At 39.1% G+C, this 1,153,433-nt stretch overlaps 3 protein-coding genes, 3 long non-coding RNA genes and 2 pseudogenes across 21 annotated transcripts; 5 read left to right on the top strand and 3 right to left on the bottom strand.

Moving 5' to 3' along the window:
* The first annotated feature begins 163,580 nt into the window (after window positions 1–163,580).
* LOC135964518 (uncharacterized) lies at window positions 163,581–179,368 on the top strand. The gene is made up of 3 exons (XR_010577002.1): window positions 163,581–163,744; window positions 177,925–178,064; window positions 179,156–179,368. It is a non-coding gene; the product is annotated as an uncharacterized lncRNA (long non-coding RNA).
* An 88,592-nt stretch (window positions 179,369–267,960) lies between these two features.
* Window positions 267,961–271,276, bottom strand: LOC102134638 (zinc finger protein 654-like; annotated as a pseudogene).
* A 154,797-nt stretch (window positions 271,277–426,073) lies between these two features.
* On the top strand, window positions 426,074–948,206 carry DLC1 (DLC1 Rho GTPase activating protein). Of its 14 annotated transcripts, XM_074000320.1 has the most exons (19): window positions 426,074–426,140; window positions 469,179–469,369; window positions 537,099–538,246; window positions 630,726–630,875; window positions 638,347–638,487; window positions 726,961–726,994; window positions 914,442–914,513; window positions 919,299–919,380; window positions 927,670–927,733; window positions 929,911–931,334; window positions 932,090–932,266; window positions 935,705–935,864; window positions 935,993–936,191; window positions 938,123–938,336; window positions 939,513–939,627; window positions 940,496–940,714; window positions 942,266–942,483; window positions 945,145–945,318; window positions 945,678–948,206. In XM_074000320.1, exons 3-19 carry the CDS (start codon window positions 537,224–537,226, stop codon window positions 945,796–945,798), a joined length of 4,587 nt encoding a protein of 1,528 aa, XP_073856421.1. In that variant the 5' UTR covers window positions 426,074–426,140; window positions 469,179–469,369; window positions 537,099–537,223; the 3' UTR covers window positions 945,799–948,206. The 14 variants fall into 14 exon arrangements, with proteins under 14 accessions (XP_073856421.1, XP_065374963.1, XP_065374971.1 ...); XM_065518891.1 differs by lacking the exon at window positions 469,179–469,369; XM_065518892.2 differs by lacking the exons at window positions 426,074–426,140; window positions 469,179–469,369 and adding an exon at window positions 519,438–519,673.
* Window positions 459,990–464,442, bottom strand: C8H8orf48 (chromosome 8 C8orf48 homolog). The gene has a single exon (XM_005596001.5). The coding sequence runs from the start codon at window positions 461,278–461,280 to the stop codon at window positions 460,339–460,341; it is 942 nt and encodes a 313-aa protein (XP_005596058.4). The 5' UTR covers window positions 461,281–464,442; the 3' UTR covers window positions 459,990–460,338.
* A 7,647-nt stretch (window positions 948,207–955,853) lies between the features above and the next one.
* On the top strand, window positions 955,854–968,536 carry LOC135964676 (uncharacterized). The gene is made up of 4 exons (XR_010577201.2): window positions 955,854–956,022; window positions 963,534–963,978; window positions 964,406–964,557; window positions 966,111–968,536. It is a non-coding gene; the product is annotated as an uncharacterized lncRNA (long non-coding RNA).
* A 64,164-nt stretch (window positions 968,537–1,032,700) lies between these two features.
* On the bottom strand, window positions 1,032,701–1,093,886 carry LOC135964673 (SH3 domain and tetratricopeptide repeat-containing protein 1-like). Its single transcript, XM_065518887.2, has 8 exons — window positions 1,093,857–1,093,886; window positions 1,085,088–1,085,211; window positions 1,042,523–1,042,703; window positions 1,041,197–1,041,347; window positions 1,037,888–1,038,010; window positions 1,037,024–1,037,180; window positions 1,035,866–1,036,062; window positions 1,032,701–1,033,085 (listed from the first exon to the last, which is right to left on the bottom strand). The coding sequence occupies exons 1-7, from the start codon at window positions 1,093,884–1,093,886 to the stop codon at window positions 1,035,959–1,035,961; spliced, it is 870 nt and encodes a 289-aa protein (XP_065374959.2). The 3' UTR covers window positions 1,032,701–1,033,085; window positions 1,035,866–1,035,958.
* Window positions 1,093,887–1,097,157: 3,271 nt separating this feature from the next.
* Window positions 1,097,158–1,114,444, top strand: LOC135964505 (zinc finger protein 705D-like; annotated as a pseudogene).
* An 8,251-nt stretch (window positions 1,114,445–1,122,695) lies between these two features.
* On the top strand, window positions 1,122,696–1,152,659 carry LOC135964667 (uncharacterized). 3 transcript variants are annotated; one of them, XR_012417090.1, is made up of 2 exons: window positions 1,122,696–1,122,903; window positions 1,149,746–1,152,659. It is a non-coding gene; the product is annotated as an uncharacterized lncRNA (long non-coding RNA). The 3 variants fall into 3 exon arrangements; XR_012417091.1 differs by lacking the exon at window positions 1,149,746–1,152,659 and adding an exon at window positions 1,141,250–1,141,301; XR_010577194.1 differs by lacking the exons at window positions 1,122,696–1,122,903; window positions 1,149,746–1,152,659 and adding exons at window positions 1,140,405–1,140,626; window positions 1,141,250–1,141,301.
* The last annotated feature ends 774 nt before the right edge of the window (window positions 1,152,660–1,153,433 follow it).

Genomic DNA, 1,153,433 nt, shown 5'->3' with positions numbered 1-1,153,433 from the left:
GCACACCTGCAACTTTCTAATCTTCAACAAACCTAACAAAAGCAATGGGGGAAATGATTTCCTATTCAATGAATGGTGCCTGGATAACTGGCTAACCATATGCAGAAGATTGAACTGGATCCCCTCCTTACACCATATACAAAAATCAACTCAAGATTGATTAAAGACATAAATGTAAAACCCCATACTATAAAAACCCTGGAAGACAACCTAGGCAATACCATTCAGGTCATAGGCATGGGCAAAGATTTTATAATGAAATGCCAGAAGCAATTGCAAAAAAAGCAAATATTGACAAATGGTATTTAATGAAACTAAAGATCTTATGCATATCAAAAGAAGCTATCAAAAGAGTAAACAGACGACCTACAGAATGGGAGAAAATTTTTGCAAACTATGCATCTGACAAAGGTCTAATATCCAGCATCTATAAGGAACTTAAATAAATTTACATGTAAACAACCCCATAAAAAAGGTAGGCAGAGGACATGAACAGTTTCTTTCCAGAAGAGATATATTTAGCCAACAATCTTATGAAGAAAAGCTCAATATCACTGATCACTAGAGAACTGAAAATACAAACCACAATGAGATACTATCTCACACCAGTCAGAATGGTAATTAATAAAATGTCAAAAGAAAACAAAAATCAAAAACACAGATGCTAGTAAAGTTATGGAGATAAAGAATGCTTATACACTATTGGTAAGAGTGAAACTTTGTTCTGCCATTATGGAGGACAGTGTGGTGATTGTTCAGATGGAACCCCACAATCCCATTACTGGCTATACACCCAAAGGAATATAATTCATTCTATTATAAAGATACATGTGCACTCATGTTCAATAGTAGCACTATTCACAACAGCAAAGACAGAATCAACCTAAATGTCCAACAATGATAGACTGAATAAAGAAAATGTGGTACTTGTTGACCATGGACTGCTATGCAACCATAAAAAGAACAAGATCATGTCCTTTGCAGGGAGATGGATGGAGCTGGAGACCATTATCTTCAGCAAACTACTCAGAAACAGAAAACCAAATACTACATGTTGTCACTTGTAAGTGGGAGCTAATGATGAGAACACATGGACACACAGAGGGGAACCACACACACTGGGGCCATTCAGAGGGTGGAAGGTGGAAGGAGAGAGAGGATTAAAAAAAAAAAAAAACTAATGGGTAAAAGGTTTAATACATGAATGATGAAATCATATGGGCAGCAAACCCCTATGACATATTTTACCTATGTAACAAACCTGCACTGGCACCCACGAACTTAAAAGTTAAAAAATAAACAAAAATAAAGTTGTGCCAATCACTTAAAATATCGCACTAAATTTAACAGGAAATCTTTGAGTGGATATTTATTATAAATTAAAAAGCTTAGGCTCAGCACGGTGGCTCACGTCTGTAATCCCAGCCCTTTGGAAGGCTGAGGCGGACGGATCGCCTGAGGTCAGGGGTTCGAGACTAGCCTGGCCAACATGGTGAAACCCCATCTCTACCAAAAATACAAAAAATAACCAGGTGTTGTGGCGGGTGCCTATAATCCCAGCTACTCGGGAGGCCAAGGCAGGAGAATAACTTGAACCCAGGAGACAGAGGTTTTAGTGCACCAAGACCATGCCACTGCTCTCCAGCCTGGGCGACAGAAGGAAACTGTCTTAAAAAAAAAAAGCCTAAATGGCCTAAAAATACCTTTGAAACATTGTATAGATACACGAAGCAGTTATTATGTTTCAGTGATGGGAGTTTAATGGTCTTCTCATACATTAAACGTACAATATTTAGATTGAAAACAATAAAACAGAAATATTCTGTTATCTGCTCACAGATCTTTTCACTGCATAAGTATTTATATTAACAATAGGAATTATCATGTAATTGTATACTATTTCAACATGATAATCACTTAAGTCTCACTCGGGTCAAAGAGGTTGCTCCTGAATCTAAGTCTGCACACTCTGTCATCCATAGAGAAATGCTGGCTAGCCGCAAAATGTCACCTGAACTTAACAACATTTTGCAGGATGTGATTAAAATTAACAACCACATTAAAGTGCATGCCGTTAACTCATGTATGTTTGTGCAGCTCTGTGAGGAGATGGACACAGAGCACACATGTCTTCTCTTATACACAGAAGTGCGATGGCTTTCTAAAAGTAGATCACTGGCCACAATTTTCGAGTTGTAAGAGTCACTCCAGAGACGACTTTTACAAAAACAGCACTGGCAGCACATTTCAGTGACACAGAATGGGTCGCAAAACTTGCTTACTTGTGTGACATATTCAACCTGCTCAACAAACTCGATCTGTCATTTCAGGGGAAAATGACAACTGTGTTAAAGTCAACAGATAAAGCGGCTGCATTCAAAGCCAAACTGGAGTTATGGTAGTGATGAATGAACATTGGGATTTCTGACATGTTTCAAACATTAGCAAAGATTTTGAAAGAGACTGAGCCAGGACTTTCTTTGCCCCAAGTGGTGCATGGTGACATATATCAGCTTTCAAAAGAGTTTGAACATTACTTCCCAACCACAAAAGAACCCCAAACTAAGAAGGGATGGATGTGCAACCCATTTGTGAATAAGACAGGTGAATCGGCTTTGTCCGCGCCGGAAGAGGATCAACTGCTTGAGATTGCAAATGACATTGGCCTTAAATGTATGTTTGAGACAATTTCAATGTCTCCATACATTTTGGATTAAAGTCAAGGCAGGGGGATATCCTGAAGTTTCCACAAAAGCACTGAAAAGCCAGCTTCCATTTCCAACATCCTACCTTAGTGAAGCAGGGTTTTCTGCAGTGACAGCAACCACAACGGGATTATGGAGTACACGGGACATAAGCAACACAATTCGGGTGTCACTCTCTCCCATCAGCCCAAGATGGGGATCATCTCTTTCCAGGAAAACAAGCTCAGGGACCCCACTGATTCTACATTATGGTGAGTTGTATAATTCTTTCCTTCTTTTTTTTTTTTTTTTTTTTTTTTTTTTGAGACGGAGTCTCGCTCTGTCGCCCAGGCTGGAGTGCAGTGGCCGGATCTCAGCTCACTGCAAGCTCCGCCTCCCGGGTTCCCGCCATTCTCCTGCCTCAGCCTCCCGAGTAGCTGGGACTACAGGCGCCGCCACCTCACCCGGCTAATTTTTTGTGTTTTTAGTAGAGACGGGGTTTTGCCGTGTTAGCCAGGATGGTCTCGATCTCCTGACCTCGTGATCCGCCCGTCTCGGCCTCCCAAAGTGCTGGGATTACAGGCTTGAGCCACCGCGCCCGGCCGAGTTGTATAATTCTTTCCTTCTATATTACAATAATAACAGAATTAAAGTGCAAAATAAAGGTATTGTTCTTCAATCATCCCCAAACCATCCCCTGCCCTTGAGTCAATGGAAAAATTGTCTTCCCTGAAACCAGTCCCCAGTGCCAAAAAGATTGGGGACCACTGCTTTAAATCACCACAGATTGCATACGGTACTTTCTGTGGATGCAAATGGAGTGATTTCTTTTCTCCCCTTTATAAACGGTCATGGCTGACACTCCTATAACGAAAGACAGGATAACAAGAGAAAAAAATAACAAATATATTACTATTACGTGCACACATGCATGTGCATGGGAATTGTTTAAATTATGAACTCGAAGATGGACCAGATGGCTTATTCACAGAAGAAGGAGAGTGGGGAAGTGAACTGGCCCATTGTTCAGACCATATGGTTCACTGGAAGAAAGGTTTCTTACTAGGCCAATAAGGTCTCTCAGGCAGTCTGTTGGAGCTGTTCACAGAAGATAGATTAAAAAGTCTATCTGGGCATGGTGGAGACCCCCTAGTCTTTTATCTTTTTTGGTGGCTGATCTTTCCAGGTTATTTGGCGACATTCCTAGGGAGGGTGGCTTAAAATAACTGCATTTCTTTTGGAAAGAAGTTTTCTCAGATAAGAAAATTCTAGAGGGAGCTTCTCCTAGTGCTTTCAGAAAGGGTCAGAAAGACAGGGGCACAGAGGAAAGGTCATAGAGAGACCGTGGTCCTGAGGTTTATTTCTGAGCCCTTGCAATTTTCAAAGCACGCAGAGTGTCAAGGCACCATATTTTGGGGAATTGCTGACTTGGCAAAACAATCATTGCCACATATGTTTATAAAAAACTGATTATTTTTGTTAACACTTCTACCACTTGCTTCATCATTCAGGCAGATGTTTTGGAGGACCTACTTTGAAAAGTCATTTTATTCATTCATTCAATGCCTTGCAGGGCTTAATGCTTATGAACCCACTTCTTGTATGTACACCTAGAAGTTCTTCATAAAATCAGCCCCCTAGAACAGCCTATCCATTCTCCCCCAGTGACTTAGAACTGTGTTAAAGAACAACATTGATCATTTATGTACCTGGATTGTACAGTGCACATCCAGACAAACAGCAATACTTCAAACATTCTGGGACAACAATGCTAGAAACGTTTGTCTTCTCCTAAGAGATTGCATTATCAACAGTGTATCATGGAAAAATCATAATAATATGGAATATTATTTGTCTACGTATGTAATCATTTGAAATATTTGAGTGGTTTACTTTAAGCATTGTAAGTTCTGCTAATATAAAGGTAGACATCAATTTTAAATATGTTAAAATTCAACACTTACAGCATTTCAAGTTCCTGGATGATGATTAATTTGTCTATATGACATATTATAAGCTGGAAATGTCTTACCAGTTCCACACTTCATTGTTATAATTACATCATTTAAATTTACCTATAGTTACTCAAGCTCAGAGCACTATAATAAAAACTTCAATTTCCAATGTGATTTTTAAGTTTTTTTTGTTTCTTTGTTTTAATGTAGACTTACAGGGGGAAAAAATCAACAATTGTTTTTAAGGAGATATTTGAATGATGTCACCCACTATTTCGTTCTCTGAAACGATCACATTGTGTGTAAAATACATTTAGCAGAAAAATGTTGACTGGAAAGAAGCTTTAAGTACTCAGTTTCTATTTTGAACTTTAGTAGCTAGATTCTAATAATTTTAAAATCAGTGCAGACCCTTCTTGAATGTTCTCCAGAACTCCCTCTAGACTTTTACTATGTAATGTTTTTTTCCAGAAGCGTCAGACTACTAGCTATTCTTGAAAATGCCTGGTTTGCTTTGCAGTGTAAAATAGATGGTTTTGCTTGCTGCACATTCGAGGAAATGAAATTTCACTACTGGAGTATTTTTTCTACTGAATCAATAGCAACCTTGAGTTGCTAGGAAAAATTTCATTATGTGAAGGCATTTTGAAAAATATAAAGCATTTTATAAATATCATTGTTAAGCAGAATAATTTGAAAGTCTTTTCTGGAACCAAAAAGGCATTGACACCTATTTGTAACTTAATTGAACACCAAGATGTATTTTATTTTTCTTGTTCAAAATGGGATAATGAATATTATTTAGTTTGTCATACTGCATCATACGAAGATGGGAAATGAGAAAATAATCTAGAAAAAAACTCCCAAAATATCATAATCAGTCCATTTTAGCAATGATTTCAAATATTATTGCAATACTCATCAAAATAGCATTTCAGTGGTTTTCTAGAATGAGTCTCACAGACTACAACATGGAGGTATTCAAAACACATATATTTATGTTTCCAAATATCCAATATTCTGCCAGGCATTCTAGAAGAGAGAAACAGCCTACACAACATGTTTTCTGCATGTAGGAGTACTCTTTTTGAGGAAATAGGGCAATATAAAATAGTTTATAAATGACAAATGGAAATATATATCAAATTGCATTACTTACCTTCAAAGTGTTTAAGGCTGTGTCATAAACGACTTACCAGACAGTTGTGATATTTTTGCAGCAGAAGTGAGTATTTTCCCAATGAAGGGTATTTTGATCAAGGAAGATGAATATTCCAACAGCTCCATCTCTCTTGCCTTGAAGGATCTCTTTCCTAGGGATGATACTTATTTTAGAATAACCATGTCTTGTACCTGTAGCACAACCTGACCTAAAGACATCCTTTACTGAAGGACAGATTTTCACTGACTGAGTAATTGTTTTTCTTTACTGGCTCGTGACATTTCACCCTGTAAAGCTACTGTGTTAGTCCATTCTCAGGCTGCTATGAAGGAATAACCAAGACCGGGTAGTTTATAAAGAAAAGAGGTTTAAATGGCTCACAGTTTCACATGGCTGGGTAGGCCTTAGTAAACGTACAGTCACGGCAGAAGGCACGTCTTCACAGGGTGACAGGAGAGAGAATGAGAGCCAAGCAAAAGGGGAAGTCTCTTATAAAACCTTCAGATCTCCTGAGAACTCACTCACTATCACGAGAACAGCATGGGGGAAAACACTCCCATGATTTAATTATCTCAATCTGGTCCTGCCCTTGACAAGTGGGAATTATTACAATTCAAGGTGAGATTTGGGTGGGAACACAGAGCCAAACCGTATCTACTACTTTAGTCATTGTGAAAATGCTGATAATTAGCACTGTATTTCTAGAAAATTCAAAGTCTGTAATAGAAAGTGGAACCATGATCAGAAGTTACACTAATTTTATACTGTTGTTTCAGTCCATTCTGGCATTGGGTAAGAGACCGGTTAATTTATAAAGTAAAGATGTTTCATTGGCTTCCAGTTCTACAGGGTGTACCAGAAGTGTCGGGTCTGCTTCTACTTCTCATAAGGGCCTCAGGAAGTTCCAGTCATGGCAGAAAGTAAAGGTGGAGGAGTGCATTACATGGCTACAGTGGGAGCAAGCTGTGGGGGAAGGAGGATGCCACACTCTTTTGAACAACCAGATCTGGCATCAACTCAGAGCGAGAACTCACTCACTACTGTGAGAAGGGCACAAAGCCATTCATGAGGGATCTACCCCATGATCCTATACCTTCCACTATTCTCCACATTCAATATTGGGAATTACATTTCACCTTGAGGTTTGGATGGGACAGACATCCAAACTACATCAACTACGTATTTTTAAAAAATAAATCCCAAGTTATTTAGTATTTTTTGAATATGAAAACAGTCTTCACTGTGAGGGGGTAAAGGGAGGGATGGCATTGGGAGAAATACCTAATGTAGATGACGGGTTGATGGGTGCAGCAAACCACCATAGCACATGTATACCTACGCAACAAACCTAGACGTTCTGCACATTTATCCTAGAACTTAAAGTATAATAAAAATAAATAAATATTATTTTTTTAAAAAAAGTCTTAAGTTTTTAATAAATTAATTTGCAAATTTACAGAGAAACTTTTAACCTTAGATGATTTGTTTCTGGGATGGGGACAGCTGAATCACTAGTAAGTCAATAACGTAGATTTAAGGTAACTAATTTACTCTGACACAACTAAAGAATGTGTACACAGACACAGACTTTTGAGAGAGGAAGAGAGCAAGCAAATAATAAAGATTTGACTATTATAACAGAAGAATTCTACATTTATCTTATCACTTTGAAATTTTCAAGAGGCCTTTGATATTGACCATAATTCTCTACTAAGCATCCATTTGAGTACAGACATTGCAATTATTCTTGTGAATATGCACTTCATTACAATGTAAAGTCCTATTTTGCTACTTCTGTCATGTATTTGAATTTTCAAGTTTAATAATAATCTGATAGCAGATGACAATAAATATAAACCACACACTGTAAATTTGTCTGCTCCCTTGTTTGTTAAATCCCTCACATTTGTTTAACTTCTTAGTAAGAAACAATCTGATAAACACTTAAATCCCATTCTCTTATTTTCTAAAGAGACACATTCTAATCAATTGTAATTTAGTAACACTTCCTACTATATCAAAATCTCTAAAAAGGAGAAAAGAGTAACACACATGCCTTGTTTGCCACTATACTTCTTAAAGTTCCTAGAATGTAGTAAATTCTAGATTAATATTTATCAATTGTTTATTTAGATGGTTGGATGATTTGCCAGAGTTGATGCAAGCAATACAACCACAATGTGTCTTTCAAGGCAGCCAATAATATCTTTTATTATATGGAGGCTAGAGGAAAAGTGAATGTGGACATGGTTCAATTTATGCCTCTTTCTTACTGCAAATTTGCCAAGCTCAGCAATCACCCTCATTTGCTTTAATCCAAAGATATGAATCTGTCCCTTTCTTCTTTAAATCCAGTTCCATTACCCGCATTTTAAATTTCATCTCCTACCGTCTCTAAGACCAGGCTAAACTATGTGATCTCCTCTCCATCATTTGTGTTGCTTTGCTCCCTTTACTGAATTCATTCTTTTAACCAATAAATATGCCCTCATCCCCTCGTTTGAGCCTGTGATTCCTTCCATAAAGCTCCCTCTTCTCCCCTTGCATTGAACCTTCTGTGGAGCTGTCTACTCTGTGGTACTTACTCCCCTACTTCTCTTTCCTTATTCAAAAAACACTCAAAAATTTGCCCCCAACATCCATTTGAAGTTACTCTCAAGTCATTCCCAAAATTGTAAAGTTTCAAAATGAATGAATACTTTTCCTCCCCTGTATTATTGCCAGTGCCAATAGCAAAACACTCCTTGTCCTCTTCAAACTCTCTCTTCCCCTGTTACTGACACAATATTTCCTTCCAGGTCTCTGGCCACTTTTCCTCTATTTAAGGGTCTTCACCAATCATTGTAAGTTATTTGTGTGCTTTTCTTATATCCCACTCTTAACTTTCACGTATTGGTATTTCTTAGGCTTCTGTCTTTAACCCACTACTGTTTTCATTCTATAAACTTTCCCCGGGTGGTCTCATCTACTCCCATCATTTCAAGTACTCCCTCAGGGAAACTCAGCCTTTCTATGCAATAGTTTCCCCATACGCATTGCAGAAAACACTAAGATAGCTTTTTAATCTCTGGGAACCACCTGTTCACACTCCACAGGAAGTAGAAGGAAAAAGGCATCCATATAATTGCCTTTGTTAATATTTTGAAGTAATATTGCATGACCATATCTTTTGCCAAAAGACACCTGAACATGTAGTCCTTCCTGGGAAGCCACTGCTTAGCAACACTATCCAAAGGAAGGAGCAGCCACACTTATAGTGACAGCACTTTCTGCCGTAATTATACCGTCCTCATTCTAAAGCTTCTATGCTTGGGATTTGGATGCATACACATTTCTTATTCTCTGAGACAGAGAATAAGACCAGATATCTGAAATTTTACTGTAGTAAGGCTCATTCTTATTTTATAACTCAGGTTAGTCTATAAGCTCACCAAGGTGTTATAACACATATATTTAAGTAAGGATCTCTTACCATGAATTTAACCCAGATACTATATGTTTAGGAATGTTCATCATATGTTCATCATTCTTTCTTGCTATTCCTTCTTAACTTTTGTCCTTGAAAATATAAAATTCCAAAGATCTTATTTTCCCCCAACATAATCTATCTATTCTATGGAATGGCTCTAGTCCTTATTTTCAATTTACTACAAAACTCATACTTCAAGGTCATCTTAAGGAGGTTTAAACAATACCTTCTGTGACTTTTGGACTCGATGCTGAGGAGTGTGTTGGTTTGATTCTCAGGTGTCAGCCATTCTCATCGAGTTTGATCTAATGAACTTGCAAATGTTTTCCACAGAAGCTGGACAGAAAAAAAGAAATTTAGTAACATTTAGAAAGTGCTACTGCAGACTTACAAGTTCTGGTGAGATAACTATTTGAGAACTATCACATGAGTGCAGAAATTAAGCTTAATATTGGATGACAGCCGGGCGTGGTGGCTTACGCCTGTAATCCCAGCACTTTGGGAGGCTGAGGCAGGCGGATCACGATGTCAGGAGTTTGAGACCAGGCTGACCAACATGGTGAAACCCCGTCTCTACTAAAAATACAAATACTAGCCAGGCATGGTGGTGTGTGCCTGTAATTCCAGCTACTCAGGAGGCTGAGGCAGGAGAATCACTTGAACCCGGGAGGTGGAGGTTGCAGCCAGTCGAGATTGCGCCACTGCACTCCAGCCTAGGAGACAGACTGAGACTCTGTCTCAAAAAAAAAAAAAAAAAGAAGTAAAAAGAAAAATTCGATTAGAAATTGCAATTCAACTGCAACTACCTTCAGAATACATAGAACCACAACATGAATAACACAGGAGATGTCTACAATGCTGGAAAACCCATCAGTGAAAGCTTTATAAAATGAAACGAGAGGACATTCATTCTAACATTTACTTGTTCTCTTAGACAAAACTACTTGTACACATAGCAATTGAAGAGTAAAAAAAAAAATAAACTTTAGTCTCCCCTTTGAGCCTTTAAGTTGGAAAATATTTGCATGGCTGACTAGGGCAAGCTCTTTCCTCCTCTCTTCATTTTCCATACACACTCCTTCAGTAAACGTGTAAATACTATAGGTTTTTCTAAACTTTTATCCTCAGATCTAACCTTTCATCAAAAATCTAGTCATGAAATAATTTCTGGAAGTTGGGAATCTCTTCTTGTGAATATATTGCCATCATAGGGGACATCTTTCAGCAACTACATGTGTTATGGTCCTCAAAATTCTACCTGTCTCACCTGCTCCTCTTCCCAAGTGGTCCTTTTTTACTTCCAGTATCTAACTTCAATCATGCAGACTATTTTGCCCCCATGACTATGACCTTGGATCACGTTTACCTTGTATAACGCAATTTTATAGGGTATCTTTTGTCAGACATTTGGGATACAGTATCACAGGAAGAACTTTCTAAGCAGAGTTAAGTTTCTCATAGGAGATGGGTACCTAAGTTTTCTGTTCTCATAAAGAATTAAAGACAAGTACACAAATTCTCATTCCCAACTCATCTCCTCACAGCACTTACTAATATACAAGCCCACCCAGTTTCATATTCTCAATTCTCTTGTTGTCTATTCCTCTGCTTTGACTGTATAAGCCCGACTTACTGAGTGTTACGACCTCTTCAGTACATATGCTGATGTCTAATCAGAGATGTAATAAGCCATTTCCTACATTCTAGATTGATTGTCCTTTGATGTGAATTGTCTTTCTCAAACACAAATACTCCACTGTCAAGATGTGCCTGGCATTGTTTATTTGGTGTATAAAATTAGCACTCAGTAGAGTGATCTTAACTAACAAGGGCACAAATTTAGTGTGAACAGTCTAATTAGATTGTAGGCCCAATGGAGGTAGAGTAGAATATGACTCATTCCTAACCTAATCTATTATGTTTAATATCAACTACACACATTTTATTATATTGTAGGTCTATTTGGGACACAGAATGTTATTAAAGCTCCAGCTTATTTCTGTACACTGCTTGTGTTCACAAATAATGATACATTTTGCATAAAATGGATTTAAGATTTCCAAATATATGGAAAAATACAGTAAATAAATATTGATGATTTGATATTTATAAAGTATTATTAAGATGTAGATTGCTGATATTACAGGGAAAAAAGTATATTTGACTCACAAAATCTTTAATACTGAATTGACTGGTGGTCATTTTAGCTTATTAAATACCAAACTGGGATAAAGTCTGAATTTTTTGTTGCCATTAAACCAACCATTATTTTTCACCAAATTCATGAACAACATATTTAATCTCTTTGAGTTTGTATCACTAGTATTTCAGTGTGCACCATTTCTCTTTTACCCAGTTACTGCTATTTTTAATATTTGACAATCCTCTTTGAATTCCTTATATAAAACTATAAGGAGGAAAAAGAATTATACTATTTATACTCAGCATTCAGTTATTCATTGTGTGCAGTTTGAGTAAAATAATATTAGTTTATTTTTAAAAAGGAAAATGAATAGGAAAATAATAATAATGCAGCTCTGGAAAGTCTGACTCCAGTCAAGTTTGCTTCAAGAATTGTGGAAAACAAGTAACACATTCACGATAACACTGTTTACTTTAAAAACATCTCTAAGGAGACACCTGTGCAACAACCTTAAATAATGTGTTTTTTAAAGTATCAGAAGGAGTGAGAGACTAGACTTATAGTTTTCTTTTCAGTTTTCTCCAAAGTGTTGAAGGACACAAGTATTCCCAGAAGAGCATGCACTCAAGTGTGTGTGTTTGTACTTGTTTGTGTTCTCTGACATGAAAATGGTAAGGAAGCAGTGTACTACCATACAGAATGAGTCTCCCTCTCCCTTTCCTAGACTTGCTGAACCATATTAGCTTCTGTATTAGTCAGGGTTCTCTAGATAGAACCAGTATCTGGAGTACTCTGATGGGAGGAATGAATGGATGGATAGATAGCCAGACAGTTATCTGGATGATGGATGGATGGATGAATTGATGGATGGACGGACGGACGGACGGACGGATGGATGGATGGATGGATGGATGGATGGATGGGTGGGTGGATGGATAGATAAAGAGGTGATTTATTAGAGGAATTAGCTTACATGATAATGGAGGCTGAGAAGCCCCACAACAGGCTGTCTGGAAGCTGGAGTCTCTAGGAAACCAATAGTGTGGCTTAATCCAAGTCCAAAAGACTGGAACTTATGCTTACAGAGGCTTGTCATATTCTATGCACCATTCTCAGCATCTTATGTGTACTCTCATGTATAATTAAAAAGACAGCTATTTTAAGCATAAAGCAAAGAAAAATAAGTTTCTCCAAGATGTTTGTGAGCAGAATGTCGCTGTAAAGGTGATTCTTTACCTCTCAGAGAGGTGAAGACTCTAGTTAGAATTGATCTGTGTCAGCCAGGTATGGTGGCTCATGCCTGTAATCCCAACACTTTGGGAGTCCTAGGCAGGTGAATAACCTGAGGTCAGGAGTTCAAGATCAGCCTGACCCATATAGTGAAACCCTGTCTCTACTAAAAATGCAAAAATTAGCCAGGAAAGGTGGTGGGTGCTGGTATTCCCAGCTACTCAGGAGGCTGAGACAAAAGAATTGCTTGAACATGAGAGGCGGAAGTTGCAGTGAGCCAAGATTGTGCCACTACACTTCAACCTGGGCAACAGAGCAAGAGCAAGAGCAAGACTCCATCTAAAAATAAAAAAAAAAAAAAAAGAATTGATCTGTGTCTATTACTCTCTCAGCTCTATTTTCTACGTTCAGAATCAGAAAACCCAGTGATGTAACCCTTCAATCTGACACTGAAGGCCAAAGAACCTGGGGCATTGAGAGGGGCTGCTGATATTAGTCCTGAAGTCCAAAGACCAGAACACTTGGAGTTCCGGATACAAGGGCAGGAAAAGAACGGTGTCTCAGTTGCAAGGGAGACAGAGAGGAAAAAAGACAAATAGAGATTCTTTTTGTTCTATCTGGACTCCATCCACATTGAGGGCAGATCCTTTCCACTCAGTCCAACTTACATGCCAATCTCCTTTAAAGACACCCTCATAGACACACCCAGAAGTATTGCTTTCCTAGCTATCTAAGTCTCCAGGTATTCCTTAATTTGATCAAATCGACACCTAAAATTAGCCATCACACATGCCGTACTTTTAGCATTACTGTGCTTTATAGAAGATTACATTTCTAGAAGGCTTGTCATATGCCATACACTGTTCTAAGCATCTTACATGTATTCTAATGTGTAATTAAGAAGACAACTCTATTAAGTATAAAGCAAAGAAAAAAATAGTTTGTGAGCAGAGTGTTGCTGTGAAGGTGATTCTCTGCCACTCAGAGAGGCAAAGGCTCTGATCAGAATTGATCTATGTCTGTCACTCTCTAGCGACTATATTTTTTTATTTGTCAAGACTGCCCTCTGCATCTCTTCTTAGATCCTGTCTGCCAATATATTTCTCCTCTGTTGTCATCTTGTCTTATACATTACATACAACTTTTCTCAGCTTTCACAGAAAGCTTGCCATATAATAAGCAAGACAAACAGAAAATAAGTAATAAAAGGGGAGGTGGTTATGTCCCTTGGTCAGCCAGAGCTCCTGTCCTTATGAATGGTATCTGGCCAACCGCATTGAACCTTTTATCACATTCCAGGCTTCTGCACATCTTTACAGCATTAATTCCTGCTGATCAGGAAGTAGAAATAACTGAAGCTTTTTCTTGGCTCAGAGTTAATTTGAAGACCCACTGCTTCAGGAGAGATTCCATTTAGCACAAATTTCACTTTATTCTGTGTGCCTAAGTTATCATCACTCAGATCATAAATTTGTAGTTTTTTCTAGAATAAAAAAATAGGTATATATTACAAGCCATCTATTTTCACATGACATTAATCAAGCATCACCATCAGGAGTAAATAAAATACACTAGGCACAAACTGCAAATCTAGCAGTCCAATCACTGCTAGATGTGGGTTTTTTATTAAACATGCCAACTACTCCCTTGTATGCTATATTTTGTTATGCTCATTCTACATGAACAGGATGTCCTCAAACAGCATTCTTCAGGGAGATAAGATGTATGAAATCATGCAAGAGACTGGGTGTGGTGGCTCACGCCTGTAATCTTAGCACTTTAGGAAGCCAAGGGGGTTGGATCAGCATAGGTCAGGAGTTTGAGACCAGCCTGGCCAACATGGTGAAACCCCATCTCTACTAAAAATAAAAAAATAAAAAAAAATTAGCCAGGCATGGTAGCAGGTGCCTATAATCCCAGCTACTCAGGAGGCTGAGGCAGGAGAATTGCTTGAACCAAGGGAGCGGAGGTTGTAGTGAGCCAAGATTGCACCACTGCAGTCCAGGTTGGGTGACAGAGCGAGGCTCTATCTTAAAAAAAAAAATCATGCAAGAAATAATTCTCATTTTGGTTCAGTTTTAACATACATAAAACAGTTGTGGTATAACAGGCATGCATTGAAGTATAGCAGGGGGATTATAGCATGTGCTAAAAAGGTATAGATTTATGGAATAATTAATGAAGGACCCCTTCATAAGTTGAATCTTCTACTACAGATAAAAGTGTGAATACACTTGAAATTTCTACAAAGGGCATATATTGCCTATCTAAATAACTAACTGAGTTTACATGTGTAATAAACTAGCTGTATATATTTAGTAATTAAATAATGAACAAACGTAGATGAGTACATAAGGTATACAATGGAATATAATGAAAACAAAAGGAAGAATGCAGCAAAAATCAGGATAAAAGTCATTTTATATTTTTGTCAAAACATAGCAAAAATTTAGAAATAAAACATTGGATGAGTATGTATAGGTTCAGAATAAAGTGATTTTGTGTGGATGAAAACAGTGAGAGCAGTGTAGCTTTTTACATGAGTATGTAGTTTTAGGTGAAAAATTTGCAGCAGCAACTTTTATAAGATCTCTTGCTAAGTGAGACTCTGCTATAAGGAGTATATCTTGCCAACGGGCTCCAGAGCCTTGGGGGTCTGCCACAGTGTTCAAGTCAAATGCACCTTCTTCCTTAGCCACTTCCAGGCAATGAATGAACACAGCAAGGGTGCTGATACCTGGCCATTTCTGCCCAACATGGGGCATCTCTAAAGGCAATCTTTGGCATTCCTTTTCTGGCATGGCCATACAGTCTCAGAGCTGTACCTTAGTCCCCGGTTCTTTCTGAAACTCAAATTTTATATCTTTCCTCATATTCTTACACATGTCAGACCTGCATCAAAGTCTTAAGTTTCTCCTTGACTCACCGTGCTTCTTTTCCCCTTCATCTTTCATAGGCATTCTTCCCTCCAATGCCCTTGGCATCTGCTTCCTAGAAGACACAAACAGACACAGAATTCAAAAAGTCTTTTTCCTCTCTTCAAAACGTTTTCTCCAACAAGTCAAAATATTCTTCCAGGTATTAAAAATATCTCTAATAATACACAGGTAGGTTTTGAGAGGAATTAGTAGCCATTTCCCTCTCAAGAAGAACTAATTCAATAATTATGGTTGTTTACTTAACATAGATTAGTGGAGTCAAACTTAGGAAAGTTTAATGTGGTTGATGGCCAGGGAGGATCAGTGTGGATAAGGTAAGACAGTATATATGAGTCACAATCATAGAATGAACTAGGTCCCCTTCTGCCATGTAAGGATACAGACAGAAGATGCCACCTATGAACCAGAAAGTGGGTTCTTGCCAGACACCAAATCTGCCTGCTGCTTGATCTTGGACTTCCCAGCCTCTAGACCTGTGATAAATACATTTCTGCTTTTTATAAACACCCAGTTTATGGCATTTTGTTATAGCAGCCCAAACAGACTAAGATAGTAGCATCTTGTTGAAATATCTTGAAAGCCATAGTAAAAATGCTGGGTACTGATCTCAACTATAATAAACAGCAATTGAAATTCTCAGAATATTTTAGTAATATATGAATAATTTCAACTGTAGTGAACAAAAAGGTTTATAGATAATTTTCAGATTGGAACACTGGCATGAAAATCGGTGACTAATTATTTTCTTGAAATATTTCATATTCTGTTTTTATTAAAATTAATCTCTCCTCTCTAAATTAGTCTGCCTAAAGAAAATCCATCATTTGCCTACCAATACCTATAAGATAGATATATAGAGACAATCATCAGACACATTTTCAATATTTAATAATTCATATCAATTGGTAATTTTAAAGGGCTCTTTAAAGATACATGGCATCCTATGCTTTAATAAATTGTAACTCCAAGAAAAAATATGTAAGTTAAAATAATTTTATTGAAAAATACATTGCTGCTCAAGAATTAAAACTGTACTAATTCAACCACTCTTAAGTCCTTATAAAAAAAATTGTTTATTTCTCAAGATAAAAAATTTTACAAAAATCTCAAATAACTATGACAAAAACATGACAGGAGCACCATTTGTAGGTTACATAATAAAAAAAAGAAAATAGAAAATTATTGACTACATTTATAGAAAGTAATCATCTTAATCATTTTTGCTTTTCTTTCTTTTTTTTTTTTTTTTTTTGACAGTCACAAGTAGAATTACACCGACAACCTTTAAAGCAACAAGTTAAAGACTGTCTACTTTCTGATGTTACCTGAGACATTGAAGATGACTTTTTCATGTGACTAAAGGATGATGGACACTGAACGATTGTAAATGTAGAGATAGTGAAGATAGTGTTTGAAGCAAGAATTATTGTATCTTTTCTATGATAAGCATGAATATTTGCTGGTACTCATATCAACAATAAACCGTGAGTATCTTCTGGTACAGAGGACATTGAGCATTTTTTCAGCTCTTAGGCAATTCTCAGTAGCTTGACTCTTTGGCTATCTAGATTAGAAACTTATAAAAGGGCAGTGAAATACAAAACCAGAAAGCAGAGAAGAGAATACAGGGAACTAATGAAAATAACACCAACTCAAATACTAAGGGAAAATATATGTAAATGTATCAAAGGATACCAAGAAAATTTAGTTCTTGTAATAAATATGCATGTCAATATTAATATATATTTCAGAGTGTTCATAAATGTCTATGGGGCATTTTTTATAGCTTATGGATTATAATTTTATGTATACCTTATAGCAATAGCTATTGTTTAACATAAATAAGCATAATTACAGCATCAGAAAGCATTTATAATGAGATTAGATCTGTTGTGAAACATAAAATATAACAATAAAACCTAAGAATGAAAATTGATTTAACAAATATTAATCAAAAAAATTACAATCTTAGATAAAGGAGCATTTTAATAAACGTCCCTCCTTTGCCATTGGTGAAACCTTGTACTGCATACCTAAGCAAAATGAGCCTATATTATGCAAGAATAACACAGAAAAAGAGATTAAAAAGTAAAAATGCATATACAGAAAAAATAGCACGAAAAATTCAAAATTAATCAGAATAGACATGTAATATTTTATTAAATATTAGCTCAAATTGCATTGGCTTGATAGAATTAGAGCAATATACAATCAAAAAGCTAATTCGTGCATCTGACAGGAAGAATGTAAAGAATGTACCTTTCACATTAAATTTGTTTTCTACAGCAATTTCCTAGAAATCTGAGCATGAGCAAAAGAAAGCAAAATTATGTGTTTCCTTACTCACATATGGCTTCTACCATTGTTCTACTTTAAATACTAATTTTACCTAATTAGTCCTTGCCTCAAGAACGTACAATAAAAATAAACCATCTTAGTGACAAATCCAAGTTATGTTTTGTGTTTGTTTTGTAATTATTAAGTTAAATATTGTATTGACATATTTTGAAACAACTACTTAGGCAGCTGCTACTTTTATTTTCTTATTACTTCTCATTTTTTCAGTTTTAAGTAGAAGCTGTAACAAATTATGCCCAAACTTTTATATGCAATTTTTTTAATAGACTATATTATAGAGCAGTTTTAAGTTCACAGCAAAATTGAGCAGAAGGTACAGAGATGTTCCATATACCCCCTACATCCACACATTATAGCCATCATCCCCCATCAGAGTGGTACACTTCTTACAATTGAACCTATATTGACACAGCATTATCACTCAAAATTCATAGTTCACATTTGGGTTCACTTTCACTGTTGTATATTCTATGGGTTTGGACAAATTATATCATGATGACATGTGTCCACTATCATAATAACATACACAGTAGTTTCACAGCCCCCCAAATCTGACTTCTGCTTGTTCGTTCCTCCCACCCCTCTAACATCCAATAACCACTGATCTTTTACTGTCTTCATAGTTTTGCCTTTTCTATAACGTCATATATTTGAAATTGTATAGTATGCAGCCTTTTATATTGGCTTCTGTTACTTAGCAATATGAACTTTGGGTTTCTCTATGTCTTTTTCATGGTTTTGTAGTGCATTTCTTTTTAGGACTCAATCACATTCCCTTGTCTGGATGAACAACAGTTTATCCATTTGCTTACAGAAAGGCATCTTGATTGCCTCCATGTTTTGGCATTTATGAATAAAGCTATAAACATCCATGTGCAGATTTTTGTGTGGATGTAAGTTTCCAACTCCTCTGAGTAAATACCAAGGAGTGTGATTACTGAACTGTATGGTAAGAATATATAATTTTGTAAGAAATTACTAAATTATCTTCCAAAATGTCTGCAGTAAGACTTGATGTTGGACAGTATCAGTTCTCCAACTTTGTTCTTTTGCATCAATACTGTGTTAGCTATTCTAGGTATTTTGCTTTTCTACATAAACTTTAGGATCAGTTTTTTGATACCTACAAAATAACTTGCTGGGATTTTGATTGGAATTGCGTTGTCAAAATCCAGGTTCTTAAGAGACTCTAAAATTTGTTCTCACATTTTCTTCCTAATTCGTGTCTCCTACTACTCATCCATGTTGCCATTATGTCCTTTCAACAACTGTATTCATTCTATGCTAGTTTAAGAACAGTTTCTAATCAGCACATCAGCATGTACTCAAATCCTATTGAATATCCTAACTCCATCTCAAACAATTAGTTCAGCACCGGTTCACAGCACTGATTCTCCACGATAAACATTTTCATTTAGTTTATGGTATTTATTTATTATGGTTTAAATTCATGCATGCTTATACTAGAAATCTTTGAATATTCAGTATACGTAAAAAATGTGGATAAGCAAAAAGAAGTCCATTAAGTTATTTATAATCCCAATGCCCAGAAATACTTATAATTACTCTTTTAGAGTATATCCAATATTTTTTATATTACGTTTAGCTGAACGTTTTCTCATTTAAAAGGAGTTTCTGTGGCAAATTAATTGAAAGCCACTGGGCCAACCACAGTGACTGTTGTTTATTAAAAAACACCTCAATGGAGCTCCGACAACATGATGAAAGCTGTTTTCATTCTTGTGTCAAAACTCCCCTCCCCACTTTCTTTGTTTGATTTGGTTTCTTTAGCAACTTACAGAAACACATAATAATTTTAGAACGAATACTTTAACACATCATGAAAGTTTTTACTAACGTAACCTACTGAAGTACCAGTTGAAAAAAACAGATATTCAAGACACAGCAGGTAGTTCTGGGACTTAAAGAAATAGGTAGAACTTGAATTCAAAGAGGAAAGCAATCTACTTTTATGTAATGCTATTTATATTGCCAAAGAAAAGTAAATTATAAAGAAAATGTTTAATGGCATGATTTCAGAAGTTGATAAAAGATGGCATAACCTCTCTGCAATATTTTATCACAGAAGTTAAGGTAGACTCAGAGAAGATGTGATCGTGGTTCCACTTGAAGTGAGGAGGATGAATTTATATGGTATCTTTCTGATATGTAATTGTTAAGTTCTTAGGAAGAAAACAATGTTACTTAACTTCTTTTTGTGTTTTATATAATTTCATTTGAATAATAATAAAGCTTAGTCCTCCAGTACATAATTTCAAATATGAGCTGTTAACTTATAACAATGACCTGCTTTTTCATTGCTCAAAATAACCAAGTAAATGACTAGTAATTTTAGTATTCAGTTAAAAACGTTTGCCTCAAACTGAGTATACACTGCAAAATTATATAAATTTTCTTTAACTACATTTAATATTTAGAACCTAAAACTTTCCTATTATTTGCACATTTACATGCTTTGTGATACACAAACAATAAAACCTGTCACAGTATTATAAAATATCTACTTTATTGAATACTGTATACTTTTTCAAAAGCAGAAACTGATATTCTTATTTAAATTTCAATAGTAATTAATATGTATTGAAGTCAATTAGGACACTAAAAGAACAATGAAAAAAATAAGGTTAACTTAAACAGTCAGTCTCCTGTACAGTAGATGTGTATGTATTTGCACATATAGATACATGTATATATCTTTGTTACTGTAAGCTGGAAATTTTAAACCCAGATTTAAATTGTTTAGGAATTTAAATTGCTAAATATAGCATCATATATCTTCTCTCTCTAGAATAAGTTTGTCCTCTTTTATATTCACATTGAGGTTTCTTTAAGGTTTTCATATTTTTTATTTTTATACCATGTCAGAAAATTCAGTTGAGATGCTAAGTTTTTAACAGTTACAATGAAATGTAGTCCTACCAAAACAATGAAGTTGTGCTTAATGAAAAAATATGCCATAGTACTTAAGGTTTTGGCTTTGTTTTTCTTTTTGCATAATGTGTGCATATATAGCTGTTTTGTCATATGAAAGCATTCCCATATCCACCTACTGTAATTAAGATACACATAATTATATCATCACAAAGATGTTCCTTGAGCATTGCTTTATACTCACTCTCACTCCTCTCCCAATTATCCTTAATTGCTGCCAACCACTAATTTGTTCTCCGTTTCTATTACCTTGTCATTTCATGAATGTTACAATTATTATCATAAAGTAGGAGACTGTTTGAAATTTTCTTTAACTCATTCTAATGCCCTTGAGTCTCATCCAAGTTGTTGCATGTATTAATAATCTATTCCTTTTCATTGCTGGATAATATTCTATGCTACAAATATAACACAGTTTATTTAACCATTCACATATTGAAGGACATTTTGGTTGTTTTCAGTTTTTGCCTATTACAAATGAAGATGCTGTGAGCAATCATGTACAGGTTTTCGGGTGGTCATAGGTTTTCTTTCTTTTGGATAAATATCCAAGAGTTCAACTGATGTGTTACATGGTAAGTATATAATTTAGTTTTTAAAGAAATGGCTATACTATTATGCAGAATAGTTGTACAATTTTATATCCCTCTTGCAATAAATAAAAGATTCAGTTTCTCTACACTTTGCCAATGATTGATATCGTCACTTTTGTTAGCTGTTTTGATGTGTGTTTGTTTGTTTGCTTTTAAACTGTCAACCTACAAGTGTTGATGTGGTTTGGCTGTGTCCCCCCCCCAAATCTCATCTTGAATTCCCACATGTTGTGGGGTGGGGAGGGGACCCAGTGGGAGGTGGTTGAATCATGGGAGCAGGTCTTGCCTGTGCTGTTCTCATGGTAGCAGATGGAGCTCATGAGATCTGATGGTTTAAAAAAGGGGAGTTTCCCTGCACAACTCTCTTTGCCTGCTGCCATCCATTAAGATGTGACTTGCTCCTCCTTGGTTTCTGCTACAATTGTAAGGCCTCCCCAGCCATGTGGAACTGTAAGCCCATTAAACCTCTTTTTCCTTCCAGTTTTGGGTATCTTTATCAGCAGCATGAAAATGAACAAATACAAGTGTCATTATATATGAAGTGAGTTTCTTATATACTATATGTTTGGGTCATTTTTTAGATCCACTTGTAAAGTTCTGTCTTTTACTATGCATACTTAGATCAATTGCATTCAGTATCACTATCGATATGCTATGGTTTAAGTGTATTTTATTTTCTGTCTGTTTTAATTTCTTAATTGCTCTGTTTTCATTTCCCTGTTTCCTATAGGTTACGTAAATATATTTTAAATTTCTATTCTGAGTAACTGCAGTATTTTTCAGCCTATCTTTTTGCTTAGATTTTATTAGTTGCTCTACCCATTCGGTTATAAAAACATAACTTTTCAAGTCTACATGTGCTGACATTTTACCAGTTCAAGATGGGTATAGAACCTTCCCTCTCTTTTTTAACCTCTCTCATTTATAATTGTCTTGAGTATTTTCTCTATGTGAATTGAAAACAACATTATACAGTGCTTCAATTTTTGCTTCAACTGTCAAACATAATTTAGAAAACATTACAAGGAAAGTATACTGTATTTATCTCAATTGTAGTTTTTATTGTATTTTGTTTCCTTAATTTTTATTGTTTTCTGATGTTCCAGGATTCCATAATTTATCATTTCATTTCTGTTTAAGGAACTTCCTTTAGCTGTTCATGTATAATATCCCTCATCGTAACAAATTCTCTTAGTTTTTCTTTATCAGAATATGTCATCACTTTCCCTTATTCTTGAAGAATATTTTCTAAATATAGAATTCTATATTCAGAAAATGGGTTGAGAGTTCTTTGCTTTCAGCCACTTTCTTCCAACCTTTCTTTTTTTTCTTTCAGCCACTTTCTTCTAACCTCTTTCTCATTTTTTCTTTCCCTTTTTCTTGTTTTTTTTTTTTTGTTTGTTTGTTTTTTTGTTTTGTTTTGTTTTGTTTTTTTCCTGAAATGGGGCTCTAGCCAGAACTGGCCTTCACCTCCTGGTCTCAAGCTATCCTCCTGCCTCAGTCTCTGGGGTAGCTGGAACTATAGGCACACACCACTATGCTCAGTCCAGCTTCTTCTGATCCATTTCTAATGAGAAAATGTCACGAAGTAGTGCTGCTGCAAGGCAAGGAACATGAAGTATTAACATCCAAATACATCAAGTATTAACCCAGCAAAGAATAGGCAAGGAAAGATTCTACCCAGATTATCAGTGGAAGCAAGCGCCAAGCAACACCTTAATGCATCATTAGACATTACTGCTAAGTGATAGTGGATACGATTGGTCTCTATCAACACCTCGGGGATAGGGGTGAGGGGTGGTTACAGTTAAGTGGCTGTAAATTCCTGGCAGACACCACCTTGCTGTGAGAAGGGATGACTCATTGCTGTCTCCGCCTGGCCTCCACCAACTTGGTGGGAGGACATGGCTTTGTTACAGTTGAGCTGTGGTAAGAGGCCTAACTTTTCACTAAGTTTCCTCTGACACTACCCCAGCTCGAGGTCCTCATTATCACTAGCCAGATGTACCAGCTCAGCCTTCCCAGATGGTCTCCACTAACACTATAGAGTGGGGGCGAAGGCTCTGTACTATCTGGCAGGGATGAAAATCTGGATCCCAACTTTACTTTCTCTGACACCTCTTTGATGGAGGAGTTGGGGCACCTCATTACAGCTGGCAAGAGTAGAAGTCTAACCTCCTCGTTCAATCTTTTCTGGTAGAGATGAGAATAGGGCCACCGTTTTTTCTGCATGGCTAGAGTTCTTATTGCCTAAAAGTTTTTCATTCTCCTAGATTTTATCTTTTCTGGTGTTTTGGATACAGAGAAGAGAGACTGTTCTTGGAGTTGTTTGCTTTTGTGTTTGTTTCTGTCTTTGTCTGAACCTGTTATTGTTTTGAGTTGTTGTTTCCTCCAAGATATGAGGCAAAAGAAAAGCCAAGATGTCTCATCAGTCTGCCTTCTTTTCTCTATGTATCACAGGTTTCTTATGCTTCTTTTATGCGTAAGGTCCATGGTTTTTAATTGTTTTTAGCAGGAATAATTTTAAAATACATTTAGTCTATGTTCTCAGAAATAGAAGTCTTTGAGTTCTATAATTGGAATTATAGCAATAATCTTTATATTTATTGTCACTGAATTTATCTGGTTCATATTACAGTAAAGACAAAATGGCTTTTAGCCCTTCTGTTAGTTTCCCATCATTTATAACTTTTTTTTTTTGAGACACCATCTTGTTTAAGGCTGGAGTGAAGTGGTGTGATCTTGACTCACTGCAACCTCTGCCTCCAGGCTTAAGTGATCCTCCCACCTCAAACTCCCAAGTAGCTAGAACTACAGGTGCATGCCACCATGCCGGCTAATTTTTGTAATTTTTTTGTTTTTGTTTTTGGTAGAGATGGGTTTTCACCATGTTGCCCAGGCTGGTCTACAACATATTCTTAAGTAAGTTAAAAAATAATTATTTCATTTATGTATACCCTATCTTTTTCTGTACTATTTACTCTCTCCAATGACCTTGATCCTTTGTCTTTCATAGTTATTATTTTCACTTTCATTCTATTTATGTATTTTTCTCTTATCTCTACCCTCTGGAATAACTTCTTGAACTCGTTTTGTGTAACACTGGTTCAGTTTTATAGAATATCAAGTACATCAATTGTTGACTTTATTTCTGGCCTCACATGTTAAATGTATCTAAATTTCTTTCTCATTTTATCTGATTAATTTTATGTATATCTTCATTGTTCCTCTCTGTTTTCCCAGAGGCACTGTATTTTTCAGCACTCTATTAAGAATTCCATAGGTATTTCTAACATTTTTTCCTGAATGCTGCAGTACTTATTTGAAGAGGTACATTTTGTGAAGTTCAGGTAATATTAAAATATTTCTATAAATTGCTTTTTTATAAATCTTGGTTTTTTTCCTCTTAAATGAGGTAAGATGAGCCAAATTCTGTGCTTGGCAATGCACACTTTGGTGGGCTTCCCTTTCCCTATTTTCCATCGTATATTGAAATCTTTAATTAAGTGTCATTGATCTACACATGGGATTCAGTGCATAGCTAATTCTCAGTAGGTGGCAAGTTCTCAAATCATGTTGTTCTTCTTTAAAAAGGAAATATATTTCCTTATCCTCTCTGTTTGTTCTATCTACCATAATAAAATGACACAGACTGGGTGGCTTAAGGATTTTCTCACAGTTCTGGAGCCTAGACATCCAACAAGGGGCCACTGAAGTTGGTTTCTGGTTAAGCTTTCCTCCTGACTTGTAGATGCCTGCTTTCTCATCGTGTCCTCCCATGGCCTCATCTTTGTGCATGCACACTCACAGAGATCTCTAGTGTCTCTTCCTCTTCTTATAAAGTCACCAGTCCACTCTTACAACTGGATTTGAGCTTAATTACTTCCCTAAAGTCCAATCTCTAAATACAGTCACATTGGGGATTAGGGCTTCAGCATAAGAATTATGTAGGAGAAAAAAGTTCTGTCTATAACATGCTCCTAGTTTGTTGATACTCTTAATTTTTGAAATCACATAAAAAGCAACGATTCCTGGTATACGCTGTCACCAGGGTTCTTCTCCTCACCCTAACAATGGACACTTTTTTGTTGGGATTATTTCTCCCATGAAGGAAACAAAGTGCCACGTATATCCACCCTAGTCATCAGATGGCACGTAAGCATACACAACTTTCTTGTTCATTATTTTCTAGTAGTTCTGCAAAGACAGTGTTTGAGCAACAAAAATATCACTACTTTGGACACCCCAAAAAATAAGTTACATGAGACACAGCATTCCAACTTTATGTCAAGCGCTGGTTTCCGAGGCGTGAGATAGCCTTTTCATCTTTCATGCCACTTTAATTTCTTTTTTAGTGCATTATCTTTCATGAGGAAACTGTTGGTGAACAGAATGGGAAAATATGCTGGTTTCCTTAAACTGAACATTGTTTTTTTAAGTAATTATTCAAGCTTTCTTTCCTAATTCCTCCTCAAATTTCTCTTAGTTTTGTATTACAGTCTGTTGGTTTTCATCTTGGGAAGTTAGGCAAGATTATGTTGAGTATTCTTACACATATGCCATTGAAAAGAAAATACTAGGGAAATAAAAGAACTTTAACTGCAGAACATTTAAGCCACACAACTTTAAAATTTCAATTGACCAACAGCACAATCACTCTCCACATCATAAATCTGTATCATGCAGAGATTTCAATCTACAATTACAGCAGAGAGAAAATAAGACTTTGTGATCTTCCTTGAGTTTGAAAATCTTATTTTAGGAACAAGACATAAATGGACAAGACTTAGCAACTAAAAAGTAGCAAATACTCAGGGAATAGCTGTATGTTGCTACATGAAAGCTGAGGAAACACATCCGAGTGTATTCAAGCTTCCTCTACAGAATCCTTTGGCAGAAGATATGCCTTAAAACTATTGGATTTTTCACTGCACAATGTTTTTCCTGCCAGGAAGTAGCAATTTAATTGGACTGGTTAAAAAAAAAAAAAAAAAAAAAAAAAAAAAAAAAAAAGCTGTCCTTCTACAGAGTTTTGCAGCTATTCTCTTTGTCTTCCAGAGATCAAACGAAATACTGCACCATGGGGAAGAGGCCTATATTGTACAATGACAGAAAACAACTGGGCATTTACCTTCAGTTCCATTTATTACAATACACTTTGGAATGCCTCAGCCAGGCAGAGGGGAAAATAGTCTGGCTGGGCAACCTCAAGTAATTATCTGGTAACAAATCAGCCCATCCTCACTATGACCTTAAAAAGAATTATTCCTCTTGCATAATTCTTTACAATTTGAAATTTATTTTCAAAATTCTTCAAAAAAGTCGAATTTGAATGTTCTCACTGTAGAAAAAATGACAAGTATGTAAGGTGATGGATAAGTGAATTAGGTTGATATGAGAATTCCACAATGTTTACATATATATAACAAAACATCACATTGTACCCCATATAGCCCGTTATTATTTGGCAATTAATTTTGTTTTAAAAAATGATTTCTTTTATTAAAGGCCCACAAATTATTTCAAGTGTCTTTGAATAAACAAAAGGAGGAATAAAAACAAAATCTGGTGTTTTCATAGGTTTCTTCACACAAACCATTTGAATTCAAATCCATTGAGTCAACAAATAACAGTTATGAATGTTAAATATGAGTGTATATGTATAACATAATCAGGGTGTGAGTTATGAGAATATGCAATTTGACAATCTTGTTAAATGTTAGCATTGAAAGGTGTAGGCTTGGCCGGGCGCGGTGGCTCAAGCCTGTAATCCCAGCACTTTGGGAGGCCGAGGCGGGCGGATCACAAGGTCAGGAGATCGAGACCACAGTGAAACCCCGTCTCTACTAAAAATACAAAAAATTAGCCGGGCGCGGTGGCGGGCGCCTGTAGTCCCAGCTACTCAGGAGGCTGAGGCAGGAGAATGGCGGGAACCCGGGAGGCGGAGCTTGCAGTGAGCCGAGATGGGGCCACTGCACTCCAGCCTTGGCAACAGCGTGAGACTCCGTCTCAAAAAAAAAAAAAAAAAAAAAAAAAAAAAAAAAAAAAAAAGAAAGGTGTAGGCTATTTTTGTATTCTTCAAGTATGGACCTTATGTGCAATTTAACAGAATGAAAATGTTCACAGATATTTATCTGCTTGCTATATTTAATTTTTAATGTTTCAATATTTTAAAAATTAATGTAATATGACATATTATCTTTAAATCAATTATCCAAATAAGGTATTATAAACATTAAATAATTAAAAACTTTTCAAAATCAGTACTGAATTTAACAGTGTTCATTGTTTGATGAATATAATTATGGTCCTTCTATTTATATAAATAGAAATGATACAATAGCTAATTATAATCATAAAATATAGGGAATGATTTTAAATAGCCAAGACTATTATAAGAGAGAGATATATTTAGAGAAGGGGAGATATACTGCTCCAAAATTATAGCTACTACTTTCCTTGGGATTTCAAAATAGTGCTCAAAGGAATTTGTCTACTTAAATAAAAAGAAGCAGTTTAGCATCAAGCACCAATGCCTTTCAATGCTACTGATCTATGCGCTCTCTTGGAATTCCTAAACCATGATAGAGAATTCATTTCACGCTTGTTTACTCTGATAAAATTCATAACTGAATTGTTTAAAACTGTTGAAAACAGAGAATGATTATCGGAATGCCCCAAAGTATGGGCACATTGGAATAAAAGTAGTCCTCCAGGCAACTATGATGCTGGCCAACTTCCCTAGGTTAAGCTGCCTGGAATATTATTAAAGCTGGATACAGCACATAGCTTGCCAATTGGAACAAACATAGAAACATAAAAAGTAACTTGTATGTATAAAACATAAAAATTTTCTATATAAAACAAAAGTTAAATTATTAATAACGCATTTACAGATATGCATATGCAAAAGTGCATTTGAAAAATTAACATCAAATGTTAGGCTTCCCTGATCCTAAGTCTCCCCACCACGTTCATCAGTGACTGATAATACAATTCTTCTCCAGGATTCATTTCCTGTCTATGCATACATGTAAGGATAAAAGAGTACCAGTTAGTCCTTGTATTTTTTTTCTGTGTATATCTTAACAATGCTGTTCTATATCCTGGGGTTATCAAAGACTTTTTAAAATCCTGCAATTTGGGGAGTAACAGTATATGGAATTTACTTCCATGCTGTTATTCTTTTCTGATTTTTCCTTCACAATTCTCTAACCCCTTTTAACACTTCCTAGCTTGAACTCTTCTTCCACTAATTCTTTAAACATCAATAATTCTCACTGCTTCATTTCTAAATTTATATTCTTGTCATCCTGTGCTCATATTGCAAACTGATTATTGGACATCCCCGCCACTGACTCGAAAAGTTAAACTTTTTTTTTTAAACCTAGAAATACACTACCTATTTTATTTTTCTGCAATCTTAATTATAAATGATAGAAACATCATTCTCAGTCATCCAAGTTACAATAATTAGAAGTTTAAACTTTATTAAGAAAGAAACTCTCCTTCCTAACATCAAAGTTATGAATATTGGTCCATATACTCACCTTATAATATATGGAATTATTCAACAATTTTTTTCATTACCATTGCCTGTGTCATAGTTGATAATTTCACACTGAAATTTCTACAATGGCATATCAACAGATTTCCCTAAAGCTAAGTATTACCCTCCTTACTCCATTCTTCAGATTATAGCCCAAGTAGACTTTCTGAATTGAAATTTGGTTAAATCATTTCTGTGTTTCAAGCTATCAATTGCTCCCCAGTTTCTTCTGGAAGAAGTCCAAATGTATTAAGACAGTAGTTAAAATCCTATATGATTTGATTCAACCCTTTCTTCCAATATCATCACCCACTGATTTTCCTTTGTCTCTCTCTTTCCTTGTTATCAATTTTACTATTTGCCCTATTCACATAAACTATATGTTTTGTTTTGCTTCTTTCCTGAGCACTCTTCTTTAGAGACCAAAATATGGCCACTTCTGCTAATTGCTCTTGTGTGCATAGTACGCAACATTGAAAGTGTATGTTTTCATATCTGCATTCCTAAGTCCAAGAGTACCATGAGAGTGGAAATGATGCTTGTTTATGTCTGAATCCCTAGCTTTTATAGTAGTGCCTGGCATCATGTAAGTTCTCAACAAATGTTCATTGAAACAATTAATTAAGAAAAAAAAAAAAAAACGCCATACTATCAAGTGATTTATGCACTTGAGAAAATATTCTACAGTTAGACAGTCTGTTATTGCTACCATTTGGAGATCTCACAATATAATGGTATCTGACTTGGAGTTTTGCCTCAATGTTATTTTTCCTTTTGACTACTCAGTATTTTAAAGACATCTCAATGTAACAGATGCCTCTAATGAATTTATTAATAGATGGGTGATCTTGAGAATTATAGTACTGAAGCCAATCTTAAACATTCTTAGAAGAAGCAAAAGATTATTATTTCATGAGAATCAGCTAATATCTAGAGAAGAAACAAATTATCCATTAAAATACTTTTAGTTTCCTTAGGTGAAAATAAGTAGTACTAAAGAACTAAATTTGAAGTGTATTGTAGCTTTTCACTTAATTTTCCCCAAACAGGTAAGGTAATAAATGCCTCAAGTCTTTTCTCACTCTTGTGAATGTACTCATATTTTGCTTATACAATCTATTCTCTGACCCCTGATTCAATTGGAGTTAATAGGTTTCAGTGACTTTTATCATTGTTTCACGGGCTAGGCCTGTGATAAGAAAATATTTAGACTATAATTACAGATATTGAAAAAATTAAAATGCTACTTAAGGAAATTCACTTGAAATTTTTGGTCTTTAAGCAGCTTAGATCAACAGCTTACAACATTTTTTGAGAGCTACCCACTTTCGTCAGAGACAGTACATATACAAACATACACATATATAAAATTAATAAAGTTTCAGAAAAGTATAATTTTTTAATATAAGAAAATGCTCATGATTAAGCATAAAATTGATTTCATAAGATGTTAATGGATTGATCCTTGCAGCACAAAAAACAAACTTGTATAATCTGATTTGTAGTTGTAAACGCCAAATATTTATTTTCATTTTCCATATGGAAAGTGAGCAAAATTATGAAGCTCTACTGAAACATACATCATCTTCCTGCCACTTGTTTATAATCAGAATTTTTTAGCCTAAGAACTAAGCATCCTCTTCATGGTTTTGGCTAGAGGCAAGTCTCTCACTTAGCAGTAGGCTTGGATAAAGCCACTGGCTCTGTGGACACATGCCCTTTGCCCTTTGCAAAGAATTGACCTTTCTGGCTCTAAAGAACCTTGACTATTTGTTTTGTTTTGTCAGCAGTAGCAACAGCCATAGCATTTCTCTTGGGTGGTTTTGGGATGAAAATATGCATGCACACACACACACACACACACACGTACACATATATGTGTATGTTTCCTGACATCTTCATTAGTCACTTTTGTCTCAGTGATTGTCCTTGCTTTGGAGTTAAGTTAGAGGGCCATGGTGGCCATGAACTAGTAAAGCTTAATTGTATCCTGGAGTCATTACAAGAGAATATGTGCATTAACATGCCTTGTTGTTATCAAGTAACTCACTTCATATACCTTGGTGGCTCTTAATTCCCATTGAAATAATACTTTTTCTACATTGCTGGAATCAATTGACCAGTGTCTTAACTGTCTCATGTAGGTTACTTTGACAATCCTTGTCTGTCTTCCAGCAGCATAGGGCAGTTGTTTTCAAACTCTTTTGTTGTTGTTGTTGAGACAAAGTATCACTCTGTTGCCCAAGCTGGAGTAACATGGAGTGATCTCAGCTCACTGTAACCTCCTCCTCCTGAGTTCAAGTGATTCTGCCCGCCTCAGTCTCCCAAGTAGCTGGGATTACAGGCATGCACCACCACGTCTGGCTAATACTTGTATTTTTTTAGTAGAGTTGGGGTCTCACTATGTTGCCCAGGCTGGTCTCGAGCTCCTGACTTCAGGTGATCCACCCACCTCGGCCTCCCAAAGTGCTGGGGTTTCATGCATGAACCACCACACCTGGTCTCAAACTCTTTATTTTTATTATTTTAAGCTCAGGGTTACATGTGCAGGTTTCTTATACAACTAAACTCGTATTGACTGTTGAACAGAGTGTGAAATATTCTCCCCAGTCCCAACAGCTCCGAGTTACTCCTATTGAAGGTACCTGCAGGATTGTAGCAGTTAACCCATTGGCTAATAACCCCAAAATCCATGTAGAAACAAGAAAACTTTGGTCCATCTTAAATTCTTCTTCCCCTAAACTATCGAGATAATTTTCCATTTTGGGTCCCTCCCATTCCCCGCTCCAAACTCAAGTCAGGGGAAAAATATGGTAGTTCAATCATACCATGACACTGCATATTGCTTTGTTTTTATCCAGATTGGAGTAAAGAGTAGAGGAGAAACCAAGGACAAAATGGTAATTACATTAACTATATCCTACTTTTCTAAGGCAGTATTTACCATGGAATCAGATGCTCCTGCTCTCATTTTTTGGACTGAATGTGAGCCTGTCTTAAAACAAAATTTCCTCAACAGTCTCCAGCAGTCACTTTCAGTTTTTCTATAGCATTTCTATGAGAAAATGCAGCCTGATTTTTTGGTGATCAAATGACCCTTGTTAAATTGCACATTTACTGTGGCTCTTAGAAAGAACTCATTCCAATCAAGTGACATTTCCAGACAGAATTAAGAAGCAGGCAAGTTATTGTTTACTCTCTGATGATAGAGGAGCTGACTGTTGCATAGTTACTCGTCATGGCAGGCCTTATTTTTGTTTACAAAAGAACACATTTAAATTTGAATTAATCTTCTACAGATAGAAAGTTTTTTGCAACGAACATGGTCTACAGCTAATCTCTAGCCACGTGAACTCTGGATGTATACATACAAATATATGTTTATACAGACACATGTATGTAAATATATAAAGTATATATATTATTAATATTACTTTCTGGTAATAATACTTAAAAGGGTCTTAGTCCAGATCAGATTCTTCGTTTTAGATCCCTGTATACCTTGGTATTTAAGCAACATAGATGTTTTTGAAGTGTTATCTCAGAAGATAATATAGAGGAATAAGGACAAGAGATAGGTGATGGAAGGCAGCCAAGAAAACAAGTACATTGTCAAGCCATTTGGCATAATTATCAAAAGGAGCTGGATCCACTGAGAAACTCTGGGATCTAATATTGAGCCTGGGCCACAAAGTTATCCCACTCAAGGGGTCAGGGAGCTGGTGTATTTATACACTAATTTCTGCTATACATTCAGTGAGAAGCGTTTCTATGAAGCATGAATTTTTCTTCACCTCTGACACTAAAGTAATTCTTCAAATACAGTTATGCTGATTCCAATATTTAGAACGGCTCTGTGAATACTATAACTAAAAGGTCCAAGGGTCCAAAACAGCTATTTTAGACAGGATTACTCTCTCTGAAATAAGAGAAAGGATGTTGGGGATCCAGAGGATGACAAGGGGACCTAAAGGTTTGCATCTGAGTAGTCCAGCTGAGGGTTTCTTCTCTTATTTTGAATGTGTCCTATGAAAACAAGCTCATTTACTTAATTTCCTCCACCAGATTCTAATGAGTAACCCATATTTGTTCTACCATCTTCTCTTCCTTTATTGCACCCCTTTAATCCTGTACTGTATCTTCTTCCCAAATGTTCTTGAGGTCCAAGAGGCTAATGTTGACATAAACAATGTGTCTTTTGTAATACTCTAATGTTTATTTATTTAATTTATGACCAGGACATAGGGAGACAGGTGATATGAGCAATAAGGTTATTTGTTCCATCTATTGGTTCCTTGATTTTAGTGAACATTGCTAGGCAAAACACTTTTCTTCCAAATTTCTCATCCAGCCCTCTTGATATCTTTTGGTTTATGTCTGTAACAATGAGGCTCCAGTCCATTTAAATCTGATTTTGAATTTTTTTTTTTTTTTCAATAAAGACTTTTAACTTGCCAGCTGTGGGCTGCATTAGGCTGAAAAACCTACATTCTGCTGGAATCAGAGGGATGTATTACGGATCTATTCCTTTTATTCTAAGTCGAATTTAGGAGACCTCCAGCCTTGGATCCTGCAAGGTGCAGGAGTAGGGGCGGGGAGAATAGGCAGCACAGGTTTTACTTGTCAGGAACAGTCATGATCTGTCATTTGTGCTCATGTTGGTCTTCTTTAGGAAGCATTTTATGGATGTCTTGCAGATGTCCTCTCAGTTAACCTTTGCTGTTGCTTCTTTATCTCAGAGAGTGCCTTCTCTATGACAAGCTACATATGAGGATGAATTTCATCCAACAAAACCGCAACAGCTTTTTCCTGTTAACGTCATTTCATCCCTAGAAGGACAATCTTCTGGATGATATATCTTTTACAACCACACACATGATGGCTTCTTCCCTATGTGACCCACATTGAATTACAAGGAACTATGCACATTGTTCTGTCTTCAGGGGCAGTGCTCTGCCTTCCAACATATCCCACTGTCTTTACTTTCCACCAAACAGAGAACAACCGCCACAGTCTTTCTCTTTAAAATTTTCTTAGTATGGATTACAACAGAAGTTAGTTCTTTCTAAGCTTTTTAGGACCTATTTGTTATGTCTTTGTTAGCCCTTAAAAATCCTCTACCTTTAATAGAAGGAAGGGCTAAAAATTCCCTTACTACCCTCTCTCAGAAGCTATGTTGGAAAAATGCTGTAATACTCCAATAGCATTCTCCAAAGGCCATTTCTTCTTAATTTCTGCCCTCGATGGTTGAATTCCTACTTATATTGTCTAAAAATGCTTAATTAGTGTGATAGTTAATTTTATGTATCAACTTGACTAGCCATAGGGTGTTCATATTAAATATTATTTCTGGGTGTGACTGCAAGAATGTTTCAGGATGCAATTAACATTTGAACTGTAGGACTCAGTAAAGCAGATGGCCATCCCCAGTGTGAGTGGGCATCATCCAATCTGTCGAGGGTCTGAAGAACAAAAGGTGGAGGAAGGCAGCATTTGCCTCTTTTTCCTTCCTGCATGACTGCCTGGGCTGGGACATCTCATTTTATCTTCTCAGGGCCTTGGACTGGGACCGACACTATTGACTCCTCTGGCTCTCAGGCCCTCAGACTTGAACTGAATTATACCACTGGCTTTCTGGGTCTTCAGCTTGCAGACACCTTATCTGGGGACTTTTCAGCCTTCATAATTGTGTGAGTTAATTCTTCATTTTATATCTCATTTTGTATACATATAAATCTCCTACTTGGTTTTTGCAGATAGATAGATAGATAGATAGATAGATAGATAGATAGATAGATAGATAGATAGATAAATCTTATTAGTTCTGTTTCTTTGGAGAACCCTCATACAATTAGCAAATGTCACAAATTTATTTACAGAAAGTCTGTAACAGTGATGCTTTAGCCCCTAATTCTGGAATTGGGAGAAGTTGACACCTATTGTCACTGCTCCAATGCAAATAGGAAAGAAGAGAGAGACCCACTGTAACATTCCATTAGATTGGCTTAAGCATTTGTCTACATCCCCCTTCACTTAGGAAAAAATTTGACCCAGCAAGGACAAGAGAACATATGGAGCCTAACATGGGACAGAGTCTTCACATTAAAGTGGAGTAATTTCAAAAAAAATAAAAATGAAAAAGTGAGAACATTTTGATGTTTTCATATTTAGAAAATGAAATTTTCATACAATAATTTTATAATATTTTCCGTGAAACGGGTACAGAATATTTAAACTTTTCCTTAGCGTGGCATAATTTTTTAATTATTATTGACAGTGGCTATGCCTAAGGCCTATGTTACTGTTTACAGTACTGCTCTAGATGTGTACCAAAGAAACACAGAGATTGTTGGAAATCCTGTATTTATGGCATATTTATAATTGTATATGCTACATTAGTTAGTATGAGCTTTTGCGAAGTAACTTCTGTTTTAACTTGGTGTGAATGACAACAGAATCCTCCACGTACAATTGTACCTAAATGAAGCTTGGAGGCATTTTCCACAGACTAGTTTTCAGCTCCACATATTCCAGTCCTTTCTTCTTTCCCACCACCCACAAGTTTCCAGTTATGCACACCTTAGGACACATTCAAGTTGCAAAACAACCTATACTCTTGCCTCTTTCTGTCACAATGCTAAGTGAATTGACACAGTGGGAGGTGGTAGGTTTCCCAGTAACCATTTCTACACTGGAACAGCTAGAAACAACCTAACTATATGTGGAAGTGACTGTGAAGCACATCACTATATCCCATGCAATCCAAACTACGGACTTTATGTCTCTGACTCACTTTCTCCTGCCTGGATATCAGGAAATGCATGTGGCCACTCCAATGGTACCTGGTATGAGGGAAAGTGTAGTGAAGACAGTTGCATGGAGCAAGTCACTGGCATTCATTCAACGTAGTAAATTATTTTATTTTTGCAAAGTTGTGGAAACATATGACTTTCAAAACACACAGGCTTGGTTACTGCTAACAAGGGAAAGATTCTCGACATGTGAGAGCCCCTAATATTAAGGTTCATTCATTTCATGAAAAACGTAATAAAAATACCAAAGTAAGACTTTTGTTTCCTTAGATAGATGAGATTTACTGATGCCAGCTTATGAACAGAGGAGAAAGAAGGTGCACATGATCCTCAGGCACCCAGATTTGTGGCTGTGTAGGCAAAGCTGGGCATGTTGCAAATAACTGACAAACAGATGTTACAACTCTTTATCATTTTATTACCCATTATTAATTTGTTGCCAAAAATATTTCCCCATGCAAAATTTTATAACTTATGTTTATTTTCGGTAATAATTGAAATCATATTTTATAATTATTGGTCACAACTATTTATTTTTAGATAAAACATGTTGCTGTTACCCAGTTTCCTATTCAACAAGAACTTCTGTTTTGTGCAAACCTTACATTCAGGGAATGTTCCTTCCATTTTATATTCTAGGCCCTGTGAGGAAATAGAGGATATAGAAGAGGAAAGATAATCAATAATCTCTAGATTACAACCAAACCACTCTAGGGCAAAATAAAGGTATGGCTGTATCATCTACAAAAGTCTTTTCTCTATCAAGCAAAGAGGCTTAACAGCTACTAGGAAATCTAAGGTCTTAGGTGAAATGAAACACAGTATATTACAAAGTTTATGTGTGATGTTCAAAGCAATTTTGTTCTTCAGGAAACCTTGGATCTTGGTTAACAACATTTGAAATTTTGAAGTCAAAGCATGAACTGTAGTAAAATCTCAGCAAAAGGCTTTCCAAGGATCTCATGAAGTAAACAAAATATATTGTGCGCTAAGTAAAATGCTAGAGGGGATTTTTTCTTTTAATATTTATGACATAATTCTGTGAAGGTCACTATAATCATTTCACACATATTAAGACCTCCCCAAGTATATCAATTGGGATGTTTAAATATTTAGATAATTATTAATAAAATGTTAAATTTTAAGGTGTTCATCAAATACTATTTTTTTTAATTTCAGGTTTAAATTATTTTAGGTGTATTTATTTTAGGTTTATTAAATTAATATCATGGTTGAGAACATAGGCTGTAAAATCGTAGTGTTCTTCGAACAAACTTTGGCTTCACAATTTATTCTTGGTAAAATTTTAGCAAAACACTTTAGCTCATTTTTTAAATGATGTTATTAATACACCCAGGAAGATGATGGACATTAACATTAAGCAACTATAGCTCTTGGACCAGAGTCTGAAACATTATCAGTGAGAACTTAGATTACAGGGTGAGAAAAAATGGTATACCCTCAGAGAGATTTTCATATAAACAGGCTTAAAAAAATTTTAAGCATTTAAGTTTACTTCAAAGAAAGGAAACTGGATTGTTGATAGTATTTCTATAATCCATATGCTACTCTGATAGTCTTTAGAAAACATCATAATTTCAACAATAAAAATGTATACATACTTGTGAGAAATTCAAATAATGTCGAAGAAATATGCATTCCTGATTCACTGAGTAACCACATTTGGCCTATCTTTAGAATTTTTTAACACAGATGCATAATATACAAACATGTGCAGCGCTATGCTTATCAAAAAGAGGATAATGTCATATATACTGCTTTGTACCATGATTTTTTTCTGTCTAGAACAAAACATGTTCTAGACATGTGAAACATATCTTTTTTAAAAGTAACTATGTTTTTATTCTAGTTAATTATTTCCCTCTTATGAATATTTGAGTTACCGCTAATATTTGCTATTAGACAAAATGATGCATTGGATAGCATTTGTAGTTGAAATGTCACATTCAGTATGCTAATAAGTTACTTGGATCTGTGTGAAAATTTTCACAAGTGAAATTGACAGATTTTATTTCCTTATCTGTGTCTAGGCTTCTATCATTTATTCAGCCGTGTAACCTCAATTCAGTCTCACATATCTATTTCTCTGATCTGAAACAGTCTCTAAATATAAATAGCACTAGGATTTATATTCTTGAAGATTTTATAAAACTTATGCCCAAACCATTTGGCCCTAGTTACTTAGGAAGGCAGAGAGAGAAGGTAACATAGTGAGCTGGAGGAATAAGTAGATGTTTCTATTTCCTGCAATTCTCATTTTAAAAAATTGTTTTATTATTAATATATTATTTTATACTGACAAATATGTCTTATTCTAGTTTTTGTACCCTAGTGATAGGGAAATCCATTTTTTTTGTAAATCTACCAGTAGATTGAATTTTTAACTAAGATAACTAAATAATATTAACATATACACTTGTGACAGTATCAGTTTTCCCCAAATAATAGCCTCTCTCCAAAATAGAGGGCCTTTAATATACTTATCTTAAGCTTCCTTTCTCACTTTTGCATCCTTCTCTGTAATTTTATATCAGATTATTTTATAAGTTTACATTGTAATTTTATTTTACATTAACCTCAGTTTATTCATAGCATTACACTGGAAAGCTCTAAATGTAGGAATCAGAGTCCATTACATTTTTTTGGATTTTTTGATTGCCAAATGTTTTATCAGATAAAAGAAATCCTTAATTTTTAAGCTCCTTACAAAGGACATTCTCACTTATGAATTCAATAATTCTGAAAAGAACTTCCTGAGATAGGCAGAGCAGGCATGTTTAGCCCAGATTCATTGAGGGACAAACCAAAGTTCAGTGACACTGAGAAAACTGGATGAGTACCATGTGTTCAGGTAATTCCTAATCCAAGACTCTCTCTTGACTCTAGAATTAACCACAGTGAAAGTATGAATTTGGGGCTTTGTCCTTCATTGGTGGTATATTCCTTGGGCACTCAAGAGGGAATAAGGGAGTTCTGCTGAGCTTGCTGGAGTATGTGTTCATCAGGACTAACATTTAGCATGGGGACTGTGATGGTTGCCTTGTGCACTAGAAACCAGTTCAGTGTGTTATAATCACGCTGAAGTTTCCTCTCCTGACACCTAGTGTCCCACTGGGTATTGAGGAGTTCAGACACAGGAAGGGAGAAAGCAAAGAACATCCACGAATTCAGAACAAGTCAGGCCAATAAACTTAAAGCCAAAAGGGAATCTTGAATATGCTACAGAATATAGACTATGACTAACATTTAATAAATGTTGAAAAAATGATGTTTAGGTTTAACTTACCTCTAAAGACTTGCAGAAAATAAAAAATGAAATGTATTTGGCTTATAAATTTTCTGACTTCTTGAATGTCTGAAAATATCTTTCCATCAAACTTGAATAAACATTGGCCCATTTAAGACTAAGTACTACACTATTTTCCCCAGCGCCTTGTTCTACCATTTCTTATTTCCCAGTTGTATTAGTCTGGGTTTTCCAGAGAACAGAACCAATAGAAATACGTATATTTCCTACTGCAGAGAGACATATTTACTATAAGGATTTGGCTTATATGATTATGGATGCTGAGAAATCCCAAGATCCATAGTAGGCAAATTGAAGACCCAGGAGAGACAATGGTACAATTCCAGTCTATGTCCAAGTCAAAAGGCATGAAAAAAACCAATGTATCAGATTAAAGACCATCAGGTAAAGAAAACTAATCTGTCTTGCTTTTGTCCAATTTACACCTTCTGTGGATTGGATGAGGCCCACCCACACTGGGAAGGGCAAACTGCTTTAGAGAGTCTACCAGCTCAAATGTGAATCTCATCCAGAAACACCCTTTCAGACACACATGGAATAAAGTTTAACCAAATATCTGAGTACCTTATGGCCCAATCAAGTTGACACATAAAATTAACCATTGCAAGTCTACCCCTTGTCAACTTGGCACCCATCTATTACAGGTATTTAGACAGGCATGAGCGGGACAGGAGAGGACTCTCCCTCACCCACCAGGAATGTCAGGTGATGGTTGGCAATGATCATATTACCTTTCTAAAAGTGATATATTGGCAGTTCGTGCCAAGGAGAGGCCAATTTGTAATGGTCCACAGCTGCTAACACTAAAGTGTTAACTGAATGCAGATGCCAGGAGGAAGAAAATTCCTGGGCATGCACATTAAGAGACAAAAGGGCAGAGTATGACTTCCAGGGGTACTCCACTGGAAAACGAAAGAAAGCCTCACATGGGCATGTACACAACTTCCTAAACACACTGCACACAGTCACTTCCCAAGGGTAAGGAGGGCACTGCACATGTGGGCAGCCCACCCTAAAGGAAGAAACATGGAAAAGGGGGTGGGATGTCTGAAGGGGGCCTCCTATAGAGTCCACGAATAGGGTTAAACGGTACTCTTGGTTTGCCAAGTGCACACCTGGCCCTCTTCCAAACGTACTTTCCTTCCTTTCTTTCCTTTTCTTACTGTTTTAAAGCTTTTAAATAAACTTTTACTCCTACTCTGAAACTTGCCTTGGTCTCTTTTTCTGCCTTATGCCCCTCACTTGTATTCTTTCTTTAGAGGAGGCAAGAATTGAGGTTACTGTAGACCCATATGGATTTGTCTCCCATAACTTGGATGCCTTCCACTGGTAACACATCCATATCTCTTTAAATCACAATTAATCTTCAAATAAAGACAATAACAAGGTCACAGTTCTGCCTAAAATCATGGAACTACTCTGCATACGATAAAAAATGCACTAACCCCTTCCACAGAAGGGGATCAAAAATTCTTGCGTGACTCTTTTCCTTGATAACCCATTACTTAAAGACTATATGATGTAAAATTTTAAATATTTAAATACTATTACATAAAATATATATTTTATGCTCCATCACAGGGAAATAAAAGAGGAAAGAGATATTTGATATACAAATTCACACACACACACACACACACACACACACACACACACGCACATACACATCCATAACAAATAAGTAGGAAATTCTCATGACAATTACAACGCTTATTTCTGTAACTGGCCTCACAATCATATTTGGTATTTATAACAACCCTTCTTCCACTACCCATTCCATACACCCTTTTTCCTCAGCAAGTACCAAAGCTGGTGATGATTCTTTATTTGCTTGAGTAACCTAAACCTTCATTTCTAAAGGGTTTGGGCCATTAGTAGTTCTGCCTATATTACATTATTATAGTTTTCCCTTGACCTAAATCACAGAGCATGGTAATATTAAGACACCATAAAGGATCTCCTGTATTCTAAATATACTCTTCCTTTGTACAGGAGTTTTGACTATACAGTAGTTGCTCAATTTCCCCTTGGCAGCCAGCATTAAGCCAACTAGTGCAGTAACTCTCTTCATTACCGTATGTTTCAGAGCTATAAAGAGTCTAAAGTATTCTGGTGGTAGTCTTAACTTCCAGTTCAATGGAATCACTGCTGTCAATCTTTGTGGAGGCATTTCTTCCTTTGAAACTCAGACCTCTAGGTCTGCATAGTAGAAGGTCATGAGAATGCAAAGCAAAAATTTGCTAGTGGGTCACTAAGGGTAATGGTGAATGGTGCCATTCCCATTTTAACCCTTGAGTTCTGGACCCATGAATCCTGGCTACAGGAGAAATAGCAGTGTATATTGGATGCTAATCCAGAGCAGATACAGACAAATAGAAAACCTTGCCCCATCCCTGCAAGGTATTTATAACTAGACACCTCTGTACCTGAGTCTTCAAAAGCCCCTTCCACTCTTCTATCAAGCCAGCTCCCTCAGGATGGTGGGAAGCATGGTAAGAACAGTGAGTTCAATGACTATGAGCCCAGTGCCACACTTCCTTTGCTTTGAAGTAAGTTTGTGGATTACAATCATTGCTATGTGGAATACCATGATGGTGGGTAAGGCACTCAGTAAGTCCACAGATAGTAGCTTTGGCACGGCAGAAGCACTGTTTTCTGGGAAGGCAAATGCATATCCAAAGCATATGGCTATTTCAGTAAGAACAAAATATTGTCCCTTCCACAACTGAAGTAGTCAAACGGTAATCAACCTATCAATAAGTAACTGGCTGATTATCGCAGGGAATGATATCATATTGGGCATATTGGGAACTCAGCATTGGTTTCTGCTGCTGGCAGATTGGGCACCCAGCAGTGGCCATACCCACGTGGGCTTTGGTGAGTTGAAGTCCATGTTGCTGAGCCCATGCATAACCTCTATCCCTGCTACCAGGGCCACTTTGTTCATGAGCCTATCGGGTGATGACAGGGGTGACTTGGGAAGTAGGTTGACTGGTATCCACAGGAAGGGAGTCATCCTATCTGCTTCATTATATCCTCCTCTGCTGAGGACACCTTTTGGTGAGCATGCATGTCAGTCATAAATATGCTCAGATTTTTTGTCTATTAAGATAAATCTATTCACGTAATTCTTTCACAAATTTCCTTGTCATTGATTTTCCAATTACGTTCCTTCCAAATCCCTGGCCATCCACCCAAACCATTGGCTAGAGTCCATGAATCAATACATAGTCAACATGTTGTCATTGCTCCTTCCAAGTAGAGTGAACAAGATGCACTGCACAAATTTCTGCCTTCTGGGAGAATTTCTCTACACCACTGTCCTCCAGGGATGTCTCAGTAAGAGGCTATAGTGCTCATAGAGACATAGTTTTGAGTATATGTAGGCATCACTCAAAAACAGTGGGCCTTGAATTTTTGTCATTTTTATTTCCCACTTCTGACATACAAATGTCTTCCAATAACTGGAGTCATTGCTATTTATTGCTCACTAGATTTAACAGCATGGTGTTATTAAAGTAACAGACAAATGGGATAAGCTGTCTGCTTTTGAGTGGTGCCTACATATATGCAAAACTATATATAAACCAGGCCTTAATCTTCTCTTCTTCTGACAGGTGATCATAGCAAAAACTCCATGAAACTATAGTAGTGGGGACCATGGGGATTTGGGCCATTTTTTCATGCAACTTACTTGTATCTTTAGGGTATGCATGGGCCTTGTCAGATATATAGCACTTCTATTTGATGATTAAGTGTTGTGCTGCTGTGCACGCCCAGCTTTATGGCTTAGATAATATCCAGTTCATAGTGGGATGCTCAGGTCATATGATGACATTAATTTGGTGCCCATAGTTAAATTTTCAGTCTCTACTAAGACTCAGTAGCAGGTATAAAGCTGTTTCTTAGTAGACAAGTAGTTATATGAGGAGAATGGCAGACCTTTGCTCCAAAATCCTAAGGGACTAACTGTGATTCATCTGTAGAGGCCTGGCAAAGTATTCAAACAGTACCCTTATCAGCTACTGACACTTCAGGCACCATTGGATGGCATGAATCACATAGCTAAAGCTACAGAGTAGTTTGCATAGCAGTCTAGATTTGTTGCAGAGCCTTCCCTTGTTCTGGGCCCCACTCAAAATTAGCAGCTTTTTAGGTTGCTTAGTAAATGGACCAGAATAACACACCCACAAGAGGAATGTGTTGCATGTGAAATCCAGAGGTCTACTAGGTATTGTGCCTCTTTTTAGTTGTAGAATGAGCAAGACACAATTTTCTCCTCACTTTAAAAGGGGTATCCTGACATGGCTTCACATCACACTGAAACTCTGGAAATTTCACTGGGTAGAAGGTCTTCAAATTTTGTCACATTTATTTCCCACCTTCTGACATACAAATGTTTTCCAATAACTCTGGAGTAATTGCTATTTATTGCTTACTAGATCTAACAGCATAATGTTATTAAAGTGATAGACAAACGTGATAATCTCATGGAAGGGAAAGAAAATCAAGATCCATGTGAACTGAATTATGACACAGGGCTAATGTGCGGACATATCCTTGAGGTAGAATGGTGAAGGAGTATTGCCAGATTAAAGCAAACTACTAATGTGGCCTTTACAAACAGATATTGAAATGAAAACATTTTTCAGAGTAAGAGCTGCACATTAGGTACGAGAGGACAATTTGTTCAAGCAAAGAAACCACACCTGGTACAGCAGCTGCAATTAAGACACATCTGGTTAAGCTTACAATAATCCAGTGATTTTCCAACCTTGAATCCTAGGGAAAAAGCCTACTTGATCATCCCAGATAAGCTTTTTGACATGCTACTGGATTCAATTGGCCAGTATTTCGTTGAGGATTTTGGCATGGCCTGATTTTTTCTTTTCTTGTTGTATCTCTGCCAGGTTTTGGAATTAGGATGATGCTGGCCTCATAGAATGAGTTAGGGAGGAGCCCCTCCTCCTCAATTATTTGGAATAGTTACAGGAGGAATGGTACCAGCTGTTCTTTGTGTATCAGGTAGAATTCAGCTGTCAATCTGTCTGGTTCTGGGCTTTTTTTTGGTTGATTGGCTCTTTATTATGCCTCAATTTCAGAGCTCATTAGTGGTCTGCTCAGGGATTCAAATGCTTCTTGGTTCAGTCTTGGAACAATGTGTGTCCAGGAATTTATCCATTTCTTCTAGATTTTCTAGTTTACGTGCATAGAGGTGTTCATTATATTCTCTGATGGTTGTTATATTTCTGTTGTGTCAGTGGTAATATCCCCCTTATTGATTCTGATTGGATTTATTTTAATCTTTGCTCTTTTCTTCTATATTAGTCAAGTTAGCAGTCTATTTTATTAATTTTTTCAAAGAACCAGCTCCTGGATTCATTGATCTTTTGTATGTTTTTGTGTGTCTCAAGCTCCTGTAGCTCACCTATAATATTGGTTATTTCTTGTCGTCTATTAGATTCGAGATTTGTTTGTTCTTGGTTCTGTATTTCTTTTAGTTGTACTGTTAGGTTGTTAACTTGAGATCTTTCTTTTTGATGTGGACATTTATTACTATAAATTTCCCTATTAACACTGCCTTAGCTGTGTCCTGGAGATTCTGGTATGTTGTCTTTGTTAGTTTTAAAGAACTGCTTGATTTCTGCCTTCATTTCATTATTTCCCAAAAATTCATTTAGGAGAAGGTTATTCAGTTTCCATTTAATTGTGTGGTCTTGAGTGAATTTCTTAGTCTTGATTTCTAATTTGATTGCCCTTTGGTCCAAGAGACTGCTTGTTATGATTTAATAATGTACTCCTGTAGTTTAATAAACTCCGTTCTTAACATATTATGAATTATATTTCTGTCATATCAGTCATATCAGTCAGGCTGAGGCTGAGGGTTCAATGTCAGCCAGGTTCCAAACCATTTTTTTGGAGACGTGATGTGGTCCTTTGGAGGAAAGAAGGCACTCTGGCTTTTTGAGTTTTTAGTGTTCATGTGCTGACTCCTTCTCATCTTTGTGGGCTTATCTACTTCTTTGAGATTGCTGAACTTTGGATTTTTTTTTTTCTTTTATCCTATCTGTGCTACCGGTACAGTAGCAGCTGTGCATCTGTTATCCACACTCAACCACCTCCTGATCCACTCAAACATGGAGCTTCTTGTGACTGCTAAGATTCAAACAAAGAGATGCATTCATATCTTGCTTTATTGTGGTTTGCTTTGGTTTAATTTGCATATAATATATATTTAAAAAATGGCAGGTATATGACAACCCTATACTGTTTAAGTCTATTAGTGCCAGTTTTCCAACATTGTGTGCTCACTGAAGTGTGTTCACGTGAATGTTTCTGTGTCTCATTTTGGTAATTCTCGCAATATTCCAAACATTTCTGTTATTATATCTGTCATGGTGATCTGCAGTCAGTGATCTTTGATGTTACTAATGTAATTCTTTTGGAACATTGTGTGCTGCACCCATATCAGACGGCAAACTTACTTGATAAATGTTATGCTCTGACTGCTCCACCAGTCGGCCATTCCCCCATCTTTTTCCTTATCCTTGGGTCTGTATTCACTGAGACACAACAATATTGAAATAGGGCCAATGATGATTTACAATGGCCTGTAAGTATTCATGTGAAAGGAAGAGTCACATGTCTCTCACTTTAAATCAAAAGGCAGAAATTATTAAGCTTACAGAGGAAAACATGTCAAAAGTCAAGATATGCCAAAAGCCAGACTTCTTGCACCATGGTTAGCTATATTGTGAACACAAAGAAAAAGTTCTGGAAGAAAATTAAAAGTGCTACTTCAGTGAACGCACAAATGATAAGAAAGCAACATGCCTTATGGCTATTTTGGAAAATTATTAGTGGTCTAGATAGAAGATCAAACCAGTCACAAAATTTCTTTAAGCCAAAGCCCACTCTGAAGAAACGCCCTACCTCTCTTTAAATGTATGAAGCCTGAGAGAGGTAAAGATGCTACAGAAATAAGTTTGAAATAATTTAATTCATGAGGTTTAAGGAAATAAGCCATCTCTATAATATAAAAGTGCAACAGGAAGCAGCAAGTGCTGATGGAGAAGCTGCAGCAAGTTATTCAGAGGATCTGGCTAAGATCATTGATTAAAGTGACCACACAAAACAACAGATAGTCAATGTAGATGAAATGCCTTATATAGGAAGAAGACGTCCTCTAAGACTTTCATGCTAGAGAGGAAGTGTCAATGCCTGCCTTCAAATTTTCAAAGCACATGCAGACCTCTTGTTAGGGGTAATGCACCTGGCGAGTTTAAGTGCAAGCCAATGTTCATTTTCCATTCGGAAAATTGTGGGTTTCTTAAGAATTAGGCTAAATCTATTCTGCCTGTGCTCTGTAAATGAAACAACAAAGCCTGGATGATAGCACATCTGTTTACAGCATAGTTTACTAAATATTTTAAGCCCACTTTTAGACTTATTGCCCAGCAATATTTTGATATATATATATTTATATATATTTATATATATATTTATTTATATATAAAAATAAAAATATATAAATATATATATAAATATATATATTTATTCCTTTCATAATAAATAATAAATATGAAAGAACTATATACATATATATATATTCCTTTCATAATATGACTGCTCATTGGCAATGCACTTGCTCACCCAATGCACTTTCAACTTTCAGAAGTGCATCAGAAGCTCTGATGGAGAATATGATTAATGATAGTTTCATGCCTGCTAACACAATATCCATTTTGCAGCCCATGAATCAAGAGGTAATTTTCACTTTCAAGTTTTACTATTAAAAAAATACATTTTATAAGGTTATAGATACAAGAGATATTAATCTGATGCACTTGTACAAAGTCAATTAAAAACTTTCTGGAAAGGATTTACCATATTAGATGTCATTGAGAACATCTGTGATTCATAAGAGTGGGTCAAAATAGCAACATTAATAAGAGTTTGGAAGAAGTTGATTCCAACCCTCAAAGATGACTTTGAGGTGTTCAGGGAGTATCTGGAAATAACTGCAGTGGATGAAGTAACTGCAGATGTGGTATAAGTAGCAAGAAAATTAGAATTAGAAGCAGAGCCTAACAATGGGATGGAATTGCTGCAATCTCATGAGTATTTAATGGTTGAGGAGTTGCTTCTTATAAGTGAATAAAGAAAATGGTTTCTTGAGATGCAATCTACTCCTGGTGAAGATACTGTGAACATGGCTGAAATGACAACAAAGGATTTAGACAATTATATAAATGTAGTTGATAATGCAGCAGCAGGTTATGAGAGGACTGACTTCAATTTTGAAAGAACTTCTAGTGTGGGTAAAATGCTATCTGACAGCATTGGATACTACAGAGAAATCATTCATGAAAGGAGGAATCAATTGACGTGGAAAATTTCATTGTTGTCTTATTTTAAGAAACTGCTAGACACTCCAATCTTCAGGAATCACCACCTTGATCATTTAGCAACCATCAACATCAAGGCCTGACCCTCCACTGGCAAAAAGGTTATGACCTGCTGATATGACTCACTGATGGCTCAAATGAGTGTTAGCATTTTGTTTTTAGCCATAAAGTATTTTTAATTGAGGTGTGTACATTTTTAGACATAATGCTATTGTAGACAGACATAATAGACTACGGAAGAATATAAACATAACATATTCACTTGGAAACCAAAAAATATGTATGACTCACTTTATTGTGATATTTGCTTTATTGTGGTGGTCTGGAACCAAACGCACAATATCTCCAAGGCACACCCATATTCTCATTGTTGCTCTGACCATACTAACTTTTACGATAACTATGCCCACCCTGCCTTTGGTGACTGACTGACACCCCTTCACTACTGCTGTCCCAGAATCCAATTATGCCCATTGCATTCAGCTTACACAATTCCTTGACTGCAGTCTCCACTGTAAAGTCTACCCTATAGATAAGAGCAACCACAGCACTCTTCAAGCATGCTAAAACTCCACTTAAAAATATCTTTCTCACAAATTTGGCCAATTTCTCCCATCTGGGATGGGTGTATTTACCTAATGTCTGTACCCCTATCTGTATCTAGGAACTAACTAACTTGCTTTTGATTTTACAGGTTCATAGACGGAAGGGACATGCCTTATCATAGGTGAGACTGGACTCTGGACTTTTGAGTTAATGTTGAAATAAGTTAAGACTTTGGGGAACTGTTGGGAAGACATTATTGGTTTTGAAATATCAGAACATGAGATCTGGGAGGGGCCAGAGTGGAATAACACGATTTGGCTGCATCACCACCTGAATTTTATCTTGAATTGTAGTGCCCATAATTCCCACGTGTTGTGGGAGGGACCCACTGGGAGGTAATTAAATCATGGGGGCAGTTCTTTCTGGTGCTATTCTTGTGATAGTGAATAAGTCTCATGAAATCTGATGGTTTTATAAAGGGGAGTTTGCCTGCATAGTCTCTCTTGCCTGCCACCATGTAAGACATGACTTTGTTCCTCATTCACCTTCCACCATGATGGTGAGGCCTTCCCAGCCATGTGGAACTGTGAGTCAATTAAACCCCTTTCCTTTATAAATTACCAATTCTCAGGTAAATCTTTATCAGTAGCATGAAAACAAACTAATGCACCTGCCTTCTAATTAAAAAATGTATCTAGCAGCATTCATAGCTTAGAGAAATGTATTTTTTAATTTGTTTTGAGGACAGCATACGTTAATTCTGAATTCAATTTTTGGCAATTTATGATAAGGTATATGTATAAATAATTTTTAAATCACTTTAGGTTCAGAAAAAAATGGTTTTAGTTCTTGTTCTAGTTTTGTGAAAAGTCATATTACTTTTATTTGCAACTTTTAAGAGTTATATGAAATTCATTTTGGGTTTGATTTTAGATGTATCCCATTTTCTAATCTTATTTTTGTGGGGGACGGGAGTGTATGTATTTTTGTGTGCTAAGCCCATAAAGTCATAACAGATCTAAAGAAACTATAATTTATATGTAATGCCATGATTTTGGAGAAGTCACAGCGAGTAAGTGAACATATTTGTTGTCATCTGGCTGCTGCTACAGTATGAAATGTATGTATAAAATTACATTAGAATGGTTGCTTTCAGGCAGCCAGGTCTACCTTGCCACTTTTCATTAAGTTGACTATGGTTGAGGAGGTGCTATTAAAATCTAGTTAATTCTACTGAATGTCAAATTTTTTACATTAAGGAGTTAGACATGTAACCTGAGCAGAAATGACAAGTATAGCTGTCAAATTATACAATAAATTATCTTGACACCCTCTACATATTATTTCACATGCTGTAAATTATACATTGTGGTGTATAAAGAGCACAGATTTCAGAGACATATCTATTTTCAAACACTGCTCCACCATGGAGCACCACTAAGAGCTATGCAGAATATATGCATCATAAAAATTATTTTTAGAATATATTGTTGTGAAAATATGCTGTGAAATAATGTAATCACATATGCTCCCCCTAAACATTATTCATTTTCCATTGAAGTGCAAGACTAGGTTTTTCTTGCCTATTTAGATGGCAAATTTACCCTCTATTATTTCATTTAATTGAATATCAGCTTAAAAAATTAAGACATGTTTTTGCAACATTATCAAAAACAGTGTGTTCCTCAATGAATGCTCTTGACAAAAGACACTAATATTTCCCACAGGCATAATTCACAAAGTACTGGGTTATTATTAAACGAAACAAAATGAATATCGTATTTACTTGGGAATTTCTTTTAGACATATTCCAAAATGATGCAGCAGCTATATTATTAGCTTTTCTGGGCACTCATGCCCTGTGTGTGAGCTCTTGTTCTTTTAGGTCGTTGGTCTTTATGTTGCTTTGTTGTTTTGTTGAAATCATCATCCACTGCAGAATCCTGAGATCAAATGCCACACTCTTCCTTTACAAAAGTGCTTCTTTTCCTTAACACACACAGTTCTCTTTTCACATGGCCCTTTGATACATGGCTAATTTTTTATAATGATTAAACACAGTTTTACTTAGCTGAAATATTTGCATGTTACCAAAAACTTTCTTTAATGTATGATCAATGAGACACATCAATAATGAAAACATTGGGATAAAGAGATATATATGGATATTATACTGATACAATAACCCTTTAATCCTCCACAAAAAATAAATTTTTTAATATTGAGTGGTATCCCAATACTGAGAACATTTCCTTTAAGGATATGAACAAATGTATCAAATCAATATTATTTCAGTTCAAATCAGCCACATTAACTCATAAAAGTTATAATTTGATTATCTTTACCTATATGGTTCTTAAAATATAATCATGATATAATTGTTTATTATATGTAGGGTCATACGGTTAAAAATATCTCCTTTTTATACTCACTTGCAGTTTCAGCCTCAAAAATGACTCAGAATCTTAGAACTGTTTCCTTTATGTTATTTATATGTATATTTGGGTGTGTTAGAAATAAAATTTCTATAATAAATACATTTGTGGACCATTTTAATATTAGAGAATATTTCCAAATTATCTGCTATTTAAAAATGCTAACATATTTAGCAATTAACCAATGTACTTACTCCTCTACATTAAAGGTTGTACCCCTTTTTAATCTACTGGGACCACTGAGATTGTCCCAATGCTGTAGAATTAGTTAAAATTAATTAATCTCAAACTGTTAAATATTTAAATAAATATCTTTTGGCTTTTCTGCCCTAACAGATTTAGATTTCAGTCTGTTCCCTTTATCCTTCAATCTTTCATATTTTATTTTTATTCTCTATTGTCCCATCATTTAGCTCATGTGTTCTCACTGAAGTACTAGCATCAGTAGGATGCATTTCTCCTGTTTGACAACCTTTATGGATTTTTCATCAAAATAGTCCATAATTGTTAATTACTTTTTGCTAATTTATTAATTTCACTACCCTTGATGCTATTATGATATATACTTTTTTATTTGATATATTCTTGGAAGTATGTATTACTATGAGCAGCATATTTTATAATGATCCATTCATCACTTTAAATTTCATAAACCAATAAATCGATTAGAAACTATGCTGATAATTTATAATCATCTTGATAAAAATGAATTGTGCATTAAAATAATAACAACATAAAATCAGTGAATTCCTTAGTAGTTTACTATCATTAAAGCATGCACTCTAGGGATACATCATCAAAGATAAAATGATTTTTCAAATGTAAGCAATGTCCTAGATAATTCAGGAGAGAGTGGCATGTTTTCTTGTAAAAATTTTTCTGTTTTGGTTCATCTTTTATGTTTATAGCTGTATATTTGAAATGATGAAGTCATGCTATAAAAATAAGCAATGTGGGGCATTATAAATCTCTACTGGCTTACTTTTTTTTCCTTCCAATAGAGTTAAACTTCATTTTGTATCAAACTCTTGCAATCCAGCCATCTTTATCATTCACCTATTTCACAAACAAAATTGACTCATAAAATGACAGAACAGTTCACTTCACAGGGAGCAGATGTGGGCATACATTACATGGCATTCCATCTGTGATCATATATCTCTATGGCTCATAAAAAATCATTGGTTCTCCGAAAGAAATGTTTACCAGTTGAACATTCTTCACCAAGAACACAGGCTGAACTACTTGAGGTCATTCCCTTTAATGAAATGCTTGGGGAACCCTTTAAGGCCTTGTGGTATAGTGTGAGAAGGAGCACTAGGTGTTTCTTGCTGAATGTAGGAGTTTACTGGGTATAGTGGTTCTGATGTTATATTTTAACTAATATGTAAAATTAATATTACAGAATAACATATATGGGTGTATAGATAGTTAATAAAAATCTGTTAGATGGAAATTTCAAAACAATCTTTGTCAAACAATAAACAAAGCGGGATAAAAATTTGAATGAGTAATGACAAAAGATTATAAAGGCAGTAACTGCAATGTCAAACCTAGACCAAAAAGAAAAGAAAAATAAATGTGTTTACTGAAGCCTGCAGAAACTTTATCTCGTGAGTTTTTTTTTTTTTTTTTTTTTTTTTTTTTTTGAGACAGAGTCTCACTCTGTTACTAGACTGGAGTATGGTGGCGCAATATCAGCCCACTGCAACCTCCAATTCCCTGGTTCAAGGGATTCTCCTGCCTCTGCCTCAGCCTCCCGTTGTTATTTTTGTCACTTGCTTAGTAATATAAGCTATTATCATCAAAGAGAGCAGTGCTAACAAGTGCTCAGATTAACAGTATACAACCTATGAAAAAAAATTTAAAATCTGATCATTGCTTTATTCAAATTAGTCTCCATAGTGACTGAGAAAAATTCTACTGCTAAAAAAATTTCTCATGGACTCAAAAAGGAATAAAATAACAGTTTTGAAAAGTTGAACTGTCTGTGATATGTGGGCTATATTATCTTACCTCTTTAGTAGGATGCAATTTCTATGTATGCATATAAATAGGTGTATTATTTATCTATTGCTGTATTAAAAAAATTACCTCAGACCTTAGGGTCTTAAACATCACACATTTCTTATCTCACAGTTTCTGTGTGTCCAAAATCTGTAACTGATTTATGTGGGTCTCTCTGTATCTAGTTCATGAACTTTCACGAGGCTGAAATCAAGGAGTCAGCCAGGGCTGAGGCTGAAGGTTGAAATGAGAAAGGATCTAGTTCACAGTTCACATGGCAGGCGGGAAGATTTAGTTCTTCAGGGACCATTTGGCTAAGGGCCTCAGTTCCTTACCGCCTGTTGGTCAGACGAATTATGTCATATTCCTATCACCTGGTCTTCTCCAGCATGGCAGCTTACTTCATCAAAGACAATAAAAGATTGAGAAAAACAGTCTAATATCAAGAAAGATATATATATATTTTTTGAGATGCAGTCTCACTCTGTCTCCCACGCTGGAGTGCAGTGACGCGATCTCAGTTTACGGCAAGCTCTGCCTCCCTGGTTCACACCATTCTCCTGCCTCAGCCTCCTGAGTAGCTGGGACTACAGGTGCCCGCCACCATGCCCGGCTAATTTTTTCTATTTTGTTTTTAGTAGAGACGGGGTTTCACCGTATTAGCCAGGGTGGTCTCGATTTCCTGACCTCGTGATCAGCCTGCCTTGGCCTCCCGAAGTGCTGAGATTACAGGCGTGAGCCACTGTGCCCAGCCAAGAAAGATATTATTTATTTTCCATAACCTGATTAAGGAAGTGACATCTCCTCAACATTGTCATGTTCTACTGATTAGAAGCACTATACTTAATGGAAAATAATGGCATAATGGGTGGAATATCTGGGGGTTGGAATCATGTGAGGTCACCTTACAGGCTGCCTGGCACAACAGCAAAAGTCATGCTACATGTAACCAGGGGCTAACTGTCGATATAATATAACTATGTACTTTAACTTTTATGTTTATTTCTGCTGCCATCCACTGGCTAAATCCTCTGGTTATTGTTAATTTACTAGAATTTGGGGGGTACTTGAAGACAAAACTCAGATTAGTCAATAATTAACCCCAAGAGAATGCTTAGGGAGAAACTGATTATTACTTACATAATAGCGAACTTGTTAATGACTTGTCAATGAGAAGGATTATGGCTTCTGAATATCTTGCTATTCGATTCAGTAAATTTTAGTTATGTTTGTGGTTAACATTATGCACCTAATTGAATGGTCCAAGGTTTGGATATTACATGTATATTTGATTTTTCTATTTATTTTTTCCACAAACGAATTAGAATGGAATTGAATAGAATCAAATGTAATGCTGTATTATAGTTTTCTGTTTTTTATTTTCTTTCTTTTTTTACAAAGTCATAGAAGTATACAATGCTAATTTTAAATACAATCATCCAAATTATAAATATGCAAATCAAAAACATCTTCTTAAGCTGCCAAGAGAAATTAGGGTTCCTGAGACTTGCATCAACAGTTAGTAAGTAAGTGTCTCAAGAGTAAAATGGACATCAATTGTCTTCTAATCTAAGACCATCTCAGGTGCCCAAGACGGTTACTGGACCATGAAGTAGCTCTGGGGCTTCAGATCATGTCCTCACCTGTGCCCCCTTTCTAGTTTAGATTTTTTTTTTTTTCTGTTTTAGAAAAAAAATCTTAAAAAAATAAGGTCTTATGAAAGAGTTAACCTACTGATTTAAGTTCATACTATGATTAAATATTTGCATTTAAGAATTTCTGGAGAATGGTTATGGATATTTAATAGAAGAAAGAAAGAAGGAAGGAAGGAAGGGAGGGAGGGAGGAAGGGAGGGAGGGAGGGAGGGAGGAAAGGAAGGGAAGGGAAGGGAAGAAAGAATAAGAATGCTATAAATATAGAATTAGGTACAGATGATATAGATATAAGAGAGAGAAAAGATGATGGGGTGATATGAGGGAAAGTTGCAAAAAGATTCCACCTGAATCCAAGTGCATCAGATGGGAGGCATCTGAAGGGCTCTCTCTCTTCATCTTTGCCAGATGTTCCTCTAGGTGTTGGATACTACAATTGTGAGCAAGAAAAATACAGTTCCTATTGTCTCAGATCTCCATTACCACAACATAAAATATTGCATATGAATAACATAATTTCTACAAATGCTAAATGCTCTAAAGAAAATTAAACAGGGCAGAGGGATAGAATACATGAGTCTGGGTTGCGAAAGCACTGTGCTGTAGCCATAGGAGACATGCAAAAATCTTGGGGAAGAGCATTTTGCCTGAGAGAAGAGTAAATACAAAATCTCCCAGGCAAGAATAAGTCTCAGTCTGTCCAGAGGACAAAAATAAATTGAAAGTTGTCAAAATATTGGGAACTGGTATGAGGAGGAGATACGGTCTTGAAACACAGTCACGGGACAGATTAAATGGGGCCATTGTAAAGGGACTGGATTAAATCTTATTGCATTGGGAAAACACTGATGTTTTCCAAACAAAAAGGTTGTATCATCAAATTTACAACTTGAAAAAACACTGAGGTCTGGGAGCTGTGAAGAGAATCCCTTTAGGAGTTGCTGGAGAAAACAGAGTAATTAGTCACGACAGGAAATCATGTAGGAAGAGATGAAGATGGAAACGAGAGTTGTTGCCACAGAGATAGGGGAAATGTTAGAATTTGAGGAATATTTTGGAAGCAGGCAGAACTTTAGGACCTATTGAAATACACATATGAAAGAGAAAGACATTTCTGATGACAACCCTAGAGCTTTTAGCCTGAGCACAGACAATTATATTGACTGAAACATTGTTTTATCTATTAAGATATCAGAATGAGGAAGGATCAGTTTTTGGTAAATGTGAGTCAAATTTAGAATTATGTGTTACAAAGCCAAGTTTGAGAATCTTACAAGGTATTAATTATAAACCATTCCACAGAAATGACATCTACTAAGGAATTAGGATTGAAAGCCTGCAAGGTAAAGATTGTATATGATTATTTTTGAAAATCTCATAGGAATACTAACGTTGAACACATAACTATATTTCCTTTGTTAAATTCAATACACTTTTCCAAAACTATTAGACTATTTTACTATTTCTTTGTTTTGAAGCTCCACATAAAATTTTTGGCTTCTGATTCTTTTCACATAAAAATGTGTATTTTTTAACAGTAGAATCACAGTCAGTAGAGTAAGACACTTATGTTTAATAAGGCATGCAGGAACTGAGAGCAACTAGAGAACAGTACCTTTGTGTCGCCTAAGTCATTCAGGGCATTCATTCAGGGGCATGTGTTCATTCAGAACATATGCCCATTCAGAGAAAAGATTGTCAGTATAGCCTGTACTATTTAAAATCAATTTTAGCAAGATGGTAGGATAGGAGGTAACCCAATCATATCCCCTCATGGCAACAAGTATTCTTAATCCATCCATAGACAAAGCCTCTTTGCAGAAGCCTCAGGATTCAGGTAGGAGGTCAGGCAACACCAATGATGCCCAAGACCTAGCAGAGTTATTTTGAGTGCAGACTGTTACTCAAGTGGTTGATCAGCTGATTATGCACCCAGACTCAAGCTCGGAAATAGCCCCATTCTCCAAGGGTCTTGGCTATAGCCACATTTGACCTTGACCAAAACCATCTGCCAAGGGGTCCAGAAGAAATCATACACACTAGTGCCTTGGTGAAAAGATTCGTCTGCCTGTAGACATTGGTCTTGGCAGTGAACCAGAAAGCTGTCCTGTGGCTTGGCTCCAGCCCGCCTCAGCTGAGGTCCCAGTTAAGAATATTCATTACTTTGGGGAGGGTAGAACTGGTGGATTCTCACCCTCCAATTTCTACTTTGAGACTTCTTGAACAAGACTTCAACCATACATAATAGATTATCCTGTGCATTTTTGTCCCAATTTTAACTTTTCTCAACTTGGAATTTGGCTGGCATCATTCTAGATCACTCGTGTATCATAATTAGGATGACAAAGATCTAAGAGATCTTAGTTGTGCAGGTAGTTGTTAAATTCTAAGTTAGATGGTCTACCTAACACACTTCAATGCAAGCACTTTGCCATAATGTGCTCAAATTCCACAATTCTTTCATTCATATGTCCCTATTGGATGAAAAATACAATACTAATAAAATCAGTGACAATAATCTGTCATAAATTATTTGCCTCTCCAAGACAATTAAGTTAATATATAATCGTGAACAATTCCAGTGCTAGCAAAATAATTGGGAGAATGGCAGCAAAGAGATCGTAGGTATCTGGAAGTAGCTATGAAAAAGAATTAAGAAACCGCATAAGGGGAGACACTTACCTTTCTTTTTATTGTTCTTGACTTGCTATCTCTTGGAGAAAATTGGGGTCATAGTGTACTTTAAAAATCAATGAAACGAAGAGTAGGGCAATTTAAGTTCTAAAATTTTGTTAAATTAAGAAGACATCTGTAAACGCTGGTAAAATAAAAGTCCAATATTAATTTCAAAGAGACTAATTGCTGTCAAGAATTACAAGGGTAAAAAATATGTTACACTAAATATATATCCACCTCTATCCATGAAGCAAAATTTCTTACACTAAATCAATTCTTGAGGAGAGAAAAAATTGGGATTCTGCCAGAATTTGTATTCAGCTCGAGTCAGGATGCATGAAGCAGCATATTGTAAGGAACATTCTGACTTGCTTTAAAGTTATGAGAGCAGACAGTCTGATGAGGACTAAGGGAAGATGACAGCAGAACTCTAAGGGAAACATAAGCCATGGAGACCCAGTGAAGCCATTAGTTGAAGATACTATAAAAGGTGCCCCTGCCGGGTTCAGCAGCTCACGCCTGTGATCCTAGCACTTTGGGAGGCTGAGGCAGGTGGGTGATGAGGTCAGGAGTTCGAGACCAGCCTGGCCAACATAGTGAAACCCCGTCCTACTAAAAATACAAAAAATTAGCTGGGGGTGGTGGGGGTGGATACCTGTAATCCCAGCTACTGAGGAGGCTGAGGCAGAAGAATCAATTGAACCCGGGAAGTGGAGGTTGCAGTGAGCTGAGATTGCACCATTGTACTCCAGCCTAAGCAACAGAGTAAGACTTCATTAAAAAAAAAAAAAAAAAAAAAAATTGTCCCCGGAAGTTGGCACATTTAGTAATGGAATAATTCCTCATCTAGCAAAAGGTAAGACAAGGCAACATGTTTGAATGAACTAGAAAAGTGGTAAAGAAGGCTATTTTTGTGTATATTTTGCTGATGTAAATGCATACCACTGCTTGAGAAGTTACAAGAAAGAATTTTTTAAAAATAAATCAAAAATATAAAATTAGAAAATATTTTCCTTTTGACATCATCTATCATCACCTAAAATGTATACAAATAAAATAGAATAAAGGGATTAAAATCTTACAAGATAAAGAATATTAGGTTAGTTCAAATTGATGATTTAAAGAAAACAGGATTGGAGAGACTGAAATAAAGAACCTGAAGCATGGGGCAGATGGAACATTTTTAAACTAAAAATTAAGCTATTGAGTTCAGGATTATTTTGATTAAAGTGATCTATTCAAATTCTGCCTATTACACCCTTCATTTAGTTAGAGTGATTTTAGTTAGTAATCACCAAATGCAGATGGTCTTGGATGCTTACTTGGTCTCTGAAAACTATGTACTCACTTTAAAGTATATTCAATATTTGCCCAAGACAAAATTGCTCAGCATATTCCCAAACCTATGGTGCAAAAGTACTCTTACTGGAAAGCTGGGAATCATTGCTAGAATGACCTTCGGGGGAAAATAAATTGTGGAATTCTAATTTTTTTAATTTTATTTTTGTTGGCAATGAAATATAATCACTTGCACTGTTACCTACATGGATGTGTGTTTATGATTTCACCTACAAAGAACAAAACATGAAAATTAATCAATATCACATTAAGTTCATTTTCCAGTATAAACATGTAGCATCAATATGTGCAGGTAGTTATAGCAAAGTCATTGCCATTCTTCTTGAAAAAAAAAAATCAATACAATTAGAAATAGAAAGATACAGGGAAAAAAAATGCCTATTTTAAAGAACTAATGGTTCTGAGTTTACTTAAGGGTTAAAGATTGGGGCCGGGGATGGCATCTCATGCCTGTAATCCCAGCACTTCGGGAGGCCAACATGAGTGGATCACTTGAGGCCAGGAGTTTCAGACCAGCCTGGCCAACATGAGGAAACCCCGTGTCTATTAAATATACAAAGCAATTAGCCAGCTATGGTGGTGCGTGCCTGTGATTCCAGCTACTAGGGAGGGCGAGGCATGAGAATCGCTTAAACACGTAGGCAGAGGTTGCAGTGAGCTGAGATCATGCCACTGCACTTCAACCTGGGTGACAGAGGGAGACTCTTGTCTCAAAAACAAAACAAAAGTTAATGATTTGTTGTAGTATTGTTTGCACCATTATTGTTTTTCTAAGTTAATAGCATCGAAATTCCAAGTAATTTTTATTATTTGGTTACACTTTTCTTTAGATAGTAGTCCAGGGTTTTCTTCTATTTCACAGTGTAATTAATTTCTCAAGTTTGAATAGCATGTGCCTATATAATAACATCTTAAAAATGAAAACTATTTAATAGATATGTATTAAATAAAATACACAACTTTAGCCAAAATGGAAAATAGAAAAACAAATACCCTGATGTTTTGAAGGAGTTAATATAGCTTTTCAATATATTCCATTTTTTTAAAGGGAGAGGTTACCCAATAATATAAAAATTTTACTCAAAAAAACATTGTCATTAATATTAATGGTTATATGCTGCTTGACAAATTTATTTCTGTGACTAAGAGGCAAAGCCTTTTTCATCCCAGGAAAAACATGTGTTTAAGAAATATACTCTAGCAGTCATTGCAACACTCAAGGCTTTTTTGAATATCCTACAGATTTATGGTGAAATAAAGTTTTTGCATTAACTGCACTCCTCTTCTTTCCTACATATATAAAAGTCTTATTTTAAGAATATTTTATTTTGTATGTGCCAAATTATTTGATTTGATTTGATTTACTTATTTATTGAGACACAGTCTCCCTCTGTTGTCCCACCTGGAATGCACTGGGGCAATCTCAGCTCACATAAACCTCCACCTCCTAGGCTCAAGTGATTCTCCTGTCTCAGCCTCCCCAGTAGCTGGGATCACAGGCATGCACCACGTTGAAGAGCCAATGTTTGTATTTTTAGTCAAGGTGGGATTTCATTACATTGAACAGGCTGGTCTGTACTCCTGGCCTCAAGTGATCTGCTTGCCTTGGCCTCCCAAATGCTGGGATTTCAGGCCTGAGCCTCTGCTCTCACCTGCAAATTATTTTAAATTATTACAACTATTACAGCATTTTCATGGAAAGATGCTAATGATATTTTTCTACCTTCTTATGTATTTCCAATTATAATATATGCCCAATGTCTTATATGTGCCTAATTTTTAAGAAAAATAAAATGATTTGTTTTAACCTTTTTCATTTTCCCCTACCTCCTACATGGCTCTTTAAGAATACAATCATAAACTTTACCTTTCCTCCACCAGACAGTTCCTATACTACATAGCAAGATTACCTAACTATCAGTTTACTTAGAAGTTCTGGAGATGGAACCTTGAAACAAACTAGGCACCGACCCCCAAGGAGACTGCCTCAGAGAATGGTCAATTTATCACCTAGCTCTGCAAAGGCACCAGCCAGCAAATCACACAGACCTTGCCTCTACTCGCCCCCTTCCCTCCATGCCTTTAACACCAAGTCCCTCTTTAAAAGACTGCTTTCTGCCCAGAAAGCGGAAGAGCTACCTTTAAGGCAGGAACCTGTACCACTTCCTTTCAGCTAAGCTCTGGAATAAAAGCCACTTACTCTTCACCAGATCTCATTCTTGTTCATGGGACTCAGCAAGTGGCTAGCAGCTGGACTTGTGTTTGGTTATACTATGTTAGTTACATAGGAAATTTTTATAGTACTGATTTTTCCTACAAAATGGGACATTTAGATGTAGTTTCTCAATTAAGTATATGTATAGGATTGTCTGTATGGAGAAATATATTACTAAGCGACGAAGTAATACAATTGAATAGGCCTGAGTTTGGAAAGTACATTTTTAACAGGTGTTTTCCTCTTTATCTGTGGGGGACATGGTGGATAAAAAATAGTGCTGAGGGCAGCTGATATTACATGACAAAAGAGAGAAGTTTTTTTCTTCTCACTGTGTTTTGAGAAATCACTTTCAGACCAATGACACGGTATGCACCATTGTTAACAGAGTAAACACAGATTTTCTGAACTGTGATTCATACACCTATTGAACAAGCTCCCAGATGTCTATCTCCGTGGGGATAACCTTTGAACACTACATTTTCAGAAATTCTTGAGTATACAGAATTTCTGAGTATTTCTGAGTATTTATGAATGGTAGAAAAATTCTTTCTATACAAGATATAAAGTAATTATACTAAGTGTCATTTTAAAATTTCAGCTTATATCACAAAGTTTCCTGTATCTATTCTGTGGTTGTATTGATAATTCATATACACTTATAAATGCTTTGATGAATTTTTTTTTTTTTTTTTTTTTTTTTTGAGACGGAGTCTCGCTTTGTGGCCCAGGCTGGAGTGCAATGGTGCGATCTCAGTTCACTGCAAGCTCCACCTCCCCGGTTCCCGCCATTCTCCTGCCTCAGCCTCCCAAGTAGCTGGGACTACAGGCACCCGCCACCACGCCCAGCTAATTTTTTGTATTTTTTAGTAGAGGCAGGGTTTCACCATGTTAGCCAGGATGGTCTGATGAATTTTTATACTATCACCATGTAGAGAAGCTATGGATTCTAAAATGTTAAGGAAAATATAATAAATCAATAGCCTAATAAATATGAAAATTTAAAAGTGGAAACTTCATAGTAAAATGTTCCTTACAAAAACCGACTCAGAAAGAAACCAAAAACTTGAAAATTCCTAAAATTATTGAAGAAATTAAAGCAGTAATAAAAAAATTCACTATTGAAACAATAATAAAAAAGATTGCTTCAGTGATTAATCTATATAAACATCAAGGAAACAGATAAGCTCAGTATTATATAGCCTTTCCCAGGGAAAATTAAAAAAAAGGATAAAAAACTTGTCAACCTATTTCATGGAATTTAACACAATCTTAATATATAAACCTGAGAAGAACACTATAGAGAGAAAAATTATAGGGTGATTTCATTCATGAACACAGGTCAAAATAATTGGCCCTGTGTTCTCAGTAAGAGAATCAAGTAATTGAACAACACTATCAATACCCTTCATCTAATTATTCATCTAATTCCATCATCTAATTCTTCATTTCGGCTGATGGCCAAAACATAATCAATCACAAACAATTTACCTGGCTTTTTTTTTAACTTGAGTTTTCTGATATTAATTATTATTATTGGCTTTTGAGAGTTCTAGTTATATTCTGAATATAAGATTTTATTAAATATATTTAAAATATTTTGAGTCCATGACTTACTTTTTAAATTCTCTTAATGGTGTCTCTCAAAAAGCCAAAGTTCTGAATTGATGAAATCATATCTTATATACTTATTTTGAAAATTAAATGATGAGTGCATGTAAATTATTAAAATCATACTTGGAAAGGAGTAAATTTTTGTTTTATCATAGCCGGAATGTGCCACCTCATGAGAACTTTACTCTCTTTCAAAGATCATCAAAGATAAGTGCTGAGTCTCAAGATTGTTTTTTTAAAAATGACTTCCTAAATGGAATCTGAACTCCAAGTGGATCCCCTGTTGAACATACACTTGGATGTAAGGACACATACTGTGCTAGGGCAGGAGCAGCCCTGAGCAGCATTTTCCACTGGAACTGGAAGTGACCACAGCTTTTATTGTGAGCATGTTACCATAGTTGACCAAGTCAACCACAGGTAGTTTTCAGGACATCTGATTATATATAACTTGAATATCTAAAATATTACCCTGGTACCTTGTGGTTCTCAAACTTCTTTTACCAGAGAACCCTCCTATCACATACTAACAACAAAAAGAATGCTCCAGTGTTCTTCTGACAATGCTTTGAGAAAGGCTAGTTCAGGACACCAATTTAGCAAATATTAACTAAGTACCTAATTTGCACTGGGACAAACTTCTAGGAATGAGGAGGCAGTAATGAACAAAACAGACAAAAATCTCAGCTCAAAAAGGCTTATATACTTGGAGAAACAATTTTTTTAAATATTAAGGCAATTTAAATGATTGATAAATAAAACTATTAAATTCAGTTTTCTGAAGTTTGAGTTTATTATTTTTAATTGTAACACAAAATAATGAATTTTGCCTTGGGAATTATTTAATGTTACCATAATAATTCCTGAGGAAAATAGAATGACACTGGTAACATCATAATTCCAGTGCCAGCATTTAAAATTGTGATTATGAGGAAAATAAGGTAATAAAAAAATAGATTTTATTTGTGTCCTTTTGTGTTTCTTGCCCATATTCTCTTGTTTTCACTTTTTTCTTTTCATTTATAAATTCAAATATTTTCTATTATTATATGTCCTACTATACTCCTCCACAATATTTAGTATCATTGGGAATCATTCTAAGTATTTTAGACCTGTTTCTCATATAGATTCCTTTTAGAGATGAAGGGAACTTTTCTTTATCTTTCTGAAGTTTTGATAATTTGAGTCGAGGAAACTGAGAATAGACAGATTAACAGGAGAAAAGGTATAAATATATATTATATGCACATAGAAATCTCCCCCACAAAAAGATAACTTTTTAGAACTTTTGAAGTGCCTGTGGTCCCTCTGAAGAGCCATCTTGACATACACCAAAAAGAGATATATCATGGGGTAGTATATTTTTGTTTCCCACAATTCTCTACTATTTTATGTTACACAAGGTTACTTCTCCTTTTTTTAATTTTCATTTTATTTTATTTTGAGATGGAATCTCGTGCTCTGTCATCCAGGCTGGAATGCAGTGGCACCATCTTTGCTCACTGAAACCTCCACCTCCCAGATTCAAGCAATTTTCCCACCTCAGCCTCCTGAGTAGCTGGGACTACAGGCACACAACACCACACCTGGCTAATTTTTGTATTTTTAGTAGAGACGGGGTTTCCCATATTGGCCAGTCTGGTCTCAAACTCCTGACCTCAAGTGACCCGCCTGCCTCAGCCTCCCAAAGTACTGGGAGGCATGAGCCACCGGGCCCAGCACTTCTCCTTTTTTAGAGAGGGATATTTTATGTAGGAGAGGGAAACTACAAAATAGATCTACAGACTTAAAAACCTCCGAAAGATAGCTCTTAAAACATACAACTTGCTAACAAGGATAAAAATGAAGGATCTGCTAAAAGGTCAGTTCCACTGTAAGCTTTTATCTGTTCAAGGAACAGCCCTGTGGGAACATGGGTATCTTAAAAGACAGGAATTTTTTTTTTTTTTTTTTTTGACTCCGGGAGTTAGGTTGGGAAGGTTAAAAACTAAATATCTCTAATGGCATTTAATTCACAGTAAAGCTGAGTATAGAAACAGTCTGTATGCTTCAGATTCTATGAAGATACATGCTTATCAATGACACTAGAAGCTAATACTTTCCAGTATAGGGAAAGGAAATCATTATTTAGAGGAGAGAAAAGATAAATTCATGGATTAATCCCTACACTCTTTTATTTTTAATGTTTGAGTTTCTTCAGTTGAATCTAAGCTAATAAATGAAAGAGACATAAAAAGAGAACTGTCTAAGCAGTAGTAGTTATTTCTTGGAATCCTCATACTGTTTCATTTCTATCTCAGTAAAGAGAAATTATAATGTGTCAATTAAAGTTCCCTCTAGTCTGGATAGAAAAATCTTACCTGATATTATATTGGGTCACTTTTTGTGAGTTGTATGTTAAAGCCTTTTATGTTCATAGAATGTATCTTTTATTTGAAGTATATTTATCACTAGAGTTTGTTGGCAAAGCTTTCTTCCTGTAGCAGGGATAGCACAGGGTGTTGGAGAGTTAGAAGAAAGTACACTTTTCCAGTGAAAAAAATACCCATTCTGCAGAAAAAAATTCCACTATGAGTTTTGTTTATGAATTTTTAAAATATTGTCTGTATTCTTTTAAAAAAACACATATTCCTAGACAGAGTGACTCTTGAAGATTATAAAACTTAAGCACGGATGAAATTTTAAAATCCTGGACCTATGTGATACCTCATGGAAGCACAGAATTATGGGGCAAAATACACAAATAGAAGAAAAATGTTAGAAATGAAAAATAATAGAAAAGTAATAGACTAGGATTCTGTTATTCCTAATTCTCAGTTTTATTTTTATCTTTAACTCATTGTGTGGCTCAAAGAGTGTCACACATTTTCCTCATCTGCAAAATAAAAGGATGGGATTCTATAACCCTAAAGATTATTTTCAGCCTAAAATTTTATGAAGTTGGTCTGCTTCCTTATATTTTCTTGGGCTAATTCTGTTGCCCTCAAATCACTATAGGTGAATTCAGAGTGGGGAGTCAGGTATATACTCAAGTACTGCCCCATGGAATCAACCTGGAGTATAGCTGAAAAGGAAGTACACAAAAGGCTCAAATGAGCACTTACCTCTAAATCTGTAAGACTAAATTATGTTACTCTAACATGAAGAAGGGGGCATAATGTTAGAATTTATTAGTAGACGGTAAAATGTACCTTCAGTATACCACAGAGTTAGTTCCTTGGTGGTGAAAATGTTATTGCTCATTCTAAATGAAGTTACAGGCAAGAAAATAACATAGAGAAGAGACTAGCTCAATGATTTACAGAAGGTCAGTCAATGTATTTACACAAAGTAAACCAATTAAATGCAGCTTTTCATCAGTTTTATCGAAACTATGTTCTCCAAGTGTTTTAATTGCTATTACAAACAACACAAAGTTTTCCTTACCAAAAAAAAAAAGAAAGAAAATGTTGTAACAAATGTATCACTCTCTGAAAAATATAGTTTCCTTGATTTTGGCAAGTTAAATTTGAGCAGAGGAATGTTTTGTTGTTCTTGGTGTTTAACAGAAGAAGTCTCTATCAAAGCAAAAGTTGCACTTCACAAAGTTAAACAGACAAGGAACAATTTATTTGAAGCTATTGCAATAAAAGAGAGAAGCCAAAAGTCAGTCTCAGCTCAACTCCACTAAAACAAAGGACTAGGGAGTTTTTAACAGCTGAGAATTTGGGGGAATTAAGTAATGATAAACCATCTATGTTTGCCTATTGGCCTTACTCAGAGGAAAAGTAACTTCCTCTTATCTTACTGACATGACGTAATTTTGCACCTTGCAGCAAGATGCACCAGGGAAGTTAGGCTGGAACCCTGCCAAGGAGACAGGGGTAAAGGCACTATCTTCCTTGATGATTACATTTTAATCAGATGATTCCCATGTCCTTGAGAAAGACAGTTATGGGGGCCAAAGGAAAACTTTCCCTTTACAAAACTTTACTGAAAATCGAAGAAAAAAAGACAAATTAGGAGAAATGGTGTATCAGTTTAGTAATGCTCATGGAGTAGAATCACAGAGTAATCACCTCATCATGCAATGCTGTACAAATGATTATATACCTTTCTTCTTAGAGGAAAGGGAGATGGAGAAGTGTGGATGAAATTGGTAACCACTGAATGGGTTTATTTTGCCTGCTGCCCAGATACAGCCAATTTAGCGAGACAACAGAATTACAATAGAGAAATAGTTTATTTCATGCAGAGCTGGATGACTGGGAGAATGGGGTTTTATTATTACTCAAATCAGTATCCTAGAAAATTTAGGGCCACGGTTTATTAAGGAAAATTTGGTGGATAGGGGGTCAGGGAGTGGGGCGTGCCGATTTGTTGGGTCTAAAATGAAATCATAGGTAGTCAAAGGTTTCCTCTTACACACAGTCAGTTTCTGGGTGAGGGCCATAAGGCCACGTGAGCTAATTTACTGATTTGGATGGCACCACCTGATCCATCAAGTACAAGGTCTGAAAAATACCTCAAGCACCAATCTCAAGTTTTACAATAGTGATATTATTCCTAGGAGCAACTGGAGATATTCAGAATCTGGTGACCTCTAATTGCATGACTCCTAAATCATAATTTCTAATTTTGTGACTAACTTGTTAGTCTTACAAAACCAGCTTTGGGATTAGTCTTACAAAAGCAAATTTTGGGAAAGGGTTACTATCATCTTTGTTTTAAACTATAAACTAAGTTAGTTAGGTTGTCCTGAACCCAGGAATAAACAAGGACAGCTTGAAGGTTGAAAGCAAGATGGAGTCAGTTAGGTCAGACCTCTTTCACTGTTATAATTTTCTCACAAATATAATTTTTGCAAAGGTGCTTTCACATTAGGGAGGTAGTAAATAATTTTTTGGGAAATTAATTGGTTTTTAAGAACATACATGGCCTGGGAAAAAGTCTGTTGTTCTTATAGAGTAGACAATAGATACAACTGAAGTCTATCCATGTGTGTTGACAACCTTTAGTCTTTCCTTGTTAATATGAGTTCAGTTAATGAAAACTCAGGGAAGGAACCAGAGGTGATTATTTTCTTCTTTGACAGATCTGAACTTTATGCAGATTAGGGAACTTTAGAGAACAACTTCATCCTTTGCTTTCGGGGAGACAGAGGATTAAAAGACAGAAGGGGTAGTGGGAGGAAGGTCAGAGGGACCTTGAGGCTTTTTCTCTTGCCCAGTACGTCAAAGCGCCATATTTTGGGGTATTGATTTATGAACCCCAGAATAGTCCTGGGTTTAAACACTATCAAGAGGATTGTTAAAATGATTTACACCTCAAAAGGGCAGAGAAATGATTTATAATTACAAGTTTTCTGAAGTAAATTATCTTTAAAAGGAGAGATCAGGACTCTGGTCAGGGGCCAGAGTCTTACTCTAATCAGTAGAAATTCTTACTCTAATCAGTAAGAAATTAGATGAAGTTCAGTCAAGCTGAAGGGAAGGTGTCGAAAACTTCTTGGTCACCTGGTAGGTTGCAACTCGAATATTAGCAAAAATTCAAATCCACACTTAATAAAAACGGTGAAAAGAAATCATCTACAGAAACATAATTCAGTTAAACTCAAAATTGTTTCCAAAGATTTTTTTCCCCAGTATCTGCAAATTATTATCATCACCGTGGACAGAAACACACACACACATACAAGAGTTTGGTAAGTGCTGTCCACTGATCTAAGTGCTGGAAGGCAAACAGTTATAAAATTCAGTTCCTGGTCTCTAGATGTCTCTGGTCTTGAAAACAAGAAGGAAATTAAGTGATAAAGATCAATACAAGTTCCTACATTTAAATGACAAATGATAAGTACTAATACAAAAGGCTCCCAGAACTCAGCAAGAGAGAAATGGCTCAGGAATGGAAACAGGCTTGCATGTGTGAAGTTCTGTCAAATTAAACTTTTTTTCCCCAATTATTATTATTTATAAGGTCAGGGGTTCTTTTGACAATACGTATAGTTAGCAAGAAAAGTGACGCATAAGATTCTGGACGTGAGTGCCCTGTCTTGAATATGGTTAGCAAATTTGGTTCATGGAACCCTGGGGTTTAATAAAACAAACAAGGGTCACAGAGGGACATGGATTAAAAAAGAAAAGAAAAAAAAAAAAAAAAAAGACCTTATGGAGCTTCGGCTCTTCTTTCCCACAGCCTAACAGCTTTATATCCGTGTATTCTATATTAAGGAGATAAGAGTCTCTGTCTGGCAAAAAGATTTCAGTACTTTAAGAAGGAGCTGAGGCTGGATGCGGTGGCTCACACATGTAGTCCTGACAATCTGGGAGGCTGAGGCAGGCAGATCGCTTAAGGTCAGGAGTTTGAGATGAGCCTGGCCAACATGGTGAAACCTCGTCTCTATTAAAATATAAAAATTACCCAGACGGGGTGGTGCAAGTCTGCAATTCCAGCTACTCGGGAGACTGAGACACGGGGATTGCTTAAACCCAGGAGGCAGAAGTTGCAGTGAGCTAAGATGACATCACTGCACTCTAGCCTGGGTGACTGAGTGTGACTCTGTCTCAGGAAAAAAAAAAAAAAAAAAAAAAAAAAAAAAAGGAGCCAAAAAGCTGTAGAAAACAAAATAAAAAAAAAATCAACACAGGGAAAAACAGGTATATAAATGACCAGGAAATACACTATATCTTCATTTTTACTTATAGACATTTTCACATGTCTAATTCTGCCCCTCCACACTGCCTCTCATATACAATTACCAAATAAGCACTTGTCTCAGGAAGAAAAATAGTCATTCCTCTTTCATACTTCATATCACAGTGTGGTGCAATGATATCATCTTTCTAATGGTCCTCTGAGAAGCAAGAGTGGAGAATTAAGGCCAAAATACATAAGCAGAAAACCTGGAAAAAATCTGAGAAAAGATAAGCTCCCCAGAGGGCCAGACTGTCCAGATCATTCTAAGCCTTACTGCAGTAAGACAGATTGGGACAATTGAAACCAGGTTTAAAAAAAAAAAAAAAAGGACACATACGCGGGAATCGAGCTCAGGACGATCAAAGATTCTCAACCCATCTATATCCCTGCACACTTCACACATGGCTTGTGCTGATAAATGAGCTGGAAATTGTAAAAATGTAGGTGAGTGTAAGATGTGATGCCCCCAAGAAGAGTACTGGGGTCTAAGTGTGCTTCTCCAGAAATAAAACTTGACTTTCAACATTTTCAGTGAGTCAAAAAGTTATAGATAAGGGTTTTAGAAATGAAGTTTGGTGGTTTAAAATGTACACTGATTTTACGCTGATATTTACCTGAGGTACCCCCAGGCAGAGTAGATTTGAAATACAGGAAGCAACCAGAAAAGATGGAAGGGATGATTCTGATGCATTAAGCATCTCTGGTTAGAAACTTTGTACCTACCCAAGTACTCAGTAGCTTACGAGAAGAGGAGGTAAGTCAGTGGCTCAGCCAGAGGTCAGCCTGTTGTAATATTTACTGGGCAGACATGAGACTGAAATGGGATCAAACATTAATCCAAACCCCAAGAAAAAAAAAAAACTCCATGTAGAAAAGTGATCTTAATTTATTGTCTTAACTTTCTTCCTATCTGTTCATATTTTCTAATATGTATTTTCTTCCTTAAAAATGAGGAAAAAGGAAACACCAACTATTTACCACTGAAAAAAAGAGGTGAGATTAACCTGGTTTTTCTCCTTCTTCCCTTCCTCCTCCTCTTCCCTCCTCATTTCCTTTGTGAGTAAGAAAATATTTCCTCCAGCCAGCTATAGGCTGGAATGTCTCAACTCTCTTTATTTAAACCCCGAGGAATATGAAGAAACATGCACCCCAGAGGGGTTTCCGTTTTGTCTCTTTTGTTACCAAATCTAATTCAAACCCATAACTGATTTCTATGGCCACAGAAGTACATGGCTATTTCAAAGTCATAGATGTGTCTTTTTCTTATGCATCATCACAGACTTTCAACTGATGCTAGCATCGCCCAGATCCCTTCACTAGAGAGGCTGCAACTACAAGGCAAAATTTTATTTCCCAACTTGATTTGAAAAAGCCCAGATCCACTTAGCTTTAGAAGAAGTTTTCAGATGTGCCTTTTAAAAACAACCTATTTTATAAGTGATTTCAATGCTCTGTGACATTGCTGGTTCCGTTGTATGTATCCTTTTTAATTGGTAGTCTTTGGTATTTGTTGTCCTGAGTTAATTTCTTAAAAGAGGTTGTCACGTAAGAAGACTCCAACAAATAATTAACTGACTGGAACGTGGTTGAGACCTCATTATGTATGTATATTTTAATGGTGTTGGAGCTTCGTTTCTGCACTCTGCTCACTTTCAACAATAACTTTCAAGGACCGGAGACACTTTGATTTTAAAGTGATAATCAATGAGAGACATATTGTTCTTGTCTCTGGTTCTCTAAAGCTCTACAGCACTGTGTGTGAAGAAATAAGATGCTGCCTGCCCAGAGAACAGACCTCTTCTAACACAACAGACACTTCCACAGAAAAGATTACCCATTACGCCCTTTTCATTTTGGAGGATGGATCGTTCAGCTCTTATCAACAATCACTATGACTGTGACAATTTAAGGGACTCTGTTTGTACCTAGAGACATGCCCAGGGTGATCTGGTATTGCCCAATAGATGCCATGTTTTATCGTGCACTGGAATTATCTTTATCGGGGTGCACTCTGCACACAAGTGATTTCGTGCTCAGAGTGAACTCATGGTAGGAGAGTTGGAATAAGGAGATACGGCTCGAATGCTTCCTGAAGCATTTCTTTTGTAAAAAGTAAGACTCAGCTCTAGCCTACTGAAATGTTTTGTTCCTTCACTGTATCATGTCCTTAACTTTTTAAATACGTTTTCATTGGCTGAGTTTAGGCTTATTAAAAAGCCTACACAAACAGGAATAATGAGAAAATAGATGTTAATTAGAATGTTTTTTCTATTTTAACTTATCTACTGTATATTCCCAAATCTGCCATAATTTTTATAAATACGAATTGAGAGCCTTAATTTGCCCTGTTGAAAACAAGGGATGAGATTTCCCTCCCCTTATTTTTCTCAGAGCATTTACTTTAGAAAACTTGTAAGTACTGTCTCCACTCTTTGAAATGCACAAATCCTTTTGAAAACTAGATAGGCCTTTTTTTACAGTTTTATAACCTAGGAATGTCTTTTTTAAGGACCCGAAGCCATCTCTTTGAAATATAAATATCGGGCGGAGCAAGATGGCCGAATAGGAGCAGCTCCAGTCTCCAACTCCCAGCGCGAGCGACACAGAAGACCGGTGATTTCTGCATTTTCAACTGAGGTACTGGGTTCATCTCACTGGGGAGTGCCGGACGATCTGTGCTGGTCAGCTGCTGCAGCCCGACCAGCGAGAGCTGAAGCAGGGCGTGGCATCGCCTCACCTGGGAAGCGCAAGGGGGAAGGGAGTCCCTTTTCCTAGCCAGGGGAACTGAGACACACAACACCTGGAAAATCGGGTAACTCCCACCCCAATACTACGCTTTAAGCAAACAGGCACACCAGGAGATCATATCCCACACCTGGCCGGGAGGGTCCCCCACCCACGGAGCCTCCCTCATTGCTAGCGCAGCCGTCTGTGATCTACCAGCAGGGCAGCGGCGAGGCTGGGGGAGGGGCGCCCTCCATTGCTGAGGCTTAAGTAGGTAAACAAAGCTACTGGGAAGCTCACAGCAGCTCAACTGGGTGGAGCTCACAGCAGCTCAACTGAGTGGAGCTCACAGCAGCTCAAGGAAACCTGCCTGTCTCTGTAGACTCCACCTCTGGGGACACGGCACAGTAAACTAAACAAACGCAGCAGACACCTCTGCAGACGCAAACGACTCTGTCTGACAGCTTTGAAGAGAGCAGTGGATCTCCCAACACGGAGGTTGAGATCTGAGAAGGGACAGACTCCCTGCTCAAGTGGGTCCCTGACCCCTGAGCAGCCTAACTGGGAGACATCCCCCACTAGGGGCAGTCTGACACCCCACACCTCACAGGGAGGAGTACACCCCTGAGAGGAAGCTTCCAAAGCAAGAATCAGACAGGTACACTCGCTGTTCAGAAATATTCTATCTTCTGCAGCCTCTGCTGCTGATACCCAGGCAAACAGGGTCTGGAGTGGACCTCAAGCAATCTCCAGCAGACCTACAGCTGAGGGTCCTGACTGTTAGAAGGAAAACTATCAAACAGGAAGGACACCTACACCAAAACCCCATCAGTACATCACCATCATCAAAGACCAAAGGCAGATAAAACCACAAAGATGGGGAAAAAGCAGGGCAGAAAAGCTGGAAATTCAAAAAATAAGAGCGCATCTCCCCCGGCAAAGGAGCGCAGCTCATCGCCAGCAACGGATCAAAGCTGGACGGAGAATGACTTTGACGAGATGAGAGAAGAAGGCTTCAGTCCATCAAATTTCTCAGAGCTAAAGGAGGAATTACGTACCCAGCGCAAAGAAACTAAAAATCTTGAAAAAAAAGTGGAAGAATTGATGGCTAGAGTAATTAATGCAGAGAAGGTCCTAAACGAAATGAAAGAGATGAAAACCATGACACGAGAAATACGTGACAAATGCACAAGCTTCAGTAACCGACTCGATCAACTGGAAGAAAGAGTATCAGCGATTGAGGATCAAATGAATGAAATGAAGCGAGAAGAGAAACCAAAAGAAAAAAGAAGAAAAAGAAATGAACAAAGCCTGCAAGAAGTATGGGATTATGTAAAAAGACCAAATCTACGTCTGATTGGGGTGCCTGAAAGTGAGGGGGAAAATGGAACCAAGTTGGAAAACACTCTTCAGGATATCATCCAGGAGAACTTCCCCAAACTAGTAGGGCAGGCCAATATTCAAATCCAGGAAATACAGAGAACGCCACAAAGATACTCCTCGAGAAGAGCAACTCCAAGACACATAATTGCCAGATTCACCAAAGTTGAAATGAAGGAAAAAATCTTAAGGGCAGCCAGAGAGAAAGGTCGGGTTACCCACAAAGGGAAGCCCATCAGACTAACAGCAGATCTCTCGGCAGAAACTCTCCAAGCCAGAAGAGAGTGGGGGCCAATATTCAACATTCTTAAAGAAAAGAATTTTAAACCCAGAATTTCATATCCAGCCAAACTAAGTTTCAAAAGTGAAGGAGAAATAAAATCCTTTACAGATAAGCAAATGCTTAGAGATTTTGTCACCACTAGGCCTGCCTTACAAGAGACCCTGAAGGAAGCACTAAAGATGGAAAGGAAGAACCGGTACCAGCCATTGCAAAAACATGCCAAAATGTAAAGACCATCGAGGCTAGGAAGAAACTGCATCAACTAACGAGCAAAATAACCAGTTAATATCATAATGGCAGGATCAAGTTGACACATAACAATCTTAACCTTAAATGTAAATGGACTAAATGCTCCAATTAAAAGACACAGACTGGCAAACTGGATAAAGAGTCAAGACCCATCAGTCTGCTGTATTCAGGAGACCCATCTCACACGCAGAGACATACATAGGCTCAAAATAAAGGGATGGAGGACGATTTACCAAGCAAATGGAGAACAAAAAAAAGCAGGGGTTGCAATACTAGTCTCTGATAAAACAGACTTTAAACCATCAAAGATCAAAAGAGACAAAGAAGGCCATTACATAATGGTAAAGGGATCAATTCAACAGGAAGAGCTAACTATCCTAAATATATATGCACCCAATACAGGAGCACCCAGATTCATCAAGCAAGTCCTTAGAGACTTACAAAGAGACTTAGACTCCCATACAATAATAATGGGAGACTTCAACACTCCACTGTCAACATTAGACAGATCAATGAGACAGAAAGTTAACAAGGATATCCAGGAATTGAACTCATCTCTGCAGCAAGCAGACCTAATAGACATCTATAGAACTCTCCACCCCAAATCAACAGAATATACATTCTTCTCAACACCACATCGTACTTACTCCAAAATTGACCACGTAATTGGAAGTAAAGCACTCCTCAGCAAATGTACAAGAACAGAAATTATAACAAACTGTCTCTCAGACCACAGTGCAATCAAACTAGAACTCAGGACTAAGAAACTCAATCAAAACCGCTCAACTACATGGAAACTGAACAACCTGCTCCTGAATGACTACTGGGTACATAACGAAATGAAGGCAGAAATAAAGATGTTCTTTGCAACCAATGAGAACAAAGATACAACATACCAGAATCTCTGGGACACATTTAAAGCAGTGTGTAGAGGGAAATTTATAGCACTAAATGCCCACAAGAGAAAGCAGGAAAGATCTAAAATTGACACTCTAACATCACAATTAAAAGAACTAGAGAAGCAAGAGCAAACACATTCGAAAGCTAGCAGAAGGCAAGAAATAACTAAGATCAGAGCAGAACGGAAGGAGATAGAGACACAAAAAACCCTCCAAAAAATCAATGAATCCAGGAGTTGGTTTTTTGAAAAGATCAACAAAATTGACAGACCACTAGCAAGACTAATAAAGAAGAAAAGAGAGAAGAATCAAATCGACGCAATTAAAAATGATAAAGGGGATATCACCACCGACCCCACAGAAATACAAACTACCATCAGAGAATACTATAAACACCTCTATGCAAATAAACTGGAAAATCTAGAAGAAATGGATAATTTCCTGGACACTTACACTCTTCCAAGACTAAACCAGGAAGAAGTTGAATCCCTGAATAGACCAATAGCAGGCTGTGAAATTGAGGCAATAATTAATAGCCTACCAACCAAAAAAAGTCCAGGAGCAGATGGATTCACAGCTGAATTCTACCAGAGGTACAAGGAGGAGTTGGTACCATTCCTTCTGAAACTATTCCAATCAATAGAAAAAGAGAGAATCCTCCCTAACTCATTTGATGAGGCCAATATCATCCTGATACCAAAGCCTGGCAGAGACACAACAAAAAAAGAGAATTTTAGACCAATATCCCTGATGAACATCGATGCAAAAATCCTCAATAAAATACTGGCAAACTGGATTCAGCAACACATCAAAAAGCTTATCCACCATGATCAAGTGGGCTTCATCCCTGGGATGCAAGGCTGGTTCAACATTCACAAATCAATAAACATAATCCAGCATATAAACAGAACCAAAGACAAGAACCACATGATTATCTCAATTGATGCAGAGAAGGCTTTTGACAAAATTCAACAGCCCTTCATGCTAAAAATGCTCAATAAATTCGGTATTGATGGAACGTACCTCAAAATAATAAGAGCTCTCTATGACAAACCCACAGCCAATATCATACTGAATGGGCAAAAACTGGAAAAATTCCCTTTGAAAACTGGCACAAGACAGGGATGCCCTCTCTCACCACTCCTATTCAACATAGTGTTGGAAGTTCTGGCTAGGGCAATTAGGCAAGAGAAAGAAATCAAGGGTATTCAGTTAGGAAAAGAAGAAGTCAAATTGTCCCTGTTTGCAGATGACATGATTGTATATTTAGAAAACCCCATTGTCTCAGCCCAAAATCTCCTTAAGCTGATAAGCAACTTCAGCAAAGTCTCAGGATACAAAATTAACGTGCAAAAATCACAAGCATTCTTATACACCAGTAACAGACAAACAGAGAGCCAAATCAGGAATGAACTTCCATTCACAATTGCTTCAAAGAGAATGAAATACCTAGGAATCCAACTTACAAGGGATGTAAAGGACCTCTTCAAGGAGAACTACAAACCACTGCTCAGTGAAATCAAAGAGGACACAAACAAATGGAAGAACATACCATGCTCATGGATAGGAAGAATCAATATCGTGAAAATGGCCATACTGCCCAAGGTAATTTATAGATTCAATGCCATCCCCATCAAGCTACCAATGAGTTTCTTCACAGAATTGGAAAAAACTGCTTTAAAGTTCATATGGAACCAAAAAAGAGCCCGCATCTCCAAGACAATCCTAAGTCAAAAGAACAAAGCTGGAGGCATCACGCTACCTGACTTCAAACTATACTACAAGGCTACAGTAACCAAAACAGCATGGTACTGGTACCAAAACAGAGATATAGACCAATGGAACAGAACAGAGTCCTCAGAAATAATACCACACATCTACAGCCATCTGATCTTTGACAAACCTGAGAGAAACAAGAAATGGGGAAAGGATTCCCTATTTAATAAATGGTGCTGGGAAAATTGGCTAGCCATAAGTAGAAAGCTGAAACTGGATCCTTTCCTTACTCCTTATACGAAAATTAATTCAAGATGGATTAGAGACTTAAATGTTAGACCTAATACCATAAAAATCCTAGAGGAAAACCTAGGTAGTACCATTCAGGACATAGGCATGGGCAAAGACTTCATGTCTAAAACACCAAAAGCAACGGCAGCAAAAGCCAAAATTGACAAATGCGATCTCATTAAACTAAAGAGCTTCTGCACAGCAAAAGAAACTACCATCAGAGTGAACAGGCAACCTACAGAATGGGAGAAAATTTTTGCAATCTACTCATCTGACAAAGGGCTAATATCCAGAACCTACAAAGAACTCAAACAAATTTACAAGAAAAAAACAAACAACCCCATCAAAAAGTGGGCAAAGGATATGAACAGACATTTCTCAAAAGAAGACATTCATACAGCCAACAGACACATGAAAAAATGCTCATCATCACTGGCCATCAGAGAAATGCAAATCAAAACCACAATGAGATACCATCTCACACCAGTTAGAATGGCGATCATTAAAAAGTCAGGAAACAACAGGTGCTGGAGAGGATGTGGAGAAATAGGAACACTTTTACACTGTTGGTGGGATTGTAAACTAGTTCAACCATTATGGAAAACAGTATGGCGATTCCTCAAGGATCTAGAACTAGATGTACCATATGACCCAGCCATCCCATTACTGGGTATATACCCAAAGGATTATAAATTATGCTGCTATGAAGACACATGCACACGTATGTTTATTGCAGCACTATTCACAATAGCAAAGACTTGGAATCAACCCAAATGTCCATCAGTGACAGATTGGATTAAGAAAATGTGGCACATATACACCATGGAATACTATGCAGCCATAAAAAAGGATGAGTTTGAGTCCTTTGTAGGGACTTGGATGCAGCTGGAATCCATCATTCTTAGCAAACTATCACAAGAACAGAAAACCAAACACCGCATGTTCTCACTCATAGGTGGGAACTGAACAATGAGATCACTTGGACTCAGGAAGAGGAACATCACACACCGGGGCCTATCATGGGGAGGGGGGAGGGGGGAGGGATTGCATTGGGAGTTATACCTGATGTAAATGACGAGTTGATGGGTGCAGCACAGCAACATGGCACAAGTATACATATGTAACAAACCTGCACGTTATGCACATGTACCCTACAACTTAAAGTATAATAATAATAAATAAATTTTTTTAAAAAAAGTAAAAAAAAAAAAAAAAAAAGAAAGAAATATAAATATCAAGGTAATGCTCCCATCTCCCTGTTTCTGTGAGGACATAGGAGACTTGCTCCAAGTTGCAAAACTATCTCTTATCATGGAAGATACAAAAAGTTTGGTTTTTTTATCTTAATAAAGCCAAGTAGCTATTGCAGAGTGTTACCCCAATTACCAAGTGCATTTAGGATGAACTGTGTGTGACAAATGAGTCTGTCAAGTCCTCTTAGGAGAGGCCTAGTTATCCTATAGACAATGGGTTGTACCTGCTTGCCTATATTGAAAAGTGAGATTTCTTTCAGTCTTTGCAATCTCTTTTTTTGCTTGCCTGTGATGCTCATCACATTCTGGTTGTGTTTTTTGTTTGTTTGTTCGTTTATGTGTGTGTTTGTTTTGTTTTATTTTGAGACGGAGTCTCATTCTGTTGCCCAGGCTGGAGTACAGTGGCACGATCTCAGCTTACTGCAACCTCTGTCTCTTGGGTTCCAGTGATTTTCCTGCCTCGGCCTCCCAAATAGCTAGGATTACAGGCATGTGCCACTAAAGCCTGGCGAATTTTTGTATTTTTTAGTAGAGACAGGGTTTCACCATGTTGGTCAGGCTGGTCTTCAACTGCTGACCTCAGGTGATTTGCCCACCTCAGCCTCCCAAAGTGCTGGGATTACAGGTGTGAGCCATGGTGCCTGGCTGATTCTGGTTTAATTCTAATTCAATAATAAAACTAGTTTCTTTCTCTACTACATTTGTAAAGAAGTTTTTGACTTAGAACATGCTCCTTCTCATACTACTTTAAACTGATGGAAATTAAGAAAACTGCAGAAGTGTGAATATTGCCCTCTGACCTCCCACCTTTCTCCCTGGAAGCCGGCTATAAAAGATTTATCTGACCTTCCTCTGAAGCAAGTGTTCTGCCTACACCCAGGGAAAAATAATCCAAAGACCCAGAGTAACCAAGAATCTAAACAAAGAGGACTTACCATTTTCTCCTAGTTTATTACAATTAGATCATACCTTTTTGTCTCTCAATCATACTTCTACATGACTGTTTCTAAAAATACGTATTTTTCTGTTTCTTGGATCTTCATTGCCGAAGGCTTGCATATCACATATTGCTTACATCCCATAAATTTGGGTGATTTTCTCTTGTTAATCTGTCTTTTGTTATAGTGGTCTCAGCAATGAACTATGTGATGGATAAAAAAAAAAAAAAGATACTACTTTTTCTCCACTATCCTGAGTTGGAAGAGAATTCTGTTTTTAATTATATTTTCCAAACCATACCAACCACAGTTAGCTAGTGTGGAGACAAGTAAAGGAACAACCAGTTATTTCCCATGGATTATAGAAGGTAGGCATTTGAAATCTACCTGTGCTTTTACCTCCAGGATGTTAATTGTTTGCTAAAATATTTAGGTTAAAATGTGTCTTTTCTGCATATACTGAAGTTCATAAACCTATGTGTAGGCATTTTCATAGTCAACTGAATTTGGGCTAGTAATGTGCTTCCATTAACATTTCAGTCCTAATTCTGAAACTTAACACTAAAAGTAAATGCTATTTTTTCAATCACAATGAATTAACTCTACTCTGTCATATTCTGAAAAAGATGAATTACCGAAAGTGCCCGAATTCCAATTAATTCTGGAGCTAATTTGTGGTGTAACTTGGAATAAATTGTGGTTCGCCAGTAAATGCTTATGATTTCCAAAACTAAACTGTTGGAAGTATAAACCAAAATACAGGCAGAAATCATGAAATCTTTTATGAGTATCCCAGTACATGGCTGCCTTATGTACATGAATTGTTAGAGAGTTAATCATAATTAGCATTGAGTAACCATAGCATGCAACTTTGCACTGTTTTCTTTTTATGTCTTCAGAATACAAATGTTCTTTAAGATGGAATTATGTACCAATAAACCCATCTTAAGTCAGAAATATCGTAAGTCAAAAATGCATTTAAACCCTTATAAACCCAGCATAAAGTTGAAAAATTGTAACTCAAACCATAGCAAGTCCAAATGCTCCTAGACTTACAATGGAGTCATATCCTGATAAATCCATAGTAAAGACAAAAAACTGTAAGTCAAGCCATCCCATGTCAGGGAGCTTCTGTATCTGTATTAGTGGTGGTTTAAAAAATTCACTGTATTATTATTCTTTTTGATGTGATCACTTGGAGAATATATACAGTTGCCTCAGAAATATTGCCATCACTTAGAAGAGTTTTAGAATTTCAAAGAACTCACTACAGGTTCCTTTCTGTTACATTTTTTAACCTGTTGACATGCTGGAATCAAATGTTCACCTAGTCAAATGAACCTTTAGGAAATACAACATCAAGGAAGACAATAGTTGACATACGAAGGCAGCAAGATAGGCAATAGCCACTTTTATGGAAAATTATTTTCAAGTGTGACTAAATAATAAAGCTTTGTTTTTCCTCATGTGGTCGTGTTGTAACTGGTTGAAGGTGTCCAGATTCTTGGCGTTACACTTCCCAGTGTGGGAGCAGGCTGGAGCACAGGGGCTCAGGAGCCCAGGTTACAGAATTTTCTGAGGTTTCAATACTCTCTAGAGGTTTGCCATTGGTTACTTGGTACATGCCCTATGTCAACGAAGAGAATGAAGTAAAGTTACAAAGTCATTTACTTGGTATGCACTCTATATAAATGGAGAGGATGTCATCTCGTGTGTGTGTATATCTGTGTGTGTGTGTGTGTGTGTGTGTGTGTCCGTCCTATGTAAACGGGGAGGATGAAGTGAAGTGAAGTTACAAAGCCCTTCACATTCCTGTCGTAGGTGAAGTGTTTCCATTTTATTTAGTTCTAGGAAGTCAGTGTGAATTGGCATGTTCCTGCCTCTAGACCCTATGTTCCTGCCTCTAGACCCTATTCTCCTGCCTCACTGTGACTAAGCCATTAATTTCAATGAGGGCCATTTAATAGCCTTGAGTCAGGTCCTCTCGAGGTAAGTTGCATCATGTTGTTTCATAGGAACTGAGTGAAGAAATGAATAAAAGTAAAATTCAAGATCTGCTAAAAATGGCAAGGAACTTTAGGTCTTCATATTCAAACTTTTGGAACACACATTTGTAAAAAATCATATTTGAGGCTTCTGATTTCCAGTCTGGCATGTAAGACATTTGGGAGCCATCCATCTCTCTATCCTAACAAAAAGTCAAAACTGAACAAACTGAAAGTCAACAATTTCTCTTAGATCCATCAGAGAAGGGAGGGCCACAGGGCAAACCACTGTCTCCAAAACTGGAGAGACAGATGGGGGGACATAGGGAATCCCAGCTTGCCAGCAGCAGAAACCCACAACCAGTACCGGGATAGGAAAAGGTAAACTGTAATTCATGAATTTTTTGAAGCAGAATATACACAAGACTGAGACCTAGAAAAAAAATCCAGGGGAGGGAATCTGGTCATAGGGGAACCCCGCACTTGTGTGAGTTTTACCTCCAGGGCCTCTACCGAGTTCTCACAGTGAAGATCACACAAAAATATCCTCTGGCTTCTCACAGGAGGAGGGGAAAAGAAGACATTTTGAAATACTACAGAGGATACTGTTTTTCTTACTTAACAAGGCCTGTCTTCAAAAGAAACTATTTTACCAGAGCCTAATCTATTGGGATTTTATCAGAGTCTAATTGACTTGGGAGAAGTGGAGTTACAAACTCCAGCCCCCTCTAGCCATCCTGTCCTACCTGAGAAGAGGAATACAATTGAGAAGCATTTGTGAAGTTTACAGCCCAGCGGCACAGGCTCAATAAAAGACTGTGACCTAATCATAGGACTGCAGAATGCTTCTTCTCCCCTACACTCACAACCACATCTCCAACAGTCTATTTATTACAGAGTGTATTGCCCAAACCCAGATAATGTGCAACACCCAACATAAACCCTACTGTAAATTACGGACTTTATGTGGCAATGATGTGTCCGTGTAGATTCATAAATTATAACAAATATTACAATCCCCTTTGCCAAGGGATGTTGATTAATGGGAAGGTTATGCATATGTGGGAACAGAGGACATCATGTGTGACTTCTGTGAAAGGAAATTAAACTTTTGAACCATAAACTCATTTAGCCAAAGGAAAATGTCAAACTGGAAACTGGGTCACACAAACTTGCCTCCACCTTTCGGTTCCTAAATAAAATGGCTACAACATGAAAGCTACCTGCCTTCCCCATATTTTGCCCACAAGGAAATTCCTGGTGAGCTGTTGAAACCTCACCATGGCCATGCTAACTGATAGCTTGTCTTTACAGGTGCAGTCCTCCAGGCTGCCAGACACAAATGCATACCGGATGGTTCCCCTCCCCCATTTTGTCTGTGTTATCTTATGTAAAATGCAGATTCCCCACACTTTTCCTTTACCCCTTTTATGTATGTGCAAGTTGTGTACTTATCATCCCACCCTTTCCCCCTCTTAAATTTAGAGGTCTCAAAATCATCTTTGGAGAAATGCATAGACCTGTTTCCCGGGTGCGTCCTTAGCTTTGGCAAATAAATCTCCAAAAATGATTGAGACATGTCTTATCATTTTCTTTGACTGACAATCTAAACAACAATTACAAGGCATACCAAAAGGCAAAAATCAGGGAGACTCTGATACAGCAGAGAAGTTGGAATTATGAGACCAGAAATGTAAAACAAGTTTGATTAATGTGCCAAAGGATCGAATAGGAAAAATAAATAACATACAAGGACAGATCAGTAATGTGAGCCAAGAAATATGAGTTCTAAGGAAGAATTAAAAGTATATTAGAGACAAAAAACACCATAACAACATTGATCAGGATGGTCAAATTTTATAATATTTTGCAAATATAACAAAATTACAAAATATTACCAAATGTTACTGAGGATTTGAAGCAACAACAATTTTCTTTTCTTTTTTTTTCTGTTTTTTTTTTTTTAATTGAGACAGAGTCTTGCTCTTTCACCCAGGCTGGACTATAGTAGTGCAATATCTCCACTCACTGCAACCTCCGCCTCCAGGAGTCAAGCGAATCTCCTGCCTCAGCCTCCCAAGTAGCTGGGATTAGAAGTGCGTGCCACCATGCCTGGATAATTTTGTATTTTTAGTAGAGAACGGATTTCGACATGTTGACCAGGCTGGTCCTGAACTCCTGACCTCAGGTGATCCACCCACCTCGGCCTTCCAAAGTGCTGGGATTATAGGTAGGAGTCGCTGAGCCCGGCCAGGAACTTTCATTCATTGCTGGTGGAAATGCAAAATGCTACAACCACTTTGGAAGACACTCTATTTTTTTTTTTTTTTTTTTTTTTTTTTACAAAGGTAAACATACTCTTGCCACATAATCCTCCAATTGTACTCCTGGGTATTTATCTAAAGAAGATGAAGTAAGTCCACACAAATACCTGCACACAGATGTTTATAGTAGTAGCTTTCTTTATTTATTTGGTGGTGTCTTAAACAGAAATCTATTCTCTCATAGTTCTAGGGTCTGAAGTCTGAATCAGTTTCACTGGGCTAAAAGTACATGTCAGCAGGGCCATGCTGCCTCCAGAGGCTCTAAGGGAGAAGCTGTTCCTTGCCTCTTTTTCTTTTTTTCTTTTTTTAAATACTTTAAGTTCTAGGGTACATGTGCACAACGTGCAGATTTGTTACATATGTATACTTGTGCCATATTGGTGTGCTGCACCCATTAACTCGTCATTTACATTAGGTATATCTCCTGCTGCTATCCCTCCCCCCTCCCCCCATCCCATGACAGGCCCCGGTGTGTGATGTTCCCTTTCCTGTGTCCAAGTGTTCTCACTGTTCAGTTCCCACCTATGACTGAGAACATATGGTGTTTGGTTTTTTGTCCATGCAATAGTTTGCTGAGAATGATGGTTTCCATCTTCACCCATGTCCCTACAAAAGACATGAACTCTTCCTTTTTTATGGCTGCATAGTATTCCGTGGTATATATGTGCCACATTTTCTTAATCCAGTCTATCATTGATGGACACTGGGGTTGGTTCCAAGTCTTTGCTACTATGAATAGTGCCGCAATAAGCACACATGTGCATGTGTCTTTATAGCAGCATGATTTACAATCCTTTGGGTATATACCCAGTAATGGATGGCTGGGTCAAATGGTATTTCTAGTTCTAGATCCTTGAGGAATCGCCACACTGTCTTCTACAATGGTTGAACTAGTTTACAGTCACACCAATGGTGTAAAAGCGTTCCTATTTCTCCACATCCTCTCCAGCACCTGTTGTTTCCTGACTTTTTAATGATCGCCATTCTAACTGGTGTGAGATGGTATCTCATTGTGGTTTTGATTTGCATTTCTCTGATGGCCAGTGATGATGAGCATTTTTTCATGTGTCTGTTGGCTGTATGAATGTCTTCTTTGGAGAAATGTCTGTTCATATCCTTTGCCCACTTTTTGATGGGGTTGTTTGTTTTTTTCTTGTAAATTTGAGTTCTTTGTAGGTTCTGGATATTAGCCCTTTGTCAGATGAGTAGATTGCAAAAATTTTCTCCCATTCTGTACGTTGCCTGTTCACTCTGATAGTAGTTTCTTTTGCTGTGCAGAAGTTCTTTAGTTTAATTAGATCCCATTTGTCAACTTTGGCTTTTGTTGCCATTGTTTGTGGTGTTTTAGACATGAAGTCCTTGCCCATGCCTATGTCCTGAATGGTATTGCCTAGGTTTTCTTCTAGGGTTTTTATGGTTTCAGGTCTAACATTTAAGTTTTTAATCCATCTTGAATTAATTTTTGTATAAGGTACAAGGAAGGGATCCAGTTTCAGCTTTCTACATATGGCTAGCCAGTTTTACCAGAACCATTTATTAAATAGGAAATCCTTTCCCCATTTCTTGTTTTTGTCAAGTTTATCAAAGATCAGATAGTTGTAGATGTGTGGTATTATTTCTGAGGGTCTGTTCTGTTCCATTGGTCTACATCTCTGTTTTGCTACCAGTACCATGCTGTTTTGGTTACTGTAGCCTTGTAGTATAGTTTGAAGTCAGGTATCGTGATGTCTCCAGCTTTGATCTTTTGGCTTAGGATTGACTTGGCAATGCGGGCTCTGTTTTGGTTCCTACAAACCACTGCTCAATGAAATAGAGGACACAAACAAATGGAAGAATATTCCATGCTCATGGATAGAAAGAATCAATACCATGAAAATGGCCATACTGCCCAAGGTAATTTATAGATTCAATGCCATCCCCATCAAGCTACCAAGGACTTTCTTCACTGAATTGGAAAAAAACTACTTTAAATTCATATGGAAGCAAAAAAGAGTAGCTTTATTTATAATTACCAAACTGGAAAGCAACCAAGTTGTCCTTCAGTCGATGAATGGACAAATGATGGTATATTCAGACAATGGAATATTTTTCATAGACAAAAAGAAATGCACTTATCAAGTCATGAAATACACAGAAGAAATTTAAATGCACATTACTAAAGAATCCAGCATGAAGAGTCCACATACTATGGTTATTCCAACTATATGACATTCTAAAAAGGCAAAACTATGAAGACAAAATAAAAAAATCAGTGGTTGCTAGGGTTATAGGAAAGGGAAGGATGAACAGGTTATTTAGGACAGTAAAACTATTTTGTACGATACTATGATGGTAGATACATGCCATTATAAATTTGCCCAAATCCATAGAATGTGCAAAACCCAGACTGACTCCTACTGTAAATTATGGACTCCAGGTAGTAATGATGTGTCAATGTAGGTTCATAAATTGTAACAAATGTTACAATCCCCTCTGTCAGGGGAAGTTGGTAATGGGGAAGGTTATATATCTGTGGGAACAGAGGGCATAGGGGAAACGTGTAATTTCTCGATTTTACTGAGAAGCAAAAATTTCTATAAATTCAGAAATGAAGAATGCCTTTCATGGTTCATTACTATTGAACATGGCTAAGGAAACAACATCAGAGTTTCAGGAGGCCAATAGAAACCCGCAAAACGGAAAAGCAAAGAGAAACAAAAAGCTGAAAAAAAGGAACATAGTATTTTAGTAATGGGCAACAAGTACAAAAGATGTCACATGTGCAATATGAGCATACCAGAAAAACAGAAAGGAACAGAAAAAAAAATTAAATAATTTTGACTAACATCCCAAAATTAATGCCAGATACAAAACCACTGATCCAGAAAACTCAAAGCACCAGTCACGATAAATGCCAAGAAAGCTACCTAAGCATATCATATTCCAACTGCAGAAAATTACAGGCACAAAAAGTCTTGAAACTGGGGTGAAAGGAATAGGGAAAATCTAACCTACAGAAAAGTAAACATAAGAATCACATTCAACTTTTCTTCAGAAACCAGGCTAGTAAGAGGGGAATGTAGTAAAATATTTGAAGTGTTAAGAGAAAAAAAACAAACAAAAAAAACCCAGAAACCTAGAATTCTCTATCTTTTCAAAGTGAAGTAGAAATAAAGACTTCCTCTTCAGATATTGAAAAATGGAGAGTGTGTTGCCAGTAGGCCTGCCTTGCAAGAAACATTTAAAGTTCTTCAGAGAGAAAGAAAATAACAGAGGTCAGAAACTCGGTATTACATAAAGAAAGGAAAAGTATTAGAGAAGAAATAAGTGAAGGTAAAATATAAACTTTTATTTTTCTTATTTTTAATTTATGTAAAAAATAATCATTTGTTCAAAACAATAGCAACAATGTATTTGATGACTATAGTTTACTACATGTAAAATGAATAGCAATGACATAAGAGATGAATGGGAGGAATTAAGAATATTATGTTCTTATAAGCAACTTGCACTACTCATACAGTGGTACAGAATTATTTAAAAGTGGACCTGGACTAGTTATAAATGCATACACCAACTCTACAGAAACACTAAAAAATAAAAAAAAGAGAAAAAAAGGTATAATTATACGCTAGGGAAAGAGAAAAAAAGGAATATAAAATGCTCAATTAAAATCACTAAGGCAGAAAATTGTAGTAGACAAAAATAGGAAGAAAGAGCAAGAGTAATGAATAGACAGCAACAAATGTGGTAGATATTAATCCAGTTGTCATTAATCCATCGTCATCTTAAACAGCAATAGTTTAATATCACCCATTAAAAACCAGAGATTGTCAGAGTAGATTAGAAAAATACCCAACTATATGATGGCTGCAGAAAAAAAGAACTTATTTTAAATATAAAAATGCATATTGATTAAAAAGTAAGGGGTAAAGCTATGCCATGCTAACACTAATCAAATGTAAGCTTGAGTAGCTGTACTGATTTCAGGCAAAACATACTTCAGAGCAAAGAAAATTATCAGGAATAAAGAATGGAATTACATAATGATAAAAAGATCAAGTTCTTAAGAAGAGACAAACATTTTTATAGTGTATGCAGTTAACAAGAGAGCATCAAAATACATGAAGCAAAAACTGATAGAACTGCAAAGAGAAATAGACGAACATACTATTACAGTTGGAGTCTTCAACACCACTCCATCAGAAGTGCACAGATCCAACAGGCAGAAAATCAGTAAGGACATAACTAAACTCAACAGCACCAGCAGTATCAATCAACTGGATACACCTGACATCTATTGACTACTTCAGCTAGCAACAGCAAAATACTAATCTTTTTTAAGCTCACAGGGAACATTCAACAAGACAGATCACATTCAGGGCCATGAAACACATTTTAATAAATTTAAAAGATTAGAAATTATACGATGTCTGCTCTCAGACAACAGAGAAAGTCAGCTGGAATATCCCAAAATATTTGGAGGTTAAACAATACACTTCTAATTAAAACAAGAGCCAAAGAAGAAATGTCAAGAAAATCTCAAAACATTTGGAACTAAGTGAAAACGAAAATACAACATACCATATGTGGGATGCAGCAAAAGCAATACTTACAGGTAAATTAATAGGATTTAATACATATTTTAGAAAAGAATAAAAATATAAAATTCGTAACAAAATTCTACCTTAAGAATCTAGAAAAAAGAAGAGCAAATTAAATTCAAAGGAAGCAGCAGAAAAGAAATATTCAGAATTAGAGCTCAGATCAATGAAATTGCAAACAAAAGAAAAATTAACACCATCAAAGATGGCAGTGTGAGAAGGTCAGTAAAACTGATAAGCCTGAAACCAAGCTAAGAAAAAAGGAGAGAACATACAAATGACTAATACAAGAAATCAAAGTGGGGTATCAGTACAGATCCCACAGACATTTAAAAGATAATAAATGAATACTATAAACAACTCTAGGCTCATACATTTGATAATCTAGATGGAATGGTTCAATTTCTTTAAAGGTACATCTACCACACTCTAAGAAATGCACAGTTGGAAAAGGTCTATATCTACAAAAGAAATTGAATATCTATAAAAGAAATTGAATAACTTTCCAAAACAGAAAGCACTGGGCCTAGATGAGTTTACTACCAAATATTTATGGTAGAAATTCCAGCAATTCTCCACAATCTCATTCAGAACACAAAAGCAGAGGGAATACTTCTTAACTCATTCCATGAGGCCAACATTACTCTAACACAAAATCAGACCAAGGCATTAGAAGAAAAGAAAACTATAGGCCAGTATCTCTCATAACCATAGATGTAAAAATCTGCAATAAAATGTTAGAAATAAACCAATGATGGATAAAAGAAATATGTGACCAAGTGAAATTTATCCTGGGAATGTAAGACTGATTCAATATTTGAAAATTAATGTAATCCATCAAATCAACTGGCTAAAAAAGACAAATCACATGATTGTATTAAAATATGAAGAAAAGCATCCGACAAAATTCAACACCCATTCATGTTAAAACTTCTCAGTAAAGAAGGAATAGAGAAGAGATTTCTCAACTTGATAAAGAACCTTTTTTTAAATTACAGCTAACATTATAGTTAAGGATGAGAAACTTGAAACTTTCCCAAAGCAAGTAAGTGTCCTCTCACTACTCCTTTTCAATATTGTATTGGAAGTCCTTAATAAGGCAATAAGAAAAAAAAAACAAAAAACAAAAAACAGAAAGGTATAGTGATTTGGTAGGAGAAAATAAAACTGTGTGCTGATGACATGACTATCTATGTAGAAAATCTGAATTGAAACAAACAAATACCTCCTGGAACTAATAAGAAATTATAGAAAGGCTTCAGTATGCAAGATTAATGTACAAAAGTCAAATGCTTTCCTATCAATCAATACTAACAATGAACAAGTGGAAACTGAAATTCAAAACACAATACCATTTACATTAGCAAAACCAAGAAAATGAAATGCTTAGGCATAAATTTTACAAAATATGCCCAAGTTATATGCTTTTAATAAAAAGCACATAACTGATTAAAGAAACCAAAGAACTAAATAAACTGAGAGATATTCCATATTTGTGGCTAAGACTCAATATTGTCAAGACATCAGTTCTTTCCAACTTATAGCTTCAACACAATCTCAATCAAAATATCAGAAAGTTTTTTTACTAGATATTGACACACGGATTCTAAACTTTGTATAGAGATGCAAAACACCCAGATTATCTAATATTGAAAAATAACAAAGTCAGCAAACTGACACTACTCTAATTCTAGATTTACTATGAAGTTACAGTAATGAAGATAGTGTAGTATTGGTGAAAGAATAGACAAACAGATCAATGGAGCAGAATAGAGCTCCAAAATACAGAGCCACATAAATTTATTTAACTGAACTTAGGTGAAGGAGCAAATGAAAAATAATGGCACAAAGACAGTCTTTTCTACAAATCTTTCTGAAACAATTGTACACCTATATGCAAAAAAAAAAAAAAGAAAAAATAATTGACACACAGACCTTATATTCTTCTACCAAATTATCTCAATATTAGTCATAGAACTAAATGTGAAATACGAAACTGTGAGACTCCTAGGAGATAATGTAGAATTCTTACATGACCTTGGGCATGGTGATGAATTTTTAGATCCAACACCATGTATGATTCATGAAAGAAAAAAAATGGTAAGCCAGTCTTTATTAAAATTTAAAACTTCTGCTCTGTGAACGACGCTGTCTAGAGAATAAGATCGGACAAAAACGGGAAAATATTGCAAGACATATCTTTGCAAAAGATTCTTGTCCAAAATATGTAACGAACTCTTGAAACTCAACAATGAGAAGATGTGTAGCCTGATTGTAATAAGAAAGCATGCTCCCCATCATATGTCATTGGGAAACTGCAAGTTAAGATAATGGTAAAATGCTACTGCACACCTACTGGAATGGCCAGAATCCAAAACACAGAAGGCATTAGCTGCTGGTGAGAATGTGATGGGCAAGAACTCTCACTCATTACAGGTAAGAGTACAGGGTGGTGCAGACACTTTGGAGGACAGTTTGGCAGATTTTCGTAAAACCAAACATGTGTCAATTATGTGATCTATTGGTGGCATTGTTTAGTATTTACCCAAATGTGTTGAAGACTTGTGTCCCCACAAAACGTGCTCACAAGATTTTGTAGCAGCTTTGTTCATGATTGACAAGACTTGCAGGCAGAGAGATGGTCTATCAAGCCAGGAAAAGACATGGAGGAAACTGCTTCATATTGCTGGGTGGAAGAGGCTAGAGGGCTGTATATTGTGTAAATCCAACTATACAACATTCCGGAAAATGCAGAATGATGGAGACAATGAATAATACATGGTTGATGGCAGATTGAGGCAGCAGGATGGAGGGAGAAACAAATAGGATGAACATAGAGGAGTTTGTAGGAAATGAATTCATTCTATATAATGCTACGCTGGTGGACAGGTGCCATTATATGTTGAGACCTGTAGAATGCAAAGCACAAGGAGTGAAAACCTTAGTGTGAACTGTGGACTTTGGGTGGGTGATGACATGTCAATGCATGTTCATCAATTATAACAAATGCATCACTCTGATTCAGGATTTTAATGATGGGGTGGGAGGAAGGGATTTATGAGAAATCTCTGTACCTTCTTCTCAATTTTCTTCTGAATCTAAAACTGCTCTAAAAAATTTCTCCTTAAAAATATATTTGGATATATATGCTTTTTAAAAATTCTATTGTTCTCCAGAGTAAAGTAGAGCAAAATTTCACTTAAGGAATATATATTTCCACATTAAACACATGGTTTAAGATCACTAAGATTGTGTTTACAAATAGTAAACATAAATAATTACAAAATGTTTTGTCTTACAAGTTATTGTTTTACATAAAATAAAATTCCAAATTGTGAGCTTATAATTTTTGTTCATGACATTAAAATTTTAACTTTCTAAATCTATTGCCCATAGTCAGAAATTACTCTGCTCAAGTATATGCTTTTTGAAATGTTGCTTCAATTATTTTATTTTCAGTCATGCTGCAAGATAAAATATCCTACTTTTAGAAAAGAGTATCAGAAGTATTTGATCCTCAGATAATAGAATTTAATCAGATAGAAGCAAGATAGCTGTGATGGACAGTTATTTATTTAAGAGTAATATGATATTCAGCCTTGATAAGCAAAGTGCCCCCTTTAATATTAAAATTGACTACTGAAGTGAACTCAGGTTTAAGTTCATAAAGTAAGATAAAAGCATTTTCACATAATCCTAGGAAAGTTTTATGTTGTACACTGTGTATTAGTCCACTCTCGCACTGCTATAAAGCAATACCTGAAGCTGGGTAATTTTAAAGAAAAGAAGTTTAATTGGCTTATGGTTCTACAAGCTGTACAGAAAGCATGGTGGCTACAACTTCTGGGGAGACCTCAGGAAACTTACAATCATAACAGAAGGGGAATGGGAAGCAGGCATTCCGTACATGGCAGGAGCAGGAGGAAGAGAGAGGGGCATAAGTGCTACACACTTTTAAACAATCATATTTTGTGAACACAAGACTAGCATCAAGGGGGAAATCTGCCCCCATGATCCAATCATCTCCTACTCTGTCTCATCTCCAACATTGGGGATTACAATTTGATACGAGATTTGGGTGGGAACATAGATCCAAACTATATCACTCTGGAAATGTGTCATTAGATCACCTAGATACCAAAAAGTCTCTATCATAGAGTCACTTGCTTTCTTTTCTTTTTTTTTTTTTTTTTTTTTGTTTTTTGTGTTTTGAGATGGAGTCTTGCTCTGTTGCCCAGGCTAGAGTACAATGGCACAATCTCAGCTCACTGCAACCTCCGCCTCCCATTTTCAAGTGATTCTCCTGCCTCAGCCTCCTGACTAGCTGGGATTACAGGTGCCCGCCATCATACCTGGCTAATTTTTGTATTTTTAGCAGACAGAGTTTCACCATGATGGTCGGGTTGGTCTCGAACTCCTGACCTCAGGTGGTCCACCCACCTCAGCCTCCCAAAATGCTGGGATTACAGGCGTTTTGAGTCACCACGCCTGGCCCGACAGAGTTATTTTCACAGAATTTTAAAACCACTTCACTGAGCTCTGAGGCCTGCCATCCATTCTCATTTCTTTTTGTGTTTCTCAGTGACTCACGCAATATCTGGCTCACAGAATGTACTAAACAAACAACTGTTAACAAAAAGGTACAGAACGAACTCTGTAAAATATGTCATTCCATGGGGATGTACTTTTGTTACTAGAATATATTTATTTCCTCTTCCATGGAAAGGTGTTTCCAAGAATCAAAAGAGCATTTATAGGTTGTTAATAAAACTACTGAATACTTGCTCCCGATTAACCAATATCCAAGGCTTTGAAATCAGACATTCTGATTCCAGAGGCTGGCCCGTACCTACCACATCAAATTGCCTCCCAATATAATCAAGGCCTTCAATGCTGATGAAAATGTTTTTAAGACTGAATGATGAAAGTTTAAGATCAGACTGATAGCTGATTTTAAGACTGGGAAACAAATGTACATACATGTTATTTGCCTAAGTTCATCAAGTTTCAAAGCCATAAATTTGGTCTGAAAACTAATCCATATATTAAAAGTTATAAAAAGTGGAGAAATTGTGAACCACATACTTTTTTTAAAAAGCATTCTTACAACTCTCACTAAAGACTCTGCTATTCATAAGTTTTCTGTATCTCAACTAATTGTACTATGCTGACTGATTCCTCACCAAAGAAGTAATTGATAATTTTCATTTTCCAAGAATAGCCACAGTAACAAAGGTAGTTAAAATGAGTGGTCCTTTGCAACATTTTCCCTCCATCTCTCCAAAAATCTTGTATAGAAAGACATTTATAGGCTTGAGATGAAAGAGACGCTGTAGCTCTAGCAGAGAAGGCACTCAGTGGAGGCTGAGGTGGAAGGCAGGCATCTATCATGTCTTCAAGTAGCTTCACTGTTTTGTGTGAGGTGGAGACTTTAGGTATGAAAAGTTATGAAAATCACTTTTGTAAATTCTGTGGTTTCACTCCCTCCTTATTATTGTTGTTGTTGTTGTTATTTTGAGGCAGAGTCTCACTCTTGTCCAGGCTGGAGTGCAGTGAACTGATCTCAGCTCACTGCAACCTCCATCTCCCAGATTCAAGTGATTTTCCTGCCTCAGTCTCCCGAGCAGCTAGGGCTACATGCACATGCCACCACACATGGCTAATCTTTGTATTTTTAGTAGAGATGGGGTTTCTCCATGTTGGCCAGGCTGGTCTCGAACTCCTGACCTCAGGTGATGTACCTGCCTCATCCTCCCAAGTTGCTGGGATTATAGGCATGAGTCACCATGACTGGCTCCCCCCCGATTATTGAAGAAATGTTAGCAGTTGAAACATGAGACTACGAACTGGAAAGATCTCCATTGAAAAATGTCATATCTACTTTGTAAAATACAGTCAAGATTGATTCCTCCAATAAGGCTCTCCAGTTAGATACTTTCCTCTGAAGCTCATATTTCTGGCAGGTATATAAATCAGGGTGTTAAAAGTCAAGACTGTATACATTCATGGGTCAGGGTTCTTTCCTACCTCAGATGTTTTACAAGTATACTGAGCATGATGTTAAAAATCTTCTACTTATGTTCTTTTTTTTTTATTATTATACTTTAAGTTCTAGGGTACATGTGCATAACGTGCAGGTTTGTTACATATGCATACTTGTGCCATGTTGCTGTGCTGCACCCATCAACTCGTCAGCACCCATCAACTCGTCATTTACATCAGGTATAACTCCCAATGCAATCCCTCCCCCCTCCCCCCTCCCCATGATAGGCCCCGATGTGTGATGTTCCCCTTCCCAAGTCCAAGTGATCTCATTGTTCAGTTCCCACCTATGAGTGAGAACATGCGGTGTTTGGTTTTCTGTTCTTGTGATAGTTTGCTAAGAATGATGGTTTCCAGCTGCATCCATGTCCCTACAAAGGACACAAACTCATCCTTTTTGATGGCTGCATAGTATTCCATGGTGTATATGTGCCACATTTTCTTAATCCAGTCTGTCACTGATGGACACTTGGGTTGATTCCAAGTCTTTGCTATTGTGAATAGTGCAGCAATAAACATACGTGTGCATGTGTCTTTATAGCAGCATAATTTATAATCCTTTGGGTATATACCCAGTAATGGGATGGCTGGGTCATATGGTACATCTAGTTCTAGATCCTTGAGGAATCGCCATACACTTTTCCATAATGGTTGAACTAGTTTACAATCCCACCAACAGTGTAAAAGTGTTCCTATTTCTCCACATCCTCTCCAGCACCTGTTGTTTCCTGACTTTTTAATGATCGCCATTCTAACTGGTGTGAGATGGTATCTCATTGTGGTTTTGATTTGCATTTCTCTGATGGCCAGTGATGATGAGCATTTTTTCATGTGTCTGTTGGCTGTATGAATGTCTTCTTTTGAGAAATGTCTGTTCATATCCTTTGCCCACTTTTTGATGGGGTTGTTTGTTTTTTTCTTGTAAATTTGTTTGAGTTCTTTGTAGGTTCTGGATATTAGCCCTTTGTCAGATGAGTAGATTGCAAAAATTTTCTCCCATTCTGTAGGTTGCCTGTTCACTCTGATGGTAGTTTCTTTTGCTGTGCAGAAGCTCTTTAGTTTAATGAGATCCCATTTGTCAATTTTGGCTTTTGCTGCCGTTGCTTTTGGTGTTTTAGACATGAAGTCTTTGCCCATGCCTATGTCCTGAATGGTACTACCTAAGTTTTCCTCTAGGGTTTTTATGGTATTAGGTCTAACATTTAAGTCTCTAATCCATCTTGAATTAATTTTCGTATAAGGAGTAAGGGAAGGATCCAGTTTCAGCTTTCTACTTATGGCTAGCCAATTTTCCCAGCACCATTTATTAAATAGGGAATCCTTTCCCCATTTCTTGTTTCTCTCAGGTTTGTCAAAGATCAGATGGCTGTAGATGTGTGGTATTATTTCTGAGGACTCTGTTCTGTTCCATTGGTCTATATCTCTGTTTTGGTACCAGTACCATGCTATTTTGGTTACTGTAGCCTTGTAGTAAAGTTTGAAGTCAGGTAGCGTGATGCCTCCAGCTTTGTTCTTTTGACTTAGGATTGTCTTGGAGATGCGGGCTCTTTTTTGGTTCCATATGAACTTTAAAGCAGTTTTTTCCAATTCTGTGAAGAAACTCATTGGTAGCTTGATGGGGATGGCATTCAGCAGCACATCAAAAAGCTTATCCACCATGATCAAGTGGGCTTCATCCCTGGGATGCAAGGCTGGTTCAACATTCGCAAATCAATAAACATAATCCAGCATATAAACAGAACCAAAGACAAGAACCACATGATTATCTCAATAGATGCAGAAAAGGCTTTTGACAAAATTCAACAGCCCTTCATGCTAAAAACCGCTCAATAAATTCGGTATTGATGGAACGTACCTCAAAATAATAAGAGCTATTTATGATAAACCCACAGCCAATATCATACTGAACGGGCAAAAACTGGAAAAATTCCCTTTGAAAACTGGCACAAGACAGGGATGCCCTCTCTCACCACTCCTATTCAACATAGTGTTGGAAGTTGTGGCCAGGGCAATCAGGCAAGAGAAAGAAATCAAGGGTATTGAGTTAGGAAAAGAAGAAGTCAAATTGTCCCTGTTTGCAGATGACATGATTGTATATTTAGAAAACCCCATTGTCTCAGCCCAAAATCTCCTTAAGTAGCAAAGTCTCAGGATACAAAATTAATGTGCAAAAATCACAAGCATTCTTATACACCAGTAACAGACAGAGAGCCAAATCATGAATGAACTTCCATTCACAATTGCTTCAAAGAGAATCAAATACCTAGGAATCCAACTTACAAGGGATGTAAAGGACCTCTTCAAGGAGAACTACAAACCACTGCTCAGTGAAATAAAAGAGGACACAAACAAATGGAAGAACATACCATGCTCATGGATAGGAAGAATCAATATCGTGAAAATGGCCATACTACCCAAGGTTAATTATGTTCTTTTATGTGATGTGTGGGTCATTTAATTTTTCCATCATGCTTCTTCGTCACCATTAAAACACAGCTGGTGACTTGGATAACCTCTGAGACCTGCCATTATAGTAAACTCTCTGTGGTTTTAAATAGATATTCAGCCAGAGATTCTTGAATATATTTTCCTATACCCAAGTCTCATCTACTTTAACTTTAAATCACTTTATCAGCTTGTCTCTTAGTTTCATACTATATAATAAACTATATTTTTCTCAAATGTGAGTGTTCATCTGACCCAGTATCAACCAGGGTCTCTAAGAAAAACATAGGTTACATTTGTATATACTTGTGTCTAACTCATGCCTTAGTATTTACATTGATAAAGCTTTTTCAACTCTATGAATCTGAAGTGTAGTAAATGTAAGGCATAGTATTAACTTTGCATAGAATGACAAAGTTATTATTTGCCATGATTTAAGAGTATTCAGAGACTTTAAGATTAAATGCCATGTAGTTGGAATTACATAGTATGTAGCCTTTTCAGACTGGCTTCTTTTACTTAGTAATATGCATTTAAATTTCCTCAGTGTCTTTTCATCACTTGATAAATGCATTTCTTTTTAGCTCTGAAAAATATTCTGTTGTCTGAATATACTATCATTTATTCATCCATTCATCTACTAACAGACCTAAAAGACAACCTTGTTCCTTTCCAGTTTTGGCAATTATGAATAAAGTTACTGTTAAAAGCATTTGCGTGCAGTTGTTTGTTTGAACTTATTTCAGCTTCTTTGGGTAAATGTCAAGGGGTACAACTGTAGGACTGTATGGCAAAAGCATGTTTAACTTTGTTTAAAAATAAATAAGTATGGGCCGGGTGCGGTGGCTTATGCCTGTAATCCCAGCACTTTGGGAGGCTGAGGTGGGCGGATCACAAGGTCAGGAGATTGAGACCATCCTGGCTAACACAGTGAAACCCCGTCTCTACTAAAAATACAAAAAAATAGCCTGGCGCGGTAGCGGGCGCCTGTAGTTCCAGCTACTCGGGAGGCTGAGGCAGGAGAATGGCGGGAACCCAGGAGGCGGAGCTTGCAGTGAACCGAGATCACACCACTGCACTCCAGCCTGGCTGACAGAGCAAGGCTCGGTCTCAAAAAAATAAAATAAAAAGTATCAAATTGACTTCCAGAAGTGGCTGTACCATTCTGCATTCCCACCAGCAATAAATGAGAATTCCTGTTGTTTCACATTGTCATCAGCATTTGATTGCAAATATTATAGGTTCTGGCCATTTTAATAGATGTTACAGTGTAATGTGTTGGTTGCAATTTTACTGTGTAGGATTTAAATATATTTTATTAGTAAATATATCAAAATTATTGACTATTTTTTCCCTTTTTATTTCCCTTTAACAAAAATTAAACAGCTCTTGGTCTTATTTCAAATACTTTGTACTTTCTTCCTAGAAATTATAAATTTATGATTACTCCCAGATATTCATAGTATATTTCATATCATAACTAATGTATATGGAGTTAGAACACGATCCACTATCTTGCACGTCATCTTGTTTAAATAAGGCTTGGGATGATATGGACAGCTTACATCACTTCTAAAATTACATGTATTATCTTTAAATATAATAGGTTACTAGAAAGTTGATGACTTTTAAATTATAGAATCTATGCCCATTTCATAGGCGTTCTCTTTTAAAACCAAAAAAAAAAATCACCTCTTTAAATCTCCCTTTGACATCTCTAAATGAAGTCAGTGACACAAGGCTGCTTTATTTATTAGTGATGCTCCCAGGGGAAGAACTACTGGCAAGGTAACAGAACTCTTCAGATGAAGACAAACTCTATAGACAAATACACATATTCTCTGTAAATTAACTGAACAATGAGTATTGTTTTTATAAATTTAACACATACAGTATTTGAATATTTTGTAAAGAATTACATTTGTAGTCCAATAATGTTTTCATGTCTTTAAAAATTATTTTTGTTGTTTCAAAGCACAGAAAAACTTTGGATTCATGAATAAGCTGCTGAAAATGACAAGAGTCTTAAATGATTGCCTTAAAATCTCAATCTTTTATTCTGAGTTCTATAAAAAAGTAGTTGATTTATCAAACCAATGCAATGTGCTAGTAATAGCCATGCTATTTAAACATTTCATGTAATACATTTAAATATGTTTGTTGTTTGTATTATATTTTACAAAGTTAAAAGTATTTTGAATATTTTAAAATTTGCATTACATATATGCAGAATCCCTAAGGTGGTGTGGATAAATTATTTCTTTGATGTTATAAATTATAAGAGGATTCTTATTGATACACTGGATGACTGGAATTGTCATTCTCTTTGATAACATTCTACTTCAAGTTTTATTTTGTTGATAAAGATAGACATATTGGTATATTTTCTCTAGAATGCTTATGAAGCATTGAGCTGATTATCCATTGGGTTGCCTGGGAGAGTGATTTTCCCAGGTTTCTGAATGAAGGTTTGACACTTTTAGGAGAATGATAGTTTCGTAATGAAACTTAACCCTTTAAACTCGAAGAGATAAAAAGAACAAAAGTTTAAATTACACTTTGATTTAACACAAGCTTCTAAAAAATAAAACACACACGGGTACACATATATATACACACACATATACACACACACACATATATACACACACACACACATATATATACACACACACACACTTTCTGGAAGATTAATATTGTCAAATTTGAGAAATTTTTAGAGTAACTGAGTTAACGGTTTTGTAATAGATTATCAACTGCTGTTCTTATGAAATTGTTTCATTGCTCAAATTTTTTCACTGAAAACATTGAAAATGCAATCTCATTCTATGAGGGATGGCTGTATAATTTTTGTAGGCAGTACTTTTTCTAGGGAAAAATTTATTTTTTCTCCTTCAAACTCTATGATTCAAACATGGAGTAAAACTCAATATCCACAGGCATATTGGTTATATTTTATCCTATGATTTATACAGACTACTGTAACCTCTGGAGCTTTCTTAGAGGAAAAAAGAAGATGAATGTTTTATGAGGAATGGGCATATATTGTAACCATTTTATATATTTAGTGCTCTCATACATTTCTCTACAAAAAAAAAAAAAAATACACTCTGTAATCCAAGAACAGAAAACCAAACACTGTATGTTCTCACTCATAAGTAGGAGTTGAACAATGAGAACACGTGGACACAGGGAGGGGAACATCACATACTGGGCCCTGTCAGTGGGTAGGGGACTAGGGGAGGGATAGCATTAGGAGAAATACCTAATGTAGGTGGTAAGTTGATGGGTGCAGTAAACCACCATGGCATGTGTATACCTACGTAACAAACCTGCACGTTCTGCACATGTATCCCAGAACTTAAAGTATAATAAAAAAATTAAAAGTACACTTTGTTATTCCTTTTAACATTATCTTAATCTAAATAATAGATTTGCATGGTATGAAAGGTCAAATAGCTCTATGAGGAATATGGAAAAGTGTAGCCCCAAGCACCAGTAGGGAAAAAAAAATATTTTTTCTTCAATCCTCCTAGGTTCTTAGTTGGAATAGATCCTTGTGACAAAAGACAGGTTAACAAAGGAAAAACAAGGATAAGTTTATTAACATATATATTATATTCATACATGGGAAATAACCAGGGATTTAGTAGTTTTCAAAAACAGTGGCTTTGAATTTTAGCTTAATGTCAACAGGGAACAGAAAATTTTTAGGGATGTACAAGGTGGCAAATTTTGGAAAGGCAAAGAAATGGCAGACAAAGGCTAGTTAGTAACTTTGTTAGAGTAGATGCTCTGGTACCATCTCTAGGCCAGTAAAGGTCCAATGCTGTATTCAGTGGTTAACTGCTGTCTTCCTTAGTAGAAGGGTAGGCAGGATACCTTCTGTGTTTGTAAATCTATGTCTTGCTTTTAGGCAAATACAGGAGAGACAGGGAGCTTTCCTGAATTTGCTTCTTCTAAACTGCCTTCAGCTCAACAATCCTGCATAGTTAGAGGTGGCATATTCTGGTCTCTCCTATCCCACTCTTTTCAATTCCGATTGCTATGCTCCTAACACATTTAGGTCCACAAATACAACTAACATCCTTATTCTGCTATTTTTATTTCCAGTTTTAGTTGTTAATTAGATGATGTTACTTAATCAAGGTGATGAGGAAATATTATTTCAAAGTATTATTCCAAAATCTTATTCCAAAATAAGGTAATAACCAACATAAAGACTAACCTCTCACAGCAGAATGCAGAAGAAAAATGACAAAATCTTCCCATAGCTCTTGTAGTCTAGACTCAGAGCTGTTGAGAGGTCATCTCTGACCATGCAGCCTGCAATCAGTGGAGGAAAGGGATGAACATTCTATCTGCCTGCACGGGAGTGCTGTAAAATCTCAAGGCACAGGACAAACATGAATGACAAAATTAAGAAATAAGAACACTAGAGATTGTAGCTTTAAACACTCTGAAGATTGGAGGCAGCCCTTCGTTAAAAATCAAAAGGCTTATCCAGAACTGCCTTGAGACAGTTAAAATAGTTTATATTTTACGGTAAACCAAATGCCAGTCCAATATGCAAAAAAAAAAAAAAAAAAGCCTAAGGAAATAACTAAAATGTGTGGCGCTTTTCATGATAAAGGAAAAAGAAAAAAGGGAATAGTCTATTATTACTGCAAAAAAAAAAAAAAAAAAGTTCTGCTTAGTCAACGCCAAATTTAGCTCTCACCTAACAAAATTTAACATAAAATCTCTTGCCGTCTGATTACCCTCCAAACTGTATTTTATTCACTAATAACTTACAAGCAAAGACTAATGAGATGACGTTATCCATACTGCTTAATCAGTGTTTCTGGATTGAAACAAATGCATATATTTGTGATCGTGGAGAAATAAAATCTATTCTGTTGAATTTGAAAATGATAGGTGGGTCAGGAGTTCCCCAAGATGATTGGGAGTGATTTTAAATCATGCCATTTCGTGCTTGGAAGATCACTGATGCCAAGAAATAACACTTTGGAATAGTCTTATGCACAGACTTGGGGTTTTGATAAGATCTAGTCAAATTTTGTCAATTTTTTGTCAATATCTGGTCAATATTTTGAGAGCAATGTGCAAGTAGATAGTTTTTAAGGACTTAAATCAGATCCTCTAGCCTGTCTTCAAATATACTGGGCTCTGGAAACAAAAGTCTTACTTTCGTACAACAAAAGTTTTTACTCATATTCTACAAGAAAAAAAAAGATATTTAACAGACTTCTGCTTATGACAGCCAAATTGCAATTAACAATATACTTATTAAACTTATACAACTGAATAATATAAAGCATGTTTTTGAAGACAAGGAAGAACTTCTATGGCAATGAGGATCTGGTGAAGGGCAAAGACAATCTGGAAAAAGAAATTCCAGAGTGGTAAACTCAAAAGTTGATTGAAAGGTTGAGAAGCTGATGAGAAATTTCAACTATGTCATGAGGCTGGAGGGACAAAACTTGTATTTCAAAGCCTTCCAAAGAGAAAGGACGTTAGTAAAAACTCCAGGATATCATTAAGCACCAGTGAAGTACTGGACCATATCGCAGGAATAAAGGTTAACTAAAAATAAGCAAATCTTCATGAAGCCCAGAAATAGCTATGAATTAATTACACCCCAGAGGTGATTAGGGTAGTTTGCCTATATGCAAAATAGGACTAGAAGCAAAAGTAAACCCCCTCTGGAGCATAACAATATTCATAGCCTCAAATTATATATAGAATATTTCATACCTATATTCAACAGAACATAAGCATAGCAAGAGATTTAAGCCAAAGATTAAAAGGACAAATATCAAAATTAGACACAAACGCATTGAAGTTATATGACATAAACTTTAATTTTCAATTTAGCTTTGACCAATATGTTTCACATATTGGAAGACAAGCTATATATTTCAGCAGACAACTGGAATATATAGTTTATATATCTATACTCATATTTATACATCTATTAATTAAAAAGAAAAAACTACACGTAAAAATGCAGTAGGAGAAATAAATATGTCAATAGATTAGTTTCACAGGTTAGACTTTGTTGAAAAGAATTTCAATATAAGTCACAAAAATATAAGGACAGAAGAACACCAAGAATAAAAGGTGGTAGAAAATCCTACTTATGTGCAACAACAATCATAGAAGTAGAGAAGAGACTTAAAGGAGCAGAACAATTCATAAAATGATATAGGCTAAAAGTTTTTCAAAGCTGATTGAAAGCACCACCTGGAATATTCAACAAACCCAAGTAATGTAATCAAAGAAAACCACGCATCATACTAAAACTGCCAAATACCAAAGACAAAGAGACACATATTTAAAAGTCAAAGCAACTTTCAGATTACCTTCAGAGTATAACAATACAACAAATAGCTGAGTGCTTTAAAAAAGTAACGGAAGCCATAAGATAATTGAGTAATACGTTTAGAGTGTGTTTCTATACAGTATTTCCATATCCAGTGAAAATCTTTCAAATATGAAATTAACTCCAAGAAGACAGGAAAAAAAAAATCACTTACCATCCTACTATATTTTTAGTGAATTGGACCAAAATACAAATAGCTTATTTGGTACATCAAACTCCCTACCTATTAAGTCTGTTTCTTACGGAGGATTCAAGTTCAACCAATTTTCTCTATCGAGTTTCAACTTCATGGTCCAATACTTTTCCTCAGCATTACCAATTAAAAATTAAGGAAACTGAAGGTTATTGAGTATTCCAGGCTTAGGTGATCCAATATTATAAAGTAAATCCAAATAGTGCTGGAATACCTCGGTCTACTGTGACATCTCGAAAGGTGAGGATATGGTATCTATAGCTTTACTTGTAAAGTGAAGTTACTTCAACTTAACTTCATATTAGCAATGATATGCAGGATATGTAAAATATGAAAATAAACCCACTATATATTCAACAGTTTATTCCACTGTTGAGTTAAACTTGAGTTAAGCAATCTTCTTAATGGTAATTTCCAATAATGCTGGGTAACCTTTGTGTTTTTTTTTTCTTTGCTGTAACTTAGTAATAAATTCTCTTTAATTTTATTACAGTTTGGAAGTCATTTTTCTATCCTTCTACCCTAAGCCAAGTAAGGGAAACAAAATCTAGAAAAAGTCTACCTTTGATTTTGCCTGCTTTATAACTGTATCAGTATAAGCTAGACTTTGTCAGGCTGCCTGAAAATAGGGCATTATAATGTCTATACTTTAGATTATTTTATCTTCCCTTCTAGAGACCAATTGAGAATGTACCATTTCTATTTCAAATTATTGAGATATTGCTGACTTTTCAATCACTCCCTAACATGAAACATATAATCTCTTCCAACTGTTCTGAAGTGCTTTTGCCAACCACAAAACTGCCAAGGAGGCTCAAGTGCTGGTTTTAATTAACATACTTTATTGAAGTCTTTCAAAGCATTCAACTTTCCTGTGGTTATTTGGCATAGATCCCTTGTTGCTTCAAATAAATTTCTCATCTCAGAACTCTTCAGTTTCTGAACAGGTCCTACAATTCAAATTCAGTGATACATAATACCAAACTATAATTCATTTTCCCTTTGCAGTAATGGATTTCCCTGCTAAACTTCTGCTCTTTTAACTTTTATTTTAGGTTTGGGGGGGGTACATATGAAAGTTTTCATATAGGTAAATTTGTGGTTGTACAGATTATTTCATCACCCAGGTATTAAGTCTAGAACCCAATAGTTATTTTTCCTGATCCTCTCCTTCTTCCCAACCTCCACCTTCAAGTAGAACCCAGGGTCTGTTGTTTCGTTCATATTCATGAGTTCTCATCATTTAGCTCTCACTTATAAGTAAGAACACGCGGCATTTGGTTTTCTGTTCCCACGTTAGTTTACTAAGGATAATAGCCTTCATCTCCATCCATGTTCCCACAAAAGACATGATCTCGTTCTTTTTCATGACTGCAGAGTATTCCATGGTGTTTATATAGCACATTTTCTTTATCCCGCCTATCACTGATAAACATCTAGGTTGATTTCATGTCTTTGGTATTGTGAAGAGTGCTGCAATGAACATTCACGTGCATGTGTCTTTATGCTAGAATGATTCATATTCCTCTAGCTATATACCCAGTAATAAGATTGATGGGTCAAATGGTTAAACTGTTGCTTTTAAAGAAGAAATATAAAATTAACACATATTATGAATGTGGATAAAATACAATGTTTGAAATAGTTTCTTTTACAGAAATATGGTACCATTCATTACTAAAATTTTAATTAAGTGTGTTGCTGTAAGGTTTAACTTGAATGATGTGCCTCAGGATGATGTATCTCAGGAGGTAAATGGGGAGGAAAATTAAGCTTAATCATATAAGGGGGCCTAATGAGAAAACATTGAAGGAAGTTAAATAAAAATATGGTATAATCATAAACTAGACTTTGTGACAATAGAATTGTTATGTTTCAATACAAACTCTCCAGTGATTTAAGATTCATAATTAGGCACTTTTACTGGAAAAAAAATAGGGTAGCACTACATGAGAGGGTACCACTACATGAGAGAGTGGCTGAAAAGTCGGTTAGGGAACTCATTGCTGTTATTGCTCTCTAAGTTCATGCAAAGACGTTTCTTCAGTGTTTAAGGATTGGCCTGGATGATGAATAAAGTAAATGGAGTTGTATCCATGACTATTTAGGGGAGGCGAATGTCTAGAATAACAATAGTTCCTGTTGAATGATCACTTATTGGGAGCCAAACAGTGTCCTGAATGTTTTGCATGTATCATAGCATTTAATGCTCACAATAAATTTATGTGTTAGGATCTACTAATTTCCCCAAGAATGGTAAGGGCGTCGAGGCACAGGGGAACTTGGAATCATAACCGAGGCAACCTCTTTATTAGAATAGTAGCTAAATTAAATATTCTTATGTAGTCTGAAACAATTACTAGAATAATCAATAATACTGTATTACCGTATTCACAGTATTACTATGAAACCCATTTTTGTATAACCTAAAATCAGCATACAAAACAGAGCATCTAGCATTTTTCTTTGTGTAGGCTTCAAGAGTTTTACCAGGAGACTGGGGAAGGGCAGGCAAATGTGTGTTTTTCCAGAAGCACACATCAGGACATCATCCCCACACCTCCATCCATTGATTCTAGAGCCCTTTTATAAACAAATCTCTAGAAATAAATAGAATAAATATTTCCAGGGGAAAAATGTTTAAAGAATGCTTATCTAATGTATGCTATTGACAAGGATTCTCTTGTTATAGATTAGAATGTCAGATTGGATTTCAGCAGGAAATAGAAGACACAGTCAATTGCAATTAAGATAATTTAATGGAGAGTGTGAGAGTTTAAAGTAACCAACCAGAGACGCTGCAGAACCCAGGGACTGTCAATGGCAGGAAGCTACTACCACCAAGCCTCTATGGCAAAGGGAAGAGCGTCAGGGGGAGAGATGTGCTGTGGAAGAGATGTTTAACAGAACTGAGAGTTGAGAGAGGAGGCAGCTACTACCAGAACCATGGCTTCTGTGGCCACTCACTGCCAGAAGTGGGGGAGGAGTTTGGTGAAGAAATACCCTGACCACTCTGTTCACCCACTCATCAACCTACTGGTACTTTTCTTTTTTGACTATAATAAATTCAATCTGAAGCTGAAAAGTAAGAAACTCCAGGCAAAGTGGTCCGCAGCCCACTCCTTAGAATACAGAAAAAAGCCAGAGAATAACAGAAAATAGGTCTATGGGGAAGGGAGAAGTTATAAATGGAGATTAAAAAATATTCTCCACACATTTTCAACTCAGCATCCATTCTTGCCCAACAGAAAGGAAAGCACAAAGCCCAACTGTCACCAAATCTTCACAGAATGGTGTAAACTCATATTCTCCATAGGTCCAAAATAACAACATTGGCTATATAAGGTTTTAAAATGAAAAAAAAAAAAAAAATCATTTGATATAAGACATAACCACAGTAGTTCCTAACTCTTTGGCTAATCACAAGAGATAGGGACTATAGTAGTTATGTCTTATATCAAACGATAAATAATGTTAATTATAAGTTATTAATATTGGTATTATATTATTAATATTCTGAGTAATTAATATTAACTACTAATAATATTAATCAAAATCAATAATCATAGCTGTCTTCTTCCTTTATCTAATTCCACATTCCCTTTACCTTGCTCAGTCCCTTAGTATGTTGAGATATTTCATACTTGTTGGGGCAACTAAAAAATGTATTCTTATAGAATCCATGCCCATGTTGATCCTGACCTTACTGAACTGTTCTAGTTTCTCACTGACATCATTATATTAGGTCGGTGCAAAAGTAATTGTGGTTTTTACAATTACTTGTGCACCAACCTAATACAATATACAAGTACAAAGAAATTCCTTAGGAAGCCTCCAGGTCTAAGCCTAGTCCTTCTCCACTTTGCCTAGCAGTAACCTAATTTTCTCTTGGTAATTTTGATAAAACACCACAGTTTACAAGTTGATCCTTTCATTTGCTTTGTCAGTTCAGTGAAAGGGAAGTCCCAAACGACAAGCTGGTAGCCTCATCTTCCAGTTTAATGGAACCATGACCTTGGCACAGATGCATCTGTCTTGGGTGCTAGAGCTGTCAGTCCAACTGACCTCGAGTTTGTGTAGACAGGAAGAAAACCATGTGAAGGAACTGTTAGGTATTAGAGTAAAAGGGCACTCCTCATTCCATCCACTGATATAATGACCATGGGGAACAACACAATATATGGCCTACTACTTTAAGGCATATGCCCACGGTGTATACAAAAGGACATAAATTTTCTGGGTTTTTTTTTCCCCCTCTCTCAGATGGCACTGCAACTGAGGCATCAGTTGGCCAGACCAGCTGATTTTGAGGGATGGGCACATACAAAATCAGCATATTCTGTGGCATGATTCTTTGCACTCTTTGTTAGTGTTAAAATGAATTCCTGGACAAGAGGCAGTGTTGTGTTGCCTAAGTAGAAAAGAATAAGGTATTCCATATGTGTATCAATAGTGGCACTGGCAGAAGTGTCATAGGAAGGAACAGTTAGTCTGTATCCAGAAAAACTTTTATTTCTATGGAAACAAACCTCTGCTCGCTTGATAAAGGAAGACATTCAGTGTAATCAATCTGAAATTGTATTGCTGGTTAGTCCACTGGAAAAATGGTATATTGACTCAGCATTCACGTTTCCTTTCAGTGTCTGGGCACAAAGCAGCTCAGTTTTGGTGAGGCAAAGTGCATGTTGTTGAGCTCACGCATAGTTTTTGTTCTTGCCAACAGAGCCACACGGTACAAAGGCACATTCAGCAAGAGCCAGGAATCTGAAAACATGTGTAGTGAAAGCCATAGAACAGGTTTTCATGTTTAGTTGATTACCGAGATCCTCCTCTATAGTGGATGGTCTTTAGGACACAAGCATCTCTGCACTTCGTGCTTTTTAAAATAGGCCAATTCACATGAACCTATCACCACTCCTAACCCCACATCCCAGACTTTCCTAGCAGCAATATTCCAATCTTGTCCTTTCTAAGTCATTGACCCATTAGTCATTCCTCAGAAGTTAGGGTAGAATCATACCTTTCCAAGTAAAGAAACTAAAATGTACTGCCAATTAGAAAGATTTTCCTTCCATCCATCAGGACTATCCCTGTGTGGATCTATAATGCAGCAGCTGACTACTTATAGTTGTTGACTGCCGCACAACATGCAGACTCGTTAAACCAGGCCTCTCTGTATTCTTCTTGTCTGAGTTGGTTAATTGGATCCTCTTCTGTTATTAGAAACCTTATCAAGTTTCCATAACTGAGAGTTAGAAGTGATAGTGAAGCAATAGAAGGGGTGCAGTGGGTGAGTTCCATGTGTTATGCAATTTACTTGTGTCTTCCAAACCTACTGAGGCCTGGTTTTGCACATATGATTTCCATTAATAATGACATACTGCTGTATGCAAATAGCCTTATTATTTGATAGATCAAAAAATATTGCATGAGCAGCTGAGGTTGCCAGATGACTTGATGTTTTGTGATTAGGAATCCAGTAGTGAGCTAGGAGCATTTTTTCAATAGATAATAGTGAGAGGCAGGACAGATCATCAGTTATACATCAATATCTTAGGGATCTCCACTGTGATTCTATCCAGGGGCTACATATGCCTGCACTGTCTGCCATAGACACTTCAAATACTGCTGGATGCTCAACAGTAGGTCCAGATGTCAAGGCAGCTTGCAGTAGATCATGGACTTTATGTTAAATCCTCTCTTGATCTGGATTTCATGCCAAACTTGTAGCCTTATAAGTGATCCAATAAATGTGTAAGAACAGCCCACTCAATCTGTTGTATATTGTCTTCAATATCCAAATAGTTACACCAAACGTGTTGCCTCTTTTTCTTCATGGTAGGCCATGGAGGCGACAGCTAATGTTTCTGACATTAGAGGATGTATCCCACATATCTTAGAAAACTGGACTACTGGAAACCTCAGAATGAGAAAGCTTTCCATTTCTTAGGGTTTAATCTCCTACCCTCTGACACAGCTATGTCTTCTTGAAACATCCAGGGTACTTGTTCCTTCTTGGTCATCAGATCCAATGAGCAAAAGTATCATTAATGTAATAGATCTGCTGTAATGTTCTGTGGGACTTACAATTTCTGAGGACACTCAAGATGATTATATGTCAGAGAGCAATTTATAGCCTTAAAACAAGACATTGAAGATGTACTCTTGAATACTCATTGAAGTGAACATCTACATGTGGAAGAGAGATATACACTCTTCCCTATCTTCTCAGGAAAACACACACACACACACACACACACAGAGAGAGAGAAAGAGACAGACAGAAAGAGAGAGAGAGAGAGAGAGAGAGAGAGAGTCAACATCTGTGTACTATCTGCTACCAGGGGATGTGGCTTATTTTATTTAGTAAAGAGACCACATAGGCATGAAAACCAGTTAAATTTTGCAACAACCCACAGTAACTTCTAAGATCTATTTGATTTTTGTACCAGTCAAATAGAAGAGTTAAACAGGGATATGATATGAACCGTTTTCTCTGCATCACTATAGTGTCTGGTGGTGACTATAATTTCTATATAGAATTAACCTCTGCTCTTGGATTACTTTTTGACTGGGGATGACACGTCCACACACACCCACTTAGCTCTTCCTTTCAAAACAGTCTTCGCTCTCTGGGTCAGAGAACCACTCTGTGGATTTAACCAATATAACCAGGTATTTTTATTTAAACTATACGTTTAGGAACTGGGGAACAATCATAATTTTTAATTCAAACTATGGAACAGACTATGCCATAACTTCATTTTTCACTAGACCTCCATACCCTCACTCCCTCTAAATCTGACCCAAGGACAATGGTAGAACTGTGGTTCTCCAGGATTTAGTGTCAATTTAGAATGAGTTTCTAATAACATCTGGAATATTGAGGTATTCTCCTTGATTCAGAACACGTTTATCTCAGTATATGACAGTAAGGTTCTTGGGAAAGATTTAGAGGAAAATATATAAAATACACTGCAATATGACAAGTTTCTTCTAATTATAAATAGAAGTTTCTTCTTCATAAGAACCTAAATTCTCCCGTAGTAAAGGGAAAACAGGTCTGTAAAGGGACCTAAGTCTATGAACCAGGTAAATATCCATGAATATCCATGATACTGACAATATTTAGGTTTCTGACCTCTGGACAAAGAATTTTTTTAATCATATGGTTCAAGCAACTGTTCTGCAGGATACCTGTTCATTATGGATAGAACCCTGTGATCAACTGGTTTGGACAACAGATCCCTCAAAAACATCATTTCAAATTGCTCCCATGCTTATTAGGGGATTACAACCCATATTACCATGATAATTACAACGCTTCTATCTTGAAAGGTTAAACATTGCTGTTCCAGATTTCAATATTTTCATTGAAATCAGGAGCCTAATTTCCAGGCAACAACTCCCAGGGCCTTTCTGGGATGCTACTACTCCCTTCAACAATGTATTTTTAAATTACTGGGAAAAAGGAATCTTCTCAAAAAGGGTTCTCTTGAATGCTACAATTAACATATAACTACAAATAAGTTGCACACAGTAGATGAATTCAAATATTTCTGTATTTCAAGACTTTAGAGACTCTTCTTCTAGAGTATGGCATGGGAGTTCCAACATATCAACCTTATTGTGAGTACAAGTGGTGAGTCCAGGCTTCTATTAATCAGCCTTAAATATATTGCCAAATATACAGTCAAACATATTAGTTCAAGTACATGGGGTAAAGTTTATTTTCAGAGTCTAATATTGCTTTAGGCAATATTAATTTTCAGAGTGTTAATATTACTCTCTAGGTACTCAAACCAATATATTTATGACAAATTCTGATTAAGTGCATCTAAATTGATAAATTCTTCAAGACCAAGTTTTATATTTAGCTCTCTTTGATATAAAATCATCAGAATACGTTTTAAAACATGCTTTTTGGCCACGAGGTGATCAATTTTGGCAAGATTTTTCATTTTCGTTGGCCTGTGTCCTTTCTTTTCTAAAAATAAGTATTGTAATTCTTTCTCTGATCCATGGACAATAACTAGAAAAACTAAATAAAACAATAACTGGTAGAACCATTAGATTCTTTGTGATAATCACATTGATTTAAGTGACACGAGGTGGTTCAGCAGCAAAATTAACAATCAGTTAATCTTGCAGATGATTTTAACTGCTCACCTGTTATCTTACTCTGAGAGGATACCCTTCACTGATCCATTTGACTTAACATTCCATTCCTTCTGCTATAAACTCATACCTTAATCACAGCTTAACATTTTGTTTCTAGTTGAGCGTAGCTCATAATTTCATTGCTTTGTACAACTGTTCTAATACTTACTGTTTTTCTTTAAATTTACCTTGACTTTTTACAGATAAACATGCTCTGACCTTACCCTAACCATTCAAGTCTCTGAATCATCATTGTTTGTTAGCTGTGTTTTTTCTAATAAATAAAAACAAAAATAAACACATAACTACTTTTGAAATAATCCATTTTCACTTAAAATTCTATTATTCACACATAAGTGAGAATAAACTATCTACTTTTACATACCTTATATAGAAAAACCAGACAAATACGAAAGCAGCAAAAAAAGTCACCCAAAAAAGAGCATGTACTAAAAGATTGCATCTTCATTATAAGAAATCATACATAGAACAAAAATACGAAATTAATCCAGGTGTTTAGAAGATGGGTTAGTGACTTTCGTTGGTTGGGAGAAACTTCTATTAGGAGGGAGAATTAAGGCTAATCTCTTTCTTAATCTGGGTGATGGTCCGTCCCACAGTGCATTTAGTTTATGAAACATCATCAAATTATGCACTCTGTATTCTATGGATTTCCAATGCTTTTTACTTTGCTTCTAAGGTTACTGATTTTTCTCTCTTATTCCACATTTAAAATGTGAGTGTTCTACCTTGTTGCCCGAGGCATTGTCCCTTTATATTATCCAATATTATGTGAAATATCTATCACCCCAAGTTTCATAGCATGCTACGGGCCATAAAGCAAGAGTGCCTGTGCTTTCAATATAGGGCTTTTAATGTTTTACAAAGATTTTAGAGAAAGGAGTTTTGCAATTTCTTTTATTTGGACCTTTTAACTTTCATCTCTTTCTAAGACTCTTTTGTAAGATCTTAGCTAAAACATAACACTGAACTCAACTCCTCTTTTTTTTCACTCTGAGTCTAGGTTACTGGGACCATGTAGGTGTTATCTTGACACTTTTCGCACTTTCTCTCTGAACTTTTCCTTAGAACTATCATTCCCTTACCTCGCTGACTTCCATGCTTATCTAAACACAAAGGCAAAAAAGAATTACATTCCAAAATGAGTGCTTCCACTACTTCCACTACATCTGAATTCTGGGTGAGTTTGATGAACATATTACCTGTACCCCAGCTCTACAAGTCTGTGAACTATCATTAATATAGTTAATAGATTACTTATCGAATATGACTTACTTGACGAAAACTTTGCTGACCTTTTACATCTTTTGTCAAGCCAAGTAAGCTCTTTGCAAGTATTTGGAACATAATTATTCAAGTGTTGTCACTTGAGTAATTAATTTTAAAGGATTCTTCAAAAAGCTGCAATGGTGGCAATTTTGTATGCACTGATGTTTATTTTTACATACCATTTAAGTAAATTGTGCAAATCAGATTAGTCATGTTAATGTGTGTGTGTGTGCGTGTGTGTGTGTGTATTGTGTGGCAATTTTGTATGCATTGCTGTTTATTTTTATGTACCATTTAAGTAAATTATGCAAACCTGATTAGTCATGTTAGTGTATGTAAGTGTTTGTGTTTGTGTGTATTAACACAGCTCAGGAATTTATAATAATAAATTTAATCATGATGAGAGGGCCACAATGATTACTAGAATTAAATCTTGATGCTAATTTGTATCCTATGGATCTTAGTGATGTTTAAATTATTTTATTATGAATAAAACTATAAGGAAAAGAGTATGTTTTGAAAATGGAGTTCACAACTACTTTAGAAAGCTTAAAAAATCTTAGTATGCCTCAGAGCATCCCAACCAAATTGAATCAACTACATGATTCACCTGTTTATGCAATAGAAAATAGTAAAAATTGAATTAAAAATAGTTAAACACATTGAAAATTACAAAATATGAAATAAAGACGTAACTGAAACTATATTAATAATGAGAAGACAGTCTATGTTCATTGATTAAAGACATTAATAAAATGCCTATGCTACCCAAAGTGACCTACAAATTTAATGTTATACCCACAAAAATTCCAATGACACTTTTTCTGGAAATAGGAAAAAAAACCATAATATGAATATGGAACTACAAAAGACTCTGAACAGCCAAAGCTACCTTGAGAAAGAATGAAGTTGAAAATAACAAAACTTCCTGATTTCAAATATATTATAAATATAAACTAATAAAAACAGTATGGTGCTGGCATAAAGACAGACATATAGACGAAAGGAGCCCAATAAAAAGCCCAGAAATAAACCCAAGCAGTCAGCTGGTCTTCAATGGGGGTGCCAAGAATTCAAAATGGAGGAAAGACATTCTCTTCAACAAATGCTGTTAGAAAACCATATATCTATGTGCACGTGATTTATAGTTTTATACACAAAAAATTAAGTAAAAGTAGATTAAAGAGTTAAATTTATAACTTCAAACTCTAACACTCCTAAAGGAAAATATAAAAGAAAACCTTGTTGACATTGCTCTTAGTCATGATTTCTTGGTTATGATTCAAAAAGTATAAGCAACAAAAGCAAAACAGACAGGTGGGATAATATCAAACTTAAAAAAAACTTCTGCTCAGCAAATGAAAAACTCCACTGAATAAAAAAGTAACCTACACAATAGGACAAAGTATTTGCAAGCCATATACGTGACAAGAGGTTAACACTGAAAATGCGTAAAAAACTCTTACAACTCAATAGTGAAACAAGCAAATTAAACAATCAAAAATTAGCAAAACACTTAAAAAGACATTTCTCCAAAGAAGATACACAAATGGTCAAGACGTATATGAAAGATGCTCTGTGTCACTAATCACCAGGGAAATGTAAATCAAAGTCACAGTGATGTATCACCTCATACTAATTAGGATGGCTATTACCAAAAATACAAAAGATTATAAATATTGGAGAGGGCCTGTAGAAACATTAACACTGTTGGTAGGAGGGGTGTAAAATGGTGCAGTCACTATGAAGAGCAACACAAAATTTCCTCAAAAATTTAAACATGGAAATTCCATATGATCCAACAATCCTACTTCTGGGTATACGCCCAAAATAACTGAAACCAGGATCATGAAAAGATACGTGCCCTGCCATCACTTTGCACAATAGAAGAATTATGCATACAATACAAATGTCCATTGACAGATTAATAAAGGTGCTGCAAATTTACAATGAAATATTACTGAGCCTTAAAAAGATGTAAATCCTTCCATTTTTAACAACATGGATGAGCTCTGAAGATGTTGTTCGAAGTGAAATAAGCCAGTCACAAAAAGGCAAATACAGCATATTTCACTTGTACAGGGACCCAAAAAACTCAAACTGAAAGCATAGACTAGAATGGTGGACCAGGGGAAGGAGGAAATGTGGAGTTGTTCAATTTGTATAAAATTTCAGATACACAAGATGCATTAGTTCTAGATATTTGCTGTATAGCATAGTGCCTGTATAGTATAGTTAGCAATAATGAACTACATTCTTAAAAATTTGTTGGGAGAGTAGGTTTCATGTTATATATTTTACTGAATACCAAAAACCAGAGGATCACAGTAATCTTGTAAAGTAATGGATATGTTTAGCACCTGGATATTGTAGTCATGGTTTTATGAGTGTATGTATGTGTCCAAATTCAGAAAATTTCATAAATTCAATGTGCGGAGTTTACCGCAAATCAATTGTACCTCAATAAAACTGATTTTACAAGAGGATTTGATTCAATGACTTGGTGTTGATGAGCCTAGCATCCTGATAGATATGAAGTTAACATTAATTGATAATACATATAATACTTTTACTAAAAATCTTCCAGATACTTCTCTAGTTGAGGTCAACTGAACTGTGGTTTGTTTTTTTTTTAATGTAAGATTAGTGTTGATACTCAAATTATAAGTATAATTTGACGCTATTTTTAAGCAAATGCTTGACTTTGTTCATGTAAGGAATTTGGTAGAACTGAACTATTAATTTTGTGACATTTTCTACATGTAGTTGTTGTGTTTCCAATGATATTTTTGGACACTAGAATGTGAAGTCCTTGAGGAGAGGATCCCTCCTTCCACTTTGTGACATCGTGCCCAGATAATTGTAAATGAACAATAAGTATTTAATGGCTGGCCTCTAGTGTGTGGGAATCTGTAATGCTTGCTGAAGTCTAATGAGGACCTGATAAGACAGTATGCAGAAGAGATTGGCGACTTATCTAGGACAACTTGCTTGCTTAACCTTTACCCAAATTTTCAAGTTTTCTGCATGACGGGGGTTCAGTGTATAGCTTTTTGGCAAAGTGATATACATCAAAAATTTAAATTGAGAAAGACTCAACCTTTTCCTTTTAAAGGAAAGAGCTGACAATTTTGCGATTCTTAAGTATTTCATCTGTCACTGGCCTCCTAGTGTCTTGTTAATGATTTTTCCCCTTTAGATGACAAATCCAGCTGATTAACTGTCCTAATTGCTACTGTGCACATCCTTCCTTAGCAGGAGTCTGAGTGATTTGGAAGATATTTGTTAACTCAAAATTTGGTTAAGACTTTAACATGCAGACAGAAATTTTAAAATAAATATATTCATAACACTTAATAGACTTTGTGGTTTTGTTAAAGGGACAAAGTAAATTTGTAAGTGTTCTGATTTATTTGAGTAGTAAAAATATGTTAAACCTTAGGAAAAGTGTCTATAATATGATATGACAAATTTAACATAAACATTTTGAAGAAGAGTTGTAGACATAATTGAAAGATTTATTACTCTAAAGAAAAATTACTTTTCACTCATTTTTAAAAATTAATCCTCTTAAGGGATTTAAATTATATGTTTCACGTTCCTAATATGTATCAATTTATACAACATAACTTCCAAAAATTGCATTGATTAAAGAGGGCATACATAAAAAATAACAAATATTACAGAAAAATGTTTTGCTTCATCTCCTCCTGTTTTAAAATCAAAGGAAAATTTTTCTTTGTCTCCTCCTGTTTTAAACTCAGAATACTTCTATTTTACTATCACTTCCTGTTAATGAAAAAATCTAATATATAATTTTTTCGGGGTAATTTTAGCAATTATAGTAACCTACATATTTATTTTAAAATGACATTCAGTGAATACACACACTAAAACAAAGAGATAGATTTAGTTCTAATCAATAGTGAAAATTATCTAATCTTAAATAAGTTTTTCAATTCTGTGATTCTAATGTATTCATTTTTAAGAGGTCTGCTGTTTGGAAACAGAGACCTCTAAGAGGTAAATAACAAAAGTAGGAAGCTCAATTAAATGACAGTTGTAATAATTAATGTGAATGATGATCCATGGATCAGACAATACTCATCTATATGGCCAACAGAATTTACTGATGGATGACATTAGAATATAAGAGAAAGGAAAGGATCAAGGCTTAGTACATGATTTTTTTTTTCCAAAGCAATTCTTAGAATTTCATTTAGTGAGATGGAGAAGACTACCAGCTATTCAGGTTGAGGAGAGATGGAACCAAGATTTTAGATTAGGTCATAATAACTTTGGGGTGTTTATGATACATTTGACCTAAGATTATGAATAGGCACTAGAGTACACAAGTCTGCATTTTTTTTTTTAAAAAAAGAGGTCTTAAATGGAAATAAAAATCCATGAGCATATACATTGTATTTAAAACTATGAGGGTGAACCAGATCACTTAGGTATGAACATGTTTGGTCAAGTGCAAAGGATTATAAAGCCTGACTTCAAACTTTAGTCATGGGGAAGATGAGATACAACCATTAAAAAAGAGAAAATAACTGTGTCAAATGCTGCTAATATATCAAGATGATAAATGAGAATTGTGGCTTTTTAATAAAATAGCCACAATTACATGTACTTGTAAGTTCAAGATTGCACAGTGTCTATGAGTCAACACAGAACCTCCCTTAGATTTACCAACTGTTCCTCATGGTGAGTACTGTTGCATTCGACCAAAGGGCTATGAATAGTTTTTGCTGGAAATAATAGAGATGTATGTAAAATTTTACCATTCTTTAGTGTCAAACACTGAAGGAAATGATAGAGATATTGATCACACTAAATATCATCGACAAGGAGTCAATATAATATTTCATTGGATTTATTTTAATCTTCTAAAAACAACCCTATGAATTTCATTCAAACTTTGAAAGATAACGAGTGGGAGAATTTCTGCTTATGGGAAGATGGAGCAGAGATATTTTCGTTATTACAACCATTAAGTAACCTGGATATTTTCCATCAAACAAGCATAAGAAGACCCAGAAAGTTGGAGAGAAAACATGTGTGCTAGTACACTCCACGCTTGAGGAACAACAACTGGTGAGTTCTCTGGATTTTCATTCTGCCTCTTCTATCCAGAATGGATACTAGAGAAGATGGCAACCCTTAAGTTCCCACGGGAGCAGAAAAAAGAACACTAAAAAAGCCTCCTTTCTTTATTTAGCCAAAGGACTAGGATTAGGGCAACCTAGAAAGACTAAAAAGACAGAACACTTTTATACAATAATCACCCTATTCCAGCATAACACTTCAGGAAAAAAAAAAAAAAATCCTCATCCTGAAAAAGGAAAGTTTGAATGAAAACAATAGACTTTCACCTTTTCCAGGGAGCACTGAGACACACTCAAGTCTTCCCTCTGACGGGGTAGCATTAGAAATGTGTAAGTAGGGAACAGGGATTTTATCTCTCCTCACTCCATGGTGTCAGTGGAGATCAGGAGGTGTGTCTGTACATTCACCCCAACCATGAGTAACAAGATATTCCTCCACTTTCTCTGTAATGTTGTATCAGGTAAGGACTCGTCCAGAGTCAAGACTTTTGCCACTACTCAGTAATAATGAGACCATATCCTCCCCTGTGGTGTTGGTGGAGGCCCCACATGGGGAATAATAACGAAGAGCTACCCTTGCTCCCAGGCAGGATGGTATCACCTGAATTTTAACAGGGACCTTGAGCTGTAAGAGTGGACCAGATCGCTTAAGGGTGAAAATATTCAGTAAAGAGCAGAGGTCTAAAAAGTCTGACTTCAAAATTTAGTCAGGCTACACCCAACCTGTGGTAACAAGGATCTCCTCTTCATTTCAGATGTCAGTGGAGGCTGTGAAAAAAACTTCTATTTCTATGCTCACCTGACGGTAGTATTATGGTACACATGCACACCCACTATCTACTACAGTGTCATCAGACAAGGGATGCTAAACACAAGATTTAAATAGCCAGAGTCTTATAATACCTCAAATGTCCAGGTTCAGTTGAAAAATCACTCATCATACATAGAATGAATAAAAGCTCTAGCTGAATGAGAACAGACACTCAACATACTCTGACACTAAAATTACATGAATACTATTTTCTAACAGGCTTTTAAAGCAGGTGTCATAATAGTGCTTTAATGCATAATTATGAATATACTTGGATCCAGGGAAATTTGCTTTAGTAAATAAAGATATAAAGAAGAATGAAATTAAAATGTTAGCATAAATAGTGCAATATCAAAAATAAAATGCTCACTGAACGGGCTTAACAACAAAATGAAGGAAAGAGAATAATCCATGATCCTGAGTACAAAGTGATAGAAGTTGCCCAAGCTGAGAAACAGACAGAAAATAGAGCGGTGAAAAAACAGAACCCTAGAGAGATGTGAGAGTATTAGAAAGACCTAACATTTGTGTAATTAAAATACAGAGAGGAGAGGAGAGGAGAGGAGAGGAGAGGAGAAGAGAGGAGAGGAGAGGAGAGGAGAGGAGAGGAGAGGAGAGGAGAGGAGAGGAGAGGAGAGGAGGGGAGAGGAGAGGAGAGGAGAGGAGAGGAGAGGAGAGGCAGGGCTCAAAAAGTACTCAGAGATGAAGTATGAAAACTTCACAAATTTTGCAACAGACATTAACTTATACATTCAAAAAGCCAGAACAGACCCAAACAAGATGAAGCCAAAGAAATCTATGGCAAGATTCACCATAGTCGATCTTCTGAAAACTAAAAACTAAGAAAAACTGTTAGACGTAGCAAAGAAGAAATGACATTTTACTTACAGATAAAAAATTCAAATACCACTAACTATATAATCAGAAAACATGGAAGCCAGAATGAAGTGGAAGAACACTTTCACCTACTGAGGGAAAACAAAATAAAACCAACCAAGCAAACAACAAAAAACACTGCAAACCTTTAGCAAAAATATCTTTAAAGAGTGAAGGAAAACTCAGTATGTTTTGCTCTTGGCCTACATATCATATCATATAAGAATATACCCATGATAGCTGCTCATGAAAGAATATAAATTTCAAAAGTGAAATATGCCATTATTTGGCATCATAGTGCTCACATTCTGAAATTACATAAACAGCTTTACTGCTCTTAATTTCTCATATTAGATTCTGCTACCAATGGTATATCAAGGAAACTGTGGGACAAAACATTATCTTTTGTTTAACCTTTATTTCTCACCATATTTTTAGGGATATGTGGTGGTGTGACGTTAAGTATAACACAAAATACAAACATTTATAATGATGGAAATGATTTTTTGAGTACTTGTGAGAATTTTGTCATTTATTTTGAATTATTTTTGTTAAATAATTATTTCTCAAAATAGAAAAAGAATCTAATGATTATACAAAATTGTATACTTAAACACAGAGAGATTAATATCATATTTAACTAAGAAATTCAGAATATATCAATAGCTTCTTATATAAAATATTGTAAAATGTGTACTTTCAAGGAATATATGTCTTCTCATTATAATTTTGCTTCAAATATTTTCTGAAATCCTTTTCAGTTCTTAATCTAGCTGTAATTTGTTTAAACATCTGCCAATTCTACAGCTTTGGAAATTTTGTAGCTGTTTTTCCAATTTTTGCTAATTCCAGAATATCATACCATCAATGTCCTACCAGCTCCCAGCACCTTCATTCTTTTTAATGATGTTTCTTATTTTAATATATATAAATCCAGATAAAAATCTCATCAATTCTTAAGAGTTTGTAGAAAAAAAAATCTACTCACATATAATTTTAGAAGATGGTTGTGAAATATTTTTAAAATAATTAAAATAGTTTCAGAGACATTAATAATCAAGTTTAAGTAACTCTATGGAAGACTAATGAGATCCTTGACCACTGAAAATTATCTAGCCTACAATGATATTTTATAAGGGCTAGATGTTTTATATTCCCATAAAAAAAGCATACATTAAAATTCTGGGGGGAAAATTTAAGGAATTTCTGTAAGATTATGCAAAACAGTAATGGAGAATTTATAAGCTTTCTAGAATTAAGATAGGCTCTTTTACTTATTTTTCTTATTTTATTATTTATCCACTCAGTGATGAAGAGAGTGGATTGCCACATGAATAGATAGACACTAAATAGTTTTACAGAATGAAGTCAAAATGTTAATTCGAATACACTGGAATATTCTTTATGTAATAAAAGTATTTCATAGCTATAAGGAGATAATGAACTGCTCGAGAAATGATGTTTACACAATTGTGAGACCCACTAAAACACTTTGGTGCCAAATCACACTCCTTTCAATCAAATACATTTGATAAATCAACAATAATCCTTTTGAATGTTAAAAAAAACAAACTCTGAAAGCCCAAAAAAAATCAGTAAATTTGACTAAATTAATCTTCAACATGAAAAAGAATAATACAAAACTAAATATCCCACTTTCAAAAATGAATGGAAACAGAAATCGGCAAGGAAAAAGCAGCCTTGGACAAGACTACAGACCAACTACATCTTAAACACGTGTATAGCAAACTCCACCAAACAACAGCAAAGTATTCACTCCTCTTTACTATACCAGAAGCCTTTTTCAGAAGACTGCACGCTGGGTCATAAAACAGATAGAAATATTACAAAATATGTTTTCTAAACACAATAGAATGTACAGATGATCCCTGAATTATGAAGATTTGACTTAACGATCTTCCAAATTTGCAATGGCACAAAAGCAATACATATGCAGTAGAAATGAGATTTTGAGTACCCATACAACCATTTTACTTTCAGAACTCAATAAATTATATGGGATAGTCAACACTTTTTATAAAATAGGCTTTGTGTTAGATGATTTTGCCCAACCACAGGTTCACATAAGTGTTCTGAGTACATTTAAGTTGGGCCTAAGCTATGATGTTCGGTAGGTTAGGCGTATTAAAGGCACTTTTTATTTATGATATTTTCAACTATGTACTCGCTAAGAGTAAAGTTGTAGGAAGTGGCAATCTTATCTCTGTCCTTTCGGCCTAATTAATTATGAAAATCTTTCATAACAAACTGTATGTATCCCTATTTTAATGTTTAACAAACAATTTGCTCATTAACAAATTTTCAAACACTTGTGGTTGGACAGATATTGTCTATTCAAAAAGTAATGAGAAAAACACTTCCAGCATTCTGACAGGTTGTTTTTAAAGACTCTTTAAGTGAAAATACAGTGAAAACAATTACTTCCAATAGGGAAACCTGTTCTGCAGCCTGATTTGCCTGTTAATTTTTTTTTTTAAACTGCCATTTTCTCAAACATCGGTAGTCGCTATATTTCAAAAAGTTCCAGCTTTTTGGGCATATTTTATAGGCAAACCGAATGTTTATATAATAGTCTAAAACTTAAAGCTTGAAAATTATGGAAGCAGATTAAAATACACAAATTGAAGAGCTTTGTATTTGTCATTGAATTATCATTCCTTGTCAAATCAATGACTGCTAGTAAATGAAGGCCATTCATCTATTTAGAAAATACAAAATAAGTCTAGAGATTAGTACATATTTTAATTATTATTTTGATGATGATGATTAGTGAGTGAAATCTAGTTATGAAAAATATTGAATTTCAGTTTGAATGCCTGCTTTTTAAATTTCAACTTTAAATGCTGTAACCTCAGTCAAGTTCATTAAGCTCTTTGTTCTTCATTTACTCATCTAGCAAGTTGTACCTACCTTGTAGTGTGTCATCAATAAGCAAAGTACCTCTTGCTTCCTTACATTTCTTTCCATGATTTCCATTATTGTTTCCATGACTGTAAACATATTTTACAGGCATTGCATGGATAAAAATTGCACATGGCTCTCTATTTATATCAGGATATAGCAACTATTGTTTAATATATTTTACAAACATAATTTTTGAAATTACTGCTCTATTTCTGTCGTATTCTTCACATTAAGCAGCCTTCTTTGGATTTTAGATACAAGTATTCCACAGCTCCATAAAAACCTCGGTTTTTCTCTCATTTGTTTTATTCTATTATAAAATTTATTGAGAAAAATAAATGGCACGTTTCAGTTATGAAAGTAGTATTTAAAAAAGAGATGTCTTACAAATTCATATTATACACAGAAACATCTAGGTGAATTCTTCCTATTGAATAATCGGCATTTTGAATGAGTCATATTTTCTGAATATTTTCAGACTGAATAAAATGATAAATTTTATTTTGATTATATTACTGAAATCTAGATATTGTCATCATGGGGGATAAACAAAACATAAATTACTTTTTCTTCTTTTTAAGCAGAAATAAGTAGAATTTTTTTAAAACAAATGAAATGGAACATAGAATTTCTAATAAGTATTAAATATCCATTTAATTACGATATCAAATGCTGCTATAAAAATATTTTTTATGTCCAGGTTACAAATGAATGAATACAAAAGAAAGGATTGTTGCATGTATAAGAAGTAAATTTTGGATTATGGGTGTGTTTTAATTATTTAATACATCTTATTTCATGACAAATGGTATTGTCAGAAATTTAAGTGTCAGCCCAGGCACAGCGGCTCACACCTGTAATCCTAGCACTTTGGGAGGCTGAAGTGGGAGGATCACTTCAGGTCAGGAGTTCAAAACCAGCCTGGCCAACATGGTGAAATCGTGTCTCTACCAAAAATACAAAAACATTAGCCGGACATGGTGGCTGGCACCTGTATTTCCAGCTACTTGGGGGGCAGAGGCAGGAGAATCACTTGAACCCTGGAGGCTGCAGTGAGCAGAGATTGCATTACCGCAGGGAGGACAGGGTAAGAGTCCATCTCAAAAATAAATAAATAAATAAATAAATAAATAAATAAATAAATAAATATAAAAAAAAAGATATGATCTTTTTTTATCTTACCCAAATCAAAAGAAATATAAATTTAAATAACTGTCCAAATGTGGACCTATAATTTACAATAGTTATTTAGATGTTATTTCTTTATCCACATGTATTAAATATGCTTCATATTTCTGTTCATGCTATTTGGCAGTTCTGAGTAAATAGTGTAGGGTCTCCCAGGTCCCCAGCTTTTTCCAGGTCCTGACTGAAAAATCAAGAGGCACCTAAAACACTGTGTGACCCATACAGCTGCAAGTTTTCCGCAGCGAACTTGAACCCAAACCAGGGACCTGAACATTTTCAGGCACTGGTAAATCTATCTAGGTTGTAGCTCAAAACACTGATACTGGCTTCAGCCCTGAGCAAAATTTTCATAATCCCTCATGTAAATTTCATCCTCTGACCACCTGGCTGGGGACATACCTAGTTAGAACATTCCTTTCTCTTGCTATGTGTGGTAAGGCTGTGCTGCGTCATTCGGTAACTAATTTCCCCTAATGAATCCTTTGGCCTGATCACCCAGGTGTTTATTTTCTCTTTTTTGGAATCTCAACCAGCTCCATCGTCCAATGATTTGGGGCACTACTTGTGGGAATTCCTCTGCCTCTGCTTTTGGGGAAAGGGCAGCTATGGGTTCCTTGGGATGAAGCAATAGGTTAGGAAAAAAACATAAAATCCATTTTGAAATTGTAATTAAAATGGAGTTGTATACCTACATCAAAGGAAGACAATTTATTTATTTTTTTATTTTATTTTTTTATTTTTTTGAGACGGAGTCTTGCTCTGTCACCCAGGCTGGAGTGCAGTGCAGTGGCGCGGTCTCAGCTCACTGAAATCTCCGCCTCCCGGGTTCACGCCATTCTCCTGCCTCAGCCTCCCGAGTAGCTGGGACTACAGGCGCCCGCCACCACGCCCTGCTAATATTTTGTATTTTTAGTAGAGACGGGGTTTCATCGTGTTAGCCAGGATGGTCTCGATCTCCTGACCTCGTGATCTGCCTGCCTCGGCCTCTCAAAGTGCTGGGATTATAGGCTTGAGCCACTACTCCCGGCCAGGGAGACAATCTCTATAAAAACTTCTGAAGTGGAGAAAGTTCTGCTTGAACTGTATGTGCACATAGAATGGACTGCAACATGCTCTGAGCATTTCTAATGTCACATTGTAGCTGGGTGGAAATGTTGACTGAATAGAGGAAAGAGGTATTTTGTAATGTGAAAATGCTTTCATTGTTTAGAAATCTCTCCATTGCAAGTTATAGACCTAAATAATAAACTGGCATATATATTCTAGCTTTGAAATAATGGTAATTTGTGGTACATATACTGGAAGCTGGAACATGTCTTGAAGTTGGGGATGGGGGTGCTTTAGTCAGACATGCATACTTGCTTTCTAACAGTGCAATTTGTCCCATCTCCCTTCTCTATATTCCATTGTGTCTGCATCATTTTAATGCTGGAAACCTTCATGGTCACAGAATGGCTGCCAGCTAGCTTCCAAAACAATAGCCTTTCTCATTCAATTCCAGTAAATGAAATGATTCTCTCCAACGAAATCTTATTGAAAATACAAAATGCTTGATCCCAAAAAACCCTCACAGAAATGACATATTTTTACCCATATCTCATTGACTTTAATGACACCATATGCCCATCCTTGAACAACAACAACAAAAACATGAATAGCTTGAAGGGATACGCTGAGTACTTTGGAGGATAGCACTGCAGATATCTCCAGCTTCTACAGTTACATGAACTGCATGACAAATAGGTGAATACCTAAAAAGAAATCTGAGAGCTGTTACCGAAAAGAAAAAAAAAAAAATGAATGACGGTTGCCCAAACCAGCCAATTATTTGTCTTACATATATTTTCAAAATATTGGCATATCCAATCATTTTTAGAAGGGAAAGATTTGGATAGTATTAAGAGAGTTGGAATTCCAAAACTTGTGTTCTTTAAAAGTAATACAGAAATATTATACATGTATGCTTTTCAAATAGGAAAAAATGTATAAGAGAAGCAGAGGAATTCGTTTTATGCATGAAATAACTAGTCCTTCACCTTAACATTCTAGACACTGGTGAAAAAATATCAGGAAAAAAATTGCACTAGAAAATTGTTGGTATAAGTTAAAAGGAGTAAATCTACTATATAAGATTTTAATGTGACTATAGCTTTTCTTAAACCAATCTGAATTAAACAATGGACTCTCATGAAGACTGAAATGTATGGTGTTCAGCAGAACTGTTTACAACCAGAAATTAAGCTCATTTCAGTGTAAGGAGCTTGGCATATAAGCTGATTTTAGGAGCTGCTGAAATTCAAAATGTAAATGGCTTTTATTTAGTAGTATCCCTGCTTTGTAATACAGGCAGTCCAGGCTGCTATCTTTGTTTTCTATTAATTATTGATGTTTTCAATTCACTATGTTAAGTCCCAGAGCAGCCAATACATTGGACCACACACATTTCTCAACTGTTTGGCTCACAGGAGTTTACACTCCTTATGGCAAGGAAATGCATGTGGATGTGGTGATAACTCTAACCCCAAAAAAGAAGGAAAAGAACTGTCAGTGTATTCACACTGCTGGTGGTTACACATTTCTATCCAGATATCAGGTATATAAGTAAATACTGTGTATTTTTAGAGTTCTAAAAATTATTAAAAATATTTAGAGAATTTCTAAATGTCTTCATGGATCTTCATTCATCTTTTAGACACCTAAATCAGTGTTTTCTCTTGTTACTTTCTTTGTTCTATTAACAATCCTTTCCAATTACTTAGTGACTTATTAATACCAGAAATTGTGCCAGGAGCATTGTCTACATTATATGTAATAACTTTTTTTAAATTCATGTTAGTTATTATAGACCCCCTTTTAATGATAGGAAAACTGAGAATCAGAGAGGTTTTTAAAAAGTTATCCAAAATCGCCAGGCACGGTGGCTCATGCCTGTATTCCCAGCACTTTGGGAGGCCCAGGCAGGTGGATCACAAGATCAGGAGATTGAGACCATCCTGGCTAACATGGTGAAACCCCATCTCTACTAAAAATACAAAAAATTAACCAGGCGTGGTGGCACATGCCTGTAGTCCCAGCTACTTGGGTGGCTGAGGCAGGAGAATCGCTTGAACCCAGGAGGCAGAGGTTGCAGTGAGCCAAGATCACACTGCACTCCAGCCTGAGTGCCAGAGCAAGACTCTGTCTTGAAGAAAAAAGTTATCTAAAATCAACAAAGTTAAGAAAGGGTGAAGTCTAAAATTGATCTCAGGTGTATGAAATTATTTTCTAGGCAGAAACTGTCACCCAGTCTTCCTATCAAATTATACCCTTTCTTTTTCTTCCTCATATATTGAGGTAAAAAAAGAAAAATAAAGTATTTATGTTAAGCAAGGATGTGCTTTACATATTAGCATTATTTTAGAAATGTAGGTTGCTAAATATTACATCAGAAAAGATTTAGAAAAAGTCAAAAATGTTTACTTCTAAATTTTATAAAACATCAGCCCCCTGATTTGGATGTCTAAAATATTTGGAGGTAGAAGAAGAATTGACTTTCTTAGAGAAGTATGGAGTCACCTCCTAATGTTCAACGCGATTGGCTCCATAGAAAGAGGAAGAAACCCAGTATGAATTTAGAAGAAAATGATCAATATGTTAGAATTAGCTTTCATTTTCCTCCTTTTTAACTGATATCTGTGCTGGGTCTGTTGGGTTTGCTCCGCCAAATCTCCCTTCTAGACTTTTCCTCCTGGGTCCCTGGAGGTTGACCTGTGGAGACTGGATCTCCCTGCTCTCAGCATCATCTTCAGTTTGGGTTCAGCCAATGGAAAGTTCTGGTAGATGAGAGGGTAGCAGAAAAAGGAGGTGAGGTTTTTCCTTTACAAACTCCGTTCTTGCAGGGTCACTCTCAGATGGCATCCCTCTAGGAGAGACAGCAGTTCTGGTCAGAAGGTCCTCTCAATACATCCACTCATCATGGAATTAGATAACTGCTCCCCATGCTGGCCTTTTCGGAATGAGGTAAGGGAAGCCTACCACTTCTCATGGCTAGGTGAAAATGTTGACTGAACAGAGAAAAAAGATAAATTGAACTGCAAAATTCATTACTTAGAAATCTCTCCAACACAAGCTATAGATCTAAATGATAAATTGGTATACATATTCTAGGTATATCCATCTAACACTCTTTCTAGCTACAATATCTCTTGATGGTTTCTTTATATTCTGCCCACACTTTCTAAAATATTCATTTATGAAACTTTGCTTAGTTCCTCACTGTGGTTGCTCCATCTTTTTCCAGTGGGCACATTGACTAATACAGTAACTGACTTTTGAAGTAGCTTTAGGAAACAAGAGTTTTTCACCTTTCAACATTTTAGAATTGGGTCACAGTAAGATTCCATAACTCAGCTGCTTATGTATTTGAGAAGAAATAATCTCTTTGCTAGGGGTAACAGACCACCAGTAATTCCATGGCTTGTAGTGGTATCCTGATAACTCAGATTATCTCTCCTGGCAGCATGTGATGAAGGATGTTGTGTGGATGAAGGTCAAGTGGCTAAAGCACTTGGTAACCATGGTAACCATCATGATTACAAAGACTGTGGAGTCAGTTGGCTTTTTCTGACTCGCCTAGAAAGCATAAACAGTGAAAAGGACAAACTCAAGTCCTGGAATGCCCAACTAAGAACAAACAGGAAAAATCAAAAAGCCTTTAGGGACATTTTGAAGAGGCGCTCATCTCCTCCAGTTGCAGCAAATATATGCTAAGAGCTGCTAAAGCACCAATTAAATATAAAAACGTGAAAAAATATTATGCTACATCAAAGTCATTAATGAGAAAGAAGATATACCCTGAGACCTGTGGTGGAGACATTTGAGCAGAGACAGTCAATGTTAAACTATTTTAACAGCAAAATTCCCCTGAACTCGCTTTGACAGCAGAGATCTCCCCACTCCATGCCAACATCATCCAACACACACGGTGAAGGAACCAGCCATTCCCATCAAATACTTGGATGTTTGGCTCTTGTATTAATTATGTCTTTTATTTTCAGGATTCGATGCTTTGACATCTGGGGCTTTGCTGACCCTAGAGGGACCTGTTTCTCCCACAGTGACCCAGTTTTCAGAGATAACAAATAGCACAACTACTAGAATGCTTTTCAGATGCAAACCAACTAATCCAAGGTCCACACTCAACTAACTCATTTATTGAGCTCACATACTCGAGGACTAATATCCATCTGCCCCAATCACCTCAGGGCTAGGTACCAGACAACTAGAGAGAAACCCTAGTCCCCAGAGCCCACTGAAATTATTCAAACTAGCCATCCCTAAACCTGCTTACTGTCCCTTCCCTGTTTCTTCCTGTGAAAACCACAATAAAGGCTCTTACCCATAGGCCGCACCTCTCTCTGCCTCCCGATCAACCCCAGCACCTCCTCCTGTGACCCTCCAGAATAGAGTGCCCCTTCTCTCGAAAACTGTGAGTTAGAAAGCATCTCTTCAATGGAAAACATCTTCTGATCTGTTGGCCTTTTTATACTTCAAATTTTCTGTCAATATGTTGTATTTCAAAATAGTCTACAGGCTGTTTCCTCACCTCAGGGCAAAACTCCACCTCACCATTTTTCCTTGTAGTCCATAAAAACTTAGATATTCATAGACTAAATTGGAAATTTCATGGATCGACTAAAGAGGAGATAGTCAGTACCACAAATGGGTTGTAGAATTCACCAATTTCTATGAGCGGTGATCTGAGAGACATTTTATGAGAGGATCTAAAGACATTAAACCAGAAAGAATAAAACATAAATATAGTTCGGGATGAGTGTATTAATGGGTATGTATGAACTGGGATTTAGAATTTGCTGTATTAAGTGTCGGAAAATCATGTTATTAAAAGAGTTTTAAACTCCCAAATTCCCTGAACCTACCTTGCTAATCTCCTTTATCATCTTAGCTAATTTAAAGTTGAACAGCAGTCTACAGTCATTGATGATCAAATTCCAGAGTTTAGTGGCTGAGGGTGCAAAAGCTTAGGTTGTTAGACCAATTTTCTTATGTATAAAATGTTTATTCACCTATAAAAAAATAAAAAATAAAAAAATCTCTTTGGCTGCAATGACCCAAAGGGGACTCTACTCACTAAACTTGTTAAGAAAAGTATTGATGAGAAGAGCACTGGCAAGTCAAGTTCTGCAGTGACTGTCCTCTGTAGCCAGACCTAACAGTGAGGGATACTGCAATAATATTAGGCTCCATCATTTCAACAGAAACTTAGACCCCAGATCAGACGGCAATTTTGATCTGTCAAAGGTCATTTGAGTGCATTAAACGTAATAAACAACTGAGTTGAGTGATAATCATGTTTTGAGAGACATAGATCTATGGCAATGATTAACTGATCATGAAGCTACAAGGAATAAAACAGATTGACAGCCTAGGCAAGCATAATGTATTCTACTGGAAAATTCTTTGGCTAATGGACAGAAACCTAACTCAAGCTGCAGGAGGGGATTTATGATAGACACATATTGTTCTTTTCCCATTGTCTGAGCATACAGTGAATAGAGGTATTTACTTACTGGCAGAATTCCTATATAGGTTCCATAATCTGTATAGCAAAGGCAGTTATGGTACAAAAGGCCAATTGGAAACCCTTGGATCTTCCCACTTCTCTCAAGAGAGTGAAGAAAAAGCCAAGCCAGGCTGGGAATGATGGCTCACAACTGTAATCCCACCACTTTGGGAGGCTGAGGTGGGTGGATCACCTGAGGTCAGGAATTCGAGACCAGCCTGGCCAACATAGCGAAACCCTGCCTCTACTAAAAATACAAAAACTATCTGGGCATGATGGCACGTGCCTGTAATCCCAGCTACTTGAAAAGCTGAGGCAGGTGAATCACTTGAACCCAGGAGGCGGAGGTTACAGTGAGCCAAGATCATGCCATTGCACTCCAGCCTGGGTGACAGAGTGAGACTCTGTCTCAAGAGAAGGAAAAAAAAAAAAAAAAAAAAAGCCAAACCAATCTACAACAGATTTGCAGAGATTAGTACCAACTACGTATATTTTTAAAATGTGGAGATGATGATTCCTACCACATTCTCATTTAATTGTCTGTTAGCCAGCGCCAAAGCTACAACTAGGTCATAGAGAATGACCATAGATTATCACAAAATTAATACGATGATGATAATAATCACAGCTGAGTTGCCAGAGATGGTATCTGTACTAATCAATGCAGAAGGTCTCTTGCATGCAGAAGGTTTCTTTTTTCCATTTCTTTTTTTTTTCTTTAATTTATTTATTATTATTATACTTTAAGTTGTAGGGTACATGTGCATAACGTGCAGGTTTGTTACATATGTATACTTGTGCCATGTTGGGGTGCTGCACCCATCAACTCGTCATTTACATCAGGTATAACTCCCAATGCAATCCCTCCCCCCTCCCCCCTCCCCATGATAGGCCCCGGTGTGTGATGTTCCCCTTCCTGAGTCCAAGTGATCTCATTGTTCAGTTCCCACCTATGAGTGAGAACATGCGGTGTTTGGTTTTCTGTTCTTGTGATAGTTTGCTAAGAATGATGGTTTCCAGCTGCATCCATGTACCTACAAAGGACACAAACTCATCCTTTTTGATGGCTGCATAGTATTCCATGGTGTATATGTGCCACATTTTCTTAATCCAATCTGTCACTGATGGACATTTGGGTTGATTCCAAGTCTTTGCTATTGTGAATAGTGCTGCAATAAACATACGTGTGCATGTGTCTTTATAGCAGCATGATTTATAATCCTTTGGGTATATACCCAGTAATGGGATGGCTGGGTCATATGGTACATCTAGTTCTAGATCCTTGAGGAATCACCATACTGTTTTCCATAATGGTTGAACTAGTTTACAATCCCACCAACAGTGTAAAAGTGTTCCTATTTCTCCACATCCTCTCCAGCACCTGTTGTTTCCTGACTTTTTAATGATCGCCATTCTAACTGGTGTGAGATGGTATCTCATTGTGGTTTTGATTTGCATTTCTCTGATGGCCAGTGATGATGAGCATTTTTTCATGTGTCTGTTGGCTGTATGAATGTCTTCTTTTGAGAAATGTCTCTTCATATCCTTTGCCCACTTTTTGATGGGGTTGTTTGTTTTTTTCTTGTAAATTTGTTTGAGTTCTTTGTAGGTTCTGGATATTAGCCCTTTGTCAGATGAGTAGATTGCAAAAATTTTCTCCCATTCTGTAGGTTGCCTGTTCACTCTGATGGTAGTTTCTTTTGCTGTGCAGAAGCTCTTTAGTTTAATGAGATCCCATTTGTCAATTTTGGCTTTTGCTGCTGTTGCTTTTGGTGTTTTAGACATGAAGTCTTTGCCCATGCCTATGTCCTGAATGGTACTACCTAGGTTTTCCTCTAGGGTTTTTATGGTATTAGGTCTAACATTTAAGTCTCTAATCCATCTTGAATTAATTTTCGTATAAGGAGTAAGGAAAGGATCCAGTTTCAGCTTTCTACTTATGGCTAGCCAATTTTCCCAGCACCATTTATTAAATAGGGAATCCTTTCCCCATTTCTTGTTTCTCTCAGGTTTGTCAAAGATCAGATGGCTGTAGATGTGTGGTATTATTTCTGAGGACTCTGTTCTGTTCCATTGGTCTATATCTCTGTTTTGGTACCATTACCATGCTGTTTTGGTTACTGTAGCCTTGTAGTATAGTTTGAAGTCAGGTAGCGTGATGCCTCCAGCTTTGTTCTTTTGACTTAGGATTGTCTTGGAGATGCGGGCTCTTTTTTGGTTCCATATGAACTTTAAAGCACTTTTTTCCAATTCTGTGAAGAAACTCATTGGTAGCTTGATGGGGATGGCATTGAATCTATAAATTACCTTGGGCAGTATGGCCATTTTCACGATATTGATTCTTCCTATCCATGAGCATGGTATGTTCTTCCATTTGTTTGTGTCCTCTTTGATTTCACTGAGCAGTGGTTTGTAGTTCTCCTTGAAGACGTCCTTTACATCCCTTGTAAGTTGGATTCCTAGGTATTTTATTCTCTTTGAAGCAATTGTGAATGGAAGTTCATTCCTGATTTGGCTCTCTGTTTGTCTGTTACTGGTGTATAAGAATGCTTGTGATTTTTGCACATTAATTTTGTATCCTGAGACTTTGCTGAAGTTGCTTATCAGCTTAAGGAGATTTTGGGCTGAGACGATGGGGTTTTCTAAATATACAATCATGTCATCTGCAAACAGGGACAATTTGACTTCTTCTTTTCCTAACTGAATACCCTTGATTTCTTTCTCTTGCCTAATTGCCCTAGCCAGAACTTCCAACACTATGTTGAATAGGAGTGGTGAGAGAGGGCATCCCTGTCTTGTGCCAGTTTTCAAAGGGAATTTTTCCAGTTTTTGCCCATTCAGTATGATATTGGCTGTGGGTTTGTCATAAATAGCTCTTATTATTTTGAGGTACGTTCCATCAATACCGAATTTATTGAGCGTTTTTAGCATGAAGGGCTGTTGAATTTTGTCAAAAGCCTTTTCTGCATCTATTGAGATAATCATGTGGTTCTTGTCTTTGGTTCTGTTTATATGCTGGATTATGTTTATTGATTTGTGAATGTTGAACCAGCCTTGCATCCCAGGGATGAAGCCCACTTGATCATGGTGGATAAGCTTTTTGATGTGTTCCTGAATCCGGTTTGCCAGTATTTTATTGAGAATTTTTGCATCGATGTTCATCAGGGATATTGGTCTAAAATTCTCTTTTTTTGTTGTGTCTCTGCCAGGCTTTGGTATCAGGATGATGTTGGCCTCATCAAATGAGTTAGGGAGGATTCCCTCTTTTTCTATTGATTGGAATAGTTTCAGAAGGAATGGTACCAACTCCTCCTTGTACCTCTGGTAGAATTCAGCTGTGAATCCATCTGGTCCTGGACTTTTTTTGGTTGGTAGGCTATTAATTATTGCCTCAATTTCAGAGCCTGCTATTGGTCTATTCAGGGATTCAACTTCTTCCTGGTTTAGTCTTGGAAGAGTGTAAGTGTCCAGGAAATTATCCATTTCTTCTAGATTTTCCGGTTTATTTGCGTAGAGGTGTTTATAGTATTCTCTGATGGTAGTTTGTATTTCTGTGGGGTTGGTGGTGATATCCCCTTTATCATTTTTAATTGCGTCAATTTGATTCTTCTCTCTTTTCTTCTTTATTAGTCTTGCTAGTGGTCTGTCAATTTTGTTGATCTTTTCAAAAAACCAACTCCTGGATTCATTGATTTTTTGGAGGGTTTTTTGTGTCTCTATCTCCTTCAGTTCTGCTCTGATCTTAGTTATTTCTTGCCTTCTGCTAGCTTTCGAATGTGTTTGCTCTTGCTTCTCTAGTTCTTTTAATTGTGATGTTAGAGTGTCAATTTTAGATCTTTCCTGCTTTCTCTTGTGGGCATTTAGTGCTATAAATTTCCCTCTAACACTGCTTTAAACGTGTCCCAGAGATTCTGGTATGTTGTATCTTTGTTCTCATTGGTTTCAAAGAACATCTTTATTTCTGCCTTCATTTTGTTATGTACCCAGTAGTCATTCAGGAGCAGGTTGTTCAGTTTCCATGTAGTTGAGCGGTTTTGATTGAGTTTCTTAGTCCTGAGTTCTAGTTTGATTGCACTGTGGTCTGAGAGACAGTTTGTTATAATTTCTGTTCTTGTACATTTGCTGAGGAGTGCTTTACTTCCAATTACGTGGTCAATTTTGGAGTAACTACGATGTGGTGCTGAGAAGAATGTATATTCTGTTGATTTGGGGTGGAGAGTTCTATAGATGTCTATTAGGTCTGCTTGCTGCAGAGATGAGTTCAATTCCTGGATATCCTTGTTAACTTTCTGTCTCGTTGATCTGTCTAATGTTGACAGTGGAGTGTTGAAGTCTCCCATTATTATTGTATGGGAGTCTAAATCTCTTTGTAAGTCTCTAAGGACTTGCTTTATGAATCTGGGTGCTCCTGTATTGGGTGCATATATATTTAGGATAGTTAGCTCTTCCTGTTGAATTGATCCCTTTACCATTATGTAATGGCCTTCTTTGTCTCTTTTGATCTTTGATGGTTTAAAGTCTGTTTTATCAGAGACTAGTATTGCAACCCCCGCTTTTTTTTGTTCTCCATTTGCTTGGTAAATCTTCCTCCATCCCTTTATTTTGAGCCTATGTATGTCTCTGCGTGTGAGATGGGTCTCCTGAATACAGCAGACTGATGGGTCTTGACTCTTTATCCAGTTTGCCAGTCTGTGTCTTTTAATTGGAGCATTTAGTCCATTTACATTTAAGGTTAAGATTGTTATGTGTCAACTTGATCCTGCCATTATATTAACAGGTTATTTTGCTCGTTAGTTGATGCAGTTTCTTCCTAGCCTCGATGGTCTTTACATTTTGGCATGTTTTTGCAATGGCTGGTACCAGTTGTTCCTTTCCATGTTGAGTGCTTCCTTCAGGGTCTCTTGTAAGGCAGGCCTAGTGGTGACAAAATCTCTAAGCATTTGCTTATCTGTAAAGGATTTTATTTCTCCTTCACTTCTGAAACTTAGTTTGGCTGGATATGAAATTCTGGGTTGAAAATTCTTTTCTTTAAGAATGTTGAATATTGGCCCCCACTCTCTTCTGGCTTGGAGAGTTTCTGCCGAGAGATCTGCTGTTAGTCTGATGGGCTTCCCTTTGTGGGTAACCCGACCTTCCTCTCGGGCTGCCCTTAAGATTTTTTCCTTCATTTCAACTTTGGTGAATCTGGCAATTATGTGTCTTGGAGTTGCTCTTCTCGAGGAGTATCTTTGTGGCGTTCTCTGTATTTCCTGGATTTGAATGTTGGCCTGCCCTACTAGGTTGGGGAAGTTCTCCTGGATGATATCCTGAAGAGTGTTTTCCAACTTGGTTCCATTTTCCCCCTCACTTTCAGGCACCCCAATCAGACGTAGATTTGGTCTTTTTACATAATCCCATACTTCTTGCAGGCTTTGTTCATTTCTTTTTCTTCTTTTTTCTTTTGGTTTCTCTTCTCGCTTCATTTCATTCATTTGATCCTCAATCGCAGATACTCTTTCTTCCAGTTGATCGAGTCGGTTACTGAAGCTTGTGCATTTGTCACGTATTTCTCGTGTCATGGTTTTCATCTCTTTCATTTCGTTTAGGACCTTCTCTGCATTAATTACTCTAGCCATCAATTCTTCCACTTTTTTTTCAAGATTTTTAGTTTCTTTGCGCTGGGTACGTAATTCCTCCTTTAGCTCTGAGAAATTTGATGGACTGAAGCCTTCTTCTCTCATCTCGTCAAAGTCATTCTCCGTCCAGCTTTGATCCGTTGCTGGCGATGAGCTGCGCTCCTTTGCCGGTTGATATGCACTCTTATTTTTTGAATTTCCAGCTTTTCTGCCCTGCTTTTTCCCCATCTTTGTGGTTTTATCTGCCTCTGGTCTTTGATGATGGTGATGTACTGATGGGGTTTTGGTATAGGTGTCCTTCCTGTTTGATAGTTTTCCTTCTAACAGTCAGGACCCTCAGCTGTAGGTCTGCTGGAGATTGCTTGAGGTCCACTCCAGACCCTGTTTGCCTGGGTATCAGCAGCAGAGGCTGCAGAAGATAGAATATTTCTGAACAGCGAGTGTACCTGTTTGATTCTTGCTTTGGAAGCTTCCTCGCAGGGGTGTACTCCACCCTGTGAGGTGTGGGGTCTCAGACTGCCCCTAGTGGGGGATGTCTCCCAGTTAGGCTACTCAGGGGTCAGGGACCCACTTGAGCAGGGAGTCTGTCCCTTCTCAGATCTCAACCTCCGTGTTGGGAGATCCACTGCTCTCTTCAAAGCTGTCAGACAGAGTCGTTTGCGTCTGCAGAGGCTTCTGCTGTGTTTGTTATTGTTTACTGTGCCCTGTCCCCAGAGGTGGAGTCTACAGAGACAGGCAGGTTTCCTTGAGCTGCTGTGAGCTCCACCCAGTTCGAGCTTCCCAGCAGCTTTGTTTACCTACTTAAGCCTCAGCAATGGCGGGCGCCCCCCCCCAGCCTCCCTGCTGCCTTGCCGGTAGATCACAGACTGCTGTGCTAGCAATGAGGGAGGCTCCGTGGGCGTGGGACCCTCCCGGCCAGGTGTGGGATATGATCTCCTGGTGTGCCTGTTTGCTTAAAGTGCAGTATTGGGGTGGGAGTTACCTGCTTTTCCAGGTGTTGTGTGTCTCAGTTCCCCTGGCTAGGAAAAGGGATTCCCTTCCCCCTTGCGCTTCCCAGGTGAGGCAATGCCTCGCCCTGCTTCAGCTCTCGCTGGTCGGGCTGCAGCAGCTGACCAGCACCGATCGTCCGGCACTCCCCAGTGAGATGAACCCAGTACCTCAGTTGAAAATGCATAAATCACCGGTCTTCTGTGTGGCTCGCGCTGGGAGTTGGAGACTGGAGCTGTTCCTATTCGGCCATCTTGCTCTGCCCCCTCTTTTTTCCATTTCTGTCAGTAAAATTAACCTGAAGCATTTTTGCCTTAATCAGTAGTAGTATCAGTGCACGCTTACTCTCCTGACTTAGACCAATGTCATAATGTCCAAAGGTCTCTTGATCAGGCTGATATCTCATTACTAATATTTTATGTTGATGACATGATTCTAATCAAATGTCATTATGAGAAATTAATAAGCCTTCAATGTACTATAATAAGATATGTGGATACAAGACAATGGGTTAGAAACTCTGCAAAAGTTCAGGGGCTTGTCATATCATGGAAGTTTCTATGAATTCAATAGTGGAGAGAATATCTCAGAATATACTCTTTAAAGTGAGAGGAAGTTGCTATCCCTTGCAAAGCCCACTGCAAAGAAAGCGACTGAATGCTTTGGGGAGATCTTTGGATTTTGAGACTACATGCATCATATTTATGTGGGCTCTTCTAACCTCTTACTGGATAACTCATAAATATGACATTTTTGAATGCTATCAGAATAAGAAAATAGCCTGTAGAAGGGAAAATATGTCCTGAAGTTTGGATTCAATCAACAAACTCAATAGCATTGGAAGGGTTTATGACAGACAGAGAGGTTTTATGGAACTCTTGGCAAGTCTCAACAGGAGAAACAGCACAGACCCTTAAGGTTTGATAATAAGGCCTGGCCCTGTCACAAACTCTTCTCTATTTGAAAATCCCCTGTGACTTGATAGAAACTGAATATTTGATCACAATATAGCAAATAATCATATATCCCCACCTGCACACACTCAATAGGGGGTTGTTAGCTGACCTACTGAATCATAAAATTGAGTGGATCAGTAGTATGCTTCAGTATAATGGAAAAGGAATTTATGAAACTGAATTTAAGGATAACTGGAATGCAAAGGTAAACTGAAGAAGAATTAACACTCAGTTGCACACATTTTCACTGTTGTGTGACACCTCTCTCAACCTATATCTACAATTAGTATAACATGGTTAACATTCAAATCAAGACACTTTTAAAAGTGCAAAGCAGGCTGGACACAATGTTACACACCTGTAATCTCAGCACTTTGGGAAGCCAAGGTGGGCAGATCAGGAGGTCATGAGATCAAGACTATCCTGGCTAACATAGTGAAATCCAGTCTGTACTAAAAATGAAAAAAAAAAAAAAAAATTAGCCAGTTGTGATGGCACGCACCTGTAGCCCCAGCTACTCGGGAGGCTGAGGCAGGAGAACTGCTTGAACCCAGGAGTCAGAGGCTGCATGATCACACCATTGCTCTCCAGCCTTGGTGACAGAGTGAGACTCCATCTCAAAACAAACAGACAAACAATAACAAAAAACAAAACCCCCAAACAGCGCAAAGCAACACTATTATTAAGATGGAACAGTGGGTGTAAATTGGAAGCATTCTGGGAAAACCAGGATCTATCATCACCCTATTTATGACCATTTGACAAAGCAAGAAATGAAAGAAAAAAAATGTAGCAGTTTGGTTTATGGAACCATGTGCACCATATGCAAGCAACTGTCTGATTAGAAGTTGTTACATTAAAGCCCTATTCAGGAATGATCTTCAAAAACAGTCATATAGAGATATCTCTTTAATTAACAGACTTTTGAGAAATGAGATCACATCACTTCATTTAAAAGAAGAGGTGGCCTGAAATACAGATCTATGCTAACTCATGGGCAGTGGCTAATGGGTTGACTAAATGATCACGGAAATGGAAAGAACAAAATAGGAAGATTGTCAACAGGGAATTTGGAAACATGGGCTTCTGAAACAGCTTAAATATGTAAAACTATTTTGACCCCTTTAAACGCTGACTAGCAAGCTGCCACTATGGATAAAGCTCTCCCAAATGAGATGGAGCATATGAATTACGCTGAAGGTGTCAGCCATCCAGGTGCTCTCTCAATGAGTCTATTTATACAGTGACCATGACAGCAGGGATGAGGGCTATGCATGAATTGTACAAGAGGTACTTTCTCATCCAGGCTGATTTGGTTACTGCTATAATGCTCAACCAGACAAAAGTAAAAACCTCCCAATTTGGTTTTATTCCCTGGAAGGTACTAACTGGACATCTGACAATAGGTTGATTAGTGTAGATACTTTATATCTTGGGGGTGTTTATTAGATAGATTTTGTTACAGTAAAAGTTAATACCAAAATACCAGTGGCTTAAAACAATGACAATAGTATCAAGAGCCATTTCTTGTTTACATTATATGGACTGACTGTGGGTCTGTTCCATTTGGCTTCCCCTCTGTTATTCTACTCTGAGGCCCAAGGTAAAGGGTTCCAGATTAAAAGAACCTCTAATTTGAGACGTCCTGCTCTTGTGACAGAGGACAAAATCAGAAGAGGCTGAACAAAGTCACACAATGCATTAAAGCCTCCATTGTGTATAAAAATGATCCGAAACTGATTTTTTTTTTTCAACCAAAACAATTCACGTGAATCTAAGCTCAGAAGTAAGGGTGGTCGGCTGGGCGCGGTGGCTCACGCCTGTAATCCCAGAACTTTGGGAGGCTGAGGCGGGTGGATCCCCAGGTCAGGAGATCGAGACCATCCTGGCTAACACTAACATGGTGAAGCCCCGTCTCTACTAAAAATACAAAAAATTAGTCAGGCGTGGTGGTGGGCGCCTGTAGTCCCAGCTACTTGGGAGGCTGAGGCGGGAGAATGGCATGAACCCGGGAGGCAGAGCTTGCAATGAGCTGAGATCGCGCCACTGCATTCCAGCCTGGGAAACAGAGCAAGACTCTGTCTCAAAAAAAAAAAAAAAAAAAAAAAAGAGAAGTAAGGGTGGTCAAGTATCCTCCAAATACCACTTACCAGGAGGCTGAGGAAATTATATAAACAAAGGGCATTGAGGCGTAATCCTCTTACAGGGAAAGGGACTAACATTGATAACAATAATGCAATCTTTCACAAAATGAGAAGAAATCCCCTTCTCCACACCACATGAGAATAGACATATATTCCAGATACATATTTACCATCTCTATCTACAGTTCTTCTGCTAGGACTAAGCATATGAAATTACAGAATGCCTCATTAATTGCCATATTATTCCATACAAAGTATTCCTTGATCAAGAGACATATGCTATAGCAATACAAGGATAGCAATGGGTTCTAGTACAGAAAATTTTCAGTCTTACCACGTCTTCCACTACCACAATATTTTTGATAGAATAGTTAATATCTATAGAATTAGTGTCAATCAAAAAATGTATTATATGCTTTAAATTAGTACTGGGTATATGGTGCAATCTCTTCCACAGATGGGATGCATGTGTTTAAGAGCCAAAGAGTAGAATTAGGAGTGATTTTCCTCACTGTTAACATACATAACGTGTTGGAAGGATTTGTTCTCCCCATCCCCATTAGCATGGGCTTTCCGGGTATTTAGATTTTGGTGCTCAAAAGGAGGAGTCCTTCCGGGAGAGAACACCATCGTGATTCCATTAAATTGAAAGCTGAGATTGCATTCTGACCAGCTTGTACTCACTCCCTTTTTTTTTCTCTTGGTCCCATAGACAGAAAAGGGGTCACTGAATTTCCTGAAATGACTAATTCTTATTTCTAAGAGAATAATTTTTGGTCCCACAGGCAGCAAATGGGTCACTGAATTTCCTGAAATTCTGATTTCTAAGAGAAAAATGTCCTGCTGCAAAGCAATGGGGAAAAGAACAATGTTAGGAGCCCAGGTGATTCATGATTCACAGAGGCTCCCCTTAGTACTGCCTTGAATAATTCAGGTCTGTTAGGAAATGCAACAGGGTAACCAAAGACTCCAGTAAAAATCTGAGTTATTCTACCAGATAAATAATGCCATTCCAATGGGGTGCAACTAAAACTTGGGACCACAAGTTGCAGTCAAAGAAGGCACCCGTGATTACCAACAAAGACCTCATGGCTAACTAATGAAGTGAAAATTACGGCATCTATGTTCATGTTAATTTTTTATTTTACTTCATTTTTATGCCTGCCACATGGCATAAAGAGATAGCTAGAATTTTAGCTTCTGATAATAACTAGTATTTCACATTCCATGTAGCTTCTAGAACCTTGTGTATCTTTTGTATTAGGAACACACCTTTTTTACCTGAAGAAATAATAAGAGGCCGAGGTGGGCAGATCATGAAGTCCGGAGATCAAGACCATCCTTGCTAATATAGTGAAACCCCGTCTCTACTAAAAATAATAATTAAAAAAAAATTAGCCGGGCATGATGACGGTCGCCTGTAATCTCAACTACTCAGGAAGCTGAGGCAGGAGAATGGCATGAACCTGGGAGGTGGAGCTTGCAGTGAGCCAAGATCATGCCACTGCACTCCAGCCTGAGCAACAGAGTGAGACTCCATCTCAAAACAAAACAAAACAAAAAAAAAAGAGTAGATGCCAAGAAAAAGAAATGATAAATTATGCTATATATTTTTCATGTGCCCCTTTCAATACACTGTTCCTTTCAACTCTACTCTGTAGCAAGACGGAATAGTATGAGTTGCACCAATTGACATGTAAATAGAGTCATGAGAGCCAGCACAACTTGTCATGATGTTTTTATTGCATGGTAACACTCACCAATGAGCAGCTACCACAAAAGACGTATTAGGTAATTCAGTAAGCAAAATCATGTGGCCGATTGATATCAGACGACCTCTGTCATCAATCATGGTCAATGTTGGCTGACTGCTGCTCAATGAAGTGTCCATGGTGTAGTGTAAGCTAGACATGGGCCCAATAATATGCATGTCAACTAGGCATGGGCCCCAAAATATAGGTTTAGTCAGCAAGGTTACAGCAGCTACTGCAACCGCAAATATCCAAACTTTTATCAACTAGAACCAAAGTTGGGACCTCAATCAGATACCACCCCTGGAAACCAGTTGGAGTAGTGGGTATTGTAGTTTGTCTTACTTGCTTTCCTCTTGTTAGCTTCTCCAGAAAAAGAGACCAAGCAGATCCCAGAGGAATTGTTCCCAGAGGAGGCAAACTTGCTATATGAATGGCCCAAGAGTCTGGAAAGCAGGGAAACCATGGTACATCATTCAGATGTCACGAGTAGGAGTGAAGTAATCATTTCATCAGCTATTGAGAGTATTAGGGGCTGATGGCTAATGAGCTAATTTCCTCTTCAGAAATGGGTTCACCCAAAAAGAGCTAACTCATTATTTATGACTGGTGGATATGAGGTGACAAAGGCTGAATCCCTTGTCTCAATTCAGAAGGACCATCCCACTTCCAGATCTGCCCAGCAGAGTGATGATGAAGTCTGCAACTTTGCTATATGAAAAGCATACCTATAGACTCTAGTATGACTCAAGAAAAAACAAAGTCATTTTGCGACAACTTAGAGCAAAAGGAAGGTGAAGGATCTAAAGCTGAATAGTTTAATGCCAGCAAAGGATGGTTTAATAATTTAAGAAAACAGTTTGGCTTAAAAAATATTAAGGTAACAGGAGAAGCCATCTCTGCTGACCAAGAGGCAGCAGAGTTCCCAGATGCCATTAATAAAATCATTGAGGAGAAGGTATAGCTACCTGAACAAATTTGTAATGAAGAACAAAGTGCCATATTTTGGGGGAAAAAAAAAAAGCCACAGAGGACATTTACTAATGAGAAAAAGAAGCAAGCACCAGGACTTAAGGGCAGGAAGTGACAGGCTTACTCTACCATTTATTTATTTATTTATCAATTATTTTGCAAATGCAATCAGGTTTATGATCAGAACTGCCCTTATCTATAAAGCTGCTAAACCCTGAGCCTTGAAGAGAAAAACTAAACACCAGCTGCCAGTCTTTTGGTTGTACAACAAGAAGATCTGGGCAGTAAGAACACTTTTTCTGGATTGGTCTCATTGATGTTAGTTTTATTTTTATTTTTTTTGCCCCTCAAGTTAGGAAGTACCTTGCCAGTAAGGAACTGCCTTTTTAAGTTATTTCAGTGTTGACCAATGACCCTGGCCACCTAGAACCTCAAGAGTTCAATAGCAAAGGTGACAAAGTAGTCTACTTTTGCACAAATACAACATCTCTATTTCAGCCTGTAGGTCAGCATATTGTAAGCACCTCTGTCTCAATACACACAGGACCCTATGGATATGACTGTCAATGATGTGGAAGAGAACCCTGATAGAGAGAATGTCAAGAAACTCTGGAAACATCACACTATTGAAGATTCCATTGTTGTTACAGAAAATGACCTGAAAGTCATCAAGCCTGAAACAATACATTCATCATGCAGAAAACCATCCAAACGTTGTGCATAACTTTATTGGATTTATGACAGATCCAGTCAAGGAAATCATTAAACAGATTGTGGCTATGGCAAAATAGGTAGGGAGTGAAGAGTTTCAAGATACGGATCTGGGAGGAATTCAAGAGTTAACAGACCACACACAAGAAGAGTTAATGGAAGACAAATTGATGGAGATGAGTGCTTCTGAACCAGTGCCAGACAATGAGGAAGAAGATATAGAAGCAGTGTCAGAAAGACCAACCCCTCGTCCTCCTCAGACTACTCAATATGAAGATGATGAGAATAAAGCCTTGATGATAACCCACTTTCTTTAATAAATATATTTTCTATTTCTTATATTTTCTTAATATTTTATTTTATCTAATTTTATTAAAATAATACAGTTTATAATATATGTTTTTATTGAGGGTTTCAGTCAACAGTAGGCTACAGTAGTTAAATTTTGGGAAATTAAAAGTTATAAACAGATTTTCAACCATGTTTGGGAACTGGTTTTTCTAACCTCCACACTGTTTAAGAGTTAACTGTATGTATAAAATACATACAGAAACAGAGAAACAGAGAGTGGAAGAGAGAGATAAAATAGGCCCCAATATTTAAAATATTATAGGAAAATAGTATTTCATCAGTTTATTTGCTAACATTTTCTCTATAATCTAGATGAATATAAATTTCCATAGAATGTGCCAAGAAGACAAGAGTTGTTTTTCTAGTACTGTTCCAAAGAAAAGGTAAAGATTTTGTTGTACATAGTTATAAAATGTCTTAAAATAGCTCAAAACATCCGTAGCTCTAACTCAATCTTCTTGTTATGATTAGGCTTTAGCCCGATTTTTCCAACATCTTACCTGTTTATTCACTTCAAGGACAAAGGTTCTAGTATCACCCAGCGGTAGAATATATTATGGATATGTCAATACCCAGTGACATGCAAGAACACAGTATTCATAATACATTTCATATATTTCTTTAGCAGCGGAGGCCTGGTAATTTAAAATAGAATTGGCAGCTAACACAGGAGTGTGAAATCCATGTTGGCATCAATGGAGGGTTTTTCATATTGCTTCTTAGTCACACTCTCAGTTTTTCCTTTCACTGCCCTGGTGCAAAATATTCTTTTCTTTTTTTCCATTAACAGGTGTCACTAAGAGTCGATTTTCATGCTATGCTCTTTGTTGAATTTTTAAAAGATATTTAACCTTAACGGAAGTTTTGAAGAAAGGCTTCTCTGTGGGAACTAAATGTTATTTTGCATCAGTCACATTAGGATTCTTACGGTTATTTTCCATTTTATGCAATCTGTAGAGGTCTTCAGCATCAAAAAATAGAATGGCCGTGTATTGTAACAATGTTGGCTGTTTAAATGCCGTTTTCACTACATTTACATTCTTCAACGGCACTGAAAGTGAATTAGTACAAATTGTCATAAACACAGTGTGCCGTGTTCAAACAAGAGTTTAATCATACTGACTAGGTCAACTCTGCTATTCTTCATGCATTTATTCTGTTGTATGAGAAATTTTGACCTTGGGAAATAGGGGAAATTCATTGGAATAACCTATGTATCAAATGTAATGAGTACAAGTACCAGTACATATATTAGTTAATTCAAAAGAATCCATACAGTTCTGTCAGACAATTATGGGGAGAAAGAAGTCACTCAGAAGGGGAAAACAAGCCGAATCATCGGTGGATTTCTTTTTAAAACCTCGAAAATAAGAGAAATAATAACACTAAAATGCTAGCCAAATAGAATTAGGTCTCCTAAAGTCTGCACTAACACATACAAATGAATTAAATAATACTCAGATCAAGGCAGACAGACATAATCCAAGAAGCTCTACACTCCAGAAAATGGATAATTCCCCCAGGTGACGTATAAAATGGTTAACCTAAGCCTGTGTGCTTGAGAGAGTTTGGGGGTTCTCTAGTCCTGGTCATTCTCCTACTTACTTGGTTAATTCCATCATAGAATAAGACTCAGGGAGGCACAAATCCGTGTTGTTTTACCTGATAGGTTCTCCACAGCAAAAAGCCACAGAAAAACCAAGGATGGAGTAACCGTAAACACTCCCTCTCCGAAGAACCCATGTAAGGTGCTCAGAGCCAATCATTTTGTGCAGACGGCTACTTAAATGCGTTTGGGAGGCCGAGACGGGCGGATCACGAGGTCGGGAGATCGAGACCATCCTGGCTAACACGGTGAAACCCCGTCTCTACTAAAAAATACAAAAAACTAGCCGGGCGAGGTGGCGGGCGCCTGTAGTCCCAGCTACTCAGGAGGCTGAGGCAGGAGAATGGCGTAAACCCGGGAGGCAGAGCTTGCAGTGAGCTGAGATCCGGCCACTGCACTCCAGCCTGGGCGGCAGAACGAGACTCCGTCTCAAAAAAAAAAAAAAAAAAAAAATGTGTTTGTGCCCCAGCTAACACCTAGAAAAATGGAGAGTAAAGCAGGGAGACTTGCATATTTAATTCATTCATTCAATAAATATCTATTATGTGATCATCATAATATTTGCACTTCTAATTACTCATTATACCGGACACTTAAGTTTCATTATTTTATGTACATCAGCTATATTTCATTATAAAATGAGAGAAAAACACACAGTGGAAGCAGAAAACAATATAATGGTAACAACAGAAAACTGAAGAGGCAAATTCAAAGAGAAACATGAAACAAAAATCCACAGGATTAATTAAAAGAGGCAGAACGTCCAATATATGGTGGAAAACATGTTTAAAGAGGATAGACATAAGAATTCAAAAACACATCAGAGGACAACAGATGTAGGAAAATAAAATACGGCTTGAGTTGACAAAAGACTGGAGTTTTCAGACCTAATTACTCAATTTACTGGGCAAATTACTGCTCTAGTTTTATCTCCCAAAATTCAACTTGATTGAAAAGAATATAATTCTGCAAGAATACTTTCAGTGAAATAAAAAAAAAAAAAACTCATATCTAGAGATAAAATAATCAGCCAGTGTGGCATTCTTCTTCTCTTATACTACATGGAAACCAGAAGATTATATACCAAGTTTTGAGAGGAAAAATATTAGTACTCAAAAGGAACACACACAATAGTTAATAATATAAGCATCCTTAAGAAGTGCATGTAAAATTTACACTCTGATAAAATTCATTACCCAATGTGGGTCCAGTCATTTCTTAGCAACTTCAATGCTACATTCACATACCAAATTCTCATTAGTATTATCTGGATTATTGTAATAGCTTTTTAACTGGTCTCTCTGCTTATATCCTAAAATTCCTATGATCTATTCTCAAAAAGTGTTCAGAGTGGTCTTGCTAAAATTTCAGCTAAAAAAATAATGTATTACTCCTCTGTTCCAAGTACTTCAGTAGTACTATATCTCACTCATTGTAAAATCCAAGTTTCTCAGGCTGACCTACAAGATCCTAAAGGATCTGGTCTACATTTGTTCTCTTGTCTCATCTACAATCCAGCTTCTCTCCCACTGCTTGCTCTAAGTACCCTGACCTTCTGGAGCATGCCACACTGAAGACTGCCTCCAAGCTGTTCCCTTTCCTGTTTTCTCTGTTTGAAATATTCTTTCCCCGATTTTCCAAATGGCTCAGTCCTTTAATATCTCAGATTTCAAGACCAGCCCGCCCACATGACGAAACCCCATCTCTACTAAAAATACAAAGAAATTAGCTAGGTGTGGTGGTGGGTGCCTGTTATCCCAGCTATTCAGGAGGTTGAGGCAGGAGAATGGCTTGAACCTGGGAGGCGGAGTTTGCGTTGGGCCAAGATCGTGCCACTGCCCTCCAGCCTGGGGAAAAGAGCAAAATTCCGTCTCCAAAAAAAAAAAATAATAATAATAGTGTATGAAACTGGTTGTAGATTATTTTCAGGATCAAAGAAAATATATTTTCTCAAAATAGCCCAACTAGCTGATACCAATTTTTCTATGTGCAAAACGAGTAGCATTTCCTAAAAAATTCCTAATGAACTTGTATTTGCTTAGAAATCATAAAATCAGTGTTTAGTTTACTAGAGAAGTAACAGATTATAGTATAAAGTAAAATATACATATCATATAAAACTATTAGGTGGGCATAAATATATGTCCATAAATAAATCGATGTATTCTTTTAACAGACATTTATTGAGGGTATACTGTATGCAAAGTCTGTGTGTTTATAATCCAAGAGTGAACTAAAGAGATGTAAGTTGTGCAGGAAACATCTTGGTGTCTAAAGGGAAATGAAAATACTATACAATTACAAATAATTCAATTAAGTGTTACAAACCGGAAGAAAACAATTGCCATGGAATGTCTGTAGACATTTGTTATCATTATAAAAATAATATAAATATCTAGTATAAGCGGCCGGGTGCAATGGCTCACACCTGTAATCCCAGCACTTTGGGAGGCCGAGGTGGGCAGATCACAAGGTCAAGAGATCGAGACCATTCTGGCCAACATGGTGAAACCTCATCTCTACCAAAAGTACAAAAATTACCTGGACATGGTGGTGCGCACCTGTAGTCCCAGCTACTTGGGATGCTGAGGCAAGAGAAGGGTATGAACCCGTGAGGCGGAGCTTGCAAGGCTTTCTTATATAAGACAAAACTACTACTGATGAAGGAAAGAAATAATAAATTGGACTATACTAAAACAAAAAACTTTAAAAAAATGCTATCAGGAATTAGAAAAGGCAATCCTCAAAACGGGGTAATCACACCTAACAAGTAACTTCATTCCTAAATATATAATTTAAAAATAATAAAACAATTTAAAATTATTAATAAAAAACGTAAACACTTCTCAAAAGAAAATATCCACTTGTCCACAGGATGATAGTAAAATATGCTCAACTACCTTCGTTGTCAAAAAAATACCAATTTAATGAAACTGAGAAACACGATGCAAAAATTCTAACAAAATATTAGCAAATCAAATCCAGGAATTATATAAATGAAATCATGTATCATGGCCAAGTGAGGTTTATCTTGGGAAGGCAAGGTTAATTCAACATTTAAAAAAATCAGTGTTATTCACTATATTAAAAGAATAAAGGGCAAAATTACAAAACCAACCCAGTTACTACTGAAACACCTGATAAAAATCCAAATTCATCTGTGAAAAAACAAAACAAAACAAAACAAAAACTCTCTCGGCAGATTAGTAACAGAAAGGAAAATCTCAACCTGATAAAAGGGCTCTACCTGAAATCTACAGCTAAGATAATTTTTAAAGATGGAATATTGTCTTCATGCTAAATCAAGAAATAGCAAGAACATCTGGTTTCATCACTTCTAGCCAACGTTCATCTGGAAGTCCTAGCCAATAAAATAAGGTAAGATGAATAAGTAAAAGCCAATGAGAAGGAAAAGTAGTAAAACTGTCTTGATGTCCAGATGACAATGTTATGTACTTTGAAAATTCTATGAAATTGTCAAAAAATATGTAGAAGAAACAAAATTTTACAAGGCTGTAGGATGCAAAATAAATGTAGAAAAAGTAATTGTATTCCTAAATATTGACAGTAAACTGGAAAATAAAATTTTTAAATTACACTTGCAATAGTTTTTTTAAATTAATAAAGTACATAGGAAAAAAGCTAATAGGAATTATACAAGTCTTTATATTAAAAAATTTGAAACTATGGACACTTTCAGGAATGAAGTTAAGAAAAGTTCTTATAAATGGAGATAAATGCCAAGTTCCTTGACCAGAATATAAAATATTTTTAAGATATCAACTATTGCCAAATTGATCCACAATGCAATGCAATTTTAATCAAACATTCACCAGGATTTTTCATAAATAGAAATTTATTCTAAATTATGCATGTAAATCAAAAGATTCAGATTCAGTGACAAAACAATCTTGAAAAAGGATAAATCTGGAAGATGAATATTACCCTCCCATGCTTGTCAAAACAAACATACACATAATGTCGAACATATTTTTGTCAAAGGTGCCAAATAAATTCAATGAGAAAAAGCTTACTTTGTACAAAAAACAAACCTATAGAAAAAATGTAAATTCATATTAAAAAAATGAACCATGACCCCTTCTTCATGCCATATACACAAATTAATTCAAGGTAGATGACATATTAATAACATAAAGGCTAAACTTTAAAAAGAACATAAAAGAAAATCTGTCATTTTAGTGGTAGCAAATATATTTTAGACAAAACACAAAAGGCACTAACCATAAAGAAAAGTTGGTAAATTAGATTTCATCAAAATTTAAATTATCTGTTCATCTAATTGCACCTGAAATAAATAAAAAGGCAAAACACAGAAATGAAAAGGTAAGCCACAGAGTAGTGAAGAATATTTGAGATTATAAATTACATATACACACATACACACATATTATACATATTTAATGTTCTTGCCTACAATGTTCATTATAGCTCGATTTGTCATAACCCCAGACTAGAAAAAAAACTCAACTGTGATGAAATATATATTTCGGTTTTTGTTCAGGGTTCCTGACTCACAGCTCCAATAACCCTTGTAATTTCCTAAGTGACTCGAATAATAAGAGCAGCTTTGTGAAAATATTTGGCTTTTTATTTCTGAAAGAGCTGCAGAACAGCTTCAGATCCATAAAGGTGAAAAACAACATTTTTGTGATTTATAACAAACCCCTTTCAATCATACCAGTGTTTATGTTCATGAGGTGATTTCTGTAAAAAGGAAAAGATTTATACAATCTAGAGAGAAACCAGAGGATTAATGAGGTGATTTTTTAAAAGTTTCTAAATAACTACAAGACTAGGATGCTGGTTACCAGGGATTACAACCATGTCATTAGAGGATTGGAACTCACAGCCCTACCCCCACCTACAAAGAGGGGAGAGGAGCTGTAGATTGAGTGATCGCCAGTGGCCTATGATTTAATCAATCATGCCTAAAGGATGAGAGCTCTATAAAAGCCCAAAAGGAATCAGTTGAGGGAGCTTACAGGTTGGTGAATAAGAATATATCCATGTGGTGATGCACTCCAACTCCCAGTGGACAGAAGCCCCTGCACTTGGAACTCTTCCAAACCTTGCCCTGTGCATCTCTTGATCTGGCTGTTTATTCGTGTTCTTTAAAATATCCTTTGTTGTAATTGGGTAAATGCAAATAAAGTGTTTTTTTCTGAGTTCTGTGACCTGCTTTAACAAATGAATTGAACCCAGAAAGTGGTGATGGGAATCCCAGTTTACAGCCACTTGGTCAGTTCTGGAGACCCAGACTTGTGACTGGAATATGAAGTGGGAGACAGTCTTGTGAGACTGAATCCTCAACCTGTGGCAGCTGATGCTATTTCCAGGTAGATAGTATTGAAATTCTATTAAATTAGAGGACACCCAGTTGGTGTCCCCGAAAAAAAATTGTTTGCTTGGTATATAAGGAACCACTCCCACACACACGCATCTTGGGGCACAGAAATATTCTGTATTGAGTGTTGTGAGAGTATAGTAAAATAAACAGTTTGTTTTTTCCTATATCTTACTCCACTGTCCTTGCATTGCTGAATTGGCATATAAATACAAATTGTGCAGTAGTTACACAATGGGACACTACTCAGCAATAAAAAGAAACAAATTACTGACATATTGAACAACACGCATAAATTGACAAAACCTGTCAAAAGAAGCCAAATTCAAAAGAGATTGTCTTCATTCATGGTTGAAAAATAAACAAAATGAACTTGTGGGAATAGACTTGAGAGTAGAGGTTCCTTCTGTGGTAGAGAAGATAGAGTTGGAAAAGATAACACAGAAACTGTCTTGGATGATGGAAATCTTCCATATGTTATTGGGATCGCAGTTTCATGAGTGATTATATTTGTTGACACTCTAAACTGCATACTTAAAAACACATGCATTTTGTTACATATGAGTTATCAATTAAATTTTAAAAAAGGATGCAACGGAAAAAAGAGAATGCAAATACTCACATAAGGGGTTGTATGCAACATGTGATAACACTGTTCCCAAGAAAATGGTTAAACTGAAAATGAACATCATCATATCCATTTCTGACAAGGAGGTGGAACAACCAGATTTCTCACACACTACTGGTGGTAACGTCAATTGATACAACCACTTTGAAAACCCCTCCAGAAGTTGAACATATGCATCTCCTACAACCAATCAACTGTATATCCAGAGGATTATTCTCAACAAAAATGTATACTGTGTTCACCAAAACTCATTTTCTTTACTAGAAGGTTTATAACTTTCTAGTATTTGTAAAAAAAAAGTATTGGTAAAAACAAACAAACAAAAACTAGAAAATAACCAAATGCCACCATAGATAACTATGATATGATGACACAATAAAGCTTTATAGAACAATAAGAGTAAGCAATTTACAACTACATACGACTAAGTGGGTGAATTCCCCAAACACAAGTAGGGCCAATCTACACTCTAAAGGGCCAAGTATTGACCTGGGGTAGAGGTAGTTTAAGAGAGATTCTGAAGTTCTGAAACAGAAAAACTCGAGCAAGTTATAGATCACTTGCTCAAGTGCAGTCAGTGTATGGAAATGTATCATATAAAATACGTACTTACACTTCAATGTTAAAAAGAAGCATTTGGGAAGTTCGAAAATGAATGATGTAAAGAGTTATTCATTTGGGAAGTTCAATAATGAATGATGTAAAGAGATATTCACCATCCTAACCTAAAAGAGGCAAACAGCTCACTGATGACTTTAACTTGTTGACTGGTTCAAACATCTGCCAGAAAATGTTGTAGGCAAAATAATTTTAGAAAAGATATGCTGAAATTAGGATTAGGAGATCTAGATCACTGTCCTGGCTCCAACTCTGATTGAACTATAACTTTCATCTAATTATTTAACATTTATAGGCCTTAGCACTTTTCACCTATAAAATGACATAAATACACAGAGCATCTATTTAGTTATGTTCACCTCTAAAATTCTTTGAATCTGTTACGTAAAACTAATATAATACTTTTAAAATTCTTGATATCCTAATAAAATAAAAATATAAAAAGGTAATAGATACAATGTTTAACATTTTTATTTAATTATGAATAATATTTTCCAAGAGGAAAAATAGTTTGTTAACTCTTCATCCCTTTAGTTTTGGCAGTAGCTAGCATTTTGATTACATTGTAAATGAAGTCTACTGAAGAGTGCAGGAAATCTCAAGAGTTGCTTAACGCTGGTAGTGTTCATATGGGCCCACGTTCCTCTATATTCCAATGTGATTTCATTATACGAGGTTTAAAATATTTATGTCAGGCTTCTGTTTAGGGAACAATTATCCTACCTTCATTTTTATGATTTCTAAATACCACATTAACTGCACTGGTATTGATTCAGATAATAAAATGGCAATCAGTACTCAATGAATTGAATAATTCTCTTACAAACGTGACAGCCTAGTGTCTATCTGCTTTTATAACCATGTTTTTATTTCAGCTCCCAGGATACCTTTCTTTCACAAACCATTAAGTTTCCCAGTGTATGGAAGCTTTGGATTATTTAGCTTATCATAATAAAAACAGTCTATGCAGTGTAAACTCCAGCAAAGGCAGAAACAATTTATATGTATTTCTCCTTATTAGGGTCATAAAATGCTGTCTATAGGACCTACAAATACAGGAATAGGCACTTTCAAAAAAAAATTCTCAGGCATAATGACTTTTATTTTTTTCCCATTCCCCAAGCAATAGGTTTATAGAGTATGATTCTTCTCATTGTCAAAAAACAAGAAAACAAAAGAAAAATATAAAGTTCTCCAGATTGAAAACTGTGAACGCTAAGAAGCAATAAACTTCATGGAATAAGAACTTAAAATTTATAGCAGCCTCCATTTACATGAATTTTCACTTTTGAACACAACCTACCCATCTCTTTAAAGCAGAGGGTTGCAGTTTCTATCGTGAGCCCCAAATCTCTGAGACAAGTCTCTGTCAATTTAGGAAGTTTATCTTGCCAAAGTTAAGGATGCATGGACGTAAGCCAGTCTCAGGAAGTCCTGACGACACGTGCCCAAGGTGGTCGAGGTACAGCTTGCTTTTATACGTTTTAGGGAGACATGAGACATCAACAAATATATGTAGGATGTGTATTGGTTCAGTCTGGAAAGGCAGGTCATCTCAAAAGAGGGAAGAGCATTTCCACCTCCCAGGTAGACAAGAGACAAAAACAGCTGCATTCTTTTGAGTTTCTGATTAGCCTTTCCAAAGGAGGCAAGCAGATATACATTTATATCAGTGAACAGTGGGATGACTGTAAGTTCTGTCTGTACTTTGTCCATAGGAAATTCCTGTGAAGTATGTAGCTTTTTAAAATTTTACTATTATTATTATTATTAATCTTAGTAGCTGTTTTTTTAAGGAATAGGATGGGAGGCAGGTTTGCCCTAAGCAGTTCCCAGCTTGACTTTTCCTTTTGGCTCAGTGGTTTTGCGGTCCCAAGATTTATTTTCTTTTCACACTACTAAACCACTTTTATGGCTGCTTGTTGGGCTAGAAAAGTCAACTCTTGTGATACTCATTCTGACCCTTCCCTGCCATTTTTAAGGCAGATTTTAAAAGCTTCCAGAGCTGCTTGGGGTAATAAACTTCAGAACCATAGACTCTTCTTTCTTTCAACACCTTCACTTTGAAAGTTTCATGCTCACAAAACCCAACATGCACAAAATTGAACTCATCACCCTCCCAATTCTGTTCACAAGAGATTCAATTTCCCTGGGATCATGTTTTCATGTGAGAGGACTGAGGGAGGGTTAACAACTCTGCCTGGAAAGCAGAAATCTAGCATCCTTGGCTCAGCCTCTCTGGGGCTTCCCTTCTAGTTCTGCCTACCTGCAGAGCACATGCCCTCCAACCTGTTTTCCTACACGCATGGCTGAGAGAGGGGATGTTTCAATAAAACTGTCTGACTCGATGGGTTTACCTGTTTCATTTAGGAGTTATATCACAACTTCATTGTGTCCATGTTATGCAATCATCACACTTCAATTCAGCTTTATCTGTAATATAACTAGTATTTTGAACTCCACTCACTCCTCTATTTTTGCTTGGAGAGAGGAAAGGAGGATTAGGCAGACTCTCACCAAACCTGAGTGTTTGTACATATACACAGTTTTATTTTATTAATAATTTATATAGCATTGTATTTACCATTTTAAAGTGTACAATTCAGTGGGTTTTTGTATATTCACAAAATTATTGTTCAAGTATTGCCATTACCAAATTCCAGAACATTTTTTTTTTACCCTCCTTACATCAAAATGCATATGCTCATAAAGTCATTACAAGTTATTCCCATTCTGCTTTCTTCCTTTCCCCTTGGCAACTTCAAATCTACTGTCTGGCTGTAAATTTGCTCATTTTGGGTATTTTACATAAATGGAATCACATAACATGCAGCCTTTTGGATCTGGCTTCTTTCACCCAGCATATCGTTTTCAAGGTTCATCCATATCATAGCACGAATCTGTACATCATGAATCCGTACTTTTATGGCTGAATAATATTTCATTGCATGTTTATACTCATTTTGTTTCTCTATTCAAAAGTTGATGGATATTTGGTTTCCACTATTTTTCTATTGTTAATTATGCTGCTATATTTGTGTATAACTTTTTGCACAGAAATATATTTTTAATCGTCTTGGATCTGTCTGTATCTAGGAGTAAAACTGCTAAGTCACTAAGACTCTATATTCAACATTTTCAGAAACCACAAATTATTTTTTATATTGACTGTGCAGCACCATGCATTTTTGAGGAAATGCTTAAAGGTTCTAATTTTTCCACATCCTCATCAGTATTTGTTACTGACTTTTTTATTTTAGCCAACCTAGTAGATATGAAATAGTACCTTCATCTCGATTTGGATTTGGATTTCTCCAATGACTAATGATGCTGAACTTTTTTTTCATGTGCTTATTGGCCATTTGCACATCTTTTTCAGAAACATATCTGTTAAAATCCTTTTTCTATTTTCTTAATTGGGTTGTCTTTTTATTGTTGAACTGTAATAACTTTATATATTTTCGACACTGCACATTTATCAGATACACAGCTTGCCATTATTTTCTCCTGCATGTTGAATTTCCACTTTTGTGATAGTGTCATCTGAAGCACAAAAGTGTGCATTTTTATAAAGAGTAATTTATCTATTTTTTGTTGTTTTTGATTGCTTGTACTTGCAATGTCTTATCTCAGAAACCATTACTTAATCCACAGTTATAAGGATGTACACATGTTTTTTCTGAGTTTTACAGTTTAATCTCTTATATTTAGGTCTTTCATTCATTTTAAGTTTTACCTATGGTGTACAGAAGAGGTCCTCTGTTTACATTTCACTCCTTTGCAGCCTGAGAGAGTGAAAGTGGTTGTTTTTCACTGGTACTCTGTGAATTCAACAATTACATTACAAATGCTGATGACATAAACTTTTTTGTCTTAATAAATTTAGTCTTGAACTCTGAGCTCCAGTTGTTTCTATGCAACTTCTTACTGACATCCATGATTAACAATAAGATGGCTTATATACTCTTCCACAAATGGTATGACCAAACTCTATAATGCTTTCAAACATCATGTACGTTGAACAACCTTCATAGAAAGCCCTGAAGTCCATCCCACTATCTTCTCACAGCTAAACAATACATATAGCCTCTGAACCATCTCCGCTTCTAATTTTACCTTCTAATACTTCATTCTCCAGAAAGAAGCCAGTAGGACAATTTGTAAACAACACAACAAATCAAGTCTCTCCCCTGCTTGAAATACTCCGATGACTTCCCTGGGGAGTGATTTTGCCTCTGAGGGGAAGCCTGGCAATGTTTGAAGATATTTTTTATTGTCACACTGGGGCAAGGCACGGTTGCTATTGACATCTAGTGGGAAGAGGCTAAGTAGGCTGCTAAACATCCCACAACACACAGGACAGCCCCAGAACAATTATCTGGCTCCAAATTTCAATAATGTCAAGTTTGAGAAACCCTGAATTTCACTAAAATAAAATCCAAACTCCTTACCATGGACCAGAGGGCTCTACAACACCCTTGTCTGCCTCTCAGATCTCACCTCCCATGTATAAACCCTCTTGCTATACTCCAGTCATACATCTGTTTGTTTGTTTAATATACAAAATGATTTTTTTAAATCTCAGTCTTTAAACCTTACTCTTTCCAGGTCAGGCACAGTGGCTCATGCCTGTAATCTTAGCACTTCAGGAGGCTGACGTGGGCAGATTGCTTGAGGCCAGGAGTTTGACACCAACCTGGGCAATGTGACAAAACCCTGCCTCTACTAAAGCTGTGAACATTAGCTGGGTGTGGTGGTGCACACCTGTAATCCCAGCTTCTTGAGAGGCTGAAGAGTGATAATTGCTTGAACCCTGGAGGCAGAGGTTGCAGTGAGCCAAGATCGCGCCACTGCACTTCAGCCTGGGTGACAGAGCAAGACTCTATCTCAATACATAAATAAATAAACGAATCTTGCTTTTTCCTTTGCCTGGAATGCTCTTCCCCCAATTTTTTCCTGCTTGGCTGCTTGCCAATGCTCAGGTCACTCTCAAACATTACCTCCTCAGTGATTCAAGCCCTGACAACCCCAAGAAAGACATTGGTATATGGAAAGACAGCATTTTAGAAAAGGTGATTATGAGGGAATCATAGGATGAAAAACTGCCCATGAAAGATATGAAAGAATTATAGACTACCTTTATAAATAGCAGATGTTGAACAGCTGAAATTTGTACTGAGGTTGTATGATATGCAATTACTGAGGTTTTATGACATTCTCTTTGAAGGTTGAGCAGCCTGGAATTGGAAGCGCTATATGTAAATATTAACTCACGATTGGGAAGGGTTGGGTGAACATGGCCGAATGTCAGTAAGAGAGGACTGAGGTTCCCATCGGGATTCAAACAGAATCAGAAGAAATACAAGAGAGGTGAAGGAGAGGCTAATGTTAACTTTCAGAAAGCGGTCCTGATCCAGACCCCAAGAGAGGGTTCTTGGATCTCAAGCAAGAAAAAATTCGAAGAGAATCCATAAAGTGAAAGCAAGTTTATTAAGAAAGTAAAGGAATAAAGAATAGCTACTCCATAGGCAGAGCAGCAGCAAGGGCTGCTCAACTAAAAATAGAGTTATTTCTTGATTATATGCTAAACAAGGGATAGCTTACTCATGAGTTTTCCAGGAAAGTGATAGGCAATTCCCAGAACTGAGGGTTCCTCCCCTCTTTACACCATACAGGGTAGCTTCTTGACATTGCCCTTGGCATCTATAAACTGTCATGGCACTGGTGGGAGTGTCTTTTAGCATGCTAATGCATTATAATTAGCATCTAAGGAGCAGTGAGGATGACCACTGGTCACTTTCATCATCATCTTGGTTTTGCTGGGATTTGGCCAGCTTCTTTACAGCAACCTGTTTTATCAGCAAGGTCTATGTGACCTGTATCTTGTAAAGGCCTCGTGTCTCATTCTGTAACTAACAATGCCTTACCCTCCTGGGAGTGCAGACCAGAAGGTCTCATCCTTCTTTTGCCCAGCCCCTATTCAAGATGGAGTTGCTCTGGTTCAAACACCTCTGACACACATTGTAAGAAATGTGGAAAGCGAGGCATGGGGAGGCATGTTGAAAACAAAGGATGCAATTTCCATGGGAAACCAATTTAGAGAAGCAAAGGGATAGAGGTTATGTGCAGACAGATATTTCAGAGATTTGGATCTTAAAGACAGCAATTCCTATTGATGATTAGATACAAACCATAGTCATTCCAGAGAGAACCAAAAAAAAAAAAAAAAAAAAAAGAATTAAATGGAAATCCATGCAGCCAAGTAGATTTTTTAAAACTCAAAAGATTGTATGCAGGAATGACAGAGGTCATCACATAAATATTTAATTTCTCAAAGATGATGACAGGAGATGAGGGTGAGGAGACCGTGGATTTTGAACTGACATTAATCATGACGGTATTAAGAAGGTCCAAAAATTCTTAGGAGTGAACTCATAAAAATTAATAGTGGTTGCTGGGAACACTCACAGTGTGGTGAATGATGTTAAGGCTGGGGCCAGGTTCCACAAGACAGAGTGATCTATGAGACTAGAAGGAAGAGAAAGTGGTGGCGCCTATTCTGTGTGTTTGTCATTGTTGTGAAAAGGAGTATCTTAGCAATTGAAAGACTGCAAAAAGGATAATAAAAGGGTGTGAAATTCCAGGCTATAAGTAGAGAGCAGATAATCAGGCAATGTTATGTAAAAGGAAGTATAGTGGGAGTAAAAAAGAATATTGACTGTCTTTTCAAACACCTGTGCAATGGTGGTGATAAAAGAAGAGGACCCTGTATGATAGAACTGATGGGGAACTGACCAAATTGGGGATGAGTACTGAGAGACAGACTTAGGTTCAGTTAAGTAGTAGAGGTGAAGATTTTCAAGGAAATGGTTTGGTTTATATAAGACAGACCCTTGGGAAAGTTGTAACTCAGGGCCGCATCTTAGTGTGAAGAATAAGAGCACTTCCCTGCCTCAGTACAATGCGGCTGCATGATGGAGAGCCTGGATAAGATTATTTTCGTCCACAATCTCCTCAATGTTGAAATAGAGGATAGTGTTTTAATTGCAAGAAAACCTCTCCTCCAGATATTCTTACCCTCTAAGTGAAGGTTGGATTTCCCACATAAGTTATCACTGAGCCCCATTACTTTTCCTAAGCTGTTTTTAAGTTGTTTTATGTTTAATTCCATTACAATAAATACCATCAAAGGAAAGATGTAGGATTTGATTAGCAGTTAAAATGACAGTTGAACTCGAAATCAGTGGGTAGAAAAGCTCAAGAGCCGCTTACGATTTTAAAACTGAACAGACAAAGCCAGATGAGTAAACAAATGTTGCTTTTAAATATTGCATTAATCTTGCTATCTAAGGTAAGGGAAACAATACTATGGATGGTCCTTCCAATACTGAGATTACAATGGTTAATATGACATGTCTTCCTAAAACACATAACACACTTTAAAGTGAATCTGGAGTGGATGCACTTACAGTATCTTATGTCAATTTTTAAAAAAAGGTCATAAAAGACTTCTGCATTTTTATTCACAGATATGTGGCTAGTTCCATATTAAATGAGAGATTAATATTGTATTACTACCTAGAGAACAATAATACCAACATCTCTGGTGAAATTTACTTGTGATATGTGTAACACTATCTTTCTAGACAGAAAGATCTCATATAAAGAAGTCACTATGGATAGTACAGGCTTTCCTTTGATAATATCAGCTGTTTGCAAAGCTTTTTCTAAAGCTGGATCAGATTCACGTATTTTTCTATCACACAGACGATGGCTTCTGAGCCCTTGGGACCCCTCTCAGTAAGTATTTTCTCCATCTTCATATTTTGTGGATTCTTAAGAAAAACCCATGCTTATTTAACCATGGAAGAAGTGTATTTGGCCATAATAGAAGTTACATTTTAAATTCCCAAAAGGTAAGAGAGGCAGGTCTATCATCATTAGCAGCCTGTTCTCTCCTCTGCATATCACCCAAATACATAGCATTATTAAGATACATAGTTGTAATTTTCTAAGAAATAAAGCTTTAATGTAACATGTAAAGATAAAACACGCTTCAAAACAACGCTATCATAGAACAGAATGAAATCTGATTTACGTAAATCAATTTTCCATGGCATTGCTAATCATTATTTAGTGTTTATCCAGGATGCACACTATGCTAAGAGCTATGTACCTCAACAAAATACTACTCAGCCACACATTTTCTCTGGGAATTTATACATAATCCGAAGAAGGCAATTTTTAACATTCAAAGTATATTAGATTTAAAGCACATATAATAAAATGCCTCTTATAATAAAGGTATATCTGACATTTTATAAGACTTCATAAAAATCAAAAATGTAAAAACTTTATTTTTTCTCATCTTAAAATATTTATATATAAATTACATATAATTATATATAAATTATATAATTCATATACATAAAATTTATATATAATTTATATATAAAATATATAAAATATATATAATTTATATATGAAATATATAATATATAATTGATATATAATTGATATATGAAATATATAAAATATGTAATTTATATATAAATATATAAAAATTATATAAAAATTATATATAATTGATATATAATAAATTATATATAAATTGATCTATATTTTATATCTATGTATAAATATATTTTATATAAATATATATGTATGTTCAAATCATATATATTTATTTAAATATATGATATATACTTTATATAAATATATATGATATATAATATATGATATATATTTATATAAATATATATGATATATATTTATATAAATATATGATATATATTTAATTTAAATATATATTATATGATATATATTTTATATAAATATACGATATATATTTTATAAATATATATCATATTATAACTATGATATAATATAAACATATAACTATGATATGTATTATATAAATGTATAACTATGATATATATTTTATAAAAATGTATATGATATATTTTATAAATATATATTATAAATATATTTCATAAATATATATTATAAATATGATATATTTATGATATTTAAACATATCATATATAATTTATATAAATGTATATTATAAATATGATATATAATTTAAATATATATTATAAATATGATATATAATTTATATATTATACATATGATATATGAGTTATATGAATATATTATAAATATGATATATATAATTTATATAAATATATATTATAAATATAATTTATATGCAAATGTATGTATTCCATTTCTTAGCTATGTAGCTAAAGATAAGCATCAGGTAATTTTTAAAAAGATAATTATGAGGTTCCTGAATTGTGCTTTAGATTAAAGATGAATTCCCAAATTTAATTTAGTACAATTTTATATCTTATGATCATTATTACTCATAAACAATTAGTTCAGCCATTAATAATGAAGTAGAAATAATGGTCACCAATATTTCAGTGACTTACAATACTATACATGTGATTGCTACATATGCTATCTGCTTATTGCGAGCTGTCTTGGAGCCACTGTCACTGTCACTGTCATTCTGGGGTCCAGGTTGAAGGAGCAGTCCCCATCTGGGACAATGTAGAGCTCATTAAAGAAACAAAAGAGAGTCAGAAAGAAACTGCTAGCAAAATCAAAGTATCAGTGTGGCGGTAAAGTAAAATTACCTCAGGGGAAAGAGGATCCCATAGGGAAGAAAATTAATTTATGAGCTGTAAATCAAGCTACCCCAATACATTAATATAATTTTTACTTGGCACTCTAGTCTGTTGGAAGAGGCAGGGAATTTGGACAGAGAAATTAAAATGGACAAAGGTTAACCTGTTCTTTTTTCTTAACCTACTATGGTAAATCTCCCAGAATTTCAAGTTGTCTTATTATTTACTGCTCTGTTTTCATTGAAACCCTTCATCTCTTGTGTTTATGCCCATTCCTGATAACCTAGGTCTGTTTTCTCCTTCTGTCTTCAGGGTCAGGGTTTAACTTCCCTACTCTAACCTTCCTAAATCCGCTCAGAACTTCTCAGGAAGGCTAGAGACTGCAATATAGGACGTGTTTATATACCGTACATATGACATTTTCCTTCAAAATCTATTTCAGGAACAGTTTTCTGAAACACATTTCACTAGTTCACTATTAAGAAGTAGAGCTCTGAATATCTCTAATGTTTTCTGATCATAATTTTATAGACAAGCTCTGAATCTGAATTGTTAATCTCAAGATATATGTGCCCAAGCAAAAGCTGTATACCTAATTATTTGGAAGCATTCTTTTAATAAAAAGTGAGCAATGATTAATATAACTGGAAAAAAATTGTCAGATATACAGCACTGGCAGGTATTTTACAACAGGGGAAATCAGAAATATAAAAAGCTAGAACCGAATAAGACTAAGTGTTTTCATGTTGTTGCTGTTGTTGTTGTTGTAATTTAATTGCTATGTTCAGACCCGATTTTTTTAAAAGAGAATACATAAGTTTAAGAGATGGACTTTGTCCATTAAATACATAGTCTGCCTTTTCATCAGTGCAAGAGATTGTATCTCTAGTAACCCCTGATGAGCAGAAATAGCTTGTTGCAGAGCGGGTATCACCATTACTCCTCTCTAGCTATCTTATCCTCAGAAATCAGAAGTTCTGTTTTATTCTGATTCTGTCTTTTGAGATCTTGATCTCAACCTCAAACAACTATTATCTGTCAAAATCATTTGTAGCAGTTTAGAGGGAGGAGTGCATTTTGTACCTCAAATGAGGAAACTGGGATGGGATGTAAAACTCTGAGGAATGCATTGTTATGGATGTCAGTTGGCTGTCAGTATAAATTTTCTCAAAGCTCTCTACAAATATTAGGTATCCTTCCCAGTAGGGAAATAAATTGATGGCCCCTTGAGGTCAATGACATACTGTTATATGTGTGTAGTTTTTTACTATTTTTTATTTTTTCTGTTTGGATAACCATAAACTTATTAGGTTAAAAGAATATTTGACCTCATCACAATCCAGATTATAGTATGACATCTCTCCCATTAGCTGAATGCTACATCCACGTCCAATTCTTTCTCTTAAACTTTGATCTCCATTCAACAACTTCATTAAAAATATCTTCAGGGATCTGCTACGCACCAGGCACACTTATGTGCCCTGAGGATACAAAATCAACAAAGTCAATAACATCCCTGATCTTCATCCTCTAGGATTAGTGGTGAAGTGTGGGAATAGGGTCCAGAATGGTGAGAAGCGTAGTTCAACCATAATTTCATTCAAATTTCAGAAAATTCATTCTGGTTTAGCAGAGAAGGGAGGAGAGCATGCAGAGATATTTCACTGAAGAGACTAAGACTGAAGGAATTTTTGCAGATTTACTTCTATTACAGAACCATTTTAATCCCCCCCATTATTTTGAGTCCAATAACATTCTTCTAGGATTTTCACTGCAAATTCTACCAAGGCTAATTTACTCATTAGTCCCATAAAATGCCTTGCCTCATTTCCTCAAACCCACTGTCCACCCTATGGCTCGTCTCCACAGTTTCTTCTTTCTCCAGAAATCACTCCATATCCCCAATTCTCTTATAAACCTTCCCAGAGCACTTTTACCCATATTTGTCTCTTTCCAATCATTACAATGTAATAAAATACCACCTCTTATTTTTTAATATAACTACCAGAGGTGTCTTATTTACCAACATGTTTTTGATCCCTCTTCATTCTTGCATACAAGAATGGTTCACATCATATCTTGTTGTATTTCCATATCATAATGCCTCTAGAGATCAAATAACGACTCAGTGAATATGTAAATATCACTGTGCAGGTCAACTCTACATAGTGAAAAACGCATCCTGAGCAAAGCCATCAACAGAATGTCTCCCTGAAACCTTGAGACGTTAAGACATTCAATTGTGTATAGCACCTGCCTACCACTGTGTGATGTGGTCTGACTTGTGACTACATGACTGGAACATGTGAATATTTAAAAAATCAATAAAGTGAAAGTATATTAATTGATGAGCAATACTTTCTTATAAAATAAGCAAACAAAGTAAAATGGAAATTGTTTTTAAACAATTCTCAGACAATTTTTTCTTGTAGTGTCATAACTAAGATGACTAAGACAAACTATTTGTTTAAACCTCAGACAGAGGACTTATGCTGCTTTACCTACAGTTGCTTAGGAATAGGAATGACGATAATGGTAAATTTTAAGTACTGATGACGATGATGATGATGTATGGTTTCTTGCTGTATTATGGGTCCTGTTCTAAGTGCTTTATATATAGAATGACACAGTCTTTTCAACAGTCTTATTATGATCATTGCACAGATGAGGAAAATGAGGCATAACAAGGTTGAATAAGTCACGCGAGGCCACATAGCCAAACGTAAGGATGGGATGTGAACCAAGAAATACAAGTTCTAGAATCCATGCCCCATTCTGCTACATCCTACTGCCTCTCCTTTTACGAAAGCCTCCCAATTGTAGAAATGTGTATCTGCCATGTTAAATGTCATTTCAGAAGTTTGTAAGGGCTGTTCCTTGAAGCATACATCTGGCCCAGTCAATGTGACTAACAAGTCTTTTCAGTTAGTAACATACTTGCTGAGGGTTTGACAACAAACACTTAATGAAGATAGTGATAAATTCACACAGGCACCCAAGTAAATGTAAGCATCTCCAGAAATGAAGAAGAGTAACTATTATGCCAGCAAATAAAATTCATCTTGCCTGAATATATTTTCATATAACATAATGAGTAAATACAAAACAAATATTATTCCTTATTGAACACTATAGTTTAACACTTTTCAGTAATATAGACAAATTACACTTGGCAGAACAAGCTCTCAATATGCTTACAATATTCTAGAAAGAGATAAGTAAATGTGTACTTAAATCAATAAAAGTGAAGACAAAAAACATGTTTATGGACATCAGGGTTTCTAAGGAACTAAATATAATTGAATTCTAGCTATTGTTTCCTTGAAATGAAAATGGACGTTGCTAAGTATTTGATTATTGAAGATAAAACTAAAGTTATCAATGTAACACATAGTTCATTATTTCAAGCAGTGGAAGAATGTTATTAGATCCACAGATCAACAGAAAAATGATACCGTTTTGCTTTAGGTAACAGAAGACTCCGTTTTTCTTTTTTTTCCCTCAGTGTTTTATTATTGCTGTTGCTTTAGCCACTAACAAAACGGAAAAATTCCCCCATCTTTCTCTTTATTTTCTTGGAGTATAATATCTTTCTACATTTAATTTTGTCCTTCCTTGAACTTTATAATACTTAATCCCTCTCCTTCTCCTTCTTCCCCTCTTGACACTGGATCTCTGCAGATGACTATCTCTTGGTTATTTTTCTCTGATTTTTCTTATTTAAGCATGTAATAGAATTAAAAAAAGATCTTCCCACCCACATACTCTTTCCCAAATAATCAGTTTTCATAAAGCAGCCATCCACTTATACTTGTTCTTTGTGTACCTTTCCAAAGGGAGTCCGTATCTCTAAAGTTTTATATTCCCATCTTTTTCTCAAATTTCTCAAATATACCATAATGTTTTATACCTTTCTCTTTTCATTCATTCTGCTTGGAGATTAGTCTATGTCAGTTTACATGACATATTTTCAACCTTTAATCGTTTTCTTTTCCACATGTAGTATAATAATTCAAATTATTTTAAGTTATGTGATATTCTACATGTTTATAAAATATATATTTGTTTATAACTAAAATAATTAAATAAATTCCCATGAACTCTCTGTTTTACATAATAATATAATCTTACATATATCATTCCAATGGGTTCCTTCTTTTCCTTTTCCAATTCTGCCCAGAGAAGAGAATTATTCTCTTGACATTTGTGTTATAATCATCTTGGTTTTAAAAACTTTTATATCGTATATTTTAACTCAGAAACAATATTTTTTTTCAATTTTCTTCTTTTAAGCTTCATAAAAATGGAATTATATTATATAGCAGTCTTTGAGATTTGCTTTTCATGTCAATATCACATTGATACTTAATAGTTGTGATACTTTCACATTCATTGAGGTATGAGATTCCATCATGTAAATACACACCACAATATATTGAAACCAATGGCAAGAACCACAAATACTTTTGCACCAACCTAATATTTATGAATGCTTCTGTTGATGGGCCTGGAGTTGTTTTTTTTTTTTTTTTTTTTTTTTTTTTTTTTAATGAACAAAGCCGCTGTGAGAATTCTTCCACGTGTCTCCTGAGAAAATGTAAGAATGTATATAAAATATTTGGCTGAGAGTGAAATACCTGCTAATTTGCAGGATATGTGAGTGTCCAAATGTAAGAGATATTGCCAAATTATTTTTCCAAAATGGTTGTACAAGTTTACACATGAATCGGCAGTATAAAAATGCTCCCATTGTTCACACCGATGCCAACACCTGGTATTGCCAAATTTTTATTTTCCCTCATTTCTTCTAAGTACGTATCAAAGGGTGGATTTGCTGTAGTTGCATGTTTAAAAGGTATCACCAAACTCTTTTCCAAAGTGGCTACTTGAGCTCATGTTTTCATCATTAATTATTTTAACATACAAGAGTTCCTTTTATTCTATAAATATTTTTCTATACATTTCTCTTCATTTATAAGTAAAATATGTTATTTTTACCTCAGGAATTTTTTTTAAAATAATCTGTTTTTATTATTTATGTTTCTCTGATGCCTTTTGCTTTGTTTTTGTTTATTTATGTTTTGTCGTGATTGCTTTGAACGGGCAAAACTTTTTACAAAGTAGGTTTTAGAATTGGGAGATTGAGATAGACGCAGACCAAAAATAATCAGCTGTAATCTTCTGTAGGCATTTTATCAGTCATTGGTTTATAGAGAAGAATCATATCCCTTATTCTCTCACCTGGGAACTATAAACCCAGATGCCAGCGTTCTGTGGGACAAGTAGACTAAGATGAACCTATTGTATGTTCACGACATGTTCACTTAGTTCCCTTGTTTTAGGTGCATAATCTTTTTTTCTCAGCTGTGTCTAATGTGGTGTATTTGTCAGGTTTCACATTGCTAGTAAAGAGATACTTGAGATTGGGAAATTTACAAAAGAGGTTGAATAAACTCACAGTTCCATGTGACTGGGGAGGCCTCACAATCATGGTGGAAGGTGAAAGGCACGAACCACATGGCAGCAGACAAGAGAAGGGAGCTTGTGCAGGGAAACTCTCCCTTATAAAACCATCAGATCTCGTGAGACTTATTCACTCTCATGAGAAGAGCATGGGAAAGACCCACCGCCATGATTCAATTACCTCTCACCGGGTTCCTCCTACAACACATGGGAATTGTAGCAGCTACAGTTCAAGATGAGATTTGGGTGGGGACACAGCCAAACCGTATCATACGGTGAGTACAGAATCTTTCTGGTTACAGTTCTTTAGACAGCAAATCTCCCAGTTATTCTGGGTTGCAGGACAGGTAGTTACTTATACGCACAGGACGGAGAAAGAAATTGGGATTCTGATTTGCAAAAACAGACTTTCAGCCTTCCCTCTTATTTGCTGATGGCCCAAGCTACAAACCCAATGTTAGGAATTCCATCTTCTACTTCCCAAGTCCTCTGGGTGGGGATTCGTGGTTAATATGCTTGCTTCAGGACTTACCCTGCATTCCAACGTACGCTTCAGACTTCTCCTGAGAAGTAAATTAACACTTGTCCCTCTATTTTCCACCTTCGAAGTGTGTGGCTGTCATACTGTCTCCCACACTCCTCAGCAATGTAGGCTGATGTAAACCAAGTCTTCATTTCTGCTGCATTAGTTCAGCTGCAGAAGGGAAAGTAGGTATAGTAATGTATTTTATGCATCATGCTCCTTTCCCTAATCTTTCTACTTGAACCTCCCAATACTGGCATTAAGTATTTGTCTGGCTCCTCGTTCCATGACTTTATGAAGGTTCCAACCTCACTTTGACCATTTCTGAGCAAAATTCTGGCTTTATCCTTCATTCGCATTATTTACAGTAGTGAATTCCCAAACTTTTTAAATCCACTGACACCTTTGATGCATATAAAAGCCTTCTGAACATTGTATCTAATAAGCTCAAGGGCAGACACCATATGCCTCATTAAGAATCACTAATATCTGTGTTATTTTAAAGGCACAAAAAAATTAATCTGGGTTTTCTGTATTTTGCATTGTGAAAAACAATAAAAAATTAAACATAAAATAATATTATTAAATACAATGAGAGTATATATTTGAAACTACACTGACTTCAGGGAGTTTGACCCTGTTGTGAATAACTAGTTAAGGGATATCCAGTTATGCAGGTTCAAAACAGATCAGCCCACCAGGAGATGGGATTTGGGTTCTAACCACCTTTGCTTTTTACTATTTAACAGTAAGACATTTAATCCATCTAGAATGCATCTTTCTTATTAATAATTTGAAAAAGTTTTATTCAATGGTATGAAAAATTTTCAGCAGAGAAAAAAAACTATCATGGAACACTTAATGACTTCTTATAGGTTAGGAAGTATTTTTCATCTTTAGCCATTTTGACTGAAGGAAAACAAAACCTTCTTCTTCAATTCAGAGGTCTCTGAACCTTTCTTCTGGTCTCCTCTCTGTTGATTTATACACTTAAAACAAATGAGGACCGGTAACCTGACCTCTCTTTCTTTCCATTGCCAACTTATTCCTATTTAACATTTTAATCTACTTCTGTATCTTCTCTAAATTTCTTTTTGTCTGTCTTTGCCCTTACGTTTTAGGGCAGGTGACTTCCAGGAATTTTACATAGTATTCCAGACATAGCCGTACTCAACCTGTATAAACTAGAACTTCTGCTTCCCACCTGTGTGCAACCTCTTTTCAAGCAAACTGCATTGCAAAATTGTGTCTAGACTGTCCCTTTCTATGGCTATCAGACGCCTATGTTAAATGATGAGCAAGGAAGTTTTTTCTAGTGGTGCCTAGATGTTTTTGTTTTTCCCAATTATATAGTAGCATAATTCCAAGAAACTTTTATTTCAAATTATTGTAACTTATCACACCAATAATTCCTTACTAATATATGGGAAGTTAGGTATATTAAGGACCTGTCTGTTTGAATATGGTAACATATGTCACTCTGCATCTACTAGACTCAATGCTATTAATACAACAATAAAAGGGATTCCTCAGGAAAACTGAGGGCCTGCAGGCTGCCTGCCTCTTGAGTAAGGCAGGAACAATCCAGGGATCTGCCTATGCCTGACAAGTGTGCAAATCAGCAAATGTTTTCAGACTATACACTGTACTGTATAGGAGAATCGTCAGCTTAATACCATTAGAGTATTGCGGTTTTGTTCTGTACAGCACCGAGGTTTTGATTTAGGATTATTTTTTCAAACTATATATGTACTTTCATGTTTAATTGTAATTCCAGGAGAGCAGCTATATTATCTGCATTGTTTTTATATTCCCAGAACCCAGAAAATAGATGTTCAATAAATGCTTTTCAAATGACTGGTAGAATACAACAAGGAAGAGTACCTTAGTCTTTTCAAGCTGCTGTAACAAACTACCACCCCCGGGTACCTTACAAACAACACAAATGTATAAATAAATTTTATTTTATTTATGAGACTGAAAAGTACCAGGTCACAATACCAACACATTCAGTGTCTGAATCTGATAAGGGCCCACTCCCTGGTTTCTATTGCAGGTTCAGATATAAACGTATAAATTTCATTGGGACATAAACATTTTAGTTTGCAGGAAGAAGTAAAATAGTATATATTCACATCTATCTTAGATTACCAAAATTGCAAATATGCTACTTAAAAATAATAGGAACTTTGCTATATTACATTCCCACCAATAGTTTACAAGGGCTCTCTTTTCTTCACAACCTCACCAATATGTGTTATCTCTTTTGATAACAGCCAATATAACTGCTGTGAGGTGACATCTCACTGTGGTTTTAATTTTCATTACCCTGATAAATAATGATATTAAGCATTTTTTTAATACATGTGTTGGCCATTTGTATGTATTTTATTGAGAAATGTCTGTTCAGATCTTTTGCCCATTTTCTAACAGGTTGTTTTATTGTTATTATTTTGCTAAATTTGTTTTATGTTTTATATATTCATCTCCTATCACATATATGATTTGTAAATATTTTCTCCCAATCTGTGGATTGTCTCTTTACTCTGTTCATTGTTTCCTTTGCTACACAGAAGCTTTTTAGTTTGATACCATCCCGTTTGTCTATTTCTGCTTTTGTTGCCTGTATTTTTGGTGATATCCAAGAAATCATTGCCCAGACCATGTTACAGAGCTTTTCTCCTATGTTTTCTCCTGATAGTTTCAGTTTCAGATTTTAAATCTTTAAACCCTTTTGAGTTGATTTAGTATGTGACATGTGATACGGATTCAATTTCACTACTTTGCATGTCAATATCCAGTTCTCCCAACATCATTTATTGAAAAGACTGCCCTAACCCCATCGTGTCTTCTTGGCAGCTTTGCTGAAAATTAATTTACAAATTTTATGGGTTTATTTTTTGGTTATGTTATTCTACTGGTCAGTGTTTGTTTTTATGCTATTTCCATGCTTTTTTGAGTACGATGGTTTTGTAAGGTATTTTGAAATCAGATACTTTGAAATCTCCAGGTTTGTTCTTGTTATTCTTTCCTACTTGGGGTTGTTTATGAACCTATGCAGAGTCTCCTAGGGTATATAGTAATTTAAAATTTGTCATCCTAGCTCTACAGTGTCTATAACATGGTATTTTCTCAAAAAGTGTAAGAATCTAAGTATTAACAATTTCCTAGGTCTACTATAAATTTAGCTTTTTTGATGAAAAAGTATCTTTGATTATATAATTTATGACAATTCATCACTATGCACGCTATGCACATTTTGTCCATTTTTCTTTCAAAATTTTTCTATAGCAAGAATATCAATTTAAAGGATTTTATGTAACACAAAGGAATAAAATTTCAAAAAAATGTTTTCTTTTGTTTTTTTACTGAACTAAAAATGTGATTCCGGCTTTCACAGTGAGACATTTTGTATATTTAAGTTCAGGAGGAATCATTTTTGACTTGTGATATGTTGTCAGTAGAGTGAAAAATAAAAACTGATTGGATTTCTTTTCATTCATGTTCCAAATACTCAAGTGTTATATATCATATTTTCTCAAAATGTGGCTAGGCCTAAAGTTACCACTCTTTCAGCCTCAGTTGGGATATAAAAAACTGCTTTATGAGTTGCAAATCTTTAAAACATACATATTTCTTCGCGAGTATTCGGTAAGTCAGAGAAATGCTTACCCAAAGTAAAACCAAAGTAAAAATGACAATAAGTGGCAGCCTATGAATATACACATACAGGAAAATAAAAAAATATTATATATCATGCTAGTATGGTTGCTGTAAGAAAAACTAAAACAGAACTCAAATAAACGGAAACCTATACATCTCATCATTTGTCTCCTAATCAGTAAAATCGTGTTGAGGAGGCCTTGTTGTCTGGGGTGACACCCGAGGTTCTTTGCCTCACAGCCACAGAGATCAAGAATGTGGACACACATTCTTGTGTGGTCCACGTCTATAACATGGTATTTCCAATGTTAGAAGGGTGAGGTATAGAAATTTAATAGGCGAAAGTAAGAGAATAGCTCTCTGCTACAGAGAGGGGTCCCAGAAAAACGGGTTGTCAATCTGTGGTGAAATGCAGGGGTTTTTATAGATGATCTAGTGGTGAGGCAATGTCTGATTTACATAGGACACGAAAAACGTGTTAGGACCTGTTGTGCCATTTGCATAGGGCGTGACTCTGGCAGCCCCCGTACCAATCTTTTATTATGCCTGTGAGTTCTCTGCCTGAGCTTCTCCATGTTGCCCATTTTTTATGGTACACATGCTGACAAAAAAGGGAAGGTCGAGCCCATGGTGGACATGCGTGGCTCCCAGGGAGCCTTGTTCCATTGGTGTAGCTGCCTGCATTCCCCCATGCAAGCTTCCAGCTTCCTTATTTGTGTTTGCAGCTTGATCTTTTAGGCTGCTCTTTGTTAGAAAAGAAATGATTTCTTGGGCTGATTTTTGTTAGAAGGGAAGTTCTGCCAAGGACCCTTTTGCTCTATCTGCCTAAATAATGTCTATCTCCTGCATCAGTTTTATTGACAAAAACAATTTCTTTTCATTCTATAAAAACATTGTTAGCAACTGTGATAACTGATGCACATGCTTTCTATTAAATCTTTCTCTTTTCCCTTCAATCTGAGATTTGAAATAATTTTTTCCACAGTTTGGCAGACATGGAATTCTTACAATACCTTTCTAAAATATTTTTGGTTATAATTGAGCCATGGGATTAAAAGCAGTGGCAAATGAGGCCTTTTGTTTGGTGCACTTATCATGTTATAACTCTACACAGATTATATAGTCAATAGCATTTCCGTGACACCTTGACATTCCTTTTAATTGATTCAATTGTGTCTATCAATAAAGGCATTTCCAAGTGTTAACCCCCAGTATCTGAAAATGTGACATTATTTGGAAAAAAGGATCTTTGAAGATGCAATTAACAATCTCAAAATAAAAGTAACCTGAAATTAGGATGGCCACTAAATTTCTTATAAGGACAAGTGTCATTATAAGAAAAGAGGAAGATATGGAGATAGAGGGCAGACAGCTATGTTAAGAATTGCCAGCTTTCTCCGGAAGCTGAGAAAGAGGCATGGAGCAGATTTCACCTCAGAGACTCGGAGAGAAAGCAGCCCTACATAGTTGATTTTGCACTTCTGGTCTCTAGAACTGTGAGAGAATAATTACTGTTGCCTCAAAGCTACCAAGTTTGTGGTAATTTGTTATGATACACCTAGGAAACTAATCTATTGCTATCACTACCATAATTAATGACTTTTTTAATCTACCAGAAGCAATATAGAGTATGGTAAAGGAAACAGCTTTGGAGATTGGCTATCTTGTTTCAGTCCTGAGTTAACCACTTACCAACCTAAAAAATAATTAAATATTGCCAAAAACTATACAAATTTTATTGGACCTGTGTTAGAATTAAGTAGAAAATTTTCTAAAGATATTGCTCACAGTTTTGCCAGCTATCTAGAAAATACCCTATAAATACTAACAAAAATTGTTCTCTATAGGATGCTGCTGGTTTTATCTCTGTAATTGAGGTAGAGAGGGATGCAATAGCTTAGGTTTCAAATTAAAATTTACTATTTGTTGTAATGTAAACTTTAGTAAAATGTGGCCCTTTTCATTCATTTGAAAGTGTATCTTTTTGCATATGTGTAAGTGTGTCAGCCATGGAACAGAGAAAAGGTACAGAGAAAAGGTATATCAGGACCAACCTCAGAAGAGGAGAAAGGAGACAAGGAAGATAGAGAGAAGCCAGGTTGATGAGTTAATTACCAGTAAGGAATTTAGGCATTGCCTTATACAATGAAGTGCCACTAACGGGAACCAAGCTGAGAAATAACATGCCTTGGTTGTGGTTTATATCAAGTATTCTGTGTTTTATATAAAGTATTCTGACTGCAGTGTGTGAGAATAAATTTAAGGAAGACAGAGAGAAAGCCCAGTTAAGAAACTTGTGCTGTGCTCTACGTGAGATAACAAAGACTCAATTTTATTTTATTTAAATTTTAATTATTTTATTTATTTTGAGACAGAGACTCACTCTGTCACCCAGGCTGGAGTGCAGCTGTGCTATCTCAGCTCACTACAACTTCTGCCTCCCAGATTCAAGCAATTCTCATGCCTCAAACTCCAGAGTAGCTGGGGTTATAGGCATGCACCACCATACCTGGCTATTTTTTTCTATTTTTAGTAGAGGCAAGTTTTCACTACTGTGTTGGCCAGGCTGGTCTCGAACTCCTGGCCTCAAGTGATGTGCCCACCTAGGCCTCCCAAACTGCTGAGATTATAGGCATGAGCCACCACACGTGGCCTGCAAAGACTCAAATTTTTAAAAGTGATAGTTGGATAAAGAAGAGGGATGAGACCAATACTTCCTATCAAAACTTCTCCTTTGAGAATCATACTACCCTATTCTTTCTGTATTTTCTACAGCTTCCTTTGTAGGAAGGGATTTTTTGACTGAATGTGAAATGTGATATGAGAAGATGAGAATTAAAATGAGAAATAAGGATGCATGATTAGTAAAAACTCAAATGAAAATGTACAGAAATGAGGCATATTTGGGGATAGAGAGAGTGAACTCACTTTCCCCGTGTTAATTTTTGTGGAACAAGTAGAAACACCATATGGAAATACACAGTAGCTTAGTCTATGTCTAAAGTAAAAAAAAAGAAGTCTGACCTATCTATACAAATTTAGGAGTTGGAATATATTTGCTATTAAGATCATCAGACTGGATGTGGTGGCTCATGCCTATCATCCCAGCACTTTGTAAGGCCAAGATGGGAGGATTGCTTGAGTCCAGGAGTTTGAGGCCAGCTGGGCAACACAGTGAGATCCCCTCTCTACAAAAAAATAAACTAAATGAGCCAGGCATGGTGGCACATGCTAGTAGTCTCAGCTACTCAGCAGGCTGAAGTAGTAGGATCACTTGAGCCCAGGAGGTCGAGGCTGCAGTGAGCCAAGTTTGTGCCAGTGCATTCCAGCGTGGGCAACAGAACTGTCTAAGAAAAAAAAGATGAGAATGTGTAAGATCACCAAGGACAGTATGTAGACCCTAAGAGTTGTTCCTAAATACAAACATACAGAAACAGAAAAGAGGAAGAGAATCTCTTTATGAAGAAGGCAAAAACCAGAGGTATGACAATGACCAGAGGAGTGCTGTGTCATGACAGTGAAAGAAATTATGAAAGGCAGAGTAAGTGTTCTAGCGTTCAGAATTCATTCAGCAGAGGAGCAGAATACAATATAGGATTGTGAAGTTCGAAGGTATTTAAATTAATGATTGTGTTACAACTTAATGGCTCCTTCTTGCTGGCTACCTGGAAAAGCCAATACACTGAGAACAACAGGAATGTTGCAGTTGAGAAAGAGTTTAATTATCCCAAAGCAGCCAAGTGGGAAGACTGGAAATATTTCTCAAATCTGCTTCTCTGAGAGCTCAGAGGCTAGAATTTTTAAGGATAATTTGACAGGCATGGGGCTAGGGAATGTGTGCTACTGATTGGTTGGGTTAGGGATGAAACAGTAAGCGTGTCTAACTGTCTTCATGTACTTGAGTCAGTTTCCAGGTGGGGATCCCATGACTGGTTGAGTCAGTTGCTTGGTATGAGGCATGAGTCCAGGTAGAGTCTGTAGGTCAGGAGAATGCAAAAGTCTGAAAAATAGCTCAAAGATCCATCTTAGGTTTTATAATAGTAATGTTATCTATAGGAGCAAGGCGGGGATGGTGTTTCAAATCTTGTGAACTCTGGCTATGTGACTCCTGAGTGGTAAGGCATTATAAAAAAGCAAGCTAGGGAACAATCGCTGGTTATCATTTAACCACGCCTACATCTTGGCAGAATTAAGGCCCCTCCCATAATTTTAATGCTGTGGCCTTTTATTAGCCTTACAAAGATGGTCTAGGTCCCTGAACAAGGAGTGGGTCAGTATTGGGAGGGGACTGTTATTCTTCTTGATTTAACATCAAACTATAAGCTAAATTTCTCCCATAGTTAGCTTTGCCTACATTCAGGAATGAGCAAGGGCAGTAAGCTTGTGAGGTTAGAAGCAAGGTGGAGTTTGTTTATGGTAGATTCCTCCCACTGTTACAGTTTTTGCAAAGGAGATTTCTGTGGAGTTTTTATATAATTGTTAGGCATCTTGAGGTACCATTTCCAATTTAGATCTTCTGGAATGACACTCAGTTCAAAAAGAGTTAATACCACAAAGCCATCACTATAGCTATAAGGAAAACCAGAAGATTCTGCTGCTTTCCCAATGAACTCTCACAACTGGAATGCTGGAGAATGAGCACACAAAGTGAAAATCATGCCGAGAATTAGAAAATCAGATAAGGAGTCTGTGGCCAATGTCATTTCTTGACAGCAGGACACTGAACACTGGGCACTGGAACACAAGTGAAAGTAACCCACCCATTTCCAAATCTTGTTTGCTGGCAGCACTAGCTTCAAGCCACAGATCTGGTCTCCACTTCACGTTTTCCTGATCTCTCCAGAGCGCCTCTAAAGGAGAAACACATTTCACTTCAAAGATAATAGCTGCAAGACAGCTGCTGAAGTGATTTTTAGCATGCCTGTCTTTCCAAATAATAATGTGAAGTGCGATTTAAGAAAGACAATTTGAAAAATTCTTCCACAGTCATCAAATGTAATATAATCTCTCAACAAGATAAATATTGAAAAATATCAATTGCATGTGTCAATTGAATGTATCCATTAAAAGTTATTGGAGACCATAATAAAAATAGCTTTGGTGTCATGGGGAAAGCAAAAACCGTATTAGAAGGATTTAGGAAGGTATATGAAACACAAAGAATGATGAAGACTGTGATTGATTAATCTCCATAGGAAGAACAGAAAAATTATTAAGAGATATTAGTATAAGAAACAGGAAGGTTTTTCATTATTGAAAGTAGGGTATAAAAATAATTTTAAAAAAGATAAGAAAGAAAGGGGTTTGTTGACATTGTTTGTTTTGCAAAAGGCTATTTAAGCCTATCTATGACTGAAGGAATGTTTCCCAGGAAGATAAAGGAGATTAAAGGTAAAATGGGGGGAAAAAAGAGCTTATTTACTCAGCAAGTTTTCTCAAGGTAGCAAATAAAATAAAGAAACATACAGAAATATTTACTCAAAAAGAAAATAACTCATATTTACATCTTATAGACAAAAGAATAGTGAATACAGAATAGATTTGTTTGTAGGTGAGTATAGAAGTGAGATTGCAACTAATGGTCACAGAATCTTTCTATTTCTTGTTTTCTTTGGTTTGTTTCTTCTCAATAAGAGTAAGGTTGTCCACTGAGAATGAGGTTAATGGAAACTGAGGAAGGAGATATAGGAAAGTCACAAAAGTTTAGAATAATCATTGTGAGGAATCAAAGATAGAGCTCAATAAGATTAGTAAAGGTATTAATGAAATGTGTTGAAGTCACTATCAAAGTTACTTATCAGGATATTTTCACCTGTGTATTTTTTGTCTCCACAGCACTTATTCAATGAAGTAAATGAAATGATAATGCAGATCATAGCAGTGATTCGGGTTTCATTTCGAAAGGATAAATATGACAAAATGACAGGTGCCGAGAAATCTGGTCTACTGAAGAAGTTGGTCAGACCTTTGACATGAAATTCAGGAATGCCAGTGAAGGAAGGGAGCTCAGGAAGTATCTGACAGATTCCAAAACAGAAGTAAGATAATAAGGTCTTGGAATCTTTGGTGAAATAAAATGAAGGAAATAAGGAAGTAAAAGAGTTAGAAAAACAAGAAATCATGGTCAGAGAATATGCAAGTTATATTATAAAGTTCTGAGCTTGACCACATCAGATTAGGAAGACTTGGATAATTTGACCCTGCAGGGAGGATGTTTGCTATAAATGTAGATGGCCACTGAAGCTGCAAGAGCCCAGGGAATTAGATACAAAGATGTTGTTTGGAGTTTTATAGCTGATGGTTAAAGACCATTCAAATAATCCAAAGATGTGTAAAAAGTATTATCCAGGTACCAAAGTCTGTAATAGATGTAGAACCTACAAAGGAAGCTGTAGAAAATGCAGAAAGCATAGGGTAGTAAGATTCTCAAAGGAGTGGAAGTTTTGATATGAAGTAGAATATTTGTGTGAAACTGTTGTTGCAAATCTAGAAAACCTATTTTCTCACTTCAACTATTTGGATTTGAAAATCAGTTGTAGTTACATTTTAATGTAATAATTTCAGTGAGCAATGAATGCCAGAAGCAGGGAGAAACAGAAGCAAGCCCTGGTTATAATTTAATAACTAGGCTTATTTTAAGTATTGACTAGAAGTGGCCAAAAGTTGTGAATGACCACTGATACTACCAATGTATAATAATGCCACTAAATCAAATAACTTTCTTTGCCCTCCAAAATTATTAAAACAAAGATTCCAAGGCTCAAATGAAAGTGCCTTTGCAAAAAATATGACAGTGAGGTAAATCTGGCATTGCTGACTCCACTGTTGACTCCATCTTGCTTCTAACCTCACAAAGAGACTATGAAAAATATGTAGCACTACTAAACCAAATTACTGTCATAAGAAATATGGCATAACCATGCTTTTCCTGGAAGAGCATTCTGTGTGTTTTCCATAAACTGCCATAGAAATAAACATTTTAATTTATATTTTTTGAAACTGGAAAATCAAAATATGTCACCCCAAAATATGCTTCTTTGGCACAACTAACCCAAAATATGCTTCTTTGGAATATGTTGGGTTAGCTGTGATGAGAAAGAGCAGACAAAACGAGCTCTGAGAAGCTATCCTTTTGTAAAAGAAATTTACACCTATCTGCTTTAATAAAACAAACAGGGGATGTAGGCAGATGCTTTTTCTGAGGTTGCCTTTTTGGGATCTAGGAAAGATTAACCTACAGGAAAAAGAGACTAAAGGTCTGACGTTTATCAAGTTTTGACAGACAAACTTACTACAGGCTACCATCTCTCTTTCTGAGGACTGCTGCTTGGGAGACTTCATCTGCATAACAAGACAGCCTTTGCTCATTATTTAGTTCCTTTCCTCACCCTCCAATAACCTGTTACTACTTCCCTCCAAGAGCACCAAACCCCTACTCATTTCTGTACAGGATTCTTCAGTCATCTGGCTCATCCTGGAGTCTCACATTTTGTGTGGCTGCTGTGTATTTGCATACAAATTGACTTGTATGCCTTTTCTCTTACTAATCTGTCTCTTGTCAGCTTGTTTTACAGACTCAAATTAAAAAGTCTTCAAGAAAGGGAGAAGTTCCTTCTTCCCTGGAAAACAAAACTCTTGTTAAACACCAGACATCAGGAGCTGTTTTCACATTTCCTTTGCCAATACAAGAAATAGTTCTATGGTATATCTGATTTTTAAGATTATTCAAACTATATCATTTTCACAATATTTAGAATGGTTAATTTACATATGGCATTTGAGAAAGAATCAACTGATAGTTTATTGTAATTGAAAATGAAATTGTTTTTATAAATAGGCTCTTAGAAATGCAAAACTTCTTGCTGTTCATGATTTCATGTACAACTACCTCCAGTTATTCAAAACTTGAATCTGAGTTCCTAATCCTGTAATATTGCCTTTTACTGATACAACAAATATACTGTGCACATTTTCATTTACTTTTACAGAGCCTGCTGTTGACTCATTAAGAGTATAAAAAAATCTGCAGAGAATTATCTTTAAAGTCCCTGGATAAAAAGTATGGCAAATAACAGCTGATACAACCTATGAATAAGTCTGTCAGTTTGAAAGCATATAAAGCGTAAATGTCAAAAGGAAGATTTCCTTGTAAATAAAAAAACATAGAAGCTATATTGAAGGTCTATTTACATTACAGCCCGATAGGTTCTTCCTGCCTACTGCATAGCCAAACCAATGCACTGAGAGCAACCGGTTTTGCAGCAAAGGAAGAGTTTAGTAATTACAGGGCCAATCAAGCAGAAGGACAGAAGATAATTCTCAAGTTCACCTCCCCAAGAATTCAGACACTAAGAATTTTCAAGGATAGTTTGGCTGTCAGTGGCTTGGGGAACGGGAAATGCTACCTGTTTGGGTCAGGTATGAAAACACAGGTGGTAAAAGCAGTCTTCTTGCACTGAGTCAGTTCCTGGGTAGGGGTTACAAGACCTGTTATCAGTTTCTTGGTATGAGTTACCGATCCAGGTGTTACCAGCTGGTACATCACAATGCAGTGTCTGAAAAATATCTCAAGCACCAGCCCCAGGTTTTATTACTGTCATATTATCTATAGGAGCAATCGGGAAGGTTACAAATCTGTGGCCTCTGGCTACATGAATCCTGAGACATAATTTTAACGTTATGAACAATGTGTTAGTTTTACAGAGGTGGTTTTAGTCCCTAAATAGGAAAGGAATTAGTTTTGTGTAAGTGTTATCATCTTTGTTTTAAAGTTAAACTAAATTCCTGCCATAGGTATCTCATCCTTTACCCAAGAATGAGCAAGGACAGCTTGCACACACACATTTTATAAAAACTGGTAACTGACTTCAGCAATGTTGCAACATGAAAAATCAATGTACAACAATCAACTGTATTTCTATGTATTAGCAACAAACCAAAAATTAAATTAAGGCAACAATTTCATTTAAAATAGCATCAAACAAAATAAAAACACTTAGGAATAAATGCAACCAAAGAAGTACAAAATGTATCCTCTCAAAACACAAAACACTGTTAAACAAATTAAAGAAGAGCTAAATAAATGGAGAGGTATCTTGTGTTTAAAGATAAAATACTTCAGACTGTAAAGATGGCAATATTCCTCAAACTGATCTGCAGTTTCAATAAAATCCCTCAGAATCCCAGTTGGCTTCTTATAGAAATTGACAAGCTGATCTAAAATTATTAAGGAAACTTAAGGGAACCAAAATAGCCAAAACATTTTGAAAAGGAGGACAAAGTTGGAACACTAACACTTCTTAATTTCAAAATATACTACAAAGTTAGTGTAAGTATATGGTGTTGGCATAGTTTAGACATATGCATCAAGAGAATAAAACTGAAAGTCTAGAAATTTGTTCTTATGTTTATGAGAAATTTTGTTTAGACAAGGATGCCAAGACAATTAAATAGGCAAATAATAATTGAACAAATGGTTTTGGAAAAATTAGATATCCACAAACTAAAGAATGAAGTTTTATTTGACTCCTTTCTTACACCATACGCAGAAAAATTAACTCAAAATTTAAGAGGTGAAGCCATAAACTATCTTAAAAGTAAACTTAGGGGTAAATATTTGTGACCCTTAATTAGGCATAGCCTTTTTACTTATGACACAAAAAGGACAAGCAAAGAAAGAAAAAATAAATTTGACTCCATCAAAAGGAAAAAAAATGTGTTTCAAAGGGTATCATTGATAAATTGACAAGACAAGCAACAGAATGGAACAAAATATTTGCAAATCATATACCTGTTAAGGGACTTGCATAATAACTGTATAAAGAACCATTACAACTGAACAGTAAAAAGACAAGTAACTCAGTTTGAAAATGAACAAAAACTCTCAATCAACATTTTCGCAAAGACGATCTAAAACTAGCCAAAAAACAAATGAACAAATACTCAACATTAGTTGTCATGAGAGAAATGCAAATCAAGACCAACTACAATGAGATACAACTTCACACCCACAAGGATGTTGCCAAAAAGACACATAATAACAAGTGTTAGGGAAAATGTAAAAATATTGGAACCCTCACATATAAATGAGACTGCAAAATGGCTCGGCTCCTATAGAAAATACTCTGGCAATTCCTACAAAAAGTGTTAAACAAAGTTTTCATGACTTAGCAATTTCATTCCTAGTAATATACCCAAGAGAACTGAAAATATATATCTAAACAAAAACTTATACACAAATATTTATACCAGTATTATTCATAATTGCCAGAAAGTGGAAACAAGCCAAATATCTATCAACTGGTAAGTGTATAAAATAAAATATAGCACATACACATAATGAAATATCACTCATTCAAAAAGTAATTCATGCTACAATGTGTTTGAACCTTGAAAACATTATACTAAGTGAAAGAAGCCAGACACAAAAGATCACTTATTGTATGAAATCATTTATATAAAATGTCTAAAGCATGAGAATCTATGGAGATAGCCTGTAGATGAAGGATTGCTTACGGCTGGATGAGGGGTTGGAGAACAATAAGGTATGACTGGTTATGGATACAGCATTTCTTTGGGGAATGTTGAAATGTTCTAAAATTGATAGTGATGACTGAAAAACACTGAATATTCTAAAAGCCATTGAATTATTTGCTTACATGGGAAATCATATAGTTTATAAATTATATGCCAAAAAATCTGGTATTAGGGAAACAATTTAAGAAAATTATTCATAACTAAATTTTAAAAATTATTTCATTGGTGCTATATCAGCTTCAACTCAGATTTTTAAAATATTTCAATTATACTACTGTATAGTTTGTTTCTTACTTTAGGCTATTTTAAGAAGACAACTGAATTATGTGACTGAGCTAGAAGTTATTAGTTTACTAAAGAAATATTGTATCACAAATTTTTATCTTTGTCATTAATTTTTACTGTATACTCTACTATTATTATTCTGTGGCACTTTATGTATTTAATAATTTTGAGTATTAAAGTAAAATAAATTAGAAACTGGCCATTTTCTCTTAGTTTGATGTGACTTCTGACAGCTATCAACACATCTGAAGTCACAGTTTGGGGTTCTGTTTTGTAGACTATACAATTATTATAATTCAATTAAGTAATTAGTTAATAATGATTTGTTATACATAAGATCCAGAAGTGGTATGCAGTAAACCTGAAAACCAATCCCAGCTTTCTAACCAACTTCTAACCCATCAAAATCATTTAAATATTGTAAGATTTACTTTTTCATTGATAAGATTAGGGGCATTGACTAAAATATACACAATGTACTCTTAAAATTCTAGACAGCCAATATTAACAGCAGAGTAAACACATTTGTTGTCAGTTCTATAAAAATGTAGCAATTTATTAAAAAGAGCACCACAGATTGGAAGAATATTTGTTATAAAAATAATTATAAATAATCTAAAAATAATATTTGGAGGCAAATAAACAAGACAAGTTGGCACTTTTCCTTTAACTCTTATTGAAATTAAAATAGGGACCAGGTGCAGTGGCTCACATCTATTGTCCCAGCTACTCAGAAGGCTCAAGCGGGAGGACCATGTGAGCCCTGAAGTTAGAGGCCTCAGTGAGCTATGATCTCACCACTGCACTACAGCCTGGGTAACGCAGCGAGAAAGAGTCTATTAAAAAAATGAAGAAAAAATCAGAAGGAATGAAGGGAGGGAGGGAGGTGTTTAGCTGAGGGAGAAGGGACCAAAATGGAGGAAGGTGAACAAGATGGCACAGTCCCGATTTCTTCCGGGTTCTTCATCACCAACTTTCCCCCGCCGGGGAAAGTGCACAACACCCGACCATGCGCCAGGTGACGTCAATCCGAACAGATGGAAACTTACCCGGCCACGCCTACAGAGACGCCCCTATCACGCCCTTATCTTGCCCACTGCCCTCCCACTTCCAGTAACAATGCATAAAAGTCTGCCCCCGGCAGGAGCTTGCGTGACTTCTTCAGCCCCTCCTACTTGTGGACCGGAGAACCTCACCCGAGAACGCCGGCGCGACTTCCCTGGCCCCCCACACCTGAGGACTGGAAAACCTCACCCGAGAGTGTGCGCATATTTGCAATAAAAGGCTGCGGCTTTCTTACGTACTTTGGCCTCATGTTTAACTATTTGGCTCTCCCAAATTAAATTAAATTAAATTAAGACAGGAGGGAGGGAGTTAAAATAACTTTATTTAATTTACATTTGGGATTATACTGGATCTAAACTGAACTTTTTTTGTTCATCCAGCTTTTCAATCAGGGCTTTAAAAATGCTCTTATCAGAGACCTGAGCCTACCAAGTAGCAGGATTACCCTGCTATTCACCATCCTTCCCTTTATGACTTTACACATGCCAAGTTTCTAGTTGCCATAGCTTTTACCACAATACTACTAAGATCTGAAAGACTTTTTTGTTTGTTTGCTTGTTTTAGTGGCTGTGAGGACAGTCACCTGCATGGGCAAACCTGCCATTCAAGTCCCTTCTTTTTGTCATTTGCTACTTTAGTGATGAGCTGTGACTATGCATAGGTGTTGTGCAGGGCAAGAAGGATGGTAAGAGGCCTCAGGACGAGTTACAGAAAGAACAAAGGCATGAGTAGACCAGGAAATAGAACTTTGCTTACAGAATTCCTATGCCTGCCTTTATGAGCAGTCCTGGGAAACCTGCTGGTTTCCTTGCCTGTAGGTGAATTTCAAGAGAGTTACAGAGATGGGATGACTTTCCAACACCGTTGTTAAGAAAGGGCTATACTTTAAAACTTACGAGACAAGAAAACAAAGAATCTTTTCCCTGGCAACCCAGCTATGAACTGACAATTTGTTAATGACACATTAACAGCCAACAGGAACAGAGCCTGCTTACCTACTACTTAAGAATGTGCAAATCAAGAGAAATGAATGTGCATTTGATGTAATGTGCATTTGCAGTAGGCAAAGGAGAAAGCAATGCACCTAAGATAACTAAGCTATCAAATAAGGAAAAGAAACAAAACATTCAAATGAAGTATTCCTAGAAAACCAGTTACTGGACAAGAGAGCTTTCACTTACATCAAACGCACATTCATACACACTTTTTAAAGGTAAAATGTGAGGGTGTAATTTTTCTTCTTTTTTTTTTGGAGATGAGGTCTCAATATATTGCCCAGACTGGAGTGCAGCAGTGTGATCACAGCTCACCGCAGCCTTGACCTCCTGGGCTCAAGCGATTCTCCCTCCTCAGGCTCTCAAACAGCTGGGATTACAGGTATGCACCACCATTATGTTGCCCAGGCTGGTCAAAAGTGTAAATTTTAAACATAGAAAATGAATTAAGTTGATAATTACTACTACGACCTGAATTATAAGTCTGCAAATCAAGAGAAAATAATGGCTCAAATGAACAAGAATATACATTCTACATTAAGACTGAAAGAAGACACAAAATGTTTTTAAGTCATAAACCTTGTAACAGATAAATCTAAATTGATAATGATGGTGTGGCTCAAACTTTTAGTGTAAGGGCTAAATAATGATTCTAAAATAAAATGGATTACAGATGAATTAAAATGTCTATACCATCACAATTCTCAGAGTTAGTTGGGAAAAGGGGAGTTTAACGCATTCTAAGACCTCATTTTGTATCATGATAATGTAAACAACTGGGGACTAATACCCATTGGTAAAGGGGCAATGCTGATATCTTGATTTTACTTAATTTTTTTAAAGTCTTCAAAGTAGAAACAATAAATTAATAGCAACAGATAAAACATCAAAAGTAAAAAAGAGAAAATGAAAACACACTATAAAATAAACAGAAAACAAAATGAGATGGAAGGCATGGTTTAAGATATTTATGTTGACTGAGTATTGAGTTCAGTGACCCAGTTCTCCTACTGGATTAAGAATCAAGTCCCGGCCGGGCGCGGTGGCTCACGCCTGTAATCCCAGCACTTTGGGAGGCCAAGGCGGGCGGATCACAAGGTCAGGAGATCGAGACCACGGTGAAACCCCGTCTCTACTAAAAATACAAAAAAAAAATTAGCCGGGCGCAGTTGTGGGCGCCTGTAGTCCCAGCTACTCGGGAGGCTGAGGCAGGAGAATGGCGTGAACCCGGGAGGCGGAGCTTGCAGTGAGCTGAGATCGCGCCACTGCACTCCAGCCTGGGCGACAGAGCGAGACTCCGTCTCAAAAAAAAAAAAAAAAAAAAAAAAAAAAAAAGAATCAAGTCCCATCTATATGTCGCTTAAAATAAACTTTCAGAAAGACTTTTAGCAATTTAAATACAAAGATACAGTTAAGGTGGATGTTAAAACGATAGAAAAAAGATACATAATGAAACTCATGAGAAACCCGGAGTGACCGTATAAATGTCAGACATAGTAAACATTAGGATAAGATATACTACTAGAGACAAAAAGGATATTTTATCCCTCTCAAAATCGCAATTCAATTTTTGTAGGAAGTACCATGCTTATTCCCAAAGTTACATGGAAGCAAAAGAGACATATAATAGTCAAAACAAATTTTAAGTAGAGGACCAAAGAACATTCTCATTACTCAATTTTAAGTTCCACTATAAAGCTACAGTAATAATCAAAATAGTGTGGTATTCACAGAGGATAGACATAGGTTAATGAAGCACACTGAAAAGAAGTAGACCAACAAATATATCATAAATTATTAACAGAGATACCAAAGTGATTCATGGGTAATAGGATATTCTTTTAACAAAAGCTGCTGGAACAAATGAATATTAATGTTGGGGGGTAGGGGGTAGATGCACTTACTTTACACAACAGGCAAGCATTTAAAAAATGAATCATGGTCCTAAATGTAAAAGTGAAAACTGGATGCCACAAAATTAGACTTTTTTATTTTCATTTAGTTTAAAATATTTTCTAATTTTTCTGATTTTTTTCCTTAACTCTTGGGTTATTTACAAAAGTGTTGTTTAATTGCCAAATAGTTGTTAATATCCAAGATATCTTTCTGCATTAATTTCTAATTTAATTCTGATTTAATCAGAGACTATCTCCTATATTATCCCTTTTGTTTAAAATTTCTGAGGCTTGGTTTATGGCCCAGAAATTGGTTCTTTTTTGTTAATGTTCCCTGGACACTTCAATAGTATTATACTGTTTTTATTGTGTAACTTGTACTACAATTGTTGATTAAAGAATTGGATTTTTAGATTTGTTCAAGACTTCTATAGTCTTACTAATTTTTTTCAGGTCTACTCAAATAATCATGGAGCGATGAGGAAGGAGAGGAAAGTATATATACCATGCAAACATTAATCATAAGAAAACTTGTCAAATGTGGTATATTTTTTCATCCCTTCACTTTTAACTAATCCATGTCTTTATATTGAAGTATATTTCTTGTCATCACCATAAAGCTGAACGTTGCTTTTTATTTAGTCTGAAAGGTCTCCCATTTATTTGCATATATGACCTTTTACATTTAATGAAATTACTGATGTGGTTGGGGTTAAATACACCACCTTGCTATTTATTCCTTCTTCTTTGTGATTCTTTTTTACATTTCCTTTTTTTTTGATTAACTTAGTATTTTTACTATTAAATTTCATTTCCACTCATTAACTACACTTCCTTCTGAAAAATACATGTTCTTACTGTTTGCTATAAAGGAAATTACCATATGCATCCTTAACTTATCACAATCTAACTTTAACCAATATTATACAACATCACAAATAATGTATACATATAATAGTATATGTATAATAGTACACATCCATTTTCTTCCCTTTCCTCCATTGTGCTACTGTCATTCATTTTACTTGCACAGATATTATAAAATACAACTTATGCAACTGTGTTTTTGCTTTCAAAAATATCTATTAAATTACAGAAACTAAAAAATAGGAAAAATCTTTCATATTTACCCACATACTTACTATTCCTGGCACTCTCCATTTCTTTGTGTAAATACACATTTTTATCTGCTGTAATTTTCCTTCCATCTAAAGAACTACAAATCTCTCATTATTAATTTTTCTGAAGAATTTTTTCACCTTTGAGTACTTTTCCCATTGGATATAGGGCTTTTTTGCCAACACTTTACAGATGTAATCCTATTTCTGTGTGTAAGGCTTGCATCCTTTGTGTTGAAGTCTGAGAAAAAAAATTCTTACCTTTGTTGCTGTAAGATGCATACCTTTTTATCTTTGGCTGCTTAAAAATGTTTTTCCTTGTTGCTAGTATTCAGTATCTTAATTACAGTGGGTATTGTGTGACTTTATGGTTATCTTGTATAAGATATTCTTGGATCCTTGTTTTATATTTGTTCCAAATTTAGAAAAGATACCTTTTCAAATGTTTTCTGTTTCAGTTATGAACATTCTTAAACTTCCACTATTGCCTTAGATTTTACTTTTTAAAATATTTTTCATTTTGTAATCCAGTCTGGATCATCTTTACTGCTGGATCATCTTTATTGAATTTACTGATTTCTTCTGCAGTGCTCAATCTGTTTTTAATCCCATCTAGGAAATTTTTTATTTTAATGCCTGTATTTTTTTAAGCTCTGAAAGTTTTGTTTCTAGTTTATACTTTTGTTTTCTCCCTTCTTCATGTTCATGCTTTTCTTTAAATTCCCAACATATTCATAATTGACTTTTTAATTCCTTCTCTGCTCTAATTATATTGTCTTTGTCATTTCCAGGTCTATTTCTATTGACTACTTTTTTTTCTTTTACTTATGGTCTACATCTTCCTGATTCTTCTGGTGTCTCATACATTTTGATTGGATGCTGGAATGTGAATTCTGCATTGTTGAGTGCTGAATGGTGCTGTCTTACTTTAATAAGCATTGAACTTCATTCCAGAAAGCAGCTAAATTATTTACAGATGCTTTTATTTATATCAAGGGATTTTAAAAAAAAAAAACAGCTCTGTTTAGATTATATCTACAGTAGTCTTTACTTTAGGACTAGCTTAGTTCTACTAGTAAGGTGTGACATTTCTGTAGTCTATACCCCATGCCTTGTGATTTCAGTGAGGACTCTCCCCGCTGGGGGTTGAAACTCAAACATCTCTCAGCCCTACGTGAGCTCTGGAAATTGGTCAGCCTATAGCCTCATAACATACTTTCCCATGTCTTGTGAAATTTTACCCTAATATATGCACAGCTTCATATTCAACAAGAGACTCAAATGCCCCAATTATATCTATGAACCCCTTTATCTATGTAGCAGCCTCTACTCCGGTATAGCCCCAGGCTCTCTAATCTCTGCCTCTCCAACTTGGTAAGACTGTCATGCTTTGCACAGGTTTACTCTTCCTGCACTAAACTACAGCGATTCTTCCAGGCATAAATCTGGAGTGAACACAAAACTCATCTTACTTCCCTTATTTCAAGGATCACAGTTCCATATTGCCTATTGTTCACTTTCTAAAATTTTTCCCCATTTTTCTGTTTATGCTGGGGGGTAGGTCTGGTCCCATTTACTCTAGGCCTAAAATAAAATTTCTAGAATAAACTTTTTAAGTTGCATCATGGTTATGAGACACTCTGAGGTTAGGGTAACTGTCCTTCAAGATGCATTATATACCATGAAAAGCTATTAAATCATTCTGCATTCTTAAATAGGTAGAATGCATGTGTGTTGGAAATAAAAAGGAGAAGTTGAATGGGCGTTCCAATTTCTCTACTAGTTATCCTTTTGTAGAATGTGGTCTCTCTGTCCCTGAAGTATAAGATTCTGCAGGAACTGATGTCTGGTTTCTGGTGGCATACTGTGCTCTTATTAAGACAACACAGTAAGAGTTACAGTAAACCTAAAACCATGGCTGCTTCCTGGTCATTCGGAAGACTTTATTCCAATAAACAGACCTAACAGGGACTTCTATTCTACCACCAACATGAGTATCACAAGGCTTCTTACGCCACAATGGGTACAACGTCAACTGTCTGAAACTAAGGAGAAGCCCCAGGGGTGTGTGTACTTGCTTCCATGCTTGGTGATAACCAGGAATGTGCAATGGAAGAAACTGCTTCTTAGCAAGGGCAGAGCACTATATTCAAGGTCTCAGATCCCTCAGGATTAAGGCATTCTTTCTCCACTGGGTGAGCAACTACTGTAAGTAGTGTTCGTTTATGGGAAAGAGAATCTAGGATATGTATGAAAAGATAGAAATAGTATCAATTATGGCTGTGAGAACAACTCCGGCAGTGGAACTATATCTTGTCCTATTAGCCTTCCTGTTGTAATTCATTTTTAGAAATTGTGACTGGTCATAACCTGGAAGAATCAGTGTTAGGAAATAGTGGAAAAATTGTGGGCCATAGGTGGCTCTGAGAAGAGCAAAGAATACCCTGAAAGATACTCTCGGTGTGATCCCACTCACCTCTACACACTGAAGGCAATTACTGTGAACTCCTGTGACTCTGCCTGGAAATGTTTTCCTTGGCTATTAAAATATGCCTTGCCCATGTTCAAGACAAGTTGAAAGGGCAGGGAGTCAGTTTGCTTGAAAACAGACCTCAACCAATGTTAGAGGAGTGAGTAGTGAAATGTGCCAGCTTTCTCCCACCTAGTCTGGGATACCTCCGAGGCCTGTTCTTTATTGTCTCCTCAGTTGTTAGTGAAACTGGTCCCAATTACTCATGGTCATGATTGGCTAGATTACGTATCTTTTAGTTGCTTACTCCCCTTCCTTGGCTTACACCCTTGTTTCCTTACCTCCTCCCTGACCCCTCAGAATCACTTTCCAAAGAGCTACTTGCATCCAAATCCTCAGGCCAAAAGCAGCTCTTGGGGAATACAATCCATTATACTATTTATTAATGGATCCCAATATATGCTTCAACGGGCATTGTAAAAAAGTGAAGCAAACGTAGAATTTCCAGTATCTGTGCTAGGACAATTGAGCATCATCTGAAAAACCAAAAACAAAGATACTTGTTTCTGAAAAATTCAATTCCAAATGGACCAAGAATTGAACTCTGAGTAGAAAACCTTAAAAATGTGAAAGAGAGAATATAGGACAATATCTTTATTCCATTTTCAAGGAGAGTGGGGGGGGGAATATTTCATAGACATGTCCCAAATTTTGAAAATCAGGAGGAAAAGACTCACGGTGGGAGAAGATACTCACAACACATGACCAATAGCCCAGAACACATTAATAATTCCAGCGACTCAATAAGAAAGTGGAAAAAAATATCCAAAGGAAAAACGGGTAAAAAAACTATTGTGGAAACTTGGGTGGCAAGCACCAATAAAAAATACCCCTAATCCAAATCTTGTGACCTCACAGTATACATGCAGTGTTTTAAACCTATTGCTGTAATGATTTGAATCACTTACTTTCTTGGCTTTCTGCTGAAAACTTCAGAAGTAAATGAGGTTCCACTATGTGGACTTACTTTATAGAAATTATACAGTAGGAAAATTCTTATTTTTACAGTAAAAATGTCTCCTGAAGCTTTTAATAGAGACATTTTCAAACTGTTGAACAATATGGCCAGTTCTAAGTAAAAAAAGAAATCTCCCAAATGTAATACATATTCTGATTTAAAAGAAAATGGTACTTATAAACTGAGTGATAGAAACATCTGTTGCCATAGTGGTAAGTGAAACAGAGTATTGAGTTGTCAGAATCTTTTTTTGTTACAAATGTTAACAGCCCTTCATCCTGTTATAGTATCTTTAGAAGTGTATTTTCAGCTTTCATTGTATTATGAAACATTTCATATCTTTGCCTTCCTTTAATAGCTAATAAGTACCTTGAGTTAATAATACACTGTCTGATCTTCCAAACAGAGATTCTACCTTTCTAGCGCAGATAAAGTCTTACACCGAGATTCAGTAATTCCAAATAAAAGAAATACTACTACGAGGCGTAAGAAACTTCAATAACTTCTTAATTCCTAAAAACAAATCCCAAAAAACTTTTTTCTAGCACAACAGATATTTGTTATGCATTCCAAAACCACCTTCTTAGAAAAAACATTCCAGCACATTTGTTTCATTTATCATCTTACAAAGAGAGAAATGGTATTAATTCTCAGCTTCAATAGAAGATGATTTTAAGCATAATAGAAACGTGGTGGTCAAACATCAAGTCTTCAAGGAAAGTGAAACATGCCCTTTAGACTTACGACTTTTAACATCGCGCTCTTGTCAAGGAGGTTTTGTTTATCTGTTTGGGGATGCTGTCATGGTGGTAGTCTACTTATAGTTTGAGAATCCTTGTCTTGAAGTTTTACATGTTATCTGGCTGTCTCCAAACCAAAACTCTGTATAGCGATTTCATCTGTCCTAGTTTATAGAAATACACCACAAAGTCATTTTAAGAAATGTTTCATACATAACAGGCTATAGGTGCTATGGTTTGGAAATGGTTTATGCCAACCAAAACTTATGTTAAAACTTAATGGCCAGTGTAACAGTGTTGGGAGGTAGGGCCTATAATAGGTGATTTGAGGTCCTTAAAAATGAATGAATGCCTTTCTCAGGAGACTGGATGAGGTACCACAATACTGGTTTAGTTCTCACAGGAATAGATTTATCTTCACAAAATGAGTTGCTATAAAACAGGTCAGCCTCCTATGTTTGCTTCCTTTCTCTCTCTGTACACACCCATTTCTATTTCCATATTTATGCTATATTATGACACAGCATGAGAAGTTCACCAGAAGCCAACCAGAGGCAGCTACCTTACCTTGAACATCCCAACCTCCAGTACCATAAGCTAAATAAACCTTTTTTTCTTTATAAATTATCTAGTCACAGGTATTTCATTATACTATAAAAGCAAAATACAATCTTGGGACCCCAAACTCACTATGCCCAAGGGAAAAGTTAAACTTGGAAACTGAGTCATGCAAAAACAGCCTTCCTTTTGTTCCCAGATAGCTGTAATTTCATATGCTTACTTTATTGTATGTAAAAATGTAGATTTACTGAGCTGCAAACCAATGTATAATTTAGTATTTCCACGCTCCTTTCTTTTTAGATGTAAACTGTAGATTTACTGAGTACTCATCAGAGCCTCACAAGAATGTAACCACTTGCTCCATTCCATTGCTTACCCTCCCTCCTTTTTGTTTTTTCCTTTTTTCTTAGCCTCTCACTTGCTGTGCCCCTTTTAAGTAAGTGCTGTCTTTGGAAAAACAACACAAGACAGAGATCTTACTGCAACTTGCGTACTTTTTTTTTTTTCCCTCAGGCATGTCCTCAACCTTCGCAAAATAAACCTCTAAATTGATTGAGATCTGCCTCAGCCACTTTCTGGTTTAGAGTAGCAACAGAAAATAAACTAAGACAGAAAATTGGTACCTAGAAGTGTGGTTGCTTCTTTAGTAATACCTTAAAATGTGAAAGTGGCTTTGGAACTGGGTAATGGGTAGAGGTTAAAAGAGAAAGCCTAGAATGCCATAAATGGAGTGGTAGGGGTCATTCTTTTGAGGGCTTAGAAGACAAGAAGATTAGGGAAAATGACAATTCTTAGACATTACTTAAGTGCTCATGATCAGAATGCTGATAGAACTGTGGACGGTAAAGGCCATTCTAATGAGGTCTCAGAGGGAAATGTAAAACGTCTTACTGAGAACTAGAGTAAAGGCCATCCTTGTTATACAGTTGCAAGGAACTTGGCTGCACTGGGTCCATGCCCCAGGGCTTTGTGGAAGGTGGAACTTCAAAGTGATGAAATAGGATATTTTTATGGAAGGAATTTCTAAGCAAAATATAGGAGGAGCTGCATGGTTACTTTCAACTGTGTACAGTGAAATGTGACAGCAAAGAGAAGCAAGGAATAAAGATGTGAGAAATTCGCAGTCGGTCCATGTAAAGAACAAAAAAGCCTGTTGAGGATAATAAAACAAGTGTATATCCAAGACAGCAGTTACTAAAGAGAATCATAGTGATATAAGGGAGCCAGAGGCTATTGATCAAGACAGTCGGAAAAATACCCCAGATGTATTTCAGAGATCTTCTAAGTTGCGGCTCCCATCACAGGCCTAGAGACCCGGGAGGAAAAAAATAATTTTGTGTGACAGGCCCAGGGTACCCTCCACAGCCTCACTGACCAGGGCTTCCTCAATACTCTGCTCCTTGCATCCCAGCACAACACTCTTCAACTGTTACAACTTGGATTCAAGTTATTCTAGGTGCCTCTCCCAAGCATACAGGCTGTAAAATTCAGCAGCACCACCCACATCATGGCTTTCAGTAGGCCCAGATAGAGCTTGTGCATCTCTGGAAGGTACAAGCAGCAAGTTTTGTTGGTGCTCATAGGGTGCAGACATGCAGATTGCAAGAGCTGTAGAGACATGGTTTCCTCCACTTAGATTTCAAAGGATGTTGCAGAAAGCCTGTGAGCCCAGGCAGACACACACTGGAGGGGCGGGGCCTCCACAGAGAGTCTCCTCTAGAATACCCAGTGGAGTGATGGGAGTGAGGCTACCACCCTCAAGATCCAGAACCATAAAGTCATTGGCAGTGTGCAATGCCATCCTGGAAAGCTGTAGGCACCAGTGTGCAACTGCAGCCTGAGAAGAGCCATTTAGACTGAGCCCAGCAAAGCCATGTGAGCAGGCCTTCCCAAGGCCTTGGTGGCCCAACCTCCACCCCAGTCTGTCCATGAGGTGGTACACAGAATGAAAGATTATTGTGGGATTTTAATATTTAATGTTTGCCCTGCTGAGTTTTAGACTTGCTTTGGGCCAGTTACTCCTTTCTTTCTGCCTCTCTTTTTTGGAATGGTAGTATTTACCCTATGCCTGCTCTGTCATTGTATTTTAGAAGTAGATAACTTGCTTTTAATTGTGCAGACTCGCAGCTGGAAGGGGTTTGCCTTACTTCTCAGATGAAACTTTGGAATTTGTACTTTTGAGTTGGTGCTAGAATGTGTTCAGCCCTTTAGGATTATCGGGATGGAATGATTGTATTTTGCATGTGAGAAAGACATGAGTTTTGGGTGACTGGGGGCAGAATACTAGGGTTCATCCCCACCACAACTCTTGTTGAAATTTAATTGCCTAGGTAAAGGTGTTGAAGGGTGAGGCCTTTAAGAAGTAACTAGGTCACTAAGATGGATTAACATCTTTCTTGTGAGCCTTGGTTCATTGTTGTGAAAATGGATTTGCTCTCACAACAGTGGGTTGTTTAAAGTAGGTCAGCCTCCTTTGTCCCTCCCTTTCTTGTCACTTGTGCTTGTTTCCCTTTCCACTTTTCTGTCATGCTGTGAAGCAACACAAGGACCTTGCCAGACACCACCACCATGCCATTGGATATCCCAGACTCCAGAATCATAAGCCAAATAAATTCTCTTCTGTATATATTATACAATCTTAGGTATTCTGTTATAGCAACAGTAAAATGGACTAACACAATAGGTAAGAAACAATTTATGGCCAGACCAAATTGTTCTTTGTTGCTGTTAATTTCTAATTTCAGGTTCTTGATATTAGAACCCGCCATGCATAACAGGTTCAGTTAGACCCCATAAACCTCCACTAAGTAGTTGTTGAAAACTAAACTGGATTTAACAGATATTACCTGTCCGGATAATCTGTGCTGTGCGGTTGGTGCCACAAGATATTCTGGAAGTAAAAAGGCAATTATTTTGTGAACCAATAATTAAAGTTCTATTTTTGTCTGTATTTCAAAAGTTTTAGGAGGCAGACTGCTTAATATATTTGATTTATATTGATTATATAAAGTATTGTTAGTATAATTATATATTAATATGCATATTCACATTCACATTTCCAAAAATGGAAAGTTAGTAAGCAGTAACCAGGGCTGCATGTCAAATGTAAATGAATGACAAATTCGTGTATGTGGATTTTTTTCTTTCTTTTTTTTTTTTTTTTTTTTGAGACGGGTCTCGCTCTGTCACCCAGGTTGGAGTGCAGTGGTGTGATCTTGGCTCACTGCAAGCTTCGCCTCTCAGATTCATGCCATTCCCTTGCCTCAGCCTCCCGAGTAGCTGGGACTACAGGTGCCCCCCCACTACACCCAGCTAATTTTTTTTGTATTTTTAGTAGTGACAGGGTTTCACCGTGTTAGCCAGGGTGGTCTCGACCTCCTGACCTCGTGATCCCCCTGTCTCGGCCTCCCAAAGTGCTGGGATTACAGGCATGAGCCACTGTGCCCGCCCAAATGTGATACATGTTTTAAGAGATTTAATTTTAAAACTATGGTTATTCAAGTTAAACAATAAAAAAATTCAGTACTCTAAATATTTATTTTTATATATTTTTAAAATCAGACTTATCTGCATAGGATAAGAATTCTGTATTATTCTGGGTTTTGCTATTGCAAAATAGCACATTCCATCCATTTATACAATATATGAGCATTTTTGAGGTAAATTACACCCCCCTAAATAATATATGCTTTCAAGATTAAGCAAATACGGTTGATCAGAAAGCACACAATATTATAGCACAAAGGATCCTCTCATTTAAAAGCAGAGAAATCAGTATCCACGGAGGGAACTCCCCATTTCCCACCTCTGTATCATTATAATGTATTTCATTCTGACATGTATTTTTGACATGTATTTAATTTCTTTCCATATAACACATTTTTTCACAAATACAGATAAAAATATGTATTGAAAATCATCTATGTCTAGTCCAAGATTAAAAAAAAAAACAGAGGAAAACAAAATAAACAGAGTAGTTGCCCTGTAGAGTTTCGTAGGATAAAAAGAACACAATTATAAGTATAGTCATTCTTTACTTTCACTGGGGATTAGTTCTAGAGTTCCTCACCATGGATATCAAAATCTTCAGATGTTCAAATTCCTTAAATAAATGGCATAGTATTTGCACATAAACTATGCATATTTTCCCATGTAGTTGAAACCATTTCTAGATGACTTATAATACCTAAGGTAAATACTGTGTAATTGTTAGACAATACCATTTTATTCGTACTTTATTCCTGTATTGTTATTTTGTTTTTCTCTGAAAATTTTCAATTCACAGATGGTTTAATTGCCAATGCAGAACCCACAGATGTGAAGGCCTGACTGTATTTGTAATTATGAGCTCTGTTAAGTGTTATAAAGGAAAATAATGTACTATGAGATCTCATTGAGATTTGAAGTCTGAGTGAACAGAAGTCAAACAGAAAAAGATGGAGAAATGCAGAAAGAAAGCGCTAGGAAAAGCTTTAAGTAGGAAGAGGCATGCTGTATTAAAGAAACTAAAAGAAAATTGTAATGGCTGAAAAACACAGACTAATGGGAAGAGTTGTGTGAGATTATCCATGGCCTTAGGCTTTTCCTAAAAGCAATGAGAATTAAGGCAACAAGGATTTTAACACCGTGAAACTGTAAAATCAGGTTTACATTAAGTATAGGAGACACACTTGAGATAGGGAGTAGCAGTTGTAAAGGAGACGAGTGAGGGGACTTTTACATGTTCTGGGAAAAAGATGTTAGTAGTCTTAGTAGACTTAGTAGAAGTGATAGAAGAAATGGAAATGAAAAATCTTATAATGTTTGGAAAAGAAATCTTCATGTCTTAGTGATCGATGATTGTGAATGAGCTAGGGGGAAATATCAAAAGAAGGATCCTATGATCCCTAACAATGCCACAAAATGGATCGTGGTTCCATTCACTGAGCATCCGAACCTGGAAGAATATCCTTAGGGCAGATAAATTATAAAATTATATGTATTTTTTTGTTATTTTATTTTATTTATTTATTTATTTTGAGAGGGAGTCTGTGTCGCCCGGACTGGAGTGCAGTGGCGCGATCTCGACTCCCTACAAGCTCCACCTCCCGGGTTCATGCCATTCTCCTGCCTCAGCCTCCCGAGTAGCTGCGACTACAAGTGCCCTCCACCACGCTAGGATAATTTTTGTACTTTTAGTAGAGATGGGGTTTCATCGTGTTAGCCAGGATGGTCTCGATCTCTTCACCTCATGGTCCACCTGCCTCAGCCTCCCAAAGTGCTGGGATTACAGGCGTGAGCGACCACGCCTGGTCCCTAAAATGGTATTTTTCAAAGTTAAATTTGAGGTGCAATTGTGACATTTCAGAAGAAATATAAAAAATGTAGTTGAAGATACAGGTCTACATACCAAGTAAGAAATCTACATGGTAAATAAAAATCTGGGAATAATTGGTACAGAGATATTCAAAACATAATAAATGAGATCAATTAAAGGGGAAATATTGAGTAAGAGGAGAATGGAAATTTCCATGCTGAATAGTTAGGGAAATAAGCAAGAAAAAGCAGAGATTCATGAGAGTAGCCAAATAGGAAGAAAGCAGAAGTATATGGTGAAATTTAAGTGGAATTCAGTATTTCAAAAAAGCAGAAATAATTTTTGACAAATTTTCCCAAGAGATAAAGTAAGTTAGTTTGAAAACTGTTCATCAAATTAACACATGGAAATCTAGAAAAATGTAGTAAGAGTTTTCTTACAGGTTTTCTTTAATAGATTTTTTTAAACAAAAAGCCAAATTATTGTAATTAGACCCATCTAGTACAGAAACAGACATAAAGAAATGGACAAATAGGGTATTCAATCAATACTTTTTCTTTTTTAGAGAAAGATAGGGTGATAAGTGGATAAACAAGTTGACTGAACAAATTTCTTTTTTTTTTTTTTGAGATGGAGTCTCGCTCTGTCACCCAGGCTGGAGTGTGGTGGCACGATCTCAGCTCACTGCAACCTCTGCCTCCCAGGTTGAAGTGATTCTCCCACCTCAGCCTCCCAAGTAGCAGGGATTGCAGGCACGCACCACCATACTCAGCTAATTTTTTATATTTTTAGTAGAGACAGGGTTTCACCATTACAGCCAAGCTGGTTTTGAACTGCTGACCTCAAGTGATCCACCCGCCTCGGCCTCCCAAAGTGCTAGGATTACAGGAGTTAGCCACCACACCCTGCCTTGTTCTTAATTTTTAACCTGTGGAAGGATTCAGAATGTATAAGTGCCGATTCAAATAATCAAGTAAATGTTCGGAAAAAAAAAAAAAAGACAAAAAAATAAAGTAATAGTTAATAGTATCAGGTCCCTGACAGGTAGAAGTGATATCAAACATTCTCCCAAGATAGAGTTCTAATTATTCCTTTTCTACATATTCTCTCTTCTCTTGTCTGATCTCAGAATAACATATTTACCTTAGAAGTTATTTATATGACTTATTATCTACAGTAGCAGTTATCAAGTATTTTTGTTTCAGGAAGCCTTTAAACTAAAGAACTGAGTACCCCAACAACCTTTTGCTTTTAGGGATTAGAGCTATCAATATTTAATACATTAGTAAGACTAAGAAATGTTAAAATATAATTTATACTTTTATATTTAAATAAATGTATCATATGTTAACATAAATACCATATTTGAATGAAGAGTCAATGTATTTCCAAACAATCATTTAGTGAGAAGAATTGCACATTTTTGCAAAACTCTGTCTGGATTAACATAACAGAGCTGTTTGCTCATATCTGCTTCTGCATTCATGATATTAATAAACGGTTTCGGTGAAAGCGTATGAAGAAACTGGCCTCATATAGACCTTTTCTTTTTTTTTCTTTTTTTTTTTTTTTGAGACAGAGTCTTGCTCTGTCACCCAGGTGGCGCGATCTCGGTTCACTGCAAGCTCCGACTCCCAGGTTCACGCCATTCTCCCGCCTCAGCCTCCCGAGTAGCTGGGACTACAGGCACCCACCACCATGCCCGGCTAATTTTTTTTGTATTTTTTAGTGGAGACGGGGTTTCACAGTGTTAGCCAGGATGGTCTCCATCTCCTGACCTCGTGATCCACCCGCCTCGGCCTCCCACCCGCCTCGGCCTCCCAAAGTGCTGGGATTACAGGCGTGAGCCACAGCACCCTGCCACACAGACCTTTTCATATCATTATTAGTATTTTTCTTTGATACTACACCAAATGTGACAAATCAAGGTGAATTTCAATATGGAACATGAAAGCACTGTCAATGAACTTTTATTCTGTGTTGCCTTAATTACCATTTTTCTATGTGCAATTTGGGACTTTTTACTTGATTCATGATTTTGTAACGTCATGCGTTGGTCATTTGAGACTTATTGGGTCACCGAGTTATAAAATATCTAAAAAATTATCATGTGTTAGCAATGCCACTGATCTTAGAAAAATCGTTAAGTACTGGGAAGCTACCAGGCTCATGGTGCTATATGCAAGTTTTTCTAAGTTCTATTTTTTACCTGAAAGCTTCAGTTTTATCACTGGCAATAAATACTGTCGGTTTTATTCCTTTAAGTGATAGAGTCAATTTGTTTATTTTGAGAAAACATCCCCTAAATACTCAAATCTGAATTAAACTCTGCCATTCTTTAAGGTTAAATGATGTTCCATTAAAACAAAATGGCTACTTTAGTTCCCCAAGAATTGCACTGTCCTTGTAGATCCCCACTTTACTGTGGTAAGGAACCAAAGTGCTGTTTATATATACATTTTGTTACACAGAATACTTAAAAGAATCCAAATTTAATGAAATTTAAAACTTATACTTCTTTATAAGGACATTCTCTCAAGCAAAACTTTTTTTTTTTTTTTTGAGACAGAGTTTTACTCTTGTCCTCCAGGCTGGAGTGCGATGGCACAACCTCAGCTCACTGCAACCTCCACCTCCCAGGTTCAAGCAATTCTCCCGCCTCAGCCTCCCAGTAGCTGGGATTACAGGCGCCTGCCACCACAGCTAATTTTTGTATTTTTAGTAGAGACGGAGTTTCATCATGTCAGCCAGGCTGGTCTTGAACTCCCAACCTCAGGTGATCCTCCTGTCTCAGCCTCTGAAAGTGGTGGGATTACAGGTGTGAGTGACCACGCCTGGACTTTTTTTTTTTTTTTTTTTTTTCTCCTGCAAGAGCAGACCTTGCCGGGTGTTTGCCAGAACAAACAACAATGAAAAAATAGCAGAGCTGGCAGTAAAGAATATACTGACTACTACTGGGACCCTTTGCTGTCATTGCCTTGACTTCTGCCAAGGCACCAGCACTTTTACCCATCATGACTTTGTTTCATTGGTGCAAGTATCACCACAGTGAAAAAGGAAAATAGCATCTTATTTTATGAAGAAAATAGTTGAGACCTCTCAATTCCTTTTGAAAACGTCGCAGAATCCCAGGGATTCATAAACTATAGAGTATACTGCTGGTATACAGCATTCATTCTGCAGTTGAACCTGGATGCTTTCAAAATCCTTCAAATGCTTTTGAACCACTCTCCTCCACATTTTTTAAATTAAATTGATCTTTTTTATGAATCTATGTTGTTTTATAAGACTAGCCTGTTTCTTTTAAAATACTTCAGTTCTTTCTATTACTATTCTTAGTTGTAACATGTTTTTACTCAAAGTGTTCAAGAAACTGTCAACTGGACATATTTATTTTAGAAACTTTCTGCATTCCGAAGTGAGTCTGTATGACTGCAAATTATTCAAAGCCCTATGTGCTGAATAGGTAGCACTTATATAAGAAATATTTGCCTCGTTTAATTCCTTTCTGTCAACTTGCTTCTATTCATATAGACAGTTCATTTCCATTTATCTCTGTGAGAGCTCAATTGTCTTTGATGACTCAGCATTTTAAAAAATCAAAAGAGAAAACATGTGTCATTCATTTTGACAAATTATAAGAAATAAAATGTATGAGATGAAAATGAAGACCATTTCCTGGTGAGACACTTTCCAAGAGCAAAGTTTAAAACAGAACTACTACTCTTGTACTGGGGAAACAGATCCTAATTGCTGTGTGTCAGGGGACAGAGCAGCTTTTTCCCCAAAGATTAAACGGATATGGATATGATTCTTAAGGGAATCTAGAATGAGCAGTGGCTCCATCTCCTCTTCTGCTTACAACTCCTATCTGTCATTTTCCTCCCAGTAAATACTGGAAATGGACAGAAACTTGCTTGCATTACAACTAAAGTAATGAAGTAAGGAAATCCGTGTCTTCATTTAAAATGTTTTACTCAAACTAAAGCAGTCTCTGCAAATTTACCCTGAGAGTTTCCTGGTTGCTTTAAAATGCCCTTTTGTATCCATTTATTTGTTGCAACTAATGGTGATTCAATATCAAACACTATCATAGGTACTCTAGGGATATAAAACTGAATATAACTGTGCCTCTCTCTGTAATATATTTATAAATTAGTGGAAAAAATAAGATATATTCACATGTTGCTAAATTACTAAAAAGCAACTCATGATACATTCTCTAAGGGTGAGAGATAGAGCTAAAAATGAATGTAAAATGAGTGAAGGTGACATTTTTAACTGGACTCTCAAGGGGGGAAAGATTTTAAGAGGTTGTGAAAATTACGCATGCACTCCAGGTATAAATGAAATACGAGCTATAAAAGACACAAAAGAAAAATAATATGTAACAGTCAAAGTGTGCTTGACAGTTGGCAATGAACTCAGTTAATTGGATCCAATTTACAGGGGCTTAACAGAGTAGAAAGAAACTGAATTAACATCAGAGAGTTGTGCTTCAATTTAGGTTATACCACTTACGGTTATGTGAATTGGACACAGCCCTCTATCTTTTTATGTCTCAGTTTTTCATCTGCAGAATTAGGATTATGAGCCCTGCCTTTCCTACATTGTTAGAATCAAATAATACATTCACAAATGCATAACAACTACGAAATAATATGCTTCGTAGATTTTTAAATTTTTTTATTTTTATTTTTTTGAGACGAAGTCTCACTCTCTTTCCCAAGCTGGAGTGCAGTGTCCTGATCTCAGCTCACTGCAACCTTCACTTCTCGGATTCAAGTGATTTTCCTACCTCAGCCTCCTGATACGTGCGACTACAGACATGCGCAATCATGTCCAGCTTATTTTTGTATTTTTAGTAGGGACGGGGTTTCGTTACGTTGGCCAGGCTGGTCTTGAACTCCTGACCGCAGGTGATCCGCCCACCTCAGCCTCCCAGAGTCTTGGGATTACAAGTGTGAGCCACCGCACCTGGCCATTGTGTATTTTATAACAATTTTTAAACATTTATTTTTTATTTAGATTTTATTATAACTGGCTGAAATTTATACATCAAAATTTAGTATTTGTCAGAGTTGAAAATGGAAACTAGGAGAACAAACTAGAATATGCATTACATAGTTTAGAGCAGCACTAATAAAAATTTCTGGAATACTGGAAATATTCTATATCTATGTTGACCAATACAGTGGCAAGTTGCCACATTTATCTCTTCAGAGATTTGAAATACGGTTACTGCAACTGAAGAACTGTTTACTTTTTCTTAATTTTAATCAACATAAACTAGATTTAAGCACTACATGTGGCAACTGGCTCTTGTATTAGTGCAAGTTTCAAAAATGGTACCTATAAGAAAAAATTTTTAAAAATGACTAAACTTATTACTAACATTTCTACTGAGTCTAAGATTTCAAAGTAAAAATGCTAATCACAAATCTCCTACAGGCAAATGAAGTCATTATTTTAAATAGCCACTGACTATGGAAGATCACTTAAAATGTAGTATGTTTTTAATTCACGGAGAAAAGCGATGATGGAATTACTTTACTTTTTCATGCAAGAAACAAATTTCTGGATGAAAAATGTGGATTACATATTATTAACAAAAAAAGACTGAAAAATTATTTCCAATACATGGGACAAATACAATGCTAATTGCCTAAAAGTATACAATATCATTATTCAATAAGAAAAAATTATAACCTAATAATAATGAGATGTAGGGCATGAATAGGAAAAGAAATATAACTGGGAAGTAAACATTGAATATGTGATCAGTATGACTTATTTTACTTTTTAGATAGAGATTTCACATTTCGGGGAGTGAATGTTGAAGATGTCTACTAACCGGGCCAATCCACACATTGATAAAAAGCATGTAAATTTACGTAGCCTTTTAAGCAAACAATTTCGCAAAATAAATTAAAATAGAAAGTGTATTTTTTAATTAAACAAAAACTATAATTCTTGAGGTTCGTTTAAAAATCTATTTGCACAGATACAGACACAAATAGGAATGAGATATTCATTTAAGATTGCTTATAATAGTAAAACTGAAAATGATGAAAATATATATACAAATATCAACATATAGCCAAGATATATTCTTAAGTTCAAACTGCTGAATAGTTTGCTCATACTAGAGATACGTCAAATGAACATTTGTTCAGATACTGAATTGCCAATATTAAAATTACTATTCAAAGCTGAGGCCAAATAATACCAGCCTTCTGAGATGACAATATGAACTTTTATCACAAATTATTACCATAACTCTTTAATTTCAAACTTCAGTTGTCAATTTTTTTAAGTTTGACAGAGTACAGACATAATTATTTCAGTCTACTCTAACTTGACCCTATGTACTATAATTTTGCTCATTTTCAAATGAGATCAGTAAAGGAGGAAAGTTTTGAATCGTTAATTTATTCTTCTCTAAGACTTTCTTCTCATCTTTATCCTTATGATTTTTTCTTCTGATCAAAAGTAATTTATATTGTACATGGTTTTGAAAATCTTACCCCTCACAGAATCTGAAAGGAGAAAGTTGACATTATACTCTTAGTTTGTCCCCCCAATTGGTAAAGAATCCTCAATTTTTTTATTAAAAGATTCATGGCCTATACAAAAACTAAGTTTATTTTGTTTAATGTGATGAATGATAGAATATTCAATAATTCTACACAAGTTTCAATGGTGATATGACCTAAGCTTTATTATTGCTGTCTATATTTTCATTTAACCTCATAAACCTTGACTCAGAAAGGAAATTCTATTCCTAAGTTTTCTGCCTAATCCCACCTCTCTTTTTCTTTCTCTCTCTCTATTTTCTTTCTGGTTTACTTAGCTATTATTAGTTAAGTAACTGTGTCTTTTAGTTTACCTATCTACTTGAAATTTAATCATCATTTTTGTACTTAAAAGTATCAACTTCTGCAATCACCATGAATTCTTGTATCATTTTGCAATAATAACATCTTGCAGCAATAAATATTTAACTGATAGAATTCCAAGCCTAAAGCATCCAAGAATATTTAACTCCTAATTTCATCTAGGAAGTTTAGAAAAATTGAAAGTGAACATTTGTAGATGAGCAATAAGTCTGATTGTTATGAATCATTCCTGTTTAATTAGGCATGTTAATCAATTTTCATTGATCACTGATAAGATACAAGTTTGAGAATGTCAAAAATGACACTGAAGTCGTTATTCCAATACTGACTTTCCAAAGCCAAGAATGATTCAAAGCTTAATAGAAGATTTTTGTTAAGCACAAAACTGAAGCCAAATCTTGGTGCCTGATAGAGAGTTAGGTAGTAAAATAGATGTCAGATAAATACATGATAGCAAGATACATGAAATTGTACGATTAGAAAAATGCTAAGTAAGTATATAAAAGTATTTTAGCATGAGTAAGTAAAAATGCTGAATAAGTATATAAAAGTATTTAGCATGACTGTAGTTAACTATGAGGCAGAATTGAGAGTATGGGAGCAGAGGGGTGCTGTTAATTTTTTGCTCATATCTTTCTGTACTATTTTTGTTTTTTAACAATAAAAATACTTTATAGGCCAGGTGTGGTGGCTCACACCTATAATCCCAGCACTTTGGGGAGTTGAGGCAGGTAGATCACCTGAGCTCATGAGTTTGAGACCAGCCTGGCCAACATGGCAAAACCCACATCTCCACTGAAAATACAAAAAAAAATTAGCTGGGGGTGGTGTCACGTGTCTGTAATCCCACGTACTCCAGAGACTGAGGCACAAGAATTGTTTGAACCTGGGCAGCAGAGGTTGGCAGTGAGCTGAGACTGCAGCACTGCACTCCAGCCTGGGTAACACAGCAAGACTTCATCTCAATAAAACAAACAAAAATTATATATGAAAATATAGAAATATGCTATCGGATAACTCACATTTGGTAATTTTTGTGAAGAAAAAATTATTAATTTTATTAATATACATTTAATAATACTTAGTGACAACAGAGAAAGTCAATACAAATTAAGCTAAATTCTAGAGAGATAAGACTATATTCAGTTACAGTATAATGAGACTAAACATAAGCTGCAATCTGTGTCTGTCTTTAGAATAAGACTAGCCAAGAAGATACTGGAATACTAGAAGCTTAGGGAGACAGTGATGGTGGTTAATTTTATCTTCACTGCTAGATTATAACTTGGAGACAATTTTGAGTCAAGCTCTTTCCTTTGTTAGTATCTTTCTCTGCTTCCCAAGAGAGGTTTTACTGGGTATATGATATTATTGACAAAATACTTATAAGTGACTGTCTTCTGTCATGGTCACAGAGAAATGAAAGGTTCCTTTTTCATTTATCTATTCACAGAACCCATGGAAATTCTGTTCCTGGAAATGGGCATTTTACTTTAGAATGTGACTTCACAATATTCAGACTAATGAGTCCATCTTTTTGGATTCATAATTAAACCGGAAAAGTCAATATATAGTTTGGAGGAAATTTCACAGTGTTGGCACATAATAAGGGCTCAAAAATTTTTGTTGAATAATACATTAAGAATTCAGTAGCACTAATATTTTCTATTCATGCATTTTATTAAATTATCTCAATTCACAAATCAATTGTAAATCACTGAACTACTTTACAAAAATTGATTTCATGTTGGTTTTCTACATTAATTATAATTGTTTTATAGAAGAGCTTAAAGTAGTATAGAGGCAAAAATGTGTATCATAAAAGCATTCAATGTGTTCAGTAGTCTCTGCTTCCTACCTTCCCTGTGATGTGTGTGTTTGTCACTTTGTTGAATTCAAGGTCAAAATATAAGAGGCAATCCTAGGCCAGTCAAAGAATGTATGACTACTTTCACTTCTGCCACTTCAACTACAAAAACAGTCAAAGTCTGAACAACTGTAAGAGTCAAAGTCAAATTATACAATCTCTTACTAGGAAAAAAAAAGATAAAAAGTTATTGAATCCAGCACTACACCCATTGGTAGAATCTTTTACTGTTAGAACTAATTATTTTACGCAGATGCAAGGAATGATTACTATCTCTAGAGCTGTAACGTAGATACTAATTAATATTGTAAAGTTGAAATATTGTAGGGTTGCAGGACAGAATTCTTCTTTAGAAGGTAGAAAGCTGGGAATAAACATTTCCTACTCCAATAACACAAGACAGCTGAAGAACTAAAAACATTTTAACTTTCCTGGAGCCCATCAGAGGGCTACAGTTTCAAGGCAAACGAGTAAACTCTATGGAAAAGCAGGACCTACTAAGGGGATGAGGCATGAGCATTGGTTCACCTGAGCAGAACACAGAAGGAAGGGAAGCCAGGTACCATAACCACATAAGAAGAATTCGGTTACAATGTTTGATGGGTTGCTATGGAAGGAGTGTTTCAAGGAATCATACGAGAAGCTAGAACCTCTTGAGGGATACACACAAAACGATGTTCACTCACTCACAGGCTGCTCTCCACAGACCAACTCCAAGTGGGCGTAAGAAAGATTAGGCAGGGAGCAGTGGCTCATGCCTGCAATTCCAGCATTTTGGGAGGCTGACGTGGGCAGATCACGAGGTCAAAAGATGCAGACCATCTGGCCAACATAGTGACACCACGCCTCCACTTAATATACGAAAATTAGCCAGGCGTGGTGGTGGGCGCCTGTAGTCCCAGCTACTTGGGAGGCTGAGGCAAGAGAATGGAGTGAACCCAGGGGGTGGAGCTTGCAGTGAGCCGAGATTGCACCACTGCACTCCAGCCTGGGCGACAGAGTGAGACTCTGTCTCAAAATTAGGACAGCATGTGAGATCAGAGTCACCCTCTCATGGTGTAAGCCTGGAGGAGGGCAGCAGGGACTCCTGTGGGAAAGGTGACCCATGATTCTTCTCTAATGACGAGAGGGACCATAAGCTCTGTTGCACAGGTGAAGGCTCATTTCAGCTGGGGAAAGTATGAAACAAACAAAATAGTTACTCCTGGACACAAAACAGAAAACTGTTCTGTGGTCTCCAATCACTGTAGATGGGCCAGGAATTTCTGTGCCATACAAAGTCCACCAAATAAAGAAGGCATATTTTAGCTACCATTGAGAATAGATTTGCTGAGATTCATTGAGGGCAGATTCACTAAGAAGAGCCCAACAATGAGATGCCAGGATTGGGGGTCTTCCTAAGACAGGACAACAGAAAACTCCTTGCTTTCTGACAGGCCAGCAAGCATCAAGTAACTAGCAAGACAGCTACCCCTGGAGGAGGGGCAAGAAAGACATGGAAAGAGAGACCGTCTGACATGCACATACACAGAAAAGCCACAACTAAGGGTATTGAAGGAAAATTCTGATTCCATTTATGTGATATTTGGGGAAAGGCAAAACCATAGTTAGAGAAAATAAATCAACATTAGCCAGGGGCTTCAGATCAAGGGATTGGTTTAATAGAAAGTGTCCCAGGGGCACATTTTGTGACTATGGGAGCATCCTATATTTTCACTGTTTTGGTGGCTTCATGACTTTGTGTATTTGCTATTAACTCATAGTACCGTACATTAGAAATGGCTATTGTATGAACTTATGTTACATGTTATAATCTATGTTGTGTATGTTATACAATATACATTATACTTATACATGTAAATTATTATTAACTCTGACTTTAAAAAATTCTGAGTCAATGTAACATTGTTAAATATCTTCAGGCTGGGTGCGGCGGCTCATGCCTGTAATCCTAGCACCTTGGGAGGCCGAGGTGGGATGATCCCTTGAGCCCAGGAGTTCAAGATCAGACTCGCAATGTGGTGAAACCCCATCTCTACAAAAAAAATACAAAAATGAGTCGAGTGTGGTGGCACCTGCCTGTGGTCCCAGCTACTTGGCAGGCTGAGGTGGGAGGATCACTTGAGCCCAGGGAGGTTGAGGCTGCCGTCAGCCATGATCAGAGGAGGAGAAGTTTAAATGTAAGTAAGTTCCATATTTCAAAAACTATGATGAAATAATTAGATCGAGACCTCAAAATCGATGGGGACGTTTATCTTATAAATGAAAACTATCATTTGTAAAAGTCAGTCGGAACACTGAGCTACATGCCTGGTTCTTTCCATGAAATTAAGTCCTCCTGAAAGAAAAGGATTGGGAGATTTTAATAAACATTAAGAATACCTCATCCCCTGAAGAAGAAATTTAAGGGTGAAGAAAATGTGCTGATATTAATTCTCTTTAAATTATTTCATCTTTCTAGAGAGAAAGATACTATTTGATAATTCTCAATCAATTGCTTTACTATGCCCATTTTAGGCAGTCTCAAAGAAATAAAATACCTACAAATGAGACACATGATTGTCTGATAAATGATGCAACAATTCATCACTGCTCCTGGTGAAAGTCTCAAGGGAGTATTTTTCTAGTTTTATTTATTGGTCTTATCAGTGCATGAATGCTATTTGAAAGCTAAATGTTATTGAGAGACTCTATTTTATTACTTAAGAAAAGCGAACATAATCTGAGATTTCAGCATGATATGTTAGTTGTATTTCATTTTATTCCTGGGTACTAGTACTATATTCATCATACTTCTAAACTAGCCCCCCCACCCAAGATTTAGCTTATTTAATATCATTGATCCTCTCTTGCTCCCACTAATCAATTTACATCTATGGGAATGAAGTGGTTCCAAATTTTGGGCTCCGCATAGTCCTACACTTAGCTTCCTTATTGAAGTTGCCAGGTAAGCAAAACATGTTAGCTCGAACACCCAAGTAAGACAAATAAATGCTACATTCATCTCAGTGTTTCAGACATATGCATACTTTTTCGACTAGTACTACTGTTCAATAAACCTCAAATGCTTTCTGTTGGACCCTTTAATCAAATTTCGTCAATGTGTGCTTAAATGTTTCCAAACGTGTTAGTTCAATTTACAACCAAATTTGACCTCTGTCACACTGACTATTGGCACTGTTCAGTAAAAGCCTATGCACTTGAAAATTGTGTCATTTATCTCTGTTCCATTCCAGAGTAGCATTTTTCCATTTTCTTTTTAATTTTTTAAAGACTAGTACAGTGTCTATAATTTAAAAATCTCAGTTGTGTGTCTGCAACTGAGATTTTGAATTATAGAATTTTAGAACTAGAAACCATCAAAAGTTATGGAAATTCAGCATACATGCCTGCAACTGAAGTCTGATTTTTTTCAGTTTAGGCTTTATTACAGTAACATGAGAACTTTAAGGGTTTTTCAATAGTAGATTTAAATGGTCATGCCATTGAAACCTATGCCAGATATGGCCTTGAAAAAATAGGTAAGAAAATCATTTGGAGTGTGTGCATTCAGGTTACAGTTAACTTTTATAGTGAGTAACACAGGTGTACTGGCTCTGCCTCTAGTCAACAGCAACTAGGGCATATCTAGGTGCCTTAGACCACCTAGAATTCTGTTCGCCCTCTTGCATGACTGAAGTGTAACTAAAAATCTTTTGTGCTAAAATTCCTCACCAGAAATAAAACTATTCATTATTTCCTGAGCAGAAATAAAAATATTCATCCTTTCCTCAGCAGGTGTTTTTTAACAAATGTATTTTCAAATTAAAACTTGTTTTCTTACTAAATGCAACAAGAAGGGAAGAAGCAAAGGAGGGAGGGAGGAAGAAAGGGAGGGAGACATAGGAATTAGATATGAGTTGGAAATCCTGGGATGCCACTTTACTGACTGTAAAACTTAGTTCATTTTGTTTTTGTGACCAGGAATACCTTTCACGGTGTTATCCATTGTATAATAGCAACTGTTACGTGACCTCTTCCTTTTCTAGTCTGTATTTACTTAGATATACAGTACTTCTTTTTTTCTTTTCTCCTTTTTTTATTATTATACTTTAATTTCTGGGGTAGGTTTGTTACATAGGTATCCAAGTGCCATGGTGGTTTGCTGCACCCATCAATCCGTCATCTACATTAGGTATTTCTCCTAATGCTATCCCTCCCATAGCCCCCAGGCCCTGACAGGCCCTGGTGTGTGATGTTCCCCTCCCTGTGTCCATGTGTTCGCATTGTTCAACTCCCACTTATGAGTGAGAACGTGCTGTGTTTGGTTTTCTGTTCTTGTGTTCGTTTGCTGAGAATGATGGTTTCCAGCTTCATCCAAGGCCCTGCAAAGGACATTTTAAAAAGATATTTTAGAGACAGGCTCTCGCTCTGTCACTCATGCTTGAGTGCAGTGACACAATCATAGCTTACTACAGCCTCGAACTCCTGGGCTCAAGGGATTCTCTTGCCTCAGTCTCCTGAGTAGCTAGTTCTAGAATCACATGCCACCATAATGGTTTATTATTATTATTGTTATTATTATTACTATTTTGTAGAGAAGGGATATCACTATGTTGCCCAGGCTAGTCTCGAATGCTCAAGTCATCCTCCCACCTTACTTAGACTCCCAAAGTGCTGGGATTCCAGGTGTGAGCCACCGCACCTACCCTGTTATTTCTTAAGCAACACTTGGTGGCAATGAGGACACATGTAGTAGGGAGAGAACAGGAGGACAGAATGACAGATGGACAGATAGGCCTTCTCACCTTCTGAGGCCATTTGTCATAGAGTGGCAGAGAAGAAATCACTGTGGGGAACTTTGGAGTGGAGAGAAAATATGCTGTCCGTTTGTTTCAACACAAATGGAAAAAACTAATTGATGACACGGCTCCACGCAAGGAATGCACATCCTGTCTTCTTCACTCGATTCTCACGGGAGACGGCTGGCAAAGCTCATGGCATTAAGAAAGAAACAAAATATATAGGTTCTTTCCCAAACATGGCTACATTTTGTTTTATTTTGCTAAAGAATGCACTGTAATCTATACAGATTTGCAGTTTTCTCCTCTAAAAAAAACTGTTTGGAAAAAAAAAAATCAATGCTTCTCAGTAAGTGCTTTACATGTAAGGGGTCATTGTTTATATATATTTTTTTCTTTTTAAATAAGCATCTGCCCCGCTACTATCATTGAAAAGCTGTTTTCCACCTCAATTCTTTTAAGAACCCCAATTATAAAATCTGAAAATAAAATTTAGACTGCAGTGAACTGAAAGTGATGTTGGCTTCGGAAGCACTGTGGGAGTCAGCCAGTCTCCTTCTGTGAAATTGATCCCAGTTTCCTGGTACCTGTAAGCCCCTCAATCCTTTTCTATTTTTCATTTTTTCTTTTTTTCTTTTTTTGAACTCTAAGGTTTTTTCCTCTGCACCCAAACTCTACCTTCCCTTTTTGTAACAGCTGAGAACACCTTCCCTCATGTGTCACTCTTTCATTTTCTACTGTCAGACTTCAGGTACTTAAACATATGAAACTGCTTGTTTAAAAAGTCACAATTATACTTCTTCCCCATCTCCAAATCTTTTTCTCCTCCTCAACTGTGCAGGATTAATCATGTCCAAGTCTTACCTTCTTCAATATTTTCAAATACTTCACAATTCATTTATTATCTGCATTCCCCTTTCAGTATCCAGTGTAGCTTAGTAAGTGTAAGGACAGAGGGCAAGTGGAGAAAAGACATCTGAAAGTCAAACATCTTCTCCCTCCATCCATGCCACGTGCCAGAAATGTCTTCTGAGTCCACTGAGTAAGAATTCTCGCTTGCTATTGAAACTTCCTTTGCAAAATTTTCACTGAAGAAATTATGACACTGAAAGAAATCAGACCTAATCGACACCATCTTGCTTCTAACCTTTAAGCTGCCCTTGCTGATTCCTGGGCATAGGCTGATATAACTTTGAGAAGGAATTTAGTTCACAGTTTGACTCCGAAATAAAATGTATAATACCCGTTTCCCAAAAAGTTCCCCTTCTTGCCTGGGCATCAGTCTGCCCTTGCAGCACTAACAAATTAGTTACAAGATTAGAAACTACAGTGCAGTGGTCCTGCAGCCTCTGGCTCCAAGAATCTGAACATCCCCAAATTGGTCCTGGGGATAACATCACTATTGTAAAACCTAACATCAGTGCTTGAGATATTTTGCAGTCCCCGTAAGGGAGGAGACCACCCCTCATATTGACTTATGCCCAATTTCTGCCTCCAAAGAAAGAAGAAGTAAAAACTAAAAGGCAGAAATGAAATCCACAGGCAGACAGCCCGGCGCCGCGCCCTGGGCCTCGTAAAGATCCAGCCCTAACTGGTTCTGTTATCTATAGATTACAGACATTGTATAGGAATGTACTGTGAAAATCCCTATCATGTTTTGTTCAGATCTAATTACCAGTGCATGCAGCCCCCAGTCATGTACCCCCTGCTTGCTCAATCAATCACGACCCTCTCACACACACACCCTTAGAGTTGTGAGCCCTTAAAAGAGACAGGAATTGCTCAGTCGGAGAGCTCAGCTCTTGAGACTGAAGTCTTGCCAATGCCCCTGGCCGAATAAACCCCTTCCTTCTGTAACTCGGTGTCTGAGTTTTCTCTGCTGCTCGTCCTGCTACACCCGTACTCCATGAATCAGCTGACACTAGGCAGAGCAGTAGTCTGGCTCAACCAGTTCTGCCATCCCAGTCAGCAACAGAAGACAGCAAGAAAAACTCACTTCAACCACCTATGATTCCATCTCCAACCTGCCCAATCAGTACTCCCCACTTGCCAAGCCCCTACCCACCAAATTATCTTTAAAAATTCTGATCCCCCAATGCTTGGTAAACTGATTTGAGTAATAATAAAATTCTGGTCTCCTGCACAGGTGGCTCTGGGTGACTCACTCTTTCTCCATTGCAGTTCCCGTCTTGATAAACCGACTCTGTCTAGGCAGTGGCCAAGGTGAACCCATTGGGTGGTTATACTACAAGACTCCTCCTAATTAGTATTCTTTTGAATACCACCAGCTTCTACCCTTTTTCTGTGTGTGTGTGTGTGTGTGTGTATGTGTGTGTGTGTGTGTGTGTGTGACAGAGACACAGAGAGAGAGCAAAAGGGAGAAAGAAAAGACAGAGAGAAAGAGGAAAAAAGAGAAAGAGGAGAAGGAGGATGGAGAGAGAAACATCCAGAGAGGAATAGAGAGAAAGAGAGGAGGAATCAGAGAGGGATAGAGACACCAAGAGAGAAAGACAGACACACACACATAGAGAGAGAGAGGGACAAAGAAAAGCAGGAGGAGGAGGAGAAGAAGAAAAGAAAAAATATGAGGATAAGTGAACCTCAGCAATCACAATTTTCTCACTATGGCTAATAGTTGAAACAAAGTGATAAGAACATAAGTTGAAGGAGAATACCTTTCTCGTTGGCCCAGTCACTTGCAGTTTTAGCCAAAACACTAATGTTACTGTGTTGAGCTGCAAGGAGAGACGTCCCGGAGTGATTGGTTTTATGAGAGGATTTGCACACCCCCTCTAGGCAGAGGGAGGTTATGACATTCCAAACAAGAAATATGGTAGATTTAGTAGTGATATCATGTATTTTTTCTAGCTACACACTTAATCTCTTAGCAGCTAACATTTTCTTTTAAGATTGGCAGATACAGGAAGGGCTAGAAGCACATAAAATTTTCTTTCTTTCTTATCTACAGAACTTCCTAACTAACTCTATCTGGAAACCAGGGGGCCATATGCTGATAGAGGTCATGTGTATCTCCTCAGTAAGCGCTTTTCTCACCCTAACAAATGACCTAGGAGAAAGAAAACTGGATTGCTTTACTGCAACATTTCAAATCCCCTGGTTGTTCAATTATGATGAGCTACAACATTGACAAGCTTATTTTTGTTTTGCCTCTAATATTCATCATAGAAACTCCAACAAATGTTACTAAAATAATTTTGCTCTCTAATAATTCACAATTATTTCCAGCAATCAGAAGGTACTGGACGCTAGTGAATGAATAATGCTACAGCTGGGAATTTGGATATTTTAATGAATTTGATTATTGATGAAATACAACCCTTGCCTTTTAAATGGTACTATCTACTTATGAATTCATTGTGCTACATTCCAATAACAGGCATGTTCCAGGACTACTAGTATATATATATGTATATACACACAGATATATCTCTATATATGTATCTCTATAAATCTCCCTCTATATCTCTATATATCTATATATCTATGTATCTATATCTATATATCTATATACCTAGATCTATATCTATCTGTATATCTATATATCTATATATTTATATATACACAGAGATATATAGATATCTATACACACAGATATATCTATATAGAAATATATATAGAAATACATCTATATCCTTATATATCTTAACAGTGTATACATATATTAGTGTATATATAATCTTATTATATATAGCTTATATATGAATACATATTAGTAAATAGTATGTGTATACATATATAGTATATATAGTGTATATATACACTAACGTATATAGTATATATATACTGTAATACACAAGTATATATAATACACATGTAATACACATGTATATATACTATATATGTATACACTATATGTACACATATATATGTACACATGTGTACTATATGTGCACCATATGTACACATGTGTACACATGTGTATGTATATTCTAATATGTGTATATGTGTATACTATATACACATATATAGTATATATACACATATATACTATATGTATACACATATACTATGTATATACTATATATGTGTATATATACCTATATACATGTATATAGGTATATATAATAGGTATATAAACACACACATATATATTAGAAAAGCTGCTACTTTTTTTTGGTGTTTTTCTTATTAAATATATAAGAATGTGGGAATAAGTCACAGCGCTATTTCCTGTTTCTTCCTGACCTTTGGAATTATTCTTGAGATACTAACTAAACTATCAGTAAAATGCCAGCAGACAGAGGTGAACTTAGCACTTGTGTGTCCTTTCTTTCTTTCAGCAGTCAAGTACAGTTCTTTCTGAAATTGCAGAAGCCTCTCAAGCATATAATTTGTGGCTTCCAATGAGTTTGAACTTCATGCTTGAAGTGACACACAAGTAAGTGATTTAATTCATGCACCTGCATCTGGATTTTTTCCAGACATAATGAAATGGGCAACTACTTCAGAATTTCCCTAATAAGTATTGAAGCAAGACATCAGAAAGTCACTGATTGGCATATTTGGGCAGGAAAAGCAACAACGTGCTTAAGGTTGAGCTGTGACAGGCATCAGGGGTCAGCCCTTGAGACAAAAACTGAGCATTTCTTACTCCGAAGACCAGGCCCTTTGACTTCAATGATGTACAATTTTCTCATTACAAAAACTATTGTACCCAAAGGAATTCCTGTCAGCTTTCTAATTATTTTCTCAGTTTGAAATAAGACCATGTCTTTAATAAAACAGAGGTTTTGTCCTATGATTATTTTCGGCATCAACATAACAGTACAGAGAATGAGCACACAGGGGAAACACCACAAGGACTCATGAGAGGAGAAAGGCATTTGTTACAATAAATGTAGATTCTTCCCCCCAGGTGATTATCAAAATATGAGTATTTGTGTAGCAGTCAGTTACCATAGTCGTCGGCTAGAGAAATTTAAAAAGGAAAAATGTATTTCCTTAGCGTTGTTTTCAATGATACTATTTCCATAGTTACTATTGATGAGGTCACATAATCCCTAATCCAGACGCTTTGTGTTTTGGATCCATGGTTAGTGCATCCATATAACCCAGTTTCCATATAACCTACAGTCTCCATACCTGTATTCCATATGGGGAATTGACAAAAGCAGAGCAGACAATTGCTCTATCTTTAAATGTTGTTTCTTTTTTCTTTTTTCTTTTCGAGACGGACTGTTTCTCCGCTGCCCAGGCTGGAGTGCAGTGGCGCAGTCTCGGCTTACTGCAGCCCCTGCCTCCTGGGTTCATGTGATTCTCCTGCCTCAGCCTCCTAAGTAGCTGGGACCACAGGCGCCTGCTACTACACATGGTTAATTTTTGTATTTTTTGTAGAGACAGGGTTTCACCATGTTGGCCAGGCTGGTCTTGAACTCCTAGCCTCAAGCAATCCACCTGCCTCGGCCTCCCAAAGTGTTGGGATTACAGGCGTGAGCCACCGCACTTGGCCAAATGTTGTTTCTTTAGTATGTTTTGTGACCAGTATTTTAACAGTGATCTAATTGGGCTTAGCAAACTCCATTTGCTTGTTTTGCATTCTGCTATAATAAGGATTACATATTGTTCATGTTTCTTCTCTTAAGCAAAAATTATCAATGGAGTTAAGTATAGTAATCCTTGAAATGGACGCAAATTGAAAATAAGATGCCAACAAACAGAAGTGAAGAGGTCATGACAACATCATCAAAAACATTTAGTTGAACCTAAGGATTTGTTGGGCAAGTGAATACAAAGAGAGCAGAGAGCGCTGGAGAATCTGGCAGTGGAACGAGAACTCCTACTAGCGTCTTTATGTTTCTCTCATTATGTCATTTCAGAAATCACAGGCCTTCAAAACTACAGTTCCATCCTCAGGAGCAGAAAAAGAAAGGTCATTGCATGGCTCTGTCACGTAATAGCATATGGCCACAGGGAAATCAGTTGACTGATCTGGAAAATCAAGGCTATGACCTGGTAAATCTCTAAGGTAACTTTCAGTTATACTTTCACTCAAAGATAAACTTGGTATCTGCCATTGTGGGCCAGATACTTAACATATTGTTGAATAAGTTAAAAGGAAATTATAAGAAAGATATTTAGGGCTATGTAGGCAGAGCTTAGAGAGCTTAGAACAAAATCTAATCTAACCAGGGAAGTGTCAGGAAAGGTCTCCTTGAGAAACTGTCATTTAAGTTGAAACTTGAAGGATTAGTGGGAGGTAGGTAAGGTGGGGGCTGCTAATAGTTCAGACAGGGCAACAGACTATGTGAAGACCTGAAGCTTAAAATGAATATGGCCTTGGAAGAAACTGCAAGAAGGTGAGCAAAGTAAGTGTGGACCATCCTTGAATGCAACGCTAAGGTTTTCAGTTTTATTTTAAGAGCAATGGGAATCCACTGAAAGGTCTTAAGTCAAAGTAGAGATGATCAAATCGATTGTTAAAAAATAACTTTGGATAAAATATGGAGATAAGATTGGAAGAGATCGATAGTAGAACCTGAAAATTAATTATGGGCAATTGCAATGATTTTAAGATTGGCATGACTTAGTTACGGCTTCAATGTGGGCATAACGACAGGGTAAACACCTTTTTTTTTTTTTTTGTCATATAACTGAATGCATGATGGTGATCCTGATGGACCTAGGAAAGGCTAATTAATAAGAAGATTGATTGATTGATTGATTTTATGTTTATGGGAGAGGGTAAAAAAATCAATGTTCAGGTCTAAACATGTTTGTTTAAACATGTTTAAAACAAGAGAATCTAGGCAAAAGAAAAATGTGTTTGGGACTTCTCAGCATACAAATGGAAATTAAATACAAGGGATTAGAACCCAAGAAAAATACCAACTGAGTGTAGAGAAGGAGACATGTCAAAGGAGCCTGAGAAATTGCCGAGAGATAGAAAAAAGTTCATATAGGTATGGTGTCAGGGAAGTGAAGAAAAGGGTATATTATTAAAAGCAGTGAGTAGCCAGTAATCTGAGCCCTGGTAACAGATCAAATAAAAAATGCCCCTTGCACAGCAACATGAAGAACAGGGTAACAGTCTAGAAGAGTTTCTATGCAACAGCACTGCCCAACAGAACATTTTGAGATGACCAGTGTTTTCTATTTGCATTATTCAATATGAGCCACGTGTGGCTGTTGAGCACTTGAAATGTGGCTAAGCAAAGCTAAAAAACTTAATTTTAAATTTTACTTAGTTACTTAATATAAATTGCACATGTGACTAGTAGCTGTATATTGCACAGTACAGATGGATTATGGGAAAATGTCAGATTTTAGGAGACTGAAGAGCGAAACTGGTCATTATAGATAACCTGTTCATAAAGTTTGCTTCTAACGTAGAATGGTGAAATGATTAGAACCTGGTAAGGAGTATGAGGTTCAGAAAGGGTGAAGTTAGATCTATTGATTGATTGATTGATTGATTGACTGGAGATGGAGTCTGGGTCTGTTGCCCAGGCTGGAGTGCAGTGGTGCAATCTCTGTTCACTGCAACCTCCGCCTCCTGGGTTCAAGAGATTCTCCTGCCTCATCCTCCTGATGGGACTACAGGCATCAGCCACCACACCCAGTTATCTATTTAATTTATTTATTTATTTTTTGTATTTTTAGAAGAGATAAGATTTCACCACGTTGGCCAGGCTGATCTCAAACTCCTGACCTCAGGTAATCCACCCGCATTGGCCTCCGAAAGTGCTGGGATTACAGGTGTGAACCACTGCGCCCAGCCTATATCAACTTTAGAATGTTCAAATGGCAAGGAGCCAGGGAGAGGGAGAATTTAAGGGATTGATTTTATGTAACGAGGATATCTCTTTGATTATACTCAAATGAAAAAACAAACATGAATGAACGGAGGTCAGTTCATAGATTTGGTGATAGCAATTAGAGCAATTGCTATTTAGAGTCTTCCATTTACTTCTCATAGTGGGAAGAAAGGTCATCTTCTGAGAGAGTGGAGGAAGGTGAAGGAGCCAAGGCAGAATGTTCTCTCTTCCTAGCTGGCTCACCTGCATTCCCCCAGGCTGGCTCACACATTTGCCCCACAGGTATCTGATTGCAAAGCATGCTGTAAAGAGCAATGAAAGACCTGTCTGCTTATTAAGATCCCCCTTGAGGGACCTTGATCTCCCCTGTGTTTCCTGCCATTTGAGTCAATACCTGTGATCCTTTTGAGAAAACACTTATTTCAGTTAGGGTAAAACATGAAATGAAGCACAAGCATTTATTCGTCTCACATTTAGAACAATTACTTTAACTAACAGATATTGACACAAAATGCCAATCAGGGAAGAAGAAAGAAAAGTTTCTGGTCTGGCAGGCTCCTGGAACCCACCAAGTCCTAGGCATGTGGGTGGTCGGGACACAAACCCGATCTTGAAAAGAATAAACTAGAATACTGCCGAAAGACAGAGACAGAACAAAGGACTGATGCTGAAACTTGGCTCATCTTTTTTGAGATGGAGTCTCGCTCTGTCGCTCAGGTTGGAGTGCGTGGCGCCATCTCGGCTCACTGCAAGCTCCGCCTCCCGGGTTCACGTCATTCTCCTGCCTCAACCTCCCGAGTAGCTGGGACTACAGGCGCCCACCGCCACGCCCAGTTAATTTTTTGTATGTGTAGTAGAGACAGGATTTCACTGTGTTAACCAGGATGGTCTCGATCTCCTGACCTCGTGATCCACCCGCCTCGGCCTCCCAATGTGCTGGGGTTACAGGCGTGAGCTACCGCGCCCAGCCCATAACTATTCTTAAAGATAATCTTACATTATATGTGGCACATTCTACCTATCCATTATCTACTCTTAAAGCTCCTTCCAAGGTGACAGTTGTTGTGGAACTAAATTCACAGATAATAGATGTGGCAGGGTTGGGAGGAAATTATGTAGAGCTGTTGAAGTGGCTTCTACGAGCTGCCATGGGAAGAAAATCAAACTGATGCAGTACACTTTTAGTATGGTTAAATGCAAGGGTAAAGAGCAACAGTGCAGAAAGGGGAGTATGAAACGTGACTACAGTAAAAAGCCCAGGTGGGAAGAGTGAGGGCAAAACAAGGACTTGAAGGACAGATTCTGAAAACCTTGTAAACAGGACCTAGAATTCCAGTTGAAATGTCAGAAGAAGGGCAGAAGAGGGGTAAGCCCAGAACCCCAACAGGATCCTACTCTATAGTTCAACTCAGTTTCAATTGCCATTTATTGGCACTCACTCACAGCATGGCATAATCCTTCTCATAGTTCCAAAGGGAACTATGGCAGTGGGAAAAGGAAAAGACCAGTGAACAACCAAGAAAAAGAAAAGCTAATGCCCATGCTATTCAAGTGCAATAAACATGTGTAACTTTCCTTTGGACCTAGAATTAACAATTGTAAACTGAAATGTGAAAACAGCACTTAGCCCCCACAAACCCAAGGAATAAAATGTGATGCTAATAAAACATTGTTTGAAATTCTATTTAGTTAAGATTTTATAAGGAGGTAGTTAGAATTTTTATCAGATTATTCCAGTTCAAGAATGTAGTTAAAATTATTTAACAGAATTAACCAAAGCTTAGTGCAAGCTTCCCCTTCACTTTACAACTGCCCTGGCTCTAATTTTTCTTTCCTTTTTTTTTTTTTGTAATTTGTTATTTATTCCAGAAATGTAGGACAGTTGCATCCTAAAGCTTTAACAAAATCATCACTAAAGATTAATAACAAACCCATGCACTATACATTCTAGAAGATTAAAATAAAAAAAGATACTTTTCTCTTGTACTGAGAACCAAAATATTCATGAGCACAACCAATGGCCGTGATATATGTTTTCAAGCATACTCCTAATGAGTAAGCCATAAAACTGTTTATTGGTTTTTGTATTTTTAAGTTATATGCTTTCAACCTGATTAATGATGATGAGCATCCTAATAAAATCACTAGTCCAAAGATATATGGTAATACTTTTGTAAACTCCAGTGTCAATAATTTTGTAACTCGATGGCTTCAGCTCAGCTTCTATAGGTCACAATCCTATAGGCCCATGAAAAAAGTTTTCTCTTTAAGAACTTTGCTGAGTATGACATTTTGAGCTCAGGGCAAAACTGGTGCAGAAGTAATCATATTAATTTGATATGGTTACTTAGGCAACATTTATAATGTAGATGAAGTCTTCATTGAGAAGAAATGACTTCACTAATTATGAACATTTATGGAACCATGTCCACATTTAATTTTTGTAATTAATTATAAACTGATTATTACTATTTGCAAATTTCTTTATAATTACCACATTCGCAGTGCTCTTGTTCCATAATATTTCTCAGTTGGTGATTCTGGCAAATTATCTCAAACACTTCCCAGGAAAATTCTTGCTCTACTAGATCAGTAATATTTAATGCGTAAATGTTTCCTTCACTCTATGGAAATCCTCTCCTATAATGATTTGCCTACTCAAGGTAATTGTCTACAAATCTGTTACTTGCAGCATTACAAAACTTAGCAAATAAAGTATTGCATGTAACACACTTATACTAGAAATTTACTGTTTATCTAAAATTGAAGTTAAAATAGGCATCCTGTATTTTGTCTGTCAACCCTCATTATTTGATTTTGTATGAATACTGTGCACAGACTTTCATCTTATGAGTTCTTACTGGTTTTCATCTAAGAGACTGCCACCTTATTAACTCTTGTGCCCTTAAGTTTTGGGAACTACCCCTAAAAGAGTGATGCCAGACAGGTTTTATATATAGAAATCTATGTAGAAATATTTCTCTATTCTTCAAGTGGGACACATTACATCTTTTCCTCTAACTTCTCTGTTGAAGAAACTTCTGTTTCTCACAGATTTGATGTGTTACATTTCCCCCATTTTTAACAGGAAAATCATGTATTTCCCCAATACCTGTGATGGTATCCTTGAAGATTCCTTATTAAGCTACCACTCAAATGTCTTAAAGACATTAGATTTATGTAATTCTACACGTCAATTTTTTCAGGGTACGTTTGAGATCAGTCATTTTCTATTCTCCTGGAGTAGGTTGGTGTGACAGAATATTCTATGAATGTATCCACCAAAAAGAGAAAAATAGAGAGCGAGGGAAAGAAACAATGTAAAATCAACTCTCATAGCCTTTACTTTTCAGAGCATATTTGAAAATATAGCAATAAGGGGGCAAAAGCATGTGAACGAGTATGGCTAGTATTAGTCTGTTTGCACACTGGTATGAAGAACTGCCAGAGACTGGGTCATTTATAAAGGAAAGAAGTTTAATAGATTCACATTTCTGCATTGCTGGGGAGGCCTCAGGAAACTTACAATCATGGCGGAAGGCATCACTCCACAGGGAGGAAGAGAGAGAATGAGTGCCAGCAGGGGAAATGCCAGATGCTTATAAACCATCAGATCTCGTGAGAACTCACTCACTATCAGGAGAACAGCATGGGGGAAACCACCCCATCATTCAATTACCTCCCACCAGATGTCTCCACACATGCTGATTATGGGAATTACAATTCAAGATGAGATTTGGGTAGGAACACAGCCAAACCATGTCACTGACCTAGTAATAATTTATGTAACTATACTTAAGCAGTGTATCTTATTGGCTATATATTCATTGGTATATAACATATAATATCATATATATCCAGAGCTGTGGGATGTATGTGTGTTTGTGTGTCTACTTATCAAACCTGCCTGTGGTATATAAATGCTGCCGAAAGAGGCTATATAGATGAATAAACGCAAACACACATACATGCATACATACATAGTCTTTTTAAAATCTCTAAAACAATTATTTGTGCCATGCAACTTAACAATTATTTATATATTATTAATACTTTTTAAATTAGTTTATAGAAGTCAGTTTCAATCCTTCACTCCTTTGTAGTTTGACATTGCAAGAATCACATGAAAGATGAGATCACTAAGACTGTCAAGCTAAAGGCGAGAGCAACAAAATCAGGGACCAGCTAGGGACTGGACAGCAAAAAGAGACTTGGCAAGGTAGGAAAATCAGCTTCATGTAACACGTGTCAATCTTGGCAGTAAGATCCATATACAAGAATAATGGAAAAGTACATACCCAATGCAAATAGTGGTGAGAAGTAGATTTAAAGTTCATGGACAAATGTGATATAAACACCAGCCGAAACTACAAAATGATAAGGCAGAAGCTACTGTTGGAATGTAATTGACAGACACTGACTCATGTGAATGGTCACTAGTCATCATGGAGAAAATTAGAAGGTCTAGTGTCCTGCGTCTGGGCAAATTTTCATCAGTTTTAAAGACACACTCTTTGCACAGCAATTTACTTCTTTAGATTCCACTGCATCCAGCACAACGTTAGTGCATTAAGTGATTGTTGGCTATAGATAGGTTAATATTCTTGTTTGGAGTCTCACTATATGCTAGTTCTGTTTTCAATGAGTACTGCAATTTATATTGCAACAGTAAGTCACATGGAAACTTTAATGTGTTACCTTTTGGCGTTTTCTGCAATATAAAGTCTTGCTGAAAAATAAGTAGGTAAAAAATATGTAAGTCAAGCACATATCCATCCCGAAAAGTAATTTCATATAACACATTTTCTTATCTAGTTTAAGTAATCTCTACATGTTGCCCTGGTAATTGCTGACATTACATGGGGGAAAAATACAATCCTTTATAATATGTTAAGATGCTCGATGAAAATACATGTTTTACCTAGGCACAATTAATGTGCATTAAGTAGTTCAGCTGTGTCACAGATCTAGCAAAAAAAGATGACGTGTATAAATACTCAATAAAACTGAGGTAAACATCGATGTGATGCTGTCCAGCCTGGAATGTATTTCAGTTTGACAATAATGTTCTGGCTGTTTGTAGTTTGTCAGTTTTTAATTATTGGTTACATTTCAAACTATAAAAATCATGAAATTAGAAGAACTTTGAGGCACTAAGAATTGGTTATTTGACATCCAGATGAAACCTGGCTTAATTTGGCAACAGAATGCCATCAACTGCATAATAAATGATAATGGTCCCCATACGTCCCATATAGCACTACCCGTTATAAGAGGAAGCATCTGCTCACTTGAGCTATCAGGAAAGTTTTGGGGCTTTTCTGTGTACCTATTTATATCATTCAGCTATGTTTGTAAATGTATTTATACTCCCTGATGGGACTAGTTTGGTTATAAGGACGATTTGGGAGGTAAAAAAGTTTAAATTGATTGTAAAAGTTTCCTTCCAGATAAGGGATACGTCACTCTTTCAAGAGCCAGAGATTTAATAATTTTAGATTCTAACCCATAATGATCAAGTCACAGTGTCATTTTCTATTTGATAACAGTGCTGTTTAATAGTGTTGTGGTAAAAAACAAAGTTTAAGGTCAGGGTGGAAATGGTGATCAATGACACTATACAAGAAAAATGACCCTTGGACAATGAATACAAATAATGCTACTGACCATTATTTAGAGCTCACCACATGTCAGATACTGAGCTTTCCACTTCATACAAATGAGTTCACTTAAAGTTCAAAACAACCCACAAAATGGGTATTGAGAGCTTTATTGTGCATGTGGGAAAAGCGAGTTTTAAAGATATTAGCTGGTTGGCTTTCTGTCATATGCAGGTAAGTAGTAAAGTCCAGACCAAACCCAGGTTAGAGACTCCATAAGCCAATATTTTTGAGCATCTAATGGTTGCCGTATCATCCCATTGGCTATGGATCATGTGGTTGTGTTACTGCTTCATTTTATTTCTTTTCTCCACTTACCCAATATGCCAATTTTCATAAGCAACCTAAAAAATGTTCAAAGACAAACTCATTTTATCCTCTTCTGCATGAAATGAGGAAACTAGAAGGATCCATTTGTCATTCATACAATTTTTCTCTAAAACCACTTGTGAAGCTGGGTAATAGTCCCCAGATGGAAGTCATTAAAGTTTAATTTGTATGCATATGTGACATCTTGCTTTTCAAAATCTTTTTGACTTCACTCTTTCTATTACTGGAACTAATTGATATATATGAAAAAATAACTAATTAAAATGAGTATAAAGCAGTTTTCTCCAATATAAAGCATGCTATAAAATGCTAATAAAACTATAAAAATATATGGAAAAATCTGTCAATTATAAAATTAACTTCAGATGGGGAAGCAAGTATCATTTATCCTTTACAACGTCCAAATAAATTACTTGTTTGGCATCTAAAATTCCTTTTTGTTTACTGTTAATAAAATCTCAAGGATAATAGTTATCTTTCTTTTTATAATGCTAACCAGAATAAAATTTTGAAGATGATCACTGTAGTTCTAAATCAAATTTCTAAAAAATGTCTAAATAGCTAGTGGCTGGGAACATATCTTTGTTATGATTAAATACATTTAAATGACTGCTTGGCAAGTCATTATCACAATGAAAGTTTGTTTATTGTCCTCATGAGCAACTTTGGTTGGGTGATGGGGCCGAAAGGATGCTGTCTGGAGGAGACACCCCTTTCCCAGTGGAAGCAGACACAGTGAGTAAACCTGGGCAGGACTGAGGCTATCAGATGGATGTCCTTGACTATAAAGAATCAGAGGAGATAGGCTCAGGGAGACCACGCTCATAACTGGGAAGGCCCAAAGGCTCTTCTCATTATTCATTGTGTAGACACAAAAGAATAAAGAAATTGTTTGCTTTGCTTCTGTACATCCTTGAAGGAAAGATTAGAAAAGGCATCCCTCAAATGTAACAGTGTTTTAAATATACTTAAACGGAACTATTCAGTGTATTTCTGAATATTCTCATAATATTGCTACATTTTAAAATTAGGGTCATGTTTCAAATTCATGTTCATCTGTGTAGAGTTCTTCATTTATTTACTAATTGTATTCATTCTTCCAAAATATGTCTATTGAATGGATACCATATGTCAAACAAATATTACCCTTCAACGACAAACTGGCCTCTCTGTGGTATCTGCTGTCATGGAGTTCACCATCAAATGGAGAACACAGGTACTTTACATATAATTACAGGTGTTTCTTGACTTACAGTGGGTTTAGATCCCAATAAATCCTTCATAAGTTGAAAATATTGTAAGTTGAAAATACATTTAATACACCTAACCTATGAAAAAATTACAGCTTAGCCGAGATGGCCTTATACATGTTCAGAGCACTTATATTAATCTACGGTTAGGCAAAATCATCTGGCAGCAGAGTTCACTGTAGAGTATCAGTGGTTCACACTCATGACTGTGTGGCTGACTATGGGCTGAGGCTCAGTGCCGCTGTCCAGCATACTGAGAGAGTATCCTACCGCATATCGCTAGCCTGGGTAAAGATTGAAATTCAAAACTGGGAGTATGGTTTCTACCGAATGTGTATTATTTTTGCACCACAGTAAAGTCAAAAACTCATAATTCAAACCACCATAAACTGAAGACCATCTGTACCTAATAATTTGAATTTAATTTTGATGAGTTCAAGAATAGGGTGCTGCACAATTCTAAAATGGAAACTCTGACCAATCCTGAAAATCACCCTTCATTAACTGCAATGCAAAATTCAGACGGAAGGAAGGCTGTTGTATCCTGCAGCATGGGGGCAGCGAGGGGAGTTTCTGGAGCACAGAGAATGCAATTTAGGAAAGGAAATTTTTTAAGTGACCCTAAGGACGTAGGAGAATTAAATGTGACCACGAGTTCTTCTAGCTTCATGTTCACCATGTAAAAATTCCTAGCTAGAAAAAAATAAAATTTGATAACAAAAATTTTATTTGTCTCTGTTAGGAAAACAGGATAAACTAACATTGTTGGGGAAGAATAACCTTTTTAAAATTTTTTTCTATTTTTATTTTTTATTTTTAGACAGAGTCTCAGTCTGTCATCCAAGCTTCAATGCAGTGGTGCGATCTTGGCTCACTGCAACCTCCACCTCTGGGGTTCACGCCATCCTCCTGCCCCAGCCTCCCAGGTAGCTGGGACTACAGATTCACACCACCACACATGGCTAATTTTTTGTATTTTTAGTAGAGACGGAGTTTCACTATGTTAACCAGGATGGTCGTGATCTACCAACCTCATGATCCGCCTACCTTGGCCTCCCAAAGTACTGGGATTACAGGTGTGAGCCACCACGCCCGGCCAGAATAACATTCGTTTTAGCTCTGGGATTATGGGTACCTAGATTTTCTTTGAGAAAGAGCTACACATTTTTCTATAGCTTCTCCACACTTCTTATGAGCATATTGTGGCAAATGCTGACAGTAATGTTCAAGAGACAATGGGATAGAAAGAAAGAAAACTTTTTTAGTAGAATCTGATCAGGAACATCATAGCCAGTAAAGACTGTGCTTCCCTCCTCACTGAGAAGGCCAGGAAATCAGGAGGAGGATGTGGCTGAAACAGAGGCATCCTGAGGTAATTACCACAGCATTTTAAAATATGGTGACTGCATCTACAAGCTACCAACTGAAATTCCTCCTGAGAGAATTTTATTAATATTGAGATCAGCAGCCAAGTTTCTTTAATAAGACAAGTTATTTTATATTGCTTCGTAAAATCATGATACCCATTTGGTTTTCAGATACTGACCAAATTTGGGATTATGCCATGAATTTCTAAATCCTGAAATTACTTCATCAAAATGGCTGGTTTCCTATTTTATGAGCAGACAGATGTTATGCATTTAAGGAAAGTCCAAACAGTGCTAAATAATCTTCACCAACTTTTTGTTGGGAACGAATGAATTGGGACAACTGGGAGACCTGGGATACAGGAACATACACATATTTCAAAGATAAAAGTTCAGTGTCACCTAGCTATCCTTGTGATCCTTTAGCATCGTGACCAAAAATGATTTGACATTTGTTCTCTCAGGTCAGCAGATAAAGAAGAAGAAAACATATACATTATGTATGTGTGTATATATATGGAGAGAGAGAACATTGACAACATATAGAGAATTTTGAAGACAGAACATATATAGAATCAGAATATATATATAGAATTTTGATGACACAACCTCTGTATACAACATGGGTTACTAAATATTTTAAGCCCATTGTTGAAACCTACTGCTCAGATAAAAAGATTAGTATCAAAATCATGCTCTTCGTTGGCAATGCCCCGGTCACCCAAGAGCTGTATGGAGATGTATAAAGAAATTAATGATGTTTTCATGCCTGTTAACACAATACCCATTGTGCAGCCCATCGATAAAGGAGTAGTTTTTACTTTCAAGTTTTATTAGTTAATAAATATGCTTCATAAGGCTAAGTAGCCACAGGTAGTGAGTTCTCAGATGGATTGGGCAAAGTTAACTGAACCCTTCTGAAAAAGATTCACCATTCTAGATGCCCTTAAAGACCATTCATGTTTCATAGGAGGAGGTCACAGTAGCAGCATGAATAGGGTTTGAACAAAGTTGATGTCAATCCTCATGGATGACTTTGAGGGTTTTAAGGCTTCAGCGTGGGAAGAAACTGCACATGAGGTGGAAATAGCAAGAGAATTGGTAGCGGAGCCTAAAGATATGACTGAATTGCTGCAATCTCACGCTAAAATTTGAAGGGATGAGGAGCTTATTATTATGGATGAGCAAAGAAAGTGGTTTCTTGAGATGGAATCTCCTTCTGGTGAAGACACTGTGAACATTGTTGAAATGAGAACAACGAATTTAGAATATTGCATAAGCTTAGTTGGTAAAGCAGCATCAAGATTCAAGAGCATTGGCTACAATTCTGAATGTCCTACTGTAGGTAAAATGCTATCAAAGAGCATTGCTACAGAGAAGTCTTTTGTGAAAGGAAAAATCAATCAATAGCACAAATTTCATGGTTGTCTTATTTTAGAAAATTACCACAACCAACCCAACCTTCAGCAACCACCATCCTGATCAGTCATCAGCCATCAGCATTGAGACAAGACCCTCTACCAGCAAAAAGATTACAACTCCCTGAAGACTCAGATGGTTGTTAAAAAGCTTTAACAATAAAGCATTTTTAAATTAAAATTTTTTTAGATATCATGCTATTGCACACTTAGACTATAGTTTACCGTATTTTTATGTGCACAGGGAAAGCAAAACATTCCTGTGATTATTTTTTGTGATATTCCGTTTGCTAAGGTAGTCTGAAATCTCTGAGGTATGCCTGTATAGAAAATATAAATAGCAGTGTTAGATTTTATTTCTCTGCTTTTTTTAGTATGTTTTGTTTTGAGGTCATGATAGCTAATATTCAATGAATCCTTACTATGAGCAGGCAATATCTAAATGCTTTCACACAAGTTATCCAATTTTAATGTTACAACAATGAGATACTAGTGTTAGACCCATTTTACAGGTGTGGAAACTGAGGCTTTGAAAGGCTACATTATCCCACAAATGGTTAGGAAAGGTGACTCACTCTGTAACTCACTTTGTGGTATTTGTTTTATTGTGGGGCTCTGGAACCAAACCCACAACATCTCCCTGGTAGGCCAATATGAGAACTTCTCAGCTGTAGAGAACCCAGTGCTCATTTTGCTCACATCCCATAGCAGCTATCTTCAGTAAAAACTTTCCAAGTGCTTTCTACTTTTGTAGCTCCCCAAAACTGAATTCAGCAGCACTGATGAAGTACTTTTACAATACTCAGATCCATTCTAGTTATTTTCATCTAGGAACAAGAAAAATGACCTGAAAGGAATCTGTCTTGAGCCCCAAAAAGCTATCATAGAATTTATGTTTTAGTGCCTTTCTTTCCTACCTCCAAAGCACTACACATTCTTATTGTGACTCAGAGATAAGTAGGTACCTGGGGTTGTTTTTAAGGATCTAATCCAAGTTCTGATTCTCATTTCCTCCTCTTTGGCTGCCATTCTCTGTGTGATAGTTAATTTTATGTCAACCTAACTGGGTCAAGGGATGCCCAGATAGCTGGTAAATCATCATTTCTGTTGTTTCTGGGAGGGCATTTGTGGGGAAGATTAGCATTCAAATGGGTAGACTAAGATCACCCTGACCAATGTGGGTGAGCATCATCCAATCTGTAGAGGTCCCAAACAGAACAAACAGGTGAGGAACAGGTCAATTTGCTAACTCAGCTTGAGTGGAGACATCTCTCTTCTCCTTCCTGAAACCCTGGCACTTCTGGTTTTCCAGTCTTCAGATTTAGATACCCTTGCTGCCTTCTCAGGACCTTGGACTCAGACTGAGTGTTACAGTCAGACAGCAAGTCATGAGACTTTTCAACTTCCATGAATAGCATAAACCAATTCCTATAATACAGTCTGGGTTAAGGGAAAAGAGTTTTTATAAGCAAACCTTGTCTCTGTGTCATTGAAGTAAAAGTCATAAGCAGGAACCCTTCCCTCAAATCCTAATTTTTCTATAAAACATTTATTATTGACTAGCTACATGAGGCTTTGTACAAATAAAAGTTAATAGTATGCTCTCAAATAATTTACATTATAATTAATTTCTTGAGTGTATATGGTGAAGTCGCTATTTTATGTTCCTTATTGTGAGAGGGAGTTAGAGAAGTAAGGAAAGGTATTATATTTCAACACATTTAAGATGCTATAAATTTTAGGTTGTACCATTAATTTTATGCATCAATAAGGGGGAAAACATCCAGTTAAACCATGAAATATTGTTTATTATCTCATACATTCTAATTAAAAATGCAATAAAATGTGAAAAATGTTTGTCTTACAATCAATGAAACAAAGTAACTTGTTCAAGGTTAAGTATCTAGGGGGACTAAGGCTGTAGAAGCCGCCAGTGGAAACTTACTCAGTACGAGACACTCGAAGGAGTAAGCTGGAAATGTTGGGCTGCCTTCCAGAACAGATGCCCAGAAAGGGCATTTATCTTTCAGATTCTCCCACAGTTTTAAGTCTGCCATGTGCATAACAACCGAATATTTTTATTTTATTGATGTCCCAGAGTTGATTGTCAAGTAGATGCTAATTTGTATAACCAAAGCTCACAAAATACTTGCTAGAAGGTCAATTTATTAAATTGTCAAGATAATTATATCAGCCAATACTTGCTAATTGAATGAACCTGTCCAATTTGTTTCTCCTCAGAAGCAAGTTTTATAGGAAGACACATTTTCAGGAAGTTCCCAAGTTATCAAGTGTTATTCACAGAATTGTTTGCCCTCAAAATTCATATGCTGAAGCTGTAACCATCAGTACCTCAGAATGTTTGAAGATACGACCTTTAAAATTCAGATTCAGTTCCTTATAAATTCTGGATGTTAGTTGTGTGCTGGATGCAAAGTTTGCAAATTGTTTTAGTCAGGGTTCTCTAGAGTGACAAGACTAATAGGATAGATATAAGATATACATTAAAAAGGGAGTTTATTAAGAAGTATTAACTCACATGATCACAAGATGAAGTCCCATAATACGCTATCAGCAAGCTGAGGAGCAAGGAAGCCAGTCCGAACACCAAAACCTCAAAAGTAGGGAAACAGACAACACAACCTTAAGTCAGTGGCAGAAGGCCCAAGAGGACCAGTAAACTACTGTTGTAGGTCCAAGAGTCTAAAAGCTGAAGAACTTAGAGTCCCATGTTTGAGGGCAGGAAGCACAGGAGAAAGATGGAGGCCAGAAGACTCAGCCAGTCTAGTCCTTCCCTGTTCCTCTGGCTGCTTTTATGCTAGCCATACTGGCAGCTGATTAGATATTGAGGGTGGGTCTGCCTCTCCCAGTCCACTGACTCAAATGTTAATCTCCTTTGGCAACACCCTCGCAGACACACCCAGGAACAGTACTTTGCATCCTTCAACCCAATCAAGTTGACATTCAGTATTAACCATCTGACAAGTATTTTCTCCCATTCTGTAAGTTGTCTGTGTACTTTATTGATGGCTTCTTTTGCCTCAGAGAAGTTCTTTAGTTTAATTAGGTCCCAGTATCAATTTGTGTGTGTGTGTGTGTGTGTGTGTGTGTTAGGTCTGTGTGTGTGTGTGTGTATGTGTGTTTGCTTTTGAGATCATAGTCACAAATTATTTACCTAGGCCAACGTCCAGAAGAGTATTTCCTCAGTTTTCTTCTAGGATTTTTATAGTTTGAGCCCTTACATTTAAGCCTTTAACCCATCTTGAGTTAATGTTTGTATATGGTGAGAGTTAGAGGTCCAGTTTCATTCTTAAATCAACAAGACAAAAAAAACAAAAAAAAACCTCATTAAATAGTAGGCAAAGGACATGAACAGACACTTCTCAGAAGAAGACATACAAGCAGCCAACAAACATGAAAAGTATTCCACATCACTAATCATCAAAGAAATGCAAATAAAAATCACAATAAAATACCATCTTAATCAGAATGACTATTAGCAAAACCTCAAAAAATAACCGATGTTTGCAAGGATGGAGAAAAAAGGGAATGCTTATGCACTGTCAGTGGGAATTTAAAATAGTTCACCTTCTGTGGAAAGCAGTTTGGATATTGCTCAAAGAACTAAATCAGAACTACCATTGGACTCAGCAATCCCATTACTGAGTATATACCTAAAGATAATGAAATCATTCTACCAAAAAGACACACACATTTGTATGTCCATTGCACCATTATTCACAATAGCAAAGACATAGATAGAATCAGCCTAGGCACCCATCAATGGTAGATTGGATAAAGAAAATGTGGTACATATACACCATGGAATACTACACAGCCATAAAAAAGAATGAGATCATGTCCTTTGCAGGGACATGGATGGAGCAGGAGGCCATTATCCTAAGAAAATTAGCACACACACACAGAAAACCAAATAACACATGCTCTCACTTACAAGTGGGAGGTACACGTGGACATAAAAATGGAACAAAATAGACACTGGGGACTCCAAAAGTGGGGAAGCATGGAGGAGGGCAAGGGTTGAAAAATTACCTATTTAGTACTATGTTCACAGGAACATAAACCCAAACCTCAGCTTCAAGTGATATATCCATGTAAAAAAACCTGTAAATATACTCTCAGAATCTTTTCAAGTTTCAAAACAATAATTTTCATAAAGGTGATTAAGTTTAAATGAATCTTTTAGGGTGAGCTGTGACTTAGTCTGTCTAGTGTCCTTGTAAGAGGAGGATATTTGGACACAAAGAGACACTAGAAATGCCCATCTACACAAAAAGAGGCTTCATGGGGACACCACCAAAAGGCACCCATCGACAATCCTAGGAGAGAGATCTCAGAAGAACGAACCTCTCACCACATTCGTCTCAGACTTCTAGTTTCTCGGACTCTAAGAAAAACATATTTTTGTTGTTAAAGTTACTCATTCTGTGGTGCTTTGTTACGACAGCCCTGGAAAACTAACACATGAAAGAAAAAGGAAAATGTAATTAGATATATGAAACAAAATTTTAATAGACCTAAGCTCTTTGCGTTGAGTCATCTATTTCTCCAAGTAGTCGCGGATATACTTGACTCTGAGACCAAAAATAGGATAAAAGTCACTGACAAAGCTGATGGTATTTCAATGGGACTTCAAGTAGAATTTCTTTTGTAAAAAAGACATTGAAATTGTGTTTGCAGAAAGCTAAGCCACGTACACTGCAGTTACATTCATTCTGCTTTGTGAAAAACCCTTAGGAAAATCCAGTTAAGGGATTTTTGTACATTTCTAAATAATCTACTGTGTCTTCATTTCCAGTATTTACTCTCAGATATCATTTTTAATTTTACAGTTATCTCTTATATCTATGTACAATCTACAAAGCATGCATAGCTATAAACCAACATCAGATAAATATCATAAAATCAAAGTGCTATATCAAGCCTTCAGAGAGACAAAACTCTATTCAAGAATGATAAAAAGAATCAACAAAATGGTGTTGAAGAATGGGCAAGATTTTAATAGGTGGTAATTTAGAGGTAAGTTATTTTAAACTTGAAGAAACCTCCTAAATAAAAGGAAGAGCAAAGTATTGATTATAATCACATAACTAAATGCATTGTTCCTGAAATAATATTTTAAAATAAGACAGTAGAAGCAGCTAGGCCTGAGGTAGAGGACGTGTGTTAAGGCCCCTGAACAGAAGGCAAAAAATTAATGTATTTTGGAAGTCAAAAGAGCAAATGGTGATACATCCATACAGTGAAATATCACTCAGTACTCAAAAGAAAGAAACCACTGATACTTGTGACAATGTGCTGAACCTCAAAGACATTTCTCTCAGTGAAAGAAGCTGGTCTCAAACAATTACATGCTGTATGATTTCATTTATGTGGCATTCAAAAAAACGACAAAACTACAGGGACAGAGAACAGACCACTAGTTCTCGGTGTTTTGAAACAAGGAAAATGTAACTACTAATAAAGAGAGCATAAAGGAGTTTTTGGGGTGATGAAACTGTTCTGAATCCATCACTTATGATGGTGTTTATATAAATACCTGCTGTGGTAATATATGTGGAATCATACAAGGAAAAAAAGTTTATTGTATAATATTTTAACAAACATTATTTTAAAATGTGAATTAAAACACTTTCAGCAAGGAACAGAAAATGGATGTGTAGACATTTATAATTTAAAGAGAATTTACTAGATGAAGCTACTAGTTTAAGAGAAAGTAAGAGAGAGAAAGAATGGAAGATGTTCAAAGGTTTAACCCGGGGCAGGTGGATAATTAACTGTGATATCTCGTGATAGTAACACAAAAAAATAGTGAACTAAGAGAGAAGATTTCAAGAGTACAAGAAAAAGGAAAATTTGGATTTAACATTTTTGCCTATCAGAAAAATGCTCTGGAGATCAGAAGGTTTGGAAATATGGATCTGGGATGTAAAAGAGAAATTAAAAAGAGAAAACAAGTTAAAGACATAGATTTTCGAGTCCACCTGCTTAGAAGAGCTAATTGGAAGGATAATCTTGGAAAAGGTCTCTCAGCAGGGACCATAAATGAACAGGAGGATGAAATCTTAGAGGTGTCAATTTTACAGGAGAAAAGAATCTCTATTGAATTCTATTCTGAAAACACCAGCCTAGCGTGTGCCCTTCTCAAATATCTTACAATATTCTTTTGGCATTATGTATCGGCTTCATATTTTTAAAACCAATATATGGTCACCTTAAAAAAACTATAAACAATTCTGAGTATTTACTCAATATGTATACATAGGACACCTACAAGGTACAAGGCAGTGCTGGATGATATAATGTTACTATTTATTCCTTAGAGACAAGCCTGGGCTCTTATTACCCTCCAGGTGTCTAAATGGAAAATATTATCCAGGTTTTCCAGCTACTTGCTCATTCTTGCAATGAACAGAGGTGACAGATTGAAGTACTGACTGTGGGTGTGAAAGATGCAGAGTGTATTGTCTCATAGATTGGATTTTAGACAGATGGAACTGCAGGCTCCTTCACTATAACACAATGTTTTTCTCAGAAAATGTGCCCTAAACTTCACTGTTTCATCACTTCTGTTATAAATAACTTCTAAAAGCTTCTCTATTCTCATAATATGAGTCTTTCCCAGAAGCCTGCATCTTGTTTTCTTATTTTTCCATTGCTGTAATGTATTAATATAAGTCACGCCAGTCTCCAAGTCAGACTGAACGACTCATTAAGATCCATGCAACTTTCGAGAATGGTTGCATGTGATAAACCACCTAAACATTTTTAAAAGCGTTGATTTTTCATACTGATGCCTTTTCGTGTAAGAATCCTAAGAGACAACTGAGGAAAAACTTTCTAATAGGGATGGGAGTTGTGATTAAAACCTCAGAAATTGTATGCTGGAGATAATTTTAAGACTAAGTTACAGATAAGAAGTTTAGAGATACACCTTTGTGTTCCTGCTTATAAAATCACAATAACCTTTATGAAATGGGGCCTTGGTTACCTACAAGTATTCCAAAATAGAGAAAAAAATAAACTGATGGAAGTTTTATTAGTGCTAATATATGTATGATATCTATACTAGTACTAATAAAATATATATTAATATATAGTATATAATATATAGCATACAGTACTATATATAGTATATCATCTATTAAATACTATATAGCAATATATAGTATAAAATATATAGTAATATATAATATATATCAATATATTCTAATATTTATAGGATGATACAAATGAGATGTACAGATTCTCATAGCAATGGTCCTTTCTCTTTTTGTGAAGGAACTACTAGATGCTATAGATTAGTTTACTCAACTGCATTTCACCTTTCTTTCAAGTGTGGAATTTTAAAATCAAAACAAAACAGAACATGTTTTCCAGATTCCTTTGAAGCAAGGGTTCTAGAGGCAAATTAGATATGCCAATCATATGCCTGGGCATGAAATTTGGAAAGCAAAAGTGAGGTAGAAGCCATCTTCCTGTCACATTCTGTCTGCCTCTGCTTGGAAGCCTGTGGGGGAAACAACAATTTCTCTGCAGCAATTACTCTTCAACAGCCTCTTTTCCTAGCTCTGTGCTTCCTCAGTATGGAGTCACTAGCGCCATGTGGCCACGGAGCGTGTGCAATGTGTCTGGGCCAAATGGAGATGTTCTGCAAGTATAAAGTACACAGTGGGCTTTGATGTCTTCCTATTCCCCAAAATATAAATAAATAAAAATCAAGTAATCAATTTTCATATGGATTGATAATTGAAATATTTTATATATAATGATGTAAGTATAATCATATTAATTTTGTTAAATAAAACATGTTAAAATTAATTTTACCTGTTTTACTTTACTCCTTTGTTTAATGAGGGCACAAGAAAATTTTAAATGACAAATATGTCTCACATTATATTGCTATTAGTCAGCACTGCTCTAGCGTAGCCAGAATAGAGGACACCATTATGTAGCTTCTCACTCCATCATCTGAGTTCCTGGATGGCAGCCATGGATGTTGATTCTCTTGCTTCTTGATAATTCTGTGGCCATGGAAGTGGGCTCCTGAGTTTGGCTTAGCTTCTGTGGTGACCACAGTAGTAGTAGTAGTGGCTCTGCTGATGGCTCTAGGAGTCATCTCTATGGGTGCTACTGAGAGCCCCCTCTTTCCGTCTTTCTATTTTGTAAACATCCACTTTACTGTATTTATTCCTTGTTTAAAATCTTCATGTGTTTTCTGTTCCTTGCATTGAATCGTTATTAAAAAAGAGAGATATCTTACATAATAGGATCAATTTCCAGAATGGAACTCTTCATTTAGGTTTGTATTTTTAAGTTTCTAAGGAAAAAAATATATTTTTAATAAACCTTCTGAAGCTATGGGAATACCCCTAGTAGGTGACACTGTTGGGGGGAGGGGGCTCCTTCTTTTTGCCTGAATACAGCACTTGTAACACCTGTATTTGCATATTCCAAACAAAAGACAAGCCTGGGAAACCTCTCAAATGATTTTTTAAAAGGTACCTCTGCAAGTAATACTATTCATCAAAACAGAATTTTAAAGAGAAGACAGAAGTAAAGGAAGAAGAAATGAGATGGCCCCAATCTGATAGGAACCATTCCCTGACCAAATCTGATTTCCATGATAAGGGCCTACAAAATTACTTGCCATTTTTCTCATTTTCAGCGTATCTTGAGGGCATCCAAATGGTGACCCCACTTCCTGTGTTCCCCTGTTCCTGTTGTAAAAGCGATTTATGAATCTGCCTGGTTATCACTGGGATCATTCTATTTTGTATAGAGGTTGTTGCCTATTTTCTATACAGGATGCTTTATCCAGTAGTACTGGGCATTCAGTGATGATATCACAGCACCTGAAAATTGCCACCCTCACTAGTGTAGCTCCCCAGGTTTCTTTTACAATCACAGGAAATATATGTCTCATCCCCAGCCATGCACGATTTTAGATGTAAATTAATAAAGTGTTAGCCTCTATCTGCCATGGTGGGGAAGTTCATGAGTTGCTTAAACCCAAAGCCATTACAGTAGTTACTTATGTGCGCATGCACATGCACACACACACTCACAGAGAGTGGATTCCTTTCAGACAAGTTCATTTATTACCTACCCTGTGTTTGACAATGCATTAAAGACCATTTAAACAAAATGCATGGTTCACTAAAAGATCATTTGCTAGGAAAGGAAAAAAAAATCTAATTCAGCAATTTTTTTTTTCTCAATTTCACATTTCAGATTTCATTAACCTAGTCTTAGCTATTTACATTTCTTGGCAAGATGTCAAATGTAGTAATGTTGGGGTAACAGCTAATGGACTACGTAAGCACAGACAAAATGTAGAAAAGTATGATACACTTAAAGATCATGGAATTGCAGGCTGCAATCTGTTTCAGGCCTAAACTCAGCTTGCATTTATGCTGGGAAGATCTCAAGTTATCTGATGGGCCTAGAGATGTATAGATTTTACATTTGATATTGTATGAAAATCCAATATATATCCAAAGTAATGCCACAGATTCACTTACAATATTGCAGCAAGTGGAAAAGAGGAAAGAAGACAGAGGAAGAGAGAAAGAAGAAAATGCAAAGTCAATAAATGATGCAGTGATTCAAAGAAAGGAAGCAACACCCTACAGAGGAAATCAGAAGGAAAAGCAGTAAAAAAAAGAGCAGAAAGAATAGGGTGGAGAATGAAGAGATAATGGCAGGAAATTAGTGAAGAATTCGTATTCATCAAACTAACAATTCAAATGTTGTGTTCCTTTCTTCTGTTACTACCCATGTGGACCATAAAAACAAGGACACACAATTCTTGAAGACAATCACTTCCATAAGAGGCAAGGAATAGTCACAAGGAAGTGTGGAGGAATGGAGTTCAATTCAAATTAACCTGTTCCACACACCTTACTCTGGACTAGAAAGAATCTGTGCATTAGGAGGAAGAAAAGTGGAAAAAAATTAAATAGTAAGGAGGATTCCTTTACGGCCCACTACCCAGGAGTAGAGGCTAAACCTGGGAGGAGGGGGGAACACTATGACAATCTTAGAAATTTCGAGACTCAAGAGTAGATCTTATTCCATGTCCTGGAGGAAAGATTTTGGAAAGCTGCAGTCATACTCCTTCTCTTCCTGCAATTGGACACTGAATAATTAAAAACAGAATGAAAACAAAAAATATAAATCAATGGAATTCATATAGAACTCAGAGGACCCAAATCCTCAATGCCCCGCATCTGCTTGCCCCTGCAAATCTGCAGCACAGAATACATTTTTGAGTTATGAGAATCCCAAGCTATGAGTTAACAGAATTAAGAGGGTAAGAGAGCGAATGTACTTAGCAGACTGACTCCCGCAACGTGAAGGGATCTGGCTCAAAAGGGACATGTGGATGAGTCACAAAGATGGAGGATGATGAGGCTGCATCACGGTTCTTCACTAAAATCAAGAATAAGGAAGAACACATGCATATTTTCTTTTGAAAATTAATGTAGCCTCACATTTAATTCTCACAATAGTTGTACAATGTAAAGTATCATCCCCTCAATTTTCTGGTGAAGATGCCTAGATTTATCAAATATAACTCAGTTGGTGTTTGTTAAAACTGGAATTCAAGTACAGAAATACCCAATTATATATTGCATGCCCTTCATAATACTCCATACCGCCCCAGGCTTTGTTATTACTTGCTACGTGTTTACTCAAAAGTATTTATTGAGTTCCTACCATCTGTCAATAACACACTTGATACATGAGAAGAAAAACATTTTTTGAAAACTTGGAGCCTGCTATCTAAAGGGGAAGACAGATATTACATCAATATCAGTACTGCATATTATGAGAACATGTAAGGAGTGAAACCTAAACTAGTCTGAATTAGAGAAGTGGCAACACTGAAGCTGAAATTTGAAAGACAAGGAATTAGGTAAGGCAAGGAGTAAGGTTGTCATGTGAAATACAAACAGCCCAAATATTGCACAGAACATACTTATATTGAAAATTATTTGCTGTTTATCTGAGGTTCACATTTAATTGACACTACTCCACAAAAGAGTAAAGGGTATGTCCCAAGAACAGAGGAGAGCTTGCATGAATATCTTGAGTACCAACAAATACACGTGACAATTATGGGGGAGGAAGATGATATTGCTTTTTAGTTCTTGTCTGTTATTGTATTTTTCTCTATTTCTTGCAAGCAGTCAGGGTTCAGAAACAATGATCTATAACTATAGGGCAACCCTCAAACTTGTGTCCCACTTCAAACTTCTCTACATTCCAGATGTTCCCTTTCCATCACATCCTATTTGCAATGCATCAGAAATGGCATTTAATTCTTCCACAAATATACATCTCAGATATGTGTTTAATACTTCTGTCCGTACTACTTCTGATCCTGCAAGAGCATGGGCATTTCTTGTTTCAGGTGGTGCTGAAACCTTCTAATCTCCATATTCCTTCTGGCTGTGCCTTCCTTCTCCTTTACATTAAAATACAGAGTGATCTTCTCAAGATCTATGCCAGGTCATATCATTTTCTTTCTTCAAAACTTTCAGTGAATTACCCCTGTATTGAGAATGACATCTAAGCTTCTTTTCCATGCTCTCCCAAGTCCATTCATAAATTTCCTTCTCATATCTTTAAGCTTATCCATACCATTCTATGCCCAACTTAGAACATTTCAGCTCTTTGATTGTGGAAACTCTTTTTGGTAAATGTTCCCCGAGCTCTTTTAAATGCTGTTAAGAGTGAAATTAGAGATTTAAAAGAGAAAGGGTGACAACTCATGATTTTAAAAAGGTAAGATGTGATGGGTCTCAGAATACATAAGAAAGAACTGGGCCTGGAGAAAAAACTTCTTTTGAACATGAAAAGGTACATGTAGCCACAGCTTGTTATGCTGATATGGTAGTTAACAAAATAATGGCATCTATTAATTTTTTCAGTTCCATAAGAAGTAGGATCACTGGATGAGAGTAACAGGGAGTTAAGGACCTTTGAAATAGGAAGTGAACTCCAATAATTACTTTTAAATTATCATTGTTAAATATGAAATCAAGCTAACTAGAAAATTACCTCCATCGTGACTGGAAGCGTTACACATCAGCTTGAGGGTGATAATGATTTATGATGGAACCAGCCATCCATGCGTGTAGCATGATTTTCTATAGCTGTTCAGCTTTCAAAGACAAGTACTGAGACTACAGATAACTAAGGTTCATTAAGCTCTTTGTTAATCATGGAAGAGGTCTGTAGCTTTTCCTGAGCCCAATCTGGCTCTCTCTGAGGCAGTTCTTTGCTTACCTAAGAGACAGTCTGAAGGCTCTCCTGTTTGGTACCCTCACTATTCCAGAAAAGCAGGCAGATTTCAAACAGACATGAGTCCAAGACATTTTTCTTCTGCAACTCCATTTTCTGCTGAAGTATAGGTCACCATGCCCTATTACAGATGAAATAACTGCTCTTAATATCCTGTAAAAATATGGTTTACATTCTTACCTGCACACTGAAATCTCATGGGGGAAAAAAAACTTTAAATACCAAGGCCTGAGCTCCATGCCTAATATTGTAATGGAATTGGTCTACCGTGAGGTCACAGGGAGTTTTAAAAGTACTCCAGGGGTGTCTAACATGTATCCAATATTGGGGCCCTGTGATCAGAACACGTGCTTTACAGAGGATGCTTAGTTTCAATTATCTTGAAGAAGTTTGAGACATGCGTATTTACATATCCTACTTCTGAAGCATACAATTTTGAGGCATCAAAGTAGATACACAAAAAGTTTATGAGAACTAAGTTGTCAGGCTCTACTGATATGAATCAATATGCTGCATTTAGGCTGAGTCCATAATTTAACTGAAAAGTAATTCATATGTCTCAAAACCAAACTCTTACTAGTGAAAGAGCAATTATAACAGGAAGATTTTTTGTTGAGGGGGAAAGGGAAGAACTAAAAATAGAAGACATCTGAGTCCAATCAAATGCTGGTCATTTGTGAAAATTAAAAAGATATTTTATCCAAACATTTTAACTGCTCCAGGGTTTTTTTTTTTTACCCCCTTGAAACTTTGTCAGTAAAATTAACATTACATAATGAAAAGGAGCAAATTCATTTGTAGCTGATTTGAAAATAAAAGGTACTATTAAAGTTTTTGACAGCAGGAAATCAAATTTGTAGTTCTCCTTGTCAGATATGAGAGAATTCTGATGGGCCAGCTAGAAAAATGGAGACTATGACCAGGCACGGTGGCTCACGCCTGTAATCCCAGCACTCTGGGAGGCCGACGCGGGCAGATCACCTGAGGTCAGGAATTCGAGACTAGCCTGACCAACATGGAGAAACCCTGTCTATACCAAAAGAACAAAATTAGCCGGCTGTGGTGGCACATGCCCGTAATCCCAGCTACTTGGAGGCTGAGGCAGGAGAATCACTTGAACCCGGGAGGCGGAGGTTGCACAGAGCAGAGATCCCACCACTGCACTCCAGCCTGGGCAACAAGAGTGAAATTCCGTCTCAAAAAAAAAAAAAAAGAAAAAAAAAAAAGAAAAATGCAGATGATGATCACAGGTCTTTCCCATATCAACTTTGATGCAGTCTGGAGTACTAATAATTTATACCCGGCCATACTTCCTCCCATCTAACCATGTGATGTGACTCACAATGTCTTGAATTCTAATAATTCTTCCATTATCGATTTCTGATTATTTTCCCAGAAAACCAAACTATGATTGTGCTTTGAGAGAAGCACAGTTAAAGGTCATATTCTAAAGTTACAGCAAAAATTGGGGAATAATTCAGATATAATTTTTTTTCAATACTTTCTATAGTGGAGAAGTATAGTATCAACAAAAAGGTTCAAACATTTAGTTGCATTTGTGTATATAGTGGTATCTCTTTGTTTTTTAAGTTATAATTTTCTGATGACTGATGGTATTAAAAATATGTAATATATAATTGGTATTTGTTTATCTTCTTGTGAAGTTCTATTCAAGTCTGTCCATTTTCTATACAGTTTATTTATTTATAAGAGTGCTTTATAGATTCAATATATAAGATCTTTGAGATATGACTTATAAACACCTTCTCTGACTTTTCTCTCTCACAGTGATATCTTTGATAAACACAAGTAACACAAGTTGGTACTTTTATGCAGTGCAATCAATCAATTTCTAACTGTATGGCTAAAACATTTTCTTCCCAGTATAAGAAATGTTTCTGCAATGTCATTAACATATTCTCATGTTTTGTTATATAACTTTTATTATCTTAATTTTCACACTTAGATAATAACCCATCTGGAATTATTTTGCTTATGGTATGAAAAAAGGGTCAAATATATTTTATACGAATATTCAATTGACTGTAACAATTTATTGAAAAGGACATTATTTTCTTTTTTTTTTTTAAGCTTTTTTTTTTTTTTAATTTATTTATTATTATTATACTTTAAGTTGTAGGGTACATGTGCATAACGTGCAGGTTTGTTACATATGTATACTTGTGCCATGTTGGTGTCCTGCACCCATCAACTCGTCAGCACCCATCAACTCATCATTTACATCAGGTATAACTCCCAATGCAATCCCTCCCCCCTCCCCCCTCCCCATGATAGGCCCCGGTGTGTGATGTTCCCCTTCCTGAGTCCAAGTGATCTTATTGTTCAGTTCCCACCTATGAGTGAGAACATGTGGTGTTTGGTTTTCTGTTCTTGGGATAGTTTGCTAAGAATGATGGTTTCCAGCTGCATCCATGTCCCTACAAAGGACGCAAACTCATCCTTTTTTGATGGCTGCATAGTATTCCATGGTGTATATGTGCCACATTTTCTTAATCCAGTCTGTCACTGATGGACATTTGGGTTGATTCCAAGTCTTTGCTATTGTGAATAGTGCTGCAATAAACATACGTGTGCATGTGGAAAAGGACATTATTTTCTAATTGACTGAAGAGTCCCCTTTATTATAAGTCATGTGATACAGTGTATATGGATGCCCTCATAGACTCCGTTGGTCTGTTTGCTTTTACTTATGCTACTTTCACACTGTTTTTAGCTTTTATAGTTAAAAACATGTATGCCTTAATATATGGTCACCTAAGTATTTTAGTTTTGTTATTATTCTTCAAGATTGCCTTGACTATTCCTGGTCATTTTTATCCTAAAGCTTTACTAAAACTTTTAGAAAAGATCGTAAATTTTCAAAAAAAAAAAAAAAATCAACTAGAATTTTTACTGATAATGCATTGATTCTCTACATTAATGCAGAGAAAATCAACAACCAAAGACCAACTTTTCCTATTCACAAACGTTGGCTATCACATTATTAATTAGGCCTTCTACAATGTCTTTTAATAATTTTTACTTGTTTTGTTTTGTTCTTTCTTCCTCTGTAAAGGTCTTTCTCATCTAGGTAATTGGTGTTATTAAAATGACATATTTAAACATTTTCCATTTTCTAAGGATTGTTATGAGAAATGTAACTGATATTATGTATTGACATCGTGCCACACTATCTTGTTAACTTAAAATGTTAATAGCTGTTTATAGATTCTTTGAGTTTTTACATACAGAATCACATTGTCTACAAATAGTGACAGCTTTTTGTCATTTCTTACAAGTTTCATATTCTTTTTTCCTTACTGTGTTGATGAACAAGAACTGCCATAACATATTTAATAAGATTGGTAACAGGTATTGTTTTCTTCTTTATCTTGAAGGGAAATAGGTAATTATTTTAAAAATAAATATGATATTTGCTATAGGTTTAAGGATTTTGATAGAATTGACATGTTACAAAGTCCACATATTAACATGTACAGCTAAATTTTGAAATATGTATATACCATAAAACAACACAATCAAGTAATCTTTCCCTCTTGTACTTCCCTCCCACCCCTTTCCCATCAGTAGATAATGACCATTCTAGTTCTTTCAATTAAAAATTCATATGCGTTTTTTGATTTTCATGTAAAAGTCACCAGATAGTAAGTACTCTTTTATGTCTGGCTTCTTTCACCCAGCATAATTATTTAAAGATCTACCATATAATATTTATCCATAGATCTTTCCTCTTTTACTTTTTGGCATTACATGGCATAGATATAGCACAGTTGTGTATTCACCTATAGGTGGACATTTGGGTGGTTTCCAGTTTGGAGCTATTGCACCTAAAGCAACAAAGAACATTTAAGTACAGCTTCTGATATAGGTATAGATACAGATATATAAAGATGGTATATTCCTTTTATTTTCAATAAATTATGAGCACATACATTTATAATATATAAAATACTTATTTAGGTATTTAGGATTGAGATGGTTAAACCAGATGGTGCATCTTTAACTTTCAGAAAAGCACTAAATCTGTCTTAGATGTACAAATTAGCTCGTTAGTTGCTTTGTCTGTTTAGTGGTTCTCTATGTGGTTCTCTAAGGTGATCTGACTCATTACAATGTCATATAAATTTGTATATTAATCCCCTTCCAGGGTCATGTAGGACCTTAGACATTTCAATTCTATTTACCTGCTTGTCACTTCGTTTTATTATTAGGCGTTTGTTTCTATGTACATGGCTTAAGCCCAATAGGATCTTATATAATTGTTTGAGACAGTCATAACTCATTTTGATTTGACTACATTTTCAGTTTTTCCATTGCTTTACATTTCTCCCTGTTTTCTTGTTTCTCTTTAGGTTTATTCTTTTGCCTTAGAAATTCTGTATTTTGCTTTTTAGTCCAGGTCTGCTAACAAATTCTCTAACTTTTCTTTTTTGTTTTGACATCAGCTTATATAACCTTAATTTTGAAAGGAACTTGCTCTAGGTATGGAATTCTAAGTTAGTATTGCATGGGGTTTTCCTGCATTTTTTAGGTAACTTTCCGTTTTCTCTTGGCTCTTTAGAAGTAAGCCTTCTTTTATGAATGTGGCTCACTGAAAGCATTCTGCTAACCACTTTTTCCCTAACCACTTTTGAGATTTTTTCTAATAGATTTTTATTTTTATTATTATTATTATTATTTTTTTTTTTTTTTTTTTTTGAGACGGAGTCTTGCTCTGTCACCCAGGCTGGAGTGCAGTGGCCGGATCTCAGCTCACTGCAAGCTCCGCCTCCCGAGTTTACGCCATTCTCCTGCCTCAGCCTCCCGAGTAGCTGGGACTACAGGCGCCCGCCACCTCGCCCAGCTAGTTTTTTGTATTTTTTAGTGGAGACAGGGTTTCACCATGTTAGCCAGGATGGTCTAATAGATTTTTATTATGTACTCTTCCTGCTTGTGGTTTTCATCACTTCTTGATTCTGCACTATGCTTGGTGTTTCTTCTGTTTTGGAAAAATCTCATTTTCTCTTCAAGCTTTGTTTCTCCTTCATTCCCTGCTTTCTGTCTGGGATTCCAATTATGCATGCTTCATACCTCTTCCACTCTTACCACTATTTCTCACCTTCATTTGCTGGACATTTTTTAAAACTGTACCACAATCAAGTTCATAATCATCTTTTTTCTGTATCCAATATGCTCTATTTAGATGCAGTTGATTTATTATTCCCTTTTAGAATTTCCATTAATTCTTTTATTAGATATTCCTATTCCTATGAGACATTCTACCTGGTCATCTTTTCTCTTGAACATAATAACCACAGTTACTTAAATGTCTGTGTTTCACAACTCCAATCCCTTGATCACTTGTGGGTCTTTTCTATTGTCTGATGATGTTGCTATTGTTTTTATTTCTTTGTATGTTTGGTGATATTTTTGTTGATCTTTGGATATTGAGCATAAAAAATTCTAAAAGTAATGGATGACATTTATTTGCCCCAGAAATTATTCATCTTATCCTCTGGTATGAAGCTAGAGTGGTGTCTGATTAACTTAATCAAATAAAGCACTGAATTGACTCTACGCTGTCTTGGAATTTTCTAGCTGTCACTCAACCTCTGGTTGGCCCTTGCTCTGAGATTATTATCTTATAGGTATTATGTGAGAGTCAGTATGTTTGTCTATACATAATTGGTGCATCCTAAATTATGGTCTTTTCAGTACAGTAAGAGTGCCAAAACCTTCATTCTTCTTTCAAAAGGCTTTCTGAATGGCTTCAGTCTTCTCGCACTGCTGTTTAATTATACAATACATTTATAAAGAGGCAAAATCTCAATTATTAGGTTCATGACTCTGTGTCACCCTTGCCTTCAGGATATTGTTCTTTCAAGTCTTATCCTACTTGAAAATCACAAACTTGGATATTTGTCTTCCCAGACACAAGATACTTCCAAAAGCGCTAGTGGGATTTCTGCTTCTTAGCAGCAGCCTTCGTCCAGGGTTCACAGCCTGTTGCCACGCTCAGAAAATCAGCACATGCCTCAAAGGCTGAGGGAGACTGCAGAATGCTGTCACTCTTTTCCAGTACCTTCTTTTTCAGGTTCTTTGCCACTCAATGTCTGGCAGCCTCAACCTGCCCTTTGATGTCCTCAGACAGATGTATTTTAGATTTTCATCTGGCTTTCCCAGTTGTTCTTTATTGATCACCATCATAGCAGGAAAGGAATTCTCTATAAAACTCAAATTTTAACTAGAAAAAGCCAGATGCCAATATTTATTAAGTTATTATTAATTTAATGTTCAAAATTCAAAATGTGGACCAACTGACCTCCATAATATTCTTAGATATATGTTCAATTTTATTGCTTCCCCCACTTTATTGGATAAATTTTGAAGCTAATCACAATGAAGACGTATGCAAGCAGGTGAAACAAGAGGCAAAATAAAATCTCAAAAGTGTATAATTTCTTAAAAACAAAAAGAATAAAAGTGCTTTCTTATATAATTTTTAAAATTATCACAATTGGAAAATAATAAAATATTCTGTACTATTTACTCTTCACTATAAGCGTTTTAACCTTGTATTTCAATATTAGCCCTTCATTGTTTGAGAGTTAAATACCATTTTAATATGGTATTTAAACATTGTAGGAGAAAGATATACTAGTTTTTATTACATGCCTATTGATTTTTATTCTGTACTTGACTAAGGTCACATTAAATTTGTTTGTTTTTTTAAAAAAAAAACTAGTTTTTGTATGGAATCTATCTACAAATTTATTTCACTAAAATCTCTTCCAAAGCCACTTTTAGAAAACCAGCACAAGAATTGATTGATTTTCTTCAAATCTAACTTGATCATGATGAATATACACCCTGTGCCTAAGTTGAGTTCATTTATTTAGGGAAAAGGTCACTGAAATCAGTTGTTGACTTTTTACTTCTCAAATAACAGTCAGAATTTTATGTGACTATAACTTCAAATGCAGCAGAGAGAGATTAAATTGAAGTAGTCAGTTTTACTAATGATGTTACATCTGTATAAAACATATCATTATGATGGCACATACTAAATGTGGTTGTAGCTCTGTTAAAATATACAAACATTTTTATATGAATTAAGAAGACTGATGATAGAAGTACTATCATTCATATTTATCTTCTTACAAAAGAAAAATATTCCATACCATCTGCCTCCTCAATCCCTGTTTGCTAACTTGTCACTCTGTGCATAAATTGCTCAGGATACTATTTTGTTCAGACCTTGAATCCACACTCAACTCACAAGTGTCCTTTCCTAGTATCTTTCTCGACACTTGTAGCTCCTCCCATCCTCTGCTTGTGTGGTCTGCGCTCTTTCAGCTTCCTAAGCTCTTTTCCTAATATTGTATCTTTCACAATGTTCTCCAAGGGAGTAAATGCCTTCCTTACTGTTGATAACACTTATAACAATTCCCCCACATTTCCTAGTGACTTTATCATTCGCATCTCAGATCTTTTGCTCTCCATTACCTATTTCCAGCTCAAAGAATGCCATCATCCTCATTAAAGATTCTTTAAAGTTCACATTAGTAAGTCTCTTCTGTATGATATTTGTTTCTATCTTATTCAGCCACCCAATGATGTGGTGATGATCTTGCTTCCAGTGATTACAAAGAACATCCACCTCCTAGAAATGATCAAAATCACCTTACATTCTACTTCTGTGGCCTTCATTCTCATCCTTATTTCATTTCTCTCATCCTTATTTCACACTCTAACATTCACTGTCATATTAGTCTACTTCCTTGCCTTACTTTGGGCTCTTGTTGACGCTCATCCCGTTAAAGACCCATGAACATATCCATTACCATCTTACTAACACTCTAGAGTCACTCTCCTTTCCATTCCAAAGGGCATACTCAGTCAAATAAATCTCGAATTTTCATCCTCTTTATCTGCTGCCATTAAGTTTTAGGAAAGTCTCACCACTGTATAAGTTGATGTCAATCATTTTTGTTTCTACCTTCTAGACCCTTTCTGCTTTTCAACAATTTTGTGTCCGTTTGTTTCTAGCTGTCTTCCGCAAAAATTTTAAAAAGCCTATTTCAAACATTTTAACTAACTTCCTCTGAACTGAAATGTTAGGTAGTTGTAGAAAAGAAGCACGTTTATTGAAATTCCAAAACGGATAGGGATAAAACTAAATTGTTAACAAAGCCCAAGATAAAGTCTCTCCCCACTTCTCTCTAATGATCCATTGTCCCAGCCTCTGTGGCACAAGTGTTGTGGTCTTTTAAAAATGTGTGTATAAGGCCGGGCACAGTGGCTCATGCCTATAACCCCAGCACTTTGGAAGGGCAAAGCTGGTGGATCGCCTGAGGTCAGGAGTTCAAGACCAGTCTGGTCCACATGGTGAAACCCCATTTCTACTAAAAAAATACCAAAAATTAGCTGGGCAAGGTGGCACATGCCTGTAAACCCAGCTACTCCGGAGACTGAGGCAGGAGTATTGCTTGAACCTGGAAAGCAGAGGTTTCCGTGAGCCAAGATTGCACCACTGCACTCCAGCCTTGGCAACAAGAGTGAAACTCCGTCTCAAAAAAAAAAAAAAAAAAACCGTGTGTTCATCTAACTCAAACTAGTCATTATACGCATTTAATAATTTACTTTCAGACTTCAAACACATTTGGTAATATTTTCTATAGATGTATTTTTTGTGTGTGTCAACACTTTATTCCTCTATCAAAAACATAAGTTTCATTTTGCTCCAACTGAAATCAACCACACTTTTGCTCAAAAACACATCTTATCTCTTTGATGTTTTCCTTTTTTTTTTTTTTTTTTTTTTTTTTTTTTTGAGACGGAGTCTCGCTTTGTCGCCCAGGCTGGAGTGCAGTGGCCGGATCTCAGCTCACTGCAAGCTCCGCCTCCCGGGTTTACGCCATTCTCCTGCCTCAGCCTCCCCAGTAGCTGGGACTACAGGCACCCGCCACCTCGCCCGGCTAGTTTTTTGTATTTTTTAGTAGAGACGGGGTTTCACCAGGTTAGCCAGGATGGTCTCAATCTCCTGACCTTGTGATCCGCCCGTCTCGGCCTCCCAAAGTGCTGGGATTACAGGCTTGAGCCACCGCGCCCGGCCTTGATGTTTTCTCTGTAGTTGGAAATTTTATACATAAAATAAAGTTTTATACAGAAAATGTATAAGCCTTTCATACAGGAAGTAAAGGATTTTGCCATCTTGAACATAGAGTGGTAGAAAAGGCTGTACAGTGTAAACTGAGGCTTTCTTACTAAAACAGAATTCTGAATAACCAAGGACACTCTAATATTAACGGAACCATCACCTTGTTGAGAAAGTCAACCCATCAAATATAAGCTGCCTAAAATTTCTCATCTCTGCATTTTTGATGTTTAGAAGAAAATAAAGAATATAAACACATAAAGAGGTTTGCTACATTAGGGATAAATTGGTAGCAAATAGTCAATACAATTATACTTTTAAAAATAAATTTTATTGTACATATTTAATGTATATAACATGGTGTTATAGATTACCTATAGATAGTAAAAGCATTCCTATAAGTAGATTAACATATTCATCATCTCATGTAGTTCTGCTTGTTTTTGTGGAAAAAGTAGCTAAAATCTATTCATTTGGCATCATACCTAATACAAGAAAATGTTATTGCCTATACTCCTCATGTTGTACCTTAGATCTCTAGACTTCATCTAACATTTCTTCTTCTTTGTATCCTCTGACCTGTATCTCCTCATTTCCTCCCCACCCCCACTCCCATCCCTAGTAACCACTGTTTTATCCTCTCTTTGTATAATTGATTTTTCTTTTCTTTTAACTTTCACATGTAAGTAGGATCATGTAATATTTTTCTGTGTCTGACATTTCAATTAACACAATGTCTTGTAGGATCATGCACATTGTGGTGAACTGAAAGGTCTTTTTTTGGAGGCTGTATAATATTCCATCATACAAACACACACACACACACACACACACACACACACACACACACACACACACACACACACCACAATTTCCTTATCCATTCATTCATCAATGCTTCCATATCTTAGATATTCTGAATAATGCTACAATGAACATGAGATTGCAGGTATCTTTATGAGGTGGTGATTTCATTTCCTTTGGGTATTTGTCCAGAAGAGGGATTGCTGGGTCATATGGTAGGTCTATTTTTAATTTAGTTAGAAATCTCTATACTGTTTTTCTAACATTGGTTGTACCAATCTACATTCTCACCAGTAGTGTCCAAGAATTCCCTTTTCTCCACACCCTCACCATCATTTGTAATCTTCTGACATTTTGATAATAGCCATTCTAATGAGGAGTGTGAGGTGATATATCATAGTGGTTGTGATTTGTATTTATCTGACGATTAATGACATTGAGCACCTTTTCATGTATCTATTGGCCTTTGTCGGCCTTGCTTTGATCAATATCTATTTTAGGTTTTTGTCAATTTTTATATCAGTTTAATTGTTTTTCTACCATTGAGTTCTAAGGTATTTTATCCATTTTTAGTTGCTTTTCATAGGATAAAAGTCCAATTTTAATCTTTTGCATGTGGAAATCCAGTTTCACAGCACCATTTTTTGAAGAAACTATCCTATTCCTAAGGTTTATGTTAGTGCCCTTGTCAAAAATTAGTCGACTGTGTATGATTGCATTTATTTCTGAACACTGTGCTTTGTTCTGCTGGTCTTTGTGTTCATTTTTATGCCAGTACCATACTGCTTTTATTACTACAACTTGGTAACATGATTTGAAGTCAGGGAGTATGATGACTTACAATTTTGTTTTTCTTTCTCAGAATTGTTTTGGCTATTTGAGGTCTATTTTTCTATACAATTTCGAAATTGTTTTCCATATTCCTTTGACGAATTCCACTGTATTTTGATAGGGATTGCATTGAATATGTATATTGCTTTGGGTAGTATGGACGTTTTAACAATATTTATTCTTCAATCCACGAGCATATGTTTGTGTCTTCTTAAATTTATTTATCAATGTTTTATTGTTCTTATTGTAGAGATATTTCAGCACCTTGGTTAAATTTATTCCTAATAATTTTATTTTTGATACTAACATATATGGATTTTCTTGGATTCACTTTAGTCAGATTCTGATTTGTGTATAAAAATACTCCTGATTTTCGAGTGATTTTGCATCCTGAATCTTTCTTGAATTCATTTATTAGTTCTAGTAAATTTTTTTGTGGAAATTTTGGGAAATTTTTAGCATATAGGCTCATGCCATCTGCAAATACAGATAACTGTAATTCTTCGTTTCCAATTTGTGTTTTCTTCTTGCTGTCTGATTGTTCCTGCTAGTTCTTCCAGTACCATGTTAAATAGCAGCAGCAAGAATGGGCATCCTTGCCTTGAATTTCATCTTAGTGGAAAAGCTTTCCACTGTTCTCCCATTGATTATGATGTTAGCCATGAGTTTTTCATAGTTTTCATTAGGTTGAGATAATTTCCTTCCATACCTAAATTATTGAAAGATTTTTAATAATGATGTCAAACGTTTTTTCTGCATCAAGATGATCATGTGATTTTAATCTTTCATTCTATTTGTGTGATGTATCATATTGATTCATTTGTGTATGTTAAACCAGGCTTGTATGTCAGGAATAAATTCAACTTGATCATGACATATAATCATTTTGATGTATTTCTGGATTCGGTTCCCTAATATTTTATTGAGGATTTTTTGTTTACATCAGTGTTCATAAGAGCTATTGACTTGTAGTTCTAGTTTCCTTTTCTTGTGATACCTTTGTCTGGCTAAGGATCAAGGTAATGCTGGCCTTATAAAATGTACTTGAGACGTATTCCCTCTAGATTTATATTGTGGAAGAGTTTCACAGGTATTGGTGTTAATTCTTCTTTGACTGTATGCTGGAGTTTGACTGTGAAGCCATCTGGTCCTGGGAGGGATCTCTTTTTTGGGAGTTTTTTTTTTTTATTATTATTGCTTCAATCACTTTATTTGTTAAGCGCATATGGACTTTTGATTTCTTCCTGACTCACTATCACGTTTTATTTTTCTAGGAATGTATCTGTTTCCTCGAAGTTTTTCCAATTTGTTGGCATAATTGTTCACAGTACTCTCTCATGATCCTTTTAATTTATTAAACATCTTTCATAATTTCTTCATTTTCATTTTTCATTTTACTTGAGTCATCTGTTGTCAACTATGTTTATGTTTTGAAAAATAAAACTCTTAATTGTTGCTGTGGTTATCCTGTTCTCTATCTCTGTTTCTATTTTTATTATGTCCTTTATTCTGCTAATTTGGGGTATAATTTATTCTAGTTCTCTAAGGAATCATGTTAGACTATTTGAGATCCTTTTTTTCAAGGTAGCCATTTATGGCCATAAATTTTCCTTTAGAAAATAGGTTAATAGGTAAGGAATTACTACCAGTATTTTGCTATTTTTTGGCTTTTTTGTAGTTTTTTATGGCTTTTTCCCTCTCTTGTCAGCTATCTTTCAGATTTGATAATTTTATGTTGTTAGATTTTGTTTCCTTTATTGTTATCATTTGTTTATCTGCTGTAGTTTTTATTCTGTGATTACCATGAGGCTTACAAAAAACATCTTATAGTTATAATCAACTATTTCAAGCATATAACTTTTGTCACCTACAAAAACTCTGCACTCTCCTGCCCACACATGATTTTATGTCACAATTTCAATCTTTTTATATTGTGCATTCTTTAATAACTTGTTGTAGCTGTAGTTATTTCTGACCATTTTTGCTTTTAACTTTTATACTAAATATATGTATGATTTACATATTACCATTACAATGTATTTCTGAGCTTGACTATGTATTTATCTCTACTAGTGTGTTTTGTACTTTCATACGTATTCATGACAATAATTATTACGTAAATCATGGAAACGTGTCAATGTATTTAAGTGTACTTAAATTTGAAATATTGCTAATTAATAAACTAGGCATGTAACTGAACAAAATAAAGGGAATAAAAAGACTAATACCATCCTCTCTCCCCTAGAAAAAAAAATACAAAAAAATAAAGATAAATTATGGAAATGTAAAAACAAATAGAGACTATAACAAAATTAAAAGCTGGCTCTCAGAAAAGTCTAAACAAATTAATACACCTACTTCAAGTTTAATCAAGAGGAAAAAAGCATACAATATTTGGAAGGAAAACTAGGCCACACCTAAATACAGGGAAGAAAGTTTAAAAGTTATAGGCTGTATTAGAATAGTCCTTAACCCAGTAATTTTAAATGTCTGGATGTGTCAAAGAAACCATGTTTCATATTCTCTATAAATCAGAAGCAAAATGAAGTGCTTTCTTCTAAAACACTGACAGCTGCTGGGGCAAAGTTATTTGTGTCTACACAGAATCAATATTTAGGAAGGTTAAATTATCAAAACAGTGTACTGATGATGACATTTTCAATATATAGACAAATAATATATACATATATTTTATTCCAACTTCTTAAATGATGTGTGTTTACAGATTCCACAATATTTTCTTTAGCCTACAAAGGAAACGATCATATTGTAGACTTCTATCTTCAGTCATAATAAACAATGTCTAAAATAACCCTCTCACTGTAAACAAACAGAAAAACTGACAACATGTACTTTATCAAGTGATTTCCAAACATTAGACAATATAGGAATGTGACTTACGAGAAAAGGAAAATAAACAAGATGGCAAAAGTATGACTGATTGCCCTGATTTTCACCCTGCAGGCAATTTCTGGAATGTGGTACAAGGACTTAAAGCTCAAAACAGAGCCCAGTAGTCTCACCTTTAAGTAAACAGAGATCAAGTATGAAAAGAGGACAGCTGAGAATATGCAGGAATAATACTAGAGAAAAAGGAGCTAAACACCAAAAGAGTTCCAGACATCACTATAGGGTCCCCTAGAGTTTTCGTCTAAATCCCGATCTTCACATGCATAGGGGTAATGTCTATGACACAGAGCAAAAACAGTTTCTGGTGAAAGAACAGTTATTCCGGGGGCTATAAATTGAATAATTCCTGGAACTCACGTAAGACTAGAAAACATTGAAGTCCACGCTGAGGAGAATGGAGCAAACTCAAACTCAGTAAATCATAGGATGTTTGCTAGTAATGTTTTAGTCATGTGACTAAATTAACCTGAGGGTACAGGCAATTTTGGATACACTTCTCAAAGAGCTTAAAAACAAGCCTCAGAAAGATCACAGTAATATGTAACTTAAGTGCCAACGAGACCAAATCCAGTGCTTTTTAAAAGAAAACAACAACAACAAAAAAATCACTAACTCGATTAGAGTAAAATAGAAAGTCTGACTTTCATTCAAGTATCTCTGGACTGGCAAAAAAAAAAAAAAAAAGCAGAAAATCTGATTCACAGCCAGCAGAAAAATCAGTCAGTAGAAACGGACCCAGAAATGAGAGGCGATAAATGATAGAAATTAAAACAGCTGTAATAAATATACTGAATGTGCTCAAAGATTTAAACAAAAACATCAATATAATAAGAGAAGCAGGCCAGGCACAGTGGCTCATGCCTGTAATCCCAGCACTCTGGGAGGCCGAGGCGGGCAGATCACCTGAGGTCAGAAGTTTGAGACCAGCCTGACCAACATAGAGAAATCCTCTCTCTAATAAAAATTAAAAATTAGCTGGGCATGGTGGCGCATGCCTGTAAGCCCAACTGCTCAGGAGGATGAGGCAGGGGAATCGCTTCAACCCAGGAGGCAGAGGCAGAGGCTGTGGTGAGCCAAGAACATGCCATTGCACTGTAGCCTAGGCAACAAGAGTAAATCTCAAAAAAAAAAAAAAAAAAAAAAAAAAGTATCAGATATAAAAGATGAGACTTAAAAGAAACTTCTACAGATCAAAAATATAATTTCTAAAATGAAGATTTCACTGAACAAGATTACCAAGAGATAAAACATTACATAAGAAATGATCAATGAACTTGAAGATAAAGTAGAAAATATCCAAAATACAGAAAGAAAATTTGAATGTATGAAAAATGAAACTAAACGGTGACCTGTAAGACAAAGTTCAAAATCTGATGAAAATTGATGGTCCATAGATCAAAGATGCTAAATGAATCCCAAACGAATTACCACATACAAAGAAACCCCAGAAAGAAAAAAAGAAAAAAGGAGGCAGGGGCATATTCTGTACCCTGGAAAAAGTAAAATTACAGACTTCCCATTGGAAAAACTGTAAGCCAGAATAATATCTCACTAAAAAGCTGAAAAGGAAACAAACAAGACTGTCAAACTCAAATTCTATAATTGGTTTAAAATATATTTCAAAAATTAATGCAATAAAGACTATTACAGGCAAATGAATAAATAAACACAAAAATCTCTGAGGCGATTTTAACTTGCAAATCTACAAAACATTTTATAAGGTGTTCTTCAGGAAGAAGGAAAACAAAGCCCAGTGGGAACTTGCATATGCACAAAGGAATCAGGAAAGCCAGAAATGATCAATACACAGGTAAGCTAAAGCGTTTTTAAGTTATAGTATATTCTCGCATTTTTAATTTCTTTAAAAATTAAGTGACTACTTAAAGCAGAAACAATGACACCATATTGCGATATATCTAACATATTCTATTTTATTTGTTCTTTCATCTTTCTTTGAGACGAAGTCTTGCTCTGTCACTCAGGCTATGTATGACAGCAATGGCAAAAAGGACAGAAAAGGCATAATGTTATAAGGTTCCTGCTTTACAACTAAAGAAACAATATTATTTAAAAGACAACTGAGTTAGTAAGTTGAAACCTTTGAGCAATCCCTAAAAACTAAATAAAAGGGCAATAGTGAAGTAAAGTTGGAGCATATAAATAGTCTCAAAACATGGGAAAAGAAGAAAAAGGTATAAACAGGCTGGATAAACCCAAAACAAATAACATGATTGGACATTGAAACTCAATTACATGTAAGTGTTCCAAATGTATGTTGTCTAAACAATCCAATTTAAAGTCACATTTTCGAGTTAGATAGTAAAAGATTTATATATTCTACAAAAAGTCACTTAAAATCACGTATTTCAGTGTAATTAAAATGACTGAATTGCAGTCAAACATATCAACATGGATACGTCTCAGTCAAACATATCAACATGGATACATCAAATGATGTTTAGAAAGTAAGTTGCAGATAGTGTTTTAAAGATCTATTAATATAGGGGAAACTATAAACTCAAGCAAAATCACGTCCACAAAACTCAGCCTCTGGGGAGGAAGGGGTGAATCAGCCTTGTTAGGAGCCAGAAGGAACATCAGCTGCAGCTGATAAGGCTCAGTGGCAGTTTCAAAAATGTTAATTTCATTGTTATGCTTCAATGTGTATTATATTAATTTATGTAAATGAATAAACTGCATACTCATTACAGATAATATCATTACTATCACATTATGAAGGATATATTATAGAAAGCCAAAAAAACACACAAAAAAATGCTTGAGACAGCCTTACTAAAACAAATGAGTGTTCATTTTTTTTTTTTTTTTCTGGAAGGACTCACGAAAACCTTACACTTGTGTAATAAAGCAGAGAGATTAGATTTAATCTTAGGAACTTATTTCAAATTGATTCATCAACTCAGCAAACTCCTTTGTTTAACCACAGATTTCTTAATAGCTCACACTAAGACTTTTCAGAGTATACAGGCTATAAAATATTTGGATTCACAAAAAAATGTATTATTATGGTGCAGAACTTTTGTTTGCTCTTCTAATGGTAGTTGAGGAGAATTTGAGGGAAACACTATATTTAATTTTAATGTATCCTTGTCTTAACAAAAGGAAGACATACTCTCCGGTTCCACAATCCTTCTTGGCCGATTTTTCAACACTACCCTTCTTCAGAATTTAATCTTTAAGAGGTAATTTCATTGTAATTTGACCCGCTTTTCAACTCTCTAAGTATATGTTACATGCCACTTGTCCAGACTCTTAGTGAGATAAGCCTCTTTGTATTTTATTAAGGATGTAGCTTAAGCTGCATCTTATCAGCATTACAGCCACTTATGTGCTGGTGTGCTCCCAAGCCATGATTATAGGTCCAATCCATGATCATACATATTTTAAAATTTTTAATTTTAATAACTAACCACATCATAGTTAGATTTTAAATTATCTGGAATTTATGTGTAGCAGTTTTTCCAATGTATATGTAGCATTTTTCCCACGAGAACATTTTATTCCCTTATCTAGAATAAAACTGTGAATCAATTAGTTCTGTAAAACCATAGTTCTGTTACATTAATTTACATTAAAATGTGTAACAGAGTATTGATTGTATTAATATTGACTTTAAAATGTTAGCCAAATAGCTAATTTCTAAAATCAATTAGGTCATTTTATATATTAGAAAAGTTATAGTCACAAAGTGATCAAACACAACTCTGCCAAGCTGGTTGTTCATTAGGAACTACCAAGGAGAAATACCGGTGTCCTGCAGATCTCTAAGGCTTTCAAGTACGTCACAGCAAGCACTATTTAGAAACATTTAAATGTTCTGGATTCTCTCCTATGGAAACAGATTTCTGAGACAGGGATTTCATGCAGGAACTTTATTGGAAGTGCACTCAGAAACAGCTGTAAGGCAGTAAAGAAAACAAGACTGAGCAAAAGGAAAAGCTGAAAAGCTGAACTATGATACAATTGCTAGATATTCATTAGCTGGGAATGACTGCCTTAAGCCTTAAAGGAAAGTTAGAGTGGCCTACCACAGAATATGTTCACATGAAGGACACTCAAATTTTCACAGGGATTATTTTCCAGTTTCAGGAGTGAGTTCATGTATCTACCCAAAGCCTCCAACATATTTGCCACATCTTTCTCATTTAAGATTAATGGATTTTGGCCAGGCGCTATGGCTCACACCTGTAATCCCAGCACTTTGGGAGGCCGAGGCGGGCAGATCATGAAGTCAGGAGTTCGAGACCAGCCTGGCCAACATGGTGAAACCCATTACTCTACTAAAAATACAAAAATTAACCGGGTGTGGTGGCGGATACCTGCAATCCCAGCTACTCAGGAGGCTGAGGCAGGATAATTGCTTCAAGCTGGGAGGCAGAGGTTGCAGTGAAGTGAGATTGTGCCATTGCACTCCAGCCTGGGCAACAGAGTGAGACTGTCTCAAAAAAAAAAATAATAATAATGGATGTCATTGGTAAACTGGACTCATGTTACACAGGATGTGTTGCTGGAGCGGGCCTTTTCTGACTATATTATGACAGAGAGAAGAATCAATGTAGAACTCAGTAAGACTTTGAATGTGTAATGTCACTGTGGTATGAAAAATTCTTTTAATTTCCTTCCTGATAGTACTGGAAGAAGTTATGCCAGATCATCAGTCACGTATTAGTTACTCAAGGCTTCACTGGCAAGTCTGGCAACAACATCACTTTTATCACTGTAGCTACAAATGAGGCTTCTCCTCGTTTAGGTTTATATTAGTCCACTGTTATCACCCAGAACCTATGAGCCAGATTGTGCAAACTACATGAGGATGTAATGAGGACCATTGTCCCAGTATCATTTAGGTCACTGAAGAGAAGAACACTAATATCTGCCATTCTACCTGTGATACAGTACAGATTTTATTAGTTTGGCTAGATTTACATACCACTACAATAGTCTTACCCTCTAGGCCAAAAAAGTTATGTTTCACCAAGGATACAATATGTTCACTCCAATTACACACATGCATCAGAGAAATAGGCACTTCATTCACACACAGAACCCACAAATCCACTTTGAACCAGACTTTGGTCAACACTCCATTTATTATCTGGTCTCCATAATCCCTCTTTAATGTAGGGGAGGGGTAGGATAATGCTTTGGTTTCCCTGGATAATGTACTTATACTCTGTATCCAGAAGTCGTTGAAATGTTTGAGTGTTCTTCTCCCAGCATATACTCAAGTTAATGTTGTATTTCCTTTGGGGATGACTTGAGGAAATCACTTCAATGTACATTTGCTATGGTGTGTCAAGGTTCTCCCTGAGGGCAATGGTTCTGGGTCTGAGAATTGGCTCAGGTCCAGAAACTAAGCAAAGGATTCTGACTTTTTATTGGTGCAATGACCTTAAGCTTCCTGAATTTGATTTATTTTTCATCCTTGATTCTTTTTTGTTGTTGTTCAGATTAAGAAACTCAATGTTTGCCCATCTCTCTTACTCCTAGAAACACCATAACCTGAAACCTATCTCCAGAGCTCTTGGCGTGTCCAGCCTTTGGACTGGCTGGGGCGAGTGTTGTCAGTAGCAAAAGAATTTACCAAGGCAGTCTTAGGTAAAGAAAGGCAGATTTATAAGAGAAAGTATGAAAATATGTTACAAGAGTGCAATGGGCTGCTCTCTGTAAAGAGTCAGGGGCTAGAGGGAAGTTTTAATAGGATTGTGCTGGAGGGGCCAAGTGTGGACCAAGTTTGAACTGCTTGGGCTACATGCTTAAGGAGGTATTTGTGAACAGGATGTTGTGCCAGCAGGTGGTCTGTGTTTAGTCGTCCCTCAGAATAATTGTTCTCTGTGACCCGGAGCCCCTTATCTTATCAGGACTTTACAGACTCCTGGATTATAACTTTAACATTTATATGATGTTTGTATTCATTTCACTATTTACAGTTAAAAATCACTGTCTAGCCTAATGACAAATTTTCTATTTATCTCTTCATTTCTATTACCACCTTCATTTTATTATTTTCAGGTTCCATCATCTATTGGTAAAACTCTCACCAGAAAATAATTTACAACTATGGCAACTGTGGTACTTGTCAGTTTTCCTGGGTCTATCTATAGAATATAGTTGACTGGTAGATTTCCCAGTCTTATGCAGTGTGCCCCATTCTAGTCTGCCTATTTCTCTGGAGTATTTTATGTCTTACTCCACATTCTATTGCATTAAGTGTGTACCATTGTTTTTCGTTTTTGCTTTTGATAGTGTTTTTATGTTAACTGGATGTCTTCCTCATCCAGTTTTATTATTGAAGCCGCCCTAATCTGATGTCATTGTGTTCTAATACCACGCATCCTCTTCCAATTCCTGCTGATAATACATATTGCCTAGTGCCTACAACTCTTTTAGTACAAAATTCCTTTCTTCCCTTAACCAATCCAGCACTTCCTCACCTGGATTATGCTGCGATTTAACCTTAATTATCATTCCAGTGGCCAGGAGGAAAGATAGGGGCAGAGTCTGGGGTTGGGAGCAAAATGGTTCTCAAGACAGAGGCTTCTGCATAATTTTCAAGCAAGGAGAGAGAAGTATGAGCCATTGATATGACAAAGGTTCTCAAGTGCATTGACCTACATGTCTGAATCCCACATTTCAGTTTTCTGATTCTAAATTAGGGCTTTGGATTGCTGGGGTTGAGAACTGAATCTTCTCTAGAGATCAACTACTTTAAAAATCAAGTCCTGGGCCTGATCGTCAGCTTTGTCTTCAAAAGACGAGGGTTTTGTTTTTATTTTGTATACTACCAAGGGACCTCTGATTTTCACACTTTGCCTTAAATTGCTGATAATCATATCTAGTTTTTTGTTGTCTTTTTTCAATGCATAATTTTATTCAACAACTGTCATCTGTTTTCTTAGTCCTTAAAATTATTTCTAATCCTATACTCCTCAAATAACTGAAAGCAATTGCATTCCATTTCAGTGGCATCCCATCTAGTGATAATATTAACCACTTCACACTACAGCATGCCAGTAGAAAACCAAGCCATCAGGGTGTTATTGCCATCCAACCAGTGGGTGATCCAGTTTACCAAATTTTATTATGATGCCTGTTTCCAGGACAATGTCTGGTACCAACTATCTTAGATAAGGTTTCCTGGAAAGAGATTCTAATATGAGATTTGTCAGCAAGAGGTTAATTGAGAAGTACATTTAGGACCAGCACATGTGAGGAAGCAGGAATAGTTGAATAAGCAAAAGTGAGGATTTGAACCATGTTACATTGACCACAGAGACCACAGTAGACTCAATGGGGAAATTTGAGTCTGGGATGGCCCTTTGGATAATGGCAACGTCTTTGTACCTCTGCATCTACCTGTCATTGGATGTGAACTGTCTTGAGAAAAAGGATGCAAACTTGGTTAGAGCATCTTTCTCTTGCTTAGGGCAATTCCTGATGGAAAAGGGCATCTGTACTAGTCTATTCTTATGCTGCTATGAAGACATGCCTGAGACTGGGTAATTTATAAAAAGAGGTTTAATTCACAGTTCTGCATGGCTAAAGAGGCCTCAGGAAACTTACAGTCATGGCAGAAGGGGACCCAAAGACATCCTTGTTCACATGGCAGCAAGAGAGGGAAGTGCAGAGTGAAGGGAGGAAAAGCCCCTTATAAAGCCATCAGATTTTGTGAGAATTCACTATCACAAGAACACCATGGGGTAACTGCCCCTGTGATCTAATCACCTCCCAGGAGGTCCCTCCCACAACACATGGGGATGAAAATTTGGATTACAATTCAAAACGAATTTTTTGGGTGGGGACACAGCCAAACCATGTCAGCATCTATCAGCCATGAGCATTCTGTAAAGCTCACATGATAACATTCACTTGATATAGCAACATGAAAATTAGATACACATGCTTTTAAGGGTATGAATGAACAAAAAATTTTAATACTAAAATAGAGTACCTATTTTAGACAAGCCCTTCCCTCCTTATGAAAGTCATTGGCTAGCACACAATTGCAAAGGGTGAGAATAGAAATAATGAAGTATGATTGGATGCTTCTTCACTCTATGCCAGAGAATTTAGCCACTAATGCTGGGCATTTATTTTCATGGACTGAAGACCTCAGACTTATTAGTTGGTAGTTTATTTTATTCTGAATACGTTAATCCTTTGCACTACTATCCTGTCTGTGCTATAGTTATTACCAGTACAATTACAAAGTATTCACAAAGACCAGTGTACCTAGCACAGAAAGAGTATGGGAAAGTAGTGAGAAATGAAGAGGTAATGGAGGGTACACACATCATGAAAACAAGTTTAAAAACGCCAGCACCAGTGGATACCCCTTGGCAATACGGCTTGGCTTCTTGGTTTACCTACAGCTCTGAGTTTTCGTTTTCCCTTCAATTTCATCCAGTAAGTTTATTTAAGGTTAGGAAATCTTAGTTTCTTTAAAAGAGGCATTTGAAATTTATTTTATCCTAAGATTTTGTTGTTTTCAGCAAGACTTTTGATCTGAGTAACTTATCAGTCCTCTCTCAAAAATGCAAGTAGGCTGGGCGCAGTGGCTCGTGCCTGTAATCCCAACATTTTTGGAGGCTGAGGTTGGAGAACTGCTTCAGCCCAGGATTTTGAGACCAGCCTGGATAACATAGGAAGATCCTGTCTCTACATAAAATTTAAAAAACAACCAAGCATGTCGGTATGAGCCTGCAGTCCCAGCTACTCAGGAGATTAAGGTGAGGAGTCCCATTAACCCAGAAGGTCAAGGCTGCAGTGAGCCATGATCATGCCATAGCACACAGCACTCCAGCCTAGGCAACAAAAGAAGACCCTGTTTCTCAAAAAAAGGAAAAGGAAGTCACAACAGTTGATTTTTTAAAATCACCATGTGATGTGGTTTGGGGTGTACCCACCCAAATCTCATCTTGAATCATAGCTCTCACAATTCCCACATCATGGGAGGAACCCAGTTGGAGGTAATTGTATCATGGGGGTGGGTTTTTCCCATTCTGTTCTCGTGATAGTGAATAAATGTCACAGGATCTGATGGTTTTCAAAATAGAAGTTACCCTACACAAGCTCTCCCTTTGCCTGCCGCCCTCTATTTATGATGTTACTTGCTCCTCCTTGCCTTCTGCCATGATCATGAAGCCCCTCCAACCACTTGGAACTGTTAAGTCCATTAAACTTCTTTTTCTTCCCAGTCTGTGGTATGTCTTTATCAGAAGCTTGAAAATGGATTAATACAGTAAATTGGTACTAATAGAGTGGGGTGTTGCTGAAAAGATACCGAAAAACATGGAAGCGACTTTGGAACTGGTAAGAGGCAGAGGTTGGAACAGTTTGAAGGGCTCAGAAGAAGACAGGAAAACGTGGGAAAATTTGGAAATTCCTAGAGACTTGTTGAACGGCTTTGACAAAAGTGCTGATAGTGATATGAACAGTAAGTCCCAGGCTGAGGTGGTCTCAGATGGAGATGAAGAGAGGAACTGGGGCAAAGGTGAGTCTTGTTATGTTTTAGCAAAGAGACTGGCAGCACTTGGCCCCTGCTCTAGAGATGTGTGGAACTTTGAACTTGAAAAAGATCATTTAGGGTATCTTGTGGAAGAATTCTTTAAGCAGCAAAGCATTCAAGAACTGACGTGGGTGCTGTTAAAGGCATTTATTTTTATAAGGGAAGCAGAGCATAAAAGGGAAAATGTGCAGCCTGACAATGCAATAGAAAATAAAATCCCATTTTCTGAGGAGAAATTCAAGCCAGCTGCAGAAATTTGCACAAGTAGCAAGGATCCTAATGTTAACGCCCAAGATTAATGTCTTCAGGGCATATCAGAGACCTTTGTGGCACACCCTCCCATCACAGGCCTGGAAGTTTAGGAAGAAAAAATGGTTTTGTGGGCCAGGCCCAGGGTCCCCATGCTGTGTGCAGCCTAAGAACCAGGTGCCCTGCATCCAAGCTACTCCAGCCATGGCTGAAAGGGGCGCACATAGAGCTCTGGTCATGGTTTCAGAGGGTACAAGCCCCAAGCCTTGGCAGCTTCCACATGGTGTTGAGTCAGCCAGTGCACAGATGTCAACGACCAGCATTTGGGAACCTCTGCCTAGACTTCAGAGGATGTATGGAAATGCCTGGATGCCCAGGCAGAAATTTGCTGCAGGGGCAGGGCCCTCATGGAGAACCTCTGATAGGGCAGTGTGGAAGGGAAATGTGGGGTCAGAGCCCCTACTGGGGCACTGCCTAGTGGAACTGTGAGAAGAGGCCTACTGTCCTCTAGACCCCAGAATGGTAGATCCACTGACAGCTTGCACTGTGTGCCTGGAAAAGCCAGACACACTCAATGCCAGCCTGTGAAAGCAGCTGGAGGAAGACTGTATCCTGCAAAGCCACAGTTCCCATGCCCAAGACCATAGGAAGCCACCTTTTGCATCAGCATGACTTGGATGTGAGACATAGAGTTAAAGGAGGTCATTTTGGAACTTTAAGATTTGACTACCCCGCTGGATTCTGGACTTGCATGGGGCCTGTAGTCCCTTTGTTTAGGCCAATTTCTACTATTTGGAATGGGTGTATTTATCCAATGCCTGTACCCCCATTTTATCTAGGAAGTAACATGCTTTTGATTTTATAGGCTCATAGGTAGAAGGGACTTGCCTTGTCTCAGATGAGACTGCAATGAGTTAAAACTTTGGGAGACTGTTGAAAAGGCATGATTGGTTGTAATATGTGAGGACATGAGATTTGGGAGGGGTCAGGGATGAAATGATATGGTTTGGCTGTGTCCCCACACAAATCTCATTTTGAATTGTAACTCCCATAATTCCCATGTGTCATGGGGGGCACCCAGTCGGGGGTGATTGAATCATGGGAGCGGGTCTTTCCTGTGCTATTCTCATGATAGTGAATAAGTCTCACAAAATCTGATGGTTTTAAAATTGGGAGCTTCCCTACACAAGCTCTTTGCCATCCACTTAAGACATGACTTGCTCCTCTTTGCCTTCCACCATGATTGTGAGGCCTCCCCAACCATGTGGAATTGTAAATCCATTAAGCCTCTTTCTCTTCCCAGCCTCACGTATGTCTTTATCAGCAGCATAAAAACAGACTAATACACCATGTCATTCCAGCATCCCAGCAGATTCTGAATGAGGTAGGTAGGTAAAGTATAGTCATGTCTTCTTCTGGATAAAATCAAGTCATGTATCTACAAAATGCAGTCATGGTGAAGACTGATCTGCATCTTTTCCTTGAAAGATTGCCTGCATTATGAGCTTTCCAAATTGTGCTGGTTGACAATACTATTGAGCCACATTGGAAAATTGGAAGCATAAGAATTGTATTTCACTATTTCTGTCACCTTAACTTTTTTGCTCTTGTGTGCCTTCTTCTGGCTTCTATGAGTTTAGAGGAGAATATCCTTAGGGGACCTCACACAACCTTTTAGGAGGTCCAAAAAGTAATTTAGTATGAAAAGTTCCTTATGGTCTCTGAGAAACTCTTTGAGCCACATGGCCTGATCTTTCAGGGGAAAGATTTTCTTATGATCAAGATACTTGTTCTAGAATGACAGTCCTATTTCAAGTAAAAGAGGCTTAACAAATGATGCATGTCTCAGGAACTGTCAATAACAATAGCTATCCATGTCCAGGATTATGTGCATGTTTGAACTTGGAGTTGGCTTGTGACTTTACTTTGGAAGATGAATGCTATTTTGTGCCATAAGGAGCAAATTTGGAATTTTTTAAATGTAGGTTTAGTTTAGATTATTTATGACTTTTTTGGGCTAGATTTTTAAAAATTAAATGAAGGCATCTTGTTTACAATCCTTTTCTGAAAGAAGGATAATGGAAGGTTAACTGATATGCGTAAGGACAGAATAACTAAAATCACACATTACCATCCACATCCCTTTGAGAATTTGAGAGAATAAAGAACATTCCATGTGGCCTTGTAATGCAAGTAGCCTGGAAGCTTTGATATGAAAAAAATAAAGCAAATAAATATTTGCTAGCAAGGTGAGATGGGACAGAATAAAAGGGCATAAATCTATAATTGTAAAATACTTAATAGCAGGTGGGATGCATAAAAAATATAGTATCTAGATCAGGGACAAATGGAAAAGAAGGCAATATTACTGCATTAGGTTCCCAGAGGTGCTATACAAATAGAAACATGTTTTCTAAATGCTGAAACAGGTATTGCAATGACTCTTTATCAGAACTATGAGTCTTTTTTGCAAAAGAAATTGGATTTACTAGTTGAATGTTTTTCTCTTCCTCTGGTCACAAATGGTATTGGGGCAACTTGAGAGAGGATTCAACAATGTACAATCTGATGGACACTGAATGATCAGCCTCATAATCTAACTACATAAGCACAATAAAACAAAATCAGTCTCTTGCAAGTTGTCATAGGGGCAATAAGCTGAGGGGAAGACATTAGTTAAGGCAGCAAGCACTGAAGCTTTGTTCAAGAATTCTATCTTTCTATATTCCGTTTCACATCTACTAAACGGTGTCCTAAGTTGAAAAGGTGGTTCTACCCTAATAATGGTGAGAAAGTATTCTGTATATTGCATGTTGATCAGAATAAAACCCAAAGAAACCTTTGTAGGGTAAAGGATAAAATGTGCTTCTCATTAAAAACTTTATGATACAAAGACTAGCGAATTCTTGATTTCTAAGAGTGGAATTGTTTACACCTATGTGAGGGACTGATTTGGGTGCTTTTAGTAAGCAAAAATATAAAATTAGCTGGATTTTATATGATAAAACTAACAACATTGATAGAGCTGAGAAGAAATTTCAGGATTAGCATATCTACGATATCCACAAGAAGTCGGAGTTTAATTTGGGCATTTGGCCTATCAGAAGTTTGGGTTGGCAGTTAATTCTAAATATGAGGTCAATATGAGGACTTCTCCCAATGATCTTCCTCACAGTATGGCTCCCAACACTAAGCCTTTAATGAAAACCTCATCTAGTCTTATTATACCCTGGCTTCTTTACCAAACCTGGTGATTCCCTCCTAACTGTTCTGTGGTCTCGAAGTATTCAGCTTATAAAGCCATGCATTTAGTTGTATTACTTTCTTTTTCTTATCATGGCAATCCACGCAATTTAGAGTCAATTACAGAATTAACTTCAATTAATAGGTTTGCGTGCCAACTGATGTAGATGGATTTTTTTTTACAAATAGACTTTTTATTACAAGGCATACTTTTAGAATGAACTGAAATAAAAATCATTACATTTCAGTATCAAAAAATATAGAAAACATTTTTTAGCTGACCTTAAAGATTTTAAAACTTGGTTATGAGTTGTATTTAGTTACCTAAATGTAAATTCCACAGCCTAATGTAGGGCACATAACAAAAACAAATTTAAATTTGGAATTGACTTATAATCATCATCATTGCATAGTGAATGCTGATGATAAAACCGGGAAATAAAAAGAAATCATCTCATCTATCATGACCTGGAAATCCTAATAAAATACACATGCTACCTGGAAGAAAATTCGTACTTCCACAGTAGCCTCATTCAAGACGAACGAGGAAATTAAAAAAAAAAAAAAAAACATCTGATCTATCATGACCTGGAAATCCTAATTTAATAAAATATAGATGCTACCTGGAAGAAATTTCCCACTTCCATAGTAGCCTCATTCAAGAAGCTCTAATATAATAGGGTCTTATGAGATTATCTGCCTTGAATGAAGATTTTATTATTTAGAGTAACTGGAATATCGGACATTGGGGCATTAGGAGATCCACTTTTAAACAGTTTGCCCTTTTGTTCTTTTTATCCCTGTTTTAGATTGTTGTAGAATAAAATACTTTAAATTGATAATTATTGTAAACGAGCCCCACACCCCACACTTTTCCCTTTCTGTATAGCCTTAGCTGGTTTTCCACCGAGTTGCCTAAACATGTTTCTCATATAAGCGAAACTGAACATGCTGCTGCTATTAATCATCATAAACTTTTTTAAATGTGGTTTTCTGGAGAACTGGTACTTCGGGAGTTTTATAATAACCCTTTTAGAGTCTAAGCCACTCCATCTCCTCTGAGTTCATTCTAGAAAACGTGTTTTGTCTTTATCTTTAGTAATCCGAGACCACTCTAAAATTAAGGCCATCAGGGAAATAGCAAACTGATGATGCATTTTTATAGTGCTTTTTTCACACTACTGCTTGATTGACAGATCTTTGTGAAACATTTTTATCAGTCAAGATGAGCCCCAAGTGCCTCTGCATTACAGTAGGTGGTCAGGCATTTGCCACATCTTTTCACTAATATTTTACACACGTTATCTTGATCAGAACAGGCATCTATCAGTAAGAAATTTTCTGCATTTGGGCCTACTAAGATATTGTTCATCAAGGTAACTGGTTTTGTTAAAATCAAACCATATGAAGTATGTTCACTTGTCAGATTTGGTTTGGAAGGTGCCTGAGATACCGGTAAGGTATTGTATTCTTGTGGTACAACACTAGGTAAAATGGAACCATTTTCTGTCCTGATTCTGTTTGCATCAATTTTCAAAGCAGGATCTGATCAAACTAAAGGTGTTTCCTCTACCTCACTGTGTCCATTGACTAAATCACTACTACTACGATTATTTTCAGAATTTGGCTCTTTGTCAGGCATCTTTTTGTCTATGAAGCTCATATTTGAAACCATCATCAGAACGTTCATTTCTATTCTGAACTAAACTGTTTTCTTTTCCATACTTTCTACACGTGCCTTTGGTTCTGTAGAATCTTTCCTTGATTTGCTAGTAGAAACTGGCAGACTAATAGTTTGTTTCTCATTACTAGATGAATCTTGTTCCTGATGATTAGGATTTGAGTCTGTGTGAACATCCCAAACAATTGTTTCACTGGATTGTGCAGATGATTCTGGTGTTTTACTTAAAGACTGCTGAGCTTCTTGTTCATACAGCACAAGAAGATCTTCCAAAAGCTCATGGAATTCTGGAAAACTACTGAGTTTGAAATAGCCTGTGACTTTTTGTATGCCGGGCAAGCTGGAATGGCAGCTTAAATGACTCATTGCAATTAAAATGCAAACAAAAATACACATTTGGATAGCTATGTCTATTAAGGTGGTCTATAAAATGTTGAGAATCTTCAAATTGCCTTTGACGAAATTTGCATTTTCCTTTGCTCCACTTCATTACTGTTTGCTGCACATTTAAATCACAAGCTGACTTAGATGGATTTTAATTGTTCTCAAGGCTTAAGTTGTGACTAGTATTCCAAACAGCTAATGCTGTTTCAAAAATAATTTTAGAAGCGTTATCAAAGCCTATTTCCATTCTGAATTTACTTTATCCTTGCTTTGTCTTATTATTCTATTAATTTTTGTGAAATCAACCCTTCTAGGCCATTTTTCTTCTATGCAATCTCTTACGGCATTCTGACTGAAATGGTTCTGTGATAATGAAAGTGGGAGCTCTCTTTTGAAATGATGAGATCTCCCCTGTGAGATTATGACAAGTTAAAATTCCCTCTAGTTCTCCACAAAATACAGCATTTCCAGGTGCTAGGAATTACGTAATAAAAATATTTTTCCAAGAGTCCATGGAGCATGGAAGAGGCACATTCTGACCCAGGCCAGGGAGTTCTCTGTTTTTATGAGGGTGGTGTCTAGGGCACTGGTGATTGCTTTTGACTTAAATGGTTTACCACCCTGGAAACCATGGCTGGGTGGTTAAACCAAAAGTTCCACGATGTATATTTATGTGTGCGTGTGTGTGTGTGTGTGTGTGTGTCTTTCAAGGGTAGTAGTGCTAATGCATGTAGCAGAAGGCAATCAGGCAATAAAGCCTAGCAGACAGTAGACACAGGGGCATTATGATTGCAACGTTTTACAATTTTCAAACAACAAAATTTCAAAAAAAATACCTTCTTTACTCTCCTGTCTCCTGTTCTAATTAATGAAATGTAGTCACTATGAGATGAAATCTGTAGGGACAGAGACTGTTGGGAGGAAACAATAATCCATTTGGTATTTTAAGGTCTGACTTCACATTTTTTTACCTGGAAGTCTGTGAGATTCTTCATTCACTACTTGTGTGTATATTACACAAGTTCTCTGTCACAAACTGAAGCAAACCATTGAGCCAGAAGCGTTTTCTTGTCCATGGAATCTGTTATACTCCCGAGGGTCTCCATTCAGTTTAATACTTCATTCTGTTTAGCTACATATTTTTGAGTGACCAACTTATTTTTAAGGAATTTTTAAAATGCTGTGGCTTTAATCTATTTACAATATGCAAGGGTTCACATCAGTGATGTAGGTACTGGCTAGATTTTCTCCAGAGCTCAACTAAAACTAAATCAAATAAAAAAAATAGCATCCATGAATATATAGTTTTTAAACTTAAATAACTTCAACATAGAAACAATTATACCTATTTAACAGAATGCCTGGAGTCATTAAGTAGAATAAATCCAAGTTGCATTATTTTCAAGTCAATTAGCTTTTAAAGAAATTTGAATACTAAGAAAAACATCCGTATGTCTTGTTGTGGGTTCAACTGTATTCCCCCAAATGATATGCTGAAGTCTTAACTGCAAGAGAAATAGGATCACCACAGATACCATGTTAAGAAGTTACCATCCTAAAGTAGAGTGGATCTCCAATTAAATGTGAGCCCCACATTGGAGCTTAGCCACGGGGGCTTAGCCTGGGAGGGTTCTTTGCTTCCCCAGGAAAGAATTCAAGGATGAACCAGTGGTGGAAGAAAACAGATTTACTGAAGTGGCTATGTTCCAGCTCTGGCAGTGTTACAGCTCTGTGACTGTTTCTGCAGAGGAGGACTACCCCCCCCTTGGCAGAGACTAGCAGCTCAGAGCAGTTCTGCAGTCATATTTATACTTACCTTTAATCACCTGCAGATTAAGGGGAAGTTTATGCAGAAATTTCTTTAAAAAAAAAAAAAAAAAAAAGGGTAGTAACTTTGGTTGTTGGATCATTGCATGGAAAAGGGTGGTAACTCCCAGGTCTTGCCATGGCAATGGTAAGCTGACATGGCACACTGCTGGGCATGTTTTATGAAAAGTTGCTTCCACTTCATCCCTGTTTTAACTAGTCCTCAATTTGCTCCAGTTTCCAAGCCCCACCTCTGGAGTTCTATCCCGCTTCCTACCTCAATTGTAGTAATGCATCTGCAAGCTGAGGAAGATGAGAATTGCCAGCAAACACCAGAAGCTACAAAGAAGCAAGGCATACTTCTTCCCTAAATATTTCACAGAAAATATGGCCCTGTCAACACCTCAGTTTTGAACTTTTAGCCCCTAGAACTGTGAAACAATAAATTTCTGTCCTTTAAGACACCCCGTTTGAAGTGCTTTGTTACAGCAGTCCTAGAAAACTAATATAAGCATTTACTCACATAATTGTCATTTTCTGTGACATCATTCTTTTGTATAGATTTGTATTTCAGTTTCATTATTTTCCTTTTTCTTGAAGGATTTTCTTTAACGGGTCTCAGGGTGGAACTCTGCCAGTGAGGAACAATTTCAGCTTTCATATTTCTGAGAAAGTATTTACTTTGCCTTCACTTTGTGAGATATTTTCACTGGAGATAAAATTCTAGGTTGGTAAGTTTTTAAATTTTTTAAAAGTTTAGTACACTACGATGTTGTTCAGCTCTTCTCACGTGCATTGTTCCTGACTCCCCCGCCAAAAAAAAAGGTCATATTTTTACATTTGTTCTTTTGTATATAATGTGTCATTTTTACGTTTGCTTTTAAGATTATCTTTATTGCTTTTAGAGAATTTGAATATTATATGTTTCAGTATCATTTTCTTCATGTTTCTTGTGTTTGGACTTTGCTGAGGTTCTTCTATTTATGGATTTATTATTTTTACCAAATTCAGAAAGGCAATAGTTACTACTTGTTTAAATATATTTTCTGCACACATACCGTCACTTTGAGAACTCCAGTTACATATATATTATTAGGCTGATCTGTTAACTTAGCTAATTACTTTGTCTTTACTTGACAAATAATTATACATATTCATGGGGGTACATAGTGATGTTTCCATACATATAAGGTATAGTGATCAGATCAAGGTAATTAGCATATCCATCCATCATTTCAAATATTTCTTTTTATTGGGAACAATCAGTATCCTCTTTCCAGCAATTTGCAACTATGTAACTATTAACTATAGTTATCTTACAATGATTTACTCTTCCTATTTAACTGTAATAATTCTGTTTCATTTTAGATAGTTTCAATTATAATACATTTATTAGTTTCCATTATAATACAAGGAAGATTGCTAAATCTTCACTGTATTTTTATCTCACCTTGTCTCACTGAGTCATTTTTAATTGTTTTCTTCCTCTTTATGGTTTATATCTTCCTGCTATTCTGTATGCCTGGGTCATTTTTTATTGAATACCAGATAATGTGAACATCAGCTTGTAGGTGGTAGATGTTTATATTTCTATAAATGTTCTTGAGTTTTGTTTGGGGTTGCAGTTAATTGGAAAATGTTTGATGAGTTTGCGTTATGTTTTTAAGATTTGTTAGATGTGATTGAGCAGTACTCAGCCTAGTGTTAATCTTCCCTACTGAGCCAAGAAACTTAGATGTATTTTACCCAAATGTTCGTCTTCCTGTCGTCCCCGGAAAAAGGGTGCACCTCTTGACCCTATGTGAAAGCCAGGGACTGTTACTGCTAATCCTTTCTGATGGCCTCTTTCCCAAGGCTTGGGTAGTGCACTGTCACTTGGCTGAATTCCCTAAGGAGACATCTAAGGATCTCTGAAGTTGTCTATGTACTTCTCTCTTCTCTGGTATTTTGTCCTGTCAATGCTAGCAACCTTGATCTCCCAGGACTCTTAACTCCTCAACTCAGGGTTATGCCTGGGATTTCCCTGCTTGTTCTGTGGCCTGAAAACTGTCAATACTGGGAAAATCATTATTTCCTCCCTTGTTTTTCGTATCTCAGAGATCACTGTTATCCATTGCCTTACGTTCAGCGTCTTTGAAGTATTGCTTTATGTATTTTTCTGTTGGTAATTGGTTTATTGCTTTAAGTGTTTCATATGCAGAATAATGGCCAAAGACTTCAACATGCTGCTTCCCAGAAGCTGTGTACAATTGACCCTTTAACAACATCAGTTTGAACTGTGAGTTCACTTATATGTGGATTTTCTTCTACCTCTGCCACTCCTGAGACAGCAAGACTAACACTACCTCTTCCTTAGCTACTCAATATGAAGACAATGAGGAAGAAGACCTTTACTATGACCCAGTTAATGAATATTAAATATTCCCTCTTTTTTAGGATTTTCTTAGTGACATCTTTTCTCTTGCTTACTTTATTATAAGAATACAACATGCAATACATAGAATAGGCAAAAAGTGTGTTAGTTGGCTATTGATCTTATTGGTACAGCTTCCATATAACAATGAGCTATTAGTAACAAAGTTTTTGGAGAGTCAAAGTCATATGTGAATTTTTGGCTGCACAGAAGTCTGTGACCCTAATCCCTTCATTGTTCAAGGGTCAGCTATAATACCTTTTCCTCATTCATTGCAATACTCATGGCTGAGACTCCTGTAATAAAAGACAAATTAACAAGGGGAAATCATTAAACTATATTTAACTAAAATTTTATGTGAGTGGAGCCTTCAGAAATGAAGTCCTAAAGATAGATCCAGAGAAAACTGTATTTTTACAGGTGGTCATGCAGAAGTGTGATATGAGGACTAAAGGGTACACTGTAATAGTACTAATTTAGCAAGGCCTGTTTGTCCAGATTCTTCACGGCTTCCAGGTATAGGGCTGGATCCCTCTGGAATGGGGGTCCTACAACCTACTTTCAAACAACATAGGTCAGAGAATTCTTCTACGACCATGCTTTACTGGAGGGAAAAGTTCAGAGAAAGAGAAAGAGAAGGTCAGTGACTGTCTTGCTTCCGTTGTCCTCTCAATTTCAGCTTAAAATACTTAGTATGCCAAGGTATCATATATTGGGGTACTGTGTTCTGAGCCCTGACACAAGTGCAAGGAAGGGTAACTGCAGGAGCTAAGTATGGCTCCAATGCACAAAAGGAGGGCTAATCTTTAATACATTTTAGTATGTTTTGGTTTTGTTTTACTTTGTTCATGGAAAACATTTAAATGAGAATGCAATTTAAAGTTCAAAATATAAAAATAGATGTTCAAGTAAGAAAAACTTAAGGTAGGAAGACTAATTGAAAATAAAGAGATGAAACTAGAGAATGAGATGGCCTATTGAAATAATATGGTTAGTAGATAGGGGCATTTGGATTTCATAAGATTAGTAATAAGGAGCTAGTGTCAATTATTGTTACTTAAAAAGCATTGCTTTTCAATAGTTTCCTAGGTTATGTTTTTCCAAATAAAAATTGTGCAAAATCAGGTTTATGAAAACACCTAAGGCAAAGCTTTTGCAAACACAATCAATTTAAGACTAGGTTTTGATGCCTTTCCCTCATTGTTCTAAATTTGTATCTTTTAAAATATAGAAAAATCAACATTACAGGCTAACAATTTTAGCTCTATGGGATATGTGTGCGGTAAGTTAAGATAATCAGTCTACTTGTGCATTTAGATTATTAACCCATCAATATGTGATTAATTAAGAAAGCTTCATCCTCAATTAACTTTTAGATGCAACCTAATGTAGAGGCAGAAACACTGCCTATGTAATTAGAAATCCAGTTGTGTTTGTGGTCCCATGTTATTCAATAAGCTTCTAAAAAGAAATTTGGACACATACATAGAAACTGTAGATGGATTTATTCAGGGACATACAAAACAGTTATTTTAGACTTTTAACACTTAATGATCCACACATCTTGGTGTTTCTTTTACATTTATTTATTTTCATTTATTTGTTTGAGATGGAGTCTCACTCTGTCACCTAGGCTAGAGTGCAGTGGCGTGATCTTGGCTCAGTGCAACCTCCGCCTCCCAGATTCAAGCGATTCTCTCGCCTCAACCTCCCAAGTAGCTGGGATTACAGGCAGCCACCACCACGCCCAGCTAATTTTTGTATTTTTAGTAGAGACGGGGTTTTGTCACGTTCGCCAGGCTGGTCTTGAATTCCTGACCTTGTGATCCATTCACCTCAGCCTCTCAAAGTGCTGGGATTAAAGGTGTGAGACATCTTTTACATTTAAAAAAGCCTATTTTAATTTCTTCTTTTAAAGTCTTGTTTATATAGTGTTTCATATAATAAATCTTAAAGGTTTAGAGGAGGCAGATTAATAGCTAAATATGTGACCTGGTTTTCAATGTGTTCCATAACATATTAAAACATGTATTTCTAGGATAAACTACGGTGCTTCTAAAAAACACATTATATGCTACAGAAGTGAACTAATAGTGGGGCGGAGCAAGATGGCCAAATAGGAACAGCTCCAGTCTCCAGCTCCCAGCGCCAGCGACACAGAAGAGAGGTGATTTCTGCATTTTCAACTGATGTACTGGGTACATCTCACTAGGGAGTGCTGGACAATCGGTGCTGGTCAGCTGCTGCAGCCCAACCAGTGAGAGCTGAAGCAGGGCAAGGCATCGCCTCACCTGGGAAGTGCAAGGGGGAAAGGAATCCCTTTTTCTAGCCAGGGGAACTGAGACACACAACACCTGGAAAATTGGGTAACTCCCACCCCAATACTGCGCTTTACCAAGGGTCTTAGCAAAGGGCACACTAGGAGATTATATCCCACACCTGGCCCAGAGGGTACCACGCCTGCGGAGCCTGCGGAGCCGCCCTCATTAGCACAGCAGTTTGAGATCTAGCTGCAGGGCAGCAGAGAGGCTGGGGGAGGGGCATCCACCATTGCTGAGGCTTAAGTAGGTAAACAAAGCTGCTGGGAAGCTCGAACTGGGTGGAGCCCACAGCAGCTCAAAGAGGCCTGCCTGTCTCTGTGAACTCCACCTCTGGGGACAGCACACAGCTAAACAAAAAAAAAAAAGGCAGGAGAAACCTCTGCAGATGCAAACAACCCTGTCTGACAGCTTTGAAGAGAGCAGTGGATCTCCCAACATGGAGGTTGAGATCTGAGAACAGACAGACTGCCTGCTCAAGTGGGTCCGTGACCCCTGAGTAGCCTAACTGGGAGACATCCCCCACTAGGGGCAGACCAACACCCCACACCTCACACGGCAGGGTACACCCCTGAAACAAAGCTTCCAAAGCAAGAATCAGACAGGTAAACTCACTGTTCAGCAATATTCTATCTTCTGCAGCCTCTGCTGCTGATACCCAGGCAAACAGGGTCTGGAGTGGACCTCAAGCAATCTCCAACAGACCTACAGCTGAGGGTCCTGACTGTTAGAAGGAAAACTAACAAAGAGGAAGGACACCCACACCAAAACCCCATCAGTACATCACCATCATCAAAGACCAAAGGCAGATAAAACCACAAATATGGGGAAGAAGCAGGGCAGAAAAGCTGGAAATTCAAAAAATAAGAGCACATCTGCCCCTCCAAAGGAATGCAGCTCATCGCCAGCAATGGATCAAAGCTGGATGGAGAATGACTTTGACGAGTTGAGAGAAGGCTTCAGTCCATCAAACTTCTCAGAGCTAAAGGAGGAATTACGTACCCAGTGCAAAGAAACTAAAAATCTTGAAAAAAGAATGGAAGAATGGATAACTAGAATAATCAATTCAGAGAAGGCCATAAACAACTGACAGAGATAAAAACCATGACATAAGAAATACGTGACAAATGCACAAGCTTCAGTAACCAACTCAATCAACTGGAAGAAAGAGTATCAGCGATTGAGAATCAAATGAATGAAATGAAGCGAGAAGAGAAGTCTAAAGAAAAAAGAGGAAAAAGAAATGAACAAAGAACAAGTATGGGATTATGTGAAAAGACCAAATCTTACACTTACACTCTCCCAAGACTAAACCAGGAAGAAGTTGAATCCCTGAATAGACCAATAGCAGGCTCTGAAATTCAGGCAATAATTAGTAGCCTACCAACCAAAAAAAGTCCAGGACCAGATATATTCACAGCTGAATTCTACCAGAGGTACAAGGAGGAGCTGGTACCATTCCTTCTGAAACTATTCCAATCAATAGAAGAAGAAGGAATCCTCCCTAACTCATTTTATGAGGCCAACATCATCCTGATACCAAAGCCTGGCAGAGACACAACAAAAAAAGGGGATTTTAGACCAATATCCCTGATGAACATTGATGCAAAAATCCTCAATAAAATACTGGCAAAACGAATCCAGCAGCACAGCAAAAAGCTTATCCACCATGATCAAGTGGGCTTCATCCCTGGGATGCAAGGCTGGTTCAACATATGCAAATCAGTCAACATAATCCAGCATGTAAAGAAAACCAAAGACAAAAACCACATGATTATCTCATTAGATGCAGAAAAGGCTTTTGACAAAATTCAACAGCCCTTCATGGTAAAAACTCTCAATAAATTCGGTATTGATGGAACGTATCTCAAAATAATAAGAGCTGTTGATGACAAACCCACAGCCAATATCATACTGAATGGGCAAAAACTGGAAGCATTCCCTTTGAAAACTGGCACAAGGATGCCCTCTGTCACCACTCCTATTCAACACAGTGTTGGAAGTTCTGGCTAGGGAAATTAGGCAAGAGAAAGAAATAAAGGGTATTCAGTTAGGAAAAGAAGTCAAATTGTCCCTGTTTGCAGATGACATGATTGTATATTTCAAAAACCCCATCATCTCAGCCCAAAATCTCCTTAAGCTGATAAGCAACTTCAGCAAAGTCTCAGGATACAAAATTAATGTGCAAAAATCACAAGCATTCTTATACACCAGTAAAAGACAAACAGAGAGCCAAATCATGAATGAACTCCCATCCACAATTGATTCAAAGAGAATAAAATACCTAGGAATCCAACTTACAAGGGATGTAAAGGACCTCTTCAAGGAGAATTACAAACCACTGCTCAGTGAAATCAAAGAGGACACAAACAAATGGAAGAACATACCATGCTCATGGATAGGAAGAATCAATATCATGAAAATGGCCACACTGCCCAAGGTAATTTATAGATTCAATGTCATCCCCATCAAGCTACCAATGAATTTCTTCACAGAATTGGAAAAAAACTGCTTTAAAATTCATATGGAACCAAAAAAGAGCCCACATTGCCAAGACAATCCTAAGTCAAAAGAACAAAGCTGGAGGCATCACGCTACCTAACTTCAAACTATACTACAAGGTTATAGTAACCAAAACAGCATGGTACTGGTACCAAAACAGAGATATAGACCAATGGAACAGAACAGAGTCCTCAGAAATAATACCACACATCTACGGCCATCTGATCTTTGACAAACCTGAGAGAAACAAGAAATGGGGAAAGGATTCCCTATTTAATAAATGGTGCTGGGAAAATTGGCTAGCCATAAGTACAAAGCTGAAACTGGATCGTTTCCTTACTCCTTATACGAAAATTAATTCAAGATGGATTCGAGACTTAAATGTTAGACATAATACCATAAAAACCCTAGAAGAAAACGTAGGTAATACCATTCAGGACATAGGCATGGGCAAGGACTTCATGTCTAAAACACCAAAAGCAACGGCAACAAAAGCCAAAATTCACAAATGGGATCTAATTAAACTAAAGAGCTTCTGCACAGCAAAAGAAACTACCATCAGAGTGAACAGGCAACCTACAGAATGGGAGAAAATTTTTGCAATCTACTCATATGACAAAGGGCTAATATCCAGAACCTACAAAGAACTCAAACAAATTTACAAGAAAAAACCAAATAACCCCATCAAAAAGTGGGCAAAGGATATGAACAGACATTTCTCAAAAGAAGACATTCATACAGCCAACAGACACATGAAAAAATGCTCATCATCACTGGCCATCAGAGAAATGAAAATAAAAACCACAATGAGATACCATCTCACACCAGTTAGAATGGCAATCATTAAAAAGTCAGGAAACAACAGGTGCTGGAGAGGATGTGGAGAAATAGGAACACTTTTACACTGTTGGTGGGATTGTAAACTAGTTCAACCATTATGGAAAACAGTATGGCGATTCCTCAAGGATCTAGAACTAGAAATACCATTTGACTCAGCCATCCCATTACTGGGTATATACCCAAAGGATTATAAATCATGCTGCTATAAAGACACATGCACACGTATGTTCATTGTGGCACTATTCGCAATAGCAAAGACTTGGAATCAACCCAAAAGTTCATCAGTGACAGACTGGATTAAGAAAATGTGGCACATATACACCATGGAATACTATGCAGCCATAAAAAAGGATGAGTTTGTGTCCTTTGTAGGGACATGGATGCAGCTGGAAACCATCATTCTCAGCAAACTATCACAAGAACAGAAAACCAAACACCGCATGTTCTCACTCATAGGTGGGAACTGAACAATGAGATCACTTGGACTCGGGAAGGGGAACATCACACACCGGGGCCTATCATGGGGAGGGGGGAGGGGGGAGGGATTGCATTGGGAGTTATACCTGATGTAAATGACGAGTTGATGGGTGCTGACAAGTTGATGGGTGCAGCACACCAACATGGCACAAGTATACATATATAATAAACCTGCACGTTATGCATATGTACCCTAGAGTATAATAAAATAAATAAATAAAACGAAAAAAGAAATTTAAAAACGAGAAGTAAAACAAAAAAAAACAAAAAATAAAAAAAGAAGTGAACTAATAGTACTTGTCTCAAGGGCATCCAACATGATTATTTGAAAGAAGGAAGTATTTTTCCCATCTGTAATGCACATATCCCTTTAGGCACTGCAAGAGACCCATGAATTCATGTGAGCACCAAATATTGTCAATAAACTGATCCAACGCATCTTGCACACCTTTACATACTACTGTTATGTTTCTAATTATTTATGACAATACAAAATTAAAATGACATTTTAAAACAGTACTAAATGCAGAGGAGGTTTTGATTAATAACATTTTTAAAGTTCAATTGCCATCAAGTAGAGTGTCATTTTTAGACATTTTATAAAGGAGACTGCAACCACTGTGAAACATATAATCTCAAATAAGGGTGCATGATTGTAATTCCGAGCCCTGGCATTGTCTTCTCCTGTAGGTATTGACCATTTTAGTAAACTGTTTACCCTCTTCCATGACCAAATGGGCACCAGTTCCAAATGTGTCTCAAATGCATATCCTTCATTCCATTTTTTTTTTTTTTTTTGGCTCTGCCCTAACAGAGACCCTGTGTGTGTGTAAGGGTTATACAGATTCTCACTTATGGATTCTACCTACTTTGGTTTCCTCTGATGTAACACACTCATATAATCAGTTTGGACTTAGAGTTCCAAACATCCCTAGATGAATATAACACAGTATTTGTCTACAGTCAGTTAAAAAAATCAAATGCAAAGATATTTAATATTTGACATCATTATCTTTTGTCTCACTAGTTGGTAACAATCATATTTTATGCTGAGTTTATAGGATTTTTTCAGTAAGCTTTACTCTCTTTACGAATATCTGATTCTTTTAAATGGCATCTCTTAGTGGCTGAGTGGTTTTCTGTATTATTTGCGGCCTATGCTGACTCATTTATTGAATATACATATATCTTTTAAATACCTTATATATTTCAAGAGTGATCTGGGTACTAGGAATACAAAATTAATAAGATAGTTTCTATTCTTATAGACAAACACATAATTTTATTCTAGCTTAAGATTATATTAAATAATTTTTTTCAAATACTTAGAGCATAGGACACTTTAATCCAAAACATAAAGAACAGATATGTTTAAGAATGACTTATTGTTAGTCTTGGAGCAGAGAAGCTGGGAGAGAACATTCCAGGCCGCAAAAAGCTATGCAAAGGCATGGAGGCAGAAGAGCAAATTACAAGTCTTTTGGGATCACAGGAATGGTGCAAGGATGACAGTAAAGCTGGAAAAAATTGGCAAGGGCCAGAACATAGGAATCCCTGGAGACTACTGTGAAAATTGGATGTCTTTCTGATGGCTGGGGGAAACCATTAAATAAGTTTAAGTTGGTGACTAACAGAGTTCAATTTTCTTTCTTCTGTTTTGCTTTTTCAAGATTATTCTGCTTATATTTTGAAATGAAGGTTTGAAGCCTGTGAGGCGGTTACTGTGGTAAACACAGGAACAATAAGAGAGTTACAGTAAGACTGAGGCAGAGGGGAGGGTTCTCACAAAACTAGGTGTTCAATCGGAGGTAGGAGAATTTACTGATGTGGGAAAAATAAATTGGGGAGCAGATTTTAGAGTCTTTGATTAGTAAAGAAAATCTGGGGTTCAGAGGCAGATGTAAATTTGAAATGTCTAAGATATACAATGGAAAGGCATAACTGGAAATCAAATGGACAGGTCTATGACTCAGAATAGGGAAGATTCATCAACTCAACCTAGATTCGTCCTGGTCCACACCTAAACTAGGGTCACTGAGTGGAGAAATAGATGGAGTAAGGATCTCTGTTCTGGCCAAGTCTACAATTTCAAGGGGTAGGCATTCCACTAACGCCTCCGTGTTTCCATTTCTTATTCAATACAAATTTCTCTGTCTTAAATCATTAGGCAGACTAATTTCTAGGGCTAGTTCTTCCACTGCAGCAAGACTCTCAGTTTTGGCAGCCAGAGGAGTGTTCTTTTCCTGACCACCACTGACAAAGAACAAAAATGTTGACCATGTTTTGAACACACCCCAATTTTCAAATGGAGAAGCCTGTTCATGGTGGGTGACTTGTTTGACAGGATACAAAATCAATCACAGTGAGGGCACTGGATTTGAAGTCTGAAATGTCTGATACTCTTTAAAGATTGAGCTAGAATCCCTTCAGTGGTGCTTTAGGAACATGATAACCATTTGATGTAGCCAGAACATGATTTAATGCATTGCTAATGTATTTAGCCCTAGTGAAACTGATCCTACTTCTTCAACATAACTTTTCTATCCCCCAGTAACCCATTACTAGGAAAGCCTTGCCAAGATGGGATATTTTTCTCTGAAGAGATTTGATAGAATAGCAAGATAATTTGATGAGTACTGAGTTGGTCATTTTAACACATTTATCCATATCACACATCTTTGGCTCAAACATTTCTCTAAATACCTAAACTATCTGATCATAATAATGTTCCTTGCATATTTTAGATGCTGACTCCATGAAACCCAGCTTTCCCTGATGAGTTAAATCTTTTCACAATCTGGCCCCACTCAGAGGCAGAATTACTATGAAGTTTTTGAAGTTTAATACAGTCCCTCACTTGCATGGGTTTCCTCCAAGACCCCGGAAAGGGCCCTAGCACTGTGCTTACACATCACATACAAAATTGGCACAATTTTTTTTCTTTTTCAACATAGTTATCATTGCTGTGCTTTCTACCCCTACTTCCTTTTTTTAGGGGTTTTGGGAAATTCCAGTTCAAGGAAAGGCAAACTGACAGGATATTCAGTTTGTGCTTAGTGGGGGTACGCTTGTGCAGTTGACGGTATCATGCGTAGTTAAGTTATTGCTAGCCACTGAGCGTAGAAATGACTCCTAGGAATACTTCTACCACCCATTGTGTTGACTCTCCTGTTGTCACAACAGGAGGGCAGGACCAGATGACATGTAGATGTCCTACATTACTGCCAATCAAAATATAAACGTAGTGGGGAAGAAACAAGGTTTGAAAACCGAGAAACACTTTGTGAATAATTTTTACATTCCTCAGAAATGTAAAACTCTAAGCAAAATATTCTTTCTTATGGGCCCCTAGTCTAAACAATCAACAAAAACAACAAAAAAGACACCAAAAATAATGCTAAAGACAGAATTATCTTTCTACTCTCACTGTACAAATGATTCTTCAAGATTATAATGTGAAGAGCAATTAAAGAGGATGCAGCCAAAACATGCAGGGAAAGGAAAGTGTCATAGAGATGTGTCTGGTATCAAGTAACAAAGGTATTGTATCATTTTTCTTTATTTTCATTAATTTTCAGATTTGGAATGTCTTGTGATTATCTTTTGCTGAAAGTTCATGTTCCCCCAATATTTATATGTTGAAATCCTAACCTCCAAAGAGATGATGTTAGGAGGTGGGTCATTTAGGAAGTGATTAGGTCTTGAGGGTGGAGCCCTCATGAATGAGATTAGCACCCTTCTAAGAGAGGTCCCAGGGAGCTGTCTTGACCATTTCACCACATGAGGACATAGCTAGAAGGCACTGTCTGTGAGTAAGTGGGTCCTCACAAGACAGCATATCTGCTGAGGCTTTAATCTTGGACTTCCCAGCATCTAGAATTATGAGAAATACGTTTCTGTTCTTTTTAAACTACTTTGTTTATGACAGAATATACTAAGACTTTTTTTTTTTTTAAGGAAAAGCTTTCTTTCGTAATTGAGGTAACATACAATCACACTATCAGGTCAGACTTCTATAATTCTGATACCTTGTATCACTAATCATTTCAAATATGTAAGAAGTTATGAGAGAGAGATGAAGCAGGGGGAATGCCAGGACCTTCCATTAAGTTGTGCCCAGGGACCTTCTCGTTACATTTGGGTCCAAGTTAACATATGACACTTCTAAGCAAAGCGTGCAGTCCCATCACTTGCAGAGGGAGCCACTTCAGTTCTGACACATCCCATTAGACACACAGAGTTAATGTGTATGTGACATTAATGTGTGTATGTGACATTTTTCAGTAAATCCACAGACTTCAGGTATATTTACTACCAGGGCTGCATAAAGCCAACCTCCTTGTATATGTGACCAATGCCTCCTGAACTTCCCCCCTTACCACACTTTTCAATATGCTTCCATTTAATAATTGAATTTTGCTGGCTTCTCCATCCCTATTCAAATGGCTCTGACATTACCCAAGACGTGGTTGGTATTTCTCAACTCAGACTTCTCTTGTGAGGGTAATTTTCACCACTGCCTCCTAACAAGCTAACAATTGCTTTCTAACAGCCTGTAATGAACAGATGCTTCAGACAGCTTAGAAACTCAAAACCCAAGATGTCTTGGCCTTATTTGAGTTCTGCCAAAGGGTTTGATCTACATATGTTCAGCCGCGGATTATAAGGACAAAGTGGGGCTGCCTGCACCACCATCCTCTGTAAACCTCTGCATGTTTATTTCTGCTCATGATCCTCTACATATTTTATTGTTTTCTAGTGCCTTTGCGTTGAGCATCCATCAGGATTTCCAGAAAAGGAAGAGAATTGTTATCAGTACCTGAATAGCCCTGCTAGTGTCCACGTGTCTTTTCTCTCAGCAGAGCCCGTGAAAATGTATTTGTCAGTTAGAGGGATGGCCTTGGTTGCCTCAGTCCTCACAATTTCCAGGAATTTCACAGACATTTCAATTTTAACTGGAAATGCCAGCCAGCCTCCATTTGTCTTCCAGCACTTCCCCCTCTGAGTGATAATCAGTGATAATCATGCCCTCATTGCAGTGCTGTGCTCTCACTTGCTCTAATGGTTTTCAAGTTGAAGGCCTACCTTACTGGATTGCAGCCATATGCCTGAGAATTCGAATTTCTCCATGTTAAAACAGTGCATGTAAGGCCAATGTGCATTCCACAAGATTGCAAACTGTATGTGGCTGGACTCCAAATCTGATATGGAAAAAAAAATGTGTCTGCCAAGAAGGTAACATCATAGCAATCCTTGTTGGCCTATTGCACTTCCTGGAGAGTCTCCACTGTATTGAGTATGGCTGGATCAATCAGAGGAATCAACTTGTCTAATCCTTGATAGTCTAGTATTCACCTCTAAACACTGCTATCTGTAAGTACTGGCCACACTGGACAAGTTAAAGGGCAATAAAGGAATCAAAACTCCCATCTCAACCATTTCTTAACGAGAGCAACAATTTCTTGTTTCCCTCCCGGAATTATTATGTTTCATGTTTATTACTAAGGAAGTCTTGGTTCTAAAGATTTTTGTTTATCACAGCCAATTAAAACTACATGAGAAAGATTTAGCAGATATCCTCCTTGTAAAGGGTAACATTCCCTATTTGCACAAAGTACCCCTCCCAAGCTCACATTCATAAAAAGGCAGGGGGACCATGTTTATGCAATCACACTTTCCAGTTCATCACTCTACCCTTACCATGGTTGCCTGAGCAGCACCGGGACCCCTCTCAGGTTCACCTCCACGCCATTCAGAGCAAAATGACCCTCCTTACTACTTTACGCTGGGCTAACATTCATAAGCTATGTTACTGAGAAAAATGACTTTCCTATGTACTTTACACTGGGCTAAAATTCCATAGCTAACAATCCTAAGAAAGTTTTGTTTACACCCCGTGCCCCCCATCTTAACCTAATCATTGCATGAAGTCTAAGATCTCTTGCAGAGATGAAGCATGGAGATCTTGGCCTCTCAGTTCATCTTATCTTTTTTCATGGCTTAGCCTTTAATTAAGGGAGTAAATTTCTTCAGAGAGTATAGATCAAGCAAAAGTACCACTGCCCTTTAAGAGTTAAAAGAGACTGGGAAACCTCCCAGGCCTTTACTCACTGCAGCTTATTAGATGTCAGATCATCCAGGGCCTTTGCTCGTAAGTAGTTGCAGCCACTTGGGGATCAGTCATCAGCACAAATAATCACTTCCATTCCGCAATATACATCATCATCAGCGTATTTCCCTGATTGCTATTTCTGCAGTAACATGTCAATAATTGTTCCCCAGGCTTTTCTAACATTTTGCTTTTCAGTGTCCTAATGCTTAAACAGAAAGCACCCTTTTGAGATTCCATCGTTACCTGCACCTAGTTTCTAGCTGTGTTTATAATTTTGTGAGTAACCAGGGGCAATAATTGAGTTATTTTGCTAGTGAAAGTAGTATCTTTCCTAGTTGTCAAAGAGGCACGATAAGCTATTCAGAACTAGAAAATGTAGTCTCGCTGAGGTTTCCACCTGTCACCTCCTCCTCTCATAGAAGTCTCACTTTCATAAGGACTTTTAACAATGGCCAGAGAATAGAATTTTTATTTAATTTGCCATTTTTCCTGTGACTCCTGTCTATCCACTTAGCCATTTTCCCCAGATATATCGATTTCCTACAAATTCCACTGATAAGACTCATTCCAGTAACTATGCCTTGAATTTTCACCTTTCCATACAAAGGCTGATAGGCAGAAAACACGGCAACAAGCCTGCATAGTTTCCCCCATTTCTTCTTTTCCTTGCCAAAATACCAACAATATCTGAGCTATTGTGATTTATGGATCTAAAATGCAACCCTACTCAATGCACCGATCAGAGAGAACATGAAAGAGCATGTTGTGACATCAGACACACAAATCAGAGATCTTACCCAGTATCAAATACAAGAGCCCAGGGAATTTTACCCCAAAATTAGTCCCCTGGTATGCTGGTTATTTTAAATTAAAGGCTCTTGAAATTCAGCAAACGCTAGAAGAGGCTCCACTTTGATATTCTGTTATCTACCATAAGACTAGATCTGCCAAAGAGAACACAATTGCATTCCATCCCCTCTGAAATCCCATTCATTATCAAGTTTATTTCTGTCTCTGAGGTCCAGTCATTCTCCCTAATAACCACTTACTACCCCTCAAAAGAATTGCCTACATTTCTCATTCCCCCACCCCATGAAGAAGAGTATATAAGCATCTGTACTTCACTGAGTTACTGCGTAATCTCTTTCCCGCACTCCCCCATGCTTACATACATTAATACAATTGTAATTGTCAATTCATTTCAACAGACTTAGACTTGATTCTTTAGAGAGAAAAGCTTTGAATTTCCCTAGAGGAGCTTTACTAATAATTTAAGGAATCCAAGTAATCACAAGTCTCAGAAAAACACGTAAAGTATTAGGGTCTCCAATGTAGTTCCCCAGATGTGTACTGGTCCTGTATCAACAGATGTGCTCTCCCAGTGATACATGCAGTCACATTCCTTACACTGTACAGAAGGAGGCACTCTGGTCATTACAACATTTTTTATATTCCGATAGTTACACAGATAACGAGAAATTTTCTCTGGAATTTCCCCATAAAAGTATAACTGGTTGAGTGTTGTGGCTCACGCCTGTAATTGTAATCCCGGCACTTTGAGAGGCTGAGGCAGGCGGATTAGGATGTCAGGAGATGGAGACCATCCTGGCTAACAAGGTGAAACCCCATCCCTACGAGATGGCGCCACTGCAATCCAGCCTGGGTGACAGAGCGAGACTCTGTCTCAAAAAAAAAAAAAAAAAAAAAAAAAAAAAGATAACTGTCATGTTTTTTGAGCTCATGAAATCCTAGAGAAGGAAGTTTATACATTTATGCTTGGGAAAAACAATCAGAAGACAGTTACTCTCCTGCTAGCAAATACCACTGGTTTGTTTGCCAAGAGATATGTCATTAGTGAGTTTACAATAAAAATTGATGATGCCATTTGCTTTCTCTCCCAGGAACATATTGCTGTCCCGGAAAAGGTATTCAGTGGATTACCTACCTCCTGTTTACCATTTCCTTACCTGCCTCAATTTGTATTTGTAATCCTGGATTCTTTTTCCAAAAAGTCACCCCTGAATTATATCTTTCAAGATTTCCCAAAATGGGATCAATCCTTGGCTCTGCTGTATGCAGGCAATGAGAGAAGAGTGAAGATACACCTCCATCCTTCTCTATCTTTTCTGCTGCACGTTATCCAATCCCATCCACACCCCATTTATCCTAGGTACACTTCAACCTGTTCTCCTACATGTCTGTTTAACTCTGTCTGAAATCAACTGTTTCCCTTTTGGGAAAAATCTTTTATTGATTTCAAATTTTAGTGTTCTTCCAATTACCTCTACAAAATTTTCTCTAATTTTGCTACCTCTTCTAATTGTATCCTTTTTCTGAAATGTCATTACTTATGCAAACATCTTCGGATTATGACTAATAATAGCTACCTCAATTGAGTGCCTACTATTTGCCGTCAACTTTTCTAGGCAACTTACATGATTAATAACTATATAAATCCTACTAGTCATCATTGTGCATATTAGTCTTTTGCCCATCATATAATTAGCAGATATAATCAAAAATCATTATCTCACTTTGTGTCTGACTGCCTTCAAAATGCACCATATCATGATGTATTGACTCTACTCTGCTTCATAGTTTTCTCTAAAACTATTTACATGTTTTACCTTTTCCTGCTAAATGATAAACACTTCCATAGGAAGTACCCTGCATTGTTAATTTTATTATCTCTCTTCACACTAAATATCATCCATCCATACTGTAGCAATTTTGTAATATTCACAGAATATACACATGAATGAATGAACTACATAGTAAAAGTAAAGGTCACATTTTCTGCTTATTCTATAATCCCTGGGGTATGAATACAATATAAATGTATCTATAAATTATTGCTGATTATATGTTCAGGTTGTTGTATTTTTGGGGCTAAATAATGGACTATTTCAATAAAGACCCAGAGATGCAGGGTCTTAAAGAATACAGAAATTTTAGGTTGAGATGGGAGGATCACTTGAGCTCAGGGGTTAAAGACCTGACTAGGCAACATAGTGAGACTCCTTCTCTACATTTTTTTTTTTTTTCAGTTAGGCAGACTTGATGCTCTGCACCTTGAGTCTCATCTACTTTGGAGGCTGAGGCAGGAGAATTGCTTGAGTCCAGAAGGTCAAGGATGCAGTGAGCCATGATCACACCACTACACTCCAGGCTGGGTAACAGAACAAGGCCCTGCCTTTAAAAAAAAAAAAAAAAAAAAAAAACCAAAGAAAAGAAAAGAAAAGTTATATATTTCTCATATAAAGCACTGACCTAGTAGGCTGCCTTGGATCAATTAAGTCACCCATGCACCAAAGTTGTGGGTTGCCATCCTCAACATGAAGCTTTCAGGGTTACTACAGACATTGATTGCCATTTCCAGCCAGCGTTGAGGAGAAAGCACAAGCCCAGAAGAATAGATATCCTTGCAAACAAGTCATATGGAAGTTGCATACTTAAAATCCTTTTTCATTCTGTTGGCCAAAACACAGTCACAGGGTTGTAAGAGTCGATTGGAAAATGTAGCCCCTGGCTCTCTAGGTGGCAATGTGCCAGGCCAAACCTCTATTACAAATGGTACCTGGCTTAACAATGATTTGATGTAGGATGTTTTTAACCTTACAGTGGTGCAAAAGTGATACACACTTACTCTAAACCGTATTTCAACCATACCCAGCCATTCTGTTTTATACTTCCACTATAATATTTAATAAGTTACATGAGATATTCAGCACTTTATTATAAAACAGACTTCGTATTATGTGACTTTACCCAACTGTATGCTTAGGTAAATGTGTTGAGCACATGTAAGGTAGACTGGTCTTAACTATGATGTTCCGTAGTGAGGTATATTAAATGCATTTTAGATGTACGACATTTTCAACTTATGATTGGTTTATCAGAAGATAACCCCATTTTAAGTCAGGGGGTATCTGTATTATATGTAGGCTAGGACAGGCCAATGTGATAACAGCCAATTCCCAACTCTTAGTGGCTTAAAAGAATATTTTATTGTTTACCCACTCTCCATGTCCATCATAGGTCAGAGGGGAGCTATGCTCAATATTTTCTCATTGCTCTTACTCTGAGATCCTGGTTACTACCTGGATCTATGCCTGATGCTGAGACAGGAGGAAAAAGTATATAACTCCTAAGAGTCTGGCATTGACATTTGTATGGTCTAGCCCAGTCGTGACACACATCACTTCCATTAAAAGTACCTGGTCAAAGAAAAAAAATTACTGGGCAGAACTAGTCAGGAGAAAGGGCTCAACCAACCACAGCTGGCTATGAATTACAAGCCTCATTTGTACCTAGATGATAGATGCCAATATACAGTGAGCAGCAACAACATTTATCACATTCCAGGAAAGGTGAAAGATGAATAGGGTTTATAACCAACAATACTCAACCCTGGCCTACCAGCCTGAAGATATTTCATTGGGGAACACATATCTGCCATGCTAAGCTATATGGTTTGGATGCAATTGACTTCATGCTCCAATCTAATAATGGGCATTTATTGACCTAAATCAATCAGCATAATCTTACACACCTGATCATAGTTGATTCAGAAATAGGCATGTAGCATAAATTAGTCAGCGTAAGATTAACAGTGTTAATGTTAAAGCTGTGGGAGAGACATACTCTAAGTATAGACAAGAAATATGCAGCCTTGGCAAACGTTGGTACCCACCATTTTAAGAGGGATCACTCACATATGAAAATGTATCACTGTTAGACATTGGTAAGCTACTAGATTAAATTAACCTTGCAGTTTTACTATTTAATACAGTTCATTCTGCGTATTCTGTTACTGACAAAATAAAGACTTAAGTGATCAACTTGGCCCATAAAGCTTAAGAAAACTCGCATTAGTATAATTATGGAAAAGCAAGGCTTATGAGTTGAAATGTAGAAATGTTACTTACAAAAAGTGACATCAGAATTTATCCTAGAAACCATATTGAAAATAGCTTGATGAAATGAGCCTATTTTGTACTTTAAAACTGTGGCTCTGCTGGGTTTTGCCAAGTTTCCCTATGGGAGAACTAAATGACCCTGAAAATTGTGGAGAAAAACTTTCAGAATTCTTGAGATCATCTGAGATATACACAATAAAAGAAGTGGAACATGGTTTTTTTTAAAAAAAAAAAAAAGGTGGGTGGCAAAAATTGCAAAATCCTGCAAGCTGTGCAATTAACCCTTTACTTTAAGTAATCCCCTCAACGAAAAAAAAAAAAAATCTCCAGTAAAGTCTATCACCCTGACGAGTGTTTGGCAACAGATTTATTTTGGTAAATGAGTGTCAAGTTGGGGTTTTGTAGAAGCAAAGCTCCACCTGGAGAAGCCAGAGCTCAGGAGGCAGAGAAGGTCAGGAGAACATAATTTGTACTTCAACCCTAAATAAACATCAGCAAAAATTAGGGGGAGGATTTTGGAGTTGAAGGTATGAGGAACTGTGGAAAGGGAGAAGGTTGGATATTCCAAGAAATGAAGCTTAAACCTCAAGAAAACATTTTGATAACTTTAAAAGTTCAAGTTAGATAAATAGAGTGATTTTTCTTTCTCCACAGTCTGTTAACCCAGAATCAATGTAAGGGCAAAAAAGTTTTTGCTTCTCCCACTGAGGGGCATTAAAATTGGTAGTGATTGTTAGTAAAGCTAAACATATTCCACAGTGTATGCACACCAATGAAAAGAACTGGTCTACAAAGTATGCTTTTAATAGCCAGGTCAGGAGTGAAGTCTTAAATCCTACTCCAAATTTGTCACTAATCAGGAATGGGAACCTTACTGGGTCTTGTACTAATGTAAGTCCCAGCAAGTATAATGTGGACTAACATTAGTATCAAATTCTCTTTGTCTCTATAAATCTATAAAAAGCAATAGTAACTAGAATACATAAGCAATTCATGTAATACTTATGCCTAATATCTGTACTAGTTACTCTGCTAGCCTGTGACAATACTATTACACTATTTGTATACGCCATTTAAACTTTCAAATTCTTTTCCCATGTACCTGGTATTTTCATTGTAAAACTACTATGCAAGAGCATTGGCAGTTGATATTATGCCCATTTCACTGATTAGGAAAGTGAGGTAGAGTGAGGACAAGGAATTTGCCCAGTGTTGGACAACAAATAAATTATTGAACAAAAACTAGAATCCAGATTTTTACCTTCTAACTTAGGGATTTTGAACCAAAAAAGAATATAAGGCTGGGCACGGTGGCTCACGCCTGTAATCCCAGCACTTTGGGAAGCTGAGGCGGGCGGATCACGAGGTCAGGAGATGAAGACCATCCTGGCTAACATGGTGAAACCCTGTCTCTACTAAAAATACAAAACACTAGCCGGGCGCGGTGGCGGGTGCCTGTAGTCCCAGCTACTCGGGAGGCTGAGGCAGGAGAATGGTGTGAAACTGGGAGGCGGAGCTTGCAGTAAGCGGAGATCGCACCACTGCACTCCAGCCTGGGCGACAGAGCGAGACTCCGTCTAAAAAAAAAAAAAAGAATGTAAGATACAATCTCTCTCTCTCTATATATATATATACACACACACATATATATACATACAATCTAATACTGTACTTTATATTTTATTCACTATACTTTATATTTACTATACTTTGTTTTATATGTATCAACACTATATTACTGTACTACCATGTATTACCAATAAATAGTATATTTTACATATATGTACTATATGTAATATATAGTATTGGATATATAATTATGTAAAATATATAATTATGGAAAATATCTATCCAATGCTATATATGCATATATATACAGTAATATATATACATATATATGCAATAAATAGTATTGTAGATGAGGTTCTTTCTAGCATTATAGCCAATACTATTTATTGCCCCAGGATAAATAATGAACAGTAGAAAGAATAAATGCCCTGAAATACTGTAGACTGAAATGGAGTCAACATGGAAAAGCAGCAGATGCTTAATAGAAAAATAATTTTGTTCAGACAAATTTGCAGCACAAATATGCTGACATTTTTATGAAGGACTAATATCTCTTATCTAACTGAAGTAAACCACAGTCATAAATTACAGTACCTGAACTTCAGTGAGTTTTCAAAAATACATCACCCACCAAAGATTAATCTCCAAGATCAACAAGCACTATTCGCAACATAGGAGAGTGAGTCCAGTGACAAACGGCTTGGAGAAAGGAAGCATTTGAAGGTGAAGAGCAGTGACAAGTGAGGCTCCATGGGGATTAAAATATGAAGACCATTTTGATTCACTATTTTTCTGTATTTCCAGTGCTGGAATGGAAGCAACCAGTAAAAATGATGAAGGGTGCAAATGTGAAAAAAAAAAACAAAAAAACCAAAACACACCCAAGAGGATGGGGACAAATTTAGGGAGCAGAACTTAATTTAAAATAACTGTGACAAAATTGGAGTACAGGGAAATAATTTACTGACTAATGTACCTCAGCGTGTGTAAATAAATACGAAATAACAAGACTAGAGTTACAAATAGCGTAACAAGCAAGACACAGCCATGATGAGCAGAATCTGCATACTCTGGGGACTTTCAAGTACCCAGGGATACAACATTATGCGAAACAATTCTGGCACCGGATCACTCCCTGACAGTCGTAGCACTGATGCATCAATCTTTAATCTTTGGGATGTACAATAATAAAAAAAAAAAAGGTGAAGATTTTGTAACTTGTTGCATATTCCACAAATTCCTTTTTCAATTTTTGATTTTCTGCCTGCTCTCCCAAATTTAAGCATTCTTGTTTTCCTTTTTCTTAATTGTATCTCATTTTTATGTTTTTCTCCATCATCTTTCACATGTTTCCTTTTTTAATTTATAAAAATCACAGATACAGTAGTACCACCTTCTTGGTGGTTTTGCTTTCTACAGTTTCAGTTACCCAAGGTCAATCACGGTCCAAAAATATTATGCGAAAAATTCCAGAAATAGATGATTGAAATGTTTTAAATTGCATGCCACTGTAATTAGTGTGATGAAATCTCACCTTGTAAAAATAAGGGCTACTTGAAACAAGCATTGTGATACCATGACAATCGATCAGTTAACCAAGACGGCTACTAACTATAATAAACCCTAGTGTTGTATTTGGTAAGTAGAATGAACATTTCAACCTAATTAGACAGGTAAGTTTTTATTCCCCAGGATTTGACTACTTTCTATAACTTCAAAATTCCCTTACAATTTATCATCAGACTCATCACTGTTCTATGTCTAATCCCATCTCTGTGCCAAGATGCTTCTGCTAAGAAAAATAATAAAATCACATTTTATCACTTTCAATGCAGTAGAGGACAACAAGCATTGGAGGTGACTCTAGCAGTAGCAGGAATCCAAAAGCACTGAAAAGATACAGGCCCTGGCTTTCCCCTGTGGTGGCAGCACGCTCCAAAGGAGGCATGTTAGATGAAAGACTGATGGGAGTAGAAGCCCTGCAGAGAAGTTCAGAGAAGAATGGACTGGAAGATGCATTGGGGCATTGCTGGAAATCTCAGTGAAGAGCTGGCTTAGCTACTAAGATTGCTTGCCCTCAACTATCTCCTCCCTCTTCCAACTCGTCTTAGTCCATCTTATGTTACTATAACAGAATACCATAGACCAGGTGATTTTTAAAGAACAATGATTTATCTCTTACAGGTCTGGAGGCTGTGAAGTCCAAGGTCATGTGGCCTGCATCTGGTGAAGGTCTACTTGCTGCATCATCCCATAGCAAAGGCAAGAAGGCAAGAGAGTAAGAGGGGGCCACACTCACTTTTATAAGAACCCCACTCTCGAGAAAACTGAACTACACCTGAGAGATGATGACATTAATCCATCCATGAGGGCACACTGCCCATGACCTAATCACCTCTTATTAGGGCCCCGCCTCCCAATACTGTTGCATTGTGGATTCAGTTGTCAACACATGATCATTGGGGGACACATTCAAACCACAGCACAACTCTATTGAGATTCCATCAAGTGGTGCTACACCTGGCTTGATGTAGAGCAACAAAAAGAGACCAATATCAGTGAACTGAGCCAGAAAAAGTGTGCGCCTTCTAAGAGAACAGTCAGTCTTCAGCACATGTGAAATGGGGACCCTACAAGGCCAAACATCAACATTTGTTATTAAAGAAAAGCTGCAATATAAATTTCATGTATATTTAATTTTTAAAACCTTGACAATTGATTGCATTTTATTTTTAAAATATTGTCCTGGCTAAATAAAATATATCTTCAAGACATTTGTGGCTCACGGAAGCCAATGGACAATTTGTGTCTTGGTTTAAATTCTAATTTGTAACACAAAATTACATCTATTCCGAGCCACAATGTGTTAATTTGCTTCCTTTTTAAATTGATCATATGAGGATCCCTGAGGAGCCTCATACTCTGTGCGGTTTGGGTAAGATAAACTATTATGTAAAACATAATAAAAGCAAGTTGGATTTTTATAATTCATTGGAATTTGTTTTAAGAGTGACATGAAGTTTATAAGTACACCACTCGACACCTAATTTCAGTCTTTGTTTCCACTAAAATTTTGAAAAACTGTATTTAGATCTTTAAGTAAAATGAGCACCCTATTAAAAGTAACCATAAGGTATCTTAAGTGCTTTCAATCTCAAAACAAAACATTGACAATTATAAATTATGAAAGTCATATAGAATAAAATCACAATGTATGTGACCTAAGTTCACAATGATATACTTACTCTATTTCCAGTATTAGACTTCATAACCTAATGGTCAAAGAGAGGGAAAGCATTTAAGTTAACGATATTACCAGCCAAAAAGGGTGGACACTGAGGGGAACAAAATTTCCTTGGCTAAAATGAAAATGGTTACATATAGATAGCAATTTAGATTTTAGTTGGAATTACTTATTTCTGGCTCTAAAATATTGCTTTATTAATTAACATATAAATTAGAATCAATTCTGTAAGAGCTATTTTTGTTTTACTTTTTAAACATCTTCATCTATGTCTAACATGCTAAGTCAGGCAGAAATACTTAGGTGTATAACATTTGCGCATCTCTTTAGAAACTAGAGTATGAAAGTAGGGTTTAAAGAATAAGAAAAATAGAGAATAAATTGTCAGCGTCTAATTTTAAATACTACCACTGAAATTAGTATCCTTATTCCAGGTATTGCATTTGCATGATACAACAAGCTTAGAGACCAAATAAAACTAGTTTGGTTTAAGAAAAATCAGATTTTAAGTGAGTCAGGATCATGCCACTACACTCTAGCTTGGGGTATAGAGCAAGACTCTATCTCAGGGAAGAAAAAAAAAGAAAAAAGAAAAAAAGAAAAAGAAATCAGCTTTCAAAGGTAAATAGTGTAAAGAAAATATACAAATCAACTTGCAGTACAAACTCACTTTTTCTAGCTTCTGCTTGTTCCTACTGTTATTTGTCATGGCAATAAGTGAAGAAGTAGGAAACAGCTGCGTTTCATCCAGTATCTATTTCTTCCTTTTCATTACAAAAATTGTTTTTTCTCTGAGTGTATTTTCACTCAGAATAAAAGCTACATTTCCCAAACTACCTTGCAGTTAGGTGTGAACATATGGCCAATTTCTGGTCAATGAGGTGTGACCATGAGTGATTTGTGCAACCTTTGAGCCATGTCATTTAAAGGAAGAGTTCCCCTTTTTTTTGGTTCAGACCAGGTCACTAGCTGGAAGGCAAAAGTTACTGGCCAACCTGCACGACGTGGTAAAAGTCAACATCTTACAGGGGCTGCGGGAATGTTGTAGAATGAACCTGGACCCCTGGCACAAGGTCATCTTCATACCACTTCTGGCCAGACCATATAGGAGAGAAACAATGCATATTTATCTTACTAGGTCATTATAAGTTTAGGTCTCTTTATAGTACCTATATATTAAAACAAATAAAAAAAATTGGTCAGAACAAGATCAAGAATAGCTAGCCATCACTTAGAAGTCAGTTGCACAAACACAGAAAGTGTCCACAGGCAAACTAGTGCCCCTTATTATGCCATGAGAAAGCATTTTGGGGCGTTATACAAAATCCTCATAGGGAAAACCGTGCGCCTCAGAGCTTGTAACTCTAAGAGAAACTATGGGGGAAAACTGATAAAATTGGTATGTATTGGTTGTTTCTTGGCACTTTCAGCAAAGTTCAATTTGAGTGACTAAGATCAATGCTTGTAAGTGTGTATGCTGAAATTGAAAAGAACTCAGTTTTTAGATAGATTTTTCTTAGCCTGTGGTCAGAAACCCAAGGTGACTAGGATCTGGAAACTTGGGGCCTTGGAGTATTGATCAAGACAACTGAAATAACTTTTTACAGTGATTCTGAAAAGGTAGTTTGGGGAAGAGATAAATCTGTGCCCCCAAATCCTTCACCTATAGAGGCCAGATAATAGGAGTCCATTGAACAACTAAAAAATCAGATTAAAATTACTGCCTTATTCCCTCAGCCTATTTTCAGATGGCTCCAAGGAAATCACCATTATATTAGGAGAAAGGGGAAGAGAAAAAGCAGAAGAGACAAGTAAATAAATGATTTTAGGCTTAAAAACTTATCCATGTGATAGCTTTGCTATGACTGTTAACACATGAAATTAATCAGAAACTAACCATCAGCAACATTTTTGACTAAATTATATGATTAAGGAAACTACAAGCCAGTCCTAAAAATTCCTAGGCAGCCAGTAAAACTAAAATTGGAGCTCCAAACACACGCAAGAAGAAAACTGAGAAAAGTTGGTCCTCTCCAAGAAAATACCAAATGCGCACTTCAATTACAGCTTGCTCAGATTAATAGGCAAGGAAGGATCTTTCAGACATCTCCATTAGAAGTCACAGAAGACAGTGGCTAAGATACTTCCAGAGTAACCAGGAGATGACCTTAGCAAGAATCCTACTCAGCTACAGTTCAGAACGCCTCTCTAGTCCAGCCCAGTACTGTAGGATATTTTATATGTATCGTTACCCTCTGGGGTTTCTCATTTTTGGCTTTTCCAAATACTTGTTAGTATGGTTTTACAATTCCGTAACCAGTGTGCATTGGGTGTCTCCCGGGAAGGTGACATGTCATTTAATTTAAAGGTGATTCAACAGGAGGAGCACATCTCTCAAATTTCTAGGACTTGTAATTGAAGTTGAGCCCGGTTCAGAAATTTGGATTATCTTTCTTGGCGAAGAGCAACTGTCTTCTATACTTAAGAAGAGAGTACTTTGACATTTGTGTGACCAAAAAGATATATGACGATGAAAACTCTTTGTTCCCAAATACCCATTCTTCCTTTGTCTGAGAGTAATAGATATTTAGATATTTTAATCGATATTTAGCTGAGAACATACTTGTCAGAATATAGACTTTACTCTCAAGTTTCTCACTCTTCCCAGGCTAATGATATGACAACACCTTGGCCAGTGATCTAGAAGAAATAGGTAATATAAACTTCTCAGAAAGTTAAACGTAAAGTTATCATATGACCCAGAAATTCTAGCCCTATCCAAGGGAATTAAAAAATAAGCCCATCCCAAAGCTTGTATATACTAGCTCATAGTAACATTATTCATAATAGCAAAAAAATGGAAGCAGTCTAAATGCCCATCAAACGAATGGATAAACAAAATGTGAACACAGCTATACAATGGAGTATTATTTTGCAATTAAAAGGAATAAAGTACTGATACATGTTACAACATAGATGAGCCCTGGAAACACGCTAAGTGAAAGGAGATAGTCACAAAAGGTAATACATTGTATGACTCCATTTATATGAAATACTCAAAATAGTCCAATCCATAGAAAGTAAATGTAGATTAGTGATTGCCCAGGATGGAGGAGAGGGGAAATTGGGAGTGAGTGCCAACAGGTAAAGGTAGGAGGTTTCCTTTTGTGGTGGTGAAAGTTTTCTGAAATTAGGAGTGATGGCTGCACAACTCTGATTATACTAAAAACCAATGAATTGTACACTCTGAAATTTTTTTGAGACTGAGTTTCACTCTTGTTGCCCAGGCTAGAGTGCAATGGCATAATCTCGGCTCACTGCAACCTCCACCTCCCAGATTCAACCGATTCTCCTGCCTCTGCCTCCCAAGTAGCTGAGATTACAGACATGAGCCACCACACCCGGCTAATTGTGTATTTTTAGTAGAGACAGGATTTCTCCACGTTAGTCAGGCTGGTCTCAAACTCCTGACCTCAGGTGATCTGTCCGCCTCGACCACCCAAGGTGCTGTGATTACAGGCATGAGCCACTGCGCCCAGCCCTGAAATTTCTTAGTGTGAATTTTACATTTCGTAAATTGTACCTCTTTTTTTCAAAATAGTATCAGTGTCAGTCCATTTAGGATGCTATAACAAAATAGCATATGTTAGGTAGCTTATAAGCAACAGAAATTCATTCCTCCCAGTTGTGGAGGCTAAGTCCAAGACCAAGACACCAGCAGATTTGGTATCTGCAGAGGGCACATTTCCTAGTTACAGATGGTGCCTTCTCACTGTGTCCTCACACGCTGGTAGGGTCAAGTAGCTCTCTGCTGCCTCTTTTATAAGGGCACTAATCCCAATCAGGAGGCTTCTGCTCTCACAACCTAATCACCTCCTAATGGCCTCACCTTATACTACCTTACCTTGAGGGGTTTAAGATTTCACCATAAGAACTGGAAGCGGTGGGGAGACACAAACATTCAGACCATAGCAACCAGCAATGTCCACATCTGATAAAGAAGAAGTGTGTTCTCTTTCTTTCTTTCAGCTCCCTGGCAAGCATATGGACATGATTGTAGTTAATTGTCTTGGATATGTAGATAAAAGCAACTCACTACGGAGGAGTAAGATTGAAAAAATCTTGTGTCCTGGTACTACAGAGTTAACCAAGTAGTCCTGGACCACAGTCTCCTACACAATCAGGTGAAAGATAATTAAAATGATTAAGTTCAATTTAGTTTAAGCCTTTGTTACCTTGAGTCTCTGTTACAACAGCCAGATCTTTGTTGTAATTCAGGTAATACAAGAATTCAAGAACTTTCAAAATTGCTGGTAAATGATTTTTATCGTCTTTTAATTTCTGTCCAGCCATCCATATAGAGGTTGACATTGCAACTAGAAAGTACGTCAAGAGAGGTGATGTGGTGTTGTGTCTGAGTGAATGAGGTTTATTGTTAGACAACCCTAGAATTGAATGTATTCAATCTACAACTGAGTTTTGTTAACTCCCCGTATATTACTTTGACTAATTTATTTAACACATCCACTCTAGTCACATTTTTTCCACTTGTAAAATAAAAATAATAGGAGTCTTAAGCCTAATATATAGCAAGGACTCAATAAATTGTAGATTTTTGGAAAGGGTACTCACACTTGGAATATTGCTTGAGATTTTACTTGTTATATGCAAGGTTTTCTCCAGGTCAATTGTTACCTTTTATCTCTTTGTCTCTGCCTTTTAAATGCCCTAGAGCTTTGCAGTTGTCAACCATACAACGAAACGTCACTTCTGTTTAATGTTCAATATTACTGATTATGCAATGAATAAGAGAAGTCAACAGCTGTGATTTGCTATGGCTAACAGTATCGGTAACTCAAGGATCAGGTAGAACAAATCAGAAATATTTGTGATAAGCTATTTTTTAAAGCAAGTGAAATTAGATAATCTTTTGCAGACACCCTTGGGGATAACAGTGTTCTTGAGAAGTTGTTATTCATGCCCATAGGACATGCAGAAACTAAATTGCAGTCTCCAGAAACCTGTGTCACTCAGCCTGATGCATGATGTCAGGTTGCAGTTGACAGTGGGAAAAAAATGTTAAATTACTGCCTGACACTTTTAAATGAACTTTAAATGAACAATTCATCTCTCAAGCTCAATATGCTATAGGCACGTTACAAAATAAATCCTAAGAAAATATTCTGTAATCAGAATTTCCTTAGTATTGAATTACCCTCAGATAATAAACATTATCTCAAATATTGCAATACAGTATAAGGTTGGCATTATATGAGACACAAATTTTTCAGATTGAATACTATTTTATTACAATTTTGTTAAACCAGTGTATGTGTCTGCAAATTCTGAATTCAAAACTGGAATATCTATAGTTTTTGCATAAATATTATGAATTACAATAACTGCTACACGGAGTAAGGGCAGAAAACAAATGCAGGAGGTTTCTCCATTTTCTCACTTTGTGAATGAAAACAAGGGTAGGTCCATGACTCTTCAGGTCACTCCTAGGTAACAGAAGTTCTTCCTATCACTTTTGTCTCAAAACAATCAGTTCAGTAATTGGAATATTCAATCCAATGTAATCACTAAAAACATTCTAGGTTCATTTAAACGTGTACTTTTTTATGAAGCCAAAAGACAGGGCATGTTCAGCTTACTTCTTCTCCCTGCTTCTTGCTCAGCTTTTAATAATTTTGGGTCCTCACCCTTCAGGGAGGGAGAGGTAAGAAGGAACAGAGAGAAGCAAGAAAAATGGTAGCCGTATCTTACTTAGCGCTAATCTACACTGATGCTCTCCAGGTCTCGCAGTCTTCCAAGCGGACACTGCCCTCGTGGGAGATCCCTCATTTGAAGTTTCCTTGATCCAGGCACTTTCATTGCTATTCCAGCTCCCACACTGCACATACCTGGACACTGGGTGGTACCTCTAGTTCTTTTTCTGAGTTTTGTTTTGTTTTGTTTTTTAAACGAAGTTTCACTCTTATTGACCAGACTGGAGTGCAGTGGTGCAATCTCAGCTCACCACAACCTCTGCCTCCTCCTGGGTTCAAGCGATTCTCCTGCCTCAGCCTCCCAAGTAGCTGGGATTGCAGGCATATGCCACCAAGCCCGGCTAATTTTGTTATTTTTAGTAGAGATGGGGTTTCTCCATGTTGGTCAGGCTGGTCTCTAACACTCCTGACCTCAGGTGATCCATCCGCCTTGGCCTCCCAAAGTGCTGTGATTAGAAGCGTGAGCCACCGCACCCAGTCAGAGGTTCTTTTGCTTCTCAAGGCTCCCCTCTTAAAGAGAAATTAAGACAAGCCCACTCCATGCATTTCACATATATCATACATATTATCAAATACATAGGAAAGACCAACCCATCCTCTGTTCTGACAAGCTCTACATTAACAGGAAATTATTTTCCCTCTGTCATCAGACAGACAAGTCCCGGTACTTAGATTTCAGAAGCGTCAGTCAGACATCAGTTTACTGCACCTAGCTCCAGGGGACACATGTCGACCTCTGAGTGGCCTTTATTCCTTCCCTAGGCTTTAGGTGAAGGAATCTGAACCAGCATATTGACAGAGCTCCCCCAAAACCTTCTGCAAATCCCTATTCTTTTCTCAAAATTGTATTACAAGCTATAAATCAATGATTGGCTGTAACAAAACCAGTTTGGAAAACTCCTCTGCAAATTCTGCAGAGGGCTTCTGTACTTTGTTTTAAAATGCACCAGTAACCGCCAAGAGACCTCAGCTGAAATCGAGAGTAAAACAACTGTGGTTAAAGATATTTTTATGTAAATAGTTTCTCTTTTTGCTTTTTTTATGGTTCCACCATCCAATTTGTTTTCTTGCTTAGACTTTGAAGACTGAGAGATGTACACCTTGCTGGGTAGTTAGACAGCAGGACAGTATTGAGAAGTAGGACATATATCAGTGGAAGGAGGCTTGACATCATTTTTGTTTTTTGCAGAGACTATCTAAATAACTATCATAATCTTGATTAGTAACTGATCTTGACTAGTGTATTTAGAACACTATTACTTTAAAAAAATTATCACCCAAAAAACCACCTTGAACTGGATGTGCTATATTTATTCTCCTTTGCACAGCCATTATTTTACATTCCTCATCATCTTTACAAAATAAGGCAGGTTTATTTTTCCAAGTTTAACTTCCTGTACTAACTCAGAAGGAATTAGCTGGCTTAATTTTCTCATAACCTTTTCAAGCAGACAGCTTCAAAACATCTAATAAACCAAATTCTATGCTGACACTTCTCTCCTTCCTGCAAAAGAAACAACTAAAATCTTGTTTTAAAGATATTTGGCTTTTATTAACTTCACTAAGCCTCAGTTTCTTTCACTGTGATATGGGTACAATAGTGGTTCCATCTTAAAGATGTACTGTGAGGCTCAAAAGAAGTTATTATATACGCAAAGTGTTAGCGCCAGTACCCAGCACGCAAGAGTGCTCAGTAAATATTAGTTCTTATGTTTATTATCAATATCACATGTTTGAACATAATTTTGCCTTAATATTTGCATTTAAAATTACTGAATAATATAAAATATTTAAAGTCAGGTTGAAATGCAAGCCGTGCAGAAGCTATACAGTAGAAAAATATTGGAGACCGGGAACCTTACGCTATTAGTTCCCATTGAAAGTGTATTTACTGCCCTCTAGTGGCTATTGACCTAATAACAGAACACGTGCTAAAGGAAATGTGTACCATTTTTTTTAGAGACTTCTAACAAATATTATCAAACAACCTGTATTAACAATCAGAGGTGCCATAGTAACTAAACATAATTATATTCTTTCATTTAATTCTGAAAAACTAAGTATCTCTACATTATAAAATGACAGTCATTAAAAATTCTTATGCTTACAAAAACATTCATTTGGGGTATTTTAAAAGTAAAGAGTCAGGAGATTTTTTTCAAAACCGTATAGTTTTTGTTATCATGTAAACACTTTCCCAAATGATTTTTTTAAGTAACTAGCATTAGATCTGTGATTTAAGAAAGCAAGGTTGTTTTCTTTACACATCTGGCCAGGTTATAGGGCTACTTTGCATAATCCACGACAATTTCACTTTTCATCAACATTACTATCTTTTCTCTGGTGCATATGAAACCTAGGAAGTTCAGCACTGTAGTAATCCACAGTGTTTCAATAAGGTTTTAAGATTGATTTCAATATCCCGGCAAAGTTCAGGTGTTTTAAGGCAAATGCATCATATCTGGTAATTTTTAGTAAGAAAAATTACAGGGAAATATGTAGTACAGTATATTTAAGAACTATCAACTTATTTTTAAAAATAGAAAGCATCCTTAAAAACTATGGAAGTTGAATAGCAAGAACAACCCAATTTATTATAGAGAACTTTTTCTCATTCATCTAAATAAGTCTCTATCATGAAATTTCTGATCACATCATTTCTATTATGATTTTAAATATTAACGCATAATGTTTTCTATTTCTATAAATGGAGATTTTATTGCAGTGGAGATGTTTTTAAAATGCTTTCTGTTGGCATGTTTTAAATAAACACCTCCTTAAAGTTAGAAAACATTTACTAAATAGCCTAGCTAAAATTTTAACACCTAATAACTTTTTACCTTTTTCCTTGTGCATAAAGAAGGCGGTTGTCATTCCTTTCTTAATGATATTTTTACACAGGTACTAGTGTTTGCTTTAATGACTCATCTCTCTTGTATTCAGGTTAAGTACAGGTAATCCTCCCATCTTTTTTTTTCTTCTTCTTCTGAGACAAGGTCTCGTTCTGTCACCCGTGCTGGAGTGCAATGGCATGATCACAGCTCACTGCATCCTCCCACCTCAGCCTGCTGAGCAGCTGGGACTACAGGCATGGATCACCATGCCTGGTTTGTTTGTTTATTGGTAGAGACAAGGTCTCACTACATTGGCCCAGACTGGGTCCCTCAACTCTTGAATGACAAATGTAAAGGGTATAGACATAAACCTGATAAGTTTAAGCTCCTACACATTTATACAACTTAAAATGATAAAAACTAGCTCAACCAACCTAACTGACTCACATTAACAACATTTCACGATGGTCACTACATTGCTCACTGTAACTCAAACATGACTGTTCTAGGGCAGGTTTCTTTGGAAGGCAGCTGGTCCACCCCACATTGGTTAAATAAGGAGTCAATTTTCCCACCTTTCTTACTTTATTCAAACACCTGTGAAACTCTGTTTCATGTTTAAAATCTCAACTCTCAGAACTGTGTTCACAGATAGATCCTATCATTTATCCATATTCAGGGTTTCTTATCTTCTTCTTTGAACTGTTTTCTGACTTGCAGCATTCCCATCTATGAGAATCTGATCAATGATGAATTAATTGGAAGGTTATCTCCATGTATTCCACCCTGGATATCTATGCTGCAACGCCGTGTTTATCTTCTTACTCAAATCCCAACATTGATAATGCAGGTTAACTATGTGTTATGATCATTTCCTGATACACATTTTGCCCGTGGCAGTTTTAAAATGTATCCATTATTTTTTTTGTCATCTCATCGCACTAAGAGGTGGTGTTGCTATATCCTTCTGATCTTTGAACCTGAACTGGCCTTGGTGGCTCAGTAGTAATCAACAGATGTAAAGCAACAGAAGTGACACTGTGTGCCTTCAAAAGCTGGATCATTAAAAATGGCACTGCTTTTGCTTTTCCCACTTTGCACTCTGGCTTGGACCCTTGAGCCACCATAGAACCACCCTGATATTGATATGTTGTGAAGAAACTCAATCCACTGAAGAAACCACAGGTAGGGGCTCTATAGTTGAAAGGACCAGTTGCTAAATTAACTCACATTACACCTTTTGTCCCTCAAAGCTGCCTTACAGCTTATTTTGGAGTCACATCGCTGAGCCTTGGGTTTTTATGTCTTTAATCTGTTAATCAGTGTATTTTCTGAGATTTATCAGGAAATGTAGTTGACAGCACAGTTCCAATAATTGTTGGAAGAATAAGGTCAGAAGTGCAAAAAGAAAAGAAAAGGAAAGAAAAAGAAAACAGTAAAGAAAAAGAAGAAACGTAAAGAAAGGAAATCTGGTAGAAAACACTGGCCAAGGGTCTTTAACATTCCCAGAGGGAAACTTGGAGAGAAATTCAAACAAAAAAGCTTTTAAAAAGCTAACACTGTATTGTATACTTAGTTTAATGCTAAATATTTATCTTTATCTCGAAAGAATTAAAGACTGAAGGAACACTTTTTGTTTGATATTTTTTGACATGCATTATTAGTCATTCCTACTTCTATGTACTTAGCCACTCACCAAGGGAAGCTTCTTGTGAGAAGTGTTATACTTGAACAGGTATAAATGGGCTGGTTTTTTAAAAAATGGAAAAAAATGGAAAGATAGCCATCCCACCTTCACATAACAGTCTAAAACTGGATAGTTAAAAAAGCATTATGCCATCATATAAGTTTTATTTCATACTTAATAAGAACAGAAGGTTGGAATGTGCAAATTATTGCTACCCTACAATTGTGAGATAAAATATTCTGAACCACATTTGACAGTTGGTCCAAGCTTTTTAAACTTCAAAAATTAGCATTATAGGCACACTGCCCTTCTTTGAGAGAGTCCAAAATTCCAAAAAGCAAGAATAACATACAAATACTTTTGAAGTTAGGTAGATGCTGGTCAGTTATAATTAAAAACATTTTGCCTTCATTTAATCACTTGTTTTATTTTTATATCATCCAAACATCCAAGCAAATCTTTAAGATATGTGATTGTTGCATTTATAAATTTTTGTTTGGTTCTAATCTAAAGGTGTTTGTAACAAATGTGTCTCCTAAAAGAACGGCTTTTTTTGTGGGGTGGATACTGTTCTCCAGTGGCACCAGAGACTTCAAGCACACTGCTGAGAGACCAGAGGTTGTCAGTTTAACAGAGTCCTATCACATAGTAAATCAATATATTAACCCACAGGCAACCCCTTAGCATACAGGTGTGCAGGCTAGAACTTTCCAGCTTCTCTGGGTGTGTTTGTATGTTTAAACATTAGTATAATATGCTGAATTCTCTTTTCAATGTTTCTGCTTACTGTGATCATGATATCAGCATCAACATTTCTAGCACTTTGTTCTTAAGTGTACAAACAAGTAAAACAAGCCAGCAAATCAACTTTTGCTTTATGTTACTTATATCCTATACCAATACTGGGTTAAGTACTTTCAGTAAAGCTCAATCGATCATGAAAACCCCTGTTTTGCAGAAGAGGTTCACAGGGATCAAGTGATTTGGTCTTGATTATGTAACAATTATGTGAAGCAACAAAAAGAAGGATTTGAACCTACCTCTTCTGACTTCCATGTCAGATTAAACCATAAAATAATTTTAGCATTCAGTAATAGACACAGTTTAATCTGTTCCAAGCACCAAAAATGTAACATAAAATTTACGAAGAATGTTTTATCAATAACATGTTTTATTTAAACATGATACTCCCCTGGGTCCATGAACCCCAGCTTTATTTTTCTCGACAAAAATTCAGCAACTGAATTGTAGGCTGCATACTACAAGAGGCCAGTGATCTTAAGTAGCATACACCATGTCAGGTCCCAAAGCTCTAAAATTGCATACTTAAACATATATATGTGTGTGTGTGTGTGTGTAATGTACATATTATTTGTGTATCTGTCACCCCATGTGAAAGAAACTCTGGAAATTAAAATAAAAAGGTTTTTTGCCCTAAGGGAGATGGAACACACTGTGCCAAACCCTTCCTTGGGACAAAGGAAAGGTGGGCGTGGCACCAATCACTGAAGGGGGCTGCACTGATGGCCATGTACAATCACAGAGAGGTATCATCTCATCCCATCTTCCCCTGTCCCACTGCTACAGATGCAGCAGTTCTTACCACTGGGGCCTGGCACATATGCACTTGAAAAAGTCTTTTTCCTGCTTTCCACAGTGGCTCTACCCCCACTCAAAGTGAGCCCACGCTGCTTGGGCTTGCATGAGGGACAGAGCTCAGCTCCTCCTTCCTCCACAGAGCAGCAGTGTCCTGGCATCGGAAGACAGACAAGACACAGATTGTCTGCTCTGAACTGGAGGAGACTGCATTCAGCCCGTTTGATGGAAGCCACCAGAGGGCCAAATCTGTGGTCCACAGTAATACTGTGGCTGGAAACCATAGGACCAAGTTTATATGAACTGAAAGTGGTGAACTCTGCAACAAGGACCTAATAAGGAAGTGGATCATGTTCTAGCCTGCACAGGAGAGGAGCTCCTTCCCTCCTCTTACCCGGAGACCTCAATACATCCCAACGGAATATCCTCCCATCACTCCCTGATCAAAGCAAGTGCTTCTACTTGTCATCAGCCTACCTGAGCATGAGCCAGCTCTTACTCTTAAGTGTCACTTGCTGGACTGAAGCCTGAACTGCACTATCAAATAAAAAAACCTGCTGCCAGAAGGGCTTAGTGCTAGTGTATGAGATAAGCTTTCTAAGACCTCTGCACCCTCAGCCCTAAGGAGATAGTGTGTTGGTTTATAAATCTAATTTCTATAACAAGCAGCACCTGAGAAAGCCACTGTACAGAAACTACCTACAACCAAGAAACCAATACAGAGCCTTGACTCCCTGAAAGCACCCAGAAATGAAGCCAAATAATCATACAAAACATAAAACACAGTCCAAAGGAAAAAAATAATTAAAAATCAACAAGTCCCATTCAAATGATAGCAAATTCAAAAATAAGGAGCAACACATCACTCAGATGAGATGGAATCAGCACAAGAACTACAGAAATACAAAAACAAAATGTCTTGGCAATGCTGAAAGATCACTCTAGATCTCTAGCAAAGAATCCTAACCAAATTGAAAAATCTGAAAAAATAAAGAATTCAAATTACATCTTGCAAGAAAACTCAAGAGATCCAAGAGAAAGTTGAAATCCAACATAAAGAAACCTAAAAATGATTCAGGATATGAAAAATGAGAGCTTTAAAAAAAAAACAAACATATAACTTCTGGAATTTAAAAATTCACCGAAGCAATTTCAAAATACAGTTGAAAGCTTAACCATAGAGTAGGCAGAAGAAAGGAGAAGAAAGAATCTCAGAGCTTGAAAACTGGTCTCTTGAATTAACCCAGTCAGTCAGAAATAAAGACAGAAAGACTTTCAAAATGAACAAAGACTTTAAGAAATATGAGATTATGTAAAGTGACCAAAAGTTTAACTTGTTGGCATTCCTGAGACAGAAGAAAAATAAGTAACTTGGAAAACATATTTGAGGAAATAATTCAGGAAAATTTATCTAATCTTGCTAGAGATGTAGACATCCAGATATAAGAAATTCAGAAAACTCTTGTGAGATACCAGATGAGCATCACAAACGCATAGTCATCACACTATCCAAGGTGAATGCAAAAGAAAAAATCCTAAAGGCAACTAGAAAGAAAAGGGCTAAATTACCTATAAAGGAAACCTCATCACATTATCAGCAGATTTATCATCAGAATCGTTACAAGCCAGAAGAGACGTAGTGCCTATTTTCAGCCTTCTTAAAGGAAAAAAAAAATGACCATCAAGAATTTTATATCATCAAACTAAGCTTCATAAACGAAAGAGAAATAATGTCTTTCCAAGACAAACAAAGGCTAAGGGAATTTGTCACCACCAGACTGGCCCTACAAGAAATGCTCAAAGGAATTCTAAACATGGAAACAAAAGAATGATACTTGCTACCACAAAATCACATACAAGCACAAAATTTACAGATATTCTAAAGCAATTACACAACTGAGACTACAAAGCAACTAGTTAAAAACACCATGACAGAAACAAAACCTAACATATCAATATTAACCTTAAATATAAATGGCCTAAATGGTCCACTCAAAAGATCCAGCTTAGATTTGAAAAAACAAAACCCAAGCATCTGCTGCCTTCTAGAGACCCATCTCACACATAACACCCACAGACTCAAATAAACGGACAAAGAAAAATCCATCATGCAAATGGAGAACAAAAAAGGTTGCTATTTCTGTATCACATAAAACAGACATTAAACCAACAACGGTTAAAAAAATGACTAAGAAGGGCATTACATAATGATAAAGGGTTTAATTCAACAAGATTTAACTATTGTGAATAGATGTGCACCCAACATCAGAGCACGCAGATTTTTAAAACAAATACTAAGAAAAGAGATAGACAGCTGTACAATAATAGTGGAGGACTTCAACACCCCGCTGACACCACTATACAGGTCACCGAGGCAGAAAACTAACAAAGAAACTCTAGACTTAAATTTGACTCTTGACCAAATGGACCCTAAGAGACATCTACAGAACAGTCTACCCGACAACCATGGAATATATGTTTTTCTCATCTATGCCTGGAACAGTCTCTAAAATTGACCACATGCTTTCTCATAAAGCAAGTCTCAATAAATTCAAAAATAATAAAAATCACATCAAACATTTTCTTGGAACACAGTGGAATAAAATTAGAAATCAATACCAAGAAGTACTCTCAAAATGACACAAATACATGGAAACTGAACAACTTTCTCCTGAATGACTTTTGGGTAAATGGTGAAATTAAAGCAAACATTTTTTTAAAATGAAACAAAGAAAATAGAGACACAGTATACCAAAACCTCTGGGGTATAGCAAAAACAGTTTTAAAAGAAAAGTTTACAGTGAGCACTGTCTATACTAAAAAGATAGAAATATCTCAAATTAACAACCTAACTTTGCACATAACAAAACCAGAACAAGAACCAAACCAAACCCAAAGTTAGCAGAAGAAAAGCAAGAACAAGTATCAGAACAGAACTAAATGAAATTGAGATTAAAAATATCATGCAAAGGGTCAACAAAATGTACATTTTGTTATTTTAAAGAACAGACAAAATTGATAGACCACCAGCTAGATTAACCAAGAAAAACCAGGGAAGATTCAAATAAGTACAATCAGAAATCACAAAGGCAAAGTCACAGCTGATACCACAAAAATACAAAAGACCCTCAGAGACTACTATGAACTTCTCTGTGCGCACAAACTAGAAAACATAGAAGAAATGGATAGAATCCTGGAAACACATAACCTCTAAGTTCGAATGAGGAAGGAATTTAAATTCTGAGCTCACCAATGGAATCAGCAATAAACTCTACCAATTAACCAAACCCAGGCCAAGATGAAATCACAGCCTAATTCCACCAGACATACAAAGAAGAGTTGGTATCAATCACACTGAAATTATTCCAGAAAAATCAAGGAGGGATTTCTAACTGATTCTATAAAACTAATATCATCCTGATAACCAAAATCCGCAAAGAACAAAAATCAAAACAATAAGCCAGTATCCCTCGTGAACATATAAACAAAAATTCTCAGAAAATAGTAGCAAACAGAATCCAGCAGCACATCAAAAAATAATTCATCACAATCAAATGGACTTTATTCCTGGATTGCAATGAGGGTTCAAAATTTGCAAGTCAATAAATGTAATTCACCAGATACACAGAATTATAAACAAAAACCATATGATCATCTCAATTGAAGCAGAAAAGGCATTATAAAAATTCAGTATCCCTTCATAATAAAAACCCTTAACAAACAAGGCATTGATGAACTTATCTCAAAATGATAAGAACCATATATGGCAACCCATAGCCAACATCATACTGAATAAGCAAAAGTTGAAAGTGTTTCTTCCAAGACCTGGAACTACACAAGGATGTCCACTCTCACCATTCCTATTAGGGGGGCATAGTACTACAAGTCCTAACTAAAGCAATCAGGCAAGAGAAAGAAAAGCATTCAAATACGAAAAGAGGATGTCAAATTATATCTGTTCACTGATCACATGATCTTGTAGCTAGGAAACCCTAAAGACTCCTATTCCCGGTAAATTACTACAATAAACTCTTAGGATGCAAAATTAATACACAAAATTCAGTTGCATTTCTATACACCAACAACACTGAAGCTGAGAACCAAATCAAGAACTCATTCTCATTTACAATTATCACACAACAACAAAAGACCTAGGAATACATTTAGCCAAGGAGGTGAAAGACTTCTACAAGGATAACTACAGAAGACTGATGAAAGAAATAATGGATGACACACAATGGGAAAGCATCCAATGCTCATGGATGAGAAGAACAAAGATCATTAAAATGACTACACTCCCCAAAGCAATGTACAAACTTGACCCAATTCCTATCAAATTACCATTTTTCACAGACTTAAACTATTACAAAATCCATATGGAATCAAAAGACCCCAATTGGTCACACCAATTCTATGCAAAAAGAACAAAGCTAGAGGCATCACATCGCTTGACTTCAAACTATGCTGCAAAGCTGTAATAATCAAAACAGCATGTTACAAAGACAGAGAGTTAAATGGAACACACTAGAGAAACTGGAAATAAAGCCACATACCTACAACCAACCAATCTTCAACAAAGTCAACATAAATAAGCAATGGGGACAGGACATCCTCTTCAATAAACGATGCTGGGAAAACTGGCTAGCCATATGCTGAAGAATGAAACTGGAGCCCTGCCTCTCACCATATACAAAAACTAATTTAAGTTGAATTAAAGACTTAAACGTAAAACCTAACTCTGGAAAAATCCTAGAAGAAAACCTAGGAAAAACTATTCTGCACACTGGCCTAGGCAAGTAATTTATGACTAAGACCTCAAAAGCAAATGAAACGGAAACAAAGAAACAAATGGGACTTAATCAACAGAGAAAATAGATAATCTACAGAATGGGAGAAAATGTTTTCAAACTATGCATCCAACAGAGGACTAATAAGGAGCTATTAGTACTATTATTAGTCCTTTGTTGAATGCATAGAAACTATAGAAATTATGCAAAGAAACTTAAATACCAAGAACAAAACAATTATCATCCTTAAAAAATGGGCAAAGAATATGAACTCACAGTCCTCAAAAGAAATCCTACAAGCAACCAACAAACATGAAAAAAAATGTTCAAGATCACAAACCCAATAAATGCAAATTAAAAACATGAGATACTATCTCACATTAATTAGAATGGCTAGTAAGTCAGAACAGATAGTGGCAAGGATGCAGAGAAAAGGGAACACTTACATACTGCTAGTGGGAATATAATTAGTAAAACCCCTAATGGGCAACAGTATGGAAATTTATCAAAGATCTAAAAATAGAACTACCATTCAACCCAGCAATCCCACTACTGGGTATCTATCCAAAGGAAAAAAATAATCATTTTATCATAAACTAACCTACAATGGCTTGTTTACTGTTGCACTATTCACACTAGCAAAGTCATGGAATCAACCTATATGTCCATCGGTGGTGAGCTGGTAAAAGAAAATTTGGCATATATACACCATAGCATACTATGTAGCCATAAAAAAAGAATGAAATCATGTCCTTTGCAGCAACATGGATGCAGCTGGAAGCCATTATCCTAAGTGAAATAACACGAAAACATAAAATCAAATACCACATATTCCCACTTATAAGTGGAAGCTAAACAATGAGTATAGATGGACATAAAGATATCTCCTTAATATGTATTTAAATGATAGCAAATACTCAGGCTTACCTCTTGGAAATTTCTCTCTATGTGGGATCCCTAGCCAACCAAATATTGATAATAGAGTTAAGTGTTTTGAGTTTCACTTATACATAGTATTTTAAAGCAGGTGTTGAGTTTAGAAATAGGAATAAAGAATGCTTTTTCTTTAAGGGGTTTACTACATTATTTGGGTAGAAAGACATATGCATTAGGAAGGAAGTGAAAATGAAAAAAAGGTCAAAGGTCAATGTGCAAGGATGATATTGTTGCTCTAATTATAAGAAAATACTGAAGCTTTTTTACATTATTAACTTTCCCATTGTTCAACATTCAGTGATACCATCAGGCAAAAAGTTCTATGAACTGTTTCATGTACGAATAATCACAATAACAACAATATTTAACATGAATTGACTGCTTCTATGTATGAGACACCCTTCTGAGCCTTGTATGTGCTTTAACTTAAGAAATTCTTACAAACTTAGGACTGGCTTTAAAGCCTAAAATATAATGACTAAATACTACCCCCAAACCATGACAGCATCATTTTTCAGGCGTAAATATTTTTTTCTAGTGCTTTTTAATACTGATAAAACATAATTCTATTTTTAAACGGGATGTTCTTTAAATGTGTATCTCTTTATGTTCATGTTTCCTGAGCACATTCCACATTTTTCTCTTTTGTGGTGTCATCAAAGGTTTCTGCGACAGACCTGGTATTATGAACGGGCCCCACACACATAATCCTACATACTTGTGCACACGGCATGCTTCCCTATATATCTAGGTCATTCCCGTTACTAATGAAATTTTATGAACTAGCATAAAATACACAAGATATGCACACCTTATAAGTTACTTTATGTAGGAATGACCTGAAGTGCCATGTGCATTCACAAAATCCAAGGAGTTCTAAAAATCATTTTCATCAGGTGGAAGGTAAGAGCTTGTTTACAAAATTAATTTGACAATAGTTCATATTTTCTCCAATATCAAGTATTCAATTAAGCAACCCGTAAACTTAAAATAGATGAATAAGTGCATTGAAAATCTTCTCAAAGAAATGCTTTAAGACAATGCCTTTTTTACTCAGTATTTTTAACTTAGTAACTTTTATAATAGATTTGTTCATTATGAATTTATTTGGTGTTAATGTAGGTGTCAGTTTTTCTGGAGGGCAGTGATAACAAGCAATAACGAAATGGCAAAATATACTTTTGAAGACACAAGCAAATTATAGCTTCAATAAAAACAATGTATCCATTTAATAGCCAACTAAAAGTGGAGATAATAAATGCTACAAGGCACAGAAAGCCATTTAGTCATTTAGAAATAATCAAAGAGAGAGCATGCAGTCCTTGAGCATCTCTGCTCATTCCCAGAAGTCTCAGCTTAAAAGTGAAGTTGTGTTATAGCTCAACATGTTCTTTAGCAATTCCTATGCCTCCTTCTGTAGCATTCCTCCTTCATTTTCCACACAGGTGCCAATTACCTTTCAGCTCTGCTCTTTCTCCCAAAGCCTTGCATCACAAAAACAGCATAGTGAATATGTATTCCTCTTCCAAATAGAGTGGTTATTTTTATTTTATGTATTTATTTTGTTTGAGACAGAGTCTTGCTGTCACCCAGGCTGGAGTGCAGCGGTCCAGTCTCTGCCTCCGAGGTTCAAGCAATTCTCCTATCTCAGCCACCCGAGCAGCTGGGACTAAAGGCGTGCAACCACCACATCCAGCTAATTTTTGTATTTTTACTAGAGATGAGGTTCCACCATGTTGGCCAGGATGGTCTCGATCTCTTGACCTCGTGATCCGCCCACCTCAGCCTCACAAAGTGCTGGGATTACAGGTACCCAGCCTAGAGTGCATTTTTAAGTTATAAAAACTAATCCACTGAGATTGTTCCAAACCTAAAATTGTAACTCTTCAGACAAGGACAAAAATTCTAAGAAAATTCTAAAAATTCTAAGATTAACATTTCAGGAAACAGCAGTTAGGTTCCTACCTCTGCACATATCACCTTCACTTTGTAGATTTAACCAGAATCTGACTCCCACCCTTGAAATATTAATTGCCTTGGAGTTTTCATTCCCCACACACAACAAGAAAACAGCTACTTCCAAAGAGTTCTTCCTCCCCCACACCAAGTTCAATGCTTGTTACTTTTAGACTCATATTACTCATATAACATATTTTATCCTCCCTTGAACTATCATCCATTCATTGAAAACTAATGTCTTTCTCTTTAGCTAATTTCCAGCATCATCATCAGTGACTTCCATATACAAATTAATGACCGATATATATTTCTTACTTCATAGTCCTGTTACTTCACTGCCTATTATTTTCAACTGTACTCCACTCAGTCACTTACTCACATAGTCACCCACTAGTTATAGCTTTCAAGTGAACACTACCTCTGAAATCTAGACCTGGACCTTTGAGACCACAATTTATGTTTTTCCCCATTTTTTATTTATTTATTTATTTATTTATTTATTTATTGTTTTGAGACAGAGTCTCGCTCTGTCATCCAGGCTAGAGTGCAGTGCTGGGGTCTTGGCTCACTGCAAACCTCCGCCTCCCAAGTAGCTGAGATTACAGGCGCCCACCAACACATCCGCTTTTTTTTTTTTTTTCTTTTTTTTTTTTTTTTTTAGTAGAGACAGGTTTTCACCATGTTGGCCAGGCTGGTTTTAAACTCCTGACCTCAAGTGATCCGCCTGCCTCAGCCTCCCAAAGTGCTAGGATTACAGGCGTGAGCTACCAGGATTCTTAATCAGTTACTCCCATTTTGTGGTATTTTATTTACCCAGCAACCTCTCTTAATCTACCTACTTCCTCTACCTTTAGCAGCCTTTGTGTATCTTTACCTCTTTCCCTATACAACAGATTTCACACCCATCTCTTTAAGCTCTCTCTGATCAACTTCCTCTACTTCTGTGCCCCACTGGGCCTTTCGCATTCCATTTCACAGAGGCCAATGCTGCTGAAATCCAGCTGCCTGCTCTCTCTTTGTCTACTTCAGCAATCTAAGAGCAAATGGAGAAAATTTACTACCAGATAGACTTGTGCCTCTAAGTTTACAGCCACTGACCTCACCAAAGGAACGCTTCCCAGCAACTCTTATTTCCTATTTAGAATCTTTTTTAAAGTTCCAATCTTCATCACCCTCTCTTCAGTCTCAAATTTTACCTTACTTATTATGCTGCAAAATAGCCAAAATATCATAGAATAAATTCTACAAGTTCTTGGAACAAATATACAAACCCATCGGTATCTGCATTTATCCCTTCCTGTCTCCCCACTGTTAGAAGAGAAGAGCTTACCCTTTCATTTCCAAGCCTTTCATTTTGTGCTTGTGATCTTATTTCCACCAATTTCCCCTACACACAATCAATCACTCTTTAAAGGGTTATTTTTCAACTACTCCTTCTCCTCTCTACTGGCTATTTATCATTAGCATTTAAATACACTCAATTCTTCCTCCAACTCAAAACAAAACAGAAGCAACCACACACTCCCCATCTCTCTCCTCCTTTCATAATCAAAGTCCCTAATGGGTTTTCTCAGGCTTTCTGTTTTTAATTCCTCACTGGTGATGACTTTCTCTGAAATTCCCTAGTTCTATAATGGAAACAGCTTGCACCGATTCAAGAAAGCCAAGCGTGTGAATCTCTTCCCAACTGCACTATCATGTAACAGTGGCAGCTCAAAAAATAAGTCATGATAGGAATGTTTATCTCATGCAAACTAGCAAATGTTACACATCTACGAACCAGCTTCGTTAACCAGCACGCTGCTCTTTATCTTCTTCCACCCATCCTGTAAATGTCATTTCACAGCCTTCTAGATGTTGATACACACAGGCTAACTTCATTTTCTGAAATTCTAACATCATCTATGTACTAAGAATTCTCACATCTATACCACAAGCTTAAAACTCACTCCCTACAGGTCTAAACTCAAGTTTCCAATGTTTCCCTCCATTTAAATATCTCCAGCACATGTCAAATTTTACATTTCCAAAACTGAACTTTTTCTTTCACAAAATTGTTTGCGCCATGTTTCAATAAGTGACACACTGAGTTGCTCAAGCAAGAAACCTTTGTATTATACTTGACTCTCTTATCTTCCTTCACTTGCCAGCCTAGTCCACATTTCTCAAATCCACAAACTTTTTATCCTTACCATTGCTGTCCTACAACCTTAAGGTAAAATATAAATTATATCAGCAGCCTTCTAACTTGTGTCTTTGCCTCCAGTACTATTCCAGGTCAATTCATTATCCACACTACAGAAAGGCTAGTATTTTAAAATCAAATTATGTAACTCTCATATTTAAAATGTTGCTAATTCAAAACCCTTTTGTATTTCATAAAGCATCTTTTAGTCTAGCTCCTGATTATTTTCCCAGGGTCCTCACTCTTTTCTAGCTCTACTTTATGCTACAGCTATTTCAACGCTTTCTGTTCTCAATTTTGAGACGCTTCTGCTTTCTGTGGGGTCTTTACTTGTATCACTACTGTCCACCTCTCAAAGCCCTCTAGTTCCTCTTGTGTCATTAGTCATTGCCCCTGATTTTTAATTCACTCATTATTATATTATTAAAATTGGGTCTCGCTATGTTGCCCAGGCTGGACTCAAACTCCTGGACTCAACTGTTCCTCCCGCCTCAGCCTCCCAAAGCACTAGGATTACAGGCATCAGCCACCACACCAGCCTATTTTTGCTTTCCAAAAAGGAAATCCCTTCAAAAAGGTAAAATTTTGAATTCCTTTCAAAATTATGACTGTGGATTTCTTTCAGATTTTTTTATCAGATTTGTATTGTTCCTATGACAAATTTCCACAAACGTAGTTCCTTAAAACAACACAAATTCGTTACCTTAAGAGTTTTGTAGGTCAGTAGCCTGACCAGGTCTCACTGGCCTAAAGTCAAAGTGTCTACAGTGCTGTGTTTGTTTCTATACTTTCTAAGACAGAACCCATTTCTTGGCCTTTTATAGATGCTAGAAACCACCCACATTCACAAGCACAAAATGAAAGGCTTGGAAACAAAAAGGGTAAGCTCTTCTAACAGTGGGGAGACAGGGAGGGATAAATGCAGATGCTGATGGGTTTGTATATTTGTTGCAAGAACTTATATGAATTTATTCTATGATTCTAATGTGTTTCCCTTCCTCCATCTTCAAAGCTAGCACAAACTGATAGCATCCTTCTCACGTTATATCACGTGACCTTGCTTCAGCCATCACATCTCCTTCTCAAGACTCTGACTTTTATGCATCTTTCTTTCACTTTCAAGGAGTTTGAGATTACACTGAATCACCTGAATAATCCAGGATAATCTCTCATTTTAAGCCCTTTCCTTAAATTATCTATAAGATAACATATTTACATGTTCTCAGGATTACACTGTGAACACTTTCAGAGCCATTACCATGCCTACTATAGATCCTCTTCTCTTACCAAAGTTCTGGGTGTTCAGTGTACATTCATGAATATTCAATGATGTGTTTTCCCACATCACTCAAGATAAAACCCTGTAAATGGCTCTACATGTTTTTTAAGCACCTACGGATATTAGCAGAGACTCAAAGTATCACAATTCATCATTTTAAAGAGAAATATTTATTAAGCAAACTTCCGTTTATGGCTTTATCTTTTATACTACGATATATGGGCCCAAGTATTCTTGAGTAACCTTACATTCTGTATTTCAAATATTCTATGACATGATACTAACTGTACTTACTATTTGAAATTATGATCAATGAAAATTTAGGCCAAAAAATTTTAACTCCCAAATGTAAATATATTAATTAGGATGTTGGAATTTTTTTTTCAAGGGCACAGTAGACCCACCTTCCCTAGCAAACCTTAAATGACATGAAGAAATTGAATATCATTATGAAAACAAAGCACTTTTGTATTACACTCCATTAGTTACCAGTATATTATAATGTAAAGACCAAAAATATCTTTTCTTTTGGATGTAATACAAAAATATATCAAGGTCCTCAATAAAAGTTAGCTCAATCTGAAAACATGCTAAGTACATAAAGTTCTGAATTTATAGGAAAATGTGATGCAAATAAATAGCATTTTTGCTGCTGCTAATGTTTCATGATACAAATATATTTAACTTAGAAATGAAGTTATCAAGAGACATCAAGAGATTCTTGATATCTCTTGAAACCCGAGATACCAACACTGGCATTCTTGTATCTACCCATTGTATTTCACTGTCTGAAAATGATACAGGCTGTCATACTTATAACTAGATTCAAACTTGAGTCATCATTGGGACAATTTCTATCACTAGAAAAATAAAATACATAAACATTTAGAGACAAAATTTATCATTGATAAGGGAATATGCAAAGAAAACAGTTCCCCTCTTCATGGTTTCATAACCCATGATCTTCTTAAAAGGATTTTGCAAACAACTGCAATGTGTGAGGTTTTGTATAATCCATAGAGGGCCTGAGCAGGATGGCTGCTGGAAAAAGTTCTTCTGCCCTCAAAATATGTTGTCCTTTGGTCAGCTGACCAATGCCTTCCACTTTAACTAGTCATTTATTTTTTGAAATACAGAATTTCTAAATGCCTTCATTATCAAAATGGAGTAACACAAGAACCAGTCTTGCCTTTATTTTTTTTTTTTCCTGTTAATACTCAGCTCTCTAGGAAGGCGTGCAAGGGACAAAGAGATTTTTTAAGAATGAAAAGTTGGGAAGGGCAGTGGAGTAAAGGGAGAGCTGGGCAATGAGGCTACCAAATGAGATTGTGGATACTTCAAGGGCACAGAAATTTCAGAAAGGAAAGTCAAGAGAGCTTGCCTACTTTGCAGTTTTACCTATAGCTGGCCATGCCAGAGACCATTGTATTTGCCTTACTTTTTTAACACAGGGTATTAAAAACAGAACCTGGCTTGGACAGATCTCTTTAGATCAAGTTACTCAGTACAGGTAGAGCAGCCACAGCCATAGTAAGCCAGAATGATGTCCACAGGGTGGAGTCAGATCAGGGCTGGCCCATCTGTGCTTGCCTGGATTGGCCAGAGATGTGAAGATATTTCCTCTGATCATCTTTTAAAATTAACACATTTTAATCTGCTTACTGTGACTCAAGAATGAAGCTACTGACCTTATAATTCAAGTATTTAAATGGTACTTTCTTTCTAGACAACATTAAAAAATTAAGACTGCATTTTAGTGATTTTTCAAAATAAAAATCCAAATGTTCATGCGTAAGATTCTTATGTTGGTGTTGTCTTCTATATTTATTAGGAACTCCTAAATTTGATTAAAAAGCAGTTATAGGCAGCTATATTTTATATTAATAGAAATGCATATTAAAATGCTCTAGTGACTTCAATGTGTACGGAATTCTAAAAATGCTTTTATGTTTTCTTCTAGAAGGAAGTACTTCAACAGTTACTCTTGAATGTCACTAAAATGTTTTTAAAGTTTATTTCAACACTCTTCAGTCTCAAAAAACAGACTTTTAAAACAGCTTGGAAAAAATATAGTTTGGAAAAAGTTGCTTGATACTGAAATGAAGAACAGTAGCTGTGAAATATTTACACACTTGATGCATGCTTTTTTTTTTTTTCCAAATTGCCTCAAGGCAGCCATGGTGCTTCAAACAAATACAGTCTGGAGGTAATCTGAGTGGGGTGACTGAGTTATTGTCCTTGTTAAGAAAAGTGAATAAATTTACATCACTGTAAATTATTCAGCTTTATTCCAGTGACTATCTCTCATATTCCCTTATCAATGATAAATTTTATTTCTAAGTGTTTGTGTTGCCTATATATTTTTCTTTTCCAGTGACAGAAATTGTCCCAATGAGAACTCAAGTTTGTATTTAGCTGTAACTATGACAGCCTACATCAGCTACAGACAGTAAAATACTACAGGTAGATATAAGAATGCCAGTGTTGATATCTCTTAGGAAGGCCTTTTTCTTAAGTTAAATATATTTGTATTATGAAATTTTACAAATAACAAAAATGCTATACAATGGACATCCATATGCACATGTTCGAAAGGTTACTAAATCTCATGCATTGCTGTAATTATTTCATACTTTTAAGTTATATAATGGAGGAAGACAGTAGAATAGTGATTAGCAAGGCTGGCAAGGATAGGATGGCTCGATGGAGAGAGGTTGGTCAATAAGCACAAAAATACAGTTAGGAGCAATAAATTACAGTGTTCGATAGCATAGTCGGATGAATATAGTTAATACTTTTTTCTGCTTTTTGTCTTTAAAGGTGCAAATTTTAGGATAAACGAACTAAATAAAGGCATCACCTCTGCACTTAAACTGGACTGCTTAATATTCATTTAAATAGTCACACAGCTGAGAATTCTGTAGTATCATCAAGAAGATGTGTTTCAAGATTCAGGAAATGATAAAGTATAAATGCAAATCTAAAGTTGTAAGAAAACATTATGGACTGTAAAAATGTGCAATGTTAACATTTTCAATTCATTAGACAATCTGTAAAATGGCAATATTAAATTTTGGTAAATTTAGTATTTAACAAAATTGTTTTATAGAACTAAGAAAGCGCCCCATTTTTTGACTCCTTTTGATGAGAATAGCTTGAGGGCTTTTTTTACTGAATCTTGCAGTTTCTAGTTTGTGATTTTTCCTCATGTTATAAAACACTAACGATTTTTACAAGCACTATTTCAAAAACTATGAAGTTCTCTATTATTTAAAAAGTTTAAGTGTCTGAATTTCCAATTACATAGCTATCTCAGTTGTTACATGAGATGTTTCTAAGTAAAATCATGATGGAAACAAGTAGAGAATTAACCATATGATTCCACCATGGCCTGATGGCAACATCTGATACGAAGTGTTGAGAGCAAAATATTTCAATAGAGAGCATTCTTTAAGTCTCCCCAAACAGAATTATATCCCCTGGTTTCTAAAATAATCTTTGGAATTAATGAGGTCCAAGTGTGTACATATCTCCCAGAAATTGGAAAGGATGCTTCATGGCAAAATTTCAAATAAAGAAATATTTATTTTGCATCTTTCTCCCTTCATGAAGTGTGCAGACCAACTGGAAACATAAGAATAATACCTGAAATATCAAGATATAGTGGGATATAATATGAAGTTGCAAAATTGGAGTTAGAGGGAAGACAGAGCAAGATGGCCAGATAGAAGCCTCCACCTGCAGGAAAACCAAATGGAACTTCTATCCACACACACATCAAAAAATGTTAATAAGAACCAAAAATCAGGTGCCTAGTTTTATGATTCATATCACTAAAAGAGGCATTGAAGAGGGTAAGAAATATAGTCTTGAATGGATGATGCCACCCATCCCCAACACCATGAAGGCAGCAACCGCGTGCCATGGAGAAAGAATCTGTGCAACTGGGGGAGAGAGAGAACAGTGATTATCAGAATTTTCATTGGAACTCAGTGCCACCCTGTCATAGCAGAAAGTAACACCAGCAGTACTCAGCTGATGCCCATGGAGGGAGCATTTAGACCAGCACTACTCAGTGGCAAATTGGGCATCCCAATAGTTGGAACCTGAGTTCTGTTAAATCTTATAAGCTAAAGGGCTCTGGGGTTCTAAATAAACTTGAAAGGCAGTCTAGGCCTGCAATTTCTGGGTTATGTCCTGGTGTTTTGATGAGCTTGGAGCCAGTGGAGTTGGAGGCACATGACCCAGTGGGAAACCAGCTGGGTCAGCCAAGGGAGCATGTGCCTCCCTTCTCCCTGCCCTAGGCAGCACAGCCTGTAGCATCCGGAGAGACCCCTTCCTTCTGCTGAGGAGAGGAGACGGAAAAGTGAAGAGAATTTTGTCTTGCAACTTGGGTACCAGCTTAGCCACAGTAGAAAATGGCACCAGGCAGAGTCCTGAGGTCCCCAGTTCAGGCCTTTGCTCTTGATGACATTTCTAGACACACCCTGTGTCAGAAGGGAATGCTTGAGGGGAAAGATCCAGCCCTGAAAGGATTCATCACCTGCTGAATAAAGAGCCCATGGGCCCTGAATAATCAGTAGCGGTACACAGGCAGTGCTCACAATGGGCTTTGGATGAGACTCAGTGATGTGCAGGCTCCAGACGAAACTCAGCACATTCCCAGCTGTGGTAGCTATGGGGAGGGACTCTTTCTGTTTGAGAAAAGAAGAGGGAACAGTAAAGGGACTTTGTCTTTTGCAGTTTTAGTCCTAGCTTGGCCACAGTGCAGTAGGGCACCACATAGGCCCTTGGGGTCCTGATTCCAGGCCTTGGCTCCTGGACAGCATTCCTGGACCTGCCCTGGGCAATAAGGGAGCTTGCTGCACTAAAGGGTAAGTACTAAGTCTGGCAGCATTCACCATAAGATGACTGAAGACCCCTTGGGCCTTGAGTGACCATAGGCAGTAGCCAGGCTGTACTTGCCATGAGCCTGGTGTAGTGGTGTCCATGGAGAAAGACTCCTCTGCTTATAGAAAGGAGATGGGAGAGCTGCAAGGACTTTGTCTTATGGCTTAGGTGCCAGCTCAACTACAGTGAATAGAGCACCAGGTAGATCCCTAAGGTTTCTTACTCCAAGTCCTGGCTCCCAGACTGTACCTCTGAACCTGCCTGAGACTGGGGGAAGCTCACCACCCTGAGGGATACAAGGGAAGGATACAAGCCTAGCTAGATTCACTCCCTGCTGATTGTAGAGCCCTAGGGCCATGAGTGATAATAGGCAGTATCCAGTCAGTGATTACTGTAGTCCTTGGGTGGGACCCATAGCTGTGATGGCCTCAGGTCTGGTCCAGCATAGTCCCAGTGGTAGTGGCCACAGGTGTGCTTGTGTCACCCCTCCCTCAGTTCCAGAAAGCTCAGCACAGAAAGATACTCCATTTGTTTGGGGGAAAGGAAAGGAAAGGAAAGAGTCTCTGTCTGGTAATCTAGAGAATTCTTCCAGATCTCATCCAAGAATACCAAGGTGGCACCTCCCTAAGTCTGCAAGAGTCACAGGGTTACTGGGCTTTGGAAGTTCCCTAATGTAGATATGGCTGCACTAACAAAAAAACAGGTTACGCTACCCATGTCCCTTCAAATACCTGGAAAGCTCTGGAAAATCTTCCCAAGAAGAATGGGTACAAATAAGCCCAGATTATGAAGACTATAATAAATACCTTATTCTTCAATGCCCAGACGCAACATATCTCCACAATCATCAAGCCCATCCAGGAGAATATGACCTCACCAAATGAACTAAAGCACCAAGGACCAATCATAGAGATACAGAGATATGTGACCTTTCAGATAGATAATTCAAATAGCTGTCTTGAAGACACTCGGTGAAATTCAAGATAAAACAGAGGGAGTTGGAATCCTATCATATAAGTTTAACAAGAAGATTGAAATAATTTAAAAGAATCGAATAAATTATTGAGTTGAAAATACAATTGACACACTGAAGGATACACCAGTCTCTTACTAGCAGAACTGATCAAGCAGAAGAATTAGTGAGTTTCAACATAAGCTATTTTAAAGTACACAGTGAAAAGAGACAAAATAAAAATAAAAATAATGAAACACATCTACAAGAGCTAGAAAATAGCCTTAAATGGACAAATTTAAGAATAATTAGCCTAAAAGAAGAAGTAGAGAAAGACATAGATGTAGAAAGTTCATTCAAAAGAATTATAACAGAAAACTTACCAAACCTAGAGAACGATATCAATATTCAAATACAAGAAGGTTATAGAACACTTAGCCAATTTACCCTAAGAGTAAGACTACTTTAAAACATTTAATAATAAAACTTTCAAAGGTCAAGGATAAAGAAAAGATCCTAAAAGCAGCAAGAGAAAAGAAACAAATAACATACAGCATAGCTCCAATGCCTGGCAGCAGACTTTACAGTGGAAGTCTTACAGGCCAGGAGAGTGTGTCATGACATTAAAGTGGTGAAGGAAAAAATAATTTATACTATCCTAATATATTCAGTGAAAATATCCTTCAAACATGAAGGAGAAATAAAGACCTTCCTAGACAAAAGCCAAGGAATTTCATCAACAATATACATGTCCTAAAAGAAATGATGAAGGGAGTTCTTCAATCTGAAACAAAAAAACATTAATGAGCAATAAGAAATCTGCAGGTACAAACCTCACTGGTAATAGTAAATACACTGAAAAGCACAGGATACTATAACACTGTGATTGTGGTATGTAAATGGCTCATATCTTGAGTAGAAAGACTAAAAGATGAACATACTAGAAATAACTACAACTTTTCAAGGCATAATCAGTTTAAAAAAAAAGGTATTAATAAACAACAGAAAGTTAAACACGGTAACAAAGTTAAAGGGTAGAGGTTTTATTAGTTTTCTCTTTGTTGTTTATGTAATCAGTGTTAAGTTGTCATCAGTTTAAAATAATGAGTTAAATTATTTACAAGCCTCACAGTAACCTCAAATCAAAACACAAGCACAACAAATACACAACGTACAAAAAGCAGTAAATTAAAATACACCACCAGGAAAAAATACCCTTCACAGGAAAGAAGAAAAAAAAGGGACAAAAAAAGAAAAAAAAAAAAAAAACAAGAACCAGTAAACAAAATGGGAAGAGTAAGTCCTTATTAATAACATTGAATGTAAATGGACTAAATTCTCCAATCAAAAGATGTAGAGGGGTTGAATAAGGAAAAACAAAAGCCAATGATCTATAAAAAATATGTGTCACCTATAAATACACACCAACTGAAAATGAAACAATGAAAAGATATTACATGCAAATGGAAACACAAAAAAAGAAGTGGTAGCTATACTTATAGAACTACATTCAGGACAAAAACTATAAACAGACACAAAGAAGGCCATTATATGCTGATAAAGGGGTCAATTCAGCCAGAAGATATAACAATTATAAATATATATGCTCCTAACAGTGGAGCACCCATATACACAAAACAAGTATTGTGAGAGCTAGAGAGACAGACTCCAATCCCTTAACAGCAGGTGACTCCAACATCCTAATTTCAGAATTGGACAGATCATGAAGACAGAAAATCAACAAAGTAACATTGCACTGAATCTGCACTATAGGCCAAAATGGACCTCATTGATATTTACAGTACATTTCATCCAATGGCTGCAGACTACATATTCTTGTCCAGACCACATGGATCATTCTCAAGGATGGACTATATGTTAGGCCACAAAACAAGTCTTTAAAAAATTCAAAATTATTGAAATTATATCAAATGCCTTCTCTAACCACAATGGAATAAAACTATAAATAACAAGAATTTTGGAAACTAAAACACATGGAAATTCAGTAATATGCACCTGAACAACCACTGGGTCAATGAAGAAATTAAGAAGGAATGTTAAAAATTTATTGAAACAAATGCTAATGGAAACACAACTTACTAAAACTTGTGGAATACAATGAAAGTAGTACTATGAGGAAAGCTTACAGCTATAAGCATCTACACCAAGAAAATAGAAAAACCTCAAATAATCTACCAATGAATTTTTAAGAACTAGAAAAACAAGAGCAAATAAAATCCCAAATTAGCAGAAGAAAGGAAACAAAAGATCAGAGCAGAAATAGATGAAATTGAAATAAAGAAATAAGATCAATGAAACTAAAAGTATGTTTTTCAGAAAGATAAATATAATCAACAAACATTTAGCCAGACTAAAAACAGAGAGAAGATACAAATGAATAAAATCAGAGATGAAAAAGGAGACATTACAACTCATACTGCAGAAATTCAAAGGATCATTAGAGGCTATCATGAGAAACTATATGCCAATAAAGTGGAAAATCCAGGAGAAATCCATAAATTCCTAGAAACGCATAACATACCAAGATTGAATCATGAAGAAATCTAAAGCCTGAATAGAACAATAACAAGTAATGTCATTGAAGACTTATTGAAAAGTCTTCCAGCAAATGAAAGTCCAGGATCTGATGGCTTTTATGCTAAATTTTACAAAACATTTAAAGAAGAACTAATATCATTTCTATTCAAAGTATTTTGAAATATGGAGGAGGGGGGAATACTTCCAGATTTATCCTATGGACCAATATTACCCTGATACCAAAACAAGGCAAAGACATATCAAAATAAACAGATAAATAAGAAAACTACACATCGATATCCCTGATGAAAACTGATGCAAAACTTCTTAAAATATTAGCAAAACAAATCTCAACAACACATTGAAAACATCATTCATCATGGCCAAGTGAGATTTATGCCAGGAATGCAAGGATGGTTCAACAGACACAATCAGTGTGATACATCTTATCAACACAATGAAGGACAAAAAACATATGATCATTTCAATTGATGTTGAAGAAGCATTTGAAAAAAATTCACACTTTTTGTGCTTAAAAACCCTAAAGACTTGGGTATATAAAAAACATACCACATCACAATAAAAGCCATATATAACAGACCCACAGCTAATATCATACTGAATGGGAAAGAAACTGAAAGTCTTTTCTCTAAGGTCTGGAACATGAAAGGATGTCCACTTTCACCACTGTTATTCAACATTGTACCTGCAACCCTAGCTAAAGCAATCAGACAAGAGGAAGACATAAAGGGCATCTAAGTTAGAAAGGAAGAAGTCAAATTATCCTTGTTTCCAAATGAAATAATTTTATATTTAGAAAAACTTAAGACACTACCAAAAAGACTCTTAGAACTTATAAACAAATTCAGAGAAGTTGCAGGATATAAAATCAACATACAAAAATCAGTAACACTTCCTTATGCCAATAGCAAACCATTTGAAAAAGAAATCAAGAAAGCAATCGCACTTATAATAGCTACAAATAAAATACCTATGAATTAGCCAAAGACAAGATCCTCACAACAAAAACTATAAAATACTGATGCAGTAAGTTGAAGAGGACACAAAAAATGGGCAGATATTCTATATTCATGGATTTTAAGAATCAATATTGCTCAAATGTCCATGTTACCTAAAGCAAAGTACAGATTAAATGCAATCTCTATCACCATACCAATGACAGTCTTCACAGGAGGAAAAAAATCTTAAAATTTATATGGCACCACAAAAGACCCAGAATAGCCAAAATCATCCTGAGCAAAAATAACAAAACTGGAAGAATCACATTACCTGATCTCACATTGCACTACAGAGCTATAGTAACCAAAACAGCATGGCACTGAAATAAAAACAAACCCATAGACCAATGGAATAGAGACTCCAGAAACAAACCCATACATTTACAGTGAACTCATTTCTGACAAGGTTTGCCAAGAACATACACTGGGGAAAGGACAGTCTCTACAATAAATGGTGCTGGGAAAACTGGATATCCATATGCAGAAGAAAGAAACTAGACCCCTATCTCTCACCATATACGAAAGTCAAATCAAAAGGTATCAGACTTAAATCTAAGACTTCAAACTATAAAATACTAAAAGAAAACATTAAGAAAACTCTCTAGGATATCAGATTGGGTGAAGATTTCTTGAGTAGTACCGTATAAGCACATCTAACCAAATCAAAAATGAACAAATGGAATCACATCAAGTTACAAAGCTTCTGAACAGCAAAGGAAACAATAGACAAAGTGAACAGGCAACCCACAGAATGGGAGAAAATATTTGCAAACTACCAGTCTGACAAGAAAACCAGGATATATAAGGAGCTCAAACACTATAGGAAAATATCTAATAAGCCAATTTAAAATGGGCAAAAATCTGAATAGACATTTCTTTAAAGACATGCAAATAGCAAACAGAAGTATTAAAATATCCTCAATATCATTGATAATCAGAGAAATGCTAACTGAAAATATAATGAGATATCATTTCACCCCAGTTATAATGGCTTTTACTCAAAAGACAAGCAATGCTGGTGAGGATGTGGAGAAAAGTGAACCCCGTACACTGTTGGCAGATACGTAAAATTTTAACGCAAAATTTAATGAAAAAAAAGTGAGCACGAAGTGAATGACAAGGAACAAAAACAAAACAATGAATGAAGGAGTAAATGAATTAACAAGTGAAGCAATTTTAGAAAAGCATGTTAACGTAACAGACTAGCAAGCCATAGTTCCCTCAGGCCTCTTATTCAGTAATAGGAGACCCACTTTACAGGGAGCCGACACACACACACACACACACATAAATATATATGCAGTCTGTATGCACAGTTACAAAACCCACCTAGACCAGGTTACCCATAACTAAAAAGACCATATATTCCGGTTTGCCTGGGACAGTTCTGGTTTACGCCTGTTGATCTACTTCAGTTACTAACAGCATCCCCTTTCTCAATAGTCCCAGTTTACACAATAAAACATATGATTTTTCTACCCCAAACCAACATGGTTTATGAAAGAGATGATGGTAAATGCCCACATGAGCCTATAAGACAGCCCTAATAATGCTAACAAACAATGACAAAGGAAAAAATAAAAGGGTAAATGAGATCCTGCAGACAGGGTCACATTCCATGAACGGTATCTTGTTAAATAAAGGCAAGTTTTAAGCTCACGTTGTGCACCAAGTATTAATTTGTTCTCAGCCAAAGACAAAATTCCAAACATAACAGCAGGGGAAGAGGTGAGGCTCGTAAGAACTAACGGGACCTGCAGAAGCAGCTCAGACCCCAGAAAATTCAAGTCTGTCAAGCCTCTCCAAAAATGCTGGGAAGACTTAGGCCCATAGGCAGGCAAGCAACAAAAATTATGGCCTACCAGTATGCCTGGGGTGCAACCCACAGGCTGCAGTGTACAACTGGCAAATCTGCCCACAGTAGAGTCCCAGACTGGCCCCTGAACCAGGATTTCTAGTGTAGCCAGTGAACCCTGCTGGGTCATCAGACCTCATCTTCAGACATACAATAGCTGAGAGGCTTTATTAAAGGGCATACTTTGACCCAACTGAATACACTTTCAGACATAAAATTGCCCTAGAGATGAGCCACTTGCAGCCTACATTTGCCTTAGATATGCCAGTTTACCTTTGTAGATACCCACATCGAAGCATCAGTTTTCAGATGCAACCAGAGTTAGACTTTTGTGAAGCTAATGAAGCTTTATTTTCAGAGCCATTTCCAAGGCCCTCTACCTAGTTTTATATTCGTATTTTTATTAAAACATCTAATTAGTTGAAGCTTCCATCCACAAAATCTGGATCCACCCTGGTCATGACATAAACACTTGGAGAATTGTCACTAGAATCTGCCCTACTCCTGGCATGTGGAGGACCTCACATGCAAAGGCTGCCTTTCCCTGGTGGTGCCTCAGTGGACACAAGCAGCTCACCCAGCTGTCTCTCCCTGAGCAGAACATCATCTCAGGGAGGTAGAAGGAAGCCAGGACTTGGTGCTGGAAATGAATAAAGCAAGCTAAGAAGAAAGGAGGAAGTGGTAATGGGAAGGAAAGAGACATGAAAAGCAAACTAGCAATAAATTAGCACAGCTTCCTAATGCTGTTAGCCACGCAGTATGCTAGACTGTGAGCCCCTTGAGGGGAGCACTGTGCATTCCTCTGGGTAGTTCCAGTGCCCAGCATAGTGCTTCATCAACATTAAAGGATACCCTTCCTTTCATCTAGTCATTTTTCATCTCCCGTTTTACCAGTTAATACTCTCAATGTTCACCTTCTCAGAGGCTTGTAAACCAACAGAAGCATAGAAGAATCAATGCTGCTAGTGCCTCCTTAAATGTTCCCCTTTAGAGTGCAGCTGAAGGGGAAAAGCTCCTTTGCTGCCTATTTTTTCTTAAATCGTCCGTGTACATCAGACACCTTCATTCCTTCACCCTGTGTCCCAGCCAGGAAATCAGCAGCAACGACTTTGCAGTAACAAACTTTTCCCCACTGAGCACTCTTTCCATTTGGAATACGCAGGGTTGGCTTGGGAGTCTTTTTTTTCTTCTTTCCTATTCTCCGTCACCCAGGCTAGAGTACAGTGGCACGGTCTCAGCTAACTATAACCTCCACCTCCCAGGTTCAAATGATTCTTGTGCCTCAGTCTCCTGAGGAGCTGGGATTATAGGCATGTACCACCATACCCAGTTAATTTTTGTGTTTCTAGTAGAGAGGGGGTTTGGCCATGTTGACAAGGCTGGTCTAGAACCCCTGGCCTCAAGTGATCCGCCTGCCTTAGCTTTCCAAAGTGCCGGGATTACAGGCGTGAGCCACCATGTCCAGCCTGCTTGGAATCCTGTCTTAACTGGAGTCAAACACTTTAACACAGACAAATGGAACTGGTCCCTTTTCACAGGTAGCATCTCTGGGGCACAGACTGCTTCAGGCCGCTATTCCGTTTACATTCATAGTAACAACAGTGGACATGGGTTTGTTCAGGTTCTACTTCCATCAGTAAAGAAATGTAAAATGCACACGCCTGTGGTCCCAGCTACTTAAGGGAGGATTCTTTGAGCCCAGGAAGTGGAGGCTGCAGTGAGCCATCATCCCGCCACTGGACTCCAGCTTGGGCATATAGTGAGATCTTGTCTAAAAATAAAAATAAAAATAAATAAAAAGCCAAACACTGTTATTACAGGAAGTTTATTACCCATCTCTCACTCTCTATTATAGGGATGTTTTATACATTAGAAAAGTTTAGTGATTTTTTTTTTTAAATCAGTGAATGTGTGTTCCTTATGAAAATAGTAGGAGAGGATATTATTTGTCTTTACACTGATGCCAAAATAAAAATTTAGAAGTGTTTTCAAGTTTTGAAGTTATTAAAACTGAGCTCTAGGTTTGGAAAGTTAAAATGAGCAACTATGAGCACATTTTGCAGCAAGTCCACCAGACCAGCAGCTGCACCTATGGCACCAAACGAGCTGCTGCACAATCAGGCCCAGTATCATGGCTGGGGCCTTTGCTAGAGCCACACCTAACTCCTCCATGAAGCAACAGTGACACTGTAAATGGAAGAACAACCACTGGTTCTGAAGAAGAAACCTCATCAGGTTTGCATTCCAGCATTTATGGCTTTTATGTGTTTGCATAGAGAGAGGTGACCCGCCAGACCCGAGGAAACCTGGACCTGGGGTGGGGTAGGGGAAAGCAAGGCTGTTAAACAATGGAGTCGGTACCAGCTCCCAGTCTGTCCTCACACTATGTTATGAGAAGAGTCGCAAGATGTAACTCAAACAACTGAACACATGAGAGTCTAAAGTCCACTCTCGACATGTAAGCACGCATGTGTTGATTCTTCTTGTCCTTGCCTTCCACAGGGGCTGCTGTAAGGTGATATTGCAAAGCCTGCGACTGCAAGGCCTCTACCGCAGCCTTCAGTCAGTTGAAAGCATTGGTCTCCTCTTCCAGTTCCTGGTGCCTTTCCACCACCTTGCACTTCTCCTGGTGGACCCGCTTCAGGTGTCCAAACTCCTCATGGAGCACCCTCCTTTCCTTCTCTTTCAGCTTCAGCCCTGTGGGGAGGAGTGGTGTCGGGAAGGGGGTGTTCAAAAAGGATACAAAGCAAATAATGAAAATGCGAATTTTCATTATTCTGAAAAAGAAAGAAACCTCATCAGTTTTGCATTCCAGCATTCGTGGCTTTGGTGTGTTTGCATAGAGAGTGGTGGACCACCAGGCCCGGGGAAGCCTGGACCTGGGGTGGGGTGGGGGAAAGCAAGGCTGTGAAACAATGGAGTCTGTACCAGTCCCCAGTCTGTGAATTTTCATTAAAATGAATACTGAAAGTGAGAATTTTCATTATTTATTTGACCACAAATCATAGACAGCAAGAATGTCCAGAAAAAAAGTGGCTATTAGGTACCCATGTAGAAAGATGGAAACAAACACAGCAATGGTGAGATATCCGTATTACAGGGATGGCAGGCAATTAGCAAATGACCTCGAGGAGACATCTTGTTCAAGGACCATGCTGTCCCACAGGAGTAGAGACAGGGGTCATGAACTATCCAAACTTTATACAAGTGAGCTCCATCCTGTGGCTCACGGAACAAATAATTCTCTTTATTATTATCTACAGAAGATAGTAAATTATCAGCAACCAGCACTGCACAGCATTCAGCCAGAAATAGTGACACCTATAAGTGTTTCAAAATGTTGCATGCTTCTCATCTGAATTTCCTGTGGGCACCTTTCCTCTCCAAGATTAAAGATTATTGTAAGCCAAGAAGAGTCACAGTGGTACACTTAAGACCTACTTGGCAGGTAGTGAGACTACAGAAACAGTATTGAACCAGCTTGAGACTGTGTTGAGACTCTTTAAGAATATACGCATTATACAACCAACATGGGAATGTATACTTTCAGGTGAGCATAGCAATTTATTCAGAGGTAGAAAAAGTCATAGTTGACAATCACTGCTAAGTATCTGTATCTTCCTGGAGCAAAAAATTTAAGAATTTTGAAGAAAATATTAAACTATTTAATAGTAATGACACACCAAATATTACTGCAGGTGCTTTCAAATTTGGCCTCAAAAGACTCTTTCTTTTGGATTTTAGCTGCTTCTCCTCTGATAAAAGGATTCAGGTAAAAGCCTAATGCTATCTGTATCAGTTAGACATCAGTTAGGAGCAGAAACCACACCGGTAATCCGAAGAGTGAAAACAGAATATGAGGAAATATGAATTCACAACAGGGGATTAACCAAAAAATATAAAAAAATAAAAAAAATATATAAAAAAATCGAAAAAATATAGCCGAGGTGGGTGGATCACCTGAGGTCAGGAGTTTGAGACCAGCCTGACCAACACGGTGAAACACCTCTCTACTAAAAATATAAAAATCAGCTCGGTGTGGTGATGGGCACCTGTAATCCCAGGTACTCAGGAGGCTGAGGCAGGCGAATTGCTTGAATCTGGGAGGCAGAGGTTGCAGTGAGCTCAGATTGCATCACTGTACTCCAGCCTGGGCAACAGAGCGAGACTCCATCTCAAAAAAAAAAAAAAAAAAAAAAAAAAGTTATACAACTAGCAGATGTAAGTGGCAGCCACTACCTCTAGGGCTAGAAACAAGTATCCAAAAAAGAGATGATCTTAGAAGACAACTGTGGTAAGGCTAATATTTTGAACTGGTTAGAGAAGGTGCAGTTGTCACCCACAGGATGTCTGAGAACTTCACTGAAATGATGCACACCAAGCCTGCCCCCAAATATTCCATTGATACTCACTGTGAAACCAACAGCATCACCAGCCTCATCAGCTAGGGGGCAGTGAAACTTGCTGGGAAGCTACTTCTGGGATGAGAAATCTCACTAGAAAGCTGCTTCTGTAGTGCTGGCAAAACTCACTAAGAAGCCACTCACTGGGGTGCACACTACTGGTGACCCTCACCAATGACAGCTCAGCTGCATGTCACTGAAGCAAGAAAGAAAAGCAGGACACCAGACTCAGAAAGAGAAAAACTCTTCTAGATCCCTCTACTACAGAGCTTAGCATTATACTATTAAAGGAGAAATGTTTATGGGGTCCAGCTCCAGTATTACAAAGTAGGGCAAAAAAGGATAGTTTGGGCATGAGAAGCAATATAGTGATAACAAGCACAGTGTGCTTCCAAATAACTTATCATTCTCCAGCCATAAATACCAGCATTCATCTTGAAACTCTGCCTACCCTTCTACATTTGTACATCTCTCTCTCTCTCTCTCTCTCTCTCTGTGTGTGTGTGTGTGTGTGTGTGTGTGTGTGTGTTTAACATCAGGAGTGTAAGCTTCTGGTCACTTCATTTCTTGGAGGAAGCTGCATGCCAATAAATTGCAGTGGATAGTATAGGAGCTTTGATAAAAATTTATTAAAATTGAGGTAAAAGGATGACTACATGCTCTTTTTATGTGATCCTGGAGCACCTTTTAACAAGTCCTCTTAAGAGTCATCTAAGTTTCTAGCAAAATCATTCTATGTACTACTAATTTTGTATCATTAGAGCTCAGACTATACAATTAGAAACTGAATTGAAAAAAGAATAAAAATGATTATCTAATAGATATGAGTATGGTAAAAAAAAAAAAAAAAAGGTAAACTCAAAACTTTATGGTTTTATTATCCTGCATAAGACATTATACCAGTGTGGCATGTAACCAAGCAAACTGATTCTAGCCTATTTTATCTCTGTATCTCATATATTTTTATGGGAATATTTTTAACATATTCAGAATTTTACTTTGACAGAAAGAAGGCAAAATATGCTTATTTTTGGTAACAGTTTTATTGAGTGTAATACAAATACTACTTTTGAATGTAATATAAATACTACCTATTGAGTGTAATACTAATACCCATTTGAGCGGCACAATTCACAGGTGTTTAGTATATTCACCAGCTTGTGCAAACCATGAGTTAATTCCAGAACATTTCAATTACCTCAAACAGAAACCCTGTAACATTCAGCTGTCACCTTTCAATATTCCCATTCCCTCCCCACATCTTGGCAAACAGTAATCTACTCTGTTTCTATGGATTTTCCTATCTTGGACATTTCATAATATACAATACATGGCCTTTTATAACTGGCTTCTTTCATTTAGCATATTTTCATGTATCAGTACTTCATTACATTTATGGCTCGATAATATTCCATTGTATGGATATAAAATACTTTGTTTATCCATTTGTTAGTGGTTATTTGGGTTGTTTCTGCCATTTGTCTATGAGAAATAATACTGCTGTATACAGCAATGTTCAACCTTTTATATGAACATGTCTTCATTTCTTATAAGTAAATGTGCAAGAGTTAAATTGGTCAAATGGTAAGTGTACACATTTTTGAGGAACCAGCAGACTGCTTTCCAAAGTGGCTGCACCATTTCCCATTTCCATCAGAAGCAGTGTATAAGGGTTCTGACTTCAGTGTCTTTACCCAAACTGGTTATTGTCCACCTTTTTTTTTTTTTTTTTTTTTTGAGACAGAGTCTGGCTCTGTCGCCCAGGCGGGAGTGCAGTGACCGGATCTTGGCTCACTGCAAGCCCCGCCTCACGAGTTCACGCCATTCTTCTGCCTCAGCCTCCCGAGTAGCTGGGACTACAGGCGCCTGCCACCTCGCCCGGCTAGTTTTCTTGTACTTTTTTTTTTAGTAGAGACGGGGTTTCACCGTGTTCGCCAGGATGGTCTCGATCTCCTGACCTCGTGATCCGCCCATCTCGGCCTCCCAAAGTGCTGGGATTACAGGCTTGAGCCACCGCACCCGGCCTGTCCACCTTTTTATGGTAACCATCCTAGTGGGTGTGAAGTATATCTCATTGTAATATTTGCATTTCTCTGATGCTCAGTTGACATTGAGCATCTCTCATATGCTTATGGGATATTTGTATATCTTCTTTGAAGACATTTCTATTTCAGGACGTGTGTTATATATTTTTTTTATTATACTTTAAGTTCTAGGGTACATGTGCACAATGTGCAGGTTTGTTACCTATGTATACTTGTGCCATGTTGGTGTGCTGCACCCATCAACTCGTCATTGACATCAGGTATAACTCCCAATGCCATCCCTTCCCCTTCCCCCCCGCCATAATAGGCCCCAGTGTGTGATGTTCCCCTTCCAGAGTCCAAGTGATCTCATTGTTCAATTCCCAAACACCGCATGTTCTCACTCATACCTCTGTTATATTTTTAGTTGGATTAGTTGTCTATTGTTGAGCTGCAAACATTATTCATGTATTCTAGATAAAAATCATTTGTCAAATACATGATTTGCAAATTTTTCTCCCCACTTTGTGGCTATCTTTTCACTTTATTGATAGTGTCCTTTGAAGCACAAAGGTTTTTATATTTTGATTAACCCTGATTTATCCAATTTTTTTTATTGTTGGGCTTTTGAGGTCATATAAAAAACACTGCCAAATCCAAAAGCATGAAAGGTTTACATATATGTCTTCTAAGAGTGTTATAATTTTAGCTCTTACATTTAGGTTTTTAATCCATCTTAATCTTTATGTATGGTGTGAGGTTGGGACAGATGCTTATTCAAAAGAAAATATGCAAATATCTTCTACATTTGCCCTCCGATCAAAAAAGAAATTACAATTTAAATGAGTTAATGAGTCATGCACAGCTAATATTTCCTGGTATTTTAAAAAATTCCTGTATTCCAAAGGCCCAGTGACTTAGATATACTTAAAAGCCTAAATTAGTAAGTTAACAATCTTGTATGTTGAAAAAGCAGCAGTTGATATTGATGTCACAGAACAGCATAGAAAGATTACAGACTCATGTTCCTGGCTGACTTAACAGCAAGTTTGTTTGACGATGAAGAAGTGAAATAAATGCCCTTTTAATGTATCATCCCAACATGCATTTCCGTTATTTCAATAGTCACAAACCTTGTTCCTCTGTTTCTCCAGTTTTATTCTATTTTTTACGTAGATATAAAAATCAAATACTACATGGGAAAAAACAAAGCTTTTATGGAAAGCTAAAAAGAGGTTTTATCTGAAATAGGCGCCAATTCTCCTTTTACAACCATGATATCAAAAGCTACTTACACCCTGACCTTGCATTTGAAAGAATGCTATATGTAGTGAGATAAAAAATCATTGAAGAATTTAGCAGACTTGTAGGTTCAGGCACTAGGATCCAAGGGTAAAGATGCAAAAGAAAAACAAAAAATTAAAAAATTAAAAAAAAAAAAGACTACCAAGGCAGAATGACTCTTTCCCTCTGGCAAAACCATTGCCTCCCACAAATGAAATTTAACACTCCGATTCTTTCAAGTGAGACCCTCTGATTTTTTCTTACCATAGCCCTGGGGCCACACCAAAAGTTATCCTATTCTTAATAAGGAATCAAGGTTACAATGAATATAAGAACTACATAAGGAACTGAAATATAAATAGCCATTCTTCTAAGTTAGAAAAGAGTGGTGAGGAGGACTAACAAGTCAAGCTTAAAAAGACGAAGGAAATGTTGTGAAACTTATAACAACAATATATATTCAATATACCAGAAAAATTAGTTCTCTTTATTTTTGACACTTTGTAACCTAAAGCTAAAAGGAATCTGGAAGCTCATCTAATCCAACGTCCTGGTCTTCCAGATAAAGAAACTGAAGCTTAGAAAGGTAAATACTTTTCACAGTACATTATTTGAAATTCTTCTGAACCTACATTTTTAGAAATAATAGTGAACTATCACTGCACTCCAGTCTGAGCAACAGAGCAAGACTCCATCTCAAATTAAAAAAAAAAAAAAAAAAAAAAAAAAGAAAGAAGAAGGAATAGTAAACTAAGGAAAGAAAGTTAACACAGTTGAAATGGTGGAAAGAAGTTTAAGGAAAGGAAGTATAATAAAATTTAAAAGCTAAATTTAAATGTATATTACTTTGTAGATATATCCTTATATACTGAAAGAAAAAAATTATTGAAGTGCCATATTTAGACATTCATGGCAGCTTATGAGTGTTTGTAGATTAGAAAAGATCATGTATCTTTGGTTACTGTAGCCTTGTAGTATAGTTTGAAGTCAGGTAGCGTGATGCCTCCAGCTTTGTTCTTTTGACTTAGGATTGTCTTGGAGATGCCGACTCTTTTTTGGTTCCATATGAACTTTAAAGCAGTTTTTTCCAATTCTGTGAAGAAACTCATTGGTAGCTTGATGGGGATGGCATTGAATCTATAAATTACCTTGGGCAGTATGGCCATTTTCACGATATTGATTCTTCCTATCCATGAGCATGGTATGTTCATCCATTTGTTTGTGTCCTCTTTGATTTCACTGAGCAGTGGTTTGTAGTTCTCCTTGAAGAGGTCCTTTACATCCCTTGTAAGTTGGATTCCTAGGTATTTGATTCTCTTTGAAGCAATTGTGAATGGAAGTTCATTCCTGATTTGGCTCTCTGTTTGTCTGTTACTGGTGTATAAGAATGCTTGTGATTTTTGCACATTAATTTTGTATCCTGAGACTTTGCTGAAGTTGCTTATCAGCTTAAGGAGATTTTGGGCTGAGACAATGGGGTTTTCTAAATATACAATCATGTCACCTGCAAACAGGAACAAAGTGACTTTTTCTTTTCCTAACTGAATACCCTTGATTTCTTTCTCTTGCCTAATTGCCCTAGCCAGAACTTCCAACACTATGTTGAATAGGAGTGGTGAGAGAGGGCATCCCTGTCTTGTGCCAGTTTTCAAAGGGAATTTTTCCGGTTTTTGCCCATTCAGTATGATATTGGCTGAGGGTTTGTCATAAACAGCTCTCAAACTATACTACAAGGCTACAGTAACCAAAACAGCATGGTACTGGTACCAAAACAGAGATATAGACCAATGGAACAGAACAGAGTCCTCAGAAATAATACCACACATCTACAGCCATCTGATCTTTGACAAACCTGAGAGAAACAAGAAATGGGGAAAGGATTCCCTATTTAATAAATGGTGCTGGGAAAATTGGCTAGCCATAAATAGAAAGCTGAAACTGGATCCTTTCCTTACTCCTTATACGAAAATTAATTCAAGATGGATTAGAGACTTAAATGTTAGACCTAATACCATAAAAATCCTAGAGGAAAACCTAGGTAGTACCATTCAGGACATAGGCATGGGCAAAGACTTCATGTCTAAAACACCAAAAGCAACGGCAGCAAAAGCCAAAATTGACAAATGGGATCTCATTAAACTAAAGAGCTTCTGCACAGCAAAAGAAACTACCATCAGAGTGAACAGGCAACCTACAGAATGGGAGAAAATTTTTGTAATCTACTCATCTGACAAAGGGCTAATATCCAGAACCTACAAAGAACTCAAACAAATTTACAAGAAAAAAACAAACAACCCCATCAAAAAGTGGGCAAAGTATATGAACAGACATTTCCCAAAAGAAGACATTCATACAGCCAACAGACACATGAAAAAATGCTCATCATCACTGGCCATCAGAGAAATGCAAATCAAAACCACAATGAGATACCATCTCACACCAGTTAGAATGGCGATCATTAAAAAGTCAGGAAACAACAGGTGCTGGAGAGGATGTGGAGAAATAGGAACACTTTTACACTGTTGGTGGGATTGTAAACTAGTTCAACCATTATGGAAAACAGTATGGCGATTCCTCAAGGATCTAGAACTAGATGTACCATATGACCCAGCCATCCCATTACTGGGTATATACCCAAAGGATTATAAATTATGCTGCTATAAAAACACATGCACACGTATGTTTATTGCAGCACTATTCACAATAGCAAAGACTTGGAATCAACCCAAATGTCCATCAGTGACAGATTGGATTAAGAAAATGTGGCACATATACACCATGGAATACTATGCAGCCATAAAAAAGGATGAGTTTGTGTCCTTTGTAGGGACATGGATGCAGCTGGAAACCATCATTCTTAGCAAACTATCACAAGAACAGAAAACCAAACACCACATGTTCTCACTCATAGGTGGGAACTGAACAACGAGATCACTTGGACTCAGGAAGGGGAACATCACACACCGGGGCCTATCATGGGGAGGGGGGAGGGGGGAGGGATTGCATTGGGAGTTATACCTGATGTAAATGACGAGTTGATGGGTGCAGCACACCAACATGGCACAAGTATACATATGTAACAAACCTGCACGTTATGCACATGTACCCTACAACTTAAAGTATAATAATAATAAATAAATTTAAAAAAAAAAAAAGAAAAGATCATGTATCTTTGGAAAAGACTAATTGAGAAATGTAAAAATACTGCATTTTGGTTTTTGACATGGCATTTACGGATAGTACCAGAACATTTTCACTAAGAAAGGATTCATTTTGAGTATCTTTTAAAAATTGAGCAAATAGTAAATGTTTATCCCTAACAGCTAAAACTGAAGAAGCTCATGAAGACTGTGAAGAAGATTCAACAATCTAAATGGCAGAAAATATATACTAAGATGGATAAGCATAAGAAGATTACTAATCATAAAGGAAAAACAGTCTTCAACTGCATAAAAGACTTTACAGAGAAGATGAATTAGTATCTCTTTACTATCAAAATAATACAACAGAATGGTTATTTGCAAGAGAATAGAAAATACAGATAGTATCTGTTAAGCCTTTACTAAAAGGCTTACATCCACTACCTATGAGGTAGAGGATTATTATATTACAGAAATGTTATATTTTATATCATTATTGTATCACAGAAATTTTAACTGAAAGAAATGAACCATTCATGTAGGTACACACACATAACCAGGTATATTATATTTTTGTATAACCTAAAAAAACTTACAGTCTCAATCATTATTTTCCCTTGAATACATACTAAGGCAACCTCAACAGTAATCAGATTGTGGTTATATTTTCCAGAATAGATATTAAGGGCATAGAGCAATTACTATAAGAAATTACTTAAGCACAGAGGAGCAAACCTCAGAAATATCACTTACTATACCCGTAGATGGATTTTTCTCCCCTCTCAGTCGTATCTTGAAAGCATGAAATGAAATTCTTTTGAAAATCAATGGGAATTTACTCACATTTTAAAAATCTGTCCTGGCACACCATCTTCTAGATAAATAATAATTAGCACATACCAGAAGTTCAATAAATATTAAATTAAGTCTAGGGCAAAGCAGGATTAGTTATTTCCTATTTTGAAGGGTTAAAAGGCCCCACTTAGCTACAAGGAATGCTGAAAATGTGTTGTAACTGCACAAAATTTCTACGAAAAATGGACTTCAGTTAGTAAATAAAAAGACAATGAATATTAGATAGGCATCTAGCATTCTTTGACACATACCTCATTGCACAACAATAGAATAATCTACCCACTTGCTCGCCAGCATCAGTGCCTAAATTGTGTCATTCCTTTGCATTTTTATTATTCATATGAAATCACATCTAGTTCGCTCTTTTCTGAAATGCTGTAATTTTTCTTCAGTTGCGGCACTATAATCCACGTCACTATGGTAAATAACATCTGCATTTTATTAATTTTTCTCTAAGAACAGACTCCAGTGTAATGACTCTATGTTGAACCATACTGGGTTCTTAAACTATTAAGTTATAATGCTCTGTGATTTAGAAAGATATCTCTTTATGGACCTAAAAGCAAGCATTAAGGACATAAGAAATCGGAGTTAGTCATTTGATTTGTTTATAAGTACTTACAATACTTATAATTAATTTATTTCTACTTTTGCAGCCACCAAAACCAAAAAATTTACTGATACTCACAGAAACATACATGTTATTGTGTACATTGCTAAATTTTCACAGAAAAATTATAGGATTAGGGTTAGATCAGCTTATATTCTAGCTTTATCGGTTATTTGGCAAACAGGCACTAGATTCTCAGAGCTTTACTTTCAGTATCTCCAACAGATATAATATTTGGGGCAATTTTTTTTTTTAAGACAGAGTTTTGCTCTTTTGGCCCAGGCTGGAGTGCAATGGTGTGATCTCACCTCACGGCAACCTCCGCCTCTCAGGTTCAAGCGATTCTCCTGCCTCAGCCTCCTGAGTAGCTGGGATTACAGGCATATGCCACCGCATCCAGCTAATTTCGTATTTTTAGTAGACACGGGGTTTCTCCATGTTGGTCAGGCTGGTCTCGAACTCCTGACCTCAGGTAATCTGCCCCCCCATCAGCCTCCCAAAGTCCTGAGATTACAGGTGTGAACCACTGTGCCCAGCCTGGGGCAATCATAATTTAGTATGCACTAATATGCCCATACATGTTGTTTACAGTCTGTATTACCTCTGGTCAGTGTTCATGCCATTTATATTACTAAATATTTTGAATTCTAATAATAGCTATATCAGGGATTTTTGTGGAACTAGGCAGATATTTTTAAAGTTTCAATAATTTCCTTCCTTGATCTACCATCACTATGTAATACATAACATACACCAACATCAGCTTTTTAAAGAAAACTGCATATTGTTTAAGATAAAAATACTGGCTCCTTCAGATCAAGATGACTGACTAGAGGTGCCCAACACTAGCCTCCTCCACAAGGAGGAATCAAAACAACAGATACCCACACATTAAATAGAGCATCAAAGGGAGAATATTGGAATTCAGCAGCCAAATGACACTGTGAGGCAGAGAAACTTGAAATGTCAGCCTAGAAACAGAAATGAAGTGGCCAGTGGGATTGGCTTAGTATCAACAGAGATTATCCATTATAGGGAAAAAGTGAGAGACATTCAGCACTCCACATTTCCACCCCAGATGCCTGCAGTTCTGTCAGGAGAGCCTGTATTCCTCACAGGCCATGAGCCTTTTGTAAGGAGCTGCCTGGAGTACATGTGACTGCATTATTCCAGAAAGGATATTTACACTAAATCCCTGTCATTCCCCAGGACCCAAACTGATCTAACCTTAATCCTATTGTTTTTTCCGTGAAAATGCAGAAGCATACATAATACCATGTACATTTCCACGTGCAACAGGGAATTTTTTGTTGTGGTGGTTGCAACCAAAATATAGCATAGAACCTTTTTGAGACCAGAGCCACCAACAGAGTATCCCACTCTAAGGCCCACCAGGCCCAGCATACCCACCTTACTGGGGCCCCACCGGCATCCCTCCACATCCACCCATAGGGCTATAGCATCATAACATTTGCTGGACATAGAGGTGCAACAGTGTCCTTAGCACCTGAGCCCACATAGCACCCTATAACCCAGAGAATACGCACTTCAGCACATCCGGGAGGCTGACCCCAAGACAGAGAGCTAAGGCACACATTCACCAAAGCCTGAGAGCCACCTACCTAGAGTTTCAGCACTGCCAGCAACCCTGACCCCTCAGTGATGGGGCTGTCACACATCTCCCAGTGGCCCAGTGATTAGCCTGCCTGGCATTCCCCTCCACAGTAAAGCCATGCCATACCCTTCACAAACCACTACCATGTCAGTTACTAACCAGTGATATGGATTACAGACAAAGATACTGTGTGGAGACTATTATGTCCACCCAAAACCAAAGCCAAATCTACCTAATCAACACTATAGATGTATCTACAGGGGAAAAAACAAGTATTTCCTTATGAAAGCTATTCCACAATATTAGAATAAGTGACTGTTACACCAGATGTACAGATATGAATGTATGGACACAAGAAACGGGAAAAAGCTAGACGATGACTCCCCTCCAAAGGAACACAGTAATTTTCCAGTAGCAGACTCTAAAGAAAAGAAAACCTATGAAATGTCTGAAAAGAAATGCAAAAAAAAAAAAAAAAAAAAAAAAATGCCCTAAAGGAGAATCAGTGAGATACAAGAGAACACAAATAGACAATTCAAAGAAACCAGGGAAGCAATCTTTGATCTGAGTAAGAAATTAAGCATAAAGATAGATACCATTTAAAAAACGGTAAGATAGATACCATTTAAAAAACGAAATGTTGGGACTGAAGAATTCAATTAATGAAACAAAAAAATGCAATCAAGAACTTCAATATACTAAATCAAACAGAAAAAAAAGAACGTCTCAACTTGCAGATTGGTCTTTTGAAGTAACCCAGACAAAAATAAAGAATAAAAAAGAATGAAGAAAGGTTGCATAACATATGGGATGCCATTAAGTAAAAAGGTGTTCACATTTGGGGAGTTCCAGAAGGAGAAGAGATGGGAACAAGGCACAGGACACTAATTTAATAACATAATAGCTGAAAACTGTCTAAATCTTGGGAAAGATATACACATTTAGACACAGGAAGCTCAAAGATGCCCAAATAGAATCAAATCCAAAAAGTCCTTCCTGAGACACATCATAGTCAAACTGTCAAAAGTCAAAGACATAATTCTAAGAATAGCAAGAGAAGAGCATCAAGTTACATATAATGGAATTCTCTTCAGACTAACAGATTTCTAAGCAGTAACTTCATGGCCAGGAGAGATGGAAATATATATTCAAAGTGCTGAAATAAAAAAAAAAGAAAAAGAAAACCACTTCTGCCGAGAATACTGTACATAGCAAAGCTGTCCTTCAGAAATTAAGGATAAATAAAGCCTTCCCCAGACAAACAAAAGCTGAGGGAATCTATCACCACTAGATCTGCCCTACAGGAAATGCCTAAGGGAGTTCTACATCTCAAAGCAGAAGGATGATACCTACTACCGTGAAAACATAAAAGTATAAAATTCACTGGTAAAGCAAATACATATATGAGAAAGAGAAAGGAATCAAATGTTTTTACTACAAACACTACCTAACTGAAAAAATAAGAGAAAGAAAGGAACACAGGATATACAAAACAATCTAAAAAATAACAAGAAAAATGACAGAAATAAGTCCTCACCTGTCAATAACCTTGAATGTAAACAGTTTAAATTCTTCAATTTAAAGATATAAACTGACTAAATAAGTAAAAACAGAAGACCCAACTACACACTGCCTGCAAGAAACCCACTTCACGTATAAAGACCCACATAGGCTGAAAGCAAAATGATGGAAAAAGATTCTACGTAGAAAACAAAAACATGCAGTAGAAAGATTTCAAATATACAAGCTAATTATGCACCACTAGGAACTAGAAAGGGAAGAACAACACAAACCTAAATTTAGTAGAAGAAAATAAATAATAAAGATCGGAACAGAATTAAAAACAGACAAAAGATAAAGATCAACAAAGCCAAATGTTGTTTTCTAAAAAGATAAAATTGACAAACCATCACCTAGACTAAGAAAAAGAGGAAAGACCCAAATAAAATAAAAAATGGAAAAAGGAAACTTACAACTGATACCACAGAAATAACAAAGGATCATTAGATATTATGAGCAACTACACACCAACCACTTGGAAAGTCTAGAGGAAATGGATAAATTCTTAAATACATATAAACTATAAGACTGAACTAGGAATAGAAAACTTTGACCAATAATAATTAAGCAGATTGGACTGGTAATAAAAATTCTCTTGACAAAGAAAAGCCCAGGACTGTACAGATTTACTGCTAAATTCTGCCAAACTTTTAAACTTTAATTATTCTCCGACTATTTCAAAAGAAGAGGAATAAATTCTCCCTATTCTATGAGGCTAGCATTACCCTAATATGAAAAGCAGATGAGGTCACAACATAAAAGAAAACTACAAGCCTAAAACCTTGATGCACACAGATGCAAAACTCCTATACCAAATACTAACAAACCAATTCCAGCAGCACCTCAGAAAGATAATACATCATAATTATGTGGGATTCATTGCAGGGATGTAAGGACGGTTTAATGTTAATCAACAAATATGGTATGTCACATCAACAGAATGAAGAACAAAAATCACATGATCATCTCAATCGATGCTGCAAAAGCATTTGATAAAATTCACCTTCCCTTCTAAGTACTCTCAACAAATTAGGTAAAGAGGAACATGAATCAACACAAGAGTGGTCAAACACACAATCCACAGCTAACACCATATTGTTAACTTTTCCTTAAGAACTGGAACACGACAAGGGTGCCTACTTTCACCACTGTCATTCAACATAGTAGTGAAAGTCCTTGACAGAGAAATTAAGCAAGAACAGGTAAAAACACATTTAAATCGAAAAGAGAGAAAATAATCTGTTTGCAGATGTTAATATAAGGTGTTGCATTAAAGTGAAACTTAATTTTAGTGATTTGTAAAAATAATAGGCATATTAGAAGACAGTCATATTACTTTGAGTATCTGAAAGCAATAACCACATTCTTAACTAGTATGTAAGATTTTTAAGATTAAAATTAATGTCAATGGCTCTTCTAAAGCAACAATGTAAGTGGTTACTGCTATAAAAAGAAAAAAACACCTAATATGTTTTTACTGGGGAGTTAAGCAAAATTGACTTTTTGTACTCTACATATTAAATTACTTTAAATGACTTGATAAGTTATAACAAAAACTTAACAAATATATTTTTCTAATTCAATTGACGGAGAAAGACTAACCTATCACATATCATACTTATTTCTAACTTTGAGCAAGTTTTATATAGTACCTCTTACATAAATGAATGTGTAGAAGAAATGTAAAAACTCAGATGCGTTGGAAATAGCAGCAAAGAATTTTAAAGTGTTGTTTGTCTTTTTAAAACTCAACGTATGTTGCAAGGATAGCAATTAACTGTAACAAGCAGAAACTTAATTCATTATTCAGAGTTTGACTGCCACCTACAGGGGCTTTCTAAATCTTTTTTTCTACCACTTCCAAATGATCAGTATGACTAAATTTTCACTAACTTGATGAAATTTGGGGGAAAAAAGGGGGACTTGTGAATCATTTGTTCCCCTTAAAGACTTCTTTTAAGAAAATGTGGGCTGGGCACAGTAGGCTCATGTCTGTAATCCCTGCAGTTTGGGAGGCTGAGGCAGGTGGATCACCTGAGGTTGGGAGTTTGAGACCAGCCTGGCCAACATGGAGAAACCTTTTCTCTACTGAAAATACAAAAATTAGCTGGGTGTGGTGGCATATGCCTGTAATGCCAGCTACTTGGAAGGCTGAGGCAGGAGAATGGCTTGAACCTGGGAGGTGGAGGTTGCAGTGAGCTGAGACCACGCCATTGCACTCTAGCCTGGGCAACAAGAGCAAAACTCCAAAAAAAAAAAAAGACAGAGAAAAAAAAAAAAGAAAGAAAGGAGAAAGAAATACAGACAAAGAAAATGCAGATGATCACTCTTGAAATTCTATGTGTGACAGTGTACACTGATTTAGTGTATTGTGAAGATAAGACTAATCACTCTCCTGCATGGTAAAATGCTTAAAAACTCATTTTAGGACCACAGTATAAAGCCTATATATAAAGCAATCATAATTTAATGCAACTAATTCCTATGAATGTTGAAAATCTCAATTTGAATAAAATTTCAAAATGCTTTAACTAAGGTTATTGATAGGTAGTGCATGAAGCAAATATATGTTGTGCAAGAAAAATAGCAGTGGTTTAAGGAAGAAGAATAAAATTTTTCTTTAGAAATATTACAATATTACTAAGACCTGGAGCCTCAAATTAATTTACCATAAATCAAATCAATTATACATACATTTGTCTAGGCACAGACTATCTAAGGTCACTGTGCAAACCACAAAAATATCAAACATCCTTCTGTACTGGTTAATGTGAGTGATAGCTGTTTCTTTACCAATTATAACTGTAGTATTTTTCTACTCTTCCCTTCTGAATTAAGATACTCAGAATAATCCCTACTTCCTGGTAGCTCCAATCCAAAACAAAACAAGCATAAGGTGCTTTAATCTACATACTATTCATGCCACAAAATGACTTTTTTTCATGGCTTCATACGTTTGCAAATGTTTTTAAAAATCTTTTCTTAAAAATCTATACCCTTATATTTTTTGCAGTATCTCTATCACTAGTAATGCGGCTCACATAATTGCTATAAATACGAATATGGTTGCCTTATCTTCTATGACATTTTCAGTTAAACTCTGTACGTTTGGTATAAAAGGTTACATTTATATAATGAGGAACAACTTTTCAAAACATCTTCATTAAAACCAATTTGACAGACTCAAGTTATTCTCTTTTCTACAACTAATTTTTCTCCATTAGCTACCATATAGATTTCAACTTAGTGTTCTATGTACACTATGACATAAACATCACTCACCAAGTTTAAGGGGATAATTTAGCTCAGAAACACATTCTGAACTAAATAAATTACAGCTTAGCTTAACTTGAAGTTACAGAACAACAAATTTCGAAGGAGCTTCATCGGCTAGACCACACAATTTTATGAGAAGTAAAATGAAGCCGATGGCAACACCAGAGCTAATACCCAGGGCATCTGGTTCAATATACCATTATGTTCCACTAAATACTCTGTCGTTTCCAAAAGCAGTAGGTAAGCAACGACGTAGAGAAGGGTCAAATGGCTGTGTAGAATGGATACAGCTTCCCAAGTTGCTCCTCAGAGAGAATTGAGGCTCATGAAGTCGTCTTGTAAAACACTCCCAGCTACCACTGTCACCAAAAAAAAATTCTGTTTAACACACAAAATCTAAATGGGCATGTTATCCTCCCAGTCTCAATTTTAATTGAGGTGCCAAGAAGACATAAAACAGCATATAAAAGAGAGGGTAAGAAAGCTTAAGCACGTGCAGGTTTATAAAGAAAATGGTCCTGAGAACAGGTCCATGTATCTTAGACAACTCAGTAAGACAAAGAATACAAACCCTTAATAGAAGAACACACAGAAATTTCTGTCAGGAGAATTATAATGAGATACCCCGTGAAGAACTGGGGGCCACAAATATTCCTCACACACATATATACTCCTTTCCCAATCTGTCTCCTTGATCCTCTCTTAGGACAAGTGAGAAAATGTTACCCAACTCCAAGCTTTAGGGGGTTAACTTTGAAGTTAAAAACTGCAGTGAGCTAGTGTGTTTTGATATCTGAGAGAGTGCTAGTTCATTTTGCATTGCTATAAAGAAACACCTGAAGCAGGGTAATTGATAAAGAAAAGCGCTTTATTTGGCTCATGGTTCTGCTGGCTGCATGAGCATGGCACCAGCATCTACTCAGTTTCTAGTGAGGCCTCAGGAAGGTTTCACTCATGGTGGTAAGCAAAGAGAGAATATGTAGGTCACATGGACAGAATAACCATGAGAGAGGGAGAAGGTCCCAAACTCTTTTTAACAATCAGATCATGTGAGAACTCATTAACCACAGAGAGGGCAGCAAACCATCCATGAGGGATCCATCCCTGTGATGCAAACACCTCCCACCAGGCCCCACATCCAGCTTTGGGGATCACATTTCAACCTGAGATTTAGAGGGGACAAACATCCAAACTATGTCAAAGTGGAAATGGAACACTGACTGTGGACTATCCTAAGTGCTTTGGTGATGAAGCTGGAAGTGTGGTATTGCTTCGGAATCAATCCACCCTCCTAGAAGATGCTGGTACAGGTGATATGTGAGGATATCAAGTTAACAACGTAAGCTAAAGCTACACTGCAGAGGTGGGAGTCTTAGCATTAGAGGTCATCTCATGTCCTGAACAATACAGAGCTGTCTCCAGGAGCAAGGACACTTTAAAATACAGTGGTTGGATGTGCACTTCCACCTGTCCATGGGATGAGAAGAGTAACAAATGTCCACCTAGATGCATCTGCCCGGGTTAAAGGGAACTGTAGGATGGTGGGTCCCAGCTAGATACAATGCCAGATTTATTTCTAATTATCACACTAATTGTTCTTTTGATTAATGTTACACTGTGGTAGATTTTTGAAAAAATAGCTAAAGTTATTCATCTTCCTGTATACAAGCTCCTTTTTAATGGGACTTTTCAGCTCTTCCCATCCAGAAGTAGTTTTTTTTTGTTCTCCTTTTTACCTGTTAACTGTCAGCTGTCCTTGTGACTTGCTTTGACCAGTGCTCATGTGCCATTCTCGAGTGTAGGTGTTAACAGATGTTGCACACTCCTGTCCTTTCTCTCGGAACCCTGCCATCGTCATGTGATCAAACTCTGGCTTACAGGAGAATCAAAGACCACAGTGGGCAGAGACAAGCCAGGCAGCTAGCAACCAGCCAGACTAGCAGCTAACTGCAGACCCATGAATGAAATCAACCTAGACCAGAACAAATGCAGAGGAATTCAACCCAAAATTCTACCCCCAAACCTTTGAGATAAAGGGTTGTTTTTAAAAACTAATTTTTATGGTGTGTTACATAAGTTAATTGATATACTCTGCAAATAACCAACTTGTATTTTACCACAATTATAATTTTACTTTTGCCAAATTCATAATTTTATGTCTACTTATGTGGTAGTATATCATTCCTAAGTTAAAACAGAAGCTAATAATAGTGAACAGGTTGTGTTCACTATTATTAGTGAACAATATATACTGCATGCTCATTAGTTGTCTTTGTATTAAATGATCACTATGAGAAGATAAAATGAACACACTTCGAAAGAAGAATAGCTATCTGGAAAGTGTTTCAATAGCACAGGAAATAGACAATTAGTATACGTAGCCACTGGCAGCAATCAACAAACTTGATTGCTTACTATTACTCCTGTTTCCTTTTGGTGAACTACTGTGGTTTTCACCGTGTCTTCTTTTTGGCGTAGGATTTTAACATGTCAATAGAAATAAGTGGGCTGTAAATATTAATAAGTAAAATGATACATAAATAACATGGCAACACTTCCTTTACTCTCGAATGTCTTGGTTAACCTGGAATTTTCAAGCTATATTTCAAAAATCTTTATACTTTTGAAACAATATTCACATCATCATTATGACAACAACTCACACAGGCCTCTACAACCCACTGTGAAACCTAGACTGTACAAAATGTGATGCAGAAATAATAATTATTCCTTGTTCTCTGCTGAGCAGATGGAGATAATTCAGGATGGGAAATATAAAATCTAACAAATATAAATGTTAAAGTCTATCTGAAATAAATAAGAATTGCTGACTTAAAAGCTAGTGATTCATTGAAATCTGTTCTTTTAGTATTATATGAATAAAAATAACGTATTTATTTTAGGAACACAAGTTTATCTATTTGAGAGAATCCACCAAATGTTTCACTCTGTTTAGGCTCTGGCTCTCTCCTCAAATATCCAACACCTCTTCTCCTATCACCACTCTCAGATAATGACCTTATACTCTATTGCATCTAGAAAATTGAAGCAATAAGAAGGGAACTTACACAAGGTCTCACTGTCACATGTAATATCTCCTGTAACTGTGACCAAATGACTTGCCTTCTATTATTATGGATGAACTCCTATTCCAAGCCAATTCTCCCATAACCCTGCGGGCCCCTGTGAATTTCCACTACATTTTCTTCTTTATCCAGAGTAAAGTCCTCTAATGTTTATATATATACACATATATATATATATTACAGGACTATTATATAATATATATAATATATATTTTATATATATAATATATATTTTATATCTATATTATATATATTGGGGGGTGAAAGAAACTGGGCAAGGATATGGTTTTAGCACAGTAGTTATCAAACCACAGACCAACAGCAGCCATAGCACTTAGCAACTTGATAGGAACGCAAACTCCCAGGCCTTAGACCAGGTTTATGAATCAAAACTTCTATGAGGGAGCCCAGTAATATGTATTTTAACAAGCCTTCCAGGTGATTCTGCTGCACTGTAAGGTCTGAGAAACACTGCACTAGCAATTGCCCCCTATCTGTTCAGTTATCAGAGTTTTTCTTTCTTGGTTAGATCTTACAATTAGCACATAATTATGTTTTATTTCCTAGCTTTATATCAAATAAAATCTTTCTTGGTGCTATGTGATTCTCCTTTTATACCATTGTCATTGTTTTTCTTCTCCTAAAAGAATGTCATCAAATTTACTTATACTTGCTAGAACCATTTTTTCTTCTTTCCTTGCTATTGAATCTACTCCAGCAAGACTTCTATCAATCTCAATCCATTGAAATAACGTTTGTGAAGATCTCCATTGACCACCAGGTGAACAAATCTAGTGTACAACTGTAAGTTCTCACCTTATTTGGACTACAGCAAGATGTGACCTGGTTGTATATTCCCTCCTTCTTGAAACAATTTTCCCCCAACTGGGTTTATAGGACACCTCTCCTTGTTCTTTTCATACATCAGTGTCCACTCTTTATCTGCTTTCTTTGCTGTTTCCACATTAACTCATCAACCACAGAACATTCAAATGTTCCAGGGCTCAATTCTAGAATCTCTCTTTTTATACATACTCATTTCCCAAGTGACTATATTCTGTTTTATGGCTTTAAATGTTAGTTACATGCTAACATCTCCCAAATTGTATTTCATAACTTTAAATGCTAATTTTTGAATGACAGAATATATGATTAATAATTATATAATACACATTCTAATTAAAAATGTTTTTTCTCAAATTAGGATTTTTTTTAAAAAAAACTTCTTTAATGACTTAAAATATCATTAAGGGGGCTGACTGACATAATGAATTGAGTTCAGTGAAATGTCTCAATAACATAAGTATAGTATGTTATCTAACTATAAAGCTAGATAACTCTCAAAACAAGCGTTTTTAACACTTCAAAAACAAACTTTCCAAAACAGTGCATTTATTCATGAAAACTACTGAACCTCAGGTAAGAACAGCATTAGTCAATGCTGTTCAGACCTAGGGCCCCAGAACTTCCCACCCCCAACTTTTGCCAGAGCAGAAGTTCCATTAAGACAGGGAAGATGACAAAAAGCAAAAGCTTTGCTACCTCTGCAGAGAGAGACCACTTGGTTTAGAATGTCGTTGTTGAAGTGGCAATCTCAGCGACCAGCGAAGAGGAAAGCCTAGTTTTGAACAAACAACTAACCGGTGGACTAGCCTGATATTTAACAGAAATTCTCTGGGGGTGAAGACATCCACACAAGACTTGATAAGCCCTCTGTATACTGCCAGTTGTCCAGGGGCTGTGCAAGTAAGCATCATCAGAGACTGGAATGGACTCGAACCTTCTGTACATCTCTACTGTGTGTGAAAAAGAAACACCAGCATTAAGTAAAAGTCGAGGAGGACTTGAAAACGCCCTGTAGTTTGAATGAGTTACCAGCCAACACTGATCTACCAAAATAGCATGGAAGCCTTATTGGTTTGAGGTGTTTAAACACAGTCTCTGACTAATCTTTGACAAAATGCTATGTTATGCAGACAAGGGGAAAATCCCAGGAAATTGAAGCTTATAAATAAAACATTTTAAATTGAGCAGGAACATTATTCACACATTGTGAGGATGACAGAAATCAGAAATTTAATCCATGCCAAGTTACTAAACAAGCAAACAACAACTACTCTCAGAAAACCTTCAGAATCTAAAGTTGCTGTAATATATTTTTTAAAATGTCCAGTATTCAACAAAAATAATTCCATGTCTGCAAAAAACCAGCTGGGTGCAGTGGCTCACGCCTGTAATCCCAGCACTTTGGGTGGCAGAGGCAGGTGGATCACTTGAGGTCAGGAGTTGGAGACAGCCTGGCCAACATGATGAAACCCATCTTTACCAAAAATACAAAAATTAGCAGGGTATGGTGGTGCGCGCCTGTAATCCCAACTACTTGGTAGGGTGAGGTACAAGAATCACTTGAACCTGGGAGTTAGAGGCTACAGTGAGCCAAGATTACAACCACTGTACTCTAGCCTAGGTGAAAGAGCGAGACTCTGTCTCAAAAAAAAAAAAACTGCAAAGAAACAAGTCAAACCAATACAAAGACTGCAAAAAGGCTATTACAAACATGTACATAGAGAAAAGAAACTATAAAGAATTAAAGTATTATGACAATGACTCAATAACTGGAGAATATTAATATAGAAATTCAGATTATAACCAAAAAACAAATGGAAATTATAGAATTAAAAAGTAAAGTAACTGAAATAATTCAACAAAGGACTCCAAGTAGATTTGAAATATCAAAACAAAACAAAACAAAAAATCACGAATGTATTTTTAAAAGGATGAACAAAGCCTGTAATCCTAGCACTCTGGGAGGCCGAGGCGGGCGGATCACGAGGTCAGGAGATCGAGACCATCCTGGCTAATATGGTGAAACCAAAACATGGTCTCTGCTAAAAATAAAAAATAAATAAAAAATTAGCTGGGCATGGTGATGGGCGCCTGTAGTCCCCGTTACTCTGGAGGCTAAGGCAGGAGAATGGCGTGAACCCAGGAGGCAGAGCTTGCCGTGACCCGAGATTGTGCCACTCCACTCCAACCTGGGCAACAGAGCAAGGCTCCATCTCAAAAAAAAAAAAAAAAAAAAGGAAAGAACAAATTTACTTCCATTGAATTTTTGAAGACATTTTAATACAGAAAGTTTGTAGTTTGTATAACCTCTATGGCTGTGCTGTCAAAGAACAACCTATCTGAGACAATACCTACATATATAGCCACATCACATAAGAAATAGGCAATATTTGGGCTTGTAAAATTTTCATATGACTATAATTGCATTACTTAAATCATGGTAAAACTACCAGAACTATTGCGGGTACGCTCTAGCAATGCAATAAAACTTTGAAAATATTTATATATACATTTTAGAACTATAAAGGAGCTAAGAGATTATTTAATCTATTGCCTTGTACAAGGTAAGTCTCTGAAACGTGATCTTTTGATACCCACCACCTCTTTTGGAGCAAATCAGGCACTAACAATCCTTTTGCATAATTTCCATTTCTTGAGTTACCTCACACTTCAGGCATCATCGTCTTATGTTTTCTTTTGCGTCTAACAGACTAATTAAATGTTCAGTTTTGGAATTTTGAATCTCAGACCTGTTGACAGAAATCAAATGTGGTAGTAGTAAATGAAGAAGGTATAATAGAGAAAGAAGCCAACAAGGAGAAGATGAGTTGTGAAGAAGTCTAAATGGCCACGTCACAAATCACTGAAGTTGTGCTTGAGCCTCTAGGATTTTCGCGATACTCTGAGTCAAGCCTGACCGTATTGTTCCTCCTTGAAATCAGTGTGCTTTGAGAGACAGGAATGCTGGATCTCAGAGACAGTCGGTGACTTTGCCAACTTTTCCAAGGAGTGAGTGTCTACATTAGAACTCAAATTACCTGGCTAGTAGTTCAGCCATTTTTACACATCACTAATTTACTTCTAATCATTTACCTTAAAAAAATTATTTCCTTCTAATCATCTATCCATAAAGTTACTTGATATTACAAAAGCTTTTTATCTCTGTTCTCAAGAAGACTTCTCCTACCTTCATTTCTTAACACAGCAGCTATTTGTAACTGTTGCCTCTTATGAAGGTTATTTTACTTTTCTATGGACTTACAAAGACTGTTCTTAAAGCTTCTTCTCCTGGCTCTCTCCTGCCCCTAATCTCATTACCTGATGAAATCTCATTACCTTTTACTGGTTTTCCAAGATTGTTTTGCAGATCACAATGGTAGGTTTTTGATTTTCATTTTTTGTTAACTGTGAGTTACTTTGGTTTTTCAGTGCAACAAAAATATTAATGAAAAGTGTTCACTGTCAAGATTTTAAGGTCTCTTGCCTATGTGCTCTCCTCAAGATAAAAAGAGAATGAGTAACTCTTAGTTTTTTATTCTTGTACTTGTTAGAAAGGCAGAAATGAAATGCACATAATGCTATGTTTCTCAATTCACAAAAGAGAGAGATAACACTCATGTAGATTTTAGAAGACAAGCACAAGCATTCCTTAGCTCAGTGGTCTTCCAAATGTACTCTTTACTTATCTCCTACAAGAGTTTCGGAGCACTTTACACGCCATCATACAACTTAATATTTACAATTGTTCAATATTAATTTAAATCACTTCAAAAGCCTGAACTTCATAGATAAATATTGGCATTTAAAACTAAAACTGATACATTTCTTTAAACTTTATACAATGGACACTACATTCAACTATGCCTTTGACAGAACGAGAACACCACATCGACTGTTCAGAGAGAAAAATTAAATCCCATTAAAAGTTTTCTAAAGTTCAGGAATATTATGCTTGAAATTATATGGGATGACATTTTGTCCTGTATCTTTTCACAAGTGGCAGTTCTGATTTTATGAATAAATTTTGTGTAAATAAACAGCAAAACAAGTGAAAGCCTTAGGCCATGAGTAGGTGAGGGGCTAACAATGTGCTAAATATGTTAGTTAAATATTGCCGGGCACGGTGGCTTCTGCCTATAATCCCAGCAATTTGGAAGGCTGGGGCGGGCGAATCACCTGAGGTCAGGAGTTCAAAACCAGTCTGGTCAACATAGTGAAATTGCGTCTCTACTAATACAAAAATCAGCCAGATATGGTGGCGGGTGCCTGTAATCCCAGCTATTCTGGAGGCTGAGACATGAGAATCACTTGAACCTGGGAGGCAGAGGTTGCAGTGAGCTGAGATCGCACCACTATACTCCAGTCTGGCGACAGAGTGAGACTCTGTCTCAAAAATAAAATTGCATATATATCTTTCTTTTATATATATATACACATACATATCATATATATGATAATATATTATCTTAAGTTTAATACAAATCTAAAGTATGCAGAAGTAGTTCATGACTATGTAGAGAAATTGTTTTTGTTTGACAGCCAGCAGGAAATGTACACCTAAAAAAAAAATAAAAGTGGGTTTATTGCCTTCAGTAACCTATTAGAAAGATTAATAAATATTTCCAAAAACTGAATATATTTTTAAGAATAAAATTGATTTACCTCTATTATGTGTTTCTTCTATTTCAAGAAATAACACTGATCTGTTAATATCAACATGGAATTTCCCCCTCTACTTCTTGATATGATGCTGTCTACTGTTAAGGTAACAGACTAAGACTCACTAAATGCTCCATTATGAGAATAAAATTGCACAGTACATTTTGTAGAATATTGGTGTTTTGCATCATGACTTTAATAAATTTTAAGTGTTCTAGGATAGATATGTAGATAACGCATGGCACCTTACAATGGGTTTGCTTTCTGGTAGAAACAAGGAGCTTCTACTCTCTTTACTACTTCTTGGTGGTATTCTCTATTTTACTCTCATGAAACTTTTCCTCAGGAAGCCTGCATTCTTTACAGTAGTGGACAATAGAAGAGAATGGGTCATTAAATGAATATTGTTATCACGACTTCCACTCCACTCTGCCACATACCCCAGCCAAAGTACCTCATTTTGTGAACTGAGAGATGAGGGATAGATAGATGATACATAGATAAAATTTTGTTTTTATTTACTTCTAACCATTTGCCATTTGACATTACAAAATGTCATCACCATAATCCTATGTAAAATGACTTTTGTAAAGCCCTGTTAGGCAGGATTATAGTGATGACTCCTATGTTTCAAATTGGCCCTTTTTTCAAGTCCTACAGTTTTTTTTCAAAGTATGACCCTCTTTATTATGGTATCGAGTAGTATCTTATGCATTAGCTCATTTCATAGTGAAAGCATCTATGTACAACTGTAGAGAACCTGCTGCAGAGATAGCTCCAACTTAAATTAGAAAATATTTTCTCTGTAGAAAATAGTAAAGATTATAACATTTACCAAGCTAGCCCAAAAAGTTCATTTAAACCAAATAGTAGGTAAATACATTATACATTTTAAATACAGGTTGAATTCTGAGATCCAGGAGAAACTTCAGTTTCATTTATTGAAACAGCCACGTTATAAGTTATGTGAAGTGAAATTTCCATTAACTTTCCCTTTTACTCTTAATTTATGCCCAATTGTTTTTCTTTATGCTAAATCCATAATCCACAACAAGGTTTTAGCTGTTCTCTTCTAAAGGACGGGTAACATATCCTTTTAATCTGCTTGATAAGGTACCCATGGCTATCAAAATAATGAAATGGTTTGATTCTTCTTAAAGCATTCCCAGTATTTGGGCAAAACCAGAATCTAATAAATTACATTGCCGCCTAATACCCATGGCTTGATGGGAAGCCATGAGGAACAAGGGTAAAGTGATAAAACCGGAGAGTGGATCAAGGAATAAAAGCCAAGAGAATTTTGAGACCAGAGGGCAAGAAGCATCCAGTCATGACTGAAGAACAGAACTGAAGTTCAAATAGAAAAAGGATGTTGCCTCAAGGATCAGGAGCTGAGCTGGCTATCAGAGCCCCTAGTACATGTTGATCAAATAAGGGGCAGTTAGAGATAAAGACTGGATTAAGCAAGAGAAACCAGGACCTAGAAAGATTCCAGGTATTCACAATAATTAAATGAAAACAAGACAGACCATGCAGCTTTAAATATCCTAGGATAGTATGTTCTAGGATTCCCAGTACAGAAAGAATCTCTGGAAATTAAGGCGAGAAGATAATGCCACTCTTAAGCTCCTGTGCTGGATGGAAAGTTTCCCAGATAAATAATATCTGAGAAATCAGGCAGAGTTATCTGGCCAGGAAGCCCTACAGTTTCTTAAACTCTAGAATAAATGATCCACAGTGAGAATCAGAATGGGTGAGAGAAGTGTCAGAATGAAAAAAAGTATGGCCGCCCAACCACAGGCGCACTTTCAGGCAGATCAATGTAAGAAAAATGCACATATCAAGTTCCAATAAGACTATCATTACAAGGTTGAGTTCTCTGGAAAAAGAACTTTGAGATGAAGTTTATGGTGTTAGAAGTTTATTAGCAAATGTAATCAAAATCAGGGTGGGGAAACGGGAAGACACCAGACAGGGCAGAGCGAGACAGAGCTGTGATGTCGATTAGGCAACAGCCTCAGGCGACCACGTGGGGAACACTGGAGATCAAGTTCTTGCCAATCCTAGGAAGGGTATGGCCCCGAGTAAGAAGGTCGCTTCCAAGAAGACAGAACAACAAGCCTTTCCTTGATTGCAGATGTGGATGATCATGCTATATGCCTGGAGCCCTTTAGAAAGTTCTTGGTCCCTCTAAGAACATGCATACAACTGTAGTATGTTTAGCTCAACCTGCTAAAGAGGTATTTCATATTTCATCTGAGTATGAATTTAGGCTTCCTAGATTTAGTGAGTGACAAGACTAAATACTTGGGGTACAAAAAGCACGGCCAATGTTGTGAAGAGGATAGCTTTGGACTGCAATTTCTTCTCTTTCTCTCTCTCCCTCCCACCGTCTGTCTCTCCCCTCATCCTCTTCAGTTTGACCACCATAAATCTGGCCTTAGAGCTAGGCAAAGACTAGAGGGGAAGACTACAGTATGGGGCCTTGAATGTAAGACAAAGGGTTAGCTTGCTTGAGAAAGTGGTGCAAGAAGAGGCCTAAGGGTCAAGAATTGCTGAGGACAAGGATGTCCCCATAGGATTTCATTCACAGGAGCAGAGGTAAATTTTAAAGACCTCAGGATTTATGTTCAGAATATAGTTATTTGAAGATTTTATCCTCAATATGACCTTATACAAATGATACTTTTAACACATCTCCCAGTGGTATATAACATGGACCGAAAAAGATAAGGCTGAGAAATTATGTGGCTATCAGCGCTCGATCCAGATGAGTTGACAACAATCGGGACAGAGAAGATGATGTATTAGAATCAATAAAAATCAGTGACCTTTTGGAAATGGGTGGATAAGTGAGATGAGAAGTCAAAAAAGACCTAAACTTGCAAACTAAACAGGGACAAAAATGTGGAAAAGAACACCCATTTTGAGGGAAATACTATATGCCTACTTTCAGACACATTACACATTCAATGTAAGAATCAAGTCAAATGTTTACTAGGGGTATACAACAGGACATTGAAGAAAATTGGACTGAAAAGACAGATTTCAATATAGTTATATTAAATAAAAGAATATGATATATTTTTATTCTATTTTCAGATTATTTTACCTAGTTTATATTTTTAAAAAATAATGAACCCATAAAGATGCCATTAATGTTTTTTTAAAAGGCTGTGCCCAACCTAATTTTACTTAGTATTTCAATCCTTAAAGTTAAGCTAGTTATTATTTAATTCATTATTTCGTATTAGTATTAGTCACATTTTATCACAATTATACCCTCAAATGTGATGTCAGAATATATGTAAAATAAATTAACATAAATTTGGTTGTATTACAAAGGGGGAATATAAGACTTTCTAGTTTTACCAAGTGATGAGAGGTTTTAATATTATTGCAACAGAGAATATTTTTTGATACCACTATAAATTTGCTCTCACCATGCATCTTAGTCCATTTTGTGCTGCTGTAACAGAATATCTGAGGATGGGAATTTATAAAGAAAAGAAGTTTATTTAGCTCATGGTTCTGTAGGCTGGCAAGTTCAAAGAGCACAGTGCCAGCATCTGTTCAGCTTCTGGTGAGGGCCACATACTGTGTAAAAACACAACGGAGATGGCCCAAGGGGAAGCAAACACTTGGGAAGAGACAAAACCATCATGGGGCCTGTTTATAACAATCCGCTGTCTTGGGAATAATCCATTTCCAAAAGAAATAACCCATTCTGTTGTGGGCGTGAACTCACTCATTACTGTGAGAAAGGCAACAAGCTATTCATGTGGGAGCCACCCCATAACCCAAACCTCTCACTAGGCCCGATCTCCAATACCTCTGTACTGGCAACCAAACTTCAGCATGATTTGGGGAGAGCCAAGTATATTCAAACCATGGTACCATGTCTTTTACCAAATTAATAAACAATGACTGGAATAAGTTCAACTATAGCAATTTTTTGGAAATAATATTTGTACCAAATGACTAGAACTAGCTATTAAAATATTCTGTATTATCAATGTAAAACTAATACTTTTCATTTTTAAAAAAAGGTAGATATAGTTCTCTATATGTAGCTTATACATTTGATTAGACTATAAGTATTTAGAGGTTCTAAACATTCTCACGCGTAAAATAATTTAAATTAAAAAGGTCATGTCAGTAATTTGTTGTCTTATAAGTCAAATTGTTCTTGATTGAAATCACATGATTCAGTAATGTAAAAAATACACATTATTCATGGAGATGTAGAAAGTGTTTTTTGAGGAAAAATAAAAGTCATCGACATCCAAAAATGGATTTACTGAGTCCAATATAACTTATATAGTGCAGAACTGGTATTAATTTGCTAGTCAGAAAACACCTTTATGGCCTTTACTGAAGAAAGCTGGATTAATAGAGAGAATTTCAGCTACTCTTCTATCATTTTTCCCATCTCCTTTGACTCTGTAAAGCAAAGTTTTGCTGAAATCTGACCAGTTAAATATAAAATGAGAAATACAAACTCATAAAATATGACTGCTATATTCTAATGCAAGGGAAATAATGTAGAGATGGATGTGTCGTATCGATGAATGAAAATCTTAAGAGGAAACTGAGACTTCTGTAATCTGTATACCCATACGGGAAAAGATGAAACTTCACATTAAATTATGCAGCTCATTCGCAGATGACCTGTAGCTCTAAGAAAAACAATACAACTTCCAGTTGATAATACAGGAAAATAACTTCCTTGTCTTGCCATAAGTAGAGATATTTTTAAACAAATACAAAAAGCATTAACCTTAAAGGAAAAAATAAATAACAAGAACTACATTACAAATATTAATAAGAATGTCTGTTTATCAAAATATGCTATACAAAATATCCCATGCAACACATATAACCAAGAAACGCCTCAGAATCAGGAGGTTTAAAAAATAACATATGAATCAGTAAGAATATGTAGAGTCAACACAGTAGAAAAATGGGCAAGAGCTACGAAGAAATCAAGTGAAAATCTATTCAAACTTCATTAGTCATCAGGATAATTCAAGTTAAATTTTTAATGAGATGTTACTACATAATATACCACCAGGGCCAAAGCAGAAAGAATGGTACACCAAGTGCTGTCAAGGACATGGAACGACAGGAACTGTTATACTCCTTGTAGGAGAGTAAATGGCCAAAACTATTTGGAAAAGCATTTTATTCACTACTAATTTGAACAGGCGCATGCACAAAGATCCCAAAATCCTACACCTAAATTAGCAACAGAAATGTACATATCTATCTATCCATACACACACACACACACACACACAATGATTCCAATTAAATATATTTCCAAGGCAAGGAAAACTAAAATATGTTAGAAGTCAAGATAGTATATACATTCAGGACTAAAGAGGGGCTTAGTATTTGGCAGAAGTCACAAGAGGTGCTTCTAAATGAAGTCAGCATTCTATTTTAACTGGGACATTTGCTACACAGGTGTTCAGTTTATGAGAATTTATCAAGCTGTACATTTAGATTCCTGTTCATTTTTCTATTTTTCACAAAAATAAAATCCTGAGGGAAAGTATTTCCAAACCTGGAAGTTTGTTTACATTTTAACAACTTTGAGTTTTAAAGAAATATGTTTTTTCCTGTTTCCCAAAGAAGAGGATTTCTTGTTACCTGACCAGGCAGATATTGTAAGTTTACAAAATAAAGAACTCTTTAGTACTGTATATGGAATACAGAAACCCATGTCACTCCACAAAACAGAGCTCTATCAACTGAATTTCATTGGTTAAAAACTAAGTATAAGCGTTACTTATCAACAAAACAGTTGAAAACAATTCCATCCTGCACGGAAGTCATCTATGACCTGATCTATATCATATCTTCTTTATAGAAATGTGTTTAGTATGAATTAAGGGTTGAATTAATATGGACTGAGGTTGACTTAAGAGAGTTCAATCTCAATGCTGCACTGTTTTAGCAATTTATACTTGGAAAATCGTTGTGTGTACCTTGTATTATATGATGGAAATTCTCTTATGAAAAAAGAAATAAGTCAGGTCTTAGGTGGAGTAAAGTTCCCTTGAGAAATACAAATGAATATTTTTAGAGGCCAAATTCCATTTCTATCAGAGCATAATGCTAATAAGCACCACACAGGCAGCCTGAAGGTTGGTACTTAGCAGACGAATCCGAGTCCCCAAAAGAGTCACACACCTCTGCTGCTACTCCTGAACTCAACGCTGCTAGGATTCCAGCAAAGCAATTGGATGCACAGGGAACTAGACTTGTCTCTGAAGTAAGACCAAAGACTGAATTCTGCTCTGAGCAAAGAAAATCAATGTGAAAACAGTCTATTTTTTTTTATATCCCAGGGGTAATGATAAAGTATTGAGTGAAAGAAATGATGAAAACCTTTCTAGGTTATTAAACTACTTATATGGCCCTTGAAACACAGGGAGCAAAGTCAGTTATTTCTGTTGAAAAGAAAGTAAGAGTCAGGCCTTTGAATTCTGGGCCTAATAGAGCACTGAGAAATAACAAGGTAAGTGAAGAGCCAGCCAGTCATTGAGCATGTGCCAAGAGGGTTATTGGAAGAAATCAAACCCTGTCCATAGGAAGCATTCAAACCAGGATGAAACCAAATTGACTATCTGGAATGGCCCAGCATTGCAAAGAAGCAGAATTCATTGTATTTTTCAGAATAGGCCCTAATAGCAAATCAATGAGTAAATTCCATGACCTTTCTTTTTTGCCCATAAAATGTAGCCTGGTGTGGTACAAAACAGCATAAAACATAGACAGAAATCGATTTCAATTGAAGAAAACCCTGAAGTGGAGTAAGAGAACCCTTGCTGTGCTGCATAATTCCATTCTGAGTTATCACCATGTTGCCTGTTCAACATAGGAATGGAAAGAAGGGATGTATAACTGGGAAAAGAAGTGTCTTGGGACCCCTCCCAAATAACCTGAGAAAGGCAGCTCCTCGGTCTCTCAGCCCATGTGGGCTTTATACGGTTTCACCTTCCTTTATGGATGCTAGAATGAATAAGACAACTCTGCAAATTATAAGGTACTTGTCTAGATTCAACAAATTTCATGTTATTGTTTTTCCCCTGAATTACCACCCCACTCATGATTGCCTTAAATCTCTGCTATGGAAATACAAACCTAGCCTATGTGCATGAACTCTTAAACACTAACTGCAGTTCTTACAATAGATGAAGCTTTATTTAGTACACTGCAATAGACACTTCCCAAATCATATACCATTGCTGTTCAAGATTTAAAAATCTACCCATTTTAACACTACAAATTAGATGTATCATTGTCAATTTATGTCTGATACTAGTTTAGGCTTAGCCACAGTTCTATTATTTTCTGCACTATTTGTCTTGCTTCTCAACTTTTTTCAAGCATTTTTTTTTCCTTGACCACATTAATTAAAACTGTCTTTAGTATAGTCTGTTTAGTAATGAATTTTCCCCATTTTTAATTGTCAGAATCCAGCTTTATTTCACTCCAATTCTTGATATGTTTTTCCCAAGTCTCCCACTCTAAGTTGATACTTACTTTCTCTCACTCTTTTAAATTATTCTACAATCCTCGAGCGTCTTTTGCTGCCATTAAGAAGAAACATATCTAACTGCTCTTTATTTATGTATAATCTATTTTTTACTTTGACAGCTTTTAAGATCTTTTTCATTCTTTTTTTCAGTGCCTGTTATATGCAAATTGAACTTATCTTTAGTATTCATTTTGCTTCACATATCTGAGAATTACCATCTTTCATGAGTTCTGGGTATTTATCAGTTTTTATGTGTTTGTATTTTTATGTATATTTTTCATGTTTTCCCCTCATTTTCTCACAGAATTCCAATTATATCCATATTAGACTGTGTCACTCTACCATTCATTTCTCTTATTAATAGGAAAATAATTGGCACATTCATATTAGACAAATTCAAAGAGAGGTTGCATAAATAGTATCTATTAAAAGCTGAACAAATGAAAGGGAACCATGATGCATACAGCAACCACGTCTGGCAACAGTGAATCTGTTACCATTCCTAGGCCCTAAAGAACGAGGGGGTGGAGTGGTTCCCAGAACTCAAAAGGACAGAGAATTATGTATTGCAGACCACACCGAGATAAGCAGTGACCTTCTATGGAAAGAAAGCTAGACTAAGGCAATTTGCAGAGAGGTAGAGAAGATTAACTATCCTTACTTTATTATTTTTCCTCCCTCCAATGCTCTACCAGGGCTTTTATTAATTGCTCCCAACCAGAAGTGTAGGGCACGGGATAAAGTTCATACAAGTCGGCAGCCTGGGACAGAGACATGGGTGGAGTAAGACAAAAATGCATATAGAGAGGAGATAAGAAAGTACCTCTCAGTACGCTCTCAGTTTACATCTTTGTGTCTTTATGCTGGGTTCCACGTTACTTTTTTTTTATCACCCAGGTCATCCGTTACCTCTTGAGTTGTATCTAATCTTTTTTAAACATGTCCAGAGACTCTGATTGCAGTTTTTATTGTTTTACTTTTGTAGTTCTATATGATTTTTTAAATCCTTTATCTTTTTTATGTTTTAACTATGTAAAATAAGATTGCTTTATATATGTTTTTGATCGTTCCAATATATAGTCTTTGTAGAATGTGATTTTGCTTTGACTCTCTCGTGATTGTGATTTTTATTGTGGGCTTGTGTTTTTTGAAATACTGTCGGTAGGAATTGTCGAAGCCTGTGTTTAAATTGCTTTCTTTTAGATATGCTTGCAGTTGTTTTACCTAGGTGACAATGTTTTTGGGAGGAAGCCCTACCAATGTAGCTTGAGTGTGTTTAGCCCATATAAGAGTTGTGAAATTTGATCCCAAAATGCATATGATTGGAAATTCTCAATGAATATGTATTTTTTTTACTGTTTCATTCAGAGACTATGCTGAGACATACAAGTACTCTATGATCTTCCTCTGCAAAGCACATTTTCTCCAAGTTAACCACATGATACTGTTCCCTTTTGGGGACTCAGGCTTTATTTTCACGTCCCTGTTATCTCCTCCCACTCAGGCTTAGTCTCCTTTGCTCTATCTGTTCAGACCAATGAAGTTTTAACAGATTTTCTCAGGGCTAAAGCTATATTCCATGGTTGGTAATATCTTAGATTTTTTTAAATTTCTTATTTCTGACCTATAAGGAATTCCATTACATTCCTGCCCTTCTCATCTAGGCACTTATCATTTTAATATTTGTATTCAACATTTTTAGGGACACTAAAATGTCTCAGGATATCCAATCTGTCCTACCGGTGGAAATGGAAGTCCATATTTACTTGTTAAAACTCTGTAAATGTATTTAAGATTAAAAAAGAGAGAAATGGCTTAATTTCCATCTCTAAAATAAGAACTATACATTACACAAAATGGCCAAAAAATCTTTTAGTCCATAGTTCGTCTCTCACATTGGCCTTGTTCCACCAGTTTTGGTCTATCCTGAAGTATCACGGGGAGTCACAGTCCCTGCTTGTTAGCCTCAGTCACACAGGTGCTGCAACTCTTATTTTCACTCTAATGGTTGAAGCTGTAGCTTTTCTAATTATCCCACTCTCTCTGTGATGGTGGCTTCTAAAGTGTGATCAGGAAATCAACTAGATCAACATAACCCGGGGACTCTCATAAAAAATGCAAATTATAGGCTTACTTGGATTATGTTTAAGAATTGGGCCTAGAAATCTTCAAATTAATTAGGCTTGTGACCACGATTCACCGATTTATAAGATAAAAATTTGATATTAGCATCTTCATTCTCTTTCCTAGTAGGACCCTTGAGAAGGTGAAAGTAATCTTAACGTCCTCCTATATGAAGCAGAAACTTTTAGGAGCCCTGTGATTTTACTGTTTAAAATGATTAAGTATTTCAGAGCAACTCTAAATTTCTTTCTTTTTTATAAAACATGTGCATATTAGCTACACTTTAAAATTTAAAAGCTACAAAAATATCAATTATTTTACGTGATATTCCACTAGTTCATTTTTAAAAACATAAAAATCAGTGTAAGGTATAATAGTGGGAAAGATTTCAGCAGGGTATTAGTCCTTTTTCACACTGTTATAACGAAATGCCTCAGACTGGGTAATTTATAAGGGAAAAAGGCTCAATTGACTCACAGTTCCACATGGCTGGCTCCGAGGCCTCAAGAAACTTAAAATCACGGTGGAAGGCGAAGGAGAAGCAGGCACATTCTCTGCAAGGAAGCAGGCGAGTGAGAGAAGAGCAAACATAGGGGAAACTGCCCTTTATAAAACCATCAGATCTCGTGAGACTTAACTATCACGAGAACAGCATGGGAAGACCGACCTCATGATCCAATCATCACCTCCCACCAAGTCCCTCCCTCGACACCTGGGGATTACAGACCAGATTACAATTTAACATGAGATTTAGAGGCGGACAAAGAGCCAAACCATTTCAAGCAGGTAGGGAAGAATAAATGATGAGAAGTGAGGAGGCGTGCGAAAATATATCAAGGAAAGGATCAGACATGTGTAGCAAAGGCAAGGATGCTTACGCAGAATCAGAAGGACAATGAAGGACCCCAGCTGGAAAAAAAGAATCCCTGTTAGATTAAATAGAAGTATAGAAGTCAGGACTAGAAAGGTAAGTCAAGGCTAGACTGTGGAGGGACTTCTAGAGTCACCAGACCACTCGGGAATTTCAGGGTATGGAAGATACTGTGGATCAGCTGAAAAACTCCTAATCTCAACCCCCTTCTCACTTGTCTTATTTCCACTAAAGCCTACAAAGAAGATACGTGCTGACCATCCCAGCATCACAGTTAGATGTGGTCAGGTGAAACCGTTCTTGAAACTGAGACACCAATGGGAATCTCTGGGAAGTTTCAAGAAAAGCTTATGCTTTCCCATGAAGTGAGCAAATGGAAGTGTTACAGCCCCCTTTGGCTTCTTTCTCTTGTCCTGAGATTTACACAATGTCTTTATCTGTCATGGCCCATCTTGTGGCCATAAGACTTAAAACACCAGCAGGAGAATAGAGCCAGCATGCTAAGTTGGTGGGAGACATTGCAGATCAGCTGAACCAGTGCCAGCGGCTAATCTCTAACATTGATGTCTATCATGTGAGAAAAATATATGCTTGTTTAAACTGCTGTTGGTTGAGATTTCTGCTCTTTGTAGCCAGACAGGTTATTAATTATACCGAATGAATCTAGACAGTGTGACTTTTTTTTTCTTCCTTGAGACAGGGTCTCACTTTGTCGCCTAGGCTGGAGTGCAGTGGCACTCCACGGGTCACGTACATGGGCACATCATGGGTCACTGCAGCCTCAGTCTCCCAGTACTAAAGTGATGCTCTCACCTCAGCCTCCCAATTAGCCGGGAACACAGACACGCACTACCATGCCTGACTTGCCATTTATTTGCTTATTTTTTGTAGAATTGCGATCTCCACTATGTTGTCTAGGCTGGCCTCGAACTTCTGGGCTCAAGCGTTCCTCCCTCCTTGGCTTCCCAAAGTGCTGGGATTACAGGTGTGAGTCACTGCACCCAGCCTTGATGGTGTGACTTTTAATCCACAACATTAGTATGAAAGAAATATCATTTTCCCTTTGTTTTTTGAAATGCATATAAATGCTTCAATGCCTCAGATGTCTAACTGGTGGAGAATTCTACTTCAATCATGTTTGGGGGATGCCCTACTTCCACCTTTAGGATAATGCAAAACGTTTGGTGTTTTAAATAGTGACAAACATTAGAGGAAAGGACCTCATACATCCTTTGCTTAGTATTTGCCTATGATACACCTCTGTCCATGCTTCATTGTCAAACTTGGCCTTGAAATCTTTTGGCGTGGCTCCCACAGGTCTTACCGCTCAGTCCTCTTTGACATTCTTGAACACACAGTCCCATGTGTAGTCATGAGAAGCTCTGCATGGGATCAGATAGCTGAACTTAGGTATTTTCAAAATCCGGAAGTGTCTTTTCCAACTTTTAGGCATGGGGTAAGGCCTCTTAAATATTTCTAGGTCCAGCTATTTCACGTCCCCAACCAAATAACTCCTGCCTCTAAACCATTCCTTCTGAAACAATTCTCCCTAAAACCCCTTCAGTATGCATAAGCTTTGAAAACTTGGACATTAGTATAAATTGTATGGAAACTTCACATTTGGGCTTCACAGGGGGCAAAAGAAGCTTTGGTTACCTTCTTGGGATGAGGGAATTTGTGATAGAAAGGAAAATTACACAGAGCAAAGAGAAGAAAACACACTGTATCATTTAAAAAGGTTATTGTATCCCACCAGCGGGTAGTGAGTCATCAAATATTTTTAAGCAAATCAGTAGCATTTTTTAAATGATTAATTAGTGGTAGTACCAGCACAAATTAGGAAGGCTGACTCTTTTGTTTAGAGCCAAAAATAAGGTATCATTTAAAAGTGAATAATCTAAAATAATTTTGTAAATATGTGTTTCAGAGCCAAAAAAAAATGTTAATTGTATGCAAAAGACATACCAAAATATTATCACAGATGGGTGTTCTGATATACCATAGTTAAAACCTGGAAACTACTCAAATGTTAATGTACATGTGAATGGATGGACAACATGTAATATATTCACATAATGTGCTGTTACTCAGCAATAAAAAGGAATCAACTATTGATACATGCACTAACATGCATGGATTTTAAAGTAAGTGTGTTGAGGCTGGGCGTGGTGGCTCACACCTGTAATCCCAGTACTTTGGGAGGCCGAGGCAAGTGGATCACCTGAGATCAGGAGTTTGAGACCAGCCTGTCCAACATAGTGAAACCCCATCTCTACTAAAAATACAAAAAATTAGCTGGATATGGTGGTGGGTGTCTACAATCCCAGCTACTTGGGAGGTTGAAGCAGGAAAATCTCTTGAACCCGGGAGGCAGAGTTTGCAGTGAGCTGAGATCGCGCCACTGTACTCCAGCCTGGGCAACAAGAGCAAAACTCCATCTCAAAAACAAACAAACAAAAATAAATAAATAAATAAATGTGTTGAATGAAGGAAGGCAAATAAAGTATGTATACTGTATGATCCCATATACACACATGCATCACTTAACAACAGGGACATATTCTGAAAAACGCATCCCTATGTGATTTCATCATTGTGCAAACATCATAGGGTGTACTCACACACCTAAATGATTTAGCTGACCACACATCTAGGCTGTATGGTACAGCCTGTTGTTTCTAGGCTACAGATCTGTGCAGCACATCACTGTACTGAATACGATAGACAATGGTAACAAAATGGTAAGTACTTGTATATCTAAACATGTCTAGGCATAGAAAAGTCACAGTAAAAATATGGTATAAAAGGTAAAAAGTGGTTTACCTGTATAGGGCACTTACCATAAATCGAGCTTGCAGGACTAGCAGTTATTCTGGGTGAGTCAGTGAATATCAAGTGAGTGTTAAGGTCTAGGACATTACTATACACTACAATAAACCATAAACACTGGACACTTTGGCTGCACTAAATGTGTTAAAAAAATATGTTTCTTTCTTCAGTAATAAATTAACCTTTGCTTACTGTAGCTTTTATATTTTACTACTTTAAAGTGTTACAATCTTTTTGACCCTTTTGTAGTAATGCTTAGCCTAAAACATAAACACGTTGTACAACTGTACAAAATATTTTCTTTCTTTATACCTTTACTCCGTAAGCTTTTTTGTTTCTTTTTAAACTTTTGTGGTTAGAAACTAAGGCAAACACACACATTAGCCTAGGCCTACAGAGGGTTAAAATAATCAACATCACTGCCTTCCACCTCCACATTTTGTCACAGTGGGAGGCCTCTGGAGGTAATAACATGCACGAAACTGTCATCTCCTGTGATAAAAATGCCTTCTCCCAAAATACCTCCTGAAGGACCTGCGTGAAGCTGTTTCGCAGTTAACTTATTTTCTTAATAATTAGGAGGATACTGTAAAATAACAATAAAAAGTATAGTAAATACACAAACCAGTAACATACTCATTTATTATCATGATCAAGTATTATATATTGTACATAATTATATGTGCTACATTTTTGTAAGTCTACCAGCACAGCAGGTTTGTCTACAGCAGTGTCGCCACAAACACGTGAGCAATGCATTCTGCTAACAAAGTTAGGATGTCCATATGTCACTAGACAATAGGAATTTTTCAGCTCTATTGTGATCTTATGGGACCACCATCCTATATGCTAAATGACTAAATGTCCTAATGACTACAATGTCATTATAAGGCGCATGACTGTAAATATAAAATTATAGACAATGCAGGCTAAGCGACGGTGACAAAAAGCATACCAGCTGATTGGGTGGGACAATAGGAAAGTGTCAGAAGGATAAAATAAGGGCACAAGGAAACCTTCAGGGGTGACGGATGTGTTCCCCATTTTGATTATAATGACGATTTATTAAGTGTACACTCATGTCAAAATTTATCAAATTGTATTCCTTCAAAGTATACAATATATTTGGATGTCAACTACCTCATTACAGCTGTTTAAAGGGGTATTTTGTTTGTTCCTTTTTTTTTTTTAATAATCTGCACATAAGCTTTATAAACCTTAACTGTGTAAAGCTTATAACAATAGAAATAACAAATTTTAGAGAGTGAGGGAGGAAGTCAGGAGGTCATGTGCTGTACTAATTTATTTTATCTTTCATAGTAGGAAGTAAATTGATTCAGTCCAGAATTAAAACAAGTAGTAAGAAAAAAAGAGAGCCCCATAGTGATCGTCTTTTCTTCATTTAACTCAACATTATTTCACAGGACCACTGTTGTCTCACCTTAATTTGTTAATACATTTCCACTTACAGCCAATCTATATGTTTTAAGTAAGCATTTAATACGAATATTTTCCATCCTTAGTACTTTTAGGATTTTGTTCCCTAATTCATAGACTAAAGTTGACCCAATTCCTGCTTTATTTTCTCAGGACCTCTTTTATTTCCCTTCATTTTAAGTTAATTTGATTTCTTAAACTATCAGCAGAAAGGAAAAGGGGAGTTTTAGAAAACTTTGAAAACACAAGTCATTGTTGTTAATAATTACGCACAAATGAAGAGCTTCAATTCTGATCACTCTGGTAAAAGTTAGGCTGTAAAGGTGAATAAACCAGTCCCTACTGTGGATGTTATCATTTAGTAATACTGTTACATCTAAAACTGGTGTTTATTTTTCTGCTGCTTTTGGATTTACTGCTCTGTTGTATTCATAGGTGCTGAAAGTGATATACACACTGTTGGAAGGATTATAACAATTATTTAGGAAAAAAACACACAAATAAAAATGTAAAAACATTGGTCAAAATATTTCTTACGTAGAAAAATTTCTGGGGTTCCAAATTCACTTTTTGAAAAGGATCACTTTTACATCCTAGTGTGTCTTGATACTTACAACTTGTACTTAGTTCTTGTAATTCTCTCCTAAGTCATTAAAAAATTAATTCAAAGAGTGTTATTACTAATATATCTAAGGCATTTTGCTGGCTCTTGAGGCTATGAGGATGAATATTGTATGTTCCAGGCTTCAAGAGCTCTCGAACAAGTGAGTGAGCAAACATAACCACCCTAAAAGACAGACAACAGGCCAAGCTCAGTGGCTCACACCGGTAGTCCCAACACTTTGGGCGGCCAAGGTGGGAGGATCACTTGAGGCCAGGAGTTTGAGATCAGCCTGGCCAACCTGGTCTTTACTAAAAATACCAAAAAATTAGCCAGTCATGGTGGCATGCCTAGTCTCAGATACTCGGGAGGCTGAGGTGGGAGAAGTGCCTGAACCCAGGAGGTGGAGGGTGCAGTGAGTTGAGATCTCACCACTGCACTCCAGCCTGGGAGACCAAAAAAAAAAAAAAAAAAAAAAGAAAAAAGGTAGATAACATTGTCTTCCTTATACAGATAAGAAACTGAGACACAAAGAAATTAAGTAACTTTTCCAGAGCTCACACAGCTAGTAGTAAAGACTTTTACTTTGAGCTACCTAGTATAATTATAAGAAAGAGACTTTACAGTATAAAATGTACACCTGTAATTATTAGGAACCAAAGGCCAGAATATTTGAAATCAGCTTTATTCTGGAAAACTTAGGGTTTATTGATATAGTACGTATACTAGAACCGAATTAACATAATTACTATAAAAAATAGACAAAATGTTATAGGGGCATGAAGAAAGCAGTTAATAATACTTTAAAAACACATTCGTTAACAATTTTTAAACACAGGCAAATGTAAAGGTAAAACAAATAGCTCTAAAATCTCAGTATACAAATAATCTCAACTGACATTCAAAAATAAAGTAAAACAAAATAAAAGTAATATATGTGCATGATTAGAAACTCAAACAATGTGGATAGAAATAAATTTTTAAAAAGACCCTCACCTTCACTAACTTTGTTCCAAAGTAAACACTGTTAACAGTTAAAATGTCAACGTGTACAATATGTTCTATGAAAAGTATGTAAATATATACATCTACATACATATTATATTGGAATGAAAACAATAATACAATTATACACATTGTTCTGCATCCTGATTCTTGGATATTTTAATACATCTTGGAACTACATTTATTTCAGGACTATTTCATTGCTTTAAATACTACATAGTATTTTGTTTCATGGATAGATCATAATATAGAAGGAAGTGAGTCATTACTGCAAACACAGTTTATGGTGATTTGTACCTAAGAAGACTGAAATCATGTTTAATTGTATAAGAAGAATTTTTGCCATGCTTCTTGGTTTTCAGTGACACCCTACTGACTGTCCAGCAGATGGCGACATAACAACATGCCAGGAAATGCAAAGCAGAAAACAGGTGGCTAAGATGTATAAAGTCATTAATAGGGCTGTCTCTTTTCCATAGAGAGAAAAAAAAAAAAAAAAAATCAGAAATGACAATTTTGTCATGGTTTAAATATGATTCCAGACAACATAAGTTTATATGTGCTTCAGTAGTGGAAGTGTTACTTAAAAGTCTTGCAGAGAAGCAGGCACCATAGGAAATGGGTCAGAGGAAGGACCTGGGCCTTTATAGTGAAAACAGCAGCACTTTTGTTTGGTTGGTTTCTGTTTTCTTGAGACGAGTCTCGGTCTGTCGCCAGGCTGGAGCGCAGTGGTGTGATCTCAGCTCACTGCAACCCTCGCCTCCCGAGTCCAAGTGATTCTCCTAGCATCCCAACAGATCCTCCAAATGATTTTATGAGATCAGAAAGTCTAACTTACCCTCAGTTACAGATAAGAAAACTGAAGTGTTCATGCATTGCAAAGCCTTAATGTAGAAAGAGAACAGGTCTTCTCACTCCAAAATTTTGAGTTCTCAATATACCAGTTTATTTTCTGGGCGGACTATTGCTTTTGTTGTTGGTTTTTCTCACATGCTCATGCATGCAAACGGTAACATTTTTAAGTTAAGAAGAGGTAATACATTAGTATTCAATCAATCCAACTCATATTAAATCCCACCCAATTGAGACAAGAGGAAAGGAAAGAAAAAAAGGAGACATAAAGGAGAATCCAAAAGGACTATAGGGAAAGGTAATGAAGATGGAGGAGGCAGAAAAATGGAAGGACTGAGATGCAAATACATTTGGACAGACTTTCAATGGGGTTTAGAATCACTGCTAAATACTGATTACACACTATACATATTGAACTTGTTATTCATAGTGCAGAAAAATATTTCACCTGCTCTAATTCTTGAATGTCTTTATGTAGGGAATATATGAGATGTGTGCCTGTGTAAAATGTTTGAAAGATATATATTACAGTATTTGAAGTTAATATCACCCCGAAATGGACATGTCAAACTCCATTCTTCACCAGGTTGTGAATCCTATTTCTCATCTGCAAAACTGGGAATTTAAAAATGCAGCATTACTGTGAGCCTTAAATACAACTGTCACATGGGAGGTGCACAAATTGTTAATTTCATTTCAGCTGGTACGCAGTGCCTGTATACCATGGAATTAAAAGCTGTGCCTGTGTGATCTGACTCGTGTATTTCCTCCAGCCTTATACTGATTCATATTCTTCCTTCAGCAACAGCAACACGCTTCCAAGTCTTTGTTTTTTGTTGTTGTTTTGTTTTGTTTTGTGGATGTGTTTTTTATTTCACTTTGCTCTTTTCCTCATTCAACCTCTTTTTATGTGATTTGATTTTTTGTTGTTGTTGTTATACCTCAGCTTCCTGCTAAACTGTAAACACCAAGAAGTTAGGAACCATTCTTGGTACACCCCCATCCTTGGGTGCACAGCTCAGAGCACAGACACTAATATATTGCAGATATACAACTGAACTGTGTGATGTACATTATGTTAGGCAAATTAGTATGGCTCATTTGGTCAAGGGAACAGTTACCCAAGAGTTGAATTTTGTGTGGGAAAATAAGGTGACAGCTTCAAAGTAAAAATGTTTTCTAATCCCTTTTATTACCCCCTCTTAGAGCAGAAATTTTAGGAGCAGGGTGTCATCTGCCCACTTTATTCTCAGCTTAAAGCAGGTTAAAAGATGACATCCAATCACACACTAATTTGAGGCACTAAAGAGGCAGGATTTGCTTTAGATACCCACAAAACATACCAGAATAATTTGCAGACAAAGAAGCTTGAAATAGGAGATTCTTCAACTATACCAACTTCCTCCTTCTCAATATTATTTCTTCCTGGAAATGATGTTCATATATCTTGATGCATCTTACTTAAGCATAATAGACAAGTGTCACAATTAGATCATTCCAACTCTTCCACAAGAAAAGATACCTTTTAAAGAATATCACTGGGTAGATGCCAAACTACTCATTTCTGTAAGAGGAGATTGGACTAAGCATCTCTCATAACTAATTTGGTTGAATTTTAGAAAAATTCTTGAGCTTGCTTCAATAAATGAGAAAGTCACTTTGTAATTAGATTCTTATTTCTATTCAATATGAGGGTCATGCCATGTTCCCTGACCTGGGATGGAGAACAAATGAGCAAAAGGAATAAACCTCCGTCTTAATTGCCATTATCTTCTGCATCTCAATCCTCTCCCTAAATTTATTCATTTTGATTCCAATGTTTTCAAACAAAAGATAAATCACAAGGCTTATCTGCTTTACCTTCCCATAAATTAAACCAAAAAAATTAATGAACACATGCTGAGGTACAGGATGGCAGATTTTTTTTTACTCTAAAATATGAGGAAATTCTGGCGGGGCAAGGTGGCTCAGGCCTGTAGTCCCAGCACTTTGGGAGGCCAAGGTGGACCGGATCACCTAAGGTTGGGAGTTCGAGACCAGCCTGACCAACATGGAGAAACCTTGTCTCTACTAAATATAGAAAATTAGCCTGGCATGGTGGTGCATGCCTGTAATCCCAGATAGTCGGGAGGCTGAGGCAGGAGAATCTCTTGAACCTGGGAGGCGGAGATTGAGGTGAGCAGAGACTGCACCATTGCACTCCAGCTTGGGAAACAAGAGTGAAACTCTGTCTCAAAAAAAATAAATGAAAGGAAATTCTTAATGCTTAGGTTATAATTACCATTCCAAGACTGTAGTTGTTTTCTCTGTCTTTAACAGATTGTTACTATAAGTTGTATATTTACAAATTTCAAAGATATACAGTGATTAAAATGCAAATTCATTAGGACACTTATGATACCTTTAAAAGAAGGCTGGATAAAAAATAAATAGATTATTCTGAAATGTGTGAGATTTCTAGACTAAGACTGACGTTTCACCATATTATTCTAAATCTCCAATAACTGCATTAGTTTGGTGTTTTGTGAGGTTAGTTGACTCATTTTAAGTGACTAAAATCAGTTATTGTACCACAAGTTTTAATAAATGCTTTTCACAGGAATTATGCTACCAGGTGTTTCTGAATATGAAGCACATTGCTTAAGGAAATATCTCAATAGACAAAGCATAGGCTCTGGAGCCAGAAGTCTTGGGTTTGGGTTTCATCTTTTTAAATTTATTCTCTGAATAAACTGAAAATGTGCTAAACTTAATGAGTCAGAATGTACTCATCTAGAAAATGATTATCTTGAGCACTCCTCATCATTGCACATTGCCCTGTTTATTACATAATGTACAGAAACACTGAACAGAATAGGCTTTTTAAAGCTGTACCCTCATGCACACATACCCTAAAATGCTAATACTTGTGTAACTTGTCTTTATTTCATATTTTTTATATATTATCTGAAACAGATATTTTACAATAATTTGTGTAAGGCTTTTTAACACAAAACTTTTTCTTTGAGCTGGCTGTGGTGGTGCATGCCTGTAATCGCAGCTACTTGAGAGGCGGACGTGGAAGGATTGCTTGAACCCAAGAATTTGAGACCAGTCTGGATATCACAGCAAATGCTCATCTCTAAACAACAACAACAACAAAATAATAAAAATAAAACAAAGAAAACCTTTGAATTATTAAACCAAGAAAAATATCTATATCATGTTTAGGATATTAGGAAAATCGACATGATATTTAGCCAACTTTTGAGTGCCTACTATGTGCCAGGCACCTGTATTCCAGGTGCTCGAGAGAAACAGTGAACAGAGAGCCACATCTGCCTCACCGGAAGCAGTCAATAACTGTAGAAACAGAAGACGAAGTCGTGTGATAGGCAGTGAGGTGCTGTAGGATGGCCAAGAAGGCTTCCTGAGAGACGATATTTGCACCAAAATCTCAATGCTGAGGAAATGACAACCTTGCTCAAATTAGGAGAAAGAGAAATTGAAGAACAAGTTACTGCAAAGGTCCTGACAATGCAATTCTCTTTCACTGATAACAGGAAGAAAAGAAAGCTTGAATGTGGAAAGAGTCGCGAATCAAAGAGTGGAGAGAGAAGAGCTGGAAACGTGGGTAAGAAGCAGGTCATACACGCTGTTGAAGGCCTTATGAGCAGCTTAGATTGTATTCTGAGATTAGATGGCTCTGGGGTTTTGAACTGAAGAGTGATTTAATTGTATTATTGTATGTGTATTTCAGATTCGTAAACATGAACATGATATAAACAAAAAATGATGGATTGATGATGAACTGCATTGCTTAGTTATATTGCTTAATAATTCACAAACTGAGCTTGTTTATAACTAAAAACATTTTACTTTCTGAACGTTTAAGAATAAACATTTAGTCTTGTGGTTTCATCACAATTTAACAGTTGCTTATAAGGGAACACACATCAGACCACATGGCATTAATGTCCACGTAGTAATATGCATTTTCTCCTGTCTTAAAGATAATACCTAAAGTCTAAAAATGTGTACTTTCCCTTCCAGAAGGTGGAGGCCTTGGCCCAGCCCATGTTGAGTCCAAGTAAAGCCACGTGACAAGTACTCACAAGAGAATGTGAATAGAAGTGATGTTTGTTTCTTTTGGGTTAGGGCCTTAAAGATGCTGACAAGTTTCCTGCATTCTCTTTTTCCCCTTCTTCCACTGGAAAGCAAAGGCCAACCAATTCTGTATTTGTCAAGCAATACAAGTATTTACAGGCCATTTTCCAATTATCCAATTATCCATATTGGCTATGTTTCAGAAATGATTTTACGTGGTTTCGGAAGCAGATTTTTCGTTTGAAATACAGCTATTCTTAGCAGAAAGTCATGGGCCAATTTATTTGTCCTAAAATTGTACTGAAATACTGAATATATCTAGTGGAAAAGATAAGGAATACAACATTAATACATAGACGGTATGCAGCTATTCAAACCAGAGGGGACAGGGAAGCTACAGAACGGAATGACTCAGTTCCTTAAATTGCTGGATAGAAAAATGCAGCCCGTTGTTCAGTTCCCACCTATGAGTGAGAACATGCGGTGTTTGGTTTTCTGTTCTTGTGATAGTTTGCTAAGAATGATGGTTTCCAGCTGCATCCATGTCCCTACAAAGGACACAAACTCATCCTTTTTTATGGCTGCATAGTATTCCATGGTGTATATGTGCCACATTTTCTTAATCCAGTCTGTTACTGATGGACATTTGGGTTGACTCCAAGTCTCTGCTATTGTGAATAGTGCCGCAATAAACATACGTGTGCATGTGTCTTTATAGCAGCATGATTTATACTCCTTTGGGTATATACCCAGTAATGGGATGGCTGGGTCATATGGTACATCTAGTTCTAGATCCTTGAGGAATCGCCATACTGTTTTCCATAATGGTTGAACTAGGTTACAATCCCACCAACAGTGTAAAAGTGTTCCTATTTCTCCACATCCTCTCCAGCACCTGTTGTTTCCTGACTTTTTAATGATCGCCATTCTAACTGGTGTGAGATGGTATCTCATTGTGGTTTTGATTTGCATTTCTCTGATGGCCAGTGATGATGAGCATTTTTTCATGTGTCTGTTGGCTGTATGAATGTCTTCTTTTGAGAAATGTCTGTTCATATCCTTTGCCCACTTTTTGATGGGGTTGGTTTTTTTTTCTTGTAAATTTGTTTTGGACTCGGGAAGGGGAACATCACACACCGGGGCCTATCACGGGGAGGGGGGAGGGGGGAGGGATTGCATTGGGAGTAATACCTGATGTCAATGACGAGTTGATGGGTGCTGACGAGTTGATGGGTGCAGCACAGCAACATGGCACAAGTATACCTATGTAACAAACCCGCGCGTTACGCACATGTACCCTAGAACTTAAAGTATAATAATAATTAAAAAAAAAAAAAGAAAGAAAAAAAAGAAAAGCGCAGCCCGGCGAACTGAAGCACCCTCTTCACAGACCCTTTACTTCCATGAAGTTCTATTCAATTCCTGCCAGAAAACTGCTGCCCTCAATGAGCCGCTGCTCAAGACCACCATTCTCTGTCAAACCCGACTCCTGCTTTCTATCTTTCCTGGCACAGAACCCGTTGCCTCCCTTTACTGCCTGGAGAGTTGGGACTGGGGGATTGGAGATGGGGGAGAATGAAAATTTTCGTGATCATTTTCTCTGAGGGATTCCCCTGCTCCCCACTCAGTTCTTACTTATTAAGTGGCTTTTGTTTATGTTAGGAATAAAAAGCCATCCTGCCTGTCTTCTTCCTGCTAGCAATGGAGCCCTAGCTGGTCTTGTCAGGAATCACGTCATTAAATCTGACTGGCACATTGCAGAGGATGGTGGGGCTGAGAGATGACAGGTCAAGTTTTCGAGGGTACGTGTTCTGAAACTAAGGCAGGAGTTCAGGTAGTAAGAATCTGACAGCGAACAAAAACAGAAGTGGGCATTCTCCTTCCTGTTGAACGAGCTACTCATTCAGGAAAGCCAATGTTGAGACAGAGATTTAATAAGGACATGAACAAGCAGCTGAAAATTTAGGAAGATAACAAAGCCAATTCCAGAAGAAACCAAGCGTTGACAACAAACTGAGCAGGCGGAGGGAAACTGTCCAGATCTCATAGAGATGCTGGCAGTGTAGGTTAGGTTAGAGTTTCCGTTTGTAAAAAATTTCTCAGATTTCCATCATATCCTCACTGAACGGTTTCTATCCTAATCTCAAAGGGCCTAACATGTTCAAGGGAAAAGACATCAGGAAGGAGCAAGGAAGACATTAAAGGGGCACTGGGCAGGGATGATATCTCACCAGGGATTAATAATACCAGATGATAAAATGTGCCATTAATCCCTGCCACCAGATTTAATATTAGATTTCACTTAGTGTCTGGCACATAATAGTTGCTGAAAGCATGAGTGTTGTGTGAGTGAATAAATGGGTGAGTGGGTGATGATTGAATGAATTCGTAAATCAAAGTATAAATATTTAGCTTCCTGGTTATGAATTTTAGGCAGAAAAGTGAAGATGGAAGTATCCAGATTCATCTGATGATCTTCACTCAAAGATTTGTCTTCCTGCACCATCCTCCTCCATTTAAGAGTGATTATTCGAGAAGCACCTTGTGATGTTGAAAAATGAGAGTTGAACACTGACAAGCTAAAGATTACTGGAGATTAAGGAAAGTGCGTGGAGTAAGATTTCAAGTCGCCTGGAGCCAAGGATATAGTGAACCAATTGAGGACTAACACATACAGCAAGAAAAGAACATCTAATTTTATCTTCAAGGAGATGAAAGAAAGAAGAAGGAAGTTTTGGGAAAAAAAATCAAATACTAGATTTGATGTTAAATAAAAATCTCTTTGTAATTCAATGCCTACCCTACACTCACATTCCCAACCCTACTTTTTCGTTACCATCAATGCATCGACACCGTATTCCTTTTTCTCCACAAGAAATACTCAATATTTCAAGACAATTATGTGATAAATAAATTGGCCTATGACTTCTTATTAAGAATAGCTGTGTTTCAAAGAGAACTACGTTCCCATAATCACTTAATCTCTTGGAGCACAGCAAATCACCAGATAATTGAAATATGGCTGTAAAGACTTGTGTTTGCTTAATAAACACAAAATTGATTTTGTACTTATTTTAGGGAAAAACAGCAAAGGACAAAAAGTGACTATTTTAAAAAGAACGATTGCATTTAACACCCCCCAATTATCTAGCCATTTCGAATATCAACATTATCCCAGTGCAATTCATTTTTTCATACATCATTCTGTGTTACTGTTTTATGCCTTCATATTAGCAAAATATGAATTTGTTAAAAAAAAAAAAAAAACCTTTGATCTTTTAAAAAATCCCGCTGTAGCAAAACAATTTTTGAAAATGTATGGAGAACCAGAGTATTTTAAAGATATTTTTACTGCTTTTGCTAATAGCAAATTTAAAGGGATATTGGAGACACATACAAGCAATTTAACCGATGTATGTTAAATGCAATGGTGTTTTATGTTTTGAATTTACTTTATTGTCTCACCTGAATCTAGATCTTGGTCAGGTCAGTTCTCTTAGAAGACCTCTAGAGGGCGATGTCTCATTTAAATTATAACTGAAGGCACTCTAAGGTTCCTTTGGCCGTGGACCTTAACAAGTGAATCTTACTAAAGTGCCAGATAAGTAACCACTGCATATATAACTCGTCTTTCAGCAGACTGAAAAAAAATCTACCTAGCCAGCAAAGTCAAAACGAAATGCTTCCTTTGAGCCTACATTGAACCCCTTTGATGGTTTACACACATTCAACAAATTCTCAAAGTCATTGGTTTAACCACTCTTGGACGCACCCAGTTCTGAGTCCAGTTTTGTGTTCTTTTCTTTTCAATTGAAAGCTGTATGTCTCTTCTCAGCATCATGCATGTTATTTTCTCTTTCTTCCATTCTTACCAGTATGTCCCCATTTACAAAATAAAAACAATAATAATCAGAAATAGTCCTATGAAAATGTTCATTCTGTTTAGCCATTGATTGATCTTGCTCTAACCTTAACATTTTGTGATTATTGACTGTTGTTGCATATAACACCCCCCAATTATCTAGCCATTTCGAATATCAACATTATCCCAGTGTAATCCATTTTTTCATGCATCGTTCTGTTACTGTTTTATGCTTTCATGTTAGCAAAATATGAATTTGTTTAAAAAAAAAAAACCTTTGGTCTTTTAAAAACTCCCTCTGTAGCAAAACACATTTTTTTTTAAATAGAGACAGAGTCTCATTCTGTTGCCCAGGCTGGAGTGCAGTAGCATGATCTCGGCTCACTGCAACCTCCCTCCGCCTCCCAGGTTCAAGCAATTCTCCTACCTCAGCCTCCCGAGTAGCTGAGACTACAGGCAAACGCTGCTACACTGGCTAATTTTTTTTTTTTTTTTTTTAAGTAGAGATGGGGTTTCACCGTGTTGCCCAGGCTGGTCTCGAACTCCTGAACTCAGGCAATCGGCAATCCTCCTGCCTCAAGATCCCAAAGTGCTAGGATTACAGGCGCAAGCCTGGAGACTGGTTTTAGATTTTCTCGTAATCTCAAAACTGCATAGCTGGACTGAATGTTGTTATTGATCACAGGGCATCCGACAAATATGGATTCAAATTTTTGCGACGTCAAGCTAATTACTTAACCTCTCTAGGTTTGGTTTCCTCATTATTAAAATGAGAATAACATCTAACTCGAAATGGTTGTGGTGGAAATTAACGAGATGATGCAGTAAAGCGGTAAACACAGCATCTGACACAGTCAAAGCTAAATGGCAGCTACCATGATGTCTCTTTCTAAGTGTGAGCCCTGACAAGTTGCCACCCAAGAACTAATCTAACGTAATACCTTGAAATGCTCCTCTCTTCTCCTTTATTTCACCTGTTCCTTTGCAGTCTACATATATTCTTCAGGAGCCACCTAGAGTTTTTCTGTTGAAGAATTTTCCAAATTTCATGATCAATTTGAGTTGTCCATTCCCTTTGCTCCAAACAAACTCTACTGATCCTTCTGTTACAGCCTTGATGTATTTTTTATGTACCTGCACATCAGCATCTTCCAATAAGCTATGAAATTTGCAAAGTCAGAAACTGCATTTTATGCACTTGTGCCTTCCCAAAAGCAAAAGCATGGCACGTAGTCTGTACTCGATAAAGGTTTGCATGAAGGAATGAATGAATGACCCATGACTGACCTCACCTTGACCACATTTCCAATCTCATGATTCCCACAGTCCTTTCTTGAGTGGATTGCAAAATCAATCTGCTCTGCACTTTTCCCAGGGCGGTGGGAGGGACTGCTTATCTAGTCCCCTTTGATTTGGGGCCAGAAGGAATTGCTTTTGGGAAGATTGCCCTGCTGAAAACAGTAAACCTTTTACTCTACTACTTTTTCTTGATTTCCTTTTTCAAACTTTCTTTGTCATAGCAGGCTAATAAGGATTTAAGCCATGTTTCTGTGCCCACTAAATACTTCTGCCAAAGATCAGAAAGGAGATGCAAAATTGGAAATAGCCTTACTAGATTTCTGGCATTATGGATAATTAAATTTTTATGGTGTTATTTAAATTTTACAATTAAGAAACAGAAAAGAACTGCCCATGGCTGAAAAAAAAGTTGCAGTACTCTATGAAACCCTATTTTTCCACTATAGCAAAAATAATCTGACCAATGTGTTTTTAAAAAAGTCATAAAAGATAATGGCAGTTACATGGCATTTTGAAGATTAAAGGACAGATTGATTTTTATTTTTGTTTTTGTGTTTTTATTTTTCAAGTGAAAGTTGTCTGCTTTAGTTGATAAGATTCAATTATTTAGCTAAATAAAAAACATAATCTCTACATTCCTGTGTTCAAATAAAATCTTCAGTCACACTTTTTAAACAACTGAGATAATAATTACCTCTTATATCTCGGACCTACCCTGAATGAAATTCAAATGCATTATTTGATGGAATCGGTCACATTGAAGTACATCTCGGCCAGAATTTAATGATGGCTTGGAGACACTGGAGAAGTTTGACAGGAATTTCATGTGTCTAAAAGGTCTGGAAAAAATAACGTATTCAAGGAAATTTCAAAAATTGGGATTAATTTTCAAGCAGAAAAGAATTTTGTAAGAGTAGGATAATAAGACATAATAGGATACCGTCAAAACATAAAGTGTCACTAATATATAAGGCTTCCTCACCAGCTGTCTTCACTACTATAGAGACGGGCACATGCTTACCTGCCGTCTTGGCCCAGGCAGAAGCCCAGGGAGCACCTTCTCCTATAAGGAGCTAGTAAAGCTTATTGATTGTCTCAGCGTGTGCCTGCAAATGGACACTCCATAATGAGCAATGATTTAATCTTCTATAGATTTAGTTCCAAGTTTAAAAAATAATTTTGAGTTAAGGTGCTTTGGGGGCATCTCGCCATTAACCCACACACAACCAGCACATTCTAACACTAATTTGCAATCCTAGATGTCACACGTGGAACACATCTTATGAAGAATTAGCTTCATCTTCAAATAAGAAGTAAAGTTCTTGGCATGTTCTCTACAGATTTCAGAAGCTAACTGCACTCTCAGATGGTTAGTTTGGGCCATATTTCATAATTCAAGCAGATTATCTTCATTAGCATAGTCTTTTCTTCTCTCCCTTTCTCTTCTTTCCTTCTCTTTTACCAATTCTCAATGTTTTCTCTTGTTTCTCTTATTAGTACATAGTTATGTAGAAAAAGCTACAAATTCCACAGTAATTGGCTCTCATTGATATTACCCCAAATTATGTTTTTCCATACCACACAAAAATTGGGAATTTGATACAACTGAACTAAAAGAAACACAAAAATGCAGTTAATAAGTGTTAGTCTAGACTAGCTTCCTAGAGCACTCCCTATTTTTCCCCATGCTCTGACGATCTGGTGTTTATGTGACATTCACAGATTTGGGGCCATTTACAATTATCTTCTATGTAATAAAAGTAAGTTACGTTAAACATTCTAAAGCAAATTAAAAGGATCAGAATCAGAAAGTAATCTTGAGTGAACACTGGATGGTATGCATTTTGTAGTTGCCTATTAACAAAATTATGTGAGATTTGCTTAAGTTTTCCATAGAGAGAGCAAAAATGGAAATTGTGTGACCAGTCAAAAACAAGGAAGTCAAATAGAAGAAATCAAGAGGGGACTCGGGACTACATAATGGCTTACCAAGGCATGCTAACCAAAATCAGTTTCAAAAAGTAACATCTTGATTCAAGGGTACATTTAAAATGCCTAGAAACTCAAAAGTCAAAATTTAACACAAATCTACTTTTTTTAATGAAAAAGTAAATATATCTACTAAGAGTCTCCATGTTCCTTCACTTAGTCCCTCAGAGATGTAGAAGTTCTTGGGGTGCTTTCAAGTTCATGTCTCTAGAGTGACATGCTGTGAAAGTTATGATTAGCCAAGCAATAAAAACGTGCCAATTCATTTTGCGTAATATTAGCGTTCTAGAATATAAAGATTGCCAAAAATATTAACATATTGCTACAAATAATCTCGAATAATAAACATCATATTTCTTTAACTTTGATACAAGTTAATTCAATAAAAATTACTCAGGTTAACATAATCTGACATTAAGAAATGACAATAAATCAAACATAATTATAAAACTTAATTTATGCTGGGGATGTGATTTATCACTTGAAACCACTGAATATTCCCAAAATGAAGTGAATTGAAACCTCACAATATTGAGTAATTATTTAATGTTAACAAAGAACAGATTATATTCAGATCTTGTGCAATTTACGGTGCATGTGATATTTATTAGTATTTGGCTGGCTAAGTCTATAATTCTTCCAATTTTTGTTTAACTAAAATTGTTCTGAATTGAGTTTAGTGAGCAAGATGAGTTCTCATTTTATTAACAAAGTTTCCAGCACTTAATAATAAAAATTGGTGATGTAATTTTAAAAATATCTTTATTGCCTAGCAATGAGAAAGAACATGCAACTAAGATAAATAAATATCGGCTGAGGCACACTCCAGAAAATTACCACAATGTTTTTCTTTCATCAATTCTAAATCCATTAGTCTTTTTTTTTTTTTTTTTTTTTTTTTGTAATCAAAGGTAATAGCACTATTTCTTTTTTTTTTTTTTTAATTATACTTTAAGTTCTAGGGTACATGTGCACAACGTGCAGGTTTGTCACATATGTATACATGTGCCATGTTGGTGTGCTGCACCCGTTAACTCGTCGTTCGCATTAGGTATATCTCCTAATGCTATCCCCTCCCCACTCTCCCCACCCCATGACAGGCCCCAGTGTGTGATGTTCCCCACCCTGTGTCCAAGTGTTCTCATTGTTCAATTCCCACCTATGAGTGAGAACATGTGATGTTTGGCTTTCTATCCTTGCGATAGTTTACTCAGAATGATGGTTTCCAGCTTCACCTATGTCCCTATAAAGGACATGAATTCATCCTTTTTTATGGCTGCATAGTATTCCATGGCATATATGTGCCACATTTTCTTAATCCAGTCTATCACTAACGGACATTTGGGTTGGTTCCAAGTCTTTGCTATTGTGAATAGTGCCATAATAAACATACGTGTACATGTGTCTTTATAGCAGCATGATTTATAATTCTTTGAGAATATACCCACAATGAGATACCATCTCACACCAGTTAGAATGATGTTCATTAAAAAGTCAGGAGAATGCTGGAGAGGATGTGGAGAAATAGGAACACTTTTACACTGTTGGTGGGACTGTCAGCTAGTTCAACCACTGTGGAAGACAGTGTGGCGATTCCTCAAGGATCTAGAGCTAGAAATACTATTTGACCCAGCCATCCCATTACTGGGTATGATAGCACTATTTCTACACATTTGGACAAAAGTATACTTTTCATCATGTTTATACTTTCTAATATTACTTAGCAGAAGTTAGGTGTCTTAAAAATATGTATGCATTAAATCAATTCATAATAATTAAAAGCTTTCCAACACACCTAATATTTAAGAAATTCTATTCCTAGTTAGTAGTATTTGAACTTTACTTCTTAAGTTTATCAATGAGATACATAAACCATACATGACTTTTAAAAATTAAATATTTCTGAGGAACATCCACTTCTGCGTTCAGAAGCAAAAACCATTCTGAATTCCTCCAGCAGTCATCTCCGTCATTCTGAATCATGTGTTTATACTGATTTTTATTGGCTTATTGGATGAAGGTATCACTTATTGACTTTGAGATATGATAGGGAGGAATTTACCTCACTGAAGCCACATTTTTTGCTCTTTATTCCCAATGACTATTTCATTGTTTATGGATGCTTCCCTGGTTACCATTGCAAATTTAATTAACTGACATAAACCACCTATTTTTGATTCCTTAGTGACAGTATCTCTTTTACTTTTTGCTGAAGAGTAAGAGAGATCCTATCTTTTCCTCCTTTCTCCTACATCTTCCATATATAATATGTCATCTATGGATTTACTTTTATATCATCAGATTTGGTAATATTTATATTCTGTTTTGGGTTGATTTGCAGAACTAAAAAATTTTAAAATTATATTATTGTTGATAATGTTCACTCCAGAGCCATATAGTGTGTTGATAATGCTTTCCTCCTTTACAGGCCAAATGTCAAAACTTTTGTGCTTCTTAATAGGACATATATTATGCTTTTGGGGGGTTAAGCTTCATTTACCTTTATCTTCTAAAGTTTTCTAAAGTTTTCTAAAGTTTCATCTTTCTCCCCCCACTCCCAGAAAGGTGCTTCCAGATGATTCCATTTGCTCTCTTCATTTTGGTGCTCTGAGTCTATGCCTAACATTATCTAGGATGTCCCATTATTACCTCTTTGGGTTAGATCCACCCACTGTTTCCTGAATCCCTTGTCTTTCTCTTACTTGGTTTCCTAAAGCTTTTCTCAAAAAACTTCAAAGAGAAAGTGTGTGTAACATAAACATTCTGAGATTATGAATATCTGAAAATGACTTTACTCTGCCCTCAAACTTGATTAGTAGTTTGGCTGGGTATAGAATTCTAGGCTAGAGGGTGTGGTGGCGGGCACCTGCAGTCCCAGCTACTTGGGAGGCTGAGGCAGGAGAATGGCGTGAACCCAGGAGGCGGAGCTTGCAGTGAGCCGAGATCATGCTACTGCACTCCAGCCTGGGCGACACAGCAAGACTCTGTCTCAAAAAAAAAAAAAAAATCTAGGCTAGAAGTAATTTTCTGCTCAGAATTTTAAAGGTGCCGTTGCATCAACATTTAATAATCAATGTTGCTAATGAGCAGTCAGGCTAATATTGCCTGGGGTTTGCTCCCTTCAAAGTTATCTGCTTTTTCTCTCACAAAACTTCATACAACATCATTTTATGTAACTATGTTCTTCACTTTAAAAATATTTTTCATAGTTTGAAATTTCATAGTTTGAAATCCTCTACATCTCTGATGTGGACTGAACGCTGTGTCCACCCAAAATTCACAACCTTGAAATCCTAATACTTAATGTCATAATATTAGGGGGTGGGGCTTTGGGGAGGTTATTAAGATGGAGCCCTTAGAAACGGGATTATTGCCCTCATAACAAGAGATACCGAGGGGTTATTTACAGAACTATGAGAAATCAATGTTTAAACCACCCACTCTATGGACTCTGTAATAGCAGCCCAAGCTAAGACAATCTTTTGTCTTTTCTGTCAATATTTCTAAGTCTCGTGTCTCTTTGTCCTACATTCTGAGAGGTTGCCTTCATTTATTTCCCAAGTCATCACTTTAACTTGTAAATTACAGTATTTTTATTCATGAGCTCTTTCTTGTTCCTTGATTATGTTCCCTAAAAAGTACTTGAGGATACATTATGTGTCAAAGCACATTGATCTTAAAAGGCTTGTACTTTATTGCATGCAAATGATACCTCAATGAAGTTGATTTTATAGCTAGAAACTATCTACTTATTTCTCCCTTTTAAACTCTCTCACTTTCTCTTTATTCTTAAAAATATTTTCCTGGTGATCTTTTTCTTCTATCTGTATCAACCTTGTGCTTATTCTCTCATCCAGTATTAAACAACTTTTAACACATAACCCAAATTATATTAGATGTCCCCAAGAATCAGATCTACACACCTGGCTATACAGCAGAAGTTCTATTTATTGTCTTTCTCCCTGACCATATTCATGAATTATGTCTCTTATTCATCAAGTGTTAATAATACGATTTTTGTTTGTTTGTTTGTTTGTTTTGAGACGGAGTCTCGCTCTGTCGCCCAGGCTGGAGTGCAGTGGTGCGATCTCGGCTCACTGCAAGCTCCGCCTCCCGGGTTCACACCGTTCTCCTGCCTCAGCCTCCCTAGTAGCTGGGACTACAGGCGCCCGCCACCATACCCGGCTAATTTTTTTGTATTTTTAGTACAGATGGGGTTTCACCGTGTTAGCCAGGATGGTCTCGATCTCCTGACCTTGTGATCCGCCCGCCTTGGTCTCCCAAAGTGCTGGGATTACAGGCGTGAGCCACCGCGCCCGGCCTGTTTTTGCAGTTTTGAAAGTGCCAAACCCTACCCTGCCCTCGTGCCTCAAGACTTTCTGCTACCTCTGCCTGGAACTCATTTCCTCTGGCCATCTCTCACCTGACTCCTCATCATTTAGGTATTCCCTATATACCTCATCTCTTCAAACAGTCCTCTGTCAAGCCGTTTTTGCCTTGCTATAAAGATATACCTGAAGCTGGGTAACTTATAAAGAAAGGAGGTTTAATTGGCTCACCGTTCCACAGGCTGTATAAGCATGGCACTGGCATCTGCTTGGTTTTGAGGGAGGCTTCAATGAGCTTTTACTCATGGTAGAGGGCAAAGCAGAAGCAGGCACATCACATGGTGAGAGCAGAAGCAAGAGAGAGAGAAGAAAGATGCCACACACTTTTAAACAGCCAGATCTTGCTAAACCATTCACGAGAAATCTACCCCCACAATCCAGTCACCTCTCACCAGGCTCCACCTCCAACACTGGGGATTACAATTCACCATGAGATTTAGGGGGAACAATGTCCAAACTATATCAAGTCCTAACGTGACTACATTATGTAAAGATCTCAATGTACTTCTCTACCTTTACATTTTCTATATAGCACTATCTAAAATAATCTTGGCTGGGTGTGGTGGCTCGTGCCTATAATCCCAGTGCTTTGGGAAGCCAAGGCAGATGGATCACCTGAAGTCAGGAGTTCGAGTCCAGCCTGGTCAACATGGTGAAACCCCATGTCTACTAAAATACAAAGATTTTCCAGGTGTGGTGGCACTCACCTGTAGTCCCAGCTGCTTGGGAAGCTGAAGCATAAGAATTGCTTGAACTCGGGAGGCAGAGGTTGCAGTCAGCCAGAATCATGCCACTGCACTCTGACCTAGGTGACAGACTGAGACTCCATCTCAAATGAATGAATGATTGAAGGAATAAATAAACAAAATAAAATAATCTTATTTCATTTTCTGTTTCCCCTCAGCAGAAAAAAGCCTCTATCAGTTGGGTTTTCTTTATTGACACACATATTTTGTAACATGCTTGTATATCTGCATTTTATCAGCTTCCACCCCCAATAATACCTATATTAAACAACAGATTGCACAATCCTGATTTAAAAACAAAATATCTAGACAGAGCATGAATAGGTTTTGAAATCAGAAAATGGGAAAGGCCTTTGCAAGAATTCGGGTTCCCCATTTACTGAGCATCTGTGGTCTAATCAGTAAGATGAAGATTACAATATTTCCTGTGGACGAGACTCTTTAAAGAAATGATACGACTGTTTTCCTAGAACAGAAACATGGTAGATGCTCAATAAATTTAAATCATCTTTCCTATCATCATGTATTCATTCCAAAAATATTGACAGAACACTTGCTGTCCATCGTATTCTTGACAATTTTGAATCTCCATGAATATTCCTAATGCAGGAAACTTAAAACCCTCCAAGAAAATCCATTCCATTGTGAATCAACACCAATGTTAGGATGTTTCATTTATGTGAATGGGGTATTTGTCCTCTCGTCTTCACAGAGTCTTCTATATGGCAGGCTTGCAACAACATTCATCTCTTCTTCTTTGCTCCAGCTTAACTGTCCCCACTTGTCATAAGCAGTCCCCAGATGACACAGCTGTTATTTTCTGGCTGAATTTCTGTTTGTCAGTTTTCCATGTAGTGCTTATTGCACAGAACGCCACGCAATTCCCCAAGTGTTTTCACACTGGGGCATACTGGCAAGAGACGGTCATCTCCTGAGTTTATTTTACTCATCATCACATTAACTTGCAATTTTTCAAGTGGCATCATATGAAGATTCATGTTGAGGCTCCTTAATCTTACCACATATGTTTCTGTGAAATAATATTACCTTCATATTGAACTTTTGCAGATGATTTTTTCGCTTAATTCAAGATTACAATGATTCTTAATACATTTCAGACAAAAGGAATTTACCTATATCCTATGCTTTCAATATTTTAATGATTTTTTTAATGGGCACCAACTTTTAACAGTAGGGAACATTCTCAACTTTTTCCCCTGAATTTGAATAGTGCGAAATGCTAACCATTATGTAATTCATGTTTGCCTTCATCTCTACTCATTAAAAATGAAGTTTTGAAAATATTGACATCTGGGCTTTATGCACGTATACTTGTACCATCTGGTGGATGTTATTTCCTTGTGGAATAAAAGAATTACATAGTATTTTAGGAAGGCAAATTTGGCACACATAGCCATACATATGGAAGAAAATGAAAATAACAAATTGGTCAGTTAATTCTAAATCTGAATTTATTAACAAGTAAGTCATAGATGCAAACATCTGGAATGTATAGCCACTGGAGCAAATTTAAATCTAATTATTTAAAACATCCTTATTTTATGTCCATTAAAATTAATATTTTGGCAGAACAGACTCTCATATTTTATATCTATATTACAAATTCAAATTATTATTTTATCAGGATAATTTTATATTCCAATTAGACCATTCTGAACATTCAGTACCTTATAGGACAGAATTTGTTCTAAGGAGAGGAGGACTGTGTCAGTGTTTAACTGAATCAAATTTTGTAAGAATAAGTATCCCTAGAGAGAGATTGAACTCACCTTCGTAATGTTTTTCTGGTTTTCCTTAGCCCCTCAACCAAAGCATCCATATATAATGATTTTGCAATACAGTCACCTAAAGTTTATTTGGAAAACTTTGAAAAATAAATTTATTAAATTACGATGGATAATTTTTGTTCAACCACTATGCATCCCCTCAGTTTCTGGTATGAGAGTTTTATTTCCTTAGGCTAACTTTATCTGCCTCACTTTTACTCCACATTCCATATCTCCAAAACATGGCAATGTAATGCTTCCCGAACTAAGGAGTTTATCTCTTCCTTTCAGCCACCAGGTACACAGAATGGCATTGATTTAAGTTGGAACAATGCATGTTATCCCTACCACCACTTTTACTGAAACGATAGAGAAAAACAGACTTATATGTTTACTGAGCTTATTGACCAAGGAGGATATAAGGCCAGAAGTATGGAAGATTATTTTCGAAACGACTTGGAAATAGTTACCTTAAAAGTGAAAGACTACAGGCTATGAACTGAATGCTTGTGGCCCCAGACAATTCATAGGCTGAAATCTTCATCTTCAGGTGGTATTTGGAGATGGGATCTTTGGGAGTTTATGAGCTCATGAGGAGGGAGCCCTCATGATAGGATTAGTGCCCTTATAAGAAGAGACATCAGAGACTTTGCTTAGTCTCCTCGAGCTCTCTGCCATGTAAGGACACAGCAAGAAGACAGCCATCTACAAGCCAGGAAGAAGGCCCTCACCAGAACCAAGCCATGCTGACATCTTCATCTCAGACGCCACAGCCTCCAGAACTGTGAGAAATAAGTTTCTGTCATTTGTTTTTGTTTGGTTTTTGTTGTCAATTTTTTTTTTTTTTTTTTGAGACTGAGTCTCGCTCTGTCACCCAGGCTGGAGTGCAGTGGCGCGATCTCAGCTCACTGCAAACTCCGCCTCCCGAGTTCACGCCATTCTCCTGCCTCAGCCTCCCGAGTAGCTGGGACTACAGGTGCCCGCCACCACGCCTGGCTAATTTTTCATATTTTTGTATTTTTTTAGTAGAGACGGGGTTTCACCATGTTAGCCAGGATGGTCTCGATCTGACTTCCTGATCTGCCTGCCTCAACCTCCCAAAGTGCTGGGATTACAGGCATGATGAGCTACCATGCCCAGCCACAAGTTTCTGTCATTTAAGCCAGCCAGACTATAGTATTCTGTTATTGCAGCCTGAACCAACTAAGATACCACATTCAGAAAATGACAGCAGACAGATAGACAGAGACACATGTATAGAAATATTGTTTAATCATCTGGATCTTGCTCTGTCTGAAAATCTATTTCTGATCTTTTCAGTTTTGTGAGCCAATAAAAGCTCTTTTTTCTTTATACCATTTTTAAAATTAAGATTCTGCCCATGTACAACAGAAAGATAGTGATTAAAGCACATTTTGAGCTCTCAAACACTCCTGCCATTTCTCTCAAGCCCTAGACTCACATTGGAACAACATTTCAAGGACAAGCAACTAAATGGCCATTAATAGTTGTATATAGTTTTCACCCTTCTCAAAAAATATGCGTAGTAAGGAAATGTCAAGATGAGTGCCAATTTAACTATGTTCCACTAATTTCAACAGCAATGGAACAAAGCTATAGTACTTGTAAGAAAAAGACAATATAAGCAATCTATAAATGAATATTTCAACTACAGCAGTAGTCAACAAACTATGGTTCATGGAACAAATCTGGCCCACCTCCTGTTTTTGTAAATAGTGTTTGTGTAATATAGCCCGACGCACCCATACTGCCTGTTTTGGTGTTACAATGGTAGAGTTGAGTGGTAAACACAAAGACTCTATGACCTGCAATGTCTGCAGTATTTACTATCTGGCCCTTTACATAAAAGATTGAAGACCCTGCTACTGTGCACCACCAATTAAAGTGTGCACTATAAAAGTGATCAAATGTGTCCATTAACAGCCCATAAGCAGCATTTGCCTGATCTCTGGATCCCACAAATCAAAACTAGATTGAAAGTGTGAGTTTTTAATAGCATCCAAATCTGTCATATAAACATTCAGTAGCCAGTTATTAGCAATGTGGATAACTCTTCACCTGTATGTTTTTGGACACACAATTTAACTATTTCTCAATGTTCCTTCTAGTTAGGTGTGGCCATGTGACTGAGCTCTGGCAATAAAATGTGATGCGAAGTGATGTGCACTGCTTAACCCTTCAAGACTGGCCCATAAACCCTTCTCACTGATGGGATTGTCACCTTCTACTAGCTTGTTGCAAAATGACTGCAGGGAACTTGCAAGCAACATATTTAATAAGCTACAACCATAACGTGGAAGGAACATGGACTCCTATATCCCCAGTTGAAGGAGAGTTACCCAGATTAGGAAAACCATTTGGGACTTTATGTGTGAGATAAATAAATTTTTCTCATCTTTGAAACATTCTACATTTTTAAATTTCTAAACAATTAGTGTCACCTTAACTAGTACAGAGTAAAAGTATTCAAGCTCTTAAATTTTTTTCTCCTGGTCATCTTTGCAAATATTATTGTTATGCTCTCAGCACTAGGATGGAAAACTTCGCAAGATAAATGAATGAATAAATAAATAAGCAACCAAAATGTTTTCATATTTACCTTCAAGTGAAGAGTAAGGTTAACCTAGTAGGTTTTATCTTTACCTTTGTTTATAAAATGTATATCTCACCTAAAAATTAAGAACACTTAATTTAAGAGATCTATTTTTGTTTATGCTTGGTAAGCTATTAAGCATTAGTGCCATGGAAAGTACATTTTCCTACAGGTACTATGGAAAGTAAATTTATGATTACAAAAAAATAATTAACATATTTTAAAACATTCAATTACTACACAGTTATTATTTCAGAGCATTCTCTGTGATCCCAGTGTTTCCTCTATATATTGACTAATCTTTTATCTTTATCTTATTATCATATAACAAAGAAAACACTTTGGAATTAAGAAATAGAAATAAAAGAAAGAAACATCACTACCTGCTTTTCCATTCACTTTTCCTGAGAACTTATTTTACAGGCAGCCAGGTTTGGAAAACAGATTTCCAAACTCCAACATAAAGTCATAAGACTATACATGTACAACAATTTTCCCTCTCAGAAATACTGACCTCTTAGCAATCTTTATTTGTAGGTTAAACATCCCAGGTACACGTATGTTGAACCATAGGATGGTTAATTTTATATGTCAAATTGAATGGACCACAAGATGCCCAGATATTTGCTTAAACATTCTTGGTGCACCTGGGAGGGCGTTTCTGGATGAGACTGACAGTTCAATCAGTAGACTGAACAGACTGCCCTCCCAGTGTGGATGGGCTTCATTCAGTTCTTTGATAGCCTAATTAGAACTGAAAGGCTGAGTAAGGGAGAGTCTGCTCTCTCTGCCTGACTGTCTTCAAGCTGGGATACTGGGCTTCTTCTATGTCTTGGAATGGAACCTGCGCCATCCGCTTTCTTTGGTCTCCAGCTCACTGACTGCAGATATTGGGACTTTCCAGCTTCCACAACTGCATGAGCCAATTTCTTATAGCAAATGAATCTCTCCTCCCCCTTTTGGTTATGTTTCTGTGGAGAACATTGACTAATATAACAGCTAAAACAATGGTCAGTTACTTAAATTTGTATTTTAATAATCACATCAAGTTCATTAAGAATAAAAGTAAAGGGATGGAAAAGTTTTACTGATATTTCAAGATATCAAAGTGCAATATTGTATGTTATTTAGCAATTGAATCCAGGACATGATATAGCACACGGTCACAAAAATGTAAACTTTTATGGTATCCAAATTCACCATATGAACATTTAGTGCCAGCCATTTCAAATGAGTTTTATAAACTCCAAAACCAGAAAAAAGGAAATGTGCTTTTTTTGAGGTTATATGTATGGTTATACAATCTAGAACTCCCCGCATCTTTTGTATGTGAGGGGATAAAAGGTTGAAAAATACTTATTACATAAGGGGTTTGAGAAACTTAGATCACTGAGAGTTTTATCCCAGGACTTAATTCTTTTTACTTGTGTACTTTTGACAGTAAATCTGTCTATGGTACCAAGATACATCATGACTCTCAAACACATTGTTTACAGAACAGGCATAGATGCATTCGTGAATAGACCATGAAAATTTGTGTATGGTTGTTTTCTTCTATGACTCTTATGCTTACTTTACTTGTGGGAATCTAGAAAAAAGAGCAACTTAAGGAAGTGTCCAAACATGTCCCATTGATAGTTCTCCTGGGAAATTTTCTGCTGTCACCACAGAAAATTCTCCCCTAGGAGACTGAGCCCATACACTATCAATCTTCGAATTTTAAGGTATATAATAATTATGGGGATATTAAATATTTGCTTCCATATATCCACTTTCAGATAGCCTTTTCCCAGATATTTTGATTCAGTGAGCCTCAGATATGACCTAGGCCTCTATATTCTAACACACACAGTAAAATGGTTCTGACACAGGAGGTGGATGGCTTACGTTTTGAGAAACCACCACATAAACTTTCTTGCTTTCAATGTGATGAGTTTTCCTGTCTGGTTGTATCAGTTAACTTTTTCTGAGTAACAACAACAACAACAACAACAAAAATCTAAGTACATATAAAAATAAGCATTTGTTGATCACATGGCTGAAATCAACTGCGCTCTACTAAGCAGCTCTGCAGATAAAGACTGGGTTTGCTTTCCTGTCTAGGGGTAGGTTGGCTGATCCGCTCCTCTAGGCTGGACTCAGCTGGACTCAACTGGACTAGCCATGTCCCCAGGATGATGGCAGAAATGCAGAAAAGCACATGGAACAGCCTGGGTCTCTAGAGGCCTAGGCTCAGAACAGACCGGCTGCCACCTCCATCTAACTCTATTGGAAAAAGTCAAGTCACATCGTCAAACTCAGATTTACAAGCCCAAAAATTATTTTCTGCCCTTTCAGTGTGAGGAACTGCAAAGTAACTGAGTGAAGGGTATAGACACAAGGAGAGGTTACGAGTTAAGGCATTATTGCAATCAGCCCTTAGAAAGTACTGAAACGCAAGTACAGAAAGTGAGCGGTATCCCCATGAACTTTACTGTGGGGAATACGGCCTGTGAATACGCTGATTCAAGACCATTTCTAGAATTTACATCCAACAGGAATGGTGCGTTATACTCCATTCTGTCAAGATACTTATTTCAAGCCTAAGCTGTATCTCCTACACAGTGAACTACATATAAATTGCCGTGCAAGCTCACATGAGTGTAAATACAACTTTGCAAATTTATTAATCTAATATAGTGCTATGTATCAGATACTTCTGAGTTAAAGAAGATATCAAAGGAATTCAGGCAAAAAAATAAAATGCATTATATGAATTTTAGGGCCCCAAATAATAGTCAGGAACAATTTAAAATATCACCCATTTGAAAACTGATAACTTCTCATGTGGAAAATATTCTTGATTAAGAGTACACATTTCAGAATGCATGATATTCTCAAAGTATGCTCAAGGTTAATGCACCTATAACTATGATAAAACAGAATTTTGTGTAGAGAGAACATATATGTTCACAGCAGGACTTGCAATGCAAATCTAAAACATAATTTTATAACCTTTCCTTGATTGATAAGATTATAGATAGATATAACTGTAGCTCATCTTTGCTTATTTATGAAATATATTAAATAAAGACTTTGATCAATAACAATTGCACATATATATATATATATATATATATATATATATGAAGGTGGAAGTAATAGAACTGGCTTTCTTCAAGCATCAGAAATTGATACATCTTTAATTCAGCCTGATTTTTGTTAATTAATGTAGATTAGTACAGTTTTATATTACAGAAATACCAATATATCTTTAATAAATTACTACAGTGCTCTAAAACTTGAGGCGTCTGTGTACATAACATGGAAATATTTAGCAGAAATAATTTTTGGCACATACATAAATCAGTGCTGGAAGAGTTACTGTTCTCAAAGTAAATACAGAGTGAAAAGATAAATGATTAGTCTTGTGCTTGCTCCTGTCATGGGAGAACATAAAAGTCCTCACTATAATAAATAGACCACTCTTTTTTTTAAACTCACATGATCTCAGACATTTATAAAAATAGAAATTTCTGTTGATAAATACTCTTGACTTGGAATGCCACAAGGACATCCTGCTCGGGGTTTCTTTTTCCAAAGTCTTTACTAAATCCTAGTATTCAAAGAAGTTTTGAAGGAAGAAACTTGAGAAAGGCTGATAGAACTGGGGTCTTAAAAAATAAAGGCGCTCGTTTTAACAAGTTGTTCTTTGTTACTATAAGAATGAAGTGTTATTTGCTCTTTGTTGTTGTTGTTGTTGCTGCTGCTGCTGTTTGGCTTAAACTGGCTGGAGTTCCTATCAACCTTTCAGAAATGCCCAAGGCATCTTTCAGGGATCCAGTAAAAAAGGTTGATAGATGTATAGACTCAGTCACATCAAAGCAAAACAAACATTGCGAGAAGACCCCTGCTCATATTTAACAAAGCAGGGTTAAATGATGAATTAACTAAGGCAAGTCCTGAAATCAAAAATACCAACACAAATTCCCTGTCAAATCGACATCTTACATCGTGTGACTTTGAAAGGCTTACAATTTTTATGTTGTTTCGATACATTATTTTTAATATATAATAACTCCAGAAGTGTCTATCCTTTAAGCTGTCTCCCGTGAGTAACAGTCATACTTAAGTTAACATGGTGGTACAGGATAGACTCCAGATAGGAAGGAAGAGGCTTCCAAAAAAGTGAGGTGGGGGTACTCATCAGACAGAAGTGAAAACAATTTTTCACTTTTCCTACATCCAACGCTAACTATAAAAAGCGGAGATTCTATAGAAGGAGGCATTTTTGCTGTTCATACCATAAAGGACTAAGCTATGCTTATGTGCCATTTTCCTTGGATATCCTTGAGGTATATCTGAAAGGGTGTGTTTTCCCACTGGCTATATTACTAAGCAGTAAATGGCAACTTCCATGAAGACAGGGAATTTGCTTGTTCACTTCTGTATAAACAGGAACCAAAACCCTTCTGGCACATGGTTTGTCACCATTAATAATTGAAGAAGTAAATTATAAATTTTAGATCGTTTTAAAGTTGCTTGTAAAAATTGGCAGTTCTATTACAAAGGTAAGTTTCTCATTTAGATGTGGGATATGACTGCATAAATATTGGTCTGAGACAAAGATCTAAGGCATCCATAGTAGAACCTTTTGGCAACAGTGTTTGCATTTAATCATGACAACAGTGAATATCTACCCCTAATTCACTCCCTATTCTACCAAAGAAAGTTTTCAAATATTTTTTTCATAATTATTGATTGGAAGATAAATCAAGGCCATCTTATCTGCTAAATAATAAGGTTGCCTAAAATGATATCTACTGACTCAATCCATACATGGATGTGAGTAATGCAGTTTCTAAGTGTAAGCATATCCTGCAATTGATACCTCATGTATTATCCCATGTTCACACTGCTATACATAACTGCCTGAGACTGGGTAATTAATAGAAGAAAGAGGTTTAATTGACTCACAGTTCTGCATGGCTGGGGAGGCCTCACACAACTTAAAATCATTGCGGAAGGTGAAGGAGAAGCAAGTACCTTTTTCGCAAGGCAGCCGGAGAGATAGAAAGCAAAGGAGGAGGTGCTACTTACAAATCGCTACTTACAAATCATTAGATCTCGTGAGAACTCAGTCACTATCACGAGAACAGCATGGAGGAAACTGCCTCCATGATCCAATCACCACCTACCGTGTCCCTCCCTTCACACGTGGGGACATAGAGCCGAGCCAAACCATATCACCTCATTAAAGCAATGTTAAGCTTATTTTGAGGGCTAAGGCTGCCCAGAGAAAGTTTTCACAAATATGCAGATTATGGCAGAAATCAACACTCCTAGAAATTCGTTTATAGTTCCAAACTATACCACAAAGAGCAATTAGGAACTTTAGAAAAGCCATTGGCAGATGAAGCAGCGTCAGTGGCTACTTCCAAATGAAATCCCTCTGGGAATCACCTCTGCTCTTCTTTCATTAGCTTAGGGGCCAGAATCCTTGTGTTCTTCCCTGCACCTCCTGAAGGGCTCTGTCTTCCAGTGTTAAGTGCGCTAAAGGCCGCTAAAGGCTCAGTAGGCTTCCCAGGGCTCTCTTCAAACCTCCCTTTCACATCTCCTGTCTCCCTATACAATTTAGGTTTTTTTCCTCAAGGTAAACCAAGGTTGGAAGAGGAAAAAACAGTAAACCTCTTTTGAAGGAATTCACCAGCTTCTTCTTCTTTTTCAGTTTGTCCCCAAATAGCTCCAAGCCAAATACATCGGTCACTAAAACAACAACAAATAAGTAACTTTAAGAATTTAAAAATCAAATTCACCATAACTGATTTTTATTAAATCTCTTATACAACTCTGGGATGATTTTAAGTGAAAAAACCGCAAGGAAGAATATAATAATTGCTTGTCTTCATGCCAAGACAATATTGGCCTATTTTGATTCTCTTTCTGATTCGGTTCTTTCTTCAAGAACAAAAATGTGTACTAATTTAGGCAGGGAATTTGATCTGTAGAGGAAATGCATAAGGATGCTGAGGGAAAAATGAGCCAGGCACTTGGATTAGCAAAATCTAGAAAATCTGTAGTGTGGGAAAACTAACAAGCAAAGAAAAACACATGCTCCAAATATTTTGCAAGTTTAAGAGCCAATTGTTGACTGTGAAGAAATTCAGTCCTGGTAAATCTCCAAGCTTCTCTGCTTTCCATTTCTTCAGACCAAAAACAAACAAAACAAAACAAAAAACAAAAAACCCAAAACCCACAAAACAAAGAGGCAACTGGCAAACGTAAAACTCTAACACTATGTTTTTTTTCTATAATCTACTATCATAATAGACATATTATTAAGAATGTATAGTCTCTTTGGTGCATTTTACTGTATCATAGATTGTTCATTTCCCTGAATCTTTCTAAGATTATAAATTGAAGGTAGGTTTATCGTTTTCATAGTCATAGGAATAATTCTCATTCTTCACAGAGCTAATTATTTATTTCTGTTGTCTAGAAATCTGACTGATCCCATCAGTTTTACTTGGATGGAGGAAATTCTCTTTACATAGGAGAGAGGAAAAGAGCACAGGTCCCCTGTGGCATTAAACCGTGTCTCCATTGTGCTGCATCTTCTATTTGTCCCTGCAGATTCACTCTGCATTCTTCTCCTTCTGCTCTGGATGGACTATGTCAAAGGATCCTTTGCCTTCTGACTTCAACTTAGTTTGAATGGAGAACACCAAAAAAAAAAAAAAAAAAAAAAAAAAAAGAATACAGGAAGGAAGGAGTGTGGGATCAGGTATTTAATGTCCCTTTTCTCTTCCTGGAGGATTATCTGGAGAATCCTGGATGATATAGATTGACTAAATCCTTCAACCAAAGGGGTCATAGCTAATGTCAGGCCACCCTCTTAACACAAATCAATAAATATCTCTTTCTTCTCCTCTTTCCCTCCCACTTCCTCCATTTCTGTCTCTCTCTCTCTCTCTCTCTCTCTCTCTCTCTCTCTCTCTCTCGGTCTCTCTCTAATGACCATAAATCTTAATAGCCTTGGGATCTGATATGGTTTGTCTGTATCTCCACCGAAATCTCACCTTGAATTGTAGCTCCTATAATTCCCACATGTCGTAGGAGAGACCCTGTGAGAGGTAACTGAATCATGGAGGTGGGTCTTTCCTGTGCTGTTCTCATGATAGTGAATAAATCTCATGAGAGTTGGTGGTTTTATAAAGGGGAGTTCCCCTGTATACATTCTCTTGCCTGCCGCCATATAAGACATGTCTTTGCTTCTCATTTGCCTTCCACCATGATTGTGAGGCCTCCCAGGCCATGTGGAACTTTGACTCAATTAAACCTCTTTCTTTTATAAATTACCCAGTCTCAGGTATGTCCTTATAGCAGTGTGAGAATGGACTAATACAGGGTCCTTGCATGGCCTGCCTTTCACCTAATTTATACCTTTAAAAGTTGTCTTTTACTGAACTTGCCTCTATTATTCAATTTGAGTTTGCCATCTCCTCCCTGCCAGGACCCTAAATGATACATTCACCTCTCTTCCAATTATCTCTTCCTTAACTCCCCAATTATTACTGCTTTCTTAGTTCTAGCAATCAATATGAGCAACGTATTTATTGAAAAAGTAATCTACCCGGTTTATCTACAAGTCCTCACTACCTGTCACTCCACTGACCCTGCTGTCACTCACTGACGCCACTGATAGGCACAATGCCAGATCCCTTACAATAGCCTTCCTTACACTGCTGGTGCCCTTCAAAGCACAGGAGACTCACTGAATATTTTAGGTTCAGCTTCTATGCCATTTACTGCTTCTGTTTCCGTAAAAGCTCTTTTTGGTACTCCTGACTGAAAAGATGTTCTTCAAGTTTCTGTATTCAGTGTTCTAACTGTATGCAATTTCAGCACTAAGTATGGCTTCAACTGCCATTTACAGGCTAAAGCTTCCTAAATCTGTAATTCCAGATCTCTCTGTTAATTTGTGGTCCCTATATCTAATAAATTTATTATCAACTCTAATGTGCTAATCAAATCAAACATGTCCATTTATTACCACATCTTTATTAACATATCTGTCTCTTCCTCTGAGCTCTTTTGTTTTATTGCATGTTAAAATCACCAACCTGAACACAGAAGACAAGAACGGTGTGTTCTGGGCCGTGCCAGCTGAATCCCACCCCTAAGACTGAGGCCTGCATTTCGCCCGTTGCTACAGGAATGCTGACAACTCATCGATGTGTACTTCCCCAGGAAGTGCCTTTAGCTAAAAGAATCTCTTTTACCCAAGCTTGTATCCCCTTCCTGGGGTAGCCCACATCCAGTGATTACTAAATATGGAGGAAAAAGGCTCACCCTCCGTGTCTCTACTTGGGACAACTCTGAGGGGCCACTGCACCTCCAGAGCTCCATGTAGCCTCCACTGCCACCACATCACCCTTCTACATCTCCCTTTGCCCAATTCCACTTCTTCCCTCACCCTCTTAAAAAATCTCTGCCGCTGTATCTTCTTCCTGGGAGACCCAACCTCAGCTAGTGGGAACTTAGGGTCATTCTTGATGACTCCATCTTCCTCATCTCCTTCCTCCAATGGGTCACCCAGCCTATGAATTCTCTCTTCTAAATAATCACCCTTTCTTTAAATCTCCACAGTCACTACCTTAATTCTGGTCTCCATTTAGTATCAAGATTATGACAATTATCTGCTAATGGTCTGCCTCACTCTGGCTTTTCTTTCCTCCATCTTATCAGAATTCTGCTACTACAATGATCTTTGCAAATACATTCCATTACATCATTCTCCTGTTAAATTCCATCAGAACTTTGACAACGACCTTCAACTCTTCATAATGGAATTCTTGCCCATGTCTCTGGCGTCTCTTACTATGATGACTCTTGCTGCCACTATTCCTACTATCATTAATTCTGCCGCTGCTGCTGCTACCACTCACAACAGGCACTTACTAGGATGTGTGAAGAAAAAAAGAGACCTCCAGCTACAATTTTCCTAATAGTTCATGCTTATTTATGTTTATGTTCATGCTTATTTATTATGTTCCATCCACACGTCGCACGTATTCCCTCTAGATCATCAATTCAGTTCTTTTTGTTTTTCTTTTTTTTCTTTTTTTTTTTTTTTGCGAAGGAATCTCTCACTGTCACCCAGGCTGGACTGGACTGCAATGGCATGATGTCGGCTCACTGCAACCTCTACCTCCCAGGTTAAAGCGATTCTTCTTGCCTCAGCCTACCATGTAGCTGGGATTACAGGCACCTGTCACACCTGGCTAAGTTTTTGTATTTTTAATAGACACAGGGTTTCACTATATTGGCCATGCTGGTCTCAAACTCCTGACCTCATGATCTGCCCGCCTCGGCCTCCCAAAATGCTGGGATTATAGGCGAGAGCCACCATGCCAGGTCATAAATTCTCAAACTATAGCGTGGGGATCTTGTTAAAATGCAGGCTTTGATTTAGGAGAGCTGGGGCTGCAAAGCTGAAGCTGTTAGTCCGGGGACGACACTTGTCACATCAAGGCTCAAGTTACCTCCTATTTAGTCGTCAGAAAAGAGATATGGAGAGTATTAGTCTTTATAGCAACATCTGAGTAGGGGGTGTTTGCCGCTGCTACAATGTCTTACTGGATACTGTTTGCATTCTATTCGCCCAGTAACACAGAACTTACCCACCCAGCAGGGAATATATCCAGGGTCTGGGAGGTACTTCATGATAGCTGGTAATAGCTACTATTCTCCCAGATGGCAATCCCACTCACTGTTAATTATTTTAAAGTGGCAGTGGTCCCTAAGAGATCATCCATCCTGTCTAACAAAAAAGCAAATAAATACACTAGGAAAATAAACACAGAATTAAGAATATCCCAGGCTGGAGGAGAGAAATATGTTTACTGCTTTCTTAAGTTGAGAAAGCAGTAAGTATATTTCTTGCTTATGTTTACTGCTTGTCAGAGTTAAGCAACTTGTCAGAGCTAAGACATAGTAGCCATAAGAGATACCATGCCACATCTCTTCCAGGAATTAATGACCATTATCTGTAATTGATTGAGTCTTACTAATATACCATCAGGCAAGCTTCTAGACTAACGTCATTCTTGGAAGCCAGTGAAATTCATATTACAGATTTAAGGTCCTTTGATACAGTACAAATAACCCCTATATACTTATCTTATTAAAACCATTATATATATTTGCCATTGAGGCCTTTATAATATTTCTTCTGTGTAAAAGAAAAAAGATCAGGAAAAGAATAAACCAAGAATATTATAATTATCATCAAAGATAAAAATAATAAAAGGTGTTATCAAAAATAGTAACTACATTATAGTGAAATAAATAATTCATCTGAATGAGAAAAATTTGAATCCGTATGCATCTCAAAATATATATCTACAATATATGAAATAGAAATGTATATACCCATCATGAAAAATTCAAAAATTGATTGTTATAGCACATGTATTAATGAAGCAAATGTGGGAATGACAAACACTAACTTCCAAATAATGTTTACTTGGGGAAAAAAGTGAAAAAATGTATTTTAAAAAATATTTCTTTAAAAATGCAAAGACATCTATTGCAAATAGTACATGTTGGCATCTGCTTAATCTCAATGAGAGGTAAAGTAGATTTCTGTGATATCATTTTTGAATGCTTAAAATGTTTTATTAATTTTTGGAAGGAATGTATGTAAGGTGATTTTGAATGGTAACGTTAAAGCATTAACGTTGCTGACTGTGTTTAGATTATCATTATCTAGCTAGGACATCACACCCAGTCTTAGAATCTGTAAATATAGTAAGGCAATATCATTTGGTAGTTAGTTGAGAATATTAGCAAGCTCTTGTAATTCATTTTAAGTCAGAGATGGGTGTCAGTATCTTTGAGCCATGCCTTATTAAATGCCCCCCTTTTGTTGACACTATAGTGATGTGACAATTGGTCAGCTTTGATTACAGAATCCCATGTCCCCTGGAGTGAGTCTGCCTGTTAGTGGTAGCCCTAAAGAGTTAGTTTTTCTTGGTCGATGTTTTGAATAAAATCATCTGTAACTTTAGCTGGGGCCCCGCTGTGTGCATTTGGACTTCTGCCTCTTAATATAACCATTTAACGTTTTTCCAGTTTATTTTTGGTTAACTTATTCCCTGGTTTTGACTGGACTTTGTCTTTTTTATTTTTTATTTTTTAAATCCAAAGCCTGTCCTTTTTAGAGTGGCTTAAAGAAAAAATGCTAAGGAATGGATAGAGCAGGTTGTTTTACAAATAATGGTTTCCTCTGCTTCCTGGGTGGGACTCGGGTTCAGAGGCTACAACTAATTGAGGCCTTGATATTCTGTCTTTTCTTAAGCTTCTGTCAAATTAAGAGATCAGTGAAAAGTGTCCTTCCTACAGGATGCTCCTGGTTCCTGTCCCACTACTCTCATCAACTCTACCGTAAGGCCCGAGACAGACCCCTGACAGGTTTCCAGGGAAGAGGAAGCTTCTTGTGGAGTAAGGGAACATCTGCCCACTCTCCTCTTTATATTCATACCACCCTGCTCCATAAGAATCATCAGTGTTCCCGTTAAAAATGTCAGGGCACTCTCCTTTGAGTAAAGCTGCACTCATATTTTTATTGGAGATTCCACAACTACTACTGCTTACATGGTCTTTGTATATCACCACTCTATACTTTTCTCTATCACACTAAGCCAGGTATGTGGATTTTTAGTCCGAATTCTATCATTAACTATTTAGAAAGCATTGATTCTGTTATTTTCCCCCTCCATGGCTCAGTTACTGCTCAGTTACTACTTAAGAATATAAATAAAAACATCAGATTAGACTTTCGTATGGTTCATTTTACTAACTGTATCTTTTTGAGAAAAAAGCTATAAAATAGTTCTGACATATTTCTATGGTTCATTTCATTATCAGTATCTTTTGAGATAAAAAGCTATGAATAGTTTTAATATACAAAAATGCATAAATAATAGCATTATTAACAATTGGGTGTGCAACACCCAATGTTACAAATATGGTTGAAACCTCGCATAGTCTATTTTCTCCATATAGTAGTAAGAACCTGAGGGCAAATTGATTATGTTGTTCTATGTTTGTTCTCTTGATTCCAGAAATCCTGCTAGATTTACTAATTTTGTTCAGTTTGAATTTTTTTTTTAATTCTAAAGATTTCTACATAATTTCTTCTATACCTGTAAATTTGCCTGAGAACTTCTTAGAACTTCTTAGAACACCTAAACAGGTGTGTTTATTACCCATCTATCTCCATTTCTAGTTACCAAAACAAAAGAAGGTAGATTAGCTCAGTTGACATGGGGGAAGAAGGGAGACCCCTCAGATACCAAGACAAATCTTAGAGTTAATGGATTTATAAGGAGATGAGAAAGAAGGTGGATTTTGTCTCAGTAATTAAGTGAAAAGAGTCTTGGTGAAATTTTTCTGCTCTTGAAGGTTTCATTCTCTCTGCTGGATATTGTCTAATGTATAAAATGATAGGTGGTTACTATGGACACCACCTGATACGTACAAACCCACAACAGATCAATTCTCTCATTTATCTGGAGGCCATGCTGTCCCCTCTTTGGAATTTTGACCTCTGCCTTGACAGGTGGATTTTACTTAAACAGTTTGCCAGCGCCCCCCACTAATATATTTAAGCCCCACAAAGTTGAATATTTGTAGCTAATGCACTTTTCTGTCATCAACTTAAAAAAATCTGTGTGTGTAAACACAGACACAATTTTCACTAATATGTGTCATCTAATTCATACATGCCCAGTTCCTAACATGAACAACAAAAATATGTGTACAGCCCTTCTGAACTGAACGGGAAGTGTTTAATTCCATGGGTCAAAAGATTTCCCCCTAAACCGCTCTATCATTGGCAAAGGGAAACAATATATCAGAATCAGCCAGTGGCAATTTTCAGTCAGGCAACTTCCCTCTGGGATCTTGAATATATCGCACTTGCCTTTACACAGGTTTATAAAATTACGGTCATTTGAGCCACTTTTACTGACAAATCTTTTTATCGACTATGTCAGGATAGAAAAAAAGCTGATCTATTTTCTGATTCTGATACCGTAAGCAGTCAATTAAACTTCCTTCAGAATCAATTTTCCTAACTGCAAAAGAGACTAAACAATCTCATTCTCCAACGTTCCTTAGTAATAGGAAATATTAAATCAGCGGAGTTTGAGTCAGATCCATGGTTTTTTGTCCTAATTCTATCATTAACTAGATAGCATTGATTAAATTATTTTCTCTCCCCGGGACTCAGTTACTGCTAAATAAATAAATAAATAAATAAATACATGAAACATAGGTTTCTCATTCCTATACATTTCATTGTCCTTTACTACATGTGTTTGTATCTTAAAGTATATGTAGTACACTCCTTCATGCCACTAAATGCTCCCTAAATTATGGCATTCTGGAAAATTCATGGACAATTTGCTCTTCCCTTCTCAACATAGTATTTGTGAGATTCATCCAAGACTATACCCTAATGCTTGATGACTAATTTTTTATTCATATTTGTATTACTTTTGGTGGATATGCCCCAGTTTATCCACTCATTCTCCTATTGAAAACATTTCATTTTCCAGTTATTTGCTATAACACACAATGCTATTATAATCACTCTTGTACATGCCTTCTTAATCTGTATGATATATGTTTAGGAGTGGAATTGCTGGGACAACATTTATATACAACTTATATATGCCAGATTTTAACAAACTGTTTTCCAGTATGATTAAAACAATTTACATTTCCTCATCAGCGACAAGAAGTCCTGTTTGCTGCTCCATATCCTCACCTGCATTTGCGAGTGTTGGACGGTTTACATTTTTCTCTATTTTAGGGCTAAAACATTGTACCTGTTTGTGACTATAATTTGCATTTCACTGTTTTCCAGAGCGGTTGGACATTTTTTCATGTGTTTATTGGCCATTTGTGCTTCCTATTCTGTGAATTGCCTTTTTATATATTTTTCCATTTTTCTACTGAGTTTTCTTTTTCTTTTCTTTTTTTATTTTATTTATAGTTTCAAACCTCTATTTGGAATACTGACTTCATTAATTTTTCACATTCCAAATATTCTTCTGTAGACTATAGACTATCCTGGGTTTTTGTTTTGTTTACATTTTATAATCTTTTGCTGCACAGGCATTTGGAGTTATGACACAGTCAATTTTGTTAATCATTTTCTTTAGCCTTTGTTCTTTATTTCTCTTGTTTAAGAAATTCTTCCTCTTATCTGCAATATTTAAATACTCTCTTAATACTCTTTTATCTTATTCTGAATAACTTAAAAGTTTTACTTTTTTAAAAGATTTGTCTTTGCTTATCTGAAAAGCCAACATTGTCATTTGCTAACTTTCTATAGGTCTATTTCTATAGACCTATAGACCTTTCTATAGTCCAATTCTTGGACTCATTTCTTTACTGTTGTTCTATTTGTCTGTCTCTTGTTCCACACTGTCTTCTTAAAATAAAGCTTTGTAAGTCTTAACATCTGGAAGGACGAGCACACCCACCTGACTTTTCTTATTCAAAATTATCTCACTTCTTTAGGGCTCTTTGATCTTTTCTGTGCATTTTTAGAATCATATCAAATACTGATTAAACCCTAACAAGATTTTTATTAAAATTGCATTACGTTTATGGATAGATTTGATTTTAAAAATTGACAGTATTGTTTTATTGATATTTCTTTTGCATGAACATAAAACATGTCTCTGTTAATTTTAAGTTTTTATAAGTTAATTTTCTGTAATATCTTTTAGTAAAATACACTTTTTTCGAATACTTTCTCGGCACCTTATGATTTATTCCTAGGTATTTTATATTTTTGTTGCTATTATGAATAGTATATTTTGAAGTTTATACTTTCAAAATATTTTTACTGGGGTGTAGTAAATTAAATTATTTTTAGATTTTTTTTTTCTTTGGAGATGGAATTTCACTCTTGTCCTCCTGGCTAGGGTGGCAGTGACATGATCTCAGCTCACTGCAACCTCCACTTACTGGGTTCAAGCGATTCTCCTGCCTCAGCCTCCTGAGTAGCTGAGGGATTACAGGTGCCCGCCACCACGTCTGGCTAATTTTTTTGTATTTTTAGTAGAAACGGGGTTTCACTGGGCAGGTTGGTCTCGAACACCTGATCTCAGGTGATTCGCCTGCCTCAGCCTCCCAAAGTGTATTTTTAGATTTTGTACAAATCTGATGAACTTTTTATTTCTAGTAATATGGCTACAGGTTCTCTGACAAATATTCATAAATATGAATTGGACATATTTATGAATTGGACAGATAAGTTTGTTTCTTCTTTCCATGATCTATTCTTATATATTCTTTTTGTATTTTACTTACTAAGATCCTCAGTAAAATTTTACATTGGAGCAATAGTAGCAGACATCCTTGGTGGAAATGATTTCAAATGAAGTGATTTCAATATTTCATCATCAAGCATGATATTTGCATTAGGTTTTGCTAAATAGGCCTTAGGTTAAGAAGTTAAGAAAGTTTCTTATTTTATTTTAGTTTGCTAACATTTGTCATAAATATATATTATATATATACATATTACATAAAATATAGATATGTAATGAATATCATATCACCAATTAGATTTCTTTTTATTTCTGATATTAGTTACTTATTCATTTTCTTCCTTTTTTTTCCTTGCAAAACCTTCCAGAATTGACTACTGTATTAGTATTTTCAAAGAACGAACTCTGGCTTTGCTGCTTTTCTCTATTGTAACTTTGTATCCTATTTCATTAATTTCACACTTATTTTTTCTTATTATATTTTTCTCTATGGTCTTCAGTTCTATTTTGTTTCTTCTTATAACTTGCTGGCTTAAATTTTTATGTCATTACTTTTCAGATTTCCTTTTTAATATTTACACTTTATGGAAATGTATTCTTCTAGGTATTACTATATTTAATGTGCCATTTTTATTATTATTTAATAATTATATTTTATAAATAAATACAGTTACATCATTATATTTTATTGGTAAATTGCTTAAGAAATTGTGCCTTTCCTTCCTAGATAAGATAAACTTATTAATTATACTGTTCAAATCTTCTTTATGAGTTTTTACTTGTAGTCTATTGACTAATGAGCAATGGATATTAAAATTTATCCCATAAAGAGGAAGTTTTTCAGTTTGTCCTTAGAGTTCCAGTGATTTTTGCTGATAAACATTTGGTATATGATAGATACATTCTAGTTCAGAATTGTTACATCTTCTTGTGGAGGTTAAACCTTTTATCATTATTCAGTAACCCTTTTAATATCCATTTTTTTGGTACTCAAGTCCACTTTGTGTACTAACACAGTCATTCCAGTTTTCATTTGTAAGTATTTGCCTGATTTATTACTATCCTTTTACTGTTAGCTAGTCTTCCTTCAGTTCTAGATGTGTCTTGAGCTTGTAATGCACCTTTTGTAGTCAACTCAACAATCTCTATCTCATAACCAACAAATTTAGTCCATTTATATTTATGAAGATTGTTGATATTTTTGGATGTATTTATACCACTATTACTTCTGGCCTAGATTTTTTTCTCTGATCTCCTTTATCTTTCTTGGCATATTTTCTGTTGTTTGGGTTTTCTTATTTCATTTTTTTCTATTTATTTAGAAGTTATGTTCCATGTCTTTGCTCTAGGGCACCCCTCCTTTAGCCTTTTAAACATTACCCACTTTATAGCTCCTAGAGATTTGTCTTACTTTTTCTGTGTGAAATCAGCTTTGCATTTAACTTTTTAATTTTCTATTTTATTTATCGTGTATGTTGTTTTCTCCACATTGGGAGGGATGTTTCTCTTTACCAATTCATAATATTTACAGAAATAAAACTCTCCACTATGTACTACCCTTTCTTGTTCACTTCCCCTTCAAAGTGATTAGCTGAAGAACAATGAAGATACCTTCCACTGGGGGATAATGGAAATGTCTAATTATTACTAAAATACAGAAAGGAGAGACCCATCCTTTCCTTCTTTCTGACTGTGAGTACTGATTTGATAAAGTTTATGCGAAGTATTTGTCTAAAATGTGTTCTACTCAGCTTCTACTGATTAAGTCAGTCATAGTACCTTCTTGTAGACCTGGATTCTCAATGGTCAATAAAGATTTGTCCCACATTACTTTAAAAAGTTACCAACCTCTCAATCATATTAAGCTGAAACAGAAAGTAGAATAATTGTATGTATTTTTCTGAGAAATCATCCTTAAAAACCATCGCCAGACTCCAGGTCATAGGTAGATGGCATTTTCTCTACGTTGCTTCCACCTGCTATATGCTGACCTTCCCATTCTTCCTTCTCAGCTGTCATTCTAACAGTTTAGAACCATGCTTAGAGGGCTGATTAGGGTGGCAGAGGCAGTTTACCACTAAAGTTTTAAGTTTCTCTTCCATAGTGTATAATTATTTCATCACTGAGCAACTGGGGACGACATATCCGAATACCCTCTCCTTTGCTTGCAGGTTGGGACCATAGGTTTATTTCTTGACAGTGGAATATGAGTGTAAGTGATATACATCCACTTCTTGGCTGAAGGTGTTAAGTACCAAGTGTCTGAGGTTCCACACTCACTGAGGCAGGGTTTATCTTGAAACTCCAAGATGGCAGGCTCGAAAGAGGGAAATGGCCTGAAATTCTGTGTCGTTGGTTGGAAGAGCACTACCTAACTCTCTCTAGACTGTGATATGAGCAAAAAGCATATTTTTTTATTCTTAATTCACTGAGATTTTGGAGTTGCTTATAATATCTGTTGCCTTGTCCAGCTTATCCAGTGGCACTCCTTTTCAACAGACATGTTGTAGCTTAATTCTCTAAAATTTATTGTCATTAGCGATTGCTTTTATGGTAAATACCTCTATGCAGTACTTTTAATAGCGGAGATGTGTTCTCTATTATTTATTTTACATTATCTTGACTTTTTAATTTTTATTCTTCTGGTGAACTCTACTCAAGTTAGACACTTAATTATGAATATACATTTTGTTAGAGGAAGCTGTGTTCGGCGTTGGACATATTTTGTAGTGTGTTTGACTGTCAGGAGAATAAATTAGTTATTTGCATTAACATTTCCACTAATCATCAATAGAATGAATTAAATTATGTTTCAATACAGTGGTAAATAGAGTCAATTTCATTATTTTAAGTGGTACTTAAAATGCTTTGAAGTCTTCAATAATTTATTGTATTAAGGCATTAGATGAAAAAGTTGTTAACTCCTCTTTTTCCTGTAAATTCTTATAAAAGTGAAGGAAAACTGTAAAAAAAATAAGCTGGCCTAATTAATCGTAACTTTCTTCTTAACAGCTAGATAAAAGTTAACTTCACCTTTAAGGAAACACTTCAAAATGTATACAGTTATCTCATGTCCAATCCATAATCAGAATTTTATCTAATTGGAAAAAAAAGACAATTTCAGGATCTGGAAAAAATATGGGGAACGTCACACACCGAAGCCTATTAGGAGGTGGGGGCTGGGGGAGGGATAGCATTAGGAGAAATTCCTAATGTAAATGACGAGTCGATGGGTGCAGCAAACCAACATGGCACGTGTATACCTATGTAACAAACCTGCATGTTGTACACATGTACCCTAGAACTTAAAGTATGATAAAAAAATAAATTTTAAAAGAAAAACAAAAAAATAACAAAAAAGATATTTCTGTTTTTTTTAAAAAAAAAGGTAATAATTTAGTCCAGTAAGTTACTGATGTAAACATTTCCTCAGGAAGTACTTGATATTCTCTAAAAAGGAACCCATGAGCTTTTCTTCTCCAGTCCTGGGTGAAATGAGGTTGCAAGTTACATCACAGAGTACTCAAAATGAAACTGTTTACTTTTCTATCAGTGTCATGATTTTCTACCAAATTTGTGCTCTGTTTTACAATGGCAGGATAAACCTCTGTAGCACTTAATCCAGTGATACTTTGTAAGTGAACCTGCAAAGAAGCAGCATGTGACAGTTGCTTAAAAATAGTACTTCTGGTAGCAAACAAGTAGTGTACAGTCAGCCTAGTAGTACACCGGATTGTTAACCTCATCTAAGTGATGATTCATCTGTAAAAAATCCATACATTTCCCAGAGGGAACATGTTCACCCTTAGAAACATGTAACAACATAGGTTTTTGTTATAATAAAGTGGATATATTAGGGCCTATATTATGATATTTGCTACCATTTATTTAGGCTGTTGGTATGTGCCAAAAATTGTGATAAGTACTTTCTATGCATAATCTCATTTAATGTTCACAGCATTCTGCAAGTTGCAATCCTATTCTATTTAAGTAAACGGAGTCTCTAAAAGGATAAATAAATCCCCCAAGTTAACATTGCTACTTAATGGCAGAACTCAAATTTAAATACTGCTTCTAAAACAGGTGCATTTTCCACAGAAACGTACTGCCTGGTTTGCTACCTATTTGATAGATTTCTACTGTAGATGACGTATTATATCTTTTATCTACACAAAATTTAAGTACTTTTTATCAATGCAGTGATCCTATTCCAAACCATTGGAAAAGAAAAATACCATTATTGTGATTGTTGTTTCAGGAGCTGGAGGCTCTGGTTTTCTGGGAGGATTATACATTAAATTACCACAAGAAAGAAGCAAATCTGCCTCTGAGCAGAAAGAATCCTAAGGAAGGAGTCCTATCTGGTGTGACAGATCTCGACACTGGCTATTGCTGATTCAACAATAGCCTCCCTCCCTCCCTGCTCACAAACCTGCGGCAGAGATTCTTTATTCTTGAAGATAGAAGTGAACAGTACCCTTCCTCCAGGAGATGACTCATGAGAAGTATGAACCAATTCTAGCAACCTCTTTCCCCTTTCACAAGTGGTTGGAGCTAAGCCAGGTCTTCTGGATGGGGCTTTTAGAAAGCCTTTAGCTTTCCGAATGCAGATGTGATTTTCTGAGGTGCTCCAGTCTTATTACGGGTGTGAGGATGAAAGAAAACATGCTAAGGATGTGTATGCACAGAGGGTTAATAAAAAACAACTTTTAAAGCTGCTTGTTTCATCTTTTTCAGCTCCAGTTGTCTAGTAAATAGGTTAAAAAATGTAATACTGGATTATCTTAAATGTACAGACACCATATATGCCTAGGGCTCTTTAGAAGATAAAATCAGAAAATATATAGACTAGCATATTTAGAGTTATGCAATGCACACTTTATAGGTTTATTTTTCATTATTCATTCAAAATTTCAAACAAAATGTCCTTTGTATTGGTTTAATTTTATTATTCTTTCAATGCCTCAAACAAAAAAAAACTGTAAAATTAAATAAGATTTCCCTGTGCCATTTTAGAATACTAGGATTAAAAGCAAAATTTTGCATTCATTCTTCTTGCTTCGGGCTTTCCAAATAGGTCCCTGTAGGGCCTTGATAAATTGAGTTTAGGTTATTTTCACACATAATGGCTACATTCTATTGTCATTTGTCCCCACTCTTCCATACCCATCTTTGCCCCCTCTACCTGGGGAGGCCACACGAGCATTAAAAATTAAATGATGAGTAGACAGTGAGTAAAGAGAGAGGAATTTTTAACACAGAGAGAATAGAAACTAAGGTAAGAAAAATACCTTTAACATGCAGTTAACTCTTTAAGTCCAATATATTTTTAAGTCATTAATCCTGCAACTTAGTCTGGAAGGGGCACAGAAGACCACCAGAGTAATAGGCTTTATTCCAACCTTTGGGCATAGAGGGCTTCCAGCAAACCCAGCACCATTTGCAAATGCTCTGATGTTCTCTCTCATGAATAGAAGCCAAAGACGCAGTAACATGTTTATGAATTTGGATTTGGAGCACTTTAGAATAAAGACACCACAACATACTAATTGCCATTTCTAATTTCATAGTGCTCAGAGAAAAATGCCGGACTTCAGACTTCCAGAAAATGTTGATTCGCCAAATATAAAGTGAGCCTTTTTCCAGGTGTATAAATGACAGGGATTTCTTCTGGGACTCTGTTTTGTTTCTGAAGTACTCTTTTCTTTCCTACCACTCTGCATATTGCTTCATAAATTAGAATGACAGCTGCTAACCATGCAGAAAGGTTTTCCATTTTCAAGGAAAAAGGATTATTTTAATCCACCTCCAAAATGGAATAACATAATTTCATTAACATCTAACTATACCTTGTCCACTCATGGTAATGGATATCATGCTCCTTAACCAGGGTAAGCACAGAAAATGCTGCTGCCAGATTAAATCTCCCTAAAGGAGCAATGAGAAAAAATATATATCTAATCCATTTATATGAGGAAAAATGACCTGGGGCAGTAATGTTATTTTCTATTAAGGTAATCTGGAAAGTGGATGGAAACCAGTTAGACAGTAATTTAATATAACCACAACACAGAACTCAGAAATGAACAAATTTATTCCCATACTGAGAACAGTTAAATGGTATCTTAAGCTTGTATTTGATCTGAGAAAATGATTTCCAAAGCCTGGAATATAGTGATCTTATAAACACCACTTCAAAGGTTATTTGAAAATACTTTCCAAAACAAAAATAAGGGACATAGTTCTTTCTTAGTAATTCTAAAAGTCTTTAGAATGCCATCTCCTTAACTTCTAAATTTACAGTACAAAAAAAGACCAAGTAAGTTTTTAAAACTTTACTTCTTCAATGAAATATCTGTACATCATATAAGTAACATTTTGGATCTCAGACTAGAAAATTTCCCAACAGACTTTTTACATATTTATGTTTTTATATTATTACATATTTATATTTAATCATTTTCTTAGAAAACAAATGTGTTGTCCTCATAAAGCTGATTTTAAAAAGACGCATACATCTATTTATAAAACTTGTGTTATTGGTGGTGTTTTTTTCATGTTCGAAGTTCCTAGATCTATTGTTTATACAGGAACTGTTCTCACTCTAAGAGTCATTTCTCTGCACCCCAGGTAAGTTTCTTCATTTGCAACTCAGAAAGGACTGAAGAAGCAGCAACCACAGCATGAGCTGGGCAGTAAAATGGACAAGAAAACTAGTCAACTTCTAGTTAAGAATGTTTTAAGGGTGCTTTATAGGTATTCAAGATTTCACCTGCAAGGCCCCAAATATTCCAATATTGAGTCCTTATCATAAGGGAAGTAAAACATTCTTTGAAATATTTATTGGCCAGCCGCAGTGGCTCACGCCTGTAATCCCAGCACTTTGGGAGGCCGAGGCAGGCAGATCACAAGGTCAGGAGTTCGAGACCAGCCTGGCCAACATGGTGAAACCCTGTCTCTACTAAAAATAAAAAAAAATGGCTGTGCATGCTGGTGGGCGCCTGTAATCCCAGCTACTTTGGAGGCTGAGGCAGGAAAATCCTTTGAACCTGGGAGGCAGAGGTTGCAGTGAACCGAGATCATGCCACTGCACTCCAGCCTGGGCGACAGGGCAAGACTCCGTCTAAAGAAAAAAAAAAAAAAAAAAAAAAAAAGTACACATTGTTGCAGTTGGAAAACAACTTCAATAAGTGTAAAATACATTTTTAATAAGCTCTTTAAAAGAGAAAAAGAAGCATATTATATATCCAGTTTTAACCAATCAAAAATAGCTTATAATTGCATTTCATCCATCTTAGTAATTCAAAGTATTCTTCAGTACCAGAATGGACGTTTGCATACAGGTCTTCTCCAAATCCAGACACTAGATTTATCCAAATTGCTTTCATTCTTTAGCAGCTACATCTGATTGCAAAATTACATCTTGCTCTATTGACAGGCTTTGCTCATGATCTTGACCTCTTGAGTATACAGTGCTCCCTACTTATCCACAGTTTCATTTTCCATGGTTCTGGTTACTTGTGGTCAATCATGGTCCAAAAGTATTAAATGGAAAATCCAAGAAATAAACAATTCATAAGTTATAAATTGCACACCATTCCGAGTAGCATGATGAAATTTCTCCCCACCCTGCTACAAATCATCTGGAATCATAAATCATCTTTTTCTAGTGTGTCTACTCTGTAGACACTCCCTGCTCTTTAGTCACTTAGTTGCCATCTTGATTATTAGATCAACACTTGCAGTACCTCAGTGCTTGCGTTCAAATAATCCTTATTTTACTTCATAATGGTATCAAAGCACAAGAGTACTGTGCCATATTTGTACATTTATCATACATTTGTCATAGGTGTATATACAGGATAAAATATAGTATGTATAGAGTTTGGTACTGTCCCGGGTTTCAGGCATTTGCTAGGAGTCTTGGAATATATTCTCAGCAAATAAAGGGGGACTACTGAGGGATTTTCCAATGTTTCCTACGGCTAAACTCATGGTTTTACTTTTTCTTTAATTAATTTATGGACCTCCAAAAATTAAACAACTTTCATTAGTAAGTTGGTTAGTAAACTTTTGATATGGAAATATTAAGTGTGTGTTTGACAGTTAATAAGGATGCATCAATTTGCCACATCAACCTTTTCTGTTTTCTGGAAAATAGGATGATGTATTCTAATTGGCAATTTCTGCTTTAAAATTATTAAATTCTTTAATTTCATAAACATAAGTGCCTTGTCATCATACAGGATTCAAATAACACAGGTATTTTTATAGCAAAATGTGATACTTCTCTACCACCCAACAATTGTATTTTCCTCCTCTATCTACTTGGTGATTTCTACTGTTTGTCTCTGCTACCTTTCTCACTAGTATGATAGGAGATTTCTGCATACACATTAACTTCTCATGGCAGTGCTGAGTTCTATAATTTTCCTTCAAAGAAAACTGAAGCTACAACTATGAATTCTCATTTAAGTTAAAACTGTATGATATTAACATCTGGGAGGTAAAACTAAATTTGCACATGCCCCAGTTGTGAAAACTCTACCTAACAGGTGATTCATCCGTCTGTTGGGTGGCAAGTTTCTCCTGAGAACAAGGATAAGATATTTCACAATTTCATGATAATGTTAACCTAAAACATTGGGTCTCTATTTTATTGAGGTTATTTTGGAATTGAGGAAAGTAAGGTTACTTATTAAGCCCTCATAAATAGGTGGCATTATTGCCATTTTATGCTTTAACTTGGGAATAAAACTTTGGAATTCAAGCAACACATGCATGATCTGACAGTAAGTACCAGAGCTGGAATTTGAACTATGTTGTTGTCTAATTGCAAATTACATTTTCTTTCTACTGTCTGAAGCTATCTTATGGCAGTGGACAAAGTGTCTCATAATTTTACCTTTATTTGATGTTTTGCCTTATTTCCTTCCCCTCTAGTTTGACCAAGTTTACATCTCTTTCCTCCACAGTAATTGCTGGTATTCTTTCCCAGATCAAATAACCCTGATGTCCTGTCCTAGGGTGTTCATTTTTCACCTCTTAGAATAAATCCACTTTCCACATGATCCCTGAAAGGCGCATCCATTTAATCATTGTTCAAACAGGAGCTGGGTTGTGCCACAGAAATAAACATGATGGAACTTGCCCTCAGGGTGCTCACAGTGACCTATGAAGAGGTTTAAAATAAAGATGGAAGAATGCTAAATGCACAAAAGTTACCCAATTAAACTTGAGTAATTAAATTGCTTACCAAATAGGTAACTCTTATGTTGAGCCCTAATGAAAGAATAAGAGTTAGCTAGGAAACCTAGGTGAGATTATCAGTATTCTTGTTTCATGTTTTATTGGTGATACCATAAAAATTCCTTCAGGAGCTTTTTTCTCTGTCTCCTTAATTTGAGAGGAGCAAGATATTTTGAGAACGGCAATAGTTGAAGTTAGTGAAGGCAGGAATGAGATCAGGATCTTGTATGACATGTAAAGGAATTTTCATGTTAGAAGTAGCAAACATTTTATAGGTAGAAAGATACGCAGTGAATTATTATATTCTCACAAATAAAAAAATATGTTGGAGTTCTAAGCCCCTATACCTCAGAATGTGACTCCATTTGGAGACAGAGTCTTGACAGAAGTAATCAAGTTTAAGGGAGATCATTAGGGCAAGCTTTAATCCACTGTGACTGGTGTCTTCATAGAAAGAGAAAATTTGGAGACAGACATGGATACAGGGAACATCATGTGAAGATGGGGCAGAGATCCTGGTGATGTACCCAAAGCCAAGGAACACGAAAGATTCCCAGCAGAGCAGCAGAAGGTGAGAGAGAGAGGCCTAGAACCAATTCTCCCTCAGAGACCTCACAAGAAAGCAACCCTCTGACACCTTCATGTCAGTCTTCCAGCCTCCAGAACTGTGAGAAAATACATTTATATTATTTAAGCCATCTATTTTGTGGTACTTGGTTCCAGCAGCCCTAGTAAACTCGCACAAATGCTAAGCAGAAGCGTGAGATAATTGGAATTGGCTTTTAAGAAATATCTAACTATAGCTACTGAGTGGAGAATGGACTTGAGAGGTGAAAAATTAGAGGCAAGGCTATAATAATCAATCTTTAGCACATCACTGCTGAGTGCCTGATTTAGCAGAGTAAATCATAGAGGATATGGGGTGGGGGCAGACAAAGAATAAGAGAGAATGAAGATAAGACAGATTTAAGAAGTAAAATTAACCCCTCCAGTTTTAGCAGTGACTTACAGCTTATAAAATCAATATGAAGTACAGTCCTTGCTGATAAATAGTAAAGGAAGGAGTCTCAGATCCAAAACCTCAAATGGTACTAAGAAAAGGGAATGGAAAGGAACAAAATGAGTAATTTGGAAACATCCTTGAGTTATATATTGTTAAATGATTTTCCATGCTGCAGAGTTTTCATGCCAATATGTGGTGATTGTCCTCAAGTTTTGTTTTCAAATATTGGGAAATGAAGTATGTAGTATTTCCCAATATTGTTGATAATAAAACCCTATTTTTTTATTACATGACTCTCCCCAAGAACTAGCATTATAAAGAACAACAATGCAGAATGAATTCTCCAGTGAGAAAAGATTTGCAATTGAGAGGTCATTTGTGGCCTAAAGAGAGGACTTTCCAGGAATGGAAAGTAGATTTACCACGTTGGGTTAGAAGTCTATCAGAAAAGAAGACAAGTACAGATAACTGGCACTATAATAAAATAGTGATCTGAAGTCCGGGGAAGAGAATGGGGATAGTGATTGACATTGGTGCAGAGATACTAGAGTTATACGCTGAAGTGGAGGACTATGTTGAATGGGGATTATTTGTTCATTTGTTCTAAAAAGGGAAAGACATGTTTGACAACAGGGAAGTGAGATAGAATAGAACCCAGTGCTCAAGTAATGTTAAGTACAGAGAACTTCCTTCTATGTGATATCGTGATTTATCTCAATGTGTTTGAAGTTTATGTTGACAACGCTTTCTCCTGGAATTTGGACCTTGTCTCAATATGATGAGTGGGTACTAAGTACTGGTAACTTTGTCAATATTGAGTATTTCAGAAGTGCACACCTTAGTTGTGAAAAGTTTCATAGATAAGAGAAAAATGAAAATAGGACTCATATTTCATTTCCTGGTCTTTGTCTATTAGATACAAACACATATACACACACACTTATTTATTTATTTACCATAAATCATTGTTTGCCGCTATCAGATCACAACTATTGCAATGACTATTATGCCTTCATAGGCAATTTAAAGGCATTCCAGTCTATTTACAAATAATCCTGCATTGATATTTAATAAAACAATTCAGCTACAAGGACTAATGAAAACTACCAAGTGCTTTAATAATCTATGTTAGAATTTTCTTCTTCATTTCTTTTTCTTAATTGTGAAACAACCAGACCCTATTTTGGAGTTTGTATTACCTATACTACTTATTCACTACTTAAACTGATTTGACTTTATTTATTATTTGACAGTTTCTGCCAGGTTTCCCAACAGAACTGAAGATCTTTTGAGGGTGAGTGCATATTTATATCTATAAATATCATCACCAGTAGCTCCCACTAAACTTGGCAAAGAACAATAAAAAATTTATTCAAGAAATTATCATTAAGAGATATCTGAAACCAAAGCTTTATGAAGGTTAGGGATATAGCAATGAAAAAAATGGCTCTTTTTGTGAGGAATTCTTTATCTGGTTTAGGGATTTCAAATTTACCATGCACAAGAATTATACGGGGACCTTGTTAAAAGTGAAGATTTCCTATCCTTATCCCAAAAGAACAGTCTAGTAGCCAAAACAGGAAAAGCACCACAGGAAATAATCTCATGTAATATAATAAGGACTTCAAGAGTGGTATGAGCAAAGTTCAAATGGAGCAGAGAAGAGCAATTTATTTTCAAATGATAGCTAGATTTCTTTATTCTTCTGAATTCTCTGTATTGATTTCAGTAGTCAGGTACCTTCTATGCATTTATTGTAATAATAAAAATAATAACACAAACAAAGATAGCAATATGAAATTGGTAGAGTTGACTATTTCCCTATTACATGCCCTTCATCAGCCAAATTACAAAGTAAAATCTGACAAGAAGTCAGCCAAAAAGTTTTGAATTTTTTGAAATATGAGCTTTTAATCACTAATGTTCATAATCAACCTTTCTCAGAGTTATTGTGGCTCAAAATATTATACAGACACTACAATTTTTGATTCAACTTTATTTTACCTTTGAAATTTATTTATGTGTGTAACTTATAAATGTGAAACTTAAATAATGTAACCAGCCATAATGCTTGTTAGATACGTTAAATATCCAAACACTTCACTGCCAATTCGTCATTAGCTACTGCCTCAAGCCCTCTGAGTGCCCTGGTGCAGACCAGTACCTGCCTGCAACTTCATTTCCCTGTAATCCAACAAATAAAACTAATGCTTGGCAAAGTAAGGAGCTCCAGAACTCTGTGTAAAGGATTATGGCCAATGTTCATTCAAATTGGTTATTTCTCCAGCTAAACCTGCTGTTAAATGTTCTGTTTATATAAGTATGATGAAATATAAATGGAGGTTGGACAGATGGATGGATGATGGATAGTAGGATGGATAGATGGACGGATAAATACAGATATGGAGACAAACAGATTAATCTTGCTAGAATCCTAATAATATGCAACCAAAAACAAATGAGAACTGTTTTCAAACAATTAGGACCTTGGTACTATTCACTCTTTGATTGGATTACTGTGTTTATATTTATTTCAATGTACTTGCAGATATATATGTTTACTTTTTAAAAGTCAACTTAATAAAACATTTAAACATTTCAGCCATTCTTAAACTATCCCAATCCTATATATACAACATCCCCTGCATTTGAACATAATAGCTCTCATATCACTTCCCATATCTTAAACCTATGACTTCCCAGAACCTTTAAAACTTTTAAAAATTGACAGAGGTCAAAAAGTGGGCAAAGGATAGGAACAGACACTTCTCAAAAGAAGACATTTATATGGCCAACAAACATATGAAAAAAAACTCATGATCACTGGTCATTAGAGAAATGCAAATCAAAACCACAATGTGATACCATCTCATGCCAGTTAGAATGGCAAGTATTAAAAAGTCAGGAAACAACAGATGCTAGTGAGGCTGTCTAGAAATAGGCAAGCTTTTACACTCTTGGTGGGAGTGTAAATTAGTTCGATCATTGTGGAAGACAGTGTGGTGACTCCTCAAGGATCTAGAACCAGCAATATCATTTGACCCAGCAATCTCGTTACTGGGTATATACCCAAAGGATTATAAATCATTCTAGTATAAAGACTCATGCACATGTATGTTTATTGCAGCATTACTTACAATAGCAAAGACTTGGAACCAACCCAAATGCCCATCAATGATAAATTGGATAAAGAAAACATGGCACATAAACACCATGGAATACTATGCAGCGACAAAAGAGAATGAGTTCATGTCCATTGCAGGGACATGGATGAAGTTGGAAGCCATCATTACTAGCAAACTAACACAGGATCAGAAAACCAAACACCGCATGTTCTCACTCAGAAGTGGGAGTTGAACAATGAGAACACATGGACACAGGGAGGGAAACATCACACACAGGGGCCTGTCAGGGGCTAAGGAACAAGGGGAGGGAGAGCATTAGGACAAATACTTAAAGCATGCAGGACTTAAAACCTAGATGATGGGTTGATAGGCGCAGCAAACTACCATGGCACATGTTTAGCTATGTAACAAACCCTCACGTTCTGCTCATGTGTCTCAGAACTTAAAAAGATAGAGGTCTTGGAAAAATGAGTTATGTATTGGTTTTACCATTTTCCCTCCCATCATCTGGAAATAACCATCGGCTTTAACTAGATATGGAATTGAAAAGTGAAGGCTTGCTTTCAACAGAGGCAAAGACTTTTTTGTGCCTGTCATTTCATTAAACTGACACTTCATTTAAGTCTTCTGCTTTTAACAGAGATGCAGAAGTTTTGTTGAAATGAACAGGGAGATAAAATTTTATAGCGAAAGAGATATAAATTAAGACCTGTAGGAAATTAGTGCTTCAGAGAAAGTTTGGCATATTTTAAGGAAGAAAACAGAGGGTTATTCAGTGTCTTTCAGAAACTTCTAAGAGATTATTTGAGGAAGTAAACTAGTTTTTATGCAGAGTATATTTTCTTATAATAAGGGTAATTAAGCCAATTGAATGGATATAAATGGAGATCAAGAAAAAAAATGTCCACAAGGTCAATGCATTCTAGGATGGTAACAGACAGTTAATCATGGTGAATGTTAGAGATCTTCAGGTTTTAGGATTTAAAATTAATTATGCTAATTAATGCAGTCAATAAGCCATTGTTAGAATAGACTGATGCTTCTTTTCCATTAGATAGACTGATACTTCCATCCATTAGATAGGCTGATACTTCTATCCCTTAGATAGACTAATACTTCTTTTCCATTAGATTGGACTGATACTTCTTTCCATTAGACTGATACTTCTATTCCATTAGATTCTGTTGGTTAGAATAGTCTGTAAAATGGGGAAGGAAAGTAAAGCTTAAGCTTAATTAGTCATTAATTTAAAAAATATTTATTGAATACCTATTCATCACAAAGCCCTGTCCTGGGTGTTAAGGTAAATCAGCAAATAAAGTCTCCTTTCTCTTGGAGTTTCCATACTATTGGTGAGATAAATAATAAGCAAATAAACACTTAGATAAATAAATGCTGTAACAACATAAAGCAAAGTAAGGAGAGTGTGGTAAAGAGGACATCTGTTATTTCTACAAGTAGTCAGTGAAGATCTCACAGTTGAGGTGAATGGAGATCTAAATGCAGAGAAATCCATTCACAGAAGAGTATTTCAGGAAAGTAATCTGCAGGTCCAACTTTCTGAGGCAAGAGTGCCCTTGACAACCTTGAGGAATGGCAGGAGGACCCATGTACCTGGAGCACAGAGAGCATGGAGTTAAGTGGAGGGAGGAAAAGTAAGTGTTAATCAAAGTTAGAGAGCTGGGGTGAGGGGCCAGCTATGGTAGGGAATTATAATTCTGCATTAGGTTATTAGGGGATTTTTGAGATCACTTCGAGGATGGATCTTATTGGAAGATTGGAAGAATGACATGAGCTGACTTGTGTTTTAATAGAATCAGCCAGGCTGCCTTACGTAGTATGGACTACAGGGCACTGGTGAAGAGGACAGGAGGTTGATTAGGAGGATGAGCTGCAGATCTGTTATGCTAAGGCAGTGGTGTTCATAGTGGTGCAAAGTTGTTGTATTTCAGTTATACACTTAACACAGATGGACAGAATTGAGTGAGGAATGTGTCCAAACAAGTAAGGAGAAGTGTTTAGAGGAAAAATATCCTTCTGGAAAATGTAAGTTTTAGACAAATAATCAAACAAAACTATCTGATTTATAATACAGAGATGAAATGTACGAGTTTATATACAATTTGGGGGAAAATACAATGCAGGCATAACCATAAGATAAAGAGATGGCTAATAGGTAACACTGTCTGTCCTGCATTCAATAAAGTGACTCCGAAAATAGTGAGCTCCACTCCCATCATCCAGATTTCCAAGGCAGAGACTCCATTATCCATCTTCCTTCAGAGGACTTCCCTGTTTCATCAGGTAGGGGACTGTACTGCTTAGAGTTAAGCGTTTTTCTGATTTTCATCCCAATCGGGGAAAAAAGTTAAAAGGAATAAACACATGGTGGAAAAACTTCAAAGCAATTAAAGATCAATCTTGTTTTCATGTAATCCTTGTTTCAAAATATTCTTCATACCATAAACCTCAGTGAAATACATGGCAATTCCTTCCCTGAGGCATGAATACACCCACAGCTGATTGTAAACACAAAACTAGAGTCAACAAATGGAGAATGGTTTCATTGTCTGGAATCCCATTCTCTGATTGGAAATAGTCCCTTGGGAATTCATTACTGAGAACAAGTCCCACCCCTTGACATTGCTGCTGAGCTCACCCATGATTATCAGACAAGACATTGGCAGTGAGTTCATCTGCTCTACTCTGCTTTAGAACAACACATGTGATTAACCAGGTAAAACTCTTTTCCTTCTCCTTTATACTTTGTATCATATATAACAATCTACTATGTGTATTATTATGTTAGTAGTTTGCACATTAAAGTCTTTCTAAAAATATCGTCACAATATTTTATTCATGAAATGAAGTTACAGAAGGAAAGAAAAATGTCTGTGACTAAATACACATAAAAGAAGTTGAGATGCTCAGTGTCACTGTCTGACATTGATTGAAACTATATTCATCCAAAAATATGTAATGCTTTCTCACGGAAATATGACATATTAACAATAATTGATCATTGTAATGCTCTGTCACATAATATTTTGGAAAGATGATTTCTGCTACATTGTTCAAAGTGAAAATATTTGTTGAATTTAAAGTAGATGATAATGTTTTGGGGTTTGCAATTTTACTTTTGTTTCTACCTGTATTATTTTATTGAATAATTTAAGCATATCATAAGATTATCATTGCACTTTGGAATAATTTCATGTATGTTTACAGTTACATTGATTAGAAAAAAATATTTTTATGTTTTTCTTATAAACTTTTTCGTAGAGTTTGATCAAAGCCTATTAAGTACATCATTTACCTTTTCTGACAATTAGCTAATGTACCAAACAGACTCAAGCAATCCAAAAGAAACCTATGACCGAGGTTATATTCTCAAAAGGCATAGCTTTTTAAAAATTCAGAGCCGCTTAATCAACAAGGTTACAAAGGAAACGATCGGTTGCCTTCAAGGTTGGGAGTTAATTGAATGAACAGACAGCATGGCTTTCCTTATAGCAACCTATAACACTAATGGATAAGCTAATTTTTTCTTCCCTAAAGTAATTGCACAGTCATCTTTAATTTAAAATCACTTGCATTTACTCAGTTAGTTGGTTCCTAACAGGGCAAAGGTCTTGAACATTTATGCTGGGGAGATTTAAATTGCCAACATGATGTAGAGAGTGAAGACATTTTAGTATAAGTAATTAAAATTTAACATGCACCTTTTTTGTTATATTGAATACGTTATCAGAATTTGCAGGGAAGGTAATATTGGCACGACATTAATCTCATAATACCCTAATTTTAATATTATTACATTTCTGTTGATTCAGGGACTTCTGTTTCCATATCAGCTAGGAAATTCTAAATAAAATACTAAAGTAAAAAATTAGCAATTCCCATTAATCAAACTCTGTCTACATCAGTGAATTGTGTGTAAGAATTACCATTTTAATATTACCAAGACTCGTAATGAATGATGATGTTAACATAATGCATATTATGTTAGAATATACTCAGAATGAACTGCTATTAATCATAATTAACTATGTCTAACATCGTGATGTTAGAAACACTACATAGAAATGGATGACAGTAAAACCCAGCATTACTATTCTGTGTGACATAAGTGTTTTTTTATTTTCAGAAAAAGATAATATTCTAAATTTTATTAAACAAAATAGAATGTTTGTGAACAATTTATTTATATCTTGATTATTTTTGTCATATCAACAGTTGGGTTATCTAAGGTATTGCCACCTAAAATCCCTAAAGAATTTTATTATCTGACATCTAAAATAAGTTTTCAACCCAGCAGAAAGACCTGTCCCTTAAAATTCAATTATTTTATCACTGCATGTTGAAAATTGTCTGACGACAAATAGAAATATATTATCTGAAGAGACTTTTATCTCAAAAAATTCTTTTTAAGCAACAAGGAATAAAAAGTCTTTTCCTTAAAATCTTCACAGAATTGGAAAATATAAAAAGCTAAAATTCTGGGAAGTACAATTTTGAAAAAATTTGTTATTTTATTTTGTTTTGTTTTAGCAACTTGGGAAAAAAATTATCTTGCCATAACTTTTTAAGATACATAAAGAATTCTGAACATATACAAAAATGTACAGAGCAGTATAGTGAACTTCTAGGTACTCAGGACTAAGTTTTGACGATTAACACATAGAGTCATTCTTGTTTCACACACAGCCTCTTCACCTTGTGCTAATTTCCATGTGTTTTGATGTAAACCCTAGACATCATGTCATTGTATTTGTAAACATTTTAGTATTTAAAAATTGATATTGTATACATCTCTAAAAGATAAGCTCTCTTCTTTAAATTACTGGGATGCAATGATCAAAGTTGAAAAAATAAATATCCTCAATATCATAAAAATAGTAAGTGTATAAACCATCTTATAGTTTCCTGTGTGTCTTTTTTGGTATTTATTTAAATCAGCATCCAAATAAGACCTACACATGGCAGTTGATTGATTCTTTCTTTTCTTTTTTAATTATTATTATACTTGAAGTTCTAGGGTACATGTGCACAACATGCAGGTTTGTTACATATGTATACTTGTGCCATGTTAAGATTCTTTCAGTTCAAAAGTTCTTCTTCTATCCCTTTTTCTTCACACATCGTTGAAAATAACCTAAATTTTTGTCTTATACACTTTTTCTTTCTGGATTTTGCTGATTGAAATACCATGGTATTGTTTAACATGTTCCTCTGATTTCCCTGTTTTTGTAAACTGCTATTTGAGGCTAGAGAATTGCTCAGATTCATGTTTTATTTTTGGCTGCGTACTTTATAACTGGCCTTGTGTTTATCCCTGAGAAGGCACTTAATAGGTAGTTGTTTCTTTTTTGTATGTTGGTAGCCATTGGAGCTCAATGCCATATATTTTATTTGGAAATGTTAAAGCATAGAATTAATTCTGAAAAATACTGGACACATTAAAACTTATGGAAAAATGACTCAAAATGAAATATAAATATTGCATCTGGGTTACATAGCTAGCAAAATCACCAATGCAGGGTGTTTTGTTGTTGTCGTTATATATGACTGCATTTTCTAGAATTTGAAATCATATATAGTAAAAATTAAGTGTCTCGGGTTTTTTACAAAATGCACACTCCAGTTTTCTCCCACCCCTTTCTTTCTTCTATTTCCTTTTTGTTTGTTTGTTTGTTGTTTATTGTTGTGGCTCTTTACTAGACTCTTTGACAAGTTAGCAAAGTTACCATCTTATATCCCAGCTTCATCTTGTAAGTCTAATTACTCTAACAAGTGCTTTCCAATGAATAGTAATGTGATGATAGCAATGATGTTTCCAGAAATCAAAAATAAGGCACATAGTCTGAAAAGTCCATTTCGTCCCATCTCTAACAATCCGGGAAATTTGCCTTGCATGCTACAATACTGGCATTTCTTTAGAAGTTCTATTATTTATGGGACCAAATGGGTAGACTACTTTAAATCACAATTTTCTCAGACAGGGCCCTATGCACTGAAATATAAGATAGCATCTGTTTACTGGAAGACTGGAATTTGAGCTCAAGAGCTAGTCAGAAATCTGATTATGGAAACTAAAATATCACAGACAAGACCTAGAGAAAAGCTAATTTATTGGTGAGCTGACTGAGCATTATTGTGTTAGAACTGCTTGACACTGTAGACTGAGTATTGTGTTAGAACTGCTTGACACTGTAGACTGAGTATTGTGTTAGAACTGCTTGACACTGTAGACTGAGTATTGTGTTAGAACTGCTTGACACTGTAGACTGAGTATTGTGTTAGAACTGCTTGACACTGTAGACTGAGTATTGTGTTAGAACTGCTTGACACTGTAGACTGAGTATTGTGTTAGAACTGCTTGACACTGTAGACTGAGTATTGTGTTAGAACTGCTTGACACTGTAGACTGAGTATTGTGTTAGAACTGCTTGACACTGTAGACTGAGTATTATGTTAGAACTGCTTGACACTGCCACACCTAAAATAATATTAATAGGGACGAAGGTGTGTCTTTGGGAGGGCTTTATATGACTTTACGAGATTGGATCAAAGTAGATGCCCATTTTTAAAAACTTTATGAGACTCAAGTGAGTATGCATGTGTTAAGAAGTACTGAATAAACAAATAAAATATAAATTAAATTGGGAAAATATGATTTGGTTAAAATGAATACTACATATAAAATGAGTATATGCCATTTGAAGTAGTAAATGACCCTACATTACAAATATATACAAATAAATGCCCTGATCAGTTATGCTTATAAATCTGTATTTGTATATTTATGAAAATAAAACTAATGAGAAGGAATTTCACTGTAGATAAGGTTCATGAAAATGTCATTGCTTTATGCTAAAAAAATAAGATTTACTTTAAATAAAAATTAATTCTTCAAATACTAAGATTTTGAAAGGCATCAAAATAAAATAAAATCTTTTTATAAGAAAGAAAATAGTCCTGTACAGGAGTACAATGATCTGTTTTTACACTGCCACTTTTTCTTTATTTCAACTGCATCTGTACTACATTGTGATTTGGGTGAAGAAGACTGCTGGAGAATCATGCTAGTAACTGACAGAAACTGCAACATGTCTTTGATGTCATATTATTTTAAAGTTTCCTTGGACAATTTTCAGTTGTAGCTAATTTTCTGGGGTCCAAATAACATGAATAACCATACATTTCTTTTAATGGAAATAACTAAAATAACAGCCTTACTGAGATATTTTAAGGTCCGAATTTCCCCCAGAAATTCATTAATTGGTTTCATCTTACTTAAAGTTTTGATCATTGAATTCTATAAAGTCCATGCCTTGGGATAATTTATAAGTTAAGTAAAAGGCTATCTGAGAAACAGGTATGTCTCTCCATAGTGCACTAGCTTAAATCAAGACTCACAAGGAAATAATTGAGAATTACATAATTTGGGGACCCTTATACTCAGAATTTTTGGTAGAACTCCTAAAACAAGGGAACCATGTTTCCTCTTGCTTTCTAATGACACAGTTTAGGGTTCTTGAGATACCTCCATTCATGTCAACTTCTCCAACTAATGAAAGTAAGCAGTGTTTCCGATTTCAGGCAAGGTTCATTTGATAATGATGAAAGTGGTGAAGATGCTAAACCTGAATTATACTGTTCAATAGGTCCATACATCATACAAACTGATACATATATAGTAAGTTTGAGATATTTTTTCCCTTCTCAACTACACATTTTAGTTATCATATAAAAATTTGTATGTTTTTTCTTTCTTAAGAAGTGCCTTGGCTACTAAAGGACCTTTACATTTCCCTATTGAGAATCAACTTGTCCATTCCACACCAATGAGAGGTTTATACATGCATTTGGATAGAGTTGACATCGTTACAATATTGAGTCTTCCAATCCATATGCAAGGTGTACGTGGCCATTTATTTAGACCTTTGTTAATGTCCCTCATTGTTTTATAATTTTCTTGATAAATGACTTCTCCAACTTCCGTAGTTTATTTCTAGATATTTAGGTTCTTGGTTTGTTCTTTGTTCATGCCTTCTTCATTAGGATTTGGAATAAACTTATAAAAGAAATTAGGGCACTCTGCCTTTTTATTCATCTGGAATATTTTAACTAACACACAAATGTTAGAAAGAACCACTTCATCCTAACATCCATTTTAATGATAAATCATTCATTAAAAATTTCCCATAGATATTGATTTGTACAGGTTTTCTTCTTTTATTAAAATAACTTTTAATAATTTGTTATTGTTCTATGGCACATGCATTTTATCCGAATGTACATTATTGACATGAGGCTGGCATAATGATCTTTATAATTCTTTAATATCTTCTATAATTATGAATATATTTGCTTTATAAATTCTAAAATCATGTTTTTTTCTTCCCTTTGTCTTATTCACATGTCAGGGGTATATTTTTATTCTGTGTCTTTCCATATAAGCAGACTTTTTTCCAATCAGAATGCTTGTTTGTTTTATAATGCATAATTTTCAGATTTTATCTGTGTTAATTTACTTCTGAACTTCCTTTTGCCTTCTTCTTTGGTACCTTACTTAAATGTTTAAGTTACAGAAACAATTAATGCCATTATTTTTCTCAGAGTATAACTATAGGTTATTTTAAATGGTATATTATATCTAAAATTTCATTTTTTATTTAGAATAATGTAAATATTAGTTTTGAAATTTTAACATGCCTCAACTGCCCAAAAAAAGTTTTAAAATTATTTTTCAGAATTTTAGTTCATTCATGGAATGAGGCAGAGTTGATGTAACAATATGTGCTAGGCAGTTGACTTGGAGTTGCTTTGTCACATTCTAAGGCCAATACATAAATTGATTAATTAAATACTAATTATTAAAGCCAAGTTACAAAAGTAATAATACAATAATAGTATTATATTGAGTTATGTAAGAAAAAATAGTACATGCAAATGTAAATGTGTTAATCAGCTTATGGATTGAAACAAAAGTTTCAAAGGATGATAACTCTTTTGAGGTAATTTTACTATATTTTGAAGATCATAAGAGTAATAGATGACTAAAATAGTAGATTATTCTAAAAGGGACATAAGGAATCATTTCTCAGTCACTCCTATATCTTATTTAACCAAGAAACTCTTTCCTCAAAGCAAATATTTGTTGGCTATGTAAACAATGAAACTGACAAGGCCTCAGCTTTTGTCTAAGTGGTCCCGGCAGAGACAGGTAGAGACACCCTTGTTCTATTCCCTCTCCACCCCAGCCTGCTGGGCACAGGGCAGCCCTACAGAAGCCTCTGACTAGCAGCAAGCACTAAATGCTACTCTTACATATTTATAAAAATGAGACAATTTGGCCGGGCGCGGTGGCTCAGGCCTGTAATCCCAGCACTTTGGGAGGCCGAGGCGGGCGGATCACGAGGTCAGAAGATCGAGACCATCCTGGCTAACACAATGAAACCCCGCCTCCACTAAAAATACAAAAAAATTAGCCGGGCGTGGTGGCGGTGCCTGTAGTCCCAGCTACTCGGGAGGCTGAGGCAGGAGAATGGCGTGAACCCGGGAGGCGGAGCTTGCAGTGAGCCGAGATCGCGCCACTGCACTCCAGCCTGGGCGACAGAGCGAGACTCCGCCTCAAAAAAAATAAAAAATAAAAAAAAAAAGAGACAATTTAAGAAAGAGATGATGAAATTGTATTTATATCTCATTTTATTTTTATACTTTCGAAAATCTTTCCTTATTTTACATTTTAATAATTTTAATAGTTAGTAAAGATTTGAACTGTGAACTCAAAATCTCTAGAAAATAAACTTCTCTGCTGGATGAGAAAACTGAAGTCTAGTGGCGTTTACTTAGAAACAGGGCAGACCACTACACGTGGCGGAGCAAAACTAGTAATTAGACTCTTGAGACCGATTTTATTTTCTGTGTAAACGTCTTCAATCCCAATAGTTTATTCATGTCTGCATTCCATACAGAGGTGACTAAATTTAGTTGTTGCACGGATCCCTTATTCTATATATAATACAATTGCAAATCTTCCATGTAGCAATTCAAATTAAAAATAGATCTGCGTATGTCTATAAGTTTGTTTGTTTGTCAGTTCTTCTGTGCAGTTATGAAATGTACTGTGAGTAGAGATTTGCAAGAAAGTAAGATATTGACTTTAAGTTAAAACATCTTCATTAAATATACACACATTTTCTATATCACAATGTCATCTGTTATTATGGACTGGTCAGTGCCTCCCATGTTTGTGTATCCCATAATTCCATTTAAACATTTATCCTCCATGATATACACACACACACTACAATGTAAAGCACACTGTGATCTTTATCTTATTGTAATTATACAAAATAAGACTTGCTAGCTTTAATTTAACTCAAAAGGGTAAAATACCCAAAGTTACTATTATGCTGGCAAACATAGCTCAAGAAACGAGATGGTATTTCACGCTATTTTTTGTATGAGTTTTAACATACTACTAGAATTAACTCAAGTGGCCAAAGTAGCAATCTGAACAAAGAGTAGATGGTAAACTGTCATAAGAAATGGGAGAAGCAATACAGATCACGTCTTATGAAGGCCTAATCACGTCTTCTTCTGTCATTCTTCTAGCTTCAAAATTGTCCAATGTCAGTTACAATAAAATGTGACATATAAGCTGACAAATCTATCCGTCTTTCATTTACTCTACAAATTAAGTGTGGGCATTCTGATTCTGAATGTTAGAATTATATCAATAAATTTGATAAGAACTTTGGCTCCAAAAGTGCAAATGTAATAGCATTAAACACATGGCCAGTAAAAGTCCAAATGGACAAATGGACATACTGAGATGAAAAATATAAATTTTTTTGTCCTTGCTGCATTCTGCTAAATGAAGAACAAGATGACACCAGAGTGCCAATCTCTCTTTCAAACAAACGAACATTGAAAAAACAAAAGAGTGTATCTACATCACAAGAACTTCCAGAGTTCTGAAAGCATTCTGATCCACACTCCACAGGCATTTAATAATATAGAACCATTGTATGATTCTAAGGTAATTACCTTTATCAAAATTTACATTATTAAGACATTGACTATGACAAGTGTTTTTGCCAAGAATTTCTTGAGCTTCAGCTTCTTAGCTCAACCCAGGTTTGTGCGATGTGTTATGTGTGATTATTTTTAAGCCCATAATGCCAGGGTTTTAGATGGAGCCTGGAGGTTCCTAGGAAAATTTATAAAGTACAGAACTTTCATTTGAAAGACTCCCAAATTTATCTCAATAAGCATGTCCATTCTCCTTTCTGCCTCCTTTCTAAGCTCACATGCTCTCATTCAAAGCCCAAGCACTCTTTAAAAAACTACTACTAATACTCTGCTAATTTCTTAAAGAGTTAAAGAACTATCTTTTCCATGAAATCATCAATTACCTTTAAGAAAGGCCTCTAAGGAAACTGATTTTCAAAATTCACGAACAGGATTGGAAAAGTTCCATAGACCCTCTATGGAAGAACCTAAAATAAAACACTTGAGGCTGAAGGCTCTTTCTTCAAGATGTTTAGAATCACAGGACTGAGGGGCTCTGCCAAGAAAAGCTACTTTTCCCTCCTTAAACTGTCTCCAACCTCACCATCCTATTAATTCCTTCCAGAAGACAATATAATAACAAAATGGAAAGTCATTTTTAAAGGTTCCTAACATCTTTCTATAAAGGTCAAAATTTTGTGCTAAGACAGGCACCCAACAATTGACTATACGATGCGATACCATTGAGATTAATATATTTAGCATTTTAAATCTCTCTACATCACTCTTATCATTTTCATCTCAAAAGAACAAATCCAACTGAAGCTTACTTAGTTTAAAACTTATTTAATTCACAGAATTATTTAACTCATCATATAAATGTGTAGAAGATATACGTATATATGTTTGTGGGGATTGCATGTATAAAAGATTTCCTAGTAAGTTATTTTGTATAGATTGCTTTTGTGTGATATATTTAGAAATGAAAATTCCAATGTCGTAATGTGCAATTATCATAGGCTGCCTACAAGAGTTATTGAAAACATTTTATTTAGGTTGATAACATTAGTGACTCTACAAGAAAAAATAATGTACTGTTCTATTTAAAGATGTTCTTTAAGATAATGCAATGCAATAAACCCCAGGCAATTTTTGGCATTGGATTAAAAATACATACTTTCACAATTAGTAATCTTTCTCTATTTGAGAGAATGTTTATGTTTAAATATGTATCTCTAGTAGTTACCAGCATATCTTTCACCCAGATTTCTTTAACTCAATAAGAGTCAAAGCTGTTCAACATATTTAGCATATGTTCCTTACTTTTGCCCTTAATCATAAAGACCTCAAGATTAAAGATACATTTTAACATTCATCTGGTATTTATCTCATTAATGGCAAGAATATTCAAAACACCACACGTCGGGCACATTGTCAAATTTCTTTTTATCCAAAATTATGAACACAAAATGACTTTTAAATACTGGAAGATACAATTTCCGTTTGCATAACTATTATTTCCATCATGCAAATATGCTGTACCCACTGATGTTGATAAGATGGTTCACATATTTTCATGAAAATGAACACATTTATAATAGCACAGTTGGAAGAATTGTCACCTGACATCTGAAACACTACTGTCTTTCAAAAATAATATCCTTGTGATTTTTGTTGGCAAAAAAATTAAATGTGCCTTTCATTTGGGAATGGGGTGAGGGCCGTTGGTGCCGTTATTTTTAGTAATCTTAATGCTTGTGACTGTAGTAAACAATAATTATTATAATGTCACAAGCGATTATTGGTCATTACATTTAGATTCTCTGGCGATCTGAAGAGAAAACTGTGGTCTGTGATCCAGGTTATTCCACTTTTTTTTTCTCACAACAAGTGAAGAAGTCTGTACAGAAATATATAGAAATTCACAAGAAAATAGGAATCAAAGATTGAGAGTCGATCAATAGTCACATTGAACATGAACTTCCATAATCTCCAAAACCTGAAAAGGATGGTGAAATAAATTGTTAACTTACACATGCCTTGCATAAAATTAAAAATAAAATAAAAGCACCCTGAAATTAGATAATTTCTTCTAACTTGCTTGAAAAAAACCTCTGCAACAATCTCCATATTGTAAGTATGGTTTTTAAAGGTGTTCAGTTGCTCTGCCTATGAAGTAGCCATTCTTTTGTTTCTTTACTTCCCTAATAAATTTGCTTTCCCTTTAAAAAAGAAAAAAAGGTTTTCAGGATATTGTCTTGAAAAGACAGTAAAGTCAGGAAGTTCAGGAGGAAAAGAAATGTAAAATGCAAAATTAAAATGAGGGTTACAGACGTGAAGGAGACTTATGCAGAAAATTGAAGAACTGATACAAAGCCCAGACTTGTGGTATTGTCTCAGAATGCAGAGGAAGGCAAAGAGACGAAAGTAATGTGGGAGAATCAGATAAAATGAGGATAGATAGTAGTAATAGAAGCTAAGAATTACATTGCCTCTGAAAAATCAATCAAAACAATGGCCATAGAAACAACAATTACAGAAACCTCTTCTGAACCGATACAGAGCTAAGTAGGCCGCATTGAAAAGTCTTTCATTGTCTCAGGCAAAATCAATAAAAAGGCCTATACTTCAGAAGGTTGTGAGGTTTTCTGTTTGTTGGAATCAGACAGTCTTATATTTGTTTATTCTTATTCAGGTTTTATCATTACCATATAAAAAGAGGATCTTTTTTCCTTCTTTTGAGACCGGGTCTCACTCCATCACCCAGGCTGGAGTACAGTTACATGATCATGACTCACTGCAGCCTCAACTTCCTGGACTCAAGTGATCCTCCCACCTCAGGCCCCCTGAGTAGCTATGACCACAGGCGTGCACCACCATGTTCAGCTAACTTTTAATTTTTTTGTAGAGACAGGGTCTCACTATGTTGCCCAGGCTGGTCTTGAGAGGATCTTTGCATTGGTATTTTCTTTCCTTTTTCTTGGCCTGTGCTTTGTCACAGTATTCTAATTTTACCTTGGTGTTCACCAATGCAGCCAGCATGAGAACACCCACATAGATGAAGTCTTTGCCCACACCACCTAAGGATGTGCGAAATTGAACTCCTAATTTCCTAGTTACTTTTCATTGTTTCACTTCTGAGTATAACTAATAACCATATGTCTCTTGTTTTCAAAATAAGTTTTCAAATCAGGTTGTTTCCATAGTAACCCACTTTCAGGCACCAATTCTGTATGAATTGGGTGGGGCTCCATTGCAGTCTAATAATGAACAATCTTTTAAGGTAAGTGACTCAATACAACAAAGGTTTCTTTGTCATTCAAGGAACACATCTCCTCACTCTTTCACGTTAGCCTGTCTTTGGCATCCAGGTTATCTAGAACTGGCAGGTTGCTGAGTCAGAGTTAGTGAAGCGTGAATTGAATCTTAAGTTTTCATCTAGAAGTAACACATATAACTTCCACTCAACATTTCCCTGATCAGTGCAAATTGAACGGTTACACTCAGTTTGAGAAGAGCAAAGAATTGCAATCCTATTTTGTGCCGAGAAGAACTGGAAATATTTGCTGGACAGAACCAATGGCTACCACATATTCCCAGTGGAACTGAAGCAGTTAATTTCTCTGACACTCCTAAAATTGGTATGCTGATAAAGAAACCAAAGGATCCAGGCATTTGGATTTAAGGATGCTAGATTTCTTCTCCAAAACACCTCCTCGTGGCCTGCTGCTAATAAAATGGGTGATGGCTCTTATTAAAATTCTCAACTGGAACAGAGATTGGGTGGGGTGAGGTGAGGAGTACTGCAGTGTAACTTCAGAAGGAATTTGAACAGCCTCGCTACTTCAGGCTATAATATCATATTCACATGCTAAAGCTAAATTCCTTAAGCAGAAACCAGAGAAATCGAACTCAGGTTTGGAAATATTTGGAAGAAAAAAGGAAAGAGGGACATAGGGTGTGAGCCTGTTTGAAGAGCATGAGTCAGTAAGATTTCTGGGATTAATTATAAGTAATAGAATCAAATAGAATAATTGGGAAGCTAACATGGCAAAATATGGTTAACAGAGATAAATCATTGCTTAGCCACAAAACAAAACAAAACAAAATCCTAGGGCTCTATAAACTGCACAGAAAGAAACCGTTGGCTTGGCCAGTAGTGTCCTCTGCTGAACGCTGCTCCCAATGCCTCCCTTAAGAGCAGGACTCCGAGCGCCAAACACTGGAAATCCTCTCAGTGGGGAAACCTTGGCAGGCACCAGATTAGCTATCCAAGACTTACTCTATAGTTTCAACAAATGGTTACCAAAACTCAGTTACCAAAACACATTTTGGATTAATTAAAGAGCTAAAGTTTTTTAAATAAGGAATTTCTAAAATAGAAATATATTGGTCAATGTTAGGTTTTGGATGGACAAGAATACTTAAAGCAAAAAGTAAGTTAATAAGCCATATAGAACATTAAAAGATCAATATGTTTCCTACAAAAAATGGGAGAAATATAAAAATATAAATGAAACAAATAAAGGACAAATATAAAACTATAAATGAAACAAAATACAAATTAAAATTTTATAACACAGAGGCTATGTCACTGATGTATGGTAAGATCTTATAGTTCAATAAAAAATCAAATATCTCACTAGAAAATATAAGGGAAGGAGGCAGAATACTTGAATCGAAAATTTCTAGAAGACGTTCTAAAAGTTGATAAATATAAGACCTTTTACCCTTTATCCAATAAAGCTGCTCTTCTTCTATTTGCTCAGGCCCCTTGCTCTGTTTAAATTCTAAACGCTGGACTGTCCTGGGGCCCTATGTTTGAACTCTTTCTCTATCCACAGGTTTACCCTACGACTTTACCCAGTTCCAAACCTTTAATCATATGTCATTGAATCCATATCTGATTGCAACGTCCAAAGTCCAGATACTTGTAACCAAGTGATGATTTTAAATCTCCACAAGAATATCCAAGGTACACTGAACTTGACAAGGTCAAACAAAACCATTGGTTTCTCTCTCCATTCCCTACATCTAATCTTTGTTTAATTTCCTCCATCTCAGTGTATTTCAATACAATTTGTTCCAAGTTGTTGAAGTCAAAACCTATTTATCACTGTGGATCCACTTTCTCTCAAATTTCATATCTGACATATCTATGAATTCTATCAGTTCTACCTCTAAAATATATCCCAAATATGTCCAATATTTCTACCTTTACTATTACCAATAAGTCCAAGCCAACATTATTGTTTGCCTAGATTCCAAAAAAAAAAAAAACAAAAACAAACAAACAAACAAAAACCTCCTAATGGTTATCCCACTGTATTAGTCCCATTGGGTATTAGAAATACGCAAGACTGGGTAATTTATGAAGAAAAGAGGTTTAATTGACTCACAGTTCTGCATGTCTGGGGAGGCCTCAGGAAACGGAGGAATCATGGAATCATGTTGGAAGGGGAAGCAAACATGTCCTTTTTTGCAAGGCGGCAGGAGAGGGAAGGAGTGCCAGCAGAGGAAATGCCAGACACTTGTAAAACCATCAGATCTTGTGATAAGTCACTCACTATCACAAGAACAGCATGAGGGAAACTGCCCCTATGACTGAATTACCTCCCACCGGGTCCCTCCCATGATATGTAGGCATTATGGGATTACAATTCAAGATGAGATTTGGGTGAGGACACAAAGCCAAACCATATCACCTTCCTTGCAATAAAAAATGAGTGTGACAATCATTTTTCAAAGCACTTAAGATAGTTTCCATTCTATTTTTAATATCTCCCTAAAATTTCTCATCACCGTTTGAGGAAAAATTTACCTCTTCACCATGACTTAGAAACCCCACACTCTGTGACCTGTTTCTTTTTCTCTAATCTCATCTCACATAAATTTCCTTCATCCATTATGTTCATTGTTAATTTAAAGTACCTCCATTTTATTGCTGCCTGGGGATTATAATGAAGAAAATATTGGCCAAATTTGTAAAAGCATCAAAAATATAAAATATTTTGATTTTGTCATTCTTTTTCTCAGAGTATCCTTTTAGAAAAAAGAAAGGTAAACAGGTTTGTATTTGTGCTTAAGTAGTAAATGCAGCATTTTTAATTATATTGATAGAAAACAAACTAAATATTCTATGAATTGCATGGAGTAAATAAATTATAGAACTTTAAAATAATGGCCTAATAGGCATGAAGCTATTTAAAATTCCTGCTACAATGAAATAGAGAAAACAAATATAAACTGCACATTATTGGACAATGCAAATACAGAGCCCACTCTGATTATTTTGTTACTAACGAATATTTTGAAGCTCCCAGGGTATTTTGGAAGGCTAGTAAAGCAAAATTCTGGAACTAAACAACAAAATCCATTGGCCAAGCATATTATGAGGGATTTTCTATTGAATACACTGGTGTCTTCCTCTCAGCACCCAAGATGCTCAGAACTGGATATCCACCATTGAAGTGTACAAAGAACTAGCTGTTTTCATGACCATAATTATTAGAATATTGATTTCTGCATATATGACCACGTTCTCACTCTGCTCACTTCTAAATACAATGTTCCTTCCAAAGATTCCACTTGGTGGAACCTCTGTGATATATCTGTACAATAGCTGCAAAAGAAACTGGGGATGTGGGTTTTATGGCTTCTATCTTAGAAAGGCAGGACTCATAATGAGGGAAATCACTAGAATGTTGGAAAGATATTCAAAGATGTTGAGAGACCACAAAAGAAAAATGTCCTTAATACTGTAAATATAGGATTGGTGCCAATCCAAACATATGTGGAAAAATGTATGCATAGGAAAATAAACTTCAGGGGAAAATTAAAAAAAATGAAAGTATGTGTGTGGACAAATATTTAATGTATTATAATATTTTATATTATATATTTATAAAATATTTAATATATTATAATATGTGTGTGTGTATATATATATATATGCATGTTGAGTTTCTCCTAAACTTTGGTAAGTTTTCCATAGCATTTTAAAAGAATGCATGTTCACTGTTGAAATTTTGAAAATAGCATAGATATACAAAGAAGAAAAAATAACCCTATAACACACAGATAGCAGCTGTGAACATACTTGGTGCAGTTTCTTTGCGTTTTTTCCAAAACAGTATGTTTAGACATCTCTTTTTAGAATTTAGATGAGTATATACTTCTTTTGTCTTGATTATTAAAATATTAAAATACCTCCTTTTACCATTTATATTTTAATACTCTTTAAATTAAAAAAAATTACACAATCTCTGTTTGTAAAAAGATAACTGTTCCCACTGGTATATGAAAGCTTCCTAAATCTGTGAGAAAAAATAGAGTATTCCATATAGAACTGGGCAGAAAGGATGAACATGACAATTCACCAAATAAGAAATGTGTAAATAGCTAATCAATATGAAAAAAATCCTCAAGGTCATTAAATAAGATAATTGAAAATTAAAGATGATTCTCTATGATGTCATAGCTGAATTTTCAGTGGATTCTGCACTGTAAAGTGAACTAAACACAAGCCAACATTCCCCTGAATGTCAGTTTCAGAGGGCTCATGTGATCTATCCACAAAGCGCCTATATCAAAGCTGTCAGAAAGGTCTACTAGAATTTTCTCAGAAGAAATGGAGAGTCATTGTGCCTTGTTATTGTAACAGTGAATGTTCCTTTAGTTTTTGCAAACATTCTCAGAAAGCTTTTATTTTGTTTTTTGTTTTTCTAATAGCAGTTTCAACAATTATCTAAAATACTAAGGTCTCAATTCTATTATAACATTAAAGAAGGATAAGTAAGCATCTCTGGGCTAAGAATGGTTAAGCTGTATAAACTGATGACAGCCTGCTGTTTGGACAGATGAAGTATAGCCTAATGAAGAATATGGATCGTGTGGTTAAAATACAAAGAAAAACTTGGCAAGAACTGGCTTTGGTATTTGACTTCTCACTGTGCACTAGCAACCCATAATTATTATCAGATTCTGTTTTATGTTGAATGGATATGGTCCAGAACTGTGAAAAATACCTTCTCTTATAGGAATGTGAGGGCAATCTGACTCCATCTGTCACCCATTTGACTGCCTTGGGGTAATGTAGCTTGTTAAACAGGTGACCCTCTCCCTCCTCACTTATCCCAAAACTATGTGCTTTGTTACAAAACAAAAGAACTCCCATAAACATACAGCAGAAGAGTAACCATGACCTCTCCCAGCCCCCATGCTTCTCCTAGTCTAATAAATATCACTTAACCATGCATCCCAAGTCTATATCTTTAGTCTTTGAGAAAACAGCTGCTGAGATAGTCAAGTAGCCATAATTTCTGAATTGTCTTGTATTGAGCCAAAAGTTCGAGGTAAATTGTACCAAGATTTTTATTTGAACTTTCATTTAAGACTATTTTCTGTCACTTTTATGGAATATACTTTAATTTTATTGCTGTATTATCCAGTAAAATTGGGAGTTTTAAATATGCTGTACCCCCAGGTTGTAATCCTTGCAGTGGAATGAATTTATATTCAGTGTTGGATGAGCATGGCAATGATAATATTCTGCTGCCTCCTACGTTTTTATTGGTGCCTCTGCTGTCATTCTTTGGCTCCCAACTACTGGGAAATGAATATATTCACCTAAATGTCATACACCAAATTCAACATAATGAATTCCTCCTCATTCTGACAAACCTCTCCCTTTCCTGGATTCTCCCTCTTCGGTAATCCACCCAGTAGGCTAAGGTAGGTATCATGCTTCCTACCATTTTCTCTCTTCTAATCAACTGGGCACCAAGGTTTGCCTGTTTTTTAAACCCCATTCTTTTTCCATTGTTCATCTGTTTTCTCTGCCATTATGTAATTTCAGGCCCTCAAAAGTAATCGGTTGAGCTAGAATCATGAATCCTTGTAGACTGTACTTACGTTTGGAAGAACTGGGATTGGAACTGAAGACTGTCTGACTTTTAAAACCTGGGCTCTTAACCTCTGGTGTCAGCTGAAGTAGGGCCTATATAATAAAGGTCAAGGATTTTGGAATTTGATCTGTACACAATGGGAGTGATGTTATCCAAGAAGTTTTAAATGTTTAACCTATAACTTTCATATAGGATGTATTGCTGTAAAATCATACTGCCATGAGGGGAAGGGTGAGAAAGTTATAGTAATGGGGGTATGACATGATACAGGAGAAATTTAGAGAAAAGTGTGACTCTGAGAGTAGAGTGCTGATAGAAACTTGAAAGACTGACTAGCACATTACTTTAGTTCTCTGATTGCTCTATTCAAACATCAACATATAATAAAAGACTTCATTTTTACCACCCAGGTAAACAGAACTTATGGATTAAAGAGCCAATATTGAGGTTAACTATATATATATAGTTAACTATATATATATGTATATAATGTCACATTTGTGCTGTTCAAAGGTTTATTTTTATGTTTGGAAAACACACCAGCGGTTCAGATTCTATAAAGCTCTTCAAACAAAAAGAGAATCATACATGTAATGCATGTCTCCTCTACATTTATCATTTTGTCCAACAGAGGTTTGTTTGGAAAATGTCTGTGATATCCAAAAACAAAGTTCCAGATGGAGGAGGTGAAAATAGACATATGTTCCAGCTGTTTTCAATCTCTCTCTCTCTCTCTCTTTTTTTCTTGGCTATCATTACACTAAAAGCACACCCTTTAAAAAACAGAATCATCACTCTCTTTAAATGTGAGGGGTTCGTCTAATGGCCACTCACAAAATTTTATCTCTTCTAATAAAATTTTCATCTATGCATGTACAAGCTTGTGGTGTATATGTGCCGCCATCTGTGGTTATGCATATGCATGAGTGTGTGTGTGTGTGTGTGTGTAAATTATTTTCCCAAGTAGAGCCTGTTTTGCAGGTGAAATAGCTACCTATGTATATTTCCAACTCCCTACTAGACATGTATTGCATAAAACCCTAAGTTTAAAAAAAAATCCTCGATATCCATGTATTATTATATTGAGCCCCCTGATACAGGTGGGTCTTACTTAGTTGCTGAAGATTTCTGGTACCTTAGAGTGATCAAAACTAGGTGAAGAACATGTCTTAGAGAATGCCACCATAACAAGTCTTGCTTGAGTACTATCTACAGGCACTTCAAATTCCATATATCCTTGTGGTGATGGAACTGTTTTGTAACTTGACTGGATTGATATCAACATTTTGGTTGTGATATTGTATTATGTATGTTTGAAAGACGTTGCCTTTCAAGAAACTAGGTAAGGTTCCAGGGAGTCTCTCTGTATTATTTCTAACAAGTATTATTTTACATGCAGATGCATGTGTGCATATGCATTATTCTCTAATTTTTTAAATGTCTAATTTTAAAAAAAACTAAATTCGTTCAGTTACTAAGCTCTCCCCCAAAAGAAATTACTATGCTCTCCCGCAAGAGAACACATTCCTTTTATCTTTAACATCTGTTGATGACACCACCATGTACCAAATGAGAACATATGAGCCATCTTTGACTCTTCCCTACTCCCCTCCACCATTCAATCAGTCATCAGGTCCTACTGATTTACTTTCTGTTTCTAGAAATCATCTATCTCCTCTTCTTCTTTCCTACTGCTGATGGCCAAGTTTCATAGCCTCATTCTCTCTTTTCTTAGATAATGAAACAATATCCAAATTGCCCTTCCTGCCTCAAGCCTTAGCACCTTAAAACAGTCATCATAAATGCAGCTGCATATTACAATCACTTGAGCTTTTATAAAACAATACTGCCAAAATCTCTATCCTAGGACAATTAGCAGAGGATATCTATGAGCAGGACCTGGCCATCGGTATATTTTCAAAGCTTCCAAGATAATTATAATGTGCAACCATGGTTGAGAATCATCCCCTTGAATATGTTTTCAACTAAGACTCTACAATGATTTCACTAAAATGAAAGGCTAAGCATTATATTTCTCTGCTTTATCCTCTCTCTCTCTTACAGTTTGAATTATATCCCTCCAAAATTAATACACTGAAGTCCTAACCCCAAAGGACTTCAGAATGTGACTGTATTTTGAGGCAGGATGTTTACAGGGGTAATCAAGTTCTTTAATATGACCAGTGTCCTTATAAAGAGGGAAAATTTGGATAGGGACATGAATATAGGTAGAACAAAATATGAACGTGAAAGAGGAAATTAGGGTGATGTTCCTACAAGCCAAGGAGCAACAAAAATTGCCAGAAAACCACCAGAAACTAGGTGAGAGGCATGGAACAGATTCTCCCTCACAGCCCTCAGAAGGAACAAGCCCTGCTGATACCTTGATTTTGGACTTCCAGCCTTCAGAACTCAGAGATAAAACATGTATGTTGTTTTGACATCCAGATGGTGGCACTGTGTTACAGCAGCCCTAACAAACTGATGCACCCTTACAAATTACAAAGGACAATTTAAGCTCACAAGGTTGTTACCCTATGGCTTGCTCTATAGCCATGTATCTGTTTTTAATTTCTTCATTCCTTTTTTTATTTTTTTTACATTTTTAAATCTTTTTATAGAGATGAGAGTCTTGCTGAGTTTCCTAGGCTAGTCTCAATCTTCTACCCTCCAGCAATCTTTTGGCCTCAGCCTCTCAAAGTACTGGGATTACAGGTGTAAGCCACCATGCCAGGCATATTTCTTCATTCTTTATACTCCAGAAACACATTCATGAAGACTTTGCTCAGAGGTCATCTTGTCTTGAATAAATTCTCCTCTACCTGCCAAGACCTCTGATTATATGCTGAATATTTTTGTTACTATATTCGCCACATTGTATTACACATATTTGTTAAATATTTTTGTGATCTAAGAAGATGCTAAGTTCATTGAAGGCAATGCCATGAATTAGTACTTAAATTCCTAGTATTTAGAGTTCCAGGAATTCCTCAAGAATATCTTTACTGAGTGAATAAATAAATTATTTTATACAGTGTACTGCATAGTTTGGGTACACCAAAATGCAGAAGCTAAAATGAGATTGGAAGTGCAAGAGATTTATTAAGAGGGGAGAAAATAACAGGTGGTGGGAAAAGGCTTCAGATTACAATGTGGTTTTGAGGCCTATTGCAGAAGAAAGAAAAGGGAGGGTTGGGTAGGAAGAGCCTTGGTGTGTGCACAGTTCCAAGAAAGTTTCTGTTGAACCAACGAAAAGTTTTTGAGCCAAAGTTGCCCTTTGGAATATTCCTACATCACATCCGAATGTGCCTACCTCTGCACTCCAGCTAAGCTATGGTATACACACCTGCAATAATTGCAGTTCTCGCATCAGGAATCTTGCACCCATAAAGCATGACTTCTACCAGCTTGAAGGGTAAATCTTTGTTCCATGCTGTTTTTCAATGTGTTTTTATTGTGCCCGGCATATACCCCAGAATTTCTCAGAGGAAAACAAGTGCCAAATTCTACAGTTGAATGATACCATCATGACAATTACAAAATGTGGTCAGTATAACTTTTTCATTGATACTTTCCAAGAAATGATCAAGACTGCCATAGATGAGGAGCAGCTGCACCAATCTGGGCCTCCTACATAGTCCATCCAGTACTATTTCATCCTGGTTCAGTAGCCCACGCCTGTCCAGGCCCACAGGCAGCAGCAAGACGAGCAAGACTACCATCTCCATGACCACCATCTGGCTCAGGCAGATCTTCACAGTGCAGCCTCTGGAGGGCCAGACAACACACTTGGGAAGCTGCAGGTTGGATAAGTTCAGCAGTTCACACTGTCTAGATCCAGCCACAGGAGTGAACCCAGCAGACCCAGAGTGACCCTGGACAGAACATACAGCTGATGCAGTAGAACAGAACCAACACAGCAAAGAACCTACTGAGGCAAGACACCTGCTTGTCCCTGCTGGTATCAGGCACTCAGATGCTTTCTACCAATGCTTACTAGAACATGCAGACAGAAATCCAACCAGAACAGCAGTCATTCAGCCAGCTCCTAGATGAAAGGCAGCTCTCCTGGACCCTGTGAGTGACCATGATAGCTGACCAGGATGTCATCCAGTGCGTGTTTATCCAATAAGCCAACCAATTTTGCCAGGGTAAGCTCCTCAGGTGAGTGGTTACTGAGGGCCTGTGCTAAAAAAGCCAAAGACACTCAAGGCAATTTTTACCATGCAGCCTCACTGAGCACAGTCTCCATCTCCAAAGGCCTTGAACTCAGAGCCACTGACTCTCTAACAGAAAGATGCAACAGTTTTTGTTTCTTTTTTAATCAATATTTTGCTAAAGAATTAACAGGTTTGTGTTTGTCATCAATCCTCTGATATGAAAATATTAAATAAAAGCATACCTTGTTTTATAGTGCTTCACTTTATTGTACCTCACAGATATTGCATTTCTTTACATATTGGAAGAAGTTGATTCCAATTAAAAGTGGAACTTGTAATTCCACTTTTAAGAGGGAACTCCCCTCTTAGTAAATCTCTTGTACCTCCAATCTCATTTTAGCTTCTGCATTTTGGTGTACCCAAACTATGTAGTACACTGTATAAAATAATTCATTTATTCACTCAGTAAAGATATTCTTGAGGAATTCCTGGAACTCTAAATACTAGGAATTTAAGTACTAATTCATGGCATTGCCTTCAATGAACTTAGCATCTTCTTAGATTACAAAAATATTTAACAAATATGTGTAATACAATGTGGAGAGTATAGTAACAAAATATTCAGCATATAATCAGAGATCTTGGCAGGTAGAGGAGAATTTATTCAAGACGAGATGACCTCTGAGCATTATCTTGAGATGAAATCTACACCTGATGAAGATGCTGTGAAAATTGTTGTGATGACACCAATGGATTTGGAACATTCCATAAACTTAGTTGATAAACAGCTGCACAGTTTGAGAGAACTGACTCCAATTATGAAAGAAGTTCCCCTTTGGGTAAAAATGCTATCAAACAGCATCACATGCTACAGGGAAATCTTCCACAAAAGGAAGTTTCAATTATTGATGCAGCAAATTTCACTATTGTCTTATTTTAAGACATTGTCACAGCCACCTCAACTTTCAGCCACCACCACCCTGATCAGTCAGCAGCCATCAGCATCAAGGCAGGACCCTCCACAGGCAAAAAGATTACAGCTCACTAAAGATGTAGATGATCCTTCGCATTTTTCAGCAATAAAGTATTTTTAATTAAGGTATGTACATTTTTAGACATAATGCTTTACACCACGTCTATAGACCACAGTATAATGTAAACATAACTCTTATATAAACTGGGAAACAAAAAAAATTGTATGACTTACTTTATTGAGATGTTAGCATTACTGAAGTATTATAGAACCAAATCCACAAAATCTGTGAGTTCCTGTACTGTATTAGTTAGGGTTCTCTAGAGGGACAGAATTAATGGAAAAAAACATATGTATATGTATATATATTTATATAGATATAAAGGGAAGTTTATTTAGTATTAACTCACACAATCACAAGATCCCACAATAGGCCATCTGTAGGCTAAAGAGCAAGGAGAGCCAGTTCAAGTTCTAAAACTGATGAACTTGGAGTCTGATGGTCAAGGGTAGGAAGCATCCAGCTTGGGAGAAATATGTAGGCTGGGAGGCTAGGCCAGTCTAACCTTTTCATGTTTTTCTGCCTGCTTTATATTCACTGGCAGCTGATTAAATAGTGCCCATCCAGATTATGGTTGGGTCTGCCTTCCCAGCCCACTGACTCAAAAGTTCAACTCCTTTGGCCACACCCTCACAGACACACCCAGGATTAATACTTTGCATCCTTCAATCCAATCAAGTTGACACTCAGTATTAACCGTCACAGGTACCTATACCATATTAGTGGTGTTTTCTTGAAGAGAGTTTTTGCAAAATGTTTCATTTTGTTTTGTTTTTTCTCACTGCCACTTGCTTAAAAGAGAAAATCTCTGCAGGGGTGTACATTACCATATCCTGACCCTTGGAAAAAGAGCTTAGAAGCTCTTTTTGATGACCTCCAGAGGCTATAGAAAAAAAATGCATTTAAGAGATGAATTTATTATTCTCTAGGGAAAGTAGACTTTGTTTTTTCTCCAATCCCTTCTCCTTCAGAGATCCCATGAGAGTAGAACTTTGTGTATCCATCCTACCCCCTTCACACACCCACACACACACTCACACACACAGTTTTTCTAAAATTTTTTAAGTACATTAAATTTTTTCTAGCTCCCTTTGATGTGTGGACTTCAGATTCCATGAACTACAATAAGTCTTTTTTTAGATAGGAAAACAAAACTGAAAACATGAGAGTGAGGATGAAGTGAGGGAGAGAGAAGAAGGCAGAGGACAAATCGCAGAGGACAAATCACAGAGGACCTTGCAAGGCCTGATAAAGAGTTTGGATGTTATTCTATGGGAAGCGATAGAATAGATTTTGCCCAATAATCTGATTCATATCTTTGAAAGATTACCCTACCTTCATTATGTAGACTGGATTGCAGGGTGATGAACAGAAGCGGGAAAACCAGTTAGACACGTAACGCAATAGTTTAAGCCTGAACTAAGGTGGGTGACAGTGGATATAAAGACCCTTAAATGGATTGGATTAGATAAATCTTGGACGAAGAAAATATAGGGTTAGCTGTTGGATTGGACATGGTACATCAGAGAAAGGAAAGCAGTGAAATTTAGTACCAAGATTGTTGCCTTGACTAAATGAATGGATACATATTAGTTCTATTTACTGAAATGGGGAAGGCTGGAACAGAGAGGGGATTGGGGAAACAGCAAGAGTTTTGTTTGGGACAGACTAACTTTAAGGTGCCTATTTAGAAGCAAATGATTCAGTTTTTTTCCTCTGAATGATGTCATTTATATACGTATGTTTATTCTAAGTGCACTGATATTGAACAAATGGAAATTTAAGGAGAAAATGTGTGGTTAGCTGAGAGCAATTATGAGCTAGAACTGAAAGTGAAGGATAAAATTGGACCCTGACTGAATGAGATCTCCCAGGCATGCAGATGTCTTAATTCATTGCAAAGAGTTGAGAGATTAGTAAATACTTTGTAACAGAGTCAGACTCCATTTTTGATGTTTGACTACTGACAGCTTTAAAGTTCCACCACTTTCTCTTGTCCTGCCCTACATGGGGGAAAACTGATAAGAATGCTGGGGTGCCCCTTGTTTCAGCACTGGTGGGAAGCTCAAATCATGCAAAACTCAGAGCATGCTGGAGAGCCCTCACCCATCCTCACCCCCCATCACAATAGAAAACAATGAATTATCTTGCTATTTTTAGAGCCTGTCCTGCTTTTTCTCAGAAAGCCTGATTGTGTGCGTAGTAAACCTTTTCATACAGGTGTGTGGGGGCTTCGGTCTCTACTCTCTAGTTAAAATAGTTAATACTGCCTAATGTAAATTAAAACAGGGTCTTAAAAGTTGGAAACCCATTATGCAAGATCTATTTAGAGAAGAGACATTTATCCTTTCTGCTCTTCCTTGAGCATGAATCATCAGTTTTGTCATCTCAACTATATTTTGCATGAGAGTCCATCTCACCTCTGCAAGATGACGTCAGGGATGGGCACAGTGAGCAGAAGTCCAGGCAATGACCACCATGACTGAGGGCTCTTGCTCTGCCTGTGCCCCCTTCTGGCAAGCTTGTGCTTTCAACTGTGCTGCTTTGTGTAAGCTTCAGTTAAAAATGTAACCAACCTGCCGGGCGCGGGCGCAGTGGCTGCCTGTAATCCCAGCACTTTGGGAGCCTGAGGTGGGCGGATTATGAGGTCAGGAGTTCGAGACCATCCTGGCTAACACGGTGAAACCCCATCTCTACTAAAAATACAAAAACTAGCCGGGTGTGGTGGCGGGCACCTGTAGTCCCAGCTACTCGGGAGGCTGAGGCAGGAGAGTGGCGTGAACCTGGGAGGCGGAGCTTGCTGTGAGCCGAGATTGTGCCACTGTACTCCAGCCTGGGCCACAGAGCAAGACTCCATCTCAAAAAAAAAAAAAAAAAAAAAAGTAACCAACCTAAATTAGAAGCTGATGATTGGCATATGGGAATATGGGATTGGGGCGCTCCTCAAATGATCCTGGGTCATGTGTCTTAGCCTAGACCATGTGTCTGAGATTAACTCATGTGTCTGGAGCCCAGCATTTTCCATGGCTGATACTAGGCTCAGAGGAATAACTCCTGCCCTGCCACCATTGTTGTTTGTCTCAACCTGGCACTGGCCACCGTTCTAGGGAGTGCTTAGGGAATCACTGATACAACATGTAATATATGGGCATACCTGGAGCACTCACAATGAGCTATGCAGAGTGCCACAATTCTAAAAGCAGTGGGCTCGCTAGGACACTACAAAATGTTTTTGCTGCTGCTGCTACCTATGCCACTACTGCCCCAAAATAATCTCTAATATTGTGATATAATAAGATACATAAATATACATACATACATATGTATATGTGTATATATTTTATATAATATATTAAATATATTATAAATATATATTAAAATATTATAATACATTAAATACATAAAATATATAGATATATATTATATTAAAAATATATATATATATAAAGTCAGACCTGTTGGATCTGACTTTAAGTCCAGGTATGTGTGTGTGTGTGTGTGTGTGTATATATATATATATGCTCCCAGTTCCTCAAATAGAGCTCTTTACACCTTTTATGTGGTGGTGCTAGGAGACTCTTTTGTTCTAATGTTTGTTCTTTGACCCCTGGTTTCTGGCACAAAGCTCCTAAGACCGTTGTAATTTAATGAGTGATAGGAGAGTCTGGCACAGGGCTCCTAAATCCCTTAACATTTCCTAGGTGACAGGAGTTTCTTTTGTTCTAGTGAGGTGACTCCTGGTGGGCTTCTGGATAGCCTCTGAATGGGAGCTGGTTGCCAGAGGAACCAACCTGTAATAAAAGGTTGGAACTTTCAGCTCCACCGCCTCAACCTCTAGGGAGGGGAGTAGGGCCGAAGGTTGAGTCAGTCACCAATGGCCAGTGATTTACTTCATCATGCCTACGTGATGCAGTCTCCACAGAAAACTTAAAGGACAGGGGTTCGGGGGGCTTCTGGGTTGTTGAATACATTGGGGTGCCTGGAGCGTGGTGCACCTGGAGAGGACATGGAAGCTGCACGCTTCTTCCCCCACACCTTGCCCTATGCATCTCTTCATCTGTATCCTTTGTAATATCCTTTATCATAAGCCAGGAAATGTGTTTCCCTAAGCTCTGTGAACTGCTCTACCAAATTAATTGAACCTGAGGAGAGGGTCCTGAAAACCCTGGATTTATAGCAGGTCAATCAGAAGTGTAGGTGACAACCTATTAATATTACCTGCTATGGGCATCTGCAGTCGGGGGGCAGCCTTGTAGGACTGAGCTCTTAACCTGTGGGATCTGACCTTAACTCCAGATAGATATGTCAGAATTGAATGAATTCTAGGACACCCAGTTTGTATCCACTGCAGAATTGCTTGGTGTAGCAGGGAAAACCCCACACATATGGTGTCATAAGTGTTGAGTGACTGTGTAAGAGAGTAGGAAAACGCAGTTTGTTTTTTCCTTCAGAATTGGTGTCAGTGAAGTGAGATTTGCTGGAATGGCTCTGACTCACTGAAACATGTGGCTTGGGATGAGAAAGGATAGCTTTTGATTAGAGAAAGGAGAAGCCATTGATTCCTGGGTGGCCATGTGGTCATCCTCGGTACAGAGCAGCAGCTGTGCTGAGTTACTGAAGGTCAAAGTTACCAGTGAATTTGAGAGACAGAGCCAGCTCCCAGGGAGTTGGTTCACTGGACGCACAAAGAAATGCAAACTAATTTTTAAAACATAAAATGTTGAGTGTGTGAGAGTAGGAATTACACTTTTTTTTTTCCTGTTTCTATAGAACCTGATCCTCAGTGTTATAGGAATAAACATTCATACTTCCATCCCTATGTCCCCACCTTCTGTGGCACATCCAAGGAATTAATTTCAATCAATTGGCATCCTTGAATCCAATAAAGCAACAATTTTCATGGGTGAAGCCCTAACCTTAAAAATAATAATTTGAGACTCTCTACAGGAAGAAACTTAAAAATATGAGCAGGGTAAATATAACTCTCTCCCAACAAATTATATCCTATAACCACATACACACATATATTAATCCTAGATACAAAGGAGGAAACAAAAGCCCAAAACAGTGGTCATAATTTGACTCAATCAGAAATGAAAAATTTATTCAAATAATTTATATAACAAAAACATAAAATATTTGTTTTTCCCCTATACAGTGTAGGTTCTAAATTAAATTAGCATCTACTGAGATGGAACAATTGGCAAAATTTTATGACACAAATTAATGCTGAATTCAGGTTACGGTTATAGTCAAGGATCCCATTAAATTTAACTAAGATATACCTAAAATCTGAAGAGAATTATTGAACATGAAAGAGAAATGCCTCACCTTAACCACTGCAAAAAATACATTGCCTAAATTCTTCATAATCATAGAACCCATTAGTCTAAAACATGCTCTGTGGACATGGACACTGACCCCATGCATAATAAGTTATAATTAGATGCGATCCTTGTCATGTATATTAGGCTTGGTAAGTTGGGGCTCTACAGGCCTCCCTCCCTACTGTCCAGCGAAAATAGTTAATGCAAACTGATATAAATTAAAGCACAGTCTTCAAGGAGTGAAACCTATTATAAAGTCCAATGTTGGGAGGTGTTTATCCCCACTCTTTCTCCAGTAACAGCCCAGTTTGGACTGTTCTTAAACCTAGAAAGAATTAATGGTGCTTTATGGTGGATTACCACAACCTTAATGCCATGGTTCCACCCGTGAAGGCCCCTAAGCCCAATATAGAGTCAGTAGATTCCATCCAATCAGCAAGTGGTAAGCACTTTGCAGTCAGAGGTATCACTAATGTGTTCCTCTGTTCAGTGCCTTTTTCAACAGCCACACGTGGCCCTCACCTTCAAAAGGACACAATATATCTTTTCCAAGCTACTCAGAGGGCACTTGCTCAGCTCTATGGTTGCACACAGTCTTTGCAGCCTAGGCTTTAGCCACATCCAACTTTCTCCAGCAACACAGACACAGCACTGTACTGATCATACCCTCCTCTGGGGAGATTCATTTGACACACTCACTGAAGACATGCGAATGCTCCCGAAAAGAAGAGAGGCATTTCTCTGCACATAGCACAAGGCCCTGCACACCAGTTAAATTCATGACAATTATTGGGTAAGCTGAGGACTTCTGTATCTGTAAGAAATAGCAATCGACTCTCTCAGAACCCACAATGTTAAAAGAAGTTCAACTTTTAGAACTTTTCAGGATCTGGAGGCAACATATTTCTATGTTTACATTTTTCATATATTTCAATGTTTACATTCTCATTATAAATTTTACTGATGCCTATTTATGCTGTTGCAAATTGTTCCCTCTGGAATTGTGTCCTCTAAAACAAAGAACTCTAGAATCTGGTCAAATTGCAATACAATTGGCACTCCCATTGATGATCCCTCTCCCCTCCCCAGAAAATTCCTTCACCATAGAGGCTTTAGCAACCTCTTCTCAAACCTTCAAATCCCTTAACTACCTGGGAATCCCTTGGGATTTAATGAATGAACAGCAATGGGGGTTTCTACACTTTACGTAGAGTATGAAAACTATACATGATGTGTCTTACTGAGGAGCTGCTGCTTTTCATCCCTTAATCCAGCCATCCTTGATAAAGAGTGGGATCCAAGGGCCAGTATATTTAGCTGAACTTCAGGCAGTCAATTTGGGCTACAATTGGCTCCATCTATGCACTTTTACAGGCTATTGCCAATGGTCCAGCCCTCTGGTTCTGCCAACGGTAGCAACAACAACTAGTTATCCAAGATTTGCTCCTTTGAGGGAAATAACTATGGGAATCTCTTGCCACATAGATACTCAAAATACGTTAAAGTTACACATGTCTTAGTGCATACTAAAACCACAATACAAAGTCTTCCTTTATACCCTTCAGAACTCCAGATATTGTTCATAATGACCAAGGCACTCATTTTACTTCTCAAAATACACAATGCTGGGCTCTCAAACAAGGTGTTCAGTGAACTTTCGCTGCCCTTACCAGTTTCAGGTGACAGGCCTGAGAGAGCACTGTTATAGTACACTGAAGCTAAAATTTAATTAAATGAAACATGATGTATTTCAGCCATCAGTCAAGCATCAGGGATAAAGTGTAATAAAAACTAGGACTCCATCGTTTTCATGTTTAACAGCTGAAAGCTTTCAAGCCCCACTCTTCTGCCCCATATCTGCGCTAGCTGATAAAAAAGCCCTTATGCTCCCTTATTTGGTGTGGCAGGACATTCAAAATACCCAAGCCCCAGTCCAGACGTGAGAATCCTCCCCTAAGCCCCACACCCTAATTATAATGAAAGTCATGCTAGTCTCTTTCCTCACTTTCAAGCCATTTTCAGATCTGCTTGAGAGCTTGCGCCTCCTACCTCCCTCCTAACCCTCATTACATGAGTAAATAAACCTTCATACTCTCTCGGTGCATATGTGGCACCATTAGTCCTGACATCCAGTACAAATTTTGAGTGGGAGGACTACAATAAATTTTGTCCTAAACATCAATTAATACCTCAACACACAGTGTGCTCATCAAAATTAGGCCTTATGATTGTATTAGACACTTTGATGGAAGTTTGCAATTTTCACTGTAATTTGAGTTGACTGCAAGTTGGAAAATTTCCGAATTCTCCATTCCAAAGGGTAATTATCAACTGATAATAGAAGTTCAACTATGTTTTCGTTTTGTGTTTCTCAAATTAACTATTTGTGTATTTATTTTTTTATCTGTCACTTTCAGGCAAAGTTGAGGGAGAGCTCACACTCAGTCACAATCCCTACTTCTTTTCAACCTGTTTACTATGTTGCTGCAGAATGAGCTAAATTACTGTACTAGGTTTCATCATGAAACAAACTAACACGCTTAAAATTGGAGGTATTCTAAGCTGGGTGTCCCAAACATGCCTAAACAGTTCTGAGACTGGAATTTGAAGGACTCAGATGTTCAGGATTGAGCTTACTTTTCTCTCAGTCTGGCATCATCACTTACTTCTGTTTCAAGAGTTCCGTTACTATAATGCTGTTTAATAAACAGATTTGTTTCTAGGCACAGAATTTTAGTCTATTTGGTAATAAATCTAGATGACAAAATATTAAATAAATATTTGTATGATTTGTATATTATAATCATATAAATTACACATTTGTATAATTATGAACTAAGTGGCTAGACACATTTTTAGTGTTGTGGAAACAATTATGAAAATACATGGTTTCTTAGCACCTCATCTGATGAACTTTCCATTTCACCTGTATTAGAATCTCTTGGGTGCAGCTTTAAAGTATTTGGAGAAAAGATATCCAACCCCTTTGAATATATTCAGGGGCAAAATATATATGTTAGGTTTGAGCATTAAGAATTTTTATCCTATTTCAAAATTTTAGAAAGTCATCAAATATGTCTAAAATTAATGATAACTTTCTACTTGAAACTGTGTATTGCCCAGAAATATCTTTTTATATTAATTGTTTAAAATGAAAAATGCATTAATTAGCTGCACAATAGCCAAAAAGTAGAAGCAATGCAAGTGTCCCTCAGCAGATGAATGAATACACATACATGTTACACATACACATTACATATACATACAATGGAATATCACTCAGCTATAAAAATGAGGTTCTGATACATGCTACAACTTGGATGAACCTTGACACCAAGCCAGACACGAAATGACAAGGACTGCATGATTTCACTGATATGAAGTATCTCAAATAAGCAAATTTATAGCAATAGAAAGTGCATTTGAGGTGACCACGTACCGGAGGGAGGGGAAAATGGGGAGTTATTGCTGAACGGGTCCAGAGTTTCTGTTTGAGGTGATAAATATTCTGAAAGCAGTGGTGATGGTTGCACAGCATTATGTATGTCATGCTACTGAATGGTACTATTAATAATGGTTCTATTAATAATAGTTCAAGCGGCAAATTTCTGTTATGCAGATTTTACCCCAAGAAAAACAAAAGGAAAGAAAAGCAAGGTACTGAAGAGAACACATAATAAACAATCTTTGGTGTTTGTATTTACATAAAACAGCACTGGAAGAATACAGAAGAAATTAGAGTAAGTCGTTATTTATAGGTATATCAATATTCAGCCCCTATCCAATAATAAAGTTGTATTGGTTAAAGTACAGAAATACTTCTGGTGGGTAAATGTCCACTCCCTGATACCGTGAATTCTCTCCTCCTGTGCTCTCATCCCAAGATACCTGTCTGCACGATGGTCCAGCAAGTACAGAGTTAACCCCGGCAGGACAGGAGTCTAGAATGAGGTTAGTCTAGATTAGTCTAGAATGAGGTTGGATAGTTACAGGGTAGAGGGGAGACTCTGCAAACTAACCTTTCTAATATTCTTTCAACTCTTGATCATAAAAACAGGACAATAGAATTTGAGAGCTGAAGGAAGATGACAAAGAAGAGGGAGAGTATGCCAGGAGAAAAGGGAAGTTAAGAGAATTTAGGTGAAACGAATGAGCACATAGAAATCATAGTGACACAAAACAACTCAGGGAAGTACTGTAGAGAGGATTGAATATACGAGGGAGGGATTATATGAGAATAGAAAGGTAAAGTTGGGCCAGATGTTAAAGAACCACTATGTAACCTTAATTCCTTTGAAATATTTCCATAGCAGAGATAAACGACTTAGAGTTTTGTTTTGTTTTAAATCAAGAGAATTACTTGAACAGATTTGTGTGTCAGAAAAATAATTCTGGGCTGCTGGGCACGGTGGCTCACACCTGCAATCCCAGCACTTGGGAAGGCTGAGGCAGGTGGACTACTTGAGCTCAGGAGTTCCAGATCAGTCTGGGCAACATAGCGAAGCTTCTCTACTGAAAATACAAATTAAAAAAATGTAGCCAGGGGTAGTGGCATGCACCTGTAGTCAGTCCCAGCTGCCGGGGAGACTGAGGTGAGAGGATCACCTGAATCCTAGAGAGCGAGGCTGCAGTGAGCAGCAATTTCACCACTGCATTGCAGCCTGGGTGATAGAGCCAGACCCTGTCTCAATCATAAATACATAACAAATTTAAAAAATAATAACTCTGAGAACTGTATGCTGACATTTAGGAACTGTATGCTGAAAGTCTTGCTGAAAAATAGTTAGCTTGGGGTTGAGTTGAAAAAAAAGGAAGAACAAAAGATGACTCAGATTTCTAGCTTGGTTGACTAAAAGGGTGGAGCATGACCTTTAATGGGGGAATTCTAAAGGGAAAATTATTCAGAATTTTGATTCTGTAAAACATGAATATACTGAGATGTCAAAGACAAAGCATGACATAATATGGATTTCAAATAAAAGGTTATTATGAAAATGGTAATGGTTATTTTCCATTTAGAATGACTAAGAGGAAATATGTTAAATTTTATGGGAAAAAATAGTATCTTTATACATAAATGAAGGTCTTCAAGAGTAATACTGAGGTACAATACAAAAACTCTTCTATGCTGATTTTTGCAAAAACAATTTGGTTTTTCACCGAGATAATTCAGGTGTTAGATATGTAGAAAAGCGACCTCCAGGTAATGCCACTAATTCTATGGTTTTATATTTTGATAGAGGAAATAGATAATAAATGACTTCTCAGAATGCCATCTAACATTTTTCCCCATAAATGGATTTTCAAAATGCCATGGTATTCCTTGGGAAATAATACTGTTTCCTTTACTGTTTCCTATTTGGATGAACAACAGAAGTTTCATAAAATCTTCATGACCAAAATGGCTGTCTAGATAATTTGTTCAAGCATTCTTCCCTCAAAACTCAACACCTGTCCCCAGCTTTATTTCGTTTTCCCCCTACAGCTAAATTTTGCAAGGGGTACTCTATATCCATTCATTATTTACTTACATTTTTCCTCAATCTACTTTGTCTATCCCATTTCTATAAGTGAAATGGCTTTTGCTAAGGTCAACAGTGCCCAATACATGACTAAATCATCTTTACATGGCCTCTCTGTTGATTGATATGGTTAGATAATTATCCTTCTTTAAATATTCATTCCTTAGCATCTATGACACTATACATTCCTGATTTCTTTGATCCCCTTGACAATTTTTTCACAACCTTAACTGCAGGTTGATTTTCCTCTACTTGGCCACTAATTGACATTTCTCAAGAGCTGGTATCAACCCTGCTTCTCTTCTTACGCTAGTCACTTCCAAAAGAGTTTGAGAATCCGTTGCTTCAATTTCCAGCTATGTTCCATTGATCCCCACCCTTCCCCCAGCCCTTGCCAATTTATTTTGCACCTCTAGGCTATACCTTTCCTCTGAAGTGCAAAAATAAATAATCAAATGTTTCCTCAAACTGTCAATGTGCACATCCCCACTGCACCTTATATGTCCAAATAATCATACTCTTCATCACTCCCATCAAACACAATCCTCTTCTGGTGTTCCTATCTTAATGAAATTAATGATCATTCATCCGGGCGCACAAGTCAGACACTTAATAACATTTCAAATATCTATTTATTAATTCCCCATAGCCATTTGATCGCCAAAGACAGTTATTACTTCTTAAGTTTCTCTTACATCCCCATACTACTTTGCTTCTGTACCATCAACACCCTAGCCCAAACTACCAACATAGCTCTCTTGGATTTTTGTAAAAGTTTTTGTAACTATTCCAACCACAACAGTGCCTTCTATAATCAGAAAAAAAAAAAAAGTGAAAGTTCTTAATCCTCAAATCTGTGAAGGAAGCATAGTAAAGTCTTAAGTTAGTTTCCCAAGTGCCTGTAGAAATTATGGTAATTACTCAAATACACAACAAAGACATCTATCCACATTACACATTATCATTAACAATCACCAGCTCTGGTTTGGTTAGAGTAAGTGGCTTGAGAAGTGGCAAAGGGTAAATGACAAGCACTATTTCCATCTCGCTGCATCTTCTGCTCTGTATCTGATCTTTTAAAACCAGAGTATCTGATATGACTTTTCCCAGTCAGTCTTTTCCAGATTATTCTGGGGTCATCTGAAAGCCTGGGGAAGTCTTGATGTGCTTCTCCAATACGGGTAAGAAAGTCTTTGGTATGAAGATGTTCATCTATTTTCTCTTGAAGTAGAAATGACTCCAGTAAAGTCTTCTTTTGCTTCAGAAAGGCAGACAGGGCCAGCTGTGCTCTTTTCCTGTTACAATCGGGACACTGAGAAGATATGTGTTGCTTAGCTGCTGCCTCCTGTTTTGGCGTTGTCCTCATGTTTTTAAAGTAGATTCTGTTCAAAAGTTCATCGGGTACAGTACCACTTAAAGCATCTCTCTCTGCAGCCCCTGCATCCAATCCAACATACAGCTTTTTATGTCTGCCACTCGTCTTCTTCTTACAATCCCCTCTGTGATGAATCAAATTTATCTTCATGGTGCAATAAGACTGCAGGGCATTCAATTCTTCATCGGATACCTGAGTGATTTCTGTTTGAAGTTTGGTGTCTGGTTGGTGCCGTTCAAAGTCAGAGTCTTTGCGCTTGAGGTAGTTGATCCATTTTTTACTCAACTTCTTTTCATAATTTTTGAAGTCCAAAAGCTCAGATTGTTTGTCTTCTTGTTCCAAGCTTGGAGTCTGCTTTTCCCTCTCCAGTTTGCTCCCAGAGGTCAGGGGCGATGACTGCCGTCCTCCAGAGGAGCTGAATGAACTGGAAGTCTGTACCTCATCAGTAAAGCTCTTCAAAGTCTCAGTCTCATCAGAAAGGTTTGCCAGAGCACTTTCGTCCGTTTGGGCCAATTCTGGGCAGATGGCCATCACAATGCATCAGGCTCGGCTCCTCATTTCCTTTGCCCAGGTTAAGACTGGCTCAGGAACCCGTCAGGAGCGGGCCCCTCCAGAAATGGCTCTCAGTGCCGTCAGCTCTGCGTAGCTTGTCTTCCGGGAGACGCCGCCTTCCCAGCTGCCATGGCAACGCGGGCCGCTCATGCGCAGTGACTGGCCACCCTGCGGCGTCCCGCCTTTTCCTCCGCGCCCCGCAGCGCCCACTTCGCCTGCGCTGCTGACACTGGGTTGGCGATTTCGCCCTTTCTTCTGCACTCCCGCTTCTCTTTGGTGCTAAAGTCGAGTAGTCAAGGGGAAAAGCTTGCAAACTCTGTTTCCCAGGGGTCAGACAGGTGGCACACGTGTGTGAGACGAATAGAGTTAGGTGGCCTGTGACAAATCCGAACGTGTACGTCCGCCTAAATGCATCTAGATTTAAAAATCAAGCAAAACGCGCTGGACAACATGCACAAGCAAAAACTTGTCTGCAGGGTTTATAGCCAAGAGACCTCCTTGTAGACCATGTCTTTCGAGAAAAGTAAAAATACACCATTCTGTAAGAAGTAGTGTTCTGTGCTCCGGCATTCTGACGACCTTGAAGTTTGGGGGGCGGGGGGCAGGGGGAGCACCTGAATTTTCCAAATCAGTTTATCTGGCCTTTTGTCCATGCAGGTGCCCCCTGGCTGGCATATCCACGCCAGTCCTCACTCTTAATATGGTTAATTTATCCTTCTCCTCGGAGTCTTATCTCCTCAGGAAGGGCTTAATACCCTCCCCTGTCCTAAACTCTTTCCAGACTTTTTTTTTTTTTTTTAAATAGTGTCCAACTATGTGATTGTATGAGTATTTGATTATGAAGGCTGAAGGCAGAAATCATCTCGGTGTTGCCGACTAGTATGTGTTCAGCAATCAGCAGACACATAGCAGGTGTTCAAGAAATCTCTTGAGTGAATGGCTATGGAACAAATAAACCTTACCTTACACAGGTCCAGAGGATTTGGGGAAATAAGTACTGTCAGCTCAGGGAAATCTAACCTTTTTTCTAACTGAATTCCCAAACTTGGGCTATTCTTCAGGATATATTTTTTATTAATGGGTTTATTTAAAAAACACAGTAGAGTTTTATTAATTATCATGAGAAATTATAAAATGTTAACTCTACAGATGGGCTTTTCCTAGGCCATAATAGTTCTTGAGTCTAGGTCTTAGTCAATGTCTAGGATAATTTTAAGAGCCTAGACACCCTTCTTTCTCAGTTTTGTCTCTCTCTCTTTCTTCCTGTGTTTGCTGGGGATTGGGGGGGTATTATTCAGGTCTAGTCAGATATATTCCCCAAATGTTCATTTTGGCAAAGAATTAAAGTCAAATATTCAAAAGGCATATCTCAAGTATATGAGCCAACTTCCTATTGAAGATAAGGAGACTCCAACTTCATTTATTCAACCCAAATTGTATTTTATCATATAATGGTAGTCTTTACAAAAGAAGTACCGTGTAATTTGTGAATAATTCCAAGTAATTTCCAGTAGGGCTCAATATTTTCATTATTTATTTTTATTTCAAACCTCTGCCTCATTCTCTGAATATTTACATTCATATTTACACACGATTCACGTTTTATCTATATCTTATCCATAACATTGAACAAGGAGGCTATACTTTAAATAAAATCTATCTGTGTCTTCTAACATGCCAAATGTCTGGGGTAATCTGTCTTTTTTATAAAAGTGTCTTAAATTTCTCTTGATTTTTAAAAATAACTTTATCCTACAAGGAGATAAAGGTGGGTGGGAAGTTGTATAATTAATTTCTTTGTAATATTCAGCGTGACCCAGTGGACAGTTTTACATTCTAGTAAGTGTGTTATCTAAGGAATAAAATATCTCAACAGTACTATATTTGTCAAATAAGATTCATGAAAACACAGGTCAAAGTTTGATTTTAAACAAATATGAAGAGTAATAGTTTTCCTTTGGAAATCCCAAGCTTCTCGCCATCTCTCAGGGGCTGCTGGGAATGTCAGAATCCTTCATGCACCAAGCTGTGGCTGCTTATGGTGGGGATTGAGAGATAGGAAGAATAGAAGAGAAAGAGTCCAATCAGGCTCTCTTGGCCTAACCTTGCTATGCCGGTCCTATTACTGTTCTGCAGCTACTTTCTCTTCTTTGTAGTTCCTATCAGAGAGCAGGGCCAAGGCTTTTCTTCTAGCTTTTTCCTTAATGATCAAGAATCATTTGCAGCTATAAGGCCAACCCCAGAAAGAAGAAGTCAAAACAAATTCGTGATTCCCCTTCTCTCTTGCTTTCCTTTCCTATGGAGGGAGAAAAGCAAGCTTTCAGCATCTGTCACTCTGGCAAGCAGTTCTCCTCCCAGATATCATAACCGTTTCCTTGATGAGTTGGCATTTGGCAGGGACCTCTTCCGAGTGGTGTGCAGGGTACAAAGTGGGAATCTAGTTTAAGTATAAGAGAGACCACGTTGACAGAGCCTTCAAAAATATTCTACCCTTTACATGAACTTTTCAGGTAACGCTGTGCTTGGTTCCGTGGATCCAGCAAGATGAAATGTTTAGCTGTTCTCCTAGGGGTTAAGTTGAATGTGACAAGAATCTCACTGTAAGGGCCATTTTTGTGAAGAAAAGAATCTTATATCACTCATGATGAAAAATAATTTTATTTATAGTTGTTCAATATGTATTTTGTGGTTCACCGGTTGTTCTTTATCTTCATTTAAAAAGTTTTTACCTCACGAATATCTCTATCTTTGTATTCTGTTTTCTGCATCTTTGTTTTTAGTATTTTTTTCTGAAATTGGACTAGCTGTCTTCTACTTTAATAGCTATTTTTTTTTTTGCAAAAGTAATAATATAGGTTTACTGCAGATTTTTTTAAAAAAGAAAATGATGGCCGGGCGCGGTGGCTCAAGCCTGTAATCCCAGCACTTTGGGAGGCCGAGACGGGCGGATCACGAGGTCAGGAGATCGAGACCATCCTGGCTAACATGGTGAAACCCCGTCTCTACTAAAAAAAAAAAAAAAATACAAAAAACTAGCCGGGCGAGGTGGCGGGCGCCTGTAGTCCCAGCTACTCGGGAGGCTGAGGCAGGAGAATGGCGTAAACCCGGGAGGCGGAGCTTGCAGTGAGCCGAGATCGCGCCACTGCACTCCAGCCTGGGTGACAGAGCCAGACTCCGTCTCAAAAAAAAAAAAAAAAAAGAAAAGAAAATGATAAACCACAAATACTAAGCAGAAGCTGCCTATATTCTGACTTCCCAAAGAGAATTACTATAAACATTGATAAGTATTGTGATGTTCTTTCTTGAATTTCTTAATTAAAACCTAGATTATATTGAATTTTGGTTTTATGAACAGTTTTTTCCAGTTATTAATAAAATGAAACTTTGCATTCATTGTAAAAATTATTTTCAACATAATTTTAAAGGTGGTTTTGCATTATTTGATTCATTTAACAACTACTTTCAGATACAAGGTATTTCCAGTTTTTTTGCTATGAAAAATTATTCCTTTAGCTAAATCTTTATATATATTTGTAGCTATATGTTTGGGATAAATTTCAGAAATCATAATTCATGGGTCAAAATTTATGCACATTTTAATGCTTTTGAGATCTGTTTCTCCTATATAGATTAAATTGACAGATCCTTCAAAAATATTCTACCCTTTACACCAATTTTTGCAAGTGCCACTGTGCAAGGTTCTGTGAATCAAGCAAGATGAAATGTTTAGCTCTTCTCCTAAGAGACTAAGTTAAAGATGCCAGGAATCTCGCTGTGAGGAGCTGTTTCTGTGAAGAAAAGGATCTTACATCACTCATGATTTTTAAAAAATTAATTTAGAGTTTCATACATCATTTTTTCTAGGATATAATATTATTTTGTCCATAAATACTTCATTTTGTATCTCTTACAAGTTAGGCCTTTTTAAAAACAGCCACATTATGACCACATCTAGCACATAATGATAAATCTTTAATATCATCTCATAATTCTTTTGTGCTCAAATTTATCTGACTGCCTCAAAAATGGCTTTTTGCAAGGTGAAGTGTCAGAATCAGGATCCAAACAAGGTCCACCGACTGCATTTGGCTAATGTAGTCCTCAAGGGTTTTACTTCCTAACAGTTCCAAAGTACAAATACTTTTTATAAATGAAAAAGTGAAAAGGAACAGGAAGAGAAGTATAGTTTTATTCTCTGTTCTTGCTATTATGTTCCCTATAGATAATCATAATTTTAGAGTTTTTGATTTTTCTTTCAAAATAATTTTTTGAAAATATAAATAATGTCTCTCATACATATGTGGTCCCCTCTTCTTATAAAAACAAATTGACATACTCTACACATTGCCTCATAGCTATTTTTCTGGTTTTTTTTCCTAAAAATATATTCTAGATACCACTTTACAACAGCATATAAACATCATTCTAATTTATTTCTATGATTGCATAGTATTTCATTGTAGGAATGTAGTGTAGTTTATCCACACATTTTGATGGGTATTTTGCTATTATAAGAAATCAAAATTTGCTTTGTATCTGTGGAGGTATATTATCAAGATGAATTTTAGGAGTGAGATTACTATATCAAAAGATGAAAACATATGTAGTTTTCTGCTTAATTCCAAATCCCCTTCCATAGGCGGTACACATATTACATTTCTGCCAGCAATGTATGGAAGCATCTGTTCCCAAAAGCCTGGCCAGCAGGGTATGTTCTCAAATGTATGGATTCTTGCCAGTCTAAAGGATAAGAAATGATATCTCAGCGTAATTTTAAATTGAATTTCTCTCATTAGCAGTAAGAATAAACACCATTTAAGCATGTGTAAAGGCCATTTACATTTCTTTTTATGTGTACCATATATTGTTTTACCTATTTTTATAGATATTTTGTTTTTTCTTTTCAATTCTCAAGAATGATTTCATATTTTGGAAATACTATTCACTTGTCTGTGACTTGGTTCCAAATGGCTCTTCCCAGTTTGTCTATTTGTCTATGCTGTGTTTTGCCATGTAAAATTTTGATTTTTCTCCCATATATCAAATGTATCAATCTTTTTCCTACTTGTCCTTGGATTGTTTACACTAGCTTTTATTTTATTTTGTTAAAGTTTTTATTTAAATTGACCCAATTCTTTCTTTTAGTGTACCACTCTGTGAATTTTAACACATATATAGGTTCTGTAACCACCACCAAAATCAAGGTGCAGAATCCCCTATTCTATCTCCTTTGTTGGCACACCCTCAACCTACCTGTAACTCCTGTCTCTGGTAGTTTTTCCACTGATTTTTTTCTTGTGGTTTTCCAAATATATAATCATCTTATCTATAAGTTAAGATAGCCTCTTCCTTTTTAATTTTTATGTCTGTAATGGCTTTGTCTTTAACATCTAATTTCTTTGACTAATACCTCCAACACATTTTGGACTAGAAGTACAGTTAATAACCTTACCCATTTTTAAAATTGGATATTTATATTTGTCTTGGATTTATGAAACATATATAAAATTTATCATAGTTCTGAAATGTAGTGAACTTAAAAATTCAAGCAGTCAGTATTACCTGCATGATATATAGTTGTCCTGTAAAATGCTATTATTGCAAAGCTCTGGTAGATAGGTAAGTAGGTAGATGAATAGACAGATGAAGAAATAACTACTGAAGAATGAGCTCTCCAGTTAAAGATTTTAAATAAATTTGCCATCTATTTTCCTTCAATATTGCCAGAATATTATTCACTTTACCCCAGTTTTGCATTTTAAAAAATTAAAGTAAAATTAAATCTTTCACATGTAGTGACTTTTCATTTTTAAATAATTTCTACTTTAGGAGGATGAAGCAGGAAGATCCTTTAAGAACAGGAGTTCAAGACCAGCCTGGGCAACACAGCGAGACCTCTCCCCAACCTTGTTTCCACAAAATGAAAAACTTAGCCAGGTGTGACTGTAGTTGCTTAGCCAGGTGTGCACCTCTAGTCCTAGCTACTGAGGAAGCTGAGGCAGGAAGATTGCTGGAGCTCAGAAGTACAAGGCTGCAGTGAGCTATGATTGCACCAGTGTACTCTAGCCTGGGTGACAGAACAATATTCTGTCTCAAAAAAAAAAAAAAAAAAAAAAAAAAAGGGGAGAACACTTTAAATATACAATATTTATCTGAATTTTTTCTAAATAATTGTAGACAAATTGATTTTGTCAATTTGTAAAATGAACTGTCGTAATATGAACTAGCACAAAAAGTTTGATTCTAGACATTGCAAACGTCCCTGTTTTAACCAACAATTTTTTTGAATTAAAAAAAAAAAAACATAATCTCACTGAGATTTTTTTTTAAAGAATATTATCACTGAAATGAAGGCATCAGGCATCAGTAGGGTTTGTTCCTTCGGAAGATTGTGAGGGGAGGATCTGTTCCAGGCCTCTCTCCTTGACTGGTAGATGGCTGTCTTCATGTTCTCATGATGTTCTCCCTCCATGCCTCTCTCTGTGCCCAATTTTTTTTTTTTCATGAGGACACTAGCCACGTTAGATTAATGCCCATTCAAATGGCCTCATTTCAACCTGATTTTCTCTTTAAAGACTCTATCTCTAAATAAGGTTACATTCTCTGATACTGGAGGTTAGGACTTCAACCTGAGAATGGTGGGGGAGGAGGAGTACAATTTAACCTATGATGTGTAGTTTATACGAAATCCAGATTAAAGGCTAATTACACAATCTGCTTTTGGGGTCAACTTTTCGTATGAAAACTTGGTGATTTTCTAACTGAGAAAAACAAATTGTTAAATATAGGAACCTACCTGTTCATTAAGAAGTATCTTTATTTTAGGTGCATGTCTGTGGGGGCCTTGTGAGGACAAGCTATATTCTCTGACCCCATCATAAACTTGTCTGGCCAGCCTACAGAGTGATTGCTCACATCTCATGTTTAAGTAAGAAATTATCTTAAGAAAGTATTATTTTTATTTGAAAATAAGTGAAAGTTACTTTTTCAGTTCTTTTCAGATTGGTATATTTCAGGATTTTTAATGTTTTTAGGCATTAGGCAATGATTTCCTACTATTCCATCTGAGTATCCAGTAAAATTCAAAACAAATGCAAGTCCTACATGACTCAGCTATATTAGAAATAAATATGGCTGATATATTTAAGGACAGCAATGCAACTTAACAAATAATGTTAAATATGAATTTGCATTGTATGATCTCTTTTGCTACTTTGTCTTGGAAATTCTATGATAACAACATAATGTCTAGGTTTTCTGACACTAGCCCAATAGATAGCTGCCTTGTTTACATTCTCTTTATTGTAGTTCAATTTCAGAAGGTTCTGGGCATCTTTATGCAATTTTATAAAGTTAAGTCCCTCAGCCTTTGGGCAATACTATTGAACACTGACCTTGGAATCTAGGAAATGAATATAAATGAGATTCTAAATAGAATGTGTTTCCTTTCATAGCACAGATGATGTATAAAATGAACACAGAAATGTGCCATCTATTTGAATTTGAGTTACATACTTTTGTGTTTTCCTTGGGTAGAAGGGTCTGTGATTACAGATGACAGAATTGGAATTCACAATGATTTTCCTGAAAACTACTACATAGAATTATTTTTCCATTACTCAGTATCTTTGCAAAGCATTTTACTGTAATTTTTCTACTTAGAATGTAAGCTTTTACTGTAAAATGAATATTAACATAATTACATAGTGTTGAATGACATAGAAATTGCAAATTATTTTATTTGAGATGAATCTTTCAGTAAAACTGTTTTATTAAAGCGTTCAAAGTAAGCATAAAAATATCACCCCGCCCTGGTAAGACAGCTAATGTAATAAATGGAGCTCACAGGCTAAACTCATTTTATCTCCTTATTTTAGATAGGCATTTTCCAAAAACAAACCATATCACTGAAGAATGCAAGACTGTTTCTTTAGAACCTTCCACGCTTAACTTGAAAGCTGTCAACCCAGGAGGCTGAAACAGAGCAAGATTATGAATCCTGAGTGAATGGCTCATTCTTTGCGCCCATGCTTTTGCTGCATGCTGCCATGTGGTACAAGGCTGAGAGGTATGCACTATGATAGCTAATGAAGCACTTCCTTTATGTCACACTGACCAGAACTCTTATTTGAAGCCCGTATATTATGCCACTGAAATCTCACAATGTTAGCTTTTGTTCTGGCTAGCAGAGGCAGTTGCTTGTCCTTTCTGTAGCTAAATTTCATGCACCAAAGTTGTTAGACCCTTTACTAATATGTGTAGCTCTAAGTCATAAAACCAGCTTCTGCTATGTTTGCAAGAATGTTTTGTTTTGTCTGCCTTTTTAATGACAGCATCCCCTAAAGCCAATCATTTGTGACTTTCAGGCCATTGAGAGATAAAAGGCTTGAAGTAAAAGTCATTGGCCCTCCTGAAGTCACTCATCTATGTCAAATATAGTGATTCAATTAACATTTTAAGAACAGAGATTGAGAAGAAACTTAATTTAGGATGAAAAGAATGGCATCAGATGGACCAAAATTAATTACACTGTGTAATACTCAATGTACTGAGAAATATTCAGTGTGACTCATTTGTTATATTTAAACATATTATTCTCATAAGGTATTATGTGATTAGGGCCTCCTTTTCTGGACTATGGTTAGATTTTGTGTCTCAATGCATGCTTTAAGAAAGTGACCTAAAGAACAATACATACTGATTGTCATAACAATCTATGAAATATAGGCTTCAATTAACCTAAATGCAAATAAGAAATATTTAAGAGTTCCTCAAAGCTTATAAATTTTTAAATGAAGAAATTATGAACCACCTTCTCAAACCTGAGGTGTATCAAGTCCTTCAGGGAGTCCTCCATGGTTCCTTCCTCTCCGTCATTGACCACATCCCATCAGTCACAAAATACCATAACTACACGTCCCAAAACTAGCGGCTTCTCTTCAATCCCTTCTCCAAGCCCTTTGTATAAGTAGCCACCATTTTTCATTGTGTGAAAGTTGATTGTACAAATTGGATCATTCTTGTAATATTCAGCTAAATCAGAATAGAAGAACCAGGGACAAAGCACTCGGGACATATAGCACCTGCTCCAAGAATTAAATGTTCCACAAGGCCAGCTGCTGAAACTGCCTATTGGAACCTGAAACAAGTTTTTCTCTCATAGCTACTCAAACAACCTGCTGTGAGTCTAAGGCCAGTTTTACCCACTACTGTCAATCATCAATCAGAGCTTGCCAGCTCCCCAGAATTTTACTAGTGCCAATGAACTTTCTGAAAAAACAATATGTAACATTTTTCCTTTTTAGAAAACCTCCAACCTTCTCCTTGTTTTTTGAACACTAGTTTGTGTGTATGCCCTGAGTTGCAAGTCTTGCTTCCCTAATAAAATTTAGAGATTCGTCTCTTAAATTGCATTTGACCTAGACACCTGGATCTAACACACCTGTTATTTTATCCTGTTTTCACACTGCTATAAAGAAATACCCAAGGCTGGGTAATTTTAAAGAAAAGAGACTTAATTGACTCACAGTTCCACCTGGCTGGGGAGACCTCAGGAAACTTTCCATCATGGCGGAAAGTGAAGGGGAAGCCGGCACCTTCTTCACAAGGTGACAGGAGGGAGTGAGTGCGAGAACGAGGAAGTGCCACACTTTAAAACCATCAGCTCTCCTGAGAACTCACTCACTATCATAAGCAAAGCAAGGAAAACCACCCCATGTCTACTTAGAACCTCCCTTGACACACAGGGATTACAATTCAAGATGAGATTTGGGTGGGAACAAAGAGCCAGACCATATCACCTGCCTTTGGGCTGGCCTCACAACCTCCAGACTCTTCTCACATTCTTTACTTCCTTTCTTCCACTCAAACTGTTTTCCAAATAATCACCCAGACTGCACCACAGTGAAGCACAGCTGAGACAGTGGCCCTCACCTGTTCTGTGTGTGTTGCTGCATCTCACCATTTGGTCTTGTTAGAAACAATTAACTAGTGCGGGTTGGCTTTCTCAGTCTAAAAATAATTTTTAAAAACAGTGAAATATTCAGGATAACACAGTTACTAAAAGTTTTATGTAAAAGTGCTTGAAGAAGAAGCAGAGAGGAAATCGTTTAAGTCACTGAAACTCCCTAAAAATAGAATAACATTCAGAGTTCCCCAGCAGCTTTCCCCTGTCTCATACTCAGTTATCCTCACTGACTTCTCACCCTTCTGGTCTAAGCTTATCTGTTGTTTCTTCAGAAAGTACTTTCTCTCAGACTCCTGAATACACATATGACAATTGCTACATTATAAATAAATTCACAATTGTATAATAAATTGCTTACTGTCTGTCATAACTGATAGACTTTCAGCCCCACCAGGGCCGGAAAAAGTCTGTCTTCTCCACTAAGCTATGTGTCTTGCACGTATCAGACTGTCAGTAAATTGTGAAAATAACAAATGAATTAAATAATGGATTTCATAGTCTAGCAACAGATCTGGCCACTTATCAGCATCCCTGAGAGCATCCACTTTAGAAACAGGCATAATTCCCACTTTCACATTGTGTATCACTGTGATGCAGGTCCTTAAAGCAATTGACCAGCTAGGTCTCAGTCAGAAAAGAGCAGTCCTGTCAGGCGCCCAGCCTACGTCTGTATTAGCTCTCACTACCTGGTACATAGTCTGTCCTGAGAAGCAGCATCACTTGGTCCATTCTTGTGACCTCTGCCCAAAGTCTCTTCAAAAGGAGTCTGCAGGAAGCAGGCATCATGAAGGAGTCCTCAGAAGAGGCAGTGTACCAGGAAGCTACCTGGCCTGGACTCCCTGCAGGGGTATTCAAATTTTGCTACACATTAGAATCACTTTTCAAAACCCCGGTGGCCAGATGAATCCCAATATGTATTAAATCAGAATTTTTGGAAGTCAGACGTAGACATCAATATTTTCTAGGATTTCCAGGTGATTCCAACATGTAGCCAAGTTACAGATGCCACACTCTAGGGTTTTGTGACCCGTGCTTCAGGACCAGGGACATTGGCATCTCCCCGAAGTGTTTTAGGAGGGCAAAGTCATAGCTCTGTCCCAGATCTATGAAATCAGAATTTGCATTTTAAAGCAAATCCCTTGTGTAGAGTTGTTCGAGCTCTTTATACATTCTGGTAATCCATCCTCCTTGGCTGCTATGAATGTTGAGGTGTGAGAAGCACTGCTCTAGCACACTTGACAGCAGTATCACACTGATAACTTACTCCTGGCCATTTTCTTTCTCTTCTGTCCTTCTTTTCTCTTCCATCTGTCTCTTCAATCTATATACCAGCCATCTAGAACTCCAATTACCTGGAATGCCATCTCTTTCTTTCTTAGTAAACTATTTTTAATATTATAAAACCTTTAAACATGTAGAAAGTCCAGGGGAAAATATGATGAAAACCTATGTATGCACCATTAATATGTAACAGAAATAAACTTACTACCATTGAGTCCTTTCTTATTTAAAGAAAAATGCTACAAGGCCAGGCCCGGTGGCTCATGCCTGTAATCCTAGCACTTTGGGAGGCCAAGGCGAGAGGATCACTTGAGACCAGGAGTTTGAGACTAGCCTGGCCAACATGGTGAAACCTTGTCTCTACTGAAAATACAGGAAAAAACAAAAAAGCTTGGCATGGTAGCAGGCACCTGTAGTCCCAGCTACTTGGGAGGCAGAGGCAGGAGAATCGCTTGAACCCAGGAAGAGGAGGTTGTAGTGAGCCGAGATCATGTCACTGCATTCCAGCCTGGGCAACAGAGTGAGACTCTGTCTCAAAAAAAAAAAAAATTAAAAAATTAAAAAGCTACAAACATAAAACGAAAGCCACCTATTCATTTCTATCTAATTTTAGTCTGTTGCTCCATAAATGTGTCCGTTATCCTGAAGTTGCTATGGCTATATTGTCTTTTCCACCATTTTTGTTTTGCGTTAGAAATACCTTATAAAAAATATAAAAAAACCTGTCCTCATCGAGCTTATATTCTGCTGTGTGGGCAGATAACAAGCACAATTAGTAAGTAATTTACACTAGAAGATGGTATGTGATATGTAGAAAAATAAGCAACAGAGAGTTCAATGGAGTTCTGAGGAGCGTTGTCATTTTAAATTCAGTGGTCAAGGAAGGCGTGTCTGAAGAGTTTATATTTAAACAAAGGAGTGAAGGAAGTAAGGGAATGAATCGTGAGGTTATTGAGCAGAAGTGTTACAGACTGAGAGAAGAGCCAATGAGAAGAGTAAGTGTTACAAGACTGAGAGAACAGAAAGAGACGTGCTTGACATGTTCAAAGAAAAGCAAAGATGCTTTGTGGGTGGGAGCAGATTAATGGAACTGGAGGTTAATAGCAGAGAATGAGTGAAAACCCAATCACGTAGGGCCTTGCAGGCAGTTGTAAGATCTTTGGAGTTTTCTTTGAATAAAATCAATAACTATTAGAATATTTGAGCAGACATCTTAACAGATATCTCTGGCTGCTGTGACAGACCTCAGATTGTGAGTGGGGAGATGGAATGAGAACCAGAGCATAAAGGTAGAAGCAAAAGTCCAAGCAAGAGATCAGGTTCTTGAACCAGACTGGTGGCAGTAGAGGTGGTAAGAAAGGACCATAATTCAAAGACATTTTGAAGTTTGAGGTTGAAAGATTTCTTAGAGGGATTGGGAATAAGGTGTGAGAAAGAGAAAAGTCAAGTATGAGAAACTGAAAGGATTGAGTCACCATTAATGGAAATAGAAAAGAATTCGAGAAAAACAGTTGGAGGGAAAACCTGGAAGTGTAGCTTTTGGAAATTTTACCTCTGAGATGGCTTTGGAACACCAAAGTGGAGATGTAAAACAGGTATTTCAGTATGCAAGTCTGGAGACCAAGGGGAAGAACCTGGATGGCACTATAGGAGTTTGAAAGTGATGAGCATATAGCCGGGTGCAGTGGCTCACATCTGTAATCCCAGCGCTTTGGGAGGCCGAAGCAGGCAGATCACCTGAGGTCAGCAGTTCGAGACCAGCCTGGCCAACATGGTAAAACCCCTCCTCTACTAAAAGTACAAAAATTAGCCAGGCGTGGTGGCGGGTGCCCATAATCCCAGCTACTTGAGAGGCTGAGGCAGGAAAATCACTTGAACCCAGGAGGTGGAGGTTGCAGTGAGCCGAGACTGTGCCATTGCACTCCAGTCTGGGCCACAGAGTGAGACTCTGTCTCAAAAACAAAACAAAGCAAAACAAACAAACAAAAAGTGATGAGCATATAGCCATGGGAGGAAATGACAAGAGAAGTGTTTACGGATTATTAGAACAAGAAGCCCCGCATACTAACATCAAGGGGGCAGGGATGTTAGAAAGATCCAGCCAAGGGCACAAAGAATAGCAAGGGAGACACAAGAAAAATATTTTGAAGAGAAGGAAGTATTCAAACATATCAAATGTCCTCAAGTAAGATAAGGGCTAAGAATTAACTATTAGATTTATTAATGTGGAGGACTTGGGTGACCTTGACAAGAATAGTTTTGAAGGTGTAGGGATCAAAGACTGATGGGTATTTGTTCTAAAGAGAATAAGAAGAGAGAAAATGGAGACAATAAGTGTAGAGAATTCTTTTAAAAATTTTGCCACGAAGGGGGACAGAAAAATGGAGAGGCTGGGAGCAGTGGCTCATGCCTGTAATCCCAGCACTTTGGGAGGCTGAGGGGAGAGGATTGTCGGAGCCCATGAGTTTGAGACCAGCTTGGGCAACATAGTGAGACTCTGTCTCTACAATTTTGTTTTTAATTAAAAAATTAAAAACCAGGAAGGAAGTGGAAAAATAGCTGGAGAAGCAAGTGTAATCAACAGAGGATTGTGTTTGATATAAGAAAAAACACTATGTGTGTATGCTGATAAGAAACTCAATGAAATGAAGATGAAATAGGATGAAAAATACAGAAGTGATACTCTACAACTCATGAGAGAGAAAGGGATATAGTACATGCATGGAGAAATTGGCCTTATATAGGAGCACAGAAAGTTCATCTAAAACAGTAAGAAAAAAGGTGATATCAGAGAAATGCAAATCAAAACCACAATGAGATACCATCTCACACCAGTTAGAATGGCGATCATTAAAAAGTCAGGAAACAACAGGTGCTGGAGAGGATGTGGAGAAATAGGAACACTTTTACACTGTTGGTGGGATTGTAAACTACTTCAACCATTATGGAAAACAGTATGGTGATTCCTCAAGGATCTAGAACTAGATGTACCATATGACCCAGCCATCCCATTACTGGGTATATACCCAAAGGATTATAAATTATGCTGCTACAAAGACACATGCACACGTATGTTTACTGCGGCACTATTCACAATAGCAAAGACTTGGAATCAACCCAAATGTCCATCAGTGACAGACTGGATTAAGAAAATGTGGCACATATACACCATGGAATACTATGCAGCCATCAAAAAGGATGAGTTTGCGTCCTTTGTAGGAACATGGAGGCAGCTGGAAACCATCATTCTCAGCAAACTATCACAAGAACAGAAAACCAAACACCGCATGTTCTCACTCATAGGTGGGAACTGAACAATGAGATCACTTGGACTCAGGAAGGGGAACATCACACACCGGGGCCTATCATGGGGAGGGGGGAGGGGGGAGGGGGGAGGGATTGCATTGGGAGTTATACCTGATGTAAATGACAAGTTGATGGGTGCAGCACACCAACATGGCACAAGTATACATATGTAACAAACCTGCACGTTATGCACATGTACCCTACAACTTAAAGTATAATAATAATAAATAAATAAATAAATAAAAAGAAAAAAAAAAAAGAAAAAAGGTGATATATATGTACATGACAGCTGATAGATATTTACTTTGTCAATATAATGACTTATAAATGTTACTTTACTGATAATTAGCAATCAATAGCACACTAGTGACTAATGCTGTCAAGGTTTAGGTGTGTTTGCAGTCTCTGTGTGTTGATAACTATTGCATTAATGAAACTAATATTTTATAAGGTGAAGTAACAAGATTTTAGTATAATATTCCTATTCCTAATTCTGTGAGTAACCAATGAAAGCTAAATTTCTTCAAAACATACTACTTTTCCATAAAATTAAATAATTTCTTCTAATGTACCAAATAAAAAGATTCATTGTGAAATACATATTAATGCTCTCTAGAAAAGATTTAGTTTATGTGTTTTCTCTGTGATCATTTTCTTTCACGTAGACTTCATACTTTCTTTTAATAGGAGAACATGACAATAAATGTTAGTTTTTCAAAAAATAAAAAATACAAAGTTCAATCTCATTGTCTTGCATTTGTAAAATATGACAAAACCTTATTTAAAAAACATTTTTCTGTAGTAATTTTGTTGTTGCTTTTCTCTTATTCCACTGTTAATTATTCTCAGAAATTAACACTCTATGAACACATTTCTGGTACATGGTATAGAACAGTGGTCTTTAATTAATTGTTTATATAACTGCCCAACAGAACTTTGGGAAAATATGTATTCACTCATATATTTTTAAGTTTACAGCTGATATTTCTATCATAAGATTAAATAGTTGTGAATGATATAATTTCTAGTTTATTTTTATTGTATATAAGTTTTGATATATTTTCATCAAAATACTGAATCTGAAATTTAGCTAATTCAATTTATTAAAACTTTGTCCATAAATATTTTACTGGCAAATCTAATCTTCATTATCAACCAATCAGTCAGATCCAATAAACATGTTAATATTCTTCCTTTACAATTATTTCACTTCCAAGTCCTACCTTGTATATAGGTATATATCTAGACAGATACATATATACATGTATATATATGTGTGTGTGTATATACATATATACATATATATGTACCTGTCTAGAGTTACACATATATACCTGTCATACACACATATACCTGTCTAGATATGTACTTAGATATAGATACCTATGTATACCTATAGATATACACCCAGATAGATACCTATATATACCTAGATATAGATACATATGTTTGATAGATACACGTTTTCCTTGCCAAAAGTTTTTCATCTAGATAAAATAAGATGTCTGACCTTCAATCATTTCGTACTGAACCTCTCTTTGAATTGTTCTCAAAGGACCTTAATATGCCTTATGTAGCACTCCAGAAGTTTTACAGTTGAGAGAAATGCACCTTAGTAACATTGCAGATGAATGAGAGATTATTTGTTAAGTGGGGAAAATGCTATTGTGAAAGGGGTTGGAGGGAAAGAGAGAGTAATCCTTTTCCCATGATCAACCCATTGACTTGTTCTTAGGCAAATTAATTTTAGGAAACAGAGATATGGAAATTCAAAATCTAGAACTACAGCCCTTAAAACTATCTGAACCCATATATACCTGGAAAATTTTTGTGTGCTCTTCGAGATATGCGTGCACATACTGAAAACTGTGATTTAGAACAACGCGTGCTAGATTGAACATCTAAAAGCTACATTCTTTGTTTTGGCTGACTACAAATGACTTTTCTGTGTAAATCATTTAACTCACCAAGTATTAATTATATTTTTGCAAAGTAAGGGATTTGGTCTAAGGTAATATTTTCCAAAGAGTTTTCAAATGAATATTCCTCACAAAGCGTTCTTTGAAAAAAAAAAAAAAGGGTGTGTGTGTGTGTGTGTGTGTATTTAAATAAATCTCTGGAATGCTGTAAAATGTGCTTTTTGTGAAGAGTAAAATGCACATTGGTAGAGTAAATTCACTGAGAATTCTTGCAGGAGAAAAACATATTTAACTTCATTTAACCCATTGATTTCTAGACTATTTGATCATACACAATTGTTATTTTTGTATCATAGCTAATAGCACCACTAAGGGCTACTGTTCTAAGGAACATACTTCAAGAATCTGAGCCAGAGTTGTCTGAGACTCTAGCTATACAGTTCCATGATTTAATATGAAACATGTAGCTTGATTCCAGTAGTAACTGCCTTCACTGTTCTTCTTAAATGATTCATCCATTCAATAGTGTTTAAGGTTTAATTAAGATAACTCAGGCTGCTCTGGAAAGAGCTAAAATAATATACATAATGACATTTTGTTTTAAGATTCTATTATTTTATTTCTTTTCTATTTATACAAAATGCTCCTGCAGAAAACCATATGCATATATATATACATATATGTTTACCATGGGGTATGAGTGGGACTCACCTTCCTTTTTACTTATAAAATTCAAATTGCCTGTAAGTAGCTCAAGCAGACTATGCAAAAGTCTGTATTAGTCTTCTCACATTGCTACAAAGATACTACTAAGACTGGGTAATTCATAAAGAAGAGAAGTATAATTGACTCACAGTTCCTCTTGGTTGGGGAAGCCTCAGGAAACTTACAATTGTGACAGAAGACAAAGGGGAAGCAAGGACCTTCTTCGCATGGCAGCAGGGTAGACAAGCACAGTGTGAACAGAGAAAAAATCTGCCATTTTTAAAACCATCAGATCTTGTGAGACTCCCTATCACAAGCACAGCATGGGGGAACCGCCCCCTATAATCCAATCACCTCGCCTCAGGTTCCTCCCTTGACACATGAGGATTACAGTTCAAGATGAGATTCGGGTGGGGACACAGAGCCAAACCATATCAATGTCTCTCTAGTGTATTGTCAGGATAGTTACCTGTTTCTCAGACTGGAGTCTGGGAATCTCAATGATGAAGATACTACACTGGTTTCTTCAACCTCAGTACCTGCCTTGCACATATAAGTACAACAAATATTTCCTAAATGAATTTAACTCTTTCTGCCTATTCACATGTATTTTATAAACAAGCCAGAGAGCCACTTTTGAAAACAATGGAAAGGATAGAAATAAAGGATAACAGGTTGCTAGACCATCTCTTTAAGTTCTAGAATTTTCAAGTGATCTTTGAAAATCCAAATGCATGACATGCCTGAGCCACTTTTGTCTTTTTTGGCAGTAATACCCTCAGAGTTCTTCTGGTGATTAGTTTAGTATACCTTGCAATTCTGAAGCCAGGCAGGCCTATTTCAATCAACCTGTTCTTTTCCAGATGTTTTTTCTACCGTATCCTTTAACAGGGTTTAAAAATTTAATTCCTCTGCTGTTTAATGTATCAGGATTTTTTGGATTCGTTGTATCACATACATGAGTTATGTTATGTGTGTTAGTTACACAGCAATGTTCTGTGTCATCTCACTGGGGTATTTCATGAAAATGTGGAAGCACAGATGGTGAAAATGTAATTGGAGGGTTGAAGCAGTTAAATTTGCTTACCTCATCTAGTGCTTTATAGAGTGTTTTGAAATAATTTTCAACTCAAATGGAAGTGCTTTCTAATACAGTTTGTAGTTTTCCTTGGGATAATGAGCTCCTAAAGAAAATACTTTTTTTTTTAAGTATTAAGTTTCTTTTCATACAATTGTTTTACTTGCCATTTAGTGATTTCTTCTATTACTCATGGACTTATCACCTCACTAAGACTGATTATTCAGCAGTGAATACTGCCTCCTAACTGACTTGAGAAACCTGACTTAAAGTAATTTCTACTTAAGATGTTATTTCCTTCCTGTGTTTTCACTACTAATTTTTGCCAGCCCCAGAGTAAGAAAATAAGTCATCTTTAGGTGGAGACTCATTTCCTGACTTTTAATATAGTTGGTCAGTTATAGCTAAATGTAATGGAAGGAAAAATGTTTAAAAATAAGATAAATGTCTTATATTTTATAAATTGATGGGACAACATAAAAAAGAGAGAAGAATCCTTTCACTGAAATTCAGTCATTATAATTGATCTCCCACTGAACTCATGCCAACATTTTTCTGGAGCCCAGAACAGTATTTTCTAAAAAGAGAAATTCTGTTGTCAGAAATGTAAGTGATCTTCCCCATGGCTCAGCTAAGAAATTAATCAACGATAACACCCACCCAAATAAACTCGATTTTGTTTGTTTACTGGCTATCTTGATGTTTACTAACAGGTGGTCATAGAGATATATCTCCATGTTATCAAAAGGAGGTGTGCTCTTAAGTTAAGATGTCAATTAAAGCCGTAGAATCACCAAATCCATATGAGAGCTGATCAGGGTGAGGAGAGTGTCCTCAAGTCTATATAAGGTACCACCTCTTCACACCGTAATGGCAATTAAATTTCCGCCTAATTTTCAGAGGGTGATTTTCAAACATTCAAACCACAGGAAATTCCCTGTAGCTTTATTCATTTAATTAAAAATTATTATTGTTATTTATCATCTCTGTACCTACTTCAGTATTCCAGATCCAAGGCATAGCTCTCCAAGTCCCACCTCTATTTCACCTCTTGAAACTAATTCATTTATTCAATTTAATACCGGGTGTGTAGTACACAGCAATGAACAAGATATAAACCAAAAGGTAAATATTAGTCAAGTTTGTGAGTGTTACAAATGGACAATATCCAAGTACATAATGCCACAGAAACATGTAACATTTGGCTAACCTAGTGAGGTGTAGGGTCGGGTAGGCGTGGGATTGTTAAGTTTAACACAAAGAACTAACAATAGCAACAACAAGACATTGAACTTTTACTATGTGCTAGAACAAACACACTAAATTCTTACCATGTTCTCGGCATTAGGCACCATATATTCCTTTAACAACATAACTCTTGCATTCAAATAACTCAGGTTTTGAAAAGAGATTCTGTTGGATACAGAGATAATTACAATATTTTAAGTGCTATTTTTAAATTCATCATGTAGAACTATAGGTGGTTGAGAAAAATTTTTAAAGGTGTTAAACTTGAAAAGAATCTTGAAGATGAAGCAATTTCATCCAGAAGACAAGGAAGAAAGAGAGATTCCAAGAAAGGAAACGCGTGAAATGGGTGCAAGATAAGTGTGTTTCAGAAAACAGAAAGTATTTCAAAATGATTCAACAAAGCCTCTGTAGAGAAAGGAGTGGGGAGAAGAGATTAGAAAGAGAGGAGGCAGGTATATGAAGTTATGGATTGATAGATGAGTACAGATAGAGGCTAAATATTTTGTTATTAGTCAAGCTAACAAATACCTAGATAAAATGATGTATTTTCTAACCTTGACAAATTTGCCTTCTTAATACATAAACTGTGTTTGTCTCTGCTGCCGACAGAGACAAAACCCATACACCTTTACAACATTGAGAGCAATAGGATATATTCACCTTTAGTTTGAGGACAGGGAACAAGAGATGTAGAGAAGCATTATCCTGGGGCTGGAAGAGCATTCCTCGAGACAGTGATATTTCTGGTTACAGACTGTGTTGGGTGAGTAACAGAGGCAGTTATTTTCTTCTTTAATAAATGTATTAAATGTGATTCATGATATGAGTGGCCCTCTGTGTTTTCAGTACATTACGAGAGAGCCCCTCTTACACAAGTCTATATGAAGGTCTTTTGATATAATGCTAAAGGCTTTGAGTTTTATGCAAAAAGCTTTGAGTTTTATGCAAAAAGCTATGAAAATATCAATAATTGGTCAGTAATAACTACTAAAAATATTCAGAAGGTCATAAAAATTTGTTCAATTGTTTATTATAAGTTCTAAATTGAAAATACTATTGTTTCCCAATAAATTAAACTGTTCTTCATACAAAGTAATTCTTCCATTATATCATAAGCTTTCCATCATAAAGTGTGAAATTTTCCGCATTTAATTCAAGCAGTCACATGCAATAAAAATAGTTGATTTATCAAAATATTTTCAGAAATTTTATATCATAGACATTTAACATATGATTGTAATTAAACTAAGTCTATGTTTTTTATACATACAACTTAATTCAAGAAGAAAGAACTTCTCCAAAGACTTCTTCACTCTAGGATATATAAAATGTCTACTTCAGGAAATGTAGGATTGTTTTAACAATATACAGCATTCTAGAGACTCTTGCCAAGTTATGACAGAAACCATGATTGATGAATAAAATACAGAAAATGGAAAGAAGTCTAAATCTGGGATATAATATTCCAGAATGATTACAGCCAATTACTAAGACATTGAGCTTGTTGCAAGCACAGCCTGTCTTCTAACGCTGGTTTTCATCATCACTCAATATGTACTGGGTAGATTCTGGAATAAAAGGCCCAGGAAAGCAGAGGACCCCAGTTTTTCCTTCATTTACATAAAACTTCAATGCTGAAGCAGAATTACTTGTTGGTGATTCATGGATAAACCAGTCATATTCTATAAATAAGACATCTGGAAGGTGACTTCAAGTTGCACCTAAAATACAATCTTGTAAAATTCATAGATAAATATGTTTTTTTTTAAAAAAAATTCCTCTGTTAAATTCAATATAAAGGATGTAATCCAATCCTGTTATGGCTTCTTTAAAGGTTCTAAAATATTTCATCATATTAAAATAGTTTTTCAAGATTGTGATTCATAAACATTTAACATTGCAACTGATTAAAAGAAAACAAATTCCCAAAATCTTGGTCTATTTTTAATGCTTGGACATTAAATTGAAGAATAATTTCAGACCATAAAATTCCATGGGTATTTAGCATTTATAGTGGTCTGTGATTATTGCTGAAACAAAGATTAATGACCAATATGAGAAAACCATTACATCCAACAAACTGACCATGAGCCCTATAAATAGCATATCCCTTACAAGATTTTCAAAACTATTTTTGACTTTATCATAGATAAGAATTCCAAGACAGCACAAAAGATTGTTTTCTTAATCCACTTCCCCATTCTCTTTAACATATCCTGGAAGCCAATGCACACATCTAATAACTTGTGAATTATTCTGCTTGGCTGGTATCCCAGTGGGCTTTAAAATATTAATATGTTTAAAGCTGCAAAAATAGTTTATTTTTAATGTGTTTGATAGGGTTCTTAGCATTTTATACATCATCATAAAATATGAAAACATTGGATTCCAAATTGTTTAATTGCTATCCATAATGATATAATACTTCTAAGATTGGTTTAAACATCACAAACAAAAGATAGCAGGAAAATAGAAAGTCTTGTTTTTTTGTCAATTATGTCATTTATCACAGCATAAATGGTTCACAGGTGTAGAATTCTAATGTTCAGATTCCAAATTCAATAGTTTGTCATTATTAGTATTATCATCTGGATAAATGTTCTCTTTATATGGTATTAAACTAGAACTGACAAAGCATATTAAACAAATAGAGTTCAGCAACACCACAAATTGAATTTACAATTGATTAAGCAGAGAATAAGAAGAGTAAACCTTGTCATACAATGCATCATGATCCAATTTGGGTATGGAAAAAGCTACTCTGGGGCCCAATTTGGCCAGGAAAGAAAAGGTGAATACTGTCCGGCAAAGATGACTGAGGGGAAAAAACCTAAGTTTTCCTGCATGACATTTATGAGGTTGGAGCTTTCCAGCTTCTCTTCTTTACTTTATATTATATTTAAAGTATATTTAGTAGCATATGTATGGTATAAGATCTTTACATTATAGACCTTCCCTATTACCTTTCCATAAAATATTATGCTCTAATTTGAGCAGGACATCCATGTTTTATTCAAATTAAAAATGAAAGTTTTAAATGCAATGTTAGTTCTTTTATGAACACAAATATTTTGTTCATAAATGTTGCAGTTTAAATTTATTTACATATGCATTTATTCATAGTTAATTTTAAAATTTTATTAAATGCCTACTATGTGCCATGTACTGTTCTGGCACTGAGGATACCGTGAAAATAGAAACAAAATCCCAGCCCCTGTGGACAGGGCTGCAGTACTGCACAGTTCTAGGGTGGGTGCTACTAAACTTGGAGTCTACGTGAATAGCGGCCCCCTGAAGTTGGCACTGTACCCACTGTGGCTTTTAAGTGGTAACTGATCAAGCATAGATCAAATTCTTTATTTAAGCAGCATTATAGAACAAAGAGACACTGAAGCATATTTTGGAAGTGAATTTCCCAAAAGAAATGAGGCTTACTCCCAAAATTTTACAAAATATTTTAGCTTTTTAAATGGACAGTTGTGTAAAACGGATTGTACACTTTCATGCCTTGCTAAACAGAATATACCGATCAGACCTAACTTATTCTTAATGACTACATTTCATCATCTCAAACACAGACTATTAGACTGTGCTAAAATTCTATGATCACTCTCGAGCATGAATCATGCACAATAATACGCAATGGAGCAGACCCAGCTGCTACATTTTTCAGTTCTTTTGTCTGCTCTTTGTAGTCTCTCCCCTCCTGCTGCAGGCTCTCAGATCCTCCCATCTCTGTGCGTCTCACTAAAGTTCATTTTCTCAGGCCAAAGCACTGCGTTTAATCTTCTATGTACAGATTAACCTCACAGCCAAATTGATCCAAACAATTATACTATGTATATATTATTTAAATTAGAGTAATAAGACCACAGGTAATAAGCTATGAGAACAATCACTGATAAAAATGTTTATTTTGGCTGCTCCAAGACCTTTTGATCTCTGGGTTGCAAATTGTTGAGTTTGTCAGTTAAGTCACCAATCTAGTAAGTTACTTCCTGTTCGTGTGTGTGTGTGTGTGTGTGTGTGTATGTATGTGTAAGAGAGAATGACAAAGAGAGGAGAGAGAAAGAGAGAAAAATTATTTTATGTGCATTGGTTACTATACATGTTATACATGGCATGCAATGCTAATATAAAAATAATGAATAGTAAAACCATTACTTTTATCATTTTAAGATTATTTTCAATGAAATCATCTGTTTATTTTTATTTTTTGGAATTTTTGTATTTTTTTGTTTCAATAGCTTTTGGGATACAACTGGTTGTTGGTTACATGGATGAACTGTGTAATGGTGAAGTCTTGAGATTTTACTGCACCAGTCACCAGAGTAGTGTACATTATACCCAAAATGCAGTGTTTCATCCCTCAGTTCCCACTCACCTTCCCCTCTTCTGAGTCTCTAAAGTCCATTATACCACTCTATATGCCTCTGAATACCCAAAGCTTAGCTCCCACTTACAGATGAGAACATACAGTATTTGATTTTCCATTCCTTAATTACTTTCACTTAGAATAATGGCCTCCAGCTTCATCCAAGTTGCTGCAAAAGACATTATTTTATTCTTTTTTTATGGCTGAGTAGTATTCTCTGGTATGTATGTGTGTATACATAAATATACATACACACACACATGTATATGACATTTTCTTTATAGATATATATAATGTGATTGATATATATCACACAGACATATATACATATCACATTTTCTTTATCCACTCAGTGGTTGATGGGCACTTAGACTGGTTCCATATCTCTTTAATTGTGAATTGTGTTAAAATAAACATACATGTGCAGGTGTCCAAAGAACTAAAAATAGATTTACAATTTGATCCAACAATCCTACTACTGGATATCTACCCAAAGGAAGAGAAGTCATTATATCAGAAAGACACATTTTAAAATTCTTTACCTGATGACTGCACTGGCTATTAGGTCTAAACTATCTACTTCTGAACTTAAGGAAATTGACAATACAAATATCACAGTTCTATCACAAGGCACTACTTCAGGAAAGACTACAAAGTTGTATTATTTTTATGGCTAACAATTAAAAAAAATATATCCTACTTTGCGTTATTTTTGTGAATTTGACTAAATTGAATATTTTCAATTGAATATTTATTTTAAAATAAATATTTGCTAAATACCAACCATATGTAAGGTTCACTAATCACTGGAACAAGCAAATTGATCTTTTCATAATTGATTTATAACATCATTGTCAAATACAGTTAGTCTGTATGCAAAGCTAGGTTATAATTAGAAAATAAATCAATGTGATTTATAATCATAATAAAAATAAGACAAATCATATCATAATTTCAGGAAATGCAGAAAAACATTTGCCAAAATATTGAAATAAAACTATCTTCAGTAATAGGCTATGTAATTGTCTAGCTAAAAATCTCAGGGAATCAACAAAAAAGTTATTGGAACTAATAACTAATTTAACCATGTCTCAAATTACAATATAAATATACAAAACTCAATTAGTATTTCTACATACTAACAAAAAGACTTGAAATTAAGAAAAGCATCAAAAATATAAAATGTTTATGGATAAATTTAACAAAAATTAGGTAAGGTCTACAAACTGAAAACTATGAAACATTGCTAAATGTTTAAAAAGATCTAAATAATTGTGGAGCTATCCCATGTATATTGATCAGACTATCAATAGTGTTGAGGTGACATTTGATCAATCTCCATCAAAATCCAAGACTTTCTTTCGAAGAAACTGATGAACTGTTTCTGAAATTTATATGGAAATTCAAAGGACCTGGATTAGCCAAAACAATTTTTGAAAAAAAAAAAAATTCAGACAATATACAGTTACAATAGTCAAGACATTGTGGGTATGTTTGAAAAGACAGATCTATAGACCAATGGAATAGAATAGAGTGCCCAGAAATAGACCTACACCTATGGTCAATTTAATGTCAGCAAAATGCAAAGGCAATCCCCTGAAGAAAGAATTGTCCTTTCAACAGTTGTTACTGAAAAATTTGTACATACATACGTATAAAAAAATCCTGGCTTTTCGTACCATAGACAATCTCTAAATAGAATATCGGCCAAAATATAAGAGCTAAAGCTGTACAACTTCTGAAAGGACACAAACAAAAAATAATGTGGTCTTGAATTAAGTAAACATTTATTAGATAGCACAGAAAAATTCCAATCCAAAAAGGACAAAAAATGTTAAAATGGACTGCAACATAATTAGAAACAGTTGCCCCTCAAAAGATATTCTTAAGAAAATGAAAGAAAAACCACAGGCTGGGAGAAAATATTTGCAAAATACATACTGATCAAGGACTTATATCCAGTGAGTTGTAATAACTCACTGGGAAAACATAAAACCCAAGTAGAAAATTGAGTAAAATATTTGATTGACACTTTACCAAAGAATATACATAAATTTCAAGTAAATCTGCTGGGCGCGGTGGTTCATGCCTGTAATCCCAGCACTTTGGGAGGCCGAGGCAGGTGGATCACGAGGTCAGGAGCTCGAGACCAGCTTAGCTAACACGGGAAACACCGTCTCTACTAAAAATACAAAAAGTTAGCCGGGCGTGGTGGCGGGCGCCTGCAGTCCCAGCTACTCGGGAGGCTGAGGCAGGAGAATGGCATGAACCCGGGAGGCGGAGCTTGTAGTGAGCCGAGATCGCGCCACTGCACTCCAGTCTGGGCAACACAGCGAGACTCCGTCTCAATAAATAAATAAATAAATCCATAAAAATGATTCCCAACATCATTAGAAAAATGACAATTAAAACCACGTTTAGATACCACTACACATTTACTAGGGTGACTACAATTAAAAGTATTTTCAGTATGTAGAAAAAGTGGATCTCTCAGAGATTGTTGCTGGGTATGAAAAATAGTTGAGCCACATTGGAACAGTTTGGCAATGTCTTATGTAATTAAATATGCACTTATCATATAACCTGGGAATTCCATTTCTAGGTATCTACTTAAGAGAAAGAAAACATATCTTCACACAAAGACTTCTATGTGAATGTTCATACCAGCTTTATTTGTAGTAACCAAAAATTAGAAACAATTAAAATGCCCATCAACCTGTGAGTGGATAAACAGGTTGTGGTAGACACGCAATGGAATACTACTCAGCAATAAAACGTCTGAACTACTTCCATGCACAATGATCTGGACAGATGCCAAAAACAAATTGTGCACTTAAAATTGGTTAATTTTCTCGTATGTAAATTATAACTCAATAGAGCTAATGAAGAAATAGAATTAGCTGGTTAAACAGTTCCTATGATAGCAAAGTAGTGTGGAATATCAGCTACATGTCTCTCAAAGAGAATTGTGATATGGCTTAACAGTCAAGAACCTGCATTTATTATATAAAAACTAGTAGCACGAATTTTGCTAGAGTCTTGAGAAGACAATCTGAACGCCTGTTCTGGTGTCCTTCTGTGACCCTTGTCCATCCTGATGTTCAAAACCATGCTTGCATATTGTCACTTGAACAAATCCTCAGATGAGTGATCGCCATGCCGAAGGTTTCAGTGACTAATTGGTTGGGGTTTTTCTCTTGTCTTCACAGCCTCATCACTAATCTCAGAAATAATTAGTGTCATACTTCAGATCCAATAAGAATTTTGGTGATAATAGGAAATTGATTGATCTGAATGCATGCTTTTTGAACGATACTTGCGTAGGAAACGTGATATAACCAAAGCCTAGAGTTTGTGCAGACACATTTTGTAAGAGATGGCACTTGTCTGGTTTATTCAGCTCAAGGACTGGAATTCTGAGTGGGGATTTTCTGTTTAATATCGGATGTTAATAACCTCTCCTTAATAATATCTAAAGAGGTTCATTAAATCTGGAATTTCATAAAGACCACAAAACTAATCCATTAAGAAGGATTAAAATTTTACTGTGGGACAGAAAATATGAACAGTTAGTTTAAATTTAAACCCATTTTTAAACATAACAGTACTTTACTAAAGTTGTAGTGAAATGATTAACTGAGACCATGGAAATGACCATAGTGAATTTTGACCAGATCTTCACCAGCCATTGCTGGTTTGTGGACCACCTATTTATTGGCTTATTTCTGATACCCATGTTTTTCAATATCCTATACTTGCCATCTCATTATAATTTCCTTTCATCAGGACTGATAGAGTATCGACACATTCTCAGAATCTATGTGATTACTTGAAATTCAAAGTCTTTTGCGACTAGGTTTGTAAAGCTCTATGTACTTCTATTTTGTGCTGCACACTTCTCTGTGATCTGTCTCCAGAGTTTCTAAAATATACCTGTTTCTCAATTTTATAACATCTCCCTTCTCTTCACTGCTTCATTGAAAAGGTTTTGTAGCTTATTCCAGAATTGGTCAAGAAAAGTAAAATAATTTAATCAGCACTTCCCGGAGTGTTTTTTTCTGTCCTCCACCCATCTTTCTCAATATTTAGAAATCATTGACTCTAGAAATTTTCTCAGTGTTCAAACTATAAAATGTAGACACACACACACACACACACACTTCTTAATGCCTCATCTTCAGGAGCAAAAACAGAATAAAAGTTACCAACATGCCCACCTGCGAAGGTTATAATCTTAACCAGAAACGCTTTCCCTGGGCAACCCCTGGCATCAGTTGCTGGCGAGGGACAGAAGCTCCTGGCCTCAAGGGATAGATTGGAAAAATGTCACTGTGCCTCCTCTTCTTAGAGGAGCTTTCAGCTTGCTGGTCTTCTCTGAGCTTTCACCAAAATACAATTGGCGGCTGGGCGCGGTGGCTCACGCCTGTAATCCCAGCACTTAGGGAGGTCAAGGTAGGTGGATAACAAGGTCAGGAGATCGAGACCATCTTGGCTAACACGATGAAACCCCATCGCTAATAAAAATACAAAAAATTCGCTGGGTGTGGTGGTGGGCACCTGTAGTCCCAGCTACTCAGGAGGCTGAAGCAGGAGAATGGCGTAAACTCGGGAGGCAGAGCTTGCAGTGAGCCGAGATCACGCCACTACACTCCAGCCTGGGTGACAGCGCAAGACTTTGTCTCAAAAATAAATAAATAAATAAATAAATAAATAAATAAATAAATAAAATTCGCAGTTCTATTGAAAAAAGGCGGAATTAAATATTGCCAATAATCAAGATAAAAGTGGATTATGATCAAATGTGATAGTAGGATGTGAAATTATTCAAAATAATAATATTTTACAAAGATTTAAGGATTCAGTCTTACCTATGAAGATCAAAAGAATTTAAGTGACTACATAGAAAAATGATGACATGTATTTAATCTACCAGATATTTTAAGAGTGAGAGAAAAATGCAAAGACAGAAACAATTGTATTAGATGAACTTTTATAGGCAAAACTAAAAAGATATTGATGACATTGCTATCTGCAGAACTGTGGGACAGTAGAGAGGACCACTTCTTCAAGCAATATTTTGCTCACATCCAGTGAGGTTATTGTAAATAAAGAGTTGGAGTCAGCAGTCTGAGCTTGAAATCTGCCTCTACCACTTATTACCTGAGTGACTTTGGGCAAGACACATAGCGACACTAAGTCCATCTGTTTCTCCATCTGTTAAACAGGAATATTCATCTCACCCCACTACAGTGTTTCAGGAGGATTACTGGCTGAAATAAAGCCACAGCCACTGATATGCCACATGTACCCAGAAAGAGTAAACTCCTCATTTAACTGGATAAGGACTTACAACAAAAATTCTGAAGCCTAAGAGCCAAGCTACACAGAACAAGAGTAGACACAGCTTATCTCGGCATATATCCGCTTGTCTTCAAAGTCCCTACGAGGAGCGCACAGCTGTTGTTGACACCATCTGTAAAGAATACAGTCTCACCAGATCTGGAATATTCAAGATGCTGTTATCTTTTTTATACTCAGTGCTTGCACCACTATTTTTGGGAGTGACTGCCCGAAATAAATGTGTTCCCATTTACACGAATGTTTATAAACACTGGATTCTCCAAGTTCTTGAGCCACACTCAATATCAGAGGGCCCCCTTACTCACCTAGAGGAAAAAAACAGCATGAAAGCTCAGGTGGTCCTAATATTATCTCTTCTTCCACTTTCCAGTATTTAAGAAGGCATATTTCTCCACAGAACCTCAGATAGTTTGTAAGAATGAAATGAGATAACGCTGTCAAGTTTTAATACAAAGTAAATATTTAATAGTAATTATTTTTATTATTACTTCATGGAGACTTTGTGAGGTTTACATAAAGTAATTGATGTAATTTGCTTAGCCCAAAGCGTGGAACATGTTAACCTCTCAAGAGTTAGCTGTTGTTACTATTACCACTAGTATTCTTATCATTCTAGTTATTATCACTGTCATCAACAGTTGCTGTCACTCTGCACTGATCCTTTATCTGTGTCTTGGTCTCATAGCCCATGTCAACTTTCACACTGCAACCTTGACTTAAGACTTGAGATTGATTCATAGCTAAACAACTTGTACTTTTTTGGATAAATTGTGTGGGATTCTCAGCTGCATTTCAGACATTTTCAGTGTTTTATCATGCTACAGAAATGATGAAAGAGGGAGTGGCGCCAAGATGGCCGAATAGGAACAGCTCCAGTCTGCAGATTCCAGCCTGAATGATGCAGAAGACTGGGTGATTTCTGCATTTCCAACTGAGGTGCCGGGTTCATCTCACTGGGGCTTGCCAGACAAGTGGGTGCCGCCCACGTAGCAGGGCGGCACATCACCTTACCCAGGAGGCACAAGGGGTCGGGGAATTCCCTTTCCTAGCAAAGGGAAGCTGTGACAGATGCACCTGGAAAATCGGGACACTCCCACCCTAATACTGTGCTTTTCCAACGGCCTTAGTGCAAACCAGGAGATTATATCCCGCCCCTGGCTTGGAGGGTCCCACACCCAGGGAACCTCGCTCACTGCTAACACAGCAGTCTGAGATCCAACTGCAAGGCGGCAGCAAGGCTGGGGAAGGGGTGTCCGCCATTGCTGAGGCTTGAGTAGGTAAACACAGCGGCCAGGAAGCTCGAACTAGGTGGAGTCCACTGCAGCCCAAGGAGGCCTGCCTGCCTCTGTAGACTTCAACTCTAGGGACAGGGCATAGATGAACAAAAGGCAGTAGAAACATCTGTAGACTTAAACATCCCTGTCTGACAGCTTTGAAGAGAGGAGTGGTTCTCCCAGCATGGAGTTTGAGATCTCAGAATGGACAGACTGCCTCCTCAAGTGGGTCCCTGACCCCAGGCACCCCTCTGAGATGAAGCTTCCAGAGGAAGGATTAGGCAGCAGCATTTGCTGTTCTGCAGCTTCCGTTGGTGATACCCAGGCAAACAGGGTCTGGAGTGGACCTCCAGCAAACTCCAACAGACCTGCAGCTGAGAGGTCCTGACTGTTAGAAGGAAAACTAACAACAGAAAGGACATCCACACCAAAACCCCACCTGTACATCACCATCATCAAAGACCAAAGGTAGATAAAACCACAAAGATGGGGAGAAACCAGAGCAGAAAAGCTGAAAATTCTAAAAATCAGAACACCTCTTCTCCTCCAAAGGAATAGAGCTCCTCGCCAGCAAGGGAACAGAGCTGGATGGAGAATGACTTTGACGAGTCAAGAGAAGAAGGCTTCAGATGATCGGTAATAACAATCTTCTCCGAGCTAAAGGACGATGTTCTAACCCATTGCAAAGAAGCTAAAAACCTTGAAAAAGGAGTAGACGAATGGCTAACTAGAATAAACAGTGTCGAGAAGTCCTTAAATGACCTGATGGAGCTGAAAACAATGACATGAGAACTGCGTGATGCATGCACAAGCTTCAGTAGCCGATTTGATCAAATAGAAGAAAGGGTATCAGTGATTGAAGATTGAATGAATGAAATGAAGCGAGAAGAGAAGTTTAGAGAAAAAAGAGTAAAAAGAAATGAACAAAGCCTCCAAAAAATATGGGACTATGTGAAAAGACCAAATCTACGTCCAATTGGTATACTTGAAAGTGATGGGAAGAATGAAACCAAGTTGGAAAACACACTTTACGATATCATCCAGGAGAACTTCCCCAACCTGGTAAGACAGGCCAACATTCAAATTCAGGAAATACAGAGAATGTCACAAAGATAAACCTTGAGAAGAGCAACTCCAAGACAAATAATTGTCAGATTCACCAAAGTTGAAGTGAAGGAAAAAATGTTAAGGGCAGCCAGAGAGAAAGGTCAGGTTACCCACAAAGGGAAGCCTATCAGACTAACAGCAGATCTCTTGGCAAAAACTCTGTAAGTCAGAAGAGAGTGGAGGCTAATATTCAACATTCTTAAAGAAGAGAATTTTCAACCTAGAATTAAATATCCAGCCAAACTAAACTTCATAAGTGGTGGAGAAATAAAATACTTTGCAGAAAAACAAATGCTGAGAGATTTTATCACCACCAGGCATGCTTACAAGAGCTCCTGAAGGAAGCATTAAACGTAGAAAGGAACAACCGGTACCAGCCACTGCAAAAACATGCCAAATTGTCAAGACCATCGATACTAGGAAGAAACCTCATCAACTAATGAGCAAAATAACAAGCTAACATCATAGTGACTGGATCAAGTTCACACATAACAATATTAACCTTAAATGTAAATGGGCTAAATGCTCCAATTAAAAGACACAGACTGGCAAATTGGATAAAGAGTCAAGACCCATCAGTGTGCTGTATTCAGGAGACGTATCTCACATGCACACATACACATAGGCTCAAAATAAAGGGGTGGAGGAAGATCTACCAAGCAAATGGAAAACAAGAAAAAAGCAGGGGTTGCAATCCTATTCTCTGATAAAAGAGACTTTAAACCAACAAGATCAAAAGAGACAAAGAAGGTCATTACAGAATGGTAAACAGATCAATTCAACAAGAAGAGCTAACTACCCTAAATATGTATGCACCCAATACAGGAGCACCCAGATTCACAAAGCAAGTCCTTAGAGACCTACAAAGAGACTTAGACTCCTACATAATAATAATGGGAGACTCTAACACCCCACTGTCAACATTAGACAGATCAACGAGACAGAAAGTTAACAAGGATATCCAGGAATTGAACTCAGCTCTGCACCAAGCAGAACTAATAGACACCGATAGAACTCTCCACTCCAAATCAACAGAATATACATTCTTCTCAGCACCACATCACACTTATTCCAAAATTGACCACATAGTTGGAAGTAAAGCACTCCTCAGCAAATGTAAAAGAACAGAAATTATAACAAACTGTCTCTCAGATCACAGGGCAATGAAACTAGAACTCAGGATTAAGAAACTCAGTCAAAACCACTCAACTACATGGAAACCAAACAACCTGCTCCTAAATGACTATTGGGTACGTAACAAAATGAAGGCAGAAATGAAGATGTTCTTTGAAACCAATGAGAACAAAGACACAACATACCAGAATCTCTGGGACACATTTAAAGCAATGTGTAGAGGGAAATTTATAGCACTGAATGCCCACAAGAGAAAGCAGGAGAGATCTGAAATTTACACCCTAACATCACAATTAAAAGAACTAGAGAAACAAGAGTAAACACATTCAAAAGTTAGCAGAAGGCAAGAAATGACTAAGATCAGAGCAGAACTGAAGGAAACCCTCCAAAAAATCAATGAAGCCAGAATCTGGTTTTTTGAAAAGACCAACAAAACTGATAGACCACTAGCAAGACTAATAAAGAAGAAAAGAGAGAAGAATCAAACAGATGCAATTAAAAATGATAAAGGGGATATCACCACTGATTCCACAGAAATAAAAACTACCATCAGATAATATTATAAACACCTCTACGCAAATAAACTAGAAAAATCTAGAAGAAATGAATAAATTCCTGGACACATACAACCTCCCAAGACTAAACCAGGAAGAAGTTGAATCCCTGAATAGACCAATAATAGGTTCTGAAATTGAGGCAATAATTAATAGCCTACCAATAAAAAAAGTCCAGTGCCAGATGGATTCACAGCCAAATTCTACCAGACACACAAAGAGGAGCTGGTACCATTCCTTCTGAAACTATTCCAATTAATAGAAAAAGAGGGAATCCTCACTAACTCATTTTATGAGGCCAGTATCATCCTGATACCAAAACCTGGCAAAGACACAACAAAAAAAGAGAATTTTAGACCAATATTCCTGATGAACATCGATGCAAAAATTCTCGATAAAATACTGGCAAACCAAATCCAGCAGCACATCAAAAAGCTTATCCACCACGATCAAGTAGGCTTCATCCCTGGTATGCAAGGCTGGTTCAACATATGCAAATCAATAAATGTAATCCATCAGAACCAAAGACAAAAACCACATGATTATCTCAATAGATGCAGAAAGGCCTTTGAAAAAATTCAACAGCCTTTCATGCTAAAAACTCTCAATAAACTAGGTAGTGATGGGACGTATCTCAAAATAATAAGAGCTATTTATGACAAACCCACAGCCAATATCATACTGAATGGGCAAAACTGGAAGCATTCCCCTTGAAAACTGGCACAAGACAAGGATGCCCTCTCTCAACACTCCTATTCAACATAGTGTTGAAGTTCTGGCCAGGGCAATCAGGCAGGAGAAAGAAATAAAGGGTATTCAATTAGGAAAAGAGGAAGTCAAATTGTCCCTGTTTGCAGATGACATGATTGTATATTTAGAAAACCCCATCATCTCAGTCCAAAATCTCCTTAAGCTGATAAGCAACTTCAGCAAAGTCTCAGGATACAAAATCAATGTGCAAAAATCACAAGCATTCCTATACACCAATAACATGCAAACAGAGAGCCAAATCATGAGTGAACTCCCATTCACAATTGCTTCAAAGAGAATAAAATACCTAGGAATCCAATTTACAAGGGATATGAAGGACCTCTTCAAGGATAACTACAAACCACTGCTCAGCAAAATACAAGAGGACAAAAACAAATAGAAGAACATTCCATGATCATGGATAGAAAGAATCAATATTGTGAAAATGGCCACACTGCCCAAGGTAATTTATAGATTCAATGCCATCCCCATCAAGCTACCAATGACTTTCTTCTCAGAATTGGAAAAAAACTACTTTAAAGTTCATATGGAGCCAAAAAAGAGCCCTCATTGTCAAGACAATGGTAAGCCAAAACAACGAAGCTGGAGGCATCACACTACTTGACTTCAAACTATACTACAAGGCTACAGTAACCAAAACAGCATGGTACTGGTACCAAAACAGAGATATAGACCAATGGAACAGAATATAGCCCTCTGAAATAATACCACACATCTACAACCATCTGATCTTTGACAAACCTGAGAGAAACAAGAAATGGGGAAAGGATTCCCTATTTAATAAATGGTGCTGGGAAAACTAGCTAGCCATATGTAGAAACCTGAAACTGGATCCCTTCCTTACACCTTATACAAAATTCAATTCAAGATGGATTAAAGACTTAAATGTTAGACCTAAAACCATAAAAACCCTAGAAGAAAACCTAGGCAATACCACTCAGGCCATAGGCATGGGCAAGGACTTCATGACTAAAACACCAAAAGCAATGGCAGCAAACGCCAAAATTGACAAATGGGATCTAATTAAACTAAAGAGCTTCCGCACAGCAAAATAAACTACTATCAGAGTGAACAGCCAACCTACAGAATGGGAGAGAATTTTTACAATCTACCTGTCTGACAAAGGGCTAATATCCAGAACCTACAAAGACCTCAAACAAATTTACAAGAAAAAAATCAACTCCATCAAAAAGTGGGTGAAGGATATGAAGAGACACTTCTCAAAAGAAGACATTTATGCAGCCAACAGACACATGAAAAAATGCTCATCATCACTGGCCATCAAAGAAATGCAAATCAAAACCACATTGAAGTACCATCTCACTCCAGTTAGAATGGCAATCATTAAAAAGTCAGGAAAAAACAGGTGCTGGAGAGGATGTGGAGAAATAGGAATGCTTTTACACTGTTGTTGGGACTGTAAACCAGTTCAACCATTGTGGAAGACAGTGTGGCGATTCCTCAAGGATCTAGAACTAGAAATACCATACGACCCAGCCATCCCATTACTGGGCGTATGCCCAAAGGATTATAAACCATGCTGCTATAAAGACACATGCACACGTATGTTTATTGCGGCACTATTCACAATAGCAAAGACTTGGAACCAACCCAAATGTCCATCAATGATAGACTGGATTAAGAAAATGTGGCACATATACACCATGGAATACTATGCAGCCATAAAAAAGGATGAGTTCACGTTCTTTATAGGGACATAGATGAAGCTGGAAACCATCATTCTGAGCAAACTATCACAAGGACAGAAATCCAAACATTGCATGTTCTCACTCATAGGTGGGAATTGAACAATGACAACACATGGACACAGGGTGGGGAACGTCACACACCAGGGCCTGCCGGGGGGTGGGGGGAGAGGGAAGGGGAAGGGGGAAGGGATAGCATTAGGAGGTATACCTAATGTAAATGACGAGTTAATAGGTGTAGCACACCAACATGGCACATGTATACACATGTGACAAACCTGCATGTTGTGTGCATGTACTCTAGAACTTAAGGTTAAATAATAATAAAAAAATTAGAAAGAAATGATTAAAGAACACTCAGTGAGATTCATACAATATGGGTTAGAATGATTAAGCCTAGCAAACATTCAATGTCCCATGTGATCACAGTTTACTATGGAGGGCCTGAATGGTAGAACCTGAACACAACTACAAAACATGATTCTTAATCTGTTTAATAAAAAGATAGAGCTTTTATCTCTTTGATTTTATTTTCCTGATCTGAGAACAAGTAAGAGTTTTCTAGCATGAATTTCTACTAATATAATAGCAGACTAGTGTTTTTTTTTTTAAATGTACTGTCATGGTTTTTTACTACATATTTAATGTGCTTAGAGACAAAGATTCAGAGATATACAACCTTTTAATTTCATCACTCCCAGTTTTTATAGATCCTAAACAGTACATTGGCTACTTAACAAGAAATATGTTAATGATTTGTGGATTTTAACATAAAATTCCCTGATCTCTAACAATATGCAATAGTGATATGTTTTCCAAAAATATAGTAACTTTGGAACAGATTATTGGATGATCTGAGACAATTTTTAAAGTGCATATGGTCTGGTACTTCATAGTTAGAAAGGATGAAAAGGAAGGAGATTGAAGACTCTCTCAATACATGTGTTATTTCAACATGTCATGTGGATATGCAATATCTCTTTTCAAAAAAACACCATTGGCTAATGGTTCTAGATCACCATACAAGGCTGGCCTATTAATTTGAAATCAAGAGACTGCTTGGGGAAAGAGCCTGTGACCAGGGATAAAGTAACCCAGTTCAAATACTGCCCTGTAACTCGTGAACACCCTGCCAGGGTAAAGATTATTTAACTTCTCAGAGCCTCACTCTAATCATTTCTAAAATAGGAGATGAGAGCAATTGCTTTCTTACTGGCATAGTGAGAAATTCCAATTAAATACTGAAAATGAAGAAGCTTTTTTCTTAAGACTTTCATTCCTCCTGTATAGTAACCACTTCTAAAAATACACACATCTTTCACCTACCACTCTGAGCTGCATTAAACCAATGCTTTGAACTCTGTAATTCAGCTCCATGATTATAACCTTGTGATCCTTAGATTTCCCCACTCCCTTCCTCCAACTTTACCTTGTCACCTTTCATAGTGGAATCTCCTACTGTTATTCGTCTCTCCGTGGAATCAGATCAGACCTTCCTTCACTTTGTGTTCCATATGAAGTGTGCCTCTCACTCTTCATTTGTTATGATTTACAGCTTACCCTTAGCTTGATATCATCAGTGTACAAGGGGGAGCTGCTGTTCACCAATTCTTTGTTGTTCTCCCATCTAAGTACTAACCAGACCCAATCCTGTTTAGCTTCCAAGATCTGGCAGGTTCAGAGTGGTATGGCCATAGACTCTTTGTTGTTTTCCTTGGTGCTAAGATGAATCTCCTCTCCCCAAAGCTACATTATAAACTATATGAGAACCAGGATCACACATGCCACCTCTGTGCAACATCCAGTACAGACATAGCATCCTGAATGTGTTAAGAGCTTAAAAAATTACTGCTAACAGTGATGTAATTCTGTACCTCCATCAATAAATAAAAGCGTGGCTGGTTCCATTAGGCTGAAAAGGAACTATATAGGGTAGCAATTGATCAGAATCTATTAAGCAGATAATCAGAGTTATAAATATCAATAAACATTTTATAAATATTAATATACTTCAAAATATAGCATAATGTTTTATATAATAATCTCTGATTTTTGAATCATTGTGAATAGAATTTTGAGAGGAGGTGTTTTCATTTTTTTTCTAAGGAGCAATGACCCCCATGCCCTTGCTTAAATCTTGCTGCCATCCAGTTTGGCAGTTTCAGGAGACAGATGGGTCTTTCCAACAGTTATGTCCCTGAGGCTCATTTTATGAAGAGAATAATTGTTTAGAAATGTAGTTTCACTTTTAAGCATTAAAATTTGCCTGTGTCAACATTTTCTGGAGATACCTATTCAATTTCTTTATACACTATTATAGTAAACAAGGTAGAGTAGAAGATTCCATTTGTGCCTAACATGTGTTAATCGTAAGTTGCAGGAAGATCTAGATAAGCTTGTCTCACAGATCTATAATTGCTTCTTTCTGGTTGTAACACTCGTCTCCCCACACTTTCATTCAAATGTTGCTTTCTCATAGAGGCCTTCCTTCCTGACAACCTATCAAAAATAGCACACACACTCCCATCCACAGAGATGCACGCATGACTATTTAGACCCTTGTCCCGACTTATTTTTCTTTATAGCAACTGTCATCTTAATTAGTATACATGTGTTTTCTTAATGTCTGCATTTAATTAAATACAATAAAGATATCAACTGCAAAGGGGAAGGAACTTTGCCTCATTTTTGATCTGTGATCAAAACATCGGTCAGTGTCTGGCGTATAAAGAACTCTCAACAAATGTGCGCTGAAAAATTGAATTAGTGATTAGCGAGAGATAAGGAGTCTCCTATACCTTAGCAGAAAGTGAGTGAGAGTCAGCTGTGCTAGGTCAGTTAGAGGAGTGTGGGCCGGTGTTGCAAAGGGCAGACGTGATGGTCGGCACAACATCTCTCATATTGTTTTCCATTCCATTCCTCAAAGACTCATGAAGTGGTTCAAGAGTTAAAGTTTTAAAAAATATAAAGCAAACTCTTATAGAATCCTAACAACAAAATATTGCTGGTGTCAGTCCTGTGGATTCAGCAACTCAGAAGGTAGTGGCTTCAGAATAGACAGCAGCTGACTCTGGCCATGCAAATGACAGGCAAACACCATCCAGTGCCTGGTCAGCAGGAGCAGTGGTGCTTTTCATGGAGATCAGTACCTTAACTTCCACTTAGGGTCTGTAGAGCAAAGAGCTATCTCTGCCTCTTATAAAGCAGAGAAGAAGGAAAATGGTCCCTGCCATATGGGAGCTGAGAGTCTGCAGGACACACACACCACTCTGCGGGACTTCCAGAACAGTATGTTCCAGTTTTTATCCCTCAAATTGATGTAACTTGAAAAACCCAAATTACAATGTTCTGAGCCTTCTATTGAATTACAGTTAGTGAGGGGTGTGTGTGTACTTAAGTGGAAAAAAGAAAAATACAATAATAATAGAAAATATGGTTCTAATTATTAATGAAGTAAAAGGTAGTGCAAACATGTAAAGCTTTAACATTCCTACTGCATGTGTATCAAAAATAGGGAGGAGGTACAGTCAACTGGCTTGTTCAAGGAAGGCTTTGGAGGAATAGGTAAAATATTCTAGAAATTGCTGGTATAAATTTGACACCATAAGTGTCAAATGAACGACACCTAAAAAGATTGGAGGGAAATTAGAGGTAATATTCAAGAATATGACATAAAGAAAGGGCAAGTTAGATAATCAAAATTATTTGGACATAGCATATATTAGTCCATTTTCACACTGCTATAAAGAAATACCCAAGACTGGGTAATTTATAAACAAAAGAGGTTTAACTGACTGCCAGTTCCACATGGCTGGGGAGGCCTCAGGAAACTTACAGTCATGGCGGAATGCGAAGGAGAAGCAAGTACCTTCTTCACAAGGCAGCAGGAAAGAGAGAGAGCAGGAAAAACTGCCACTTATAAAACCATCAGATATTGTGAGAACTTGCTCACTACAGTGAGAACCCCATTATCCAATCACCTCCAACCACGTCCCTCCCTCCACACATGGGGATTACAATTCGAGATGAGATTTGGATGGGGACACAAAGTCAAACCATATCATAGCATGTAAAATAATTATGATGGAGGGGATTTTAAGCATCTTTTTTGGAAATAAATAACTTTGATTCTTGGTCCTCAGCACCAGTCTGTTTCCTAAGGACTCAGAAACTCAACATCCTCATCCAGAAAAAGTGAGCGAATATTGTCTACTTTTCATGATTATGGAGAAGATTTCAAAAGTTAATGTAAATGAAAATTACAACGTGCTACATATGAGTTGTAGTTCATACTGAGTCCCTCCCACTCACTCTAAGATGAGGAAACTGGAGTCCAAATAAGTTATTGTGCCTGAAACCACAGATATGTTTGTTGACTGGGGCTTCAAAATATGTTAATTAATTTAGAATATGCTATATGTCAAATATATTTTGTCTTTCCATTTTTGAAGTATTGTCTTCTCACAATGAAAAATTCAGGAAATACTCAAAATTAGAAAACACACAAAAACACAAAGATTATTCAACTCAACATATAACATTGTTCACGGTTATATTTTGATATATTTACCCAGTGTTTCTCTCTATGGATTGATTTTTTTGAGTGTTTGTTTTACTTCATGGTGGTTTTATTGCCTCCAGCATATATTAATTAGTATTTTAATGTAAGCATTACTAATGACACATAGCATTTCAACTAATAATACTCCCATTTTATCTAACAATTATTCCACAGGCTAGTTCCAAATTTTTTAATTGGGCTATGCTATCAAAAACAACTTGAATATAGAATTATTAAAATTTAAAGTATGTATCACTTTTATGCCTTTTAAGTTGTATCATTGGAACAATTGGGGTTAATATGAAGAATTTTGCAAATGGCCAAGTACAGTAGGTTAGAGATGGGGGGATGAGGGTCTAAGGGTGAGAAATTATAATGAGAAGTATTACACAAACATACTAAAAGTCAGTGGTTAAGAGAGTTTGTGCTTTAGCCTGGTGGTTCATACCTGTAGTCCCAGCACTTTGGGAGGCCGAAGTGAGAGGTTACTTGAGCCCAAGAGTTCAAGATCACAGTGAGCAATGAATGATTGCACCACTGCACACCAACCTTGTGGCAGAGTAAGAATCCACCCCCATATCTGAGACAGACAGAGATGAGGGGCAGGGAGAGAGACATCGAGAGTGAGAGAGAGAGAGAGAGAGAGAGAGAGAGAGAGAGAGAGAGAGAGAGAGAGACACTGTGCTTTGAAATCTGACACACTTTCCCATGTGGGGACTTTGACAAGTGAGTTAAGCATTCAGAGTCAGTTACTTTGTCTGTACATGGAATATGTTAATAGATCTTTCCTCTCAGAATTCTTATCGGGCTTAACAACAACATTTGCTGTGTTTTGCCATTCATGTTCTTATTCTTATCCCACCTTATGAAGCTATGTAATTCAGGGCCTGTTTTCTCCCAGGAATTGACAGGTAAAAGAAAGTAGGGAAAGGAAGCCTCTTCTAGCATTTGTGGGGTTTTGTTGTTTTTGGACAGGATCTCACTCTGTCACCCAGGCTGGAGTGCAGTGGTATGGTCACAGCTCACTGCAGCCTCAACCTCCTGGGCTCAAGCTATACCTCTGCCTTAGACTCCCAAAGTGTTGGAATTACAGGCATGAGCCACTGAGCCTGGCCTCTTCTGGCTTTTAAAACAAACCTCTTTTGGCTCTAATCTAGCCTTAATAAATTCAAAGCATATACAAAAGATTTTGGAGAAAAATATTATAAGCTAGACTTAGGCTTCTGCCTGGAGACTAGAAAACCTTTCCTTGTGCTGGGATGAGGGAGTCTTGCCCCTAACTAGCTGAGTGACATAAGCAAGTTAAAGTTTTGTAACTGGATGTACTGTTAAAGTGGAAGAAATAAGTAGGGGTTTTTTTTTTTCTTTTTTGTAATATATGGTAAGCCTTTCCAAAAATAAGTATGCAAAATATTTTGATTCATCTTGCTTAGAGATAGCTGAGCTGAGGATGGCTCGTGTTTTGACCAAACACAGCACTGATATTTATTTGGAAGGAAGGGTAAGATTTCAGCCCCCATCTTAATTGACTTTCCCCCAGGAATTTTATTAGCAATAGAAAAGAAATAATTCCTCAAATTCCAACTATTATTCACGTTACTACTATTATTCATAAAAATTGAGTTGCTAGTATTAAGGGTTTTGTTTGTTTGTTTTTAGACAGAGTCTCACTCTATCATCCAGGCTGGAATGCAGTGGTGTGGTCTTGGCTCACTGCAACCTCCACCTCCTGGGTTAAAATGATTCTCTTGCCTCAGCCACCTGAGTAGCTGGGATTATAGGTGCCCATCACCATGCCCAGCTAATTTTTGTACTTTTAATAGAGACAGGGCTTCACCATGTTGGCCAGGCTGGTCTTGAACTCCTGACCTCAGGTGATCTGCCTGCCTGGGCCTCCCAAATTGCTGGGATTACAGGCATGAGCCACCATGCCTGGGACTAGCATTAAGTTTTAGTGCAAATGTAACTCAGTGTAAAATGCTGTAGTAGCCTGTTCAGGCTGCTATAGCAAAGTATTATAGACTGGGTGGTTTACAGGGCAGATGCTTATTTCTCACAGTTCTGAGGCTAGAAAATTCAAGATCAAGATGGTGAGCAAGTAATTCAGTTCCAGGTGACAACCCTTTTCCTGAGTTGCAGCCTGCCACGTTCTTCCCATGTCTTCACATGGCAGAGGGAGAATTCTGGGGTCTCCTCCTCTTCATATGAAGCCACCAAGCCTATCATGAGTGTTTCCTAACTCATTTCAATCTAATTGTCGTCCCAAATGCATCAACTCCAAATACCATCACATTGGGGATTAAAGCTTCAGCATGTGAATTTTGGAGGGAACACAATTTAGTTCATAGCAAATGGTAAAATATTTGTATATAGAGAGTTTTTCATTTTTTTCACCAAGTAAGCTATATTTCATGACTCCGAAATTAAATGCTGTAATAGTTTGGATCTGTAACTAGATTTTGTTTGTATTCAAAAAAATCTTGATAGAACACACTCTTCCTTTTCTTATTAAAATATGAGTACTAATGTAAAATTGGAACAATATGTCATCTGATTTACTATACTCTGGGTCAAGTGGTGAAAGAACTATTCAGACAACCTGCCAGGTTCTGTTAGGTTACACCCAGAGTTTCATGGTTTAAGACAAATGCAGGCTGAAGTTTTGACTCACAGGCATGTGGTCTGGCTCAAGTATATACTACACATGTATCTGGAAACACACGTACAGATGCGCACATACAGCAAAGCCAAGAAACACAGGGATGTCTTCAGAGAATGAAAGCAAAAACCAGAAACTGAGTATCTTGTCCTACAAATTTCCCCCACCTCTTAGAGAAGCAACTCGGTATTTCCTTTGTGGTTTGCATTTCCAGGAAATTTTAAAAACTCTGTAGTAAATTTATTTCTGAATCTCATTATTCTATTTACCTTAAGAAATGGCTGTACTAATGGACATATTTGCAAGACCAGAAATTTGGTATGCAAGCATAGAGGACTTAGAGAAAAAGCATCTAAACAGATATGGGAAGAGAAAACTAATACACTGGTCAGCTCCAGAGAAGGTTGCAAAGCATCCCTCATTTTTGACTTTTGCCTTCCGTCCCTCAGGTGACATCATGTTTCACTCCAGTTTCCCATAACTCCCAAAAGTCATTACAGACCCTCTTGCACAGACATGTCCCTTGCTCTAAATTACACTCTGTTTCTCCCCCAACTCTCTTCGCATCCTCCACTACTCAAAATTCTGGTTCCTTCCAGGATAGGGATAGAATCTAATTAAACTAATTCTTACATGTGATTTCCTGGTAGCCTTTCATCCCTTCTTTCCTTAGCTCTTCACAGTATAATGTTAGGAATAGAAATAAACATGGCCTTGAACTCACAATAGAAAAAAAAAATGTTATTCAACTTAGTATGCAGGAAAGTAACAAATATTTGTATTACAGGAAAAACTAAGATTTTGACTGTGACTTCCCCATTGATTTCTAGAACGTAGTAGTCTCATCTTTCTGGAAGGATAGGTGCTCCCCTTTTTCTTATCTATTTGCTTTCTTCCATTCAGAGGCTCTCTCTCAGTTGCAAGGAATGACTTTCTTAAACGTAAGAGATCAGTCTTTAGATACAACTGTTGAAATTCTCCCTTACAATATTTTCCAAGTATTCTCCTTTACAATATTTCCTAAATATGAGCCATGTTGAATAGAGAGATGAATTAAGTGTTAAGAGGATATACAAAAGAGAGTGATTAAGTATAATTTTTGGATCATCTGGAAAGGAATTTACAGAGAAGCAGACATTAGAGTTAGACCTTAGGATAAGAAGGTTTGGGGGAAAATGTTGAAATGACTTGTACTTAAAATGGGAAATAAAACAATATCAAATTTCTATAATTATTTATGGAGATTATCAGGTGACAAGTTAATTGTTATAATTATCTTTAAAATCCCTAATAACACTGTCTTACACATAGTAGGTGTTCAAAAACATCTGCTGTATTTAATTGGTCTTTTTTTTCTTTTCTAATCAGCATTTGAACAGCAAGTAGCTCAACAGTAATAAAACTATTTGGCCCGTTTTATTTTAAGAAAAACATTTCTTCTAATTCACTTATTCTATTCTCTTATATATCTTTTATGTTCTTTGGTTTCTATTTTCTTCTTGTTGAGTAATAAATGTCACTGTTGTTACTTCCCTCATCTAGAAGAGAAGGAAATAATCATCTTGGCATAGCTATTCAGACATAAGGACAGTGTTTAAGCATACATGGTGGTGACAGAACAGTCTTCTCTGAAGAACTTCAGCCTCATCAGATTGGCTTCACTGTTGTACAACCCAAAGTAAACAGTGATGGAGACCATCACCCAGGGGATTCTATCTCCAAGTTCAATGGGTCTGTTGCTCAAACTGACTTCGCATGTGGAGTTGTTTTTGTCCTAAACTTTAAAGTCAAATGTCTGTGTTTTTGATAGTTCACACCTTCTACTCAAGACCCAAAATATTATTTTAACTCATTAAAAAACTTGCAGCTCAGCAAGTCCCCAAATAAAATAGCTACTGTGTTTCTGTGATTCATTTGTCTACATAAGAACTTGGCAAATATAATCCACACTCTACTCTGGCCCGCAAATAACTAATATAAGTAGAGGAAATTCTGTTATATTTTATTCCGCAATAGGATTATTTTGGTAGTGAAATTGAACCTTCCAACATAAGGATGAAAGAAACCTTTTATGAAACATGTTTTACAAATTCTTTCAAACAATTTTTCTAACATTTGAATTTTGGCAACATTTTTGCTACTTGCTGCCCAACATATTTTTCTTCAACTTACAATGAGATATGTAAATTTACAAAATGTTAAATTTTAAAGTTTTTATATTGTCATTTTTATACTAAATGGAACCATGGTCATGGAAATTCATGAAAGAAAACACTGTTGGTGTATTGTTTCATCCAAGATAATAATTAAGACCAGACTGTGGAAGTAATATTGCATAAATGTGAATATGTCCAGTGAAATACTGAGAACATTGAACTTTTTAAAGAGTTTGATAAAGCATTGCTTATGCTTTTTCAGTTATCATTGTATTCTTTGATTCTTATAGTTAAGATGTCACTTCCACTGAGGAGAAAATAAATTGTCATTTCTCTATCAATAATGATGTTTTTGAATGACTATGTGTAAACCAACATGTTTACACTTAAAAATTGGCTGAATTCACTTGTCATAAATGTGGCTAATAACTACTTAATACTTTTAAAATATAAATGATTATCCTACTGGTATATAGCGTTAAAACTGGATAATGCTTAAAATGACAGAAGCAAGGTGACCTCTATTCCAAGAAAATATAAGGTTGCTTAGTGAGCATCCATTGAAGCTAAATGTTCTTTAAAGAAATGCCCCCAGTTTACGTATAATAGATGCTGTTTCATACCTATTTGACAAAATAGTGGTGAAAATATTTCATTTCTCTGGACCTTAACCAGACACCTCATCTATAAAACATTACAGGAAAATATAACACTCATTCTTTTCCAGTGCATTTACCAAAATAACAATATGACTGGCCATAAAACAAGACTCAACAGATTCAAAATAATTCAAATCATCCATAGTAGGTTCTCCAACCATAATGGAAGTAAATTAGAAATCAATAACAAAGAGAACAATAAAACAACAGACAGTTATCCCCTCTGAACACACATAGTTTTCCTCAATATCAGCAAATTAAATTCAATAATATATAAAAGATAATATAATAATGGATGGTTTATCCCAAGAATGAAATATTTGTCTAACATTCAAAAATTAATCAATGAAATTTGCCATATTAACAAACTAAAAAGAAAAAAAAAGCTTCATGCTGACTGTAAGAGAAAAACCATATTGAGAAAAGCATTTTTCAAATTTTCATATATTTTCCTAATAAAAATTCTTAGCCCAATAGGAATACAGCAGGATTTCTCAACTTCAATATCATCTACATTTTGGTTCTGATAATTATTTGTTATGAAAGCCTTTGTTCAACATTGTAACGTAGATTGTATCCTATGGAGTAAAGCAACAACAACAATCAATCACTCAACCAATTGGTGACTTTAAGTTATAAAACAAATAAAACTGACTATTCACATACAATATGATCACCTATGTAGATATTAAGGATCTTTGAAGCTACTGGAACTAGTTAGTGAGCTTTGCAAGTCAGCAGCATACTAGTCAATGTTCAAAAATGAAATATATTTCTACATAATAGAATAAACATTTAGAGGAATTTTTTAAAATAGATTTACAACAGCCTTCAAAATATAAAATACTACAGATAATTCTGACAAAGAATATACAATATTCTTACAGTAAAAAGCAAGAAACACTACTGAGAAACTAGAAAACTGAATAAAAGAAAATACATTATGCTCATGGAATAGAAGACTCAGTATTATCAAGATGTCAATTTTCCTGCAATTGATCCAAATAACAAATTGATCAAAATCCCAACAGTCTTTTTTATAGAAATGGACAAGCTGATTCTTAAATTCATGGAGAATTACAACAGCCCTAGATTATCCAAAACTACTTATAAAGGAAGAATAAACTTGGAATATTTATAATACTTGGTGTAAAACTTACTGTAAAGCTATAATAGTTAATGCAGTGTGGTATTGTAGGAGATAGACAAATAGATTAAGAAAATGGAATAGAGAGTTTAGAAATGGGAAGACACATAGTTGGTCAACTGATTTTTGTTAAAAGTGCAAAGAAAATTCCATGGGAAAGTAATTGTCACAAATGGTTTTGGAACAATTGGATGTCCATACTTAAAAAGATAAACCTTTGATCCATACTTGCACCATATAAAAAAATTATCTCTAAATATGTCATAGAACCTAGGTGTAAAACCTAAAACTATAAAACTTCTAGCATATAGTGTAAGAGAAATCTTTGTGATCTTAGATTAGGCAAAAATCTTTTTGCCATGAGACTAGAAACATGATCCATAAAAGAAAAAAATACTTGAGAGTTATTATTTATCAAAATTAAAAATTTCTACTCTTCAAAAGGCATTTTCAAAAGAAAAGAAATTAAAAAACAAGCCAGACTAGAAAAATATGCAAATCACCTATATGGTAAAGAGTTTTTATACAGAATATATGATCTCCCATAACTCAAAATAAGGAAAACAACAAACCAATTTTGGAAAATGGACTAAACACATGAAGAGACACTTGATCAAAGATATGCTGACAAATAAGCATGCGAAAAGATTCTCAACATTATTAATCATTAGGAAATGCAAGTTAAAACCACAATGAGAAATGACCATACATCTATCAGAATGGCTAAAACTAAAAAGACTCATCAAACCAACTGTTGGCATGCATGTGTAACAACAAAAATTCTTAGAAATTGTTGGTGGTAATATACAATGGTATAGCCATCTTAGAAAACAGTTGGAGAATTTCTGAAAAAGGTAAAAATATGCCTACCAAATGTTCCTACCACTTACTACTAGGTATTTACACAAGAAAATTAAAGAATGTATACATACAATGACCTGTACATAAATATTCATAGCAGCTTGATTTATGATGACCAAATAACAATATTCCAATGTTATTGCCCCAAATGTCTACCACCAAATGACTGGATAAATAAATCGTGATATATTCCTCCAATGAAAATACTAATCAACACTAAAAAGGACAGATACATGCAACAACATGGATGGATCTCAAAATAATTATGCTAAGTGAAGAAGCCACAAAATGTACATACATATGATTTCATATACATAAACTTCTAGAAAATGTAAACCAATCTGCAGTGAGGGAAAGCAGATCAGTGGTTGCCTTGGGAGCAGAAGGGAGAAAGGAGCAAGAGGGAGAGATGGCAAAGAGGCAGGAGGAAACTCGACAATGGATATGTTCATTATTTTGTTTGTGTCAATGGTATCACAGGCATATGAATTTGTCAAAAGCAATTAAATTGTTCACTTTAAATATGTACAGTTTATTGTGTCAGTTAACTCTCAATAAAGCTGTTAAAATACGTAAGAAAAATGCCAAAAGCAACTGAAGTCTGGAAGAACTGAGAGATGAACTGAAAAAATGAAAAAGAAGAAACTGGCAAAAGAGCTCAGAGATAACAACAACAACAACAACAACAGCAGCAGCAAAAATATACTACCTGAAAGGAAAGTATGTAAAAATAATGCCTTTCTTTGCAACTTTAAGAGATGGAACTGAGGCCGGGCGAGGTGGCTCAAGCCTGTAATCCCAGCACTTTGGGAGGCCGAGACAGGCGGATCACGAGGTCAGGAGATCGAGACCATCCTCGCCAACATAGTGAAACCCCATCTCTACTAAAAAATACAAAAAACTAGCCGGGCGAGGTGGCGGGTGCCTGTAATCCCAGCTACTCAGGAGGCTGAGGCAGGAGAATGGCGTAAACCCAGGAGACGGAGCTTGCAGTGAGCTGAGATCCAGCCACTGCACTCCAGCCTGGGCGACAGAGCAAGACTCTTGATGTATCATGTTTCATTAAGAGAAACATAAGAGCTGGTATTAAAGAATCATGCAGATGAGCATTTGCAAAATTGTAAAACTTTTTTTTGTTCCATAGATATCATGTAACCAATAGCCTATCATGGCTACAAATTTTAAAATACACGGCGAAGAACAACAACAAAAACAATTTGTTTTAATAGAATAGGTAGCTCACGCCTGTAATACCAGCACTTTGGGAGGCTGAGGCGGGCAGATCACTTGAGGTCAGGAGCTGAAGATCAGCCTGGCCAAGATGGCAAAACTCCATCTCTACTAAAAATACAAAAATTAGCTTGGCATGGTGGTGGATACCTGTAATCCCAGCTACTCAGGGGGCTGAGGCAGGAGAATTGTTTGAACCCAGGAGGCGGAGGTTGCAGTGAGCCCAGATTGCGCCACTGCACTCCAGCCTGGGCAACAGAGTGAGACTCTGGTTCAATAATAATAATATAATAATAATAATAAATAGAATAGGTAACAACTGTGAAGGTGGCTAGCTGAGATTTGTTGAGTGACTGAATCATGATATCTAATATCCACTAAAATTTTCACATGCATCACACTCCCATCTGAAATCAACCCCTTTACACTAGATCCCATCCCCTGTCTCCTACTTAATAATGCACCTCAAAATTTCTATACTCTCCTCACTCCTCAACATTTCTATACTCTCCTCACTCTTCAACATTTCTATGCTCTCCTCACTCTTCAACATTTTTATACTTTCTCTCCTCCCCCTTGGGAAGATACCATATTAATTTAAAAAAAAAATAACAGAACAAAAATTTGCAAATACACTGTTATTCTTCCATCCTAATGAAAGCATCTCATGGTCCCAGATAGTTACCACGCCATGTATTTTCTTTCCTTTATTTGTGTCTCCAATCTTGGCTTTCAGTTTTCTTCTAAACCATGCTATTTTTTTCCGTATCATTCCTTGAACTTGTTCTTTTCAATATCAACAGTGACCTATGCTTTCTTAAATCAATAGCCAATTAGGCATGTGTCCTCTTATTTTATTTACACACCCTCTCTTGTCAATCTCACCTAATTTTGTGCTTTAAATTGCAAATATGTTTGAGATTCCCAAATGTATTTCTCTAACCCAGATCTCTTTTCCAAACTTGAATTCATATATCCAACTGCCTCTTTAAAACTTCTCCTAGAAATTTCTAATAGACATCTCAAATACAGCATGCCCAAAACTAAAATTCTGAACTCTATCTCACAAGACTTGCTTTATCTCTGGGATTTCCTTTTTCAATTGATGACAACTCCATCTTTCACTTGCTCAAAAAGCTTTTTTGACTCTTCTTTTCTTCTTATACAGCAAATTTAATTCTTCAACAAATATTAGTGGCATGAACTACAACAACAACAGCTTCAAACCTGATATTTCTCATTACCTTCACATGAGTCACTATCCATCCTCTCTCACCTGCATTACCATAGTGACCTCGTCTCGCTACTTTGCCTCTAAATTCTTTTCAAGTAATTTTATTAAAATGTAGAGTAGATCTTGCCACATCTCGATCAAAACCTTTCCAGGGCTCTACTTTTCACTGAATCAAATTGAAAGTACTTACTTATAAGACACTACCTAACTTTCTCTTCCTTAACAACTTGAGATATTTTTCTAGTTCTCTCCCTCTCTCTTCTTCCATTCTAGCCATATTAATTCCCTTGCTATTTCTGGAAACCGCCAGGCACACACTTCCTTAGGACTTTGCACTATCTGTTCATTCTACCTGGAACTCTGTGACCCAAGATATCTATATGATCATCGCTCTCATCTTTTCTTAAGTCATTACTGATAAGCCACCTTTGCAGTGAGGCTTACCCTGGTGTTTCTTATTTAATTATATAACATGATTGCCTCTCAACCCTCATTCCACACCCTCCTTAGCATGCCCTGCATTTTCTGTTTTCACTAGCAATTGTCCATATACTACATAATTTACTTATTATTTATTTATTTATTTATTTATTTACTTATTGAGACCAAATTTTGCTCTTGTCGCCCAGGTGGGAATATAATGGCACAATATTGGCTCACTTCAACCTCTGTCTCCCAGGTTCAAGCGATTCTCCTACCTCAGCCTCCTGAGTAACTGGGATTACAGGCACCCACCACCACGCCCAGCTAATTTGTGCATTTTTAATAGAGACAGGGTTTCACCATGTTGGCCAGGCTGGTCTCGAACTCCTCACCTCAGGTGATTCTCCCACCTCAGCCCCCCAAAGTGCTGGGATTACAGGCTTGAACCACTGTGCCTGACCTTATATTTATTCTTGATTACCAATTCCTTACCACCCATTTAAGCTACATGAGGCCAAAGTCGTTCCATTGTTTGTAAGATTGTGTTTAATGAGGCATCCCAGATTTCCTCTCCATTGTTTGTTTTTTTTTTCCAAATTTTACCTTTTTAATGTGTGTTTTTTTTAATTATTATACTTTGAGTTCTAGGGTACATGTGCATAACGTGCAGGTTTGTTACATATGTATACTTGTGCCACGTTGGTGTGCTGCAGCCATCAACTCGTCAGCACCCATCAACTCGTCATTTACATCAGGTATAATTCCCAATGCAATCCCTCCCCCCTCCCCCCTCCCCATGATAGGCCCCAGTGTGTGATGTTCCCCTTCCCGAGTCCAAGTGATCTCATTGTTCAGTTCCCACCTATGAGTGAGAACATGCGGTGTTTGGTTTTCTGTTCTTGTGATAGTTTGCTAAGAATGATGGTTTCCAGCTGCATCCATGTCCCTACAAAGGACACAAACTCATCCTTTTTTATCGCTGCATAGTATTCCATGGTGTATATGTGCCTTTTCTGGTTAAATCTCTGCCCTTTGAGATTCATTCTCAGCAGCTCCTGATGCCATACCCCACTGCCCAGTACCAGGGAACATTCTCATCCCACCTTTTGGAGGGTGATGGAAATAGTAGGTATAAACTTCTGACAAAGGCTCGTAACCTTGAAAAAATATTTATTCCAATTTCTGTTAAAGTACAAATTTACCCTTTTCCATCTTTCCTTTCAAATGGAACCATTTGAGGGCCTCACCTGGGAAAAAATGGTGCAGTTGTGATATGACACATGTCGAATGTGGGTGCTGAATTGACAATACACATAGAATGGTGCTATGCACACAGTAAATACACAGTTAATATCACTTGAATGTGTGGATAGATATGAAGCATTTTCACTTGGTATGTATACTGAGGTTCTCAAATGGTTCCATTTGAAAGGAAACACAGAAAAGGCTTTAACAGAAATTGGAACAAATATTGTTCCAAGGACACACGCCTTTGTCACATTTCATACCTGCCTCGTTCCCCCAAATGGGGGGCTGAGAATGTTGCACAGTGCTGCCTTGTCACGTATGGGATGAGGAACTAGTTAGAATGAATCTCAAAAGGCAGAGATTTAACCAGAGCAGAGCTTTTACTGAGGAGTAGGAATCTAGATACATTTTGAGGGGACTGAAGAGGGGCAGTTGCACCTTCTTTCCCAGGGGAGCAGTGAGTGTAGGAGAAAATGTGTCCTCACTTGAAAGAGTTATAAAAGAAGCTGAAGACTGTGGGCTCTAAGCCAACCACGGCGAGGGAACTGTTTTTTTTTTTAATTTAATTTTAAGTTCTGGGATACATGTGCAGAATGTGTAGGTTTGTTACACAGGTAAATGTATGCCACGGTGGTTTGTCACACCTATCTACCCATAACTTAGGTATTAAGCCCCACGTGCATTAGTGATTTACCCTGATGCTCTCCCTCCCCCAGCCCCTCCAACAGACCCCAGTGCGTGATGTTCCCCTCCCTGTCTCCATGTGTTTTCATTGTTCAGCTCCCCTTTATGAGTAAGAACATGCAGTGTTTGGTTTTCCGTTCCTGTGTTAGTTTGCTGAGGATAACGGCTTCCAGCTCCATCCATGTCCCTGCAATGGACATGATCTTGTTCCTTTTTATGGCTGCTGAGTATTCCACAGTGTATATGGACCACATTTTCTTTAACCAGTCTCTCATTGATGGGCTGGATAATCAGGCAAGAGATGGGAACATTTCTTGAACATACTAAAGATATATGGACCCCTTTTTTTGGCCATGAAATGAGGATTTCAGATAATATTATGGCATAACAAGGGTGGTGACTATAGGGTGGCACATGGTGATGTCAGCTTAACTATTCACATTAAAAAGAAGCTTTGACAGAGGAAGAGCCTCAGCCTCTATGGGCAGGGCACACACAGACCTCTCTAAACAAAATCTTGCATGTCTTGGAATCTTTGTGTTTCTGATGGTACCCTAGCCCTACGGGACAGGCAGGCAGACCCATTGCTTCTAAGACATATATGCTCTCGTGTCTGTGTCAGTATTATTTTTTATTTGCTAAGTTTCTTTTTTCTTTTTTTATTATACTTTAAGTTCTGGGTTACATGTGCAGAACGCGCAGTTTTGTTACATAGGTATACACGTGCCATGGTGGTTTACTGCACCCATCAACCCATCACCTACATTAAGTATTTCTCCTAATGTTATCCCTCCCCTAGACCCTACCCCACTACAGGCTCCAGTGTGTGATGTTCCCCACTCTGTGTCTGTGAGTTCTCATTGTTTAACTCCCACTTATGGGTGAGAATATGTGGTATTTGGTTTTCTGCTCTTGCAATAGTTTGCTGAGAATGATGGTTTCCAGCTTCATCCATGTCCCTGCAAAGGGCATTAACTCATCCTTTTTTATGGCTGAATAGTATTCCATGGTGTATATGTGCCACATTTTCTTAATCCAGTCTATCATTGATGAGCATTTGAGTTGGTTCCAAGTCTTTGCTATTGTGAATAGTGCCACAATAAACATATGTGTGCATGTGTCTTTATTGTAGAATGATTTATAATCCTTCAGGTATATGCCCAGTAATGGGATGGCTGGGTCAAATGGTAATTCTAGTTCTAGATCCTTGAGGAATTGCAACACTGTCTTCCACAATGGTTGAACTAGTTTACAGTCCCACCAACAGTGTAAAAGCATTCCTATTTCTCCACATCCTCTCCAGCATCTGTTGCTTCCTGACTTTTTAATGATTGTCATTCTAACTGGTGTGAGATGTTATCTCATTGTGGTTTTGATTTGCATTTCTCTAATGACCAGTGATGAAAAGCATTTTTTCATACGTCTGTTGGTACATAAACGTCTTCTTTTGAGAAGTGTCTGTTCATATCCTTTGCCCATTTTTTGATGGGTTTTTTTTTTCTTGTAAATTTGTCAAGATAACTTTGTTTTCATATCTATTCTTGGACTGTAATAATTTTCAATGAAGGGGGATAATCAACATTAGTAGTCCCAAAAGCAGGAATCAATGGTTTTGGAGAGCTTATATGATTTTGCTACTTTTGATAATTTAAGACCAAACTTTGGTGTGTTCTTTTAATGTGTGCTTTCAGGTGAATACTACATGGTTACCAAAATGTGATGTCAAAATTTTGACAAAGTTGATCAATAAACTAATAATGCACATGATGCTTATTGAATATAAACTACAAAATTATATGTTTTTTCTTGGTCTGGATGTGTCTGTCCAAGTGAACTTATTTAAAGAAAACACAAGGGCCAGGCGCGGTGGCTCACGCCTGTAATCCTAGCACTTTGGGAGGCCAAGGCGAGCGGATCATGGGATCAGGAGATCGAGACCATCCTGACTAACATGGTAAAACCCTGTCTCTACTAAAAATACAGAAAAATTAGCTAGGCATGGTGGCGGGCGCCTATAGTCCCAGCTACTCAAGAGGCTGAGGCAGAAGAATGGCATGAACCCAGGAGGCAGAGCTTGCAGTGAGCCGAGATTGTGCCACTGCACTCCAGCCTGGGCGACAGAGTGAGACTCCATCTGGGGAGGGGAGAGGGATAGCATTAGGAGATAAACCTAATGTAAATGATGAGTTAATGGGTGCAGCACACCAAAATGGCACATGTATACATATGTAACAAACCTGCACGTTGTGCACATGTACCCTACAATTTAAATAATAAAAATAAATACATAAATATGCTTGATAATATATTTAAAAAAGAAAACACATGTAAAACTTACTGAAAAAATAAATTAGAAACTGATAAATTCTATTTTTATTGCTTCCAATATAGTAACTTCATTAATTACAAGCAAATTGTTAGAGATTTTTAGAGGAATAATTTTCATGGACAAAGTGTTCTTACATTTATTACACTAACCATAAGCATGTAGATATTTCAAAATACTTTGAAGGTATTTATTCTCTTGATGTATTAATTTCAAGTTCATTGCTATTATAAACCTATTCATTAACAAAAATGGAAAACATAAAAGCTGACTTCCACTCATAATATCACAAATGTCTAACGTGGGTACTGAATTAATCATGTTGCTACTTATTTCATAAAAGAGTAAAACACATTTTCAAAGGATAGATCTTGCTTTACATAAAGTGTTCTTGAACTGCATTAGAGACATTGAATAATTCTATACAGAAGTCCAGATTCAACTTTCCTGAAAACGATTGGGGAAAGACTAGATAAATGATCATAGCTAATGCTTATTGTTTAGGTAAAAGTACCTAAGTAGAAAAGTGATCTTTAGGTCAGGCACAGTGGCTCACGCCTGTAAACTTAGCACTTTGGGAGGCTGAGGCAGGCAGATCACTTGAGGTCAGGAGTTCGAGACCAGCCTGGCCAACACGATGAAACTCTGTCTCCACTAAAAATACAAAAATTAGCCGAGTGTGGTGGTGTGCACCTGTAATCCAAGCTGGTCAGGAGGCTAAGGCAGGAGATTTGCTTGAACCTAGGAGGCGGAGGTTGCCTTGAGCTGAGATCCCCACCACTACACACCAGCCTGGGCAACAGAACCAGACTCTGTCTCAAAAAAAAAAAAAAAGGAAAAGAAAGGATCTTTAAATACCTGAAAGAGAGATGTAAACATTAAAAAAGGGAATAATTTAAGTGTAAAAATAATTCTAGCCAATGACTTTATAAGGACTAGCTTTTTGGATTGTGACAGTTCTTAGTTATGGAAGCTAAGACATCCTTACCCCGGTTAGGTAACTCACACAGGTCACAAAGGCTGTTAGTTTTGGAGCAGACTCCTATCCTGCATACTTTGTTTTCAAGTTCTTAACTGTCTCTATCCCTTTATTTGATTAGCTGATCCAGTACAGAGTAATAGTCAAACATTTAAGGAAGTTGGTATTTAGATTTGCAAGTAGAAAGAAGGGGACAAATATTTTAAACTCCTTCAATGTTCCTGACACAATATTAAGAACTTAGGAAGTTTTCTCACTATTTATCTTTATACTTATATTTGGTAAAGCCTTTATAAGACTATAAGATCTGAGATTTGTTTGGAATCAAGCAACTGAACAATGAAAAATAAATACAAGTAATTAAAGATTTGGGAAGTAACTCTATTAATAGAAGAAAACATAATGTATTTGTTGTGTAGAAAAGGGTATGTTAACGAGAAACTTACTAATAAGAGTTTCTAGATATCTAAAAGGCATTTGTGACCAGAGTTTTCTTGTTTTCCCAAGCCAATATAAATAGAAACGAAACTAAATTATATGGGGCAGCATACAGTATTCATGAGTAAAATGTAGCTAAGAATTAGCATGGTGCTGATAGAATATTGAGTAACCACTGCATATCAGTAATAAAGGCAGAGACAGAGATAGAGATTAGGAAAGATGTAATATCTTTTACATTAGGAAGCTACATTAGGAAAGATGTAATATCAATTCTCATTCCTTTGCTCTCCAGTGTTTTTCTTAGGGAAATAAACATAAATACACAAATATTTATGTATATGAAGTTCATCCTGCTTTCCAATCTGTAAGTTATGTGAAATTGTCTCTATTTTTAAAGAAGTATAAGAAACTCATAGAGTTTAAGAAGTCTTCCCAATTTCATAAAGAAATTAAGTGGAAGTCAAGGGAGGCAGTTTATGGAGAAAAAATTAAAGCACAAAGCTTGGAGGTAGAAGATCTGAGTTCCAGTGTGGACTTGGGCACTTTCTGTCATTTGACTGTGAAAAAATTACTTCTCAATACTTTATTTGTAAAATAAAACTTAAGAATACACACAAAATTGTTGGAAAGATTAAATAGGCATCGTGTCAGTAGAAACACTTTGAATATGAATATAAATACTTTTTAAAGAATTTATGGAACAACAGACTTCCTTCTTGGCCTACGGTTGAAGGTTAAATTCAAGAAAACTAAATGCTCATGTTTTCAGTCAATAAGACTTTGATCTAAACTTTTAAAACTGCTTCTGAGCAAATGTTTTCATTTGACTACTTCTCATCTTCAAACTCATGCATAGTATAAGTCATTCTTGCCATCTAACATGTGTCCAATATGGTTCATGATTTGCATTAACTTTGAGAGATTGTAGTCATCTAACAGGGAAAGAAATAGTAGTTAGAACATTGGGCATCTTTGAGTGATCACCTACCCAATATTTTCAGAAAGTACTACAAGATGGCCCTTGTGACATACAGGGATGGAGAATTACAGTGAACAATGAACACTACTTACAATTTCAGAGAAGAACAGGACGGATCTTAGGGCCAACAAGTTTAAAATGTCTTTTACCTCTTATTATATGTTACTCATTTTATCACATCCAACTGGAATTATTCTTGCACTTATTATTGAAAGCTTCTAGAAATTTGGAAGAAGCACGTAGACCCAATAATTGATCTGATCATTAGTCACCAAAAAAAAAACAAAAACAAAATGCTTAAGTCATAAATAGCAGCAGAATCCATTGATCGTAAATAAAGTAGAAGGGAGACATTACTGAGCAATTTCCACCAAGCAAGATAATTAAAGTCAGAGATGCCGTTTCCTGCTTCCCTGGTATAAACAATGAAGCTGCTCTACTGGCCTCTCCACAGCCTGGATGTCCCAAGGCCACCTCCCTCTTCTTTCCTTCCACATTCTCTAAAGAGGATTCTGGGTCATAAGGGAAGGAAAATTGGTGTAGCTTCTTTCTTGAAACGACTTCAGCTTTCTCTGTGTTTGTATTTGTGACATCTTATTATAAGACGAGCTAACATCTATTATTAATTGATGCACTAATTAAAGCCATACTTGCAGTTTCCATTAGCTTATTCCCTAAATTCTCCAGAGTTGGCTGTCTGGTTTTAATCAAAACCAAATGGTAGTCCAAATTCCCAGCCTGGAGCAGCTAGAAGGAAGTCATTCAGGGGAGGCACAAGAAAGCAGAAAAGATAAACAGATGATAGTTCACAAAATTTGTGACGGATGAAGGATGCAGATACTATGAGCGGCTTTAGAGATGTGATTCAGGAATGCTGCCATGCTAGATGGAAGCAGTTGTAAGTGTTTAATGTCAGCAAGACTCTAATACGATCAAGATGGAGCCTGTCTTTTGCTCCAGCACTGGATTTTTGTAACTGGAGGATTCTGACTAGAGGTAATGTGCTGCTGCATTTGCCATAACACAAACTATTTTAATTCTGTGAAGGATTCTTGTGATCAGAGAGATCTGGAAGAAATCGTTCTATTAACTGGATGCTTGGGATTTTACTTACAGATGGTCTCAGGGACAAATGAAAAGCTGCAGCATTTCCAATTTTAAGTCACGTTCCAAAAAGGTTTTACCATTTAGAAGAATTATGGTATTAAGGCTAAATTCATCTTGCTCTCTTAAAAGATCTTTTGAAATGAGAGCAAGCAAAGGCATTTTGATCAAGCTGTGCATATACATTTAATATAGTGGAAAGGTTGTGGATGGAGAGAGAACTATGTTTTCTTTTTTTCTTTCTTTCTCATAAGCAGTGTGGGATAGAAAAAGCTCTAGGACTTTATGACTCTCCAGCTAATCACCTCAAGAGCTCTGACAAAACTCACTTGAGTTCTGTGTAAAATCAGAACTCCTAAAACGCCCAGGCGGCTGGGCTCTCCCCTCCTCCCCTCTCTTCGTACATGCACACTCCTCAGAGGCAGGAAATACTTTCCAGGCAATCTGGGCCTGGTTGTGGAGGCCCCTTTTGCAAAACCTCAGTCTGAATTTAGTAGACAGAAGTCACTGGGAATGCCTTGACAGAATCCTGCCTTAGCTGAGGCTCCCTCCAGCTGCAGAGGGTGTTTTCGTTAGAATTACACACTGCGTGAAACTGCTCAGAATAGAGCCATGATCTCAACCACGAAATGGGAACTTAGATTTTGGAGAAACCAACGGGGACGGACTTCTTTCCTAGCCTGAGTGTTGAGCAGTGTCATGCCTTGGCGTTTCAGCTCCTCGTTGTCTAGGTAAGACGCTATGGACTATCTTTATGCTTTGAGGCGGTCTTTGAAGAGAGAGAAAGATTGAGATAAATGTTAGCATCTTGCCCTGAGTTGGTGACTTCCTAGGTTTTAGAGCAAAGCCATAAAATCAGAAGTGGAAAATGTTTGATAAGTAGAAAATTGTGAGTCAATTCGTTTTAGCAAACTGTCAGTTCTAAAATAGACTCCATATAGATTTAACTGTTTTCCTCCATAAAGTAAGATTTTATTTTTATCCCTTTTCATGTTTAACTTATTTATTAATTGAGCTGTCAGATCAGTTTTCCTATTTCTTGGCACAACGTGAAACAAATACATTTTCTCACACATCAGTGTGAGGTGTAAATGAATTCCTACCCTACCTTCCTGTGCCAAGAGGGAGAGTAGAAAGCACCCGAGTGACTTTTGCTTAATAATCAGTCTCCAAAGAGTATTTTGTGTCTCATTTAAAACTACGAAGATTGAATTTATTATTATTTTACCCAAGCCAGTTTCAACCATATGTCAAGCTTCTCCTGTACAGCTTAAAAGGTTCATTTTTTTAAAAAAGTAAACACGTGAAATTTCAGGAATTATTTATCTCCTAAGTAGTATTTAATCTGAGTTTTGGAAATTTAAGTGTCGGAATCGAATTTAGTTTACATTAATTTTCTTGGATTCACTGCTTAGGTCACATTTTGTGTAATATTTTGAATAACTGAAGTCAATCTCAATGACACTGACACTCATTATAACTCTTTTAAGGCAGTCAGAAATCACTCCAGTCATATGGAAACTGTTTGTGTCCTTACTTTATGTAATCGTAAAATTACATTTCCACCTGACTGTAGTCTCTTTAAGGTAATCTTAAATGTTTAAATGTACAATATATTAGGAAAGAACTTTAGTAATGACTGAAAAAGTATGGACTTATAATGCATAAGATACTGTTGTATTTCTGAATATTTATAATAAAAATCATTTTCCAGAAATAAAATGGTACATAAAGGGAAGAAATATTCATGTACATTTTCAAATCTATTAGATGAACACAAAATATACTAAGTGAAAGATGGAGAGCTATTTTGACAGTTGAATCATAAGAAATCAAGTAAGTGTTTTCTTTATAAGTTTTTATTTAGTACAAGGTGACCATCTGCTATATTAGCTATTCTCAAATTTTATACTAGAATAACTTATATTGATACATTTTAACTATTCAGTGACAATTTGTGTTAAAACTCCTTAAATATGAGAAAAAGAATCCACTTTTTATATATGTGAAAGATAAAATACTGACTTACCTAAATTATGATTTAATTAAAATCTCCAAATGGAATGTCAGGGAAGGAAAGAACGTAAGAGATCGTCTCCTCTAACACTGTCTTGAGCTTGCCTACAAGAAGCTGAGAAATGGGATTTAAAAGTGACCTGTCCAAGGTCACACCTCTAGCTAGCAGAAGAGATGACAGCAGAGCCACAGTGCCCTGATTCATAATTCATGTATCTTTTTATCCCATCATCCTGCCTTCCAATAATAATTATGCATAATGAAGTATGAACATGTCCAGTAGAAGGGTGCTTTACAGACAGAAAATTGGAGATCCTCTTATTTAAAAAAAAAAAAAAAAAAAGAGTAAAGCTGTCACAGTGTTACTTATATGGGAAAAAAATCATAACTTTAAAAAAAATCAAATTAGTATGCCTACAACAAACACTTTACAGTCGTAACTTGCTTTATGACTATTTTATTATATTTGATATTTATGTCAAAATCAATCCATATTTTAATAATTATATTAATCTGGTGTTTCTTTAAAAATAGGGCTAGAAAATAACTTTTCTAATTTATATCCTTGTACTCAAATGATCATAATAAAACTATCCCAACCAATGACTTTCAGAGGCAATTTTACAGTAACCCCCCCCCAGACATCCTTTCTTCTATCTAGCCTAAATCATTGTTGCTGTAGCTTATTTCCAATTCTATGTTCTATTTCACTACATATATAAAAAGCCTAAATTGATATATAAAAAAGTTTACATTTCTCCAGCATGTTTTCAATCCCTTAATTGATTTGTATATCTACTCTAAGCCTTCTACAAAGTCATTCAGTTGTAGAATGCAGAATTTTTATAGTATATAAATAAATGTCTGAGCAATGTGGTATAAAATGGGAGCGTTGGCTATTTCACCTGCATCATACTTCATAAATGACAATATTTGTTGCTGTGTGTGCTGAAGCAGTATACCTTCTGAGACAAGACCTTTTCTCATAAACATAACACATTCCATTTCTAGTAGCTGCCATTTCTTTAGAGAGAATGTGTCATGATGCTCTTTTTTTCCATTTTCATGACCAGATTGAGTTTCCTGATGTTATTTCTACTTAAAAGATATACTATTCAACACTTCCTTTCAATGTCACCACACTCTACATTATTGGAATGGGAAATAAGTGGAATGAAGTGGTGGCTCTTATACCTGACTGCATGATTCCTAGAAGGCCTAGTGAAAAAGAGCACATCACTTCATTTTCTTCATAAGGGCATTATAATTTTAAAAAGAGAATTTTTCTGTCTCCGTCTATACCTACCCATACTGTATAACTCACTACAAATACTTATGGGATGGTTTAATCTTATTCATAGAGGTTTAGGTCTTATCGGCTTAAAATAGGTCAAAAATGGATCATTTGAAATTCATCTTCTGTTTGTATTTTATTGGTTTCCTCTTGAAAAATGAGTGATGTCAGTGTTATATGAGAATCACTCTTTAAAAACTATTACAGTATGGCAAAGTTCCAAATGACCAAGATCTAGATCAAGGATGTTATTATCAAAACAGAGACATGTCAAGAATTACACATGAGAATTGGAAGAGGACAAGGGAACACCGAAAACTTTCAGATTTGAGGGAAGTAGTGTGAATATTGGGCCTGCCTTCCCCACACGAAAGATAAGCGCCTTGCATAAACAACATAGACCAAACAGAGTTACAGAGAAGAATGACTCTTGATTGACTTTGGTATGATAGAGAAATACAGTGTTTACTTCTATGGTTCTGTTTTGGCTTTAAACTGATAGTTTATAGAGTTTTGAGAAATAAATGGGCAATTTTTAAGAAAGTTAAACAGAATAATAATGAATAAACTAGAGACCCCGTTTAAAAAGATTGTTAGTTTTGATTCAGTGGATTACAGAGTATGTAAATGAACTTTAAAAGATTAAACAGTGACTTCAATGCCAAAAAAAATCTGAAAGATAATATAAATAGCATGCTTATGAACTTGCTCATTAATTGAGATAAATGGATGGAAAAGACAATTGTATGTGTGAAAAGGTTGTTTCTGTATTAGCTTGAAATAACAAAGTGTTTTAGCAATGCAATTCAAATAATTCAGAGAAAAAATCAGCCCTGTTAATGGAAATGAGATAGAAAGGAAGTAGGAAGATCAAACAGCAAGTTTAGATACTCAATTAGTGTTTCTTTTATTCCCAGCAATTAGCAAAATAATTAGCATGTCAGGAATTATCAACGCTTATTTGTCAACAAATGTTTGTGAAATGAATGGTAGGAAAAGCGAAGGAAAAAAAAAAAGGAAAACCAGGGTTGAGGAATGGTAATGTGTGGGAGTTAGACTTCTTTCTTATTTTCCAGACATCCTGTAATAATAGAATAATAATTTTTAAAGGGGAAGGAAAGTAAGAGGTCGGAAAGAGTCATCAGAGCCTGAGGCCAGAGGTTAACAACACTCTCATTAGATGACATTTCAAGTTCATTAAGCACCAGAAGGAAGCATAGGCATCCAGAAATGGTTTGAAATTAAAAGTTACATGAGGCCAGTGAGAACAGAGCACTAGCGAATTTTCCACAATTTAAATGGGGTGGTGTACTGAAAAAAATAATGGGCAAAGTCAGAAAACTGGCTCTGATTTCCTCTTTACCACTTGAAGCTCTGTGATTTGATGCTTGCCCCATAACTACTTTGAGTGTCTGCTTTTTATTAGTAAAGTATGGGATTTCCAGTTCATGTTGAGCATCAGATGAGATTTGGTATGTGCAAATTGTTTTGCATACAGTATAATCAGCAAGTCCTTGTTTAAAAAGGCATAGGTCAATTCATCAAGAAAGAATATGGGAGGCCAAGGTGGTCGGCTCACTGGAGGTCAAGAATTCGAGACCAGCCTGACCAACATGGTGAAACCCTGTCTCTACTGAAAATACAAAAACTTTAGCCAGGTGTGATAGCAGGCACCTGTAATCCCAGCTACTCGGGATGCTGAGGCAGGAGATCACTTGAGTCTGGGAGGCGGAGGTTGCAGTGAGCCAAGACTGCGCCATTGCACTCCAGACTGGGCAATAAGAGCAAAACTTCATCTCAGAAAAAAAAAAAAAAAAAAAGAATAAAGAATAGTTGTGTTTCACTCACATTTTGTTCTAATCGCTCATCTCTACTGAAATATCATGGACATGGAAGAAAGAGATAGTTTCAGCTCATACTCAGCCCTGGATTCTGCAGCTAAGATCAGTCGAAAGCTAAAGGAGTCATCATCATTATCACCATCATCGCCATCATGACCAAGTGACTTTACATCTAGTGAGTGCTTGAAATGTGCCATGGACTAAGTGTTCTACATATATTATAATCTCATTATTATTAACTCATTATCATTTTCCCCTCAACAGTTTTTTCATTCCCATCATAGAACTGAGAAAACTGAGGTATGTAGAATTTAGGTAACTAACCCTAATCACCAGGGGAAAAAAAAAAAGTTATTTCACAGATATCCTTACAAAAATGGGAGAGAATTCCTGCCCACCAGTATGAATTTGACACTGAGCTAGTTACTTAGTCCTGCCAAAGTTCTTCCCTATCAAATTAGAGCAATAATGGTATCTGTTTCATACAATATTTGTATTACTACTAAAGGAGATAGCTTCTAAGTAACACACCAAATACAGTACTTAGTCCATAATAAGTGCTTAATTAATTGAAGGGTTTTTTTTTTTTACTATTATAATTGTCATTGTAAGTTTCTAATGCACTTAATATTTCTTAGGTATTAAGAAAAACACTTGTTGATAAAAATAAGCTCAAACATTTACAGTTAGATGACAAAATTAAGATGAGATGATAGAAATGTATGGAAGACGGCTGGGCGCGGTGGCTCAAGCCTGTAATCCCAGCACTTTGGGAGGCCGAGACGGGCGGATCACGAGGTCAGGAGATCGAGACCATCCTGGCTAACACGGTGAAACCCCGTTTCTACTAAAAAATACAAAAAACTAGCCGGGCATGGTGGCGGGCTCCTGTAGTCCCAGCTACTTGGGAGGCTGAGGCAGGAGAATGGTGTAAACCCGGGAGGCGGAGCTTGCAGTGAGCTGAGATCCGGCCACTGCACTCCAGCCTGGGCGACGGAGCGAGACTCCGTCTCAAAAAAAAAAAAAAAGAAATGTATGGAAGACAAAAGTTGATAGCAGAGGCCCAAATAGGATACCAAGCTCACAGAAGTAATTAAGTCCCTAATGACATCTTGTTCCTAATTTCAGTGAAAATTGTGCTTATGGAATGACTAAAAATGTAATTCCCTACTGTCAACTTGCTATCTGAGCACCTGTGTTGATGTAGCTATATCTGTTATTTATACTTAGTGATTACTGTGTCTACTGTTGGAGTGTTCTTAGAAATGATAGCAAAGCTAAAAATAAAGTGACCACTTAAACAAAACCACATCTCACCATGATGATGATAAAACATTATAATCTGTGTTCCTTGTTGAATAAAAATATCTTTTTATAATAAGGCAAACCACATTTCAATCATACTGCTTTGCCATCAATAATAAAAAGGTCAGCCACACATTTAACACCAAATTTAACCCTAAGCTACTTCCTGTTACATGAAAAATTTCAAGTGAAACAAGCTCAGAGGAAAGGCAATACTTTTCTTTATTGTAAGAGATTCTACAGAAAAGAAATATTGTGCCCAAAAAGATAATTATTCATTAATGAATTTATTTGCAGAATTAATCTAAGGTACAATGTATTTGTAAATGCCCAAATTATTCTATATAGAATCAAACACTACTATTAAGAAGATTGCATACTTAAAAAAAAATAAAACATGGAGATCCAAATAAAACATAGATACTTAGAAATTACTACATCCATAAAGCAATATTGTCCCTCATGGCTGTGTTAATTCTGGTATCTCCTAGAAACCAATGTCCCCAGAAAGATCTCAGTGATATCAGGAAAATATCATAAAATATTCCCAGTTTCCTCAAATTACATGTGTGTTGCTTAAGAAAATGTTAAAAGAATCTCCAAATCTGGCTGACTTGAGCCATAAAGTGGGTGGTAAGTCAAACGCTGCCAGTATCTGGTCTCCTCTGCAAGAAAATTAGACACTACTGGAAGTGACATTAAATAGCAGCAACCTGGATATAAAAATAGAGCACCACTGAAATAATAGCTTGCAATTTTGCAACACCCTGCTCTTTTCTCAGGAGCTGACTTCTAGTGGATTGAAAGAGTTAACTTTCAAATTTGCCTGAATCACTGAGGGCTAAGAATGAGGAAAAAAAAAAAAAAGTATTTTAAGTTCAGTAAAAACTCAGATATACCTAAAACTTGGTCAACAATAAAATAATATTTTTCAGTTGGGTACCTATTTCTTCATTTATCTTCTAAAGACCAAAATTGATGGAACGTTGGATGTGTCTTTTGGAAAAAGTGATATACTCCTTATTCCCCTTACTTGGCTCATTATAGATGACTTATTCTTTAATTTAGTAAAGTTTTTGATGCTTTCCAAACATCAAAAGACATGGAAGCTATTTCATATATAATATTTTAATCTTCATAAAGCAATTTGCCAATAAAAATTTTAACAGGGATTCATGTTTTCCACTAACATGTAATGAGGTATAACAAGTAAATTCCAGCATTAAACAAAGTATGTAAAAGTAGATGAATAATGATTTTGTGTGGGATTCAAACACATATTGCTACTAAAGAAAGACAATCTGCATGAAATCGTATGGAGGTAAATTCTTCATTATGTTTTTAAAGGTTTATCCACCCACAGTCTAATTCTAGTCTTGTCTAATTTAGATTAGGTAACATGAATATTTTAAAGGAAAAACACTCCTTGTTTTTTATTGAAAGTTGACTGTCTGGACTAGACTCATAGAAATGCTTTTTAAAAATGTGATCTTAAGGTTTTTGCTATTTGTTTGTGACTTTACATAAAGGAATTAAGAAACATAATATCTTCCCTGGGCTTTCTTGCTGCTCCTAAGCATATGTCAGTTCAGTTTGGCAATAAAGAGCATCCTTCTTCATCGATCATTGAGCTGTGTGCCAGTGGGAAGGCGCCCAAATGTATACAATGTAGTTTGCTTGGTAATTTGTTTTTTTGACATTATCATTAAGAAAATGGGTTTCATTTTGGCTTCCACAAATGCTCTTTGTAATGAAGATTTACTTTGAGTTGAAGAACTACATTAAGTTGTGGTCCTGTGATCATGTCTGTTCACAGGTTGTTGATTGTCTTTTCTAGTTGCCTAATTCAATTCAGTAAGTGTTTTGGGGGCACATATGATGTACAAGTGTGACTCCCCAAGAGTAGGCTAAGATACAGTAAGATTTCATATCATTAGAGGATGTTCAGGTTTCCAGTGTATGCATCTTACCAAGGTGACCCTCACCACATAGCAACAAAATGCGCCAAATGTAGAGGTGTCTTCTTGGTTCATATGCCAAGAGAGCATTTTAGAAAGTATAAGTTATGTTTAATTAACATGAGATTATTTTCCTTATATCTTCTCTTTCTTTCCACAGTAACTAAGCACATGCTATGTGATAACTGTTTTTATATGTGTGTGTATATTTATATACATACATATGCACACATATATATTTGTGTGTATATGTCTGTATGTATATATGTGTATATATATATATACATATGTGTGTATGTGTCTGTGTGTGTGTGTCCGTATGTGTATGTGTATAAAGCAGTAGGTGGCCGAGAACGTGACCTAGAAATTTAACAGGCAATGGCTAATCAGAATCAAAAACTCTAAGGGAAACCAGAAGTAATTCTAGCTATCTAAGGAAAAAGTAAAAAAGAAAAGTAAAGTGGCTGTACCGTTATGTCTTTATTTTCCCTTCCATTAAATATTCAGAATATTTAATAGAATATCCTAGAGTCAATCATGCCTTCACTTATTTATATTGAGATATATATGTATACACACACACACACTCACAACCCAGAAGTCAATAGCGTGTTCATTTATATGTATGTGTGTTTACATATACATATTTATGTGTGCATGTATCTGTATACATATGTGTATATATGTGTGTATATATATATTTATATATAATTTATTTATATATTTATAGATAAATTATATATAAATATATATATACACACATATATATATAATTTATTTATCTATAAATATATAAATAAATTATATATAAATATATATATACACACACACATTTATATATATCACACGTATTCTCAAAGGACAAAACAAGATACCTGCATTTGATGGGATGAATACAAAAGTTGCTATCTTTCCAAGTACTGTGAGTGAGGTATTCAGGAAAAGTGGGAATTTGAGTGAGAATTCCCATTCATGTGCATTTGCTAATGTAATGCTATTTATATGCTATTTTATGTATCTTAAACTTCTATTCAAATAACATTTTAGGAAAACTATGGCTTAGACAATTCCTAAGAATACCTGTTCCAAATTTCAGGAATTCCCCAGGAGAGTAGGGGAAGGAAAGGACACTCTGAAGGAACTGACCTAAGAATCTCATAGAAATTGCACTGATATTGGTGACATAAATATTCAAACTGGCACCTTTTCTTTGCTACATACATGAGACTGGTGTTTGTGTAATTGCAAGGGGATGGTGTGGGGAGTGGGAAGGGGCAAAAGGAATGGTTTGGTACCGCCGGACATATTGTAGAAGAACTGCAGTCATGTTTATGCATCAACTCAATCTTTAATTACTGCTGTAGAACATTTAAAAATTTAAAATATTTTTAGCATGAATTCTGAAATCCAGAGATAAAACTTTCTTAGCAAATGGCATGCAAAATCATAATACTTTAAATTATTTTTAGCTATGTCTTCTGATATTTAACTCTGCATTTCTAAACAATATGATTGTACTATGATTTTTTTTTTCTATTTTAGACATTATCTCTTAACTTCCTGCTATAGAAAGTGACTATCTGCCTTAAATTATTTTCCCTGCTGTCCCTAACTTCACTCCTTACAGAATCCTATGCACTGAAAATCATTGCTTCAAATGTTTTGGTTAATTTAATGTTTACTATTTGCATTATTTTGACTACATGAAAAAAAATAGCCACAACTTATGGAGTGTGCTATACTTATATTTTCCTTCTTGTAAAACCATTTTTCCTGGGGTTGATAATTGATATCCCTAATGTTCTCAATAACTATTAATAATTCTTCCATCCAAATTGCTTGACATTATTATAAAATTCCTCTCAATATGTCATATATAATTGATTATTTCCCTTTTTTAAGAGACATCTCCCAGAGAGAACTTCAGGATTTATGTGAAATGATTTACCCATGGACTTGGTACACAACTTTTATCCTGAAAATTCTGTTCCATCCTCACTTGTGCTGAATTCTTGGCTTCCTTTTGCCATGTCTTTCCTGCTGTGTTTATTTTTTAATTTGGGGGTAGCTATCTCTTCAGTAGCTTTTGAGAAGAGGTTAAAAATAAAACTAAGACTTATCACATAATTTTAAGGCCGACATAATTTCCCATCCACATTTTGAAGTCATATTTGCCTGTCATCTTCTCTGCACTTACTTTTGAGAAATCTGATACCATTGATTCCCAACTCCTAATGCATAATCTCTTTTTCTCTTTCTCTGATTACATTTAGAACCATTTGCTTGTCTCCTAAATCTGAAAATTCACAACGATATTTCTTACGTGGTCAATTTTTCTTTCTGGTACCATTGCATCCTCATGAGTTCCCTTCAATCTGAAGACTTGAATCATTTGTTCTGGGACACATGCTAAAACTGTTTTCTTTGAAAAATTTCTTCTCTTAATGTTCTCTGAGGGCTGGGCATGGTGACTCATGCCTGTAATCCCAGCACTTTGGGAGGCCGAGGCAGGCGGATCACCTGAGGTCAGGAGTTTGAGACCAGCCTGACCAACAAGGAGAAAGTAAAAATAAAAAAATTAGCCTGGCGTGGTGGCACATGCCTGGAATCCCAGCTACTCAGGAGGCTGAGGCAGGAGAATCGCTTGAACCCAGGACATGGAGGTTGCAGTGAGCCCAGATCGCGCCATTGCACTCCAGCCTGGGCAACAAGAGTGAAACCCCATCTAAAAAACAAAAACAAAAAAAAACACAAAAAAAAATAACAAAAAACCTGTTCTCTGAAATGCTTCTGATACATGTTCCCCTCCAAGGTACCAGTGAGTTTTCAAGTTGCAAGCAATTCCCTGGAGTTTATTGTTTCCTCTGCTATCTTTTCCAAAAAGGTAATTCTAGAATAGTAGAAATCTGAAGCCAGAAAGAAAGGAAGTTTTCTTCCATCCAGTAGGAAACTGTACCTCAAATACCATTTGACTTGAACGTTCTGGAGGCAGAAAATTTACCACAGAGGATCTCATTCAGACATGTTCGCCTCCGTGAAGCCCTAGCTGACATATCCACCATCCCCTGAGCCACCAAGAAAGGAAGGGAGGGAGGGAGGGAGGGAGGGGAAAAAAAGGAAAGGAGGGGAAGGGAGAGAAGGAGGAGGGAAGGAAAGGAAAGGATAATGAGAAGGGAAGAGAGGGAAAGGAAATTAATGAGCCTCTACTTGGTATTCATACCCCTACCAATGATATTGTGGCCATGATAGAACTTTAACTTTAGAACTATTATCTTTGTCTACAGGAGTTTCTCCCACAAAATTGTAAGCTTTAGTAGCAGAGGTAGAATATATAATTTAGGTTTATATTCCTAATGTTTAGCCAAGTTTCTGCCACTCACTGGGTACTGAATAAATGCTTGATGAATAGTGACTATCATCTAACTACTGTTAGTTCTGCAGACTGCACACTTGATATCAGCCAGTGGTACTTCATCTGCACCTTGCTCTCTCAGGCTATAGAATCAGCAGTAGTAATTATTATCAAGTTCTTCTTTTCTTTTTTTTTTTTAATTTATTTATTATTATTATACTTTAAGTTGTAGGGTACATGTGCATAACGTGCAGGTTTGTTACATATGTATACTTGTGCCATGTTGGTGTGCTGCACCCATCCACTCGTCATTTACATCAGGTATAATTCCCAATGCAATACCTCCCCCCTCCCCCCTCCCCATGATAGGCCCCAGTGTGTGATGTTCCCCTTCCTGAGTCCAAGTGATCTCATTGTTCAGTTCCCACCTATGAGTGAGAACATGCGGTGTTTGGTTTTCTGTTCTTGTGATAGTTTGCTAAGAATGATGGTTTCCAGCTGCATCCATGTCCCTACAAAGGACACAAACTCATCCTTTTTTATCGCTGCATAGTATTCCATGGTGTATATGTGCCACATTTTCTTAATCCAATCTGTCACTGATGGACATTTGGGTTGATTCCAAGTCTTTGCTATTGTGAATAGTGCCGCAATAAACATACGTGTGCATGTGTCTTTATAGCAGCATAATTTATAATCCTTTGGGTATATACCCAGTAATGGGATGGCTGGGTCATATGGTACATCTAGTTCTAGATCCTTGAGGAATCGCCATACTGTTTTCCATAATGGTTGAACTAGTTTACAATCCCACCAACAGTGTAAAAGTGTTCCTATTTCTCCACATCCTCTCCAGCACCTGTTGTTTCGTGACTTTTTAATGGTCGCCATTCTAACTGGTGAGAGATGGTATCTCATTGTGGTTTTGATTTGCATTTCTCTGATGGCCAGTGATGATGAGCATTTTTTCATGTGTCTGTTGGCTGTATGAATGTCTTCTTTTGAGAAATGTCTGTTCATATCCTTTGCCCACTTTTTGATGGGGTTGTTTTTTTCTTGTAAATTTGTTTGAGTTCTTTGTAGGATCTGGATATTAGCCCTTTGTTAGATGAGTAGATTGCAAAAATTTTCTCCCATTCTGTAGGTTGCCTGTTCACTCTGATGGTAGTTTCTTTTGCTGTGCAGAAGCTCTTTAATTTAATGAGATCCCATTTGTCAATTTTGGCTTTTGCTGCCGTTGCTTTTGGTGTTTTAGACATGAAGTCTTTGCCCATGCCTATGTCCTGAATGGTACTACCTAGGTTTTCCTCTAGGATTTTTATGGTATTAGGTCTAACATTTAAGTCTCTAATCCATCTTGAATTAATTTTCGTATAAGGAGTAAGGAAAGGATCCAGTTTCAGCTTTCTACTTATGGCTAGCCAATTTTCCCAGCACCATTTATTAAATAGGGAATCCTTTCCCCATTTCTTGTTTCTCTCAGGTTTGTCAAAGATCAGATGGCTGTAGATGTGTGGTATTATTTCTGAGGACTCTGTTCTGTTCCATTGGTCTATATCTCTGTTTTGGTACCAGTACCATGCTGTTTTGGTTACTGTAGCCTTGTAGTATAGTTTGAAGTCAGGTAGCGTGATGCCTCCAGCTTTGTTCTTTTGACTTAGGATTGTCTTGGAGATGCGGGCTCTTTTTTGGTTCCATATGAACTTTAAAGCAGTTTTTTCCAATTCTGTGAAGAAATTCATTGGTAGCTTGATGGGGATGGCATTGAATCTACAAATTACCTTGGGCAGTATGGCCATTTTCACGATATTGATTCTTCCTATCCATGAGCATGGTATGTTCTTCCATTTGTTTGTGTCCTCTTTGATTTCACTGAGCAGTGGTTTGTAGTTCTCCTTGAAGAGGTCCTTTACATCCCTTGTAAGTTGGATTCCTAGGTATTTTATTCTCTTTGAAGCAATTGTGAATGGAAGTTCATTCCTGATTTGGCTCTCTGTTTGTCTGTTACTGGTGTATAAGAATGCTTGTGATTTTTGCACATTAATTTTGTATCCTGAGACTTTGCTGAAGTTGCTTATCAGCTTAAGGAGATTTTGGGCTGAGATGATGGGGTTTTCTAAATATACAATCATGTCATCTGCAAACAGGGACAATTTGACTTCTTTTCTAAGAACAATTGGCAGGGCAAATTATAAGCTGGTCTTCTATTTCAGAGACAAGTTCAAGATAGAGCATGATCGTTTGATATCAAATATAGATCAGTGATTCTCAAACTAGAATGTCTCCAATTGTTAAATAGGGTAACATTTAATTTGCTTAATTGATGATGATGATGATGATGATTATTATTATTATTATTATTTTGCTCTATCACCCAGGCAAGAGTGCAGTGGTGTAATCATGGCTTACTGCAGCCTTGACCTCCTGGGCTCAAGCAATCCTCCCACCTCAGCCTCCCAAGTTGCTGGGTCTAAAGGTGCATGCTACCAGTCCCAGCTAATGTTTGTATGTTTTGTAGAAACATCATCTCCCTGTGTTACCCAGGCTGGTCTGAAACTCCTGGCTCAAGTGATCTGCACACCTCAGCCTCCCAAAGTGCTGGGATTATAGGTGTGAGCCATCGTGCCCAGTAATTTTGTTTAATTTTAATGTGTATATTGTATGCCATAAAATTCTTATGTTAAGGCTTGGTGTTACAAAATTAATGCAAACAATGAATTCAAAATCATACACTAATATCTCAAATTTGGAAATTTCACAAGTATTTTCCAGAATCACTGCATCATTAGAAGTACATACAGTCTCTTGTAATGTTAATGTCACGGTGCTTGAACACATGAATTTAAGAAGTGAAAAATCCCCATGGAAATTCACTTCATAAAACCAACATCCTGAAATGACCTACAGTTTTCCAGATCCTCTATCCAAATCCTCAGCAACTGAGCTCATTCTGAATGAAACTGCATGAATAGGATTACAAAAGAAATGTAATAGAAATCTGAAAAATAAGTAGTCAGTTTTTTGAAATGTAATTTTAAATAAGGCAGCCCAGTGAGGAGGCTCATAGGGGAAGTCAGTCTTTTACGAAGACTTCTCTCTCTTACGGGATAGATTATAATCAATTCAGATGATTTAGGAAATAAGACCTATAAACTCAGATATGATTGACAATAATCTGATGCTCCTATTTATTAATAATCTGTTTTGTCTTTAAATCATAGAGGCAGATTTAACTATAAATCTTACAAACCAAGATTTAAATAGAAACTGTAGATAGGAGAGCTTGCAGACATTCATTTAAAAAAAAAAAAAACTATCAGACCACATGATATGGAATGAATGAGGATGCCAAATGTAATAATGATGGTTATGATAATTGAGAAATTGTATATCTTAAAAATAGAAGTGTACACTTACAGAAATGATTTGGAAATGTTCAAAGCACCTAGATTAGAAATGAAGACAAGAAGAGTTAATGCTTTATTGGATTTATCTTATTTATAATTTCTCTTTGCAGTTAGATTGTCTCAGAACTTGTTGAACTATCTTCCTTTGATTTGATAGAAATACTTACTTGTCAAGGTTGAGTGACAGAAATTAATGAATATTATTGTCAAGTCTTAAAGGCAAAATTTTTGTGTAATTCTCTTTCCTAAAAAGTTAATAAAACTATCTTTCTGCTTAGTAAAAGAAATGAAACAAGAATTCAGGCTCAACTTAAAATAAAAATGTGGTTTAGGAGTGACATCGTAATACCACTTGGCATTTCTTAAGTGAGCCTGCTCTTTCTACACTGGATAAAAATAAAGAGAGAAAAGCATCTAAAACCCTATGACATCCCAAATGTGCCCATGAAAGCAGAAATTTTCTGGCTTGCATCTATGCGTTCTTTCCACTTTCCGTAGCCTCCCACGTTATAATGACTTATGCATGGAATTCAGAGACTTTATATTTTCTTTTGAGTGCAGAGTGAACGTCAACATGGAAAATGTGAAGGCTGACCACTTTTCAAGATGGCCACAGACCTTTGAGGGAACCAAATAGTATCCAAAAAGATACTTGGTCAGTCTGGGATACTAAAATTCTAGCACATGTCAATTTCACCAGTTTTTACAGGGTGGAAATATTTACCTCTCAGGCATATGTTTAGTCAGAATAGCTCGAAATTTTTGTTGGGGAGTCAAGGCCCTTTACAATAGAATAAAGAGATCCAAAATCAGCACAGCAGTTAATCTTGTTTATAGCATAAATCAATAACTCAACCCATGTTGTGTACTGACAGTTCTTCTGTGGAATAAAAACTAAAAGTGTCTGCTCTGTAAATGGGATTTTTCTTTTACAGTCCAATAATATAGTTTCATTGTGGGGCAAAATTTGGGTTAGTCATTTTTATAAGGTTGAGTTTCCACTGGTACTATTTCTTAACTTTAACTAAGCGTTTGAAGAATTCAAGGCAAAAGGTTGGATATCTGGTATGTGTTTGTATTCTGAGCTTGTCTTATGCATGATTTTCTTGTTTGCTTAAATTTTATGGCCAAATTCTAACAGAAATATGCAAACTAAACTTCTTATAAGCCAAACAGAATGAGACTGAAGTTTCTGAAGAATAGTCCCAATTGTCCTATAGTCATATCTTCCTTTATGTTCACTTGAATTCTTGCATAAAATATTTAGAGTTTACACATAGTAAAGTTATGTGGGAAGAAGGGATGAAGGTAGAATCTCATGATTCCATGAAGACAATGAAGTTTGTTGACTATCTCAGTCTGGGCCTCAGAAGCAGGACCCAGTTTGAAGCTAGGCTCACTTCCTACATGTATAACTTTAGTAAATTATTTAATTTCTCTTAAGCTTCAACAATACCAGCTTGCAAGCTAGTAGTAGCAGTAATAGGATGCATGTATAGATGGATCTGTCCTAAGGCATTGTAAATGGTATGCATTATGCTTTCTAATCAATGCATTGTGTGTTAATATGTGATAAACTGGATTATTCCATGTTTCTTAGTCACTCCCTGGAGTAACTACACACAGGTCATTTGGGTTCGGTGTTAGCTCTTTCACACACTAATACATTACACATGCTGTCTCTATAGCTCAAGTTTTGCATGAACAGTTCCCTGGTGGCTTTTGCTGTGATTCAAACCAAACAGTGAATAGATTTATTTAACAACTTGTGTTCACAAAAGTAAATCAGGAAAGCATGCCAGCTAGAACAACATGTTTCTTCCAGTGATTTTTATTAAGTATTGCATTTCACATATTTTCTTAATGGAGTTTTAAATGTTCAGTATTTATATCTTTATTCATTAGTGGACCAGTCCAATTGCCTTTAAAAGTGTTGCTGATGATTCTTATCAGAAATATTCAATGTAAAATTTCTTACTAATATTAGGCTGCTTCTTAAAGAAATAATGTTATTAAAGCTAATAAACAGAAGCTTTATAAAATCTCTTAATTTTGATAGCATAGATTAAGTCTTCTCTTTTCTAAGATATATTTTGACTTTAGAAATTTATCTGTGACTATATATATTTTTTAATTTTTAATAGGTGGTGAAATGACAGAACCCATTCCTTTCTTTGATTGGTGATTTTGAAATAATCTTTCATCAAGTTTCATCTCCTTTACCCTCATATGGAATATATCTCTATGTCTGTTGTTAAACTACGATGACATGTCTGTAGCTATCAGAAAGAGAAGCTGGGAAGAACATGTGACCCACTGGATGGGACAGCCTTTTAATTCTGATGATTATAACACAGCATGTCATCATGGACTTGTAGCTGACAGCTTGCAGGCAAGTATGGAAAAAGATGCAACTCTAAATGTGGACCGCAAAGAAAAGTGTGTTTCACTACCTGACTGCTGTCATGGATCAGAGCTGAGAGATTTTCCTGGGAGGCCAATGGGTCACCTGTCAAAGGATGTGGATGAAAATGACAGCCATGAAGGTGAAGATCAGTTTCTTTCCCTGGAAGCCAGCACAGAAACACTAGTGCATGTTTCTGATGAGGATACCAATTCTGATTTATGCCTTACAGATGATAAACAGGTTTTGAATACCCACGGGCATAAAACATCAGGGCAACATATGATCGAAGGAGCAGGCTCCTTAGAAAAGGCACTGCCCATCATAGAAAGTAACCAAGTTTCTTTTAACTCCTGGGGAATGGCTGGTAAAACTGAATTAGCACTGGTAAAAGAAAGTGGGGAGAGAAAAGTTACTGACTCTATAAATAAAAGCCTGGAGCTTTATAATGAAATAGGTTTAAGTGAAATAAAAGATGCACCCAAAGTAAATGTAGTTGATACTTTGAATGTGAAAGATATTGCACCTGAGAAACAATTGCTTAATTCTGCTGCAATTGCTCAGCAACGAAGGAAACCTGACTTCCCTAAAGATGAAAATGAAAGAAGCACCTGCAATGTAGTACAAGATGAGTTCTTGGATATTCCTTGTACAAACAGAGGACTGCCATTATTAAAAACAGATTTTGGAAGCTGCCTTCTGCAGCCTCCTTCCTGTCTCAATGGAATGTCAGCTGAAAATGGCCGGGAGAAGAGTGGTTTTTCACAACATCAAAACAAAAGTCCACCAAAGGTCAAGGCAGAAGATGGCATGCAGTGTTTACACTTAAAGGAGACCCTGGCCACCCAGGAACCCACAGATAACCAAGTCAGACTTCGTAAGAGAAAGGTAAGACGTATGCACAGATTCTCTGGCTTTTGAAATTTTGTAAATATCCTTGGATTCATCAGTTATCATTTTGCTTGGATTAAAAACATATGAAGATGGTTCTTTTGCCCTGTCATGCAGATGCATAATTCAAAGACTACCCACTTGGTCAAACCATCAAAATATGTAAAAATTAAAGAGCAATAATCTACCCATTTCACTAATAATATGTATCATGGTTTATGAATAATCTATTTCAGAATTGCGTTAAAAACAGGATTGGTATCCCTTTCTTTAGTTGGAATTAAATAGCCACCAGATAGCTCATAAACATGCAGTTCAAGGCATTCTGTAGAGTGATTTCTGATTTTTACAAAGAAAGTCATGGTACTGTTATAGCATTTATTTGGGCATATTTCTTTTTCTCTTCAAAAAGAGTATGTTTTCATAAGAAAAAAAAGTGGTATAAATCACATATTTAAAATAATCCCTTTACATATACAAAGGCAAAACTACTCCCACCCCCAAAATGCGCTGATGCCATTTTAAGTGATACCCTGGCATACTCACCATCAATAGATGTATCACAGTCTCTGTTTCTTGACACAACTGTGACTTAAATGTTGACCAGAAAGGGCTAATAACCGAAATTATGTTTTATGTTACAGCCCCTTTGAGTAATTCTAAAAATGCCATCCTCCCCTGCGAAGCTTCCAAGTGAGAGAAGCAAGGGCTCAGATGGTGCTACCTGAATTATGGTTTAGCAAGTGAACCCTTGACCAAAACCTGTCTTTTCTACAGAATTTCCCCACATTTCTCCAAAAACCGTAGTGAGTTATAGTCCTGATATAAGTCCAAGTACAGTTGCTTCTTCTATAAACCCCACATGGCCATTGGCATTGAAGAAAGCTTACAGTTTTGACACTGATATGCACCGATTAAAACATATATCCTTGCCCCTCTCTTGAGATATTCATCCATAACTGCAATTCTCCTAAACACAAAACTAATGTTCTTTGTTCTGTTCAACTGGGGCTATCTACCATGAGAAAAAAATCTCCTACTTTCTTTGTAGTGAAGAAATCTGGTTTTCATAGACTGTGGTTTTGCTAACAAACTAGTTCAGTAATGTGTTGTGAGTTAGTTTAAATGAAGTCAAAGACTTTACAGCAAAAATCAGTGTCCACAAGCTATATGCCAACAGAGCATTTTGTGCTTCTGGCAGACTCTCCCTTCCTTACATAAGTTTTATGAAAATGTTAATGCTCTATAAAGTTGTTATGATTAAAACGATTAGGTCACTCTTTCAAAAACTTTCATATATCCTATCAAATCTGTTTGAGGGGATGCTATAATCTCATTAGACAGTATTAACTGACCTATGGCATAGCTCCCTAAAATAAAACAAACTCCGCCCAACTGCCAATGGAAACATTAAACATTCCAGAAACATATACTCACCACTTGAACATTTATATCAATACTAAGAATGCTGGAAAGAATTTACTCTTGGACGTGTCACTATAGCGTGGTTGCCTTTTGAGAGTTATAATTATATCTCATTTACAAGTTCGAATTTAAATATTCTATTTTAAGCATTCTGTCATGCTAAAGTGTTGTGACATTGTCTGATGGAATATTTTCTTTAACTCTACAACCCATTTAGGATGCCTTCTAATAAATAGATTAAATGAAAAATTTTAGGTTGGGAATTTACCCTAGAAAACTACGGTTATGGGAGAAGTCCTTAGAACTAAAATGTATAAGAATTTTTGTTTTATGCATTCTTGGATGAGTGTTAAAATACTGTGGAATTGGCAATTCGTCATTTTTAGAAATTTACCAGAAGAAACAATAGAGAATATTCATAGAAAGATACATACAGAGGTGTTCATCATTATACTGCATGTTACTGAAAGAAAAACGAAACAGTCTACATTTGCATCAATAAAGAATTTGTTTAGGCCGGGCGCGGTGGCTCACGCCTGTAATCCCAGCATTTTGGGAGGCGGAGGCAGGTGGATCACGAGGTCAGGAGATAGAGACCATCCTGGCTAACACGGTGAAACCCTATCTCTACTAAAAATACAAAAAATTAGCCAGGTGTGGTGGCAGGTGCCTTTAGTCCCAGCTACTCAGGAGGCTGAGGCAGGAGAATGGCCTGAACCCTGGAGGCGGAGCTTGCAGTGAGCCCCACTGCATTCCAGTCTGGGCGACAGAGCAAGACTCCATCTGAAAAAAAGAAAAAAAAGAAAGAAAAGAAATGGTCTAAGAATTTGTTTATTATTTATCTTGTATGGAATACTGTGCTGCCATTAAAAAGATGGAGTGAGATCCAAGCACACTAACTTAAAGAGGTTCATGATATAGTATATCTGAAAAACAACAGTAGCAGACTAATATGTATAGATAGCCAAACCTTAATGTCAACATGTGTGTGTGTGTGTGTGCATGTGGGTGTGTGTGTGTATATATACGTATGTGTGAATGCAGACAGTAGTATAAACCTCTCTGTATGACTGAATAATATGTGAAATCCTGGCTAAATAGGCACAAAATTGTTAACAGCAATTACATTGGATGAGTGGAATTAAAAGAGCAGAGGGAGGGGTTTTCATTTTTTACCCCATATAATTTTTGTAAAAGATCACAGAATTATGTATGAAATGCATACACTGAACAGAAACACACCAAAAAATAATATTTGATGTATAAACTGAGGCATTTTCTGCATGGCACAAAACAACCTTTTATTTGCATTATTACTATGATTCTTACTGCTTTTATAAATTATAAACAAATATTTATAAAGTTTTTCACACTATTGACAAGAGTTCTAATCAACTAGTTGATGTCTAATACTAGTGCAACTAGTTTAGAAGAAATACGTTTTTTGGAGGCACACGTGTGCCACATTTTCATGTCTGTAGGGAATGTGATGCCAAATGGTCAAGTGGTAGAAACAGTCTGCTAATTGTCTATATATTTAAAACTGTCAGCCATAGTAATACCTGTAAGATAAGAACTTGGAAAAGTGAAATCGTATAAAGGCTAATATCATTTTAGTTATGGAATTGTAATCAGCTCATTATCTGATAATCACGTGAGTGAATCAAATCCTTCAATAAATTTGTGCACATCAATTTCTTTTGTCAAGATAACATCAAGGTTCTAAGACTTGAAGAAAAAAAATAAAAGAGCTTATAAGGGTGATCTCCAAAATGTACTGAAATAGTGCTCTAGAGATATCATTGTGCTTTTGATATAAATTATCATTTCTTGAAACCCACAAATCTTGGCAGGCATTCATCATTTTCCAAAGCTTAGTGTTACTTAGTTTCTGATGATATTTCTGACTATCAGAGTTTAGTCACACATGTATTTATTAGAAGTCTCCGTTGGAGGGGATTACATTTGTAGTATATGTACTACAAGTATATACCTATGTTTGTAGTATATATGTAGTATACAGGGGATTACAAATATTGACCTTTTAAGCCAATAATTCCTCTAAATAGGATGAAATATATAATGAAATTGAAGCCACTGATATCAAAGGAAGACCAAATGAATCGTGAGCAAATGTTAGAGAATGTGCCATAAGGTTGGGTGACATATGACCAGCACTCACAGGGCCTGGCTGGTCTCTGGGGTGAGGCGGCTGGTTAAAAGCAATTCTGAGACAAATTCCAAAGTAGTCTGGAGGAGGGAGACAGTCTAAGAAGTGGTCTCTTTAAGCCAGACGAGATGTGAAGATGGAAAACATTTAGGGAAAGACTTGAGGTTAGACATTTTTTCTTAAAGAAGTGGTTTACTAATTAGAGAGAGTCCAGAATTCAGTCTTCTGTAAAGACTACTCAAACAGTTCTGAATTTTTTGAATAACCATAATAATTATATAAATGTCTGAACATATGTTTATTTGCTCACATAAGAAATAATCCATATTACAAAGCAAAATAAACTCCAATAAAGATGCAAAGATAATGTGAACTATAAGAAGACACCTAATTCTACATTCCAACAAAAACCTCATATTACAACAACAAATTAAATGAATGTTAGGCTCTTAGTTTATCCCTCAGGTTTGTGTGTGTTTGTTTATTTCTTGGAGATGGAGTCTTGCTTCCTCACTCCGGCTGGAGTACAGTGGTGTGATCTCCACCCACTGCAACATCTGCCTCCTAGGTTCAAACAATTCTCCTGCCTCAGCCCCCTTAGTAGCTGGGATTACAGGCATGTACCCCCACATCCGGCTAGTTTTTATATTTTTAGTAGAGATGGGGTTTCACCATGTTGTCCAGGCTGGTCTCAAACTCCTGACCTCAGGTGATCCACCTGCCTCAGCCTCTCAAAGTGCTGGGATTACAGGTGTGAGCCAATGTGCCTGGCCTGTATCTCAGTATTAATTAGGCTATAGATTTGTCTGCTATCTCTGAAAACATAATAGTGGTTCAAGTGACATATTTCTCTCACACACATACAATAGGGATAAGAAGTTCTGAACCAATATATAGGCTCTGAGCCTTGAGAATCCACACCCCTTTTATCTACCCTCTCTGCTGTCTTGAGTCCTTATCTATATTCAAGTCAGTGGGAAGGCAAAAGGGTACAGGGGTAATCACACCCGTGTATACAGGCAGTGCCCAAGTCATGGGCTTCACTGCAATTTCATGGGCTAGAATTTAGTTTCATAGGCACACCTAGCAATAAGGGAACTGACCATTGGAATCTGCATTCTGGACAAGCAGATTATGTTCACTAAAAGTTCTATTATGTTCACTAAAAGAACATATGTTCGCTAAAAGTTCTATTATCAAAGAAGTATGGGACAATTTATATTGAGAGATAACTCATAACATAAATATTGAGGAATAATGCTCTAACATAAATATATTCCAATATATCGTGACATGTTGTGAAAGAAATAACCAAGCTGCATATATGTTCTGTGGTATTCTGTATAAATACTAGGTGCTTTAATTTCACACAACAGAATACTTTTCCTCATTATGAAACTATTTGATATATTAAGTGATGTTTATCAAATGATATATCATTTCTTACAGAAAAACTGTCCAGGAATAAAACATTATATTATACATACTGTACTTTAAATCTCTGGAAAATATAATACATCGTCTATGATTGACAAAAATCAAATATTTTCTCCTTATTCTATATTTAAAATATGCAAACATTTGGTAAAAGGACACCCATACCGGAAATGATATTCTCTTTCCTTTCTATCCCCTAAATGCCAATGGGGGAGATTTGTAACAAGGGGAGGATAACATTGACCAATGGGTGACATAAAGAAGATAGTAAATTGTGCAGAAAACAGAATGAACAAAAGTAGGAGGCTGGCTGGGACAATATAAAAGGAAAGGAACCATTCTAAACAAATAAGTTCTATTGTTCTATACCTCTTTACATTGTAAAGAGGTATAGAATGTATTATAATTATATTTAACAATATAACAAGTATTGTAACTATAGTTAACAATAATAAATAGTTTCAAATAGCTAGAAGAAGGATATTGAATGTTCCCAGCACATACGTTCTCAGACATGATCAATGTTTGGAATGCTGGCTCTAATATTGTATATATCACAACATCATCTATATGCCCCATAAGTTTATAAACAATGTTTATGTATCAACTGAAAATTTTTAAATTCAAAAAATAAAGATTAAAACAAGAAATGAAAACCTAAAAGATAGTTAAGCCAAGGCTCTGGGCTAATGTAGCAAGATATGTGGAATGAAAGCAAGGACAATGAAGGAATTAGCTTATGAATAAGCTTAGTATGAGCCGACAAGGAGGGAAGGAATGTAAAGCGGGGTAGGTGTATATATAGCTCTGCAGATAAATTCATAATAACAGTATTATTTTACACCAAGCTTGCGCTGGTTTTAATGACGCAGGCCTGTTGAGCAGATTGCGCTTTCTAAATCCCCTTGTTTTGACACTCGTTTCCCTAGGTTAAAGATTGGAGCTGGCAGTGAAAGCTTATTTCCAAGCGGTTAGTTGGTGTGTAAATTCATAACAAGTTCTTGTGACAGTTCTTATCCAACATACTCTTAGTGAGTTTTGTGTCCCAGGTAAAGCTAATAGCTTTGTAAATAACTTGTTTTGTACTTCACTGGGCCACGGAAAACTATCAAATAATTTCATGCCATTTAAACTGGTTTTTGCCTTATAAATAACCAGAAAGCCAAAAATGTATTTGCAGACATTTGGGGCTCAAATACATTATCTCATGACAAATAAATATAAGTCTAAAACCAACTCAAAATGCAAAAACATTTAATTGTAAGATAAAGGAAAACACTAGGTATAGCGTCTGTTAAAATCAATCCATAATAAACATTGAGCATTTTCAGTATCCCAGGTGCTATTCTATGCGCTCGGTCCATCACCATGAGCCAGGTAGCAGAGTTTATTCCATTGCAAAGCATCTAGTCACTGAAATCCCACTGGAGATGCCAAGTAGGGCTTCTGTTTGACTGACATATAAGGCTGGCACTGAAGAGAGGGGAGAGTAGTGAGAGAGGTGGAGGGAGAGGAAAAATAGAGAGAGAGAGAGACAGAGAGAGTAAGTGATAGAAAAAAAGGACAGGCTAAAATAGGATAGCAAAAGTAGCACTGGTCATTTGTAAAGAAAAAAAATAAAGTCTTTGACAAAAAAGAAATATGTAGCAGGCTGGAATCAGATTCAATTTCAACAGGATGATGTGGTTATCACAAGCAGGAATTTTACAGAGAGACAAGGAACATGAACTTGACTCCAGGGATTATAGAGCTGATGGAGCTAAATCATTGCTATTTTTTTACATCAGGTATTCTGATGACGACAGTCAGCCTTATGGACTTTATCTCCAATAGGCTAGAGGTGGAACCCTCATATAAGCTCATATTTCAAGATCCTCAAATGATTGACTTTGGGGGGTGTTCACTTTCCCCAGTTTTCTCTGTCAAGTTAGTTGCTCAATTCTCTCTATATCCACAGAAGACATATTACGGACATGAGGTATATCATCCTATTAAAATCCTATGTATAATGTATAATAAACAAATTCATTGGAATCCAACTGATTCCACCATTGCTAACTAAAATGTAGCTCACTGAGCGCAATTATTCAACCTTGTGTCCACAGCGCTTAGAACCTGTTCATAGATGCTACAAATAATGAATGCCTTTGTTGTAGTAAGATATTTATTTTCAGAGGATAATGCCAAGCGTCAGGAACCCAAATTACAAAGATGCAGAACTTAAGTCATACAACCACCACCACTGGCCGCATATCCCCTCTTTGTTCTGCCTGCTCGTTCCGTGCTAAATCAGGACATAAGGGAAGAAGAGGGACAAGGGAATCATGTAAAATCTGGATCTCTGAGGAGACCTTCAAGACTGAGATCATTATTATTCTGTGCCTCAAAAGAACTCATTAATCATAACTAATTAGTCAATAGCAAACTATGAGTAGTAAATGTTATTTTGAAGATACTTAGTTGCATCCAGAGAGGAGTGGACAAGGATGAGTGTAGAAAAGGAAAATGTTAGCATATCCATTCATGTTTATTTTAATTTACCATTTAATTTTATGTATATTCTTTAACATAGATATTAATATAAAAGTGTATGTGTTACTGTTGATAAGTAAGTAACATAAACATGCTTGCAAAGGAGTCCATGTCAAAAATGTCAGGAGGCCACCAGTCTAGAAATTCCATAACTTTTCTGATTAATGTCACTACGAGGAAGTTGGGGATGGAGTGGAGGGAAGATGACAGGAAGAATAGAATAAAAGATTGAAAGACAAATGATTGGGGAGGTTGAGAAGCATTTGTTTAGAGAGTGTCAAACACTGACAAATTCTTTTTTAATTTTAATTGTGCAAATGACATAAAGTTGCCAGATTTGCTGCCAGATGCCTTTAAGGCAACATATATATATTATTAAATATATTATGTTCAAATTTAATTGCCCTCATTCAGAATATATATATATTCTGAATTTATATGTGTGTGTGTGTGTGTGCACGTGCACACGCATATATATATATTTATATAAATTCTGAATGAGGGTCATTAAAACTGAACATTCCTTGTTCCAGATATTATTGGGGGAAAAAAAGTAGTTATGATGTATGAGGGGCCTCTGATCCAATCAGTGACTTGGACCAAAATTGCACATTTACATTTAGTTGTTAATAGGATCATGAATGAGTTCCCATTAGCCCAACATCAGCTTTTATTGGAGCAAGAATTAATACACTTTTATGATGTTATTTTAAATAATGAATGGTTATTTCAGAGCCAGTTGTGCATTGGAGGCTATCATAATAGTGAAACTGATTTAGTTTTGTTCCTCATGGATTTCTGTTACTATAAACCGTGACGAATTTATTAATCTTTTAATACCAAAAAACCACCATAGGTTTTGGCTGCCTCCCTCGAAGAAATGCCAATATCCACACAAGTTGGGGCAACTCACATAACCTATGTAACAGATCCCTACCTCTTATCTGGGCACCAGACACAATGGTGCCCACAGGATCTGTTTGTTTTCTGGCTCATGTTCTTACAAATAATGTACTTATCCCTTGCTGCCAACAAGATCTCTATTCCACAGATAATTTTCTAGCTGTGAAGAAAATTATAATGCTATTTTAAAGATAACTTCACCAATTTCAAAGGAAACACAAGCAACTGGGAAAAATAAACTTTTACTCGTTTCTTAGTTCTAGTTCTATATTGACATAGGAATAAAACTAGTGATTAATGAACCTCTTCAATTTTTTTAGCTTCTATTTTTTGAGCCAATGAAACTTCAAAAGGGTTTACAGCTTTTTATGCACATTAAAAATTAACCCAGAGGTTTTTGAAAATATTGAAATAGCATCATTATTTGGTCTAGAAAATGAATGGTTTGGTCTGAGCTTGATTTTCCAGCCAAGAGAGTAAGCTGTGATGAGGAAAACAGCACAACCTAAAGTGGGGGATGTTATTTAACCTTTGTGAGCCTTTCATGCCCCTGGAAAATGGAGAGAACAGTCTCGGCCTTACAAGGTTGTTAGGAACATTAAGTAAAATGGAAAGTCTGATTAAGCATCTACATAGTACAGCACCTAGAACAATGGTATTTTCTAACCAGAATTGGAGATGATGATCTGACAGCCAAACAATTGAAGTGCAGAATTATTATATCTGAAAATAGCAAATTCTAGTAGAATCTATATTCACAGCATATATAACCAGCCAGTGTAAGTAGCTTCTTCAGTGGGAAATTTCTGGAGTCCTGCACTGCCCAGGGTTAAGTGTCCACAGATTCTTCACTATGCCTAGAACAAAATAAAGAAGCCAACAGCCTCTGAAGCCAAACTGCCTGGGTTTCAGTCCTGCTTCCCTCACACGTATCTTTCTAATCTTAAAAATTATTTAATCTCTCTATGGTACAGTTTTTTTTTTCATTTGTGTAACAGGATTCTTCATCTGTTGTTATAAAGATTAAATGAGTTAATATATACAAAGTAGTTAAAGTATCTGTGAACACACAGTAAACACCTTGTGACTTCAGCTATTATTAATAGTAGCAGCATTTTTTGTTTGTTTGTTTGTGTGTTTTAGTAAATTTCACTAATTATAGATCTGAGAGTTTCTTAGAAAAATCTCGGGGCTAGGGGCAGGGACTGACAAATTTTGAGAGAGAATTGAGAAGGTATGTCAACTCACATGGACATCTGAGATATCAAATTTTATTATTAAATGGTAGAGCCAGCCAGGCACAGTGGCTCACGCCTGTGATCCCAGCACTTTGGGAGGCCAAGGCGGGTAGATCACCCTGAGGTCAGGAGTTCAACCCCAGCCTGACCAATATGATGAAACCCTGTCTCTACTAAAAATATAAAAATTAGCCAGGCATGGTGGCATGCACCTGTAATCCTAGTTGCTCGGGAGACTGAGACAGGAGAGTCACTTGAACTCAGGAGGCAGAGGTTGCAGTGAGTCAAGATTACGCCATTGCACTCCAGCCTGGGCAACAAGAGCAAAACTGCATCTCAAAAAAAAAAAAAAAAAAAAAAAAAAAAAAGGAAGCCTACAATATTCATTCATTGGCTAAATAAACATTTATTATCTTCTCTTTCCCATGTACTTTGCTATGTGTGGTGTAGAATATGAATAAGAATATATATGCCTTCTTACCTAAAGGTGTTTACACATTAGTAGGGATAATGTAACACACAAATAACTAACTTTCATATTAAGTGTAATTAACTTCAGTAAGTTTTGAACTAGAAGTACAATTATATCATAATTAGGTTCCAACATAATTAAAGCTAGAAAGTATTCAGATCTCCAGAGATCGGGCTAAGGGAGGATCCCTTTCCAGATGGGGAGGTCAGAAAAGGCTTCCCTCAGATGGTGTCTGGGCTGAGTTTTGAAGGATACACTAGATTTTGCACTTGTGGGAATAAATGAGGGAAAGGGATCTCTTTGAAGCATTTTAACTGTTCTGTTTTCTCTTTCTGTCTTCAAACTTCTATTTTTTAGCTAAGTAATTTCTGGGCTCACCATATTTTTAAAAATTATCTAGATTTCAATATACTAATGAGTCCTGAAAATGATGCTGACTTGATAGCTATGTTAATTTGCTCCCTAGCTAGTATTTGATTAATTAATAAAAAAGCTAAATGAAGATTGTGGAAATGTGCTTCTTGACTAAGACATTAACAGGAGATATATTAACAAAATGGTTCAACTATGAAATAATAATATTAGGTATTCATTCCCACTAACTCTCAATTCCCTCAGTGATACATAAGAATCATGGACGGAATGTTTTTAATACATTATTTTATATAGTTTTGACCAGTTATAACAAGGTGATTTATCAACATAATTGACTGAATGCATGAGAAGTAAAAAGGCATGAGAGTAATTCCTTGTTCATTAAAACTTCAATGCTTATTATGTTTTATATTCTACTCACTTACTGGCCTTAGGCATAATTAGAAATTTTCTGTAGTATCACTTTGAAGAGATACCCAAAGGTATTTTAGTCAGAGTGTAAAGCAGACAAGAAATGTACTTCATAAATAATCTGATAAAATATAAAATTTCAATGGTCACCTTCTTTAAGTGTAAAACAAGAGATTTTCAGGCCAGGTGTAGTGGATCACACCTTAATTCCAGCACTTTGGGAGGCTGAGGCGGGTGGATCACAAGGTCAGGAGCTCAAGACCAGCCTGGCCAAGACGGTGAAACTCTGTCTCTACTAAAGATACAAAAATTAGCTGGGCATGGTGGTGGGCACCTGTCATCCCAGCAAATCAGGAGGCTGAGGCAGAGAATTGCTTGAACCCAGGAGGCGGGGATTGCAGTGAGCTGAGATCACACCATTGCACTCCAGCCTGGGCTACAGAGTGAGACTCTGTCTCAAAAATTTAAAAAAAAATGAATAAATAAAAAAAAGAAGAATAAATTTCTAACTCTAAGAACAGAAAATAGGAGCCTGCAGACCCTGTGAGTTCAGCAACTGTGCTGTTCATCTTCTCTTGTTATGGGACAAACTTTGAGTGGGAAAAATTAGTGCTGAGGTTCAGTGTACTAAGACTCAATTTTTACCATTATTGTATAAAGAATGAATGTCAATTTAGGGCACAAAATTCATTGGTGAATTTCTGAATGAGATAAACTTTTTCTTAAGAGAATTATAACATGTAGATAGCCCAAACCTATGGCAGGAATATTAAGAATAAAGTAAATTTACTTAGCAAAAATATTATGGATGTCCATTCATTTTCAGTATCTGTCATAATCATGCACAAATGGAAATGCAATATTTTGCCTCTTGCAAAAGTATACTCATTATTGAAACCTGGAGTAGAAGAGGTGACAAGCACAAAAGAACCAAGTGGTCACTACCACAGGGACGACATTAGTAAGTCGACTAATTGTGCTCTGATCTCACGTTTCCAAAGGAATTTCAAAAGGAAGCCACAGCAGGCTTCCCTTAGAGGGCCTGTGGATAATTTGCCTCACCCCATCCACAAAAGCACAGGGAAATGGGACTTTGAGTCAATATCACAGCTGACCAGTGCCTACATTAAGAAACAATCTGCCAAGTTCTTGTGTACAGAATGATTATTTCTCACCCTATGTATCTGCTGTTGTGTAGTTGGGACTTTAATTTCCAATCCATTCATCTATCACATCCCTTGCATTTTGCCTTTGTTTTGTTGTAGGATAACCACAAGATCTTGAATATCCTGTCCTATGTTCATTTATCCAACAAGCAAGTAATTGCTCAGTTGACTAGACCATGCGAAGTGTCATCTTACAAACAAATATGGATGAAAGACCCAGAATTTGCATTTCATAGATTCATGGAATGTTTCCATTGGAAAAAACTAAATACCCTTGCATTTCATTTGAAGTAAAATAATGTGTGGGTATTGACAAGATCAAGGAGCTGTAACTTAGAATGTTAATAGTGGTATGTCATTGTACCAATGTGAAGTTTCTGCCCCACGGAGAAAATGCTGAGTTGAACATTATTATGGAAACTCTATAATTTAAAAGTAATCAGAAAGAATTGGCCAACATCGAAATGTAACACAAACCTAATATTAAGGTTTTTTTAAAAAATGATGAAAGGAAGTATTTTATGCCTCTTTCAGACATTTCTCTACTTTGTGCGCAGGGAGAAAAAAACATCTGAGAATTTAACTGCCATTTCAGGCATGTGCTGACAAAAACATAAAATGAATTTTTTAAAGCAAAATGGAATGGAGTCTAAAATGAGCTTTGTTTTTTTTCTATGTTCTCCTGGTTTCTACTTTTGTAATAAAAATGTGCTTTTTCCTGAGGCATGGATTTTCATTTGATTCGATTATTCTGTACTCCTTCCCCATGGTCAACATACACTTTTATCATAAATGTGATCTCTGTCCACTTAAAAGTTACAAAGTGCTTTCTCTCAGATGTTCACAGTGTTTGGATTGAGGCATGATAAATTTTAAACAAGCTGAAAAGTATTTCAAACAAGTCCCATGCCATGAGCAATTGTCAAGAGGGCAGAGGATAAAGGAAGTTAGCTAGCAGATTTCTGTATACTCTTCATGCAAATTTTTCTTTTAAACATGTCAGTGATCACATAAAGCACTAAATTTTTACACTTAAAATTCTGCTTAGACTAGAAACAAAAAGCATGCTAAGTTGTGCATCAGCCTTTCCTGGGCAACTTAAAATGGAAATAAATCTATTTTTGACATTTCTTACCCAATGGTTATTGGAATCCTAAATCTTCAAGCCTGACCATTGAGATAATGTATCTTCTGATAGAGAATAAATGAACAATAGTTTTGTGGGTTATGTGAAGTCTGTAGATTACGAGATTTAATTTCTAACTTTCACATATGTCTTTCCATTTTTAAGAGGACCAGATTTACTCAGGGGATGTCAATAGATACATTACTACATTGATACAGTGAGTGATGCATACAAACTGCTGTCCAAGATTTGCACCTCTAGTATTCCTTTCTAAAAGCATGGCTGTGCAATGCCAAGCTAGAGTTCCAGTTATTGCACAGAATGTCATGGCAAAATGTGGTGTACATAAGGTCATTCGAGATAGCAGAAAATAGTGTAGGGTGGCATGTAGCAACAAGAAGTGCATGTTCAGACAAGGACGATGCTACTGTCTCTTTTCAAACTATATTGAAGTCATTTTAAACCTATTGTTTGTTTATAATGAGAGAATAAAACTGAATATTGTGGCTAACAAAAATGGCTACACTATGGTTTTCTATACAGCATCAGGACTTGGGAAAGAAAAATAAAAGTCAGTCTCTATGTAGGAGAAAATAGTAGAAGTGTGTTAATAGAATTCCAAAATCCTTGCTATTAAAAGAGAGTATAAAGGGGCTACAAAGCCATGTTTAAAGTACCAAAGATTTAAAATAGCCACCACACTTAAGGTGAATCATAACGTTGTCTAGGGGTTTTTATTGTTGTTCTGTGTTTAAAATCCTGGAGAGCTGTACTTGACATAGCATTTTCAAGTAGTGGGTACCATTTCAACCACTTCATAAGTGCTTAATTCTGGAAGAATTATTAGCAAATAAGCAAATATTTTGTCCTAAGTTTTCTGGTCCAACCACTGTGAGACTCACAGTAATCTCTCTTCTGCTTACTGGTCATAGCGCACATCCCTGTCATGGCCAGTAGGTACCCAGGTGAGAAGGACCAGATGGACTTTTTCTGTATGTACAACAGATGGCCTTGAGGGACTGTTTATGTTCAAAGTGACATATTTACCTTCCCCACTGTTGCTGCCATTAGTTCCTTCTGGGCAGAATTTCATTTCCACTCTGATAACACTCTTCTGCATTTTAACAAGGATGCTGTGAAACTATGAAACCAAGAAAACTAAACAGATACGTAGAATCAAGAGTGAGTTGTAAGCAATATTCATCACTCATGTGTTCAGTTCCATCCTTCCCTTAAGGAAGGAGTTTAAAAGCCAATTTACTTTGAAGCAAAGCAAATTAAAGTATATCCATCGCTCCAAAAACTAAAGAAAATCAGTCCAGGCATACAAGCCTTATTTCAGAAATTAAAAATGTTTATTGAGAACGGCTGCTAGATTCATATTGTTATCTGTCCGTATGTACCTGTGAGCTAGTCATAGGTAGAGAAAGTTAAGCTGAAAAACAGAGATTGAGAATGAATCTTCACTTTAGAAACACTGTAAAAATGGACCTGCAAGTTTAGTCTTATTTAACAATTCTAATTAATTCGAATTTTATATCCTCATGATCTCTCAGACCCATTTCCTTTACTCTTTACCATCTTTTCCTCAAATTACTGCTACATTTTCTTAACCGGCCTCTTGGCCTTTGGTCCTAACCCTTTCCAATCCATATTCCACACTGCAGCTCAGATTGTCTTTATTATTTGTTTTTTTATTTTGAGACGGAGTCTCACTCTGTTGCCCAGGTTGGAGTGCAATGGCGTGATCTCGGTTCACTGCAACCTCCGCCTCCCAGGTTCAAGCAATTTTCTTGCCTCAGCCTCCCTGGTAGCTAGGACTACAGGTGATGCTACTACACCTGGCTTTTTTTTTTTTTTTTGTACTTTTAGTAGAGATTGGGTTTCACCCTGTTGGCCAGGCTGTTCTCGAACTCCTGACCTCAAGTGATCCACCAGCCTCAGCCTCCCAAAATGCTGGGATTACAGGTGTGAGCCACCATACGCTGCCCCAGACTATCTTCAAACAATGCAGATCTGTACTTCTCCCTTCTATCGCTTCAAAATTCCAATATTGAAGACATGGTTTTCCAGGATAGTCACAATCTGGGCCCTGTTCACCTATGCCATCTCATCTCGAGCTTCTCCTCATTCCACACTTTACAGCAAACTTAAACTTCTTCCAGTTACCTCTCACACACACTCTCTCCCTGAAAGCTCTCCCAGCTCACCTCCCTGCCCTTGCCTAACTGGTTTTTCGGTCATTCAAGTTTCTTCTTACATGACACTTCACTTAAAATGTCTTCCCTGAAACCCTCAAAAACTGAATTGGGGCCGCCTTCTAGGTGTCTCTGTGCATCCTGCAATTACGTGCCCTACCACAGCACCTGTCACACTGGATTGGAATCATCTATTCACTTACTCATACTGTCGTGATTGAACTGTGACCCCTCAAATGGTACATGCATGTTGTAACCCCTGGAACCTGCAAATACGATCTTGCTTGGAAAAAGGGTTCTTTGCAAATGTAATCAAGTTAGGGATCTCAAGGTGAGATCATTCTGGATATCCCAGGTGCACCCTCAATCTAATGACTAGCGTCCTTATAAGAGAGAGAAGAGGAGCAGACATGGACACACAGAGAAGGCCATGTGAAAAACAGAAGCAGAGATTGGACCAATGCAACTGTAAATAGATGAGTGTCAGAAGCCACTAGAAGCCGGAAGAGGGAAGGAAAGATTCTGCCCTAGAGCCTTCTGAGAAAAGCACAGCCCTGCCAACATACTTTGACTTCTCACCCCTAGAATTGTGAAAAAAAATTCCTGTTGTTTTAGAACAGTTAAGTTTGTAGTGATTTGTTAGAGCAGCCTCAGGAAACTAGTATACAACCCTACAATTCAAACTGTAAATTCCTTGAAGACAGGGACCATCACACTCATTACTTAGTCACCATCCTCTCCTTAGCGCCTAGCATGTGCCTGGTGTACAGCATGCATTTATTAAATTTCTATTGAATGAGTGATTGAGTGAGGACAAGCACAGCACTTCAAGCATTATCTTATGTCACAATAATCATTAATCCTATTCTTTCACTGTCTCTCTATTCCAATTAAATTGCGTAATCACCTCAGGCCATATTGACTCATCTTAAGTTCTACCCAATATCTCTCAAGAAATGCTAATAAAAGGTAACATGACCTATAGTTAATTTTGCATTTTTTGTATGTTTTGTGCTTATTTTTTTTTGTATGTAATGCTTACGTTTTGCGCCAAGCCTTCTCTGTGTGTCCTTGTCTGCTCCTCTTCTGTCTCTCATAAGGACGCTTGTCATTAGATGGAACTCAAGTGCTCCAGCTGCCTCAGCCTCAGAAAGTGCTGGGATTACAGGAGTGAGCGACTGCGCCCAGCCTATTTGTTGATTTATTCGTTTTTAATATTTATTTAGTTAAATTTATTGTCTTTCCATTTCAAAAGCATAGAGAGTCATGATCTCACATATCAATTTCCTTTATTCTCTACCATTTTTTCCACAAATTACTGCTACATTTTCTTAACTGGCCTCTTGGCCTTTGGTCCTAACCCCTTTCAATCCATATTCTATACTGAAGCTCAGATTATCTTTACTTACTTACATATTTATTTATTTATTTATTTTGAGACAAAGTCTCGCTCTGTAGCCCAGGCTAGAGTACATGGCGTGATCTCAGCTCACTGTAACCTCTGCCTCCCAGGTTCAAGCGATTCTCCTGCCTCAGCCCCCCAGTAGCTGGAATAAAATACAATGCTACCATGCCTGGCAATTTTTTTTTATTCTTTTAGTAGAGATTGGGTTTCACCCAATTCTTTTAGTAGAGATTGAGTTTCACCCTCCTGGTCAGGCTGGTCTCAAACTCCTAACCTCAAGTGATCCCCTTGGTCCATCTCTCTTCTCCTTCCTACTTTGTATCTTAATTTTTGTTGGTTGTATAAATTTTGCATTTTTATGATTTTAGCGTATGTATTCTATCTAATGACTGTTACCATTCTGTGGTTCATCTGTAGGATAAAGATTCAATCTTTATGATACATAAATATTCACTCCAGAACAAAGCAGTGAAATTGGGCCCACAGGAAGCCGATATAGCCTCTATCTTTAACAGGGAGATCAACCAGGCAGGCATCAAGTTCTAACATATTTTCTTTTAAGTTCCTTCTATTTTGTTCCTGTTTTCTATGCTACACACCTTTCCCATGTCCATGTTCTTTATCTTTCTTATATTCTTATTTTTCTGGCTTACATTTCTCCCTGAATAACTTAATCACATTGTTGTGCATATATTTTTAAGCTCTTGTGGGTCCTTATTTGGCTCATATTTTAACCAACAGTCAAAGAAATTTAACCCTCTATGCTCTATTTTTCCCTTGAGAAACTTGATGACATTTCTCAACTCTCCTGTGACCCAGTGTTTTATATTAGAAGATCTACATGTCACACTGGTGCCTGTCTTTTGTAAATAAGTTGTTTTGTTTGCTTTTGAGACACGGTTTTGCTCTGGCACCCAGGTTGGGCTGCAAGTGGCATGATCATAGCTCACGGCAGCCCCAATCTCCTGGCCTCAAGTGATCCTCGTGCCTCAGGCTTGGTGGTGCCTTGGTGCTAGTGAGTGAGTTCTTGTGAGCTCTGACCATTTAAAAGTATGTGGCACCTCCACCCACTCCCCTCTCCCTCTCACTCACTCTTGCTTTCATCGTGTGATGTGCCTGCTCCCCCTTCGCTTTCCACCATCATTGTAAGCTTCCTAAGGCCTCCCTAGAAGCTGAGCAGATGCCTGTACCATGCTTCCTGTATAACCTGAAGAACCATAAGCCAATTAAACCTCTCTTCTTTGTAAATTACCCAGTCTCAGGTATTTAGAGCAATGCAAGAACAACCTAATACACGGACTGTGTTCTCTGCCTGGTTTTCCCTAGTACCATGTTCATGTTCTACAAATGTAATATTCTCTCAAATCTCTCTGAAAATACTAATTACAGGGATTCTCTTAGAGGTTTTCTAATATGTTATTGGTATTACTAGAATCATGTCTTTTTGTGTAGCAGTCTGTTTCTCTACCATTGATTTTTTTCTAACGATTTAGTGATCTTGGTTGATCTTTCCTAGTTATGACTAAAGAAAATTGGTTGGGTGATTAGATATGATTTCTCCATGATTGGTGTAGGAATATGTTATTTATGTGTCTTCTTTTCTCGTCTCCACCCCATCCAAATCCTCATCTCAGCATGTGGAGGTGATATAATAAATTTGTTGCCATCTCTCTGGATCTAGTATTTTCTCTTATACAAGCTCATTCTACACAGTCTAATCAGATTTAATCTTCCTAAGAAAGCATCATCACTGGATTATTTCCTTTCATAAAAGCACTAACCTACATCTTGGTTTTTTATCAGATGAAGATCATATTTCCCAGCTTGCATTTTTTAATTCCTCTGTGATTAGTCCTGGTTAAAATTTGAAGACCTACTCTCACTACTACGGCAAAGTCTTATAGAAACACAATGTACATCCATGCTCCTGGTCTCCCACGGGCTTTTACTGTCTCTCAGTAGTGGCTCTACTGAGATTACCTCACACCAGCACTTACCACATAACTGTTTCTGCATCTTCCAGTTTCTTTAAGTTACCAAAGCTACATCTTCCATGCTTTCTCCTTGAAGATATCCTCCCTGAGGAAGGAAGGAAAACGAATGGGGCTTAGTATTTTTTTTATCTTGTTTGAGAATAAACCTGTGGCCCTGATTTGGGGTTAGTACACACCCGTTGAGGGCAGAGAGCACGTGCTTCCTCTGTGTAGCTTCAGTAACTGACATGGAATTGTGAGAAATAGGAAGTTGTCAAGCAGACGGATGGGTGAATAGATTCACAAATGAGTGAGTCCATATTCCCTAAGCTGCAATCCACCACACAACTCTATCTATTTCCAGTAAGGTTGATGTAGGAGAAAAGCACAACTTCCCTTGCTGTATGCCCAGAAAAAGAGAAAAAAATTCGCTTACTGTGCTGCCTTCTTATGTCCTTGGCACTGATGTTTTAATCATCATCTTTGATTTCACATACATGAAAGGGTGCATCCTACAATAAAATTATGATAATTTGTATAAATATGTACGTTTGTTAATTCAATCACTAATTCATTAATTCAGTGGGTTTTTTTTTTATCATTGAACACTTGTCATTCTGTTCAAAGATGAACAAGATATTCAAAGATGAATAAATGACTGTAATTCTCCTCAAGAAACTAAAAAAAAAAAAAACTTGTAAGAAAAACATTCATAACTCTAACATCTTATGGCACATGCTCCATCCTATTCATTCTGGTTTGTCTGGACCACTCTGGTCTGTGTCTGTTGTTTCCACATCCTGCCTGGTTAGCTCCCCACTTCCCTCTCTGGAATGTCCCAGTTAGGTGATAAATTACATGGTTGACTATGTATTAGCCATACTAAAAAAAAAAAAAAAAAAAAAAAAAAAAAAAAAATGCACTGTATGTGGATGTTAAAATGAAAATTTATCTCATCTCCTCTTCAAACTTTAAACTTCTTAAGGGCATAAGAAAATTCTGTTGGAATTACTGAAATACAATTGCTTATGTTTTCAATCTTCCTAATATTTTTAAAACCTCAATCTAGAGTTTTTAAGAGAGATTAAACTTTGGATAATTTGTATAATGATTTAAAATATCACAAAACAAAGCTACCATCACTGGATGATCACAGAAAGCCATGAAAAACTAATATTTATAAAGCAATGAGTGATCCTAATCAGGATTCTGAAACAGTATTTTAAACGCTTCCTATTTATTCTATCTAAAGCACAAAAAGTGTAAAATGCCTTTTGCTTTTAACTCGATGTATTTCCCTCATCACAATTAACCCCTGCAGTTTCTTTCTGCTTCACGAGGCAACCTCCTTACTTTTCCTATTCCCTAGGAAATGGTAAACATTATCTTGCGGAAGTTTAATTTTTCACCAGTACAGTATTCAGTGGAGAACTGGTTATGAAGTAATGACCCAAGTATGTGAGAACTACAGAAAATACGAGATTGAAGGGAGTGATGGTAGTTTAGTTTCATTCTCAGAGTCTGCATAATTTCTCTCTAGTTTTCCAAGATGGCATGCATAGATAGTCTCCTTCCCATCACAAGTTCAGTTCTTGACCCCACACAGCCTACACTTGCCTCACTACAGCCTCACTTTTAGCCTCATGTATCTCGGTCCATAGTATATTCTTCTAGGGACTTGAGTACCAGCCTCAGGGTTTGTATTTTCCCCAGTTTACCTCCAAGCTGTAATACACTGAGGAGTCTCCTCTGGAAGAGAGTTTGTGGTAACAGTTATGTCTTTCTTTTCAATGTGAAACTACTACTGTTTATAATCTATATTTTCTATGGTCGCTATGCAGAATAGGGTCTTTTATTCACTTTTTTTCTTTAATTCACTAAGTCAGTCCAAAAATCTCCATGGCTTCTGGGCACATGCTAAGAATAACAGGAAATTTATTATTTTAACCACTGTGCTTAGCCAAAAACCCAATATAAAAGATGGCCTTTTACTGGGCCCTCAAAATCAGAAGATTAAAGTCCTTTTGAATCAGAATTGAAAATCAATACTTTCTTCAAAGTAAAGATTTTTTGAAACAAACTTTAATAATTAAGGTATCTGTGCTATATCATAGGGAACATCTTTTTATTAAAGGCTGTTTTAACAAAATTCAACCCTGATATAAACGTTTGAGGCATGAAAGGAAAAACAGCAATAAATATTTAGAAACTTATTTTCTTTTTAAACTGAAATTATGGTCTGATCTCTTTGGCTTATTTTTTTTTTAAATGTCATTTTGCTGGATGCAGTGGCTCACATCTGTAATCCTGGCACTTAGGGAGGCTGAAGTAGATGGATCGCTTGAGTCCAGGAGTTCCAGACCAGCCTGGGCAATATGGCGAAACTCTGTCTCAACAACAACAACAACAAAATGCAAAAATTAGCTAAGCATGGTGGTACATGCCTGTAGTCCCATCTACTCTGGGGTCTAAGTCAGAAGGATAGATTGAGCCCAGGAGGCAGAGGCTATAGTGAGCCAAGATTGTGCTACTGCACTCCAGCCTGGTGACAGAGCAGGACCTGTCTCAAAAAAAAAAAAGTCATTTTAATTATATTACTATCAAATATGTTCTCATTCTATTGTTAATGCCTAGCCTTTGATTTGGTACAAAATCATAGGAAATTTAGTGGCCAAATAAAGAAAACTAACAAAAAAAATTGGGAAATTAATTTATGTCTTAGTTTTTTCAGGATGCTGTAATAAAATACCAGAGACTGGGTAGTTTATGAACAATAGAAATTTATTTATTAAAGTTCTGGAAACTGGGAAGTCCAAGATCAAGGCACTGGCAGATTCAGTGTCTGGTAAAAGCCCATTTCCCGGTACACAGATGGCATATTTTCATTGTGTCTTCATGTGGTACAAGGGATCAGAGGTCTCCTTTGGGTCTTTTTTTATTAAGGATACTAATCCCACTCATGAGGGCGCTACCCATGTAACCTAATCACTTCCCAAAGGCTCTGCCACCTAATACCATTGCATTGGGGATTAGGTTTCAACATATAAATATGGGGGAACAGAAACTTTCAGACCATAGCAATCTCAGAGATCCTTCATTCTTGATAACTCAGGTTGACAGGTTCACATACGTACTATAGAACATTATGACACTGAACCTGTCATTGTCCTTATTTTACAGTAAAATGGCACAGAGCTAGCTCATGGGATGGTGTTGTTCTTGCACCAATTCTGACAACACCTGGCCCTTGGATCAAGTTGGTCACCTTCTCAGGCTTGACTCCTCATTATTCAAAGAAGGGTATTAAATTAGAAAACCTGTAGTTCCTCTCTGCTCCTTACTTCTCTAATTCCCACAGACTTGTTTGTTAGTAAATTACACTTGTTGAAACCATAATGATTACTGTTTATTTGTCAGTGTTTATTTGCAAGTATTAGAATTTGGTACACAAACAACAAAAGTTGTCGTTGCAAAAGAAAATTTTTAACAGTGTTACTGTCTTAGTCCATTTTTATGCTGCTAATAAAGACATACCCAAGATTGGGTAATTTATACAGGAAAAAGGGTTTAATGGACTTACTGTTCCAAATGGCTGGGGAGGCCTCACAATCATGACAGAAGGCAATGAGGAGCAAGTCACATCTCATATGGATGGCAGCAGGCAAAATGAGAGAGCTTGTGCAGGGAAACTCCCATTTTTAAAACCATCAGATCTCATGAGACTTATTCACTATCATGATAACATCATGGGGAAACTCACCCCCATGACTCAGTTACCTCCCGCCAGATCCCTCCCATAACACACAGGAATTAAAGATGAGATTTGGGTGGAGACACAGCCAAACCATACCATTCCACCCCTGGCCCTCCCCAATCTCATGTCCTCACATTTCAAAACCAATCATGCCTTCCCAACAGTCCCCCAAAGTTTTAACTCATTTCAGCATTAACTCAAAAGTCCATAGTCCTAAGTCTCATCTGAGACAAGGCAAGTCCCTTCTGCCTATAAGCCTGTAAAATCAAAAAGCAAGTTAGTTACTTCCTAGATACAATAAGGGTAAAGGCACCCATTCCAAATGGGAGAAATTGGCCAAAACAAAGGGGCTACAGGCCCCATGCAAGTCTGAAATCCAACAGAGCAGTCACATCTTAAAACTCCAAAATGATTTCCTTTGACTCTATGTCTCACATCCAGATCAGGCTGATGCAAGAGGTGTGTTCCTATGATCTTGAGTGGCCCTGCCCATGTGGGTTTGCAGGTTATAGCCCTGCTCCCAGCTGCTTTCATGGGCGGGTGTTGAGTGCAGCTTCTCCAGGCACACAGTGCAAGCTGTGGGTGGATGTACCATTCTGGGGTCTGGAGGACAGTGGCCCTTTTCTCACAGCTCCACTAGTCAGTGCCCCAGTAAGGACTCTACGTGGGGGTTCTGACCCCACATTTTTCTTCTGCACTGCCCTAGCAGAAGTTCTCCATGAGGGCCTCGCCCCTGCAGCAAACTTCTGCCTGGACATCCAGGTGTTTCCATACATCCTCTGAAATCTAGGCAGAGGTTTCCAAACCCCAATTCTTGACTTCTGCACACCCACAGACTCAACACCTTGTGGAAGCTGCCAAGGCTTGGGTCTTGTACCCTCTGAAGCCATGGCCCAAACTGTACCTTGGCTCCTCTTATTCATGGCTGGAGCATATGGGACACAGTACACCAAGTTCCTAGACTGCACACAGCATGTGGACCCTGGGTCTAGCCCACAAAACCATTTTTTCCTCCTAGACCTCTGGGCCATTGATGGGAGGGGCTTCTGTGAAGTCCTGTGACATGCCCCTGAGATATTTTCCCTATTGTCTTGGAAATTAACATTTGGCTCCTCATTACTTATGCAAATTTCTGTAGCTGGCTTCAATTTCTCCTCAGAAAATGGGATTTTATTTTCTATCACATTGTTAGGCTGCAAATTTTCCAAACTTTTATGCTCTGCTTTCTTTATAAAACTGAATGCCTTTAACAGCACCCAAGACACCTCTTGAATACTTTGCTGCTTAGAAATTTCTTCCACCAGATAACCTAAATCATCTCTCTCAAGTTCAAAGTTCCACAGATCTCTAGAGAAGGGGCAAAATGCTACCAGTCTCTTTGCTAAAACATAACAAGAGGACCTTTGCTCCAGTTCCCAACAAGCTCCTCATTTCCATCTGAGACCACCTTGGCCTGGACTTTATTGTCCATATCACTATAAGCATTTTGGGCAAAGCCATTCAACAAGTCTCTAGAAAGTTCTGAAATTTTCCACATTTTCCTGTCTTCTTCTAAACCTTCCAAACTGTTCCAACCCCTGCCTGTTATCCAGTTCCAAATATGTTTCCGCATTTTTGGGTATGTACAGCAGCACCCCGCTCTCTCTACTGGTACCAATTTACTGTATCATGGTGGAAGGCAAGGAGGAGCAAGTCACATCTTAGATGGATAGCAACAGGCAAAACGAGAGCCTGTGCAAGGAAACCCCTGTTTTTAAAACCATCAGATCTTGCGAGACGTATTCACTATCACGGGAACAGCATGGGAAAGACCTGCCCCCATTATTCAATTACTTCCCACCGGGTTCTTCCCACAACATGTGGGAATTAAACATGAGATTTGGGCGGGGACACAGTCAAATCATATGAGTCACTACAGAAGCACTTCAAGAATTCTCTACTGAAAACCTGTCTTCCTGTTTCCATGCAGATGGTATACTCATTAATATTACCTGAACATTGGGTGTCTCTTCCTGCACATCAAGTCTGCATATCACCCCCTGACCTGCATAATAATAGTCAACACCACAGACAGTTTAGCCCTTGGTGGTTCTCTAATTCCTTCTGTCTCTTCAACTATAACTTCTTAGTTCAAAGGTAGATATTTCTTTTTTTCCTTACTCCTATTATGATAGTATTCAGGTGCTCAGTAAATATTTATATGTTAATTGATAGATTATCTGTAATGCTGAGTGAAATGTTCACCCCAAAAATAAAGAGGAAGAAGAAAGAAAATAAATTTATAATGGCAATATACTTACACAGCACTCTGCAGTAATATCCGCATTAAAACTATCAGTGGTTGTAACACAGTTTAATTATTTAATACTCAATTCCTGTGTTTCTTCTGAATAGGGAATCCCTCCTACTAGGAGGAACATTTGAATCACTCTGATTTGGCAAACGTCATAGTTTCATTTAAGACACTAGCATTCCCTGCCAACTGAGGCCCAAGGCTGGTTCTCCCCAATGAAACATGAACCAGCAGAGCATGAGGGGGTTTCAACTATGTCCTAGGGGACTACTACTGAAGACTTCTGGGGACACAGGCCAATTCTCACAGTGTGTCAAGGATTCTGAAAGATTAATGGTCATTTGTCCAAGATATGGAATGAATTTCTAAGCAAGAATATGAATCAATTTCAAACTGTTTGGAGTAAGTTATAGAAAACTAAACATTGTATGAAAACATAAATATATCTGCAAAATTTCCACCTTCTCATTCCTTCACTCATTTCCTTCCCCCAAGAAAATGAATGAACCAACACTCCCTTCATTTAATGTACATATGTGTGTATACACGCATGTAAGTCTGTAGTGAGAACAGCAATCGTTTCTTCTAGAAGGAGACACAGATTCCTAAGGGGAAGGATACTGCTCTCAGTCTCTCAACCATTCCCTGGGAAAGTTAAAAATAAGTTCCACTGAAAAAATAAGTTGGCGCTTGTTATTTGAGAAAATTGCTTTATTCCAGGAACTGCCTCATGTAGCAGAAATTTATTTACCATCTGTGTGGACTTTAAAAATTTTCCATCTTAACTGATACACAACTGAAATAGAAACAGACTTTCCATGCGTAGGTTTTCCACAGGCCTCAATTTTTTGAAGGGTGTTAGCTCAGAAACTTTTGGGATTTTTGTGGTCCCCAGAGTGGGAGAGCTCCATGGCTGCTCCTCGGCCTTGAGATCTCCTTCTGGGGAAGAGCCCAGGCTGATGTCACCTAGTGAGCTTGGGAGTGGCTTCAGGGTGGGGGTGGAAGGGAGTGAGATAGGATTTGCCAGGAAGCATTCCAGGGACTTTGCTGAAAGGCTTCTTTTCTTTTTTTCTCTTTCTTTCTCCTTGCCTCTCTTTCACCCTGCCCTTTCTCTCTCCCTTCTCTCTTTTTTAACTTTTATTTTAAGTTCAGGGGTACAAGGGCTGGTTTGTTACACAGGTAAACTCGTGTCATGGGATTTTGTTGTACAGATTATTTCATCACCCAGGTGTTGAGCCTAGTATCCATTTGCTATTTTTCCTTCCCTTTCTATTTTTCCCTCCCTCCTTCCCTTCCTCCCTCCTTTCCTTCCCTCACTGCCTCCCTCCCTCCCTCTGTCCCTCCCTTCCTTCCTTCCTCACTCTTTTTTCCACAACATACATTGTATATACCTAGGGTATATGACAGTGTTATGCTCTCTGAATACATTGTGGAATAGTGGCCACGATCAATCTAATTAACATATCCATCACCTTCTATAGTTACCATTTTCTCCTTTTTTTGGTGAGAACACTTAAGACCTATCCTCTTAGCAAATTTCAAGTATACAATTCAGTATCGTTAACTATTTTCACATGGCTGTACATTAGGTCGTCAGAATAATATTCATCCAAACTAATTAAAACTTTGTTCCCCTTGACCAGTGCCTCCCCATTTCTCCCTCTCCCCAACCCCTGACAACTGCCATTCTAGCCACCATTCTACTCACTATTTCTATGAATTTGACTATTGTAGACTCTAAAAATAATTGAGAACCTGCAGTATCTGTCTGTGTGTGGCCTATTTCATTTGCATACTATCTTCCAGATTCATCCATGTTGTAGCATGCCAGGATTTTCTTCTATTTTAGGCTAAATAATATTCCATTGTGTGCATACGCGCATGTGTGTGTGTGTGTGTGTATACCATGTTATCTTTATCCATTTGTCCGTTCATTTGTTTATGGACATTGAGATGTCATTTGACTACTGTGAATAATGCTGCAGTGAACATGGGGTGTCGATATCTTTTCAAGATACTGATTTCATTTCCTTTGTATATAAACACAGTAGTGGGATTGCTGGCTCATGCAGTTCTAGTACCCATTTTTTAGGACCTCCATACTGTTTTCCATATGGCTATGTAGCTATGCATTTTTCCATATGGCTATACTAATTTACATTCCCACCAACAGGGTATAAAAGTTTCCTTTTTTTCACACCTTCACCAACACTTACTCTAATAGCCATCCCAACAGGTGTGGGGTGATATTTCATTGTGCTTTTAATTTGCATATCCTTGATGATTAGTGGGCAAACACCTCTTAATATACCTGCTGACCATTTATATGTCTTCTTTGGAGAAATGTCGATTCATGTCCTTTGTCCATTTTTTAAGGAGGTTATTCGGAGGGGTTTGGCTCTTTGGGGCTTTCTGTTGTTGTTGGTTTGGTTGTTTTTTATTTCTATTGAGTTATATGAACTCCTTATATGTTTAGATAGTAATCTTCTAACAGATAAGATATATGGTTTGCAGGTATTTTCTCCCAATCTGTTATAGTTAGCTAGTACATTGTGCTTAAAAGATAAAATAAAAATAAAAGCCCTTTGAGAAATAAATTACCTTATTTCTGAAGTGCTTTTAACTTATGCAGTCAGATAAGACAAATGTGCTTTCATCCTTTCCAGCTGTATCAAAGGATTATTTTATTCAAATGTTTTATTAAAATATTCCACAAGAGGAAGTAATGGCTCACCAAGGGAGAAAAATAAGGTTGAATGGGTGGCTGAGCACAAGGGAATTTATTGTTAGATGGTACTTTATATAAATTAAAGAAAAATTGAGGGAAATCCAACTGCCACTTTTTATACAAAATAAGCTGCCCTGCCTGGCTATTTTCCCACAATATTGAGCTGTAATACCATTATTCTGGAGGGGCAGAAACTAGAATTTCTTATATATTTAATTTTCTTCAAAATATGTGCTTTCCCTTCAGGAAAACTCAGAATCTTTGGGTCATTTGGATATCCACATAGACTTTGAGCAAAACAATATCATGTTTTTTCTAGAAAGGCATTGTTAACAACTATTAGAAGGTCAAAATCATATCAAATTATGTAGGCTATCTATCTCAATAATGTCTTTCAATCATTTATTATTGCACAATTTTATGCTCACCTTAACATTCAAACATAGATTTCAATAAAACTGTTAGGGAATAAAAAATTTTACAACCTATCTGTAATTTACCTTTGTGAATATAATTCCTGAGATTTGAATATTAACTATATGTCAGCCCCAAGCCTAGACTCCTTATGTACAGTTTTGTATTTAATGGCCACAATTTATAAACTGATACAAATTGATGAAAAAACTGAAGCCCTGACAAATAAGCAAGCTTTTCCAGGCCACAGAGCAATTCAGTTACAGCTATTACTCAGAGCTCAGGGAGTCAGAGCTCCAAAGGCCATTATTCTGGCCATGGTACAGACTTTTGGAACAGTCACTAACGTGAAAACCCAATCTTAACGGCATATATAGAATTTATGTTTCAAAGCAGTATTGGTCTCAGCTTTTAAGTCTTCTTATTTAAACGTAGAAAAATTTAGAGCTTTATAATAAGAAAAATGTCCAACTTGAGCTAGGAAAGGAATGACATAAACTCAATTAAAATGAAGAAAGAAAATAATTAATATACAAGCAAAAATCCAGAAATAAAAAACAGACATAGGCTGGGCACGGTGGCTCACGCCTGTAATCCCAGCACTTTGGGAGGCTAAGGTGGGCAGATCACAAGGTCAGGCATTCGAGACCATCCTGGCCAGCATTGTGAGACCCCATCTCCACTAAAATTACAAAAATTAGCTGGGTGTGATGGCACATGCCTGTAGTCCCAGCTATTCGGAAGGCTGAGGCAGGAGAATCACTTGAACCTGGGAGGCGGAGGATGCAGTGAGCTGAGATCGCACCACTGCACTCCAGCCTGGCAGCAGATGGAGACTCCATCTCAAAAAAAAAAAAAAAAGAAAAGAAAAGAAAAACAAGGCAGACATAAAATTGGGAGAATCAGCAACAACTAAAAAGCCAATCCTTTGATTTGAAAACTCTACAAATAAATGAATATATCAACCTCTATCAAGGTAAGAAAGAAAGAAGAAACAAATAATATTAGAAATAAAAAGTGGCTGTCTGGCATGCTGATGCACATCTGCAATCCTAGCACTTTGGGAGGCTGAGGTGGGAGGAGTGCTTAAAGCCAGGAGTTTAAGACCAGCCCGGGCAACATAGTAAGACCCCATCTCTGCAAAAATATTTATTAAATTAGTCAAGCATGGTGGTGCACATCTGTAGTCCTAGCTACCTGGGAGGCTGAGGGTGGTGGATTGTCAGAGACCAGGTGTTCAAGGCCACAGTGAGCTATGATCACACCACTATACTCCAGCCTGGGATCATACTACCAGACTCCAGTCTGGGCCTCAGAGCAAGACAGAAAAGGAGAGGGGAAGGGAGGGGAGGAGAAGGGAAGGGAGGGGAGGGGAAGGGAAGGGAGGGGAAAGAGAGAGAAAAGAGAAAAAAATGAACTATTATCACTGACGAAGAAAAGATTAAGAAGATAAGAGAATACGATGTAAATGTTCAGGTTAATAAATTTGAAAATTTAAATGAAATGAACAAATTACTGGAAAAGTATAACTTAGCTAAACAGAATTGAGGAAAATTATAATCTTCCAATACCTTTTCCAAAAGTGTTTAAAAACTCTTCTATAAATAAAATGCCAAGCCTGGATGATTTTACAAGTAAATTTTAACCAGTTTTGAAGAAACAGATTCTTTCAATCTCTTGTAAACTCTTCTAGAGATAGAAAAGAACAAACGTCACTCATAAACATAGGTGCAAAAAACAAAACCTAAACAAAATATTAAACAGATTCAGCTCTATAAAACCACTTAAACACCTTAACCAAATTGGGTTTATCCCAGGAATGAATGGGCATTTTACTATTAGAAAAATTTATATATGTTATTTTAAAATTTGTATAATACTTATTAAGAGATTAAAGGAAAAAAATTGATGATCATATCAAGAGATGCAGAGAAAGTATTTGGAAAAAGTTGGCATCTATTAATTGATTAATTGATTTGGGACAGGAGCTGTCTGTGTCACCCAGGCTGGAATGCAGTAGCACAGTCACAGCTCACTGCAGCCTCAACTTCTTGGGCTCAAGCAGTCCTCCCACCTCAACCTCCCAAGTAGCTGGGACCATAGGCATGTACCATCACACCTGGCTGATTTTTTGTAAAGACAGGGTCTCCCTATGATGCTCAGGCTGGTCTTGAATTCCTGGACTCAAGTCCAACATCCATTAAATTAAAAGAAAATTAGGAATATAAGAAGAGACTAGAACTACCTTAACCTAACAAAGTGATAGCTAGAGAAAAAGGAGAAGGGAGGGGAGGCGAGGAAGAGAAAACCCTCTAACAAATAGCATTCCAAATGGGAACATACTATCATTGTCTCTCTTCAACTTGAATTGGAACTACATTCCAACAGGGGCAGGTGAAAAATCAAATTTTTGAAGATGATTTTCTACTAAGTAAGCCCTCTAAGAATAATCAGACAATTATTTGGAAATAAGAAAAGGATTTAGCAAACCTGTGAAAGTTTAGAAAATGTGCATTTTTAAGATCGCCATTTTCAAAAGCAACAGAAACTGCTAAGTTACAAAGGAGTAAATCTTTATGCGTTGTACATTTGCCTGTTATTTGTTGGTGTAGGGAGTTGATGAATCATGATTGAAAGATATTAAAGAAGCTCTAAAATCAGTAGAGGGATATATCATGCTCACATATAGAGTCAATTATGTGGAGGGTTTTTTTGGGAAACAGTAGACAACTGCTGTTAACTGACTCTGACATTTGATGTATTCAACTTTTGAGTTATTGCCAGTCTACAGGGTGTAAAACAGTACCTGATTATGACTTTAATTTGCATTTCTCTAATTTCCAGCAAGTTTGAGTTTTTAATGATTAAAAAATAAAGCCTGAAAAAATCTCGTGTACATAGAACTTTGGTGTGTGATAAAGGTATCCAGGAAGATCAGTGAGGAAAGAGGTATCTTTTTTACCTCTAACTTGGTGTCATAGTTTCTCTTAGTAGAGTGGCAATAAACTCTAGCCCTGCTCTGATGGGGCTCCAGGGAAGATGGTTGTGAATGTTAACAATGTGCCTCCATGGGATACTTCATTAGGTAGACGGCCTAGTATCTAAGTATCTGACCTGTGACCAGGAATCTCTCCCACAGGAAATGTTGAGACTGGCAGATATTCTTCTGGCTCTTGTCTAACGTGTGTTCCCTTTATTTCTACCAAGATAGCGACTCTGTAGGAGAGCTCTGACCAGGAGGAGAGGTAGGTTCAAGTGTGTCAAGTAAGACCCAGAGGAGGCAACTCAACAAAACACATGAAACAACAGAAGTGTTTTATTACTCACAGATCGAAAAGAGGGCAGCACCCTCACAAGGCCAACAGGAGGTGTGTGTAGGCAGGGCGGGGGTGGGGGGGATTACGTCCAGGACACGCAGCTCAACCAGCAGGTAGGGAGCCAGAGAGAGAGGAAGTGACCTGTGCATCATGGCCTTTACTGGGGCCCAGGGTGTTACACAAGCAGGATTCCCACCAGGGGTTCTAACTGGTGGGTCTAGAACAAGCAGGTGTGAGCTCTGTGGCGTCACACTGTTGCTATGTACTTGTCATTGCAGTATATCTGCCCCGTCTATCCCCAGTGAGGATATCAGTGGGGTGAGTCAAGTAGGTTGCATCTAGCTGTCCCCTAGGGAGGAGGTCACCAGGAGGTGGTTGTATAATCTGTATAAAGGCAGATATCTGGATTGATCACCTTGAGGAAACTGTATCAAGGGTAACAAAGTCCTGATTCTGTCTAGCCCTGTTTCTGGTATGAGAACCAGGACATTGGTTCTCATAGAACCAATGAGAGGCATTGGAGGGGCATTGTAAGGAGTTCATAAGTAACACAGAAAGAATACTAAAATGTTATTTCTCAGAAAAGATGGATATATTTGAATATCTTAAAATTTAGAAAACCTATTTAGAGAAACACAGTATAAGAAAAGAATTTTTAAAAATAAAATGAGAGTAGAAATTAACATTTTAAAAAAAGAATAGTATTCAAATACTTTGATAATGTCCTTTAAAACAATAAAAAAAAATACAAATAACCCAGAAGAAGAAGGAGCAAAAAGACAAATGGATACTTTATATCCCATATTGGCAATAAATAAATAAAAAGAGTATCAAACTCTTGAAATCAGAGAATTGCAAATTAAAGTCACAGTGATGTACCATTTCACACTCTCTAGATTGGCACAATTAAAATGTCAAATACACCAAGCGTCAGAGTCAGGATCAACAGGAGCTCCCTATACATTCCAGGTATCAATATAATTAATACAATAATATTAGGAAAAATATTTGACATTATCTCTTAAATGTAACCATTCACATACTCGAGAAATTAGGAACTTCACACCTAGAAGTGTGTCCTAGAAACACTCGACTTTGTTCTCCAGGAAAAGTGTACAAGAATAATTAACTACGTTACTGCTCATAATAATTAAATACTAGAAATAATCCAAAAGACCACAGACAAGAGAATGGACAAATAATTTGTAGCATATCAATACAATGGTATATCATACAGATAGAAACTCACTAAAGTTATTCAATCTACAACACTAGAATTTTGTAAAATAATATTGCAGGGAGCTATGCATGGTGGCGTGCACCTGTAGTTCAAGCTACTCATGAGGCAAAGGTGGGAGGATCAGCCCAAGAGATTACTAACAGCCTGAGCAACATAGTGAGTCCTTGTTTTTAAATAATATTAATATTAATAGTAGTAGTAGTAGTGGTGGTGGTGGTCGTGGTAGTAGTAGTAGTGGTAGTGGTGGTAGTAGTAGTAGTGGTGGTGGTGGTAATGTTGCTGGGAATAAGGGGGTGAGTTTCCAAGTATTATACATTTAAATAGCTCTAAAACAGCACTAACTAAAACCTTACTTAAGCATACATATACATACAATTTAAAATTCTGTATTTTTTAAAAAAGCAAGTAATAAAAAACAAACCAAAAAAATTAGTGGAGGGTTATTCCATGGAGGGAGTTGGGGACAGGAGAGGAGAGGAGAGGAGCACATAGGTAAATGGAAGTCATTGGTAATGTTCCATTTCCATGGTGGGGTTGTGGATTCACAGAGGATCATTGTAATATTATGCATTATAATTTACATATATGGGACGTATGTTTCATATATCAACTGATGTATTAAAAGGCAAAAAGGAGAAACATTTAATGTGATAACAAATGTGAATGTGTCTAACCATACAGATTTAGGCAGTTTTTTATTACTGTTCTTTCAAATGTTATTTTTGAGACTCATGTTTCCTAATTAGATTGCAAACTGCTCAAAGTCAAGGATCATGACTTATAATTCCAACACGAGGTAAAGAGGATACATGAATACATTAAGTCAGTGAAAGAAATGAAGAGTAGCTACTGTTGCTTTTGTGTCAATCTCAATTACCTCTGACCCTGGGCACTTGGCCTTTTTCACCACATATCCAGCCCTCCAGATTAAGAAGACAAAGATCCATCTGCCTAAAAAGCCCAGTGTTTTAAGAAGTTTTATTTCTCTGTATCCTCCAGGAAATCCAACAACAACCCTACTCGTTTTCCCCTGGCCTCAGCCCACGTCAATGTGCCCTGCAATTTTTTCCTTGCTTTTTGCCTATATCTTGAGTCTTTCTTAACTCTGGGAAAACTTTTCACTGTGCTCAAATTTCATCTTTTTTCTCTTCTTTTTATTTCAGTGTATCTCCTTCACTTATTTCATCCCTAGGACTGCAGACAAGGAAATAGGTTAGCTCCATTTTTCCTTCTGACTCTTTCTGAGCTCTTTCATGTCCCCGTGAAAAGAACTGCCACTCTCTCCCCAGATGGTCCTCTTTCTCTAACAGAAACTCTCTAGGGAAGGATGATAATCCCAGTCTTTAAAGACATAGGTCCTGGGAATCCGGCAAAAAGTCAGGTTCCTGTTTCCTCATCAGAGAATAATAAGCCAAAAATAATAACTATAAGTGGCTATTAGAACAATGTTCTTTCCCCACGACCAGAAATGACTAGCCCCAATTTGGAGCAAACCAAGCACAGTAAAATTCTTGTGTCTATTTTATGAGAAATCTTTATCAAATTCACTACATTCAGCAGGCCTGTTTCAAAGGTAAACACAATTAAAGCCTTTCATGAACAAACATCCATAAGAAATCAATGGGAAAAATACCATAGGAGATATTCTCTTAGTCTGAATATGTATCAGACTTTTATGTATCTTTTATTCCTTAAATCAGACCTGAAGAAAGTAATCCATGTCCAAACAGGTCTTATTTTTAAAATATTCTCTTTCAATGATTACTCTCTGTTACCTTACAGCAAAGCGGTTAGAATCACCCAAGTATTATTCTCTTTTGCCGCTAACAGAATCCGAAACACTTGATCATAATCGAGATACAAATTCCAGTAATCATATTCCCACAAGAACTGCAAACCTGATAGATATTCAGTCTCACCTAATTACTATGATAGGTAAGTGTGTTGTGTAGTTCCCTAAATGCTGGCAACCAGATAAAAAATAAATAAAACCATCTCATAAACTCCCTTTGCTTTTTTTTTTTTTTAAGAATATGTAAGAGGCTATGTTGGATAGTCAATATGTTTCAGTTCGAAATTGCCAGATGCATGTTGCCTGTGATTACAACAGTTTTAAGGCCAGTTACTTCTGATTTATTTTTATTCTTTGTGCTAATGACACCTATGCATCATCATAAGCAACAATAAAACCATAGGAATAGCTATAGCAACTGATACACTATGCGTTCAACGTTCTTTTTTAAACACTGCTGGAAGAGAGTGAGCTTCACCACCTTGTAGTTACCTTGATTCCAATCTGGTAAATGTCTTCTGTTTTACAAAATGTGTTTAACTTAGATATAAAGAACAGACACATCTGTAATAAGAACAATTTACCAAGAATAAGAATAGTAGGCCGGGTACCGTGGCTCACGCCTGTAATCCCAGCACTTTGGGAGGCCGAGGCGGCAGATCACAAGGTCAGGAGATCAAGACCATCCTGTCTAACACAGTGAAACCCCATCTCTACTGAAAAATACAAAAAATTAGCCGGGCATGGTGGCGGGTGCCTGTAGTCCCAGCTACTTGGGAAGCTAAGGCAGGAGAATGGTGTGAACCCATGAGGTGAAGCTTGCAGTGAGCCAAGATCGTGCCACTGCACTCTAGCCTGGGCGACAGAGCGAGACTCCATCTCAAAAAAAAAAAAAAAGAATAGTAATGATATTTTATTCCTCTTGTTCAGGATACGTTGTTAGCCAAGTTATGAAAGAAAGGTTCCCAGGTGGATTTAGGGGTTTTTAGACATCCTTGGGTCATATGGCATATGTTATTAGACATTACAGGATAAAATGACAAAAAATTGGTAAATTTTCAATAAAAATTTTCTTGAATGAGTTTGGATAGAATTTGTACAAAATAAGTTGAAAATGTATTTGGTGAGCAATGAGGCCTCTATGGCCTTGAAGCAGTAATTCTGTGTCCTCCTAGAAAAAGGCTGGAGTTGAGCAACAGTAAGTCTCATTCTGCCCCTACTATTCCTGTAATGTGCCCATCCCATTTGCAATACAAGGATGGAGCAGAGAGGAACAAGAAGAAAGATTCTAAAACTGGGCTTTCTCTCCACTACTACTAAGATGAGAGGAGCAAGATATTACCAGAGATAAATAACTCACTAACCTCACTAAATTCCGTGTTGCTGGTAGACCCACGGAAGCATCACACAGCATGTCACAGTCTGTATCCTCAAATACTGTGCGTATTAACTTCATTATCAGTGAAGAAGACAGTATGGCGTAACAAAGAGCATTGGCATCAGAGAGGAGAGATGAGGCTCCCTCCAGTTCTGCCACTACTTAGCTTTGTGATCCTGGGTGGGTGAGTCATTGAATCTGTTCCCTACCCTGCAGAAGAAAGAGACAGAATGGAACACTTTGCAGAGAGGATGGGCATGGCCTAGGACCATGCATAGTTTGAAACTAATAAAAAATAATAATAAACCAATAATAATTTTATATCTCAGAAGAGGACAAAAACCATCATCATCATTATCATCATTATTAAAAACTGTGGAAGACAAACTCAACAAAAATCTTGTCTGATGGAAGTTGACAGACTCCACAGTATTTATCCTCTAAAGGCAGAGGCCTGCCCTTGGCAGGGCAAGGACAGAAGGGGTCAGGCAGGGAGAGGCAAATAACGTTTATAAAGAGGTGGAGGGAAGCTCCTGTATATGTTTGTAAATGTTCAGACATACTGTGTGGACTGAAGTACCGAATTTTCACGTAAAGAAATGGAGACCTCACCATAAGACACATTGGTATGGGATGCAAATCCCCTGGTACGGTAGCTTCCCTCATTATCATCTTATTTATACACATATTTCGTTGTCGTTGTTGTTGAGACACGGTCTTGCTCTGTCCCCCAGGCTGGAGTGCACTGGCACCATCATAGCTCACTGCAGCCTTGAACTCCTGGGCTCAAGCAAACCTCTTGCCTCAGCCTCTAGAGTAACTGGGACCACAGATGTGCACCACCATGCCCAGCTAATTTATTTTTTTGTAAAGCAGAGTCTTGCTCTGTTGCCCAGGCTCATCTCAAATTCCTGGGCTCAAGTGATCCTCCTGCTTTGGCCTCCCAAAATGCTGGGATTACAGGGATGAGCCTTTGCACCCAGCCCTACATATATTTTTACATCCATAGGACCCTGTTTTTCCCCTCACACTGTGAAATAAGCCACTGTAACTCCATAGAGGAAATAAATCTGTTTCCAGAATCAATACACCGAGCACAGGCGTTTATTGCATGCATTGCGATTCCTAAGAATGCCTGGCTGTAATGTCAGACATAAGCCCCACACCTGTAGTAACTCCTTTTACCCTTGCAAAGACAGGAGTGCACTACCAGGAAAGATCAGAAGAAGTGTCTATCTGCATTCCCTTCATTTTGGTCCACACCATCACTTCCCCCAAGAGTATCTCCTCATGTTTTCTTTTATCGTTTTCTGGAACTCTGTATTCCCACAGCTTCACTCTCATACCCTTTAGGGTGACACTTGTTGCCTTGGACTGTAAATACTTCTTTACTTTCATCCTACCCTACGAGATATTCCAGGGTGGAGACCAATTTTAATTTGCCTTTTCAAATATCTTTTATGATGACTAAATGAATGAATGCCCAGAACATGTGCAGTGAGCTTACGGTGAATCTGTACAGAAGTCTTTTAGTAAGACAGTCAATGTTCATGGAGCTGTTATGAAAAAGGAAGACGTTTTGCAAGGAGCCATGGGAGATGAAAATTTGTACGCAGAGAAGAAACATAGTCTTTTAAATGCTGTGAGGCAATCAAAGAGATGGGCCTTTTCTAATGAGGACAAGCAGCGTATTTTAAAATCCCTCAAATAATACAGACAATACACATCAGGATAAGGCATATCAGGTAAGGACTCATTTGCTCATGTGCTGAACCATTCTTGATCAAGAGCTTTGTTGAATTCCTAGCACTGCCTTAGATGCCAGACCTGCAGCAGTGAGCAGAATCACCTGGGGAAGTTTCAGAGCGGGCACGATGAAATAATACAATTGAACTGAAGGATGGGTAGATTCAGACACAGGCAGAGAACAACCAGGAGGTCCTTCCCAGCACAATACCCACAAAGCGATATTGGGCGAGATGAGGGCGTGTCACCAGGTCACCCTCCTACTCATAAAATTAGAAAAAGTTGTGCACAGAAATCTTTTTATAGCGTGTGTTATGTGGCATTTGTATTCTTCAAGTTTTATTATGCTTATTCACAGGAAGCAGTTTTTCCATAACTTTTCCCTTTTTTTCTAAAAATCAAAGGGGTCACTATTTAGACCAGATGGGAAAGGGAAATCATAACAGCAGCCCTTCTGGAACTTGGCTGTGCGGGAGAAGTTGGCCGGAGAATTAGCATAGAGCATGCTGGAGTGGCAGAGCTGGGAGTCCTGGAACCCGGGGCTCACCACTGTACTCTCCCAGCCCCTGCCCCCATTGGAACACAGCGCAGTTCCAATGAACAGAGAGAGAATACTCATTTCGCTAAGAGAAAAACTGAAAAGCCTGGTAATTATCCTCAAAAGTTACTTGGTCATTATACAGCTATGAGGAAGGAGAGGGAAAAAACCTTTCTTTCACAACTTATTTATTGACACAGTTATCTGAAAAATAAAATCAGGAAGAAAGCCGTGGCTTGGAATCTTTTTGAAAAGACCACCTTCTGACATTGGGATGGATCCAGAGAAGGTCAACACCCTCCACTTCCTGTCCCAGAGAAAGAGAAAAAAGACACAGATTGAAAAGGGGGGAGGGAAAGGAAGGAATCTGAAAAACACACAACTTCACAGAGCTTAGAAATTCTCTAGAGATTAAGAAAAAAAGGAACTTTCAAGAGAACTAATTTTTAGCAGTTCTCTAAAAGTTCAAGAGATCTTTTAGAAGTGCTGCTTTCAGAAAATCAAATTATTGTTCATTAGATTACTTAAAAATCATATTTTACTATTAAATATTATTCATTAGCTGGATGCAAGAAATAGATTGATGTGTGGTCATAGAATTGAATCAAAATTTTTAGCTGGTTAGTGAGTTGGACTTTATTCTGCAAAAACTACTGTATATATCACATGAGGATTTATCTTTCATATGCTATTGTGCATAACTAATTTCCAAATTAAAAGTAAACTTTTTAAGATTTTTAACAATAGTCATAATCGTACTTTTTTTTTTTCCAAATGAAGAAAAACTGTGAGCTTGGTATTTTAGATTACACATATGGAGGTAGGATAGTAGGGACAGTGTCCCCAAATCTGGTTTGAGGGAAAGAAGTTATAATTATGGATTTAGCCCTTATTTCAAAAGGTCATTTGAAGTATTTTCAACTACTGACATATGAAGTGACAGCAACATTTGTGAGTTCATAATTGTAGTAGTGACTTAATATCAGATGACTGTTTTTAGACATTGTACAGTGTGATCTCTGTGGTAACAGAGAACAAAGTATTATTTCGGAGTTTTTTTCAAATGCCAACTTAGCATTTCAAATAAGAAGGGAATTATTTAATGAGCTCACTCTATGTTAGAACATTTTGCTGACTGTATCTTATCAAGGCTCCAAAAAAAATCAAAACTTCTATTAGTGGAAATATCAATGGGCTGGAAGTTAAGAGTTCTGCGCTTTAATTCTTACTCAGTTTAATTCCGGGAAAATAATTTCATCTTTTGTGTCTCTTATTCATAAAGCAAGGTTAAAGTTTCTTCCAACTCTAAAATTATGGATCTTGCCAAAATTGCTCCATCGAAGTTACACAACTATTGGTAATAAACATAACACTCAAATTTTGGCTAGAATTAAACATTTTTAACTCAGATAATTTGGCTGTTAAACTTCATGTATGACTTAAACCTTGTGTTCTATAGTGTCTACACTCATTCTACTTTTATAAAATGCACTGCATAATGATTGCTTTAGATTCTAGCACTAAGAGTCTTTCATTCTCACATACTCTATCGGTTTTGCAACTATTACTTTACTGTCCAACTTTGCGGTCTGTGTTGGTCCTTCTTGAAACTATTCTATACTTTAATAAAGTATTTCAAAAAAGATAATAAATGATGGCAATTTGGATCAATGATAAATGACTTCTCTTTTCAGCTATTCCCATGCTACCATAATACAGAGGCAAAAAGTAAAGGTTTAAGAAATTCATGTTTTTCTTCCTTCTACGCAAGCAAAAATTAGATGCTACCTTGGTGGGGCAGGGATCATGGGGAATGAGGGCTGCTAAATTGCATCATTGAACTAAACTACCTGACTCCAAACAAGGGATTGTGTGAACTGTTTTTATTTCTTTTTTTTTTTTTTTTTTTTTTTTTTTTGAGACTGAGTCTTGCTCTGTCACCCAGGCTGGAGTGCAGTGGCATGATCTCGGCTCACTGCAAGCTCCACCTCCCAGGTTCACACCATTCTCCTGCCTCAGCCTCCCGAGTAACTGGGACTACAGGCGCCCACCACTATGCCTGACTAATCTTTTTGTACTTTTTTTTTTTTTTTTTTTTTTTTAGTAGAGACGGGGTTTCGCTGTATTAGCCAGGATGGTCTCGATCTCCTGACCTTGTGATCTACCCACCTCGGCCTCCCAAAGTGCTGGGATTACAGGCTTGAGCCACCGCAGCCAGCCTGTTTTTATTTCTTTGTATGTTGGCTTTCTCTAGAAAACTACAGTTGTTTTTATTCCTCTTAGTGTCCTTAGCATTGCCTGTAACACTAAATTATTAATATTTAATTAAATTAACTGAATTGCCTTACTCTCTTAAAAATAAATATTAGATTTGTTTTCATTTTTTTTTCTCATGACTGATATATTTACCAAATAATTCCCACTTCATTTTATGTCTTTCGTATGAAACACCATCTAACCTCTTTTTTTTTTTGGAGACAGAGTCTTACTCTGTCGCCAGGCTGGAGTGCAATGGCACCATCTTGGCTCACTGCAACCTCTGCCTCCTGGGTTCAAGCGATTCTCCTGCCTCAGCCTCCTGAGTAGCTGGGACTACAGGCACACATCACCACACCCAGCTAATTTTTGTAATTTTAGTAGAGACAGGGTTTCACCATGTTGGCCAGGATAGTCTTAATCTCTTGACCTCGTGACCTGCCTGCCTCAGCCTCTCAAAGTGCTAGGATTATAGGCATGAGCCACTGTGCCCAGCAACATCATCTAACTTTATCTCCTCTGATTTTGTTTCTAAGAATTTTCCAGGCATTATCAATAATATAACATGACAGGAATATATTTTACAATATATAATAATGTTTGCTAAATGGAAGCATATTTTATATAATTCAACAAAATAGACATGAAGACAGTGGCTTTTAAAATAATTTTGTCTTCATTCTTCCATTCAGTAAACATTTGTCAAACACTCGTTGTGAGCACAGTATACAACTAGATTCAGGGAAGGTTCGCAATATTCTGACAAAGACAGGCACATCTGAGAAAAATACTAAATGCAACCAAAAGGCCGACCCACAGAAATAGAATTGAATCAAAAACAAAGATTTTTAAATCCAATTTGTGAATTTAATACAGATTATCTAAGTGGTAATTAAGGTTGTGTTCTACAACTGGACGTTTTCTGTGATGACAACTACAAAATAAGAGGGCACATTTACTGCATTGATAACCCTGCCAATTTAATTGCTTTTCTCAGCTTCATATACAGCTGGACCAGTCTTTGTCAGCACCTGGGAAGAGTACTATAATCGCAGCTCACTCAGTGTTAGTAGAATTTGTCTTTGGAGCTGACCTCAGCATTCAAACCAAAGGCCCTGCAAAGAAGTATGTTATTGAGGGGGGCACGGTGGCTCATGCCTGTAATCCCAGCACTTTGGGCAGCTAAGGCAGGTGGATCATTTGAAGTCAGGAGTTCAAAACCAGCCTGGCCCACATGGTGAAACCCCATCTCTACTAAAAGTATAAAAATTAGCCAGTTGTGGTGGTGCATGCCTGTAATCCCAGCTACTCGGGAGGCTGAGGCAGGAGAATTGCTTGAGCCTGGGAGGCAGAGGTTGCAGTGAGCCGGGATCTGGCCCTGTGCTCCACTCTGGGTGATGGAGTGAGACGCTATCTCAAAAAATAAAAATTAAAGAAAAATAATAAAGGTAGTAGAAGTCTGTTATTGGAGATCTACTACCTGTCAACTCCCACAAGAAAGAAATGTAGCACATAATTCCTTCTTTCAAGGGCAACATAGGCAAGGCAAAAAAAACTTTCACATATAAAACTACTAGCTGGCACACAACACTCTGTGATGCTGATTGTGAAAGCAAACATAACTGAGAAGAAAAAGGGCAGAATACAGAGAAATAGTGGAGCAATGGAACATTCAATAACCATCTATAGATGCAAAGGCCAAAATGTTTCGAAACTAAACTGAAATTATTAGGGATCCATGGACCCCAGCATGAGAAGTCCTAATCTAAGATTTTGCTGTTACAGGAAACTCTGCTGCAAATCTCGAAAAGAAATGATGCTTTTCCCCTTTGACACAAAGCTTTTGAATTCTTTAGAATGCTCTTTGGAAGACAACACTTGTTGAATTAACAAATGAACAAATGAATAAATCAACAAAATTAACACAAATCTGGGGCTTTCAGACTAAACTTTGTTATCTATATTGTTTCAGTTCCATATTTGTATTCATTTTTATCGTATTTATTTATTTTTTGAGACGTAGAGTCTCACTCTGTCATCGCCCGGCCAGAGTGCAGTGGCACGGTCATAGCTCACTGCAGACTTCAATCTCTGGGTTCAAGTGATCCTCCAGCCTTGGCCTCTCAAAGTGCTGGGATTACAGACATGAGTCACCTTGCCTATCCTCGAATTTTTAAAAGATGCAACTTGACTGAAATGACAACTATTAAGTGAAATGACAACTGTTAAAAAGAGAAAAATTAATGTTAGGCACAGGGTGGCCAGAGAAGGATTCACTGAGAAGGTGATTTTGGAGAAAAACACTGAAAGCGATAAGGGAGAGAGCCAGTTTTCCAGGTGGGGGTGATGTTGCTATAGAGTCTTCCCGAATAGCTTGCAGGAGGTGCTTGAGACAGGAGCTGTGGATGCAAGTGTGTCTGCAGCAGAGGGAGGCAGATGAAGTCTGGAGGAGTTAAGGCCAGGAGGTGAGCCAGCTGCAGCGGTGTTAGGCTTTGGAGGATCTTTAGCTCTCGCTCTGAATGTCATGGGACCCTTGCAGGGTTTTGAGGAGAGGAAGTGTACACTCTAACACACGCATTTTAACAGACCGGCCAAGGATGTTTCTGTGTAGGCAATGTGTGTGCAATGGATATACAAATGTGTGCATCTGTATGTGTAAGAGTCTGCTTAAATGATGTTACCTTTTTCCCTTTATCAAAGGCAAATATTTTCAATTCATTTGTAATATTTGCTTTAATAAATAAAAAAGAATCATTTTGTTTGATTTATACAAAAAGTGTCAGTTAGGAACAATGGAGTCACTTCACACCTCTTATCTAACTAATTTATTTACTCATTAAATCATTCAACAAATATGTGTTGCAAGTCTACAGTGTATCAGGCACTTGGCACACGGAAATTCAGTGAGTGACAAGAAAACGATCTTAGATTTCACAGAAGTCCCAAACATGCTTATCTATCCTCCAAAATCTTTACCACCTATATACCCCACAATAAATGGTCCCAATACTGCATGTTCTACAAATATTACAAAACTCTTGACCAGGCACAATGGCTCGCACCCTAATCCCAGTGCTCTGAAAGGCCAAAGCAGGAAGGATCGCTTGAGGACAGGAGTTTGAGACCAGCCTGGGCAACATAAGGAGACCCTGTCTTTACAAAAATAAAAAATTAGCCAGGCATGGTGACTCATACCTATAGCCCCAGCTAATTGGCCAGCTGAGGCAGCATGATCAGTTGAGCCCAGAGGTCGACGTTGCAGTAAGCTGTAATCACACCACTGCAGTGTGGCCGGGATGACAGAGCAAGACCCTATCTCTGAAGAAAAAAAACTAAACAAGAAACTCTCGTATACCTCCTTCTTCATTATGTGCCCATGAGGTACAGTTGTTCCAAGTCTAACTCCTTCTTTCTCTGCAGTATTGTTGAAATTTGAATATTACTTTTTGCCTTGTTAGGAACTTCGTGGAAATGATCTTTTTAAAAAAAATGTACTTTGTGAATATGTCTTTTAAATGAATTATAGTATTTTAGGAAGACAGGAACTTTTTTTCCCCCCTAAAAGATGTTTCAACCAAGAAAATCAATTTTTTTTTCCAACTGCTTCTTCATTTTCTCATATTACATGCTGGTTTTCTTTACAAGATTTTTTTAATGCTCATGAATCTATGACCTTGTATAAGTTCCCCAGGAGACACGATTCTCAGCATTTTGTTGGACAAACATTTGTTTTTTGTAACTACATGAACAAGCCAAATTGCCCGTAGTCCAAAAAATAATTCTGACCTTTTTCAGTACACTCTTTTTCTTTTTAATGCCATATTCAAGGAATCCTAGTACAGTGGCAATTAAACCATTCAAAGTTTACCATTTAACCATGAGAAGGCTTTATCGCCTTGGCACATATAGTAAGATAATTTAACATTCTGAGGAAGGTTTCACAGTATATTCTCATTTTAATTGTCAGTTGAGTGGACATGAAGAAGGCATTTCTGTTTTACAACTTCAAATACATTTATTTACTTAAACGATATGCGTAAATCAGTAACATTTACATCCTAATACATATAGTAGCATTCATAAAGAAGACATTGTTATAATGAAATTTAATGTAAAATACTAGTTCTACAATTATAATAAAGTACTATTGAGTTTCAAATTATAGGACGTTGAATAAAAGAAAACAGAGCCAGGCTAATGTCATTTCTATAAATTCTTTGGAGGATAGTCATGAGATTTCCAATGAGACATTGCTTCCTTAAGCCAAACAAATGAATTGGCTGCTCAACTTAGCCTCAGTAAACATTTCTATCTGGGAAAAAAAAATATATATATATGTGTATATATATGTGTATATACGTGTATATACACATATATATATAAAAAATCTCCTGGGCCATCGTATTCTATTAGTAAACATCTAATGAATTTCTCTATTTTAATAATTATTACCAAAAACAACTCCTAAGGAATATCTATAAATGACTTACCGCTTTATTAATTTTCTGGTAAAATGAGTCTTTAGTTTTCCTAATGCTTATATATCATTACATTACATTCTTCTTTAATTTTATAAACAATTATATACTTTTATAATTATTTAGAATAATTATGTATTTTTAGAATATTTTATTTTTTTGATCCTGGTGAAAATGCTGAAGACACTTATTCTATCTTGGGCTAGTCACTTACCTGTTTCTCATTTCTTCTATAAAATGAGGATTAAATTGCCTGATAGGGTTTTGTGAGGAACAAGTGAGGTTGTGACTATGAACTCATTCTGAAAGATTAAAACTACAACAACAAGAAACTGTGAGCTACTATTGTTATTTAATTACAGTTATTCATATCATGGCCATGCCATTCTCATCTGGAAATTAGAGTCAGCACAGCTGTGGAGGTAGCTGAGCAAACAAGGGCATGTTAGAATATTTTGATGTTACAGTATCCCCTCGTGGAAAGTGAACAGTCCCAAAACGACCAAGCATGTATGATTGTATGTTTCAAGTAACCCTGAAACTAAAAATTTCATCAAGTGAGATCAGCATGGTTTGGATTAATCAGAGGTATAGCAAAATTGCAAGTTTTGGTTACTATTTTTGTTATATGTGAGGTACCAGCAAAAACATATTTTAATTCTAAGACCATCTGAGATCGTCATAATGTACTGAAGGAGCTCAAGTCAGAAAACAAAGCAATACTTTCCATTACCCACTCTATTTTCTTCTGGCAGTTCTATGATAGTTTTTTGTACCTATCACTTCAGCAAATGGTTGAAAAGTAAATACCTTGGTAGTTATAGCAATCTCATTATAGATTTGGGCATGAGGATATCTGAATATTATGATGTAAAGTAGAAATTGTTTTAGTCTCTCCTCTAGCTATAGAAGGAATAACATAAATTGAGTTACTTTTTTACTCTCACTGTGTGATGTTTAATGTATACAATAGAAATAACTATTGAGGTTAGTCGAGTTATAGGCAAGTAGAGATATAACCATGATTAAGTACAACTTTTAAAAATCTTAGTTTATTAGAAATGTTAATTTTAGTGTATATTTATAATGATATATATAATTATGAAGAAATTTTTATTTATTTTAATTATTAAATTAAACATTTTTCACTAGATAACTCTTCAAATGTTGCTACTTTTAAATCTTTATATAAGATTTTAAAAGACTATCTCTCAAATAAAATTGGATGTCAAATGCAACTGAAACAAGCCAGACTTAATGGCAATAAAGTCTGATAAAAAAAAAATAAATAGCCAATAGAACCCTCGTACTCTGTTGGTGTTCATGGAAATTAGTACAACCACTATGGAGAACAGTTTGGAAGTTCCTCAAAAAACTAAAAATAGAGCTACCATATGATCCAGCAATCCCACTGCTGGGTATATACCCTCCCAAAAAAAGAAATTAATGTATCAAACAGATATCAGCACTCCCATATTTGTTGCAGCACTGTTCACAATAGCCAAGATTTGGAAGCCACCTAAGTGTCCATCAACACATGAATGAATAAAGAAAATGTGCTCCATATACACAATGGAGTACTATTTAAAAAAAGAATATGATCCTGTCATTTTCAACATGGATGGAACTGGAGGCCATTATGTTAAGTGAAATAAGCCAGGCACAAAGACAAGCATCACACGTTCTCACTTATTCGTCAGATCTGAAAATAAAAACCATTGAATTCATGGACATAGAGTGTAGAAGGCTGGTTACCAGAGGCTGGGAAGGGTAGCGTGGGGGTACGGGACTGCGGGGATGGTTAATGACTATAAAAAATAGAATGAATAAGACCTAGTATTTCACAGCACAACAGGAGACTACAGTCAATAATAATATAATTGTACATTTTAAAACAACTAAGAGTGCAATTGGATTGTCTATAACACAAAGGATGGGTACTTGAGGGAATGGACACACAATTTTCCAGGATGTGATTATTAAGCATTGCGTGCCTGTACCAAAATATCTCATGTATGTCATAAATATATACATCTACTTTACACCCACAAAAATTAACAGTTAAAAAAGTTTTAAAATAGTCAATAAATGACTTTAATGTGGTGGAAGTCAGGCAAAAGATCTTTATACATCTTTGTTTTTTGAAACATATTTACTCTTTTTTTCCTTTATCTCATTGTTATCTTAAGAAAATTTGACCTATATCTATCCTTTCTTTTCTTTTCTTTTTTTTCTCTGTCGCCAGGCTGGAGTGCAGTGATGCGCTCTTGGCTCACTGCAACCTCCGCCTCCTGGTTTCAAGTGATTCTCCTGCCTCAGCCTCCTGAGTAGCTGGGACTATAGGCACAGGCCACCACGCCCAGCTAGTTTTTGTAGTTTTAGTAGAAACGGGGTTTCACCATGTTGGCCAGGATAGTCTCAATCTCTTGACCTCCTGATCCGCCCACTTCGGCCTCCCAAAGTGCTGGGATTACAGGCGTGAGCCACCATGCTTGGCCTCTATCCTTTATTTTTATTGGGATGACAATTTTATTTGGAGAACTATGTTGATGGCTGTTAACTTTGCAAAATTTATTCATGAAAACTTTTCACTCTTAAAAGATGAAGTCATCAAAATATCATTAAGTTATATTCTAACAAAATTTAACAGTTCAGAAAATAAAGAGTACAATTTCAAGTAAAAATACAGTTTTCAAATTCAAATACTGTTTTCAAAATAAGCTCTCTAAGTTTGACTACCCCTAATTTTAAAAAGGTGTAACTGCAGAATTTCTCTTTGGTTCTTTTTTTTGTTTTGTTTTTGTTTTTAAACAGTCTCACTCTGTCACCACGGCTGGAGTGCAGTGGCACCATCTTGGCTCACTGAAACCTCCACCTTCCGGGTTCAAGCGATTCTCGTGCCTCAGCTTCCCGAGTAGCTAGGATTACAGTCACCCACCACCACGCCTGGCTAATTTTTATACTTTTAGTAGAGACAGTGTTTCACCATGTTGGCCAGGCTGGTCTCAAACTCCTGACCTCAGGTGATCCACCCACATCAGCCTCTCAAAGTGCTGGGATTACAGGCGTGAGCCACCGTGTCCAGCCTCTCCTTGTTTTTTTAAAATAATTATGATTTATTCTACTCAATAAATTTATTTTACTAAATAATGATTTATTTTACTAAATTTATTTGATTTTAGTAAAATAATTTATTTTACAAATAAGGAGCTGGTCATTTTAATGGTGCCTACTCTAACTGGCTGCCACAATAATACAGAGTTGGGGAAGCCTATAGTCTAGTATTACAAAGTTATAGCTATCACCTAATTGAAAACTTTCCTCAATTAGATAAGAACCCCACTGCTGTGTTCTTGATACAGATTTTGACTTTTCTTCACATCGCATCACAGCCTGCCACCAACACGCAAGAGGGAAACACGGGATTCTTTCCACCTGTGTCAGGTTCCTAAATCCTGTCTTATGTTTGCCAATGATGCATCCTATAGCCAGTACGTAATAGATAAAAGTTTGCAAATTTCACTTTCTGGGTTAAAACAAACATCAACACAATCTCCTCTTTGAAAGAGGTAATTATCCCTCATTTGACACTGAGAAATATTGCCCCACACATTCCAAAATGACCTTGCCTCATTCTTGTTTCAAAGACAAAGGTTCCCTCCGTTTCTCTCTATTATATCAACTCTATGGGAGCTGAGCTGTGTGCCAATCTCCACATCTCCAAAGACTATTATTTACTCAAGTCCAACAATATATTTAGCTTTCTACATAAAAAGGGTCTTTGTCAAGCCCAGTGATCTTTGAATCTAGGTCGTTTCACAATACTAGGATGATTTTTCTTAATTGCTTTGTAAGGTTAACCTCTGGAATGATTGTGGCTTGTAAGGTATATAATATGCTCATTACATTGTTTTTTTCAGTAATCCATGAAATGCCTGAAGACGGGCATCAGCTGACAGAGTTTCTCCTGTTCTCTAAACAAAAATGTCTAAAGAAACCCATAGTGGGAAAGAACAGATGCTCCAAAACCTCCTGAAACTGCCAGAAAAAAATGATCCAGAAAACTGGTGTTTCCTTTGCTGCAAAATCTGCTAGTGTATAATACATTTGTGGCCATATATTAGAAATGACCTAATCTGTGCCAAAACTGTTCTAAAAGATTCTTTCTGAAATTAAAAGGCAAAATTAAACACTGAACGCTACGGAGAAAGGAGAAACATGGAATTAATTTTTAAAAGGATAATGTAGACAGTATTCTTAAAAGAAATTTTAGGAGGCTGGGCGTGGTGGCTCACGACTATAATCCCAGCACTTTGGGAGGCTGAGGTGGATTACCTGAGGTAAGGAATTGAGATCAGCCCAGCCAACATGGCAAAACCCCATCTCTACTAAAAATACAAAAATTAGCCAGGTGTGGTGGCGCACACCTGTAGTCCCAGCTACTCGGGAGGCTGAGGCAGGAGGATCACTTGAGCCAGGGGGTGGAGGTTGTAGTGAGCCAAGATCACACCTCTGCACTCCAGCCTGGGTGACAGAGCAAGACTCTGTCTCAAAAAAAAAAAAAAAAAAAGAAAAAGAAAAGAAAGAAAGGAAAAAAAGAAATTTTAGAAGAACAGCAAAGAAGCTATTCTTTCAGTCCTGGGAAATCCCATGACTGTTGCTCGAAAATAGACTCTGTTCCAGGGTTTCATGATTCATTCCCAACCTTTTTTCCATGTGAGTGTAAGCAGATACGCACAGGGATATCCCATGAACAGAACAAACAGCGGTGAGTCACCTGGGGAGAGGCTTTCCCAGCCATCATCACTGATGCTGCCCAACTTGACTAAAAGTGGTTTCCAAGATGAGTTTTAGTACACTCAAAAATTATACTCTTCAGTGTAGTAAACTCATTAACATTTAGTTATCCATGCTTCCAAATATTCTAGGCCTTGGGTGTTTCAGAGATTTTGTTGTACTGTGGACAGATTTCAGGAGGATTTTCACGCACACGCCACCCTAAATTTTTCAGAGCCTCATTGAATATGCATATGTGTTTCCTAAAAATGTTACATTTAGAGTCAGGGTATTTTTATATTTGAGAATAGTTTGCAAAACAGTCTCAAAAACTCAGGAAAACTAATTTAGCTGATCTGGTAGGGAAAAAACATAAAGAACAAACAATAAAAATAAAGAACAACAGTAATAACACCTCCTACTCCAGCATAGAAGCAAATACTAGAAAAAAGTTTTCTTATGTGATCTTGTACATTTAATCTTCACCTACCCTCTTTGTAAACCCAAGCTGACAAAATCTTTTCAGAAATATTTTATTATAATGTTTATTACCTAGAATAATAAAGAGCTGATATCTAATGAACACTTTTTTCTTTTCTACAATAGTATTGAGATGTAGCTAAGTACAAAACTCTAGAGGCAGAGAGGCTGAACAAAAATCCCGTCTCCCTTACTTACTAGCTGAGTGAATCTGGTTAATAACAATAAAATATTTGATAATGTGTGGCAAAGCAACTCCCCACACCACATATTTGCCTGAACAAAACCTGGTTTATGCCAAATAGGTATTACTCAATGTCAAATAAAGGGTTAGTGTCATAAATCATATGCCTTAATAAGAAAATATGAGAATCATATAATATTAACAGTGAACACACAAAAGTATTTAGTAAAAATCAACATAGATTTTAATCTCGGTAAGAGAAATGAGTAGACCGCCAAGGTAAACATTTTGTGACCATAGAAAAATTAACTATATTCGCGTTCCAAAAATCAACATTTGGAAAACAAGCTGTTAATAAATGGAGATTCACAGCATGCATGTTAGCTAATGCAATGAAGGCTTTAGAGCTCTGTACACAGGGAAAGTTTAGAGAAATTTTTTAAAGTCACAAGAAACATAAGAACTGAGTACTAGATTTTCCTTTCTTTTCTTCTTCCCTTCCTTCTTCCTTTGCCCTTCCTTCTATCTTCTTTTTTTTTTTTTTTTTTTTTTTTTTGAGATGTAGTTTCACTTTTGTTACCCAGGCTAACACGCAATGGCACGATCTCGGCTCACTACAACCTCCGCCTCCTGGGTTCAAGTGATTCTCCTGTCTCAGCCTCCCGAGTAGCTGGGTTTACAGGCACCCACCATCACACCTAGCTAATTTTTTGTATTTTTTAGAAACAGGGTTTCGCCATGTTGGCCAGGCTGGTCTCGAACTCCTGACCTCAGGTGATCTGCCCACCTCGGCCTCCAAAAGTGCTGGGATTACAGGCGTGAACCACTGTTCCTTTTCTTATTTCCTTTTATTCCTCCCTTCCCTTCACTCTCCTCTTCTCCCTCCCTCCCTCTCTGTTTCCTTCCTTCCTTGTTTCTTTCTTTCTTCCTTCCTTTCCTTCTTTTTTCTTTTCTTCTTTACTTCTTTCTTTCTATGTACACAAAACCAAAATTTACTAGCTCCAGTGTATGATGATTTAAAACTTAGTCACAACTAAATAACAAGCCCAGGACCATGTCTCCAATAACAGTCTTGCTCATTGAGAAAGGTTTGTGGAACTCAAAAGATGAAAACAAGAAATGAGTGTTGTTTACATTTATCACAATTTGAAAATGGCAGAGAAAGAACAAGAATAGACTTCTTTAAATGCCCCAAAGTAGTATACGACACGGGAGTAGATTTTGCGACAATTTTGCTAAAAGACATTATATCATATACTTTCCATTCCCAAGGAATGTTGCCATAAGAGCCCGATGAGCAAAGTCAAAAGTTCTTCGTTTTCTGGAAATTATATGACCTAGTTAAACAAAGGAACAGAGAGGGCAGAAAGTTCTTTGTCTTGATGTGATTTTTCTGAAACGTAACTGATAAGTTACTAAATCTTTGCCCACACTGTTCAAGTAGCAACCATGTATAGAAAGGATTTTGCTGTGAGCGGATCACTATTTCAGTCAACAACTGTATGACCAAGTAAGGATTTAAACCATTCCCTTACTCCTTTCTTAGGGTTATTGAAGTTTTTTCCTTAAAGATGAAGTATATTGAATTTAGGCGCAAGGGTCTAAAATGTCTATTTCTTTGTATCTCTCAATAGCACATAGATATACTCAAGTTTGGCTCCTTGGAGAACTTTCAGGTGCTAAGTATGCAGATTCTTCAGGTTTTGAGCAACTAACCTGGAAAGAAGAGAGATGTCTGGGTTACTTTTGTTTTTTCTTTCTCTTACAGCTTTTGTACTTCAGGGTAGGATGATATCACTCAAAAACTTGGGCTTCCCTATAATAAAGTCCAGTTAAGTCTGTAGTCACTGGTCTGTCATAGATACTAATTTTGTCCTCACTCATTACTGTGGCTGTTGTGGAACTGACCAAGTGCTCTGCTCTTTTTGGTTATCCTAATTGACAGTTTTAATCATTGGTGGTTCCTTACCTTGTGCCTATGCATATACCTTTGAGTTGAGGGTGGAATGTTGGATACTACAGGCTCTGAAGCTGTTGTTCCATTCTCTGACTTATAAGCTCTGTGAGGATTTAAACTATGTAACTGTGCTTTCCTCTCCGAACTACAGACTTTTGTTTGTTAGTGCCTAGAGTTTCCTGCTTCCTTCCTCAGATCGTTCATTTATCCTCCCACATCTCCTCCAAAACAATTCTGCTTTCTGTTCCCTGGTTAAAGATGTGATGAGTAACAGCCATCTGTGGCCAACTGCCCACTGACTTTTGAACAGAAATTGAGATACCAAGAGCATGCAATAAGATCAAACCATGAAACCATAAAATTTCTCTCTCTCTGTCTCCCTCCTTCTCTCCCTCCCTCTGTGCCCTTCCTTTCTCCCTCTCTCTCACATACTTTCTCCTTCTCTCTTTCCCTCTGTTTATCTTTCTCTGCCCCCCCTCTCTCCCCTGCTATGTCTCTCTGCTTCCCTCTCTCCCTTTCTTCTCTCAATCTCTCCTACTGTTCTCTTGTCAGCTATCCTCCCTTTTTCATTCTCTCCTTCCCTCCCTCCTTTCTTTCCTACATCTTCATTCATTCAGAAATGAAGTTTGAAGAATACATGACTTCTTTATACATGAACATTTTATCACTTCTTTTTTGTGGAATTTGTAGAGTCAGTGAAATGAAACAAAATGACTACTTTTCAAATTGCATAAAACATTTCCTTGAACCATTATTGTCACTAAATACTGCAAATCCTCATCCTGAATGTCTTCTAAGATGGAATGACATTTGCTTCTATTCTTGTAATGTTAAAAGAGAGCACAGTGTAATATTTTGTATGAAAAAATAACTGTGTCATGACAAATTTGGGAAAAGACTAGTACTGTAACTTATATTTAAAAAATCAATATTATTTTGGTCTCAAAAATAATTTATTAAAGATTTTTTTAAATGATACTAATGTTCTTTGTTCCTTTGGTAATGCAGAATGCACCAAAACTCGCCACTTCGATCACTGAAAACTCCTCTTTGTCACTCAGTTAATGTGACCTTCTTAAAACCAGGAATTCTTGTTATTATTATTATACTTTAAGTTCTAGGGTACATGTGCACAACGTGCAGGTTTGTTACATAGGTATACATGTGTCATGTTGGTTTGCTGCACCCATCAACTTGTCATCTACATTAGGTAATTCTCCTAATGTTATCCCTCCCCCAGCCCCCCAACCCCTGACAGGCCCCAGTGTGTGATGTTCCCTGCCCTGTGTCCAAGTGTTCTCATTATTCGACTCCCACCTATGAGTGAGAACATACAGTGTTTGGTTTTCTGTCGATGGGAGAAAATTTTTGCAATTTACCCATCTGACAAAGGGCTAATATTCAGAATCTACAAAGAACTTAAACAAATTTACAAGAAAAAAACCAAACCAGGAATTCTAAACTTATCCTCTGAGCTTATGATTCTGAAATATTTTTGCTTTGCTTTTTGAGAAGAATATGTCCACTTAGAGTTCAAGATATTGTTTTATTGACATCATGGCCATGATTCATACAATGCTTTGTGGATTTCAGATAGCTCCAGGATATTGCTGGCTAAATGTGTACCTAAATAATGTCAGTAAATCCTGGATAATAGGGATAGGGAGAAACGCCAAACATGTGACATTTGTTTTAGGAACACTGCCACCTAATAGCAAAGACATGCCATAAAAATGCAGTATAACCTCTGTGTTTTTGGATATTCATAATGCTACTTACCATGAAAAACCTGGGGAAAGTATTATAACAGAGAAATCTGTTTGCCTATGTGTAACATAATGCTTCCCTAATTATTTTTCTTTTTTCTTTCTTTTTTTTTTTGAGACGGAGTCTGGTTCTGTGGCCCAGGCTGGAGTGCAATAGAGCCATCTCGGCTCACTGCAAGCTCCACCTCCTGACGTTCATGCCATTCTCCCACCTCAGCCTCCCGAGTACCAGAGGCTACAGGTGCCGCCACCACGCCCGGCTAATTTTTTGTACTTTTAGTAGAGATGGGGTTTCACCGTGTTAGCCAGGATGGTCTAGATCTCCTGACCTCCTGTTCCGCCCGCTTCTGCCTCCCAAAGTGCTGGGATCACAGGCGTGAGCCACCGTGCCTGTCCTATTTTTCATAATATACTTTGAAATTAACATTCAATGGAACACTTTGATAAGTACTAAGCTGGGACTTCGGGGGCCCTTGAACCTTCGGGTGGCCACCAGGAGTGAATTAATAGTCAATCAGCATAATTAACAAGTATGGAGGACCAATGAGGCTAACAGACAAATTCAATGCATTGGAATTAGAACATATTTATATATTATTTCTCTACTGTATTAAAAAATACTAAAAGGACTCTGAGTAATTGAAATTGAGGAGAAAACAAAACTGGTCCCTGTGGTACTGGTCTTTCCCTCATGTTCTATTTTGATTTCAGCTCAAAATGAATAATAGAACAAAACTGAGAGGAAAGAAATGTGTGCAGAACACCATGGTTCTTCTGGCTTTTAAACCAGGCACAATTTTTCATTTGGGCATTATTTTTTCTTTTTCTTTTTTTTTTTTTTTTTTTTTTTTTTGAGACAGAGTCTCACTTTGTCGCCCAGGCTGGAGTGCAGTGGTGCCATCTCAGCTCACTGCAAGCTCCACTCCCGGGCCCAGGTTCACGCCATTCTCCTGCCTCAGCCTCCCGAGTAGCTGGGACTACAGGCGCCCACCACCACGCCTGGCTAATTTTTTGTATTTTTAGTAGAGACGGGGTTTCACCGTGTTAGCCAGGATGGTCTCGATCTCCTGACCTCGTGATCTGCCTGCCTCGGCCTCCCAAAGTGCTGTGATTACAGGCATAAGCCACCACGCCTTGCCTCATTTGGGCAGTTTAAATGTATTGACGATGAATGAAATTCTTCGTGGTTTTAGTTTAGTAGAATTATCCCAGGTTATATTACAAGTTTGAACTGTTTGGCTGTTAAAATCAGATATTATTAAAGTTTGCTATCCAAGAAAGTGTGAATAAAGCAGTGCTCATGAAAACCGTATTTCTAAGAATATATGCAGATCTAATAAATACTAAGTAAAGGCAGATCAACATAAAAGTACTAGGTAGTAAAGTAAAAAGTTATTGCTGAAACAAGGTAGTTATTGCTCTATTTGTCTTTTTCATTTTATTTCCTTCTACTAGTTGCTGTATTAATTTGTTGTACTTTCTCGTCTCAAGTTCTATTACTTTACTTTCTTTTTAAGCTTTTATTTTATTGTTATTTATATAAATGTATTGTATGCATGTGTAATTTTACATGCATAGTTTGCACAGTGGTTAAGTCAGAACTTTTAGGGTATCCATCACCTGAATAATGTACATTGCACCCATTGAGTAATTTTGCATTATCCTTCACCATCGCATCCCCTCTCCCTTCTGAGTCTCCATTATCTATCATTGCATTCTATATGTCCATGGGAACATATTTTTTTAGCACCTGTATGTGACTGAGAATATACAACGTTTTTCTTTGCTTGGTTTGTTTCATTTAAGATCATGACCTCCAGTTCCATTCATGTCGCTACAAAAGACATAATTCCATTCCTTTTTTATAGCTGAATAATATTCCATTATTACAATATAATTGAACATTCCAGTAACATTCATTGTATACACATACACACACACACATACACATATGTGCACACACACACATTTTGTTTATCCATTTATTCATTGATGGACACTTAAGTTGATTCCGTATCTTTGCTATTGTGAATTGTGCTACAAGAAATATGAGTGCAGGTTTCTTTGATGTATTTACTTCTGTTCTTTTGGGTAGATATCCGGTACTGGGATTGCTGAATCAAATGATAATTCTATGTTTAGTTCTTTGAGAAATCTCTGTACTGTTTCTCATGGAGGCTTTTATTTCTTAAAATCCACTACTGTATTAGTCCGTTTTCACACTGCTGATAAAGACATATGCAAGACTGGGAAGAAAAAGAGGTTTACAGTTCCACGTGGCTGGGGAGGCCTCAGAATCAAGGTGGGAGGCAAAAAGGCACTTCTTATATGGCAGTGGCAAGAGAACATGAGGAAAAAGCAAATGCAGAATCCTCTGATAAACCCATCAGATCTCGTGAGACTTACTCACTTTCACAAGAATAGCACGGGAAAGACCGTCCGCCACGATTCAATTACCTCCCCCTAGATCCCTCCCACAATACGTGGGAGTTCTGCGAGAAATAATTCAAGTTGAGATTTGGGTGGTGACAAAGCCAAACCATATCAACTACCATGGCCTGCTTTGAAATATTCCTATATTACATGGAAAGAGAATTGGATGTTTCATCTCAGGAAAAAAATGAGCAAAATTTCTTTATATTTTTACCAAAATTTTAAATATGTAAAAGCAATGTCACTCTTTCTAGACATTTCATTGACACATGTAGCTAATAAAGGAGAGTTGAGACAGGAAATTTGAGATTTCTATAGGCTAATTATGTGTCTATTTATGTTTGTTAACATGTTTTCAAATAATAATAATAAAAGCAGTTTGTGTTAGTAGCATTTGTTAAACTTGGTAATCCGATACCAATGAAGTCTCCGGAGACTATTAAATCACTTTTAGGGGGCATAGGATTTCATTGTTTCTCTCAACATGGATTTCATAGAACCCTATTTCTACAAGATACACTGCAAATAAAACAGACTTCTATGATCAAAATGAGAAACCTATGCATACTCTATCTCCTTATTGAAAATTCATAATGAAGTATGAATGTCCTGAAAATCCTGCAGTAAAGAAACTAGTATTTCCCAAATGTATTTGACCAGAAGACTTTTTTCCCCTCCTAATACCTATTACCATCTCACAGATTGAATGTTCAGTGAATAGGCTTTGAGGAACACTTTACTATTTTTATGGCCATTTCATTCTTCTGCTAGGAAGATGCTCTACGGATAAGCTGAAAAAGCTGAAGATGATCAGAAAAAAAAAAATTTTACTCCTGTGAGACAACTGTGTTTAAAACTATCAAAATGTTACTCATCACAGATGAGTAGTGAAGGAAGCCATTCTTTCCCGTGGTGAGCGGGTTTAGGAAATACAGCCAGCAAGGGTTTTCCGGAAGCTGGTAGTTCACAGGACCCAGAAGGTGACATAATGCTTCTCTCTGAAGTCTCAAACAGCTAGTTGTAGTCCTTTGGTGTCAGATTTGCTCTAAGTCTCCAAAGTAATAGAGAATAAGAACTGGTTTAGATTTTGTCCATGAAAGGACTGTTGACTGACAAAGAAAATACAAGTGTATGTTTCCACTAGGATTCCAAAAATACAAGGATTGCTCCAAATACTAATTACATTTCAAATTTGCTCATTTATACTTGGTACCTTATTCATTCGGGATTAAAAAAAAAGAAGAAGAAAAACAGAGAAAGTTGTATAAATGAAAGAAAATGCAGTACCCAAACTTAAATATGTGGAAGAAGCTCACTTACATCGCAGAGATCAGTAACCTACTGCCTGTGGACCAAATTGACCCTCTGCCTGTTTTTGTTTTTGTTTTTGTTGCCAAGCTGGAGTGCAGTGGCACAGTCCCTGCTCACTGCAACCTCCGCCTCCTGGATTTAAGCAATTCTCCTGCCTCAGCCACCCGAGTAGCTGGGACTACAGGTGCGTGCCAACACAACCAGCTAATTTTTGTATTTTTAGTAGAGATGAGGATTCACCATGTTAGCCAGAATGGTCTCGATCTGTTGACGTTGTGATCTGTCCACCTTGGCCTCCCAAAGTGCTGAGATTACAGGCGTGAGCCACCATGCCCGGTCTCTGCCTGTTTTTGTAAATAAAGATTTATTGGAACACAGGCTCAATTATTTGTATACATATTTTCTATGGCTGTTTTTGCACCACAACAGCAGAGCTGAGTAGTCACAACAGAGATCATATGGCACCCAAAACCTAAAATATGTATTCTTTGGTCCTTTATAGAAAAAGTTTGCCGACCCCTGGTTTGCAAAGGATATTGTGTTTCTCTTGATAAGTGCAGTGAATCAGAGTGGATGGAGAGTAATCATGGAAAGGAGGCAGCTGTTTTGGACAGAGAAGGTTCCTGCACAGAGACAACATTTGAGCAAAGAGAGAGGACTTGAAAACTTGGGGAAGTGAGCCTGTGAAAATCAGAGGATTAGGGGAGGTGTTTCCTTGGCAGAAGGACTCAATGTGGCAAGTTTGGAAAACAGCTGTGAATCCAGGGGAAGGAAAGTGATGTGAGCGTTGCATGGGTGGTAGGAGATGAGGTTTTAGGGACGTGGCCAGATCACAACAACTTTTCAACTACAGTAAATCAGGATTTGGGCTGATAGGGAGGTGTTGAATTATTCTGAGTGAGAGAAGTGACATGAACTGATTGGTTTTATAGCAATCACTCTGGCTATTTTTTTCAAAACTGATTGCAGAGAAAGAGAAGAGAATGCAAAGGACAATTCCAAATTTAAAAAGAAAAACGATATTTATCCTATCATCAGCTTACAAAAATACTATTAAGTACCTGTCCATCAGCAAGGGCCATAAGACAAAGCAATCATTTCAACTCTGACTGCTCATTAAAAATCTCCTGGACACATTTTTAAATGTACCTGTGCTAGAGCCCACAAAGAGATTCTGATTTAATTTAATTGAGATGAGGCTTGAGCATCAGTTGATGGATTGTTTGTTTGTTTAAAAGCTCTCCAAATCTCTCTAATGGGCAACTGAAATTGACAACCATTGCTTTAGAAAAAAAGCATTGAAAAAGAAAAATATGTTAATTTTATATGATAACTAATAGTATGGTACTGTAAAAAAAATATAAGAGGCAGATCATAAACAACATGAATTATAAAAGATTTCATTCTTTCTGGGGACCGTTACAACCATCTCAACTTTTTTTTTAGTTTCCTGGACAGTTTTAAAATCAGATCAGGGACCCATTAGTCTAAAGCAGGCACAGCTCTGCTTAGAAGCTGTGTCAGCATCAAATGACCTTTAGAGATCTCAAGCAGCCTCTTGATTCTGTTATTTGAATCAATTTGTACTACATTTATGACCTGATGGTGTTTGCTGGCAGGGAATTTCATAGGTTGGGAGTTTTAAACACATCATCTGCACCCAGATCATGGCCTGAAAGATAGACTCAGAGGCCCCTGCAGATCTGCCTACACAGTTGTCCCTAGGAGCAAGTTTCCAGAGTAATACAAAAATATTATTCTCCATACGTAAGCATGTGGACCGACCTTCATAGCCTCAGGCATAGCCATTACATGAGGTCATGTATGCTGATGTGATTTGTTGAAAGACATAAACATAGAATTAATCAGGAGAAAGGAGACCTTATTACTTAATGTAAACATGATTCACTTGGCTTAGATCATGTGTACGATCGAATTCTATGTTTTGACTGTAGGAAAATAAAAGACATATTTCGACTTTCAAAAGATGCTCAATTGACTACAATGTTCACCAGCATGTCCTAGGGATAGAAGAAATCAACATAAACCTAAAAGAAGGCTAAAAGAAGGCCAGCAGCATGTCTAATGAAAATCAGGCGGCAGACCTTAAATACACTGTCCCATCATCTCCTTCCCCTATTTGCACTTTACTTTGATTTATGTTTTCATTCAAGAGAAAACTGAACCTGTTTCTAGAGGCTTTACTTCTCAACTTGTCAACCTGAGAAACAGTAGGAATGGTGTAGACAGAGGAAGACGGCAAAAAGAGGTAGGAACTATGTAAATATTGAGGAGAAAGTAGAACTTCATTGGGCCATCAGATTTTTAGAAAATATTTGAGAGATGACTGAGAACTGTTTTAATGTTTTAGGGTACATGACAATATCAAAACCGAAGGTGTTAAATAAGCATAAATATTTATAGATCCATTTTTTCCTGTTCCTCTTAGAAATGAAAAATAAGATTGATGGAATCCCAGAGAGAAGAAAAATTCCATTGCTACAAATTAGACAGGGCGTCATATTTAAGACCTCAAACCTGTGAGCACCCAGTAGTCAAATATTTGCATTTTAACAGTATGTGATTTTTAAAAAAAAAAGAAATAAATTCTATGCATTTTGGAAATATGCCAAATAAATGAATCATTATAGCATCAAGTATCTTTTATATGGCACCAGATCGTAAAACACAGAACAGTAGAGCAGAGCTCTGGGAAAATACAATTTCCTCCTCTGTTTGTCTGTTTTTTGCATTGTCCAGCTGCTGTGTGTTAAAATGCTACTTAAAAAAATAAAAAACTGTTTTAGTTACTCCTAAAGGAACTTTTAAATTTGTAAAGCCCAATTGTCCAGACAATGACATTTTTTTAAAAATCTAAGAACCTGTTTTATAGACAAGTCTAGGAAAGTGAAAATAATGAAGATTGAAAACGGGTCAGTCCTTTTGGTCCACTAACAAGGTTTCTCATTTCAGGGATTAACTCTTGATAGGTAACACTGGACAGTAAAATTAGATATGATGTCATTTTCAAGAAAAGTGTAAAACCTGCCGGACTAATAATAAAGGAAAACCAACGTGTAGAATGAGTCTCTTTTACCGATTTATCTCTACAGAGCAAAACATGTTTCCTACGCACATTCATGCAGTAGGAAAATGATAGAATATGAAGCAAGATGCAGGCACGTTTTGCAGATATTGTAGGTTCCATTCCAGAGCACTGCAATAAAGCAAATGTCCCAGTTAGTGACTCACACAAGTATTTTTGGTTTCCCAGTGCATATAAAAGTTATGTTTACACTATACTGTAGTCAGGTATGCAATAGCATTCTGTCTTTTAAAAAGTGCATATCTTAATTTAAAAATACTTTATTGCTAAAAAATGTTAACAATCATCTGAGCTTTCAGCAACTCAATCTTTTCGCTGGTGGAGGGTCTTGCCTTGATATCGATGCAGCTGACTGATGGGAGTAATAGTTAGGATGACCATGGCAATGTCAACAATAAAGTTTGCTGCATCGATAGACTCTTCCTTTCACAAAAGGTTTCTCTGTAGCATGCAGTGCTGTTTGAATAGCATTTTCCCCAGAGCAGCATATCTTTCAGAATTGCAGTCAACTCTTCCACTCCTTTATCAACTAAATTTTTGTAGTATTCAAAGTTCTTTGTTGTCATTTCAACAATATGCACAGTATCTTCATCAGGAGTAGATGCCATCTCAAAGAACCATTTTCTTTGTTTATCCATAAGAAACAACTCCTGGCTGGGCACAGTGGCTAACTCTTGTAATCCCAGCACTTTGGGAGGCCAAGGCAGGCGGATCACCTGAGGTTGGGAGCTCAAGACCAGCCCGATCAACATGGAGAAACCCCATCTCTAATAAAAATACAAAAATTAGTCAGGTGTGGTGGCGCATGCCTGTAATCCCAGCTACTCAGGAGGCTGAGGCAGGAGAGTTGCTTGAATCTGGAAGGCGGAGGTTGCAATGAACTGATATCGTGCCATTGCACTCCAGCCTGGGCAACAAGAGTGAAACTCCGTCTCAAAAAAAAAAAAAAAAAAGAAAGAAAGAAAAAGAAAAAAAGAAACAACTCCTCATTCACTCAAGTTTTATCATGAGATTTCAGCCATTCAGTCACATCTTCAAGTTCCACTTTTAATTCTAGCTGTAGGGACATTTTCCACTAAAGTCTTGGACCCCTCAAAGTCATCCATGAGGATTGGAATCAACTTCTCCCAAGTGCCTGTTCATGTTGATGTTTTTACCTCCATCCATGAATCATGAATTCTCTTAATGGTATCTAGAATAGTGAATTCTTTCCAGAAGGCTTTTAATGTACTTTACCTAGATCTATCAAAGAAATTCTATCCACGGCAGCTATAGCCTTACAAAATGTATTTCTTAAATAATAAGACTTGAGGGTGAGCACGGGGCTCATGCCTGTAATCCCAGCATTTTGGGAGGCCAAGGTGGGTGGATCGCTTGAGCTCAGGAGTTCAAGACCAACCTGAGCAACTTGACAAAACCCCATCTCTACAAAAAATACAAAAATTAGCCAGGTGTATTGGAGCAGGGACTTGTAGTCCCAAGCTACTCAGAAGGCTGAGGCGAGAAGATTGCCTGAGCCTGGGAGTTTGAGGCTGCAGTAAGCCATGAGACTACAACTGCCCTCCAGCCTGGGCAGCAGAGTGAGACCCTGTCTCGAAAAATAATAACAATAATAATAATAAAACTTGAAAGTGAAAATTACTTCTTGAACCATCAGCTGCACAGTGGATGTTGTGTTAGCAGGCATGAAAACAATGCGAATTTCCTTATAAGTCACCTTGCCAACATCTAACCTAGGTCACCAGCCAAATCATCCTTCTTTGTACCTCTTGCTTTCTCTCTTAAACATATACATACACACGTGCATGCACGCGCGCACACACACACACATTCTCAATACTTACTGTCATGCCTGCACACTTTTACAGCTCCAAAGAAACCACTAACAAACTTTATGAATTGAGATGGAGAAACTCAAATTACTGGTTTTCTACATACAGCATATGTTTAAAATTTAGAGCAGTGACATCTTGGGTTATAGAGAGTTATCTCATAAAAAGATCAGTGGTTTAGAACTCACTGTTCCATCTCACCTCTATTGTTAGCTAGTTATGACATCATCCTCATTTGTAAAAGTATGGTATTAAATAGGAGTTTGTTCTATTGCCATCAAACCATGATTGTGGCTGGGCGCGGTAGCTCATGCCTGTAATCCCAGCACTTTAGGAGGCCGAGTCAGGTGAATCACCTGAGGTCAGAAGTTCGAGACTGTCCAAAATGGTGAAACCCCATCTCAACTAAAAAGACTTTAAAAAAAACAAAAAAATCACCGAGTATGGTGGCACATGCCTGTAATCTCAGCTGCTCACAAGTCTGAGGCAGAAGAATCGCTTGAACCGGGGAGGCGGAGATTGCAGTGAGCCGAGATCGTGCCATTGAACTCCAGCCTGGGCAATAAGAGTGAAACTCTTGTCTCAAAAAGTCAAAAATGAAACAAAACAAAACAAAACAAAGAAACAATAACATGATTCTATAGGAACATCTACTTTTTGCTTTCCTCTGGAATGAACACAGTGTATCTGGAAAAAATCGTTGCCATTTTTTTCAGTATGTGTTCCCCAAAGAGAGACATAATTGAGTCAACAGAACATGTCAAAATTTATAGGACAAAAATACCTGACAGTGTACATAATTTAGGATATCGCCTACCTACAATTGCATAATCTCATTTCAGTCTGTGAGTTTCAGAAATTTCTTTTAAAACTCAGTTCCTTGCTACTTTGGGGAAGGAAGTTAGAGACTTGTGGAACTTATAGTTGGGTTTATCACTTAAACATTGGACTGTCCATTAATTGGAAAAGCCAACGTGGTTGTTAACTTTTTTTTTTTTTTTTTTTTTTGAGACGGGGTCTCGCTCTGTCACCCAGGCTGGAGTGCAGTGGCCGGATCTCAGCTCACTGCAAGCTCTGCCTCCCGGGTTCACGCCATTCTCCTGCCTCAGCCTCCCGAGTAGCTGGGACTACAGGCGCCCGCCACCTCGCCCGGCTAGTTTTTTGTATTTTTTTTTAGTAGAGACGGGGTTTCACCGGGTTAGCCAGGATGGTCTCGATCTCCTGACCTTGTTATCCACCCGTCTCTGCCTCCCAAAGTGCTGGGATTACAGGCTTGAGCCACCGCGCCCGGCCGGTTGTTAACTTTTTATATATGAGACAGGCATTTGTGATTGGTTTAGGTAAGTTTAGCTCTTAATCCATGCTTTCTCTTGGTCTGTAACTACTTTAATAGAAGTTTTCACTATGGAAATGTGACAGTCCCCAACCCCTATTCCAAAGATTTCTTTCATCCTGCCCATTAAGCCTTACTGAGCCCCAGAACACCCTTCCGCATTTTCAATAAGAGCCTCACCATTTTTATCAAAGAGAAACTAGAATCATGGGTCAAAAACTCCTTCAAGTCCCTGTCCCCTCTGCACAAATGTGCACATTTTTTTCATAAATTCTTTTTAGCCTTCATGGAATAGTAATGCCTGTTCTCTCAACAGCTAACACCTCCTGTACTTTGCATCTCATCTCATCCTACAGTTTTCAGTGGCTTTACTCCATCATTCTTTTCAAATGTCTGTGCTATCAATAACTGTTCCTTCCAAATTGACTCTTTTCTTCAAATTACAAGTTAGATTCTGTCTCCCCTATGTTTGAAAAAGGAAAAAAAAAAAAGAAGAAGAAGAAGGAGAAGAAGAGAGGACCTTCTCCAGCAGTACAGCACCCTTCCCCAGCAGTAGAGCACCATACAGCTGCTACTCTTGAACGTGTTTCCCTTCTCAGGCCAGCTCCTTGTCAGCCCAGTCTAATGTCACTGCCTTCATTTTCTCACCTCCCAAGTAGACTTCATGTGACTCTGTCTTATATCTTTACCACTCTACTGGAACTACACTTAAAAAATGTCACTAGTCATCTCCTAGCTGCCAAAACTGAATAACATTTGAGTCTTTTTCTCACCTGCTTTTTCACTGAGGCACTTTACACGTTCCCTACTCCTCTTCCTATGGGCAAAAGAGATTTTCCATCCTCCATGGGTGTAAAGCAAAAATCAACCTTAAAATCGACTTAGAATATTGCCTTTCTTAGTGCAAAGAATTTAATATTTCTCCAATGATGTGCAATAAAATGTAAATAAACCTGTTATGTGTATATGAGTTGTAATATCATAGGATTAAAATGAGAATTCTAATGCCTCTATTAGCACAAGTGCATATAAGATGTATCATATCATTTAGCACTTAATGATATATTGTTTTATCACTGTTCACATTTTAATTTTTCTTAGGTGCATGTTTTGCTCCCAAATTAGATTGCCATTCCCATGTCTACCATTTATTTAGGATATCTCTCATTAGTATTTTCCATAGTCAAGGACATGCAATAAATATCTGTTCTGAAGTTGCCTATAGTAAGGTCTCATTTTCAATATAATACATTATTGAGTTCATGATGACACTTTGCGTGAAAATAGATATATTTTGGTTAGGCTGTTGAAATTGTGTGATCATACATTTTGTTTGATTTATTCCATCGTTTTCAAATATCAGCCAAAGAATACTTTCCAATAAATAAGTATTTTGCTCTTTTTAGCAGGAGATTTGATAGAGAAGCAGAAAAACACTGGCATAAATATAAACATATACAAGAGCTGTGATAAAATGTCACATACGAATTTCTAAGATCTGGTAGAAAAATATTTCTTTCTTTGGACTTATTTTCTATATTAATTACTGTAAGAAAACTATTACCTTTTATCTGTCCTGAATTTTTTATATCTATCTGCTCTACTTGGCTTTAGGAGGCTGTCACTTACATAGCCCCTATCCTCCACTCGCCACCCCACTTCCCCACCCACGTTCCCTTTCTCAAGCCCTAGAGATAGATAAGCACATCACCCATTCTAAGCCATCAGTCCGTATCCCCCGACCCCAATTATATAGTTTTTTTTTTCTTTTTTCTGAGAGCATTCTTTCTAAAACAGGTATATTTCTTGAATTCTATGTAGCCATATTTGCCATGGCATTGAGAAATCTTACCTGGAAACAAATTCGTCACAAAGACAGGCAGAGACAAGAGAGACAGAGTTGTGATATCAATGCTTGATTCTTGAACACACCTGTGCCTCAATCATCCTCTTGGACTTCTCAGTTATGTCACCAATACATTTCCTTTTGTGCTTAAGCTACTTTGAATAGTGTTTCTGGGAAGGACAACCTAAAGAGCTCAAACTCACACCATAGCTTAATAAACCCTCAGCTGACTGACATGGAAGGAGCACTTACACATTTTATAGATTATTCTCATCTGTTGTTTTCAATTTTTCAATATGTTTCAGGCAACTTCATAGGATAGCAATAGCCATACATGCCATGTTATAACTCTTTTAAACTTCAAAATGCATTGTGAATATCTTTCTACCTCAGTAATTATTCATGCATAATATAATTCATTATTGGAAATTTAGCAGCAATAAAATGCACATTACAAATCTAGTAGTTTGTAAAATTATGTGATTTATAAACATTTTGCTTTTAGATTTAGAATTTTAACCAAGAAATACATGTTGATTCTTCTCAGCCTTCCCATTGTCTAGATTTTTAAATTAATTATTAAATTTCATAAACCAACACTTTTCAGGTAAATGTTCCAATCTTTTTTTATTCAATGGAGAAACTGTGTTTTCAAGTTGAAAGTGTGTTCCCTTTTCACCTTCAAAAGTACAGCAGAGAAAAGGAAGGCAGTGAGCACTACCTCAAAAATATAACCTAAAAATCATTTTTTCAAAAGAATGAAAATGAGGGCAGTAGATTTCAGGAGCTTCTTGGACTCTAATATGTCATGATCACCTGGCAACCATCACAGATCAAAGGTCTCCAATAACCATATTTACTAGTAAATGGTAATTAAGCAGCATTGGAAATAATGATCACATATTTACTTCTTGTACTATTTACTTTTGGATGTCTTTTTAGGATCTATTTGATTTTTTTCAAAGGACTTTGTTTCTCAAAGGCCACTAATGGCATAATCACATGCAAAATTCAGATAAATCTATTGGATCAGAACCTCAGTTGCAGGGCAGAAGGGAATTTGCCTTTGAACAAATTCCCAGAAGTCTCATGCATTCTTCAATTTGAGAACTATTGATCTAAGCAGGAACCTTGGCTTTATTTTGGAATTACTTGGAGAATTTTATAAAATGATGATGCCTATATTCCATTCCCACAGATTCTGAGATACTGTAATTGTTCTGGGGTGTGGCCTAGGTATCATAATTTTTTAAAGGATTTCTTAAGGCGATTCAAGGTGAATCTAATGTTTAGTCATGGTTAAGAACCACTTACATACTCATGCAAACATCAGATAGCATTTAAATATGATATGAATAACTTAAAATTAAAGATATCAAAAACAAATGTGGATTTAACCTTCGAATTTTCTGTTACTCAGTAACTACATTAAAATATGCATTATTAAATATCAGCATGTTTTCCAAACAAATATTTTGGCATTCTTTAAGTTACACGTAGCTGAAAATTTGTTTGTGTGTCTTTCTGAGCAAGAAGAATTATTTAAAATCTAGAGATTCTATCCAAATAGATACTAAAAAGAAATGCAAGGTTGCTTCCAGCAAATAAAAATATACTTACTGAGTATCACTATGTGCCCTGCGGTGAGATGGGCATGGCAAAAGATACATACAATAAAACTTTCCCTTTTTTGCTTTCACTACTAGGAAGCTCAATGCCAAACTTGCTGCTGCATGATGATAGTAGCTGTACATCTAAGCTTTTTGTATTTTACTTCTCCCTACATTCTATCAGTGGTTTTCAACCACTACAAATCACTACAAAAAGTTTTTTGTTTGTTTGTTTTTAAGTATGGATGCCTAGACTTTATCCCAAATTTATTAAATCAGACCTTATGAGGATAGTGGCCGGATACTTAAATTGCATAAAACTCAATAGTTCATCCTTACATGCATTTCTCTTTTAAATCACTGCTCTAAATAACTGGTTTTCAAACTTTTATTTGTAAGAATCATCTAAGGGACTTGATAAACTGCAAATGTCCAGGTCTCTTCCACTATGATTTGGTAGGCCTTGGAGGAGACCTATGATCTGTATTGCTAAAAAGCACTATAGTGCTTTCTGATACAGGTGTTTGATAAACTGCACCTTAAACACCATTGAGGAATGTGGGTTTTATCTGATAATTGTATTTATAGGTCATGTTTTGTTCTTCCCTTTAATCGTAAACCATCAAAGTTTATCTAATAATTAAGGTCAACATGTTTAGAGTCATAAAAGACCTTAGAGATCGTTGAATCCAGTGGTTTTCAAATGATTCTGTGGAATTTATTTAAGCAGAGATTCTGCCTTCTCTCACCCCACCAGGCTGCCCTGTAGCCTGACCAGAGTCTACTTATGTGTCTTCCATAATTGGGTTACTGTGTAAATATTCTTTGAAGAATTGGTTCTACATCTTCAAGAACACCCTTGGGCCACCAAAATGGTATATACATTGAGAAAAACACAAAGGAGTCATAGCAAGCATGTAGTTCCATCACCACCCATCACATTAAATGGCAAAAAAACCCATCTTGGACAGGTTAACTTTTACCTCTCAGAGACTCAACAGATGGAGAGAGTGTGCCCTACAATCTCCCAAGGCATATCTTTTCTTCTGAACTCAAGTCACCCTGGAGTAGTTGGGTCACCATTTCCCAAACTAGTGTTCTGTGAAATAAAAAATAAAAAAATAAAAAATAAACAGATAAAAGGATCTTATGCTCAGATATGTTTGAGAAATTATTGGTTAAATCAAACTAAATATTCTTCTTTACTTTAGGAGCTCTCAAAGCTTTCAAGTTGCTAACAGATATCATAATGATTCAGTAAAAACTTATAAAAGTAAAAAATCGTAGAAAACAGAATTTTTGAAAATTTGATTATTCAAACATTCCTCTCAAGTCATCCCTATTAAAATTAAAGTGAAAATCCTCTACTAATATCCTCACAATAATCTTTTTTGAAACATTAATATAAACCTACAAGTATGCTTGAAATGAATTTATGATTGTATCATGGCACACAGCATCTCTTGTCATGCCATGGTGTCTGTGGACCCAGTGAAGGTACCTGCACCTCCCATTCCTCTGTTCTCTTTTGCCACCTTATCTTTTTACACTAGTACAACACACACCCACACAAAAGCCTAGAAAGAGTGAGATTAAGACTCCCAAGAAAAACAAAATGCTTTTCATTCCTGAGCCCTAAACTTTCATCATAGCCCTTCACCTGTTCCCCAAAGCCACCTGCACAGAGGATGTTGTCTCTCTGCAAGCAAACTGGAACACTGTTACTGGATTTCTGGCCAGATGGTCAAGCAGTCAGAGTATTGAATGACCAGTATATGCCTAACATTTTCCTTGGTTCTCTGAGGGGTGCAAAGGCATAAGAAGACATTATTCCTGCATCCCAGGGCTTCAGTCTAATAAAGACCTGAGGCAGAAATTGTAAAAGGCTCAAAATAAAAGCATGCAATGCAAAGGTTTAAGATTCATTTTTTACTCTCAAGGAGCTCACATTTTGGGGAGAAAATCTGAGGCAGGAGAATGGCGTAAACCCGGGAGGCGGAGCTTGCAGTGAGCCGAGATCGCGCCACTGCACTCCAGCCTGGGTGACAGAGCCAGACTCCGTCTCAAAAAAAAAAAAAAAAGAAATATATGACTATAATTGCCATGAGAACAAGGGGACCAAGGTGCAGTACAAAAGACTGGGTAATTCCAGGAGAAGGGGATTGAGAAAGAAGTCATAGAGGGAGGGTGACCAATTATTCCCTGGAGAGTGAATAGAATATTTCCAGATAGAATAGGAAGAGGTGACTGCTGAGCTGAAAAGTAGCATAGAGTTGAAGCCAACAGAGACAGAAACAGACCAAGAGATGTTTTTAAATCTTCACCTATGTTAAAAAAATGTAATTCTGTACAATGAGAAAGAATTGGTGTGAAATTATATGGCTCTCACTAGAATGATGATGCAGGGTCAAGGAAAGGAGATATGAGTAGAGACTAGGGGGAGCCTCAGGAGTGGAATTGCTGTCCTGGAGACATCAAGGAGGATGGAATAGAATAAGCCAGTGTCAGGACACAGCCCCATGAACCAGGAGTTGGACAGAGAACTGTGGGAAAAACTTGGAGGCATGGGGCAATGTGTTGATAGTCAACGACAGTTTGGGAAAGCAACTGCAAACCCGGGGCATTAACCGTACAGGGGGGCATGGAATTGGGTAGGCAGGGAGAGAGCCAAGAGCCCCTCACACATTTGTATGAAGACAAATGTGTAAAAGGCACATTTCTAAAAAGACAAAACAAAACAATGTAAGGAGTGTGGAATCAGAGCAAACAGCAGGAACTCCCAAAATACAGGTTGAAAAATGGGCCACACCTGCATCACACAAAAGCCAGGGGGATTCATACTTAGGCACAGCAAGTTATAGGCTTAAAATTGACAGCATTAAGAAAAACTCGTGATATGACAAATTTTTCCAGTAGAGCATCATTGTAAGTAACCTTGAGGTAAGCTCTAATGATTGAAGCAAGAACTGGAGGAAATCCTAGGGTGAGAGACAAATGTAGGCAATTTTAAAGGAGAGAAGGAAAAAATATATAGACAATGGGACTATAAACACAGGAACCCTGAGGAAATACGAAGAACACATAAAAATGGAAAGAACACAGATCTGCGAGGAAAAAGGACTGATTTCTAAATCTATGTTGCCTCTAATAAGTCTCAATCGTCATGTTTGCTTAAGTACGAGGCTACTCTTAATGGTGTCAATTCTCACTTGAGCTTTACATTCTGCGAACTTCTGAGAAAAGATGGCACACGGTGACAAAGGAGGCAAACAGACTAAATCTGAGGTTCATTTGAATTTAGAGTGTCAAAAGTTTCATCTGAGATAAAAAGAAGGTATTTATTAAAATACAGAGGTAACTATTCAGATAACTAAAAGATATTGATATTCAATTACTACTACAATGGTAGCTGCTACTAGTAATAAAAACCGTGTGCATCTATAGAGCACAAGTATGTGATTTAGAGAATACGATTAAGGCTCAGAAAATAAAGGAGAAGAAAAGTATTTGTGGAGTATCTACTGCTTGCCAACTTTGATGTCAGATGTTTATATTCATAATGACAATAATTTCTCTATAGAAAAAGAAAACTGTCATTTAACAGACAATACTTGGAATATTAAGCATGGACATCTTTTCAATTTGTATCCAATCAGATTCCTCCTTGCCAAAAATAATAATAATAATAATAATTGACATGCGGGGTGGCTCACACCTGTAATCCCAGCACTTTGAGAGGGCAAGGCAGGAGGATTGCCTGAACCCCGGAGTTCGAGACCAGCCTGGGCAACATACCCAGACCCTGTCTGTACAAAAAATAAAAAGACTAGCCAGGTATGGTGGTGCACGCCTGTGGTCCCACCTAGTCAGGAGGCTGAGGCCTTCAGTCCTTACTTTAACTGGTTCTAAACAGAAGACAATCACTTGAGCCAGAGCCCAGGAGGTCAAGGCTACAGTCAGCCATGATTGTGCCACTGTATTGCATCCCGGGCAACAGTGAGACCCTGTCCCCCCAAAAAATAAAAATTTTAAATTTTAAAAATGGAAAAATTGTTTTCAGTGGGGAGGAGGAGGTTGGTTTTGCTTTATATGCATTAAACTAAATCAGTTTGACCATGATAATATGAGATAGATAGATATATATATATATATATTTTTTTTTTTTTTTTTTGCTATGACACGGTATAATGATATTGACTCACTACTTCAAAAATGTCCACAAAATGCAACAGTCTCGCTTACCAGGTAGGCTCTGTAATATCCTGTCACCCCTTCTGCCAAATACAGTCTCTCTGCCTCCCAGGGATTTCGTTAAATGAGACTGATGGAGAAAATGAACCACTCTGTCACCATACATTAATCCTGAAGATGTCAGATAGTGAGTGTTAGCAGCATCATTCCCACTGCTGTTTGTTTTCTAAGTTTTCCTTTTCGTCTAAATAAAAATACTCAGACCTGTGAACTCTGAGAACAAGATGTGCCTTTTTCTTGTCCTGCCACATGGCTCCATCAATATTGATATGAAACTAACCCTCCAGGGCTGTCTGTGCTCCTGGCAACGTTTCAACACTAACATGTGGTTAATTTTCTAGAGGATTTTTCTTCCCGTCCTGTGCTCAAGAGGAGCCAAAGAGTTTGTGGGAAACAGCCGCTTGACTCGTGCATCTATGGAGCTTGCATATTTCCCTGAGAGATAATGACCCTTCTCTTTTTTTACTGCACATTGTGTTCTAGGAACTTGGAAAGAGAAGCATATCCTAAATACTTAGCAGGCTTTCAAAACAATATTCCTGGACACATGGCATGTGAGAAAAAAAAAAGTCATAGAATTCTCAACATTTACTTCCTGTCAATATTTAGCAATAAATGTATATGATCATATTTATAGCCATTTATATGCCATATGCATTGGTACATTATGTACTAAGCACAGAGGTTGTGATAAATACTCAAAGTAGATTCATTTTATTAAATTACTAATTTTGTCACACCTGTAATCCCAGCACTTTGGGAGGCCGAGGCGGGCGGATCATGAGGTCAGGAGATCGAGACCATCCTGGCTAACATGGTGAAACCCCGTCTCTACTAGCAACACAAAAAAATTAGCCAAGCATGGTGGTGGACGCCTGTAGTCCAAGCTATTTGGGAGGCTGAGGCAGGGGAATGGTGTGAACCCAGGAGGCAGAGCTTGCAGTGAGCCGAGATCGCACCACTGCACTCCAGCCTGGGTGACAGAGCGAGACTCTGTCTCACAAAAAAAAAAATAAAATAAAATAAAATACATATATGTGTGTGTGTGTGTGTGTGTGTGTGTGTGTGTGTGTGTGTGTATACACACACACACATAACTAATTTTGGACCAAGAGTGCAAGGAAGATCTGAAGGCAAATACTGGAGATCTGATTTTTATTTTATTACTATTATTATTTTTTTGAGATAGTCTCTCTCTGTAGCCCAGCCTGGAGTGAAGTGGTGTGATCTCCACTCACTGCAACCTGTGTCTCCCGGGTTCAAGGGATTCTCCTGTCTCAGCCTCTGGAGTAGCTGGGATTACAGGCGTGCACCACCACACCTGGCTAATTTTTGTATTTTCAGTAGAGATGGGGTTTCACCATGTTGGCCAGGCTGATCTTGAACTCCTGACCTCAGGTGATCGGCCTCCCGAAGTGCTGGGATTATAGGCGTGAACCACCATCCCCAGCCTTGATTTTTATTTTTATCATTACTTCTATTTTTTCCAGGTAGGACAATGAGTTGTTTTGTTTTGTTTTAATTTCCGAAGTTTGTGAGGACAGTCTGACAGAACAGTATTGCTTTGTTTTTATTTTCAATAGTATAAGGAAACATCCCTTTAAAATTCTATTAAATGGAATAAAGACATTTCTTAGGATTGTTTAATTTACTTTCTATTTTTATAGCTGTAGTAAAATGCACATTTGGATTATGTTTTGCTGAGCAAATAACAGAATCTTAAAAATAATGAGATCATAATTCTCATTTTCCCCTCGGATGGGCCTTGTAAGTCTGTAATGGATCAACGCTTTCAGTCCACAAGGAAACGTTTAGAATAAAAATATTCAGCCTTTTCTTTAACTTGTTCTAAAGAGAACAACATGGATTTTGAATTATTTTATTTGTAATGGTGACAGGGTCTGTTAAAAAATCTATACTTTCTCATGTATTTGCCCTTTCAGTCATCAGCAAACATCTGTGGTTGAATAAAATGTAAATAAGAATTTTATCAAATTGAAGAATAGCACACATCAGAGCAGAAATCTGATTTCTGTTTAGTCACAGAATGTTTTGGAAATGCCTAGCAATCGTAGTATTAATACTCCTTAGTACTGAAGATACTAATACTTTTTATAATTATAATTAGTATAATTAATTCTTTCTTCAATACTAAGAATCAAGGGTTATCCACAAATAACAGAGAGGTGAAACTACACCAACCTAGCAAAGATCCCTCCCCATCAGCTTATAAAACATGTCTACTTCTCCAAATCACTTAAATGGCAAATTTAGGTTCACCTTGAAACAAATAAAGGCAATACTATGCCCGTACATGTCTCGTACAGAGATGGCACTGTGAGGCAGTAGGGATTGGAAGAAGAGCAGAAAACGTTCATTTTATTTTTCCACTTTCAATATAATTTTACAAAAATGCATTTATTTCCTTCTTAAAAATAGAATGATGAAGACCTGGAAAAGAGGATTGGTGAGTGAAGAGAAAAATAGAAAGACATGCATGCCAAACTTGGCAGGCAGGGCACACCTGTGAAAATCAATTCAATTCAGCTACTCTTTACCTGTTTAGTTGTGCCTTTCACTGTGTTTTGCATAAGAGCTTAGCCATAGCTGGAGTCTCGCATCACCCCCCAGCTCCATCAGAATTCTATACCTATTTTGTTAACATGTCTATGTCTATGATTTCCCATCACACCATGTGCTTCCATGACTTCCATCCTTCCATCTTACTCAAATTCAAGGTTCAATGTAATTGTCTTCTCTATGAAGCTGACCCTGGGCCATATCACCCAATCAGAATCTTTTTGTTTTGTTTGCTTTAATAGTACTTTGCTCAAACACTGGACTCCATTCCATTTGTTTTTTTAGCTGGTGGTTTGCATGTTGATCTACCAGATGTAATATCAACTCCTTAAAAGAAGAGAGGTTTTATTTATCTCTTTCATAAAACACTATGTTATTGATCTGATAGCTGCTCGATAGAGAAAGAAAAATAAAATAAAATAAACCCCAGCACCCTCCCTTTAACCAGAACTAATGAAAGAAGTGATACATTTGCTCCAAGATTAACTAAAACATTCAAAAAGAAGATATTTACACTGGAAAAAGACCCATTTGTCACCTAATGTATGCAATAAACATGCAGTTTTCCAGGATATGTTTTAACTTTCTCTCTAGCTCCCTGCTCCTGCAGTCAAAACCTAGGAAGCCAACCATTTATTAATATTACTAATCGTAGACAGTATTTTCATTGGTAAAAAAAAAAAAAAAAAACAAAAAAACAAAAAAACAAAAAACCAATGCAATCTCTAAATTCCTTTCTGGTTTTGAAATACTACTTTGTGATCTGTTTCTCTCATATGAAAATAACATAATTTTATCACTAAGCACCATTTCATCTACCATGGGTTTCTGAGAACAGTAATACTGTATCGTCTTAAACCTCATCTTTTGAAAACACAGAAAGATTACTTTTAGGTATTAGTTTAAACCTCATTAAATATATATATGTTATATATACCCTTCAAAATTTTTAAGGAATCCTGAATCCCAAACTCATTTAAAAAGTCTAAGATTTTTCTTAAGCTCTCTAACTCAAAAGATTTATCAGTCATAGTTTTATTTGTGCTTACACAATTGATAACCAAAGAATTACTACTCATGAAGGGAAATCGGTACAAGTAAACTCCACAGAAGACCCATATATTTGTGACTATGACCATTTGAATTAAAAACCATAGAAACATATGTGTCCCTTTCATGGGTACATAGTTCATATGGAGAACAAGTAAGATACACATATAAATAAAGAAAAATTTCTCTTCACTGCGCTAGAGATTCCCTAGGCAGAAATTTGGGTTAAGAGTTATTACCATATTGGGAAAGAAGCAGCCATTGTTTGGTTTCCTTATGCACAAAGAAAAGGCAAACAAACAGGTCTTAATTATCTCAGGGAATTGGAGGATGAGTAACCTCAATATTTTGGAAGCAAAAGGCTATTTTTCAAATGTCCCTTTCCCTCAGAAATATTATACCACAAAGGCGTTTTTCAGTTTTGAGTAAGTCCTGCAAGGACACAAACAATGAACCAGTCTACTGCCAATGCATTTTCTAATCAGTGCATCTGAAAAGTTATCTTCCGTTAAAGAGAAAATATCCTCATAGCTGTTTATGCTTTTTCTGTAGAAACTTTGACTTTTCTCACTCTCACCCATGGACTCAGGTCAAACTTTGACTTTTCAAGAATGCCAGATATACGTAGATGGCTATTAAAGATTGGGACTTAGTAGATAATTGTTAATTAATCAAAAAATATTTTTGAATCTTACTCTGTGCATAGACACTACTGGGTACTTTAGGGGTTGCAGAGACACATGAGCCCAGTCTTTTCTCAGGTAAACTTTAAAAATTGCTTGAGGAGATAATATATGCATGAAAAGCTTAATAATATAAGGCAGCTATACGGACTACTTATCATCAAAAAGTTCAATGAAAGAAATAGTTATGTTAAAAATGAATGACATGTATTCTGGAATTGTCATTGAATTTTGGAAAAGTTACAAATGATGTTTTTTTCGTGGTTAAGCAAAAGATTAACCAGGAATTACAGCTATGATGCTAACTCACTTAATTTTTTAATCCAAAATATGGGCAGTTATCAGTCCATATGGAAGAGACCCACCCAGGTTTCTCAGTATAATCTGTAAGGGGTTTAGAGAAAACATCCAAGAGCTCAAATTCATGTTTCTCGTATAAACAGAGAATCGTGGTCCTTCTGCCTCATGGGGCTTACTGCATAGAAACTAGTCATTCATATGCCCTAAAATTAAGCAGGTTAGTCTGTATTTGCCATTCCATTTATTATATGGAACCACTGAAAAGGTCAAAAATGGCCAGGAAAATGTGGCACATATACACCATGGAATACTATATAGTCATAAAAAAGAATGCATTCATGTCCTTTGTAGGAACATGGATGAAAGTGGAAGCCATCATTCTCAGCAAACCAACACAGGAACAGAAAACCAAACACCACATGTTCTCACTCATGAGTGGCAGCTGAACAATGAGGGGAACACAAGGAGGGGAACATCACACACCTGGACCTGTCAGGGCTTGGGGGGCAAGGGAAGGGAGAGCATTAGGACAGATACCTAATGCATGCGGAGCTTAAAACCTAGATGACAGGTTGATAGGTACAGCAAGCCACCATGGCACATGTACACCCATGTAACAAACCTACACATGTACCCCAGAAGTTAAAAAAAAAAAAGCAGATATTGGCAATTTCATATAATAGAACTTAATCAGTGTAGCCTAAGTCTCTACCGTTTCCTACCTACTTTCTCCTTTCATGCTATTATGAGGACATAAGAAAATCCTTGGAGACACACACAAAATACATTCCAGGATTAATGGAAAGACCCTAGTGAGAAAAGTGGGTACTCATAGATGCCCATCAGTCTGTTCCCTGATTCTTCTTTTCCTAAAAATCCCATAATGTTGCTTTCATCTAGTACAGGTGGATCTATTTAAAATCATCTGATTAGAAATAATTGTTGACACTTCGCTGTTTTTTACTGATCAGTGATTTTAACTAGCCTGACTACTCTCAAGAAAACCTCAGACTTATTTACTGATTTGAAATCAATCATATTCTTTACAGCACAATACCAGTACTTTAACAAAGGCAGAAAACAGACTTCAATATGTGAGGGCATAAAATGGGGGATAGAGATGGTGAAAAAAAAAATGTTTTTTCCTCAACATATTCTTCATGGAGCTCCTTTATCAAAATCACCTGGGTTATTTACAAAGGGCAGGTTCCCAGACCCCAGCCAAAAAATGTCAAACCAGAATCTCTCAAGTGTAATCCAGGAATCTACATTTAAGTAATTAATTGTTCTAATAAGGTATTCACTATACTAGAATATGCAAAGTATAAGATGACAAAACCCTGTGTACCCACCACATGGGTTTATGAATCTGAATATTTTCCTATTTGTTGGAGATTTTGTTTATACTATTTTGGTCTGTTTTATTTCTATCTGATTCTGAAATGAAACATTTCAGAGATGGTGCAGCATAGGTGGGAATCTCTCTGCTTCCACTTCCCTCCTTAAGTTCATAGGTAACCACCATCCTGAACCATCTAAAGTGGCCATATTTTGTATGTCCGCACTCAATAAAATATATAGTATATCTTTTAGATGTTTTGCATATGTATCTTTTATATGCATGTTTGATATGTTTTTTAAATTTTATGTCAAATTACATCACATGGTATTCATCATTTTGCAACTTCCTTTGTGTTCAATATTAGGTTATGGAGAGTGTTTTCACTGTTGATACTTTTAACTCAAGGCCAATTTTTAAAATTGCTATAGAGTGACATTTGCATATGTAACAAGTTCTATGAGCAAATTTTATGCACATTAAACTTAGGATGTAGGAAGACAGTGAATCAGGACCAAAGTGATGAGTCTAGGGAAGAATAACGTGGAAGCCGGCAGACGCCAGCATCAGGGTACATGGGTACAACTGTCACCGAACATGTGAACAGTCAAAAAGAAATGACCCTCCACTGAGAACTGTCTAGGTGGAAAGCATACTGAAAAGCTTTTTTTCCTTTTCACAGATAAGAAACTTATTTTCAGACATGCCAGTCCCAAGCCATATCCTAACTTTGGCATAGTTGTTTGAAACTTCCCAGAGGAAATTTCAAGAAGACATACAAGAACATTGGTTGGACTTCTTAGCGTGAAAGAACATAATACTACTTTTCAGAAATACTTTTTATACCTGTGTACACTAAATGGCTCCATATTTATCGGTTTTTGTACATGTAGAGAAAAAATCATGAACATGCCATTCAGCACTTCTTTTTCAAGTTATTTAAAGGCCCTTAATGGTAAAAAAAAAAAAAAGAAAGAAAAAAAGAAAAAAGAAAGAAAGAATGGTAATAATAAGATAAAAATTAAATTGGCTAGGTACGGTGGCTCACACCTGTAATCCCAGCACTTTGGGAGGCCCAGGTAGGCAGATCACGAGGTCAGGAGATTGAGACCATCCTGGTTAATTAGTTTAGTAGAAAACCCGTCTCTACTAAAAATACAAAAAATTAGCTGGTCATGATGGCAGGTGCCTGTAGTCCCAGCTACTTGGGAGGCTGAGGCAGGAGAATGGCATGAACCCGGGAGGCGGAACTTGCAGTGAGCCGAGATCATGTCACTGCACTCCAGTCTGGGTGACAGAGCGAGACTCGGTCTCAAAAAAGAAAAAAAATTTAATATTTTACCCTGTTTAAATATCATTGAGAAGATGAAGGGGAAAATTAAACATATCCTTATATGCTTATGCTTAAAGAAATAGTTTTTCACAACAAGTGACTAATATTTTTAAACTTCAAAATGTATTTACTTAAATCACTAGCAAATAGTAATTTATTTAATTAATTTAAATACTTATTAGTAAATCACTTAAATCACTAAATAAAATCACTAGATTTATTTATTACATCAAATCACATTGTATGGCACTAGTTGCCACGGACTTAAAAAAATAACATCGTGGGCCACGTGCGGTGGCTTACACCTGTAATCCCAGCACTTTAGGAGGCCAAGGTGGGCGGATCACGAGGTCAGGAGTTCAAGACCACCCTGACCAACATGGTGAAACCCTGTCTCTACTAAAAATACCAAAAAAATTAGCCAGGCATGGTGGTGCACGCCTGTAATCACAGTTACTCAGAAGGCTGAAGCAGGAGAATCGCTTGAACCTGGGTGGTGGAGGTTGCAGCGAGCCGAGATTCAGCCATTGCAATCCGGCCTAGGCGACAGAACAAGACTCTGTCCCTGCTCCTCCCCCCCCAAAATAATAATAACATCGTGTCAAATAAAGATATTTTTCTTGGTTTATTGCATGTATTGTGTTAGCTCATTCACTGAATGTTTGCTTTAAATCACATATGCAGAATCTTCTAACTATATTTTATGTGCTCACTTATGAGGTCTCTTTGAATCTTATCTTTTCCATAGAGAGTCCCATTATGTCACTTCTTAGAAAATGTCAGTTTGGGTTTATGGTAGAAAGCCAAGGTCATAATGCTATTCTTTTCTATCTTTGAACTAAAAGAAACAGTGCAAATATTCAGGAATTTGTGCAATCTATGAGAAGAAAACTGTAATGTCGATGAGTCATAGGAAGAACAGATCATACATTAAATTGGTCAAGCCAGGATTCAACATATTGAGAATGATGGTCACAAAAGGGGATCATCACCAAGTTCTCAACAAAATTAGCTGTGGGTTAGTTGAACTGGCAAAGATAAATTTTCTATACACATAAAGATGGAAAGGATCTTAGGTATACTTTAGTAACCGTATTTATTGAATATATGGACATCTTTTCATATCAATAATAAGGATACTCAGTCATTATGTTAAAGGCTTCAGTGTATGTCAATATATGAACCTACCAAAACCTTTTAGTCCCTCATAATTCAACAAAGGTAAAAAGATAGTACATGAAAAAGATATTATAAAGTGTGTTATGCAGTTAAGGAATATAATTTGTGGGGAGCTTTTTCGTGTTTGTGGTGTCAGCTTTTTTTAGATTGTATTTTTTGTGTGTTTTTGCTTTCAATAAGCATTTATTTTTATATCACTGATATAATTCACCATCATGTACTTGTTGGAGTAGTTTAAAACTGTAACATGTAAGTCCCTTTGCCCCTCTCCCATTTCCATATTCAGCTCCCAAGGATGAATGTTGTATTAGTCTGTTCTCACACTGCTATAAAGACACTACTGGAGACTGGGTAATTTACAAAGAAAGGGGCTTTAATTGACTCACAGTTCCACATGGCTGGGAGGCCTCAGGAAACTTATTGTCATGGTGGAAGGCTAAGGAGAAGTAAGTACTTTCTTTACTAGGTGGCAGGAGACAGCAAGAGAGCAGGGGAAAACAATCAGATCATGTGAGAACTCACACACTCTCATGAGAACAGCGTGGGGGAACCTCCTCCATGATCCAATTACCTTCGAACAGGTCCCTCCCTCAAATACCTGGGGAGATGAGATTTGGGTGGGGCACAAAGCCAAACCATATCAGATATCCTTCCAGATATTTTTTGTGTATATATATACATATATATATATGCACGCACATACACACACACAAATAATTTTGCGTGGATGTGTCTGTATGTGTGCTCGTGTGTGTGCGTGTGAGACAGAGTGAGAGAGAGAGAAAGAGAGAAATATATAAAGGATTTTATGCTGTAGAGCAGGGGTGTTCAATGTTTTGGCTTCCCTGGGTCACATTAGAAGAAGAATTATCTTGGGCCACACATGAAATACACTAACGCTAATGACAGTTGGTGAGCTAAAAACAAACAAACAAACAAACAAAATCTCATAATGTTTTAAGAAAGTTTACGAACTTGTGTTGGGCCACATTCAAAGCTCTCCTGGGCTGCGGATTGGAAAAGCTTGCTATAGAATGTTCTTTACCTTTCTTTCTCTACTTAGCAAACTCTCTGTAGAGCACTTTCCTTATGAGTAGCAGGGTCCCAAGTACTGTTGGGCAGGTTATACCCTGCGCAAGGACACCAAACTAAAGTGCTGAGTGGGGGCTGATAGGCAACCTGTGTTTTGCTCATTGAACATGAACCCTGGCACATGACTGTGTCCATTCAAAGGGAGCATTTTTCTTTTTTTGTTTTTTTAGACGGAGTCTCAGTCTGTCCCCCAGGCTGGAGTGCAGTGGCGCGATCTCGGCTCACTGCAAGCTCTGCCTCTCGGGTTCACGCCATTCTCCTGCCTCAGCCTCCTGCGTCATTGGGACTACAGGCTCCCGCCACCATGCCCGGCTAATTTTTTGTATTTTTAGTAGAGACAGGGTTTCACTGTGTTAGCCAGGATGGTCTCGATCTCCAGACCTCGTGATCCGCCCGCCTCAGCCTCCCAAAGTGCTAGGATTACAGGCGTGAGCCACCGCGCCAAGGAGCATTTTTCCAACTTGCATTGAAGCGTTAGGTAGGTTACTCATGGCCCTGTCAGTGCATGTGAATCTGCATCATCGTATGCAACTATTGCATTGTGATCCAAGAAATAACGGTGCCATAACTCATTAAGTTAAAGTTTTCTATTGATAGTAGGTTATTTCCTGTTTTTTGGCTACTAGCAAAAAATGCTACAACAAAGAGAGTATCGATTAAACTTTCTTTGCATGTGTGCAAGTAATTTTCTAAGATAGGTATCTAAAATTAAATTACCAGGTTGAAGAATATGTTCTACTTTAATTTCAATAGAGACTCCCAAGCTACTCTCCAAAGGGGAAAAAAAATTCTATTTCCAAAATATTGTCAAACTTGAGTGTGGTCATGATTTCTTTTTTATGAAAAAGTAATAATTATCATTCATAATTAATGAGCATTGTTTTAATTACCAGTGATGCTTTACACCTGTAGTCCCAGCTACTCTGGAGGCTGAGGCAGGAGAATGGCTTGAACCCGGGAGGCGGAGCTTGCAGTGAGCTGAGATTGCACCACTGCACTCCAGCCTGGGGGACAGAGCCAGACTCCATCTCAAAAAAACAAAACAAAACAAAACAAACAAACAACAACAACAAAAAACAAACAGTAAAACCAAAATGGCAACTCTTAGATTTGCCCAGGATTATAACATAAAATAAGATACTGGGAAGAGGAAATCCCCACTCACCGAAGCTGTAAAATTAAACATAAGGAGACAAATACTATTTATTCATTCAAAGAAACAAGCTTATGAGAGACCTCTCCATTGGAGTGATATTGCCCTTGAAGCCAAGGGTTTCCTCGGATATACCCAGCAAGAAGTGTGTTAAGCCAAAAGAAGATTATGTGAATGAAAACTACAGTTGCCAGATAAAACATAAAATACCCAGTTACATTTTAATTTCAGATAAAAATGTTGAGCTGCAGTATGTTCAATGCAATATTGTCTTATACAATATTTGGAAATACTTATACTAAAATATTATTTTTTTATCTGAAATTCAAATGTAACTAGACATCCTATAGTTTTATTTGCTAAATCTGCAAATTTAAATTGCAAATGAGGGAGAAGATTATATATATTTGAGAAAGCAAAAGAAGCTCTCTACTTGTAGTAAAGCATTTCCTAAAACATAGTATGGCTTAATTGAGATTACATCAGATAGCATAAAGAATCTTTATTTTGATAATTGTGTAGTTTAATATGTGTTAGAAATAGATCACATTATTTATATATTATATAGCATGTATATATAATATTAAAAATACAGCTATAAAATAATAAGGAAGATACAGTGGTAAAAAAAATAACTACAAATTTTAAGGAAAATATAGTTGTTGGACTCAGAATGATTGACATTTGGGGACCACTGGGCTGAATCAGAGAGTTACAACAGTGCGGCAGAAAAGTAGACAGAAGTCAGGTCAATACAAGACTTTAAAAAAAATAAGGGGTACCTTTTAATGAAAAAGGAATACATGCTTACTTATGTCTTTCTTTGTTGTTCATGGCAAAGGAAGGATCATCATAATATTCCTAAAAACAATTTATGGAATTTCAATGTTAAACAGATATTTTTCTTATGTTTTCAAACCAAGAAAAGTCTTGTCTGCTTTAAAACCTGAGCCAAAGCAAAGAGTTACTGAGTATTGTAAAAAATAAAAATAAAAAATAGTCACAGGAATTGGCAGATATCACATAAGCAGGATAGTATGGAATACGTATCAGCTCAGCAAGACTGATCCTATATTCTGTAATGTATTTAGTGACCGGAATGACAATCTTTAATTTTAGCACCTAAAAGGAAGACTGGTTCCAGCATACTTACCAAATGATATAGGCAGAAATTATATCCCAGTCCCCAAAGTGGGCCTTTGAAGTGCATGGAGGAAGCCATGCTCAGATTTCTCTGGAATAGGTTCTCCCCCTGGTTCACACCTACCACTTCTGAACACTTCTCAGGACGAGCTATATCACTATTCTTTGAAAGTATTTAGGAAACTGTGTAGGCAACTTACGAAAGTTCTGGCTAATCAGTGCTCCATTTGAAGCGAAGTTGGAGTTTAAAAATTGAGCAAAAGAGAAACCAATTTTCTTCACCACATCTTATTAAGTGGAAGCAGATTAATAGGGGATAAATATAAACAGATAATATAAAGCCATGATCACTAATTAATGATTACATGTCAGTTAAAAGATTGCTTGTTGCAACTTTAAATAACAATATTATCTATCCATCTTCATGACCTAATATTATAATCAGAGTGGCACACATTATTAATAAAAGATAATATGCCTAGAACTTGGAGTTGAATGCAATATATCTAGCAAACAGGAAATAATTGTTGGTTTATTTTCTTTCCTGCTAGTCTACGTAAGTTTCAAATTAAAACACAGTGGAATAAAAATTAAGACTGACTGATTTAACTTGCCTAGAAATTCTGACTTTGGATAATTACATTATCTTTAGCTTCTTAGTGTCAATTTGCATGAAAATCTTCACTGCTCTAAAAAAAGAGACTTAATAACTTTCTGGTTTCTTAAACAGGATATTATTTTAAGAAAGGAAAGTCTAGAATTAGAAATTTATTGTCAAATGAAACATATAACACTAATATGAGATTTTTACACTAGGCCAGCTGGCCAGAGATCAAATACTTCAGGATGAAACTGAGCCAAGTCTTTTGCTAAAAGGTGCCTTTCTTTCACGGGTGAGCAAGGAGTATTACCAGCCCAGAATAATCAATAAGACGCATATGGAATTGAAGACAGCATAGGGGCCAGAACCTTGAATCAGGAGGTTTTAGGTCTATTCCTGGTTTAGCATTTAATTTATAATGATTATGTGATGCCACCGTTCATTGACAAGAAAAGCGTTCAAGCAGTGCTCTATTTGCCGAACCAATCATCCACTATTTGCAAGCATCTGGGTATTTTACTGAACTTTTTTGGTTCTCTTCCAAATGCTGGCATTCGGAAAACAGAGCCTGTGTCTCTCTAGGAGAGGCACACTCTTTTTTTTTTTTTTTTTTTTTTTTTTTGAGACGGAGTCTTGCTCTGTGCCCCAGGCTGGAGTACAGTGGCGCGATCTCGGCTCACTGCAAGCTCCGCCTCCCCGGGTTCACGCGATTCTCCTGCCTCAGCCTCCCGAGTAGCTGGGACTACAGGCGCCCGTCACCTCGCCCAGCTAATTTTCTTGTATTTTTAGTAGAGACGGGGTTTCACCGTGTTAGCCAGGATGGTCTCGATCTCCTGACCTCGTGATCCGCCCGTCTCGGCCTCCCAAAGTGCTGGGATTACAGGCTTGAGCCACCGCGCCCGGCCGAGAGGCACACTCTTTTCTGGACTTTGTGTTTCTCCAGTCTGCAAAATGTCCAGTAATTTGCACCTCCTCCCCAACCATGTTGTGTGCATGCTGTGTTTGTGCTGTTCAATTAAGAGCATTTGTAGAAAGAGGGGTGTTGGGATTATCTGTCCCAGATGGAAGGAAAGAAGCAGAGAGGAGACTCCTGTTGTTTAAGCCTCACAGAATCTGACACTTTTAGGAAAGAATGTTCTCTAAAAACCCTATTCATCTTCCCCAGATACCACGGCAATCAAAGAGACTTCACTGCCCGGGAACTAAATAGCTCTTCCAAGTAAATTAGGAGCTTCTTTCAGATTTCCAGGTTACCACCATGGGCTTGGACATCTTAGGTTTCTGACAGTAAATCAAATTGAGTTGAAATTTCTCTCCTAATTTGCCTCGTATCTACTGACCTATGTCTGAAAGAGATACAATTGGAAATTTCTTCCACAGCAGCTACATATATTATCTAAACTTTGACAGCAGCTGGTTGCCTTCCCCAAGGCAACAGGAGGTTTCTGTTCTTAGCACTACACAGACGCATAATGGGAAAAAGAGACATACATCACAGCTTTGACTCAAGTTCAGCTCACAGTCAACTAAATACTTTTTCCTCATTAAAAAAGCAGATTGTGGCTATTCCATTAAGAATAGCCTGTTCATGTTCTAAACAGGCACTTAATTCTTAGGCTGCTTTAAAGAGGGTATATAGAACACGGAGAAGCACTTGCCTAGTCTGCCCTGGTCAGAGAACACATAGAGTAATATATTTAATTCTGGGCACCAACAGTTAATTGAGTCATTGACAGAATTATGTCATATCCAGAGAAGAGTAAACATAATTAACGAGGATTTGAAAACATGTCATATGAGAAATAATTAAAGGAATTGAGGATGATTCACCCAAAAATGAAAGAACATGGGCACCACATCATTCTTCAAATATCTGAAAGACTGTTTCATGGAATATAGACACTGCTATTTCTGTCTAGTTCTTATGGAAGAAACTGAGAAGTTAGAGGAAGGCAGGATTTGACACTATAACCTTTTTTAAAATTTATAGCTGCACAAATATGAAATAGGTTGCTTCCTCCAAAACAGTGTACAGTACATAACGGTCAATAAACATACCTTAAATGATTGCTAAACAAAAGTTTAAAGAACTAGGCAAGGCCGGGCGCGGTGGCTCACGCTTGTAATCCCAGCACTTCAGGAGGCTGAGGCGGGCAGATCACGAGGTCAGAAGTTCGAGACCAGCCTGGCCAACACAGTGAAACCCCATCTCTACTGAAAAAAAGAAATACAAAAATTAGCTGGGGATGGTGGCAGGAGCCTGTAATCCCAGCTACTCGGGAGGCTGAGGCAGGAGAATCGCTTGAACCTGGGAGGCAGAGGTTGCAGTGAGGCAAGATTGTGCTACTGCTGTCCAGCCTGGGAGACAGAGCTGGACTCCATCTCCAAAAAAGAACAAAAAAGAAAGAAAGAGAGAGAGAGCGAGAGAGAGAGAGGAAGGAAGGAAGGAAGGAAGGAAGGAAGGAAGGAAGGAAGGAAGGAAGGAAGGAAGGAAGGAAGGAAGGAAGGAAGGAAGGAAGGAGAAAAGAAAAGAAAAGGGAAAAGAAAGAAAAGAAAAGAGAAAAGAAAGAAAAGAAAAAAGAAAACAACAGGGCAAGACGACTTCACAGGTTTCTTGCAATTAAGTTGTAGTAATTGACGTTCTTCAAAAACACAGTTTCTGTATATTGACAGGAAGAAAAACCAGGATGCAGAAGTTGAGGAGAGAATTCATGATACCCAAGTGGGCATAAAATTTAAGATGTTTAACATGGAGGGAAACCAACATGTAGAACTAGAAAGCTAACAGGAAGGGGAGTGGGAAGAGCCAGGCTCTAGTCTTGACTTTACCAAAGGATTTTTAAAACTCCCTGGGGTTCAATTTTCTCATCTGCAAAATCAAGGCACTGGAACCTTGAACTTTTATATTTCGGAATTATTTGTTGTTGAGTGAAGTATCCAAATGACATATCAGTAACTTAAAGAATTGTGTTTTGACTTAAGTATAAATGTGAATATAAAAATACGTTAACTGTTGGGCACTCGTAGACATAAAGAGGGGAACAACAGACACCGGGGACCACAGAGGGGAGAAGGAGGTAGGGAGGCAAGGGTTGAAAAACTACCTATTGTGTATTATGCTCACTAGCTGGGTGACATGATCAATCGTACCCCAGACCTCAGCATCACACAATATACCCATGTAACAAGCCTGCACATGCAGTTCTGAGTCTAAGATAAAAGTTGAAATAAAAAAGATGTTAATTATAGTAAGTTTTAAAGAAGTTTACAAACATAAATAATAAATAGAGCAAGGAAGAGAGCTAAAGGAGCCATTACTGAAAAAAAAATCTTCCAGAAGTACACGAAATTAATTAATTAATTAATTAATTTGAGATGGAGTTTCACTCTCGTTGCCCAGGCTGGAGTACAATGGCGCGGTCTCGGCTCACTGCAGCCTCCACCTCCCAGGTTCAAGTGATTCTCCTGCCTCAGGCCTCCCAAGTAGCTAGGATTACAGGTGCCCACCACCATGCCCGTCTATTGTTTTATATATATATATATAAAAAAATATATATATATATATACACACACACACATTTTTTTTTTAAGCAGAGATGGGGTTTCACCATGTTGTCCAGGCTGGTTTCCAATTCCTCACCTCAAGTGATCCACTCGCCTCTGCTTCCCAAAACTCTAGGATTACAGGCGTGAGCCACCATGCCTGTCCCAGAAGTAGACAAAATTTAAATCTACAATTCATACTAAAATTTACCTGGGCAACAAGGTAAATTCCTTGTTGCTCAGGTAATTCCTTAGTAATGTTAATCCCTGTTGCCCAGGAAATTCCTTCCAATATTAAGGAAAATAAATGTATTTTAAAAAATAAAATGCATTATTTTAATATGTTATTATGTTGACTAAACCATAATTATAACTATATTTGTAACTATCAATGTTTCTATTCAAGTCAAATTCTAAGAAGAATTCTCCATCCTTCTGACCCCTACCCCAGTGTGTTTTGGAGTCACCATATGCCAGCTGACCCTGGTTCACACCAGCTCAAACGGGCCAATTGTGTACATTTCTTCCAACCTTGCAGTCAGTAACATCTTGTTGGCAGCTTGAAATGGGTCAGGGGAGTATTTACCCCACGGAAATTCACAAATAAGGACTTTCATTTTATTTGGAGATTCAGTTGCTAAACATTTACCAACATACCATAGCCCACCCATTTCCTGCTCCTAAGAAATATGCTCCCCAAACAGTGCCTTTTCCTATTCCACTTTAATCTTAAAACATATAGCGTCTTGTAATAAAATAACCTGTTATTTCTTTACAGTCATTGAATATGTGTTCAATTTAGACTTCAGCATAACAAGACCAAAACTAGAAAAAATAACCTTAGGATAAAGAGCATGCATTAGTCATGGGGCATTGCTGGATGGAAAGTGTTGTAAGGTTTCAAAAATTTTGATTGACTGTATGTATTAAGAAACCTAGGCTGGATCTGGATGCAGTGGCTCACACCTGTAATCCCAGCACTTTGGGAAGCTGAGACAAGAGTATCTCTTGAGTCCAGGAGTTTGAGACCAGCCTGGGCAACATGGTGAAATCCTGTCTCTACAAAAAATACAAAAAAAAAAAAAAAAAAAAAAAACAAACAGAACTGGTGGCACATGCCTATAGTACCAGCTACTTGGGAGGCTGAGATAGAAGGATCACTTGGATCCTGAGAGATCCAGGCTATAGTGAGCCAAGATCGTGCCACTACACTGCAGTATAGCCTGGGCAACAGAGTGAGACCTTGTTTCAAAAAGGAAAAACGGAAGGAAAGGAGAAAGAAAGAAATCTAAAAGTTTATAAAATGTACTAAATCACTCCTTTGCTTATATCTTGACAGTGGTCTCCATTACACAAAGAATGAAACTTACCACTTTATAGTGACCTTTAAAACAAAAAATGGTGTCTCCTATTTAAATCCAGCCTCATTTTGCACTAGCACTCATTCCCTCTCCCTCTCACTTCCCCTCCTTCAACTTTCCTATTGTTTTTTCTGTTTCTCTTATTAACCAAACCCATTTCCTCCTTAACATTACTGTGTTACTCTTCGCTCTGCTTGAACACTGTTTTCCCAGTTTTCCTCATCCTTTTTGACTTCCTTGTAATCACTGCTCCCTTCCTCCCCCACTTCTCCTCCTCTTTCTTTTCCTCCTCCTCCTTCTTATTCTTTCTCTTTTCTGTCTTTATCTCTGCCTCTCTATCTCTATCATCTCCTCCATCTCATCCTCTCCCTCTCTCTCATCATGGTTTAACTCTCACTTCTGCAAAGAGCTCTTCTGTGACCAGGCTACAACCTTGCGGTTACTGTGTATCTCATTACCCTACTTATTTTCTTCTTACATGTGTTCCCATTTGAAACCGTCTTACGTAAGACTCTGTTGATTTTCATTGTCTTCCTATGGTTGACTATAATATTCAGGAAAACAGAGATTTTATCTGTCTTTCTTGCTGATAAATATTCAGTCCCTTGGACCAGTGACTGAAGGGAAGAAGGAAGGAAAGATAGAGGGAAGAGAATTTAGCATCTTGGTCTTGATTTACAGAGGTTACTGAAATACTAATTTCATTAGTAGGCAGCTTCACTTGTCAAGAAGTTTCTCTTCCTGGACTATAGTGACAGGGAGTTTTTTAAGTCCACTGTAGATGTCCACTTAGACAAAATCTGCAAATACGCTGCTCTGTTTTCAGGCATGAAAACATTTGCTGGAGTGTAGCCATCAACATATGAAAGGTTAAAACTTTGTGAAATATTAATACTGGGACTTTGAAAACGAGAGCAATAGTGTTTATCCAAAGCATCAGGTTTGCAGTCATTCTATTTTGTGAAGTTTTTTTTGAATGTGTAACATACGATACTGGTCTGTGTACTTGACCCTTCGGGCTAAATGTAATGGATGGTGAATAAGGATGCATCCAAGAAGAAAAAGGAATCAAAATAGGCTTATTTCTCTAAAGGAGTATCACAGAGTAAGAATGTTTGGTTTCAATCCTTTTGGCAGATCATTTAAAATAATTTGATCTTCATCCCATGGATTTGAAAATGTTTTTAAAGCACAATGTCAGCATCCAGTTAATTCAAAGACAAATTGTTTCTGAGACTACTGCTGATCTGTCTAGGATAGCTGCAGGATATACTGCTGTATCCAACATTAACGTAGTAGCTGGAAAATATCAAGAAATATTTTCTAAGGCTTTGGGAGGTGTTATTTCAGTGGCTCCGACTGATTTCATTATTATTATTCCTGAAAATGAATTGCATGAGCAGTGTATAACTTGACTTATGTCTGCCAGGTAGAAAAATCGAATCTTTGTCCTAGAGGACATTATAACTGAGAAAGGAAAGACGATCACACAAAATCATATGTGGAAATACAGATGCAAAGATCATCTCTTGCCAAACACAACTTTGGTTTAAAAGAAAGTATATAATGAAGCCCATGGGAGGAGTGATTTTGGGGATTTAATTACTATTTAATCAGATTTTTCCATTATCTGGAATATTTAGAAGGGAATTAACCTAAAGAAGTTATAAGCATGATCATACTATCAATAACACTTCTTTGAATGTAACAAAGTTTTGTAGCTGTGAGGGATAGGATACATGGAAAGGATCAGGTCTGTTTGTTCGCAAATATCATGGACCCCTTTACAAGAATAGTTTATGATGACAAAAAAATGTAATTTTCTGTCACAGCCTTATTAAGTGTTTTAGACAGCAGGGACAATAGGAGGAGACTAAAGTAATAACAGCAGCATGGTATTCTGAAAGAATTAGCATGCCTCAAAAAATTCTTAACGTATTCTCAAAATTAATCTGTCTTTGTGAAAACAGGGCTGGCTGTTTCAATTTGCATTAATCTGTTAAACCATGCACAAGTTCAGTTTACTCAAGTAACATATCCAATGTTAGCTTAATTAATTGATTGACCAATTTAATCTGATAAACCAATTATCTGACATGTCCAAGATAATGCCTCTGTAATATTAACAGTCTGCTCTCGCTGTTTAAGATATGGAAAGTTCTATACAATTAGATTAACCCACAAAATTGTCCTAGACCCTGTTCTTTGGGGATGCCTTTTAATGGTGGCTGGGGGAAATTTAGAAGGATTAAAATAAACAGCAAATTTTAAAAAAAAAAGGAGGTTGTGATTCGGGCAGTCATCGGATTCATCTCACAAGGAACCATCACCAAAGTGAATCCTCAATCTGCCACCATTGTATTGAGAGCCCTCAGGCTTCTGTCAAGATGTATTTTCCCACTGAGATCAGCCACTGGTGGTCCTTTTAAAGCTGATTCACTCAGATCAATATAATCAGACAGATGGAGAGGATGGCAACATGTCACAAATGATGACTTGCCTCAAAAGAGCCGACCCTGAGTGCATGACATTTCTCTGTAGATGTTCCTTTTGAAGAACCTAACTGTGCTTTCTATGGGTTTTTTTTTTTTGCTTTTTGTTTTTTGTTTTTTGTTTTTTGTTTTTGTTTTTGTTTTTAGCCAATACCCTAACCCATCCTAATACCTTGCACAACACAGGGAATCTGGAAGATTCCTAGAACTATTTGGCTTGACTTAAACACACCAGAATGGTAGAGTCATGCCCAAGTAACTCCATAGGCTCAATGAGAAGCTTTACTCCTATAAGCAAAAATATTTCTATCAATACATGTCTGTAGTATAGAGAATTGAGAGTAAGTAACCATAGTCATTTACAAAAATACAAATTGTTGTGGGAGCTGTTTTATAAAAGTGTGTGAAAGAAAAGAAATTCAAAAGAAGAAATTTTAGTTAGGATATAGCTTTAAGTAGCCATGGGTAAATGGCCCCATGCTAGGAAAACTGTTCCCCTGCAAACAGAAAACTTGCCTCACTTAATTCTTTTCCAGTGTTTTTACTATACTGCAAAAGAGTCTTCCAAAAATGTTATCTCATATGCATCCCTAAATGTCTAGCCACAAACAATTATTAGTACCTTTTAAATCATCAAGTTGTACTCTCAAAAAAGAAGAAAAATATGTAACTTTTCCCAAAAATAAGTAGTGGGAAAATAGTAAATACATGCCATTACTCATTGTTGTTATACTTCTTTGTTCATTGCACTTTGCTTTATAAGATATATATTTAATATTCATGTAAAATGCTTTCTTGGCACTAGGTCAATATCTTCCCAATGAAGAGCCCATTGATGACACAGAATGGAACTTCTCTTCTAATTAAAGACCGCCTATTACCCAGCGTCCCTTTTGTAGCATTGAAGAACAGGGAATGTTTTATTCTTATTAAGAAATGGCCTTTCAGATTCAGTAACAACATGTTCTGTTCCTCAGGAAATAAGAGAAGATCGAGATAGGGCGCGGCTGGACTCCATGGTGCTGCTGATTATGAAACTGGACCAGCTTGATCAGGACATAGAGAATGCCCTCAGCACCAGCTCCTCTCCGTCAGGCACACCAATGAACCTGCGGCGGCACGTTCCTGTGAGATTTCCACTTTCTACTTATTTTTCCATAAGAGTCGTATGTCTGTACTTTATACAGTCCCTCTTGCAAAGGAAACATCCTTGTTAATAGCATCTAACAACATATGACTCCAATACAGTACCATAAAGATAACCAAAATACTTCTATGCATCATGCATACATTCTAGGCATACTTCTATGCAAAGAGGCCACAGAGAAATGGGTGATACAAAAGAATATATTTTTCATTAAACAGGAAGGAAAGTCACCTTGGGAAATTATGCTTTGTAGTGATTGAACCTTCCTTAATTGCCAGTCTTCTCTGATATGAGAAAGACTCTATTAGCAAGTACTATGTCTGTCACTGTCCCACAAATTTGTATTGCAAGTAGAAGATTCCTATTATAGATTTGCTACATGAATAACTGGATGGATGGATGGATGGATGGATGGATGGATGGATGGATGGATGCTAGTTGAGCTAGCCCAACACACTACAAGAAAGAATTTAGATGAGATTAACTTGAGAAAACTCCAAAATTCACTTAGTGAGATACAGTGAAAGAGACAGAGCTGAGAATTTCATTTTATTATGCATCAATTTTACATAATACAGACACTCCTCTGAGAGTCCAGCACTCCTCAAAATCTGGAAGACAGATTCTAGGATCGACTATACACTTTACATATTTACTATCAGCATCATATTAAATGACTTAGTTTGTACAGATCTAGGAAATGTGATGGTTGAGTTTACTTATAATTAAGCTATGAATCACTGTTCAATTCATGTATTACTTGTGTTATTCAATAATAAACATATTAAATCAAGAAATTTGTATTTACCTGAAATCAAAGCAGTAGAAAAACATATATATAAATTTAAGCATCTACTGAAATATAACTGTTGTCTATCAAATGATTTGATACATATTGTTCTGCCTCCATTTAAATTGTCAACTGGATTTTATATTGCCCACATTATCTCATGGAATATCACAATTGTTAGGTCTGTAAATAGAGATATATTCAGAATAGGCAAATATAATACAGTGGAAACATTATGAACTTTGGAGTGTAAAGGTCTGAGTTCAAATGCCAGCATTATACCTGACTTTCTGGGAACATAAAATTATTTAATTTCTCAACTGCGGGTTCATGTGAAAAACAGAGATATTATTTCCTAACTAATGGCTCTTTGGGAGGCATAAATGAAAAAAATGTATGTAAGAGGTATTGCATGGATCAAGCACAGAGTACATGGTTAATTCTCCTTCCTCCCCCTTGTACTAGACTCACTCACACCAGGCCTTGAGCTAGAGATGAATAAGACATATCCCAACACCCTGGAAACTGCTTTTTGATCTTTATGTTTTTCTGGGTCACCTCTTATTCTTTATTTATGTTCCTTAGAATTTAAAGCTAATTTTAACATTCTTTCACCATCAAATATTTTCCCACAGAAGTTTCCACTCCTTTTGATAATTGTGTGGTGGAATAAGAGGATTATAATGGCAGGATTAGGACCTTGACCATCTACCAAGGAGCACTGACCCAGATACAGAGGACACACTGCCTCTGCCCCACCCTCATACTTCACTGTGAATTTATAGATTAGCAGGAAGAACAAGACACACAGTGAAACACTCACTGCCCCCCCAACTCCAACCCAGTTTGAGAATATTTATGAGAAAATGCCAGAATAAGTTCTGCATATAATAAAAACCATCAAGAATAATATAGTCTTTAAGGATGTCTTTAACATAAAAAAAAAAATTAAAGCACAGGTAGAGATAAAGGTTTAAAGGAGGCTGCATAGATAAAGCCTTATAAATTGGCTATGGCCTGATGAATCAACAGAGCCCAGGATCTGGTGGTTTTCTCCTTTGCAAGGCTGATTTTATCCAGGCACTCACAGTGTGCCAGTCTCTTGGTGCTTACTGAGATAGCCAATCTTGTAGGATGAATGGGGACAGGGGATGAGATGAGGACTAAGTATTTAGTGAGTGCTAACCTTTATGTAAGTTACTTCATTTAACCTCTTGACAGTCCTACCATGAGAAATCTGAGCTTCAGAGAGAGAGGATGAGTAATTTACCTGTGTTCACACTGATGGGGAGCGGTGAGTTATTTACCAAAGGTCACCCAGCAGGTGAGATTTGCACATCTGTCAGACTCCAAAACCTATGCTCATTCTGCTATATTAGAAGCCTTCCCAACATGCCAATATTTTATTTACAATGAGATACGTACAATTTCCAGAACCAGAATTCCCTGGTTGTCAGACAGTCAGGGCGTTTTCTTCCTAATAATGACATGTTTTGAAGTTTGAATTAGGAATAGTTTTGTAGTCAATGTTTAATTAAGGGAATGCTGACAGTCTCTTGGGATATTTCATTGATACATAGGGAAGTTCAGACACATACAGGCCAGAACCACTCTACCACCTTCGATTGGGCCTCCCCTGCTGTTCTGCAGTATCTTTTGGTCTCCCTGGATCTTCTCCCATATTTCAAGGTAGCCATTCAACAATCTTACTTGCACTTATCTCTTAGCATTCTTACCTCTTAACACCCTTGCCTTCCTCTTCTCATAGAAAAATGAGACCATTGAAAGATGTCCCAGCATCACACCTGCAAACAGCTATAGGTGCCTCTTTGCCTCTTTCTCTCCTCCAACACCAATAAAAGATGTGTTGCTCCTGTCATCTAATACTGATCTGTCTCCACCCTCATCCCCATTCCTTCCCACCTGCTTTGCTCTACCAATTATTCAGACTCTCACTTAGGTTCAAATTCCATTGCTCTGTTCTGACTAGTCTTCACCCTTTTTCTCTATAGCAAGTATAGTTGGGACTACAGGCATGCATCACCATGGCTGGCTGTGGGGTTTTTTTGTTTGTTTGTTATTGTTGTTGTTGTTGTTGTTTGTAGAGAGATGGAGTTTCTCTATGTTGCCCAGCTGTATGTTCTAGGGCTCCTGGCCTCAAGCAATCTTTCCACCTCGGCCTCCCAATGTGTTGGGATTACAGGCATGAGCCATCACACTCAACCTCTTTCTTGATTTAATTGTTGGCTATTGCTCCATCATTTCACCCCACCCCTTCTCTCATCTGACAAATCCAGCAGTGCCAAAGCAGTCTCTCACCACAGCATTCTGTATTTTCTCCACCACCTACCTATTCAATAAATCCTTCCTTAGTTTGACTCTGCTGTTAGTGGGTAGGAGAAGAGATGTGGATGGGGAAGAGTTAATTGTTCTTTTTTTCTCTTGACCCTCTTTCAGATATTGCCCTAGTTCATCCCTTCATTTTTAAGCCAAACTTTAATCTCGTCTTCATCTTATATTTCTTTCCTGATTTATAATTTATTTTTATTTTTTAGAGACAAGGTCTTGTTTTTGTTTGTTTGTTTGTTTTTTGAGATGAAGTCTCGCTCTGTCGCTGGAGTGCAGTGGCGCGATCTCGGCTCACTGCAACCTCCGCCTCCCGGGTTCAAATGATTCTCCTGCCTCAGCCTCCCAAGTAGCTGTGATTACAAGCATGCACCACCATGCCCAGGTAATTTCTGAATTTTTAGTAGAGACAGGGTTTCACCATGTTGACCAGAACGGTCTCTATCTCCTGACCTCATGATCTGCCCACCTCAGCCTCCAGAAGTGCTGGGATTACAGACATGAGCCACTACGCCCAGCCAAGGTCTTGTTCTTTTAATTTGCATGCTTAATATTTGTTGCTCAGGCTGGAGTGCACTGGCACAATAAATAAATCACTGCAGCCTCAAACTCCTGGGCTCAAGCAATCCTCCTGCCTCAGCCTCCTGGGTTGCTGGGAATATAGGCATATATCACCATGACTGGCTAATATTTTTTTTTTAATTATTGAAGAGATGGGGTTTCTCTATGTTGCCCAGGCTAGTCTAGAGCTCCTGGCCTCAAGCAGTTTTCCCACCTTCGCCCCCCAATGTGTTAAGATTACAGGCATGAGCCATCACACACAGCCTCTTTCTTAATCATTGGCTATTGCTCCATCATTTCTCCCCACTGCTTGTTTTATCTGACAAATCCAGTAGTGCCTGTTCAGTCTCTCCCCACAGCATCAGATGCGATTGAATTGCTTCTCTTCCTTCACTTTCACTCCTCTCCTGGCTTCTGGCCGCTCTGCTGTTTTTCCTTGTATTCTGCAACGGTTGCTTTCCAGACCCTTCAATGGCTCCTCTTCATACATCTGCCTCTGAAATCTTATATCAAGATTCTAGACTCAATTCTCCCTTTGTCTGGCTTTGAATATTCTCCCTGGGAATCACCACAGCTTCCATTCCCTTCTCCATATTGAGGGTCACCAGTGAGACCTTTTCTTAAGATCTCCAGATCAGAACAACCAATGGACCACAAGATGCACCCTTCCCTGAGTGGGTTGAGTGGTATAAGCACTTCTAGTACACACATCACTGGAGTCCCTGCCATGATATAAACCCCACAGAGAGCTCTATATTTCCATTGCCTGTCATAATTGGAGGCATAGGATAACACTGATGGATGGAGTCTTGCAGGAAGATGTCTTGTAGGATTAATTACACAAAGCAAGGTGGGGGAGTGGGTCACAGGGAAATTATGAGTTGGCAGTTGTAATGATATACCCAGGGTTTATTCAGTGCTTGATTTGCTTATGGTAGCAGTGGAAAATTAAAGGAGAGAGTGGATGTGAAAGATCTTGGGAGAGCTTTTGGGTAATTTCTCAAATTGAACAGAGGACAGAAGAGAAAATAATAAAGATTTGTACTAAACTACACATTGATGGTCCTATTAAAATTACTTATTTAGTTGTGTTTGAGGCCCCTGCAGAATATCATGGTGGTTACTTTAAAAAGTTGAATTCTGGGGTCACAAAGACCTGAGCTCTAATGCCAGCTCTGCCTTGGGATATGACTTTGGTCAAGTTATCTACCTTAAGCCTTGGCTTCACCCACCGTCTCTCATGTGATGATGGTGCCTTCCACATAGAGTTGATGAACATTGAAGCAGATAATGGTTATACAGCCTTGTCTGCCAAAGGTAAAAATGCAAAAAATGGTAGAGTTTTTAAAAGTTATTATTTCACCTTGGAATCATTATACGGTTTGAAAGATGCAAGATTACTCTATTATTTATCTAATCAAATCACAAACAGGAAATTAATGCAAAATATTTCTAATATACCTAAAGGTCAAATAGAAATGACTTATAAATTACCTGCTACTTATGACTATGCATTCAATGTTTATAAATTATCTGCTATTTAAGACTACTTGACGTTGATCCAATTTGAAAGTGTAATGAATCATATTCTTAAGGTAAAATGTTGTTTGTCTTTTCTATGCAAAAAAAAAGGACATGGCCCTGATCCAAAATCACTCCAGGCATCAGATATTTGGTCAGAGTTATGTCTTTTACACACATGCACACACACACATGCACGCACAGACACGCACATACATTTAAAGAGAATGTAACATTATTTTTTGCTGCATATGTCTTTTGCACCCTTCCAACTGAAGAAAATTTAGTTTCAATGCTTTTGATCACATAATTTTATAGCAGAAATTATAAAATTACTTCTATTATGAGAATTAAGAAAGGAAAGGTGGCTAGGCACAGTGGCTCACGCCTGTAATCCCAGCACTTTAGGAGGCCAAGGCGGGCGGATCACAAGGTCAGGAAATCGAGACCGTCCTGACTAACATAGTGAAGCCTCGTCTCTACTGAAAATATAAAAATATTAGCCGGGTGTGGTGGCGGGCGCCTGTAGTCCCAGCTACTCTGGAGGCTTAGGCAGGAGAACGGCGTGAACCCAGGAGGCGGAGCTTGCAGTGAGCCGAGATTGCGCCACTGCACTCCAGCCTGGGCGACAGAGGGAGACTCTGTCTCAAAAAAAAAAAAAAAAAAAGGGAAAGGTATTAATATTTGTCAGTCTAGTTGTTTCTTCATTAAACTGTATTTAATGATCATGTTCTGTCTGCCAGGAACTATACTAACACCTGTGGACACATCAGTAAACAAGACAGGTGAAGTCCCTGCTCTACATAGATTCTAACAGAGGAAGACAGACAAGAATTATAAAGAGAGATGGATGCACAGATGGATAGGTAGATAGGTAAATTCATAGAAGATAGATAGAAAGATAGATAGAAAGAATATATAGTAGATTAACAAGCAAAGAGGATTGTAAAATAGAGAATGATATGCTATAGAGGTTGAAAAGAGGAAAGTTCTTTGGTTTAAAATGTCAACGGATGCTGCTCTGAGGTAGTAATATTCAAGCTGAGATCGGAGTGACAAGAAGGGGCCAGCAAAGGGAAACACTGGGACAAGGGACAAGAAAGAGCATAGGGCCTAGTCCCTGCTGTAGACATCAGCTTACTGTATTAAAAGAAATGACCAAGAGCAGATAGGACCAAGATGCAAGAGAATGGCAAAGCTAAGACCAGAGAGTTGGGGTGCAGGACATGATATTTGACTATGTGAATCATGGCAAAGTTGAGATGTATAAAGAGCATACATAGATATATTTAACTCACAGTTTTCTCAGATTGAAAGCCTAGAGTGATAGGTGCCTTTGCTCCACCCCCTCTGCAATTTCCCCCTCCCACCTTTCCTCTGTGCAATCAAACCACCTATAACTCAAAGAAAGCATATGATATATTAAATGCACAGCCTTTGCAGAGGTTACCAGGTAATTATATCCACTCAACAGACATGTCTTGACCTCACACTATGTAGTAGTTGCTAAGAAAACATAATAATATTAATAATAACAATATTTGTGGGAGTAGCTAGCATTTAATGAAAATTATTAGGAGCCAATTACAAGCACTTTGCTTTACACTCATGAAACTCCATGAGTTTCTACTATCATTATACCCATTTTCAAACAAGGGAATTGAATGACACATGACAAAACATAATTCCTGCCCTCAGTTTATTAGATAGACATTTGAGCTAAACTATTCCAGTCCACCGTAATAGTTGTCACCATAGAGATTGAATAGGAACATAGAAGAGATTGAGGTAAGGAGAAATGAGAACTCTCTTTGTATTTGAAATCCAGTGTCCCTGTGAGGAACTCTGGGCAGCGCTGTATAGCCAGAGGAGTGTCAGTGAGTGATTCAAGGTCATACAGTAAGGAAGGTGTGGCTGTGGGTTTCTGCCTTCTAACTTCTCTGCAGTGCCCTACCTAGCCACACTCCTGGCCCTTCCAATGCACACTAAGCTGTTAAATTACCAAACAATATGTTGCCTCTTTCTCAAGTATTTGCAGACCCTCTGATGAGCACAATGGTTCTTACAAAATAATGCATCATTATGTGTGACACATCAGTATCAGTTGTCAGCAACTCTTTAGTGTATTCGTGTGTATTGAGAGAAGGAAGAAGTGACAAAGTGCTGGAGGTAAGAAGAAGGGCATTTGGGAACATTCGCACATCCTTCATACCAGTGCATTTGTTTTTAATAGGATCTGGAATCAGGATCTGAAAGTGGAGCAGACACCATTTCAGTAAATCAGACACAAGTAAATTTGCCTTCTAACACTGAGTCCACGGACCTCCCATCTTCCACCCCAGTGGCCAATTCTGGAACCAAACCCAAGACTACGGTGAGTTCTAAATGATAACAAACAGTCTTTACGTGTAAATGTTGATGATCATCAGGTAAGAGTTGATATTCATTCAATATAGAAGAAATACTGTTGGAATCTTAGCCATAGCGACTTAACAATATTTAATTTATTTGATTAAGTACAACCCTAGAAACATGTTGTTTGTTTTATAAATGATAACACAAGTACTTCATTGAAACAAGTCATGTACCAAGAATTATTCAAAACGTGCTAATTAAATTTCATTGCTAGATACTCAGAGCTTTAAAGAACCAAGAATGCAAAATCTGGAGATGGCTTTCCCTACGCTATTGTCCTGACCACATTGCTTACCAGTTAGAAAATTGTTTCTCTAAGATGTGATGAATGATAGACGACAGATGATGATGGATGGATGGATGGACAGATAGATTGATTGATTGGTAAAGAGAAAGAGATGATAGAGATAGATGTAGATGGATGGATAGATAATAATTATATAAAGATATTTAGATTGATATAGACACAGATAGATTGATTGATAGATAATAGGTTTATATACAGAGATATATAAAATCACCCACATCAAAAACTTTCTGTGGGAATTAAATGAAAGAGCACATATAAGAAGTGCTTAGTGAAATGATTGGCACAGAATAAGTGCTGAATAAATGTAAGTTACTGTCATTATTATTATGATACTTAGTAGACTTTACAATGTTATTAAAACAAATTATTCCACATGGAATAATATACTGTGAAAGGAGGAAACTGCTCTGGTTTGAAATGCTTCATGTGTAAATTGTGAATAAAAGACATTTTCCCTTAAGGAAAGAGTTGAAATGCAACAGGAAAATAGTATTTGACTCTAGAAGGTAACATTTATGGAGGAAGTAATTACCACTTCAAATATCTAAAATCCCAGTAGTTCCAAAATAACCTTTCCTAGTTTAGTGAAAATCATAGCGTCGTATTATTTTTTATGCCCATGGTAGCTTAACACAAAAAAACAAGTTTGGATTGCTTGTTCACTGCCTTTAAAATAAAAGTCAAGTCTAAAATAGGACTCAGAAGATAATGCTCTGATTTTAAAACATGATAGATTTGCTGCAATTGCAAGAATGAAAATATATCATTTAAATGACAGATATGCATGGTTTAAATATTTACATAGAAATTAAATTCCTTATGTTATTTATATCTAAAACATTTTTATGGAATAAATATTTATTGAACATCTACTACATGCCATGCACTAGGCTACATGAAAAAGACTTGGAGAAGAATAAAACATATTCCCTGTCTTTAAACAGCTTACATTCCAGCAAAAGGAGGTAAGTATGTAAACAGTGAAATGCTATACAGGCTATAATAATACTGTATATATTGGGAATAGGAGGAACTGGCAAGATAATTCATTTTTTTAAAGCACCTGCTACTATCCTGCAGGGCAGTTCTTTTCTCCCTGATATAATTACCAATGGCATCCACTTTCTCTCTTGGAACATACAAATTTCAGTGAGTGAGTGCCTCATAATTCATAACAAAGTGTTGAAGAATGTGTGCAGTTGCTTGGTCTTTCTTCACTTACCCCTGTGTTTATAAATGTGGTCAATACAGTTACACAGAAGTACATACATATACACACACATATATATATACATGTATACACATATATATGTGTATATATATATTTTTTGAGATGGAGTCTTGCTCTGTTGCCCAGGCTGGAGTATTGTGGTGTGATCTCCGCTCACTGCAAGCTCTGCCCCCCGGGTTCACGCCATTCTCCTGCCTCAGCCTCCCAAGTAGCTGGGACTACAGGCACCCATCACCACGCCCATCTAATTTTTGTATTTTTAGTACAGACCGGCTTTCACTGTGTTAGCAAGGATGGTCTTGATCTCCTAACCTCGTGATCTGCCCGCCTCAGCCTCCCGAAGTGCTGGGATTACAGGCGTGAGCCCCCGCGCCTGGCCTATTTTTCTTATTTTTTAAGTTCCAGGATACATGTGCAGAACGTGCAGGTTTGTTACATACGTATGTATACGTGTGCCATGGTGGTTTGCTGCACCTATCGACCCGCCATCTAGGTTTAAGGTGGGAATGTAAATTAGTTCAGCCATTGTGAAAGTCAATGTGACAATTCCTCAAGGATCTAGAATCAGAAGTATTTGACCCAGCAATCCCATTACTGAGTATATATCCAAAGAAATATAAATCATTCTTCTGTAAAGACACATGTACATGTATGTTTATTAAAGCACTGTTTACAGTAGCAAAGACATGGAACCAACCCAAATGCCCACCAATGATAGACTGGATAAAGAAAATGTCGTACATATACACCATGGAATACTATGCAGTCATAAAAAGGAATGAGACCATGTCCTTTGCAGACATGGATGAAGCTACACTTTTGTTTTGAGGGGAATAATTTTTTCAATTTGTGTGGGGGTGTTTTCTTTTTTTCTTGTTATTGGTGTTGCTATTCTTCTAGGTACACCCTTTTCACTACAGTTCAAAAGTAATTATTGGGCCATGGATCAATTTTCTGGTTGGAATATCAGAATGAAGAATTTTGTCTATGGGAGATTAAACAGATACTTTCTCCCACAATTTGGAGCTTAAGGAATAAATGATATGTAATAGCAGTCTAGATACTTTATGAAGAGAGAGAAAACTGTGATAGCCTACAGAGCTGTTCTTTTTACCATGAACAAAAGTTTTAATTTTAATATTAAGTAGAAATATGAAATTCGAAGAACACCTACTTAATACATCAAACTATAATGAACTAACCCTCTGCTCTGTAATGACAATTTGACAGCATGCCCACCTTCATTCCATAATTAAGGTTACCTTTGATTTGCTGCTATGAAATCTGTTTATAGTGGTGACCACAGTAACAACCACAGAAATTTGGCTTTCCTTTTGTGTGTAAGGTCTCTGGGTTTCTAAATGCCTATTTTTCAATAAGATTATTTTTCTTTTAAACTTATTCTTAGAATAGGACCAATGAGTCATCGTCAGATTTTTCATTAATTCTATGTATAGATCATGCTGAAAATTAAGCATTAATATAGATTTCTGAGATATATTTCATTAAAAAAATGAAAAAGTTAAAATGTTAAGTTATCCACTGTCAAAACACACATTAGTAAAAAGAAGAGGCCTATTGTGTCATGTCACCAAGCTCATCAATTTCTCTCCTAAATTCTGTTTGGTTCTTTTGACACAGTCTCACAATACCTTTCATACTAGACTCTTCCATAAACAACCCGCAGCCCCTGTATCATTTTATGTAAAGTGCTTTGATTCATGTACAGCAGTACACTGATATCACTCTTTCTTCAGTGGCTTGAGTTGTTCCTGGTATTTATTAATATAGGATTGTTTCATGAAAGGTTTTAAAACTGAACATTAAAATCGCTGAGGTTTTGTGATAGTTGTTTTTCCTAAAGATACTTTACTTATAAGCACAGATATTCATTAAATCAGTATTAATCAAATATTTATGAAAAAAAGAGCCAAGCCCCAGATAACAAGAAAAAAAATTGCTGTTTGTAAAATAAGTAACTGAAGGAACAAGGAGAGTCTAGCATTCTACTGTGTAGAATAACCAAGATCATCATCAAGAGTACACAGGATATGGTACCCAGATCCTCAAGGCTCCTGAACACTATACTACACCCAGATTCACAGGCTTAGCACCTGGATTCAGGACTAATATAAATTGGCTTGAGCTGTTATTATATCAGAAACAAAATGTCACTAATATTTGAATACTCAAAGTGAACAAGAAAAGGTTTACTGAACAATAAAAAACAATGCCTGGCTCATCAAAGCATAGTGTGGGTTACATGCTTCTAACATCATTTTCTATATCATACATCCACCACAGATTTTACATATATATGTTTACATATGTATATGTGTGTGAATGAATGTGTATATATGTATACACATAAAATAGATTATATATGCATATATTTGTGTACTTGTGTGTGTATATATTCGCATCAGATGTTATTTTTCAAAAATAACATATTTTCTGAAGTGTTATTTTGATGTTATTTTCAAAAAGCCTGTGTTGAATAATTCTTAACTATGCAGAATTTTTAAAGCGAACCAAATTAGTAATTATTAAGTTCTTATGTAATCATATAATCTGTCAGTATAAATGATATTAATTATGTATAAAACTGTTGCTCAGGATAAACACAGAAACAACAAATGCAGATCTGTTTATTGTTACCAATGTATAGTGTAGTTTTGTTTGTATCTGGGATAGAAGTTTCAGCTCTGGAATGATCTGAGAAATAGTTTCAAAACAGAAAAGCTTCTAAGGTAGAACAAAGGTTAATGGGTGCCTTTTACAAATAATAATCAACTTGTTAATTATTGCCACTGAAAAAGAATTCCATGTGGCGCTGCTTAAAAATAAAAATTACAATGCCAATAAAATACTATTTCAGTGGAGAGTTTATTAAAGATGTCTAAGACAATCTGATTGGGAATATGACATTACTCCATGATGAATTAGCCACAAGGGATTAGGAAAAAAAATTCTTATTTTGGAATTTATTAATCAACTACATTCCTGAACCTGTAAAATTATATTTTAAATTATGCATGCATAATTTATATATGCATGCTTTTACATATTTTTATACATAATTTTTAAATGTATACATTTACACATTTCTGGGAACACTGTCAAGAACTCCATCCGATTTTAAAGACTGTGTAACTCCCCATAAAGAAATGCTACATTTGAGTTTTCATAGTTCAGTCAGTTATTCAGTGAAGTAACTCAGTGTTGAACATGTGAACATCTTCGCTATAAATAATAAATATGCTGCAGGTACATTGACAAGGATGACTTCATTTGGGTTTATTTCCTAATGGATCATTGCATGGTATTACCTTTGCAATAAATTAGGCCATACTTTAGGTATATTTGAAAACTGATTCTTCTATGAAACTATAAAATGTCATTTGCATTTGTTCCAACTATACCACATATAAGCAAGAATAAAACTGATCCAAAAACAAAAGAAAAACCACCAAGGTTTTCCCTTAGTAATTTCAATGTAAACCAGGTTTTATATTTCTAAATCCAATCACATATCCCATAGATATGATCATTAAACTAAAGTCACTGTGCTTGTGATATATGAGTGAGAGGTAATAAAACTGAAACACTAATATTGAAATTCTACCTTTCACATCATTTTAAAGTATCACTTAAAATTAAATTTAAAGGCAAAATTTTAGTGATAGCTTTATTTTGTTTCACCATGTTATTATATACTATATGTTTGCTTAAATGGTTATCAGATGAATTTTTTAAGAAGATTGGCAATTTTCCCTAATGCTGTTCAATATTTAAAACAAAACAGAAAGATAAAGTACTTCTTTTACAAGTAGAAACTGCAAATGTTTATTTTCACTGAAGTCTTGGGGAAAGAATTCAAGGTAATATGTAAAATTGGCTAGAATTTAAATAGTATTTTATGGTATCACATGTGTTATTATTAGTTTTCACATCCTGAGGAAAGAAACAGTCAACATACTACAGGAAAAAATGATATACATGGAATTTGTAAGGGAAGTTTAGACAACTTCTTCAGAAACATCAAAAAATTGGAATTAATGCAGTTTTTAATTAAAACATTTAAACACAAATGTAATAGTCTTAGAAAAGAATGTCTTTTGATGTAATGCTTTTGAATGTGGCAATTTTATTTTGACATGACAAAGCCATCACATTAAAGTATGTGGATTTTTAAAGAAAGATTTGCTTCTGTTAGTAAGATCCTCATTGTTTATGAGAAAGAAAAATAGGCAAAATTATAGCTTTTTAAAGAAGAATTGAGCCACGAGAGAGCTGGAAAAAAAGTTTCTAAAAAGGAAATTGTTCAACGATTATTATAATGTGATATTTCTTAGAATTCTATGATTTAAAAGCATAGAGGATTTCATTCACCTAGTCTGAATTTTGAAATAATAAATAAATGTGCAATTCATTAACTCTGGACCAAACAGAAATATTTCCACAGCCATTTACTTTTATATTTCAAATAAATTCAAAATTCTCTCATTTCTTGTTGTTTTAAGATACTGACGTCTGTTTCCAATTCATTGACATGTTAACTCAAGACAGTTTTGTCTGTGATGGGTTAATCCATCTTCACAGTCACCTCCTCATACACATCTTTCCACTTTGAATCTTGGAATTTCATTTTGTCGAGAATAACTTTTATCTTTATATATATAATACTAAGCTCTGAACACATAATAGTTAAATAATTTTTGGGGCTGGCAAACTTGTTTTTCTCTCTTGTGTTTAGTTTGTAGTAATCTGGTTAATTAAGTGTCTGGAGCAGAATTCATAAAACCAAAAGAAATATGGGAAAAAATGAACATAAATGAATGATAGGTTAGAATTGAATAGATTAACAGCATAAAAAAATACTTAAAAATCATTCCTGCAACCTAAGATTTTAGTCATATGAATAGTACTTTGCATGTTATCATCATTACAATGAGAAAAATTTAGTTTTTCCATGGACCGATGTTGATTTCTTGAATTCAACTCATATTTTCGTCCAAGAGAAATAACAACTGCCAGTCACTTCTGGGCAATATAAAATGGCAAGCCAACAGCATGCCACAACATAGCAACCAAGAATATAATTCATAGCACTGAGGAGTAATAATAACTGGTAAGTCATTTTCACAGTCTTCACTTTATTCATTTCAAACCTAGTTGTCTCAAAGCTCTAATTACATATTAAATATTTTCCCATATTTTTCCACCTTCTTGCTAACAGATTGATAATTAATTCTGTCCCAGGCATTTGATGGCCTCTGTGCTCACGTCTTAAAGACAGTTGAAGTCACTGAAATATTTAAGCAAGGATTTCATGTGAATATACAAAGGTTACACAGACAGCCTTCTTGACTATAGTTTTGAGCTGAATCAACCGCATACCAAATTTCAAAGTGAAACAATAAAAATATAAGCCAACCATCTGAGTAGCCTGAAAATCACATATCGAAATATTTGGACTCATGTAACAGAAATCTGAAAGTAAAGGAATTGTTTACTCTGTATCCTCGTGGAGTCCTGAGACGCCATCACTTGAAAACCTCCTTTATCCTTGATGTTTTGGGTATTTAATGAATACTATATGTACTCGTTTCATTTATTTTTCAATCAATCGTCTATACTCCTTAGATTTTTGTTGTCATTGTTGGGTTTTACCGATTCTCTAGTCTTTCTACTTTAACAAGCTAGTATAATCCAGATGACCTCCTGAATCAGTAGATTCCTTCAAAGGAAAATCCATTGATGTAATGAAATTGACTCTCGTTGTTTCATCTTTACTGTAGATTGCTTTATCCATGTTGTTGTTGTTGTTGTTTTGTTTATTCATTTTGAAGGCCCCATCTTTGTATCAGGACCGTAGTAATTTACTAGATAAGCATTTACCAAATTAGTTATAATATGAAATGCAGAGAATGATGCAGACAAGCACTAATAACCAAATAAATCAGGGCCACTCCCACCATGCACTCTAGGGCACCCCCAAAACTGCCTTCCTATACCTGTCCCAGCCAAGCTGACTGAGCTTTATCTCTTTTATACATTGGCCTTCTTTATAAGATGTTTTTTGAGTAATCCATGACACAGATTTCATTTAAATTCTATACTAAACGAATTATAAGAGAGAGGAAAATGTTGACGAATATTTTTTTTATGTCCAGGCAGCCTCTGGGACAAGCCTGTTTCATTTCCAAGAATATCCCCACAAAGTTGCCCCCAGTACTTCCCTGTTGCTAAGGCATTGCATTCATTTTTTTTTTTTTTTTTTTTTTTTTGAAACGGAGTCTCGCCCTGTCGCCCAGGCTGGAGTGCAGTGGCGCGATCTCCACTCACTGCAAGCTCCGCCTCCTGGTTTCAAGCCATTCTCCTGCCTCAGCCTCCGGTATAGCTGGGACTACAGGCGGCCGCCACCGCGCCCGGCTAATTTTTGTATTTTTTTAGTAGAGACAGGGTTTCACCGTGTTAGCCAGGATGGTCTCGATCTCCTGACCTCGTGATCCGCCCGTCTTGGCCTCCCAAAGTGCTGGGATTACAGGCGTGAGCCGCCGCGCCCGGCCACGTCATTGCATTCGTTTCTAAGGTTTTTTCATCAGTAAATTCTGAACCCTGGACTGGACAGACAATAAGAAACAGAAACAAAATGTAAAAGACAGCAGACTCCAGATTAGAGCAACTCAACCTAGCCCGGGTCTAGGGTTCTGCTGGCCCAAATCATTGAGGTCTTAATGTAGAACAAATTCAATACTTTGGAACACAGGGTTTTAGATAGATCACTGGACATTATTTTTTATGTTGTTTCTTTTGTGGAATTAAGTCAGAATATTAAATGATTTTTTAGAAGATGAACATTTACAATTGAAAACTAGTAGAATTTCCATTTAAAGATATTTCCCAAGCAAATATTAACCAAATATTTAATTTCACATTTAGCATTTTGTGGATATATCAGAGTTGTGAGATCATTCTCCCACTTAATGTATTTGTAGTTTTATTTTTGTATTTTGTGTTAAGTCCAATGCTACACACACACACACACACACAATGGCAGGAGGTTCTACATACTTGGTGATCTCCATTTCTAATATTCCCTTATGTAGTTATATGGAACCAAAAAGGAATTGCATATTAGTTAAAGGACCTTTTTTATTATTAGTGAAGTCAAAAGTTTCTTATACTTATTAGATAATTGAACTCCTTATTTTAAGATAATTCAAAGGTAAAGAACAAAATTATAAGACATGTATAATATGGCTCTTTAATCTCTATGTCTTTATATTATTCTACATTTTTAATTAAACAGAGCCTTCTCAATTTATAATGTAGTTGAACTCAAATACTATTAAGGCTTTGAACATTGTCATTATTAGATTATGAGACCTAACCCACTTTTTAAAAACAGTTATAAAGAACCAATTAGGGTTATGCATAAACCACTGTGCCAGGTATTGAGACAGAATTTTCAAAATGTAAAAAGGGGGTATGACATGATTGGAATTCTTGGAATCAGACTGTAAGACCAAGAATTTCCTGGAAAGGCATATTGGTGAGTGTTCTCAAGAGCTTGACATGATTGGACATAAGGAAGGTAGACTGAGAGGGAACAGAGTTGGACTGAGCTGCCATGCAGTGACAACTCCAGCCTCCGTGTATTCCTTGGAAAGCTCTGAAGCCTAGGTGACCTTTCAGAGTTGTTGCAAATTAAGGCAAGGAGGCTGGACCTCTGCATCCTGTACCAGCCAACCATGACTTTAGGCTGGTCCTAGAAAGTACTGGAATGTTGAGTGGGGCAGTTCTTTGAGGCCCAGAGTCTTTCCCAATAGGGAAAGCAGCCACAGCCATTGGCATCTGCTGTTCTCAGCTGCTGGGTTATTGGTTCCCTTGTCCTGAGGAAGAGCCTAGGAATAGCTCTGCAGGCTCTACCACACAAGCCAGGACGTCACCTTCATGTGGCACATACTCTGACACGAGCAGCAAATACCCAAATACATGATTATGAAATGGTATTACAATGAATACCAAATTTAAGTTATTAACAGATGATTAAATGTTAAAGACATGTATACATTATGTTACAGACAGTGGGAGCCTGTAGTCCCAACTACTCAGGAAGCTGAGGCAGGAGAATTCCTAAGGTCTGGAATTCAAGGCTGTAGTGTGCTATAGTCATGCTTATGAATAGCCACTGTACTCTAGCCTGGGAAACAGGGAGACCTTGAATGAATGAATGAATGAATGAATGAATGAATGAATGAGAGAAAGAAAATAGAGAGAGAGAAGGAAGGAAGGAAGGAAGGAAAAAAAGAAAGGAAGGAAAGAAAAAAGAAAGGAAAGGAAGGAAGAGAGAAAGAAAAAGAAAGAAAGGAAGGAAGGAAGGAAGGAAGGAAGGAAGGAAGGAAGGAAGGAAGGAAGGAAGGACGGACAGAGGGGAGGAGGGAGGGAAGGAGAGAGGGAAGGAAGAAGGAAAAGAAAACATGAAAAACAATAAAGGAAAAGGCGAAAACCCTCAGGTGGTAAGACATCCCAGAGAAAATGACCATGAAATGTAACCTTTAACAATGACCAGGAGTTTCCCAGGTGAAGAAAGGGGAAGAGGAAGAAGATGTAAAAACATCAGAGAGCAAAAATAGTAGTCTGTTCATGGGATATTGGGTAACCTAATTTGAATAAAGTATGCTGCACATAGCTCCAACTGGCAGAAAGTATAGCTAGAATAGCCTTTTGGGAGAGTTTGTAGAGAACTTTCAATGTTTTGTTTTTTTAAAAAAAAATATACCTTAAGGGAAATGTGCAGATGGTTTTTCAACAAGAAAACAAAATGAATTTGATTTATATTTTAAAAAACTATAACTCTACAAGTCGAGTGGAAAAATGGACTCAGATTGTGGAGGAGAGAAGAGATGGAAGGGTGATAAAAGGATAGGATGTTTGGCAGTGATGCAAAGAAAGACAAAGGCTGGCCAAAAAGCTTTATTGAAGGAAGTTTTATCATCCTTTCCATTGTTTCATTGTTCTCCTAGCAGTGTAGCCTTATCTTAAATGTGCATCACTTAAGGGAATGCAATCACAAAGAAAATTTATTTTTTTCTTACACCTACCACTAGGAACATCCCATGTCAGCTACTTTGTCCCTCCCACTTAGACAAAAACTCAGGAACTCCCACGATTCTTACCAGATATTCTTCCCTAACACAAATATTTTAAATTCCAAAATATAATAGTCTCAATTCAGAAACCAATATGTTCAATATCTTTAATAATCAATAGTTCAGTCTTCCTTTCCCTGTAAGGCTTCCCAAGCAAATATTAACCAAGTATTTAATTTCACATTTAGCATTTTGTGTATATATCAAAGTTGGGAGATCATTCTCCCACTTGTAGTTTTTGTTTTAAGTCCAATGATACACACACAAACACACACACACACACACGCACACACACACAGAGAGTTTTGTCTGTCTTAAGGTAGGTGTCTACCTGCAACCAGGGAAGATTGTGGGATAGGAGTATTCTGCTTCCTTTTTCTTTCTAGATCATTCTACACATCGCTTGCTAGCGGCTTTGTGATGGGGAGCAGGGGCCTGGCAAGAACAGGAAAGTTCTCACTGGATGAAAATACACAATCTGTAGGTCTACAAGATATTAATCTGTCGTCTGCTATATCAATCATCTGTTGTTGTATGATAAATTAAACTTAGTGGCTTAAAGTAACAATAACGCAACCTCATGAAAGACTTTGCCTGAACAAACCACTCCTGAATTCCTGATACATGCATACCATGGAACATAATTGATGATTAGTACCATTTTAAGCCATTAAATTCAGAGGGGTTTGTTGTGCAGTCAATCTCACAATTCCTAGTGTGTCAGAAATTTGATAGCAACTTAGTTGTACGGGTCTTTCATGAAGTTGCAGTCAGGTGTCTGCTGGAATGCCATCCGCTAAAGGTTTTACCAGGGCTACAAGAACTGCTTCCAAATTGACTTATTCATGTGGCTGGAAAATTGGTGTTCGAGCATTGGGTCTTCTCTATGTTATTCTTCTCAATGGCGATGCTTGAGTGTTCTCATGTGGTGGTACCTGACTTACACCGATGCAAGTGAAAGAAATCAAGGAAGTCAAACGGTCTTATCTTCTGTACCGTACTGATCACGCAGACTAGCCCTGTTCAATGTTGGAAAAGGTCTAAACAAGGGCATGTTTATAAAAGAATTATTGAGTGGCAACTTGGAGGCTCATTAACACAATGTGTCATTTCTCTGATGGATGCAAAAGCACTGACCTGTTCCATATGGTCCCCAAAAGATAGCATCTGTTCCAAGTTCAAGATTTTGTTAAATAAATCCAATCCGGGTGCAGATGAGACTCTGCAGGTCTCAGGTGCACTTCTTCAAGCACAGCCCCTCAGGTATAGTTCTTTCTCTGAACATACGCAAACACACCGAACATACAGTGGTATGGCAGATATAGAATAACAACTCTAGACCCTCTCATTCAATAAAAGGAGGAAACAGAAGGCACATAAGTGTCCCTGGTCTGTAGAAATCCTGAAAAACAACAGGGCACATATTTGAAGGTCTTTGGCTCAAATCATTCATACCACTTCCTGGGGTTGATCCACCAGTCCTTCCTGTGCGATGTTGTGCCCTTTGAGTCATTCTTCCTTTTTCTAATGAAATGCCCAATGTTTGCAAGTGAGATGATTTCTCATCTTGTTTTCTGACTGTGATAATTTGGTGGTCCAAAGGTCTCTTTTAATTTTTCACTATCTCTTAACCTGTTGAGCCAAGCTAGAGGTGTTTCTGCTAATATGATCTCTTTACACTTTGTGTATTTCTCATGTATCTTATTAGGGCTCGATCCATTACCCAAAAGTCACACTTAGAAAATTCATCAAGATATGTCTTTCTCTACCTCAGGCATCTATTGAGGCTTCTGAAAGACATTGTCTTCATAATTCTTTTAAGTCCTACTTTTTAATGTACAGGATCTGTGACGTATCTTTCAAAAATTCTAGAGGACTTAGAACTGCCTGAATAGTTATCTGAGGTATCATCTCAGATATTTCTGAGGTCTTAGCAAAGGATTTTGAGATCACATTTTCTTCAGTGTGATCTAGATTTGTTCTTATTATTTCTTTATTGTAATATCATTTGCTGTCTGGAAAGGTTGTGAAGAAACAGTTTTATTTTTGAATCCAACAAATTCTGGCACCTTTATATTTTAACACTCCTTTAGCTTCTCTCTCTTTTTCATTTCAGTACACATAATAAGAAGTCAGAAATTATCTTTAACCAAGTCTGGAAATCTCCTTATCTAGATCACTAAGTTCTTTAGGTACACTTTTTCTTTCTACATTACCACACACAACAATATTGCTAAACTTTTTTCCTCTAAATAAGAAGGATTCCATTTTCCTAATAACACTTTCTTCATTTTTCTTTAAGCTTTCACTGAAAGCTCCCTCAAAAGCTACCTGACTCATGCTAACAGTATGTTTGATGTCCTTTCAGTAGTATTCTGTTTACAACTGTCTAGCATCCACCTGCCCCCCCAATCTCAAAGTCCCTATCATATTTTGTCAGATTTTAGGGGTTTTTTGTTGTTGTTGTTATGGTAGCCTAAAAATCCATACCAGCTATCTATTGCTGCATAACAAATCTTCCTTAATTTAATGACTGAAAACAGTACTAATCATCTATTATGTCCCTGGGTTTGCATGTATCAAGAATTCAGTAGTGTTTTGTTCAAGCAGTTTTAGGACAGGGTCTCTCATGAGGCTGCAGTTAGGGGTTGACTGGGGCTGGAGGGTTCATTTCCAAAACAGTATACTCATGTGGTTACAAATTGGCTCCTTTCCACCTGGATCTCTCTATGAAGCAACCAAAATGTTCTCACATCATAGCAGCTGCGTTCTTCCAGAGTGAACCATCTAAGAGACAAAGACAGAAACAGCTATGCCTTTTATGAACTAGCTTTCAAAGTCACACACCAGGATGTCTCTTGTATTCTACTGGTCATATGAACCTATCCTAATCAATGTGAGAGGGGACTCTACCAGACACATCTGCCAGGACACAAACATCACTGGAGGACATATTAGAGATTAGCTACCACACCTGTAATTTCCTTAATTGGCCTTTGCACTTTTTTTTTTTTTTTTTTTTTTTTTTTTTTTTTTTTTGCAGGTCAGTTACTTTTTCCACAACCCCTAGAGATACGTGAACACTTTCCTCACTTTCATCTTCTCACGGCTGAGGCTTCTTTATATCTCTAGTCAACCCTAGGGACAGGCCCTTACTTGATGCCATGTGATACATCTCTGGTCTGTGAGAAACACAAGCACTGCCAGTTTCCAGCCAAAGTTAAGAATCCAGCTGATACTAATACAGCCACACCCCCTCTGGCTTGTCACCAGCTAGACACCCCAACAAGCCAGGTTAGACTCCTGTGTCTCCCACACGACGGGGACACATGTCAAGCCCTCCACGTCTATAAGGTCCCTTTGAAGTCCTTTTCATCATCCTTGAAATGAGGGCAGGCACCATATTAACCCTTCCCTAGAGGGCAAAGTGTGTTGGAGGTGGATGTTTTCATCGAATACAAAAATCCCAAATCACTTTTTCTCAAAGCCTCTGATTCTTGATCCTATTATAACCTCCAAGAAGGCAGGAGAATTGAGTTCTTGAATGCATTCTCCTCCAAATACTTCTTGCAAGCTCTGCAGCTTGGTCTGTCTCACTACTTACTTTGATATTGAATTTGCCCCTTTAGGGTTTGCGTCAAAATTTTAATTTTAACATCTGATCACAGGGAGCTGTGTCCTAAGCTGCAATTATCAATACCAGGAGCATATTTCATCTCTGCTGCCTTCTGAGAGATAAGAACACTTTGAGGAATGGAAAACTAGAGTCAAGGTTATAGCGGTATTTTTTGTCATTCACTAAAACTATATTTAAACAGGACTAAAGATGAGTATATACAACCCAAAGTGGGATGACTACCACCCCTTGGTTCCTTAATTGGTCCTGCTAATGGCAGAGTTTACATCCACAAAAAGGTAGAGGTAAACAATGGGTTTTCTTTAAAACATTAAATTTGAACACAGGATGGTCAGATGACATGTTAAAACACTACAAAATAGTTTGAATATTGACTTACCATGGAAACAAATACAAATAAATGTGAATACAATAAAAAAGCGATGACGGCTCTGCTTTAAAATGGGTCCAAGTAGTTTTCCGGGGAGAAAAACATGTAACTGTTTATCAGTTTGCCTAGACTCTAACTCGTTTCTTATTTGTGGTCTTTATGACATAATTTTCTATTATGGAACTTGGTTCCTTCTTCAGTTCTAACAAGTGCTAATGAAACTTCCTTCTATCCCAGTCAAACATTTATGGGAATGGTGGTGAGGAAGAGATCCAGTGACAAGGAATGAATGGTGCCTGGCCAGAAAGGTTCTGTAAAGTTCGGTTCACTGCTGAGATCTAGAAACTTCGGCAGCTTTCTGGGATTAAGAAGGATGGATTTCCCCTCCCTGTGTGTGTTCTCGTTTTTCAACTCCCACATATGAGTGAGAACATGCAGTGTTGGGTTTTCGGTTCCTGTGTTAGTTTGCTGAGAATGATGGTTTCCAGCTTCATCTATGTCCCTGCAAAGGACACGAACTCATTCTTTTTAGAAGCTGCGTGGTATTCTGTGATACATGTTAGGACAAATACCTAATGACTGAGGGGCTTGAAACCTAGATGACGGATTGATGGGTGCAGCAAACCACCATGGCACATGCATACCTATGTAACAAACCTGCATGTTCTGCACGTGTACCCCAGAACTTGAAGTAAAATAAGGATGGATTTCAGCAGTAAATAAAGAGGGTCCCCAATTTACAATGATTTGACTTAGAATTTTTTGACATTAGCATGATGCAAAAGAAATATGCTTTCAGTACAGTATTCAATAAATTACATGTGATATTCAACACTTATAAAACAGGCTTTGTGTTAGATCTCTTTGCCCATCTGTAGGTTAATGTAAGTGTTATAAGCACATTTAAGATAGGCTAGGCTAAGTTTTGATGTTCAATAGGTTAGGTGTATTAAGTGCATTTTTGACTTAAGATTTTTTTCAACTTACAATGGATTCATTGGAACATGACCCCATTGGAAGTCAAGGAGCATCTGTACTGTTATGGCGGCGTCTAAATGGTCAGATCAGGAAAGGGTGAAGGCAGTTAGGTCAGGCTGACTCCAGGGAAGTAAAAAGGACAAATGCTGACTTTTCAGGTGCATGGACACAGGAATGGGCCCCAAGGATACTTATTTTTATTCAGACTCAGACTGAAGGATCATTTTTCTTCACATTTCAGAAATATTGGAATACTAAATGTAATTTTTCTAACCACATGCCTCTGAAAACTTTCTTTAAAATGTTATCAAACCAGAAAACAATTATTACATACCTGATGCCATTTAAAAGCTTGAGTCAAAAAATTAAAATTATTTCGATATATTTCATTACTGTTAACATTATATATTTATTATTTATCCTGATTCCTAGCATATCTCTGAGTTACACAGACTAAACAACATTAGCCATTAATTGGTTTAAGAATATTGTCACAGCAGATTATCGTAATTATATTTGCTGTATGAAGTGGAAGGGACATTACAAGGATATGAGCTATATGCTCTTTTCTGCGTCTCTGGAACTAAATTAAATCAAAGTTTTAATAAGTTAGGCACATAATGGAAGTTCTGTTAATTTTTCAGGCTGATGAAAGACTTTCAATATTGTTACAAACAAAAGAAATAGATATAATCAGGTATCTGAATTTAAAATAGTTTTAAGAATACATAGTTTTGAAAGGTTTGTAAATAAGTGAAATAATTCAATAAATATGTATGTAATATCTGTAGAAGAATCTTTTCAGGTTTTCTTAATTGCATTTTTACACATTGTATTTTGTAGTGCACAAGAATGTTCCTCCACCCAATACAGATATTTTGATATTTCAGGGAAAACTCTAACATATTTAATCTCTTCTTGGATCATAAATTTGATTGTCATTTGTAGTCTTTTCAAACATTATATTTGAATCCTAGAGATAATTAATACTTCGCTAACTTAAAATTCTATCACCTTTAGATAACCATGGGGCCTTTCAAAGGACTTTCTTCTCTGATGAGAAATAGTACACGTAGACTTTTACAATTACTAAGATTTTTTTCCTGGAATTAGGACATCTTACACCTTGAAAAGGATGATGTCCAAAAAAAGATTAATGCTAACTAAAACAGTAACATCATTGACACTTCAAAGAATAAAAACATGTTAAGTGTAGTAGTACCTTGCTTTTTGTTTTCCTGTTTTTGTTTTTTCTTTCAGAATGCTGCCATCTTCTGGTCAAATTATATCACTTCACAAACATAACGACTCAAAATAGGCCAATAGATTTACACAAATTTCCCTTTTATCATTAGGCGCCACCTATTTAAGATTTGTGCCTCCAATATTCCAAAACTAGAGACCTTTAAACTATTGTTTAAAAATGTGTTCAGAGGCTAAATTCACAGAAGACGTTTCAGGACTTGTAATATTATGAAAATATATATGTTTCAGGGCTTATGTTATGAAAGTGTGTATCGCACAGTAAATGCATATGAAAGTATAGATAAGGGAATATTTGACTTTGTTCTATGTCTATAAAAATTGATGTCTAGGATAAGGAAGCAGTTTTGATGTATATTTTCTGTTTTCGTTTCTACAAACTTTAATTTTCAAGGTAACTCACCTTGAAAGAATATGTTTCTAGTATTTTATAAAAGCCCTTATTGAATAACGGTCCTCCTTACAACAAAGCAGACACTTGTGACTGGCAGATTTCTTCTTGTCACAGAATTGTTCATGTTTGTGACCACCTTTAGATTATTTATCAAATAATATATAATTTAAAGGGCTAGTTTTTATATACATATGCATGATTACTTCCAACTTCCACACTTCTAAACTCATTCCTTTTCGTTCACTCATTCATTGAACAAACATTGGAAATCTTATATGCGTTGGTCTCTATGCGAACTACTAAATTCAAACAGAAATAAGATGCTGCCTCTGGACTTGAGAATTCACAACTGAGTGGATTCCTTTAGCCAAGCCCTAGAAATCCTCATTGAAACACACTGTCCTTAACTGACTCCACCAAAGAGACTTTAATCTACCCAAACCAAGAACTATTAAATCACAGTGCAAAAGTGTGAAGCATCCAAAAGATTCATTAGCTACTGCTTTTTGTCACTGGTGGTTTCTACCAGATTTTTTTCCTTCCTCTATTTATATTTACAATCTGCTGACACGTATAATCTACACCAAATAGCCATGAAATCAGCCACAGTAACCAATACTGAACAGGTGAAGAATCCTGACCCAGCAAGACCCATAGACTGGAATCACTCATCAAGAGCTAGGATTAAATGTTGGCTCAAAAGAGCCGTCTGATCTTGCTTCAGTCACCTCTAACGCCTCTGTGGGTGAAAGCAGGAATTTACTTTTCCAAAACTTTGAAACGTTACCTGAAGCAGGATTCTACAGAAAGACACAAAGTGTACTGATAATTCTAAATTTCAACTCCCCCTTTGCTACTTATAAATCCAAAACATCAAATCACTCTTCCTGAGCTACCTACCTGCCTTATTTCTTAACATTTCTAACTGTCTTTTCAACAAAATCACACCTTCTACTCTAACTATATTGCCTTTCCCATATTCAGAATTGCCTGATTAAAAGGGTTGGTTGCAGGCAGGGAGAAGAGGAGGGGTTTCTATGCCTCATAGATGGGTGGGATTCCAGGAGTCAACTGTGTTTCTTAGAGCGCCAAGTCACGCAGAAGATTTGGTCACCAGAGTGCTTACTTAGAGGAATAGAGGGAGGAAGGAGAATGTTTGTCATTAGCAAATCCTTCCCATTTGGACGATTTCACTTGCAGCACCCCACTGTTTTTCCCATTATTCAAAGACAGCAAGTAAATAACTACATGCATTGCTGTATGGTGTTTACTGGACAATGTGAAAATGTTTTCCATTTTCTCTGGAAGATAAAATGAGAGCGAGTATACAGACATGAAGCGTAAGAATTCATGTGAGCAGTTCCTCACGGCCAAACCATTTTCTTCAGCTAGCGGAGGCTACGAAGACAATGTGGGAACAGCTTTTCCTCTTTTTGGTGCTTTTTCTTGGAACAGTAATTGGAGCAGCATGATTTAAACTCTTTTCGGTTCGCGCATGTAAAAATATTAGGAGAAAATTTGAAAATCTACAAGTCACTCTCACAAGTATCCTAGATGTCCTTATTCCTTGATATTTTGTGGCCAATGTTGACTATATATAGAGAGATACATTTTTTCCTCCTGTATTCTTTTAACAAAAGCATACCACTCTGCCAAATATTACTCCATAAAGTGATACCTGTAGCTTATGCTCTTCTTTGAATTCGAATGATGGCCAAGCTTTGACAAATAGAAACGATTCCTTTCATTCTTATCTCATGGCAAAGAAAAAAAAAAGTCATCATTGAAAATATCCGATTTAAATAGAAGATTTGAAGAATTGGAGATGGATTTGGCATGACCTTTGACTTCCTTTGTCAGGAGATAAGTTGACACTTGGATTTGGAGAGCTCCACTGTAGGGGGTCTGAATCCGTAGCAAACTATACAGTCATTGACATCGCATTTTTATTCCGAAACCTATTTCAGGAGGCTCAGTTTAAATATCAAAAATTATACATTAAATGCAGATACAGTTCTTTCACTTATAGCATTTCCACACATGCTTCTTAAGCAGCAAATACCACATTATGAGTTCCTATAATTTGTCCTTCATTAACACTTTTTCTGTTTTATCAAGGCTTTTGGAAAACAATCAAACTTAGATGACATCTTTGCAAACCTGGAAATTATGCCAAATTGTCCATAAAATGAAATAACACAGGATTATAACATTATTAGCATTTTATAAAGTAGAACATGCTTTATATATGAATGCAAAGCTTATAAGTTTTTTCTCTTTTTTATTTGTACTAAGCCAGCTTTAAAATATTTACATTTTAATTAAATAATTGAACTAGTGCCTTTTAAAGGCATTCATGAAGATTCAGTGAGGTTGTGGAAGTAAATCTCTTAGCAGAATATTCAAGGTACAGGAAGCCCTCTCCCATTGACCATCATTTTTATATCTCAATTTGTATAATAGATGTGCTTTCTGAAAGTAATACATACAATTATTTTTGGTGAATTGAAAAAAATTTTAAATACTGTTATTTGCATGTTGTGTAAATCCTATGGCAAACTGTTTATTGAGCTGAATCAAATTCTGGTATTTTCTGTACTAAGGTATATTAAACAGACACATATATAATTGAGAAAGGGAACAGATCAGGACAACTGGGTTTAACTAACAAGATGAAGAGATCACCAGCCCAAAAGCACAACTTTGTCCTGTACATCCTAGAATAAGATAAAGAATGATTTATAATCAAGTACTCAGAAAGCCTAAACTATTCAACCTCAGGGAAAACCAAAAGATGAAGAAGGCTTTTATCATCAGGGAAAAGCCCATAGGACACTTTTGTATTCAAAATGACACTAATGAATGTGGTCATTATCTGGGAAGACAAGGATTAAGAAAAAGATTTATAATTCAGTCACCCCTATTTGTACCCATCTTAAAAATTCTCATTTGGGGCCAGGCTCACCCTTGTAATCCCTGCACTTTGGGATGCTTAGGCAGGAGGAATGCTTGAGCTTAGGAGTTTGCAGCTATAGTGAGCTGTGATCGCACCATGACACTCTAGTCTGAGCAACAGAATAAGACCATGTCTCAAAAATAAAAAATAAAAATAAATTGTCATTTCGGTTTAGGCTCAGCCATGTCTGCTGCTTTCTGTAGCTGTTTCCTAGATGCTGTTCTCTGAACCAACCCCTGGTGGTTGCTGGGCATGGTGTTGGATGGCATTCAACTCTGTTGCCTAATTAGGAATATTCCAAAGAATATTTATTATAAATTATAAAGATATATATTTCTGGCAAATTTGTTTCTTTGCATTCTAAATAACTTACCATATAGGCCCTTTTCTATATAAATAAAACTCTTGTGCTAAACAAAATATTAAGATGAGTTAATATAACTATTTCTTTTTAAATGGGATGCCTTGAACTTTCCTCTATCAATGACGTGTTCCTTTCTACTCACGAAGATGAGGAAATAGTTTAGCGCTTAGTTAGAATATGACAGACAGTTCATGAACTGTATTTGATAACTGTAGTAACTCAGATGTCAGCAAGTCAGGCCCAGTGTTTCATCAGTGATGAATGCAAACACTTAAAGGAGGGATTTCTGCACTATGTTGGCGTCTCTGAAGAACTGATGTTCTTCCATGTCAACACAGAAGAATTTGTTTGGACATTTTCTTGGAGTGCTAGTGAACTGACTACCAATCCTCAAACAGTTGTGCTGTTTGTGTACAAAATGATTGTAAACAGGCTACTCATGGAAATGATCCTTTTTACTTATTGCAGTTCTCTCTATAAATGTTTGATCCTTATAAGCAATTAGTTAAGGAAAGCATGATTTTGAACCTTTGGCTTGGGATTTTCTGGGACTTTTAGAATAACCTCTATATAAAACTCAATTATCTTTATTTGAGTTTTCTCCAGACATTTAGTATTCTATTTCCCACTATCAAAGCCACACACACACACACACACACTATTTTTTTAAAGAAGTAACAAGTGAAATGTAAATGGTAATGAGCTGTGACTATTTCCTAATAAGCAAAATCTCAGTTTGCAAGTCACATGCTTGATGTCCCGATCTATTTTAATGTATTTGGTGAATGCATTTTCAAGAGGATCTGGCTCTTGAGAATGTACCATTATAGAGCCACAGTTTTTATTGTACCCTTTTATGATATACTTCCTCAGTAGTGAACATGCTTTCAAATGCCCAATATTACCTTCTCGTCTGTACATTACATTTACTCATTCAATAATTATTGAGTGAGGGCCTACTGTGTGGCATGCATTGTGCTGGATAGTGGAGCTACAATAGGCTTCCTCAAAGAGCTCACAGTTAAACAGGAAACACACTAATGCACAGCCAACTCTAACTCAGGAAAGCCTGGGGTGGGACAGCACCAATCGTTTTGAGAGAATTAGTTGAAGGTGTTATACAACGGGTGCTCAAAATATATTTACTGGATATTTAAGGACAGATGGATCTTTCCTGATGTAGAATGCCAAGGAAAGGACTCTCCAGGCAAAAAAAAAAAAAAATTGTGAGCCAAGGCGTGAAGGTGCAAAAGTCCAGTGCACGTTTGAGGACTAGCAGTCGGCTCCAACTGGCAAAGGTGCATGGACTTACGTGTTCAGAGCTGAGGAGCAGAGGCTGGTTAGAATCAGATCCAAAAGTGTCTCCTACACCATGACAAAGACGAGCTTTAAGAGAGAAAGAGAGAGAGACAAAGAGATAGAAACGGAAAGAGAAAAACGTACGTGCATTTTGGAAAATCTCATTTGAATGGGGACAGAATACATTGAAATGACTCTAGGGAGGGAGACAATTTTGAAAGCTGTTCTAGAAATCCAGGGACAAAATGATGATGGTGGAACTGAGGTAATAGCAAAGAGGAAGAGGGGGCATACATGGATCCAGGATACACATTAAGGAAATAATAAAGTAACTTACTGGATATACAGAGTAAAGACAAGGAAAGAAACTAAGACCAATGAATGACTGAACAACTAGGAAAATGATGGTGCTTACCTTTGTCATCCATTTTTCCTTGATCTGAAGATAACCCAAATTTCCATTTGAGGATTCCCCCAATAACACTTAGTACATATGGTGTGGCAGGGATACCCTCAAGAATAGAGTACGTCACCCATAGCAGAGCCAGTAAACGCTGCAGTTCCCCTGGCCAGGATCATGTGTAAGTGTGACTGGGTGGTTGTGTCATGGTGGGGAGTGGGGAAGGCAGGGATCCACTCATCCTAAGCTAGTCCAACGAGGGTTTGAACATCAGAAACTGCGTGAGAGGCTGTCTCCCTTGCATTGGATTTAGAGCAACAAGAATATGAGGTTTGGGATGCTGTCCACATCTTGCCACCCCAGAAAGAAAACCTAAGAATGTAGCCAAAAGAAAAGCAGAGCTTAGTCACTGAACAGAAAGGAGTACGTTGTGGTGACCTTAGCTGAGCCCTGATTTCAGCCGCACCTGAAGCTAGCCCTACAACTGGACTTTTCCATTTTGCACGTTAATATGCTTAGGTCCTTTCTAGGAGGAAGAGCCCCCACTCACAGGAACATCAGGGATAATGCCTGGGAAGCGGTTTAAATGTCTCTGTGTGGAGCTCCAAGAAGAAATCTGCCCTGGACTGTAACCCACAGACAGGTATAACCCATAGACACGAGATGATCACACAAGTGGCACGAATAAAATACTGAGAGAAAGCAGCGGGGAGCACCAACATTCAGTCAGTCAGTCACTCAACAAATGCTCATCAAACACCTGCTCTAGGTCAAGTACTCGACCGTGAACAAAATGGACATTAATTATGAAAAATAATAATTTTTAAATCCCTGTTTTTTAAAGCTTATAGTGTATTGGTGAAAAATATATATATAAGTAAAATCTTCAGTGGATTTACTAATGATATGCTCTAGGAAGAATGGATGGGCTGTAGCCTTTAGACAGAGTGATCAAGGTAGGCTTTACTAAGAAGTTGACATTAGGTTTTTGAGTAAAGATTGGAAGGAAGTGAGAAAACAAACAATGTACATCCCCGGAGAAGAACATACCAGATGTTCTGGGAAAAGCCACAGGAGGTCACTCTTCTGGGGCCAAGTGAGCAAGGAGGAGGGACCCAGTCACCTAAGACCTCAGAGGCCTTGTAGGGACTTTGACTTTTTTTTTCCTTTTTCCATTTTTTTTTTCTTAAGTTTTAAATCTGACTTTGACTTCTATTCTGAGTGAGATGAGAAGCCAAGGGAGCGCTCTGAGGAGAGGTTAGGAAAGCCAATTTAGACTTCAAGTGGACCACTTTGGCTGTGTGTTGAGAACAGCCTATGGGCACAATCCAGGAGACCAGGCAGGAGGCAAGTGTAACTCTCCAGGCCAGAGAGGATGGTGTCTGGACCAAGGAAGTAGCTAGCAGCAGCGCTGGTAAAATTGTTCTTATTCTAGATGTATTTTTAAGGGAGAAAAAAACAGGGGTCATGATGAATTGAACATGGACCTTAAGAGAAAGAAAGAAACCAGGGATGACTTCAGGGCTTCTGCCTGAGCTATTAGAAGAGTGAAAGAACCCATCAAAGGAAACTGAATTGGAGTGCCCAAAAAATTAGGAGCGAATACTGTCACAGAAAACAATCATTTTGGCGAGGAGATGAGAGCCAAAAATTGCCCATGTGATTTAACAACAACAGAAAAAGCAGCTCTCTGACGACTTTGGTGAGAACAGTCGTAATCTTTTTTTTTTTTTTTTTTTGACCAAGCCAAAAATACTGGACTTGCTAGACTATGAAAGGAGGTATCAATAGGTTAAATAGAAAGAATGAATCTATTGGAAGTTCAACCAAATTCAACAAATCCATTCTATGGCACGACAGGAGATAGAAAGAAGGTTAAGACACAGCACATGTTCTCTAGGCCTATAGGCACTTACAGACTATTGAGGATGCAGGATGGACATGTGAATGGAAATAAGGTGAACCGTGTAATTATAGCACTGCCCTGAATGTTCTTATTCTCTAAACGTCATCAGAGGCTGAGGCAATCAGATCATTTGAGGTCAGGAGTTTGAGACCAGCCTGACCAACATGGTGAAACCCCGTCTCTACTAAATATAAAAATTAGCAGGGCATGGTGGTGAGCACCTGTAATCTCAGCTACTTGGGAGGCTGAGGCAGGGGAAATCACTTGAAACCAGGAGGCAGAGGTAGCAGTGAGCCAAGTTTGCACCACTGCACTCCAGCCTGGGCAACAGAGTGAGAGTCCCTCTTGAACAAATAAATAACCATCATCAGAGATGGATTGAGCAGGACGAACATCACTGACATCCATGTCACTTATCCTTACTTGGAAGAAACTTGTTTATTCTAGAAACTGAAAACCATAAACATCCTTCCCTTCCGTGAGGGCGCTCTTTCACCTAACAATTCAGAGTATCTGTGTTTGCACCAGGCTGCCGCAGTTAACCTATGAGAAGTGATGCATGTCAACTTGGTGCACAAATAAGTGTGGCTCCAGTGGAAAATGCTCTCTGGCAGAACACTGACATTCTGTAAGAATTTTTTTTTTCTACGCAGAAAAAAACAATTAACTGCCTTGCCTTGCATTTTCACTTGAATAATATCTCACTGTAGCAACCTCAAGTCCTTCATGATTTCCCTGCGGCAAATGAGAACTTGACCTTCTTGTTGGGCTGCTGCCTGAGGTGCAAGGCAATGCTTCAATTCGCAACAGACATCTTTACTATGAAGAAGATGCCAAGTCTCTGGAAAGAAGGATAGAAAGCGGGGGAAGGGAAGAGAGGAACACATGAATTTGAGTTTGGTAATGGAAAATATACTGTCCTAGGAGATAGAAGACATGGTGTCTGAGGGCCCTTTATCAAGTTTGAGACATTAATCTCTCAACTTAAAGTGAGGGTCACATCTAATCTGTTTAAAAATTCCCAATTATGTCTTTCAACTTAAGAGTTCTAACTTTCTTTTCCACTTTGAGTTATATATTACTGATCAAATTCAGCTGTTTGTAACACAAGGGTCTCTTGAAGCCAGGGTCAAAGATTTAGTCACTGCTTTACACATAGAACTTCATTCCAGAAACCATTCCTAGAGCTGTAGACACTCTTCCAAACCCCACACAATTATTGGTCATAATTGGGATTTGAAGAGAGTCTATGTTTATTTCTGTAAAATTCCTGTCTAAGCCAAAAAACTTCTCAAGACTCTTGCCTGAATCATACTATATCATCCTCATTTGCAAATGTAACTTGAAGAATCTCTTGAAACTTCTCCTGTCTCTCTTTCTCCCCCTGGTGCTGGCAGACTGGACAAGCCTGCTGAATTCGTCCTGAAATTGCCTAATTTCAGGTGAAACAAAACACAAAAAAGAAGAATAAACCACAGAGTACTTCACTTCTACTACAGAGTATTTCACTAAACATCACAAAGTGCCTGACATGACGACTTCAAAGGATACAGGAAAGATTCAGTGTGCTAGACTATGTAAAGAAAACACACCCTTCTCAAAAACAAATAAGCACACCTTTGTCTTGTTTTGTTTTGTTGTTGTTGTAATCAAGAAACAAGGTTGTACAGAGAAACAATTCATGGGAAGATCTTTGATCGGTGGAGGCTGCTTTGTGCTTTTCTTCTATTGGGCCCCCTAATGAGGATTGAGATATGCAAGCTAACATGTAGGCAGCACCCAAGAACAGGAGGCTGTCTGTACTACAGGATCATTCAGGACAGTATAGAATCACTGCCAGCAGTTCTCTGTGTCACGCTTCCTCGCAGTTCATGATCTGGATGGATTGAGTAAGACGCATTCCACGTCCTGAGTTACAAACACTGCAGGTCCCCTTCTCCTTGTAAATCTGATCAGCTCTAGCCTTGCAAGACCCAAAGGATGGCAGCAGCCAGGGCGAGTGACCAGGACTAAAGTAGAAACCCAAAATTAGAAGAGCCAAGGATTTTAAGGAGAGAGACACAAATACACTGAGTGTCATCTGGCCTCTATTCTCATTTTTAGCTTTATAAAATACAGAATATAGCCTCTAGGGAGACATAGAGAGGAAAAGGAAAGGAGGCAAAGTTCGTGCTTGGGAGAGCGAGCAGACAGGAATGAGGGTTGAAAAGTGTACCCCATGCACACAAGACAGGAAGGAAGGAAGTGATGCAACACATCGAGGAATGCAAGAGCCCAGCAATTCCACAGAGATGAGTGTGTGGGAGAGCCCGGCCGGAAGGGAGAGTGACTGATGGGAAAACTTCTGGAACAAAGTACAGCTGGGTGGCCTTCGACCCAGAGGGAAAAGGAAGACCTTGGCCTAGAAAGATCTTTCCTGTGTCTGAGGATGAGCATAAAGCCTTCACTGAGTCCTGAGAAGGCATCCAAAAGGAGAGAAATGGAGAGAAGACCTACTCAGGGGAAGTTTCTGCCTGAAATTTACATCCGCTCTAACTGAGCAGATTTCTAAATTTTTTATTGTTTGAACTTCTTGTCTGAACTTGGGAACAAGAGCACTGAAGTATAAGTCAAGACCTCTGGACCCTACCCCCAGCTCTTCTGATAATTCGTTGTGGAGCTTTAACTTGTTGGGTTTATTTATCCTCAAATGCTAGAATACCACTCACAGTGTCAGCTGTAGAACCTCCCCTTTCACACACCTGCCATGTGCCCACAAAGAACCTGCCATAGACTGCAAGTTTCATGGGGCCACAGGCCATGTCCATCTTAATCACTATGTCATCATCATACTTAGGACAGCACCAGGCATATAGTGGATGCTCAACAGATACATGCTCAATGAATTAAAGTAGCTTACAATCCAGAAAGCAGAGTTGTCCTGGCAGAAGCAATAGGAAGCCCTACTACTTTCACGCCCCTTCACCCCTAGGCTCCCTATAGGAATTCCAGGACTAGGAGGAACCCAGTGTTGAACAGCTAGCTGGATGAGCTGTAGAGGCTTCTCTTCGAGCCTATAGTTCTGTGGTCTCTATGCAACACATGTTGAGTTGAAAGTGTAGAAATTAATCTTGTGTGGCCCAAATTCACCTGACTGAAGGATCACTTTTCTCACTTTACCCTCTAAAGTCCTAGTCTTTGAACCTGGCTGGTATATTTTCCCCTCTCTTTGCAGAAGATGAAAGCATTTTTCCAGACAGGCCTGCTGTGAGTGACTTCATGGAAATGAATATCTTGGGTCGCTTAGGTTCCTCTCATTTGGGGAACTCCTTGTATATATTTATTTTTAAGAATAGGGCTGAGAGGTTGACATTTCCATTAGCAGTTGAGTGATTTTTTTTTTAAATAAAAACCCTATTCCTCAGTGAGACATGCCTCACATTCCGCTCTCCCCACTGCAGGCAGTTATGTGCTGCTAAATATGCAGTGGAAATGACACATGTCTGGAAACCCAGAAGGAGCGCCGTCTCACCACGGCTCACTCAGTGGTGCACAATGAAGGTGTTGTAAGTGCTTCATGAAGCAAGGTGGACTCCAACGTTCTCAAAAGAGAAATTGGTAACATCTCATGCATCTGGCATTTGTCCCTCCAACGCATTCACAGGTGGCTTCTGTTTGAACTCTGGTCACATCTAGAGTAGGATAAAGGCACAGGGTCACCTGACTCACCAGAAGATCCTGGAACTATCACAGTATCTGCAAGTGAATTGAGGCCAGTAGTTCCTCCTTCAAGGGAGGGGAGCTGTGCAGTCACGTACCACCAAAGGGGTGGATCAGCTCCACGTGCACCTTAGATAATAGTAAGCCCTGTGGACATTTGACTCACTGCATTCAATAGCCTAGCATGCTTTTGTTCTAAAGGATAGATATAATCAGTCTAACCCAAAGTATTTTTCTCCTAATTTATGTCCACAAAGGGATCCCTACAGGGTATTCTCCGGACCTGTGCAAAGTCCACTAACAGGATAGAGGTTGTGATGTGGAAATTTAAAATGGAATTGGATTTCTAAGGATTATACTACTGGAATACAGATTGGATTAAATGTAAATGAAGTATTACAACAGGAAGACATGTGTCCTAGTTGAAGCAAGTGTTGCAAGTCTGTGGGCACGGATTTACCATGCAATCTCAAACACACCAAGAATTTAATCCTTGGCAAAAGATGAGGGTCCTTTTAAGGACAGAAAAAAACTTTGCAATTACATTTTAATAAACTCAAATGAGTTTCTTAGTTGGCAACTTATTTTTATTGTTTTGATGGTTTGTGGGTAAATGAGTTAGAAATGAGACAATTCTCCTTAAAATATACATGTTTTTACTAAGTTAGGGGAAAAGTTTGGTTTTGATTGGTCTTTGAAAGGCTGACAAAGATGTCTACAGTATGTGATAATTTTAGAAATCACCTATTCCTAGTCCTAAAAACAGGAATCCATGTAAGCTTATGTGCTTGCATGGTTCATGTGCCAGTACGTAGGGTCAGTAAGCAAAAGGGGAGATAGAAGTGTCATTACGCAGGTCGGGTGTGGTGGCTCATGCCTGTAATCCCAGCACTGTGGGAGGCCGAGGCGGGAGGATCACCTGAGGTCGGGAGTTTGAGACCAGCCTGAACAATATGGAGAAACCCATCTCTGCTAAAAATACAACATTAGCCTGGCGTGGTGGCACATGCCTGTAATCCCAGCTACTCGGGAGGCTGAGGCAGGATACTCACTTGAACCTGGGAGGTGGAGGTTGCAGTAAGCTATTGCGCCACTACACTCCAGCCTGTGCAACACAGCAAGACACCATCTCAAAAAAAAAAAAAAAAAAAACTGTCATTACCCAGAGACCTGAAAACTCAAAAATAGCTTTGACTATGAAGAGGGAGCAAACTAGGTAAGCAGATCTGAAGAGGAAGATGATGGGCTGACATTCTATGTAGAGTTCAGTGTGTCACCAAAGAATCTGGACAAGAAACCATCTTCTTAGTTGTTCTCTGGCTTTCCTTGAATTCCTTTCTCTCTTTCATTCTCCTGCCTCTTTTCTCTAACGCTGAAGTCACGTGCATGTGCGTGCACACACACATGCACACACACCTACCTCTCCCTGCTATCACTCAAGTTATAAGAAACAAAGAAACCACTGTAGAAATTTCACATTTCAAAGAGCTTCTTAGAGTGTAGAAAGAGTTAAGGGAGTGTGTACCTTTATACCTGGTTTTCTTTAGCCAAGTAAAGCAAATGCCACACAAGCATACAGCTTTTGTTCTTGATGGTTCAAGTTATCATTTTGGTGCCAAATCTAAGATCCAAATGAAATCCAGTTTTGCAATCACCAAATACTGAGAAATGTTTCAGCATGCTTGGTGACCTTAGATTTTGCTGGACCCACAATGGAAAATAAAGTTGTAGGATATTTTTGCATGCTGGTGATTTTTTTTCATTTTTTTTTGTTGTTGTTTTATATTTTTATTTTCTTTTGTTTTTTGTTTTTAATTTTATGGGGAGAACATGTGAAAATACCTTAACCAATCACTTTAGGTTCTATATTATTGTAAAACAATTTACAATAATTTGCTCTTCACCTCTCTGATACCTTCTGTGTAATAGAACAATAACTTTTGGAATAAGAGCTAGGTTCAGTTTCCACTTCTGTTATCAGCTTTATGACCTGTGACCAATTTCTTATCTGAGCTTCAATGTTGTTAATCAATTAAACAGGCATAATGCTAGGTCCTCATGGATACCATGAAGTTTAAAAAAAAAAAATCACTGCAAATGCTTAGCATTCGCTTATTCAGTGACATATACTAAGTCTCTACAATATGCATGCTCTGAGAACACAGTGCAGAAACAGACAGAAAGCAACAACTCTGCCCTCAAGGAGCAAATATACAAGTGGGAGAAAGATAACAAACTACAAAGAAATCCAAATTAAAACACAGAAACACTTGCAGGTTAGTTCCATGGGCTTTCATGTGTAGACATTAACAGAATTAGTAACTTACAAATATTTGTGTGATGATTGTCTCATTAATGTTTACATCCCCCACAAAGTGTAGGCTCTGTGATGGCAAAGACCAATATTGTATGCCCATATCTTGCACACAGTAGAAGGGTAATGCACAATTACTGAATAAATGAATGCATGCATTGTGATAAGGAAATAGAAAGATGTAATGGAGAAAACAAAAATGTGGGGAGTAACATTGGTAGGATGGTCTAGAAAGGCCTCTCTAGGATGCTGGCTTAAGTGATGAGAAGAAGTCAGGCATGTGGTTGGAAAAAAAAAAACAGAAGAGAATTCTAAACAGGAAATATCTGGGGCAAAGGCCCTGAGACAGGAAAGACGGTAGAATGTTTAGAGAACGGGAAGGGGCCGACGTGGCTGATGCAGAGACCAGAGACAGATTATGGTAAATTTGAGTTTTATTGTAAACAGAATGCAAGTTCCCTTTCCCTGTTCCACACCCTCCTTGTTTATAGTTTTGTTTTAGTAATAAGATTAACATCCATTTAAAAATTAGGCAACAATACTAGATAATAGATCATTAATTATGAATGGCAAGAAACAGATGTCCACGTTCAGGAGTGGAAGGGATGTGAGCTAATGCACGCAGGAAAGGTTAACCGAGACCAGAGTTTCACTCTGATTCCAGGCATGGCCTCAAAATCATTCCACTATTGGGCACTTGGATCCGCACCACACGGAGTACCCAGGAATCTAACTGCAACCAGACAAATGTCCTAATTTCACACTTTGCTGCTTCCACATTGGCAGATGTCAAAGAAATTTTTCCAAGCCAGACTTTGTGATGCCCCAAAAACACTGGGCTCCTTCTCCAGTTTTGCTGGTGAACTTCCAGTAAGTCATCTAAGCTGTATTGCTCAGCTTCCACATCCTATGAAGTGTCATCGAGGTCATCTTCCCTACAGATGTTGTCTTCAGTTTCCCAGAGCTGGTCTACTCCGTAGACCAAGTATGCGCCAACTCATCTCTGCCTTGCAGAATGATTCCAATTAAGCCACTGCTCCTACTTTTCTTCTTCAGAGCCTGAGGCTGGAAAGTTCTGCTGTTTCTCAAAAGTTTAGTGGTTGACATCTATTGTGTCTGGCTGCTCTTTGGCTGCACTTTTGAATTTATTTCTTTGATTTTGGGAAATTCTGTCCTTCCTCTTCTTCCTGCCTTGACTGTATGGGAAATCTGTCTCAGCTTGGCCTAGCATTCAGATCACTACTTAGCCCAGTGCCCAGCACCTAATGTCAGGACTTATAGAAGATTATTGGTACATGTGCTAAATAAGAAGTTAGGCAGCAATGCCTACTGTCAGCCCTTTTGAGTTCTTCCTTGAGCAAGAAGCTTGATTCTACTTTTTCTTACCTACCCTAACAGAAGGGGCATTTGATTTTGGTAGGGGAAGCTTGTTTAAAAGTTCATAAATATCTTGTCCAAACCTATCTTTGAAACATAGGAAATAATATGTAAAGTGGACTTTTAAGATCGATGGTTTGCAACACTGGCTCCAGTGATAATCTCCTGGGGGGCTTTTATAATACCAATATATGGTCCCTAATGCATTTCTGATTTTAATGGGTTTGTAGTGAGGCCCTGGCACTGATATATTTTAAATTTCTCCATGTGATTCTAATGCGCAGACTGGTCTGTTGAGCGTTCATTCTGTGCAGAGCTCTGTACTGAGTGTTTGATGTGCATTACCTTACTTAATCCTCAAAATAGTACAGCCCGGTGGCTATCACCTTCATTTTATGGAAGAGGAAGCTAGGACTCAGAAATATGAAATTAATGTCTCAAGGCAACTCAGCTTGCTTGAACCCAACTTGTGTGTCTCCGGTGAGGATAGGCAAAGAAATAATTGTACCCAGCTGTGTGAGAATGTTTTATAAATACTATAATGCAGAATCCAACATACTCACTTTTAAAATGTTAGTGGAGTAGCTCTTTATAAATATTCTAGTTAATAAGTGTCTCATTTCTGTCAAATCCTGTCAAGTGTAAATGCATCCGCAATATCCTGAACATTTATGATTTTCATTCCATAATGGCCTGAATAGCATGAGAACTTAAATAACTTCCAACTTGTTCCAACTTACAATCACATCTCATTGCTTAACTTTATGACATCACTCAACTTCTCTAGTGAAATCATAGTATGGTTCCTATTCATTTTATTTTATATCATTTTGGGGTAATAAGCAATTAAGTATACTTTGAAAATTCCTTAAATAATTTTGCAAGATTTCTTAAATACCTGGAAGCATTCTTGGAGGTCATGAAACCACTCTTAGGATCGCTGTTGCAGACAAATGCCAGCACCACTGGATCTGTAGAACTTCCTCTCCGATGCTTCATTTAGATTGAGTTGTATTTTGCTGAACCAGCTTAAAAAGTAAACCTCACCTCTTCCAATAGTCAAGATTCCCACCAACCTCAAGCAGAGCTGCAGGTGCATATTATTAGCAAAACTGGGCTCTTTTGACTTATAATTAGAGTCCCAAGTCTTTTGAAGTAAGACCCATTTGCCCAGATTTGTATAGCATTACCTGAGTGTAACAGCACCCAGCACAGCCAAATTGATGGGTTAAGGATACAAATAAGGAATTGCGAATCAGCTTCTGAGGCAGGTGTTTTTGAGAAAGCAGAGAGAAGAGAGAACAAATATTGCTTAGAAGAAAAATAGTTGGTAACTGTTTTGCTTTTGCAGAATAAAATAGGCATTACTTCTCAAATAGCATTGCCTAGGGACACCCTCCAGTATTCACAAACATGCTACGTCACATAGTCGGAATTTTAACAACTTCGTTACTGAGTATATATCTCAAGAGAAAATAAAGAAAATGGTCATCCCCAGTGCTTGGGTTCAAGTAACAGGGAAATTTTTTCTACACACCTCTTCTTTTCCATTTCCTTTATCTTTGTTAGCAATTTTTTTTTTTTTTTTGGCTCCTTCCTTAGCAGAAATTTTGTATTTTTGAGGATACTAGAAAACTTTTGTGTTGGAGTTATTTAAGAAAGAGAAACTTTAATAGATAAAACGGGAAAATATTTTAATGTATATTTTTTAAAAGAAAAAAAAACTTTTCTTACATTTCCTTCCCCTACTGTAAACTAGAAAAATACTAGGTGGCAAATTAATAAGCACCTGCGCAGTTAAGCAGCACAAAACAGAAAATACTTACCCAGAGTAATCAAAGCACTTTTTTTGGACTAAATGCAAGTCAAAGGCCATCCTCCACTCTTCGACCCAGAGAGTATATACCCTTTGCAGTCTCACTAACCCAGGGGTGACAAAACTAGTATTTGGAAATCAACATTCAATTTAGTGCTTTCACGGTTCTTCAGGTTGCTTATTCATAAATGAAAACATTTTTGTGTGTATTTTTATTCATGTTTGTAGAATGGAAAAGAGGCTTGCTCTGATATAATTGGTTTCAGTTAATTAAGTTAGGATCTCTAACTTACAGCTATTTTTTTTCCAGAAAAACTTACAGTGAATAGGAAAATATTTGTTATAAAGCAAAACAGAATAGCAGGATTACCCTTTCAAGTTTTTATCTGCAGGTTTTCAGAAATTTTTCATCTCTTTTTAAGATAATACCCTAATTTTATACAGTTTTATCTATCAATTTAAAATTTAAATTAAATGAATAAAGACAATACCTAATTCATGAGAACATATATACAGGCATTTTTGTAAAATCTATACCATAGACAGAATTTATATTTTTTGTGATCAAGTGACTCTAATTTCTTCCAAGAAATTTTACATGTTCAGAAAATTGCAAAATTTAATATGTTATTAATTCTGGATATTTATACAGCATTAAAAAAATAGGTGTCTTCATCCATTTGGATTTTCATAAGAGTTCAACATATCTACTGCAAACATATCTCAACTATTGTAATTCTCAAGGAAGAAAATCCGAAGATGAAAAGAATTTGGATCTGACTCATCAAAGGAGAATTCACCACTCTTGTAATTTCTTGAAACTGTATTCAGAATTTCACAACCCTTGCTAAACCATAAATGAAGGGTCACAAGCAATAAAACAGCAGAAACCCAGTAAGAATGTGCCAGAGTTCAGAGAACAATTACCCCAGGCTTAACTTCACTGACCTTTAAACTGTTTGGGTCATCGGTGCTCTTCTGTATAAAGTATCTCACAACGTGCTGGGGCTCAGGCCTTGCAGAGTTCTGCAAGCTGGAGTCCCAGCAGCAAAAGTCAAACTGGGGTAAATTTGTCCAAAGACAAATAAAACAGTTTTCTCTAGCATGGTGCATTTGGAACACATAGGTGTCAAACAGTGAATTTGGATATAATCTCTGGACCTGGGGCAGGACTTTTCTTCCCGTTTTTTTGTTTTTTGTTTTGAGACAGACTCTCACTCTGTTGCCCAGGCTGGAGTGCAGTGGTACAATCTCGGCTCACTGCAGCCTCTACCTCCCAGGTTCAAGCGATTCCTATGCCTTGGCTCCCTAGTAGCTGAAATTACAGGCACACACCACCATGCCGGGCTAATTTTTTTGTATTTCTAGTAGAAATGGGGTTTTGTTGTATTGGCTAGGCTGGTCTCAAACCCCTGGCGTCAAGTGATCCGCCTGCCTCAGTCCCCCTAAGTGGTGGGATTACAGGCATGAATCACCTGGCCAGCAGGGCAGGGCTTTCCTGAGGCTTCTCTGAATTCGTACTTGTTAATCCTCTATCCTAGAAGACTTTTTGCAACCCTAACACCAACATCTTCAGAGTGAAGTGTGGTCCAGGAAAAGAAACAGCATTGATCAGGAAGTTAGGAGACTCCAATTCCTGTTATTGATGTATAATTTATTAGCCACATGGCTTTCAGAAATGAAATTTGGAAATCATTTATTAAATCCCTATACCATGGGTTAGCACCAGGAGTCCAATTGCTGACTTCAAGAAGCTCATAATTTAATGTAGAATGTAAATTAGCACAGATTACTATGATATAATTTAAGAAGTGTATGTAATCATTTGGAAAAATTCTAAGGAGACAGAAAGAAAGGAATTACCAATTCTGTTTGTGGGTGTGGAAGCAGAAATATCTACATAGGCTTCAGGTGGAACCTTAAAGATAGTTGGCAAGGAATTTGGTATGGTAAAATTACATGGAACAGGAGAAAGGACAATTTTGTTAAAGTATCAATTAAGGCAAACTGTGAAAGACAGAGTATCTTTCTGAGGAATGTGGACAATGTAGGCTATTTAAGACTAAATTTCCTCATCTTTAAATAAAGGAATTGGAGTGGATGACTTCTGAGTCCATGACCAGGTTTAAAAGTCTAAATAAGATTACATTCAAAGTTCAAGCGGAAATGCCCTATATAAAAGTTGGCCAAATGCTATCAGTTCCTGTAAAGATAATGCCAAGTCAGTGGTTATTATTCCAAACTCCCCTGCATCATCAAAAAAGTACTTAACTAAAAATAAAAATAAGATTTTTTTTTTTTTTGAGACAGAGTCTCGCTCTGTCACTGAGGCTGGACTGCAGTGGCACGATCTCGGCTCACTCCCCCACCTCCTGGGTTCATGCCATTCTCCTTCCTCCGCCTCCCAAGTAGCTGGGACTACAGGTGCCCACCACCACACCCGGCTAATATTTTTGTATTTTTGTAATTTTTTTTTTTTTTTAGTAGAGATGGGGTTTTACCGTGTTAGCCAGGATGGTCTTGATCTCCTGACCTCGTGATCTGCCTGCCTCGTCCTTCCAAAGTGCTGGGATTACAGGTGTGAGCTACCGTGCTCAGCCAAAAATAAGATTTTTTAAAATGAATCAACTTTGTGTTAGAGATGCCAAAAAATAGTTGAATTACTTCAAATGTTATTCTAGAGTGATTGTGCAACGGAATTAATTGGGTCCTCGCAAAATTCATATATTGAAACCCTAACCCCAAATGTAATTGTTTTTGCTGTAAGGAAGTAATGCATATTTAATGAGCTCATAGAGCAGGGTCCTGATCCGACAGGATTCTTGTCCTTATAAGAGCCACCAGAGAGGGGCCACCTGCAAGCCAGGAGGAGAACCCTCACGAGAAAGAGAACCCTGCCAGACCTTGATCTGAAACTTCCAGTTTCCAGAACTGTGAGAAATAAATTTCTGTTGTTTTAGCCACATAGTGCTTGTTATTTTGTTATGACAGCCTGAGCTGGTGTGAGATTACAGGCGCACATCACCATGCCTGGCTAATTCGTTTGTATTTTTAGTAGAAATGGGGTTTCGTTACATTGGCTAGGCTGGTCTCAAACTCCTGGCCTCAGGTGATCCACCTGCCTCATTCCCCCTAAATGTTGGGATTACAGGTGTGAATCCCAACTGAGCTGACTAATACAGATAACAAGTTTTAGTTTAAGTATCAAAGTCTATTAAAAACTTGATTGTAATATTTACACTATATGAATTATTCTTTATAGTATATATTGTGCTATAAAAAATGATATATTTTTTAATTGATGGTGCAGCAAGATGACTGTGACTGTAACTCTCCCAATGATGTTTCATTATTTCATTAGAAATGAGAACATTCATTGATTTAAACTTTGTTTTCTTCCCTTTTTAAATTTTTTTTGGTTTTTTTTTTTTTTTTTTTTTTTTTTTGAGCCAGTGTCTCACTCTGTCACCCAGGCTGGAGTACAGTGGTATGATCTTGGCTCACTGCAGCCTCAACGTCCCAGGCTCAAGTGATCCTCCCATCTCAGCTTCCCCAACAGCTGAGATTACAGGCATGTGCCACCATGCCCAACTAATTTTTTTTTTTTTTTTTTTTAATTGTTGGTAGAGATGGGGTTTCGCCATGTTGCTCAGGCTGGTCTTGAACTCCTGTGCTCAAGCAATCTGCCCACTTCGGCCTCCCAAAGTGCTGGGATTACAGGTGTGAGCCACCACACCCGGCCCAATTTAAAATTTTCATTTTTGCACACAGCTGAACTTTACCAGTGAGCTAAGTATTAGTGGCATTCAGAAAAGTGAAATGTGCTAATGAGCTTGATGCGTGAATGAATTTTAACCAAACAAGTTCAGTTATTTTTTTTTAACTTCTAAAGGGATTCTATTTATTTGCATACCCATATTAAAATATTTTATAATTATTTTGTCATTCATTCTACATAAATCCTCTCAGCACCTACTCGTTTTCAGACAGTTAGGCCCTGGAAATCACTAAGGAGAAGAGGATAGTCTCATTACCTGCTTTCACCAAGCTCAAAGTCAAGCCTGTAAGAACATAAAACTAGAAGTCACGGACAATAAAGTATAGTACAGGCTAAGACAGAAGTACAGATTTCTGCAAGAGCTTTGGCTAGTTAGAAGGCCAGGAAAGCCTTCCTAGAAAAAGTCATTTTAGCAAAGCCTGGAAAAAGGTTGGCATATATGAGATCTTAGCAAGTATGTCAAATGAACAAATGTTGATCAATAGCAATGAGCCAAGCAAAGACACGGGGCAGAGTAAACATTATGTTTGAAGGTCTGAAGTACAAAGCCAGGCCAATTACAGGAAAAGAAAAAAAATAATTCAATATGTCTGGACAGCAGAATCCCAAGGGGTGGAAATGTGAAGAAGGTCAGTGGACCCACAGAAGGAACCCATCAGCCTCTCTCACTTTCAACCATCACTGAATAAATCAAGAACTATACCATTGACTCATAGTGTGGCACATTAGAAGGTATTTGAGAAAAAAAATTTTTTTTTTTTATTTCCAGATGAAGTCTCGCTCTTATCCCCCAGGCTGGAGTGCAATGGCACAGTCTTGTCAACCTCCTCCTCTCGGTTTCAAGCAATTCTCCTGCCTCAACCTCCCGAGTAGCTGGGATTACAGGCACCTGCCACCATGTCCAGCTAATTTTTGTATTTTAAGTAGAGATGGGATTTCACTATGTTGGCCAGGCTGGTCTTGAACTCCTGCCCTCAGGTGATCCACCCGCCTCTGCCTCCCAAAGCGCTGGGATTACAGACAAAAGCCACCGCACCCAGCCTGTTGTTTTAAGAACGCAGTGAAGTCTTTTACAGATATTATAGGAATTCAAACACATTTTCTCCTTCTGACTCAGAAGAAATGACACATATGTAGTTGAGGGAAAAAAAAAATCCTTAGATGATCTAAAACTTTTGATCAAAATGTCCACCTCCATTTCCTCTCCCTGGGTGTTCCTCTTGCAAGAAATGGGCAGGGCAGGCCTCACCTGGGTTTAACTTCTCTAGCCTACCTCAGGTGCAGACAAGAGGAAAGCCACCTATAGCCACATTTCAGCCAACTTTCTGGTTAATTATGTTACTAAGAAAAACTAAGGAAGCAGAGTAAAATCATCCGGGACCATATATATATATATATATATGTATATATATATATACACACACACACATATACATACACACACACACACACACACAAATACCATATATATGGTATTTTAAAATAAAAAGGGCTAAAATTCATATAAAATTTATTATAGGGCTTTATTAGTGTCTTACTAAGACGGATTTTGTTTTAGTATATTTCCACATTGTAATTTCAGATTTTGTTTATCCTCTCCACAGAATGAGGTTATTACTTGGGTATTTTAAAATACTTGTGTTCCTGGTAGGTGTGCATTCAGTATTATAAATGTTTTGACCACTAGTTTAATTTATATTTTCCTTAATCACTGTTCTCACAATTGCTTAACGATTCTTACTGTCCAAAAGAGAGTGTATTATGCATATTAACATAATAGTGACTGAGTTAATCTACTATTTTTATACTTTTTTTTTTTTGGAGACGGAGTCTCACTGTGTAGCCCAGGCTGGAGTGCAGCAGCGCGATCTCGGCTCACTGCAAGCTCCGGCTCACTGCAAGCTCCACCTCCCGAGTTCACGCGATTCTCCTGCCTCAGCCTCCCGAGTAGCTGGGACTACAGGCGCCCGCCACTGCGCCCGGCTAATTTTTTTTGCATTTTTAGTAGAGACGGAGTTTCACCGTGTTAGCCAGGATGGTCTCCATCTCCTGACCTGGTGATCCGCCCTCCTCTGCCTTCCAAAGTGCTGGGATTACAGGCGTGAACTACTGCGCCCCGCCTATTTTTAGACCTTAAAAGTAAATTCAGGAGGCTAAGTAACCCCCTCTGTAGTCCCAGTTACTAAGAAAGCTGAGGTGTGAAGACCACTTGAGTCTAGGAATTAGAGGTCAGCCTGGGCAACATAGTGAGGCCCCCGTCTCTACAAAAAATAAAAAATGAGCCAGGCGTGGTGGTGCATGCCTGTAGTCCCAGCTACTTGCGAGGCCGAGGTGGGAGGACTGCTTGAGCCCAGGAGGTCAAGGCTACAGCGAACTGTGATCACCCCATTGCACTCCAGCTGAGCGACAGAGCAAGACCCTGTCTCAAGACAAAAAAGATCCCATCTCTTAAAAAAATACAAAATCCATAAAATAATAAATTTAAATTTAAAAAATGAAAGCAAATACACTTATGAAGCTGAATGGATAAAAGGCTCTCCCTTTGCTTCCTGTTGCTTTTGCTGACTTTCTAGGCATGTGCACGTGATGATGAGGCCGGGAGGGCAGTGCATGTGTTGGGCACAAGCGCATCCACGTGCGCTATGCAGCTGCCAACAGGGATCACAATGACTGATGCTTTCATTGAACAGTGTTCTTGTGAACAGTTGTCTTAACTCAGAAGCTACCTCTAAAAGCTACATTTTAAAAATAACTGAATGTAAACAAGACAAACTCTATTTTCAATAGAGACATATGAAGTTTTTAATACAGTGTCTTACTGATGGCTTCTTCAAAGTTGGCTATTTCAAATGTATGCTTTTATTAGTATATTTTCCTATTACTGTTCAATTGATATAATAATAAAACTCTTGGTGCAAAATATGTATTTAATGTGAACTATTCGATTACCCATCTCTATATAACTCTAAATGAATCATGTTATGAATTGAAGAATGAAGAGTAAATTTCTAGGTATTATGACTTAGGAAACAATTGATCAAAATTACCTGTAGTTCTGGACAATTTGTGAGGTACAGAACTTATCTCTACTATTCCACATTTATCACAAATAAAAGGACCCATTCACTTATCCATATGAGTAAATATTCTGTTTTTACCAGGATAAAATAATTCATCTAATATTACAATGGTTGATGGCCAATAGTAAATATGTATGATCTCATTTTTATTTGCTTCTTATCTTATACCACATCACACAATTTCTCAAGAAAAATATGAAAAATCAAAAACCATGATATATTTTCCTTACTGTAAATTTGTGTGTTCATAAAATCCTTGAGATTGCACAAATCTTTTCATATCAAGCCTAGAAATCTACAGATGAGGAAATTGAAGCCAGCAGCGTAGGTGATGCGTCCTATTGAGGGCTTCCAGTGTGTTACACACCAGGCACTGTTCTGAGAGCTTTGTATCCTCACCAGCTTAGGTGATGAATACACACACGTGGTTTGCTGGTAAACTGGCTGGGGGCAGGCGGGTAACAGAGCCCTGATTTTTAACATTTGCCAATTTCTGTGATGTAAATGCTTGCAGTAGTGATGATTTCAAGCTAGCAACGGTTTAACAAATGTTTCACAAAATTCCTGAATATTTAAGAATCAGTTCCTCTGAGCTGGCACCATCTAGCTCCAGAATACCAGGGGGAGAGAAGGAAAACTTAGGCACAGAGAAGTTTATAGTGGTGTGTCAATAGTAACTCGGCTAGGGAGTGATTAGTGTGGCAGGACTTGAAGGCAGACAGTCTGGCTACAAAACCTACCTTCAACCACTAGGCTCCACCTTCTCTATTTATATGTAGTGTTTTTCATTGTTTTCCTCATTAAGTAGTCCCTGATTTTCTTTTATCTCTTTATAAGCATATGGAGTCAGTCAGCACATAATGGGAAACACATTCTAAGTGTAAAATACAACAAAATTAATAATAAAGATTTATTGATCACTTATGGTGTGCAAAGCACTATGTACATGTTTTGGGGAATGTGAAAACTAATCAAAAAATAATGGGGCCAGGCATGGTGGCTCACGCCTGTAATCCCAGCACTTTGGGAGGCTGAGGCAGGTGGATCATGAGGTCAGGAGATCGAGACCATCCTGGCTAACACAGTGAAACCCAGTCTAAAATGAACCAGGCATGGTGACAGGCACCTGTAGTCCCAGCTACTTGGGAAGCGGAGGCAGGAGAATCGTTTGAACCCGGGAGGCGGAGGTTGTGATGAGCCAAGATCAAGCCACTGCACTCCAGCCGGGGCAACAGAGCAAGACTCCATCTCAAAAGTAAAATAAAAAATAATAATAATAATAGTAAAGTTTTTATTTTACTCTCTATACTTTTCTGTGTTTTTAAATATTTTTTGCAAGTAATGTCTGGAATACATTAATTAAACATTTACTGCATTAATGGATATGTTATTATATTCATGACAATTAATTTCATTTAAAAGTAAAATCAAATTGTTATGATAGAAACCATTGAAATTGGTTTCCTTTGGAATTTATTTTGAGAAGTGTGTCAGAACATAGATATCCAGGGAATTATTATTTTTCTTAATCAGGACTTGGCAGACGTTTTCTATAAAGGGTCAGATAGTAAATATTTTAGGTTTGTGGGCTCTCCAGTCTCTGTCCCAGGTATTCAATTCTGCTGTTGTAGTGCAGAAGCCACATAAGCAATACATAATCAAACCAATGTACATGGATGTGTTCCAGTAAAACTTTACTTGTGGACACTATGATTTCTATTTTGTGTAATTTTTATGAGTCACAATAAATTCTGTCACTTTTTTTTCCCCAAACATCCAAAAAATGTAGTTCACAGGATATATCAAAACTGGGGAAAGGGCAGATTTGGCTGAAGCCATGTTTGCAATCATTTTCTAAGTAATTATATAGGAAAATTAACATTGCAATGACAGCATAGCATATCACCAGTGTGAAGTACATGAATTTCAGACTGAATCCCAACTCTATTTCCTAGTTTATTACATTAGTTACTTAAATTCTTTGTGCTTCAGTTTCTTCATCTATAACATGAGGATAATAATCCTTTTCTCCTTGGTCTGTTATAGCGATAAATGAATCAATTCATATAAAGCACTTAGGACTGTCCTTGTATATAACAGATACTATACACATGTTTGCTCAATAAATAGCCTCGTTATTTGAAAATATTTAGCAAGAATTTTGAAGCCAATTTACAAACCATGGAAGAAAACCTTATTACGTGAGAGTCATTTACCTTATTCATGAAAACTGTCCCTAAATTAGGCTATTTCAAAAATCTAAATCAAAACCAAGCATCTGTATCAAAAGTCTACTTTAGAAAGTCTACTTCATGAAATTCATCACAGATTTGAGTGTTTAAAAATATAAATATAGTCAAAAGGACAAATATTTTGAAACAAGATCTCAAAAGAATGAGTACTATGCTTGAAAACAATTTTCAAGAGAGGCTTGCTTCTATGCACGATGTGACCAATAGAATCATTAAAGGCTACCACCTTCCAAATTGACTATTCTAATATGAACAATTTCCATTTAGAAACAAACCTTCTGGTGTTTCTCTTTATATTTATTTATTTATTATTTATTTATTTTTTGAGATGGAGTCTTGCTCCATGGCCCAGACTGGAGTGCAATGGTGCCATCTAGGCTCACTGCAACCCCCGCCTCCCCAGTTCAAGCGATTTTCCTGCCTCAGCCTCCCAAGTAGCTGGGATTACAGGTGCCCGCCACCATACCCAGCTAATGTTCGTATTTTTAGCAGAGACAGGATTTCACCATGTTGGCCAGGCTGGTTTCAAACTCCTGACCTCAAGCCATCCACCCGCCTCGGCCTCCCAAGGTGCTGAGATTACAGGCATGAGCCACCACACCTGGCCTAGTGTTTTTCTTTATAGTTAGCCTTCATACTTTCATATAAGGAGCTTATAGTCTTAGAAAGGAGATAGAGCAAACACACGAGAAAAACTTCAACCATGTGCAATAAATGATAAAGAACAAAAAAATTACAAATCTGAGGTGTTATGGAGGAACACTAAATGATAATCTAGATAAGGGAGTTATAAAAATCTATCATTAGGGTACATTTGACGGTGGACCTTAAAAGAAGGAAATAAACTTTGTAAGAAGGAGGAGGCCAGGTGAGGTGGCTCATGCCTGTAATCCCAGCACTTTGGGAGGCTGAGGTGGGCAGATCACGAGGTCAGGAGATCAAGATCATCCTGGCTAACACGGCAAAACACTGTCTCTACTAAATATTAAAAAAAAAATTAGCTGGGTGTGGTGCCAGGTGCCTGTAATCCCAGCTACTCAGGATTCTGAGGCAGGGGAATGGTGTGAACCCAGAAGGCAGCGGTTGCAGTGAGCCAAGATCGTGCCACAGAACTCCAGCCTGGGTGACAGAGCAAGACTCTGTCTCAAAAAAAAAAAAGAAGAAGAAGAAGGAGGAATAGCTGTGGCATGTATTATTTCTGTCCTCTAAGCACTTCGGATAACAGATCCAGTCTCTCCTCACAGAGGTGTCATTTGATCTGACCAGGATCATCCTAGTATCTCCAGAATTCTTCAGACTTATCAAGCAAGACTATTTTAGTTTCTGATCACAGATTAAAAGACTTAATTGCCAATATGTCTCCAGCCATATCCCCCACTATATGGAAAACCTGGTCTCAGAGATTCAAGTCAGAGGAAAAGGAGAGACAGAATCCATATGCAGCTGGATCCAATCGTCCTGAGGCCACATTCACCCCCAAACCCATGACATCTAAAGTGCAACTCACTTTCTTTTTCCTGCTCATGTCTCCCCACAAGATAATTGCCCCTTTTTTAGATTCTCCTTCCTGTTACCTAATCTAATAATTCACTTGGATTGATCACCTATACTAGAATTTGTTCAGGTTTCCTTTACCCTCCTCCCTCACTAAACACCATCACCATCAAATCCTTTCGTGTTAGGGATTTTCCTTATATACCTGGTGAGCTCTGGCTATATGTTTCTATATAAAGATAAGTCATTGATGATGGAAAATAAGTGACAGAAAATACATAAATAGTAGTCAAAAAAAAAAGTCACTGAAAGTTGATTAGATGCTTGTGTTGAAGTGGGGCTGGAAGGGTACACTCTAAAACGTGTTCACTGGTGGACAGTGATCTGGTTGAGACCCGGCTCTGTTTGAGAAGTCTCTCAAATGCTGACACCTATTGGTCTCCTCTCTTTGGCTGATGAGTTTCCCTAAAAAGGAACCTTCCAGCAGCGCTTGCTGGGTAATAGGGGAGGTTAATATCTGGTTGTAGAAATTCAAGGAGCTGAGCTGGAGAAGGGAGCGTGCTGATCTTCACTTGCTCCGTGAAAGAGCACGTGAAAGGTTTGCATTACTTCTGTGGCTTCCTGTTACCTTTGCTTCTGTCTTTTTCTTTGTGTATTCATTTTCTTTCTTCCGTTTTCACTATAATGTGTTCTGAGAGGGCTCTACAATAGGTGAATCTGCTTATTCTGTGATTTCTAACCAGAAGGACCTAAACACTTTTTACATCTAAAGCCATGCCCTCCATTCCTATTAATATCTAACGAGTGTCTTCAAAAGGTCTTCATCATCTTTCTTAGGGACTCGTGCAACAACCTTCTCAATGGTATTGTACTGGTATTTCCCCCGTTGCACCTCATCCTGCCCTCAGCTCTGCCCGACATCCTTGGGTCCACAACCTGTCTGATTAGTGTCTCCAGAGAGTAAACTTCCTGTCTGTTGAACTGGCGGACAGGAAATTGACTGTGCAGGCTGGAGTTGGAGATCTAGGAATCTTAGTGCTACATATAAAGTCACTTCTCTTTTCATTTCCCTATGCCTGTCGCCACCTTCCAGAGCAGCTGGTGCCTGCAATTTCTGAGCACTTTCCGTTTTCCAGCTCAAAGAATATGCTTCCCTCTTACTGACTTCCCATCCCCACTGCCCTCCTCAAGATGGTTGAGAATACAGCTCTCGGCAACCTATAGCATAGCTGCCAACAGTTCACCTGCTTTCCAGAGGAATAATGCTATTGATATGGTTTGCATTACATCTGTGTCTTCCTGTTACCTTTGCTTCCATTTATTCCTCATGTATTCATTTTCTTTCTTTCTTCCTTCTTCACTGTAATGTGTTTTGAGAGGGCTTTAAGATAGGTGAATCCACTTATTCTGTGACTTTTTAACCGCAAGGATCTAAACACTTTACATTTAAAACCATGTCCTCCATTCCTATTAATATTCCAAAGATGGTCTTCAAAAAGTGATTGGAAATGCTCTCCATAAGAAAGACTCTTTCTTATGGACTCTTGCAACAACCTTCTAATTGGTATCCTTTCCAGTTTGTCATCCCTAAATCTACTTCCAACACATTTCCCAAAGCATCCATCCAAAATGCAAATCTCTCAATGTCACATGTTTAAATTTCAATAGGACCTTATCCTCTAGAGAATAATATTTACCTTCTGTGTGGTTCATGGTCCTGAATGAGCTGGCACCTCCTATATCGCTAGTTTAGTTTTTCTTCGCTTGCCACATAATATATCTGAAACTCCAGCAACATGAAACTTCTCATGTCCAACCTTCAACCACACATATATTACTCACACGGAAGCCAGGCTCTGTCCCACCTCCTGGCACAAATACCCTTTTTCTGTCCCTCCACATATACACAAGATGATAAAATCCCCTGCAAGTGGCATCTTCTCCAGGAAGCATGTTTTAATGCCTTCTCCCTGGAAGATAAAGGGCCTCTACTCTGTATTCTTATAAAAAGCACCTTATCTATACTTACTTCATATGCTGAAATGAGTTCCTCATGCTTCTGTGCCCATATGGGAGAGGAACTGTTACCTGTCCATCTTTCCCAATTTGTTTACGGCCCAGACCTCCTGGAAGTGACCAGAAAAATACTACAGCTACTTTTCTTTATCTTTCAACTCCACCTTCTGGTGCCTAGGACTATCCTCTAACCCTCAAACTAATTTAAGTGTTAAATATACACAGGAAGAATGGTCAGTATATGAAATGGGCTGTATGTGGCAGAGGAGAGGTTAAATTCCCAAGCCTGCTCTTCTCTCATGCCCCATCCCCGACACCACTACTCAAGGGGTGTCCAGCCCTGCTGCTCCCATCCCCAACACCTGCACATCCTTGAGCTCTAGCTATGACATGTTTAGGGCTCTCTGTGTCAGGTGTTCCTCAGAAATGTACATAAAACTTTATTCACCACCATTATTACTGAGTGTGGTTTTGTTTTTCAAAAAGTAAAATAGAGATATGGACTAGAAAGATTGACTTGATAGTCACCTACTTGTTTCTCTCTGTTTTCCAAAATGATTAGTAAATACCCAAAACAGTATACATTAGCCCCCCATTTTCCAAAGTGGAACATATTCCATGACCCACAGTGGATGCCTGAAACTACGGATAGTACCAAACCTTGTGTATACTATGTTTTCTCCTATACATACATCACATGATAAAGTTTAATTTATAATTAGGCACAGCAAGAGATTAACAATAGTAACTAATAAAATAGAACAACTACAACAATATGCTGTAATAAAGGTTATAGCAATGTGGACTCTCTCTCAAAATATCTTGACTGTACTCACTATTTTCAGACCATGGTTGACCCTTGGTTGTTTTGGATCCAAGAGGAGATAGAACTTTGTCAGAAATATCTGCTACAGTGGGAAAAGAGAAGCAAGAGAGCCAATGACAAGGGCTTGAAATAAAAAGGAGAGTGAGAAAGGGGGATTTTCATTGGCAAGCCCACCCCAGTCCTCTGTCACTTCCTCTGGACACACCTCTGGCCTGGACAACGGGATGTGTTCCTTTACATTCGAGGAACTATGCTCACTTCGCTATCAAGTTCTTATGGCACATGCCACTCAAGTTACAAAGAACTAGGACAATTAAACTTTACATACATGATGGCTTAAAATAGATTTTGTGAACAGACTTGCCGATCTGGCTACTGTGGTACTTTTTGTCGTCTATGAGAAAATGATTTCAGAGTTCCAAAGAGCAGACTTGAAAGTGAACATTCAGACAACAACTTGTTTGCAAATTCAGACTAGCCTACATTTCGTTCCTGGTGCTAACTGAAAAATATTAGACTACAATTATGAACAAATGTTTTTCCCTCCAAATTAGCAGACGTGAAATATGATTAATAAGGTTAGCTGAATGGAGAAAGCCTCTTCTGATACGATTGTGAATTCCTTTACATCAAAAAATTGTGTATACTCAAACTTTAACCAAGTTGTAGACACAGGTAATATAATATTAACCAAAGGTAAGGCTATGTAATCCCAAAGTACAAAACTCAAGTAATAATTTCTGAAGAGCTTTTCTCTTATCTGAGATTCTTAGAAAGTCATTTCCTAATGTATTGACAAGAATCTAGCTTATGAAACCTGAAACGGCAAATGCACAGTACAAAACTTACAAATCACAAAGTTGCTTATGAAGTCGCTTACAAAAATTCCAATAACAAAGTTTTCTAATTTTTGTATGAACAATGCCTTAAACACAATCACCAAAGGTTTATGAGTCTTCCTAAGATAAAATAAAAACTACCTTTTTATGCTGAATTGTTCTTGCATTCAAAAGTGTGAATGGCCAGATGCGGTGGCTCACACCTGTAATCTCAGCACTTCCAGAGGCCGCAGAGTGTGCATCACATCAGGTCAGGAATTTGAGACCAGCCTGGCCAACACGGTGAAACCCCATCTCTACCAAAAACATAAAAAATTAGCCAGGTGTGGTGGCAGGTGTCTGTAATCCCAGCTAATTGGGAGGCTGAGGCAGGAGAATTGCTTGAAGCTGGGAGGCAGAGGATGCAGTGAACTGAGATGGTGCCACTGCACTCCAACCTGGGTGACATAGCAAGACTCTGTCTCAAAAAAAAAAAAAAAAAAAAAATATATATATATATATATATATATGAATGAAAAATTTAAACTAATCCTTGATTAACCACATATGCTCATCATCTCTTCCAAGAGATCCCTGGGACTCCCCCAGCCCCAACTGAACTGGCTCTTGGCTTCTTCCCTCCTTCATTGCCACTCCCAGGTAACCTTTATCTATTAATTCAAGGAGAATCATTTTCTTTACATTCTCTGCAATGATGACTCTGTTTTCACTCTAGGGGAATTGAATCAACTCCTTAATTCTCAAGTTGCTTGTTATCACAGTAACTCCTGACATTTTAGGTGCAATACCTGACAGTTGGGGAAGGAAAAACAGGTTTACAAGTTCCATCCCTAAAGCTTCCTCCATACTCCTCATATAGAATTCAATTCTATATGAATTTCTTCCACCAGTCAACCATATCACATGTGGACAAATGAGTTTTCTCCCAGAGTATTACAATCCTCGTCTGCAAAATAAGTGTGTGTGTGGTGGGTCCGGGGAAGGGATTGGACCCTAAAATTCATTTTCTACTTCACTATTCTGAAATTATATGATTCCATGTGCCTCTTCGGTCTTCCACAATAATTTGTTTTTATTGTTCCCCGTTATCCCCTCATTATCCAATTTGATTAAATAACCAATTAGAACTTGATAAACTTACTAGGTTAAAAGTGTACACACAATTAGATTTTTTTTTCCTTTCACACTACCTGCAAATTATACAAATTAATTACAAAGTGAAACCCACTGTGGTTATTGCTCTCTTTCTTTTCATTCTGAGTCACAAGGAAAAAAATCTAAATATTGTTATACATATGTGCTTTTCTAATAGTTCAGTCTATCTTGTGCTATAAATCACTGTTATCATCATAATAGTGATAGGGACCCCGTGGCTAGCCTTATGCACCACTTCATCAGTAACCATTCCTACCAACTTTTTTAGAGAACTCATTTGCGGGTGTTGCTTTCCAGCAAAACACCAAAAGCCACTTGTCACTCTGTACTCTGTATTCTACTTACTTAGTAGAACTTCCCCTGTAGATTGAAAGTGTTTTGTTTTCTTTTCTTTTTTTGAGATGGAGTTTCACTCTTGTTGCCCAGGCTGTAGTGCAATGGCACGATCTCAGCTCACTGCAACCTCCACCTCCCGGGTTCAAGCTATTCTCTTTCCTTAGCCTCCCGAGTAGCTGGGATTTCAGGCATGCACCACCATGCCCGGCTAATTTTGTATTTTTAGTAGAGACAAAGTTTCACCATGTTGGTCAGGCTTCTGACCTCAGGTGATCCGACTGCCTCAGACTCCCAAAATGCTGGGATTACAGGTATGAGCCACTACGGCTGGGCTGATTGAAAGTATTTTAAAGGTAGGAACTATAGCTAATTCATCTTTGTACTTTCTTCAGCACAAGATACCGAATTTTGCTTGTAAGTACTTAATATGTATTGAATGAAAGAAAAAGAAGCAAGGAGCAAATAAATGAGTAGTTTGTAGGACAATAACACAGGTTCAGAGAATATCAAAAGAAACCCCAAGATTCTGAGAAATCCTTGCCAGTTTCTCAAAGCAAATAATACTAACCTAATATCTTGATGGCTTGGACCACTGATGCCATGATTCTGGAAACTTAAGCAACTAAGCATTTCAAATTTGGGCCCCTGAAGATGTCAAAATGATAGGAAATGTTAAATTCACCTACTGTAGGTTTACTTTCAGACCGATGGCTAGAAAAGATGCCAACGGTGAAAAAATCAGGATCACATTTCCACCAACTGAAACAAAGGCCTTAAAACTGTGTTTAGACTTTTAGAGTGCTGACTTTATCCAAGAGGCAATCCAATGTGGGAAAAGAGGACAGGCATTGGAATGAAATATGACTGAAATCCACATTCCTCCATTTACTCACAGCTTGCCTTTGGCAGGTCACCTAATATCCTGGACCCTCTTTTCTTACAGAGAAAATGGGAATAACAACAGTATCTGTCATACAAACATGTCTAAAAATCAAGTAAGATTATACCAAATTATCTAGCATAGTACATTCTTGCGCGGAGTAGACACAATAAATTTCTTCCCCATCTTGTAACTTTTATTTCAGCACATTAGCTCCCAGTGTAAAGAAACATGTCATTTTAATGCTTTTTTTCCATTCAGCTATCATAACTGATTGAGGACACCACACCGCACAATCTCAGGAGTTACGCAGAATGACAGCCCCTGTACATGCTGTTCCTGTCTCAGAGCTATGAGCCATCACTTTCTGCTCAGAACAATTCCTTGGTGTATCTACACTTAAGGCTGCAAACAACATGAACTAACAGGGGGAAGCCGGGCATTCATGGATGACCCAATCTCTGACTCAAACAAATCAAATCACTGAAGAATCATAAATTCACCTTTCTTTGTAGCTTCCAAGCCAAAGGAATTATAGAAGTCACAAGCGCGCCTGTTTCACAAAAGTATCAGCAGTATAAAGCAAATAAGTATCTCTGCTTTTCAATAAGTAAAGGGTGGAGATGATTATCGTGAACGGGAAAGTTAAATTACTCTCAAGCAGTCAGAAATTACTGTTTGGTTCACCAAGTTACACTAAAAACACTCTGAAGTCAAACAACGGCAGCTAATTCGTCTTGTCATTGATGTATGTTGTATTAGTCAGGATTCTCCAGAGAAACGGAACCAATGGATATGTTGGAGGCAAAGAGAGAGAGAGAGAAACAGACTGATGGATATGTTGGAGGCAAACAGAGAGAGAGAGATTTTAATTTGGCTTACGTAATTGTGGGGTTGGCAGGTCCAAAATCCATAAAGCAAGCAGGCAGCCTGGAAGTTTGGTTAAGAGTTGATCTTGGAATCTTTAGTCCCAATTCCTTGAATTTCCAAGCAGGATTACCATGTTGCGGTCTTAGGGCAGAATTCCTTCCTCTTCAGGAAACCTCAATATTTCCTCCTATGGTCTTCAACTGACTGGATGAGATTCACCTGCATTACAAAGGTTACTCTGCCTTACTCAGAATCTACTGATTCAAATATTAATCACATCTGAAAAATACTTTCACGGCAATATCTAGACTGGCAAAACAACTGTGCACCATAGCCTCGCCAAGTTGACACATAAAATTAATCATTATGTATCTTTTGCTTGTCCAAATGGTTTGCTTTTCTTGCTATTCTAATCATACAGAATTTTTTTCAGCGCTGTCTCCAAATATTCTACATATTTGAAACAGTTTTCCTGAAACAGGTGACTGTTTTTTAGTGTAAGCATTAAATAGTTTATAAATAAAGTAGTTCCTATCACCTCTCATGTATTCCATATTTATTACACAGAGGAAAATGTAGAACTTTAATTTCATGATACCTCATTGGTCATGTTTAGATTCTTCAAGATCAGAAATAGTTTTTATTTTGGAATTCACAGAGTGAATGGATATAAACTCTTTTAATTCACACTGACCAAATCTATCCTCTTGATCTGATGCATTTTAATTTAAAGAGCCTCTTTATTACTAAAATAAATACTACCTAACTTGTAGAATAGAAAGCAGTTTAGGCATTTTATTATTTTATGTATTGAAAGATTCTTCAACTGATTTACCTAATTTTGCGTTCACCTGTGATTAGAGAATCTGATGGATGACTTTTTATCACCTACGCTTTGTCCACAGATGTAATCAATCTGCTCTTGGCTAGCCTTGATGGGGCCTGTTCTTCCCTGGGGCACCAATCTAAGAGCTGCACAGTGTTTAAAGAGTACCTTGCATCTCAATAGCTGCATACCAGGAAGATGAACCTGCCTATTTTGACTACCAGAGTCACAACCTCGCCTCTTTGCTTTCAAGGCTTTCTGCAAGGTGTCCTTACAACATTCTAACAGCTGGGACATCCTCTGAAACCCAGGAGCAGTTCTCCCATCTGGGCTACCTGGGAATTCCCTAAGGCACCCTTTCTCAAAACAGACTCCGGCAGCAGCAGCATCTCCGAGGAATGGTCAGAAATAAAAAATTCCCAGGCCCTGCCCCAAACCTAGTGAATCAGAAACCATGAAAGGGGCCCAGTAATCTGCATTTTAACAGGCCCTCCTTGTGATTCTGATGCATGCTGGAGTTCAAGAACTGCTCAAAGCTGAAGGCATAGCATATGTCCATACCCAAAGCTCCCCGTGACACTCATAGCTGCATTCCTGCATCATGATTTTCATTTGGACAATTCCCAGTGGTTCTTCTATATATGGTAGGATGAATCAAGCGTTGCAGTTTCTTGAGGGCTTTCTTTTCTCTTCTTTTCGTCTTTGTTATGCGTTTGTTATTGGCGTATTTTTGTTTGTTTGTTTTTTGTGGGGTTTTTTTTTGCTCAGCATTGTGGTTATAAGCTAAAGAAATTAGTTCAATGAGAAAAACAGTACTTTTGCTGAAAACTGACCCTCAGCCCCTTATTTTAAATCCTCCCTTGAAATCCTACTGACCACACGTTTCTCCCCAGCATGAGTCTCAATATTGACCCTGAATATCCCCATAGCTCGATGTGAATATGCCTTTGTCAGCAACATGACATGGGAAATCTAAATCTTCCGACCAAATTAGATGCTGGTAAAACTACCCCAAGGAATAGGAATAATTCCCTCGCAACTGGGTGCAGCCATAGAGCATAGCTGAACTTTCCAAGAATTTTATCTCTGTTAGATTTTTAAGTTCTTCCAAAGCCAGGGCATATATTTTACTTTTTCGTGAAAATTTGGTGGATGAATCAAGGAATTTATGGCATAGGCCAGATTGTTACTGAGTTTGGGAGAGCTTTGAAACCTATGAAGTTTATAACAACAATAAAATAATAGCCACTACAAATGTTAACGTTTTGAAGAATCAGCTAGTCAAACATCCTTGTTTATGGGACAGGAAATTAGGAGCAGAAATTTACATGCATTGGGCCTATGAAAGAAAAATAGTTTATTTTTTACGTAGCAACAAAAAGTAAGCAAGACCATATGCAAGAGAAAAGTCAGCATTAAAAAATTAAAGATGAGGCGGGGCGCAGTGGCTCATGCCTGTAATCCCAGAACTTTGGGAGGCTGAAGCAGGTGGATCACTTGAGGTCAGGAGTTCAAGGCCAGCCTGGCCAATATGGTGACACCCCATCTCTACTAAAAATACAAAACCTGGTGGGGCATGATGGCAGGCACCTGTAATCCCAACAACTCAGGAGGCTGAGGCAGGAGAATTGCTTGAACCCGTGAGGCAGAGGTCGCAGTGAGCCAAGACGGTAACCCTGCACTCCAGCCTGGGCAACAGAGCAAGATTCCGTCTCAAAAAAAAATAAAAACGGAAATGAAACCGAGCATCAAATAGTGCCTGCAATGGCCTTCACCCAGATATGAGAGTAGCTCTCTCCTGGACTTCATTCAGGCCTCTTCCCCAGGACCTCCTTCCCTGATCTCCTGTCTGAAGCCCTAACACCCAAGCCCACCCCACTCAGAATGCTCCACTCCATATCTGCTTCATCTTCCTTCCTCACTTTTACTGCCACCTGATTTTCTACTTCATTCAGTTGCTTATTTGCCTGTCTCCCGATGAGTATGGCAGGGATTTTATGTTTTACTTATTGCTGAATTTTCCCTGCTTTTAGCACATAGCAGATATTCAACCACTATTTGTTAAGTGAGTGGATGAAAGAAAGAAGAAAGAAATGAATACAAGTCCTTGAGCCATGAGTGAAACACTTTGTAAACTATTTAATTGTTATAGGCTTTCTATACAAGTAATTTTAATTTGGAGAGAATCACAATCTCTTTGTGTATTTTATGAAAGCTAGGGATTGTTTTCTTAATAAAAAAATACATATGCACAAATAAACTTGGCACCCAATTGTAGAGGTTCTGATTGTTAAGTAAATTTTCTGTAATGAAAGCCATCTACTCTCCTTATTTCAAAACAGGTGACATAATGATAGGGCATCTCTGCCCTGTGTCCTGCCAGAGACCAAATGTGAATTTAAAACAGCACATAAGGCTGGGCGCGGTGGCTCATGCCTGTAATCTCAGCACTTTGGGAGGCCGAGGTGGGCGGATCATGAGGTCAGGAGATCGAGACCATCTTGGCTAACATGGTGAAACCCCATCACTACTAAAAATACAAAAAATTAGCCGGTGTGGTGGCAGGCGCCTGTAGTCCCAGCTACTCGGGAGGCTGAGGCAGGAGAATGGCGTGAACCCACAAAAAAACAGCACACAAATATCAAAAAAAAATCTAAAATACTCACCTGTAATCTGTTGTCTTGTGTGACGATTCCTAGAGATGTAGTCTCTAAAAGGAAAATATGGTAAATTAAAGCTAGAGAATTGAAAGATGATGCTGTATTTATTGAGCATTTGCTATTTGCCTGGCACCCTGCTAATTGCCTCCCCTTGTTCTTACAAATACCCTAGAAGGTTGTCACTGGCAGCCAGAAAAATCACATATTGTGCCTTGTCCTCCATGTCTCGGAAGGCAGTTACTCTATTACTTGCATCGTTGTTTTTAACTTTGAAATTTTTTCTTATGCACATCATCTCAATGTCTTTTAGTCTCACGGCAACTCATGACAAAGGTACTTTGGTTTGCAAAATTCCCTTTTGACAAGCAAGAGAATGATTCAGTTAATTAATTCATTGCCAATCATTCCGCAAACATTTACTGAGCCCATATTCATAGAAATTACCTTTTCTTGGTACCAGATATATGCATTGTTATATATGAAGTGCTTCTGGTATAAAAATTCAAATCAGTGTATGTGTTTTATTTAATTGCTTGGTTCACTTACACATATTTCCTGTGCAAAATAATTAAAGTGTACAAAAGTAAAATTATCGATGTTTCTCACAATTACTGATTTCTGCGAAATTCTTTGATTTTCACATGCAAAAGACAAAGGCTATTATTTATTGTTACTCGATTATTTCAATAATTGAGTAAGCTGAAGATTCCAGGTCGCTAGTTGGGCTGGCTGGTAGCTCACCTCCTGTGATCTAGGTGTGGAACCACTGGCTGTTGGGATGGGGTGAGCCCCTCAAGACCACCTGGCTTATCTTCATGTACCGATGAGGTGTGGGGACATGGGAAATAGACTTCTCAGAACTGAACTTCTCAGAGTCAGGAATCAGGGCTTATTCATCTTTGTGTCTTCACGAAAAGAGTCATTGGTAAAGAATAAATGCTCACTAAATATTTATTTACTCAGTTGGTATCTAAACTTGGTTTTTACCATATGTAATATGTTCCAGTACTGCAAGGAAAGTTTCTCTATTTTGTAGCAGTAGTTGCAGAATGATTTATTCTTTTCTAACAAAAGTCAAGCAAGGGCCCAATGCAGCTGCTCTTAACTTCAGGATTTGAGCTCAGCTGGAGTGCCAGCAACAGCCTCAACCACAATTATTTCCAGTTCAACTAAAATAATATTTTTTTTCAAACCATGGCTTTGTGATTCTAATTTAGTTTTAACCACCTGTAACATATATTGTCTCACTTAATTTTCCCACAAGCCTGTGATTGGATGAGATTATCATCCCAGTTCCTATGAGGTGGAAGGGAAAGACTAACCAAGTGTCCCATCTAAGGTCAAAAGCAAGTGGGGGCAAAATTGGAGAAAGTCTAGATTCTTTCAATTGCATCAAACCATTTGCAAAGCAATGTTATGGCAACTTAGAGGAAAACTCTCCATTTCACTACCATATTAAGTTCCTCTAGCTATACTATCTGGCTAGGAACACTGAAGTGTACTACTCAATATATGATAGGGGACCCATAAATATTGGTAGAAGGAAAGAATAAATGAATGAAGCCTAGTTAATTGGATATACAATTCATACTATAGGGATTTTTTTTCATGGAGTTTATATCACTAGCAGTAGAAAGAGTGGAACTCACTTCTTTACATTCTTGTTTAATTCAATTATTTAGTTAATATGGTATTATACTTTTCCTTGTTGCTCAGAATCTATCCCTGTTAAACAACAGTAATGGTACATCTTCCAGCTTTATTGTACCAAAACGGATGGGAAAGATGCTCTGTAGGTAAAATTACAGATGTACATATTCTTACACATACATTTTCTTGGAAATTCAGATTTCTTATAAGTTGTCTTTCCTACAATTTGGTTTATCCTCCTAAATTCTCTGATATACACACAGAAAATTGAGCAGTGTGGATAGGCATCAGAATCTGTGCCCTAATTTTTCCATCTATTTACAATTCATGATGTTAATGCGATTATCAAATCAAATCAAGGCATTAAAAATAACTACAAAACACAATGTTGTTGTTATTCTGTAACATGACCTTTGAAAATATTGGACTAATTATTTTTTGTAGCGATGAGTACATTCATCCTTCATTACAAATTAGGTAATCCATTATTCTGAAATCGGGCAGATAATGAGTAATTTCATTTAAAATTAATTGTAATTGCATCAGAAATATATTTACTTAAACTCAAAAAACACACTGCCAAATCTAATGTGTGTTATGGAAATGATATCCACATTCTACATTTTTTCATATAGGCCACCTTTTGTGTGCTGCATGATCAAGATTTTAATAGAGCAGAACTGTAGAGGAATTAAATGCTCTTGTAGCATTCTGGAATTTAGGTCTATGCTAAAGGCATTGTCAAGCAGGTATTTGAACACATCTTCCTTCTATTTCTATTTTTACCCCAGGAAGGAAGTTATCCTTTTGCCTTTGACCAGAAACAATTGATTTTGTTCTACTTGGTTTATATTTTTCATTTCATCTGCTTTAGCTAACTATTAATAAATCATTTGCTTCTTCTTAATTATTTCTATATCTTAACAACATTAGGAAAAAAATTACAAATTTGACATCAGTCTTAATGTGTTAATTTTGTTTCCCTAGGTTAACATCCATGTCACACAGCAATAGTGACCATTTATATTTGGGTGGCATACTACATTATATTATACACTCATTGGTTATTAACACTATTTTTGTGTTAATCATAACAACAGCAATACTGTTCTTATCTCATTTTATAGATAAACAAGATGAGGTTGAAGCCAAGGGCATGTAGCTAGTACATGACAGAGCTTGTATTCAAACCCAATCTTCTGATCTTTCCAGTTTTTTTCTACCACACAATGGATGCCATGATAAAACACATGGCTGAGTTGTGTGGGCCATCACAGTTTTTTAACCTTGATGACTTTATATTGGTTTAGTCTCAGTAGCTACAAACTTAACAATAAAAAGCAAGCTGATCTCATGCTTTGAGAAAAACAATACTTCTTTGTTTTGAGAGTTTAAAAACTTTCTCCTGGAATTGTGACTTTTTGTAGTCTGAAAAATTAATATAGTTTAACAAATATTGTTTTATGACCTATATTGATACATTAGAATTTCTACCAATGTAATTCTACCTTTGATCTCAATAATCAACCACAGTATCTCAGAGTCAAGCAATTTCACTTTAGGACTGGGTTTATGTTAGAAAAAAAAAACTGTATTAAAGGTTCTACTTCCCTAGATTTGAGCAAATAATGGAATATGCTTCAAAGACTTAGATGAATGATCTTCAGCTCATATTGGAAGATTTAGAAGGAAAATAAGTAATTCAATTATATTTTCAAAAGAAAGATGAGCCTTTAGAAATATGCCTTCTGCCCAGTTTTTGTAAAGATTCTGAATATCAAATCTTTTCCCAGTTAAAGTTCCAGTACAATATGTAATAAGTAGTACCTTCATAAGTAAAAATATATAAATTAATGTTTTATGATTTGTAAAAACAATTTTTATGAAAGAAAACTTATTCCTTACAAAAAATCATGTTTTGAAATTAACAAGTAATGATTATACATGACTTAGTGTAGGTACAATAAATAATAGTTGATTAATTTTGCTTTTTATATTGTCAAGCATGGGTATATAAAGTCTGCCATGATTCTATGGAACAATAGATCCAGGTTTGGCTTGAACATTTTGTTTGTGATCAATATTTTCTACAAGGCATAATATGTAATATACATTATCCTATACTTCTTGGAGATCTATTCTTATGAAGGACGGGGGTTTCCATCAGCGTGCCCATAGGATGACTTTACCATGAGGAAAATAAGGATGTTAGTTTCGTATATGCTTTGAGAAACTTCAGCCGAGGTTTAGAGAACCCTCCCTTAATTGTCTTCCGCTCTGCATCAGGAAGTCTCATGCCTTGACAATAAATACGAGCTGATCTAGAAAAGTCTCTTCGTGTGCTCACATTGATTTCTCTACAAATATAAGTATTCCGTAGAGAAAAGTGTTGATCAGCATGTGCTTGGTTTCTATACCCTCTGAATAGAAGTCCCTTTCTTAAAATGTAAAAAAGTAGTTTTTAAATTTTAGATGAACTCTACAGTACTTTAGTCAAGTTCTCTACCCATTTGCCTGATTTCCTTCAATTCTGCTAGCTGCTATTTCTCACACTCCTTTGCTCTTTCTCCTCCAAGAGACTTCTAAATTGTGACAGACCCCAAGGCATTATCTCCAGCCATCCTTTCTTCCTGTCTGTTTTCTCTCTTTGGAAGATCTCATCCTGCCCCCATGGTCTTAAAAACACCTTGTAGGCTGATGATTCTAAAATGTATACCTGCAGTTTGGACCTCTCCCCTGAGTCCAGACTTGTCTCTCCCTCCTTGGCTTAGCACAGTGACAACCAGCTAGAGCCCCTGAGCCAGTGGACTAATTCAGACTCTGCCATTTATTACAACCTTAGCAGCCACAATAGCAGTCCCTATTTCCAGATGAACTTAAGAGGCATAAATGAGCTATTGTCCGTAAAAGGGCTTAGAGCAGGGCCTGCCACATAATAGGCACTGATAAATAATAGCTATGATTATGACTTAAATCTCTACTTTGGATATCTAACAAGCATCTCATTTTTAACATGCCAAAAACAGGACAATTGGTGTCTTCCCCCCATACCCTCTGACACACCAGGGTTTCAACCAGATCAAACACCCAGAAGGAATTTTTGATTCTTCTCTTTTCTTCAAATGACTCATCCAGTCCATGCATTAGTAAGTCCTGCCCACTTTATCTACAAAATAACTCCTGATGTTTTCCTCTTGCCTTATCCTTGCCTAGAGACAATTGATGTCTGTCTCCCACAAACCTGGTTTAGTCCCCATTGTTTCCTAGCTGGTCTCCTGCCTTCTCCCCTGCCTGCGCAGTCTACCCTGTGTGCACAGTGATCTTTCCGTATATTAATCCACTCATGTTACTCTCCCTGCTTAAAACTTCCAGCTGCTCCCCATTGCTGCCAACATAAAACTCCTCGAGGGGGACTTACAGATCTGGCCTGTCCCTACTCCCTGACCTCTTTTCCTTTTCTTCTCCCGTATCTTCTACTGTGCTAGCAGTGACGCTAGCCTTGTCTCTGTCCTTTGAGCACACCAAGCTCATTTCCCTCGCAAGGGCTCCACACTTGCCACTCCCCCTGCTTCTCTCCTCTGTGTCAGTGCTTGCAATGCTATCTCTTGGTTATTCAAGGTGCAACTCAAATGTCACCACCATGAGAGCTGACATCCCTGGTAACCTTGGCTAAAGCCACTTCGCACCCCCTCTCCAAGCATCCCTCGCTCTCCACCATATGGCCTTATTCTCTCTTCTTCCTAACAGTTATCTGAATACGGCATTGACTTATTTGTTTTCCATGTCGTTAGGCAATCTCCCCTACCAGAAGGTTAGCCTCATGAGCAAAGGGGCTTTTCAAGTTCTGTTCGTCACTGTTTTCCCAGTACGTGTAAGGCGCCTGGAACACAGAGAAGACACTTGAAAAGTTTCTGTGTCTGAATAACTCTGGGTTTGCTAAAATCTTTTAATGCTGTCTCTACTCTATTGTGGAGTCTCATAAAATAAACATGTTTGTAGATACCTAGCAAAGTGATGTTAGGTAAAGAAGGAGAATGTCATTTGAAACCATTTGGAGAACCCATTTAGTTTGAGTTACTATAAATTTTGTTGTACACATTCTAAATAAAGCTATATTTTAAGTAAGAGGGGGGTGAGAACACATGAAGGGCACTTTCTGTAATAAGCAGGAGAGCCATTTCCCAGTACATCTGGAAATGTCCTTGTTAAGCAGTTTAAGTCTTAGAAAATGTTTATTTTTGCTGGGCATGATGGTTTATACCTGTTAATCCCCACATATTGGGAGTCTAAAGCAGGAAGATCACTTGAGTCCAGGAGTTCAAGGCCAACCTGGACAAAATAATGACACCCTCATCGATACAAAAAAAAAAAAAAAATTAGCTGGGCACAGTGGTGCTCACCTGTAGTCTTAGCTACTTAGGAGGCTGAGGTGGGAGGATGGCTTGCCGAGGTGTTCCAAGCCGCAGTGAGCTATGATTGTGCCAATGCACTCCAGCCTGGGCAATAAAGGAAGACCCTGTCTCTAAGAAAAGAAAAAAATAAGAATGAAATTGTTATTCTGTATCTCAAAGAAAATCTTGTATAACATTGATAGGTAGGGAACATTTTGCAAAAATGTATTCATGTATGCCATATGGACAAAGAAAAAATAATTTAAACAATTTATATAAGTAGTAAGTGCAATATGAAAAAAACTGTAATATATTTTTAAATTAAATTCAGTTAGTTTTTCTAGAATCATAGTGTTGCCACAATTCTAGAAAGGTAATTTAATCCATTCCTCTGCCTTTAGGGAGGATAAACATAAACTGTATTTTCTTTAAACCTTTGGGCAGGAAATTTCAGCATCTGAGAACCACTCTTAAGAATCCATTTCAGCAGTGACTCAGTAAAATAAAATAAAATAAAAATCACATTTTAATATATTGTTCCAAATAAACTATATTAATTCTGTAAAATATCAGTAAACCTAGGTTAATTAATGGGTTAATCAAGTAACTTATAATTTACTTCTTAAAGAAAAAGCAAACTCAAGAAAATCAGTCAATAGTGGGCCAGACATGGTGGCTCACGTCTCTGGGAGGTCAAGGTGGGCGTTTCACTTGAGGTCAGGGGTTCGAGATCAGCCCAGCCAGGCCAACATGGAAAAACTCCATCTCTACTAAACATACAAAAATTGGTGGGTGGTGGTGGTAGGCATCTGTAATCCCAACTACTCAGGAGACTGAGGCAGGAGAATCGCTTGAACCTCAGAGGTGGAAGTTGCAATGAGCCGAGATAGTGCCACTGCACTCCAGTCTGGGCAACAGAGTCAGACTCCATCTTAAAAGAAAAAAAAAAAGAGAGAGAGAGAGAGGAAAAAAAGAAAATCAGTCAATAGTGAACATTCAGTGTTTCCAGCAGCTACCAGGGTATGTTATGTGTGCTCTAGTCATTCTCTGACTCTAAGGTATATTTCTTGAAACCAAGGAATGAAGAGTGTAGCTCAGATAATTTGGAGCTGGAGGCACTGCAAGAACCAATATTTATAGAAAGATTGCATTGTGTTCATTATGTTTCATTCGCTAAGCCAGGAAAACATGCTAATGCACTTTACAATGATTTTTTTAAATGGTTGAAATAAGGTGTTTTTTTTTTTTTTAAATTTAAACGGGCATTAAGAAAAATAAGCAATTTACATTCCATGTCCAATCAAGGTTTTACTGCATGTGATTTAGAGGTCATTAAACATGCTGAAGCTAATTTATGTGTTTAAAAATAATATTTTGTCATTTTTGTGGAAGCTGACATCAACCTAACATGGCTTGAGTCTTCGTGTACAGAAGTTACACACATTGTCCCCTGGTCACATTCTCAACTTGTTATGTCAAGAAACAGCCTAGGAAAAAGAAAGAAGGCACAGCAAGAATCATATTAAAGCCGCTTAAAACAAGGAGTGAGGACTGACTCAATGCCAATATCAATATTTTATTCCTTTTGGTAGGCAAAAATTTTTATGCTTCTGAAATCTTAGAAACTTGAAAAAATAGGTTGTACTTTTAAACAGAAAGTAGAAAATACTGAGTTTCAGGTTTTATGAAAAGTTTCTTGGATTTGGTAGGGATTTTTTTTTTTTTTTTTTTTTTTTGGTTTTGGGTTAGTTGGGAGTTTCTTCTGATGTTTCTCCATCATTTCTGAATTAGAACACAGACATTTTAAATTTGAGAGCATTATATGGTGAACAGAATTCAGCTATGTGACAAAATTACACATTCTGATTCTTTCTCTTTTTTGATCCTCTGTAGCAATAGCTATTTTAACCAAACACTATTTATCCTCATAATAACCACCTCAACTTGGAAGTTCTTTACTCAGTCTTCTTTGGAATGTTGCCTTTTATTGAGCCAGACTTATTAAAATACTATTCAGCTTAGAATTTGTTCTCTATACTCTTAAGCCATGGATTCATAGACTCAGATCTCTGAGCAAAAAAGAATCCTAACAATTGGAATTGCCACCCAAAAGAATACCACGTTTACTCCTATCAATCATTATTTTCCAGAGTAGCCAATGTGGTGCTTACAAAATAGCAAAAATTAGAAATTGAATTAAAAGTTTGGGCTTGTTTACAAACCACCAATCTGTATAGGGTCCCAGTAAAACCACTGTGACCATTTATTTACTAGAAGGCTGCAATAAGAGACCAGGAATCCAGCCAAAGGAACCAGAGGAACCTGGCTCTGGGCGAATCATAAAGAATATAGTGAGCTTTTCTCCTCCTGGTTCAGATACCCTTGGTGCTCATTGTGAGCTTTCTGGATTTATTCTTTGCTTTATTTTTTTTCCTCTCCATGTCTATCCATTATGTTTATTTTAACCTAACTTCAAGTGTGTAAACATTTTGCAGAGGGTGGAACACCTATCTATAAGGCTAACCTGTTTCCAGGCTCGTGAAAATGAGCCTTGTAAGGAAAGGTATTTTGAATCATGTTCGGTTTGTAGAGGCACAGAGTCTAAAGAAAAATTTAACAAGTAAACAAGATTAAAAAATTCAAAAGGAAGGTAGTGAGGAAAGACAGATGTAATAATCCTAACCCCTGGTCACCTCATCCCCTCTCACTGTGTGTTTGTTGTCTGTACCCGTGACCTGGGACCTTGACACATGATGCAGAGATCACAGCTTCATGATAGGAAGGCCCTTGATTAGCAAAGAAGATGTAGACGAAGGTAACTAGTGACTGGTTTGAATGTACTGGCCTATATAATTATCTAGAATTAATATTTGCTCAGAGCTCACAGAATACACAACATTCTGCTAAAGGAGGGTGGCACGGAAAAAGAGGCAGAGATTCAACAGACCTGTAACCTAGCTCAGCAAGGTAGACCTTCGTGTTCAGTCAAAAGTTCATGAGGATTCCATTGAGTACATAAAAATAAAAACATGGGTGTACATAGTTTGCTAACGTTCCACCTCTGCCAGGTTGTACTGGGTTCTTTTGATATCAGATGAGTCAACCACCCAAAGGCAAAAATCAGTCTTGTTTTTAAACACTGGATAATAGGCTGGGTGTGGTGGTTTATTCCTGCAATCCCAGCACTTTGGGAGGCCGAGAAAGGATGATCACTTGAAGACCAGCCTGGGCAACATAGCAAGATTCTATCTCTACAAAAAAATTTTAAATTATCCAGACATGGTGGTGTGCACCTGTAGTCCCACCACAACTATAGTTGTAACAGCTCCTGTTACCACCTAGTCCACTTCAGCTGTAGTCTTCTCTACTGAGGAAGTTGAGGTGGGAGGGTCACTTAAGCCTAGGAGTTAGAGGTTGCAGTGAGCTATGATCGTGCCACTGTACTCCAGCCTGGGCCACAGGGCAAGATTCTGTCTCTAAATGTAAAAATAAAAATAAAAAATAAACACTGGATAATGAAGCAATGTTCTTTTCTCAAACTCTGCAACAATAAAACCTGAGTATTAAACATGGACTTCATGTACTTGTGTATATATCAATCAGTAACCATTACTTACTACAAGAAAGGTACCACACTGGCATAGAGAGGACAAAAAGAAAGAAAATATATACACAGCTCCTGTTCTTAAGGATCCTAAGAGTTTTGCTGGAGAAACAAGGCATGACATTCTAATGTATATACAAGAATATGCAGAAAGATTTTTAATCATAATATATAACAGAAAAATTCTACTTTAGTGGTGAAAATGTTTCCTAATCATAGAACAGATGAGGAGTTAAAAATACCCCTAAACCAAGTTACCCCAAAATACCCCTAAACCAAGTCACCCCAAAATTTAGTAGAAAAAAGTCAATACTTTTAGAAGTCATTTCTTTCTTCTAGCCTCCCTGAACTATAGTTGTGATGGGAAGAAGGTAGCTATTGATAGAATTTACCTTATATAGATTAGGTGATGACTGAGGTTAAACCAGTCTGGGGATGACTACATTCCATTTATTCCACAGTCTAGATTCAACAACAGGGATATATCCTAGTAAATTCTAAGATACAACTCCAATCTTGACCCCGCTTCTATGCATCCCAATGATCTGGACCAATATTATCATTTTCTATGAATGTATGTCTTGATGTGAAAAAATTGGAAAGTTCTATGGGACCAGCAGATAGTCATAAATCCAGAAAGTAATATTTGTTTTCAGATTCAATTTGGGAAGAAGGGATGAGGAAAAGGTATTTACTCATTTGGTCTCCCCATCTAGACTGTGATGAGCCACTCCAAGGCAGGACTTGGTTCTTCATCTTTTTTCCCAGAGCTGAGTTGCTGCTCCTGTGATACTTATTCAAATAATGAATTGAATGAATCAATGTCTGGATCAGTGATTCAGTGAATAAATGTCTTTGCTTCCTACCCTCCAGCTTGCTCTTCAGCTCGTTCTGATCCAGCTTCCTATCCCGTTCACATTTCCACATCTACCCTTGCTGACTTTTTTCAGTGACTTCCACATTGCAGGATGGAATGATCACATTCTCATCTTACCCGATCCCATATCACTCCAGCCTATTGACTGTCCAGCTCATTTTGGAAGAGTCTGTTCCTTCCGCTTCCGTGACATCACACTCCTCTGGTCTTTCCCTTTCACCTCTGGCTGGTCCTCATCACTTCACTCTGCTGGCTCCTCCTCAATTGGGCCCTTGAACACCTGCATCCAGTCTCAAGCCCACTCCTTTCCCATGTCAGAGTCTCAAACCATAAGGTCCTCACCTCCCCAGCTTCAGATACCCTCAAACTTACATTTCAGCCCAGACCTCTATTCTCACCTCCAGACTCCTAAAACCAGCGGTTTAAAAGTTTCACAACTCTCTCTAGTTGAGCTTGTCCAAAAACAAATTCAGCTCCTGTTACCACCCAGTCCACTTCAGCTGTAGTCTTCTCTAGTTATATGGATGGTACTTTCATCTTCTCAGCTTCACAGGGCAAGAATCTGAGAGTCTTCTTCGACTGCTATGTCTTTGACACTCCCGCAATCAACTCAGTACCAAAACATACCTCTATCTCCAAAATATAACTGAGGTATGAACACTTCTCCCCATCTTCATCACTAGCAGCCCAGCCTAATCAGCAGTCAGTTCTTTCTTGAGCTGTTACCACTTACCTGTCAATGCCATCTCTACTCTCATCACCTTCTTCCAGATATATCCTCCTCATAGCAGCCACAGAGATCTTTTGAAACCACAAATCACATCATTTATCTATTTAAAACCCATGTATAGATGCTCAGGGCTTATTAGCATCAACTACAAGGGCTTGCCTGATCTAGTCACTGCCTCGGCAGCATCATCTCATGCTCTCCTTTCCATCACTCACCAGATTCCAGCTACTCCTTTCGATTTTCAGATCCTAGCCTGGAACTCTTGCCAAGATTCTTACCTATGACTTTTGCACATGTAATTCCCAGTTTGAGAAGTGCTCTTCCACCTATATTTTGCCTCGTTCTTGTTTAGGTGTCAAATCAAATGTTAGTTCCTCAGAAAAGCTCAATGAAGTTGCCCTCTCTGAACTTTTCTTTCTAACACTCTCCATGGTGTTTAATTAATTGCCATTTGTTTAATTGTTTGTTTAACATTGACTTCCCCCACTGTGCTGTGAGGTTCATAAGGCCAGAGACAACGTCTACCTTTGTTCACTGCTATTATCTCTAGTACTTGACACAGTGCCTGATACAGAGTAGAGGCTCAGTACATTTTTGTCAAGTGGGTGGATGAATACTATGCAGTGGATACAGGAAACAGAAAATAGGTTTCAGCTGGGGCAGTGACTTAAGTCTGTAATCCTAATAATGATAACCTGAGGCAGGAAGATCGCTTGAGCCCAGGAGTTCAAGACCAGCCAGGGCAACATAATGAGACCCGCCCCCCACAACAAAGAAAAAAATGCCAGAAATAAAAAATTATAAAATAAAATATGTTTTATGTTTTAATAAGTATAGGCACAAAACACTAGCAAAATGTAATTACATTATTTGTAAATCCAGCAATTGCTATCTGAACTCTAGAAATAGTCTTTCTTGGTCAGATCTCATTTGGGGCATCACTCTTTGATGTCTACTTCACATGACCTAAAACTGCAAGTGGCACCGGGCGCAGTGGCTCACGCCCGCAATCCCAGTACTTTGGGAGGCCAAGACAGACAGATCATGAGATCAGGAGATCAAGACCATCATGGCTAACATGGTGAAACCCCGTCTCTTCTAAAAATACAAAAAAAATTAGCCGGGCATGGTGGCGGACAACTGTAGTCGCAGCTACTCAGGAGGCTGAGGCAGGAGAATGGCGAGAACCTGGGAGTTGGAGCTTGCAATGAGCTGAGATTGCGCCACTGCACTCCAGCCTGGGTGACAGAGTGAGACTCCGTCTCGGAAAAAAAAAACCAAAAAACAAAAAAAACTGCAAGTGGTCTGTTTCTACTGATCACAAAATCACCTCAGGCACAGCCATATGCCACAACAGTTCATTCAATCACACCAGTGTGTTCTCCTAGCTCAGTACTTCTCAAAATATGAGTCCTAGAGCCTCAGCAGTGCTGCCTGAGAACTTGAAGAAAATATAACTTCTTCAGCCCAACCCTTGACGTAGTGACCTAAGGAATAGAAAACTTTGAGAGCAGGCCCAGTAGATGATTCCAATGCACGCTGAAGTTTAAGAACCACTGGTCTAGCTAACCTGGAAAGGGAATACCTAGGAGTCCCAGGTTTACCACTTTACAACTTAGACATAACCTGATTTGCCAGGCTCTTTTGGTGAACTTGGTGGAGAAAAGATAATTGGGAGTCAATATTGCTGTCTAACTTAATAAGCTGGCTCCAGTTGGGGTAGGGAAAGTAGTAGGCAGCTCTTCAGTTATGAGTGGCACGATTATATGCACAATTATATGTACTTTTCTTTAAAAAATTATAAATACATAATAGTTGTATATGTATTTTTTTGGTCAGCCTTTGGATGTTCTACTATAACACGTTCCCAACTCTTAAGTAGAGATCAGCTGATGTACATAGCTCTGTGCTGTAAACGCAAGTCTTCCATAAATAAAAAGCTAGATCCTCTTCTGGCCAAATGTTTCTCTCTTGAATCTTTAGTGAAATTTGCATGTGGATTAGTTTTCTCTCTCTTAGATCTCATTTTTCATAATTTTTAATATCCTCATCATTGCCTTGCAATACAGTCATGCATCACTCAACAGCAGGGATGCTGTCTGAGAATTGCGCCATTAGGTGACACACATCCTTGTGCAGACATCATAGAGTGTACTCACACAAACGTAGATGGTATTTTTTTATTTATATATTTTTATAAGAAAAACCAAGTAGCCCAGCACCATTACTGAATGTCAACCATTTCCTTTACTATGCAATGCCAATATCAAGTGTCATGTGTCAGGTTTCTATATATGCTCCATTATAATCATATGGGACCAACATTGTGTATACCAAAACATCATTACAGTGCATGACTGTACTCTTTATTATATATTGGATGATTGACTGAAAGAGTTATTTTCTTACTTTAATTGGAAATAAACATAAAGCGCTACATGTTTTAACATGTGATGCAAGAAGACAATCTTTTCTCTTAACGCCCATTTTTCCCAGAGAATATTCTGTCCTGAACTTCATCAGTGATAATGCCAAACATTCTTTTTTCTGTAAGTTCTTAAATCTTTATAGCATTTTCCAAATGTTTTCAGAGGTTGGTCTTTACATGAAAGACCCATGGCTGACTGAGAGTTGTTCTTGGACAGCATGCTTTATGTCTCTACCTTAGGATCAGGCTTCAGAAACCACCCACCCGTCAACCACCTTTTATATTTTACACCAGCGTATATGGCCCTGTGAGATTTTCTGTGTGTGTGTGTACAGAATTATTGTCCCAGAACATGTTTATATGTTTGGGAAGTGTTGTAGTGTTGTGCAATTTAGTAGGAATATGGGAAGCAAGAAAAAAATGTCTTGTACGTATCACATTACCCCTTTTTGCCATCCACGAAATAATCAAACAGTTTCTTTAAGGGACTGGCTCTGTTCTGAAAACTAAAAGCTCATTAGTCTCATTCCTACTTCCTTTCCAGACCTCCAGAGCTCTGAATAAACCAGCAAACAGCCTACCCTGACCAACTTCTGAGATTTCTCTTTTCTTCCTTTTGTTTTTACCTAGTTGTTTTATAAATTGCCACAAGTTACAGAATGCTAAAAGAAACTTCTCTGTTGTGAACTTTACCTCCAGTACCTTTGTTATAGCTGTTTTCTATGTGATTCATTTCAAGAAGAAGAAACTTGGGACATATTTTAGCATTCAGTGTTTAAAAACACAAACAAGATAATCATTTGGATTATTTTATGGTAAGTGCTTTTTGCACAGTATCACCAAAGTGTTGTCAAAAGTCTATTTAATCTCCAATAGTCACCCTAAAAATACAGACACACTACAAACACACACATACGAAACACTTTCAAGATTAATTAAGGAAAACACAATTGCATTTTGGTTGGCTTAAATCCAAAATTTTCAAATTTAGTAAAGACTGCAACTGCTTGATATGCAATAAGACTCTAATCTTAAAAAGTAACTTCTATTTTATATTTCATAAGTAAAAGTACATGGTATATATTTAATTTAGGAGCTAAGAGCTTATGCAGGTTAGCACAAAGAAGAAAAAGTATGATAAAACTGTATTATGTTGATAAAGTTAGATCTTATTTTAAAGGCTTTTTATTTTTATTTTATTTTATTTATTTTTTTTTTTTGAGACGGAATCTCGCTGTGTCACCCAGGCTGGAGTGCAGTGGCTCAATCTCGGCTCACTGCAAGCTCCGCCTCCCGGGTTCACACCATTCTCCTGCCTCAGCCTCCTGAGTAGCTGGGACTACAGGCGCCCGCCACCGCACCAGGCTAATTTTAAAGTCATTTTTAAAGAATTGCACTAGAGACATGTCTACTACATATGCCTCAATAATATGAACTACTAAAAACCTTGAATTTGCTTTTTAGTGGTATTTCTGGAAATTCTTCTGTTAGCACATTTGAAAGAAATCTGCAGCAACAACAAAAAAATTAAAAACGCCTTCAGATCTCCTTCTGATGCAAGACTCAAAAAAAAAATAAGTCTCATTTGTCAGACACTTTATTAACTATTCTTAAGTAACAGGTCTGTCCCCGACAGGCTCAGTGGCACCTCCTGGCAGGCTGTAATTCAGCCAGGGTATTAAGGACATTGGGACACATTAGCTGTTTCACGTAATCCATAAACCAGTTTGCTGAATTGATTTACACTAACTCCTTGCTGGGGCATCTTTCCAAATTATCACTCTTTAAAATACTTTTATTTTAGAATCAGAAAAATATTTATTTAACATTTAAATATTAATATTTAAATAAAAAATATTATTTACAAAAGAAATAATACCACCAATTAACAAAATGCCTACTTTATGTCTCATAGAATTGCTGTGAAGATTAAATAAAATATGTAAATATTCCAAACAATAAGGTATTCATTTTGCTGCTTTCCCTTATCTCTATGTATATATAAAAAAAGGGCACGAATACCATATGCCTGACTATGTATGCTCACGTTAATATTTATTGTAAATTCTAAGTTCCTTAAGCTTAGAAATCAATTTTTATTATTCTGTATATAGTTCCTATTTTCACTTAAAATATACAAGAGAGCTCAACAAATATAAATTAATAAAGGATGACTATCAACCCAAGCAAAATACTTAACTGCAAAGAATGATGGAGGAGAATAATAATAAAGAATAGAGGCCCACTTTCTGCCTATTTCCATTTTGTAAATTAATGCAACTTAATTATAGCAGGAGAAATTTTAAATTTTTATATTAGCGATAAATTAATGTCTTTGAACACAAAACCATCTTCTGAAGGAGCTTTAAGAAAACCTAATTCCCTAGGGAATAAGATGCACTTTCAGTTGAGTCATAGTTTTGCAGATGTATATGAAAGATAGTCATAAGTTCCTCATTTAAATAAGTAGGGAAATGCATTTGTTATTTTTTGCTGCATAGCAAATTTCCCCATAATTCAGCAACTTGAAACCATCATGAACATTCATAGTCTCACACCGTTGCCATGGGGCAGAAATTTAGGAGCAGAGCTTAGTTGAGTGGATTTAGCTGAGCCTATGTCATAGGGTTTTCCACAGATTTGGCTAGGCCTGGGGGGTCTGTCTTCAGTATGGCTCACTCACCTGGTTGTTGGAGGCCTCACTTCCTTGCCATGTGACCCACATGGAGCTGCTTGAGTATCCTCATGACATGGCCGCTCGCTCTCGCCAGTACAAACCTTTCAAAAGACAGAGCAAGAGGGAAACTACAGTGCCTTATGGAACAGTGTCAGAAGTCGCATACCATCACTTCTGCCATAGTCTATCAGAGAAGGGAGCTAGGCTTCACCTTTTAAAAGGGGGAGTGTTAAAGAATTTGTGGACACATTCAAAACTCATCATAGCAAGCTCTATGAGAACTGCCATCCCAACGCAGTAAAGAAATATTACTTCTTAGAACTCATTCCAGTTTGGCTCAGCTTTTTACTGACACACTTTTCCAAAAGAAACATAGCGTGTTTTAGCACAGATTAAGAATTATCCAAAATTTGGAACTTTAAAGGTATGCTAAAATTTTATAACTAAGAAAACTGTGATCTAAAGTGTTTAACCTTCTTAAGGTCACAGGACTAGATCTGAGGTCTATAGATACCCAGTATAAATCCTCAACTGAGTTCAACTATATGTTGTTCAACATTATATGTTATAATGTCAGATGTATGTGAAATCCAAGGTTATAAGTAAAATTCAATGTAAAAATTTGTGTCCAACAAAATGAAAAAAGGGTTTATGGGGGTACAAACAAATATAAATACCATCATACTTGCCCCCAACATACTTGTACTTTAAATAGAGTTAGAAGCTTTCAAACATGTAACTAAAACAATTAAGATTATATTATTTATTTTAGCAACTGATATACTGTTCTTTCAAAGCTAAAATGATCAAAGTTATTCAACAGCAGTGGGTACTAATCAAACTAGCCAGATAGATAATATTATAAATGTTTTGATTAAGAAATTAACACATTTAATTAAAGCAATCTTGAGGTATTTTCTATTCTGAATTTTTGTTATGAAGGAAAATTTATTACAGTTCTTGAAAGAAAAGTACATGTAAAACCCCAATGTAAATAATGCATTTGAATAGAAATAATTTTCAGGTCTACTTCAATATATCTTTAATTTTCTGGTACTCAGGGTTCTCCAAATAGAGGATCTATGAAAATGCAGCATTTGTTAATGGAATTTTGACCCAGATACTAAAGAAAAGATTTGCAGGAATTAAAAATAGACAACATAGAATGTAGCACATTTACTGAATTCCAATAACAGACACATAAACAAATAGGTTGGCTGTCTCATCTGGCCTATGTGGATTTGGTGTGAATTATTATCAAGACGGCCTGCAAATAACAGCCAATTTTAAAAGTATATTTGGATCTCATTTTACAAAATCATAGAAAATTGAGAAAACCTGTTTTCCTTATAACTGAATGAATTATCCTCCTGATTCAAGGCTTGTATGATGGCGAATTCCTGAAGAAAAGAATGCTGCTAACTGGAAAGAGGACAAGGCCTCATTACATTAGGGACATTCACTTTGCTACTAAAATGCTCTAAACTGTTTAGGTATCTGTTTTTGTTTGTTTTATTTATTTATTTATTTATTTATTTTTAGACTGAGTTTCGCTCTGTCGCTAGGCTGGAGTGCAGTGGTGTGATCTCGGTTCACTGCAACTTCTGCCTCCTGGGTTCAAGTGATTCTCCTGCCTCAACCTCCTAAGTAGTTGAGACTATAGGCACCCACCACCATGCCTGGCTAATTTTTGCATTTTTAGTAGAGACAGGGCTTCACCATGTTGGCCAGGATGGTCTCAATCTCCTGACCTCGTGATCTGCCCGCCAGATCCCCTCAAAGTGCTGGAATTACAGTCATGAGCCATTGCGCCCGGCCAGTATCTCATTTTTGAATCACTTAATACTTTCCAGTTTTTTATAGACTACTTCCCTGTTTAGCACATAGGTTAGTAAACATGAGTATTTTTTAAAAGTTCTTTCCTGGTACTAGATTTTGTATTTTAAGTAATTGGGATCTGCTTAGTCCATTTGTGTCACTATAAAGAATACCTGAGGGTGAGCAATTTATACAGAAAATTGGTTTATTTGGCTCATGGTTCTGCGGGCTGTACAGCTGCATCTGGTAAGGGCCTTGGGCTCTTCCACTCGTGGCAGAAGGGAAGGGGAGCCGGTGTGTGCAGAGATCACATGGCTAGAGAGGAAGCAAAAGACAGCTGGGGAGAAAGGTTCCAGGCTCTTTTCAAAAAATTGATTAATTTATTTGTAGAGATGGTGTCTCTCTATGTTACTCAGGCTGGTCTAGAACTGTTGGCCTCAAGCAATCCTCCTGCTTTGGACTCCTGAAGTACTGGAATTACAGGCATGAGTCACCATGACCAGCCTAAGTTCTTTTTAACAACCAGTTCTCATGGGAACTAATAGAACCAGACCTCACCCCACCTACCCTCAAGGAGAGCCTTCATCTATTCATGAGAGATCACCCCATGACCAAAACACCTCCCATTAGACCCCATCTCCAACATCGGGGATCAGATTTCCACATGAGATTTGGAGGGGACAACATCCAAACCACGGTAGGAGTATAGCAGTTGTGTGGCTTTGGGGCCCTGCTCTATTATAATCCTTGAAAAAGAAAAAAACACATCTTTTTCATGTTTTTATTTTTAAATGTGCTACAAATACTTTCTTCTGTTCATTCCAAAAGATAGATAATTAGATGAAGTTGCACCCAGTACAAAGGTTAGAGTTATGCAAAGAGGATCTGAACTTCTCTTAATGAAGAGTTAATAGACATGTTTTTAACTCATTTCATAGACAGCAGAAATCATAAGACCAAATATCCCAAATGGATATTAGCAAGAAATGTAAGATAACAAAGCAGCATTTTATTCTAATGTTCATATTTGAAACTAGAATTCATTTGACATAGTGCCAATAACTTTTAATAACTTAAAATCCAAACCAGCCTTTTGTCAGCCCTAATAATAAGGTTATAGAATTAAATAATGGGCCAGGTGCGGTGGCTCACACCTGTAATCCCAGCACTTTGGGAGGCCAAGGTGGGTAGATCATGAGGTCAGGAGTTCAAGACCAGCCTGGCCAGCATGGTGAAACCCCATTTCTATTAAAAATGCAAAAAATTAGCTGGGCGTGGTGGCGTGCACCTGTAATCCCAGCTACTTGGGAGGCTGAGGCAGGAGAATTGCTTGGACCTGGGAGGCAGCGGTGGCAGTGAACCGAGATCACACCACTGCACTGCAGCCTCAGGGACAGAGTGAGACTTCATCTCAAAAAAAAAAAAAATAAGAAGAAGAAGAATTAAACAATGGTTGGAGAAGGATACTGAAAGAAATTGGTGTATTAATCTGCTCTTGCATTGCTATAAAGAACTACCCGATACTGGGTAATTTATAAAGAAAATAGGTTTAATTGGCTCACAGTTCCACACACTGTACGGGAAGCATGGCTGGGGAGGTCTTAAGAAACTTACAATCATGTCGGAAGGCAAAGGGGAAACAGGCATATCCTACATGGCTGGAGCTGGAGGAAGAGGGTGAGGGGAAAGGTGCTACACACTTTTAAACAAGCAGATTTTGTAAGAACTCACTCACTATGGGGAGAATAGCAAGGGGAAAATCCACCCCCATGATCCAATCACCCCCAGCAGACCCCTCCTCCAACACTGGGGATTACAATTCGAGATGAAATTTGGGTGGGGACACACATCCAAACCATATCACTTGGGTGGGAAGAAACAGATGATAATGGAAAAGTTGTGGAGAGAATGATGTTTGCAAGCGTTCTTTGCCAGTGGAGGGCGGGGTGGGGAAGGGAGGCGAAAATGGAATCTTAATTGTAATGCAAAACTTCTCTTTAAGACCAGGTGTCTTTTACATGCTTACAATATGCTACTTTCACTTTTTTGAGTGTTTTTTATTTTGTTGATGTGCTTCTAATCAGAAACAGTTTTATAAACTACACAGCTACTAAACCAATTACATTTGAGCCTGATGAAAGGTATCCCCATTATAGGTATAAATAGACCCGTTAGCATCACTGCTGATTGATGAAGAATTCCAGGTCTGCAAAATCCAGCTCTATTTTAAGTGCTCCTTGTCAGCACCCAGCTTTGGAGTTAACCTCACTCAATTGTGTTTCTTTGCAGGAGAAAGATTACACGAGGCTAAACCACAGAGCATTCAATCTGTCTCGTGAAAGTATATAAACACTTTTTAGTGCAGTCATAAAAACTATGATTTCTCCCTTTACTCTGTTAAGTGCACGCTTAGCTAGCAAAGGTATTCAGAAAGAAGAGAGGGAAGGTTCAGCTGGCCGAGGACTGACATGTAGAAAGGGAAAAATGTGTCCATGGCTTACCTTTGTGTTAATGTTTCCTGCTCCCTTAAGATTAATCAATAGGCATCTCAAGGATGATCAGTGTTCAATTACTTCTTTAAGCCCATGTTCCAACTAGGTGTTTTGTTTGTTTGTTACTAGTAATTAAAACCATACCAATATCTTTAGTTTCTAACTTTCTTTTTTCCTACTGTTATCTATGGTAAAGGATATGTGCAGTAAAGCAAAAATGTGACTCCTAAAGAGACTGTGTAGAAGAAAAAGGAAGAACGTGAACTTAACTAAGTTAAAACCTTCGGTTCAAATCTTGCCATGGACACTTACCAATGGTGAGGTCTGGGTCAATTATATGACCTTGGCTCTATTTGACTTGATTTCCTCATATATAGAATGATATAGTAACAATAACTACCCTTTGGTAGTTATTAAGATTATATTACATGGCTAAGCACAATGGCTCATGCCAGTAATCCCAGAACTTTCGGAGGCCAAGGCAAGAGGATCACTTGAGGCCAGCAGTTTCAGACTAGCCAGGAAAACATAGCAAGACCCCTTCTCTGAAAAAATAAATAAACAATTTTTTTTTTTAATTAGCCGAGTGTAGTAGTGCATGCATGTAGTCCTAGCTACTCAGGAGGCTGAGGCAAGAGGATCACTTGAGTTCAGGAGGTTGAGGCTAGAGTGAGCTATGATCACACCACTGCACTCCAACCTGGGTGACACAAAAAGACCCTGTCTCTAAAAATAAATAAACTTAATTTAATTTAAAAAGATTATTAATAAGTTAATAAGTGCCAAGTACTTAGAAAACTGCCTGGCAGAGTTACGGTGCAGAGTTAAGTGCAGAGTTACGGTGACCGCTAAGTAAGTGTTGCCTATTCCCCCATGTCACAGAAGCAACTTACCATCACTTTTCCTAGTTATTCACAAAATGCTGGCCACTTTGAGGACTATAACTGGATTCTTGACTACAATTTATTTCTCTGACTTTGCTTTCTCAATCCTCTTTCCACTCTCCTCAACTTCTGCCTGCCCTTGTAAATGCAATCCTCTTAAATCTCCTAATTCGAACTTCTCCCTTTCCTTCTATACTTTCTCCCTATGTATCACCTCCCAGAGCCTTTAATTCAGGCCTCATTCCCCTCACCACACAGCAGACACAGCCCAGTACAGATGCGATCTTTATGCCTCAGTGATATTGGTCAAAAAATTACCGACCACAGCCATTTCATCTCTATCTTTTCTCCAAGAATTCAGATTTATTTCCTTCTCTCTTCATCGCCTATCTTTTACCCAGCTTTTGATAAATAATTATTGAAAATATGTTTTGTAAAATGTTTAGTTAGCAATCTTATCTAACTTCTAAAGTTACATGTAAATTTCAGTTAACCGGGCTATGTCTATAAAGTCTATGCTTTTATCTTGAATGTTCAAATTATTTAATGGGTTTTCTAGAGATAATTAGTATTGAAGCAATTCAATCTGGACATTAGTGTTTTCATACTTGCTAGTTAATTATCCTCCCATCTATGTTTATAAACAAAAATGTGGCTTATTGCTAATGTTATTACTTAACCTTCGTTATACTTGATGATTTGAATCTTTTCAGCATTAGTCTAAATTGAAAATATGTCAGTGCTACAAACTACATCTCACAGAAAGCTCAGAATTCATTGACCCATTTTGAAATATAGTTTTCTGGAACTAAGGTAGACTCTAATGGTACATAAATGATGTAAGACTTTTTTCACTTATTACAGTCTATGCCTCACATAACTCTCCACATAGGAAGAGAGTGGGGAGAGAGGAAATTTCAATGCTCATTCATAGAAGAAAAGAAAAGGAATAGATTCAATTAGGAATCCAATAGAAAATACAAGAAACACTTAACACAAGATTATTTGAGAAGGGATTAGTTACACAGGGACTATTCGCAAAGTTGTACGGTAGGAGAAACACAAAGGATACTATAGTCACCAGGGGGTTAGTAGCAGCTGAGCTGATCACCCCAAGGCCCAAAAGACCAGAGAAGGAAGCAAGTAACAAAACCCAGAGGGGAAAAGGTCTGCAAAGTCAGCTGCCCTAAGAAAACCAATGACCTCAGGTGAAAAGTCACAACAAATTCCAAGCAATCATACCAGGTAGGATCCAAGGGAGTAGATAATCCAACCTCACTGTCCTCCCCTTCTGTCTCCTTCTACGGCTTGCCATGGACCCAGTCTACCTGGAAGCCAAGAGGAATAAGGACCCTGTTGATGGAATCCATATAAAGCATTCTCATATATATTATCATCCAGACTGGGACACTTTTGAGGGTTGAGAAAGTTGTCAAAATTAATTACCATTATTGCAAAAAAAAAAAAAAAAAGAAACATGCTACTCAACAATTATCTAACTACATAATTGGAGCTTTATACAATACAATGAATAACAAAACCATGATACCAAGAACTCACCGATGACTCTGTATATACTAGGACAAAAGTGCTGCACCTCTGTTTATCCTGCATATCTCACATCCACCTAACCCACATTGCCCTTCTACCTTGTCAGACTTTGTGGGTCCTACAGGCTGCAGCAGGCACCAGACCACACTGACTGGTAGACCAAGTGGCTGGTAGGGAGGCATCGTTCGACACTTCCATCACCAGCAGAAATCAGAACGAGTTAGCTGTCCCTAACCAGTGTGTCTGAGTACACTTTGTTAAGCCAGTAGGCAACCTGCATGCTGTTCTTGAAAGGGAGGTGTTGGTTAGATTACATCTGAAAGGGGTCAGGGAAGGAGAGGCTGTTTATCACTTAATAGTCTTTCAGATTTAACCCCATACTAACGTGAGAACTTTGTTCTCTGCACATGCATCTCACACAATACTAGACAAGACTATAGAAGCTGGAAATACAAACCCACCCTGAATAATTTTAATGTAACTACTAATAACTTTATGTCATCAAAAATAAACATTTTGAGACAAATGTTAAACTGATCAAGAGATCTTTTAAACCAAGATTATCCCAGGCAAACCTGAGCATATGACTCCCTGTCTCCATCCAGGTCACCCTTCCTGCACAGAGGATGGGATAGAAAGGAAATCTGGGTGAGGGGGCTGGGCAGCAAATGGAAATTAACAAACAAAATACGGGGACTTAGGTCATCAACGGGGTAGAAGAAATTGAGTTGGGCTCCTGTGATTTAAGGAGCGAGGTCACAGAATAGTTACCATGTTATCAAGTGCAGGCAATTGAAAGGCTCCAACATCAAGTTCACCTCTAACTTAACCTGTCTTTCTGACACCATAGAGCAGACTCCTCTTACATTTTATAGATAGATTCAGACCTGTATCTCAGAGGTGCCAACAAGGACATCTCTTCTGCCCAAGCATTCACCCTCAAAGAGCAGAATGTTTATAGAGATCTCAATGTTAACACAACTTACCACTTTGAAAGCACCAAATGTTTGGTTATTATTTGATTATCATCCTGATTCCAGAAACCTCTCATGAAATTTTTGATCAATTTCTTTTTATTATTAACATGTATGTATGTATGTATGTATGTACGTACGTAGAGACAGGGTCTCAGCATCTTGTTCATGCTGGTCTCGAACGCCTGGGCTCAAGGGATCCTTCTGCCTCAGCCTCCCAAAGCGCTGGGATTCCAGGCATGAGCTACTGCACTAGGCCATTCATCAGGTTCTGTTAGTCTTCTGTGTCATAAACTTCTTCCTTAGTTCCCAATCACTTACAGTGGATTCTGCACACTCTCAGGCCTGAAGTGATGACCTTCATTAGAGCTGCAGAACATTAGAATGCCTTTACTTTCAGCCAAAATAAAACCTACATGTTACTGATCCTGGCATCATGATGCACATTCTAGGTTAGACCACGCATAAGATATATCAAATGTGTGGGTGGTTACCACTACAATGAGTATCTCCCTGTAATGAAAATGTTTCTGGGTTCCAGCCAAGAGCCCACTTTATGAAGTCATATTTGATAAGAATAAATTACAATTCAGTGAACAAGATTACGGCGCGTCATAAGGAGATCTATGTATATCATTTAAGTAGTTTTAATCTGTATTCTTTTTGTGGTTCTGATTTAATGGTTTATGTTTGAGCTTCTACCAGAAGCCTGGATCTACCAAAAGTTTTTAAGTTGGATGTTATGAAATGGGGGGGTAATACAGATGAACATGCAGACATTGAATTATTAAAATGAAATTAAGCTTATATTTGAATATAATTGGTAATAATTAACCAGACCAAGATGGCTATGAGTAAATGCTTTACCTCTCAGCTTTATAAGACACTAAGTGAAAATACACAAGACAAATAGATTGACAACACACGTTATTTTGTTTATAAGCTAGATATTATATGCTATTCTGTTAAACTGTAAACCAATATGTTACCTCTGTTTTTATCCAAGTCTATTGACCAATATTATATGTATATTTATAATATAATATATGTATATTATATGTATATTTATAATATACATATATTATATATACATATATGTGTAATATATGTTATAAATATATGTATAATATGCATATATGTGTAATATGTATATATTATAAATATACATATAATATACATATATCTATATATGTATATACATATATATGTATATACATATGTACATATAATATACATATAATATAATATAATATAATATACATATCTATATATGTATATTATATGTATAATTATATGAATACATTTCAATAATTTATGAATAGTGAATGGATTTCATTTTCATTTGGGGAAATTTCAGTAAGTGATAAATCCTGTGAAGAGTTCTGATTAAATGCGAGTAGTGGTCCCAGGGATCTCCTACAATTCAGAAGTCACCCAAAGTTCTCATGAGTGCAGAATATAAACGTTCCACATTTTCTGGTACAGGGATCATTTCCACTTATGCCCTCGGGTCTCCTGCTCCAGGACTTACAGAACTGGGAGCCTGCTCCTCTGTATGGAGACCCAAGTAGAATATCATCACTGGCTTACCTAAAAGCACAAAGAATAGTAATGGCTAGTAATAGCTAGTTTGGGGTGACAAATCTCAAATTAAAGTTGAGGGAGAAGGATTATATCCTCCACACTGAGCTTTATAAAACTTAAGGAAAATAGTTGAAAAAAAAGAAAATGTTTTTCAAAATCTCACAGAAAAAATTTAAAATTATTCAAAATAAATAAAGGAGAAATAAACATGTGGAAACAAGTTAAGCGGGCTGGAGGAAGAGGAGGACTCAGAGACAGACAATCTATACTTGCTTTGCATTATTTCCAAATAAATATATACAGTAGTTGTTTTTAATCTCATATTAACAAATACAACAATAGGAATATAGTTCACAATCATGGAACTGTGTGACAATCCCTTCCCATGCAGCAATTTCATTTAACCCTCACAAATAGCCCCAGGATGTAGCTACTATATCTACCCCTATCTCACTGAGCTCAGAGAGTTCTAGAAAACTGCCAAAAATCATCACGCAAATAAGTGGCAGTAAGAAACCTTGTACATGTTCATATTCACCTCTAATGTTTTGTTTCAGTCCTCAGTGTGGATTCACAATTAGATTACTTCTTTTCACAGCATGTCTTCAATTTCTTTTCCGCAATTACTGCACTTAGCAAAAGACCGTGTAGGTAGTGAGTACTTTGCATGAGTCTTTATGATTAACTAGACCTAGGCACACGAGGATGAGGATCTCAGAGCACATTACTATAGAATGAGCATTCTAAGAAGAAGAAAGAGAATCACTAAAGCATTTTAAGGAAAACAGTGCTGTGAGTAAAAATCTTCAGCAGGGACGTTGCCTTAGTAATGCCCAGGAAATCCTGTGAGAAGGAGCATTTCGCACCAGCAAAAAGCTACGATTCAGACTTCACGGACAAAATGAATCATTATGAGGAGTGTAACATCGAAGGCAAGATAAATTGCTGGTTGATATCGTCCAACAAAAAGAAAGATAAACAGCTATTTTGAGTCAATTGCTTGCTGAATAAGTTAATTATCTTGAGTATCATCATCTTCACTGGAAATAAGCCTACATGTCTACATTACTCCTTAATTGTGAACTTTCATAGATCAGACTTAAAAAAACAAAACTACCATGAATAGTCAGTATTTCTAAGTGGCTACCACAGGCAAATCAGCATACAGAACAATAAAATAATTATTTTGAAGAGTTTGCAAATTTAAGAAGATATATGTAATATAGACAGAATGAATACATTAATATGCAATACTTAAATATATTCATTAATTTTAATAGGCATTTTTTCTGTTAGCAATGTTCAATTGGAATAAACTTTAATGGTAACATAGAGAAAGACATGATTTCTTAAATTCTGAAAAGAATTTAGAGGATGAAAATATATCTGAAGGATATGTCATGAATAAATCATCAATTGTAAATTTCTTAGAGATACAGAGTATTATCATTAAAAAATTCAATAAAGACAGAGAAGAGTTAAGTTAATGTGGCCCAGTCATGGGGCCCTTTCTGTTTATCTAGCTTGCTAAAGAAATTATTTAAAAAAAAAACTTAGAATAATGATTAGTATTTATTTTAGACCACATTTCCAAATAAAAGTGGCCTCAACCAGAGCTTTGTCAGCCGGAAATTCAACATTTAGCTATCGGAAGACAGCATGGAGTAACATATTCTGCAGAATTTGTTGAAGAGAGAGTTACCGGCTTTAAATACAGTAAATGCCAGTGTTTTGAAAAGGAAAAGAAAAAATTTTCAAGGTCACAATCCCAACTTTCATTCTTATTTAGTGGAGGGTCATGTCATCTCTGCTCAAGATAACCAACAGACATACCTGTGAGCGGCACCAAAATATCCCTTAAGAACCAACTTTGCCTTTGTTCAAATGTTTAAACAACTATTTTAAGCTGAGACCCTAAATTTCTACACCATATAATATAAATAAAGCTGTAATTTCAGTCTACAAAACTGAAAGACAGTTGTTAAAGTCAGTGATTTCAGTGGGGGACTAAATCTCAATATGGCTGACAGCTTCTATTAAGTAAGATGTGTCCTTTTTTTTTTTTTTTTTTAAGAAAAAGAAGGATGCACAGCATGAATGACATTTCTCAGATAATTGTGCGTGCATTTATTAATATTTCACTTTGGTTATAGATATTTGTGCCTTGAAGGCAATGCTTTATACCAGCACATCATCTCTCCTTTCTGAAACTGAATTTCCATTGTCTTCTATGATCTCATTAAGAAACTAAGTTAATTTGGAATCATGAACACTAGGAAGGATGAAGCCATGCTGACCTCTGGCTTCATCGGTCTTATGAATAATGGTATAGTAGATAGGGTTATAAAGACACATGCCAGTCTAGTTTCCATCTGGACACAAAAAGCCATATAGTACTGGGCAAGTCACTTAACCTATCTGGGTCTCAACATCCTCATAGGCAAAATGAGAGAGAAAGAGCTAAATCAGTGTTTTGCGAAATATAGTACTTACAGTACTAATGGTATATCAGCTGATACTGGGGTAAACATTCTGAAATTTTATAATTATGTATCCTAGTATGTATTATGAGTAATATAACCCACAAATCAAACCCATAAATTTTGCATTTCTATTATTTAGAAAAAGTAAAAAATAGAAAATGTATCTAAATTTGATTTTATTAAATTATTAAGTCAATAATTTATAGATGATACATGTATATAGTAAAAATTCTGAAGGTGGTATTTGAAGAACTGAAGATTGGGAAACATGAATGATCTCTAAATCCCTCTCCATCAAGAAGAGACTATATTTTTAATGAAAGAATGATGACTGTCAAAGCTAGAGAATTACTTTGTAAACCAAAATAGATGATATCAGATTGCCAATCAGACACAGCTTTTCAATAAACTTCTTTGTTCAAATGAAAGCAGACTGAAATCATTGACTGGCTAACAATATTGCAGACTGGAGTGATTTCAAAAGAGTCTTTAAATGAAGAAGAGACGAAAACAAACCCATTTTCCCATGTACCTTCTTTTCTTTCATGCTGTCTTTCATGTCTTCCCAAAAAATGTGAATCCCAAAACACTTCCTGTTGCCCATGTGCCCACAATGGGCTCTTGTGCCCTCATCTGAGACAGGGGCTGTTCCATCACTGAAGGATATTTTCTTGCAATTTCTAAGGACAGAATTACTTATTTTGGAATTTCTCTGCAATTTTTTTTTTGTGGAACATATTTTTGTGGGAACAAAAGTGAATGTTTTAAAGGAAAAGGGGTAAATTACTCTGTCACTGATTTTTCTATGAATTAAGCCACTTTTTAAAAGGCAAATGAAGAAAATTTCTATAGAGATAAACAGAGCACTCCAAACACTTCTGTGCGAACATCTTGAATATTCGAAATCATGTAAAAGAAAGCTCTGACAATAAAAAGAGAAAGCACAAAATAGCTAGTGCTCTGTTTGTGTACTGCAGGACAAAAAATAAATTTGCTTCACGGAACACAGGAGAATTTACATACTATCACAGCTGCCAATTGTTTGAAGAGGTTGGCCTATAAGGTCCTTCTTAATGATAGTATTCTATGTTCCTGATTCTAAAGAACTAGGAGGAAAATATTTCATTCAAGTGAGGAAAATGTCATAAAAAAATAACATATTGAAGAAAATGAATAGAAATATTTCATTTTATTTCTAAAATAGAAAAACATATTCCTAAAATCAGAGAAAATAGGAAAAAAAAGCATATTCCTAAAATCATCAGGAAGAAATTGGTTCAATTAGAATGTTTCCATTGATGAGATATTCAGATTGTCAATTGTCATGGATTCAGATAGGATGCCTATTACTTATGATGCTATTTATGTTAGCAGCTTCCGTGCGGTTGGTGTGAGCTCCTAAAAGGTATCCATCTGAGGTTCTCCTGGAAGTGCAGAAAGCCATCTCAGCAGCAGACCCAAAGAATCAATATATGTTTAGAACATTTCCACGTGGCATGTCAAAATCAGCATTTCCCCAACCATCTTTCACATCCAAAAACACCAACAGACATGCACACAGTCTAAGCTCCCACATACAGCTTTAAAAGATCTCATTAGAAGAAACCAAATTGTTTCCTTCTCTTTTACTAAAAAAGCTTTTTTAAATGGCTTTTTACAAATTCGATCGTATTAATACAACACCTTACCTGGCCAGCTTCAATGGAAATCTTTACATGTGGAGAACTATTAAACGGTCTCAGTATAGGGGGCCGGGGTGGTTGGGAGCCGTAGAAAAGGTGCTATCTTATTATTTAAATATCTTAGACAAGAAAAGCAAAAGACTATGGATGATTCTTCTCCCCTTTCATTTGGAAGTTATTTGTAGACTTTCCTTTGTTCCACTGAGAAATAAGAGAAAAAAAAATATGAAGTTACAGCGAACCCATATGGCCAGCAGGAAAATCCTGTTTAATTGCTTTATTGCAAGAAACATTAAATCACTTCCTGAGGATGCAGTTCAAATGAAACATATGGCAACTATTAGCAAAAGCCCCTAATGAATTAAAAAATATGCCTTTTATGGGAGCTTTCTCATAAGCATCAATCATACATGTTATTTAAATTGTATATACAAATAGGCATTTGGTGTTTTAGTTCCACCAATGTTGATGAACACCTACTCTGTACCCTATTATATAGTCAGCTTGTGTGAAATTTTATTTCTGAGCCCAGAACTAGATATGACACGATGGGACCTCAGAACATGGACCCAAATCTATCCAGGTCTCTTCTCAGAAACCAAGGACGAGAAGAATCCCCCAATCAATGCCTCCTGCCCAAGGGTTTCATGTCCAAGAAAACCATTCCATTTCTACTTGGATAGTACTAATGATCTATATTCTTCACACTCTTTTTAATGCCAAACTAGTGATGTGGCTAATCATTCGCATTCAGCATCCATTCTTTGCCTTTTTTGTAACTTCTTTAATTAGATTATGAATTCCACAAAGAAGAAAACTTTCCTAAGAGTTTTTGTATCTAGGATAATGTGAGGCATGTAATTAAGAATTAACAATCAGCTTTAACTAACTGTAGAGCAAGGGTCAACATTTTTAAATTGTCCCTAATGCTGTTCATCTATGGAAAATTTCAGAAATTTAACAATTTAATACATTTATTCATAAACAACTTTCTAGAGAGACAATTCTCCCTCAAATTCAAAGATAAACCATTGGAGGAATATCCACCTGTTATCACTATCTGGTTTTACTCTTAAAAAGAAGTTATAAAATTCTAGGAATACTACACTTTGACTATCCTTTCTCTACATTGTAATATGGTCTTTGAAGTTATGTAATGGAAGTGAGCTTTGGTAGCTTAAAAATCATGCAGTGTGGTGAGATTCTAAAGTAATTGACACTGGCTACATGAAATATGGACATTGGCCATAAGGAGGCTAAAACATATTTTTGCTTGATACCCCAACTCACTGATTATCATTTTTATTAAATATTTACTTACACATGCTTGGTTATATACTTCTGAAATCAAATAAAATATAGAAAAGACTTGTTTTTGTCACTGGTCAACTTGTGATTTGGGGCAAAGCATTCAACTTGACTTAAATGTGTCTGCCATGAGAAGAGCAGGCTTCTTTAGACAATGTCTAAATGTCCCATACAAAATATTCTTGTACAGGTATTTTGTGTTCTAAGTAAATGTCTTATTATAAGACCAATCCAAACTTTTTTCCTCCTTCATTTCAAAATAAGTCTGTTTAGTGTGGCTCAGAGGCCAGCATGCCCGTGTTGTGCCTTGCTTCCATTACTGACAGTATGACCTCAAAAGAGTTACTATACATTCCAGGACTTTACAGGGTATTCTAAAGATGCGGTGAATTTCTGCAGGTAAAAGCTTAAACCTGGACCATACACATACTAAGCACCCAGTAAGCACTCGCTATTTTTATCCTGAGGAACTTTCTCCAGGAACATTCTTGAATTACCTGTCACCAACTTTTCCAGTCTGGTTGATAAAAGAAGGGTTTCTGTTTTATTTTTCTGTTCGTTTGCTTTTCACAAAAGAGAGAATGTATTTTAAAACCCCTGATCAGGGGTAAATTTAGGGGCTAGACTTAACATTTAATACATAGTTTGGATTTAATTCTAATTTTAAATACGTTGTAAGAGACACATAGAAAGTAAACAAACATTACCAAAACTGTAGGATCACTTGTAAAAGGAGGAAATTGCTTTCCTCTAGTATTGAATCAGAGAAGTTCTTGAAGAAGAAGAAAAGTCAGATGACTTTTTAATAAATGAAAGAATGCCCAGGAAATGCTGGCAGCCTATGCCATTCATTGGAAGCCCTGATCTCTGGGCCTGATGCCCCAAGCTGCCATTTAATCCATACATCTGCATCTTTGGGAGCATGTGGAGTCACCCAGAGAACAGTGCTGAACAACTAAACGTAGATTGAGATTGAGTCAAAATATGCTTTCAGTATAAAATAATATTGCCAAAGCAACCCCCGTATCTCTACTTTTTTTTTTTTTTTGACAGTCTCACATGGAGTGCAATGGTGTGCGGTCTCGGCTCACTGCAACCTCTGCAGTGAGTTCAAGAGATTCTCCTGCCTCAGCTTACTGAGTAGCTGGGATTACAGGCACCTGCCACTATGCCTGGCTAATTTTTGTATTTTTAGTAGAGGCGGGGTTTCACCATGTTAATCAGGCTGGTTTTGAACTCCTGACCTCAGGTGATCCACCTGCCTTGGCCTCCCAAATTGCTGGGATTACAGGCGTGAGCCACCACGCCCAGCCTCTACTTTTTATCCATAAGGAAATCTTTACCTTAGTTGAATAATTGCATCAATCACCAAATCCCCTAAATCCCAAAGGTGAAGATCTCAGCAGTAATCAATATTTCACAAGGATATAGACGTCTTGATATTTGCTATTTCTAGAAATGAAGATTGATGCTATTTTCTTGGGCTGATCCACAACAGAGGTGTACTTGGGTCTCTCTCTCTCTCTCTCTCTCTCTCTCTCTCACACACACACACACACACACACACAAATACCCATTTGAGTGTGCTTTTCTTACGTCAACTCTGAGGATGTTGTCCCTGAAGAAATGAAGAAATATCACCTTTGGATCTATCCTGTGGTCAGTGGTTATGGGGTAGAAGGCATCAAATCCCAGTGGGTCAGTTAATACATCCTCAACTATATTTTATACATGAGTAACTGAGATGAATGAGAACCAGAAAGTCAACGTGCTTCATTTGTTTAGGGGTATCCACAAACAGTAGAACTAGACAGTTAAGCTTTAAGTTCTTGGAAAGATCTCATTCTGAGCCCTATGTTTTTAAATAATGATAGTGATAAATGCTGGGGATTGAGCTTCTAAATCTTTCACATCAGTCAACTAACCCACTGGACCAAGGCCCATTTTAATAGATAGTAAGAGTGGCTTTTCCCTGAAGATCTGCTATGCTTTATAGAGGCTGCTTCCTTTAGTTCTTTCAGCAATCCTGTGAAGTAGATGTGATGATCTAGATGTGATTAATAAAGAAGAAACCTGAGCCTTGAGAGGTAAGATAGCTCACTTTAGTGCACAGAGAAAATAAGCAACAGGGAAGAGATTTGAAATGCCCAGAAACTAACCAATTTGCTTCTGTCTCCTAAAAATAGGACCAGAAAATTTAACTACGAAAGTTCTACCCCAATTCAAAGTGTTTTTAGATTCATTTATTGCCAATGTTGTTGTTTGTTTCTTTGTTTGTTTGAGATGGGGTCTGACTCTGTTGCCCAGGCTGGAGCCTGTAGCACGATCATAGCTCACTGCAGCTTTTATCTCCCTAGGCTCAGGTGATTCTCCTACCTCAGCCTTCCAAGTACCTGGGACTATAGGTGCATGCCACCATACCCAGCCAATTTGTGTATTTTTTGTAGAGATGGGGTTTCACCATGTTGTCCTGGCTAGTCTGAAACTCCTGGGCTCAATGATCTGCCTGCCTCTGCCTCCCAAAGTTCTGGATTACAGGTGTGAGCCACGACGCCCAGCCCTTTGCCAGTGTTAAAGATAATATGGATATATATTCATTTGAGTCTGACTTCAGACAAGAGAATAATTAGAAGATGATTTACAGTTATCAAAGACAGATTTAGTGATTTTACTGATAGTTCCAAAATGCTAATTTTTCTATTGGCAGGCTCTATTTCATTTTTGCTTCATTAATTATACTTCATTTTATTTCTAATGATGCTTTTTGATGTTTCTTCCTAATAATACCATAATTTTTGTGTCTTTTTTTTTTCAGGCTATTCCAGGTATTTCAGAGAAGGAAAAGGCTGGTAAGTTGACATTTTGGTTGTGTTTTCTCACCAATCTATTTTAGAATAAATTTCACCTTAAAATAGGCATTTTATTAAATATATAAAATGTATACATCTCATGAATATCTGGGAAAATGTTGTTTAAAATCTGTAAAAGAAATTTGTTTTGCTCAATATATAAGAAAAATATATGTGGTTTTCTGACATAACGACATTGTGTTACAATAAGATATGTGTTTCTTGGGGTCTTCTTTGTAACTGCAACCATAATTGTTTTCTTAAGTAAAAGAATTAGATGTTGATCAACGTTCTGGGGAATGAATTTGGAAATTAGTTGTTAATAATTACCAAGATTTATTTTTAATCTTCATTACTTAGTAGCCACAGAAAAAGATGTAATTGATGCTTAAAGCTGATGCTATACTATCAAAATTACAGTGATGAAGCAATGTGACTAATTGTATTGAAGAAAAAATTCTAGTGTTTTTCTAATTATAATTATTTAACAGTATTATGGGAAATGGACAAGGACTGATGAGAAATGAAAATATGAAAAATTAGACTTGGATTGGTAGATCTATGTGCTTTTAAAAAATCATACTGTCTTACGTGTTCTGTGTAATAAAAACAAAAACAGATTAAAGGTATATTATCTAACTTGAAGTACATCACTTAGTTTGTAGACATTTGTGATTTTTAAGAAGTATATTAAAAGTTTATAGTCTCATGTTAGAGAAAATATTAAAATTTCAAGTGCCTTTACACTAAAGCATTAGAGTTTGTCTGGCGGGGGTGTTTGCCGTCTATGTCAGTGATCTTATTTTTGCTGCTGGATAGTTTTTACACAGAATTTTCCTAGCTTGTGTCCTTCTGTGAGCTAAACTTTTGTCTCATGTTTAGGCTGTATCTCATTTCTTCACTTCAATAATGTTGAAAAGTATCTCTTCAGAATAGAGGGAAAATATTGAACTGGCATCACATGTCAGCTCAAGAGAAAAATCACACAACATAACAATGTACTAATACCATAAGGATTAATATCAGGTTGGTGCAAAAGCAGTTGTGGTTTTGGCCATTGAAAATAATTGCGGTTTTGGCCATTACTTTGAATGGCCAAACCGCAATTATTTTTTTCACCAATATATTTACCACATATTGAATGGATTTAAAGTGTTAAATCTCCAATATCTTAAATAGCTGTCCCCATGATTCACTGCAATTTAAACAAAGTATATAACAGAACAAAGTTGCCATCCTATTCCACAATGTCAGCAAGTTTTCTCACACCCCAAGAAGAAAATGAGGATGTGAGTTGTTGGCTGGTCAGCGGGGGAAAGAAGGAATGGAAACGCCATGGCTAGAGGAGAGAGGAAGGCAGAGCGTTCTCTTTCTCCTCTTCCAGTTAAATGGCTTCAGTTTGACAGGGAGAAGCTCTTCATTCTGTCAAGCTTCTCGAATATTTTGAAAATATTTTTATTTTTATTTTTATTAGCATTATTATTATTATTATTTTTTGAGATAGAGTCTCACTCTGTTGCCCCAGGCTGGAGCACAGTGCTGTGATCTTGGCTGACTGCAACCTCCACTTCCCAGTTTCAAGTCATTCTCCTGTCTCAGCCTCCTGAGTAGTCGGGATTACATGCCTGCGCCATCACACCCGGCTAACTTTCGTATTTTTAGTAGAGACGGGGTTTCGCCATGTTGGCCAGGCTGGTCTCAGATTCCTGAGCTCTCTGGTGATCTGCCCGCCTCGGCCTCCCAAAGTGCTGAGATTAGAGACATGAGCCACCGCATCAGGCCTGAAAATATTTTTAAAACAAAGAACTAGAGAACATAAATATAATGTAACCACTACTTTTTGTCATAATCCTGGAAATTTTCCGCCTTAAGAACAACATTTTTTTTAATGAAATTAATAGTCCCTCCTTACATAATCTTTTTGAGTCATTTCTATATGGCTGAGGCACACATAAAAGAATCAAGAGATTAAATTTTCAGAGGTTCTATAAAATAACATATATGACCTCTACAGGCCCCAGGCACCTGGATGCCCCATCTCAGACACTTAGCAACTCAGGATGGACTGATTTGAGCAAAACCTGACTTCTGCTCTTTATGAAAATATTAGAATGCCTGGAATTTACTCCAGAATGAATTTTTATTTAGATTTCTGGAGGATATGCTGATATACTTAGGAGAAAATGTAATTTTGTTTGATCATTTAAGTATAAGAAAGAAAGGATCTTTTTTCAAGGCACTCAATTTACCTGTCAAGACAAATGCTCATGTTTGAATATTTTATGAATCATAGTAACAAATATGACAACTCAAAAGAGAATGTGATTTATTTCAAAAGTTTTAAGTACCATAACAGTCTAAGCAATATAATTCTATTTCTAAACTTTATTATTTGAAACATTAAAAATATTTTGAGTGTACTATATACAAATATAAATCTTGCTTCTTTCATGTCTTTATGAATCTCTGTTTGTAAGCTTCCACTAGACAGAGGAATGGCCATGAAGGCAGGAGACCCACTCAATCTTCTCGGGGTTAATTGAACTCTTAAATAGGATTAAGCTTCATACCCACCCCTAAGGCCTGTCTTTTTTTTTTTTTTTTTTGTATCTTTCTAAATGAATGTAGCCTATTGTTCTTTATTAAGAAAGTCTATTTTTAATCTGTGTGACCTCTCATCCAAGCTAACTGGAACCAACTCTACTAGGCTTTGTGAAGCTCTAAATTAAATCATTTGGGCACATTCCATTAATCATCCTTGAATTGCAGTTGTGTGATTGCTCTGTGTGTGCTGTAAGTAACTGTCTTCTATTCTGATCCATGTTTCTATGATAATACAGCTCAGTGGGATCATTTCTGCTGTTTGTCTCCTGCCCTGTGATGACAAAAATCTTCAAAGGGAGGCAAGTTTGAAATAGCCTTTTATGGATTCAGTCATTTCACAAATACTTACTGAACAGCAACATGTTCTAGGCATTATATTAGGTTCTATTGAGAAAGCAGTTATGAATAAGGATGGTCTCTGCCCCATAGGAACTCAAACTCTAGTTGGAGGATATCCCATCAGGCTGGCATCCCTCCTTCTCCTCTTCTCAATTGAGAATTTCTTAATCCTGCTTATTCAAAAAGCTTCCCAAGCAAGGAATCAAATCAAAATATTGTCTTCAGGAAACTCTGGGTGAGAATGTGCCTTCTCAGGATCTGAGACAGAATCCAACCAACTTCTTTTTTAAATAATCAGAACTAATCACACAAGTATCGATATGTATAATTATATCCAATAAATATCATTTTCATCTAACTTCGATCGTGTCGCTAGAGTTTGTATGCTTCAACCTTTTTTGGCACCAGGAACCAGTTTCGCAGAAAACAATTTTTCCGTGGAGTGCAGTGGGGGATGGTTTCAGGATGAAATTGTTCCACCTCAGACCTCAGATCATCATAAGGAGCGCACAGCCTAGATCCCTCACATGTGCAGTTCACAACAGGGTTCATGCTTCTATGAGAATCTAATGCTGCTGCTGATCTCACAGAAGGCAGAGCTCAGACCGTAATGTTTGCTTGCCCACCGTCCATCTCCTGCTGTGTAGCCCGGTTCCTAACAGATCACAGACCGGTACTGGTCCAGGGCCTGGAGGTTGGGGACCCCTGCTCTAAAGAGTGTACCAGTCCTGTTGGAATATCCTCCAGCACATCTGCTTCCTATCTGTATGGCCTTGAGCAAGTCACTTAACTTCCTCATCTCCCTCATTTCCAGAACACAAATCAAGAATCTGCCATGCTGTTGATGTAAGGCAACAATGCTTGGTACAAACTAAGTCCCGAAAAATGGTAGCTGTTTTTTATGATAATTAGTTGGTGCCTACAGGACGAATAGACACTGGCTGCGTCACTGATGTCCTTGTGTGTTCCACAAGTCCTAAAATGCCTCCTCGTGGTACTAACAGCTGAGCAGCTCTCCACGTGGAAGAAGAAAGAGATCACTTTCTCCATGAGTCTTCTGAATGAGTTAATTCAAAGGTTGTCACAGTATAGACAGAGTTGATCACATTTTAACCTCCCTTTAGAGATTTTTTTGGTCTATTAGACTGAAATTCTCTCTCGGAAACAGGTAATATTTGATTTTCAAAAAAAGATTAGTTTCAGAGAAATGTTCATGCTGTGTCCCGTTTTCCTGTGACTCCATTATCCTCCTGTATCCACAGTCCCTGAGGTCATCAGATCCTATCTACCCAGCAAGCCAGCTAGGCGCCTGGGTTCTCCTGCCGCTCCCAGGCTCCTCCACCTTCTGCACATGGTGTGTCAGCACTGCCCTCTCGTCACCCTTGTCCATCCCTCTGGCCACTGCTTTCATGCAGGGCTTCACTTTCCGCTGGACTTTCACAAAAGCATCCAGAACTGGTTTCCCTGACTGAACCTCTCATTACACCAGTCTATTATCTGCACTGTCACCAGAGTTATCTTTGAAAATATATAACCTGATCGTGTCAGTTCCTGTGCCAACAACATTTTATCTGTCTCTTTATTAGCCGTAGAGTAAAATTAAACTGTCATGGCTGGTCATTTGTCCATTCAGGAGTGACCTGTCCATACATAGCCATTTGTTATTCAGTTGCAGTATCATTCATTGGACCGGACACATGTCTGTGTTGCCCTTCAGATCCACCCTCTGCCCTACTTCTCCCTGCCTCTGTGCCCTGGGAGGCCAACCAATGTGAACTAAATCAAAGGACTTCCCTGCTTTCTGTCTTCCCCATTCAGCCATGAGGAGGACGAGAAGCTGTAGCAGGAGACTGGGGGAGGGGGATGGTGGGACAATGAGGTTGGAAAGTTTGTTTTTAAATTTAATTTAGTTTTATTTTATTACGTTCTGCGGTACATGTGCAGGATGTGCAAATTTGTTACATAGGTAAACGTGTGTCATGGTGGTTTGCTGCATCTGTCAACCCATCACCTAGGTATTAAGCCCAGCATGCATTAACTCTTTTCCCTAGTGCTCTTCCCCCACCACACTCCCCAAAAAGGCCCCAGTGAGTGTTGTTCCCTCCCTGTGTCCATGTGTTCTCATCGTTCAGCTCCCACTTATAAGTAAGAACATGCAGTGTTTAGTTTTCTGATCCTGCTTTAGTTTGCTAAAGATAATGGCTTTCAGCTTCGTCCACGTCCCTGCAAAGAACATGATCTCCTTCCTTTTTTTGGCTGCATAGTATTCCATCGTGTATATGTACTGCATTTTCTTTATCCAGTCTGTCATTGATGGGCATTTGGGTTGATTCCGTGTCTTTGCTATTGTGACTAGTGCTGCAATGAACATATGTGTGCATGTATCTTTATAATAGAATGATTTATACTCCTTTGGATACATACCCAGTAAGGGGATTGCTGAGTCAAATGGTATTTCTCGTTCAAAATCTCTGAGGAATGGCCACAGTGTCTTCTCCAGCTTCTGGGAGTCGCTGTTGGCTTCTCTTACTTAGGCTGCCATTTGCACTAAGCTTCCAAATTCTGACAGCCATTCTCTCCTCTGGCCCTGTGGTTTCCCCTTATAAATGGTCCTGTTATTAAACTCCCTTCAATGTACTTAATGTGCATTTGTTTCCCACAAGGAGCCTCACTGATATACCTCCAATATTTTCCATTTTTTCTCTTTCTTCATTTTCTGTGTTGGTTGCTCAAACTGTAACTATCATAGCACCCCTTCTACCTCTCTACTTTCGTGTTCTGCCTAGATCTGTGGCATGTAACTGGCACCTGATGATAGGTGGAGAAAGAGAGAGATAGAGTGAAAGACGGCTTATCCAGGGGAAAAAAAAAAAAAAAAAAAAGATGAGGAGCCCTTTTTTTTTTTTTTTTTTTTTTTTTTTTGAGATGGAGTTTTGCTCCTGTTGCACAGGCTGGAGTGCAATGACACAGTCTCAACTCACTACAACCTCCACCTACTGGATTCAAGTGACTCTCCTGCCTCAGCCTCCCAAGTAACTGGGATTACAGGCGTCCACCACCACACATGGCTAATTTTTTATTTTATTGTATTTTTTTGTATTTTTAGTAGAGACAGGGTTTCACTATGTTGGCCTGGCTGGTGTCGAACATCTGGCCTCGAGTGATCCACCCGCCTTGCCCTCCCAAAGTGCTGGGATTACAAGTGTGAGCCACCACGCCCATCCACATCTTTTTTTTCTTTTTTCTTTTTCAAAGTAAATGAAAATAGTTTCATTAGAGACTTAGAATGTGCTCTGTCTTGGAAAAGTAACACTGCATTTTAGTCACTAAAATGTCACTTTGAGCGTATTTGCGAACTATTAATATGGAGTAACATGAAATCTGTCATTGTAAAATTAAATCAAAGAACACGTCACAAATTTTGTCAGGCTATATGGCAGGCCATGCGAAACAAAGCATTATCATTAGCCAAAAATGGCTTTAGAAAAAATAGTTTCAACTTGTTTTTCATTCAGGGGGTACAAGTGCAGATTTGTTGCATGGGTATATTGTTTGATGCAGAGGTTTGGGGTCCAGCTTTCCCTGTCACTCAAGTAGTGAGCATAGTGCCTAATAAGTTGTTTTTATCCCCCGTCTTGAAAATCCTACTTGCTTCATTAGATCCAACAATAATATCACTTCCTTAAAGACTTATTTCCCAGGCAGAGCTAATCTTAGAGCTTATTCTGTGCTCCTAAAAAGCTACGTCTTTTCTGTTACAGTTTTATTATCTTGCTTAGCTGTGTGTCTTCTTTAGATCACGAACTTTTCTAGGTTAAGAATATTGTCTGTGTGTGTCCTGCAATTAAAATAGCTATTAAAATATAGACATTCTGTAAAATATGTGTTAATCAAGAAATTATAATTATAAAAATGCTCTGGCTACAAACTTACTGACTTAGAATTAATACGATTCTAACGTTTTTTATTTAACCTTCTCCATTACTCCTACTACTCAACACAATGGCCAAATATGTCAGCCAGGTCATGAATTAATGGTACTGTTTGGGGATCTGTGCCACATGAATGTGTAAAGGGGTCCATTGAAAAAGATGACTTAGAGCCCAACTTTGGTTGCTTTCCTTGGTCATTTTTCTCAGAATGTTTATTCTCCTGCCTGGAGGTTGTTTGGTTGGCCATAAAATGTTCAAAATCAAGATAATGAATAACTATAGCCTGAAATTCTTGTGAAAGATAGCTTTCAGAAGCATATACCAGAGTCACGGTCTCTCCAAACTTTGTGTTGTGGTCATAAGACAGAAAATAGAAATCAAACACTTCTTTGTGACAAATGTGTAAGGGAAAAATCAGAATTTTCATAATTTTATTCCAAGCTCCTTATAAACATACTAAATAACAAAGCCTAGACTTGATGCATTTTGGTATTAATTTTCTTGGCTGCTTTTCATCCCTGAGAAAGGATATGCAAATGAACAACAACAACAACAACAAAAAGAACTAAAATGGAAAGACACTTCCCTTTTTTCAGTCTGATCATCATTGCTTGGATCCAGAGAACGATTAATGTGACATATCCACTCTGCGCCATGTTCCCAGATCTACAAATCCAAAGAGATTCGCTGAAAAAATTAAAACAGGACTGCTCTATTTCAGACTTCTCTTTGGAAAGACTCTGCTCTATTTTGTGTCTTCATTTTAGTATGGATCCGATTGGTTTTATTGCTGTCTCTCCCACTAGGCTGTGAACACCTTAAGAACATAATTTTGTTTCCTTCAGTTCAGTACTCCCAATGCCTGGTATTATTATAAAAATCAGCAAATGTTTTGCTCTATTTGCACGATACTCCCAAAGCCAAATTTTGAGTCTTACCTTTCTATTCTAAAGGAAGCTCTTCTTGTAACAGCAAAGCCCCCCAGCTGTTTTATAGGGTTTAGCAAGATGTGAAAATTGTCTTTATCTGGTCAGCCTGGGCCTTGACCAGCACTCCAAATTCTGTATTCTCTTTCACTCTCAGAAAGTGAATTTCATTATTTTTACACTAATGGCTTATAAATACTTGCTCGTATTTTTTTTTTTTAATGTATGAAGGGCTCTGCTTGCCTGCTTCTTTATGAGGAAAGAATGTAGGGTATGCTCACACATAACTTCTCAGTGTTTCTAAAACTTAATGTAAACTAATCCATGAAAAGTTAGCTGTGGTTGACTGGGCTGTGGAAAGAAAACACATTAGCTTTCAGGTATCAAGGAATTTGTGAAAAATATAAGTAATCTATTCTTCAGTGCCAAAGATCTTGAACTCATAGGATTTTTAAAATACAGATACTTTTCCAAATATTTCTTCATTTTCTGTTGGTATTTTTGCTGTTGCTAATTGGGTGAGACAAATCTACTGTATTACCAGAACCAATAGAACATATTTTCTTTTCCTCTCAATTATATTTTAAGCAACACAGGTAGATGATAATTTCTCTTTTAATATGTTCTGATTCAAATGTTTCCTCCCACATTTGAAGTGGTCTTCCCAGGTCTCTGCAGCTGAAAGTGGCACTTCATTGGTATATTTATTATGGCATTTCATGTTTTCTATGATGTATTTCTGTTCATGAATTTTATGCTACATCAGGCCAAGAGCTCCTTGAAGGCAGAAACCTCCCATTTCATTTTTTGTTACCCCACGTGCAATGTGATATCTTGCACAGAGGAGGTGCTCAAGAAATAGTTTTGAATCAATCTGTTTATTTGGCAGATGAAACAACTCACACAAACATTCAGCTAATCTCAGGTCTATCCACGTCCAGGACTTTTCACAATATTTGACGAACTTTTAATTTCTCCTTCCAAAATGTCTGATGCACATTTTACTCCTCCCATTATTTCTTGGAAAGAATGGCTATCAGCGCTTGAAGAGGTGGCTATGAACTGCCAGTATGGGCCAGTAAGAGAGCTTTGCATTTCAGTGCTTTAATTGCCATTGACCTTTATCAGTAGAAAAAATAATTTGTCATTTTCAATCTTCTCTGAAGAAAGATAATTTATGAAAGGGCCCTTTTGTATCTGTTTTACCAAGAAAGCAACTAAGGATCTTCCATTTAGTTCAAAATCTGGCTGGGCATGGTGGTTCACGACTGAGAAGTCCTATAAAGCAACAGTCTCAAACCTAGACAAACACACCCGTAAGTGTATTCCAAGATTTTCCAGGGGCTACACAGACATGGATATTTTATCTGAAATTCTCAAGTTTCAAAGTCACCCTTTCTGAAATTTAATCTGCCCTGAGACTCTCTGAAGCTTGCTACTGCTGGTTTTTCCAACTTTTCTATTACCACCACATTTCCCTTATTTTAAAAACGTAGGCCGGGCGCAGTGGCTCAGGCCTGTAATCCCAGCACTTTGGGAGGCCAAGGTGAGCGAATCACTTGAGGTCAAGACTTCAAGACCAGCCTGGCCAACATGGTGAAACTCCATCTCTACTAAATATACAAAAATTAGCTGGGCGTGATGGTGCACACCTATGATTCCAGCTACTCAGGAGGCTGAGGCACGAGAATTGCTTGAACCTGGGAGGTGGCAGAGGGTGCAGTGAGCCAAGATTGCCCTACTGCACTCCAGCCTGGGCAACAGAATGAGACTCCATCTCCCCCCCACCCCCCCAAAAAAAAAACACTTACCTGTTCATCTCTTAGAAGTCTTCAAATTTTTACCTCTATTGAGTTTCCAGTGCACAGTTTGCAGTTTAATTTTATTAATAATGTGAATATATACACAAATATGTACCCACAAGAAAACTGATTGATCCTAGTTTCTTTGGAGAGGTGCGTTTACTTTGGAAAGTTACATGTAATAAGGTATTACTCTGACCTCACTAAGTATAAAATGACTTACAATTCTGCTGGCATGACTATACTTCTCGTATTGACCCTCCATTGGCTTGAAGCACTTTGATTTGTTTTCTGTAGGCAAGTTCAATATCTCTTTCAATGGATTCCATAGACATTTCTATTATAGAATTAAGACATAACTTTTTAGATGTGTTTTATCAAAGTAGGAACCCTTAAAGAGTTACTAACAACCATAACAAATTCACCAGTGCCCAATAAAAGGTTGGTGCCAATCTTCTTGTCTGCAGGCTGTGCAGAAATCTAATTTAATTCAGGAGAAGTGTGGATCATGAATTTAAGAAACTATTTTGTCCTGACTACTGTAATGAGGTAAAGTTCTCACAGAGTTCTTAAAGTTCTACTTAACTAAAATACTCACTAAAGAGTGCTGATGCACACACAAGTAGGGTATTATATTTGTTTTTAAAATTTCCCAAACACATTTCTGTGACTCACACCTGCTAATGTTATAAACTTCTTGTTAATATAAATGTTAAATCAGTTCTCTTCTGTGGATTTAAGGAAATAGACAAATGGGGACAATAACAGTACAGTTCATCACTTTTTAAAATTTCCCCTTTCTCTTTAAATCTGTGATCCTCTTGAACATATTTATCTAAATACTTTCCCCACTGAGCTGTGATTTCCTAAAAGACATCTTCCCTGCACCTCGGGAATACCAGCCTCTTAACAGATATTTTGGTTGAAGTTTGTGGAATGAATGACTGAACTGATAATAATAACAAGAATTTACTCTGTGCCTGCACTTTTCCAAGCACTTTATAGACGTGAACTCAGTTAATCCCCTAGCGACCCTATGAGGTAGGTGCTATTGTTATCTACATGATACAGGTGAAGAACCTGAGACTCAGAGAGGCTTCCTAATATATCGAAAGTCACACTGTGGCCAAATCAGGATTCAAAGCCAGCAATGCAGACAACAGTGCATGCTCTTAGCCGCTATGCTATATGTCGTGGTTAAATGCCAAGACTTCTCAGGCTGTTGAATAAATTTTTTCCAGAATCCGGCCTTACCCTTCCTTTCCACCCTTATTTTCCATCCTCTTCTAGCACGCACCGTCCGCTGTAACCATGGTAACAACCTCACTTTTCTCCTGAAGTTGCTTCTGCATAACTTGACCTTTGCTCCTCCTGTTTCCCTTCCAGAAATTATCTACCCCATCCCCCAATGACTCATTTGTGTCCTGGCTTCCCAGAGAAGGTGAAGTCTTCTGTGATAACTCCTGCTCACATTAATTTCATACTTTCTGAAATGAGATAACTATGGCACATGGAGTCTGATCTGGTCATTTTTGTACTTGATCATTGATGGACTGTCCTTGTCCTCTGAGTGTTCTATTTATCTCAGCAATGCTTTCCAACAGCTTGTAACCATCTTTTAAAACATCATGTAGCACAGTACGGTGCACCTAAAAGATGCTTATTTCATTCATAATTAGGCTTTATTTTTAGAGCAATTTTAAGTTCACAGCAAAAGTAACCAGAAAGTAAAGTTCAAACTGTATGATATTCTGGTAAAGGCAAACCAAGGAAACGGTCAAAAGATCATTGGCGGTCGGTGGTTTGCGGAGACAGAGAAATGAATGGGCAGAGCACAGGGGGTTTTCCGCATAGCGAAACTATTAGGTATGACACTAAAATATTAATAGTACAGCATTTGTTTTACTCCACAAATCCTTGCTAGAACTAGGCATATCCTGAATGTTCAATACAATTAGAATTTTTCACAATATTGCCCTTTTTGGCTACAGAACTATATTATTTCATAATTCCGTTGGAGCTCAGAGAACATCTTTCGCCCCGTCTCTTTGAGCCTCAGTCATAGAAATCAGTGCCACCGTAGCTTACAGTTTTAAGATTCATGGATTTTCTTTCTCCCCTTGACTACATACATTATCTCCTTTTTAAAATCACTTAATTCATCCTGAACAGGCCATTTGGCTATTTGTTTATTTTTAATTAATTTATTGTTTTAGAGACAGGTTCATGCTCTGTTGCTCAAGCTGGAATGCGGTGGTGCAATCGCGCCTCACTGCAGCCTGGAACTCCTGGGCATAAGCAATCTTCCTGCCTCAGCCTCCCCGGTCAGTGGGACTACAGGCATGCACCACCATCACCGACTAATTTTAAAAAAAAAAATGTTTTTTAATGTAGAGACAGGATCTCACCATGTTGCCCAGGCTGCTCTCAAACTTCTGGCTCCAAGAGAGATCCTCCCACCTCAGCCTCTCAAAGTGCTGGGATTACAGGTGTAAGACACCATGACTGGCCTGCAATTTGGTTTTTAATTTGCAATAGAATTTGTTTGGGTCACGTGCTGCTGCCCTTAACAATTTTATATTTTCAACAGACTATATCCACATCCCCTCATGTTTAAATAAACATTTGTTTATTTAAAAAGGAATATAAAAACAAAAAAAATGAGTAACACAATTGATGCATTTTTTTAAATAAAGACTCTTAAATTAAGAGAAGAAAATGTCAGAATTCTGTTAGACTTAACCTGAATTCTATCATTTAGCATTTTTCTATTTAAAAAAATATACTTGTATGTAGGGCGTGGGGAGCACGTGCATTTTTTTTTTTAATTATTATTTCTAAGGCCTCTGATGGCTGCATCCCAGCTGCAATGATGAACACAATAGCGTCCATCTATGCAAAACAAAGATCAGCCAGGTTACCCAAAGGGGGACATTAACGCCTTCTTATTTTATGACTTTAGCAAAGTGAAGAGCTGGCTTATTATATCCAGAAAACTTTATTTTGTAATATTTTTGAACACCAAAACTTAGGGCCTTAAAAAAGAATGACCTGGGTCTAACTTGTGACCTTGACTCTAAGTTGGTACTCATCGTTCCACAGCCAATCAGGAGCCATTCTCCCAGATGGTCCACGACAATAGAACATAAACAGAGCAGTGACCACTCATCCCCACGTGTAGGAAGCGGCCTGGCCTTTCTATGATGTGGACAAGAGATCCGTGGGGTGGAGACACATTCAAAATGTCTTTCCAAAAGGAGATACTCCAACACGCATACAAATACCTTCAGGCATTCCAACAGCATTCCCATTTATAATGAAAGCCAGCTTAAAAAACAAAAAAACAAAAAAAACCAAAAAACTGCAGGTCACAAATATCAAGACATTTTCCTGAAGAAAACAAAATGTAAAATTTCAGCAAAGTTAGCAAAGTTGGTTTAATTAGATTACAGACAGAAGATAGAAAAAAAAAGAAACCATTGCATTATTTGTTTGTCTGTTTCCTGCTAGAACCTGAGTGAGGCAAAATAACAGCACTAATGTGTAGAAAGAATTCCACATCTGGAAAACCTTTGCTTCGTCTATGGTAGCTTTTCAGCATCTTGCTCTGTGTCTATTATTTCCCATGACTTCAGCTTACCTTGCTTTTGTTTTCTTTAGTGAAATTATTTAACCCTTAGGGGTTTTAGGCTTGGTCTGGTTTGGTTGGTTTGGTTTGTATGGGAAAGGGAAATACTACATATTTTTGTGATTTTCTAGAATTTACCTTATTTATATATATTACTGTCTATGTCACTTACACTTTATTTATATTTATTACTGTCCATGTCAGTATACTGTGTATTTACTATATTATATAAGTGACATGGACAGTAATGAGTATAAATATCTGATCAATTATATGGAATTATATTTTAGAAATACTTTAAGTGGATAGTGCTTTGATTTTCGTTTTAATAGCTCTAATATTGGTCTTTCTCTTCCCATTGAAGAGTTTTATTTTGTTCATCGCAAATCACAGAAGTTAATATCACGGAGCAGATAGAAATAAATTTACATATTAGTATCACAGTACTCACTGAAATCATATGTAATTAACAAAAAATGTTTACTATCCAAACATGATCTCACTGAATTCTCTACTATAAGCCTTAAGTAAGTTACATGGCATTGATATTTGAGTTTTCTTTTCCTCTGTCTTTACACCTTCTCTTGGGAGTCTCACCCAACTAAAGATATGTCCGCACATGGCAGGGTGCAGCGGCTCATGCCTGTAATCCCAGTACTTTGGGAGGCTGAGGTAGGCGGATCACTTAAGGCCAGGAGTTCAAGACCAGCCTGGCCCACATGGTGAAAACCTGTCTCTACTAAAAATACAAAAATGAGCCAGGTGTGGTGGTGCATACTTGTAATCGCAGCTACTTGGGAGGCTGAGGCAGGAGAATCCTTGAACCTGGGAGGCAGAGGTTGCAGTGAGCTGAGATCACACCATTGCACTCCAACCTGGGCAGTAAGAATGAAACTCCATCTCAAAGAAAAAAAGATATGTCTGCACAGTTTCCAGCTCTGGCCCAAGCTACACATCTCATTCCAGTTGCCCCCTAGTGCCATCACAGGAATGCTCACATTCTCCACAACCTGCACTTTCCACCTCAGCGTTTTTGCTAATATTGTTACCTTTTCCTGAAATTTCCTTTTATATCATCTCCAGATGTCCATATTTACTTTGTCTTTGAAGATTTCCAGGATATCCACTATTCAGCAATCGGCACTTTTTCCCAAAACACTCCAGTACTATATCTGAACTTCTTATAAGGCTGATATCCTTTCATGCCCTTTATTATTACTGTTAAGACTTTTTTTCCATATTATATAATAAAAACCATGTGTGACTTATCTTTGCATTTCTTGCACATAAAGGACATTCAATCATTTTTTTCAAAAATTAAAAAATTGAAAGAAACGAAAATGGCATTTTTAATTAAGAAAAACAGCATACCCTTTAATGCGCCGTTTGCTAAAGTGTGCCTCATGATTTTCAGGAATGCTTGTTTAAAAATTCAGATTCCTGGATACCTCCAGGCCTGCTGAACCAAAATCGCTTAGGCTCAATAACCATAAACGTTAACATACTCTCCAGGGAGTGTTCTTCTTGTGAACACTAAGTTTGAAAACCACTGGTTAATATCAGTGGAAATTTCCCATCTATTACTCTTCCTCTACATGCATTTCATTTCCATTGGTACTTCAAAGTCTGTACAGCAAAACAACATCTTAAGGTTTAAGACAGATTATCATAGCACTGAATGACAACCAAAAAGTCAGTCACATTTTGTTATAAATATAACCAAAACTATTTTTGAATATGTATTATTGCCATACAATGCACTAGGCTCACAAAACTATTGAAGACACCACCTATACAGAACTTATAGTCAAGGTAAAAGAAAAGACACAAAAATATGAAGTGTATTGAACAAGCAAAATAATAAAAGATACCCAAAGTGTCATATGGTTGCACATATTTGCACATGCTGCCTACTCATTATCCAGTCTTCCAAGGACAACAACCTTTTAAGGTAATGAAAATAATTCCATATGCATACATGGCAAGGAGAGAAAAAGAGGATGGGGCTGTGCAATGAGAAGCTGGGCGTCACACTACTCACATTCAGTGAGTAGATGTTCATTGGAACAAGGTTCTTATTTTATTTACAACTTTCTCTAGAATTGTACACCCTCTTCTCCTCCCCCAGGGCTAAATTTTGTTCACATCTTGGAATAGCCTAGCAAGTGTTACCAAGCACCCACATAAAAGGAATTTGTGTCTGGTCACAGTGGCTCATGCCTGTAATACCAACAATTTGGGAAGCCAAGGCAGGAGGATTGCTTGAGGCCAGGAGTTCAAAGCCAGCTTGGGCAACATAGTGAGACCGTGTCTCTACAAAAAAAAATATTTGAGCAATTAGCCAGGCATGGTGACACCTGTCTATAATCCCAGCTACTCAGGAGGCTGACGTAGGAGGATCGCTTGAGGCCATGAGTTTGATACCTGCCTGGGCAAAATAGAGACTCCAACTCTAAAAAAAAAAAAAAAATTAGCCAGGTGCAAAGGCACATGCCTGTGGTCCTAGCTACTCTGGAGGCTGAGGCAGGAGGATGGCTTGAACTCAGGAGTTGGAGCTATGATCGCACCCCTGCAGGCCAGCCTGGGTGACAGAACGAAACAATGTCTCTACATATTAATAATAAAAGGAATTCTAACTCTATGAGATGGAGGGTATTTGGGGGTGAAGGAATTATAGAACACTGTGGAGTGGTAGCCCTGGGAAGCCAGATGTTAGGAGCACTGAATGCCTTAGGAAAAAGGAGCAGGTCACAGGAGTGAAGGTGGTCAGAGAATGAAAGTGAAGAATGATGACACACACAGCACCTAATTTGCAGTTTTGTAGTTCCTAAAAATGGCCCAAGTAACACTGCAAAAATCACTGCCATATAAAAGGCCATATATAAACTGCCATATAAAAACTGATACAAACTTTAGTTAAGTCCACAACCTTTAGCTTCCCCTAAGTGAAACCTATGATCCCTACGCTGGGTTAATACAAGTCCTTCCAAATGTCAGCCCATACAAGTCTCTTCCCTACCCACTTCTTACTTCTTCTTTCCTCCCCTAGAAAGTTGCAGGCCAGCAACAAAGGGGGAAAGGGACAGGAACTAGTGATGTTGATAGGGGCCGCCTCTCCTGTTTAGTTGTCTCAGAATCTCCTTATTCTAGACCTTGATGGCACATCCTTTGAGGATGCTGATAGCCTGCTGAGCTAGATAAGCAGTAACAGCTAAGTGGTAAGATACTCAAGAGTCTCTGGACATTTAGCTGAGGGGGGAATGAAAGCATTGAAATACTGGAAAGGAAGATCTGAGGCATTTCTAGGCAAGGAAAATAGTGTTGGCAGAATTAAAAGACTGGGAAATGCACGAGGCACAGTGATGCAATTGAGTAGCCCAGCCAGCTGGAGCCTAGAGTTTGTGTTTGGAAGGAGAGAAGATTGGAAAAATGGGATGGGTCCAGACTCCAACAGGCCTCAAAGAGTGATTATAATTTTTACAAAGAATACTAATTCTTATTAATCAGTTGCATCACCCCATCTGCAAAGATCTAGACGTCCTTATTCTTAATTCTGTATTAAAGGAAAAAAACCAGTTATTTTTAAATGATATACTGTAATACCAGAAACTCTTTCGATAACAACTACGATCACTATTGATAACAAAATTTTAATAGGTATACATTTCATAGGATTTAGTGGCTAGGTTAGAAGAAAAGTAAAGTATTTTGAGGTAGGCTTTTGGTTTTGGGGATATACTTTTAAAAATTGAACTCTGATTTATTACAATTCAACCATTGCTCATGATAATAAATAACAAGTGACACCATTGTTATAAAAATAACATATGAATTTTTTTAAAAACTAAGAAAATAGCTGTTTCTAAAGATCTCCAATTTTCCAACTGATTTCAGAGCAAATATTCTCCTAAGAAATGCTATTTCCTTAAAAAAAAAAAAAAAAAAAGCTAGATAAAAGGAAACTCTACCTTATAATCATTATATTTTACACTTAATTGGCAAAATTGCCTGTTTTATTTCCTGTCTCCATGTATCCTTTGTTTTTCTTTGAATATTTCACTTTTCAATATTCTTGCATCATTGGCAATCTAGTCTTCATGCCAGATGTGAACCACTCATTGTGCACAAAATTCCAAAGGCAAAAATACCTCTGTTTCCTTTGGAGGTTTGTTTTTCAATTTCCAATTGGAATATTAACGATGCTTACTACTGCTGCTTTTCCATGTATATAACAAATAATGAGAGATGTACAAATACCAACAAGGGTTTAATTCAGAGGCTGATTTTAAAACTTCACAAAACAGGGCCCTTTTCTCTCCATCTAGAGCTACTCTTATATTTTATACTTACACTTCAGAGCAGGGTTTTCCAAACATATTTATGGTGATTTATTTCTTTAACCCATACCATTTTAAAATATAATGAAAATAAAGTATTAGAAAAAAAATTGGAAAAGAAAACATAAAATAGAAGCCAAAGTTTTTTTATCATTAGATTCAACATACATAAAATTAAGAAGGTTCTGAATGTTTACTTTCCATTTCTGTGCTCATCTCTGACCATCTGTCTGGACCCTGACCAGCCATTCATTGAATTGGCCACACCTTGATTAGTTTCAAAGGCCAGAAAGCCCAAGCCAGTAAGAAGTGGCAGGGAAAGTTAGAGTCAGAGTTTCCCAACTCTTTAGTTGAAGACATTAGGAAATCAATGAAGGCATCAGGTTTCTTTGATTCCCACCACATTTCTTAAATTTATTAACAAGAGTCCCCTGACACATATACACACAAAGGAATCTGTACAAAAGAAGCATTTGCTAAAAATCTCCATGGTCTTTCACCATCTGCATTTGTGCTTCAGTCTCTAGGGTGCTCAACCTTCACCTCAGATCCCCTCTTTCCTGTGAAGTTTGCAGACTGTCATCTCCTGTACAGTTTCAACTCATGCAAACACATCGTGAGGTTCCATCTCCCACAATTCTATGTTTCCTTTTATCAAAGGCTTTCTTTTTTTCCTTCTTCTCCTCACTTGTCTTTCTTTAGCATTTTGTACGCCAATCAAAAGAATAAGAGTTTCACTTTTTCATGTGTTTTTTTTCTATTTTTTTCCTATTTCAAAATATTTAAGAAAAGGTTTTTGGCTATCAGAGAGACTGTGAAAATTTACATTCTTTTGCTGCTAATATTAGCAAAATGCCTGTTCACTTTAATAAGTATTTTTTCTGGTTGCATTCTGCGCCTTGAAAAGGAATATATATCCATACAAACAACATATTCTCATATAATAATGCAATACAATAGAAACATCATTATTGAGTTGACATGTTTTTATACTTTTATAATGAATGGATACTAATAATGATTCAATATAAAATAACTCTTTCATGAAACCATTAAAATAAATTTTACTATTGACATTCAAACTACTTTATTATAATAAAATCTAATCCAATTAACACAGCACTGGGTATATCATATTGATATACACACACTCCAAGTCAGTGATTATTTCTTAAACAGCAATTTTTTTCTCTGGTGATAGAAAAACCACCTCCTCTTCACCTCCCTGTGAAGTTATATATCTAATTTTCAGAGATTGAGGGTTCTGATGGTTTGCTTTGGTTAGAGAATTTTTGTCAATATCAAAGTTTGAACACTAAGCTTCTATTACCCAATTCTATCACTTCTATATGTTCTGTGAAATGCTTATTTATAAATCCATTGATTTTTCAATTGGATTGTTTCTATTTTGCTTTTTGATTTACAGAAGTGCTTTATTTGTTATAGATAATAACACTGTATTGCATACTTATGATGCAAATATTTCCCCAATTTATCACTTTGCTTTTCGTCATCACCCCTAAAAATTCTCTCATGTACCAAGTAGTTAATCTCATCCCACATTCACCCCATTCCCAGCCTCTGGCAAGCACTGAGCTGATCTCTGTCACCATAACTTTGCCTTTTGTAGAATTATCTATAAGTGGAAAAAGGCATTTGTACAAATGTATATTTTTATATATCTTTAGTAATTCCTAGGAGTGGAATTCATTGGTAAGGTACATTTAACTTTATAAGAAACTTCCAAGCTGTTTCCGAATTGCTTAAACAATTTCACATTCCCACCAGCAATCTGTAAGAACTCCTGCTGCTCTACATTCTCTCCAACACTTAGTATGGTCAGTCTTTTTAATTTTAGTATGTAATAATATCTCAACTGGCTTTAATTTGCATTTCTCTAATGATTTATGACATTGGGCATCTTTTCATGTACTTATTGGCCATTCATATATCTTCTTTTGTGATGTATCAGTTTAAACCTTTTCCCATTTGTTAAAATGTGGTTGGAAGATGATCCAAAAACTTCTACAAGTCTTACAGTTTTACTCCTACAGTTAGGTCTCTGGTCTATGTTCCATTTAGAGCTCATGTTTGTTTCAGGTGTGAGGTAAAGCTCAAGATTCCTTTTTTCCATATGGTTATCCAACTGCCCCAGCACCCCAGTTGTTGATAACCTATTTCAGCTAGATTATCTCCCCTCCATTAGCTAACTTTAGCACCATATAGTACGGATCTATTTCTGGAATCTTTGTTCTGTTCCTTTAGTCTATATTTCTATTGTTAAATCAATACCACCCTGTCTTGATTACTGTAGCTTTTGGAATCAGGTAGTGTAAATCCTCCAACATCACTCCACTTTCAAAATTATTTTGGCTCCTTTAGGTCTTTTGTATTTCCATATAAATTAGAATCAACTTGTCAGTTAAACAAACAGACAAAAAATCTGCTGGAATTTTTATTGGTTTTGTGTTGAATTTATAGTTTGGAAGAATTAACAACCTAGCAATATTGTCTTCAAATGCATAAATGGTAAATCTCTATGTATGTATATCTTCTTCAATTTCTTAGCAATATTTTGTAGTTTTCAGTGTACAAATTTTTGTACAAATATTTTATTAAATGTATCTTTAAGTATTTCATATTTTTAATCATGCATGGTATTTTCTTGTTTAACTATGAAATGTTCATTTCCAGTATATGAAAATATAATTGATTTTGTATATTAATCTTCAATCCTGTGATCTTGCTAAACTCACTTTTTACTTTTAGTTGATCTGACTAGAGATTAAGCAATCGCACTGATCTCTTCAAAGAACCAGCTTTTGTTCTTCTAAACTGTTTGTTGGTTTTTAATTTCAGGGCTTTCTGTTATCCATTTATTTATTTATTTACTTACTTATTTATTTTTGAGATGGAATCTTGCTCTGTCACCCAGGCTGGAGTGCAATGGAACGATCTCAGCTCACTGCAACCTCTGCCTCCCGGGTTCAAGCAATTCTCCTGCCTCAGCCTTCTGAGTAGCTGGGATTACAGGCACCCGCCACCACACCCAGCTAATTTTTGTATTTTTAGTAGAGACGGGGTTTCACCGTGTTGATCAGGCTGGTCTCAAACTCCTGACCTCAGGTGATCTACCTGCCTTGGCCTCCCAAAGTGCTGGGATTACAGGTGTGAGCCACTGCACCGGGCCATTATCTTTATTATTTTTTTCTTTCTTCTGCTATCAGGTCCAAAGTAGTCTTTATTTTAGGACTAATTTAGCCCCGCTGCTGAGGCATGACTCTTCTGGGGATTATACCTAATGCTCCGTATTTCCTGAGGTCTCTTCATACTCACTGGTAGGAACACAAACTAATGCCAGCTTTGTGTGTGCTCCAGGAAGTGACTGTACTTCCAATGGACTGGAAGTGACTCTAGTCCACTGATTTCCAGGGCTTCTTTCCTAGCCTTGGAGAGTTCCTTCTCATGCTGGTGTCTATCCATATTCAGCCAAAGGCTTGGGAAGACCCCTCTGCAGATCTCACTCTTTGTTCTGCTCCGTCTTCTTTGATACTCTGCCCTACAAATTCTAGCTGCCTCCATTCCCCTAAACGCTGATCTCTGTCACCTTAACACTGCTAGGCCATGCTGAGTGGCTTATATCCGTAATCCCAACACTTTGGGAGGCTGAGGCAGGAGAATTGTTTGGGCCCATGAGTTTGAGCCACGCTGGACAATACAGGGAGTTCTGATCTCTACAAAACATTAAAAAATTAGCCAGGCAGAGTGGTGTGCACCTGTAGTCCTGGCTACTCAGGAGGCTGCAGTGAGAGGATTGCTTGAGCCCGGAATGCAGAAGTTGCAGTGAGCCGAGATCGCACCACTACACTCCTGCCTGGGCAACAGAGTGAGACCTTGTCCCAAAAAAGAGAAGAAAAGAAAAAGAACTGCCAGGTTATGTTTGGTTTACCCCAAATTGCCCATATGCAGAGTTGGTATCAGAACAATGGTCAGGCTTATCTATTTTTTTAAATCCTTCTCTCAGAGATTACAGTACTTCACAGTGTATTGTATACTTTCTGAAAAAAAAAAAGTTTTTTTTATTATTTTTATTTTTCTTTCTTGTGTGTGTGTGTGTGTGTGTGTGTGTTTCAGTAGGATCCCTTCATACACAGAAGTCGACCTGCAAATACCTTTTTACGGAAACATTCAAGCTAGTTGATATTGCAATGTTTTGAGTCCTATCACAATATATAACATTTATTAATACTATGGTCAAAAAAGTATAATCAACAAGTTACGTTAACATAGAGAAATATTTGGGTTCCTGTTTGGTCTGATTTTTACATCATCCCTGAATGTATATGCCTGAGTATATCATGTAGCCATTATCTAAAACTGCTTTTCATTTTATTGTTAGTGTAAGTGTGTTATTTGAGATCGTTGCTAATTGTTATAATCCAAAAGTAACAACATCTGTCATTCTTTATGGACATTTGTGGCAATTACTGTATATGAAGGTAAAATAATATGTGAGTTTTTTGGGGTTTTTTTTCTCGGAAGGAAGTCTTCTAATTTAGAAACAGCAAGGGGTTAATATTTGTATTTCAATCTCGACAAAAAGATACATGAAACAGTAAGTATTAATTTCAATAACCACAATTTAAAAGCAATTCAAGTAATCATAATATACTTTAAATAGGAGAGAGCAGAGAAATGATAACTCCTGTTCTATGCTGTAATGCTAGGCTTCTTTACTAACACACTGTAATTTTACATGGTGAAAAATGAAAGGATAAAAGAAAGAATAAAAATATGATATGAATACAATAAAATGAAGAACAAAATAAAGGAAATTATTTCCCCCTGAAGTTTTAACTGTATCTAAAATTATTTTACTATTAGATATTCGGTTCTTGCTAAGGTAATATAAGTTATAGACTTTTTTGCATTATTTTTGATGTACCATTATTGTTTATTTTTCTATAGAAATTGCAAATGCTTAACCTTTTGAAATTACAACATAAAAGAAAACCTGAAATCATGACATAGAAAAAAAGTTCTGAAGGCATCTCTACATCCTCTTTCTTTTTTCCAGTATGTTTTATTTCCTGCCTCTCTGTTAAATATTTTCACATTGAAAACTATGGTCAACTACAGAGAGTGGAAAAGAAATGATCAAGAGAGGATTAAATCCAAAGAAACAGCTCCAGAGAAAGATGTTCAAAGCAACTTGAAAATAGCTTAAGGAAAGCATTAAAATGGCCAATTATATATACTAATAGCTAGAATTCTGCTGAGGTATTTTTCTGAAGTGGAATGAGACCATCTAGCCCAGTAGAGTTGTTTAAACTTTTCACTCCACTCTAACAGGAGGGACAAGTCCCCACCCTATGTAATTCTGATATCCTCTTCTCCCACCCTCGAATCTCAACCAGAATAAATGATCTAGTCAATACCCTCATTAGCAAATGAGAAAATAAAATGCTGTCCTAAGATCACAAAGCTGTCTGGCAAGGAGCAGAATTGAAATCAAGTCCTCTTTTCCACAGGCAAGGTGACTTTTCATAGCCCAGGTAGAGATCTTTGCTTCAGAAAGCATAGTTACTGAAATTCAGCAGTCAAAAGGAAATAAGATATTGTTACATGACTCAAGAAGAAAAGGAAGTCCTCTCTTCCCTAACATTCACTTCTTGTTTTATTGCAGCCTTTCCCCTTATAGATATATTCAACACTGTGCCCTCCAACAAGTTGATTTTACTCTGACAGATAGTGTGATTTTGGTATATATCAGAAGTTGTAGAGCAAGTCTCTGAACCTTGATCGCCAGTCCTGTCAGTAAAGCTTTCTCAGCATAGAACCGCAATGTATACATTTATTTATGTATAACTTATATCTATAAATCATGGTACTTATGTGCTTTGTACATTATACAAAATGGAAATATTTAAAGAACACTATGTGTACATACAGATATAGATTCCAAGATTTTCTCCCTGCCTTCCAAGAATAATTTTGTTTGCCCCCAGGTCAGAAATAATCAATTTGAAGAAAATCATCATTGTAGTTTGTTGGTCTATCAAACATCAATATGCACCTAATAGTGCAAGCCACCTTGATTTGAGCCCTTTGGTCAAGAATATTTAATAGAGCTTACACAAAGAAGATTCTCAACCAAATTCAGTGGAATTCTTAGGGTTCCAAATGTAGAAGCAGATTAACAAGTAAAATTTCCAGTTGTCAGAGCAAATGCACTAAAGATGATTATATTATCTAAACATTTCAAAACGAAAGCGGTCCTCCACAACATGTAACCTACCTGCTAGATGCCAGTTATCACAATGAACAGAAACCATTTAGACATCCTTCAGAGTTACAGAGGCTTCATTCTACGAATACTCCTTGTCATGGACTATTGGATACCTACACAGTGGAGAACATCTTCTGTGGAGTTACAGCATTTTAGGCAGATATATTATGCTGGGGTAGGCACTGCCATTCACTAAGCCTGCCATCCTATTTCAGGGGCTGGATCACTCACAAGACTTAACCAATGGGGTTATAATCATTTTCTTTCTATGCCAAAGACCCGGATCCAAACATGGTATTAACTCTGAATAAGCTTTTCATTTCCCATCATTATTCACATTCTTTTGAAAGGATCTTCCAGCAGTTTAGGTAGTCCTAAATGTTCTTCTCATTGGTCCAAAGAAGGGTTAAATGAGTTTCATCAGCAACAGTGGCCATAAGACCAAAGTGGATTTATGTTACACAAGCTTGGTAAAGAAGGGTCCCTAACATTAAATCAGAGAAGATGGAACCTAGAAACACTATAAAATTAAAAATTTTGTTTGCAGCAAGATAAAATGTATGAATCAGGCAAAATTAAATTAAATTAGTAATACATTACCAAAGCAGGATGATTTTTTTATATGGAAAATGTTAGGGACTTACTTAAACCAGAATCTCTAGCTTAGGATACAAACTAGAACCTCTGCTCTCCAGGGATCTGGAAGAGTTTACACAGCTTTCCTGGTCAAACAGCATCTCCACCAATGGCTGAAACTAATCCTTTATCACAGAAATAAGAAACTGCAAACCTATCAAAGCATAACGTCGTTATTCTCTTTTTTTTTTTTTTTTTTTTTTTTTTCTTGAGACGGAGTCTCACTCTGTCGCCCAGGCCGGAGTGCAGTGGCGCAATCTCAGCTCACTGCAAGCTCCACCTCTGGGTTCACTCCATTCTGCCTCAGCCTCCCGAGTAGCTGGGACTACAGGTCCCACCACGCCCGGCTAATGTTCTGTATTTTTAGTAGAGACGGGGTTTCACTGTGTTAGCCAGGATGGTCTCAATCTCCTGACCTCGTGATCCACCCGCCTCTGCCTCCCAAAGTGCTGGGATTACAGGCGTGAGCCACTGCATATGGCTGATTCTCATTTTTCTTATGATTCCCAGTGGGATCTTGAAAAATCAATGAACTCCTCATATTCCTACTTGTTCTACCTATGAAGCTGAGACAACACTAATTATCACAAACTAGTCTCACCTCTCAGTGTCACAGAAAACTGGGATAGTTTGAAGTTTGTGGAAATACAACTTGAGGAATTATTGTATAAGTGGCAGATTCTAGGCAGCACCTTTTCTGTGTGTAGCATTTCTAGTGGCCTCCAAAGCAAGCAAAATGTAAGAATAATTTAAAATTGGTTGTGTATTAGAATATCTTTACACCATACACATAAAATATAGCTCAGATTCATCCATAAGGGGTTGAAATACCCTCACAGTGAAATTTGGACTTAACGAGTTGCCAGAAATGAGAGACCCAAGTTGCCAGCTCTACACTGGCCTATGGTAAAACCTATAATTAAAGTTTGCCTTGCTCAACAATGCTTAACTGAACTTCCCCTCCTGAAATACTCTGCCAATGAAACTTACATTTATGCCATGAGGTTTCCTTTGAAAAAGACAAACAAAACATAAAAACCTCTTAGATAGGTGAGGGCTGTGGGTCATTCTACCTAATGCAACTTGCACTAGGAATAGGCAGATGTTTCTAACACCGACTGAGATGAGCTTCACTGAAGAACTTTGAGTACTGTCCTAGAGAAAGTGTGTTGCTAAGAGGAGGAGGATTGTTTTGTAACACTTTGGAGATTAGACCTGAGTGCTCTATTGTTAAACAGTGTGTGTTGAACTAGGCCTTGGTTCTCTTGGCTCATTGCCCTTGAATTTCCATAGTCGGGATCACCTCAAATGCATCTGCAGACTCAGGATTCTGCCACACCCTAGGTCCTGTTGGTTATTTTATTTTGACTAAGATTAAAGAGCATTAGCTCATAGCTTGGTATCGACTGAACCTAGATAACACTAATGGGTCACTATCATTACTATCGTCGTTAATTTAAGACCAACCAAGTTGATTAGGAAGCTAATGAGTTTTTGAGGTAGACAGCTCCGGGCATGAATCCTGGATCTGCCACTTACTATCTAACCTTTTTCACATTTTTTCTAAGCTTCAAGTTTCCTCATCTCTAAAAAACTGATAATAATACCTATACTGGATCTCTGATAACTTGCTAATTTTCCTATACAATACTAAAAGCATTTATCATACGTTATAGGGACTTAATGAATGCTTATTTCCCTTTACTGCTCCCCTTCCTTTCTGTGTTTAGGTATAGAAAAGCTTCCTATCATTATAGTCAGTCACTTTGCATGACTCAAACAACCAGCTGTTGATCATGCTGGGAGCGATTGTGTGTCCCTAACTTTATCATCAATCTAGATTGGAAATTCAGGCGAGGTCAGTGCCTAGGAGGAGTTAGGAATCCCGGCTGTATTTTCCTCTGTGTTCCTATAACATTTTGCGTAACACTTTGAACATGCTTCTATCTTGAAACGTATCACATTATTTTGGAACTATTTTTGGTCAATGTGATATTTCCTCCTTGAAGACAGAGTTGAGGTCTTATTCGTCCTAAAGTTCCGCAGGCCTAAAACAGCATCTGGTGAAGGGCACTACCCATGCCATGTGTACTTCATGTCATTCCTCTGCAAAACGGGTCCAGATGACACGATTCGATGTGCTTCAAGGTGTTCAGATCTCTTTGCAAGAGAAACACACACAAACTTTGGGGACATTGTTTTAAAATAGAACCAGGTTATGGCAATCATATTCTCTGAAAATCTTTAATAGAGGATTTTCATTTGGAATTGGCCCCTCCAGGCACAGAGGTCTATATACTTCAGCAGTTAGCATGCATTTCCTCCTAATCTATGCCCCGTCCAATGATAAGGCAAAGACGTGGATATCTACCATGAAGTACATTCTCAATGGGGGACATTCATGAGCTTTAACAGTTTGGGAACAACACAGTTTAGGACATATGGGTTATTAATAAGCACTGGTACTAATGTTAGTTGTAATTCATGAGCACAATCTCAGTATTTTCATAATCATCCTTTGTATAATTAACTTGTCAAAGATATATGGTGAAAATAATGCATGTAGCCGGGCGCGGTGGCTCACGCCTGTAATCCCAGCACTTTGGGAGGCCGAGACGGGCGGATCACGAGGTCAGGAGATCGAGACCATCCTGGCTAACACGGTGAAACCCCGTCTCTACTAAAAAATACAAAAAAACTAGCCGGGCGAGGTGGCCGGCGCCTATAGTCCCAGCTACTCGGGAGGCTGAGGCAGGAGAATGGCGTGAACCCGGGAGGCGGAGCTTGCAGTGAGCTGAGATCCGGCCACCGCACTCCAGCCTGGGTGACAGAGCGAGACTCCGTCTCAAAAAAAAAAAAAAAAAAAAAAAAAAAAAAAAAAAAAAAAAAAGAAAATAATGCATGTTGTAGAAATTAGAAGACTCAGGAGATCAGTGTGGGTTGAAAATGACTGTGTGTGTAAAAATAATTACAGTAATAATTAGCATTTGCATGGCTTCTTGCAATTTACAAAGTGTTTTTACAACATTATCTCATCTTGCAAAGGTTATGAACTGGCCTTTAGATGCTATCTTATGCCAATATTAAGCTTCCCTGCCAAACCTTGTGCATTATAAGGTAGGATTTGGTAGACAGGAAGAAAAGAGGATTAATAATGCATTTAAAAGGCAAAAACTCTGCCAAATTTATTGGCGTAGAAATAGATTTATTTGGTATTTTAGAAACTAAGGTGCGTATCTTGTAAAAGAAGCAGTTGTCTCATATTTTGATTTCACAATGCTGGGCACTTTTTTTTACATTTTGGAGGGTGAGTTTTTGATGTGCAATTGTAATGAGGAAGTTCACTTACTTGGAACTAGAAGATTCATACAATCGGGATATTTGAAACTTTTTAAGGGGCAAAACCTAGAGTGACTTGATTAAACCAATGTAAGTAGAAGTACGGTTAGAGAGAAAATGTGAGGAGCTGATCAATATTTTGTTTAAAACTCCAGCGTCCATTTCTTTATTTTATTTATTTTAGAGGCAGGATCTTGCTCTGTCCCCCAGGCTGGAGTGCAGTGGGGGTGACCATGGGTCACTGCAGCCTGGAACTCCTGGGCTCAAGCGATTTTTCCCTCTCAGCCTCCCAAGTAGCTGGGACTACAGGTGCATGCCACCACACCGGCCTAATTTCTTGTAGGGGTGGGGTCTTGTTTGTTGCCCAAGCTGTTCTCAAGCTCCTGGCCTCAAGTGATCCTCCAGCCTCAGCCTTTCCAGGTGCTGGGATTACAGGCGTGAGCCACAGTGACTGGCCTCTCAGGTCTCCATTTCTTAGAGAGAATCCAGATTGACCTGTAAAATGCTTCTTCCAGCCATATCTTCCTTCCCACAACCACAACTAAAGGTTGAACTTCCTATCTCATCAACCGCCTAATCTAAAACCATGAGTTAATGAGATAAAAAATGAGTTACTAAAATGCAAATGTTCTTGAGAATCAACCTTGAAAGTTAAAGACAAGGCCACCTGCCAGCCCCACCCTCCGACCTCCCCTGCTCGCTTGCCTCCGGCGCTGCGTTTCCCTTTGAAAACGCGAGGTCACCTGGACTGCCCCTGAAGGGGAGACCTGCTGTGTGACCGAAGAGCAGCCCGGCGCGGACCCAGGTGAGTCATTGGGTTACACAGGAAGCGAGACGCCTCCGGGTAGCTGGGCTGCAGCTCGCGCGCCCCGCGAGGGTGTCGCCGGCGCAGGGTAAGCCTTTCCAGATGTGGCCGCCGCGCGCGCTTGGCCGCTGGCCAGGAGGCCGCCTGCAGTCGGCGCTTCCCGGGGCCGCAGTGCCAGCCGCAATGCCGGGCTCCTGAAGGCAGGCGACAGCCTGCGGCCGGGAGGACAGCGCGGGGCGGAGGACGGAGGCATGGTCGCGGCGCCCGAGCTGCGCTGAAGGCATCTGCGAGCGGATGGGGGACCCCAAGGCCCACGTGATGGCGCGCCCCCTGCGAGCCCCTCTCCGGAGGTCCTTTAGCGATCACATCAGGGACTCCACGGCCAGAGCCCTGGATGTCATCTGGAAAAATACCAGAGACAGACGGCTGGCAGGTGAGAGGCGGAAGGGGATTGGAGACCGGGGGTGAGGGGTATTAAAAAGAAAACAATTTACTGCGAAGGCGCAGTGATGAGCTTGGATCATGAATGATCTCATCAGCTGGGTGAAGTTTCATTCTTGTCATGGTAGTGTGTTCGGTCTCCCTTTCTCTAGTATTTAATGTTGACGGAGTGTTGAGATTTTTGTGTGTTTGTTTTGTGTAACGCCGCTCTGGTTACCGGTCTGATTATTTCTAGATAAGGAATTACGAGAGTTGTGGGGTTTTTTAACCTTGAAAAGAGAAGCAAGGTCCTTGTGACTGTCAGGAAATCGGTAGTGATGAACTGCCGCAAAAGCCCTGAGCTCCGCGGGGCTGTCTCGGATCAGCTTTGGAGCTGAAGCTGATCAGGTGTGAGGTGCCCTGGCGTGTGCGCGGGAGAGGGGCCTGGCAGGTCTGTGTGTCAGTGGAGTGATGGGCGCTGCCCAGTGAAAGCCTGTTGGTACTTCCTCTGGCAGCCGGGAGCTGCTCTCAGTTCCAAGAGGGTGTCATGTGTGCCAGAGGCAGGCGTTTGAAATATAATAAAACATAAATACAGTGGTGCAATTCAAATGCTCTAGGGCTCATGTGACAGCCACCAAACGGCAGACTGTGTTTGCAGGGGTCCGGTGAGGAGATAGGGACTTCTGTCTCATTTTGTTGGGATAAAATAGCATCTCACTACGATATGAAAAAACTCTCTGAATCTGGGTAGGTTTTCCCAATAGCGTTTATGGTGCCTTCTTGTTTGCTCTCCAAGTCTGTGTTCCTATGCCATCTACATGGATGGGTCAAAGACTATGTTTTCTTAACCTTGTTGGTCAATCCAGTTGTTTTCCATATACTGAAGGAAGGTCTGAATTGTTACAAATATTAGAGGTGGCCTCTAAGAGTCAATGCAGAGTTCTGTGCTGTGTTCTTAATAAAAGGTCGATTTTCACATAGTTGTCTTGATGTGACTTGAAGAGGGGAAATTTAAAGTGTGCGATTATGATAAAGCAGATTGTGAAGATAACCTGCTAGTTTCATGCCCTCATAGACTCTTAAGATTGTTCTGAATGCACATAAAAATCTTTCTCTCTGTTACACTAAACAATATTCCCCAGGACTGATGGAGAAAGGAAACAATGTCAAGTTTAACCATTAGGTAGGGAAGGGAGCAAAATATTTTAAATTTAACCATTTTATTATTGCTTTAGAGGAAAATGTGGCACCCTAAAGAAATACGACTTTCCAATATGATTTTTTATTTAATTCTTTAAGGAAGTTTAAGATATAAGATTTGGGAGTAAAAAATTCACGACTGTAATTGGTTGACAATTTAAAAGAAAAGGTAGTTTCTTCATAGTTGTCTTGTTTAATAAACAATGCTGCAAATGAAAAGATTCTATAAATAATATCTTACTAAAGATAATGGAGAAATATCTTGTTATGGTTTAACGTTTTAATTTGAAAGTAAGACTAATTCAGACATTTATGGTTCTGAGATTTCCTCTTACATTTTCATAAATAAATAGCCTTTCACAGCTGCTGAGAATAATAATATCCTCTAAGAATAAGAATATTATCCCTGGAAAGTTGTTCTCTTTCTTCTCATTTGCCTGTTATATATTAATATTATATTTGCAGTCAAAACATAACAGCAAGTGTAAATTAATGAAAACACTTAGAGAAAAATGGTTACTTTTTATGTGTGATGAAAACTCAAATGTTTTCACAACTCTAACAGCAAATAGGATTTTTGCTGCTGTAGGTCCATTAAGGGAAAGAATTCTTTATGCTGCCCAGGTTTTCTAAGAGCAGTATGGACCTCTGAAGTAATTCACACAGTAGAGAATCCAGATACCATACCTGAAAGGAAAAGACTTTGACTATGACAACTGACTCTGATTTGGGGGACCCGGACACTTCTAGTGTCCTCCTCACTCTTGGCTCATGGCTGAAAGCTCATTTAGTAAAACACAGATTGACTTGGTGCACATCCAAACCTCAAGAGCGCTTGCTTCCATCCCTTTCCCTCAAGCTTCTCGTCCGCACTCAACCCTTCACGCTCACCAAACGTTAAACAATGGGGGCTAACGATCCACAAAAAGTCACTTCTCTGAACACCAGAGAAAATCTTTGTTATATATCATAGCACCTTGCCTTCGTGTGCAGAATGGAGGGCAGTAGAAAGTCCAAACCCTTTTCTTTCTGTTGTGAAATTAATGAGGTAACAGGTAAAAAGTGTTTTTTAAGTCCCTGGAAGATAGTACTTCTGTTAATAGTACCTAGAATGTTATTTCAGTGATAATTATTGCCTTCCTGAATTTCATCAGGTTTCTCAAAAACTAATCTGAGATTTTAGTTTCTTTCACCTAACCAAAGGGTTTGGTCGTGGGATAACATGTGAAGTTTCCTTATTAGGTATATTCTCATTCTCTGGCTCTCTCTCTCTCTCTCTCTCTCTCTCTATCTCTATCTCTCTCTCTCTGTCTCTCTCTCTCTCTCCCTCCTTCCCTCTCTCACCATCCCCCCCCCCCCACTCCACACACACACAAACACAGTTCTGCTATCCCAAATGATGTCATGTACAAAAACCATCATTTACATCTTCTTGTCTTAAACTCCCTTCTACATGAAACAGGGAGCCTGTTATTTTTAAGCATCTGCAGCCTTTTATAAACAATACACAGAATTGTTGCTAGGAAAAGGCCTTCAGGTTGTGAGGAAGGACAGATCAGATTGTCTTACTTGCATTCGCCTTTATATATGATCCACTTTTTCAGCCCAATTATATCCCACAGGAGTTTCTCTTACTCCTATCCTCTACTACCATTATTCCCAACCCCAAGGTACTCTGTCTTCTTTGCTAAAAGCAGAGGATGGTATTGAGTTTTCAGTGAATTAGAACTTCGAGGCTGACAGTGGTTGAGTGATGCAGGGGACAGCTTTTTGCTGGATGAAGTGTGCTTCCTTCTTAAAGCTCCTCTGTGCTCTCACCCCCTCCTCTCTGATTCATGGACATCTTGTCAATAGGGCGTATTACATTCCTGAAGGGCAGTTGCCTCTTAATCCTTCCTTCCACAGAGCGCCTTGTAGCCTGCTTTTGTGCCCATGGATCTCTTTATCATTCTTTTGAAACCTATGATCGCTTCTCAGAATAATATTTTTAAATGCATAAATAAAATATATAGAATTATAGAGAAAATCAATTATAGTGAAATATAGTTATCAAAGTATTTGAAACACAAAATTATGATGTATTAGTATACTGTGAATGAATTATATAAAAGGATAATGCCTTTAAAATATGGACAAGTAAGTATAAGTTAAAAGCTATTTTTTTGTTTGTTTTGTTTTTTGTTTTGAGACAAGAGTCTCGCTCTGTTGCTCAGGCTGGAGTGCAGTGGCGCGATCTCAGCTCACTGCAAGCTCTGCCTCCCAGGTTCACGCCATTCTTCTGCCTCAGCCTCCCGAGCAGCTGGGACTATAGGCGCCCAACACCAAGCCTGGCTAATTTTTTTTTTTTTTTTTTTTTTTTTTGTATTTTTAGTAGAGACGGAGTTTCACCACGTTAGCCAGGATGGTCTCGATCTCTTGACCTCGTGATCTACCCACCTCGGCCTCCCAAAGTGCTGGGATTACAGGCATGAGCCACCACACCCAGCCAGTTAAAAGCTATTTTTAAAGGTATCATGTGCACACTGTTGTTATTTAACTCAACTAAGAACATTAAGTTGTGCATTAACCTGGTCTTTGACTCATCTCCTTGTCACTCACCATTATAGATATAGGGAAACCTGGGAGGCAATGTCCACAGCTAGGTCACAAATTTGTGAACCTACAATTTGACTGTTTGGTGGCTGAATGACCACAAGGCACAGATCCGCCCAGTAGCTGGCCAGTAAGGTCACGTGAACACCTTACTTGTGTTATTCACCCAGCCAGCCTGAGTGAACCCCTGTGGATAGAAAAATGTCAATCATGTATGATCTGGAATAGGTCTAATAGTGACATCACTGTGGAGTAGGGATGAACGTAAGTGATATTCTACAATATCTACAACTGTTAACTGATATGCAAATGTCCAGTTTCTACTGGTGGCAAAGTCACAGGGACAGCTAAGGCCATTGAAGGGGAGCAGGATAATTTGCCAACATTTATAATTGGAGCAAATGCTAAATTTCAGTTAGAGCTTAGTGACAATGCAAACATAATGTTTCCTCATCCAAGTTCATAGGCCCCTGAATCTCTGTTTAATATTTGCTGTGGCTTTTAAATACCTGTAGTCAAAAATTCTCAGACTGAGATGCTGGGCTCTCCTATATGAGTTGGCTAAAATTCCTTGATGTACATTTGACAAAGCTCCACAAACAAGTTTGGACTGATAGACTGATAAGACTGCCTCTAAGGAAAAATAAAAGAAATTAAAATTGAGGCTAGAAAGAGTTAGAGGGCCTGAAAGTCAGGCAAAGCCAAGATTACACATGCACAACTTTCTTCAGTTTAGGCAGTGGAATAAACAAATAAGCTGAAAGAAATCAAATACTAGTCTTTTTTGCTTGTTTGTTTGCTTGTTTGTTTGTTTTCTGAGACAGAGTCTCACTCTGTCACCCAGACTGGAGAGCAGTGGGGTGATCTCGGCTCACTGCAACCTCCACCTCCCTGGTTCAAGAGATTCTCCTGCCTCAGCCTCTCGAGTAGCTGGGATTACAGGCACCACCACCTCGCCTGGCTAATTTTTGTATTTTTAGTAAAGACAGGGTTTCACCATGTTGGCCAGGTTGGTCTTGAACTCCTGATCTCAAATGATCCACCCACTTTGGCCTCCCAAACTGCCGAGATTACAGGCATGAGCCACTGAGCCTGGCCAATACTAGTCTTTATTTAACAACATCTAATAAAGTAAGAGCTACTAAATAGTATCAATTACACGGACTTTTTTTTAAAAAAAGAAGTGATTTCTTCTCTCAATTTGGGAAACATGACATATAAGGGGAAAAGTCTAAATGCTTCCACCTGATTAAGATACGTGGCATGACATTATTTCCAGAAACATTTAAGAGTCTGGGTACAGTGGCTTACGCCTGTCATCCCAAAAATATGGAGTCCTGGCAGGAAGACTGCTTGAGGCCTGGAATCCAAGACTAGCCTGGGTAACAGAGCAAGACCTTGTTTCTACAAAAAATTTAAAAATTTAGCCAGGCGTGGTGGCACCCACCTGTAGTCCCAGGAGCTGAGTCAGGAGAACCACCTGAGTCCAGGAGTTCAAAGTTACAGTGAGCTATGATTGTGCCACTGCACTCCAGCTTGAGTGACAGACAGCAAGACCTCATCTTCTAAAAAAGAAAGTAAAACAAACAAAAATGTTTAAGAGAAAGGAGAAAAAACTGAATTGCCTATGAAGAGAGCAAGAAAATTTAGGCAAACCTCAATCCAAGTGAGAGTCAATAGACATAAAATAAATTCTTCAAGTAACTACATTAGGTTGAAATCCCCTGAGGTATTTTACAGTGTTCAGGATCATATGTCTTTTGCAAAATAGATTTTTACATTGCAGCTGATCAGTCCTCCAATTCACTGGCAAAAAGAGTGCGGGACACACTGTGTGGTACATTGACTCTCAGTTCAGTGGGGCATCAGGAATTCTGGCCCACTTCCAAGGAAGGGCAACCACAGACATCGACTCCTGTGAACTGTTCTCTGCTCATTTGGTTCACAGTGAAAAGCAAGTAAGGGCATATGTAATGCCTTTTAACCATGAGTGATGTAGGCCTCAAAATATGCAGCCTCCTCTAGTAAACAAAGACTTTTCCAATCCTAGGCAACACCAGAGGAGATTTTTAAAGACAGACAACCACTAGGGAAGCTTCGTGAGATACTGCAATGTGAACACGTATCTAGATTAAGTTAAAGGATACTGTTTCAATAAAAAGAGGAGCATGTTGATCTCAAGGGTGGCTTTGATGAGAGAATATATTATATAGTGGCTTAGAGAGTTGCCTGCAATGTCGGGCTGCCTGGGGCTGAGTCCTGGCTCTTGCACTGGGTAGTATTAGGCAAGTCAGTGTTCCTTGCCAATACAAAAGGAATAACAGTCCCTATGTCATGAAATGGTTTTAAGGATTAAATGAGCTACTCTGTGAAGTGCTCAGAAGAGTCATTGACATATACTAAGCATTCCATCAGTTTCAGTCTTGATACCCTACTTCCTGAGGGCCTTCACCTTGTTACCATGACACCTCTATAATTGGCTTAGGGCTTTTGGGCAAAAGTGGTTCAACCAGTCCAAAAAAAAAAAAAAAGAAGAAGAAGAAGAAAGGGAAATGTAAAATGTCAATGGCAAATGGAACAAATTTCTGTATCTCTGGAGAGAAACAAAGAAGGATCTACTGGAGGTGATTTTTGACCAGATCTTTGTGGACTCCAAAAGGAAATGACTGGAGAGTAATTGATTCCACACATTGATGAGGGAATCAGTCCTTGCATATGAGCTTGTCAAGCTAGATATACAATATCTGAAAGTTTTCCTAAGCACGTTGGGACCTGCTTTGAAAATTGCTGTATAGATGGAGCCAAACATGGAAAAGAGCAGCAGCACAGCAGGCCTGGGCTCTCAAGCATGTGGCTCAGCACTGGTATGGGAAAAAATGTGCTAAATGTCAAGGCTGCCACTTGAAAGGGATGTTTTGCACACCTCCCTTTCTGCAACAAGACTTCTGTGACTTTCTTTATTTAAAATAGTATGCATGTACAGTCTGCATATTTTGCCATAGGTCACTGTAATTACAATACCTAGATATGTCCAAAATCAAAGGCCTGGTAGGAGGATCATATTAATTTCTCACACATCTACTTAAGGATCTGAGGCTATTTCATAAAGCAAAGACTGGATTTAAAAGAACATTCCTCTGGAAGTTCTCTATTCCAAATGAATTATTTAGGTATAGATGGAAGTTAAACTTGAATGTTTTTTAATTTCTTATTCTACTTACTTTTAATAATAATGTCTTTTTTTTTTTTTTTTTTTTTTTTTTTGACAGAATCTTGCTTTGTTTCCCAGGTTGGAGTGCAGTAGTATCATCATAGCTTACTGCAGCCTTGAACTCCTGGGCTCAGCAATCCTCCTGCCTCAGCCTCCCCAGCAGCTAGGACTATGGGATTGTGGCTAATTTTTTCATTTTTGTAGAGGTAGGGTCTTGTTCTATCACCCAGGTTGGTCTCATACTGCTGGCCTCAAGTGATCCTCCCAGCTGGGATTACAGGCACAAGCCACTGAACCAGTTTGTCACTCTTGAAGAAAGAGGAGATGCCATTCAGCTGGCATGTGCTGGAGTTGCTTGTGTGTGATGATGATGGATTTGCATTGATCCCTCTGTGTTCTTCCCTGTAGCTCAAGGACAACCACTGATATTTTTGAAGCTGTAGTTATCGATGAAGACCTAGCCATGGAAAAGAACACAGTTATTCAGCCTCATAATCGTCAAACTCATGACTATAGTACTGCTTCTGCTTCTCTCAGGCACAGTCAAAGACAAGGAGGCATGTGCTTTCTTAGAATATGAATGAAATGTGGAACCCAGCAATAGGTGGTTGTCATCCTTTGGACATGCTCTTGATGAGTGTCTACTAAATGCCAGAACCTGTGTTGAGAGCTCTAGAGGCATTTTCTCATTTAATCTTCAAAATAATTTGGAGAAACAGGTACTATTTGAGTCCCACTTAAGTTAGGACATTTTTTGCTGCTACCTTAAAATTCCATTAGTAAATGTTCATGGAGAAAGATCAGAAACTTCCAACCCAGCCTGTCAATTGTCATTATTTAATCCCACAAGGATTCATTGAGCATCTTTTGTATATAGAACACTGTGCTAGGCACTGAATGGCGAGCACAACAGACACAACCATTGCCCACTGGCCACAAGTATGACCCGTTGGCACTAACTTGGAACTCAAGGGAGCATGAGCTTTTTATTAAGTAAGAATTGTACGTTGTCTCTTGGTCACTGAGAGGCATCTGAGACTCATCACTGAGTTAAATCAGCGATTCTCAGCTTGCAAGGGGGCAGTATCAGAAAGGGGCATAGGTAGCTTTTTAAAATATATTCAATCAACATATTGTATTAATAGCACATGCTGCACCTTGCACAATGCTGAAGATAAAGAAAGGAAGTGGCCGGGCATGGAGGCTCACACCTGTAATCGCCGCACTTTGGGAGGCCGAGGCGGGTGGATCATGAGGTCAGGAGATCAAAACCATCCTGGCTAACACAGTGAAACCCCGTCTCAACTAAAAATATGAAAAAAAAAATTAGCCGGGTGTGGTGGCAGTAGCCTGTAGTCCCAGCTACTCGGGAGGCTGAGGCAGGAGAATGGCGTGAACCCGGGAGGCGGAGCTTGCAGTGAGCCAAGATAGCACCACTGCACTCCAGCCTAGGCAACAGAGTGAGAGTCCATCTCAAAAAAAATAAAGGAAGCACAGATGGGAGGGGTCCAACATGAGTACAAAGGTTGAGAAACACCGGCTTAAACTTACCTGAAGATTTTTGTGGGCCCCACTTTCCCTCGTGGAGCCAAGAGTATCCTATAAACACACAAAAAGAAGTCGGAATTTCTGGATGCCCCCATAGAGCCAAGGGAAATCCTCTCTGCAAACAAGGCTGGGCCAGGTGGCTTATACCTGTAATCTCAGCACTTTTGGAGACTAAGGTGGGAGGATCACTTGGAGCCATGAGTTCAAGATGCCTGGGCAACATAGCAAGACTCCGTCATTACAAATAATTTAAAAATTAGCCAGCTATGGTGGCATGCACCTGGAGCCCCAAATACTCAGGAAACTGAGATGGGAGGGTTACTTGAGCCCAGGTGTTTGAGGCTGCAGTGAGCTATGATCACGCCAGTGCGCTCCAGCCTGGATAACAATGTGAGCCTGTCTCTAAAACAAAAAGAGTCAGGCAAGTTAGTGCATCATCCTTAATGAACTGGCCATTCTCCTCTTTATAAGACAAAAAGACTTGTTATTCCAAAGTGCTATAACATTATATTTTTAATCATATTTTTTAAAATGAGATATGGACTTGTTTTCAAAGTTTAAAAGTACTAAAGCCTAAAATATGTCACTGTCTAGAATAGAGTGATCTCAACTGATTTAGAAATCAGAATGAACTCAAATTGGAAGTTATACTTTAAATGTTTCAATTTACATATGAGATTATCCTCAGAGTTTAGCATATATGGGCTATAGAACTGAAACAACATTGTCTGAAGTCATTGTTGATTCCACAGAATTTCAGCCAACAACAGAAACACTCTTAAAAAAAACAAATTATCAACTTGGTTGATAATCACAGACAATCAAAATCACCAAGATATGGTGAAAAGACATGGCATATTATTGCTTAGTGAAATCTTGGTTGGTGATTTTTTGAAAGCCCTGATACCTTCTCTCTTGGTTCTTTATTTACATGAGCACATCTAGGCAATTGCACACACACACATGCACACACACTCAGGAATCACATGACTTCAAAGACTTTTCTTTATAAAAGATTGAAGATTCCTGAGTTATAGGTTGCTGGTGTAAAAGTCATAATATAACATCTGATTGTTGACACTGCAGTGGGGGGAACAGCACATTTTATGGTGTCTAGACTTTGTTTTATCTGGTTGATTTTTGGTGACATATTTAGCTTTTTGTAGACAATTCTCAAATTACTGACTCAGCATTCAGTGTGGTTCAGTTTATCACGATCCATCATCTCTAATCTAGTTTTGAATAGCAGGATGTTGTAGGTCCAGATTGAAGTGTGACCTTTGAATGTTTTTCATTCATGGTTGATTACTATATCCGAAGGGTCTAGACAGTGTTATTGGTTTCTCACCAACATAAACATCTAGCAGAAAAAAAAAAAAAAAAAAAGAGCTAAACTAGATGAGTAAGAACATTCCTAATCTACCTTTACAATATGCTATATTTAAAATATAACTTTTTTGCAAAATGAAGCCCATCTCAGGTCTAAAAGTATGCCATCAAACATATCGTTTTTCAGCTCTGATAAGACCGTCTTTGGACTCTAATGTTTCACTGGTGAAAACAAGTTTGAGCATGTAGTTTCAGGCTGCACTAGAAACATCTTTCTTTTGTGATGTTATAAGAAGCTAGAATTTCATTTAGTGAATTCCAGCCAAATGAAATTAGCACGTGCATGTCAACTCATGTGTAGCTCATGGCTGGACAAATGAGTTGGTAAACCAATGAAGATGAGGAAGACCGGTGATGAGACCAAACCCACAGCACACGGGCATTAGTTATCAGGCCTTCTAATGTTATTATCAGGCCTTCTGAATTTTATTTCACCTAAGCTGACTTTAAGATTCTAACAGTTTTTATTGTATTAGAACTATGCAAAAGGCTTTCTTTCTTTCTTTTTTAATATTAATTCTTGCTGTATTGACCAGGCTGGAGTGCAGTGGCAGGATCTCAGCTCACTGAAACTTCTGCCTCCCAGATTCAAGTGATTCTTGTGCCTCAGCCTCCGGAGTACCTGGGACTACAGGCACCTGCCACCATATCTGGCTTATTTTTGTATTTTTAGTAGAGATGGGGTTTCACCATGTTGGCCAGGCTGGTCTCGAACTCCTGACCTCAAATGATCCTCCTGCCTCAGCCTCCCAAAGTGCTGAAATTACAGGTGTGAGCCACCACACCCAACCCAAAGAGGTTTCTTAACAGCCAGAGCTTCCCAGGGTAGAGTAATATGCTACTGAGACAAAGGGAGAAACCAGGCCTTTTTCTTTACATAGGGGCTAGCAACTCCATCCAACCAAACAACATGCAAAACATGCCCACAGCCAGGTAAGAGAATGTGGTAAGAGTACCAGGTAAGAGAATGTGTCTGGATAACAGCACAACCCAGAGTGCTTCCCTTTTAGATGAAACACACATCAGTGTCATGACACTAACACTGGAAATTTTATACTTAAAATATTGTAAGTTTATAAAATATGCATTCAGCAATTAATTCCAGTTTATGTACAAGAGTTACTGCATAGTGTTTTTTTCTCCCTTTTTTTGTTTGCTAAAGAAAGAAAGGAAGACAGAGAAAGGTTTTCTTTAGTCCTTCAGTGATTATGTGTATAAATTGATGACTTAGAACTTAAGACTACGTTTCCAGCAAAGCTCTTTGCCTCCGCATAATCATTGCACAACTGAAGATAAACATAGAGGGTAAACACCAGAATAATTGTGTCAAAGCAGTGCCTGAAAATTCATTGTAAATGCCCTTTGCCCTATTTTAGATAATAACAACATTCTATGACCAACCACCCTGTGCATACCCCAAGGTTTAGCATATCATAGTCAAGTGTTAATAAACTGGAAGAGGGAAAACTTAATTTAAATTAAAACATTTAATTTAACAAGGAAGGAGGGAAGGAGGGAGGGAGGAAAGGAGAGGAGGGAAGGGGAGGGGAGGCAAGCGGAGGGGAGGGGAGACAAGAGGAGGGGAAGGGAGAGACGAGGAGGAGAGGGGAGAGAGAGGAGGGAAGGAAGAAGGGAAGGAAAAAAAAGAAAACACAGCCTAGAAAGGACATTTGCAGGAAGATGATAGTAAACGGCCGCATGCTGTCTTGGAGACTATGACAAATGGATCAAAACTGGACACCCACTTTCTCAGCCACTACCACACACATTCCGAGCTCCCATTCTTGTGAGGCCAGTTCACAGAAAATGTTTTTATTTCTGTGACCCTGAGCATGACTCCCACTTTGCTGCATAAAGTATTTTCTGAGTGAACCTTCGTGGCCTTCCATCCTCATTAATCTCTACCACCTACCCACACATACTCCCACTCTCAAACTTCTTTTGTGATTGCCTACTATTTTTCTTTACCCATTTTTTTACTTAAAGAAAGACATCAAGTGTAGTAAGCTCATAGTGTGTAATGCTTTCTTTGCCCTGTTCTATATTTCTCTCCCTATTCAAACTTAAAATATTTTAGTGAATTAATAAAAGACCATAATTTGAGCTATGTCTCAAAATAAAGTCCATGTTTTTAAACCACATTAACTTAAGTAATGTCTCTGTTTTTAAATGGAGCTTAGGAAAATAGCATTTGACAACTTTTATTACTATAGGAAAAAGCTGACCCGTACCGTGTACAAATTGAGCTCTGAGGGTCAGAAGCCAAGTGCCATTAATAACTTTTGAAGAGTAGGTAATCTCTGTTCACTTTGAAGACTGAAGTATGTACTAATTGCTTTTGTAAAGTGAAGGTGATGTTGCTCTAGTTAATGGGCCATGCAGTTGTATCCCAGGACATTTAATCCCAGTGTCTCATGTGGCTTAAGTTGCTGTTTTCATAACATACTCATTGTTTTCTGATTCAATATCATTTGGTTAACACTCAGAATTGTTATCTTTGCTTCCCAAAAATCTTTTCTGGAAAAATATCTTTAGATAGTTTATCAGTTAACTAATAGCAAGATTATTTTACTAAATATTTTAAATATGCAAGATTCTCATGTATCTACCACTAACTTAAATAATAAAACATTGCAGTTGCTGTTACAGCCTCAAGTGTGCCCCTCCTGGGTCACATTTCCCTCCTTCCCTCCTCTCCCGCTCCCCCTGAAGTTCTCCAGTCCTGAACTTGGTGTTTAATCACTCTCATACTGGCTTTATACTCAACTGTCCCCAAACAATATTATTTTCACATTTAAAAGTTTTAAGTGGCACCATACTGCAAATATCTTTCTTCAGCTGTCTTTGCTCAGAATTGTATTTTTGAGATTTATTCATGTTTGAACATAAAGTTCCTTATTCTGGGCCGGGCACAGTAACTGACACCTGTAATCCCAGCACTTTGGGAGGCCGAGGTAGGTGGATGACCTGAGGTCAGGAGTTTGACACCAGCCTGGACAACATGATGAAACCCCCTCTCTACTAAAAATACAAAAAAAAATTAGCCAGGTATGGTGACTGCTGCCTGTAATCCCATCTACTCGGGAGGCTGAGGCAGGAGAATCACTTGAACCTGGGAGGCAGAGGTTGCAGTGAGCCAAGATGGTGCCACTGCACTCCAGCCTGGGCGAAAGAGCAAGACTCAGTCTCAGTAAATAAATAAATAAATAAATAAATAAATAAATAAATAAGTTTCTTATTCTTACTGCTGTTATATAAATATGCCATAATTTACTTATTCATTATCCTGTTGAAAGGCGTCTATGTTGTTTCCAACTATGTGCTTGCATAAGTATTTGTTGTTATGAATATTATTGTCAATATTTTTTCCTCTGGTAGAATAATTCATCTAAAGATGGAATTTCATAGTCTAAACATGTACATCTTACATGGCCAAAATTCAACATGTATTACACATCCACCAATGGTATATTAGAATGCTAATCATTATAGAAAAGATAATTTTTCAAATGCTGTAAAAGTGGTAGAACATTTTCTTTAAAAAAACATTAAAATAAAAATAGTGTGGGTAAGATATTAACAAAGTCAAGGTCACATATTTTTGTGTTATATATACATATAAATTTATGTATACATGCACATATATATTTGTATATATACATATATACAGATATAAATTTGTATTATATGTCATATATAAATATATGATGACTAGTGTTTGAATTATTAATTAAATTCAGCAAAGACTAGATGAATAAAGTTTGGAATGAAGCTTGTAAATAAGTAATAAGTACTATTTCTCTCATCTTACCGTGGTTTCTTATACAGGTCAAGCTAAAATGTAACTAAGTGTCTATTTAAAGATGATAATAACATAAAGTTCATTACTTGGGTATGAACACAGCTGATGTAGGTGCTGAGCATAGGAAATGGAAGGAGAGACCATCTGAGAATTAGAAAAATAAAAAAATGTAATTCAGAGATAACCACTTCACAATAACTTATATTAAGTAATACCAATAATAATACCTAACACAATATTCCCTCCCTCCCAAAAAACTCTTGCAGGCTTCCATGGAGACCAAGGGTTCCCTTGACCAAGTGGACAAATCTGCTATGGGGGACCAACTATCTGAATGTCATTGAAAAAGCAATCCTTTCCCCAAATATAGGATAAATTATCAAGTGGAGGAAGCACTCATTTGCCAAAATCAACATAGAATAAACATTTTTATTCTACTCTATTAAATGCACTAGTAACACTTCATTTTTAAAATGTCTTCTATAAGCAAACCATCATGTCTTAGAATGACATGCATGTTAAAATCCAGTGTCTCTATCTCAGCATCTACTAAGAGAGATTCATAACTAGTGATGGTTATTCTGTTTTGAAGTTCAAATACTGCCTGTGGAGACAATGACCTCTGTACTTGCATTTGCCATCCATCAAGTAATCTTTCTTCTGATCATATTGGTAAGTTGGGAGCAATACACTTCATTATGTTTGAATGTCATCTTAAAAATGGTGGTTCATGAGCCAGGTGCAGTGGCTCATGCCTATAATCCCAGCATCTTGGGAGGCCGAGGCAGGAGGATCGCTTGAGCCCAGGAGTTCAAGGCTGCAAGTGAGTTATGATTGTGCCACTGCACTCCTGCCTGAGTGACAGAACAAGGCCTCATTTCTAAATAAAAATAAACAAAAGATAAAAATATGGTTCAATCAACTCCGCATAGTTTCCTGGCAATATTGGTGAATTTGCAATTTTCTTAAATGACCTCTTTTCATTTTACTAAGTTGTCCACATATCATTGCTTTAGAATGTCAAGTTCAGAAGGACACAAGTCATACTTTGTAAAAAAAAAAAAAAAAAAAAAAAAAAAAAAGTTTTTTTTTAAAAAAAAGTTTAAAAGTTGGGAGTTTTCTTCACGATCACGATTATCAATTTTCCTCCTAATTTTAATGGCTTTTATCATTTCTTATGAAATATGTTCCCCTCAAGCAATTCTTTAAAATTGTTCTCTTCTTCAAAATATAAACCCCTATCTTTTTTAAGTCTCCTAAGTTCAGTTAGAACTTCTCTCTAATAACGACCATTTGTATCCTTCATTTACGTATTCAATCACAACCAATACAGAAATTATTATTTTTAGCACACACCGTAATTTGACATTTAGAACTAACCCTGTCCCCTACTACATAGTAGCACTCTTACCCCAAGAGAGGGGTCAAAGAAGAAAATATAACAAGAGTTTTTAAGGTGATTTTTTTAAAACTCAGAAAGAAGGTGAGATTGACATTTTGCCTCAACTTCTTGATATATAAGCTAAACACCAATTAGACACATTCAATGCTTAGAGCTTTTCCTGAATTATTATTTAATGCTTAATAACTCTATGAAGTAGATTCTGTTATCATCCTTGTTTTACAAATGCTGAAACATGTCTTGAAGGTTTAAGTATCTTGCTCCAAATCACATAACATGTGAAAAAGTGAGCTTTTTGTCTTTCCAACAAAACTTGTGTTTTTCATCTCCATTCACGGCAGTTAGTTTTGTCTCCTCTCTTCTTTCATACCCCACATTTCTTCCATCACCCAGTCCTATCATCGGTACCTGCAAATGCATCTAGATGCTGACCACTTGGCACCACCCTCACTGCCACCACCCTGGGCCAAGCCACCATTGCCTCACACCTGTGTTCTTACAGTCACTCTTCAACTGGTCTCCCCACCTCCACCCTTGCCCCACCTACTGTAACGCATTCCACACATGGTGATCAGAGTGATATTTATAAACATAAACTATATCCTGTCACTCCTCAACTCAAAACCCTCCAATATCTTTCCCTCACACTATAAAATCCCTTCTATGGCCAAGAAGTCTCTGCCTGACCTGGGGCCTGCCTACTCTTCCCACTTCACTTTTCTATCCTTTCCCCTGTTCACTCCATTCTGTACATTCTGGCCTCTTTGCTGTTCATAACGATTGCTGTTCCCTCATCTTGAAAAATTCTTTTCCCAGACAGTCACATGGCTCTGTCCCTTACTTTGTTCATGTCTCTGCTGAAATGTTACCTCTCCTGAGAGGTCAGTCAAGACCACTCTATTAAAATGGCATTCTCCTCTGAACCAATTGCAATCCACTTCTGGTATGTCACCTGTGTTTGTTTAGTGTCTCTCTGTCCTTTTAGAATTTAAGTTCTCCTGTGATGCCAGGAACTTAGTATTGTGCATCTTCATATTCTTAGTGCTTAGAACAATGCCTGATACATTAACCTTTGTTGAATTATTTAATCAGTGGACAAGCATATAAACCTAAAGTCATACACACAGATTGCCAAATGCAGGAATGCATATATTAACATTATATGTTAAAATATGCAAGCACACTTTCTAGAGAACCGACTAAAAGATAAAACAGATGTTGGGAATTTGAGGCAAAGCATCTATCTCACGTTTTTCTGAATCAATCAAAATACTTGGAAGCTATTTGAATCAGTTACCCCTCCCTTATATATCACATACATTTTTTTCATAAACTATGTCTAAATTATGTTCTTTCTTCTATGTTGCTAATTCCTGAGACTCAAAGTACCATATATAAATGATATAAGAGTTACACTTTTATCCTTCCAGCATCAGTTGGATATTTCTTCCTTTCTTTCTCCCTCTTTCCTCCTATTTTGTCCTATCCTCACCTTTAAACCCCAATTCTGTATTTCCTCTGTCTATTGGACATTTTTCCAGTAGATGGGTATCATGAAACTTCATATTAAAATGGAATTAACTTCATTATCTCCACAATTAACTTCATTATCTATTCTTTAGTATTCGTTCATCTCTACAGGTGGCCTTACCTCTCCTTTATCCCTCATGTGAAGTCAATCACAAAATCCTGTCCTTTCTACCTTCTGTATGTCTCTGCATCTGCCTTTACTTTCTAATTCTACATCCACTGCCAAGGCACAAACTGTCATTATTCTTACCTAGCTAAAGTTAGGATCTTCTGAGCTTGTCTCTATGACCTGAACATCTGCCACTTCAATCCATCATTCATCCCACTGCCCTCTTCCCTGTTTCACTGTTTTTGCTCAGAAACTATCAAGATCATGCAATTTCCAGGCATATCAAGCCAAAGCACCTCTACCTGCTTGGGAAGATTTTCTGTTATCTGGCAACGTTCTACTTAACCATTCCTGTCTCTTTGCTGTTCTGCTAAAGCATTGTGTTCATTCCTCCTCTGCTGTTTGCGTGTTTTCTTTAACAAATGCAGCATGATCCCCTTCATCCAAATTCCTTCTGCTTTTCATTTCTCTTGCTCTTGTAATATCTAGAACAATGTCAACCTTTACTGATGTCCATTTCATCGGAAGTCTTGTAGCACTTACTGATTTTTTAAACTTTGTAATTAACAACATGCTATTTTTATTTCTATTTTTGGCTGCTATTTTATATTTCAGTCTTCTTCACCTAAGTAGATAGGAATATACTTAAACAGAAAAAAAAAATCATCTGTTGTACTGGTATGTAGTGCTGGTATGCACCCTCATAGCTACCAGTATTGTTTTTTCAGGCTGCATAACACACACCAGTTCAAATAAGCCAACATTTCTATTGCTTTCTCAGATGAAACAAGTCTACATTTCTCAGAAGAACCAAGCCTACAATTTAAGTAGGGCAGGTGGAAAAGAAATGAAGGAAATGAGACAGATTTGGAGAATCTGTGAAAATTTAAAAGACTGTAGTATCTTTTTTTTTTTTTTTTAATATCAGTAATGAAGCTCTTCTTCCCCACACCCTATAGACCGAGGTGGATTTATCATACAGCTGATGAACTTTCAGGATCTATCACTTGCATTGACTCTTCCAAGGCCCTAAGGGAGCCCTAGCACTCTGTTCAGGTGTTTTTGTAAAATATGTAAAATCAAGATTGTGTAACTGCACTCAATTCAAATCACTGTGGTTCATTATGATTCACAGCACTGGATAGTCTGTGGGCAATTTTGCATTTATAATTTATTGTATTGGATGGCCTTGGGGTGGCCAAGTTCTTTTGTATTTATTTTTCATGTCAGGTGCCACTGGAGTGATGGAGTGGGTATTTCATAATTGTAGTTTTTAATCTTTTGATTTTCTCTCTGGCTTTTTTTTTTTTTTTTTTTTTTGAGAAGGAATCTCGCTCTGTTGCCCTGGCTGAAGTGCAGTGGTGCGATCTTGGCTTACTCTAAGCTCCGCCTCCTGGGTTCACGCCATTCTGTCTCAGCCTCCCAAGTAGCTGGGACTACAGGCGCCCAACACCACGCCCGGCTAATTTTTTATAGTTTTTAGTATAGAGATGGGGTTTCACCGTGTTAGCCAGGATGGTCTCGATCTCCTGACATTGTGATCCGCCTGCCTCGGCCTCCCAAAGTGCTGGGATTACAGGCGTGAGTCACTGTGCCCGGCCTAATTTTCTCTGTTTTCTTAGTTGAAAATGAAATTGAGTATTCTAGAGTCTAGCTCTAGACAGCCTCCCACCCATATGAGAAATAACAGACCCCTGTACAAACAGGAAATGAAATAGAAAGAGATAGAAACTAATTTTTCATGGAGGACATACTATGTTCCCACAGGGTACATAGGCCATTGACACCTTTCAGTGGTACAACAACCAACTTACAGCAGATTTCATCTTCCCCTTTCACAAAAGAGAAAACTGAAGCTCAAAGTAATAGGGAACTGGTCAAAAGTCAAATAACTAATAAATACTTAAATTTGGATGTGAGCTTAATTCCCCCAAATCTAAAGTCCATTGTGTTCTTGTAACCTTACAGGGCTTAAGTGAAAATCAGGAAGCAGATATTATAAGTTAATGGGGATATATATGGGTAACTATTTTTAGAAACAAAAATCTAAATTCTCTCCTATCTTCCTATGTTTTTCAGAGCCTATTCTTAAACAAATAGTAAAAATATGATTACTTTCCTGTACTTCTCTGTATTCTGTTGATCTATTACTTCAACTGATTCAGAGTAAAGCTGCAGTTTCCTTAGTGAAGTCGAGGATTTATAATTTGTCAGTCCCTAAAGAAGAATGTGAAGGAGGGGGTATTTGAAAGATCTGAAGAGTTCCGAGTGTGATGCTTAGACTGTTAATCTTCAGGGACTGGAATGTTTTGTTTCTCTCACCCTTGCACTTGTGATTTGCTGGGTGATTCAAGTTGAGATAGCAGCCACTCTAAAACACTATAAGAATTGAAACTTGCTGTGTTTAAGTAGTTACTTAATTGTGGCTCCTTGCCACTTTATAGCCTTGGAGAAGTCTGCTGTTGGTACTTACATGCATTTTATTTCAAGTTGGCTTTTGATGACTTCCCGCTTGTATTTTCCTAGGCACTTTTGTAGCTAGAAAACAGCTTTTTCATTGCTTTGGTAAAATGCATACAAAGCTTGCTCCTGACTAAAGACATTATGAGAGAGAGAGAGACTGCTATTAAGTTCCCATGCACTCCAGCAAGGACAGCTGGTTAGGATTAGAACATTCTACCTTAAGCATGCTGCTTTCCCACAGCCTTTATTGTGTTTATGGTTTTTTTTTTTTTCTTTTCCGTAGTTGACATAAACAAAGCCAACATCATATTCTGAGTAGAGTCAGCACTTCTGATGTAATCAGGAAATTCCACTAAATAATTTTTAATGTTGAATACAGCAAACATTTTATTATTTGAGAATCTGCATTTTAATCAGCATATACATTGTCATGATGACTGACATATATAAAATAGATTTTACTAGTCAAGATCATCTCTACCAATAGCTATAGTGCTATTCACTTGTTCAATGCACATGTCAGAATTGTTGCTGTTTTTTGTTTTTGTTTTTGTTTTTTTTTCTGAGACAGGGTATTGCTCTGTCACCCAGGCTACAGTGTAGTGGTATGATCATGACTCACTGCAGTCTTGAACTTCAGGGCTCAAGTGATCCAGCTAAATCAGCCTCCTGAGTAGCTAGGACTACAGGTATGCGCCACCTTGCTCAGCTAATTTTTTAACTCTTTTATAGAGACAGGGTCTCATTATGTTGCCCAGGTTGGTTTCAAATGCTTTATTTTTTTAATGATAAGCATATGTAGTCCTGGGAACTTTGTGAAATTCTAGTAAAGAACATGATTTTGTGACACAAGTCATGACCACCATGGACAACTATTCGTGGCATCCTGATTGCAGTGCTACAGAAGTTTAGGGTGGAACTTGGTCTTGATCATATCTTCCAATAAAAACAAGACAGTGCACAGATTGCAAATAAAAAAGAGGGTCAGAGGCTGAAAAATGCATATAAAAAATAGCCTTCACTCTGCACACTAACAGTATGTACTGGTAGTTACAATTATTCCAAGGCAGTTCTGCCTGTCTCCCAAGATCCTGCCTCTGCCTTTTTTTCCCCTTTGTTTTTAGCTTTAAGTTCTGGGATACATGTGCAGAGTGTACAGATTTGTTACCTAGGTATACATGTACCATGGTGGTTTGCTGTACCCATCAACCCATCATCTAGGGTTTAAGATCTGCATGCATTAGGTATTCGTCCTATTGCTCTCCCTTCCCTTGTCCCCCACCCCCAACAGGCCCCAGTGTGTGATGTTCCCCTCCCTGTGTCCATGCGTTCTCATTGTTCAACTCCCACTTATGAGTGAGAACATGCGGTGTCTGGTTTTCTGTTGCTGTGTTAGTTGTCCCTGCAAAGGACATGAACTCATTCCTTTTTATGGCTGCATAGTATTCCGTGGTGTATATGTGCCACATTTTCTTTATCCAGTCTATCACTGATAGGCATTTGGGTTGGTTCCAAGTCTTTGCTATTGTAAATAGTGTTGCAATAAACATATGTGTTCATATGTCTTTATAGTAGAATGATTTATAATCCTTTGGGTATATACCCAGTAATGGGATTGCTGGGTCAATAACTAGTTCAACCATTTTAAAAATCAGCAACAAGCGAAGTAATTCTTCTTGCAATAATTTAGTCTATGTAAGACCTTGTTTGAATTCCTAGAAAGTCTGAAAGCTTGAGTTACATAGTAACAAGTACTGTACATTTAATAACTTATAAACCTCCTTTAGGTTTTTTGACCATATATTTATTTCATTCATTCAGTTGAAAATCATGAGTACAGAAGTCTACCTTGTAAACCTTAGCCTGGATCTCAACTAACTTTTGAGACCTTGGGGAAGTCAGAATAATCTACATCATCTTTTTGTTCCTCATCTGTAGAGATGGGGTTAAATTATGTTATCCCTACATTTTCTTCAAACCCAAATATGCTATGTGCCTAGATATTTGTTCATAACTATGCTGTGTTGCAGCAGAATGATACAGCATACAGACCCTACTTTCAAGACAGGTACACTAAACATTAAACAATAAAAAGGGCAATGGGAAATATTCTTTCATTTAACAAATATTAAGTGAGTACTTCTTATATGTTAGGCACTCTGCCAATTGCTGCAAAGACGACCATGGATAGTAACTGCTGTGGGCATTACAAAGAAGCTATACTGGTATTGGATGGAAAGTGATCATGATAGAGGTGGGATGAGATTGGGTTAATAAATTCAGAGGGAACAGCATGAATCCCAGTGCAGGGTGCAGAGACAGTGAAAGCTGGCCATGCAAGGTCAGGAAATCCAGAGTCATCTTGCTTGGCTAAAGTAGAAAGCTGTTGTTTTCAACCCTCACATCTGTTCATTTACTCTTTTTTCTTTCATTCCATTCATTTCATTCATTCATATATTCAAAAACTATTTGCTGAGTACTTAAGTCAGTGGATATGAGGATACAGAGATGGGCAGGACTTATCCCTGCCTTTTAAATGACAATAATGTCATTGATGAAGTTCCTTTTTATATAGCGGCACTGCTATAGGCTTTTATACATTTATTACTGATTTGTACAAATTGCAATGAGGTATAGGTCTTACTATCCCCATTTGATAATTAACAAAATTGACACTTAAGAGTACTTTAGGCATGGCACAGAGGCTCATGCCTGTAATCCCAGCACTTTGGGAGGCCTAGGTGGGCAGATCAATTGAGGTCAGGAGTTTGAGACCAACCTGGCAAACATGGCAAAAACCCATCTCTACTTGAAAAAAAAAAAAAAAAAAAAGCTGGGCGTGGTGGCATGCACCTGTAATCCCAGCTACTGGGGAGGCTGAGACAGGAAAATCGCTTAAACCCAGGAGGCAGAGATTACAGTGAGCCAAGATTGCACCACTGGACTCCAGCCTGGGCAACAGAGTGGGACTCCTTCTCAAAAAAAAAAAAAGTGCTTTAAATAATTCTTCCAAGATCATATAGTAACTCAAGGAGTCAGAATTAAAATCCAGATCCCTGGGTTCCAGGATCAGTGCCCTTAACCATCACTATTGTGCCTTCTGAGTATTTTTTAAATAAACTAAATCTTTTGTTAAATGCTAAATGATTTTTAATCATATCACACACCAACACATGGAACATATACTATGCATAGAACTTTTATCTATTGAGTACGTCAGAAATCTATACCCTTTCCCTACTCTCAGATATCCTTTTTTTAACTGTCATTTGGATCTTTCTATCATTCTCCAGTCAGTAGTTTCCAATAATATCTGACAACTGGGGATGGGGGTGGGTTAGGATAGAGATAATGAAACTTTGTTCCTTTTTATTTCAGTCATCAAAGATAAGCCCTGTGGCATTAGCTTGGTTAGTTATGCAACTGTGGAAGATCTAGATGGCATCAACTGCATTCATGCAATATAATGATCAAAAGTGGGAAGAAAGATATAGGTTATAGTTTGTTTCTACCTGCATTCTAATCAATTTTCTCTTGTTCTTCAACTGTCTAGAAGATGTGAAAGGGTATACATAGAAAACAGAAACCCGGAAGTTCATCCTTGCAGGCTACAACTGGGAAAGACAGCCGGCCCCTGAATGGGTAGGAGGCATGTTCTGGCCTGTGTCCCTACATCTCTTAAAGCTCAAGACTAGTTACTTCTCATTTTTATAGTCATGATTTTCCCTGTTGCTATTCTTTTCAAGTGCTTTTTATTCTTTATTTTATTCTTATTTTTTCTAATTTTATTTAGGGGGTCGGGTTGGGTTGGGGGAAAGGAGGGAGAAGGATTTCCAAGGAGATGACCACAACATTCTGAGAAGATGAATACCACCTATAACCCTAACGCTGGTCTCCTAAATATTTGGTGGACTATTTATATCCCTAAGCTGTTATGTCTTCAAGGATTTTTGCAAAAACGATTTTGCCAATTAAAAGAGACCACATTCACCCAAACGTTAGATGGTTACTCTAGTTAACATCTGGGCTGCATCCTGACGTCAGGGCTGTGGTGATGAAGTCCAGATGTTATAACTTAACAGTGTTTTTGTTACTCCTAAGCATTTGCTGCCTTTGTGTTTTTTTCCCCAGACTCTAATTTACTAATACATGAAGGTTATTAAAAAAGAGGGGGAAATGAAATTAGCATATGGCATGGACTCAGACTAACTGAATTCCTCCTCTTCCTAAGCCCACTCTCCAGCCATCACAGAATGTACAGCCTGGGGAAAGTAGACTCAGGACTTGCTGAGATTAAGATGTTTGCATTCAGTTGCTACTTTTAGTTAACACAGGTGAGGTGATTTTACTAAGTCTTTTCAGTTTAGTGTGATGTGGTAAGGAAACAGAAAAAGGAATAAAATCAATTGTAAATATTCCACATTTTTGATAGTTGTTTTCCTTTTAATCTGAATTTTGTGTCATATGTCCATGTGTGTACACCTATGCACATATCTAAACACCACACATACAATCACACACACACACAATATGTGTTTTTCTACAGGAGAACCACCACTTACACAAGAAGCCATGTTAAAGCAAGTCCTCTCACAATGAACGAGGACATCCAATGACAATTTTTAAAAAGACACTGTTACTCTCTGACATCTGTGCAAGAAGCAAAGAAAATTACCAAGAACAGCTTCTTCCTTCAAATCCCATTTTAGATCTATGACTATTAATTTATCTAAAAAATTTGCATGACTATTCTTATTTTTAACTGATTTCACTTCTTATGCTAATGAATTCCATATGAGCTTTATTGCTTGGTATTAATGACTCTACTTTAGTTCTTACAGCAGTCTAAGAGTTAACCCAAATTCTGTTTATGATATTGCAAGTTTTGGGGACTTGATCGTACGATGGCTTCCCACTTCCCTTAATCCACTGGATTACTGTCTGTGAACCTCTTCTAACTTCATTATAATGTATTTTAAGGTATGCATGATACTTTAACCGTGAACACAGATGGGTAGGATTAGCTTTCTGGTTTGGGGACTTGATCAAACTTAATGTTTTCTATAAATAAGTTCTGAGCCAATTTAATAGGCATGTGGCTATAGGTCAAGACACTCTTCTTACTCCCTTTCCTATGCCATTACTGTTTAGTCAGAGACCTTAAGAGGGCTCATGTAATGGAACAGTTCTTTGAAGCATCACGCAAATCTTTTGCTCATTTTTCTACATGGTGATCTTTCAAATATTTGAAAGCAAGCAAGAGAGATATCCTCTTAAACCAGGTTATATATCCATTATTGCAACATTTTCTTACTGAGAAACATTTCTAAACAGTCTCTTCTATATACTTTCTAGTGTTTTAATAGCCCTTAGTAAATAAGATACTATACATCTGCTCTGAGCAAGGTAGAATACAGTAAGATTTTTTCTTCCCTTATTCTAAATCATATGACCATATTAACAGTCTATAATGGCAACATATCTGTTGTCTTTTTATCACCTATAACACATGATGGTTCATATTAAGCTTCTTAACAATGCACAAGAGTTCTTAGACCTTCCCTCTTGTGCAGCAGGGTTTGGAGGCTTTCTAAAGCCTAAACGTGAGTTGCCCTTTGTCCCAGTTATATCTAATGCCGTTCATTTTACATACTCCTCTCCTTACCCATCACTGGAGACTACTGAGATAATTCTGAGTCCTTCTCTCTTCATATATTTGCTCTTTGTTTTAGTTTCGTGATGTCCATAGACTTTATAAGCATGTCACTTGGGACTTTTAATCAAGGACTTTTTATTTAATTTAATCAAAATGTTACTTAGGACAAGTTCAATGACAAAATTAGAGAATTCTCTCCAGGCACACATCCATATCTAGTCAATAATCAACCGTCTTAAAGGTCATTTGCTCAACAAAAATATGACTTTATTCAATATTGCAGCATCTGTCCTGTCTAAAAGAATATCACTAAAGCTTGGTAAAATGCTTTGCTGTTATCAGGAAGTGTCCCATTGCCCTTATGTAACTTTATAAAAATGAATTGTACATTATTAAGAATTTTTTTCATCTAATTCATCCATCTTTCAATACTTTGAACCCAACTATGTTGTCTCTAATAATTATTATTATAGCTTATATTTGTATAGTGCTTAAACATAAATCACCCTCATGGAATACTTTCAAACAGATTAGGGAAACATATGGGATTATCCCCCATTTTAAAGATGAAGAAACTTTGGTTCAGAGAGGTGACTAAAATTTAGATCTCATGATTTTGAGCTCAGTTATTTTTATTTCCATGACATCACAGCCGACAAGATTCAATTGTATTTTACTCACATAGTTAGGTGCTCAATGAATATTTTTGAATAGATGGATACATTTATCCAAAAGGTCCTGTATCCAAGAACCTCGCCTCAATGCGTTTTGTCATGTAAAAGAGATGGAAAACTGTTGCCAGAATAAAAATTAAAATTATAAATAAAATTACATAATTTTTAGAGACTTTATATATGGCACATACAATGATTAGGACTATATTTCCCAAATCCCAAATTGATACCAGATTGGTATCAATCCAGTAAGAAATTGCAATAATCAGCAGCAAAATGAGAAAAACAAGGGCAATTGTTATGGACTGAATTGTGATTTCCCACCCTGCCCCCTCAGCCTGCAGTTCATATGTTAAAGCTCTAACCCCAATGTTACTGTGTTAAGAGATAATTGGGATAAGTGGAAGGTATAAGGAAGTAAGTGAGGTTAAATGAGGTCATAAGGGTGGGGCCCTAAGCCAATAGGAATAGTATCCTCACAAGAAGAGAAAGAGCCAGTAGGAGAGTGCACATACAAAGGAAAGGCCATGTGATAAGACAAGAAGGTGGCCATCTATAACCCAGGGAGAGAGGCCTCACCAGATACCAACCTTCAGGATACCTTGATCTTGGACTTTCAGGTCCAGCACTGTGAAAAAAAAACACTGAATCTGTGGCATTCTGTTATGTCAGCCCCAGTAGACTTACACAGCAATGCACTGAATTTTCTTTTAGTATTAAATGTATTCAACTTAAAGCCTTATCCATTATTCTATCCTTCTTGCTTTTGTATTATTAAAATATCCTCACTCTTATGAAATTATGGTGATAATAGAAGCTTGTTTGGGATGATGTGGACTACAGTAAGTACTTTATTTTTTCTTGCTTTCTCTCTTTCTCTTTTTCTTTTTTTCTCATTTACAGCAACTTCCCCTCTGCTTAAATACATGCTTAAGTCTCTTCTATCCTGGCATTCTGTTATGGGAGCCCCAGTAGACTTACACAGCAATGCACTGAATTTTCTTAGAGTATTAAATTTATCCAACTTAAAGCCTTATCATTATTCTGTCCTTCTTGCTTTGGTATTATTAAAATATCCTCAGTCTTATGAAACTATGGTGATAGTAGAAGCTTGTTTGGGGTGATGACTTTACTTGCTTTAATCCACATCATCCCCAAAATTACCATAACAAAAATTACCCACCTAATCCTGTGCCTATAAGAGTATGGAAATTTTATCAGTCTAGGACATCCAGAAGTCTAGAATTCATAGGAGAACAGCATGGGAGTGAAGCAATGATATTGCGTGGGCCAGCTGACCTCAACCAGGAGAACTCTTTGAACTATAGGGAACTCTCCAAGGTCTTTGCAGAAGCTTAGTGGAGCAGATGGGGACAATATTGTTCTATCAGGGAGCAGCAATATGTTGGTTAAAAAGTAATCAAATTATATGAAAACAATAAAGAGGCAATATGAATGGAGAGTCATTTGGTAGAATTTTACAAGGAAATATTTATTTAACAAGCATGCATTGATCTTATTCCATGTGCCAGGGATTGTGCCAGGCAATGGGGACACAAAAATGATCATGATCCATTCCATGCCCTGAAGGGTCTCATTGTCCAGTAATGGAATAGAGCAAGGGGACTTCAGTGGTGGAAGTGGCCACAATATCCCAAAGCACTTCAAGGGAGAGGCCCACCACCCCCCGACCCCAAGCCATCCTGGAGGGTTCTGGCAGGCAAAAACATTTCAGGAAGAGTGGATGACAGGTGAAAAGACGAGATATGGGCAAGTGTGTGAAGGAAGTGGTAACCTGGGTGGAGACTTGTCACGTGGAGACATTCTCCTGAAAAGGAAAAAGAAGGATCAATGGGGATAATTGAGGATGGGAAAGGATGGGTTTATGGTATGTTGTGGTTTTCTGTTCATTGTTGTTCTTGGGATTTTGGTTTGGGTTGTTTCTCAGTCAGGATGGAAGAGACTGAAGCATGTATTTAAGCAGAGGGGACATTGCTATAAAAGAGAAAACAGAAAGACAGAGAAAGAGAAAGGAAGAAACAGGTTGGAACTCTGAGAAAGGAATAAGAAAATTGTTGAATCACTAATTCAGAAGACTGGGTGAAAGGCATAGGTGAAGGGAGTCTTGGCTAGGAGGAGGAACCACCCTGAGACTGATGGAAATGGGATCATGGTGGCAGTGGAGACAAGGAGTGCCTGGAAGCTGAGATAGAGGATACCAAGTCTCAACTCTCTTAATGCAATGGACACAATACAGTCTGCTAGTAATGAGGCAGGGTGGCTGGACGTGGTGGTTCACACCTGTAATCCCAGCATTTTGGGAGGCTGAGGCGGGTGGATCACCTTAGGTCAGGAGTTCGAGACCAGCCTGGTCAACATGGTGAAACCCCGTCTCTACTAAAAATACAAAACAAATAAAAAATAAATCAGCCAGGCGTGGTGGCAGTCGCCTGTAATCTCAGCTACTTGGGAGGCTGAGGCAGGAGAGTCACTTGAACCCAGGAGACGGAGGTTGCAGTGAGCCGAGATTGTGCCATTGCATTCCAGCCTAGGCAACAAGAGCAAGACTTTGTCTCAAAGGAAAAAAAAAATGAGTCAGGGTTTGAGATGAATGGGAAAAGTTTAGAGGCATCACTGAGGAATGGAAAGAGAGGAGTCTAAGAATGATTAAAATAGCCCCTCTGAGGTTAGGAAGCTCCAATTAGTAATGGTTCCTATCTGCAAAGCTGTGGGAGTTTCTACAGTGGTAATTAGTCATCCCAGGAAGGGGGAAAAAAGGGTGAATTGCAGCTTCAATTCTGTGTGGAGGTTTTCCTGGTAGAAGATATTGAGAAGCCAGGATACCAGGGAATGGAGAGTGCATGTTCAAGAGTAAAAGACTGGCTCCACCCAGCTGTGGAGAGGGAGACACGGGATGGAAGGATGAGATCAGAATGAGTTTTCAGGGTTGAGGACTTCTGAAGGAAGCTCCCCAACGGAGAAAATGATCCAGACTGCTGCTCAGTGATGGTGTTGGAATTGGAGGGTTACACCATGTAGGGGGTGTCTGCAGAGACGTTGCCTCCCGTAGTGAGGCTGTCAAGGTTGGAGTTAAAGGGAAGTATATGAACAAAGGGCTAGAATATTTAATAAATAAGGGGGAGTAACTGGGGCTTGGATTGACATGAACTTGATGGCCTCACTTCAAAAGAGTTGGGAGAATAAAGATTGGGAAACAGCTCAGAGTCAGAGAATTTTCCTTCCTGCAACTAACCTAACAGAATATGGAAGCAAAATGAGGCTTCAGGGAAAGAGATGTGCTAAGGGAAAAGCCAAGTCTCCAATAGGACCAGCAGGTGCAGAAGCTGCTGCAAAAATTGTGCATATAAGCGAGTGTGTTATCAATTAAATATGATGTCAATGGTATAGAGAAAGGGGCTGGGAAGAGACGGGGAGCAAAGAAACAGGAGCAAAGGAGTGCTGGACAATGTCACAAGGAGGTGGTTCATTTACCAACTGGGCAGCTTCTCTGCACACCGCAGACCGAGACTAACCAGGTCCCTGCTTTCCTGGAGCTTCAGTTCCAAATGACTTGTGCTTTGTTTTGTAACTAAAGATTATAGAGAGCTGATGCATGGTTTCAAGCAACCGTAAAACTACAGCTAATCATTTACATGTTATTTATTAGACTCGCTATAAACAACATCCCATTAAAATGAATATAGAACTGAAAATGCTTCTAACTTTGAGCAGTCATGGGTAGTACTATGGGGTCAGCTATACTATTAGTAAAATATCACATGGTTTGGTTAGGAAATTCTTGTAGCACGATGGTGAGCCTCAAGTCTATGACAATCAGCCTGGAAGATAAAGCAGTTCTATTTTTTGCACTTGTTCGATCATATTTTCCACGTGTCTTCAAAGACAGGCATTTGCAGGGTGTTAGGACAATTAAGCATAGTGGTTATGGGAAACAGTATAATGTGACAATTGAAAGCATGGATCTTGGAGATAAACCTGTGGGATTTGGATCCCCATTCTGTGCTTAGAATGTAGGGAATTACGGGCAGGATACTGAACCTCTCTGTGCCTCAGTGTCTTCATCTGTAAAATGGAAATGATATGAATACATCTGCCTCATGAGGATGTTGCAAGAATTAAATGAGTCACTAAAAATAAAGCACTTAGATTGCTGCCTGGTACATTGGAAGTCCTAAATAATTGTTAACAACTACTGTAATTGGATATAGCATGCCGCTCTTTGAAAGGCATTATGTCTTCTATAGTTGATACTGCTTGGCAAAGTGTTGGCTGTACCAGTTTTGCAATTGTACTTCTGACCTAGTAACAACTGTGCCAAATTGCACAAGCAGATAGTAATGTCTGGCAGTGTCTGAAGTTTTCGCTGCTAATGGAACAACTGGAACTGACTTTTACTTGGCATCCAACCAAACAATGAATTCTTGCTATCATTTCAGCAATATTTTTGTCTTTTGTCTCTAATATTTTCAGTGGCCATACATTAAATACTTATAAAAAGCAACTTATTTCTTTCTGGGCAATAGGTGAAGCTCCTTACAATGTGGTTGAGGGCACAGGATGGCATTCTTGTTAACAGAGGAGTCTGTTTCTGCCTGTATTTAAGAGAGACACTCAGTCTGGGTTTTGCTCATTACAGTTTTGCAATCCAGGGTCACTTCTAGGTGGGGCATTCTACCGACAACAAAACAAGAATGAACAGTATTTATGATCTCAATGATGGGGTGCAATGGCCTCGTGATACTGCTTTATTCATTCAACAAATATTAGAAATATGTCTCAGACGCTCTGCTAGATCCTGGGTGACAGCCCTACTCTGTAGACTATCTCCAGATATTTAAATGGGAACTTAGATAAATGTGATAAAGACATTAGTGAAGCAATGCCATGCAAGTGGGTGTCAGGTGATGGAATGTGGTCACGGTAAAAGAAAAAGAAAAAGAAAAAGCATTTTTCTTACTATACCTTTGTAGGTATCTTTATTATGAACCCGATGAGAAACTGCATTGATATAAATTGCTGTGAACTCGTCATTTTCAAATGCTTTCTGAGCATCAAATTCTTCTATTTCAGATGATCTCTCTCTCTCTCTCTCTCTCTCTCTCTCTCTCTCTCTCTCTTTCTCTCTCTCTCTCTCCCCGTGAGACTGCCACATGAGTGAATCTACCAGAAAAAACAATAACAGTCTCTAAGCTGGAACATTAATAACTTACCATTACGCTAATGGTATCATCATTGACACCTTAATGCCTAATTTTCTTTTGGTCAAATCAATCTCTCCTGAACAGTTACCTGGCAATCTTATAAAATAAAAGAAGTGTAAGACATTTAAAAGACATGCTTTCTGACTTTTAAAATCAAAGTTATTTTCCTCCAAATGAAAAATATTCCATAAATAAAAATGTGTATTTAATTCAATTCCTTCCTGCCTTTAATTCACCATTATTGCAAACAGCCTCTAAAAATCTTCTCAGTTCTAGGTGGAAGTGTTGCTGGACTCTGTAAGTCGGCCCCATTGCCTTCTGTAATATTATGTTGTCTCAGGACCACCACCCCGGTTCAAGTTTTATCCTTTTCTTCAGCTTGTTTAAAGTGTTCTTGTTTAAAGCACGCTTAATAGTTTGTGCCTGGGCATAGTGTCTAACACCTGTAATCCCAGCACTTTGAGGGGTCAAGGCGGGTGGATCGGTTGAGGTCAGGAGTTCAAGACCAGCCTGGCCAACATGGTGAAACCCCATTTCTACTAAAAATACAAAAAATTAGCCGGGCATGGTGGCAGGCACCTGTAATCCCAGCTCCCTGGGAGGCTGAGGCAAGAGAATCGCTTGAACCCAGGGAGCCAAGGTTGTAGTGTGTTGAGATCATGCCACTGCACTCCAGCCTCGGTGACAGAGTGAGCTATCAAAAAATAAAAATAAAAATAAAAAATAAATAAAAAATAAAAAAGTTGGCATTTACCTAAACAATTTCTGATGATAGGAGTGGTACAGTATCTAAACATGGTTTCCCTAAAGAAAAGTCCCTGAGACAAAGATTCAGGTGGCAGTAGTTCATTTAGAATGTGCTCCCAGGAGGCACAAGGAAGAATGACAGGGTGAGAGGAAGAGCCAATAAAGGGTTAATGAGCAGATTTCTGCTGCGGCTGTGCATTGTTTACTATTGCTGCAAAACCACCTCAAAACTTAGTGGTGTAAAACAACCACTTATTGTGCTCACAGCTTCTGTGGGTCAGAATTGGGATGGGCACAGAGTGCCTCTGCTACAATGTCTGGGATATTGGCCGGGAGAGTTTCAAAGGCTAGGGTTGCAAGACAGCTAGAGGCCAGCATCACATAGAGGTGTCTTTAGTGCCTGCTGGTTGATGCAGACACCTCAGTGGGGCCTCAACGGAGCGCCTACACCTGGCCTCTTCCTATAGCCTGGGCTTCCTCACAGTGTGGCCACCTCAGGGCAGTCAGACTTCTTAGAATGGGCCCCGAAAACAAATGTCCCAGGGAACAAGAAAAAGTGGCATCACTTCTTCGACCTAACCTTAGACATCACACGGCTACATTCTGTTGGTTATAAGCAAGTGATACTCCTGCCTTAACATAAGGGGTGGAAAAAATAAAGCTCAACTCTTGAAGGAAGTTATGTCAAAGAATTTCCAGCATTTGTTCTAGAAACAAAAACAAGAACAACAAAATGTTGGCATAGTATAAGCAACCGTCTTCCTTCTTGCCTGGAATGGTCAAAGTGAGGGAAGAGGTGTGAGAGGGAATATGAATTAACAGATAATTACAATACACTATAACATACAGCTGATAAGAAACAAATATGCCCAAAACTATAATAGGATCACAGAAGAGGGGCATGTTTAGCTTGGCCCTGAGATTCAGGGAAGGTGGGTGAGAGTCAATGAGATGAAGAAATGTAGGGAGGAGATTTTTAAGTGGAAGGAATAAAAGCAATCTCTTGGTGTGTGCAATTTGGTAAAGTGGGAGGAGGAGAGTGGCAGATAAAGGTGGAAAGGAGACCAAGAGTGGTGGCTCATGCCTGTAATCCCAGCACTCTGGGAGGCTGAAGTGGGAGGATCACTTTAGGCCAGGAGTTCGAGACCAGCCTGGGCAACATAACAAGACCCCATCTCTATAAAACAATTAAAAAGGTAGCCAGGCATAATGCTGCATGTCTGTAGTCCCAGCCACTCTGGAGGTTGAAGAGAGAGGATCACTTGAGCCCCAGAGTTCGAGGCTGCGGTGAACTATGATTGCACCACTGCACTCCAGCCTGAACAACAGAGTGAGATCCTGTCTCAAAAAAAAGAAAAAAAAATGGAAAGGAAAGATCATGAAAAATCTTAAATATCATACTGAGAGGCAGAGATCTGATTTTTAGGCAATGGAGGGTCCTTTAAAGTCACTGTAAGTATCTAAGAGAAAAATTATGATAGCCTGAAGGAAGTATAGCTAAACAGTAGGGAATAGGTTTGAAAAATATTTAGAAAGTAAAATAATTAGTGTCTAGAGATTAGTTGAGTGTGTGAAGCACAGGAAAGGGAGAAGTCAAGCTTCACACCAGGTTCCTACCCTGGGTGCTTGAAGGAATGGTGGTTCCCCCAGATGAGGAATTTCCTAAGAGGAGCAGGTTACAGAGGAAATAGTGGGTATGAGGTGCCTGTGACTTCCACAGGCACACAACCCCAGGGCAGGTGCATATACGAGTCTAAACTTAAGAGAGAGGGCCGGTCAAGAGATACCAATTATGGAGTCATCAACAAATAGGAAGAGAATGAGATTGTCCAAGAATATATGGAAAGACAGAGAGCAGCTCTTTTGGTCCTTAGAATGCAGATGTTGCTAGTAACCTGATGTTTTTCACAACTGATGACCTCAATTTTCTTGATGATAAGGAAAACAAAGTTATCTCTTGAAAGTGGAACCCAAATACTGATGACAATTTTTAGTACAACAGTGACAAAGAGAAACAACAAATACAGACCACAATTTAGAAAAAAAAAAAGAAGAAAACGTGTTCTGTTAGTATTGTGCAAGTCTTTATAATTGTTCCTATTGTTAACAGGCCCTTTCCTTGTACTCTAACATTCTAACCCTAGGTCTCTGTATTAATTTATTCTCACATGGCTGTACAAAACTACCTGAGACTGGACATTTATAAAGAAAAAAGGTTTAATTAACTCAGTTTCACAGGCTATACAGGAGGCATGGCTGGGGAGGCCTCAGGAAACTTACAATGATGGCAGAAGGTGAGGGGGAAGCACGTCTTCACATGGTGGCAGGAGAGAGAGAAAGAGGGAAATACTACACACTTTTTTTTTTTTTTTTTTTTTTTTGAGACAGAGTCTCGCTCTTGTCACCCAGGCTGAAGGGCAATGGTGTGATCTCTGCTCACTGCAGCCTCCAATTCCTGTGTTCAAGTGATTTTCCTGCCTCAGCCTCCCGAGTAGCTGGGATTAGAGGCATGCACCACCACACCCAGCTAATTTTTGTATTTTTAGTAGAGATGGGTTTTCACCTTGTTGGCCAGGGTGGTCTTGAACTCCTGACCTCAAGTGATCCACCTGCCTTGGCCTCCCAAAGTGCTATACACTTTTAAACAACCAGATCTCATGAGAACTCACTCAGCATCATGAGAACAACAAGGGTGAAATCCACCCCCATGATCCAATCACATCCCACCAGGTCCCTCCTCTAACATGTGAGGATTACAATTTGACATGAGATTTGGGACACAGCATCATGCCATATCAGTCCTACTCACTAAGCTGGTTTAAAAAACTTGCTAAAAATGTTAAAGTCATATTTTCCATAACTTCGGTCACCCTCATAGTTGATTTCAATTCCTTCTGATTTACACACACATTGAATCATCACTAAGCAAGAAAATATAAGCTTTCTCCAATGGCAACAACTATATAAACCTACTGGGGAGACCAGGCACAATGGCTCACACCTGTAATCCCAGCACTTTGGCAGGCTGAGGTTGGAGAATCGCTTGAGCCCAGGAGTTCAAGATCAGCCTGAGCAAACGGCAAAACTCTGTCTCTACAAAAAATACAAAAATTACAGATGTGGTGGCATGCACTTGTAGTCCCGACTACTTGGGAAACTGAGGCAGGAGGATCCATTGAGCCCGGGAGGTCAAGGCTGCAGGGAGCTGTGGTCATGCCACTGCACCCCAGCCTGGGCAACAGAGAGAGCCCCTGTCTCCAAGGAGGAAAAAAAAAAAAAAAAACTGGTGGGGAGATATTTTTTTTCTTTTCCTTTGATGTTTAGCATTCATTATTCCCAAACATCTCAACAATCTATGTGTGTCGGGAATGGTTTCCAACAGACAATAGATATAGACTCCTCCTGTCAACTTTCATTACCACAAGAAATTCAGAGTATTGATGCTCTAGGAAAGATGCCTTCCCAAGACAAATTGGCAGAGGAACAGAATGAGGACTGAGAAGACAAGATGAACAACCTTTCATATGTGCACATCATTGCTTTACTCAACAGATACTAGCAGTGTGATTATGGTTATGTTGGAGTGCACGAGTGTTTTACCTGTAAAAGAGACCTTCCTAGTTAAAAAGAGTTGGAAAACCACTGAATTAGATAATCCTAATCCATGGATAATCCCCACATCTTCCTTCAATGGCTTCATTTGCCACCCCCAAGAAAGCTTCAATCTGAGCTCTGAATGTGAGCCAAATGGGCAGATCTGAGTTCTCCCCCTTCTTAATGCAGCATGGTAAATGACCAAAAGGCAAGCTGCTAAGAGGGGAAATGAAAGGACCCCAGGGTCTGGATACACCAAACTGGCTAATTGGCCCCTGAAAGATAGTGAGCAGCGTGTTAATGCCTCTTGTGTCCTAACAGCACAGCGGGATCTCCATGGAAGAATACCTCTCCAACTGGGAGGTCACCACAAAAGCAACATTCTCAACCAGCATGCTTTGGCCCCGTTGAAAGCCCTGAAAATGTTTCTACGGTGTTACTCTGCCATTTAGAGGACTTGGATGCAGGGTGCAGAGAAGGAAAGGAAAGGCTTTTCATATGTTTTCTCTGCTACATTCGGACTGAAATACTAGTTTTAAGATCTTCTTTTTATAGTCTACCTTTGAACCTGATCTAGAATACCAAATACACAAAAAAGGTGTAAGGGAGATGGAAAACCAGAAACTGAGGAAAAGGAAACCAGAGGGGAAAAAATGTCCCCCAAATCAGGTTGGAAATGTTAGCCTGGGAAAACTCGTATACATGTGTGATGTTGCCTCCCATTTGCCCACACTAAAGAGTTTACAGTATATATTTGCATAATATTATCTCCCTAAGTGGCCTTTTCTTAATGCTTAATTGAAAGCACTTCTCACCTCTGGATAATTTCTAAGCATCTGCTTTTATTCCAAGTGAGTAGAAGATCAAAGTATGCATATAGGGATATTATGAATCCACAGTTTGGCCTCCAAAGCCCCCTTATTGAAGTGCAGTATTTTTCAACTAGACCTTGAGTCCATGCAAGAATGTAACTTAAGTGTAGAATGATGTGACTGCAGCAAAGCTCAGCTGCTCCCCTTCTTTTCCCCTTGGCTGTCTCCCTCTCTGTTTTCAAGATTTATTCCCCTTCTCTCTCAACCCCTTCTTTGGCCTTCCTTGCTCTCTCCTTCTTAGCCTCCTGAATCTAATTAGAACAAAGAGCCAAATAGTATCCAAACACTATTCATAGTTTAATACACATATCACCAGGAAAGGCTCAGATTTTACACATTTTGATATTTTCCTCATTTAGATCAAAGATATTTCTAATTAAAGAGAATATCTATATTTCCATTTGAATAGAAATTGGCCATCACCAACTAAGGCAATGAAAGTCAGTTTAAGAAAATATTGGCCAGGCCAGATGCAGTGGCTCACGCCTGTAATCCCAACACTTTGAGAGGTCTAGGTGGACGGATTGCTTGAGTTCAGTTCGAGACCAGCCTGGGCAACGTAGGGAAACCGCATCTCTACAAAAAATCAAAAAATCTAAAAATTAGAGGGGCGTGGTGGCATGCACCTGTAGTCCCAGCTACTCGGGAGGCTGATGTGGGAGGATCCCTTGAGCCAGGGAGATGGAGGCTGCAGTGAGCTGAGCTGTGATCACATCACTGGACTCTTGCCTGGTCACGAGAGAGACCCTGTCTCAAAACTAATATACACATATACGTGTGTATTAGTCAAGTGATGATTGCATCCTTTTTCTCCACCAAAGTTAAAAACATCTTGAGGAAGACATATGAGGCAGATGAAGGTTACTGTCACGTTTCATTGTTCTGTTCCTTTGAACTACCAGCCCTTTCTTCACCTTTGAATCCGGGCGAAATCTCTTGCTTCTAAAGATTCTTCTGTGGTTTAGAGGAGGACACTACTATGGGAAAAGAGCAAGTCCAGCCTGGTAAACTGCCCAGAGATATGCCAGGGTCTCCAGAGACATCTACTTGAGGTGTCACTTCCACGGTACGCTGAAGTTTGTTCCTTTGGAAGTTTCCATAAAGGGCTTAAAATAAAAGTTCCCCTAATCTTGTTCCCACATGTCTACTGTGCATTTGAAGATGAAGATTATTTATGTTTAGAGAGCACTGTAGCCACTTAGATACCTCTCCAGCGGGCAGAGGTCTGAAGGGTGCGCTAATGTTTATCACTGGCACCAGAACAAGCATTACAGAAATGCAAGCTCCTTGGCTCACCTCCCAAATTCTGCTTTCCCTCCTGACGGACTTCAAGCCACTTTGTAAATTGCTTTGTTGTTTGCGGAGTGCATTTCTCTCTGGGCTACAATTCTGCCGGAGTCAATATTTTGACACTCTTCTTCTGGAAAACTCCCGATTTCTAATACTTCACCCCATTGGATTCTCCTTTGAAGTTGGAGAACATAACCCAGGCCTGAGATTACATATCAGGATTATTTCCCTCTTGGGGTCTGTGCCCCTGTGTGAGTGCGCATATGTGTATATCTGAGCCAGTTAATTGTTTCATTGGTTGCTTAGAGCATGGTATAATGTTGGCCTGGATCCTAGATTCAGTCCCTGAACATTACAGAGTGAAAAAAGCTGATCCACAGCCACAGATCCAACTCACCCCTGACCACTCACTCGGCCATTATGTGCCTGTGATCAGTCGAAAGGATGGAATGATGAACCCTAGTCCAGGCTTGCCTACCTATCTGGCCCTTGGTAACCCAACTCAACACCCTGTTTCAATTATCCTGGACTTTGCACTATTCCCCACACATCTTGCAGCAATTCCCATCTTTGTGTTTTGACCTACACAGTATCCTGGTACTGGATTATTTGCCCCGTTCTTCCCTGAGGATTTAATACTATGTCATATGCAGTTAAGCTCTTCCTCTAAGAAGCCTCTCCAGCCATTTGCACCTAACAACTGCTCTTGTTGATTTTCCACAGTAAGCACCAGATATAACATATTGCCAGTCGCTCTTCGTAGACTGGAGATAAGAAACCTGTGACCCCAGATAGGCACACTCAAACTCTTCTTACCCAATCTCCTTTTTATATAAAGCAAGAAAGACAAAAACCAAGTGATTGTATGTTCAGAACCTGACTTCCAAATCACATCACACCACTGAGTGCTGTTTCAGTTTTCCAGCTAGACTATGTGCCCTGATGCCAAGGACTGTGCACCTCCCCCCTACACCCCCCACGCCATCTGGCAGAGCCAGTGCACACAGTAGGCTCAGCAAATGCTTGCTCAGCTTCTGATTGTTCCCAGGTAAGCCCACACACCTTCTGGAAGCATGCCTCAGAGAGCATACACATCACTTGAGGTGAATGATTTTCACAGCTTCCAGGGAATCAGAGTAATTCCAGTTGCTTGCTGTGTAACCCAGGGCCACCGTTGGGCAGGGTCTGCCCCACACAGTGACTCCCAGCCAAGGGGAGACCTGGGAACTGAAATCTAGGCCGGTCCTCAGATCACAAAGTCCTGGAGGGGAGCTGATCAACCCCAAGGAAGAAAGGTCTTTTTCTCATTGTTAAATGGTACTGATCCTTACTTCCCTGAGGCACACACCCACAGGGCAAAGCCTCCTGAGAGAGCATCTTTTCTTTCTTTCTTTTCTTTTCTTTTTTCTTTTCTGTTTTCTTCTCTCTCTCTCTCTCTCTCTCTTTCTTTCATCTTTTCTTTTTTTTTTTTTTTTTTTTTTTTTGAGACTGGGTCTTGCTCTGTCACCCAGGCTGGAGTGCAATAGCACGAACATGGCTCACTGTAGCCTCCACCTCTTGAGCTCAAACAATTCTCCTGCCTCACCTCCCCTGTAGCTGGGACCACAGGTGTGTGCCACCACGCCTAGCTATTTTTTGTATTTATTTTTAGAGATGGGATTTCAGCCATGTTGCTCAGGCTGGTCTTGAACATTTGAAGAGGAAGGATGACCAAAATTAGTTTGTTGAGCTAATAGGCTTTAGTTTTATACTGTTGCAGAGTCTAGAGAGGGAGAGATTTATATTTTAAATTTCCCTTAAAATCATAAAATACATGCCTTCAATATACACACTTATGTTAACATACACATATATATACACATGCATGTGCATGCACACACACATACACATGGAACTTGATTTAGGATAACAATGGGGATAAATGCAAAGCTAAATGTTTAAAAACAGAGCTACAAATATTTGTTAATTTACTCCAAAGGATGTTAGGATGGTAGTTTTACCTGTTTATTTCTTCCCTTCTTTTCTTTCTTTCTCTCTCTCTTTTTCTTTCTTTCTTTTTCTTTCTTTCTTGCCTCACTCTCTTTCCTTCTTTCTTTCTTTCAATATATGTATTAGGTAAGTACTACTTTTAAATGATCTGTTATAACCCAGGAAGAGATATGAGGCTTCATATTCTCTGGTCTGGAAATACTACAAACATTTCTGCAGTGTGGTCAGAAAAGCTAACAGCATACTAGGAAACCTGAACAATAGAAAAAGCTTGACCGTCTCCCGGAATAGCATACATGCATCCTCTTGTAAGTGGGAGCTAAACTATGAGGACATAGAAACATGCAGAGTGATATAATGGACTTTGGGGACTCAGGTGGGGAGGTAGGGAGGGGACTGAGGGATAAAAGTCTACACAGTGGGTATACTGTACATTGCTGGGGCGATGGGCACACCAAAACCTCAGAATTCACCATAAAGAACTCATCCATGTAACCAAAAACTACTTATACCTCAAAAACTATTGAAATGAAAAAAAGTCATCGTAATAAAACTAAATTGGAAAAAAGATTATGTATGATATGAGCTCATTTAACTGAAGTTCATAAACAATCACAAATATATAACTGTGTGGTATGTGTGTATATACACAGAAGCTGATGTGTTTATATGTATATATGATGTCTATATTTGTATATACATATATACTCACATATGTGTGTGTGTGTGTGTATATATATCTATACATCCTCCCCAGGATCATTGTGTGTGTTTTTTTTCCACTGCATTGCTGGTCCTTAGAAAAAGAGTAAGCAAAACAACAGAAGAGATATATGCACCTCCATATGAGAATAATGTTTATGTAATCTTAAAAAGTTAAAGTTGGAAGGGACTTCAAAGCCATCTGAAGATCAAATCTTCTCACAGAGAGAAATTTGTCATCTGAAAAGGTTCAATGATTTATATTTCATTTCTTAGTTTAGAGAGACCACGTTATTTTCAGGACCTAACCTGTTTCCTCTTTCCTCCAGATTCCTGGAAGCCAGGAACACCTAGCCATAGCTTTGTTTTTCTAGCACTGAACTTTTCCCATGGGCAAGTAGCAAATTCATCCTTTTAGATGGAGATGAACTGAGAATATTGATCTCAAGTTGTATTTATTTCAATAAACTCATAAAAAAAAGTTGGAATCATTACCTATCACACAATTTATCCCAAATAGCCCTAATTTCGTTTTTTGGACCATCTCCGAAGCAAGTACAGTAAGATTGACCTGTCTCAGGGTTGTAACAGGAATATGGTCAGAGTTCAGTAAGTTTTTTAAAGCACTCAGAAATCTATGGTTTAATGCAATCAAATACATTGCTATTTTTCTTTTGTTCACTATACATAATTATTGGACATAATTTCCTGTAGAAATGGGTAAAACGACTATATGGACAAGGTTGATAGGCTAATTAGTGAATAAGAGATTTTAAGATCCAATTCTGTTTTCAACATCAATTTACAAAGAGGAGTGGATAGAATCTCGTAATCACATATCCCATTAGTTAAAGTATAATAGCGCTATTCACTGACGTCAGACAATCAACTTGAACTAAGATTGTTAGAAGAATTAAGTTGATAAATACAGTCGTTAAAGTCTATAGAAAATCAAGAATCTGTAACAGTAAGTGTTGGAAAAGTGAATGAACCTTAAAGAAAGTATATCCAAAGAAAGTTTTCTAGATTCCTTGATTTTGCAAAATTTTATACTGCCAGAAAACAATATGTTCTGCCTTCAATATTTAATCCTTAATGATTGTTTCTGTTATATGTAGTTTTAAATGTTTTATATTCACAGAATATATTTTAGATTTGCCATAAATTATATAGAATTTGAAAAACAGGTTCCATACTAACTTCAGAAAATTTGGTTAATATCTTAATTATAGTTGTTTTAAAATTTCACTTTGCCTTTTATTATTTCTTCCTGCTTCTTACTAGTAGTATTTTATATAATAAGTAGCAAAGGTTCTAGTCTTTAATCTCTCTGAAAATAGATGTCAGCTATTTATAGTCTTTTCCCTTCCATCTTGCTTTAATGGACACTTTTAAAGCTGTTAGAAATTAAAGGTCACCATGGCTGAATGTGTATGTGGCAATTTGTCCAAATTAACTTATTACTGTGGTCTTGTGAGTGAACATGAGCCATCTGGCTCCATTTCTAAGGAAATATCTTCCAAGAGAATGAATTCTTGGGCAAGATTTAATTATCTCTCACCTAAAAAAAAAAAAAAAAAAAAAAACTCTATAGTTACCCTGTGAGTTAAACCCATGGATTAATTATTATTAAATTTCAGTTCAGGAGGATCTTTCTTCCACGTCTCATCCATTTTCATTTGTACAAGAAAATGGACACAAATATGCCTAGAAGAGCTACTTTCAGAAGGAGGCTTAGAATATCACACATTGAAGAAAGTTGTCATTCTGCTAAATTGAAGAAAGAGAAGAGAGATATTGAATATACACATTTTCTTTTGGCCGTAAGCTTTGAGGAGAATGTAATCCATTCCCTCCACATTTTCCTTGTATTACCTGAATTTTAAGAAGGTACCAGCTTTAGACCCAGCTTTTAGTTGTTACTGTCTCACTATGTAAATATAAACAAAGACCACTGTTGTCATTGGCCTACTGAGTGGCCTCCAAAGTCAACATGACACTAGGTAGTTCATTTTCACCTGAAAAAATGGAAGTAAAAGATAATCGTACCTGTTCTTTTAATTGCCTCCCTCCCAGCTTTTCACAGCTAAATAGATACAAAATGCAACCAAATTCAAATGTGCTTTTTTTCTTAAATAACTAGATAAGACTCTATCACAATACAAAATCACCAAAAGATAACAGCTGTCATAACTAAATTGATTGTAATGAAGATAATCAAAATAGTAACAAATTTAACAGACAGAGCTAGTCAGGGCTACAGGCCCTAGAATTCAGTCTTTGCTCTCCATCCTTTTACTAAGGGTCTCAAAATATTTTCTGGTTGAGTTTCTTTTAAAATTCAGTTGTTTTGTTTTGGTTTTCTGTTTTGCTTTGTTTCTTAAGTCTCTCTTTTCTTTGCCAAGATCCCATACCAAAAATAATCCCCACGAAATTTAACTTTTCAGCATTCGTGAGCTTTATCCGATTTAATGTGGCTTCAAATTTTAATCCATATACTCTCCAGTGTTCATTTGACAAATGTAATTTACATGCACCATTATTTTATTTCAAGCAGCACCGTAGACAAGATGTTTAAAAAAAGAACCAGTAAAGGTATTCTACCACTTAACAGATGTTCCCCTGGCTAGATTCCCTCACTCTAAAATGGCAGTGCTGAGAAGTAGCTTTCTTCATTTTTTTAATATCTCCTTCAGATTTCATAGGCTAAGTGTATTGTCTTAAATTAGCTACATTGCCAAAAAAGAAGACTAATTAAGGCTGATTTCAGGATGCTAATCAGAATTAAACTAGGATACTTATGTAAACAGGAAATAGGCTTGAAATAGACCCATCCTATACCCCAGCTACTTGCTAAATATTTTATTGAACCTGCATTTGTCTTCAACTAGTGGATGAGGAACCAGTATCTAGTTTAGTTAATGGCATGCTGCTATTAGTTTTGTTTTGTTTTAATAGAAACAAGTTACATGAAAAGTACAGCATGATCCAAAGATCTATCTTAAATTGGCCTTAAGCTTTGAGGAGAATGCAATGCATTCCCTCCACATTTTGCTTGTATTTCCGAAATTTTTAAAAAGGTACCAGCTTTAGACCCCGCTTTTAGTTGTTACTATCTTGCTTTGTAAATGGAAACAAATACCACTGTTGTCACTGGCCTACTGAATTGCCTCCACGGTCAAAAAGACACTAGATAACGCAATGGACTTGTACATACTCTGTTGTTTTCAAAATACAGAAGAAAGAAAAAGATAAACATTGAAAACATTTATTTCTTATAGCTCCTGAGTGGTTGAGACTTTTGAGACATTTAATGTTATATTAGCCTCAAAGAAAGAGAGACAATAAACCAATAAAAATCCATCTCCCTACAACAAGACCCCCAATTCAAGACTCTCTTCCAGCTCAATGGATTTGTGATACATGAAGGTTGTATTTATTTAATACCCAAACAGCTGATGAAAAATAATAATTTAAGCATATCCAAATATCCAAACATTGTGTTGACAAAACATCCAGGTGGTAAGCCAAATTGTTTTATTTTCATTTATGTGTTTAAATGTTCTATTGAAATTGAAGCAACGTGATAGAAGATGTGGTACATACTGACTATGGTATGATAGCATCTTTATTTGAAATTTCTCTGGAGTACATTCTTATCCTATGCAGATTCTCTTTTGTAGAATATACTCCATGATTGGAATAAAATATTAAAAATAATATTCGGCCCTTAAAATATCTTATTTTGGAGAAAAAAATTAACCATTGGAGAAAAAAATACTAAAATGTATTGATATTTCTTCCATATAAAAATAAGAGTATCTGTCATGAAATTAGGGTAACAATGGCCAAGGGTTGTAAACCAGAGTTGTCAAATATCTATTTTGCAGTAGTCACAAGGGTGAATATATACCCCCCTTTTTTTTTTTTTTTTTGAGACAGAGTCTTATTCTGTCGCCCAGACTGGAGTGTAGTGACACGATCTCAGCTCACTGCAACTTCTGCCTCCCGGGTTCAAGAGATTCTGGTGCCTCAGCCGCTCGAATAGCTGGGATCACAGGTGTGCAACACCACACCCAGCTAATTTTTGTTTTTTCGGTAGAGATGGGATTTTGCCATGTTGGCCAGGCTAGTTTCAAACTCCTGGCCTCAAGTGACATGCCCACCTTAGCCTCCCAAAGTCCTGGGATTACAGGCATGAGCCACCGTACCCAGCCACAAGTGTGAATATATAGGACATTTTTAATTATTCCTTTTGTTCAATATTTCATTATTTATTCCAAAATATTAGTCAAGGAAAGCAAACAAACAGAAGATCTTTATTTCCTTTGTGTTTTCAGAAAAACAAAGTTGAATCTATCAAAAGTAACAATGTAATGAGAAAAATAACTTTCTAAGAACTCTGAGACAATAGAATATTTTCATGAATGAAATAATTTGTATTTGAGTTTAAAATTTCAGAATTGATGAAGTAAACATCAGTCTCTCCAACTGCCAAGGCAACATTAATGTCACTTGAAATGAATGTGAATAACAGAGAAGCATCCTTCTAGCTAGGGCTCTGTTGTCATGCCAAGACTGTAGCAGAGGCTGGGCACCGGTGGCTCGCGTGTGTAATCCCAGCACTTTGGGAGGCCGAGGTGGGTGGATCACGAGGTCAAGAGATCGAGATCATCCTGGTCAACACTGTGAAAACCCGTCTCTATTTCAAATACAAAAATTAGCCAGGCGTGGTGACAGGCACCTGTAGTCCCAGCCACTGGGGAGGCTGAGGCAGGAGAATCACTTGAACCCAGGAGGCAGAGTTTGCAGTGAGCCAAGATCGTGCCACTACACTCCAGCCTGGGTGACAGAGCAAGACTCCATCTCAAAAAAAAAAAAAAAAAAGACTGTAGCAGAATCATCAGGTTGGAATGGCAAGGAAGTCAAAATGCTTCAATATTTATTCTGTGTATATGAGTGACTGTGGAGGAAAATACCTGAATCCACACATCATCTCCAACCCAATCTTCATCATTGGTCGAGAGCTGTCTATTCCCCCATGCTTTAAGCCTGGTCATTCCCTTCATGACATTGTTTTGCCACTGACCCTAAACTGTTTCTGCTGCAGACACCAGTGGCCAAGTGAAATGAAGCCACCTCCTTATTTCAGAGCACAACTGCCACCACACTGACCAAAGAACTGAGAAGCCATGAATGGTTCATGAAACAGTCTGAGAGTGGACAAAATTAAACAAAGTAAGCCTCACTGGATGTGGCAGGTATACAGGGATTTCAGAAAACATGAATAATGTTTTCTGGAGACCCCAACAGCTGGACACACGGTCCTACAGAAATACTCATTGAGATTCAAAATATAATGAAGCATATCTACACACAAGAAAGGATGGTTCTAAGTCCATGCTTTTGCAGAGAACTTTTAAAGATTTTTTTAAAAGCAATTCACAAACAATTAGAGGACAAGACATTTTAAAACTAATCTGATCACATCGCTGTGCTCAATAATGTATGCCTTGTGACTTTAGACAAATCACATCTCAGTCTCCTCATCTGTTAAATCGAGGTGGACAAGGTAACTGCTGCAGAATTTCCCTGCTCTAACAATCTTTGACTTGAAGTGCCTAAGAATATGTAGAATTGCGGACCAATTAAAATGAAAGAAAAGTCCAACTCTTTGCTTATCTGTCTTCTGTAAGTTTTCCACAAGGGGCATGTATTCCTGTTGTAAATTAGGAAGTAATAACTGATTCGAATCATTTTTTAAAATATAAACTATACAGGAATAGAAACTCTAGAAATCATCTCATTTAACAAAGGAGATCACAAAAGAATAAGAAGGTTTAGTAATTTGCCCAAATGCACACAGTCATCAGTTGGAAATCTAGAAGCCTGACCAAGTTCCTTTGACTCCAAGGTTAGTGCTCCTTGGTGACACATCAAAGCATTAAACATAAAATGGCAATCATCTCCATCAGTTAAGAAGAAGGAAAACCTCGCACTTGATTTTTTTATTTTTTAAATCTTCCTGTCAGGATTTAAAAGGCATTAAGGCCTAGAAATAAAACGAAGAATTTAAAGACCTTGAAGGCTAGGGTCTTATTTGTAATGTATGCAACTCCTGCAACAGACCAAGCCCCACTTTTGCCTGTGCTGCACATACTGGTCCAGATTCCAAAGATCCCTTTCCTCTCTTCCCAGCTAGCCATACGGGTGTGTGACACAGTGACCCGCCATTCCCTTCTCCACACCACAAGTAAAGTGACAAATGCCTAAATCTCTTTGCTGTGATGTTTCTTCTCAAAGCAATCCTGAAAATCCCATTGATCAAAAATCTATATCTGGGCCAGGCACAGTGGCTCACGCCTGTGGCAGGCCAAGGTGGGCAGATCACCTGAGGTCAGGAGTTCGAGACCAGCCTGGTCAACATGGTGAAACCCCATCTCTACTAAAAATACAAAAACTAGCCGGGTATGTTGGTGGGCACTTGTAATCCCAGCTACTCAAGAGGGTGAGGCAGGAGAATTGCTTGAACCTGGAAGGTAGAGGTTGCAGTGAGCTGAGATCACACCACTGCACTCCAGCCTGGACCACAGAGCGAGACTCCATCTCCAAAAAAAAATCTATATCTGAATTGAAGCCACTTTTATATCCACTCCATTTAGGCAGTTTCTCTCGCCTAAATGCCCCAAGTATGAAAACCTAAAAGAAGAAGAGTGATATTAGCTCTCCTGGATTCATGCCACCTAATCTTGCCTTATCATTTGCTTTTAAAATTTAACAATATCATGAGACAAACAGACCATAACTTTTGAGGGAAAAGGTGTAATAAACTAGCAAAAGCAAATTGCTGTGCAAATCTGATTGGACCTTTCAAGATGTTCTTGACTCTTAGCTGCTACCCTTTTTACTTGCTCTCTGTTGACACCAGCAGATCTTGAACAAGGTATTTATGAAGATATCCTACAATCACTATTTACTGGCCGCGAGTACCAGAAATGGTTTATTGGCTAGTATTAGGAAAACATCAAAGTCCTTTCTTAGAAAGTGCTGTTTCCCGCCTGTTTGGTGTGCATGAAATCAGTGAACCTAATAAAGTAGCAAAGGCTCATTAGGAAGAGCAACAAAGTTCCCAGTGTCCTTTATGAGCCTGCAGCCACCACAGAAGAGATCAAAGCCTCCATCAGTAGTGTCTGTGCATCTGTTTTCTTTTTATCCAACGTGTTATTTAGTTAGTAGTTTGACAACATCAAAGCTTTGGGCCATTAGATTCTTTGGTCCACATGGGACTAAATTTATTTTTACAAATGCATCTGGTCTAAGATGGAAATGTTTCCGGTAACTGCAGGTCACCAATTTGAGTGCCATGAACACTTTCAGAATTTATGGTTACATTTTAGGGGCCAGGTTCTCTTCATCAGCCTAGAGGTAGAGCGCTTCTTAGCTCTTTGTAAAGTCACCCACTTTCATGGCGGAAATGTCACATAAAATTAAGAATCCAAGAAAAAGAAGTCTCCCTCCCTCTCTCTCTCTCTCTCTCTCTCTCTCTCTCTCTCCCCCCTTCCTTCTTCTCTCCTTCTTTCCTGCTATCCCTCCAGCTTTACTGAATTATAATTTATATACTAAAAAGTTCACCTATTTCAAGTACACAATTTGATAGTTTTTAATGCATTCATGGGGTTGTGTAATTTTAGAACATTTTCATCACCCTTAAAAAGAAAACATATACCCATTGGCAATCATTTTCCACTTTCCCCAAAACTACCCCCCAACTGAGTCCTAAGCACCCACTAATCTTCTTTCTGCCTCTATGGATTAGCCTATTCTAGATATTTTATATAAATGGAATCATAGGATGTGTGGTCCATTGTGACTGGTTTCTTTCACTTAGTATAATGTTTACATGGTTTGTAATGTTGTAGCATGGGTCAATATTGTATTTCTTTGTATTGCCAAATCATATTCTGTTGTGTGTATAGACCACACTTTATACATTTGTCAGTTGGTGGACATTTGGATTGTTTCCTCTTTTTGGTTATTATGAAGAATGCTGCTATGAACATTTGGATATGGGCTTTTGTGTGAGCATATGTTTTCATTATTCTTGGGGAAATACCTAGGAGTGGAATTGCTGGGTCACATGGCAATGCTACTAACCTTCTGAAGAACTGCCAGTGTGCCAAGGCAGCTGCACCATTTTCTATTCTCACCAGCAATGCATGAGGGTTCCAATCCCTCCGCATCCTTCCCAACACTTGTTATAGTCTCTCATTTTTATTAAAGCCATTCTGGTAGGTGTCAAGTGGTATCTATTTGCAGCCTTGATATGCATTCCCCATTCTGTATGCATGGCTGATGATGTTGAGCATCTTTTCATGCTAACCAACCATTTGTATGTTTTCTCTGAAGAAATGTCTATCTGGATCCTTTGTCCATTGTTTTTAAAGAGACAGAGTCTAGCTCTTGCTCTGTTGCACAGGCTGGAGTGCAGCGGCACGACCATAGTTCACTGCAGCCTTCTGGGCTGAAGCAGTCTTCCTGCCTCAGCCTCCCTAGTGGCTGGGACTACAGCCACATGCCACCATGCTGGGCTAATTTTTTTGTAGAGACAGGGTCTTGCTTTGTTGCTTAAGCTGATCTCAAACTCCTCCCAATCCTCCCATCTCAGCCTCCCAAAGTGCTGGGGTTACAAACGTGAGCCATCACGCCTGACCCTTTGTCCATTTTTCAACTGGTTTGTCTTTTTATAATTTAATTATGAGAATTTATTATGTATTCCAGATACAATTCCTTTATCAAATATGTAGTTTGTGAAATCTCTCCCTCCTTTGACTTTTATTGAGATGCTCCCTGCTAAGTGTGTATTTCCTGTTTTTTTATGAATGGGAAACTCCTTAAAAAGTAATGAGTCACAATAGAGGAAATAAAGCATATTTCAGAACCATCGCTTTGCTAAATATACAAAATCCCCCCAAAAAATCCCCTAATAAGAACATTAGAACAAGAGCTTGGTTAGTAAAGCCATCATGGCCACTTGAGTTTTGTTCCAACAATAATTATTCCCATTTATATATAGATTTACAGTTTACGGGGTACCCTTATATACATAGTCTCTTGTAAGCTTCCTAATATTTCTATGAAATATTATGATTATCCCATTTATTAATTAAAAAATTGAGGCAGGGTGGGACGGGTGATGAAGACATTCAGTAGACTATCTTGTCACACTTAAGTTCAGCCTAAATACCATCTATATAAATGTCAAAATATTCAGACCAAGATTCATTCAATGAAATATAAAAGCCACCAAGCCAGTTACGGGAATTGATTTTTTTTTAACAATTTATTCATTTGTATGTGATGCCTAAATGTGAGATGAAAAGTAAAACAAGTGTCTATGTCACAATAGACTGGCTACAGTTATAATTACATGACATCAGGAATCCAGAAACTTAATATATCTTTCGTCATGTCTTATAACACGTATGTCTAACCCCCTGAAAAGATGCATTACTATAGGGTCTATCGCCATACAGTAAATTAGTGGAAGGGTTGAGTGTATATATGTTTCACTGGCAGAGGCTACCACTAATTTACTGTGTGACCATAGATCCTATATCAATGCATGGAGATAGCCTATATCTTGAGTTTTCAGCTACCAGGGAAGCATAGGTACCCTCGGCCCTACCACTAATTTACTGTGTGGTATTAGGCAAATCACAAACCTCTTTCAGCCCATACTTCAACATCTAGGAAATCTACTAAGATTCCCAATCCAATTCTCTCCAGTTTATAGGATTCTCCTGCATTAAGTGATCTGGATATGGGCTGAAATAAAGTATGAGACATAAAAGATATGAGCACCTGGCACCTAAATAAGAGAGAAGTAGCAATAATGAGATGGCGATACAGTTCTTGTGGGCTAGTCACTAAGTGAGACTACACTTGGAACTAGGCAGTTTGTTTTTATTAAGATTATCACTAATAACAATTATCACTAATAATCGCTAATATTATTAGCAATAATATTAATAGTGGCGGGAGGATCGCCTGAACTCAGATGCTCAAAACCAGCCTGGGCAAGCACAGAATTCAGAATGAGCTTAGTGGTCAGTCCCTGCCCCCGCCCCCTATACCATACACAGAGTAATAATGAACTATTTCTCATTTGTGCCCAGTTTTTTTAATGGGGATTAACCTTCTCACAGTATCAGTCCATGGTGGTTCCAGCATAGTCTGTACCCAAAACCATGATTACAGCCACTTGAGGGAAGCTCAGAACCAATCAAGGCTATACCTAGGACAACCTACTAAACCAGAATCTTCCGTCAGGTCAAAGGCTAAGCATTTTCCAGGCTCCCAAAGCTACTCTGAATCAATGGAACCTAAAGTGATTTGTGGCAGCAAGTCAGGGTAGCCTCTAATTCCTATACAGAGAAAGATATTTTCTGAAGCAAAATTCAGGTCACATTTTCTGACAATAGAGAATATTGTATACATACATAGATCACCCTGGAAAATCCAGGACCTATAATTGCCATATTTCTGTAACTGTCAGGCAATGCTCTTATCACCCCTTAAGGACAGACTAGTGACCTGCTAAGAGAAGATCACATCTCCAGAATTTAAGTTTTGAGCCTGTCCATATAAACTGGCCATTGGGCCAACTGTGGGAAGGATAACTGCTTTCTAAGTCAATTTTAGTCCATCTATCAGTACTTATTAATGTCAAATGAAGCAATAGGATAGATCTCTATAAAATGCTATGTGATTGTTTGTGTCACTCATCATGTATGCAGCACTACTTTATCTGTGTCTCTACCTGAATATTACACAGATGAAAATAAAAGTATGTCTGAAAGTATTTCTAATTTTCTAGAGAAATTTCCAAATATAAACCCAAAATTATATTAACCAAAGAGTGTTACATTTACATTTATTAATCAGGCCAGGCATGGTGGTTCATGCCTGTAATCCCAGCACTTTGAAGGCCAAAGTGGAAGGACTGCTTGAGCTCAGAAGTTTGAGACTAGCCTGGGCAATATAACAAGATCGTTTCCACTAAAAAAAAAAAAAAAAAAAAAAAAGGTAGCCAAGTGTGGTGACATGTGCCTATTTTCCCAGCTACTCAGGAGGCTGAGGTGGGAGGATCATTTGAACTCAGGAGTTCAAGGCTGCAAGGAACCATGACTGCACCACTAAAGTCCAGTTTGGGCAACACAGGGAGACACTGTATCAAAAAATTAAAAAATAATAAAAATAATAAAAATTTAAAAATAATTAAAAAACGATAAAAATAAGAATTTTTGTAAAAGAAAATTCTTCAGCCTTGGGGTAAGAAAAGCATATCTCCACTGTTTCGCCAAAATGGACTCTTGGACATGGACACTTCTCCCACGTGCTACGTATTTAACTTAAAGTTTCTAATGCCCTTCTAACCAGTGGTGAGGTCAGAACCACCTTTGCAGGGGGAAGGGGGTGAATGAGATATTTGCCCTCCTTGGTTGTAGGTGCCAACCGGTTGTTCATATTCAATCCTGAACTTTGACAAATCTCTTGACTTAACTGGGAAATCTTCAAATGTAAAATGTGTTGATTACACAAGTTGGAGGGCCTAGAGAATGAAGCCTTTTGAAAGTGTTTTGGGGCTACTTCAGCAATCCCACTGAAACTTGTTCTCTGTCAAGAACCACTTTTAAAAAGAAGTATAATTTGTTTAAAAAAGGCAGCACACCCACCTTTACACAAGCTTTCTATTTAAAATGGCATTGAGGCAAAGAAGGAACAGACATTTCTGCCCTACGCGACAGTCTCTAATGAGTTGAGATTAAGTGGCTGGGATCTCCAAGAATTCTTCAGGCTGGCCTTTCATTTCCTGGTAGAGATAGGAAAACTCACTGAAAACCTAGCAAAGGAAAAAATGACGGAGCCCGTAAGTCAAGCGCCCATCCTCCATAATTACCTAGAAAATTCCTACGGAAGCTTCCAACTTTCTACAGTTTTTTAGTTCTGCCCTTGGTGGTTAATTAACGTGGTGCATAAGACTAGCATAGGATAAGTGACTTGGCCTCTGACTGTGGGAGGAGTAACTACAGTGAAGAAGTAGGAAGAGAAAAAATCTCTAGGCACTCACTCCTGTAGACACTGTCCATATCTAGCCCTTCCTGTGCACACTGTCCTGTGCTAATATTGAGGAGAGAGGAAGCATTGTTTAGAAGGAAGTAGCTCCTCAAGGAAGGAAGTGGCCAGTACAGGAAAAACAAAGCAGAACCTTCCCAGAATAGAATTCACCTTTCACCTTTCACCTTTGACCACCCCTTAGGGCTCCCTACCCCACATCCAAGTCCTGTCAGACAGTGATACGCACGTTAAGACCTGTGCCTTTGTCTAAACCTGCCTTTGTCCATTGTTGAATCATGTATATTTTTCCAAAATTAATGTCACCAGCATTTGTAGCCCTCAGATACTGCCTGGATTCTCAAGCCCTTAATAAACAGGTGAGACTGTGCTGTTTGGTCTCATGATGATCATGGACAAGTTCTTCATGGACAAGTTCTTCTGACCAACAGGACTGAAATCTGCTCCTCAGCAACAGGATCTTCCAGAAAATGACTCCCTTTAGCTTACACATCTCAAACAACCAATGTCATTGCCATTTTTATCAAAGCTTTGTGGTTGCTATATAGAGCAAACAATTTTAATTTTTATTTCCCTAAAGAATTTAAGTAGCCTCGTGTGGGTAAATGAATAGTTATTCTTCTGTTTACCTGGATCTAAGTAGTTGCTTAACAAAAAATGATCCCCAATGATTTTGTCAAAAAAAAAAAGTTGTTTTTGCGTGTAGACATCATACTCCCTCAGAATCTGTAATCATTCCAAAAATTGCATAATCTGATCTTGACAATTTAAGGTAAAATAGTTGCAAAAAGAAATAGCTTCTTACACATACTCTAAGTATATTTGCCTTTTTATTAGAGTTGGTTTCAGACATTCTTCACATTTTTAGGAAATCTTTTGATTTGTTTCTGTTTTAGTGTGTAACGTAAAACTCTCCACCTTTTACTGAAACATATTATCCACTGAAAAATTAAAAACAGTATAAAGGTAGGAATAGTTGAAGCCAGTTTTAAAGACTTTAAAGCTGAAATAAATTTTTCAAATTATAATGCTCTGCTTTCATATATATGTATTCCTAACAGACCAATAAAATGGAGTGCTTGTTGTTTATTGGAAATTGACATTCCAATGGTGTTAGCCAACCAAGTAATTCTTTTTTAAAGTTTCCTGCACAAAAATGTGTACAAAGGAATGTTTTTATACCAATTAATGTTTATAGTTTGTTTTGGAACATTAAGTTAAACTAAGGTTAGTTTTATGTGTTCTCTTTTTACCATATTTAATGAATATCATTGGTGGTAAATTTTTCTTCTAGGGTTTTTAATCTTTGTTCCATTTCAGAATAACAGCATGGGAAAGATAAAAAATAAACACAAAAAGAAAGGCTTCACAGAGGCAAACGGATTATTGTGTTATTTAAAATGAGCATTTAATATTCTTTAAAGAAAAGAAGAGCTAGATTATGTGCGGAGAGGCTGCACAAGATACTAGCCACCAACTGAAAAATGTTGCGGGGGAAGGGGTTGTTCTAGTCTGATGGGCCACAGGAAAAATTTTTATTGAGTTCCAACTATGTGTGCTGCTCTCTATGACAGGATTTTTATATGTAGCATTTCACATTATCATTTAACAAACTTACAGTGTCACTCTCTTCATTTGGCAAAGAAAAAATTGAGGCCCAAATATTTAAGAAGATTGCAGGAAGTCACACAACTGATAGAACTAGAATTTCAAAAAAAAGGTCTGGCCCAGCATGGTGGTTCACACCTTTAATCCTAACACTTTGGGAGGTCGAGGTGGGAGGATCCCTTGAGCCCAGGAGTTCAAGACTAGCCTGGGAAATATACCGAGACCCCATCTCTACAAAAAGTCAAAAGAAAAAAAAATTACTAGCTGGGGATGGTGGTGTGTGCCTATAGTCCCAGTGACTGGGGAGGCTGAGGTGGGAGGATTGCTTAAGTCTGGGAGGTTGTGACTACAGTGAGCTATGACTACACTGCTGCACTCCAGCCTGGGTGACAGAGCAAGACCCTGTCCCCCCCGCCCCCGCCCTCCACACACACACCCCCCTCAACAAATTAGGTGTGTTTGAGTCCAAATCCTGAGCTCCTCTTGTTATAACCAAGAAAGACTCAGTACCTAGACAAGAGGATAGAGTATCACATGAAAATAAGCAACAGAAGCTATAGCAAAACTATGATGAGAAGCAAGAGTGCTGGAATCACCAGGTCATGCTTAGATTTGGGAGACAGTTTTGAAATTTTAGCAAATAGAATGTGAGAACTTCTGATGGAGGAACAATCAGACAGCAAGGTTTCCAAGGGGAAAATCAAAAGAAAACATAATACATTCCTTAGCTTTTTTTTTTTTTTTTTTTTTTTTTTTTGAGACGGAGTCTCACTCTGTTGCCCAGGCTGGAGTGCAGTGGCGCCATCTCGGCTCACTGCAAGCTCCGCCTCCCGGGTTCACGCCATTCTCCTGCCTCAGCCTCCCAAGTAGCTGGGACTACAGGCGCCCGCCACCTCGCCCGGCTAGTTTTTTGTATTTTTTTTAGTAGAGACGGGTTTTCACCGTGTTAGCCAGGAAGGTCTCGATCTCCTGACCTCGTGATCCGCCTGTCTCGGCCTCCCAAAGTGCTGGCATTACAGGCTTGAGCCACCGCGCCCGGCCGTTCCTTAGCTTTTAAAGGATGTGTCTCACCTACATAAAACCAAACATCAGTGTAATCAATGAAATACTGACATGGAATGTAATGTCTCAAATGCTTTTAGCAGAATAGCTCAAAATTCAGTGCAGGATAATCTATACACACCACTGTTATAAGCTTAATTTTTCTACCATAATCTGAAGGAATTTAAAATGTGGGTTTCTCTGTCTCTTCTCACTTACGATAGCAAAAAGTGAGTGATTAAATGATTTTATACAAATAATGCTTTTGGAATGGCCCTAAATTTCTTGATGTAAAATACCTCTCTGTAATATATTGTTACACAGAGACATGAACACCAAAGTTTGCCAAATACACATGAATTGATGAAAATAATACAGAGGTCTTCTTAGAAGTCAGAATTTCAACCTTCGTTCTTAGAACAGCTAAGTTTAACTTCTCACTTGACAATGGTTTATTATACATTATATACTATATATTATAAATATATATGTAAATATATATTATACATAATTAAATAAAATAAATATATATTTATATATAAAGATATATTATACATAATATATTATATATAATTATTTATATTACATATATAATTATATATAATATGTAATATTATATTATATATTATATATAATGGTTTATTATATTTTTTTAATATATATAAAATCTTTGGGGCCAGGCATGGTGGCTCATACCTGTAATCCCAGCACTTTGGGAGGTCAAGGAGGGCAGATCACTGGAGTTCAGGGGTTCGAGATCCACCTGGTGAAACCTCATCTCTACTAAAAATACAAAAGTTAGCTGGGCGTGCCTGTAGTCCCAGCTACTCGGGAGGCTGAGGCAGGAGAACAGCTCGAACCCAGGAGGTGGAGGGTGCAGTGAGCTGAGATCGCGCCACTGCACTCCAGCCTGGGTGACAGCAAGACTCCGTCTCAAAAACAAAAAAGAAAAGAGAAAAAAAGAAAACCTTTGGGAGCAATTTTTCCCATTGAGTAAAATAGTTCCTGAGCAGGGATCCTGGTTGTCAGCCAGCTTTTGAGGCCTCTTCCCAATCTAGATGTCTCTATTTGGGTGTGCCGCCTGCTCAATCATCCAGGTCAGTGGTGTCTAACGTACCCTATGGAGAGAATGAGGTGGTGACACCCAGCATTTGTTTAGCTTCTAGGGAGAACTTGTGAAAGCTAAAGACCTTAGTTTAAGGCTGAGAAAACCCAATGAGTTGAAAAGGGCTAAAAACTGAAGACTCAAAAGATATTCCCTTTATTTTATTGTGCACTGGAGTAACCTCTAGTACCCCCTTGGCAGAAGTCTACACCATTAAATTTAAAATGTGATCACCTAACACCCTCGTACGTGGGGCTGCATTTCGTCACTCAGCCCACAGCCTGTCTTGCTGACATTCTCGACTGGCTGTGAGGCTGTCACTGAGGTTGCCTGGCAGGGCCCACAGTCAGCCTTTCCGAGGCTATTGATCTCCATGTGAACAGCTGACAATTCTAATTTCAAACTCTGTGTATTTCAAGTTGCACTTTGATGCTGTAATAAATCCAAGATAAATTACACATATTTAGTTCCTAAAGTAATGATGTATGGATTTACTTTGGATATAGAAAAAATAAATATGCTGTGCGTGTCCCCACTTCTTTCCTCCACAGTGACGTGGTATTTGTAAAACAAATGCCATAAAAATTGATCTGTGAGTGAGCCAAGGAGTATCTGCTGCTTTTCTTAAAGGCATAGGAAAATAGTATTTAATAATAATATCAAGAATATAATGTTTTATTTGATGTGTTTACTTATTGATAGTTCTATTTAATAGTTAAGGAACATTTGGTCTCTGCTGAATATATGTTTTGTCCTTTAAATTAATTCTTGCTTCGATCAAATTTGTAGACTATAAAGAGACATTCCTCAATAATTCCACCCAATTCCCCCTTGTGACACAAGCCAGGCTGCTCAGGTGTCTGTCTTTACCTGGGGCACCCTTATCCTTTGCTGCAAATTCAAATTCTGATTCAAATTCAAATTTCCTTTGTTCTCAGAAGCCCACCTTCTTCAAAAAAGCCTTCACTATATCCCTTGCCTTCCCAGAGACCAAAATGACTCAGTGTTATTTGTTGTGGTAAAATATACGTAGCATAAAATTCACCATTTTAATCACTTTAAAATGTACAATTCAAGGGCATTTTGTATATTTACAGTGTTGTGCAACCGTCACCATTATCTACTTCCAGAACATTTTAATCGCCCCAAAAGGAAACCCTTGTACCCATTAAGCAGTTACCCGCACCAACCCCTCCTCTTCCCAGGCCCTAGAAACTCCTCATCTGCTTTCTGTGTCCGTGGATTTATCTATACTGGAGAGTTCCTATAGTGGAATTAGACAATACGTAGCCTTCTGTGTCTCATTGTTTTTACTTGCTGTAATGGTCTCCGTTCATCCATGTGTGTAGCATGTATCAGTACTTCATTCCCTTTTACAGCTGAATAATAATCCATTGCGTGGACATACCGTATTTAATTTATCCACCCATTAATAACTATTTGGAATGCTTCCACTTTTGGCTGCTATAAATAATGCTGCAATGAACATTCTTATACAAGTTTTTGTTTGAAGACTCATATTGTATTTTTTCAATAAAATTCTTGGAGATACAGATATATAGATATCTCCAAAAATATCTCCAAGGAATTAGTGACGGCTTTTTTGAAGAAGGTGGGCTTCTGAGCACAAAGGAAATTTGAATTTGAGCCAGAATTTAGATATATAAATATAAATGTATATGTATTTAAGATAGTTTGGCAGTTTCTTCATAAGTTAAATATATAATTATATCAATTCTACTCCTGTTTATATATTTTATAAGTATTTTATATATTATAATTATATAAGTATAATTATATTATACAAGTATAATTATATGAATTATATAAGTAATTATATGAATATAATTATATAAGAATGTAATTATATATGAATATAATTATATAAGAATGTAATTATATATGAATATAATTATATAAGAATGTAATTATGTATGAATATAATTATATATGAATAGAATTATATAAGAATATAATTATATATGAATAGAATTATATAAGAATATAACTATATATGAATAGAATTATATAAGAATATAATTATATATGAATATAATTATGATATATAAATATTTATATTGTAAATATATATAAAATATGTAAACAGGAATGGAATTGCTGGGTCATATGATAATTATATATTTAACTTATTAAGAAACTGCCAAACTATTTCAAAAGACTTCATCATTTTTACCATTAGCAATGTGTGACCCAGTTTCTCTACCTCCTCAATAATACTTGTGATTTTCCTTTTCTCAAATTATGATAGCTGTCCTAGTGTGTGTGAAGTCATACATCACTGTAGTTTTGATTTGCAATTCCCTAATGGCTAGTAACCCTGAGCATCTTTTCATGTATGTTAGGCATTATCATCTTTGGAAAATGTCTATTGATTTGCAAATTTTTTCTCTTATTATTTGGGTTATTTCTTTATCAATAGTTTCCTTTGATGCACAAAAGCCTTTAATTTTGATGAAGTCCAGCTTATCCTTCTTTTGTTGCTCATGCTTTTGGTGTCATATCTAAGACAGCATTGCCAAATTCAATAACATGGAGATTTTCATCTATGCTTTCTTCTAGGAGTTTTATAGTTTTAGCTGTTAAATGTAGGCCTTCAATCAATTTTTAGTTAGTTTTTGTGTATGGTATAAGGTAAGGATCCTAGTTTATTAATTTGCATGTGGCTAGTGAGTTGTCGCAGCACCATTTGTTGAAGAGACTATTCTTTCCATCATCCATTGATTTTGAAACTTTCTAGTGGATAGCATTTTAGTTAATTATTATATATTCCTTTTTGTTGTTATTTGATACATGTAGGTCTTATTTCTACAAGTAGAGAGGACTCCATTCAAGGGAGGGGACTGACTTCTGTCATGTTTCTGGTATTTTATGTAAGGGCTAAAATGGTTCCCATAGTGAGGAAAAAGGAATCAAAGAGGACCCAAGCCCTTGACCCAAGAAAATCAGAGTATTCTATTTAAAGAACAACTTTTAGTTGGTTGGGGTTTTTTTGTTGTTGTTTTTTGTTTTTTGTTTTTTTGAGATGGAGTCTAACTCCGTCACCCAGGCTGGAGTGCAGTGGCATGATCTCGGCTCACTGCAACCTCTGCCTCCCAGGTTCAAGAAATTCTGCTGCTTCAGCCTCCCAAGTAGCTGGGACTACAGGCACCCACCACCACCCCGGCAAATTTTTTTGTATTTTTAGTAGAGACGGGGTTTCACCATGTTAGCCAGGATGGTCTCGATCTCCTGATCCCGTGATCCACCCTCCTCAGCCCCCCGAAGTGCTGGGATTACAGGCGTGAGCCGCCGTGTCAGCCAGTTGATTTTAATTATAAACGAATATGACATAGTCTCTGCCCTCAAAATGTTCACAGCCTAATGGGAGAAGCCAGTGTATTCAGTAACCATTAGACATAACATGGCTATTGAGTGGCTCAGATGTAGATCATTCTAGTGAGACATGTTATAAGAGGAAACGCATACCTTAGTACAAAAAGAATGCCACACACATCCTTCAGGAATTGTTGATATTTATAACATTGTGAAATGATAATAGTTTATATATTAGATTAAGTAATAAAGTCATAAAATTGATTAGGTTCTTTTTACTCTTTTAATGTGTCTTGCATTATATTTCTATTGGATAACACTGGCATAGTCAAATAGAAAAGCAAGCGTCTCACAGCTATACAGATAGTAAGAGAAATGATGTTTATATCCATTTCTTCAAATTTTAGAACTTAGGTTTTTATTTACTATACTATACAACTCAAAATTAACAAGGAGTATTAAGATGTGATTGGTGGTTCCAATTTGAAACTAGGAAGTGGGGCTTGGATTCACAACCTATATTCAGTTCTATATTGTGCACAGAACATCTTCAAGGACACAAGCAAAAGGCAAACATGCTGCCTACAGCGTCAAGTTTCATGGGAGGCACACTTGTCCCACATCACCCAATTAGAGAACAATTACAGGTTAAGCCAGTGGTTCAAAACCAGCAGTAATTTGGTTTGGTTTCCCATGGAACATTTGGCAATGTCTGGAGATATTTTTGGTTATCACAGTTGGGGGTACTACTAGCATCTACTGGATAGAGGCCCAGGGATGCCACTAAATATCCTATAATGCACAGGACAGACCCCTACAACAAAGAGTCAGCTGACACAAACTGTATATTGTCCTGAGGTTGAGAAACCCTGCGCTAAACCATTGCTAAAGGAAGTATTTCAGAGCAAGAGCAGATGATTGCATGCTGGAGCTCTCAGGGGAAATGACATGAAGGAAAGGACCCTTAGGCAGACCATGAAGTTTTGGCACATTCTGCTGGGTAGAGGGATGGGCTAAAATGGGCAATAAGAGTGACTGCCAGTTGGGGAGGAGTGTGGCAAGGAGTGGAACTAGAAATGGACTTGAGTCCCTTGGAGTAGAGTGTGTCATGAAAGGAAGCACTGACTAGAGAGGTGACCTGCAACTCAGAAGAACTGGACTCTAAGCCTGATTCTTCTATTTGGTAGCTGGATGGCTTTGAACAAATCACATGAGTTTCCTCAACTTCAATATAGTCCTTTGTCAAATGAAAATAATTGTAACAACTTTGACTCTTTCTAAGTTTTGAGTATCAAATGAGACCCTTGGTGTAAAACAAGTCATCACTGGCAATACAAAGTAGTATTGTTGACTTTATTGTTGTGTTTGTTGCTAAATTGAGTTGGTGCCAGAGTGTGGAAGCCTGGCAAGGAGAGGAAGCTGGGTCTGATGAGATCATCTGGAACAGGACAGCAATAAGAGGACAGTGACTCTTTGGAAGGTTCACTTTGATGCAATGTGTAGGAAAGACGGGAACTGGGAGAGAGTGGAGTTAGAAAAATCACCTAGGAAACTTTTCCAGGGAAACACCATGAGTGGGTAAGAGGAACCTGGAGGGCACTAAATGGACTCGAGCAGTCACTCCCAGTGGAGCACACTGGGGAGATGAGTTGTAGCTTTTGTAGAGGTAGACAGAAAAATCAGTAGATTACTCCACGGGCTTGCGCACTGGTCCTTTCTAATGCGAAAGATTGTGAGTGAAAAATATATGTGGTTTCTAACACAAGGTGTCTAATACTTTATAGATAATCAATACAGAATCTTAAGAAAATATGGATTATGAAGTTTCCCTGAATATGTCTCATCTTCAATAGTCCTACAATGGTGGTATGTTTTAAAATTTGCTTCCCTAGTAGGATGTACTTTCTAGCTCTTTGTTTGAAGTTTTTTTTGTTTGTTTGTTTGTTTGTTTTTCACATTTAGTATTTGCTTTTGTTTTTTGAGATAGGGTCTTCTCTGTCACCCAAGCTGGAGTGCAGTGGCGTGATCTTGGCTAACTGAAACCTCTGGCCCCTGGGCTCAAGTGATCCTCCTGCCTCAGCCTCCCGAGTAGCTGTGACTATAGGCGCTCACACCACACCCAGCTAATTTTTTTATTTTTAGTAGAGATGGGGTTTCACCATTTTGGCCAGGCTGGTCTCAAACTCCTGACCACAAGTGATCCACCCACCTCGGCCTCCCAAAGTGTTGGGATGACAGGTGTGAGCCACTGTGCCCAGCCTTCACATTTAATATTTAAATTCAGAGTCTTTCAGCCTGGTACCCAGGCAGATACTTATATTAATTTTTTTAGTTAAAAAATTTTTTTTTGTAAGACATTTAGGAAGTGATCTAATAGTTTTACTCTATCATAAGGATGTAGAGAATTTAGAAAGTAGGCTCCATTAGCATGTAAGCTTCCAAAGGGCAGGGATTTGGAGCTGTTTTGTTCATGACTATAATCCTGTGCTTAAAACACTGCCCAGCACATGGTAGCCTCTATAATTATTTGCTGAATGAATAAATGAATTATTAAGAGGCACATGTTGTGTGTGTACTACTCCTGGGTGGTTATGTGGTTAAATAGGCACTATGTGCATTTTGTGGTGCTGAGTTTGACAATATCTTATTTCCAGCCATGGACCAAGGCCCTTACAAAAGCCCTGTCATGAGACCCATCTATTGCCACTCGTTCATTGCCACCAGCACTCAAATCAATCATTTTCTCCTCTCCTTTTTACCTCCCCTGGAATCCAACAGCGGTAAAATCAGTAAAGTTGGAAGTGGATGAAGATAAGAGCACAAAGGGGTCCAATTTTTCCAACTCGGAAGTGGCAATCGGTTTGTCTCCTTACACCTTTCCCCAAAAGAGGCTTTTCCATGTTCCTGAAGAAAACATTGCCTGGGCGGGTGTGTGCCTGGCAGAACGCTACTCTCCAATCTCCTTGGGCAGCCACAAAAAAAAAGGGGGAGGTGAGTGGGGCGGCTCTTCAGAAAGATGTGACAATATGCCAGTTTCACCAATGATAAGAGAAGCCTGAGACACCAAGAGTCAGCACAGGCCACAGGTCATGTTTGACAGTGCAAAGCTGCAAGGTCCTTCAGATAAAGCAAATAGGAGAGTGGGCTCCAAAGCCTGCCAACAGCGTCCCAAAAGCTAAAAGGGAAACTTCCCTAAAGAAACGGGGAAACAATGTAAAGATGCTAAATTGGTCATTTAAGTATGCCCTCCTTGGTTAGAAAAAACCTCCTTTGCATAGTTTCCACTCTCTTTAACCATTCTGTGGATTTACTACCCATTCATAATATCTGCTCACTTTCTGAATCAACTTGCAATTTGTTCTGTACCACACTTGAAATCTTCACTTAGAAGAGAAAAAGAAGCCCAAGGATATTATACTCAGAATCTATCTTCTTATAAAGAAAACAAATAAACAGCCAGGCACAGTGGCTCACACCTGTAATCCCAACACTTTGGGAGGCTGAAGTGGACGGATCACTTGAGATCAGGAGTTCAAGAGTGGCCTGGCCAACATGGAGAAACCCCATCTCCACTAAACACACAAAAATTAGCCAGGCATGATGGGGGACGCCTATAATCCCAGCTATTCAGGAGGCTGAGGAATGAGAATCGCTTTAACTCGGAAGGCAGAGGTTGCAGTGAACTGAGATCACGCCACTGCACTCCAGCCTGGGCAACAAAGTGAGACGCTGTCTCAAAAAAAAAAAAAAAAAAAGGAAACAAACATAACACTTATGAAAAAAGGAAACAAGCATAAATACTTATGAAATGCATCAAATTACCAAATTCTCATTAAGCATTGGTTTGAAATTTTATTGTACATTTGGGGCCATACTGTAGACATGGCTAAGATACATAAAATATGAGATTACATTATTGAAGAGGCGTCAAACAGGGAAAAGGAATCTGCTATGCGGTTTCTCTCACTGAAATGGAAGCCTCTCAAGTTTCATATTTAATTCACACACAAAAAAACAACTTATTAGTATTTTTTTAAATAGCATAACTTTTCAAATGGTATATCTCTGGATTTAAAACCAATCATTTTCTAACATCTCAAGATTCTGTAATTTATGCATTTTCTGAAAATCTGAAGAGTCCTAATTAACTTAGGAAGACATTCTTCTTTAATCTGTATGTAGAAATATAGAAACTTCTGTTATTTCTATATATTTCAAAGATATAAAGTGTATTATAGATGGGAATAGTGCCCATAGATGTATGTAATGCACAATTGTGCATCTCTATACAGTGGGCCTGGGTATGTACATGTCTGTGTAGTCATTTTGCTTTCCAGAGCAAATGATACAGCCAAAAATAATGTCTGAAGAAAATTCTGTTCTCTCAGTGCCTGTAAATTCCTTATCTGTGTATATTCAATGTTGACATTATCATGCAGAATTTTTATTAAGTCTTTCACTTTATCTCTGAGCGAGACTAAAAAGAAGAGCAGTCCATTAATATCTGTCTTAAACTCCCACTACATTAAATATCTCTTTTTGAAATGTGAAGATTCCAAAAGAAAATTAAGCCACTTAAAAATCTGTACAATAGCAAATAGAAAGCGATACAAATAAAAAATTAAAATGGCGCGTCCTTCAGTAAAGCAAATTTGGATGAGATCAAATGAAAATGAGCGAAAGCTTGAGCTAGAAACAAACATTTAGTCAAATGGAAAACATTTCTGGACTTCTGCTTTTCAGACCTGTCTGCCTCCCAAGCTGTCATACGGTGATATTGAAAATGCTTTACATATCACAGAGATAACTGAAGGATTAAAGGCATGTTTGAAGTTCTTGGAACTATTCTAAGAAAGCCACTCGAGAAAACACAAGCACTGTCAAAAATATTGTGCAGTCCATCATTAAAAACGGGCAATCATTTGTCATCCATTTCATCTTTCCCTTCTATTTTCTCGCATTAAACTATCACATTATAGTTAACATTTTGTAAATCAATTTTATGTTGCATAATGAGTGCCCAGAGCAATACCAAAACCGTATAAACCAGGACAAGCAGAAAAGATGGTCTTAAGAAATGAACGAATAAGAATTCACTCATGTCAAGCATTATGCTGAACACTAGAGACATAGCAATAAATGCAGATGCAACCCCTGCCCTCATGAAACCTACAGTTCAACAGAGCAGAGAGTCATTCCTGATTGTTCCAAAAACAAACAAAAAAAGCAGTGTGCTATTGAAATGTGTATGCACACAGGGACCTAACATAGTCCAGGGGAAGAACAGGAATATAGATAGGGCAGAAGGAATTGTGGAAGCTGGGAAGGCCATCATGGCTGGTTGGTCATCCTGATATTTTTTAAAAGCCATTTATGTTGTTAAGAGGAATAGAAGCCTCTGTAACATAAACTTAATAACATAACATAAATTTCTTAACATAGAAATTCTCTATGGAGGGTTTACATATTTATAACATAACTTGTTGAAACTGGGGTCAATGCTCATTGTTTTGTCTATTAGGGACAGCACCAGCTGCTTTCATGCATGCCTTTTCTATGGAGTATTAATGTCCTGGTTATTCATTGTTGACCAGCTTTAGTTTGCCAACATTTGACATAGGAGTTGTGTTAAAATTTCATTCTAGCATGCTGACATATACAATACACAGTTATTTTACCTGCCAGGATTTCATGTATGTTTCCCAAAAAAGCCACCACTCTTCCGCAGTTTGGGGGTTTGTTTTCTTTTCAATTCCAGCCTAGTTTTTATTTCTACTTTATAGTTATCATGCTGTAACAAATAGTTTCAATTATAAGGAACTAGGAAAAAGAAATTGACATTTTCACCTACCAAATCCTGGTAAGGTATTATTGTGTTTTACATCTAATAGACAGAGGAAACATGACTAGTATTTGTTGATGACTGATATAGTGGCTTGCAAGGAGTTTTAGAAAGAGACCAATATTTACCTCAAAAGTTCCCTATAGAAAATATTGCTCTCCTTCTCTTTCTTCCCCACACCCAGCTGATGCAAGCGAACCCCAAAGCTGGGGCTCAGCTTTGGAGTGTTCTTGGCTTCACTCAGGAAAGAATGCAAGTGTGAGCTGACAGTGAAAGAAAGCAAGTTCTTTAGAGAAACAGTGTACAGCAAAACAGTGCTGCATAGACAGAGCAGGGCTACCCCTAGGCAGAGCAGCCAGAGTAGCCCTTGTGCATCGATGGCTAGCTATATTTACGCTCACTCCTAACTCTATGCTAAGTAAGAAGTGTATTATTCACAAACTTTCTGGGAAATGGGGCAAGGAGTCCCCAGAACCACATAAGGTAACTTCCAGGTCATCGCCATGGTATTTATAAACTGACATGGCACTGGTGGGTGTGTCTTAAGCAAATACATTATAATTCCTAGTCCTAGCTGGTTTGAGGCAGTTTCTTTGCTACATCCTGTTTAGATCAGGAGGGTCTTAAAAACAAGTCCTGCTCATCTCTTACCTCACCCCCATTATTTATTTGTTTAGTAGTTATAAGTCTAGAAGAATGAGAAAACTAAAATTCTATTCATTTTAAATTTTCATTCTATTCCTACAGATGAAATGACTTAGAACAATAGATTATTTAAGGCAGAAGAACTTCAGACCAGAGAAAGAGACTTAAAGGCAGCAAGAACAGTAAATGCTTTATTTGGTTTTCATTTTGAAGATAATAAGGGCATAAACCAATTTCCTCAAAAGATGTCAAAGTATGTGTTTAACTATCAAGTCACTAAAAGTGGAAACCTAAAGTGGTTCTATTGAACCACCAGGAACCAAATAACTGATGAGGACCAACAGCCTTACAATAGCAAAATATCAATTTTCTTCTTTCCAAAAGTCAGAGAAAGTATTTCTAAAATTGATTTAATGTAGTAAATGAATTCTTTTTTTTAAAAAAAAAGGGTTTTGAAATATAGATCTCTATAAAAGAGCAAATCTTATTGCTTCTGTTTACTTTATGATGCAATTTTATACCTATTAGCAGGGTTAGCATACTTCGATTTACTTCTTCTAAACTTTTGTCTCCAATAAAAGTTTGTTGACATTGACATTGACAGTGACAATGCCTCCAATAAATTTTTGTTGACAATGACATTGTTGATGTCATCCAGTGCTGTAATCTTTGCTCTTTCCCCTTTAATAAACTTTCTGGTCTTCCTAAAACAGTATTTAAAGATACCCAGAATTGAGGGCGGAAGTGGGAACCATATTTGCTAAGCACAAAAGAACAGGATAGAACTCTTGGAATATGCTGTGTTTTGTTAGCTATTTAAAAGAAATAAAAGTAAGAAATTACCAAGAAATCAGTATTGACAGATGGGCAACAAGTTTGCAATTTTTTCTATCCTTGCTGAGGTAGCATTTAACTATAGAAATTTGAGAGGAAGAAAAAAACATTTCCTCTCTACTCCCTAACCAACACCAAACACCAAAATTCAGCACCCATAATCTTAGTATTTCAAAGGCCATAACTGATTTTAGCTTATTGCCTAGACTGGCCATTCTCATATTTAACATTTACAGGGTGTATTAGGCTGTCCTTGCATTGCTATAAAGAAACACCTGGAACTGGATAATTTGCAAGAAAAAAGGTTTAATTGGCTTCTGGTCTGCAGGCTGCAGAGAAAGCACAACACCAGTATCTGCTTCTGAGAAGGCCTCAGAAAGCTTACAATCATGGCAGAAGAGAAAGGGGGAGCAGGCATCTCACATGGTGGAAGCAGCAGCAAGAGAAAGAGGAGGGAGGTGCCATGCACCTTTAAACGGCCAGATCTCATAAGAACTCATTGACTATTGCAAGGACAGTACCAAGAGGATGGTGCTAAACCCTTCATGAGAAATCCACCCCCAAGACCCGAACACCCCACCAGGTCCCACCTCCAACATTGAGGATTACATTTCAACGTGAGATTTGGGCAGGGACAACATCCAAACTATATCACAGGGTTTTGCTATTTTTTCTATTTATGAGCAATACCATATTCTATAATCTCAAGTAAGCTTTAATTTTGTCACAGAGACTGATGAGAAGTCATCCACTAGTGAGTGAACATAGCTCCATTTCCTATGTCTGTATCTCATCATGACATTATTGTTCTCTACTTGCACTAACTCTCCAAAGGAATTATGTTTTTGTAGTGAAAATTATATGCAATACTGAAAATTAAGATTGCATGGACTCTCAAAAATCTTGAGATGACTCTTTATAGATATCTATCTATAGATTTATAAGGATACATAGGTTGATAGTCACAGATGAACATCATACGTCAATATATATCAAATAGCTACAGGAATTATTAGCAGTTCCTGTAGCCTTGGTGAAAAAGCAGTTCCCCCACTCCAAAGATCTTTTTTTCAAGAAAGTATTTGTTTTTCTGGAATCCATAGGCTTTAGAATAAATTGAGTTACAAAAATCAAAGTCATCAACTTACTCTTAACATTCGTTTTATTTTCCTCTTCTTTAACATTCGTCATATTCTATAACAGCAACTAAAATAGTCATGTGTGGAATACAATTAATGCACACATTATAAATGATATTTTCACAACTTAAGCTGTGAATAATAGATGTTAGGCCATTCATTTTTCCCTTTTGATGGAAACATTTTCTGATTTTTCTCACATCATCAGCTTTCCAAGTTTTAAGGAATTGCTTGTAAAACTATCTTACTTCTTAGCATTTATTAGGGGAGAGTGTGTGTATGTGTGTGTGTGTGTGTGTGGTGTGTGTATATGTGTTTATGATCCTACATTGAAATGTCTATTATCTTTTTAATTCTATAACTTAATCCTTAAGTCACTGTTCCAAAGTCATGACTCATAGTTGATCTGAAATTCTGGGCATTGCAGAAAGGAAGCAGAAGTTCGATAAAATATCACATAAGAAGAACTTTTAATCTAAAAACTCTGCACCAAAGAAAGGAAGACTAATTGTAGCAGCCTTTAAAACTGATGTTGTGAATTTGCTACATTTTCGTAAGATTTAATAGTTTCTACTAGTAGATGAAGTGACTGATAAATAATAAAAATTGTTTCTCTTCATAATGTTCTTGGAAAGACTGGCCAAAATAGAGGCAAGGAGTCTGATAACAAAAATATTGAGCTGTGTTTCTAAATTTAATCCTTCTCTGCCAAGAAACTGATAGGTAATAAGATATGAATAAGCTTCATGCAATTTATTTCCATGTCCATATTTTATTAAATTTCTTGAATTCTGTATGCCTCTCTGTGTGTGTGTGTGTATGTGTGTATACATATGCAGGTATATATATACATATACTCGTATATATATGCACACACACATATATATAACCTCATGAAATCCTGACATTTTAATCAGTTTAGCACTTTAAAACAATAACAACAACAAAAACAAAAGCCAGCCTTAAAGATATATACATGTGATGTTGCTCACTGAGAAGTTCTTTTCTTGTCAGTCCATGGTTTATAATTCACAGAGGTAAACATAAGATGGATTTTAAATTAAAATACTATGGTGAATTAAAACAAATACTAGACATTGTGCACTTTCAACCAAATAGAATCTCAACTGGTAATTCAGCCTCTCAAATGTCATAACTTACAGTGGTCTCTAAACTGTTTTAAAATGGGTATACATAAGTAAAATACTGTCAAGTACACACTATGTGTATTACATATGTATGTGTATACATATGTAGATACATAATTGCTAAAGCATGGTTTCTCAACCCCGGCATTATTGACATTTTGGGCAAGATAATTCTTTGTCATGGAGAACTGTACATTATGGGATGCTAGCAGCATCCCTGGGTTCTACCAAGTGTATGTTGGCAGTACCTCCCCCAGGTGTGACAGCCAAAACCTCTCCAGACACTGCCAAATGTCCCCTAGGGAGAAAGATCACTCCAATTGAGAACCACTACTCTAAATAATGTTCATGTAACACTGCAGTAATATATGGTGTAAAGCAAACATGAAAAAATGTCTATTTTTAAGGTTGAGTTTATTTTATTTTTTAATAGTGCCAAAACAAACGTTTTCTCTATAAATGTTATAGTGAATAACTTTTAGGATAAAAAATATGACAGAATATGCTTGAAGTTGCTTTTAAATCTTAGCCTAAAGAAGGAGACACACCAATTCAAACTGCAGTTTACTTCAATGTTTGATTTTAAAGGCTGTGAAGATAGAAAAAGACATGTAACTCCAAATGGACAAAATGCAACTTTTTTACTAAGTCATTATCTAGCTTAACAGTAACCCAAAGGAGTCTACTGAAATTTTACTAGAAATATATATGCTTTGATGTCTTGAAAACAAACAGGATTGCATTTTTATATTTTGAATACGTACATTTGAAATTACTGCAAGTGCAATTATTAATTTGTCAAAAATTTTAACAGATTGGAAAACTGTATTCAGATTTTTTAATTTGTGCATGAGAGTTTTAATAGGTAGTAAATACACATCATTTTCAGTAATAAATTCATATAAGACACATTTCCAAAATATTTTTAGAATGATTTATACATAACACAACTTCTTCTATAAACCACTTACTTGTTGACTCATTGTTTAAGTGCCATCTTTATCTTGGAGAAACAAATTATGCAGTCTTTAAAAAAATGTATTCTCAGTAGCATAATAGTGACCACTGCTTATCGTCACTGAAATGTCAGTAAATTTGAGTTATGTGATTTTGTAAAATAAAAATGAGTAAGTCATCTCCAGTTCCAGTTCTTTGCTATGAGATAACCAGCAAATCTCTGTATGGTAACAAATGGTGTTTGTGGCCCACTCTGTACCTCATTTCAAACATTGTAAAGAATTCACTTTTTACTAATTTGGGTTTTTAATTAAAATATTAGAATATCAATGTCAGTCTATAGCATTTTGTGCACTTTTAGCTTCAACTTTTTGCTAAAATAGCTCGTCTATTAATTTTGCAATGTTATCTCCATAAACTTAGCCTAGAATTCTTTCTGTGGTTACACTTACAGTTTTTAGATGAAACATTATATTTATTAAAGGAGTCATTTACTGTTGAGAATATCACCTCATTGGTTTTTCTTTCCTTTAGTGGCTCATAATGAAAGGGGGAAGGTAATCGTTCATATTCCATCATTGAAACCAAATTTAGCAAACACTATACACCGAGCCCTATTAGAAACATCTGTGCTTACATTTACTGTATATTCCAAACCTTTTACACGACATAATTTGTTATAAAACTTGTTTATTCAGATCTTTTGCAATGTTGACTGTGTTTTCACCAGGAAATACATTCAAAGGAATGTATTTTAGCCTGGTAATCACGTTGTTTTCCAAGGATTCTTTTAGCCGTTTTTACCAAGGCAAGATGAACACGTTTCCTCATTGTGTCTTTAGGTCATTGGCTATACAGTGAAGTTTTTCATTAAACATTAATTGGGTGTTACATAACTAAACATTACAGGAGAAATCATAGAATATCTTTAAAATATCTTGATGACTTTGCTCTATCCTTAGCTAACATCTCAAGGCATAATTTTCCTCGAGGTCAAGGTTCACTTTGAAAAAGAGTAAGTGAATATCCATATTTTAATAGTCTTCTCAATCCTTCCATGGGGGAGAAGGTAGAGGCAGAAATTTTGTCAAATCTGATTAGATCGTCAACACATCAGTAGTTCCTAATAGGACTCAGAGGAATTATCAACGTTCTCTTGCTCATCACTTTGTCTTGACATATTAGCATTATTTTAGTCAAATTTCTTTCAAATGAGATAATATGTCTTTAAACTCTCTTATGTCTACTTATGTTCATCCATAAATGACTTGAAACATTTAAGTCAAGCTTGTCCAACCCATGGCCTGTGGACTGCACGCAGCCCAAGACAGCTTTGAATGCAGCCCAACATAAATTAGTTAAGCTTTCTTAAAATATTAGAAGAATTTGTTGCTATTTTTTTTTTTAGCTCATCAGCTATCATTAGTCTATTTTATGTGTGGCCCAAGACAATTCTTCTTCTTCCAATGTGGCCGAGGGAAACCAAAAGACTGGACCCCCCTTTATGTAAATGGTAAAAGCAAAAGAATGATTGAGAGAGACTTGGCCAACCCATTTATGCCATGGAACGCACAATCTCCCTTTAACAGACTTTGAGTGTAAGTGACACATGCCATGTGGAATGAAGTAGGAATCAGCATTAATCCACTTAAGTTAAATATTTGCAAAGCTTAGTTTCATTCTTCAATTTAAAAAAATAAGATATAAATAGAAGTTAGTCATATTTTCTCCAATGGATCATCTTGCACAATTGCGGGGGTACTAGATCCCATTTTCAGAAGCCCTGCCTTAGAGTGAGAACCAGCTATTCTTAGAGGTGCAAATGATATTCATTAGTCTGTTCTGCAGACTGAAATGAACTCTATTTTCCTACCTAAAATCAAAACTTGCAATGTAGTTTTTTGGCATTTTTTTTTCCTAGTGTGACCACCCAATAATGCCATCTGGTCTCTAATAGCCTCATTTTAACATGGGATCGAAAAATGCCACGTTGCAAGACTGGCCAAATTCAGGCAGTACGATCAAGAAGGTGTTAAGAAGCAAGCCAATTAGTGTCATAGTTACAGTTATGGTGCAAAATGTAAGACAGGTGCTTGTACCAGAAACTCATTGAAAAGCATTCTCTCCACTTAGTTATATGTAAAGGCAATGAAGGAATTTGACCACAAGCATTCCCGTAAATATTTAAAAACAGTTTTCTGGCCGAGTTAATAAATGAATGGAATGGTTCAGAATTTCCAGCCATAGTGTGACAAGTAATTGGTGAAATCTGCAAAATGCCTAGTGCCTATGTAAAAAGATGTTATGTTTTCAGATCATTAAAGTACACCATTTTATTTGCCAGTGATTTATTTTATTTGTAAAGTATCTTACTCGTAATGAAATGAAATAGCCATGACTTTAGCTCAATAAAATATTTTATGGCTTCTAAAACCTATGACTGTATGTGTGTGTATGAAGTAAAAGAGCTGAAATTACCCTGAAACTGTCTCCACCCATAATTATTATTTATTTTTAGATAAAAGGATGTTTTAAAATCTGAAATTTAAGCCTTGTTCATTAATACTCATCAGCAAAATACTAAAGCGGACTTTAAAGTCTAAGGGAAATAGTGTACTGAACCTTCACCTGTGATAGGGATTCTCACTACGTTGGCCCGTAAATAAGTGAAAGTGAATGAGCACTGTAAAGACAGCTGCACTTTTCAGAGTTTGGTGCTGCACTCCGCCTCTCTGTTTTCCACCCATCCAGCCCACTCAGCCTCTATGTATTAGCACATCCGACAGAGGTCATCCAACCGCAGGTCCCGTCATCCTAATCCTTGGAGATTACTAGACCTAATAAAGACTTCAGGAATATTTCTGGCTTGACAGTAATATTTTCCTTAACAGAACAGTCTTTTTTTCCCCTGAGCATTTTTGTCCTTCCAAACTTCAAGACTTTCTTCAAAGTCACCTCGGACCCCAACAACACACACCAGGAGTACTACAATGATTCTGTTGACACAAAACACATCAAACACCCAAGAAGTTACTAATGCTATGAAGTCTATGCATGGCTTGAAATGGTGTCTCCTTCCAGGGTAATAGCAATGGCAGGGTAATAAGTCAGCAAAAAACATTAACAACACTTCCAATGAAGAGAATGAATCTAAAATCAAGGTGAAACTGTAGAGCTCTTTTCCTATCATGATATTTTCCATCCATTCTGTTCTGTTTCCCAAAAGGTTTATTTCAAGTAAAAGACAAGAATCATATCACAAAGCTATTTTAAAGAGAATTTCCTCTTCTGTCCATAATCCTGAGGAATATTTGCCTCAAAAAGTAAAAGCCTATGTTTACAACCAAGTACACTACAGAGGGAGGAGGAAGACATTTTTAGAAGAAAACTGGCAAGAAGAGAGGATGGGAAACAAGTCTAGTCTATCAAAACACTTCTGTCCAGACGTGTCACCAGATGCATCATTCAGACGGGATTGTGCACAATCTCCAGGTTTTCTTCAAGTTCTTCCTATTGGAGGCGAACTCAATCTTCATTTCATTTTTGGTAACTTTCCAGGGTTAGAAATACTCATCTCCAAAAGAATTCTAAAGCCCATAGAAGAAATCTAGACACTTCTTGTTACATCTTATTTTCTGTTACTAATTTCCCACTGAAATTCCCTATTCATTATTTTGACTGAGTAGCCCAAGTATTGTTTGAAAAAAGAAATCATTCAGGCTGGGCGCAGTGGCTCACGCCTGTTACCCCAGCACTTTGGGAGGCCGAGGCGGGCGGATCACGAGGTCAGGAAATCGAGACCATCCTGGCTAACACGGTGAAACCCCGTCTCTACTAAAAGTACAAAAAATTACCCGAGCTTGGTGGCGGGCGCCTGTAGTCCCAGCTACTCGGGAGGCTGAGGCAGGAGAATGGCGTGAACCCGGGAGACAGAGCTTGCAGTGAGCCGAGATTGCGCCACTGCACTCCAGCCTGGGCAACAGAGCGAGACTCCGTCTCAAAAAAAAAAAAAAGAAAGAAAGAAAGAAAGAAAGAAATCATTCAAATAAACATTTGTTTAAAAACATCATGGTAATTATCGACACTTAATGCTGAGTTTTCTCCAGCATGTTGCAACCTAAAATGGACAATGTAGAAACTAGTAATTGAACAGCACGTAGGTGAACACAACCTAAATACTATGAAGTCAACACTATCTTAAGTTTAAGGAAAGACAAAGACAGGTAAAGTGTGCAAGGTGAGTTTTCAGAAGAAGGGGCATAGGACTGAATCCCACTTTCCTACTATTCAGTTTTCATGAAAGACTGACTAAAACTGAAATCTCAAGCTACCTTTGATAAATAAAGGAAATAAGGTGTGTTACAAAGGGGAAGCTAGCCAGGCATGGTGACTCATGCCTGTAATCCCAGCACTTTGGGAGGCTGAGGCAGGTGGATTACTTGAGCCCAGGAGTTCAAGACCAGCCTGGGCAACATAGTGAGACCCTGTCTCTACAAAAAATACAACAATTAGCGAGGCATGGAGGTGCATGCCTGTAGTCCCAGTTACTGAGGAGGCAGAGGCGGGAGGATCACCTGAGCCTGGGAAGTCAAGTTTGCTGTGAGCTGTGATCACACCCTTGCATTCCAGCCTGGGCAACAGAGTGAGACTGCATCTCAAAAATAAATAAATAATTTAAAATTTTAAAAACATTTTTAAAAGGAGGGGGAACCTTCAGTTTTGATAAAAGTCAAGTCACAGTGTGGGAAGTGAAATAGAAATCAAATGAATAAGTAAATAGGAGGGAAGAGATAAAGCCCAGAGCAAAGCCAACAAGACAGGCAGGCTTAGAAATTCTGCAGAGACGGCAGAAAGAAGGCAATTTCACTAAGTCTGGAGAATAAAGACCAGGTCATTGGCCTAAATACCCAGGAATAAAAACTTGATATAACATTCTTTCAGCAAAGAAATGTCAAGTGTTTGAGGCGATGGATATGTCAATTATCTGATCTAATCATTATGCAATGTATATATGTATCAAAATATCACACTATACCCTGGAAATATGTACAATTATTGTGTCAATTAAAAACAAAACCTATTAAAACCTTTTAAATCTAAAAATACCCTATTGGAGCCGGGCATGGTGGCTCACGCCTGTAATCCCAGCACTTTAGGAGGCCGAGGCCGGTGGATCACGAGGTCAAGAGATTGAGACCATCCTGGCCGACATAGTGAAACCCCGTCTCTACTAAAAATACAAAAATTAGCTGGGCGTTTTGGCGCCCACCGGTAGTACCAGCTACTTGGTAGGGGGAGGCAGGAGAATCACTTGAACCAGGGAGGCAGAGGTTGCAGTAAGCCGATATCATACCACTGTACTCCAGCCTGACAACAGAGCAAGACTCCGTCTCAAAAACAAACAAACAAACAAAAAACCTTTTGAGTACTCTAGACTTAGTACCTGAGGGAGAAAACAATCTGTATGACAAACCCTGTGACATGAGCTTCCCCGTATAACAAACCTGCACCTGTGCCCCTGAACATAAAATAAATGTTTGAAAAAAAAAATTTAAAAATACATTTTGTACACATTCATGATGTGTTTTAGAGAAACTATCAAAGATGAGGAGCTCAGTATTATAAAAGCACAGAAGAGAATGTCCAGAATCTACATTTGGAGATTTTGGAGACTCCAAAAATCTCGGTGGCACAAATTGCTCCTTCTCCTGAATCATTAAACTGCAATAGTATTTAAATAACTTGAATGATGACTGTGGCTTTTATTCTAATATATTAGAAATTAGGAGCTTTTCTTCTCTAACAAATTCTCAGCTATATTTTATGGTTCTGGTAGTTGTTCAATACTGCCTTCTTAAATTTATTTTCTCAATAATCTAAATTCTTATAATAATGTATTATCAGAAGGTATAAAATATTTGTATTTGTTCTTACATTTTTTAATTTAGATTTCACACTCAAAATGATCTTTACAATGTGAACTGTAATGAATATTTTTGTTTTATTTTTATTACATGCAAAAAGTCATTAAAATAGCAGTTTGACACAATATATTTGACAATTTCATTTTTTCATCTCAAAGTGAATTCCTGCTTTGAACACTCTGAAAATGCAACTCTGAAAGATTCCCAAAACCTTGGATCCAGTCCCAAACAAATCAGAAACAGGCTGTTGGCATTTTTTTCCCCTTATTTTCTCAATTGCCAATTTGTTTTATTATTTGAAGTGTAGAAGAAGAAAAAAGTCCAAAAATAAAAACCCTGCTTGTTTCATAATAACTATCCACATGAAATCCAATGTATTCAGTAATCTGAATCAACTCCATTTTCTGTGCTGTGTAATTATAGTTGAGGCTATAAATGGAGATTCAGAGCCAAACCTAGGTTCTATAATATGTGTAGAATCAAAACTGAAGGGCTGGGTACAGTGGGTCATGCTTGTAACTCCAGTAGTTTGGGAGGCCAAGTCTGGAGGATCACTTGAGGCCAGGAGTTCCGGACCAGCCTGGGCAACATAGTGAGACCCCATCTCCACAAAAAACAATTTAAAACTTAGCTGGGCGTGGACCTGTAGTCCCACCTACTCAGGAGGCTGAGGTAGGAGGACCTCTTGATTCCTGGAGTTCAAGGCTGCAGCGAGTTATGATTGTACCACTGCAGGCCAGCCTGGGCAACAGAGTGAGACTCTGCCTCTCTAAAAATAAGAAACTCACACGGCCGGGCGTGGTGGCTCAAGCCTGTCTTTGGGAGGCCAAGACGGGCGGATCACGAGGTCAGGAGATCGAGACCATCCTGGCTAACACAGTGAAACCCTGTCTCTACTAAAAATACAAAAAACTAGCCAGGCGAGGTGGCGGGTGCCTGTAGTCCCAGCTACTTGGGAGGCTGAGGCAGGAGAATGGCGTAAACCCAAGAGGCGGAGCTTGCAGTGAGCTGAGATCTGGCCACTGCACTCCAGCTTGGGCGACAGAGCCAGACTCCGTCTCAAAACAACAACAACAACAAAAAAAACAAACCTCACACAACAACAACAAAAATTGCAGTCAGTCTTGTAGACATTGATCGTGTACAAAGTTCTATTTAGGAAAGAAAATAGTATTTAAGTCTACTTTTATTAAGAATGTGGGTTCCTAAACCAATTCATCTGGTTAGGAATCAGCTCTGCCACTTTCATCTGGGTGGCAAGCAAGTTATTTAATCATTCGACACCTCAATTTCCATAACTGTAAAATAAGAATAATAATACTAAATTATCAGCCAAGCGCAGTGGCTCATGCCTGTAATCCCAGCACTTTGGGAGGCCGAGGCAGGTGGATCATGAGGTCAGGAGTTCGAGACAAGCCTGACCAACATAGTGAAACCCCGCCTCTACTAAAAAAAAAAAAAAAATACAAAAAATACAAATATTAGCGCGGCGTGGTAGCATATGCCTATAATTCCAGCTACTCAGGAGGCTGAGGCAGGAGAATCACTTGAACCCAGGAGGCAGAAGTTGCAGTGAGCCGAGATGGCACCATTGCACTCCAGCCCAGGCAACAGTGTGAGATTCGGTCTCAAACGATAATAATAATAATAATAATAATAATAATAATAATAGTACTTATCTAATAGGGTTGTTATGAGGATTAATTGAATTAATACATCTAACTCTTTCAGAACACTGCCTAGAATACTATAAATACTCAATACATGCAAGCCTTTAGAATTTGTCTTAAAAATTGTAGTTACTATTGTTTTAACAAACCAAAACAATAGCGATACTTGTAATATTTCATGAAACCAAGCACCATAGCATCTTATGAAAAGCCATGCTGTGGAGTAGACAGAGCCTGACTTGGAGATGGAAGATCTACTTTCAAACTCAAGCTCTAAAATGTATTGACTCTGGTTTTACCCATTTCCCTCACCTCTATGTGATCATCCATAAATACATAGAAATAGCATCCTCCCCTCACCATCTTATGCGGAAGCCATATATGAAAATATTTTAATGTAAGAACTATTTTATATAAGAATTTTTAATATACAGCAAGAACAATTTAGTTGAAGTATATTAAAAATACAATAGAGAGAAGGGAATACTAAGTGCAGAACAACAGAGCAAGTAGGAAAGCTTCCCAGAGGGCATGATGTTGCAGTAGGGTTCTAAAGAACGAGGAGAAGGTGGGCCCCAGTGGCTCAAACCTGTAATCCCATTGCCTTGGAAAGAGGCAGGAAGATTGCGTGAGGCCTGGAGTTCTAGACCAGCCTGGGAAACATGGCAAGATCTCCCATCTACAAAATTTTAAAAATCAGCCCGGCGTGGTGGTGCATGCCTGTATTCCCAGCTATTTGAGAGGCTAAGGCAGGAGGATTGCTTGAGCCTGGGAGTTCAACGTTACAGTGAGCTATGATTGCACCACTACACTCCACGTTGGACAACAGAGCAAGATCTTGTCTCAAAAAAAAAAAGGAGAAGAAGTTTACTAGGGCTTCGAGTTTTTTTAAAAGCATGTTTGGAGATCAGTGAATTGAGATGAGATTATATGCGAAGTCCCTTTTAAGCTGTAAGTTGCTATTAGATGCAAATGTTTGTGGACCTCAGTGATCAAAATGTGATGCCAGGCCGGGCGAAGTGGCTCACACCTGTAATCCCAGCACTTTGGGAGGCCGAAGCGGGCAGACCACCTGAGGTCAGGAGTTTGGGACCAGTCTGGCCAACATCATGAAACCCTGTCTTTACTAAAAATATAAAAATTAGTTGAGTGTGGTGGCATACTCCTCTAACCCCAGCTACTTGGGAGGCTGAGGCAGGAGAATTACTTGAACCCTTGAGGTAGGGTTGTAGTCAGCCAAGATCGAGCACTGTACTCCATCCTGGGTGACACAGCAAGACTCCATTTCAAAAAAAAAAAGAAAAAGAAAAAAAAAGCCATGCCAAGGAGTTGTGACCTTACCTGTAGGTTGACGGTTAATGAGAAGTTGTTTATGATACGCTGTTTACATAAAGCATACTTTATGAAATGGAAAGAAATAAGCAACATTTTCTATTTTAAAGAATGATAAAACTAGAAATCTCAAAGCGAACCCAAAATCTAGAAGCAAAATTTGAATTCATATAGGAATAACTATTTTTTGTAAAGTTTGTGATTTATTTTACTTGTATAGAAAAGTATGCCAGACAGACACTTAGGAAGAAAACACATGAACATTCTTTCACTCGGGAAAACTGTCCTAAAATGACTCTACAATGCAAAGAGAAGGTCAAGAGCTTTTGTTCAATTGGGAGAGGTGATGTCTGGAACCGGCTCAGCATCTATCCTTTGCCTTTGTAAATGGTACCAATTCAAAACAAATGGAAGAACTATGAAACTGAGAATTACTCCGATGAGTTTGGGAAATAACTGTCCTTCCTTTGTCCTCTTATCAACACACATTTTGTCTTATCACATATTTTAAAATTATTAGGCCAGATCACACTTATGATTGTCACTTTCTTCTAAGACTGAACTTAGCTTCCAAGAGAGTTCTTCAATCTAAAATTAATTTTTTTTTTTACCTTTTTCTTTTGTTTTTTGAGACAGGGTTTCATTCTGTTGCCCAGGCTCAGCAACTCTGAACTCCTCGGCTCAACCTATCTGCCAGTTTCTGCCTTCCAAATCACTGGGATTATAGGTGTGAGCTACTGCACCTAGGCAATCTTTTCACTTTAAATGAAATACTTTGTTCTTAGAAGGATGTATCATCAGTCTAAAGCCAAGATCAGGCAAAAAGAAGTTTAAACTAATATGTCCTTATCATTACCTCTCCAATAGGGTGTATTTTGGCTGTTCCTGAAGTCTCATCAGACTAGTTTTAGCCCTTATTATATTCAGATTTTTATAGTTCCCAACACATTTTTTATGCCAAATCCTCCTTTTCTTGTTTACCCCCATAAAGCCTATATTCTGGAAATGTTAGTCACAAAAATGTATTTGTTAAGCCATAATTTTCACTCTTTAAAAAAAATGAATTGGCCGGGCGCAGTGGCTCACACCTGTAATCCCAGCACTTTGGGAGGCCGAGGTGGGCGGATCACGAGGTCAGGAGATCGAGACCATCCTGGCTAACATGGGGAAACCCCATCTCTACTAAAAATACAAAAAATTAGCTGGACTTGGTGGCAGGTGCCTGTAGTCCCAGCTACTCGGGAGACTGAGGCAGGAAAGTGTCATGAACCCAGGAGGCGGAGCTTGCAGTGAGCCGAGATCGCGCCACTGCACTCCAGCCTGGGCAACAGAGCGAGACTCCATCTCAAAAAAATAAATAAAATTAAAAGTTTAAAAAATAAATAAATAAATCAAGGGCTTAAATAGTTATTAATTAGGGAATCTGATCAGCATAGGAGAACTACTATTAACAAACTATGTTCATATAATTCTAGCCAAGAGCAAATAAGTTGAACATTTTAAGTTAGATTTCTTGAAGCTTTCTGAAATTTTGAAGATCATACAATGACATGTTATTAATATTACCTTTACTCCACTAGACATCCTCAGACCCCCAGGTAGGAAACTCTTTGCAGGAATAAACAAAATGTATGAAATAGACAAAAACAGGAACCAATATAGGTTCTCATGCATTCATTCTTCTGAAAAACAACTACTGGATACATATCATTGATCACGTACTTTGCCTTGCATAAACATACTTTCAAGAAGACATCAGGAAACACCCAAGAAAAAATAAACCATAGAAAGTTCTAAGATATATTTTAATCCCTCTGATGTAGTAGAATCAAAGTCACGCCCCACTGTAGCTCCATTTCAAACACCCCTACCACTGGAAATATTTTCATCTCATTTGAAGCCATGATTACAACTGACTTCACAGGAAGATTGAAAGATATTTAGTTACGAGGTGCGCAACATTTGTATGTCAGGACTCATGACATAAATAAGATGTTCTCTTAGCCCCAAAGGATAATAAGCATAGATGATCACAGATGATCAGGGTTTCCCTGGAGAACTTGTTTCCCGTTTCAGAGGAAATGTAAGATGTGAAAGAAATTGTAAAAGGAGTGTCTGTGAAAAATTAAGTATCGTAGAACCACGGAATCACAGAATTAGAGGAAGCATAAACACAATTCATGGTTCATAGTAAGCCTATGAGGGACAGTTGATAGATGAATAGTCTCCTGTCTCCCAAATAATGGCCTAGGTGCAGTAATGAGCAATAGACTTTACATGGGTATGTGTTGAAATGAGAAAAATAAAGGCAATATAGTAGAGCCAAGTGTCTTCTTATTTTGTTTGAGAGGAATGGGCAATCCCTTTGAATAGAGAAATATACACAAGAATAAAATTGTTTTTCTTCCTGTATCCAGAATTAACAAATGTGAACATTTTATACTTGTGTTATCATTTTTTACATAAAGAAATAAATTATTGTGGATAAAGTTGAAGTCCCTTTTAAACACCTCTCCAGTCCTAGTCTCCTTCCCCTAATCAGAGATAACCTCTCATGTGTCAATATTTCGAGTTCACGTGTGTGTGTTTGCATCAATACAGAATGTAGAGCATTGGTTGTGTTTTAATTTATATAAATGGTATATATTGTATAAAGCTGGATTTACTTACTATTCTAGAATGATCCTTCATTCTTACATTATTTCTTTTCTCTTCTTCTTGACTTATCCTTTATTTTGTTAAATGGTGGTAATTATGAATGGCAATTAAAATGTCCTAAACTGGCAAAATTAAACAGTGACAGTCTGTATTTCTATAATGACCCCTTGCTCATGTTTTTTTAATGATTCCTAAATTCCAAGAGAAGGAGAGGACTGCTATAGGTCAACCATGATGTTTCTGCCACATGGCCATCAACCCTCTTTTTGAACACCTCCAGGGATGGGCATGTTACTTGGCAATGTGGCACCATCTCTAAGGAGCTTTGTTAGAAAATAATCTTCTGAGTTGATCTGAAATCTGTTTGTGTATGGCTTCTACCTATTGGCAGTATTGTATACTTTGAGGTTACACAAACCAAAACAAATTTAGTTCTCCTTCTTCACAGAAGTACTTCAATCACACAAAGAAACTACATAATTTTCTCTGAATCTCCTTTCCTAGAAATTAAGCATCCTCATTTCCATCAACTATACTTCATATCATATAGATCTAAGTAGCAAAGAGCTGTATTCACACTCGCATCCACTTGATCATTCACCGTGGGCAGGAGCCATTTATTTATATAGGAAGGCTCAAAATGTCCTTGTGGCTGTTGCTACCTGTTAGAACATGATTGATTGAAACAGCTCATCTGCTTTTAATCTTGCAACAGAAGTATTGCCATCTCCAATTGCTGACAAAATACATTTGTCAAGTTCAACAGATATCCCAAGGTAGCCATGCAACTCTGAAGCTACAGGGCTAATCAGTGATAAATTTGGGATTAGAACCCAAAGGCTTTGAGATTCTAGCTATTTTTCTCATGTAATGGAATATTATATAGTATCAGTTTGGGCCAAATAAATGAGAACTAGCCATATCAAAGGGAAAAACCATGCTCAGTACTTTTCTCAGTGTATTTGAAGCATTTTTTAAAGGAAAGTTTGCTTTTTCTAGGTTTACTTTCTCTTCCTGTTTCTGAGACAGGGTCTTACTCTGTCACCCACACTGGAGTGCAGTGGCACAATCATAGCTCACTGTAACCTCAAACTCCTGGGCTCAATCCATCCTCCCACCACAGCCTTTCAACTAGCTACTAACACAGGCACATGCCACCACACCCAGCTAATTTTCCTATTTTTTGTAGAGATAGGGGTCTCTCTCTACAAAAAGTTTGAGACCAAACTGGTCTCAAACTTCTGAGGTCAAGAAATCCTCCCACCTTAGCCTCCCAAAGTGCTGGGATTATAGGCATGAGCCTCCATGCCCCACCTGCTTTTTTATCCATAACAAAATGGAATGTTTGGGGCCCACAATGTTTCTTCAAGTTGACTATGAAAAGGTTAAAAATTAGTTCTGTTATTATTTTTAATCCCAGAATGGAGTCCTTGTGCTTTTGCCAGTACTGCTGGCCTCTGCCCGTGGCTGCCTTCCAAATCAGGTGTGTTGACTCAGCTTCCAAACGGCATTTGCAAACATTTTTGGAGGATGTCCAATTCCAGGATACACAGTGCACCAGGGCCTGCTTTCACTCCAGGACTGCCTGATGCCATCAGGAAAAGCATTCTTTACAAAAATGCAAGCTGTTATTTTCATATAATATTCCAAGGAGATCAGTAACAATATGTGTAAAGGGCAGGGGATGATTCATAGCTGCCCACTCAGCTCCCAAGGAAGTTTCCGAGGCTGATGTTGAATCGTTCCACATAGCTATTGGCATAAGGGCCTTGGAAGCTGCTCTGATTGCAAAAGCAGTCCTCTCAGTTTCCTGAGGATGGTGATGAATGTCCCTGCTTGACGACCTTGGTTCACTGGAAAAATATGGCATTTGATAAATATTTTGAACACAGGTATGTTTTCTTCCTAGGAGATTAAGTGCTCATTTCTCTGTGGGTAGCAAATGCAGATTTTGGTGAACTGAGAAGTTTCTTTTATTCTGAGACCAAGCCCTAGCCACTCTCTATCATCGACTCTCTAATAAATTACTGTACAATTTTTAGTGCATATTTAAGCCTGAATTTAAAATGCTGATAAAGAAGCACAGTTTTCTGAAACTCTATCAAGCATGCATATGGATTTTTTAGGGCATCAGATATTCCCTAAAAGTTACCAAAATAGGTGTTCATTTCCTTTGATGACTTCTTTGAAATGGATTGTTGGTTGAAATCCAGTGAGTACTGGCAGATTTCCACCTCCCAGGGAGGGCTATGGTAATTACAACTTGTTGGCATTCTTTTCAGCAATTTCAGAAGGGATACCAAAAATTAAGCACTCAAAGAGGTTGAATCATCCTTTCACCTTTGAATGTACTCACTTCCTTTGGTTCTGGCCAAAGCTTTTTTGGAAGGTATTCCTATGAACTTCCGTTGCTGGTGTAAGCAGTAGAATAACAGAAGGCAACAACCAGAATTGGGTTGCCACAACAGAAAAAAGATAAATGCTTCTAACCCACTGAGTTAGTAGGAAATGGTGGGAGGGAGTAGGAGATTCTAGCCATAGTTGTTAGGTTCTTTATATCTGTACTTAGTACAGATACGGCACTAAACTATTAGAGATGTGGTGGGTCCCTCTAATTCCTACTTTAGAAATAATATTTTTAAGACTTTTTTGGCCTTATCATCCATAGCCCTAAATGGGTCTCTTCTCCCCTAACTCAAAAAGCATCACCCAATTTTTTTTAACATTTGATAATAAGATGTTGTCCCTGATAGGCTTCAAAAGACTCACCTGGTAAGGAAGAAAAGATACGATCTTTTCAAAAGTCAAAGTAACACAATAGGATAATAATATAACAGCTGTGGCAGGAAATTCCCATTTGTTTCCCAAATGAATGACAGTCAATAGGTGTCAGTGTGTTCTAAGATTGAGAGGTCTCTCCATAAGGAAGGCTTGAAGAAGAAAAGTCTTGAGTTGGATTGGATAGGAACAGAGGGGAGGGGGATGGTTTAGGACAAGGGAACAAGGCAAGAAAGAATAAAGTCCTTAGGCAGAGGAAGATTCATCAAGAGGGTCACTGTATTAGTTGGCTTGGACTACCGTATTAAACACCACACACTAGGTGGCTCAAATAACTGCAATTTATTTCCTCATAGTCCTGGAGGCTAGAAGTCCAACATCAAGGTGCTGGCAGGGTTGGATTCCTCTGAGGTCTCTCTCCTTTGCTTGCCAATGACCACCTTCTCTCTGCTTTGCCCTCAGAGGATCATCCCTTTGTGCGCCATTGGTGTCTCTTCCTCTTCTTATGAGACCAGTCATATTGGATCAGGATCCTACCCTAACAGCATCATTTTAACCCACTCATCTCTTTAAAGACCTTATCTCCTAAGTCAATCACATTTTGATTATTGGGAGTTGAGACTTCAGTGATACAATTCTGTCCAAAACATAACCAAAAGTTGAGTGATACAATTCTGTCCAAAACATTAACAAAAATTACAGACTAGAGACCCTGACTTAAACGGGTTGCTGTGAAGCGAGGATCTGCAGTGTTCAGTGGGAGAGGAGAAGCTGTGTTAGAAACAGGAAACATTTCTACGTAGGCATATGTGGGAAATTGCCAAAAGAGACTTGAATCTCCAAATCTCTGATAACTTCCTATGATTTCTTTTCTCATTCTAAGTCAATATTCACTTTCATCCTGAATTTTGTATTAGTAATTTTGTCATCTCATTTTTAAAAAGGGCATTGCCCAAAATTGCACAGCATCAGGTTTCACAAAACTCATCTCCATCCTGACATACAAGAATAATCAGGTTGGCCAGGTGTGGTGGCTCACACCTGTAATCCCAGCACTTTGAGAGGCTGAGACAGGCAGACCACCTGATGTCAGGAGTTTGAGACCAGCCTGGCCAACATGGTAAAACCCTGTCTCTACTAAAAAAAAAAATACAAGAATTAGCTGGGCGTGGTGGCGTGCGCCTGTAATCCCAGCTAGTCTAACTTGGGAGGCTGAGGCAGGAGAATCTCTGGAACCTGGGAGGCAGAGGCTGCAGTGAGCCAAGATCACACCACTGCACTCCAGCCTGGGCTACAGAGCAAGACTCCATCAGAAAAATAATAATAATAATAATATAATAATATCAGACCACTCCCGTTGAAGCAGAGAGTTTTAATAGGAAAGGAGATGAGAGAGGTCAGAATCATAGGCACTGTAGGCAGAAAGGACTACAGGGTTAGTATTGCCAAATCTGTTATTTCACAGATGAAGAAACAGATCCAGAGAGAATGGCTTGGCCACAGTCACAGCCTGGACACCAGCAATAACAGAATCCTAGGCTTTGAACGTCAGTCCTGTGGTTTGTCCCGCAGATTGAGGCTTTATAAAATTAAGGAACACAGAAATGGATTTAACATTGTGATTCATCATCTGGGCTTACATGTGGAAGTTTCCCATGACCAAATTCTCAGGGCATCTTAAAATACTGTCTTCAGTGTACGCCACCAGGCACATACTTTACTTTCTCCTCCTTACTGTTCTGGTCAATATGGTTTTGTTGTTGTTGTTGTTTTGTTTTGTTCTGTTTTATTTTTATTTATTTATTTTTATTTTTGAGACAGTTTTGCTCTGTGCAGTAGCACAATCTCAGCTCACTGCAACCTCCGCCCTACCAGGTCAAGTGATTCTTCTGCCTCAGCCTCTCAAGTAGCTGAGATTACAGGCCCATGCCACCACACCTGGTTGATTTTTTGTATTTTTAGTAGAGACGGAGTTTGACCACGTTGGCCAGGCTGGTCTTGAACTCCTGACCTCAGGGGATCCACCCGCCTCCACCTCCCAAAGTGCTGGGATTACAGGCGTCAGCCACTGTGCCCAGCCAATAAGGGTTTAATAGAAATGCAAGCAAACCCCCAATTTATATTTGGCTTCCTGTAAATCATGCGGACATGAAGAGGCCTCAGGAATTCCACTTTCTTTGCTATTACCAGTCATTTGTAATTTCCTTTCTCACTTTTGTTTTGAATTTTCTTGTGGAGCTGATGAAAAACAACCCATTTCTACTTTTCTACCTCGTTCTCTATCTCACTCCCAAAATAATCCCCCAGCATTCCCCCAAACATATACTACAGTGTGGAGCAAGCTTATCATTTCATCCCTCTCCCAGATTTTTCACCAGGCCAGTGATTGTTTAGGGAAACATTCTGGTGAAGAAAGGGTGGAAAGGGAGTTGGTGACCCAAGGATCCTCTTTCAACTTCCCCCACACTTGCAGACTTCATCTTCATCTTTAGGTGAGGTCACCGTCACTCTAACCCTGCTTGGTTCTTGTCCCCTGTACCACCCCCTTCCACTCACCTCTTGGGCCCACACCTCTCCCTCCACTCCACCAGCAATCTGAAACCTTCTCCTGACCCCACAGCCCACAGCTTCTGATCTGCTAAACCCTGGTTCTTCTCTAAATGTAACTGAACCTTTAGTTTTTGTGTGCCCCTCAAATTCATTATTTGCTCCCTATTTATGACTTTTACCTTTCTCAAAGGCATTCAAAAGACACTTGACCTGTCAGCATAATTCATTGTTTTAGTAATCACTAAAACCCTTTATAAATCGTAAAAGGGGAATGTGATTCCAAGGTCTGTGCAGAGAGAGAGAATACTGTCTGCAGACAGACTTTATTCTGTGGCACTGATGCTAGAGAGGAGAGGAAAACCTTAGCAGCCATGGGTGGTGACAGTGGAAAGGGAAACAGGGACTGCAATCCCTGGCTGTCACCAGGAAGTGCGCACCAGAGGAACCCCATAGATATCCCCAAAGCCTGCACTGGCCAACAGGGTAGCCACGGCCACTCGTGGCCACCAAGCACTAGAAATGTGGCCAGTGCCACCTTGGATGAAGTATAAAATACACACCAGATGTCAAGCACTCACCTTGACATAAACAATGTAAAATATTTTGTTAGTCTTTATATCGTTTACCTGCCAAAATGATATTCGGAATACATTGGGTAACATAAAACATAGTATTACAGTTAATTTCATATGTTTCTTTTGATGTTTCTTGCAGTGGCTACTAGAAAATTTTAAATTACAATGATGGCTTCATCATATTTCTGTTGGATCCTTCTAAACCTCTGTTCACACGCTGGGCGCTCTCCCACCTGGCTGAAGGCGCTGGCTCTGTGGGAAGCCAGGGCCAAGAGTGTAGCCTTCTTTTTTTTTTTTTTTTTTGAGACAGAGTTTCACTCTTCTTGCCCAAGCTGGAGTGCAATGGTGCGATCTTGGCTCACCACAACCTCTGCCTCCTAGTTTCAAGTGATTCTCCTGCCTCAACCTCCCGAGTAGCTGGGACTACAGGCATGTACCACCATGCCCGGCTAATTTTGCATTTTTAGTAGAGATGAGGTTTTCCCATGTTTGCCAGGACGGTCTCGAACTCCCAGTATCAGGTCATCCACCCGCCTCAGCCTCCCAAAGTGCTGGGATTACAGACACCACGCCCTGCCAGAGTGCCTTCTTTTCTCTCCATGCTAATCGCATGCCTAATTGGATCTGAATGTATTTTTACTTAATTATAGTTGCATTTAGCAGTTAGGGCCTGAGAATTGTCACTAGACTACCTTGAGTTCAATAGGCTTTTTATTTTTGTTAGCTTTGGTGGAGTGCAATGGCATGATCAGAGCTTACTGCAGCCTTGAACTCTTAGCTTTGCCTTAAGTGATCCTCCTGCCTCAGTTTTCCAAAGTGCTGGGATAACAGGCGTGAGCCACAGCACCCAGCAGGCAATTTCTTTCTTGGCTGGAGTTCCACCTGTGTTGGCGCAAAGAGGAGAATATTTAGAGTTTAAAACAAATGGTTCATAAACAAACAAACGAAATGAATCTGTATATAACCTTAACAGGAAGAGGCTATTTTAGCCTCTATTGTTGAATGACCTTACATAAAAGCTTTCCACAGAGAGAGTTGAAATACTTACAGTTATTTTATCATGGAAAACTATGTCTTTTAATGCTACTGAAGTAACTTCAGTGACTTTAAATCTAACACATACTAAAGACTTTTGATTGTTCGAAAAAAAGGCTTGGTCCATAGGGATTTTTATTTATTTAAAAATATTTAATAAAGGCCAAGTGCGATGGCTCACGCCTGTAATCCCAGCACTTTGGGAGGCCAACGCAGGCGGATCAAAACGTCAGGAGTTCAAGACCAGCCTGGCCAACATGGTGAAACTTCATCTCTACTAAAAATATATATATTAAAAAAATTAGCTGGGCATGGTGGCACACACCTGTAATCCTAGCTACGCGGGAGGCTGAGGCAGGAGAATTGTTTGAACCGGGACCAGTTGGAGGAAGTTGCAGTGAGCCAAGATCACACCATTGTACTCCAGCCTGGGCTACAGAGAGAGACTCTGTCTCAAAAAAAAAAAAAAAAAAAAAAAAAAGTAATAGACATTGTATAGAAATATAGAATATACGAAAAATAATAAAATAAACTTCCTTTTACTCACCATCCAGCCTAAGAAATCAAACATCTCCAATACTGTAGAAAGTCCCTCTCAACTCCCAAAAGTAACTGCTAATGTAAATTTCATGTTTGTCATTACTTTTCCTTTAGTTAGAATTTTACTAACTAAATTTAGTTAGAATTTTACTAATTAAATGTCTACCAAAGTAGACATTTTAAAAGCTGGCTGAGACCACAATACAAAAATTAGCCTGGCGTGGTGGCAGGTGCCTGTAATCCCAGCTACTCTGGAGGCTGAGGCAGGAGAATCACTGAACCCAGGAGGCAGGGGTTGCAGTGAGCTGAGATTGCACCATTGCCCTCCAGCCTGGGTGACAAGAACACAACTCCATCACACACACACACAAAAAGATTGCCACTGTTGTATGGACCTGCTTAAAATAAATATCCTGGATTCTGTATAGCAACCTAAACTCCCAAAGCAATTATTCTATTCTTACAAGTACTTTTCCATTAAGAAGGAGGAGGAATAGAGAAGGAGGGCAAGAGAAAAAAAATCTATTACCTTATATGTCTGTCTTCTTATATAAGAAAGTGACGCCATATTAAGAAACAACTATTCACGCTGGTGCCAGAGGGTTGGGGAGCCAAGAAATCCCTGGGGAGCGGTCACAGGAAATTCCATCCAAAAGTCCAACATGCAGTGAATATCCCACAAATATTAGTGGTGCTTCTGCAGAGGTAGCAATGTTGAATGCCTCGAGTATTCCCGGATGATTTTGATTAATTTCCTCATTCCTTCTCTCCTGAGTCCAGATCTCCCCAGCATAGATTGCTTCCCAAATAGTATCTCCAATTTTATGTAATATATAGTCTAATATCTGTTTCTTTATTAGCTAAGTGTCTTTCTCTGCATCTCCTCTATATTGTCAATAGTCCTCTGTCATCTTTCTGTACGTCTTGGGATGCAGTACTCAAAGAATCACAGAGTGTGTTTTCCTTCAACAAAATTAATGATCACCTAGCATTTTCAAGATACCATACTAAACTCTGAAGATCAGAAAAATTAATATGACATAATCTCTGCCCCAACGGGACCTATATTCTAGTGAAAAAAAAAAAAAAAGCAGGGAGTTTAAAGATCTTTCATTCGACAAATATCTATTGAGCGCCTATTATATGCTGATTATTTTCTTATGCTCCAGGGACGACACATCAACAACTAAAGCAGATCAAATGTCTGCTGTCATAGAGCTTACATTCTACAGGTGGGAAGCAAACAATAGAGAAAAAAATAAATTATACATTCTGTATAGATTCTTACATTGGAAGGTAATAAGTGCTATGGAAAAAAAAAAAAAGTAAAGCAGGTAAGAGGTGGGGAGGAGAAGGGGAATGTGAGTGACATATGAAATACAGCCACCTGACCAACAGACACCTCATATAGGTGGCTGCCCCTCTGGGACAAAGCTTCCAGATGAATGATCAGGCACCAATATTTACCGTTCTGCAATATTTGCTCTCTGCAGCCTCTGCTGTGATACCCAGTTAAACAGGGTCTGGAGTAGAACTCCAGCAAATTCCAACAGACCTGCAGCTGAGGGGCCTGTTAGAAGGAAAACTAACAAACAGAAAGGAACAGCATCAACATCAACAAAAAGTTCATCTACACCAAAACCCCATCTGTAGGTCACCAACATCAAAGATCAAAGGTAGATAAAACCACAAAGATGGGGAGAAACCAGAGCAGAAAAGCTGAAAATTCAACAAATCAGAGAGCCTCTTCTCCTCCAAAGGATTGCAGCTCCTTGCCTGCAATGGAGCAAAGATGGATGGAGAATGACTTTGACGAGTTGACAGAAATAGGCTTCAGAAGGTCGGTAATAACAAACTTTGAGCTAAAGGAGGGTGTTCAAACCCATCGCAAGGAAGCTAAAAACCTTGAAAAAAGATTAGACGAATGGCTAACTAGAATAAATAGTGTAGAGAAGACCTCAAATAACCTGATGGAGCTGAAAACCATGGCAAGAGAACTTCATGACACATACACAAGCTTCAATAGCTGATTCAATCAAGTGCAAGAAAGGCTATCAGTGATTGAAGATCAAATTAATGAAATAAAGTGAGAAGACAAGGTTAGACAAAAAAGAGTAAAAAGAAATGAATAAAGCCTCCAAGAAATATGGAACTATGTGAAAAGACCAAATCTACATTTGATTGGTGTACCTGAAAGTGATGGGAATAATGGAACCAAGTTGGAAAACACTCTTCAAGATATTATCCAGGAGAACTTCCGACCTAGCATGGCAGGCCAACATTCAAATTCAGGAAATACAGAAAACACCATAGAGATACTCCTCAAGAAGAGCAACCCCAAGACACATAATTGTCAGATTCACCAAGGTTAAAATGAAGGAAAAAGTGTTAAGGGAAGCCAAAAAGAAAGGTCAAGTTATCCACAAAGAGAAGCCCATCAGACTAACAGCAGATCTCTTGGCAGAAACCCTACAAGCCAGAAGAGAGTGGGGGCCAATATTCAACATTCTTAAAGAAAAGAATTTTCAACCCAGAATTTCATATCCAGCCAAACTAAGCTTCATAAGTGAAGGAGAAATAAAATCCTTTGCAGACAAGCAAATGCTGAGAGATTTTGTCACCACCAGGCCTGCCTTACAAGAGCTCCTGAAGGAAGCACTAAACATGGAAAGACACAACCGGTACCAGTCACTGCAAAAACATGCCAAATTGTAAAGACCATCCATCAATGCTAGGAAGAAACTACATTAATTAACAGGCAAAATAACTAGCAAACATCATGACAGGATCAAATTCACACATAACAATATTAACCTTAAATGTAAATGGGCTAAATGCCCCAATTAAAAGGCACAGACTGGCAAATTGGATAAAGAGTCAAGAACCATCAGTGTGCTGTATTCAGGAGACCCATCTCACATGCAAAGACACACACAGGCTCAAAATAAAGGGATGGAGGAAGATCTACCAAGCAAATGGAAAGGAAAAAAAAAAAAGCAGGGGTTGCAATCCTAATAATGTCTCTAATAAAACAGACTTTAAACCAACAAAGATCAAAAGAGACAAAGAAGGCCATTACATAAAGGTAAAGGGATAAATTCAACAAGAAGAGCTAACTATCCTAATATATATGCATCCAATCCAGGAGCACCCATATTCATAAAATAAGTCCTTAGAGACCTACAAAGAGACTTAGGCTCCCTAAGTCTCCCTAAGCACCCATATTCATAAAGTAAGTCCTTAGAGACCTACAAAGAGACTTAGGCTCCCTAACAATATTAATGGGAGACTTTAACACCCCTCTGTCAATATTAGACAGATCAATGAGACAGAAGGTTAACAAGGATATCCAGGATCTGAACTCAGCTCAGCAACAAGCAAACCTAATAGACATCTACAGAACTCTCCACCCCAAATCAACAGAATATACATTCTTCTCAGCACTACATTGCACTTATTCTAAAATTGACCACATGATTGGAAGTAAAGCACTCCTCAGCAAATGTAAAAGAACAGAAATCATCACAAACTATCTCTCAGGACAGTCAAATTAGAACTCAGGATTAAGAATCTCACTCAAAACTGAACAACTTGCTCCTGAATGACTACTGGTAAATAACAAAATGAAGGCAGAAATAAAGATGTTCTTTGAAACCAATGAAAACAAAGACAAAATGTACCAGAATCTCTGGGACACATTTAAAGCAGTGTGTATGGGGAAATTTATAGCACTAAATGCCCACAAGAGAAAGTAGAAAAGATCTAAAATCAACACCCTAACATCACAATTCAAAGAACTAGAGAAGCAAGAGCAAACACATTAAAAAGCTAGCAGAAGGCAAGAAATAACTAAGATCGGAGAAGAGCTGAAGGAGATGGAGACACAAAAAAACCCTTCAAAAAAATCAATGAATCCAGGAGCTAGTTTTTTGAAAAGAATGATAGACCGCTAGCAAGACTAATAAAGAAAACAGAGAAGAATCAAATAGACGCAATAAAAAAATGATAAAGGGGATATCACCACAGATCCCACAAAAATACAAACTACCATCAGAGAATACTGTAAACACCTCTATGCAAATAAACTAGAAAATCTAGAAGAAATGGATAAATTCCTGGACACCCTCCAAAGACTAAACTGGGAAGAAGCTCAATCTCTGAATAGAGCAATAACAGGCTCTGAAATGGAGGCAATAATTAATAGCCTACCAACCAAAAAAAGTCCAGGACCAGATGTATTCACAGCCGAATTCTATAAGAGGTACAAGGAGGAGCTGGTACCATTCCTTCTGAAACTTTTCCAACCAATAGAAAAAGAGGGAATCCTCCCTAACTCATTTGATGAGGCCAACATCATCCTGATACCAAAGCCTGGCAGAGACACAACAAAAAAAGAGAATTTTAGACCAATATCCCTGATGAACATCGATACAAAAATCCTCAATAAAATACTGGCAAACCGAATCCAGCAGCACATCAAAAAGCTTATCCACCACGATCAATTTGGCTTCATCCCTGGAATGCCAGACTGGTTAAACATATGCAAATCAATAAATGTAATCCATCACATAAACAGAACCAATGACAGAAACCACATGATTATCTCAACAGATGCAGAAAAGGCCTTTCACAAAATTCAACAGCCCTTCATGCTAAAAATTCTCTATAAACTAGGTATTGATGGAACGTATCTCAAAATAACAAGAGCTATTTATGACAAACCCACAGCCAATATCATACTGAATAGGCAAAAACTGGAAGCATTCCCTTTGAAAACCGGCACAAGACAAGGATGCCCTCTCTCACCACTCCTATTCAACATAGTGTTGGAAGTTCTGGCCAGGGCAATCAGGCAGGAAGAAGAAATAAAGGGTATTCAATTAGGAAAAGAGGAAGTCAAATTGTCCCTGTTTGCAGATGACATGATTGTATATTTAGAAAACCCCATCATCTCAGCCCCAAATCTCCTTAAGCTGATAAGCAACTTCAGCAAAGTCTCAGGATACAAAAATCAATGTGCAAAACTCACAAGCATTCCTATACACAATTAACAGACCAACAGAGCCAAATCATGAGTCAACTCCCATTCACAATTGCTTCAAAGAGAATAAAATACCTAGGAATATAACTTACAAGGGATGTGAAGGACTTATTCAAGGATAACTACAAACCACTGCTCAACAAAATAAAAGAGGACACAAACAAATGGAAGAATATTCCATGCTCATGGATAGGAAGAATCAATATCATGAAAACTGCCATACTGCCCAAAGTAATATACAGATTTAATCTGTTCCCATCAAGCTACCAATGACTTTCTTCACAGAATTGGGAAAAACTACTTTAAAGTTCATATGGAACCAAAAAAGAGCCCACATTGCCAAGACAATCCTAAGCAAAAAGAACAAAGCTGGAGACATCACTCTACCTGACTTCAAACTATACTACAAGGCTACAGTAACCAAAACAGCATGGTACTGGTACCAAAACACATATATAGACCAATGGAACAAAACAGAGGCCTCAGAAATAACACTACACATCTATAACCATCTGATCTTTGACAAACCTGACAAAAACAATAAATGGGGAAAGGATTCCCTATTTAATAAATGTTGCTGGGAAAACTGGCTAGCCATATGTAGAAAGCTGAAACTGGATCCCTTCCTTACACCTTGCATAAAAATAAATTCAAGATGAATTAAAAACTTAAATGTTAGACCTAAAACCATAAAAACCCTAGAAGAAAACCTAGGCAATACCATTCAGGACATAGGCATGGGCAAGGACTTCATGACTAAAACACCAAAAGCAATGGCAACAAAAGCCAAAATAGACAAATGGAATCTAATTAAACTAAACAGCCTCTGCACAGCAAAAGAAACTACCATCAGAGTGAATAGGCATCCCACAGAATGGGAGAAAATTTTTGCAATCTACCCATCTGACAAAGGGCAAATATCAAGAATCTACAAAGAACGTAAACAAATTTACAAGAAAAAAAATCAAACAACCCCATTAAAGTGGGCTTTTTAATGAAGCCTACTAAAAACAAGGATATGAACAGACACTTCTCCAAAGAAGACATTTATGCAGCTGACAGACACATGAAAAAATGCTCTTCATCACTGCTCATCAGAGAAATGCAAATCAAAACCACAATGAGATACCATCTCACACCAGTTTGAATGGCAATCATTAAAAAGTCAGGAAACAACAGGTGCTGGAGAGGATGTGGAGAAATAGGAACACTTTTACACTGTTGCTGGGAGTATAAATTAGTTCAACCATTGTGGAAGACAGTGTGGCAATTCCTCAAGGATCTAGAACTAGAATTACCACTTGACCCAGCAATCCCATTACTGGGTATATACCCAAAGGATTATAAATCATGCTACTGTATAGACACATGCACACGTATGTTTATTGCAGCACTACTCACAATAGCAAAGACTTGGAACCAACCCAAATGTCCATCAATGATAGACTGGATTAAGAAAATGTGGCACATACATACCATGGAATACTATGCAGCCATAAAAAAGGATGAGTTCATGCCCTTTGCAGGGACATGGATGAAGCTCAGCAAACTATCACAAGGACAGAAAACCAAACACCACATGTTCTCACTCACAGGTGGGAACTGAACAATGAGACCACTTGGACCTAGGGTGGGGAACATCACACACTGGGGCCCGTAAGGGGGTGGGGGTTTGGGGGAGGGATAGCATTAGGAGAAATACCTAATGTAAATGACGAGTTGATGGGTGCAGCAAACCAACATGGCACATGTATACCTATGTATCAAAGCTGCACATTATATACATGTACCCTAGAACTTAAAGTATTATTTTAAAAAAAGAAAGAAACACAGCCACCTGAGAAGGTGACAATTGAGTAAAGATGTGAAGGCTGTGGCAGCAGCCATGTGCTTGCTGGGAGAAGAGCTCTCCAAGTAGAGCAAACAGTAAGTGCAAAGGTTTTGGAGTGAGAGCAAATCTCAGGTTCCTTTTGTTCCTGGGTTTCTTTTCAAGAAACATCAAGGGGGACAACATGGGAATAGGAGAGAATGAGGAAAGGGCAGTTGGAAAAAAGGTCAGAAAGGTGACAGAAGGGATGTTGATAGATACATATATATTTGAATTAACCTAGGACCTTTTTGCTGATAAATTTGAAAATAGGTATATTCAACAGAAAAAAAGGGAACATTATATGTCCAGTGCTAAATAGTAAAACCAATGAGTAAGAAGTAGAAATTCTGAATGAGAAAATAAAAATTAAAAATTGATTCTCATATATACTTTAAGTCTGATAGTAAAAGTTAGGATTTACCTATTTGAGGCAACTCTATTTTCAATGTTTAAAGGAGGCAGATGTTATATTTTTTAACTTCATGTGATGGTTTTGGTTTTAATATGAATTCTTATTGAGAAACTGGTGAAAGTAGCATTATATAGGCATGTTAAGGACTGGGATTAGTTGTACAATGAATAAAGAAGTTTTAATGGGTGTTTATATGTGATTAAATTGATTTAGTGACCAGTTCTACATGATGCACTGTAAGAATCTCCTAAATTCAACATCATACTTCTTGGTGAAAGTTATTGCCAAAATTATGTTCTTTCTACCTATGGTCTATTGTACATTGGCTTCTACAAGTGCTTAGCTTGGGATTTGTAATAACTAACCTTTATTTATAAGAGCTAACCTTTCGATTTTTCACAGTATCTGACTTAAGCAGGCTATGAACTTAGAGCACTAAAGACAATCTAACATTTATTTGATATCTGGGATGTGATGTATAAGCCATTGTGCTGTGTGACACACACAAAAAATGTGCTTCCCTTCAAGGAGCTAATGATCAAGTGGATAAGCGAGATACATATACAACTAATAAAACTTCATAAGTAATGGAAGTTTACTACATAAAACACAATGGAAGGGCCAGGCAGGGAACAAGTACTTTGACTGCACTAAAGACAGTAAGTCTGCTTCCTTTCATGGGAACCTTGACATATGAATTAAGGGAGTAAAAGAATGTCCATAAACACCATCTCCCTTCGATAAGTACCTGGATTGCTAATACTACATATGATTCCACCACAAGATTAAGGGTTACATCTAGAGCGACCACTGATATCACAAAGCCAATGATGTGTTCATGTTTTAAAGAGAATTAAATAGGCATATCAAGTATTCCCGGATGATTTTGATTAATTTCTTCATTCCTTCTCTCCTGAGTCCAGATCTCCCCAGCATAGATTTATTCCCAAATATTATCTCCATTTTTATATAATAGTTTAATATCTATTTCTTTATTGGTTAAGTGTATTTCTCTGCCTCTGGTAATTCGCTTTCTGTTTGTTTTGTTTTGTTTTGTTTTTGTTTTGAGACTGAATCTTGCACTGTGGCTCAAGCTGGAGTGCAGTGGTATAATCAATGCTCACTGTGGCCCCAACCTCCTGGGCTCAAGCAATCTTCCCACCTCAGCCTCCCAAATAGCTGGAACTACAGGTGCGAGCCACCATGCCCAGCTAATTTCTATTTTTTTTTTTTGTTCAGACAGGGTTTCGCCACATTACCCAGGCTGGTCTCAAACTCCTGAGCTCAAACAATCTGTCTGCCTCAGCCTCCCAAAGTGCTGGGATTACAGGTGTGAGCCTCTGCAACCCCCCATTAATTCTATTTAAAAATATATAAACAGTGCACGTGTAAGTGTACAGCCCGATAAATTTTTAGGGTTAGGGTTAGATGAACATACCTCTTTAACTAAAACCCACATCAAGAAACAAAACATTACCAACCAACTCTGCAGAAGACCTCATCATGCCCTCACCCCTACCTCCCAGTCACTACCACTACCTCCCACCAAGGCTCCTGATTTCTAATAGTAGAGATTCGTTCTGCTTTCACATAAATACAGTCATACAGTGCACACTGTTTTGCGTCTGGATTCCCTCAGTCATTGTTATACTCATGAAATTCTTCATATTATTTTGCAAAGTTGAAGCGTGTCTGTTTTCATCATTCTGTAGCATTCTCTTGTATTGCTCTACTACAATTTATCTGTTCTCCTGTTGATGGGCATTTATATCATTTTCAATCTGGAGCTATTATAGATAATGCTGAAATGAGCATTTCAATACATGTCTTTCAGAGAACAAATTACACATTTCTATTTGGTAAATTGGTATTGGGTGTATATTTGGTAGAACTGCCGTATCACAGTTGATTGATACTTCCAAGTAATTTTCCAAACTGTACTAATTTATACTCCTACTAGAAGTTTATAAGAGTTTCATTTGCTCCACATCCAACTCTTGGTGTTTTCCATCTGTTTCATTTTAGCCATTCTGGAGGATGAGTGGAGGATTGTCTGTCTTTTTTCTACTGATTTTTAGGAGTTCTTTATAAACTGGGGATACGAAACCATTGTCGGTTATATGTTTTGCAAAAAAACCTTCTTCCACTCTTTTAATGCTGTCTTTGTATGTATGGAAGTTAATACACAACATCTATCATTTTTCTTGTATCGTTAGTTTTTTGGGGGAGTTGCCTTTTGGATTGTCTATGAAGCCTTTGCCCATTCCCAGGTCAGGAGGGAGTTCTACTTTTCCTCTAAAAGGTATATTGTTTACTTTTCACTTCTAGATCTGCAATTCATAGAATTGATTTTTTTTTAATGGATGATGTGAGGTTGTTTTTCCCTATACAGATATATGATTGACCCAGAACCATTTTACTGAAACAGGGAATTATTTTTAATTCATTTACGATGTATTAGAGCTACTGAAATAAGAATCAAATATATCTTATTATCTTAAATATTTCCTATAATCTGAAATCTTAGTTTAAGTGTCAAGTCCACTTTATTTTGGGGTCTAACTCAAATTTCCAACAAATACAGAAGGAATAAGAGAAGAAATAAGTTTATTTCATTACTATTAATCTGTTATCCAGATATTAAATTGGAATAGTTCCACCTGATTCTGCATTTTCCCTTCTGTCCAGATGTAGCACTAGTTTTTACATGATTCTCTGTCCAAGAACCAGAATTTTTCCTGGTTACACTCATGATTGGAATACTATCTGAAATATAAAAAAGCAAAAATGAATAGAAATACTGGCATTTTTTGCCCTAGATTACCACAATTTCACTTGCAGACCTCGCTATTGTTGTATGTTATGTCCTTCAAATTCCACTCGAAAGAGTGGTTGTTTTGTAATGCATGTATCAATAAACCACTAAACCCAAGTGTATTACCACATCTCTTATGCAGGAATGTGAGGGAAGTAAGGTTGAAGACTATGCACTTGTGAAATTCTATAAACAATACATCAGTTTGCTGAGAGGTGCTGTATTTAAATAACGTAAGTGTCCTTTTAGTTCTTGATAGTTCCTGGAATTTTGAAAACAATGAAAAATTTCATTTCTCAGAGTAAACAGATGACATATAGAAAACGAATGACATATCATTAATATCTAGCTTTTTCTATAAAAATGGACACTTTTTAACACAATAGAAAAGATATAAAGTATATTATGAAGTTTCACAAGACCCAAGAAACCCCCCAAAAATTGTTCCTAAGACAAAACTTCATTTCTCATCTTCCAGAGTCCATAGACTCAATGGCTGATATATCATTGTCACATAATATTTTGTTCTGTTCTGACAATCAACTATAAACAATTAAAAATTTAAAAATTATGTGAGAGTTAAGAAATGTAAACACTTGGTTATATTATTATAAGAAACTATGATTAGATAGCTTAGATTAGGTTCAAGATGGCAGCAGTGCTGTACCCCTTCCTGGAGATTCTAGGGGAGAACTGTCTCTTTGCTGTTCCCAGCTCCTGGAAGCTGCCCACCATCCTTAGCTCACCTCCATCTTCAAAGCCAGCAACAGCCAGTTCTTCTCATATTGCTTTGTTCTGACCTTGTCGTCTATCTCACTTGTTCACATGTAAGGACTCTTGTGATTTCACTGGGCTCACCTAGATAATCCAGGACAATCTCCATATTTGAAGGTCAGCAGATTAGCAAATTTAATTCTATCTGCTACCTTCATTCTTCATTGCCATGTAACATAACATGTCCATAGGCTCCAGGGATTAGGATATGGTCATTGTCACTGGGAAGCTGGGGCTGTGGGTGTGCAGTAATCTACCTACCACAACTTTTTTTAAATCAAAAAGAGCATTTTTATTAGAAGGCAATTTTCATCCCTCTATCAAGAATTTAAATCCACTTTTTTCATTTCTTTTCCCTAGAGGAAATGGAGAACAAATGAAAAGCATATTAAAATTTTGCTTTAGAATCCATAAAATCAAACCAGGTCCTGACCTGATTATAATACATTTTATGTTTCTGAAATAAAAAAAGAAGTGTATATCCAAAAAAGCAAATCATAAACTTAGAAATGTAATTTAATAAAGATCCTAGGAAGTGAAATTTGTTGAAATCTGTGTCCAAAAAAATAGATAAATTTATTCTCCATTTACAATAAAGATGTGCTACATACTATATGACTCCATTTATATAACATTCTGTAAATGAAAAAATTACAGAGACGAAGAACAGATATGTGTTTGCAGAGATTGGAGGAGAGGGAGGGTGTGATCAGGAAGGAAAGCAGGAGGGAGTTCCACTGTGGTGAGAGAACAGTTCTGTATGGTGATTGTGCTGACATGACAGCTACAGGCATCTATATATACATGTGTTAAGAGTGTCATAGAATTATCTACCAAGACAAGAAAAAAGAAGAACATGCAAAATTTGGTAAAACCTGACTCAAATCTGCAGTCTATTAGTTAATTGTATTATGCCAATCAATTTCTTGGTTTTGATAGTGCACATTGGGAGAAGTTGAGTGATTGGTGTACTACTTTTGCAACTTCTTGTGAGTCTATAATTTTTTAAGTTGAATTTTAAAATATGCGTTTAAAAAACAAGAGAGAAATGAGAGTACAGACAGATGGTTAAAAGTTGAAAATGAGCAGTTAAACATCTAACTGCAATGTTTAAGGTAGAAAAGGTGAACTTTCAGATTCAATGCTATTCCTATCAAACTAAAAATGTCATTTTTCACAGAATTAGAAGAAAACTACTCAAAACTTCATTATCAAACCAAAAATGAGCCTGAATAGCAAAAATAATCCTAAGCAAAAAAAAAAAAAAAAAAAAAAAAAAGCTGGAGGCATCACATTACCCAACTTCAAACTATACTATAAAGCTATAGTAACCAAAACTGCATGGTACTGGTGCAAAAATAAACACAGACCAACATACCATAATAGAGAATCCAGAAATAAAACTGCACACCCACACCATTTGATCTTTAACAAAGTAGACAAAAGCAAGCAATTGGGATAGGGACTCTCTGTTCAATAAGTAGTGCTGGGATATCTGGCTAGCCATATGCAGAAGAATGGACCCCTACCTTTCAACATATTCAAAAATTAACTCAAGATGGATTAAAGACTTAAATGTAAGATCTTAAACTATAAAATTCCTAAAAGAAAACCTAGGAAATACAATTCTGAGTATCAATTCTTTGCCTTGGCAAAGAATTTATGACTAAGTCCTCAAAAGCAATTGCAACGAAACCAAAAATTGACAGGTGGGACCAAATTAAACAAAGAGCTTCTGCACAGCAAAAAAAAAAAAAAAAAAAAAAAAAAATTATCAATGGAGTAAACAACCTACAGAATGGGAGAAAATATTCATGAACTCTGCATCTGACAAAGGTCTAATATGCAGAATCTATAAGGAACTTAAGTCAGCAAGCAAAAAACATATAACCCCATTAAAAAGTAAACAAAGTACATGAACAGATGCTTCTTAAAGGAAGACATACAAGCAGCCAATAAACATAAAAAATGCTCATTATCACTAATCATCAGAGAAATGCAAATCAAAACCACAATGAGATACCATCTCACAGCAGTCAGGATGGCCATCATTAAAAGGTCAAAAAAATAACAGATGCTGGCGAGGCTGCAGAGAAAAGGAAGCACTTATACACTGTTGGTAGGAATGTACCTTAGTTCAGCCACTGTGGAAAGCAGTTTGGAGATTTCTCAAATAACTAAAAATAGTACTACCATTCAACCCAGCAATCCCACTACTGGGTGTATACCCAGAGGAAAATAAATCATTCTATCAAAAAGACACATGCCTTTGTGTGTTCATCACAGCACTACTCACAATAGCAAAGACATAGAATCAATGTAGGTGCTCATCAACAGTGGGCTGGATAAAGAAAATGTGGAACACACACCATAGAATAGTATGCAGCCATACGAAAGAAAGAAATCACATCCTTTGCAGCAACATGGGTGATGCAGCTGGAGGCCATTATCCTAAGTGAATTAATGCAGGAACAGAAAACCAAATACCACAGGACCCCACTCATAAGTGGGCCCTAAACATTGGGTACATGTGGACATAAAGGAACAATAGACCACTGGGGACTATTAGAGGGAGGACTGAAGGAGGGAAACAAGGGCTGAAAAATGACCTATTGGATACTATGTTCACTACCTGGGTGATGGGATCATCCATACCCCAAACCTCTGCATCATGCAATGTACCCAGGTAATAAACCTGCACACATACCTCCCAAATCTAAAATAAAATGAGATTTTAAAAAAGAAAAAACAGACTTTAATTATGATTTAATATTTGGTAGAGACATGGGCCAGGTAAATTAGTAAAAGATCCAAACATTCATTCCAATTCTCAAACCATTCCAAATGTGTAGTCTTATACGTAGTTCTAATTCAAGCAACTAAATACTTTTATCCTTAATTTAGTAGAGGAAAAAAGGGGGCAAAACAGGCCAGGCACAGTGGCTCACGCCTGTAATCTCAGCACTTTTGAAGGCCAAGGTGGGCAGATCACAAGGTCAGGAGATTGAGACCATTCTGGCCAACGTGGTGAAACCCCGTCTCTACTAAAAATACAAAAATTAGCAGGGCTTGGCGGTGCATATGCCTGTAATCCCAGCTACTCAGGAAACTGAGGCAGGAGAATCGCTTGAACCTGGGAGGTGGAGTTTGCAGTGAGCCGAGATCTCCCCACTGCACTCCAGCCTGGCAACAGAGCTAGACTCCGTCTCAAAAAAAAAAAAAAAAAACAAGAGGACAGAACAAAGAAAGAAACATTATTTGGTTTGCATAGAAGCATCAAAAATTAAATAATTAGATTGCTCTCGAAGTGAGGAAAACATAGAAAGCTTAAATTCCCACCCCACGTGAGCTCTGAAGAGACCTGGATCGTGCCCAAAGGAGACTTTCCTCCACTGGTTTGCAAGAAGCCAAACCTCTGATGGGGAACTTTAAAAGTAGGGCTCAAACATTTGTCTACTTCAAGATAGTCAAGATAATTCCATAAAGCATCTTTCAAAAATATGTTAACGTTTAAGATATGGGTGTTCACTCTGATTCAAGAAATTTCAAAACAGTCATCATAACTGCTGGGACAAAATGCTGTATCAATGATCATGACACATAGAGAAAAGAAAACATTTTATATACCCTAATGACTTTTTGGTTACCCAGTAAGGGTCTGTAATCAGAGAAGCAGCAATATCAACTACAGATAGATGGAGACGCAGGAAAAATTAATGGCAGACAAGGAATTCGGGATGACAGTAAGCTAGGATTTGACAAATGAATCCTCCAGCCTCGAAAGATTTTGAGAGTTGATTCTCACATTCCTTTTGATATAGGACTTTAAAATCTCCTGTTAGATCAGTGAAGCTACTGAGGAATAGAACTTCCATTTTCTGATACTGAAACAACCACGCAAATCTATATTCAAAGCTTGTCCAAAACAGCACATGTTCCTGACTAACTGAAATCTGGCAAGTTCAAATCCCCATCCTGCCACTTACTGTGTGAGTTGGGGAAGTCTCTAAAATAAACTGAGTCTAAATTGCAGCATTTGTAAAAGGGAATTATAATAATGGTTAACATTTATTGAGGGGTTGCTATGTTCCAAGCCTTGATCTGAGTTTATGTATATGGATTCATTTAATAATGCTGACTGAAATCCTACTTACCTCACAGGAAATGATCAAATATGAGGGATAAATGAGCTACAAAGTGTAAAAACCCCAGCACTATGTGTGTCTGGAACATACAAGGCACTAAATAACTGTTGGCTTCCTTTCTTTGGTTTCTCTTTTCTGGAAGTTTTCCTTGCAGCGGTTTTAGTACTGAGGCTCCAGCTGGCCACACGCTATCATGGGTCTCCATAGTGAGGTTGAAAACATAGTACTGAAGTATTTGCAGAAGCACCCATACAAGGCTAGCAGATAGCTCTTAAATAATTACCACGTTAACACTTCCGACTCCATCAATTAGTTATAAAAATAACTGCCCCCATATGACATCTATAAAATGCTTTGTTATCATAAGAATAATGCCATATAGATGAAACACAATTATTGTTCTTTTTGGTTATTATAATGATCAACTTTTTATGGTAGTGATGGCATGTAGACATACTAATCTTCTTAGTCTTGGTTCTGAGCCCGTAAACTAATTCTGAGCTCTGCTCTGCCATGGATGGGCATTCAAATACCTGTAGCAGTAGGATTCATTTGGAATTCACTTTAGAACCAAGCCTCTCTTCCCTTTTCTCTCCAACTGACCCTCACCTGGGGCAATTGCCTGCACTGGAAACACTGACTTCCCCAAGGGTTTTGAGCCTCCAAGTACTCTAGCTATACCCTCCGCAAGGCGTTGATTAGATGTTATATGCTAGGCTCTACATAGAAATCCACTTTCTCCTCTGCGTAAACTACTTTTTAAAAGAAAGTATGGGCCAAGCGTGGTGGTTCACATCTGTAATCCCAGCACTTTGGGAGGGCGAGAAGGGAGGATTGCTTGAGGCCAGGAGTTTGAGACCAGCCTGGACAACCCTTGTCTCTACGAAAAATAAAATTAAAAATGAGTGGGGCATGTGGCATGCACCTGTAGTCCCAGCTACTCGGGAGGCTGAGACAGGAGGATTGCTTGAGCCCAGGAGTTTGAAGCTACAGTGAGCTATGCACTCCAGTCTGGGTGACAGAGCAAGATCCTGTCACTAAATAAATAAAAGGAAGTAGGGCACCTATGGAAGCTCAGTGAGTTATTTCAGTTCCTACTGACTTTGTATCTATTCGAAATTTTTTTTTAATCATATGAGATGAGAATAAGAATAAACAGGTTGACCCAGCCTAAATGACATACATCATAACATTCCTGAAAATTGCACTTAGTCCTTAATCAAAACCCCTGACACATTAATTCAGTAGCAACTCTTTCTTTCTTACCCCAATCTCTAATTGCAACTAGAGGGGAGGAGGTATTCCTTTTTTTTTCCTCTTGCACTTTAAGACTGCCAAATCTTTGATCAGTTCACCAATTTAGTTTCTCTCCCTGATTCAGCTACTTCTGAGATAGCTCCACATACCATGTTCTAATAATCAGTAAACATAACATGAGTTATATTTCTTAAATCACAGAGCTTTGGTGACCCTCAGTCACAAGGTGGTCTCTTGAGATTTCAATACTTTTGAGCAAGGTTAGACCTTTAGGCTAACTTCCCAGGTTAAAAGCCCATGATTGAGAACACCTCTTCCATTCTTTTCACCAGACACCCTAAGTGATTCTATTCTTCTAGCATTAGACGTCTGGAAAATAATGTTAGCTCACGTTTTCTGCAACACACATTACACAGAAACTTTTTTTTTTCTTTTTTGAGACAGAGTCTCGCTCTGTCGCCCAGGCTGGAGTACAGTGGCAAGATCTCAGCTCACTGCAAACTCCGCCTCCCGGGTTCACGCCATTCTCCTGCCTCAGCCTTCCGAGTAGCTGGGACTACAGGCACCCGCCACCACATCTGGCTAATTTTTTTGTATTTTTAGTAGAAATGGGGTTTCACCGTGTTAGCCAAGATGGTCTCGATTTCCTGACCTCGTGATCCGCCTGCCTCGGCCTCCCAAAGTGCTGGGATTACATTCGTGAGCCACCACACCCGGCCTGGAAACGTATTTTCAAAGTGCTTTTCTGAGATCAGTAATGTATGTCATTTACATGTTACTAACACTCAATTCAGAAGACTTCAATTAATTTCTAGTTGCTGTGAAAGACTGTTTATTGGATTTTCTTCTCAATGATTATGACTGCATTTTAAATAAGAATTCTATTGTAATTACTGCATCAAGAACTATTTGGCTCTTCAAATATTAAAGAACATACAGAAATGTATCCATCATAACATCTCCATCTCTAAAGAATTTTAGTATACATCAGTGGCCTTCTCCAGCATATCAGGTCTTAACAATTAGCCAAAAAATTGTATGCTAAATAAACTTGAAATTAGCTTTATTTCATAAATCACAGAATTTTAGAGCTCAGGGGACCTAAGCCTGAAATATTCCTCTTTGTTGTTGTTGTTTTGAGATAAGATCTTGCTCTGTTGCCAGGCTATAGTGCCGTAGGGTAATCACAGCTCACTGCCACCTTGACCTCCCAGACTCAAGTGATCCTCCCATCTCAGCCTCCCCAGTAGCTAACTGGAACTATAGGCATCAGCCACCACATCTGGCTTTTTTTTTTTTTTTTTTTTTAAGATGAGGTATTTCTATGTTGCCCATGATGGCCTCAAACTCCTTGACCTTAAACAATCCCCCCACCTTGGCCTCCCAAAATGCTGGGATTATAGACCAGAGCCACTGGGCTCAGGCTGTCTTCCATGTTCTTAATCTCTTTGAGAACATAATAAAAGGCAATAATACCCACAGACTTTGTGAAAAAGAAAGTCCTGGTTTAGACCACCTCTTTTATTTTTCAGAGGGGAAAACTGAGTTTCCATAGATTAAGACTTGGCCAAAACCACAGAACAAGTTCTAAGGCCCAAGGGTCAACTGAAACCTAAGTACCCCCTCACTTGACCAAAGTGGTTTTTATTAGGAAAAAGAGCTGTTCTTTAGGGAATTTCTACTTTAAGCAGGGCAACATTTTGAGAATTTTATCCATATTAGCTCTAAAGTTACAAATGATAAAATCTTACAAGATAGGAATTATTTCCGCATTTTTAAAAAACACTCACATTTGAGAGATTAAATAATTTTCCCAAGTTTTCATATGTAATTCAACAAGACAGCCAGGATTTAAATCCCTGAATATCCAAACTCCAAAGCAAAAACAACAACAACAACAAAAACCCACAGTATTACATTCAAAATAGTATTTCTCAGTTGACATAGTTGATTCATTTGTGAGAAAGGAACAAACCAATCAAAACTTAAAAGTGAGTAATGTTGAGTAAGTTCTAACCTTGAGCTACATAGTAAAGCCCCCAAATTTCCAAGTACCATATATCACATTTCCTTCTGATCCATAACAAGGTGAAGATGAAGATAGATGCCTATGTACTATTTATGACTGAATAATAAACTTCACAGAAAATTCTAAATCACATTTCCTATACCCATGACCTTTTTTACAATGCAAAGAGGACTATGTGCTCCCCCTAACATTATGATAATAAATTAGACTCTTCTATCCAACGGTCATAACCACAGGGTCACCATCAGGAAACACAGAACTCTAATCACCGACTTCATTTCCTGACTGCTGTGGGGAATTCTGGCCGTTTTCGGAACACAGATAGGTGTAACAACGAGAAGGTCACTCATGTGTCTGTTTGACAGATACAATGCCCGTCGATAATCAGTTTGGTGTGGACTTCACTTTGAATCTTAAAAAGCCAATGCAAAACGGCCGGTTGTTTCTCCTTATTCCAAGGGGAAGATCAAAAGGAGCCTTATCTGGACTAGAGACAGTTTATTTCCATCTCAGAACAAAAGACAAAAGATACCGTGTCTTTTCCTTTCCTCTGAGTTCCTTTCCACTCCCTTTCCTGATTGGCAGTAATATCCTGACCATTAATCTATGTATTTTAAGCATAAAATCAATTTCTGGGACTTGTCTCGTTTATTTTCATAACAGGAACAATGGAAATAGCATCAAGTTGCTATTGTGAGTAAAAGAGATTTAAAATACTGTGTTAGGCTCTCCTTTCGGACACATGATGATACAAGGAACTGAAGTCCAGCTGGAACGAGATCTAGATACAGACGTAGAGCTCTGAGAATAATAATTTCATTTAGGAAAATATTGGTCCTTCGTCTCGTTAAAATTTTGAGAATCCAGCCAATATTCAGATTAATAAACTTCATTCTTGGGAAGCCATTCTAATCTAAAGAGTATTTGTGCTGCCTTCTTCACTCAGTCAGATCCTTAGAGATATATGTTTTATGTCTTAGAAGTGGCTTCATAAGAAAGATAAATAAAAAATGGAGAACAAGTATAGTGTGGCTGCACTATTAGAGATATCACTGTAACTTCAGAGGCCAATCTGAGACAACATCTAGCCTGATTCTTCATATTCAAAAGCTTCATTTCCCTAAGAATACAGAAAATGGAAAAAAAAAAACCCACAGATTTATTTTTTAAGAAAAAAAGCAAACACTGTAAAGAAACTAAGTATTAATAATGGTACTTGGTGGACGTTGTCAGTCATAGAAGGCCAAATTGTATGATTGAGTGATCTAAAAATAAGTTTAGTTTTTGTTTTTGTTTTCAATTGTGGTTTAATAAAATAACAAATGTGAGTTATACTTCCCAGTTGGAGTTACTTACTGCTAAAATAATCTATGCAGGTAATGCCATTTGCAAGACTGTATGGATCAAATAAATACTATCTTGTCGGACTCTTCCCAGAATTAAGTGACTGATCCAATGAGAATTGTTATTAGAAATTCATTCTCATTTTGAGAATCCATCCAATATTCAAATTAACAAATTTTGTAGCTGTGCAGGTGCCTTTCACATAGCAAGGCTGCGCTCTTCCCAGGATCTGTACTGTGATTTCAGGTATCACCCATAAAGCCACAAATAGCCACAAATAGCAGCTTTGAGGCCTGGTAGATAAAATACCCAGCTTTCCCCCACTGAGAAGCCATTCAGTTTTAATCCATAATCTCCAGGGAAATGAGGGAAAGGACCTCGGCTAAATCCAAAAGGAGGCATGGTCCAGATCACACACATAATATAGGTAATTCTGTGTAATCAGAGTCGCTTACTAAAGAGCCCCCAAATCCCTCATATAAAGACTAAGTTCCCTTGCAAGCTTTCAGAAAGGCCAATTAGACTTCAGAACATAGCAAATGTTAAGACAAAAGGAGATTTGAGCAGAGTCAACTTCAGTTAGTATTTGTGCCTTTTACCCCCTTAACTCCCTTTGTAACTATTTTCTGAATTATCTTCTCGCTGAGTGTTTACCCTAGAATGTACACAGATTGTTTCCACTAGAAAAAGTCTTTTGTTCATTTCCTCTAGTTGCCTAGTTCAGCTCACTATACTCAGGGACTTTTTCATGTTCATTCAGAATTCAATGCGTTTTCTGGGTTTTGTTTCCTTTGAAAGGAGACGAACTAGGCAAAATTTTTCTAAGCCTGCTTTCTTTGTTTTCATCATAGGGAAATGGGTCCAGGTCTCAGGAAACTTCTTTTTCTGCCAGCTCCAAAAAAAAATAAGGTATTTTCTCCAGGACCACAGGGCACCAATTCCCAGCGTCCTCTAAACTCACCTCTCAGGCCTCACCTGGGTCCCAGCACCTGCAGTCTGTCTGTCTGATAGCTGGACTTGGTATGAACTGGGATGTCATTAAAGGATTTCAAATAGCCAGATACATGATCAGAGATGTGTCTAAAAAAAAAAGTCAGCAGTTTAAATAAGTTGGCTTATTTAATACATTTAGGTAAGTTTGACTTATTCAATCAGTTTAAATAAGATGGCTTAAAGAGAAATCAGGCCTGGAGCAGTGGCTCATGCCTGTAATTCCAGCACTTTGGGAGGCCATGGCAGGTGGATCACTTGAGGTCAGGAGTTCGAGGCCAGTCTAGCCAACATGGTGAAACCCCATCTCTACTAAAAATGCAAAACTTAGCCAGGCATGGTGACACACACCGGTAATCCCAGCTACTTGGGAGGCTGAGGCAGGAGAATAGCTTGAACCCAGGAGGCAGAGGTTGCAGTGAGCTGAGATTATGCCACTGTACTCCAGCCTGGGCTACAGGGCAGACCCTGTCTTAAAAAATAAATAAATGAGACAGAGAGAGAAATCAGACATGAAGTGATTAGTTAATGGTCCATAGCCCTGATCAAAAGGAATGATGGCCTGAATTAGGGTAATGGCAGGAGCAACAGAAGACACACTATAGAGAGAAAATGTGCTGGGCTTTGGAAATCATCAGCATTAGGGGACGAGAATAATGCAAAGGAGTAAGTGGTCAAAAAAGATGCCAGGGTTCTGAGCCTGTGAACCGGGATGGCATCATGTCATTAAGGAAACACCAAGAGGAAAGATGGTGAGTTTCACTGGGAATACGTTTTGTGGCCATATGCTTTAAGATGTGGAAATACAACCTGTTTCCAGCCCTTCTGGCCCCCAGTGGTAGAATTAGTGACAAAGTATCGACTACTATACCCCCAGGAGTCATCACATCAGTGACCCTGGATTAAACGCTTTCCCAGATCTGCCCTTCTGGACTCATCTAGCCATCTGAGTGACAAGATCCAGAGAGCCAATATATAGGTCTGTGCTTGAGGAAATTGACCCAAGGAAGTCATTCACCCTACTGCTAGTCAAGACCACAAGACTGAGTGGAAAGAATCATTGCCACTCATGTGTGGTTGGCCCCTTTCACCAGAGTAAGGGAATACAGGAAAGTGTAGAGGCTGATGTTTTGATTGGAGCATCCACTACTCTGGCTATACTCTTCAGGAAAATGTAGTTGAAGGAGCAGCTGTTTAAGATTTCAAGGATCCTGGCCAAATCTTTCCAAAAGAGCTACAGCAAACAGAAATCCTGACCAAATGTCTGCCTTCAGCACTAACAACATTGTGTTAAGAGATGGAACAGAGCGTGAAAGTAGGGACCACGAGGTGACTGTTACAACTTCGGGACTGGAGCACTTTGTGTCAAGCTCAGAATGTCTCCAGAAATCCAAAAATACTGCTTCTCAGTCCACGTGTCATTTACCTACCAGCTACCCTTTCCGCATGTCATGCCAAAACTTCTTCAAATTGTTTGCCTACTTATTTTATTTCTGAATTAGGCCACTTACCTTTCTTTCCTCTCCTTCTTTCTTTTAAATGAACACTTAGAATCTCATTAAGGACTACTGTATAAAGTGAGATTGCTAGATCTAGCAAACAAAAACACAAAACACCCAGCGAAATTTGAATTTCAGATAATTCTTTCATTATAAGTATATTTCAAATATTGCACAGGACATGGTTATACTATAAAGTATACTTGTTATTTATCTGAAATTAAAATGTCACTAGGTAGCATGCATTTTACCTGGCAACCCTAGTAGAAAAGAAATCAATCATAGAGCCATCCATATCTGTTCTGCAACTTACCATATTCAGATGACACTTCCTTCACTGATCTCCGTGGCTACAAAGGTACTTAAACTCCCACACACAAAATGCAACAAAAGCCTCCAGAAAATGGAAAATGGAGATTCACAATCTCTGCTAATTGGGATTCCATTTCATAACCATCACAACTCCATTTTCACTAATACAGTTTAAGGCTATTCCACTGAATTACCAGAGTTGACAAACAATTTTCGTCAATGCCATTGACAGTATCTGGGTAGAGCATTTGTGAAAGCTCTGAAGGCAATGTCTCAGAGGTAAAATATAATTATGACAGAGGAAAGAGCTTTCTCCTGATGTAAAAGTATCAATGTCTGCACTGACTATGCCTTGCTACCTCCAGAGGGTGAAGTTTTTGCACCAATTCACACACCACATCCCATGCCAACACGGTCCCATGTTGATAGGCTCATGTAGATAAGATCTGGTTAAAATTAATGCCAAGAAGACCTTCAAAGGGAACATCAGGAAAATGAAAGTCAGGGGAAGATATCAGGCATATGATCCAAATACCAGCCCAACTGCCTTGATTGGATGAATATGATCATTCTACATGGGACCATGAACACTACACCTTGGGTTTTTTGGTTTGATAGATAGATAGATAGATAGATAGATAGATAGATAGATAGATAAGAATTGTTTTTTTTTTTTAAGAGAAGTCTTAAAAAAAGACTTGTCTTTTTTTTGTCTCTTGTCTCCCAGTTCTGAGTGCAATGGCTTGATCTTGGCTCACTGCAACCTCCGTCTCGTGGGTTTAAATGATTCTCCTGCCTCCGCCTCCCAAGTAGCTGGGATTAAGGCGCCTGCCACCACACCCGGCTAATTTTTGTATTTTTTAGTAGGGACAGGGTTTCACCATGTTGGCCAGGCTGGTCTCAAACTCCTAACCTCAGGTGATCCGCCCGCCTCAGCCTCCCAAAGTGCTGGCATTGCAGGCGTGAGCCACCGTGCCCGGCCGAGATTTTTTTTTTTTTAAGGCAGTGTCTCACTCTGTCATCCAGGCTGGAGTGCAGTAGCAGTCATGGCTCACTGAAGCCTTGAATCCCTGGGCTCAAGCAAGCCTCCCACTTCAGCCTCCCGAGTAGCTGGGACTAGGCATGCATCACCACACTTGGCTAATTTTGGGGTTATTTTGGTGTTTTGGTGCATTTTTTCCCCCTTTTGTGTTTGTAGAGATAGAGGTCTCACTGTGTTGCCCAGACTGGTCTCAAGTTATCCTCCCACCTCAGCCTCCCAAAATGCTGGGATTACAGATGGGAGCTACCACGTCTGGCCAGATATTGATCTGGCTAGCTCCTTCTCCCTAGGCTGCCTCCTGAGGTTTTTTGTTTGTTTGTTTGTTTGTTTGTTTTTTATATAAGCCACTTTGTTCTAGAAGTAGTAGGCACCTTTCCCCATTCTGATTCCTGCTGTTTCACCTACCACAATGTATCACTACTCATTCCCTTCCCATCCCACCCCACACACTTAAGTGCCTGTGACTGGTGCTGTCACAGGCACTTCGTTGAGCTGCCTAAATTCTGCCTTTCAATGAAATCTGGAGGAACCACTTATTAAGGTGGAGACCTTAATGCCTGGGAACCCTGGAATAGGAGCTTCCCGCCCATTTTCAAAATTATTTCATGATCCTAGGTACTTTCCAGAAGGTCTTGCACTGTTGTTCCTTTCTCCCAACTTTGATCAGCTGATCATGCATTTTACCAAACAATCCAGTACTGAGTGCAGGTAAAAATGTGTCTTAAAGGTGTGAATTAATAGTTTTATTATATGGTAATTTTAACTTATTAAAGAAGTGTGGTAACATTATATAACACTATGGACTCTCACTGACTATGAGCCAAGTAACCCATATTTAAGGTTGAGGCTAAAATTGTGGGCCACCAAGCTGTCCTTCTGCCTCTTCATGTATGTGTGCTGGTTGTATGCCTGCCTGTACAGATGTCTCAAAGTCCTACTTAGTGAGGCTACATGGTGTCAACAAGTACAGACAATGACAATGACTTTAGGAAAGATCCTCAGTCAATTTGATAAGTATGTAAGAATCCTCAAGCCCTATTGTTTATTTTATTCTTAGTTTTAGAAACAGGGTCTTCAGACTGGAATGTAGTGGTGCATACTCCTGGACTCGAGACATCCTTTTGCCTCTGCTAGGAATACAGGAGCATGCCACCACACCTGGCTTTTTTTTTCTTTTTTTTTTTCTTTTTTCGTAGAGACAGGGTCTCACTGTGCTGCCCAGGCTGATCTCAAACTCCTGGTCTCAAGTGATCCTCCTGCCTTGGCCTCCCAAAGTGGTGGTATTACATTCGTGAGCTGTACCCACTGTACCAGCCAAACCCGGTTGTTTAAAACTGTAGCTTACTGGCTGGGCGCAGTGGCTCATGCCTGTAATCTCAGCACGTTGGGAGGCTGAGGTGGGTGGATCGCCTGAGGTCAGGAGCTCGAGACCAGCCTGGTTAACGTGGTGAAACCCCGTCTCTACTAAAAATACAAAAATTAGCCGGGTGTGGTGGCAGGCACCTGTAATCCCAGCTACTCGGGAGCTGAGGCAGGAGAATCGCTAGAACCTGGGAGGAGGAGGTTGCAGTGAGTTGAGATTGTGCCATTTCACTCCAGCCTGGTGACAGAGCAAGACTTCATCTCAAAAAAAACACCACCACCAAAAAAAACTGTAGCCTACCATCATTGAGTTGCCAAGACAATAAATGCTTTCATTTTGATATTCCTGAAGCTCCAAAATGGTTTAGTTCATCTGCCAAGGCCATAGAATTGTTTGCCTTTTCCTGAACTCCTCTTATGTTTCTCTTAACTAGTCAAGCTGCTCCAAGAGCAGTGACTATATATTGAGGCAGCCACTCTATATAGCAGTAGTTTCCAACCTTTCTGCTATAAATTCTTACGAAAGTCAAAAACTTTCATAAACTCCTACAGAATTGCAGCTGTACTTTTATTCTCTGTTGATTGAAACATGGTACAAAACAGCTGCTATGAGTTTGGTACATTTCAAAATTAATTTGTATTTATCACAAAAGTCTCTACCTATATTTTAATAACGTAAAATGTGTACATATCTGAGTAGGATATTTTGTCCCTTATGTCTAAAAATACTGTGAATATTGATTTATGGCCCTTTTAACAAGAAGCATGGGGCCTTTAACATGAGTTCACATTGCACAGGTTAAGAAGCAGTGTATTGTTCTCTATGTTCTGTGTGCATCTCAGAAAACACATCCACAAGGAAGCGTTCTCTCCAAGGATGTGAGACATTTCCATAAGGAACAGAGGTACATATAAACCAGTCACCCTCACACCAGAAGGGGCAGGGGCAGGGGCAGGAAAGGTAGTTTAAGTTAGGATCAGAATCAAGGGCTTGTAATCCCAGGACTTTGGGAGGCTAAAGCAGGAGGGTTCCTTGAGGCCAGGAGTTCAAGACCAGCTGGGGCAACAAGGCAAGACCTGTCTCAACCAAAAAGTAAAAAATTAGCCAGGTGTGGTGGTGCATGCCTGTTAGTCCCCACTACTCAGGGAGGCTGAGGTGGGAGGATCGCTTGAGCCTGGAGATAGAGGCTGCAGTGAGCTATGATCATGCCACTACATTCAGCCTGGGCAACAGAGTGCAATTCTGTCCCAAAAAAAAGAAAGCAAAAAAAAAAAAAAAAAAAAAAGCCCCCCGCAAATGACGCTGATCACCTCCCTTTCACTGCATTCAATGCTGCTTTTAGAATCGTCAGGTTTATTGTGCAGTTACTATGTTTGTGTTGTTCCTGCATGCCTTCATCTAGGTTTCAGCTCTGCCTCACATACACATAGGTGGTGTATGTATGTGTGTATATATATTTTATATATAACATATATTATATATTTATATATTTTATATATATATATAATTTTTTTTTTGAGACGGAGTCTCGCTCTGTCACCCAGGCTGGAGTGCAGTGGCTCAATCTCTGCTCACTGCAAGCTCCACCTCCTGGGTTCGCGCCATTCTCCTGCCTCAGCCTCCCAAGTAGCTAGGACTACAGGCGCCCGCCACCACACCTGGCTAATTTTTTATACTTTTAGTAGAGATGGGGTTTCACCGTGTTAGCCCGGATGGTCTCCATCTCCTGACCTCGTGATCCGCCCGCCTCGGCCTCCCAAAGTGCTGGGATTACAGGCATGAGCCACCGCTCCCGGCTCCACCTCCCTAAATCTATCCTGATCCCCATCCCCTCTTTCATATGGTAGTTTCACAAAAATATTGAAGGATATTATTAATCACTACCTGCTCCCCGCTGTCCCTAATCAAAGCCCTCTCTTTTAACAGAGCTAGGATGCATTAAGGTTTCTGTGGTTTAAAAGCCAAATCATTCTGGTGGTTTAACCTATGCCAGGTAAGAGGGAGAGAGGAAAAGAGGAGGAAAGTAAGGAGAGATTCCTAAGGCTCTTGCTCGCCCTGTGGAGTGAAGTAAAGCCGAGATGGGAATGCCCAGCCTTCTAGCCACCACATCCAAGAGGACAGCGCCTGTGAAAGCCCAGTGGGGATGATGAGAAACACTGCAAGGATTTTCAATCAAGCTGGAACAGGTACTGGAATATTCTGAGTCAAACAGCATTCAGTCCACTCATCAGAGTCATTCTTTATGACTCAAATGTTTATGGCTTCAAGTTAGCACCACAAAGTTAGTGTCTCCCCACCGCCTTTTAATTTTTTTATTTTTTTAGGCTAGTCAAGTGAAGCAGTGGGAGTGGAGAAGGAACAAAAAAATCTAACTGGTTGTGATCAATTCGTTGTAGACACCATTGCACTTGGACCATCCCCCCACTCACCTTTTTTCCAAGACGGAGTCTCACTCTGTCGCCCAGGCTGGAGTGCAGCAGCACAGTCTCGGTTCACTGTACCCTCTACTTCTTGGGTTCAAGCGATTCGCCTGCCTCAGCCTCCTGAGTAGCTGGAATTACAGGCATGTGCCAGGACACCCGGCTAATTTTTGTATTTTTAGTAGAGACAGGGTTTCACCATATTGGCCAGGCTGGTCTCGAACTCCTGACCTCATGATCCGCCCGCCTCAGCCTCCCAAAGTGCTGGGATTACACATGTGAGCCTCCATACCCTGCCCCTCCTTTTTTACTAGGTTTCCACTCCATCCCTCCATCCATCCCTTACCTTCTTGCTTCTTGCCACTTGCCCTTCAGATCCACACACCTCCTGGAAGACCATCCCCAGAAACAAGCACCAACTAAGCCATCAAGGGCTACTGGGTAGAGACAGACTTTGCCCTGGCTGCCGTCTGGAGAGATGGTGGACATGTGTGTGCTCTGTTCTGTAGTACCTGTGCCAGCTCACCCAGGAAAGTTATGAGATGATGGGGTATGGGGAGAGGAAAGCCCCAGTCTGGGTTTATAATTGAGGTGATACACCTACAGGTTGCACAATAGTAAACAAAAGAGGAGGTGTTGAATGAGATGGTGCCTTCAGCAAGGGAAAGGGTTTTAAGGCTTCATGTTGGGGCACATGGAGAGCCAACTAAGTCCTCTCTCCACCCTTAGAAAAACCTGAACGCAAGAATGTGCAGCTGTCTCCCAATCCTTTGATAAAATGCAGTGCCCTGGAGTCCTTCAGAGTGACCCAGTACTGAGCCTCTGGGGTGGCTGGCACCACTGCCTAACAAGGCATACAAAATGCCCACTTGGCATCCCGTGTGATACTCTCGCTTAGGAGTTTCTGTAGCTTGGCAGAAACTGGGAACCCAAAGCTTTAGGGAGTGGACGCATGAGAATTTTCTGGCCTCCACGTCTTACAGTTTCTTGGGCTCCTGCCACAGTACTGGTATTTGATTTAGAGGCCTAAAAGGGAAATCAGTCCCACGTGGGTAGATAACAAAACACTTTCCACCTTAGGCTTACGGAGTGGAATTTGAATATGAAGCCAAAACTCCTATCTCCGCCTGCTTCGCTAATTACATAAGTTTCCTCACTACATTCTGCAGCTGTTTATATGAATACAGCGCTGGTTCTCAGAGTGGTCGATCTCAACACAAAGGATCAGGGGCTCAGGGCACTCACCCTGGACTGCAACCCAGACTCCAGTGTTAGTTGTATGTCTCTTGGGTGTGCCAGGGGATCCTGGGTTTATTTCTCTCTTTCATAAAATGAAGCTAAGCAAACTGCCTAAATTGTCTTAGGATGCAGAGGTGTCAAAGAAAAATGAGACAGAGAAAGAAAGAAGAGAGATGTGTGTGGGGGCGGGGTGTTGGTTGTGAACATTAACTCTAGCAATAAAGATTACTGTGGAACCTTATTGAAAAGCACTGGAAGAAAAGCAGGGCTAGATCTGGAGGAAAGTATCCATCCCTCCCTTTAAAATGTTCCAGATTTCACTATGGGAAAGCTTCACAGATATCCCAAGATACTGTTTGACCTGAGGAAGAACAAGCGCATGGTATGGGATGCATTTCCCCTTCTCTTACCTGTCTCAGAACCTCTCGCCAGCCTTGTCTGACAAGATTCACCTCTGTTTTCATAGGCGTAAAAAAGTTAGGGTCAAGGTACAATCAAATAATCATGAATTTTCCCCAAATACACAAATTATTTCAACACAACCGTTTCTAAATTAAAATCAAATCTGGTTACTCCAAGAAGAGCAAATGCATTGTACAATACCGTTTCTTTTGTTTATTACGTAGAAAGATGAACAAGTTTCACTAAATATGGCTCCCATAAATAAGTGTGCACTTAACAAAAGTCAGACTCACAATTAACCCCTCTTGATGATATGGGGTGATTGGGCGGGGACCCCAGAGATACACTACGGTTAAAAACATGGGCTTTTATATGACACACAGATGAACCAATAAAAATGTGACCTCTTGACATGTATAAAAAAAGCTATCTTGGGTTTCTCTCAGTGAAATATCTGAAGGCTTTAAAACTTTAAACAAAGCCCAGCTGGTTTATATGCACAAGTTCCAAACCCTGAAATATTCCCATGATATCTAGTTTCAAAGAATTCTACTACTGTAAACTAATGAGTAAACTAAATGAGTAAGTTTTCCCTTTTAAAACGTGCTTTATTTTTGTTATAAAGCATGTTGTGTGGTAAATAGAAATTGAGAGGAATAAACGTAAATTGCCCTGGTGGAAAAGGAAAAGAAATATTATGATTCCAAGTGTAATAACAATTATAAAAGCTAAGTTTCCATTCAGAGTGTGAAAGAATCTCCAAGGATTTACATTCAGATAGAATTTAATTATAGCCACCCTGTTAGCATTTAAATTCTAGAGCTCAGGGTAGCATTTTTGAAGAAGTCCCTTTTTAGACCACTGCCCCGACAATGTATTTATTTATTTATTTATTTATTTATTTATTTATTTTTTTATTTTTATTTTTTATTTATTTATTTTTTGTTGAGGCAACAGGCTGTTTGACCCTTCTTCACTCAGTCAACTTAGATTAGTTCAGTTAGCCTATGATTTGGGAGCCAATAAAATGTAGGTATGTGGTGATTACCAAAGCTTTCTTATTTTTCAAATGCTAAATTATGCTTAATCACTGCCCTTTTTTGTTGCTCCCCTGCTTATTCCGATTGTCCCGTCTGAAGCTACGTATTAGCAGGCTCTCTCTTGCAAAAACACAAGTTCTTCCCTGTGGTAAATTTTCTTCTCTTCCCAAACTCCTTCAAGGCTCAATTTCACTTTTTGCTCGTGTACTTTCTCTAACCCCGCCTACTCAAATTGCACGTAAGGTTTTCTTTTTTTCTGTTTACCATCAAAGATTCTGTGAGTCCTTAATGTAGAGTGTTTCAGACTTGTTTGCTTATATCAAGAAAGGGGAAAAGATAGTTTCACTAGGTAACTGGTTTCGATTTGTAAGTTTTGGTGCAGAGAAGTAGGCATCCTGCCTCTTATGACTTAGGAAATTAAGTTTGCAGGGTCAGTGTGACACGCATGACAAAGTTCCAAAATGTCCCCAGTAAATCAGTCTCAAGGTTCTGCGTGAACACCATCCACACAATTGTTTAAACTTCCTGTCTGAGAATCAGATTTCAGTCACTGCAGTTAATCCTGGAATTTTACTCTAACCTTCATATCTGGGGAAAAAATAAAATTAAAAAAATCACAAAGGCAATAGACAGTGGCTATTCTATCTGTCCCGAATGTGTTCTTGGAATATATACGTTGACTTTAATAAGGTTTCCATTTTCAAAGGGGCAAAGCATAAGGTTGCCCCTGGATAAATCTAGTAGTTATTAGGCGCTGGCTGGATCCTACTGAGGGATGCTCTGAGCCAGCCTTCCACCTAAAATCCCTGACTGTTTGAGTTGCGAACATTCTCTTTAGCCAGATCAGATACGGGGACACTTGGAATTTTCATAACCTTTCATTCTAGAGTTTATAAATGTGGACACCCACCCTTTCCTCCCCCTAACCAGCAAGTATGATTACACCCTGGAAGGAAGGGACGGGAAGTGTGTGCACACAGAGCCCACCAATGACTCAAGAGTCAGAATTTCCGAGAGAAAATATTTGATAGGTTTTGCCAGGCTTTGGTGGGAAGGAAAAGAAGAGTTTTCCTCAGGGCAACTCACACGGCAGAACAATGTAAAGCATAGTGAGAGCAAATATATAAAAAGCATCTGGTACACCCAGCACACTCTCACCTTGTAACCTTGTAATTATTTAGCACAGAAGGAAGAAATTCAGAACAAAACAAAACTATGTACTCAGGATACTGTGTGTGAATGTAACTTGGATCCTTTGGGATGACATTTTGGCCATGATATTCATGGTAGAAAGTTGCTATAGGACTCAGCTTGGAGTAAGGGTTGGAACAGTTATTAACAGTAAGCTCAATAATATATTAAACAAGCTAAATTCCCAAAAGAAAAGAATAATAATCTATTTTAAAGATTATTAATCTTGAATACTGTAGCCACATCTTTGATGCGTTGATGGGTTGATGTTCCTTGCTGGTTAAGCAACAAGAAAATAAATTGTCTCATTTGTCTCCAATTTTAAAAGTTGGAAAATGAGGGATATGTTCCAAATAAATTTAAAGAACAGATTATTTTTTCAGCTATCTAAAACATCAAGACTGAGAATGAAAAATGAAATAGAATGATTTTCCAGTGCATTTATTTAAAAATATTTCACTCTTATAAAATAAAAACTAGTTAGAAGGTTTCTCATTTCACTTTACGAACTTTTGGCTCATAGTGAATATATTCAATTAAAGTTACTACCAGCCTACAGCTCTGGGTTCTTTTATTCCTCATGTGAACTATTAAATGTGATCTTTATTGTATTTTCATTAATAAGTAATATTTATCATGAGACCAACCTCAGATTTGGGGTAATTCTACATTAGCAAAATTTTTATCAGTGTCATAACGAAGACTCTCAAATTGCAAATTAGTATAGCAAACAATATTACTTTAAAATATATGGGAACTTATCAAGTATCAGAATGTTTAAGTTTTATTTAACTAAAAGCATGTACCTCAATATTTTATTAATTAACTTCCTGAGGCACTGAAGATAATCTACTATGGTGAACATGCTTTTTTTAAAAAAAATAGATTTAAATTATTGTTTTAGCCTAAAAATGTATAAACTAGAACATTTATTATAATTACAGTATTTAAGATTCTAAAACTAAGAATGTTAATGTCCAACCATATAGTTTTTGGGTTTTTTTTCATTTGCTTTTTGGTGGAGGCAGTTTTGTCATTTTCTCACCATATAAAACCTACAGGCACCAGGATATTTACTGAAACAGTGAAAAAACTGGATACATTATAAATGACCATCAACAGAAGACTAGTTAAATCATTAGGGTATTGCCATATAACAGAATTCTATGCATACTTTAAAAGAAATTGAGTACATTTATACACTGATATGGAGACATTCACTTAAAAAAAAAAAAGCAAGTTGTAGAAAGTTTGCATAGAAATTAGTGAAGAAAAAGGGTGTGTTTATATACATACATATACATTACAGAGTGAGAATGCATAGGATATGCTAGTAATTGCATGGAAAATGATTTGAATGATACTACCTCATATATGAAAGAGTTTCCCTTTTGAGTTCATTCAATTTCATATTATTTGAATTTTAAAAACATAAGTTTTTTAAATTTATAAAAAACAGTGATTGATATAATAGGATTCCCTTATCTACCTATCAAAATGCTAATAGTGCTTATTTCTAAGTGAAAAACTAAGTCGTTTTTCTACTTTTTCTTCCCTGATCATTTATATAATCTATTTTTTACATTAAATATGAGTGTGCAATAAAGTATGAATTTTAAAAGTTTTAAGGCAGAGAATAGAGTATTCCAGGAGAGCGAAAATATGCGGAGGCAACATGCTAAGAAGAAAATATACCTTAAAGTGTGTCATGGTCAAAATAGTTACAAAGTTTTATTAAGTCATAAACCTAAATTCTTCTAACCAACTAATTCTCTAAGGCAAAAATGGCAGCAGCTTTTTAATTGATGAAGTCATGGTTGGCTGCATATGCCTTTAAAAAAAAAAAAAAGACAGGGTCTCAGTCTGTCACCCACGCTACAGTACAGTGGCAAGATCACTGCTTACTTCAGCCTTGACCTCCCCAGGCTCCGGTAATCTTTCCATCTTAGCCCCCAGCCTACCCCCAGGAGCTGAGACTACAGGCCCAAGCCACTGTCCCCGGCTAATTTTTTTTTATTATTATTATTCTTGGTAGAGGGGTGTTTCACCACGTTGCCCAGGCTTCCATTTCTTAAGCATAAAGAAACTATAACATTCATTTTTAAAAACTGATATTTGAATGGCATTAGTACAACTTCTAAGAGTTATCTCAATATTTCATGGAAATTAAAACCATTGCTTCATTAACTAAGAATAATTCGTAATTTGCTAAACAAAGATGCTTTAATTAAAGCTTATTTGAGATACCATTGACATTATTCAAACATATTGAGTCATTTCTTTGGGTTATATAAACTCAGAATTATAGAGTTTTATTCAAAGTCTTTGCAGGTGAACCCAAAAGAATGATTTGTGTCTATCAAGAAAAGCATGTAAACTTGTCAACCACTGTTAGCAATGACTAGCTGGTAGCTGCTGGGCCATTTCAGAACACTTCTTATGGACTTTGGAAAACCTGGCACTGTTGCCAGTTTTTGAAGGCTCTGTACTTTGTCTAAAGAACCAACCTGTGCCCCACAAAGCATGCCTAAACTTCAAGCACAGTTCCACACTCAAAGGAACCAAGACTATATTTAGTAAGCCTGGAAGTTTACTAAATTTGAAGTTCATACTGTCCAATTAATATGAAACTATAAAAAATAGGCAATACATAATATCACATAGCAATAGACACAACACAATCATACTTTTTTTGGATGGAATAAATCCCAGGGATCTGTTCCTGCAGGAACAGGCTCTGCACGCACCAGCATTTATTCATAACACACACACAGTAGGCAGCCCTACCACTTTCTTTTCTTTTTTAAAATAACGTTTACCAACAATAAATGTAAATGGTATAAAATTTTAAAGGTATCATATGGTATGGAATAAGTCTTTCCCCAACCCCTGTCCTTCAGTCCCTCAGGTTTCCTTCACATCATTTTCATTTTGTTTTATACTTTTAAATCTTAGATACATTTGAAAAATACTTCGGTGCAAAGAGTAGGCCAGAGGTCAACTTCATTAGTGTCTGGATGGCAATCAAGGCTCAAGTTCAGATACTGAATAATCGTTTGTCTTTTCTTCCGTTGATATGCAAAGCTACAGTCAATTAAACCTAAATTCCTTTCTTTTTAGTCCATTTCTAGACTGACTAGTTCCATCGATTTGAAAATGCAGATTATACTTAAGCTCATACAGAGGCTTTAGAGCCTGAATCCCCTGGGTTTGAGTCTCAGTTCTACAGTTTACCACCTGTATGACCTTGTTCAAATTCTGCCTAAATTCCTCATCTATAAAATGGTGATATTAATAATCATAAGATTGTTGTGGGGACTAATTAATAGTTGATAACACTGCAAAAGTGCATACATAGCACTGAATGTGTACTATCATTAAGCTTAAAATTCACTGTTGGTGTTTTTACTGGTATTTCATTAAATTGACAGAGTGAGGAAGACTGGCATCTGTAAATGCTGAGTCTTCCCATGTAAACATCATATGTTTCATGTTTTCGGGTCCACTTTCTTCAAACATCGGCCCACAGATCTTTACCCATGTTTTATAAGGATTCACATTCTCCTCTTGTAATTCATCTTCCCCAGATATTTCATCATCATATGGTTCCAATTCCTGTAATTCCTAGTTATTACCTCCCAACTACCCTGTTCCATCTGTAGACATCTCTTATCCAAGACACTTGACTGAGGGCCTTGACTACAACCTGTCCCTAATAGAATGTAGCAAGTTGTATTTCTTTAAAACATCTGAGCTTCACTATTACTTATGAAGGCTCATGCATTTTTAAGGCCAGTATTTTCTCCAGGGAAAAAAGCTCTCTGTTGAAATATTTTTCTGGATGTGAAGTCTGAGTTTGTAGAAAGCATCCTGAGAAATCAGACCCCTCAATAAGATTTTATGCTTGAAGCCTTTATCTGAGTTTTTGTTTCATGCACATTAAACTGTTACTGAAAAGCATGGGTCTTTTAAAGTTCAGGGGGAAAGTGTTTATAAAGATCTAAGACTGAGTTAAAGACAAAACCATAGCCAGAGGCCTGGTTTCCTGCAAAGGAAGAAGTCCCCTCTAATCTGTCATGCTTCTGTCTAAGAGGATATTAAAACCATCGCAGGCTCCTGTGTTTACTGCCAGTCATGTGTCTCACAATCCCTGTCTGTACCAGGGAGTCACATGATAAGGGTTACACACGATGGCTCATCCATAGCTCCTTGTTAAGGGCAATACAGTGAGTAATTAGAGTATTGGCGACAAAGAAAAAAAGAGACAATGAAACCCTTATTATTAGTTACCATCTCCCAATCACTAATGTAATTTGAAGAAAAAAACTACACCTTGAAAGGAATAATTAAGCCAGCTGGGCAAGCCATTGCAATACTTGATTTTAAAAGAAAACACTCATTAAACTTTTTTCTAATTAAAAAAAGGGCATTAAAAATAGATGTAATGTGAGAAGCCACAGGGCCTCCCCAGACCCAACCCACAGTGCTGTCTTTCTTCTCCATTTCTTTTAAGCTGCCTAAGAGGGCTGAAGGACCATATATTCACCCGCACATACACACATATACGCATCCCCAACCACAAAAGACATTCAAGTGGTGTTGGTTTTATGGGCAATACAACACCCTTCAGAGACAAATGGCTGATTTAATACTGGCCCAGAGCTGACAGATCTTGAGAAACGCCTATTATATCCTTGGGAAGATTTCTTTAAACAAAGTATGTGGTTACCAGCAGAATGAAGTCTCAGTTTTGGATTTTGAGGGTAATTCAGTGAGGCAAGTCTTCATCAACCCAGTACAAACAAGAGGCCTGATGCCCTCAGGGGCTGTTCATGGAGCTTTGTTCTCACAATCACCTGTTTTATTCCAGCCTTAGTCAGTGGGGACTGAAGTTTGCTTATAGCTCATTCTTTCTTATGTACAGATGTTCTTCCAACTGCTAGTAAGGCTGGCCAAGTACACAGGTTCTCTTTGCCTTTCTAAAGATATGGGAAATGTCATCAACTATAAAAGAGAACGTGAAAAGTATTAATGTTGGTCATGCTTGGGCAGGAAGAGTGAAGGTGCAGATGGGTCTGGATAGAGCCAGGAAGAAGGACGGTGATCAAATTTTATAGACTGAGATGAGGAATAGACACAGAGAGGGCAAATACTATATGTTTATGACCTAACAATTAGCAGGGGATTGGCTCAATAAAGGGCTAGGGAGCAACAAAAGATGCTGAGTTAAATAGTTTATCTGAGGAAAGACACAGACTGCTTCAGAGCAAGTTCTAGGGGTAGGAAATGAGAAGAATATTGATGCCCAGAATACAATGAGGCAGCAGAGTTCCCCTTTTAAAATTTCAGAGAAATTGAAGAAAAAGAACAGAGCTCATATGTAAACAAGGAGCTAGGAAAAAGAGCTTGATTTGGGGTTGGGGGGTCGGATTTGAACTAGGAAGTACAAATGGAGAAGTTTTGAAAGTTTATTTGAGTTAAGCTCTGTCAAGATAATAGAATTGAGATTCTGCCTTCTGTATTTTGATTCTGCTGAGAGATTTCCAATCAGTATCATAAAAATATCATTGGCCAGGCACAGTGGCTCACACCTGTAATCCCAGCACTTTGGGAGGCCGAGGCAGGCAGATCACGACATCAGGAGATCGAGACCATCCTGGCTAACACGGTGAAACCCCGTCTCTACTAAAAATACAAATTAGCTGGGCATGGTGGTGGGCGCCTGTAGTCCCAGCTACTTGGGAGGCTGAGGCAGGAGAATGGCATGAACCCAGGAGGCAGAGCTTGCAGTGGGCCAAGATCGCACCACTGCACTCCAGCCTGGGTGACAGAGCAAGACTCTATCTCAAAAAAAAAAAAAAAAAAAAAAAATTGTCACCCCATTACTGGCCAGCTAGGTGTTTGCTGTCAAGGAAATGCATAGAAGAATGAGAAGGGAGAGCATAGAGTCCAAGAACTCTAGGTTAGCCTTTTAGAAAGAAAAAAAACAACAAAAACAACCCTCTTAAGCGTGCTGATATTACCAACGAGAAAATGCCAGCATGCCTGCATCCCATTTGTATAAAAGACACACACAGATACACAGGATTTAGTTGGTCAAGTTCTCCCTACAGGCCCTGCATGGCTGTTAGTGGCCAAGAAAGCAAAATGGTATGTGCTCCATGGAATACTATGCAGCCATAAAAACGAACAAAATCCTGTCTCTTGTGGGAACGTGGATGGAGCTGGAGGCTATTATCCTCAGCAAACTAACAGGAACAGAAAATCAAATACTGCATGTTCTCACTTGTAAGTGGGAGCTAAATGATGAGAACTTATGGACACAAAGAAGGGAACAAGAGACAATGAGGTCTACTTGAGGGTGGAGCGTGGGAGGAGGGAGAGGAGCAGAAAAGTTCTCTATTGGGTACTGGACTTAATTCCTGGGTGATGAAATAATCTGTACAACAAACCCCTGTGAATATGAGTTTATGTATGTAACAAGTTTACCTATGTCACCTGTACATGTACCCCAGACCTAAAATTTAAAAAGAAAAAAAAATCAAACGTCTTATCACACACATGCAACACACAGCACAACACAAAACAGTGTATCATTTCTATAGAGAAGGAGAATACAACAATGGTTTGTTGTCAAATCTCAGGTTAGTAATAAATGCCTTTTTTTTTTTTTTTTTTTGAGATGGAGTCTAGCTCTGTTGCCCAGGCTGGAGTGCAGTGGCGCAATCTCCACTCACTACAACCTCTGCCTTCCAGGTTCAAGCGATTCTCCTACCTCAGCCTCTCAAGTAGCTGGAACTACAGGCGCCCGCCACCACGCCCAGCTAATTTTTGTCTTTTCAGTAGAGACGGGGTTTCACCATGTTGGCCAGGATGGTCTCAATTTCTTGACCTCATGGTCCGCCTGCGTCGGCCTCCCAAAGTGCTGGGATTACAAGCGTGAGCCACCACGCCCACCCAATAAATGCTTCTATGTGGCTAGCCGAAAAAACAAACAAAAATAAAAACAAAAGAAAAAAGTGTGTTGTACCTTGAGATCCCACACTCTCAAGCACAGAGCATGCTGGTCCTGGTTGGAGTAGAACTGTTTCATTATACACTTAAATTCCAGATAAGAGTGCCTGCCTGCTCCAGAACTGTGAAATATGCAGATTCACATTGTCAGTATCAGTCACAGATCTGAAAATCAGTATGAAAGAACTTCCTTTTCCAATTTTCAGATTTGAAACGAGTGAGAGAAGGAACACAAGCTACTGGGATAGAAGAATGTGGTCCCAATGCTGTTAGTACAGAGAAATACTCAATTCACTTGAAAGGGGGAAAAAGAAATCCACACACACTAATTTACGGAAGTTCACTGGTGCTTCATTCATCATTCTTCAGTTTTCTAGTGGAGATTTATTTAGGTCAGAGTTTTGGGTGAGATCCCTCACTCCCCCAGGAGACTGGCAGTATTATTTAGAAACTAGATTCTAAGGAAGAATCAAAATGATACAACTGATAGATTCAGTCTGTAATAGCCTAGCAAGGAAAAAGAATATTTTTTTGTTACTGATGAATGGTTCCTAGATACAGTTAGACAAACCAGTGCAAATGAAGAAAAATATATATAAATTGTGAGCTGACTGATTTCATTTTCAACACGGTTTAGAGAAGCTTTTGTCTTCTACTTGCCTAAATTTAGATTGATCATCCCAGAGAGATTTAAAATTTATATTACATTAATCAGCATTCCTTCATTCTTCCTAAATGCCATGCAGATGTCAAAGCATTATTTAGAAACAAAGCTATATTCGGGTCCAGTCAAGTCAACACTAACCAGAAATGTCCTTTGGTTTCTAGATTAAATTTCCTGGTTTGCTTTTCCCTGTGACTTTCTGTGCTGAAGAATATTATAAACCTTCCCATAACTCTATCTTGGACTTTATTCTCTCAACTTTAAGCATTCCAATAGCAGAAGCAATAGTAATGATGTCAACTTTTTAAAAACACAGAACTGAAATAAATATGGAAGCCCCCGTCTTAGATGCCATATAATAAGAATAAAGTTGATATTAACACTGGAAAGTAGATATTCCTTTACAGATCAAATTACTATGACTACTGTTATTATTATTAATAATACTAATATTATTTGGCTTTGATAATACAAAGAAGACAATAAGGCCAATTTGGTGATTATTTCTAATAACTTACAAATTTAGATATTAAAAAGTTACTACTTTCAGTATCACTAGTTTGCTAGTTATAGAACTTTGCAATACTACTACAATAGAGGGTAACCAGTATTGATTAAAAAAACAAAGTCCTTTTAAAACATAAGTAAAACAGCAGTGTGATATAACTACAACTATTACATATTATGGTGTATTTTTCTTTTTTTTTTTTTTTGAGACAGAGTCTCACTCTGTTGCCCAGGCTGGACTTCAATGGCACAATCTAGTCTCACTTCAACCTCCACCCCCGGGTTCAAGTGATTCTCCTGCCTCAGCCTCCCGAGTAGCTGGGACTACAGGGGCACACCACCATGTCTGGCTAAGTTTTTCGGGTTTTTGGTAGAGACGATGTTTCACTATGTTGGCCAGGCTGGTCTCGATCTACCTCGTGACCCACCCACCTCAGCCTCCCAAAGTGCTGGGATTACAGGTATGAGCCACAGCGCCCGGCCCTACAGTGTATTTTAAGAGACTATGACATATACATTATGAGGCACAACAATACAACAGCCATTAACCCATCATGCAATGAAGAACTAGAATATTCTTTCCTGTTAAAGTTACGCTAGTGCTCTTCCCTAACCAGTTTCCTTGGCTTGCCCCAGAAGAAATCATAATCCTGAACATTGATCTTATATTCCCTTCATATTTTCTTAAATTCAAAATTATGTAAGCTCTTTATTTTTAATTTTTATATTTCATTCAACATTGTTTCAAAGATTTATCCATGTTGTCGCATGTAGCTATGGCTCATTTATTTTCACTGCTGTGTAATATTCCACTGTGAAAATATACAATTTTTAAAGATCCATTCTCCAGGTCATGGACATGTGGATTATTTCCAGTTTTTCCTAATGCTGCTGCAGATATTCTTAGTTGTTTGGAGTTTCTCTAAAGTAAGAGTTTCTCTAGTACATCCCTTAGAGTAGAATTGCTAGATCGTACCATAGTCAGTGTTTAGCTTTAATGTGAATGTAAAATTGTTTTCTTAAGAAGTTGTAATAATACACCTTTCTATCAGAAATATACATGAGTTCTCATCATTGAGAACTTAGCATTTTAAAGTATAAACTTAGTATACGTTTATTCACTGTATGTTTTCTATGCCCGGTCATATATTTTGTCCAATTTTATTTATGTTCTTTTACTTTTAAATCTTTGTTTTGCTTTGAGTTTACTCTTTTGTGCTCTTTCTGAACTGGGTGCTTAGTTTTTAGCCTTCTTCTTTGCTAATATAAGCAATTAAGCTTATGCATTTCATCAGATATTGGCTCTGCTCTCTCTCATAAGTTTAAATAGGTACTACTTTCACCATCATTCAGAATTTTAAAATTTTCAATATGATTTCTCCCCAATTCATGAGATATTTAGCACTTTTCAAATTATAAATGAAAGTATTTATAACTTATAAATACTTTTGTTTTTGATTTCTAATTTATTGTATTTGGGTCAAAGAATGTGGCTGTTCTAATTATCTGTTGCTGCATAATCTTCAAGGCAATGACTTAAAACAATAGCAATCAGTTATTTTGCTCATGGATATGAGTTTTTACTGGACACAGCTAGGCAGTTCTTCCTTAGGGGTCTGTATTAGTCAAGGTTCTCCAGAAAAACAGAACCAGTAGGATAGATAAATAAATAGATGAGAGAGAATTTATTTTTATTTATTTATTTTTAATTATTTTTTTGAGACAGAGCCTTGCTCTGTTGCCCAGGCTGGAGTGCAGTGGTGTGATCTCGGCTCACTGCAAGCTCTGCCTCCCAGGTTCACACCATTCTCCTGCCTTAGCCTCCCGAGTAGCTGGGACTACAGGCACCTGCCACCACGCCCAGCTAATTTTATTTTTAGCAGAGAGGGTGTTTCACCATGTTAGCCAGGATGGTCTCGATCTGCTGACCTCGTGATCCGCCCGCCTCGGCCTCCCAAACTGCTGGGATAACAGCCATGAGCCACTGTGCCCGGCCCGAGAGAGAATTTATTATGGGAATTGTCTCACATGATTACGGAGGCTCAGAAGTCCCATAATACACCATCTGCAAGCTGGAGAACCAAGGAAGCTGATAGCATGGCTCAGTTCAAGTCCAAAGCCTCGGAATCAGGGAATCTGACAGTGGTAACTGTCAGTCTGAGGTTGAAGGCCTAAGATGCTGCAAGGGCACTGGTGCAAGTCTGAAAGCCAGAGGACCTGGAGTTCCGATGTCCAAGGGCATGACAAGATGGTGTCCCAGCCCCAGAAGAGAGCAAATTTGCTTTCCTCTGCCTTTTGTTCTGTCTGGGCACTCAACGAATTGGACAGTGCCTGTCCAAATTGGGTGAGAGATCTTTCTTACTCAGTCCACTGATTCAACTGTAAGTCTCCTCCAGAACTACCCTCATCGATACACTCAGAAATGATACTTTGCCAGATATCTGTTCAGCCCTTTACCCAGTCAAGTTGCCACCTAAAACTAACCATCACAGGGTCTCTCTGGCGGCTGCAGTCAGATGTTAGCTGGGGTCAGGGTCTCTCGAAGGCTTCTCCATTCACATGTGCCTGGCCAGGGAAAACTCAAACAGCTCTGGGCTGGAACACCTTAGCATGTCTACGTCTCTCTCGCTCTCGGCTTTTCATTTGGTCTTTCAACATCAGGGCCTCAGGGCAACCAAACTTCTTACATGGTAGCCGAAGACTCCAGAATGATGATCCCAAGAAAAAGTCACTGAGGCTGGGTGTGGTGGCTCAGGCCTGTAATCCCAGCACTTTGAGAGGCTAAAGTGAGGGGACAGCAACTTAGGAAAAAAAAAAAAAAAATCAGCCAGGGTGATGGTGCACACCTGTAATTCTAGCTACTTGGGAGGCTGAGGTGGAAGGATCACTCGAGCCCAGCAGTACAAGGCTGCAGTGAACCACGATCACACCTTTGCGCTTCACCTTAGGCAACAGAGCGAGAACCTGTCTCAAAAAGAAAAACTCACTGAAGTTATATGACCTTGTCTAACCTATCTAGGAAGTAACACAAAATCACGTAAGCCATATTTTGTTTACTAAAGGTCAAAAAGGACAGCCTGGGTTCAGGGGAAGGGGACATTGACTCCACCTTTTGATGAAAGGGTTGCCAGAGATTTTCTGCGCGTGGTTTCAAACCACAACAGTGGTCAATATGATACCACCTCTTTGAAATTTGCTGAGATTTGATTGATGGTTTAGTATATGGTCAGTGCTTTTGTTTTCTGTTTTTAATATCAGTAACTTTGAAAATGTGTATGTTCTAACTGATATCTATACATGATCATTAAAAATGTTTTTATTGGACTTTGTCTGCACCCACCAGTATGATATTGGTTAGTTTTTCCCTCTAATTCTGTCTTTTTTGAGATGGAGTTTCACTCTTGTTGCCCAGGCTGGAGTGCAATGGCACAATCCTGGCTCACGCAACCTCCAGTGTTCAAGCGATTCCCCTGCCTCAGCCTCCAGAGTAGCTGGGATTACAGGAATGTGCCACCATGCCCACCTAATTTTGTATTCTTAGTAGAGACAGACTTTCTCCATGTTGGTCAGGCTGGTCTCAAACTCCCAACCTCAGGTGACCCACGTGCCTCGGCCTCCCAAAGTGCTGGGATTACAGGCGTTAGCCACCTTGCCCGGCCTGCCAGTTTTCCTCTGTATATTTTGAGGTTTTGTTAGGGGCACATGGGTTCAGAATAGCTTTTCTTCCCTATTTTAGTTAAATAAACTTTTTAGTGCTGTATAATAACCCTCTTTACCACTTAAAGTCTTTTTTGAATTAAAAACTTTTATTTCTTATAAATTTGTAGTTATCCTAATTTTCCTTTTATTTTTAACCTTCTTATATCATAATGTTATGATGTAGCCCAAGTAAACACTATATAGCTAGATTTTTATTTTCATTATTAGAGATTCAGATATCTGGAGAACTCGGTTATGAAATTTAGCAGACTTTTCTAATCCTTTGTGTTGTTTTCGACTTAATATATTTATTTTGTTAACCCTCTAAAAGATGAAAACAACCAGTAGAGAAATAGCTATTTGTTCAGCAACAGAAAATCTGTATAACAGAGATCAGATCTAATCCTTTCTCTACTGATAAATCCTCAAATATTAGTCTTTCACAGCTCGTAAGTTGTATTAGTCTGTTCTTCACACTGCTATAAAGAAATACCCAAGACTGGGTAATTTATAAAGGAAAGAGGTTTAATTGACTTACAGTTCTCCGCAGCTAAGGAACGCTCAGGAAACTTACAATCGTGGCGGAAGGTGAAGCAGAAGCAAGTAACTTCTTCACATGGTGGCAGGAGGAAGTGTGTGTGTATGTATGAGTATAGGAAAAGCTACCATTTATAAAACCATCAGATCTCGTGAGAATTCACTCATTATCACGAGAAAGCACGGAGAAACCACCCCCCCTGTAATCCAATCATTTCCCAGTAGATGCCTCCCTAAATACATGGGGATTATAATTCAAGATAAGATTTGGGTGGGGACACAAAATCTAACCATATCATAAGACTTGTTGCTGGGTCTATTTTTAAAAATGTGTAATTCGTTGCCTTGCAGTTCCTCAAAGTGCAGCTTAATTCAACTGAATCAATAAGAGATAATTGAGTTAGTTACACATGAAAAGCCTATCTTGGAAGATAGAGGGCAGCTCCATTCTCCTGCTGACTATTCAAGTAAGTTAATGATCTGGAGCTGTGTAGGGGTTTCCAGAAATAGCTCTATAATGGCCATCATGCTGTAGTTAGCAGCAAAGAAAGGGAACTGTGTTTTATTTTCCAGGCAATTGCCCAAACCCACCCTGTAGCATCTTTATTTTAGGACCAATCCACCAGAAAGAAAGAGCAACATACGTTTCAAATGAGCACAAAACATCTCCTTAGTGGAAACAAACTCATGAGTGAGTCCATTCTTTTTTACTGACAAGGTGAAAGGTTGAAAATAGCCATCTTAGCATTGTACATAGCTCTTGAAAAACTCACAGATGTTCCAGGATTGATTTATTACTATTAATGGATATATATCTGCACACACACATATATTGCACTTATGGAAAATTCAAAAGTCAAAACATTTCTGAAAAACTCAGTGCCCCTAGATCTCTACTAGCTTTTTAGTAGCAGGCTTTTTTTTTTTTTTTTTTTTTTTTTGAGACAGGCTCTTGCACTGTCATCCAGGCTGGAGTGCAATGGCACAATCTCGGCTAATCGCAACCTCTCCCTCCCAGGTTCAAGCGATTCTCCTGCCTCAGCCTCCTGAGTAGCTGGGATTACAGGAATGCACCACCACGCACAGCTAATTTTGTATTTTTACTAGAGATGGGGTTTCTCCATGTTGGTCAGGCTGGTCTTGAACTCCCGACCTCAGGTGATCCACCCACCTCGGCCTCCCAAAGTGCTGGGATTATAGGCGTGAGCCACTGCACCCAGCCGCAGCAGGCTTTTATAAAGGCCTCACTCTAAGCAAGGCGTCTATATGTGATACTAGGAGAGAGAAAAATAAGACAGCTAGAATATTTTTTGAGTACATAATAAAATCTGTAACTAAAAATAAAACCAAAAACCCTATCTAGTAAATGACCTGTTTTGTAAATTACATTTGTATCTCAGCATTTCTGGGGTCAAACCCTATAGGGAAAACTAAGTAAACTCCTAGTTAATAATTGAAAAGAACAAATAAGCTTTAGATTTTGTTTGAAGCTTGTTAATTTTTATCATAAATTAATAAGCTTAAAAGGCACATGACATACCAGTAAAAATATTCTCATAAGAAATGACAAATGGTTAATATCCCTAATGTACGTAATACTTACAGATCAATAAGCAAGGACAAAAATGCTTCATTGAAAAAAAATAAAAAGTTGGCCAGGCACGTGGCTCAACCTGTAATCCCAGCACTTTGGAAGGCAGAGGCAGGCAAATCGCTTGAGCCCAGGAGTTCAAGAACAGCCTGAGCAACATGACGAGAATCCATCTCTACAACTAATACAAACGCTAGCCAGGCATGATGACTCCCATCTGTAGTCCTAGTTACTCCAAAGGCTGAGGTGGGAGGAGCACTTGAGTCCAGGAGTTTGAGGCTGCAGTGAGCTATGGTCACACCGCTGCACTCCAGCCTGGGCAACAGAGCAAGATCGTGTCTTGAAAAATATACAGATAGTTAATAGATATAGATATAAACTTGTTTTTTAAAAAAAGAAAATATTTAACCAGTATAAGCCAGACACAAAGAGGCAACTGTTATATGATTCTGCCTATAAGACATACCTAAAATAGTCAAATTCCTAGGGACAGCAAGTGACATAATGGTTACCAGGGGCTGGGGAAGGGGAGAATGCGGAGTTTATCATTGAGCTTCAATTGGGAATGATGAAAAAGTTCTGGAGATGGATAACGGTGATCGTCACACAATAACGTGAATGCACTGTACTTACTGCTACTAGACTGTACATTTAAAGATGGTTAAAATGTATTATATTATGTACATTTTACCATGCCATTTAAATTAGTTAATTCGAAGGGAAAGTAGCCTAGTTGCTTTTGTGAAATAAAAAGTGATCACAATGTTTTACTTTCCACTTGTTTGATTTTTGTGTAGTCAGGGGACACAGGAAAAGAATCAGAGCAGTCCCTGGTAAAGACCAAATGGATGTTGGGGCTGAGACCCAGCACTTTTGAGTTCATTTTCTGGCAGGGAGGCCTTGAACTGATGGACCACCTGAGACTTTAAATGGAATAGCCTTTAAAAGGAAATCCTACTGTCAATATAGTAAGTATCTCAGGAAAGCATGCTGGTTGATTTATCAAATCAGGACTAAGAATTCAGTACGTTCAAGCCCGCCATGGAGCTCCTTACAGAGCCCTATTAACAGAGTTGTGTCCTCCAAGTGCCCTCTTCATGTTCGTTTTAGTTTTGCCCAATACCCTGCCTTTTTTAGGGTTTAGTAAATACTTGTTGAATGATAAAAGTACTATACTGGGCTGGTTCATAGTTGGGGTTTAAAAGGTTATCCGAAAATTAGACTTAGATCACATTTTCACAGGCACAACAGACTCTCAGACTCTCATTTTTTCTTTTTTTTTGAGACAGGGTCTCACTCTGTGGCCCAGGCTGGAGTGCAGTGGCACAGTCTCGGCTCACTCCAGCCTCAACTACCCGGCTCAAGCAATCCTCCTGCCTCAGCCTCCCAAGTAGCTGGGAACACAGGCACAGCAGCATGCCCAGCTAATTTTTTTTTTTCATGTTTTGCAGAGATGGGGGTCTCCCTATGTTGCCCAGGCTGGTCTCAAACTTGTGGGCTTGTGATTTTCCTGCCTTGGCCTCTCAAAGTGCTGGGATTACAGGCATGAACTACTGTGCCCAGCTTCTCTCTCTTAAAAATATCACTGGGAGACTAAATTAACCTTCCCCATATTTTAAACTTGCATTATTCAAAAGTTGTAGTCAAAAGAAGGTCTGAGTGAACAAGAGACATACTCCAGTTAAAATTAAAAGGGGTGAATTAATTTGCTGCCTAAGTGCTTTATTATTCTCCTCTTTCTTCATCCTACTACACTCCAGCATTTGGGTTTTGACAAATTCTGAAAAGGCTAAATACCAGGTAGGGTAGAGAGTGGGGGTTGGGGGAGAACCCAGACTGGGGTCACTAAAGCTTAAAAATAAATGAATGTTTTAAGGACAATCATTCGATTTCTAACTTAATTACTTTCCTTAATTGAATACCATTTAAAATTATTTTCAAAACTTTCTATTCTTTGTCATATGTTCTTTGAATATTATAAACAAAAATTATCTCCCCAGTAATTTTGCAATGCTGCACTGAACACAAATTATAACATTTTCCAAGTGCAGAGGAGTCTACTATTTCCTCAAGGAGAGAAATCAATTTCCAAAGAGATTGCCTGGCTCATACCACTAGAGCAGAGTGATGTCCAAGCTGAGGAAAGAGCATGACAGGAAGTGAACAGCACAGGTCTTGGTGCCAAATCATTTTTTAAAAATCTGCCACTGAGAACAAGTAAGTAACAACACCTCATATAACTTGTGATGGGTTTTCATTTTAACTGAAACAGTTTCAGAGGACCCTAAGCTGTTGGCACTGAAACAGGCTACATTGAACAGTTAATTCCTGCCTCTTAGTTTAGCATTTCAAACCAAAATCTCACTTAATGCAGATCAGCTGAAAAATCCCTTCTACCATCATCTGCCTATGACAGAGACAGATGAAACCTTGGGTGATGACTTGAAGGTTAAATGAAGAGGAAGGACACTGTGGGGCCTGGGGCCCCTCAGAGGTAAAGCACCACTGTTTGTTGACACTCTGCATGATTTTTTCACTCTTTCCTTCCCCTGCTTGTAAAAGTTCCTCAGATTCACAAAGGGTAATTCCAAGGTCTCATTTTGTTTTAATCTTCTCCTGGATGATGATTTAAATAGGAATTTCATGTTTTAGTTCTAATAATAGTGGCCAACATTAATAAGTGGTTAATATGTATTAAGCACTTATGTATATTATTTTATTCAAGCCTCATAAACCCCCATGAGGTATGCACCATAACAGCCTTCTTTTTTAAAGGTGAAACTGAAGTTTTGAGAGGCTAAATAACATATTCAACTTCACAGCCATCAAAAAAAAAAAAAGAAAGAAAAGAAAAGAAATAGACCAGGTGCGGTGGCTCACGCCTGTAATCCCAGCACTTTGGGAGGCCAAGACTGGTGGACTGCTTGAGCCCAAGAGTTCAAGACCAGCCTGGGCAACATGGCAAAACTCTGTCTCTACAGAAAAATACAAAAATTAGCCAGACGTGGTGGCACACACCTGTAGTCCCAGCTACTTGGGAGGCTAAGGTGGGAGGATCGCTTGAGCCTGGGATCCTCTTGTCCTGAGTGGGATGCACAGACTTTCGGCTGCAGTGATCTGAGATTTCTCCACTGCACTCCAGCCTGGGCAACAAAGTGAGACTATCTCAAAAACAAGAATGAAATCATGTCCTTTGCAGCAACATGGATGCAGCTGGAGGCCATTATGCTAACTATATTAACACAGGAACAGGAAACCAAATACTACATGTTCTCACTTATAAGTGGGAGCTAAACACCGAGTACTCATGGACATAAAGATGGCAACAATAGACACCAGGAACTACTAGAGTGGGGAAAGAGGGAGGAAGGGGAGAAAGAGCTGAAAAACTATTAGCTACTATGCTTAGTACCTGGATGACTAGACCAATCATACCCCAAACCTCAGCATCATGCAATGTATCTGCTCATGTACCCCCTGAATCTAAAATAAAAGTTTAAATTATAACATAAACCAATAATATATTAATCATAAAGCTAGTAAGTGGCCTGCTCTAAAAGTCCTGCTTTCAACCACTATTCTCTTAAGCGTAGCAGCTTTCAAAATGTAGCATGTCCATTTCTAATAAGAGTGGAATTAAAGCTATAAAAATCGGGGCTTGGCCCTTGTCATAGGATGTGTAAATAGACCAAAGATTGGAAGAGGATGAGATTCGGGGAAGGTCAAATGCAAACCAACGCATCACCAAGAGAAAGGATTTTGGAGCTATTATTAGTAGTATTATACAATGAGCAAACTATCTCCAGAGAGATGTAATGAAATTAGAAAAGATCCAGGGACAGCGGCATCAATAATCAAGGAGAGAGAAATGGGGCTTGAAGAAGAAGAAAAGTCTAGCCTGTTTTATTCTGGAAAGACGAATGCTAAGTGAAATTAAAAAGACTCCTGGCAACATAATTAAATTAGAATACAACTTTAACCAGCAAATAAAAAAACATTAAGAACTCATTCTGAGAATTGGTGTATTTGGAGGGGAGATATTTAGAATATCTGTATTTTTAAGGTTTGAATTTTTAATAAATAAGATAAATTAGTATGTTTTGAAGGTGCACTCTTATTTTTTAAGTTTGAATATTACACTGCAGCCTGAGCGATCTTTTCAAATTGCAAATCCAATCACGGGATGCTTTCTTCCATTAAAATGGCTTCTCGCGGTTTATCACTGCTAAGGTCTTTCCTTAACATAGTCACGCAGGGCACTGAAAGTTGTTGCTTTTACTTTCCTGGCCTCCCGTGGAATCACACTCCCCCTTGCCGGTGGTGGGCTCTTGGGCAACTCCTCCGGCTCCCATACTCCTGAAGGCAACTGCATCATCTGGGCCAGGTCAGATCTCCATTTCCTGGGCCCTCACAGCACGGCTTTTTCATACACCCCTGTTGCTTCCCCCCACCAGACTGTAGCCCTTGCACCATCAGCAGTTACATTGTAAGTAGGTAAAAAGCCTGGAAATATCTGTTGAACGGAGGAGTCCCATATCCTTTAGAGCTGAATTCTGGTTTAGGTAAATTAGGGAGCCAGTAGTGGAGTTAGCCTATTTATTTATTTTTGTAGAGATGGAGTCTTGCGACATTACCAAGGCTGGTCTCAAGCTCCTGGGATCAAATAGCCCTTCCACCTCGGTTCCCAAAGCGCTGGGATTACAGGTGTGAGCCACTGCATTCACCCAGCATTTTTATTTTGTTTTATCAACATTTATGAGGGAAAGGGTAGAAGAGTCTTGTGTATGTAAACTAAGATATGGCTATGAAACCAATACGTTTTACACTATAAGAGACTAATTTCTCCTATTTGTATTTGCCCCATTTAAAAACAAATTGTGCCCTTCCCCAGTTCCAATATTACCTCCCTGCTTTATGTATCTCCATCAAACATACTCTATATATCTCATTTATTTTGTTCGCTGTGCATCTTTCCTGCGAGAAAGTAACCTCCGGGAGGGAAGGGATATTTGTCTCTTTTGCTCACTTCTGTATCTCCCAGCCTACATCTGTGTTTGGCACATAGTAAATGCTCTTTCTGTATTTGCTGAATGAATGAGTTGAGTTCAGTAGTCTTCCTTGCCCAGAGATAGCAGGCAAAAAGCATCAATTAACCCCGAAGTAAATTTTAATGGAATCCCTTTCTGAATTTTTTAAGACTCTTACTGCAACTGCATTTAGCTGTGATCTCTTAACATCAGGCTTCCTAATACATCAGGGGGTCCTCAAACTACAGGCCATCAGAATCATCGGAGAGCTTGTAAAAGTTGCAGATTCTCACCATCAAAGATTAGAATTCTGCAGACAGGCGCCAGCCAAGGACAGTTCCAGGAGTTGCATTCGGATTGTGGCCCAAGGGCCAGTTTGAGAAACACGGGCTGTGACCCCCAGCACGTGCGAGTAAAAGCTCAATTCCTCTAAGGCGGTATTTATCACCTACATTCGCTCAGTACCCACGCGGGTTTTAGCAATAAATAACCAACGTCCAAGGGACAGGTACTCTTCACGCGTTTTTACAGATCTGGAAACACTGCCACTTTCCCTTCCTCTCCGCTTCCCCTCGGTTCTCGCAAATTTACGCGGTTGCCGCTAGGATAAAAGACAGGTAAAAAGTGCGCAAAGCTACCAAGAAAAAGAAGGAAAGCGCAAGGCACACTAGGGTCCAGCCCAGACACCTCCGCCAAGTAAATGCCTCGTGACCTTTGCCTTTGCACCCGGGGCCAATAGTTGGCGACTTTTAGGCGCTTCCCGCTGGCAACGTGGAGGCCCGTGGGGGAAAACATTCCAGCCTTGGGCGGAGGAGGCGAGGGTTGGGATAGGGGGGCGGGACCGAGGGGCGGGGCCTTGGCGGGGCGGGGCTAAATGGCGGCCTGAGGCTGCGGCCGCGGGGAAGAGACTCGGGGCGGGGCGGAGCCTGACAGTGGGGCGGGGCCAGAGAGCAGCCCGTCGCCAAGGCCCGCCACCCAGACTCCTGGGAGGAGGCGATGCCGCCGGGTCTGGCCCCGCCCCTCGGGGGGTGGGCACAGCGGGAGGGCGCGGCCGGCGGGGCGCGCTGGAGACAGTTCGCTCCGGCTGCCCGAGCGAGGGCGCTTCGCTCCTAGCCAGGACATGGCCGCACCTCTCCACAGCAGGATCCCCGGCTCACGGGCTTCTCGCCCAACTCCCTGAGCGCTCCCTCTTTTCGATCTTTAGAGAACACCTCGTTCTTTCTGGGTCCGTGGCGAGGGGCAGGGAGCGGCGAGCAAGGATGCGCTGAGGACCGCGAGGGCGCGGGTCCCGGGTGCCGCCGTGGGTCCCGACGCGGGAGCCGAGCCGCCTCGGCCTGCCTCGACTTCCCCACTGCGCTTCCGCCGCCGCCCGCCGCGCTTGATGTGCAGAGAGAAGCCGGACACCATGATCCTAACACGTAAGCTGGACTTGCGCCTTGCCGTCGGGCCGGCCGCGGGAGCCGGCTGCGGAGGGGACCTACCGCGAGAAAGTGTCACCCCGCCTTGTCAAGTCGGTGCTTGTTGTTCTGTGCTCTTGAAACGCTTTCTGCGGAGTCTCCGGAGTTTCTTGAAGGTGGTGTGGGGATAGCAGGACTCGCAGTTTGGGGAGGGAGTTTGAATTTTGGAGGAGTGACCCTTGATTACCTTTTGCCTGGGGACCGCGGGTCAGCGCGCCAGGCGGGCTCTGGATCGGCCGCAACCTATGAAGGGAAGCCCTGGTTCACTTTCTTCCTTGAGCCGGGTGGGGGCTCGCGGCTCTGGCTCGTGGGGCGCGGCGACACCGCCTTCTACCGTCCTTTCCTTTGGGGACGACTGCTCTGCGCTCCTACTCACTTTCTGTCATTCACCAGGCTAGTCCAAAATCAGCGTGAACTCCTGGAGGGTTTACTGTTTGGGAACGTTTTAGACCCTAGTGGCACTTGAAAAAAAAAATTTTTTTTTTTTTTCATCACTGCTTGAAAGTCAGTTCACCAAAAACTTGTTTTCCTTTTCAACCATTTTGGGGTCAGATACTTTATACGCTGGGAATTAACTCAGACCTGGCCAGGGAAGTCTCGGTTTGGTAGCCGCGGGTACCAGGAGAGTGTTGGGGTAGTTTAGCAAGCCCCGTGGCTTGCAAAAGGGGTTCTTCCTAGGAAAAAAAAAAGAACAATACAGTGGGTTTCCCCTCCCTTCCCCCGAGAACGGTCGCTGAATCGTGTCCCTGAAATGCCCCCTTGGAGATACCCACGCCCTTGACCCCGACAAGAAGCCCGAGGAGCGAGTTCCTGGGCCGGAGAGAGGAAGGAAGCTCGCCTCCCGACTCGACTATTTTCGTAACGAGGCGACAGCTTCTTGGAAGCCTGCCCCACTCCATGTCCCTGTCCCCACCTCCAGAGTCCTGGGCCGAGCCTTTGATCCCTCCGAAGGAGGTGCACCCCTCCTCTCCACAGCGAAGCGACCCTGCTGCATGTAGTTTTCTGCGTCCGCGAGCGTCCTTCAGCGCACAGCCCCTGGGGCGAGGAAAGTGAGAGGGGACACCGGGTCAGGCTGGTGGGGTCTGATCCTGATCAGCAGCCTGCTAGCTGGGCGAACCTGAGCAGTGACAGGATCTCACTGTGCCTCCTTCATCTGCAGCAAAGGGGTGATAACTGTATTACCTCCGCGCGGGGAGGTTGTGAGGATCAAATGAGCTCATTCAAGTAAAGTGATTAGCAGGGTGCCTGTTCCCGATGTTCAATAAATACCCAATGTGTGCTTATCACTGCGGAAGGAAACCCCTGCTTGCAGTCATTAATCTGCATTTAAAGAAGGCTTCGTCCCACTCCCCACCTTTCCCCATCCTCAGTCTTGTTTTGAGCGAGTCTTTTTACTCCCAATATGGGTGAACAAATGGGTTCATTCTTAGGATTCAGAGGTTGTTTCGGCGATTATTGGTGAGATAGAAGAATGCAGCCTAGGCCGGTGGCATTGATGATGTATTTGGGAAAAAAAATACAGCTTGGGAGAAGGCAGACTACTGAGTCTCAGATTACATTTTTTTTTCTCCAAAATTCTGTTTGCTGAAGGAATGAGGGAAAATTAATAGTTCAGCAGATTGCAGCCCTCTGAATGTAAATCTATCAGCAGCTCCAAGAGGTTGACTAATTCGCCATCCATCTGGACTAGAGACTGGTCCTCGGTAGAGATAATTTGCAGACCGTAAGTGTGGAATTAATGGAGGTGCCATCTTGGCTTGCAGACGGCAGCAGATGGTCAGAGGAGTGTCCTGTAAGGCAGCAGCCCCTCTAATGGAAGAACTAAAGTCCTGGGGAACCAGTGTCAAATGGTTAGCAGATGTGTGCACAAAAGTTATTTTGAGACATTTTCTGAGAAAATGTTGGCGATTGCATGTATTCACTTTTATTGTGGCATGCCAGATTTACAGAGTGGCCGATGCATACTGAGTGCAGATGCATACTTTTTGCATTAGCACTACTGTTCAGAGTTTAAAATGAAGCACAGCAGACTGAGTTTCTCTCCTGGCTGTTTTGAAAAGTTTGCTTTTGACAAATACTTATTTTAATTCACGCAGAGTAACACCAGACACCAAACAGCCTGGAAGTTCAAAAAGGGGACCGGAGGATAAATAGTTTCCAACTTAAATCTTTCCCTGGAGTGGGTGAGAAAAGTGGTTTTGGTGACTTGTGTCATAACTTCCCAATTGCAGATTTCAGAGAAACACCACTCATTCCTTGAACAGTGAATAGTTGAGCAATTAACTATTGCTAACTATGAAGGCAGTGTTTCAAATGTTAATGCACTGGAAAGACTGAAGGATTTTCTTAGGGCTCTGGAGTAAAGGTGAAAGGCAGGTTACCCTTCAACCTAAAGCCTTTGTTTGCTTGTTTTTTTGTTATTCTGTACTGCAGTTCAGAGAGCAGACTAAGCAAAGTTTAAGAGCATTTTTTACATTAAAAGAGGTGTGTGGGTGCTTCTGGAAAATATACCAGACTAGTAGAAAGACATGTTGTGATTCAACAAGCTATTACTGTGAAGTGAGTTTAAAAATGTATATAGTACTTAAACTCTTATTTGTAGAACTATTACGGGACTTAAAGGGGATATGGGAGGCCCCAGTTGAGATGCCTTCCAATCAGAGGCTTGGTGAGATTCCAAGAGGTGGTTTCAAATACAGAAATAAGTACTTGGGTTTCCCTTGGTGTCCCCATGGAGATTTTAAGCCATGACGCAATGTTTAAATCATAGTGGTATTTTTATGACTTAAGCCAGTAAATATGCAATTTGAAAATATTCAGGGAAGGGTGATTTGGTCCAGAAGAATGGGGATATCCAGAGTACAGTGGGTGAAATGGATCGGACTTTTTGGAAGAGAGCCTTGTGCTGGACAGGATGGTCCAGCATTGTCAACACAAGTTTCTCACGCTTCACTCTCCTTCCTAGCAACAGGAAGACGGAAATGAGGCCATGCAAAAATAAAAGACCCTGAAAGGCTCCAGACAATACTTGATCCACCCTACCATTCACCCTGTACAGCCAGAAGACTTTTACAAAAGTAAAAATAACTTCAGATGTTTCCCCTTCCTCCCTGGCTATTGCCAAATCATTAAAGACCAAATTCTCAGTGCTTCGCAACATCATAGCAAAACCTGGCCCCATGGTGTGACTGGCATCCAGACCCACATCATGCCAAGCCTGTTCTTGAGATTATAAAGAGGACCTGGGGAGAAAGGTGATTTTCATTTGTAATGTTTGCACAGTCCAATGATTTGAATTACATGAGTTGGGATCTAGTGGGAGAGAACTAATTCCTTTAACGTGTAGACTAAGTTGTATCCTCTGACTTTTCTCAGAATGCTCATTTTATCAGGATCTGCCCCTAAAATTCTTAGTTTGGAGTTCTGGGGCAATAAGGCAAAGGAATAATCTGTACATCATTCAAGACACTAAAAAATGAATTCTTCATGTTGTAGTCAGGGTGAACTAACGCCCAACCACAGAGTGTAACTATCCAGTGTGTCCTAGAAAGCACAATTCCAAGACCCTCTTTTCCATGGCTGTGAAATTAGAAGGAACATGCTTTTCTGGAGCACTTTCACAACTGTCTCTATTTCCTACTCTGTGGCCTTTGCATATGGATGAATGCAGAGGGAGGTGAGTGCTGTTCCTCTTTGAAGGAAGACAGTGCTGCAGGGTTGAAGTATGTTTTATAGGACTGGGTTACTGCATGGAGTGAGCGCCATCCATAGTGTTTTCTTTCAATCTCAATAGTTAGAGATCCAGTTAATGTAAAAGGGTTTAGATTCCCAGCTGAGAAGGGCTCCTTCCATCCTCTGGCCCTTTTCCTTCTGTGGGACCCTGTGTTATTGTTAGGGATTACCATGATCACTGATAAGAACTGCAGAGTCCTCCTGGGGGCCCTCTAATTAGGTCTACTCTGTCGTAAGGTTTTGTTCACTAGACATTTCTGCCTTGCCATCATAATTAACGGAGAACAAGAGGAAAGCCCTCACATTTAGCCTATAAACTTTCATAGTGTCACCCAAGCAGCAATCCGACTTCTCTGGTCTGGCCCTTATAGAGCCTTACAGTTACTTTGCAATTTCCTGGGAGGCTTGTGGTGCATAGGTAGGGAGCTATAATGTTAGAGTCCAGGAATGACAAATTTTTTGTGAGTCCCCTCCATGGAAGGGAGTCTAGTGAGAGGAGACTTGGGGCTCTGTCTTTAACATTTGGGGGACTGTTCTGGGATACCATTTTCTAAATCTCTGGCCCGCATTGACTGTACCAAATAATGCTTTCTTCAGTGAAAGTACTTTCCAATATTATTTATAAAGGAGACTTTTCTCCCAAATGTGACTGAAAATATGTGAATGCCTGCCTTTAAGGAAATAAAGTTTGGGGCACCAAAAGGTGAACTATTATATCCTTCTAAAGTGACGCCAAAACACAGTGGAAATCAGTTTCTCTTAATCATTCACCCTTGAGTTTTTTTGGTTGGTTTTTTTTTTTTTTTTTTTTTTTTTTGTGGGAGGGGAGGGGGTGTTCTGCTACTAGACTTACTTTCCTCGTGAAAAGTGTGCTTATTTTCATTTTACATTTCTCTACTTGGTACCTTTTGGTGTCTACCCTGTCCCCCGTTGGGGAAAAATATCAAAAGCTCATTGAAGGCTGAGGTCAGTGAAGCCTGAGTCCTCAGATGCCTTTGGCACCTCCCATCCACATTTTGTTCTCTGCCCTGCCCCACCTTTGAGTGTCCTGTGGAGAGGACTGGAGGTCACTTCCTGAAGCTTGTCAGAAAGGCGCCTTCCTTCTCCTCGCAGGAGTCTCTAAAGGATGTTTAAGGGACAAAAGTTTTCCACACCCTGGGGTTGTAGCATTTCCCAGGCTGGCAGCACTTAGGAAGCCACAGAAGAAGAGACGTCAGCGGTGAAATGGCCTGTGGCCCATGCACCACAGCCACGCGGTGTCCCTCCTCACACTCAAGTGACAAAATAGAGAGAAGATGCTGAAATCCTGAAGTGATCTTTACCTCTCGATTCTGGAGAAACCGTAAACGCATAAGGGATCCAATCTCCATACAATTCTCTTTTTCAAATTGCATAGCACAGAAAGGGCATTTTATATAATGCTTGGACATCTGTAAAAGTCATTTCATGGGAAGTTCCAGAACTTTGCAAAGGCAGCCTGGAAAACCAGTGCCTTTTCCCTACTGAGGGGCAGTTAAGATGCGGAGAGGTTCAGTGACTAGCCCAAGGTCACATGTGAGTTGACTGGAACCTCAGACCCCTGCCGGTCAGCATGTGTAAACAGAATGAGGACAGCAACAAAATGAAGGCCTTAAGTTGTTTATAGGAACCTGAAGCAGAATTTGACCATTAGATTAATTTCTGTTCATTCATTAGTGTTCATTTAGGGGGCTGGGTGTCCCAAGCAATACTGGTGAAAATAAATCCTTAGCTCACCGAGAACACAGCAAATCTTATTTTTTACTTTTTGGCACAAAACTGAGAAAGTCTAATTGAATAGTGTTTCCTCTTTGAGGTTTGACATAGAAATGGCTGGAGGTAGCTTATACTCCTAACCAGTACCTGCCATGTTTTCATTGTCATTGGGCTTTGATAAGGCAACTTGATATTTCTTTTTTTTTTTTTTTTTTTTTTTTGAGACGGATTCTCGCTGTGTCGCCCAGGCTGGAGTGCAGTGGCCGGATCTCAGCTCATTGCAAGCTCCGCCTCCCGGGTTTTTACGCCATTCTCCTGCCTCAGCCTCCCGAGTAGCTGGGACTACAGGCGCCCAACCACCTCGCCCGGCTAGTTTTTTTTTTTGTATTTTTTAGTAGAGACGGGGTTTCACCGTATTAGCCAGGATGGTCTCGAACTCCTGACGTCGTGATCCGCCCGTCTCGGCCTCCCAAAGTGCTGGGATTACAGGCTTGAGCCACCGCGCCCGGCCAATATTTCATTCATTTTCTTTTTTCTGTTAGAATGGACGAAAATATGGGTGAGCAGTTTTTTTAACAGACCTTCCTGCTAACCCCTTTATTTCTAATTTAAGGTTTTTATAGCATTGTAATTTGTACACTATTTTGTTTTCTCCTGTGCTATGGTAGAACTGTAAAGCAAAAGCCAATGTTGGGGGAGATGCCCCTCTTAGAATAAGCTTTGCAAACGTATGTAAAAGAAGAGTTAATTTGTATGCCAACTTTTAATAACAGAGACAGGGTTACTCTAGGTTTGGAACTAGATACTTCGCCTTGAATAGTAAGTTTAAAGAGGGAATGGAGTATATAATCTTAAAACATGTGCTTCATTTTACCAAAAAAAAATGAGACTCAGGAAAATAAGGACCCTTAAAACTGTATCAATTAGTTAGATACTTTTCTTTCTTGAAATTCTTCATCTATATAGTTATCATCTTCAAAGGACTTCGTACTTTATGAGCTATTCCAAATCACTGTTGTTAGTGCGTAGTTTGAAATGTGTAAATATTTGACATAGAATACTGGAAATACGTATACACATGAGTGTGTGTGTGTAAGGATAGATAGATGTGTGTGTCCGTGTCGCAGCGATTTATTTTTATCCTGCCCTAGGTTGAAATGAAATAGATGTGATGATTCAGTATCCATTTCCTTCATAGTTTATTTTGATTTCAGTTTGACCTCTTTTAGCTGGGTAATAAGTGCCAATTTTTGATTAGTTGGGAGATATTTTCTGTTCCTGGAAATAACTGGATCTGCACAAGACTAGAGGGCCTGATAGAGCCATGTCCCTCATGGGCTCAGATTCATCTGGAGCTGTTGCCTTTGCCAGGGAAGAGCACATATTTTGATGTGAGCTACTTGCCTTTTCCTGGTTTATGTGTTAAAAAGAGTGCTTTGCAAACTCTTGTACTACAGGATCCCCAAAGAGGATTTCAGTTGATTTAACTTCTACATTGCTAAAGCGTCACGTGCAGGGCTTCCATCCCAGGTATAGACTTGCAGGGCGTGTCTCCCAACGTTTCCTCCTTTCAAGGCAAAACCATTTATTAAGTTGTCATCACATCACAGGGAAAATGGGTCCTTTTTCCCCTCCTTTCTATAATTTCTAGGAATGTTCTTTACTAGAAAGATGTATATGTATGTCTCCAAACCTCAAGCAGAAGAATAAGAGAAAAAAAAAAAAAAGAAAAGAAAAAAACTTAAAAAGAAAATCCCCCAAAGCTTCCATTCCTTACTAGGACTGAAAACCAGTATGGTGATGTACAAGTGAGGGCACTACTGAAATAGGCAAGAAGGGCTCTAACCTGGAGATGAGAGCTCGGTAGCTTTAAGCTAGCACCTTCAGCAAATCACCTCAATTCTGTACCAACTTCCTCATTTGTAAAGAAAAAAGATGAAAAGCTTCAAGATGCATTTCAGCACCCAAGTCATGGGTTCTTTGGAAGATAAGATACTCTAATAGAAGTACGAACATGAAAGATCAATAAGGAAAGTAAAACTCTTAAGAGCTTTCTGTGCATTGAAGTGTTTTCTTCCCCTCAAGTTGAAATTTAGAGGGCTGTAGACACGCACAGAAGCAAACGTTGGTTTTGTGTTCTCTGTAATATGAATACAAGCTTCATGGGACAAATCAAGAAGTCGATCGATCTCTTAAAAAGCAAATTGAGTCAGGTGTGGTGGCTCATGCCTGTAATCCCAGCACTTTGGGAGGCCAAGGCGGATGGATCACTTGAGGTCAAGAGTTTGAGACCAGCCTGGCCAACATGTCAAAACCCCGTCTCTACTAAAAATACGAAAATTAGCCGGGTGTGGTGGTGAGCACCTGTAATCCCAGCTACTTAGAAGGGTGAGGCAGGAGAATCACTTGAATCCGGGAGGCAGAGGTTGCTGTGAGCTGAGATCGCACCACTGCACTCCAGCCTGGGTGACACAGTGAGACTGTGTCTCAAAAAAAAAAAAAAAAAAAAAAAAAAGGCAAATTGGAAATGTTAGCTCTTAAAATAAAAACAATTAAAACTTTCATAAATTTACAAAATTGGGGATCTCTCATAGCAGTTTCTAGTGGTCCAGTTTTTTGAGGGAGGAAGAATGTCTCCATGTAATTGATGAGAAATCTGGAAAATTAACAGTGGGCATGGAACCCTTTCTAGAGGTGGTCCTAGAGAGAAGGTGAAATGGGCATAAAGGAAATATTAGAGTCAAGAGCTTAGGGAGTTTACAAAGCCACTGGCAAGCCCAGGCTTTACAGATGAAACAACAGGACCAGAGAAATTATTTTCTTAAGGCCGCCTATCTAGGCAGTGAATTCTTTCCTGGAGCTGTTTTCCTGACTTGTTACAGTAATGCTTTGTCTTCTGTGATAGAGTATCAGAAGGACTTCAGGGCATCCAGATGCAAAGCTGTTTTACATCTGAGGAAATAATGTTGGTTGCTCATTGAATAACCAGGCTGAGAAGGTGCTTCCATCTGATCCGTGAGATAACTTACTTTCTGCTCTGTACTCCTGCTTTTTACTCTGTGTTATAGTGAATCTGGACCGCATTCCTCCCAACATCTCTGCTTCCCAGCTTACCTCTTCCTTCATTCAGGGTCCTTTACACGGAATCCCCTCTCCTGCAATCCAGTCTCATATCCAAGATCATAATGCTTCCTTCAATAAAGAAGCACAGACTGGGTCCAGACAGACTCCACTTGTCTACTAGCAAGAAGGGATACCTCTCCTACTCTGATGTCACACGTCTTTCCTATGTCATATCACATTCCTCTTCATACCATACAGAAGTTCTTCATTTCCTCTTTTTTTGTTGTTTTTTAAAGAAAAGCTATGCATGAGAATAGTGCTTTTCAAATTGGTCACATTGGTAGATAACCGCATTTAAAAATACATAAAAATGTAAGACTGCATCACTTCCTGTAGGTTTTGTTTGAAAATTCTTTTATAATAGTTACATATATAGGTACATGTTTATATGCATGAATTTGTACTTATATTTATACACACACATACACATGTACATACATGTTTATGCGTGTACCATGTTACAATGTAGAATGTATTTCTTATTGTGGATCCTGGTCAGAAAAATTAAGACCACTTACTAGAACAAAAACTGTATGAGTGGTTTATTTCTTTATGTAATATTTATTGAGCAACTGCTGTGTGCTGCTGTACATGCTTGGGATATATCAGAGAATAAAATAGACAAAGAAGCTTGCCCTTGTGGAGCTTATAAAGAGGAAAGACAGAAAGTAAACATAATAAGTTTTGTGAAAGAAGAAAAAATAAAACCGGAAAAGGGGGAGAGAGGGCCCAAGTGCCATGGCCCACGCTGGTAATAACATACTTTGGGAGGGAGGCTGAGGCAGGCAGATCATTTGAGATCAGGAATTCGAAACCAGCCTGGCCACCATGGTGAAATCACGTCTTTACTAAAAAACAAAACAAAACAAAAAAACAAAAATTATCCAGGCGTGGTGGCGGGCGCCTGTAGTCCCAGCTACTCAGGAGGCTAAGGCAGGAGAATCGCTTGAACCTGGGAGACAGAGGTTGCAGTGAGTCAAGATTTGCATTCCAGCCTGGGAGACAGAGTTGAGACTCCTCAACAACAACAAAAAAGGCGCCCGGGAGGGGGGCGGTGGGGAGTAGAGGAAGAGGGCATGGGAGGAGGCCGGTGTGGCTGGATCAGTCAGAGGGAGATGGGGCGATAGGCGGCGGGGTCCTGACAGGAGCCGGGACATGTGGGACATTGTTAGGAGTTTGGCTTTCACCAATGAAAGGGGCACTCGCTAATGTCGCCTGTACAGGATCACCTGATGGACCTCACAGTAGCCCTTAGGAAACCAGTTCATTTCTAAGTGGAGGATAGAGGATCCTCATACACACTGTACTCCACTGTCAATTTCCTTTCCACTTGGCTTCCCGCTTCAAGTCAGGAGCTTGAGTCTTTCATTTTCCCTGAGAGCTGCTGGCAGTACGCCTAGTTGAATCAATAAATAGTGAAGGAGAAAATGTAGGATGATTAGCTTTAGCTAAACATATGACTGTACTAGAATATACCGATAGATGTGGGTTAGCTGTTGCTAAGCCAGATAGCCTAAGAAACTGACTTAGTGACTGACGGTCTCCCAGAAGCTTCCTGTTTTTTTTTTTTTTTCAGACTATGCATAGCAGATGTTTGGAATTTTTTTAGGCACCTGAGGGTAGGAATGCTGTCAGTTGCTGGTGAAAATCTTTACTGTGATTAGATAACATTAGAGTTTAATAAATATTAATATATGAAGTCTGCTGTCTGCCTTAACCTTGCTAGGAATTTATTTCACATAGATAACTCCTGATAACCAGTCTTTGGCAACTGTGTATGTTTCACATTTGGTTTTTTTTTTAATTGCGAAGAGCAAGAGATTCGTGTCATCGGTCTCAGTCTGCCTTTAAAGAAAGGAAAATAGTAATAGATTTTTTTTTTCTTTTCCTTGTTCACACCAACCTATCTGTAATTCCTTTGTGCAAAAAGTTGTCTTTCGGGATATACAAATGAATTAAAAAGTGAGAAGTTGGTGGAGTGAAGAAGGGGGAATTCATTTGAGAGAACTCAGGGCTTAAGGTATGACAGCTTGGTACGTCCTCAGAACACCAAGGAGTTTGGAAAGCCTGGAACAAGCTTACATTTGGAGGCCTTCCAAGAGCTGAGTGGATAGGCAGATGCCAAACTGTGAAGGCTGTGGTCTTTGCTGAGGAGTTTGGATTGTATTTGAAAGGCGGTGGAAAGTCACTAAAGAATTGTAAGCAGGGGAGTGACATAATGAAATATGTGTTTCATAAAACCAGCCCAGTGACTCCGGGATCCTTGAAGGCGGATGGATTTGTTGGGGGCAGGGAGGGGTGAGGCTTATCAAAGAGTTCAGTGAGGAGGCTGTTAGGATAATCCAAGGGTGAAAAACTCCAGGACGAAGGAATACAAAGAAATGTTATCTAGGTTAGTGGTCCTCAATCCTGGCTGCCTTTAAACGTAGGGAGCTTTTCTGAAATACAATGTCCAGGCCCTACCTAGACTGAGTGAATCAGAATACTTGGGGAGGGGGTGGTGGATGTTTTTAGAAAGCTCCCAGGCCAGGCACGGTGACTTACGCCTGTAATCCCAGCACTTTGGGAGGCTGAGGCAGGAGGATTGCTTGAGCCCAGGAGTTTGAGATCAGCCTGGGCAACACAGCGAGACTCTGTCTCTACAAAAAAAAGTTAAAAACTTAGCCAGGCATGGTGGTACATGCCTGTAGTCCCAGCTACTGAGGAGGCTGAGGCAGGAGGATTGCTTGAGCCCAAGAGTTCAAGGCTACAGTGAACTGTGATCGTGCCACTAGACTCCAGCCTAGGTGACAGAGTGAAACCTTGTCTCAAAAAAAAAAGAAAAGAAAACTCCCCAGCGCAATGCTACCTACATCCAGGGCTGGGAATCACCAGGATCTCCTTACCTTACTACAAGTGTTTTTGGTCGTGATTTGCTTCTCCCAGTGACCTCCCTGTGGAACCCACCCATCAAGTAAAGATGGGTTGTAATTAAAGCCGTCGTATCCACGTGCACAACATTCCTGCAAAATTGGCCACCTTGATGTCATCAGAATTGATAAGCAGTGTCTTCCTTCCCATTTGAAGGAATCTTTGTCACCACAGGGAGGAGAATGCATCTTGGTTTGGATCAGAAAGCACCGCCTGCCTGCACGCAGCTGACATGGTTCTCCAGCAATTTAAAGCATCAGCTTTTTCATGAATCTTCGCCCATATGTCTATCAGATTTTAGGGAATCCAGGGAATCTGCAAAGTGCTTGAATTTTCTTACGTTCCTTTAATTTCTGAGAATTGCATTTAAAAAAAAACAAATTCACTGTACCATTTGCATCAAAGCCTGATTTCGGTAGCATGTTATCAAAGAAGAGAGGAAACCCAAAAGTTCCCTCTGTGAAGCTAGAGCGAATGGAAGATTGAAGTAATCATATCTTGGTTAGACCCAATTACTGTTGCTCAACCAGCTAAGATAACAGAGTTCAAAAGAATGATGCTGGGGGTGGGGAATTTTTGTTCAGCTTACTGTTGAGGGGTGATGGGAAGACACGATCATCCCGTCATGCCAGGAAATGTGCAAATATGGCCTAATGGTTCCCAGCCATACACAAAAGGGTGTCCGGTACCTCATCCATCTAATGTCCAGAACTGCTTTGTGAAACGACTTTGACAAAAGCTGTTTCCAATAAAAATTTCCTGTTTCCTCCTAAGGCATTTGTCTGTTGTTTGCTTAGAGAAAACCCAGGTATAAAAGTTTCATTGTATTTCCATTGTATTTTTAGTTTCTAATGGCATTTTCGTTCAGTGGGGAATGTTTTTTAAAAATCATCCTCGTAATTTTCACATCACCACCCACATACATTGAAGGGAAAATCACACACTCAGAGCTGTGTTAGAGGCCCCCCAAAACAAGCATGGGGTACATAAAGGTGTCCAAAGTAATGTAATATATGTGCGGTTTTCTGTAATATTTTAGATTTTATTCATTGTTACATAATATATATCATATATATTTGTTACATAATATACATTATATATATATGTATGGTTTTTTTTTTTTTTTTTTTGAGATGGAGTCTCATTTTGTGACCCAGGTTGGAGTGCAGTGACCCAATCTCGGCTCACTGCAACCTCCGCCTCCTGGGTTCAAGCAATTCTCCTGCCTCAGCCTCCTGCGTAGCTGCGACTACAGGCACCTGCCACCACGCCCGGCTAATTTTTGTATTTTTAGTAGAGACGGGGTTTCACCACGTTGGCCAGGCAGGTCTCGAACTCCTGAGTTCAGGTGATCTGCCCGCCTTGGCCTCCCAAAGTGCTGGGATTACAAGTGTGAGCCACCACGCCCAGGCTGTTACATACAATATTTTTAAAGGGAAGAACCTGTCTTGCAGGAAGAACCTTGCATTTTTGTAAGTGATTGTTACCTCTCTCACTATGGCATTTGAATGTAGAAATCTCAGTTTTTAAAATTTTTTTATAAGTTTTGTTTTTTTTTTTGAGATAGAGTCTCACTGTATTGTCCAGGCTGGTTTTGAAGTCCTGGGCCCAAGCAATCCTCCCACCTCAGCCTCCTGAGTAGCTGGGAACACAGGAAGGAACTCTTTTTCCTTTTTACATTTTTTGTAGAGATGAAGTCTCGCAATTATTGCCCAGACTGGTCTTGAACTCCTGGCCTCAAATGATACTCCTACCTAGACCTCCCAGAATGCTGGGATTACAGGCGTGAACCACTTCGCTTGGCCTCAGAAAGCTCATTTTTAAGGAGCGGTGGTTACTTCTCTGTCTGTTTCCTCATGTGTTTATCTCAGAGATATTAGTAATCCACATCTTAGGATCAATATGAGGTGTAAATGAACTCATATGCACTAGTGCTTAGACAGGGCCTTATGCATATTAAGCACTCAGTAAAGTGATGCGTTGATAGAACTGTTGAGAGGCAAATGGGAAGACTGCATGGAGGAGGTGGCATTTGGTTGGGATCTTGAAGGATGAGTGAAATTTCATCTTGAGCATTTCAGGCCAGAGAATTCACTGAAGTACAGTGTGTGTGGAGATGGGCACCAAATTTACTTTGGCTAGAATGCTCGGCTTCAGGGAGCTGAACACTTAGGTTGGCCAAGTGGAGAGCCTTGAAAACCTTGCCGGGGTGTTTAGACCTTTTTTTTTTTTTCTTTTTTTTTTTTTTTTTTAAATATATAGGGTCTTGCCCTGTTGCTCATGTTGGAATGCAGTAGTGTGGTCACGGCTCACTGCAGCCTCGACCTCCTGGGCTCAAGTGGTCCTTCCACCTCAACCCCTCAAGTAGCTGGGACGACAGGTGTGCGCCACCATGCCTGGCTAATTTTTGTATTTTATGTAGAGATGGGGTCTCCCTATGTTGTTCAGGCTTGTCTTGAACTCCTGGACGCAACACAGTCCACCCAACTCTGCCTCCCAAAGTGCTAAGACTACAGGCGTGAGCCACTGCACAGAGCCAGGACCTGATTGTTTAGGCATGCAGCTCCAGCGAAGTTTGCGAAGGAGAGAGAAGATTAATGCTGTAACTCAGAAAGTTTGACGAGTCAGGATTGGTGGACAGATTCTCTTCAGAGAGGGGAGTCTACAGACCCAGAGTTTTATTAAGAGTTAGGAGACACTTTGGGAGGCCGAGACGGGCGGATCACGAGGTCAGGAGATCGAGACCATCCTGGCTAACACGGTGAAACCCCGTCTCTGCTAAAAAATACAAAAAACTAGCCGGGCGCGGTGGCGGGCGCCTGTAGTCCCAACTACTCGGGAGGCTGAGGCAGGAGAATGGCGTGAACCCGGGAGGCGGAGCTTGCAGTGAGCTGAGATCCGGCCACTGCACTCCAGCCTGGGCGGCAGAGCCAGACTCTGTCTCAAAAAAAAAAAGAGTTAGGAGATTAGAGCAAAAGTAATGGCATGAATCGGGGAATGAAACTCTGTGACTCGCATGTGGATATAGGTTCATTTCACATTAAATAAAACAAAAATAACTGATTTTGTAAAATCAGTATGTACATTGGATTGTTAGTACTTTCTCTTGACCCATGAATTGGAAAGTGTAGGAGTGAGGTCAACAAGTATTCCATTTTCTAAAAAATATGTGACAACTTTTTACAGTTTTCTAATTCTGATTTCTACAAAAACAGTGGGTTAGGGTCTCATTGGAATGCAGCCTAAGTTTTCATGAGTGGACTTTTTGTGTTGGTAAAATAGTCATAGGCTTGTCTATTTCCCATGGTTTCACATCAAAAGGAAAGACAAATTCTCATTTTTTTAGGGTGAAGACAAGAAAGGATAAGATGACTCGATCTCTGCCATTTGGGGAGTACTGCTTTTTAGCCGTTGTATAAACTGTTAATTAAATTATCTGCTGAAGAAGCAAACGTTCGCCTGTTTACATTCTTTCTAACTAAGTGGCCCTAAGAGTGACTATTTTGACACAGCTTTTCTGATCAATTTATGACCATTTGGAGTCATTTTATTTCTTAGACAGGGCCAGTAGAAAATAAGAGAGATAGCCAGGCACAGTGGCTCATGCCTCTTATCTCAGCTACTTGGGAGGCTGACATGGGAGGATCATTTGAGCCCGGAAGGTCGAGGCTGCAGTGAGCAGTGATTGCACCACTGCACTTTAGACTATTGAGCAAGACTCTGTCTCAAAAAAAAGGCCAGGTGCGGTGGCTCACGCCTGTAATCCCAGCACTTTGGGAGGCCGAGGCAGGCGGATCATGACGTCAGGAGATCGAGAGCATCCCGGCTAACACGGTGAAACCTCGTCTCTACTAAAAATACAAAAAATTAGCCGGGCGTGGTGGCCGGCGCCTGTAGTCCCAGCTACTCGGGAGGCTGAGGCAGGAGAATGGCGTGAACCCGGGAGGCAGAGCTTGCAGTGAGCCGAGATTGCGCCACTGCACTCCAGCCTGGCAACAGAGGGGACTCTTCTCAAAAAAAAAAAAAAAAAAAAAAGAACAAGACAGGAATATGCATTTTTGTGTTCCTCAAATCACATAGGAGCTTAAATAAATACTTTGTAAAGTTAGATTGTTTAAAAAACTAATATCTTACATCTTCCATGCCTCTTGGCATGAAACTATTTTTCTAAGTAAAGCAGGCTCATGCTTTGGCAGTATTGGCTAGTGAATTGGTATCTAATTAAGGCTTTTGTATGTGTGCTGACCTAGTGCCGTGTCTCTCTCGTCAAAAAAGGGCGGGCATTGAGAATTTTTGGTTACTCACCACTTATTAAGTTAAATATTAAGAAAGCAAGCACATTTACTTTTTAACAATCTATTGTTCAATGTCTAACAATCTTTTCAGTGAAAATAACCTCTAAGTAGCCAAATGAAATGTGTTTTTAAAATAGTTTTAAAACAAGCAGCCTTTTTTCTTTCCATATCTATCTTTTGTAGGAGGGGGCGGGCACACAGATAGGGCAAAAGTAATGTCTTCATTCTTTTTTTTTTTTTTCTTTTGGTTACAGAGTCTTACTCTGTTGCCCAGGCTGGAGTGTAGTGGTACCATTGAGGCTCACTGCAGCCTCAGCCTTCCAAGCTCAAGCAATCTTCCCACCTCAGCCTCCAGAGTAGCTGGGACTACGGGAGGGCACCACCCCTGACTAATTTTTGTAATTTTTTTCTTTGGTAGAGACAGTTTTGCCATGTTGCCCAGGCTGGTCTTGAACTTCTGGGCTCAAATGATCCTCCCACCTCAGCCTTTCAAATGCAGGGATTATAGGCGTGAGCCACCACACCCAGTCTAATTTCCTTATTTTTTAAAATAAAATGTTGAGCTTGTATATGTTTTTCCAGCAATATCGTTTTCTGGGAAGTGTTTATTTTATAATTTTATTTAAAACATCTTTATTTCCTTACTGAGACAAAATGTGGATATACACATATGAAAAAAGGTAAGCTCAAATGATTCACTTTGGACAATTCTACACTTCTATTCAGTGCAGACATTGAAGTTCTTCCACACTGATGTCACTCTATCGTTCGCTCCCAATTCAATCCTAAGTCTTGGGTTGAATAATGCTACTTTCACTGCTACACTGAAAAGATTAATGAAGTTCACTTTGCCATGCTATTTATTTCCAGGCTACTGCCATAATTGTTTTTAGTTTGGGTATTAAGGAACTCATCAGGAGATGGCAGGTTTTGTTGTTTTTTTTTTTTTCTCTTTCCTGTGCTCAGTGAGTAAATTCCCACTTGCTTTAATGAATTTGGATTTTCTTAATTACCTTTCTTCAAAGGCCAAGGAACTCATGAAGTAATAGGTGAAAAAGTGCTTTGGAAACATAAAGTTACTGGACAAAAATAAGATGTGTACACTTCTAATATGAACTATTAGTCTCCCACTTGGTTAAGAGAGATGCTTAATGAAGATTTGAATGTGGCATTAATTATGCAATGCTGAGAGCTTTGTAAATGAGTGAATAGACTTGTGTAACTGAGTACTCTTATGGCCTGAGGAAGGTGAGAGGAAGAGTTGAAAGGAATATTCTTTGTACAAGCAGAGACGCCAGCTAATGTTCCCAGGACCTCCTCAGTGAGTCAGTTTTAACAGGATTGTAAATATGTGCTCCAATGAGTTTTAACACAGTGTGTCAGTTGCTCTTGGCCTTTCTGTTTATCGATACTATCTACAAGATGTTAAATCACAGGGAGGTAGAAGCTTTATTAGCCATTTCTGCCTGCCAAGATTGTGGGATTTACTGACTTCGTACCCTCCATGTTCCTTGACATCCTGGGCCTCTCCTACTGGATTAATACCCGTTGAGTACCTGAGCACTCGACAGTGACACAACACAAGGTCAGGGGCTTTTGAAACACCCAACCCCTGGGTGTCAGAAAGCCTGTGACTGTACTCAGATAAATTTTATTTTAGCGTGTTGGTGGAGGTACTTTGCGGCCTTTTGTTGAAGTGAAAAGTAGTACAATAGGCTGGCCAGGCTTAAAATGAGTTATTTAATCTCTCTTCAACTTTCTCATGATGCCTTATTTTCATAACCATTTGTAATCAGAGCACTTCAGAAGCAGCACAAAATGAGTAACTTGCTCCCAGGCCCCCATTTTTGTTTTTCGTAAAGGGAAAATACATCCCCATGTATGTGTGAAAAAATCGGAAAAGACGCATACAAAATGTAAACCATTTGAATTAAACATGTATGTCTGTTTGCTTCTCCGTATTTTCTACGGTAGTCGTGTTTTGCTTGTATCATAAAATCAAAGCTTATTGAGGGAAAATAAGCATGCTGAGGCACACACGGCTAATTTTGTTTTTCTTCTAATTCTGTTCTAGAAATTGAAGCCAAGGAAGCTTGTGACTGGCTACGGGCAACTGGTTTCCCCCAGTATGCACAGCTTTATGAAGGTAAGCTGGGAATGCTGTTTTTTAAAAGTTGGCATAATTATAATCCCTTATTCGGGAATATTACTGATCTGCAACTTATTTTCAGCAGTTTTACAGTTTAAATGTTTTATTTAAAAAAAAAAATGTAGTAAGCATGCAAGACCCCCACCACTGAAAACAAAAGCTAGCACCTTGATGATAACAGTCCCATGCCACTCCCCGTCTGCCGCCTGCCACTCCCCCCGGCTGCCACCTGCCACTTCCTGCCTAAAGTAATCAGCATCCTGAAGACTATCATTTTCTTCCTTTCTTTTTATATAATTGTATTGCATTTCCTGAAAAGTACATTTTTACAAAGTTATTTTTACCTTTATAAAGAGGGTACTGTGCTGTATGTAATCTCGTGGGGTTTTTATTTTTCACTTAATATTGTATCGTTAAGATTCTTCTGTACTGTATGGCCTGTTGTTCATTTGCTTTGGCTGCTGTGTAATACACCATTGTGTATTACACAAGAAACCACAGTTTATTCATATCCACACTCTGGTTGGCGGGTATTTTGACTTTCTCTGTTTTGCTTTTATAAGCTGTGCTGTTGTGAACATTCTTGCATCTATCTTTTGTGGTACATGCATAATAATTCGTCTCACTTCTATCCCTAGGAACAGAATTACTAGGTAATGAAGAATATGTATGTTCAATTTTACAATGCAAGTTTTTCGAAAGTGCGTGTACCAATTTTCACTCTTACCAATCTATGTATCCACATTTCCTCAACACTTGACATTGTCAGACTTTAATTTTTGCCAACCAAGTGGATATAAAATGATATACAGGTTCTGACTGCCATTTCCCTAATCCTTAATGGTAAGAAGCATTTATTCGTGTCACTTGGCCACATTTGTTTGCTCACATGATGCTTCTCTGAGTGATTTATAAGAGCTCTTTTTATTCTAAATGCTAATCTTTCACTGGTCATGTGTTGCAGATACCTTTCCCAGCATTTGTAATTAGGCATCTCACTTTTCTCTAGGTTGTCTTTTAATGAATATTATGTTTTCTGTGGCATTCAGTTTTTCAATTGAGAAAAATGGTTAAAAAAACAAAAATAGGATCTGGGCTGAATTCTTACCATCTCATTTTCTTAGCAGTGCCCTGGGGATTTCTCGGATACTGAGATCATTCTCTCAGCTTCTGCGTACCGTGGGGAGTGCTCACGCTCCATGCATGTCAAGATAAATAGGCTGTTCCTTTATTTATTTGTTTGTTTTGAGACAGAGTCTTGCTCTGTCGCCCTGGCTAGAGTGCAGTGGTGCGATCTTGGCTCACTGCAACCTCTGCCTCCTGGGTTCAAGCCATTCACCTGCCTCAACCACCTGAGTAGCTGAGATTACAGGTGTGTGCCACCATGCCCGGCTAATTTTTGTGTTTTTAGTAGAGCCGGGGTTTTACCATCTTGGCCAAGCTGGTCTTGAACTCCTGACCTCAGGTGATCCACTCACCTTGGCCTCCCAAAGTGCTGGGATTACAGACATGAGCTACTACACCTGGCCTAGGCTGTTCATTTAAATGGGAGTTTCATTATTCTCTATATGAAGTCAGTTTAAAATAATTACAGCTATGAACTAATGCATTCCATTTTATGGGTAACTTTCAAACAAAGGTTGGGTGAAGAGTAAAGTGATTCCCAAGTTAGAATACCTGGTCTTCCTTATGTAGCCTAGATTGATTGTACGATTTTTTTTTCCAAGAAGATGGATTCTGAATTGTTTTATTATTAGACTGTGTAAAATATCTTACTGTTTCTTCATTCCAGAGAATATTTCCAACCAATTTCTTCTGATTAACTTGCATACTTATTTTGGTGGAGTTGCTTGTCTTTCTTTTAGAGATAAGTTTTAACCTGTTAACATTTGAAAGGGCTTTAGGGGAAGGAGGACCAGCATTCTATTGGATTTTCAGTTCATAGCTCTGCTGGAGATAAGGAAAGATAACTGCATTGGCAGTGACACCAAAGCGGCTGTCCTTTTGTTCTCCTATTTAGAAATTAAGTTTTCTTCAATTATGCTCATTTTTTGCATTGTTTTGCTGCCAGGTAGCACTTTCTTGTGATATATATGTTTGCTAAGAGCCAATTCCAGTCCCTGTGTCACTTCTTTCCTAATCCTAAAGCACAGGGTGCATTTGCACAGGTTGCATTTGGGGTTCCCTCATGTTCCCAAGTCTTTTGAAGCTTAAGCCTACTTTTGGGGTATGCTGCATATTGTTCTGGGCCGTCGCCTACCCGTTTTTCCTGCCACTGTGTGCTGGGTGAGTACATACACCATACATGCCATACCAACCCACACATGTTCCCCTGTTTTGCTTGATTTGGGTACTTGGCAATTTGTACTTCCTGCTTTTCAACCCACAGTGGAAGTTGAGTTCAGAGAACGTCTTCTGTACATCAGTAAACTATCATCTTTTAAAAGCGAGTCCAGGCAAATAAAAGAAAATTACTGATTTAATTCTTTCACTCCTCATTTGCGTTTAATACCTACCAGATTTTTTAGAAATTGTTAATTTGCATTAGAAAAGGAATCTGAAATATGGCTCTGGGTATACTAACTTAGAAATTCCTAAAATAATATAGTTACTTTCTCACATGTAGGTAACAGGCATGTGAAAATTTCAATTTACATTTATAGATCTGATGTTATACTGTGTAAATATTAAAAAGTATTCCTTAATATCAGCTCTGTTAGTTCATCTTGGTGTGTATTCACAGTGAAATACAGGCCAGGAATGGTGGCTCATGCCTATCATCCCAGCACTTTGGGAGGCTGAGGTGGGAGGATCGCTTGAGGCCAGGAGTTCAAGGCCAACCTGACCAACATAGTGAGACTGCATCTCTATTTTAAAAATTTAGAAAGAGACAAACAAAAAAAGCAAAATACAGTGTCACAACCTTCAAACAGTGTTACAACCTGTCTTGCTTTATTTACTAATGCTCTAGTTTGCATTGACTATAAGTTTTTCTTTTTCCATTATAATGGTTCCACTAATCATTTGTCTAAGAGAGACTTGGTCTATAAATTAGTGAAGAAATGTAATTCTGTGATACTAAATTTTATATATTCATAAATCTTTGGACTATAGCCACTTCCTTGGTCTGCCTATATTATCATTTAGGGAACAATGTCAGTAATCCAACTCTAGCCTTCAGAAAAGAAAAGGATCGACTATAAGTTTATACTCATTCTGATATATTATCTCTAGAAAATAGATTACTAAGAATAAGGAATTCCATATCATTCCATAAAACCAGTAATCATAAGAAATAATAAAAACATAGTGAACAGTTATGTGCCCACAAGAGCTGGAACAGGACTAATTACCTGTATCTCCAAAACTACTGACAGCCATGTTTATTCCGCTATGTGGCATTAGCCATTTTGAAGGCCAAAGGGATGTTTTATTTTTTATTTATTTTTTTCAGACAGGGTCTCACTCTGTCATCCAGGCTGAAGTGCAATGGTGTAGTGAGAGTTCACTGCAGCCTCAAACTCCGGGGCTCAGGTGATCTTCCACCTCAGCATCCCATGTAGCTGAGACCACAGGCACGTGCCACTATGCCCAATAAAAATTTTTTAAATTTTTTTTGTAGAGACAGTGTCTCGCCATGCTGCCCAGGCTGGTCTCACACTCCTGAGCTCAAATGATCTTCTCTCCTTGGCCTCCCAAAGTGCTGGGATTAGAGATGTGAGCCGCAGTGCCCAGCCAAAGAGAATTTTTTAGCTTGTGGTGATTCTAGTTTCCTGCTGTGATGACTGATTTCACCCAGGTCTGGTCCAAAGAGTTAGCCCCGCACTGAGACACTCCTCCTCCTGGTACTGTAATAGCATTCTACTGAGGAGGCCCATGATTTGCCCTCATAGCTGGAACTCCAAGAGGGTGATAACTTGCCTTTATCCAGTGGCAATTTTAGAGCTGTTGTAAATTTCTGCAGTGGCTACCTCCACTCTGCTTTTCTTGGGTATATTTACTTACCAAGCGATCTTTTTAGGCAGTCCAGAGAAAGGAATTCCTCCATTGAGTTGACTGTTTTCTCCCTCTGTGGTTTGCAGTTCTGATACAGCTTCTTCATTGTCTTGAGAGAACTGAATGAACTCTTCTACAGATTAAAGGATTTGAGATTCTGTTGTTCGATAGCAACTTTAAAGCTAGCCCTTTTCTTTTTCGGGGAGTTATATCAGTTCCTACAAGGCCATATTGCAGTGCTAATATTTGTTTTTAAAAAAGCGTATCTTGAATTCTCCTTGGCTCTTGATGCCATGTGAGTGGATTACATTCCATTTCCTACCACTTTTCATTGTTCTCTAGGTCTTTCTGTGGCTCAATTTTTCTACCATGACCTTTTCCCTGATCACACGTGAGCAAACACACACACACATAACACACCGCCCAGCCACATTAAAAGGCAGCATTCTTCTGACAGTCATTGTGGCTTAAATTATCATTTATACTGGAGGCTTATTGCCTGCTGCTTTGTTTAAAGGTATAACAATGTCCTGAGCCACTTGTCCTTGACCAGAAGCAATATTTTTTGAGTTTCTACCACTTTAAAGCTGAAGCTCCTTTAGGACAGTGACGCAGGATTGGCTTGAATTGCCTTATTGTCCCATAGACCTTGATGGGGAATGAGGCGTCCTACAGGAGGTGCTCAGTACATTGCTGAAGAGTTTCTTCCCCGCTTTGGTAAACTGGGCTATTTGGCAAATTGGGTTATAGGTGCTCAACGAATACATTTGTTTATTTTTCTTATAGATTTCCTGTTCCCCATCGATATTTCCTTGGTCAAGAGGGAGCATGATTTTTTGGACAGAGATGCCATTGAGGCTCTATGCAGGTAAATGGACACGTTTTGAGTGTTTTCCTTTTTTATTTTTTAAGAACACAGTACTTATCACTAAGATAGGCTTTGCTTGCTTTTGGCCTTGCTAATTGTGTTAGGTCTTTATTGGCAAACCATATGGCGATCGGAGACCTTTTAATTAAAAATTAAATAAAATATTGTTATTTAGTATTGCCATTAAAATAGCACACTGTCCTAGGAAGTACTCAAATAATAGCATTCCATATTTGATATGATATAATTGGTGTAACAAGTAACAACTCTAAGGTAGTTAGGAAACTTGGATTAAGGTTTCCTAAAAGGGTACGATGGAAATTTAGCATGTTCAGAGGAATAAATGGAGGGTGGCGTATAAAGACAGGAGCAGCGCTTGCATTCCAGGGAAGCTCCTCTCAATGTCTTCAGTTTTCCCTCATATAAAATAATGATAGGATGAAATAAGGCTATAAAATAACTCAGCACGGTCTTTAACATATAGGCAACAGGCAGTTAAATGATGTGAAATTGAATGAAACTGTCAGAAATTCTTGATGCTTGTGCTTTTGGGTCTTCAAGCTAAGAGGCAGCTTATAGGTTTTAGTGAGGTGGAGGTAATAAAACCTGTAGCAGACAACGATGGGACGCTGATAATCCTTTCAAGCTCTTCATGACATTTTTCATCCTTTCTAATTTTTCTCAAAAGCTAAAATCCCTTAAAAGCTGAATTCTGGGGGAAAAAAATTATACACAGACAAAATTCACATAGGTTGATGTGATTATGAAACTAAATAAGTATTATTTTAATTTCAGGGTTTTTCTGTTTTTGTTTTTGTTTCTGTTTTTTGTTTGTTTGTTTGTTTGTTTGTTTTTGAGAAGGAATTTCGTTCTTGTTGCCCAGGCTGGAGTGCAATGGCGTGGTCTCGGCTCACTGCAACCTCCACCTCCTGGGTCCAAGTAAATCTCCTGCCTCAGCCTCCCGAGTAGCTGGGATTATAGGTGCCCACCATCACGCCCAGCTAATTTTTTGTATTTTTAGTAGAGGCTGGGTTTCACCATGTTGGCCAGGATGGTCTCAAACTCAAACCTCAGGTGATCCACCTGCCTTGGCCTCCCAAAGTCCAGGGATTATAGGCATGAGCCACTGCGCCCAGCCTATTTGTGTGTGTGTGTGTGTGTGTTTTGTTTTTTGTTTTGTTTTGTTTGTTTTAAAGAGAAGGTCTCACTCTGTCGCCCAGGCTGGAGTGCAGTGCCACAATCATGGTTCACGGCAGCCTTGACCTCCCAGCTACAGGTGATCCTCCCACTTCAGCCTCTGGAATAGCTGGGACTACAGGTACACACCACCATACCCAGCTAATTTTTGTATTTTTTGTAGAGATGCGGTCTTGCCATGTTGCTCAAGCTGGTCTTGAACTCCTGGGCTCAAGCAATCACCCATCTCGGCCTCCCAAAGTGCTGGGATTAAAGGAGTGAGCTACCACACCCCGTCTCAGTATTTTTTTTTTTTTAATTTGGAAAAACATCATGAAGGTAGAATGACGTCCAGTATTTCTTTCCTCTTTGTAGGCAAAGAAAGCAGTGGTAGTTCTGTTTTCTGCCTTTCTCGTATAATACAGTGTTATTTGAAGCAACCAAAGTAAGCAGTGGTTTGGGGCAGATAGATGGAATATTTAGAATAGTATATGGACTAGACTAATTCTCATGGCTTAAGAGAGGAAAAAACAAAGAGTCCTCTTAAACAGTGACAGAAACACTGTCACTTTTCTAGTCCAATTAAATGACTGATAGAAATGTACAGGGTATGTACCCATTTTCTGAAAGAAAGCTAATTCTAAGAACTTCACTATGGAGTATAATATCATAACTATGTCATCGGGAATGAAAAAAATGTCACAGATGCAGTTTCGGGAGGGGAAGGAGTCCGCATCTGGAATATGAACTACAGACATTTTTTTAATGTTTTCATGCTTAGCTGTGGAGCAGAATTAATCTGTTTTCAATCCATCACTGGTGATCATGCATATGCATGAGGTCACTTCTGAGATGCATCTTAGGAAATATTTAAGCATTACGTCATTTCACACATTTTAAGCCAGTTAGAGAGTGAGTGCTCTGGACAGCAGCAATAGCTTAGGAATTCTTGGGTCATAAAAATATCACTGCAGCATTTCAGGCCAAAGGGTCATGATTAAATTCTTGAATGCTTTTTCAGAATATCAGTTTGTGAAATGTTGTTTTCCATTTCTGGGAGAAAAAGCATCCTCTGTACTTTGCAATTTACACTGGCTCTGAGTACCTTTTGGGAAGCCACCTTTCTTTGGAGCAAATGAATCTGTGCTGCTAGATCTTTGGCAAAAAGAAAAGCCTAGAAGAAGCAGACTCTGCCAGATATGCTAGTTGGACTTCAGTTTTCTCTCCTGCGTAGAATAACAACTCATAGGAAATGCAGTGATAGATGTCAGAGCACTTTAAAACTTAAATTATTAGGCCCATATTTGAGTAAGTGCAGAAAGGCCTAGGGTTGGATTTTCTTTTTTAAAAAAGGAAATTCTTCAGAACACAGTAACAGTCATCAACTGGTTTGTAATAGAAAACCTCAGGGCTGTTGTCCACAAGTTCACATAAATGGACTTTTCATGAAAATGATGCCCCTTTTGAGAGGCCTAAACAAATGTTCAGAAGAAAAGGGACCTCTATCAGGTGTATTTCAAGCACCTTCCTTTATTTTATTTATTTTTTTATTTTTTTGAGATGGAGTCTCGCTCTATCGCCCAGGCTGGAGTACAGTGGCGCAATCTCAACTCACTGCAACCTCCGCCTCCCAGGTTCAAGTAGTTCTCTGCCTCGCCCGCGGAGTAGCTGGGATTACAGGCACCCGCCACCACGCCCAGCTAATTTTTTTGTATTTTTTTAGTAGAGATGGAGTTTCACCATATTGGCTGGCTGGTCTTGAACTCCTGATCCACCCGCCTTGGCCTCCCACAGTGCTGGGATTACAGGCGTGAGCCACTGCGCCCAGCCAGCACCTTTGTTTAAAACACATTACAGGCCGGGCGCGGTGGCTCAAGCCTGTAATCCCAGCACTTTGGGAGGCCGAGGCGGGTGGATCACGAGGTCAGGAGATCGAGACTATCCTGGCTAACATGGTGAAACCCCGTCTCTACTAAAAATACAAAAAACTAGCCGGGCGTGGTGGCGGGCGCCTGTAGTCCCAGCTACTTGGGAGGCTGAGGCGGGAGAATGGCGTGAACCCGGGAGGCGGAGCTTGCAGTGAGCCGAGATCGCGCCACTGCACTCCAGCCTGGGAGACACAGCGAGACTCCGTCTCAAAAAAAAAAAAAAAAAACACACATTACAAGTTCTGAGCTGTCAGCTGCATAGTGTAGTTGAGATACTTGTTGTACTGATCATGTGATAGTCACTTCATTTGCTAGACCTGCCTCTTCCAAATACCTTTGGCCTATGGAATTCAAGGGCCAGCAAAATAACGAAGCTACAGTATTATTTGAAATGTTGCCCTGTGGTTTTGGAAGTTCTCTCTAGACTGACAGACTTTTTATAGACTTTTGTCTTTGCCTTGTTGATATTTTCAGAACAGTTGATTTTAAATACATGGGGTAATATAGTTGCAGAAAATCAGCTTAAACATTTTATAAAATCTTTCCCACCTACCTCCTCCTCTGGTACTGGACCATATTTTATGCAGGGATCTTATAAGCGGTCTCATGTATACTCTAGCATTATTCTCAGTTTAGAGTGTTCGTGTACCTGTGACATTCACAGATCTTACGGCTCCTTTGGTCAAGAAGTAAGTAGGGGCTTCTTTTTCTACTCAGGGCAAGAAGACTTGTAGACTTTATGGGTTTTATGAGAACAATGACATTATCTTAAATATAAAGTTTGGCAATAACCAAAAGTTACAAGTGTGGGACTATAGGTTTTTTGGATTTAGATCGCTAACCAGCATTTTTACATTCACACTGCAAGGGGTTCATGTATCTGCCCTTGGAGATACATGAGAGAAGTGGCTTGGAGAAGTGGCTTTGGCCTGATCTTGCTAGCTTTACTATATAATGCAATTCCAGTGGTAAGGCCAAGATTATGAGAGCTATACTCAATAGTAATCCTGGAGGAGTGATTGACTTTGTCTTGAAGCATGTGCAGGTAGTTTTGTGAACTGTGATTCACTACCAGGATACCTCTTGTGAAATGTTCCTTCTATTGCTTGCCTTTCTAAAGCTTCTGAAAACTATCCCAAATGGCTATTTTCCTTGGGAATTAAAATTGACTCCTTCTATAAACACAGCAAAGAATTATGTGTACTTAAAGTGACAGTTGTATAATGAAAAATAGATTTCCACCCTGTCATCTGCAGTGTGTACTTTGTGGTAGAGCAGCCCGTCAGATGCCTGAGCCATGCACAGCAGCCCACCTTAGAGCAGATTCTAACTTTGTCACAGTTTCTGGTCTGTTAAAAGGGAAGCATGTAGCCGGGCACAGTGGCTCACGCTTGTAATCCCAGCAGTTTGGGAGGCCAAGATGGGAGGATCACTTGAGCCTCCAGGAGTTGGAGACCATCCTGGGCAACATGGCAAGACCCCATTTCTACAAAAAATAAAAAAAATTAAGCAGGCATGATGGCGCATACCTGTAGTCCCAGCTACTTGGGAGGCTGAGGTGGGAGGATCCTGTGAGCCCAGGAGGTCCAGGCTCCAATGAGCCGTGATAGCACCATTGCATTCCAACCTGAGCGACTCTGTCTCAGGAAAAAAAAAAAGAAAGAAAGAAAAGGAAAGGCTGGGAGTAGCATGTAATTTTTTTTAAAGCAATTGCACAGATTCCAAGAAAATATCTTTAAGAATTGTAACCACTTTTGTGAGAGTATTACTTGGAAAATGGTTTCTTTCCCCCTTCTCCCTCTTCTCTTCTTTGTTTTTGGCCTGTTTTTACTTTGAATACAATGGGGCCCAGGTCCCCACCTGCTGTGCTTTTATCTGGGTTCCTGCAGCTCCATGCAGAGAAGCTCTTGAACCTTTGATAGGCCAGCCTTGTGCCCCTCCCTCTTCAGAGCAGGGTACAAGTTGCCCAGGAGATAAGAGGGACACATTCCTATGGAGCCCAGCCTGGGCGGGTTCTTAGGGGGATGGGAAAGGCCCAGGCTTCCGGACAGATGGGTTATGAAACCAGCATTTCTGCCACTGTGTGAGGAATCCCTTAGGATATAAGTTGCTTTCATTTATTACTACCATTAATATTGATGTTAGAAAGGAACACAAATGGCCGGGCACGGTGCCTCATGCCTGTCATCCTAGCACTTTGGGAGGCCAAGGTGAGTGCATTGCCCGAGCTCAGGAGATCGAGACCAGTGGGGCAACATGGCAAACCCTCACTTCTACTAAAAATACAAAAATTAGCTGGGCGTGATGGTGGGCGCCTGTAGTCCCAGCTGCTCGGGAGGCTGAGGCACGAGAATTGCTTGAACCTGGCAGGCAGAGTTTGCAGTGAGCCAAGATCGCACCACTGCACTCCAGCCTAGGCAATAGAGCAAGACTCTGTCTCAAAAAAAAAAAAAAAAAAAAGAAAGAAAGAAAGAAAAAGAAAGGAACACAGAAGTTACTGGGTTTGAGAGTCACCATGTTTTAATCGTGTGGACTTAGACAAGATCTGTGACCTCCCCAAGCCCCATTTCCTCATTTGTAAAGTGAAGGTTAATCATAATATCTGTACCATAGGTTTGTTGGGAAGATGAAGTAATACATAGGAAGTGCCTAGCATAGTGCCTGGCCCGTAGTAGGCCTCGTTTGTGTAGCTGGAACTATGATTTGATATCAGTACTGTCCCTGTAAGCAAATAAGGTCCCAGCACAGTATGTTCTTTAGGGGTCCTCCGGGACAAATGAAAATCACAGAAACCCTAGGGTAGAACTCTGGGCTTTAGGTCTGTAATGCCATTAGATTGGTGCTACCAACATAAAAAGATAATGTTGACCTTTAGAGAACTGGCCTCCTGGGTCTTTTTCGTTCGACTAAAATCTAGAGTTTGTGAAGCTAAACCTCTCCCCAGCCCCATAGGCCTCTGTGACTAGTAAATTCGGTTATAAACACCATTCAACCATTAAAGCCCAAATGAAGTCAAGTGACTATTTGATTACAGGTTTGATTCATGGAACCCAGACCTAAGACTAACTGTAACCATTCCGGATTCTTTAAATCTTGAAAACATTTGAGAATTAAAACATTGTGGGTGTAAGTTATTTAAGTAATTGATACCCCCAATAGAGGGACCTTATATCCACTCATTTTAAAGTATGCAGACTTTTTCTTAGTTATTTGTTTTCTTTTCCTCCCCATCAACACAGAATTCTTCTGAACATAGGCACTCTGTGCTATCTTTGTTTATTCTATAAACAGGCTACCACATAAGCTATGAAGTCGAAATTGGGCTTATCAGGCAGGGAAAAATACTTTCTGTTCTGTTGCATCAACATTGTTAGGCAAACTGCAAGAACAGGATCAGGAAGATAAAGCCCTGAGGTGGTCTTACGTTTCCCAGGAATTTGTGTGAATTAAATGATCTTATCTTATGAAAATGTAAGGATTGCAATTTGTAGGAAAAACTGGAAAACTGGTGATAGCAGATAGCAAACAGACACATTACAGGTTCATTTCAGGAAGGATGAGTGATGACCATCTGGGAGATGGCAGGAAAATTGGGGCCTGAAGGGTTGTCATTCATATTTGTACATACCATTTAGTTCAGCATATTTAAAGAGTTTCTTTTTTCAACTATTGCATTATTTCTCTATGAGGCTTTGGATTTTTTCTGTAAGTGTTTTATTTTCAATGGAACTAAATCTCCCTAATTTTAAATTGATACTGCTGTTTGGCAGAGGTCAAAGTATTGATATCGTAATTACAATAGGATGGCTGTTGCAAAGAAGAATGTGACCTGAGTGCTTAATTTTGAACTCAGTAAGATTTGGATCCTTGAAGTTACAGTATGCAGATTCTTTAAATGATCATTTGTCCTATTGCCATGAGTATGGCACACATTATATTGTCCTATAACAGGAAGCTGTTCAAAATATTGGATATTAAAGAGGGTTTCAATTTCCATTCTGTGCAAGGACTCTAAAATTTTGAACAGCTGTCCAAGATTATGATTCATCAGAGATAACTAAAACTAATTGTTTAAATTTGAGTTTAAATTTGAAATACAAGACACTGTTCATTTTGCCAAAAACTCTACTTGGTTCTTTGTTGCTGTTTCGCTGTTTCTATTTCTGTGAAAGGAGACCTCATAAACTTTTCTTTTTTTTTCTTTTTGTTTTGTTTTTGAAATGGAGTCTGGCTCTATTGCCCAGGCTGGAGTGCAGTGGCACAATCTCTGCTCACTACAGCCTCCGCCTCCCAGGTTCAAGCCATTCTCCCTGCCACGGCCTCCCGAGTAGCTGGCATCAGAGGCACCCACAACCATGCCCAGCTAATTTTTGTATTTTTAGTAGAGATGGGGTTTCACCATGTTGGACAGGCTGGTCTCAAACTCCTGACTTCAGGTGATCTGCCTGCCTCGGCCTCCCAAAGTTCTGGGATTACAGACGTGAGCCACTGTGCCCAGTCAGAAACTTTTCGTTCTTGGCATCACATGTGGCAGTCCATAATGGCTCAACCTAAGAGTTACTGGAAGAATGATTTTTCTCAGTAAGAGCAACTCATTGAGAGTTAAAGAATCAGACTTGACAGTATCATAGCTGTGTGCCATTTCACACTAAAATATAAAAATTACAGTGAAAAACTTAAGAAACATAAAAGTATTTTTATTTTTATTTATTTATTTATTTTGAGATGGAGTCTCGCTCTGTCGCCCAGGCTGGAGTGCAGGGGCGCGATCTCTGCTCACTGAAAGCTCCGCCTCCTGGATTCACGCCATTCTCCTGCCTCAGCCTCCCGAGTAGCTGGGACTACAGGTGCCCACCACCACGCCCGGCTTGTTTTTTTTTTTTTGTATTTTTAGTAGAGACAGGGTTTCACCATGTTAGCCAGGATGGTCTCGATCTCCTGACCTCGTGATCCACGCACCTCAGCCTCCCAAAGTGCTGGTAGTACAGGCGTGAGCCACCACGCCTGGCCACAGTATTTTTAAATCACTCACTTTTTAAAGAAGTTTCTAATACTCCTCTAGGTGTTAGATTTTACTGAGTTCCAAGAAACTCCTTAGATATATGAATTGTTTAAAAACAGGTGTTTATCCACTTAGTAGAGAGTGGTTGCCTATCTTTGCTAACGTTATTTCTTTGCTCTATAGGCGTCTAAATACTTTAAACAAATGTGCGGTGATGAAGCTAGAAATTAGTCCTCATCGGAAACGAGTGAGTATACAAATTGTATAATAGAATGAGGGGGAAGGGGCAAACAAAAAAGTGAATGATGTGTTTTGTAATAGCTTTTGTTTCTCAAAGTCTTAGTTTCTCATTCCGTAAGCATCTACATCTTGAATGGTATCATCTAGACTCGATAGCCTTATGTAGTTGAAGTCAATAGTTGCAACTAGCCCATTACATTATTTTATATATTATTTTTGACCTGATCACATCAGCTATGATTTTGCCTAACTCAGTGTCTGTTACATAATAAAGGGATCATGCTTAAGGAATCTCAGTGGATTTTTGCATTGGTTATAGAGGAAATAAAGCTTATTTCCAACTCTTCTGTCTTCCCAAATATAACAATAACTGTGCTTCAAAGCTGTAGAGGTGAAAGTGAAGGCCGATTTGTGCAATATTGAAGAATAATAAGAGATTTGGAGGGAGGAAAGGAATTGGAGGAGGAAGAGGAGAAGGCAGGAAATCCCACACAGTTTAGTCAAATGGTGGTATAGAACCAAATTGGATGGTATTTTCTTCTGCGCGTGAATTGTGAAGACTTGTTATGAGATCTTACAAGAAGAGGTGGGTGTAGTACTGGGAGTAAGTGTCACAAATTAGAGTAAACAGGAATGAGTCTGGTCAAAGAACATATTTCTGACTTCCGGGTACAAATTTGAATTATGCCAGAGTCCCTGAGCTGCAAAAAGTTGCCTTCTTGGGGAGTCAAAGCTTTGAAACAAATGAACTGGAACCTCAGCACCCACTGAGCTGTGCAGAAGAGCCCTAGAAGCCAGCGCTCCATGCTTTCCACTCATTGTCCTGTGAAACTTGGGCCATGGGATATTTTCCACACCAGTGGAAAAGACATGTATCATACTGAATTGTGCCCTTTGATTCCTGCCGAAAAGGCCCAGATGCAATAGTCGGTGTGACAGCATATCCCTGAGTCCTATACATAAATCGGGCATAACCAGCAAAGATGTTCCTTAGTGTTTATGAATACCGCAAGCTGTCAGAGCTGGGTATTTGTGAAACCTTGTTCAATGGGCTGGAGCATGACTGAGGTTGAAACTTCACAGGTCAGCTGTGGCCTGAGCGCTAGCCCTCATGTCTGGTGGGGGAGGGGAAGAAAAGGTACTGGTAAGAGTCTCCAAAGCCCTGGTAGTGGACTGAAGCTGCGTGATGACCCACCTTGATCCAGGGCCCCTTTATTCCAGTGGGAGACCTTATAAATTTTCAGTGTCTAGAGATTTGAGTTGCCACTCTTCTTAGTGTTTGAAAACTACCTTTTTAATTGCAAGAGGGAATATAAACATACACCAACAAAAGACCGCACAACGGAAGGCAGCCCGGAGGCAGTCCTGCTCACTGCTCACTTCAGTTCAGAATATTTTGCATGCCTGGAATTTTCACCATCTCGGAGGTTTCCTGTGTGAGCAATTAAGGAACAGCCTGTAGATCCCAGAGTTTCCATAAAATAGTTCTTATTTAAACTTGCAGCATTTGGTCAGGTACTCCTCTGTTAAATTCTTTAAATACATCTTTGTTATTTAAAAAACAAAACAAAACAAAACACTGGGCACTGTGGCTCATGCCTGTAATCCCAACACTTTGGGAGGCCCATGTGGGAGGATCGCTTGAGGCCAGGAGTTTGAGACCAGCCTAGGCCAATATAGTAAGACTCCTGCTCTCTACAAAAAAAATTAAAAAAGAAAAAGAATATGTAAATGGGGCTGGGCACAGTAGCTCATCCCTGTCACCGCAGCACTCTGGGAGGCACAGGTGGGAGGATCATTTGAGGTCAGCAGTTCAGAACCAACCTGGGCAATACAGCAAGACCCCATCTCTACCAAAAAAAAAAAAAAAATAGCTGGACATGTTGGCACTTGCCTGTAATCCCAGCTACTAGGGAGGCTGAAGTGGGAGGATCACTTGAGCCCTAGAATTTGATCCTGCAGTAAGCTGTGATCATGCCACTGTACTCCAGCCTGGACAACAGAGTGAGACCCTATTTCTTAAAAAACAAAAACAAAACAAAAAAAACACCTTTAAAATTCAAATTATAAAGTACAAGGGGAGAATTGACACTACTGGCATATTATGAGCAGCCTCCTGCTCATGCCCTGCTCCCTGCTGGCTGCCAGCCCCAGTGTGTGAATGGCTCCTTTCTGTCTTTGCAGAGTGACGATTCAGACGAGGATGAGCCTTGTGCCATCAGTGGCAAATGGACTTTCCAAAGGGACAGCAAGAGATGGTCCCGGCTTGAAGAGTTTGATGTCTTTTCTCCAAAACAAGACCCAGTCCCTGGGTCCCCAGACGACTCCCACCCGCAGGACGGCGCCAGCCCCGGAGGCACGCTGATGGACCGCGGCGAGCGCCAGGAGGTGTCTTCCGTCCGCAGCCTCAGCAGCACTGGCAGCCTCGCCAGCCACGCGCCCCCCAGCGAGGATGCTGCCACCCCCCGGACTAACTCCGTCATCAGCGTTTGCTCCTCCAGCAACTTGGCAGGCAATGACGACTCTTTCGGCAGCCTGCCGTCTCCCAAGGAACTGTCCAGCTTCAGCTTCAGCATGAAAGGCCACGAAAAAACTGCCAAGTCCAAGACGCGCAGTCTGCTGAAACGGATGGAGAGTCTGAAGCTCAAGGGCTCCCACCACAGCAAGCACAAAGCGCCTTCAAAGCTGGGGTTGATCATCAGCGGGCCCATCCTGCAAGAGGGGGTGGATGAGGAGAAGCTGAAGCAGCTCAACTGCGTGGAGATCTCCGCCCTCAACGGTAACCGCATCAACGTCCCCATGGTACGAAAGAGGAGCGTTTCCAACTCCACGCAGACCAGCAGCAGCAGCAGCCAGTCGGAGACCAGCAGCGCGGTCAGCACGCCCAGCCCTGTTACCAGGACCCGGAGCCTCAGTGCCTGTAACAAGCGGGTGGGCATGTACTTAGAGGGCTTCGATCCTTTCAATCAGTCAACATTTAACAGCGTGATGGAACAGAACTTTAAGAACCGCGAGAGCTACCCAGAGGACACGGTGTTCTACATCCCTGAAGATCACAAGCCTGGCACTTTCCCCAAAGCTCTCACCAATGGCAGTTTCTCCCCCTCGGGGAATAACGGCTCTGTGAACTGGAGGACGGGAAGCTTCCACGGCCCTGGCCACATCAGCCTCAGGAGGGAAAACAGCAGCGACAACCCCAAGGAACTGAAGAGGCGCAATTCTTCCAGCTCCATGAGCAGCCGCCTGAGCATCTATGACAACGTGCCGGGCTCCATCCTCTACTCCAGTTCAGGGGACCTGGCAGATCTGGAGAATGAGGACATCTTCCCCGAGCTGGACGACATCCTCTACCACGTGAAGGGGATGCAGCGGATAGTCAATCAGTGGTCGGAGAAGTTTTCTGATGAGGGAGATTCGGACTCAGCCCTGGACTCGGTCTCTCCCTGCCCATCCTCTCCAAAACAGATACACCTGGATGTGGACAACGACCGAACCACACCCAGCGACTTGGACAGCACAGGCAACTCCCTGAATGAACCGGAAGAGCCCTCTGACATCCCGGAAAGGAGGGATTCTGGGGTTGGGGCTTCCCTAACCAGGTCCAACAGGTAACAGTTTTTCTCCTCTCTCCAGGTGTGAGGCACGGGGGTCAGAAAGAGATTGCCTGTGCTTGTTCTGTGGGAGAAAATGGGGTTAAGTCTGGCATTCTTAGCCATGTCCATTCCTAAGGAAGGTGTCAGACCAGGAAGCACCAAAATTCAAAAAGTGGATGTGATTGAATGGGTATGGAGTTCCGGTTGGGGAAGATGAAAAAAGTTCTGGAGATGGTTGATAGAGATGGTCACACAATGAGAATGAACTTGGTGCCACTCAACTGCACACTGAAAAATGGTGAAAACGGTACACTTTATATTGTGTATATTTTCCCATAATGAGGATTAAAGCATGGAATAGAAATGAAGTCCTCTCAGTTCCTAAGATAAGATGCCAGCAAGCAGCCCATTGCTAATGTTGCTTCTATCTATTAAAAAGCCTTTGGGCCAGGCACAGTGGCTCACTGTAATCCAATACTTTGGGAGGCCAAGGTGGGAGGATCACTTGAGGCCAAGAGTTTGAGACCAGGCTGGGCACCATAGGTAGACTCCGTCTCTACAAAAAATTAAAAAATGAGCCAGACATGGTGGCACAGGCCTGCAGTCCTGGCTACTCAGGAGGCTGAGGCAGGAGGATCACTTGAGCCCAGGAGTTCAAGGCTGCAGTGAGCTCTGATGGCACCACTGCCTGGGCAACAGAGCAAGAAAAAAATCAAATAAAATCAAATAAAAAGCCTTTACACTCACTTTTCTCTCCACTTCTCCCGCAGGCACCGACTGAGATGGCACAGTTTCCAGAGCTCACATCGGCCAAGCCTCAACTCTGTATCACTACAGATTAACTGCCAGTCTGTGGCCCAGATGAACCTGCTGCAGAAATACTCACTCCTAAAGCTAACAGCCCTGCTGGAGAAATACACACCTTCTAACAAGCATGGTTTTAGCTGGTAAGAGTTTAAATGATCAGTCAACTGTCCTTGAAAGATATTTTTGGGGCCGGGCACGGTGGCTCACGCCTGTAATCCCAGCACTTTGGGAGGCTGAGGTGTGCGGATCATGAGGTCAGGATATCGAGACCATCCTGGCTAACACAGTAAAACCCCAACTCTACTAAAAATACAAAAAATCAGCCAGGTGTGGTGGCGGGCACCTGTAGTCCCAGCTACTCGGGAGGCTGAGGCAGGAGAATGGCGTGAACCCGGGAGGCGGAGCTTTCAGTGAGCCGAGATCGCGCCACTGCACTCCAGCCTGGGCAACAGAGCGAGACTGTGTCTCAAAAAAAAAGATATTTTTGGTCAGCTCCTTGAGGTTGTCCCCACAGTAAAAATATGACACTAATCACTCTCTCTGCATTTTTGTTTTGTTTTGTTTTGTTTTTTGGTTTTTTGGTTTTTTTTTTTTTTTTGAGACAGGGTCTTGCTCTGTCACCTAGGCTGGAGTGCAGTGCAGTGGTGCAATCTTGGCTCACTGCCACCTTGACTTCCTGGGCTCAAGCAATTCTCCCACTTCAGGCTCCAGAGTGGCTGGACTCCCGAGTAGGTGGTACTACAGTCGCTCTCCACCACACCTGGCTAGTTTTTTGTTTTTTGTTTTTTGTTTTGTTTTGTTTTCTTCTGTTTTGTAGAGATGCAGTTTCACCATGTTAACTAGGCTGGTCTCGAATTCCTGGGCTCAAGAGATCCACCCACCTTGGCCTCCCAAGTTGCTGGAATTACAGGTGTGAGCTGCCACACCAGCCACTCTCTATATTCTTGAGGCCACATTTGATATTGTTGAAGCCAGTGGAGTCTTAGGAAATTATCAGCGTGGGTTGGTTGATTAAGTTTTCAGCTCTCTGAGTGACAGATTGCCAGTTGATGGGGGAGAGAATGCATTACTCTTGCATCATGTGGTATAGGCATCTTTCCAATATTAGGAATAATCCACTATAAGTAAATATATGCACAGTATCAGATCATATTTTTGGATAGAAGAAAAGAAAAACATTAAGATTTAATGAGACTGTCTTTGAAATTCTTGATTTACAGTACCTGATCTTATAACCCTATTCATGCCTTTTTGTAGAAATCATTTTGGGCCGGGTGTGGTGGCTCATACCTATAATACCAGCATTTTGGGATTCTGAGGCAGGTGGATCACATGAGGCCAGGAGTTTGAGACCAGCCTGGCCAACATGGTGAAACCCCATCTCTACTAAAATACAAAAATTAGCTGGGCATGGTGGCACTCAGGAAGTCGAGACATGAGAAACCCTTGAACCCAGGAGGTGGAGGTTGCAGTGAGCCCCAAGATAAGGCTACTGTACTCCATCCTGGGCGACAGAGTAAGACTCTGTCTCAAAAAAAAAGAAAAAAAGAAAAAATCATTTTGGACGCAATGCAAATATTTGTAGCATCATTAAAAAATCTACCTGTGCTAAAGAATTCAGGTTACTTTTTTTCTAGCAAAGACTCTCAAACAGTGAATAATTATTTTAAGGAATTCACTACTCTAACATATTATAGACTCAAATGTAGAGATGAAATGCATTGTACAAATTGTTTATAATTACTTTGAAAAATATAGCTCTTTAGTATATAGAATGTGAGGGGTAGGCTATAAGACTAGATGAGTCATCTAGCCTAATCTGGGTACATCTTAATTTTTCTGCTATCAGTGCAAAGCAGAGAAATGTTTTCTAGATTGACGTCTCAGTGTATTTTTCAGTGTCAGCTGGGAATCCTTAAGTCTTTTCAGTAATCTGAGTGTTTATTATCCAGTTGCACAACTACTGTATTTGATAAAAATGAAGAAGCCGCCCATTTTATTAGTAGCACACTGTAGCAAACCCAAGTTACTTGAGAAAGTCGGCGAAGTAAGGAAACTGTTCTGTCTTCAGCTCCTGCTCTCCTTAGGACTCATAGTGGGTTTAACTTCAGCATCAAAGCACCTCCTGTTCAAAGGCTGTTATTATGTGAGCCTTGCTAAATACAGAAGTTGTTTGTTCTGAATGACAGAAATAAGTATTGACCGGTTTATCCTCACATGCTTCAGATTCTCGGTGGGGATCGTAATGTGTTCTTTTCACATTCCGCCGTCGGGCTTTTCTCCCCCGACAAAGCGAGCATTATGCACACTTATAGCCGTGATACCATATACTTAACTGTATGGAAATACAAACTTAACTCTGCTCTTTCGTTTTACCTTTCCTGGAGCTATAAACAGTAACATGCCATGGCCGCTGGTGAGCATTCAAAAAGCAAAGCGGTCTGTCTTCTCTGGAGTTCCTCTGTGCTTAGAGTAATATTTTCCCTGCTGGCTATTTAAAACTGCATATTTTAGATTCTCATTTCTGAGTTGCCCACCCCCATCCCACCAAACCCTCAAGAATCTGAAAGTCCATAATACTTCTTGAGTTCTGGTCAGCGTTTCCAGTGACTCAAAACTAACTGTAAAAACCTCACATGGTGGGATCTGTGGAGCAGGGAGGAATCCTACACAAGGTTCTTTTCCTGTTTGGCCTTGCCCTTTCGGGTCCTGTTCAGAGAGGTCATTTGGAGAGCTGGAATTTCTGCTTGACAGCCTGAAATGCATGACATGGGTTTCCTGCTGTTGCGTATACTGCTGGGGTGGACCTGGTTTCAGGACACCAGAGAGCCTGGGGTTGGCTCACAAAACCCCCATTGTTCCTTTTCCATCTTCCTTTAGAAACCTAAAAATGTAATGTTCTGCGGGTCATCAGCAGGAGAATTTATTTTGACTTCAGGTCATTCACTGTTGAGCTCTGGAGTTGGCTGTCATTGTGTTAGGCTCTCATTGCTGTTTTCCCATCCTGTATTACGTGCATCTTTTGACCCTAAATGCTTTGGATCTCATCAAGAACTCAGAAGTGATTCTTATCCTTTTGTCAAGACAAAAGAGACCTTGTTTTTCACACTCTATCAGAAGCACCTCATTAGGATATTATACGTTGTTTTCTGCTTGTTCCTTCCTCTACCGCCATTCTATGAGGAAATCCATCAGCTTCCTTAAGACTGTAGACTCCAATTCTCCAGGTTCAAGGTGGAAAGACACTCCCAACTGAGGAAATGAGACTGAACCTCACAACCCCAGCTCTTAGAAGATCTAGAACAGCACTGTCCAGGAGAACTGTCTGGATGATAGGAACATTCTTTATCTGCACAAGCCAATACAGTAGGTACTGAGCACAAAAGGCGAAGGAGCACCTGAAGTGTGGCCAGAGCCACTGGGGAACTGAACTTGTCATTTTGTTTAATTTAAATTTAAGTAGCCACCATATTAGCACAGATCTGGAGCCCACAGGGTTTACCTGCAGAAGTGGACAAGTGTAGACAGACAAGCGAACATGTCTCCCCCGACACCAGCATGTCTGTGTTCTTTAACAGGGCCGTGCCCAAGTTCATGAAGAGGATCAAGGTTCCAGACTACAAGGACCGGAGTGTGTTCGGGGTCCCACTGACGGTCAACGTGCAGCGCACAGGACAGCCGTTGCCTCAGAGCATCCAGCAGGCCATGCGATACCTCCGGAACCATTGTTTGGATCAGGTGAGAGTGCTGCCTGCGGGTCCGCACACTCAGGGGAGCTCGGATTACGTGCGGCGTCTTCTAGTTGTGTGGTGTGAACACTGCGTCCATGTGAATGTACCCCACACTTAGTGTTGCTCTTCCGACAGGTTGGGCTCTTCAGAAAATCGGGGGTCAAGTCCCGGATTCAGGCTCTGCGCCAGATGAATGAAGGTGCGGTAGACTGTGTCAACTACGAAGGACAGTCTGCTTATGACGTGGCAGACATGCTGAAGCAGTATTTTCGAGATCTTCCTGAGCCGCTAATGACGAACAAACTCTCGGAAACCTTTCTACAGATCTACCAATGTGAGTGTCCTTTGATCTTAAGATTGTTGGTGTCGGGGAAAAATAGGACCCACTGAAGCTTGTAGCTTCCTTGATAGCATTCTTTTTTTTTTTGAGATGGAGTCTCGCTCTGTCACCCAGACTGGAGTGCAGTGGCGTGACCTCGGCTCACTGCAACCTCTGCCTCCCAGGTTCAAGCAATTCTCCCACCTCAGCCTCCCAAGTAGCTGGGACTACAGGAGGGCGCCACCACATCTGGCTAATTTTTGTATTTTTAGTAGAGACGGGGTTTCACCATGTGGGCCAGGAAGGTCTCGAATTCCTGACCTCAAGTGATCCTCCCACCTCGGCCTCCCAAAGTGCTAGGATTACAGGTGTGAGCCACCGTGCCTGGCCTTGATAGCGTTCTTTTGACAAGAGGGTCTGCATGGTGACCTCTTGGAAACCCATGTCATCACTTTCTTCCTTGCCTCCTTGTTTGTGGAACAGGTTTCTCTATAGTTACTGAATGATGCGAAAATAAATTTCCCAGTCTCTAATGACTGATGCAACTGTACGTTTTTACCAGCAGATCCAAGTTAGGCTTTCGTTAGTTTCTAGAACAGTGTTATCTGGGCACTCAGATAAAGATCAGGTACCAAGATCTCTTTCTCTCTCCACCTTGTCTACAGAAATTTCAGTTGCTTCACCTCCCTCTTGCTGGGCTGTTGGATTTAAAATTTCACGGGTCTGTGTGTTTTATCTTGCTGTAAAATGAATACATAATCTTCTTCTGTTATTCATCTCAGTTTCTGCCAGAAATACTTGGGAAAACAATACCCATGCCCTTCTTACTTTTATGTAAAGCTTAAAGCAAACAGTTGTCTAAATTAATGATCAAGTTCAGGATTATGGCTTTTACAGCCTTGTGTTTTTCTTGGCTCAGTGTGGTATTACAGCAATGTAATTTAAAAGCAGCCTCTCTTAGCGCTCGAATTGTCTCTAGGACTGGCACAGTGGACTTCATTTTATGAGAAATGGAGCTGGTCTGGATTATTTCATTAGTTGTTTCATCCTTTCATATTTTATAAAAACACAGGTCACATTTTCCTTGCCAAGGTATTTGTTATGTGTTGTAACCATGGAGCTGTTTAATCAGTTTGTCCTATGGAGCTACATTTGAGTGACTTGATTTTTCCACCACACGCTCTTTTAAAGAGTTGTCTATTCAAGGAGACCTGACGATTGGGATCAGCATTTTCTACATGTAGATTGTTTATGGGTTTATTTGCATTTTTATGTATTTGCATATTCATATGCATTTTTATAACAGCCTCTCAAGCATGCTTTCTAAAAACTTAAGATATTACTAATTCAATGTATTCTATGTATTAATTAAACTGAATATTTTCAGTTCAATTCAGTTCAGAAGTGAGTATTTTAGCAGCTTGCTTTTCCCATTTCAAGAATGAACAAATCAGTTAAACTCATGAAAACCTCCAGAGATACTGAACATTTTGTACTCAAGGCTGAGAGATCTCCGTTCTTACGTTCTTGTACATATTTCAGACAAGATTTTTCATCGACACTAAACAAAAGTGTATAGTGTTTTCAGTAATTGAGATTGGTAAATTAGGGATTTTTTTTTCTCATGCGTCGTTAAGAAAAAACTGTTCTGTAAACTAAAAGAACAGGCATCCTCTAGAGCCGAACTCTGAGGTGGATTTAAGAGTGTTTGGGTATCGTGGGTGTTTAAAATTTTTTTCACTCCTTCACGAGGCAGGAAATACTTGAGGGTAGTGACGCCAGTGGCAATTCATAACTTTTACCGTATTCACCTCTAGTACACTTTCTACAAGTGCTTGTTCAGTACTGGGCTGAGGTATTTGATGCCGATATTTGCTTTGGGACATTTCCTTGCAATATCCATGCAAATTCACCAAGCTGATGGGGAAAGTGCTGGTGTCGTGCAGATGTGCCCAAGGACCAGCGCCTGCAGGCCATCAAGGCTGCCATCATGCTGCTGCCTGACGAGAACCGGGAGGTTCTGCAGACCCTGCTTTATTTCTTGAGCGATGTCACAGCGGCCGTAAAAGAAAACCAGATGACCCCAACCAACCTGGCCGTGTGCTTAGCGCCTTCCCTCTTCCATCTCAATACCCTGAAGAGAGAGAATTCCTCTCCCAGGTACGGGCTGCATGGGAGGTGCGTACACAGAGGGGGCAGCCTGCGTTCTTCTAGGACTCTCTGTATTTGTGGTTTTGTGGGAGTCTTTCCCGAAACAAGGAAGAAAGTTAGACCGCTGTATTAGTCCATTCTCACACTGCTAATAAAGACATGCCTGAGACTGGTCTATTGGTGTCCATGAGAAAACAGTCTCACGGGACTTAACCCCCACAGACTAAATCCATCCAACTGATCCTTTTCCTCAGCTCTAAAGGAACTTGAAAAGTATTTCTTAGCTAGAGGCCTGGGGCCTAGTTATGCTAGTGAAGGTTAGGTTGCTTTTGAAAGTCGTACAGTGTTTAAATGTATGTTTAAATAGTTCTTTCTGAGATGGAGTCTCGCTCTGTCGCCCAGGCTGGAGTGCAGTGGTGCAGTCTCAGCTCACTGCCACCTCTGCCTCCCAAGTTCAAGCCATTCTCCTGCCTCAGCCTCCCCAGTAGCCGGCACTACAGGCATGCGCTGCCATGTCTGGCTAATTTTTGTATTTTTAGTAGAGACGGGGTTTCACCATGTTGGCCAGGCTGGTCTTGAGCTCCTGACTTCATGATCCACCTGCCTCAGCCTCCCAAAGTGCTGGGATTACGGCATGAGCCCCTGTGCCTGGCCACATTTAAATAGTTCTTAAAGTTGACTGGGGCAATCCAACTGTAATGGGATACAGAACTAGAGATGAGTAGAGGAGAGAGATCAAATAAGATGAAGACAAAAGCTCAAGGAAACAATGGACTTAGCCCTCACCTGGGGGAGGGGGCCTGTGTATTCAGGCAGGTAAAGACGGTGACACCGTTTACTCCAACTCCCAGGGACTCCTTTCCCACATTTCTCAGAAGCTGCTCCCCTACCACGCAAACACTGCCCCTCCAAGCTGCCCTGTTCCCAATAGGAACCTATTTAATAAAATGGTTTTAATCACCTTGATTTCATCAAAAGCATATCTCTTTAATGTTTTTTGTGTGTTGTTGACAAAACTCTGAGATACTCTGGTGAGCAAAGTAAAAACACTCTTAATGAATTGAACAATAAACAGGTTCCAGTGAAAAATATTTTTTCTCTTTTCTTTGGGTTTCCTGGAATAATACCTGGATGAAAAATATATAAATATTTGAACTGTTCCCCTCCTGTATTTCTTCTATCTAGGGTAATGCAAAGAAAACAAAGTTTGGGCAAACCAGATCAGAAAGATTTGAATGAAAACCTAGCTGCCACTCAAGGGCTGGCCCATATGATCGCTGAGTGCAAGAAGCTTTTCCAGGTAAGGAAGTGAGAAGCTTGGCTCCTTTATTAAGGATAATGTGAATAGGTACAAAGTCTTAGGCTTGATACTTGTTCATGTCTTACCTGAAGACCTTTTCCACAGCTGGAGATGGTATAAATAGCCGAGAATGTCTTATTTACATATATTATAATGTATCAGCTAGAGTTAATTATGCTTAATGAAATTGTCCCTTTAGTTAGAAAGGAAAAGCAGCCGGGCGTTGTGGCTCACGCCTGTAATTCTAACACTTTGGGAGACTGAGGCTGGTGGACCACATGAGCTCGGTAGTTCAAGACCAACCTAGGCAACATGATGAGACCTCATCTCTACAAAAAAAAATTTTTTAAATGAGCCGGGCATGGTGGTGTGCACCTGTAGTCTCAGCTACTTGGGAGGCTGAGATGGGAGGATCATGGGAGCCCAGGGAGATGGAGGTTGCAATGAGCCAAGATTCTGCCATTGCACTCCAGGCTGGGTAAGAGAATGCAACTCTGCCTCAAAAACAAAAAAAGAAGGAAAGAAAAAGGAAAAGAAAAAAAGGCAACAAATTATCTGGAATTAAACTTCTGTATCCACTTCTGTATCTGAGAAACCTGCTTTGATCAATGTAATTCACTCCCCCTACTCTTAACTTTCCAAAGAAGACCTTACATGGGAATAAGATTTCAGATACCTTTATGGAGGTGATCTATTCATATCCTCATGGTACCACGTGAGGTCAGCATGATAGCCCACCTCTGGCGGAAAGATGCCTGTGCTGCTTTAAGGACCAGGCCACTGTTCCTGCCTAGCCTTTTCCACTGATGGGCGTTGAGATTGAGTACAGGCGGACCCACCTCCTTTCTGTCTGTCACGTTCCGCACAGGTTCCCGAGGAAATGAGCCGATGTCGTAATTCCTATACTGAACAAGAGCTGAAGCCCCTCACGCTGGAGGCACTCGGGCACCTGGGAAATGATGACTCAGCTGACTACCAACACTTCCTCCAGGACTGTGTGGATGGCCTGTTTAAAGAAGTCAAAGAGAAGTTTAAAGGCTGGGTCAGCTACTCCACTTCGGAGCAGGCTGAGCTGTCCTATAAGAAGGTAAGGCTTCACCCTGTTGTCGGCTAGTTCAGTCCAGGCGTCGAGGCTTGGGTCCATCAGAGACAACATGCTTTTGCCAACTAATCTCTCTGGGGATCTGTAGCCCACACCCTGCCTTGTAGAGCTGGGCACCCGGGTGAGTCAGATCCCCCTGGTGAGAGTGGAAACCGGGCAAAGGAAGAGTAATTTTCATCCCGTGTAACACTTGGGAGAGGATTTCAACTATTTCTAATGAAGTCCTTTGGCTCTGCAGAATCACACTAGACTTCCCTGGAATGTTTTGCTAATGGCATTGAGCTGTGGAACATCCTATGACACGCTTCGATTTTTCCATAATTTGGTCAGAAACCCTTTGCACTCTTCTCTGTTCTTACTGTTCTCTTGGCCCTTTAATGAGCAGGGATCGTTAGGGGGAAATTAATTCCAGTTAGGACTAGTAAACATCTTGAGGGCAGAGGCATCTCGTAAGGCTCAGCAGGATAGGTCCATCGGAGGTATATGTTGATGCTGCCTCTACCATCTTGAAAATACATAAACAATGGGAGTAGGCTGGGTGGCCTTGCAGGCTTTGGAAATGAGTGTAAATGATTGATTTTTTATTTTTTATTTTTTATTCGTTATTTTTTTTGAGATGGAGTCTTGCTCTGTCGCCCAAGCTGGAGTGCAGTGGCGCCATACCGGCTCACTGCAACCTCTGCCTCCCGGGTTCAAGCAATTCTCCTGCCTCAGCCTCCCAAGTAGCTGGGACTGCAGGCACCCGCCCCCACCACCATGCCTGGCTAATTTTTGTATTTTTAGTAGAAAAGATGGGGTTTCACCATATTGGCCAGGCTGCTCTCGAACTCCTGACCTTGTGATCTGCCCATTTTCGCCTCCCAAAGTGCTGGGATTATAGGCGTGAACCACCACGCCCGGCCAGTGACTGATATTTCTTTATTGCATGCACCCTGATACAGGTCCCAGAAAAACAAAACAAATGTCATAGTTTGTTTTGTTTTGTTTTGAGATGGAGTTTCATTCTTATCACCCAGGATGGAGTGCAGTGGTGTGATCTCGGCTCACTGCAAAATCTACCTCCTAGGTTCAAGTGATTCTCCTTCCTCAGCCTCCCGAGTACTTGTGTTTACAGGTGTCTGCCACCATGCCTGGCTAATTTTCGTATTTATAGTAGAGACAGGGTTACACCATGTTGGCCAGGCTGTTCTTGAACTCCTGACCTCAGATGATCTACCCACCTCAGCCTCCCAAAGTGCTGGGATTATAGAAATAAGCCACAGCACCCAGCCCAAATGTCATAATTTTGACCAGAGTTGACAACAGCTTTTGTTCACTTTCTGGCTTGCTCTTAAAGCCTAGGGATAGCAGCCTATTTAAGTCATAGATTTATTAGCCCTCCAATATTTATATATTGATTATATTGTTTATATGATTTATATAATCAATTAACATTGATTATATGTGACTAAAATTGTTAGTCTAACTAACAATTTGACTTCAAAAACTAGGTGTGTACGGATTGCCTTGGCACTGAGAAATATATCCTCTTTCCAGGTGAGCGAAGGACCCCCTCTGAGGCTTTGGAGGTCAACCATTGAAGTCCCTGCTGTGCCAGAGGAAATCTTAAAGCGCCTACTTAAAGAACAGCACCTCTGGGATGTAGACCTGTTGGATTCAAAAGTGATTGAAATTCTGGACAGCCAAACTGAAATTTACCAGTATGTCCAAAACAGTATGGCACCTCATCCTGCTCGAGACTACGTTGTTTTAAGGTGAGCACTTCCAAATTGTTTTTTTGTGACAAGGATGACTCCATATATGAACCAAGCCTATATGTCACTGATCTTACAAGATGGTATAATTATTTAAAGTAGAGGCCAGGCATATGATGGCTCACACCTGTAATCCCAGCACTTTGGGAGGCCAAGACAGTAGGATCACTTGAGGCCAGGAGTTCAAGACCAGCCCGGGCAATATAGCAAGACCCTATCTCCGCAAAAAATTTTTAAAAATTAGCTAGATGTTGTGGTGCATGCCTGTAGTCTTAGCTACTCGGGAGGCTGAGGCAGGAGGATCTCTTGAGCCAGGAATTTTTTTTTGTTTTTTTTTTGTTTTTTTTTTGAGACGGAGTCTCGCTCTGTCGCCCAGGCTGGAGTGCAGTGGCGTGATCTCGGCTCACTGCAAGCTCCGCCTCCTGGGTTTACACCATTCTCCTGCCTCAGCCTCCTGAGTAGCTGGGACTACAGGCGCCCACCACTGCGCCCGGCTAATTTTTTGTATTTTTAGTAGAGACGGGGTTTCACCGTGGTCTCGATCTCCTGACCTTGTGATCCGCCCGCCTCGGCCTCCCAAAGTGCTGGGATTACAGGCGTGAGCCACCGCGCCCGGCCGAGCCAGGAATTTGAGGCTGCAGTGAGCTGTGAGTATGCCACTGTACTGCAGCCTGGGCAACAGAGCAAGACTTTGTTTCTTTTTTTTTTTTTTTTTTTTTGAGACGGAGTCTCGCTCTGTCGCCCAGACTGGAGTGCAGTGGCCAGATCTCAGCTCATTGCAAGCTCCACCTCCCGGGTTTACGCTATTCTCCTGCCTCAGCCTCCCGAGTAGCTGGGACTACAGGCACCAGCCACCTCGCCCGGCTAGTTTTTTGTATTTTTTAGTAGAGACGGGGTTTCACCGTGTTAGCCAGGATGGTCTCGATCTCCTGACCTCGTGATCCTCCCGTCTCGGCCTCCCAAAGTGCTGGGATTACAGGCTTGAGCCACCGCGCCCGGCTAAGACTTTGTTTCTAAATAAACAGAACAAAACATATGCCTCCAGAAAAGTAGTGAACACCTTCAAATGTGGAAAACAGATCTACATTTATTCTAGCAATGTGTTCCTCACTGAGAATGGCTTGAACTCCTTGGTAACTGAGCTCGGAAAGAGAGGCGCCTTCCAATGAATATGCTCATTGGTAGCAGATTTTTGCCCCTTTTAGGATAGATTTTCTTGTCAGAAACAGCTAGTGAATGAATAAGCCAGGAAATAACATTTGAGTCCCAAGGGAGATGTGGTTAAGGCTGATTTATGTGTAATTCATAAATTCTCTTGAGATATTACTGAAAGAAGAATTCCAAAAATCTTTGAGGAAATGTCATGTTGGAAGTCCAGACCTTTTCAAACAGCCAGTGCTCCTTTAGGTGTCTGTGTTCCAAGACATTTGTGAAATAGAAAAAATTGTTTTAAGCTACACTTCAAATTGGCTCTTTTTTCAAAGAGGAGGCTGTCTGAGCATATAAACCCTCTGTAACAGCGACTCTGTACAGAGTTCCTCATTCGGGAGTCCTTGTATAGTGTCTTCGTGCATATAATACTAATACTGCTCTAACAGAATGTCACAGACCGGGCAATTTATAATGAACAGATATTTATTTGGCTCTTGGTTCTAAAGGCTGGGAAGTCCAAGATCAAGGAGTTGCATCTGGTTGTTTGTTTGTTGTTTGTTTGTTTGATTTGGGGACATGGTTTCATTCTGTCACCCATGCCAGGGTACAGTGGCAAGCTCATGGCTCACTGAAGCCTTCACCTCCCAGGCTCAAGCAATCCTCCCCCCTCAGCCTCCCCAGTAGTTGGTACTACAGGCATGTGCCACCATGCCTGGCTAACTTGTTGATTGTTTCTGGTGGTAACATGGTTTCACCATATTGTCCAGGCTGGTCTCAAACTCCTGGGCTCAAGCGATCCTCCTACCTCAACCTCCCAAAGTGCCAGGATTTCAGGCATGAACCACCATGCCCAGCCTAGTGAGGGTCTTCTTACTGTGTCCTCCCAGAGTGGAAGGGCAAAGAGAGGGCAAGGGAGAGCAAAAGAGAAAATGTGCAGCTTTAAGCCATTTTTATTTATATATTTATTTATTTTGAGATAGAGGGTCTCACTTTGTTGCCCAAGTTTGAGTGCAGTGGCATGATTACAGCTTAAGCAATCCTACCATCTCAGACCCCCAAGTAGCTGGGATTACAGGAGCACACCACCATGCCTGGCTAATATTTTTTATTTTTAGTAGAGATGAGGTCTCACTATGTTGCCCAGGCTGGTCTTGAACTCCTGATCTCAAGCAATCCTCCCTCCCCAGCTTCCCAAAGTGCTGGGATTAAAGGCGTGAGCCACGGAACCCAGCCTCAAGCTCTTATAATTGCCATTAATCCAGCTCCCATTAGGCCCCACCTCCCAACACTGTTGTATTGGGGATTCAGTTTCTAGCACATGCTTTTTGGGGAACACATGTACACCATAGCAAGTAGCTTAGAGGATGCCATTTATCTAGGCCTGGGCCACACAGCACAGCCACTGAGCCTGACCCATCACCCCACTGCAAATAGGGAAGAGTGAAGCATGATTTTAAACTTGGCTTCTATGAAATTGCATCATTTCCGCCTCTGGTTTTGTCTCTACAGAACCTGGAGGACTAATTTACCCAAAGGAGCCTGTGCCCTTTTACTGACCTCCGTGGATCACGATCGGGCTCCTGTGGTGGGTGTGAGGGTTAATGTACTCTTGTCCAGGTATTTGATTGAACCCTGTGGGCCAGGAAAATCCAAGCTCACCTACATGTGCAGAGCTGACTTAAGGTATGTTCTGATTCTGATTTTTTTAATACGGTGAGGGTCATGAAGGAAATTCAGACTTTTTGTTTAATGCAAAGAATGCCCTAAATGAACACATCATTGTTTCCTGGTGACTTCATGAAGAGTGGTGTTTATACAGTAGCATTTCATGTTTGTTGGTCTTCCAGCGACCGCTTCCTAATTTGGATCCCTTAGAAAATGTAGTTCTAAAGCAAAGCAAATACGGTAGCTTGGCCATGAATTCAAAGCCACAGGAAGTGATAGATTTTATGCATTTGAACTAGCAAACAGACGTTTGTCATTTTATTTCCATGCTTTCTAACTTAAATGATTCATCTGCTTTTCTTTCTTTTCTCTGATAGGGGCCACATGCCAGAGTGGTACACAAAATCTTTTGGACATTTGTGTGCAGCTGAAGTTGTAAAGATCCGGGATTCCTTCAGTAACCAGAACACTGAAACCAAAGACACCAAATCTAGGTGATCACTGAAGCAAAGCAACCGCTTCCACCACCAGGGTGTTTGTTTCTAGAACCTTTGCCAGTCCTTGAAGAATGGGTTCTGTGTCTAATCCTGAAACAAAGAAAACTACGTGCTGGAGTGTAGGAATTGACTATAGCAATTTGATACATTTTTAAAGCTGCTTCCTGTTTGTTGAGGGTCTGTATTCATAGACCTTGACTGGAATATGTAAGACTGTGCAAAAAAAATGTATTTGTATTCTTATTCAAATTGCTTCTGAGAAGCAAAACTCTTTAGATACATTATGGAAGATAATGAAGATACTTCATTCTCTCGTGATATCGGTGTATGCGTACCTGTGTCGCTTTATTTGCAGTGTGCTGAGGGACTGGTGTATCCACTGGAATAGCTGGTACTCTTTGACGTGTTTTCTCACCAAGATGAGCAAAGAAAGGTTTGCACAGAGGAGTGTGAATGTGTGTTTGTTGCTGGCTGAATGGCAATAGATGTCTAAGATGGATTCAGTGTCTGGCACACTGAGACACCTCCAAGAAGGAGATTGATGCGTCAGGTTCAGTTTAACCTGGAATATCTGACTACCCGTGAATCCACCCAGAAAGGGGACCCGACACCCTTGTCCGTTTATGCTTTGTTGTTTTTTTTTTCCAAGTTACTAAGCGTATTCCTTCTCCACCAACCTCTTTTGTACTTTGATTGAATATAGATTGGCTCTGACACCCATTTCAAATGCAGTTTCTTTGTAGACCTGATTGCAAATAGTGATGTAGTTTTAACCAGTATGGATTAGTTCAGGGATGAACTGCTCCCTCCGGCCTTACTGGCTGTGATCCACAGGGTTTTGTTTTGTTTAAGTTGAGATGTAAAAACTGAACGTGATAACACTTACTCTTAAATCAAGCATCAAAACGTTTTCCCTGTTAGAATTCTTTGCATTTTTGTGTTTGTAACAGAAACGCTTTAGGACACTATGTTTGGGAATATAGGAAACTGTGTGGCCCAAGGAAATCCCTGTAAATTTAACCCGCCTAGGAAAGGCTTTTTCCCCCGCCTTTGGTTGTTAACGGCATTCCCGAAAGCCACATGTGTTTATTAATTGGGTTTGTTCTTATCAATAGGTTTTCTGGTTTTATGACCTTTTGTCTTATTTTATTTTTCCTACATTTCTTTCTTTTTTTTCCTTTAGAATGCCCTTGAAATATATTTAAGTGGTAATGAAAAATAGGAATCATAGTAAAAAACAACAAGAAAACCAACTCAAACCAGTGAAGTTTTTTAGAAGGGTGGTCTTTATTCAGGTTTTACTGGAATGGTAAGGATTGACTCAAGAGACAGTATTAGTAAATTTATTTTGTATGGATCAAAAGTGAATAATGTATGAATGAGAGTTGTAAGAAGGATTTTTATTTTGTTATAATGTAGTTACCATTTTCAGTGTTATTTCAAAGGTTCTTTGAAGAATTTCGGGGCAGGGGGTCAGATTAGAGTTTTAAAATTTGAGTATTTTGGATATCAGTGTTCCTCATGAAGATATACTTGGATATTCAATTTTGATGGCTTCCAGATTTGTAAGATTGTATGTTGTATATACCATTCTATTAAGAAACATGTCCACTGTGCTTTCAAACATAGATAAAGCATGATAAAGATTATTATTTAAGATATACTTGTATTTATACCTCAGATATTCTTTTGGGTTTTGTACCTCAAGGCTTTTTTCTCCTTATTGTAAATACACTTTACGTGAATACAGTCTAAGTGAAGAAAATAAATAAAAGGAAGAGGTTTATAACTTGCTCTATATCTGTACAGAATATAATCAATAAGTGCACTATTAAATGTTTAAAGTAAGGGAAACGTCTGGGCTGCCTTCCTTAATATTGCATCTCACTCCCACCCTTAAAACCACACATTGCAAAGCATAGCATTTTAGCATCAGCTACAATCAAAAGAGCGATTTGCTGAAGGAAAAATCGGACTGCAAATCATTCCAAGGCCAAACTGCAACTGAGCCACCCACTCCCAACAGGAAACCCTGGTGAAGGTTCAGGAAGCACGGAGATTCTCTCCAAACAAAGGTCCAGTTAGGAAACAACGCTGAGAGGATGACAAGAACGTGCAACAGCAGAAAGATGCTCGCAAGCAGAGTCAGGCTCGCCGACGAATGCCACAAAAGGTCTCTTTCCCACTATTTAATTTGACAAGAGAAAAATTTGAAGGATATGAACATTTTCAAGAACTCTGCTGAGATCAATTAGAGCGCCATCACAACTTATTTGTGTGACTAATTGTCTAGATTGTAAGCTCTTTGAGGGCAGGGCTCGTCTCCTACACATCTTTATAATCCCCTGCAGCAGCTTTCAGTATTTTGTACTTGTAGGCACCTAATAAATTTATTATTTGCTAAACTGAGCTGATTGGATTAGCTTGTTATTGCAAAGGGAAGAGCATCTAGGATCCCGATCATCTTAAAGCCTCCCTTTCATTCATTGCTGATTTTCAGATCACAGAGACTGGAAATTGTCCAACTTCATGGGATCTTAAGTTTTAAACTGAAAAAGACAAATTATTTAACCTGATGGAGTCTTACATTTAAACTGATGAAGGTGACATGGATCATATAGATACTATGGCTACTGATTTTAAACAGGTTGTGATGGCATTTTAACAAATCACATGTCTCACAATGTGATGTCTATCTTAGAAGACGTTGTATTTCAACAAATATTTACTTTGGGCATAGGAAAAGGTCGGGGGTGGGGGGACCCTAACCTTATCATAATTTGTTTTGTGGTTTGTTTGTTTTTGAGACAGCGTCTCACTCTGTTGCCCAGGCTGGAGTGCAGTGGTGTGATCAAGGCTCACTGCAGCCTTGACCTCTTCGGCTCAAGCAATCCTCCCAACTCAGCTTCTCAAATAGCTGGGACTGCAGGCGCATACCACCACACCTAGCTAATTATTGTATTTTTTGTAGCAACGGGGTTTCACCATGTTGCCCAAGCTGGTCTCAAACTCCTGGACTCAAGCGATCCCCCATCTCGGCCTCCCAAAGTCCTGGGATTACAGACATTAGCCACCATGTGCAGCCTTCCCCTTATCATTTTTTAAAGGAAACACACACACATCAGGGAGGTTTTTTTACTTGGCTCTTCAGACCTGGTTTGTTCAGAGCTGTATAAAATAAAGATCAAAATGTCTTAGGCCTGAATACCTAATACTTTAGTTATTTGGAGAGATTGGGAATCATTGGTTCCCAATAGTTTACAAGGTTACCAAGGTGGGAGTAGCCACCCTCACAAGCCCCCACTGTGGGTTTAGATTGCTCTTGCCACACCACCTACTATGTGCTTAATGCATTTTGTCAGTTTTTCACTAGCTATGTACCCCGCACTGGAGATCAAGCTGTGAGCAAGGTCGGCATCACCCTGCCCTTGCAGAATTAAAATCTGCAGAATTAAAATCTTTAAAATCTACAGATTTTAAAATAGAAATGTCAGTGCCACGTGGTGAGCACTAGAACGGGTTCCTACGCACTCAGGAGGAGAAGCGAAGGACTTAACAAAGCTCAAGGTAATTGTTTTACACACTCCAAGCATCCTATCTACCAATTGAATGGAAGAAGTTGGGCAAATCTAACCACATTACATGATTCTTTAAGAAGTTTGTTTTTCAGGGCTGTGGAGACAACTGAAATTTTTGAAAAGTAAGATCTAAAGAAAAATGAAGGAAGACAATCCGATATAGGTACTTTCCAACACCACTAGACAGGGGAGTGCAGAAAGCGGGGGGTGATAGGGATGTGGGGGATTTTACAGCTGCATTCATGTGTCTTTACAGCACTTTATCCTCTTTTCATATGCTTACTTAAGCCTCACATGCACCCCGTGAAGCCTATGTGTCCTTACCATTCTATGGTCAGGATATGACTTAGAGCAGGTGTCCCCAACCCCCAGACTACAGACAGGTACCTGTCCCTGGCCTGTTAGGCCACACAGCAGGAGGCGAGCAACAGGCCAGTTAGCGTTACTTCCTGCCTGAGCTCCACCTCCTGTGGGATGGGCAGCATTAGAATCTCATAGGAGCATGAACCCCATTGTGAACTGCACATGCAAGGGATCCAGGCTCCACACTCCCTGGGATCTGATGATCTGAGGTGGAACAGTTTCATCCCAAAATCATTCCCCAACCTCTTCCGCGGAAAAATGGTCTTCCACGAAACCGGCGCCTGGTGCCAAAAAGTTTGGCGAGCACTGGCTTCAACAGTTAGTGACTCATTAAAGCCCCCAGACCCAGAAGAACGAGAACTGTGATTCGAGCTCACATCCACGTTCCTCACACCATCTGCCCTTTGCTGATCGCTCCCTAATCTAGAGGCAATTTCTCAATCGCTCCCTAATCTAGAGGCAATTTCTCAGCATACCAATCCACCATGGCTGCAGGATTAGAATCAGGAAGAACTAGGAACATGAAAGTCCACAACAAAATAGCTTCTGTGAATGGAAAATAGAAACTTGGGACACCAATTCACTCTGCCAAAAGAAAACAATTAAGCTGAGAGCTGATCATGCAAGAAACTGCCTTTTTTTTGTTGTTCCTAAGCAGATACCTACAGATAAAAGGTTAAATATCTGTGGAGATAACTACTCTATAATCACATTACCTTATGTAAAGTGCCCATTTACTGAGCACCAGACAAAGGTATAATTGACTATTCCCCTACCTGCTCTTTAAAAAAAAAAAAAAAAAAAAAAAGACAAAGTCCCACTTTGTCACCCAGGATGGAGTGCAATGGCACGATCTTGGCTCACTGCAACCTCCACCTTCCGGGTTCCAGAGATTCTCCTGCCTCAGCCTCCTGAGTAGCTGGGACTACAGGCACATGCCACCATGCCCGGCTAATTTTTGTATTTTTACTAGAGACGGGATTTCACCATGTTGGCCAGGCTGATCTCGAACTCCTGACTTCAAGTGATCCACCCGCTTCGACCTCCCAACTGCTGAGATTACAGGCATGCGCCACGATGCCCAGCCCCCTACCTGCTCCTTTTCTCTTGCAGCTGGTGGATTTAGTAATACCCTCCCTCTTTCCCCCTCCAACCAGCTTTTCCCCTTTAAATACTGAAGCCTCAAAATCATCTTTGTAGAAATTCACAGACCCATCTTCCAGGCATTGTCCTTAACCTTGGCAAAATAAACATCTACATTGATTGAGACCCGTCTCAGATACTTATTGGTTTATGCCACGTTAGTCAGAGTCCCAAGGAAATTCTGTCACCCTATTACTGAGATGACAGGAGAATTTAAATCGGTGAAGATAAGTAGGAGGAGAAAGTTTCATTTCAGGTTGATGGTTGAAAGAATTTGTAGTCCTGTCTAGCAAATCAAATGTATGATTTGAAATGTACAGACTCCGCTTTTCCTCCTTGTGACACATAGGACCTGATTCTCCCCTTGCGCAAGAACAGAACAGTTAATGACAAATGTGGTCTGATCACAGCCCACCCATTCCCTCTTATCATGCATTTCTTAGTGGGCACACAAGAACATCACTGACAGGCTTCTTAACTTGCAACCCGGGACTAGAATACCAGTCTTGTGACTCTTTTCTGCAACACTCCATAACGCGCTCCCCACCACACAAGAATATCAGGAAGTGCTACGGGGATATTTGTGAAGGTGCTTTGAAAAGCAAGGGTTATTCAGCTGTAAGGGAGCACTCAGGAAAGCCAAGTGGAACCCAGCCCAGCTGCTTTCCCTCCCCTGCCCGTTGAGGCATACATTAATGACTCTAAAGCAGAAATCCCAAACAATGAGATCATGGCATGCATGTCATCTTGGTGTTCCATCAGGATGCAATTTGCCTAAGGAATTTAAATCCCATTTGCCTAAGGAATGCAAATTATAACAAATCTTAAAAAGCCTGTGGCAGGAAAAGCTCAGGTAGGTCTGCACAGTTGCAATGAGTTTGGGCCCATTCTCTAGGGGATGGTGAGACTTTTGCAGGCAGGGAGTTTGCTAAATCATGTTGGTAGCTGTAGCCCAAAGTAATTATCTTGGCTGTATATACACAGCTCCCATGAGAACAGCTGGCTTGTCTGTGCGGACTCAAGGCTGTGTTGACACCTATAGTAATAAACACGTTTCTGTACAAAATTTTCAACCATTGAATTTTTTTTTAAAGGGGAGGGGAGTTCAAGGCTAAAAGTGTTACAACTCATAAGGGCTTCTCATTTCCTTTTCTCTTTCTCCTTTTTTTTTTTTTTTTTTTTTTTTTTGAGATGGAGTCTCACTCACTCTGTCACCTAGGCTGTATTGCGGGGCGTGAACTCAGCTCACTGTAACCTCCTTCTGGGTTCAAGAGATTCTCCTGCCTCAACCTCCCAAGTAGCTGGGATTACATGTGTGCACCACCATACCCGGCTAATTTTTGCATTTTCAGTAGAGATGAAGTTTCACCGTGTTGGTCAGGCTGGTCTCAAAGTCTTGACCTCATGTGATCCGCCCACCTTAGCCTCCCAAAGTGCTGGGATTACAGGCGTGAGCCACCGTGCCCAGCCTTTTTCCCATTAAGATACAACACGGTGGCCGGGAGCAGTGGGTCACGCCTATAATCCCAGCTCTCTAGGAGGCCGAGGCAGACAGATCACAAGGTCAAGAGACCGAGACCATCCTGGCCAACATGGTGAAACCCCCGTCTCTACTAAAAACACAAAAATTAGCTGGGCGTGGTGGTGGGCTTCTGTAGTCCCAGCTGCTCGGCAGGCTGAAGCAGGAGAATCACTTGGACCTGGGAAGGTGGAGGTTGCAGTGAGCCAAGATCATGCCACTGCACTCCAGCTAATGGTGACAGAGTGAGATTCTGTCTCAAAATAAATAAATACATACATACATACATACATACATACAAAACACTGCAGAAAGGAAAAACCTTACTCTTCTTATGACTCTGAGAATGGCACTCACCAACCATGCTAAGTGATGTGTTTCTGCAAAAACAGTCTGATTTACAAGGAGGTCATTTCAAAAGCTTTTGGGATTACAGGCACTTTTAAAACACAAATGTGTTAGGCCCAAGTCTGAATGGACATGCCGTGAGCTACCATTTATTATAATATTATAATGCACCGGGTAAGAGAATATGTGCTTTATATACAGTTAATACCTCATTTCAATTTCATAGTACCAGGTATGGTGGCTCACACCTTGTAATCCCAGCACTCTGGGAGGCTGAGGCAGGTGGATGGTTCTAGAGCAGGAGTTTGAGACCAGCCTGGGCAACATGGCAAAAACCCATCTCTACAAAAAGTACAAAAAATTAGCTGGGCATGGTGGCCCGCCTGTAGTCCCAGCTACTCTGGAGGCCGAAGTTGGAGGATTGCTGGAGCCCAAAAAGTGGAGGCTGCAGTGATCATGCCACTGCATTCCAGCCTGGGTGACAAAGTGAGACCCTGTCTCAAAAAAATAATAAATAAGTAAATTTCATAGCAGCCTTTTGAGGGAGAGAACTTATTAGCCTCATTTTACAGATGGAAAAGTTTAAAGAGATAGGAAAGCTTAAAGAAATATAGTAGCACATAATATTTACAAATGGACTCAATAAATTTTAGGGCAGTACTTAGAACATTCTGCCATGCTGGAGATATTCCTTATCTGCCCTGTCTAATATGGTGGTCGCTAGCACATGTGGCTGCAGCTAGTGTAACTGAGGAGTTGAATGCTTAATTTTATTTAATCTTTTATTAATTTAAACTTAAATAGCTTCATGTGGCTAATGGCTACTGTATTTGTATAATGCAGATGCTATTTCAAAGATCTAAGAATATTTCCAAGCAATCTAAACCCTATCGCTCTCTTGGCCTATATAATAAAGCTCTTAAGAAATAGGATGGGTGTGGTAGCTCACGCCTGTATCCCAACACATTGGGAGATGGAGGAAGGAGGATCACTTAAGCCTAAGAGATCGAGACCAGCCTGGGCAACATAGGGAGATCCCATCTCTACGGCAAAAAAAATAAAAATTAGCTGGGCATGGTGGTTCACATCTGTAGTCCCATCTACTTGGGAGGCTGAGGTGGGATGATCACTTAAGCCCAGGAGTTTGAGGCTGCAATGAGCTAGGATCCCACCATTGCACTTTGGCCTGGGCAACAAGTAAGACTCCATCTCAAAAAAAAGAAAAGAAAAAGAAGAAAGAAAGAGAGCGGAGATGAGGAAAGAAGGAAGGAAGGAAGGAAGGCGGGCGGGAGGGAAGGAAGGAAAGAAGGAAGGAAGGAAGGAAGGAAGGAAGGAAGGAAGGAAGGAAGGAAGGAAGGAAGGAAATGAAGACAGACGAAAGACAGAAGAAAGAATGAGAGAGAGAGAGAGAGAAAGAAAGAAAAAGAAAGAAAGAAAGAAAGAAAGAAAGAAAGAAAGAAAGAAAGAAAGAAAGAAAGAAAGAAAGAAAGAAAGAAAGGAAGGAAGGAAGGAAGGAAGGAAGGAAGGAAGGAAGGAAGGAAGGAAGGAAGGAAGGAAGGAAGAAAGAGAAAGAGAAAGAAAGAAAGAGAGAGAGAAAGAAAGAAAAAAGAGAAAGAGAAAGAAAATAAAAGGAATGAACGGAAATACAGTAATATTTGTAAAAACCTAACTGACCATATTTCAGGTCAGATAACATCAACTCACCATTCTGCCTGCCACAAGACTAAAACGGCATCTCTACCACCTATGGCCAGCCTCCACATTTCTCAAGCCAGAGTTGGATAACCTCTTTTGTTTGCTGCTAGGGAATCTACACATCTCCAGACTAGAGATAAAGATGCAGCTGATCCGAAAAGAATGCCTAATAATTCAGACTATTCTTGGCTCGCTGCAACTCTCACAGACATTGCTGTTCCAGCAACCACAGCTGTCATTTTGTGGTCTGTTCCTGTCTGTTCCTGTTATTTTGTGTGTCTGTTCCCTTGTCTCTGGTATCGTGGCTTCTTTTCATGTTGGTAAGACTGGCCATCCAACAGCAGCATTCAGAGCCCAGAGTCAGCTTTGATGGAAGGAGTCCCTGATCCAGGTTTGATAAGAGAGGTCTGCACCCAAAAGTCAGCAGTAACAATTCTGAGACAAAGACGCATCTTCCTTAGTGGTTTCTAGACTTTCGCCTCCAAAGGATCTTTGTTATATTCCTTAACCTGCTCCACCTTTTCCACAGTTTTCAAATATTTCTCATATTACACAGTATAATTGTTCGAGGAAGTAATGTATTCATTTTCTTATTTTCAGTATATTCATGTATTATTTATAACTGTTAATCAAGGCTAGAAGCCTCTCAGAAAGAAGTGTGAAATAACTATTATTGGCACACAATTTGAGTGTTCTCCGTGAAAAGCAGTTTTCTAAGGTTTTTAAAACTGAAGGCTGTGGGATCTTAAAATGAAAACAATTGAATTAATGGATGTAGTAGGATTGTTATCAAAAGCTGGAAAGGGTAGTGGGGAAAAGTGTATATGGTTAACGAGTACAAAACAAAATAGTTAGAAGGAATGAATAAGACCTACTATTTGATAGTACAACCGGGTGACTATAATCAATAATAACATAACTGTGCATTTTAAAATAACCTAAAGAGTGTAAATAGATTCTCTGTAACACAAAGGATAAATGCTTGAGGGGACGGACACCACATTTGCTACGATGTGATTATTTTACATTGCATGTCTGCCTCAAAGCATCTCCTGTTCCGTAACTATATACACCTACTATGTACTCACAAAAATTAAACATTAAAAACTTTTTTTTTTTTAAATCTCAAGACTGTCCAAGGCCATTCACTTCAACAATCCCAAGTCTGCAGCACAGTGACAGTTCCTGGCTCTCTCCAGCACTCAGCACAGGAGGTGATTAATCAAGGAAATGGGGGATTTGACATCCCTCCCAGAGAAAACAGTTTTCCTTACTTCCGGGGCCAGCAGATAGGATGTATTTTTTTCAATAACAAAGATAAGCAGAGCTCTATTTTGTTGCAGTGTTTCAAAACGTAAACATATAAATAGATCATTAATATCATTCCAAGAAAGCAGGAAATTCGAAGTCACACAGTCTGTAATGATTATTAAAGCAAGAAGAAAATGCTGAAATATCTCAAAGAGCCAGAGACTATTTCACCCCAGGATGCAGAATACTGAAAATAGAATATGTTTCTGAACGACCTGTTGGAAAGGAAAGAAGATACTAAAATTCTGGAAGAAAGCAGATCTGGCCGGTAAGACAGGATGAGGGTAAAGCTCTTGGTTTGGTGGGGGTTTTGGGTTGCTTTTGGTTTTGTTTTAGCTAACCTAATCCCACAAACATTCTTGGATCAGATTAATATTTGCCACCACGGGCATATCCCATAACCCAGTGGCCTTCTACTCTGAGAGACCCAAGAGTTCCATCCCTTTTGCATGAATGACTTCAGTGGCTCATTCAGTCTAAGGTCAAGCTGCCTTTCAGAGGACCGGTGGGCATTTAAATTTCAGAACTGCAGTTTTTGGTGATTTTTGAACAGAGCCATTTCATGACATAGGAGACCTAACAGAATAAGAAAACCATTTCAAAGGCTAACTCCTTTTGTTTGCTTTCATTCACTTCCTAGTTTCCTCTGATTCTAAACCTGTTTAATCCCAAGAAAAGAACAAATAGAGATAAAATCAGGAAATATAAAAAACAGCATCCTCCAAATAAAACAAAACTCTCATTTAAGCAACAACAAAAAAAGGAAGAACCAGTGCAGTCCTGGAAGGAAGCAAACAAAAGAAGGACCAGGATAAGGTTTCTTTTTCTTTTTCTTTTTTTTTTTTTTTGACAGGTTTTGCCATGTTGGCCAGGCTGATCTTGAACTCTTGAGCTCAAAGAGATCCACCCACCTCAGCCTCTCAAAGTGTTGGGATTTATAGGCGTGAGCCACAGTGCATGGCCCAGGGCAAGGTTTCTCATGATCAAAATAGATGCGCAAAAATTCCTAAGTCTACATCACACCTCTGTGCTTGAAGATACCAAAAGAGCCAGCCGGACTCCCTTTCTTAGGCTGCCTGAGAGAATACGATTTATTTCAATTTTCACACGGACTCTAGGCCTTCTTTTCTCATCTTCCTAGTATTCAGGCTCTCATTACCTGGCCAATGTTCCTTCACACAAATGCCTTCTTTCTCTCCATGACTTTTTCTCTCTTGCTTCCTTCAAGCCAACTTTAGGACTCCAGGGCCCTCCTGGGGCCTCAAATCGTCGCTGCTCCCTGTGTCTTCCCTCTGTCCCTTCCTTGTTTTTCCTCTCTCTTCATCTTTCACACCTCCATATACCTTCCCTTCCTATCCCTGGATCCCTCAAGAAAAAAAAAAAAAAGATTTTTCGTTTCAGCGGAACACAGTGGCTCACGCTTGTAATCCCATCACTCTGGGAGGCTGAGGCCAAGGCTGGCAAATCACCTGAGGGCAGGAGCTCGAGACCAGCCTGGCCAACATGGTGAAACCCCGTCTCTACTAAAGGTATAAAAATTAGCCAGGCGTGGTGGCACGCACCTGTAATCCCAGCTGCCGAGGAGGTCAAGTCACGAAAATCACTTGAACCCGGGAGGTAGAGGTTGCAGTGAGCCAAGATCATGCCACTGCACTCCAGCCTGGGAGCCAGAACAAAGACTCTGTCTCAAAAAAAGAAAAAAATATTTTTAGTTTCTTGTAATTTCTTAGGCTCCCATTAATTTGCAAGTAAGAAAAATCACCTTATGTTTCTATTAATTTAAAAGTATTCATAATCCCAGCACCATGGGAGGCCAAGGTGGTTGGATCAGTTGAGCTCAGGAGTTCAAGACCAGCCTGGATAAAGATGGTGAAACCCCATCTCTACTAAAAATATAAAAATTAGCCAGGCTTAGTGGTGAGTACCTGTAGTCCCAGCTACTCAGGAGGCTGAGGCACGAGAATCACTTGAACCTGGGAGGCGGAGGTTGCAGGGAGCCGAGATTGCACCACTGCACTCCAGCCTGGGTGACAGAATGAGACTCATCTCAAAGTAAATAAATATACAAATAAATAAAAGTAGTCAGACTATCTCTGCTAGATAGGCTAAGGAATTATTTATCTTTTGTCCCATTTGCAAAGGGAGAACTGGCACGGTGCAATGTTTCATGTCTGTAATCCTAGTGCTTTTGGAGGCTGAGACAGGAGGATTGCTTGAGAAGAGGAGCTGGAGACCACCCTGGGCAACATAGTGAGATCCCTTCTCTACAAACTATTTTTTAAAAGTTAGACAGGAGTGGTGACATGCAGCTGTAATCCCAGCGACTCAGGAGGCTAAGGCAGGAGGATCACTTGAGCCTAGGAGTTTAAGGCTGTACTGAGCTATGACTGCGCCACTGCACTTCAGCCTGGGTGACAGAGCAAGATCCCATCTTTTAAGAAATGAAAATAAAATAAAACAAAAGTATTCAGACTATCTCTGCTAGATAGGCTGAGAAATTCTTTATCCTTTGCCTCCTTTAGGAAGAGAGAGCTATATGAAGTCATTACAAAGGGAATACTGCAGGAGGCAGTTGAGTGATAGAGAGCCAATGGGCCTCAATAAATTAGATGGATGAAGACACAGCTACAGGGTGGTGGTTAGAGAAAGTAGATTTGAGCAACATTTTCTTTATTATTATTATTATTATTATACTTTAAGTTCTAGGGTACATGTGCACAATGTGCAGGTTTGTTACATATGTATACATGTGCCGTGTTGGTGTGCTGCATCCATTAACTCGTCATTTACATTAGGTATATCTGCTAATGCTATCCCTCCCCACTGCCCCTTCCCCACAATAGGCCCCGGTGTGTGATGTTCCCCTTCCTGTGTCCAAGTGATCTCATTTGAGCAACACTTTCTTAAGTTCAGGAGCTCATATGCAGAATTTTGGAGACAAAGGATATTTGCCAATGGAGAGGGAAATAGCAAAGGTGCCATGAGGAAAGAAATACACAGAGCATCAAAGTCAGGGAACGTGCCTTCCTTTGGAACAGCAGGGAAAGACAGGGTAAGAAAGCTCTTCCTATGCAAGAGACTTGGGAGCCATGGAATCAAAGAATGTTGACTTGGATGGCACTTTCAAGATGGACAAATCTAAGCATCTAATTTTCTAGAAGTAGAAGCAGGCTCAGAGAGGCTGAGATTTTATTTATTTTTGTTATTGTGTTTTACTGTTTTTAGAGATGGGATCTGGCTATGCTGTCCAGGCTAGAATGCAGTGGTTGTTCACAGGCACAGTCAGAACACACTGCAGCCTAGAGCTCTTAGCCTCAAGCAATCCTCCCACCACAGCCTTCAGAGTAGCCGAGACTACAGGCAGGAGCCACCACACTGCCTTGCCCAAATAATTTTTTTTGGGTTTTTTGTTTTTGTTTTTGTTTTTTGTGTTTTTGAGATGAAGTCTTGCTCTCTTGCCCAGGCTGGAATGCAGTGGCACAATCCCAGCTCACTGCAACCTCCCCCCGCCGGGTTCAAGCAACTCTCCTGCCTCAGCCTCCTGGGTAGCTGGGATTACAGGCAGGCGCCACCTCACCCGGCTAATTTTTGTATTTTTAGTAGAGATGGGGTTTCGCCCTGTTAGCCAGGCTGGTCTCGAACTCCTGACCTCAGGTGATCCGCCCACCTCAGCCTTCCAAAGTGCTGGGATTACAGGTGTGAAACACCACGCCCAGACCTCTTGCCTGAAGGTTTTTAAATGACAGCAATAAATATGCTAGAAGTCAGGTTTGGATGACAGCAGTTATTCTGGAGGAACTTTAGGTTGGTTCCCCACTGCCCAGCAACATAGTAGATGAGCACTTCTGTTGTAGTCATTTCTTTCAGGGTTTACCTCCACCAAGGTGCCCTGGTCTGACTTTCATTCGAAACTCAGATTCTCCTAGGGCAGGGCCCTAGTTCCTACCAGCCATCCATGTGTCCTCTTTGTCTACTTTTACTCCCCTAAAGCTATGACTATCTATTGGGAGGCATGGATAATGTTCATTTCAGCAGGTAGGTCTGCACAATTCTAATTTTTCCATGCATTATCTTATTTAACCCTCACCACAAAAGAAACAATGAGATTGGAGGTCATATTATTCTGTGTTACAGATGGAGAAAGCAAAGTACAGCTAGGCTAAGTTTTCCAGGGTTCTCTGTGAAATTAATCACATAAAGACTTAGGAACAGCCCCTGGCACACGCTAAGCCCCAGTATCTGTTAGATATTATCTTTATTGTTTTACTAGAGGCCATGTCATGTAGCAGGTAGGACTCTGGAGCCAGATTCTCTGGGGTCAAACCACCATTTATACTAGCTGTGTGCTCTCAAGGAAATAGAGGTAATAAGAGTAGAGAAATTAGTACTCAGCCAGGCGCAGTGGCTCATCCCTCTAATCCCAGCACTTTGGGAGGCCAAGGTGGGCGGATCATGAGGTCAAGAGATCGAGACCATCTTGGCCAACATGGCGAAACCCTGTCTGTACTTAAAATACAAACAATTAGCTGGGTGTGGTGGCGGGCACCTGTAGTCCCAGCTACTCCGGAGGCTGAGAATGATTTGAACCCGGGAGGCAGAGATTGCAGTGAGCCAAGATTGCACCACTGCACTCCAGCCTGGCGACAGAGTGAGACTCCATCTAAAAAAAAAAAAAAAAAAAAGAAATTAGTACTCATGGTAACTAACACATGATGATCACTATGTATTATTATTTCTAAATGTGTTTCTTATTCTTTCTTAGTTTAAGCACATGCCTAAAACAAACTATACACACCCATAAGATTCATATGAATCAAGATTATTACTTGCGTGGCTCTCCCTGTGGGTCAAGCTTGCGTGGCTCTCCCTGTGGGTGAGGTGGGAAAGGCCGGACAGCTTCCTCTCCTTATGGAGTGTCGGGAATTTAGCAGCACTGGATTTCTAGATTTTTTACTGAGTTAGTCATTCAACAACGAGTATCCGCTATGAACCAACAGAGGAAAGCCACAGAAATGTAAGTCAACCCTCCCGACTTGAAGGCGCTGATAGCCTTTCCAAGGAGACAGAGAGAGAAATAATTTCAATGCCATGTGTTTTAGTGGAGACTCTACCCAGTGGCCCAGAAAAAGAGAGGATAGCTAAACCAGATGTTGAAGGATGATGGAGGAAGGGGCAGGAGGCATTCCAAGCAGGGGCAAGCTGGGGGCATAGGTAGCCTGAAGGAGTCTAGGCTGGCAACAAAGCAGGGAGGGTCCTGCGTGGCTGGAGGAGGCAGTTCTGGAGGCTCAGCAGGAGAAGCGCCTGCAGAAGTAGGCAGGGGAGATGGGAAGATTGAGAAGAGCCTTGCATACCATTCTAAGGAATTTGATTGTCATGGGCCAGGCAAACAGGAAGCTTTGAGAAGCTTTGAAGGAGGGAAGCATAGAGTTAGAGCTGTACTATGAACCCAGGACGATTAAAAATTTTAAAATTAAACTGCAAAGAGGGCGGGTACAGTGGCTCACTCCTGTAGTCCCAGCATTTTGGGAGGCCGAGGCAGGAGGATTACCTGAGGTCAGGAGTTCAAGACCAGCCTGGCCAACATAGTGAAACCCTATCTCCACTAAAATACAAAAATTAGCTGGGTGTAGTGGTGCATGGCTGGAATCCCGGCTACTCAAGAGGCTGAGGCAGGAAAATCGCTTGAACCTGGAAGGTGGAGGTTGCAATCAGCCAAGGTGGCGCCACTACACTCCAGCCTGGGCAACAGGGCAAGACTCCATCTCAAAAAACAGACAGACAAACAAATGAACAAACAACAAAAAAACTTCAATGAAAAAAAGTCAAACAAAAAAATTCAAGTTAAAATGAGGTCACACTGGATGGGGTAGGCTCTAAACCCAATCACTGGTCTCCATCTAAGAAGTGACACAGACGCATGGAGTCATAGGCATATGGAGAAGTCCATGTGATGAGGCAGCAGAGATTGGAAGGATGCGTCTGCAAACCAAGGAGCGCTCACAATTGCCAGCAACAACCAGCAGCTACAAGAGCAAGGAAGGATTCTCTCAGAGCCTTTGGAGGGAGAATGCTCAGGTGGCATCTCTTTTTTTGAGACGGGGCCTTGCTCTGGCTCTGTCGTCCAGGCTCAGGGCAGTGGTGCAATCTTGGCTCGCTGCAGCCTCCGCCTCCGGGGTTCAAACCATTCTCTTGCCCCAGCTTCCCAAATAGCTGGGATTACAGGTGACCGTCACCACGCCTGGCTAATTTTTGTATTTTTAGTACAGATGGGGTTTTGCCATGTTGGCCAAGTTGGTCTCCAACTCCTCACCTCAAGCGATCCGCCTGCCTTGGCCTCCCAAAGTGCCAGGATTACAGGTGTGAACCCCTAAGGCTGGGTGCAATGGCTCACTCCTGTAATCCCAGCATTTTGGGAGGCCACAGCCCAGCCCCAAGTGACATCTTAATTTTGGACTCTAGCCTCTAGACTGTGAGAATAAATTTTTATTGTTTTAAGTCCAACCACAAAGAATTGGATCTGAGTTTTTAAAAGAAAATTCTGGCCAAGTCACACTTGTGATCCCAGAGCTTTGGATGGCTGAGGCGTGCGGATTCTTTGAGGCCAGGAGTTCAAGATCCGGATAGGTAATCTAGTGAGACCCTATCTCTACAAAGAAAATTAGCAAGGAATGATGGCATACACCTACAAGTCCCAGCTGCTCCAGCTACTCAGGAGACTGAGGTAGGAAGTAGTTTGATCATGCCACTGTGCTCCAGCCTGAGCAGCGGAGTAAAATCCTGCCTCTAAAAAAATAAAGAAAATGGCCGGGCGCGGTGGCTCAAGCCTGTAATGCCAGCACTTTGGGAGGCCGAGACGGGCGGATCACGAGGTCAGGAGATCGAGACCATCCTGGCTAACATGGAGAAACTCCGTCTCTACTAAAAAATACAAAAAACTAGCCGGGTGAGGTGGCGGGCGCCTGTAGTCCCAGCTACTCGGGAGGCTGAGGCAGGAGAATGGCGTGAACCCGGGAGGCGGAGCTTGCAGTGAGCTGAGATCCGGCCACTGCACTCCAGCCTGGGCAACAGAGCAAGACTCCGTCTCAAAAAAAGAAAGAAAGAAAGAAAAAATAAATAAAGAAAATAAAAATAAAAGAAAAGCCTGCAAGGGGTGTGGAGGCTAGATTCACTGGAAAGGATTTAGGCAAGGAGAGCCTTACCTAATACCCACAAAAGATGGTAAGTGCCCAAACCGAGAGAGTGCTGTGGGGAAGAAACAGCAGGAGGTGAGGAACAGAGAGAATGAGGAGGGAGAATCCCTGGCATGCAGCAGCAGCCCTTTTACAATGAGAGATGGGAGATAAGCATTGCACTCCAGATCATAGCTGAAGCCCCCATGTGAAGCGGAATGCTGCTGTCTGAGATAAGCAGTGCCGGAGGAGAAACAGGTTTGAGATGAAGGAAAAGGGTGGTGAGTTAAAGTGGGAGTCTACTGAGGCTTCTGCAGGAGGTCTAAGTGGAGTTCTGACCCAGGCCATGGAAACAGGGCACACGAGTTCCTGGGAGCAGATGCCTGGCCAAGGCGAGGGTTTGGAAGAGTAAAGGGTAGCTGAAGCCCTGGACGATGCGGAGATGTCCTGGTCTAGGGGGAGAACAGAGAGGTCGCTACCAGGCTGCCTGGGACCAGAGTGCTAGCTATCTGCCTGGAAGTCACCTCATAAAAGATTCCAGGGTCACAAGACAGGGACATGAGTTTCTTGATAATTATCAGGAACCTAAGTTTGCTTGTTTTTTTCTTAGCTTGATGTTTTAGGTTCCCGAATTCCCTAGCTTATTGGAGACAATGAATGCCGTTTGGATCTCTTCCATGAAGAAGCTGGAGGCGTCCTGGAGAAGTGGAACGGCTCACGCTTGTAATCCCAGCACTTTGGGAGGCCACGGCCGGAGGATTGCTTGAGCCCAGGAGTTTATGACCAGGCGGGACAACAGAGCAAGGCCTTATCTCTATAGAAAATTTAAAAATTAACAGGGTATCGTGGTGCATGCCTGTAGCCCCAGCTACTTGGAAGGCTGAGGTGGGAGGATCACTTGAGTCCAGGAGTTTGAGCCTGCGGTGAGCTGTGATCACGCCATTGAACTCCAGCCTAGACAACAAAGGGAAACCCTGTCTTCAAAAAAGAAAAGAAAAAGAAAAACAAGAGAACAGAGAATGACTGGTGTCAACCAAATAACTTAATTCAATGGTGTAAGTGTTCTCGCTCCTAAATAGAAAGTCACAAATTATCCTAGGCTGTCTAATATTCAGGCACAGTCCCTGATAAGTGAAGTTAGAGTTGACCAGCGTGAAAGAGCTGGTTGCTTTCTTCAGTATCTTTAAAATACCAAAAACAAAAACAAGAAAGACAAGAGCAGGCTTGTGCAAATCTTGTCCTAGCACAAAAGGGCTGCGTGCAGTAATGAGAACATTTTGTCAATTTCATAAGGCACCGCATTCTACCTTGGGTATCCTATAATAGTCAAAAGCTTTGATTGGCAGTTATATGTGTTCTTTATAAACTCTGAGAAAGCAAATTAGATTGGTTTAGTCAATGCACTTTAATTGACAGATATCAATTTTCAAAACCTGAAGTTTCTAGAGATTAAAATACAAAACAAAATTAAATGTTATCCAGAGCGGGGACAAGTTTGGGACCCCACAACAAGAGCTCAGCCCTGACTCACTGTCCTTGTGAGTGAGTGCGGCATCACCAGAAGCCCTACCAGCATCCTCTGTGGTGAGAAGGAGTCCTGCCGGCTGAAACTTCCAAACACTTCTGTCAAAGAGGTGAGTGGAAAAATTTAAACCTCCCCAGCTAATTCCAAGGGACTCTTCAAGTGATGGTTCCTCTAAGAAACCCCCCAGGGTAGGGACTAAGTGTCCTTCCTCTGGGCTTGCTCTGTTTGGCTGCATTATTTTTTATTGTCTGGGTCTGCCTTTTGTTTTGTGTTACTTTGTTTTGGTTTGGGTCTGGGTCTGCTCCTAGACAATAGCCTCTTTGAAGGCAAACATTGCCTTCTTCCTCTCTCTGTCCCCAACACCCAGCATAGTACTTGGCATATTTCCAGGGCTCCAAAATCATATGGACCAGAAGACAATCTGCTTTACAATCAGACGTGCCTCTGAAGACAGAGGATGAAGAGAAAGCAGTGGGGAAGGAGGGCCACCCCATGGTCTGAGGCAACTTGAATAAGGAAACCTCTTTCCTGCCTTGAAGGGCCATCCTGCAGCACCCAGCAAACACAGACACCTACTACCTCCAAGGCTCTAGGGTGACACATGGCCTTTGGTGACTTGAAACCTCCATCTAGTTAGAAAACAAAATCCAGCAACCCATAGAATAAATATTTTTTTATTTCAATAGGTTTTGGGGGAGCAGGTGATGTTCAGTTATGTTCTGTGGTGGTGATTTCTGAGATTCTGTTGCACCCATCACCCAACCAGCATACAGTGTACCCAATCTGTAGTCTTTTGTCCCTCACCCTCTTCCCACCCTTTCACCTGATCCCCAAAGTACCTTGTATCATTCTTAAGACTTTGCATCCTCACAGCTTAGCTCCCACTTATGAGTGGAAACAAATGATGTTTGGTTTTCCATTCCTGAGTTACTTCACCTAGAATAATAGTCTCCAGTTCTATCCAGGTTGCTGCAAATGCTATTATTTCATGTTTTTATTTTTTTAATGGCTGGGTAGTATTCCATGATATATATACATCACTTTTTCTTTCTTTCTTTTTTTTTTTTTTGAGACAGAGTCTCGCTCTGTCACCCAGACTGGAGTGCAGTGGCACAATCTCGGCTCACTGCAAACTCCACGTCCCCAGTTCACGCCATTCTCCTGCCTCAGCCTCCCAAGTAGCTGGGATTACAGGCGCCCACCACCATGCCAGGCTAATTTTTGTATTTTTAGTAGAGACGGGGTTTCACCGTGTTAGTCAGGATGGTCTTGATCTCCTGACCTCGTGATCCACCTGCCTTGACCTCCCAAAGTGCTGGGATTATAGACGTGAGCCACTGCGCCCAGCCACATTTTCTTTATCCATTCATTCGTTGACGGCCATTTGAGTTGGTTCCATTATTTTTGCAATTGCAAATTGTGCTACTATAAACATGCGTGTGCCACTATCTTTTTCACATAATGATTTCTTTTCCTCTATGTAGATAGCCAGTAGTGGGATTGCTGGATGAAATGGTAGTTCTACTTTTAGTTCTTTAAGGAACCTCCACACTGTTTTCCATAGTGGTTGCACAAGTTTACATTCCTACTAGCCGTGTAAAAGCGTTCCCTTTTCACCGCATCCATGTCAACATCTATTATTTTTTGATTTTTTTATTACAGCCATACCACGAGAGTGAATCTTGAGAGGCCAACAAGTTCTTCCTTAATGAGAGATGCAGGAAGTGGAGAAGGAACTGGACTCTGAGTATCTTTCTTCTCCTTTTCTACTTAGACCCTGCGAGACAATTGATCTAAATACGCATTTTTCTCAGAGCTAAGTCTAGTGGGTCCTGGAGGAAATTTAAATTAGGACAGGTGTGGACAAAAATGTTTGCTGTCTCTTCTCCTTACTTTTACTTTTTTCTTTTTCCTCTTGGCAAAGGGCAAGAGGAAGATTCAACTCCAAATGCTCACGAAGTATATTTCTCCTTCATTGTAATTAAGGTTTCAGTCACCCATGCACTAGAACTGTATGTAATTGCATTCCTGGTCTCCTCTTCAAATTACTCCAGCAGTCTTCCTGGGGGACTCTGCTTTAGGTATGTCTTAGTAGGTGCAAGAACTGACTTCTCAAATCATTTATCTACTTACTTGACCAAGCTCTCCTCCTTTAAAAAATAACAAGTAACAGAGTCTTAAGATATTTATTTCACCCAGCGCTAACAGCTCACAAATAGAAATCCAGACTTTGAGGGGGTGATTTCAAAAGGTAACCTTTAATCTGTTTTAACTGTCAGCCATCAGTCTGTAAGAACAGGAAATGTGCTCTATGTAATTGAATCACCACCCTGTTTTCCATCCTCCATTTCTCTTCCCCGATAAAGGGCGTCTCCTCACACTCCCTTATCTTCACCTAATGCCTCACCTCTGAGAGAAGGAGCCAGGAGCAGTGGAGAGAATTAATTTGATTGCAACAATCTGGGGGAGAAAAGCATGCAAATGAGGTTGAAGGCAGGAGGTTTTACTTTTAGAATCCAGTTGCTATTCACACCTCCTTGTGCTTTTGTAAGTGCTTCCAAATGTCAACCTTCAGGGTCAAGGGAGGTGGCTGCATCTGGGTTCAAAAATGTGGTTTCACACTTGGATTCTCCAGTCTACTCCACAGGAGAATCTGGGGTTCCACCAAGCCAGGATGAGACCTCCAGACTTGACATACCCCTTCAAATGAATCCTGGGCGTGGATGTGCTCACAGTCTACTGTCTGGTCATTTTTAGCCTTATCTTTTAGCATGTGGTTGATCACAGGCATACCATGCTGCTGAGAAATCAGCAGAGGCTCCCTGCGGAGTGTCAGGATGGGAGGGAGAGAGGGGAGGATTGCGTTTCTTAGTAGATATACCCAATTCAGTAATTTGTTTTATGACACTTCTCAGGTGAAATCCACATCGTGAGACCAAAGACTAAGTAGGAACCTTAGCTCTCTGGGGTCACCCCAGGCTCTGACCCCCTGCACTGATTGTCACGGCCACACGGCAGAGCTTGAGAGTTTCCATTTCTGTGGAGGCTGAGCTCACAGTTCTGCAGCCTGTGCTTTTTGTAAGGTGGACGGGGAACAGCGTGATACTGCTGTTACCCAGTTAATATTCCACATGTGGCTATACTTTTGATATCACTAAGCATGGGGAGTTGAGAGTACCAGGATATGATTAATAGAAACATGAAGTGGAATCAGAATTCTTGGATTCTAGTGCTTTAAACTATCTGAACCTCTGTCTCCATGTCAGGAAAAAGGAAGGAGAAATGTCACCTAGACCAAGAGTCAGGTCAGCATAAAAGGGCTTCAGGCACACCAGTCTCCACAAGGGGCTTAGGAGACACATGCCTTTTTGTCCATACAAATGCGGGCATTGATGGAATTTTTTCATGGGGTGGTGGACGCGAGTTTTGAAAAACTTCCAGGATGAAATCACCTCTAGCCCTCTCTGGAGAATAAAGCTCTGACTTGTTCATGGGGTAGGGTGGACCCCAAACTGTTTCCTGAGAAATTCCTGGCTTTGCCTTCAGGTCCTCCCCGCCTTCCAACGCAACATAATAAGGTTTCAAGTCTACAGATCATTCTTCAAATAAGGACACAAAACAACGTCTCTCTAAGCCCTTGAACTGATGCCCACCAACTCTTATCCAAAAGCTGCGTGAGAGAAAGTTCCCTCGGAAGGACTATTTAAAAATTATTTAGTTCATTCTCTCTTCTTAATACTTTAGGATTTTTCTTTGGATACAGCTGGACATCAGTAAACCAAACACCTAGGTACTTAATACTTAGGTTCCGAACAAAACGACAGAGTTACATTTTCATCAGGGAAGCTCCAAGAGCCAGGGTAGAAAGCATGAAGCATTTGGTTTGGACCTGCTTAAGTTGTGGAGCTGGGGCACCTGCACCTCCTGTGTCTATTCTAAGAAACCTCACATCCAAGGCCAGATGCCGTGGCTCATGCTTTGGCCTTTGGGAGGTCAAAGTGGGTGGATCGCTGGAGCCCAGGAATTTGAGACCAGCCTGAGCAACATAATGAGACCATGTCTCAGCATAAAATACAAAAAAAAAAAAATTAGCCGGGCTTGGTGGTGCACACCTGTGGTCCCAGCTACTCGGGAGGCTGAGGTAGGAGAATGACTTGACTCCAGGAGGTGGAGGTTGCAGTGAGCCAAGAATGCACTACTGTACTCCAACTTGGGTGACAGAGTGAGACCCCGTCTCAAAAAAAAAAAAAAAAAAGAAAAGAAAAGAAAAGAAAAAACTTCTCATCCAAAAAGGCTTTTATTTGTAACAGCTTTAGAAAGCTTTCTCCCCCCTGAGTTTACTCTCATTACCGATTTTATCTTCCCTACCCTACCACCCTGCCCCCACCCTGGGATTTTTTTGAGATGGGAGTCTCAGAATCCAAATGGAAATGCAATAAAATAATTCCATGGCCCCTTGTGTGTCCTGCCTGCTTGTGCCACATTACTTTTCAGACCTTGTTGTCTATCCTGCTTGCCTCCCTCCTGAGTTTTGCATGTGCTTTGGTTTAAGTTGTCTCAAGTCCTTTTTGAAAATTAAGTCATCACAAGCAAATATTTTTGTATTGGTCTGTTCTCATGCTGCTAATAAAGACATACCCAAGATTGGGTAATTTAATAAAAGAAAGAGGTTTAATTGACTCACAGTTCAGCATGGCTGGGGAGGCCTCAGGAAACTTACAATCATGGTGGATGGGGAAGCAAACATGTCCTTCTTCACAGGACAGCAGCAAGGAGAAATGCAGAACGAAAGGGGTCCGAGGGAAATCCCCTTATAAAACCATCAGCTCTCCTGAGAACTTACACACTACCAGGAGAACAGCATGGAGGTCCCTCCCATGACACATGGGGATTATGGAAACTATAACACAATTCAAGATGAGATTTGGGTGGGGACACAGCCAAATCATATCATTGTTTAAAATACGTTTAGCAAAACACCTGCTTAAAATAATCAATTTCACATTATATACATGTTACAAAATCTCTCATGCACTCCATAAATTTGCACTAATAAAAACTTTTTAAAATTAAAACAATCAGTTCAAGAGACTGATGATCCAAGTAATAAATCGGCCAATCTGTTTTTGTCTTCTTTCCTTCCAACTATCCTTCCTCTAAATAACTTCAGTTCTCAATAACACTGATCAAGTAACAATGTTACGGTTTAAAGTAGTAACTCTAAAAGACTTACAACACTCAGCACAGAGTCATGCCAATTAGAGGGTATTGGATGAATGTTTGTGAATGAACAACAGAAAATCAGCGAAGAGCAGAAACTCGGTTTTGCTCTAGAGCTTGAAAATTCTTTCCACATTGATTACTTGAGTTTCTACCCCATAATTGAAGTTGTTTTGCTTTTCCTTATGAGCTCCCTCTGGTTTGGACATTGTTCGTTACTTCCAGTGCCTGTTTCATTCTCCTTGGAGGTTCGTGACTTCCAGTGCCTGTTTCATTCTCCGTGGAGGAAAGGTTGAACAATCTGGAGAGCAAGGGCTGGCAAACTTTTTTTTTAAAGGAGCGCAAGCAAATACTTTAGACTTTGTGATCTGTATAGTCTCTGCTGCAACTACAGCCAATCTTCATTATTCGTGGATTCTGTATTTCTGAATTCACCTACTCACTAAAATTTATTTGCAACCTCAAAATGAATACTCATGGTTCCTTTGCCCTCATTCCTGGAAAAACATGTCACCTGACACCCACGTTTCCAGCTGATGCTGAACAGGGCAATGTTGTGTCCTTTTGTTTCAACTCTTGCACTGTAAATAAGTCACCTGTTCAGGATCTACTTAGTCCCATGTGTTTTGCATTTTTGTGCTTTCTGTTAGTGATTTTGCATTTCAGTGATTCCCAAGTATAGTGCTGAGGTCCTGCCTAGAGTTCCTAGCACAAGAAGCTGTGAGGTGCCTCAAGGAGAAAACCCGTGTGTTGGATGAGCTTCATTCAGGCATGAGTTCTAGTGCTGTTTCCGTGAGTTTCATGTTAACAAGTCAGCAATATATATTAAACAAAGTCCCTTTAAACAGAAGCACATATAAAATATAATTACTTATTGATCAGTAGACAAAAATGTGACCAGAGGCCTACAGGAAACTAACCCTATATTTCCCCTAGGAGAAATAGTTCAGTATTCATTAATTCAGTATTAATGGTGACTTTATGGAACATAAATGCTGTGAATAACAAGAATAAATTGTATTCAATTCCCCAGATACCGTGTGAAAGCAGCCACAGACAATGGTTAAACAATGGGCCTATGTTCCCAATAAAATGTTATTTACGGACACTCAAACTTGAAATTCATGTAACTTGTATATGTAACAAAAGACTGTGCTTCTTTTGAGCTTTCCCCCAACCATTTAAAAATATAAAAGTAGTTTAAACCCACTGGCCATACACAAACTGGTGGTGGGCTGGATTTGATCCATGGGCTTCTGTTTGTCAGCTCCTGTTGTAAAACCTTGTTTTCAATGAATCTCACTGCTTTGGAGCCATATCATGGTCAATTTGGGAGATCCATGATCTTATTCCCCTGTGATATGGTTTGGCTCTGCGTCCCCACCTACATCTCATCACAAAGTGTAATCCCCATGTGTTGAGGGAGGTGATTGGATCATGAGTGCCGTTTTCCCCATGCTGTTCTCATGACAGTGAGTGAATTCTCATGAGATCTGATGGTTTTATAAGGGGCTCTTCCCTTTCTCTCGCCTGCCACCATGTAAGATGTGCCTGCTTCGCCTTCTACCATGATTGTAAGTTTCCTGAGGCCTATCTAGTCATGTGGAACTGTGAGTTAATTAAACCTCTTTCTCTTACAAATTACCCAGTCTTGAGTATTTCTTTATAGCAGTGTGAAAACGGACTAATACATTCTGGAAGTCTCTACCACTTCAGTGTCATCACTCTGATGGGGCCTAAGAACATTCATGATGTTTGGGTCTGTGTAACAGAAGGAAAGAGTACTGAAGTTGGACTCCAGATAGCTGGTTTTGAAAGCCAGGGGTCTCATTCTGTCACCCAGCTGGAGTGCAGTGGCATGATCATAGCTCACTACAGCCTCAGACTCCTGGGGTCTCAGCTTTCTGAGTAGCTGGGACTACATACACAGCTAATTTAAGTTTAAACAAACTGATCACACTTGGCTAATCTGTTTAAACTTTTTTTTTTTTTTTTTTTTGGTAGAGACAGGATCTCCCTATGTTGCCTAGGCTAGTCTTGAACCGGCCACAGGTGATCCTCCCACCTCAGCGTTCCAACGTGCTGAGATTACAGGTGTGAGGCACCTTGCAGGGCCAGGTATCACTTCTTAAATGTTTGACTTGAGGCAACTTTACTGAGCCTCCTACAGAAGACAGAGAAAGAAACCTGTGAATCTCCCAGGGCTATAATGCAGGTTAAACCACACAGCAAGAGTAGGCTTTGCAGATGGGACTCCTGATTGCGCCTTCGCCAGTCCCACCCCTTTCCAGTTAAGAAATTTGACCCCTGAGGTTCCTTGGAAATCATCCAACTCTCGTGGAAAGCAAGCAGATACTGACAAATCTCATCTTTCTCTACCCTTCTCAACATTTTCAGGGGTCAGGGATACCATGCAATGTCATCCGAAAAATGAGCAGGAAGATTTTTCCCTAAAAATTGTAGCCTTCATTTCCATCTACTCACAACATGTTTAGAGTACCAGGGAGGTGTCCTCAGATTGTCCCCACCCTTGTTTAGGCTCATGTCAGTCAGATCATTTTCAGGCTTGGGCAGAAACCTGCTGGTGAGAAACTGCTCAAGTGTCACTGCTTACAAAAGAGGGAAGAAAACAGAAAAGTCTGTTTATTTTTCTGACCTAAAAGATAACATTGCTTTGCCCTTTCCTTTTGTTTAAGGTTAGATCTGGAGCATTCCTTGAAAGTTGCCCAAGAAGAGATTCTCTCAGCCATTTTTTTCATAGTAATTTGTGCTTTGATTCAAAATGGATTACTTTCAGTAATAAGGAGGATCCATAATATAAGAAACAATGCTAATTTTCTCATCCGTGAAATTGAAACAATGACTCAGATCCCTGCCTATCTGATCACTTAAAGTGATCTGTAAACTATGTAGGAATTTTTTTAATTAATTAATTTATTTATTTATTTATTTATTTATTTATTTATTTATTTTTAGACAGAGTCTTGTCCTGTAGGCCTGGTTGCAATTTAGTGGTGCAATATCAGGGCTTACTGCAGCCTCGACGTCCCAGGCTCAAGCAAGCCTCCTGCGTCAGCCTCCTGAATAACTGGGACTATCTGCCTCAGCCTCCTGAATAGCTGGGACTACAGATGTGTACCATTATGCCCAGCTAAGTTTTTATATTTTTGCAGAGACGTGGTCTCACTATGTTGCCCAGGCTAGAGTACAGTGGTGCAGTCATAGCTCACTGCAGCCTCGAACTCCTGAGCTCAAGAAGTCTGCCTGCTTCCGTCTCCCAAAATACTGGGATTATAGGCATGAGCCACCAAGCCCAGCCTGAGTATTGTCATTTTATTGGATTACAGAAACTGTGGGCAACAAAATTAACTCATCACTTCTATCCCAAGTAATTCATGGCACTTTTCAGACATGGTATCATTAATTTTTTTGTTTTTGCAGAGTAGAAATGCAGTATTCATAAAGCCATAGCCTCAGACCTGAGAGCTGGAGGGGACCTCAGAGGGCTCATCCAAGTCCTTTGTCTATGATGGGGAACCTGAGGCTCTTACGAGTTTGAGGGGCGCTGGAGGCGGGGGACTTGTGCTGCCTGGTGGCTGGGCCAATCCAGCCCAGCAGGGGCACATCCTAGGGCAGCAAGGGGCATCGCGAGCGGGCATTTACGAAGCCGCAAGTCTCCACAAGTCAGGCCAGGTCGTTCTGCTCCACCTAAGGACTGCATGACTCCTGAGGTCAGCATTTTATTACCCAGGTATGACCCAGGTTTCTCATAACCTTAGTCGCAACTTTCTAGAAATTGATAGAAAATGGGAATCTGGCACTCTTGTATGCGTTACACTTTTCAAAGACAAAGAAATGTCACAGTGAGAGGTAACAGGGCACCCAGAGACCGTGAGTTTCTCTCTTGTTTTGCAGATAAGAAAATAGATTTGGCCAAAATCCAATGGTCTAGGAGTCCTCCACGACCTTCCCTGCCCCATGGCCCTCCCTGCCCTCTCCTCTTACCCCTCTACCCAGTTTCCAGGTTCTGTACCCTTGCTTCTGCAGTTCCACATTTCTTGTTTGTTTGTTTTGAGACAGTGTCTCATTCTGTTGCCCAGGTTGGAGTGCAGTGGCATGATCATGGCTCACTGCAATCTCGAACTCCTGGGTTCAAATGATCCTTCCACCTCAGCCTCACTTCCACTATATTCATCTTAGTGGATTTTTTAGGACTTTAAACAACCCATCAAAAACGTCAGAGTTGGAAAGCTGACGTCACCTGTTCTGCTAACTGAGTGTGTGTTTTTAGTGAATTGCTTTACCTCTTGGGACACAGGGATTGCAGCAGGAGCTGATCTCAAGTGTGCTGCTGGGAAGGGTGACTTGCTGTCATGTGGAAGGCAGCTCTGTTCTCTCTTGCTGAGCCTTGACAAGCTTTGAGTCCTCCCCAAAGCCCAAGGTTGGTTTCTATACCCGTTGCAATTCAATCTTTTCCAGAAAACCTACAGACTTTTACAGGTTGTAAAAGGGTCCTGCCCTCCTGTGAGAAGAAAGGAGATTCCACTTGCTCTTTTTTTTTTTTTTTTTTTTTTTTGAGACAGGTTCTCATGCTGTTACCCAGGCTGGAGTGTAGGGTGTAATTATGGTTCACTGCAGCCTTAATCTCCCGGCATCAAGTGATCCTCCCACTTCAGCCTCCCTAGCTGGGATTGTAGGCACTAGCCGCTATATCAGGCTAATTCTGTTTATTTTATAGAGACAAGGTCTCGCTATATTGCCCAGGCTGGTCTCAAACTCCTGGCTTCAAATGATCCTCCCACCTCAGCCTCCCAAAGTGCTGACCTTGGTCATTCTATAAGGCAGCAGCTTTCATTGCCAGCAGAGATGGTTTTCAAAATTCCAGCCATGGAGCACGGCCTTCCAAGGAAGGACCCACCAGAAGCACAGTATGTAAGCCAGGTCGTGCTGGGCTGCCCCGTCTCAAACAGGGGTGTGCTGGAGTGGAGATTAGAGTCCAATTTAATCTTCTTCTACACTTTGCCATTATCAGGTGGCCTGGCAGTGGTGAAGCCCTAGGGGACAGTTTGATTGTGACAGGTTGAAATTTAACCTGAATGTTACAGGTTAAAATTAAGACTCTTCTAGGAATTTGAGGCTGCAGTGAGCTATGATCACACCATTGCGTTCCAGCCTGGATGACAGAGGCAGACCCTGTCTCCAAAAAAAAAAAAAAGAAAAAAAGCTAAAGCTCTGTCCTGTGCCCCTCAACACTCAACACTGCTTACAATCTGACCCCAACCATTCCCCACCCTCCACCCCAGCCTATGGTCCACACACATCAGAATGTGCCCCTGCAGGGTTACTGCCTCTCTCCTGTTCCCAGATTCGCCCATCAGGGCTCTGCTCAGATGTCACCTCCTCTGTCATTGCTTCCTCGATGCTTTCTCCAGCGTGTTGTGAGTATCTGGGAATATAGCATCATTCCCTCTGTTGTCTGAGGTCGGTTACCCCCAGCGGACCATGAATTCCTTCAAAACAGGAACTGGGTCTTACTGTTGGAATGTTTAAGGGATACTTGAAGAACACTTGAGTGCTGGGGGATGGGAATGGAGTTGAAAGAGGAAGCCTGACCCTCACGGAGCTGACATCCTGGAGAGGAGGAAGACAGACAATAAACACGATAAACAAGAATCAGGGGGTAGCTTATTATAGAATGATCAGTGCTGTGGAGAACAAGCAGAGATGGGGACAGCAAGTGTGTGTTGGGTGGGAGGAGGGCATTTCAGTTGCAACGGGTGGTCAGGGAAGGCCACCCATGATGACCACGGCTATCAGCCTGAAGGTAGCAAGGGGCAGAGCAGTGTAGCTATCTGGGGCGGGGGGCATAGCAAGGTAGATTATAAAGAGTGGTCAGATTCTGGACGTATTTGACCTAGCATTTCCGTTCTAGGAATTTATTCTAAGGAAATAGTTGCACAATTGGCAAAGCTGTAGCTTGCAGCAATGTTCATCGCAGCCTGTTTATGATATTAGCTTTGTAGAAAATATAAATTTACAAAAATGGCAATCTCATTGAATAAGTTATGCAATCATGAAACAGAACTTTATGTATCCACTAAAATAATAATGTAGAAATATGTTCACTGGTGTGAAAATCTGTTCACTTGATACTAAAAATGAAAATATAAAATATTCTTAATTTTTATTTTTAATTGTGGTAAAATACACATAATATCAAATTTGCCATCTAAATCATTTTTAAGTGCAAAGGTCAGTAGCGTCAGGTACATTCAGACTTTTGAGCAACAAGTCTCTAGAACTCTTTTCATCTTGCAAAACTAAGAGTCTGTACCTTTTAAAAACTCCCCATTTCTCCCTCCCCAGTTCTCTGGGGACCACTATTCTGCTTTTGTCTCTTTAAGTTACTCTACACTAGGTATCTCATATAAAGAGGATTATGTCATATTTGCCTTTTTGTGACTAGCACATTTTACTTAGCATAATGTCCTCAAGGTTCATTTATGTCGTATCATGTGTCTGAAGCTCTTTCCTTTTTAAGACTGAATCGTATTCTATTGCATGGATATACCACGTTGTGTTTATCCATTCATCCATTAATGGACATTTAGGTTGTTTCTTCCTTCTAGTTATTGTGAATAATATTTCTATGAACAGGGGTGTACAAATATCTCTTTGCGACTGTTGTTTCAATTCCTTTGGATACATACCCAAAGGTGGAATTGCTGGATGGTATGGTAATTCTATTTTTAATTTTGTTTTTTAAGACAGAGTCTTGCTCTGTCACCAGGCTGGAGTGCAATGGCGCAATCTCGGCTCACTGCAACCTCTGCCTTCCTAGGCTCAAGTGATTCTCCTGCCTCAGCCTCCCGAGTAGCTGGGACTACAGGTGCGCATCACCACGCCCAGCTAATTTTTGTATTTTTAGTAAAGACGGGGTTTCACCATGTTGGCCAGGATGGTCTCAATCTCTTGACCTCATGATCCACCCGCCTCAGCCTCCCAAAGTGCTGGGATTACAGGTGTAAGCCACCATGCCTGGCCTATCTTTAATTTTTTGATTAACCATCAACCTGTTTTCTAGAAAAGCTGCATTGTTTTACATTGCTATCAGTAGTGCACAAGTGTCCCTGTTTCTCCTCATCATCACCAACACCTGTTATTTTCTGGGTTTTGATAGTAGCCATCCTAATGGGTGTGAGGTGGTATCCCATTGTAGGTTTGATTTGGTAGAAATGCATTTTTATTGTAGAAATTGTTGGCATTCAGTATACGTGGACTGGCTAAAATATTTTACAGAGACATTCCCAAAGATAAATATAGTATTCAACGATTCCATTAAAAGTAAGCAAAGGACACAGAGGCATTCCTCCAAAGAAGATATTCAAATAGGTGATAAACACAAGAAAAGATGCTTAACATCACTAATTATTAGGTAATGCAAATCAAAACCACAACGAGATACCACTTCATACTCATTTGGATGGCCGTTATAAAAAGTTTAAAAAAAAACAAAACAACAAGTGTTTGTGAGGATGTGGAGAAATCAGAACACTTGTGTACTGCTGATGGTAATGTAAAGTGTTGCAGTCATTGTGGAAAACAGTATGGTGGTTTCTCAAAACATTAAACATAGAATTACCATATGATCTGGCCATTGCACTTCTGGGCATATACTCCAAAGAACTGAAAGCAGAGACTCCAACAGATATTTGTATACTCAATTTGTAACCTCTTTATTCTCAATAACCAAACAACCCAATTGAATTGAACTGAATTACTCTAAATTTGAAACAACCCAAATGTCCACTGACAGATGAATGAACAAAAAAAGTGGTATGTACATACAATGGTATATTATTCAGGCTTAGAAATGAATGAAATTCGGACACATGCAGCAACATAGATGAATTTTGAAGGCATTGCTATGTTAAATGAAATATGCAGGATGCGAAATGACAGATACTGTATGATTCTGCTTGTATGAGCTACCTAGTAGTCAAATTCACACAGTCAGAAAGTAGAATGGTCGTTGCCAAGGCTAAGGAAATGGGAGGATGGAGAGTTACTGTTTAATGATTTCAGAGTCGGTTTGGCTTGGGATGTTGAAAAAGTTCTGGAGATAGAACGTGGTGATGGTTGCACAATAATGTAAATGTACTTAATGTCACTGAACTGTACGGTTAAAATGTTACATTATATGTTATGCATATTTTACCACTATTTTAAGAAAATCTGTTTATAAAAGGAACCTCTTCAACTCGCCTGAGGAGACCAGAAGTTGTAGCTTCTCTCATATTCTCAAGACAAATTCTGCCCTTGGACTATCAGAGTTAGACTAATAAAGTCTAATCTCTACTTTGCTCAGCTGAAGACATAGTGACTCAGAAATATATCTGTCTTGGGATATCAAATCACGTCAACTTCTTGAGCACTTACTATGTGTGATGGTTAATTTTATGTGCCAACGTGGCCAGGTTATAGTACGCAGTTGTTTGGTCAAACATCAGTCTAGATGTTGCTGTAAAGATATTTTCAGAAAGATATGGTTGGCCGGGCACGGTGGCTCACGCCTGTAATCCAGCACTTTGGGAGGCCAAGGTAGGTGGATCACAAGGTCAGGAGATCGAGACCATCCTGGCTAAGGCAGTGAAACCCCGTCTCTACTAAAGTAACAAAAAAGTAGCTGGGCGTGGCGGTGGGCGCCTGTAGTCCCAGCTACTTAGGAGGATGGGGCAGGAAAATAGCGTGAACCCAGGAGGCAGAGCTTGCAGTGAGCCAAAGCCGAGATCATGCCATTGCACTCCAGTCTGGGCGACAGAGCGAGACTCCATCTCAAAAATAATGATAATAATAAAAAGATATGGTTAACATATAAACCAGTAGGCTTTGAATAAAGCAGACTACCCTTTGTAATGTTTGTGGGCCTTGTTCAATCAGTTGAGGGCTTTAAGAAAAATAACTGAGCTCCCCTAAAGAGGAAGGGATTCTGCTTCCAGGCTGCATTCAGACTCAAGACTGCAACAGCAGCTTCTTCTGAAATTTCCACTCTGCTGGCCTGCCTTGCAGATTTTGGACTTGCCAACCCCCACAATCGCATGAGCAGATTCTTCAAAATAAATCTTTTTCATTGACTCTGTTTATCTGGAGAGTCTTGACTAATCACCATAGAAAGGGCTGCGTGGGATGTACAAGTGGTTCAGACCTGGCTTTCAGGCGTTTTGACTGGTTCAGCGTCCACTTACCAGACTCTAAACCAGAGCAATTGTTTCGTTCATAGCCATGTAATTCATAACATTGCTTGGGATTAAGTGGTTTTCTTGACACATTCAGCTTTTGGAGTGACAATTTTAAAGCACCATAAGCCAAAACCAAAATTAAACCCTTTGAATTTACTATTCTTCCCACTATGCCACACTGTTCCTCTTAGGAAATAGCCTCACGAAACGTAGGCAGTTTATTGCTGACACGTCCCATCTGTTGTCCTCACAGTATGAATGTCATGTGTTTGTCAAGTTCACTGGGATTTCTCCCACACACTCACACTCTGTATTCTGGGAATTAAGCTGAGGAAAGTATCCTCTTCCTCACCAGCAACTGCTACAGTCAGCTTCCTTTAGTAAACAATGTCTGTGCAGTGAATGTTCTCAGTAAAGCCCTCTGGATGCGTTCTTTGCCCGTGTAGAGCCAAAGAAAAATAGCTGAAATGTGCAATCTCAGCATTTTTTCTGTCTAATATTATCGGTGCTTAGTCTCTTCCATGGAGATCCTGTGTGGATGGCTACAAAACAGGATAAATTTTTTGTCTTAAAAAATGAGCTGATATTACATAATGGAAATTATATATTGGTTAGGATTTCAGCTCCTTTTCCCTTCCCCATGAGCTCCATTATACCAAATCAAACAAAATAAAAAGGAAACATTGAAGGAAAATATTTGAACAATGAAGGTCTGGGACACACACACAACTATCATTGAATTCACTTAATGTTGCTTTTAAACCACAACAGCTTTTTGATTACATCTTTCTGATTGCAGTCTTCTTTCCCTCTTCCGTGATGACCACTAGCTCCTGGTTCAGCCATGGGTGATGGAGCCAGTGGCTTAACAGGGTTCTCAAAGGATGAAAGGAGACACTCAAACCACAGGATTGAGAAGACTCGGTGAGACAAAAAGCGAGCTCTGTTTCAAGTAGCTAAGAGGTGAATCACATTTGCAGAAAGCGAAGAGAACTGGAAGTAGGAATTGAAAAGCTGGGACACAAAGCTAGAATTTAGGATGCATCGGATAAAGTGACCAGCTAGAATGCACCCTCATTTTCCTAGCTTTACTTTGCACTACGTGCATTTACTGTAGGGCTTTTTGAAGAATGAACAAAGGAAAACTATTCTGCTTTCCTTATCTTCTCTGTAATTTCCTGCTAGTGCCCCCACCCTTAGCTACTCCCTGCCCCCATACTAATCCAATCAGTAGACTGGCAAGGCTCATTTCTCATGCATTATTTAGAGCGCATGCTGGTGGTGTTAGAACTAGGTTAGGCAGCTGTGAAAACCTAGAGGCTCCCTTGCGATTCTGATTTGCCTTTTTCTGATTCAACTGTGTTGTTCCCTTATGATATTCCCCAGAGTCCAAAGTGAAGGCTTGGGATGATTCCTGTAATTTTTTTTTTAAAGGTGAAAAATGTCCCTGTGATAGAGATGCAGGACCAACTGTTAAAGTTTATGTGAGGGTCTGTTTTACGAGACAAAATGTATCCAAGATACATGTAAAAGTTGAAGAGAGAAGACAAAACAACAGTGATGAAGGTGTGGAAGACAGGACAAAAGGATATTGAAGCCAGGAAAAATATGATGAAGCCCTTCAGGCTTTTATTCCCAGATACTTGTGATAAGATCCCATAGAGCTGCTATACAGGTATTATAAATTTGGCTTTAAACACTTTAGGAGCCAGGCTAAAATGGGACCATATAATAAGTTATGTGACTGGGGCAGAGGTGGTTAGAACAGAAGTACTATTGCTCTTGAAATAGACAGCAGAGAAAAATCCATTCTCCCACCACTCTTATCACCCACTCACAACTCTCTCTGGGGACAACGTGAAGACCACTGAGGCTGACTGCGGTGGCTTATGCCTATAATCCCAGCACTTTGGGAGGCTAAGGCAGGAGGATTGCTTGAATCCCATCCTGGACAACAGAGGCAAATTATCCAGGGGTGGTGGTGCATGCCTGTAACCCCAGCTATTTGGGAGGCTGAGGCAAGAGGATCACTTGAGCCCAGGAGGTTGAGGCCACAGTGAGCTGTGGTCATGCCACTGCACTCCAACCTGGCTAACAGAGCGAGCCTGTCTCTAAAAATAAAAATAAACAAAAAACAAAACACACACACAAAAATACTGCGCAGTAGTCTTTCTAATCAATTTTTCTAATGTTCTTATAATGTAAGCATCAACCTTCTCCAAAGGCTGGGACTGTAGTGATGCAAGGATAAACAACAGGCTTGCCTTCAAGAATTTTCTGATTTAATGAGAAGGGGGAGTATCTTATTATTTAATTGATGGAGGAGATTGAATGGATGGCTTTGGGTGCACATTTCCGTAGCAGGGAGATTTTTCCACATTTGAAGTAGGGTGCACGTGATCGGTCTACAGTGCAGTTCTGCAGAGACCTAAAGCCACTCCAGGACGTGTCTTCTGGAAAACATGAAGTGGCTAAGAGAGAAATGACTTGTGAAAGGGATCAAATGTGCCTCTGTTGGGGTTACAATAATTCATACTTCTGAGAAAAGCGTGAAACCCATGAAACCAGATCGTGGTTCCTCAGTGAAGCATGGAGAAGAGCATTAACTCCCAGGGAACAGATCACAGGGAAGGGCGGAGCGAAAGGCTGATAGCCCATGTCCCAGGACTGGGAAGAGCAGCTGCATCACAGAGAAACACCAGAAGCTTGCCTGGGAGATGCTGCCTCACTGCAGAAGACACATTCCTTCAGCATGAACAGCAGCAGCATCTTGCTGGGGTAAAGGAGAGAGGAAAACCAAAATAAAGGAATTAATTCCACCGCAACTTTCTCGAGGGAGTAGCATCATATTTGTTTCTTCCATGGCAAAGTGCTTTTCAAATTAGCCACCACACACCTGGCTAATTTTTATTTATTTTATTTTATTTTTTTGAGACAGAGTCTCGCTCTGTCACCCAGGCTGGAGTGCAGTGGCCTACTCTCGCCTCGCTGCAACCTCCACTTCCTAGATTCAAGTAATTCTCCCGTGTCAACCTCCTGAGTAGCTGAGATTACAGGTATGTGCCACCAGGTTGAGCTAATTTTTTTTTTTTTTTTTTTTTTAGAGACATAGTTTCATTCACCATATTGGCCAAGCTGGTCTTGAACTCCTGACCTCAAATAACCTGCCCACCTTGGCCTCTCAAAATGCTGGGATTACAGGCATGAGCCACTGCACCTGGCCTTACCTCACTCATTTTTAATTTTTAAAATGTTTTTAATAGAGACGAGGTCTCACTATGTTTCCCAGGCTGGTCTCGAACTCCTGGCGTTAAGCGATCTCCCTTCCTGCCTTGGTCTCCTAAAGCGCTGGGATTACAGGCGTGAGTCACCATGCCCAGACTATTTTTTATTGTCATTTGTCTGGTTTTGCCCTAGATACCTGGGTTAGGTGAATACTAGTACAGAAGAAAAGTATTAGTATGTTCTAGAAGCAGCTCTGGAACGCCCCAAAGCGGAAATAGTAGCCAGCTTCTGAGTATCAGTGTAAGTTGGGTATTTCCATCAGGGTAATGGAAACTTCACATTACAAACAGCCCCACTTCCATCCTTGCCCCCTTCTGCCACCATCCTCAGACAGAACAAGTGGCAGCTAGGAACATCAGCATCCCACGTTGGCCCCCAGCAGGACAGAGTGGCTTCTTGTCCTGGCCTCAGTTTTTCTTAAGTGACTTTCTCTCAGTAACTTGCTATTCCCCCTGGAGACTGGCCAGGCTACATTCTACCCAGAGCCCACCCTTTCTTTCTTTTCTTTCTTTTCTTTCCTTTCTTTCCTTTCTTTTTCCTTTCTTTCCTTTCTTTCCTTTCTCTTTCCTTTCTCCTTCCTTTCTCCTTCCTTTCTCCCTTCCTTCCTCCCTCCCCCCCTTCTCCCTTTCTCCCTTTCTCCCTTTCTTTCTCTCCTTCTCTCCTTCTCTCCTTCTCTCTTTCTTTCTCTCTTTCTTTCTTTCTTGGAATTTCTCACTGTCGCCCAGGCTGGAGTGCAGTGACACCATCTCGGCTCACTGCAACCTCCTGGGTTCGAGCGATTCTCCTGCCTCAGCCTCCTGAGTAGCTGGGATTACAGGCACCTGCCACCACGCCTGGCTAATTTTTGTATTTTTAGTAGAGACAGCGTTTCACCATGTTGGCCAGGCTGGCCTCAAACTCCTGACCTCAAGTGATCTGCCCGCCTCACCCTCCCAAAGTGCTGGGATTACAGGCATGAGCCACTGTGCCTGGCCAGCAGCACCGCTTTCAAATACAAGCAACACTGCTTTCTGTCCTCTTCCTCTTCCCCAGCTTTCCAGGGCTATCGCAATTCTATGGTAGCCAGATTCTCGCTGGAATCTTCAGTCACCCCACTTTTGATGTACTCTTATGCATGCCGGATGCAGAAACATGACATCTGCTGGGTTGGGGCCACCTGGCTACTGGCTCACCCAATCATGCTGAGTCGCATCGGTTTATTTTTATGGCTATCACAGCACTCCACATTGTTGGAAGTTATCAATTACCTTGTGTTAACTCACTTACAAGTTTACTGTCTATTTTCTCCCTCTAGAATAGAAAGTCCACAAGACCAGTGACCTTGCTTATCTCGTTGACGTCTGTATTTTCAAATGTTTTGAACAGTGTTTGGCACATATTAGGTACTCAATAAAGTTTTTATTGTTGTGAATAGAGGATGTAGTACATTCTGTTTTATTTTTTATTCATTTATTTATTTTTAAGACAAGATCTCACTCTGTCACCTAGACTGGAGTGCAGTGGCGCAATCATGGCTCACTTCAGCCTCCATCTCCCCGGCTCAGGTGATTCTCCCATCTCACCCACCTGAGTAGCTCGGACTACAGTCTCACACCACCATGCCCGGCTAATTCTCATTTTTGTTTCTGTTTTGTAGAGACAGGGTCTTGCTATGTTTTCCAGGCTGGTCTCGAACTCCTCCTCCGCCTTCCAAAGTGCTGGGATTACAGGTGTGAGCCACCACACCCTGCCAGGATATAGTACATTTTAAATCAGAGAACTTAAAGCAATACAACACTACTGAATGTTTCACTGGGGAAACTTAGAGTAGCCAAAGGTCCCCAGGAGCTGGACACTGAGTAAAGAGGCATGCAAAGGTATAAAAGGGAGCTGAGAGCAGTGATTTTCCAACTGTGCCTCGGATGACTGCGAGGTGGTATCCCTGAGACCATTCCAGGGAGTCTGTAAGGTCAAAACTACTTTCATAATAACATTAGGATACTATTTGCCTTTTTCACTCTCTTTACATCTCCACGGATGGTGCAGAAGCAAAGACTGTACTTTTGGGGTAATTTCTGTAGTTCATTAGTATAGTTTTCTGAGCATGTAGAGCATGAAAAAAAATAAAAATATGTATATTTTACAAAGCAAAAGGGAGTAAAACTGCTGTCATTTTAGCATGGCACCAAATTATTACCACATACTTATAGTAAAATGAATGTCAGTTTCACTTAAGAATGTCCTTAGTACATCAGTACAAATTAATGTCATTAAGCCTTGACCTTTATGTTCGTATCCATGTAATATTCTGTGTGACCACATGGGAAGGGCACAAAAGCAGTTCTGCTGGACAGTGAAGTATGTTAGTTTTCTTGAGAAAAAAACACTTGGTAATTGAATTGTGAGTTAACCTAACCATTTCTTTTTTCTTAGAACACCGTTTTTACTTTAAATTATGTAAGACAAACTACAGTTATTTTAGACTTAGATATTTCAGAAATTCTTTCTCAAATATGAATAAAGTGAGATTGTCACCTCAAGTAAAATAACAAAGAGTATCTGTTGCCAAAGATAAAATCTGAACTCAAGAGAAAATAAGAACTATAGAAAACGTATGTCTATCACAGTGAGCTTGACAGTTTCCTTATAGAGACTGTTCTGATGAGATCGGTGGTAATATTGTTAAAAAATGATTTTTGATGTTGTATAATAAAATTTGTTGAAACTGGAAGATCTATATAACTCAGTGAACCAATATCTTCCAAATGTTACAAAATCATACGCAGATAAAATGTATTCAAAGTGCAAAATAAATCAGTGGAATTCCTGTAACAGAGGAAAAACTCCATTGTTAAAGTTGCAGAAAACTCCATTGTTAAGGTTGCAGATTCAACACTGAAATTAACTTCTGAGAAACTAGTACTTACTGAATTTAGGTATAGTGTCACACCATAAGCACCAATACCTAAAAAAGCTATTAAAATATTTCTCCCCTACACAGAGGCTGATTTTTCTTCACGAACTTCCACTAAAACAAGTTATTACAACAGGCTGAGTGTAGAAGCGGAGTGGCTATGAGAATCCAGCTGTTTTCTATTAAGCTAGACATTAAAGAGATCTGTAAACTGTAAATGACATCACTCTCCTCACCACATTTTTGTTTTGTTTTGCAAAATACATTTTTCATCAACTGTGTTATTTATATTAACATGTAATACATTACTTTTACTTTTATATGAATATTTAAGACTTCCTTAGCATTATTATTTTATTTATTTTATTTTGAGATTGAGTCTCACTCTGTCAACCAGGCTAACGTGCGGTGGCACGATCTCAGCTCACTGCAACCTCACCTCCCAGGTTCAAGCGACTCTCCTGCCTCATCCTCCCAACTAGGTGGGATTACAAGTGTGCACCACTATGCCCAGCTAATTTTTTTTTATTTTTAGTAGAGATGGAGTTTCTCCATGTTGGCCAGGCTAGTCTCGAACTCCTGACATCAAGTGATCTGCCCACCTTGGGTTCCCATAGTGCTGGGGTTACAGGTATGAGCTACCACTCCCAACCCTGAATATTATTTGTAAATATAGTAAACATCAATAACTCACACTTAAAAAGTCTTTTGGAATCCTCAATTTTTCAGAAAGTAGGTGGGTTCTGAGACCAAAATATTTGAGAACTTCAGATGCAGATTAGGCCTAAGAGAACTCGCCAGTGGCTCCACTGTACACGAAGCATTTTCTCCTCACTTTTCTCTTTGAGGCCCAAGTCCACACAAATTAAACAAAATAGAAAAATTAAATGGGGCCAGGCACAGTGGCTCATGCCTGTAACCCCAACACTTTGGGAGACCAAGACAGGTGGATCGTTTGACTCCAGGAGTTCAAGATCAGCCTGGGCAACATGGTGAAACCTCATCTCTACAAAAAATCCAAAAGTTAGCTGTGTGTGGTGGCACGCCTGTCGTCCCAGCTACTTCGGAGGCTGAGGTGGGAGGATCACCTGAGCCCAGGGAGGTTGAGGCTCCTGTGAGCCATGATTCTGCCACTGCATTCCAGCCAGGGTGACAGAAGGAGACCCTGTCTCAGAAAAAAAAAAAAAAAATATATATATATATATATATATATATGTATGTATATATAAAAACCTAAATATATATGTAATATTTACTATATATGATTTTTATATAATTATACATAATACTATATATAATTTAATAAATATATATTAAATATATATTTAATATTTACTAAATATGTATTTATTACTAAATGTGTATATATACGTCTGAAAGAAACGGCTAATATTTCCTGGTGTGTCTTCGTGTCATAGAACATTGACTCTCATTTTCACCTCAGAACTATTCTGGAAGGCAATAGTTGATCAATCTCATTTTGGTAGAGGAAGGAAGAGGCTCAGAACAGTTAAGTAAGTTGCCCAAGGTTACAAAGCTAGTAAGTGGATAATAGCCCCATAGGTTTTCTCAGCATTTCCCATGAGACCAGGATGCATCTGATGATTATTGGAAATATTTAGGTCCAAAATACTTTTGCCTAAAGTATAATGCACAATTGAGGTGAAATATGGCTTTGATTTGTTTGAATTATCCCCATAACTGCCTTGGTATGGCTGCTTTCCTGGGCCAGGGAAGACAATGGCATCACAGCGGTCCCCAAATTTCCTGCAAAATTCTATAAACCAGCTGGGCCTCTCTTTAAACTTCTTGGTATAAATCCTCTTCCAAAGGAAAAGGATGGTTGGAGTTATTTTTTTTTTTTCCTTTTCCTTCTGTTTTTGTTCTGGCATTCTTTTGTGAGTATGGAACTGATTACTAAATAGGGTCAAACAGCTTGAGTCGGGCTTCCTGTGTGAATGTGAACAGTGCTGATTTCTAGCCTTACATTTGATATGTTATCTGTGGCGGCTGTGCCCGACGTTGAAGTTTCAGATGGCTTCCTTCAATTTCCTGTATTGTTATAATTGTGGCTGTGTGTGCACATGTGCACGTGTGGGCAGAGAAAGCAGTGAAGACAGAAGAGAGGATGTTTCTCTGTGTTTACTTGGATTTTGTGAAAGGTTTTTAGTTAGATATTGAGAGGGCCACATGTTTCAATGGAAAGAGCCCTGGTTAGCAAAAAGGAAGGTCCTGTCTTGTCTGCCACTAATTGCCTGTGTGGTTTTTGGCAAATATTTAGTCCTCGGGCCTAGTTCTGCTTCCTTATAAGGCCCCTTCCAGCTCTGAAATTTTGTAACTCTGGTTTCTACTCAGAGCTTCACTTTCCAACTCCCCACACTTGGCTGTTCTAAAACGTTTGTTTTGCCTCCTGATTTTACTTTCCATGCCTTTTTTGTTCTCCTCCACTTCTCATTACTATCCCATAGCCTTTTGGATTTAAGTTCTTCTAGAAAAGTTCCTCCTTTCTCAGCAATTATTTTTCAGCTTCCGTTGTCTCTGAAAAAAAAAAATACTATAAAAGATCGCCTTTATCTTGGAAAGAAGATCCAGAATGTGTTGGCTTCCTGTTTTGTTGGTGAGATGTGTAGAGCTTGGAGATTGGACTGTGGGTCAGGATTCCCCGCTAAGCCTTACATGAGAGAGCTCAGAGCTGCTGGTCTGCCAGCCATTTCTCTCTCTGCTCTGTTTTTCTTAAACTCAAATAAGTTCAAATATGCATGACAGGCCAGGCGCGGTGGCTCACGCCTGTAATCCCAGCACTTTGGGAGGCCAAGGCGGGTGAATCACGAGCTCAGGAGTTCGAGACTAGCCTGACCAACATGGTAAAACTTGGTCTCTACTAAAAATACAAAATTTAGCCGGATATGGTGGTGCGCGCCTGTAATCCCAGCCACTCAGGAGGCTGAGGCAAGAGAATCGATTGAACCCGGAGGCGGAGGTTGCAGTGAGTTGAGATCCCGCCAGTGCTCTCCAGCCTGGGTGACAGAGCGAGAGTCCGTGTCTCTCTCTCTCTCTCTCTCTCTGTATATATATATAATAAAATATAAATATATATATGCAGGATAATGGCATATCTAATTCATCTGCTTTTATGGCCCAGGATGAATGTTTAAATGGAACCCGGAAATGAAACTTCTCGTTTTTCATCAGCTTCTAGTCCCAAGCTGATGGCGCCCCTAGAGCCTCCGCAAGTGGGTCTGGCGCCATCTGGTGGTGGGATGCGCTGATGCTTTGCTGCCTGATGGACAGAAAACACAGTGCGTAATGAAGAAAACCTGTTGACTGAAATACGCGCAGAGACTTAAACAAAGGACCGGTGACATTTGCAGCACATGACTCAGTAGCCCAAAAGTTCAAATTTGTTATTAAATATGCAAATTTGTGAAAGTTACAGAATCTTTGGGACCATGCAAAGTGAAGATTGATAGGTGTGTGCACTTTAGGCATGAGGCATGTTCAGTTTGTAACTTTGTAGTGAGATGCTTGTTCTTAGTATGGAATCCAGATGTTGTCTGCTGGTAATTTATGCTCCTGTGCAAAACGTAGGCAAATTGATTAATTTTTATCAATCTCATTTCATCTTGTTCTCATCTGTAAAAGATCATGTCTAAGGACCCTTACACGCTTTAAAAACTTTCAAGGAACCCCAAACATTGCAATATTCTGATTTCCTCTAGTGATTCTATGTGCTTCACATCCATGCTTTCTTCCATCCTCCAAGAGTTTAATGTTATCAGGAGGTGTGGAGGTAATACTAAGAATTGTCATTTATTGGATGCTGCTATGTTTTTTATACTATCTTAGGTAGTTTAACATTTTAAAAATTCTGGCTTACAAAAGTCTGTAACATAAGTATCACTGGGCTCATTTTACAGATAAGGCACGTAAAGCTTACCGCACTCTGCTTTCCATGTTTACAAACTAAAAGATAAATGAGAAACAAGGAAGAAATATGCTAATTGTCTTTATAATTCAGCACAACACCGTTTACAGTGCATTTACAGCTCAGTGTAATTTGCCACTTTGCAACAATACAAAATGTCAAGTATCCAAGCCACATCATCGCTCTATCTTCACATACTGATAAAGCTGCTGCCATACCGCAAGTGTAGGAAGAGTTTTAAAAATGCATTTTCCAGGGTGCCAGGGGGAAACAAATATTTGCCAAGACCAGAGCTGGTATTTCACAAATCTCTTTTCTGTGAGCTGAGGAGTGAGGAGAGGTGGAGTGACAAGCCATCAAGTGGAATTACCATGTCCCAGATACTGATGCAAGGATGGCGAGTGGCAGAGGACTATTGGCAGGTGTCTCGGGCATGGCACCAGAGCAGCACTCCGTTTCTGTTGACCAGTTTGTTTGGGTCTCCCTTTTAAAAGTCGGTCATCCTTTCCCAAAGAGTGCTCTGTAAGGTGTTCACACATTTTATATGGAAAATAAAGCTTTTGAATGAAATATTATGAGAAACAAGTGGCTGAATACAGTTAAATGGGTTTCTTTGCTCTAGTATAGGATTTCTTGAAACCTTTCATGTGTCAGTGTATATTTTTAACATAATCTATAAATTAAATGTATTTTATTATATAAATTAAATACAGGTGATAGGGTTTGGCTGTGTCCCCACCCAAATCTCATCTTGAATTGTAGTTCTCATAATCCCCATGTGAGTTGGGAGGGACCTGGTGGGAGGTAATTGAATCATGGTGGTGGTTAACCCCGTGCTATTCTCATGATAGTGAGTTCTCACGAGATCTGATGGTTTTATAAGAGGTTTTCCTCTTCTCTCAGCTTACATTCTTCTTGCTGCTGCCATGTGAAGAAGGACATGTTTGCTTCCCCTTCCACCATAATTGTAAGTTTCCTGAGGCCTCCCTAGCCATGTAGAACTGTGAGTCAATGAAACCTCTTTCCTTTATCAATTACCCAGTCTCAGGTATGTCTTTATTAGTAGTGTGAGAATGGACTAATCCAATAGGTCAAGGTTAAATAGTTCAAATAACCCCAATAGCTGGGGAGCTGGGGATAAGGCAGAAAATGTAACCTTTCTCCCAGAGCTAGGAATCCTTCAACCCAACTACTTTAGCAGACTTGTGTGTGTGTAAATTTCCAAAAACTACCCTAGTAGCATCACCTCGCTTATGTGGCATAAGTGCATTAAATCTGATGAATGTTGAAACAATGCTCTGTAGACGTCTAACAGCAACCCTGGTCCACACTTACATAGGGCAACAATGAACCCAGTAACAGCTTCTCTTTTGAGGAGGGCTTGTGCTCTCTAGGTGGTACACCTTCCTGCCGTTGCACCCTTAGGTCACCCACCTGGCTCCTCGAGACATTGGGGTTTGTTTCCAATGGTTGAAATGAATGATCAAACCCACACTGACTTGATATCCAGACATACTTTCCTATATCATAGATATTAGTCATCAACATTTTAGGGCATAAATTATGTTTCAGAAGTCTATTGAGAATTCCTACATTGCTAAACACTTGGGAATATCCCAGACCCTGATGCATTGCATCTTACCATTTGCTTTGTTTTGTTTTTTGTTTTTTGAGACGGAGTCTCACCTCGTCACCCAGGCTGGAGTGCAGTGGCGCGATCTCATCTCACTGCAACCTCTGCCTCCTGGATTCAAACAATCCTCCTGTCCCAGCCTCCCGAGCAGCGCCCGCCATCACACTGGCTAGTTTTTAGTAGAGATGGGGTTTCACCATCTTGGCCAGGCTTATCTTGAACTCCTGACCTCGTGATCCACCCGCCTCGGCCTCCCAAAATTCTGGGATTGCAGGCATGAGCTACTGCCCCCAGCCACATCTTACCATTTTAATAGCAACATCTTTACTTTGTGCCTGGAACTTTACATGCAGGAACTTGATGAATCCTCCCGGCAGCCCTATAAAGGTAGGGGCATGTAACATCTTTGGTGTATAGAAGATGAACTGAGTCAGAGAGTAGTTAAGCAACTTTCATCCCTACACAACTTCCAGAATCTCTTAGTGACTCCTACTGTTTCCCCTAGTTAGCCTTTGATAGTCTCCATGAGATCTGCTGTCAGAACTTCATCTGATCCTGATGCAGCCTTGCTGACCTATGGAATTTCCCCTCCTTTTCCAGGGCTTACATCTCATTAGGACCCATGGGTCATTCCTCTGAGCATGACACACTGGGGCAAGTGTCTGTGTCAAACTCTGTTAGAAGTTTCTATATTAAGATATAAAGAGAAAGAAGCAAAAAGCAAACTTTTATGTACACTCTGACTTCAGTTATGGGAAATGTGTGGAAAAGAAGGCGGTAAGGAAACACAGTGATGACATTGCATTAGAGTTGTAGGACAATGGATGTTTTTCTTCTATTTTCTTAATTTTATGAAATACGGTATATCAGTTATTAAATGAGAAAGGTTTACCTTCTTACTAATTTAAATATTTCTTTCCAAAAACTGAAATACATCTATCAACTCAGATGGTTACCAGGCAATATCACAAAATTTGCATTTTTTTTTTGTTTTTGAGATGGAGTCTTGATCTGTTTGCCCAGGCTGGAGTGCAGTGCAATCTCCGCTCACTGCAAGGTTCACCTCCCGGGTTCACACCATTCTCCTGCCTCAGCCTCCCAAGTAGCTGGGACTACAGGTGTGTGCCACCACACCTGGCTAATTTTTTGTATTTTTAGTAGAGATAGGAGTTCACTGTCTTAGCTAAGATGGTCTCGATCTCCTGACCTTGTGATCCGCCCATCTCGGCCTCCCAAAGTGCTGGGATTACAGGCATGAACCACCGTGCCCGGCCAATATGCAATATTCTTTAAAATAGTTACCATTTATCAATTGCTTAATAATTGTATCTTACATATGTAACCTTGAACCCCTGTAAGAACTGACCAAAGCAGCTATTATTATTATTATTATTATTATTGAGATGGAGTCTCACTCTGTCGCCCAGGCTGGAGTGCAATGGCACGATCTTGGTTCATGGCAAATTCCGCCTCCTGGGTTCAAGTGATTCTTTTGCCTCAGCCTCCTGAGTAGCTGGGACTACAGGTGCAAGCCATCATGCCTGGCTAATTTTTGTATTTTTGGTATAGATAGGTTTCACCATATTGGCCAGGGTGGTCTGGAAGTCCTGACCTTGTGCTCTGCCCTCCTCAGCCTCCCAAAGTGTTGGAATTACAGGCATAAGCCACTGCACCTGGCCCAAAGCAGCTATTATTATACACTTTTTGAAGCTGAGGAAACCAAGGCCTAGAGAAGGGCAGTGATTTTTTCCAAGAACACATTGCTGGATTTGCATGGCCAGGCTCATGTTACTTCAAAGTGATCATCATCACCTCATCATTCACCTGGTAGAAACTTATTCTTTCCGTTTTCAGGGTACGCAGAAATTTTGTTACTGTATCAAGATCACAGGAAGAGTGTTTGAGACATCACCAGAATCTACAGCCTCTGATGGTGCTCCTGGGTTCAGCTTCTAGCATTACAGGCGTGCTAGCTTGTCTCCAAGATGGCACCCATGAGCCCTAAATTCCTGGATTGATGCTCTTGCCTAGTCCTCTATTGTGTCATATCAGGATTGTTCCAAGTAACCAATAGAACTCAGCAGAGTTGATGGCATGTCACAAAGTTAGGTCATAAAGGACATCATGGTTTCCATGTTGCTGGCTTCCTCTTGGATCATTTTCTCAGGAGGAAACCAACTGTGTGTTGTGAGAAGATTTAAGCCATCCAGGGAGAGGTCCACATGGTAAGGAATGGAGGCCACCAACTGACAACCATGCTGGTGAGGGATTTTTAGAGGCAGTCCCTCCAGCCCCAATCAGGCCTTCAGATTACTGCATCTCACATAGATTACAACGTTGTGAAATGACACTGAGTCAGACTCATCCAGCAAAACCACTGAACTCCTGACCCACAGACACTGAGATAAATGTTGTTTTAAACCACAGAGTTTTGGGGGTAATTAGTCACACAGTGATAGATAATTGATAGACATTGCAGATAACTTGTCTCTTTAGTCCGCAAGACTTTAGACAGAGAGGAACTCTACTTGAAGATCTATTCTTAAAGAACTACACCTGGTCAGGCATGGTGGCTTATGCCTGTAATCCCAACATTTTGATAGGCCAAGGCAAGATGATTGCTTGAGCCCAAAAGTTTGAGAACAGCCTGAGAAACATGGTGAAGCCCCATCACCACAAAAAACTTTCAAAAAATTAGCCAGCCATTATGGTGTGTGCCTGTCATCCCAGCTACTTGGGAGGCTGAAGCAGGAGGATTGCTTGAGTCCAGGGGTCAAGGCGTCAAGGCTACAAGTGAGCTGAGATTGCACCACTGCACTCCAGACTGGGCGACAGAGTGAGACTCTGTCTCAATTTAAAAAAAAAAAAAAGAACTACACCTGAGAAGACTTCTCTGTATTGGGATCTGATTTAAATAATTACATCCTGGACTTCAAACCTAGATATCCTGTACAAGTTTGAGAGTTTTGGGAGGAGTTGAGAGGAATGAGAGTATTTTACATGTGGGAGAAATAGAAATAATTTGTGGCTAGATGGTGGACTGTGATGATTTAAAATATAGCCACTGATTATTTAATATTCCTTTCAAAAGATGGAACAAAATTCCCCTCCACCTGAATGTGGGCTGGAGTTAGTGACTCGTTTGTGGTCATAGAATGTAGAAGTGACTGTGTGTGATGTCAGAGACTAGGTCATGAAAGTGATGGTGTCTTCCGGCTTGCTCTTACTCTTGGATGATCTGCTCTGGGGATAGTTGTGAGTAGGCCTGCAGCCCACAGCCATGTGAGTGAGCCTTTTGAAGAGTGGACCTTCCAGGCCCCGTCAAGCCTTCAGGTGACTGCAGCCCCAGCCAACATCTTGGGAGACCCTGAGTCAAAACCCCCACTAAGTCACTTCCAGATCCCTAAGTCTCAGAAACTGTGAAGAAAAAAAAATGAATGTGGTTTTAAGCCCTAAGTTTGGGGCATAGTTTCTTAAGTAGCAATAGATAATATGTCTGATATGGTTTAGCTGTGTCCCCACCCAAATCTCACCTTGAATGGTAGCTCCCATAATTCCTTCATGTTGTGGGAGGGACCCGGTGGGAGATAATTGAATCATAGGGTGGTTTCCCCCATACTGTTCTCATGGTAGTGAATGGTAGTGAATCAGTCTCACAAGATCTGATGGTTTTATCAGGGGAAACCCCTTTTGCTTGGTTCTCATTCTCTTCTCTTGTTTGCTGCTATGTGAGACGTGCCTTTCACCTTCCACCGTGATTGTGAGGCCTCCCCAGCCATATAGAATGGTGAATCCATTAAACCTCTTTTTTTTTTTTTTTTTTTTTTTTTTTGGTAAATGGTCATGTCTTGGATATGCTTTTATCAGCAGCATGAAAATGGACTAATACAACGTTATTTGCTGAAAATTTGCCTTATAATATTTTCATATTTGGATGAGAAAAAAGATTTTGGATAAATCGAAGCAAACTCTTTTCATCCTAAGATAACAGAAACAGAGTAATTTGCCTCTATTCTTGCTCCTATTTTGTCCAATATAAGCCCAGAAATGACTTTTGTCTTTATTGTCTAATTTTTTAATTGTAGAAATGTATTCAATCACTATATTTAGTTCAGAAAACTTTGCTGTAAACAGAACATTCACAATTTTTTTAAATATATATTTTCTGAATAGCTACTTTATAATGTACACTGGGCATCTAGAGGCTATAAAGATGAATGAGGTGCAGTTATTGTCCTCATGGAATTTAACCTACTCATGGACTATTAAATAATAAAAAAGCAATAATATATATTAAAGTACCAAATGCCATATATCCATATATTCTAAATGGTCTATTATCCTTTAACTCCTGTCTTTTCAACTTAGCCTTTGCAACTGAAATCTTTCCTAAATTTTAAGTACATTTTATTTTAAAAAATCTTTTAGAGATGGAGTCTCACTATGTCACCCAGACTGGTCTTGAACTCTTTGCCTCAAGCAATCCTCCAGCCTCAGCCTTTCAAAGTCCTGGGATTACAGGTGTGAGTCACCGCACCCAGCCAATTCATTTAAAGCTGAATATACCACCAGGGGTGGTGGTGTATGCCTATAGTCCCAGCTACTCCAGCTACTCAGAAGGCTGTGGCAGGAGAAGCCCTTGAGCCTAGGAGTTCTGGACTGCATTACAGCCTGGGAGACAGAGCAAGACCCCATCTCTTAAATATATATATAAAAAAATACAAAGTAAAAAACTCACATATCAAAGTGTGTACTCCTGAATTCACACAGTGACACACCCATGTATCCACACAGTGACCCACCCCTGTATCCACAATTAGATTTGGGAGCAGAACATTATCCAGCCCGTATCCTGAGGAGCTGCTATTTTGCCTTCCACCGCCATACAAAAATGTTGCCAGTTTTTGAAATTTGTAAATGGAATGATATATGTGATTTTTGGTTTGGATTCCTTCACTTAAGTTATGCTTGTGAGATTTACTTTTGCTGTTCAGGGTAGCAGTAAATTCCCATAGCTCTATTACATTAAATTATATGAATACACTTGTATAAATACACTTGTCCGTTCTACTGTTGATGGATAATTCGATGATTTCCAGGTTGGGGCTATAATGAAAAGTACTGCTAAGAACATACACGTACATATCTTTTGGTAACATAGAACTCTTTTTATCTGGTCTACACTGTCAGTGGGAATCGCTGGGTCATAGTGTACTGTCTTAGATTGCACTTTTAGCTCAGCTCTGTCTCCCTCTCTATGTCCTTGCTGTCTGGCTTTTCAGTATCTTCTATTAGTGGAGTTTCAAGTTTTTCCACATCTTGTTCCACATCTGCAACAACATTTGATATCATAACTCTTTTTTTCATTTGAGATATTCTTGAGTGTTTTATTATTTATTTTTTACCTAGGTTTTCTCCTGTGCTTGATAAGTCTGAAGAAATCAGAGAGACAGAGACCGTGTAAAATATAAACTGCTCCTGAGTCTGAATAGGATGCATTACAAGATGTAACAACTTGTTTGACAGACCCTTGTTCTCCCTGAATAACCAGATTTGTCCGAATTCCTACCTGGTTACCAACTCGTTAGTTACCAGTTGTTTGTTGGTTGACTAGTTAGTATCAACTCAGCATCGGTCCGTTCTGTATGGATGTATGTGTATATATATAAGACATATATTTAAATATATATAAGGATGTATATTTAAGCGTGCTGATGGCTGGGTGTGATGGCTCACACCTGTAATCCCAGCAAATTGGGAGGCCAAGTTGGGAGGATCGCTTGAAGCCAGGAGTTTGAAACCAGCCTCGGCGACATAATGAGACCTCCTGTCTACAAACAAACAAATAGCTGGGTGTAGTGGCACACACATATAGTCCCAGCTACTCAGGAGGCTGAGGCAGGAGGATCGCTTGAGCCCGGGAGACTGAGGTTACAGTGAGCTATGATTGCATCATTGCACTCCGGCCTGGGCAATACAGCAAGACCCTGTCTCTGAAAATAAAATAATAATAATAATAAATTGTCCTGGGCATATGAGGATTTTGATTCAGCATCCGGCTTTCATTCTCCAGAAGAGGGCAGCCTCGTTCCACGTTTTGTCTGTAGCCTCCCTGCAGACACCTCCTCCCTCCTCTGTTTGTTAAAGGGCAGGCTTTATTTGTTAAGCGCATGACAGCCTCCTGGGCAGCCAGGTGGGAAGTTGGGAGGTATTTTTTCTCTTTGTTCTTTCTGGCTCTCTAACCAGATTCTAGTTAATTCCACCTGAGGTCTGGATGTGTCCTAGTTTCATTTCTAGACCTGCTGTCCCAGCTCCCTACTGTGTCTCCCAACCTCCTGCTAAAGACCCCTCAAATCTCAGAGCCTCCCCTCCCCTCCCTCACCTTCTCTCTTTTCCAGAGGAATGTTTCCAAAGCACGTGCTCAAAAACGTTCCAAGGCTGTCTAGCATTTGAAGAAATAAATATGTGTGATTAGGTTAAAGTCTAAATCCCCTGGTGGCATTCTTGGCCCCTAAGAATCAAACTGCAATCCACTTCTCCACTTTCCTCTACTTGTACTCCCCTCAAAAAACCCACATTTCCGTGGAGTAAGCAGAACTAGGGTTTGAACAACTCTAGGTCCGAGTCCAAATGCAAAGCTCAATGTCTTTACTTTCCATCCATATGACCGTGGCCAGGAACTTAACCTCTATGAACCCTGGTTTTCATATCACTAGATGGGGCTCAGTGGTACCTACCCCTCATGGTTGGTGTAACAAATAAACGTTGCTACGGATGTAAGAGTTCCTGGCATAAAGTGACCACATGATAAATGGTACTGTCATTGTCATCATCATCAATTTACTTAATTTACTCTGGGCTTCGCTTCTTCTCTGCCGTTGTCCAAACTCCCTGCTGTCCTGCCCTACTGAGATTTCATCTTGTGAGGTCCAGCCTTGTGTCACCTTCTTTAGATAACCCTCTTCCTCCCCCAGCATCCCAGCGTTCACTGCTACTTCTGAGCACCCTCATTCAGAGTCAGGTAAAAATTCGTTCACCCAGGTTTACTGGGCACCCCCAACAGCGCCAGCACTATGCAGGTACTACAGTGAAAGAGGCAGACAAGTCCCTGCCATGGTGACAGGTATACTCTCACAGAGAAATATGCTTAAATAAATACATAAATAAATATGCATCATGAGTTTCAAAAGGAAATTCACGTAACTCCGGGACCACAGAGCAGGAAAATAGCTTAGAGTCTCTTCTGTATCAGGGGCAGGGGCCCCAAAGGCTTCCCTCGGAAAGGCACGTCGAAGCTGAGATGGAAGCGTGATTAAGTCAGGCCAACTGAGGAGTGGAATCACATTCTAGAAAGAGAGAACTGTGCCCCTCTTATCTGTCCTGCCAATTTTAAATTCTCCAAGATCAGACACTGAACTTTTTTCCCATAAAATCTCCAGCAGAGCCTGGAAAGGCCCTTGCCTATAGGAATTCGTCAGAAATTGATGAACAAAAAAATGCAAAGAAATGGCAGCTTTTAAAATTGAAGTCTTTAAAACGACAGGGAAACAAGCTCTTTCCGTTCCTGTGTTTTCTGTCCCTTTCTCGGGGTGGTTACATATTTTGAGTCCCAAGATGATATGGTAATGAAAAACTCTAGTTCTTCACAGACCACCTCTTCTGAGGGCCAAGAGCTCACAAGATGGCTTGGGTGAGGGTTGCTTCAGGACAGCTTCTTACCCCCGAAGCAGGAGAATTCTACCCATGTGGGGTGTGCAGGTCACTTTATCCATCACACCGAAGTTCCTTCCTTAGCCAAAGAAAGGAGTATAGGGTTGAGTCAGACACCCTAACAATCAACTTCTCCTGGACTCATCTTATTTCCTGGAACTTTGGGGCTCCACTACATTTGTTTTAATGAGAAGTTTTTAGTTGCCTCTGGGGTGGGGACAGTGCTCCCCCACGCAGCAAGAACCAGGCCTGTGGAAGTGGCCCCCCCATGCAGTTTGAAGGTGGCAGCTCCACTCACTCTATGCCAAGCATGGACACAGGAATCGTCGCGAAGCTTCCCGGGCAGGCAGGCCAGGGCTCAGGCTCAGCGCGACATCCGGAGCTATTCCAAGTCAGGTTTCTTCCACTCCTGGGCAGCATCTTGGGGGCTCAAGTTCATGGCTGCGAACAGCTGCTGGCGAGTGGGGCTGTTCCCACCCTCCCCTCAATGCAGAGTCTCCGTGGGTAAACCCTTTGAGGGCCCTGGCCTCTCAAAGATGGGTGGGGTTCACTTCAAAGTGGCTGTGAGTTCTCTTCTGCAGCAAGAGAGCTCTAACAGAGGCCTGCCTACCCCGATTTTTCAGGGGTGGGGTGTTGGGAAGGAAGGGGTATCTCTATCTCAACTTACCACGCCCTTCATTTTCAGTTATTGTGAGCTGTTTCATTGCAAGAGAAAGAAAAACTTGTAACTGATCGTCAAATATCATTCACTGGTGGTTTTCGTTTTTACACTTGGACGATTAACCCCGAGGACCAAGTCCACATGATTAGTGTTCATCAGTATTCAAACAAACATCTAGCAAATAAATAAAAGCGTATTCTTCACACCTGAGGTCTCAGAGAAGGTGGAGAGAGGGCACTTGGTCCTAAGGGCCTGAGAGGAGAGGTTATCTCCTAAGAGGAGACCTACGATGCAGGAAGTCAATGAAGCTGGGACATGACCCTCTATTGCCAGCTGATCCCAGGAGCTGAGTTCCATCAGCCGGGGCCGGGGCTCTTCCTCCCCACAAGGCTGAAGGCAGGCGGGCAGTCGGTGGTGGGCGGGAGAGCTCCTCTGTTGCTCATTTAGAGAAGGTCCTTTAAAACGGCAAATGATTGTTTGTTTCTGGAGGTCAGCGCAGGGGGTGACATGGAGGATAAAAATACTGTGGTCTCTCAATATCCGTGGGCAGTTTGTTCCAAGATGCCCTCAGATACCAAATCCATGGATGCTCAAGTCCCTGATATAGAAATGATGCATAGCATTTGCACATTACTGACACACATCCTGCCTTAGACATTAAATCATCTTCAGGTTCCTTATAATACATCACACAGTGTAAACAGTTGGTATACTCTATTGTTTAAGGAATAATAACAAGAGAAAATGTTCGTACGTGTTAGCACAGACACAATCTCCTTTTTTCAAATATTGCTTGAATCTACAGAAGTGGAACCCAGGGATCTGGAGGGATGACTGTGCTAGGTAGAAAAGTGACTGGAGCTGGAATGGCGTTGGTCAACTATCCCCCTTAACCAAAAATTGGTGGAGACACATAAGGGAAAACTTGTGGCTGATGCAGAATGGTTTTTTAACTGCTAAATTGTAAAGGTGTAAAACGAGTAGTGCTGTAAAATACCCTAAATGCAAAGGGCTGTAGATGGTGAAGGAGGAGAAGATCAACGTGGAACTGTGGGATCAGGGGCATTTCTTTGCAGATGGGACCTGAGTGGGCTGCAGTGTGACAAAGATCTGGATGGATGCATAGGACAACTGTCTGGAGGAATGCAAACGCAGGTGTGTGTGGAGGAATGCAGAAAGAAGCATATGGATCTGGTTCTTGGCTTTGCAAGTCACTCCTTCTCGGAGTCAGTGGCTCTGAAGGTTTCTAGTATCCCAGGCATCTGCTGCTTTTCCTTGCACACACGTGCACTTGTATGGGGATTATCTTCTGTGCCCTGCATCCGGGATGGGGTGGGGAGTGAAGTGTACTGACGTTGACAGTTTCCTTCTGATTTTACCCATTGAGAAAACTGTAAAACCCACTATACATCTGTTAAATATATAATTTTAAAACTGAATTTATGCTTAGATATTTCAAAAATAGAAAAGAAGCACAAAGATGGAAGAAGGGATGGCTTCTAAAGACAATAACTAGCAATATTTTTAAACTGGGAGGTTTCTGGCAGAGTACAAAGCACAGGACTGAGGTCTCACTGATTCTTGCCAAAGGTCAGCATAGAGTGAATTTTATTTGTTATGATTTTTGCCTTTCAAGCAGCCACCTGAGGGCCAAACTGATGCTCAGGGAGATGGAGTAGCTTCGTCCATCACAGGTGAGGAGCCGTCAAGCTGCGCCATGTCAGGGCACCATCCGCTGCAAGATTGCATCCCTCTGAGTGGCATGAGAGCCACAACAGGGCCGGCACAAATCCTCCCTCGTTTCACACCCCCATGCTGGTAATGAGCTGACAAGTTGCAGATGGAGCAGGTCAGGAAAGAGAACAAACTTGCCTACCTCCCAAGCAACATACAAAAATGACATCCTTTCTAGATTAGGATCATATTTGCATGCATCCACTTTTGGATAGTCTAATACATCTTTATTAATCTCCAAATATGTATTTTGAGATTTTGAGATTTTTGAGATATGTAATCTCCAAAAATGTTATTTTGGTCAATAACATTCTTTTAATAACCATTAAAGATAATCTAGTATTAAATGGTTAATTTTGCTTCCCTTAGATAAAGATGACAGAATTCAAATACGAACTCGCCCCGTCCAGTTGAAGTGTAGTGAGAGCTGACTGTGTGAACTGAATAATGCTTGTCCTGTACAGAATGGAGAAGAAAAGCAAACTTTTGTTCACCTGGGAACAGTTTTTAAAAAATACATTGATACCTAACTTAAATAATTGAATACATATCATAAACATACAAATTACACCATTTAAAATATACTTACTACAAAAAGATCCCGAACATTTTTGGTTAATGCAAATAAAATTTCTTCACATTATTTTAAGAGTCAAAATATTTTACATCAATTTGTGCTTTTAAAACTATTGCTAGCTTCCCCTGGGAAAAGCCAAAATAACTGTATATTGTAGAAAAAAGTTTTTGCACTTTTGACCCAAATGCACATATCAACACAAGAAGAGGCACAATAACATCTAATAATTGTTTTACATTTCCCTGAAACAGACAAACAAACAAAACCTAGTTATTCAATGAAATGCATTTCTATGGTAATTGCTAATTTGATGTTTTCACACGTGCACAAAAGAACTACTTTTTCTTGGTCACTAACGACAACAAACCCTAGATGTCTAGGAATATATATATGTGTCATTTTACATACATACATATTTAAGAGAGCATATGAAGAAAATAGGACAGTTTGCACATACATATTCAAAGCCTCTCAGAAATTCCACTTAGGTCCACATTAGTGAGCTTTAATGTATTGCCAGCGTTCTGTGTAAATAACCAGAGAAGTAAAACAAACTTTAGTAGTGGAGTCCCTCCTTAAACATTAATAGAAAATCTAGTTAGAAGTGGTATGATTAGCTCATAAGAGGTCAGAAGTTCAAGACCATCGTGGCCAATATGTTGAAAGCTCATCTTTACTTAAAAAAAAACACAAAAATTAGCCAGGAGTAGTGGCATGTTCCTTTAATCCCAGCTATTCAAGAGGCCGAGGCACGAGAATTGCTTGAACCTGGGAGACAGAGGTTGCAGTGAGCAAAGATTGCACTACTGCACGCCAGCCTGGGCAACAGAGACACGGTAAAAAAAAAAAAAAAAAAAAAAAAAAAAAAGAGGAAGGAAGGAAGGAAGGAAGGGAGGGAGGGAGGGAAGAGAAAAGTGCTTATCACTTAACCAAATTCTTGCTAAGGCAATGTAAATATAACTGTACCTTCTTCAGGGAATTCATCGTCAGGGTACACTTGCTTAACTGCAGTGACTCAGTCGTTTTTCAATGCGGAGGTAATATTCGTAAAAAATCAATATTCCATGTGGAGAAAATGTATTTTTCCTGTGGATGAATTAATGATTAATTGGGTTGGAGTAAACTTTACTTTCTGCAGCTCTAGTATTTATTTGTCAAATGAAGATCCAGTTTGGCAATCAGCTCTTACAAATGGTCCATCAGATTGGTCAGATAGATTATTCTATAGCTCCAATCCCTCCCAGATAAAGTCATTGATTATCTGTATATACTCAATTGGGGACGACCCGCATCACGAGAGGACAGAGTATGTGATGTAACAGAAACAATTCACACCGCTGTTAATGTGTCATAGACAGTGGGATCCCTGGGGAATGAAAAATAGGACAATTCAGCTAGAATTTTCTCTTTGATCAACTCTCTTCAGTTTCTGATTGTGCTCTCAAGCTGAGCCCTTTCTATTTGCATTACAATTTCAATCCTTGGTTGGTGAGAGTTCTTTTTCAATGTTTGTACTTCAGTTTTGTAGATAACTGAGGTTGCAGATATGGAGTTTATACTATCAAAACAATCATCAAATAATCAAAATAATCATAATTTTGAGTTAAGATTGGAACAAGAGGAGTTAAGCATTATGGTTGTTTGAGGGTCTGTTAATGCTTCTCTGATTCCTTTCCACTTCAGTGGTTTTCCTATCTGCTGGAAGGATGTTTAGTAACACTTACCTCATATGCCTCTTGATGGAATGAAGCCTGTATCGTGCATTTTTCTTTGGAGAAAGATTACAATTATGGCATTTGAAATCCAAGTATATATCTAGGGAATGTGGGAATTACTTGTCATTATGTAATTTCTTATGAAAGCTTTGTCTAAAATAGCAGATTGCAGAACAGAAAAAAATCGAGGGCAATTGCAGGAAATGAGACTGAAAAATAATTCAGTTAGTTTATGAAGGGCCTGAATGCCATCCAAAGGAGTCTGCGTTTATTCTGTATTTTTCTGAAATATATCTCACAGAACACTTATGCTACCGGATGTTAATATATCTAGGGCAGGCTAGATTAAGTCTAAGTTTCAGGGTAGTCCTTAAATATGCTAATATGCATCGTGATTCTCTAAGGGAGCGTTTTTTTTTTTTCTCTCAAACTAAACAATATAACTTGGTAATAGGCAGACAGGGAATATGAAGAATGTTCCAGCTTGGCACCTTCAGGTCAGTTAAGTCCAATATTCTGGGTACCTTCAAGATGCCAGATAGTCATTCCTTTGTATCACATGTATCCAGCACACAGAAGATTGTGTATCCAGCACACGGCAGGGCTTAGTAAACAGATGGAGTGAATGAAATATCCGAGTAGTCCTCAGTGGCCTTACTTATAAAATGGGAAAACAATCATATAATTGTTGAAAGGTTGAAGAGTTGGAGAAAAGTGGTCCCAGAATATTTCACAATCAAGTACTATTTTTTAGTTCAAATCAAATTAAAACAGATTTACAAATGAAAACATAAAAGGAAAAATAGGTAAGAGACTACTATTGAATTACTGTCTAGCTGTGTAATCTTTGCTTAACTTTTCCAAAGCTCATTTGTAAAGCGGATAATCACACTTACCTTGAAAGGCTCTAATACTCTGCCAAGCACATGAGCTGGGCCCAGGGGTGGGAGTATATGGTGTTGTGGTTAAGAGCAGAGGCTAGGAGCCAGACCTGAGTTTGAATCCCAGCTCTGCCTCTGACTAAATGTGTGATACCTACTATGTGTGTAACCTTAAGCAATTTAATTTCTTTCTGCCTCAGCTTTCCTCATCTGCAAAATGGGAACAGTAAGTATACTTATCTCGGAGGGCTGTGGTGAGGACTGCATATAAACTAATGAATGTTGTATATTAAGAAAAGTTCACAGCTATTCGTATTTCAGATTTTCTATGTAATCGGAAGGAGATGCTGAGACCTGCCCTAATTCGTTCTTCTTAGACTGCAGCTGCTTGACTGGCAGTTGATTCCCATTTCCTCCTTCCTCCCAAACTGGGTGCTCACAGCTCACATTTAACCTGTGCCCGCCCCCACCAAGTCCAACTCCTGAGTTAGACCTTCTGTTCTCCTCCAAACCCCTATATATGTATATATATATATGTAGTAATTTAATTTAAAAATTCACCAGTGCTTTTTTTTTTTTTGGTCATTAATATTCAGAGGTATTCATGTTCCTACCTGGTTTATATTTGGATTGTTTTTTCTCTGGATTACTCCAAATTTTTGCCTATTGAGTTGATGGCCACTTAAAAGACAGAGAAATTCTTGGCATGTAGAATTTGGAAGGAAATAGAAAGGCAAACAAGAAATAAGGATGAAAAAAAATTTTTTTTTAAAAAGAAAGAAAGAAAGATGAGCACTATTCTGCATGGAGATCTGTGATGAGAAAAGAGAACCCAACCAAATTCTAAGATGTTTGCGTAGCTAATTTGTTACTTACTTTGATATGCTGGTGTCATATCATCACTATGCTGGCAATTGGAAACAATTTAAATAGGTGCTTGAATTATTCCCACTATAAGATTATTTTGATTCCATCCTTTGTCCACGTTAATGCACTTTCCCCCAAATCCTTTGAAGATTCCATGGAATTCCTCAAGTAGACAGTGAGGTGTCAGGAAGCCAACAAAGTTTTGTTTTGTTTTGTTTTGTTTGAGATGGAGTTTCACTCTTGTTGCCCAGGCTGGAGTGCAATGGCACAATCTCGGCTCACTGCAATCTCCACCTCCCAGGTTCAAGCAGTTCTCCTGCCTCAGCCTCCCAAGTAGCTGAGATTACAGGTGTGCACCACCAACCCGGCTAATTTTTTGTATTTAATAAAGACGGGGTTTCACCATGTTGGTCAGGCTGGTCTCAAACTCCTGACCTCAGTTGATCCACCCACCTCGGCCTCCTGAAGTGCTGGGATTACAGGCATGAGCCATCGTGCCCAGCTGCCAACCAAGTTTTTAAGAATCCTCCAATAATCCCCCAAACTCTCCCTTCTATTTCAGATAGTGGGACTCTGTGCTCATGCCAGTAAGTAAAGAAGAAGGAATAAGAAAGACACTGTGTGATCTAGTGTTAATAAGGAAGTAAGTGATCAAATTACTCCAGCTAGATCGGTAGAATCTATTATCAAGCACGCTGAGGCCGACAGCATTCACAAATCAACTGTCTACGTGTATACTCACTGATGACGTGTGTTTCCTTTCGAGGACAAGTAAGCTTTTTAAATGATCAAGACGTTTACATTAGTTTTGCCCTTCAATGGCTTTTCTCAAAAAAAAATCCAAAGGCAGAAGTTAAATTTAAAAGAGCTTTCCATGTGACTACCCCAAAGAGAGATTATCAATCACCAAATTAAATATTTGTATACAAAATAATATCTGGATGCGTAGATTCTTACGTTCATCAGATGAAGAGTGAAAGAGTTATTAGTCACCATGCTTTATTTACACCCCTGTCAAAATTACATGAAAATATTTCTCTCCAAAGAACCATTATAGAGAACCCTTTCATACAAAGTGGTGTGTGTACATCTAAGAGGTTGCTCAGTTTAGCTCAAAGGCTAAAGAGTCTAGTAAACTGAGTTCCACCACGTCGTGACTTTTAAGTGGTAGGTTACCACCAGAAAGAGACGACTTCAAGCACAGATTTCTAGCAGCAAGGCCAGGATTAAAAACCCATGTGACAACAGGCTTCAGAGAGAGGAACAATCCATTCCTAATTCAAAGGCCATCAAGCCCCAGTTGTAAGAACATTTTTGACTCTGAGAATCTTCTCTTTTTACCAAGAAAATCCCTTACAGTCATGGTTTAACATCCTAAATTAAGGAATAGAAGAAACCAAATTAATTTTTAATTTATACTCCGCATATATATGTTTTCAGTCGTCCACTACTGCAGGATGTACACTGAACGGTACAAGTCATGTGCATCATTTTCATCAGACAATCTCATCTACCAAAATGGTGATAACACAATCTTATTTTGAAGCCAAAAGAGAGTTATAAACATCAATCGTTTTCAGATATGGTTTAAACATGTTCAAAAGTAACATCATTATTTTAAGTTACAGCACAATCATTAAAGGAAAAAAGAACCCAAGAACAAATAAAATTCGTTATTATTTTAGTTACTGTTAGTGGAAAAAATAAAACAAGATTTGGATTTTCAGCCAGGATAAAGTAAAAAGACTCTTGCCAGATGTCCACTTTCTCATTCATGAGCTACTTGAGACTGTACTCCTGGGTCAACTTATTTCTGCTTCTCCTGTCTCTAGACCTGTCTTAATTATATTTGTGTCTCAGGATCCATGACGTAGATTTAAACAAACCCAGGGGCAAATCTAAACACTGACTACACAGTGTCCAGTCTATTCATTTCTCTACAAAATGACAGAAATTCAGCCTTTAATCAGAAGTTGATTCTACCTAAATTCCTAATAAAACTAATAAAAGGAAGTCACCTGGCCGCGCGCAGCGGCTCACGCCTGTAATCCCATCACTTTGGGAGGCCAAGGCGGGCGGATCACGAAGTCAGGAGATCGAGACCATCCTGGCGAACATGGTGAAACCCTGTCTTTACTAAAAATACAAACAAATTAGCCGGGTGTGGTGGCGGGTGCCTGTAGTTCCACCTTCTAGGGAGGCTGAGGTAGGAGAATCTCTTGAACCCAGGAGGCAGAGGTTGCAGTGAGCTGAGATTGCACCTTCGCACTCTGGCCTGGGTGACAGAGTGAGACTCTGTCTAAAAAAAAAAAAAAAAAAAAAAAAATAGAAGCCATTACAATGAACACATTTTTGCCAATGAGAAATAAACTTGTTTATTCCATGCTCTCAGGGTTCGATGAACTCTTGGAAACCATTTTCTGCATCCTGCTGGTTGTGTAAGTGTTTTCCCTGCAAAAAGTTGTCAAGATGCTTAAAGAAGTGGTAGTTGGTTGGCGAGAGGTCAGGTGAATATGGTAGATGAGGCAAAACTTCATAGCCCAGTTTATTCAACTTTTGAAGCCCTGGTTGTATGACATGTGGTCAGGCGTTGTGGAGAACGGGGCTCTTTCTGTTGATCAGTGCCGGCTCCAGGTGCTGCAGTGTTCCGTGCATCTCATTGAATGGCGTGGCATACTTCTCAGATGTAATGATTTCACCAGGATTCAAAAACTGTAGTGGATCAGAAGACCAGCAGCTGACCACCATACAGTGACCGTGACCTTTTTTGGTGCAAGTTTGACTTTGGGAAGTCGTTTGGAGCTTCTTCTCAGTCCAACCACTGAGCTGGCTGTTGTATGAAATCCACTTTTCGTGGCATGTCACAATCTGATCAAGAAATGGTTCATTGTTGTTTCATAGAATAAGAGAAGATGACACTTCAAAAGGATGCTTTTTAAAATATTTGGTCAGCTCATGAGGCACCCACTTATCAAGCTTTTTCAACTTTCCAATTGGCTTCAAATGCCGGATGACCATAGAATGGTCGACATTCAGTTCTTCGCCAACTTCTCTTGTAGCTGCAAGAGGATCGAATTGAGTGGTTGCTCTCAATTGGTCGTTATCAATTTCCGGTGGCTGCCCACTACTCTCCTCATCTTCAAGGCTCTCGCCTCCTTTGCAAAACTTCTTGAACCACTGCGCTGCACATTAATTAGCAGTTCCTGGGCCAAATGCGTTGATGTTGTGAGTTGTCTCCCCTGCTTTAGGACCCATTTTGAACTCGAATAAGAAAGTCGCTTGAATTTGCTTTTTGTCTGACATCATTTCCACAGTCTAAAATAAGTAAGTAATAAGTCATTAGCAAAAAAAAAAAAAAAAAAAAAAAGCAAGAAATGCCCATTAAAATGATGAATAACATAACCACATTTATTTAAGAGGGTATTCCAGTATCAAACAGCAAATTTCAAGAATGCAAAAACTGCCATTACTTTTGTAATCACCTTATAGTAATTTGTGTGATTTCTTTTTTCTTTGTTAGCCTGGCTTGATAGTGACCAATTTTGTTGATCTTTATGAAGAAACAGCTATTGTTCTATTGAGTTCTTCTGTTGATTTTCTGTTTTCAGTGCCATTGACTTGTCATCTTGTTTTTATTTCTTTTGAGTGAATTTGGCTTATATTGTTCTTTTTCTTTTCTTTTCTTTCTTTTTTTTTTTTTTTTTTTTTTTGAGACTTAGTCTCGCTCTTTTGCCCAGGCGACCTCGCTCTGTCACACGAGGTCAGGAGATCGAGACCATCCTGGCTAACACGGTGAAACCCCGTCTCTACTAAAAATATAAAAAATTAGCCGGGTGTGGTGGCAGGCGCCTGTAGTCCCAGCTACTTGGGAGGCTGAGGCAGGAGAATAGCATGAACCCAGGAGTTGGAAACTGCAGTGAGTCGAGATCGTGCCACTGCACTCCAGCATGGGTGACAGAGCAAGATTCTGTCTCAAGAAAAAAAAAAGAAAACCTAGTAGCTGGGCATGGTGGTGCATGCTTGTAATCTCAGTTATTCGGGAGGCTGAGGCAGGAGAATTGCTTGAACTGGGACCCGGGAAGCGGAGGTTGCAGTGAGCCGAGATCCTGCCACTGCAGTCCAGCGTGGGCTACAGAGCAAGACTCTCTCTGGAAAAAAAAAAAAATTATATATATATATATATGTATGTATTTGAAGTATTATCCAATGAGAGCAGGTGTTCTGGAAGACCTCATTTAAATACAGAATCTGAATGGGGGTCCATGTCACACCTTCCATTTTTTCATCTTTGCAGCTGAGCTTTGCTCCTCTTCTCTGCTGGACTGTGCTGTTTCCCACAAGGTGTTCAGGGAGTCTGCCCTGAATCCTACAACCAGGAGATGAGAAACACACAGTGACACCAGCAGGAGAACATAAAGATGTGGTGACAGTTGTCCTCCTGCAGAGTCCAGAGCAGTGCACTCCTACCGCTGGTGCCCTAGCTAAGCCTGGGGGCCAGCATGCCCGATGATAGTCTGGGAGTGCTGCAGTCAGAGTCCCCACAATGGGCACCCAGCCTGTGCCCTTGCATTCTGCATGATCGTGGCCATTGTCACCTCAGAGCCCCTGTGTACAGATCAATGCATCCTAGCAGAGCTGCATGTGAGGAAAGACCACGTGAGTCCTGGGAAAGAGCTGAGGCCCTGCAGGGGAAGGTGGCCAGGACCGAGACCTGATGCCTGTCTGGAGAATCGTCTGTGGGTGTGAGTGGCACTGTGGGGTCAGTGCCTGGGTTTTGCTGATCCCCCTCCTCAAAGATCAGGGCCCAAGCAGGGGATGGCGTGTGTGTGGCACCTGGAACTGCAGGGCCACCACACATGTGTGAGACCATCATGGGGACCTGAACACGGTGTCGTCTGCAGACCCCACCCATCCATTGGCCCTAATTCCTGGCCAGCTTCTGCCAAGGAGAGAGGATGGAATTTATAAGGTGGGTGTAAGCTGAAGCCTGTCCCCCAGTGGCTGACATACAGTGGTGACACTCTCTGTGTGGGAGAAAGAAAGAGAGATCAGACTGTTACTGTGTCTATGTAGAAAGACGAGGACATAAGAAAGTCCATTTTGATCTGTACTAAGAAAAATTCTTCTGCCTTGAGATGCTGTTAATCTGTAACCCCAGCCCCCACCCGGTGCTCACAGAAGCATGTGCTATTGACTCAAGGTTGAATGGATTTAGGGCTATGCAGGATGTGCCTTAGTGAAAATGTGTTTGCACGCAGCATGCTTGGTCAAAGTCATCACCATTCTCCAGTGTCGAGTACCCAGGGACACAGTGCACTGCGGAAAGCCTCAGGGACCTCTGTCCAAGAAAGCCTGGGTATTGTCCAAGGTTTCTCCCCACTGAGGCAGCCTGAGATATGGCCTCGTGGGAAGGGAAAGATCTGACCATCCCCCAGCCCGACCCCCGTAAAGGGTCTGTGCTGAGGAGGAGTGGAAGAGGAGGCCTTTTTGCAGTTGATATAAGAGAAAGGCATCTGTCTCCTGCTCATCACTGGGAATGGAATGTCTCGGGGTAAAACCTGACCATACATTCTATTTACTGAGATAGGAGAAAACCACTTTATGGCTGGAGGCGAGACCTGCTGGCGGCAATACTGCTCTTTACTGCACGGAGATGTTGGTGTAAAGTCAAACATCAATCTGGCCAACGTGCACATCGAGGCACAGCACCTTTCCTTACACTTATTGATGACACAGAGTCCTTTGCTTACACGTTTTCCTCCTGACCCTCTCCCCACCACTACCCTGTAGTCCTGTCACATCCACCTTGCCGAGATAGTAGAGATAGTGATCAATAAATACTGAGGGAACTCCAGAGACCCGTGCCGGTGCAGGTCCTCCATATGCTGAGCGCAGGTCCCCCGGGCCCACTTTTCTTCCTCTATACTTTGTCTCTGTGTCATTTCTTTTCTCAGTCTCTCATCTCCACCTTTTGAGAAATACCCACAGGTGTGGAGGGGCAGGCCCCCTTCACTCTGATGCCACCCTTGCCCTCACCTAGCTCTCTCATAGCTGGGATTCTAAGGGGTCTTCCCCAGGGTTACATGCCCACTGCAAATCAGACGTGAGCATGTCGATGCCTCCTGGATGTGGGGCTACTGGTGGTCAAGGCCTGGCAGTATGTGGAGGGTCTTCTCAGAGGGGCCATGGGCCCAGGGAATGGGATGGGACGCTAACTCCACCCTGCACAGGAACTGCAGCCCCCAGCCAAGCCGGCCCAAGTATTCCAGGTGCTGCCCACCCCGCATGCACACTGCCGGGCTCCAGGTGGCCGGGCAGAGAGGGATGGCCTGGTGGGTTGCTGAGAATCCAGAATGAAGGGGGCATGCACTGCCATCCACAGTCTGGCAGCCACGAACAGGGAGGCTTTTGCCTGGTGAGCCAGGGGGATTGGGGAAGGGCAGGCAGCCCAGTTGGCCTAATTTACCAGTGAATGAGCTGTGGGCGGAGCCGCTCCTGGCTGAGGGCTGGGGTTGGGACAGTCTGTTTGCACCTCCTGGGCTCCAGGCTGCCAGCTGCCTGCCCAGGGTCTGAATGTCCTACTGTGACCTGTTTCCTCACCTGGCCCAGAGGACAGATAGGGAAGGCTTGTTTTGAGGATTAGGCAGGGTAATCCCAGTCAGCCCTCATTGGCTTGCCTATCCTCCAGGTCTTTTTGATTTCTTTTTTCTCTTCTTTGTTATGAAACTCAGAGAATTGTCCTCCAGCATGTCTTCAGCTGGGGAGGTGGAAAGGCCCTTGGCTTCAGGGCCCCTTCTGGGTGCCCTCTCTTCCTAGGGTTTTTAAAAGCATATACTTAGCAACACTCCCTGTACCTGCGAGAGCTGCAGAGAACGTCCTGTGTGTCCAAACCAGAACACTTTGTTCCCTGACCCCAGACCCTCATCACACCCCAAAGCCCAAATACTTTCAGGTGACCAGCTTCAGACAAGAGTCTGAACTCAATGCTTGTATTCTGGGGTCTACACAGGCCCGTATGATGGGGCTACCTCCATTCTACCCCTGTGCCTCCCCCAATCCATTAGGGGCCTCAACTCTAGTGATTCCTAACTGGGAGCAAGGTTCCCCAGGCAGGGAATGCAGCCCTCCCCAGGATGCTGGCCTGGCCATGTCTCCACACCTTGGGCACAGCCGCAATTTTCTTCTCTGATGTGTGTGGGCACCAATGCCTATGTGGGTGTGGGTGCGTCCTCCCCTTTTGTTGATGAGGAACCTTCCTGCAGCCGTTGGGGTGGGTATGGGCACCACACGTGCCTGGCAGCAGGGTGGTGCCTGCCGAGGCTTGGCTACTCTATGTCTCACTGCCACCTCTCCAGGGGAAGCAGACCCTGTGCCCTAGTGCCCCTCATACCCAGTCCCTCACATTCTTCACTTGGCATCTCCCTGCCTGATTCTCCCAACTCAGCCCCTGCCAGGTTTCTCCAGGCCCTGTGGGCCCTGGGATGGGATCAAAGGAGGCAGCAACTGTGCTGTCTGCCTCTGCCTGAAGTCAGGGATCCCTGGCCGCTACTGGCATCTGGTGGGCAGGGTAGGTGGGGAGGTCAGGGCTCAGCTTTTCCACTCCCCAGCCTGCACTGGCGAAGTCACCAGGTGTAACTGGCCTGGAGGCTGATCTGTGTCCTCCACAGTCCCTTGATGCGTTATATTGAAGCCAATCCTTGTGTGAATGACTTGACCTGTTGTTACCGCCCACATCAAACCAGAAGCGAAAGACTCTTGCACTTGGGCCCAGAGCCTGGAGCTGAGGCCGCCATGACCACCTTGTTCTCTTCCTTCTGGGGTCCCCAGGAAGCTCCAGGACTGAATGATCCCCACAAAACACAGTGGCCAGGATGGGAGGGCTGGAGGTCAACTCCCCCCCACCTCTACCACCACAACCAAGAGGCCCCATGGAGGTTGGCCCTGAGCTGTGGGTCGCTGTGGGATACAGGTTCCCACGGATACTTCGGGGGGTGAGCATGGGTCCTCCTGGCTGACGGGAGCCTGGTGGGCATTGGGTGTGTGGGGCCTGTGTAGGTGGGTTGGACAGCACTGGGCCTAGCCAGGGAGCTGGGGAATGGTGTGGCCAAAGTGGGCAGCAATATGTTGCCAGAGCAAAACTACAGTGCAACCAGCCCAGCTGGTAGGGAGAAAGAGGCCTGCCTAGCAGGACCGTCCACCCTGTCCTGGCCCCAAGCCCAGACTGCCTGCCTGTACTGGACATTGCCTGGTCCAGGAGGCCTGGGCATGAGGGTCAGGTCATGTGTCCCTGGGTTCCAGACTTTGGTGGTCCCTTGGGAGCTGAGCATCCTCTGGGCAGTAGGAGGGCCCGCGGTCCACTGTTTGCATCGGCCCCTGGGGGTGTGCCCCCACCCCAGCTCCTCAGCCCGCACGGGAACGTGGCCAGGGCTCCTCCCCTGCTCTGTGGGTCCAGCTCTGAGCAGCTCACTGGGTGACTCTGACAGCTTCCTCCACAAAGCTTGGGTCCTCGTCTGTGGGAATGGGGTGTCCCAGGGCCCCTGCAGGCAGGAACCCACCCCCAGCTCCTCTGGTGGGCCCTCCTGGGTTTTCTTACCTACTGGCTTGTGAGACCTGGTTGGTCAAACCTGGTGTCCTATTTTTATTTTGGCCTTTTTCTTAGTGTGTGTTTTCTGTAACTACTGCTGTGTAGATCTTCTATTTGAGTTTTAGGTGGAGAATCTTGCCCACCCAGAGAGCCCCCACCCCAGACAGCCTCCACTTCAGCCCCCCCACCCCGGGCTGGTCCTGCCTGTGCTTCGCTTGGTGTGAATGTTGAGTGTGATGGATCCACATGGCTACTTGACCCTGCATCTCCTTCCTTCTTGTTGCTGAGGCCTGTTCTGTTCTCTCTTTCTCCACCTGAGCTGCACTTGAAGCCAAGATGAAGGATGAGAAGTGGTTGCTACGCAGGACCCTCCTGCAGCGAATCTGCTGTGAGAAGGCTGCGCTGGCCCAGCCTGTCATTTCCTTCTCTAAGCTCATTCCAGAGGTCGGCCAGGAGCAGCCCGTACCTGCCTGCTCTTGTGGTCCGTGAATCAAGAATGGATTTTACAATTCCAAATGGCTGAACAAGTAAAAAAATAACAATTCATGACACTGAGAAGTGTCCATGTCCATAAGTAAAGTTTCATGTGGGTGCAGTCATGCCCATCTCTTCACAGGCCACCTGCAGAAGGCTGCTGTGGTATAGGCCACCTGCAGAAGGCTGCTGTGGTATAGCCATGGCAGAGTTGCATTCTTGAGGCAAAGATCAGTTGGCAAAGCTGAAAATACTGACTCCTGGCTCTTTAGGGAAACAGTTTCCAGTCCCTGGTTTAAGGGCTGTGTGGCAGGACCCCAGGATCTTGGTCAGCTTGTTCCTCCCTCAGGGCCTGCTGTGGCCTTCGCTAGTATGTCTGCAAAGTCTGCGTGCTATGGTGCCTCTCATGGGTCATTGAGCTCTGTCGTGCTAGATTTCAGGGTGTCTGCCTCATGGTCACCTGTCTCACCAACAGAGACCCTGTGGCCAGATTCAAAGTAGCAGGAACAGTTGGTCTTTGGCAGCAAGGATACCTTCGACCTGAGCTGCTACCCACCCTGAGGTGGTCCCATGACACCCATTGTCTCGGTCAAGGTTGGGGCAGGGCTGGTGTCCTGGACTGCCCTGCGATGTGGATCGTAATAGCCAGGGGGGAGAGGGGGTTGCTATTACTCCCCATATCATGGGGAGTGCCTCACCCCCTGCGACGTGGATCGTAATAGCCAAATACTCCCTCCTGCAATGTGTGTCCATTATTAGCAGTCTCTTTTATTCAGGATATTAGGAACAATTTCACAGGTTTCACGTACACAGCCTTTAACAGGAGAACGAATACCATCCTCTGCACCTCCGGATATTAGCATCCATATCACACAATGGGTGTACAGTTTTTGGGAGATTTGGGGTAATGTCGCCCTGTGTTTCCCTGAATATTCGGAGACATATCACAGGGCAGTTGTACACCCACTACTCTCTTGGCAAGAACATCATACTTTACCTACTGGAAATTAGGAGCAATATCACAGACTGGGTATCAAGCCACTGTCATACTGGAAGTAATATCATGCTCTCCCCCACAAGTTATGAGGAATAATATCACAGGGGGGTGTGTACCTTCTCCGGTAGTGGGAGTAGTAATATCATGTCTTCCTTTAGATGACAGGAACAATATCACAGGGTGGGTGTATACCCCGTGTGTTTTTGGAAGCAATGCCATTCTCTCTTCTTCTAGGTTTTAGGATTCATATCACAGGCAGGATGTACACCCCTTGTTATATTGGATGGAATCTCATCCTCTTTCAACCTGTATCTTTAGAACAATATCCCATGGGGGCTGTCCATCCCTTCAATATTGGTACTAATACCATCTTCTCCTTTCCTGGACATAAGAAATAATATCACAGGAGGGGTGGGGTGTACACCCTTTGCGATGTTGGTAGTAATATTGCCTCCCCCCTGTGGTTATTAAGGACAAAATCCCAAGGTGGCTGTACGGTTCCTACTTTATTGCGAGTAATATCATCCATTCACCCCCTGGATAAGAGGAACCATATCTCTGAAGAGGTGTCCACCCCCTTCGATACTGTCAGCCATGTCGTCTTCTTCCCGCCTGGATATTAGGAACGATACCCCGGGGTTGGGGGCGGTGTACACCCACTGCGATATCGAAAGTAAAATCATCCTCTTTCCCGCTGGATATTAGGAACTATATCACAGGTGTGTGTGCACCTTCTGGGATATTGGGAGTACTATCAGCCTCCACCCCGCTGCATATTAAGAGCAATATACAGGGGGCAAGATAGTTACACCCCCTGCGATATTGACAGAAATATTCTTCTCTTTCCCCTGTACATTAGGAACTACATCACAGGGGTCTGCACACCTTCAGCGATTTTGGGATTCATGTTATCTTGTCCCCCACTGAATGTCAAAAACAATATCACAGAAGGGTATACACCCCCTGCGATATGGCCAGTAATATCATCGTATCTACCTTTGGTTACTAGGAACAACGTCACAGAGGGTGTGAACACTGTCCCGCGATATTGAGCATAATGTTATCCTCTCTTCCCCTGGATATTAGGAACGATATCCCTGGTGGTTGGAGGTGGAGTACATTCAGAACAACATCACTGGGTGGGTGCACACCCCCTGGGATATTGGGTGTAGTATCATCCTCTCTTCCCTAGGATATTAAGAACAGTATCACAGGAGGGGTGTACAGTCACAGCCCCTGCGTTATTGGGATCAATAACATCTTCTCCCCCTCTCGATATAAGGAACAATATCCCAGGGTGGGTGTACATCCCCTGCGATATTGGGCGTAATGTCATCGTCTCCCAACGTGGATATTGTGCATAGTGTCACAGTGGGGTGTACGCCTTCTTCGATATTGGCAGCAATACCATCCTCTCCCCTCAGGATTATAGGGAAAATATCGAAGGGGTTTTACAACTCGAGCGATACGGGCAGTAATATCATCCTCTCCCCACCCAGATGTTAGGAACTATATCACAGGTGGCTGTACACTTCTTGCGATATTGGGAGTCGTATCATCCTCTCCCATCGTCGATATTAAGAACAATATTACAAAGTAGGTGTACACCCCCTACGATATTAAGAGAAGTATTATGCTCTCCCCTTCGGGATATTAGGAGCAATATCGCAGGAGGTGTGTACAACCGCTGCGATATTGGGAGTCATATCATCCTCTCCCCTGAATATAAGAAACAATATCACAGGAGGATGTACACCCCCTGTGATGTTGGGAGTCATATCATTTTCTCTCCCTCTGGATATTCAGAACAATATCACAGGGGGTGTGTACACCCCCTGCAATATTGGTATAGAATGAGACCACCACTTCTCCTGCTGTCTTTCCCGGCTTTTCCCCGTCTCCCCTTTTGCCTAGTTTATAAGACAGGAGAAGGGGGAGAAAGCAAAAAGTTGGAAAAAAACAGAAGTAAGATAAATAGCTAGACGACCTTGGTACTACCACCTGGCCCTGGTGGTTAAAATAATAGTGATAATATTAACCCGTGACCAAAACTAGTAGTGTTATCTGTAAATTCCAGACATTGTATGAGAAAGCACTGTAAAACTTTTTGTTCTGTTAGCTGATACATGTAGCCCCTCGTCACGTTTTCCATGCATGCTTGATTTATCATGACCCTTTTACATGAATGCCTTAACGTTGTAAGCCTTTAAAAAGGCCACGTATTTCTTCTTCAGGGAGCTCGGTTCTTAAGACGCGAGTCTGCCGACGCTCCCGGCCGAATAAAAAACCTCTTCCTTCTTTAATCCGGTGTCTGAGGAGTTTTGTCCGCGGCTCACCCTGCTACATTGGGAGTAATGTCTTCCTCTCCCCCGCTGGCTATTATGAACAATGTCACAGAAGGAGTGTACACCCCCTGCTCTATTGGGGGTGATATCCTCTCCATCCCTGGATATTAGGAACAATATCACTAGGCAGTGTACACCTCCTGCAATACTGACACTAATCCTCTTGCCCCCTGGATATTAGGAATCATATCACAGGGGTGGTGTACACCCATGGCGAAATCGGAAGAAAGGTCATCCTCTCCACCTTTGGATGTTAGGGACAATGTCACGGGGGAGGTCTACACACCCTGTGATATTGGGAGTCATATCATCCTCTCCCACCCAGGATATAAGAAACAAGACGACCGAGGGGATATACACCCACTGTGATAGTTTCAATAATGTTATCTTCTACCCGATGGCTATTAGGAATAACATCATAGAGGGGTGTACACTTTCTTCGATGTTGGGACTAATATCATCCTCTCCCTGCCGGATATCAGGAACAAATCTATTAATTATTAATATTAATAAATATAATAAAATTAATAATCACCATCAATATTAATAATCATAATAAAGATAGTAAAAATTAATACTGGTTAAAATGTTAACAATTCGTATTAATAATTAATAGTAATATCATTAATAATTAATGATATCAGCAATTAATATTGCTTAAGTCAATAGAGATGTTGGTAATAAAATAATGATTAATATTAAGAACTAATAATATTGTTAAATGACATTAATATTAATAATTAATTTTAAGCATTCATAATCATGTATGTAAAATAATTATCCATAATTAATAATGGTATCCTATTAATTAATAGTGTCATTGATAATTATTAAAATCAATCATTGATGTTTAATAATTAATCATATTATTACTCCTAATACCGCAAGGGGTGTACACTTACCTATGATGTCGTTCCTAATATCCAGGGACAGAGAACGTGATATTTGTTTTAATATCGTAGTATGTGTACGCTCACGCTGTGACACCGATCCTAATATCTAGGGGGATAGAGTATGACATGACTCCCAACATAGCAACGAATGGACAGCCACCTGGCGATATTGCTCCTAATATTCACGGAAGAAGCATATGATATCACTCCCAATATCGCAGGGAGTGTACAAGTCTTCTGGGATATTGTTGCTGGTATCCGGAGGGGGAGAGGATGATAATAATTCCAGTATCGCAGGCTGTGTTCACCCGCCCTGTGATATTGTTATTAACATCCTGGAAGGGAGAGGATGATATGACTCCCCATAGAGCAGGAGGCGTACACCCAGCCTGGGATATTGTTCTTAATATCCATGGAGTGGAGAGGCTGATATTACTCCCAATATGGCAGGGGTGAACATTCACTCTGTGATATTCTTCTTAACATCTCAAGGCCGAGAGGTTCATATTATTCCCAGTATCACAGACACTGTATATCCCCGTGTGATACTCTTCCTGATATCCAGAAGGGGAGAAGATGGTATTAATCCCCATATCGCAGGAGGTGAACACCCAGTCTGTGATATCTTTCCTAATTTGCGGGGGGAGAGAGGATAATTTCATTCCCAATATTGTAAAAGATGTACACGCTAACCCTGTGATATTGTCCTTAATATTCCAAGGCACAGAACATGATGTTACTCCCAATATCGCAGAAAGTGTACACCCCCCAGTGATGTTGTTCCCATGACCCGGGAGGGAAGAGGATGATATTATTTTCAATATCGCCGGGGGTGTACACGCCACTTGTGACACTGTTCATAATTTCCACCTGGGAGAGGATGATATTACTCAGAATATCGCAGGGGTTATAAACACTACTTTGATTTTGCTACTAATAGCCAGGCAGAGAGAGGATGATATTCCTCCCTATATTGGAGAGGGTGTACACCCGTCTATGATACTGTTCGTGATGTCTAGAGGGGGACATGACATTACTCACAAAATGGTAAAAACGCTGTGGGTCCATCGTGGATTCTAATATCCAGGCAGGTATATTACACATCAAGTCGCAGGGAGTGTCTACTGCGGCTGTCATATTGTTTCCGATACCAAGGGAGGAGAGAATGACTTCGCGACGAATATCGAGGAAGCCAAAACGCCCCCTGTGATATGGTTCCAAATACCCACCTTGGGAGAGGATGATACTACCTTCAATAAAAGGGGTTGTCCAACACACCGGACATATTTTTTCAACTATACAGAAGAAGAGAAAATGATACTACTGCCAATATTGCTGGGGGTGTCCTCCGTCATGAGATATAGTTCTCAGGGCTAAAGGGAGAGAAGATAATGTCACATTGAACTACAGGTGGTGCATACCCAATGGTGATATTGTCAGGGGGGTGAGCCACCCCCCGCGAGGTGGGGACCAATGGCCACCCCCTCTCCCCCCCTTGGCTATTGGGAGCCACCTCGCAGGGGGGTGAGCCACCCCCCGCGAGGTGGGGACCAATGGCCACCCCCTCTCCCCCCCTTGGCTATTGGGAGCCACCTCGCAGGGGGGTGAGCCACCCCCCGCGAGGTGGGGACCAATGGCCACCCCCTCTCCCCCCCTTGGCTATTGGGAGCCACCTCGCAGGGGGGTGAGCCACCCCCCGCGAGGTGGGGACCAATGGCCACCCCCTCTCCCCCCCTTGGCTATTGGGAGCCACCTCGCAGGGGGGTGAGCCACCCCCCGCGAGGTGGGGACCAATGGCCACCCCCTCTCCCCCCCTTGGCTATTGGGAGCCACCTCGCAGGGGGGTGAGCCACCCCCCGCGAGGTGGGGACCAATGGCCACCCCCTCTCCCCCCCTTGGCTATTGGGAGCCACCTCGCAGGGGGGTGAGCCACCCCCCGCGAGGTGGGGACCAATGGCCACCCCCTCTCCCCCCCTTGGCTATTGGGAGCCACCTCGCAGGGGGGTGAGCCACCCCCCGCGAGGTGGGGACCAATGGCCACCCCCTCTCCCCCCCTTGGCTATTGGGAGCCACCTCGCAGGGGGGTGAGCCACCCCCCGCGAGGTGGGGACCAATGGCCACCCCCTCTCCCCCCCTTGGCTATTGGGAGCCACCTCGCAGGGGGGTGAGCCACCCCCCGCGAGGTGGGGACCAATGGCCACCCCCTCTCCCCCCCTTGGCTATTGGGAGCCACCTCGCAGGGGGGTGAGCCACCCCCCGCGAGGTGGGGACCAATGGCCACCCCCTCTCCCCCCCTTGGCTATTGGGAGCCACCTCGCAGGGGGGTGAGCCACCCCCCGCGAGGTGGGGACCAATGGCCACCCCCTCTCCCCCCCTTGGCTATTGGGAGCCACCTCGCAGGGGGGTGAGCCACCCCCCGCGAGGTGGGGACCAATGGCCACCCCCTCTCCCCCCCTTGGCTATTGGGAGCCACCTCGCAGGGGGGTGAGCCACCCCCCGCGAGGTGGGGACCAATGGCCACCCCCTCTCCCCCCCTTGGCTATTGGGAGCCACCTCGCAGGGGGGTGAGCCACCCCCCGCGAGGTGGGGACCAATGGCCACCCCCTCTCCCCCCCTTGGCTATTGGGAGCCACCTCGCAGGGGGGTGAGCCACCCCCCGCGAGGTGGGGACCAATGGCCACCCCCTCTCCCCCCCTTGGCTATTGGGAGCCACCTCGCAGGGGGGTGAGCCACCCCCCGCGAGGTGGGGACCAATGGCCACCCCCTCTCCCCCCCTTGGCTATTGGGAGCCACCTCGCAGGGGGGTGAGCCACCCCCCGCGAGGTGGGGACCAATGGCCACCCCCTCTCCCCCCCTTGGCTATTGGGAGCCACCTCGCAGGGGGGTGAGCCACCCCCCGCGAGGTGGGGACCAATGGCCACCCCCTCTCCCCCCCTTGGCTATTGGGAGCCACCTCGCAGGGGGGTGAGCCACCCCCCGCGAGGTGGGGACCAATGGCCACCCCCTCTCCCCCCCTTGGCTATTGGGAGCCACCTCGCAGGGGGGTGAGCCACCCCCCGCGAGGTGGGGACCAATGGCCACCCCCTCTCCCCCCCTTGGCTATTGGGAGCCACCTCGCAGGGGGGTGAGCCACCCCCCGCGAGGTGGGGACCAATGGCCACCCCCTCTCCCCCCCTTGGCTATTGGGAGCCACCTCGCAGGGGGGTGAGCCACCCCCCGCGAGGTGGGGACCAATGGCCACCCCCTCTCCCCCCCTTGGCTATTGGGAGCCACCTCGCAGGGGGGTGAGCCACCCCCCGCGAGGTGGGGACCAATGGCCACCCCCTCTCCCCCCCTTGGCTATTGGGAGCCACCTCGCAGGGGGGTGAGCCACCCCCCGCGAGGTGGGGACCAATGGCCACCCCCTCTCCCCCCCTTGGCTATTGGGAGCCACCTCGCAGGGGGGTGAGCCACCCCCCGCGAGGTGGGGACCAATGGCCACCCCCTCTCCCCCCCTTGGCTATTGGGAGCCACCTCGCAGGGGGGTGAGCCACCCCCCGCGAGGTGGGGACCAATGGCCACCCCCTCTCCCCCCCTTGGCTATTGGGAGCCACCTCGCAGGGGGGTGAGCCACCCCCCGCGAGGTGGGGACCAATGGCCACCCCCTCTCCCCCCCTTGGCTATTGGGAGCCACCTCGCAGGGGGGTGAGCCACCCCCCGCGAGGTGGGGACCAATGGCCACCCCCTCTCCCCCCCTTGGCTATTGGGAGCCACCTCGCAGGGGGGTGAGCCACCCCCCGCGAGGTGGGGACCAATGGCCACCCCCTCTCCCCCCCTTGGCTATTGGGAGCCACCTCGCAGGGGGGTGAGCCACCCCCCGCGAGGTGGGGACCAATGGCCACCCCCTCTCCCCCCCTTGGCTATTGGGAGCCACCTCGCAGGGGGGTGAGCCACCCCCCGCGAGGTGGGGACCAATGGCCACCCCCTCTCCCCCCCTTGGCTATTGGGAGCCACCTCGCAGGGGGGTGAGCCACCCCCCGCGAGGTGGGGACCAATGGCCACCCCCTCTCCCCCCCTTGGCTATTGGGAGCCACCTCGCAGGGGGGTGAGCCACCCCCCGCGAGGTGGGGACCAATGGCCACCCCCTCTCCCCCCCTTGGCTATTGGGAGCCACCTCGCAGGGGGGTGAGCCACCCCCCGCGAGGTGGGGACCAATGGCCACCCCCTCTCCCCCCCTTGGCTATTGGGAGCCACCTCGCAGGGGGGTGAGCCACCCCCCGCGAGGTGGGGACCAATGGCCACCCCCTCTCCCCCCCTTGGCTATTGGGAGCCACCTCGCAGGGGGGTGAGCCACCCCCCGCGAGGTGGGGACCAATGGCCACCCCCTCTCCCCCCCTTGGCTATTGGGAGCCACCTCGCAGGGGGGTGAGCCACCCCCCGCGAGGTGGGGACCAATGGCCACCCCCTCTCCCCCCCTTGGCTATTGGGAGCCACCTCGCAGGGGGGTGAGCCACCCCCCGCGAGGTGGGGACCAATGGCCACCCCCTCTCCCCCCCTTGGCTATTGGGAGCCACCTCGCAGGGGGGTGAGCCACCCCCCGCGAGGTGGGGACCAATGGCCACCCCCTCTCCCCCCCTTGGCTATTGGGAGCCACCTCGCAGGGGGGTGAGCCACCCCCCGCGAGGTGGGGACCAATGGCCACCCCCTCTCCCCCCCTTGGCTATTGGGAGCCACCTCGCAGGGGGGTGAGCCACCCCCCGCGAGGTGGGGACCAATGGCCACCCCCTCTCCCCCCCTTGGCTATTGGGAGCCACCTCGCAGGGGGGTGAGCCACCCCCCGCGAGGTGGGGACCAATGGCCACCCCCTCTCCCCCCCTTGGCTATTGGGAGCCACCTCGCAGGGGGGTGAGCCACCCCCCGCGAGGTGGGGACCAATGGCCACCCCCTCTCCCCCCCTTGGCTATTGGGAGCCACCTCGCAGGGGGGTGAGCCACCCCCCGCGAGGTGGGGACCAATGGCCACCCCCTCTCCCCCCCTTGGCTATTGGGAGCCACCTCGCAGGGGGGTGAGCCACCCCCCGCGAGGTGGGGACCAATGGCCACCCCCTCTCCCCCCCTTGGCTATTGGGAGCCACCTCGCAGGGGGGTGAGCCACCCCCCGCGAGGTGGGGACCAATGGCCACCCCCTCTCCCCCCCTTGGCTATTGGGAGCCACCTCGCAGGGGGGTGAGCCACCCCCCGCGAGGTGGGGACCAATGGCCACCCCCTCTCCCCCCCTTGGCTATTGGGAGCCACCTCGCAGGGGGGTGAGCCACCCCCCGCGAGGTGGGGACCAATGGCCACCCCCTCTCCCCCCCTTGGCTATTGGGAGCCACCTCGCAGGGGGGTGAGCCACCCCCCGCGAGGTGGGGACCAATGGCCACCCCCTCTCCCCCCCTTGGCTATTGGGAGCCACCTCGCAGGGGGGTGAGCCACCCCCCGCGAGGTGGGGACCAATGGCCACCCCCTCTCCCCCCCTTGGCTATTGGGAGCCACCTCGCAGGGGGGTGAGCCACCCCCCGCGAGGTGGGGACCAATGGCCACCCCCTCTCCCCCCCTTGGCTATTGGGAGCCACCTCGCAGGGGGGTGAGCCACCCCCCGCGAGGTGGGGACCAATGGCCACCCCCTCTCCCCCCCTTGGCTATTGGGAGCCACCTCGCAGGGGGGTGAGCCACCCCCCGCGAGGTGGGGACCAATGGCCACCCCCTCTCCCCCCCTTGGCTATTGGGAGCCACCTCGCAGGGGGGTGAGCCACCCCCCGCGAGGTGGGGACCAATGGCCACCCCCTCTCCCCCCCTTGGCTATTGGGAGCCACCTCGCAGGGGGGTGAGCCACCCCCCGCGAGGTGGGGACCAATGGCCACCCCCTCTCCCCCCCTTGGCTATTGGGAGCCACCTCGCAGGGGGGTGAGCCACCCCCCGCGAGGTGGGGACCAATGGCCACCCCCTCTCCCCCCCTTGGCTATTGGGAGCCACCTCGCAGGGGGGTGAGCCACCCCCCGCGAGGTGGGGACCAATGGCCACCCCCTCTCCCCCCCTTGGCTATTGGGAGCCACCTCGCAGGGGGGTGAGCCACCCCCCGCGAGGTGGGGACCAATGGCCACCCCCTCTCCCCCCCTTGGCTATTGGGAGCCACCTCGCAGGGGGGTGAGCCACCCCCCGCGAGGTGGGGACCAATGGCCACCCCCTCTCCCCCCCTTGGCTATTGGGAGCCACCTCGCAGGGGGGTGAGCCACCCCCCGCGAGGTGGGGACCAATGGCCACCCCCTCTCCCCCCCTTGGCTATTGGGAGCCACCTCGCAGGGGGGTGAGCCACCCCCCGCGAGGTGGGGACCAATGGCCACCCCCTCTCCCCCCCTTGGCTATTGGGAGCCACCTCGCAGGGGGGTGAGCCACCCCCCGCGAGGTGGGGACCAATGGCCACCCCCTCTCCCCCCCTTGGCTATTGGGAGCCACCTCGCAGGGGGGTGAGCCACCCCCCGCGAGGTGGGGACCAATGGCCACCCCCTCTCCCCCCCTTGGCTATTGGGAGCCACCTCGCAGGGGGGTGAGCCACCCCCCGCGAGGTGGGGACCAATGGCCACCCCCTCTCCCCCCCTTGGCTATTGGGAGCCACCTCGCAGGGGGGTGAGCCACCCCCCGCGAGGTGGGGACCAATGGCCACCCCCTCTCCCCCCCTTGGCTATTGGGAGCCACCTCGCAGGGGGGTGAGCCACCCCCCGCGAGGTGGGGACCAATGGCCACCCCCTCTCCCCCCCTTGGCTATTGGGAGCCACCTCGCAGGGGGGTGAGCCACCCCCCGCGAGGTGGGGACCAATGGCCACCCCCTCTCCCCCCCTTGGCTATTGGGAGCCACCTCGCAGGGGGGTGAGCCACCCCCCGCGAGGTGGGGACCAATGGCCACCCCCTCTCCCCCCCTTGGCTATTGGGAGCCACCTCGCAGGGGGGTGAGCCACCCCCCGCGAGGTGGGGACCAATGGCCACCCCCTCTCCCCCCCTTGGCTATTGGGAGCCACCTCGCAGGGGGGTGAGCCACCCCCCGCGAGGTGGGGACCAATGGCCACCCCCTCTCCCCCCCTTGGCTATTGGGAGCCACCTCGCAGGGGGGTGAGCCACCCCCCGCGAGGTGGGGACCAATGGCCACCCCCTCTCCCCCCCTTGGCTATTGGGAGCCACCTCGCAGGGGGGTGAGCCACCCCCCGCGAGGTGGGGACCAATGGCCACCCCCTCTCCCCCCCTTGGCTATTGGGAGCCACCTCGCAGGGGGGTGAGCCACCCCCCGCGAGGTGGGGACCAATGGCCACCCCCTCTCCCCCCCTTGGCTATTGGGAGCCACCTCGCAGGGGGGTGAGCCACCCCCCGCGAGGTGGGGACCAATGGCCACCCCCTCTCCCCCCCTTGGCTATTGGGAGCCACCTCGCAGGGGGGTGAGCCACCCCCCGCGAGGTGGGGACCAATGGCCACCCCCTCTCCCCCCCTTGGCTATTGGGAGCCACCTCGCAGGGGGGTGAGCCACCCCCCGCGAGGTGGGGACCAATGGCCACCCCCTCTCCCCCCCTTGGCTATTGGGAGCCACCTCGCAGGGGGGTGAGCCACCCCCCGCGAGGTGGGGACCAATGGCCACCCCCTCTCCCCCCCTTGGCTATTGGGAGCCACCTCGCAGGGGGGTGAGCCACCCCCCGCGAGGTGGGGACCAATGGCCACCCCCTCTCCCCCCCTTGGCTATTGGGAGCCACCTCGCAGGGGGGTGAGCCACCCCCCGCGAGGTGGGGACCAATGGCCACCCCCTCTCCCCCCCTTGGCTATTGGGAGCCACCTCGCAGGGGGGTGAGCCACCCCCCGCGAGGTGGGGACCAATAGCCACCCCCTCTCCCCCTCTTGGCTATTGGGAGGCATGGTGGACTCACAGCCTGTTGACCATATTGTGAGTAGTATCGTTTCCCTCTCTTGAAATAATGAACTGTTTCATAGACGGTTGTACACCCTCAGTGTATTGCTCTGCGGACAATCATATAATTAATTATTAAACATCATTTTAATAATTATCAATAATACTCTCAATTAATAGTTAACCATTAATTATTAATAATTTTTTGAATAGGTTGTGATCTACTCCAAGGATTAATTTTTAATATCAATGTCATTTATCAATATTAATATTTCTTAATAATTATTATGTTATAGCCAATATCACTTAGTATTGATTTAAGTAACGTTAATTGATGATATTATTTTATTATTAATTGTGTTCAGATTATTAATTATTAAATACTAATACTCATCATTAACTTTTTTAACCAGTATTAATTTTAGTATCTTAATTGTGATTTTTAATGTCTATGATTAATATATATTTTTATGTTTATTAATATTAATAATTAATAATCTTGTTCCTGATATCTGGCCGGAAGAGTATGATATTACTCCCAGTTTCGAAGAAAGTGTACAGTCTTAATTCTAGTAGCCAGGGGGTAGAGGATGACATTGAAAGTAGCGCAGTGGCCGGGCGCGGTGGCTCACGCCTGTAATCCCAGCACTTTGGGAGGCCGAGACGGGCGGATCACGAGGTCAGGAGATCGAGACCATCCTGGCTAACACGGTGAAACCCCGTCTCTACTAAGAAATACAAAAAACTAGCCGGGCGAGGTGGCGGGCGCCTATAGTCCCAGCTGCTCGGGAGGCTGAGGCAGGAGAATGGCGTGAACCTGGGAGGCGGAGCTTGCAGTGAGCTGAGATCCGGCCACCGCACTCCAGCCTGGGTGACAGAGCGAGACTCCGTCTCAAAAAAAAAAAAAAAAAAAAAAAAAAGAAAGTAGCGCAGTGTGTGTACATGCCGTCGGTCATCTTCTTCCTTCTATCTAGGGTGGGAAAGGATGATATGACTCCCAATATCACCGTGGGCGTGGACCTCCACCGTGGTATTTTCCCTAACATCCAAAGGCGGAGAGGGTGACCTTTCTTCCGATTTCGCAGGGGTTGTACACCACCCCTGTGATATGTTTCCTAATATCCAGATGGCGAGAGGATGATATCAGTCCCAGTATTGTAGGAGGCGTACACTCCCTGGGGATGTTTTTCCTAATATCCAGGGACGGACAGGATGATATCACTCCCAATAAAGTAGGGGATGTACACCCCTTCTGTGACATTGTTCCTAATAGCCAGCCGGTAATTATTATAATTGTTTGAATAGGTTATGATCTACTCCAAGGATTAATTTTTAATATCAATGTCATTTATCAATAATAATATTTCTTAATAATTATTATTATTTTATAGCCAATATCACTTAGTATTGATTTAAGTAACGTTAATTGTTGATATTTTATTATTAATTGTCTTATTATTATTAAATATTAATTATTAATACTCATGATTAACTTTTTAAAGCAGTGTTAATTTTAGTATCTTAATTGTGATTTTAATATCTATAATTAATATTTATCATTTATATTTATTAATATTAGTAATTAATAGCCTTTTTTCTGATATCCGGCCAGGATAGGATGATATTACTCCTCTTGTCACAGAAAGTGTACGCTGCTCTATGATGTTATTCCTAGTAGCCAGGGGGTAGAGGATAGTATTAAAACTACCGTAGTGTGGGTATATCCCGTCGGACATCTTGTTCCTTCTTTCCAAGGTGGGAGAGGATGATATGACTCCCAATATCACAGTGGGCGTGGACCTCCACCGTGATATTTTCCCTAACATCCAAAGGTAGAGAGGGTGATATTTCTTCCGATTTCGCAGGGGTTGTACACCACCCCTGTTCTATGTTTCCTAATATCCAGATGGCGAGAGGATGACATCAGTCTGAATATTGCAGGAGGTGTACACTCCCTGGTGGTATTGTTTCTAATATCCAGGGATGGAGAGGATGATATCACTCCCAATAAAGCAGGGGGTGTACACCCCTTCTGTGACATTGTTCCTAATAGCCAGCCGGGGGGAGGAAGATATTACCGCCAATATCGCCGCAGGGGTGTACACCCCCTTGGGATATTCATCCTTATATCCTGGGAGGGAGGCGATGTTACTAGTGGCAATATCGCAGGGGATGTACACACCCACTGTGCTATTGTTCCGACTAACACGATATGACTCCCATATCACGGGGGGGGGGTACATCCTCCTGTGATATTGTTTCTTATATTCAGGGGGAGAGGATGATATGACTCCCAATATCGCAAGGGTTGTACACACCTCCTGCGATATTGTTCCTAATATCCCGAAGGGGAGAGCATAATATTACTCTCAATATCTCAGGGGGTGTACACCCCCTTTGTAATATTTTTCTTAATATCCATGATGGGAGAGAATGATAAGACTCCCAATATGGCAAGAAGTGTACAGCCGGCTGTGATATAGTTCCTTACATCCAGGTAGGGAGAGGATGATGTTACTGCCCATATCGTACAAAGTGTAAAACCCCTTCGATATTTTGCCTACAATCCTGAGGGGAGAGGATGATATTACTCCCAATATGGAAGAAGGCGTACACCCCCCTGGGACACTACGCCCAATATTCACGTTGGGAGACGATGACAATACGTCCAATATCACAGGGGATGTACACCCACCCTAGCATATTGTTCCTTATATCGAGAGTGGGAAAAGAAGCTATTACTCCCAATAACGCAGGGGCTGTGGCTGTACACTCCTCCTGTGATATTGTTCTTTATATCCTGGGGAAGAGAGGATGATATTACACCCAATACCGCAGGGGGTGGACACCCACTCAGTGATGTTGTTCTGAATGTACTCCACCTCCCACCACCAGGGATATCGTTCCTAATATCCAGGGGAAGAGAGGATAACATTATGCCCAATATTGCTGAGGAGTATACACACCCTCTGTGATGTTGTTCCTAGTATCCAAAGGTAGAGACGCTGATATTACTGGCCATATCGCAGGGGATGTACACCCTTCTGTGATATCGTTTTTGACGTTCAGTTGGGGGAGACAATAACATTAATCCCAATATCGAAGAAGGTGTACATACCCCTGTGATGTGGTTCCTAATGTACAGGAGAAAGAGAAGAATATTGCTCTCAATATCGCAGGGGATGTAACCACCCTGTCCCCTGTATATTATCCCTAATATTCAGTGGGTTGGCGGCTGACAGTACTCCCAATATCCCAGAAGGTGCACACACACCTGTGATATAGTTCCTAATATCCAGCGGGAAAGAGGCTGAGTTTACTTTCGATATCACAGTGGGTGTACACCGCCCCCAACCCCGGGGTATTGTTCCTAATATCCAGGCGGGAGGAAGATGATATGGCTGACAGTATCGAAGGGGGTGGACACCTCTTCTGTGATATGATTGCTGATATCCAGGGGGTGAGTGGATGATGTGTACACCCCACCTGTGACATGAATCATAAAACCTAGGAGAATGATATTGCTTCCAAAAACACACGGGTGTACACCCACCCTGTGATATTGTTCCTGTCATCTAAAGGAAGACATGATAATACTACTCCCACTACCGGAGAAGGTACATACCCCCCTGTGATATTGTTCCTCATAACTTGTAGGGGAGAGCATGATATTACTTCCAATATGACAGTGGCTTGACACCCAGTCTGTGATATTGGTTCTGCACACCAACTCTGTGCCCCTCGTTTCCCATGTGTTCTCTCCTCACTGTTGGAACCTTGGGGGAGGCTTTGTCTTTGGTTACAGATGAAGAGACAACGGGTCTGAGAGGTTAAGAAAGTTTGTTACTGGAAAGGGGTCCCAATCCAGACCGCAAGAGAGGTTTCTTGGATCTCACGGAAGAAAGAATTCGGGGTGAGTCCTTAAAGTGAAAGCAACTTTATTAGGAAAGAAAACGAATAAAAGAATGGCTACTCTGGCCGGGCGCAGCGGCTCACTCCTGTAATCCTAGAACTTTGGCATGCCGAGGCAGGTGGATCACCTGAGGTGAGAAGTTCGAGACCAGCCTGGTCCAACATGGCAAAACCCTGTCTCCACTAAAATACAAAACATTAACGGTGTGGTGGCAGGTGCCTGTAATCCCAGCTACTAGGAAGGCTGAGGCAGAAGAATCGCTTGAACCCACGAGGTGGAGGTTGTAGTGAGCCAAGATCATGCCACTGCATTCTAGTTTGGCCAACAGAGCAAGACACCATCTCAAAAAAAAAAAAAAGGAAAAAAAAGAATGGCTGCTCCATAGGCAGAGTGGCCCCAAAGGCTGCTGGTTGCCCATTTTCATGGTTATTTCTTGATCATACGCTAAACAAGGGTTGGACTATTCATGAGTGTTCCAGGAAAGGGGTGGGCAATTCCCAGAACTGAGAGTTTCTGCCCTCCCTTCCGAGACCATGTAGGGTAACCTCCAGATGTTGCCATGGCATCTGTAAACTGTCGTGGCGCTGGTGGGAGTGCCTTGTAGCAGTTAACGCATTATAATTAGCACATGATGAGCTGTGAGGGCAATCAGAGGTCACTCTCGTGGCCATCTTGGGTTTGCGGCTTTGGCCAACTTCTTTACTGCAACCTGCTTTATCAGCAAGGTCTTTATGACCTGTATCTTGTGGGGACCTCCTATCTCATCCTGTGACGAAGAATGCCTAGCCTCCTGGGAATGTGGCCCAGCAGGTCTCAGCCTCCCTTTAACCAGCCCCCATTCAAGATGGAGTCGCTCTGGTTCACGTGCCTCTGACAAGTTGGCCTGGGTTGAGCGTTCCCTAGTGTGCGGTTGTTGGAGCTATTCCTAGGAGTAAGAGGGAATAGTAGGAAACAGGCCTGTTAGCCCTGGGGCTGGCACTCTGCCCCAGTATGTCGGCCTCATTTTAGTGGTGACAAAACTGGGGCTCAGAGACATCAACTCCCTCATCTCAAACCCCCAGACTGTCAGTGGTGGGCTGGGGTTGGAATGTGGGGCTTGAAGACCCATCATCTCCTCTGGTCCCCCAGTCTCTGCTGCCCAAGAGGAACAGGATCCCAGGATCCAGGCCCCTCATGGCACCAGCCAGGGTGGGTGGAGATGGGAAGGCACAGTTCCAAAGCCCCCCGGACTCTGAGGAAGGTCGGGGGCCGAGAGCAAGCCGGACCTGCGGACCCTACCCCGAGAAGAATGGCTGCAGGCCCGGCCCAGCGGGCAGGAGGTCTGTGTCCCCAGTCAACGTGACGGCGCTTCCCACTCCTCCAGCCAGGCCATGCCGTCTTCACGTTTCCAATCATGCGGCCTCCTCTCCAATTCCCAAGCCCGACCCACAGAGACAGCGATCTGGGGTCCACGTGAGGTTTGTCAGCAGCTCTGACCCGCTGCTTCCCGCCAGTCCCGCGGCCGGTTCTGGAAAGCTCTCTGCTTCCCCCTGGTGGGGAGGCTCGGGGCAGGGCTCTGGCTGCAAGCATGGGGTCCCAGAACCTCCTGGCTCTGTCACCTCTGCTGGGTGGCAAACCAACCCAGGACTGAAGCAGCAGATGGCTGCCTGATTCCTTATGATCAGAGCTCCGCCCACTGGCAAGTCTCTCTCCGGGCCTCAGTTTCCCCTTCCATTAAACGAGGGGCTTGGGGGATACCAAGGAGGGGTAACAGCTTAGTGAGGATGGCAGGTTTTTTCTGGGGAGATGAAAACATTTTGAAAGTAGATGGCGTGAGTGGTTGCACAGGACTGTGAATGCACAAATGCCACCACATTATTCACGTTGAAATAGTTCATTGCATGCGATGTGAATGTCACCTCATTTAAAGTGTTTAAGAGAGGGGCCTGGGAGAGTGCAGTGTATGTGAGAATCACGTGCGACACCCACAGTCTCTGAACCTCGGTTTTCTTGCTGTAAACTGGCAAAGAGACCGTGTGAGCTGTGTTCCCTAAGGCCAAGAGATTCCAACAAGGAAAACCTGGGATTCCAGGGACTGAGATGAGGGCCGGGGACCGGAAGGGGAGGGGTATGTGGGGATGGCTTGGGGGCAGCCCAGATAAGGCTTTCAATACTGGGCAGCAGCATCTACACAGGCAGAGATCCCTGCATCTCACTTCCCACAGGGCTGACCAGTGGCCAGAGGTGGGACTAGCCAGGCTCAGCCCAACCAAGTCTGGGAGCAGAGGACACTGAGTGAGGGATCCCCGGGGCCACCGTCACTGGCTTGTGGCTCTCCCGACACCACAAGAGAGGTCCAGGAGCTGACCTTGGGTCCTAATGGGGGACACCTTCCTGGCTGCAGGCTGGCAGGGTGGTGTGGTGGTCAGTGTACTGGGCTCTGCGTCTCCGCCCCTACCTGCTGCTGTGTGACGGTGGGCCAGACACCTAACCTCTCTGTGCCTCTATTTCTTCAATGGCGAACAGGGACACTAGCAGACCCCACATCCGGGCACAGTGGCCTGAAGGTTAAAGTCAAGGGCGACACGAGACCTACGGCAAAAGCTCTGAGCAGGGAAAGCAGGGAGCTGCCCAGAGAGTTCCACCACCATCTCCCCTCTGGCCACCGAGGAAACCGAGGCTCATGGTGACCTGGCCCAGGTCTGTTGAACTCACGGTCCTTCTCTTCCCCAAGATCAGAGGGCTGCCACCAGGGAAGGGGCTGGCCCCTAGACACAGCCCAGGAAGCACACAGGGAAGGATGCCCTGGGGACTTCGGTAGGTTATTGCAAAGAAAAATTTATTGCTATTTGAACCCTCCTTTCATGCCCCATTTCCCAGAAAATGAGCCACGGGAGACACCAGGAGAGGGAGGAGACCATCCTTCTTGCACAAAACCCACTCCCTTGGATGCTGTCCTCAGCCAGAGTGGCTGGGGGCCAACCAGGGGGCCCACCCGCAGAGTGGCAGAGGAGGCAGGTTGACCCTCCGGACGTTGAGCTCTGTGGCGAAGGTCCTGGCCTTCTGGTAGAAGAGGAGCGACTTCTCACGGTCCAGGAGGAAGTTCTGGGAGATGGTGGCGGGCCGCGTGTAGATCTTCAGCTGTGCCTTCTTGTTGCCCAGGTCCACGGCGGCTGCCAGTGCCAGCTGGTAGTACTCAAACGGGTCCTGAAGGGGACAGGTCATGCTCAGCAAAAGGGGGACTCGGAGCCCGTCTTCCCAGAGGCCGTTCCTGTCTCCAGGTCATTCCACGTGTCCAGCCAATGCTGGCTCACCCCATGAGCCCCGAAACCTGTTACACTGCTGTGGTCTCAGCTGCAGGAAGTGGGGACGACCCTTACACCCCTGGAAGCCTTCCTGACTGCCCCTACGCCCCACTCACCCCAAGCCTCCTGCCCCAGTGCCACCCTCTCCGCAGGCAGTGGCTGCTTTCCCCATGGGCTGAGGTCAGGGCAGATCCTGCCTGCTCTGAGAGTTCCATGCAGGACCCGTGGCTCCGAGCCACAGCAGGGGCACAGCGTTGAGTGACCCAGGCTCCCCTCTGGCCCCTGTCCATGCTGACCATTTCCAGGCCCTCCACGGGACAGGCCAGGTACAAAACCATCTCACAGGTGTCCTCTCTGGCAATGTTCCCTGAAATATTGACGGAGTGTGACTCCCCAGACATCCAGTCCCATTTTCAATGCATCTTTGGCCCAAACTCACCATCCCTGGGTTGGGATGCCGCCTCCCAGACCTCCTCCTTCACCCTCCCACCCTCCACCCGGCTTCTCCCCAGGCGCCTCCTCCACATGGGGCCACCCAAGGAACCTCTCTAAGACCCATGCCTGGCCTGTCCCTCTTTACCATCTCAAGATGGCTCCCAGGGTCAAGGACAAAGTCCAAGATGCAGCAGTCCATTCCCTCACTGCCCCGCCCCACACATGGAGCAGGGGCGTGAGAAGGCCCCGAGTCACCGCCACTGCTCATCCAATGCCCCCGGCCCAGCCGAACACTGGACTCTGTGCTGGGTGAGTGGCTGAGCCTAACGAACTTGCTCCCAGTCTGAGAGACCTGGGAGTAAACACTGACCACACAGGGTGGCCCAGGCTATGGCAGAGGGAAGCCCAGGAGCCTGTGGGGGGCCCAGGAGGCCCCAGACTCAGCCGGGGGTGGAAGGCAAAGGTTTCCTGAAGGGGTGGGGGCATCCCAACTAAACAGGAAGGAGCCAGCCAATGCATATGTCTCTGCGTGTGCCTGTGCGTGTGCCTGTGCGTGTTTGTGTGCCTGTGTGTGCGTGTCCCTGTGTGTGCCTGTGTGCATGTCTGTGTGTGCGTGTGTGCACCTGTGTGTGCGCGTGCTGTGTGTGCATGTGCCTGTGCCCGTGTGCATTTCCATGTGCCTGTAGTGAGTGCAACAGCTAGTGAGTGGCAGGCTGAGCCAGGACACACCTAATCCTCCCTATTCCAGGGCTCCCTCTCACGTGTACACTAAAGGGGACCCCATTTTAGAGGCAATCGGCAAAGATGCCCATTTACCCCTGCCTCTCTGCCAGCCTTCCAGGCCCCATGCAGCCCGGCGTTTTCTCCTACTCCTCTGGGCCCTGGGTCCAGAGCCTCCTCTACAAGGAGGAGGGTGTAGCCTTGGAAAGACAGCCGCCCTTGGGGAATTCCAAGGGGCCTCCCTGTGGGAAGCTGGCCTGCGCTGACAGCATAGTCACGATGACGCCCAGAGGGCTGTGCATGGGAAGGAGGTGAAGGAGGCCTCTGCCCCTCAACCCCAACTGTGGACTTTGGCCTCTCAGGTACTACTTGGCCCTTTCCTTCCTCCTGGGCAGGCGGAGTGGGCGGCAGGCTTGACCAAGAGAGATAAAGGCCTCTTCTGGGAGGCCCGCCCCCTGGGTCCCAGGCGAGCCCCTGAGTGGTGAGCAGCGTCCCTGAGTCTGACACTTGGCACCTCCCTGTCTGGCTGGGACTTGGGAGGCCACAGGGACCACTTCTGACCACCAGGTGTCGCCAGCACTGGGCGGGGGCCTCCCGGGCAGCCCCAGGCCTGCGGTGGGGGATACGATACGGGGCGAGGTCGTAGGGCTGCCCCAGCTCCTCATGTTGTTCTAAGGACCCCAAGATCTCGGCCCCTGGACTGGAGTGCCCTGGCCCCTCAGCCCATAAGGAGCACTGATGCGGTGCCGGTGTGATGCTGAGGAGGGGCGGTGCCTGCTGGGCAGAGGGGTGGAGACACCCCAGGTCTGAGTCTGACACTCCCAGCTCTCCACCCGGGCAGGGCTGGGGGCAGAGGGAGCACAGCACCTCCGCTCCAGACAGACTCGACCCAGCAAGGCCTCAGCCTGGCTGGTTGAGGCCCTGCCCCACTGTACCTGCCCTGAGCTAGGGTTTCCCTGTCTGTGAACCCGATGGTTAGACACTGGTCCCACCCCACCCTTCCTGGGTGATGTGAAGATTCAAGGTATCTCGGGACTCCAGGAAGGAGTTGCTCAGTGCAGGCTGGCACCCTGGGCAGGCTTCCTAGAGGAGGCGCCACGATTTGGGTTGGATCTTGCAACGTGGATTCAATGTGAGGATGATGCCATCTTCCGAAATGTCCTTCTCCCGACCCTGTTTTCTTTGTTAAATGCAACTTGACACTTGACTGTCAAGACTCAGTTTTGGTGTCACTTCCTCCAGGAGGGTCCCCCTGACTACAATCCCCCTTCTTTACCCAGAGGCCACCATTGCCCACTCATGTGTCAGCCTCCCTGGCTGAGACTGAGTTCTTGAGGGTGGGGCCTGGCCAGCTTGGGAGCTGGGTTGTATCTGCCAACATTGCCGGTTCCTCCAGCCACGTGCAGAGCTCCAGGGAGGCCACTGGGCCATTCCTAAGGAAGGCTGGAACCCAGGCCTCTGGGTCTGGGTAGAGATCCCACTCCAAGGGGGCCGGGAACACCCCGAGCCCTGCCCCTCCCCACCCACCTTCAGGTCGTAGAAGATGATGTCACCGAGCACCAGGTACACCTTCACGTAGTAGAGGGTCTCCTCGTCGAACTCCAGTGGCGAGTTGCAGAGCTACAGGGCCTTGAGGTAGAAGTGCTCCGCCAGCTTGCCCTGGCCCAGCTGATGGTGCAGGGCGGCCAGCCAGTGGTAGGCCACGTGCTCGTTCAGACGGTCTCCTGGGGTGCAGGCCAAAGGGGCAGGTGTAAGGACGCGGCTCCCTGGGGCAGGGAGGGCACAGGCCCCTCAGCAGCAGGTATGAAGACCCCGGGCAGCACCTGGCTTGCCTGCAGGCACCTGCGGTCGCCTGGGCAGCTCTGGCCAGTCCCTTCCAGGTCCCCAGACTCACTTTCCCATCTGCAAAGCAGAACTAATAAGGCCTGCCCCTGTCTACTGTGAGGCTTTGGCAAAGTCGGACTTGGATGGCCCAGCTCTGTGCCTACACATAGCCACCTGCCTTTGCTCACTGGTTTTAACCAGGGGAGCCCAAAAGCCATGCAGTCCAGGTGCTCCCGGGCACCCCGGCTCCAGGCAACCCACAGACGTGACATCCGACTCCTCCTGCGTGTGTCACAATCAGAGCCCCCTACTTTGGGGAGTCAGCTGCACACCTACTGTGTACTGGGCCACGGGGCACAAGGTGCTGGGGCATGCGGCCTGCCTAGGGTTCCCTGTCTCTGGAGGGGGACAGATGACCCTGGCACAGCACCAGGGGATGCCCGGCCTTAAGGGGCAGACTGCTGGAAGGGGAACTGGGATTTTATCAGCCAGAGAGCCATGTGGTTGATGAGGTTGGGAAGGGCACAAGATAAAGGGAATGTGTCACTCAGCCTGGCACATACAGGGACCAACGAGATGCCTGGCATGTCTGGAAGGCAGAGGGCACACTGGGCGGCCCTTGTGGTCAGCAGCGGGAACAGGCAGAGGAAGCAGAGCTCAGTCAGGCAGGGAGCTCTACACTGCCTGAGAGACCTCGGGCCGTGCCCCACAGCCAGACAGGGAAGCCAGTTGGGCAGATCTGCCTGCCTGGACAGGAGACCAGGAAAATCCAGCAGCTGTTTCAGCTCCTGCCCTGCAGACCTGGAGGCTGGGCTCTGGCAAAGTGTGGGTCCTGGCAGGGTGGGGGCTCAGGGGACTTACCCAGAGTGATGCTGAGTGCTAGGGCCATGTAGGCAATCTCCAAGCCGTCCTGGGGCTTCTCCAGTGTGGCCAGGAGTGCCACCAGCTTTTTGCACAGCTGTAGCTGCAGCTCCGCCTTGCAGTTGCCCGTAGTCACTGCCAGGGCCAGGACCCGGTCCTACCACACAGGCAGGTGGGGTCAGGTTTCCCGCAGCACCCACCTTGCCCAGCGCCCTCCTCAGAGCTCAAACATGTGCTTGGAGCTTCCCACACCCCAGCTACCCCTGCACCTCCACACAGCTCTGTGCTCTGGGATAACACACAGTTCAGACACCTAAGTTGGGGGCTGAAGAGTCACCTGAGGCCCATCCAGCTACACCCAGCAGCCTCAGACCAGCCTTTCCCACCTGGGCACCAGGGGGTCTGGCTGGGGGGAGCCAGCACTCCTCTCTGCTCTAAAAACACCGCATTTATCTGTGCCCAGGGCTGAGCCACACCGTGAGCTCAGAGGAAGGGAGAAGCTGACCCACTTCGGGGTGCAAGCAGACCTGGGCCTCCCACTGACATGCTGTGTGTCCTTTGACACGTCCCTGTGCCTCTCTGAGCCTCAGTTTCCTCATCTGGAAGATGGGGACAGGACTTCCCGCTCATGGTTGCTTGAGATCATCAGGTACAAGGGTAGAGCCATTGTCACATCCAGGCCCCAAACGTTTGTCCCGGGCAGGGGCATGGTCAATATCATTCCCGGTGAGACCACTTGGAAACTGAGCAGGTGCATGGGTGGCCCTGCCTCCAGGTGGGAGGCCTCTGCCCTGCCACACCTGTGCCTCAGCCCTCCAGGTGCTCCCCTGAGGCCCACCCACATCAGCCCACAGGCCAGCTCACCCGGTAGAAGGACACGGCTTTCTCCCGCTCCCAGGCCCCATTGAAGAAGATGTCTCCAGCTGCCTCAAACAGCTCCAGCCTCAGGCTGGGGTCGCCTGTGTACAGGACCACATTCTGTGCCACCTGAAAGGAGACAGAAGTTCCCTCAAGACCCACACCTGGCGAGGTGGCCACGCCCACCTTTGCCAGCCTCCTTCCTCTCACACACTACAGGTACACCTGAGCGTTTTTCAGGCTCTGTGCATTAGGGATGCCCCCACCACTGGCATGAGGACAATGAACTGATGCACCTGAGTGCCAGGAGGTGACTGAGCAGCTGCAGCCCAGGAGCCCGACACCTGTGAATCCTACCACCAGGGCTAGCCCTAGCCCACTTCCCCTGCACTCAAACCAGTCTCCGTGGCCCCCAGACTGCTGGGAGCCCATCCCCTGGCTCCTTTCTGTGTTGCCACATCCCTGCCACACCAATAGTGTTTGTGGGTGGGCCTGGTCCCATCTTGGCCATGAGCTCTTGATCCCTCTCCTCATCTCATGGAGGTATATAGCAGGTGCTCAATCACGAAAGCTTCACCAGGCTCGTGGGCTTCACAATTTGTTCCAGATCACACTGTGTTTGGGAAAGCCTCTGAAAACAGCCACTATGATAGATTCATTTTGTAAGGAGATGTGCCACGTGTCGCTTGGAGCAAGTTCTTCTGTGTGTTAACTGAGTGGTCACATTATTTGAGCATGTGCTGTATACCAGCAGGTGCTGGGCACTGTGAGGGGCCGCGCCTCTGCCCTCAGGGAGAAGATGCTGGCCACTGGGGGAGGATGTGCAGGAACCAGTTGGAGGGAGGGAAAAGGCACACAACAGGTGCTCAGCAGTGGCTTAGGAATGAGTGGATGGATGGATGAATGAATGGATGAGGAGATGTAGACACATGGATGGATGGATGGATGGATGGGTGTGTGGATAGATTAATGCTGGGATGGATGGATGGATGGATGGATGGATGGATGGATGGATGGACGGACGGACGGACGGACGGACAGATGAATGGATGGATGGACGGACGGGTGGGTGGATGGATGGATGGATGGATGGGTGGGTGGGTGGAATGATGTGTGTATGTCTGCATGTATGTATGGGTGGGTAGATAATGCATGGATGGGTGGAGGGTAGATGATGTATGTGCATATTGATGGCTAGATGGTGGATAGACGAATGTATGGATAAACCAATGGACAGATAGATAAATGGAGGGATGGATTAATGGGTAGATTAGTGGGTGGATGGATGTATGATGGATGGATGGATGAATGAATGGGTGGATGGATGATGGATGGATGGAAGGACGAACAGGTGGATGGATGGATGATGGAAGCATGGATGGATAATGGAAGCATGGTTGGATGATGGATGGATGGATGAATGGATAAATGGATATGTGGATGGATGATGGATGGATGGAAGGATACACAGGTGAATGGATGGATGATGGAAGGATGAATGGACCGATGGATGGATGAACAGGTGAATGGATGGATACACGGGTGAATGGATGGATAAAAGGATGGAAGAATGATGGATGGATGAATGGACAGATAGATGGACAGATGGATGAATGGACAGATAGAAGGATGATGGATGGATGGATGATGGATGGATGGATGGATGGATGGATGGATGATGGATGGATGGAAGGATGAACAGATGAATGGATGGATGATGGAAGGATGGATGGATGAATGGATAAATGGATAGATGGATGAATGATGGATGGATGGAAGGATGAACAGGAGTTGAGTGTGATGGATGGATGAATGACGGATGGATGAATGGTGGATGGATGGAAGGATGAACAGGTGGATGGATGGAAGGATGAACAGTTGGACGGATGGAAGGATGAACAGGTGGATGGATGAAAAGATGAACAGGTCGATGGATGGAAGGATGGAAGGATGAACAGGTGAATGGATGGTTGATGGAAGGATGAATGGACGGATCGATGGATCAACAGGTGAATGGATGGATAGACGGGTGAATGGATGGATGATGAATGGATGGATGATAAATGGATGGATGATAAAAGGATGGATGATAAAAGGATGGATGGATGAATGGACAGATGGATGGATGATGGCTGGATGGATGATGGATGGATGAATGGATAAATGGATGGATGGATGGATGATGGATGGATGGATGGAAGGATGAACAGATGAGTGGATGGATGATGGAAGGATGGATGACGGAAAGATGGATGGATGATGGAAGGATGGAAGGATGAATGAATGGTTAAATGGATGGATGGAAGGATGAACAGGAGGTGAGTGGATGGATGATAGAAGGATAGATGGATGATAGATGGATGGATGGATATATCAATGAATGGATAAATGGATGGATGGATGAATGATGGATGATGGAAGGATGGATGGATGAATGGACGAACAGGTGGATGGATGGTGGCTGAATGAAGGGATGATAAAAGAATGGATGAATGAATGATGGATGGATGGATAGATGGATGGATGGATGGATGGATGGATGAATGGAAGGATGAACAGGTGAATGGAAGGATGAAAAGGTGAATGGAAGGATGAACAGGTGAATGGATGGATGCTAGAAGGAAGGAAGGATGGATGGATGGATGGAAGGATGAGCAGGCGAGTGGATGAATGATGGAAGGATGGATGGATGATAGATGGATGGATGGATGATGGATGAATGGATGGATGGAAGAATGAACAGGTGAATGGATGATGGAAGGATGGAAGAATGGATGGAGGGATGGATGGATAGGTGAATGGACGGATCATGGATGGATGGAAGATGGTTGGATGGATAATGGAAAGATGGATGGAAAGATGGATGGAAGGATGGAAGAACAGGTGAATGGATGGATGAAGAGGTGAACAGAAGAATGATGGATGGATGGATGGATGGATAGAAGGATGAACAGTTGGATGGATGATGGAAAGATAGATGGAAGGATGGATGGATGGACGAACAGGTGAATGGATGGACGAATAGGTGAATGGGTGGATGGACAGGTGAATGGATGGATGATAAAAGGATGGATGGATGATAGATGGATGGATGAATGGAGGGATGGATGATGGATGGATAGATGGATGGATGCTTGGAAAGACGAACAGGTGAATGGATGGATGATGTAAGGATGGAAGGATGGATGGATGGATGGATGGATGATGGATGGATGGATGGAAGGATGAGCAGGTAAATAGATGATGGAAGGATGAATGGATGGGGGGATGGAGAGTGAAGAGCACAGGGGTCCTCCTGCATCCCTTGCCACTCACCTGGATGTACAGGTCCACCAGATCGCTCTGCCGCAGGATGTAATAGATCTTCCCTGCTTGCAGCCAGGCATGCGCCTCCTTCTCTTCCTTCTGAAGGTCAATGAAAATCCCCAGACTTCCCTTGGTGTAGTCCAGAGTGGATCTGCAGGCCCTGGAATCAGACACAGGTATCAGAACAAGGGCTCTCATCCTCCTGGAACCAGTCTGCCTCCTCCCGTGGGTCTGGTGACAGATGAATCTGGAATGTGAGGACTGGGAACGGCCCTCTTGTGTGTGCAGTGTTCTGCTCTTCCCAGGCTGCTGGGAGGGCCAGGGTGAACACACACGGCATGGAAAAGATGAAGGACATCCTTCAGAGGGAATCGAGCATCATGCTACCCTGTGGCAGGAGGAGTGTGCTAGTCCATCTCCCCTGCCTCCCAGACATGGCCTGTGTCTTCTCCAGACGCACCAGGAACCGTTAGTGTTCAGGGGCTATCTGGGCCGATGGTTCTCAAGGTGTGCAGGCATCACAGTCACCTGGAGGCCAGTCCTTATAACTTGCTGGCCCTGCCCACAGAGCTTCCGGCTCCACAGGCCTGGGGCAGGCCATAGAACTCCCACTTGCCACAAGCTCCTAGGTGACATGGATGCTGTTCTACTGGTCCAGGGACTACACTTTGAGAAGCATGGCTCTAGCACACTGGCCCATTTTCCTTCTGTGAACCTGAGACCAAGACTGGAGGCAGTCTCCCGGGTCCCCATGGAATCTGGCTCCTTCCCTGCTCTCTCAGTAAGTCTGACACTCGAGGGGGTGTGACTGCAGCAATGTCACTGGGCCCTGTGGGTGGGGTGGCCAGGGCCATGGTTACCCCACCAGGTCAGGATGCTTGGGGGAAGCCGAGTAGGCCACATATGGGACGTGAGACCTTGAAACCCTGTCCCAGGGAAGCAGGTGACACAACTGGCTCTGTCTTCTGTGGGAGCGAAGCCACAGGTGGCTGGTGTGGTCACATTTAACGGGACAGATGAAGGCCAGGAGTGAAGATTCGGGCAGGCAGAGGTCAGAGGACAAAAGCCACCATAGTAGGAAGAACAGCCCAGAGTGCACGTACTGCCTCTGCTGGGGTTGAGATGACCTTTGACCCAACAAGGGACGCTCAAGCTGGGACTCACGGGCCAGCAGCAGCCCTGGGACGACCCCAGGCCCACCAGCTCAAAACATCTGATGCCAAGGAACCGAATGATCAAAAGGAGAGGGGCTGCTGGGGTCCTGGGCCAGCTTCCCTGTGCACCCCTACCGGCCCTGCCCGCTCCCACCTCCACCACTGCAAAGCCAGCCCTTACCACTTGTTGCCCAGGGACAGGTAGAGTTGACTGATGGTCTCCAGGAGCTGCCCCTCCAGCACCTTGCCGGCCACCTTGCGGGCCAGGGAGAGCTGGAGCTCATGGTAGATGACACACTGGGCCTCGCTGGGCATGACGCTGCTATAGAAGTAGCACAGCTGGTGAACGGCCCGCAACTGGCCTGGGCAGAAGACAAAATGGAAGACGTTAGTCTCCCAGCATCAAAGCCAGGCTGGCTGGGCTCGGAGGCCCCTGCGCTGTGCTTGCCTCTTTCACACCTCTGTGAGCCTGGGCCCCATAGGCGGGGAGACTGAGCGCAGACAGGCCATGCACCCGTGCCAGGGCAGACGCCGAGCACACAGTCACATGGGCACACCTTGGTGCAGAGGCTCACGGTAGAGTCCGGCCTTCTTTACAACTCCCAGGGCCGAGGTCCTGGCCAGGCTCGGCCCCTGCACCAGGCCATCTATTTCTGCTTCACAAAGCCCCTCTGGCCAGGACCAGGGCCGCCTTCAGCCTAAGCTGATGAGGCCAGGGGCACAAGTAGACCCTGTCGCACATGGAACCCTGAGAGAGCAAAGCCAAGCGTCATGTCTGCCACACACGGCATCATGTTGGCGGAATGGGGTTCAAAGCCAGGCCCTGGCGTTCCCACACATGCTTCTTTCATGCAACCAGGCTCCCAAGCCACAGGCTCACTGGCCTCTCCCAAAGCCAGGGCGCTGGGAACGATGGAAAGTTTCTGATTTTCTAGTGCCAGAAACATTCCGGAGATTAACACAGGAAACCAGGTACGCTGAATGGACATCTGTTACACACGCCACCCAACAACAGCTGAATACACAGTCCTCTCGAGCACCCAGGGGACATTTCCCATGACAGACCATGTGCCAGGCCACAAAATGAGCCGCAGTGAATGGAGAAGGACTGAGACCGAAGCAGAGGTGTTCTTCAGCTGTACTGGCACAAAACTGGAAATCAACAGTGAAGGAAATGTGGGAAATTCAAAAATATGTGGAAATTACACACTCCTAAACAACCAGTGAGTCAAAGAGACCATCAGGGAAACTGAAAACTAATTTGAGAAGAATGCAAACAAATGCACAGCCCGGGCCAGCGCGGTGGGTCACGCCTGTCATCCCAGCACTGTGGGAGGCCGAGGTGGGAGGATCGCTTGAGTCCAGGAGTTTGAGATCAGCCTGGGAAACATGGTGAAATCCCATCTCTATAAAAAAATAAAATATAAAAATTAGCCGGGTGGGGTGGTGCATGACTGTAATCCCAGCTACTCGGGAGGCTGAGGCATGAGAGTGGCTTGAACCTGGGTAGAAGTTGCAGTGAGCCAAGATTGCACCACTTCACCATACCCTGGGCAATAGAGCAAAACTCTGTCTTAAAAAAAAAAAAAAATAGCACAGTGTATCAAAAATTCCAAGATGCAGCTAAGGCAGTGCTGAAAGGGAAATTTATAACTGTAAATGTCTACATTCAAAGAAAGAAGAAAAATCTCAAATCAAAAACCTAACCTTCCACCTTGAGAAACTAGAAAAATAATGAACTAAACCCAAAGCAAATAAAAGGAAGAAAATAATAAACATGAGAGTGGAAATGGGAAGTAAAAATACAGAGAATGGAAAAACAAAAGAGATAATCAACAGAACCAAAAGTGGGTTTTTTGAAAATAATAACAAAATTGACAAATCTTTCACCAGACTGACCAAGAAAAGAAAGATGGACACAAATGACTAAAATCAGAGACTGAGCCCCATGGCTCACGCCTGTCATCCCAGCGCTTTGTGAGGCCGAGGTGGAAGGATCGCTGAGGCCAGCATTCAAGACCAGCCTGGGGGAACATGATGAGACCCCATCTCTAATAAAAAGAAATAAATAAAAAATTAAAAACCCAAGTTTCTAAAATCAGAAATGAAAGAGGAAACATTATTGCCGACCTGACAGAAATAAAAGGATTCCATGAAAACACTACGAACAACTGTAGACCAACAAATCAGACCATCTAGACACAACAGCCAAGCTCCTAGAAAGACACAAACTACCAAAAGTGACTCAAAAATGACCCCAAGTAAGCATGTGGGGTAGCAGCCCCGCCCTCGGTCTCCTCGACCGTTCAGCGCAGGGTGGGGAGATAGGAAAGCATGATCCCCGTTCCCTGGCCTGCATTTCCAAGTCTGAATCCCCCAGCACCCTGGGGAGGGCCTCACAGGAGGAGGTGCCACAGGCTATTGTGCCAGGAGCCACGGGAGGCTGCAGTGGGGGTTGGGGCGCTGGATTCCTGGAGGGTCTCCTTCCAGTCAGGGAATGCCCCTGGGGAAGAAGCCTGGGTCTGAACCCCCCACCCCTCCTTGGGCAGATGTGTGGGACCGGGGCCCCTTCACACGGTCCTTCCCAAAATCTCATCCCTCCTAGGGCCAGGAGTGGGTGCCAGGCCTGTGCTGGGAAATGGGCAGATTTGGCCACAGCCCCTGGGGCTCTGGTCCAGGCCACAGGAGGCACCTCTGAGTGGTCTCACTATGCCATGACAAAGCGCTGCAAGGCAGAGGGGACCCACAACAGTATCCCTTGTCTCGGCCATTTCCCTGGACTCAACTTCCTCATCTATCCTCTGCGGCCTAGATTTCAGACAGCCCTGCCCACCTACTATCCATTCACTGCTCAGTCTGCAGTGACTGTTCGATAGCACTCCATGGCTCCCCAGTGCTCTTGGGGAAAAGGCCAAGCCACAGCCTGAGGCCCCAGGCCCTGCTTAGCTCTCCAGAAGAGCTTCTCACCATCCAGCACCCAATCCACCCACTCCTAACTCTGCACCTCCCTGCATAAGCCCTGCTCACTCACCCCCGCTCACACCCCACTTATCCCCGCTCACACTTCCGCTCACTCACCCCAATCACACCTCCGCTCACTCACCCCTACTCAGTCATCCCCGCTCACACTCCCACTCACTCACCCCCATCACACCTCCAATCACTCACCCCCACTCACTCATCTCCACTCACACTCCTGCTCACCCCCACTCACACCACCACAACCCACTTATCCCCGCTCACACTCCTGCTCACTCACCCCCATCACACCTCTGCTCACTCACCCTTTCACTCATCCCCGCTCACTCTCCCGTTCACTCACCCCCACTCAATCACTCCCACTCAATCACCCCCACTCACTCACCCCAATCACCCCCACTCACTCTTCCCCGCTCACACCCCCTTCATCCCCGCTCATTCACCCCCACTCGCTCACCCCTGCTCACACCGCACTCATCCCCGCTCACACTCCCACTCACTCACCCCCATCACACCTCCGCTCACTCACCCCCACTCACTCACCCCCGCTCACTTACCCCCACTCACTCACCACCACTCACCCCCACTAGCTTATCCCTGGTCCTTCACACAGGCTACACCACCAGGCCCTCCCCCACCACCTATTACTTGACTAAATCCTCTCAACCCTCTGGTCCCAGACTAAAGAGGCTTCCCTAACCCGGGGCCAAGTGCTGGCCCGCCATCACGCCACTCACCCTTTTGTGGCTTCTCTGGCCTAAAGCTCACATTCCCACGCTCAGTCCCTGCCACCCGAGGACCCCACAAGCCCCATTTGTGGGTGGGGCCTGACACACACAGTGCACAACAAGCTGCTTTTGCATGAACTGCTCTGCGGCTTTAGGCAATCACCCGCCCCGTGTCCTCTGTGAAGTGGGATGACAGGTGCGCAGGCTGCCAACATACCAAGCAGATAACACAGGCAAAAGAACCGGCGTTCACAGCCTGGCTCATGGAGGGGCCCCAAGTCCCAGCTCAGCAGAGCCTGCCTTGATCCCAGGGTTATGGCTAGGGATTCCCAGCACGCAGGACTTTCCGTGCTCAAGGCAGCATGGTCCCGGGGCAAACTGGGAAGAGCTGGCTGCCCCAGTAGGGCAGAGGGCCTGGCCCTGTGTGGGAACCGCCTGTCTCCAGGGCGCTTGCCAACATCTGCTGCTGGCCATGACTCAGCACTTTCAATGGTGGAAAAACCACCACTTGTTTCTGAATCACAAACCCCAGGTGTGCCCTGACCCGAGTGGCCCCGGAAGGCATACAGGAGGAACCGGGGCACTCACTCTCCACATGGCCCATCTCCACAGCGACCAGAAGGGCCCACTCATAGTAGCCCTTGCCCTGCTTTTCCGGGCCCTGACGGGTGCAGAGGTGGCCCAGCCACAGGAGCACATAGGTGAAGTCCCAGCCACACTCCCTGCAGGGCAGCCTCGATAACAGCCGCACGGCCTCCAGGAGGTAGTGCTGGGCCATGCTGCTGGCACCCGCGTGCAGGCACAGGGTCCCGAAGTTGGCCAGCACCACTGCCTGGTTCCTCCGCTGGCCCAGGTCCTGAGCTGCCCGCAGGGTGTGGTAGTAGCCCTAGGCTGCCTGTCTCGTCCGGCCCAGCAGGGCAAGGGCTACTATGCCTTCAGAGCCATGTCTCTCTCTTGTCATCTAACCCATTTAAACTCTCCTTTCAAACTCTATGCCAGACCTAACCACTTCTCACCTTTCTCATCATTTCCAACCAGGTCCAGCCCTCATCATAGCTCTCTGGGTTACTGCAAAAGCCTCCCAATCACCAGGCACAGTGGCTTATGCTTGTAATCCCAGTACTTTGGTAGGCCAAGGTGGGTGGATCATCAGAGGTCAGGAGTTCAAGACCAGCCTGGCCAACATGGTGAAACCCCTCTACTAAAAATACAAAAAATTAGCCAAGCATGGTGGTGGGTGCCTGTAATCCCAGCTATTCGGGAGGCTGAAGCAGGAAAATCACTTGAACTCAGAAGGCAGAGGTTACAGTGAGCCGAGATCGTGCCATTGCACTCCAGCCTGGGGGACAAGAGCGAAACTCCATCTTTGAAGGTTTAAAAAAAAAAAAAAAAGCCTCCCAACCTACCTGTCTCCTTCCACCTTTCACCCTGCCCTGCATTCTACCTTCCACTCTCAAACATTTCAGAAAAAAAAAAAAAATTATATCCACAGAGAAAGAAAGAGAAAGTAGAAATGGGGTGAAATGTTTGGGGAATCTGAGGGAAGAGTATATGGGAATTCTCTGTACTATTTTTGCAACTTTTCCGTAAGTCTGGATTATTTTGAATTCAAGAGTTAAACAAAGAAAAAACAAAAACAAAACACTGTCTCCCTTTGTGAACCCATCCTGTCTTTCCCCTGGTAACTGAAGGACGCTCTCAACTAACACATCTATTTTTTCATGAACACTAAAAGAACCCTTGCCTAGTTTTCACTTTCTGTACTTGGCAGTAGAATTTCATATATATGTGTGTGTGTACATATATGTGTGTGGTGTGTGTGTATATACAAAGAGGGAGAAATATATATGTGTGTATATATATATAAATATATATTGTAAATTTACAATGGTAATGTGTATATATATAAATATATGTGTGTGTGTAAATATATATAATACATACCCCATAGCCTGTCCTTAACCAGTTTTAAACTTAGTCGGAAAAACACATACCTAAGCAGAGAATTTCAAAATAATATGATGAATATTTTGATCGAGGGATGTGTTGCTATGGAACATGCTGCTAAGACACAAAACCTCCTAGATGGGGCAATGAATGAATGAAGTTTTGCACCTATAGGCACCCCCTCTGATATCCCCTCAAACATTTATACGTATATGCATTTGCTTCCCCTAGGACCCCATTTCATAAGGGTTAGTCCTAGAGCCTAGCGAGTTCCTACTACAGCTGGCACACATATGCCATTCAAGAAACAGTGGCTGAGTGAATGACGAGTTAAGAACCATTTGTCAGCCAGTGCTCAGTAATACAACATGCACTGGTATGGAAATTATATTTTTGTTGAAAGCAAGGGCAGGATCACAAAATATCTTTCCACAGAAAGCAAACCTCAAAAGCTTCTTTACCCTAGTAAAGCACGTTCTAAGAAGCTCCCCTTATATAAAAGAAAACCTCCTCATTCGTTATCAATGGCATGTAAACCTAATAAGCCTTCACCTCTGATGACATCTCTTCCATCCCCAGGGCTAGATGAAGGAGGTTCCGGAAACCCTGGTAGTTGTGAAGGTGGCCCCCAGCTCTGACAGTCTTGAACCCTGTGGGCGCGGGGGTCACACAGCAGAAGAACAACAGAGGGAAGCATCATCAGGCTTCGAATATGTTTGAACCAGAGATGGCAAATAGGCTGCAGCCAACTGAAAACACCAGAGATTCATGGTGGCCACCTGAGGGGTTGTGCTCTTAAAAAACAAAAATTAAAATTAAAAATTAAAAAATTAAAAAAGGAAGGGGTCAAGAATCCATCAGGTCTGACTGAGACGTGTATCAGTGACTAACACCCCATATGGCAAAAGTACTCCGGTGCGCTTTGGGTACTCACAGCTTCAGCAGTATTCAAAGGCGTGTGCTTCCCTAAGACTAAGTCACGGGAATACCCCCCCCCCCCCGCAACACTGCCAGGAGAAACGTCTAACATGGATTTGGCTAGAAATACAGTTGTCTTTAACAAATTAACACTGAATACATCCTGACTTATTAGAGCCTGCGAGAATGACATTCTCAATGATAACAGTTATCACTACAATCTCCAAACATCTGCGATCCTGCAAGGAGGAACTGTGACAGCGCAGGCCACGTGTCCAGACTGCTTCCCAGACTGCCTGTTACAAAATAAAAGAAATGAAATCCCCCCAAAAATGTCTTCACTCACATTTAGCCAGTTGTTCCTTTGTGTGCATCTCTGTGCTAAAATGGCCATTCTTCCCCACAGCCTGAAGTCATACGCTAAAATCAATGAGACTCACATGAAGCCAGAAACGTGCAGATGCCAAGGAAACCAACACAAACGAAATGGGCTGGAGAGTGTGGCCAGGAGGATGGTACTTCCCAGGAAGCAATTACTTCATCTCTGCCCATGAAGCAGGCAGCTGTCACTGTCCCCCAGGCCCATGCCAGCCACTCGAAGTAGGTTCTAACCCAACTACCTCCAACAATCAACGTAAATACACCACACAATTGGCTTCTGAAAGGACACCTTGCAACCAACAAGAAACTGTAAGCACAACTTTGAAAAACTGTGCAACTAAAATCCTTGGGAAGGGATCAACACTGCCACATTTTGACTCAAATACTGTTTCGTGGTAGCACTGCAATAATTCACTGAAACAAAAGAATGAATGAGGAACATTATATAAATGAATATAAAAGAATGAATGAAGAATGAACATTATATAAATGAATGTTTATATAGGAATCAGAGGAAGCATGACTAATCATTTAAAGAAATAGGTCAAGAAACTGCTAGGTTCAGATGCTACCGTGAGACACTGTCAGGGCCTTAGGCAAATTCACTTCTCTTGGTCCTGTTTCTAGGTTCATCAAAAATCAGCTTTGGACTAGGGAATCTGTTGCTTTCCAATGCCTTCCTTCTGCGATTCCAGCCCAGATTTTAGGACTGCTCTCCCACTTGGTATATGAAAGCACTTTCTATGTGTAATAGCAAGAGTACATTTCTGTGTTGAATGCTGTTTGGGACCTACTCTATGAGGCAGAATATCATCATGTAATTTTAAGCATGACGACAAGGCGCACTCTAGATAAGAATAACACATAAGACGTGGCCATACACCTGCGCGTGCCTGGCAAGGAGATAGGGAAGTCTCATTTAATGAAGCCGGGGTACCTGTTGCACCTTAATATCCTCAGTCCACATCAAGTTCACAACGTCCTTCTGACATCCAACCACAGGTATCACATACTTTTCCACACTTTCCACCCAAGATTGAAATATGCAGAGCACCGTGATAAAGACGCCTCCATCCCCAGCATGTGGGCTCTCATTCTGTAGAATTACATACTTTCGGGGCAAAATGGTGACCAGGTTGTAGCGGCAAGCAAGACTGAGCTCCGTGGGGAGAGCAGGCCCTGCAGCAGCCACCACTCCTGTCGCCACAGTCTGATGCAGCTGCAGAGAAGCTGTGGCTGAGGCCATTCACTTTGTGAGAGAACCGCACAGGAGGGAAAAGCTAGGGAAGGTAGGGAAGAGGGCAATGTCAGGCTTCTGAGCCCAAGCCAAGCCATCGCATCCCCTGTGACTTGCACGTATATGCCCAGATGGCCTGAAGTAACTGAAGAATCACACAAGAAGTGCAAATGCCCTGTCCCACCTTAACTGATGACATTCCACCACAAAAGAAGTGAAAATGGCCGGTTCTTGCCTTAAGTGATGACATTATCTTGTGAAATTCCTTTTCCTGGCTCATCCTGGCTCAAAAAGCTCCCACACTGAGCACCTTGTGACCCCCACTCCTGCCAACCAGAGAACAACCCCCCTTTGACTGTAATTTTCCTTTACCTACCCAAATCCTATAAAATGGCCCCACCCTTATCTCCCTTCACTGACTCTCTTTTAGCACTCAGCCCGCCTGCACCCAGGTGATTAAAATGCTTTATTGCTCACACAAAGCCTGTTTGGTGGTCTCTTCACACGGACGCACATGACAGGCAGGTGCAGAGCCAGGGAAGGCTCTGTGATGAGAACAGAAAGGAATGCACCTCCCTGTACACACACTCGGATTTTATGACAATGTGGGTAGGGGGCTGAACTGGATGCCTGAGAACATTCCTCCAAGTTCCTTTGCTGATTTTCTAAATATTGGTGTAAAATCTGAACTCAGAAAGTTTTTTTAAATCGCTTCAATCAACATCTTTGTCTGGTGCTCAGCATCATGTCTACATGATCATCTAGAAAACCAACTTCAGTTCTAAGGCTCACGTCCTCCTACAAAGTGCCAGGGATTTTACAAGGGAATGCACCTCTCATTCGCATCAAGAACACACATAACTACCATTAAAGAAATGCTGAATTTGCTTACACAATTTTTTAAACACCCAGATTTGAAATACAATAGAGAAGACAACTTTTTGATAGCTCTGCTTTGCAACAGGGAACTGCAGGTAGAGAAAATAACCTGCCCTGATTTCTAACCAGCCAACCACCTGTCTTCCCTGGCTGCAGTAGGAGCAATCTTCCTGAGCTCAGGATGAAAAAGAACCCAGCTGGTTAAGGGACAGATAGTCATCAGTTCTCAGCAGGCCTCCCGGGTCCCAAATCCCCATGTAATACGTGGAAGTAAAAAGCTATCAATGACCAAGCATCTGAACGCTTATCTCACCTCCCCATCTGCTTCTCCTGCCATACAAATATAAAATTAATAAGCCTGGTATTAGAGAACAGAGTTGGTGCTGCATCTGTCTTCCTAAAATTACGGATAATTACCAGCCCACAATGGCTTCTAATCAGATTTGAGTGGTCCCTTAGACAGGAAGCTAAAGTGCCTCAGCCCTAAACTGAGAAGAAAACTGAAACTGGAAGGCTCTAGGTTTGATTTTTTCCCCCTTGTTCTAAAGTTGCTGTTCCCAAATCTCCATCTACTGTCTTGTTTATAAAATGTATGAGAAACAAGGAAATTTAAAGACACTATAGAAATGGCCACTTTTTCTAGGTACAAATTTTGTGAACATGATTTTCAGCTGCTGGGCTTTTTCTCCACAAACTGTGAGCCTGGGGTACATTTTCTCCCTCGTGGTTACACATTCAGAGTCAGGGAAAGTGGTTTTAGCAATAAAGAGGGGAGTGCAGTGAGAAGTGACCGGGCACTGAGAAGGGCAGACAGGGACTCTACCTCAGTGGCCTGCAGCACTCCTGGGCCTCGGCCTTTACTTTTCTATCTGTACAAGGGATCTAAAGGCCCGTGATTCTAGGCCACGACAGCTCTTCATACACACATACGCAAACATCACACGCCTATGTGAAAAGCTGTGACACTTGGCTGATTTCCTGAAGAAGTTGTCTTGTATCATTTCTACTCAAGTACTCCACATCCTTCCAGACAAGTATCAGAGGATGATGGGCTATCCCACAGCAATGTGTGTAACCTCTGCTGCTTACGATCCCCGTTCACATAGCATTTTCCAAAAGCATTTGGTGTGAAGTGACAGAAGAAAGAAGAAGAAGGTTCTTTCAGCTCATTCATTCATTCATTCATTCAACAAATATTGACTGACTATCTACGTGCCAGGCACTGGTGATATACCAGGGAACATATAGTTTTGTAGGTAGAGACAGACAACCAAAAAGCATGTTCAAGAGTGATCAATGCTGTAGAGGAAATACACTAGGAAGCAGGAAGAACAATACCCCAACCACCCTACACTGGGGTGACGCTAGCGTTACAAAACGGAAACAGCGGCCGGGGGCGGTGGCTCACACCTCTAATCTCAGCTGTTTGGGAGACTGAGGCAGGTGGATCACCTGAGTTCAGGAGTTCAAGATCAGCCTGACCAATACGGCGAAACTCTGTCTCTACTAAAAACATAAAGATTAGCTGGACGTGGTGGCACACACCTGTAATCCCAGTTACTCAGGAAGCTGAGGCACAAGAATCACTTGAACCTGGGAGGCAGAGGTTGGAGCGAGCCGAGGTCGCGCCACTGCACTCCAGCCTGGGTGACAGAGCAAGACTCTGTCTCAAAAAAAGTAAAAATAAAAATAAAATGTAAACAGAGAATAAGATACCAAAAGAAAGAACATGAACGATTAATTGTAACAAAAGCCTTTGTAAGCTGATACTTTCCTTCCTGGATCCTTGTCCCTTACAAATGGAAAAACACGGCGGGTAGGGGTAGCATCAAAATGATGGTGATGTTTTAAGATGACTTTGGGTTTCAGATGTCTGACAGCCATACTCATGTACTTCAACGAGAAAGCTCTAGCTCTATAAGCCATCTGGGCAATGGTTTAATGTCTTTTTTTTTTTTTTTTTCCCCAATGGGTTTTTAAAATACAGGAAAACATGTGTGTTTATTTGGCTGCTCTGTGCCCGCACACGTGCAAACTGTGCTAACAGGTTTTTCCATTTTTTGCTGAATTTGCCAGCTTGCCATAAACAGGCTTCCATGTCTTAATTGTCTATAAATAGCACAAACACCCAAAAATGCAAATCAAGACAAGCTGTTCCTTCAACTGCTGCTGCCATGATGACAGCGAGCGACAACTGGCCAAATCAATACCTGGAGACTGAAGCTGTCCGGCAGACAGCACAGGGTCCACTGCTTTTCCCATAGCATTTAAAGAAACAAGCGGAAACGGCTCTCCACACAGGACAGACACGTCCTTTGTCCTTTGAATAAATGCTGCCAATGCCCAAAATACTTTCTCCATCACACTATCTATATAGAATTCAAGTTCCTTCCAATACCATAAGTAACGCCAGTGATAGACTATGTTTAGCCATCATGACCCATTAGCATTCCTTTTCCTCTAAAATGTTGAAATAATAACATTGAGTGAGCACTCACAAGGTGCCAGGCTCTGAGTTTGATCTCGCTGAGTTCTCATTGAAATCCGGTAAGATCAGTACCATATTCTCTCATTTTTCATAGATGAGGAAACTGAGGCATAGAAAGGCTAAGTAAGTTGTCCATGGTCACAGGTTATTTAGGAACTTTTCTCCAAACTTTCAAAAGTTAACTACTACCACTATTACAAATGAGTTTCTGTTTGTTTGTTTTGGTTTCTTTTTTTTGAGACAGGGTCTTGCTCTGACCACGCTGGAGTGCAGTGGCGTGATGATGTTTCACTGCAGCCTCTACTTCCCGGGCTCAAGTGATTCTCACACCTCAGCCTCTCCAGTAGCTGGGATTACAGGCATGAGCCACCACACCTGGCTAATTTTTTAATTTTTATTTTTTGTAGGGATGGGGTTTCACCATGTTGCCCAGACTGGCTCCGAACTCTGGGCTCAAGAGATCCTCCCAGGTCGGCCTCCCAAAGTGCTGGGATTACAGGTGTAAGCCACTGTGCACAGCCCTACAAATGTGACTTGTACAAAGTCAGAGCAGTGAGCAGGAAGAGAACAGAGACTTCGGCGAGTCTCCTGGCTGTTGCAACACCATATCCCTCCTCCATACCGTAATGTGTCTGCACCCACCAAGCTCCTAGACGTTGAAGGCAGGCCAGCTCAGAGACGAAACAGAGTCAAGAAAGAGAAGATGCAGACATGCGTCCTGATTTCAGCTCGAGCGAGCATCTCTCCCCTGCAGCTGCACAGGCAGAAACCAGGGGCCGTGAGTCTGAGGCAGTGTGTTTGGTTCCTGGCAGGTAATCTTTTGGGAGACCATCCCATACAATTAGTGTTACACTTCTCAAAAAGGAAGTGTGACTTGTATAGAAAAATCGATTCCATTTGGGAGAAAGGTCTAATAAAACCCCAAAGGGTAATACAACAACAAATTAAATTCATCTGTCCAAACTGAAATCCCAAAGCCCTCTGGGCACACGGCTGCTTTTCTGAGCTGAAATTCAGCTCCAGCTGAGAAACAGGTCAACTTTCCTAAAAAGATTTCTTTTTCACATACCTTCAATAAAAATTCCTTTCCCTCACTTGTCATTTTCCAGATTTAATGGCTCTGTTGGCCTTCCTCTTATTTAGACCATGAGCACTGACTTCATGTCTGCTATGGCCGGGACTCCAAGGGAGGCACCCTAGGGAACACAGATGACTGCAGCACAGCGACACCCTCAAGGAGCACACACGGGGAAGGCAAGATGATACCATCGCAGCCTTCACACACAAATGAACTTGGCATCCATACCCCGTCCCATTTCTAGAAAACAACGATGCTGAGTCAGTAACATTCACCGAACAGCCTGCAGTGTGGAGGCAGGCACGAGGGGGCTTCAAGCGGGGAAGAGCACCTTCAGAAGGGGGCATGCAAGCAACGTGGAGGCAGGAGACACCCCCACGAACAAGGGCCAGCCCGGGGGCCTGCAGAAATGCCCATGCATCTGGGAGGGAGAGAGGACAAGATACTTAAATGCTCCAAAATGAATAGAAGCCTCCCAAGAACCTCCCCCAAAATGGGGCAGGAATTTACAAAAGACCAAACCGAGCATGCGCAGTTACTTGTGCAGGGTGCCACCAGAGCGAGCTATCCAGGAAGAAACAGGGTCACTAGAAGCCTGAGCCTCTACTCCCAGCTCTGCAACTCATTCACCCTATGACCTTGGTGAAGGCTCTTAGCTTCTGTGAGCCACAAGAGAATCACGGGAAAACAGAAGATATGAAAACTGCTCTGCCTTTTTCACAGAACTGCTGAGGGAATAAAATCAGATAATGGATTTTTAAATTCTCTGTGAATTACAAAGCAAAATACAAACGCAAGACATCATTCTTACCATTAACAACAGCACTGTCAAATTAAGAGCAGAGTTAAGACCACAGCATTTTCCAACCCCCCGACTCCTGAGAGAAATAGTGAGTCCAGCCGATGTATTTGGGCAACCCCAGTATCTAGGCTTTGAGAACTTCAAACAGCTCATGAACTCTGACAGTATCACTCCAGCCCAGTGCTCACTAAGTTCTCCAAGACAGCCAACTGACAGAAAATACTACAGCTTTTTCAGCTGGGCTTGAAGTCCTCCAAGCTCACAGCACAGCTCAACAATGAAGAAGAGGTTTTCTGCCACTAGACTCAAAAGCTGGCTTTTGTAGATTCCCATAGAAAGAACATTCAAGGCCAGGTGTGGCGGCTTATGCCTGTAATCCCAGCAATTTGGGAAGCCGAGGCAGGAGGATCACCTGAGCTCAGAAGTTCAAGAACAGCCCTGGCCAATATGGCGAAGCCCCATCTGTCCTAAAAATACAAAAATTAGCCGGGCATGCTGGCGGGCACCTGTAATCCCAGCTACTTCGGAGGCTGAGGCAGGAAAATAGCTTGAACTCAGGAGGCTGAGGTTGCAGTGAGCTGAGATCATGCCACTGCACTCCATCTCAAAGAAAAAAAAAAAAAGAAAGAGCATTCTTTTTTGCTGATGTTAAATTTCCTGTGCTAAACACAGAGAAATCATGCAACACTGAAATCCTGAAAAACATATCATAAAAAGCATTTAGTGACTGAAAAGGCATTCAGTATAACCTGTAACAGTGAGTTCCCCTCCTCTTTCCAGCCAGCTCCACTAACGCTGTGACCCTTAACAATGCTTTCCCTAACACAGAGGAAAATTAATAGGACCGCTTACCCCTCTCAGCTGACAGCTAAACCAGTGCTTCTCCCTGGGCTCACTAAAAATGACCTTTACCCAAAACCAGGCTGCAACGACCCTGTAGATGTTGACTAACAATTTCAAAATTCCCATATTCTTTGTCCACTCCTAAGGAAGATGAACTAAAGCCAGGTGTCTCCAAGTCAGTACTAACAGAGGCCTTAAACATCAGATGGCCCATCCCCTTCTTTGACAACCGGGGGATCTAAAGCTGAGCTTATGGAAGAAAACAGCCTGTTTAGTAACAAAGCGAAAACCAAAGCCTAGTCACCTAACCTCTGGTCCAGAAGTCCTGTGACAATCCAGCACCCATATAGGATGAGTCTCCCTAACCAGAAACTCTGAAATCCACAACTTTTTCAGTGCCGATGTGATGCTCAACGAAATGTTCATTGGAGCAGCTCAGACTCTGGATTTTTGAATTCAGGATGCTCAACCAGCAAGGATAATACAAATATTCAAAAATCCAAAAATGTAAAAAAATCTGAGACACTTCTGGTTCCAAGCAGTTTGGATGAGGGATATTCAACCCGCATTTTTTTTTTTTTCCTCTAATGAAGAAAATTAAAAACGAGGCCCGAGCAAAGTCATTCAATCCATACTAAAGTCATTCAATAGTTTAATTAGTACCCATTTAAAGTTAAGTGCTACCCACAGATATTTAAAAGGATGAAAACATACATGCCTACAATCCCAGAACTTTGGAAGGCCGAGGCGGGAGGATCACCTGATGTCAGGAGTTCAAGACCAGCCCGGCCAGCATGGTGAAACTCCATCTCTACTAAAAATGCAAAAATTAGCCAGGCGTGGTGGCACACACCTGTTATCCCAGCTACTCGGAAGGCTGAGGCACGAGAATCACTTGAACCTGGGGGGAGCACGTTGCAGTGAGCTGAGATCACACCACTGTACTCCAGCCTGGACCACAGAGCAAGACTCTGTCTCAAAAAAAAAAAAAGTAAAAAGAAAATTAATTTAAATTGTGTTTTCACATGGAGCCCATGTTCCCAGAACACAAGCCCTGCTCTATGCTCCAAGGGCACACAGGATGCCCCTTTATCTTAATACTCACCATATTCCATGGCAGGCATTGGCATGTGTCTGTCCATCACACTAGAATTCCTGTGCATGAGGCAGGGATCATATATTATTACCTTTCTGTCCCCAATGTCTGGCCTAGAAGACACTCAGTAAATGATTCCTGAACTAAGTCAGATACTAAGACATTTTAAACTTGTATTAACAAAATTGATTCAATAAGTCTGCCAATGCAGCGTTCATACCACACAGCTTAAATCTCAACCTGCGGATTTATCTTGTGTTCTGCTAGATTATCACCTATTAACATTCAGGAGGCACCTAGTATGTGCTGGGCATTACTAATTGCTGGGGACCTAGCAGTGGCAAAACAACATTCCTTGTTCAAAGAGAAGTTCTAGTATAAAGAGGAATAGAAGGAACAGGCTAGATTGATGAGAGAGCTAAGAAAAGGACAGGGTGCCATGGGAAGCACCTGGTCTTCTCTGGATGGTACACAGTTAACGAAGTCTGAGTGCTTCGTACAGCATAAGATCATCTCCTCCAAAGAAGCTAATGAAGCTTTGATTCCCCAGTACCAGAAGTCACCAGAAAGGTGCCCACAGCCACATGCTTAGTGTACGAAGTGAAACCAACTAAACAAACAAAGCTCCAACTTCCAGAGGCAACGGTCCAATTATGAAATCCTCTGGCTATGCTCAATTGAAATTCAAGGTATTCAAGAGGCCAATATTTAAGTGATAAATTAACCCAACCACTTAAAACTAAAGTAGTCTTTGGTTCAAGGGGTAAGGGTATACTACATTTTACAAATTTATTAGCTCTTAATATTTACATTTAAATATGATGATGGTGTAATAATAACTTTACTGAGTAGTTACTATGTGTTAGGCACCAAACTAAGCACTTTACACACACATTTGCACGATCCTGTGAGATGATAATGACCCCTTGTCATCCCATTTCATAGATGAAAGTTAGGTTAATATAAGCTTAAAAACTTGCCCAAATGACACAGCTAGTTAGCAAAACCCAGGCAGCCTGACTCCATAGGCCTTGTTTAAAGAAGTAATATTTATAAACTGTCCAGCGCAGCAGTGGTACAAACAAGAGTTCAATAAACGCCTAAAGGGTACTTCACACCCAAAATCGTTTCCCGCCAATCAAACTACACTTACTCTGGTTCTGCACAACCAACTGTCAAATTATTGTTCCATGAAGAAAAGGTGGAATGGGTAGAGATCAGAATAGAGTGAATAACTGGTAAATATACTTCATGACAGGTAGTAACAGGATGTGGCATTTAGGCTATTTCCACATTTGTTTGCATAACACTTTTTCACAGTTCTAAAGCACAAGAACCATTCTAAGCTAGTGAAGACATAAAGCATGTCTATGATCCAGGACTCCAATTCACTGTGGATCGGTGGATCTCAACCTTTACGGTATATCAGAACCACCTGGGGGTTTTTAACAGCACTATAGCTGCGCAGGCTCCATTCCTGCAGATTCTATTTCAACTGGTCTGGAGTAAGCACGCGAGCTTTTTTCACAGTCCCCTAGATGCAGCTAGGTTTGCAAACCACTGTCCAAGTTGCTCTCACACTTCTGCTCAGTTCAACACGCACTCACTGAGATTCTAAGCACTATGAATTGGGCTAAGTTAACAAGTCAGGCTCCATTCCCTAATAATATTGGCAAAGAAATCAATATCAAAGATTTATTCCAGTCCAAACCAAATAAATTGCCGGGTGAAAAAAATGCCCTGGCATAGTTTGCCACACAAAACAACTTCCTGTATCTTCCCAGTCAGTAGCCTAGAGACTGACTTTGAGCCATGAGAATTCAGAATCAGGGGAAAATGCCAGTCTGAGGCATCTGCCACACTCCTAGCACACCCCCAAAAGCGCCCAGCTACATTTCACATCCACTGTCCTAACAGGGGTCGAAATAGGGAAGAGCAGTGCAATACAGAAAACAGAGCCTGCTGGGTGGCAAAAGGCTGGGAAATACCAGTCCTAGCCCTGCTACCAATCGCTCTGGTCACTTCTCTCTGGTCCTGGTGTGGCCAACAGTTACACGAGAGGGTGAGGCATAAAAACACAGATGTCAGGCAAGCTCCAGCATCCAAAATACATAGAAATTAAAAAACATTAAGGTGATATCAAGGAATGTATGCCATCAACCAGAAAAGTAACTGAAATATTCCTTTTCCCATTCTTAAGAAATCAAAAGTGGAAGCAGAAAATTGAGCAATCAGCCTACCAAGTTGACTGGGGCAACAGAATACACTCACGGATTCTGTTCACAACATCGGGGGTGACAGACCAAAAGGAGAACGGCAGAGCGTCCCTCTCTCCTCTGTCCACCCATGCCAGCAGCACGTGAGTCCGTCCACACGCAGCGCCCAGTCTCCTGTTCCACTGACGCCAGCGTCCACTCTCCGCAAGCCTACTAAGTGCCACATGTGCTATGATGCTCCCTCATCTCATCACCATAGACATCCCTGCTGGAGGTGAGTATGTGACAGATGAAAATCACAGAAGCCTAGGGAGGTTGAGAACTGCATTCCCACTGCGATGAGGGCGTGCTTGAGAGGGACCCCACGGCTGGGCTCTCCATGCCGCTCTCCTCAGTAATCACTCCCAGACCAGAGCAGCGAGGGGGAATTTTCTTCCTCTCACTATTTTCAGCCCCTTGGCTGACACAGCATTCCCCAGAAATCTATTGAGTTCTGGCAGCTCTGAGGCCACAAAGCCATAAACGCAAGGGACACACAGCCCATCTGTCTCTAACGGGTCTTTTACTTGTCATGCTGGTCATTTCTAAGAGAAGATGGGTTAAGAAAGACTTGGCAAGTTACCACGAAATGAATCCTCCACTCCTCCCTGGGGGAAGGCTGACTAGCCAGCAGTCAGGCCGGCTTTCTTCCCCCACTCCCTGCATTCCTGTCCCTAAGGAGCCACAGACAATCCCACCAAATATAGGCAGGGGACAGCCGCCTCCTTCCTACAGCTGGAGGGGGGAAGGGTCCTCTCGGGCCTTTCTAACTGCATGAAAACCAAACTGGGAGTTGTACTGACTCGGGCCTCACCCATGTTGCAGGCATGTACAACACAGGTGCCCAGTGGTATCATCAGGCAGAACTACGAATGTGCTTTCCATCGTTTTCATACAATGATTCCAGAACCGCTATCCACACAGCTCCACTTCTCACACATACGACGTGCTTCACGGATTGCACAGCATGTTCACCATGCCCCTCATCCGCTCCTCCCAGCAGCCTTGTGTGATCCCTTCAGTATGCTTCCTCATCTCCATTTCTTAAGAAATGGAGTTTCTGAGGTTATGAAACCAAAACTTTCCCAAGAACATCCAGCTAGTGTTAGAACCAGTATATGAGGGCTTCTGATTCTAGAACCAGTATTTGTGCCACTGTTCCACATGGGCCCCTCCAGGGATTTCTGCCTGATCTTAAAATGCAGACAGCAAATCTGTCTCTCTACAGTCCTGGGGTTCCCTATAGACAAGAAGTCACACTTCTAACAGAAAGCTTATACTTATTTGGAAGGCTACCTGGGATATTTCTTTTAAGTTAGTTTGTTCATGTTTTGGAAAGATTGTTCCAATGGCAATGCGGGGCATGAAGTGTGGAAAGGATTCCATGATGAGGCAGAGAAACAATTCGGAGGCTCTTACAACAGTTCAAATGAGGCATGAGGTGCAACTAGAAAGGACAGAGGGAAAATGCATTGGAAACAAATGCAAAATGAAATCCACTCAGACCCAGGATGGAAAAAAGGGGATTAAGCATGATGGTGGTTTCTAGTTTGAAAGACTGATGAACACGGATGTCATTAACTACTGCAGAGTGGTATCTGGAGCCTGGGTGCACCAGTTTGTTTAACCATTCACCTGCTGAGCAGTCTCCGGGCTGTTTCGTTTCTAGCCTTCATAAAGAATGCTGCTATGAACAGATACATAAAGGCTTTTGTGTGAACATAAGTCTTCATTTCTCTGGGATAACTGCCCATGAATGTGAGTTTTGCATCCTATGGCAATTGTACATTTAGTTTTTTAAGAAACTGTCAAGCTGTTTTCCAGAATGGCTGTGCCATCTTCCATTCCCACCAGCCAGGTGTGAGTGATCCCGTTTCCCCGCATCCTCACCAGCATTGGCCTTGTTACTACTTTTTATTTTAGGCATTCTGATAGGTGTATAGTTACGTGGCTTTAGTGTGCCTTTTTCTGATGGCTCATGATGTTGAACAAATTTTCATGTGCTTATATGTTATCTGAAATATCTCTTCAGGTCTTTTATTCATTTTCAAAGTAGATGGTTTGGTTTCACTGTTGAATTTTGATAGTTTTTTATATATTATAGATATGAGTCCTTTATCAGACGTGGTTTGCAAATAGTTTCTCCTAGTCTCTATCTCCCCTTTTCATCTTTATTTTGCATTTTACATTTTAGTCCATAATCCATTGTGAGTTAATTTTTGTGCGAGGTATGAGGTTTAGATCAGAGTTCAGGTTTTTTTCCTATGAATAATCAGGTAGCCAGTAACTTTTTTAAGACACAAGGTCTCACTCTGTCACCCAGGCTGGAATGCAATGACAAGATCAGAGCTCACTGCAGCTTCGACTCCTGGGCTCAAGTTATCCTCCTGCCTCAGCCTCCTGGAGTAGCTGGGACCACAGGCAGGTGCCACCATGACCAGTTAATTTTTTTAGTTTTTGTAGAGACGGGGTCTTGAGCCATGTTACCCAGGCTGGTGTGGAACTCCTAGGCTAAAGTCATCATCCCACTTATATGGGGCCAGGCAGTGGCACATGACTGTAATCACAACACGTTGGGAGGATGAAGCAGGAGAATCACTTGAACCCAGGAATTCCAGACCAGCCTGAGCAACAGAGGGAGGCCCTGTCTCTGCAAAAAATTTTAAACATTAGCTGGGCATGGTGTTGTACACCTGCAGTCCCAGCTACTTGGGAGGCTGAGGTGGGAGGATCTCTCCAGCCTATGAGGCTGAGACTGCAGTGAGCCATGATCGCACCACTACACTCCAGCCTGGGAGAAAGTGAGACACTGTCTCCAAAAAAAAAAAAAAAAAAGCTAGAGCATCACCCATATTAAAGACAGGTATTGTTTTCTTGAAAATTTAATTACAGTTATATAATGGACATGTAAAATGTCCAGTTTGAAAGCTTGAAAAATATATAACTAAGTACTCTTACCTTAAAATTCTGATTCCTACCTAAGGTAACGCATACTGTTTACATAAGTATCACAATGCCTGGACAACAACTAAAAATGTGTATGAGGGAGAAAAATGAGCATGTATGCCTATTAATTGAGGTATATTTCCCCCTTATTACATAAAAAAGTCATCACAGCAAACCCCTGTGACTGTATCTAAAGCAAGCCTACAGTTTTACTTCTCTGTATTATAAAATGCAAGGTTAAAATTCAAATACTAAACATTTTCTGAAGCCAAGGGTAGTTTACTTAAAATAAATGCCTAGGGTCTATATCAAAAATATGAAAAAGCTAGCTACTTCATAGCCATTCCAATCTAAGTTCAGCTTTTTCTTTTTTAATTGACACATAATTGTGTGCCGTACATATGTATAGAGTACACATAGTGATGTTATAATACATGTAAGGTATGTGATCAGTGTACTTAGCATATCCACCATCTCAAACATTTATCATTTCTTTGTGTTGGTAACGTTCAATACCCTTCCTCCAATTATCTGGAACTATATATATATATATCTATATATATAGATATATATATATTTTTTCTTTTGAGACAAAGTCTTGCTCTGTTGCCCAGGCTGGAGTGCAGTGGTGTGATCTCAGCTCACTGCAACATCTGCTTCCTAGGTTCAAGCTATTCTCCTGCCTCGGCCTCCCTGAGCTGGGGTTACAGGCACCCACCACTATGCCCGGATAATTTTTGTATTTTTAGTAGACATGGGGTTTTACCACGTTGGCCAGGCTGGTCTCAAACTCCTGACCTCAGGTGATCCACCAATCTCAGCCTCCCAAAGTGCTAGGATTACAGGCATGAGCCACTGCGCCCAGCCTGAAACTATATATTCTTGTTAACTATAGTCATCCTATGTTATAGAACACTAGAACTTATTCCTATCCAGCTATAATTTTGTATCCTTTAACAAATTTCTCCCTATCTCCCTCTTCCCCCACCCTTCTCACCCTCTAGGATCCTCTGTCTACTTTCAACTTTCATGAGATCCACTCTCTTTTGCCTTCCACAAAGGAGAACATGTGCTGTGTAACTTTCTGTCCCTGGCTTATTTCATAATATCTTCCAGTTCCATCCACGTTGCTGAGAATAACAGGACTTCATCCTGTGTTATGGCTGAATAGTACTCCACTGTGTATAAAGACCACATTTTCTCTATCCATCATCTGCTGTTGGACACCGAGGCTGATTCCATATCTTGGCTATGGTGAACAGTGCTGCAGGAAACACAGAGGTGCAGATGCCCCTTCGACAATGATTTCCTTTTCTTTGGGTATCTACACTGTTGTGGGACTGCTGGATCACACTATAATTTCATTTGCAGTTTTCTGAGAAACCTCCATACTCTTTGCCATAGTGGGTGCCCTAGCTTACTCACTCTTATTCTTTTTTCTCTATGAGACAGAGTCTCACTGTTGCCCAGGCTGGAGTACAGGGGTGCAATCTTGGCTTGCTTACTGTAGCATCTGCCTCCCGGGTTCTAGTGGTTCTCATGCCTTGGCCTCCCGAGTAGCTGGGATTATGGGCGCCCGCCACTGCACCTGGCAAATTTTTGTATTTTTTAGTAGAGATGGGGTTTCACCACGTTGGCCAGGCTGGTCTTGAACTCCTGGCCTTAAGTGACCCGCCCACCTCAGCTGCCCAACTGTGCTGGGATGTCAGCGTGCGCCCCACGCCCAGCCAGCTGCTCTAGTTTACACCCCCCTACAGTGTGTAAGAGCTCCCTTTTCTCCATATCCTCGCCAGCACTTGTTATTTTCTGTCTTTTCGATAATACCCATCCTAACAGATGAGATGATGCCTCACTGCGGTTTTGATTTGCATTTCTCTGATTATAAGCGATACTGAGCATTTTTTTCACATATTTTTTGGCCATTTGTATGTCTTCCTTCAGGAAATGTCTGTTCTGTTGGGTGTGGTGACACAAACCTATAAGCCCAGCACTCAGAATGCTAAGGCAGGAGGACAGCTTGAGCCTAGACCGGCCTAGGCAGCATAGCAAAACCCTAGCTCAAAAAAGAAAAAAAAAAAAAAGAAAGAAAGAAAGAAAGAAATATCTGTGTCTGTTCAGCTTTTTGACCTCCAAAAATTAAGAGTCCATTTTGGAATCGGACGACCTGCCTGATTCAGAGACAATCTGTGTTTGATTCTACTCTGCTACTTCCTATGTGACTTTGGGAAGTTCCCTTAGCCACTTTGAGCTCAACTTCCTCAACATTAACCAGGAATAAGTACCACCCGCCTCTGCTGGTTAACGCTGAGGACTGAAAGGAGAACCTCCACAACGCCACTTGACAATGCCACCTTGAGGTAGCCCCTCAATGCGGGGCTGGTAGGATCATCTGAAGCCAAATACAACTTTCCTTTCCACTGTCCCAGGCTCACTCTGCATGCGATTAGCAAGGAATAGCGAATAAAGGAAACCAAAATAATTGCTTAATTTTTAAAAAGTCGGGGTGGTGGCAAAATAGGAGGGAGAGGAGGGGAAGGAAAAGCAGCCGGTCACCAGTTCTACTCCAGGGCTCATCCCCAGCCTCCTCACTCAGGAAATCACCATTCCCCTCCTCCTGGGGAGGGGTACTTTCTCCGCTGGCTTCACCTACAGGGAAGGCACTGCCACAGGTGTTCAGAAACCAGGAGCACCTTGAAATGGGCAATGTGCTTTGGGTAGGAGACCTACAATTTCCCCAAAGAAACCACGGCACAAAAGTGACCCACATAGGAGGGACCAACCGCTGTAAACACTTGGTGGCAAAAACTGATGTCATACCTTCTGTACAGGAGACACACACCCAGATAAAACTTGCCAAAATAGCAGAGAAAAAAATACAGCAGACATCCAGTGCCATTCTGTCACAGAAATATTTATATCCCAAAGCCAGGGACCTCTCTGGAACACTGTCTTTATTTCCACGTCTCATGGAAGATGTTTGAGTGCACTCACGTGTGTCTCAACAAACTTCCAGTCCCTGCTCTAAACCCTGTGGCTCCTCAGCAAAACCCAAAAACAAGTATCAGTTTTCCTTCCAAATGGGAAATTTCCTGACCTAGCGAAACCAGCATCAAATCCACTTATTATGAGATAGCTGATTACAGGCGAAGCCCTCTGGTCCAGGATGACTCCCCTCCTGCAGGAGCGGGAAGGATGGGCAGAGCAGTGGCCTGCCAGACCACATCTCCAGGCAGTTTGAAACCATGGCTGCTCAGGTGAGCCGTGATAAAAATCAAAACCAAGTATCTCTGAAAAGTGTACATGGCAAGACCCAGACCTCGGACCAGACTCAGCCGAAATGGATGTTGCAAGGTTTGTTCAGAGACATCCGCTCCATGCCCCCTCTCCCCGGGACCTCCCTCCTTGCACTAGGGTTCCAGGGCCAATGGACCGCTCCCTTACCTCTAGCCCAGTGCATTTTCAGGACCAGCTCCCAGACTGTACCAGACCCTGAAATGTATTCGCTGAATGCACTCTTTCTTGAAATGATCATAAATCATCTGACTATAACAACAATTGTTTTAAAAGTGTTCTCTCTCTGTCTCTCAGGAATCATGCCTTGAGTTTGAGCAAGCAGCTTTGCTTCTCTCTACTGCAATTCTATCACTTGCACAATGTTAACAATTACTGTGTTCACCCATAGCATTGTTGTAAAAAGCCTTAAGACCCACTTCATGTAGCCTGCCTGGAGCACAGACCCTGTCACATGGTAAATGCCCATTGAAGGTGAGTTATCTGTAGCTATTATTACCTGCCACTCCAGCGAACAAAAGGAGTCGATCAGGTCTCATCGTATCACCATGAAAGGATGTCCAGGTAGACTGCGGAGTGGGAGTAGGGGAACTCAATGTTTACCAGGTACTATTTTGTTTTTTAGAATGTGTACATGTATATTTGTAGGTACACTGGAAAAGATCTGGAAGGAAATACACCCAGTGTTAATAGTGACTCCCCAAAGACACATTCATCCAAACACACAGGAGAAAAACATTCACTATCTTTCTGTCTTCCAAATCATTTGAACTATTTCCAATAAGCATCTATGGCTTTTGTAAAGTTTTTGAAAGGAATTTATTGCATTTTTTTCTGGAGAAACAAGCAGGAGCACGAAAAAGGTGGAAACAGAAGGTAAAATGGAATGGGACTCAATGGAATTGAGTCCCAGCCAGGCTCAGCAGGCTCATGAACCACGCACCTCTCACTACAACTCAACATCAGCTCTCTCTTCTCTTGGTCCAATGGCCCAAGACTTAGAGATAAAATGTTTATTGTGATCACATCAATCACACCAAGGAGCTTGGAACCACCCTTTCAAACTCCTCTCCTTGTGTGTACCTGCCCAGGGCTGTTAGCTTTCCTCCTGTGTTTTTGGCTGGTCTGTAATCCCCTAGTGGTGGAAATGCACCCTGACACTTAGCCATCATCCCCTCAACACTTGGCATCGCATAGAGACCAGGGCAGTGATGCCCACTCGGACTGTGATTCTACTTATAAAGCAAAGGACCAGGGGCCAGATGCGACTTGTCTTTGGTAACTCACCAGCTGTTGCTTGAACCAGAACAAAGCCAGGTCTCCTGATGCCCAGAAAAGAGCTAGTGCCTGTCCCGCTAGAAACGTGGTGAAAATGTTTTGCTTGCTGTAAAAAGATGCACTACTGGAGAATATGGGTGCAACTTCTCATGGAGCCACTCAGCCCAGATCACCAGGAAACAGGGCTGCTGGATGAGACACTAAGCCCGTCCACTGGAAAGGAAATCTGGCTGGGCAGTAGAAGGAAATTCACACAGGTTAGCCCGGCCCAACGGCAGCAACAACATGAACAAAACAAAAAATACCTGACTGGAAAGCCATAGCCTGGCTAGCAAATTCAAAACAGAGCCACAATCCTAGCAGCACATATCACTGCAACACAGAGCTTCAGTCAGTGTGCGCACACTATAAGTAGAAAGGTAAAATGTCCATGTTTTTGGAACTAAGGGATATTTTTATGTGTGTGTGTGATGTCAGAAGAAACTGTTGGCAAGTAAATAGAAATAGGCGCCCTTACACATTGACACTGAGATAACGGTATGGCCCTAACAGAAGGGAATCGAGCAACACCCATCAACATTTAAAATGTGCAGAACCCTGGATCCCACAATTCCATTTCTAGCAATGCATCCTATGAACATATTCACACAAATATGCAAGAATTATGTACAACTCAACATTGATTAATCCAAACGGTTGGGAATAACCTAAATATTTACCAGTGGGGAACTGGTGGAGAACACTGTTTATCTTATGCCAACATCTGTGTTTTAAAAAGAAGATACATAGGCAGGGTGCAGTCACTCACACATGTAATCCCAGCACCTTGAGAGGCTGAGGCAGGTGGATCAAGAGGCCAAGATATCCACACCATTCTGGCCAACACGGTGAAACCCCGTCTCTACTAAAAATACAAAAATAATCTGGGCACGGTGGCACGCGCCTGTAGTCCCAGCTACTCAGGAGGTTGAGGCAGGAGAATCGCTTGAACCCAGGAGGTGGAGGTTGCAGGGAGCTGACATCACGCCAGTCTGGTGACAGAGCAAGACTCCATCTTGGAAAAACAAACAAGCAAACAAACAAACAAAACTGGCAACAGTGGTCAAAGGGCAGTGATGGGAGTAGGACTGCCTTTCACTCTCCAGGACCTTTTGAATGTCGCTCATATTACATACTCAAAATATATGACTACAGTAAATATTTTCAGAGTAACTATGAAAAACTGGGGAAATAATAATATCTAACACACAGGACTGCTGCATAATTAAAGGATGAAAAACATTAATCACTATCAGAGTTCAAAGGAAGAAAGATTAATTCTAGCTTGGATGTCAGAGCAGGGATCATGTAAAGAAGTGAGTATTTCAAGTCTTGAAGGATGGAGAAGATTTAAAGAGGCAGAAGTGTGGAGATGATGTCCCAGATGGAGATAAGAACATAGGCGAAGACGATGTCCCAGGTGGAGATAAGAACGTAGGCAAAGACAATGTCCCAGAGAGAAATAAGAACACAGGTGAAGACGATGTCCCAGATGGAGATAAGAACATAGGCAAAGAAAATGAAGAAATGAGAAGGTATAAATTCAAATGCAGCTCTCAGGCTGGGCTTCAGAACAGGGCTTAGGCAACAAGCTGGAGTGCAAGGCTGATGGCGGGAACGGAAACACTGAAACCCAACTTGCATATCACGCCCAGATCATGAGCCTTGAATGCCAAGCCAGGGAACCCGTCCTTGATCTTAACAACAAAAAAATCACTGGGGTGGGTATGGAGGCTCATGCCTGTAATCCAGTGCTTTGAGAGGCTGAGGTGAGAGGACTGCTTGAGGCCAGGAGTTTGAAACCACTCTGGACAACACAGCAAGACTCTGTCCTTACAAAAAATTTAAAATTTAGCTAGGCAGGATAGCACACCTGTAATCCCAGCTACTCAGGAGGCTGAGGCGGGAGGATCACTTGAGCCCAGGAATTTAGGGTTACCGTGAGCTGTGATTCTGTTGCTGCATTCCAGCCTGAGCAACAGAGCAAGGGCATGTCTGAAAAATAAAAAAAAACGAAATAAAATCACTAAAAGTTTGTATAGACATAAAGTATAAAATCATACCATATATGATTTAATCCAGATATATAATATAAATTAGAGGGGGAAAAGAGAAATTAGGAAGCTATTATAAGAAGACAAGACTCATCTAAGACATGAGCAAAGGCCCTGGGCTCACAGTGCTATCTTTATATAAAGGAATAAACTACCACATTTATTTTCATGGCATCACCAACTTAGATACAGGCTACAGTATTCTGGAACCATCTCTGTATCAGTCAAATCAGATGGCCATAATACTATAGGCAAATACCATAAAAAACACCATAAAAATACTATAGGCAAATACCATTAAAAAAAATGTAAAAACTGTGTGGTTTAAACATTAGTTTATTTCTCACAGCTCCGGAGGCTGGAAGTCCAAGATCAAGGTGTCAGCCAACTCAGTTCTGGGACAGGGACCTCTTCCTGGCTTGCAGATAGCCACCTTTCTTCTTGTTTCCTCACACCAGGGCATTGGGAGCTCTCTGCTTTCTTTTTTTTTTTTTTTTTTTTTTGAGACAGAGTCTCATTCTGTCACCAGGCTGGAGTGCAGTGACACAATCTCAGCTCACTGCAACCTCCGACTCCCTGGTTCAAGCAACTCTCCTGACTCAGCCTCCCGAGTAGCTGGGATTACAGGCACGTGCCACCACACCCAACTAATTTTTGTATTTTTAGTAGAAATGGTTTCAGGATGGTCTCAATCTCCTGACGTCCTGATCTGCCCACCTCGGCCTCCCAAAGTGCTGGGATTACAGGTGTGAGCCACCACATCCAGCCTGGTTTCTCTTCTTCTAAGAGCACTAATCCTGTCAGACCAGGGCCCACGCTCATGACTTCATCTAACCCTAATCACCTCTCAAAGGTCCTATCTCCTAATACCATCACACTGGCAGTTAGGGCTCCAGTACAAGAATCTGGAGGAGACATATACATTCAGTTTATAACAATGTCTTTTCAATCCTGTTGAAAAAAGCAACCAAATGAGTAGGCGAAGAAGTACCTTATATGTAAACAAGTCAGGACTTTTCATATTTCTGCTAATACATTAAGGTCAATTTAAAATGTCTGATAACAAGAGTCAGAAGCAGAGATACATGAAAGTTAGTTACTCTGCAATTTAGGCCCACAATGAGTTGTCTTCCAATGACATTGTGGCACAAAGAACACTGCTTTCTATTCCTGGTTTTGCCACCAAAGAAGCTGGAACATTTCCCTGTATTTCCGTTTATCTTGAAAATCACTGGGCTGACCTAGCAGACCTCCAAGGTTCCTTCCATTCACAAATTCCACAAATAACTTTCAACCAACAGAGGCTACACAAATAAACTACACTGATGAAGGGGAAAGCTAACACTAGCAAACAATGAGATGCACACAAGACAAGACGTATAGAGAAGTGGATCAACCACAAACTGGTGGACGATGAGCCGGTGGGGGATAAAAACACATTCCCTAACGATGGACAGACAGGCAATGGCGCCGAGGTAGTATTGTTGAAGATTTCCTATTTTACAGCTTCAAGATAAATGGCCCAATTGTTTATATTCATTCTGATTAAATGTGAACGTGAAAACTTCCTCCAGGGGACACAGACATCTAAAAACTTCTCAATGTATCCAATTTGTCATTTGATATTTTTACTGACAAGAAAAATGAGGGACTGAATACACAAACAGACCATGCCTGATCATATGTATAAAGACAGAACTCAGACCACAACCTGTAGCTGCCCACCCGGGAAACCAATCCCCTATCTACAGTCAACAGCCAGGAGGCCAACCAGGCTAGCACATCAGACAGGAAGCCAGACTGCTCTCTCTCAACAACCCAGAAACTAAACCACGACTCTGTCCCACGTGGCCAGGATTTGACTCAAAACTGACAGCCACCCTAATTTTGGCCCCTATTTCTGGTTAGGATAATTCAGAGAAAGCCAAATTCGCCCCTAACCAATCACATAGGACACCCCACTTCTGCACAGCCGCCTCCAGCCCCCACAACAGCCTCCACTGGGAGCCATTCTTTTCCATCCTGAAGCTTCCCCACTCCTCATCCGCCACTCACTGGCATGTCAGTCTCTGCCACACGCAAGTGACGGTGCCGACTCCCTTGCCACAGCAGCTCTGAGAAAGTTGCCTCTGCCTGTCTCATGTGGGTGGCTGGGTGGCCTTCGTTCATCTCCCCCAAAGAATAAGTCTTAAATGAGGGGCTTCTCTCTATATGGCCAAGCTATACAATTCAGAAGCCCAGCATGGCGATTCCAAGCCTGGAAAGACCATACACCCCTCAGGTCCTCTTTCCACAAAACACAGCTTCCTTGAGTTCCTCAGTCACTCCCCACCAACCAGGGAAGGAACCACATGTTATGGAAAGATCAAGGGCCTTGAAGTCAAACTTCTGAGTTCATCAAGTACTTCATCTTTCCACTTAACAAATTACATGGCCTTGGCCAGGCGTAGTGGCTCACACCTGTCATCCCAGCACCTTGGGAGGCCAAGTTGGGCGGATCATCCAAGGTTGGGAGTTCAAGACCCTCCTAACCAACATGGAAAAACCCCATCCCTACTAAAAATATGAAATCAGCCTGGTGTGGTGGCGCATGCCTGTGATCTCAGCTACTTGGGAGGCTGAGGCAGGAGAATCACTTGAACCTGGGAAGCAGAGGTTATGGTGAGCCGAGATCACGCCATTGCACTCCAGCCTGGACAAGAAGAGCAAAACTCTGTCTCAAAAAAAAAAAAAAAAAAAAAAAAAACACAAAAACACGAACAACAACAACAAAAACACAAATGACATGACCTTGAACAATTTCCTTAACTTGTCTAAGCCTCTATCTTCATCTTCAATAAAATAATTTTACCTCCAAGATTGCATTAAATGGAATCCCACATGCAAAACAGCTGACAAATATTAGGGGCCCAACAGCTGTGTGCTCCTACTGCCACCCCACTTTACCCCAAGGGAGAAGCGCAAGATGTCCAGAAAAAGCCTGTTGATCCCTACACCTCAGCATCTTGTGTTCACACAAGCCGCAGTGGGATCCAGACTTACCGCGGTCGCCCAAATACAAGCCACGTTTTGATTTTTCAACTTAGTTACACATGACTTCTAACGTTCACCATATATGATCCATAATTTATAAGAGATTTTCCTACACTACCCCTTGATTCTATTTTAGCAGACTCAGATGTGCCATAATACCTCACTCTCTTAAATCCTCTTCAGTATCAAAAACAAAACTTTAATCTGTAACACAGTTATCAGCAGCGAAAGTGGAAAAGGTACCTATGAGTCAAAATGACCCTCTGCCCTGCCCTGCCCCACCCTGCAAAAAGCTGTTCAGGAGGATTTGGGCTGCTTATGAGAATGCTGTCTGTATTTCCAGGGACAGACAAACGCCTACCCTCAGGAGAAGCTGCGCTGCTCAGCCTCCAGGGTAGAAAGCTCCCCACACCCTCTACCCAAGGAGAAGAGAAGCAAATGGGGTGGCCAGGCTCCAGGATGTGGACTGTGTAGTGTGGTTTCTGCAGTCCAGGTCACCGCCATGGGTGAAGCTTTTCCTTCCTTCTTTTCCACCGAAGCGGCCAAGGTCCTACGGCTGCTGTAGGGTCTCTTCCCTAGAATGAGTCAGCCCAGCCATTCCCCTTCCCTTTTTTTTTTTTTTTTTTTTTTTTTTTGAGATGGAGTCTCACTCTGTCACCCAAGCTGGAGTGCAATAGTGCAATCTTAGCTCACTGCCACCTCTGCCTCCCAGATTCAAACAATTCTCCTGCCTCAGCCTCCCAAGTACCTGAGATTACAGGCGCCCACCACCACGCCCAGCTAATTTTTATATTTTTAATAGAGACGGAGTTTCTACTTGTTGGCCAGGCTGCTCTCGAACTCCCGACCTCAGGTGATCCACCTGCCTCGGCCTCCCAAAGTACTGGGATTACAGGCATGAGCCACCGCATCTGGCCGAGTCAGCCCAGCCATCCTGACTTTTTGTTCTGGCAAAATTACTCTCTTCCACGTCTACCTTCCAAGTAGCTAAATCAGAGATCCGGCCTTGGGGCAGGCTTGAAGAATCCCTGTTTTTTGGTCCTCAAGGGGTCCTACCAGGGTCTGGGACAATTCCAAGACTTGTGTTCTTAAAGAGGAAAGAAGCCTCACATACACAGCTCTCGCAGAGCTCAGGCAGAGCTCACGCAAGGCTTGGGAGGCGGCCCTAAGGTTTGGGTGTGCCATCTATGATAACAGCTAAGAGATCTGAAGCCAGCTGTCTGGGTTCCAACCTCAATTCCAACAGCACTGGCTGTGTGATGTTAGACAACGTCCCCACCCTCTCTGTGGTTCCCTTTCCTCACTGTAAAAGGGCCACGATAATAGAGCTGCTCTAAAAATTAAGTGAATTCATGCATATAAGGTATTCAGAACAATGCTTGGCACATGGGGGGCTTCAATAGACACGTAATGAACAGAGTAACTTAGCAATTAGTAAATATACTCATACAGGCCAGGCGCAGTGGCTCACGCCTGTAATTCCAAAACTTTGGGAGGCTGAGGCAAGAGGGTCACTTGAGCCCAGGAGTTTGAGACTAGCATGGGCAACACAGCAATATTCCATCTCTAAAAATGTGTTTCTGTAACATATACGTATGTATACACTCATATATTCACAGCGTATTTATAATACACAAAATAGCTGGAATACAGACTTAACTATTCACAATGGTTACTTCTAGAGAACGGGGAATACAAATTTCAGCTTTTTGCCCCACACGTATATACTTGTATCATCTGAAATATTTAAGCAAATTGTATGTATAAATTTGCCCCAAAACACATAGCAGAACAGTGTAGTTTTGACTCAAAAATCTTCAAATCATGATGGAATTGTCCTGCGAAAGTAAAGTTATAGAGATGAAAAGTCTCCCTCCAGCCTAAATGCTCTTTCATCTGACCTATATTACACACACCAATGCAGACGCCCCAATCCTTTCCCCACTGTCATAAGAATTTTTCAGTGAACTGCAATCCCCTTTACAAACTAGATGATAGTTAGAGTCACCAGGCAAGAACGTGGATCTAGTTCTGCTTTTTCAAAGCCCAATGTTCCTCATATAATAGCAATGCATTCTTCAACCGGTCCACTGCCCCCAACACCTGACCTCTCTGTTGTACACAACTGAGCGAGGCCTGGGAGAAAGCAGGTGCAAATTTCACTTACTCAGTAACAACACATCCCGCCTGATTCCTCTGCTCAGCTAGTTCTCAAGTCATCTTTTACTAAGCTTTCATTTGGCTCTACCACACGTAACTAGGCTGGGTAAAACACTTTACCAGGTTGTTTTTTTTTTTTTTTTTTTTTTTTTTTTTTTTTTTTCCTTTGAGACAGAGTTTCACTCTGTAGACCACACTGGAGTGCAGTGACGCCATCTCAGCTCATTGCAACCTCCACTTCCCAGGTTCAAACGATTCTCCTGCTTCAGCCTCCCAAGTAACTGGGACTACAGGCGCACCCAGGACTACCACCACACCCAGCTAATTTTTGTATTTTTAGTAAAGATGGGGTTTCACCATATTGGCCAGGCTGGTCTCAAACTCCTGACCTCATGATCCGCCCGCCTTGGCCTCCCAAAGTGCTGGGATTACAGGCGTGAGTCACCGCGCCTGGCCTACTTTACCAGTTTTATTCCTGAATTAAACCTGTTATTACTATCAATAATGTCAATCAGTGCCATTTCATTCACCGTATGACACACACACAAAGCACTTCATACTCACTCCACCTATCTGCTTTTCTGCAATGGCCACAGTGTTCCCCATCTTACATGAGAGGCACAGACAAAGACAATGACTTCTCCAAGGTTCTGTAATTCACAATCAGTGGCAGAACCAACATGCCCAACCAGGTCTGGCCAAGGCCTGTGTTTCAGCCACCCCACCTGGTTGCTGCCCCTAACGCTCAATGGGCAAGTAACAGATCACTCCGATTGCAGAGGCTTCTGAAATGCCCTCCGCCATGGTACAGTGGACGGTTCGCTCTCAGGAGGGGAGGCAGGGGTGGGAATCAGCACACAGTTCTGCTAGGTTTCTCATGCAGGGCACAGACTATGTATTTTGTGCCTTGCTTTGCAGGTGAAATGTCTCCTGCCCCCTGTACAACAGCTTTCTTTGTCCTCTCCACATAAAAGTACAACTGAGTTCCTCAGGGGAAGGCAGTGATCACTGCCCTGTGCCACACCTGACTGATGTCCAAACAAGTGGACACACAGGCTCTTCTCTTATGGCCCAGGTTGCTCCCATCTGCTAAGCATCGAAAACTACACACAGGATTCGCAGAACATGAATGACATGGAGGTGACCGCTTTATCTCTGTGGAAAACTTACTGCACTGTCTTAAAAAAGGGAATTCAGGAAAAGCTGAACATTTGAGGCTGGCTGGCTGTAATCTTCAGCTGCTGAGAAAGCCTCAGCTGCTCGGTTCCACGGAGGAAATCCAACTCCTCCCTCAAAGTCTAACTCAAGTACACCTCCTCTGCGGTGCCTGCCCCTTCCTCCCTTTCACAAGCACGTGTTCCCTCTGCAGTCCCAGAGCATTCTATTGTCACCTCTGGAGCCACGCTGTCCCAGCCTACAGCCAGCTCAGTGCACAGCTGCCTCTCCCTGTGTGTACCTGCAGGCCCCACCTGGGCTGGAAGGCTGCCTCCTTCTCCTCCGCACAGAGGCCGCACTCAGGAACTACTGAATGAGGGATGGAGTGGATGAGCAAGATCAGCCAAGGGCTACAGGGAGTGACCTGCAGCTCCCAGCAGGAACAGCCCCTGCCCTGCCAATCCGGAGGTGCTGGCTCTGTTCTCAGCAGGGCCGCTAAAAGCTCCGTTATAACAGCTCTAGGCCACAATGGTCAACTTGGTGTCAGGCCCTAGAGACACCGAAACTCCTAACAAATAAAGAGACCGCGTATGCAGCATGCTGGTTAAAAGCACAGGCTTCGGTGTCAGAGCTTGAATTCCACTTATTATGTGATCTTGAGCAAGTTACTCAATGCATCAGTCTCATTTTGTCACCGGCAAAATGAGGACATTATCTGCCACACAGTGTTGCTGAAAAAGTAAGTGAGGTGACAGACGCAAAGTGCTTGGCAGTTACTTACTCTTATTGGTTTATTACAAAGAAGAGAACACGGGAACAGCCAAATGCAAGAGAGGCACAGGGCACACCACGGGGCAGAGAGGTCGGGGCTCCCATGCCGTTCCTGGAAGTGCCACCTCCCCAGCACCAAATGAGTTCACCAAACCAGAAGCTTTCCAAACCCAGTATTTAGAGGGTTTTATGGAGTTTTCATAACATAGACATGATTAAGTCATTGGCCACCGTGAGTAGCTCAATTTCCAGCCTGTCTCATCTCCCCTCCCAGAGGTAGGGGTGGGGCTGATATGTCCAACTCTTTAATCATGACTCATCTTTCTGGCAACCAACCCTAATCCTGAATCTGTCCAGGTGCCCGAAGCCATCTGTCATCTCATTATCATACAAAAGACACTCCTATCACCCCAGAGATTCCAAAAGCCTTAGAAGCTCTTGTATCAGGTATTGAAACATAGGACCAAATAATATAACCAATGATGTTCCTATCACTCAGGAAATTACAAGAGTTTTAGAAGCTCTGGGCCAAAAACCAGGAAGAATACTAAATATGCACAATATTGTACTATGTATCCCACTATCACGATACTTTTTTTTTGAGACAGAATCTACCTCTGTTGCCCAGGTTGGAGTGCAGTGGTGCGATCTCACCTTATCGTGCGATCTCACCTTATCGTGCGATCTCAGCTCACTGCAACCTCCACCTCTCAGGTTCAAGCAATTCTTGTGCCTCACCCTCCTGAGTAGCTGGGACTACAGGTGTGGGACACTACAACCGACTAATTTTTGTATTTTTTAGTAGAGACGGGGTTTCTCTGTGTTGGCCAGGCTGGCCTTCAACTCCTGGCCTCAAGTGATCTGCCCGCCTCGGCCTCCCAAAAATCTGGGATAAGTCACGAGCCACCGTGCCTGGCCTCACTATCACAATGATTATACTGAGAGGATGGGGGAGAAAAACGTGGGCAGCAGGAGAAGCGGGGAAGGTAAGCAGCCTGAATCCTTGTCTTCCACAGTAGGACATCTCCCTGTCTTTCACACAATCTAGAACGAGCTAAAACATAAACACAGTAACCTCCAAGGAGCAGGGATCAGAGTGGAGAAGGGTAAGGTAGGGGATTGCTGGGTTTTATTGTAAGCCTTGTTAATTACTGACTCTTAGAGCTGTAGGTCTGTACAACTTTGCTAAAAATGAGTATTTACCTATAATCCCAGCACTTTGGGAAGCCAAGGTGGGCAGATCACGAGGTCAGGAGATCAAGACCATCCTGGCTAACAGGGTGAAACCCCATCTCTACTAAAAATACAAAATATTAGCCAGGCGTGGTGGTGGGTGCCTGTAGTCCTGGCTACTCAGGAGGTTGAGGCAGGAGAATGGTGTGAACCCGGGAGGCGGAGCTTGCAGTGAGCTGAGACCATGCCACTGCACTCCAGCCTGGGTGACAGAGTGAGACTCCGTCTCAAAAAAAAAAAAAAAAAAAAAAAAAAAGAGTATTTAGTTTTTAAACAAAATCTGATACTTGACCAACAACAATAGTATATTAAGTAATATGGTTTTTTTTGTTTTTGTTTGAGAGAGGGTCTTGCTCTGTTGCCCAGGCTGGAATGCCGTGGTGTAATTCTAATTGACTACAGCCTCAAATTAGTGAGATCAGGTGATCAACACCCCCCCCAACCCCAGCAGCTAGAACCACAGCTGTGCCCCACCACGCCCAGCATTTTTTTTTTTTTTTTTTGGTAGAGGTGGAGGTCTCACTATGTTGGTGGTCTTAAACTCCTGACCTCAGTGGATCCTACTGCCTCAGCATCCCTAAGTGCTGGGATTACAGGTGTGAGCCACCACTCCATAGCCAGGATGGTCTCAATCTAGTGACCTCGTGATCTGCCCTCTTCAGCCTCCCAAAGTCTGGGATTACAGGCATGAGCCACTGTGCCCGACCCTAGATTCTGGTTTATTAAAGGAAATGTATTTCAAGTCAGAGTTTGTCATTTATTGCACAGGAAAATAAAAACTTCGCTAAGAAAATCAAAAACACCCACATGATAAAACGAGGTCCTGCTTGGTTTTAAACTACTTGGTGACCACCATCAGTTGTTTTCTTGACCACACGATGCACCTAATTCCTAACTATGAATAAAGTGCAAACATTGTTTATTGGGCTTTTAGCTTCAGCCTTGAGACAATCGGATTCTCTCAAACTCAGGAATGTGAATCGCTGTTGGGTTGATGCAGCTGTTTCCATTCTAGAAATGGACCTGGAATCATGTACTTTTCACCCATGAAGAGTCCTTTGGGTAAAACTTGAAAAGGCAAGGTCCCAAATTCCCCATATGGTGTTTCTTCCAGTAGAGGAATTACTCTAATGACTTCTTAGCAAAACTTACATAATCAGGGCAGGCCATCAAAATACTCCAGAACACAAAGTTTAGCTCTGTTTCTGATGGACCTGTCTCCACTGCTATCAGTCTCACCAACAGCCTCACATCAAGTCAGAGGAACGGTTTTTTCATTTAAGAAGGATCTTCATGGCTGGGCGCGGTGGCTCATGTCTGTAATCCCAGCACTTTTGGAGGCCAAGGCGGGCGGATCACAATGTAAGGAGTTTGTGACCAGCCTGGCCAACAGAGTGAAACCCCATCTCTACTAAAAATACAAAAATTAGCCAGGCTTGGTGGCATGTGCCTGTAGTCCCAGCTACTCAGGAGGCTGAGGCAGGAGAACTGCTTGAACCCGGGGGGTGGAAGTCGTGGTGAGCCAAGATTGCACCACTGCACTCCAGCCCAGTCAAGAGAATGAGACTCCGTCTCAAAAAAAAAAAAAAAAAAGAAGGATCTTCATGTTCCTGCCAATTTGCAAAGAAAAAAAAAAAAATTGGTATCTGTTAACGAGAGGCAATGAAAAGCACCTCCCAGGCTGCTGTAGTAAGTGGATCGGTAACTGTGGTGGGAGAGTCCAACCCCCAAGACCTGTGACTATGTTATGCAGCAAAAAGGCTTTGCCACAGGCCTTAGGAAGAGTATCCTGGGCTCTCCAGGGAGGTCCAATCTAATCCCATGAGCCTCTAAGAGCCTAGAACTGGCCAGGTGTGGTGGCTAACACCTGTAATCTCTACACTTTGGAAGGCTAAGGCAGGCGGATCACGAGATCAAGAGAAGGAGACCATCCTGGCTAAAATGGTGAATCCCATCTCTACTAAAAATACAAAAATTACTCGGGTGTCATTGCGGGCAACTGTAGTCCCAGCTACTCAGGAGGCTGAAGCAGGAGAATCACCTGAACCTGGGAGGTAGAGGTTGCAGTGAGCTGAGAACACACCACTGCACTCCAGCCTGGGCAACAGTGCGAGACTCCATCTCAAAAAAATATTTTAAAACAGGGCATAGAACTTTCTCCGAGTGGAAGAAGAGAAATGCACACAGGGGAACTGGAGAGCCTGACCAGGTCCCTGGGTTAGCTAGTCCTGAGCTGATGGGACCACGTGCAAAGACCAGATAGAGGGAGCTGAGGGCAGCCCCCAACAGATGGCCAGCAAGGGAACAGACACCTCAGTCCTGCAACCACAAGGAACTATATTTGGCCAAAAGCGCTTGGAAACAATTCTCCAGTGAGGAATGCAGCCCAGCCCACATGCTGATTTTTGCCCAGTGACACCCACGTTAGACTTCTGCCCCACAGAACTGTGAGATGATACAATTTCAATTGTTTTAAGACATGAAGTTTGTGGAAATGTGGTAAAGCAGCAACAGAAATGAATACAGTGATTTACGTGGAAACCCCTAGAAGAGTGTCTGGCACGGTGTTGACACCTGACAAGCGTTTCCTGATTTCCTGACATTGCAAAGCAGGGCTGGCCACACTCTATCCAAAACAATAGATGATAGACTTGTTCTGACAAAACAGATTCAGTGAATTATAAATGGCCCAGAACACCTACAAATTTTAGGTTTCAGGTAAGTGATTGCCTTTCCTTTCACTTAGAAACCTCCCAATGCTCATCTTACTGATAAACTCTAAGTACCAGGCAGGAGACTAAACACCAGACAAACCCAGCCCCAGATGCCCCGAGGGAGCCCGTCCCAGCACTCACTCCGCTGCACTGAAATGATGTCCAAGTCAGTTTATCCCACTAGACCAAGAACTCCAGCTCTCCATGTGTGAGTCACCAGTGCTGCCTCTGCATCTCTGCTTCTAGGATGGTGCTTCTGCACTTCACAGGAAATCTGTATCAATGTTTGTCAACACTATATATGACAGTGTCACTTAATATCTGCACAGAAAACATCAATTCTTTGAGGACCAGGGCCGGGTTTATTAGCCTTCGTACTCCCACTGCCACTGTCTGGGACATCAGAGGCACTCAGTAGAAGTTGGTGAAGAGAAAGAAAAGGCAGAGGAGAGAGAGGAAAGCAGGACCAACACCGCAGACACAGATTCTGAGGTGGCTGGAGGAGAGGCAGGACAGAGAAACTTCCTGGATGCTGGAATGGGGTTCACCGTGATACCTGCTGCTGGATTTCAAATGTCAAAGGTGACACTTTGCTGACCTTGACTTCTGACTGCCCTTTAGCTTTCCCAACCTCAAGACAGGGCACTTAGAAACTGCAATGTCAAGAAATTATGCTTCATCAAAGCATGGGAATGTTATTTACATGGACGTTCATTACTGCATTTTTTATATGGGAATGTAAATAATTGAAGAGATTGTTAAAGACTAAATCATGCACATTCAATAACTTTGTAAAATATTAATGATAACTGAAACACAAATTTTGATGTTCCCCAAAAATGCTAACATATAAAACAATACTGGCCAATTAAAGATAGAAAACAATCCTAATGAAGCTCCCCAACAGACACATTAAAACTTCTCTGTACATTAAACATTTGGGATTTCAAAGGAAAACCCAGATTCATTCCATTCTTAATATGGCGTTTAAAAAAAAAATCTTAGGTAATACAATATTTCATTTAAAATTTACAAAATTCCATTACATTCATAATTTCGTTTGATCCTCAAAACAATCTCCTGAGTTAGGCAGAACAGGTATTACTAACAACTAACTCCATTTTACAGGTAAGGGAACTGAAGTTCAGCAAGTACTTGGGCTTAACAAAAGTTTTAATAGGGCCACATATCGAAACCAAATCTTCTGCTCAAAAGAACTAGAATAAGTTATCTTTTACATATTATTCATACTTATATCCTGTCAATATCCAAAAATGTTTTGAGGTAGCCTGCAATAATAGACACCTATCCAATAAAAACATTAAAATGAAAAACGGGGAAAAAAAACAGCAGGTGACATGGGAGACAGACGAAGGTAGATAGCAAAGACTGAGACTTATAATCTAACAAAACTTCATCTCTGACCTTCCAGTTCCAGGGAGATAACGCTAAAGGAAACAAGATGGTTTATAGACTCATAAACTGACAAAAGAGAGGTTGCATCAGTTCTTAACTCTGAAACACTCCTAGCAGCCACAGCAAATCTCTAGGACAACATACCAATGGCATCAAAGCAAGAGTATACTTCAGTGATAGAGTGAATTAAGTTCCCTGTTTGGGACCCAGGCCAGGGCTAGAGAAAAGAACTCTGAAATGTAGAGCTCAGAAATACATCCTCTGTCGGCCACAGGCAGTGGCTCACACCTGTAATCCCCAGCACTCTGGAAGGCTGAGGCGGGCAGATCACGAAGTCAGGAGATGGAGACTATCCTGCCTAGCACAGTGAAATCCTGTTTCTACTGAAAATACAAAAAATTAGCCAAGCGTGGTGGCAGGCGCCTATAGTCCCAGGTGTTTGGGAGGCTGAGGTAGGAGAATGGAGTGAACCCAGGAGGCGGAGCTTGCAGTGACCCGAGATCCTGCCACTGCACTCCAGCCTGGGCAACAGAGCAAAACTCCGTCACCCCAAAAAAAAAAAAACAAAAAATTATTCTCCATACCCTTGTGTCCCCTTCTGTGAGAGACTTCCTTACATCATTGCGAGGAAGAGAATTTTTCTCTGCTATATTTACTTGAAAGAATTAAAGGTGTAGAGCAAAAATTCTTGGAAATTATGTAGTTTACGATCCTCAAAAGTGAGAAAAATGAAGCCCAGAAGAGAAGGCCTTCCAGGAAAATTCCAGAGCCGGAGGTAGAGCCAGTACATTGTTTTTGTTTTTGTTTTGAGAGGAAGTCTCACTCTATGGCCCAGGCAGGAGTGCAGTGTAGCCATTTCACTCACTGCAACCTCCGCCTCCTGGGTTCAAGCTATTCTCCTGCCTCAGCCTCCTGAGGAGCTGCGATTACAGGCGCCCACCACCACGCCCAACTAATTTTTGTATTTTCAGTAGAGACAGGGTTTCACCATGTTGGCCAGGTTGGTCTCGAACTCCTGACCTCAAGTGATTCACCTGCCTAGACCTCACAAAGTCCTCGGATTACAAGCGTGAGCCAACGCGCCCGGCCGACCTGGTAAGTTTTAATCAAGTATTCTGAACTATGCTACAAACACTAGGAAGTAATAGAAAAAAAAATTAATCTAAAAACCCTCTGGAGAGTCAAAGAATTGCAGATTTAAAATAGCATGAATACTTGGATTCATGGTATTGAAAAAGGACCTCGCATTTACCCGTATGTACAAACTGCCTGCGCACTTCTATCAGAGCATTTTTCAAGCTGTGCTACAGTTAACTATGTACTGCCCAAAGCCAATCTGTCCCTGCGGATCGTAAGCTCTTAAAGACCAGGACTTCAGGAGAACAAGCAAAACTTCAGAGAGAAGAGAGCCACCGAAACAGAGTTCATAGCAATGGGTCGGCAGGAGCTGATGACTGGAGGTGCGCAGTAGTCTTGGAGTCTGGGACAGCGGAGGGCAGAGAAGGCAAAAGGGCCTGCATGACACGCTACAGGGCTAGGAGCCACAGCTGTGGTGATTAGTTCAGTTTTGTCTCCTATGCCTGTTACTTATACACCATCTCTTGTTCAGAAAGAACTTCAGGTTGAGTATTTGGACTCCTTGAGCCTTCTGCTGTTTGTCTCCAGGACGTTTAACACTCTTAAAAGGGGAAAACTGTCCAGTTCGATTTCGCTTCCTGGGACATTACAGGTTTTTCAAAAGTTTGATGAAAGCATTCATTAAGGAGTGATTCCACTTTCTTCGCTGGCTGAGAAATACAGCGTCTGAGGGGCAGCATCAGGTCTTCCCATCAAGCTGAGGTCGGAGTCTCCCCACCCACGGACCTCAGCCTCGCTCTCCCCTCATAAGTCTGACCTCTAACTGTAACTGCCTTGGCCTCATTCCGTGGGTGTGGATGCTCCTGCTTGAAACGCATTTTCCAGCCCGCCAAATTCTTGGGAGAGTTTCTTCCACTCTCCAAGCGCTAAGAGCTACAAAGTTCAATCTGGCTTTCCAGATTTTTTTTTTCTTCCCATTACTAACGGAAGAAATAAAGAAGTGCTGGGCAGAAGGGCCCTGCTCCCTCCAATCAGAGCCCAGCCCGGGGCCAGAGCAGGAAGTGCGGCGGTGGGACCCGCGGTGGGACGCGCTGTGAGGGCCCCTCGCCCCCTGGGACCCGCCAGCCAGGGCAGAGGTCGGTGTGGCCACTGCGCGACAGCTCCGGGCCCGCGCCTCTCGCTTCCTCCCGCCAGGCAAGTGAGAGGATAAACTATGGGGCGGGGGCAGTGCGCCCCCACCAACCGCGCCCCCCGCGCACGGACCCCCACTACACGCGTGTCCCAGGCGGAGTCGACGCAGACGAGCCACGGGGCGGCGCACAGCACCACTAGCAGGGCGGCCAGGACACACGCGCGCGGGTCCACGCAGCCACCTATATAGGTGACAAAACAGGAAGCCGTCATGCGGGGCCGGGAAACAGCCCCCACCCAGAGTCACGGACTCCCTCGTCCGAGGGTCCGCGCAGTCCCCTAGGTGAGTCTAGCGAAGCAGTCTCGCTGCTAGGGAGGGCGGGGAGGGCGGCGGAGTCTCCCACTCGCGGTGACCCGGATCCCGCCACACGAGTGGGCCCACGCAGGGCCCCCTCTGCCGCACGCGGGGACCAGCCACGCTGCGGGGGACCGGGCAGAAGCCAGCGCCCGGGTCCATGCAGTCCCCTCCGCGGCAGACGCGGGGAGCCGGGGAGCAGTAGGGACCGGCCCCCACCCGCAGGGCGACCGGGACTCCCCCGCGGGCCCACGCGGTACCGCAGCAGGCGCGAAGCCCCCAGTGCCGCCCAAGGCCGAGACAAAGCCCTGGCGCAAGGACCCCGGATCCCGACCTCGGACCCTGCGGAGCCCAGCTCGGAGCCGCCACGCCCGGGGCAGAGACCCCCGCCCGGTCAGGAGACCCCGTCGCCCGTCGTGCCGTCTCACCTCAGGCTGCCGCCTCGCAGCGCTCGCTCCTCACCTGGGCGCCTGGGCCGACTGAAGCGCAGCTGAGCAGCCGACAGAGCCACCGCAGCCTCAACAACGGAGCCCCGGGGCGGGGCCGCCGCCGCCGCTTCAGCCCGTGTTCCCCGCTCAGGATCCGGCTCGGATCAAGGAGCTGCAGCTGGCGCAGGGCTGCGGCCCGGAAACACACCGCGCAGGTGCACACGGCCCCGCCCGCCGCCCGCCGCCCGCCGCCCGCCGCCCGCCGCCCGCCGCCCGCCGCCCGCCGCCCGCCGCCCGCCGCCCTGCCCCAGCGGAGCCGGGCGCCCAGGACCCGCCCCCCGGCCAATGCGGAGCGAGCTGCGCGGAGAGGGCGGGGCCTGGAGGAACAAAGGGAGGTTGGGCGGGGCGGTGCTGGGACTGGGCGTGCGGGGTCCCGCGGGAGGACCGGACCCAAGAGCTGGCCGGATCCTGGCCTCCTAGAAGACCCAGCTCAACGTCCACCTGGAGTCTGCTCTACAGGACGCGCTCATCTCAAGCCCAGAACTCAGGCTTTTAGGGCAGAGAGCGAGAGACAGGCTTGTTTTACAAAAAGGGAAACTGAGGTGGAAGGAATTGGATTGCCTGCTGCCTGAACTCACGTAGTCCCATTCACTCGTTCACCTTGTCATTCAGCAAACATTTGGAAGCACGTATGGTGGGCGTTAGGAGTGAAGTAGGGCCGGGCGTGGTGGCTCGCGCCTGTAATCCCAGCAGTTTGTGGGGCCGAGGCAGGTGGATCACTTGAGGCCAGGAGTTCGAAACCAGCCTGGCCAACATGGTGAAACCCCATCTCTGCTAAAAATACAAAAATTAGCTAGACTTGGTGGTGCAATCCTGTAATCCCAGCTACTCGGAAGGCTGAGACAGGAGAATTGCTTGAATCCAGGAGGCAGAGATTGCAGTGAGCTGAGATTACACCATTGCACTCCAGCCTGAGTGACAAGAAAAAAACTCTGTCTCAAAAAAAAAAAAAAAAAAATTGTCTCTTGCCACTAGCATGAAGGTCCCATGAGAAGAAAAATGGAAACTCTTGCTCATAACAGTGCCCCAAATGCCCAGCACAGTGTAGCTGTAGGGCAGTTGGTCGATGGTGGACGCTGCTGGTTGAAGGGCCCAGCTGGTCCTCCCAGCTGCCTTCTCCCTGGTCACGTTCCATTATAGAGAACAGAATAGTTTCTTGCCCTTCCAGAGTCCCTCTTAGTGGGGATTGGCCAAGTGACATTGTCCTGCCCCGGGAGACATAAGTGGAAGTTGGCTGAAAGGTTTCTAGCCTTAGTGTGCTGGGACGATTTGAACCAGGACATGACAGCTGACCGTCCATCGTTCAGGAATTCTGCAAGTTAGTTGTTCAACACATTCAGTACTTCAAATTTTAAATAATATATACTCGCAAATTAAAAAATGCATTAGACCAGATGCAGTGGCCCACGTCTAACACATTGGAAGCCTGAGGCAGGAAGATCACTTGAGCCCAGGAGTTCAAGACCAGCTTAGGCAAAAAAGGAAGATCCTGTCTCTACAAAAAATTTTAAAGTTAGCTACGCATGGTGGTGTGTGTATGCAATCCTAGCCACTCAGGAGGCTGAGATGGGAGGATCGCTTGAGCCATCTGTTCAAGGCTTCAATGAGCTATGATAGTGCCACTGCACTCCAGCCTGGGTGACAGAGCCAGACCCTGTCTCAGAAATAAATATATTTCATATATTAATAAATTTATAATAAATGTATATATACACATGTATTATAATTATATATTTAGACATAAAGATGTATTTCTTGTTTTATTTATTTATTTATTTATTTTGAGATGGAGTTTAACTCTTGTTGCCCAGGCTGGAGTGCAATGACACAATCTGGGCTCACTGCAGCCTCCACCTCCCGGGTTCAAGTGATTTTCCTGCCTCAGACTCCTGAGTAGCTGGGATTACAGGCACACACTACCACGCCTGGCTAATTTTTGTATCTTTAGTAGAGATGGGGTTTCTCCATGTTGGTCAGGCTAATCTCGAACTCCTGACCTCAGCTGATCTGCCCACCTTGGCCTCCCAAATTGCTGGGATTACAGGTTTAAGCCACTGTGCGCAGCCTATATGATATATTTACATATTATAATTATGTATATTAATTTTATATAATTATATATAAATATAAAAATATAAAAACTTTCCTTGCCTTCTCTTGTTTCTACCTACAGTCAGTGTATACCCATGATTTCAAATACTATCTACATGTAATAATTTTAAATGTATATTTTATATATATATATATATATATATTTTTTTTTTTTTTGAGATGGAGTCTCGCCCTGTCACCAGGCTGGAGTGCAATGACGCAGTCTTAGCTCATTGCAACCTCTGACTCCCAGGTTTAAGCGATTCTCCTGCCTCAGCCTCCCAAGTAGCTGGGCTTATAAGCGCCCACCACTATCCTGGCCCGCGGGATAGTCAGAGCAGGCCCTGGAGAAGGGGTTGGGAATTTGGGGAACAAGAGACACGAGAAATGGAGACAAGACAGTGCTCTGATCAAGTCTCGTTTAATGGCGGTAATGCACTGCCTTATATACACTTGGAAGGGAAGGGGTTGGGCTAAGGCGGAAATGATCTCATTGCCGAGGGCGTGGCCAGGTTAGTTTCGGTTTCTCCGGTCGGACGTCATGTTGCGCTTGCGCTATTAAGTAACAATTTTCCCGGGCGCGGGAAAAGTGAGTGAAGAAGAAGCAGGAGGAGAGCCATCTTTTAACGGCGGTATTAATATAGGGAAGAAGGTAAATCTAGAGAGAAGGTGTGGGGTGGAAATGAATATAGCTCAGGCATTTAATCTTTAATTATTATTCGCTATGGCCGGGGCGTGCAGCTCCGGACACACCACCATGTCCTGCTAATTTTTGTATTTTTAGTAGAGACAGGGTTTTGCCATTGTGGCTAGGTTGGTTTCAAACTCCTGACCTTAATTGATCACCCGCCTCAGCCTCCTAAAGCGCTGGGAATACAGGCGTGAGCCACCTTGACCAAAATATTTTTCTGTTTCCAAACATTTTACATGAGAGGAAAGTGGAGAATAAATCACCTGACACTCTACTGTAAAAAAAAAAATCTTTGTGCCTCTCTTCTTTTCATCTTTCCTAAGTGTACATATTACCAAAATGTCTTTAGGTTGAGGTCTCCCCGTGAAAACCTTACAGGGTGTTGTGTCCTCAGCCACCCTCCTGTCTTTTCCTAGTCCTGGCATTTTAGAACTGTCTGGGAATGACCCAGGATACCCACAGTGGCCATGTCTATTGGAGGGTCTAGTGAATATCAGCCCCGGGGTCATCTCATCCCCAAGGACAGCCTGAAGTAGGGGGTAGAGTCTCTCAGGGGAGCAGCTGGATGCTCTTGGCCTTAGAGGAATCTCCGGGTATAGTTTCATCTAAAATGGTGACCCCTTAGGGTTATTAAAATTTTAGGACATTAAAATGAATGGACAATACAACGTAACGTCATTAAAGCTAGGTCATTAAAACTGTTCCTCTAGCTGGAGGTTTTATTCCTCGGAGACACATTGATGGTCTGCCAATGGGATGCTGATATTGAGAGGAAAAGGCAGAAATGATTTCTGCTTTCTAGATTGTCTCAGACTTGTGAAGAGAGAAAAATTCTCCCAAAGGATGAGGAAAACCCACCCCAGAGAGGATGTGCAAGAACCTAAATATGAAAATGCTCTGAAGGCACACAGGAGGACAAAGAGCAGTGCCAGTGCCTCCTAGGTGGTCACTGAGTGCTTTACTGAACAGGATGGGTGTCCCGAGGGATAGAATGGGCTGCCGTGACACTTAGAAAGGTCTGCGTTGGAGTCAGCACTGCCTCTCCCTGAGTTTGTTACCTTGAAAAGGCTTGTCCTCTTATTTGAGTTTCAGTTTGTCATTGACTGTAAGATACATTTTGTCAGTACAGCTTGAAAGATAAAAATACTATTTCCAAAGAGGCAAGATAAAATGATGCATTTTATTTGCTAAAAATTCGTATTTATTTCTTCCCCAGAGTGAGTGTAGTAAGTTTTAAAGGTCTGTTCTTTTTAAGGGTAATTTCAAATGGAATTGTAGGACTTAGCTTTGTCAATGCTACTGGTGAAATACAAGTGTGATAGATAAATTGATGATTTACAAAGATTCACCAAAATGTCAGTTCCCCTCTTATAGCATGGTGAAGAATTTATGACAGTGGACATATCTGTATCCTCTTATCTGGATATCTGAGGGGGTTTTTCGTGTTTTTTTTTTGTTTGTTTTTTTGGAGACACTGTCTTGCTCTGTAGCCCGGCTGGACTGCAGTGGCGCCATCTCTGCTTACTGCAACCTCTGCCTGCCCGGTTCAAGTGATTCTCCTGTGTCAGCCTCCCGAGTAACTGGGATTATAGGCACCCACCACCACACCCAGCTAATTTTTGTATTTTCAGTAAACACGGGGTTTTAGGCCTGGCACGGTGGCTCATGCCTGTAATCCCAGCACTTCAGGAGGCCAAGGTGGGTGGATCACGAGGTCAGGAGTTCCAGAGCAGCCTGGTCAACGTGGTGAAAAACTGTCTCTACCACAAATACAAAAAAATTAGCTGAGCCTGGTGGCAGGCACCTGTAATCCCAGCTACTCGGGAGGCTGAGGCAAGAGAATTGCTTGAACTCGGGAGGTGGAGGTTGCAGTGAGCCAAGATCTTGCCACTGCACCCCAGCCCAAGCGACAATGCAAGACTCCGTCTCAAAAAACAAACAAACAAACAAACAGCAAAAAGACGGGGTTTTGATATGTTGGTCAGGCTGGTGTCAACCTCCTGACCTCAGGTGATCACCCATCTCATACTCCCAAGGTGCTGGGATTACAGGCGTGAGCCACCATGCCCGGCCCACTCTATTTTCCTTTTATTCTCTAAATTTTAATATGTTTGAGTTTGTCTGTTCCTTTATCACTGTTTTCTTACATAAAAGAAATTCTGCCTAATCCTTCATAAAAAAAATCTTCCTGTGACTTCTGAAAGTGTTCTGGTTTTATCTTTCATATTTGAATATATAATAAGTTGATTATGGATCATGGAATGGAGAAGAATGCAATGCATTTTCCCAAGTAGATGCCAGCCTGGTTTGCCTCATATTTTAAAGTGCATGTGATTTCTTTTTCTATTCTACAGTGCCTACTCTATCATTCATCAACTTTCCATATAAATGCTGGGTCATTACGACTTTTCTTCCCCTTGGTCTGCTTGCTCGTCTCTCTGCTAATACTGTGCTGTCCTGAGTATTGTCGTTTGAAAATCTTAGAAGTATGTTAGACAAGTCATCACTCTTTTTTTAGATGACTAAAAAGCATTAGACATTTGTCATTTTTACTACGCATGAAAAAGTAGTTTTTCCTTCCTAAAAAAAGCCTGATTGGGGAATTTATGTGATTTCATAGGAATAGCATCTGGAAATGGTGACATTAATGTCATTTTAAAAAACACGTGTCGTATTTCCTCTTATTCCTTTCTGCCTTGACATTGTGCAATAGAAATTTTAAAAATTGTTGTATTAGTATTGTTAAATATCAATTATTGGTTTTGTTTACTACTCAATTAAATTTAGTAAGCCTACTTTCTCTTGGTATAATCACATTGAATGGGCTCAACTCCCCAGTTAACAAGTGACAGCACATGTAAAATATTGTCTACCAGGGAAACTCATTGAACACTTAGTGTTCAGACTGTGTTTCGGTGTCTGGTTCCCTAAGCACCACTGCAGTGAAAATAATAGACCTTCGGCAGAAAAACTTTTGGTAAATATATTGCATAAGCCATTTAGATGCAGTGAGTCATTCTTATTACTTGGGTTGGTGGAATCCCTTTCAAAATGTAAGTTACTATTACAAACAAAGGTGGAACTTTGTGAGCAGGCATTTTTAAGAATAAGTAGTCTCAGGACTGATAATATTAACTCCCTTATGCACATCAGGTAGGACTTTATTATGACAGATACTAAAAATGCACAAAGTGAAGTTAAAAGGTAACTCCTAGCAGCACATCTTACTCCCTGGATTCTCTAATGAGATGGGTGTTTCTACTTTGCTGTTGCCTTTCTGAATAGTTCAATTCCAGCATTAGTACTGCTGTGTGGGAGGGAGTATGTGTGAACAGAGTAAGAGTTGTGACAATCAAGTCACAGAAAAAATGCTTGGAAATTTTAGAATCATGTAAACAGCTTATGGATTGAGTATAGATTCCCAGTGCAGTCAGTCTCACCCATCCTTCTATCCACATGTGTGGAATGTTCTAGGACTCCATGGCTTTTGAGGATGTGGCTGTGAACTTTACCCAGGAGGAATGGGTTTTGCTAGATTCTTCTCAGAAGAATCTCTACAGAGAAGTGATGCAGGAAACCTGCAGGAACCTGGCTTCTGTAGGTGAGAATGACAACACATTTCACTTAATTACAGAAGTATTTCCCTATCATCAGTGCTATTTGTGATTTGCAATGTGGCAAGGGAATGATTTGGTGAATAAATCAGGCATGGGCACTGTGTACAAAGAACATTAAATCTAGTAATGTTTCTGTAGTTTGTAATAATTCATGATAATTTTGTGGGTCTGCATTTTAGGAAACAAATGGAAAGACCAGAATATTGAAGATCACTTTGAAAAACCTGGGAAAGATATAGATAATTTGTACTGAGAAGAGGAAATAAAGTCCTCTGAAGGAATCTTATCAAGTCATGAACTTAAAAACAAGCAATCAAAACAAATAAGAGTCACTTGAAATTTATTTTTTTGAGAAAGTGGGAATGTTTCATTTCTCTCATACCCACTCAAGGACATATGAAAATGGACACTGTAGCTCCCTGGGCCTTGTAAATACAAGAACGTACACAGGATTAAAACTCTAATAGTTTAGAAACTGCAAGAATATTTTCAGTTTTCACATTTACTTGAAAAGTCATGTGAAAACTCCCACAGGAAAGAAGTTCTATAAGTGAAGCTTTTCTAATTTGGAAAGCCTGATGCAAATTAATTACGGTGCAGTGCTTGAAAAAATGTATGTTACACAAGTTACAAGTATATTGTTTTTATCAGTGGCTCATTCTTAAGGAGTCATGAGTATGCAATTCACCTTGTTTTGCAGGGAAACCTTGAGGTGAGAGTTCTGTAAATGCTCTTTAAGCAGTAGTACTTGAGTTTCATAGATAATGATATTCAGTTTATTGGTAGAATTTTTGTCTATTCATTTGATAATGTGCTGGATTCATGGTTGAATTTTAATGTTTTTCTAATATGTAGGTAAGTTTAATTTTTTTTTTATTTCATTATTACCTTTTTTTGAGATGGAGTCTCACTGTGTTGCCGAGGTGGAGTGTAGTGGTGCAATCTCGGCTCACTGCAACCTCCGCCTCCTGGGTTTAAGTCATTCTCCTGCCTCAGCCTCTGTAGTAGCTGGGACTACAGGTGCCTGCCACTACATCCAGCTAATTCTTTGTATTTTTAGTAGAGACAGGGTTTCACCATGTTGGCTAGGCTGGTCTTGAACTCCTGGCCTCATGATTTGCCCACCTCAGCCTCCCAATGTGCTGGGATTACAGACATGAGCCACTGCACCCGGTCGGTTAAGTTTCGCTTTTATGTATTGTCCTGTGATTAACGGACCAGTGAATAATGACTGTGAATTGTTGGGATTGTCTTACTAGCCTCATTTGGCAAATTTTGATTATCCCTTGTTCATTATACACATTCCACCTTTCTTTATTAAAGGAAAAACTACTCTTGATGTAAAGATGTTTATTTTTTGCTAATAATGAGTTGGTATTAATTCCTAAGTACATAAATTTTACTATAGAGTATCATCTCGTGAGTTCTTTGTATGTGTTGCCCTTTATTCTTTATTATTTCTGTCTATTATTTGGGTCATTCACTTTGAATGAAGGAGAGAGGACTGTGATAGGACAATATGTTGTAACCAATCTGAGGGAGGAAGCATTCAATCTCTCAGTCACATATGATAGCGTTGGGCTTTTCATCAATGCCTTTCTTATTGTAGTAGATAGTATTGCACCATTATGATATGATAGTTTATATACTGTATTTTAGAGTATTACAGTCTTACCAGTCAGTGTCACATGATTCAGTTCCCTATCAGCCAATAGACAAACCAATCACATACTCCTGTAGGAACAAGGAACATCCTCGGCCGCGTGGGTGGATCACGCCTGTAATCCCAGCACTTAGGGAGGCCGAGGCCGGTGAATCATGAGGTCGGGAGATTGAGACCATCCTGGCTAACACGGTGAAACCCCATCTCTACTAAAAATACAAAAATTTAGCCGTGTGTGGTGGTGGGTGCCTGTAGTCCCGGCTTCTAGAGAGGCTGAGGCAGGAGAATGGTGTGAACCCGGAAGACGGAGATTGCAGTGAGCCAAGATCACACCACTGCACTCCAGCAAGGGTGACAGAGAGAGATTCTGTCTCAAAAAAAAAAAAAAAAAAAAGAACATCCTCACTTTTTTAATGCTATACCACTGCTATACCACTCTCTGCTCCCAAGTTAATCCCTGTTTGGGCCTGTGGGAGCTTACACCATCCTCCTATAAGTAATTAATAACTGATGTCTGGCTTATCTGTTTAGTAATAGATGTTATGTGTTTAACGGTGCCAGTAAACGTAGGGTGCTCATTCCTTCCTCACCAGTGGGGTGCGTGAGACGCTGTTGAAACAATTGGCAACACAAATGGAACGGACCAGCCCTCATGAAGGACACCTGCTCAACTTGACCTACCTGCTGTCGGCTGACGGTTCCGTAACACATCAGCAATCACCTGAGTCAGAACCGTGAGCTGATGATGGCCCTTCCCTTTGGTCTGCACAGTGTTTTGTGGTCTTCAGGTGTTGTCATCTTCTCCCACACTAAACTGCTCTCATCTCCTAGACATGAATGTTTACTTGCATCCAGCATGACATTTGGCCTGTGCTTAGCAGGCAGTTTTGAGGCCCTGGTTTATTAATGCACAAAAGCGCAGCACATAAGCCAACACTTAAGTCCTAATTAGCAAGGATCAGGCTGTATCTCTGTAGTCCCTGCATCTACTCTGTTCACCATCTCTGTATGCTTAGGGCAGCCATGTGAACATTATTAATTATTATATACTCCAAGACAATAGTTTTTATGTAGGCAGAAGTAGTGGCCTTGTTTGTTTCTTGTGCTGCTGCTCCCCTTGCCACTGTCCCCTACACCCTCCTGATGAGGTGTACATCTATGGTGCCTCATGGTTCAGTCACGGATGAATAAAGAAAATGGGAAGAAAGAGTTTGATATTAGCCCCTATCAAAGCATATGAAGAAGAGTCTCAGCTGCTTTCATTGAAAAATTCCTAGCGAGTGTGTGGGTTTTTCTTATCACTGCTGCTTATCAGCATGCCAAAAGTCGAATCTTCGGACGGCAAGTCTTGCCGGCCTTAGACATAATGGCCTTACTGCATGTGGAGCTAACTCCAGGAAGATGGAATGACAGTCTCTGGAGGATTAGGTGGTCTCCTCCAATGTGGCTTGATGGGCTCCTGAACTCTTTCCTGTAACCATGCAGAGAGTCTACACTGCCAGCAATCATGTGCCTCAACTCTGTAGATGTAGAAACTCAAAATATTCAAAATATTCTGAAACAGTTTCCATTGAAAGGAAAGAGAAAGGCAGTTAGGTGCCATGCTCCAGTCAAGATAACTAGTGGATGGCTCACAAGAATACTCTGTCGCTACTGTCTGTGCCTCTGTCACAACAAATATCCTGATCCTTCAGTTTTAAGGGTGCAGGGCCATTTTCCTCCCTTTCTTACTGGTAGTTCTCAAGATAACTGTATGATATGCTGGGAAGGCAATATCCTGATAATCAGGTGACATTGGTCAGAACAGCCCAGGCTCTGTTATAGTCCCTGCTCAAAACAGAATGGACTTTAATGCTTGTGTCCAGCAAACCACATCATTGGAGAAAACCCAAGGTGGGCTGCTTTCTGGGGTCCCTCAGTTGTAGTGCAAGTGAAGTGTTTACATCAAAACTCCATCCATCTGCTCTGGGTAGCCTTCCTGATCTTGTGGTAGCGGTTCATACTGAATCCTAGGCTTCTGTTGTCTTTTGTTTGCTATTTGTAAGTAATAAATTCACTTCATGGAATTTATGTATGAATGTGTTTGGTCTCATTGTACTCAGAAAAGTTGGTAGCCATTGCACAGTGAACCCACTTCATAATTGGTGAAAACGCCTATGCCCCCCTTGTGCCACAGCAAGGAGGTTCATTCAGCCAAACATAAACTTCATGTGCGTAAAACCCTGTAGCACAATTATTACCATGTGGAAGGCCTTTAACAATGGTGATGCTGATTTGAAGAACTCTGAAGGAAGAAATTTACACAAATGGGTTGGGTACACGGGAGTCCCTCCTAACTTAAAGCAACCCTTACTCCCCTCTGCCTAAAAAGAGTGAAGAGGCCAGGCACGGTGGCTCAGGCCTGTAATCCGAGCACTCTGGGAGGCCGAGGTAGGCAGATCACAAGATCAGGGGTTCAAGACCAGCCTGACCAACATGGGGAAGCCACATCTCTACTAAAACTACAAAAATTAGCCGGGCATGGTGGTGGGCACCTGTAATCCCAGCCACTTGGGAGGCTGATGCAGGAGAATTGCTTGAACCTGGGAGGTGGAGGTTGAAGTGAGTCAAGACCATGCCACTGCACTCCAGCCTGGGTGACAGGGCAAGACTCCGTCTCAGGGGAAAAAAAAAAAAAGTGTATAAGAACTGAAACAGGTTTAAAATTTCACCTAATTGGAAATGCAAAGTTTACAAAAATAGTATTAAAATAAATTGCTAAATGAGTGCTCATTGAATTTTATGCCTCCACAAAGTGGGTTGTGAATTAACTTCCACATCTGTTGAAAGCCACCAAAGTTCGGCAGCCTCCGTGTCTGAAATTCACATGTGGCTCAAATATGAATTATACCTGGGGATACCCCAAAGTTTAAATATGGTATCCCCTGTGATATTATGAGGAAGTGCTGTACATAAAACAGGTTGTCTTCCTTTAATTCTGAAAATAATATTATCTTGCCTAAATTCTCCAAAACGCATCGCTCTGCAGTATCCGATAGAGGACATAGGTTTCCTGACCAATGAGCACTGAAAGTAAGTGTGTGCGACTCACCTATGTTCTTATCAAAATGGAAATCCCCGAATCCCACCAGTTAGAATAACATGACAGAATGGCAGATTTTTGGAATATATAGGTTTTCTGTGAGGTTAGTAAGTATTGATTCCATTTTTAAAATAGATATCAATATATTTAGATTACCTATTTCTCGTATGTTTTAGTATTAAGAGATTGTGTCTTTTAATTCATCCAGTTGGTCTAAGTTACCAAGTTTGTGCATTATGGAAATTGTAATATTCTTTATTATTTTATCATCCATGGGCTCTCTAATATAAAGGCCTCTTTTAATTCTTCTACTATTAGGTTGGTGCCAAAGTAATTGTGGTTTTGGACCATGAATTTTAAATTTTTATAACTAGGCTTCAACACATCTTTATTAATCAAAATAGAACCCATTACAGTGGACTGGGCACAGTTGCTCACGCCTGTAATCCCAGCACTTTAGGAGGCTGAGGCGGGTGATTCAGGAGGTCAGGAGTTTGAGACCAGCCTGAGCAACATGGTGAAATCCCGTCTTTACTAAAAATACAAAAAGTAGCCGGGTGTGGTGGCATGTGCCTGTAATCCCAGCTACTCAAGAGGTTGAGGCAGGAGAATCTCTTGAACCCAGGAGGCAGAGGTTACAGTGAGCTGAGACTGCACCTTTGCCCTCTGGCCTGTGTGATAGAGTGAGACTCAGTCTTTAAAAGAAAAGAAACCATTACATTGAGCACATTTTTGCCAATGAGAAATAAACTTGTTTATTCCATGCTTTCACGGTTCGATGAACTCTTGGAAAGCATTTTCTGCATTCTGCTGGTTGTGTAAGTGTTTTCCCTGCAAAAAGTTGTCAAGATGCTTAAAGAAGTGGTGGTTGGTTGGCGAGAGGTCAGGTGAATACGGCAGATGAGACAAAACTTCATAACCCAGTTTCTTCAACTTTTGAAGCCCTGGTTGTATGACATGTGGTCACACGTTGTGGAGAACTGGGCCCTTCATGTTGACCAGTGCCAGCTCCAGGTGCTACAGTTTTCCATGCATCTCATCGATTAACTTGGTATACTTCTCAGATGTAAAGATTTCACCAGGATTCAAAAACTGTAGGGGATCAAAAGACCGGCAGCTGACCACCAAACAGTGACCATGACCTTTTTTTGGTACAAGTTTGACTTTGGGAAGTGGTTTAGAGCTTCTTCTCAGTCCAGCCACTGAGCTGGCTGTTGTATGAAATCCACTTTTCGTGGCATGTCACAATCTGATCAAGAAATGGTTCATTGTTGTTTCATAGAATAAGAGAAGATGACACTTCAAAAGGATGCTTTTTAAAATATTTGGTCAGCTCATGAGGCACCCACTTACCAAGATTTTTCAGCTTTCCAATTGGCTTCAAATGCTGGATGACCATAGAATGGTCGACATTCAGTTCTTCGCCAACTTCTCGTGTATCTGTAAGAGGATCGAATTCAGTGGTTGCTCTCAATTGGTCATTATCAACTTCTGGCCCAGAGCCTGGGGCTGAGGCTGGCATGACCACCCTGTTCTCTACCTTCTGTTGCGCTTGGGCCCAGAGCCTGGGGCTGAGGCTGCCATGACCACCCTGTTCTCTTCCTTCTGGGGTCCCCAGGAAGCTCCCAGGACTGAACGATCACCACAAAATACAGTGGCCAGGATGGGAGGGCTGGAGGTCAACTACCCCCCGCCCCTGCCACCACAACCAAGAGGCCCCCATGGAGGTTGGCCCCGAGATGTGGGTCCCTGTGGGATGCAGGTCCCTGTGGGATGCTTCAGGGGATGAGCACGGGTCCTCCTGGCTGACAGGAGCCTGGTGGGCACTGGGTGTGTGGGGCCTATATAGATGGGTTGGACAGAACTGGGCCTGACCAGGGAGCCAGAGACTGGTGTGTCTTCCCGATTTCCTATGAGATCCCCTATCTGGTCATAGATGATGGTGATTTCTCTTTAAGTACTGAATCCCTGTAAGGTGTTAGGCACTCCATTCTTACCAAGTTTATTTTGTTACCTGGTAGAACCTGGCTCATAAAGAAGAAAATGGTGAAGAGGAGGACAGGAATCCTTATGGCTGAAGAAAGAAGAAAGTTTGGCTTCATTTCCAGGAGGCAGAGAAAACTTCCGTCTGTGGCTCTCTAGCACCAGTGGAATGTCTCTGTTTGGATAATGAAAGCCTTTCTGTACCTCATTAGGAATATTCATAGATAGAGGTGTTCTATGCATGCAAAATTGCTTTTATGGGAGGACCGATGTGGGTGCACAGTTTTGGCCAGAAAACCTTGTTCAATGGGAACATAAGCTACAAACATTTTGGCAAAAGATGAAAGTTTATGAACAAACAACCATTTATATTGTTACAATAAATTAGACTATGTTGAGAAACCAGTTGCTTTCGTTAATGATCAGACATTTTGTTAGTGAACACTTCCCAGACTTTACTAGCCCTGCTAAGAATTAATCACCCCACTTGCTCCTGGTCTGAAGCCCCAAAGTGCTTTGTTGATGTTACAGTGCTTACTGCCTTGTATGTTAGATTAGTGAATGTATATTTGCCTCTTCCACCACTGTATGAGCTTCTTGCTTGCTAGGACAAGGCTATATTCCTCAGAGCAGAGGAGGGAGTTGAATCATGTGGCCATTTATTCTCAAATCCTCTTCACCAAGTGGAACAAAACAGAACAGCGAAAGACCACTGCACATGGAAGCAGGAGGTCTGGATTTGGGTTCTAGTTCTCTAGATCTATTACTAACTGGAGGTATGGATAGAATCAGGAAAATTTTCTTCCTTAGATGCTTCCTTGATAGCACCTATAAAGGTTGAGATCTGTTGGATCTAGATCAGGGGATTCTCAATCACTACTATGCATAAAATCAACTGGGAGAGTTGCTTTGCAATACAGATGCTTAGTTCCATCTCATGATATTTTTACTGTTTTTTAAAATTGATCTAGTATTTTTCATTAAATAATGTCAACTTTCTTAGTCTACATCTAATAAAACTCCCACCGGCATACAAATACATTGAATGATATTAGCAGCAGAATCTTTAAAGAAAGTAACCATATACAACTATTAAACCATTTTTTTCATTACTTATTATTTCATGCTGTTTGTCACTATTGTCATCATAATCAGCATCACCTTACATTGCTGAACACCCATTATGAACCATATGGCATAAACATTTTTCCTACTCGTAAGGAGCATACATTCTCTATACGCATATGAAATTAATGTCTGAACAAAGTGGCTTAAACAAGGCAGAAGTTTATTTCTTTCTCACTTAAATCTATAGTTACACGTATCATGGCTGGTACAGATGTTTGCCAAATTCATTAGGGATGCAGGCCCCTTCCAGCTGTCTGCTCTGCTGCATTTTAGAAGAGGCTCCAGTTTGGCTGCTAAATGCCCACCTATCATTTTTTAATTCCAGGTAGCAGGAAAGAAAATAACAAAGAGAGAAAAACAAGGGAACGTCTACCCCTCCTTTTAAATTTTTTAACCAACCCCCTCTTTTTTTTTTTTTTAACCCAATTTGTTGAGCTATGATTACATTTAAAAAGCTGTCCATGTTTAAGGTACGCATCTCAGTGAGCCTGGGGACCTCCAGAACTTACTTATATGGTATATCTGAAACTTTGTGCTCTGACCACATCTACCCATTTCCCCTGCACCACGACCCCTGGCAGCCACCATTCTACTCTCTGCTTTTGTGAGTTTGTCTATTTTAGATTTCAAATGCAAGTGAAATCATATAGTAATTGTCATTCTGTGGCTGGCCTATTTCATATAACGTAATGCCCTCAAAGTCCACCCATGTTGTCACAAATGACAGGGTTTCATTATTATGTAACACTGAATAATATTCCAATGCAAATATGTATTAACCATTTATCCTGATACTCTCCCTCCACCTGCCTCCCCAGTGTGTGTTGTTCCCCTCTCAGTATCCATGTGTTCTCATTGTTCTGCTTCCACTTGTGAGAACATGCACTGTTTGATTTTCTATTCCCGGGTTAGTTTGCTGAGGATAATGGCTTCCAGCTCCATCTATGTCCCTGCAAAGGACATGATCTCATTCCCTTTTATGACTGCATACATAGTATTTCATGGTGTGTATGTACCACATTTTCTTTATCCAGTCTATCATTGATGGACATTTGGGTTGATTTCATGTCTTTGCTATTGGGACTAGTGCTGCAATGAACATGTGTGTGCATGTATCTTTATAACAGAATGATTTATATTCGTTTGGGTATATACACAGTAATGAGATTGCTGGGTCAAGTGATAGTTCTGGTTCTAGGTCTTTGACGAATCACCATACTGTCTTCCACAGTGGTTGAACTAATTTACATTCCACCAACAGTGTAAAAGTGTTCCTATATCTCAACAGCCTCATCAGCAGGTAGTTTTATTTAAAAATTTTTGGAGAAACCTTCATACTATTATCCAAAATGGCCATAGTAGTTTGTATTTCCACCACGAATATACAAGGGTTATCTTTTATCCACATCCTCACTAATACTTACTATTCATCTTTTCGATAACAGCTATTCTAAGAGGTGTCAGGTGACATTTCATGGTGGTTTTTATTTGCATCCCCCTGACAATTAGAGATGGTAAGAATTTTGTCATGTATTTGTCGGCCATTTGTATCTCTTCTTCTGGGAAATGTCTATTCAGATCTTCACCTATTTATTTATTTTATTTTATTTTATTTTTTGAGACGGAGTCTTGCCCTTCTTGTAGTCCTCAGTATCCGTTGTTCCCATCTTTACATCCATGTATAATCAGCGCTTTGTTCGTGCTTATAACTAAGAACATATGATATTTGGTTTTTTCTTCCTGCATTATTTTAGAATAATGGCCTCTAGCTGCATCCATGTTGGTGCAAAGGACATAATTTTTTTTAATGGTTGCATAGTATTCCATGGAGTATATATACTACATTTTCTCTATCCGATGATAGAGAAAATATTCATGTCTTTGCTATTGCAAATAATGCTATAATAAATATATGAGTGCTCGTGTCTTTGTGGTATTTTCTTTTGGATACAAGGGTCAGTCCCCGTGGCTGCTGTCGAGGACTAGCATTGAGTGCCTGAAGCTTTTCCAGGCTCAGGGTGAAAGCTGTCAGTGGATCTATGATTCTGGGGTCTGGAGGATGGTGGCCGTCTTCTCAGAGCTCCACTAGGCAGTGCCCCAGTGAGGACTCTGTGGGAGCTCCTACCCCATATTCTCCCTCTGCACTGCTGTAGTAGACATTTGCATGAGGTCTCCACCCCAGCAGGCTTCTACTGGACATACAGGCTTTTCCATACATCTTTTGAAATCCAGGTGAAGGCTTCTGATATGGTTTGGCTCTGTGTCCCCGCCCAAATCTCACCTCAAATTGTACTCCCACAATTCCCACATGTTGTGGGAACCCAGTGGGAAATAATTGAATCATGGGGGCAGTTTCTCCCATATCGTTCTTGTGGTAGTGAATAAGTCTTACGAGTTCCGATGGTTTGATAAGGCGAAACCAGTTTTGCTTGGCTGTCATTCTCTCACTTGCCTGCTGTGATGTAAGACATGCCTTTCGCCTTCTGCCTCCCCCCAGCCATGTGGAACTGTAAGTCCGAATAAACTTATTTCTTTTGTAAATTGCCCAGTCTTGGGTATGTGTTTATCAGCAGTGCACTCCTGTACTTTGTGCAACTGCAGGTTTAATATCCCATGGAAATTGCCAAGGCTTAAGGCTTGCACCCTCAAAGCAGTGACCCAAACTGTGTCTGGGGCCTTTTTTAGCCATGGCTGGAGCTGGAGTGGTTGGGAGGTAGAATGCTGTGAGCACTGTCCTGCGCTTGCCCGGGGTGGTGCAGCCCTAGGCCCAGCCCACAAAACCAGTCTTCCCTTATAGGCCTCCAGGCCTTTGAAGGGAGGGGCTGCCACCAGCCAAGGTCTCTGAAATGCCTTTCAGGCCCTTTCTTCATTGTCTTCTATTAGCATCTGCTTTCCTTTTAGTTATGCAAATGTCTTCAGCCTGCTTGAGTTTCAGAGGATACCAATGGCCTTAGAAGTACCATATGACCCCTAACACTTCTTGACTTCATTTCTGCAATATATTTTATTTTTTTACGTCATCATGAGCATTGAAACTTTTTATATCTATTCACTTTCCATTTGTTTCCAAGTCCAGTTTACTTCCAAATAATTTTAGAATATAGAGTCTCCATAAGACTCTAGTTTGTCTGGTTTCTTGCTGTACCCCATGACTGCGAATGCTTTCTAGTACATATAATACACTCAAAAGTACTTATGAGGCCGGATGCGGTGGCCCACGCCTGTAATCCCAGCACTTTGGGAGGCCGAGGTAGGCGGATCATGAGGTCAGGAGATTGAGACCACCCTGGCTAACACGGGTGAAACCCAGTCTCTACTAAAAAAAATACAAAAAAATAGCCGGACGTGGTGTCGGGCGCCTGTAGTCCCAGCTACTCGGGAGGCTGAGGCGGGAGAATGGCGTGAACTCGGGAAGCGGAGCTTGCAGAGAGCCGAGATCTCACCACTGCGCTCTAGCCTGGGCAACAGAGCAAGACTCCATCTCAAAAAAAAAAAAAAAAAAAGTACTTATGAATGAAAAAAGGAAAGAATCTTCCTATTTTTCCTTCAACATAGCCTTAACTTTTTGGTTTCCAACTTTATGTGGGGTTTTCAGTAGCTGTCTCAAAAATCCAATCAAATTGAACCGGGTGTGTCTCCAGAATGCAGTTTCGATTAGGTTCAGTATCTGTGCAATCAGGGCATGTCTCTTGGAATGTAGTGCTGATTAGGTTTATTAATTGTTTTTTCCTATATAAGGGGAAGCCAGAGGATGCGTTTTCCCAGAGAAGGAGCATCAGAAGAGTTTAAGACCTTGGGGAAAGGGAGTCTTGCTGCTTGCTTGTGGGACTTGCCTTGGAAGGTAGATAAGTTCACAGCATCCTCCAACTTTTTATTTTTGGTGAGTTCTCCGAGCACTGAGATGTGAACTGGCCTCATTCCCTTACAATGATACTGTTACCAGTAGAAGAGATTCGAGTTACTGGCAGCATATCTGCATGGGTCCATAAGCAACTTCAGTCCTTACCTCCTCAGAAGAAAGAATTCGACTGAGGGGCATACAGCGGAAAAAGAGACTAAGTTTCAGAGCAGGAGTGGAAGTTTATTTAAAAAGGCTTTAGAACAGAAAGGAAAGGAAAATTCTCCTGGAAGAGACCCAAGTGGATGCCTGAAGGTCCAAGAGAGAAAAGAGAAGGGCCTTTAACCTTGATCCTGGGATGGGCTTGCCTCTTTCCCACGATTCTTCCTTTAGGGAGAGTTTCCGGCATGCACAGTGCTTTCCTTACCCTTTGGAATTGGCATGCACGGTGTGTTTAGGGAGTTATGTGCATGTCCATCTGAGGCTTTCTTTCCTTTTCCAGTGGTGTCCCCGGAAGATTATACTTTGCCATTTTTGTCTCTTAACATAAATGCCCAAGAAGTTGCTTCTTCCTGGGGTCTGCATTTAATTAACATTTTTGATGTTAACAGGTGTAGACCACCAGGAAATGGCCTGTCTCTGGTGCTGCCTAATTATCATTGTTAGAGAGGCAAAGTGATCACTAACAGGCCATCACCTGACATTTCTAGTGGGTAGGGGAAGAGCCCTCTCCTGCCCTGCTCCTGCTCTTCTACCTGTAACAAGACAAGCCTTGAATAGCATCAGACATGTGTCCCATCAAGGCAGCATCTCATTAGTAAATTTTACTGTGTGAATTGTTACTTCACATTCTCATATTCTGTGTTCACTATTTGTGTGCCTTTTCCATTTTTGTTTTGACCATATCTCATTATTTTAACTGCCTTCTCCAAGATTCTAGATCTGCATTGACCAATAGAGTAACTACTAGTCACATGTGGCTATAAACTGTAAATTAATTATAATTAAATAACTAAATGGCATATCCTTAGTAGTAATTGCCAAATTCGTGGCCAAACTAGAAATTCTGTAACTACATATGTGTGGTAGTTACTGCATTGGACAATGTAGATATAGAGCATTTCTTTCATCACAGAAAATCATGTGGGGCATGTTGGCTGCCACTTATTTTTAATTTATTTTTATTTTTTATTTCTTCGAGACAGAGTTTTGCTCTTGTTGCCCAGGCTGGAGTGCAATGGCATGATCTCAGCTCACCGCAACCTCCACCTCCCAGGTTCAAGCGATTCTCCTGCCTAAGCCTCCCTAGTAGCTGGGATTACAGGCTTGTGCCACCACGCCCGCCTGTTTGTTTTTTTGTTTTTGTTTTTGTTTTTTTCTATTTTTAGTAGAGACAGGGTTTCTCCATGTTGGTCAGGCTGGTCTCAAACTCCTGACCTCAGGTGATCCGCCTGCCTCCACCTCCCAAAGTGCTGGGATTACAGGTATGAGCCACTGTGCCCGGCCTTATTTTTAAATTCTATTTGTGTGGTTTATAGTTAAATGATATTCTGCTTCTCTATATTCATTTCCTTTCACAGATTTTCTCAGGCAATTTTAAAATTTCATTCATTTACCTTCTTGAGGAAAGTACTTAGATCATTTTTTAAAAATAATGTACAGCAAATAATTTTTCCACGGATATTGTTTTAGCTTTATTGTGTTGGTACTTTTACATACTATATTCAGGTATTATTATTTTTCATAACTTACTTTAAAAATTGTGCCAAGTTTATTTAAAAGAGATTTCTCCCTTGATTTTCAGAGGTCAGATTGTGTCTTCCATTTCTGTTATTTTAATTTTATTTTATTATATGTAAATATGTTGCATATTCCTTTTTTAAAAAATATGAGATTTTTTCTCTGGTTACACAAACTTTGTATGAAGTGTTCATTATGCGCTTTAAAAATAAATATTTTGTTTCAGGGCATGGTGCTTTCACACATGCAACCTTAGAATAATTCTAAATTCCATTCCACTTTCACCATTCCTGAACTGCTTTGAATATATTGGATGTTGGAAGCCATGAGAGGTTTTGACTTGCAATCCAGTCAAGATAACAGGATTTTCCATTTATAGTGTAATCTGATATATATTCGTTTTGGTTTCATACTTTTAAAAAATCTATTCTCTTTTACTCTGTGGTGATCTTTGCTTTTCTATTTGTGCTTTACTAGAATGTCAGCTGCTGTTTCCCTAGCACCTGAGATGTTACTCAACACTGAATAGTGCTGGTGTTGAGAATTGAGAGAATCTACTAAATAATAGCACTTTTTGAGACCGCAGTTCTGAATTAAAAGGAAGGGAAAGGACAGGCAAAAGAATATAGACATCAGCTATTTTTACTGAAGATCTGTTGGAGAACATGGTTTTGGTGTCCAGGAACTTGAGACCTAATACTGCATTCCTAATACTTCACTAAGGTGGGCCTAAATAGCCCTGAAAGGGCTAGGAAGTCACAAGTCAGCCTCTTAATTGTTATGGGTGTCCTGAAAATATTAAGGTAATATTGAAGATGCAGAATGGCTCCTTCCTCATGACTTTTTAAGAGATCTGGGCCGGGCGCTGTGGCTCATGCCTGTAATCCCAGCACTTTGAGAGGCTGAGGCGGGTGGATCACCTGAGATCAGGAGTTCCAGACCAGCCTGACCAAATTGGAGAAACCCCGTCTCGACTGAAAATACAAAATTAGCCAAGCGTGGTGGCGCATGCCTGTCATCTCAGCTACTTGGAAGGCTGAGGCAGAAGAATAGCTTGAACCTGGGAGGTGGATGTTGCAGTGAGCTGAGATTTCACCATTGCACTCCAGCCTGGGCAACAAGAGCAAAACTCTGTCAAAAAACAAAGAGAGAGAGAGAGAGAGAGAGAGAGAGAGAGAGAGAGAGAGAGAGAGAGAGAGAGAGAGAGAGATCTGGATGGAGATACTAAGCTGTGCAGGCTCTCATCTTGAAGTCACCAAATACGTAAGTTGTTATTCCTGCTCTGGTGAGAAGTTTGTCAATACATTTTTTCCATGAATTAATGAAAATTTTAGACCCATAACATAAGTTTTAAAAAATTTATCCTAAAGATTGCTTGTGTATGTGTCTGTTTTGAAATATATTTAATCTCTATATCTTGAAATAGTTTTTATAGATTCCATACAAGAGTCCTTTAGGAAATAAGTGTGCTTTGATTTTCTTATAATATTTGTCCTTGTTTGTCCCTGGCACAGTCTGTATACGACCATTTAAATTACTTTTAGTTCATGTTTGGGTTATAATCACACACAGATATTCTCTAAAGTCCAAATCTTATTTTGATATTCGAGGAAGAGTTTACATGGTAATAATATTAAGGGTTACAGCTGGTTTCACTGAAGCTTTGTAGGCATTCTCTAATATCTTATTTTTTTGAAGGAATATCTATTCTGCTTGAATTATAGACTACATAATACATGTACTGTCAGGTACATTCATGGAAGGGACAGGCAGATGGAGTCATATGTTACTGAAGCCTTGATAAACAGATGTAGGAAATAGACCAAGGAATAAGAAAAAAGTTGATATTGAAAAGTGCTTGTTGAAGTCTGTAAATGTGCATTAAAATGTGGCAGTAAAAATAGACACAGTGAAGTTTGGGAACTGGGGTCTAAATCCTGGAGTCCCCAGAATCAAAGAGAACCTTGGTTAGGGGAGTAATTTTGTAAAAAAGCAAGAAGAGGCAGTGACAAGGCAGAATATAATTAAAAGTATTGCTGTGTCATTTTCTAGTTTTGTAATTTTGTCATATTTTTCAAACTCTGTTGATCATTTATTGAACTGGTAAATAAACTATCATCAGCAGGGTTATTATAAGGGTTAAATAAGGAAATTTATGTATATCTGTAAGCACAACATCACAATTAATACAAAGTTACCCTTTTTATTTTTTCCTGGACTTCATGTACAAATGGGTCAGTTAATTTTTTGTTTATGAAACATAATTATCATTTGTACATAAAATATATTTATTTTTTTTTATTTTTAGCAGGGAAATAATACATGCATGTTTTCCCCCATCTCAAACACATGCATTCATATAAACATATCCATCTATATACCTACATATCTATGTATGAATATACACATGGACATCAGTATTTCTCAGCAAATATGTATCATGATAATCAGAGATATTGCAACTAACAAAGACTAATATAAACCATGATTGCAAGAATTTTAGATGCCACCTTAGTAAAATATCAGATTGAGCTGCTACATTTCTCTCAGCCCTAAGTCATTTTGTATTTTCTGAGCATCTTAGAGGATTGTGACTGTATACACAGGACAGAAACACCATGACCCAGGGTACTGCTGTGAATTTCTGATGCAGGGGATTTTAAGGGCTAGATCAGCAGGAAGGGAGTGTTGACCCTCCAAGTGAAATAAATTCCTGAAATGATTATCCCCATCCTAAAACAGATTTTTTTTTTTTTTTGATACAGAGTCTTGCTCTGTCGCCCTGGCTGGAGTGCAGTGTTAAGATCTCCGCTCACTGTAATTGCCTCCTGGGTTCAAGCGATTCTCCTGCTTCAGCCTCCTGAGTAGCTGGGATTACAGGCAAGCACCACCATGCCCAGCTAATTTGTGTATTTTTAGTAGAAATGGGGTTTCACCATTTTGGCCAGGCTGGTCTCGAACTCCTGACCTCAGGTGATCCACCTGCCTTGGCCTCCCAAAGTGCTGGGATTACAGGCAAGAGCAACCGCACTTGACCCTAAAACAGATTCTTACTTGATTGATTTCCAAGTTCCAAGGGGAAATACAAAAGTCGAAATTGAGAGAAAGTAAAAGTGGAGTAAGGCTTCAGAAGGCTGTGATTGGTGTTGGAGAAACATTGCTAGGGCATAAAGCTGGGATAATAAAATCTGAGAAATCCCACAGTGTTTATCTACAGGTGGAAATCATATTCCACATGTGGGCGGAGTCAGGGGTCCCTGTATTTTAAAATCAGTGAGGGAATTGAATATCTGGACTTGTGTCAATTAACATACAAAACTCAGTGCTTTTAATGTTCTCGTTCACAAGATATCTGTGTTCCTTCTTTGCCAGAAACCATAGTCATAGGCTTCCTAATTTTGACCTTGGGGAAAGAGGAGAGGCCTCTGTGTGTTTGTGTGTATTGGTCAGGCTGTGGTGCAGGTGGTGTCACACTTCAGTGAAGGTCTGGCTTTTCATCACAGGTTGGTCTGAAAATTGTGTACAAGGCTGGTGTCTCACTTGTTCTTTCTCCAACCTCAGCTTTTTTTAGTGCCTGAAGTGTCTGCAAGTGGAAATCCAGAAGAAGACAGAGAGAGACTGAGTTCTTGACAATGCATTCACTAGTGAGTAGGGGATGCCTCTCTCTGCTGAAATGACACCCATATTGCTGGCAAATGGGCAGTTTTCTGCAGTTTGCATGGGTGTTTCATTTTTATTCTTTTTGTTTGTTTGTTTTCATGATGCAAAATCCATCCAGCCTGGGTGTTCCAAATGCAATCAGGAGACTTTCAGGTATCTGGCCTCCAATTAAGTTTTCTCAGGACTCTAGGTTGGGTATCATGTGTCAAAGATTCCTAAATTATCAATATAATTTCTAATATTACACTACTTTATTCCAGCCCCTATTCAGGCTATTTACAAAAAAAGACATGAGAGGTCTCATTTATGTATTTCTTTTTCTTCTATCCATCCTATAACCTCATAGGGAAATAATTGACCCATTAACTGTACCGTTGGCTGAAATAGACTTAGGATTTTGATGAATGCAGGCAATAGAGATGCGTGAAGAGCAGAAGATCACAGCCCAATAATGAGGCTGATGTTCTAGCAGCTGAGTTCAATAAATCCCGTGTGATAGGCCTTGGGCAAGAGCTGCACAGTGCTGAGGAAAAAGGAGAGTTTGATAAAATATATTTGTGCTTTTAAAAACTTTGCAAAAGGACAACTAAAGAAGTCATTATTATTCTTATCCCCATTCATTTTACCTTTTGATAATTAACCTTTTCACCTTCTGGTAACTGAAAGTAACATATAAGAAATACAATTACTTAATTATGGTTGCACACTCAGGAGAAGGAATATAGTAGATAGAGTACAATTTAGGGTTCTGTGGAAATGCTTCATAAGGGCTGGTTAGAAAAAAGCAAAACAGTAAAGAGGTCTTTTTATCCTTGAACAAGCCAAGTGAGAAAGTAAAGTTAAAAGAGAGGCAGTGATAACTGATGTTTGGATTGCCCAGAGAAAGTTGAGAACAGGAAGCTTCATATCACAGGAATCATCAGACTAAGACTTCCTCAGTGTACCAGCCTCAGCGGTCTTGTCTTGTGCTGCTCGACTGTCTTCAAGCCTTGTCATGAACACCTGAATGACATAACATTAGAGTGACTCTATGTATAAATTGAATCCTATATTCTGCGTAAAACTTGTTCAGTTCTGAAGAATGCTGGAGTCTGGTTCATTACTTTCTAACTTTTTAATGAATAAGGGACCAATGACATGTATTTAATAAATATTTGCTAGATAGGAAACATGTTTTCTATTACTTCGTTAGATTATTCAAAGCACATAATAGGTCTTTTAACCATTTGATTGGTGAGAAACCTGTGGTTTATCTAGAGAAATAATTTATTTAATCACGGTCGTGTTTAAAAAGTAGTAAATCATGGTTATTTGTCTTGTGACTACTCTGTAATTTTCTTGAAATTCATGGTAAATTTGTTTTATTTATGAAGGTTCAAGCGAAAATTTTATAATCAGTTATGTACAGGTGATTAACACATTACTGAAAAATATCTGGGCTATATTATGCCACACCTCATGTGATATTTCTTCATAGTAAAGTTTAATGGATTAAGAGTGGGTACGTCTCTGTGAATGAATCGGAAAGGCAGATACCAGCTTAGTATTGAGAATGAACTGGCTGGAACCTAAAACACTGGGAATTCTGCATATCCAGCTCCTACCTATGTCATCTCAGCCTTCCTCCTCTGGACGTTAAAAGGGATTCTCTGTCTAAACTAAAGTGTCTGTGATGTTTTAGAAGAAAGTGACTTTTGAAGATGTAGCTATTGACTTCACCCAGGAAGAGTGGGCCATGATGGACACATCCAGTTGTTGGTGACTGGAAAACAACAGTCACCTGGTGTCCCTCGGTGAGTCCCTCAACATTCACATATGTATGTAGACACACATTGACTCATTCATTCAATAAGTGTTGGAACAGCTTCCCCATATCTAACTCTAATCTCTTCTCTGATTCTCTCACAGATCTTATCTGAAAAAGTTTGAGCTCTCTAAATCTGTCTGAAAGAAATATCTTTATTTTATTTTATTTTGTTTTGTTTTATTTAGTTTGTCACTCAATTAGAATGTAATCTTGACAAGGATTTCATGATTTCCTTGGTACTCAGTGTCTAATACTCAGAACAGACCTGAGAACTTAATGAATATTTTCTTTTCTTTTTTTTTTTTTTTTGAGACAGAGTCTCGCTCTGCCGCCCAGGCTGGAGTGCAGTGGCGTGATCTTGGCTCACTGCAAGCTCCGCCTCCCGGGTTCACGCCATTCTCCTGCCTCAGCCTCCAGAGTAGCTGGGACTACAGGCGCCCGCCACCTCGCCCAGCTAGTTTTTTTGTATTTTTTAGTAGAGACGGGGTTTCACCGTGTCAGCCAGGATGGTCTCGATCTCCTGACCTCGTGATCCGCCCGTCTCGGCCTCCCAAAGTGCTGGGATTACAGGCTTGAGCCACCGCGCCCGGCCTAATGAATATTTTCAATGTATTAAATTTAATATTTTCTAAATAACTCTTCTGCTTTAGTCGCTATGCTTAGGCTGAGACCCATTAGTGAAAACAATAGCAATATCTTTTCTGTATAGAACATCAATTATTTTTGTAAATCAAATTTTTTTTTTGTTCTGCATGAGAATAATAATAAACATACTGTGCAGAGGTTTAATTAATCTCTTTCTGAAAGGACTGTGTATTCTGCATTGTGTCTTGGAACTTAGGCATGGACTCAGCATTCATAGGTCCTGACTGTTTTGAATTTCCTTTTCCTGATGGACCTTTCATTTGGATTTATTTTCTAGTCTCATGTTGGGTCAAAAAAATCCTGGGGAGTTTTCTGTGTTCTAGGTCTTGTGGCCTGAGCTGACCTTCACTGTTTTATTCTTCCTTGATAGCCTGCCCTACAGTTGGTGATAATGCACATTTATTGACAGTGAACTCAAAACACATGTACTGTTTCCACTAACAGGGTACCAGATAAGCAAATCCTATATAACTTTGCAGCTGGAGGAAGGAAAAGAGCTCTGGCGGGAAGGAAGAGAATTTCTCCAAGGCCAGAATCTGGGTAAGCAACAGGGTCCTGTGCTCTAATAGGAGGAGGTGCTTTGTCAATGAATAATATCAGTCAAATATTAATTAGAGGTTTTATTAAATGAGTGGTAATTTCTAAAATGTAGGTTAAGCTACTGGAGCAGAATTCCTTAGATGGTATCATCAGTTTTGTTCATATGTCAGATGCTACTCTTGTGTCCTCTTGCCTTTTCTTTTACTTTCAGGAAAAGGATAATTCATGTACTCGTTGGGGTTAAACTGTCACATGCTGACTCTTTTACCGATACCCCTGTGAAGACTATCCCTCTATTTACCTGCCTGATAGCTCATGTCCATTTTAAATCTTTTCACATTTTAATTTTAAGACTCTTTTCTAATTGCTGACGCTGTACCTTCTGTTCTATTGAAGTATTTTCTTCATTTGACACATTTGCCACATCTAAGTGTCAATTTTTGAAAAAAAGTAAACAGGCCTTGTGGGTTTTCAAACAATTTTATTACCATAATACCAAGGTAACAATTTATTTTTCAATTATTTCAGACAAGGAAAGTGCCCTTAAGAAAAAACACACGATAACCATGCATCCTATCAGAAAAGATGCATCCACCGGTATGACAATGGTGAGTTTTATAGCTCTGTACACCAGTCATCTAAGTTAAAGATCTGGTAATGGGTTAAGTTAGTAATGACGCACAGGCACCTGAGTGTAATTAGGCTGGCACTAAGTGCTTTCTAAGCAAAAAAAAAAAAAAAATTTGATACTTTGAATTCAGTGAATAAAGTGACCTGTGTTGTAAACCATAACATGAGATCTTTAAAATAGAACAAGTGCATACACATTACTCATGCTCAGACTTTGAAAGATATTGATATCATCACAATCAATGGAATAACTCTGCAGTTGGGATCTTACAAAAGAGAAAATATCTGTGTCTGCAGGAGACAATGTGTACGCAAGTGTCAATCGAGAAAAATGACGAGACAAGTCTCAATCATTTTAGGAGATGTATTTGCCAGAGTTAAGGACATGCACCTGGGGAACAGGTGTATACCTTTCTCCAAAGATAATTTTCTCCAAATTTAAAGGGGGAAAGGGTGGGATATTGAGAAGTACACAATTTTCATGTAAAAGTTGGGTAGAAAAAAATAGTCATTCATGAATTTTTCTGGCTTAGTGAATCTGGATTTTTTTTTCATAAGATGACATAAACAAATGAGGCAGAGGAATACTGCAGGAAAGCTGCATTTTATATAAGACAACATAGGCAAAATGGGGCAGGGAAACAATTGGATATGCATTTGTGTCTGGTGAACTGGGGATGACTGCGCCTGTAAAGACAAGCTATCAGTTTGCATTGTCATGGTGTAATTTTAACAGCTCATCAGGAATCTCCTTGTGGGCAAAATATGGGGGAGGCATGTAGCTTTTCATCTTGTAGCCGTATTATTTAGGAACCAGAAGGGGGAGGCAGGTTTGTGTGACCCTGTTCCCAGCTTGATTTTTCCCTTTGGTTAAATGAGTTTGGGGTGCCAAAATTTAATTTCCTTTCACACAAGTAACATTGGAAACATTTCAACTGGGCTCTACCACTGAATGGTTGGTCTAGGATTCAAAGGTGGTGAAATGAATGTATAGATGTATGTCGGTAAATCATTAAGAGCTTTTAATCTTTGTCTCTAAAGGAGAACTCTCTCATTCTGGAGGATCCCTTTGAATGTAATGATTTGGGAGAAGATTGCACTCACAGTTCCACAATGACTCAGTGTTTGTTAACTCAGAGTGGAAAGAAACCCTACGTCAGCAAACAGTGTGGAAAATCCCTTAGTAATCAGTTGTCCCCTAAACCACATAAACAAATTCATACTAAAGGTAAATCATATCAATGTAATATATGTGAAAAGGCCTATACTAATTGCTTTCACCTTAGATGGCACAAGATGACTCACACTGGAGACGGGCCATATGCATGTCATCTATGTGGAAAATCCTTCACTCAGCGTCCTCACCTTAGAAGACATGAGAAAACCCACACGGGAGAGAGACCGTAGAAGTGTCATCAGTGTGGGAAAGGCTTTATTCAATCCTTTAACCTTGGAAGACATAAGAGAACTCACCTTGGATAAAAGCGTTATGAATGTGATAAAAGTGGGAAAGTCTTTAGTCAAAGCTCTGGCTTTAGAGGACACACAAGAATTCACACTGAAGAGAAACCACATGCTTGTCTTCTATGTGTGGAAAGCCTTCAGTGTATCTTCTGACCTTAGATGATATGAGAGAACATGCACTGGAGAAAAGCCATATGAATGCCATTTATGTGGGAAAGCCTTCAGTCAACGTACTAATCTTAAATAACATCAGAAAATTCACCCTGGAGAGAAACTTATAAATGCCTTCAGAACATATTCTGACTTTAGATGACATGGTGTTAGGAATGATGGACGTAAGGAATATGGAAGAGACTTCAGCTGTAGTGTAACATCTAAACATGCCAAAGGACCCACATTTTGTAGAATTACTATACCCAACATGGACGTTACTTCAGTTGCCTTTATTCTTCAGTCCACATCAATAAATTCATATGGAAGAGAAATTGTACGACATGTGTGTACCAAAGACTTGTTAGTGATCTGATCATAAATGACACGAGAGAGCTGAAACTGTCAACATGATAAACTAAAAGTCTTCAGCAACAGTTTTAATAATTTAAAACGTGTGGGACTTTCAGGTAGAGAATCTCTAGCTCTGTGTTCAGTGTGAAAATGTTTTTATGTGCAATTTGTTGTCAAATAACCTAAGAAAACTTTACTTGGATGAACCTTTTATTTATATTTTCTGTGAATAAACATTCAGCCAAGCACTAGGCTTGATGTTCACAAGAAAACACAGTGATAAAATGCTGCTAAAATGGAAAATAAGAAAGGAAATCCTTTATAAGCTAAATAAGAAGGGAAAGTCTTTCCAAGGGCAATGAATTCTCTTGGAATACCAAACACTTCTTACTGGAGAAGTTATGCCTTGAAAAATCATGAGAAATCCTTTCTTCACAGAGTAACGCTTGTGGCACATGTGAGATTTCACACTGGACAAAACACGGTTAGCATCTTGAAAGGAGAATATTCTTTAGTGGTAATTCATTTCTTAGTTGACATTAAGTTTCTCACATTGAGGAGCTATCAAATTTGAAAATCACTGTGGAGAAACCTGATAGATTTCTCATCAGAAAAGTGAGTCAAGAAGGTGGACCTCTAGAAAAAACTCTTAACACATAGTTTAGCAAAATAATTAAGAAATTTGAGAAAATTATTCATAAAAATGCAGCACATAAATGTATAATAGCAAAGTGACTATTTTTCCAGCTTGATTTAACACATAGAAAAAACTCTTAACACATAGTTTAGCAAAATAATTAAGAAATTTGAGAAAATGTCTATTCATAAAAATGCAGCACATAAATGTATAATAGCAAAGTGACCTGGGCATAAATTGAATGCAGAATTATATAAGAAATCTCATTAAACATTTCCAAAAGATCAATACTTACAAATATTGAAAGAATACAATCGGTTGTTGAAAAAACTTAGTGTGTTGGTGAAGTCCTTCTTTCATTTATGCAGCCCTAACAAATCGATGTGCATCTGCACTCCTTGGCTTATGGGTCGACATTCTACCCCAACTTCCGAGCCTCCCCAGTCTTCGACGGCTCTTTCCTCACAGCTCACCTCCCTTTACTTCAATGTCCACTGAAACCACTTGTTTCCATCCAACCCTGGAACTGACACATCAGGGATCTTCAGCCCCACTCGTCAGATTTCTCAGTGTGTCATTGCATAGATTTAGCAAGGAAATGGAGGCTGTATCAAAGACACCTAGTATATGCATTTGGGTGTCCCCAACCCTTGCCTCGGTCTCTGAGTAGTTACCTGGGATCAGAGAATAAGGCAGCCCTGCTCTTCTATCCCTCAGAAATCTCTTGAAATTTTGTCCCTGAAGCCTCTCTAAGTGGAGGTAGCAGTTCATCTCATGACACCCCAGAGTTTACTCAGGTAAGTCCTGAGTTATTACACAGAGACAGACATAGCTGTGTTCCTTTTACTTCTGTCCAGAAGATAAAACACCAGCATGATAAAGCAGGCGAACCTGTCAGCCACCATGCAAGCCTTTCCTATATTTGATTCAATGTACTTTTCCAGAAGCAAAATGAAAGTTCTCACAGAGGGGGCTTCCTCTGCCTTGTCCTCAGAATTGGAAAATGTATTGTCCATCAAGGAGCCTCAGTACTGAACCTAAAACTCAAGAGAAAATGTTTCCTGAATAACAAGTGGGATGATGACATGAAATTTTGCAAAACAGGCACAATCTTAACACGATAGGTCTTACTAAGGCTAAATGGCCTTATCCATGGTTGAAATTGACACATCATTATATTAAAAAATCTCCACAAGTGATTGATTTTACTCTGCAGCCAGGGTTTATGTCAAGTGTGAGGATGGTGTCTTGCATTGTCGCTTGGGCTTGGGTGCAGTGGCAAGATCTTGGCTCACTGCAACCTCCACCTCCCGGGTTCAAGCAATTCTCTTGCCTCAGCCTCCCGAGTAGCTGGGATTGCAGGTGCCTGCCACCAGGCTCAGCTAATTTTTGTATTTGTGGTAGAGACAGTTTTTCACCATGTTAGCCAGACTGCTCTGGAACTCAGGAACTCCTGACCTCATGATCCGCCCACCTTGGCCTCCCAAAGTGCTGGGATTACAGGCATGAGCCACCGTGCCAGGCCTAAAACCCCGTGTTTACTAAAAAAAACAAAAATTAGCTGGGTGTGGTGGTAGGTGCCTATAATCCCAGTTACTCGGGAGGCTGACACAGGAGAATCACTTGAACCCGGGAGGCAGAGGTTGCAGTAATCAGAGATGGTACCACAGCAGTCCAGCCGGGCTACAGAGCAACACAGTGTCTCCAAAAAAACAAAAAACAACACCAAAAAACCCCTCAGATATCCAGATAAGAGGATACAGATGTATCCACTGTCATAAATTCTTCACCATGCTACAAGAGGGGAACTGACATTTTGGTGAATCTTTGTAAACCATCAATTTATCTATCATACTTTTATTTCACCAGTAGCATTGACAAAGCTAAGTCCTACAATTCCATTTGAAATTACCCTTAAAAAGAACAGACCTTTAAAACCTACTACACTCACTCTGGGGAAGGAATAAATATGAATTTTTAGCAAATTATATACGTCATTTTACCTTGCTACTTTGGAAATAGTACCTTTATCTTTCAAGCTGTACTGACAACATGTATCTTATAGTCAATGAAAAACTGAAAGTCAAATAAGCGGACAAGCCTTATCAAGGTAACAAACTCAGGGAGAGGCATTGCTGACTCCAACACAGACCTTTCTAAGTGTCACGGCAGGCCATTCTATTCCTCGGGACACCCATCCTGTTCAGTAAAGCACTCAGTGACCACCTAGGAGGCACTGGCACTGCTCTTTGCCCTCCTGTGTGCCTTAAGTGCATTTTCATATTCAGGTTCTTGCACATCCTCTCTGGGGTGGGTTTCCTTGTCCTTTGGGACAATTTTTCTCTCTTCGCAAGTCTGAGACAATCTAGAAAGCAGAAATCATTTCTGCCTTTTCCTCTCAATATCAGCATCCCATTTGCGGATCGTCAATGTGTCTCCGAGGAATAAAAGCTCCGGCTGGAGGAACAGTTTCAATAACCTAGCTTTAATGACATTACGTTGTATTGTCCATTCATTTTAATGTCCTAAAATTTTAATAACCCTAAGGGGTCACCATTTTAGATGAAACTATACCAGGAGATTCCTCTAAGGCCAAGAGCATCCAGCTGCTCCCATGAGAGACTCTACCCCCTACCTCGGGCTGTCCTTGGGGATGAGATGACCCTGGGGCTGATACTCACTAGACCCTCCAATAGACATGGCCACAGTGGGTATCCTGGGTCATCCCCAGACAGTTCTAAAATGCCAGGACTAGGAAAAGACAGGAGGGTGGCTGAGGGCACAACACCCTGTAAAGTTTTCACGGGGAGACCTCAACCTAAAGACATTTTGGTAATATGTGCACTTAGGAAAGATGAAAAGAAGAGAGGCACAAAGATTTTTTTTTACAGTAGAGTGTCAGATAATTTATTCTCCACTTTCCTCTCATATAAAATGTTTGGAAACAGAAAAATATTTTGGCCAAGGTGGCTCACGCCTGTATTCCCAGCGCTTTAGGAGGCCGAGGTGGGTGATCAGTTAAGGTCAGAAGTTCAAAACCAACCTAACCAACATGGCAAAACTCTGTCTCTACTAAAAATACAAAAATTAGCTGGACGTGGTGGTGGGCGCTTATAAGCCCAGCTACTTGGGAGGCTGAGGCAGGAGAATCGCTTGAACCCGGGAGTCAGAGGTTGCAGTGAGCTGAGACTGTGCCATTGCACTCCAGCTTGGTGACAGGGCGAGACTCTGTCTCAACAACAACAACAACAACAACAGCAACAACATAAAAAAATATATATATATTAAAAAACTATAAATTTAAAATTACTACATGTAGATAGTATTTGAAGTCATGGGACTGACTGTAGGTAGAAACAAGAGAAGGCAAGGAAAGTTTTTATATTTATATTTATATATATTACATAAAATTAATATACATAATTATAATATATAAATATATAATATAGGCTGTGCACAGTGGCTTACACCTGCAATCCCAGCAATTTGGGAGGCTGAGGTGGGCAGATCAGCTGAGGTCAGGAGTTCAAGACTAGCCTGACCAACATGGAGAAACCCCATCTCTACTAAAGATACAAAAATTAGCCAGGCGTGGTGGTGCTTGTCTGTAATCACAGCTACTCAGGAGACTGAAGCAGGAAAATCACTTGAACCCAGGAGGCGGAGGTTGCGGTGAGCCCAGATTGTGTCATTGCACTCTAGCCTGGGTGACAAGGGTTAAACTCTATATCAAAATAAATAAATAAATAAATAAATAAAACAAGAAATAGATATTTATGTCTAAATATATAATTATAATACATAAATGTGTATATATACATTTATTATAAATTTATTAATATATGAAATATATTTATTTCTGAGACAGGGTCTGGCTCTGTCACCCAGGCTGGAGTGCAGTGACACTATCAGAGCTCATTGGAGTCTTGAACAGATGGCTCAAGCGATCCTCCCATCTCAGCCTCCTGAGTGGCTAGGATTGCATGCACACACCACCATGCGTAGCTAATTTTAAAATTTTTTGTAGAGACAGGGTCTTCCTTTTTTGCCTAAGCTGGTCTTGAACTCCTGCGCTCAAGTGATCTTCCTGCCTCAGGCTTCCAATGTGTTAGACGTGGGCCACTGCATCTGGTCTAATGCATTTTTTAATTTGCGAGTTTATATTATTTAATATTTTTAAGTACTGAATGTGTTGAACAACCAAGTTGCAGAATTCCCACACAATGGACGGTCAGCTGTCATGTCCTGGTTCAAATTGTCCCAGCACACCAAGGCTAGAAACCTTTCAGCCAACTTCCACTTATGTCTCCCGGGGCAGGACAATGTCACTAGGCCAATCCCCACTAAGAGGGACTCTGGAAAGGCAAGAAACTATTCTGTTCTCTATAATGGAATGTGACCAAAGAGAAGGCAGCTGGGAGGACCAGCTGGGCCCTCCAACCAGCAGCATGCACCATTGACTAACTGCCCTAGAGCTACACCGTGCTGGGCATTTGGGGCACTGTTATGAGCAAGAGTTTCCATTTTTCTTCTCATGGAACCTTCATGCTAGTGGTAAGAGACAATTTTTTTTTTTTTTTTTGAGACAGAGTTTTGTTCTTGTCACTCAGGCTGGAGTGCAATGGTGTAATCTCAGCTCACTGCAACCTCTGCCTCCTGGATTCAAGCAATTCTCCTGCCTCAGCCTTCCGAGTAGCTGGGATTACAGGATTGCACCACCACATCTAGCAAATTTTTGTATTTTTAGTAGAGATGGGGTTTCACCATGTTGGCCAGGCTGGTCTGGAACTCCTGAGCCACTGCACCCAGTCAAGAGTGAGATTTTAAATCAATAAGTATAATTGTGATGAATGCCAGAAAGCAGAATGTGTGTGATGGGGAGGGGACTTAAGTTATTGTCTCATATTTTAACACTTTCATAGGCAATAACTAAAAACTTAGAAGCTTAAAACAACACACACCTTTAAGCCAATTTTGGCAAGCTAGGAGTTGAGCACATTTTAGCGGGTCGTGTGCTTGGGATCTCACGCTAAGCAGCTGGGCTGCATCCTCATCTGAGGCTACATCAGGGCAGAATCCATTTCCAGGTCCGCCGAGGTTATTGGCCGAATTCATTTCCTCGGACCCGCTTGGCAAGGGCCCAGCTTTTTGCTTCCTTGCCTACGGGGCCCTCCAAAGGTCCTTTCTCAGCACAGCATCTCCCTCCTGCAGCGCCTGCAGGCGGAACCGTTCTCTCTAGTGTGCGAAGGTGATGCACTGTGACAGTGACATCCCATTGCTTTCGCCAGGCTCTATGGGTTAGAAGCCAGTCACCGGTTTTGCTCGTACCCAAGGTCAGGAAGATTATGCAAGGGCATAGGTCACTGGGGGGTGGTCAGCCACTTTAGGGTGTGGCTGCCACCACTGAATTTGGTGAGACTTTAAGGGTTGGTAGGAGTTGGTCAAGTACAGGGGTGAGGGTGTGTCAGGCAGGGGTGAGGGCATGGAGGGGGATGCAGAGGCCTGCACCCTGGAATGTCCTTTCACTCCCTGAGGTTTTGTTCTCCTGATCCCTGAGTACATCCCAGAACACGGTGGGGCCCTAGCAGGGGAGAGGTAGGGAAGCATGTGTTGTTCATCCGGGGACCTTGTTAGGCAAATCAGATTAAGGAACAGGCTTTCAGTGGTGGGTGCAAGCTTGGGAGTGATGAGTGTGCAGGTGTGTGTGGGAAGAGCGATGGGGATGGGGTCAGCCCCAGCCACCAAGAAGACTTTAACTGCATCCACCCATCCCAGCAGCCTCCCTGGGTGAGTGCCTTCAGGGTGCAGGTCCTGTTTTACACATGGAATTGAATCAGAGTGGGACACTGCCTTGCCTTAGAGAGGTCACACTTCTTCTCCTTCTTCTTCTTCTGCTTTTTTTTTTTTTTTTTTTCTTTTAATTTGCAACAGATTCTCACTCTGTTGCCCAGGCTGGAGTGCAGTGGTGTGACCTTGGCTCACTGCAACCTCTGCCTCCCAGGTTCGAGCAATTTTCCTGCCTCAGCCTCCTCGGTAGGGTAGCTGGGATGATAGGCACGCATTACCATGGCTGGCTAATTGTTGTATTTTAGTTTCACCATATTGGCCAGGCTAGTCCCAGTCTCCTGGCCTCAAGCGATCTGCCTGCCTCAGCCTCTCAAAGTGCTGTGACTACAGGCGTGAGCCACCACTCCGGGCAAAAGGTCACAATTCATGCCACGTGGGTGGCAGCCACTCAGACAGCACCCCAGCCGGCGCTGGGAGTGAGGGGTGCTCAGTGTCCTAGGAAGGCAGAGGGCTGCATGAGAGGTTCTGGGAGGAAGGACTGGAGGAGGATTTGAGATTTTCACCTGAGCAGCTGGGTGGATGGAGGGGCTGTTCACAGAGAATCACAAGAATGTGAATGAGCAGGTTAGGGCACTAATAAAGCACTCTGTGTTGGCCTGTGGAAAATTTGAGATGCTTCCCTGCGTCCAGGTGGAGCTTTGGGAAAGGTCAGGGCTGGGCATCTGATGGGATGGATGTCTCTGGCAGGCAGCCGAGCATGTGGATGGTTTGTGAAGCCCGGAAGAGCAAGAGATTTCTTGTGGCAGTGCCCACTGCAAATGGAAGGGCATTTGGCCTGAGTCCAGACATATACAAGTTGGGCAGAGAAGGGGGTGGGTCCCTGGGACCCACCGAGGAGCAGCTATGGGAGTACAGGGAAACCAAGGGTGTGGGGTCACATGAAGCAGGAAGCTCAAATAAGATGAGGAAAGAGGTTTTAAAGACGATCAGGTCTGGGGACAGTGGTTCATGCCTGTAATCCCAACACTTTGGGAGGCTGAGGCGAGAGGATAGCCTGAGGCCAGGAGTTTGAGACCAGCCTGGGCAACATAGGGAGACCCCATTTCTATAAATAAATAAATACCATTGGTACTTGGCATTTCAGGCGGGGAACAGCAAACACATGAAAGCTCTGTGGCAGGAAAGGGAAGTGATTAGTGCTCGCTCCTGGTTCGTTTATCAGACCTTAAAGAGATGCAGAGACATTTCAGGTACTCCTTGGCCGAGCTCCTTCAGGGAAGGCCTAGGTTCGCCTCTACTTCCCATCTATTAATTTTTTTTTTTTTTTTTTTCGAGACGGAGTCTCATTCTGTCGCCCAGGCTGGAGCACATGCAGTGGCACCATCTCAGCTCACTGCAACCTCTACCTCCCTGGTTCAAACGATTTCTCCTGCCTCAGCCTTCCCAGTAGCTGCAACCACAGATACGCGCCACCACGATCGGCTAAGTTTCTGTATTTTTAGCAGAGATGGGGTTTCATCTTGTTGGCCAGGCTGGTTTCGAACTCCTGGCCTCAAGTAATCCACCTGCCTCGGCCCCACAAAGTGCTGGGATTACAGGCGCCAGCCACCGCGCCCGGCCCTACTTCACTCCTAACACCCACCATACGTGCTTCCAAATGTTTGCTGAATGACAAGGTGAACGAGTGAATGGGACTACGTGACTTCGGGCAGCAGGCAATCCTATTCCTTGGACCTCAGTTTCCCTTTTTGTAAAGCAAGCCTGTCTCTCGCTCTCTGTCCTAAAAGCCTGAGTTCTGGGCTTGAGATGAGCGCGTCCTGTACAGTAGACTCCAGGTGGACGTTGAGCTGGGTCTTCCAGGAGGCCAGGATCCGGCCAGCTCTTGGGTCCGGTCCTCCCGCGGGACCCCGCACGCCCAGTCCCAGCGCCGCCCCGCCCAACCTCCCTTTGTTCCCCCAGGCCCCACCTTCTCCGCGCAGCTGGCTCCCCCTTGGCCGGGGGGCGGGCCCTGGGCGCCCGGCTCCGCTGGGGGCGGGGCGGCGGGCGGCGGGCGGGGCCGTGTGCACCTGCAGGGTGTGTTTCCGGGCCGCAGCCCCGCGCCAGCTGCAGCTCCTTGATCCGAGCCGGATCCTGAGCGGGCAACACGGGCTGAAGCGGCGCGGCGGCGGCCCCGCCCTGGGGCTCCATTGTTGAGGCTGCGGTGGCTCTGTCGGCTGCTCAGCTGCGCTCCAGTCGGCCCAGGCGCCGCGGCGAGGAGCTAGGGCTGCGAGGCGGCGGCCTGAGGTGAGACGGCGCCATGGGCGACGGGGTCTCCAGACCGGGTGGGCGTCTCTGCCCCGGGTGTGGCGGCTCCGAGCTCGGCTCCGCAGGGTCCGAGCTCCGCTCCGCAGGGTCCGAGGTCGGGATCCGGGGTCCTTGCGCCTGGGCTTTGTCTCGGCCCCGTGTGGCACCGGGGGCTTCGCGCCTGCTGCGATACCGCGTGGGCCCGCGCGGGGAGTCCCGGTTGCCCTGCGGGTGGGGGCCGGTCCCCACTGCTCCCCGGCTCCCCGCGTCTGCCGCGGAGTGGACTGCATGGACCCGGGCGCGGGCTTCTGCCCCGTACCCCGCAGGGTGGCTGGTCCCCGCGTGCGGCAGAGGGGGCCCTGCGAGGACCCACTCGTGGGGCGGGGTACGGGTCACCGCGAGTGGGAGACTCCGCCGCCCTCCCCGCCCTCCCCGCCTTCCCTCGCAGCGAGACTGCTTCGCCAACTCACTGAGGGGACTGCGTGGAGGTTGCAGTGAGTGAAATGGCTGCAGTGCACCCCAGCCTGGGCCATAGAGTGAGACTTCCTCTCAAAACAAAAACAAAAACAATGTACTGGGTCTACCTCCGGCTCTGGAATTTTCCTGGAAGGCCTTCTCTTCTGGGCTTCATTTTTCTCACTTTTGAGGATCGTAAACTACATAATTTCCAAGAATTTTTGCCCTACAGCTTTAATTCTTTCAAGCAAATACAGCAGAGAAAAATTCTCTTCCCCGCAATGGTGTAAATAATGGACGCCTTTGAAAATGTGGATTCTAAAGTGGAAGTTCTTTTTCTTCTTCCCCTTTGTTTCCTTTTAAACGAGTTTAGTTACATGAGTATATACTTTATCTCAGACTTAAGGACAAGTATCTATGATGAAAACTTAAGTAACTTTTTGGCAATATCTTGCATATTCTTCACAATTGTGTTTTATGTGCAGCATCTTCCCTATATCCAGTTGATTTGTTTTTTTCTCATTAATGGAGTTGTTGAGCTCAGAACTTTTCAGGAGCATTTTGTTGATCTTTTAAGTGTCATGTGAAATATGTTCCAATTTAACATTTTATTTTGTTGACTAAAATGGGAGTAAATGGAAACTTGAGAGTGCCTTGAGTAGATGTACTTGGCTTGTGTAATGGTTTGAAGCATAGTTGAAAATTACCACTTGTTGCCAGGTGTGGTGGCTCACACCTGTAATCCCAACACTTGGGGAGGGCAAGACAGGCAGATCACGAGGTTAGAAGATGGCTAATCTGGCTCATACAGTGAAACCCCGTCTTCACTAAAAATACCCCGTCTCCACTAAAAATACAAAAACTTAGCTGAGTGTGGTGGCACACGCCTGTAGTCCCAGCTACTCGGGAGGCTGAGGCAGGGGAATCACTTGAACCCGGGAGGTGGAGGTTGCAGTGAGCGGAGATTGCACCACTGCACTCCAGCCTGGGCGACAGAGTGAGACTCCATCTCAAAAAAAAAAAAAAAAAAAAAAAAAAAAAAAAAAAAATGCACTTGTAAAAAATTGCATCACATGTTGAATGACCTATAAAGGAGCTACAATTCTAAGGTATATGGTAATTAATTCTTTAAAATAGGCCGGTTGCTGTGGTTTACACCTGTAATGCCAGCGCTTTGGGAGGCTGAGGAGCGAGGATCACTTGAGCCCAAGATTAGAAGCTGCAGTGAGCTATAATCATGCCACTGCACTCCAGTCTGTGTGACGGAGTGAAACCCTTTCTCTAAAAAATAAAAAGGTAAATAAATAATTTAAAAATAAAATACTAAGCTCCTTTCCAATTTACCTGTTTGGTAAGGTGGGAATTTGATGTGTTTGAGTTTCTTAAAACCATGTGTCTCTGTAGAAAGGAGACACAATTTTCTCTGCTATTCCTAGTTATTTGGATGATTATAGGGATTAAAAATAGACATTTGGTCAAGTCTTGAGCTACTGAATTACAATTTTTGCTTCGCTCAGTAGGATTTTGCCTTTATTTTGATTTGCATTCTTAGATTAGGAAAATATCTTTGTTATATGCCCCATACACTTTGTTCTTTTGGGGAATCTGATCTTAGGAGAGGGCTTCAAAACGCGACCAGATTTTCTTTATTGTTTTCTAGATTTTATTAATGTCTTAATAAAACTTAACTAGTTAATGCTGCTTCTATGTCGAAGTATTTTTCATTTAGAGTAGGCTTGATTTTTATATGGATTAAATGAAAGGAAGTCTCTCACGGAAGGGGACATATGGGTATGGAGAAGACAGAGGGTGTGTGTGTATATATATATATATATATATATTTTTTTTTTGTTTGTTTGTTTGTTTGTTTGTTTGTTTGTTTTGGAGACAGAGTTTTGCTCTGTTGCCCAGGCTGGAGTACAGTGGCAGGATCTCGGATCACTGCAAGCTCCGCCTCCTGGGTTCACTCCATTCTCCTACCTCAGCCTCCCAAACAGCTGGGACTATAGGGGCCTCCCACCACGCCTGGCTAATTTTTTGTATTTTCAGTAGAAACAGGATTTCACTGTGCTAGCCAGGATGGTCTCCATCTCCTGACTTCGTGATCTGCCCGCCTCAGCCTTCCAGAGTGCTGGGGATTACAGGTGTGAGCCACTGCCTGTGGCCGACAGAGGATTTATTTCTGAGCTCTATATTTCAGAGTTCTTTTCTCTAGCCCTGGCCTGGGTCCCAAACAGGGAACTTAATTCACTCTATCACTGAAGTATACTCTTGCTTTGATGCCATTGGTATGTTGTCCTAGAGATTTGCTGTGGCTGCTAGGAGTGTTTCAGAGTTAAGAACTGATGCAACCTCTCTTTTGTCAGATTTTGAGTCTATAAACCATCTTGTTTCCTTTAGCGTTATCTCCCTGGAACTGGAAGGTCAGAGATGAAGTTTTCTTAGATTATAAGTCTCAGCCTTTGCTATCTACCTTCGTCTGTCTCCCATATCACCTGCTGTTTTTTTCCCCGTTTTTCATTTTAATGTTTTTATTGGATAGGTGTCTATTATTGCAGGCTACCTCAAAACATTTTTGGATATTGACAGGATATAAGTATGAATAATATGTAAAAGATAACTTATTCTAGTTCTTTTGAGCAGAGGATTTGGTTTCGATATGTGGCCCTATTAAAACTTTTGTTAAGCCCAAGTACTTGCTGAACTTCAGTTCCCTTACCTATAAAATGGAGTTAGTTGTTAGTAATACCTGTTCTGCCTAACTCAGGAGATTGTTTTGAGGATCAAACGAAATTATGAATGTAATGGAATTTTGTAAATTTTAAATGAAATATTGTATTACCTAAGATTTTTTTTTAAACGCCATATTAAGAATGGAATGAATCTGGGTTTTCCTTTGAAATCTCAAATGTTTAATGTACAGAGAAGTTTTAATGTGTCTGTTGGGGAGCTTCATTAGGATTGTTTTCTATCTTTAATTGGCCAGTATTGTTTTATATGTTAGCATTTTTGGGGAACATCAAAATTTGTGTTTCAGTTATCATTAATATTTTACAAAGTTATTGAATGTGCGTGATTAGTCTTTAACAATCTCTTCAATTATTTACATTCCCATGTAAAAAAAAAATGCAGTAATGAAGGTTCATGTAAATAACATTCCCATGCCTTAATGAAGCATAATTTCTTGACATTGCAGTTTCTAAGTGCCCTGTCTTGAGGTTGGGAAGGCTAAAGGGCAGTCAGACGTCAAGGTCAGCAAAGCGTCACCTTTGACATTTGAAATCCAGCAGCAGGTATCACAGTGAACCCCATCCCAGCAACCAGGAAGATTCTCTGTCCTGCCTCTCCTCCAGCCACCTCAGAATCTGTGTCTGCGGTGTTGGTCCTGCTTTCCTCTCTCTCCTCTGCCTTTTCTTTCTCTTCACCAACTTCTACTGAGTGCCTCTGATGTCCCAGACAGTGGCAGTGGGAGTACGAAGGCTAATAAACCCGGCCCTGGTCCTCAAAGAATTGATGTTTTCTGTGCAGATATTAAGTGACACTGTCATACATAGTGTTGACAAACATTGATACAGATTTCCTGTGAAGTGCAGAAGCACCATCCTAGAAGCAGAGATGCAGAGGCAGCACTGGTGACTCACACATGGAGAGCTGGAGTTCTTGGTCTAGTGGGATAAACTGACTTGGACATCATTTCAGTGCAGCGGAGTGAGTGCTGGGACGGGCTCCCTCGGGGCATCTGGGGCTGGGTTTGTCTGGTGTTTAGTCTCCTGCCTGGTACTTAGAGTTTGTCAGTAAGATGAGCATTGGGAGGTTTCTAAGTGAAAGGAAAGTCAATCACTTACCTGAAACTTAAAATTTGTAGGTGTTCTGGGCCATTTATAATTCACTGAATCTGTTTTGTCAGAACAAGTCTATCATCTATTGTTTTGGATGGAGTGTGGCCAGCCCTGCCTTGCGATGTGAGGAAATCAGTAAACACTTGTCAAGTGTCAACACCGTGCCAGACACTCTTCTAGGGGTTTCCACGTAAACCACTATTCATTTCTGTTGCTGCTTTACCACATTTCCACAAATTTTGTGGCTTAAAATAATTGAAATTGTATCATCTCACAGTTTTTTGGGGCACCCACTGTTCTGACGTGGGTGTCACTGGGCAAAAATCATAATGTGGGCTGAGCTGCATTCCTCACTGGAGAATTGTTTCCAAGCGCTTTTGGCCAAATATAGTTCCTTGTGGTTGCAGGACTGAGGTGTCTGTTCCCTTGCTGGCCATCTGTTGAGGGCTGCCCTCAGCTCCTGAGGCCTCTATCTGGTCTTTGCACGTGGTCCCATCAGCTCAGGACTAGCTAACCCAGGGACCTGGTCAGGCTCTTCAGTTCCCCTGTGTGCATTTCTCTTCTTGCACTTGGAGAAAGTTCTATGCCCTATTTTAAAATATTTTTTTGAGATGGAGTCTCGCACTGTTGCCCAGGCTGGAGTGCAGTAGCATGATCTCAGCTCACTGCAACCTCTACCTCTCGGGTTTAAGTGATTCTCCTGCTTCAGCCTCCTGAGTAGCTGGGACTACAGGTGCCCGCCAGGATGTCCAACTAATTTTTGTATTTTTAGTAGAGATGGGGTTTCACCATTTTAGCCAGGATGGTCTCCATCTCTTAATCTCATGATCTGCCTGCCTTAGCCTCCCAAAGTCCGGAGATTACAGGTGTGAGCCACCTCGCCTGGCCAGTTCTATGCTCTTAGAGGCTCATAGGATTAGATTGGACCTCCCTGGATAGCCCAAGGTACTCCTCCTAAGGACTTTGGCAAAGCCCTTTTGCTGCGTGATATAGTCACAGGTCTCGCGGGTTGGAATCTCCCACCACAGTTACCAATCCACTTACTACAGCAGCCTGGGAGGTGCTTTTCATTACCTCTGGTTAACAGATACCAATTTTTTTTTTTTTTTTCAAATTGGCAGGAACATGAAGATCCTTCTTTTTTTTTTTTGAGACGGAGTCTCATCCTCTTGCCCGGGCTGAAGTGTAGTGGTGCAGTCTTGGCTCACCACAACTTCCACCTCCCGGGTTCAGGCAGTTCTCCTGCCTCAGCCTCCTAAGTAGCTGGGACCACAGGCACGTGCCACCAAGCCTGGCTAATTTTTTTATTTTTAGTACAGACAGGGTTTCAGTATGTTGACCAGGCTGGTCACAAACTCCTGACCTCGTGATCCGCCCACCTTGGCCTCCCAAAGTGCTGGGATTACAGGCGTGAGCGACCACACCCAGCCATGAAGATCCTTCTTAAATGAAAAAACCGTTCCTCTGACTTGATGTGAGGCTGTTGGTGAGACTGATAGCAGTGGAGACAGGTCCATCAGAAATGGAGCTAAACTTTGTGTTCTGGAGTATTTTGATGGCCTGCCCTGATCATGTAAGTTTTGCTAAGAAGTCATTAGAGTAATTCCTCTACTGGAAGAAACACCCATATGGGGAATTTGGGACCTTGCCTTTTCAAGTTTTACACAAAGGACTCCTCATAGTCGCAAAGTACATGATTCCAGGTCCATTTCTAGAATGGAAACAGCTGCATCCACCCAACAGCGATTCACATTCCTGAGTTTGAGAGAATCCGATTGTCTCAGGCTGAAGCCAAAAGCCCAATAAACAATGTTTGTACCTTTATTCATAGTTAGGAATTAGGTGCATCCTGTGGTCAAGAAAACAACTGATGGTGGTCACCAAGTAGTTTAAGACCAAGCAGGACCTCATTTTATCATGTAGGTGTTTTTGATTTTCTTAACGAAATTTTTATTTTCCTGTGCAATAAATGACAAGCTCTGACTTGAAATAAATTTCCTTTAATAAACCAGAATCTAGGGCCGGGCGCGGTGGCTCACGCCTGTAATCCCAGACTTTGGGAGACCGAGCAGGGTGGATCACGAGGTCAGTAGATTGAGACCATCCTGGCTTTGGGGAAACCCTACCTCTACTAAAAATACAAAAAATTAGCCGGGCATGGTGGCGGGCTCCTGTAGCCCCAGGTACTCGGAAGGCTGAGGCAGGAAAATGGCGTGAACCTGGGAGGCAGAGCTTGCAGTGAGCGGAGATCACGCCACTGCACTCCAGCCTGGGCGACAAAGTGAGACTCTGTCTCAAAAAAAGGAAAAAAAAAAAAAACAACCCAGAATCTATAATCCTAAGGTTTTTAACCTGGCTTTCAGAACTTTATGAAGTCCCCAAAATCCTGTGCAACAATTTTGTGTGTATGCATCCATGTGTGTTTATGGGGAGACGATTTATAGCTCTCCATAGTTTTTCAAAGTGGTTGGATTACAAAAAATTTTAGAATACACCACTTTGGCCTGGTGTGGTGGCTCACACCTGTAATTCTAGCACTTAGGGAGGCTGAGGCAGTAGGATCCACTGAGGTCAGCAGTTTAAGACCAGCAACATAGTGAGACCTCCACCTCTACCAAAAAAAAAAAAAAAGAAAAGAAAAAAAAGAAAGAATGCTGGGCGTGGTGGTGCACACCTGTGGTTCTAGCTGCTCGAGAGTTGATCACCTGATCCCAATAATTTGAGGCTGTAGTAAGTTAGAATTACACCACCGCACTCTAGCCCAGGCAACAGAGCAAGACCCTCTCTCAAACAAAAACACAAAACCATATCACTTAATATACTATTGTTGTTGGTCAAGTATCAGATTTTGTTTAAAAACTAAAAACTTTTTTTTTTTTTTTTTTTTTGAGATGGAGTCTCGCTCTGTTGCCCAGGCTGGAGTGCAGTGGCATGGTCTCAGCTCACTGCAAGCTCCGCCTTCCAGGTTCACACCATTCTCCTGCCTCAACCTCCTGAGTAGCTGGGACTACAGGCACCTGCCACCACGCCCGGCTAATATTTTGTATTTCTAGTAGAGACGGGGTTTCACCGTGTTAGCCAGGATGGTCTTGATCTCCTGACCTCGTGATCCGCCCACCTTGGCTTCCCAAAGTGCTGGGATTACAGGTAAATGCTCATTTTTAGCAAAGTTGTACAGACCTACAGCTCTAAGAGTCAGAAATTAACAAGGCTTAGGACAAAACCCAGCAATCCCCTACCTTACCCTTCTCCACTCTGATCCCTGGTCCCTGGAGGTTACTGTGTTTATGTTTTAGCTCGTTCTTCCAGATTGTGTGAAAGACAGGGAGATGTCTTACTGTGGAAGACAAAGATTCAGGCTGCTTACCTTCCCCGCTCCTCCAGTTCCCCATGTTTTTCTCCCCCATCCTCTCAGTATAATTATTGTGATAGTGAGGCCAGCCACAGTGGCTCGTCACTTATCCCAGATTTTTGGGAGGCCGAGGCGGGGAGATCACTTGAGGCCAGGAGTTGAAGGCCAGCCTGGCCAACACAGTGAAACCCCATCTCTACTAAAAAATACAAAAATTAGTCAGTTGTAGTGTTGCACACCTATAGTTCCAGCTACTCAGGAGGATGAGGCACAAGAATTGCTTGAACCTGAGAGGTGGAGGTTGCAGTGAGCTGAGATCGCACCATAAGCTGAGATCGCACCACTGCACTCCAACCTGGGCAACAGAGGTAGACTCTGTCTCAAAAAAAATTATTGTGATAGTGGGATACATAGTACAATAGTGTATATATTTAGTATTCTTCCTGGTTTTTGGCCCACAGCTTCTAAAACCCTTGTAATTTCCTGAGTGATAGGAACATCATTGGTTATAATATTTGGTCTTAGGTTTCAATACCTGATACAAGAGCTTCTAAGACTTTTGGAATCTCTGGGGTGATAGGAGTGTCTTTTGTATGATAATGAGATGACAGGTGGCTTCGGCCCCTAGACAGGTTCAGGATCAGGGCTGGTTGCCAGAAAGATGAGTCATGATTATAGAGTTGGACACGTCAGCCCCACCCCTACCTCTGGGAGGGGAGACGAGACAGGCTGGAGATTGAGCTAGTCACGGGTAGCCAATGACTTAATCATGTTGATGTTATGAAAACTCCATAAAACCCTCTAAACACTGGGTTTGGGGAGCTTCTGGTTTGGTGAAGTCATTTGGTGCTGGGAAGGTGGCACTTCCAGGGACGGCATGGGAGCCCCGACCTCTCTGCCCCGTGGTGTGCCCTGTGCCTCTCTTGCATTTGGCTGTTCCCGTGTTCTCTTCTTTGTAATAAACCAATAAGAGTAAGTAACTGCCAAGCACTTTGCGTCTGTCACCTCACTTACTTTTTCAGCAACACTGTGTGGCAGATAATGTCCTCATTTTGCCAGTGACAAAATGAGACTGATGCATTGAGTAACTTGCTCAAGATCACATAATAAGTGGAATTCAAGCTCTGACTCCGAAGCCTGTGCTTTTAACCGGCATGCTGCATACGCGGTCTCTTTATTTGTTAGGAGTTTCGGTGTCTCTAGGGCCTGACACCAAGTTGACCGTTGTGGCCTAGAGCTGTTATAACGGAGCTTTTAGCGGCCCTGCTGAGAACAGAGCCAGCACCTCCGGATTGGCAGGGCAGGGGCTGTTCCTGCTGGGAGCTGCAGGTCACTCCCTGTAGCCCTTGGCTGATCTTGCTCATCCACTCCATCCCTCATTCAGTAGTTCCTGAGTGCGGCCTCTGTGCGGAGGAGAAGAAGGCAGCCTTCCAGCCCAGGTGGGGCCTGCAGGTACACACAGGGAGATGCAGCTGCGCACTGAGCTGGCTGTAGGCTGGGACAGCGTGGCTCCAGAGGTGGCAATAGAATGCTCTGGGACTGCAGAGGGAACACGTGCTTGTGAAAGGGAGGAAGGGGCAGGCACCGCAGAGGAGGTGTACTTGAGTTGGACTTTGAGGGAGGAGTTGGATTTCCACAGTGGAACCGAGCAGCTGAGGCTTTCTCAGCAGCTGAAGATTACAGCCAGCCAGCCTCAAATGTTCAGCTTTTCCTGAATTCCCTTTTTTAAGACAGTGCAGTAAGTTTTCCACAGAGATAAAGCGGTCACCTCCATGTCATTCATGTTCTGCGAATCCTGTGTGTAGTTTTCGATGCTTAGCAGATGGGAGCAACCTGGGCCATAAGAGAAGAGCCTGTGTGTCCACTTGTTTGGACATCAGTCAGGTGTGGCACAGGGCAGTGATCACTGCCTTCCCCTGAGGAACTCAGTTGTACTTTTATGTGGAGAGGACAAAGAAAGCTGTTGTACAGGGGGCAGGAGACATTTCACCTGTAAAGCAAGGCACAAAATACATAGTCTGTGCCCTGCATGAGAAACCTAGCAGAACTGTGTGCTGATTCCCACCCTTGCCTCCCCTCCTGAGAGCGAACCGTCCATTGTACCATGGCGGAGGGCATTTCTGAAGCCTCTGCAATCGGAGTGATCTGTTACTTGCCCATTGAGCCTTAGGGGCAGCAACCAGGTGGTGTGGCTGAAACACAGGCCTTGGCCAGACGTGGTTGGTCATGTTGGTTCTGCCACTGATTGTGAATTACAAAACCTTGGAGAAGTCATTGTCTTTGTCTGTGCCTCTCATGTAAGATGGGGAACACTGTGGCCATTGCAGAAAAGCAGATAGGTGGAGCGAGTATGAAGTGCTTTGTGTGTGTGTGTCATACGGTGAATGAAATGGCACTGATTGACATTATTGATAGTAATAACAGGTTTAATTCAGGAATAAAACTGGTAAAGTAGGCCAGGTGCGGTGACTCACGCGTGTAATCCCAGCATTTTGGGAGGCCAAGGCGGGCGTATCATGAGGTCAGGAGTTTGAGACCAGCCTGGCCAGTACGGTGAAACCCCATCTTTACTAAAAATACAAAAATTAGCTGGGTGTGGTGGTAGTCCTGGGTGCGCCTGTAGTCCTAGCTACTTGAGAGGCTGAAGCAGGAGAATCGTTTGAACCCTGGAGGTGGAGGTTTCAGTGAGCCGAGATGGTGTCACTGCACTCCAGCCTGGGTAGAGAGTGAAACGCTGTCTCAAAAAAAAAAAAAAACCTGGTAAAGTATTTTACCCAGCCTAGGTACATGTGGTAGAGCCAAATGAAAGCTTAGAAAAAGATGACTTGAGAACTAGCTGAGCAGAGGAATCAGGCGGGATGTGTTGTTACTGAGTAAGTGAAATTTGCACCTGCTTTCTCCCAGGCTTTGCTGAGTTGTGTACAACAGAGAGGTCAGGTGTTGGGGGCAGTGGACCGGTTGAAGAATGCATTGCTATTATGTGAGGAACATTGGGCTTTGAAAAAGCAGAACTGGATCCACGTTCTTGCCTGGTGACTCTAACTATCATCTAGTTTGTAAAGGGGATTGCAGTTCACTGAAAAATTCTTATGACAGTGGGGAAAGGATTGGGGCGTCTGCATTGGTGTGTGTAATATAGGTCAGATGAAAGAGCATTTAGGCTGGAGGGAGACTTTTCATCTCTATAACTTTCACAGAACAATTCCATCTTCCATGATGTGAAGATTTTTGAGTCAAAACTACACTGTTCTGCTATGTGTGTTGGGGCAAATTTATACATACAATTTGCTTAAATATTTCAGATGATACAAGAATATACGTGTAGCATAAAAAGCTGAAATTTGCATTCCCCCTTCTCTAGAAGTAACCATTGTGAATAGTTAAGTCTGCATTCCAGCTATTTTGTGTATTATAAATACGCTGTGAATACATGAGTGTATATATACATATACGTTACAGAAACACATTTTTAGAGATGGAATATTGCTGTGTTGCCCATACTAGTCTCAAACTCCTGGGCTCAAGTGATCCTCTCGCCTCAGCCTCCCAAAGTTTTGGAATTACAGGCATGAGCCACCGTGCATGGCCTGCATGAATATATTTACTAATTGCTAAGTTACTCTGTTCAATACGTGTATTGAAGTCCCCCATGTGCCAAGCATTGTTCTGAATACCTTATATGCACGAATTCACTTAACTTTGAGAGCAGCTCTATTATTGTGGCCCTTTTACAGTGAGGAAACGGAACCACAGAGAGGCTGGGGACGTTGTCTAACATCACACAGCCAGCGCTGTTGGAATTGAGGATGGAACCCAGACAGCTGGCTTCAGATCTCTTAGCTCTTATCATAGATGGCACACCCAAACCTTAGGGCCGCCTCCCAAGCCTTGCGTGAGCTCTGCCTGAGCTCTGCGAGAGCTGTGTATGTGAGGCTTCTTTCCTCTTTAAGAACACAAGTCTTGGAATTGTCCCAGACCCTGGTAGGACCCCTTGAGGACCAAAATCAGGGATTCTTCCAGCCTGCCCCAAGGCCGGATCTCTGATTTAGCTACTTGGAAGGTAGACGTGGAAGAGAGTAATTTTGCCAGAACAAAAAGTCAGGATGGCTGGGCTGACTCGGCCAGATGCGGTGGCTCATGTCTGTAATCCCAGCACTTTGGGAGGCCGAGGCAGGTGGATCACCTGAGGTCGGGAGTTCGAGAGCAGCCTGGCCAACAAGTAGAAACTCCGTCTCTACTAAAAATATAAAAATTAGCTGGGCGTGGTGGTGGGCGCCTGTAACCCCAGCTACCAGGGAGGCTGAGCCAGGAGAATTGTTTGAACCTGGGAGGCAGAGGTGGCAGTGAGCTAAGATTGCACCACTCCACTCCAGCGTTGGTGACAGAGTGAGACTCCATCTCAAAAAAAAAAAATGAAAAGAGGGAAAGGGAATGGCTGGGCTGGCTCATTCTAGGGAAGAGACCCTACAGCAGCCGTAGGACCTTGGCCACTTGGGTGGAAAAGAAGGAAGGAAAAACTTCACCTAGGGCGGTGACCTGGACTGCAGAAACCACACTAAACAGTCCACGTCCTGGAGCCTGGCCACCCCGTTTGCTTCTCTTCTCCTTGGGTAGCGGGTGTGGGGAGCTTTCTACCCTGGAGGCTGAGCAGCGCAGCTTCTAATGAGGGTAGGCGTTTGTCTGTCCCTGGGAATACAGACAGCATTCTCATAACCAGCCCAAATCCTCCTGAACAGCTTTTTGTAGGGCGGGGCGGGGCAGAAGGTCATTTTGACTCATAGGTACCTTTTCCACTTTCGCTGCTGATAACTGTGTTACAGGTTAAAATTTTGTTTTTGATACTGAAGAGGGCTTAAGAGAGTGAGCTATTATGGCACATCTAAGTCTGCTAAAATAGAACCACGGGGTAGTGTAGGAAAATCTCTTCTAAATTATGGATCATACATGGTGAACGTTAGAAGCCATGTGTACCTCAGTTGAAAAATGAAAACATGTCTTGTATTTGGGTGACCCTGGTAAGTCTGGATCCCACTGTGCCTTGTGTGAACACCAGTTGCTGAGGTATAGGGATCAACAGGCTTTTTCTGGACATCTTGTGCTTCTCCCTTGGGGTAAAGTGGGGCGGTAGTAGGAGCGCACAGCTGTTGGGCCCCTAATATTTGTCAGCTGTTTTACATGTGGGATTCCATTGAATGCAATCTTAGAGGTAAAATTATTTTACTGAAGATGAAGATAGAGGCTTAGACAAGTTAAGAAAATTGTTCAAGGTCCCGTTTTTTTTTTTTTTTTTGAAACAGAGTTTTGCTCTTCTTGTCCAGGCTGGAGTGCAATGGCGCGATCTCGGCTCACCACAACCTCTGCTTCCCAGGTTCAAGTGATTCTCCTGCCTCAGCCTCCGGAGTAGCTGGGAAGACAGGCATGTGCCACCACGCCAGGCTGATTTCGTATTTTTAGTAGGGATGGGGTTTTTCCATGTTGGTTAGGCTGGTCTTGAACTCCCAGCCTTGGGTGATCCGCCCAACTCAGCCTCCCAAAGTGCTGGGATTACAGGTGTGAGCCACCACACCTGGCCAAGGCCATGTAATTTAAGTGGAAAAATGAAGTACTTGATGAACTCAGAAGTTTGACTTCAAGGCCCTTGATCTTTCCATAACACGTGGTTCCTTCCCTGGTTGGTGGGGAGTGACTGAGGAACTCAAGGAAGCTGTGTTTTGTGGAAAGAGGACCTGAGGGGTGTACGGTCTTTCCAGGCTTGGAATCTGCCATGTTGGGCTTCTGAATTGTATAGCTTGGCCATATGGAGAGAAGCCCCTCATTTAAGACTTATTCTTTGGGGGAAATAAAGGAAGACTGCCCACATGAGACAGGCAGAGGCAACTTTCTCAGAGCTGCTGTGGCAATGGAGTCGACACCGTCACTTGCGTGTGGCAGAGACTGACATGGCAGTGAGTGGCGGATGAGGAGTGGGGAAGCTTCAGGATGGAAAAGAACGGCTCCCAGTGGAGGCTGTTTTGGGGGCTGTAGGCGGCTGTGCAGAAGTGGGGTGTTTTATGTGATTGGTTAGGGGCATATATGGCTTTCTCTGAATTATCCTAACTGGAAATAGGGGCCAAAATTAGGGTGGCTGTCAGTTTTGAGTCAAATCCTGGCCACGTGGGACAGAGTCGTGGTTTAGTTTCTGGGTTGTGGAGAGAGAGCAGTCTGGCTTCCTGTCTGATGTGCTAGCCTGGCTGGCCTCCTGGCTGTTGACTGTAGATAGGGGATTGGTTTCCCGGGTGGGCAGCTACCGGTTGTGGTCTGAGTTCTGTCTTTATACATATGATCAGGCATGGTCTGTTTGTATATTCAGTCCCTCATTTTTCTGGTCAGTAAAAATATCAAATGACAAATTGGATACATTGGGAACTTTTTAGATGTCTGTGTCCCCTGAAGGAAGTTTTCACGTTCACATTTAATCAGAATGAATATAAACAATTGGGCCATTTATCTTGAAGGTATAAAATAGGAAATCTTCAACAATACTACCTCGGCGCCGTTGCCTGTCTGTCCATCGTTAGGGAATGTGTTTTTATCCCCCGCTGGCTCATCGTCCACCGGTTTGTGGTTGATCCACTTCTCTATACGTCTTGTCTTGTGTGCATCTCATTGTTTGCTAGTGTTAGCTTTCCCCTTCATCAGTGTAGTTTATTTGTGTAGCCTCTGTTGGTAGGAAGTTATTTGTGGAATTTGTGAATGGAAGGGACCTTAGAGGTCTGCTAGATCAGCCCAGTGATTTTCAAGATAAACGGAAATACAGGGAAATGTTCCAGCTTCTTTGGTGGCAAAACCAGGAATAGAAAGCAGTGTTCTTTGTGCCGCAATGTCATTGGAAGACAACTCAATGTGGGCCTAAAATGCAGAGTAGCTAACTTTCATTTATCTCTGCTTCTGACTCTTGTTATCAGACATTTTAAATTGACCTTAATGTATTAGCAGAAATATGAAAAGTCCTGACTTGTTTACATATAAGGTACTTCTTCGCCTACTCATTTGGTTGCTTTTTTCAACAGGATTGAAAAGACATTGTTATAAAGTGAATGTTTATGTCTCCTCCAGATTCTTGTACTGGAGCCCTAACTGCCAGTGTGATGGCATTAGGGGATAGGACCTTTGGGAGATGATTAGGGTTAGATGAGGTCATGAGCGTGGGCCCTGGTCTGACAGGATTAGTGCCCTTAGAAGAAAAGAAACCAGGCTGGGTGTGGTGGCTCACACCTGTAATCCTAGCACTTTGGGAGGCTGAGGTGGGCAGATCACGAGGTCAGGAAATTGAGACCATCCTGAAACCCTGTTTCTACTAAAAATATGAAAATTAGTTGGGTGTGGTGGCATGTACCTGTAATCCCAGCTACTCGGGAGGCTGAGGCAGGAGAGTTGCTTGAACCAGGGAGTCAGAGGTTGCAGTGAGCTGAGAATGTGCCACTGCACTCCAGCCTGGTGACAGAGTGGAGACTCTGTCTCAAAAAAAAAAAGAGAAAGCAGAGAGCTCCCACTGCCCTGGTGTGAGGAAACAAGAAGAAAGGTGACTGTCTGCAAGCCAGGAAGAGGTCCCTGTCTCGGAACTGAGTTGGCCGACACCTTGATCTTGGACTTCCAGCCTCCAGAGCTGTGAGAAATAAACTAATGTTTAAACCACACAGTCTACGGTGTTTTTTATGGTATTTGCCTATGGTATTATGGCCATGTGATTTGACTGATACAGAGATGGTTCCAGAATACTGTAGCCTGTATTTAACTTGGTGATGCCATGAAAATAAATGTGGCAGTTCATTCCTTTATATAAAGACAGCGCTGTGAGCCCAGGGCGTTTGCTCATGTCTTAGTTGAGTCTTGTCTTCTTATAACAGCTTCCTAATTTCTCTTTTCCTCTTTGAACTTATATTATATATCTGGATTAAATCATATACGGTATGATTTTATACTTTATGTCTCTACAAACGTTTAGTGATTTTATTTCATTTTGTTTTATTTTTGAGACATGCCCTTGCTCTGTTGCTCAGGCTGGAATGCAGGCATGCCATCACAGCTCACGGTAACCCTAAATTCCTGGGCTCAAGTGATCCTCCCACCTCAGCCTCTTGAGTAGCTGGGACTACAGGTGTACTATCCTGCCTAGCTAATTTTTAAATTTTTTGTAAGGACGAAGTCTTGCTGTGTTGTCCAGAGTGGTTTCAAACTCCTGGCCTCAAGCAGTCCTCTCACCTCAGCCTCTCAAGGCACTGGATTACAGGCATGAACTGCCACAGCCAGCCCAGTGATTTTTCATTGTTAAGATCAAGGACGGGTTCCCTGGCTTGGCATTCAAGGCTCATGATCCGGGAGTGATACGGAAGTTTGGGTTTCAGTGTTTCCATTCCCGCCATCAGCCTTGCACCCCAGCTTGTTGCCTAAGCCCTGTTCTGAAGCCCAGCCTGAGAGCTGCACTTAGAATTTAGACCTTCTCATCTCTTCATCTTCTTCGCCTATGTTCTTATCTCCATCTGGGACATCATCTCCACACTTCTGCCTCTTTATATCTTCTCCATCCTTCAAGACTTGAAATACTCACTTCTTTTACATGATCCCTGCTCTGACATCCAAGGTAGAATTAATCTTTCTTCCTTTGAACTCTGATAGTGATTAAAATTTTTCATCCTTTAATTATGCAGCAGTCCTGTGTGTTAGATATTATTATTATTTCCCCAGTTTTTCATAGTTACTTTGAAAATATTTACTGTAGTCATATATTTTGAATATGTAATATGAGCGACATTCAAAAGGTCCTGGAGAGTGAAAGGCAGTCCTACTCTCATCACTGCTCTGTGACCACTGTTGTCAGTTTTGTTTGTTTGTTTGCTTGTATGTTTTTCCAAGATGGAGTCTTGCTCTGTCACCAGGCTGGCGTGACCTCAGCTCTTTTTAAAAACACAGATGTTGGCATAAGATAAATACTGTTCTCTACCAGTTCCAACTCCTGAGTTCAAGCGATTCTCCTGCCTCAACCTCCTGAGTAGCTGGGACTACAGGCGTGCGCCACCATGCCCAGATTATTTTTGTATTTTTAGTAGAGACAGGGTTTCACCATGTTGGCCACGATGGTCTGGATATCTTAGCCTCGTGATCCACCTGCCTCAGCCTCTCAAAGTGCTGGGATTACACGTGTGAGCGACTGCGCCCAGCCTATGTATCTTCTTTTTAAAAACACAGATGTCGGCTTAAGATAAATACTGTTCTCCACCAGTTCCTCACTGGTAAATATTTAGGTTGTTCCCAACCGTTTGGATTAATCAGTGCTGAGTTGTACGTAATTCTTGCATATTTGCGTGAATATGTTCATAGGATGCATTGCTAGAAATGGAATTGTGGGATCCACGGTTCTGCACATTTTAAATGTTGATGGGTGTTGCTCGATTCCCTTCCGTTAGGGCCATACCGTTATCTCACTGTCAATGTGTAAGGGCGCCTATTTCTATTTCCTTGCCAACAGTTTCTTCTGAGCTATTTTGTTTGACATCACACACACACACAAATAGACCGCTTGTTCCAAAAACATGGGCGTTTTACATTTCTACTTAAAGTGTGTGCACACTGACTGAAGTTCTGTGTTGCAGTGATATGTGCTGCTAGGATTGTGGCTCTGTTTCGAATTTGCTAGCCAGGCTACGGCTTTCCAGTCAGGTATTTTTTGTTTGGTTCATGTTGTTGCTGCCGTTGGGCTGGAGTAACCTGTGTGAATTTCCCTCTACTGCCCAACCAGATTTCCTTTCCGGTGGACGGGCTTAGTGTCTCATCCGGCAGCCCTGTTTCCTGGTGATCTGGGCCGAGTGCCTCATCCGGCAGCCCTGTTTCCTGGTGACCTGGGCCGAGTGTCTCATCCGGCAGCCCTGTTTCCTAGTGATCTCGGCTGAGTGGCTCCATGAGAAGTTGCACCCATATTCTCCAGTAGTGCATCTTTTTACAGCAAGCAAAACATTTTCACCACGTTTCTAGCGGGACAGGCACTAGCTCTTTTCTGGGCATCAGGAGACCTGGCTTTGTTCTGGTTCAAGCAACAGCTGGTAAGTTACCAAAGACAAGTCACATCTGGCCCCTGGTCCTTTGCTTTATAAGTAGAATCACAGTCCGAGTGGGCATCACTGCCCTGGTCTCTGCGGTGCTGAGTGTTGTGGGGATGATAGCTAAGTGTCCGGGTGCATTTCCACCACTAGGGGATTACAGGCCAGCCAAAGACACAGGAGGAAAGCTAACAGCCCCGGGCAGGTACACAGAACCAGAGGAGTTTGAAAGGGTGGTTCCAAGCTCCTTGGTGTGATTGATGTGATAACAATAAACATTTTATCTCTAAGTCTTGGGCCATAGGACCAAGAGAAGAGAGAGCTGGTGTTGAGTTGTAGTGAGAGGTGTGTGGTTCGTGTGCTTGCTGAGCCTGGCTGGGACTCAATTCCATTGAGTCCCATTCCATTTTACCTTCTGTTTCTACCTTTTTCATGCTCCTGCTTGTTTCTCCAGAAAAAAATTGCAATAAATTCCTTTCAAAAACTTTACAAAAGCCATAGATGCTTATTGAAAATAGTTCAAATGATTTGGAAGACAGAAAGATGGTGAGTGTTTTTCTGTTGTGTGTTTGGATGAATGTGTCTTTGGGGTAGTCACTATTAACACTGGGTGTATTTCCTTCCAGATCTTTTCCAGTGTACCTACAAAGATACATGTACACATTGTAAAAAACAAAATAGTACCTGATACACATTGAGTCCCCCTACTCCCACTCCGCAGTCTACATGGACATCCTTTCATGGTGATACGATGAGACTTGATCGACTCCTTTTGTTCGCTGTAGTACTAGGTAATAATAGCTACAGATAACTCACCTTCAGTGGGCTTTTACCATATGACAGGGTCTGTGCTCCAGGCAGGCTACATGAAGTGGGTCTTAAGGCTTTTTACAACAATGCTATGGGTGAACACAGTAATTGTTAACATTTTGCAAGTGATAGAATTGCAGTAGAGAGAAGCAAAGCTGCGTGCTCAAACTCATGGCACGATTCCCGCGGGAGAGAGAGAACACTTTTAAAACAATTGTTGTTATAATCAGGTGATTTATGATCATTTCAAGAAATAGTGCATTCAGTGAATACATTTCAGGGTCTGGTACAGTCTGGGAGCTGGTCCTGGAAATGCACTGGGCTAGAGGTAAGGGAGCTGTCCATTGGCCCTGGGCCCCTAGTTCAAGGAGGGAGGTCCCGGGGAGAGGGGGCATGGGGAGGAGGTCTCTGAACAAACCTTGCAACATTCATTTCGGCTGAGTCTGGTCCGAGGTCTGGGTCTTGCCATGTACACTTTTCAGAGATACTTGGTTTTGATTTTTATCATGGCTCACCTGAGCAGCCATGGTTTCAAACTGCCTGGAGATGTGGTCTGGCAGGCCACTGCTATGCCCATCCTTCCTGCTCCTGCAGGAGGGGAGTCATCCTGGACTAGAGGACTTCGCCTGTAATCAGCTGTCTCGTAATAAGTGGATTTGATGCTGGTTTCGCTAGGTCAGGAAATTTCCCATTTGGAAGGAAAACTGATACTTGTTTTTGGGTTTTGCTGAGGAGCCACAGGGTTTAGAGGAGGGACTGGAAGCTTGTTGAGACACACGTGAGTGCACTCAAACATCTTCCATGAAACGTGGAAATAAAGACAGTGTTCCAGAGAGGTCCCTGGCTTTGGGATATAAATATTTCTGTGACAGAATGGCACTGGATTTCTGCTGTATTTTTTTCTCTGCTATTTTGGCAAGTTTTATTTGGGTGTGTGTCTCCTGTACAGAAGGTATGACATCCGTTTTTGCCACCAAGGGTTTACAGCGGTTGGTCCCTCCTATGTGGGTCACTTTTGTGCCGTGGTTTCTTTGGGGAAATTGTAGGTCTCCTACCCAAAGCACATTGCCCATTTCAAGGTGCTCCTGGTTTCTGAACACCTGTGGCAGTGCGTTTCCTGTATGTGAAGCCAGCGGAGAAAGTACCCCTCCCCAGGAGGTGGGGACTGGTGATTGCCTGAGTGAGGAGGCCGGGGATGAGCCCTGGACTAGAACTTGTGACCGGCTGCTTTTCCTTCCCCTCCTCTCCCTCCTATTTTGCCACCACCCCCTCTTTATAAAATTTATTAAAAATTAAGCAACTATTTTGGTTTCCTTTTTTCGCTATTCCTTGCTAATCGCATGCAGAGTGAGCCTGGGACAGTGGAAAGGAAAGTTGTATTTGGCTTCAGATGATCCTACCAGCCCCGCATTGAGGGGCTTCCGCCAGGCGGCATCGTCAAGTGGCGTTGTGGAGGTTCTCCTTTCAGTCCTCAGCGTTAACCAGCAGAGGCAGGTGCTACTTATTCCTGGTTAATGTTGAGGAAGTTGAGCTCAAAGTGGCTAAGGGAACTTCCCAAAGTCACATAGGAAGTAGCAGAGTAGAACCAAACACAGATTGTTTCTCAATCAGGCAGGTCGTCTGATTCCGAAATGGGCTCTTAATTTTTGGAGATCAAAAAGCTGAACAGACACAGATATTTCTTTTTCTTTTCTTTTTTTTTTTTTTTTTTTTTTTGAGCGAGGGTTTTGTTATGCTGCCTAGGCTGGTCTAGGCTCAAGTTGTCCTCCTGCCTTAGCGTTGTGAGTGCTGGGCTTACAGGTTTGTGTCACCACACCCAACCGAACAGACATTTCCTGAAGAAAGACATACAAATGGCCAAAAAATATGTGAAAAAATGCTCAGTATCACTTATAATCAGAGAAATGCAAATCAGAAACCGCAGTGAGGTATCATCTCACCTGTTAGGATGGATATTACCAAAAAGACAAAAAATAACAAGTGCTGGTGAAGATATGGAGAAAAGGGAGCTCTTACACACTGTAGGGGGGTGTAAACTAGGGCAGCAGGCTGGGCGCGGGGCGCACGCTGACATCCCAGCACTTTGGGAGGCCGAGTCAGGCAGATCACCTGATGATAGGAGTTTGAAACCAGCCTAGCCAACATGGTGAAACCCCGTCTCTAGTAAAAACACAAAAATTAGCTGAGAGTGGTGGATCACACCTGTAATCCCAGCACTGCTGGGCAGCTGAGGTGGGTGGTTCACTTGAGGCCAGGAGTTCAAGACCAGCCTGGTAACGTGGTGAAACCCCATCTCTACTAAAAAATACAGGAATTTGCCGGGTGCAGTGGCAGGCGCCCGTAATCCCAGCTACTCGGGAGGCTGAGGCATGAGAACCACTGGAACCCGGGAGGCGGATGCTACAGTAAGCAAGCCAATTTGCACCACTGTACTCCAGCCTGGGCAACAGTGAGACTCTGTCTCAAAGAGAAAAAAGAATAAGAGTGAGTAAGCTAGGGCACCCAGTATGGCAAACAGTATGGAGGGTCCTCAGAAAACTACAAATAAAATTACAGTGTGATCCAGCAGTCTCACTACAGTGTAGATACCCAAAGAAAAGGAAATCAGTGTCGGAGGGGCTTCTGCACCTGTGTGTTTCCTTCAGCACTGTTCACCGTAGCCAAGATATGGAATCAGCCTCGGTGTCCAACAGCAGATGATGGATAGAGAAAATGTGGTCTTTATACACAGTGGAGTACTATTCAACCATAACACAGGATGAAGTCCTGTTATTCTCAACAATGTGGATGGAACTGGAAGATATTATGAAATAAGCCAGAGACACAAAGTTACACAGCACATGTTCTCTTATGTGGAAGGCAAAAGAGAGTGGATCTCATGAAAGTTGAAAGTAGACAGAGGATCCTAGAGGGTGAGAAGGGTGGGGGAAGAGGGAGATAGGGAGAAATTTGTTAAAGGATACAAAATTATAGCTGGATAGGAATAAGTTCTAGTGTTCTATAACATAGGATGTCTGTAGTTAACAACAATATATAGTTTCAGGCTGGGCGCGGTGGCTCATGCTTGTCATCCTAGCATTTTGGGAGGCTGAGGTGAGTGGATCACCTGAGGTCAGAAGTTTGAGACCAGCCTGGCCAACGTGGTGAAACCCCATCTCTACTAAAACTACAAAAATTAGCCGGGCATAGTGGTGGGTGCCTGTAACCCCAGCTACCAGGGAGGCCGAGGCAGGAGAATAGCTTGAACCTGGGAAGCAGATGTTACAGTGAGCTGAGATCACACCACTGTACTCCAGCCTGGGATACAGAGAGCAAGACTTTTTCTCAAAAAAAAAAAAAAAAAAAAGAAAGAATATATAGTTCCAAATAATTGGAGGAAGGGTATTGAACGTTACCAACACAAAGAAATGATAAATGTTTGAGATGGTGAATATGCTAATTACACTGATCACATACATTACATGTATTATGACATCACTATGTGTACTCCATACGTATGTACAGTACACAATTATGTGTCAATTAAAAAAAAGCTGAACTTAGATTGGAATGGCTATGAAGTAGCTAGCTTTTTCATATTTTTGATATAGACCCTAGGCATTTATTTTAAGTAAACTACCCTTGGCTTCAGGAAATGTTTAGTATTTGAATTTTAGCCTTGCATTTTGTAATACAGAGAAGTAAAACTGCAGGCTTGCTTTAGATACAGCCACAGGGGTTTGCCGTGATGACTTGTTTATGTAATAAGGGGGAAATATACCTCAATAGGCATACATGCTCATTTTTCTCTCTCGTACACATTTTTAGTTGTTGTCCAGACATTGTGATACTTATGTAAACAGTATGCGATATCTTAGGTAGGAATCAGAATTTTAAGGTAAGAATACTTAGAGTTATATATTTTTCAAGCTTTCAAAGTGGACATTTTACATGTCCATTACATAACTGTAATTAAATTTTCAAAAAGACAATACTTGTCTTTAATATGGGTGATGCTCTAGTTTTTTTTTTTTTTTTTTTTTTTGGAGACAAAGTCTCACTTTCTCCCAGGCTGGAATGTAGTGGTGCGATCATGGCTCACTGCAACTTCAGCCTCATAGGTTGGAGAGATCCTCCCACCTCAGCCTCCCAAGTAGCTGGGACCACAGGTGTACAACACCATGCCCAGCTAATGTTTAAAATTTTTTGAAGAGACAGGGCCTCCCTCTGTTGCTCAGGCTGGTCTGGAATTCCTGGGTTCAAGTGATTCTCCTGCTTCATCATGAAGGCTAGAAACTGGAAACAGCCCGGAGACTGCTCAGCAGGTGAATGGTTAAACAAACTGGTGCACCCAGGCCCCAGATACCACTCTGCAGTAGTTAATGACATCGTTGGTCATCAGTCTTTCAAACTAGAAACCACCATCATGCTTAATCCCCCTTTTTCCATCCTGGGTCTGAGTGGATTTCATTTTGCATTTCTTTCCAATGCATTTTCCCTCTGTCCTTTCTGGTTGCACCTCATGCCTCATTTGAACTGTTGTAAGAGCCCCCGAATTGTTTCTCTGCCTCATCATGGAATCCTTTCTACACTTCATGCCCCGCATTGTCATTGGAACAATCTTTCCAAAACATGAACAAACTAACTTAAAAGAAATATCCCAGGTAGTCTTCCAAAAAAGTATAAGCTTTCTGTTAGAAGTTTGACTTCTTGTCTATAGGGAACCCCAGGACTGTAGAGAGATGGATTTCCTGTCTGCATTTCAAGATCAGGCAGAAATCCCTGGAGGGGCCCATGTGGAACAGTGGCACAAATACTGGTTCTAGAATCAGAAGCCCTCATATCCTGGTTCTAACACTAGCTGGATGTTCTTGGGAAAGTTTTGGTTTCATAACCTCAGAAACTCCATTTCTTAAGAAATGGCGATGAAGAAGCACACTCAAGGTATTACACAAGGCTGCTGGGAGGAGCGGATGAGGGACTTGGTGAATATGCTGTGTAATCCATGAAGCACGTCGTATGTGTGAGACGTGGAGCTGTGTGGATAGCGGTTCTGGAATCATTGTATGAAAACGATGGAAAGCACATTCGTAGTTCTGCCTGATGATACCACTGGGCACCTTGTTGTACATGCCTGCAACATGGGTGAGGCCCGAGTCAGTACAACTCCCAGTTTGGTTTTCATGCAGTTAGAAAGGCCTGAGAGGACCCTTCCCCCCTCCAGCTGTAGGAAGGAGGCGGCTGTCCCCTGCCTATATTTGATGGGATTGTCTGTGGCTCCTTAGGGACAGGAATGCAGGAAGAGGGGAAGAAAGCCGGCCTGACTGCTGGCTAGTCAGCCTTCCCCCAGGGAGGAGTGGAGGGTTCATTTCGTGGTAACTTGCCAAGTGTTTCTTAACCCATCTGCTCTTAGAAATGACCAGCATGACAAGGAAAAGACCCGTTCGAGACAGATGGGCTGTGTGTCCCCTGCGTTTATGGCTTTGTGGCCTCAGAGCTGCCAGAACTCGATAGCTTTCTGGGGAATGGTGGGTCAGCCAAGGGGCTGAAAATAGTGAGAGGAAGAAAATTCCCCCTCGCTGCTCTGGTCCGGGAGTGATTACTGAGGAGAGCAGCATGGACGCCCAGCCGTGGGGTTCCTCTCAAGCACGCCCTCACCGCAGTGGGAATGCGGGTCTCAACCTCCCTAGGCCTCCATGATTTTCATCTGTCACATACTCACCTCCAGCAGGGATGTCTATGGTGATGAGATGAGGGAGCATCATAGCACATGTGGCACTTAGTAGGCTTGCGGAGAGTGGACGCTGGCGTCGGTGGAACAGGAGACTGGGCGCTGCATGTGGACGCACTCACGTGCTGGTGGCATGGGTGGACAGAGGAGAGAGGGACGCTCTGCGGTTCTTCTTTTGGTCTGTCACCCCCGATGTTGTGAGCAGAATCCATGAGTGTATTCTGTTGCCCCAGTCAACTTGATAGGCTGATTGCTCAATTTTCTGCTTCCACTTTTGATTTCTTAAGAATGGGAAAAGGAATATTTCAGTTACTTTTCTGGTTGATGGCATACATTCCTTGATATCACCTTAATGCTTTTTAATTTCTATGTATTTTCGATGCTGGAGCTTGCCTGACATCTGTGTTTTTATGCCTCACCCTCTCATGTAACTGTTGGCCACACCAGGACCAGAGAGAAGTGACCAGAGCGATTGGTAGCAGGACTAGGACTGGAATTTCCCAGCCTTTTGCCACCCAGCAGGCTCTGTTTTCTGTATTGCACTGCTCTTCCCTATTTCGACCCCTGTTAGGACAGTGGATGTGAAATGTAGCTGGGCGCTTTTGGGGGTGTGCTAGGAGTGTGACAGATGCCTCAGACTGGCATTTTCCCCTGATTCTGAATTCTCATGGCTCAGAGTCAGTCTCTAGGCTACTGACTGGGAAGATACAGGAAGTTGTTTTGTGTGGCAAACTATGCCAGGGCATTTTTTTCACCCGGCAATTTATTTGGTTTGGACTGAAATAAATCTCTGATATTGGTTTCTTTGCCAATATTATTAGGGAGTGGAGCCTGACTTGTTAACTTACCCTGATTCCTAGTGCTTAGAATCTCAGTGAGTGTGTGTTGAACTGAGCAGAAGTGTGAGAGCATCTTGGACAGTGGTTTGCAAACCTAGCTGCATCTGGGGGGCTGTGAAAAATGCGTGCGTGCTTACTCCAGACTAGTTGAAATAGAATCTGCAGGAATGGAGCCTGGGCAGCTATAGTGCTGTTAAAAACCCCCAGGTGATTCTGATATACCGTAAAGGTTGAGATCCACCGATCCACAGTGAATTGGAGTCCTGGATCATAGACATGCCTTATGCTTTCACCAGCTTACAATGGTTCTTGTGCTTTAGAACTGTGAAAAAAGTGTTATGCAAACAAATGTGGAAATAGCCTAAATGCCACATCCTGTTACTACCTGTCATCAAGTATATTTACCAGTTATTCACTCTATTCTGATCTCTATCCATTCCACCTTTTCTTCATGGAACAATAATTTGACAGTTGGTTATGCAGAACCAGAGTAAGTCTAGTTTGATTGGCGGGAAACGATTTTGGGTATGAAGTACCCTTTAGGCATTTATTGAACTCTTGTTTGCACCACCGCTGTGCTGGACAGTTTATAAATATTACTTCTTTAAACAAGGCCTATGGAGTCAGGCTGCCTGGGTTTTGCTAACTAGCTGTGTTATTTGGGGCAAGTTTTTAAGCTTATATAAACCTGACTTTCATCTATGAAATGGGATGACAAGGGGTCATTATCATCTCACAGGATCGTGCAAATGTGTGTGTAAAGTGCTTAGTTTGGTGCCTAACACATAGTAACTACTCAGTAAAGTTATTATTACACCATCTTCATCATATTTAAATGTAAATATTAAGAGCTAATAAATTTGTAAAAGGTAGTATACCCTTACCCCTTGAACCAAAGACTACTTTAGTTTTAAGTGGTTGGGTTAATTTATCACTTAAATATTGGCCTCTTGAATACCTTGAATTTCAATTGAACATAGCCAGAGGATTTCATAATTGGACCGTTGCCTCTGGAAGTTGGAGCTTTGTTAGTTTGGTTGGTTTCACTTCGTACACTAAGCACGTGGCTGTGGGCACCTTTGTGGTGTCTTCTGCTACTGGGGAATCAAAGCTTCATTAGCTTCTTTGGAGGAGATGATCTTACGCTATATGAAGCACTCAGACTTCGTTAACTGTGTACCATCCAGACAAGACCAGGTGCTTCCCACAGCAGCCTGTCCTTTTCTTAGCTCTCTCATTAATCTAGCCTGTTCTATTCCTCTTTATACTAGAACTTCTCTTTGAACAAGGAATGTTGTTTTGCCACTGCTAGGTCCCCAGCAATTAGTAATGCCTAGCACATACTAGGTGCCTCCTGAATGTTAATAGGTGATAATCTAGCAGAACACAAGATGAATCCGCAGGTTGAGATTTAAGCTGTGTGGTATGAACACTGCATTGGCAAAATTATTAAATCAATTTTGTTAATACAAGTTTAAATGTCTTAGTAACTGACTTAGTTCAGTAATCATTTACTGAGTGTCTTCTAGGCCATACATTGGGGCAGAAAGGTAATAATATATGATCCCTGCCTCATGTGCAGGAAGTCTAGTGCGATGGACAGACACGCGCCAATGGCTGCCATGGAATATGGTGAGTATTAAGATAAAGGGGCACCCTTTGGAGCATAGAGCAGGGCTTGTGTTCTGGGAACATGGGCTCCATGTGAAAACACAATTTAAATTAGTTTTCTTTTTTCCTTTTTTTTTTTTTTTTTGAGACAGAGTCTTGCTCTGTGGTCCAGGCTGGAGTACAGTGGTGTGATCTTGACTCACTGCAACGTGCTCCCCCCAGGTTGAAGTGATTCTCATGCCTCAGCCTCCCGAGTAGCTGGGATAACAGGTATGCGCCACCACGCCTGGCTAATTTTTGCATTTTTAGTAGAGATGGAGTTTTACCATGCTGGCTGGGCTGGTCTTGAACTCCTGACATCAGATGATCCTCCCGCCTCGGCCTTCTAAAGTTCTGGGATTGTAGGCATGTATTTGTTCATCCTTTTAGATATCTGTGGGTAGCACTTAACTTTAAATGGGTACTAATTAAACTATTGAATGACTTTAGTATGGATTGAATGACTTTGCTCAGTCCTCATTTTTAATTTCCTTCATTAGAGGAAAAAAAAAAAAATGCGGGTTGAATATCCCTCATCCAAACTGCTTGGAACCAGAAGTGTCTCAGATTTTTTTACATTTTTGGATTTTTGAATATTTGTATTATACATGCTGGTTGAGCATCCTGAATTCAAAAATCCAGAATCTGAGCTGCTCCAATGAACATTTCCTTGAGCGTCACGTCAGCACTGAAAAAAAGTTGTGGATTTCGGAGTTTCTGGTTAGGGAGACTCATCCTGTATGGGAGTTGGGTTGTTGCAGGAGTTCTAGACCAGAGGTTAAGTGACTAGGCTTTGGTTTTTGCTTTGTTACTAAACAGGCTGTTTTCTTCCATAAGCTCAGCTTTAGATCCCCTGGTTGTCAAAGAAGGGGATGGGCCATCTGATGTTTAAGGCCTCTGTTAGTTCTGACTTGGAGACCCCTGGCTTCAGTTCATCTTCCTTAAGAGTGGACAAAGAATATGGGAATTTTGAAATTGTTAGTCAACATCTACAGGGTCATTGCAGCCTGGTTTTGGGTAAAGGTCATCTTTAGTGAGCCCAGGGAGAAGCACTGGTTTAGCTGTCAGCTGAGAGGGGTAAGAGGTCCTATTAATTTTCCTCTGTGGTAGTGAAAGCATTGTTAAGGGTCACAGCGTTAGTGGAGCTGGCTGGAGAGAGGAGGGGAACTCACTGTTACAGGTTATATTGAATGTCTTTTCAGTCACTAAATGCTTTTTATGATATGTTTTTCAGGATTTCAGTATTATATGATTTCTCTGTATTAAGCACAGGAAACTTAACATCAGCAAAAAAGAATGCTCTTTCTTTTTTTTATTTTTCTTTGAGATGGAGTTTTGCTCTTGTCACCCAGGCTGGAGTGCAGTGGCGTGATCTTAGCTCACTGCAACTTCAGCCTCCTGAGTTCAACGATTTTCCTGCCTCAGCCTCCCGAGTAGCTGGGATTACAGGTTCCCGCCAGCATGCCCGGCTAATTTTAGTATTTTTAGTACAGACGGGGCTTCGCCATATTGGCCAGGCTGTTCTTGAACTTCTGACCTCAGGTGATCCTCCTGCCTCGGCTTCCCAAATTGCTGGGATTACAGGCATAAGCCACCACGCCTGGCCTTGAATGTTCTTTCTATGGGAATCTACAAAAGCCAGCTTTTGAGCCTAGTGGCAGAAAACTCTTCTTCATTGTTGAGCTGTGCTGTGAGCTTGGAGGGCTTCAAGCCCAGCTGAAAAATCTATAGTATTTTCTGTCAGTTGGCTGTCTTGGAGAACTTAGTGAGCACTGGGCTGGAGCGATACTGTCAGAGTTCATGAGCTGTTTGAGGCTCTCAAAGCCTAGATACTGGGGTTGCCCAAATACATCGGCTGGACTCACTATTTCTCTCGGGAGCCGGGGGGTGGAAAATGCTGTGGTCTTAACTCTGCTCTTAATTTGACAGTGCTGTTGTTAATGGTAAGAATGATTTCATGCGTTTGTATTTTGCTTCGTAATTCACAGAGAATTTTAAAATCCATTATCTGATTTTATTCCCTCAGCAGTTCTGTGAAAAAGGCAGAGCAGTTTTCATATCTTCTGTTTTCCCGTGATTCTCTTGTGGCTCACAGAAGCTAAGAGCCTTCACCAAGGTCATAGGGTGAATGAGTTGCAGAGCTGGGAGTAGAGGCTCAGGCTTCTAATGACCCTGTTTCTTCCTGGATAGCTCGCTCTGGTGGCGCTATGCTCAGGTAACTGCGCATGCTCGGTTTGGTCTTTTGTAAATCCCTGCCCCATCTCGGGAGAGGTTCTTGGGAGGCTTCTATTCATTTTGGAGCATTTAAGTATCTTGTCCTCTCTCCGTCCTCCCAGATGCATGGGCATTTCTGCAGGCCCCCAGGCTGGCCCTTGTGCATGGGGGCGTCTCCTGCCTCCACGTTGCTTGCATGCCCCCTTCTGAAGGTGCTCTTCCCCGCATGAAGCCCCCTCGTGCCTGCCTCCATACTGCAGGCTGTTCAGTACATTTTACTGACTCAGCATCGTTGTTTTCTAGAAATGGGACGGGATATGGATGCCAAGTTCATTTGTGTGTGAAGGCTGCGATGGTATCATCTTGCCTTCCCCATGTGTGCTCCTTGAGGGTGTCGCTGTGCTGCGGTCATCTGTGTTCCCTAGGGTGCCTCCCTTGGAGTCTGGGCCGTAGCAGACTTGCAGTCAGTGTTCATGGCCTAAATGAGAGGAAGGCCAACAGAGCCATTAAATCTGGAAAATGACAAGTGAGGGAAAGGAATTTTTATTGAAGGCATGTGAAAAAGAAATCTTTTTAGAAAAGTTGACCTGTTTCTCAACTGGAGTTGAATTTCAGCTCAGAAAAGCAGCTGTGTGCCCAGAGGGCTTTGGGATTTCGGTTTGTGACAGATGAATTGAATTTCTTTTTGTATGAATGTATTATCCTTTTGTGTTTTTATTAGACCTTTCTCCCAAATGGAATCGATTTTTCTATACAAGTCACACTTCCTTTTTGAGAAGTGTAACACTAATTGTATGGGATGGTCTCCCAAAAGATTACCTGCCAGGAACCAAACACACTGCCTCAGACTCACGGCCCCTGGTTTCTGCCTGTGCAGCTGCAGGGGAGAGATGCTCGCTCGAGCTGAAATCAGGACGCATGTCTGCATCTTCTCTTTCTTGACTCTGTTTCGTCTCTGAGCTGGCCTGCCTTCAACGTCTAGGAGCTTGGTGGGTGCAGACACATTACGGTATGGAGGAGGGATATGGTGTTGCAACAGCCAGGAGACTCGCCGAAGTCTCTGTTCTCTTCCTGCTCACTGCTCTGACTTTGTACAAGTCACATTTGTAGGGCTGTGCACAGTGGCTTACACCTGTAATCCCAGCACTTTGGGAGGCCGACCTGGGAGGATCTCTTGAGCCCAGAGTTCGGAGCCAGTCTGGGCAACATGGTGAAACCCCATCCCTACAAAAAATAAAAATTAAAAAATTAGCCAGGTGTGGTGGCTCATGCCTGTAATCCCAGCTACTGGAGAGGCTGAGGTGTGAGAATCACTTGAGCCCGGGAAGTAGAGGCTGCAGTGAAACATCATCACGCCACTGCACTCCAGCGTGGTCAGAGCAAGACCCTGTCTCAAAAAAAAGAAACCAAAACAAACAAACAGAAACTCATTTGTAATAGTGGTAGTAGTTAACTTTTGAAAGTTTGGAGAAAAGTTCCTAAATAACCTGTGACCATGGACAACTTACTTAGCCTTTCTATGCCTCAGTTTCCTCATCTATGAAAAATGAGAGAATATGGTACTGATCTTACCGGATTTCAATGAGA

The sequence above is a fragment of the Macaca fascicularis genome, chromosome 8 (genome assembly GCF_037993035.2).
Source record: "Macaca fascicularis isolate 582-1 chromosome 8, T2T-MFA8v1.1".
In the NCBI taxonomy this organism is placed as follows: Eukaryota; Metazoa; Chordata; class Mammalia; order Primates; family Cercopithecidae; genus Macaca; species Macaca fascicularis.
The sequence above is the reverse complement of the archived record's forward strand: the minus strand, read 5'-3'. Positions and strand labels throughout refer to the sequence as shown.

What these genes read in the sequence shown, in the direction of transcription:
- C8H8orf48 (XM_005596001.5), bottom strand. Translation starts at nt 461,280, where the DNA reads ATGGCCATCTGCCCAGAATTGGCCCAAACGGACGAAAGTGCTCTGGCA.
- DLC1 (XM_065518891.1), top strand. Translation starts at nt 537,224, where the DNA reads ATGTCTGTAGCTATCAGAAAGAGAAGCTGGGAAGAACATGTGACCCAC. An exon ending in TTCAGAGAAGGAAAAGGCTG is followed by an intron (nt 726,995 to 914,441) that starts GTAAGTTGACAT and finishes ATTCTGTTCTAG; the next exon opens with AAATTGAAGCCAAGGAAGCT. An exon ending in AGTGCAAGAAGCTTTTCCAG is followed by an intron (nt 939,628 to 940,495) that starts GTAAGGAAGTGA and finishes CGTTCCGCACAG; the next exon opens with GTTCCCGAGGAAATGAGCCG.
- LOC135964673 (XM_065518887.2), bottom strand. Translation starts at nt 1,093,886, where the DNA reads ATGTGTTACGGAACCGTCAGCCGACAGCAG. An exon ending in CTGTCCCTGGGCAACAAGTG is followed by an intron (nt 1,041,348 to 1,042,522) that starts GTAAGGGCTGGC and finishes GTCTGATTCCAG; the next exon opens with GGCCTGCAGATCCACTCTGG. An exon ending in TGGTGGACCTGTACATCCAG is followed by an intron (nt 1,038,011 to 1,041,196) that starts GTGAGTGGCAAG and finishes GTCTCCTTTCAG; the next exon opens with GTGGCACAGAATGTGGTCCT.